Source organism: Macaca mulatta, chromosome 8, assembly GCF_049350105.2.
Source record: "Macaca mulatta isolate MMU2019108-1 chromosome 8, T2T-MMU8v2.0, whole genome shotgun sequence".
Taxonomy (NCBI): domain Eukaryota; kingdom Metazoa; phylum Chordata; class Mammalia; order Primates; family Cercopithecidae; genus Macaca; species Macaca mulatta.
In genome coordinates, this window is record NC_133413.1 from 36,921,686 (window position 1) to 38,075,118 (window position 1,153,433).

The 1,153,433-nt window shown below is 38.2% G+C and overlaps 1 protein-coding gene and 2 long non-coding RNA genes across 10 annotated transcripts; 2 read left to right on the forward strand and 1 right to left on the reverse strand.

Moving 5' to 3' along the window:
• Positions 1-180,593: 180,593 nt before the first annotated feature.
• Positions 180,594-751,682, forward strand: UNC5D (unc-5 netrin receptor D). 8 transcript variants are annotated; one of them, XM_001088208.5, is made up of 17 exons: positions 180,594-181,003; positions 504,172-504,390; positions 524,151-524,294; positions 551,271-551,374; positions 635,015-635,195; positions 636,050-636,217; positions 638,014-638,178; positions 657,289-657,321; positions 673,413-673,598; positions 677,358-677,735; positions 685,509-685,593; positions 703,686-703,854; positions 705,835-706,062; positions 714,481-714,630; positions 722,047-722,211; positions 729,418-729,596; positions 745,508-751,682. In XM_001088208.5, exons 1-17 carry the CDS (start codon positions 180,901-180,903, stop codon positions 745,710-745,712), a joined length of 2,862 nt encoding a protein of 953 aa, XP_001088208.2. In that variant the 5' UTR covers positions 180,594-180,900; the 3' UTR covers positions 745,713-751,682. The 8 variants fall into 8 exon arrangements, with proteins under 8 accessions (XP_001088208.2, XP_015000640.2, XP_015000639.2 ...); XM_015145154.3 differs by having other exon boundaries at positions 673,413-673,559; XM_015145153.3 differs by lacking the exon at positions 657,289-657,321.
• A 118,027-nt stretch (positions 751,683-869,709) lies between these two features.
• LOC144330600 (uncharacterized) lies at positions 869,710-889,783 on the forward strand. The gene is made up of 3 exons (XR_013396877.1): positions 869,710-869,736; positions 881,181-881,251; positions 889,606-889,783. It is a non-coding gene; the product is annotated as an uncharacterized LOC144330600 (long non-coding RNA).
• Positions 889,784-1,029,162: 139,379 nt separating this feature from the next.
• On the reverse strand, positions 1,029,163-1,033,148 carry LOC144330601 (uncharacterized). Its single transcript, XR_013396878.1, has 2 exons — positions 1,033,028-1,033,148; positions 1,029,163-1,031,237 (listed from the first exon to the last, which is right to left on the reverse strand). It is a non-coding gene; the product is annotated as an uncharacterized LOC144330601 (long non-coding RNA).
• Positions 1,033,149-1,153,433: the final 120,285 nt, after the last annotated feature.

The following is a 1,153,433-nucleotide window of genomic DNA, read 5'->3' on the forward strand; positions in this document are numbered from 1 at the left end:
CTGTTTTTTGTATGCCTAGTATTTTTTTCTTGAAAACTAACCATTTGAATCTAACGATGTTGTAACTCTGCAAATCAGATTCTCTTCCTTCCCAGGGTTTTCTAGGATTTTTGGTTTGTTTTGCCTTTTGTCTTCTTGTTGTAGGCTGTCTCCATGCTGAGAATCAAGCTAAGTTGTATACCTAAGTCTTCTACAGGATTTTCTGAGCCTGTGCCTTTCACTAGGCAGTGCAGTGACTTTTTAATTTGCTCTATATATGTACTTGCTTTGGAATGTTGTAGTCTTTAATGTTTGGGTCCTAAAAGGAGAAAATGAGAAAAATAAAGAGAGAATTTTAAAAAAGCATCAGCCCTTTAAACATACTAGAAGTTGTTTTTGTTAGGGATTGTCTGGGTCCTAAAAGGAGAAAATGAGAAAAATAAAGAGGAAATTTTAAAAAAGCATCAATCCTTTAAACTTCCTAGAAGTTGTTTTTGTTAGAGATTGGAGGAGCTTGCAACAATGAGGGGCAAAGAAACAATGACTGGTCACATCTATATCTACACCTCTGGGATTAGAAGCAGCCATTGGTAATGAAAACATGAGTATCAAAGATTTTGAGAACAAGGTTCTTACTTCCCACCACAGCTCCTGAAAGCTATGTTCAATCTGCTCCATGAACGTGTACACAACTGCCTGCCACAGGACTGGAGGCTGGTGATGGGTGGCTGCTGATTAGCTGAGAACTGAAATTGACCACAGTTAACTGCAATTTACCATCCAAGCTTTTCCCTGGAAGTTGTAAATTTTCTATAAACTACAGTTACAACAGATAAGATTTTTTCAGGGCAATAGTTGTCTCTATTTTTTTTTCTGAAAGTCAGGCTTATTGATGTAAAATTTACTTACATATAAAAATTACCCTTTTTATAATTCTATGAATTTTGACAAATACATAGTTGAGTGATGAATATCACATTCAAGGTATAAGAATAGTCCTATCATCCAAAATGTTTTCCCCTAAGCTGTTTTAAGTCAATCCACTTGCACACGCCTAGTTTCAGAAAATAACTATTTTTTCTGTCCCTTTAATTTTGTATCTTTCGGAATATATAAAATATATTTTATATATAAAACACATTATGTGACTTTTGTGTCTGACTTCTTCCAGTTAGAATAATGCATGTGAGATTGTTGAGTAATAATCTATTTTGATATTATATCACATAAATTTACTACACATTGCTTATCCATTCACAAGTTGATAGACAATTGGATTGTTTCCAGTTTGGCAATTATGAATAACACTTGTTTAAACATTTATGTACAGGATTTTGTGTGCATATGGGTTTTCACTTCTCTTGGGATTATGATAGGGATGCATAACAAATTAAGTATTTGATTAACTTTCTAGGAAACTGCCAAATAGTTTTTCACAGTCACTATTCCATTTTGCTTACCCAACAAGAACATGTGAGAGTTCCAGTTGCTCCATTCCTTTGCGGCATTTGAAATTGTTGTTTCTTTAAAGCCATTCTAAGAGAAAAGACGTGGTATCACATTGTAGTTTAAATATCTATTTTCATATTAATAATGCTGGGTGTCTTTCCTATGCCTATTTTGCTTATTTTTCATTTCGTATATCTTCTTTATTAAAATGTCTATTTTAATCATTTGTGCATTTATTATTGGGTTATTAGTTTATTATTATTAAGATTTGAGTGTATAGTTTCATATTTGGGAAAACAGCTTTACAATAGATAAGAATTTTGAAAAATATTTTCTCTAAGTCTATGACTTGTGGTTTCATTTTTTAATATCTTTTAAAAAGAAAAAAATTTACTCTGAGTCTAATTTATTGATTTTTTCCTGTTTTGATCCAAGCTGTTCCTATTCCATTTAAGATTCTTTTTCTAAACCAAAGTAACAGAAATTTTCTCTTATGTTTTCTTCTAAAAAGTTTATAGTATTTTGGAACAGACCTCCAAGAATCATTCTTTTGCATAAGGATGTTCAATCATTTCAGCACTAATGTTGCCATATGAAATTACATAACATTGGGAGTGATATCTCATGATACTTGGAGGTCTTTACCACACTCAAGATGTGAAGATTATACAGGGTTTAATAATTGGGAGATTTTCATAAAATTGTGCCTCCCACTTTGCCAAACTCAGTGATAATATGGGTTTGGATCAATTTCTGGATCTACTCTGTTTTATTAATCTATGTCTCTGTGTTTTTATCAATACCACATCAATTGAAACTTACCAGAAAGCCTGATATCACATAGTGTATAAGTCCTCTAAATTTTTTCTTTAAAAAAAAAAAAAAAGTTGTTTCAACTATTTTAATTACTTTGTTTTTCCAGAAACATTCTAGAATCAGTTTGTCACTGTATACAAAACATCTGCTGAGATTAAGTCCATAGATAAAGCTGGGGAGAGTTGACATTATAATGGTATTAAATCTTCTAATCAATTAACACAGTACATCTGTCCATTTATCTAGGCCTCATCTACCTCCTCTTAGCAATGTTTTGTAGATTTGGCATACAAATCTTGCACATATTTTATTAGATTTACACCTTAGTTTTAGGGGGATTATGGTATTTTATTGTTGTTATTTTAATTTTTATTTTAATAGTTTTTTGGGTACAGATGGTTTTTGGTTACATGGATGATTTATTTAATGGCGATTTCTGAGATTCTGGTGCACCTGTCACTTGAGCAGTGTACACTGTAACCAATATATAGTTGTCATTTCTCACTCCATCTCAACATTTTCCCTGAGTCCCCAAAGTTTATTATGTCATTCTTATGCATTTGAGCTCTCGTAGCTTAGTTCCCACTTACAAGTGAGAACATACAATATTTGGTTTTCCATTCCTGAGTTACTTCACTTAGAATAATGGCCCCCAACTCCTTCCATGTTGCTGCAAAAGACATTATTTCGTTCTTTTTATGGCTGAGTAGTATTTCATGTATACATATACCATGTTTTCTTTATCCACTTGTTGGTTGATAGGCACTAAGGTTGTTTCCACATTTTGCAATTACAAATTGTGCTGCAATAACATGTATGTGTATGCGTCTCGTTCATATAATGACTTCTTTTCCTTTGAGTACACACACAGTAGTGGGATTACTGGAACCAATGGTAGTTCTACTTTTAGTTCTTTAAGGAATCTCCATGCTGCTTTCCGTAGTGGTTGTACCAGTTTACCTTACCACCAGCAGTGTAAAAGTGTTCCCTTTTCATGATATTCACACAAACACTTATTATTTTTTGACTTTTTAATTATGGTCATTCTTGCAGGAGTAAGGTAATATCTCATTGTGGTTTTAATTTGCATTTCTCTGATAATTAGTAATGTTGAGCATTCATTCCTATGTTTCTTGACTGTTCACGTATCTTCTTTTGAGAATTGTCTATTCGTGTCCTTTGCCCACTTTTTGGTGGGATTATTTTTTTCTTGGTGATTTTTTTGTGTCCCTTGTAGATTCTGGATATTTGTTGGACGCATAGTTTTATAAGTACTTTCTCCCACCTGGTGGGTTATCTGTTTACCCTGCTGATTATTTCTTTTGCTGTGCAGAAGCTTTTTAGTTTAATTAGGTCCCATTTATTTGTTTTTGTTTTTGTTGCATTTGTTTTTAAAGTCTTAGTCATGAATTATTTGCAAAAGTCAATGTCACACACTTGGTGTGTGGGCAAGTTTATTGTCTCGTATAGGGTTGGAACGGCAGGGATCTCTTGAAGCTTTCCTTGTTCTCTCATACCATACACTTTATTTATTATTTTCTTCAGTATTTTATTTACTGAGTTGGTTATTCTGGCTTTGGGCCAATAGGGGAGGTATCCCTGGGTAGTTACCAGTTGTAGCTAAGGCAGGTGGGTAGATGTAATACTTGGGGGCAGAGGTTCCAGCCTTGTTGAAGGTAATTGGAGGCACTTTTAATTAGATGGGCTGAGCTTTTATCAGGGTGAAGAGTGGAAGCTTCCTCAGATCTCCTTGCAGACCAGCAGGACAGCTCTCCACCTCACAGCCTCATGCCCCTCCCAATGTTCCAGTTATTCAGATCAGATAGGCACCTCTTTTCATCTGTAGAAATGTTACATTTCAAGTAGAGAGGAATTGTGACTCTGTCTCTTGTGCAGGCCTGAATCTGGGGAGTGCTCCTCCTGTGGGGCTGCAATCACTCTGAATTGTTCCAGGAAGGCTGTTCATAGGTGCACCCATGCTGTATTCCCATGGGACAAGTCCCAGCTGTGTTTGCAGTGGTCTACCAGAGAACCCCTTCTCCAAGGCCATTCACAATCACAGAGACTGTTGGGGTAGAGAAGCAGACTTTCCCTACTGTGCCCAACAGTGCAAACGCTCTGCTGTAAGAAACTTCCCACAAGCAGAAAGATCTGGGGCTCGAGGTCTGCTGTTCAGATTCTTTTGTACAATGGGTCGTTCCCTTGATGTGGTGCTCTCCCTTTAATGTAGGAATGGGGCTTCCTGTGAGCTGGACTATAGTGATTGTGATTGCTCTGCTGGGTCTAGCCACCCAGTGGGGCTATGTGACTCCAGGCTGAGAAATGTCTGCGAAAATCCAGTGATGTGACCTGTCTTTAGGTCTCCCAGTAGTGGATACCAGCAGATGCTCTGATGGAGGTGGCAGAGGAGTGACGTAGACTCTGTGAGAGTCCTTGGGTGTATATGGACTTAGTGTGCTGGCTTTCTTGAATGCTGGTTATACTACTAGTAAACATGTCAGGTAGACAGACTCAGGACCTCTGGTTAGCCAAGGTGTTGCAAGTAATAGTGTTAGCTGAGATCCTGCAGCTATTTTCTCCTTCCTGGGTACAGTGTTATTCTGCCAGGAAGTGCTGTAATGGCCTGAGTTTCTTGGCCTTTAGCCAGGAGATAGTGCTTGCAAGAGAGCACCAGTTGTAGTAGTAGCAGTGGGATTTGAACTTGCACTGCATTGTCCAGGGGAAGTATTCTACTTTCTCAAGTGATGGACAGGGCCATAAGCTCCCAAAAGTTTATGATCTTTTTGTTAAGAGTTTTTCGCCTGTCTTATGGAATAAGCTAAAGCCTTCTACTTCTTTCAAAGAGTCTGTGAATTGTTTTAGTTTTCCTGGTAAGTTTCTATAGTGTTTCTTGGAAAACAAATTCACAGTTTGAATCTCTACCCACTATTGTGTCCTTTCAAGTGAGAAAGACACACTAACACTGCTTCTTATATGCCATCTTGAAAAACAGTTGAAAAAATAAAAAATAAAAATAAAAAAACGGTATTTTAAATGGTACTTTTTTTTTGTCTTTTTTAACTAGAAATTTTATACAGATTTTATTTATTTATTTATTTTTTAAATTATTTATTTATTTATTTATTATTATTATACTTTAAGTTGTAGGGTACATGTGCATAACGTGCAGGTTTGTTACATATGTATACTTGTGCCATGTTGGTGTGCTGCACCCTAAATTTCCAAATTGTTATTTGTAATATAAAAAATGCAAATGGTTATTTTTGTATGTTAATCTTGCATCCTACAACTTTGCAATACTCCAACTAGTTTAAGTTTTGGTCCATTATGTGATGTTTTCTGTATCAACAATTATATTATTTGTAAATAGATGGGGGTGTTTTGTTTTGTTTTCTTTTATTATTGAGACAAAATCTTGCTCTGTCACCCAGGCTGGAGTGCAGTGGCGTGATCTCGGCTCTCTGCCAACTTCTGCCACCTGGATTCAAGTGATTCTCATGCCTTGGTCTCCTGAGTAGTTAGGACTACAGGTGCTTGCCACCATGCCTGGGTAATTTTTTGTATTTTTAGTAGAGATGGGGTTTCGCCATGTTGGCCAGGCTGTTCTCAAATTCCTGACCTCAGGTGATCCAACTGCCTCAGCCTCCCAAAGTGCTGGGATTATAGGTGTGAGCCACCACGCCTGGCCAAATAGAAAGGTTTTTCTTATTTCTTCATTTACTGTTGTTATACCTGGCCTTACAGAGTTAGTACTATCCTTGTGTACCATTATCCCAGGATATAGAGTCACCACTGCATGGTATCTTATTCCCCAGAGCCCAAGTTGCCACTGTGACCTGTTAGTTCCGGGTCTTGAATTGTAGCTGTGCCTTGCTCCCCAAGTACAAAGCTTCCAGAGCACTCCTTCTTCCCCAGTGCCATGGCAATGGACCCTGCTCCCAGTGGTCTGAATCATAACTACACCCCAGCCCTCAGGGCTGTAGTTGTTGGAATGTCCCTTGGAGGAACAGACACTGGCTTTATGAAAGAACTGCATCTAATCATGTCTTGGAAGGTTAACATGCACCTAGGTACTACAGTAGTTCTATAATCTGGAGCCCAGGAACTTGGCTCCACAGATGCTTTCAGAACATGTTCCCTGGACCCCAGTTCTGCCATGGCTGCTTGTGGGCTGACACCAAGAAAGATCTTCTTATCTAAAACTCCTACTATTGGGAAGACAAGAACAAGAAGATCCCTAAAGCCTTTTCTCCAGTAATAAGTGCAGCTACTGTCACTGCCACAAATTCCTGCAGCCTAGATCACTGAGGCACCACAGCTGTTGTTGATGTTGATCAAAACTGAACAAACTACTCAGAGACTACACGTTGTCCTGTATGGAACAAGGGTCAACGCACCCTGTCCAATCAGCATGCTCAGGCCCATTAGCGGGTGAAAGTGTTCCCCTACCAAAGCCACTCTGTAAAGTTCAGAAGAGATGACTGGACCCAGATGCACAGATATTAATGCAGGAACACAAGGAAAATGAAAAAGCAAAGAAATATGACACCAGCAAAGGAACACAAGCATTCTCCAGTAACTTCCCACAAAGAAATATTAATTTATGAATTGTCTGAAAAGGAATTCAAAATAATGATCTGAAGGAAAGTCAGACAGATGCAAGATAATACAAACAGATAAGTTAACAATATCAGGACAATTTACAATCTGAATGAGAAATTCAACAAAAAGATATTATTTACACACAAAAAAACCCACCAGAAATCTTAGAGCTGAAGAATTTAACCAATAAAGTAAAAAATTACAATAGAGAGCTTCAACACCAGACTAGATCAAGCAGAAAAAAGAATCTGACTCTTGAAGATAGGTATTTTGAAATGACTCAGTCAGAGAGAAAAAATGAAAAAGAGTGAAGACAGCCTACACAAGTGATGGGATGCCATTAAGTAAATAGTCACATTATGTGATTTCACACAGGAGAAGAGATATAGAAAGGGACAGAAAACTTATTTAATGAAATAATTGTTAAAAACTTCTCAAGTCTTAGGAGACATTTAAACATTCATAGCCATGAAACTTGAAGTCCCCAAACAGATACAACCCAAAGACATTTTCATCAAGGATGCTTATAATCAGTTTCAAAAATTAAAGAAAAGGAAAGAAGTGTTAAAGCAGCAAGAGGAAAGTCTCAGGAAAGCCTCATTAGATTATCAGCAGATTTCTCAGCAGGAACTTTGCAGGCCAAATAGAGAATGATATTATATATTCAAAGTGCTGAAATTAAAAAAAAAAATCAGCCAAGAATAGTACACCCAGGAAACTGTTCTTCAGACATAAAGAAAAAATAATGTCCCAGACAAGAAAAAGCTGAAGAAATTTATTTCTGCTAGACCTGCCTTCAAGAATGTGTAAAGGAGTTCCTCAAGCAGAAAAGAAAGGATGGTAACTACTGCCATGATTACATGTAAAAGTATAAAACTCACTGGTAGAAGTAAATACGTTGTCAAATTCACAATATTTCAATATGGTAATGGTGGTGTGTAAATCATACATATCTCTACTATGAAGGTTAAAAGTTAAAGCTGTTGAAAATTACTAAAGCCAAGGCTGAGTGCAGTGGCTCATACCTATAATCCCAGAACTTTAAGAGGCCGAGGTGGGTGGATCACTTGAGGCTAGAAGTCCGAGAGCATTCTGGCCAACATAGTAAAACCCCATCTCTACTAAAAATATAAAAATTAGCTGGGCATGGTGGTGCATACCTGTAATCCCAGCTACTCAGGAGGCTGAGGCATGAGAATCATTTGGGCCTGGGAAGAGGAGGTTGCAGTGAGCCAAGATGATATCACTGCACTCCAGCTTGGGCAAGACAGTGAGACTCTGTCTCAAAAATAAAATACATAAAAAATTAAACAATAAAAATAATAAAAATCACTAAAGCCAAAATAGGTTGTTAAGCAATACACAATATTAAATAATATAAATTGTTTAATCAAATACATAAATTTAGAGTGGGCAGTAAAATCTAGGGTTTTGGATGTGACAGAAGTTATCAGCTTAAAATAATTAATTATGAGACATTTTATGTGAGCCTCATGATAACCACAAAACAAAAACTATAGGAGCTATACAACCAATGAAGTTGTAGGAATCAACACTTAACACTAGATAAAATTATCAAATCACAAAGTAAACAAGAAAGGAAAAAAGAAACAAAAGAGCTACTAAACAATGAGAAAGCAATTGAAAATGGTAGGACTAAGTCCATACCTATTAATAGCAACCTTGAATGTAAATGGATTCAATTTTCCAATCAAAAGACAGAGTACCTGAGTGGATTTACAAACAAGATCCAAGTATATGCTGCCAACAAGATACTTAAGCTTACCAGCACATATGCTGGAAGCAAGAGGATAGAAAATACCCCATGCAAATGGTAACCACAAGAGAGCACGAGTGGCTAATTTATATCTGATAATGTAGATTTCAAGCCAAAAACTTTCAGAAAAGACAAAGCATGTAATTATTTAATGATAAAAAATCAATTCAACAGTTTTAAATATATTAGTGCCCAACATTGGAGCACCAAAATACACAAAGCAAACATTAGTGAGCATAAAGGAATAAATAGATAACAATAGAATAATACTAGGGGACTTCAATACCCCACTTTGAACAAAGAATAGATCAATAAAACAGAAAAATAATAAGGAAATATTGGACATGAATTGCAATTTTGACCAAATAGGCCAAACAGACGTGTAATATTTTCATCCAATGGCAGCAGAGTCACATTTTTCTTTAATGGACGGGGAGCATTCTCCAGAATAGACCATATATTAGGTCACAAAATAAGTCTTAACAAATTTCAGGAGACTGAAATCATATCTAGCATGATTTCAAACCACAGTGACATGAAACTAGAAATCTATAACAGGAGAAATAATGGAAATTTTACAAATATGTGGAAATTAACAACATTCTTCTAAATAACCAATGGATCAAAGAAGAAATCAAAAAGGAAATTTACAAATATCTTGATACATCATGAGACACACAACAGCAATAAATGCCTACATTAAAAATTAAAGAAATACCAAATCAATAGTCTGACATTACACCTCAAGGAACCAGATAAAGAAGAAAAAACTAAACCCAAAATTGGCAGAAAAAAGGTAAAAAATAAAAGTCAGAACAGAAAGAGAATAAAATAGAGAACAGAAAAAAATCAATAACAATGAGTTCTGAAAAAAATTAATGTAAATTGACAGACAGCTAGTCTAAGAAAAAAAAGAAAAAACTCAAATAAAATAAAAAATAAAAGAATCATAAGGCAGTATTTTGAACAAATACATACTAACAAATTGGATGAGTGAATGGATAAATTCCTAGAAAAATACAACATACCAAGATTGACTGAGGAAGAAATAGGAAGCCTGAACAGACCAAGAACAACAAAAAGATTGAAGAAGTATTCAAAAACCTCCTGACAAAGAAAATCTTAGGACAAGATGGTTTCACAGCTGAATTCTACCAAACATTCAAATAAGAATAATACCAATGCTTCTTAAACTCTTTCTAAATATACAGTTATAAGGAATAATTCCAGATGCATTTTATGAGGCCAGCATCACCTTCATACATAAGACAGACAAGGATAATATGAGGAAAGCAAACTACAGGCCATTTTCTCTGAATATTGATGCAAACATTCTCAAGAAAAGTTTACCAAACCAAATTTAAAAACACATCAAGAAGATTGTATATCATGGCAAAAAGGATTTAACCCTGACATGAAAGCCAGGGTTAACATACGCACATTAATCAATGTGACACATCACATTAAGAAAATGAAAGATAAAAACAACATGATTATCTTAGAGGATGCAGAAAAAGCATTAGTCAAAATCTAATATTGTTTTCATTACAAAAACTCTCAACAGTTTAGATATAGAAGAAAAGCTCTTCAACATAATAAAGACCATTTATGGAAAAACTCAGCATAATCAACAAGAAACAACTGAAAGTTTTTCTATTAAGATCCAGTACACGACAAGGATGCCTCCTCTCTTTACTTCTATTCAACATAGTACTTGAAGTACTATCAAGATCAATCAGACAAGAAAAATAAAAGGCATTGAAATCAGAATGCAATGATTAAACTATCTGTATTTGCAAATGGCATGATCCTGTATGTGAAAAACTCTCGGGATTTTTAAGAAAACCTGTTAGAATTAATAAATGAATTTAGTACAGTTGCAGGATACAAAATCAACATGGAAAACTCAGCTACGTTTTTCTACACTAATAACAGCCTAAATGAAAAGGAAATTGTTTCTTTTTTGCCATTTCCAGAGTTTTTTATTTCTTTTCTAGTTCAACAATTTTGTCTATGATATTTTTCTTCTACCTGAAAATCTTCCTTTAATATTTGTTACAGGACACATCTGTTGGCAAGAAGTTGTCTCAGATTTTTTTCTGATAAAGTTTTTATTTACTTTCATTATACAATGAGGTTCTTTCTCTGGACATATTTTTCTTTCTCAGCATCATCTGCTACTGCTGTGCCCCACACTCCCTGAAATAAATAGCAAATTTAGTCTACTGAGAGAAAATAAAATTAATTACAACTGTATTTGACTCTTCACACTTCTTCAAAAATGCCAGGCATATTCCCACCTCATGCCCTTTCCACTGGACATTCCCTCTTACTGAAATTCTTCCCCAGATATCTATACAGCATATTCCTTCAACTCCTTCAAATATTAACTCAAATATGATCTTTTCAAAACAATATCACACCCACCTAGTAAAAGCACTCTTTTTCCTTCTTACTTTGCTTAATATTCCCTTCTAAGATTTACCACATTTTATCATAGTATATTACTTACTTTTTTTACTTTTATATTAATCATATCATAGTATATTACTTACTTCTATTTACCTGTTTCCTTCCACTAAAATAGAAAATAATAATTTATGTCTCTTTTTTTTCACTGCTGCTCTTAGAATAGTGTCTGGCAAATAGTAGGCAATCACTAAATATTTATTGAATGAAATGCTAATTTGTGGTCGACTTCATGAATTACATTAAGTAACATATGTAAAACACCTGACATTTAATGTGACCTCAGTAAACACTTTTGTGTGTACAAGAAGCAGTGGTAGACACATATTATAAATATATTATAATAAACTGGTATATATTTTAGGCTTTTAAGTTTTAATGTCTCTGTTATAAGTGAAAATAATAAGTAAGTACATATTTTTAAATTTTATCCTCATATGAGAAGGTTAAGGTAGTGAAAAACAATGCACATTTTAACATTGTTGTGTGTGTGTGGGGGGTTAAGTATGAATAGAGTTTTTCTCTATAGACATAAAATCATACTAATACTAATTTTCTATGTACATAAAACTTGGATCTAAGGCAAGCCCATTTTCAAGGTAGGAGTAGAGATTAGCCTTCTAATTAAAACTGCAGAAAGGAATGGCCATGAATCCATGTAAACTGTAAATATATTTACCCCCAATTTCCTACATTCCTATGAATGAAGTAAAAAGAGATTTCTGAATGTATTCCTGATAATAATTGATAATTAGACTCTGCTCACTTAGACTAAGGTTTTTTTTTTCTTTTTTTCCTGAGAATGAAAAGTATGTAAAATGTGTAGTTATCTTGGAAAATTCAGAGAAAAGAGTAACATTCCATCAGAGTGACATAAACAGATAAAGAAAAAGTAGTTGTCTATGAAGGGGACCATAGGGCACCAATGAGGTTTAGGGTGATATAGAGACCTATTTTGCACTGAACACACTTTGTACCTGTTGATTTTTAAAATCATAGGCATTTATAATATATAAAAATAAATAAAATGCAGTAATTTCATTTATGGATGTATTCATCTGAGTTCTTCAGAGCAACAGAACAAAAAGCTTATGTATATAGAAAAACCTTTATTTTAAGGAATTGGGGGCTGCACAGTCCGAATCTACACTGTGGACTAACAGGCTGGAAACCCAGAAGACCTGATGGTAAAGATGTACTCTGAAGACAGCATGATGGAAAATTCTGTTGCTCAGAAGGCCAATCTTTGGTACAATTCAGACCATCACTTGATTGGATGAGGTCTACCCACATTATGAAGGACAATCTGCTTCCTCAAATTTCACCAATTTAAATGTAAATTTCACCCAGAATCACTAGGTTAAAAAAGCACAGATTAATCTCCAATATATTAAGCTGAAAGAAAGACGCCTTTCATAAGAGAGCACAGAAGGTGTGATTTCACTTATATGAAGTTCTAGAACAGAAAAATCTAATCTATGGTGGAAAAAAATCAGATCGGTGGTTGCACCTGTTTAGGTATTGATAAGGGAGCGGCATGGAGAAACATTCCAGAGTGATGGAAATGTTCTATATCTGGAAAGGAATTTGCTTTCCTGAGTTGTATGCAATTGTCACACCCATTGAATGGTATGCTAAAAATATGCATTTCATTATGTAAAAATTTTACCTGAAAAACTAAAAATAAATATTGAGCACTAGTTAATGATATGCATGCTTAAGTATTTACAGGTAGCTACATTTCAGCATGGATATCATTAACTAGAATTTAATATTTGTTTATTATTTACAACCTACTTTAAGATGCATTAATTCATTTAGATGGATTTATGGATAAACAATTGGACAGATAGATGAATAGTTATGTGAGAAAGTAAATATGGTAAAGTTAACTATGGGACCTATATCGTGGATATATGGGTATTCATTGAACACATTTGTATTTCTCCATGTTTGAAACTTCTTAAAATAAAATGTTAAGACAAAAAGAAAACATAAATTTAAAAATTACTTTTAAAAGTATCTCCCTCTATGCATTCAGCATAATTGGCCCTCGTTGGCTAAATTAGAAATCCATTTTCCTAATTATTTTACATTCAAATATAAAATATCTACAAGGAAAAACTGCAATAAAAATTTCATGTACCATTTTCAATTCCATTTCTTGCTAGAGAGTAGATGCAAACCGCAGCAAAGACTATAGCACTACTTGTGAAAAAAATCCACACGATTATTCCCTTTAACAGGGCATGAAAGTGAGAATCCCAAAGAAGGGTTCAAAAGGATCTAATCTCACTGCCCAAAATGTAATCTCGTTGTTTTTGTAAACTATTAGAACTCTAGACCTACAGCCACGACATTTTATATTGAAATGTTGCAAACAAAACATCATTTGCATCACTAGAATTCTCTAGTTGAGATCTCTGAGTTCTTCAGGTAGAAATGGAATGACATTAGTCAACACTTTAGTCTGATTCCAGATTGCAAAATGAAGGATGAACTTGTATCACATATTTGATTCCAATTTGTACAAACTGGTCAGTGATTAGGCAAAGTAAATCTTGGATAAAAGAAATGTCTTCTAACTTACCAATGGCAATTTCAGATATGAAATAAAACATTACTTATTTCAGATAACTTACATTATGTCAATAACTTTGCATAAATGATAGTGAACTTCACTATAGGCACTCTATTATAATTAAACAAAGGCTCAATGGGAAGTCTTCTGTATCCTCTTCCCACTTTTACTTCTCTGTTACCCCACTTCCAGTGTCCTTAGGGTAATACCCACACAGTAATCCATTCAGACACAGTAATCCATTCAGACAACATTGATAATGTTGAAAAAGTAGTTTCCAATAATAATGCATCAATGCCCTTTCATTCACATAGCCCTTTGCCGTTTTAATGTGCTTTGGAACTATCCAGCTCACTAAGACTTGATAAGGTGATGCTGCCTACAGCACTAGCTTTCAACTGTTGTTCAAATGCAACCGCATGAAGGTCACTTAGGTTGCTTATTTCAAAAGCAGGTTTATAAGACCTACCCCTCAACTACTCAAACAGAATTTTGTAAGAGGGCATCCAGAATCTTCTTTCTTTCTGTCTATCTATATAGGTATCTAGATATCTAGATATCTATATCTGTCTATCTAATCTATCTGTATATGTATACATCTATCTATCTATCTATCTATTTATCTATCTATCTATGTCTATCTCTTTTTAAGTGATCCTTTCAATCAATAAAGTTTAAAAATCACATTTTTCTTACTAGTTCTACCAATTCTTGGCCTGAGAATCTTGTTGGCAGTTATTATCTGAGGTCTAGCTGATTGAGACAACCAACAATCCACAACACGTGAGGAACATTTGAACACTGGAACCAAAAGAAGACAAAAGGATTAATTAAAAAATACATTAGTATCCATAATAGGATGGCTTTTTCAGTGTATGTGTATATGGAAAAGAGAAAAAGAGAGGAGTGGAATTTGAGGTACAGTAATACCTACATGATTCTGGTTGTAAGGCCTAATTCTTTTTTCCTAGAAATTAGTAACAATACTTACTAAATGAGGCTAAGGACATATCTTTGTTTGGCCAGGGTCAAACAAAGTTAGTTTTTCTTTCTTTGTCATCCTGGGTCACTCTGTTTTTCTATCTCTGATTTGCAGTGGAATAGTGGCTTTATAATATCAGCTATGACAAACTAACACAGGAACAGAAAACCAAACACCAAGTGGGAGTTGAACAATGAGAACATATGGACACAGGGAGGGAACATCACATACCAGGGTGGGGGGTGGGGGACATACTGTTGGTGGGGGGTGAGGGACAAGGGGAGGGAGAGCATTAGGACAAATACCTAATACATGCAGGGCTTAAAACTTAGATGATGGGTTGACAGGTGCAGCAAACCACTATGGCACATGTATACTACCTATGTAATATACTTGTATGTTCTGCACATGTATCCCAGAACTTAAAGTAAAATTTAAAAAAAATCAGGTATGAGATTCCAACGTTGAGAGACAATTCTCTGTAAGTCTCTTTTATTCTGCATGCCTTGCAACAGAGGCACCAACTGCTTTTGTTCTGAGCTATGTTTTCAAGAATATTTCTATAACAAACATCCTTGGAAAATAGAGATAATGTCTTCCTCCAGGGCAAAGACCAGGTTTTCTTAATAGTCAGTGTAAAAGATTCAGGTTTACTGTGTTCAGGGTTTTATCTTCTGTGATGCAACCCATTACATGTACAGGTGTCACCTGGCCCTCTTCACTTCACCTGGTGAGAATTGAGGATTAGGGTACTAGTGCAAGAAAAGACTGGTTCTTTAGCTACTGCTAGTGCTGTAAGTAATTCACTGTCCTTTGTCTCTAACCCAGATGTCATGTGTCTTTGGCAGAATTCATGAATCTGTGGCAAGGTGATTTACTTGCTTAAAAGTAGGGTAAAATATCGGATTTTTCAGTTTTTGACAGGTAATTGCGTAACATTTTCAATTTATCTCTACTTTCTAAAAGTTCAGATAAAACAATAAGCCCTTGAAAACTTTATTTTATAATTCTAATTATCTAGTTAGTAATCTATAAAATTCCAAGAAGCTCTTGCTGTTTCAAAGAAACAAACACTCTAGGCTAGGCATGGTGACTCACACCTGTAATCCCAGCACTTTGGGAGACCAAGGCAGGAGGATCACTTAAAGCCAGGAGTTCAAGATCAGCTTTGGCCAAAAAGTGAGACCCCATCTCTACAAAAAATAAAATACAATAAATTAGCCAGTTGCAGTGGCATGTACCTGTAGTTCTTCTGGCTCAGCTCAGAAGGTTGAGGCAGAGGATTCCTTGAGCCCATGAGTTCAAGGTTGCTGTGAACTATGATCATGCCACTGCATGCCAGTCTGGCTGACAGAGCAAAACCCTGTCTCTACAAAAAAAAAAAAAAAAAAAAAAAAAAAAAAAAAAAAAAAAAAAAAAAAAAAAAAGAAAGAAAGAAAAAGAAAAAAGAAAGGAAAAAACATCTGAAAATCTCTTGTACAGGTAATTACAATCCCAAACATGGCATCTCTCCTTTAGCCAGGTCTACACTGTCATACATTATCTCTCTTGAAAGTTCTGATGCGTGTTTTTCTGGAGGAAAAAGCTGGCATTTTATCCCTGTTAGGAATTCATTTTATCCCTACTGGCCTCTGCATGTGCAGGAACTTCTAGGTTGAAGCTAAACTGAAATATCTTCTTCCATTAATTTTATGAGTGACTTTCTGAATGTCTAAGAAGTCTGACCATAGCTGCCTATGCAACTAGAAAGGAAGTAGGAAGGTAGCAATTTCTTACCAGTTTCATTTCTGGGTTTATGTATAGACTACCAAGCACTCTTTTTAAATTTTATTCTCTATTTTATGTAAATATATAGCCTCATCAACTTGAATAATTTTAAAGTTGAAAAAGATCTTAGAAGCCACCGATGTGCAACCTCCCACATTAAGCAGGCATGTGCTCTACTAACTATAAGCAGCCGTTGTTTAGTAATCTACAGTGATGGGAACTTATGGAATTCACATAACATGCTTATTGTGATTGAGTTAATTTAATAATTTAGCAGCACTTACTTATACTAAGTATAAATCAGTTATCATAATCATCTCCAGTTGTTAGTCCTATGCCTGTCCTCAAGAGCCACCACTGAATTAATTTACTCCTTCTCAAATATCATAAGCTATCTACTCCCAAACTAAACTTAACAAACTACAAAGAGTTTTTTAATGACGTGTCTTCAAAAATCTTTGGTATCTAGCAAAATCCATACTCAAATGCCCTTCATATATGCTGAGCCCACAATACCCTACTAGCAAAACGTAATACTATATTACCCTTTTTGTGCAGATGTATCATATTGTTGATTTTTATTGTGTTCACAGTTAACTAGAAGCATCAGATCTTTTACACATGAATTTCTACCAGCCAGGTTCATCACATTTTAAATTCATGCAATTGATTTTTTTTTTTATCTAAATGCATTGTGCTAAGTTAGTTTGGTGGGTTTTAATCCATTTTCCATCCTCTTAAAATTCTTTTTGAATGTTATTGTTATAATCAAACTATTGGTACCTTTTCCAAATTTTATCATTTAAAAATCTGAAACAATGCCTTTTAAACCTTCACTCAAGTTATTGATTAAAACATCAGATGGAACAGAGCCAGAAATTTAAAAAAGCCTTTAATCTTCAACTTTAAACTTCTTTCATGGTTGACATGATCTTAAGCTCTATAATTTTATGTGTGAATATTTAAAATGCTTCAAATTTACCTTGTTTTTGTCAGCTAGGATTCATTTATTTATCTTATTCACAATGTTGCAATGATTTGAGATAATTTAATAAGTATCTTGCTGAAATTTGATAAACTACTCGATTAAACGTATTATAAAGTTTATAGTATTGGAGGGCGTTGTGGCTTACACCTGTAATCCCAGCACTTTGGGAGGTCAAAGTCGGAGTATCACTTGAGCTCAGGAGTTCAAGACCAGGCTGGGTAACATGGTGAGACCCAGTCTCTACCAAAAAAAAAAAAAACAAAAAAAAAACAAAAAACACTATAAAAATTAGCCAGGTGTGGTGGTGTGCACCTGTAGTCCCATTTACTCAGGAGGCTGAGGAGGGAGGCTCCTTTGACCCCAGTTCAAGGCAGCAATGAGCTATGTTTATGCCATTGCACTCCAGCCTGGACAAAAACTTTGAAAACACGAAAAATATAGATAATGCCAGTTAACCCTATTATAAAGGTGGCTGTCTAAATTAGAAATGGTCCCAAGAGCCTGCATAATAACATACAGATGAACAAAGAAGTACAAATAAAATTCACATAAAACACATAGCTTCAACATTATTGCAAGTTAGAGAACACAAGCTTTAAATCACTTGTACATAGACAAATCAACATTAAATGCCAACAGAGATATCATTAGACTTCTCGCTGTCACTTCAAGACATTGGATGTAGGGAAAGGTGCTGAGTCTAAAGAGACTGCATGGAAAAGTGGAACAGAGAAAAAGAAACATATACACAGCAAACACCAAATCACTACACAAAGAAAAATCCAACACTGAACACAGGTCAGAAACCTGATGGTTGAAGGTACGAGCTATAGTTAAAAGATTTGAAAATATATGTGTCTGACATGGCAGTCATGGGAAAACATTACATCTAGGGGAGAAGAAGGTGAGTAGGAAGGGGGAGACATCCTTTTAAGCTGTAGTAGTGAAGCCAAATCAGGAATTAAGAGAAAAAAAATAAGACTATTAAAAAAATGAAAGAAAGAAACAAGACACGTAAATTATTTTCCCTCACCATCACCACCACCAATATAAAAGTTATTAATTTAAAAAGTATATGAAACTAATAGAACAAAAAATGGTTTTGAAATACAAACACAATTTATCAAAAGGATAGAGTAAAATTAGCCCATTTCCATATAATGATACTATATAAGAAAAACAGAAAGTGATAAACAATATATCTGATAAAAATCTCCCTCAAAAAACAACCTTAAAGTAGAAAAAAATTATACCACAGTACTCAAACTAAATAAAATATCCCACAAAAATCATTTCAAGATCATGCTTATATAATTAATTCAAAAATCAAAAACAAAAATAGGTAAAACAGCAAAAAAGGAAATGAACTGACTGCAGTTACTGAAAGTTAAAGAAAAAGATATACATGAAAATTAAGGTGAAAGCCAATTAATCAAGAATAGACTTAAATGAAAACTGATAGGGAGAATTAAATAGGAATGGGTTAACAAAAGTAATTAAAAAAAAGAGGAGATAAAGGACAAAAAAAGAGTCAGAAAGAAAGGGATTAAAATGGTCTATAGGCAAAGAAGATCTAACATAACAGTAACTGGAGTACCTGAAGAAGATTATTAAACAATGTAACAAAGACTGTACATTGAATTGTAATCCAGAGTTCTACTTTTGGCCACTATGAATAAACAAGGCTCAAACTAGCAATCCTGCCTCAACAACACTGAAGACAATATAAAGAATTGTTTTCCAACACTGGAGATCAGGTAGTGAAGGACTGTGACCTATGAGGTAAAGAGAATACATGAGGTGAGCCTTATAATTACTCCCATTTGGGGTAGCAGAGTCCTGTGGTCTAAACTGAGTTGAGGAGGCAGAGATTAGAGCTTCCCTAATTCCTTCTCTGACGACCAATTATAAAAACACACACAAGACCACTAAGTGGACCTAGCTCAAAACCATTAGATGGAAATCTTAAGAGCAAAACTGAGATATCAACTTCTTCATTTTGTGAGGGAGATAACTTTTCAGTTTGAGTCCATGCAAATTAACTACTGGAATAAAAAGCCAACACTTCCCAAAAGAACACAACAGAATTCATAATTACTATATTATATTATCTTCAATATTTACTTAACAATGAAAAATTATGAGACATGTGGAAAAAATAAAAATAAAAAAGTAAGTATGACCTATACAGAGGTGAAAGAGCAGTCAGTGAAAACATTCTGAACAGGAGCCACTGTGGGATATGGTAGATGAAGCCCTCAAAGCTTATATTACAAATATGTTCAAAGAATTAAAGGATAAATATTCAAAAAATTAGAGGAAAAATGATAAAAGTGAGTCAACAAATGAAGACCATCAGTAGACCAATAAAAGCTTTTAACAAAATGCTATTATATAACTGAAAATCCTGTAATGGAAAGAAAGTAATAATTCGCTAGGTAGGGAAGAACAGTTAATTGATAGACTACTTGATTTTCAGACATATTAAAGCAAGAGTAATAGAGTGAATTTTAGCCTGAGGAAAAAATATTTAGATTAGTGAAACAGAAAAGAGAGTCCAGAAGTAGACTCACACATTTACAAGCAATTGATTTTTAATAAAGACACGAAGGTAATTCCATGAGAGAAAGTATTAAATTTTCAGCCAGTAGTGCTTGAACAACTGGACATCCATCTATAAAAAAGTTCAATGAACTTCACATCATAGACAAAATTAATTCAAAATAATACATAGATCTATTGTAAAAATTCAAACTATAAAAATGTTAGAAGATAATGTAGGAGGGCAATCTTCTTGACCATGGGTTAGATAAGACTCACATTCTGTAAACACAACCTACAAAAGAAGAAGGATAAAATAAAAAATTAATAAAGTGAATTTTATCAAATTTAATGCCTGCCTTTCAAAAGTTACTCCTAGGAAAACTGACAGGCTATCACAGATGAGGATAAAAATATTCACTATATATATAAATATATATATATATCTGATAAAGAAATTGTTTTCAGATAATATTATTTTAAAACTTTTATAGATTAATTATATTAAGACAAACAGGTTTTTCCAAAACTGGCAACAGATTTAAACAGTAGCTTTGCCAAAGAAGCTATATGAATAGTCAAAATCACATAAAAAGGTGTTCGACATCATTTATCATCAAGGAAAATCAAATTAAAGTAACAATTAGCTACTACTACACAACTAGTATAATGGTTAAAGTAAAAAACACATAAACAAAAAAATGAATATACAGTGTTGCATGGAAGTAGAGCACACAAAACACTCATATGCTATTGTTGGTAATATAAAATGGTTCAAGAACTTTGCAAAACAGTTTGGCAGTTTCTCATAAAATTAAATGCACATTTATCCCATGATCCAGCAATGCCTCTCTTATTTGTCCAAGAGAAACAAAACCATATGTTCACCAAAAAACTTCTTCACAAATGTTTACAGAAGGCTTGTTCCCAGTATCTAATATGTAAAACAGCACAAGTATCTATCAATAGCTAAATTCTTAAATTTGTGGTATATACATACAATGAAATACTACATGTCAGTAAAAAGGTATAAACTACGAACACATAAAACAGTATGGATAAATTCCAAAACCATGCTGAGAAAGAGCAGCAAGATAAAACAAACTAGGCACACAACGTGAACCCTGTATGATATCACACACAATATGTTTATATTGTATGGTTAATTTATATGAAATTCCAGAAAAGTCTAACCTGTAGTGATAGAAATCAAATCAGTGATTGCTTGGGGCTAGCACACGGATGGTAAGAAAGATGCTGGGGGAAAGGGATTAACTGAAATGGAGTGGAAGGGCATCTCTTTGAGGCATAAGAAAGTCCTATATCTTGATGTGGTGGTGTTTACATGGGTTAGAAAGCATATCCATTTATCAAAAGTCATCAAACTGTCATTTTAAACAGTTGAATCTTAATGTATGTAAATTACCCCTAAATACAATTGAGTTAAGAAAAAAAAAAAACAAACCTGTCATCAAAGAAAAGTTTATTGAACTAAAAGACTTACATCTACATACTACTACATACTAAAAGGTTCACTGGGTTCCTGGAATAATTGAGTTGGAATTTCCTGAATTTTGTGACATACCCTAGTAAAGCTATTATAATTTAGAGACAAAGAAAAAAAAATTCTCCAGTCTTGCTCGCTGAAAGACCAAAGTAAGAAAATAATAATGGGGTCAGGTCTCAGGTCTGTCAAAATCAACAAACATGGCAATTTTGTAGCAGCTTTTTTTTTTTTTTTTTTTTGTGACGGAGTTTCGTTCTTGTTGCCCAGGCTGAGTGTAATCTTGGCTCACCACAACCTCCGGCTCCCAGGTTGAAGCGATTCTCCTGCCTCAGCCTCCCGAGTGACTGGGATTACAGGCATGCACTACCACGCTCAGCTAATGTTACATATTTAGTCAAGATGGAGTTACTACATGTTGGTCAGGCTGGTCTCAAACTCCAAACCTCAGGTGATCCGCCCACCTCGGCCTCCCAACGTGCTGGGATTACAGGTGTGAGCCACTGTGCCCGGCCTGTAGCAGTATTTTTAAGGAACTCATGGAAAGAATGATCCAAAGATGTTTTACTCAACTAAGCTTCTGTTCGATGTCAAGACCACAGATAATGAATTTATACCGGGAAGGACTCAGCATGCTCACAATAGTCTTTCTAGAGGAAACTACGAGAGAATGATCTTTACCCAACCAAAAGATACTGTGAAATCTAGGGTGAAAGGACTGAGAGTGAGCATTTAATATATGTAATTATAAATGTAACATGAAAACAAGGATGATTAAAATGATGGAAAAATATTGTATAGATATGATTTCACAAAGAATAAAGAATTCAACTTAAAAAATCAAAAAAGGAGTGAAAATTTAAAAATAAGTTCATTGATTGTTGGAGTGGAAATGAAGAGATAATCATTTAACGCTGACAAACCAACCATAGACACGCACGACATAATGACATTTCAGTCAACAACATATCTCATACGTAACAGTGGGCCTATAGATTATATTACTGCATTTTAAAGTATCTTTTCTCTGTTTAGATTCACAAATACTTTCTATTGTTTTTTCGCCTACATTATTCAGTACACTCACATGTTGTACAGGTTTTTGACCTAGGAGCAATAAGCTATACCATATAGCTTAGGTGTATAGCAAACCACACCGTGTAGGCTTGTGTGAGTCCACTCTATGATATTCACACAACAACTTAGTTGCCTAACAACACATTTATCAGACTGTATCCCCCTTATTAAACTATCCGTGACTGTAATAAATGTAAGAAAAAGAGGAATTAAAGGTGCCATAAAAGGTAAAAATAAAAAGATAATCACTAGAACAAATAAGACATAGCATTTTCAATACAGTAAAGGAAATTGTTTTAAAGTGCAAAGAAATTTATATAACACTCATTTTAACTTCCCAGAAACAGTCAGTTAACTAGAATTATTTCCAATATCTCTCTCTCTTCCAACCCTTTTTCTTTCTCTTTCTCTCATCCATTCTCTCTCTTCATGTGTATTATTACTATAAACTTGAATTGTTGAATTGTATTGTCATTTAATATTTTGTCACGAGCATTGTCCGTGCCATCAAATGTTCACTAAAACATGACTTTTAATAGATTCTTGTATATTCCATGTAATGGATGAATTGATATATTTGTTCTAAAATCTTACTGGCTTATTGTGTTTTATAATCACGAGTGTATTCATTTATTTATTCACTTAACATGCCTTTATAAGATGTCGCATGTTGTACATGATACATCTATGAGCAGGACAGAATTATCCTCTGCCCATCTAGGAAGAAATTTAAACAAGTAATCATGTGAACTGCACCTGGGAACAGGAGATGAAGACCATTCAATTATACTTCCTGAAGGTCTCTTTTAAATTCGTTTCTAAAAGTATCATTTCTCCTTGACATTTTTCTTTCTCCATAATTGGGAATATATATACATTCACTTTTTCATTCTACAAAATTTAAAGTTTATATAAAACATGTTGAACCTATTTTTTTCTTTATCTATCAATGGCAGTGATAGTAATGGTCTCTTAACTCTTAATATACAACATTAACTTTTTTTGTTTCCTCTTCTGTTGTCCCACCATTATCAGTTTTGTTGTTATGAACTGGAACTTTAGATTCATATTTTATGTGTAACATGTATTATTCACCAAATATCATCTTTCAAGAATTATTTTAAACATTTGCCATATTCTATGAACATTGTAGTGACTATTAATTCTATATGCATCTGCTGTTGTTCATAACCTCAGTCATTTTATACCACAACTTGTTCATTTTTCAGTTTTTTATGTCAACTCCTTTTTTGGTCAGCTGGAGTATTTTAAAATATTTTTTCTAGGAAAGTAGTATCTTTGTTGATATTTAAATATATTGTTTGTATAATATTCTAAAGGGCAATTACTGTAATTCAATCAAAAAGAAGTCAGTATGTTTTGACAAAATTTATTCTTGAAAAATGAAATAATTATTAAGAATCAGTTTAAATTCCTTTGATATGCAAATGTACAGAATAGGTAAATCTACAGGGACATAAATTAGATTATGGGTCGCTTGGGGCTGCAGGACTGAGTTGATGAGGGGTGATGCCACCGGGATATGGTGTGGGATTTCTATGGGAAATCATGAAAATATTGCAAAATACATTGTGGTGATGGCTGCACAAATCTATAAAAACACCAAAAGCCATTGAACTCTTCGCTTTAAATGAGTGAATTGTATGGTTTGTGAATCATATCTTTTTACATAGCTGTAAAAAAGAATCAGTTTATTATTTTACTGTTCAATAGTCAATTTGCTGAAATTTATCTGCCCAAAACCAGAGACATCATTTTGCTCATTCATCTCCAAGCTTTTGGCATCTCTTCTCTTCACCAGAGTTTCAGACTCATAGTATAAACTATATACAAATCACAGCATCAATACACATTTCACTCTGATTTGGCTTGATATAATAATATAGATTCAAAAATCATTCTCAATATTTACTCTTATTTCTACTTTGCTTTTATCTGTGTCTCTACTCTCTCATGTTATGCTCTCCTTACACTTTCAACTGATTAGCCAAATAAACTGTAAAGAATGGATCAGATCTGGCCAACTAATTCATGCTTTTGTGTAAGGATCCATCCTGTGACCCTAGGAAACATCCCATTCCACAGAACTCCATCACAATGGCCAAACAGTGGAATTTAGGGCAACAGAAGAAATTGGAAAAGACATTTGGGAATACAAAGAGATTTTCGAGGATCCTGAAATCAGGGCACGGGTGCAGCTACCAGTCATGCCTCCTGTTCATACTGGCTCCTGAGTGTCCCTGGTTTGTACTTCTACCGTCTGCATTAAACTTCTGGGGACCATTAAGGCTGGTATTTCTCCAAGGAGCTCCTCTTCCCTAACTTGGGTGACTAAATGGCACCTTTATATTTAGTTTGGTTTTTATCCTCTCCTTCGTGGTCCTCTCCCCTACAAATTATAGATGGAAGATGTTTAAGGCCAGTGCTTTGAAGAAAGTAATAAGCTCAAATACAGCATCTGAGGGGGATTCGTTCCAGAATCTCCTGCAGATACCCAAACCCAGGAATGCTCAGGTCCTGATATACAGTGGTGTAGCATTTGCAATCTACGCACATTCTCTTTATACTTTAAATCATTTCTAGATTAAATACCTAATAGAATGTAAATGAAATGTAAATGTAAATGAAACCACCCTCATAGGGTTAACAAGAATTAAATGCTGGGTTCTGGGTTCTGGCTCTGTCACCCGGGCTGGAGTGCAGTGGTGTGATCTCAGATCACTGCAACCTCTGCCTCCTGGGTTCAAGTAATTCTCCTGCCTCAACCTGTTGAGTAGCTGGGATTACAGGTGAACACCACCACACCTAGCTAATTTTTGTATTTTTAGTAGAGATGGGGTTTCACCGTGTTGATCAGGCTGTCTGGAACTCCTGATCTCAAGTGATCTGCCCACCTTGGCCTCCCGAAGTGCTGGGATTACAAGTGTGAGCCACCACAGCTGGTTTCCTTTTTCATTTATGTTACATTATTGAAACTTTCAATAAATTTTGGCATTTTTCTTCTCTTTGTCTAAAAGAATGCTAAAAATACTTAAAATTTCAGACAAGACATTTAAGAAGCCTTAGGGGAAAAAATAAGAAAAATACAACTGGAGAAAGCATGCTTTTTGAGAAGGTTACCAGTATTCTTCTGGAAAAAAGACATATGAAGATATCGTTACATTAAATCGGCACCACTTTCTAGTTTCTGGAAGTTTGTGGAAATGAAATGAACATGGATGACACCTTATAGTGAGCATCAGCCAAGAAGTGAAGTCTTGCTTCCTTGGGAGCTGAAGAAATGAGAGTGGACTCTTAGGCTTTGAAAGAGCCTTCCAATGCCCTGCCATTTACTGCCACCCACTCTGTCCAAATCTAGTAATTATGGTAATTACTCTCATTGATAATTATCAAATCATTCTTTGGGTGAAAATGGTACGTTCACTCGTGGTAATCTGATGCTGTTTAACCAAACTGCAAGTGTAATCTTTAGCTAGCTTTGCTCTATCTTGGTATTCCTTTGCTTCAACATAGGCCCATTCTTCCTCTAATGTCCTGTGGAAATGAATGCCTATCAGTTTTTCCTGGGTTTTGACGTTGTTTACTCTGGTTTTTCAATTTAAATAGTACACCTTTTTGCTCCATTTACCTTCTTTGTTGTATTTCAGGTGGATCATCAGAAACTTCCCTAAGAGTTTTACTCATAACTCAAACTGTAGAGTCTAGAACTATATATCCTCTCCTAGTGCCCAATATTCTGATGAGGTCCTCTTGCAGCACTGCGATGATAATATATTCTCATGTCATGCTTACCATCTCAGGAAATGACTGTACCCCTGACTCACATCAAGCTCATGGTCTACCACGCCTGCCCTCTGGTGTTTCTCCCTCTCGCTTGCATGTAACTCCTTCTGTCAATTGACAAAGTTAGGTTTGACTTTATAAGAAGAACCTTTTCTTTGTTTCCCTTGCCCTTTTGCAGCTTTCCAGGGAGTCACAAGTGTCAGCTGTCAAGGCGGTTTTTAATTATTGACACATCAAGTTTGGCCTTCCCAGGGGAAAGGGAAACTGCTATTTCGCATTTGTGCTACTGAGGGCAATGACTAAGATATGATAAATACATAACAGTGGATGATGGATGTCTGATCCTCTGCAAGCCACAAGCGAAAACTTCTGTCAAAGGAGCCATGCTTCTTTCTCCTTTTAACAAGGCATCGTCCTTTAGCAGCCACAGTTGCTGCTGTGGAACAATGAGCGTGTGCTCAGAGCACTTATTTTTTCTATGCTTGGAAAAAGAGGGTGGCAACCTTCATAAATCCTACATTGTAGGGCTTGTCTATTTCATCCTTCTGCTGGCCTGCTTTAAAGGAAGAAGAATGGAAATGAGATTTCCTCCCTGAAGACCTAGATGCATGACTTTGCTGCATCATTGTAGGACTCTTAGCAACCCACTGTCTTTCCGTTCTTCAGTTTCCTTATCTATAAAATTGAGATATCACTTCACTCTGCCTATACTACATCATTGCTCTGAGACCCTGTGGAAATAATATGTATAAAAATATAAAAAGAAGGGGGGGCAAGGGCTGAAAACTTTCTATTGGATACTAAGTCCACTATCTGGGTGATGGGATCAACAGAGGCCTGAACCTCCGTATTACACAGTATATCCTGTAACAAACCTGCACGTGTACCCACTGAATTTATAATAAAAATGGAAATTTAAACAATTAAAAATAAATATATGTAACAATATACATTTTATTTGAATTATTAGCTGTTTTCTTCTCTTTCCCTATTTTACTTTTTTAAGCTCTGTAAAAGCTAAGGCTTTCTTTTGCTCACTGCTAAGCTCCCAGTACATAAAACAGTGCCTGACACATGGTGAACACTCATTCAATATTTGAGGAACAAATGCATTAAGCAATGAAGAAATGAGTTAAGTATCTACCATGCAGCTACTGTGGCTGCTATGGGGTCATAGAAAAGTGCATAAAATAGGCATAACCTCTGCCTTTGTGAGATTTAGAATTTCACTGGAAACATAGAATGCTTTGAATAAAGACATCAACTTTCCCTTAAATTAGACAGGACTGGAAGAAACAGGGATAAAGAAAAAAAATTAGGTATAAAAATAAGTGAAAATTTGAAGCTGTCAAGTTTATCTTTAGGATCCAGCTTTTTTTCTTGTTGGTCTATATCTCCCTTCTGTTGACTTTCTTCTGCTCTACTCTCCTCATTCTTTTTGTCCCCTTATAGACAATTCTGGTTTTCTCCTATTTGCAAACTCTTCTTATGAAACTATATAGGTGATTTTTATAACATTAATGCATCTCCCTTTGGGATTTTCTATGTAGATGATTATGTCATCTGAAAAGAAAGGCATTTTTTTTTTTGTTTTTAATACATATGCCTTTTTTTCCCCCCTAGCTTGTCTTACTGCATTGGCTAAATAGCCAGTATAAAAGTTTTCTTTGATTCCTAGTTTTGCTAGGAGTTTTTCCTGCAATAGTGTTGAATTGTGCCAACCTTTATTCTGCATCTAATGAGATGACCTTATGATTTTTCTTTTCTGTTAATATGTCAAATTACATTGATTGTCTTTTCATTGCTAAACCAACTTTGCTTTTCTAAAATATGTCCCATGACCCATAATAAGTTATCATCTTTTATATATATATTGCTGGATTTAACTTGCAATTTTTAAAATTTTGGCAACTATGTTCATGAGGGATATTTGTGTGCAATATATTTATTTTGGAAATATCTTTGTCCAGCTTTGATATTAATATTGTGATGATCCAATAAAACAACTTGGTGTTTTCTACTCTACTTTCTCAGTATTTATGTAAGATTGGGAGTATAACTTTCTTAAATATGTAGTAAAAATCACCACTAAAGCAACCTGGAATTTTCTTTATGGGAAAATTTTTGACAAATAATTGAATTATTTTAATGAATATATGAGTCTTTATATTTTGTTAATCTTTTTTCAGTTTTTGATAAGTTTTTAATTTCATGGAGTTTAGCCATTTTATCTGAGTTTCCAAATTTAGTGGCATATAATTGTTGATAACGTTCCCTTAGTACATTTTAGTATCTGCGCATCTATGTTGTCATGGCAATAAAAGACAAAATTCTGTTAGTTTCTCTATTATTTATTTATTATTTGTTCATTGTGACAGGGTCTCACTCTGTCACCTAAGATGGGGCAGTGGTGCAAGCATGGCTCACTGCAGACTTGACCTCCTGGCTTCAGGCTATCCTCCCATCTCAGCCTCCCAAGTAGCTGGGACTACAGGTGTGCACCACCACGCCTGGCTAATTTTTTATTTTTTGTAGAGATGGGGGTCTCACTATGTTGCCCGGGATGGTCTTGAATGCCTGGCCTCACCCATCTTCCTGTCTCAGCCTCCCAAAGTGCTTGAATTACAAGTGTCAGCCACTGTACCAGCAGTTTTTTGTTTTTTATTTCATGGATGTCGACTCCAATCTTTATTACTTCCTTATTTCTGATAACTTTGGTTTTACTTTGATCTTCTTCTTAGTTCATCAAGTATACCCATGGATCTTTGATATTAGACATTTTCAGTTTTCAAATATAATAAACGTGTAATGCTATAAAATTTCCTCTAGATTTTATTTTATTCATTTTGATTTTTATATTTTCATTATAATTTGGTAAAATTAATTTTAATGTCCCTTGTAATTTATTCTTTGGTCTATTGAGGACTTACAGATATCTTATTGTTACTAATTTGTCATTTAATTTCATTGCAATCAGAAGATATAGTCTGCAAAATTTCACTCCGTTAGCATATTGAAACATTCAAACCTTTTTGCCATATTGAAACTTCTTTTATAACCTAGAAGATGGTCTATTTTGGTAAGCATACTAAGTACACTCAAGTAGAACATGTATTCTAGTATAATGTTCTATAAGTAATAATTAGTTAAAAGAGGTGCCTAGTGTTGTCCAGAGCACTTATGGCCTTACTGATTCTGTGTCCAGTTCTATCAGTTACTGAGAGATGAATGTTAAAATTTCCGATGAAATACATGGATTTTTCTATTTCTTTTATCAGTTTAATCAATATTCACAGCACTATTTGAAACTCTGTTATTAGCCATATACATATTTGTGATTAGTATAGATTCCTGAAGGACTGAACATTTCATCATTATGAAGTGTCCTTTTTTAAATCTCTTGTAATAGTCTTTGTCTTAAGTCTATCTTATATTAAGATAGCCCCTCCAGCTTTCTTATGGTTATTGCTAAGATACCATATATCTTCCATTCTTTATTTTAAATTTTCATTTTCTTCACATTTAAGTGTGTTGTGTGCTGCTGGTGGATTATAATTGAGTCATGATTCTTTTTCAACTCTAATAACATCTTCCTTTAATTACAATGTTTAGTCCATCTCCATGCAGTGTAATTACGGATAACAATTGAGATATAGCTACAAGTCTCTATTTGTTTTCTGTGTTTCCAATTTTTTTGTTCCCCATTTCTATTTCTTGCCCTTTTTTTGTTAATTCAAGATATTTTAGAATTCTACTTTAATTTATCTAATGACTTTTAATTTATAGTTTTTTTCTATTGCTTTTAGTGAGCTTGATTTCGAAATTAAAATCCAAATTATTAACTTTTCAAACTACTTAGAGTTACAATTATACAACTTCATATAAAAGAATCTTGCAATTGTGCTTTTGTTACATAATTTTTCATGATTTACCTCAACATATATTACAAACTCCCAAGTAAAACTTACACATTTTGCTTTAAGTAGCCATTTAAATTATATAAAAATAATATAGAGAAATATATCTTATAAAATTGTATATAAATTTTTCATATAATCATACAGGAAATAAGAGAAAAATTAAGCTCTTATTTACATGCATATTTATCATTGCCATATCCTTCATTTCTTTCTGAAGATTCAAATTTCCATCTAGAATTATTTCCCTCAGTCTAAATAACTGCTTTTGCATTCCTTTTAGTACACGTCAGTTTAGAAACACATCTTTTTATTTTTTATTTATCTAAAAATATCTTTTTTTGGCCTTCATTCTTGACATATACTTTCAAGATATACAACTCAGAATTGGCAGGTCTGGATTTTCCCCTTTCTACACTTTATATATCATGTTTGCCTAGTTTCCGGGTTCCCTTGTTCTGATCAGAAGTCAGTATTATTCATTTAATATAATGTGCCATTTTTTTGCTTTCTGGATTTTTTCTTTTTCTTTTGTCCTCAGCAGTTGTACTATGATATACCTAGGTGTGGTTCCTTTGTATTTATTCTGTGTGGAGCTATTTGTGCTTCTTAAATCTGTAAGATTACACCTTTCATTTATTTGTGGATTTTTCAGACAGGACTTCTTCAGATGTATTCTTTGCCTGTTCTCTTTCTTCTCTCCTTCTAGAATTATTATATTTTAAAATTATTCCATTTTTTAAATTGCATTTTTTGTAAGTTAATTGGTATTGCCCCACATAATTCTGTCTTCAATTTTTTTTTCTTTCTCTTCTTCACAATGCATATTATGTTAATCAGTTTTAAAGTTTTTTGGTTATTTCTTCCCTCATCTCTAATCTTCCTGTTGAAGCCATTCAATAAAATATTCTTTATTTTAAACATTTTAGTTTTCGGTTTTAAGATATTCCTTTGGTACTTGTTTACAATATTTATTTTTCTATGGATATTTTATTATCTGTTCCTTCATTATAAGCATATATTTCTTTCATAATTTAATATAGTTATAATAGCTGCTCTAAACACTTATATGCTAATTCCAATACAAGGATACTAACACCTCTAGGGAGTTTTCAATTGATTGTTTTTCCTCTTGACTATGGTTCAACTACACTAGTTTCTTAATATGTCTACATTTCTTAAAAAAATTTTATTGATACATGATATTTGTACATATTTATTGGATACATATGATATTTTGATACATGCATAAAATGTGTAGTAATCAAGTCGTGGTATTTAGGAATCCATCACCTCAATAATTTATCATTTATTTGTGTTTGAAACATTTCAAATCTTCTCTTCTAGCTGTTTTGAAATATAAACTATATTGTTGCTAACTCTACTGTGCTTTAGAACACTAGAACTTATTCCTTCTCTCTAACTGTATGTTTGTACCATTTACCCCTCACCATGTGCACGCACACACACACACACACACACACACACACACACACCCTTCCCTGACTCTAGTAACTATCATTCTAATCTATATCCATAAGATAAACTTTTTTAGCTTGCACATATGAGTGAGAACATGCAATATTTGTCCTTCTGTGCCTGGCTTACTTTACTCAATGATCTCCAGTTCAATCCATGTTGCTGCAAATGATATTTCATTCTTTTTTATGGCCAAAGAGTATTACTTTTTATTGCATACTTCACTTTGATGACAACACATTGTAGAGAGTCTGAATTCAGTTAATCTCCTGCGAACAGCAGTGGTTTTTATTCTAGCAGTGACTGAAATTACTGACTGATCACTTGGTTTTGGCATCTTGCTCTGTATTTTGGGTGGGGGAACCTATTTCAGCTTTGTCTTTCATGTTAGCCATATCCTTAGTCCTGAGATGTAGTGATTACTTTTAAAGTATGACCCTTCTGGGCTTCCATTTAAAAAACTAAAAACTAAAGTGTCCTTAACAAATCAAATCCTCTGAATTGATAGGATCCCAACATCAAACTCTGTCTCTCATGCAGAAGTCCTTAACTAAAATCTCTTTTTAGACCTCCAGTTTGTTGCTTACTGGTGGGCGATTTGGAGCCTCACACATACATTCACAGTTTGTGTGTCAAATACTTGAGGAGAGTTTAGACTCATCTCCTAATCAATTTATCTTTTCCAGAATCCTCACCCCTAATTTTTGGTTACTCTGACAGCTTTAAACTCAGTCTTCTCACTCCTCAAGGTGACAATCCTGAAGCTCTCAGCTTAGGTTCTAATTGTCCTGCACCAGCCCTATTGCAGAATGAGCAGGAACCTCAGGTTAGAAACAATGTGAACACAGAGATTACCCACTGTGTTCCTCTTTCTTTTATTTCTCTTTTTCTTTCTTCCTTTCTTTCTTTCTTCCTTTTTGTTTCCTTTCCTTTCCTTTCCTTTCTCTTTCTTTCTCTTCTCCTTCTCCTTCTCCTTCTTCTTCTTCTTCTTTCTCAGAGTCTTGCTCTGTCGTCCAGTCTGGGGTGCAGTGGCACAATTTTGGCTCATTGCAACCTCTGCCTCATGGGTTCAAGTGATTCTCCTGCCTCAGCCTCCCAAGTAACTGAGATTACAGAAGTGTGCCACCACGTCCAGCTACTTTTTGTATTTTTAGTAGAGAGGGGATTTCACCATGTTGACCAGGTTGGTCTTGAACTTCTGACCTCATGATCTGCCTGCCTCAGCCTCCCAAAGTGCTGGGATTACAGGTGTGAAACACTGCGCCCGGCTGTTTTTGTCTTCTTTCAAGGGCTGAATCTTCTCAAGTTCTGCTTGCTTTTGGTCATTCCTCAGGGTGATCAAATAACTGTATGTAACTGTGCAAGCACACGTGTGTGTCTGTCTGTGTGTATATATGCATGTATATATAGTTACATATAGTTTTTAATTGTTATAAACTGCTCCACACTTTCTGAAACTGGAATTGGGTGAGAGTTTTTTGTTTGTTTTGTTTTGTTTGAGTTCTCCCTCTACCTATCTGACCTATCCTATCACTCGGTTTTTCTTCATCTCTTCAGAAAACATTTCAACTTTGTCATTATAACAAATAATTTGCAGCTATCTTTGCAAGTTTAAAACTGGACCTTTTCTGTGTCAATGAAGAGAAATAGGTTAAGATAATAAATTGAGCAAATATGAATCAAAAGTGTGATTGAATAGGACTTCGTATCTCTTTGTTCTCACAGACTGAGCATAACTCTAAAATAAACATGTTTATGAAACATGAACAATTATATCCTCTGGTTTTAGGACTATGTAAAGGAGTTTTGCATCTATTAATTAAATATTATTGACACAAATATTAAAACACGGGACAATAGACAATATCTTGCCTTGTGCATTTTTTCATACTTTTCTCCCTTCTGTAAATTAGTTTATTCAACAAAGTTTTGCTGCACATATATATTTAGGTACTGGAGATTAAGCATTTTTTTAAAAAAATTCTGTCAGAGGTCATAATGTAGCAGAAGAGAAAGACCATTCTTTTTCTGGTTTTATTTTGCCTTATAACATCTATTTAATTTTTGTGTTGTCTAATAAAGTGTTTCATAATGGTTTGGGGGCTAGCTGGATCAATTTACAAATAGCCTATGTAATTCTTGTAGAGCAAAAGTACATGCATCAGCCCAATTAAGTACTCTTAACATATGACTTTTAAAACAAATAAGTATTCCATGGTGTATATGTGCCACATTTTCTTAATCCAATCTGTCACTGATGGACATTTGGGTTGATTCCAAGTCTTTGCTATTGTGAATAGTGCTGCAATAAACATACGTGCGCATGTGTCTTTATAGCAGCATAATTTATAATCCTTTGGGTATATACCCAGTAATGGGATGGCTGGGTCATATGGTACATCTAGTTCTAGATCCTTGAGGAATACTATGCAGCCATAAAAAAGGATGAATTTGTGTCCTTTGTAGGGACATGGATGCAGCTGGAAACCATCATTCTTAGCAAACTATCACAAGAACAGCAAACCAAACACCGCATGTTCTCACTCATAGGTGGGAACTGAACAATGAGATCACTTGGACTCAGGAAGGGGAACATCACAAACCAGGGCCTATCATGGGGAGGGGGGAGGGGGGAGGGATTGCATTGGGAGTTATACCTGATGTAAATGACGAGTTGATGGGTGCAGCACACCAACATGGCACAAGTATACATATGTAACAAACCTGCACGTTATGCACATGTACCCTACAACTTAAAGTATAATAATAATAAATAAATTTAAAAAAAAACCAAATAAGTAAAAGAAAACAAACAAACAAACAAACAAAAAAAACACCACCACCTTGTTAGAGGCATTAGAATAAAGGAATGGTTGAAAGTCAAGTTAATCATCCCCTAATTTTCTACTCTTGTACCAAGGGTAGAATAATCTCATGGTATGCACATTCTGCTCTTGCGAAGTATGTATCTTGGAGAAGATATGATGCTTGATAAAACTCCTGAATTTTACATGGTTCGGCCACAGGCAGAGTTGGGTTTTCAGGGAAGCTTCTGTGTAGGGTGGAATTAATAATACTCACACAAGCTCCAGTGAATAATGATGGCTGCACTGCTGTATATGCCCCTTAGAAGCCTCCACACACATGTATTCGTCAAGTGCCTGTCTGTTAAAACAGGGTCAGCTTATTCCTCCCCTCTAAGACACCTAAAAAACCAGATTCCCTAGTTTCTGTCCTCTGAAGTGGAGATTAATTTCACTAAGGATTAAATAAATTTAATATATCAAATTATTTTTTTCAGATTAATCTAGTTAGCTGGTAGAAATTTATTTTCAGAACAATACATATGGATTGTTCTCTTCTTCCTATTTATATGGAAAAACCCCTTTTAAATACTGAAAATTATTATTAGAAGTCACTCCTGTTTTATCTGTTTTATCTCTGGACACTAAGTTTATTCAAAGATAACTTCTCAAACTTCAAGGTCAAAAACTAAGCCCTTTAAATTTTTACTTGGTATTTCTTAGACATTATGTCATTGTTTACCAGATTTTAACAAAGTTGTGAACTGCTTATAAAAATCTGGGGCTTTTGTTGGGGTTCACCCCAAAGTCTCATCAAATTTTAACATCTAACAAATGCTCAAAAAAAGTCATTGTTTAATCCCAGAATAGAAAACTACTATCAAATATTATTGCCAGCAAAATGATAAGCATTCACCAGTAGCATTTTTCTCTATCTGTCTTTTTTTTTTCTTTTGGAGACAGAGTTGCTCTGTTGTCCAGGCTGGAGTGCAATGACACGATCTCAGTTTACTGCAACCTTCGCCTCCCAGATTCAAGCAATTCTCCTGCCTCAGCCTCCAGGGTAGCTGGGATTACAGGTGCACACCACCATGCCCAGCTAATTTTTGTATTTTTAGCGCAGACAGGATTTCACCATGTTGGCCAGGCTGTCTCAAACTCCTTGCCTCAAGTTATCCCCCCACCTCGGCCTCCCAATGTGCTGGCATTACTCGCCTGAGCCACCACCGCGAGTGGCCTCTCTCTATCTCCTTCTAAAAGAGCACAACTCCTTGCTGGGATTTTTTGTAAAGGTGAAGTACTAGGTTCATGATGGAGATATGCTTCCTTCTTTAAGACAAATTTGAGAAAGAACCTTATCTGGTTTTAGTAAAAGGATAAACAAACCAATTTGAAGTAGGAGGTGAAAGACTAATGGTAACTAAATATGAGTCCTAAAATTGTATGTTAAGGAAGAAATAAGACATTTAAAGAGAAACGAGGCTACTGCACCTGGAAATGGTCCCAGATGCTCCCTGCTAACTGGATCTTTGAACACCAACTCTGTGTATTTACTAAGCATCCCTTTAGAAGTGAAAACAAAAAAGGCTGGCAGGTCTTTTCTTGATTCTAGTTCATCCATCAGGAGTGGACCTTCCTCAGGCTCTGGCTCATGACCGGGATTTCATTGGTCCACTGTCCCAACAGAAGTCAACACCCCTCTAAACAGCATTTCACTTAATCTAGCTCATTAAGCATTCAAGGCAATCAGAAGGTTAAATTACACAGAACAAACACCAGTGGCTGGTATACAAATAGTAGGAGGAAGAGGTGTCCCTAGAGGGCAGAGAGTAGCAGGGTTGGTAATTTTGTGAATTGTATCATTAATAAAATATATTTTATTCTATTTGATGCTGACTTTGAGAAGTTCCTGTGTGATGATTACATTTTTAAGCAGACAATTTTTTTTATGGCTTTACCCAAGGCTAAAGGCAAATCTAATACAAAATTCAAAAAGACTTAGCTGAAATGCCCATTAAAATTTTAGTTGTGTCCTTTTAGGAGTTTTTAAGAGCTATAAATTCAAAGCTGCCCAAAACAGAAAAAGAGGTAACTTTAACTGTTGTATAACTCAGAGTGGGAAACTTACAAACAAAAGTATGATGGTTCTATATTTTTAATTAAAAAAAATTAGAAACTTTTATTTTCCTGGTTCTTAATATTTAAAGAAAGTTTGTGTATCAAGATGACCATCTTATTATTGAAAACTGGAATTTTTTTCAAGTTAATGAAAGACAAGTTAATATATTTTTTATAACTTATAAACCTAGAAGAGTGCTTTGCCATAAGTTAATTAATTATGAAGTTTTAAATCTACATAATTACAACTTTGTTGACATCAGTACCTTCTATTTTTTAGAATAGCGCAGAAAGGTGTATACTAAACAACATTTGGAAGAAGAAAAACCTGGCATCATTCTGAGAAAGTATTTTCTCTAACTCTGAGCATGCAGTGGATTCTATGGGTAAACTGAAAGGAACAGGATGGATATTGGACAGCTTCCCTGCTTTTCTAGAATCAAATGCGAAACTATTATTTTAAGTGAAATCAATTATCAGATTGTGCCACATTATTATTCTTATTTTTTAATCCAACATTTAAGGAGCACCTCCTATGTGTAAGATCCTTCTCTGGACATAAGGTATATTCAAAGATAACTAAGATCGCCGCTCTCTCTCTCTCTCTCTCTTTCAGAGAGCTCGTAATGTGTACAGGAGATAAATTACATTTGTTGACAAATACCTATAGTATCCCATGGAATAAAATGTGACACAGGCAAATTGCAAAACTCACAAAGTTCCTGCTAGAAAGACAACTGTTAACGTTAAGGCTAAGAATATGAGCTCTAGAGTGAAAATGCCTGCGTTCAAATATTAACTCTGCCAACATGTTGTTTGACTTTGGGGAAACTATTTACCTTCTCCTACCTTAGTTTCCTTACCTATAAAATTTGGGAAGAACAGTTTTACCTCAATGGACTGGTGTGAGGATTAAAGGAGATGGTAAATGTAAAACTCTTCATCTAGAGCCTGGCATGTTCCAAATCTTCAATAAATCATGTCTATTTTAATTATTAAACACCTAAAATTGTCTCATTACTCACACTTCAGATCCATCTTCCATTAGTTAGAAAAATTAATAGGTGGCTATAATGTATATTCATTCTAAATGTGTGAATAGAACAAGTAAAAATCTCTTCATGAATGGAATTTAGAGAGGGGGAGACAGAAAACAGATTAGATGGCTCTCCAAGGTGGAAACAGCACATATAATTTCCCTAAGTGTGTTTAAAATGTTGAAGAAAACCAGCAAGAAGGTAAGTATGGCTGCAGCAGAATTGGTGATGAGAGGTAGTAAGAGATGAGATTTGAGAGGCAATGGATGAGGCTGATAGAGTATGACTTTCTAGGCTCTTGAAAGGTCTTCCATTTTTTTCCTTGAATAGAATGGGAAGTCATTCCAGGGTTTGCAGCCAAGAAGTGACAAGATCAGACTTACGCTGCAACAGGGTCACTCAGGTTGCATGTCAGAATCGATTCAGATTTGGCAAAGATAGAAATAGACAAATCATGACAAAATGGCAATCATTCAAGGAAGAGAAAATGATGGTTTGGGCGGTGACCTTCTAGTGGAGATTATGATAATGGAGGACTCTTAATATATTTTGTAGCAGAATCAACAGGTTTTGCTAAAAGATTCCCTGTCGGATTTCCCCAAGCAACTGAATGCATGCAGTTGCCACTAACTGAGATGGAGAAAACCATGAGTGGAGCATGTTTAGGGGAGGATGTCATACATTTGGTTTTGGGGCAGGTGTAAATTTGAAATGTCTGTTTCTGTATGGAGATTCTGGATATAAAAGAGTTGGGAGGTTTGAATATACGGATCTGAAATTCATAGAAGAGGATCAATCTTGACATAGAAATTTGGGAGACATCAACATATAGACGCTATTTAAAGCCAGGTTACTGGATAAGATCACTAAACAATAAGAGTAGATACAAAAGATTATGGTTCCAAAATCTGATTCACAGACCACCTAGAAGGAAAGGAGATGAGGAAGAACTAGATGAGGAAACGGATAAGAAAAGAAGAGAGGGGGAAACCCTGGAAGTCAAGCAAAGGATATATTTCCAAGAGCAAGGAGTGATGAGTCATGTCAAATATCCTATCAAGGAAGACAGCTAAATATCATATCAAAGAAGACTATCATATCAAGGAAGACAGTTAATAATTAATCATTAGATCTAGCAACATGGAAGACTTCCATAAATTTGATAAGAATAATTTCAGTTAAGTGTTACAGGCAAAAGCCCTATTGGAGTGGATCCAAGGGGAAATCGGAGGAGCCTAATTGAAGGCAGAGTATAAACTTCTTTTGACAGGTTTTCTTGTAAAGGGGAACAGAGAATTTATAGCTGGAAGGGATATTAAGAGAAGGATAGCATGTGTATATATAACTAGAAACAATGCATTAAAAATAAAATTATTAATGATGTACAGTGAGGGTAAACTACTTTAGTAATGTCCTGGGGTAGATGGGGTGAATTCTTTCCTTTTTATTTTTCTTTTTTTTTTTTTTTTTAAATGGAGTCTCTGTTGCTCAGGCTGGAGTGCAGTGGCGCAATCTCGGCTCACTGCAATCTCTGCCTCCCGGCTTCAAGCGATTCTCCTACCTCAGCCTCCTGAGTAGCTAGGATTACAGGTGCCTGCCACCATGCGTGACTAATTTTTGTATTTTTAATAGAGAGAGGACTTCACCATATTTGTCAGGCTGGTCTCAAACTCCTGACATCAGGTGATCCACCAGCCTCGGCCTCCCAAAGTGTTGGGATTACAAGCATAAGTCACTGCACCTGGCTGATGGGGTAAATTCTAATCCTAGGAGCACATAGGATGGTAAATGAGGTAGAAAGACATTGGGAAAGTTTTATTCTGATTATCTCTATTTTCTCAAAGAATTAGGAAACAAACCATAAATGAAGAGTGTTTAAAAAGAGGAGAAGTTTGGAAACATTTTCTAGGAGGAGGCTTCTTTTACCTAATCCTATAAGCAATGATAACGGGCTGTCTAGTATGCAGGGACTACCTGTCCAGCAAGCTTGTGATCTGGATGTTTCAAGTTCACTTTTTCTCTTTTTGCTGAGATGGTTCAAAAAGTCAGTTTTGCTACTGTACTGTGTACTGAGAACAAAGATCATGTCTTTATATCCCTGATACAAATCTCAGTGTCTAGCACACAATGGTCATTTATTCAATGTTTACAAAATTAGTAAATATTTTATAGCCATATTATATTTTTATATAGTGCTGATTTTGTAAGTATATAGGTGTTACGGGTATGTGTGTTGTTAGTCCCTGAACCCCTCCCAGTACTAATTATACAGCTATGTACAGAATACTCGGTCTTTCTCTTGAAATTAAAAAAGAAGTATGCTGCCTTTAAGGGAATATTTTAACAGGCCAGACTCTGTGGATTTTCAGATTTAGAAATAGTCTTTTTGCCAATCTGTACCCTATGCCAGGGATTCCAACTGTTTCTAGTGCACTATCAGCATGAAGAATTTCGACATGGAAGAAAGACCATGTTGTTTGAAGCCAGAGTGACTGTAATTAGAAATTACAGTCTTATCTGGTAAGTTATTCTACCACTCACATGTCCTGTGCCTACACATGGGGTTGCATATTAAATGAGATTTTATGGACCAGATCAAGGTTAGTACACAGTGGGCATTCAATAAATTATAACTAAGTGACGTAGTTCTTGGATATAATATTTCTATTTTAAATTATTTATTTATTTTTTATTTCTTTTTGAGATGGAGTCTTGTTCTTGTCACCCAGGCTAGAGTGCAATGGCACGATCTCGGCTCACTGCAACCTCTGCCTCATGGGTTCAAGCGATTCTGCTGCCTCAGCCTCCAGAGTAGCTGGGATCACAGGCACCCACCACCTCGCCAGGGCTAAGTTTTTGTATTCTTAGTACAGACGAGGTTTCACCATGTTGACCAGGCCAGTCTCGAATTCCTGACCTCAGGTGATCCACCCACCTTGGCATCCCAAAGTACTGGGATTACAGGCGGGAGCCACTGCACCCAGCAATATTTTTATTTTTAAGACAAGTTGTGATTGAAAATTATCCAATTGGAGAGCACAAGTTACCTTTGACTATATTTTGATCAAGAAAAAATCATATGAGTGGAAGCCCATTGTTATACAAATGTAAGACTCCTAGGTATCTAATGACCTAGGAGAAAATATTATAATCAAACTTATTTTCATAGCCTGAAGAAGGCCAATCATATTCAACAGGTGACATTTGGACAAAGAGGCAAACTAAAGAACGTCAATGAGAGAATGTATCTTCCCCATTGAAAAACCAGAGGCTTCTGCAAGTGTTTGGATCGGAAAGAACATCATCATTTCAGTGAACAAGATAACTTTACCCTAGTTGGGCCAGTATTTTACTGATTGGCAAGAGTACAAGAAACAACAGTAGAGGAAGTCCTCTAGTGGACACATGAAAGAGAATAAAATTACTCTATTCTCTTACCAAATGCATTTGAGCAGACCACCCTCCTTGGTTTCATGAATAATTCTACCAAACTGTCAAGTGGAGACTCAAGTCAGTTTTAATTTGAAAATTGAGGCCAGGTGCAGTGGCTCACGCCTTTAATCCAAGCACATTGGGAGGCCAAGGTGGGTGGATCACTTGAGGTCGGGAGTTCAAGACCAGCCTAGTCAACATGGCGAAACCCCATCTCTACTAAAAATACAAAAACTAGCCAGGCATGATGGCAGACGGCTGTAATCATAGCTACTCGGCAGGCTGAGGCAGGAGAATCGCTTGAACCCAGGAGGCGGAGGTTGCAGTGACCTGAGATCGCACCACTGCACTCCAGCCTGGGGATAAAGAGAGATTCTGACTCCAAAAGAAAAAAAAATTGAACAAATAAGTAACCAAGTAACCTTATTTGATATTAGCCAGTGAATTAAGTCATAAGAATTACATGAATGTTCCTAATATGACATTATTAAGTGACATCTTCATAGAGTCATGTCAACAGAGAAAGAGAATGCCCACTGTTTCTCTCTTGTCCGGTTTCTCTCTGTGTCAAATTTCCCATTTCTCTGAAGCTCTTTATCTCAGTCAGCCGACTAGGACCAAGCTACTTAAACCAAGTTCTCTTTGATTTTCAGTTAACACTTCTACCCTGCTTGGTTTGCAGCATACTTCACAGATAAGAAAAAAAAAAAAAAAAAAAAAAGCAACTGAATGCTTTTATTCCCTCTTTGGAGAAGTTGCCAGCCTGACTTGCCTTCCTAGAAAAGCCATAAGCTTTTAGTAGTAGTTACTATCTTATGCTTGATGTTTGCTTCTCCATAACAACCAGTACAGTGAGCAGATGTATGATTGATGGGTTAGTGACTTGTAGAAATACTTTTCATAGTAGGTAGTGAACTTAGGAGTGAAGAAAACTCTCTGCCACAGATGAAATTTCCAATACCCCTGCAGTGCTAATCACGATTTTCCTGTTGCTTTACTCATTTGACATCGATTTCACATCAGCCTCCACCACGTGCTACTCTACTGTTGATGTTTCATTGCTTTTACATTGGCTCTCTTTGGCCCCTACCAAAAAACTCTGGAGACATTTTTTTTTTCTGTTGCTTTTTTGTGGAAAATGTCAAGTCTGTAAAAATTTAAAGTTTATGCAAAGACCAAAAAAAGGCAGTTTGCAGAAAAACTTCACTTGACATCTTGACATGTCTTTTTCCTCCACCACTAACACCACCACTTTTGAGCCTTTTCCTCTTGCTTTTCTTATTCTGTTCTATGACGGCAACTATATTTAGTACCATGGACTATCTCCATTCTTAAAGGCAAAGAAAATCTTAATTATGCTAAAGGCTAAGCATCATTTAATTACACTTTTTGAAGAACATTAAAGACACTAAGAATATATAACTGCCAGGTGAACTTAGTAAAGTAGCGAGATTAGGCAGTACAGTTCCAATTCAATGAGCAGCAGCCTGAGTTTAAAAAATGTAAGTGAATAGAAGAGAAAATGTGATTAAAATGTCAGTCCTGCCAATGGCCAATTACCTTCCCCCCAAAATACACTAATAGACTTCCTCAAGCAGTTTATTGTGTCTCTTATCTGCACCATCACCTTTCTTTGTGGGCTGGTGAGGTCTCCAGTATGGTTTCCAAAATAGTTTCTTACTATTGAAGCAGAGGTACGCCTTCAAAAATTGTATTATTATTTGACAACCAAGAGCTTACTTTCCCTGTTCTGGTTTATCTTCCTAAAAGGAATTGCCACCTTAGGACTTTCAGCCATAGTATTCTCTGCCTCCGACTCACAACAGACAGAAACCAACAAACAAACAAAAAATGGTATGGGTAGTTGGGTAAACAGGATAGAAATGACTCAGAAGTATTGAAACTATAATTGGGTAAGGTAAAAAGTGGAGAGATTAAATCTAAGATCCAAAGAGCGGATGCTCATCACGACGTCCCTCACTATGAAGAAGCTCCTCTGATATCAGGCTCCCCAGAATCACCCATCATCCACATCTACTCTGTTCCAATTCACCCTCTCCAGGTTACTGCTTTTAAGACTTTGATTTTATTATCTATTCAGTTGATAATTCAAATATATATATGTATAGTCTGTATAATAAATATATGTATATATAAATAAATATTTATATATTATAAAATATTTAAAATATTCTATATTTTATAATATATAAATACAACATATAATATATTTAGGTGTAATATGTTAATATATAATATGTAATGTATTAATTAGTATATAATTCATATATTTGTTAATATAATGTATAAATATATATTTATTTATAATATAAATAAAAACATACTATATATTTTATAAACATGTAAAATATATTGTATTTATATATGTTTACTTAGTACCTCCTCTGAGCCAGTTATCACGTTACAGAAAAGGGATAGGGAAATAAAATAGCATATGGTGCTTTTCGGAAAAGAACCACACAGTCTTTCACAAAAGCTTCCACCAAGTGCAATAGAGCATAGAAGAAAGAGTGACCAACAATATCTGGGGACACCAGCAAAAGCATCACAGGTGCGTAGAGCTTGAGCTTGGACATAAAAAGTAAGCAGTAGGGAAGACGACCCATTAGAGAGGACAGCAGGGACAAGAACACAGTGGCTTAAAAGACAATGCTACATCCAAGGAAATGCATTTGTTGAAATGGCAGTCATGCAGCATACATTGAGGGAAAACAGAGATTACAACAAATGAAGCTAAAAAATGTGTACTGGGCACAGACCATGATAGAAGATTACATCACTAATGGGAAGCTCCCAGAGAAGAATTTTTTGAAGAAAATAATATGATCATTTATCCTTATGGGCAGTTAAAACTCGAGTCAAGGAAACCAACTAGAAAGTCGTCAATATGTCCAAAAAGAGATAACATAGCCTGTGTGAAGGCAATGGCCATGGAGATGGAGAAGAGGAAAAAGATTGAAGATATACAGTAGTTAAAATTTACAGAATTGATTTATACTGGAAGATAAGCAAGGAGACTGGAGAAGCTCCTTGTTTTCTGACTCAGGCTTGTGGATGGCTTATAGTGTCCTTAATAAAACTGAGAATATAGGAAGAAAAATAAGTTGAGCAAATATGATACTGTTCAGATTTAAGCATGTTTGAGTTATTTGTGGAACCTCTCAGGCATCGATGCCTAGCAGGCACTTAAATATATATGCCTGTAATTCAGGAAAGAGTTCTAAGATGGAAACTTGAATGTCGGACACCACAGCACACAGGTGCTAATAAAAGCTATGTCTTTATACAAGAAAGCTTTCAAAGTCCCTACCAAACTGCTTCAACCTACAATTCTAGCATCATCTATAATTATTTTTCTAATCAATTTATTTCCTACAGAGAGCATATTCTTTTCACTAAATCAACACAAATGTCATGCATTTTTATCCTCATGCCCTTGTTCATACTGTGACTCCCTCCTCTTCCTTCATTTTGACTCTCAACATGCTATTTTTTTCTTTAAAATAAATCTACATTCCTTTCAGTTTGGGAACTCTTTCATGGTTAGGTCATTCACACCAATACTTATTGTTACTTCTTTTAAATCCCTGTAGGATATAACTGTCATTCTCGACCATTAATTACTTATCTCTTAATGTTAATTTATAATTTTATACTAATTTATGTTAATGTATAATTTTAGCTTACATGTTTATAATATATGTGTAATTTACTGTTTTCAATTTTCTTGTATTTAAAGGTAATGAATTATACCCTACAAGATCGCATATAATATACTATGCCACATACAAAATAGGTATGTAACAAATATTTTCTTACAGCTTTGTAATAGAAATATTGCAGTAATTACAATATTAATAATGCTGACAAGGTCTCTTTAAAAAATGTACGGTTTAAATGAAATAATTTGTTAAAAGCATATTATAATTATAAAGCATTTTATAAATTTAAGAAATATTACAATATCAAGTAAATGATAAGTGTATGAGAACTATCATATCCACTATGTACAATGAGTGATTATAAGACATTTTAGGTCATCTAATGTAACATTACAGACCAGACCTTGGATAACACTGCTTCAGAGGCTTAGACTGTTGGCCTTTAAGAGCAGGACCCCTATTTTAAGAAGTGACAGAAACATTTGTGTTCTGAACTAAAAAAGCAAAGAGAAGAAAAACAATTTTAGAATTATAGCCACTCTGAAGAATGTCATGTCAACTCTTTTCTTCTTTTACTTCCTTAGAATTATGTTTTAAAAAATGATGTCCACTTGTAAACATTCTTTAGAAAGCAAAAATGACCATAGAAACCAACTTTGAAAAATAAGAAGAAAGTTGGAAGCTTACACTACCTGAACTCTAAACTTAATTGCAAAATGTTAGTAATGAAGACAGTGGCACCATGACAAAAAACTTAAACCAATGGAACTGAATAGACCATCCAAAACTATGCTGATACTCATAGGGTAAACTGCTCTGTGATGAAGATACCAAAACAATTTGTTAAAAAGGATCAACAAACGGTGCTGTGACGATTGGATACCATTTCTAAGAAATGAATTTTAATCTTTACCTCAGAGTTTATACAAAATTTAACTTAAAATTGATAAAAGTCGTAAATGTAAAAACCAAAAATCTGAAAATTTTCAAAATTTTTTATTTCAATAGCTTTTGAGGTGCAAGTGTTTTTTGTTACAGGGATGAATTATAGAGTGGTGAATTCTGAGATTTGAGTGCACCCATCACCCAGGTAGTGTACGTTGTACCTAATGTGTAGTTTTTTATCCTTGGCCTCCCTCTCGCCCTCCTCCTTCTGAGGCTCTGAAGTCCATTATATCACTCTCTATGTATTTGTGTACTCACAACTTAACCCCCACTTATAAGCAAGACATACGGTTTTGGATTTAATGGCCTCCAGTTCCACCTAAGTTGCTGCAAAAGACATTCTTTCATCCCTTTTAATGGCCGAGTAGTATTCCATGATGTATATATATCACAAAATTTCTAAAAGAAAATAGAGAATAAAATCTTAGTGATCTTTGGTTTGGCAACAAATTTTTAAATGGGACACAATAAACATGACCAATAAATGCAAAAATAAAAAATTTGGACTCCGTCAACATTTTTTTAAAACACAGTCTTCAAAAGGCACTGCTATCAAATGACAAATCACAAACCTAAAGAAAATATCTGCAAAACATATGCCTAACAATAGTCTTGACTTTAAATAGATAAAGAATACTTACAGTTCAATATTTAGAAGACAAATAATTTTATCTAAAAACAACCAAAACATTGAATATATGCTTCACAAAGATATATGGATATCAAATAAGTATAGGAAAAGATGTTCAATATCATTAGTCATTAAGAAAATACAAATTTTAATCACAATGAAATATTTCTTCACACCCACTATAATGACCAAAATTAAATAAAAATAACCTTACAAATTGCTGTTGAGAATGTCAATTGTATCTCACGTTCTTTGCTGATGAGAATGTAAAATGGCACAGCCCCTTTGGAAAAAATGTTTCATAGTTTCCTCGAAAATTAAATATAGATATAATATATAATCTAGACATCTCATTCTTGTATATTTACCCAAAAGAAATGAATAACTGTATGTCCAATGACAGATTTGTACACACATGTCTATAGAAGTTTTATTTGTAATAGGAAAAGTCTGAAAACCATCAGTATGTCCACCAATATGTGAATGAGTAAACAATTTATAATATACCCACACAATGTAACACTAGAAAGCAATAAAAAGGAACAAAATATTGATCTGCACAACAACAGGAATTTATCTGAAAATGATTGGGTTGAGTAAGAGAAACTGGATAACAAAGAGCTCATAGTGTATGTTTCCCTTTATGTAAGATTCTAAAAAAAGAAAACTCATCTATGGGGACAGAAAGCAGATTAGTTGTTGCCTGGGATCAGGGGAATGGGGGTAGGAGTAGGAAGAGAAAGAAAGGTGTGACAAGAGGCATAAGAAAATTTTAAAGGGTTATAGATATGTCTATCATCTTGATTGCAATGTGTATACATATGTCAAAACTCATCACATTGTACACTTTAGATACAGGCAGTTTATCAAATGTCAATTATACTCCAATAAAACTATAAAAATATACTATAGACTAAATGTCCACCTCAAACATAAAACACAATGTCAATTGGTATACGTTCTTGGGAAATGAAAAATCACCAGCTGAACTTCTATGTCCACCAAACTACCCACTTTGCTTTATGTTTCTTTTACTGAGCCTCCCAAAGTCTCACATTCATGAGCCATATTGTATCGGATCAGTGGAGGAGGAAACTCAATAGTGTATCTAGAGAACAGTCAGTGCATGAATCCATCTCTTCAGCATCAAACACTGCTCAACACAATATAGCCCTGTGTTTGGGTGAGGACCCAGGAGTTTTGCTATGTCAGTAAAGCAGAAAGCTTTTCTGTCAGTAATGATGATGTCCTTTCACTGACAAATTCCTTGTGTTTAGGACCAGGCTTTTACTGCCATATATTAGAAATCACCCTTCACCATAGGACTCCTATGAAACACTTTTATCACCCTCTTTACAAAGTGAATCTTGAACCCTTTTCTGCCATTCGCAAGTTCATTTTATGATATGTGCGTGTTTCTAGGTGCATCAATAGATTATAGGGATGTATCATATAGACCACAATAAGAGTTATGACTGTAAATTAAAAGACAATCTGAGTTGTGTAAGTAATAAGCAATATCAGATGACTTCAGCTGAAAATAGAATTGCTATACATATACGTCCAAGAACAAAGAAACCAAGTCTTCTGTGGAAGAAAAAGGAGCTTACCAAATGGGAGTGAGCACTGGCTTCTTGCTTCCACCAGATATTCTCAGCCTCATGCACTAACAGCATCACTCGAAGCCTTAGCTGTGAGTCAGTCCTGACCATGAGTCGGGTATGTATCAGGACATACCATCTACCAAAAAGATGCAATATCTGCAATTTCTCTTTCCACCATTAAAGTTGGTGTCAACTTTGAGCACTTGCATAATCACTGAGTTGTTGAGTCCTAAGGTTTGATTTTTGGATTAATTAATTATATTTCAATTCACTTCAGTGAATATTCACTGAACCCTGCTCTATACCTTAAATCAAAGAACTACATGGAAAAATACTGACCAAAATTTTACAAGTTCATGAAAATAGAAATCTAAAAAACACATAGACCTTCAAGAATTTATATGTGAAATGGCAGAATAACTAACTACCAGCCTTCTTACTAATGCTGGTCACACACCTAGTTATTGTTTGGTTCCAGGGCCAATTTCTGTTACTGCCCAAAATATTCTTGCTATCACACCAGAGACCATTTTGGATTTCCTTGGGCACTGATCCACAATTTATGTGTTTTCCAAACATTTGAACACTGTGGGTTGGCTGCTTGGAGACCCATCTTGGAGTCATCCCTTTCATTAATTGTTAGCCCTGCCCATTCCTGCCTCATTTATCTTCCCTTAAATGTTCCATAAATTTTTTACACCCAGTTATCTACAGGCTGTGACACTCTGGTCAATATTAGCTCCAAATATCATTATGGACCACTTTGGTATTCAAATATTTTCCCTGTCTTACTACAAATTCAAGGAGGACATCCAAAGTAAGTGTAAATGTCAAGGACCAAGAGGTTGAATGCCAGACAGAGGTTCCAAAAAAAAAAAAAAAAGACTATAATTTTACTCAAACGTAAAATTAGAAAGAAATGATTTGGTCATTCTAGGAAGACAATCACTAGGAAAAAAATAGTTTTTCTAGAATTGTAGAATCGAAATTTGCTCATTGACATAGGGAAAGAAGAAAAATTGTACATAGGAAGATTTTTAAAATGCAAAAGGACAGAGTTAATCTATGGGAGCTGGTCCTACAGAAAGAGAAGAGGTTATAAACAGGTGCAAAGGAGAAAACAGCAAAGATGAGGGATGCAATTTTATGGGATGCTAAGATAGGCAAAGAGGGGGACAGGAAGACCTCTGATAAATTTTGAAATGTTGAAGAAGGTAGAGAAACTCAAATCAGAAGTTTTTCATTTTAATCCTGCCCAGCATAATAGGTGTGGTTAGGACCTTCAGATGATACATGTAGGGGCAGGGATGTGAGGATGTTAATAATGTAGAGTAATGTAGAACGGCTGCTCTGTAGGAGACTTTCCTGCATCCCCCATGAATATAGAAATAGATAAATTAAAGGATTGCTGAGTAGCGGGGAAGTTGTGAATTTACCTAGCGTGAAATGGCAGTGGGCCCAATTATCTTAGCTTCGTGACTTTCTTCAGCTCATGCTAATTGTCCGGTAAGAAGGTCAGTGACAGGGCTTGACAGGGTTATCCTGGGTTAGGGATCTATAAAGTAGGCTTGGCAGAAGATTGGGAGTGGCAGTGGCAGATTCTAGGATGCTCATGAGGCATCACTGCCTTGTCTGAGCAGGAGTCCCAAACTTTGCACGAAGGCAAGTGATCAAGACACAGTTGGTGGGCTATAGAACTGGGAGAGCTTCAGGGATTAGAGGCTGTGAAAACAGTGAAAGCGCGTGGGCAAGAATAAGATATTAGAAGGACTTGGTAAAAGGTAATTTTTTTAAGGAAAAAAAAAGCATCACAGAGATTCCAAACTGAATGATAATGAGGTCTTTCGGGCATCTTCACCACTATATGGCTGAAAAGGAAGGAATGTAAAGATGAAGAAAATGGCAAAAACAGAATACAAAGCAAAATTGTAATAAAAGTGCTGTATTCATTGAGGAAAACAGGAATGCCCTGGATGTAGAGAGATAAATGTGGTGAACAAGGTCATTAAAGGATGCTAAAGCAAACGACATAAACTTCAAAGCTAAACAAGTTATTGAGTGAAACACACTCTAGAAGTAGCCACAGCATGAGAGAGGTTTTGTTTGTTTGGTTGCTTGTTTTTTGTTGTTTTTGTTTTTGTTTTTGTGTTTTTGAGACGGAGCCTAGCTCTGTCGCCAGGCTTGAGTGCAGTGGCACAATCTTGGCTCACTGCAACCTCTGCCTCCTGAGTTCAAGCGATTCTCCTGCCTCAGCCTCCTGAGTAGCTGGGATTACAGGCACACACTGCCACACCCAGCTAATTTTTGTATTTTTAATAGAGACTGGGTTTCACCATGTTGGCCAGGCTAGTCTCGAACTCCTGACCTCGTGATCCACCCACCTCAGCCTCCCAAAGTGCTGGGATTACAGGCGTGAGCCACCGTACCCAGCCAAGAGAGATTTTTAAAAAGTCTGATTTCATCAGCTCATCCCAAGAGTTGTCAAGGAGAGGTAATAAAGAAGCCTTTAGTGGTAAATAATTCAGGAAAAGTAAGGTTACTGGGGAAAGCCAATTTTCAATTAAAGCAATAGAGGGAAACAGCATTAATAGAACACTTTCAAATTATAAGGAAATTTCCTTGCTTAAAGTACCACAAAGTTTCCATATAAGACAATTACAGCAGTAGCAGAAGTGAGAGAAAATGTGGGAAGCTCTTAAAGCAGGAAGAGATTAACCTGAAAAAAGTGGGAGTGAAGAAGTCAGGAAAGAAAGGATTTGCTCCTAACACGGTAAGTGTTAGCAATTGGCATCAAGGAAGGAAACCAAAAGCACCTTGGAAAATATATGCTAGAGACATTTAAGAATTAGATAGCTTAGCTCTACTCAACTCATATTTGCTAAATTCCTACATTTTGGCATTACTACGTACAGATAAGACTTTAATATTAAAAAAGGTTAAAAGTAGAGTGAGAAAAAAATTTAGAATTCATTCAGTCCTAACAGTAAGAAAACTTGAGTCTAATGAAGTTAAATAACATCCTATCTTACTCGGTTTGGGAATAAAATGTATGTCTTTTAACCGTGCTGCCCCTAATTAACTGTCAATCAAAAGACTCATATTTTAGCCACAGTTCTATCATTGACTAGCTTTCTTCTCTTTATTCTTTATCGCTTTGCTTCTTTCCTTCTGTTATTATTATCAATATTTTTTGGTATAAGTTACACAAGAAGGCAGAGAGCTTAATTTCCCTGTGTTGCTTGGTGGTAGGGTTGGTGGTAGGGTGGGTGGTAGGGTAAACCTAAGCTGGGACTGTGTGCATTAGACTCATTTCTTTTCTCAAGGAGAGTAACAGGGTGAACCTTTGAATTTGAATTCAGGATACTTACATTTCCATTGGCAATTTTAATCGAAATGTTATTTTATTAAAATTGCAAACAGCTATGGAGTTTTCTTTGTACCCTGTTTTTTTTTTTCTCCCATGCATTTCTCATATTCTGTCCCGATGGAATTGTCTATAAAACATTAACAGACTTTGCTGCTGACAAAATATTTGAACTTGATCAAGTCAGTCCCTCTTTGTGGGTCATAAGTCACTTGTATGTGAAATGAAGATATCATGCTACACTTATTCCTCAAGTCATGAAAGAAGATATGAGTTTGCTATGAAATTCATCTTTCCTAGCCTCTCCTTTCCCCACAAAACTTCAGAGTGTTAGGACTTCCCTAACCTCCATGGGTTCAGAAGTCTATTTGGTTCTGAAACGTGTGGCAGATGAAATCGAGATTGCAATTTATATCGAATAAAAGTTACTCATTCTCACAAAGTCCACTGTAAGCCTGAATGAATCTCAGCATACCTTCTTCCAGGTGAAACTTCAGATTACAGGCTTCTCTGATCTCATGGCGTGTCCATATCAGCAGACTCTGTCAAGATCTTTGGGTGGACTAGAATCAAGCACTGAAAATAAAATGCTTCACAAAAAAATGGCATGCAGTATTACTGCTTGTTATGTAGGCTAAACAAGTCCTATAGCCCCGCAGAATTTCAGGGGATGAGATAAGTGGAACCCTTCTACGTCCACTGATGCGAAAACTTGTTAATAATAAATAGATGAAATACTGCAGATGGAAACATGGCATATAAGTTCCATTTTTTTCCCACTTTAAGTGGAAAATCGTAACTGGCTATTAATAGCCAGTAGTAGCCAGTAATAATTCAATTAGCTAGGCATTATTGTATTAACACAATATTACAATGTTTGCAATAACAGACAGTTGTTCTTGTTTTGGTTTAAGTTTTAACTAAGGGGAATCTGTTGCTTTTTAAATGGTCATAAACAAAATTTAATCAGAGTATCCATAGATTTAATTCTCTTTATATAATTTCAAATTCTGGGGGTTTTATTCTTTGTGGAGTTGAGTTTTTCTGTTGCTTTTTTTTTTTTTCTTTTATTCTGGTCTGGAAGCATATGTAGAGTCTAAAAGTCAGTTATCCATTATGGAACTCTGTTGTATTAAATTATATATTACAAAACATTAAAATGTAATTCTTATCCAGCCTGTTGCTCCATGCTATATTTAAGAAAAGGCTTCTAGCAGTGTTATTTCAAGAAGAGAATTAAGAAAAGACTGCAAAAATTAAATTCACATGCAAAAAGCTTGGATTTCTCATCCATCTATGTGACAAAATTACCCCAAATTTACTCAAAATTAGTAAGTCTGAGATAGTTGTTTGGGTCCCTGCTTTAGGATGTTCCCGAAGATGCATCTTACTACTGATGTTTTCTGTTTTCTTTATTTGAACTTTATCTGTGGATAGAAGGAGATTTTCACCAGTAGCCTGCCAAGACATCACGGGAATTTTTCCAGCATGGCTTCATGCTATGGTTAGCAGACAAAATAATCGATCTATATGTTCTCTCTAGGCCCGTTCACATTTTTCTCATATAGTATGTTCCCACAACAATTACTAAGTAAACAAGCAGGATTCATGATTTTGGACCTCTGGCCACAGTTTACTGGACCAAATGCAGGGACCATGTGACCTCAAAGGAAGAGGCAGTATCTGCCTTAAAAATTATCAGGGCTTACTGAGCTCTGACACAGATATACCCAGGAAACTAGCTGCACTTCCCTCTCTAAGGTCTGTAGAATAGTGCTTTAACTTTAGAAAAATGTAATATTTATGTGTTTGCTTTGCTTAAGGGATTTTCTATGGCTTTGTATCCTTTTATAACCAAATATTCCTGATGGAGACCTTAGGAACATATCTGTATGATTGTAATTACAACACAAAGTAACAGTTTTGAGCACTTACTGTGTTTCAGACACTATTTTCAGTTCTCTCTTTTTATCTCTCTCTATATAGTGCTTGAAAGTATTTATATACATATATATGTATACATTTTTTCAGTTGTCACAATTGCTTAAGATATTATCCCCAATTTACAAATAAATAAACCGAGGCACATAAAGGATAAATCATCTGTCAAAAATCACACAGCTAGTAAGTGGCACAGCCAGCATTCAAACCTATGAAGGTTAGCGCTAGAGCAAGTGCTCTTGAAAGTGGACCATGAGGAGTTTCAAAGCCAAACACACCCAGAGACGGAAGTCTGAGAAAGCACTGGGAATATGAGGGAGTATCAGGGATACCAGGGACTAGAGTACAGAGATCAGAGTCTTGCACTAATTGCCTGAGAAGTTTGCTGAAATCCTTACTCAGAGCAATGCTGTGGAGAGGAACATGTAAGGTAAATATGGTGGAAGAGAGAGGTGCTTTTGCTTTTGCCTTTTGGCCCCTTAAGTGAGAGTTTATAAATTAAGACAACAGCTTATGTTCATTCATCATTTGTTGAGTGACTAGGTTCAGCAAGTTTCTATTTTCTCTGGGAGATAATAGATTTAGATGTTTTAAACTATAATTTTTTCCTACTGTTAATAAACTCTGAGTGCCATAGTGACTGGCAAAGATTAAATAATAAATAAATGGATGAGTTATTATATCCAACAATTGAATTAGTCTCTAGCACTTCATTACCAGAAATGGCACAGATTAAGCTTTCTGCTACCTGAATAGATTTCTATAAAGATACACCACTAGTCATGCTTCTAATTTCCTCCCCCTTGACAAGAGGCATTGGAGATATTGTGAAGTGTGGCTGATTTTTATCCACTGTGCTAAACAAGGCACCTTTTGTTATCTCCATCATACTCTGTTCCTTTGCGGGAAACACTTAGCATGACTCACGGTACCTGCTGGTGTCTATTACCTTAGGCTATGTAAGAGGTAAAATAACAATGGCTGGATTTAAAGGGCCAAAAGTAATAAGGAGGTAGAAAGAAAATCAACTGGAATAAATGGTTACACAAGGACATAGCAAATGTCTGCTAGCTACATGTCGAGGCTTGGCAGTGCTTCTGGGACCCCATTTCTCATAAGGGTAAAACAAAATGTCCTACATTCTGGGCAGCAGGAAACAAATCAGCAACCCTGCAGGGAGAAAGGATTGCGATTGCTCTGGCACTTAGGTCTAGAAGTGATAGGTGGATGAGTCAAAATCATTGCAGGTTTTTGAGAGTATCTTACTATTAACAGGTGAACATAAAGTCTGGTATACAGGTTGGGATAAAGGGGATAATGTTAAAGAATATGTCTATACAAAATCTTCGCAGATGGGGGCTACAAAGAAATAGGACTCATTTTTCCTTTTACCAGTGAAGTCAAATGCTTTTTTAAAAAATTAGACACTGGAATTATGAACAAGCTACTTGTACAATAATGTGTCACTTTCTTTGTACCTTCGAAGTCTAGCTCCAGGATCCATGTATTTTGTACTCTGTATTTAGGGATTTTCTAAGTGCTGTGGCCCCTGTTGTGAAACTTTACTGCAGTAATGGTCCCTATTCATTCATCAACTTGGCTTATACCGAGCAATTTTATAATCTACAATTTTCTTATCTATTAGTTTATTTTGTCATCGACCTACGTTCTGTGAATATAATGATGACTTGGAAAGATAAAACTTGTATACAAATTCCTGAGATTGTTCTGGTAGTTCTGGGTGGAGTCTAGATATTTAATTTTTCAGCAAATTTGACTCAGTTGATCCCTATGTAGCTGTTCCAAAGACCATACTTTGGGAAACGTTTCCCTAGAGTCACTAGGTTTGCAGGTTCCATTACTTAAGAATAACCCTGACCTGGGTTCTGCTTAATTACCAATTTGGACTTAGGTTCAAAGAAGAACTGCAGAACAAAGGGTGGAGATGAAGGCCAGGAGAGTCCGCCGCAGGCCCTTAATGCATTCATCTCCATGCCTGGACTGGTTGTCCCTACACTGGGAAGCAAGGCTCATTTGCATGAGTAGAGAGAAAGTTAAGAACAAGTTTATAGGAAAGTGAAGTTTCCTAACCTCTTAGATATGTCCATTCTAATGATCAGAATATCATTCATTTCCAACGAGCTATTGAATATAATTAAGAGAGATAAGGTGATTAATATCCTAATTGGGGTCTGCAATCTCAAAAGAGTAGGTTTAATCTCTCTCTGTTATGGTTTAGAAATCCTAGAGTGTCTTTGATTGATGTTATTCTTTATTTAAGGTTGTTGGACATACCAAAACCATTTGTATATTTTTGTTATTATTCCTACCAAGTCCTCTACAATCCCACTTTTAAGGAGCGCGTGATATAAGTCCCAAGAAGAACCTTGTGATAGTTCAATCAATTGCCAAGCAACTATATATAATGTGGCTGAATTTGCTTCCTACCAGTCATACTCTATTTGCAATCAAAATTTGAACCTTAGTGCTCATGAAAAAAAATGGATATACTGCAAAAAATGAAATATAAAATTGGTCTTTTATGGTTCATGGTAAAATGGATGATGGGAACTATTACATTATATACAGCATTTCACTTAATGTATCTATTTTCCAAAACGGTTTAATAAAACCCTCACTTTACACAATCTACTAAACAAAGCCCCCCAATATAGTATTTAGGGGAGCCAAACCATGTATGAAACTCACAACTACCCCAGTAAAGTGAGAAAGATTCCTTTTAAAAATTGGGCCTTGTGTTTAGTTAAGCTTGCAATCCATGACTGCTTCTGTGAATTAAGAGAGATTTTTATCTCCTCATTAACCATTAGCTCCTATATATTTCTTTCCTTTGGAATCTAAAATAAATCAAATCAGGAAATATTTTTAGCTTTTGAGTTGATTAACTGTTTTGCCAACATTTATAGGAGGTATTTGTTAGGACCTATGGGAGCAATTTCTTAAAATAAGTACTTACAAGTTGCCTGCTATTTGCCTAAAGTGATCCTTCACCTTAAAGCGTAGTGAGATGACTGAATGTCAGTGCTATTTCTTTGATGGCCAACAATGATCCTCTCTCTAAGGGCAGTAGCCTCATTCATTTTAGATGACATTCCACAGTAATAGATCATGTCTGACACTTAACCCTTTTTAAACTCAGTAGAAATACAGGCTCCTGTTGTGTCAATGTCTATAGGAGAACGAAATGTGCTCAGGGAGGCAATTGCTCCTTGTTAAGGCAAGTCTTAGCCTTCACATAGCCTGGTTTTTAATGTTTTTCAAAAGCTCACTAGTCAGAGCGGGTAAGCCTGTCAGCAAATTGCCCATATTAAAATTTAATTGTATTAGTTTTGCAGAATAGTGGACTACTTCATGCAGTTGACTTTCTCTAACACCAAATGTAGAATATTAGAAACAAAAGTCAAAAGAGACAACAATGAAATCCTGAAATATGAAAGCATAATGGGTATTTAGAGATGATGGCGTTTCATCTCTTCATTTTACAAATGAAGACAATGGATTCCTGAGAGAGGTATCACTGCTTTCTAAATATACACTTTTTAATGACTCTGTTTTTCCTACCTTTACCTGGACTTTCAGCTCCTTTTTTTCCACTTGAGCAGCCTCTATCTACCCCAAAGCGTTAATTCACAGACTGCAGGTCCATAGCACTTTGTTCAGATAGTACACCTCTATAGAACAGCATCATGATTGTGTTAAACGATTGGTTGCATGTTCATTTCTCTAATGGTAGGCAAAAGCAGTCCCTTAATTATCTTTCTATTTTCAGTTCTAACTACAATTGGAAGATAGAAGTTACGAAACTCTGAGTGACTTGATCAGTGACATGTAAGTAGCCAAGAGAACCACAGATTTTTTTTTCAACTCTCTCCCGCTAGCACTATTTAGACTTCACTGTGTTGACTCAGAGATGGTAGAAGAATTGGCATTGTCTCTTACTCTTCTCTTTTTATCAAGATGCATCTGGAAAAGGTATAAAGTGTTGAAAAGAGCCAGATGCATTCTCTTTTTTTTTTTTTTTTAAATGACCCAGCATCTCATCTTTATGTAAAAGATAACAGGGCATTGGGATTTAAACAGCATAGGAGTAATGTGCTGGTCACTGTGTACTTGAGAAATTACTCAGGTTATCTGAATCTCCTTTCCTAAAAGGGTGATTGTAAAAATTAAATGAGATTATATTTGTACAGCATGAGCAGACAGTAGGTGTTTTGTAAAGGTTGCTTCTCCCCTATCTTCTCCTATAATTTGACACTTTATAATTTCCAGTTTTTTAACACACATTATCTTATTTGGGTCTTATTACAGTCCTGTGAGATGGGCAGGAGAGGTATTATCCTCTAATTACAGACAAAGAAAATGACATGCTTAAGATATGGTTCTGAGAAAATAAAATCAGACATTTTATACTTCTATTAGCACAGTACCCATCCAGTGGCAAGAATCGAAGCTAGCTATTTCCATGTCTAAAGTACAGGATAAACACAAGCTCCCTCTTCCATTGATACCAGAACTTCCCTTGCAAATTCCAAGGGAATCTAAGGTGAAGTGTGGACGAGGTCTCAGAGTAACCACCATCCAGCTGGACAAGGACTAGTTTGAGTCAGGTGTACTATCAGTGTGAAAGAATTATAATGAAATGCAACAGATTAACATAAATCAAACAGGGAGGTTATTGTTACTAATTTATAAGTGAAATATACAAGATCTTTTACATACCACTGAGACACCCCAGGTCACAAATGGCCAATATTTTCTCTGAGTGGGTCAATCCATTCATTTATAGTCCCAATCTTAACCAATGGTCTCAAACACATGTGGGTAGCTGATATCCCCAGGAAGTCCTATCATCCCTCATGTAACAGAGAAGATGGAAGTCATCTCCTCTGACTTTGCTGAGGTGCAATGTTATTGCAATTCTTTTAAGCAAGTGTGGTAGCAGGGAAGAATTTATATTCTTCTTTAAACAAGACACAAAGCTAGTAACTGACCACTGATCTTTAATTGAACTATTGTGGAAAAGGAATGTGAATAAATATGTGCTTAGCTAAAGCTGAGACAGGGCAGTGATCACAGTTGCATGAGCCAGTTGCTATGCCTTTATATGGCGCTCACATAGAAGTGGTAGGCTCCTGCTGAGTGGATGTGGGTGAAGCCCTTTGTCCATAGCTGTCACTGTGTGCAGCCCCAGTTTTCAGACATTCTCATTTCACCTAGGTGTGATCAGTAAACACATGAAGGTGATTTCAGGTTGACCAATAATGGTAGCACTCTGTCAGTGAAGCGAGGTATTTTATGATGTTTCGGACTTCCCATTCTATCTGAGGACGTGCTAACTCTGACTTTACCTGGGCACCGCCAATAGGAAAGGGGGCCTTGTAGAATTTCTGTTCACCTTTAAAGACATACATATGGTTTCTCTTTTAATTTCTAGTTATCATTTCTACTCCTTAACTTTACCATGCTTTGGTCAACATCCTACAATTCTCCTTTCCAAGCCCTGAAATAAAATGCAATTGAAATTGAAGAATATATTTAGACTTAGAGTTGGAAAGACATGATAACATTCAAGTCTTCTCAAGTGCTAAGTTTCATAGGAGCCAACTTTTAACCGTTTTTCTTTCATTGTCACTCCTCCTACAGCGGAATATTTCGGACATCTAGAATCAAGGAGTGGTGGGTAGGACAGCATTAGAATACAGGGGGCTTCTGGTCTTGGGAAGCAAGACATCCGGTATTTAAAAACTGATGATGAAAATAAATCAATTTAGATGCATGACAACTTCAGGTCATTTTTTAAAAAAATAAGCATAATAGTTTTAGATTTACAGAAAAATTATAAAGATAGGGTAATGAGTTCTCATGTACCTCACACCCAGTTTTCCCTATTTTTAACAGCTTACATTAGTAGGTTATATTTGTCACAATAAATAAACTGATGTATATTATTAAACAAATAATAATATAAATTACACTAAATCAACAATTGATATTAATTTAAATGAACATTCTCAAGTCTATATTTCATTCACATTTCCTCAGTTTTTTCTAATATCTCTTTTCTGTTCCAGTATTCCTTCTAGGGTAGTACACTGGATATAGTAGTTGTGTCTCCTGAAGCTTCTTTTGGCTGGCACATATTTTTAGATTTGTTGTTGGTTTTTATTATCTTAACCACTTTGGGGAGCATTGGCCAGGTATTTTGTAGAATGTCTTTCAGGTGGAATTTGTCTCACATTTTTCTAATGGAGTTATGGGCTTGGGAGAAGACCAAAGACGTACATTGACATTTCGATCACATCATATCAAGGGTAATACTAGCAACATGACTTATTGTTATTGACTGCAAGCTCGATCACCTGGCTGTGGCAGTGTTTGTCAGGTTTTCTATTGTAAAATAATTCTTTGTTACCCTTTCCATACTAAAATCTTTGGAAGGAAGTCATTGCGTGCATGCAGCCCATACTTATGGAATGAGGAGTTTTGCTCCTTTTCCTTGAAAGCAAAATATATGTATGGACTATGTGAAATTTTGTGCCCCATTAATTTATTTATTTGCTCATTTCTGTATAGCAGTATGAAATGTCATGAATGTTTATGAGGTATTGGAATATGATACAATGCTGTTATTTTGTTGTCCTAATTTTTTCAGCTTTAGCCATGTCTCATAGTTTAAAAGAAAGTTTTCCATAAATGTTATTTTAAAAATAGGTATTTTAAAAATAAATGTTTATTAAACATCTACTGTGCATAAAAATTTTGCTGGGACTGAGGATATATAAATCGAATGAAGTATTGATATCACCGTCAAGGAACTTGCATCTCTGGGAGAGAAGGAATCTCACATAAATAACCTTCATGCAAGCAAGATACAGGCAACCCCAAACCCAAATTCCAGATCCACAAACTAATAGCCTTGTGACACTGGCCAAGTCACTCCATCTTTCTCAGATTAAAAATATTTTGAAAAATTTTGCTTCATGTAGTTATTTAGAAAATCAAATTAATATAATTTAAAGTGAAAAAAGGGTAGTAGATCACTGCAGTTAAGAATCTAGCCTTGGAACAGCTTTGGTTCATACTCTGCCTTTCTCAATACTAGGTCCATGACCAGCAGAGCTAATATGGACATGTCAACATCCTTAGATTTTATTGCCTATGAAACAGGAAAATAGAAAAAGCACAGGATGGGACAGGCTTGCGGGGTTATCAAGAGCTCTAATTTGTTTACTCCAAGTTTATTATTTCTCTTAAAAGGCAGGGGATAATCCAGTGAGAATTTGTAACTGGAGCTATAAATAGAGGAGGCACAGGCCTATGGGTGATATTCCAAGTCACCATTAAAGGGAAGGCAAAGGTCTGATGAGTAACAGGGAACTCAAAAGGAACTATCTTTGTAAGGCTCTGTAGCAACTGCCAATGGTCTGGTGACAGCTTGAGCCCACCACAGAGCAGCTTCCGCTTGTCGCATGAAAACTTGCACTGAGACTCCAGAAATAAAAGCACAGAAGCAATAGACAGGTTGTAGGAAACTCTGTTCTTTGTTTGTTTTCATAATTTCAACTTTTATTTTACATTCAAGGGGCACCTGTGCAGGTTTGTTATATGGGTGTACCACATGATGCTGAGGTTTGGGATATGAAGGATCCCAGCACACAGAAAGTGAACATAGTATCCAATAGTTAGTTTTTCATCCTTTGCCCCCTTCACTCTGCCCTCTAGTAGCCCTCAGTGTCTATTGCTCCCATCTTTATGTCCATGAGGACCCACTTCCACTTGTAAGTGAGAACATACAGTGTTTGGTTTTGTTTTTCCTGCTTTAATTTGCTTAGGATAATAACCTTTCACTGCATCCATGTTGCTGCAAAGAACATTATTCCATTCTATTTTATAACTGCAGCTCCATGGTGTATAGGTACCACATTTTCTTTACCCAATCCATGTTTATAAACACCGGGATTGATTCCATGTCTTTGCTATGATAAATAGTGCTGCGATAAACATATGAGTGAATGTGTCTTATTGGTAGAATGATCTACTTTATTTTAGATATATACCCAGAAATGGGATTGCTGGGTTGAATGGCAGTTCTGTTTTAAGTTCTTTGAGAAGTCTCCACACTACTTTCCACAGCGACTGAACTAATTTAAATTCCCCCCAACAGTGTGTAAGTTTTCCCTTTTCTCCTAAGCCTAGCCAGCATCTGTTGTTTTTTGTTTTTTGTTTTACTGTTTAATAATAGTCATTTTGACTGATGTGAGATGGTGTGTCATTGTGGCTTTGATTTGCATGTCTCTGATGATTAATGATGTTGAACATTTTTTCATATGTTTTTTGGCCACTGGCATGTCTTCTCTGAGAAGTGTCTGTTCATGTCATTTGCCCAATCTTTAATAGGGTTGTTTTTTTGCTTGTTGAATTAAGTTTTTATGGATTCTGGATATTGATCCTTTGCCGAATTCATAGTTTGCAAATATTTTCTCCCATTATAGCTCACTGCAGCCTACCTCCTGGGCTCAAGCAATCCTCCTGCCTCAGCCTCCAGAATAGTTGGGACCACATGTGCATGCCACCACACTTGGCCAATTTACTGTTGATTTAAATGTTGGTCTCTCCATTGGAATTTAAGTTTCTTGAGGGCAGGGTCCATATCATCATAGCCCTAGATCCTAGCATTGTGCAGATACTGAGTAAATATTCATTTAGAAAAGAATGATGAGGCTGGGTATGATGGTTTATGCCTGTAATTCCAGCAATTTGGGAGGCCAAGGCTGGAGGATTGTTTGGGCCCAGGAGTTCAAGACTAGCCTGGGCAATATAGTGAAACCCCAACTCTACAAAAACATTTAAAAATTAGCCACGTGTGATAGCACGTACCTGTAGTCACAGCTGTTCTGGAGCTGAGGCAGTAGGATCACTTGAACCTAGGAGGTAGGCTGCAATGAGCTACTATTGCACCACTGCACTTCAACCTGGGCAACACAGTGGGACCCTGTCTGCCCCCCCAAAAATGATGAATTCTGAAGATTTCATTACATAAATTAGTAGGAAGCTTAGGTAGAGGATATAACAAACGGAAGCTGAACTTGGTAACCTCACTACAAACCCTCATTTCTGAGAGGTTGAGTGTGTGTCTGTGGCAATTGTGATATGAGGAATGACAAGACATGATAATTTCTTTTTTCATTATTTTATAAGCCTGCTTTTCTTTTTCTCTTTCTTTTACTTTCTTTCTTTCTCCCATAGGAATAAATGAAGTCCCAATGAAAAAAGCGAAGTCTATTTTTTTCAGAGCTTACCATATCAAAAGAGTCAACCACCATCACTTATGTTTAAGCAGACACTCAAAGCAGACGAAGCAGTGGTGAAGCTTCATGATGGGTGAGGGTAGGAAGGCTTCAGATGTGCCCTGATTGGAGGCTGTTGGCATGGGAGAGCTGTGGGTGGCCTTATAAGAAACAGGGCATCCTATGTCATTGGTTAAGGGTGCATATTTGGCTTTCTCTGGTTGGCCCTAGGTTGGAAGTGGAGACAAGAGGTAGGGAAGCTGTCAGTTATTAATCAAGCCCTGGCCATCATGAGTCAATTATTACAGAAGTTACTGTGCAGCTTCCTGGATTGTTACTAGAGAGAGCAATCTGGCTTCCTGCAGATCTGACTCACAGCATGCTGGCTTGTTGGGCCATTCATTGAAGATAAGGAGGTTTCACTTCCTGATCAGGTTGCTTCAGGTCATTTTTATACAGGACCTGGTCGTTATCCATTTCTACATTCTGTCTCTCTCTCTTCTTGTCAACTTTTCATCTCCTTTTCTCCAAATATTTTTCTCACTTTTTCTAAATCTTCTCTTTATATTTATGTATTTTCTCAGGGCCCAGAAAAAATTAGGGAAGGGGAATGGTGAAGATTCAAATTATAAGGCAACAAGTGTTGTTCGTTGATGTCAAGCTCTGAAAGTGTCTCATCTTAAAGGATGGAGAATTTGGGCAATTTAGTGATCCTAAATATGCAAAAAGTTTGTTTTTATGAACAATTATTAAATGCCACGTTGTTATTTGGCTATGTTCAAACACAACCTTAAAACATTTTCTGTACAAGTTTTCCAGAAAATAGAAAACTTAAAATCTGCAAACATGATTCAGTATATTCTAGATGTGAGATTGAACTGAGCACACTTCAGTTTCTCTTCTCTGGACTTGCCAACACATGGAACTATTTTGAGATGAGGCAGCAGAAAAAAATCATGTAGCATCCAATATGTACTTCTAAAATATTTTATCTTTTTCATTTTAGGGCCTCTGAATGGAGCTTAAATGTGGCCATTTGGCCTAACCATGCTTCCTGTTTGAAGATGCTTTCAGATCCAAAGATTAGACTTAAAAAAAAAAAAGGGTGTTGGCAGCTGTGATGGCTCATGCCTATGTAACCCCAGCACTTTGGGAGGTCGAGGTGGGTGGATCATTTGAGGTCAGGAGTTTGAGACCAGCCTGGCCAAAATGGTGAGATCCCATCTCTACTAAAAATACAAAAAATTAGCCAGGCATAATGGTGTGTCTGCTAGTCCCAGCTACTTGGGGATACTGAGGCAGGAAAATCACTTAAACCCAGGAAGCAGAGGTTGCAGTGAGCCAAGATCATGCCACTGCACTCCAGCCACGGTGACAGAGTGAGACTCTGGAAAAAAAAAAAAGGGGGGGTGTTTTCTGTCTTTTTAGAATATTGCCAACTGGAGCAATAAATCAAAGTGAGCTAGTGAGCATCAAGAGAGAGAAACTTGTTTAAATTAAGAGGTAGAAATAATTTTTTCATAGTACCCCGATCTTGTGTGCAGAAGATCTATAATCAAATAAAATATTTTATATTCATTGTAGGTTTGCTAAGTTTGTGGATGAAACTTTATTATAATACATGAAATTTATTATTTTTGCACTTATTTTTATTTTCTTGAGACAAGGTCTCACTCTGTCACTCAGGCTGAAGTGCAGTGGCATGATCATGGCTTACTGTAGCCTTGACCTCACAGGTTAAAGGGATCCTCTCACCACAGCCTCCTGAGTAGCTAGGACTACAGGTGTGCCCTACCATGCCTGGCTAATTTTCTCTTAAATTTTGTACAGATGGGGGTATCACTATGTTGCCCAGGTTAGTCTTAAATTCCTGGGCTCAAGTGATCCTTGGCTTCCCAAAGTGCTGGGATTGTAGGCATGAGGCATCACACCCAGGCAAAATTTATTTTTAATGGCATTCTTCCTCTCTTCTGGAATTGTTAAAGCCTATTAGGCATTGACCCTGTTAGCTGTGAACACTGCAGCATCTTCTCTGATCTACTCTTTACCCAGCATAACAGGATTTTTCCAAGGGAAGTGAGTATTGCCTTGGGTCTCTAAACCTAAGGAGGAGGGAGGTAAGTTAGGCACCAGATCACAACAGTCTCCTACTGAACAAATGTGCTTGAGAACAGCATTTTGGAAGGTGATCCAGCTGTGCAAGCTGAATCATTTTTCATAGCAATTTTACTAATGCTTCTCACCCCGAATTTTAAAAGCCTGATGAGTCACACTGAATGGCCAACTGCTTACATTATCAAACAGAACAGAAAAGCATTTACATACATAGGCACAATACATAACTAGATTAACCAAATTAACTCCTACTTGTATAACCCTTCAAACCCCACACAGACAAAATACATGGTCATTTAACCAGTAGGATCACTGGCAAATGTAACATTAAAATGTTGATTATTCTATTCCATCTCATTTTGTGCCTATATTGTTCTTTCATGAAAGTAGTTAACCAACACCCATGAATCTGAAGGTGAGCAAAGGATGAAGTTAAGTTTCCTAATACACTAAAATAATATCTGGGTGAGATGAGACATTTTCCTGGCACAGCTTACAAAGAAAACATGCTTCCTTTAACTTAAAAGAGGAAGGGAGTGGACTAAATGCTCTGTGGGTGGTGCATTGAGTCTAGAAAATCTTCAGCCTTATGAGAACCAGGTTTATATGAGGCAATTTAAAGTCCTTTATAAAGAAATAGCAATATTACCCTGTTTGAAAGGAGGAAGCAGCTTGTTCCTGTGGCCATCCCATACCATTAGGATCGTCACTTATCAGTTATGGTACGTGGTACTTTTTGTCTTCAGAACATTTGGTGCATTTTATCAAATTTTCCACACATCACTAGAAGGCACAGTGGCCTATAACATCCTGTTTGTCACACAGTACTTTTGAAAAGTGTCTAGGGATTGGATCATCAGTGATAGGAACAGAACATCTATATTTATCATCATCTCTAAAAGAACAGGGTCAGTTATTTGCCCAAGACTTGAAAGTATTTTTTATAATAATCTCCAATGAAAAGATGGGATCATTTTCTATATTATACTTCTTATGGGCATGTAATACTTTATCACTGTGCCCTTTGCCCTGTACCCAAATCATGTTATATGTTATGTCATCAAACACCTAGTATGGCATCTGACCATCCATACTCAATGTTTACTTGGCAGTGTCAGTGTCTCTGCTGGTGCAGAAGGCTTTGGTCACTAGCAAACTACTCATTCCATCTGAATTCAGAAATCTTAAAACAATAAATTCTCTTGTTTACCCAGTCTTCAAAACACAGGGCACAAAGTAAGAAATTAAATGAAAAAGTGTGCTTTAATGAAGCAAGCACATACTAAGAATAGAATTCCAGAGTTCCAGTCCTAATTCTGCTATGCCTCCACTTCTTATATGTAGAAGCTATTGTCTTTCCTTAAGAAATCATTTTCTTTTCCTCCTGTAGAACATAAAAATCTTTGAGGTTGACAAAACCTTAGAGATTCAGTAGTGTAGCTCCTCAGCACAACCTAATTTACCCCAGTTTCTAGCTCCCAAACCCAATGAGTTACCGCACATAACAGCTACTACATGTGATACCTGCCTGTTTTAGTTCCCCAGAATTCAAACTAGAATAAATGCTAAGTAATCAATTTATATGTGTGTATGTACATAGTATTTGTAAACATAATCTATGCACTTTTTAAAAATGCAAGTATAAAATAGTTGTACAAGTGCTTTGATTTCTCAAAACTGCTATACATACCTATGGAAATGGCAGTGTTACATTAGATGAAGCTGAGTAGTTACAGTTACAGTTTTTCATCTCAGTGTATACTCCTACCTCTGCTAAGGGCAGAGAGTTAACTAGAAATTGCTTCAGGAAAATGAGGCAGAACATTTTCTTTTTTCAGAGGCTGCTGCTCACCTTTCCCGCAAAGAATAAGACTTGACAAGAGGGAAAAGCATGGAAAGGATTTGTTTTTAAGTGATCCAAACTCCAACTGTCAGCCTCAAAGCAAAATAATATGCAAGACATAAAAAAAAGAATGATGACTTAATCAGGACATTATTAGAAAGGGCACTGAGAATTTTAACTATACCACTCATAAATTTTTCCTCCTTCTTTCCAGAATCAAGGCATAATCTATGGCCAGCCAAACATGTGTATCCAGCAAGAATTCAGATAGATTTTATGTTTCCAAGATTTTTGTAAAAATTTTTCTACTTCGGCCAGAGTAATTTAAATAAACATAAATTCACTCCAGTGACACACTCCACTTTCTTAGCATCTTAATTGCCTTGTGAGCCCATTTGACACCTCTCTCTCTCTCTTACTCTCTCTCTAGACTAACATATTTCACAGTATCTTTTCATAGTATATTGTGTAGATTCCATTAAAAGTTAAATATATGGCTTAGATTCCACATTAAGTTAAATTTGAGAAATTTTGAGTGAAATAAAGCTACAGGTCCATCTTTCTTCTGAGCTTTCAACAAAATTTAAAAGCTGCATCTCCTCTTCCACCCCACCCCCAACACACACACACTTGAGCAAGGAACACCTGAAGGTTTCAAGAATTATACTAGTGTTCCTTAAAACTTAACTGGGGAAACCAAAGCCCTAGGCACACAAGTCAAGGTTCAATATCTAGCCACATTCATGAAAACTTTGCATGGAAATATATATATATATATATATATTTCATTTCTCCTTTCATATTGGAAAAATGTTCCACAGGATGTGAGTGTGATATTGTCTGCCATCTAGGGTGCACAGCTTGGTGCTCATAACTTTCAGAAGCCAGCACCATCTATTCATTTTTCTCTTTATGTGCCTCAAAGCTTGTATCATACAACATCTGATCTAGCTTTTGCATAGCTTAGAGTAGATGTGAGAAACCTCATCCTCAATATTCTTCTCCTTATTTTTCTTTTTTTAAAACTATAATGTAGCTCTTCCTAGTTATAGATAACGAAGTCATATTCATTGTAGAAAATTTATCAAAACTTAATATGTAAATTAAAATCATCTAACTTGATATTATATAAAATTATCAGAAAGTTTATATTAAGTAATAAATGCTTAATAATAATCAAGAAAATCATGAAAGAGAAGAACATGAATAAAAGTGATCTAGGATTTGCATTAACAGATATCAGAATAACTAAAACTGCACTATGATATAATCAATGTGATAGTACATAAGAATGGACATATAGATTGTTAAAACCAAATAGAAAAGCCCAAAATAGATCCAAGAAAAACAATAATTTAATACATAACAATAACATATTTGGATTCAGTGGGGAGAGATTATTTAATAAAGGATGCAAGGAAAATAGCTGTGCATTAAGAGAAAACTAAAATTATATCCCTTTATCACACCATACACAAAAATTAATTACAAATGGATTATACTCTTAATTTTATAAATGTAACAATTGAAACCCTTAATAGAAAATCTAGGAGATTTCATGTTTAGAATCTAAGTAAGGGGAGAGAATTCTAACCAAGATAAGAAACCTATATAAAATGTACATATTTATATAATCAAATAAGTATATAAAGAAATATTTGAATACATAAATATGTAATTTTATGTGTGAAAATCTAAAATAAAAAATCAATAGGCAAATGATTGGCTTTGGAAAAATAATGTAGATGACAAACTATTATAAATGCTTATATTTGTAAAGACACAGGGATTCTTAAAAGACACAGGAAAAATACAAACAACTGTACAAAAAATAGCGAAAAACAATTCACTGAATAGAAAATTCTAGTGACAAAATTAATAGTAATTATGGAATTTACCTCAAAGGAACCATAAAGTATAACTTTTTACCACTAAAATTAACAAAAATGTTTAAAAGCATTGTCTTTATTGTTGACAGAGATATGCAATGGAAATGTCAATTGTTATCATCTTTATAGAATATGGGAAGAAATATGGCAAGAGCAATTAAAATTAAAAATACTTAAAATTAAAAAATTAAAAACACAAAATTTCTACTTTTAATAGCATTTCCTATTGAAAAAATCTTCAGTGAATGTGAATGTATGTACATAGATGACTACTGCAGCATTATTTATAATGGCAAAATAATGGAAATGAGTTTACTTCCAGTAGGAATTATGAAGCTTGAAAAAGCATTTTTCCCACACTACCAATAAGAAAAATCTGGATAAACTAAATAAATCATAACTTCTTTTGAACTCATCAGAATAGTTTGAATAGTCAAAGATGGGCAGGCCCCTCCCAGGAGAGATGAAACAAGTAGACTGACTTTTGTGGCAGAGCACAGGACAAGGGTCACCATATAAGCAGGTGAAAAGACATCAACCAAAATTGTAATAGATTGCTGAAGACAGTGTCGTAGGAAAACACAACAATATAGAACAAATGAAGGCCACTGACACAAGAGGTGACTGCATTCATTTGCAGGCTCTTTTCCATGGAATCTCTTCAGGTGGTCAAAAGAAATATTAGTGTAAGAATAGGGGAGCAGAGGGATCCCACACACATATATATCTGCTAATTAGTGCAGATGGGCTAGAGGGGATGCAGTGCTTCTGTGGAAAAGGCTCAGAGCCTCACTGCCCTCAATCCCCTAGATGCTATCTCATTTGAAACTAAATCTTTAAGGTTCTAAGGAGGGGCAACAAATGCCACTACCTTAAGAGCACATGCAAAGACCCATGATGGCTGGTGGGTGGATAAAAGGAAAAACAAAAGAAAATAACACTTTGATGCTGGTGGAGAAGTCAAAAACAAAAGCAAAAACGTGTCTTAAACCCTATATCAATGCCATTCAAAGTTACTTACCACTAAGTGATGTACCAGAAAATCTCTCTACAGGAGATTTTTCTACAAATACAAAGAACTTGGCTGCCATGGAGAGAAGAGACAGGAAGGCTGAGAGCCTTACCCTCAATGCTCAGACACACAGGCCCTGACTCAGACTGAGACTGGACCAAAGTCACCACCACCACCCTGGCAAAGTACTGAATAAGAAGAACAATAGTTACCATGGGAAAGAGGAAAGAGCTTGAAGATCTGCAAGCTCTGTGCACACGTAGACAGGGACAAATGGAGCACAGACACTAAGAAAAGCCCTCTGGGCTGGGTGCAGTGGCTCAGAGCTATAATCCCAGCACTTTGGGAAGCTGAAGAGGGCAGATTGCTTGAGGCCAGAAGTTTGAGACGGGCCTGGGCAACATGGGGAAACCTTGTCTCTAGAAAAAATACAAAATGAACCAGGCATGGTGGTACATACCGGTGGTCCCAGCTACTCCTACTCGGGAGGCTGATGTGGGAGAATTTCTTGAGCCCAGGAGGTAGAGGTTGCAGTGAGCCAAGATTGCGCCATTGCACTGAAGCCTGGTCAACAGAATGAGCCCTGCCTTAAAATAATAATAATAATAATTAAAAGAAAACCCCTCTGGTACCATAGCACCCTCCCTAAGCACAAGGCAACAAGTGATTAACACTGGAGGATTTTTGTTGTTGTAGTTGGGGGTGGGTAACAGCTTTATTCAGCTGGTAACAATTCACACAACATATAATTCACCAATTTAAAGTTCACCATCCAATGACTGTAATCCATTCACAGAATTGCATTAACCATCGTCACAACCAATTTTAGAATCTTTTTATCCACCCCCACAAAGAACCTGTGTACCATTTAGCTATTACCTCCAATCCTTTTACTTCTCTTTCCATCTCCCACCCATCTCTTCACAACTATTAATTTACTTCCTGTCTCTACAGATTTGCGTATACTGGACATTTCATATAAATAGAATTATACAGTATGTGGCCTTTTATGACCGATTTATTTCACTTAGCATATTGTTTCGAGGTTCATACATATTGTAGCATGTATAAATATTACATTACTATTTAGAGCCAAATAACATATCACATTTTGTTTATTTATTCATTTGTTAGTGTACATGAGAGTTGTTTCCACTGTTAGGCTATTATGAATAAGATGCTATGAATATTCATGTAAAACCCTTTGCGTGGACATGTTTTCTTTCGTTGGGGGGTATATTTAGGATTGAAATTGCTAGATCAAATATTAACTTGATGATTAACTTTTTGAAAAACTGCCACATGGTTGTCCAAAGTGGCTACATTATTGTCATTCCCACCAGCAGTGAATGACCATTCAGATTTATCCATAACCTTGACAACACTTGGTTATCTGTGTTTTTTATTACAGCCATCATAGTGGATGAGAAATGGCTATTCATTGTGTTTTTCATTTGCATTTCCCTAATGACTAATGATGTTGATATCATTTCATACATTTATCGTCCATTTATATATCTTTAATGGGAAAATATCTCTATCGATACTATGCCCATTTTAAATTGGGCTGTCTTTTTATTATTGAGTCACAAGAGTATTTTATATATTATTTATACAAGACCCGTGGTAGATATACAATTTGCATATGTTTCTCCCATTCTGTGAGTCATCTTTTTATTTTACTAATGGTATCCTCTGAGGTTCAGTTTTTATTATGATGGAGACCAATGAATACATTTTTTTCTTTTGGTGATTGTGCTTTTGATAAGATATCTATGAAACCAATGTCCAATGTCATCTTATATCCAAGATGATATATATGAACTATCCAATGTCATGAAGATTTTTTATACATTTTCTTCTGTATGTTACAGTTTTAGCTCTTAGATTTAGCTCTTTGATTCATTTGAGTTAATTCTTGTGTGTGGTGTGAGGAAGAGCTCCAATCCCTCTTGCCCTTTATTTAGCATTTGAATATCCAGCTTTCCTGGCTCCATTTTTTGAAAAAGTTTTCTTTTTTTATTGCATCTATTTAATTCTTTCTCTTTTCTTCTTTATTAGTCTTTCTAGTGGTCTATCAATTTTCTTGATCTTTTCAAAAAGCAGCTCCTGGATTCATTGATTTTTTGGAGGGTTTTTTGTGTCTCTATCTCCTTCAGTTCTGCTCTGATCTTAGTTATTTCTTGCCTTCTGATAGCTTTTGAATGTGCTTGCTCTTGCATCTCTAGTTCTTTTAATTGTGATGTTAGGGTGTCAATTTTAGATCTTTCCTGCTCTCTCTTGTGGACATTTAGTGCTATAAATTTCCCATCATGGAAAACACTGTGGCGATTCCTCAAGGATCTAAAACTAGAAATACCATTTGACCCAGCCATCCCATTACTGGGGATATACTCGAAGGATTATAAATCATGCTGCTATAAAGACACATGCACACGTATGTTTATTGCGGCACTATTCACAATAGCAAAGACTTGGAATCAACCCAAATGTCCATCAGTGACAGACTGGATTAACAAATTGTGGCACATATACACCATGGAATACTATGCAGCCATAAAAAAGGATGAGGTCGTGTCCTTTGTAGGGACATGGATGCAGCTGGAAACCATCATTCTCAGCAAACTATCACAAGAACAGAAAACCAAACACTGCATGTTCTCACTCATAGGTGGGAATTGAACAGTGAGATCACTTGGACACAGGATGGGGAACATCACACACTGGGTCCTATTGTGGGGAGGGGGTAGGGGGGAGGGATAGCATTAGGAGATATACCTAATGTAAATGACGAGTTAATGGGTGCTGCACACCAACATGGCACATGTATACATATGTAACAAACCTGCACGTTGTGCACATGTACCCTAGAACTTAAAGTATAAAAAAAAATAAATAAATCTTACCTTATGGTCAGACATTAAAAACTAAATAAATATGTCTAAAAAAAAAAGAAAAAATTTTCTTCTCCATATTAAATTATTTACCATCAATTTTAAAAAATCAATTGACCATAAATTGATAGGTTTATTTCTGAGCTCTCAATTTTATTCCCTTGATCATAGTTTAAAATTTACTCAATATATCGATATCACACTGTCTAGAGCTACATGATAGCACTGTTTAAAGCTACATGATAGCTGTTGCGGAAAGTCAGGGACCCCAAATGGAGGGACTGGCTGGAGCTGCGGCAGAGGAACAGAAATTGTGAAGATTTCCTGGACATGTATCAGTTCCCAAATAATACTTTTATAATTTCTTATGTCTGTCTTTACTTTAATCTCTTAATCTTGTTATCTTCACAAGCTGAGGATATATATCATCTCAGGACCACTGTGATAACTGTGTTAACTGTAAAATTTATTGAAAATCATGTGTGTTTAAACAATATGAAATCAGTGCACCTTGAAAAAGAACAGAATAACAGCGATTTTTAGGGAACAAAAGAAGACAACCATAAGGTCTGACTGCCTGCGGGGTTGGGCAAAAAGAGCCATATTTTTCTTCTTGCAGAGAGCCTATAAATGGATGTGCAAGTAGGAGAGATATGGCTAAATTTGTTTCCTACCAAGGAATATTAATATTAATACCCTGGGAAAGGAATGCATTCCTGGGGGGAGGTCTATAATCAGCTGCTCTGAGAGTGTCTGTCTTATGTAGTTGAGATAAGAACTGAGATACCCCCTGGTCTCCTGCAGTACCTTCAGGCTTGTTAGGGTGGGGAAAAACTCCACCCTGGTAAATCTGTGGTCAGACCGTTTCTCTGCTCTCAAACCCTGTTTTCTGTTGTTTAAGATGTTTATCAAGACAATACATGCACAGTTGAACATAGACCCTTATCAGTAGTTCTGCTTTGCCTTTGTCCTGTTGCCTCAGAAGCATGTGATCTTTGTACCTACTCCCTGTTTTACAACCCCTCCCCTTTTGAAACCCTTAATTAAAAAACTTGCTGGTTTGAGCCTCAGGTGGGCATCATGGTTCTACCAATATGTGACGTCACTCCCAGTAATCCAGCTGTAAAATTCCTTTCTTTGTACTCTTTCTCTTTATTTCTCAGCCAGTCAAAACACTTACAGAAAATAGAAAGAACCTACATTGAAATATTGGGGGCAGGTTTCCCCGATAGATAGATAGACAGATAGATAGCTTTCTAGTAAGTTATAAAATGTAAAAGTTTGAGTCCTGAAAATTTGTGTTTTGTTTTTTTATTTTCTTTTCAAAATTGTCTTAGCTATGCTGAGTCCTTGCATTTCCCTACAGGTTTTAGGATCAACCTGTCAATTTCTATGAAGAAGCCATCTGGAATTCTTTTTCTTTTCCTTTCTTTTTTTTTTTTTTTGTTTTCCTTGAGATGGAGTCTCACTCTGTCACCCAGGCTGTAATGCAGTGGCATGATCTCCGCTCACCACAACCTCTGCCTCCCAGATTCAAGTGATTTTCCTTCCTCAGCCTCCTGTGTAGCTGGGATTACAGGCATGTGCCATCACACCTGGCTAATTTTGTATTTTTAGTAGAGGCAGGGTTTCTCCATGTTGGTCAGACTGGTCTCAAACTCCCGACCTCAGGTGATCCAGCCACCTCGACCTCCCAAAGTGCTGGGATTACAAGCATGAGTCACTGCGCTGGCTGCCATCTGAAATTCTAAAAGATACTGTGCTAAATCTCTAGATCACTTTGGGTATTCTTGCTGTCTTAACAATACTGTCTCCCCATCTGAGAGCATGTAATTTATTTATTTATTTAGATATTATTTCATTTCTTTCAACAAAGTTTTGTACTTCAGTTATATGTTTTACATTAATTTTGTAAAATTTATTCTTGAGTATTTTTATTTTTTATGCTATTATAATTATTTTGCTCATTTTATTTTCATTTTGTTCATTGCATGTGTATAGATACAGAACTGAATTTCGTGTATTAACCTTGTGTCTTGCAACATTTCTGAGTTTGTTTATTAGTTCTAAAAGATTTGTGGTGGATTCCTCAGAATATTCTATATACAAGACATGTTGTCTGTGAATAGAGATAGCTTTATATTTATTTCCAATATGAATGTCTTTTATTGGTGTTTATTACGTGTTGCCCTGTGTAAAATCTCCATTACAGTGTTAAATATATGTGATGAGAATAGACATCTTTGTCTTGTTTCTGATGTTAGGGGTAAAATATCTAGTCTTTTATCATTAACTATAAGGCTAGCTGTGAGTTTTTCATAGATGCCTTTTATCAAGTTAAGGAATAGTGTGTTGAGTGTTTTTATAATAAAAGGTCACTGAATTTTAGCAAACTCATCTCTGAATTATTGAGATTAGAATGTGGGTTTTGTTTTTTATTCTATTGCTATGGTATATTACATTTATCAATTTTCGAATATTACATCAACCTTGCATTTCTTGGATAAATCTCAGTCATGGTATATAATTTTTATCTGTTGCTTGATTCGATTTGCTACTACATTGTTGAGAATCTTTGCATTAATATCCATAAGAGATACTGGTCTGTACTTTCTTTCCTATCTTGACACTGTTTTAGTATCAGGGAATGGATTGCAAGTATCCTTCCTTTTCTATTTTTTGTTAACAGGTTGTGAAGAAATGCTGTTAATTCTTCTTTAAGTGATTGACACAACTCTAGAAAATTTTTCAGCTCTTTAATGAACTAAAGATAGTCATAATATACATAAACCCAAATTCAGGAGCTTAATGCCTGAGTATTTTTACAATGATATAGAGGTTTGCCTATTACCAGGTGTAAATATTATTGAACTGAATCTCTACTGTTCTCTACTCTTCAACCCAAAACTATAAGCTGAAAAAAAAATTGCAAAAATGCAACCCATTGTCAAGAGAAAAAGCAAACAAAAGAACCAGATCCAGAGATACCCCAGAGATTGCAATTATCAAACAGTGACTTTCAAAAAAACTATAAAAAATATGTAAAGGATAACAATAATATGAAACATACCTAAGTAGAGGGTGAATTTCAGATGAGAGAGGAAAATTGTAATAAAGAGTAAGATGAAAATGCTCTAAGTCAAAAGGAAAATAATATTAAAAGAGATAATGAATGCCACTGATGAACACAGTCAAGTGAATTATCATTGGATTTGAAAATAGACCAATATACATTTTCAAAACTAAAACCCAAGGAGAAAAATTATTTGAGTTTGAGAGCCAGGACAGAATATCTATGAACTGCTAATTAATGACAAAGATTCTAATATCTATGTAATTGGAGACCCCAAAAGTAATGTTGAAGAAGTATGATTTTAAAATACAAGAGCCAAGCATTTAAAAAAAAATTAACGATAGTTACTAAAACTCAATCCCAAGAAGATCAGAAAACTCTAAACACATGCATAAATTTTTAAAGAAGAAGACAAAACACATAGAAATATTTTATTAAACTACTGAAACTTAAGTGTTTTTTAAAAGCTAAATATTTTTTAAAAGAAATATCACATACAGAAGAAGAAAGATAAGAATTTCAGTATACTTTTCACCAGAAACTGTGAAAACCAGGAAACAGTGAATTGACATTCCTAAAGTATTATTTTAAAAAAGTAACTGTCAATCAATCATTATATACCCTGTAAAAAATATTTTAAAAGGCTTTTTTACAAACAAATGATGAAAGAATGCATGACCAGAAGACATATGACATAAGAAATAATAGTTGAAGTACTTCAACCAATAGAATATTATATCAGACAGAAATGTTAATCTACAAAAAAAAAAGTTTTCCAAAAATGGCAATATCAGAGATAAATATATAATACTTAAATTGTTTTTAAAATTGTCTTATATATTATGGATTTTAAAAAGTAATAACAATGCATATTGGGAGTTATGACATACATAAGATTAAAATGTGTGATAATATCACATTCGATTTAAGAGGAAAATTGTTAGGAAATTGTAAGGTTCTTACACATCACGTGAAATATTATATTATTTGAAGGTAGAATGTGCCAAAGTTTGAGGGTCTCCAAGATCACCTTCAGGTTCAATAATTTGCTAAAACTCACAGAATTCACAGAAACAATTATACTCCCAGTTACAGTTTATTAGGGTAAAAAAATACTGATTCATAGCAGGTAATGAAAGAGGCATACCAGAGATGGTCCAGGACTCAACAAGTATGAAATACCAGTTGTCTTTTCCCTATGTAGTTGTGCAGACAGTGCCTATTTCTCCCAGCAATGATGTGTGGCAATATATAGAGATGAAAGAGCTCATCTAAACACTCAGTGTCTAGTATTTTTATTGGGGGTTGATTTCAGAGATATGGCTGATCAACCACATAGCTGACCTTAGTTTCTAGTTTCTCCAGAGGTTAAACTGATAACTGTCTGGCCCAAGGCCCCCATCATAGATCACGTGGTTAGAATAGGCTACCTAGAATGAACCAAGGACCTCATGTAAATAAAGACACTCTTATTAAGCAGGACATTCCAAGGATTTTGAGATTACCTTCCAGAAGCCAGGGGGAAAGGGTAAAACCTTTATTTAGGCAAGATTAATCTTTTCCACACACTGCAATAAATTGAAGAAGTATAATGCAAATGCTAGAATAGCACTAAAAATATTTTTCAAGGATTATTAATCACATAAGGGTAGAAAGTCAAATTATAAAATACACACAAGCCACAATCAGACAAAAAAATTAAAACGTTAAGAATGACCACATGGAACAAATAGAGAAAAACTAGTGAGATGATAGATTTAAATCCAGCCTCATCAATGATTGTTTTAAGTGTAAATGGTCTAAATTCCACAACAAAAAGACAGAGATTATCATATTGGTTAAGAAAAGAAGACCTAACTATATACTGTTCACAAGAAATCTGCTTTAAATAGAAAAACATGTGTGTTAGTCTGCTTTCTGTTTCTTGTAACAGAATACCTGAACCTGGATAATTTATACAGGAAAACAATTTATTTCTCACAGTTGTGGAGGCTAAGAAGCTCAAGGTCAAGGGGCTACATCAGGTGAGAGCCTTCTTGCTGGTGAAGACTCTCTGCAGAGTACTGGGGGAGCACAGGGCATTACATGGTGGGGGGCTAAGGGTGTTAGCACATTAGCTCAGGTCACTCTTCCTCTTATAAAGTAACTAGTTCCATTCCCATAACCACTCTTTAAACCATTACTCCATTAAGTCATAAATGTATTAATCCATTCATGAAGGCAGAGACCTCATGATTCAATCACCTCTTAAAGGCCCCCCCTCTCAATACTACCACACTGAAAATTAAATTTCAATGTGAGTTTTAGAGGAAACAAATATTCAAACTATAGAAACATGGATAGGTTAAAATTTAATGGATGGCTATATATACATATATGCTATGCAAACACTACTCGAAAGCTAGAGAGTCTACATGAAATTCAGTCAAAGTAGACTTTAGAACAATGAACATTTACTTGGATAAGTGGGTTAATTCACCAAGAATATCTAGGAATATTTTTAATATTATAATGATCAAGAGACAGTGGATAAATTGGGTAAATCACCATGAATTATTAGAACACCTAATAATTATAAATGTGTATTCATCAATATAAAGCTTTTCTACACAGACACAACAAAGATAAATAGAACTCAAAGGATAAATAGAAAAATCCACAGATGTATTTGGAAATGTTAGCATTCCTCTCTGGAGTCAATAGAACAAAAAATCAGTTGAGTAAACAGAAGAGTTGAACAACATAATTAACCACCTTGACCTAATGTACATGAATAAAAAACTCCACCAAACAATACAATTGATAGTGCTTTCAACTACCAATTGAACATACATCAGAGACGTCATAATTAATAGAGGAAAACTAAATATTGTTATCTCCAAGACTGGGAAAAGATAAGGATATTCACGTGTACCAATCTTATTCAACATCACTGGATGGCCTAACTGGTGAAATGAGAAAAAAAAAATAGAAATTATGAAGTTCAAAAAAAGAAATAAAACTGCTTCTATTCACAGAAGGCATAAATATTTACATAGAAAATAATTAAAGACACTTTCTTTTCTTTGAGACAGGGTCTTGCTCTGTTGCCTGAGCTGGAGAACAATGGTACAGTCATGGCTCATTGCTGCCTCAAACTGCTGGGCTCAAGAACTTCTCTGTCTCAGACTCCTGAGCAGCTGGGACTACAGACATGCACCACCACATCTGGCTAATTGTTTTAATTGTTTGTAAAGACAGGTTCTCACTATTTTGCCCAGGCTTAAAAACTACTTAAAAAAGAAAACATTTAGAACTAGTAAATGAGTTTAGCAGGGCTCCTGGATGTAAGATCACCACACAAAAATTACTTTTTATAAACTAATTTTTGTATTTTTTTTTTATTTTTATAAACTAATAATAAATGACAAAAATGGGGGCACAACCAAGATGGCCGAATAGGAACAGCTCCAGCCTCCAGCTCCCAGCGTGAGCAACACAGAAGACGGGTGATTTCTGCATTTTCAACTGAGGTATCGGGTTCATCTCACTGGAGTGTGTCTGACAGTTGGCACTGGTCTGTGGGTGTAGCCCAACCAGCGAGAGCTGAAGCAGGGTGAGGCATTGCCTCACGTGGGAAGTGCAAGGAGGAAGGGAATTCCTTTTCCTAGTCAAAGAAAATTGAGACACACAACACCTGGATAATCGGGTAATTCCCACCCTAATACTGCACTTTACCAAGGGTCTTAACAAACGGCACAGCAGGAGATTATATCCCACACCTGGCCCAGAGGGTCCCATGCCCACGGAGCCTCCCTCAATACTAGCACAGCAGTCTGAGATCTAACTGCAAGGTGGCAGCAAGGCCAGGGGAAGTGCTCCTGCCATTGCTGAGGCTTAAGCAGGTAAACAAAGCTGCAGGAAAGCTCAAATTGTATGGAGCCCACCACAGCTCAAGGAGGCTGCCCTGCCTCTGTAGACTCTTCCTCTGGGGACAGGGCATAGCTAAACAAAAAGCAGCAGAAACCTTGACCGAGATAAATGCCCCTGTCTGACAGCTTTGAAGAGAGCAGTGGATCTCCCAACATGGAGGTTGAGATCTGAGAATGGACAGACTGCCTATTCAAGTGGGTCCCAGATCCCTGAGTAGCCTAACTAGGAGACATCCCCCACTAGGTGCAGACTGACACCTCACACCTCACACGGCAGGGTACACCCCTGAGACGATACTTCCAGAGCAAGAATCAGACAGCAACACTTGCTGTTCAGCAATATTCTATTGTCTGCAGTCTCCACTGCTGATACCCAGGCAAACAGGGTCTGGGGTGGACCTCAAGCAAACTCCAAACAGACCTACGGCGCAGGGTCCTGACTGTTAGGAGGAAAACTACAAACAGAAAGGACACCCTCACCAAAACCCCATCCATACATCACCATCATCAAAGATCGAAGGCAGATAAAACCATAAAGATGGGGAAAAAGCAGTGCAGAAAAGTTGGAAATTCAAAATATCAGAGCACATCTCTCCCTCCAAAGGAACGCAGCTCATCGCCAGCAACGGATAAAAGCTGGATGGAGAATGACTTTGACGAGTTGAGAGAAGAAAGCTTCAGTCAATCAAACTTCTCAGAGCTAAAGGAGGAACTACGTAACCAGCTCAAAGAAACTAAAAACCTTGAAAAAAGAATGGATGAATGGATAACTAGAATAATCAATGCAGAGAAGACCTTAAAAGAATGGATAGAGATGAAAACCATAACACAAGAACTACGGGACAAATGCACAAGCTTCAGTAACCAACTCGATCAACTGGAAGAAAGAGGATCAGTGATTGAAGATCAAATGAATGAAATGAAGCAAGAAGAGATATGTAGAGAAAAAAGAGTAAAAAGAAATTAACAAAGCCTCCAAGAAACATGGGATTATGTGAAAAGACCAAATCTATGTCTGATTGGTGTGCCTGAAAGTGATGGGGAAAATGGAACGAAGTTGGAAAACACTCTGCAGGATATAATCCGAGAGAACTTCCCCAAACTAGTAAGGCAGGCCAACATCCAAATTCAGGAAATACAGAGAATGCCACAAAGATACTCCTTGAGAAGAGCAACTCCAAGACACAGAATTGTCAGATTCACCAAAGTTGAAATGAAGGAAAAAATGTTAAGGGCAGCCAGAGAGAAAGGTCGGGTTACACACAAAGGGAAGTCCATCAGACTAACAACAGATCTCTCAGCAGAAACTCTCTAAGCCAGAAGAGAGTGGGGGCCAATATTCAACATTCTTAAAGAAAAAAATCTTCAACCAGGAATTTCATATCCAGCCAAACTAAGTTTCATAAGTGAAGGAGTAATACAATCCTTTACACACAAGCAAATGCTTAGAGATTTTGTCACCACCAGAACTGCCCTACAAGAGATCCTGAAGGAAGCACTAAACATGGAAAGGAACAACTGGTACCAGCCATTGCAAAAACATGTCAAAACGTAAAGTCCATCAATGCTAGCAAAAAACTGCATCAACTAGCAAGCAAAATTACCAGCTAATATCATAATGAGAGGATCAAGTTCACACATAACAATATTAACCTTAAATGTAACTGGATTAATGGTCCAATTAAAAGACACAGATTGGCAAACTGGATAAAGAGCCAAGACCCATCAGTTTTCTGTATTCAGGAGACCCATCTCACATGCAGAAACATACATAGGCTCAAAATAAAGGGATGGAGGAAGATCTACCAAGCAAATTGAAAACAAAAAAAAAGCAGGGATTACAATCCTAGTCTCTGATAAAACAGACTTTAAACCATCAAAGATCAAAAGAGACAAAGAAGGTCATTACATAATGATAAAGGGATCCATTCATCAGGAAGAGCTAACTAACTATCCTAAATATATATGCACCCAATACAGGAGCACCCAGATTCATAAAGCAAGTCCTTAGAGACTTACAAAGAGACTTAGACTCCCACACAATAATAATGGGAGACTTTAACACCCCACTGTCAACATTAGACAGATCAATGAGACAGAAAGTTAACAAGGATATCCAGGAATTGAACTCAACTCTGCACCAAACGGAACTAATAGACATCTAAAGAACTATCCACCCCAAAGCAACAGAATATATAAGAATATACATTCTTCTCAGCACCAATCACACTTATTCCAAAATTGACTGCATAGTTGGAAGTAAAGCACCCCTCAGCAAATGTACAAGAACAGAAATTATAACAAACTGTCTCTCAGACCACAGTGCAATCAAAGTAGAACTCAGGACTAAGAAACAATCCAAACCACTCAACTACATGGAAACTGAACAACCTGCTCCTGAATGACTACTGGGTACATAATGAAATGAAGGCAGAAATAAAGACGTTCTTTGAAACCAATGAGAACAAAGATACAACATACCCGAATCTCTGGGACACATATAAAGCAATGTGTAGAGGGAAATTTATAGCACTAAATGCCCACAAGAGAAAGCAGGAAAGATCTAAAATTGACACTCTAACGTCACAAGTAAAAGAACTAGAGAAGCAAGAGCAAACACATTCAAAAGCTCGCAGAAGGCAAGAAATAACTAAGATCAGAGCAGAACTGAAGGAGATAGAGACACAAAAAACCTTCCAAAAGAATCAATGAATCCAGGAGCTGGTTTATTGAAAAGATCAACAAAATTGATAGACTGCTAGCAAGACTAATAAAGAAGAAAAGAGAGAAGAATCAAATAGACACAATAAAAAATGATAAAGGGGATATCACCACCGACCCCACAGAAATACAATCTATCTTCAGAGAATACTATAAACACCTCTACGCAAATAAACTAGAAAACCTAGAAGAAATTGATAATTTCCTGGACACTTACACTCTCCCAAGACTTAACCAGGAAGAAGTTGAATCCGTGAATAGACCAATAGCAGGCTCTGAAATTGAGGCAATAATTAATAGCCTACCAACCAAAAGAAGTTCAGGACCAGACGGATTCACAGCTGCATTCTACCAGAGGTACAAGGAGGAGCTGGTACCATGATCAAGTGGGCTTCATCCCTGGGATGCAAGGCTGGTTCAACATATGCAAATCAATAAACGTAATCCAGCGTATAAACAGAACCAAAGACAAAAACCACGATTATCTCAATAGATGCAAAAAAGGCCTTTGACAAAATTCAACAGCCCTTCATACTAAAAACTCTCAATAAATTCGGTGTGGATGGAACATATCTCAAAATAATAACAGCTATTTATGACAAACCCACAGCCAATATCATATGGAATGGGCAAAAACTGGAAGCATTCCCTTTCAAAACTGGCACAAGAGAGTGATACCCTCTCTCACTACTCCTATTCAACATAGTGTTGGAAGTTCTGGCTAGGGAAATCAGGCAAGAGAAAGAAATAAAGGCTATTCAGTTAGGAAAAGAAGAAGTCAAATTGTCCCTGTTTGCAGATGACATGATTGTATATTTAGAAAACCCCATTGTCTCAGCCCAAAATCTCCTTAAGCTGATAAGCAACTTCAACAAAGACTCAGGATACAAAATCAATGTGTAAAAATCACAAGCATTCTTATACACCAGTAACAGACAAACAGAGAGCCAAATCATGAATGAACTCCCATTCACAATAGCTTCAAAGAGAAAAAAATATCTAGGAATCCAACTTACAAGGGATGTAAAAGATGTCTTCAAGGAGAACTACAAACCACTGTTCAGTGAAATAAAAGAGGATACAAACAAATGGAAGAACATACCATGCTCATGGATAGGAAGAATCAATATTGTGAAAATGGTCATACTGCCCAAGGTAATTTATAGATTCAATGCCATCCCCATCAAGCTACCAATGACTTTCTTCACAGAATTGGAAAAAACTGCTTTAAAGTTCATATGGAACCAAAAAAGAGCCCTCATTCCAAGACAATCCTAAGCCAAAAGGACAAAGCTGAAGGCTTCATGCTACCTGACTTCAAACTATACTACAAGACGGTAGTAACCAAAACAGCATGGTACTCGTACTAAAACAAAGATATAGACCAACAGAAGAGAACAGAGCCCTCAGAAATAATACCACGCATCTACAGCCATCTGATCTTTGACAAACCTGACAAAAACAAGAAATGGGGAAAGGATCCCCTATTTAATAAATGGTGCTGGGAAAATTGGCTAGCTATAAGTAGAAAGCTGAAACTGGATCCTTTCCTTACCCCTTATATGAAAATTAATTCAAGATGGATTAGAGACTTAAATGTTAGACCTAAAACTATAAAAACCCTAGAAGAAAACCTAGGTAATACCATTAAGGACATAGACATGGGCAAGGACTTCATGTCTAAAACACCAAAAGCAATGGCAACAAAAGCCAAAATTGACCAATGGGATCTAATTAAACTAAAGAGCTTCTGCACAGCAAAAGAAACTGCCATCAGAATGAACAGGCAACCTACAGAATGGGAGAAAATTTTTGCAATCTACTCATCTAACAAAGGGCTAATATCCAGAACCTATAAAGAACTCAATCAAATTTACAAGAAAAAAACCAACAACTCCATCAAAAAGTGGGCAAAGGATATGAACAGCCACTTCTCAAAAGAAGACATTCATAGAGCCAACAGACACATGGAAAAATGCTCATCATCACTCGCCATCAAAGAAATGCAAATCAAAACCACAATGAGATACCATCTCACACCACTTAGAATGGCAGTATTAAAAAATCAGGAAACAACAGGTGCTGGAGAGGATGTGGAGAAATAGGAACACTTTTACACTGTTGGTGGGACTGTAAACTACTTCAATCATTGTGGAAAACAGTGTGGTGATTCCTCAAGGATCTAGAACTAGAAATACCATTTGACACAGCCATCCCACTACTGGGAATATACCCAAAGGATTATAAGTCATGTTGCTATAAAGACACATGCACACGTATGTTTATTGCGGCACTATTCACAATAGCAAAGACTTGGAATCAACCCAAATGTCCATCAGTGACAGACTGGATTAAGAAAATGTGGCACATAGGAATACTATGCAGCCATAAAAAAGGATGAGTTTGTGTCCTTTGTAGGGACATGGATGCAGCTGGAAACCATTATTCTCAGCAAACTATCACAAGAACAGAAAACCAAGTACTGCATGTTCTCACTCATAGGTGGGAACTAAATAATGAGATCACTTGGACACAGGATGGGGAACATCACACACCGGGTCCTATTGTGGGGAGGGGCGGGAGGGATAGAATTAGGAGATATACCTAATGTAAATGACGAATTAATGGGTGCAGCACACCAACATGGCACATGTATGCATATGTAACAAACCTGCACATTGTGCACATGTACTCTAGAACTTAAAGTATAATAATAAAAAATAAATAAGTAAATAAATAAATGACAAAAAATAGATACTAATAAGAATTGTATCATAGCACCAAAAACACTAAATCTAAGTCTTACAAAACATGTCCATAATTTATATTCTGAAAGCTACATAACTTTAATAAGACAAATCCTTAGGATAGCCAGTCAAAAGATTTAATTGGCTATGAGGGGGGAAAATCCAGCATGAGACTTCACTGAAGAAATATTGAAAGCTAGAAGACAGTAAAACAAGGTAAAACACATGGAAACATTGGTATAAAAAGAAGTGTTTCATTCTCTCTGTCATTCTGGATCAATTGGGAAAAAGTAAAATGAAGAAGATGTAAAGCTCAAAATAACATAAATACTAAGTTGGATACAGTGGATACTAATTGAATTCTGTCATGAAAACAGAGAATGTTCATAAAACCTTCACAAAATTGACCATATATTAGGCTATAAAGAAAACTGTGACACAAGATCGAGAATAGAAGAAATACCAACTATATTATCTGAATATATTTCAATAAAATTAGGCTTTCCTAAGAGAGTCAGAAAACAGGAAACCCTACCACTTCTTCCTTTCAACCCAAATGTCCATCAGTGACAGATTGGATTAAGAAAATGTGGCACATATACACCATGGAATACTATGCAGCCATCAAAAAGGATGAGTTTGTGTCCTTTGTAGGGACATGGATGCAGCTGGAAACCATAATTCTTAGCAATCTATCACAAGAACAGAAAACCAAACACCGCATGTTCTCACTCATAGGTGGGAACTGAACAATGAGATCACTTGGACTCAGGAAGGGGAACATCACACACAGGGGCCTGTCATGGGGAGGGTGGAGGGGGGAGGGATTGCAATGGGAGTTATACCTGATGTAAATGACAAGTTGATGGGTGCAGCACACCAACATGGCACAAGTATACATATGTAACAAACCTGCACGTTATGCACATGTACCCTACAACTTAAAGTATAATAATAATAAATAAATTAAAAAAAAATTTCTTAAAGAGGAAAATAAAGAGGACATTTTAGAACACCCAAAAATAATATTACACATAAGATCATATAGGATATGACTCAAATAGTTATTTTAAAAAATCATGGTTTAAATTTAAAATCACAAATATTAGTTGTCAAAATTGGGAGGGAAAAAATTGGTAGCATTAATAAATCAACACAGGAGTTATTTTGGGGGTTGGGAGACAGATAAAACAATCTCAAAGACATTGTATATAAAAAGCCAATTTCTGGGGGTTATGTACTATATGATTTCATTTATATAGCATTACACAAAATGTGGTATACACATTCAATAGAATATTATTCATTTATAAAAAGGAATAATGTTCTGATAAATGCTACAACATGGAAGAACCTTGAAAACATTATGCTAAGTGAAATAAACCAACAAAAAAAGGATACATATTGTATGTATCAGTACAATTGATTTGGACCTAGAATTGGAAAATTCATAGAGACAGAGAAAGATCAGAGATGGCTATGGGTTGGGGGAACGAAAAAATGGTGGAGTCGCTGCCTAAGGAGTAGTTTCTGTTTGGGTGATAAAAAAGTTTTGGAAATTAACAGTGATGATGGAGGCACAACATTGTGAATATAATTCATGCCACCGAATTGTACACTTAAAAATAGTTAAAACAGCAAAGTTTATGAGATCTACATTATAATGATCTTGCAGTATCAAAAACCATTGGATTGTACACCTTAAATAGATGAACTGTGTGGTAGGTAAATTACATCTTAATAAAGCTGTCAAAAAATCAAAATGATAAAATTTTATAGATGAGAACAGTTTAATGATATCCAAGGGATAGTAATGGGGAAGGTGACTATTAAAAAAAAAAAAAAAAAAAAAAAGTAGAACAAGAGAATCCAGTGCTAGAACAATTCTGTGTCTTGATTGTGATAATGATTTATGGAATAAAATCGATCTGAGCAACACACACACAGACACACACACACACACTAGTGCATATAAAACCATGAAAATCTGAGTAATCTCCAGCCCAGCTACTGTACTGAAATAATACCAGTTTTCTGGTTTTGATACTTTACTGCGGTTATTTTTTGTAATGTTACCATTGGAGAAAGCTGGGTGAAGAATACACAGGACTGTACTATTTTTGCTATTTCCTGATATTTCCTGATATTTCAGAAAAATCTCAAATTTGAGAGTGGTTTTTCTCAATCTTAAGGAAGTGATTCTTTTGGAAGAGATTGGTCATTGGATCTGGGATATAATTGACTCACAGTTCAAATCTTTGCATTTTCTCTCCACCAGAAGCTGGTAGCTTCATGTACAACACCATGATTTCTCACGTGCACTTTGCAATAGCCTTCCAACTTATCTCTCTCATCCCATCTTATGCTTCCCAATCATTCTTCATACAATAGCCAGAGTAACCTTTTTAAAATGTCAATCCTATCAGGTCACTGAAAGGGTCCCTTTCCTATATTAAAATATGGAAAGTAATTCTCTTCGTTTTTTTTCCATTATTCTGTAATTTTTTTTCAAGTAATTTCTTTTTTAAATTTCATTTTGATGTAAGTTATGGGAATCTATTTTTCTTCCAGCAGTTGACTGTTTATACTAAATTTAGTTATTAAATAAGACTTTCTCAATGTATTTATCTGTGATGCTAGTTCTATCATACAATAAATCCAACATACCATTATCTATTTCTGAATTATTTACTGTGTTAAATTGGCCTCTCTGTTAATTTGTGGTCCATTTTTACATTATTTTATTATTGTTTTACTTTTATTATAATTTATAGTGTATTGCAATACCTGATAATATAAATCATCCTTTAAATATTTTAATATCTAAAATTTTCAATATTCATTTTTGAATATTGAATACAAATTTTTGCAGGATTCTCAGCCATTTTATCTTTATAGAAGAATTATTTATTCATGCTTGCACATTCCAAAACAAGACCTTTTGGGATTTTCAATGTGTTTGCATTTAAACATATAAAATAAGTTGTAATGCTTAAAATATTCAATCATTTTATTTTGGAATTAAATGAGCCTACTGGATTAACTTCTTATCATTTCAATATCTACCCTGCTGATACTTCCAAAAGAGTGGGTCTCAGTTTCTTGATGTTTTCTTCTCCAATGACCTTATCTTCCTTCCTACCTTACTCATTTACTGTCATAGTCATAATCCCAGGTCTCACATACCAATAATTACATTTCTTCTATATCTTCAATTTCCAACTTTTCAGTTCACTGACTTTAGTATCCCAACTCCAGTGGTCCTTAGATCCTTAATTCTGTCATCTTTTCTTATTCCACCTGCCCGCTTTCATTGTCACTGTTTTCCTTACACAGCTTGGATACTATGTTCCCATTATATTAATGATTAGTCTCCTGTATAGATAAACTCAACTCAGTTGCTCCTCTGTATATTCTTTTTATTCACCTGGAAAACCTTAGCCCTAATAATTTCATTTCTCTTCCTCCTTATACTAGCACCCATGAAGCAGAATATGTTTGTAGGAAGATCATTATCTTTGCTTTAAATTGATGGCCACCATCTTCCAAGGACCCATAGTACCACATGGGAATCCTACTACATTTCCCTAGCCTATTCAATCTCCAAATCATCTAGTAACTATATCATACACTCCTACAGTCTGCAATACATCTTCCCCATTTTCACTTTCAACTGATAATTTTGCTTTCTTTTTCAGTAAGAAAACAGAAACAATTAAAAAAAGAACTTTTGCATGCTCATATCAGTATAACTTCCAACCCACCTGCATTTGTGCCCATAAAGTCTGCCTTCCATTCTGTTAATAGAGTTAAATGGTTTATGTGACATTCTAAGAGCCAGCTCTTCTAACTATAAACTGAATTTCTTTCTTTTGCCTACCCAAGGACATTTGGCCTGGCAATTGTTCCCTCTTTCTCTGGCGTCATGAAATTTTTCATTTCTAGGTTAATTCCAATCATCATGTAAACTTTTCTCCCATATTAAAAAAAAAAATTTTGGTTGACATCTGTATTCGTTCATTTTCACGTTGCTATAAGGACATACTTGTGACTGGGTAATTTACAAAGAAAAAAGCTTTAATTGCCTCTCAGTTCCACAGGGCTGGGGAGGCCTCAGGAAACTTAGAATCATGGCAGAAGGGGAAGTAAACATGGCCTTCTTCACATGGTGGCAGCAAGGAGAAGTGCTGAGCAAAAGGGGAAAAACCCCTTATAAAACCACTATGTCTCCTGGGAACTCCTTCACTATCACAAGAACAGCATGGAGATAACTGCCCTCATGATTCAATTACTTCCCACCAGGTCCTTTCAATGACATGTGGAGATTATAGGAACTACAATTCAAGATGAGATTTGGGTAGGGACACAGCCAAACCATATAAGCCTCAGATCCTCTTTCATCAAACACCTCATTCATCCAGTCTTCTGTATGACAAATATTTTTTTTCTAATTTATTTTATTTTTTTATTATATTTTAAGTTCTCAGGTACATACACACAACGTGCAGGTTTGTTACATACGTATACATGTGCCATGTTGGTGTACTACAGCCATTAACACATCATTTATATTAGGTATATCTCCTAATGCTATCCCTTCCCCCTCCCCCTATCCCACGACAGGCCCCATGTGTAATGTTCCCCCTCCTGTGTCCACGTGTTCTCATTGTTCAGTTCCCACCTATGAGTGAGAACATGCAGTGTTTGGCTTTCTGTCCTTGCAATAGTTTGCTGAGAATGATGGTTTCCAACTTCATCCATTTCCCTACGAAGGACATGAACTCATCCTTTTTTATGGCTTCATAGTATTCCATGGTGTATATGTGCCACGTTTTCTTAATCCAGTCTATCACTGATGGACATTTGGGTTGATTCCAATCTTTGCTAGTGTGAATAGTGCCGCAATAAACATACGTGTGCATGCGTCTTTATAACAGCATGATTTACAGTCCTTTGGGTATATCCCCAGTAATGGGATGGCTGGCTCAAATGGTATTTATAGTTCTAGATCCTTGAGGAATTGCCACACTGTCTTCCACATTGGTTGAAGTAGTTTACAGTCCCACCAACAGTGTAAAAGTGTTCCTATTTCTCCACATCCTCTCAGCACCTGTTGTTTCCTGTCTTTTTAGTGATCACCATTCTAACTGTTGTGAGATGGTATCTCATTGTGGTTTTGATTTGCCTTTCTCTGATTACCAGTGATTATGAACATTTTTTCATGTGTCTGTTGGCTGCATAAATGTCTGCTTTTGAAGAGTGTCTGTTCATATCCTTAACCCACTTTTTGATGGGATTGATTTTTTCCTGTAAATTTGTTTAAGTTCTTTGTAGATTCTGGATATTATCCCTTTGTCAGATGGGTAGATTGTAAAAATTTTTCCATTCTATAAGTTGTCTGTTCACTCTGATGGTAGTTTCTTTTGCTGTGCAGAAGCTCTTTAGTTTAATGAGATCCCATTTGTCAAGTTTGGCTTTTGTTGCCGTTGCTTTTGGTGTTTTAGACATGAAGTCCTTGCCCATGCCTATGTCCTGAATGGTATTGCCTAGGTTTTCTTTTAGGGTTTTTATGGTTTTAGGTCTAACATTTAAATATTTAATCCATCTTGAGTTAATTTTTGTATAAGATGTAAGGAAGGAATCCAGTTTCAGCTTTCTACATAGAGCTAGCTAATTTTCCCAGCACCATTTATTAAACAGGGAATCCTTTCCCCATTTCTTGTTTTTGTCAGGTTTGTCAAATATTAGATGGTTGTAGATAGATGTGTGGTATTATTTTTGAGGACTCTGTTCTGTTCCATTGGTCTATATCTCCGTTTTGGTACCAGTACCATGCTGTTTTGGTTATTGTACCCTTGTAGTATAGTTTGAAGTCAGGTAGCATGATGCCTCCAAATTTGTTCTTTTGGCTTAGGATTATCTTGGATATGCAGGCTCTTTTTTTGGTTCCATATGAACTTTAAAATAGATTTTTCCAATTCTGTGAAGAAAGTCATTGGTAGCTTGATGGGGATGGCATTGAATCTATAAATTACCTTGGGCAGTACGGCTATTTTCACATTGATCTTTCCTACCCATGAGCATGGAATGTTCTTCCATTTGTTTTTGTCCTCTTTTATTTCATTAAGCAGTGGTTTGTAGTTCTCCTTGAAGAAGAGGTCCTTCACAAAAAGAGGAAGTCAAATTGTCCCTGTTTGCAGATGACATGATTGTATATTTAGAAAACCCCATCTTCTCAGTCCAAAATCTCCTTAAGCTGATAAGCAACTTCAACAAAGTCTCAGGATACAAAATCAATGTGCAAAAATCACAAGCATTCCTATACACCAATAACAGACAAACAGAGAGCCAAATAATGAGTGAACTCCCTTTCACAATTGCTTCAAAGAGAATAAAATACCTAGGAATTCAACTTGTATGACAAATTTCTTAAAAGATCTGTCCATATGCGTGATTGTCAATTCTCCTCCCATCTGTATTATTTGGAACTACTCAAATTATGCTTTAACCCCCATACTCCACCAGCACAAAATCTTATCAAGGTTACCAATGATCTCCATATTGTTAAATTTAATAATCAATTTTCATCTTACACAATCTATCACTGGCATGTGAATCAAGGATTACATCCTCCACTTTGATTCAATTTTGCAAGTTGGCTTCCTGGACAACACAGTTTTCTTTCCTTTGTTGTTTTATCCTCATTTTTCTTCCAGCTTCCTAATGTAGGGCTCTCTCAAGCTTCCATCCTACGTATCTATATTTCTATCTCCAAATCTTGGTAATCTGTTTCAATTCTAAAGCTTTTTATAAGATTGAATCATATGAAATTGCTATTACTTTTAGTCCAAAATCATCAAGTATTGTTGATTGTATGTTATCTGACCTATCTCCCATCTACATGGTACCAACTCGCAGCTGAGAAGCATCTTCTAAATCACAACCTGTATAATCAAATGATAGATAACTCAGCTTCAGTCATCTATGACTGAACTGCTCATTTCCACCAAACCACTCATTCTGCAGCTTAGCCCAAGTAAATTCCTGACAAATCCATCCTTTCCACTACCCAAACCAAAAACCTGTGAGTCATCTCTGACTGGTATCTTTCTCTTGCTTCCCGTATCCAGGCTGCCAAAAGAGCCTATTGGTTCTAAATTCAAACTATGCCCAGAATCTAATCAACTTCTCACCTACTTCATGGCTGTCACCCTGGGGTAGGGCTCCAGCATCTCTGTCTTGTGTTACTGCCCTGCTTCCACCTTACCCTCTACAGTTTATTCTCAACACATCAGTCAGGGTCATCTCCTTAGTAGGTAAGTTCAATTATTTCACTTCCTTTCTCCAACCCACTGATGGCTCCTCTTCTCACTCAGAGTCAAAACCAAATTCAGTTCATTGGCCTTGAGGACCTTCCTAATATAGCTCCCTCTGACTTTATCTCACAATATTCCCCCTCCCTCATGAGGATTCAGGCTTGCTTTTCCTTCTGCCTGGAGTATTCTTCCTCTGGTTAAGCAAGTGGCAAACTCCAGTACCTACTTTAAATCCCTTCTCAAATGTCACCTTATCAGTGAGACTTATGTAAGCAACCAAACCTCCCTTCCAACTCCACCAAGGCACTGTCAATCTCTGCAATCCTGCTGAATTTTTTTCATTATTTAATCCTGCTAATTACCTTTTGACACACTATAAAATTGGCATCTTTCTTACATTTATGGTTCTTTTCTTATTTACCTCTGCAAAAAGGCAAGCTCCAAGATTTTCTGATTTGTTTATTGATTCTATTCTGAATACCTAGAATAGTATCTGGCATGTAGTAGGTAATATTAATGCAATAAATATATGTATTCTTTCATTTAAAGTATTACCCAAATATCAGAAAAATCCATGCAGTCTTACTTTCTGTATTGCTTGAACAGAACTACCTTTCATAGAAAATTGTTGCAATTTTGTTTATCCAATTGATAGCACTCAGGATATTCTTATCTTAAACTATGGGCAATCCTAACATATGCATCTCTTTTCATTCACTCTTCCTTGTTTTTTGTTTTAAACTTCAAAATGGTAGTCCAAAATCTGAACCACCAAGTGTGTTGACATCCAAATTTAAACTGAAATATCACCATATTAACAGGTTTTAAAACCTCTATGACAATTCACAATATAAAGTTTCTTTAATAACCACAGGTTCCCTAAACTCAGTTTTGACAGAGTTAAAATTTCTTTAACTGATTTTTCCCCCTCTCCTTAAACTTTTTAGCTGACACACTAAATTGATGCAAGTCATGTGATTCAGTGGAATATGAATTTGCCATCCATCTTGCTACATCCCAATTCAATGTGCCAGCTGAATTCATTTTCAAAAGCCCTGCAGCTCCACAGAAACGCTGCTTTTTAAAGTCACATAAAAATAATAAAAGATTGCAGGTTGGATGCTAACTTTCTAAAACACCACAAGCAATAAAAGCCGCTCCTTAACAGGAAGTGCTCCCTACCCATCACTCGAAATAGCACACATCACTCTACAATGATATTCAGAATATGGTTTCCTCATCCTGGGCCTCTTCCAGGTTCTGTTCCTACGGTAACCAAAAAATATATTGTAAAGTGATCTCATATAGTCAGCAATGACACACACAGACCTCAAGGCTGGCGTAGAATGTACCATTCAAGTATGACCAGTAACTCTTTTTCTCATCTACTTTGAGTACCAACATTCTCTCTAGACCCACAAAATGAGAAATATGTAACTGACAGACATACTTTTCTATGTGTAATAGAAATAAATTGTAAACTCCAATATTTCATATTAAGTGGTTATCTACTGGCTCTAGATTTTGATATCAAAGGTCAGCATCTCTTTGCAGAAAAAAAATTGTTTAGAATTTTTTTTTTTTATTTGATAGAAAATGTTGTGTGGTCATTCGGCTATGCTGTGGTACTCAGATATTTTGTTAAGCGCTGCTGTTGATGTAGTAGTGAAGGTATTTTTTAGATGAGATTAACATTTAAATCAGCAGACGTGCAGTAAACAGATTACCCTCTAAATTGTGAGTGGGCCTTATCCAATTAGTTGAAGATCTTAAAAGAAAACAAAAATGCTGCTCTCCAAAAATAGACAATTCTGCCCACAGTCTGCCTTTGGACTTGAACTGCAACGTGAACTCTTCCCTGGGTCTCTAGCCTGCCGGACTACCCTGTCAATTTTGGATTTACCGGACTTGCCAGTGTCTATCATGGTGTGAGCCAATCCTGAACCAAATCAATCTCTCTCTCTCTCTCTCTCTCTCTCTCTCTCTCTCTCTCTTTCTCTCTATCCCTGTCTTGGACATATATATCCTGTTGGTTCTGTTTCTTTGGAGAACTCTGACTAATGCATGTGATACCACTAATAAAAAAATTTCAAATTAATATGAAGAAAAATTAAATTGTACTGTTATATTTTTACTTCCTTCTTTCCTCAAAAGGAAGTAAATTTGGTACCAATGAACTAAGAACCTTATTTATTTGTTTATTTTTAATAATCAATACTTCTAGGAAAGAAAATAGTTCAGAATGGCTATAGAGAGAACCACCCTTGGTTGACGTTAGAAAAGTTTTTTTTTAATCAAAATGTTTGAAATGTTAGGCTTAAGGTTTTTTCTCAAAGAGTTTTTTTTTTTTTTTTTAATAAGAGAAGTAGCAAAAACAGACAGTCTTATTTCAGAGTATGTTTAATTTATTTGATCTTTAGGGATGAGGGAGAAGTGAATTATTTATTTGGTTTGGACGCATTTTATTTTTTACCATGGGAGAATAAAATTTGGCCATCTCTTCCTTTACTTTCATTTAAACTATGATAAAAATTATACATAAAATGCTTCTAAATTTCTTTTTCAGTCATAGTTTAACATAAATCTACAAACCATCACCATAGCACAGTGGTTGCGAGGGTATTTGAGTTTGAATCCTAATTCTTCCATGTACTAGCCATGGAATGTGAGGTGGGTTTTAATCTTTGGGCCTCTATTTCCTGTCCATAAAGAGGGAAAATAATTGTACTTTCCCTCATTTTATTGTGCTGCTGAAATGAATTTAGTGTGTATAAAATTCTTAAAATGTAAGAAACAATCCATTTGATGTACCCATAATATTAGAGAGGTTTTCATTTGTATTTCTGTTTGTAGATACAATAAAACTAGTTTAGACTAAGAGACATATCTGAGTTTATTGTAACAAACAGAAAGTGGTTACTACTTATATGATTCCAAAGTTTTGTTATCACATTAATTTGAGCATTTTGACTAATTGAAATAAGACCTCTGTGGATCCACCTAGTAGACCTCAGATTTTTTATTATGATGGGAAGTAATCAGTTCTGCTAGATTATCCATTGGAGAAATTTTCTGAAAAACATGTCCTTGGACTTTAGTCTCCTTTCTTGTCTTTCTGTTTTTTTTTTTTTTTTTTTTTTTTTTAATAGAGTTTTACTCTTGTTGCTCACTTTTGGGGTGCAATGGCGTGATCTCAGCTTGCTGCAACCTCTGCCTCCTGGGTTCAAGCGATTCTCCTGTCTCAGCCTCCCCAGTAGCTGGGACTACAGGTTCATGCCACCATGTCTGGCTAATTTTTGTATTTTTAGTAGAGACAGGGTTTCACAATATTGGTGAGGCTGGTCTCGAACTCCTGACCTCAGATGATCTGCCCGCCTTGGCCTCCCAAAGTGCTGGGATTACAGGCATGAACCACCATGCCTGGCCCTTTCCTGCCTTTTTAGCACCAACTTCTAAGCAAGTAATTTCTCTCTTCTGCAAATTCATTTTGTAAAAATTTTCCGTATAATCCTTGCCTATTTTTCTTTGTTCTTCCATCTTCTATTCCTTTTCCCTTGGCATATTTCTGATGGGTTTTATTCTTTCCTTGCTTTCAGATTACATCTTTTTTTTTTTTTTAACGAATACTTTGGCATCATAATTTCCCCTTGTAGAATAATTGGCATTGACTGTTTTACTCTCATTTTGCTTTGGCTTCTCTTTAATTTTTCATTCTGTTGTGCTATTTTCTTGTTCTTTATTTTGTCCAGTTAAAGAAGACATAAGTAAAATCCATGTTCAAATACTGTAATATGAATGCATAAAGTATAAAACATAAAACATCCATTAAACAATTTCCTCCTAAATAAACTAATTGAATCTCAATATTTTAGTCTCTATTTTCCCTACTGTCTCTTCAATGCATAAAATTAATAATGCATAAAACTTGTGTACTTCCCCAACCACAAGGAAAAAATAAATCTTTACCTTCCCCCAATTTCATTTTTAGGTAAGGTAGTTGCCATATGGACATGTTAAAAATCACATCTAAAATTATATGCATGCAGATGTTCTGAAAATACTGTTTTTAGAGAAATATATTTTTTTCTGAAAATCCGAAACATTAGACATGTTCCATCTTTATTTAATGGAACAGTCTAAACCTTGCTAAAATTAAAACTTTCATGATTGATTACATCGTTGATCAAACCAAAGCTATTCTGGCATTAACATCTGCTAATCAGCCAGATGTTCTCTGTGGTCTCACTGACTGAAGAAAACTCTTTCCCTGCTGGTTAGGGACAAATAGAGAACTCTTTGGGATTTGGTTTTGGTTTTGTTTTGGTTTGGGTTTGGGGTTTTTTTGCAAGGAACTGTTCTCATTGCTGAAGAAAGAGGAGCAAAATAAATTATGAAAAGCACAAACAAATGATGAGTTTCTTTAGATTTGTGCACTGGTCTATGGGAGTTGAACATACACAATCTGTGTCTTCTTTGGGTTAATAAATCTGAGCCATTTGTGACATCAATTCCAGTCTTATATTAAAAGAGTATATTTGGAGTTTCAGTGACACAACAAAATAAAAACTACTTGTAAACCACAGCTCTTCACCTATGTTATAACTCAGTTTCTTACCAATCCTTGACTTGTCCAAGTAAAATGTCAATATGTAAATTTACCTACCAGCAGTAATGCCAAATTCTCAGTGAGTGATTCATAACTATCTTTAGTGACATCCAGGTAGAATTATTTTTTTAAATGCTCCAACAAACTTAACCTTATACCCTTGATATAAAAGAGAAAAAGTGCTGGGGAGAGAAACAAAGGAAGGAAGGAAGGAAGGAAGGAAGGAAGGAAGGAAGGAAGGAAGGAAGGAAGGGAGGGAGGGAGGGAGGGAGGGAGGGAGGGAGGGAGGGAGGGAGGAAGGATGATAATATTTGATTTATTTATTCCTGAGGATGTCTCACATCAACATAGGGCACCAAGTTATCCTTAGGAAGTATGAAGAAAATTTAATTTTTTCAATCTTGCTTCAAAGCACATCCCATGCCTAATATTTACATATGTTATGCTTTAAGTAAACCTAAAAGAGCATTAGAGTTATAATTATAAGCTAGAAAACATTTTTAGCCTTAGAAGTCTAAAGCGAAAAAGATAAATGGGCTATGTTAAAGATTGACCTTGGGGTTATGGAAAACTGAGGCGATATTTGTACATTTTAGAGCCCTGACTTCTTGTAGCAGCAGTTAGCAGACCAGCCTCAACTCAACCTCTTCCCTCCTTTCCTTGCCCACTACTTGCATCTGAATCCCTGACCAGGTAAGCCTGCCAGGGCAAGGGAAAAGCAGGACTGCGCATGCCTCCCTGAAGACATTGCTGTTAATATCACAATGGTTCTGCTTTATGTGATCACAATGTTGTTTTCCTTGCATTCTCTCATTTTCATCCTCAACAAACCTGTAAGGTAAGCATTATAACACTGACTTCATAGCCAGGGGAACTAAGGCTCAGCATAGCCAAGTGACCACCCCAGGAATACACATTTGGTGAGGGAGCTGTAATTCTAGCCTGGTTCTTCAAATCTCAAGTTAGAGCAGTTCTTTCCCTATTCTCCAGGGTAAAGGAGGTGGTTCACAAAAAGAGTGAAAGGTCAGAAAGGATCAGGGCCGAACAAGCTGACATTTCTTCCTCAGTATCACAAACTCTCTTTCGGAATAACATAACATGGACTCACCCCCACACTCTGTTATGTTCACAAATCCAAGATGCTGGATGCCTAATCTGGGAGGAGGGGCAGGAGGGTGGATGTCTCCAAAGACAGTAGCCTGACCATGTGACTATTGTTTGTCTCTTGTATCCATGGAGAATGAAGGAAGAGTGATGAATTTTTGCTAACAAACAACCATTGGAAAAAAAAAAAAAAAAAAAAAAAACACAAAGAGCCAAAACAATTTATATTTGTGAGTGATCTTTGCCAGGTGGGACAATTACTGACCTTTTCTAAAGCCACTTGCAGTGTCGAGCTGCATGCATCTGTGTTTCACCTTAGAAAATCACAATGAGAATTAATAGCAGATTTCTTCACAGTAGGGGGGCTGGAGAGACTTTGATTTTGCAGCAGGGACCTGGCAGGCTGTTACTAGTTCTGAGCTTCTCATGCATTGTTCTAGTGATGCAATATTTCGGAGTTACAAAAAGCTGGCTTTGAAGGTGAAGTACCCAGGGAGAAATTTGTTCCTTTCCCAGGTAAGTGTCCAGCTGCAGCCAAACCTGACTGGGCACATCTTTCCTTTATCTTTTCATAAGCTGACCCTAGACTCAGATGGTACTAAGGGAGAAAGGCACTCCATGAGGTCATCTGACTCAAGTTTAATAGTTGTTTATTGTTGTTGTTGTTGTTTTGCCTTTTCTTTAAGTATCCTAATGTATGGTCCCTAGTAAGCTATGTAGCCTCGTGATTATTAAGTGTCTTCACTTGGAATATTAAGAGTTTTTGTTTAAATAGCATCCCTACTACTTATTAACCACATTATTTTCATCTGTTAATGGGGATAATGATAACTCGCTTTTAGGATGATAGTTAAGATTACGAGAGTAATATTTGTAAAGCACCTAGCACATTGTCTAGCACATAACAAGTGCTTAATAAATCATAACTCCACAGATAGCATAGGAGTGTATGTATGACACAAAGAAAGTTGAATAAACCTCACACACTTGAAAAAGAAAGAACAGAAGAAAAAAAAATCCTCCTAAAAAAAGAATGTCATAACTCTAATTCTTTTTGTAAAGTCCTCCTGAAAAACTGCAATCATGTTAGGAATAATAAATATAGCTATAAGGTCACATTCCTAGTCCTATTTATTTCTCTCCAATCTGATCAGCCCTCATCACTGACTCTGATGTCAGCTCTCTTAATTGAACTTGTTAATGCTATTGGCTTGAAGGAATAAGGTAGCAACCAATCAGAACATAGCAGGCAAAGCTCTCTTCATGCCTTCCTTTACAATTTTAAGAACTTGAATGTCTTGTATACTCAACGGACAATTCAGAGCAATGTCATGTTGATTTCCCAAAGGATAGAATTCAATGGTAAATCATTGCACTTACGGAATATAGAGTCACATACTTGAAAATGAGAGCAAAGCTAGAATGCGTTCCTTGTTTGAAGTTAATTTAAGTTGTAGTGACACAGCACATAAAACACTGTCTACAGCCAACTAATTCTTCTATTGCAAAGATGTTGATTTATCTTGCTTCTAGTGCATATATTTTTCAAGGGTATTTTTCTCCTCAAATTAAGAGAGAAAGGCCTGATGCGGTGACTCACGCCTGTAATCCCAGCACTCTGGGAGGCCGAGGGGGCTGATCACAAGGTCGGGAGTTTGAGACCAGCCTGGCCAACATAGTGAAACCCCATCTCTACTAAAAATGCAAAAATTAGCTGGGTATGGTGGCACGCGCCTGTAGTCCCAGCTACTGGGAGACAGGCAGGAGAATTGCTTGAACCTGGGAGGCAGAGGTTGCAGAGACGAGATTAGGCCACCGCACTCCGGCCTGAATGACAAGAGCAAAACTCTGACAACAAAACAAAACAAAACAAAACAAAACAAAAAACAGAAAACAGTTCTTCTACTCAAATAAACAAGAGTGACTTTTTTTGTTTGTTTGAAAACTTACAATGGAGACTAAAAATTGGAAGTTTCAAGTACTTCCTGCTGGTCTTTTACATGGCATTCACTTCAGGCCGCAGATAAAAGGAACACAACTGTTTTTCCTGTTTAATTTTCCCTCTCAATTTCAGTAAATCTTTTCCATTAAATACTCCCTGCATCAAGAACAGAGTCTGATTGTCAATACTTCTATGACTGTTTAGTGAATAAATACATAACGTTATATTTTTGCTTTCTAAATGGTTTATGCCTAGCTATGTTCTTTTTGTATTATCAGTAAGACTCAAGCAACAATTGAATGATCCAAGCTGATATGTGTATATATATATATTTATATATATGAGATAGATATTTGTATTATATATAACTCTCTCATATATGACATGTATATATGTAACATACCTATAAGATATACATACATATATGTGTATATGTGTATCTGGAAGGATAAAGTTAAAATTCTCTAAGGGTAAAGTCAATAATGTAAGGGTAAAGTCAAAATTCTCTAACACAGCTTTCAAGGTTTATGGCAATTGTCTTCTCCATACTTTTGGTACTCCAAAACAATTAGCATTTTACTCAAGCTATTCACTTTTATTTCTCCATCACTTTATTTTTTCTATTTATAAGTTTATAATTATAAAGAATTATGATTTTTTCTCCGCTGTAAAAAATCTACTTATATTTCAAGCCCCAGAGCCATAGATGTCCTCTACAGTATGTTCTGTAATTCCAAGGTCAGGATTGATTCTTCTATCCATTGTACATGTAACACTCTGGCCATGTTGTTAACCTTAGTTCTGAACATGCTTGTCTTCCCATTATTTTGAGAGATTCTTAAGCCAAGTAGCAATGTCTTTTTCCAGTGTTTATTCTCTAGTTCTTTAGACCAGGTTTTATCCTTAAAAGAAGGACCCAATAAACATTCAGCAAATGATTGAGGAAATGAATGAATATACAAAAGCAATGTCAAACATGTTTTCCATATGAAACATGTTGCTAAGCACTGGTGTTTATGAAAATGGATCATGATATAGTCTGTGCTTTCAAAACAGAGTCTAATGGTTTCTCTCTGAATATTCCAACTCATCAAAGATTTGTTGCTGTTTTTTGTACGGTTGTTCATTTATCTCAACTCTTTGAAGAGGTTGGAGTTCAAAGCTACCTTTTACCTTTTTTCATATTTTATGATATATTTTAGGCTGTTCTTGAATTAAGATGCATAAAACCACTTACCCTAGAAAATGCATGAGATCAAAGTAAAATACCTCTGGAGAGTTCACTTAAGAATTAGGAAAGGTAGTCATTTTACCATATAATCATTTCTATTGTATCTTTCAAAGCCAAAAGAATCTCTCTTTGTGTTTCCAATCATCATCCATTCCTTCTTATAAACTCAGAAAGCATGGTGTACCACTCATTTGCTAATTAATCACTGCCTCATATACATTCTGTATTACCACCTACTACTGCTATGCAGTCTTCTTTCATTTAGTTTCAATATTACAGATACATTATTTCCTCACTAGAGTTTAAACTCTTTAAGTACAAAATCTCCTTCAGAAATTAGTGGTCTGCTTCATATATTATTCAAATAATAATTCATTTTTGCTTTGTTTTAAACTTTAGAACATACAATGAAATATTCATGTTTGCTTTATTTGGGGGAGGGGTGTCATTTCTTTTGCTTAGTTTGGCTAATTTCACTCTCTGTTACATGTTCAGCTTTTGCTGTTTTTTGTTTGTTTGTTTGTTTGTTTTACTTTTGCAATGGTGATCAAAGCACTTAATTCCAGCAAGCTATACTATATGTATTTTGATTGAACAGGAATGATTTGGTGGGACGATACTAAGGGAAATCATCTTGTGATTCATATTATTTTGCTCAGGATTTGAATGATTAAGCATACATGGTTCTAGAATTGGTTTTGAGAAATAACAAGAAAGAAAAGAAATGATTCATGCTGCGTTAGTAATAATGGCGTTTAAATGTCAAGTCTGATTTTTAACTCACAATTTTTGCTACTCCATGCCTTGGTCTAGTCTGCTATTATTTTACCCATTTTGCTTTTTTTATTTACTATACATACTGGAAGGAAGAAAGTTGCTTCCTTCATGTCTGTCTATTTGTCTCAGGTTTTTAGATTCATATCTGATTTCAATGAAGAAGAACTGAAAGCAAATGAGGAGCTTCTATGGGATCCTTGAGGCTGTTTAATTATGAATAAATAAATGATGGTGAGAATCATGTTTAAATAGTGGCAGTAAGGCTGTACCAGCCTGGGGTGGGAGAGCATGTTAAGCAGAAGCAAAAGCAGTCTCTCTGCTTCTCACCATCAACCTTGACTGTAGCCTGCTTAGAACACCAAAATGACCCATAACCTTTCCTTCCCCACTTACTTTGAATTTGGGCAGGACTGGGGGGGAAGTAGGCAGGTAATCAGAATGAGTAGGTAGAATTAAAACTATCCATAGAAAAATTAGAACACAAATGTTGCTAAGTATCCTTCTTTCTCTTCTCCCCTGCTCCCTTGCCAACACCACCACCACCACCACAAAAAAAAAAAAAAAGAAAAAAAATCATAAGTGACTCTAGTTACATTTGGAATGAAAAGTTAAGGAAAGACTGGTAGTCAATGTGTTTTTCTGAATTTTCTGCAAAGCAGCTCCATTCCAATGTCAACACTGCCATAATGCCTTGCCAAGCATCCACTAAAGAAACTATCTATCCAACTGTATCACCATTCCCAAGACGTGGTGGGTGGACAGTTTTCTGCTGTGGAATGTCAGTCTACAACCTGCTCATCAAGCCCTCTGAAATCCCTAAGCCAGAAAGACTGCTGCAGAATAGAACTCTTTATTTGAATACTCAAAGCTCAGTACCTTTAAGAAGCTCCAAACTTCCTTCCCTACAAACATCTGACAGGTGGAAAAAAGAGAAGGCTACTGATAGGGTTTCCCAAGGGTGAAAATCTTTGTTAATATTTGTTAGCAACATGAAACAGGGAATCCCCAGGCAGCACTTCTGTTCATTTAGCCTGCAAAATCCTCTCATTGTCCTTTTGTATATAATGGAGTTAATTCCCAGAGTCAGCACTAAACTAACACACGATGACAACTTCCTTAGCTGGACCTGGGGAGCTTGCAGTGTGAGGTTCAAGAGACGATGATCACCAGTCCTACTGTTTTCTAGCAGTGATAAACAATATAGAGAAACTTTTTGAAATCTGCCTTGAAGCCAATTTGCATTGGTCCGTCCCCTGCCGCTTGTTACCGACAGGTGGAGCTGCTGCAAAGCAGATCAATGTATATACATGTACAGCGCCTACAGGACTGTGTTCAACAGATAGCCACTGAGACATGCATGCACTCTGGCATACCCTGACAGCTATCAGAGAAACCAGCCTTAATTCTGTCACCAAAAATGATATTTATTCACTAAGTAGGGGATTCATCCACAAATTAAAAGAGTATGTATTTGCCCGAGATCCAAATCTTGACCTTAACTTAAACAAACCTAGACTTTTCTTTAATCATTTTTGAGTTCTTCTCCTTAAATGAACTTAACTATAATTGATGTCATTAAAACATTTTAAAAATATTCTTTACAGTACAATTTCCTCAGCAAGTCCTACTGTTAGAGCATTGTTGTGGTCTGTTTTAATAGATGACAAACAAAACTTCATTTATTTTCCCTGCTTACCTGGCATGGTTCTTCTGGGCTTTGAGAACAAAGCTGTTTAATGATGCCATGGACCCTAGGCAAGAACAGAAGCTCTGACTTCAGTAATCTGTCCAACAGAGAGAAGGAAAAAAATCAAAACCAGATCAAAGCATGTACACACACACGTACATACATAGACACATACATGTATATGAATGTATATATCTTTCCTACAAAAATGTGTCCATGTGTTTTATTATATACCTTTTCATATCTTGACAGGAGAAATGTAGTCATTTTATTGAAATTGTGTGCATAAAGATAAAGCCACATTAAAAAACAATGGGGCTAATGAGCCCCATAATTGGAGAAGCTTCATGTAATTATGATTTCATGGGGAAAATAACATGGACCTGTACAAACTTCCAAACCCACAAGACATCTCTGAATTGTTTCAGCCATACAAAAACGACCCAAAGCCTTCCAAAATTGGTCCTGAATATTTTTGCTTATAATTTTGGCAAGACATAAATTTCCAATGATACCCAATGTAACTTTTCCTGAAATCATTCACTTCCTCAAGAAGCTACTGAACTATCTAAGTTTAGATAGATAAACTAAACTTAACTGTCCAAAAGCCAGCCATATACTTTCTCCATAATTTAATGGGATCAGGCAAATGTTAGCCTCACAAGCATGGAAGGCCTGGGCAGGCCAATAGTAAGCAGAGTGCCGAGCAGATACCAAGAGCAATGGCCTACATGAAAGTTATTAGAACTCAGTTGGCCTCAACTCTAGTTTCATTACCAGTGGTGCTTGTTTATTCCTGCCAAGCTCAGCCTTTCTAAAAAGGGCTATCTCCTCAGGAACCTAACATAGGAAAAGGCAGACTTCCTGAAATTAGATATTTTAAAACATTAATTATGCAACCTTGGTTAATGGAATACCCTAAGAATGCCCAGAAACCTATGATGGTTCCCAGCTTAGGTTTTAGTTGCAGTGAACACTGAGCTGAGTTTGCCAACCCTGTTTCAAGGTTCCATGATTAATATTTTAAAATATCTAGTTTCAGGAAGTCTGCCTTTTCCTATGTTAGGTAAATAATGCATTTTCACATAGGAGAAATGTGATAGTATCAGAGAAATTGCTCCAAATGCATGACCTCCATCCCAATGGAAAATTATTGAACCATAAATTCAATATTGCGAAAATCAATTCCTAAACCTCCTACAGCTGACTGTTTATTCAGTTCAGTCCTGTCTCCATGCATGCTACTATATGTTTCTCCAAATAATGTCTTTTAAACTAACTCATAGTTTTCTTTTTTAAAAAAAGATCATCTTCCATTTCCAAAGACAAGGAATATTTGAAACCCAATTAAATTGTTTTTTCTTGATAATGCAGACATTTTCTAAAAGTCACCTTTCAGTCAATGCAGGGTCTACCTTAGATAGCCATTGACAAATTCTATTTCTGATCTCTATTTCTCTCCCCTTGTTTCCCTACTCCTTATTCTTCACATTAGATTTAAAGCAAAATAAAACACAAAGATGCTTGGGCTCACTCCAAAAGATTCTTGTTCACTTGCTGTGCAGGCAAGAGATTTTAGAATCAGAGATCCGGTGAAAGACTATAGTTTATTGAATTTTCTCTGAACAACACATTGTCAAAGCATCATTTCAGAAAACCTATGACACGTTCATTGGTCTCATGAATTTTTATTAAGTTCTTAGTCAGTGGGGCAAATTAAATTTTAAGGTAGTGGTTATAAAGGCTATAATTCTTCAAAGTGATTCATCTCAACCACAGAAGAATATTCTTAATAGCACTCATCACCTTCTAAAAGTATCAAATTTATCATGTTCATTTTATCTCTTGCCCAATGGAATGAAATTTTACTAAGAACATTAGAATAGTACTTGATACATCACAGGGACTCAATAAGAAATTATGATAAATAAATACATTAAACACTGTCCCACACATTGTGGCATTACATATAGATGCCATATAAAAAGTTAATTAATCCTCATTCACTGGTGGTGGGAATGCAAAGTGGTACAGACAGTTTTGAAACTAGTTTACCAGTTTCCTATGAAATAAAACAAACACTTACTGCATTACTCAGCATAGTGAAGCTCAGCTACCTCACTTCTGGGTATTTGCCCAGGTGAAGTGAAAATTTATGTTCACAAAAGAACCTGTACACAAGTTTTATTCCTAATTACCCAAAACTGGAAACAACCAAGATGTTTTCCAATAGGTGAACAGATAAGCAAATTCTGGTACATCCATTCAATGGAATGTTACTTAGCAATAAAAAGGATTGAGCTATTAATGAAACATGAATTCATTTTTCTAACAAAGGAAATTTAGACCCAAAAAACTGTACATGGTATAGTTCACTTAAGTAACAGTCTTGAGGAGGCAAAATCTTGGAAACAGAAAACAAATGAGCATTTGTTAGAGGGATTTGAGGAGGATAGAGGCTGACCACAAGGAAGCACATAGGGAATTTACAGGGTGATAGAACAATCTGTATGTAATGCAGAGGCATATACATGACTCCATGCACTCATCAAAACCCATAGAACTATACGCTGTAAACACTGAAAATCACAAGCAAATTAAAACAAATGAATAAATAAAAACCATCAGGGCAATCCCAGATGGAATGCAGACTCTGATAAATGAAATTAACTATATTAGGATTAGGTGAGAAAACCTCACTGAAGGGAGTGGAACAAAAAATGAGCTGGCTTAAGTAACTGGTAAGCAGTGTATTGACTGGAAAATACAGGACTTAAAGACAAGAAAAAAGATCTGTACACAAGCACTACACTGTAGTGGGAATGTGTGTCTCTCAGGGGTACAGCCTAGCAATTCTGAAATTACACGTGGTTAGAGTTTAACAAATAAGTAAATGAATTGTAAGTAATGGGGGAGCCAACTTTTCAAAAGAAGCTGTAAGTAATCAAGTGGAAGGTGGATTAGAGTAAGAGATGTAGTATAAATTCATTTTATTTATTTATTTAGATAGAGATAGAGAGATGTTTGTATACATGGGGTAGTATTCATACAGATATATTTCACAGTTCTGTGTGCTGAGAGGGCCTAAAAGCAGTGACAGTGCAGTAGCAGCAAGTACCACTAACACCAAATCTTGATTTCTAAATATAAGTTGTACTATCTCTCTTCAGAGATGATATAATTCTGCATCTAGAAAATCCCATAGACTCCATCAAAAGGCTTCTAGAACTGATAAATGATTTCAGTAAAGTTTTGGGATACAAAATCAATGTACAAAATTAGTAGTATTTCTGTACAGCAATAACATCCAAGCTCAGAGCCAAATCAAAATGGCAATCCCATTTACAATAGCCACAAAAAGAATAAAATACTTAGGAATAGAGCTCACCAAGGAGATGAAAGATCTCTACAATAAGAATTACAAAACACTGTTGAAAGAATTCAGAGATGACACAAATAAAAAAAAATTCCATGCTTATAGATAGGAAGAATCAATATTGTTAAAATGGCTATACTGCCCAAAGCAATTTATAGATTCAATATCATTACTATCAAACTACCAAAGTCATTTTTAGGTACCTACAAAAAACTATTCCAAAATTTATATGGAAATAAAAAAGAGCCTGAATTACTAAAGCAATCCTAAGCAAAAAGAACGAAGCCAGAGGCATCATACTATCCAAACTTCAAACTATCCTATGAGGCTACAGTAACCAAAACAGCATGGTACTGCTATAAAAACAGATACATAGACCAATGGAACAAGATAGAGAACCTAGAAATAAAGCCACATGCCTACAAATCATCTTATCTTCAACAAAGTCAATAATAACTAACAATGAAGAAAGGACTCCCTATTCAATCAATGGTGCTGGGATAACTGGCTAGCCATATGCAGAAGATTGAAAGGTGGACCCCTTTCTTTCACCATATACAATAATTAACTCAAGATGGAATAGAGACTTAAATGAAAGACTTAAAGCAATAAGAATCCTAGAAGAAACCTAGGAAATAATCATTCTGGACATTAGCCTTGATAAAGAATATATGACTGTGTAAGTCATCAAAAGCAATTGCAATAAAAACAAAAATTGATGAGTTAACCAATGAAAGAGCTTCTGTACAGCAAAAGAAACTATCATCAAAATAAACAGACAACCTATGTTTAGATGGGGGAAATATTTACAAACTATGCATCCAACAAAGGTCTAATATCCAGAATCTAAAAGGACCTTAAACAACTAGCAAGCATAAAACAAATTACCCCATTACAAATGAGCAAAGGACATGAACAGGCACTTCTCAAAAGAAGACATATATGCAGACAACAAATTCACGAAAAAATGCTCGTCATCATGAATCATTAGATAAATACAAATCAGAACCACAATGAGATAACTATCTTAAGCTAGTCAGAATGGCTACTATTAAAAAGTCAAAAAACAACAAATGCTAGCAAATCTGTGGAGAAAAGGGGACACTTATATACTGTTAGTGGGAATGTAAACTAATCACTGTGGAAAGCAGTGTGGAGAATTCTCAAAGAACTTAAAACAAAACTACATTTGATGCAGCAATCCCAATATTGGGTATCTATCCAAAGAAAATAAATCATTCTACCAAAAAGACACATGCACACATACATTCATGGTAGCACTATATACAATAGCAAACATATGTAATTAACCAAGATGCCTATCAAGGTAGACTAGATAAGAAATTGTGGTATATATACACCATAGAATATTATGCAGTCATAAAAATGAATAAAATCCTGTCCTTTGCAGCAACATGGATGGAGCTGAAGGCAGTTATCATTGGCCTCATTGTAGAACTAATACACAGAAAGCCAAATATCGCATGTTCTCACTTATAAGTGGGAGCTAAACACTGAATATACATGAACACAAAGATGGGAAAAATAGACACTGCGGACTGCTTGAGGTGGGAGGGTGGGGAGGGAACATGGGTTGGAAGGCTACATATGGGGCACTATGCTCACTACCTTGGTAACAGGATTAGTTTTACATGAAGCATCAGTGACACACAATCGACTCATGTAACAAATATGCACATGTATCCCGGAACCTAAAATAAAAGTAGGAAGGAAAAACTGCCTTTTTGCTCCTCCCTTCCCTCATCCTTTAATAAACATCATCCGAACCTCTAAATGCCATTCTCCATTATTAGGAACCAAGGATCCTTGAAGACATAGCTGACTCTGGGGTAGTCTCCAGGAAAATATGAGATAATTCTGCAGCATCTTCAAGTACCAGAAATTAAAGAAGTGCTTAAAAAAATGGGTGCATATCAAAAAGACATAAGAGCTCCCAAAGCACAATACTGGAACAAAATAAATAAAGGAAATATTGAATTATAACACTAATAATGAAATAAAGGTTCATGACATTCTGATATAAATAAATAAATAGAAAAATTGACAAATATTTTAATGGAAAAATCTTTAGGGCTACAATGATAAACATAGGAGAAATGAAGGAAATAAAAAACCATTATTAGACCACCATAGAAATAATTACTTCTTGCAAGATCCACAGATAGATGTTAAAATTAATGAGCAAAATGTTAAGGAGAAACAGAAAGTGTGAATAGCCTCAAAGTAATCTCTCCCACAACACATATTAATTAATTGCCATCATGATTCTTAACATATGTCCACAAATTCTTTGGTACATCTTTCTGCAGGAAGCACACCTTAATTCCTCTCCTCTGTAGTGTAGGCTGGACTTAGTGACTAATTTCTAATGAATAAAATATGAAAAGGAAAAAATAGTAACTTAGTAGAGAAACCTGGTAGATGCTAACGTAACAAGTGCTTAATGTTGGCATCATCAATAATAAGCCATGATGACATCATGTACCTTCAAGTAAGATGTATTAGTCTGTTTACACACTGCTATAAATAACTTCCTGAGACTGGGTAATCTATAAAGGAAAGAGGTTTAATTAAGTCACAGTTCCACATGGCTAGGGAAGCCTCGGGAAACTTACAATCATGGTGTTTTCATGGTGGAAAGTGGAGGATAAATATGTACCTTCTTCACATGGCGGCCGGAGAGGAAAGCAAGCTGAGGAATTGCCAGACCATCAGATCTCATAAGAACTTACTCACTATCACGAGAACAGCATTGAGGGAAACTGCCCCTATGATCCAGTTACCTCCACCTGGTCTCTCCCTTGACAAGTGGGGATTATGGAGAGATTATAAGAATTATAATTTAAGAGCAGATTTGGGTGGGGACACGGAGTCTAACTATATCAGATGTTATGATGGGGCATTTCATCTTTCCAATATTTTGCCAAAAAATTCAGAACCTTCATCTAGTCATGAGAAAACCTAAGGTAAATTCAAACTGAGGGACATTGTACAGAATATTTGTCCAGTACTCCTCAAAGTGTCAAAATCACACACACACATACATGTAAAACACTGTCAGATATTGCTGAAGACTAAGGTGGCATGATGACTAAATGCGAAGTGGTATTCTGTATTGAATTCTGGAGTAGAAAAAGGTCACATCTGAAAAACTAGAGAAAATCAAATAAACTCTGTAGTGTAGTTGTACCAATGTTAATTTCTTAGTTCGGATAACTATACCATAGTGATGTAAGATATTAACTTTAGGGACAGCTGGATAAAAGATATACAGGAATTCTATATACTATCTTTGTAATACTGCTGTAAATCTAAAATCATTTTAAAATAAAAACTTTTAAAAGAAAAGCAAATTAATAATACATGCCAAACAAATATTAAGAACCAAAACTGATCACGGATAATGCTGTGAAGCTGGACATTATCAAGGGACCAGGTTAGAAATTGAATGCTGAAGGGTGGTTGAGATTTGGAGACCTAGACAGTAACAGAAAGGTGCAACATGAAGAGTTACAGCAACAGAAGTGCATGAAGTGGGTTAAGAGAGCAGTGAGTGAACTAGTCACTGAGTCAGGCTGGGAACTCAGTGAGGGGCAGAGATAGGGCTCTTTTATGGCATTGCAGTGTAGGCATTTGATTTAATTACTTGCAATATTTATTTTTCTAAATGAAAATATTTTTACCCTTATTCCTAGATGAAAGGGTGAGTTCCTTCCTACAATCCAGACTTTATGTTGTCAAATTGTGTGACTAATAAAGATACAGGATTTGTTTTGATTGAATTTGAGGCTTTTGTTCCTCACTATCAATGACCATTACTGACCCAAATGGTTGGTAAAACGTATATTTAAGTCAGTGTCTTAGAGGCACATTAGGTGGAGAAGTTTAAGTCGATGGGTTAGAATAAATGATGTGAGCTTCCCTGGATCAGTATGTTTGTTTTGCAGTTGTGGTGGTTGTTTATAATTTTAGTCAAAGACCCAAGCAAGCACTCCAGAGGCAATGCCCTCAGTTATTGATTATTTCTCCTCACAAGAGGGTACCTACCCAAAGGTTTCTCCTCTCTTGTCATCTTTGTGCATGGCTTCAGTGAAGGCATCTTTGTTTCTATATGATTTAACATTTATGTTAGTTAAGGAGACTGCTTGGAATGACTGTGGCATTGTGCATTTTCACATCCCCTTTTATTCCCATCTAGAAAGCTTCCTATGATACTCAAGAGCTTTCTGTGGTGTTCTTTACTGTGCGGCATCTTTTCCACATCAATGTTTTATGGGAGAAACACAAAGCTAGTCCTCTAGGGGCCTAGCATACTACTTAGTTGAAGTTAGACTAATGATAGGAACTGCACATGAAGCATGGAGGCTAATTCCCTTCACTATCTTTATTTCATTGACAATCATTAAATGCTCCTGGCAAAGTGTTTCCAAGTATCAATCCCTCCATCCAAATGCAAACACACATTAAGCCTCCTCATTGCTGTCAGTCCTACACACACACACACACACACACACACACACACACACACACACACACACAGATATACTGCACCTTCATTATTGGAGAATCAAGCCTAGAAATGATTGTCTGCTTTTGGAGAGGAAAATTATTTCTTTCCTGAAGGTAATGAAATGTGTAAAAATGTGCCCATGAAACCTCTATCTCCCAGGAATTCACAGCTGCTAAAGTCAGAATTTCTGCTGGCAGCAAATTACTGAGGAGGGGACCTGGGGTTTTTTTTAAACAGCTTGAGGTGGGCCAAAAAGGTATCTTCATCACACTCCATGCTAACATCTGGACAGTCGATGGCAAAGTAATCCTGGAAATTATTTATTTTGTCCCCTAGTCCCAACAACGGGATCTAACATGAGTAATTTTAATAAACCTACTTTTGTTTTTAAAATTAATTATGGACCAGTCCAGAGAGCAATGAAGATTAGCTCCTGCCTGACGAGAGTGTCTTATTGTAGAAGGTGGCAGAAAAACATTTCCTAGAATATGGACCTAATTAAACTGAAAACATGGAATGTTAAAGTTCGGGCCTTAGACTCATAGTGTGATTTGATCCAGGGGGAAAAAAAAAAAAAAAACTAAAAAGCCTTTTAATCCATGCAGAAATTAATGTTGTGTAAGAATGTGAGTTTGGTGCCAATGACGGATTCCAGCCAGAAACCCAGAGACCAAGAGAAAGCCCAGGTAACTATAACCAATAACTCTTACCATCTCCTCCCAGCTCCTGCCTGGAACCACAGCCCTGTCCCCGAGCCGCTCCATCCTTTATATAGAGTAGCATGAAGCCCCATTCAGACTTTTGCATTACTATGAAAAGTCAAACAAAGGATTGCTTATGGAAGTGGTTTCTGTCCTATGAATGCCTCCTATTTTGAAGGGGAAATAATTATGTTTAATCCTGATTTTTTATTGTTTTGCTGTGCTGGTCAATCTGCCTGCAGGAATTCTCTTAGATCTCCCCATGCTCCCAAATCCTTTCCCCTTGATGCACACATGCATGCACACACAAACACACACAAACACACACACACACAAATCACTGGAACTGAGTCCCTAAGAAAACTGAGACACAAGGCCCTTTTATATGCACAGTGCCAAGCAGGAGCAAAAACTCCCTGCTCCTATTAATAAATTCTGTTTTATTTCAACAAGAAAGCATGCTCTTTCTCCATCTCTGCCTTGCACATACTCACATACATCTACTCACAGAAATGTTCTTACTTTCAGCACATGATCAATAGTAGGGTACACTCCTTAGGAAACTTGTTGAGTGGACTTCATGAATCTAGCAGGCAATAGAAACTCTGGCAAAGTTTTCCAGGAAGAATCAGCGGGGTGATCAGCATGAAACCTGATTTTAGTCACCTGCAGAGAAAGTGAGTGAGCATTGGCCAGTACGGGGTGGGACTCACACAGTCACTTCACCAGCTGAACCTGCCACAGGGTGTCCTTACATGATAGCTTGACATTAGATAAATAGATAACCAGGATGAAAAATCACTGGGGAACATAATTGCACCTGACAGAAAGGGATAGTGCAACATTTCTGGATCCTCCAAACTCTTTTTGTAAGAAATCACTCTTTGCTATCAAAAAGCCTCATCGTTAAAGTCTGGTAATGTTAAGGGGTTTTATTATCCCTGAGGAAAAAGGAAACAGAACAGTCAAACAAAAAATGTTTCCTAGGAAAACAATACGGTGGGTTCTTTCACACTTCAGATGAAGAACTCAAAAATCAATTTACAAAGAAAATCTTGCTATTCCTGTGAATTAGGAACTCTGCAGATGAAAATTCCCCTTCTTTGACTTCAATTTCTGCCTTAAATTTCAGAAGCAGCTCAGCTGATATTCTCGAAAGCTCCACCTGCTGAGGATATATCATACCAAAGTTTTTTTAATAAAATGATCTTTTCCTTTCTTATGCATACAACCTTCAATTTCTCCTCCTCTATGCTTCAGCAAATACAAGCAATACGCTGTGTTTAAGGAGAATTTTTCACCTAGCTCATCCTAGACATCATGGCCAATTCCAACCTGAATAATTTGTATACTACTTAATGAAAATGTTTTCTTTGTTTAAAAGAAAAAAGTTTATCAAGCTTTGAAATGCGATCACTCATCTCAGCTCATTACAATTACCCTTTAAATAATCAGTAATCATCCCCTTCTAATGTTTAATTCTTTCCTTGGCTGTGACTGAAGGATTCAAAACGTCAAAGGAATGGGTGCTCTTCCTCTCCAGCAATCGGGTTTAAAGTTTTCTTTCTCATCCTTTCATACTTCCCACTTTGTTTCCTTTACTTGGGTGGCTTTCTCTTCACTACCAACCATATGTATAAAGAATGGTATTTGTCCTAAATAAAAAAAATGATTTCCAGAATCTGATAGATACTACCTCTTTTTTTTTTTTCTTTTTGAGATGGAGTCTCACTCTGTCACCCAGACTATAGTGTAGTAGCATGATCTCAGCTCACTACAACCTCCGCCTACTGGGTTCAAGTGATTCTCCTGCCTCAGCCTCCCCTGTAGCTGGGATTATAGTGCCTACCACCATGCCTGGCTAATTTTTGTATTTTTAGTAGAGATGGGGTTTCTCCATGTTGGCCAGGCTGGTCTCAAACTCCTGACCACAAGTGATCTACCCATCTCGACCTCCCAAAGTGCTGGGATTACAGGTGATTACAGGCTGAGATAACATGCCCAGTGAACATTACCTCTTAAAAGCAAGAGAAGAGATATGAACCGTACTTATACTCTGTAATACATCTATATGGTTTGGCTCTGTGTCCCCACACAAATCTCATCTCAAATTGTAATCCCCACATGTGGAGGGAGTGACCTGGTGGGAGGTGACTGGAACATGTGGGTGGTTCCCCCATGCTGTTCTCGTGATAGTGAGTGTATTCTTACGAGTCTTATGATTTTATAAGTATTTGCATTTCCTCCTGCTCTTTCTCTTTCCTGCTGCCTTGTGAAGAAGGTACTTGTTCCTCCTTCGCTTTCTGCCATGATTGTAAGTTTCCTGAGGCCTTCCCAGTTATGCAAAACTGTGAATCACTTCAACCTCTTTCCTTTATAAATTACCCAGTCTTGAGTAGTATCTTTATAGCAGTGTGAGAACGAACAAATATGTATGTTATTTTATTTTTCCTCATAATAAGTGTGTGCCAGGCATCATTGATCTCCAGTACTTAAGAAAACTGGGGTGCACAGAGTTTATGTAACTTATACACAACTGAGCTGAGAGATGGGATATCAATTCAAGCTTCTGTTACTGTCAAGCCTATCTTCCCTCTGCTGCACTGTGCTACTTTCACAGGTCAAAAATGGGTGAGGAAGAACTACCAGGTAAAATCTAGGAAAACTGAAACTGGGGATATTTTTGTTTGCCTTCCTTTTAAATGAAATATTAAATCATTAAAAATGGCATTTGTATTGTTCAAACTTCAGTATTAACATTGGTGTTATACGTTTTTTGAATGAACGCTAGTGGAAATCAGTTACTATAAAATAATTTTTAGAAACTAATAAATGTGTGTTTTTAATTCCAAGAAAAATACAAAGAATTTTACCCCCCTTTAAGCATCATCTGGATCTTTAATTTTAAAATGCCAACATAAGAAAAATGGCAGTGCTAAAAGCCAGAAATTTACCAAACGAAACATGTATCTGGCCCTTTAATTACCTATGCTGAATAGAATTTCAAAAGCACACTATGAATGATGAAAAATATTCTCCTGTTAGGAAAGAAGCCTGTCCTCTATTGGTAACAGGAGCAAGAAACATTTTTTGAAGTCTTAATTCTATCTTTGTGAATGGCATCTACAAATATACATAGATCAAAAGGCAAAGAATAATTTACCACCTGTATGCAAAAGTATAATCTCTGCATTTTACTTTTTAAAATTCAACTTATCTTAGCATCTTCCTCTTAAAATATAATCTCAATATCTTACCCTTAAAAATCTAACTCATGCAACTCAATTTTTTTTATGATGTGAATTAAACGTGTATCTACAAAGGAGGAAATTTAGAAATCCTATGCAATAACACCTATACAGTAATTAATACACAACATCTAACTAAATTCTCATTTATTTATTTTTTATTACAATATTTTTATTGGTAAGTATTAGAGTACTACTACAAAGACCAGCTGAATGTTATACCAATGTTGTCAATAAGTTATATAAAAGGTAGAAAGTATATAATTATATATTGCATATATCTGGTTTCGAGGTATAATATAAACATATTTGTGTTTATGTAGTGCTTCTTCGCCAGGGGTTGGCCAACTACCCTTAGGGCCAAATACTGCCCACTACCTGTTTTTATAAATAAAGTTTTTTGGAACAAAGCCACATTCTTTTGTTTATGTATTATTTATGGCTGTTTTCATACACACACACACAATGGTGGAGTCAAATAATTGCAACAGATACCTTCTGGCTTACAAAGCCTAAAATATTTATCATCTGACCCTTTACAGAAAATGCTTGCCAACGTCGGATCTATATATGACACAACACTATCAGTTTTTGTAGGACTGAGTTTCATTAAGGATCTTTCCTGGATTTACTGCAGCAACAAATTCTGAAATTATTTCTGTAAATTAATGGGAGGATAAATTTATATAGTTGAATAAACTCTGTGATGGTATTTCTGTTCAATATAACACAACTGAGAAATTAGTAAATACCGATATATCTCTATATGGGTATATATACATAGATTAGATAGATAAATAGATAGATAATAGATGATAGATAGAAAAATAGATAGATAGATGGATGGATGGATGGATAGATAGATAGATAGATAGATAGATAGATAGATATATAGATAGATACATTAGAAATATGGTTTTGCTCTCTTTCCCAGGCTTGAGGGCAGTGGCATGATCATAGTTCACTGCAACCTCGAACTCCTGGGCTCAAGTGTTTTTCCACCTCAGCCTCCCCAGTAGCTGGGACTTACAGGTGCCTAATACTACACCCAACTAATTTTTTTAGTTTTTATAAAAATGGGACTATGTTGTCCAAGCTGGTCTCAAATGTGCCTCAAGCAATTGTCCCACCTCAGCCTTCCAAAGTGCTAAGATTTCAGGGTTGAGCCACTATGCTCAGCCTACATACCTATATATAAATCGTATATACCTGTTTCCAGCTCTGAGGGAAGTCATGATTATCTTTTATACAGGGAGAACTAAGACTCAGAATATTAGTTTCATCATCTGTACCACCAATATGTAAAGTAAATGGATGCTACCTTAACGATGTGCCAATAATTTGAACTGAAGATTCCTGTCAGAGCTTAGGCTAGAATACCTTGTCTTCAACTCATGTGGAGGGGGGGGAAACCTCAAAATAATTAGAATCTACTACAAAGAGTGCCAATCACTCTTCTTTCCGGATTTCTCTGGTTTATATTGCATCAATTTGCACAGAAAGAGAAGAAAAAATCTAGGTGGTGTTTATTTCTCTTCCCATCAATCTATCAGGAGCCAGAGAACACCTTTAGATTATCAGAAATACTAGTCCAGTCCTATAGAAAATTGCTTTAGATTGGGGGTTTTGTACACTCAATGATGTTTGGAGTCTGCTTCTCTCTTGTACCTCTTTCTGTCATCAGCTCAACCTGGTTTTCTAGTTACTGATCTCAGGTGATCATTTCTTGGCTCCAGCTCTGGTTTCTCTCATACAGCTTTTGTCATCTTCTGTATATTTCATTGTCTCAGTGTTCAACTTTTTTTTTTTTTTTTTTTTTTTTTTTACTTCACTATAGGGACTGGAAAAGATTAATTCTCTCTGCTTCTCCAGAAAAGCAGCTCACCACCAGCTCCTGCTGATCATAACCCTTTTGCCTGTGTCACATCAGACATAGTAAAATACTTGCGCTGAATTAAACTTTAACATTACGTCCTTATTTTTCTTTAGGATCACTATAAGAAATGTCCTCATGAAGGAAGTTTTTGAATCTTCTTGAAAACTTGCTTTTGAAGGAATTGTTCATTATTAATCAGGAACCATAACAAAATAATTTGTGTTAGGTTGCGCTTGCAGAATTTCGTGCCAAAAATTGTTTGTCTCTTCAAAACAACCTACATGCATGCTTTCTTCACATCATGAGTAAACAGAATCTTTCTTATTTATTTGTTTGTTTTTGCTTTAATATCTGGGAAGTCAAGACTACACATTTAAATGTAGCTACTGCTGAGGCCAAATTTCTAATGAGAATTTTTACTCCCACTTTCTGTGAAATCACAGATCTCTCTTTGGGACCCAAAATAAATATGAAAACAACCAAGTACTGTCTACTTTATTGTGATATTTTGCTGGTATTTTTGTTCTTATGATTTATGGATAAATTGGACATAGTGTTGACCTATCATATGCTCTCAATAGATAATCACTATCTGTATAGGTATATGATTACTGCTCTATACACATTTGGAAAAAGAGAGCCCATTTCTGAAAATGCATAGAGAAACAATCAAGTGCTTCAAGATTCATGTATTTTTACAGAGACTTACTGACATGGTATATTGCTATTTTAGTGTAGTGAAGACATAAAGTGAGAAAGTAAGTCAGTCTACCTGTTAACAGTGATCGCTGCATAATGTAGGAATCTAGATTTTGGGAAAGACAAAATACGCAATGAATAATGCTTGCTTAAAGGAAATCACAATCTTTTTTGTTGCTTAAAACAACTCATTATTATTTCTCAAGGTTCTGGGATTTGGCTGGGCCCACCTAGCTGGTTTTGCTTGGGGCCTTTCCCAACTTGTAGTGAGAGAGTTTTCCCTTGAGTGTGGTGCCTGGGCTGAGATGTCTGCAATAGTTGAGTATTATTGATTGGGCTTGTCTCTTCCTCCCACTCTCTCTGTGCAGCCTTTCCATGTAAGCTACTTCACAGCATGGCAATCTCAGAGTAGTTGAACTTGTCACATGGCAAATGGATTTCTTTAAGCAAAAATAACAAGAGCTTAAAAGCATTTTAAGAGATTTTTTAAAAAATGGTAGTAATAGTTAATGAGCACTTATTCCCATGTTAGATACTATGAATATATCTTACTCCATTCTCATAATAACCCTGCAAAATGGGTACCACTTTTCCTATTTTAATGATAAGGAAACTGAGACTCAGAATTTTTATGTGATTGTGCCAGTCCACCTCACTATAAAATGAGCAATCCAGTTTTTTTTTCCCTAAAACCCTCATATTTTCTTCTATCAGAGCCCCCTCTTATAAAACTATAAAATGTTGAATGGTAATACAATACATAAATAAAATTCAATACATAATACAAGCGATGTTATAAATCCCATGTGATTAACAGCTAAATTAAAATGTAGACAATTACTCTAGAAATAGAGTAGAGGAAAAATTCCCTATGAACTGGTATTTCTGAGGAGCCTTCTTAGAAGAGGGTAAGTGATCTAAGTGGTACAAAATTTTGTGCACAAAAATTGAAGATAATTTATCAAAGCATACATTTTATTATTTGTTTATCAGAAACTTTTGCTTACTTAAAAATTCTGTAGCTATATTTCCCCTTCCTTTATATAGATATTAAAATCCCAGATCTGTGAAAGACAGAGTAGATACAATTTTCTTTAAGTGGCTTGGGTAATAACTCTTGTTCATCAAGATATTTTTGCTGATTTCCTTTTTACTGTATTAGATTATATGACCATTATGATATAATCCTAAAAGAGAGTACAATCAGCTGATTAAAGCAGGAAGAAGAGACTATTTCATTAGAAGAAGCAGTTGTCTTTTCTTTATGGGGAGAGTAATGATCATAATGCTAAATTGACTGAGTATTTTCTCTGCTGGTTGCAGACAGAGATGGGCCTTGTGCAACCCTAAAATACAGTTTCAACTTTGTCTTATTCCTGCTGGATGTGTTATCACTGAGTTTAGAGCTCTATTCTTATGTTGCTTTTCACTGCAACCACATCCCTGATGAAAGTTCCAATAAGGTAGAAGGCATGCAGCAGATTCATCTTTATGCTGGCAATTTAACCCAAATCCAGCAAGGTGGGCCAGTGACAAGTTAGGCAGTAGAGCCATGCAATAGGTTTGCAAGCTGGTATTTAATAAACCATCTAGGCCGGGCGCGGTGGCTCAAGCCTGTAATCCCAGCACTTTGGGAGGCCGAGACGGGCGGATCACGAGGTCAGGAGATCGAGACCATCCTGGCTAACCCGGTGAAACCCCGTCTCTACTAAAAAGTACAAAAAACCAGCCGGGCGAGGTGGCGGGCGCCTGTAGTCCCAGCTACTCGGGAGGCTGAGGCAGGAGAATGGCGTAAACCCGGGAGGCGGAGCTTGTAGTGAGCTGAGATCTGGCCACTGCACTCCAGCCTGGGCGACAGAGCGTGACTCCGTCTCAAAAAAAATAAATAAATAAATAAATAAAATAAAATAAAATAAAAAAATAAAAATAAAAAATAAAATAAACCATCTATTCTTTCTAAAGCTAGAGCTAACATCCTTTGCCAGAGCCTTGAATAATAAAGTTGCCTTGGTAAAGTGTGCATACAAACGTTCAAACATTTTTTTTTCTTATTATGCTTTCTACCAGTAGAATTATAATTTTCTTAATATTTCTTTGGCACCAACCAGAGTCTTTTGGTTTGGTATATAAATTAATTCAATGATTCTCTCAGGTACCTAGACTCTAAGTTCCTGGGGGCAGGGATGTAGTCATGACAGTGAAATCCTTCCAGGTTTCTAAGGTGGTGCTTGCCTACATTGTGGTTGCTTCATAAACAACACATTTTGAATGACTTCCTTCTGTATACTTCGTTCTCTACTAATATCGAACTTGTGCAGCTGGCTTCACACCCAGTCACTAATCTGTCCCTTGCTTATATTATTTCCTCCATTATTCTTCACTCATCCTAGTCCTCCCTTCAAGGTTCAGCTCAGGTGTTTTCTTCTCCAGGAAACTTTCCTAAATTTCCCTTTCATTCCATGCACACTTCTGTCATGTCACTGAAATAGTCTTTTGGAGGCATCTGTATATTTGACTCCATGAGGTCATTGAGATTAAATATTATTTCTTATTTTTCTTTGAATTTCAGCCCCTCACCCAGTGCTCGACTGGTAGTTTAAGCTCACTAGCATATGTTGAACTAATCTGAAGAGTGGGAATGGAGACAGAAAAATCGTTAGGAAAATAAGGGGGTTGAACATTCCAGGAGCCACTAGTGTCTTTTGCATCTCTTAGGAAAGGTTCCTTGTATGGAAATTTTGTTCAAATTATCTTTATATTGTATCACAGAAGAATACTATTAATATATTTTTTAACTTTCTAAAGTTCAAAATTGTTATAGAAAACACAATTGGAAGGTTCTAATAAATAATTGAATCTGTCTCACTTTCCTTAGGAGTCATAAGGAAACAGATACAAGTCATATAATCAGAGGGGTCCCATGGACCTCAGGGCTGAAATGGGAATTTCTTATTATCACCAGAAAAGCACCAAATCTGAGATTCCTGATCCTATCTCAGAGGAGATCTCACAAAGTCTGCTAGCTAACTCAGGTGGTGGTCACAGGCCCCACAGGAGACAGTGAATTTGTTCACATGCTTGGCACATTGGTACTACAATCAGCATCTGAGAAAGCCATTGCACACAGATTCTCTATAACCAAGGAACTCATACAGAGTCATCACCACTGAAAGCACACAGAGCTGAAGCTAGGTGACAATAAACAATTAACTTTAAAGTTACAACCTCAAGGGATAAAACAAGAAATGTAAAAACTCAATTTCATACAAACTAATTAGAAAACATAGTCTACCCAAATGAAAAGGACCTGGAAAATCAATATTGGCAATATGAAAAAATGGGGCTCTATAACACCCCCCAAAGATCCACAAACTCTCCAACAGTGGGTACCAACCAAGATGAAATCTTTGAAATACCAGATAAATAATTTTAAAGTTTGATTATTAAATTATTCAAGGAGAAGCAAAAGAAAGGTGAAAATCAACATAGAGATACTTTAAAAATTCAAGATATGAATGAAAAACTTTGTAAAGAGAGAGTTATTTTAAAGAAAAACCAATTCAAACTTCTGGAAATGAAAGACACCTTTAGAAAACTACAAAATGCAGTGGAAAATTTTGACAATAAAGTAGACCAAACTTAAGAAAGAATTTCAGAGCTCAAACACCAAACTTTTATATTACCATAATCAGAAATAAAATAAAGAAAAATAATTAAAAGAAATGAATAAAGTACCCAAGAAATATAAGATTATGTAAAATGGCCAAACCTAAGAATTATAGGTGTTCTTGATGGAGAAGAAAAAACATGTTTGGGAAACCTATTTGAGGGAATAATTGGGGAAAACTTCACTGGCCTTGCTAGAGATTTAGACATCCAAATACAAGAAGCACAAAGAACTCCTGGAGACTCATTGCAAAAAGGACATCAACAAGACCTATGGTCATTAGACCAACTAAAGTCAACCTAAAGGAAAAAAATTTCTAAAAGCAGTGAGACAAAAACATCAGGTAACCTACAAATGAAAACCTATCAGACTAGCAGTAGACTTCTCAGGAGAAACCTTCCAAATCAGAAGGAATTGGGGTCTTTTCTTTAGTCTCTTTAAACAGAATAATTGTCAGTCAATAATTTTCTATTCAGAAAAACTAAGTTTCTATATATAAAATTTAGAATGGAGAAATAAAGTCTTTCTCAGACAAGCAAATGCTGAGAGAACTTGTCAATGCTAGACCAGCTTTAAAAGAAATGCTAAAAAGAGTTCTAAATATTAAAACAAAAGGTTGATACACACCAGACTGGAAACTCCTGAGAGCATAAAATCCAAAGAGCTTGTAAAACAATAACACAATGAAGAAAATAAACTCACTTGGTAATAATCAACTGAATGACTGAAACAGAACCCCACATCTCAATATTAAAGTTAAATGTAGATTGGTCTAAATTCTCTACTTAAAAGTACAAATTGGCAGCTTGAATTAAAAAAAATCACAAACCAAATATCTACTGTCTTCAGGAGGCACACTTAACACATATTCTTATAGACTCAAAGTAAAGCAGTGGAAAAACATATTTCATGCAAATGGAAACCAAAAGCAAGCAGGACTAGCTGTTCTTACATCATATAAAAAAGACTTTAAGTCAACAACAGTAAAATAGACAAAGAATGTCATTATATAATGATAAAAGTATCAACACACACATAACAGTCCTAAATATGTATGTACCTTATTTAAGAGCCTCTAGATTCATAAATCAATTAATAAGAAGAAAAGAGATATATAGCAACTTTCCAACTGAGAACACTAGACATATCATCAAGGCAGATCATCAACACAGAAACATTGGATGAAAACTGTGCTTTACTAAAAGTGGATGTAAGATACCTACAGAACATTCACCCCAAGAACTGAAGAATATACATCATTTTCATCAGCACATGGAACATTTGTCAATTTAAACCATATGATAGGCCACAAAACAAGTCTCAGAAATTGAAATTATATCAAGTTTCTTCTCAGACAGTGGAATAAAACTAGAAACCAATTCCAAAAAGAGTCTTCAAAACTATACAAATACATGGAAACTAAAGAATCTGCTGCTGAATAATTTAACTAAGAGGAAAGTTTATAGTGTTAAATGCCTACATCATAAAGTCTGAAAGTTCACAAATTGAGTACCTAAAGTTACACCTCAAAGAACTAGAGAAACAAGAACAGACCAAACCACAAACTAGCAGAAGAAAAGAAATAACAAAGATCAGAGCAGAACTAAATGCAACTGTAACAAAAAAGAAAAAAAAAGAAAAGAAAAAGTCAATGAAACAAAAAAAAATGCTGGTTCTTTAAAATAAATAAATAAAATTGACATACCACTACCTAGATTAACCAAGAAAAGAGAAAAGTTTCAAATAAACTGAATTAGAAAAATAATGGAGACATTATAGTTGATACTACAGAAATACAAAAGATCATTTGAGACTGCTTTGAACAACTCTATAAACACAAACTAGGAAATCTAGAGGAAATGGATGAATTCCTGGAAACATATGACTCCCTAGCTTGAATCAAGAAGAAATAGAAATCCTGAACAGAACAATAACAAGCAGTAAGATTGAACCAATAATAAGATAAATCTGCCAACAACAACAAAAAAGCCCAGGGATAGATGGATTTACACCTCAATTCTACCAGATATTCAAAGGAGGATTAGTATCAATTCTACTGAAACTATTCCAAAAGATTATGAAGAAGGGACTCCTCCCTAATTCCTTCTACAAAGCCATTACACCCTGATACCCAAGTGAGGAAAGAACATAGACAAAAAAGAAAACTACAAATCAATATCTCTGATTAATATAGATGAAAAATCCTCAACAAAATACTAGCAACTTGAATCCAACAGTACCTCAAAAAATAATTTAGTGTGATCAACTGGATTTTACACCAGGGATGCAGGAATGGTTCAACATAAGCAAGTCAATAAATGTAATTCACCACATAAACAGAATGAAAGACAAAAACCATATGATCACCTCAATGGATGCAGAAAAGGCATTTAATAAAATCCAGCATCCCTTTGTGATAAAGTTATTCAACAAACTAGGCATAGAACAAACATACACAACTCAAAATAATACAAGCCATATGTGAAAAAACCCACAGTCAACCTTATAATGACCAGGGAAAAGTTCAAAACATTCCCCCTAAGAATTTGAAAAAGACAAGGATGCCCACTTTCACCAGTCCAACATAGTACTGGAAGTCCTCGTCAGAGCAATCAGGAAAAAGAAAAAATAAAAGGCATCCAAATTGGAAAAGAGGAAGACAAACTAACTCCGTTTGCTGATGATATGATCTTAATCCTAGGAAACCCTAAAGGCTCCTCCAAAAGACTCCTAGATCTGATAAATAAATTCAGTAAAGTATCAGATTATAAAATCAATGTATACAAATCAGTAGCACTGTTATAAGCCAACAATAATCATGCTTAGAATCAAATCAAGAACTCAATCCCTTTTACAATAGCAACACAAAAGATACTTAGGAATATACTTAATCAAGGAAGGAAAGGTCTCTATAAGGAGAACTACAAACACTGCTGAAATAAATAATAAGTGACACAAACAAATGGACATACCTCCCATGTTCATGGATTGGAAGAATGAATATTGTGAAAATGGCCATACTGCCCAAAGCACTCTACAGATTCAGTGCAATTCCCATCAAAATACCAACATCATTTCTCACAGAATTAAAAAAAGTCTAAAATTCATATGGAATCAAAAAAGAGCCAGAATTGCCAAAGCAATCCTAAGCAAAAGGAACAAATCTGGAGCCATCATATTACCTGAATTCAAAGTATACTACTAGGATATAGTAACCAAAAGAGCATGGTGCTGGCATAAAAGTAGGCACATATTCCAATGCAACAGAATAGAGAGCCCAGAAATAAATCCAAACACTTACAACCAATTGATCTTTGACAAGGCATGCAAAAACACAAACTGGGGAAAAAACGCCCTATTCAATAAACAGTGCTGGGAAAATTGGATAGTCATACACAGAACAATGAAACTGGATACCTATTTCTTACTATGTACAAAAATTAACTCAAGATGTATTAAAGACTTAAATCTGAGACCTGAAACTGTAAAAAATGTAGAAAAAATCTTCTGGCATTGGCTTAGGCAAAAAAATTATCACTAAGGCTCCAAAAGTAAATACAACAAACCTAAAAACAAATAAATAGAACCTAAGTAAATTAAAAATCTCCCCAAAACAAAAGAAATAATCATCAGACTAATCAAACAACCTACAGAATGAGAGAAAATATTTGCAAATTATGCATTTGACAAAAGACTAATATCCAGAATCTGAAAATAACTCAAACAAAATCAGCCAGAATAAAAGACAAATAACCCCATTAAAAAGAGGGCAAAGGACATGAACATACATTTCTCAAAAGAAGATGTACAAATGTCCAAGAAACATGAAAAAAATCTCCATATCTAATCATCAGGGAAAAGCAAATTAATACCACAATGAGATACCACCTTACTCCACCCAGAATGACCGTTATTAAAATGCCAAAAAAAAAAAACCAATAGATATTGGTGTGGATGTTGCAAAAAATGAATGCATATACACTGTTGGTGGGAATGTAAATTAGTACAACCTCCATGAAAAACAGTATGAGGATTTCTCAAAGAACTGAAAGTAGATCTACCATTAGATCCAACAACCCCACTGCTGAGTATCTACCCAAAGAAAAATAAATCACTAGATCAAAAAGACAGTTGCACATATGCACACATATGTTTATTGTAATGTAATTCACAATTGCAAAGATATGGAACAACTTAAGTGTCTATCAATCAGCCAATGAGTGGATAAAGAAAATAAGGTGTGTATACACTATGAAATACTGCTTGGACATTAAAAAGTGAATTAATCTCTTGCATAGCAACTTGGGTGGAACTGGAGGCCATTATTGTATGTGAAGTAACTTCAGAATCAAAAACCAGATACTACATGTTCTCACTAATAAGCAGGAGCTAAGCTTATGGGGACACAAAGGCATACAGAGTGGTATAATGGACATTGTAGACTCAGAATGGGGGAGGATGGAAGGGGTGTGAGGGATGAAAATCTACCTATTGGGTACAGTAGGTGAAGAATGCATTAAATCCTAGTCTCCACCACAATACACTTCATCCATATAAACAAAAACCACTGGGACCCCTAAAGCTATTGACATTCAATTTCTTAAAAAAATTCAAAATGAAAATAAATTTTAAAAGAGAGAAGCAACAAATACAGGAAAGCTGAAAGAATGGTGTGATACAAAACTGAAGGGTGTGTTGTCCTGGCCCAGGAGAAAAGAGAACAAGCCAAAAAGTATAAGTATAAATGCAACAGAATGCAGGTTAATTTCCTAGTAGAACTGACACTATTTGAGACTTGTTTGAGCGTGCCAGACTTGAAACGGCCACAGGATGAATGCGTAGTGATGCTGGTTGCCTTGTAGTGCTTTCCAGAGATAGGCAGCACATCCAGGCCTGCTCCATGGCAGGTCAGAAATGAGGAAGCCCAAAATGCCGACTGCTCCTGTGAATAATCCAAGCACTGATCAGCAGATCACAAATTTATTTAAGGCCAGCAGGAAACGAAGTAGGCATCAAGGCCCCCCTAATATTGTCTGATCAGCTCAGAAGGCAGGGAGGCAATGGGATGCAGTAGATAGTCCTCCAAAATGAGTGAACCGTTATTTGCATCTCACTGGGGAATAGGAGACGGTGCCAACATGAAAGGACCGGCAGGCATCTGTTTCACCATCATGCTGTGAAGCCTCTAGGAGCTTAGACCCAGCTTCACTGCTCTAAAGATATTAGAATGAGATCTTCTGCAATGTGTGCCTTCTGCAAATGATGGTACGGATGTTTCCCGTTGAGCTTAAAGAAAAACAGTCAAAGAATTGCATCATCTTCCTTAGTTTCATCATCAGTAAATAGGATTCACGATCTTGGACTAAGGGGCTTTGGAATTCTTCTGGTCAAATCCTGTCCATGAGAGCAAGGCTTGTGGCTTGTTTGCCCTGAGCAATTGAGAGATGCTCCTGAACAGAGGAAAACAATGAATTGTGGTTCCCAACTGCATAGTGAATGTTTCCTATTAGCTCACTATCCTTTGCAGTAAATCAACTTAACTCTCCATTACAATAGATGGCAATAGTGCATTACTTGTCAGCAACATGCTGCAATAATAAGGCTCTTTCAGACAGCCTCTCAAATACAGATAGTGATGTCTGTGGAGCAATAGAATGGCTTTTAAAATGAATATGAGCAGTAGCTTCGTAATAAGGCCAGATCCAGTATTTCAACAGGAAGATCCCTGCATTTTCTTGCATGGCAAGAAATTTATTGAAAAGAGCATGATGACGAATCATTATTTAATTGAAAACTCTGTAAGAAATTTAGCCCCTATTAATTCAGTGAAATATAGTCTCCAAAATTTTTGAAGCTTCCGGAAACTACAGATTGCCTGGTGGGCTCTGGAAACAGCCAGAATGCTTCAATTCAAACGCTGTCTCTGCAGATTACCAGCGGTGGCAGTATAGGTGGGTTATTTAACCAACCACCTCTCAAAACTTTGTATGTGTGATGGAAACAATAATAGTGCTTTCTATATGGGATTGTAGGTTAAATGAAACAACGTCTGTAACATTCTTATAATAATGTCTGCAACACAAGCATCTAATATACGTTATCTGTTATTATCTTATGCCCAATGTTTTAAGTTTCTAACATTGAAAGGCCAGATGCTTCATTTAATTTAGGGGACCCATGGTAATGTCTGCTCCTTATCTGTTGCCCTTCCCCTCATGCCAACATAGATTTGAATTCTCAGAAAATATTCCAGGGGGATTGAATTTTGAGCTTCCCAAAGGAAGAAATGAAGAGACCAAAGTCAGCCTGTCCCCACTGGGGTTGGCATATGACAAATATCTGACGTGGCTCTGAGGCATCATGGAGAACAGTTGAAAATCACATTGTCAGCTCGAAATGCATCAAAGCTATTTGCTGGCTTGAACTAACCTAGAGAGAATTCCCATTCAGTTCAATCCGTGCAAAATCATGTTTGGCCCTGGCAGGACCGGGACTAAGTTACCACCCCATATGGCACCAAGTTTGTGATAATCCCTCTATGAAAAAGTAATAATGACAGTAATAACCCCTCTTCACCCAGAAACACTACTCAGTAAGGGACATCTGTCACCATTATCATCACTGAGACAAGTTCTGATATTACTCCCTGCTGTGGAAAACCTGACAAAGCTCTTCACTCCATAGCTAATAAGGAGGATATCTTGCTTATGCTGTATTAAGGAAATCCACCAATATTAACAAACACCCCTGCCCCTGATCTCTGTGGGTGTGTTGTCAAACACAGAGAAAGAACTGATACATCCACTTCAAGTTATTTTTCTTGTGTTTAATTGTACTTCATTAGTCAGAATTTCCCCTGTACCTTAGTGTAATCTAGATTCAGTGACATTTATTTTTCATTTGGATGGTTGATTAATGTGTCCCTTCTACTAAAAAGGACTCTGCAACCTTCAAGAGGAAGTTCCAAATGTGAGAAATATGACCAGCCCAGCCTTTCCTCATTCAGTGGTGGCATTGAGCCCCTTCTGTCACACACATCCCATGAGTCTTAAATAATTTAGCTTCTTGGTGATCAGGGGTATACAGTGTTCCTGGGACTGTGGTTCGTAAAACACATACACTTGATTTCGGTTTTCTCATGGATTTAAGGACATATCATAGTGCAGGCTATTTCTACACAGAAAGAAGCAGGTTAATGGCAGAAGGGGGCAGGTTACCAAACCCTTCAGAATTTGACAAAGGTCAAGACAACGTGGAGCCTTTTATTCCTCATGATTCCTTAGCAGGTCTCGATATTCTGATTAGCTCAGAGGAAACAAAATGTCCATGCCTGATTAATCCAAAGAAATGAGCAAGTCCAAGTCAACTGAAATGTCTTCAGTCAAGGCAAACACACTTCACATTGTAAGTGGTAAGTGTCAACCCCCTGCCTCTAGTTGGTAGAACTTGGTGACCATCACTATGCTGACACTCATATGGTTTTCCTCATATCCTTATCATTCTTGCAAAAAATATTGGACCAATGGTAAATGTTTCTGAATCATAAACCAGCCATAAAATTTTCAAATTAGATCTTTCTGTTTGCCACTAAAGCCGTTAACATGCACAAACCCAATTTCTTAATAATCTGCCTGATATATCAGTAATATATTATATATTACATATGTTCTAAATAAGTCTAAAGGTAAATTTTTAAAGGCCTGAAAATAATAACTGAGACTTAGATGAGTGGATAGTGTTGGTTTGCTAGTAAGAGATCAATTTCCATACTCTGTTCTGTCGGCTTGTGCTCAGCTGAGCACTTCCACACATCCCTCAAATTACCTGTCCTCTGTAAGCCTGCATTTCTCATTTCTAAAATGAGAATAATATTTTCATCTCTTAGAATTTTCATAATGATTAAATGAACTGATCCACAGATGACACTTATCCCAATGCCTACAATGCAATAAGCCCTTAGTGAGAATTATCCATGATGATGTTGATGTTTACTATTTTACTTTGCATTTTATTAAGTTTTTCAATCTTTGTAAAAACACTGGATTTTCTTTCCCATTTCACTTTTCTTTTTCCTCATCTCTAAAAGAAGAGAAGTGTTTGAGAGATGAAACAATAGTGGCAAGAGCAACTTTCCATTGCCTCAAAAATGCTCCACTCGATAATTTAACATTAACTGAAAGAAACCAGGCTCACAAAGGCAAACATCACATGTTCTCACTTATCTGTGGGATCTAAAAATCAAAACAATTGAACTCATGGAGATAGAAAGTAGAACAATGGTTACCAGAGGCTGGGAAGGGTAGTGGGGGGCTGTGGTGGGGGAGGTAAGGATGGTTAATGAATACAAAACGTAGTTAGAAAGAATTAATAAGACCTACCATTTGATAGCACAACATGGTGACCACAGTCAATAATAACTTAATTGTACATTTTAAATAACCAAAAGTATGTAATTCAATGGTTTGTAATGCAAAAGATAAATGCTTGTGGGATGGATACCCCATTCTCTATGATGTGATTATTTCTCATTACATACCTGTATTAGTCTGTTCTGACTATGCTAATAAAGACAAACCCAAGACTGGGTAATTTATAAAGGAAAGAGGCTTAATTGACTAACAGTTCAGCATAAATGGGGAGGCCTCAGGAAACTTGCAATCATGGCAGAAGGGGAAGCAAATATGTCCTTCTTCACACGGCAGATGGCAGCAGGAAGGAGAAGTGAGTGCTCAGCGAAAGGGGAAGCCCCTTATAAAACCATCAGATCATGTGAGAACTCACTCACTATCATGAGAACAGCATGGGGGAAATCACCCCCATGATTCTATTATCTCCACCTGAAAATAACTGAATCACAGGCAACCCCCATTACTCAATTATCTTCAGCTGAAAATAATCAAATCATGGGGGTGGGGGATGGTTTCCCCCATGGTCCTGCCCTTGATACATGGGGATTATTACAACTCAAGGTGAGATTTGGGTGGGGACACAGAGCCAAACCCTATCAATATCTATTTCAAAACATCTCAGGAACCACATAAATATGTACACCTATTATATACCCACAAAAAAATTAAAATTAAAAAATGTTTAAAAAAAGCTCCACTCTAGGGAGAATGAATATCCAGTGCAAGAGATGAGAGTTCCCATTGCAGGTGAAAAAGAGAGAGATGAAGTGAAAACTTTGTGAAAAGGAGTAGAAACGAATAAGGGCAGTCTCAATTGGGAGCAGAAGGAAGAAGAGTCAGGTGCACAGAGCTACCTAACTGTGAGCCTGTGGGAGTTTAACTTGTCACTGATTGAATGGAGACCCAAGGGAAATGATAAAAGATGACATTTATACCATTTCCTGGGCACAGAGTCTATTCCTAATTGGCTTCCAGGAAGAGCAGATTCTTTGGGCAATGAAGCAATGCAGTCCTTTTTGGATATTAAGGACAGAAAGGAAGAGTTACATAAGCTGTCTTAGCTGATTATCATCATCACACTCTGAGCTAGATAACATTATTATCCACATTTAATAGGTTAGACAGTGATTGGTTCCTCACATTTTTGGGGTCACACTCATTTTTGAGACTTGATTGAAAGGGCTGGTCTCTTTCCAAGCAAAGTTCTCATACATGTAAAATGTTGCATACAATTTCTGGGAGTTTGCCCATTACATGAGACCCATTCATAAAATTATTTTAGGATTAATGCAAAGAACGAACATTTCTCCCCAAAGTACAGAATGAGCTACCTGTGTACATGGACTGGGTCTTGCTTGTTCATTGTGCTGCCCCCACTGTCAGATAGATGTGTGAGAGGTGGTTTTTGGTAGAAACGTAAAACAATAAACAAATGTCTCCTCTGACCATGTGTTTTACAAACATTATCTTAGCTAATCTTTTCAAGACCTTATAAAAAAGAGATTATTAGCTCCATTTTACAGATAAAGAAATAGATATAGAAGGATTATGTGTCTTTTCCAATGTCACAGGGGTTTTAAATTATAAACTCAGAATTTGAACCTAGGTCTATGTTCTCATTCCTTTAGTTTCTTAGTCAGTGTGGGTTGCCATAAAAAAAATACCACAGACTGGGTGGCTAAAACTACAGGAATGTATTTCTCATAGTTCTAGAGAGTAAAAATTCAAGATCAAAGTGTCGACTGATTGGGTTCCTGGTGAGGGCTCTCTTCCTGGCTTGCAGACAGCCACCTTCTTGCAGTGTCCTCACATGCTGCAGAGAGCTAACTCTGGTGTCTCTCTCTTTTTATAAGAATACCAGCCTTATTGGATCAGGACACTTCCCTAATGACCTCATTTAACCTGTCACCCCCTCAAAGGCCCTATCTCTACAAATACAGTCACATGGGGGTTGGGGCTTCAATATGATTTTTGGGGTGACTCAAATCTTCAGTCCATAACATGCACCATTCTTTTTTTTTTTTTTTTTTTTTTTTTGAGACGGAGTCTCGCGCTGTCACCCAGGCTGGAGTGCAGTGGCCGGATCTCAGCTCACTGCAAGCTCCACCTCCCGGGTTCACGCCATTCTCCTGCCTCAGCCTCCCGAGTAGCTGGGACTACAGGCGTCTGCCACCTCGCCCGGCTAGTTTTTTGTATTTTTTTTTTAGTAGAGACGGGGTTTCACCATGTTAACCAGGATGGTCTCGATCTCCTGACCTCGTGATCCGCCCGTCTCGGCCTCCCAAAGTGCTGGGATTACAGGCTTGAGCCACCGCGCCCGGCCAACATGCACCATTCTGCATCTAGAGGAAGGTAGTGAGATAGAAATAATTGGGTCTCTCGTTGCAGCATCATATCCAAGTTTGTACATTTTTTATGTTGTTCAACTGCTGAGAGGCATTTTGTCTGGGTAATTTTTGCAAGCTCAAATGGCTGATTTCCCATAGAAAGACACCCCATGCTAGGTTAGTGACATTTTCTGGACCTACAAGAGTGATTTCCTCGCATTCTGGTAGCATGTGGTTTCCGTAGAATGGATCTTCTCACATACCACTAATCTTATGTCAATATCAATATCCCACAGGAGTTGCAATATCTAGGTCTGATAGGACAAGTGAAGTCTTGCATTTCTATTCCCACTGGGATGACGAGCTTTCACAGGCTAGTGGTTGAGAGTCTGTGCTCATAGAACTTTAAAGTAACTTTTGATTGGAATAAGAACAAGCTAAATCAGAGCAGTAGGTGGAAGAAGCTGGACCCAAACCTATCATTTTATATCTACCCTTCCACCTTCATTCACCTAACTAGGTTTCAGTTGCCTAAGGAAAAGAAGACATTGTTTTCCTTTTCTCTTTTTACTTAATGTCCCCTGACATGTAATCTCAGCCATCATTAACACTCAAGAGTTTCCCTTCCTAAGTTCTATGGGCCACTTTTATCAGAACCATGGTGCCTCTTTCAGTGAATTCCCAGATGGTCATCAGCCCAACTCCTTTTCCCATGGTTGTTTTACTCTAAGTGGTCAAGGGAACCCCCAAATAATCTCTATTTTCACCAACTTTTTAAAAACATAGAACATGTAAATGTACTTCTATCTTTATTATTTATTTTGCTCACATATTTTTATTATTTATCTCCTGGAAGAGGTAAAAATTGATGAGGTAGTTTAGGATTTACATGATTTTGAATTAATGAGGTATGAGGTGCTGCATCTAATGTAAGATGGCTTATTTCACCATAAGGTTTTGTTAATAATGTAATCATGAAAGTTGATATTTATTTTTGTCTTTATTATATGTCAATATTTTGCTAAGTACTTAAAACATGACTTATAACTTTAAATCTTTATAATGACTGGATAAAGTAGATGGTATTGTTAGCTCCATTATGCAGATGAGGAAATCAAGGTTAAAAGAGCTCATGACTTGCCTAGTGACAGAGAGCAAGAGGTGGTAAAATCAGGATTTGAACCTAGGTGGGTCCTAACTCCAGAGTCTATACTTGTAACCACCCTGTTCAGGTGATACACTGATCTAACATCTGCCTTGTCATGCCCGTCTTATTCCTTCCCTATTTATTTGTTTATTTATTTATTTATTTATTTTGAGACAGAGTCTCACCCTGTCACCCAGGCTGGAGTGCAATGGCGCAATCTCGGCTCACTGCAGTCGCCGTCTCTCAGGTTCAAGCAATTCTCCTGCCCCAGCCTCCTGAGTAGCTGGGATTACAGGTGCGGACCACCACAATTTTTGTATTTTTAGTAGAGGCGGGGTTTCACCATGTTGATCAGGCTGGTCTCAAACTCCTGACCTCATGATCTGCCTGCCTCGGCCTCCCAAAATCCTGGGATTACAGGCATGAGCCACCTCGCCGGGTCTTTTCTTCTATTTTTAAAAAATTATTTCTTTACATTGTAGAAGGGCTGGTGGTTTTGTTTAAGGCATTCATTTATTGAACGTATATTTACTATGGCTCATGAGTGTGTAAAAGCAATCTAAACTGGATGAGAAGTAAAAAGAAAGAAGAAAGTGGATACATAAATAATTATTTTATAAACGTTCCCAGATTCTTTCTCTCTCCACATCTTATGTGTTTAAGTATAATTTCTCTATCCCACTTTCTCCTATAGAGGCTCTGTAGCTTTTTGTACTTAACAATTTCTGTTTTAAACTATGCAGTGCTGTGTAAAATAGTATATAAGATGTTTTAAAGACCACCTTGGATAACTTTCCTGTAATATTTGAATCTGAAATATTTTCCCCTAAACCCACAATTTCCCATACAGTCAAGCTGCTAAATTGCCTCTCTGATTTGATTTTCTTTGTTTTCTTAAGCAACTATAAAATATTACTGATTTATTTTTAATCCTACCACTTTTGCTACATATCCCTCCTCATTTCAAACATGCTAGACAATCTTCCACAATAAGAGCTTGCAGAACTATTAATTTGTAAAGAATAGGAAAAAGTTATGTGCTCCAAAATTTAAATCAGAATCCTTACCCTCTTTAAGAGTTTTCTAGCCAGGTTTAAGAGAAGACAACAATAACAAACAAAAATCAAAACAGCCAGGAGTCAACAGCTTGTCATTTTTGTGTGTTCTTATGTGTCTATTACTTGTCAAGCATCTATCATAAGGGTTTCTTTAAAGTTTCCCTTAAGAACCAAAGGCTGATGTTTTTTGAAAACTTTTCTGTGCATTAATAAGTCAATATGAGTAAGGGCAGACCTTGTGTTATGAAAATTTGTCATAAAAGTGACACTCATTTGGGAAAAGATGGATTTGAACTCTTGCTTTCCATATGTCAGAGTTACTTAAAATTAGAAGTGAACAAGTAGTTAATGATTAGAGCTTCTTCCCCTGAACCTGGATCGTGACACAATTAAGTCAAGGGAGTATCAAATAGGGATAATTTCTCTCTTTCAGAACAAGTAAAAGTATTATAAGGAATTATGCCACTTCTTCAAATAACCAAGTCCAATGATTCAAGAGCTTGAGTTTGATTATACCCTTATGACCAGAATTCCAGCTTTGTACCTACTGAAAATGCATCACCTGCTATTATTTTCTGCTTTGGTCAGAAGTTTTTCTCTGGGATTTTGTCTGTTTTTCAATGTCTGTTCTGGTTCTTTTTAAAATATTCTACTTATACATGCCCAGAGTTAGTTTATGATTTAGGCATATGTTGACATAGCTTTGTTTTGTTTGGGGTATTTTAGGACCACAAAGCTAAAGCATTCATTCCAGTTTATGTGAGATATATATTATTGAATGAAGCCTTGTGCAATTTTGTGAATGAACAAAAAGGCTACTTTAGAAATTTCTGATGTAAACATACATGCACATTCATATAGAGCTCACACACTCCCAACACAACCCAAACTTGAATTACAAACAAAATTCAGTGACATAGAAAACTTTGGTCTTATTCATATTAAATGAGACTGAATTGCTTAAATTATAAAGGGCTAAAAAATATGCTTTGCAAATGAAGTGGGTTTTTTATCTAAGATGTTTTCACTGGGTTTTACATACCTGAAAATATTTTCATATTGAGATAAATCAGAGTACTTGACTAAATAATGAATTGAATATTGTGGGCATGATAGTTTATGAAGAATTTTAGACTTCAGATAATACCCAAGTGTATGGTTGCAACTATGAAAAATAACCAGGGAAATTCATCTGTCCTTACATTGTATAAAGCTTTCTTTATAATTCTGTGGGTATGTTTGAACAGAACCATGAATGTCTTGTGGTTAAGAGAGAATGCTTTAGGTTAAAGCTCATACTCCAAGACACTGACAGACCTCATGGTTACCATTTCAGCATAATCTTTATGAGCATTGTAGAAACTTTCCACCCCATGAACTTCTGCAATTTCCATTATACAAATTCTAATCCTGACCCTTTCGTCCTTCCTATTACCCCAGATGTGTTAACTCCCAGCTGCTGAGCATGGGGAGAAAAGTCAAGAAAATTTGTTTTCTTTTCATTTATATTTATTTATTTATTTTGGAGACAGGGTCTCACCTGTCACCCAGGGTGCAGTGCATTGATGCAATTATAGCTCACTGCAGCCTCAATTTCCCAGGTTCAAGTAATCCTCTTTTTTCAGCCTCCAAGTAACTGGAAGTAGAAGCACGTACCACCAGGCTGATTTAATTTTTTAAATTTTTTGTAGAGATAAGGTTTCACTACGTTGCCCAGGCTGATCTCAAACTCCTGGGCTCAAGGAATCCTCTCGCCTTGGTCTCTCAAAGTTCTGGGATTACAGGTGTGAGCCACCCGACTCGGCCTAAGACATTAGTTTCCTGTTATCTCCTAAATTATCTATCCAAACTAAATTAGACTTCCTAGAAAACTTTTTTTAAAATCATTTTCTAACTCCTTCTTTAATATCCCATAGCAGGTGATTCCAAATTTCCTTTGCAGTGTTCACTGCTACCTCCAGATCTCCAACTTTCAAGGAGTGATTTTTATCTTCACCGTTTAGAGAAATTCCAGTTCATCTAGCATTAATTCCTAATCTCATTTACTCTTCATCTGAAAACAAATGTTTCTTATCATCTTAGCATTCCTTTGTGTGTTACCCTATTCTCTTTTCCTTTCTGTCTTGGAGGATGTATATTATTGACACTACAGTCTTTTGCATCTTGCAAGAACTTGCTTCTTTTTCTTGCAGCTTTATTGAGGCATAGTTGACAAATAAAAAGTGGATATATTTATCACATATGACATGGTGTTCTGATGTGTGTGTATACATACACACACACACACACATATATATAGAGAGAGAAATGTTTAGCACAATCAAACTAATTAACATAACTATCGCTTCACATAGTTATCTTTGTGTGCATATGTTTGGTGAGAACATGTAAGACTCACTGTTTTAGCAAATATCAACTATGTAATACAGTCTTATTTAACTATAGTCACTATGCTGTAGTTTAAATGAACATATTCACCCTGCCTAACTGAAACTTTATACCCTTTGACCAACATCCCTCCATCATCCCCAGCTCCCAGTCCCTGGCAGACACTATTCTACTCTCTGCTTCCATAAGTTTGACTATATTAGATTCCACGTATAGATGAGATTATGCAGTGTTTGTCTTTCTGTGCCTGGCTTATTACACTTAGCATAGTTCTTTCAAGGTTTATCCATGTTGCTGCAAACAACTTGATTTCCTTCTTTTTTAAAGGCTGAGTAATGTTCCATTGTGTGTGTGTGTGTGTGTGTGTGTGTGTGTGTGACATTTTCGTTACTCATTTATTCATCAATGGGCGTTGAGATTGATCCTATGTCTTGGCTATTGTGAATAATGCTGCGATTAACATGGGCATACAATATCTCTTCAAGGTATTGATCTAATTTTCTTCACATATATACTTAGAAATGGGATTGCTGAATCAAATGGTAGCTCCATTTTCATTTTTTGAGGAACCTACATAATGTTTTCCATAATAACTGTACTAATTTACATTCCCACTAACAATGTAGAAGGGCTTCCTTTTCTTGACATTCTTTCAACTCTTATCTTTTGTCTTTCTGATAATAGCCATTGTAACAGAAATGAAGTTATATCTCCTTGTGGTTCAATTTGCATTTTCCTGATGACTGGTGGTGCTGAATATCTTTTCGTCTACCAATTGGCATTTGTATGTTTTCTTTGAAGAAATACCTATTCAGATCCTTTACCCATTTTTTCAATGAGAAATATATTTTCTTGTTATTGAGTTGTCTTAGTTCACAATATATTTTGAATATGAATCCCTTATCAGATTATGGTTTGCAAATGTTTTCACCCATCTCATAGGTTGTCTCGTTACTCTTGTTTCCTTTGCTATGCAGAAATATTTAGTGTGATGCAATCCCATTTGTATATTTCTGCTTTTATTGCCTGCGGTTTTGGGGTCATATCAAAAGAAATCATGACCCAGACCAATGTCAAGAATATTTTTTCTATATTTTATTCTAGTATTTTTACAGTTTCAGGCCTTACTTTTAAGTCTTCAATACATTTTAAGTTTATTTTAGTATATAATATATGATAGGGATTCAATTTCATTCTTCTGCATATGAATACCCAGTTTTTCCAATGGCATTTATTGAAGAGACTGCTTTTCCCCATTGTGTATTCTTGGCACCCTTATCAAAGATCAATTGACTATTAATACATGGATTTATTTCTGGACTCTGTTATTCTTTTCCATTAGCTTGTATGTCTACTTTTATGCTAGTGCCATGTTGTCATGATTACTAGCCTTGGAGTATATTTTGAAAACAATTAGTGTGATCACTTATGCTTTATTCTTTTTGCTCAAGACTCCTTTGGTTATTCAGAGTCTTTCATGGTTCTATATAAATGTTAGAATTGCTTTTTCTATTTTTGTGGAAAATGTCATTAGAACTTTTGGTAGGGATCATACTGAATCTATAAATTTCTTTGGAATAATTAATAGTGTGAAAATGTCCATACTACCCAATCAATGAACCTGGGATATCTCTCCATTTATTTGCATCATATACAATTTATTTTATAAGTGTGTTATAATTTTTCGTATGTAGATCTTTCACTTCTTTGGTTAAACATATTCCTAAGAATTTTATTGTTTTTGATGCTATTGTAAATAACATTGTTTTCTTAATTTGGGGGATAGTTTTTTGGTTATTTTATAGAAATACGACAATCTTTTTATGTTAATTTTGTAAACTGCCATTTTACTGAACTCATTTATTAGTTCTAATGGCTTTTTGGTGGAGTCTTTAGGATTTTCTATGTATAAGATCATGTCCTTTGCAAACAGAGACAATATTACTCCTTCCTTTTCAGTTTGGTGCCTTCTATTTCTTTCTCTTGATTAATTGCTATAGTTAGGACTTCAGTACTATGTTGAATGAGTGGTGAGAGTAACTTCTTTGATATGTTCCTAATCTCAGAGGAAAAGCCATTGATTATGATATTACCTGTGGGTTGTCTTATACGGCCTTTATTATGTTAAGGTTCATTCAGCCCGTATCTATTTGACTGAATTTTGTCAAATGTTTTTTCTGCATCTGTTGAGATGATTATGTAATTTTTTTCTTCATTTTGTTCATATAATATATCACATTTATTGGTTTGTGTGTGTTGAACTATCCTTGCATCCCAGGAATAAATTCCACTTGAAAATAATGTGCTTTTAATGTGCTGTTAAATTTAGTTTTCTAGTATTTTCTCGAGGATTTTTTATCAATGTTCTTCAGGGATATTGGCCTGTAATTTTTTTTTCTTACAGAGTGGTTGAATGGTTTTGGTATCAGAGTAATTCTGGCTTAATAAAATGAGTTTCGAAGTATTTCCCCATTCAAGGATTGGTGTTAATTCTTTGAATGTTTGGTAGAACTCATCAGTGAAGCCATGAAGTCCCTGGCTTTTTGTTGATGAACGACATTTTATTTAGTCTCCTTACCTGTTTTTGGTCTGTTCAGATTTTCTTTTTCTCTATGATTCAGTCATGGTAGGTTATGTGTTTTTAGGAATTTATCCATTTTTTCTAGTTTATCCAATTTGTTGATGTATAATTAAGAACTCACTTCTTTATATTTCTTCTTAATATTTTTTCCTGGCTTTTCATTCCCTTTTTCCCTTCTGTTTTTTCACTTTGTTCAATTTTCACTTTATGAAATAATAATTTTTTTAAAAAACTAACAAAAATCATCCTAGTATATAATAGCAAGAATTTAAATCAGAATCTCCCCTCTTCCTGCAGGAAACATTAGAAATAAATAATGAGGTGGGTGTAGGTGCTTTCAAAAAGGCACAAACACTTAAAGTGGAACAAGAAAACAGAGAGCTACCAGGCATAGGGCAGAGCTGTAAGGGCGTTGACCAGAGCAGCAGTGAGCAGTAGGCAAAATGCAAAGGGATCTCAGTGTGGGAGATCCCAGGAAGCACTGACAAAAATGTATTTCCTGATGACAGAGGACAATCCTAAGGTACAAAAACCAAAATGGGAGCTACTGAGAACAGAACTGAGATTATCCAGAAACCTCGATGAATAGAGATGCCAAGAAAAGTGACAAGAGGGGCTGGGGAGCACAGCTGATGTTAAAAAGTGTTTTGTGAAATAGCCGTGAAATAAGCTTCATAGAAATAGCCACCATGAGACCAGAACTGGTGGCAGAAACCCTCCTGGGCCAAGTTAATTTTGAAAAAAGGAGGATGCCTGTTGAGAAGCCAGTGGAGAAGCACACAGAAGTGTCATACTTTCAGTGAATAGTCTATTTCTCTGGCCGCAGAAGATAGAACCCTTGAAGCTATAACTCCTTTTCCGTGTGCCATACATCCCCCATCCCACCTACCATGGAAAAATCCTGCGAATAGCTGGTCAGGAAAAATCTAATCTATTTAACTTTGAGTCATAAAAGAACAGTGGCACCGAGTCCACACAAAAGTACCATCAAAATGTGTACAAAAGCAATAAAACTTTCCAACAGGAGGAAAGAAGCAGAAAAATATTGCCAAGTTGTTGCTGAAGATTTAGCCAAAGATCACACCATTAAAATGAGTTATGAAGCAATCACTGCAAGAAAGAAGACCACAAAGCAGAAAAATAAGAGCTCAGAGGGAAAATGGTGGCACAATACAGAAATGTGAAACATGACCTGACCAAACTCAGGAAAAGAGAAGGAGGGTGAAAGGATTGCAGAAATGAAGATTATTGGAAAGAGTACTAGGAGAATAGATGCTGTGGCTACCACTAGTGCCATCATAGAACACTACATCCTTGAACTCCTGGACTCAAGTAACCTTCATGTCTTAGCCTCCTGAGTAACTGGGGTTACAGGTATGCATCACCACACGTGGCTCTTATTTGGATTTCTTAAAATCCCACCACAAAGACAAATATTTTAAAATATAATTCAAGAATTTTTTTTCTGGAAATAGAGAAGCTTTGAGTCTACATTTTGTCCCAGGAAACTTGACTGGAGCAGTCAACTTCATGATGCATTCTAGTAAAGTTGTTGGATGTTAAATATAATGGAAGACTCTCCAGATATAGGATTAAAAAAATAAATCACTTCTATGAAAACAAAATTCCATATGATCCAGCTAACATCAGACTCCTCTCTCTACCACAATATCCAATGCCAGAAGACAGTGAAGCAGCACCTAAGAAATACTGTAGGTAAAAAGAATCTGAGTAAAGGATTTTCTATCTAGCCAAGCTATCCTTTAAGCATATAACATATACAAAGCCATTGATTAAAACTACAGAGAAATAGTTTAAAATGGAAAAAGGCAGAGAAAACTTCTTCTCTACTTGAAGAAAGGGTTATCAGAATTCTGCCCAACTAAGAAATAACTGGGGAAAGTTTGGCAACAAAAAAAAAAAAAAAAAAAAAAAAAAAAAAGGTGGGGGGCATAAGGGTACCAGAAGATATGGAAATACAAGGTGGCTTGATGACATGGAAATAAAACAACTAACAAAATGAAAAGTGGGAGAAGACATGGGAGGCTACATGTAAAGTAAACATGTTTATTGATGTGGATTGGTTGTGTCCCCACCCAAATCTCACCTAGAATTGCAATAATCTTCATGTGTCAACAGCTAGGCCAGGTGGAGATAATTGAATCATGGGGGCAGTTTTCCCCATACTGTTCTTGTAGTAGCAAATAAGCCTCATGAGATCTGACTGTTTTATAAATGGGAGTTCCCTGCACAAACCCTCTTGCCTGCCACCATGTAAGACATGACTTTACTCCTCGTTGGTCTTCAGTCATGATTGTGAGGCCTCCCGAGCCATGTGGAACTGTAAGTCAATTAAACCTCTTTCCTTTATAAATTACCCAGTCTTGGATATGTCTTTATTAGCAGCATGAGAGCAGACTAATATACTTATGTCTCCTCTTAAGTAGCTAGAGGCCAAAAGAGCAGTTAAAGCTGGCAAATCAAATTGTATAGAAATATAAGCATATTTAAGAGTACAATGGTAACCCCTAAGGAAAAATACCATTGAGTACATTTGAGAGGGAGGTATACTGGGTTGAGAGGGAAATGGATAAAGAATGTAAGAAGATATAAATTAGTTTTTGAATGCTCATAGTGGGAAACAAATAGATAGAAGTGTGATTATAGTGGAAATCACCAGAAAATACAAACTTTAAAAATAGCAGGCATAAACAATTCTTCTAAGGTAAATAGTAAACATAGTGGATGGCATATATTCATATTTCCTTATATTTGCATAAAGAAAAGCCAGGAAAAGTATACAAAAAATTGATATACATGGTTTCCTGTTGGAAGCCAACAGCAAAAACCAGGGGAAATAGGGCTTGCCTTAAAGAATAACATTCCACCTTTATCTTTTTTGTTCCAAAATGAAAATATTACCCATAAAAATTTACATTTATTTTTCAAAATTTTAAAAGACTAAATTTTAATTCTTGAAACTAAAATAAGTTCCATTCCAGTTACAAAAAATTTACCAGAAAACTGTCATTTTATCTTGTATCTTCACATTACCATGCTACTTCCGTTCCATGTACAGACTTCTTAAAAGAGTAATAAATATTATTTTAATAAAAGCATGAGTAAATTACATCAGATTTCTCCACTTCTTCACCATCTTCTACTTATCACAGAAATATTTGCAATTGATTTCCCAAGGTCATCAGTGATCTCATGTGGAAAAAGCTGTATTATCCATATTAATATATCCACTTTTACTTAACAGCCATGTGTAATGCTGCAGCTAAAGAAAATATTGGTAAATTGACTAAATTTGGACAATATTAGGGAAGCTTGACACATTTTGTTCTGCATAACAACATTTTGGTCAAAGACTGATCACATATATGATGATGGGTCCATAAAATTACAATGGACCTGAAAAATTTATATCACTTACTGACATCATAACCATCAAAGCACAACGCATTACCTTTCCTGTGTTTAGATATGTCTAGAAATACAAATGCTTACCATTGTGTTCCAGCTGCCTAGAGTGTTCATTTAGTACAGTACCATATTGGACAGATTTGTAGCCTAGGAGCAATAGGCTAATCCATGTGGCCTGGGTGTACAGTAGACCATACCATCTAGGTTAGGAGAAGTACACTCTGTGATGTTCATACAATGATGCATTTCTCAGAACATATCCCTGTTGTTAACTGATGCATGACTGTATTAAACGAAGCCAGAAATGAATCTTTTTTAGTAAGTAGTATTTGCCTCCTAATTTTTTTGTTTCTTATGTTTCAATTTTTGGTAGTTTGTTAAAGTAATGTTGAATTAAATGATTTTGATTTTTGAAATGGTATTTTAACAACAAAATTATTTTTTATTGTATTATTTTTAAAAGGCTTATGTATGTAATTAGGTGTGTGTTTATCCAAGGCTTCATAAAGTATCCATGCTTCAATTCAAGTGTGGCAATTTACACATTGCAATATAGCCACCCCAATTAAATACCACATAGTGTCCACTCATGGAAGCTGCTTAAACTTCCATCCAAGGTTCTCTTCTTATGTCTTCATCATTAAAAAACCCACCTGTTTTTAAAATGTTTATTGTTGAATTAAGTAAAGTTCATTGGCATGTACTAGCTTCTTCTGGTTAAAGCCAACTTCATTTCCCAGACTGTGTGATAAAAAAGAACCCAAAATTCTATTTTGTTTCAGGTGATAAGAAAGCACTAATTTTCATGACAGAATTGAAACATTGTGTGTTTCAAAAATAAAAAAGTACATACATAACCTGGAAAATGGCCTTTGTTTTCCTTTCACCGCCAGATCTGACTTCATTATGTTAATTCCAGAGCACAGGCAAAAGAAAACTGACTTAAATTGAACAGTAATCTATAGTAAAATTGACTAATCCAGTTACACTTATTCCAGACTCTGTTAAATGCAAAAAGTAACACCTTAAATTGAAAATAACAAAAGAACAAAGTGTACTTCTAAATTGCTAATACATTGGGAAGCCAAGGTCTTCTTTCGTGAAGTGTGCATGTAGCACAAGGGATGTGTGTGCAAATGGAAATTTTGTAGCCTATTCTTTTTTTTTTTTTTTTTTTGAGACGGAGTCTCGCTCTGTCGCCCAGGCTGGAGTGCAGTGGCCGGATCTCAGCTCACTGCAAGCTCCCCCTCCCAGGTTTACGCCATTCTCCTGCCTCAGCCTCCAGAGTAGCTGGGACTACCGGCGCCCGCCACCTCGCCCGGCTAGTTTTTTGTATTTTTTTAGTGGAGACGGGGTTTCACCATGTTAGCCCATGTTGGGATGGTCTCGATCTCCTGACCTCGTGATCCGCCCGTCTCAGCCTCCCAAAGTGCTGGGATTACAGGCTTGAGCCACCGCCCCCGGCCTAGCCTATTCTTATAATAATTTGTATGAAATGCTATCAGAATTCAAAAGAGTAATCTTTAACTCAGGCATATCAAAGAATCATTTTTATCTGGCAAAACCATCCACAAACAAAGAAGAGAAAGTAAATAGCAATTAAGAATTTCATTAGAAAAAGGCATGAGAAAACACAAACATCCACTATTCTGTGTTGAAGTTCAGGTTTCTGTTATCACATACCGCACATCCATATATTCCTGACTCTTACTCTACAGTAGCTTCTGGCATGACAGGTTGTCTTCCTAGGTATTGTACCAAATATCAATGAGAAAAACATTCTCAAAAGTACTATCACCTATCTAAGGAGGAAGAAAATATAAATACAGATTATATATATAGATATATATATTCTTACATATATATATACACACACACACACATTCATACACACATATATCGGTTCATACATACATTTTTATGTATCTGCTTATATTGGTAAGGTTGCCTAGGTCAGAATAAAGTAAAATGAACATTTTAACCCAAAATTATTTGAATATATCTTGTTTTATAAATCAGATTTTCAAATCATGTACATATATAATTATAAAACAAAATTAAAATTTTAAAAATGTTTCTAGAAATAAAAAAAAGAATTAAATAGTGATAATTGTATAATTCAATTTTTAACATAACCCCCAGACAGTAAATATTTCAAGGGACTTTAAAACCTAGTAACTCGACTGCACATCCACAGCAGAATAGATCCAAAGGGGAACAAAAAGCTGTAAAACAAAAAACTGTAGCTGAGCTCAGTAATCATACCATTGTTGGTAATGTATTATTATTATGAGGCTGTTGTGTGTATAGTGTGAAACAAAGCAAATGAGGAATCATATTGATGTTATTTAGAACTAAGATTTGGGGCACGGAATAAAAGAAATACTGATATAAGATCCATGATGTTAAGTAATATCTTTGTAGTTCTGATTTCTAATGGAAAGTGTCAGTATAAATTTATAATTCATTTTATTTTTTAAAATTGTACATCTTCTGGCTCTGTCAGAAAGTCCTAATGACTGAGAAAGGCCTAATGACAATGAGTGACCAAGTAGTAGACAACATCCCTAGTGCCCACTTTAGTCTTGGCATGGCAACATGAACAAAAGAAGAACCAGGGTTCCTTGAGAAAGTAGCTGTTACCAGTCTAGAAAATATGTCTTGGATGATTTCCAAAATAATCAAAGAGAGTATATCTAGGAAAGTGGGTGGGGTTATAAGGAAACGAGACAAGCATTTCTATACCAGAAAATAAGGAAACACTCTGAGATGACTACCCTGTGTCAAAAGAACTTGGGCGCCGGCCAGGCTTGATGGCTCATGCCTGTAATCCTAACACTTTGGGAGGCCGAGGCAGGTGAATCACTTGAGGTCAGGAGTTCAAGACCAGCCTGGTCAATATGGCAAAACCCCATCTCTACTAAAAATACAAAAATTAGTCAGGTGTGGTGGCACGCACCTGTTATCTCAGCTACTCAGGAGGCTGAGGCAGGAGAATCATTTGAACTCAGGAGGTGGAGGTTGCAGTGAGCTGAGATCATACCACTGCACTCCAGCCTGGGAAACAGAGTGAGATTCTGTCTAAAAAAAAAAAAAAGAATGTGGGCATCAACTTGAACAGGTACTTAGTTACTCAGTTCAGATCACAAAATAGGTTGAAGATGAGACAATGTGAGCACGAATAAGGATAAGAACTGTGTGCATTGAAAAATATTAAGCTATTTAAGTCTAGGAGTTCATGATACACACACACAAAATCAGTCATCACCTTTGGAATATTTTAAGACTAACTCATTATTTTGAAAACTCAAATATAAAAGAAAATAACCAAGCAGTTAACCTCTAAGAACTATACCTTGGGGCAACCAGATACTTGATGAAGGCAAGTTCCTCTTTACAGAAGTATTCACAATAATAATGGAAAAAAGAATGATAGAATTAGGCTATTACCCTTCTGTAACCTCTAATGAATTAATGCATCTGTTCAGTGATTTTCAGTCACAACTACTATCACAATGATAAAATGGAAACTGGAAATTATATGTGTCCTATTGGAATAACATACGACTACCTACAAAGTCATCTGGCAAGAAAAAAAAATAAACTTAAATATGATAATTAGCAATGTGCATGAAACACAGAAACCAACAAAACATGGTAAACATATTATGGAGAGAAACTCCACTATACAGTCTGACAAATTCTACAGAAAAAAAAAAAAGACTAGATTCTATAACAATAACCAAAAAAATGCAAGAATAAAAGAAGAATGGCAGGTAAATCTACAGAAGACACTTAATTAGACTTATTAACCAGCACAATTCCAGTTCATGGACCTTCTTTGGACCCCAATTCAATAAACAAAGGTGAAAATAATACAGACTATGGGAAAAGTGAGTGATGTGTAAGATACTGACTATGCCCCCTGAAAATTCCTCAGTCTATACCAGAGGTCAGAGGCAAACAGTTCTTGGGTCTGCCAGAGTCTCCTGAGTTTTTCTGTCTGAGGGCATTTTCTGGCCCTAGGAACAGAGTAGAAGACCCAGTGAAGTAGCTCTCAACCTCACTGCAACCTATGAGGTGCAACAGTCAGAGGATATTTCCAGTTTCCTTGAACTTCTAATACGTATTCTACACAATGTCTCCAATGATCTCCAGTAGAATTCAGTCCCGCTTCTGCCCAACAGAACCTCTCCCTTTGCACACCTGTTTGTTGACTTTCATTTCTCCATTTGGTCACTTTCTTCCACTCTTAAAGTGCCTCTTTGTATCACCTCCCAAGGTAAGGTACCATGGCATCCAAACCTTCATTGTAGTCTGCTTTTATGGGGATCCAAGGGTAAAACACTAGGAATTTTATAATAATGAACTTGCGTTTTCTGGAGTGTGATCATGATATTGATGTTATGTTTTAAAAGGGGCTCCTTTGAGAAATGATTTCTAAAACATTTACAGATAAAATTTATGATATCTGAAATTTATTTCAATGAAATTTATTACAGCATTGATGAAAAAGTAGGTGGAGTTATAGAGGTGCAAAATTAGCTCTAATTTGACAATTGGTGAAGTTATGTGGTGGGTACATGGATGTTCATTATACTATTATCTCTACTTTATGTATGTTAATATTGTCAGTAAGAAAAATGTTTTATAAAATGAAGTCCACAATGATAGTATCTCTGGAAGGATGCCAAGATATTGGTAATACTGTTTGCTTCTTACAAGGGGAACTAGAAGGTCACAAGACATGGTGGAAGGGAAATTTGTAGTGTACTATTTTTTAAAACCTTTTCAACTTTAACTAAGAGAAAGTGCTACATTTTTTATAAATAGAAAGGAATTTATGTAATAATAATAATAAATTTACAGGGTTTGGAAGGGAACATGAAAAGCAGTATAATTGTTCACATCAGTTTCCTGCTTAGAATTCTTTAAATATAGCCTGTTGTTCTAAGGATAAAGATCAAAACTTTTAAAACGTTCTAAAAGTCCCTTCAGGATCTGGTTCACATTCACCTCTCGAGCCTTGCTTCTTTGTAACTTGGCTCAGTATGCTCCAAACCCAATGTGTTTGTTTTGTTGTGCTGTGTTTTATTTTGTTTTGTGGTCAAGCTTTTCCTCCTCAAAGCCTTTGCGCAAACAATTCCCTGTTCCTTAGGAAGTTAGAATTCCCATTCCTTAGGAAGGTATTCTCTAATCTCATACTAAGTTCTCATTTTATATACAATCACAGTACCCAATTTCACTGATTGTCATAACTGTGAATTCATTACTTTTATATAATAATATGTATAGCGCTATAATCTTAGCCCACAAACATAGCTGTATAAGAAACATATTTTTCTACATGGGAAGCTGAGGCAGGAAGATTGCTTAAGCCCAGGAGTTTTAGACCAACCTGGGCAATGTAATGAGATCCTGGCTCTAAAAAAATGGAAAAAAAAATAGTAGCCAGGAATAGTGGTGTGCACCTGTTCTCCCAGCTACTGAGGAGGCTAAGGTGGGAGAATTGCTTCGCCCTGGAGTTTGAGGCTGCAGTAAGCCATGACTGAGACAGTGTACTCCAACCTAGGCAACAGAACAAGATTCTAGTTCTAAAAGAAAAAGAAAGGAAGAGAAAGAGAGAGAGAATGAGAGAGAGAGAGAGAGAGAGAGAGAGAGAGAGAGAGAGAGAAACATATCTTTATGTAATATCCCTTTCTTTCCTGCTAGAACTTTATCTTAATAATAGGTACTCTGTCTGTGCTGTTCACTTTGGAAATTCCAACATGTGGTAGTTACTCACTCCACATTTATTAGATGGAAAATAATGGATGTATCATGGGATATTTAAGGTGTTGCTTCACCAGCCAGAAACCTCTGTGGCCAGCAGCACCTCTGCTTGAGTTTTTTTCATGCCCACTGGGTTTGTTCTATCCACTCAGTCTGGTAGGCAGTACTTGGTTCTCACTACTGGTTCTGATCCCACACCTGCCATGGGTGAGCCATGTGTGGAACAGTGAGGGATGTGTGAATGAACGAGCATGGGGTCCAGCCACTGCATACAACCAGGCACATGGGCTGCTGTAGTGGAACAGGCAGTTCCAGGAACTGCACAGGCAACAGCTCTGTCCAAGGCTGCAGCTTGATCAGATGTACCACAAGCAGCTTCCACAGTGAGCACCTGCATCTAGACAAGGGGAATGCAGTAGCACCTGGAAGCATGGAGACACCAGGAACCACAGAGCCCCAAAGAGGGTGTCACAACCCTGGATCCAGAAGCTTCTAGGTCTGGGCTTCCTGAAGGGCCACAGGAACATGTCGCCTGCAACATGACAACAGGATAGGGCTGTATTTCAATCCTGTTTGTGTTACAGCTCTTTCAGTCCCACCATTTGGTGGGTCCTGAGTTCTTGTCCCACATCCAGAAAGAATGAGGTATGCGCACAACTAGAGGATGAGCAAAGCAGAGAAGAGCTTCATTGAGCAACAGAACAGCTCTCAGGAGACTCAAAGTGGGTAGCTCCTTTCCACAGGCAGGTTGTCTGAAAGAGTGTGGGAGTCTGGCTGAGTCTAGAGATTTTATGGGCTCAGAAGGCAGGAAGCCTGTGCTGATTGGTCCATGGCCAGCCATGGGCGGGCCTGGAAAAAGCATCATTAGTTCTCATTCCACTTGGCGGACCCACCTCTTTCCCTGTGCTCATCAGAGCCCAAAGTTCCAGAGGGGGCCAAAGCAGTGGTGGAGGCAGGGATTGGCATGTCAGCACCACCCCAAGCATGCACATGGCTCGCTGGGTTGTGACAGCACCAGGGTTTAGCTTCAACTTTGCTGCAAAATTGGATTGGACACCGGGAGCAGAGAGAGGCCAGCGAGTGGGAGGAGACACTTTCAAGCCTGTGGGTAGAGCGGGGCTTCCTAGGCCCCCAAGAATATAGGGATGCACAGGTCTGTAGCTTTGGCTGGGAGGCTGCAGCTGTGCCCAGCAGTGCAGGGCTCCTGCCCAGCCAACTTGGTAGGGGGTGGGGCTCCCACCTCTTCCCAGCCCCAGCTGTGTCTCTCCTGCCATAGCTGGTGTCCTCGCAGCAACTGCTGCAGATGGGCCACAGCTGTCATTGGTTGGATGGATGGATGCATGGATGGATGGACAGACTGATGGAACTATTGAATAATAAACAAGTAAATGAATGGATGAACAGAACCCTTCAAATTCTGATGATCACTTTTGTTACCCACCCAATGATTTGATTTAATGTAAACCAGATCTTTGTATTTGATGTTTATAAACCAAATGAAAGCCTTAGTTTTACTGTATTCTTAAGAAGAAAGGAGGAATACTGAAACTGAAGCAGACAATGCTAACAGAAGCCACCCATTCCCAAGTATCTTAATAAAAGTCACTGATGCTCCTGCTGAACATCTCAATACAGTAGGCACTGTGAAAGAGATTCTATCTCCTCCATGACAATAGAGGAATGTTCAAGTTTCTTAATATGAGTGCCAGTAAGTAATAACGTATGTCTAAGTGGCTTATAAATATCAAGGGTATTTAAAATTTAAGTTAGTCTGTACTTGAAATTCAGGATAAAGTTAAAATAAATGTTGTAGAAAAGCTAAATAAAATAAAAGTTAAAGTCATTCTTGGACAGGAAAATTTGTCACAAAAGGCAAAACGCAGACTATGGAATATACAGAAGAGGGCTATGCTGATTGTGGTTTTTCAGTGGACTTCACTGAGCAAATTAGTTCTTCTGACTCATTGCATAACATATCCTCAGGATCAGCCAGCCTCTGGAAACATTCCCTTCTCTGAGTCAAAGAGGAGATCATCATTTAATTCCCCTCCTGCTTCATGTTGTTAGTGCATTAATTCTGTACTCATTCAACACCGTATCATATTGCCAAGAACTCAGGCAATCCGGGTAGCTTATTTGAACTAACCTAGCTTTCAGAGGAAATATGTGTTCAAACAAGGGAAAGATTGTAGGCACATAGATTTTCTCTGAGATCTTGTACCTGGAAGGAGGCAATTTTAGAACAAATAAAAATAGGTAGGTATAGGCTTCAGATCTGTATTTTTTGTGTGTGATCATAGACGCCCACACTGCATATGTGCATCATTTCTTTTTTAAATTGTCATGCAAGATCAGGCCCATCTCACCAGGCAGGGTTAATTAAGAGAAGAAAAGTGACATGCTCCCCACCCTCATTATTCCACAATAAAGCATGCTGGACATAGACAATTAAGAGGTTTGGCATTCCTGAGGAGGGTCTCCCTCTTCTGTCACCTTCTTCTTAGGGAGGAAGCAACATTATTACTGAGAAGACACACAATCATCTTGAACTCCAGGCAGAATAGATTTGGGTGCCAGCAGTTTGTAGGGATTGCTTGGAAATGTATGCTGCCCAGAATCTTGGACTCCTGTGAAGTTGCAGTGCTCCTGAAAGGATTCCATGAACATCATAGGAAGCTGACTTCAGATGCAACCTCTCCGGCTTGGAAATAAACTGTCCATCCCTTCCTGCCCAAGCTAGATCCTTGTCCAGACTACCAGAAAGAAGCCTCCAGGGTTATTTTTAAATAATCTGGCTTCTTGTGTCATATGAGGCAGCACTAATACACCTGTTCAAATTCACTATAAATTACCAGGAACATCAAGCACATAAACTCAAAAGTGGGCCTGCCCACACTACCAGTTAAATGAAAAATGTAAATTGATTGGAAAATATATAATCAGACTCTTCCCAGGCTTTTCCTACCTGTGGATTCAGTTAAAGAGATAGGTAACTGATAATTCTCTAGTTTTTCTCAGGCTTTTATAACTCAAGGCCATCTTTTCTCAGTTTAAAAATATACAGCTGGGCACAGTGACTCACGCCTGTAATCCTGGTGCTTTGGGAGGCCAAGGAGGGAAGATCTCTTGAGGAGGTAAGTTCGAGACCAACCCGGGCAACATAGCAAGACCCTGTCTCTGAAAAAAAAAATTAAATTAGCTAGTCATCGTGGCATGTGTCTGTAGTCCTACCTACTTGAGAGGCTGAGGTAGGAGGATTGCTTCAGCCCAGGAGTTCGAGGCTACAGTGGGCTATGATCATAGCACTGCACTCTAGACTGGATACAGGATGAGATCCTGTCTCTAAAAAATACTTTTAAAACAATTCTTTAAATATGCTTATTTGTCTGGCCATGAAATAACCATCACTTCTATATGGAAACAAAAGGAGTCGTGTGCTCAGAAATAAAGGAAGATCTTCAAATAAAGCATATTAACATAGAATAATAAAGAGAAACCTGTTATGTGCTGCTAGCAGGAGGATCAGTCACAAAATAAGACTGTCCTACCTTCAGATAGTTAGAAGTATTATATAATACAGACTGGTGAGGTGAAAGATGGAGCGTGGAAAAAGGCATGCATTGTGTGAAACAAGATAAATGTTTCACCATTAATTCAAAGTAGGCGGTATAATGACTTGCAGCTTAGGGTCAGCAAGGTAAATGGGTGCTTTATACTGGGAGCTTGTCACTCTTTTTCTTGTTGGTGTTGCAAAAGAGGCAGCTCTTGATCACGTAGGAGTTTCAGATAAAAATGTTATCCCTTTACAGAAGCAAAATTGTCATAAAAATCGTAGAAGAAGCAGGAGCATTTTGATCATTGTCTGTGATACTATTTACACCGGAGGGAAAAGTATTTTACCTTCCAGACAAAGTCTTTGTGAAAAGTTCTTGATGGTACAAGATATATGCTCATGAAAGCTATTTCCTTTAATATGGATTTAATATAATTTTTTGCAGTATAGCAGGTGCAAATTGATTCCCATTTACCAGCTGCATTTTGTTTTAAAAAAGAAAAAACCTTTCTGATGAGACAGAATATGTTAATTCCCTTCTTAGCTAGTTGCAATGATTCACAGAATCATTCCTTCTCATTTTCCTATGGCACTAAACCATATACCTGACTCAGCTACCAAAATCAGTTGATTCATCAAGCTGAACTCCACTTTAAGAGACTATAAATGATGCAGGAAGTTGTCTACCATTTTACAATGTATCTTCAAAGTACCTAATCCCAGAACCTATGTTTATGGTTTCACTAATGTCTTGACTTCTATAGTCATCTATTTTTACTTATTTATTCAAATAAGAATCTTATTCTTATGCTTAAAATGTAGGCTTTTAAAAATTATATAACCTTCAAGTTACCAAATGTTCAATTCTTCAAGTTTCTGCTAAGATTAAACCATGCTTGCTGGGGTTACAGGGTGTCAAATTATGTGTGGTTTAACTCCTTGCCTTTTGTTTAGTTGTTCAGGAAGCAACAGTGATGTGAGATTGGTGTTTGAAAATTAAGAGTTGCACAGTGTCTGTTGTTAATTGAATTCTATTCACCTCCATTATACAATAGAATCAGCATTGCTGTTGCCATATTTTAGAGTCTTCAAAATTACACCACCCACATATACGGGAGATATTTTCTGTGGGTATAACCCGTAACCAAAGCATTCATGGGAAGCTGTTAACTGAATTAAAACAAAGCCCAGTCACTCCCACATCACTACCAATACTAGCTGGAGAATACCCACAGTAGCCAAAAGGCACATCTTTTTAGCAGCGATGTTACCGTTCAGCTCAGTACAAGTCTCCACCACACATGGATCTTTTGTCATTTTGACAAATTTTTCACCAGCAATTGTGACTGTTCACCAGAGAATCATGCACACTCGTGAACTACAGTATTTTATCAGAGCTTTGCCCTCATGTCTTATTTAGATCATAATAATGAGATCATGAAGGGAAATATGCCAAACATATCAGCTGGCACAAATGCAGACAGCCAGGGCTAAACAGTGGTTTGGTTCAGTGTGGACATTTTTATAACTCTTGTTACTCTGAGGTCTTAACTCAAGGTGTCACTCCAGTAAGGCAAAGCTTGTCTCTTTTCTCTGTGTCTAAAAGGTGTGGGGAGTATAGATTTAGTTTAGGAGTCTAGATTTAGTTTTCTCTTTCTCTCAGATGTGAAAACTAAATATTTATTAAATAGATATTTCTCAAATATATATATGCATATATATTTCATATATATATGAAAAGTCCTTGATGGTATAATACAGATGCTCATGAAAGCTATTTCTTTTAATATACTTACATATAATGAATTTCAGATAGCCAAAGTTAAAAGACTTGCATTTTTGTTGGATTGTTTAATTCTGTAACTGAGCACCTTGGAATGTTTTGCATCATTTAATTACATGCTGGTAATTAAATAACTACACTCAGGGAGGAAAAAAATGCCACCAAGCAGATGTCGTATACTCAAGGAATGTCATATTTGCTCTACAGATAAAAACAACTGTATTCATTTAAAGTAGAAGATGTATGTTTAGCACAATCTTTCCCATCTTTTTTTTCAAACACTATATTCTCTATGCACAGCGTGCTTTCCTATTTCAATCCTAAAAGCTTCTTTGAAGTTTTTGATAAATAATCACCATTTTCCTTAAGATGGCATGGTGACTGAAGCTCTGAAATGAACAGGTATCTTTCACAATCACCACCCAACCACCTTACCCTCTCTTAGTTTGTGATTTGCAGTTCACAATTCTCAAAAAACAGAATCCTCTTACACAAATACTCATAATATAAAACTTTTGAATATAAAACCTTTGAATTATTTTTAATAGGTGGCTTTGCTTTGACTTGCTTCTCAGTACTTGAAATTCTGCCTTGTTTATATTTATGTTTGAGAGTGTGCCTTATTTGTGTCATGGTTATCATAACACTTAGATGATAGCAACACTGCTTACCTTGCATTAAAATTTTTTTCTTTAATTGGTTAAATTTTCAAAAGTGATTTTTTATATTATAGCAATAGCAATGTTGATATGCAGGAATGACTGGGCCAAGTTAAATGGTGCGATGCACAATTGTAGTTTATCTTTGACAAAATACTTGGGCAATTACCAACCTAAATGCTTTAAGTTGTAAGGTGATAAACACATTCATGCAATATTTAAAAAGTTTAACTTAAAAACACACAAGTAATTCATTGTTGAAATAAAAGGTTAAGCATATCATTGTATTATACAGCTTTTTGGTATAAACCAAATTACATTTTACTTTAATGAGTATCCATTGATGCAGGCACATTTTTATAAAAGTAATAAGTTATCTTAAGACTGTAGAAAAGGAATCCCCACTCCCACTTAGAAATTTAGGGATAAAATTGAAAAACATTCTACCCTAATATGTGATCACAAGAGTCCACATATATTTTTGATTAGCCATTATAATAAATCCTTAAAAAGAAAGTAGTTTAACTATGATTGATGAGCTTTGGGCATCTTCAAAACCATTTTATATATACTTTATACTTTATGTGGTAGTGTCAAATACTAGGAGTTTTTGATGACTCAGACACAACAAAGAAAGGAAATCTCTGAATTAAAGGATTTGCCGATATGTTTTCATGTTCCAAAATATTCTGGGTAGAAGATGACCCTGTTGACGAGCCCTGTTTATGTAGAAGTAACATCCTAAAATGAGGAATGGAAATGTATTATGTTATGATAATGCATTAGATTTACTCCACAAGGTCTTCCTCATCTTGAATTCTATGAATTCAAAACAACCACTGCCTACAGAATGAGGTCCAGAAATCAGAACTCTAACAGACATAAAATATACCACAATGCTGCAGTAGCAGGTAAGATTATTTATTTAGCTATTCCTATTATTTCACTGTAATAATTGAGCATTCTTGTCTGTGAGTTTCATATGGGATTGGCATTACAAAGCAGCCAATTCTATTCAGTCAAATCAGTAAGAATAAATTATTGCACACACAAAGCAAAAAGATAAGAGTTTGATTAGCAGTGACAAAAATCATATACAGATTTTCCTTGTAGCCATGCCTTAAATTGAATGCCAACTTCTTTCTAATTTGGTGAAATCATTATTGTCACATGTCACTTAGTAAGGAGCTAATATAAATGTTTATAAATAATATGGTTTTTACAAATCTAAAGCAAATTTTAGTTTCTGTGTCCTCAATTCATTTGTTCTAAACTTCAGAAATTTCTCTATTACCATGTATTTCTTTATGATCATGATCATTATCAAAATTATCATCATATTTTTACAGATAATACAATCACCTCATGATCACACAGGAAAAGAGAGGACATGTCTGCAAAAGAGTAACTCCCATTACAGCAATGGAATCAGGACACTTATCACTAAAAGAATGACCATTTATCCAATGACTAAGATAATTTACCCAATAAAACAGCTTCAAACTTTATTTTATTTTATTTTTGAGTAGCAATTAATTAATGTTACTCACATAAAAAGAAATAAAATACCATTTTGCAAATGAGTTCTAGTCAAAGCTCAAATCATGCATCAGATATATTATTTATTATTTTGCATAGGGGGATCACTTCCACGGTTCAGGTTTCTTTGTCAGCAAACTTTTGTGATGTGATATGTCCTGTGAATACTCATACTTTTTAAACACCTAAATAATTGGCTACATCAAAGCCTGAAGTACCCCTTTGCCCTATCAGGAAAGATGATAGTTGCTTCTTAGGCCTTGTTAGGATTATACTAGTTTTATTAAATATTTTTAAAAATCAGAAAGGTTTTTCCTCAATGTACTGAGCCATGGGAAAACCATTTAGAAAAAGTGATCATTTAAAAGAAGAAATGTGTCTATTATTCAAATTCATAAATTCATATGTTTAGGGAGCTAAAGTTTAATAATTTTTTAATATTATTTGACATACAGTAATATCACTCATCTTTGAGAACCTGGAACATTGTATATATTATTAAAATACCAACTTGAATTATTTTCACTGGATAAGATGCAAGAAGCCATTGTAAAATCTGAAACCAGAAAGCAAAATTGTAATTGAGACCTGGAAAGATCTACCCCGCAAAGAGTAGCACAGAGGAGAGCAGGGAGAGACTGTGGGAAAAATTGTGAACTAATTTGGGAGCAAAATCATGCAAGCAAAACTAGTTAGGTCATCTATGAAAACAAGAATTCAAGAGACATCCATAAATAATTCTGCATCTTTTATTTAAAATCTGAAAGGAAATTTTTATTCCAAGTAAAAAATTCGGAAATTTAAAGATGTGTAAAATTAAAACTTTTATACAGGATAATGATTAAGAATATGAGTTCCGAAGTCAAAGAAATAACTTACTATTATTTAAACCACTAGTGGGTTTTCAACTTTCAGTACTAAATTTAAATTTCTAGAAATTCAATTTAGTCCTTTTTATTTTATTTTTTGAGACAGGAACTCACTCTGTCACCCAGGCTGGACTACAGTGGCATGATCACAGCTCACTGTACCCTCAACCTCTTGGACTCAGATGACCTTCCCACCTCCACCTCAGCCTTCTGAGTAGCCAGGACCACAGACACACACCACCATGCCCACCTAATTTTTGTATTTTTTGTCAAGATGGGGTTTCACCATGTTGTCCAGGCTTGTCTTGAAATCCTGGGCTCAAGCAATCTGCCTACCTCAGCCTCCCAAAGTGCTGGGACTGCAGGTGGGATCCACCACCAAGCCTCTTTTCTTTATTGGTGTCTTTAATTTTTTTAGCAATGTTTTGTAATTTTGAGTGCACAAGTCTTTCACCTCCTTAGTTAACATTATTCATGGGTATTTTATTCTTTCTGATGCTATTCTAAATTGTTTTATTAATTTCCCTTTTTACTTTTCACTTTTAGTGTATAGAAACATCACTGATTTTTGTGTGTTGGTTTTTTATCTTGCAAATTTACTGAATTTGTTTGTTAGTTCTAAAGGGTTTTTGGAAGTCTTTAGGATTTTCCACATATAATATCATGTTATCTGTGAAAACTGATAATTTACTTCTTCCTTTCCAATTTGACTACATTTTTAATTTTTCATGCCTAATTGCTTAGAAATTCTGATACTATGTTGAATTGAAGTAATGAAAATTAGCATCCTCGTGTTGTTTGTGATTTTGTAGGAAAAGCTTTCGGTTTTTCACCATTCATTGCATGTGATGTTAGCTGTGTTTCAGTATAATAAGGTGGTTCCTTCTATTACCAGTTCGTTGAGTGTTTTTACCACAAACGGATGTTAAATTTTGTCAAATGACTTTTCTGCATCAATCGAGATGATCACCTTTTGCCCCTTTATTCTGTTAATCACATTTTGTATATGATGAACCATCCTTGCATAACGGCAATAAATCCCACTTGGTAAAGTTACATGATCTATTTAACACACCATTAAATTCAGGTTGCTAGTATTTTGTTGAGGATTCTTGCATCAATATTCTTAAGGTATATTGGTCTGTAGTTTTCTTGTAGGATCTTTGTCTTTCGTATCAGGTTAACGTTGGGCTCAGGGACTGGGTTAGGAAGTACTTCCTCCTCTTTACTTTGGTGGTGTTTGCGAAGGATTGGTCCTAATTCTTTAAGCATTTAACATTTCATAAAATGTATCAGTGAAGATACACAGTCCTAGGCTTTTTTTTGCTGGGAATTTTTCGATTTTGGAGTCAATATTCTTGCTAGTTACGGGTCTATTCAGATTTTCTATTTCTATATAATTGAGTTACAGTAAGTTGTGTTTCTAAGAATTTGTCCATTTAATCTAAGTTGTTTGTTACCATACAGTTGTTCATAGTATTCTCTTGTATTTTTTTTTTTAATTTCTGTAACATTGGTAATAATGTTTTCACTTTTATTTCTGTTTTTAGCTGAGTCTTCCCTTTTTTTCCTTAGTCAATACAGCTAAAGGTTTGTCCATTTTGTTGATCTTTTGAAATAACCAGTTCTTGGTTTTACTGATATTTTCTCCATTGTTTGTCTATTGTTTATGTTGTTTATCTATCATTATTAGTGATACAATTATAAATTTCCCTTTCAGCAGTGTTTTTGCTTCATCTCCTAAGTTTTGGTACACTGTGTTTTTATTTATCTCAAGATATTTTCCAATTTTACTTGTGATTTTTTTTCCTTGATCTATTGTTTGTTTAGGAGTGAGTTGTTCAATTTCCACACATTCCTAATGTTTTAGTTTTACTTCCACTATTAATGTTTAATTTTATTCTATTGTAATTTAAAATAGTTTTTATGATTTCAATATTTTTATATTTACTAAACTTGTTTTGTGGCTCAGCATATCACTTTTCCTGGAGAATGTTCCCTGTTCACTTGAGAAAAATGTGTACTCTGCTGTTGCTGAGTGGAGAGTTCTGTATGTCTTTTACATCCAGTTGGTCTGTAGTATTGTATAAGGCATCTATTTTTTTATTCATCTTCTATCTGGTTGTCCCATTGTTATGGCATCTTTGGGGTGTCGCTTATCTGGTCAGAAAACTCTGTGGCCATTGGCACGTTTGCCTGAGTCTTGCTCAGGCCCGCTGGGCTCATTCCACCCACTCAGCCTGGCAGGCTGTGCTCAACTCAGGCCACAGGATTGGATTCCACTCCTGCCAAGGCAGATTGCGTGGAGTGGCAAGGGGTGTGTGAGTGAGCCTAGGGTCCAGCCACTGCGCAGTCAGACATGCCTGTTGCTGCAGCGGTGTAGGAAGCTCCAGGTCCCACCTGGGCACAGGCTCTGTGCAAGGCTGTAGCTGCATCAGGTGCACTGCAAGCGCTTCCACAGCTGGCACTGGGAAATACAATGGACTCCACAAGTTTGGAGACGAAAGGAACCACAGGGCCCCAAAGAATGGGTCACAGCCCTGGCTCGGGGAGCTCCCAGGTCTGGGTTCCCCAAAGGGCCACAGGTCTTCTTTCCTTCCCTTCGCCTGCAACTTGGTGAGCAAGGAGCGTGTCTCAGCCCTGTTTGTGTTGCAGCTTTTAGCCTTGCCATTCCTCCAGTCCTTAGTTCTAATCCTGTGACCAGGAAGAATGAGGTATGTAGACACGTGGAGGGTGAGCAAGATGAAGAGGAGCTCTATTAAGCAATATAACAGCTCAGAGGAAACCAACATGGGGTAGCACCTTCCTGCAGCCAGGGGTGTCCCCACCAGTGTTCAACTCCTAGCAGAGAGGGTAGCTCCTCTCTGCAGGCAGGCCGTCTCAACAAAAGTTAGGTTTTCAGCAGAGAAGGTAGTTCCTCCCTCTGCAAAGAGGCGCTACCGGCCGGGCTCAGTGGCTCACGCCTGTAATCCCAGCACTTTGGGAGGCCGAGGCGGGTGGATCACGAGGTCAGGAGATTGAGACCACGCTGGCTAACACGGTGAAACCCCGTCTCTACTAAAAATACAAAAAAATTAGCCGGGCATGGTGGCGGGTGCCTGTAGTTCCTACTCCGGAGGCTGAGGCAGGAGAATGTCGTGAACCCGGGAGGCGGAGCTTGCAGTGAGCCGAGATCGCGCCACTGCACTCCAGCCAGGGCGACGGAGCTAGACTGCATCTCAGACAAACAAACAAACTAAAAAGGCGCTACCTTCTCTGCTGAGAGCTGGACACTAATAATTTTGCAAGTGGCATCTTAAAAGTCTCTTACAATTATTCTAGTGCTGTTTCTTCCTTCAGTTCTGTCAATCTGGCTTCATATATTTTGGAGCTCTGATGTTTGGTACATATAATTGCTGTGTATTCTTGGTGAGATCATCCTTTTATCAACATATAATGTCCTTTGTCTCTTAACAGTTTTGGACAAAATGCCTATTTTGTCTACATTGATATAGTCACCTCTGCTTTCTTTTAGTTACTATTTTCATGAAATATCTTTTTCTATTTTAGCACTTTCAAGTTATATGTGGCCTTAGATGTAAAGCGAGTCTCTGTATACCACATAATGTTATATTCTATTTTTCTATCCATTCTGCCAATCTATGTCTTTTGGCTGAGAATTTTAATTCATTTACATTTACAGTAATTACTGACGGGGACTTGTTTTTGCCATTGTGTTATTTGTTTTTTGTGTATCTTATAACCATATTGCCCCAACTTTATTTCCAATGAGATCTTTTTTAATTAGTAGTTTCTACTTCTCAACTGGCACTCAATTTTCTCTTTCTTGAGTCAATTTACCATATTTTCATTTAAACTTGTAAACATACTTACCTTACTTCTTTGATTAAGTTTGTAAACAACTTTAAATTCCAACCTCTGAGCTCAATCAGAGTAAGTTTATATTGACTGTTTTTTTTTCTGTATATAGGTCACACTTTCCTGTTTCTTTGCATGTTTCATAATTTTTGGCTAAAAATTTGATGTTTAAAATAACATATTTTAGCAATATCACCGGGTTTTCTTTGACTATTTTTTTTTTTTTACTGGGTTTTGTTTTTAATATCTTGCCTTGAATTAAACTGTGAAATCTGTCCACCAAGGATGTTTCTGTTCAGTCTTTTTTTCAGTCTGGTTCCCTAGAGTTTGCCTTCATGTCTGCATAGCTGTTAGTCAATGATCTGGGAAAAGGTTATACTCAAATACCTTGAAGCCCATAAGTCATCCAATACAAATAGATTTATTTGTGGTTTAGGTTGCACATTCAAATTTGGTGGCAGTTTGCCTATCTCCCTTGGGTTTTTTTGTTTGTTTGTTTGTTTGTTTGTTTTTTTACTGGGTTCTTGCAAGTCTTTTTCTGCTCCTGTATGTAGAGTCCTAGTCATCCAGTTATATGTAGAAAACTTACCTCAACACTGTTACGGTTCTCACCATTCCATGATCTCCCATTAATTTCTGGCTGGTTGTCTCGTCGCCACAATGGCCACCTCAATCTCAGAATATCAAAGTTGCAGGAGTTTCCCTACTGAGTTTACCACAGAAAGCTGATAAAGCTGTAAGACTTCACACCTGCCCCAAATTAACTTTGCCACTCTGGTGGCTTTGGTGTCAGAATTTTTGTTCATTATTTTGCTGGTAAATCTACCAGTCTCACCAATCAAGCTGGGGAGGAGGAATAGAAGCATTTTTAGACAGAAAGTCCACAGGCTCCCACTGTGCTTGCCTCTAAACTTCTCATTTTGTCTTCTTGCATTGCCTAACTTTTTCTCATTTTCAGAGTCTGCAATTCCTCTTTTGATCTAGTTTTATACTTTTCTTTAGGATTCATAGACACTCCATGCTTCCATAGGCAGAGGTTTGTCTTCTATATCAGTTGTTGAATACCCTGAAACACCTGTTGGATTTTACAGCCCACCAAAGTAAGTTAGATAAAACAATATTTCTATGGACTAAATTCTGTTTTGTTTTTATTTCTATTTTTAGAAATTCTGCCATGCAGCTTCTATTCTCTCTGTTTTGGGGCAACTATGTCAACTACAAACACTCATGAAATAACTCCTGTCTACCAATTTTGTCCTGAATTATAGATGCATGGGAAAGAATATGACATCCTGTGTTATAGAACACCCTAATACAGAATATCCTGTAAACTTCCTGAAGGAAAAGATCCATTTAGTACTTTGTGTCTATTTAGCTTCTTGTTTCTTGTCCTGTTTTTCATTATTTCAATTTTAAAATATTATGCAAAGACTTATTTAAACTTTATAAACAAATATTACAATATCTGAAGTTCTCAGTAATGTCATTCTTTAGCTTGTTGATTTTCTTGATGCTTATTGTAGGTTAGTTGGTAGTATTTGTCATACTTAATTATAAATTCATGTTTGTCTGAGGTTTTACGTGTAAAATCCTAGAGTTCAATCATTAGCACTCCAAAGAGGATATCGTTTTCCTACTGCTCTATATCCTGGGACACTGCACATCTAGCACGAGGTAATTTCAAGGATTGGGTTTTTCTGTAACCAAGTAGGTAGTATCATTTTGACCCCTAAATCTATATATAAGAAGGTTGCTTTCAAAATACTTAGAAACTGTTTTCTAAAACCTAGATATCAGGATAAGAATGACGAATCTTCTGATGTTGTCCCTCTGTTGATAAGTAGACATTTCTGGTCCCCAATTTCAGTCATGTTGTATTACGTTATGGGTCCCCGGTTTCTATGCAGATCTGAAGTCCAATTCCTTTCCTTATGAAGACACACTTGCCTCAGATCCTCAGAGTTAGCAACCAAGTGCACGTCTGTAGGTTTAAAACTTTGTCAAATTCCTTAGGACAACCAGTTTCAAAGTAAACTTATCATTCTGGTATCCATATCTTTACTTTTGGCTTCAGCATTTTTCTCTCAATTTGAAGTGGCTGTGGTGTAAGTATTTATTCCAAAAGTTCACAAGCATTGGAGATTTAATTGCCATTGTAATAATATTAAAAAGCTACAGCCTTTAAGAGATGATCAGATGGTGAGGGCTCTACCCTCATGAACAGATTAATGCCTTTATCTCAGGAGTGGGTTAGTGATGGCAGCAGTGGGTTCCTAGTAAAAGGTAAATTAGGCCTCCATTTCCTCTTCCTCTTACAAGCTCACTTGCCTTTCTGCCATGGGATGACTCTTGCCAGATGATGGCTCCATGTTCTTGGCTTTCCAGCCTCTAGAACTGTGAGCCAAATAAACTTGTGTTCTTTATAAATTACCCAGTCTGTGGTGTTCTGTTATAGCAGCAGAAAACAGACTAAGACAGATGGGAACTTGACTATGCACTAAAAACAAGTTGGTAATATTTTATCTAGCATTTATATATATTTTTTTCTTTATGTGCTATAAAATGAAGTGTTCATATTGAATTTAGTAATTTTTAGAGTTCAGTTCTGGAGTTTTCTAAGTAAAAATTATATATGTATAAATAACATTTGTTCACTGGTCTCTGATAAGCATAATTTTTAAAATAATGTATTGTCATGGCTGAATCATCTAGAATATTGTCAAATAATTAGAGTGATCACATTCTAGCTTATTCACAGTTTTAATGAGAATGACGTGCATTTTGCTTTATAACTTTGGCTCTGGGTTTGGAATAGTTATCAATCATGAGAATGTCTTACTTTTTATAGCTTAGTAATTTTTAGTCACAAATAAATGCAAAATGTAGTGACTGTCTTCTTTTTAAATTTTCGTTTTTTGAGACTCCAGGCTGGAGTGCAGTGGTGCGATCATCACTCCCTACAGTTTTGATCTCCCAGGCTCAAGCAGTCCTCCTACTTGAGCCTACCAAGTATGTGGGACTACAGGCACATGTCACCATGCCTGGCTTTTTTTTTTTTTTTTTTTTTTTTTGGTAGACACAAGGTGTTGGTATTTTGCCCATGCTAGTCTTGAACACCTGAGCTCAAGCAACCCTCACACCTCGGTCTCTGCAACTGCCCTTTTAGTACTTATTGAGATTACTGCAAGGTTTCAGCTATTCAAGAGCTATAGTGTTTTTGTTAAGCAAGTGACACTTGTAATTACCCTAAGGAAGAAGACCACTACACCAGGAGTAGCATTCCCAGGATGACAACACACTCCATGGTTTGGGGACAACAAGGAAGATACGATTCACATAGACACTGAGTGGAATAAGGCTTTACTCACATATAGAAGAAACAGAGCAAGATTAGCTTCAGGGTGAGCGCCAGTCACCCATGGCCTGCAGCTGATGCAGGGTGATCGTCTACACGTATCTGTCTCCTATTGCAGGCAAAGAATCCTGATCTTTCACTCTGGGGTCAAAATACAGAAAGCTGGAGTGTGTCTGAGGGCCATATAATGCACTTTTTTTTTTTTCAGACAAGGTCTTGTTCTATTGCTCATGCTGGGGTGCAGTGATATGATCTTAGCTTGCTGCACCCTCAGACTCCAGGGCGCAAGTGATCCTTCAGCTTCAGCCTCCCAAGTACTTGAAATTATAGGTGCATATCACCATGCCTGGCTAATTTTATTTTTTATTTTTTTTCTGTAGAGATAGGGTCTTCCTATTTTACCCAGTATGATCTCAAACTCCTGGCCTCAAGCAATTCTCTTGCCTCGGCCTCCCAAAGTGCTGGGATTACAGGAATGAGTCACTGTCCAGGCCAAATGCACATCTTTAAGCAGAACAAAGAAACATACATCAAGTCTGTAACAGGGAAAGATACTCCCAAACAAAGCAGTATGCTCAGCACTGGTTGCGAGGGCTCTCTCTCTCTTTGTAAGGAAATGTTGCAAGCCCAAGTCTACTCTTGGGTAGCCATGTAGGGGTCAAAATACTGCACACACAAAACTGCCATTCCCAAAAGTTTTCTAATCTTAAACTCTTTTAATGAAATTAAAGGGATTTTCTGAAAATTCTAACTTGATCACAATATAGACCTGTTATACAGTGTTATAGACTGAATGTTTGTGTCTCCCCCATACCCAAATTCATATGTTGAAATCCTAGCCCCCAGTGTGATAGTATTAGGGGGTGGGATCTTTGGGAGGTAACTAGATAAAATGAGTACATGAGGATGGATCCCTCATAAATGGAATAAGTGTCCTTATAAGAATGCTGAGACAATTTGCTTCTCTTTCTACCATGTGAGGATGCAACAAGAAGGTGCCATCTATAAATGAGGAAATGGGCCCCTACCAGACCCTGAATCTGCTGGTGACTTGATCTTGGATTTCCCAGCCTCCAGAATTGTGAGAAATGAATTGCTGTTTTTTATAAGCTATCCAGTCTGTGGTATTTTGTTAGAGTAGCCTGAATGAAGTAAGACACACACACACAAACACACATATATACATACATATATATATACACATACACATACACAATGCATTTGTTTTCACTGAGAGCTTTGTAGCAATATTCATATAGGATTTATTTGGTAAATGTATTGTACATTTACATATTTGAATTATGCTAGTTTTACAACTGGAAATAATTTTTGGTTAAATTTCCATTGTGAAATTTTGAACCTAAAAAGAAATACATGCTCATTTTTCTAGTGGAATAATGTGAAGATGCATAAAATTAAGTTAGTCATCTCTTCCCACACACAAACTTTTTCTATCTTGTTTCCAAATTTTTCTATGCTTATAAAGATCTAAAAATATTTTATTTATTTAAATTTTTTGTTTTGGTGGTGGTTTTTAATAAAATGTGATCACTCCACACTACTCATGACTTAACTTTTTTACATTAATAATATAACATGGATATTCCTTTAGGTCTATGTGTATGAATTTATCACATGCTTTTTAATAGTTACATAATATTTCACCATATAAATGAACTGCAATTTATTCAAATTTTCCTTGAGTAGATGAATATTCATATGATATTTACAAAGATTTTAGTTTAGTTTTGCTTTTGTTTGCCCCTACAAATAGTAAACAGCTTAGTATATGTAAATCATATATAACAATTTTCAGACTTCTAGAATAAATTTATCAATATGAGACTATAGTACAATATATACTGCCAAAAAAGTTTCCAGGAGGGTTATATTAATTAACACTCCAATCAGTAAAATATGATAGTGACCATTTCTTTATATTATCACCATTTGTATGTTATATCTAATTATGGATGAACAATGGTATAACATACAGTTAATTGCATTTTCCAAACTATTAATGAAATTGATCACTTGTTTATTTTCCATTTTTTATGTGTTTATGTGTTCATTATTTTTGTGTTTATTTTCCATTTCAATTTCTTTTTTTGATAATTCTTTTTACTATAATTTTATCAAATAATTTTACTTTTAGTTATCAGTATGTAGAAACATATCACTATTAGAAACACTATCTAGCTTTGATCACACAGTTGCAAAAAATTCCCATTCTATCATTTGTTTCTTGATGTTTTGATATCTCAAAGTAGTTTTCTAAAACAATAATTATTTTATTGAAATATAACTTACATAATGAAAAGTAAAAACAATCCTAATTTTACAGCTTGAAGATTTGTCATAAAATGAACATAACCATGAAGACATCACTCAAACAACAACAAAAAAAAGGACAGCACCAGCAGTCACAAAATTCTTCTATTTACTTCCTTTATTCTCTGTGCTCTCCCTCATCCCTATGGTAGGCTCACTTATAACAGCATGGGTTGGTTTTGTCCATTTTAAAATGTCATATATCTATTAATATTTTGAACATATTATGATATTCATTGTTTTATACAATCAGTGTTTGTTTTGGTAAATGTCATCTTTTCATTGCTTTTTAAAAAAATTTCGTACATGTCTTTTCACATGGTAGCATTCTCCTCCTGCCTGAAGATCTCCCCTTAAGTACTTCAATTAAGTTGGATCCTCTGAGGATAGATTCTATCATATTTTGTTAATCTGAAAATGTTTACTTTGACTTCATTTTGAAAAGTATTTTCATTACATGTGGAATTTTAATTGGCATTTCTTTCACTCTTTTGATGTGGCAATGTTCCATTGCCATATAACTTCCATCATTTTGTTGAGGTGTCAGCAGTTTATCATCATTAATTTATCATTCCTGTGTTTTTACTGCTTTCTTTTAATTTTTCTTTTCCAACTTATTTTATGAATGTTACTTGAGGTGCCTAGGTAAGGTATTCTTTTGTATTCTGCCTCAGCTTTGTAGCAGTTCTTAAACCTTTGTCTTAATGAGTTCCATTGACTGTAGAAAGAAATCAGATATTATTTCTTCAAATATTGCACCAGCTCTCTCTCTTTTCTTCTGATATTAAAATTCCAAATTTAGACCTTTCCAATATGTAATATATCTCTTGTGCTTCTTTTTCTCTTTCTTTTTGTTTGTTCATTTCTCAATGCTTCATTTCTGGATATTTCTTCTGGGCTATTACCAATATCAGCAATTATCTGTTCACCTAAATGTTACAATTTTAACCCATAATTTCAATTATTATATTATTTAGTTCTAGAAAGTAGATCTAGGATTATTTTGATTTTCTAGTTAATTGCTGCAATTCTTATATTTTTGTGTAATTTATTAAAATAGTAATCATTTAAAAACATATCTATCTGTACTTGGTAAACTATATCAATCTTTTATGTGTGAAACATTGTTTTAACTGTTTTTACTATAGATTTAATTTACTATGTTTTACATCGATATGTGAGTTCACTTGAAGATGCTGATGATAGTATTCCACAGTCTTTAGCCATCCACAGTGAAAGTTGTAAAATCTGTTGTCATCTGTTTCTTTCTAGGTTATATCCATTTTTTAAAAATAGCTGATAAATTTTAACAGTATTTAATCCTTGATTTTCTGTGACATCACTATGATGTGTAGCTCTGTGTATTTATTTATTTATTTATTTAATAGTTTTTTTTTGAGATGGAGTCTGTCTCTGTCACCCAGGCTGGAGTGCAGTGGTGTGACCTCAGCTCACTGCAACCTCCACCTCCCAGGTTCAAGCAATCCTCCCACTTCAGTATCCCAAGTAGCTGGGATTAAAAGCATACACCACCATGCCCAGCTAATTTATAAATGTTTAGTACAGATGATGTTTCACCATGTTGGCCAGGCTGGTCAACTCCTGACCTTAAGTGATCTGCCTGCCTCGGCCTCCCGAAGTCCTGGGATAACTGTGCCCAGCCTGGATTTATTTTTATATATTGTACTTAATAATTGGAGTGTGCTTTTCAGTAAGTGATTATTTCTGTCTTTAATCTTGAATTTTTTATCTTCTATTTATTAAAAACCTACTTCTCCACCATTCTCTTGATACTTTAACTCTTACTAGATGTTTATCAGAGTATCTCAATATAGTCTCAAAGTCTCTTAACTTCTTTTAAAGGTTTGAGGTTGTACTAGGAATATATTTGTATTCTGACATTTCCCTGGGTATTATTTTTAGTATTATATTTCCTCAGTATTAACTAATTCTCTCTTCATTTTTGTCAGCCTTGAGCCTTGTGTTTATTACTTTTCAGTGACCATATTATCTACTCCCAAGATTTCTACTTTTTAAAAATCCACCAGTACTTGTTTCATTTCAGTTTGATTGGTTTAGATTTTTAATTTACTTCTTATAATTATGTAATAAATGTTTCTTCTATTGATACTTAGAGCATCCCAAATAAATGTATTTTAAGGTCTATGATTTTTTTAATGAAGTGTGGATAGATATTCAAATGTTGATTTTATTTTTCTGCATTTTTAAGTATTATATTATATTCAGGTGTTTAGGATATTGTTTAGTATGGTCATTTGAAGGTAGATAATTACTTTTCTGCCTCTCTCTCCCCACCATATCATCTCTTTCCTTCTGTGATTACCATTCTTTAGATTACCTCCCATCTAAACCCAGGTCCCCAAGTCTAAAAATAGGTCTTATAAAAGTTATTCACAACTTCTGAGCAGTAGTATTATTGTGAGAAATCATACTCCTTGAGCCATTGTATGATTAGTTTCAGTTCCCAGTAAGGAAGTTGTGCCTTTGTAGTTCCTGCTTCCCTAAATAGCAGCCATGGATTCACTGCATTTCTTTCAGGCTGTCCTCTTGAGCTGAGTCATCCATCCCAATCTCTGCTTCAAGCTGTGCAACTAGCTGTGGTATCACATATGAGGTAGAGCTGTTAATTCCCTATTGCACTGCATTATTCAGACCCCCTACCCTACTGCCTGCTTCAAAAGCCAGATCCTAGAAAGTCCCTGGATTTATCCCAACTCAGCATTTAGCATTTCTCTTCTGTTGATGATCCATGCAGATATTTATCTTGAATTTGAGCCAGGCTCTGTGTGTGTTGAGTTTCCTTTTTTATATATTATCTGTTGCTCCTATGTGTGTATAGTGGATAAAGATTAATGTATAAAATTACTAGGTCACCCTGGTCAGAAGTCATTTCTTTATTCTCAGAGTCTTAAAGAATACCTTCAAATTTCTTCTATTGTTTCTCTCGCTCTCCTTCTCTCCCTCTCCTCTCTCTCTCTCTTTAGGTAGATGCACCAGTTCATGTATACTCATATACATGCACACACAATACTATATGCATATAAACATATGTGTATCTATAGCTCTATGGGTGAACTGGTGCATCTACCCAGAATGTGTGTATGTGTATGTGTATGTGTATGTGTATGTGTGTAATCTGCTTTCTCTTCTCAGTGGGAAATATATTGTCAGTTGTTTGAGCACAAGAGAATCTAAGGAGCTTTACCATGATTTTCTGCTTGGATAGTTTCTTACTAAATCACTAATAATGATCATGACCTTCTAGTGATCGTCACCATCTCTAGACCTAGATTGTTGGTCTCTAGGAAAGCAGGTACTTGAATTGGGATAAGGTCATCCTTATACCTGAGAAGATAAGTGGAATATTTGGTTGAATTAAATTGCAAATGGTACTCTCTTAAATTTTATTTTCAGTAAAATACTACTTAACATGTAAAGCAGATCTTTTCTCCTTCAGAATGTATGACAGTCATTTACTAATGAACGCTTTTAAATCTACCTGCTGAGCCTTAAGATATAACAAATTATAAATTCAATATTTTTGCTGTAAGATGGAGAAAAGGAAGCAGGTATAAGATTTGGGCCAGAAAAGTCAAAGCTTTATTTAAAAATTAAAGAAGAGTCTGTTTGTTAAGCTAGCATCTTTTCTTTGCACATATTCAATTGGAATCATGTAACAGCTACTAAGTCCTGCTTTAAAGGGTCTGCTAAAGATGTCATCCTTATTTTAGTTACAGGGATTAATTTATAATATCTTATTCCAGAAGAGAAGTCAACTGAAAAGAAGAAAAAAGGAGGGAAAAGAAGACAAGCAGAAAATAAGAAATAAATAGAAAGACAACTTATATGCCTTCTTTTATTCCACCTTGCAGAGAAATCATATTTTTCTTTGCTTAGTGATTTCTAGATGTCATTTTTACAAGTGGCTTGTTATAAAGTCTGTTAGATTAATTCATAATTATATAGTCAACTTCACGAATACATACTCCATTTGTAACATTTTGTTCAAGAGACTGGATAGCTCTTTTTTGCTTTGGTTCTGGTACTCCAGACAGGAAATGTCTTTTTTTACTGTTCTCCAACTTTGACATTCAGATATCCCCCAACTTCACCCATCATTCCTTAGTCCTTAGTCCAAGGTAAGAAGGATAGTTATCACGTAAAAATATATGGGCTGACCCTACTCATGTCTGCATTCTGGAAACTCTGCATCAAACTCACTTTCCCCTAACAATTTATTCTGCATGGATTTGCCAGTTACAGAGAAATCAAACATCCCTGGATCTCATATTAATGAGAGGATACAGACATTTGAACATGAGTTTGTTTCACTTGTCACATTTTTGACTTTTGATTCTGTTCCTGACCAGAACCTGCAGGGCAATCATCTTCTCAGGCCTTCTTTGGCCTTGTTCCATTTGGAGAGCTGTTTGGCTTATCTGCGTGGTCTAGTGGAGGCTACATGAAGTCATATGACTTTGAACTCTTCAAGAACTACAAATTCACTTTAGTTATCTTTGTCTGTCTCTTCCTTCATTCTCTCTGTGCACCAAGAGGCATAGAGCTTACCAGAGTAGATAAAGAGAGGCAAATGAATGAATGAATGAATGAATGATATTCAAAGGTGCAATGTGGAAAGAGCAAATAAAGACAAAACTAGGCTGTAAAAATTTGACACAAATACACACCCCATAAAGATATGGCAGCATCTCTATTTGACAATAAGAATCCTACTATTTCCTCTCAATGTGGAAGGATATCAGGCTATTGCTGGGTTACCATAAAGACCTACAAGTGCTGGGATGTGTAATTGTCACATTTCTGATGCTAAATGCCAAGGTAAGGTAACTCAGGGGTTGCATGTCCTGCTATCATCAGATGCTACATCTTTTATGAGCTAACACATCTCATCTTTTCTCACCGCAGTTTATTATTTTTAAAAGTACTCACACATTAATTTTACTGCCAAAGAATTGTGTTCTTTGTTATTATTTTTAAGTTATTTCATTCGTCTGTGTCAGTAGCTGCAGCTGAACTCCAAGATGCCTGCTTCTAGGAAGAATTCCCAGCGTACAAAATGGTCAAGGCACACTTGCAGTGTCAGGAAAACCTTTTTAGTTAAAGTCGTATCTTGGTGCCCTGCTGCCCTTTTAAACAAACGTATTGGATTTTTGCACTTTATTGCTGCTTCATAGCCCAATCTCTAAAATAGACTTCTCTAATTTTGTGTGCGAGAGAGAGTTTACTTAACAAACGATCCCATATTGCCTTTAACAGGGAAGGTTGTTAACCTGGATTATTGTACACAGATAGAACATCACATGTGAAGCACTTGCAGCTCCCCGGCTTTTAACATCATTTTTCTCCTGTTTCCAGTAGGTTCATGAATCTTGAGCTAGACTGTGAGCACACACAGTGGTGAATAAAATTCAGCATGCTCTCTGTAAGCCACATGCACTTCTAAAATGTGCCACTTTTAAACAAGACCATCCTGGGAAAATGACTGGAATGGAGTATTCCCAATGGAAATATCACTTGTGGAATATATTTTTAATTGCATTGCCAAGTTCACCAATTGAAGTTGCCAGCTGTTGCCCTTTTGTACAGTTGATCTTTTGTTTTATTTTATTTATTATCATAATTATATGATTAATAGAGACAGGGGCTTTTATCAGAAACATCTGGAGGTCACAGAGCCAGAAATAAATTGTTAGTTGGGTCTTCAGATATAGTCATTAGTTTCAAAGAAAGGAAAGCTACAATGTTAGCACTCCAAGTATGGGAAGATTGCCCCTGTTGCCCATGCCCAGGAGAGGAACTGTGTGCAACTTTAAAAGACTCCAGCAACATTAAGAAAGATTTTTACATTACTCATAACTAAAACTCCCCATTCAGTCCAGAAGGTTAGGTAAATTATGATGTACAAATGGATTGTGGAGTTATTTTCAATTCTTCTTCCCCTAAGTCTTTTCTCAATGTTCACATGTTCATCTTCTCTCCCTTACAGGTATATCTTTTATGTTTTTTATTTTTTATTATACTTTAAGTTCTGGGATACAGGGGCAGAACGTGCAGGTTTGTTACATAGGTATACACATGCCAAGGTGGTTTGCTGCACCCATCAACCCATCATCTACATTAGGTACTTCTCCTAATGCTATCCCTCCCTTAGCCCCCACCCCCTGGCAAGTCCCAGTGTGTGATGTGCCCCTCCCTGTGTCCATGTGTTCTTACTGTTCAAGTCCCACTTATGAGTGAGAACATGCGGTGTTTGGTTTTCTGTCCTTGTGTTAGTTTGCTGAAAATGATGGTTTCCAGCTTCAGCCATGTCCCTGTAAAGGACATGAACTCATCTTTTTTTATGGTTGCATAGTATTCCTTAGTGTATATGTGTCACATTTTCTTTATCTAGTCTATCATTGATGGGCATTTGGGTTGGTTCCAAGTCTTTGCTATTGTGAATAGTAGCACAATAAACATACATGTACATGTCTTTATAGTGGAATGACTTATAATCTTTTGGGCATATACCCAGTAATGGGATGGCTGGGTCAAATGGTATTTCTGGTTCTAGATCCTTGAGGAATTGCCACCCTGTCTTCCACAATGGTTGAACTAATATACACTCCCACCAACAGTGTAAAAGCTTTCCTGTTTCTCCACATCCTCTCCAGCATCTGTTGTTTCCTGACTTTTTAATGATCGCCATTGTAACTGTCGTGAGATGGTATCTCATTGTGGTTTTTATTTGTATTTCTAATGACCAGTAAATATGTTTTATTCCCAAAGGACTCAATCTCACTGACATCTGACCTCTTGCTTTGGTACATATTTTAAATGAAGGGCTTTCTGCTTCTAAAAGAATCTAGTCTATGATTTAGAGTAATCAAAAGGTTTCCCCATACTTTTTGAATGTTTTTATGTCTAAGTTATTTTTTATCTTTTCTGAGTGTCTGTTTTATCTTCAGTGATCTATTCTCAAAATACAGGCATACCTCAAAGATATTGCAAGCTCAGTTCTAGATGACTGCAATAAAGCAAGTGACACTATTTTTTTTTGTTTCCCAGTACACATAAAGTTATGTTTACACTATATTGTAGTCTATTAAGTATAAAATAGCATTATGTCTAACATACTTTAATTTTAAATTTTATTGCTAAAAAATGTTAAGGATCATCCAAGCTGTCACTGAGTCATGATCGTTTTGCTGGTGGAGGGTCTTACCTCAGTGTTGATGGCAGCTGACTTATCAGTGTGGTGGTGCTGAAGGTTGGGGTGGCTGTGGCAATTTCTTAAAATAAGACAGCAATGAAGTCTTCCACATTGGTTGACATGTTCTCATGAAAGATTTCTCCTCAGCTGTTTGATGGCATTTTTCTGACAGTAGAACTTCCCTCAGAATTGTAGTCAGTCCTCTCAAACCCTGCTGGTGCTTTATCAACTAAGTTTATGGAATATTCTAAATCCTTTGTAGTCACTTCAACAGTGTTCACCATGATCGTCAAGAAGACTAGAGTCCATCTCCAGAAACCACCTTCTTTGCTCTTACATAAGAAGCAACTCCTCATCAGTTCAAGTTTTATCACAAGATTGCAGCAATTCAGTCATGTCTTCAGGCTCCACTTCTAATTCTAGTTCTCTTGCTATTTTCACCACACTGCAGTGACTTCCTCCACAGAAATCTTGAACCCTTCAAAGTCACCCATGAGGGTCGGAATCAATTTCTTCCAAACTCCAGTTAATGTTGATATTTTAATCCTCTCACATGAATCACGAATATTCTTAATGATATCTAGAATGGTGAATCCTTTCCAGAGGGTTTTTCATTTGCTTTGCCTAGATCCAATAGAAGAATCATCGTTTTTGGCAGTCATAGTCTTAGGAAATGTATTTCTTGAATGATAAGATTTAAAAGTTAAAATTAGCCTTGATCTGTGAACTGAAGATACTGTGTTAACAGGCATTATTCTCCTTGTACATTTCTATCAGAGCTCTTGGACGATCAGTTGTGTTGCCAATTAGCAGTAATATTTTGAAAGGTATCTTCTATCTGAGCAGTAGGTCTCAACAGTGGGCTTAAAATATTTAGCAAACCATGCTGTATGGGAGGCCAAGGCAGGTGGATCACTTGAGGACAGGAGTTAGAGGCCAGCCTAGCCAACATAGCAAGACCCCATCTCTGCTAAACTACAGAACATTAGCTGGGTGTTGTTGTGCATGCCTGTAATCCCAGCTCCTCCAGAGGCTGAGGCATGAGAATCCCTTGAGCCAGGGCACTGGAGCTTGCAGAGCCAAGACTGCACCTTTGCACTCCAGCCTGGGTGACAGAGTGAGACTCTGTCTCAAAAAAAGAAATAAAAATTAAAACAGTGTGGCGATTCCTCAAGGATCTAGAACTAGAAATACCATTTGACCCAGCCATCCCATTACTGGGGGTATACCCAAAGGATATACCCAAAGTCATGCTGCTATAAAGACACATGCGCACATATGTTTATTGTGGCACTATTCACAATAGCAAAGACTTGGAATCAACCCAAATGTCCATCAGTGACAGACTGGATTAAGAAAATGTGGCATATATACACCATGGAATACTATGCAGCCATAAAAAAGGGATGAGTTCGTGTCCTTTGTAGGGACATGGATGCAGCTGGAAACCATCATTCTCAGCAAACTATCACAAGAACAGAAAACCAAATACCGCATGTTCTCACTCATAGGTGGGAATTGAACAATGAGATCACTTGGACACAGGAAGGGGAACATCACACACCAGGTCTTATTGTGGGGAGGGGTGGGGGAGGGATAGCATTAGGAGATATACCTAATGTAAATGACGAGTTAATGGGTGCAGACACCAACATGGCACATGTATACATATGTAACAAACCTGCACATTGTGCACATGTACCCTAGAACTGAAAGTATAATAATAAAAAAAAAGTTAAAACACACAAACACACAAAACATGCTGTAAACAGATGTGCTGCCATCCAGCTTTTGTTGTTCTATTTATAGAGCACAGGTAGAGAAAAATTAGTATAATTCTTAAGGGCCCTAAGATTTTTGGATGGTCAATGAACATTGGCTTCCACTTCAAGTCACGAGCTGTATTAGCCCCTAACAAGAGAGTCAGCCTGTCCTTTGAAGCTTTGAAGTCAGGTATTGACTTCTCCTCTCCAGCTATGAATGTCCTCAGTAGCATCTTCTAATAGAAGGCTGTTTCACCTACATTGAAAATCTATTATATAGTGTAGTCACCTTCATCAATGAGCCTTAGCTCATCCTCTGGATAACTTGCTGCACCTTCTATATCAGCACTTGTGGCTTCACCTTGCATTTTTACGTTATGGAGATGGCTTCTTTCATTAAGCCTCATTAATCAACTTCTGCTGTCTTCCAACTTTTCTTCTGCAGCTTCCTCATCTCTCTCAGATCTCATGGAATTGAAGAGAGTTAGTGCTTTCCTCTGAATTAGGCTCTAGCTTAAGAGAATGTCATGGTTTGTTTGATCTTCTATTTAGTCTACTCAAACTTTCTCCATATCAGTAATAAGGCTGTTTTGCTTTCTTGTCATTTGCGGGTTCATTGGAGTAGAACTTTTAATTTCCTTCAATAATTTTTCCTTTGCATTGACAAGTTGGCTAACTGTTTGGCCCAAGAAGTCTAGCTTTTGGCTTATCTTGGCTTCAACATGCATTAATCACTGATCTAAATTGTGTCTAACATTTGATTTTATTAATTTACCTATTTCAGTGTCTTTGAGTCACAAGGAATTGGGAGGCCTAAGGAGAAAGAGAGAAAAAGAGACAGAGAGAGAGAGAGAGAGAGAGAGAGAGAGAGAGAAGTGAGAGAGGGAGAGAGGCACAGGGGAATGGCTAGTCAGTGGAGCAGTCAGAAAACACACAGCATTGATAAATCAAGTTTGCTGTCTTATATGAGCATGGTTCATGGAGTCCCAAAACAACTGCAACAACAGCAAAGATCACTGATCACAGATCACCAGAACAGATGTAATAATAATGAAAAAGACTGAATTATTGAGAGAATTGCTAAAAGGTGACACAGAGAAATGAAGTGAACACATGTGCCTGGAAAAAAATGACACTGATAGACTTTCTCAATGCAGCCTGGGTGTAAACCTTCAATTGGTAAAAAAACACAGAATCTGCAAAGTGCTATAAAGTGAAGCCCCATGAAATGAGGTGTGCCTGTCCAATCCCTTCACCATTTCTCACAAGGATTTCTATCACCTCCATAACCTTAATGATGATTCACAGCTGCAAGGAGAAAGGCCATATCTTAGCAGGCTTGACTTTTCACCAATTACTTGGCTCCCCTCTGCCTTCCCCATCTCCTAGAACTACAAATTCTTCCCCCTTAATCACAGAATATTTCTACATTCTTTAATGTCTCTTGAAGTTTTATGCTCTTACACCATGTATGTTGATAAAACAATGTGTTCCAGAATAACATAGAGCTCTTCCTAAGGAATTATAATAAGTCACTTAAAAAATACTCATTATATGTGGAAGGGCTCATCTATCCATGCTCAATCTCTATGTCCCCTCCTCCAAGCTTGACTTAAACATTTTCTATTTTTTGGAACTTGCCGGGCTAGAGATGATCAAATGGCAATGGAAGTAGAAGCTTTCTACCTCTTTATCTTTATGAGTAGAGTGTTAGAAAATGGGTGTAGTCAATTCAAACTACAAATAATTGAGAGAAACATTTCATAAAGCCTATTAATTGAATCAATATTACCTGGTGCTATGGTTGGAATGTTTGCCTCTCCCCAAAATTCACATATTGAAACCTAATCATCAATGTGATGATATTAGGAGGCGAGGCCTTTGGGAGATGATTAGGTCATGGGGGCAGAATCATCATGAGTTGAGTATTTTGGGTTTTCAAAATTATAACATGGTAGAGCTAAAATTGATGGCTCCTAAAATAGGATTGATCTTAAAATCATCTAGTTAAACATTCTCATTTTATAGAAGAGGAAATAGGAGATCTTGACTTGGTCCAGGCTATCTAACCAGTTCCTGATAGTTTCAGGGCCTAGCCTCTGTCTGTCTTGAATCTCAGGACAGTTCTTCTATTACATCTTGCTGTTTGTTGACCAGAGACAGTGATCCTGGGTAGCAACTACTCAGCTTATTTCTCCAAATAGATATAAATATTTCTCCATAATGGAACAGAGTACTAGTCACACATGTTTAACAATAGCCAGGATTGGATTAATATAGGGTATATTACTATCCGGAGCATAATATACGATGTGCAATTAATACAGTGTGTATAATACTGAAGATCCAACTCTGTCAACCCAGTATCTAAACAGTTCTGAGAAGGATGAGGTGGAAAGTCTATCTGTGGAAAACCTGATTGAATGGATGCTACCTCAGCCTTCATCTTGGGTGTAGAATTATACAAACTAGTGTATCATTCATGATGTTCAGCCACTTACTAATGTGATCTTGGGCAAATCACCTCTAAACTCAATCTGACTTTCCTCACTCACTAAATAGGAATAATAATGCCCACCTTGCAGGATTTGGTTCTGCTTTAAAATAATAACCTGCATGAAAAACCCAATCCTTGAGCATGGTATGCACTCAATGGTTATTAATTTCCCTCTTCACTCTCATTTGTCATTGCAATTTTACTTGAATTATTAACCTAAAATTAGCTTATCTATTACTTATATCCCATTTCAAAATAAAACTGATTTTATTTTTGCCCCCAGTGGGTCAGTAGAAAGACTTAAATAGTCTCTTGGACACACAGTAATTCTTTTTTCCTTCTTCTTTTTTTTTGTTTAGAAAATCCTCATTTGTGACAGAACTGCCACATGGTCCTGAAGAATACGGAAAGTCAGGCGATGAATGACTATTTTCCAGAAGACAGGTAAAGCGTATTTGGTAGATTAATTCTCAATTCACCTTCTGAGCAGAAAAGGACAAAACCCTCATTTACCAAGATTCTAAAGAGATTTCCAGGCAAGTCCCTAGCCAGCCCCACATCAGTCTTTGCTTTGAAGCATCCACTCCCCAGAGCTTGGTTTTCTTGACTAGGTCCCAAACCTTTTATTGAGCTGCAAGGCGACCAGAGGAAACAATCGGCTTCTTGCACAGACATTCATGTGTCAGGGCTGGCACATGTGCTTATCAGGGAATCAATTTTTCTTGCCTATTATCCTCCTTTTCCTCAGAAGAAAGTGAGTTAGTGCAACTACCTCATCCAGAACAATTACCTCACCTTAAACTGTTTATTCTTCAGAGAAAGGCGTTTGGGAGCAGGTAGCACTTTGGTGGGAGACATGGATTTTTGAAAAGTACTTGATATTGAGTGTGGGCAGTGAGGAACTGCTGGGAAGGTTGCCTTTCAAACCAAGGCTCCTTTTTCTATGGGGGATTACCAGGCAAAAGGTGAGCTCTGCTGCTATTTTGAGGGCTCCATCCTGGGAGCGATAATGAGGTGGCCCAACTGGGGAGCCTGGGACTCCCCACCAACTTCCTGGGTGTGCTCTGAAATTGAGTAACCTAGGACAAGCTCTCTAAAGTTGCTCCTCCAGCAGAAGGAAGAGGCAACCATGAGGTATTTTCAAAAGCAGTTAAATAAAAATTTGATAATCTATTTAAAACAAGTCACACTTAAAAAAAAAAAAAAAAAAAAAGGAGAGAGAGTCTTCTTTCCTTCTTCTCATAAAGGTCCAGCACGTTTCAAAGTTCTTTCAATTGTCAGGCCCAGAGAGACATTAGAATGAGACCACAATCATGCCCTACTCCTTCCTTTAAACTATATATTCATTTCTTAAAACTACATATCATTACTACAAATAACTATAAATCAACCTAATAATACCACATCAAACAGTATAACCCACATCCTATAACTTAACTATATATAACTAATCACTAATCGACATTATTTCAATAAACCAGTACAAATTCCTAACAAACAACTTTCCATCAGTCCATTCCCCCTCCCCCTCCCCCCCCCTTTTTTTTTTTTTTGCTTTTAAGAATCCACTTATAGCTACTAGTAGTCAAAACATATGTTCAAAACAACTTAAATCTATACTCCTGAGTTAAAATCCTCACACTTGGCCCAAATAAACTCTTACTTATATTAATTTCGCCTCAACTTCTTCCTTTTAAGTAGACACTCCTTTCCCTGATACTTACCAGAAAGCAATTCCTTGGGCACAGATTAAAACTGACAAAAATAGGAGTCATTCGAAATGAGAGAGCTTTCTGAAAAGTCTGGTGATTCCGGAGTGTTCAGGACAACATAACAGGGAATTCGAAAAAAAAGAAAGCAAAAATAAAAATCGATCATATAAGCCTTAATGCACCCATGATTGTAATTCCTCACTTCTTTATTTATATGAATGCAGTTAGCATAGCTGCAGTAATGGAGTAACTGTATTATTATTTTTTCTTCCCACTACGCATTTATTTTAAGTCTTTCTTTTTCTCAGGATGTTTTCCTGAGTGATGTCTGATCTAATGGGAAAAAGTGGAAGTAGGGGAGGCAAGACTTTGGAACGGCTCAAAGTAGATGAACAAAACGAGGTCTCCTGGAAGCAGGTGACTTTGAGTTAGGCAACCCAGACGCCCACATATCTGCGCGGCGTTCGCCCCAAGAGGCCAGCCGGCTCCGCTCAGCTCACCGCGGTGTGGCCGCATCCCCGCCGCCCAACTCCAAGCCCGCTTCCTCTCTCAGCGAGCCGGGCCTGCAGGCGGGGCCCGAAGCGCCCCGGGTGCACGTGGAGCGGCCTCGGGCTCACCTGCGCCTCCAGGCCCCCGCCCAGAGCGGCCGCTCCACCACCCCTCCCGCGGCCCCGCCCCAGCCCGGCTCATTGGCTGCCGCTCGGAGGGGAGGGGAGGGGCGGCCGCGGGGGTCTCATTAGCGATGCGGACTAGCGCCTCCGCTCTGTAGTTCGGGGCCCCGCAGCGGCGCGAGGGCTGGGAACTGCGCGGCGGGGATTGCGGACTACTCCGGCATCGGCGCTGGCGGCAGCGGTCGCCGAGCCGTGGGAAGCTATGGGGACGCGCCCTTTCTCGGGGTGCCCATTTAGCGGCGGCTCGGAGCGCCCTGCCCCACTGCTTTAGGAAGCGATCGTGTAGCAGAGTCACTCTCTAAAGACTACCGGGACTCATTCGACTCGGGCATCTCATTGCCGACCCTTTCCCGGGCCCCGGAGCGTGAAGAAGAGCCGTCCTCTGGAGCGCGGCGAGGAGCATGGGGAGAGCGGCGGCCACCGGAGGCGGCCGCAGAGGGGCGCGCCGCTGGCTCCCGTGGCTGGGGCTGTGCTTCTGGGCGGCAGGGGCTGCGGCTGCCCGAGGTAAGCGCTGGGCGGAGCGGGCAGCTGGGGTCGAGGGCTCAGGGACGCCAGCCTGACGGAGCGGGACCCGCACCGGTGGCGTTGGCTTCCCAAGTTGTGCCCTGCACCTCGGCGCGCCAAGCCTAACTGGGTGGGAGCCGAGTGGAGGACTCCGTGGGGACCACAGCCTTCCAACCCAAGTTTGCGATCTGCTGCAATCCTACAGGTGGCTGCGACCCGGGCCCCTACCGTTTTCCTTGACCCTCCTTGCCTGCTCCATTTTCCAAGCCCTCCCCAATTGCTGCAGACTGGAGTAGCCCGGTCTTCACTCCAATCTCGCTCTCCCCTCTCCTCTCCACTTCCTCTCAAGACGAGCTTGGTCAGGGGTTGGCGCCCATTGCGATGTCGGAGAGTTCCTGGGGAGAGGGGCCAGGTGATGGGAGTGTCTGTAGGGTGGGCTTGAACAGAGAGGGCGTCTTTTCCCTTAGGGGAGGAACACCCATGCTGAAGTCCCTTCGCTCTGTGCCAAGCTTGGCACCCATCGGGCGACCTTAGCCCGAGGTCCCAGCCAGCCCTGGGCTTGGCTTGGCGGAGGCCGCGTGTGTGCGGAAGCTCGGTAGAGCGGCGTGCACCATCCCGGTTTAACCGCGCCTGCAGTGCCCAGCCGGGATGAGCACTTGGCCCGAAGCTGCTCACCAGGCGCCTCCTCTCCCTCCCCGGCGCCTACTCTGGCTTGGAAGCGCGGGCCCCACAGAGCCGCAGGGAAACCTCTGCTTCTTTCCGACTTAAAAACCTAGACCCCATTTTCTTGGACCCTCTGGACTCCAGCAGAGGGAAATTTCGCAACTGATTTCAGCTCCACCTTGAGCGAGGACAGGAAGCATCAAGTTAAAGATAAATCCCAAGGACTTGTTTTGAAGATGATCAGAGGCAGTTTCAGACACAGCTCAAGTACCGGAGCTTTACCTTTGAAAAAATCGGAAGCTTTGCCTTCCCGCCCTTCTTTCCCTTTTTCCTTCTAAGCCATCCATTTGGCTTAGAATACATGATACCGTTAAATGATTTGCCTTACACTTGCCAGGGGAGAGGTGGAGCTGAGCTGACCGCTTCACCTTCTGCTCTATTCGGTCTCCTGAACATACTCTGACCAGCCTGCAGAGTGAAAGGGTGGAAAGGGTTGAGGACGATCACAAAAGAACCAATGTTATCTCATTTTTATAAAAGCTTATGGTGTGTTAAAAGCAGTCCGGCTGCCTAGAAAGATTCTTTTTTTTTAAAAAAAGAGGTTGATAGAGGCTCTCCGTTGTATGATCCTGTTCTGTGCCTATTTGCATTTCATTTCCTGAAAAGTTTTTTTTTTGTTTGTTTTTTGTTTTTTTTTTTTTTAAGTGGAGCAGTCTTTTTAAGAAGAAGGGGAGGTTTAAAAATGAGCCTCGGTGATTGTACACCCTGAGTTATGATGAAGCACAGTTCTTTCTCATGCTGGAAGAAGCACAAGCTTCAGCCATTTAATTTACTACGTACGGCAAATGCCTCATTGCAAAGTCAGCTCTCAGTTGTTTTTAATACACTTTTATGGGAAAACTGGGTCTTTTCTAAATGTTGATCTAAATGGCTGAGTTTCCACTTACTATTCGTGTGGAATACCTCACAGTCACTAACTCCAGGTACTCACCCTTGGAATTGGGTTGCTGACGTTGTCTTGAAGCCAGCTCGAAACAAGAGGTGGGGACATGCCAGCAGCCTCTTGGATGGAGTTTTGCTGGCTGTGAAACTAAGGCTAGCACCTCTTGTCTGCAAGCTGTTCTTTAAAGGTCTCCTGGAAAACATGCTGTACACTCTGCAGGCTTATTTACAACAAATGTCTTGCACAGATCATAGTAATATGGAAGACACATGGAGTGGAGCAGTAAATCTGACTGATATTTCCCATGTCATATTTTACATTCTGGGGCATGAAGCCCATTCCCCTTAGCAACTGTCAGAGAGTCCTCAAGAAATGAGCACTAGTCAGGCTGTGAAACCGGTGAAGCCACAGGCACCTGGCTTTGCACAGTTGGGTTGGGCGTAATTGGAGTTTTCAGAACAGAGGGTGTGTTTCAGTGCTTATGAAGTTCTCCCATCCCAGAAAGGCGTCTATTCGTTAAAACCAAGATTAGGTGCACTGGTGTGGCATGCTTGCCTGACCACTAGTTTCACCATACTCTCTAGGATTAGCCCTAGGTTGTTCTTACCTATCCAATTAATAGTTTTGTTCTTTAGGACTTTTCTTGTTGATTTGAAACAATATATTTTACTTGCCCTAACCAACGGGGTATAGAATTATGCCATTTGCCTTGATGTTATGAGAATATTTAACAATTCAGTAGCGTTTTCTTTACCGTATTTATCATTTATCTTTTTCCAAAATGATTGCACCAACTTTTTTTTTTCTTTTCTTTCCCTCCATACTTTTGTAGAAACCTCTGAAAATCAGAGGGAGATTTCAAATTGGCTTTGAATATACTATAAGAGGAAGACCCTTGGAACAAGGGACTGTTGTAGAGCCCAGTGGTGGGCCAAGAAGCAATGTTCTGTTTCCCTCCTTTGTAAGCAAGACTTAGCTCTTCAGATGAACATCTCTGCCTGTCGGCATATTGTAAGGAAGGCACTCTGGTGCCATGATCACCGTATGTTTTTACACTTTCCAATTTAAAAGGAGGTTGTTTAAAAGTTATTCATGACCTGTCAAGTGCTAATTGAATCCACATCATGTTGTCATACTGATTTGTTTTTGTTCTTTGAAAAAAAAGGGGGACTGCTGTTCATCTGCTTGTTATCTTTGCCTTAGATACTGTACATAAGATACTATAGTCATTAAAGGCAGAGAGGAAGATAATCTTAGACAGGCTGAGCTTTCATACAATTTCTTGCTTGAAAACATTTCCTGGACAATGAAATGTTGATTACAATAACTAGAGTAATGCATTAATGGCAAGAGAAGTGCATACTTATTACATAGGCATAATAATAGTCTTATGATTTACACATACTTAAATCCATTTATCTGTCTAGCTCATACAGTTTAAAATCTATAGTCATTTCTTCCTTAATGAATGTTATAAGGCCACCCTCTTGCTTCCCACTTTTCTCTTTCTGTTCCTTTTCCTCACAAATCTTTCTCTTCCTAGGACTATGAGAAAGAGTCTTTCTCCCCATTTCCTGCCAGACTTTTTTTTTTTTTCTGATTCTTGGGTTGTGCTCTTATTTTGAGCAGCCCAGTGGCACCTTCTTAAGAGATCTTTTAAGCATCTCAGTTTTTAAGAAGAGATGAATTGTTCTGACCTCGTCCTAGCACTTGTCACCCTTTACATACATTTTTGCTCTCCAGTTGACCTATCTGTGGTTCTTTTTTTTTTTTTTCCATCTTCTTCTTTTTTTTTAAATTTATTTATTATTATTATACTTTAAGTTCTAGGGTACATGTGCATAATGTGCAAGTTTGTTACATATGTATACTTGTGCCATGTTGGTGTGCTGCACCCATCAACTCGTCAGCAAGTAGTACCTCATAGGGGAGGGAAACATTTGGAGCTGTGGATCCTTTCTGAGCTCTCTCAGGACTGGATGACTGAATCCATCAGGTAGTTCTACACTGTGTTTTCTTATTGATTAGGAAGTCGCTTTTCTGTTTATTGTCTCAATGCTCCGTAAATTTGTTTTTATTGTCCTCTTCCTACCAAACGTAGTTCCCAACTTAAAACACTGCCAGTGTTCATCAGGGAATTGGTGTATTAAGAGATAGTACATGTTTGACATGCTTCCCTTCTGCTTTTCTTTTTTTTTTTTTTAATATCTAGGCTAGAGACTCAGACATATATTAAAATCTAATCCCAAAGATAAGTGATTTATTCCATAGCATCCTCTTAAGGAAGGGGCTGCTGTTGGTGTGTGATGCCCTCATAATGGGAAGGCACATGTGCTCATAGGTAACCCAGATGTGCCCTCCTTCTTGATTACACCTTTGCCATTAATGCTGATTGTCCCTTCGTCCAGGCTCTCACTTGACCAGCAACATCATTATCTTGTCTTCCTTCCTCCTCCTTCTGATACCTTCATGAACTAACAGCTCAACAGAATAATCCATGGAAACTTTCCCTATTTCTATTTCACTCTTAGTCACATACTCTATATAGAGACACTTATCTGCTCCCTCCTTCTTTCTTTCCCTTTTCTTTTTTCTTTCCCTTTCCCTTTCCTCTCCTCTCCTCTCCTCTCCTCTCCTCTCCTCTCCTTTCCTTTCTCTTTCCTTTCCTTTCTCTTTTCTTTTCTTTTCTTTTCTTTCCTTTTCTTTTCTTTTCTTTTCTTTTCTTTTCTTTTCATTCCTTTTTTGAGACAGGTTCTCACTCTATCATCCAGGTTGGAGTGCGGTGGTGCCATCATAGCTCACTGCAGTAGCGAACTCCCAGGCTCAAGTGATCCTCCCACCCCAGCCTCCTGAGTAGCTGGGACTGTAGGCATGCACCATCACACTCGGCTCATTAATTTTTTGTGTGTTTGTTTGTTTGTAGAGATTAGCTGTCACTATTTCGGCCAGGTTGGTCTTGAACTCCTGGACTCAATGATCCTCCTGCCTTGGCCTCCCAAAGTGCTAGGATTACAGGTGTGAGCCACCACATCTGGCCCCACCCCTTTACTTTCTAAATGGCCACTGCCAGCATAAGGCCTATTATCATGTTGTTAGCACTCCTTTTGTATTATACCTGTTCCTTAATACATTTCTGCAACTTTGTTTGAATATGAAATAATACTTATATGAAATAATAGTAATACTTATTAGTAATACTTTCATACTTATTTGAGTATGAAATAATACTTATAATAATAGTACTTACTTCATGTGTGAGAATCATAATTCTAAATGCTCTACAAACGTTAACTGATGTAATCCTGAAGATAACTCTTTGAGGTGAGTACTATGATTACCCGCATTTGTAAGATAGGAAAAGAGGGACATAGATTGAAAGCTTGCCCAAGGTCATGGAGTTAGGACATAGTAGGGTCTAGATTTGTACCTACTCCATCTGATTCCAGGGCCCACAACAAAGACAATTTTCTGAACTATGTAGAAAAGAAAATGGCCCTTGTATTTTGATGACAAAAGTACTCAAATCGTATCTTTATTACCATCAAGAGGCATAGAGGAATTTAGAGTAGCTTAAATAAGTCTATAAATATGTTCAGATAAATCTAAAAGATTTATGTTGTATGAAAATAACCACCCTCTCCTCATTCAGCTTACTATACTTTGGGATTGGATTCACACTTAAAATTCTAAGAGCCAGTTTCCAATATGATAGCTTGCTTTTGTTTTCAATTTTGAATTTCGACAGAAAATATGACTCTGATTGAACACGCCATCCATGGAACGGCAGATCCCACGAGACTATTTGTTGCATGTCTTGTATTTTTAGCCTTGTTTGCCAGGGAAATGTGGAGCATGAGATTTGAGAATAGATTGTTAACACCAGAGGCTGCTGTTTCTGCTGTTTTGGGTACTCCTGCTGCTGCTCTTGTGAGGCAGATGGCTAGATTCATTTATAGAAAATAGATATTTGTTCTATTTTGCATTTCCACTTTGAAAAGAACTTTTAATTGTTTGTGCCACATTGCATCATATGGCCTTATTGTGTGCATACACATGCTGTGCGCAGATAATTTTCAGAATTAGGCGGATGTTAATGTATTCATTTTGGATTGTATTATCTGAAATCCACTGCTAATTCCTGTGCTTTTGGAATTTTCTCTTGAAAGTGAGTGTGTTTTTGCTGTGTATTAAGTATTTTGTGCTCACCCTATCACGACTCCCCCCGCACCACTTCACTGAATTAAGAGATAGAAATATGAGGGTTGTGTTTATGGGGCTAAAGTAGAAACAATAATCAAGTAGTAACGTTTCTCAGATAACATCAGGCGACTATAAAGCATAAAATATTTCTGAATATTGTTTCTATCAGGACAAGGATAAAATGAGGTCGGTATTCTTCTTATATGACCATTTCCCCCCCCACCCCCGCCCTTTTTTTTCAGACTTCAGAGTAGCTTTTATTTTTTATTTTAAAATTTTAACACTTTTTAAAATTGATGCATAGTACATGTACATGGTTTTGGGTACAAATGATAATTTAATACCTTAATATAATTTGTAAAGATAAAATCAGTGTACTTGGGTTATCTATCACCTTTTGATATTTGTCTTTTCTTTATGCTAGAAACATTTGAATTGTTCTTTTCCAGCTATTTTGGAATATGAATAGATTGTTGTAAACTATAGTCACTCTACTGATCTATCAGACACTGGGTCTTATTCTATTAAGTGATATATTTGTACTCATTTATCAACTTCTTTTATTTTGATAGTTTATAAATGAAGTCACTGAAAAAGCTGAAAACTGTCTTCCAAGAGTGGTCAATGTTGGCTTTATTTAATGCAAATATTGACTTTCTGCCCCCAAATTACGGGGTTCATAAGGTGCAAAAGAACCCTCTTTCCCAGAAAGATTGGTAGAGGTACTCCCACCACTCCAGCCAACATTGTAAGGGTATTTTTCCACAGGTGGGAAAATATCACTGTAACCATGTGGGATTTGAATAAGAAGCTTTACAGATGTTTTGTCGTTACCTAAATTGAATACTGTGGTTTTCCAGTCGGGTAAGTCAGAGGGGAAATGGCATCGCAGACATTTGGGAAGGCAAGTAACTGGTAGGCAGGCATAGGAAGGAGAAGATGCAAGAGGCCACAGTGAAGAAACTGTCTGAACTACTTTAAGGGACTCACGACCACCGGGATGACTATGCTTTGTGTGATACAATTCACAGATGTTGGCAACTTATTATTTTATTTTATTTATTTATTTTTGAGATGGAATCTTGCTCTGTCGCCAGGCTGGAGTACAGTGGCAGGATCTTGGCTCACTGCAAACTCTGCCTCCCAGGTTCAAGCAATTCTCCTGCCTCAGCCTCCCAAGTAGCTGGGATTACAGGCATGCACCATTACGCCTGGCTAATATTTGTATTTTTAGTAGAGACAGGGTTTCACCATGTTGGTCAGGCTGGTCTCAAACTCCTGACCTCATGATCTGCCCACCTCAGTCTCCCAAAGTGCTAGGATTACAGGCGTGAGCCACCGCACCTGGCCAGCAACTTATTACAAAAGAGAACGTATTTACTCAATATTGGAGAAGATTTACCTCTAAATAAATATGTGGTAGTTTAGGGTTGCTTAGAAGTCATTGGTGGCTTCTGTTAGCAATAGCACTTATTAAGTAGTTAACATCTTTATTTGAATTTAATGTAATAAACCTACTGGGAGATAAGGGGAAGTCAAATGATCATGGGTTATGGAAGCTAAGCTGGTAATATTTGAAACTCACAAATCAGTGCTTTTCAGATGTTAATGTGCATGTGAATTACTGCAGATCTTGTTAAAATGTACATTCGGATTTAATAAACCTGGGGAGGGGCCTAAGGTTCTGCAGTTCTGATAAACTCACAGATGACACCATCTATGGGCCGTAGATGATAGTAATTCATGTTTTCTATTTTCAATATTTTTTTTTCTTTTGCAAACCAGTACGAAGTGGAATTTCATGTAAGAATATTTTTTAAATGCCAATTGAAGAATAAGAAAACACAAATGCCAATTTTAACTCAGAGAAACACACAGCCACTTATAAAACAAATAGGCATTCTGAGGGCGCCATCCTGATGCAGTGTAAAGCATTTATAAAGACAGATGTAGTATCTGCTCCAGTTTCACAATGTTTTAAAAGTCTTGAATTTTCCTTTGGAGCTAATTGGGGTCTTATATCTGCATCTAATTTATTTCTTGTCATAAAGAGGAAATTGACTAACCCAGAATTTTACCAGTTTGCCCAAAGTCAGATTTTTGTTAAATAAGAGGCTTTTCTAACTTTCTTTAGCATTTCTTCACTTTATTCTCTTGGCAGGAGCTACATATGCTTAAGAATGATCTGGAGTTCAGGATAATGAGGGGATGAGGCTGTAGTTAAGCAAGAGCTAGAATGAGAACAGTTGTTTTAAAAAAAACAGAGCAGTGAGTCCATATGGGGTATTGATGTTTCCCAAGCGGTTGGATCCTTGTCCCAACATGGTGTGGAGGTTGCATCAGGCCCCTGTGCCTTTAATTCACGTTCCATCTCCTTCACTGTTACTTACCCAGTACCTGATAGGGCTTGTCTGATAGCACGTGTTGAATAATGTGTGTTACTTGAACTTTATTAAGCCATAAATATTTAGAATGACATTTCAAAAATCTACTCAATACTGTGATAAAAACCCCCAGGAAACTTTATTTGCCAGAGGAAGAATAAAATATTTGTGAGAAGGTTTTACATTTGTTTTAGACAGATACTAAAGCTTATATTCCTAGATAGACTCTTCTAGAAAGATGATTAAGTGACATCTATCATGTGGTCCTATTATATAAGTGTGGCTGTTTAATTCATGTGCATGTAACTTAACATTTGTAGGGGACTCTCATAATTTTGATTGCATTGTATCTTTGCACCCACCCTGATATTGAACAGATGATGAAAATTAGGTTGACTGGTTGACTTTAGAGATTTTTTGACCAAATCCAAACAGGTAGTGATAAACAGTGCTAGGACTAGAAGCCAAGTCTTCATGGTTTTAGGGCCTTTTTGATGATGTTACCATGTAATTCTATTTTATTAGCACATAGATTGATTATACTGAGGTGGGATGATACAGCACTTCACTCATATTCCATTTGACAGGGGTGTGGATGTATAAGCATGGGAGACAGAAAGAGAAATAAGTGGATAAAAATTCATTCCACTGCCTATTGTGCCTTCTTGGTCTGTAGGGTGGTATGTTTCTCATGGTTATAAACAGAAATGGCCCTATCTGAGAAAAAGGGCTGTCACAAATGTGTCAGGAATGTTTGGAGGATAGTAACATTATGAATATATTAAAAATAACATGCTGTATTATGGAGTAACTGATGTGTAGAATATTCAGAGGAACTTTTGAAAAATCAAGGGATTTAAAGTAGTTTATTAAAGTCAGTAAAATAACAAATTACAGTAGTTTTTCTCAGGTTTTGTTTTTAAAGATGCTATTACAGGCTGGTCACAGTGACTCATGCCTATAATCCCAGCACTTTGGGAGGTCAAGGTGGGAGGGTGGCTTGAGGCCTGAAGTTTGTGACCAGCCTGGACAACATAGCTAGACTCTCTTCTCTACAAATTTTTTTTTTTTTAAAATTAGCTGGATGTGGTTATTCGTGCCTGTAGTCCCAGCTACTTGAGAGGCTGAAATCAGAGGACTGCTTGAGCCCAGGAATTTGAGGTGACAGTGAGCCATAATCACTGCATTCCATTCCTAGAGACAGAGCAAGACCCTGTCCCTCCAAAAAAAAAAAATTAAATAAATAAATATGCCATTAGAGACACCAAGTTTATAGAAGTATACTAGCTCCCCAATCTGTGTAATTTTCTGAATACCTTGTCTTTATTATTACTTTTGAGTGTATGTGCTTTATTTTTACTTTCTGTGTCCAGTTGTAAAGCTAAATTCTTCTGATTTGTGTTCGAAAGTAGTTTAGTGGCACAATACAATTGAACTTATAATAACAATTTCCATCAATATGTCATTAAGAAGTGTTAGCCTGTTTTTTTAAGACAGATGGAAAAAAATACAGAGCACAGAATATAATTCTTTGCCAGAGAACTATAACTATGTTGTAAGCCTTTTGAAAGGAACTGGAAAAAGAAAGAATCTATCCTTCCTCTGAATAGACAGCACTTCTTTCTCTCTCAGTCTTGGGACCAGAAGCTGCAGTGATTACTAGCAGCTTGTATCAGGAGGTTTCCAAAGTTGTTTCTCTTAAAAAAAGCAATCAGGATGTTCACAGGTTTTGTCAATGTGAGGTGTGTGGGAGGGATGTAAGGGTTTGGGGGTTTGCTGTAAAGAAATAACAGGTTTGTTATTAATTTTATTTTTCACCTTAGAGCAAAAAATAAAAATATCCATCTGATGTTTTCTAAAGTTTAGCAACTAACTTGCAATGCACATCAGTCTCCAGGATATCAACGTGAAAAGACAGCTCTAACCTACCACATCCTGCAGCAGAGAAGACCATTGTACAATCAATTATTAATAATTGTCAAGGTGATAAGGACTGTAATTCATGGATATCTGTGTGTATTATATATTAGTAGAATGTCATATATCATCATATCAAACATATCATTAAAGTTATATGCCATTAATTTAACTGGCATTAGTAACACTTAAACTTGGGATGTAATCACAGTTTTGACTCAAAACTCAGCTGTTTAATTCTGCCAACCATAACTTCACTCTCCATGATGCCTCCCATCTAACCCCTATGCTCGGTCTTTTCTTGCTTCTTTTCTCCTCTTCAAGTCAAAACTTCCTTTCCATGTAAGCAATGTGGGGGGCTGGAAAGTTCACAATTATGTGTCCTTGAAACATCACTTTTTTCTCTACTTCTTTTTATTTGTAGGAGAAGCAATGACTAAATTATCATTAAGCCTCCTTCCTGCTCTGACCTTCCGTGATGCCACCCCTTGTTTTCTGTACCGTTTATTCACATTATTTTTTATCATTTCAGGAAGCTTTTCTTGCATTTTAAATATGCATCAAACCTTCAGTAAAGGGATAATACTCTGGAAATAGAAATTGCAGGACAAGTTAATGGGGCTTCATAATGACATTGGTAATCCTTGGCTTAAGCATTTTCAAGAATGTACCAATCATAAGAGAAATCTTTTTTTTTTTTTTGATTTCTCTTAAATCAGTGGCTGTAGGTTAATGCATATGTGTGTAACTAATGCAGAAGTAGGTTGGCAGAAGACCTGGAGGAGTTAAGCACCCCCTGCCATAGCTCACCATTGCTCAGTTGGGTGTATGGGACCCCTCTTGATAGACTGACTTCTTTCTTTTTTTAGTAGATACCAGATATATGAAATTTCATATTAAACTTGCAGATCTGAAGTCTTATCACATTGTTTTCATGTAATTCCAGCAAAACTCAGGATATGGCAATCAGCCCTCCAGTTTGTCTCAAATCAACGACTTGGTCAGGTTTTGTTAAGAGAGTTAAAGAATCAGGGAGCCAGTTGGTCCTCATTTTCAGTAATTATCTTTACTTGAGCCATGGGCATGCAACACTTTTTCTAGATTTGTAGAATAGTATTATGTCTTGGCCCTTTATTGAACACTGATTTGATCACTGAGTTTCTATGGCTCTCTGTTTCCCACTTGCAATGAAAAACAATCATAAAATGACATTGCTAAAAAGGGCCCTAAAATTTCCAGGCCAAAGCCCAAATTTGTACATGAGAAAGCAAGGTGTCGAAGAGTGCACTTGCTTGCTTGGCTGTTAGAGGTCATTTCAGTCCGTCCCTGCCCATGAATCCAGGTCTTCATTTTCTCAGTGTTGTCCTTGCCTCATTCCCTTGCAGGCTTATAATAACAAAAGTAATCAATAGAGGCACAAAGGAATTCAAAAGAATGATACCAGAAGACTAAATACTATTGATCATTTTACCTTTCTGTTAAAGGATGTTTTCCTTTTATTTAAAATGTTTATATTTTTCTAAAATACCTTTGAAATTATAGAGGTTTTTTTTTTTTCCAATAGAGAATTTTTTTCCTTTGGCTCACAGAATGCTGAGGTCATGACATGAGGGATGCAGTTTGTTGTAGCAGAACTAATATTGTAAGAGGTTTGCATTATAGATTTGTTTTGTGTTTGGGTGAAAGTTAGGGTGTCTTAAGTCTTAGTGTTAATCTTTTCTTCCAGTTACTTAACATCTGGATCCTTGATAATAAATTTGTTCAGTATGAATCTACTAGGAAATCCTAAATACCTTCTATATATATATATATATATATATATATATATATATATATATATTTTTTAAATATGTATATTTTGAAGAAAGCTTTCCATGTTGGTAGTAATATGCCCATGATATCCTTAAAAAGCCATAAATCTACATCCAAAAAGAGTGACTGGATATACTTTTAAAAGCTTTGGTGGCCAGGCGTGGTGGCTCATACCTGTAATCCCAGCACTTTGGGAGAGGCTGAGGTGGATGGATCACCTGAGGTCAAGAGTTTGAGACCAGCCTGACCAACATGGCGAAACCCTGTCTCTACTAAAAATACAAAAATTAGCCAGGCGTGGTAGCAAGTGCCTGTAATCCTGGCTACTTGGGGAACTGAGGCAGGAGAATTGCTTGAACTCGGGAGATGGAGGTTGCAGTGAACCAAGATCGCACCACTGCACTCCAGCCTGGGCGACAGAGCGAGACTCCATCTCCAAAAGAACAAAACACACACACACACACACACACACACACACACACACACACACACACAAACACACACGGAAACCAACAAACTTTGGTTACTTCTTCTCATGCAGTTCTGAGTTTCTTTTAAAGTGAATTCTGCATCTCTTGTGGCCATAGTAACGTGCAGAAAGCAATCCCTATATAGAGCTTATGAAACTCCGGTGCCTCTATTATGATTATTCATGTTGAAGCCACCTTACTGGAGAAGTGTTAGACACATGGGGTGTCGAAAACTCCTGATTCTTGGAGATTAGGTGTCAAAATATTCAAGGTTTGGCTATTTTTAGCAATTTATCAGTGAAGCTTATTGCTGCTGGAAATGCTGGTCAGGGTTTGAATCTACATATCCCTTGTCTTCACTGAAAGCCAATTTCTTTTTTTTTTTTTTTTTTCAAAATTGCAGAAAGGAAAACATCTGTAGTATTGTCACCTAGGGTCAGGTGAGAACATCATAGAGAGGTGCTTTGAATGTGTGTGGGCATTTACCTTTTTTTGTTAAAGTTTAAAACTAATATTTAAAAGTTTAAATGGTTTTACTGGAACACGTTAGATTAAAAGATGAACACCAAATGTTTAATGTAACCCTTGTTTATAGAAATACCTGTATGTGTAATTGAAATTCTGAAGAGAAAGAGTTTAATTCTGAAGTTCTCAGTCAGCTGATGCCAAGGCCTTGATCTCAGAGCACTTAAGTCAGAATCTCACTGGGAAGGACCCAGGGTTTTGTTTGTTGTTGTTGTTTGTTTGTTTGTTTTAAGTTCCTCAAGTGACTCCCAATTTGGAAACTAAAGACTGAGAGCCATGGATTTATTTATCTATTCCCAAATAATTTCAACTTATATTTTAGATTCAGGGGGTATATGTGCAGGTTGGTTACCTGAGTATACTGCGTGATGCTGAAGTTTGAGGAATGATTGATCCTGTCACTCAGATAGTGATCATACTACCCAATAGTTAGTTATTTTTTCTTTTTTGAGACGGAGTCTCACTCTGTGGCCTAGGCTGGAGTGCAGTGGCACGATCTCGGCTCACTGCAGCCTCCGCCTCCCTGGTTCAAGCAAATCTTCTGCCTGCCTCAGACTCCCAAGTAGCTGGGATTGCAGGCGCATGCCACCATATCTGGCTAATTTTTTTCTATTTTTAATAGAGACAGGGTTTCACCACGTTGGCCAGACTGGTCTTGAAATCCTGACCTCAGGCAATCCGCCTGCCTCAGCCTCCCTAAGTGCTGGGATTACAGGCATGAGCCACTGTGCCCGGCCCCAATAGTTGGTTTTTCATCCCTCCCCACCTACCCTCCCTCCCCACTCTAGTAGTCCCCAATGTACTCTCTCTCCCCCACTCTAGTAGTCCCCGATGTCTGTTGCCGCCATCTTTATGTCCATGTGCACCCAGTGTGCATATCCCATTTATAAGTGAGAACATGCAGTATTTGGTTTTCTGTTTCTGAATTAATTTCCTTAGGATAATGAGAGCCATGGATTTAATGGTGCATTGATTGTGTATAAATGTAGATACTGTTCTTTCTTGAGAATCCAGGAAGATATTTGAAGATCTTTATCATGACAAAAGCATAAGGTATGAAGATGACCACCAATGAGTCACCTCTTCTTCCCTATTAGACCTTATCTTTCCACCTTGCATCCTATACTCGTCCATTCTCACGTTGCTATAAGAACATACCTGAGACTGGGGAATTTATAAGGGAAAGATGTTTAATTGACTCACAGTTCAACATGACTGGGTAGGCCCCAGGAAACTTACAATTATGGCAGAAGGGGAAGAAAACTTGTCCTAATTCACATGGTGGCGGCAAGAAGTGCTGAGCAAAAAGGGGAAAGGCCCTTTGTAAAACCATCAGATCTCGTGAGAACTTTGGTGAGAATCACCCCTATGATTCAATTACCTCCCACCGGGTCCCTCCCACAACACGTGGGAATTATGGGAACTACAGTTCAAGGTGAGATTTGGGTGGGGACACAGCCAAACCATATCAGATCCTAAACTCCTTGGATGAGTGAAATTGAATGCTGGCACACAAAGTTTCACCCTTTGGGAGCTAGACTTTTCTTGCTAGGGTAAAAGAATTGAGGTATTAATAAACGGAATGTGATTATATGGAAAAATTATCAAGTAAGGGAGAAGCATTTTAAGAACATGAAGTTAGAGATTGTGCCATGTTTCTCTTGTGGACAAGAACATAGGGGCCAATAAACGGAGTTTCCTTGTTTTCCTTTAACCTTCATCTAATGTGTCTTAGATATTACATCTCAGAATGTGAATGATAAGTGGCCATATTTATGAAAGGACTAATATGTTTGTACTGATCTTAGTATCTGAAGGATGTAGGCCTGGTAGTTCCTCATACGGTGTAGGGTGAGGTGCTAGTCACCATCTGCTGTTAACCAAAAGAGGTGGGCAGGAACCCCTGGTCCACACACCTCTGCCATCATAGGAAACATAGCATAGGCATCACTCCTAAAGCAAGCTTTCCTAATATTACTACCCTGTTCCTAACTACCAATGGTTCTTTATTTATGAAATCAAACTCTGTAAAACATTTTGTGTTTTATTAATGGTTGCATATGAATAAATATAGTTTTTAAAAAGTATCAGATGAAAATGTATATCTATGAACTTACCCCTATACTTAGAAGTAAAGTTATCAACACCTTTCAATCCTCTACAGATTTCTCCTTTAACCCATTTTTCTGGTTCTTCTTAAAAGTAATCACTCAATTTTTGTGCTTATTCTGTTATTTAAAAAAAATTGAACAAATATGTTTGTACTCCTAAACATATGTTACTTTTGCTGCTTTTTGAGATATATTTAAATTTTATTGTGGTCTACATATTCTTCAGCAGTTTAATTTTTTTTTTTACCCAGTATTATGTTTCATCTGTATTACTGCATTTACTATCCCTAGTTGATTCACTTCCCTGAAGTACGATATTCAGTTGCGTGACTATACCATAATTTGCTTATTCATTTTGTTGTCGGTGAAATTTGGGTGATTATCAGATTTTTTTCTAGTATGAAAAATGCTGCTAGGAACATTCATGTATGTGTCAAATGGTATACACTTTCAAGTGTTTCTTATATATGTGAGAGTAGATTACTTGGACCTTGAAGATGAACATGTTATGTTTTCCAGATCCTGCCAATTATTTTTCAGCAAGATATGAGTTCCCATCATTTTATATTTGTCAACATTTGATATTTCCAGGCCTAGTGATTTCTACTCATTTACCGGATATAATATGATTATCTCTGTAGGGAGTTGATTTCCATCTCCTCAATTACTAATAAAGTCAAAAATCTTTTCATATGTTTTATTGCCATTTTTATTTCTTCTGTAAAGTACCTACTCATGACTTTTTCTCGTTTTTTGCTGGTGATCATTGAATTGTAGGAATTTTGAGAGAGCGAGTGAGCTAGTCTGTGTGTGTGTGTGTGTGTGTGTGTCTCCTTAATGTGTTATATGTGACTGGAATTTCTTCTCCCAGTTTGATGCTTCCTTTCTTCCCCACTTGTTTTAGGTATCTTCTGATGAAGTGGAATTATTTATGACATGTTCTCAGGAGCTACAATTTTTAATTTTAATGTAATCAGTGTTTTTTAATTATCTTATGTTTAGCTCTTTTGGGTCATGTTTAGGAAATTCTTTTTAAATTTCATTGATAACAGTCTTCCATACTTTCTTCTAAAGTCTTATATTTTGACCTTTCATATTTATTCTTTTAAGCCACCTGGAATAGATTTTTTTCCCCTCTGTAGAGTTTGCAGGGATTTTATTTCCTTTTATCTTTTCTTTTCTTCTACTTTCTTTCTTTTTTGTTTTTGAGACAGAGTCTTGCTCTGTCGCCCAGGCTGGAGTGCAATGGCACTATCTCAGCTCACTGCAACCTCCATCTCCTGGGTTCAAGCAATTCTACTGCCTCAGCCTCCCGAGTAGCTGGGACTACAGGCGTGTGCCACCACGCCCGGCTAATTTTTTGTATCTTTTTTTTTTTTTAGTAGAGATGGGGTTCAACCATGTTATCTAGGATAGTTTCGACCTCCTGACCTTGTGATCTGCCTGCCTCGGCCTCCCAAAGTGCTGGATTGCAAGCGTGAGCCACCGCATGGCCTCATTTCATTCTTTCATGTAGATAGGCAATTCTAGAAGTATATAGTGAGGAGCTTCTTTCTCTAATGATCTCCAATATCACCTTCTTCATTTATGAAAGTTTCACGTATACATGGGAATTTTTTCATCTGGCATTAAATGTTCTTCAAAACAGTTCCCGCAAACGTTTTTGGTTTTATTTCCTACTGTTCCCTTCATGTACTCTCTACTGAACTAAACTCTGTGATGTGCCTCAAAACTGTCTCACAGTTTTCCTTGTCTTAAGTGTTTAATGCTTTCATATGCCTCTCACATTTTGCCTTGTGCTATTGTTTTAGGTATATTTATTTCCCTTTTCCTCCCAATTATGTTGTAAACTTTTGGAAGCAGGAAGGATATTTTGTTCATCTTTGGTAGCATTAAACAAAAAATACGGTGTTTTTTACTTAATAGGTATTTGGGAAGTCATTGAACTAAATTGGGGTTTGGAATTGAAGGTCTTAGAAATTACCTGACCACTCCAATTATATTTGCCCATCCACGATCACTGAGATTTATAGAGCTTAAATGCAATGCCTAGTTTCACACATGTTTTTGCATCACTGTCTCTTTTTTTTCTTGAGCTTATTCCAGATTGTCTTTTATTATCCATTCCATGATCAAATGGCTGAATTATTAAAATGCTGTCCAGAAGTGTGAGGCAATATGAAGATGCTAGAAAACAGGTGAAGAGACACATATATGGTAGGTCCAAGACCCTTATACTTATTGAGTCCATTACTAAAAATGATGTTCACTTAACATCAAAACACTCAGCATTACCCAAGCACAATATACTGACTTGCACCTCTGCCTTTGTACATGCCCCTTGTTCAGGAGAACTGTTTTCACGTGCTACTGTCCATGGATCTTCTCCATCCTTACAGATTAATTTCTTTCTTCCTGTTGAATGCTATATTTCCATACTTTAACATTCCTTCTGCACCATTCAGACCATATTTTAGTTCTTTTTTATGGTCTCTCTCACGTTTTATTGTCACCCCTTAAGTCAAAGACAATTTTTTGTCTGTGTCTTCTCAACACCCAGCACAGGGCTATGTTTGGTAAAAATTAGGTATCCAAGATGTACTAAATGCAAAAACTAAAGAAGCAAAAATTTTTGAAACTTCAAATGAGCTTATAAATACGCCCTATTATGTGCTTATTGTAAGAAGTTTGAAGGTAGGGGAAAGTAAGATAACAGAAATCTCTAATAATCCCAAAATAACCACCTCAGGAGAGTTCTTAAGTTAGAAGCCACATCCCTCATGGTACCCCTGTTGGTCTGCAGGTCTCTGCTGGTTTCTCTGAGTCGCCACCATTTTGAAAGAGGAACATGCAGTCACTCAAGTGCTAAACTAACACTCTAGTATTGCCCTTCTTATCATCTCAGAATATTTGCTTCCTGGTAACTGGCACTAAGTATCTTGTATGTCCTGTTACACATCTTCAATGCTTTGGATAATGTCAAAATATCACATACTTGTTATTTTTAACAACTGGTCATCCCGAGTGGACACATGCATCCATCACAGTGACTCAAGGCCACCAGTAGCAAGCTCTTCAGAAAAGTTATAGAGTAGTACTTTTTGTTAAATGAGCTAATTAAGAGACACAAACCAACATCATTTTTTTTTAATCTCTCAGGATGAGGATGTTGTGTGGATAGATTACTACTCTGATATTTAGAACAGAGGTTTGCTTGTTTAAGAATTTTATTTATTTCATCTCCCAAAACAACTGTGAAGGCTGGTTTTTCTACTCCTAGTATGTTACCATATACTAGATTTGTCTCAGCATCAGATCTTGGCTAATATGAGCTCTTCTGACAACTGTAAACACAGAGAAATTGGGATGTGTTTAGTTATAATATTTACTATTCTTATGTGTGTTGAGACTATCTCAGTTGTGGTATAGCCTCACCTCTGAGCAATGACATCATGACATATATTCAAATTATATTCTGCTTTTTTTTTGTCTTAGATAGAAAAAAAACAATTACATGGAATTTTCATAGGCAAATTAATTAAGATGAGAGCTATCAGTCTTTGCCTAGTCTCCTTCCCACCTTCTTTTTTAAAGTGATTTATTAATAAACTGCATCTAAAGTAATTAAGAGGTAGAAAATAAAAATCTGAAGACCGTATTTCATAGCAGACTTCAATTTTATGTGAAGGTCTCAATTTATTAATTCCTCCATAACCACCATCTCTCATAGCCAAAGTACTCATCTCTGAATGGAAGGTTTCTAAAATTCCTAATCTACAGAAGGGCCTTCCCCTATGTGTACACACACATACATGGTGTTAGGGTTTTGTAGCTAATGGTCCCTTATGTAGCACACTGAATGTGTGTTTATATTTCTTCATAAAGCACCTCGATGACAGGGACTTGTTATTTTCTAATCTTTGTATACTTGTTTGGGACATTTTAGTCACTGAAGGAATAATAGATGAATGGATGAATAGGTACCAACTACAAAGAATATTTGTGGGTTAATTGAGCTCTGACTTCGTACCTTTTTTTAAATATACTTTAAATTCTGGGGTACCTGTGCAGAACGTGCAGGTTTTTTACATAAGTATACATGTGTCATGGTGGTTTACTGCACCATTAACCCATCATCTACATTAGGCATTTCTCCTAATGCTATCCCTCCCATAGCCCCCCACGCCCCAACAGGGGACTTTTATGTGATAATATGAGTGTCTGCTATGGGCCATTCATTGTGCTAGATGCTTACCATAAAAGTGTCTTCATTTGTACAGTAACCTTATAAAATGAACATTATATGTGCTTTACAAAAAAAAAAAAAAAAAAAGAAATTAAAACTCAGATATACTTTCCTAAGTCCATACTTCTAAGAAGTGGAGCAAGAAGAATTGGAACACAGAGCAGCCTAACTCCAACACATATATTCTTTCCTAGTATCATATCAAGGTGTTTCTAACTTCATAATGAAGAGGATGGACATAGAAATGTCCAGGATTCTTTGGATATAATATGCCCTTTAGACCCAGCTGTAGTTTGTTTTCCAAAGTAGCTATTCCCAGCTACTTCTTAGCCACTGGATGGATATGGTAGGGAGTTCCCTGAGCAAATACATACTAAAATCCATCTTTTTGGTTTTGTTTTTGGCTCTCTCTCTCTCTCTTTTTTTTTTTTTTTTTTTTTTTTAGACTGAGTCTCACTCTGTTGCCAGGCTGGAGTGCTGTGGCAAGTTCTCGGCTCACTGCATCCTCCGACTCCCTGCTTCAAGCAATTCTCTTGCCTCAGCCTCCTGAGTAGCTGGGATTACAGGCATGTGCCACCTCGCCCAGCTAATTTTTTTTTATTTTTAGTAGAGACGGGGTTTCACCATGTTGGTCAGGTGATCACGATCTCCTGACTTCGTGATCCACCTGCCTCGGCCTCCCAAAGTGTTGGGATTACAGGCATCAGCCACCACACCCAGCCTGGCTATCTCTTTTATTACCAGTTTATAGATCACAATTTTTCCTACTGTGTAACTGTCCTTGAGCGCAGATTCTGTTTCCTTATTTGGTGCCTAAATGGTACAGAAATTACAGAGTCTGGCTCTCTGGGGTACTGGTCTGCTGGCAGGCACCCTACTAGTATTATGCTGGCTGGTGACTGGACCCTAACTCTCATGGTGCTTGCTGTTTCAGGGCCTGATGCTTTCTGTACATCCAGAGGACTAGGTTTAAAATTGCAATAGTAATACTTTTCCATGGAGTCAGTGTTATATATGACATGACTTTACTTTGGGCAAAGATTATACATGCATTGATATACAAACTAATAATAGTTGGTGGTATGGATTATATACCAAATGGTCACCTCAGGTAAAATTAGTAACCTGCATTTCTAACTGAGCTTTTATTGCCAGAGACTCACTAAGACTATTAACCCCATTGGTCAGTATTACAGCAGGGGAATTAATATGTATTTTACACACCCATGCACCTTGCTAGCCAGATTGCAGATCCTATTTTATTAAGTTCTCAAAGGGAGGAAAGTGACATTGCAGAGAGGAAAATAAAAGTAGAAGTGCTTAAGTAGCTTTCCTGGGTCATAACACATTGTGAACAATGGATCTAAATCTATTCATTTCGAATTCATCCCAAAACCATTTATTGAGTACATTTATTGTATACATATGTGTCTTAATCCATTCATGCTACTATAACAAAATGCCCTAGACTTGGTAGTTTATACATAGTAGACATTTCTTGCTCATGCTTTTGGAGGCTGGCTTGTTCAAGATACCAATGTGCCTGAGATTCGATGTCTAGGAGGGCTGCTCTCTGCTTCCAAGATGACGCTTTCTTGCTGTATCGTCACATGGAGGAAAGGAGGAGCAGTGCTCTCACGTGGTGGGAGGGAGGAACAGTGCTCTCACGTGGTGGGAGGGAGGAACAGTGCTCTCACGTGGTGGGAGGGAGGAACAGTGCTGTCACGTGGTGGGAGGGAGGAACAGTGCTGTCACGTGGTGGGAGGGAGGAACAGTGCTCTCACGTGGTGGGAGGGAGGAACAGTGCTCTCACGTGGAGGAAGGGCAAACAAAAAAGGGACACACTTGCTCCCTCAACTCATTTCATAAGGGCATGAATCCCGTTCGTCAGGGCAGAGCCCTCATGGCCTAATTACCTCCCAAAGGCTCCACCTCTTCATACAGTTGCTTTGGGGATTAAATTTCAATGTGAATTTTAGAAAGACACAAACATTCAAACAATAGTAATATGTTATTTTTAAAAGAGACAGTGCAGACTAGTGGCAGAGCACACAGTGTGGGGGATCAGACTGCTTGAGTTAGAATTCACTTTTTAGTACTTACGAGCTGTGCGTCCTTAGGAAAAATAATTGAACCTTTCTGTGTTTCTGTCTCCTCATCTGTAAAATGCAGATAAATAATAGTACCTACCACATCAGGCCATTGTGAGGATTAAGCAAATTAATATGAGCAAAGTATTTACAACATTTATCATAGATAATCTTTTATCTACATTTATTATTACTACTGCTGCTGCTGTATTTGAGGCACTGTGCTGGAAACTGAGATCTAGAAATAAAAGCAACTATAGCTGCCATCAAAGATCTTTCAATTTAGCAAGGGAGATGCCAGAATAAACTCTATAAGGAAAAGTGGGAAATGCAGGGAGTGAAACATCTCAGAGTGCCATGGCATCACAGCCAAGAGTCTCCCGAATCTTTGAAGTAGGAGTTGACCCAGAGGAAGTGATCACTGATCTGTGTGGTGAATTTTGAGTAGGAATTATGCAGAGAAGGTTTGAGAGACAGGTGATTCAGGGCAGCACCAAGAAGACCAAAGCCCATTATCCAGAGAAGTACTCTTCCCCCTGGCTGATTAGGTCCCGGAGGGTGCATTTACCAGAAAACAAAACCTTATATTCCATGGAAAATGGAAACAGATAAATGTCCTTGGGAGCGGTAAGTGTTGGTTCATTCTGTGGTGTTGAGTTCTAAACTCCAGTCCTTTCGATAAGGTAATTCCTAACAGTGGAGTGGAGAAGGCAGAGAGAAGAAAAGCCAGTGCATTAAAGAAAAGGCTGTGGATTTCTGAAAGGAATGAGAATTCACACCCCAAGGAAGAATCTTCAGAGAAGGGAGAGGAGGTGGTTGGCAGTAGCTGGCCGGTGGTTAGGATGGAAGGGGATTGGGGAGTGGACACAGATTTTACCCACATTGCAGTACTTTCCAGGGCAAAAGTGAATGCTGGCTGGACGTGCGCTACCATGATAGTTGTTTGGAAAAGAATTGGTTCCATCAGAAGCAGACGCCACGCAGATTTGAGCTGAGGCTGATGCCTTGTGTTTTGTTTTCCAGCCGCGGACTCCAGGGTGCTATATATTATTACTCTAGATGCAGTAACTACTCCCCATCACGTTGGTAGTTCATTTTTACCTTTTCCAAGTGAACACTTTAGGCAGACTGATTTACTTTTTTTCCTCCTCTCTGAAATAGAGGTGTGCTCTTTAGCACTTTTACCCTTTGAAAATATAAAATCACTCAAGGGCTTTCATATTTTCAAAGGGCAGAAGCAACTTTAGTGAGAGAGAAGAGTGCAAAAAGCTGACTGATCTTTTTTTTTTTTTTTTTTTTTTTAAGTGCTGTAATGAAAACATGTAGAAGACATATCCTGCGGGCCAGTGTACGTGTATGCTGGTAAAAAGGTGGAGGAAGTGGGGAGGGGTGAGAGGGCAGGGAAGGGGACACATTTGGAAAGTGAAACTGTTTCGCTGTGGCTGAAATTTGATTTTTATTTTTTCCTTTTAAAGTCACTGGAGGAGAAATAGTCCTTATCATCTCCCCCCGGCCCCAGGTTCACGCTAGGATGCAAATAAAAAAGTGTCTTTCAATATTTTAATTGAGAAAACGACTGCCTGCTTCTTTGGCAATGATTTGCCAAATTTCTGACTGCCGAGAACGAAATCAACACACCATCAGGAATTGCCAGTGTTATTCCTGAGTGAATTTTGCCTTCAGAGTGACAGGTAGTTATGTCTTTTCAAAAATGCAGAGGGAACGGTTCACCTGACAGGTGAGAAACAAATAACTTAGCCACCAGCCATCTCTATTATCTCAACCTTATACGACACACCTGCCATAGAGCAGACACCTCTGGAGTGGTCCATCATTCCAAAGCACCATATTTTACCCAGTGAGGTGCTTACTACAAGCAGTTATAGAAAATATCTACTGACTCAGGCTTCATGGGCAATGCTTAATGGTGGCATTCCGAGGTGGATGGGCTGTTTGCCTCCTCTGCAAAGTTCATACGACAAAGCGTTATCTGCAGGAAGGGTTTTAGTTATGCTTATTATTATTGTTGTTGTTGCTTGATATGGAGTCTCGCTCTTTCACCCAGGCTGGAGCGCAGTGGCATGATATCTGCTCACTAAAACCTCCAGGTTCAAGCGATTCTCCAGCCTCAGCCTCCCAAGTCTCAGGAACTACAGGTGCATGCCACCAGGCCCAGCTAATTGTTTGTATTTTAGTAGAGATGGGGTTTCGCCATGTTGCCCAGACTGGTCTGGAACTCCTGAGCTCAGGGAATCCACCCACGTCGGCCTCGCAAAGTGCTAGTTATGCTTATTATTAAATATAAACTTGAACAATGACATAGGGAGTTTGTAGCAGCTGTGACTCTTAAATGCCATTTGCCAAAAACGACCAGAGCTGGGGTATCCCAGTGGTTGCAGCATTAATCTACAGGCTGAAGATTAGCTCCAGACCCTGGTTCCAAGAAGGCACTCAGGACACTGATGGCTGTTTCCAGAATGATCTGGGTTGGGATTTGCAGTATAATCTGATAAATAACACACTTTGCCATTTCAGTGACTCGGCGGTATCATAATTTCTCTCTCTCTCTCTCTCTTTTTTTTTTTTTTTTTTTTTTTTTTTTTTTTTTTTAAGCAGCCTTCACTGCTACGGTCACAGCCAGAAAGAATATTCTGAGTGGTAGAGTTACATTCTACCCTGGGTTTACTGCAGAGAAGCAATTAATTGTGAAACTATGTGAATTTTTTGGTGCTGCTTCAGATGGACTTGCCCATCAAAGGGCCACTTAAAATTCATGCACAGTAGCAACTGTGAAGGAATACCTAAGACTCATAAATAAGACAAACCTATCTTAATTTATTGCCAGTACCTTCTATACCCATTGAGCTATTCAGAACCCTCCACAATTGATGTTTCTTTCCTCCAGTTATTTCAGTAAAAAATGAACTCTATTTTATGCCACACAAGCATACTAATAAACCAGGGTTTTGCTGCTTATAAAGGCAAACTGTCACCTGTTAAAATATGTAACTGTCATAGAAAGATAAAAAAGGATCATTTAATAATGATGAACAATGTGCATGTGGCATAAATAGAATCCAAAAGGTAAACAGCAGTTTATTATGCTAGAGCCAGCCAGAGCTATTTCTCAATGGGAGACTCTCAGTGCTCATCTTTTGTGCTCTTCCTTTTAAGGGAAATACAACCTGGCTTCGAAATGATTTGTGTCTGTGTGTGTGTGTGTGTGTATTTCACGGAGGCTCATTGTGTGTGTGTGTGTGTGTGTGTGTGTGTGTGTGTGTATTTCACGGAGGCTCATTACCGATTCAGAATATGGACTGTTGCCCTTATACTGAAAGGAAAAAATAGTTTTCAGGCATATGTTCTTAACTCTGATGAGAACAATCTTAAGTGCACTATGTCACTGTTTTATTGAGTTTTATAACAGGGACCGTTTAGAAATTTCGTTGTGTTAGTAGGTTTGGGAAGAAGGTTGTTTTTAATTAAGCTCCTCAGCTGCTTTTTCCACTGTTTGAAGCCAGATATATATCTCTAGCAAGAGTATGTCTGATGCTACTAAATAAAGTCAGTGCTGGCAAAAAATAAAAGTGGGTTATTGTAGTTGTCTGGGTTTCTTGATCTCTTTTTTATTGACCTATGCAAATAGTACCTCCGTGGTACAGCACTGAAAATTCTCCAGATTAAGAGGATGATTCTGGGCACTGGGACAATGTTAAATTTGTGTACATGCTCACTAAATTTTAACAGTCATATGGGGTTCCTTGCCTCTGGTGCAATGAGTAAGAGCTTATAATGAAACTTTTTTATTAGTAGATACTTCAGTTGTAGTATATTAAACTTCAGGGAATTAAAAACGAAAACAGCTTCTCCAATAAGAGCAGCTTCTCCTCTAGAGTCATTTCTCCCTCTGTTTCCAGTTAGCATGTATTTACATTGACTAATGTCTTGGAAACTACAGTTATGGTCGGCTGAATAAATATTGAACATTTTAAAGATTGTGTAAATATTTTCCCAATAGGCAGCCCTGGTTTCTTAAATATTTGGCCTTTCATATTAGGTTCAATTTCAAATGATGTAAAAGCTTACTTAAGTATTGAACACAGCGAAACCAGCTTTTAAAAAACAAACAAACAAGACTTTCCAGGCACAATTCAATGTAAGGCATTGTATTCAGTAGGAAACAGACTTTCACCCAAACCTGAAGAGCCCTGATTGTAGTGAAAGAATTTAGAAGGGCTTCGTTGGAGAGCTAGAGGGAGCTAGTTTCTGGGAGTGAGAATTACAATAACTTGGATCCCAGCTCCATTACAACCAAAATGTCCTGTTTCCAGGCAGGTTTCTTCTTTTGGAGACTTCATTTATTAGCAAGATGCTTAAAATAATCGTGTTGCTTGTTAAAGTGATTTATAGACAGATAAACGATGCCTTCCTAAGTTCAAGATGGAATCCTGTGATACTAAGTACTAGAGCAAGATTTGCCTACCTTCTCATATCCCATAATACAATTAATCTTCAGTACCAGAAATCTATTTCTAAAAGCCTCTTGTTATTTTATCACTCCCCCAAAAAACAACAGTAGTTCCTTATTGCCATTAAGATAAGGTACAGACTTGGTAATGTGATTTGTCCTCAGTCTACCATTCCGGTTTCATCTATCACCACTGTCCACGCAGTACTTTATACTCCAACCACAAAACATATCAGGAACTTTTCATAGCTCTGCACCTTCACATATTCTTTTCTAAGAGACAAAGTTGCTTCGCCTCTCAATCAGGCTGACAAACCCCTACTTAACCCTCTAAGCCCATTTTAAAGGTGAACACCACTGTAAATCCCTCTAATAGTTCCTCTGAATAGAATGAATCACTCTCTTCTAAGACTAATTTCTTAAAATATGGCATTTAATTTATTAAATTACAATTAATGAATTGCTTATTTCTGTCCATTTGCACTAAATTTTGAGAGACTGTGTGTTAGTCATCTGTGTGTAGCACATCCTACTTAATAAATTGTTATTTTTCTTAATTAAAAGCAATTTATTTTTTTAGAGACAGGGCCTTGCTCTGTTACCCAGGCTGGAGTGCAGTCCAGCTCACTGCAGCCTTGAACTCCTGGGCTCATGTGAGCCTCACATCTCAGCCTTCTGTGTAGCTAGGACTACAGGCTCATGCCACTGCACCTGACTAAATTATTTTTGTTTCTAAGTCATAATGGAGTTTTTCCAGCCACCTAATAATGAAGCCACACATCTGTAGCTTTGTATCTGAACAATAAGACTTTAGTATTTAAAAGATGATTTGGATAGTAAGCCTTGATAATAGTAGAGTAGATGACAGAATACAAACTCAATAAATAACCTGACCTTAGGAATTAGAATTAGGTGGCTGATTTTTGCAATTTTTCAAATCCTCCTGGATGATCCTCAAGTGACCACTGACTTGCCTTGTGGCAATGAAGCAAACTTCTAGCCTGTCACTTTCATTTGACAAGTGAGAGTAAATAATATTGTCTACCCCTCCTGTACTGGCTGCAAACTCCAATAGTATAAAATTGTCACAAGTTTATCAGTAAATAATGCACTCATGATTTTTTGCTATGATTAATACCAGTATTTATTTAATAAATTTCTCAGAAAAGAAACCACTTTTATGTTTTGAGACTAAACTTACAAATGGGTTATCCTTTGTTTAGTCCAGGCAAAAAACGTAATCAATAAGGTTATGTGATTTATAAAATAAATGAGCATTTTGGAGAGTGAAAGCATGGGCTTATCTATATCTAGCTATTGCATATAAAGACTAAATTTACAGCAAAAATTGTAGCTTATCAATTCATTAATCTATTTGCTCAGGCACTGCAGATGTTCTATGTGCAAATGAATAGAGTAGTTAAATTCTTCAGCAAGCTTTCAAAGTGGGATTTGCAATACAGTCTCTTGGGGTGCAGGAGCAAAACGCCTTTTTGTGTGAAATGTTTCAAGTATATAATAGGACATAGAGAATACTTCATAATGATTATTCATGTGCCTGCACCAAGCTTTAGTCAACATCTTTTAATCTAGAAAATAGTGGACCGGGTGCAGTGGCTCACACCTGTCATTCTAGCACTTTGGGAGGCCGAGATGGGTGGATGACCTGAGGCCAGGAGTTCAAGACCAGCCTGACCAACAAGGTGAAACCCCGTCTCTACTAAAAATAAAAAAAATTATAGCCAGGCATGGTGGCAGGCACCTGCAATCCCAGCTACGTGGGAGGCTGAGACAGGAGAATTGCTTGAACCTGGGAGGCGGAGGTTGCAGTGAGCCGAGATCATGCCACTGCACTCCAGCCTGGGTGATGGAGTGAGACTCTGTCTCAAAAAAAAAAAAAAAAAAAAAGAAAGAAAAAATAGTAGAAGGTGTTAACCTTATATATATATATGTGTGTGTGTGTGTGTGTGTGTGTGTGTGTGTGTATATAGTAGAAATTGCCTCTTGTGCCCACTCAGGCTATTGGCAGGGCCATCCTGTGGTACCTGAGATGTGTTAAGAGTAGAGTGGAGTTTGCACAGCCCAGAAGGCTTGCGGAGGACAGTTGAGGGATCCTCTAGTCTTCACTGATCTGCATAAAATGGGCAGATGGTTCATAAATATTCCTGCAAACAAGTAGTACATCGAAAACAATCATAATAATGCAAACCACAAATGAAACCAAAGAAAATGGAAGAGATGTGCTTCTCCAGGTCTCAGTGCATACTCTCTATCTTCCGTTTTGTGAGGAAAAATAGTAACAGTCAAAGCAGGTTTAACAAGAAGTTAGGCAAATCACTTTAAAGTGACCTTATTTAGACTACAGTTAACAATAAATTCTACTCTTAGGTTATATTAAGACTGTGACCTTATCATAGTCTGATGCTATTACTTAATCATAATCTCTAATCTACGTATGGAGCTATAATGATTAGGAAGGCATGTTATGCTAGGTCTTTCCTCTCCACCCCAAAAAGATTCTTTATCTTTAGAGTAGGAGTTGACAAGCTTTTTCTGTAAAAAAGATAAATAGTAAAAATATTAAGCTTTTCAGCCGATAAGTTCTCTATTACCAGCATCTCAGTTCTGCTGAGGAAAGCAGCTATAGACAATCCCTTAATGGATGAGTGTCAGTAGGTTCCAATAAAACTTCATTTATAAAAGTAGGAAGAAAACAGGCTAGATTTGACCTGCAGGCTATAGTTTGCTGACCCTTGCATTAGAGACACATATAGAAATGCTTATAAAAATAATATGATGGCTGGGCGCGGTGGCTCACGCCTGTAATCCCAGCACTTTGGGAGGCCGAGACGGGCGGATCACGAGGTCAGGAGATCGAGACCATCCTGGCTAACATGGTGAAAATCCGTCTCTACTAAAAATTAAAAAAAATTAGCCAGGCGTGGTGGCGGGTGCCTGTAGTCCCAGCTACTTGGGAGGCTGAGGCAGGAGAATGGTGTGAAACCAGGAGGCGGAGCTTGCAGTAAGTCGAGATCCTGCCACCGCACTCCAGCCTGGGCAACAGAGTGAGACTCTGTCTCAATAATAATAATAACAATATATCTGGTAGTAGCATCAAAATATGTTAGAAATGTTAGAGAGGGTAGAGATATAAATGAGAAGAGATGGGCTACGTATTGATTATTGTTGAAGTAAGGTAATGGGTATATGACGGTATATTACATTATTTCTGACTGTATATGTTTAATTTTTCAATAATAAAAATAAGTCTCCAGAACATTAGGGCAAACATCTTATTTTTTTCTTCAAAATCTTTAAAATCAGCTTTCATTTTAGTAAGTTGACCACCTTTCACTAAATTTGATGATAAATGCTTGGTAGCTTATTTGAGGTTTCTTTATAAGAAAAGATAATTATCCACATACCACTGGAAGAAAAGTGTGTTTCTCTTTCCTTTGTAAAGGTGCCTGAAATAATATGTAGCCAACATTATAGCATTCAATTGAAATGTATTCCTTTGCTGACAAATATTGTTGTACCATATATAGTAAATACTGTTGAAGATTTGAAGGAACAAGTATTAGAACAAACTATTCATGGGAGGTTTGCCAAATGGTTAGCTAAAAGTACAGATGTTCCAACATCTCAGAGCCTATGTGATTTGTTAGATTATATTTCAGTTGTGAAGTACATAAAGGTCTATTCCAGTAACTATTGTATGGGAAACCACCCCAAATTTAGTGGCATAAGGCATCCATTTTATTATGGTCTTGGATTTCATGGGTCAGGAATTCAGCAGAGTGCAATGGGGATGGCTTGTCTCCACTCCATGGACTCCGGGGCCTCAGTAGGGAAGAACTGAATGCCTGGAAGTGACCAGAATGGTTGGGGCTGGAATCAAGTGAACGTTTCTTCAGTCATATATCTAATACCTTGGTGAAGGCTGGGCTCAGCTGGGATGGTTAACAGAGCACCTACACATGGCCTCTTTGTATAGTTTAGCTTCTCATGGCATGGCAACTGGGAAGAAGCATCCCAAAATGGAGCCTCTGGAAAATGCCTATTACAAGACAAGTAGACAGAAGACAGAATTTTAAGATGCAGCCTTGGAAGTCACTTCTGCCATACTATATAGATGGAAGCTATCATGAGGCCACCAGATTGAAAGGTTGGAGACATAGAACCTACCTCTAGTTGGAAATAATGTCAACATTTTGGGGACCATATATCACTGCCACAGGGACTGATTATTCTTTTTTCTTTTTTTTTTTTTTTTTTTTTTGATGAGCCATTAAGGGAAAGTTAAACCAGAGAAGATATATACCCACTGTAAGCAAGAAAATTTGCAAGTGTTATCACTGATTGAGTAGTCATTTTGATGGGGGAAAAAATAATTTTTCCAGAGTAAGTTTAATAAGAAACCACCCCACATGAAGTTTATTTATTTCTCCATCATATATGATTGAGCTCTTTAAACATTAAAAACCTTAAACCACACAGGCACAAAGGGTAGCATGTTGTATTGATATAGCTAATTTCATAAAAGAACAAGACTTTTAAATTAGTCTAGAATCTTGACAATATTTTGTGCTGAGTTGGGAAGTGACCATGAATATTTTTTTTTGTTGTTGTTTTGAGATGGAATCTCACTCTGTCACCCAGGCTGGAGTGCAATGGTATGATCTTGGCTAACTGCAAACTCTACCTCCTGGGTTCAAGCGATTCTCCTGACTCAGGCTCCCAAGTAGCTGGGATTACAGGCACCCACCACCACGTCCAGCTAATTTTTGTATTTTCAGTAGAGACGGGGTTTCACCATGTTGGCCAGGCTGGTCTTGAACTCCTGACCTTGTGATCTGCCTGCCTTGACCTCTCAAAGTGCTGGGATAACAGGCATAAGCCACTGTGCCCGGCCTGACCATGAATATTTTTTGAACCATATAGATGTCCTCTGGCTGTCCTAGGCTAAAGAACCTAAAGAATTGTCAAACATCAAAATGAATACATATTTTTTTTGTTTTCAAAAAAGAAAATTGTTCCAGGTTTGCTGACCTTTTCTATGGTGGCAAGTGAGTATCACTAGATTTCTAACTTGCAAAGATTTTGAAAAAAGAAAAACAAAATTATATTTGATGTTTCTCATCATTATAAAAATGAATGAAAACATAAATGATTGTAAAAATAAACTTCTAGAATGTAGACAATATTTAAAAGTTAGAGTTTGGAAGTGACTGCATTAATTTATGATTTTTTTTTGTGCCAAGTCCTCTTTGTTTCCTATAAATTCCCATATTCCCTTAGAAAACTTAGAAACATAATATTATAAATGTACTTTAATGTTTTCCAAATAACAAAATTTTTTAGTGGTTTTCAACCTATTTGTTAAAAATATAAATTTCAGTATCTTCTGATTCCTTTTTAGAACAACTTAGTGACATCCGTGAACAGGAAAATTTATTAAATGAAACTAACAAAAAATTACTGAAAAACATGGATGGAACTGAACAATGATTAAATTACTTAATAATTGCATCCAGAAATGTAGTTTTTTTGGTCTTGTAGATTCCTTACCTTGTCTTTTTCTGCTCTAAAAGTCATTACGACCTAGTACTGTAGTGATAAACATAATTTAAAAACAGAGCCTTGAATTCTTTTATCACCAAGTAAACCAAAATAATCAAAAGTACTATTTCATATTAAATCACATTTCTCTGGCTATGGTTATTAATAACTAATGTTTCAGTGATCTCAAAACTCTTGTGCCCTTAATAATGTCACACATTTAAAAAATATTTACTTCATATTTTCTCATTAATTAAAATTTTCTGTTTGGGATATGTTTTACAATATAATAATAAAAGATGACTTACTTAGAACTTATTAGACTCTGGGCACTGTTCTAAATATATTGCTTATTAACTCCTTTAGTGCTCATAACAACCCTATGAAAGTGATACTGTTTATCTCTGCCTTATGGGTGAGGAATACAGTCAGAGAAAGAAGTAACTTATGCAGGGTCCCACAACTAAGCTACATAGATAATGAGACATCACTGTATGTGTTTTCTAACTAAATGTACATTTATAGGGGATCCAATAAAAATTATAACTGAACAAATTATGCAGTGACAAAAGTTTGGCTATCACTAACCTAGAGGATGAACCACAAATTCATGAAACAGTATGTGGGTGGGTGACCATAGTTTACAGTAATCTATTGTCTATTACAAAATAACTGGAAGAGAGTATTTAAATGTTTCTGGCATAAAGAAAACACATATTTAAGGTGATGGATATCCAAGTTACACTGATTTGATCTTTACAAATTATATGAATGTAGTAAATTATCACATGTACCCTGAAAATTGGCACATTTATTATGTACCAATAAAAATGACAAAACAAAACAAAAAATGATATCTGGACTATTCTCAGCCTAGCCCTAGTCCACAGTCATCCCATTTACCATGCGTGCTCTAGTCAGACCCCAGGTGGCCCTGAACATCCATCTTCCTTCCTGTCTCTATGTCTGGAGTGTACACTCTCCTCTTCTTATACTAGCCTTTCTAGTCTTATCTATCTTCCCAGTGCTTACTCATTCTTTGAGATCCAGCTCAAATGCTCCCTTCTTCATGCTGCCCTCCTTGACATATGTCTGCAGAATTCATAGCTCCCACTGTCACCATTTCCACTTACTTTATGATAGTGTCAGTGTTTTCCTGTATTAGTTGATTAGGTTTTTAAGTTTTCTCATTTATCTTTCTCAATAATATATAAGCCTGCAAAAGCCATTAAACATATTGAGTTCAACTTATTAAAATTTTCCTCTGTTTGGCACAATGCCAGACATATTCTCTTCCAGTTTCTCCTACTGCTGTGGTGATATTCAGCCTCCCATCGCCAGTTTGGGTATGAGACACTGTCGTCAGTACTTTAGTAGTCTATTTCATTTCATCTGAACAATGACACAGTGAGGCAGGTCCTTTAGGAGACTGTTTTTACAAGGATTAAGCAGTGAGTCCAAAGTCACACAAATGGGTGTAAAGATTCAAACTCAGGTCAGTGTCTCTGAAGGGTACGTCTATATCCATTCTGCTACATAAAATCCTGTGTTCAGTATAGCTTTGATGGCATCCCCCAGCCTCTGAAGTATGAGAAGTCTTTAGTGGCACAGAGTAGGGTTTTACTGTTTGGAGTAGGATGGGAGAAGGTATTTATTCTACTGCTTCCTTTTGAATGTTTCTCTTGTGGATAACAGAAGAAAATTGAGAGGTAAGGACAAGAAATGAAACTGAGGCAACCAGAGAGATGAACTTTTCTTTCCACCAGCCATGAAATGTAGCTCAGTATCGATCCATAATAAATTCTCCAAATTTTCCTCCTGTACTGTTTGTGTTTCATTTTTAGACAGTCACCTAGTGGATGCTTGAGTATGACCAGGTAAACTCATTATGTGGTAAGCAGTCGATTTCTTGGGCTTTCAATAGAAGATTGCATGTGGTTATAGCTGTTTGTAGAGTTTGGTTCGAGATATTGCTGCACCTACTACGCTCATGTAGCTGATTTAATTCAACCAATGTCTATCTACCTTTCAGTGGAATCGTTCTCTTCTGATTGTCTCAGGAGACAAGCTTTATGAGAAACCATTTTCTGACTCTGATTCTATTGAGCTAATTTTTAACCCTATTCACTCAGCTTCTGCCTTTTTCATTTGAATAGTCTTAAACAAAATGATAATACATAGGCCTTCTTAATTAGTGATTATGACAAATTGATAGACTGTGTGTGTCATTATCTTTGTAGCTGTGTTTGGAGCAGTGTAGTATATTCTTCAAATTAAAACTAAAATCTTGTGTCCTGTCAGATCTTAAATGATAAGATCTAAGACACAGCATCACTGCTCATTTATATTTTTATGAACCTCTTAGCTTTGTACAAGTGTCTAGCAGATACCTGCTTCATGGCCATTTAAAACAGTGGCTCATAACATACAGTAAATTTATAGGCAGTCATTCCTTCCAGTTGTCAACTTATGTCACTGTACTTGTGGCTGCAATAAAAACAAATCACTATTTATTTCTTTAACTTTTAACACTGAAATGTGCTCCTATGGTATATTACGGATGTATTACTACATTACTGGGGTTGGTCTCCTGCCATTTCTCATAAGCAGAGCCCATCTGTTTGGGTGAGCTACAATTAAAAAATATATACATGTCGCAGTAATCATAACTGATATTTTAAGAGAGAATAATGAATTCTGTCCTATAGTTACATTGCAGGAAAATAAGCATCCTTAACGGGAATGCAAAAATTGGATTTTGGAGATTTTTGTCATTCAACAAATATATATATGTATATATAAATTAAAATATATTTAATTTAAATCTAAAAAAAGTATACCTGTATAAATATAGGTATGCCTATATGTATAGGTATATATGTATACATACATGTATGTATGTATAGGTATACACATATACACATAAATGTATGTATAGGTATACACATATACACATACATGTATGTATAGGTATACACATATACACATACATGTATGTATAGGTATACACATACACGTGTATAGGTACACATATACACATGTATGTATACATAGATGTATACCTATACATATAGGTATACCTATATTTATACAGGTACCTATATGTAGGTATACATGTGTATACCTATACATACATGTATACAGGTATATATTTTTATATATGTATACATATGTATACCTATACCTATATATATACACACAGGTATATATTTTTATATGCATATACATAGGTATAACTACAGTTTTACAGGCATACATATATATTTATATTATATATGTATTATGTATTATATTACATGTAACATGTATTATATACATACATATTACATGTAATATATACATATGCATATATAATATGTGTATATATACATATATTATATACATATATAATATATGTATATTATACATATATAATATATACATATTATATATTATATACATATACATATATAATATGTGTATATACACATATATGTTACATGTATATATTATATATATTACATGTATACATGCATATATAACATAATATATGTTTAGATATATTAAATATGTATACATATGTATACATATGTATACCTATATTTATACAGGTATACATATGTATTTATACATATATTTATACATGTATACATTTATACATATTTTTATATAGGCACTCTATTTATATAAGTGCCTATAATTTGCTGGCCATTGCTATAGGCAGGGGATAAGACAGATAAAGTTTTTCCCCTCATGGTGCTTCCATTTGAATAGATACATTTGAAATAAATTGCAGTCCTGAGGTTAGCTTTTGAGAAGCCTTCATGTCACAGCCATAGATAAGAATATCATGGCAAATGCAGCATGGATGGGAGCTCTTTTTAGCTGCACGTGCTGTAGAGCCTTGGTTAGGTGTAACATATGGTCATTCTACCCACCACTAAAATAAAACTGGGAGAACACAGCAGCTGTGGAATGGAATTAATGCTATGCTGTTTTTGAAACTGTTGGATTTTTATGAAAAGAAGAAAAAAAACATGAGGTTGAATTGCTGAGTGTTTATGGAGCCCCAAACAAAACTGAAAAATGATGTTTAAAAAATAACTATTACTTGAAGTATATTTTCAGTTGACTAGCTGGAGAATGTAATGATTTCTTCTTTTTAAAAAATTTTCCATTTTAAATGACCATCCTTGGTTGGGTTCCATGGGATGTGGGCTCTGAGGTGCAGACCAGCTCGCGGGAAGTTCACTGGTCACGCCCTGGGAATCAGCTCTGAGAGGAAGAGAAGACTCAGGGCTAGTAGAGGGAGAACTCCAACGTCAATGTCTTTGCAACAGAGGCCTCAGTGGACTCCACAGGGAGCTCTGGAACTACAGTGGCTCTTTAGAGTGTTCCAAACTCAGGCAATTGCCTGGGACTTGAACACTGCTCTGCCCTGCTTTCATCCCCAATGTCACCTAACGTGGCCTGACCCTGGGGAGAGGGTGACTTAGAGTGAGCCAACTCTTTACAGCACAGGAATGCTTTCTAAACTGTGCACCAGCTGCCCCAGTGCTCCTTAGTGGACTCAGGGGTACTGTAGGACTCAGTAGGACCTACTAGCTCAAGACAGTTCGCCACTTCTACTTAAGATTGCTGTTTTCCTTCCAAAACCAGGCTTTCAGTAGTCACTGTGATTAAAAAGCAAGTAACATGTGAAACTCAATGTAAAACAGAAAACGAGGGTGGTGATGTCCAGTCTTCCAGAGTTTGAAAAGTTGTGTAGTGCCCAGTGGGACTTGAATACTTATTAAGCTGTTTGAGCTACTTATTAAACAGTAGGTTAGGCATCACTTTTAATTTAAGGAATGCCATGAGAGGCTCCAAGGACTGATACAGCTTGAGGAACTCTGTTCTAGAGCAATTGTGGGTGAGGAGGGCTCATGAATGGAGAGGACAGCTGAAAGTTGTCAGCCACCAATACTCCCAGTAGGCAGGAGAATGAGTGCTTTTGTCCTAAAGACAGAATCTGGACTTAACCCACAGCATTCATTCAGTTGGGTAAATATGGAGAATCTCAACAGTCTTTTCAGATACAAATTTTTGGAGTCCCTAAACACAACACCAAATAAAACAGCACTTCCTGAATTAATCAACTAGAGTCAATTAAAACAATTATGGGAGTTTGGCAATGCATGTATCTTATCGTTCTGTTGCTACACAACATGTTAACACACACATAAATAATTTGTGAAGAAATGGATAGGTATTTCAAGATGGAGTCAGTTGGCGTTATTTAAGTACTGAAGGTCCTTGCCCCAACTTTTCATTTTGAACTGCCACAGTGGATCTTATTAGGATGAAAAAGCTTACAGCGAGGCCTCTTTCAGACTTAAGGAATCAGAACTTCCCTCTCTGTGAGTCAATCTGAATTCTGCTGGGAAACACAGTGTTAAAGAGTTTTCTTAATGTTTAGAAAGCTCCCCAAAAGGTGGATTTCAGAAGTATTTTTCCCCAAGGAAATTAGGAAAAATTAATAGCTGAAACTCAGGAAAAACATATCATTTTAATGCCAGTGTTTTACTCTCGTGTCATAATCACTCTAGGATGGTAATATTTGAAAATTCTTGCCACTTGACTGATGGGTGTTTTTTGGCTTGTATAAAACCGGTTGCTTTTCCAGTAAGCTTGGGTCAGAAAACTCTAAGTGTCCACAAAGCCTGGAAAAGTTTGTTCAATATAAATTTAACATCCTCCTCCATAAATTTTATTTATAACCCTGGGAGAAATACAGACTTAACAACCCAAAGCGTTTCATTTTCTCATAGGCTTCCTAGTATCATTTTTATGCCTTTTATGGAGTTTTTATATTAATGTCAATTTATCGTAGTTTTTTTTTTTTAAACTTTCTCAGTAATAAGGATTCATTTGTCTACCTCAACTGACTGAGCATAATTATGGTTTGAATGCAGCTCATTTTAACCTTTAAGAATCTCAAATCTTGTCTCTGTAAAGTTCAAAAGAGCTTGCTGGTACTAGGTGGCATTTAGAGAGTAAAATCTTTTCTTAGTCATCAGAATATATAAGTTCCTCCTACTACGGTGTAAAGGCGAGTTTTTAAAGACACCACAGTCCAAAGGACTGCCAGGGTGAAAAGTCGAGAGTGAAATGGTTTCTTCAGATGATTTAGCAAATCTCTAGAGAAGGATTTGTCTTAACTCATTGCTTAAGTTCAGCATAGCGGCAATCACGTCCTAAGAAACTAAACTGCCTCAAAAGGGAGAGAAAATGATTGTCTAGCCAGATTGTATTTGTAACCTGTTTATCCAGCAGATATTGGATGAAGTTCAGCACCTCTGATGTGTGGTCTGTGAGTGTGGTTGTGAGTGTGCGCATGTGTCCAGCCTAGAAGACAACGACCTGTGGATTGATGACAAGCGTTTATACCAGCCTGAAGAGAACCTCCAAATCTCATTGCTGGGTGATATGCCACGTTTTGTCCTTTGGTGGCAGACTTGAGTAAGAACATCAATTCATCATTTTATTTGTCTCCTAACACAGGTGGGCTGACATGCAGCTTTATGATGTAAAAGTTTGTGTTTGTATTTGAAATATTGAAAATGTATTTGAATCATAAGCAACCACAGCCCAAGAACATTTTTGTTGGCAAAATGATTTAATATATGAGTAAAATATTTAAAAATTTTATCAATTCTAAAAAATATACTTTTCTTCGGGAAACCAAGGCAGATGGATCACCTGAGGTTGGGAGTTCGAGACCAGCCTGGCCAAAATGGTGAAACCCCATGTCTCCTAAAAATACAAAAAATTGGCTAGGCGTAGTGGTGGGTGCCTGTAATCCCAGCTACTTGGGAGGCTGAGGCAGGAGAATTGCTTGAACCTGGGAGGCAGAGGTTGCAGTGAGCAAAGATCCAGGCTGGGTGACAGAGCAAGACTCCGTCTAAAAAAAAAAAACTACATATATATATATGTGTGTGTGTGTGTGTGTGTGTGTGTGTACATAATGAAAAATACATATATAATGAAAAATACATATATAATGAAATATATATATAGTGAAAAAATATATATATACACACACACATAATGAAATAAGAAGACAAAGCTGCACTCTTCCCCTTTCACTCGCTTCCTCATTTTGTGATACCTATTTTGACCACTCCCAACTATTTCCTATCTTTCGTACTACCCTTCCTCCCAAAGACCTTCGGTAGAAGAAATCTGATATTTTGAATCAAAATTTCGTAACAGATGTCACCATCTGTTATAAATAAACTAGTGTGTCCTAATGTCAGGCAAAGAGTGTTGAAAAAAATCCATAAATATAAATCAGTATCATTGTGACAAGTCAGTGTGGTAAAATGTGTCTTTCATACAGAAGAACATGATCTGCTTTTCTTTTCTCTGGGGCAATATCATTGAAAACTCATATTCATTTTCTTAGTTATTTTTATTTTGTTTGTGCACATTTCAGCTCCATGAAATTATGCTTATTTTAATTGTTTTCATTATTTGTGGAAGCCCGGTTGTATTTTGACAAGCATGATTTGCCGTCTGGCATAAGTGGAATCTAATCTTGTCTTCACCATTTACTGTCTGTGTGACCTGGAGGAAATCACTGTGGCAGTTTCCTCATCTGTAAAATGGGCATAGTCAAGTTTATCTCCTAGGGCTTGAAGTAACATATGTAAAGTGCCATTGATTTGCCTTTAACTGCAGTTTTGTTTGTGTGCCTTAACTTTTATACATCTATATTGTAAGTAGTTTTTATTTATAATTACAATTTTTTTTTTCTCATCACACCAAGACCTTTTGGAAACAAAATGGTTTAACATTTCTAAGGGATTAGGGACGTATGACCAGATAAATGGGATATGGCCATGTTCTGAGTCCATTGTTTGGAAGATGGGGTGGGTAGAGATAGAAGATTTCCTTTGTGGTTTAATATAGGATCAATTTTTTTGTTAATGATTCATGGAAATTGAAGATACAATGTTTTTTTTTTTTTATTGGCAGGTTGTGAAGATTTCAGTGTACATCTATTTAATCACTCTTCTTAATAAATTTCTCCAATCCTCTGGATAAATTGTCAGTACAGAGGTTTATACTGATTTGTCCCATAATAACATGATAATAGCAGTAAGCTTGCCCTCTGAGTGTTAAATTGAATATTGACATATAATAGATCAAAGCTTAGATATGTGGAAGTTGTTTTTTTTCTCCCCCCTAACATCAGAATTGCTTCTGGGCCAGCAAGAGTTGACTGGAAGTTAATCGGTTGAATTAGCACAGCTAATAAATAACCCGTCAGAGTGTCAGACTCAGATGCGTAGACAACGGATGTCAAGGAGTCCCGTGTGACCGGTGCCAGCACTTTCCAACATAGACTGAGCATTTGTCAGTGTACTTCAGGCACTTTTGAGTTATCAGCATGGCTGTACATATTTTGAGATAGTTGGATGCAGCTACCTTAAGCTGATATCATTAAATTTTTGATTTGACCATCTCTTTTCACTTGTTTTGATTCCACATTCACCAAGCAATTTTCTGAGTTATGATATAATTTCCCATGTAGGTCTGTATACAAGAAGAAATCAGGGGAATTTTGGCATGCAGTGTGGCAGACCAGGTCTCACTAGCCTCCATAGCAACTGTTTCAGTACTGACTGAGTGGTTAGGTTAAATATGAAAAGCCGTGCCCTTATGCAAAGGCCATAGTGTAACAAAAGCCCACAAAGAGTTTTGCCTAGGCCATTCCTGAACCTTAAGGCATAACTAAACAGGTTTATTGGGAGTCTGAAGGAACTCCCCAAGCCTTTATGATTTACCAGGAGACAAGATAAGGGTTATCACCCTAGCACCTGGACCCATTTGCATTAAGTAAACTTACTGAGGCTCCAGAAGAAGGTCTTCAGGACTCAGAACTTAGTTATAGATTAAAAGAAGTTAATCACTAATGTCTTTAGATAAATGCACACTTACACGTAGACATATAGCTTGGAAGTTATATAAGCTCTGGAAAACTTTGTAAGTTTGAGTTGGTCTGGTGATAATTTCCAGGCCTTCTCCCTGTAACCGGTTACAGAAATAAAAACTCTTTTCCTCCCCAGTTCATCTGCATCTCGTTATTGGGCCATGAGAAATAGCAGTCCAACCTTCAGTTTGATCTGGGAACAACAGTGCTTGGGACAGTTATCTATTGCTGTAAAATAATAAATTAGCACTGAAACTATTGCTGCGTCCGCTGGCAGGAATATATCCTTAGGGCAGCTTCTTAAAGGATAGTACATGGATTGTGCATTTTTGGAACATTTTCTCAATTGTGGAGAGTTTTTGATTACATTTCTTCAATAATTCTTTTTCTGTGTCCTCTCTGTTGTCTGCTTGGTGCTGCTATATATAATGCATATTGAATGTCTTGAACCTACCTTCATTGTCATTTAGCTTTTCTTTTTTAATCTTCATCTCTTTATTCTTACCTCTGAGTCTCGGGTGACTTTTCTCAAGCTTTTACTTTACTGATTTGATTTTTTCCAAAATCCTGACTGCCGCTCACAGCCTTCATTGTTGTCTCTCATTATGTGAGCTGGGTTTTCTATTTTTCCTGCTCTTGACTGTTTCTTTTCATGACCTTCTACTCGCATGTCAGAGATGCAGTGTGCTATTGAGTTCTGCTAAAAGAATAAATTTAAAATAAGTACTTCCATCTCTTGTTGTCTTTCTTAAGAGGACGGTCACTTTGCTTCTTCAAAATTTTGCTTATGTATGGGGAAATACCTTTGTTTTTCAAAGAGTAGCAATTACAGTGGGTTCTTTCAGAGATGTGTTGAATGCTCTTCAAATTGTTCAGGCTTTAATGAAGGGAGGAGAGAAAATTTGAGAGTCAGCTGCTTAGGCAGGGGTGGCCAGAAGCAAACTCAGTACCCGAGGCTGCCTGACGTATTTGTTGCCTGTTTCTTTCTATAGTTAGTGTGCAGGGGTTAGTTAGTCTGACTAACTTGGCCTTCCTTTCCTGGTCTGGGGCTTCTGATTTAACAGCCAGCCAGGACTGTGCTCCACCCTTCATCCCCGGTGAAAACCAGCCTTCATCTAGCACTGAGTTCTGATGTCTGGTCCCTGCTCACAGTGCCCTCCAGCTCCTGCTGTGCCTCCCAGATGCACTGGGAAAGTCACATGTGCTTCCGGCTGCCCCTTGGCCACACTCATCACCAGCCCTGACACTGTTACCTAATGGCCAGTAGCAAGCTGGGATCACTTCCACAACCTTCCCAGGTGCACGCTTTCTTCACATTGAAAATGTCTTCATTAGAGTAGTTTTCCTCAGTCTGACTCTATCTGCTTTATATCTAGCAAAAAATCCTTGTTCTTTTTGTTGTGAAAAATAAAAGCAGATTATTCCTTATTAAAAAAATAGTTGGTCATTTCATTGGATATTTGAATCGGGGGATGGAAATAATTGTGTTTATAGCTATACATTACCTAGAGAACCAAATTTCATTTTTCTGTTGTTTTTAGGGATGTAAATTTATAATTTATTATTTTTAAAATAAAAATTTTATGTATCTATATATATGGTATACACATGTTTTGATATACATATACATGGTGAAAGATTATTTCAGTCAAACAAGTTAACATATTCATCTCCTCACATAGTAACCTTGTTTTTCTGGTGATGACAGCACCTGAAATCTACTTTCTTAGCAAATTTCCAGTACCCAATACAGTATTATTAACTATAGTCATCATGCTGTGCCTGAAATGTCTACACTTATTCATCCTATATTCATCTTACACAACTTGGTAACCTTTGATGAACATCTCCTCGTTTTCCCACCTCTCTGCCCCTGGCTATCAGATATCTTTTAAAAATAATCCACCACTAAATGTTAAGTTTTGTTTAGTATGGTGGGTGCCAGTTATTGTCACTGGTAGTGAGTGATTATCTACCCTAAGAAAGAGCCAAGATTTACAGCCTTGAAGAAATCCAATTTCTGCCCTGTCCCAGGCTCCCTGCTATGACTGCCAGCCTAGGAGGCTCTGTCGAGCTCCAGCGGAAACTCTCACCCTGCTGAGCTACTCAGAGGAGGCCAGGGAGTATGCTGAATTCTAATGATGCTGTGTGTACTCAGTGCCTGTCTACTCAGTTGTTATGTAAATAGTGTCTGATGCTTACAGAGTTGAGTTAAGGCATCCTTCCTTGGGTGTTTCTGAAGGAAAAAGGTAAATAAAACAAACTCAAAAGGAATATTTGGTACTTCACTCAGTGGTCCACCTGTACCTTGGTGAGTTTTTATTTATAGTGGGGAGAGATGGCATTGGGAATAAGAACCAGCTGTTTCTGAGATACAGTGATGAACTTGTACAATATCCAGAGAACATAAAAATAATATAAATTCCATGCAGGTGGCAAATTGCTCCCAAGTGGACTGACCCTTTGCAATGAAGAGAAAACTTGTCAGCATTGTATTTTTGTTGTAGGTCACCATGGTGATTAATGAACACAGATCCTAAATGTAAAATGTGGTGGAATCAGTTTCCATGGCTGGTTAATAACCAGATCTATTACTACCATAAACTTCAAGTCATGTTGGTGACTCTTCCCTTCTACCTTTAACCTGACTACCTCCACATACGTATAATGCTCTGAAGATGAACAGATATGCAATGAACTTGCTTTGCTTCAGAAAGACATTGAGGTAGAGACAGGCTCAGGCTGCAGTTGCTGTTGGCTCTTCCGTTGGCAAAAGATCCCCAGCTTTCAATTAGCGAGAGCAAATTTGAACCAAAGTAGAAAATGGAATCTGTAGACTTGGCTGTGTATAATCAAGAAAAATTCAGAATTCTAGCTACTCTTATGGTGGAAATAGAACACACTCTCATCAGTCATGCAGTTAAAGGTTCAAGTATATGAACTTTATAAAGAACTACCTTTTCATTCTTTTTTTTTTTTTTTTTTGGAGACAGAGTCTCACTTTGTCACATAGGCTGGAATGCAATGGCATAACCTTGGCTCACTGAAACCTCCGCCTCCTCAGTTCAAACAGTTCTCCTGCCCCAGCCTCCCAAATAGCTGGGATTACAGGTGCCCACCACCACACCTCACTAATTTTTGTATTTTTAGTAGAGATGAGGTTTTACCATGTTGGCCAGGCTGGTCTTGAACTCCTAAACTCAAGTGATCTACCTGCTTCAGCTTCCCAAAGTGCTGGGATTGCAGGCATGTCCTACCTTTTCCTCATTGAAGTGGATCTGTAATTTCTCCACTCACTCTGCAAAATATCTGTGATGAAGGGTCTTTTGGAGAAGACAGTAGTGAGATCCTCGTATTTAATCCTTCGATATTTAATGAGAGAGTCCGTCGTGTCTCATGTTATGCATTAGATCCAGAGTTAAGTTTACAAATATTTATTTCTACATTATCATTGATTGTGAGATTCTGTGTGGGCATTGTTGTGCTTGTGCATTTGTGTGAGTATTGTAGTTATTGTTGGTGGGGTCATTAATAAAGGGAACACATCCTCTCTTTGGTGATTCTCTTAACTCATTGTCAGCTGAAATTGAGTTCATGTAGTCTTGGCAATATTCATATAGTCTTGGCAATATTTGCAACACTCTGATACCTCTTAAAACAAATTATATATTTAGATGTATGCACACTCTAGTTTACTACTGCTGCCTCTTTTCATTTCTATTGCCAACAGTTTAACCTTATTTTTCTCTTGCCTGAAAGGGTATAGTTCAGTGGACTTCTCTATCACTGGTTACCTTCCCCATAGATTCATTCTATCCTCAGTTACCAGATTAATCTTTCTAACGTTCAACCCTAATGATATCTCTCCCATTCCCAAATTTTCTGTCTTTCCCATTGCCTAACAAAAATAGAGTTCCAAAATGATATTTATTTCAAACATATGTGTGCCTGTCTCCCAACTCATTACATCTCTCAGCTTGATGCCTTTTCCCTGTCACTCTGGGCACAAAGCCTTTTCTTTCTGTTCCCCTTGCCGGAACTCACTCAGCTCTTCAACACCTCACCAGGCCTTTGCTGTGCCTCAGATCTCAGTTCTGTGATCACATTTCTGTGTATCCGTCTCCCTGTGGGCAAACTCCTCTCTACACTGAAGCCTTTTTTTCAAATCTTCTCTTTACCCTGATGAAAATTCACCTCTTTTTACTGATAATGCTACATTTTCTCATTTTCTCTTTGCCATCCGCTGCCCTGGTCCAAGGAAAGGGAGACATTTTGATGGCTGTCTCCATACTATGTGGGCTATACGAGGGGCACCATTTATCAAAGAACTCTACCTGTGTTACTGAGTGCAAGTGGTTTTTGCACCAAATGAGTAATTACAGCTCTTTCTCTTTTATTTTATTTATTTTTTATTTTTGTCAAACTCCTCTTCTTTTTTTGAGATGGAGTCTCGCTCTGTCACCCAGGCTGGAGTACAGTGGTGCTATCTTGGCTCATTGCAACCTCCGTCTCCCGGATTCAAGCGATTCTCCTGCCTCAGCCTCTTGAGTAGCTGGGACTGCAGGCATGGACCACCATGCCCAGCCCTCTTCTTTTTGAAAGGTTAACATTGCTATGCCACCTTACCTGAAGAGTCTCTTATGGGCTATGTGATGGATTCCTGCAGAATGTTCCCCTGTGAGCATGCCTTATAGCTGAAGTCTAGGACAGCCCCATTGCACTGTTCTTGCATTTTCATTAGGATAGGAAATAAATCCTGCCATTCCTTTGATACTTCTAAGCAGATATTCTTCTCTCCAATCCTAGCCTGCTTACTTCATTGGGTTTGGTGAATACTGTTATGATGTAGCCTAAATCTACATATACTTTTTGCTTTTACATTTTCTGTGTATGGGTTACTTTTATATCACCTTTTGAATATCCACATTTAATGACCTATCCCTGCACATGTACTCAGTTATTCTTTTAGGCACTAAAATATTGTATTATTTTCCATCACTTAATAGCCAACTAAGCCGGATTCAGCTGTAAAGAGCAGTTCTAAATCTCCAAAGACTCAGAGCAATTTGCAGAAGCAGTAATTTGGTCTAACAAATTGTTTTTCTTAAGATAAGGAACCTAGTCATAGTTTGTCTCTTTTTAAAATGCCTCATGAAACAACGGCCAGTCTCCGAATACTGCTGTTGATGCCACCATAGCATCGAAGGAGGACAGCATGCTGTCAGCTTGATGGCTGCCAGCCCTTTTAAACAATTTCTAGTCCTCATTTTCCTTTCTTTGCACCTGTTTCCTGCTAAAATTTGGTTGCAAATTATGTAAATGTGATATAGTAGCCTACATTCCTCTTGTGAGGAACAATAAGCCAAACTTATACTAAACAATCTCGTGACCCTTCTTAATACCCTTGTGTAATTACTTCCATAATTGGATTATCAGAAATTATTGTCACATGTGAAGTCTTCAACAGGGCATAGGGGTTGTCAGGGAGAGGGTAGGATTTGTGTATTTTTGTCCCACATATATGACTTGCATAAAAAACTCTATGATACCAAAATTAATATAGAAGAGAGTTCATAAAACTTGATTCGGCACCATAATATCTGAGATATAAATGCTTCCCGTGTTCTTTAAAATGTGTTATTTCTAAACTGAACTTATTTTGCTTAGCTAACAAGTTATTAAAAGACAAAAAAAAAAAAAAAAAAAGCAACCCGAAGCAACATATCCTTCTTTCCTTTCCTTCTTGTTATTCTATCCTGGAATAATAATATTCATCAGCTAATGGAAAGTCAGCTACTTCAAATACTACTAATGGAACTTGCTAAATATACTGATTAGGGCTTTTTACTTTTTAAAATTTATTGTGAAGTACTTTATAAAGGATTCTTCTTTTTGGGGGCAACTCTTTTACTGTATGGAAGCATGCGTATGTTTCTCTTAATAGACTTTCAACCTTGACTAACACCTTCAATGTTTTATAACTCCCAGGTTGGCTAAAAGTAATAATACCAGTTGACATGTGATCGACACAAACATTATTTATTTGGTAATTTAATGCTCTTGGGAGGCTATTTGGGGTAGTTTTCATTCTTGAGGTTGTCAATGGTAGAGAAAAAGAAAATTAAAGTGAAACTACATCATGTACAAAGGAGAACAATTTTTAATTTGAGAAAATTTGCTCATGTGATCTTTTTTTTAAATAGATCATTCTCTGTCAGAATATTTCTGGTTACTTTTGTCCCCAGCATACAAATATAAGGGTTGATTTCTAATTGTTCACGGTCAAGTCCGTGCCTGCAGTGTCAATATTTAGCAGGCCACTTCCTCTAATTGTATCTGTAATGGAAGGTGAAACATTAAAGAACCCTATTAATGAGGTGTGTCATGCCACATTACAAATTAGCAGAGGTCCTCAAATGTGGATTAGAATCACCTGCGGAGCTTTAAAAATGCTCATACTTGGCCAGGCATGGTGGCTTACGCCTGTAATCCCAGCACTTTGGGGGGCCAAGGCGGGTGGATCACGAGGTCAAGAGATCGAGACCATCCTGGACAACATGGTGAAACCCTGTCTCTACTAAAAATACAAAAATTAGCTGGGTGTGGTGGCGGGGACCTATAGTCCCAGTTACTTGGGAGGCTGAGTCAGGAGAATCTCTTGAACCCAGAAGGCGGAGGTTGCAGTGAGCTGAGATTGCACCACTACACTCCAGCCTGGCGACAGAATGAGACTCCGTCTGGAAAAAAAAAAAAAATGTTCATACCCACGTCCTAACTTCAGAGATTCCTAAATTGTTTTAGAATGGGGCCCAGGCATCAGCATTTCTCAAAAGTTCCCCACATAATTCTAGCATGGCCAAGGTTGAGATCTATTTATATCTAGATTCATTCAATTACCTACAGTCTTCAATATAAATCTTGAAAGTTTTAATAAGAGTAATTTCTCTAGGAAGTCTTTTTTGGAATGGATTCATTTTAAATTGCAGAAAGATTTAGTGAGAATATCAACAGAAAGTCTTGGTCTTGGCCAGTTTTATGAATAAATAAAAAAAGATAAAGACTGCATGAGACTATATTAAACTATATTATGCTAGTGTATGCTTTTCTCTGGAAAAATCATACTGAGTTTAAAAATTATGCATATGAAATAATTATGGACTCATAGGGGGGCATAAGCAACTTTTATTAACTAATAGCAAGTGTTTATTTCTTTAAAATATACAGGTTAAAAACATCTTTTAATTAAATGTTTAAAAAATTTACTGCTTTTGGTGACAGAGATTTTTTTTGCGCAAGAAAGATAAAAATATTACCTTCTTTCACTACTCCTAGCACTGTCCATCTAAATCCCAGACTTTATGCAATGAGTTGGAGATATACTACCTACTGACAATATCACAGTTATCTTTATCCGTTATTACTGGCATATAAACCACATCTATTTTCTGATTTAGCAGTAAGAAAAATCTGGGGGAAATTTAAAATAAAATGTTTCTTTTCTTTTCTTCTTTTTTTGAGACGAAGTTTCGCTCTTGTCACCCAGGCAGGAGTGCAGTGGCGCGATCTCAGCTCACTACAAGCTCTGCCTCCCAGGTTCATGCCATTCTCCTGCCTCAGCCACTCAAGTAGCTGGTAATACAGGTGCCCACCACCACGCCTGGCTAATTTTTTTTTGTATTTTTAGTAGAGATGGGGTTTCACTGTGTTAGCCAGGATGATCTGGATCTCCTGACCCCGTGATCTGCCCGCCTCGGCTTCCCAAAGTGCTGGGATTATAGGCGTAAGCCACAGCACCTGGACCATAATGTTTATTTTCTAGAAACAAAACAGTTCTCTCTCTGAGCTCTATACCATATAGTAAAGTTCTTTTAATCAATTTGCCTCTTTTGACCTGGGATGCTTTTTTTTCCTATTTGATACGTTTATCACTGGTGATTTTAGAATAGACTCATTCTAGTTGGCTTTGAGATAGATACCAACACCTAAATGATACACTCACTAAATAGTAACACTCATGTTTTGGTGACTTTTTGAGTTTATGCTGTTATACAATACCACAAATTGTATAATCATAAGACTTTGACCTCTGTAGCCTATCAAATCCACACTGCAGCTAGGCAGATATGAAACTGCTTGACAGTGTGGTAGTGTCCTTGTTAGACTCATGGATGAGGAAAAGGCCTGCGTATTTTCCAACCAATTCTCTGCAGTACGAGGCTAATTTATCTTCAGGCAAACACCTTTCCCTGGGTTTCCCTAGGAGAATTATGCCATTCATGCTAGGACATTCTGTAGCATTTGGAAGATAACCATTGTCCCAAATGTTTGGCTATAGTTTTGTTCAGAAGTAGTAATTGGTTTCAGATGAAGCTTTGCATAAGTTCAATTTCTAGTGTTCTATGAATATGCAAGTAATGTTAAATTTTCTTCAAGGAGATAATAGATGAATCCAAGTAAGCTTTCTGGATAGCATTTAATTTGCTATTATATGAGATAAAGGGTAAAAATCAAGCTAGTTGCTCAATTATATTTATTCAGGGATCTAGAAAAAACAATTTGTTTTTCTTAATCCAGAGCAAAGAATTGTAATCACTGCTGTATAGAGGTTAAGCTTCTTATTGAAGAGGTCTTTCTGGGTGAGCCCCAGCGAAGGTGTTTTACCTGTCCCTTGGGGTAAGAAGTCAGCCTTACCCCAAGAGATAGCCAGGGGAATCCACAGATTCATTCCCTTATGCATGAATATGACAATGAGGCTATCAACATTATAAGCAGTTTTCTATCTAGCTACATTTTGGACTTTGTAGTCCACTGAGGCGAAAATCCTGTGATTGTACAGTTAGCAAATTTTATATGACAATATAGTCTTAAAAAATAACATAGAAACAGAAACATTAGAAACATAAGTCACAATTTAGTAAGTATGTCATTTTTTAGGGAAAAATAAAAAATAGTAACGATTTATGAGGCCCCAAAGTTTTATATAAAAATGAAAAAGCTGTTTGGCAGTTAGGAGTGACTGTAGCCTTCTGTCAAATCAGTCTTGACAACTGTTAAAAGACATTATCATCACAAATAGGGCTGCATTTCACTCTGTGTGTCAAATACAATAAACATATATGACTTTAAGAAAGCGTGACCATTTTACCAGAGTGACACCAACAAGATGGTGGAATAGGAATTTTTTTTTAACTTTAGTCCCCTCACAGAAATCCAACTAGTGACTATCCACAGGCAAGAATACCATCCCAAATATTGAAGAACTTGGGAGTGAAGCTGAGACAACCCCTTGGAATGCGGAACTGAGAAAAGCCACAATAGAATGGTAAGAGGAACTATTCCTTTTGACTGTGCTGCACCTCTCCTAAGCTGGTACAAGACTACATACAGAGAATTCACTTGGATCCATGATTTCTACTTTGGGAAAAGTGAGTTTGAGGTGGGTGTTCAGGTTCCTCACCATTCTGGGACCCTTCACAGGAGCATCAATCCCACAGGAGACGTTGGGAGTATTGGCAGGGCTAGATCACCTGGGGTCAGTTAGAAATAAAGAATGGTAGTGGTGCTCGCAGCTATCAGCACACAGATCTTGATGGTGGTTCTACGTTCCCACCAACAGAAGTGCCACACCAGAAAAACTAGTCAACAGTGTCATACTGTAGGAAACACCACCCACAAGTCTTCTAGGCTTGAATTCCTAGCAAGCTTCCCCACATAGGCTAGGTGCTCCTAAGTCAATGATTATCTATGGAGGGAGCATCTGGCCCTGCGTGACCCTAGCAGTGGAGAGGTAATCCAACTAAGTTCTGGCACTCACATGAAATCTTCCCCAGATTGGGGGGGAAGCAACTGCATGCCAATGATTACTCATGGACACAGTATCTGGTCCTGCCAGTGGAGAGATGATCCAGCTCAGCCCTGATGCTCTCATTATATCTTCTCCAAACCAGGAGGCAATTGCAGGTCAGTGATTACCCATGGAAAGAGCATCTGGCCACCACGAAACCTTGGTGTTCTACTCTACCCTAGACCAGTAGGTAAGCCCAAGTCCACACATGTCTATAGGGCATATCCTCTGGCCTTGTCCACCTTGTGTGGCTGAGCAACAACCACAAAAATCTCACCTAGCATGGGAGACTGTCATACAGCCCTGCCCAACTGCAGGTTCCAAACAACGGAGCCAGGGAAGACAACTTGCAACTCTACCTAATCAGAGATGGCTGCAGAGCCCAATCAGCAGCCTCACCTGATGGCAAATTTCAGCTAGTGGTTTCACTGATCACAGAGCACAGCAGAAATACTATTTGATCTCAGAGCACAGGAAGCAACCCAGCCCAATTATAGAACCTGACCCCAAGCAAAGGCTGCCAGCCACCCATCCAGAATTGCAGACTAGACTAAATAGTAAAGATCTAAAACCAACAAAAAACACCTGCAAAGGCTGGAAAATGTGGCCTTCTCCTCAAATGCACAGGCATAAGGACACAAAGATAATGAAAAATCAGGCAAAAATGACACTACCAAAAGATACCAATAAAGCTTGTGTAATAGACCCAGAATAAATGGAGATCTATGAAATGACTGATGAAGAATTTAGCATAATCCTCTAAAAGAAGTTCAGGGAACTACAAGAAAATACAGATTGAGAATTAAATGAAATTTGGAAAACAGTTTATAAACAAAATGATAAGTTTGACAAAGACATGGAAGAAACAAATAAAAAATCAAATGGAAGTCATAGTGATAAAGGATATAATAACTGAACCCAAAAAGTCAATAGAAAGCTTTAAAGAAGATTGGACATGGTGGCACATGCCTGAAATCCAAGTACTTTGAGGGGCTGAGGATCATTTGAGTCCAGGAGTTCAAGACCAGACTAAGCAATATGGAGAAAACCTGTCTCTACAAAAAAAAAAAAAAAAAAAAAGCAAATTTAGTCAGGAATGATGATGTGTGCCTGTAGTCCCAGATATTCAGAGGTTGAGGCTGGAGGATTGCTTGAACCCAGAAGGTTGAGGCTGCAGTGAGCTATGATTTCACCGTTGCAATCCAGCCTGGGTGACAGAGTAAGACCCTGTCTCAAAATGAATGAATGAATGAATGAATGAATGAATGAATGAATAAATAAATAAATAAATATACTTTAAAGCAGACTTAAGCCTCAGAAAGAATCAGTGAGTTCAAATGTAGGACATTTGAAATTATCCAATCAAAGCAGTAAAAATCAAAAATGTAAAAGAGTGAAGAAGGCCTGTGAAAATTATAGAACACCAGTAAGTGGACTAGCCTTTTCATAATACAAATTCCTGAAGGATGAGGTTGTGTAAAAGTCTTAGACAGCATATTTAAGAAAATAATGGCTGAAAAATTCCCAAATCTGGAGAAAGATGATATCATCTAGGTACAGGAAGCTCAGAGGTTGCCAATCAAATTCAACCTAAAGAGGAGTTTACTAGTACACATAATAATCAAATTATTAAAATTTAAGACAAAGAATACAGAAAGTAGCTAGAGAAAATAAGCATATCACATTCAAGGCAGCCCCAGTACCTTTCAGCTTACTTCTCAACAGAAATCCCACCAGCCATGAGAGAGTGGGATGATATACTCAAAGTACTGGGGAAAAGAAAGACTATCAACCAAAAATACTTTACCTGGTAAAGCTGTTCTTCATAAATTAGGGACAAAGTAAAACTTTCCCAGACAAACAAAAGCTAAGGGACTTTATCACCACTAGGCCTGCTTTACAGGAATTGCTAAATGGTTTCTTTAAGCTGAAAGAAAAGGCTTTTAATAACAAAAGATACGTGAATGTAAAAAATCTCTTTGGCATAAGTAATACCTGGTCATACTCTGAATTCTCTAATACTGTAAGGGTAGTATATAAAACAATTGTATTCCTACTAAGAGGGTTAACAGAAAAAAAAATTGAAAACAACTATAGCTAGAATAAATTGTTGATATAGAAATTACAAAAACAAATGTAAATTTGGACTTCAAAATCATAAAATGTTGTTGGGAGGGTGAAAGTGTAGTTTTTATATGCAACTAAAGGCAAGTTGTTATCAGCTTAAAGTAGCCTTTCATAAGGATGAGATATTTTATGTAAGCCTCATGACCACCACAAAAGTGGGAACCTATAGTAGTTTCACTAAATGTAAGAAGAAAGGATTCAAAGCATATCACCACAGAAAACCATCAAACCACAAAGGAAGACAGCAGGAGAGGAAGAAAAAAAGAAGGGATCCAAAAAACAATCAGGAAACAAATTACAAAAAGACAGTAGCAGGTTCTTACCTATCAATAATTACCTTGAATATACATGTTTTATTCTTCAATAAAATTCTGAAAAATTTTACTTTATTAAATTCTTCAATAAAATTCTCAAAACCACACTTTAAACAATGGACAGATCATCTAGACAGAAAAGAAACACTGGAATTGAATTATACTTTAGATCAAATAGACCTAACAGATGTGTACATAACATTCCATCCAACAATGGTAAAATACACATTCTTCTCAAGTGCATATGGAACATTCTCCAGATAGATCACACATTAGGTCATAAAACAAATATTAACGAATTTAAGAGAACGAAAATAATACATGTGATAAGAGGTTAACAACCAAAATATATAATGAACTCAAGCAATTCAATAGCAAGAAAACAACTCAAACTATATGTTGGCAAAGTACTTGAACAGTCATTTCTGAAAAGAAGAATATAAATGGCCAATAGGTACATGAACAAATGCTCAGCATCGGAAATCATTAGAAAAATTGAAACCACAATGAAAGAGCCAGGCATGGTGGCATGTGCCTGTAATTTCAGCCACTTGGAGGGCTGAGACCAGAGGATCATTTGAGACCAGCCAGAGCAATATAGTGAGGCTCTGGCTCTGAAACAAAAAATGAAAAATAAAAATAAACATGAATCATATAATGGGTAACACCTCGTACTTGTTAGAATGTCTTTATCAAAATGATGAAAGGCAAGTGTTGGGAGAGGATATGGAGAAAAATAAACTTCTATATATTATTGGTGGGAATGTAAATATTATGGAGGTTCCTCAAAAAACTAAATATAGAAATATCATATGACTCAGTAATTCCACTTCTGGGTATATATTCAAAGGAACTGAAATCAATGTCGATGGGATGTTCGTTGCGGCATTATTCACAATAGCTGAGATATGGAAGCAACCTAAGCGTCCATCAGTGGATGAATGGATAAAGGAAAGGTGGTGTATATACATGATAAAATACTCTTCGACTTTAAAAAAGAGGAAACTTGTGACAACATGGATGAATCTGGAGGACATTATGCTAAGTGAGATAAGCTAGGCACAGAAAGACAAATACTGTATGACTGTACTTTGAACTCATAGAAGTAGAGAGTAGAACAGTGGTTACCAGAGGCTGGGATAAGGGTAAGGGGTTGGGGAGGGAGGGAGTGGGAAGTTGTTAATCAAAGGTTACCAAGTTTCAAATAGGCAGGAAGAGTAGGTTTTAATATTTATTGCACAACAAGGCATCTATAGTCAATAATAATGTATTATATATTTCAAAGTAACTAAGAGAATAAATTTCAAGTGTCTTATCATAAAAATTGATAGGTAAGCAAGGTGATGGATATGTTAATTAGCTTGATTTAATCATGACACATTGTGTAAAATATACCAAAACATCACATTATACCCCATAAGTGTATACAGTTATGATTTGTCAATCAAATATAATAGCAATAATAAATGTTTAAATATTAATTTTAAAAAAAAGAAGTGTGGAGGCCAGGCGCGGTGGCTCATGCCTGTAATCCCAGCACTTTGGGACGCTGAGGCGGGTGGATCACCTGAGATCAGGGTTTGGAGACCAGCCTGACCAACATGGAGAAACCCCATCTCTACTAAAAATACAAAATTAGCTGGGCGTAGTGGTGCATGCCTGTAATCCCAGCTACTCAGGAGGCTGAGGCAGGAGAATCGCTTGAACCTGGGAGGCAGAGCTGAGATCGCACCATTGCAATCCAGCCTGGGTGACAAGAGTGAGACTCCATCTCAAAAAATAAATAAATAAACAAATAAAAGAGGTATGACTAGAAAGAGTGTCAGAGAAATTGGAAGAGGTAACCAGAAATCAGCTACTTTTGGCTATCCTTGTGGGAGAGGGCTTTTAGAATTAAACCTCAGACCAATGCCCACTAAACCAAGTGGAAACTGAGTTGCTCAGAATTGCCTGTTATAAGCTGGAGCAAATTGTGTGATACAGAGTGGCTGAATGGATTAAAAAAAAAAAAACAGGATCTAAACACATGGTACCTACAAGAGACTCACATTACTAGTAAGGGAACAAACTGAAAGAGAAGGGATGGAGAAAGGTTTCCCATGCAAATGGAACTGAAAGAGAGCAGGGATAATTAACTTACATCAGACAAAATAGAATTTAAGTAAAAGCCAATAAAAAGAGACAAGGAATTTGAAATCACTGATTTATTGTTGTATAAGCAGCAATGGGATATTCTGAGTACCGTAAAGGATATGTCTCCATCAAGTTCACATGACATCCTTGGTGATCTGATCATCACTTGCTTAGTAATTCAGCACTTCCATGGGCCTCTGGAGCTGCTCGTGGGAAAATGGGCCTGATTTTGCAGTAGAAAAAAAAAACTGAGCTGGAAGACTGAAGATTTCATTCTGGACTCAGCTTTTCCTGTATATAATGATTGGCTTTCAGACACATCAGTAACTTCTTGGGGCTCTGTTTCTTTATGGTGACGTTGGTTTGGGTGGTGGATTGTGTGGCCTTCAAGGGCATTCCACTTCTGATACTCCTTGATTTTGAATTCCATTTATTCTGTTCTATTCTTTCATTTCTCTCTTTTGTTGTTGAATTTCAAGTAACCAACTATAGATGTAGCTCAGAGTGATACATTTTTTGTAAAGATAAGTTTCAGTTTGAAGTCTAACCAGGTGATTATTTTTGATATAAAACCAGTTTATTCTTCATATACTGAAGACAAATGTGTACTTCTTTGGAATGATTTCTGTTAGTTATGAAAAGAGATTGCACAGCTATGGAAAAAGTATTCATTATCCATAAGCATTCACCCACTGATTTTCTTCTAGTTTTCTTCCCCCATTTTGGCAAGCTAATTGAAGTTAGGCTATTTCTAAATAGAGAGATTCGCTAATTGCAAGTTGGCCGGTTTCTTGGGAGATTTTGGAAAGTCAAAATAACTAGAAGGAATTCTAACAGCTCTCAAGCCCCACATTCCTTTGTGGTTGATACAGTTTGATTTTCCCATATTCTTTTCTTGATTTGTCTCATTTCTTCCCTTCACTAGTTTCCCATTTCTGAAGAAGGAAGTAAAGTGTCCGAATTGAATTCAGGGCATTTAAAAGGAATTTGTTCTGCATCTCTAATTACCTTTATCTATTATGTGAGGATTTTACTCACTTTGCCAAATTGCATTGCTACAAAGCCCATTAGGGATTTTTAAAACCAGGATTAGTGCATACTGCATATTCAGAACTTCAGTTATTAATTCATTTCTAGTGGAAAAATTTTGTTCTAATTATTGTAGCATTGCAGTGTTGGACATTGGTCAAAGCTTTCAAAAATGGTAAAAAAAAAACTTGAATTTACAGTTAACCTTTGAAAAACACAGGGCTTAGGAATACTGACCCACCAGTGGAATCAAATATCTTCATGTAATTTTGAAACCCGCAAAACTTAACTACTAATAGCCTACTGTTGATAAAAAGCCTTAACAATAACATAAATGATTTATACATATTTTGTATGTTATTTTATTATATGCTGTATTCCCTCCTTTATTTATTTATTTATTTATTTATTTATTTATTTATTTATTTATTTTTGAGACAGTTTCACTTTTCTCATTCTGTTGCCCAGGTTGGCATGCAGTGGCACAATCTCAGCTCACTGCAACCTCTGCCTCCTAGGTTCAAGCAATTCTCCTGCCTCAGCTCCCTGAGTAGCTGGGATTACAGGCATGTGCCACCACACAGGCTAATTTTTGATGATGGCCAGGGTCGTCTTGAACTCCTGACCTCAAGTGATCTACCCATCTTGGCCTTCCAAAATGCTGGGATTGCAGACGTAAGCCACCATGCCTGGCTGCTGTATTCTTATAACACAGTAAGATAGAGAAAGAAAAATATTATTAAGAAAATAATAATGAAAATAAAATATATTTATTATTCATTAAATAGAAGTGGATCATCATAAAAATCTTTATCCTTGTTTTCTTCACTGTAACTAGGCTGAGGTAGATGAGGAAGATGAGGGTTTGGTCTCAGAGATAGCAAAGTGAAAGAGGTGGCGGAGTTAGAAGGGGAGGCAGGAGAGGCAAGCACATTTGATGTAGCTTTAATGGGAATAAATTATAATTTATCTGAATTTTTGCTTTTTTATTTCCTCTAAAAATGTCTCCATAGGCTACTGATCCTTCTTCCACCATTTGATTTAGTTTCAGTGCTCTTACCACGGAAGGGTTTATAGCGTAAAACAAGACAAAAGCAGTCCTGAATAATAGGAACCCTTCTTTCAGCTTGTCTAATGTCAATTTGTTTTCTGGCACTACTTCTTTTATGTCTTCCTCATCATCTGGTGCTGGTTTGGAAGCACTCATCTCCATCAAGTCATCTTCCATTAACTTCTGTGGTGTGGTATCTACTAGCTCTTGAATTTCTCCAAGGACCATATCTTGAAACCCTTTCCCCCAACCTTTTTGCCATGTCCACAATCTATTTCATGATTTCCATGATTGGCTCTGTGGTAAATCCTGTAAAGTCATATATAACATCTGGACACAATTTTGTCCAACAGGAATTTATTGTGTCAGGATTTGATGGCTTTCATAGCTTTTTCTATAACAGTTATGGCATCTTCAATAGTGTAATTTGTTCACACTTAAATGGTGTCCTCTCTATTGGGACTCTCTCAGTAGTGTGGACAGTTCTTTCCATAGGGTACCATGTGTAATGATCCTTAAGTATCCTAATGATTCCTGATCTAGAGACTGAATTAGAGACATAGTATTTGGGAGGACGTAGACCACTTAGGTACCTTTGTGTGGAGTACATGGGGTTCTGGGTGTTCAGTAGCATTGTCCAGTATTGAAAGAACTTTAAAAGACAGTCCCTTACTGGCAGGGTACTTCCTGACTTCAGGGATAAATCACCAAGGAAATAAATCCAAGAAGAGGATTTTTCTTGTCTAGGCCTTCTTGTTGTGCAACCCAAAAACCCAAACCTTTTCCTATGCAGGCTCAGGAGCTAGCAGCTTTAAAACTAAGGGCAGTCCAAATTATAAACTCGACTGCATTTGCATAAAACAGCACAGTTAGCCTATCCCTCCTGCCTTAAGTCCTGGTACTTTCTTCTCTTCTTTACTAATAAATGTCCTCTGTGACACTTTCTCCTCCAGTCTAGAGCATTTACATTTGCATTAAAAATGTGTTCAGGTAGATATCCTTTCTCAATAATTTTCTTAATGGCATCTAGATACTTGTCTGCTGCCTGTTAGTTGGCAGAAGCTATTTCACCTGTCATCTTGACATTTTTAAAGACAAATCACTTTCTAAAATTATCAAACCATCCTTTGCTGGCATTTAATTCTTTTTGCTCAAAGTATCATATAATGAATTTGCTTTGCTTTCTCTTGAATCTTGAATCTATAGTCATGCCTTTCTTATAACAATTCTGTACCACATAAAAGCTGCATTTTCAACATGAAACAAAAAGGTGTTTCACAAAAACTGCAATATTGTTGCACCTATTGGTGTAGCTGCAGAGATGACCTCACAAATTTTCTTTTCTTCATTTTTTTTTTACAATGATCCTTACACTGAATTCATTTATTTTGAAATGGCTAGCAACCACAGCTGCAGACCTCAATCTAAAGTATGTATTAAGCAATTCAACTTTTTCTTGTAATGGCATGACTTTTCTCTGATTCTTGGGAACACTCAACATCACTAGTGGTGCTTTGAAAGTGTATGTATCTTGTGGTGTTATTCGAGGTTTATGGCATTGTACTAAAAACAATGAAAAATACGCAAGAACCACGGGAGGCCACTTTGTACTGTGATACCCAATTTACTGGAGAGATGAACTGCTTACACAAAGATGATTAGTTTCACATGATATTTTAAGTGTATGCTTGTAACACTTCAGCTCACTAGGATAGCAACAGGAGGTGGCTACAAAGTTATTACAGCAATACAGTGTGGACTACAGTTAAATTTATGCAGTTACAATTTAATACTGCACCTTTTAAGTTTGTTTACATTTCTCTCAACTGCAAATGGCTCCATGTGTTATCTATGCTTGTGTGCATAAATTTTGATAAATGTTAACTTTTTACAATAGGTTTTATGGTAATAATTGCTAAAATGGATTAGTATCTGTATATATTTTGTGCATTAATGACACACCTTTTTCTTAATTTGTAAAATATTTAATTTTTAAAATGCATGGTTCATCTGCAAGTTTTTTTAAATTGTTGCAAATTTTCAAAAAAAATTTCCAACATATTATTGAAAAACATCTGCATGTAAGTGGACTCACATAGCTCAGATCTGTGTTGTTCAAGGGCCAACTGTGTTTTATTTTATTTTTGCTTTTTAAAAAATGTTTCCCCAGCTTTATTGAGATAATTGGCTAATAAAATAGTATATATTTCAGGAGCACAAAGTGATTTGCCATACATCCACATTGTGAAATGGCAACTATCCTACAGTCAAGTCAGTTAATACATCCATCACCTCGCATAGTCAACTTTTTTTGTAGGTGTGGTAAGAACACTTAAGATCTACTCTTTTATCATTTTTCAAGTATATAGTATAGTATTATTAACTGTCATCACCATGATGTACATTAGCTCTCCAGAACTTATTCATCTTATAACTGAAAGTTTGCAGCCTTTCACCAGCATCTCCTCATTTCCTCCACTCCTCAGCCTCTGACAATCACCATTCTTCTCTGTTTCTGAGTTTGACACCTTTAGATTCTACATGTAAGTGGGATCATACAGTATTTGTGTTTCTCTGTCAGGCTTATTTCACTTAGCATAATGCCCTCCAGGTTCATCTATGCTGTCACAAATGGCAGGATTTCTTTCTTTTTTGTGACTGAATCATATTTTTCATTGTGAATTTACACAATTGTTAATCCATTCATCAGTCGATGAACAGAGTTTTTTCCACATATTGGCTATTGTGATTAATGCTGCCGTGATCTTGGAAGTGCAGATACCTCTTTGAGATACTAATTTTGTTTCCTTCAGATAAACAGAACAGGAATTGCTGGTTACATGGTAGTTGTATTTTTAGTTCTTTGAGGAGCTTCTATACTGTTTTCCATAATGGCTCTACCAATTCACATTCCCACCAACAGTGTACAAGGTTCCCTTTTCTCTCCATCCTTGGACAACACTTGTTATCTTTTGTCCTCTTGATAGTAACCATCCTAATAGGTGTGAGGTGTTATCTCATTGTGGTTTTGATTTACACTTCTCCCATGAGTAGTTGTGTTAAGTATCCTTTTTTTGGTTGAGATGGAGTTTCGCTCTTGTTGCCCAGGCTGGAGTGCAGTGGTGTGATCTTAGCTCACTGCAAGCTCTGCCTCCCAGGTTCAAGCAATTCTTCTACCTCAGCCTCCCAAGTAGCTGCAATTACAGGCACCCGTCCCCATGCCCAGATAATATTTGTATTTTTAGTAGAGACAGGGTCTCACCATGTTGGTCAGGCTGGTCTTGAACTCCTGACCTCAAGTGGTCCACCTGCCTTGGCCTCCCAAAGGGCCGGGATTATAGGCATGAGCCACCACGCCTGGCTGTATTAAGTACCTTTTCATGTATCTTTTGGCCATTTGTATATCTTCTTTGAATTTATTTTAAAATATATTGGTTGATTACATTCTATGGCCAAAACAAATATATCACCCCTCTCCCTTATACACAGCACTACTCATTGTACTGTGATACCCACATTTTTATCCTACATTTTAAGGGCAGTCAACAAATAATGCCATGCCAATTTGCAATATTTAAAGTCAGCCACATAATAATAATGATAGTAACAGATTTCTTAAAGTTGAAAATCCTAAATATAAAATAACTTCAGCTCAGAACATTTACACAAAACAAATTTTGTAAGTCATGGAAGAAACAGATGTCTAGATGAAGCTCTTCAGTAGAAAACTTATGTTTGCCTTCACTGAGTACCACAGGGTTCACCTCAGCTAACGTGGTGAAGTGTGTTTATAACCACTTCTATTTGGGCACTTTTTTCTTGATGCCTCCCTGAATCATAAGTGTTTTATATATCTCACTTTTCTGCTTAGAAAAAAATCCTCATAGCTAGTCACACAAAGAATTATTGGTTATTGGATTAATTTTTAAAGACAACTGTTCTGAATTGTAGCCTGAAAAAGACTTTCCTATTTTTTCAATAAATTATGGGCATCTACATATCAGAAAAAAATTGAGTAGAAGTGTGAAGAGGCCTCTGAAATGATGTCATGACCAACTGCTTAGACCTTTATTTCCTATGATTTGAATAGCAGAGGATAGAAGTATTTAAATGATGGAATCACATCTATTGAGGATATTGTTCCCTTTGTAGGCTGACTGAAGCTACATCAGGAAGTTAAGGAGCCAAAGAAACCTAGAATTCACTTCAGCCGCTCTCTGGTCTTGACACTAGGACATAGGCCTGGTCTTTCCTCTGCTACCTCTAATCTGAATCCCTTCCTAACTATGTTAGAGGACTCGTTGGTGAGGGTATGTAGATAAAGTTCTAGTGTTTGCTGCTTTGGGATTTAATACATCATAAATGTGACAGGTGTGAATTATGTTCCCTAACACTCACATGTAAGATGTTATGATTTTTTTTTTAATTTTGGCAAGTTTAATAAGGCTCCATATCTACAGTCAGCAGGATGTTAAAAATACTGAAACCCCAAACCCACCACTTTGACAGCATTCCACAACTTCCATTGAGTGAGGCCACAAACTGGGAGGTTTCTTTGGTGTCTGGAACAGAGGACAGGACCTGGCCTTTAGTCAGTAGCATTCCTGTCTGTCTTCACAGTCAGTGCTGGTGATCTTTCTGTTCAGTCTCAGGCTGCTGACAGGGCTCCCTCTTGCAGGAGTCCTGTCTGCAGACTACGAGCTCTCCCTGCTCACCCACAGGGACTTCCTCTGCTGCTCTGAGTATGCAAGTCCTGGGAGCAGCAGCTGAATGTCTAGAACCCTGTCCCAATGATCTGGACTCTGCACACCAGCAGGATCCAGGACTCTGTTACTCACAGAAACACCCCTATAGTCCCTGGCTCTTTCCAAGTTGAAGGGAAGGCAACTTTTTCTCCTCAATTTACCCACTCCGGTTTTCTCCCACTCTTAAGAATTCCCTATCCACTTCACCCCTAAATTTTGTCTCTGAGCCTCTTTGACTGTGTATTTTTATAAACTACTGCATGTTAGTTCTACTTCAGAAAAGAGAAGGTCCGTTTTTCTTGGATTCAGAGGCTTAGTTACTCTCTTGAATGTGTGTGTTGGAGATAGTGGATGGGCAAGGTACCTTTGGCACCTGAACAAAACACAATTTAATATCTCAGTATATTGTACTGTCACCACCTGACTTTGTCAGAATAAAGATTGATTACTTAGGCTTTTAATATTTTTGATTGTTTTTCCTTTTTTTTTTTGGATACTACAAGGAGGAGAGGAGGGCTGATAAAGTATGTGTATGTTGAGTAGGGCCCAAATATATGTATTCAATAGCAATATGGGTTGCACAATATCCTAAGAAAGTAAAGCAAGGAAAATAGAGCAAAATTCCACATAATATCAAAAAGAAGAGTGTTGGAAGGATATATACTTGGCAATACTGATTTTAAGTATTGGCATTTGCCCTTTCAAAATGTGCTTATTAAGAGAAGTGGTACTTGAACATTAACAACATGATTAGGTTAGAAGACATATGTGAAACAGAAGCATGCTTTTGAATAAAGAGTAACGTTATTTTTATGTATTGTTTATTCATTTTTTGTTTATTTCAAAATTGGTACACCTGCAGTACAGGCACTTCAAAGACAATGTCTCCACTGTCAATGATTAAGTACTTGTGCAAAGGAGCCAGATATGCCTGGTGCCAATAATACCACGGTGGGTTCAGTGCAGTCAGGACGGTGTGAATGAAGAACTTCTAGAACACTAAGGAGTATGTAAAATATATGCTTCTGCTGAGGAAGTAGAGTTGACATTTGAGCTTGAAGGACCAATTGGAATAAGGTTTCTGAAATAAGTTATGATGGGTGGGAGTGTGGAATTGCAAGCAAAGGGAAAAGTGTGACCAAACTGGTAACATTGGAAATTGATCATAGACAGTTTGAGGAATGCAGGTGACCTGATAAAAGCAGTGCCGGGAGAGAGTTGCTAAACCTGGAAAGAGTCTTGCAGGAGTATTCAAAGGCATAAGGGCTTCATCTCACAGGGAGTGAGGAACTGTCAGTCATCCTTAAGCTGGACAGTAATGTGTTCAGACTGCTGGGTCTATTCTTCCTTCGTTCTCTCCTTCCTTTCTTCCCTCTTGATGTTTTCCATGCTTTGTGGAGGATGTGTTAGAGTAAAAATAAAAAATACATAAAGCGTGGCACTGTCATTCTCTGCTGGTGGAGATGCAAATTGGCACAGCTCTTTAGGAGGAAAAGTTGGCAATACGTAACAAGACCACCTTTTAACTCAGGATCTCACTTTCAGGAATTTATGCAAAAGATCTACCTGCAAGAATACGAAAAGACAAGTGGATAAGATTATTTACTGTAGTATTCTTTGTAATAGCAAAATATTAGAAACTAAATATTCACACCTAAGAGAATAGTTGAATAAATGATAGTGCATCTACACAATGGAGTGCAGTGCAACTGTAAAATAGAGTGAGGAAAATTACTGTGAATTGATTGCTTTTGAATAATTTTCAGGATATACTGTTAAATGGAAAGGCAAAGTGCAAAAGAGTTACTCTGAGATATTCCTTACTTAATAAAATAAAAAAGGATATATGAAAAATAAGCATACACCTGCTAATTTGTACAAGAGAAATACTGGAAAGATAAATCAGAAACCAGTGAGATAAATTACCTATAGGAAGTGGACGAGGAAGGAGTAGAAGGAAGAGGACTGAGGTAGTAGAGATGAGGAAGAACAACACTTCTCTTATAGTTAGTTTAGCTTGGCCTTTAGGAACCATGGTGGCTCATGCCTGTAATCCCAGCACTTTGAGAAGCCAAGGTGGGCAGATCACCTGAGGTCAGGAGTTTGAGATGAGCCTGGCCAACATGGCAAAACCCCATCTGTACTAAAAATACAAAAATTAGCTGGTTGTGGTGGCACATGCCTGTAATTCCAGCTACTCGGGAGGCTGAGGTAGGAGAATCACTTGAACCCAGGAGGCAGAGGCTTCAGTGAGCCGAGATTGCGCCACTGCACTGCAGCCTGGGCAACAGAGAGAGACTCTCTCTCTCAAAAAAAAAAAAAAAAAAAAAAAAAAAAAAGCAGAGTAATGTTTCATCTATTTAAAAATAAATAAAACTAAAGGGAATACAAGCAGTAATAAATGAACGTAACTGTATTATAAATGACTCCACCCGGAGGAAGAAGAAAAACTAACCTAAGTAACTTTGGAAAACAATATTCTGACTAGATATTATGAAACTAAAGCTTAGAAGAAGGATAAACAAATAGCAAACACTGTACTTCAGTTAGTAACTTTGTTTCCCACAAGGTGTCGGTTAGTAATTGTGAAGTTACTTTGGATGTTCTGGGATTGAAGAAATGGTATTCTGTAGATAATGAGAGATGGATTTCTTTGTAATGAAAAAATCAAGTTACAAATAAGGAGAGAGAGGAATATAGAATAAACCCTGTGGTGTTGGATTTGAATCAGTGGTATTAATATGAATGCATAGGTTTTAATGTATATGCAGATAGACACCAACAGGAATATAGATATGTGTACATTTATGTGTATACATCCATGTATTTCCTAGCTCTGCCTATTGAGAGGGACTAGAAGCACTGAAGTTCTAGTAGCAACAAGCACACCTTGCTCCTAGATCTTGGTTTCTAAATACAATTTTTTAATGAAAGAAGTTGTCTCCTTCAAGAAATTACTGATTCCACAGTTGGAGCAGGGAGAATGTAAGATGACCTGGAGATGTCTTGTGGTGCCAGAAAGTAAGAAGGTGTTCAAAAAGGATAAGGACAACTGTGTACAAGTCAACCTTGTACAAGAGTTCTCAGTGGTCAAAGATGACACAGCTTGAGCAAATAAGTCAATAAATAACAATGGTATTCTATTATACCTATGGGGTAAATTAATATCTAGATGAGTCCTTATCAATACAAATGTTAAGAGCTTTAGACCAACTTCACAGAGGTTATCTGAGCAAAACCAGTTCAAGAATCAGGCAGCACTCAGCACCAGAAGAGGTTTAGAGAGCTCCATCCAGTAACCCGAGTAGCAAGCTGAACATGGAAGCAAGGTAGAGAAATTATCTGATTAGTTACAGCTAGGCATTTGTCTTACTTCAGCATGGTAGACTGAGGCATTTCTGTTATTTAGCATGGTGTATTGAGTTGGCTGCCTCTGATTGGCTGAAATATGGCTGTTACAAAAAGTATACTACCAAATTATGTTTTAGTTTGTTTGCATTCTTAGGTTAGGTTGTAGTTTGTTACATAGGAACTTTAAGTACAGAGGGAGTCTCAAACAAATGGCCTCCTTCTTATATAATTTACTATAAATAAATACTTGAATAGAAGAATGGGGAAAGGGAACTATTTTTTTTCATGGAATTTGATTTAAAAATGTAAAAAGAATGAGGGAAATGGAAACTCTTGAGTAAATAATACAGTAATTATTGATGCAGGCAGCATGTACAGGAACTCTGGATGCAATATAAGTCTAAAATTATTCGACAGAGACAGAGAGAGAGAAAGAGAGAACAAATGTGGGAGATGAATTGTGAAATCTGGCAATGGCGAGGCCATGAGTTAGAGCGATATAAAATTTTATGCCTGATTAATTGGGATTAGAGATGCTGGGGGAAGGAGGGAGGAAGAAGGGATAGAATTGGACTCTTGTTAATCCACTTTGGATAAATTCAACAGCTTACTCTTATATTTGAAATATTTATTGAGCATGGAGCAGCTCAGTGGTGCCAGTGGGTTTGAAGGAATGAGAGAAGCTCTGAATCTCCAGATGAAGATGGGCTGAGAGCCAAATCTGGAAAATCCTTTCATGGGAGAAATTCAATCTCTTCACTATTTCCTTTTCTTAGGATTCTGGATGTCTTCCTTGTTATAAAAGGAGAGGGCTAAACCAAATACAACAGAAAAATGATGCAACAAAATGACCTTATCACCAAATGAGAGAATTGCAGGGCACTCACTCCATGCTTTCTTTTCCTCAGATGCTGTGCTACACCAGGGCTTTTAGATGATTTTAGAAAGCTGTTTTAAAGAGCCTTCTTTCTGTGACCAGATGTAATAAGGGTTGGATTGTGCACAAAAGTGCACATGATAGACCAAAGAGAGTAGGAATTTTGACTGGACACTGTCTGAAGGCACAATAAAAAATGAGTTAAATTTCTTTTTAAAAAATCTTTTAATTTTTTGGAGAACACATTAAAGCATTTGCGAAGATCTTGTATTGCAAAGTATTAAAGAGAAAAGAAAAACTTACGGTGTACGTAATAGATATTTGATACACATTTGGAATTTAAGTTATTAAATATTGCACAAGATAAGTATGCCATCCTCTGTTAGATAATACAGTCGTAATAAATGTGACCACTTATGCTTTATATATATATATTTTAATGTTTATTAAACCCTACAATGTAGTTAATATCCTTGCATTTTACAAATAAGGAATCAAATGTTTGGAGAAGCATTATCTGATAGAAACATGCAAGTCACAAATTTCAGTTATGTATAAAATTTAAGTTTTTTGCAGCCACATTAAAAAAGAGAAAAAGAAACCAGAAATTAATTTTGAATATATATATTATTCAACTCAATTCATCCAATATATTATTATGTCAACATATAACCAATATCAAACATTATTAATGAGGTATTTTTCATTCTTTTTTATATACTAAGTCTTTGATATCAATGCCTATTTCTACAAAGAGCACATCTCAATTTGGATGCTAAATTTTCACTGGAAATACTTATTTGATCTGTATTACAATTTTATAAAATGTTTAGTTGAAATAATAGGTTTACAGACCCAAAATATTCCAACATGTCTAAAAGTTTTTCCAATAATTAGATAAAGGATCTACTTTTAAATTTAAATTTTAATTAATTGAAACAATAAAATTTATAATTCAGCTTCCCAGTCACAGTAGCCACATTTGAAGTGTTCAGTAGAAAAAATGGCTAATACATGGCTAATATTCAGTAGAATACATGGCTAAACAGTGTAAGTTTAGATAATTAGAATTAATTACTCAAAGCCTCAGAGCTCACAAGTGCTGGAACCGACATTTAAATCTGAGTTAACACAACTCAGAATTTCATGATTTTAGCTCTAACTTCTGGTATACAAATTCTGTCGCTTAGCAGTTGTGTAGTAATGAGAGTTTACTTAGTTGGATATATTCTCTCCTCTGCTTTTTGATAATTGTACCGAAGTTAATGGGCTTTAATGCCTAAAATCAATTGTCCATTGTGAGGCAGCTTGTTCATGGGTTCTGAAGAGGAGGCAGGCCTTCTGAGAGCAGCAAGCAAGCACACTTCACAGTCACCAATGTTAATGTAGTTCTTAGTTAATCTTAGTCATTACTGCAACAAAATGAGACCATGCAAGTGGTCAGCTGAAGCCATTTTATTCAGGAGGCTTGTGCAGTTTACTCACGTTCTCTAGTTGTATTTTATTAATAGTCTAAGTTGTTTGTGTCATGGTGCTTTTAATTTTGTTGTGTTCGTTTTGGAGCTCCTCCATGTTAAAAAAAAAAACAAAGGCTATTAGACTGCATTTTTCAAAGGGACTCACATTGATCTCTCTGTGAGATTCGACTTCTAAAACAAAAAAAGTCTTGACAGAATTCCTTGATTGGCAGGAAAAATTGCCCTGGACTTGATTTTGTTTTTCCTTAAGTGTCATAAGAGAATCACTTTGATATTTCACATATTTCACTAATAATAATATTCTAAACCCCACAAACACACTGGTTTGATTTCTCAATGGTGGCCTCTCTGATACAGACATGGTTCTCAGGGAAGATATTTACTTGCTGTTGATTTGCATTTTTGACAGCACGTTTTCCTCTACTTAGAAAAAAAACAAACATGTTGGGCAATATCTGTTGATGAAAGAAGAAAACCCATTTCTTGACTTTGATCATTCTTTAGATGGTGGAATATTGTTTTTGTATGGGGGGAGGAAAAGAGAAAAAAAAATTGAATGACATGCCAGCAACTTTAGTTAATTTCATAATAACTTAATATATGTCAGACAAAGTAAAATGAATCAAAACCTAAAAGGAAATGACTTTTTAATGAAAATTTTTCAAGCATGTCATTTATGCCGTAAGTGCACGAGCGTGTGTGTGCGCGAATGTGTGTGTTTTCCTATTCCAGACAGAAAAGCTGCTAAACCGAAAAAAAAAAAAAAAAAAAAAGAAGAGTGAATATTAAAGGACTGTAGTAATTTTGTAAGCCAGCATTATGTTTTTCTCTTTCGTTTTCTATATGACATGTTGGATGCAAATTATATGGGATAAAATAATTGTTCTCTCTCTGAACTATAGTCACAGTGTGACCTATTGGGTTTGCTCTATTTACTGTGTCTGCAGCATAATTATTAAGACTTAGCTGCTCTCCCAAATAGTTACAGATGTGGGAGAAAAATAAATTACTTTTGCATGCTAGCTCTGGAAGTCGTGCTGTTGTAATATAATGTAATCAGCCATGAACAAAAGGAAGTTATTATATTCATTTATATTAGTTTGAAAGCCTCAGAAATGTATTATATATTTTAGGCTGAAGAATTGAAGCAGCTCCATTGACGATTTTTTCCATGATCATCCAGCTTTACTCTGAAGGTCATCCTCATGAAATGGCAATAATTTCAGCCTTATCATTTTAAGAAATAAGCAAATTATGATAGCTGTCATCAAATATTTGAAAACATATGAAAGAGGGGTTATATTTGTTCTGTATGACTCCAAGTGAGAAGTAGGATGGACGGACATAAGTGACAAGACAGATTTTAATTGAATGTAAATGAAGAAATAACCATGGTCAGAACTATCTTAAAATAGCATGGAATTCCTTGAGAGTTGGTAAGTTCTTAGTGGCTTATGTCCCACCTGTAGGTCCCTTCCCTTTAAGTCCAGAGATTCTCTAAAATTAAATAGATGGGGTTCAAAATATAGAGAGAACATCTAAAGTCCTTTATATTCCAATCCAGACACCCAGGAAATCAAACCTCTGGAGGGAGCCTGAGTTTCTAGCAAAATACCATAGAATTGTGTGTGAGCCACTTAGATACCAAGACTTTAGGGGGAAATTCCTTCCCTTCCCCTTCCCCTTCCCTTCGTCTCTTCTTTTCTTTTCTTTTTTTCTTTTTTCTTCTCTTTCTCTCTTTCTCTTTCTCTCATTCTCTCTTTCTCTCTTTTCTTTCTTTCTTTCTTTCTTTTTCTTTTTCTTTTCTTTCTTTCTCTCACTTTCTTTCTTCCTCTTTCTGTTTCTATCCTTCTTTCTTTCTCTCTTTCTTTTCTTTCCCTCTCTTTTGTTTTCTTTCTTCCTCCCTGCCTGCCTCCCTCTCTCTCTCTTTCTATTTTCTTTCTTTCTTTTTCTTTTTTCTGTTTCTTCTTCCTCCCTCCCTCTCTGTCTCTTTCTTTCCTTCTCTCTTTCTGTCTCTTTTTCTGTCTCTCTTTTCTTTCTGTCTCTCTTTTTCTTTCTTCCTCCCTCCTCTCCTCTTTCTTTCTTTCTTTCTTTCTTTCTTTCTTTCTTTCTTTCTTTCTTTCTTTCTTTCTTTCTTCCTTCCTTCCTTCCTTCCTTCCTTCCTTCCTTCCTTCCTTCCTTCCTTCCTTCCTTCTTTCTTTCTTTCTTTTTTCTTTCTTTCTTTCTTTCTTTCTTTCTTTCTTTCTTTCTTTCTTTCTTTCTTTCTTTCTTTCTTTCTTTCTTTCTTTCTTTTTCTTTCTTTCTTTCTCTTTCTCTCTTTCTTTTTTTCTCTCTCTCTCATGTTTTTTTCTCCTTACCAATATATAAATGATACTTTTTCTGCTTACCATGCAGAAATATAATTAGGATAATATGGCTTTCTGTGAGATAAATTAATCCGTTTGCTAAACTTTAGGTAAGTAAACAACACTTCAATAGAAGGATAGCTAAGTGTTTTGTTCTTCACCTGAAATGTGGAAAGAATAAGAGGAACTTGTCTTAAACTATACAGAAGAGTGAATAAATCAATTGATATAAATGAAAAAATGTAAAATTAGGAACATTGGAATGGGTGATGTGTGTGTGTGTGTGTGTGTGTGTGTGTGTGTGTGTGTGTCCTCTGATGAGATGGCTTCAATATATTCTCTCCTAATGGAATTAGCTTAAAAATATCCACGGAGGTTTTTTTTTTTTTTTTAACAGTTTCTCAAGATTATCAATTATATTTTTAGGTAAAAATATGAAGACTATTTACCGAAAAAGGGAGTGAACAAGAGAGAGCAGTCTATATTGTCTAAAAGTGATTACTTTGAGTGAACTTTATTTTGTTTCGATATCTTTAGTGAAATATTAGTAACTGTTGGTCACTAACCATTTCATGTGTTAGCTATTTCAGGAAGGAGATTACTTTAGATTTACATTGGGAATTAGAGAATAAAGGTCTTCTGTAATAAAATCATCACCATCATGAATTATCTCCAAAATTTTACATTGAAGATGTTCACATGGAGTATCTGCTTAAGTTGGAATACACTTCTTGGATGGCTAGACATTTTTCTATGCTTACATTTCCATTTCTGTTTGGAATCATTCAAAATGCTTTAACTAAAAATTTGATCCATCATTGATAGATCAGATTCATGTTGTTTCATTGTTATTTTTGTTGTATTTAGTTTGTCATTTGAGATTTCCAGTTTGAGCTATTTGTCAAATCTCAAATTTCATCAGTACAAATGTATTCACAATTGTGAAAATAAAAATGATGGTCTATCTCACGGTATCCAATCTTTTGGCTTCCCTGGGCTACATTAGAAGAATTGTCTTGGGCCACACATGAAATACACTAACACTACTCATAGCTGATGAGCTAAAAAAATTGCAGAAAATCTCATGTTTTAAGAAAGTTTATGAATTTTTGTTGGGTTGTGTTCAAAGCTGTCCTGAGCTGCATGTGGCCCATGGGCTGCAGGTTGGACAAGCTTGGTCTATCCCATAAGATAACTTAGAATTCAAGAACAGAACTTACTCTGAGGTCAATAATGTCTTTGTAGTGACTCATTACTACTTTTTACTGATTACAGGTCATCTAGACAAGAGCCCTTATCTGCCTGATGTTTTCTGATCTAGATTTTGCACTTTGTCGAGGGGCCTAGGTGAGGAGGCATTATTAGTCTAAGCAGCAGATATTCTTTTTTTTTTTTTTAAATTTATTTATTATTATTATACTTTAAGTTGTAGGGTACATGTGCATAACGTGCAGGTTTGTTACATATGTATACTTGTGCCATGTTGCTGTGCTGCACCCATCAACTCGTCATTTACATCAGGTATAACTCCCAGTGCAATCCCTCCCCCCTCCCCCCTCCCCATGATAGGCCCCGGTGTGTGATGTTCCCCTTCCTGAGTCCAAGTGATCTCATTGTTCAGTTCCCACCTATGAGTGAGAACATGCGGTGTTTGGTTTTCTGTTCTTGTGATAGTTTGCTAAAATGATGGTTTCCAGCTGCATCCATGTCCCTACAAAGGACACAAACTCATCCTTTTTCATGGCTGCATAGTATTCCATGGTGTATATGTGCCACATTTTCTTAATCCAATCTGTCACTGATGGACATTTGGGTTGATTCCAAGTCTTTGCTATTGTGAATAGTGCTGCAATAAACATACGTGTGCATGTGTCTTTATAGCAGCATAATTTATAATCCTTTGGGTATATACCCAGTAATGGGATGGCTGGGTCATATGGTACATCTAGTTCTAGATCCTTGAGGAATCGCCATACTGTTTTCCATAATGGTTGGACTAGTTTACAATCCCACCAACAGTGTAAAAGTGTTCCTATTTCTCCACATCCTCTCCAGCACCTGTTGTTTCCTGACTTTTTAATGATCGCCATTCTAACTGGTGTGAGATGGTATCTCATTGTGGTTTTGATTTGCATTTCTCTGATGGCCAGTGATGATGAGCATTTTTTCATGTGTCTGTTGGCTGTATGAATGTCTTCTTTTGAGAAATGTCTGTTCATATGCTTTGCCCACTTTTTGATGGGGTTGTTTGTTTTTTTCTTGTAAATTTGTTTGAGTTCTTTGTAGGTTCTGGATATTAGCCCTTTGTCAGATGAGTAGATTGCAAAAATTTTCTCCCATTCTGTAGGTTGCCTGTTCACTCTGATGGTAGTTTCTTTTGCTGTGCAGAAGCTCTTTAGTTTAATGAGATCCCACTTGTCAATTTTGGCTTTTGCTGCCGTTGCTTTTGGTGTTTTAGACATGAAGTCTTTGCCCATGCCTATGTCCTGAATGGTACTACCTAGGTTTTCCTCTAGGATTTTTATGGTATTAGGTCTAACATTTAAGTCTCTAATCCATCTTGAATTAATTTTCGTATAAGGAGTAAGGAAAGGATCCAGTTTCAGCTTTCTACTTATGGCTAGCCAATTTTCCCAGCACCATTTATTAAATAGGGAATCCTTTCCCCATTTCTTGTTTCTCTCAGGTTTGTCAAAGATCAGATGGCTGTATATGTGTGGTATTATTTCTGAGGACTCTGTTCTGTTCCATTGGTCTATATCTCTGTTTTGGTACCAGTACCATGCTGTTTTGGTTACTGTAGCCTTGTAGTATAGTTTGAAGTCAGATAGCGTGATGCCTCCAGCTTTGTTCTTTTGACTTAGGATTGTCTTGTAGATGCGGGCTCTTTTTTGGTTCCATATGAACTTTAAAGCAGTTTTTTCCAATTCTGTGAAGAAACTCATTGGTAGCTTGATGGGGATGGCATTGAATCTATAAATTACCTTGGGCAGTATGGCCATTTTCACGATATTGATTCTTCCTATCCATGAGCATGGTATGTTCTTCCATTTGTTTGTGTCCTCTTTGATTTCACTGAGCAGTGGTTTGTAGTTCTCCTTGAAGAGGTCCTTTACATCCCTTGTAAGTTGGATTCCTAGGTATTTGATTCTCTTTGAAGCAATTGTGAATGGAAGTTCATTCCTGATTTGGCTCTCTGTTTGTCTGTTACTGATGTATAAGAATGCTTGTGATTTTTGCACATTAATTTTGTATCCTGAGACTTTGCTGAAGTTGCTTATCAGCTTAAGGAGATTTTGGGCTGAGACAATGGGGTTTTCTAAATATACAATCATGTCATCTGCAAACAGGGACAATTTGACTTCTTCTTTTCCAAACTGAATACCCTTGATTTCTTTCTCTTGCCTAATTGCCCTAGCCAGAACTTCCAACACTATGTTGAATAGGAGTGGTGAGAGAGGGCATCCCTGTCTTGTGCCAGTTTTCAAAGGGAATTTTTCCAGTTTTTGCCCATTCAGTATGATATTGGCTGTGGGTTTGTCATAAATAGCTCTTATTATTTTGAGGTACGTTCCATCAATACCGAATTTATTGAGCGTAGTAGCAGATATTCTTAAGTGTTATGCAACATGGTTCTGATAACTGCTGTTTGACTGGTACTAGTTACTAATGGGATGGTGAGAAGACCTAAAGGTTTTTCTTTGGTTAAGTGAGGAAAGGCTCAGCAAAGAGTTAGCAGGGATGGGTAGGGGAAAAGGGAAGCCTGAGTTAGTGGAAAATAATTTAAATTGCCTTCTATTTAATTGATAGAATTTGCAATAGAAAGGAAAGGCAGGCAATGCATCATTATTTGCAGTGAACCTGGCTTAATTAACCTTGCATTTCCACTAGTGTAGTCTTTTGGGTAGGTGAGGAGAAAATGCTGTGGGATAGAATTGACCTTGCCTTCCTACACATGCATATGGAAATGCCATACAGGAACTTTACAATTAATATTGATTCAATGTCAGAAGCACAACATTGATTGCCATGGAAAAGACTGTTGGGGAGAACCTTCTGAAATTTTCATTTGGAATGTGTGAAAGTGCAAGCCCTAATTATTGGCATATGTGGTGATATTGAGGGTATGCATTCAGGCCTGTGATAATCGACTTCTCATTTGCCATAGAGGCAACTTTTTCATACCAGTTTGATTATCCTTTATATATTTCTTACTAAAAGGAAAGAAATGCTTGCTATATAACCAATAGTGATTCCTATTTTAAACCTTTTCTATGTCACAATGTATATGTGTGTGTGTATGTGTGTGTGTGTGTGTATATATATATATATATATATCTATAAATATAATCTTAGAGGTGGCAGCCTTTATTTTAACACATGATATTTGTGTACCATGGGTTTCTGTCAAGGAGGTATTCTGTCAGCAAGTAATTAACAAGGTCTTACATTGAGTAGGTATGACCAAATTCTCATTGGTTACTACAATGCTACAATCTCATCTGGGATTCCATTTTGTGCCTGGAATCCAAGGACACTCTTACATTGAAACTACAGATGCGAACAGCTTTCATGACCAAACAGTCCTGGGTTAACAACTACCACAGGGAAGTCCAATTAACAAATGTATTCATTTGGGCCCTATTACACTTCTCCTGTCAACTCTAATTACTTATTTTCGAAATAAAAACTTTGGCCTTCGCAGTGGTCTCCAGTGCCATTCAGTGAATGATAATCTGTTTGAATCTCTTCAGCTTTATATTAGAATTTCACAGGTCTGCCATCTGGTAGTAGGAACCAAAGCTCAGTCAATATTTATATATAAAAATGACACTTCCTGAGAAGGGATGGTTTCATCCCTTGCATGGTTCATGTTTATACTAGAATTACAAACACATCCATGATTTGTGAATCAATAATGATTATTCCCTGCCATGGATGTTTTAGTCTTTAACAGGGAAGAATCATTACACTATGAAACTTAGAGGACATGAAACTTGTGTCATCACTGGTTAAAGGGAGGAGAGAGCCAGGCTGGCTAGATAGGGGTGGTGATTTTAAGACCATTGCTTACCACTTGCTTTTTACCTGGTGCCTTCCAGAAAAACTGTTTTCCATAAAAACACTGGCTGAGGGCCGATCCCTAATCAGTTGGGCCCTCATTCCTCCTCATGAACAATTCTGGGACCTTCGAATTCTTGTGAAATCCCCCCACATTTTTTTGTTATCACCAAGCAACGATGATGCCTTTCAACCTATAGACTGAGAAACTGAAGCATGACTCAGATTAATGACAGTGCTACCAAAAGTTGTATATTTGCAAAACAGAAGGAACTGCAGTGATTTCTAGCCCTACTTTCCCCCGTTGCAGGTGCAACACTGAGGTACAGGGGAATTAAGCCCAGCATTAGTTGCCATAGTCACAGCATCATTTGCTCAGGGGTAATGCCCAGAATCATTGTGTATCCTGTGTCTCCCTCATGGCTCATGCAAGTTCTTCTCAGCCTGTGGGTCTCTGACTATGTTAACTGGGAAATATATGTCTGGAAAAATAACTGTCCTTGGTGAATATGAATATTAGTTAAGTGTGAGTCTTCTTTGAAACAAGCCAAGAACACTAAAAATAAATATTAATCCCAAAGGTTAGTTGTGGATAGTTGTTATTATTGGCTTTCAAACAGTATTTGTTCTAGGCTGAAATACCAGAATTCGTATGAACCATTTCTCTCATATTTTTTTTTTCATTGCAAGTTACTGCTTATTACCTAATAATGTAGAATGTTCTTAACCTTTAAAAGATGTAAGCCTCTCATAGGGAGCTTATTTAAAATGCAGACTCCAAGGTTCTATCTCCCAGAAATTGTTCTTCACTTGTTCTGGGGTAGGGCCCAAATAATTGCATGTTAAGCAAGCATTCCAGGCAGTCCTGTTACAGATAATCAAAAGAATTGTGAGAATCTTCAACCTAGTATGCCAACTTTGAATTTTGATTAATTTTAAATTTAATGATAGTTTTACTGATAAATTATGAATTACAATATTGTTTTTCAATGAAATATACATAAGTGTTTCTGCAGTTTTGAGGCTATTCAAGATTCTTCATATCTTCACCTCTATTCTGACACTTTTATTGTTATATTTAGACACATTATTAAAATACCTTTGAAAGTTTCTAGTGTCTCTTTAAAACTACAATGCCATAGAAATTAATACCTAATTTTCTAATTTTGTTTATGTTTTAGTATATAATCCAGTGTGGAATTGACATTCTGTTTGCTTTAAAATCTTTTTTGCAAATCTCCCAATAAATGCATAAATGAAATACAAGAGATAGAGAGTAAGCTATGCATAAATTACCTGAAATTGTTAGGCTTTCAAGAATTTACAAGTAATTTAGGCTGGGAGTGTTGCTCATTCCTGTAATCCCAGCACTTTGGGAGGCTGAGGCAGGCCAATCACTTGAGGTCAGGAGTTTGAGATCAGCCTGGCCAACATGGCAAAACCTCATCTCTACTAAAAATTCAAAAATCTGCCTGGCGTGGTAACGCATCCCTGTAATCCCACCTACTGGGGTGGCTGAGGCAGGAGAATTGCTTGAACCCAGGAGGCTGAGGTTGCAGTGAGTTGAGATTGCACCACTGCGCTCCAGCCTGGGTGACTGAGACCCTGTCTCAAAAAAAAAAATAAATAAATAAAAATAAAAATAAAAAGAATTGCAGGTAACCTACAAAGCTCTGTAAAGCAAGATGCATTCTAGATTACGTTTTCTATCTTCTCCTGACCTTTCATCTGTGTGTGTGCACCCCTATCTCTTCATCTTCTTCTTAGGATACTAGTGCCAGTGGATTAGTTCTTCACTCTTATGATTTTATTTAACTTTAAATACCTCCATAGAGGTCCTGTCTCCAAATATGCTCATGCTGAGAGTTAGGGGTTCAACATATGAATATCTGGGGAACACAGTTGAGTCCATAATGATGGATAAATAGGTAAAAGTAAGACGTAGTTAGTTTTTAGAAACACAATTTAATGGGCAAGCAGGACTAGATACAGTGTCCATCCTAATTTGACAAATAATTGCCTAAATCACAAAGCCTGGGAAAGCCTAGAGAGTAAAGTCATCATAGGACTCAGTGCAGGAGGCCTCATGGAGGAGACTGTAACTAAAACAGGTCTTGGAGCTGAATACAATTTCATAAAAGGAGAGGAGAGAAAGAGGGATTGGAGATAGGATGCTTGGCATAAGAGTTGCGTATTTGGGTGTCTACAAATACAATCAGTGGAAGTGGGAATGTGTGTAGGGAAATGGTGGGTTAAGAAGCTGAAAAGATTGTTTCAGAGAATATTTAGAAAGGCCTTGGACTCTCTGCCTAAAAGTTTGAACCATGGAGGATGGTCGCTGTTTTTTACAGAGGAGTGATGTAATCTTTGGATTGCCCATTGTGAAATAGTAGTCAAAAGTTCAGACTCAAGTGCTGGACAGGCCTGGGTTTTGTATGATCTTGGTTGGTTAAGCAAATTAACCTCAGAAAACTTTGTTTGTTTGTTTGTTTGTTTTTTGCTTATCTCTAAAATAGGGACAACAATAGCCTCTTCTTCTTAGGTCTGTTGTGAGGGCTGAATGAGATAATATATGTAAAGAGCTCGCTATGAAGAAAACACGCAGTATATGTCAGGGTGGAGATCATTTGTTTCATTTGGCAAATACTCAGAAAATATACATGCTGGGCATGGTGCACGAGCTATGATTTGATGATACTAAAATGAATAAAACTGTACAGACTTTAAAATGCACTAAATCACATCCTCAGCAGTAACTTGCAAGGGAAGTAGTTTGATGAGTCAGATGGAGAAGTAATAGAGAAGGAGGACCCTAGAGACAAAGAGAACAGATCAAAGTTATTTTAAAAGTACAAGGAAGATAACCTTCTATTAGGACCTCCATGAGAATTACTGGGATAAGTTTTAACCTGTCGTATTTACAATCCTTGTATGAACATTCCTGGACTCCATATCAGCATAATATATTTCCATCTGTTTCCTAGAATAATGGGAAAAAATGAACACCTCCCACTGTTTTTTAAAAATTCTCTCATTCATTTGAAATCAGGGCTTTTATGCAAGTGCTGTACTCCATTCAATCAGTATTTCATCCTCGGAGGTAAAGTCATGTTTCCCAAACTAACATTGTTTTTCAATTAATTAAAATCAGTTAAGTACAATTAATTGAATGCTGTCACAAGCACCATGAATCATTGTGATGCCTCCCTGTCATCACCCAGCTTCTGAAAACACATCTTGTGGCAAGATCCGACATAGCTTACAATAATATCCAAAATGTCTAACCAGGATGACATAATTGTCAAATATGTAATTGTGCTTTTTACTGCTCACTACCGTTTGAAAATGTCAGAAATTACTACTGTAGGCAAGTCAAACATTTAAATATATGTCCAGAATACATTCTCTGCTGAGATAAAACAGCATTACTTCTCCTTGGTGACTTTAATGCTCTGTGTATCAGTAAGTGTCTTCTTGTATGTTCATACTACATTTCAAGTTGGAGAAGAATGCAAGGTAGTTTAGCTTCATCTGTCTATGCGACTAAGAGTTATTAGGTGTGGAAATTGGATACAAGGATCTTTTGAAGGCAGTAAGGATGGGCTTGTCACACAGGGTAATATTTTAAAATGAATTTTGACATATTCAGTAGGCTTCATAACAACTGATTAGCATCTCAGAATACTTATGAACCCCAGTGACATCAGCTGTCTTATAAGGGCCGTCAGATCATAGCACAGATGCACTGAAATCAAAGGAAGTGTTGAATTTATGTTGAATTTTCTCCTCTGTTTCAGAACTTCATGTTTCAATGTAGGATAGTATTCCATAATATAAACTCTCACTAACTTGTCACTGTTGTGTAACATTTATTTAATCTTTTGCTTTATAACTTAAATTGTCAAATTAGTCTGTCCTTGCCAACTTCCTCCACTATCAGCAGATAGCTTAGCTGCATTAGGAAATGCTTACTTGACCGTTTTGTATCAGATGGCTAGGTAGTTCTATCAACTGAGTAACCACATTAAAATAACTCAACAAGTTGTTTGAAAAGAACAATCAGTTCAAATTAATGGAAATTTTTACTTACGGGAAGTACAAGTCAGCACTGGAGTAGATGTTAGCCATATTTATTTTATTAGAGTTCACACATGATAGATCATTAAGGTGAACTGTGCTTTTCTTAAAATACAGGGAGTGCAAGCTTACGTAAATTGTAAATAGGATGCATCTATCCAAATATTTATTTTGAAGGAGATAGTTCCTGGAAACCTTTTCTTTAGTCATTTGGTGGAGTGGATAATAATGTCCTTTAATATCATGATGCTTTGTTCCTCTGATACTGTATTTGATGGTCGAACTGTGCTACAGAAAGCATTTGAACATATTGTAGACTACTCAAGTTTTCTCATCCATGAAATGGAATAGAACCATGTCCCAGGTGAGAGGAAATGACTATAATTATCCCGTTCCATATGGAAGTTTGTGATTACTTGCAAAAAGAACAACGAACAACCTTTCAAGCCAGAGATAGACAGACTCTTGATGGTCATCCACTGACATTTCTTCTAAATGGGATAATGCATGTGGGAGACCTGATTGATTACACTAGTTATCAAAGCAATATTTGAGTTGTCTCTTTTTGTTACTCCTAAGTAGTTAAAAAGATGGATCCAGAATAGAGCTGCCCAGGTGCAAATCCTGGCTTTGCCAGGTGGGAGGTATGTGATGTTGGTAAGTTACAGCCCTTTAATACCATACCCCAGCTTCTTCATTTGTTACATGGACATAATAACAGTACAACCCTCATAGGATTATTTTGAAGATTGAATGAGTTTATTTACCTAATAAGCTTAGAGCGGTGTGTGACACATGGTAAGTGCCCCATAAATGTAGCCCATTATTATTATTTTAACTTTTGTTAATATGAATTGATGTATTGAAGTTATGTACTGTTAAATTTTTTTATGCTTCATTGAGCACAAGAAAGGTGTCAGGAGAATGGAAATGTTGTTCTAATTCTCTAAATTGATGGAACATTTGGATTCTGAAAATAATAGATTGTTACAATTTCTCTTTCAAAAAATTCTAGTTGAAATTACTAAACAGATGGCTTTTGAGGACTCAGAAAAAAATGCAGTGGTCACTAACCATCTTAATGTGTTAATTAAAAGCAAATCATTTCAAACTAGCCTAATCTTGTTTTTGGAAAGTGTTACTGGATTGTTTGTATAAGAGATGCTTTATCTGAGTATGTGGGTGCTTTCCTTACATATTTTGATCGAAATGAACATGAGTTTGATCAAGTAGAGTTACTGTTTCATGGGTAGAACACCACAAAAAAATACTGTTATTCTCAAATATGGGCGGGGGGCTTTTATACCCTAAGAAAGTATTATTATTTTGCCTACTTTCATTCAATTTTTGTATCATGGGTTTCTGCATGAAGACCTAGAAAACATACATATCATGTAAGAGACACACATTTTAGAGAGAAAGCTAATGTTGACAACAGCTTTATTTTAAAAAGAAAAGCAATTAGTAGGAATAGTGGTTGAAACAACTGAAGTAAAATTTAATAAGACTATATGTAAAATCATCTATTTTATTTTAAAAATCTTACAATAGTGAAGCAGTCTTGGCATAACAGAAGTTTATTTAAAGACATTTTGAACCTTCAAACATAAATAACTTTGTTTTGGACAGCCAACTCTTGTTGGTTCTATGTGGTTGACTATAGCACTGTAATAAAGAGTTGTTGAAAATAAAACAGCTTCTAATACCCAATAGTGACATAGCTTCTAACACTCAGGAGCTTGTAAAATGGTGTAGGTGGCAAATCTATAGATAATAACAGTACAATATGGAAACACTACAGTGAGGTAAGCATAGAATTCTTGAGAATTCACAGAAGGGCTATGAAACACCATGTAATGATGTAAGGGAATGATCCACAAAATAAGGTATAGTTAAGCTAAGAGGATTAGGAGTTTACCAGGTAGGTGAGGGTAAGGACAGCAGTATTCCAGGTTGATAAACTTTAGAAAGGCCTGGAGATGTCAGCACATACTAGGCTCTAGGATCATAAGTACTAGCAGTCTCAGTAAGAACAGAATGTTTTAGAGGCAACTGAGTTATAATTATAACAACTTATATTCATATATATGCCTCATACTTTTAAAAGTGATTTACATATATTAACTCCTTCAATTGTATTATATCTGTTGGCTTTTCCTGCATTAAAAACACAAATAAACCCATAACTTAGTAACTTAAGACAATCATTTACTATTGCTCTTGAGTCTAGGAATCTGCAGCATGATTCTTCCCCTACGGGGCAGGCTTGGGTCATCTTGACTGGATTTGCTCATTCATCTGTGGTCAGTTGTTCATCTGGGATGGCCTCACTCACATGTTCGGCAATTGTTTTCCTTTTGGCTGGGGCAGTGGAGATGACTGGGACACGTGTCTGGTCATTAAGTGAATAAGCCCAGGCTGGTTCACAAGACCGCCAGGGGCGCTAAGATCAGCAAGAGGACACATCTCAGTTCTCAAGCACATTCCAAGTCTCTGCTAACTCCTCTTTAGCCAGATCAAGTCACTTAGTTAACCCAGATTGAAGTATGTGAGAAATGACTTCCGTTTTAAGGGGTGCGAAAGTGTGTGCGGCCAATTTTGTAGTCTATTGCAACTTAAAACATCTCAATGAGGTACGTGCTATTGTTGTCAACCCCAGTTACCTCCATTGTACAGACAGATTTGTGAGCTTGTTCAAAGTCACATAGCCAGTAAGTGGCAGGACTGGCATTTTGCAACCAGGCAATGTGTCTCTAGAGTTAGGTTCTGCTCTGTGGGCTTTTTAGGGGAGAGATCAAATAGATACAGACCATGAAGAACGTCGTATACTATTGTAAGAAGTTGGGATTTTATCCTGAGGGCTTTGGAGAGCCATCATTGAAAAATTATGATCAGAAGGCTGACATGATCAGCTTTACAGCTTAAAAAGATCAGTGGAGCTACAGAATGGAAAATGAATTATAGGGGGGCATGATTGGAAATAGGCTGACCAACCAACTAGGCAGTACATTAATTGAATAGTATATTGAAGGAAGCCTGATCTAAGGTAGTGGCAGTTGAATAGCTATATTATTTTATTTAAATTAAGGAAATATGTGAAAAAGCATTAATATTAATGTGACAGTATTGACTAGGTGTGAGTTGCTTGGAAAAATTAAAATAGTGTGGATATATAAATAACACATTTAGGAAAGCACAATCACCTCATTACTTGTTAGTCAATAATGAATAATGAAGGCAGAAGATTTTAGTTGGTATAAATAAATGATTGGATTTGACAATGGAGGTGAGAAAGGGGCTTAATGAATATATTTGCTAATTGGTCCTGTAAAGATGCCAGTCCTCATTCTGTCTCTATGAGCTAAATGTATAGATGGTATTTATTCAGTGAACACAAAACTCCTTTGTGAGTGTCCATCTGCCAAACTAACTTGCAAGGTGTGAACATATATTTTTACAGAAGACCGAGTTATGCAGCATCTTAGAAAAATCACATACATTGGTCTAACTATTCAGAAATGGAAGGAGGATTTTGTTGTCTTATTTGACTTTGCAATTCCTGGCCTCCTGATTTTTGGAATGTTTCACATGAGCCTGAATGAAAATGATTACAGATTTAATTGGGAGTATAATTATTTAGGATAAATTTTTATCGAGACTGCATTTCTCTGTGATGAGTAAGTAAAGTCCCAGATAATTCACAGACTGTGGAGTTCGGTTTTCCTCATTGCTTATATTACTTTGCATTTTCAGGAAATATACCGTCCGATGGGTTAGCAATATTAGGGACCACTAGGGGACATTTATTTAATCATCAAGAACAACCATGACAGTAGCAGGCTGATATTTGAAAGAAATGAAGTCATTTCAGCACAAAATAAATGTTCTGACTTTTACTTTTAGAAGATAAGCTAACATCTTAACTTAAAGTGAGCAAATGCTAGCATTTTGGAAGGAGCATATATTTCAATTTCTCTGTTTTATAGATAAAGATGATTGAGGATCAAAACAGTTAAATGATTTTTCCAAGGTCCCATAGCTAATTAGCAGGAGAGTTTAGAAATAACTTTCCAGTTCTTGTCCAATGAATCCTCCATCGACATTTTCTATTTCAATGCCCCATAATCATTGTGATTAATGCTTTTCCAAATATTATATGTAACAAATAGATTGGTATACCTGTTCCTGCTAAAATGAAGAAGTCTGTCTGTTTGCTGATAGATAACACCTCTTCTCGAAGAGTTAAATTTGTTCTGTAAATGTTTGAAAGAAGGTAGTTTGGGTCATCTGGTCACCAGCTAATAACCAACTGATTTCACTCGTCACAGTGGCTATTATGAAAATACTTTGGTAAGTTTGTCATTGTCAAAGGTAAAATTTTTAGCTGACCAGCCCCCAAATTTAATTATAACAGTTTATCAGGATGTGCTCAACTAAGGATGGTGAGTCACATTAACTAAACTTGAAAGACACTAACAGAAAACAGAATGCTCATCAATTTTACAATGAGAAATGGACAATCAGTCAAAATAAACATTCCTATCAATCTACTGTGTACACGCTCTCTTGCCTCCATGGACCTGGGAAGCCAGATTGGGGAACTCAGAGTAAGATTGAGCGTAAGTATTGAGAATTGTCACATATTTTACGTGACATAAATTATATGTGTATATAATTAACATTATATAATTATATGTATAATTTATATAATTATATAATTATCATATTCCAGGCTAATATTGCCTTTTATGCCATTTTCACTGTAGGACTACCTTGTGCTTAGACAAGACAACTTAGTTGCCTTCTACTTAGACGAGACAACTTAGTTCTTAGTTGTGTCTTTCGGTTGGTATGAGGACAGGCACTGCCAATCCTTGTTCTAGTGACTATCTTTTCTTTAGTTCTGACTCTCCTTTCTTCTGATTGATAATTCGCTCCCACCCCATGTGTCAATTATTTTTCAAGTCTTACTGCATAAGAGATACTCTGTCTCTGAGAGGGGACTTTACATGTTTTTACTATTTAACTCTCAGCAGACAACCTGATTGCCTTTATTTCCCAGTTCTTGGAAGATACTGTATCACTTTGCTGTCATTTTCATGTGCTGCCTCAAACTCTCCCTAGGTTGGACTTCAAATTCTACACATATGTAAAAAATATCATACTTTGTCAGGGATTTAGAGGGACCGATATGTAAGGGCAGTTGTCTTCCTGGTGCTCTGTTAAACTTCACAATACTAGTTCTCATTCACCCACCATTAATAATAATGAAGCTGACAGATTATGTCTCTTGTAAGCAGCATAAAAAAGTGAGTACATGATAAATACATGAATTCCTAAGACACATACAGCGAGGATCATCTTGGAAGTCAGACACAGCTGGGTTTGAAGCAGGCCTCACTTTTTACTATGTGACCTGGGGCAGATATCTTTGCATCTGATTCTGTTTTATCATCCATAACATTTTAATGATACATATTTTTTAGGGTTGTTTAAGGAATAAAAACAGTTCTATCTATTTATTGCCTATTTATCATCAATGTGACTACCATATAATAGGTATTTAATAATCATGTCTTTTCTGCTAAGAACTATAGATAGATGACATTTAAAGATGGATAAAGTACCTTCCCATTGTATTACACTTTCTTTATTATCCAAAGCACGGTCAAAACAGCCTGAACACACCTAAGCCTGTGTTTCACTGAGTATATGGCATATGCTCAGTAAGAATACAAATTTTGACCAGAGACCTTTGATAATGAAGCAAAAAATATGTGGTTTCTGGAATTAGCTGTAACCTATCCATTTTGAGTATCTTTAAGTATATATCCTAAAAATACACAAAAATTAATACTAACTTAGGAGTCTCATAAAACAGAAAATCTGTCTGAATGCATAAAATCTTAGAGAAGGACCTCACCCATGTTCCACAAACAACAGTTATCTCTCTTCCCTCAGTCTTTAGAAAAAAGAAAGGTTTCCATGATTCCCCACAGTGGCATTCATGCCCACATGTTGTCTGTGTGAAGTGCATGAAGCTGACAAGGCATCTTTGAACTCAGCTGTGTAAGTATGGCAATGAAGTCTGGATTTTCCCCCTTTGTATGATTTATAAAACTACATTCTAATTTCCTATTAAAATATACCCTTCAGGCAAACTTAATCTCATTTACAGAAACCCAAGCCTATCTTGCTTCTGCCCCCCCGCCCCCAACAGGCCTCCACACTATTGGCTTGCTACAGTTTTCAGACCGCATTTTAAATGTATGCCTTTACTTGTTAGAAATAGACCATATTTTGCTTTTGCTGTTTAATGAAGAACGACCAAGATTCGTTAAGGGCTGTGTAGAAGGCTGTCTGAATCCTTGATCCGATGCGCATTTGGGTAAAGGTCAGATTAATCTGTATTCCTTAATAAGATGGTCTATTTCCTATGATATAATACGTTCTTGTCTCCCTGGATGTGTGTTTCAGTTAGGACTTCTCCTCCATCACTTACTTTCCATGAACTTCCACCTTTCCCTCTTTTAAATTGGTGGTTAGCAAAGAGAATCACTAGACTGGGATAAATTGATTTCAGCTTATATGCTGAGGAAGCCAGAAAGGAAAAAACTGTATTTTGGCCATTAGCTTCTGATGTGGTTGAAACTTTGAAAAGTAATCAAATACAGTGTGGTCCTCCAGAGTTGTCATGTTCTTTTGGGAACTATCAGTAGTATTTGGGAACCACAGGGAAGTAGAAATGGAGAAAAAAAACAAAAACACAAACAAGCTTTTATTTGAGAATGTGAGCCCCTTTAAATTATCAGGCCCAGAGAGACATTTAAAATGTAACAGTCATGTTTTACTCCCTGTCGAGCCAAAGAGTCACCTCTTGAAGCCTCTTGCCATGTAGTCTGTAGACTAACTGACCCCAAGTAGCAGCAATGTGTTGACAAAAAAAGTCAAATTCTGTAAAATATTTGAAGAGATTTATTCTAAGACAAATATGAGTGACCAGTGGCCCATGAAATAGCCCCAGGAGATCCTGAGGACATGTGCCCAAGGTGGTTGGGGTAGAGCTTGGTTTTACACACTTTAAGGAGACATAAGACATCAATCAGTATATGCAAGACGTATATTGGTTTTGGTCCTGAAACGCAGGACAATTCAAAGTGGGGGCGGGGGGCAGTTCCAGGTCATAGGTGGTTCAAAGATTTTTGGATGGGCATTTGGTTGAAAGAGTTAAGTTATTATCTAAAGACTTGAGATCAGTAGAAGGGAGTGTCTGGGTTAATATATGGAGTTGTGGAGATCAAGGTTTTAATCATGCAGATGAAGGCTCCAGGTTCTTCCAAGGAGCCGCCAGGAGGCTTCCAAGCTCTTATCAGACATCAAAAGATGCCATACTCTTAGTTAATTTTCTACTGGATTAGGGAAAAGACCTAGGAAAGGAAGGAGATCTCTACAGAATGTGGATTTTCTCCACAAGAAATGGGCTTGCAGGGCTATTTCAAAATATGTCAAAGAAATGTATTTTGGGCTAAAATACTTTCATTTCCTTCAGGGCCTGCTGTTATGTGATGCTGTACTAGTGTCAGGCTGGAATTTGGTGCCTTACTGCTGCAAAGACTGTTTTGTTGGTCTTAAGAGCTGTGTTTTATTATTAATGCTGATCAGCTGTGCCTGGAAATCCAAAGGGAGGAGGGTATAATGAGGCATGCCTGACACCCACTTCCAATCATGGCCTGAATTAGGTTTTCCTGTTAACTTTGGAATGCCCTTGACTGACAGGAAGGGTCCATTCAGTTGATTGGGGGGCTTGGAATTTTATTTTTGACTTACAAATGTATAGCCAATGACTAACCAATGATATTTCTATAAACCAATGAGAATTCTTGATAAACAAGCTTTGTAATCACTCTCTCTCCTGAGTTGCCTGTTTTGTTTCTTCAAAAACTTGAGTATCTCCTTTGCTCTCTGGAGCATTCCCCAAGGCAGCTTAGAAGTGTGTTCTTGTAGCAGTCCTCAACCTTGGCCCAAATAATCTCTCTATATTAATTTTGTATCAGCTTTATTGTTCTAGGTTGATAGGACTTTATAACCCTTGGACCACAATTTGCTTTTTGGCCACAGGCTATAACGACAGTAGGTTTTATACACACATATTTGTCAGCAAACAGACAAAAACTATCATACAACATGTTCTGTAAGCTCATTTAGGACCTAATTCTCTCCTTGATATAGTTTGGCTGTGTTCCCACCCAAAATCTTATCTTGAATTGTAATCCCCATAATTCCCATCTGTCAAGGGAGAGACCAGGTGGAAGTAATTGAATCCTGGGGGCTGGAGTTCCGCCTGCTGTTCTCGTGATAGTGACTGAGTCTCACGAGATCTGATGGTTTTATAAATGTTTGGTAGTTCCTCCTGTGTTTGGTCTTCTTGCTGCCTTGTGGAGAAGGTGTCTTGCTTCCCCTTCGCCTTCCATGTTGAGTGTAAAGTTTCCTGAGGCCTTCCCCAGTCATGTGGAACTGTGAGTCCATTAAACCCCTTTCCTTTCTAAATCACCCAGTCATGGGCATTTCTTTATAGCAGTGTGAGAATGTACTAATACAGTCTTCATGAGTGCAACCAGCATTGGACATGGCAGATAACTGGAGGAGATACAATGACATGCTGAAAACAGGACAAACAAACTGTAGGCAGATTAGGGGCCAGTCTTTCTTAAAGTTGGGGGTTCCTGGGTCACTAGGGTTTCGTGTTGCAAGCACTGTCTGTGAGGTATTGGGGGGCCCCTGGCTTGCTTTCTCGGTCTCCATCACTTCTTATTTCACCTTCCCTTATGCTAATTAACAAACCCTGTGGTGCAAATTTTAAGAAGGTCTTTTGAACTGTTAAGTGGATATCCTCATTACTATTTTGTAGGCAGGAAACTAAATCCCGCAGTACTCATTTCATGGTTTGCTGTGAGAAATGTATTATGAATTTGTATGTGAAATGCTCAGCCCGGTGACTTGAACATAGTAGATGTTCACTTTTATTATTGCCTACATAATCAAGAATTGGTCATTAGAAGGAAAAGTGTTTTTAATGAGTATTGTGAAATAAGTCTACATTATCATGATGTAACCAGATTCTAGTGTTAAGAGATTGTCTTATTGAAAGGGATATCTGTTTCCTTGGTCAAGGATTTCTCTTTTTAAAGGTGCACATATTTATTGCCTGCATTTCTCAGGCGTTCTCAATTCCGAACATTTCATGGTTCTTATTCCTTCCTTATATAAATAATTGAAAACAATGTTTTTTTCCCCCTTATTTTTTTTTCCTTTTTGGTTCCCTTTAGAAAGTAGTGTTTACTAGAGTATCTCCTAAGTTGACAAAGACAAAACACTTGTAAGTCTTCATTTTACAAACTCACCTTTTTAGTTTCATTGGAATTAGCATGTGCTTTGAGTCCATCTCTTCTACCCATGGTCTCGTGTTCCCTGTGTCACTCTGTTGTTTTCGTGTAATACATTTTTTGCTTCCCTTAGGGGACTGAATGAAGCGGTGTGCTTTCAGCCCCGCTCTGACCCCCTCCTCTCAAGAGGATTTAATGATGTGGATAGAGGATACGTGTATGTGAAAGTTCCTCATTTGCAATGCATGTTGTGTCTGCCTCTTTAAAGAAAGTAAAGGTTAATATGTTGATTTCCTATTTATAGGTAACTTAATGCTTCTAATTTTTTCTAATCATGGCACAAGGTTTTGGCTCAGTACCTACGATTTCTTAAATGATCTTTCTAAATCATTATAATGATTTGATGAGTTTACTACTCTCCGAAGAGGTTGGATTGACAGGTTTAAAGAGACAAATCATACAGTACTTTTTTTTGCCACATAATATCTAGTTAGAGCAGCTATATTTCCTGATGATATATCTTACAGGCTTTTTTATTTTAGCCCAGGCATTTCTGCTTCTGCAATCCAGTCTTAGCAGTAGGACTAATATGACCTTCACATATCTCAGAATGGAATCAGGCAATATTTAGACAAAAAGGTAAACTAGTACACCTATCAGAAAAGATAAATATTAATTTATTGCATCTCTGACATGGAAAAAAAGCCTTTGTTTTACTGGGTTTTTTTTTCCCTATTTTTTTTTTCCATGAATGGAACTTGAAAAAGGCCTTTATTCAGCCATTGTGATACCTGGGACCATATAAATATAGTCAGGATTAAGCTTTGGGAGAAAATGTGTTCTCTAAAAAGGAGTGGCTACCTAATTGGTGTCTTTATGTTTTAGATATTTTTTGTGGAGTCTAATTGACATAACCTTTACTCTGAGTCACTTGGCTTCTAAGGAAATGCACTGTACCAATTTTAATGAGTTACAAATTGCCTGGCTGCCCCACCCCCCTTTAGTCTGCCTTCACCATTTTGAAGTTAATTCTAGAGAATATAAACTATGAAAAATATACATTTCTTTCAAGTAGCTGCTATTTGCACCAAGCATTGTGATAGGCAATAGAAATATTGCTACTCCTAACTCCAAATACATATGTCATTTATAGTGTGTGGATTAATATTTTTACATACTTTAATCCAGTTTTCCTTAGAACAACCATATGGGGCAGGCACTCTTCTTGTCTCCATTTTAGCAATAAAGTAAAGCACAGAAAGTTAATTGCTCAAGGTGCTACTAAGTGGTGGAGATGAATCTGCACCCAGGCAGCATTTCTCCATAATCGGTGGAGTGATTAATCTATTATAGCAAAGTCATTATCCTTGTTGGGCTTTCAGGCTGGTTATTCATTTTTGTTAGGAAAATCCCTGGTCAGCACTGAATAGCGTGCCCTGTGTATATAGCTTTGGGACAAACATAAGAATGATGTTCGACCGGGTATGATGGCTCATTCCTGTGATCCCAGCACTTTGGGAAGACAAGGCAGGAAGATGGTTTGTGCCCAGGAGTTTGAGACCAGCCTGGAAAACATAGTGAGACCCCATCTATACCAAAAAGTTAAAAATTAGCCAGACATGGTGGCATCCACCTATAAGTCCCAATACCTACTATAGAGGTGAGGCAGGAGTATCACTGGAGCCCACGAGGCTGAGGTTGCAGTGAACGATGATCATACCACCGCACTCCAGCCTAGGCAACCCCCCAAAAAAGTGACGAGTCATTGAGTCAATCCATTATCTATTCATAGTTTAGTAAGTGGGCATTTATTGAGTACTTCCTATGTGCCAAGTATCATGCAAGACATTTGGAGACGAAATAAAAATCCTTTCCCATTTTCTTTCCAGTTTATGTTGTCCATTATGTCATTTCCATCTTGTTTTTGTGCTGTTTTTGAGTATTAGGTATTATAGGTATTAAAAGCATTTCATAAATTATAAAATATGCAAACATAGATTTTACATTTGTTGTGTTTTATTGAACAACTCTGATGTTCATTTCTCATAGGTAACTGCAGCCATTTGTTAATTCCATCTTAATGGTTAAACTTGGTGTTTGCGGTTCCTGAATAAAAGACATATAGTCAAGTAAAATTTCAAAACTAATATTCAGCATGAGATGACCATGTTGCTAAATAAAAATGAATATTATATGATGAAGAGAAGCTGCAAATGTACTTGGATTTTTTGATCAAATTAGCAACTTGCTTGTTACAGAAAATGAATGCTAATTAGTTCTCTGTGCTGAAAAAGGCAGCCTGCACCTGTCCTAGGACAGGATTTTGTGAGGCAGGCTTATTTCTCTAAGGTCTATTCTTGGCCCCCTTTTTCTGGCATTGACATGGAAAAAGGCGTGAGGAGAGACTGGCAACATTGGTGTGTGCCAGGAATGGTGCTGAATGATATCACTCAGCACAACAGAATCTGGGATAGTCATATTTCTCAAAGTAGAAGCAACCTTGTAAAGACTGAAAGTTCCGAATAAAATGGGTTGCTCTCAGTCAACAAACAACTGAAATTGGAAATGGCCTCAGAAATGGGAGACCCTTGGAATCAGGGCTAAGCAGGTAAGCAGAATTCAGAGAGAAATGACAAAGCATTCTATATCAATAAAGAATTTGGGGCTTTGGAGTTAATGGTTAACCAGCTAACTTTTAAAAGCAAATTGTAAAGCACATATATCAAGACACTAGGCATTAGGGATGAATAAAACATGCTAGTAATTATTTTTAAAAACACTTAACTTGATAATGCTTAAGTGCTTCTAGGTTGAAAATGTCAAGACCACCAGTGACAACTTAAGCTCATCAACAGTTTTTGTAACAAAGGAAGATAGACGTCAGTGCATAGGCAAGACAGGCAGAAAAGTAAGATTGAAAAACCTAAGAATGACATGGCAGTGAGGTGGAGGTTAAAAAAAAGCGGGGGGGTTGGCAGGAGGCTGTGTTAATGATCAGCTGTTGGCAGTGTGAGTCAAAGAAGGAAACTTGGAGTGCATTTTTATACATATAGTATTCAGTAGCAAAGGAAGTGATAGTTCTGCTATACACTCACCTGAACACACATGCAATGCATTCTGTTCTTGGTACCATGTTAAAAATATCATCAACTAGAACATGCTCAATGGAGAGTTGCAGTTGCTTTAAGAAATTTGAAATCAAAAGACTTCAAGGAAGGCATGACAAGCCCTCGCACATCTGAGACTTGTTCTCTGTGCTAGGTACTAAAATACCACAATTGATATTCACCAAAATATCATCCTATCATGGTCCTCAGCTGGGAAAATGATGATGATGGAGGCTGGGTATTTCGCACAAGGTTACACAGCAAATACCAAGGTGTTACCATCATCCTAACTGGCATCTTCCAGTCCTCAAGGTCCATATTCTTGAAATTGTTTACTTTGTTCTGTCCTAAGAGTAGAAATGGGATCAGTGAGTAGAAACTTCAATGATGATTTAGACTCCATGTAATGAGTACTTTTCTACCAAATTCTCTTAATATAGGGTAGGTTTTTATATGGGGAAGGGAGTTTCTCATTATGGAGTTATTCATGCTTAAGCAGGCTGTCCCCTTGACTAGAACATTCAGGGCCAGGTGCAGCAGATGTTCAAGTTCCCTCCCAACCCTGGAAGTGTTACCCGATCCTGTGAATAAGCCTGTAGTGAGCACCATGCTGCAGTAGCGTCAGAAGCCGCGCAAGGAAATTGAAAACAGGCAGAGAAGGGAGAGGTCAAGGCATGTGGTTGGAAACCAGGACACATTTTAGAAAGGAAGGGGAGGGTCCAGCTGGCAGTAAAGCAGAGGATCCACCAGAACCCCAAGAGCAGCTTTTCACATGGAAAATAAATAATAGGTTGGGCACGGTGGCTCACGCCTGTCATCACAGCGCCTTGGGAGGCTGAGATAGGAAAACTGAGGCCGGGAATTAGAGACTAGCCTGGGCAACATAGCAAAACCAGGTCTGTACCAAAATAAAAATAAAAGGCAGGCATGTAGGCACGCGCCTGTAGTGCCATTTACTCGGGAAGCTGAGGCAGGAGGGTCACTTGAGCCCAGGAGTCAGGGGCTGCAGTGAGCTATGATTGTGCCACGCACGTCAACCTGGGTGACAGAGCAAGACTCTTTCACTAAATAAAAAAAAGGACCATATAAGGCATCAGCACCATGAGAAAACTGATACAGAGGAAAGTCCTGCAGGAATCACCACTGGGGGAGGTACCGCACTGGTGCGTTCAGGGCCTCTGGATGTTGGCAAATATATATGTGTGTTGGACACAGAAAGAAGGGTCAATCCCTCAGGTAACATATTTAATTTGTTTTAAGGTTTAGCGGTGGGGGAGTTGTCATGAACGTTGTCCCCACTGGATTGACCTGTTGGAGAAAAATTTGTCTGAGTTAGTGGAAATGGTCTGATATGTATTTCTAAGAAGTGCAAAGCACCGAGGGTACATTGCCTTAGTGCCTTGGCGGAAAGATGAACAGCAGGAATCTCCTGTTAAAATTAGATGCCCACTGAGTTCTGCAACATATAGCTGTAATGATATTTTCTAAGACATGTTTCCCAAAGGATATTTCAGTGATGAGCATACAGCTCACTCACTTGCAACTATGTAAATTATATCAGTTAATTTTTACATGGACTAAATGGCCTTTCCAAATGATTATAGAGATGCCATTTGGTCTGGAATGCATTTTCTGCATGCCTGCTTCCCACATTGCATGTTTGCTGATGCATCTCATGCTGATGACCCGTGCTTACCACTGGTGTCAGTTTGCTCTGACATTTCAAGGTTTAAGAGAATTCTCAACTTATGGAAAATATCACATCGTCCATATTTGACAGGAAGACTGTTTCCCGGAGTCCAGATTTCTGTGAGTGCCCGAGGTGCTTCGGTGGGCTCCTCTGCCAGGGGCATGTTTGACCTCTCTCTTCTGCATTTATTTTACAAATGTCCCCTTTCAACAAGATACTTATCTGTTGTGTGTGTGTGTGGGGGGGGATCTGGAAAGTTGATCCCTAAACTGCTTAATTGACTGCAACTGTTCTTTCTGACCCTGGCATGGTCTGCAGTTGTAGAGCCGTGACTCTTCCGATCCACGATGATGGATTGAAGGTGACAGCCTGAGTTAAAGTTCTAAGCTCCCAGCTGGTCAGTTGATTTCACAAGTACAATGTTGCAAGAGTCATTTATTAGAAGCGTGAACCCCGAGATTTGGATGTTTGAGGTGACAGCTGTTAGATACACTACTTAGAGAAATAAGTCACAGAAGATTAGGATAAGAGGATCTTTGATAGATGACAGTCAGTGGGTTCATTTGTTAATTTTTGGCCTGTATGATTGGGAAATTGTGGTAAGGAAAGGTTTTTGTGCACATTTCCACTATTTAAATGCCAGGATGTGTTTGTTTTTTTTTTTTTTAAACCAGGCTAACACTGGCAAAGCCCTGGGTGACTCCTCCACCTCCAAAACTCAGTTGATGCAACCCTTATATAATGTATATATGTGTATTTTTTCCAGAAAAAAGTAAAACTTTGAAGAAAAAGTACCCTAGAAATGCTTTTAAGAAAGATTTACTTCATTTTTTTCCTGATGCTGTATTAGTGATGTTTAATAATTCCTTCAAAAACTCACAGGTGGTGTTGCTAAAATCCTTTTAATCACAGACTGTTAATCCAGTGACAGTTTCTTTCCTCCATGGGAAGTAAAATCAAATCATTTGTGGTTCTATTTGTATTTTTGTTTTCTAGTCTAAAGATTGGCTTTGAGAAGACTTTGGACATTCACTTCCTGGAAAGGCCTTAGGTTCAGTTTTTCCTTTATGAACTAATAGTTCCCATCACGGCGTAGGCGAAAACTCTTTTTGTCTTCTCACTATAATAATTATCCAATTTGTGCTTCAATCATGTCTCTGTGTAACTCCCTTCTTATAAACTTTTGTTGGTATTGGGTCTCCCGGGGTAACATAGCAGTCTCTAAGGCAGAGAAGGCTTGAATTTGAGAGAAAATTTTAATACACCAGCTCAGACATCACATATAAACTTAATAAAGTTAGATTGGCCCAAGGTGTAAACTTCTTCCAAGGCAGTCAGTCCACATCAGGAGCTGCATTTACTCTTGGAGGCCACAGGAGTATCGTTCCACATATTACCGTTGAGGTGAACTGTTTCTTTCATGATGCATTTTGGAAGTATTCTATTTTTGTTTCTTCCCCAATCGCACACATATATTCATTACTCTTGTGGTGTGTCTCTTTCTCCTTCTCACATCTCCTTGCCCCAATTCCCTGCTTTAAAACACACACTCCCGCATCAATCTCCGCTCACAGTTGTATTTTCTGAGATACTGATGAGTGAGTTTGTAGAGTTCTTTCACTCATAAAGCCATTTTTTTCTCCAATTTAAAACTATGATTTTAGCCACTGTATCTCTTATATATCTAACTTCCTCTAATCATCACTGGTACTCATAAAATAGATGTTATTACTTCTCTCTGGGACAGGAAATTGTGCTCAGAAAGGTTAAATAACATACTCAAAGCCAGAGCCAAAATTTGATTTTGGAATTGTCCACTTCCCAAGTCCTATTTTTTACTGCCATGCTATCGTCTCCAGAGCTTCGGCTCTATTTTCGTCCTCTAAGAAGATTACATATTTCTGATTTTAAAAAAGACAGCTTTCAGCATATAAAACTAATGTAGGTAGAGAATATTCCCAATTTTCTGTTTTTTATTGGGTTGATATATATCTGGGGAAGAAAGGATAGAAAAATTAGACATCAATCTTGAAAGCAACACATTAGATTGAGGTTCTAATGAGACCAGAGAATAGACAAGCACCAGAAAAATGCCGAGTGCTGTTAATTAGCTTCTGTTCCTAGCTAAAGTCTCACTCATCATTTTGTTTACACATTTCCTCCTCTGACTCCTTTCTATGTATTAGGCCATAATCGGGTATGCTATAGAGCTAAACCAGTTTTAAAAAATTAAGAAAAAAAATTTTTTAAAGTCTGTAACTGGGGCCTAGTGCAATTGCCCCAGGAGGCCCTCACCCTAAGCAGAGTTTATGGCTTCACCTGCTTCCTTGCCCTTACCTCTATGCATGGGGCTCTTATTGTACTGAACTAATTCTATTATTATTCATTGTTTCTCTGCTTGTCTCTGAACTTGGATCTTCTAGCACTTGAGCAAGTATGGGCAATGCTTTATTCAACTTGTAATAATAATAGCTAACATTGAACGAACCCCCGATACAAGCCCCCTGCTGAGTGCTTCAGTGGCGATGTCTCATTTAATCCTCACAAAGACCCTGTGAGGTAGGTGTGCTGATTGTTCACAATTACAAAAGAGAAAACTAAATAATATTTGGAAAGGCAGTAACTTTTCTGATGTTTCACAGCAGCTAAGTAATTTGTTCAAAGGCACAGAAATAGTGAGTAGTAAAGCTGAATTCAAACTGTTAATTTCTCTGACTTCAGAATCTAGGTCCTTAACCTTAGTACATATTATAGTTTTCTTGTCTAATACAGTATTTGTCACATATTAACTGCTCAATAAATGCCTCTTAGGTGGAAAAATAAGAGACTGTATTTATCGAAACAGACTTAAAATTGGAAGATAAAGGTTTGACTTACATTTATGCCTCTTTTAGCTCTCACTACCTTTTGTTCATATCACCTTTCCAGACTCCATTTTCTTCGTCTGTAAAATAAAGGGGAGAGGGTTCAATGAAGTCTAAGGTCTCTTTTAAATGCTGGCTAATAAAACCAGAAGTGGGGACTAGAAAAATAATTCAAAACTGCTAGCTGATGCACTACAGTTATGGGGCAAATAGCTATTGCATTATTCCAGCTGATCTTCAGTTCCGCCGTTGTGGTATAATTCCATTTAGATCCAATCTAGATACGTTTTTTGCAGGGCCTCTATCATTTTTCAGAATGTTTGAAAAACAAAATACATTTAGGCTTCTAACCCTGAGTTTGGAAACCTGAAATATACATAAGATGATATGAACGAGCCTGACTTTGATTACCATAGAGCGGCATAGCTGGGGGCTGCAATGAGAAAACCTATAAAATTTAACTCGAGATGAACCATGACAGGCCTCCTTAATGCACGGATGCTTTGGCTTTTGAGTATATTCTTTCACTGTATTATACAAAATGTGGATAAAGTGATAAGTGGGTTTAAAAATGATTGTACAAGTGAAGTGCACCATCGCACTGTAAAGTATTTGGCCCCAGGGAGACCAAAAATGTGATGCAGCCTCATTTCCTTTCTTTTAAGTGCTTCCTGGAGCTGCTCAGGGTTGCTTTGGATGGGTTGGTTGGTTGGTTGTTTGCTAAGCTAAGATCATATTAAGTCTTGATTTTTTTTTTTGAAAAATTGTTAGCCAAAGTGGAATTTTTGAGATGCAGAAATAAAGGCAGAGAGATTAAGAAAAAGACAGGAAAAAGAGGAATATCAGTGAGAGATGAGAGATTAATTCACAACCCTGTACAGATATTCCAAACAGTGTAAAAGAACAGGAGAGTTATATTGGAGGGTCATTGGGCTTGCTTGAAGTCCAGTGGTTCCATAAAAATGAAAACACATGAGTTAATTACTATGGTAGCCGCCTTCTCTCATTGTTTATAGACCCCTGAGCACTGATGTCATTTCTCTCCTGGGCTTAGTGAAATTAATATTCGATACAGGTTTCTTTGCTCCCTGAATATGGTTAATTGCTCAAACCCTGCAGACAGCAGTAACCACGGAGCTTCAAGAGCACACTCTGAGAGGAGGAGGCCAGAGCTGTGTCCACTCATCTTAGCCTCCTCATCTGTATCACTTGCACCACTTGTCCACTGGCTTAGTCGTTAACCAATGAGAAAACAACTTCAGCCTGAGTCAGCAGTCCATCTTGCTAGTCTTTGAATATGGACCATCCTTGGAGGCGATGCTCTGACTCACAGAAATCTTTTTAATGTTTCTTTTTTCATCATGAACCAGTTCTCATGAGAAGAATTGAAGGTGAATTGAACAGAATCACATCAAACCTCCTGATAGCATAAAATAAGAATGACCTTTGGAGTCAGCCTTACATCCTGCCTCTGTCACTACTGACTGTAGGACATCTGCCAAGTGCTTCTGCTTCTCTCTGTGCTGCATCTGAAGATGGGAAAACATGTTTTCTTTGCCCAGATCTTGGGAGAGGTGACAACAATACATATAAAGCATAGTTCCAGACAGATAGCATGTGTTCAATATTTGGTAGGCATCGTTACGATTTTGATTTGTAGTTTTCTCTTGCTGGAAGGTAGTAAACTCATCTTCTAATACAAGGATGCCTTACGTTGAATCTTCTAATATGTGGTCACATGTCAGAATGACTCAGCGAGGGCATTCTCTTGAAGGATATGACCATAAACTTTCTGATTAAGGCATAAACATGCTAAAATTAAGGTTGACATGATGCTAGGAGTATACGTACCTAGCAGGTTTTTAAAAATCATGTTTGATATAGGTTGAGCTTTCAATGTGTTCAGTCTGCAAATATTTTGGAGGCTTTTACTATTGTACTGTGATGTAGCAGAATGGGTTTATTAAAAGCTCACTTTCAAAGTTCTTGGTCTAATATTCTCAAATAGAAATATTCCAGGCTCCAGTGAGGATAGTGGCAATAATAGCAGAGGCAGCAACAACAACAAGAAGCAAATGTCTTTTCCTTATTCTGCAGTAATGTCTTGTGAATATTGTTGAAAATGAAAAGATTTCATGTGAACTCTTGTTGGATTTATACAGCTCTTTTGCTTTAGTTGCTATAGTTAAATATGTTGAGTTCTGATGGTCAGTTCTTATGCTATAGTTATGGTCAGTAGTTATGGTCAGTTTAGTTGCTATAGTTAAATATGTTGAGTTCTGATAGTTTCATGTGGTTTTTGAGACATAACATAGGAATTTGAGCAATTTAATTGTATGCAACCAACTATCACTGATATAGGGGCAGACCAGTCACACTTATGACAGAGCAATGTTCTAGGCACTTCCTTTCTGGGCCAAGAAATTTGGTAATTGAGCCACAGCTGATTAGTGCTAAATGCTTTCCCGTCCCCACTCTTACATGAACTTCAATGGGCTTAGAGAAGATGGAGGCCTGCTTTGAGGTATGGTAAACTGAGTGCTGGGAACAAAGAAGATAAAGCCTTGGTCTCCACTCCAGCTTTAACTGTGTAAACATAGCTGCCCCTAGGAGCTCTAAATCTTGATTGATCTTCTGAGTGGGGTGAACGTACAGTTCTAATCAAGTACTTATATAATTTTGGGGAAGAACACATCTCAGATCTCTGCCCTTATGAATAAGCTGCTCCAAAATCACAGGTGGATTTTGCATATAGCTAAAGATATTTAAGCTTTAGGTTAGGTGTGGTGGTTCACGTCTGCAGTCCCAGCACTTTGGAAGGGTGAAGTGAGAGGACTGCCTGAGGCCAGCCTGAGCAACATAGCAAGACCCCATCTCTACAAAAATTTTTTTTAAAAAGTAGCTGGCTGAGTCCCAGCTACTCACGAGGTTGAGGCAGGAGGATTGCTTGAGTCCAAGAGTTGGAGGCTGCAGTGAGTTCTGATCGTGCCACTGCATGCCACCTTGGGTGACACAGTGAGATCCTGTCTCTAAAAAAATAAAGGAAAAGAAATGAGACATAATCTTTCACCCTTTAAACCCCTTAATTATATAGGCCTCTTCCAAATTCTGATTTAATTTTGTATTTTTATTTTGTAGTCTTTTCCTTAAAGTGACCCCTTCAAATTGTACAATCTTCAGGTTTCTCAGAAGTTGGATAATTAGTGTTTGTTTGTTTGTTTGTTTGAGAGGGAGTTTAGCTTCGGTGCCCAGGCTGGAGTGCAGTGGTGCGATCTTGGCTCACTGCAACCTGTACCTCCTGGGTTCAAGTGATTCTCCTGCCTCAGCCTCCCAAGTAGCTAGGATTACAGGCGCCTGCCACCACACCTGGCTAATTTTTGTGTTTTTATTAGAGATGGGGTTTCACCATGTTAACCAGGCTGGTCTCAAACTCCTGACTTCAGGTGATCCACTAGCCTCAGCCTCCCAAAGTGCTGGGATTACAGGCGTGAGCCACTGCACCCGGCCACTGTTTTTTAATCATGATTTGACCGTAAATCTGTTACTACAAGTTTAGAATACAGGGTACTTTGCTACAGTATTTTAAGATGTTAAATTAATATTGTAGCTTGTATCAGTAAATTACCTATATTACTCAGTGTTCAGATTTTAGAAACTTTGGGAGAGCTTCAGATTCAGCTGTAAGTACTCTAAGTGAATAAACTATCAACATCAATAAAAGTGACTGCAACAGAGCATTTTACTCTGTAGGAAATGTGGCAGAAAACCTCCTTCCACACAGAACCTTTTTGATAGTTTAAGTTTATATGCAGTGTATGCTCATTTTTATATAACTTCACAACCCAAGGGATTGAAACACAGTGAAGAAAACAGATTAAAGGAATAGATGAGAAACAGACCCACCTAGACAAGGAAAAAGTAACTCAGTGATCAGAGACAGCTGAGAAAACGCAGAAGTAGCGGCAGTGAAAACATTCTGAGTAGGGACAAAATGATCAAAACTAAAATTGTCCCTAAAGATTTTACTAGCAAGGTAACAAAATCACTAATTAGAACAGCATCAATTGGCCCTTTATATCTTGGAGAGTAAAATAAGTGATGAGATGGAATTAAAGTCAATATATTTCCTTTTCTAAGTAGGACTTTTATCTGAGGCCATAGACTCTGGTGGGTAAGGGTATAAGTTTTGGAGTTGGACTACTTAGATTTTTTTTTTTTTGTATAATTAACATACAACAAAACTTTTTTTTTTTCTTTTTCCTTTCTTGAGATGGAGTTTTGCCCTTGTCACCCAGGCTGGAGTGCAATGGTACCATCTGGCTCACTACAACCTCCATCTCCCAGATTCGAGTGATTCTCCTGATTCTGCCTCCTGAGTAGCTGGGATTACAAGTACCTGCCACTATGCCTGGCTAATTTTTTGTATTTTTAATAGAGACAGGATTTCACCATGTTGGCCAGGATGGTCTTGAACTCCTGACCTCAGATGATCCACCTGCCTTGGCCTCCCAAAGTGTTGGGATTATAGGTGTGAGCCACCATATCCGGCCTAAACTGTACATTTTTAAAGGTGCCTGGTTTGATGAATTTTGACTGATATCGTCAGGTGTGAAACCATCACTATAATTAAGATAATGAACGTATGCCTCACCCCAGAAGTTTCCTCAAACCCCTGAGTTCCATCTTTCCCTAGTCTTTCCTTCTTCCTGACAATCATTGATCTGCTTTGTATTGCTATAGATTAGTTTGCATTTTCTGGAAATTCATGTGAATAGAATGATAACGTATGTGCTCTTTTTTGGTCAAAATTTTTCAATTTGTTTGAGGTTCTTCCATGCTGTGTGTGTATCAGTAGTTTGTTGCCTTTTTTTTTTTTTTTTTTTTTTTGAGACAGAGTCTTGCTCTGTCGCCCAGGCTGGAGTGCAGTGGCGCAATCTAGGCTCACTGCAAGCTCCGCCTCCCAGGTTCATGCCATCTCCTGCCTCAGCCTCCAGAGTAGCTGGGACTACATGCTCCCACCACCACGCCCAGCTAATTTTTTGTATTTTTAATAGAGACGAGGTTTCACCGTGTTAGCCAGGATGGTCTTGATCTCCTGATCTTGTGATCTTACCACCTTGGCCTCCCAAAGTGCTGGGATTACAGGCATGAGCCACATGCTGGGCCAGTTTGTTGCTTTATATTGCTGAATAGTACTGTATTATATGTGCATGCAACAATGTTTATCCATTGCCCATTGATGGGCACTGGAATTGTTTCCATCTTTCTGACTATTACAAATAAAACTGCTCTGATTCTTCATGTGCAAACCTTTGTGTGGCCATGCTTTCAATCTCTGGGCTAAATAACTAGAAATAGAATGTCTGGCTCATGTGCTAGATGGGTGTTGACTGCCTGGCTTTAAATCTGTATTCTATCTACTAGCTTATGACAGTGTATTAGTCCTTTAGCCTCTTAGGTAATACCTAAAGCACACATTTTTTAGAAGGATTAAATTATATGACTCATGTCAAGCACTTAGCACTGTCTAGCTTATAGTTAGGTTTTAAAATCTTAACTATGATTTTTTTTTTTTTAGAATTAGGATTTATTTTGTTTTATTTTATTTTTATTATTATACTTTAAGTTCTAGGGTACATGTGCACAACGTGCAGGTTTGTTACATATGTATACATGTGCCATGTTGGTGTGCTGCACCCATCAACTCGTCAGGACCCATCATCTCGTCATTTACATCCGGTATAACTCCCAATGCCATCCCTCCCCCATCCCCCCTCCCCATAATAGGCCCCGGTGTGTGATGTTCCCTCAGCAAACTATCGCAAGAACAGAAAACCAAACACCGCATGTTCTCACTCATAGGTGGGAACTGAACAATGAGATCACTTGGACTTGGGAAGGGGAACTATGATTTTTTTAAGTTTAACAATTTGAAAACTTTAGAAAATTTTAGTGTTAAAATGTTTAAGCTTATATCTCAGGAAAATTTGTTCATTTGATAAATGATTATTTCAATGCACTGCATGATAGTGGATGAAAATAAATACTCTGTATTTAAAAGATATATTTACTTGTGAGATGTGAATAATAATTAGTTAATGAAATACTTAGAATGTTAAGCAGACAACCTTTGAAAGGATAGAATGAAATGAGAGATTTCTATTCTAAAAGACTCTATTCACATATTAAAATGCACAGGATGTATAATCAGTTTAATAAGAGTTAGTAAATATCTATATATAGAGAGAGTCAATGATGGAAGAGGTAATATAAAGAAAATGCAATTTTGAAGCTGCTTCTTTAGTTGGTGCATGGTAATCTCTAGATTGAAAGCTAAAACCACTTTCTTTATTAGCTCTGTTGCTTTGGGGACATCATTTAACCTCTCTGACACTAAGACAATTGGCCTCTGGCTGAAAAGTTTTATGATTTTGTGACAGATTACATGACAAGATGCTTCCTTAACCATTCCGGCACTCCTGACAACCGAAACATTGAGTAGAAATCATTGTTAATTATGCCCATGGAGAATTTTATGATTGCTCAAGGAGAGGTGTCATTTTGTAAAAGTGCGTTTGTGCAGAAGTCTTCAGCGTGTGACTGGATTCAATGCTGCTACTCTTTTGGTCTGAATACTGAATCAGCTGGGCATCACAGGAGACATAGGTGAGCTATGTCACCCAGGCCATCACCAGTGACAGAGGGTCAGAGCTGAGCTGCTCCCTCCCTCCAAGTCTGCTTGAAAGTAGCCTGCATAAGGATAGTATGCAGACATATATATATATATATATATGTAAATATATATATATTTTTTCCTTTCAACTGTGGAATAGTACTTACCGAATCCTCCCTGGAGGAGATGATTTTTCAAACACAAAGCCCAGACAGACCAAAGGAAGTATTTTTTATTTATTTATTTATTTTTAGTTTTACTGTTGTTTTGGATTTTATTTTCTGCTCAGCACTGTCTTATATGAAATTAACCATAATGTGGCACTTAAATTGTCACCTGATTTCAGTCTTTTCCACTAACAGCTGGATGCTGGATGAACAGATGCCAGCAAGCAGTTGCTATCTTATAACCCTGAAATAGTTTTGTCAGGACTATCATTTGTATTTTTCATATTTATTTATTTATACATCTTATTTTCCCTGAGTAATATTCAAAATGCTGACCCCATCATAGGAGAGTAATGATTTAGAAATCCTGCAGTGGTTATAAATTCTGATATAATACATCATAGACTTCAACTACTGAATGATCTTAATGTTGTCTTTTTCAGATATACACTTGAGGAGACACCAATATCTTCAATATATTTTTATCCCTCCCCCAACCTCCATCCCAATCTCACTCCTTACTAGTATGCAAGACCTTAGTTTTTGATAGGAGTTTCCAAGATTGTTTCTAATCTTTTCTATTAAAAATTGGTTATTTTATTTGAGGATTCTTAGAGACAGAGGAAACTTACTTGGCAATGTCTTATTTAGATCTTGCCTTTAAACAAAGTGGTTTTTTTTGTTTTTTTCCATTCTGACATAAAATAATGTTGGATCCCTAGTGACATTTTACTTACACATTTATGCTATTCAGTGGATCTGCCTGGGTGGTACATATGTTGACTTCAGCTTGCAGTTATCAAGAAAGCAATCAGCTTTTCCTATCGAGTTAAGAGAATATGCCCCAATTTGTGGGCAGTTCTTCTTAGCATTCTACTGTGGTATGAAGCACACATTGAATTTTGCTCCTTTCAGTAAGCGGCTGGAATATTTTCTCTCAAGCAAACTCAACTTCTTATTATCTTTGTTAGAAAAACCATAAAAGTCTCTTTCTATGCAACTATAGACTGACTCTATTTCTTTCTCGTTTTCAAGAAAAAAAAAGAATCAGATAGCCAAGAAAGTAAATTGTTGGTTTAATTTCAACATTTCTAAAGTGGTAATCATATTTTTAGTTATTACCATCAAAGTTATAAATTATTAAAGGTTTGTGTTTGTGACATTATTTCACTTCTGCATCATCAAAATTGGTTGGCATACAGTAAAAATTTAATTTTCCTTTTGCTTTCTCATTGCTTTAAAATGTTTTCAGAATGCAAATGATTATATTAAAATTATTATACAGTATTCATAATCAGAGTCCTACTTCAAGGTTTGAAAAGGAAACTCAAAATGAAGCCTTGCAACTTTCATTCCTTGGCCGTCTTTAATGTCTGGTTTTTTTCAACCTAATTTCTGGAGAAGTAAGTGACCAGTTAGGATGTAGAAATTGCACCAGAAATTCTAACAGAATAGGCTGTCAATGCCAGTCTCTCTACGGGGAAATTTGTTCAAATCGTCAAATTTGCTATTCTTCAGGGTTGTTTTTTTTTTTCTTTTTTTCTTTTTTGTTGAACAACTAATAACAATTGACGAGTATGACTATATGCTTAAAACTCAGTGATATTTTCAGCAGTGTTCATTTAAGCCAGTTTTGGTTTTTCTGGGGGTGGGGGGTGGTGTGTGTGTGTAAAGCATGAAAAGCCAGTGAGTATGTTTCCCATAATGCTTGATTCATTTGATTCACTGAGATAGATTTGGGAACCAGCTCTTCTGATCCAAGGAGAAGTAGGTGTATACTTATACTGAGATTTTTCAGTGACCATGGAGATTTTCTGTTAGAGACCAGAGTACTGAATGCCCATTGCAGGACTGGCATCTGGCCAGTGGCACAGAGGAAGGCTTGTAGAGGGGAAGAGATTCTGCTCCCATCTCTGACTTCACTGTGCTTTTCTTCCTGGCTCACTTTTAGACACATTCCACTTTGCTCACAGCTTTCACCCCTGCCAGTTTCCTTCTTCCTGGCCTTCTGGCTTCTGCCTCAGTCTATGTTTTCCATGCACCAGCCCTGACTTGCCTTGTTAAATGCAACCTGACCAACTTCTGCCCTGAATTCAATTCCTCACCTTCTCAGGATCAGGCCCTTGAAAGCTACTAGATACTTAATTCTACTCTAGGTTCCCTTGATGTAAGCCTGTATGTACCTTGGGGATGCTGTTTTCACTCATATAGGGCATTATAGTGAATATCACTTCAAAGGAGATATCTGAATCTACTTTCTATAACATACTTTTATGCCTAAAATGGCTTTCTGATAACTTAGTTGGAAAAGAAAAGAAGACTTTAGAGAAAACGTCCATCTAATAGTTTGATGTAGTCCAAAGTATATTGGCTTCGGGACCTAACTCTACCTTTGAATACAAAGTACAGTACAAATATATAAAGGAATCTATCCATTCCTTCTTCCTTCCCTATTGAGAGCTAATCGAGTGGTTAATGGTATATAAGATCCGGGAATAAAAATAAAACATTTATTTTCCCCATAGTAACCAATCCTACTTGTTAATAAAATGATGGAAAAGATAAATAAGCAAATAAAGTCTTATATGATGTGATTAATTTTAATACTTTGAGGTCATGAACATGGTGGCATACCCAGTAAAATATAAAATGTAGTAGGACTCCTCATTTCCTCTCCATCTGTCCATTTATGATCAAAGGGAAGTCTTTATAGAGAAAATGATGTATGATTTGGGATTTGAAGACTAGTTATCCAGGGCATCAAAAGGTACAAGGGAATTTCAGGAAGAAAAAATAGAATATACGGAGGCGTGGAAACATGGATGTGTGTTGAGCATTTAGGAGACCTGAATTCCTTGTGTGCTGCTGCTGCATGGATAGTGTGTCAGAGTAGAAGAACATGTCTAGCTTGGAAGACAGGTACTGTAACCAAATCCAGGTTCCAATGCTCACCTCTCAAAAGCAAGAACTCCAGAAGACAGAGTTGTTCAGAGGAAAAGCAGGTTTATCTGGCGAACCAGCACACTGAGAAGATGGTGGACTATTGTTCCAAAGCACCATCTTGAGTCAGTATGATTTTAGGATCTTTTTAACTTAAGGTCAGTAGGAAGAGGAAGCGGTTGAGATCAAAAAGAAACTGGGTGCCAGTGAGGGTCCCAGGAGCCTGAGAACTTCTTTGTCCTTGGTCAGGTTACAGTGACTCTACAAATCTTTAACAAAACATTGTTGGTTTACACACGTCTCCTTTAATTCAGAGCTAGTTTTAAAAACTACATGATTGCTATTTTTGCATATTATCTCACTGCTCTAAAATTATCCTAGTCTATGTTCAGGAATGGGTAAAGGCCCCTTAAACAAAAATGGAGTTAGTTATGTTCTTTTCTTGCTTCACTGTTACAGGACCAGATGATGGGAAGAGGATTTTCTCATGAACCCTTGTCTGCCCCCATTCCCATGAAAATACACAAAATTACTTGGTCACAATAGTCTAGAAAACTTCTCTGTCTGATAGCGGGAATACACGACTGTAAACAGATATATTCCTAGGAATGTCTTGATGCTGGACATCCAGTACAGACTCATGGAGGAAGACTGTAAACTGTTGAGGGGCAGATCCAGCAACATAGCACTTGGCTCTGTGTGGATCAGAGTTGTTATTTCTCCATAGGTCTTTATTTGAGAACTAATTACCTTACTTGGAATATGGTCACTAGTTTCGTGTGCTTGAGGGTTCAAAGGGAAGTTATAGAGTATGGATGAAAACATTGGAGAAAGTATATCTGGTTAAAGGGAAGGTTTGGAATCTTCCATTTGCAAATTGCAGAAAAATCATCTCTCCCTTGTCTCTGGCACCCAGTCCAGAATTCATTGTTCACCTCTTTGCAATTTATTTGGTCACTTGGGATATATGACTGGGAGAAGAAACTGAACATGTACCCATTGTGTGCAAAACATGGAGAACAACGAGCACTCTTACTTGATGACCTTAAAGTTGAGATTTTCATAATAGTCACAGAAACGAGGATATAAGGATTTATTGGTTTATTTCTAGCCTTGAAGCTCAGGGGCCCAAACTTTCAAATCTAATGTTAGATGGGTGAAACATATTTTGGTCAAAAATCTGTTCTTCTGACATTCACTTACCTGAGAATAAAAGATATTTTCAGAAATCTAATCTGAATTTAATCTTTCATACTTTAAAAGTGGTTAATTTTAAGGAATCTAAACTGAATATAATTTTCCCTACTTTAAAAGTGGTTAGTTTTAAGAACTAGAAACATACCCTGCCCTGTGACTATTGTAATAGCAGTTATCTGTGATATTCACCTGTTCCAATAGCTGATGTTGACACAGCTAAATCACAAAGATATCATTCAATTTTGGTGAGATCTAATACTCAGAGCAAAATCTCTGAACTCTTCTATTCATACTGGAATAATTTAGAATTTTTCCATTATAATCTAGAAATTTTTATAAATCCTCAAAACTAATTATATGCAATTTAGGACACTTGTCACTCATTTTTTATATCTATGGGGAAAAAAAGGCATGACCTACTTAAAAATTCTTTTCGAGTAGAGTTCCATGTAACATGGATTTTAATTCTTGGCTGACCTATCACTCGGATATCCTTTCACATTTACAGTAGTGATCAGAACAGCCAAAACCAGAATGGGTGTAGGAAGGAGCTGGTTTTTTGTTTTGTTTTGTTTTGTTTTTCAGTGGCGACAAATTTAAAGTTGATTGAACTGATCATTGGATATATTCGCAGTGATCGAATCTTCTCCCTCTTCTCTTTTACCATTTTAAAACACTTTTTAGCCTGCCATCTTGACATAACCTTTATGCAAGTACTTATAAGGAAGTGGAGATGCTTAATGATTATGTAAATCAGGCAGAAAAGATACATCTTTGAAGGAAGAAATAACTACTAGCAAAACATCTTATTAACAAGTGACCAGAGATGTGGCACATAGTTTATGCAAATGGAATTAATAGTGAAACATGCAGCAACCAGCTAATTTTTTTCAAAAATGAGGTGGTCATAGTTCATTCTGCTTTATGAGACACACTAAGGAAAAGATGTTTATAGGTGGTTTATGCAATAACCATGCAGTTCTTTTTGCAACATTTTTATATTTGGGAAGAATAGGGCAAAATGTCAAATACTCAATTTCACAGTAGTCTAAATGGCATGCTTCACAGTATCAATACCAATACTGTAGAATATAGGTCGTCTTTTTTTCCCCCATTTTTTAAGATTCCTTGGTAACAATCTTATAACATCTGAAAAATACTTACCATGGATGCATTTAAGTGATTTCTCCCCTTGGTTATTTGCTGTCTGAACAAAGCCCTTTGTAGAATTCATAGGGCCCAGTGTAACTCACATGCAGGATTTTGTAAATAATATAAAACTCAGTGATCCAGGTCTGTGAGTTTGGACCTTTCCTGTTACCCCAGAATCCCAGGTAAGTCAGAATTTGCATTGGGGACAGACCGAAAGAGAAGAATGCTTTCCTGCCTCCAGTGCTCATTCCTATTCATCATGTGGGATTTGATCCTCTACTGAGTGATCACATAATATTATAGAATTGCTTGTCATGTCACCTTGTGATTTAAAAGATGTTGGGCATGGTCTTCTGTAATATGTGTGGGAAAACAGGAGTCATCAGGTCAGTTGTTGGGAATCCACCATCGAAAAGATAGTGGGAGTACAGATAGAACCACCCACAGGTTTGGTCTGTCAAATCTTAGAAGTTGCTTGCACATTTAGGGACAGATGTCTGCTAGGCCCCATCATCATTTACTAAGAAATACTCAAGATGTCTAGAGTGGTGTTTCTTAAATAACATTTGGTAAAGTGGTGTAAACCACCAGCCTAAAGAAAACCTGGGATACTTGATAAAAACCCAGATTCCTGGGCACGAACCTATCCTGGTCAGATTCCTGGGTATAGACCTACTATCTTACTAGCTCAGGGGAGACACTGTGCTCTGTAACCTCCATTTAGATTCTGTGCTAGTTAACAATTTGGTGAACATTCCCATCTCTACATATATCTAACATAGAGGGAGATATTGTTATTGTGCTATTTCAAAGTATGCCGCAGATATTATGACATCTCGTCTCTGACTGCTAGAATGCAGAGCATTTTAAACAAATACCTCTGCTACATTTTATACAAGCTATAGTGTTCTAAGCAGTGGTTTCTTAAGTTTAGTGTGCATCAGAATCATGGGGAGGTCTTATTAGAGCACAAATTCTGGACCTACTCCTGGAGTTTGATTCAGTAGTTCTGAGATGAGCCCTAAGGGTCTGTGGTTCTGATAAGCTCCTGGATGATAGTGACACTGCTGGTCTGGGGACCGTACTGGGAGAATCAATGTTGTAGTGTATTAAGATACAAATTATTTTTGGTGAGGACTCAACTGTTTCTCCTCTGGTCTATCGAACTCTCCTCTTTGTTCTTTCTTGCCTCAAATTTGTATAATAGAATGAAAGGAATCATACTTTAAATTGTACCACCTGTGTATTTTTATGTCTTGTTCTTGTTGCTTGAGGAAAACATTAGAAGTCATCATTCTATTTTAATCCTTGTTAACCTGATGGGCAAATAATAAATATCTTGTAAAATATCTGATTTCATCGATCACTTAATATTGAATACTTTCATTGTATAACACACAGTCCTCTTTTAATTTGGTTTATAGCTTATCTTTTTTATTGAGGTTTTGGTTTTTTTTCTTGATGTTTTGTAAGAGGGCTTAATAAGTAAAATAAGTCATCCATTTATCTGGGAAATGTTTCGCAGTTTGGCATTTTCTTTTTAACCCATTCAGCTTTTACATTTGCTACTTGAAGAAATCTAGCTTTAATGAAGAAACTAAAAATCATCTTTGCTAAGTGATTCCCTTTCACTTTGTGGCTACTACAGGCTTCTGTTCTTTCAGCCCCAGGGCTTGTGGTATTCTCTCTTATATGTTAGCTATCATTTGGTTTTCAGAGCCTCAGAAACAAAAAGATACTTTATACAGTTCTGCAGATATGCTGTTTTGAACATAAATGAATTTGTTTTAAAATTCTATTTAAGGACTGGTTTTATCGTTCTTGCAGCTTTAAGTTGTTAACCTATGCAAGAATGTCTTGAAAGAGTCATCTGAAGGTTACATAAGACTACCTATCAAAATTGGTGTTTCCTGTACTGATCAATGCTAGAGAATTTCAGAGAATGCTATGAGCAGTGTCACCTGGAGCAGCTGCTGCTTATGGGAGGTAGTGGCTTGAAATGGTTCTGTTGGGATTTGAATGGACAGAAAGATAGGAAAAGACAATTCTGGGTTGGTTTCTGTTTTCTTATAAGCAAGAGAGGCCTCTTGGAACACAAAGTATATAAAGAAAAATAAATGGCAATGCTGGAATGTGGGACCATCTGCTCATCTGAAATTGATTTGCTGTGTAGTAACATGCGACTGTACACATCAGGCCCGGCTGACCTTCTGGGCTACTTTCCACACACAAAGGAACACAATGTGCTTAGTCCTGGATCAAATTTGGCGGTACAATTCCATGATCTCCATGATTCTGCTGGGAGAGAATTTTGCCCTCCTCTATATCTTTATTTCATGTTCACCTGCATTGGCTCAGGTGATCCTACTGTGTAACTACAGAAGACTGTAAATGATATCCTTAGATATGCTGAATGACTGTGCAGGAGTATAAATGATATTTATGAGGAAGTTGGGAGTGCTTTAAATATTGTGAAAATGCTGACTTTGACACATCCAGGATAATGATGCAGAAACAGTAGGCTCTTTGTAAACTGTTTAATGGCAACGATTTTCTAAATCAAAGCAATCTACACTTACCCATTTACAATTTCATCTCCAACTACTACAGTCTCGTAAAGAGGTTTACTACACTGAATATTTTGCCTTGTTGAATGATTATCTTAGTACCCTGATGCTTCAGATCATTTACATTTTATCTTTCAAAAGCATAGAAATGTTACATGGGGGATGAGGGGAACATCATTTTTGCCAAAACATAGTATTATTAATAGATACAAAATTTCTCTAAGAAGCACATGTTTACAAAATCGTGAGAAGACTTTTTTGTCATAATGGTGTTTAATTACCCTAGAAAAGTACCAATACTTACATAAGTGGGTTTGTGCGCTTGTATATAGAAAAAATATATTGGGAATCTACACATGCCTTTAGCCTATTGGTTAATGGGTTTGCTGTAGTAAATGCCAAAAAGGATTATACAATGCAACTTCATTACATTTAATGTTTCAAATGTGGCAAAGTTTAATCTATATATTAACTTTTGTGTTTGCTAAATCATAGGCATTTACCTAAAAATACACTTTTCTCCATGTGTGAACTGAAAAGAATGCTTATAATCTAATTATATTTGATTGTAGCCAGTGCTGTTTACATTTTATAAAGCCTATATTTATTACTGACCTGCTGTGTCTTCATTTAATGATTTTCTTCTGGAATTTTCCATGGCCCCTTTTGCTTGCATTGGCAGAGAAAATAACACAAAATAGCAGAAATGTGAAAGAAAAGTGCCTGCTAGAAAATACTTGAGCCTTTCCAAGGGAGCCTGGCGAGAAAAAAGTGTCCTATTGTGTGGTTTGGTTTTGTCATATGGGGCATTTCTAGAAATAAAAATCTTGCTATACTCTGCTTCAAATACATTTGAATAACACATTTCTGTTAGTAAATTTTCTGATTCCATTTTCATTTTAATTCAGAAAGAGGGATTTCTTTTATTCACTAAAGTGATTTTCATCTTTGACAGTGTTGGGCATGGGAAGAAGAGTAAACGTAGCTGTGTGCTCAGAAACACAATATGCCAACTTTATATCTCTGGGACTTTGCTATAAACTTTTATTTTAAATGTTCTGTGTGCTCACAAAAATTTAGAGGATATGAAACACATATTAGACTTTTTTTTTAAACCTCAAACACTGACTAAAAACTCATGCATGAAAGTGCCTAATAAAATGGAAAGTGCCCAAAGTAAGGAACAGAGATTTTATGATTCCAATACAGACCTGACAGAAAAAAAAAAAAAATTAAGGTAAAGCAGAGTCATCTCTTTGTAAAGAGCATCACCAACTGAAAGGAAGAAGATTTGCACACTTAATTCTGGTGGCCTTTTGTGTCTGTGGATAGTCTATCCTGACCTCTCAGGTCATGGCATGTGTTTTCTTTGGAGGAATCTCAAGTCATTTTTAACATGCTGAAATTCTTAGGGAAAAGAATTCTCTGAGTTCAAAAATGCTTTGCTTTACCGATGATGTGTTTCCAGTCTGTATATTCCCTGGGGTAAAAGGAAAATGAACTCTAGCTTTTGGGACAGCATAGGCAAGAACTGTAAGTGAAAGCCATGGTATCATGATTATTTAAACAGTAGGATTGGATGGAGGAAGTCTGTGGAAACAATTGACTTTTCTGTGTGGAAATGCATGTCTGATTACTGTTTACGTGATAATGACTAGTATATATTTATGTAGAAAGTAATTAAAACTGATTAAGATTCTAAAGCTTTTTCCTTGAATATGTTTGAAGAGTCAATGTAAAAATATTAGTGATATATGGAACTTCAGAGTCTATTTTCATCTTTAGATACATGGGCTGTTTTCTTCCTTGTTTCAATACATGGTTGCACAGTCCATATGTGAACTAGAGATGGAACAGGGATAATTGTCAAAAGAAAATGGAGGGGTAATATAGAAGAGAGGAATTTTCTTTGAACATTTTACTTTTTGGGAAATATAAAATGAAATTATACTTATGCACTGTTAATATATGTTATGATATGTATTAAATATTGTATTACATCTCTGTATAACCAAAATTTTTATGTTCAGCTATACAATATTTGGTATAATCAAACATCAGAAAAATTGGTACCATGGCCTCGAGTATGCAATGGAATGAGTTGCTTATTTTGACTGTAGATAGTAGTGTGTGTGTCACTATTCCAAATATTAATCTCATTATTAGAATTATTACTATGATCATTCTGATAAGGCAGTAAGTGTTCACTGCTCCTTAATATATACATCTCTTTTTTTCTTCTAATGATTCTGTATTTAAGATGTTGGCATTCACAGTAATGATTTTCCCTTTTTCTTTGTGTTTGTTTCTGAGAGGCCACATTGGACCTCTTCAGAGCAACACAATACATCAATGCAGACAAGACAGTTTATACATTAAAGCACAATAACCATTATTCTTTAGTTTAGGTTAATTGAAACTTGGCAGAAGTTGAACTAAAATATAAGGGAGGGGTGCTCACCACCATTAAAAGGATAGCAAAGAACAGCTTAATGTTTTGGAAAATAGCCTTTGAATCTTGTAATGTGAATGTGATCAACAGGACACATTGATTGACCAGTTAGAATAATTGGTAGGTTTGGAGGAGAAATAGATTGTTTTTGGCAGTGTGCTGGAACAGACTCTGGCTCCATGAGCAACAGTTGAGATAGCTCATGAGCCAATAATCTACCCAAGAGGTCAGTGGGCTTTTTAGGGTGTGTATTTAGTCATTCATGTTAAGAGGCTTTGTAGCCAAACCAAACTTTCTTTGTCATATTTTGAGGATTTTGCTTAAATGTGTGATGAACACATGACATTCACCCTTCATCTTTAGTGCATACTCAAACTGAAAAATGTGTGTGGTTACTTTCATTGCAGCCAGCATGGATTCTCTGGGATGAGGTGAGGGTTCCCCTTGGAATATCAAGATAAAGATTTTGTTAACCATAATTGCAAAACCATAATCTTTTCCCCCAGTATACTTTGAACTGATTCTTTTTTTTTTTTTTTTGATGTAGTTCTCCTTTTTTTTTTTTTTTTTGTGAGGACAGCTCTGTGTGGGGACAGCTCTATGAGGCCAGAAAGTGTACCTGTCTTCTCCATACTGAATCCCCAGTGCCTAGGATACCATAAAATAGTGTTTAGAACATAGAACATGCTCAATAAATATTTGTGCATCAAAAAAGGATAGAATATATAGATGACATTGACTCAGCTAGAAAGCCATTGGAATAGTTGGGCTCAGTTTTGGATTGACACACGAGTAGATCATAGGGCTATGGTTGGCTGGCAGACAGGATGGTCTTGAAATGTACATGTGAATGCTCAGACTATTTGCTCTCTCCATTTTCTTAATTCCATTAATCATACCCCTACATTCATTTCTTTGTTTATTCATTCAACAACTTTGTATTGAGTACCTACCATGTACCGAGTATGTTCTGGCCCTGGAGGTACGGATGTAAAGAAAACACTTCCTGCTGAAGTGAAGCTTACATTCTAATTGGGCAATTCAGACAGTAAATATATATGTATATGACAGGTAGCAATAAGTACCTTGAAGAAAAATAAAGCAGGGAAAGCGAATGACAGGGTATGAGCATGTACGCATTGTATCTCAGAAAAGGCCATGAAGCCAGGTTGACTAGAGCAGAGGAAGGGTGGGAAATGGTGGGCAGAGATACAATGGGACTGGTAAAGTGGGATATTTAGCATAAAGACTTTGGTTTCACTCTAGAGAAAATAAGAAGCCATTGAAAGATTTGAAACTGAGGATCCCCATGATCTGACTTATGAATATAAAAGGATCATTCTGGCCCTTAACTGGAGAATAAATTGTAGGAGGACAAGGTTGAAAGAGATAGACAAGTTAGGAAGCTAATCTATAGATCATTTTGACAGCTTGCACTCTGGTCTCATCCAAGTCCACCTAAATGTAATTTGTTATCTCTACCACCTGTCTCCTTTTTTTTCTATCCATATTATCCAATCCAGAAATCATTACCTACTATTTTCACTATTATAATACTAGACACTCTAGTTTGGGGGCTACAAGTTTGAAGAAGATAACAGTAGAGCTTCGCGTTCATGCCTTAAACAGTTCTATAGACAAAACTGAATAGAACAGAAAAATAAATAGTACATTGTTGAAATGAAAACTATGTGGCATAGTTGAAGGTTTGGGTACCCCACAGCAGCAAATAAAAACAAAAAATAATCATAAAATGCTTACTTGAAAATCTTTGAGAATTTCTGCATTAATGTACATTTATATACATATAAGCGTAATCTTTTTTAAATTTTTATTTTTTATTATACTTTAAGTTCTAGGGTACATGTGCATAACGTGCAGGTTTGTTACATATGTATACTTGTGCCATGTTGCTGTGCTGCACCCATCAACTCGTCAGCACCCATCAACTCATCATTTCAACAGACACATGAAAAAATGCTCATCATCACTGGCCATCAGAGAAATGCAAATCAAAACTACAATGAGATACTATCTCACACCTGTTAGAATGGCGATCATTAAAAAGTCAGGAAACAACAGGTGCTGGAGAGGATGTGGAGAAATAGGAACACTTTTACACTGTTGGTGGGATTGTAAACTAGTTCAACCATTATGGAAAACAGTATGGCGATTCCTCAAGGATCTAGAACTAGATGTACCATATAACCCAGCCATCCCATTACTGTGTATATACCCAAAGGATTATAAATCAGCTGCTATAAAGACACATGCACACGTATGTTTATTGCGGCACGATTCACAATAGCAAAACTTGGAATCAACCCAAATGTCCATCAGTGACAGACTGGATTAAGAAAATGTGGCACATATACACCATGGAATACTATGCAGCCATGAAAAAGGATGAGATCATGTCCTTTGTAGGGACATGGATGCAGCTGGAAACCATCATTCTTAGCAAACTATCACAAGAACAGAAAACCAAACACTGCATGTTCTCACTCATAGGTGGGAACTGAACAATGAGATCACTTGGACTCGGGAAGGGGAACATCACACACCGGGGCCTATCATGGGGAGGGGGGAGGGGGGAGGGATTGCATTGGGAGTTTTCTTCTTTTTTTTTTTAATGATACTTTAAGTTCTAGGGTACATGTGCACAGCGTGGAGGTTTGTTACATATGTATACATGTGCCATGTTGGTGTGCTGCACCCATTAACTCATCATTTACATTAGGTATATCTCTTAATGCTATCCTGCCCCCCTACCCCCTCCCCACAATAGGACCCGGTGTGTGATACTCCCCTTCCTGTGTCCAAGTGACCTCATTGTTCAATTCCCACCTATGAGTGAGAACATGTGGTATTTGGCTTTCTGTTCTTGTGATAGTTTGCTGAGAATGATGGTTTCCAGCTGCATCCATATCCCTACAAAGGACATGATCTCATCCTTTTTTATGGCTGCATAGTAGCCCATGATGTATATGTGCCACATTTTCTTAACCTAGTCTGTCACTAATGGACATTTGGGTTGATTCCAAGTCTTTGCTATTGTGAATAGTGCCGCAATAAACATACGTGTGCATGTGTCTTTATAGCAGCATGATTTATAATCCTTTGGGTATATACCCAGTAAGGGGATGGCTGGGTCATATGGTATTTCTAGTTCTAGATCCTTGAGGAATCGCCACACTATTTTCCACAATGACTGAGCTAGTTTACAGTCCCACCAACAGTGTAAAAGTGTTCCTATTTCTCCACATCCTCTCCAGCACCTGTTGTTTCCTGATTTTTTAATGATTGCCATTCTAACAGGTGTGAGATGGTATCTCATTGTGGTTTTGATTTGCATTTCTCTGATGGCCAGTGAGGATGAGCATTTTTTCATGTGTCTGTTGGCTGTATGAAAGTCTTCTTTTGAGAAGTGTCTGTTCATATACTTTGCCCACTTTTTGATGGGGTTGTTTGTTTTTTTCTTGTAAATTTGATTGAGTTCTTTATAGGTTCTGGATATGAGCCCTTGGTCAAATGAGTAGATTGCAAAAATTTTCTCCCATTCTGTAGGTTGCCTGTTCACTCTGATGGTAGTTTCTTTTGCTGTGCAGAAGCTCTTTAGTTTAATTAGATCCCATTTGTCAATTTTGGCTCTTGTTGCCGTTGCTTTTGGTATTTTAGACATGAAGTCCTTGCCCATGCCTATGTCCTGAATGGTATTACCTAGGTTTTCTTCTAGGGTTTTATGGTTTTAGGTCTAACATTTAAGTCTGTAATCCATCTTGAATTAATTTTTGTATAAGGAGTAAGGAAAGGATCCAGTTTCAGTTTTCTACTTATGGCTAGCCAATTTTCCCAGCACCACTTATTAAATAGGGAATCCTTTCCCCATTTCTTGTTTTTGTCAGGTTTGTCAAAGATCAGATGTCTGTAGATGTGTGGTATTATTTCTGAGGGCTCTGTTCTGTTCCATTGGTCTATATCTCTGTTTTGGTACCAATACCATGCTGTTTTGGTTACTGTAGCCTTGTAGTATAGTTTGAAGTCAGGTAGCGTGATGCTGCCAGCTTTGTTCTTTTGGCTTAGGATTGTCTTGGCAATACGGGCTCTTTTTTGGTTCCATATGAACTTTAAAGCAGTTTTTTCCAATTCTGTGAAGAAAGTCACTGGGAGCTTATGGGGATGGCATTGAATCTATAAATTACCTTGGGCAGTATGATCATTTTCACAATATTGATTCTTCCTATCCATGAGCATGGTATGTTCTTCCATTTGTTTGTGTCCTCCTTCATTTCACTGAGCAGTGGTTTGTAGTTCCCCTTGAAGAAGTCCTTTACATCCCTTGTAAGTTGGATTCCTAGGTGTTTTATTCTCTTTGAAGCTATTGTGAATGGGAGTTCATTCATGATTTGGCTCTGTTTGTCTGTTACTGGTGTATAAGAATGCTTGTGATTTTTGAACATTGATTTTGTATCTTGAGACTTTGCTGAAGTTGCTTATCAGCTTAAGGAGATTTGGGGCTGAGACAATGGGGTTTTCTAAATATACAATCATGTCATCTGCAAACAGGGACAATTTGACTTCTTCTTTTCCTAACTGAATACCTTTATTTCTTTCTCTTTCCTGATTGCCCTATTCAGAACTTCCAACACTATGTTGAATAGGAGTGGTGAGAGAGGGCATCCCTGTCTTGTGCCAGTGTTCAAAGTGAATGCTTCTAGTTTTTGCCCATTCAGTATTCTATTGGCTGTGGGTTTGTCATAAAGAGCTCTTATTATTTTGAGATACGTTCCATCAATACCGAATTTATTGAGAGTTTTTATCATGAAGGGTTGTTGAATTTTGTCAAAGGTCTTTTCTGCATCTATTGAGATAATCATGTGATTTTTGTCTTTGGTTCTGTTTATATGCTGGATTACATTGATTGATTTGCATATGTTGAACCAGTCTTGCATCCCAGGGATGAAGCCCACTTGATCGTGGTGGATAAGCTTTTTGATGTGCTGCTGGATTTGGTTTGCCAGTATTTTATTGAGGATTTTTGCATTGATGTTCATCAGGGATATTGTTCTAAAATTTTTTGTTGTTGTATCTCTATCAGGCTTTGGTATCAGGATGATGTTGGCCTCGTAAAATGAGTTAGAGAGGAGTCCCTCTTTTTCTATTGATTGGAATAGTTTCAGTAGGAATGGTACCAACTCCTCCTTGTACCTCTGGTAGAATTCAGCTGTGAATCCGTCTGGTCCTGGACTCTTTTTGGTTGGTAGGCTATTAATTATTGCCTCAATTTCAGAGCCTGCTATTGGTCTATTCACAGATTCAACTTTTTCCTGGTTTAGTCTTGGGAGAGTGTAAGTGTCCAGGAAATTATCCATTTCTTCTAGGTTTTCTAGTTTATTTGTGTAGAGGTGTTTATAGTATTCTCTGATGGTAGTTTGTATTCCTGTGGGGTCGGTGGTAATATCCCCTTTATCATTTTTTTATTGCGTGTATTTGATTCTTCTCTCTTTTCTTCTTTATTAGTCTTGCTAGCAGTCTATCAATTTTGTTGATCTTTTCAAAAAAAACAGCTCCTGAATTCATTGATTTTTTTTGGAGGGTTTTTTGTGTCTCTATCTCCTTCAGTTCTGCTCTGATCTTAGTTATTTCTTGCTTTCTGCTAGCTTTTGAATGTGTTTGCTCTTGCTTCTCTAGTTCTTTTAATTGTGATGCTAGGGTGTCAATTTTAGATCTTTCCTGCTTTCTCTTGTGGGCATTTAGTGCTATAAATTTCCCTCTATACTGCTTTAAATGTGTCCCAGAGATTCCAGTATGTTGTATCTTTGTTCTCATTGGTTTCAAAGAACGTCTTTATTTCTACCTTCAATTCGTTATGTACCCAGTAGTCATTCAGGAGCAGGTTGTTCAGTTTCCGTGTAGTTGAGTGGTTTTGATTGAGTTTCTTAGTCCTGAGTTCTAGTTTGATTGCACTGTGGTCTGAGAGACAGTTTGTTATAATTTCTATTCGTTTACATTTGCTGAGGAGTGCTTTACTTCCACCTATGTCGTCAATTTTGGAAGAAGTGTGATGTGGTGCTGAGAAGAATGTATATTCTGTTGATTTGGGGTGGAGAGTTCTGTAGATGTCTATTAGGTCTGCTTGGTGCAGAGTTGAGTTCAATTTCTGGATATCATTGTTAACTTTCTGTCTCGTTGATCTGTCTAATGTTGACAGTGGAGTGTAAAGTCTCCCATTATTATTGTATGGGAGTCTAAGTCTCTTTGTAAGTATCTAAGGACTTGCTTTATGAATCTGGGTGCTCCTGTACTGGGTGCATTTATATTTAGGATAGTTAACTCTTCCTGATGAATTGATCCCTTTACCATTATGTAATGGCCTTCTTTGTCTCTTTTGATCTTTGATGGTTTAAAGTCTGTTTTATCAGAGACTAGGATCACAATCCCTGCCTTTTTTGTTTTCCATTTGCTTGGTAGATCTTCCTCCATCCCTTTATTTTGAGCCTATGTGTGTCTCTGCATGTGAGATGGGTCTCCTGAATACAGGAAACTGATGGGTCTTGACTCTTTATCTAATTTGCCAGTCTGTGTCTTTTAATTGGTCCATTTAGTCGATTTACGTTTAAGGTTAATATTGTTATGTGTGAACTTGATCCTGTCATTATGATATTAGGTGGTTATTTTGCTCACTAGTTGAGGCAGTTTCTTCCTTGCATCGGTTCTTGGTGATATGATTCCTTTATGATTTGGTTGGAAGATATTTGAGCGTCATCATGCCTTACTGCTCAAACTCCGGCCCTTCTCTCATTGCCAAGTTCACTTCTGTGAAACATAATCTAATCAGAGGCAGCAAAGAGAAAGAGACCAGGTCTCAAGATCAGTGCTCTTTGTACTTCATGAGTGTATTCCTCATTTGTGATTTTTGTATGAGAATTTTAACTCTGTTGAACTCTAGAATTCAGTTGAAATATCACTTGAAATTTATGCTGCATAGCCCAAGAGGTCATCTGAAGAAAGACCAGGGAAGTTTACAAAAGATGAATGAAGGTCTAACAGAAACACAGCTGAGAATAACTTGTGATTGGGAAATAAGTGCAAAGGAGAAATATTCAATTTTATTTCATATTTCCTTAATAGAAATTCTTCAAACTGCCGAAGTAATCCCTCTTTGATTTGTGAAGTGAAACAAGGCAATACAAAGATGTATAAAGGCAAAGTCAGTTATCTGCCTTTTCTCCTGAACTTATCCCCACCTCTCCATCTAATGCAGCTAATATTGGTAACTTAGTGTCCACTCTTCCACTTTTTCTATTTCCTATAAAAATGTATTAAAATATATTTAAGTTATGTCATTAGTGGTCGTGTTTTACGAAAAAAAATCTATATTAGTCTGTAATTTGCCTTTTCACTTAAATATATGTCACAGAATTAAGTTATGAATGCAAGACACAGAAGCAGAGGAGCAAGAGTAACAGGGGTATCTGGAAAGTTCTTAGGCACAGTTGGGAAGTAAACCTTCAATAATTACAAAGTCTGTTGGGTAGTACAGGATAGATGGACATTCTGAATATTAATTAGGTAGAAATTTACTTCTTTATTTCTTGTAATCAAATATGTAGAAATGCTATTTGGAGCTTTAGATTCGCCTAGGAAAATCAATATAGAATACACCAACCTCTCCTCATCTAGTCATGAGAAAAGGAACTTTAAGACTACAATGAAGTATCATTTTTTTGATATTTCAAAGAATGACAATGAGAATGACAAACATAAAAAATTCTGATAGTTCCCCAAATGGAGTGGATATAGAAAAGCAGAGTGATTTTTCCTACTATGACAAGTAAATTTGAAAACACGTTTTCATTATCTAATAAAGTTGAAGATGTATATATCCTGGACTGCATGCTTCCATACTGAGAATCGACCTTTGAACCAAAGTTCTCAAATAGTACTATCTCAGGACTCTTTTAGAATATTAAAAATCATCAAGAATGCTAAAGACTTCTTTCTTATGTAAGTTTTCATCTATTAACAATATTAGACATAATATTTTAATAAACTTTATTACATTTAGAAACAGTAAAAATAAACCTATTATGTTAACACAAACAGCATATTATCAAAAACAACTTTTTAAAAAATTTAGTAAATTTACATGACATTATTTAAAATTTTTGCAAATGTCTTTTCAAATATTTGGCTTCATGGAAAGCTGATTCTCATATTTGGTTCTGCATTTACCATGTGATATATTGTTTGGTTCCAGTATGTGAAGAAAATCTGGCCCAACAAATATACTTGACAAAGGAAGGAGTTTTTTTCACAGCCCTTTCAGATATTGATGGCATTCTTTTTGATGCTACACTAAAACTTCACAAGTGGTGGTTTTTTGAAGTTAAGTGACAATGTAGGAATCTGAAACTATATCAAAGAATTTTTATACTCTGTTCTATTAGCCTGCATATCTTTACCCATAATTTTGTCACTTCAAACAATGATCAATTAGAAAATGTTGGTCCTCTGAGTTATTTTTATCTTCCAAATGTTGAACCATTTCACAATGCAATATCAAAACCATTTTCATTAATATTACCACTGATTTCATCAGAAAAGCCTTTGTATATTAGAAAGCTTTAAAGTTCAGAGTAGCACTTTTCCAAATTTCTTATTTTCAATCAAAAGCACAAATTTTGTCTCTGGCAATGAATACTGTCAGTTTCTTAAAACAATTATAGTCTCTATTTATTTTGGAGAAAAATGTCTGCTCAAGTCTGAATAATTATGACTTTTTCAGACATTCTTTCAAGTAACACATGGTACTCCATGAAATGAAAAGCCAGTTTAGTTTATAACTCAGTCACATGAGAGCTTTTTCTTAAGATTACCACTGTACTTCAGTATGCTGCAGAATGGCTTTATGCATAATTTTTGTTATTAAAAAGGCACATACTCAAGGGTAGAGACCTAATAAAATTAGTGAATTTTAATGTCATGAAGGACTTGAAACTGGCACTTTTTCTTCTTCGAGTAAGTAGCAGTAAAGGATACAGTGATTAATAAAGGTTGGTGCCACAGCACATTCCATTGTGCTAACAGCACCAGCGGTTGTGTTCACATTGAATTGTCCACCATCTGTGCAATATCAGTGTAGTGAAAACAGCACATAATATTTTGTGTTATTACTAAATTAGTTTTTACTGCCTGGATCTCCTAAAAGAGTCTTGGGAACCCCCAGAGTTCTGGAAACCATGTTTTGAGAATAATTGCCTTCAAAACTTGGACATGTGCAACAAATTTTGTGTACAAGAATGTTTACAGTTCCATTTAACAGAAAAATATTTGGAAATAATTTAAGTGTCCATTAACTTGAGCATGGATAAACAAATTGTAGCATAGTCATTTAGTGAGGTCCTATCTCAAAAACGTAATGTTACCTGAAAAAAGAAGTGCAGGCGATTACAGCAATCTGACTCACCTACTGAAGTGGGTCTCCATTAGCGTAGGTATCTTTGTCTATTTCATTCATGTTGATGTCTTAAGTAAATAAAAGTGCCTAGCATGTGGTAGGCATACAATAAGTATTTGCTTAGTGCTTGAATAATTTTCAAGAATAAAACTCAAAAACATGTACTATTTAACGATACATTTAGAGAACACTGTGGGAATCAGTAATTCCCTCAACTCTCCCCACTTTTGATTTCAAAACCTCTGGCTTTCAAGTGGACTCCAAAAGTGATTTCATACTGGTCCAAATGATTATTTTTGGCATAATAATTTAGAAACGGTTAAATTTCCTATCTTCCATCCTTTTTTTTTTAAGTCTCAATGGAAGTGGTGTTTATAGTTTGTTTAATAAACCAGGGGAATGGGAAACGTTGTGTTTAGCAAAATGTGTAAGAACATGCTGTCTTAATGTTTTTGAGTTTGTTTTGATTTCCAATCTGTGCACTCTCTTTCATGGCCATCAAGTGCTTGCAGATTGTTGCAGTTTTTGTTGTTTTCAGCACAATCCCTTAAATTCATTAAGTAGATAATGTTTATATTTCATTTAATGAGAAAGGAAAGATTCTGAAAATATCTAAAAAGTTATTTCAAACAGACTGTGTCTTGAGACTGCATGTCATTCTAGTGAGACTATTTCTTTCTGCTGACTTCAAACAGTTGCGTGTGTGTGTGAGAGAGAGTTTGTAATTAAACTTTATAAGCAGCCAAGCTTAAAACAGTAGCATAAATATACTTAAGCCTGAGGCAGCTGAAAAGTAGCTGCAGGAATCCACGTGTGCAAACACTTTTAACAGATGCTCCTTTCATTTTCACAGCCTTGAGACTCACTTTTTTTTCCCCAAAATAACCATTGAAAATCCTTTTCCTTTCTCCTACCCACATATCCCCCACATGACTCATGGTCCTTTAAAACTATTATGTCTTAAAAGTCGGAGGTGATCTTATCCAGGGATTTTTACATCCCTGACAGTGGTATTTAAAGCAACTAACTCAGAATATAAAATATATCTGTACATTTAGATTGTATTTTATAAAGGCCAGCTGGTAGAACAATGCAGTTTAAATAATTTGAAGTCTCAAGTATTACCGAAAGGTGAACCATCACGGTTGTATCTTCCATGCCTCTAAATTGTATCCAGTGCCATCTTACTGATGGTGTTCTTGAAGAGCATAGACCCAAACAACTGTTATTCTGTGCATAAAGACTGAGGATTATTATCCCCTAGGAAGGAGGAAGTGTATAGCATTAAATATTTGCCACCTTAAAGAAATCTTCTAAATTTCCGTCTCCCTAGCCTTAGGGGGATAGTCATTAGGCCAACAGCCTACTATGAGAAATTGTTTGCTTTAGTGGAATTGTAAATAAGGGTTTAATTTTATTATTAAAATTATTGATAATAACTGCAAGGTAAAATATGGAGGGAATATTTTTCCCCTTTAATATTAACAAAGGGTTAAAAGTTTAAAAATGACTAGTGCTGACATTGGCATGGATATAGAAGGTAGAAATATGCATACATTGGTTAACTGGTGGTACCAGTTTTCTTGGAGGGCAATTTATCAGTAAACAGCAAAATCTCTTGAAAGTGATTCACATATTTCAATTTTTAAAAAACGTTCAAAGAAACAGAAGATAATCATGCAAGTACACATATAAGCATTTATATAAAGACACATTGAAGTGTTTTTTGGTATCTACAAAAATTACATCAACAACCTGATATTCCATTAAGAGATAAGAAAAATATATAAGTAAGGAAGGTATTAGATAACTAATCATTAACACAAAGGTATGGTTCTATATTTATTGCCACATAAGATGGTTATTATAATGTTAAATAATCAGGTTCAAACTATGATTAAAAGTTACTTATATATGTTCATAGAAACAAAATAGGAAAGACATACACATAAGTAATAGTTATGATCCTGTATGGAGGAATTTCCAATGATTTTTTGTTGGTTTGATTTGTCCTTATTCTCTTTACAAGATTTTCATAACAATCATTTATTGCATATGTGATTTGAAGAGTAAGGAAAAAGCTACCAACATAAATTATAAGTAAAATTCTGTTCTTTAGTGAAAAGAAGTTATTTCCCTTTTTATTGCACTATAATTGTATTGATTCAAATGTTGCTAAAAATAAATTATTCATTAATAAGGTCTTAGAAGACATTTTTGTTCTGTAAAGATTTTCTCAATGCTAGTATTTCTTTTTTGTTTGTTCGCTTTTGCTTTTGAGATGGAGTCTCACTCTGTCGCCCAGGCTGGAGTACAGTGGCACAATCTCGGCTCATTGCAACCTCTGCCTCCTGGGTTCAAGTGATTCTCCTGCCTCAGCCTCCCGAGTAGCTGGGACTACAGGTGCATGCCACCACGCCTGGCTAATTTTTGTATTTTTATCAGAGATGTGGTTTCACCACGTTGGCCAGGTTGGTCTCAGACTCCTGACATCCAGTGATCGACCCTCCTTGTTCTTCCAAAGTGCTGAGATTACAGGCGTGAGCCACTGAGCCTGGCCAATGCTAGTATTTCCTAATAATGGCATCTGACCAATATACTTTTGCTTTTTGTGGAGAAAAATAGTGGACACCTTAAAACAAAATAAATGTAAAGTAGCCTTTACAAATATGGCCCTAAATGTAGAAGCCATTGAAGTAAAGTTTGATAAATTCAACTACATAAAAAACATACTTACAACAAAAACTACCCTAAGCAAATTCAAAAGACCAATGGAACTTAGGAAAATAATTTTTCAAGTTCCTATTACAGCCAAAGGGCTAATTTCTTTAAAATAGAGAACTTCTAGAAATCAACAGGGGAAAGACCAACAACTCAATACAAAAATAGCCTAAGAATATGAGCCAAGCATTCATAGGGTAGAAAGCACGAATGGCTCCTAAACATAAATAACACAATTGTAACAGTTAGAATTTGAGAACTACAAAGAAAACACTCTGAAATGCCAATTTGTCACCTATCAAATTGGCAAAAGCCCAAACATTTCATAATACTGTTGTCGTGTCTGTGGATAAAATCTACTGTTGTCTTTGGGATTGTAACTTTATAGAATCTCCATGTATATAATATTGACAGTGATTATTTAAACTATGAACCCACATATCCTTTGATTTACAACTCACATTTTTAAACGTTAGATATATTGCATACTAGCATACTATGTATGGAAGAGGTAATTCATCACAGCATTGTTGGCAAAAAGCAAAGACAGGCATCTTAAAGTTCACTGATAGGGTTCCAGTTAAATGCAGAGCAGTACGCTATATATTATTCTTAAAAAGAATAAGATACCTCTACGTGTATTAATATTGAAAAAAATCCAAAAAATATAATAGGAGAAAGAAAGTTTGGAACATTGGATAATGTGTGTGTGGAAAAGGGGACAGTTAACACATGTCTACACATACACACGTGTATAAAATTTGTAAAATGAGCATATAATTACATAAACATATATGGTAATTACATAAACGCAAAAAAACTAATCATATTTGTTGCTTCCAGGGAAGAGTACTGACTGGCTAGAGACGATGTGGAGAGGTTGATTTTCTTTTTTTTTTTTTTTTTTTGAGACGGAGCCTCGCTCTGCTATGCAGGCTGGAGTGCAGTGGCGCGATCTCAGCTCACTGCAAGCTCCACCTCCCGGGTTCCCGCCATTCTCCCGCCTCAGCCTCCCGAGTAGCTGGGACTACAGGCACCGCCACCACGCCCGGCTAATTTTTTGTATTTTTAGTAGAGACGGGGTTTCACCGTGTTTGCCAGGATGGTCTCCATCTCCTGACCTCATGATCCCCCCGCCTCGGCCTCCCAAAGTGCTGGGATTACAGGCGTGAGCCACGGTGCCCGGCTGACTTTCACTCTACACTTTTTACAAAGCTCGGAGTTTGGATAGTTTAAGTAAATTACTTAGCTTGGAAATGAATGAAACATATACTTAAAATATGATATGAATAACAGTGTGACTGCCTACAGCAATTTGTTTTAGGTATGTTTAGTAATTTCGTGTAAGGGAGATTGTATTGAAACAGGAAAATGTATTGGAGTCACAGAGTATTGCTATTATTTTTGCCTGTCCTCAAGTTTTTATCTGGGGTTCCAGTACAAATAAGATGAAATAAGCAGGTAATTTCTCTCAATACCATGTTTATTCTCTCTTATTCCCCCGCTCTTGCTTTGTTCTTTTGATATATTAAGTGAAGCAGAGACAAATATGAGTGACAGACTGTCATTGAGAAACCTCATGTGAGAATTTTGATGAGTTTATGACGTCTTTGTTAATAAGCACTTAAAATTAACATCTTACAAGATGTTAACAGAGAAATGTTGTGAACTCCAGGGCAACTTGAGCTGTTTCATATGCATGTGTTTTCATGGTAACTGAGCTTTTCCTTTTCGTTATGCATAATTTGTTTTATTTTGCTTAGTTTATATAGTACTCACCATCATTGACTTGGCCTCTTTCTTGTTGTTAATATGCCCTTAATAAGGTGAGGGAAAAGTTCTCTTAATGCCAGAAAAGTAGGTTTTTACTTAAAACTCTAAAAAAGAGGACCTGTTTTCTTAGTTTACTTGTGATTTTGTTCGATATATCCTTTGCTGCATAAAAACCTCAAAACCTAGTGGCCTTGAATAACTATTTTATGTAGCTCAGGATTTTCTGGGTCAGGATGTTGGGAAGGGCTCATCTGGACGGTTTGTTTTCCATCCATACCTGGGGCTGGAAGACTCAATTTTAAGATGTCTTCTTCACTCACATGTGCAGCACCTTGATTCTCTGTGACCAGTCCCTCCACATGGCATATTATCCTAAATCGTCTTTCCATGTGGCTTGGACTTCTCACAGCACAGTGCTATCAGGGTAGTCATGCTTTTTTATGGCAGCTGATTTCCAAGAATCAGTGTTTTAAGAGACATGAAAATGTGAACTGCCTGTCTCTTTAGAACTTGACTGGGGAACTGGCATGGAGTCCCTTCCTCCGTATTCTATTGGTTAGTGCAGTTAGAGTGGACTCATGTTCAATGTGGCAGGGCACAGACTTTACCTCTTAATAGGAAGAGTACCAAAGAACTGATGACCAATTCAATTTTAATTCATCCAAACTCCCCCCTTTTTGGTTGAACAACTTGAGCAAGATCCTAAAGACTGTATTGGGAAGTTTTCAAAAGTCATCGATCAACTCAAACCTCAAAGTGTCCCTTCCTTCCTTGTTAGCAGTTAACCTGTGCTTCTGCGCTAAGCCCAAAACTTAATTTTCTTTACTTTGTTAGGAAATACCTGCCCAGGAGGGAACTCTCTGAATATCCAGTGAAGCCTCTGTTCTTCATTTTCATCCTAGCAGCCTATTATAATCAAATCATCATTCCCCAAAGCTCTGCTTATCCTCTCTTCCATAAAATCCTTTTGAAAGTAGCTTTCTTAGTCTTCCATCTTGGTATGTCAAGCAGACTTGAAGTATCCTCCAAGAACATTGTTATGCAGTGCCGCTATTAACACTGGGTCTTATTTCCAATTCTTTGACTCTCTTACTGACATGGTCTGAATGTATCCCCTGACATTCATATGTTGAAACATAGTCACCAATGTGGTAATATTTACAGGCAGGGCTCTTAGGAAGTGATTAAGTCATAAGGATGGAACCCTCATGAATGAGGTTAGTGACCTTATAAAAGGGCTGGATGGAACTAGCTAGACCCCTTTTGCTCTTCCATCCCTTCCACCAAGTGAGAAAACAGTCTTCCCCACTTGAGGGTTGGCTTACAAGGTGTTGTCTTGAAAGCAGAGATGGGGCCCCCACTAGACACTGAACCTGGGGAGTCTTGATCTTGGACTCCCCAGACTTCAGGCTGGAGTGCAGTGGCATGACTTTAGCTCATTGCAACCTCCGCCTCTCTGATACAAACAATTCTCCTGCTTCAGACTCCCAAGTAGCTGGGTTTATAGGGGTGGGCCACCATGCCCAGCTATCTTTCCTTTATAAATTACCCAGTCCTGGGTATTTTGTTATAGTGGCACAAATGGACTAAGACCCTTATTCTATCAGTGTAGGAGAGCCTACTTTGCCTCGTTTGCCTGTTTCCCCCATACCAAGCTACTCTGGAAACGTGATCAGCGCTCAGTATATAGCTACATAATAAATTGTGATAAAATTCTCTCTTTAAACACTTACGAGCTTACTCACATTTTTTCTACTCCCTTTACTACTACAGTACTCCCTCCTTATCTTTGGGGGATACATTCTGCAACCCACATTGGATGCCTTTAGGCATCCAACTGTGGATAGTCCTGAACCATGTTGTCACTAGTTGCAACACATTTTTGTTCACGACGTCCACCCACAAATTTAATACCTTTTCTATCTTAACTGAGCACTTATCATGGTCTGTGGCCATTCATATTTCAGTTTGAGGCATGACAGCAAAAGTAGTATGAATTTCTTTTTCCTTGACAATTTCATGGATGGAAGATGTATTCTTATCATAGATCTTACCGTAACTACATCAATAAAGATTTTTTTTTTCCTCTCCTTATTCAACTGAGAACTTTAACCCTTTCACTTAAAGGAAGAAATTCACAGCTTTTCTATAGCCAATCCAAATTGCCTGCATGACTATTTTTGCACTTTCAGGCCATTATGAAGTAAAGTAAGAGTGACTTGAACATAAGCTCTGTGATACTGTGACAGTCGGTCTGAGAACTGAGATGGTTCCTAAGTGATTAATGGGTGGCGAGCACCAACAGCATAGATCCACTGGACAAAGAGATGATTCATGTCCTGGGTGGGACAGATTGGGATTGCATGAGATTTCACCATCTGCCCAGAGTACTATACTGCTTTAAAATATAATTTTTTTTTAATTTCTGGAAGTTTTCATTTAACATTTTCAGACCAAGATTGACCACGAGTAAATGAACTGTGGAAAAAGAAACCACAGATGAGGGAGGACTACTGTGTTTCTCTTTTGGCTGCCATCATCTCTTGTTCATCTACAGTCTCTTAATTGATTTCCCAAGTAACCAGTTTTATCTCCCTCTTCTCTGCACTGCATCTGAAAGGATCATCCTAATGTGAAAAACTAATGATATGACTTCCCAGCTTAAATTCCTTTAATTAATGGCTTTGTTACCACCAGAAAAAAGTCAAATACCTGACAAGCGTCTGAATGACAGCTGCTGCTTTCCTCTGGCTTTATTCTGACCTGTTTCCTTTTCTCACTTGATGTCTCAACAGTCTGGATTACATTTGTCCCGCTAATAAGCTTTGCTCATTAACCCCAGACTACTGGGCATGATGAATATTGCGTTGCAACACTTTTCCCTTCCCTTTGCTTCTCTCTTGCCTATACCACATCTTAGGTCTCAGATTGGATGATGGGGCCTTCCCTGACCCACCAAAGCCGGTTAATTCTAATTTTGTGAAGTCTCATTTTACCCTCTTATTTCCCCCATAATAGATATTATTGAATATTACTGTGTTGACTTTGCTTATTTCCTAGTCTATATCTCCTCTTAGATTACAAGTTTGAGGGAGTAGAAACTTGAGTTATTTGAATGCTCCATTGCTGAAACCTAGAATGGTGCCTGGTAAATCCAACCCTCCAGCCCCCACCACCAAGAATCAGTTGTGTGAATAAGTAAAGCCAATTGTATATAAGGTTTGGCTGATGGCATGACCCTCTGAGTCAAATTTTCACCTGTTTTCATTGAAAACATGCTTTTGCTGACTAGAAGCTATCTAACTTCCTTCCATCCTTCCATCCTCCCTTCCTTCTTTCTTGTTTTTTGCTTATTACCTTCTTGGTAGTGAAAAACAAAAAGCAGGTAAGATTCCCATATGAGTGACTTCCACATCAATGGGAAGTTACTGCCATTTATAACAACATTTTCCCATATTTATATCCAATTTGGAGCAGTGGGAAAATTTTCTCCTGCCCTCAGATCTTTGCTTACTATCTAGACTTTTAGAACAAGTTCCCTGTTTCCAGAAATACTATTTGACCCAGCAATCCCATTACTGGGTATATACCCAAAGTAATATAAATCATTCTGTTATAAAGATACATGCACGCATATGTTCATTGCAGCACTATTCTCAATAGCAAAGACATGGAATCAACCCAAATGCCCATCAATGATAGACTGGATAAAGAAAATGTGGTACATATGCAACATGTGATACTATGTAGCCATAAAAAAGAATGAGATCATGTTCTTTTCAGGGACATGGATGGAACTGGAAGCCATTATCCTCAGCAAACTAACAGAAACGCAAAACCAAACACCGCATGTTCTCACTTGAAAGTGGGAGCTGAACAATGAGAACACAGGGAGGGGAATAACACATACTGAGGCCTGTTTAGTGGTGGGGGACAGGAGGAAGGAGAACATCAGGAAAAATAGCTAATGCATGCTGGGCTTCATACCTAGGTGATGGGTTGATAGGTACAGCAAACCACCATGGCACATGTTTACCTATTTAACAAATCGCATCCTGCACATGTACACTGGAACTTAAAAAAATAGTTTCCCATTCCTGTCTGCTGTATCATGTATTTAAATCATAGTCCAATATTCATCCCTCCTTCAAGGAATGTTCCAGTCATTCTATTCCAATTCTTATGAGACATTCTTATATTTCTGAGACACACAATTATGTCCATTGACTGTAATTTATGTTTTCCTATTTATAAAATTATTGAAACTAGTACTGTATTATTTTGTATTTGTGTGGAGCCAATATCACGTAAGCTTTTGTTGGCACTGGGTTTTTATATGAATGAGTTAAGAATTGGTATATTTAACAATTATGATTGCCATGAATAGACGAGGTACAGATAGAAAAATGGCCATAGAGACTATAAGTCTTGGGCCAGGCCTGGTGACTTACACCTGTAGTCCCATGCACTCGGGAGGCTGAGGCAGGAGGATCACTTGAGCCCAGGAGTTCGACGGTGCAATGAGCTGTGATTGCACCACTGCACTCCACCTGGATGGCCAAGCAAGACCCTGTCTTTAAAAAACAGACAAAAACAGATTACAGAGATATAGACCAATGGAACAGAACAGAGCCCTCAGAAATAATGCCACACATCTACCACCATCTGATCTTTGACAAACCTGACAAAAACAAGAAATGGGGAAAGGATTCCCTATTTAATAAATGGTGCTGGGAAAACTGGCTAGCCATAAGTAGAAAGCTGAAACTGGATCCTTTCCTTAATCCTTATATGAAAATTAATTCAAGATGGATTAAAGACTTAAATGTTAGACCTAATACCATAAAAACCCTAGAAGAAAACCTAGGTAATACCATTCAGGACATAGGCATGGGCAAGGACTTCATGTCTAAAACACCAAAAGCAATGGCAACAAAAGCCAAAATTGACAAATGGGATCTCATTAAACTAGACTTCTGTACAGCAAAAGAAACTACCATCAGAGTGAACAGGCAGCCTACAGAGTGGGAGAAAATATTTGCAATCTACTCATCTGACAAAGGGCTAATATCTAGAACCTACAAAGAACTCAAAGAAATTTACAAGAGAAAAACAACCCCATCAAAAAGTGGGCAAAGGATATGAACAGACATTTCTCAAAATAAGACATTTATGCAGCCAACAGACACATGAAAAAATGCTCATCATCACTTGCTATCAGAGAAATGCAAATCAAAACCACAATGAGATACCATCTCACACCTGTTAGAATGGCAATCACTAAAAAGTCAGGAAACAACAGGTGCTGGAGAGGGTGTGGAGAAATAGGAACACTTTTACACTGTTGGTGGGACTATAAACTAGTTCAACCATTGTGGAAGACAGTGTGGTGATTCTTCAAGGATCTAGAACTAGAAATACCATTTGACCCAGCCATCCCATTACTGGGCATATACCCAAAGGATTATAAATCATGTGGCTATAAAGACACATGCACACCTATGTTTATTGTGGCACTATTCACAACAACAAAGACTTGGAACCAACCCAAATGTTCATCAATGACAAACTGGATTAAGAAAATATACACCATGGGATACTATGCAACCGCAAAAAGGATGAGTTCATGTTCTTTGTAGGGACATGGATGCAGCTGGAAACCATCATTCTGTGCAAACTATCGCAAGAACAGAAAACCAAACACCGCATGTTCTCACTCATAGGTGGGAACTGAACAATGAGAACACTTCGACACAGGAAGGGGGAACATCACACACCTTGGCCCGTTGTGAGGTGGGGGGAAGGATAGCATTAGGAGATATACCTAATGTAAATGATGAGTTAATGGGTGCAGCACACCAACATGGCACATGTATACATATGTAACAAACCTGCACGTTGTGCGCATGTACCCTAGAACATAAAGTATAATAAAAAAATTAAAAAGTAGTATATTTGTTTTTGAATGCAAATATTTTTGTTTTAACACTTAGCAAAGATCAGACCAGTGTGACCTTGTGGCTGCTTTTCTTCCTCAGACTGTGAAGTCTGTCAAAACAAATTCTTCACCCATCTACCAGCTTCTATGTGATTGCCAAACCATGGGAGGCAATGACTTCATCACCCCTTTAGAATACAAGTCTCTTTGAATGTATCTTTATTCATGGACCATCACAATGTTATCAAAGGTGTAAGGGGATTGTGGGTGTTGTGACAATCATGTATGTGAACACCAATGTTCTTTGACATGGGACATTCTGATTAATCGAATAACCTGATTACTAAAGTTTCCACTTACACCATACATAGATTACTTAGTTTTGCAAAATATAGTGAAATAAGGTTTCTCTTTTCTTTGAATACCTGTTTTATGTCCCATATACTTTTTAGCCCCTCAGCATTGAGTACAGGAGTTTATTCAAACTATATTCTACATCACATTCATTAAAAAGATGTATTTTTATATGAGGATTCAAAATTTTAGGGTCTAAAAGTATGAATACTGGTTATCATTGTACCATGAAAGCCTGGAAGTGGGACCCCTGCCCCCAGATCTTTGCTTACTATCTAGATTTTTAGATAATGAAGACCTGAACTTTAATGCAGTGAGCCAAATTACTGGACCATTCTGACAATGGAAATAATTAGGCTCTCAGGTATAGATACTTTTTAATTTCTTCGTTTTGAATTATTCTCAGACTTACAAAACAGCTGAAAAAACGGAATAGAGTTTCAGAGTTTCCTTTTTTTCTGAATTACTTGCAATTATTCTAGTTTGCAAACACAAATAATAATGCACTAGAAATTTGGTTTCTTCTAGAGGATTTTTTCACGTTCCTGTGTCATTTAATAGTTTCTTTCCCTGTCCTTGAGGGTCTGCAGCTCATTTATCAAACTCTGGTCAGAATTCTATAATCTGTGTGTTCCAGAATTTTATAATCTGTCTTGTTTAGATGCTGTGTGTATCTCACCATGTCCCAACATCAGTGTTGTCTCTGATTTCCTTTTACATGCAAATGTGAATCACCTTTCCAGAAGGTTGTAACATATTGAATTCCTGTAATTCATACTAGAACCTTTCACTTTTGTAGGGAGGGCTTTCATTAGAGAATCTATCCTAAATTTTGTCAAATGCTTCTTTCCTTTAAGGCAGCTTTTGTGAACTTCATGAAATCAGAGTTATAGAAGATGTGGGCTCTGGTCTTGGGCTTTGCTGAGCTGCTGATTGGCTCGATGCACAGCTCGGCATATTCTCTGGAATGCTGAGTGTGTTCCAGAATTCTATGATCTATCTTGTTTAGTGCATTGTCTATAGGTTACCAGTCATTACTTGGAAAGAAAATTGTCTTCTGTGTTCCGTGTGTCTGCATTTCAACTACAGCTGTGTTGTAAGTCAAGTATGTGCATCTTTGAATTCAATCTATTAATTTCTGCTGTGTGAGTACGTATTTTAGGAGTCTGGGAAACTATATGGGCATGGTGGCAGATGCAAACTGTGGCTATATCCATATGAATGTATGTTCCAAGAACTGATGTGAAATTGGCAATATAGTTTTTAAAAATGCACATTCGAGCTACTGACAATGTGTAGTTTAAAACTCCTACTGTGTTTTCTGCTTGGTTTCCCCAGATGGGAGAACTGTGATTGGAACACTATTGCAAAATTACTCTTGCTTAAGATAGCTTTATTTTTATTCAAGTTGCTTTTAAAAAGATTTTTAAAATATATATACTCTCAAACATCAAAAGCACATTTGGGCTCATTTTTGAAGAAGGAAAATAAATTTAATGGATGCCAAAATGTCTGAAAACCAGCATGCTTGCCAGGATTGTGATAATGGGATGTGGGTGATGAGGGAGTTTCAGGGCAGTTGCAAATATTAAACAAGGTTCAATCATCTCCATAATGAAATGGGAAGAGCTTTGGACTGGGAGTTAGGGCACCTGGGTTCTGGTCTGGGCTCTGTTCCAGGCTCTGTTCCAGTCTACCTTATCTTTCTTCATGCAAATACTGTCACCTTTCTCTGCTCTGTCAAGTCATTTGTAGAAAAAAAAGGATAGAGTGTATGATGTCTAAGAAGACCTAACTATGGAATCTCATGGCTGTCCTTGATTTTAAAGTGAACAGTAAATAAAATTGAGCAATATGGCCTTATGTTAAGGCTGTGTAACCTCTATGAGACAACACACATTTAGGACAAAAGTCACAAAAATGTAGCCATCGTCTAAGTGTCTTATCTCAGAGACCTTCAGGAAGTCAACTCTGAATGCTAAGAAATCCCTCACTAATGGAGTGATTTCTTTTTGGTAGGGTATTGACTGTCATTGACACCAGTAGTAAAGCACTAATGGAAATGCACAGACGCATAAGGAGGTGATTAGCTTGCAGCCACCCGAGTCTGTGGAGGATGCAATTTGGGTTCTCAGAATCACTTATGCAGTTTGTCTTCCGTTCCTCACAGATGAAATTTTCCAGCCTTGTCCACTGTTTTCAATAGTGTGAAGTTTAGCAACAGCTTTAACTGACCATCTGCTTCAGTTATTAGGCCTCGAATATAATTCTACCTAGAATAACCCAAATGAGTAAGAGATGCTTCCAAAAATGCATATTGACCGTATATCAATTATGTGCTATATTGCATTTTATTCAAGGGTACACATCTTTTCATTTTAAGTTCTGAATTTGGAATTATTTGTTATTGGTGGCATCTTCCAATTAAAATTGGTAAACCTTTTGCAATTAGTGGTAAATAAAATCTTGATGCATCTTACATTCAGTAATATCTTTGATTTGATGGGTTATAGCATTAATCTGTAGTATCAGACATGATCTAAGTTTCTTTATAGGAAAATATAATAGAGACAGAAAACCTCCATTGATATGGTTGGGATGTTGGATGTGGAGGAATTTTGCTAAAAATAACTCTTTCACAAGTTGCATTTCACAAGTGAGTCAACTGTCTCATGCCACTCCTCTGTAGCCCTTGCCTGTTCACTTTACTAGCTCGTAAAAAGTGTTTTTATGGAATTAGTACTCTTTAAGTAAATGGATTTTCCTTTTTGCAAATGCACTTCCTTACAAGAAAATGGGTGTAAAGCACTTAGCCCAGAGCCTGACACAGAATAAATGGTAACCATAAAGTGCTTTCTGGGTAGAACACTTTCTAGCTAAGTGCATAGGTTTTGCATTTCCATATTTAGCTTTCTGTGAGGGTAGCTGTGTCTCACCAGGGGCAATGAAGACCCGAACTTTAATGCAGTGAGCCAAATTACTGGACCATTCTGACAATGGAAATAATTAGGCTCTAAGGTATAGATGATTTTTAAATTCTTCATTTTGAATTATTCTCAGACTTACAAAACAGTTACAAAAACAGAATTCCTGTAAATCTGTCTCTCAGATTTCCCAAACTGACATTTTCAAGAACCACATGCAGTTATCAACATCATGAAATTAACATGATGCAATACTCTTTTCTAATTCAGAGATTAGTATGCCTTTTCAGTAAAGGGCCAGAGAAGAAATATTTTTGGCTTTGTTGGCTGTAAGTTCTTCATCTCATCTCTCATTTCTGTTGTTGTAGTAGCTATGAAAGATACTTAAAAGAATAGTAATGGTTGTGTTTCCAAAACCTTAGTTATAAAAATAGGTGACCAGCCAGTTTTGGTTTACTAACCCATAAATCCACAAATCGTATTTCTAATTTGGCAATTTTCCTACTAATATCCTTTCTCTGGTCCAGAGTCCAGTACCAGATCATGTGTTGCATGTTGTCGTCTTAGTCTCCAATTTGGAACAGTTCCTTCATCTATTTTTATATTTAATGACTTCAAAACTTTGGAAGCATATTAGCCTGTTATTTTATAGGCCGTATAAGTCCATTTTCACACTGCTGATAAAGACATACCCAAGACTGGGCAGTTTAGAAAAGAAAGAGGTTTACTTGGACTTACAGTTCCATGTGCCTGAGGAAGCCTCACAATCATGGTTGGAAGGCAAAGAGGAGCAAGTCACATCTTACATGGTTGGGAGCAGACAGACAATGAGGACGTAAAAGTGGAACCCCCGATAAAGCCATCAGATCTTGTGAGACTTATTCACTACCACAAGAACAATATGGGGGAAACTGCTCCCATGATTCAGTTATCTCCCACTGGGTCCCTCCCATAACACATGGGAATTATGGGAGTACAATTCAAGATGAGATTTGAATGGGGACACAGAGCCAAACCATATTATAAACTATTTGTCCACTTGGGCATCTCTGGTATTTCTTCACAGTTGTATTTAGATTGTGCATTTTCATTATGCATAGCACAGATATGATATTGTGGCCTTCTCTGCATTATATTAGGAGGCACAATCTTAATTTGTCCCATTACTGGTGATGCTAAACCAAGTCATTTGGTTAATATGTTATCTGCCAGGTTTCTCCCTGTAAGCTTATTTTTCCATTTGTAATTTAGAAGTTACAATTTTCCCTTTGTAATTATCATATGGTTATACTTTAAGAATACATAAAATATTGTTTCTCTTTATTCTTTTTCCCATTAACTTTAGCATCTAGTGATGATTCTTTCCTTAAATAGTTAATACTGTGTTTTTTGCCAAATGGTGACATTTAAATTTTATTATTCTAGGCTGGACCTGGTGACTTATGGCTGTAGTCCCAGCACTTTGGGAGGCTGAGGCGGGAGGATCACTTGAGGTCAGGAGTTTGAGACCAGCCTGGCCAACATGGCAAAACTCTGCCTCTAATAAAAAACATAAAAATTAGCCAGGCATCTCAGCCTCCCAAGTAGCTAAGCTTGGGAGAATCGCTTGAACCCAGGAGGCAGAGGCTGCAATGAGCTTAGGTATGCCACTGCACTTCAGCCTGGGTGACAGAGCGAGACTTTGTCTCAAAAATAAAATAATGAGAAAAATACATAAATTTTCATCATTCTTTCTGCATTTGTCACTTGGTACTCTATGGTAAAGACATGCTTTCTCTTATACTTTATTTCTTTATATTAGCATGAACTCATGGATTATTATACTTTTGGTTAAGTTTTCATTGCTGTCATTATGTATTTTGTTGGTCAAAATTATCCCATATTTGCCTGCTATGAGGCCCCTGGAATTAGCTGCTGTCTTCTTTTGATGTCTCCATCATTTTCTAAAGAGCTTTTCCAATTTTATAATACCACAGGCTATTCCAGGCTCATCTTGTGCTTTGCTTGCTCTGACCCTGGAATGAGGGTGTTTTACCAGTGATTCCTGGTTTCTTTTATTACAGAATAGTATTTGGAAACCATGGTGGGGGAGGGGAGCAAAGCATGTTATTGTTATTGGAGTAACATTGGTTTCATGCCTTCTCCGTGACCAGAACTAGAAAATGTACATACATATATGTGCACACACATACACATATATACACATTTGCATACATTTCCATACCTATCAGTATATTTATTAAAATCCACAAATTTATCCCAGTACCTCTAATTTCAGTTTAACATAATAAGAACCTACCCCTTCCCTATTTCTTTATTTCTAACTCTTTTCCATTGTGGAAGTTGGCTACTATTATAAATAATATGCTTGCTTATTTGTTAATTGAGGAATATAGAAAAGTAGTGTTGAAATTTCTAACCCATACCCCTGTGAAAGAAAATCTATTTGTGTGAAGTTCTTTTTGTCTTCATAGAGTCAATTTACTATTTCCAAGGTCACATAGATTATCTCAGCATTTCAGTGTGGATCATGCTAGGCATTTATAATAGAGTTAGTTTCATTTGTGGTGGTATATCATCTTCTCATCTTTAATTATTATATAGTGTGTGAAACATGATCATAGTTCTGAGGTCAGAAATACATGAGAAGTTATACTCAGAGAATACATCCTTCCCATCCTTTCTGCCTCAATCCCGATTGCTCATTCTTACCGTTCCATTCCCATTATCTCCTAGGTGTAGCCAATCTCATTAGTGTCTGGTATATCCCTCCTGTGTTTCATTTTGCACAACTGAGCAGGTACATAGATATTTTTTATACAGTCTTCTATCTTCAGTAGGAGAGAGGTTGGGTTAACTTTTGTACATTCTCACAATGGAGGGCTATGTAGCTGTCTCAGAGGATGAAGATCTCTGTGAACTATTATAGCAATAATTCCAAAATATACTGGTATCTGAAGAAAACCAATACATGAAAAACAATTTTAAGAAAAGATTCCAACTGGAAGCCCCTACAACATGTACCGTCACACGGTTCTTTTCCTACCACTGTTTTTGTCCAAAATTCTGCCACTGGGGGATTATCTTTTTAGGCTTTCACACCAGCCCCTCCAAAAAAAAAAAAATGCAGCTGTGAAGGATAACAGTTAAGTGGTCACTTGCAGGCAGAGGAGATGTAAGCTAAAGATGGTAGGTATAATTCCTGTAGATACCAGGTACCAGGAGAAATGGGGAAGGGTATCACTGAATGGGAATAGAATCCTGGTATTAAAGAAAATAGTTTTTTCTTCTATAGGAAAGCTAGGCTTAGCTCTAGTTAATGCTTTGGGTGCATTTTATTAAGAAAAATAATGAGAGTTTAATGAAAAAATAACAAGGCAGAAGCCCTGACTTGAATGGTTTCACCTGTGGTTTATATTAACTAGGCAATGAAAGAACTGCCCACATTTTGGGGGGAGGAGAGAAACAATAAGTAAGACATAACAAATCTGTAGCCATAGTAAGTCACTGAAACAAATTATAAGACATTTAACAACCTATTCACTATTCCCAAAATATTATGGATTTGGGCGGAGTGGGAAAGAGATAGAGGAAAGAGGTGATCCCATATGGATTCCTGGGATGCTTGGCCAAAATGTAGACATTCTTGGAATTAAACCCCATTTAAGTGAACTAATTGCATTTTTTTTTCTAAACCAGGCATCTTGGAGTGTTTGAGGGCACATAGGTTCCTATTTTTTCACTGTTTTTCCTTGTCCCTTACCCTTCCTTCGAGATGCTGAGGACATTCTTCCGTGTGCCCCAGCATCCCATTTCTCTCTTGCCACATGGTCTTGTGCATGCACTTTACATACACACCTGCTTGCCCTCCACTCCAAACATAAGCCACCTTATTTTGGCTAATTACACTTGGTCTTCAGGTCTCAGGTTAGATGTAACTTCTCAGGCAGTATTTTTCTTGACTCTCCAGAACTGGTGAGAGTTTTCTGTTTTGTATTTGTTTTGTCAGCTCATCTATCAAAATGTCCTCCATTTGCTTACATAATTGTCCACTTACCCTTCCTGTAAAGTCTTTGTGTGCAAGGCTATGTCTATCATGTATATCATTAGATTCACCTATAGCAGTGTTAAACACCCACAACCTATTTACTAAGTGAATGATTCATCAATGGTCCAACAATTTAGGATGCTGGGTAATGTGCATTCTAGATCCTTCTTCCCCTGAATAATTAAGAGGCTATGGATATAATTGGGAATGTATTGGAAAACAGTTTTTAAAAAAACAGGGTTATTGTGGCATGATTACCGTTGTCTAAGATATATTACATATTCTTTGTCATATGGTAGACAGCCTGATCAAAAGCCTAATCAGCTAATATTAATGGAAATTATTTTCTTAGCTCATGTCATAAGAGATCAATCTTCTAGTATAATCTTTTCTACAACTCCAAGTGGGATGCGATTAATAATTTGAAATGTGTAACAATTTGACATGACTCTAGTGGTTCTAATTTAGTTAATGGAAGTAACAACAGGCTGCAGATCTCTTAAAATCATACAAGTAATTTGTTACAGAAGAACTTCATAGAACCTCTCATATACTGCTGTTCATTGTGAATCTCTCCGGGGATATAGTATAGAGCATTTCCAAAATGATCATGGGGTGCTTTTCCACTTCTCTCCACAACTTCTAGAGCATCATCTAGAATTAGTGCATGTTGCTTTCTACCCACCCACCTAGCTGCGTGTTTACTGAAAGAGTGATATGTGAATTTTTACCTTCTCTTCCCTTTTCCCATGCTTTCATGCCCTTCCAAAATTCCCGTCTGCCATTAAACTTCTATGTTTTTCCATTTATTATTTCCTCTCTACAGGAAGAAAGAAAGATTGATTTCAGATATGCTTTTTTTTTTTTTTTTTTTTTTTTGTACTGAAAGGAACCCAGGTCTTCCCCGGATGAAAACATAAGCACAAATGAATCATGTTGGGGACTAGCGTGTTGATGGCAGATGTGGGAATGTGCCCCTACAATTTTCCAGAGGAAGAAGAGCATTTGTAATTATTGGGAACATAATAGAACTATTGAATATGTACATCTCAACTGTGTAAACTCTCAAATACTTCACTTCTGTTTCTGTAATGGTATAATAAGGCAAATATAAAAATAGTAAAGTCAAAAATTAAATATGGCATTAGTCAGAGACATACATAAAACACAGTAGGCAAGAGGAGTGAGTTTATAATGACGGTTCTTTGGGCTGCTGGAGCCTTGGAGTTTGCTTCCACTGGCTGTGATTGGTCTCCTTAGCTTTTTCTACCAAATGAGTCAAACCAGTTAATCATCTTGTCATGTGGTGTGGGACAGAACAAAAAGGCTGGCCAAACATAAGTCATTTTCAAGGCCCTTTGCTCCTTGCTTTCTCTCTCCCTCATTTGTTTCTCTATGCGTCTTCTCTATATGTCTCTCTATTTTTAATTTATTAGCAAGCAGGTTTCTTGTAAAGTATGCCGATGCCTACCTTTGTTTTTAATTAGAAGTGCTTTAATAATGTGGGAAAGCTCATGTTGAAACAAAACAGGTCAAATTATGTCCATTAAGTGACATATTTCCAAATGCCTGGCAAAAGAAAGAGAACTTAAACCTTGTACAACTATAATGAGTTTTATTTAGATTGAAAACATTATTTTGGTTAATTTGCTGTTTTTCTCAATTTTACTTTGAAAAATTTCAAACCTGTAGAGAGGCTGAAACAATAGAACAACAAACTGGTTTTAGAGCTCCTTGTCCAGGTTCACCAATTACTGATATTTTGCAGTATTTTCCACCCCCCAACACACATGCACACATGTGCACGTGTGCACACACACACCCACACACACACACACACACACTCTGATACTTTTAAGCCATTTTAAAGATAGTTTCAGATATCTTTACAGTTATACTTCAGCCTATATTCCCTGCAAAAAACAAAGACATTCTATTATGTAACCACCATATCGTATCACTCAGGAAATTTAATATAAATTAAAATTTTAATATTACCTAAGAAATGTAAATTTAAGATAATATAATTATAATTCAATTGTATATTATGTTAAATATATATAAAATGTATTATGTCTCATATATTTGTTATGGTCTGAATATTTGTGTCTCTCTAAAATTCATGTTCAAGCCCTAACCCACCATGGGATTTATTTGAAGGTGGTGCCATTGGGAGGTAATTAGGTCTAGATGAGGTCCCGCGGTGGTACCCTCATGATATTGGGTCCCTTAGAACAAGAGACAGTAGAAAGCTTCCTCTCTCTCCATGCTTACCCGTGGAGGAAAGACCATGTAAGGACATAGTGAGAGGGTGTCTGTTTGCAAGCCAGAAACACAGCCTTCACCAACCCTGACCATTCTAGCACCCTAATCATGGACTTCCAGCCTCCGGAACCATGAGAAAACTAATTTCTATGGTTTAAGCCGCCCATGCTATGGTATGTTGTTATGGAAGTCTGACCTAAGACTTTATCATATTAAATATGGCAGTCTGACCTAAGACTATATCATATGATATAATTATATGTATTATAGGTAATATATCTTTACCTTCAAACACATTGTATCTAATGATGTACAATTTTAAAGTGGAGAGAAACAGTGTTGGTGGTGAGTATACTGTAGTTAAATCACCTATCTCTCAGGTAGTCTCTCTCCCTAGAGGATGAGTTCTTTAAGATCAAGAATCACATGGAGTCCAGGGCTCCTATACCGTTTGTCCTTGCATTCTCAGCATCTAGAGTTGAGCCATACTTTGAATTAATTTTATTGACATTAACAGATAGAATGATATTCCTTTAAATCAGATGTTAGGACCTTTTGGAGCAGAATTCAAGTATATACACATTTCAGAGACAGTGGTTTTATATAATTAAGTGGAAAACACTAATAGGGAAGATTTATGAAGAAAGGTTAGACAAGAGTTCTTATTTCCTGAAATGCTTCTTGCCTCTGTCAGAGAAGGCCTGAATCCATATTAAGTTTATGAATCTCATGTGCCCACAGTTTTCACCTCTTGACTTGGCCCAAGAGTGCTGGGACTTAGTCTAGTTGGCCTTGTCCATGCGTAGATGTGTCCTGTGGAGCTCTTTTTTCTCTTCTAGTGTGTTTTCTTTGTGTACAACCTCTCTGGGAGTAGGCATGATGGTGACTGTGGAATGATCTATAGATAATTGTAGTTTGTCTCTGTTTTTGTCTTTATTTCCCCTCAGAACAGGCTATACTGAGCACACCTATGTCTCCTGAGCTTTGCTTTGGTAGGGATTTCATTAGCTCCTCCCATGTCAGGCTTTCTGCGTCTGTTCAGTAACCAGATTGTCCATGATGTAAGGAATGGAGAATTAAACCCACTCACTTATTTTCTGTGTTGCAATTTTCTCTTTTTCCTGTACCTTTATCCTCTCTCCTTCCTGCATTTTTTCTTTCCCACTCTTGGAAGTAGTATATATGGTCTTCCATCTCTTTCTTTTCTTCATGTTTCTTATAACTTGAGCCAATTTGGTGATAGACTTTTTATGCAGAATTTCTAAGCTAATACTTTTGGGGTGAAGGCTTTCTCTAATTAAATTGTATCTGTGGTCTTTCAAACTTGAACCTAGTGAAATATGACTCTGATCATCTACAGTGACGAATAAATACCATGGATTAACCATGGCTACTCATTTTGAAGGAGGGTTTTCAAACGGAAAATCAAGAAAAGCTTGGGTGCTCTGCCATGGCATATGGCAATGCTAAAATAAAGAAAAAATATAGTTTGTAGTAACAGATGGATTTGAACCACATTTGGATCTGTTGAATACTTTTTAATATTTAATTTACAATGAATCTTTAATATAACATTTAACTAAGTGTTCTGTCATATTCCTTTGAAATGTATAATGCCTTGTCAATGTAATTGTGTCTAGGAGATTTCCTATGAATATTAAGTATTTAAAATTAAAGCTGTTGTTGAGAAAATGGTAATTTTCCTGAGATTTTTATGGTTCACTTATATTTGTGCTGTTTGAATGTTGTATATATTTCTTAACAGTCTGTCAGCTTCTTTATTTCCTGTTAGCTAAAAAAAGAAAAAAAAAAAAGGAACCAAATAATGAAAGTAACTTTTAGGCATGGAAATGAAATAAACATGAAAACGATGCTGAGGCCATTGAATCTAGTCTGTTTGTTGGTATGGAGTCAAATGCCACAATAGTTTTCTAACAATAGTTGGTTACAACAATGGTTGTAGCTTAATCATAGTTTCCATCCTTCATGGAAATGGGCTGAATAAATGTAGTCACTAAGTAAGTGGTAAAACAACTTAGTCAACCACATCTGAAGATAGCCATGGATAATTTATATACAATTACTTACAGTGTACTTAAGACATTTCATATGAAATTTATTTTTAATTTCTTTAAAAAAAAGTAGTTTAAAGCTGGGTATGGTCACTTACACCTGTAATCCGAGCACTTTGTGGGGCTGAGGTCGGAGGATTCCTTGAAGCCAGGAATTCAAGACCATCCTGGGAAATACAGCAAGACCCTATGTCTACCAAAAAATAAAGCAAATTATTTACTGGGCATAGTAGTGTGTGCTTTAGTCATAGCTACTTGGGAGGCTGAGGCAGGAGGATTATTTGAACCCAGGACCTCAAGGTTGCAGTGAGCTATGATTGTGTCACTGCAACCAAAAAAAAAAAAAAAAAAAAAAAAAGTGTTTCAGATAGCAAAGATGGAGAACATAGCATTTTAGATATGTTCTGATTTATGCTTCATACTTCATATGCTTCATTGGATTGCCACCTCTTAATCGTAATTATAACACCTGGGTCCCATTAATATAGAAAAGAAAAATAACAGTGTTCCTACTTCCAGGCTAAGATGACTTATAACAGCGCCTTCTCTTGCATTTGATGATATTCTGTATTTTGGTTTGTGTTGGGCTGAGATTATCATTTAAAAAAATATAGTGGGAAAGGGGATGTTAGAGATACGCAAATCTCATAGAGAATTATGACTAGATATCAAGCCTTTGTCTAGTAAACACCTGCTGTAGAAGAGGAGGGAAGGACGTGGCTGAGGATCTATTTTTTCCCTGATTTGATAAGAAGAACTTGTACCAAGTTATGGTTTGTTATGCATTTGTAGCTATCAAAACTTCAGAAGACTCACAGGAAAAAAAAATGTCCAGGTCATAACTCTCAGTCTGTTTCTCTGGCCATTTCCTGTGCACCCTCATACAATTCTGGGTCCTAGAGGTTTTCTTGTTTGTTGGTGTGCTTTTAGTTTTATTTGCCTTACTGCATATTATGGTATTTCCACATAATGTCCCATTAGCTGTATCTGTTTAAAGACAGTTTTATAATCCATCCTCTTAATTAGGACCTGTGGATATATTGTCCCTTTGAATAAAACCAAACTAGGGTAAGCATTGAATTGTTGTCTAATTGGGTGGATTACGGGGGAATCATCATGACATGGAGGCATCTGCTCTTTAGGTCTTTGATCTTAGCCTCTGATCTGTGTCTAGCTACTCCCTGTACTTTTCCCCCGCACCCTGACCATTTGATAATGACTTGGGAAGATACATTATTTGATTTGGCTCATCTCTAGGTTTTGTTTTGGTTTGGTTTAGTTTTCGTTTTCTGTGAGACGGAATCTCACTCTGTCACCTAGGCTGGAGTGCAGTGGTGTGATCTCAGCTCACTGCAACCTTCACCCACTGGGGTCAAGCGATCCTCCCACTTCAGCCTCCCAAGTAGCTGGGACCACAGACATGCACTACCATATCTGGTTATGTTTTTGTATTTTGGTAGAGACAGGGTTTTGCCATGTGCCCAGGCTGGTCTTGAATTCCTGAGTTCAAGCAATCCACCCACCTTGGCCTCCCAAAGTGTGGGGATTACAGGCATGAGCCATCATGCCTGGATCTAGTTTTTGACTCTAATGTTGGATCAACCTTGTATATTTTGGGTGGTTATGATATTTTTACAGAGAAGCAGCTGGGCTTATCCTACATAGCCGTTGTTTAATATTTGAACCTGAAGCTTCAGAAAGGAAATGAGTAAGCACTCAATTTCATAATAGGCCAAATGCTCTAATATTTTATTATATTATATTTTTTCTTTTCAAGAGACAGAGTCTTGCTCTGTCACCCAGGCTGGAATACAGTGGTGCAATCCTAGCTTACTGCAGCCTTGAACTCATGAGCTGAAGGAATTCTTTTACCTCAGCCTCCCAAGTAGCTGGGACTATAGGCAATTGTGACCACACACAGCTAATTTAGAACACATTATAGAGATGGAGTCTCACTATTTTACCCAGGCTGGTGTCAAATTTCTGGCCTCAACCGATCCCCTGCCTTGGCCTCCCAAAGTGCTGGGATTACAAATGTGAGCCACTGTGCCCTGTCTTAATATTTTTATACACTCAATCCATTCATATTTCTTTTGAGCAAATGGTCTCTGCCCACTTCAATGAGTGTCAAACTCTATTGAGTCTTGGAGCCAGTGGTTTGCTTTAGTTTGGGGGCCATGCAAATGGAATCTCAGTTCCCCCTCCATGGTCTGCCCCATTCCCATGCATTGACTAACTTTGATATCCTTTCCTGAAGGGCATCCTTTTCACATGTGTGTCTTCTGCAGCTTCCTGTGTAAAAATAAATAGCATCACTAATGCTCAGCCTATCTTGATTCTTTCTGAAGGGTAACAAATGGCAGTGTCGCATTCCAGAATAGTTTTGCTTTTTTAAATAAATAAGAGTGCACAGTGAAATGGATTGTGAGTGATTTGTGTCCCACCGTTCAGTGACATTACTGCACCATATGGTGCTCAGTGAATGATTTCAAACATACTGGGAAATGTTACCTACTCCACAGTACAATAGGCATTTCTTTAAAAACACATGTAGCAATAAAGCATGGACTTATTTAGCCTTCTTTTCTCCTGTCAGCCATATTCTTTTAACAGAGCTTTTATTTTCTAGTTAATAAGCATCACATACTTTGAGTCTATGTGCTTGTTCTCCTTGTGCTGGGACATGTGCTGGAGCTGGTGAAGGTTTAATTACTATCTGGTGCGATAAAGCCGACAATTCATGCAGCCGAGGGGCTCCCTGATAAGGAAGATGATGATGTTATTTTGAATATACCCTGTCTTGAGAACGTATCAGCAATGCGTTTAGGATTGCTTACACTGGAAGGGGATTGAGAGCTGAGAGAAGAGATTAGAGTCAACTATCTGCAGTTGTACACAATTTGAAAGTTTAAATCCCAGGGTTAACTCACAGTGCATGAGTGTAAATTCATATTCACTTTTTTGTTATTACAGAAAAATTGTGTTGATAGACACGTCACCACAGACAATCTCTTATCTCATTTGAGCACCAGGGTTCCAAAGATCAAACTGATCTTTCTTTCTCAGGCATGCTTTATTTTCCAAAATGGGGTGGGAATTATTTCGTCTTCAGGGAAGGGGAGAGCAAGGGAGTGAATGATGTAGATTTACAAGGCTATTTTTTTATATGAGGGATTTGGTTCAAAAAATAATACGAACTTTGCAGAGAGATCCTGTGGCTGGTGGTGACATACTGGTAGTTTAATGGACATCCTAAATGTGTATTGATGATACTGCATTTCAGTTGGAGAAATTACCACTGTACCTTCACTTTGCTTTTACCATAAACTGTTCCTTTGCCGTTTAGTGCAAGATATAATTCACTTAAGTGATGACAGAAAGTGTATGTTTAGAGTTTGTCTGGTGTTCCCAGCTGGGTGTCCAAAGATGATGATGTGATGTTCGAGTTTTAAACTTGTACTGATGAAAAGAAGTCGGAGGAAAGAAATGTTAATGAGAATGAGTTTTCAAAGGGTAGTGAGCCATTTCCGTTGAGCATGAAAAGTTACTATGAAAACAGTCTCCTTAAGGGCTACAACAAGGTAACAATGTACAGATTAAAGCATGGGCAAAGCTTTTGTTTATGAAGAATGGACCTAGTATGGTAGAGTTAGGTTGCTCACAGAAATGAGAGCAAACCAAAAGGAGACTATTAGGAACTAGCTTCTTCCTCACATCCATGTTCACATCTCATGTCAGGCACCAGTGAGCTCCCAAATGCTTATTTGTTACAGTCTCAAAAGGACACACTAAACTCCCGTTTCATTTTTCTTTAGTCTTCCTCTGCCTTTTAGCAGAGATTGCAAATGTATAGCCAGATCTTCATTGGTTCAGACCTTTTGTGAGGGAAGCAGAACTGGTGACGATGTGGGGTTATAGAATTTTTAAAAAATACATTTTATAGTTGCATAATGCATTGAGAACTAAATGCTGACAGTTCTGTCTGAGATTCTTTGGGATTCTAATGAGGTAAGACTACTTTTAATTAGCAGATCAAATTTTCATACATAAATGAACATTCTAAGAAGAATGAGAAAATTAGTTTTATTATAAGGAGCTAAATGTTCTTTTTACAACCTTTTCTGTATTATTCATTTTAATAGTTGACTTTTAAAATCCTGTATAATAGAAAAGTGGACTTCAGCTAAGGCTTGTATCCAAATTATTAACGCCTGTGATAAAACAGTTAAAATTAGTTAGGTTGTTTTATAGGGAAAAATATTTTAAGTACAATCCAGAGTGGGAAAAATATTTACATGTAGGTTCATTCCATCTCTCTTGAGTTGAAAGGTGAAGAAAGAAAGCTCTATGAATTTGCTGTCTGTGTGAGACTCTGTCTGCAGTGGAATCGCAAAGTAATTGAACTAAAAAATGTCTGTTGCCAACACTTTGTTAAAGGCACCAACATAATTAGCATGAGGCACTGAAATATAGGTTCTCAATGTTCCACACCTTGATCATTACTACGCTTATGGGTCCTGGGGAAGGAGAGAGAAGAAAAAGAATGTTCAACAAATTCCACATGGGGAAATCAGAAATGGTTAAGAAACCCTCCTCCTACAGTTGAGCTTTTATCTAATAAAAAAGACAACATGCGCACGAAAAAGGAACATGAGTTACAGTTCAGACCATGCTCAGTGATGGCAAACCAATGCTCATACAATAATAATAGAAACAAATACGATTAATGGTGTTGGCTTTACAATCTATATTTAATTTTAACAGTGGAATTTCATTTGTTACAAATCACCAACATTTGAGAGAAAGCAATAGAATAAATAAAAGTCATTGAGAATTTTCTTCTTATCCAAACTATTAATTTAGCTGCATTTCATGGAGTCGGCAGTTCCTAAAGCTATAAAGGAATTGCCTGGAAATTGAATTTGTCCCCTTAGTTCAAATGCATTTTTGAAATGAGGAATTATATTTTTAATTCCTTTCGTGTTAGAGCCCAGGCCAGTGCTTGGAATCCCAAGTGCTGATGATTTTTAGATTTTCAATATAATATTATTTTCAATATGAGAATTCCAGGTATTCTACCTCTTTATACTCTCCCAACTCCTGAATCTCAGAAGAAATTTGAGATGTTTCCAGAAGTTGGTTTGGGCAAACTGCTGTCTATATCTTATGGTGCTGAAAACATTCTTGTATTATGTGTTTTTTGATCACATACATACAAAATCTTGCCACTTTCTGTCTCAAGTAAAATTGGAGTTATCAAAACAAATTGAAATGTGCTGTAGTGGTGCTATCTAAAGAATACGTGGCATGCTGAGTATCACTTGCTTGGGGGAACCCTTTGATTTGGGGCAATCATTTGTTCCATGCATTTTTTTTTTGCACTAGTTAGCAACAGCAACAGGAAAAAAGAGGGGTATGTTTGAATTCTAAGTCTTTCCTGAAAGTCTTTTACCTAAAAGAAGAGATTATAGTACCTTCTGACCATAGGCCAGAAAGAATTTTTACAGAATCATGTATTTGGTGAAGAACAAGTGATCCTGTTTCTGAAAAGTCCCATGCGGTGGGACTAAATGCCAGACCTAGGGGTGAGTGAACAAAACCGTGTAAATGGGGCGGGGACGGGGGAGTGCCTAGCTTGGTTGGAAAGAACACTGGGTTCAAAAACATAGATGATATGTATGTGAGGAACCATGGCTATTTAGAGTGAGAATGGGAGAGCAGATGCTTTTTGGAAGTTTATGCCATTGATAAAAAGAGTTGAGGAAAATTTGTGGGAAGACATGTCCTAAAAACCCGTGATTCCTTTCATACTCCTTGGAAGTCACTCCCCAACTTCAGAACTTGAGTGATCCCTCCTGCCTAGATAATGGAATCTATTCAAAGCCTTCTGCATTTGGTCCTCACCTTCCTCCGCAACATCCAGTTGCTCTCCACAGCGCTCTGAACTCTAGCCAGCGACCCTCTTCTCCACACCCTTGTTCATAGTATTCATCAGCCAGGAATGATCACTGCTATGTCACCATCAGTCCACGACTTACCATCCTCTAAGGACCAGCCAAAGTCATCTTTTTCATAACAGTGTCCTTCAGCCCCTCATCTCATAGTGCACTCCTCTTTTCTGCTTTCCTTTGGTAAACCTGATTTGTTATTGATTGACTACTTATCTCTCCTTGCATATTTATTTTATGTGTGTGTTGTCATCTTCAGTTGGATACGAGACTTTTTCACAAGAGCACCAGGTGTGGTGTATCATTTTGTCTGCTTCTCAGGTCATCCTCTGCATAGAGCCTTGTTGCCTAGCAAATACTCTTGGCATGCTATATGGATGATGGCAGACCTCCATCACAAAACTATCTGGGGACACTCCAACCTGAGCTGCGATGCAGTGGTTCTTTCACCTGTGTAACAAGGTGAGGCTTTCTTTTAGGATCCTCTCCTGGCTCAGTTCTGGAGTGACTGTTGTGCTGTGGAAGTGCAGGTGTCCTATCTGCATTTTAAATCTTCCAGGAACCTGTGAACCCAGCTCCTACGGAGCACAGCTCTCCTGGAAAGCACAGAAGGCAGCACCAGGGCATAGTGTGCTCAGTGTGTCTCTGCAGGGCCCAGGCTTGGGGTTATTAAAGTGGAGTGTTTCTGTAATTGCAGCACAGTGGGAAAGCTCCCTGTGCCATCTTCCAGCGTGTTGACCTCAGCTTCCTGCTGAGCAGCCTGGGAATGTATCTGTAAACCAAGCTAGGACTGCAGGGACAGCTTGAGTTCCTTTGATTCATCTGCCCTTGTTCCCTAGTTTGTCTGTGTTTACATAGAAAGGTGACAATCTATATCAGAGGTGCCCCAGGTGAGGCAAGGGGAAGACATTCATATCTGTGGCTACTACTGGCTCCCTGTGATATCTCAGGTCGCTCTTCTGAAGGATTTAGGCAAAAGATCACATCTGGACTTTTTAAAATGAGTGCCTCATGTGCGTCATTTGATTTGCTTTATGCTTGCACTTAGTTTTCCTCTGGAGATAAGTCATCAGTCTGTGTTCTGTGTCCTTTATTTCTGTTTTCCTCTTTTAGGAGGCTCATCCTTCATTCTCTCACCATATTGCAAGCATTGCAATGTCACTCAGAACTTTTCCTGTTTTGTGCTGTCCTCCCCCTAACTCTCTGTATAATGTTTGATTCCCAGTGATTAGGTGATTACAAATCACTCTGGCTTCTGCTATCTGGTCACTCACATCCTGTCACTCTATGCCACCAAACCTTTACTGTTTTAAAAAACTCTTCTAAGAGGATAAGCATGCTGGCTTCCTGACTGTGATCCTCTATATCCTTGCCTTGTGGAAGCCCTTGTTAACAAATGTGATGTACACATGGTTTTTGAATACCTCTTCTTTCTAATACAAAGTACCTTACAAGTGTTACCTTCTGCTAAAACAGAAAATTTTCTCTTATGACTCATTTTTTACTTAGTGTCAACCCCCTAGTTGTCTTGCAGTACTTCCCTGGAGTGTCTGCTCTCCCACGTGGGTTCTGGGCACAGCCAAAGGACTTGAAGAGCAGGTAATGCAAGCCTTCCGTGATATCTCTCAGGACATAAAGGATGCTTCAAGCGTTTTTGCGAGACTGCAAGCCTAGGTTGATGTCAAGAGGCTCACCCGCTCTGGTTTGCCCCGTATTTGAGACCCTGCCCTACCCTGTGGGTTTGCTACGTTGTGGTGTCTCCTGCCAGAGGTGTGAATCATCCAGCATTCGTACTTTTGACTGCACCTGCCTGATCCTGGCTTGGAATCTGTTTCTCTTCCCTTTTGGAAGTCATGTGGCCACGCAGACATGGTGCCTACACCCTCAATCCATTAGTTATAGAACTCATTTTACTATATTGGCCAGTGGAAGCTCTAGAGAGAGCTGAAAAATTTGAGCATTTCTGTTATATATCTGGATTGTAAAGGTCCTGTGGCCTAACAGGGTGTAGGACGGATTGAGGAATGGAACAGGTGTGGTCTAGAAGGGAAAGGGTGGGCTGGGGAACTCCTGTAGTGGCCTTAGTTAAGTTGCTTTCTCACTATGTTTCATCTGCACCTTACACTAAAAAGTAAAAGGCAGTGTCTCTGGTTGTATCCGGTGCAGGAGTGGATGTGATTCAGCAAGTGTCCTTGATGATTGGGAAAACTCTAGAAAGGATAGAAGCAAATTCTCTGGCCTTGTATTTACACCTACCTCCCGTGTTGAGAAGAATAGGTAATTCTTTGGATTTCCTCCATTGCTGACTGGGGAAATAGGACTGCTAACATTAGAGTGGTGGCCTCCTGAGCTGAGGAATGAATAAAAGTCATCTGCTTTCACCTGCTCCTTTGACAGGAGATCACCAAAGCCTAGCAACTTATAGTCACACAGCTACCCAGTGAGGACCCCTGACTTCCTCTCCAGTCTTCTAGGACACTCTGCATGTTGCTTTGTTACATTTTAGCCCAATTCCCGCCATCCTATGAAACAGTCCACAGTCACCTTTCCCCTCCTGGTTTACTAAGTGCCACAGCAGTTGCTCCTGAGCCCCACAAGCTGGAGATCTGAACATCATCTTCACTCTTCTCTTTCTACCCTAAGAGACTGAGTGACCGAGCTGCATTGATTCTACCGTATCTAGAGATGCTGTTGTCTGTTCCCTTTCTTCCATTATCTTATGTCTGTGTGACTCTTTTCTAGAACAACTGTAGGTACATTCCCCACAGCCTTCTCCGACTTGCCTGGACCATCCTGCACTAAATTCCACCAGTGCATCTCTGTGTTCCTGTGGACCTATCCCTATCTTTAAGTCTCCCTGGACTCTCTGTGGCACTAGAATATCTACCTGAGAACCCAGGTTAAGAAAACCTGTGACTTAATGAGGGGAAAGCCAAAATTATGGTTCATAGTTACACAAAGGTGTGTATGAGGAGAGACAAAGGGAGTACTAAGACATCATAAAGTCTAGCTTTGTCTTTCCTAGTAGCGTAAACAATGTACACTGTGATATATAAAGCTGCCAATGTTTTGTACATTTATATTATATACTCATGTACATTTTTATATATCATCTTAGGCAGCTCCTGCTTCCATAATGAAGTACTGTAGACTAGATGGCTTAAACAATAGAAATTTATCTCCCACAGTTCTACAGGCTGGACACCCATGATAAAGGCCCCAGCAAGGTAGGTTTTATTCTGAGATCTCCTCTCTTGGCTTGTAGAAAACTCTTAACCTGTTGGGGGGTGGGGGCGGAGAGAGAGAGACACACACACACACACACACACACAGAGAGAGAGAGAGAGAGAGAGAGAGAGAGAGAAACAGACCGAGAGAGAGAGAAACTGAGAGCGAGAGAGACCTAGAGACACTGAGACCTCTGGTCTCTTCATGTAAGGACACTAGTTCCGCTATGAGGACCTCACTCTGCATTTAAACCTAATTATTTCCCAAATACCTTGTCTGCTAATACCATCATATTGGAAGTTAGAGCCTTAATATATGAACTTGGTGGGGCATACCGCATTCAGTACATAGTGTGCACATGTAAACAGATAAACATCATAATATGAGACACGTAAACTTTTCCTCATTTGAAAGAATGATGTGCTCTCTAAGGCATAATGTTTTATTTAGGGAAATACTGAAATCTTTTCCCAAGAGATTTCATTTAGGGTATGATTTTTATTAATGTTGATTATTCTTTTTATTATAATTTCATGCTGTTAGGATTCTGGCTTCCAGGTTAGAAAGTCGAAAGCAAAGCTTATTTGAACCTGGTCTCTTCAAGCAGATAAAATTAGAATTTAGATGATACAGGGTGATTCTCGATGTTATACAATTAGGAATAACATGCATTGACAAAGCAATATGTCAATCTGTATATATTGTGCAGAAGCTGATAACTATGCACTGAAATAATCATTCTTAAACCTATAGCATTTTTTATGTCCACTTTAAGAGAAATGAAGAAGCCTTGAAGAAAAAGTAAGTTATTTAACATCACACCTCCCAAGACCATGCTTGCCAACCTCTTGCTTAAGGCTCTAAGTATTATCTTCTAATCACTGAATAATGAGTAAAAGAATGGTATTGCGTTAGATTCTGTGGATGGCTACAAAGGAAGGAAGGAGGGAGGGAGAGTGTGTGCATGTGTGTGTGTGTGTGCGTGCGTGTGAAAAATATTATTCCAGGAAGAATTATTGATCTAGTTAAATATGTAAGGCAGTCAAATCAGTATGATAGCCAGCATTAAAAACCAGCTTCCTAAACGTTCCAAATGAATGGAGGAGAAAATGCCTAGGAATTTGAATGAGATCTGTGTAGTTCGACTGGGATGATCGTGAAAGATTTTATGGAGCAAATGACACTTAAATTTTGCCTTTAGAGTCCAAATAATTTATCTCGTTCTTTTTACCTCTACCTCTTCCAGGGCCCTGAATACTAGGTGGTTTATAACCATAGACTCTCACACTGGAGAGGAGTTGGGCCGGCCACACTGGCTGTGTTAACAAACCTCTTCCAGCTACTGCCTCACACAAGTCCCTTACTCAGTGATTCTGCTTTCCTGAGAGCCTGACATAATCATCAGCTCTGCAGCAGAATCTTCCGCAGACTCAGCGGTGGGCCGTGATTATGTGTCTTAACTGTTCTTATTTAGAGTGAGTCATTTAATTCAAGAGAAGATGATCTATATTCTTTTAAGTTTCATTAGTAGTCATTAGAATGCTTAATCTCATGCATCTTTTCTTTCCCCTAGTCTGAAGCACTGCCATTAGTTTAGACAGCACTTATTAAATTTTTAGCCTACCAAGCCACCGTGGTAATATGAAATATTGAAATTTTGCTCCTTTGATTCTAAGCATAAAGTCTTTATCACAAAGCATATAGTCACCCTGTGTTTTACACACCTGTGTAGGCTTGACTTAGCAGAGCCGGTGCCGCCTCTCCTCTTCATGATTTCTTGTCACAGATTTCTGTTGCTTTTGTTTTGTGCCAGCGATTTCACTTCATATTAAATCTTCATTAACTTAAAAAGTGAGTAGATGTAGTACAGAAACACTGCCAGGAGAACCTATTTGAAAGTTGGACGTGATTTCAAAAGTGAGCATTGCAGTATTTTGAAAGAACACATTTGCCTTTTGGGATTTAAAAATAACTTTGTAATTATGGATTGTTTCAACACAGATACATTTTTTAAGTAACAAGTGCCTGAAAAATCTTAACACAGTAGACCCAGCAAAAAGCAGTCTGGAATAACCTTGAGGAGTTCACAGTTCTGTACAGACTAAGATAAAATCTGTCAAGGTGAATTGAAAGGCATCTAGACAGCTGGAGTTTGAGGTTCTGTGTTTTCCCCTACAGCAGTTGATGACATTTTTTGATATGTAACTCAGGCCAGACAACTGTATTTCTTATCCTGCTTTAGGTGTCTGTGATGTCCATAGCAAAAAAAGAAAAGAACATTGGAGAGACTTTCAGAATTGCCTCAAGTCACTTTTTCTAAAACTGAACTTGTTCATGGTCTTTAACTTCCACATCTGTGAACAGAGATGCCCCTTATTTTTTATTTGAAAAAATTTAACACTTGTTTTTGCTGGTTTGGGATTTTAAAGATGTATTATTTATAAAAAGTACAGTTTTTCATTCACCTTAAAGTTTACTGGCTAAAGTACTTTATCTTTTGTGTTGTCTTGAGACGGGGCTTTAATATTTCATTGGTAATAAATTCCAAAAGATGAATAAGAATTGCAAAGGAGGTTTTTGCTTTGTGGATTTATAGTGACTCTGTCTGGACTTGGCTCCTGCTGTCATATCTCAAGAAGGGCATTAACACTCGCCAGCTTACACATTGCTTGGATCCCGGAATGCTGGTGAGATTCTGCATGCCCCTGGATGGTGACCATGGCTTTGATGTTTCTGTGCAAGTGTGTTTCACTTTTACATCCTTGGTGGTAATTACTTCTCTAGTTTATGGATATTACCTACATTTTCTTAACACTGCCATCGTTTATTTTTCACTGCAAGTCCCAGGAATTCTGTGGCATAACGCAGCACAGGCTCAGTAAACTTCAGATGTTGGATTGAACCTTGCTTAAAATACTCACTGGTGCAAAGTACGAGAAAAGGAAGTGCATTTAGTGATGGTTTGACAGCCCTTTACAGTTTAAAGAACACTTTGATATCAATGATCACATTAAAGCAATTCAATAAGAGGGTAATGTACTATCACCCTGATTTTATAGACAAGGAAACTTCATCACAATGACATTAAATAGTTAGTCCAGCAGCTTACCATTGGTAAAACCTGAGCCCAGGGTAGAACCCATGCCTTTTTATTCCAGGACCAGTGTTGCTTTCATTAATCTGTGCCATTTCCTCCATACCCATCACAGACAAACATTTGAGTGAAAAAAATTCCTCATCAAGAGGAAATCTCTGTACATAATACAGTAATTAGATCATGCCCTGGAGGAGCCATAGTCACATGGAAGGAATGAAGATGACTAGGCAATGCGAAAAGTGTTATTAGAATTAGATAGTTGTATACCCATTCCTTTGAGCCTATAGAGGAAAAACTGCTATTATCTGAGAGTTTTCCAGGTAAAACGACCTTTCAACAGGGGCCCGATGAGTAAATACGTAGATAAAGAGCCTCTAAGGTAGGCAAGGGAACATAGGCAAACATAGTGGCCGAGTGAGTGTGGTCTGTGGTTGACCACAGGAAGAAGTGGTAGCAAATGAAGCAGGACAGGTGGACTTTACAGTCAGTTGCAGACCAAAGCTTTGTTTCCAGTGTATGACCTTGTTTTATTGTTGAAATATCCTTAATTTTTAACATAAATCTAAGTTCATGTGTGTCGTGGTGGTAAAACATCAACATTTAAAGCCTGGTGTGGAGACTCACACCTGTAATCCCAGGGCTTTGGGAGGAAGAAGCAGGAGAATTGCTTCAGCCCCGGAATTTGAGACCAGCCTGGGTGACATAACAAGACCCTGTCTCTACTAAAAAAATAAAAATAAGAGGCTGGGCACGGTGGCTCACGCCTGTAATCCCGGCACTTTGGGAGGCCGATGCGGGCGGATCACAAGATCAGGAGATCGAGACCATCCTGGCTAATACAGTGAAACCTCATCTCTACTAAAAATACGAAAAAATAAGCCAGGTGTGGCGGGGTGTGCCTGTAGTCCCAGCTGTTGGGGAGGCTGAGGCAGGAGAATGGTGTGAACCTGGGAGGCGGAGCTTGCAGTGAGCCAAGATCATGCCACTGTACTCCAGCCTGGGTGACAGAGTAAGACGCTGTCTTAAAAACCCAACATTTAAAATAATATTAAAATAATATGGTCTTATAGATGTATTTATAAAATTAACTATGTTTCCCACAGTATTTAGAACAGACTGTGCACCTATGGACTCAATGTATATGTGATTTGACACATGATATGTACTATAAATATGGGAGCACTCACATGTATGCATTCAAAGATGCCTGGTCCAGCGGTGCAGTATCTCTCCTCTCCTTCCCCCTTTAAATTGGAAGGGGTTTGTGTCTTTGAAGTCTTTGCTGACAGAGCCAACCTTGTAAAAGAGCCTACTGTTGTTAATGCTTGTTTGTGCTGTGGAACTTCACTGCTCGTTGCCCTAAACCCTTATGGCCTCCTAATGAAATGCAGAACCCTTAATCAAAGTTACATGTGGTGGCAATTGCAGAAACCCAAAGTGGGACAAAGGGAAATAAAAGCTGAGCCACTGACCCACATTTATAGATTGTGCCGATTAATTACCAGGTAAAAGTTTCAGTGTATTTCTTTCTCACTTTTTAACTTGACAAGCCTAGTGAAGATATTTGCTCTTCGAAAGGGTGGTTGATCTGCCTACCATAAGTGTATCTCTGGTCTTGTTTATGACTAAAGGTTTGCACTTTTATATCTGTGAGTTGACAGAAGTCTGGCAGCAATGTGGGAGTGTCTAGGCACCCCAGAAGGTGTGGGACTGAGCTTTGGAATCTGCACAAAAGGGGAGTCAGTTACATGGGAGCTCTCTGGGAGAGACACTAAAGTTGAGGTGGCAGAACACCAGGTCTAGGTCCTCCATACCGTGTGTTGAAATTGTACCCGCTTGTTATTTTGAGAATGCCAGTGTGAAGTCACAGGTGACCTTGGCAGGCCACTGTGTAACCTCACTCTTTCCTTAGTGAAGTTTTCTTGGCTTTGCTAGTGCTATGAAATCATAGAAATTAGGGTGGGAAAGGTCTGTTTCATCTGATGATCTCACCCATCCCTTTACTCTCTGGCAGCATGGGGATTACTCCTTATGCTTGATTCTCTAGTGCTTTCTCCAGTCCACTTCTTAATGATGTGAGCGATAATGTATGGATCTTCCCTAGGGCTGAATTTCTTTGGACCTGTTAAAGCTGCCATTCCCACACATACTCTGGTAGTGCCTTGTTAAGATTCTTCTGCTATCTGAATCCTACATGCCACCAATCTCATAATGGGGATGGTTACTCTATTAGACAGGGTCACACCTGTTGCTTTGTCTTCATACCCCTCTACCTACTTCTTTTTAACAAAGACAACAGTTAGGCACTGTCTTCAGATTTATGCAGAAATTTAGCTAATAAAGAGGATGGGTGATTGTCTTCTTTCTAGTTGAAATTGTTTTCCATGGTTCACAATAATTTCTGACATCTTAAACCATATCTAGCTAGCAATATTATATTTTGTTGTAGTAGATTGCTTCACTTTCACATCTAGATATGATTCCATACTACCTATAATTGATTTACCTTCTTAATGTACATCTCAGACGTGTCCATAGCATTGAATAATTGTTATTCATACTCAAAATTTAAAGGAGACCATACTGCATTTGAAATATCAACATTCTGCTTAATTTAATCTTTTATTTTTTATTTTTACATCTTTCTCCCAAGTTTTTCACTTTTCAGTGAAAGTTTCTAGTAGTAAGAAGTATTCATAAAGTCTCCTATCACTGATTTTTTAAGCCACTTGAATCAAACCCTATCAGAGCATCATTTGATTCAATTTAAAAATGAACTTTCCAACAAGGAATTAAAATTGTTAGCAAAGAGAGAAATATGATATTTCTTTCTATAGACATGTACACACCCCACTCAATTTAAATAGGAAAATCACTCAGCCCTGAGAGCCTGCAAATCAATCGCTTGCCTTTCTAAAAGTACATCATTGTTTTTTTTAACTGGAAGATGCAGTGATTTCTTCTGTTAATTATTTTTTACTAAAGGGAGGCTCAGTGCTGTGAAAGAGAAATCGACTAAAAGCCTGAGGAGGGAAAAAAAAGTCTAGCTTGTAATTTTAGAAGAGTTGTTGCTGTATTGTTAACCAAACTCTGCCTGCACTGGGTGCACGGAATCTCTGACCTATGAAAAATTGTTTGGGTTACCCCCATTTATCTTGTTTGAGCAGTAAAGAAAATATAATTGAAGAAATGGCATTGAAGAGCATCCTGAGTTATTTGTTATCAAAAGTGGCATGCGGGAGGCTTTTCACATTAAATTTAAACATCGGAAATGGCTAAATATCTGACTGTGGGAAAGGGACAATTTGAGCTTACCTTTCCTTTGAAAGCTGTGGTAGAAAATGATATAGATAGGGCTTACTTTGCTTTTTTTATTTTTTATTTTTCACTCTGAACATTTTCTGAAGGTGATGATGAGAGAGAGTTAAAGATTGGAAATGAGAAGTGACTTATGTTCATGAATAGTGAAATGTGATTTTTGCAGTTTGCAAATGATGGATAGTGAGAAGGATTTCTGCCTCCCACCCCCCGCTCTGCTGTAGTGGCAGTATGAGCATCACCTAGGTGCTTGTTAGAAATGCAGATTCTCAGGTCCTCTGGGTTCATCTGATGCATTCCCAAGTATGAGAACCCCTGGCTTAAGCGGTTTTCATAGATAAACTTCCCTCCTTTGTTTCCAAATTGCTGTCTTCACCTGCTCAAAATGCTTCTCCTTTGCTAGTGCTGGAACCTTCTTTAACATCTAATAATTTCAGTAAATAAAAGATAGCAGAGACATACAGGGATGAGGTTCAGAATGGAAATACCTGAGCTGACTACCTGTATTTGACACTCAGCTAGGCCACTTGATGGCTGTGCAACGTTGAACAAGTTCCTTAACATCTTTGACTTTCAGTTCATGTGTAGGATTAGGAGGATGTCATGATCTTCATATCATCCATCTCAGTAGGATTTAGGAGTACATGTGTTTAGAGAGACAGTCCCTGGGACCCAGTAAGTATGCAAGGAGAATTAGCTATTATTGTAACTATGATTAGCAATAAAAATGATTTGGGAAGAGTCTATGTATTTAGTATTATCATGGTGTGTAAATGAATACTATCTGCTTCTTTTCTGAAAGGGAAAATTGACTAGGTAAGTGATTAAGAAGAAAAATAATACAAGGTTTCCCAAAGAGCAGCACACTAAAGTGTTGGGAAAAGGCCAAGAATGGGATAAGAAATAGTACCAAGGAGGAATTTCCTTAAGACCTGCTCAGGAATCAGATTTTTATTAATAAGGAAGTCTTGGCTCGGCGCGGTGTCTCACACCTGTAATCCCAGCACTTTGGGAGGCCGAGGTGGGTGGATCACCTGAGCTCGGGAGTTCGAGACCAACGTGGTAAAACCCCATTTTTACTAAAAATACAAAAATTAGCCAGACATGGTGGCAGGAGCCTGTAATCCCAGGAGCTACTCAGGAGGCTGAGGCTGGAGAATCACTTGAACCAGGGAAACGGAGGTTGCAATGAGCCAAGATCACGCTGTTGCAACTCCAGCCTGGGTGACAAGAACGAAACTCCATCTCAAAAAAAAAAAAAAAAAGAGAAAAAAAGAAAGGAAAGAAAAATAAAAAAAGGAAGTCTCTTAACTAATGGCCCCTTTTCCATCAGCTGCCTAGCACTGAATCTTCAGTCCACCATACTTGGGGCATGTTCAACATGTAGTTATAAAGGCAGTGTGTTTCCTTGTTTTCATAGACACAAATGTTTAGATTAAAATGTCCTACCATCTTGCAACAGTAATCCAAATGAAAGGGTTATATGGTCAAATAGATCACAGGCAAGTGCATAGTATGATTGTAGATTTTTGGAGGGGTTAGTGGTAATACACATCTGTAGGCATATTTTCAGCCAATTCAGTTAAATTCAAACATAAGTTCTGTGTATAATCTCCATGCACAGTGTTGTGGCTATAAAGATGATGAAAGATAGTCTATGTTGTCAAGATTCTTACATGTCATTTTCCTAAATAGTTGTTATCTTTGGCTTATTTGTCTGATTATTGAATTAAGAGGGACTGATTTATTCCAGAATGTGTTTGAATAAACTATCTTTTGAGGTGAAATTTTGGCATTGATAAGGGAGTTAACTTTTAGGGATGAAAAAATAGAGCTCTCATGTTGAAAGCCTAAGGTTTCCTAGTGAAAATAAGTAAGGCATTTTTTTTTCAACGTTCTTCTCACTGAATCCATTAAGAGTTCATTGTCATTGTTCTTTGTTTCTTTCACTAATTTCAGAGTTGACCAGTGAACCTGGAATCATTTAGGGTTTGTGTGTATAGTTATTTCTTACCTGAATGGAAGCAAGAGTCTTTATACTTTTTCCTGTGGTTTTCTACACTACATGTGTATCACAACCACTTGTGGAATTTTAAAACATTCAAAACCTTGGGATCCATTTCTGGAGACTTTGTTGGTCATGTTCTGCTCTGATGTCTAGTGGACAACTAGGATTGAGAAATCCTGCATTATTCTTGATATCTGTTATTTGTGGCCTTCTAAAACTAAAACTAGGTCATTGCACTCACATTTTAATGTGTGCAAATCACCTGAGCACCTCGTTAAAATCTGGGTAGGGCTTGGGGTTCCGCATTCCTTTGAAGTTCAAGGTAATGCAGATGCTGCTGCAGGTTTTTGGAACACCCTTTGAGCAATAGAGAACTAGATTATCATTCGGCTTTTGTTTGGAAAACAATACCATAACATGACTGTAAGTATGAAAGTCCTGATGCCGCCTGTTGAACGTACATCTCCCCACATCCTTCCCCTGCCTCTTTTATAAAAAAACAAGAAAGAACATTATGACTTGCTAAATAACTTGCGCTTTCATTCTTTGCATGATTAAATATACAATACCAAGGCTGAAAACTACTTTGCAGTATAGAAAGGATTTTGCAACTATGGTTCACCTCCTTAATGGAATTCTGGAAGTTAATGTTCTGGCTGATTAAAAAAAAAAAAGTTTCGTGGGGCAATATGTACAAGCAATGGGAAGTTAAAGGGATTGACAGAGAATATGTGCGTGACTATCCAGATACAGTTATATCTACATAATCATAATCATCATTTCCTATTAACAGAATAGGCAACAGAAGATATCCACCTGTTAATCCCACCTGTTAAGAGAATTGTATTAGTCCATTCTTGCATTGCTATAAAGAAATACCTGAGACAGAGTAATTCATAAAGAAAAGAGCTTTAATTCGCTCATGGTTCTGCATGCTGAACGGGAAACCTGATGCTGGCATCAGTTCGGCTTCTGGGGAGGCCTCAGGAAACTTCCAATCATGGCAGAAGGCAAAGTGGGAGTAGGCATATCACATGGCCAGAGAAGAAGCAAGGAAGGGGGAGGTGCTACAGACTTTTAAATGACCAGATCTCACCAGACCTCACTATCAGGAGAACAACACCAAGAGGGATGGTGAGAAAACCAGCCCCATAATCCAATCACCTCCCACCAGAACCAACCTGCAGCATTGGGGATTACATTTCAGTATGAGATTTGGATGGGGTATATATCCAAACTATATCAAGAGTTAACTTAAAATAGACTCTGGATATATAGTAGGTTATCAATAAATAATAGTTGTCATCCTTATTATTGTTGTTAGTATTACATAAAGGATGTCAATGCTCATTTTTTTCTAAGATTCTTTTAAGGGTGTGTTCTCAATGCTGGTTACAATATCAGAAAAAAATATACTGCAGAAAAATTCCAAGAGAGAAGCAAAGTCTTTAAGGAACAGAATTGAAAGAAAATATTTTTAAAACGTGTTTCCAAAAAAGTAAAATTGATCTTTGTGTTAAATAAACACATCCAAAAGAAATACTTTTCTCATTTGTTGGTAACACTCTGGCATTTCATTAATCCTAGCTAAATCTCTCTAAATTTACAAATGCGTATATTTCATCTTCAAATATCTCATTAGTTTCTCTTTATGGATTAAATGTTCATGTTCACTAGTGAAAACCCAGTTCCAACTGACATGTAATTTGGATATAATGGATTACAACTCTTTTTCATTGTCTTCTGAGCTTGTTAAAAGAATATACCGTGTATTCTCCATATTGTTCTAAGAGTTTAAAAAAACAATAAACACAGGAACAAAATCTAAATTCCACATGCAGAAAAGCAGTTGGATTTTAGTGGGCAATGTCCAAATGCTTTAAGGCACACTGGGAGCTTTCTTGTTTTGTATGAAGTTGGGGCCTGTGTTGGGTTGAGCTTCTGTGCTTTCATCTGTGACTACTAACCAGGAAGTACAGGAGGGAGTAAAATCTGGGAGAGGGGCATAAAGGATGTTATATGCTATGGGCATAGGAGGAACGGTCTTGACAAAAACGCTTGCAAAGAAACTAGACCTGGTTCTGCTGAGGCAACGTATTTGTTCAGCCTTAATGTTATGAACTACAAGGTTGTAAAGTGCGGAAAAAGCCACACTGTGTACTTTCCTAAAAAAGATTCCTGGGATTCCTTCTTCTCCGTCATCATTTCTCAGCTCCAGATTGAAATTCTTCAGTTCTGTGCAGCATAAGCCAAGCAAAGTATTTTTTGGAGTTAGTCTTATCCCAGCATCACAAACATACATGCAAAATTTAAATGTCTAATTAAGAAAAATGCGAAACAACATGGTATTTACTTAATGTATGTTTTTATTTCTATAACTCCATGTTTTGTATTTCTTCTCTTCAGCATAGTAGTAGTCTATTCTGGGTCCATGCCCCCCAGTCTTCACAGCTAGATGAAGACATTTTCAGTTATACCAGTGGAAGAGATGCCCCATGTTGTGTGTGACCAACACGCTAAAGAGGAAAAACTATTGGTCCAGCAAAGCTAAGTTTATTAGACTTACTGTAGTAGCGGATAATCCCAACTTGAGTTTTCATAGCCTCTCAAAAAGAGGAAAATAGGAAGTGTATTTATAATTTTAAAAGCCTGGGGTGAGTGATTTGGGGCAAATCTCCCAAAGTGAGGATGATTAGAATTGGCAGTTCTTGGCATAAAAACTTTGGTCTGGCGGGCAAAGTGAGATGAGTGTCTGGATGTGAATATTGTGGGGAAGCCATTGGTAACCTATTGTACTTGGTTTGCAAACATTTTCTTTTTGCTTAGTCTCGTGTTCTTTAGCACAGGGACTGCAGACTGTAGTGGACTCAATTCTCAATCTTGATGGAGAAATGGTGTGTGTTCTATTGTTGCCATAACAAATTGCCACAATCTTAAGACTTAATAACACAGATTTTTTTTAGAGTTCTATAAGTAAGAAATCTGAAATTGATTTCACTACTCTAAATCCAAGTTGTCTGTAGGGCTACATTTCTTTCCAAAGGTTCTGTAGGGGAGAATTTATTTCCTTGAATTTCTCAGCTTTTAGAGGTTGCCCATGTTCCTGGACTAGTAGATCTCTCTCTCCATTTTTGTTTTGTTTCAGAGTCAATATCTCTGTCACCCAGGCTGGAGTGCAGTGGCACCATCCTTAGCACACCACAGCCTCAAATTCCTGGGCCCTAGGCAACTGACCCTCCCATCTCAGTCTCTCCAGTAGCTGGAACTATGGGCTTTGTGCCATTATATCCAGCCAACTGTAAAATTGTCATCCTTTTGTAGAGACAAGATTGTATTGTGTTGTCCAGGCTGGTCTCAAACACCTGGCCTCAAGTTAGCCTCCCACCTTGCCTTTCAAAAGCACTAGCATTACTGGCATGAGCCACCATCCCTGGCCCCTCCCTCTATCTTTAAAGCCAATAAAATTGTGTCTCTCTATTCATTCTTAGAAAAGTTACACCTCTTTCATGTTTGAGGAACCTTGTGATTATATTGGCACACCTAGTAATCTAAAATACTCTACCCATTACAAAGTCACATCTGCAAAGTCCCTTTTGCCATATAAAGTAACACTCACAGGTTCTAGTGATTAGGATAAAGACATCTTGGTGGGGGTAAAGGAGTGGAGGATGGTGTCATTTGGCCCACCATGTAGAAGATGGATTCCACAGAAATTGGAAGAACCTTGTTCATTGCAGCCTTCAGCTGCTAGAATGGCTATTTCATGGTACAGATAATTCTTTGGTATTTATTACTTAGCATTTATTTATATTCATAAAAAGCAAGAATTGTAGCATTTCTTCTTGGAATAAGGTTGGATCTCACTGGGATCTATTTGATAACATTCATCTGTTTTGTTCTTTTTTAAAAAATCTTTTCTGGGGTGATTTTAGGAAACTACTATTCTTTTCATCATATGCTAGTTAGTCCCATGAGGACCTGGGAAACCTACTTTAGATAATTATGCAAATGTAACTAAATATCTAAATACCTATTCCTACTTTTTATCCTCCGGAATCTTAATGTCTCCCTTTTCACTTGTCACAATACTATTTCAAATTATCTTCAGTGAGAAATGACTTGCATTTGGATTTTTTTATTTTTTATTTTTTTAATTTTTTTATTTTTTATTTTATTTATTTTTTTAATTTATTTATTATTATTATACTTTAAGTTGTAGGGTACATGTGCATTTGGATTTTTATATCTCACTGTCATGTAGATCATTCTCAGTAAAGCTTTATGTGAATTAGGATTCCACCCTGCTCTCAGGCACACTGCAGATAGTACTCACCAAATTATGGAAGTCAGCAGGACAGTTGTTGCGTCATTTGAAAAGTACCAGTGACGTGCATAGATTGGAGTGTCCTACTTTAGGTATTGAAAATGAAAAGCACCTGTGATTCAGGGGAAACTCTCTCCTTCTCCCTTTTTCATTACCATAAGTTCTTCCAGCCATAGAAGATATGTGGCTCCTATGTGAAGGCCTGTTTTAAGGAAAGGGAAATTGAAAGAACTCACTATAGATCTTAAAGATCGTTTTAGTTTTACACTTTTGTGTGGCTGAAAGAAAAGAAGAAATAAATATATACCTGGTAAAGGAATTTTTTTGCTTTGGTCTTCTTTCTTCTCTTCCCTTTCTTCTCCTTCTCCTTCATCCTTCTACCTCTTTCTCCTTTTCCTCTCTCTCATCTCGTTTTGGTTTTTCTTTTTCCTTTTTTTTCTCTTCTTGGGCCTAGGAGTTTACATGACGTGTATTTCAGGCAAACCACTTAACCTTTCCTATGAAACCAATCATGTTTGTGTCTTAGGGGTAGTTCTTCAAAAGCAGAAGAAAACAATATGTACAAAGATGTTTGTCATATAATTCTTTATGTGATGGAAAATTGGAAATTACCTAAATGCTTATTAAGTAATAATTTATGAAAGCGATGCAATGTTGATGAATATATACTGACGTGGGAAGTTACAGAACAGTAAAATTCTATTTGTGGTGTATTTCTCATGTTTCTTGATCTGGGAACAAGTTACAATGTTGTGAAAATACAAAAGAGTTGTACACTAATGATTTACTCTTTTGTGTGTCTATATTTTAAATATTCAAAAAACCATGTCCATATTTATAGTGAGAAGAATGTGGAAGGATGTATTTTTTAAAATAATGCTAGGATTGGCATATTTTTCGGGCCTTTGCTTCCTACTTTACCTAAATCTAGATAATTTGAAATTTATGATGAGCATTTATTTTTATTTTGTAAAATAAATTAGGAAGCCTGGTGAATTTATGGTATAGAAAATAGACCTCAATAAAGCTGTTTAAGCAAATATGAAAGCAAAAACCACAATGAGACACCACCAAAAAGGGAGTAACCTAATTCCAGCTTCAATGTCATCTCAATAGCAGGAAGCTTAAGGAAAAAGGAGAAGGGCTTCTATGTAAATATGGAGAGCTATTATTTCTCTTATTGCAAGAAATCTTGCCATTATAATTGTCAGATCGTGTTAATAGTGAGAAAGGCATGAGGGACAATCTTTAGATAAAGGGTAATGGAAATTGTGTTTCATACTCTTTGTATTCCCAGAAACAAGCAGAGTGCCCGGTGCTTGACACCTAATACATTTGTTGGATAAAGAGATGGATGGAGCAATGGGAAGACCTCAGCTTCCCTCAGCTTTCTTTGGCATATATTTATTTTGTTTTTCCTATAATGTGCTTTGCCTAGTTACTTTTGCAAAAATAAAAAACGTAGGGCTATTCTTCTGCATAGAACTAGTGGGAAATTATATGGATAATGTGTGTTAAGTGCTTTGGGACTTCAGGTTGGAAGAAAGACCTTTTATTCAAAACAGTGTTTTTTTCCAATGTTCACAACTTAAAGAACAAGGGCTGTTTCTATTTTTATTACTTTCTGCTAATATCTAGCACTATAACTTGACTATTTGGACAGTTTATAATGCTAGCTTATCATCAAAATGAAGATGAGATAAGTACTGCTTTTCCCTGATGATGTGGCTATCAGAAAAGAAGACTTAACCAAAAAAGCTACTGCAGATCTGACAGGGTAAAAGACAATATCATTTGAGCAACCTTTTCAATATCAAAAAGAAAGAAAATAGGAGATAGTGGGGCGGAGTCAATGTTAAAATTATCCTAACATTTGGATTTTCTTTTGTCTATATTGCTCAAGTTGTCTTTTTTTTAGTTAAAGAAGAATTTCTCTGAAGCACTTACTTTTAGATTTAGCAGTAGAGATTAAATCATTTGAAAGCTGGAGGGGTCATGAATAATCAACATACACCACCACTCCAAACTGCTCAGAACTCACTTCTCTGTGTTTAGTGCTGGCTCATTTCCATCCAGAATACATAGACAATAGCTAACACTAGATTTTCACAAGACAAGAAAGCACCTTTCATTCAGCACAAAAATCTTCAAGCAGTTCCTCAGCCTCTGACATTATTTTTCTAAGATGTCAGCAGGTCTCAATCTCCGATTGTCTACAGTCCTCACATGTCCTGTGTGGCCCACAGCTGCAGGATTCAAACTCGATTCTTCAGCACAGGATAGAGCTGGGGCATTTGGACACAGGAAACATGACCTGAATGTCAAGAAAATACTTTTATCAGCAATGACTTTTCCTGATATGGTGACTATCTCTCTGGGATTAAGAAGAAAAAGCCCCAGAACTTGAGCCATGGGAATACCAATTTGTAGAGCATTTAATATTAATAATTTAGTAAGTATTAGACTAACTAGTTCCTCAAGGCATAACCCTGAGGTATTTATCGCATATTGCTCACCCCCTCTTGTTTAACCTCCTCTCTATTTTAGCTCTGAAATCTACATTTAGGAATTTGATCATTGTGTCAAGGGTCCCTGTAACTACTTTCAGGGTTGATGAGTCACTAGGAGTACCTGTAGGACTCACCATATGGTTGTATTCAGTGGCTATGATGCATTACAGTGAAAGTTTACACAGCAAAATCAGCAAAGGGGCTATGATGCATTACAGGGAAAGTTTACACAGCAAAATCAGCAAAGGAAAAAGGCTCATGGGGCTGAGTCGGGGGAAGCAGGCACAAGTAGTCAAGGGGCCTCTTCCAGTAGAGTCACACCGGGTGCACCTCATTCCTCCAGCAGCGATCTGCGACAACACATGTGGATGTTCCCAGCAGGGAAGCTCCTTAGAGACTTGGAACCCAAGGTGGCTTTTATCTTCTTTTTTTCCCAGGAGACAAAATCTCCCTCAGTCTGCCAGGCTGGAGTGCAGTGGTGCGATCTCAGCTCACTGCAACCTGTGCCTCCTGGGTTCAAGTGATTCTTTTGCCTCAGCCTATCAAGTAGCTGCGATTATAGGTGTGGGCCATCACACCCAGCTAATTTTGTGTTTTCAGTAGAGATAGGGTTTCACCATGTTGGTCAGGCTGGTCTCGGACTCCTGACCTCAAGTGATCAGCCCACCTCGGCCTCCCAAAGTGCTAGATTACAGGTGTGAGCCACTGCACCTGGTCCCAAGGTGGCTTTTTTATTTTTATTTTTTGTATAAATTTATAGGATACACGTGAAATTTTGCTGTGTGTATTATGTGTCTCTTTGGAGCCCAAAGGTTTATTGTTTTGTTTTTTTGTGTTTTTTTTGTTATTTTGAGACGGAGTCTAGCTCTGTCACCCAGGCTATGGCGCGATCTTGGCTCACTGCAACCTCCACCTTCCAGGATCAAGTGATTCTCCTGCCTTAGCCTCCCAAGTAGCTGGGATTACAGGCATGTGCCACCACACCTGGCTAATTTTTGTATTTTTAATGGAGACGGGGTTTCACTATGTTGGCTAGCCTGGTCTTGAACTCCTGACCTCAGGTAATCTGCTGGCCTTGGTCTCCCAAAGTGCTGAGACTACAGGTGTGAGCCACCACACCCGGCCCAAGCCCAAGGTTTTTATTGGAGGCTGATCCTGCAGATACCCTCTGCTGGGCACGTACCAACATTCTAGGCTTTCATAAGGAAGCAGGGGTCTAACACAAGCCTTAGTGTTTGTACAAACAGTTCAGGCAGAGTGAGCCACTCTTAGCAGGTCTGGGAATGTTGTAAACCTTCACAAAATACAAGTTCCTAGATGCCAGGCAAGGGCCAGTCTGGTCAACATTCCTTTTAAGGAACAACAGTCTGGACTATGTTAGCCTTTTATTTGCACAATCTTATACCAATTTACAACCTTCTCAACTTGTTTACCAGAGCTGTAATTACACACACAGCAGATGCTTCTTGAAAACTCAAGTTGTGCTTAACATCATGCATTGAGTAGGTGTTTTTCAGCTGGTTTTTGCCCTGCTCCCTCATCCCAGTGTACAGTTGTCTGCCAAGTTCTATTTCATCTAGATTTAAAATATGTTCTGAGTCTGTCCCATTTGTTCTCTCCTCTTCCACCTCCTGATTTAAGCCACTCTTGTTTGTAGTCTGGATTGCTGCAATAGCATCCAAACTGACTTCTCTGTTCAACATTTGCCTTCCTAATTTAATCCACACTCCACCAAGAGCCTGAGACTTTTTCTTGATTTAAAATTGGATAATGCTACTCCTTTACTTACAATTCTTCCGAGACTTCACCTTGCTCTTAAGATTGAAGCCCAGTGTCCAGAATATGATATTAGGTGGACTTGACTTGTCCAGCCCTGTCTAGAACCATTCTTTTGGTTACTTTGCATCTATCCTTGTCTTCTGTCATTTCTCCAAATTCACCAGGCTCTCTGAACCTTCAGGGTTTGAACAGACTAATTCATACATAGGAACACTGTTATCTCTTATTGTTAGTGAGTGCCTATTAGTTTTTTAGAGCTTATTTTAGAGGTAGAGAATCACGTAATTTATCATCCAAACCAGGACACTATTTAGAGGAAAAGGGGATGTTATTTATAATTGTTCCATTCAACAACTGTAAGCTGAGAATTTCAGTCATGCTACAAATAGGTCCTTCCCTTGCCGGGGCCTTTCTTGACCACCTCCTTTTACATTGAATCACTGTCTCTCTGTATATATAACAACCTATCATTTTCCATCATACTGTTCATCTCATAATCACTAATTATATCATAATTTATGTGATTATTTGTTTAACATCTTTTACCTCCACTAGGCTGTGAAGTTTCAGGAGTTCATGGGCTTTATAGCCAGCACCCTACACAGCTAGTAGATACTTTATAAATAGCCCCTTAATTGGTAATTAGATACTAACAGTGCTTCTAAACAGACATTTTTAAAAAAAAAAAAAAGCATCTCTTCTTTATTCCACTTGCTGTATTCTCCTTTCATCTCCCCCAACATTGAAGTTGTATTTGAGAGGCTCTTCCTTAAATTCCTGGGTTTATCTGTCAGGTGTCTTACTGAAAACATAAGGAATTAATTTGGTTGTCTTAGAAAAATGTAGTGGTTGTACTATTTAGTGGTGGAATGTTTTACCTCTGCAAAAAAGTCTCAGGCTTGTGGTTTTGCCTAGTGATTTGGGCACATTTTAAATTAAATGGGCATACTTCAAATTTCATTTAATTCTTCAAATTTTTAAACAAGAGTTTAAAACAGTTTAAGTAGTTTTCAATAAAAAAATCGTGGCTGAGCACGGTGGCACACACCTGTAATCCTAACACTTTGGGAGGATGAGGGGCAGATTGCCTGAGCTCAGGAGTTCAAGACCAGCCTGGGCAACACAGTGAAACCCCATCTCTACTAAAATACAAAAATTTAGCTGGGCATGGTGGTATGCACTTGTAGTCCCAGGTTCTAGGGAGGCTGAAGCAAGAGAATTGCTTGAACCTGGGAGGCAGAGGTTGCAGTGGGCCGAGATCAGGTGGCTGCACCCTAGCCTGGGTGACAGAGTAAGACTCCATCTCAAAAAAAATAAAAGAAAGAAAAAAGTCTTCTACATAACCATTAATTCGTCTCACCATTGGAGGAATTAATTTTGCTCTGACCTCCTGGAAATGGTAAACACAAAATAGATTTCTAGGAGCAAACCAATAGACTCTTCATGCTAGGCAGAATCTCTGCCATTTCCCAGTCCTTTGAGTGGTAATCCAGACATTGCTGCCTGTTTTTTCTTTTAAGGCCTTAATAAGTCAAATAGGGCCGGGCGCGGTGGCTCAAGCCTGTAATCCCAGCACTTTGGGAGGCCGAGACGGGCGGATCACGAGGTCAGGAGATCGAGACCATCCTGGCTAACACGGTGAAACCCCTTCTCTACTAAAAAAATACAAAAAAACTAGCCGGGCGAGGTGGCGGGCGCCTGTAGTCCCAGCTACTGAGGAGGCTGAGGCAGGAGAATGGCGTAAACCCGGGAGGCGGAGCTTGCAGTGAGCTGAGATCCGGCCACTGCACTCCAGCCTGGGCGACAGAGCAAGACTCCGTCTCAAAAAAAAATAAAATAAAATAAAAAATAAGTCAAATAGGTCTACAAGTTGTAGGTAGAATTAAAATTTGCCCCAACTGCTATAATTTTGCTATTTTGATATTATATTCTCTTGAGATAGAAAGTTTTTATTTTGTTCTAGATTCAACTCAAAGTGAAGAGTTTGTCAACTTTCAAGCCACGTATTTTCTGCTATCTTTAGAAACTCGTTTATAAGCCAGTTTCTACATCTGGGCATCACAAATTTGCATACATACATATGTCAAAAGTTAGTATACTTAACAGCTGTGTCTCTTTAAAGGATAAGAAAAAAATTGAGAATTGGAATCAGGTTTGTTTTAATTATACGATAAAGGCTTTCCATTGCTCTTAATTCAGTATAACAATTTAAATTTTAATTGTGAAAACTGGGTGTGGATGCAGTTGATTGCCCACCAGGAAGGTTCCTCTGTGGCAGCAGAGCTATCCTCAACTATAAGGATGAAAGATTCAATATTCAATGTTTTCTGAAGCCCGTGTAGCCAAGGAATAATGGGCATTTGACACAACGGGACCTGAAGGGAAATGTGAGAATAGGGTCTGACTGCAGTCAGCTTGGTGACTTCCGACAATGTTTCCCTCATGATAAAAAACAGCTGTATGAGGAGAAACTACCACTTCTTCTGCCTTTGTATAAGATTATTAAGGATATGTTGCCTGGAGCAATGGCAGCCCCATTGTGATCATGAAAAGTCAACCCTGGTGATGGCTGAGTGGAAGGATGGGAAGAGCTGGGGCATTCATGACGTTATTAGGTAGTTGCACAAGCCTTGGAAGCATTTTATTCCCCAACACTTGTGCTTGGGAGATAATATATATCTTTGTAGTATAAGCTACTTTTAGTTGAGATCCTTTTTTTTTTTTTTAACAGAAAAAATGCTGATACACTTGGAAAATTAATTTTAAAAATCCAAATGCATTTTAATAAATTTACCTTTAAGATGCCTATTGTGTGTAGTTGTGTTTATGTTCTGGTGATATGTTATTAATTCAGTATGTGAAATGGGAAGATAGATATTTTCACATTGTGCTTAACCATCAAGCTCCTCATTATCCTGGATTACACTAACAACAATTGAAGCAAAATTTTGTCAGGCAGGGACATTTTCTTCTTTGCTGGCCTTTTCCTTCCTCATAGGTCTAAAAACAGATGTAGACTTCATTTTTTTGGTTAGTAAAACAAAACCCTGCACTCACCTCTCCTAGCTGTATTTTCCTTCGGTCATTAGGGTAACAAAGATACCACCATGTTTTGTTGGTTTTTGCGAGGTTCCACCCAGAGGCATTGTCTGATAGTTGATGAAATAAATCTTGACAGAATTTCATAGGCATTCCACTGCTGTCCTCATCTCCCACCACATTCAAAATTGACCGATTATAATCCTTTGTCACCCCTCTCATTCAGCTCCACTGGTGGGGAACAGTAAGAGAAGTGGGATGAGAAAATTTGTAATTGCCACTTTTGTTGTTATTTCAGTTACTTGTTTTTGCATCTTACTGAGTTTTGTGCACATGTACAGTGGAGGGGGCATGTATTTAACTGATATATAATGCCTGTTTATTAGCACTGGACGTGTCCCCAGGAAGCCATCAGTCCTGCTGATTTCTTGGCACCAGTAACACAACATGCATTCATACTATTACTAAAATTACCAGAAATAAACATCGGCATTATATAATTATAGCAATGACAGCCTAGATTAACTATAGCCCTCTTACAAAAGAAGGTAAAAATACTCATAATTAAAAAGGAAACAGTCCATTTAACCATGATAAAGATATTGCTATAAAAAACAACGGGCCGGGTACGGTGGCTCAAAACGAGGGGCCAGGTATGGTGATTCAGACCTGTAATCCCAACACTTTGGGAGACTGAGGCGGGAGGATCACCTGAGGTCAGGAGTTTGAGACCAGCTTGGCCAACATAGTGAAATCCTGTCTCTACTAAAAATATAAAACTTAGCCAGGTGTAGTGGTACATGCCTGTAATCCCAGCTACACAGGAGGCTGAGGCATGAGAATCACTTGAGTCTGGGTGGCGGAGGTTGCAATGAGCCGAGATCGGGCCACTGCACTCCAGCCTGGGCAACAGAACGAGACTCCATTCAAAAAGGGAAGGAAGCCGGGAGAGAAATAGTTGACAGATGAACAAGACAGTTCTGAGATGAGGAAACCTCATTTCTTCTTGCCTGTCTTTTATTTAAGACTTCATAACATCGTCTCTTTCAAAGAAATTTTAAGAGGAAAGGGTACGCTGCTTGTTCCAACCTTATCCTCTCTTTCCCTAAACTGAAAGTTGGTGCAGTAGACACCAAACTAGAATAAAGAGACGTCTTACTAAATCCCTGTGCACCAGGTTCATATTCCAGAATAAATTAAAGAAAAAACATCTCTAATGAGTACGGGTTTCCTAGAAGACTGTCTTGGATAAAGATAATACTGTAAAGACCTTTCTGAAGCCTTCAAAAGAAACTAGCAAAGTCGGCATTATCCTGTGAAAATACTGCCATCTTTCCTGCTTACTTTCAACTCCTTGACTGTGCTTTTAGTGAGAGGTGAGAAATATTCATCTTAATTTTGCATTGTAAATAATGGATTGAGCCTGGAAAGCTTTTTCTCACATGCATACCCGCAAATACTCGATCATTCAGTGCATGATTGTTTTTCTGCTCTGTGTGGATCCCTGAAAGGCCCTGTACTTCTCAGTGTTAAAAAACTGATATGCAAGGAGTTTGGTCTTTTCACGCTACGTGGAGTGGCTTATAGAAGACGCAATCTTGATTTCATTTGTCTGTCATTATCCCCTCTCTACCTGTATTAGTCCGTTTTTACATTGCTGATAAAGACATACCCAAGACTGGGTAATTTACAAAGAAAAAGAGATTTAATGGACTCACAGTTCAACGCGGCTGGGAAGGCCTCACAGTCATGGTAGAAGGTGAAAGCCACATCTTACATTGGCGGCAGGCAAGATAGAATGAGAGTCAAATGAAAGGGGCTTCCCCTTATTTATAAAATCATCTTATCTCATGAGACTTATTCACGACCACCAGAACAGTATGTGGAAAACCTCACCTGTGATTAAATTATCTCCCACTGGGTTTCTCCAGCAACACGCGGGAATTATGGGATCTACAATTCAAGAGGAGATTTGGGTGGGGACACAGCCAAATCATATCATCACCTAAGTGAGAATTTGAAATATTCACATAATCCATGTTCTCATGACACATTAGGAGACTGGTTTTCTTGGGCTGTTCAGCAACTTGATGACCAACTTAGCTGACTGATAATGGCTTCTTATCCTGGCCTGGCCTCCAAGTACTGGAGGCATTAGGATTCTGCAGTAGGATGCTTAGTTTCATGCTACTGCTTCCTCTTCTGACCATCCTTACTAGCCTCACCAGTTCTTACTTTTTAGCCCCAAAAGAATAGTGAGAGGTTGAGTACTGTAACCCTTAAGGGATTGGGGACAGTTTGATGTACCTCAGATCACTCTGTTCCTAATTTCCCTAGGGGCTCTACATAGTTGTGCCCACCTTAGATCTGGTGCTGCCCCACTCTTAGCCACACCTGCGTCAACGTTCATTTTGCCTCATAGACCTGTTCTTTCTCTCCAGTATCAAGGTCAAATCCTGCTAGGTCATTACAAGACGGACGCTATCAGGTTCTGGGAGTCAGGGAATACATGAGCTAACATTTAGTAGCTTTTGCTGTTTCTACTCCATGTCATCTGTATTTACTAATCAGGCCAGGCCATCACATTATACTGTGTAAATCACTGAAATGAAAGCATAGCTATTTGTAATGTTCTCACCTTTTGCTAAAGCTTGTTGGCCAGCAACACTATGTCACTGTGTCACATTTATAAAAGCTACATTCAGGGTACCTCCTTAGCAAAACTGTTGTGTGTTAACACCTTTACGTTGCTACCTACTGTGACAGTCTGAGCAGCTAAAGGAAGATGCTTCTGTATCCAGCCTAAAGCCTGCTCCTTAGAGTTGCAGTCCTTTTCATCATCCCCAAATCCGTTGTGTTTCATCGACTGTGTGTAAGACACTGACCTAGGCACTGGGGACATAGTCTCCGGAAGTACCTCAAATGGAAGAATGTGCAAGTATAGATTGTGTGTCCCTTACCTAAAATGCTTGTGACCAGAAGTACTTTGGATTTCTTTGGATTTTGGAATATTTGCAAAACACATAATAATTGAGCATCAAAACATAAAAATCCAAGATCTGAAATACTCCAGTGACCGTTTTCTTTGAGTATCATGTTGGCACTGAACAAGTTTCAGATTTGGGAGCATTTTGGACTTTTGGGTTTTTCGATTAGGGATGCTCAACCCATACCTCAATGCCATTCTTTCACTCACAGTAAGAAAATTCTCCTAATGTAGAGAATTACCAAGAGGGTCATCATCATTGTCTTCAACTGAATAATTAGATCAAGCTAAATTCAGATAGTCACTCCTGGAGGGGCAAAATCTGCTGTCTCCTGGACTGCATTCCCTCTGTCCATCTTCCCCTCTTTTCCCTCCACTGACATTCTTTCCATTCCCCCCACCAAGTCATATCTCATGCCAGCTCTCTGGTTTGCTGTGTGAGATGACAGTGTGGGTGTTGACGTGTACTGCCTGCACTTGTTCTCCCAGCCTGAGGTCCCACAGATGGTATTCCCTTCTCCAGCAGCTACTCCCTAACAGCCTGAGACAGCTTGTTATAGGACATGAAGTCGCTAGAGCCTCTCTTATATTGAAAACAAAGACAACCCTTCTAATAAATGGTAACTGTTGGTAGATCTATTAGGAATGATAGGAGTATGTGGAGATGGGCTGGAAGAGGAATTTGCCCAGCATGGTTAGAAACTTCAGAAGGAAGAAGCCTCTTTTTTTTTTTTTTTTTTTTTTTTTTTTTTTTGAGACGGAGTCTCGCTCTGTAGCCTGGACTGGAGTGCAGTGGCCGGATCTTCTAAGTCCAAGCACCACAAAACCTAGCTTTCTTTATAACTAGTATCTATTCCTTCTCTTCCTTCTCAAACCCTGCTCAACCTTCAACCTTAAGAGGCTTCTTCCTAATGGTTTGGCAAGAGACCAAGAAAGCCGTTGAAGGTTGAGTCACGTATTTGAGATACACTGTACCATCCTGACACCCAGCAGCAGGGTTTGAGAAGGAAGAGAAGGAATAGATACTAGTTATAAAGAAAGCTAGGTTTTGTGGTGCTTGGACTTAGAAGATTTGGGTTCAAATGCTGTCTATACTTTCTGTTCAAAGTATGATCTTAGAACAGCAGAGTTGATGTCACCTAGGAGATGATTAGATTATTAGAAAGGGATATATTCAGGCCTCACCCTGAACTATGCCAAATTAGAATCTGCACTTCAAGATTTCCCATGTGATTTTTATTTTTATTTTTTCTTGAGATGGAGTCTCACTCTGGAGACTGGAGTACAGTGGCACAATCTCGGCTCACTGCAATCTCTGCCTCCCAGGTTCAAGGGATTCTCCTGCCTCAGCCTCTTGAGTAACTGGGATTACAGGCTCCTGCCACCGTGCCCGGCTATTTTTTTTTTTTTTTTTTTTTTGTATTTTTAGTAGAGATGGGGTTTCACCACCAGACTGGTCTTGAATTCCTGATCTCAGGTGATCCCCCCTCAGCCTCCCAAAGTGCTGGGATTACAGGAGTGAGCCACTGCACCCGGGTCCCATGCGATTCTTATGCACATTCAAGTTTTAGAAGCATTGGTCGGTACTACGAATGGCTAAAATGACTTTTTAAGTTAGACTCTGTACTTCAATATTCTATTCTTAACTAAAAAATGAGTTTTAGAGCTACCTCACTATTAGTGCACATATTTTAAAAGTAATATATTTGGAAGCATTTATGAAACATAAAGCTTTTTAAAAACAGTATGTGAGCAAAAAGCTGTTAAAGCCAAGAATTCAGAGACTTCCTGAAAGCAGTCTCATTTTTCATACCAGCAGCACTCCATGCCCAAATAATGGTAGCTGCATGCACCCAGATAATAGGGAAAGGAGGAGCAACTAGAAACTCAAGGTTGGGTGTGTGGAGAAGCTAGTGGTGGTGTGTATGATAGAAATCAGGGGGTGTGTAATAAGATCATATTGGTTCCCAAAGAAAATGAACCTTCTATCCCAGTTAACCTGTTGCATTTTTCTGAAATTTCATAGATTGAATAGGTAACATCACAGAGTTACTTCTGGATTTAAGCTGAGTCTATGATGCATTTATTACCTTGTGTCAGATTTATTTGACCAAATGGCTTTAAATTGTATAGCAATGTGACCTGGATAGCAATATAGATTTAATAATAATTGGAAATATTTAGCCAATGGTAAATGTGAAAGAAGTATAAGAAAAAATTCCCTCCACCTTTTTTTTTTTTCTATTTCTGTCAGAATAAGTATTCATTTGGTAATGATGGTTCCCCTAATGTTAAACTGTTTCCCGGAGTTGACATTCTCTATTCACAACTTTTTTTTACGGGCTCTGAAACCACATTATCACAATAGATTCATTTTCTAATTTTCATATTCATTTCTAGTTACAACTCTGACCAGCTTTTAGCACTTCTTTCTTGTAGGAAAATATTATTACAAGTAATGATTTCCTTTTATTGTGCTGTACTGCAGTATGTAAAAATAATATCTGTGCATATAAATATAATTCACTGAATTTAGAATCCTGACATATGTAACTCAAAGATTTAGCTGTATTCTAGGTTTGCAGACTTAAATGGACTAAAGGGAAGGAAAATGCAAAAATTAAATATTTGAGTATGCTAAATTTGTTAATGTAGCATTAAGCTAGTTATGGACTACAAATAATTAAATGTGTTTAATGAGATTCTTTGATTTTTCCTTCTTTTTTATCATATTCCAGGCTTGATAGTAAAATAATGCCTGAAACAGGATAGACTAGAGTTAACAAACTTTGATCCTTCTGATTATAATTACTTTTTCAAAAGGCCTTTAAAAATAACTGAATTCTCTTTAATAATATATGTTGAATGCCAAACCAAAAGATGACAATACACTCGATAAACTCTTAACTGTTTTCACTATTTGCATTCTGAGGTATTGACAAATTGCACATATTTTTAGAAATCATAAGTAATGTTACTTTGCAAGGAGCCTTTTTCTTGCAAGTTATTTTTTTTATGAAAATGAATTTTTCTACGACTCACTGTGTTTCAGTGATAGCAAATACTGCCACTTTTTTCAGCGTGATTAAACTTAGCTACCTTAATTTTCCAAGATGGTACTTTATCTCAGTCATATTGGGCTGGTCCTGAAAAATTGCTGTAGAGTTATTTGGTCTAAAGAAGTTCAAAGAGTGAAAGACAGTACCAGCCTCAGCTTCAAAAAGTATATTTCCCAGAGAGAATCTGTAACTGAGTGAAGTGTGGGAAGGCCAGGGAGGGAAATAAACAGGAAGTGCTCCTTTTCCTTTTAAGGGCTTCCCTGGGGCTCTGATACAATTTTAGGACTTGAAGTGATGCTCCGGATTGAGGAAGCTGAAGTCTAAAGAATGCTAGTGTCTTGTTTAAGATCCTGTAACTAGGTGGTGACAGAATTAGGATTATAATCTCCTAGTTTAGCGTTTTGTTTTCCAGTTTTATGCTCATTACACCACAAATTTGCACATACAGAAGAATTACATAATATGGTATGTATGGTGCATGTATAGATGGTATATATGGTGTGTGTATATATGTGTATACATGCATATATATGTATACATATATGAACTATCATGTACAGACATGCCCTGCATAATGACATTTTAGTTAACAATGGACTGCATATATGACCATGGTCCTGCAAGATTGTAATACCGTATTTATTTTTACTGTACCTTTTCTATGTTTACATATGTTTATATACACAAATACTTACCATTGTGTTACAGCTGCTTAAGGTATTCAATATAGGAACATGCTGTACAGTCTGTAGCATAGCAGCAATAGGCTATACCATGCAGCCTAGGTGTGAAGTAGGCAACAATATCTAAGTTTGTGTAAGTGTACTCTATGATATTTGCACAATGATGAAATTGCCTAATGATGCATTTCTCAGAACATATCCCTGTTGTTAAGTGGCACACGACTGTATATACATATTGCTATAAGTAAAGAAACACTTGATAGTAATATTTTTGAGCATTAACTATGTTTGATTTTTCTGGTCATGTATTTTGCAAAAGTAGACAGACACCACTACACTGGATCTGATCACTTTCTCAGAAGAGTCCTGGAAGTTGCACTATAGAAATACAGGTTTTATTTGTATGTATGTATGTATGACCTTTTAAGTTCAGAGTAGAAGTTCAGTTTTGTTACATAGGTAAACTTGTGTCATGGGGGTTTGTTGTACAGATTATTTCATCACCTAGATCTTAACCCTAGTACCCATTAGTTATTTTTTCTGATCCTCTCCCACCTCCCACCTTCCACCCTCTGAAAGGCCCCAGGGTGTGTTGGTCCCCTTTAGCTCCCACTTATAATTGAGAACATGCAGTGTTTGGTTTTCTGTTACTGTGTTAGTTCGCTAAGGATAATGGCCTCCAACTCCATCCATTTCCCTGCAGTGACATGATCTCTTTCTTTTTTATGGCTGCATAGTATTCCATGGTATATATGGTCCACATTTTCTTTATCCAGAGCAGTTAGGTTGATTTCAAGTATTTGCTATTGTTAGTAGTGCTGCAATGAACATATACATGCTTGTTTTAAAATGAAAGACTAAACTGCAATTATTCCTTAACCATTAGATCATTCAATATTAGCTCTCTGTCTAGGAATGTTTGTGGTCATTCATGTCAGTTTCAGATAGGTACTTTCATGAAAATATTAAATTATTAATGTTTGAATAAATGCAGTAAGATCTATTTTACACACGCTCATGTGTAATGATTTGTTTTCAATGTTTACTTTTAGTGTACTCAGCAGCTAAACATTAAGGAACTAGTTTATCATCTCCTTTTTTAATAATTATGCTCCTGAAAGTTCTTTCTTTGCTTCCTTTTTTATTTTTTATTTTTGGTTTAATATGATGATGTAGATATGACAACCTAGGAATAAACACCCAAATTTTAACAATGATAGAGTCTTAACACACATCAGGCAAAATGCAAAGAACAGAAGGTAAAAGTCCATTGGAGGAACCATCTTTCTGTATGTATCATTTTGTCATATTATGTTAAATGAAAATTACATGGTGAGCCATACCTGGGCAATTGACCCCTGTGAAACTGTTTTCTGCTGACGTTTCACTGCTTGCGTATTTATATGGCTGTCAGAGCGTGGCTATATATAAATAACCCATTGTAGGGTTATTTTGTGTGTATGTGGGAGCCAGAAGGGGTATTTCCTATATTAAAGAGTGTGGTTAATTGTTGAATGCTTTAATGCTACCACAATTTAAAACCCACATTCACCCATAAAACTTAAATCCCACAGTGTAACCTTATGTAGGTACATAGAGATTAAAAAGAAAAAAAAAAAACAAAAAAACTACTACCTATCACAAATGTCCATGGACTTATTAAGTATTTTTATTTACTCACAGTAAAGCATATAGCTCTATGAATTTTGATAAATGCATAGAGTTGTGTAATCGCCATCACATTCAAGATACAGAGTAGTTATTTTATTCCTTCCAAATCTCCCTTGTGATTTGGAAAACACTCTATTCCTAGCTACTGGCAACAAACTTGAAAACTCGTATAGCTTTGCATTTTCTAAAGTATCTCATAAATAAAATCACACTGTGTATATCCTTTTAAGTCAGGCTTCTTTCACTTAATGCCTATGTGTTTCATCCTTGTTGTATGAGTCAATAATTTGCTTTTATTTCTGAGTTGTATTCCATTGTCTGGATGTACAACTGAAAAATATTTGAGTTGGTTCTAGTTTTGGGCAATTGTGAATAACGCTGTTTTAAAAATTCTCACATGGGTTTCTCTATGGACATACGTCTTCATATTTCTGGGGTAAATATCTAGGAGTGTGGTAAGTATATGGGAACTAGTAACAAGAAATTTAGCAACTCTCTCCCAAAGAGGCTGTACCATATTTCATTCTGCATTTCCATCAGCAGTGGATGAGAGCTCCAGTGCCTCTACAGCCCCTGTGTTGTCAGCTTTTGCTTTTGTTATTTGTTTGTTTGTTTTCATTTTATCTTCCTAATAGGTGGATACTGGTTTCTCATGGTTTTAACTTATTTTTTCATAATAACTCATGAGGTTGAGAATTAATATGCTTGTTTGTCATCTACCTATTTTCTGTGGAGATGTGTCTTTTTAAATCTTTTGCTCATTTTTAAATTGGGACTTTTGCTTTCTTTTTGAGTTTGGGAGTTCTTTATATATTCTGAGTATAAATTTTTTATTGAATATGTGATTTGGATACATTTTTTTCCCAGTCTCTGGCTTGTCTTTTCATTCTCTTAGCCTTATGTTTTGCAGAGCAAAAGTTCTTAATTTTGATTTACCAAGTTTTTCCCTTATGATCATGCCTTGATGTCACATCTAAACCCATCATCACCAAATTTAATATCATGCAGATTTCCTCCTATTTTTAAATAAATATTATAGTTTTACATTATACATTTAAGTCTGCAGTCCATTTTGAGTCAGTTTTGTATAAACCACGATTTAAGAACCTTAGCTCTTTTTTTTTTAAACATAGCATACCTAGTTGTAAAGCAACATTTGTTGAAAAACTGTCCTTTCTCCATTGAATTTCTTTGCATCACCCAGCCATGACCTTCTTAAAATTGGGGAGAATTGACACTTGAACAGTAATGAATTTTCCAATCTACCACCATGGGAACTCTCCACTTTAGGTCTTGGATTTATGTTTAATTGGGTATTATGCTCCAATTTGAGAAAATCTAGTAACTCACATGAGCAATGATTGTCTGGTATGTAGTAAGCATTCAATAAATACTTATTGGATAAAGTAGCAGCTTAACAAAGATACTATTAATTTTGCTTTTTCTCCCCATATACTGTCAGCTAGGGAAAACTTCAGAAGTAAAGGAATTTACACATTACCTTTTAAAAAAAAAGAAAAAAGAAAAAAAGAAAAAACAAATCTCTATGGGATTTGCCCTAATGGTTACTGAGTTCAGTTGTCAAAATGAAGTTCTAGCAGGACCATGGAAGGGTTTGTTTCTTCTTTGAATAGGGGAAAGTAGCAAGTGGCTTTGTAAGACAGGATACAGTTTGTTTTAAAAAAGGTCCTGTCCCTCCTCCTTCCCCATTTAAGTTTGAGTGAGATTTTTGTATCTTACTAAGAGTCTTGGTATTGTGGAATAGAGAATGCAAAGAACATCTCTTTCCGTGATTATAAAAATTTATTTTTCATCAGAGCACCTGTTTTTCAAAAGAAATCTTACCCAGAAACACAGAACAGATAAAAGCAGAGCTACTCGGGTTGAACTGAGCTCGGCAGAGATATTTGAAAGCCTCACATCATTACTGCAGTGATGAGAAAACAGAACCTCAAAGAGATTATGTAACTTGCCCAATGTTGCACAGGAAATTGATGTGGAAGCATGGACCCCCCCATCTTCCGATTCTTAGGACAAAGCTCCAAATGACTGTCTTTTCAGATTTTTCTCAGGTTGTATTACATGTTTCTATGGGAACTGTGTTTTATATTTCCTTTGCACGCTATCGTGAGAAATGTGCCTGGACTTTTTCTTAGCTTAAATATTTGATTTGAAGGTGGACACCTTGAAGTCCCTTCACCATAGGAAGAAGCTCTCATTAATGCTAAGCCTCCCCTGTTGATATTTTATTTTATGTTATTCCTGCATCCAGATGGAAAATACTGGTAGACCTGGGAGATAGAGATCGCTGAAAATTAGATAGCAGGATGGTTGGAGAGGGGTACCTAGTATAGGACACTGCTATTCTAGTGATTACCCATGGCTCCATGAGCACCATGGAGGTGCTTCTGAACTTAAAAGTGTGTTTTTACCTTAGTGTAAAATACTTCCTGAATCTGAGAGAAGATGGAAAACCCTCCTGAGATTTGCAAATTAAGTTTTTAAACCTGTTGCTAGTATAATTCCTTAAACATGTGCATTAAACATGTGACTAAACAAGAAAACTCCAAACAGAAATTGCATGAGTCCTACCTAAGATGACAGTCACCATTCCTAATTTGAGAGTAGCAGTGCTCTTTCCTGACCCTAAATATTTTTTATGGAGCAGGGATTTTATAAAGGCCACTTATTCATGTATGCTGAATGCCCAGAATGGTGCTGACATGTAGTAGACACTTATTAAATTTTTCAGGAATTGATTGAAAGATGAAATAAAATAGTTCTCATTTGGATCTTAGCTTGAATATCACCTCTTTAAAGATGTCCACCCTGGCCATCTTACCTGTAAACCACAACCTCATCATTTTTAATTCCTTTAAGTAACTTTATTTTCTTTAAATCTTATAAATAGCACTGACATTGCATTACATGTATATTTATTCATTTTCTCTCTTACCCCCTAGAATAGAATCTCCAGGAGAGCAAGGACTGTTTAATTTTTTTATCAATGTATATGTGAAGTACCCAGAATGGTCCTTGCCATATTATATTTTTAAAAGTGTTCAATATGTGTTCCTTGAATGAGTAACATGCTTCATATCTGCTTGGCACTATTCTACTCAAAATGAAAGATGAGATCTTTGTCACCTCATGGCCTCGCCTGTCCCTGTGATACAGGGAAATTAAGGAGAGGGGAGTAGGTATTTCAAAATGAACACAACATCTTTAATTGAAAAAAGGTGTATGTGCTGTTGTTTACCTGACTTTTTAAAAATCACACTGTTATTTTATTGGTGTCTAAACTGCCTCTGGTCAGTGTCTGGTGGTCTGCTTTACATCATCTTCAGTAGAAATGCTTCTGGTATATCTTGAGCGCAGGTTGGCTGTCAGGTTCCCTGAGCTCCTGCCTTTTATTCTATTTTTAGAACCCTCCATTGGGCACCAGTTAGGATTATACTTAAATTGTCCTCACTGACAGTAATGGAGAGAAAATGTTCTGCTTAGATTGGTGGTATTGGCTCTTCTGATCTGATCTTATGCTAAAAATATAAGCACTATTGCACTGAGCAGAAACAAATGATTTGACAGAGACTTCAGAGATGTTCCCTTGGGCTAAGGATACTCACTGTTTCTGTTGCCTTGGCCCCCTTGCTTTTTGTATGTAATGACAAAAAAAGCACTGAACCACAATCAGAAAGATATGATTTCTATTCCTAATACCACAGGTTCTTTATGACCTCAGGCAGAATTCTTAACCTCTCCCTCCCATGGTGTTATTATCTTTAATATGATAAAAGTGTCATCTTCCTTTTAGAAATGGAAATCTTAGAAAGATGAATCAACACTTGTAAATAAAGCACTATGAAGCCTTTAGGAAGGAAGTTCTTACCATGAGATAAGACACCAGGAGATTGGCCTTTCTGCTGTGTTCTGATGAGACTTTTCTACTGAGTAGACTACTTGTTATCAGGTGTGGGAGACGGCTCCAGTGTTCTCCTATTTATTATGCATAAGAGTTATATATTTGTTCCAACTCCCAGGACTAGTAATCTAGAAACTGAAAGAAGCTCTGATTCCATGGAGGGCTGCAGGAAATTCTTTGGAGAGAAAGGCAGGTATGCATGCAGGTCTACAGAGGGAGTGCTTCATAACACACGTGTGGGTCTCACTGGATTATTTTTGAGCATATGAAATGACCTGGTTCTATTGAATTTCACTATCAAGGCAGTTTCTTGTTTACGTTGACAGGCTGCAAACGTGCTATGTAGTTGAATTCATGCTAGAAGCTGCATGCAAAGTTTGCCAGTAACTGTTTACTTCAAGGAGCATCCATGAATTTCACTGTCCAGTCTATGCAAAACGAATCTACAGTAGCTATGTTCCATGCTTCTGCATCTTAGATTTCTGAAGGCACCCCTCTCAGAATTCCTAATCAGGTGGGTGTGTGTCTGTGCGTGTGTGTGTGTGTTTGTGTGTGTGTGTGTTTGTTTTCTCTCTTCTTCACTGTTGTGGGCAAATTGGAGATGGATATCTGGAGATTAGGGTTTTTACAGACTTTGAAAAAAAAAAAAGATATTCAGCTGTTTGTTAACTCCCTTCTTAAACTCATTAAGAATATAGCCAGAAGCCTGAAGCCACAATGGGCTTTTTTTTTTTTTTTTTTTTTTTTATACTGCAGCATTCTACCTGTAAAAATAGCAGCTGTTGCTGTGCTGCTGACAGGCATTTATTAAAGGGGATGATGATGATGATGAATGCCCTTTGACTTTCTGCTACTAAGTCACATGACAACATTTAAAAGTAGATAATTTGATCTTGATGAAAGGATCTCTCTACCCAGGGAACTTGTCATAGTGTACAAAGCCCTGGCTACTCACTCCAAATTCCTTATGTCACCCATTTAACTTAATGATTATGATCTTCATAAATGCCATGTTCAAGTATTGAGACTGGCTTAAGAAATCACAATAAAGTAGAGGAAAAAGAGCTACCGTAATCCATCTCTTAAGTGGGGAGCAGAAAGGGTTGTTAGTTTTTCTAGTAGGGTAAGTCTTTAAGTTTTCTGTCCTTTAGAATATTATAGAGTATGGATGCTACAACAGTGGGTCTTAATGCTGGTCATATATTAGAACTATCTTAAGGGCTTTTTAAAAAGACATGTTCTAGGTCCACTAAGGCTGGCCTCAGATTCTTGATTGGAATGGGACCCAAATCCTGATGTCTTTGTTCTGTTTGTTTTTGTTTCTGAAGCTCGCTAAGTTGTTTGAAAGTGCTGCCAAGGTTGATAACCACCTGTTTTAGTATTCATTAATTCTCCTAGCTTAACTTTTTTCCCTGGCTCTATATACTGGAGTCAAGATAGGTACCAATAACATCTAAAATAGACCCAAGAGCCTATGACCAAATTGTGATTTCAAAGTTCCTCAAAGGCAGGAGCACTGTCTTTATTTCTTCTTTGTGTGCTCTTGAATATTTATACTGTACCTTAGTGCAGGATTTTAGTTGTCATGGATAACACGGTGAAACCCCGTCTCTACTAAGAAATACAAAAAAAAAAAAAACTAGCCGGGCGAGGTGGCGGGCGCCTGTAGTCCCAGCTACTCGGGAGGCTGAGGCCGGAGAATGGCGTGAACCCGGGAGGCGGAGCTTGCAGTGAGCTGAGATCCGGCCACTGCACTCCAGCCTGGGATACAGAGCGAGACTCCGTCTCAAAAAAAAAAAAAAAAAAAAAAAAAAAAAAAAAAAAAAAAAAGTTTAAAAATTATGGTGATTACTTTGCCATGTAGTTATAACACATTATCTTACCTCCATCAATCCTCAGACTGTAGCTTGCTTCTTCTACCTTTGTTATACTTTTCTTACAGCTGCTCTTGCCTTATTTAAAAAAATACTCTACCGGTTGTTAGTCCAATGTAGGTGTTTCAACTTTTTATTTACTAGCCTATAATGCTAGAATTAAACCCCCAAACTAGGATCTACTATAATGATCATTTCTTTTTTTTAAAGGGATTTTTTTTTTCCAAAACCAAAAAATTACGCAGGCCATAAATTTAGGGAAATTTGAGGAAAATTTATGAGGAAGTTAAGCTTTTTGAAAAATAATTCATTGTCTTATTTGTCACATTTACCACAGGCTGTGAAAAGTCTGACCTGGGCTGAGGTTTTAAAATTTACCTTTGAAGAAATTCTCTCATCAGTCACACTGGTTGTCTTATTCATTCCTAGCTTTACTTCAACTCTTGGAGGGTCAGTTTTCCAAATCATAATAAACTGAATTTCGTTTTCAGTCCCAGTAGTGAAGTTAGAATTATGCACTAGGCCCTGAACAAGAAGACTCATTATTTTTCTCTATTTCTTGTCACCTAATAAAAAATATTTTCCAATGACTGTCATAATGCTTAATGGAACTCAACTAGTAGTGTGACAAATTATCCAGGGAACTTTAAGGTACCTGTGGGTAGACCTCACCTTAGGTCTAAATCAGAGTTTTGTTCAGAGAAAGGCAGATTGGGTGCCTATGTAATATATGAAAACAAAATGATGTAAGAATTCCGCAGAGAGTATTTTGCCTCTCCCAACATTATTATAGAAATTATGATTTTTCTTCTAATGTTTTATAGTTTGTTTCTATGTCTGTAACTGATCAAGACATAATTGTGTGTTGATGGACTGACCAAACCTCAGGATTTTGCTTTATTGTTTTCTGGATATTTAAGTAACCCCACATGAATGGGTGATTCTGATGTGATGTTAGCATTCAAAATTAAATTTCCAGACCCCCTTTGACAATGCAATCTGTTACTTATTTTCACTTCTTTTAGGAATTGAATAAGCAATAAATGTATATCATATATTAAATCTATTCAGAGTTACACAGGGAAGAGAAAGTCTCGATCTCACTGCTGTTCCATGGCCATTTGGTTTTACTCTATCTCCTAAACCAACCACTCTTTGGTTTCTTGAATGGTCTCCCACTGGCCTTCTTCCATCAAGATAGCTCTATACTTCTCTTAAACATTGACCATGGGATGCAGGAAGTACCCTGTGACTTGCTAGTGGGGAATTGTCCAGGGAGCTACTTTGAATTTCTAGTCACCAGCTGTTCCTACTACTTTCCTGACTTTTGTGTTCATTTTTAGTTACGCCACTTTGAACACTAAGTATTTCCAATATATAGCAGTTATGAAGACCATGGCGTTTTCCCCTCTCTGCTCCCTATTCTCCTACACCCTCAATCATGTGTACTACATAAAATTTGTAATTTTATGGATCATAAAAGTAAACTACAGAAGAGTAGGAAAATAACTGAGCTTGTATCTGAAAGAACCAAGTTTGATTTGTGCTGGAAATTTACCTTGCAAACTGTAAAGTGCTGAACAAAGTGAAGTTTTGTTATTGCTGCTGTTGCTGTTAGTGTTACACTTATATGATGCAACATTCTGAGGTACCAAGAAGGGTCAAAATTGGATTGTTTGTAACACAAGGGATAAATGTTTGAGGTCATGGACACCCCATTTATCCTGATGTGATTATTATGCATTGTATGCCTATATCAAAATATCTCATGTAGTCTATAGGTCTATACATCTATATACCCACAGAAATTAAAAATTTTAAAAAAGGTGAAGAAGCATAACCATAGGAAGACTGACTTGGTCCAGGGATGGCACCTGCTGGCTACATTTTTTTGATTGATTGTTAACTAGAAAAGGAGAAACAGATTTCAGGAATACAAAGGAATTGTAAAAAACACTCTAAAGAGATGTACAGAGCCCAGCAAAAGAAGGAAAGGTTCACGTTGTACTGCACCAATTTTTTTTCTTTATACTTAAAAAATGACTAATTGAGAACACATTTAAATGTGGCATTTGGTTTAATCAGTATTTCATAAACAAGTTGATCTTTAAATGTCTGGACAATGTAAATATCAAAAAATGGTTAGTCACAAGAGATAAATTTGAGAATGGCCCTAAAAATATCTAATTGGTTAAATGTGTAAAGAAAATACAGGTGACCTTCCTGTTTTCACTTTTGTTGTGTTTTAACAAGTGTTTGACTTTGTGATATTTCTTTTCTTATAATAAGAGTAGAATCAGGATTAACTGGAAAATCAGGAGATTTTCCAACTGGAAGAGAAAAAAAATGCACATGACCTTGGTTTACTTATGATCATATTCCACATACAATTTTGCATCAGTTGCAGACAAACTTAATCTGAAAGGAAACCAGTAAGTATATAACAATAATTTTATTTTTAGCACCCGTGATTCAACAGCAAACTCAGCTGTCATTGAGATGATACTTGGCTATTTGAGGGTTCTTTATTGATTGCAGAGAGAGAAGGGAATTCTGTTTAGTTTTTATTTTTACTTTTAATTGTTGTGGGTATATAGCAGAAGTATATATTTATCAAGTACATGAGCTGTTTTGATACAGGCATGCAATACATATTAATCACATCATGGGGAATGGAGTATTCATCCCCTGAAGCATTTATTATTTGTATTACAAACAATCCAACTACAATCTTATTTATTTTAAAAGATACAAGTAAATTATTATTGACTATAGTCATTCTGTTGTACTATCAAATACTAGGTCTTATTTATTCATTTTAACTATCGTTTTCATGCCTATTAACCATGCCCACTTATCTCCCACCTCATACCCATCCCACTACCCTTCTCACCTTCTGGTAGCCATCCTTTTACTTTCTATCTCCATGAGTTTTGGGGGTTCCTTAAAATGATCCCTGTGGATGTGGGGTCTGCAATGATGAGTTTACCTCCAGAACTCATAGTCAAGGAGGTATGTGCAGACTTATCTTCCTCTCAGAGTCACTGGGCGGTGTGAGTTTGGGTACTTAGATTAGGCTTGGATACACATTTTAAATAGGATTGATGTGGCTAAGGAGTGGGCTGTACAGATGATTTATTTTCTCCAACAGAGCCATTTGAAAAAAGTTAGTGTGCAGAAAAGCAATATAACATGGAATGAATCAGCCAGTACAGCACTCTATTCTTATTTTGCTTGAAGTAACAGGTCAAATATATAGATTTTTTTTTAATGACACAAGTCTAGGTGTTACACCAATAAATTTTCTCTTAAACATGCTAATCTCTTTTCATTTGCTTATTTATTATGACGTCTTCACCTTTTTGTTATTAAATTTTCCTCTTGAAATGGAAACTGTCTCTTCATTTTAAAAGTAATTGCCAAAGAGCCACCCTGGACATGTTATATTTCTGCTTCCATATTTCTAAGCAAATCAACAAAAGAATCATTATGCTAGATTCACAGATGTAACAGTATTAAAGGAACGGTACTTGTGTCACATAGTAAATCAGTGGAGGGGAGATGATGGGACTTCTGACTTGGATTTCCAGATTTTAACTATGCTAATTTTCAACTCTGCTGAACAGTGCTTAGGTGAGCTAGTTGAAATCAAGTTGAGTCCATTCGTTTCTCATTGAATGCCATAAGCTTTCTTTTTGCAGACCCTGCAGAGAGAGTGAGCTTTGAAAATAGAGAGAGGGGATTGATTTTAAATATATATTTTTTACGTTATTAAAAAAAATTCTGTCCTGTTCTTTTTTGTCTCTTACTGCCCAGGGCTTAGGTCAGTAGTGTTCAGAAACAATCTCAGTTGTTTATTTTGGTAACCCCTGCTTCCCTGGGTTTGCTCACAGCAATCTCAGAGCCTCCAGGGAGCAATTGTTATCAGAGACTCAACCTGTTCCCTTGTGGATCTAGAGAGCTGCTGCCAGCATTTCATTTCATTTTAGTTCCATCTGTGAGTGCCAAAAGCTTGCTTCATACTTGACATGTAAAGGCATTTTCAGCATATTGTTGTTAATCCAAGTGCACATTAATGATGATTTTATAGCTCAGGTTGCAACCCCTCTTTTCCATGTAATATAGACCCCTGTTGCAGGCTGATGGAACCAGGAAGCATCTCTGATGAATTGGACTTTAGCACTTTGCTGTTTAGTCTTCAAAATGTGTATCCGAATGGTATGCAAGATCTGGTCTCAGTTCCTCGTTACATTAAAAACAAGGAAAGGTGAGAATTAATTGGGAGAACCACATTAAGGAAAGTTCCACCCCATGGCCACTTCATATCTCATCGGTAATATCATGTTCTGCACAAAACTAACATGATGGAATGTTCTCACCTACAGATGTTCGTGCATTCGACTTGTTCCTCTGTTTCTCCAGTGACTTAAAGGTGTGTCAAAAATTGTTTAGTACAAATTCCTAGGAGGTTTATTTTTGAGTCAGTAAACTGTGTTCAAGGTTGGAAGGAAGTGGTAAAGGTGGATATTTTAATGCTTAGGTATTTGTGGAAACAGCCTAAGAATTCATAGGATGGTCACTCAATTCTGCTGCACACTGGGACCCTGAGAATTCGAACAAACGGTTAAGGTACAATAGCAGAAACAACCAGAAATCTTCCAGAAACACTTATTAGCAGAGAAATTCACAGCTCTATGTGGTTCCCAAAGTACAGCCCCAAGTATCACAACAAACTGGCTCATTAACACCACTTTTAAATTACTCCACTCCTTAAGTTGTATGACGGCCTTTCAGTAAGCATGATGCCAATCACATGTGGGGAATCTTTTGAATCTCTGTGACTAGCTAACTGACACAGGATTCTTTTGGTGCTGCTTCACCAGCCGGAAAACTGCGGCCAGTGATGCCCCTGCCCAGGCCTCACTCAGCTCCGGGCTCACTATTGGGCTAGTTCTTCCCACTTGGCCAAGCAGGCTGCACTCAGCTCACACTACCAGCCCAGATTCCGTGCCTTCTGCAGTTCTATTCTCAGTCCATGGCTGGTCCCAGCATGCTGTGACTGTCTTTCACCCTGGGCACCAGCTTCTGGATGAGAGGGACGTGGTGCCACCAGAAAACTTGGAGATTCCAGCAATCATGGAGCCCCAAAGGGTGTTGTGGCTCTTGCCTGGGGAGTCCCAAGGTCTGAGCCCCCAAGCACTGTTACAGCTCTCTCTCCTTTCCACCACTCACAGTGCAGTGAATTGGAGGGAGGTGTGTTACAGCTCTTTCGTGTTATGGTTTGTTCATGCCACCTGCAGTAGGGCAAACGGAGAGAGGTATGTGGTACCCAGCAGCTTCCTCTCTCCTGTTGCTTGAGGAGTGAGAGGGAGGATCACAGTGTTACTGCTCCTTTCACACCCACCATTCAGCAGGCTCCAGGTTCTTGTCCTGTGTGCAAGAAGAATGAGGTTGCACGTACAACGGAGAGTGAGCAAGGCAGATAAGGGTTTATTGAGTGATAGAACAGCTCTCGACACAAGAGAAGACCCAAATTGGGCAGCCCTCTGTGTGGGAGTGGTGGGGAGGCGAAAATATATAGCCCCAGATGTGGCTGAGTCTGGGGGTTTTTATGGACTCAGAATGGGGGAGTGCGTGCTGATTGGTCCATGGGTGGGCCTGGAAAAAGTGTTATTTGATTGACTAAAAGGCATTGAAGAAGTTTTCGCTCCAGTTGTGGACTCCACCTGAAACTGGCCGCTTGATTTTCAGCCCTTAAATTGTCTTTGGTTTGAAGGTGAGGTTTCACCAGGGACCTGCACCTGCCTGCCTAGGAATTTGTCTATCATAATGAAAAATCATTTGAGCAAATATTTTTTTTGTTTCTTCTTTTTTACAATAAAATAACATGAAATTGAAGAAGCTACAGAGTTTTTATTAATATACATATAATTTAAAGCATTCACAAACCTGGAGTGTAGTTCATACATACCCTCTTGGTGAGAGATTTAAGAACCAGACCTGTGGGCTTAGGAAACTTCTCATTAGAATCAATGAACACAGCGTTTTCTCTTCCTATGTCTTTCCCCTCCACTGGTGCCTTCCTGGTGGTTCATAAAGGTGATGGCCAATGTGGTACTCTGAACTGTCTTTGTGTGTCTTGAAGTAAGATCTGAAAACAGAATTCAGGATGAAGTGCTTGTTACCTCTACTAATTGGAATACAATTAGTCTGAAGTCTGTGGAAGCCACAACTCAGGAACAGACAAGCAGGTGCATCTGCAAAGATGCCAGTTCCCTCTAGGGAGCCAGATGTGCCTCCTACCCTCCCCTTCATCCCTTAATAACCTATAGTTTAAGATGTGAGTGGCTGGAAAAAATCATACTGATGCCTTATTAATTAAATGGTATTAATACCATGGACTTTTCTATTTTCTAGAGAGACTGCCATTTCAGTGTGTTGGAAGAAAGTATATATATTTCTCTCATGCCTTAGTATAGAAAGGGTAGGCCCAGGAGAGCTATAAAAAATCATCATTACATAAAGTATCTGACAAGTAAGATACAGGTCAGAAATGATGTGTGATTACTTTGTTCTGGCATTACCAGAGACTTGGACTTAAGTTATAGGTTGGTTGCTGCTATCATTCTTTGCAAGACTGACCCCAGGCTAAATGGTGAAGATAGAAAGTGTCCCCTATTTGTAGCTTCTATTGAATCCCTCTCCATTCCCTCCCTCCATTTAGGGACTCTTGCCACAGAGGACTACCTCTTCTGTGCCCGTATCAAAGTTTGCTCTCAGGAAAGGTTATGACATTAACTTTTATCTAAACGTGCCTCAGTGGTTTATTATCTCAAGAGCACAGGAGGAGTAAGTAAGGGAGCTGTGCAATTTGGAAGCCAAACATGGCTTCTGGGCATCTCTGAAATGACACAGGCTGAGGTACAGACTTTGTGCTAGGTAACTTTCCCCTACTTGGCCACTGTACCTAGAGAGCCAGTGGTGCCATCTGCCTGAAGACCTCACCTAACGCCTGTATTGGGAAAGGGAGAAGAGAATTATTAGTATTAGGGAATAAACATGATTTATATAAACACAAATTAAAAGGCCATTATGTTATTAACAAACATACCAGATTCTTACTGAAGATATTCAGGCAATAAGTACAGTTCCTGTTTTTAGAGACTTTTAAATTTTAATAATAGGAATTGTTGGTAATTCATCCAGTTTTGTATAAAAACTAGTTTTATAATGTAAACAATTTTTATTGATTGCATCCTTTTATTATGAGCATGTATTTGTAAAATCATAAAATAGTTATATATCAGATATCTACATATATGTATATATATCATATTTATGTACACATGTATATGTACTCACACAGATAAATACAACATTTATGAAAAAATAGGAATAGTAAACCCAAATAAACCCACCCTTCAGGTTTAGATTACTCTTGGCTAGTCTAAACTTTTCTTTACATCATCATTTACCTTTTAAAAATCTTGAGAAAGAAAACTTAAATTCAGCATATCTACTGACATATTCTACAGTGGGCTTTTCTGAATATATATTCACTGAAGCTCTTCTGAAAGACTCAAGATAAAAACCAAATTTGGGACAGAATAATATACCTTCTACTTAATGTGCATTAAGAGAAACTTTTTTCAACAGTTGTTACTTTTGGCTTTTTAAACTCTGAAATGATGTTTTGTATGTGGTAAACCATGAACCGTGTAGCCTCACGCTGGGATTGTTGCAGTGATTAGATGCCTAGAGAGCCCCATCTCGCACTCTCCAAGTTGCCACCAGTTGTCACTGGTTGTAATATGGCCTCTTTCCTGCGAGCTTAGGGTGCACAGTAATGGCTACAGTTGGACTGCTTGTTAGTGGGACTCTCTGGAAACAGCAACACTGAAGAATGTGCTGATAAAAACATGTCATGCTTAGAAAGAGGTTGGAGAAGACTGGGTTTCATTAGGAGACCATTTTCTCAGTTATTCTAGGTTTTGCTGAACCAAGTACATTTGAATCAATCCTGGCAGGAGAGTTTGACTGTCCTCTAAAGGGACAATATTCTTTCATTGTCAGTCAAGGTCTGGAAACTTAGCTGTCATACCTAGTAGGAGACCACTCATTGGATTCAATCACTAATAAGCAGGAGAATTGCCTCTGCAATACAAAATGACAAAAGATGTCTTGCAATCTATGCTAAAATTCCATTTCTCTATAAATTTCAATATTATGCACACAGATAATTATTTTTTCATGTGACCAAAAACAATGCTGATTTTGTTTACATGAAAAATACCTACTATGTGCCAGGTAGTAGGGAAATAATTCTATTTAATTTACACAACAGCCATGTGAGGTATGTGGTATTTTCTCCCTTTTGGAAAAAAGGGGATGGAAAAATGTGAACATAATCTGTCCTCAAAGCCAGTGCTCCCCCTAGTCTATGTGTAGTTATTGTAATGAAAGTTGCCACATGGGCAGATGTTTTATTGGAGGCTCTCAAATGCCCCACAGATGAAGAAACAAAGCCTCCACAAGTTTCAGTGACTTGCCTCAGGGTATGCGTTTACTATGTGAAGAGCAGTTGCTGGAATCCAGGTTTTGTACTTGTCCTCCAGTACTGACCCCCACCAAATGAAAATGACCTTTTTGCTTTTTAGAAGCAGCTGCAATGCAACTTAACCTGTGGTTTAGTGGTCAATTTTATGACATGCGCATGGAGAACAGTTCTTATAGTTCAATTGGTGAGGAGAGAACAGAGAACATGGTTGTGTTGAGCAGGACTCCTCCTTGTGAGTGAAACTTACACACCCGCTGCATTAGTCCCTGTCACCACACATGTCCTTGAGCATTTTCACAGAGAAGCTCCGGGGCCAGGCTGTGCCTTACAGATGCTGTGCTCACTGCAGCTCCAGCATTGTTCATGACATCTTCCCTCTCTGAAATGTCCTCCTCCTTCCTGCCAAGTCAGCTGCTCCTACCTCCAGTTATAATAGATTGTCTCTTTTACATATAAGCCATGGTCTTTTCCCTGATGAAACTATTTTGAGGTTAGAAACCATATAGCTAATATTATTTTTCTCAGTTGATTTGTAGACACTTGTGCATAGAAATTTCCTCATATTTTCAATGTGTGGGTGTAATAAACAGGAAAATGGCAAAAACTTGAACTAATACTATTTTGGCAAGCACTGCCTGGTTATTAAATTTGTTGTGACAATTTTTAACAAGTGTCATGTTTTGGAGATAAAGCAATTGGAAATTACGTCCTGAAGAATGGAAAAGTAGGGGCAGCATTATTTCTACAGAAGTATGAAGAATGACAGCCCTTAAATTGAAACTAAAGGGTTTGAAATGAAGCTGAAGTGACATAAGAAATAATATAAGAGTAAAGAGTTTATAAACTGGAAGATGGTAATAAGGAGTACTTTTTTTTTTTTTTTTTTTTTTTTTGAGACAGATTCTCACTCTTCCCATCAGGCAGGAGTTCAGTGTTACAGTTCACTGCAACTACAGGCATGTGCCACCATGTCTGGCTAATTTAAAAAAAAGTTGCTGTAGAGACGGGGTTTTGCTATGTTGCCCCAGCTCATCTAGGACTACTGGCTTTAAGCCATCCTCCCACCTTGGCTTCCCAAAGTGCTGGGATTGTATACATGAGCCACTGCACCCAGTCAGGAGTACTTAATTCTGAGGGAGTTTGAGGGATTTTCTTCTACTGAGTTATTGTTTGGGTAATGAGACAATGTATGGGAAATAAAATTAGAAAGTCTATAGAAAGGCAGCCAGACGCAATGGCTCACGCCTGTAATTCCGGCACTTTGGGAAGCTGAGGCAGGCAGATAATGAGGTTAGGAGATCGAGACCATCCTGACTAACATGGTGAAACCCTGTATCTACTAAAAACAACAAAAAAAATTAGCTGGGTATGGTGGCACACGCCTGTAGTCCCAGCTACTTGGTAGGCTGAGGCGGAAGAATGGCATGAACCTGGGAGGGGGAGCTTGCAGTGAGCCAAGATCACACCACTGCACTCCAGCCTGGGCGACAGAGCGAGACTCCGTCTCAAAAACACAAAAACAAAAAAAAAAGGATCTATAGAAAGGCAACAGGCAATTCATATGATAGCTATGAGCCACATATATACTTTTAAATGTTTGTTATCACATAATAAAAAGGAATGAGAGAAATTTTAATGACAGATTTAACATGATATATGCAAAATATCATTTCACCATGTAGTCAGTATTTTACATTCTCTCATTAGTAGTAGTCTTGGAAACCTATTGTGTATTTTACACTTACAACACATTTCAGTTTGGACTAGTCTCATTTCAAGTGCTCGGTCACCCATGTGGCTTGTACCTACTGTATTGATAAGGCAGATCCAGGCTGTCAGTCTAGAAATGATCGAAGAAGTGTGTGTTTTTTGTGTGAGCTACAGAATCTTCTACACAGCTTTAAAAAACAAGATTCCCTAGACCCCATTCCTAGAGGTTCTGGCTTGGTAAATCTGGGTGGGAGGCTTTCATATCTGTTTATGAAGCTCTTCAGGTGATCTGGAGATGACTCTGAGATTCAGCTCCACACTCGTCTCTACAGTGTGGGCTTAGGACTTACGCCCCTGCAACCTGGGAAGAAGCATCAGGAAATCTGGGGGCTTTCTCTTATTCTTACCTTCTCCAGTTCAAGCTGCTCTGCTTTTCAGGAGGTAACTCAGTATGTAAGGTATTTGTAGAAGTGAGGAATTGGACTTTAGAAGTTGACCCCTAGGTGGTGTGTTCTACAGGGCTGCTGACTTGTTCTCTCCATTTAAGCTATGGTTGTGGGATAGTGATGGGGATGTTTGCTAGAATGTGCGTGATCATGTATTGGGCTGAAATTGTTGCTCCTCTTCTAACAAAGTTGAATGTTAGAGAATTTATCTTCACCCTTGGTTTTTTGCCTCGCCCAAATACACATTACCTATGAAATCTCGGCGTAGAAACCAAGTCAGTAAAAAGGCAGAGATCTGGGAAGGTTCTGCTTCAGTCCCTGGCTAAAGACATTGTTCTCTTAGCTATCCTTTCAGCTTCTTAGAGCTTCTGTTTATCCAGCCACAAAATGTGGTAAATGCTGATGTGTACACCCTCTGAGACCCCCAGGTTAAAACACTGCTGTGCTCAGTATACCGTGTCACCTTAGGATTATGGTAAGCCCCGCAGCATGTCCGTGAGTTAAGTAAGTGTTTATAGAAATGTGAACAAAGCTGTACTTTAGAAGGCCAAATTGACTTGCTCAAGGACAATGCGTTTCTCAAGGGCCCTGATTCTCCTCCCTCAGAACCAATTGTCTTTCTCCTATTCACATCTCTGTCATTCTCTGGCACGTTTTCTGCCAGTTCTACCCTGCTCTGCCCTTCAGAGGGAATATATTGGCAGGCTTTGAATTTGTGAGGGTTTGTTTTCTGATTAAGTAACAGTGATCTCTCCTTTTTTAATTGGACATATCATAATTGCACATATTTATAGATACATAGTTATGTTTTGAAATATATGTAATATTTAGTGATCAGACTGGAGTTTAACCATCTCAGGGTCAGAAGAAACCTAAAAACCATCTGGTTTAGGCACTAACATGATTTTTGTACATCCTTTTTAATAGCCTGACACATAACCCTCCATGTAACGCCATGAATGACAGAAATTTAACCAATACCTAAGGCAGCCCATTTCATGTTTAAACAGTTAATTTTCTCCTTTAATGTAACCAAAATGTGTATTTCTGTAAATTCTATCCTTTCAAACTACATAGGATACCTAGACATAAGAACTCTTCAAGCATTTGGCAATAAGAGGTGAATTCTTCCCACCACCATCAAAATATTCCACTGCCTTTTATTCCTTAGCCTGAGTAATTCTGAGTTCTTTCAACTGTTCCTCACAAAACATGGTTCTAAGTAGCCTTACTGTCCTTTGACTGGAATTCTTAGACTATTTGTTAATTATACTACTTTAAATATAATTTGATCAGTGCATATTCATCACAAAATTGGAGAAGTAGGGAAAATAAAGATGTGAAAAAAACCTGTAAAAGTTTTTCTTCTCTCTACTGAATAATCTTGGCATTTGTGATTTAGAAAATCATCATCATGACACCTTTTGTATCATGAAGATGAAGTCAGAGGAAAGTAGGTATCGTTGCTCTGCTAAACATACTATTCTAGTATTACACTAGGAGAGTTATTTTGAGGTTAACTTAATGTAATCAGTAAAATATCCTGCGGTTGTTTTATGGAGACATCCTTTTGTATTTCTTAAAGGCATCTATCTTTTATTTGTACAGTTGCCAGACTTAAAACTATTAAAAAGGTGCTATTTTTAATTTCAGAGTTTTGTTGCACCCACATGCCCCTTTTTAATGTTAGAAATTAAACAGCAGGGAGATTTAGGCTGAATGTTCCAGGACCATTATTGCTAGCTAGACCTCTGAGATGCATTCAGCTTTGGAGAGCTAACAGAGTATTTAATCCACGTCATTACTTGGACTCTAGCGTGGTCACCCAGTGGAAGGCATTCATTTAGCAAATTAAAAGCACAGTGAGTAAAAGCCAAGGTATTATTTAAGCACATTTATTGACTCCCATTCTGCTACTATTTACTAAATCTCTTGGTGATGGAAGATGATGAATGAGTTGATTTTTGCAATCACTTGGCTCTACTAAAGGTAAAATACATCTTCCTTGATTTATTCCCCTGAATTGACCAAACAGCTTTTGGTAGAAGTAGAGAATATTCAGCTTTAGCTCGATATAATATGTAGAATTCAGCATTTCCCGCAATCACCCCTTTGAATTATTCTGTTAGGTCTGACAGGTGAAATTTCCTCATAAGGAGATGCTGACATGGGTGGTATTCAAGTCCGGCTTTCACCTCTGCTCACCTAATTTCTTCCTTTCTCTTATTCTACTGAATATTCACATGTGCATAGGTGAGTAGACACACATGTGCATGGACAAGTGAGTGCTGGTTCTCACAAACCCACCTGGGGCTACCTTGGGTGGCATCTTGCTAGATGGGAAAACAGAACAATGAGTCCAGGGATTTTCAGACGGCTGCTGTATGAAATTCTACTTGCTGAATTGCTTTTATTATCAGTGAATTCCCCAGGTGTTTTAGCAGGATGGATGCCAAACATAGTCAGATAGCTTTGTCCGTCATCAGGCCTGAGAGACAAAGGGATTGACACTGTTCTCTGAAGAATGAGTAGGGATATGAGATAGAGATGATGAAACATTGATAAAGTAGGAAGAAGTTGTTTATCACAGACTATTTCAGTTAGGATCTTTCCTGTTCTGTGATCCCTGTCCTTTCATATATTAATACACTGATCAGACTAGAATAATTTGTCCTTGGTCCTCTTTAACAGTTTTGTCCTCACTCAAAATCCTCAATGTGAAATCAGTGTGATCAAAAGAAAGTTTACTCTGGAAAGCTCATTATAAATTACAAGCTTCTGGGTTATATTTCTTTCCTGCTGATAAAACTGTAAGCCACCATATCAGAACAGTGCATGTAAAACTCACTGATGCAGTAGGAATGGTGACTGTATCATAGAGTCCTGGTTTACAAACACTTCTCAATAACAAAGTCTTTTGGCTCAAAAGAAATACTTTGTGGAAGCTCAATATTTGATAAAGTGCCACCCAGACTGAACTGTAGATGGATAGTTAGAGTCTCAAAGTTAAGAGCAAGGTTAAGAACCTTGCTCAGGTAGCTTTTCCCACATTGATGGAAACAAATCTGACACCCGAGGGTACGTCAGGTCATGTTTTTAACTCTACTTTCTCTTTTTGACACAAGGTCTCACTCTGTCACCCAGGCTGGACTGCACAGTGGTGCCATCTCAGCTCAAGGCAACCTCTACCTCCAAGGGCTTAAGCAATCATCCCACCTCAGCTTTCTAAGTAGCTGGGATTACAGGTGCATGCTACTATGCCTGGCTATTTTATTTATTTATTTATTTTTTGAGACAGGGTTTCACCATGTGGCCCATGCTGGTCTCGAACTCCTGGGCTCGAGCGATCCTCCTGCTTCAGCCTCCCAAAGTGCTGAGATTATAGTTTTGAGCCACTGCCCCCCGGCCAACTCTACTTTCTTGCAGAATAAATGGATTGTGCTCCTCCTTGGCTCTCTTCTGTCCCACTGAAGACACATTTTTCTCCTGTGTGGCATAAGAACCCTACGCTGATGTTTGGTGGCTACAATACACATGAACACCCTCACTTCCCCGTAAACTTTTGTTAGATATTCATGTTTCACAATGGGTACCTGAGATTATGAAGTTGGTGTTAAACCCTTGACCAGCAAGGACTTGGTTTTCTAACATGACTTAACTGAAGCCAAACCAAAAGAAAAAAAAAAAAGTCTGTGGTAGTGACAGCTCAGATATGAAAACACCACCAACCAACCATCCCTCACTGAAAAGAGAGTGACTACCTTCCTGACTATTTTCACTATTTGTGAAAGGCTTTGTTGACTTCAAATAAGCAGAAGACAGTCATTGAAAAATAAGTAGACAATTCACAAAGAAATCTAATATGTTAATTGATTCGTCATTGAGAAAATGGGAGATGTGGCTAAGCTGGAGTAAATCCATCTCTTAAAAGCCTTTGCCCCAGTTTGCTGGTTAAATGGAAAATATGGTAGCTATATCCATAAAAGTGAGATCTGTTTGCTATTTTATGCGTCATTTACATTGTATAGAACACATCATGGTTAATTGTCAGCATGAAAATGGACTGTTTTTCAAAAGCTGCAATAATCTTCGTTTTATCCCTTTCTTCTTTGATAATGAAGAACTGAGGAGCCATGTGGGTTAGTCTCTTTAAGAGGTCAGGAAATGTTGTGCTAGAGATTCTGAGCTATATGCTTTTCATAGAGATAGCAATGAAATTAGATTATGAATTAATTAGATTTTCTCCATGAAAACCTGTTTTGTTTTGTTTTGTTTTGTTTTTTTCTGTATGGACATTTCAGTGAATAGTCAGACCACCACTAACTTTCAGTTTTCTCTATATTTGTGACTTATATGTGTTTGTTCAGCTCAAATTGTTACTTATAGTGTCATCATTAAGATGTTAGCTATGATGTCAGACCATAAGTATACAAACTTCTTTTGTATTTTATTATGTCATCATTAATTTCATTATTTTAGCAATGAAGGTTAAAAATATTACTAGAGGAAATTAGCTATTTAAGCTTTCTCTACAAGGTATAAAATGACACTTTTTTCCATTTTATCAATCAATTTATGCATGATAAACTACATCAATTTAAAGAGTATTCTTTGAGGTTTGATTCAGCCACATTCAAGATAGAGAACATGTCCATCACCTCTAAAGGTTTCTTAGGATCCTTTGTGATTTCTTCCTACCCTAGTCCCCAGCCGATGACAATCACTGATCTTTTTTGTCACTGTAGAGCCTAACACTTTGTTTTCATTTGACCCAAAACCATTTTCTCAAATATCAAGACTGCTTTTGCATCTGACCGACAACTCTATTTCCTCTCTGTGCCCTTAGTAGTTCTATAGATTTTGACTAATGTGATATTGTAAAATACGTATTTGGTCTTTGCCCCAGTGTTATGAAATTCAACTGCTAATATCCTTGGAATCCCCAAGATGATGTCTTTTGTGTGCTAATAAGTTGACGGAGGTCTGACAGCTCCTAAATAGCTCCAGGATGGTGACTGGTCACTAAAAGGAATAAGGCTTGACTAGAGGGTTGGGACTTTCAGCCTCCTCAATCTCCAAGGAGGAGAAAGAAGCTGAAGGTTATGTTGACCACCAGTGGCCAGTGGTTTAATCAGTCATGTTTCCTTAATAAAGCTTCCATAAAACCCAAAATTATTGGGTTCAGAGAGCTTCCAGATAGATAAACATCTGAATGTTTCTGGAGGCTGACACACCCCTGAGAGGGCATGGAAGCTTCACATCCTTTTCCCAGGAGTTGCCCTGTGCATCTCTTTTTCTGTATCCTTTGTAGTATCCTTTATAACAAACTGATAAACATAAGTCTTTTTGTGAGTTCTGTGAGCCACTTTAGCATATCAATTAAACCCAAGAAGGGGGTCACTAGAAAGTCTACAGTTGATCAGAAGCACAAATGAAACAACCTGGGAATTGCAATTGGCGTCTGAAGTGGAGGGCAGTCTTACAGGACTGAGCCCTTACCTTGGGGATCTGATGCTATCTCCAGGTAGATAGTGTTGGAATTGAATTCAATTAGAGGACACCCAGCTGGTGGGTGGGGAAAAACCTCCACATGTATATGGTCACAGAAGTATTCTGTGTTGTGTGAGAACACAGGAAAAACATTTTTGCTACTGAGAACAAATAACCCCTTTCAGCTTTGTTCTTCCCAGAGGTTTAAGATCTACCTCAAAGCCCAGAGTAAGAGTGCAGAGTGACAGATGATGGAAGAAGCACCTTGGTGACAAATACTGAATCACACACACACACATGCATGCACAAACACACCACTTAAGTGCTGTCATAGAATGTTGAACATTGTGATGGACACATGGTATGGAAAAGTTTGAGAAAGTATATTATTGTTATTAATTACCTCTGATCTTGGGCCAGTCATTTCACTTCCTCAGTTGTTTGTATACTTGAATATTAAATGATGATAAATAATTATTTGTTAACCAATTGTAATAAACTGTTAATAAGATAAAACAGGAATCATTATTGACATCTGCTTCAGTTTCCATTTTCAAAAATGGGTAAATACTTGTTTAAATATTTCCCGTAAAAGCCCTTAAGTGTAAAAAGGGTAGTTATCATAATGGTTAGTGAAGTTCATTTGAGGATGTCCATGACTCAATTATTCATTAAGTTTAATACTCATCTGAACAATACCACCTGCATTGGTCATTTTGAAGAATGAATAATTTTACATGGAATTTATGCTTAATCTTGTATTATTTATGCTTATGTGCCTAGAATAAGAAATTATAACAGATTATAACTTAAACATTCATCTCAAGATGATCTTTACCATATTTTCGAGGCTCTTTAAGTAAACAAAAAAGAATGTTTCTAGGACTCCAAAAAACTAATGCTAGAAAGAAAAATGCAGTTATATTCCATCTGGCTTTTCACTGGGGAAAGTATAAAAACTCTGCAAGTACAATAGGTTATTTATGGAGAAGAGCTTGGAAAAAACACCCTAACACTTATTTTATTTAGAAGTAAAACACAAATATTATATATACCAGCATATATTTTATGAACAAAGTACAACAATTTTAAATATAAGATAATGAAATTAGTTTGATAATATTTTTGATATCACGGTACATAGTTTTTCGTCTATATTTTGATAATGTGTGTTTGCTTTCCAAACCTAATACAGTGTAATACTTAAAAGTAATTTATAAATTGTGCTTTAACTCAAATAATAGTAATAATACATTCTTGAAATAAATTAAGCAGAACGAGCCATTTGTTAAATGGCAGAAAGTAAACAATTTTCTGTGTAAGTTACAGTTAACTTTGAACAGAATATTAAAATGAATTTTATAACATCCTTAAAAGCATATTGATTTCAATTTAAACTTTTTTATTAAGTCACAAAGGAATGGTTAACGGCATGGCCTCTGGAGTCAGTATACCTGGGTTGGAATTCTGGATCTATAATATACTAGCTGTGTGACCTTAGGCAAGTTATTTAATCTCAGTTTATTTATCTATACAATAGGGAAAGTAATGCCACCTACATCATAATATTATCGTGAAGATCAAACAACTTTATCTGGGGAAAATATTTAAAATAACATTTGGCATATAGAAAAACCTCTGTTGTTGTTGTTGTTGTTATTATTACCCCATCCTGAAATAGTTTTTTACTTCTCACAGTTTTAATGAGACAACATTATTATGACATAGTTTTATAAATCAGAAAATTATGGGAAGTATTCAACTGGAAGATTTTTAATTTTCTTTCTCTTGTTTTACAAATTACAGCTTCCCAGGCTGGGTTGAGGTGCTGTCCAGGGTGCAGAAAAGCCCCACACCCACTTCACTCCTACCAATAAACTTTATACACTTTACTCTTACCAATAAGCTTTATAGTAAATATTTTAACTCCAACTACAATCACTTGTGTTGGAACAATTTGGGGTTAGCTCATAATTCTATGCAGCTAATCTTTTATGCTTGGTAGTAGAAAAGCAAGAAGATAATATTTCATGGTGGAATGAGCTGGAAAAACAGGTCCCTCATCAGTTAAATAATAAACCATCTTATCTTACTTGCACGGATATAATATTTATGTGTCTTTCATCTTTGCATGAGAATAAAGGTTTCAGTTTCCCAATTCAATTCACCAAATAGTTGGCTGTCCTGCCTGAGTACTTTGATCTGCTATCACTTTCAAGGCCAAGGCAGCTTTGTCTGGTGACAAGAACAATTAATTTCCTTGAAACTCTTATAAAGAACATTTCATTCTGTTTCACAGGTAAATAGCAGAGAACAAACAAATACAAAATATATTTACTGATTAACTGAAATTTTGGGAGGTGAGGGACCATGTCGTAAACATAATTATATCTGTAATAACTAAAAAAGTGTTGGCACTTAATTTTTTATGAATGTGAATTGAATACTTAACTGATTTCTGATGTTTGATGTGAAAGTTAACGTATTTTCATTGACTATCTTTGCATGAAGACTTGGATGATGAATTTCTATTGGTATGCCGAATTTGTCTAAAAAGAAGAAGAATCAGATTGTAGTTGGATGACCTAATGAAATAGTGAAGTCTCAAGAAGAGATAGGTCTACCTGGCACTTACAAATACCTTGGAATCTCTTCTTTCAGCTCAAAATGTTTATGTCCTTGGTCCATTTGTTAAGGATGTAATATTGAGTCTCAAATCATTTAGAATGTTCTTTTTCTGATTTTCTAAAATTTCCTTCTTGCTTTATACTAGCATATGAGAGGAAAAACTAACAGATTAAAGAAAGAAATGGTAACTTACACAAGTTTACATGTATTAATTTCTATCAGCTCTCCCCTACAAAAAAAATAAAATAAAATTTACTCAATTCGGTTATGAAAAGACTCCTTTTAAAAATAATCGCTTATTTTATTAGACTAGACTATGAATGTAAATGAATGGAATATTCATGAATACTAAATTTACATTTAATTCTTATATCTTTTTAATTGGTTTATAAACCATCAGTACTCAAAGGCCCTAAGAATAAAGAAAATACTATTGGCCAGGCCTGGTGCTGCGTTCCTATAATCCCAGCTACTTGGGAGGCTGAGACAGGAGAATCACTTGAACCTGGATTCTTGATGTGAAAGTTAACGTATTTATTTTCATTGGCAGAGGTTACAGCGAGCTGAGATCGCGCCACTGCACTCCAGTCTGGCAACAGCCTCTGTCTCAAAATAAATAAATAAATAAATAAATAAATAAATAAATAAATAAATAAAATAAAGAAAACACTGTATTCTAATTTGTACCAGTGGAACTTTATTAAATAAATTATGATCTTTATCAATTATCTTTCCTGACTCCTACTCTATTTTGTGACATAGGCTTGTAGTGTATTCTGTGATTCTCACCTTATTTATACAATAGTTTATTTTAAAACTAGCATTTTTTTAAATATTAAAAAGTCAGAATATGTAACATAACGATAAGCCTTGGTATAAAGCATTAAAATCTATTGATTTGAGAAAGTATGAATTTTAAGCTTAACTGAAAAACTTGGTGAAATTTATGAAATCTTGGCTCAAAATTGACAGTAAATTAAATCTCAATTTCATGTGGATTTTATGTATTAGCTCATGTATAAAATTGAAATATGGAAATAAATTTGGTAACACTTTAATAAAAATGTAGCAAGTTCCACTAATGATAGTCAATGATTCCATTTCAGATTTAAAAGTATCAATTGTTGTCTTAGAGTTGCTCCAAAGTGAGAATATTTTTTTAAATTATACTTTAAGTTCTAGGGTACATGTGCACAACATGCAGGTTTGTTACATATGTATATATGTGCCATGCTGGTGTGCTGCACCCATTAACTCGTCATTTATATTAGGTATATCTCCTAATGCTCTCCCTTCCCCTTACCCCCTCCCTACAATAGGACCCAGTGTGTGATGTTCCCCTTCCTGTGTCCAAGTGATCTCATTATTCAATTCCCACCTATAAGTGAGAACATGTGGTATTTGGTTTTCTGTTCTTGCGATAGTTTGCTGAGAATGATGGTTTCCAGCTGCATTCATGTCCCTACAAAGGACACAAACTCATCCTTTTTTATGGCTGCATAGTATTCCATGGGGTATATGTGCCACATTTCTTAATCCAGTGTGTCACTGATGGACATTTGGGCTGATTCCAAGTCTTTGCGATTGTGAATAGTGCCGCAATAAACATACGTGTGCATGTGTCTTTATAGCAGCATGATTTAAAATCCTTTGGGTATATACCCAGTAATGGGGATGGCTGGGTCAAATGGTATTTCTAGTTCTAGATCCTTGAGGAATCGCCACACTGTTTTCCATAATGGTTGAACTAGTTTACAATCCCACCAACAGTGTAAAAGTGTTCCTATTTCTCCACATCCTCTCCAGCACTTGTTTCCTGATATTTTAGTGATTGCCATTATAATTTATGTCAGGTGGTATCTCATTGTGGTTTTGATTTGCATTTCTCTGATGGCCAGTGATGATGAACATTTTTTCATGTCTCTGTTGGCTCTATGAATGTCTTCTTTTGAGAAGTGTCTGTTCATCTCCTTTGCCAACTTTTTGATGGGGTTGTTTTTTTCTTGTAAATTTGAGTTTTTTGTAGGTTCTGGATATTAGCCCTTTGTCAGATGAGTAGATTGCAAAAATTTTCTCCCATTCTGTAGGTTGCCTGTTCACTCTGATGGTAGTTCCTTTTGCTGTGCAGAAGCTCTTAAGTTTAATTAGATTCCATTTGTCAATTCTGGCTTTTGTTGCCGTTGCTTTTGGTGTTTTAGACATGAAGTCCTTGCCCATGCCTATGTCCTGAATGGTATTGCCTAGGTTTTCTTCTAGGGTTTTTATGGTTTTAGGTCTAACATTTAAGTCTCTAATCTATCTTGAATTAATTTTCATATAAGGAGTAAGGAAAGGATCCAGTTTTAGCTTTCTACTTATAGCTAGCCAATTTTCCCAGCACTGTTTATTAAATAGGGAATCCTTTCCCCATTTCTTGTTTTTTGTCAGGTTTGTCAAAGATCAGATGTCTGTAGATGTGTGGTATTATTTCTGAGGGCTCTGTTCTGTTCCATTGGTCTATATCTCTGTTTTGGTACCAATACCATGCTGTTTTGGTTACTGTAGCCTTGTAGTATAGTTTGAAGTCAGGTAGCGTGATGCTTCCAGCTTTGTTCTTTTGACTTAGGATTGTCTTGGCAATGCGGGCTCTTTTTTGTTCCCATATGAACTTTAAAGCAGTTTTTTCCAATTCTGTGAAGAAACTCATTGGTAGCTTGATGGGGATGGCATTGAATCTATAAATTACCTTGGGCAGTATGGCCATTTTCACGATATTGATTCTTCCTATCCATGAGCATGGTATGTTCTTCCATTTGTTTGTGTCCTCTTTTATTTCACTGAGCAGTGGTTTGTAGTTCTCCTTGAAGAGGTACTTTACATCCCTTGTCAGTTGGATTCCTAGGTATTTTATTCTCTTTGAAGCAATTGTGAATGGAAGTTCATTCCTGATTTGGCTCTTTGTTTGTCTGTTACTGGTGTATAAGAATGCTTGTGATTTTTGGACATTGATTTTGTATCCTGAGACTGTGCTGAAGTTGCTTATCAGCTTAAGGAGATTTTGGACTGAGACAATGGGGTTTTCTAAATATACAATCATGTCATCTGCAAACAGGACAATTTGACTTCTTTTCCTAAGTGAATACCCTTTATTTCTTTCTCTTGTTTGATTGCCCTAGCCATAACTTCCAACACTATATTGAATAGGAGTGGTGAGAGAAGGCATCCCTGACTTGTGCCAGGTTTCAAAGGGAATGCTTCCAGTTTTTGCCCTTTCAGTATGATTTTGGTTGTGGATTTGTCATAAATAGCTCTTAGTATTTTGAGATATGTTCCATCAATATAGAATTTATTGAGAGTTTTTATCATGAAGGGCTGTTGAATTTTGTCAAAGGCCTTTTCTGCATCTATTGAGATAATCATGTGGTTTTTGTCTTTGGTTCTGTTTATATGCTGGATTATCATTATTGATTTGCATATGTTGAAACAGCCTTACATCCCAGGGATGAAGCCCACTTGATCATGGTGGATAAGCTTTTTGATGTGCTGCTGGATTCAGTTTGCCAGTATTTTATTGAGGATTTTTGCATTGATGTTCATCAGGGATATTGGTCTAAAATTATCTTTTTTTGTTGTATCTCTTCCAGGCTTTGGTATCAGGATGATGTTGCCCTCGTACAATGAGTTAGGGAGGATTCCTTCTTTTTCTGTTGATTGGAATAGCTTCAGAAGGAATGGTACCAACTCCTCCTTGTACCTCTGGTAGAATTCGGCTGTGAATCCATCTGGTCCTGGACTTTTTTTGGTTGGTAGGCTATTAATTATTGCCTCAATTTCAGAGCCTGCTATTGGTCTATTCAGGGATTCAACTTCTTCATGGTTTAGTCTTGGGAAAGTGTAACTATCCAGGAAATTATCCATTTCTTCTAGGTTTTCTAGTTTGTTTGCATAGAGGTGTTTATAGTATTCTCTGATGGTAGTTTGTATTCCTGTGGGGTCGGTGGTGATATCCCCTTTATCATTTTTTATTGCATCTATTTGATTCTTCTCTCTTTTCTTCTTTATTAGTCTTTCTAGCGGTCTATCAATTTTGTTGATCTTTTCAATAAACCAGCTCCTGGATTCATTGATTTTTTTGGAAGGGTTTTTGTGTCTCTATCCCCTTCAGTTCTGCTCTGATCGTATTATTTCTTGCCTTCTGCTAGCTTTTGAATGTGTTTGCTCTTGCTTCTCTAGTTCTTTTAATTGTGATGTTAGGGTGTCAATTTTAGATCTTTCCTGCTTTCTCTTGTGGGCATTTAGTGCTATAAATTTCCCTCTACACACTGCTTTAAATGTGTCCCAGAGATTCTGGTATGTTGTATCTTTGTTCTCATTGGTTTCAAAGAACGTCTTTATTTCTGCCTTCATTTCGTTATATACCCAGTAGTCATTCAGGAGCAGGTTGTTCAGTTTCCATGTAGTTGAGCAGTTTTGATTGAGTTTCTTAGTCCTGAGTTCTAGTTTGATTGCACTGTGGTCTGAGAGACAGTTTGTTGTAATTTCTGTTCTTGTGCATTTGCTGAGGAGTGCTTTACTTCCAACTATGTGGTCAATTTTGGAATAAGTGTGATGTGGTGCTGAGAAGAATGTATATTCTGTTGATTTGGGGTGGAGAGTTCTGTAGATGTCTATTAAGTCTGCTTGGTGCAGAGTTGAGTTCAATTACTGGATATCATTGTTAACTTTCTGTCTTGTTGATCTGTCTAATGTTGACAGTGGAGTGTTGAAGTCTCCCATTATTATTGTATGGGAGTCTAAGTCTCTTTGTAAGTATCTAAGGACTTGCTTTATGAAACTGGGTGCTCCTGTATTGGGTGCATTTATATTTAGGATAATTAGCTCTTCCTGATGAATTGATCCCTTTACCATTATGTAATGGCCTTCTTTGTCTCTTTTGATCTTTGATGGTTTAAAGTCTGTTTTATCAGAGACTAAGATCACAACCCCTGCCTTTTTTGTTTTCCATTTGCTTGGTAGATCTTCCTCCATCCCTTTTATTTTGAGCCTGTGTGTGTCTCTTCATGTGAGATCGGTCTCCTGAATACAGCAAACTGATGGGTCTTGACTCTTTATCCAATTTGCCAGTCTGTGTCTTTTAATTGGTCCATTTAGTCCATTTACATTTAAGGTTAATATTGTTATGTGTGAACTTGATCCTGTCATTATGATATTAGCTGGTTATTTTGCTCGCTAGTTGATGCAGTTTCTTCCTAGCATCGATGAACTTTACATTTTGGCATGTTTTTGCAATGGCTGGTACCTGTTGTTCCTTTCTATGTTTAGTGCTTCCTTCAGGATCTCTTGTAGGGCACGCCTGGTGGTGACAAAATCTCTAAGCATTTGCTTGTCTGTAAAGGATTTTATTTCTCCTTCACTTATGAAACTTAGTTTGGCTGGATATGAAATTCTGGGTTGAAAATTCTTTTCTTTAAGAATGTTGGATATTGGCCCCCACTCTCTTCTGGCTTGGAGAGTTTCTGCAGAGAGATTTGCTGTTAGTCTGAAGGGCTTCCCTTTATGTGTAACGCAACCTTTCTCTCTCACTGCTCTTAACATTTTTTCCTTCATTTCCACTTTGGTGAATCTGACAGTTATGTGTCTTGGAGTTGCTCTTCTCGAGGAGTATCTTTGTGGCTTTCTCTGTATTTCCTGAATTTGAATGTTGGCCTGCCTTACAAGGATGGGGATGTTCTCCTGGATGATATCCTGCAGAGTGTTTTCCAACTTGGTTCCATTTTCCCTATCACTTTCAGGCACACCACTCAGACGTAGATTTGGTCTTATCACATAATCCCATATTTCTTGGAGGCTTTGTTCATTTCTTTTTCCTCTTTTTTCTCCATACTTCTCTTCTCGCTTCATTTCATTCATTTGATCTTTAGTCGCTGATACTCTTTCTTCCAGTTGATCGAGTTGGTTACTGAAGCTTGTGCATTTGTCATGTAGTTCTCCTGTTATGGTTTTCATCTGTATCAGTTCTTTTAAGGACTTCTCTACATTAGTTATTCTAGTTAGCCATTCGTCACATCTTTTTTCAAGGTTTTTAGTTTCTTTGTGCTGGTTACATAGTTTCTCCTTTAGCTGTGAGAAGTTTGATGAACTGAAGCCGCCTTCTCTCAACTCGTCAAAGTCATTCTCCATCCAGCTTTGTTTCATTGCTGGCAATGAGCTGCATTCCTTTGGAGGGGGAGATGCACTCTTATTTTTTGAATTTCCAGCTTTTCTGCACTGCTTTTTCCCCATCTTTGTGGTTTTCTCTGCCTTTGGTCTTTGATGTTAGTGACATACTGATGGGGTTTTGGTGTGGGTGTCCTTTCTGTTAGTTAGTTTTCCTTCTAACAGTCAGGACCCTCAGCTGCAGGTCTGTTGGAGTTTGCTTGAGATCCACTCCTGTTTGCCTGGGTATCAGCAGCAGAGGCTGAAGAAGATAGAATATTGCTGCACAGCGAGTGTTGCTGTCTGATTCTTGCTCTGGAAGCTTCATCTCGGGGGTGTACCCAGCTGTGTGAGGTGTGAGGTGTCGGTCTGCACCTAGTGGGGGATGTCTCCCAGTTTGGCTACTCAGGGGTCAGGGACCCACTTGAGCAATCACTCTCTCCGTTCTCAGATCTCAGCATCCATGCTAGGAGATCCACTGCTCTCTTCAAAGCTGTCAGACAGGGACATTTACCTCTGCTGAGGTTTCTGCTGCTTTTTGTTTAGCTATGCCCTGTCCCCAGAGATGGAGTATACAGAGGCAGGCAGGCTTCCTTGAACTGTGGTGGGCTCCACCCAATTCAAGCCTCCCAGTAGCTTTGTTTGCCTACTTAAGCCTCAACAATGGTGGGCACCCCTCACCCAGCCTCACTGCCACCTTGCAGTTAGATATCAGACTGCTTTGCTAGCAATGAGGGAGACTCCATGGATGTGTGACCCTCTGGACCAGGTGTGGGATATAATCTCTTGGTGTGCCTTTTGCTAAGACCTTTGGTAAAGCCCATTATTTGGGTGGCAGTTACCTGATTTTCCAGGTGTTGTGTGTCTCAATTTCCTTTGGCTGGGAAAAGGAATTCCCTTCCCCCTTGCACTTCCCAGGTGAGGTGATTCCTTGCCGTGCTTCAGCTCTTGCTGGTCAGGCTGCACCCGTGGACCAGCACCAACTGTCAGACATGCCCCAGTGAGATGAACCTGGTGCCTCAGTTGAAAATGCAGAAATCACCCATCTTCTATGTCGCTCATGCTGGGAGCTGGAGGCTGGAGCTCGAGAATATTTTTATTTGAGGGAGGGGGTATTGGAAATTAAAGGAAGTAATTTTATTTTTTTTATTTTAAGTAATAACTATGTAACAGAAATAATCTGTTTTAAAACTTCTCATCTGGAAATGTACAATATTTGCTGTCATTCTTTTTACATGCTATTGGCTTTTTTTGTAAGAAATTATTCCCCAGAATAAATTAAAGTTATCTTTCCTTCTTCCACTTCAGCTTTCTCTTCTCTTTCGTAAATAATTGTCATTCTCTTATTATAAATCAAGATACAAATCTTGTAACACTAATATAGTTCTACAATTTAATTAGAAGTTGTTTTCATATACCATTCATTAGGAGGCATATATTTTTCATGATATACCAAAATTTAAAAGCAAGTTAGGAGAGTGAAAACTTACATGATAGTTCTTTCCTAGATCAAATTGCATTAAAAGCAAACAAAAAGTGTACAGTTTATGTAGTAAGCATAAAATATTTTCTCTGGCAAATGCTAGACCTAAAGCAATGATGCAGTCAGTTATTAATGAAAAGATATGAATCGGTCCTTGGTCTGCTATTCAAATTGTATGTGATGTGATATGTGTGTGTGTGTGTGTGTGTGTGTTAGTTTTAGTCTGGCCATATCTTCATCTGTGCACTTAATGAATCCTTCTACATTAACTGGTGCTGAACCTCTTAAACTTGGAAAGACTGTGGAGTACAGTTTTTTTCTGAAGAGGGTTCACTGATAATTTGGAATTTTTAGAAATCTTTTTTGTTTTCTATGTGGGGGTTTATCAAAATTACTATATCTATTTTATGTATAACTACCAATATGGTAAATTCTTAATTTTGTTTTCAAATACCTTAAACACTATAAACAGATTAATCCAAGAACACTTGAAAGATTAAATATGATTCACATCCTAATGTAGACATTAAAGATTGCATTTCACTTTTGTAGTAAGAGAGGATAGGTTATAACGTTCCAACAATAGCAAAATGTTCTCTGTCTTCACTCCTACATTTCTTTCATTCATTTCTGGGGAAAACGGGCAAAAGAAATATGCTGGCTAAAATGTACTAACTTGGTAATACAGAAGTACTACAGTTTCTAAGAACTGGAAATTACAGATAGAATGACATTGGAAGTTGTATGCAGATAGTACAGTAGAGCCATGTGTAATAACAATAATCCAGTTGGCTACATCATTATAATATTTCTAAGCATATGAAACAATGTAAGAATTCATTCAAAAAAATGTAAAGCTTTTTTGGAGATAAAATGAAAATAAGTTATAAGGGTCAAGGAAGAAAACAAATGTAATCAACTGATACATCTAAATTAGCTGTGGGTGGGGAGATGAACTGTAAAACTTGAATTTCAAGTGTTGGACACTGTCTCCTCTTGGTTATGGAATCATTGACATAGAAGCTATAAATAGTGTTCAAAGTTTCCTCTAAGGGTAGCTGTCAAAGGCAGTCAACCTCTTTGAATTCTGGTCATTTTCTGAACTGCAGAATACTGAGACATCACACCAAAATTATGTTGCAGGGTTACATTATGCACTTGAAATGATTATTTTCTTGGAAATAAGCATTTATCAAACTCTTAGAAAGTTTTAGCTGTGAAGTATAGACGATATGGATTTTATTAATATTTATATTAAAAGGGATTCTTAAATATTTGTACTTGCAATATTTATGAATATTTGGAGTGTCAGTAAAATAGATTATTCTGTGACTTCAATTTGAAATTTGTAATTTGAATAATTAAGTTATAACTGATTGTAAGTGGGAACTTAGTAAGCTTGTAAACATTAGAGCACATAATTTGTAAATTTTGCATTTCTTCACATTATAGTTTTAATGTATTTGATTCTAACAATAATTTGATTATACACTAGGGTCTATCAGTGAGACTGTTGAAGTCTTCAGAAATATTAAATACATAAAAGCTGTTTTAAATGTTTGAAGATGTTTAAATTTATAATAAAAACAAGCATTAGTCAAAGCACTCTTAAAATAATGTTTATTACACTTGGAATAGGATTCATTTAGCTACTTAATTTAAGAAAGCTATATTTTGGGGCTTATAACTCCTTTAAAATTAGTATAATAGAAGCTAAACAAAAGCCCTGAACTGAATCCTTTTCTGCACTCAAAAACTGCTCTTCAGGATATCAAAAACTGTATTTAGCTGAGAAACTTTCTGGTATTTTCAAGAGTTGGCATTCAGTTGGGTCAATTGATAATGTCATACAGAAATTTTTAGTATTAGATTGTATATCTCCATATAAATACTAATCAAAAACTGTATTCTGTCACAATAGGAGAGATTGGGAATGTGGAGACTGGAAGACAAAAAATTTTTATAATCCACAAATTCTTAAGGGACTATATACCCTAAAATGAGGACTACTGAGATTCATAACTCCTACTGTGTTTCAGTTAAGAAAACAAATAGACATACATACACACACATAAAAAGCCTAGAGATTTTTTTTTCATGAAATATTTAGTACCAATTGCTATATGATTCTATATTTTGGGGGGGAAGTATCTAGAAATTGTTTTAAATATGTTTAATAGCAATACTTGAATCTTATTCAATTTATTACTGTCATTTACTACGCAGGAACTTCATTTTAAAAATCTCATTTTCATACTTCGTCATTTTTTTTCTTTGAGACAGTCTTTCACCATGTTTGTTTCCCATAGTCATTTTTTTTTTCTTTGAGACAGTGTCTCACCATGTTTGTTGCCGAGGCTAGTCTCAAACCACTGGGCATAAGAAATTTCCTGCCTCAACTTCATGAGCAGTTGGGATTACAAGTTTGTGCCATGTGCCTGGCTCATACTTTGCAATTATAAGGGACAAAGTATGCTCTCATGTTCTTAGAATGGGTATTGCATTTATCATGCTCATTATAAAAATTTAAATGTATGCCATTGTCTATAGGTGTTTTCCTGAAAACCATCACATTATGTTTATTTTATTGACTTCTTGATTTTTCAATGTGTTACATTTCCTCTCCAGCATGGAATGAGTGGATGGCACATCTGTAAGATAAAACTACAATGAAAAAAAAAGTAATCCTTTTGATCCATGTAGAATGCTCAACAAAGTTCTTTTCTGTGAGCAGATAAACAGGTCTTCCCCATATCATTGTTCAGCTGAAGGAAATATCATCTATGGATGGGTATCTGATGAATACCTATTAAATATTCTAAACCATTAAATATGCTAATATCCATCCCAATATCGAGGCCAAACAACATTTATATACATGAATGATATTTTATTGGCTTCCTATAAAATCTATCTTTCTCCTCCATCCTCCAACACCCCACCCACGGAGTTTTTTGAATTATGGTTTGGAGTGGTGCCATTAGCCAATATCTAAGAAAGCTATAGAAAAGAGACCTGTAAAAACTTGTGGGGTCTTCTGTAAAGATGTTATGATCTTTGTCATTGGATTACAGTGTCGCTTTTGTGAGTACCTTTTCTGTGAGAAATGGTTTGCTGCTTTGTGAACATAGGAACAGGAGCAGTTGGATTTTGTCTGAGTAGTTGATTTTTTTTTTCTCTTATTGATACTTGGCTTGTAAACTGATTGGCTTTCTCATGAGAAGTCAGAATATTGAATCTTATGGTAAGTAATCTGATATTACTGTTACATCTGGCTCAGTTTTAACTCTGTACTTTGTTTTTCAGTATTCTTATTTTCTTCATCCATTTTGGAAAAGGCAAAAAAAAAAAAAATAGTTGAGAAAACCTTGCAGAATACAATATGATAGAGTAAGGAGACAAACTCCAGGCAGACATGGCTTTGAATTTTGTCTCCATTTAGTAATAATGGGATTTTGAATTACATATTTTGACCTTTCTGATTTTCACCTAACTCATTTGTATAATGGGAATAAGGTTAGCGATATTTTAAAATGAATGTGAAAATTTTAAAAAGATTAAGTGACACTTGTAGAGTGTCTTCATGGTGCCTCAGTGGTGCATAGGATTAGAATAACTTTAAAATGTATCATTTAAACTCAGATGGTTTGGAGAGTTTAATGGGGCACTATTAGTAATCATGCTGGGACAACCAGCTTAAAAACAGGTCTGTTCTAAGCAAAGATATGTGGGCATCTTGTATATAGAAAAGTATAAATGTCTTTACACTCACATTCACTATCAAGGATCACCTTATTTGTGTGTATGTGTATACATTTTTTTTTTTTCCTGGAGAGAATAACATAAGACAAACTACCTTTAGTGGGAGATTTATATTGATTCTAGCCTTTGCATAAATTTGCTTTGGCAAAGTTTGCAGCAGGAAGCAATGCTCCGAGTATAAGTTTGCAGTTAAGGGAAAATTCTAGTGAATGATCAAGAACGGGTAAAGAAGAGACCAAGAGCTAGAGAATTTAGGATATCAACTTATCCAAGAGCAGGGAACATTTATCAGAGGCCTATTTAGCAAAATTAGGACATGAGGTTGTAGTCAATGTCAGATAATTCTGAGGTCAGATCTGGTTTAAGGGATAGTAAGGCTAAGCATATAAGTGGAGATAAAAGGAACTCTGTTCTGGGAGAGATGGATGCAGGGGCCAGAAATCTGGCCTGATGAATTGTGTATTTTGACCTGGTTCATATATTGATTTTTTTCTAAGCTGAGTGTGACCTTGGGCAAATTATTTAAACTCTCTCAGCCCCTAGTTCCAGATCTTGAAATACAGATAATAATGCCTATGCCACAGATTGCCTTATAGACCGAAAAGTACTTAAAATAGTGCCTGGTCCCCAGTAGGCTGTCAATAAATCATCGTCGTCGTCATCATCATCGTCATCATCATCATGTCTGTGTATGATGTCTGCATTCTGCAAGCTGATTCAGTGTGTGCCACTGTTAGGAAAAATAACATGAGAGTCGCTTCTTCTTAATTTGCAGGAAACCTAAATGTGTTTGGGATATTCTCCACTGACAGTTTCTCTGAGATCCATGTTTTCCCCTTTGGTGTCTGCTGCTACTTGTTGGCCAGTGGGGGGCAACAGATAACAAAACAAGTGCACAAGCTGCATAAATATTTTGTGCCTTTCTTCCCAAATCAACCCATTAAGTGGTAACTACTTGGGCAAGTTTTAAAACCAGTGTCTGATTTAGAACACTGTGTTTGTGACATCATGAATGCTTCTTTTAGCAGAAGTTTCTTGAAGCTATGGAAAAGTAACACCCTAATTCTTTAGGCTTCATTTTCTCTACCTGCCAAAGCCATGGGATAGACTAAGGTATATCTGAGTTCCCTGTCATTCCCAAGAAGGGTGTCATCTTCTAAATATGGAAAGTCATTTTTCCATCTTCTAAATATGGAAAGTCATTTTTCCATCTTCTAAATATGGAAAGTCATTTTCCTAAATATGGAAAGTCATCTTCTAAATATGGAAAGTTGTTTTCTTTCTAAATATGAAAAGCACAGTTCCTGTAGTATGTGTCTATACCTTTACTGAATTCCTGACTCCACCAATATGTCAAAAATCTCTCAGGCTGGCGTATTTCACTTTTAAAGGTAAACTGAAGGAGGTAGCGAAATTATTTTCAGTTGTAAGAAAGTATGTCCAGTAGCACTATATAGAGACATAAAGGTCACAAAGCAAGTATTTTCAGAATCAGTGCTTTCCCCACCATAACCCACCCTCTAATCCTCAATGTTTTGTTTACCACACTGTCCTCAAGTTCAACTCTATCATGCTGGTGACCTGTATTGCCAGGCAATAGCAATAGGCCCCTGGGGGCTCTACCTAACTCCATTCTTTTTTGTGGAGAAATGTTTCTTCATAGGTAAGAAACTAAGCATGTCCATCTGGGCTTCATTGGGATCCTAAAAGCCCTCTGAGTGCATGTTGATGATCTCATTTTCAAGTCCCCGTTGTATCATGGGGGCATATCACAGGAACACAAATCACTGTTAGCGAGTGCATTCTTCCAAACTCAGCCCAGGTCTCTTGGAAAATTCAGCCACTTTCAGCTGCTCCTCATGAAGCCTATTTTATGAGAAAAACTATTAAAACATGAATTTTAAGCTTTTTTTGTTCTCTGTTGTGATATCTTTGAAACTTTGAGCTTATATTCAGCCAGACAAATAGTTCAGTGTCTGCTTCTGTTGGCATCTTCCTGATGAATATATTTGGTCCATTTGTTAAACTAGCACCATTTAGCAAGTTAAGTACCTAACTAGCATGCTAAATTAAGTAACTAACTTATAAGCAAACCCTTTGCATCTCACCTCCTCCCCAAAGTCTTCCTGGGCTACCCTTGCTCTTTATTTTAGACACGAATATTAATTCATGTGGAAGTGTTATGCAAATATGAGTGGCTGTTGCCAATTTTTATCTTCCCTAGACAACTCTGCCACATAAAACATTTGTCACAAGTGAATTAGTATATGTTCATTGATTGATGAGTGCTATTTTTGTCTTCCTAATATTGTTCTTGATTCATGTATTTTCATATATACCGATCAGTGATTCATACATGGTGACCTTATCTCCATGAAAAACTGTACATGTTCTGAGAGGAGGGTAGGGACCAGACTGTATCTACTCTTTGGAGAAAGATTTAGTAAGAATCTGCATTTTATATGTTTTCTAAAACTTTGGCTGCTGAAAGATTGCAGGTCTTTGAGGCAGGCAATCTTCTGTTAATGTGACTCTCCTCTTGGCCATGAACATTTGGTTTTCTTATACCAGTAGACCTTAACCTAAAATTTCATAAGGCTGGATCCAGGGATTATAGTTTCTCTTCACTACAGCAGTTTCAAATGTAGCCAGAAAGAGGAGAAACTCAGAACATACTCCTCGACTATCCATGGTTTCTCTTTCCTAGCTTTCAATTACCTGCATTCAACTTCAGTCCAAAAATAGGTGAGTATAGCACAGTAAGATTTTGAGAGAGAAATAACTTTTATTACAGTATTGTTATAATTATTCTGTTAGTTATTGTTAATCTCTTATGTCTAATTTATAAATCAAACTTTATTATAGGTATGTATGTATAGGAAAAAACGTAGTATAGATAGGGTTTGCTATTATCCACAGTTTCAGGCATTCACAGAGGGCCTTGGAATGTACCCCTGCAGATAAGGGTGACTACTGTAATTTAGTCTCCTCCACTTCCTTTTCCCAGTGGTGCCTTGAATTGTGAACTTTTTAATATCCTAGAACAGAAGTAGGTCAAAATGTTAGTTAAGAAACAGAGTATGTTAGACATGGGTCATTGGATTTCAAAGTGATTCCTAACATTTGACATCACTTTGATTTTGGTATAATGAAACTGAGGTATAAAATAGGTTGCCCATTTGGGCTATGATGCGTCATAGAGTAGGCTAATGAGAATATGCTGGCTGAAGAGTCTATACTAGATCTTACTTGGGAAGAACGAAGGAGAATCAGTGCCATATGCAATAGAATCCATCATCTGACCATTGTTCATCTAATAAGCGGGGCCACCAACGAGAAGAAGAAATTCTTTAAGGGGTTTGATGAAGGGCCCTGTCTTGTGCTGATAGAATTCTGATTCCAGGACCTGTTTGATTTGTAGAATGATAACAAAGTAATTTTTTAGCATTATCTATATTCCAAGTGCATCATAGCACATGTTGTCCTCAGAAAACCCTGTACATCCTGCATAGCCTATGTTTCCTTGCAAAACATAAAATTACTTTCATTTTATTTTTCTTCCTATTATAAATTGACATAAACACATTTGGCTATTCAAGGTTATTAGATTTTTTTAATTGGTGGTTTTTATTCTGTTTTTTAATAGCAGCGACCTATAGTTATTGAAGTTAGGTGAGAGTTATATGTGTCTTCCTTCATAACCTTGCTGCCATTCACAAGTATATTTTGGACCAAATTCTACTACACATAAATATATTTATTAGAAGGAAACTACAAAATTAGTTATACACCACGCTAGGTGAACAGTGACATCTGCCATCCCCTTCTTTAAGGGTTCTGCCCCCAGCATGCATGAAAGATTGATTGTGACAAACACAACAGTTACTCTAGAGGCATGAGGTGTATGTGATTTATAATCAGCATTGGTAACAAGAATCTTCTGAAATAGTGGTTGAATTAGAGACTTTCAAAAACAAAGCTCAAGTCCCACCTCAAAGGTCCAGTCTTTGTATAACTTGTTGATAGAATAGTATGTTTAGTAGTTTGAATAATATTTCCAGACAATCCAAGGAATTTGAGCACCACAAAATTCACCAATGGGAATTCATATGAAAAACCTGTTTTATGTTAATGAATAAAACCTCTGTTCCAGAGTAGAGATAAGGATAGCGGAAGTGTTTGTCGTAGCTACTATAATGCTTAGATATGTGAGAGCAAACCCAACTCAGACAAGTAATTACCTTGGGTTGGTTGTAAATTAAAACTCTATTTCTTACACCTTGTCTCTCTGTTTTTGTTTCTGTCTCTCTCTCTCTCTCACACACACACACACCACTGTGCCTAAGTATTTGGCAGTAAATTACAGACATCAAAATACCATTTTATAGGTGAGGACCATTAGGCTCAGGGAGCTTCCTCTGGGTTTACAGCCAGTAATTGAGAGAGGACAGGAGTGACCTCATGGCTTCGGACATATTCGCATATGTTCTTTATATCATGTTATTTATCCGGAGCTTATTATATCTCAGGGTGCTAAAACCCAAGTAACTGTATTTAATTTACTAAGAAAACTGTACTATGCTTTACCAAGAAGGATATTCTGAGAACTTCTGTAAAATATGTACCTACTGTGTGTGCTGTCTTGGGGCATACAGAGACTTCTCTGCTAGTGAGTCGGTTTGCTCTTTGTGGAAATGCGGAAGGATCTAGGGGAAGAGCATGGAGATGATTCTGTGGGAGTCACAGACTCAACAGAATGCTGAATCGGGGGCAGCCAGCATGCTTAGGCTGGGAAAAATTGTGAAACAGTGAGAGGAGATAGGAGCCTAAAGCACACAGCTGGACCTTGAACAGAAGAGGCATGGTATGGCGTCATCTTCTGCTGCTTGGTCTAAGTGATGGTGGGTTTAGTTCTTTGGTGACTTGCAAAAGAAAGCTTACAGATCTCAATGGGAATCTGTGGAATATTCAGTTCCAGTTCAGAAGGACGGCACTGCATCATTTCTATTTCAGATCGTTGCCTGCCAATGGTAATAGCTTCACACTGGAAAGAATTTTTTTTTTTATTATGGTTACAAGTTTAAGACAATTTTGTAAAAGATCTTTCCCAACTTATTTTCTTGAGGTCTGATTGTTGTCATAAATACTTAGGATGTGATATATAATTATATTTGCATTTACAGCTCTCCATGAAAGTGTATCAAAAGGTTATATATATTAGCTGATCATGTTTTGTAATGAGAATAGAATCAGAAATTGTAGCTATTTGTAAATCCTCTTAGAAGATATATGAAAGTGTCACTTTCTTCACTGCTTTTAATATAGAAATTTATATTTATTGTAAGTGTTCTTACTCATTCTTTAAACACATTTTTGTTGAAAACAAATTATTTGACAGATTATAACACAATAATTTGATTTGGTAGGCTTTCTTATCTAATGTTCAAAGTATTTGGGGGAACTGTTTTTTCACCCATCTCTGAATGTTCATCCTCCATACAGAAGGTGACTGAATTGGCAGTCATTATTGAAAGAAAAATCAAATTTTCCATTCTCTATTCTGCCCCACCAACATGTGGATGTGTTACAGTACTTGGTTTCATACTCTTTAAACATTCTGCTAGCTCTTCTTACTGAACCGAGTGATAAGCTCTTTCGGGGGACTTGGCTAATTTCAGTTTGTAGGCACATTCAATCTGAGATTACTCTAAACATTTAGAGAATGTTTATCTCCTGGAAAGTAATCAGCCTATTGCAGATTTCTTTTCTTTCTTTTTTCAGCCTTTATGGAAGGGCCTGATTAATTTTCTTTTTCCCTTTCAAGTAACACATAGAATGAGTGTGTGTGTGTGTGTGTAAGTGTGCATGCATATGCATGATTGCATATACCATACATATACAAACACATACTTTCTCTCTTTCTATTCCCAAATTCATTCATCTTCTGAAATCACATTAGAAGAGGAAAAACTTGTGCCTTAATTGATCCTTGCCTTAGGAAGATCAATGGCAACAGAAATGAGAGAATATGTGGACCCAGGAGGGAAATTTCTGGCCTGGTCCACTGTCCACCCTGAATTGAAGACTCTTTGACTCCTAGGTTTCTATTATTTCAACTACACTTATGCTTCCTCTGAAGACTATTAGAATTCCAAGACTCCATAGTAACACAAACCTCATAAGAATTATCTTTGTTGATAAAGCAAAAGAATAACAAATTTTTATTTAGTAATTTTGATATTTTAAAAGGTGGAAGCTACAGATAGTATCCTTTTTGCATTTTAACTAATTGTAGTTGTTAAGAAAGCACCTCCTTCTGTTCACTTTTAAAGTGTCTTAGTTTAGATGATAGACTATAGCATCACCCTAGCGGTGGATTATGATGTTTCCCTCCTGGAGTCATATTTTTATTATTTAAATGTAGATGATCTTTCTTGACCAAGTGATTGTGTACATCGGCCCTTATCCATTCTTCTGTTGGTATCAGAGTGTAGCCCCCAACCTCCTGTCTCCCTGTCTCTCATGCCAGCCCCCAGTACCTCCTGGGTTCAGGGTTCAGTGATTAACTGGCCTCTTCTTCCACTCTGTCCACTCCTTGTCGTTCAGTAAACACATAATTATTTTCAAGATTCTGAAAGACTCTGTGACAAGCAAATACAAAGGAATTAGAAAGAAGTTAACAAAATAAAAACTATGAGTAAGTTTCAAAATGTAGAAATCTTTAAACCTGTTAATTGATTTTTTTAGTGAAATACAAACAATGCTAGATTTTCATTCTCACTAAAATAATACATTTAACATTTACTATGACATAAGTGCGCTTCTGAGTTCCCTGTAAATGTTAATTTATTTAAATTATGTAACTGTCTTAAGGGATTGGTACCATTATGTGCCATTTTAATTTTCACTTGACAAATGAAGAAACTAAAGCTCAGAGGTTAATTTACCTACTAAAAACAAGTGTTGAAGGTGAGCTTTAAACTTAGTAATCTGGCTCAGAAGTCTGTGATCCTATCTGTAACCCAATAGTTTAAAGTGTGGTCCCTCCAGTATGGGAACATCAACATCACCTGGGAATCTGTTGCATCAGAAACTCTTCGGAAGGGATCCATCTGCAAACTATAAGTGGTGCTCATTCATGTTTGAGAAATGCACATCTTTCAATAATTTTTGTATTAAAAAAGTGATTAATACATCTGTAGTATTTATTTATGAGTGATCAAAAGTTACTTCAGAAAATTTGGAAAAATATATAAAAGTTTAAAACTGAAAATTGAATTGGTGGCCATTATGATTATTATAATTTTATAATCTGCTTGTATTTGCTTAATGTATTGTGAAAACCTTTTTAGGCATTGACTTTTTTTCTTAAATTTTTTATTTCTATAGGTTTTTGGGGAACAGGTAGTATTTGGTTAACTGAGTAAATTCTTCAGTGGTGATTTGTGAGATTTTGGTGCACCCATTACCCAAGCAGTATACCCTGACCTCAATTTGTAGCCTTTTACTCCTCACCCCATTCCCATCCTTTCCGCCCGAGTCTCCAAAGGCATTGACAATTTTAAAATATTATTGTAAGTGATTCCCTGCATTTCCAACATGCAGATGTTATATTTGTATGTGGGATTTACTGGTTTTTTTTAAATGTTTGAGATTTTGTTTAACTGCGATGTAACTCACATACCATATTACATTGTCTCTATGCTCAAAAGAATCTGCACCTGGAGATCAGAGAAAATTCACTTACCTTTTGTCGTAATTACTTCATGCATTTGATCTTTACGTTTAATTCTTTAACCTCCATAGCATTTGTTTTATTGTGATATTAGATGTAGATCTAATTTTTAAAAACTTCAAAAAAAAGTAATTACCCAAGTGTAATTAACTAATTCATTCCTTTTAGTTCTTTAAAAAAGCCTAGCAAAATAACTGGGTATGGTTTAGTAAATATTTGTTAAATAAATGAGTTTCATTAGACATCTCTGAATCTCAGAAATTCCCTGTTGTTTTAATGAAGGTTTCAGTTTCCTTACCCCCTCTTCTAATTTTGCAAATTCTGACATGGAGCATTAATTAGTTGCCCTTGGGTCTGTAGATCTTTTACCTCATAGAGGAAACCCAGTTTGTTTCCCATACCCACACCTTCTTGCCTAACACAGTGACTCTGATGGCCCGTTCTGCGAGGATTACTTCTTCCCTAACAGAATCTCAGTTGCGTGTGAACTTCACCTTAAGGGAAGATGGAAATTAATACCCGTGTGGTGTTCTACAGTTTGTACTTTCACAAGCATGGATCTCATCTTCACAGGGAAATCCAGAGGTATTTAAGCAGGTATTAATTAATACCACTTAGCAAAGTGACTCCCATCACCGTGCCACCACCATCATCTTTGCCATTATCCTCAGAACTAAGAGTGAGCATTTTGGTGCAACAATTTTTAATGTCATGTGGTTTTACGTGCTCTCCCTGTAATAGCTTATCTAATTTGTATAAAAACTCAAGTTTTCATGGTGGCACAGAAGAGGAGGAAGTTGGCTAAACTCACAGCAAGGAAGGAGAAAAGATCAATATTTTGTAGATGTACAATCTAGTAAATGCTTATCACTAACTCTACTAAATATGTACTAAAATGCTTATTGAATTGATGTAATTTATCTTTATAAGGCATATGGCATTCAGGGGGTTAATATGTCCAAGGACAAATGGCTAGCTGTTTTGTAAGAGAACTGCAGCTAAACTCAGAGGTTCTGATTATAAAATTTTTATCAACTGCAAAAAGGAAGTGGCCTACAGGACAATAGCCCAGAGAGTCCACATTTGAAACTAGGTTTCAGTCCTTCTACTGACATGCATTACCTTTTGGTCCTTCAATTCTTTCAAATTTTCTAAGCCTGTTTCTGCAAGCATAAAATGGAGAGAATATTAATGTATTTCTAGGAGAAATTGTGAGGCTAAAGTAACATTTAAAGTGCCTAAAAATCTGCCTAGTAGACAATAGTGTCCTCGCATATCCCAATGAATCAACATATTCTATTGAAACAGAAGATAGTTTAGGCGAGCTGACTTGTGGATCTCATATGGGTACTGACATAGCAAGGAAAAAAATTACTTTAGTGCATTTATTATTCATCCTCTACCCCCATCGAGCGACAGAGATTTGTAGAAAATTTAGTTCCAAATGTTTCCTCCTATTCTTTTCTTCTGGAGTCTTCTGCTATAATTACAGTCCAAAACCAGTAACAGGAGAACTTCTGAAGGTATGGAAATCAAGCATTATTCTACCAGGAAATAATACTCCTCTGTCTGAAAGTTTCCAAATTTGTTCCTAAAAAGTCATCTTATTTTTATATCTCTTTTCCAGTATTCTCCAAAACCTCCCATCCTACCACCGCCTCCCTTTTGGTCTGTTGCAGAATTTTCTAGCTGTAGCAGTGACACATGTTGTCACCAATTTGAAATTAATCTTTTTAAATGAACTGGCTGAACTGGAGTTTAAAAAAAGTATTCTATTTACCCTATGCCTATCCCTGGAAGGTTTCAGGCTAATGGTTGTTCCATATCGTTTTGACCAGTGGAATTTGGGGGCTCCAGTCTGCTAGTTACATTTTTAAGACTTTTAAAGAGTATTTTTAAGACAGACTTGAGGAAAGGAGTTACATGAGGGGTTATTTCAAAATTGCTTTAAAGATGATGATGCTGATTGGGAGGCTGAAAAATAATTCCTTATTTTTTAGTAAATTTTTTTTCCTTCTTTAATTAATTTCTAGTATAGACATTACTTGACTCATATTCTTTGGTCTTTAAGTTTGTGTTCTTTAGGTAAGTGCTATTTAAAAGCCAGGCAGCATCAGCAGCACCTGGGAGTGATTAGAAATTCAAATTCTTGGCCCTTATCTGCACCTGCCCAGCAGAGGTGGGGCTCAGGAATCAGTGACTTAATAAACCCTCATATTTCTTTTTATTTGTATAATTTAGAAAATACAAATGCAGTGTTGTTACATGGATTTATTGTGTAGTGTTGAAATCTGAGCTTGTACTATAACCATCCCGGAATAATGTTCATTGTACCCATTAAGTATTTTCTCATCTCTCACCCCTCTCCCACCCTTTCACCCTTCCAAAGCTTAATATCTGTTATTCTATACTCTATGTCCGTGTGTACACATTGTTTAGCTCCCACTTATAAGTGAGAACATGCAGTATTTTACTTTATTTTTTAATTGTTTCAATTATGAAAATGGCCTCCAGTTCCATCCATGTTGCTGCAAAAGGTAGGATTTTATTCTTTTTTTTATCACTGAGTAGTATTCCACGGTGTGTGAGGGCAAGAACCAAATCTGTTGTGTTTATTGTTTTGGCAGAGTCGATGTTCAGTAAATACTTGTTTAATGAATGAACACCAAAGCAACATTTTATAAAATCCAGTCCTCTGTTGATGGATACTTAAACTGATACATATCTTTGATATTGTGAAGAGTGTTTTGATATACATACAAGTACACATAGCTCTTTGATATAATTTCTTAATGATTAGTTTGCAATGAGATGAAGACTCAGAAAGCTTTCTACTTTCTAGGTTAGTGCCTGCTGAGTTGAACTGCTCACCATTCCTCTCCCTAACCCTGTTTTTCTCTTCCCTTCTTTTGCTCCCTCACCATGAGACCTTTCCCGTGGCATCTTTCATGTCCTCTCTGTTATTGAGCATCTGCTCATGGTCTCTGACTTAATGAAGATGTCAGCTCATTCATGAAGCATTTCTTGGATCTCAGTCTTCCTCTCCACTCTACTGACCTGTCCTGCCCCATGCATTTAGCATCTTTCATAGTGCTTTGGGGTTCATTCATTAAACAAATATTTATCGAGCATCTGCTGTTCAATACAATCAGTCAAAACAATAAGCATAACAAATTTGGTTCTTGCCGCCATGGAGCTTTTATTTTATGTGCTTGGGAAATTGAATTTCACTTATGTAACTTAACTCACTCTATGTCATCCTGTTGTCATTATTCTTGCCCGTTTTATGTCTTCCACCATATCAAAAACTCCATGAGATCATCGTACTCTCTCCTCCAGCCTCCTGTGTCTGGCACCTGGTCTACTGTTTGCACATGGTAGTTGTGTAATATATTTTAGACCCGCAGAGGCTCCTCTGCATTCTAACTAAACTGACCTCTGACATTGATTACTATGTGCTGCCTTCTAGTCTTTGGTCTTTGGGCTTCCATGGTGATCTATTCAGCATGACCTACCCCTCTTTTGCAGCTGTTCTAGGCATTCCTGTCCTTCAAGAATCCATTCCCATTTATCTTCTTTATCCACAAAGCCTTTTCAGATTATTTTGACACATGCTGATCTCTTCCCACACTCTAGTCTGAATATTTCTTTGTATTATTCTGGAACTATTCAGTGACCCATATTTGTTAGGTTCATATTGTACTAGGCATCATCCCTCTGCTGAGTTTTAAGCTGCCTGAGGACAAAAAATGAAAATGGAACTTGTTTAGCACTTAGTAATATGTCTTGTCTATAAGTGCTGAATAAATCTGGATGAGGAAATGCACAATAATGCACACAGTAGTGACTCACTAAAACTCCATCTTTGACACTTTTAGAGACCATGGTTCACATGTCCTGTCCCTTGCTCAGAGTGAGTAACTGGTCTTCTACCAATACGGAGAATAATCCTCAAAAAGATAGGCCACTGTATGCTCACCAAGGTTTTCTATTCTGGGCACCCAGAACCTTTACTTTTTATCTATTCATAACATTGATATCTATTTATAATATCAGGATTGGTTTTTTTTCTTAGAATTTTAAGAAACCAAAAATGCTTTTTGACTATGTCTAATCAACAAAATAATTTTCTTGCATCTATGACATAGGTATTATTGCTGCCTGTATTCTTCAGATAAAGCTATATATTATATATTGATTAAAAAATATACTTCAAAAAAAATGAAGATAAACTTAAGTATTGTTTCTGAAGGTAATCTGCATTTTCCTCAGTAAAACAGATTGTTTCTGAATTACAGTGGTTTAACTTACAATTTTTAACTTCACAATGATATGAAAATGATATGCCTTCCATAGAAACCATAATTTCAATACCCATACACCTATTCTGTTTTTCACTTGCAGTGCAGTATTCAAGAAATTAGATAAGATATTCAATACTTATAAAACAGGATTTTTGTTGGATGATTTTGTCCAACGATAGGCTAAAGTAAGTGCTCTGAACACCTTTAAAGTTGGTTAGGTTAAGTTATATTTGGTAGGTTAGGTATAATTTTCAACTTACGATATTTCTTATTTAGGATGAGTTTATTGGGGTATAACCCTATCATAAATCAAGGAGCATCTATAATAATAACCTTTTTTTTTTCTTTTGAGACAGAGTTTTGCTCTTGTTGCCCAGGCTAGAATGAAATGGCGCAATCTCAGTTCACTGCAACCTCCACCTCCCGGTTTCAAGTGATTATCCTGCCTTAGACTCCTGAGTAACTGGGATTACAGGCATGCACTACCATGCCTGGCTAATTTTGTATTTTTAGTAGAGATGAGGTTTCTCCATGTTGGTCAGGCTGGTCTTGAACTCCCAACCTCAGGTGATCCACCTGCCTCAGCCTCCCAAAGTGCTGGGATTATAGGCATGAGCCACTGCGCCTGGCCCAATAGTAATAACCATTTATAAGAGTTGACTGGGTGGTAAGTGAACACTTCATTTAATTAGCAAATCCTCATAAAACACTATGTACTAGGCATGATTTTAAGCCATATATATATATATGCACAAGACGTGCTGAGAAAGAAGGACATTACATAGAAAAATAGAGTATTACCTAGTGTTCTGTGAGCCATAGGTATTTATTGTCCAAATGGACTTATATATATATATATACAGACATTGAATCTTTACAATAGTCCAAAGTGGTGGGCATTGTTATCCCAGTTTTATAAATGAGGAAACAGAGGCACAGAGAAGTTAGATGACTTGCCCAAGGTCAGAGAGCAGTAGGTGGTTGAGCTAAGATTCCAACCTTAGAATAATTGCTCCTCTACAGTTTTATTCCCTTTATACTCTTAAGCAATATGCTGCGTTTATCTCTTGTTCTTCTGTATTCCCGTCTGTGTGTCCCAAAGGGTCTTGGTCCTATATGATGCTTTCCTCTGATTACTGCATACAGGACATTTTTAGTTTGAACTTATTGCTGAATCTTTCTAGCTTTATCATGTTATGGTTATGTGCTTTCAGTCTTTCTGGTGGTTGATTTCTCAAATTCACATTATTCTGCACAGTGTGATATTGGGAGAAGAAATTTCAAGTTCCTTTCAAGGGAAAGCCTTGAAAGGAGGGAGGCAAACTTAAAGTAGATCTTTCTTTTCCGAAGCCCCTAATACTTCCTCTGAAGTCCCTTCCTTCATTCCGATGCCTAGGCAATAAGCAATAGTTTAGCACCTTTGTTTAATTAAAAGCTTGTATGTGTTACTTCTTCCTGTAGGAGAAGCTTTGTATGAATAAGGCAGTACCGTACATATCTACTTCACAATGCAGTGCTGAGTGCCTGACACACAGTAACCACTTAATTTGATGAATTAGTATATGAATCAATATTGTGAATCACAAGTGAAGCATATGATTTGTTAATTCCTTAGAATTTCAGTGAGTTTGTACATACGTGTATGTGTGCAGAAAAGAAAATTCTAATATATATTTATTTTTATTTTTTTGAGACAGAGTCTCGCCCTGTCACCCAGGCTGGAATACAGTGGCGCAATCTTGGCTCACTGCAACCTCTGCCTCCTGGGTTCAAGCGATTCTCCCGCCTCAGCCTCCTGAGTAGCTGGGACTGGAGGCACATGCCACCATGCCTGGCTAATTTTTTGTATTTTTAGTAGGGACAGGGTTTCACCGTGTTAGCCAGGTTGATCTCAATCTCCTGACCTTGTGACCCACCCACCTCAGCCTCCCAAAGTGCTGGGATTATAGGCGTGAGCCACCGTGCCCGGCCTAATATCTATTATTAACAAATTTTACCAAGTACCCGAGCATGCATGGTAATATCCTAGTTACAACCCAAAGTTAGGTAAAAAGACATGGTAGTAGCTTTTTAAAAAAATTCCTTATGATTTAAAGCACACAAACAGTGTTGCTGATGAATTTGCACAAGACGTGCTGAGAAAGAAGGACATTACATAGAAAAATAAATGAGTATTACCTAGTGTTCTGTGAGCCATAGGTATTTATTGTCCAAATGGACTTATGTGAAAGGTTTCTAATGGAAAGATAACAGACTTACGGCCTCTTCAGATAGAGGCATTAGTATTCTGATCCAAGAGCTTCAGGAGGCATTAGTTTACTTTGAATATTTTTATATCTTTTTACTACTGGGGCCTTCAGTATTGGAACAAATTGATGTCTAGAGTCCAAAAAAAGCTGTTTAGTGTGTGATAGTGGAAAATTAACTAATACATTTGTCCTGCAGGCTTCTGGCTTTTACAGTTATGCAAAATCAGTAGAATACCCACAGCCTCTTTTTTGAATGCCCAATATCTTCATTGGAAAGTAGGGAAATCTGTTTAATTACTGACTTCAAATGAATGGCATAAGGATTAATTTACATTTTCATATTTGAATTTCTGTTCCTGTCTCCAGTAGCATTCTCTAGGAGTGAGAATAGTGAATGATCATCCCAGAATTCCAGAGTTATTTTTTAGTCATGACCAATGTGACCATCTGTGCACTATCTCCATCAAGATGGAGATTTAAGATATATGAAGCAAAGGTGTTGTACTGTGAGGGTCTTGAAAAATGGGTGTGCTAAAAAGGAAATCCAAGGACAAAGTTAACTTGGAAGTCTGTAGCATTGCGTCTGAAAGTTCAAATTTCTGGCAACTCCTGGTCATATCAATCTAAATGGTTATTATTTGAGGCATGCATGTACTAGGTCTACATTGACCACAGAGTCTTAAAAGCAGTAAGAGATCAGCAAATCCAATAATAGAATAATTTTGTTTCTTTCACATTTGGTGTTAAATTTGTATCAGGGAAACAGGGAAAAGAGAAGAGAAAGTCCTCTGGCATTTTCTCAGTTAATTTCTTCTCTAATTGCTGTTTGGCCTAGTTCTTTTTTTGTCTGTGTTCACTCCTTGCAGGCCTCTTGGCTGCTTTTGCATCTCAAGGGGGTAGCATATTCAGGACTCTACTTTCAAACATGTGTTTCTAAAAGGCAGAGTAAGACATCTGCCACCCACCCACTCTCCTGCCTACCAGGACATTCCTCATCTTCCTTTAGCTGGAGTATAAAATTAACCTCCTGCCCACACTCAGTGGAAGGGGCTAGATTTATTTTTTCTAAGCTGCCTTTTTCTTTCCTCCCCCCAACCCCTGCCATTTCTCCTAATGGTAGAAAAAATATAGAATCAGATAGATGAAGGTGTAAAAGAAAAATATTAATACAAGGCCTGTTTCCTTTTAACTGTATGGCAAATTCAGTTACCCATTTTACTTGGATCTTGGAGTCCTGGTTTTGTGATCTAACATGTAATCTACCAACCTGACAGACTTTCCCTCTTTTGCCTCAGTGACTTCATGTTATATGGAATAGGAGTGGAACGGGAAAGATACCACTCATGATGGTTGCAATAAGGTTCTCAAACGTCTGTAGCTGGGGGAGGGGAAGTTCCAGGTCTTAGAAGGCATGACACACCAGAACATACCAGAAGAGAACCATCCAGTAGAGGTATTTTTTTCCACCTCATGCAGAGATGCAGGAGTTACTAGTGAAGGGAATCAGAATGAATATGCCATCTACAAAATGTCACTTTGATATAAGGACTATTTTGAGCTGAAGGGAATAGATGAAAAGCAACACAGGAAGAGCTGCTCACCCCTTCCCACTTGCCTAAAAACAGGGCATAAATTTCCCTTTGTGAAGGTTTCCTCCTCCTCTTTCCTGTATCAGGAGGAGAACAGCCCTCATCGGCAGAGACAAGAAAGTAGGTTCTGAGATGAGTCTGCACAAAGAAACATTATTAAAAAATTCTTATCTTCTATTAGTTTTCCCATATATATACCTTCCCACAGTTTACTTATCCATACAAGCCCACACTCCTTTTCCTTTAATTCCTTCCCCACAATGTACTGCCCTTTGTTAAAATGGTATATTTCTTTTCTGTATAAGCGCCATGCACATAACAATTGAAAACACCAATGAAATTTGTATGTCTCTCTCCTGTTAATCGGTCAGTTTTATTCACAGAACCTGAGAGTAAAGGAAAAAATTTTTCCTATATACCATACACTGGTGAGGAGTTGTCATTTGGCAACTTCCCTTTCCTGACTCAGGCACAATTCTCTAGAAGTCATTTAGATGTCTGGGTCTCAAATGAAATTTACCCCTTGTTATGGATTTTATTCTTTTAATCAACACACATTTGTTGAGTACCTTCATAATAAGGCTTACTTCTTTTACTTATGTACTTGACAATCTAGTAGATGGAAATTCTTAGGGTCTTTAGAGACTTTAGATTTTCTCCAGTAAAAATTACTATACAAACAGAAGATATCGTGCCATCCATCAACCCGTCTGTTATCTGTCTTTCTATCTGCTTGTAGAATGCTGTATTTGTACATAAAGTGACCCAATTTTATAAAGTATTAATAAATGTTTGACCTTCCTGAACATAATGTTCTTCTATAAAATAAAGTCTTATAGCTAGGAATGGATACTCTTTTTTTTTTTTTTTTTTTTTTTTTTTTTTGTGAGACAGAGTCTCACTGTGTCACCCAGGTTGGAGCACAGTGGCGAAATCTCAGCTCACTGCAGCCTCTGCCTCCTCAATTCAAGTGATTCTCATGCCTCAGCCTCCCAAGTAGCTGGGATTACAGGCACACAACACTACTCCTGGCTAATTTTTTGTATGTTTAGTAGAGACAGGGTTTTGCTGTATTGACCAGGTTGGTCTTGAACTCCTGACCTCAGGTGATCCACCCACTTTTGCCTCCCAAAGTGCTGGGATTACAAGCGTGAACCACCACACCTGGCCAAAGGTAGGAATGGATATTCTAATATCTTGTTGTATTCATCTGTTTTCATGCTGCTGATAAAGACATACCTGAGACTGGGTAATTTATAAAGAAAAAGAGCTTTAATGTACTCACAGTTCCATGTGGCTGGGAAGCCTCACAATCATGGCAGAAGGCAAAAGGCACATCTTACATGGTGGCAGGCAACAGAAAATGAGAACCAAGTGAAAGGCAAAACCCCTTATAAAACCATCACATCTTGTGAAACCTATTCACTACCACAAGAACAGGATGGGGGAAATTGCCTCTGTGATTCGATTATCTCCTGCTGGGTTCTTCCCACAACACATGAGAATTATGGGAGCTACAATTCAAGATGAGATTTGAGTAGGAACAAAGCCAAACTATATCACTTGTAAAAAGTGGAGGATGGCAGTTTTGAAACAAGTATACAAAACAAGCAGATATGTAGGGATTCTACTTCCTAAGAATTAAGTTAGACCTACTTGGCCTGCCTAACTCAGATAATTCTTAAGGAGGAGAATCCATTTATTTAAAAAGGCAAATGTATTTCTGATTCTCTGGAAAGAGTTTCATTAGAACATTACCTGGCATTATAATTTAATGGAGGTTCTGATTCTTCCCCCAATATTTCCAATCCGTATTACTAAACCATTGTTCTCTTTTGGCCAATGGTTGTCTTATTTGAATGTGTGTTAAAACCACCTGGAGGGCTTGTTAAAACACAGATTGCTGGCTCCTACCCCCAGAATTTCTGATAGGTTAGGAATGGAGCTAAGATTTTACATTTCTGGGTGATGCTAATGCTGCTGATTCAGGGACCACACTTTTGAGATCCACTACTGAAGGTCACAACAAGCCCCAACAAGGATAAGTTTGGATACAATTAGCTCCTGTTTGTGGATCCCTGAGCAGTTTAGCATTCATTTGCAGATTTTCACTTCTACCTAACATTGGGCTCCATGACCTTAAAGCATGGCGAGAACTGAGGGGTAGTGATCTCCCAGAAATATTTTATTTCAGTGTAACTTGTCAAAGCATCACTTTGCCTAAAAGTACAAACGTATTAGGTGAGTCAAGATCCACTTGACCATAATGGACAATGGGAGAAGTTACTGATGTAATTGACCTTATCTGTCAGCATATTTGTTAGAAGTCAAGAGGTGTTAAATCTACTAGTGCCTCATTGCATTACATGGGAATCTGGGCCTTAATGCTGCACTTCTTAGTGAAGTTCTTTGGCTTGTTAGGAAAGGGCAATAGTAAACATGCGTTATACGATGCATATTGGACTGCTTTTGGAGGAGTTACAAGATCACATGCACTAAACATGCATCTCCCTCTTAACTTTCTTAGCAGCTGTAATCTATGTGATGCATGAAATGCCTCTATCTATGTTACTTGTGCGTTTTCTCAAGGTTTTGAGTCTTCACTCAGAAATTTATTGTATGTCCTTGAGCAAGTTTCTTATTGCCTCCAACTGGGCTTCATTTTCCTTCTCTGTTAAAGGGATAATACCTGCTGTTACTTAGAGTTGATTTGAAAATGAAATCAGATAGCCTGTAAAATGACTGGTATATAATAGATACTTAATTCTTCCCTTTCTCTTTTTATGTTGTTAGCTTAACATTAAAACAAAATAAAATTTAATTGACATTTCCTGATTTCAAACATAATTGGAAAGATTCTTTCATGTCATGATGTTTCAAAGTTGTTTTCAAGTGTCAGACTAGAGGCTCTCCTAGTTTAAAGATGTAAACTTTAAATTCTGATTCCTTACTCTGTATCATGCTTTCTGCTCCATCTCAACAGAATGACAATGGCTAGCATCTAAGTGTCTACAACTACCACAAATTCTGATACCATTTATCATTTTCAAGGTAGCAAGTTTGAAGGTGCCTTATGGTTCTCATAGGTACTGATAACTTACCAAGTTCCGTTGTGATAAAACCAAGTGTTTACCTTGTCAAGAATCATTCAAGCTGTTTGGAATATGTCCTTTTCGGGGGTGTGGGTGCTACCTGGAGGCAGGAATATGGAGACTGGTTCTTACTGGGTGAGTTGGGGAAGTATTTGAATTGTGCCCTAATGCCCCAAATCTATAAAAAAGGGATATGACTGAGGGAAGTTCTCTGCTGCTTTGTAATTTTCCAAGACACTTATTTACTGAGTCCCTTGGGAACCCAATGGGAAACATGACACTATATCTTACTTACCATCACGTTCCCAGTGGTTAGCCCAGTGTCCACACAGAAAGAGTTCAATGGTTATTTTTTAATAAAAGAGCTTATTAAAATAGCACAGTGGTCTTGGAATTTCTACACAATCCCAAATCATCCAAGAATCTCATGACAGGCTGGCAAACAATTTTTTCAAAGACCTCTTCAAATTTTCAGTAAAGCATGGACATCCTATAAAAAGACCCCAAGGCCTTGTGGAGTTTATTAGTTGATCAGCTCTGTAGTGGACTGAGAGTCTATCCTTATGGTGATTACTGGAGAGCACTGCTGCATGCTCTGCACCATAGTAATATGGTTGCTGAAGAATCCTCACTCTTTCAGAACAGAATGTTAGAGCAGGACCTGCGAGGTTGCCCAGGGCAATCTCCTCATTGTACAGAGGAGGAAACTCACTTCTCTCACAGGCAGACTGTTTTCTGGCACAGAAATGCCTCCCAGTACCTTTCCCTACCTGGTAATGAACCCAATCCTAAGTTCTCTAATTTAGTACAAATAATTGTTAGGCCAGGCTCTACAGAGGGAACTGTTAATGGTGGTTCTTTACCCTGACAGTTGCTTGCTGCTGAGGCTCACCATGATTGGTATTTGGAATAGTGCTCCCATTTCCTGAGGCCACTAGCACTGACCTTTTGGCCATGGGATTCTGTCCCTTTTCCCTTCAACATGAAATCTTTAATTAATAGCATCTAAAGGAAAGCAAGAGAAAGGAAAGCTCTCTTGCCACTAAGGAAAACCAAGAAGCTGATTTAAAATAATGAGACACTTCTAGTTGGATGAAAAGAGATGTGCCAAGAGCAGAGCCCAGGGATACTGGAAGTGGTTGGTACATATTCAGGGCCAGAGAGGTGCTCCAAGTGGACATCAATGAAGCAAAACCATACAAGTAACCTTTTTAAGGCCATTGTGCCTTATGCAAGCCTCGGATTTCACTGGATTTTCCTGTTGTTTCTTATCAAAATTTCTACATAATCCAGAATGATCCAAGAATCTCGTGAAAGGCTGGTAAACAATTTTATTCGAAGACCTCTTGAAATTGGCAATAAAACATGGAACATCCTATAAAGACCAAAACCTTGTGGAGTTTATGAGTTGATCAGCTCTGTAGTGGATGTAGTAGCATTTTAATTATCTAAATATAAAAATGACTTTTCTCCTCCCTATTTTTTGTGCCTCTTTTATTTCTTCCTTGACCTCTACTCCCATGCATGTATGGGGAAGACATTTCAGAATGTCCATGAGCTGGTAGGTTATCTCCATTTAAGTCATTGATTGATGTATTAATAACTTTTCTTTTTCCTGGCTCTTTTGTGGTATGAGGGGAAGAAGGGGATTACTGGACAGGCTAAATGATTTGACTGCATAAATAATTCTGGCCCCTTAAGGATAAACACCCTTTGTTTCCTTAGTGCAGCTACAAGACTTTTGCATTTACTGATTTGGGGTGTCTTGGTCAGTTAGGTGAGGGTGAAGAATTTCAAGCAGCCATCCCAAACCTGTAACCGGAAATGATTTTGTTGCCAATAACAAGGAAAAGCAGGCTAATAACATTTCAATTTTTAAATTTTTGGCCACATTTTTCTTTCATGGTGAAATGTTATTGAAGTATAACTGCTTGTTGAACACACATTAATCCTGAAATTGGTATTGAATCCAATCACATATAGCTGAATTTGCTGGGCTGACTGCAAAAGCCTTTTGACATTTGAGGCCAAATGTTCAAATCACAAAGCTGAAGGTCATGGCATGTATTAGACAGGGAAGAATTAAGAAGATTCATAGCCTCCACAATTTCTAGCACAGTCTTTATAAACCTGTCACCATCACCAATGCATTATTCATCAGATTAGGTGAAGGAAATATTTGTTTGTTTGTTTTTAAATCATACTTCATTATGGAGGATGGTGGAGTCAACTTGTATTGTCAAATGGGAAAGCATCGTATTTCAAACTTGGGCCCTTTCTGTTTCACTAATGAGCCTTGTGTTTTGATTTCTAACATACTATTGCATGTATTTTTAGCTTGATTTTATGCCATCGGACAATCCTATAACTGGAAAACATTGCATGAACATGGCTCATTAGGTATTTTTAGATCTGCTGTGGCCTTTAGACAAGTGTAACTAAACTAGAGGAGCCTAACTAAGCAGGATTTAGCTCCACGATTCATCATCATTGAAAGGGACTAGAGCAACTAGTGAGTGTCAGCCAACCCACCTGAGCAAAAGAGCCAGTCTCTAAATGATTTGGAAGTTTGGATTGAAGGGAAACAATAAACTTACTTTTACATACACAAACTCCAAATGTACCGACTTGAATTATCACTTTCCATTTACTCCCAGAAAAATTAAAGTTCTCTTAACTGGGCAGTGTGATGCCAGATAGTAGCTCTGCTGCTTGCTCGCTGAGAATGGGCGGGGCGGAGGGGGGGATCGGGTAGCCGGGGCAGCATTGGGTGTTCAAAACATTCCTGAGGCTTGCTTTCCCTAGAAGACGTTATAATCTCCCCAGGGGGGTTTCTTGACAGCTTGAGAGACACCAGAGTGGAGCCAGCTCAGGAATCCTCATGGAAATGTAGGTTAGAACAAACTGCACATCAGGAAATATTCCAGATGCTGCAACATAAAATGTAAAACCTGAACTTGTTAACTGGAAATTACACCAGGACCACAAAACCTCTGAAATACACATGACTTCATCAAATTATTCAAAATCCCATGGGTAAGGTAAAGTTTAAACCAAGGAAATGCAATAGCTACAGTGCTAAACCACAATGCCAATTAATTTTTATTCATTGATTTTTGAGAGCATGTTTTATTTATCACTCCTACATCTTTTACTCCTTTTGTTTCGAGCATGATGCAGAGTTCTTTAAAGATATGCAAGCTGCTTGAAGCCTTTGCACACATATTGGAGACAATTTTCCTTATCTATCTCTATCTGGCTGTTTTTTTTTTTTTTTTTTTTTTTTTTCCTTGCTGTGTTCTGGGCATATGTCCTTCAGGCTAATTTCAATCATCCTGCCCTTTACTTCAGCACATTTAGAAAGCTCATTTGTCCTTACCATCAACAACAGTGAATCACTCTATTTATGTTTTTCTGACTTCCTCCATCCAGTGGTCTATTTGGAAAGCAAAACAGGACATGTGTTCAGGGTGATTTTCCTTATTGAACAGAGCTTTACCTTTTTGTTATTTCATGTTTGCATTTAGGCAAATGAAGAAGATTTCATTGTTCTAGGGATTGTTGTACTTGACACTATGTTTTGAGTATAAAATCTGGTGGCTCTGTGGACATAAACTCCTAAAGCAAGGCTCCAGTATTGCTGATGCGGGATGTTAGCTACCTGGGTAGTTAGCAGAAAGTTACAGGGCTCATTGTCTTTCCCAGGAGCAGTGATGGGTGAGTTGGTTAGGTAATGGACATTTGATGAAGTTTATTTGTTGAAAAGTTCATATCCATTGTTTCTGTCGATGAGCTGGGGGCCTTTTTATGCTTGAGCTCCCTATCTGGCTTTATATCTTACGTGTCTACATTGCTTATGTTCGGAATCTCCTACTTCTATGCTATACTCATGTGAAAAAAGGAATACTCCGGTTGCATCTGGAAAGGGCCCATGATCAGAAGTAAAGTGGAGCTGTGTTTGGTGGTGGAGAACCCATTCTTCACGTGGAGAAGGTGAAAAAAATCCAATATACAGGATCCTTAATGAATCCCATAACACATAATAATAGCAATTCCATTCCAGCTGGAGAATATGTACATCCATCTCACCCTCTGAATATTGTTCATACATATCTTTTAGCATTGTAGGAGTGAATAATAATAGAAAATTGTTAAAAGCACATCTTATGGGAATGCAGTTTATAAACACCACTTCATTTGCACTCACAGCACCCCTATGAGTCACTGCTGGGGACTCTGTTTCTCCAGGACAGGGCAGGTGACAGTAAGGAGAGGGCAGATAACAGTGCTTGGGAAATAACTTGCTTAAGATCATAACTGTGGATCTGTGATCAGAATTGAAATTAGACCTGGTTGCCCTATGTAAAAGACTGAAAATATGACCAACATTGAATAAACTATAATAACAAACTGCTTAGCAGGTGAGGCACAACCTTCAGATGTTTAGAATTGGAAGGGGTTTTAGAGGTTCTTCAATTCAAGCCTTTCCTAATAGATGAGGAAACCAATACCCTGGAAAGTTTCATGGTATCTGTGAGCTTTTTGGTGTCCTTAAAACTGGCTTTAGTGCTTAGAAAAGATGATTTAAAGGGTTACTTTCATTTTGAATATTAATATTCAATTTATTAAAATTACAAATTCAAAAACCCAGTTTTCTCTTAAACCTTTATATTCCATTTACAAATCTAATTATTCTTTTACTAAATCTAGCAAATTTAGCAATCCCTTTTAAAGGGGTTTTTTTTTTTAACAACCTAGTTAATTAAATTGCTCAAATATTTTAAACTGCACTTATAAATTTAATATATTCTATTTTCTTTTTAACTACCTAAATTGTCTAACAAATAGACTTACCCACGTGCTTAAGTAACACTCATCAATCTCATAAATTAAATTTATAAATATGGTAGATCTTAATTCTTCTGTATGTTACAATATTATTTAAGAATTTAGAAAAATTCTCACTGCTACCAACTTGAAATTAGTTTTAAAGCTTATTATGCATCATTTTAAACTTGAATCATAGAAATGATACCTTAGATACTCTGTGTACTCTATGTTGAATTCTCTTTAAACAGCTCTAATGGTATAATTAAAATACCAATGATCAAAATATTCTTAACACTAACAAAATCTAATAATATTATGGGACTAATTTACTTCATTATTTCTGTACTTTATTCTAAATTTCCCTGGGATTAAATAACATTTTCACCTGATAGGAGAAAAAAGAAAGTCATATCAAGGAAAATGGCATCTCTTTCCTAGCATGGGTGAGTTATGGACCCAAAGGAGTAAGAGCAAACTACTTCATTCTTGCCAAAGTCACTGCCCTGTTGATTGGTGTAATCACAGGCTCCAGAATTTATAAGGGGGGTTGGTCTCATATCTCCATCCCCCGATTTACGTAAGACAGCAACTGAGTTTCTTGATCTCTCCTTACAAAGGTATAACCATATCGGGCACATAGCTAAAAGTAGATTGTTTTTCATGGTGCTTTCTTAAGACATGGGATCTTCTCTGGAACACCACACTCTTATGTAATCCTTCCCATCCCTCTTTGGAATGGATAGAGGCTGAGTCTGTATTTTTGACAAGTGTTTCATTTCTGGCAGGACTAAAACGTGCATAGTTATTAAAAGCATTTCCAATTGGATTTGTGTCTGTTGCAGAACCTTGGATGGGTTCCCACAAACTAAAATCATGTCCCATTCCTACCCACAGAGGATACCCTCTCCTCTCTGCCAAGTGCTGCATCCCAGTATCTGTTCCCTTTACTGGTGTAGCTATCAGACTTCTGAAAAATTAGTTACAAGAGATATAAGACAAACAGAAGCATTTATGCAAATTTGAAGTCTCTAAAGCTAGTATAGAAATACAACAGTTTAAACAGTCTGTTAATGATCATTTTTTCAAACTGGGTAGGGGTTATGTTGTGAAAGGTGGTACCTGCCAAGGTTTTTCTGAGGCCAGGGTACCTGAGTTTGCCCCTTCCGCTCCACTTCTTAGTGCTGTGTGATCTTACAGAAGTCAATGATACCTGTTTCATCTGTAAAATAAGATTTGCTTTATAATACTGCTGTTTGAATTAAATCCACTAGAATGAAAGCTTCATAAAGACAATTATGAACAAAAGACTAGCCAGGTGTGGTGGTGCACACCTGCAGTCCCAGCTACTTGAGAGGCTGAGGTGTGGGGATCACTTGAGCCTAGGAGTTGGAAGCTGCAGTGAGCTCTGATTGTGCCACTGCACTGCACTCCAGCCTGTGCAACAGAGCAATAACCTGTCTCAGAAAAAAAAAAAAATGACAACAGTTTTGTCTGTTTGGTTATTGCTACATTCATAGCATGTAGAGTAGTGCCTGGATATTATATATACTCTGAAACCATTTGCTTATTTAGCTAAATGTAGAGTGCTTAAAAAGTGGGTGGTAGAAAATGTGCAATAAAAGTTGGTTTTCTATTATGCTTTGGTGACAACCTGCCCATAGTCACTTGCAGATTTCTAATCTTATACAGGTACTTATTTATTAGAAAACAGTTGGCTGGGCATGGTGGCTCACACCTGTAATCCCAGCACTTTGGGAGGCCGAGGTGAGTGGATCACCTGAGGTGAGGAGCTCAAGACCAGCCTGGCCAACATGGTGAAACCCCATCTCTACTAAAAGTACAAAAATTAGCTGGGTGTGGTGGTGGGTGCCTGTAATCCTAGCTACTCAGGAGGCTGAAACAGGAGAATAGCTTGGACCCGGGAGGCAGAGGTTGCAGTGGGCCGAGATTGTGCTACTACACTCCAGCCTCGGCGACAAGAGTGAGACTCCATCTCAAAAAAAAAAAAAAAGAAAACAGTTGATTAATGATTCTCTTGCCAATAGTTTCAAACCTGTATACTTATTTGTGATATGTGTTATTATCATCACCTGGAGAAGACCCTTGGGAAAGCTGAATTATACCAACACTTGGGTGCCCAGGTTATTTGTAATTTTCTGGGATTGTAAGTCATCTTTGCTGTACTGCTCAGCCTATCTGCAGCTTTCATTTTTCACTGGTTTTTCTTTTTTCTTTCCTTAAGCTTCCTTATTCCTAATCTTGATTCTCTCTTAGACTTTTTCCTCTGTTTCCTTTTTTTCTTCAACTTTTAAATGGAGGCAATCTTTGAAGGTCAATCTTAACCTGCTTATTTTTATAGTTCATCTAGCCTTTCTGGCCCATTTTATTGACTCATGTAGCTTTAAGTAAATCTACTTTTATCCCTACCCCTGGGCATCTCCCAAGTCATAGGCTACTGTGTTCCCACACATAATAGTATAACATTTTTTTCACACATTTGAAATATGAGTGATTTTGAAATCCTCTTCTTCCCCCTCCAGAACCCTGATAACAGAGCCTTGTCTGTTCTGCCTTTACAGTGATTTTCGTGTCTGTCACTTCCTTCATGCAATCCCCATATGAGTTCTGGCACTTATCCATCACCACCTGGATAGTGATGGTTTTCTATTTGGTTTTTCACCTTGGGTAGATACCTCCTCCAGTCTACTGTATATATCACTGCCAGGATTATATTCTTTATGACAAGGTCAAATAATATTTCTTGGTTGGGCACGGTGGCTCATGCCTGTAATTCTGGTACTTTGGGAGGCACAGGTGGGCAGATCACTTGAGTCCAGGAGTTCCAGACCAGCATGGGCAACATGGCAAAACCCTGTCTCTTCAAAAAGTACAAAAAATTAGCTGGGTGTGGTGGCATGCACCTGTAGTCCCGGCTACTTGGGAGGCTGAGGTGGGAAGACCACCTGTGCCTGGGAGGGCAAGGCATGGTCAGCCAAGATTATGCCACTGCACTCCAGCCCAGGCAACAGAGCAAGACTCAACCTCAAAAAAAAAAAAAAAAAAAAAAAAAAGTATGCTCAAAAGTCACATAAGAGTCTCAATCCTTTTATTTTCAGTTGTATTTCTCCTTACATCCTTTTTGTGTGTCTTTGTTTCTTTATGTGAAACTCAATCTACTCATCATTCTCTTAATATTGTCTTCTTCCACTGTTATAAGCAGAATAATGGTCTCCCAGAGATGTCCTAATCCCTGAAACTTGTGAATATGTTAGGTTTGATGGACTTGAAGATGCTACTCAGCTGACCTTAAAATAGGAAGAGGATCTGGATTTCTCAAGTGGGCCCAATGCAATCCCAGGGGTCCTTAAAAGTGAAAGAGGAAAGCAGAGGAGAGGAGTTAGAGGGGGCTGTTATTGCAGAAGACAATGCAGAGAACTCCATCCACCATTGTTCATTTTGAAGGTGGAGGAAGGGACCATGAGCCAAGGTATGTGAACGACTTCTAGAAGCTGGAAAAGGCAAGGAAATAGGGTTATTTTCCTACAGTATCCAAAGAGGAACACAGCCTGCTGACACGTAATTTTGCCCAGTGATGCCTGTATTAGACTTTTAACCTTCAGAACTGTAAGATGATGAATTTGTGTTGTAAGGCACCAAGCTTGTAGTAGATGATTTGTTATAGCAGCAGGAGGAAACTTGTACTCCTACCTTCATGCTTTTTACTCATGCTGATCATAATGTTGGAAATAATCTTCCTCTTCACAGGGAGTTACCGAAGTCTAATAAAGATGTCAAGGTCCAGTACTAATCTCACCTGCTCTAAGACTTCCCAGATTCTTACAGTCAGAATTTATCTCTCACTGTCTCCCGAACATAAGTAAAACCTTATGTTCTGTATCAGCACTTTCTTTCTTATTAGATATCTGTGTATGCAAGTGTGTACCTAACCTTGGATTTGAGTCTCCAGGAAGTAGGATTTATATATAATTTGTCTTTGCATCCTTCTGCCTTATCTAATTCATAAAGCTTTACACTCAAGCCAGTGCTTTTTGAATCAGATTGTAAAAATGCAACACATTGGAAATGGTACTAAACATTAGAGTCCTAAATGCCCACAAGAGGGTGATATTTCCTTTAAAAAGTCATTTATATTTTCCCATGAGATGATTTCTCATGGACACCATTCAAAAATGGAAATTAAATTTTTAGTTGAAAATGAGAAAAGTTTGGATTTCAACAATCTTGTATTTGCCATCATAATTTATGATTTTTCATATTTTATGTAATGAGAATTTCATTGATCATATAAAAAGAAAGGTTGGTATGCACATATATTGAAATAAAAACAATCTCTTTGCCTCATAGGACTTATCTAGACAGCACAGCTGCATGCTCCCAAGTGTAGTATAGGTCAATGGTGGATTGTGTTTCTTTGAGCATGGTTGTATTATGCAGTGTATTTTTGGAATTTCTTTCTGCAAGAAGTGAGGAGAAATGGGGAAATTGTACCACTTGCTGCAACTTAATTTTACTTGGAATGAAAATTATTAAAGTCAAGGATGCTGTCTCCTAGAGACTCTTGGACAAGGGTGAAATTCCAGGTCATTCAAACAACTATAAAATTAGCGGGTGAAAGCATTCCTGATACCTTGTGAGGTTTTCTCAGATAGGCAGGTTTTGAGTGTGTAAGTTCAGAAATTTGTATTCCCTCACAGTTTTTTCTTAAGACGAATTCCTTAAAACATGCGCGTAACTCAAGTGCCAACTGTCTTTAAGCACTGGATGGATAGTTTGTAATTTCTAATGTCCTTTCCTGAGAACTCAGCCGAGGTTACCTGTTCTCTTCTCAATGCTGAATTCATCATGGGTCTGTGTTCTGGGAAGATCAGGAAGTGGGAAGTGTGTGGACACACCAAATTAGCTGGTTTCAAAGTGGGAGTGGATTGGCAGTTTGAAAGCACAAATTAAGCTATAAAGGCAGGGTAGAAGATAATTTAAATTCAGCTGCAGTGCATGAGGTTGTTGGATTCATCCTCTTAGGTATGCAGCATTAATCTTCAAACTAATCCAGAACCATTATTTTATATTTGAAATCTTCCATGCCATAATGAAACTATGACAGGAAAAAAATAAATAATAAATCAGACTTGTTTGAGTAACCTATCAATAACTGTATCCAAATATTTAAAGAACTTTCAGATAGTGAAGGCAGAAGATGTTCTCATCCAGTGTCTATTTTAGGGCAAAAGTAGGACCTTTGGGCAGATGTTGGGGTAGGGTGGAGGGAATAGAGCTCATTCAAGATTACCAAGCACTGTCTCCCAACAAGAGCTGTGAAATCATGGAGTGTGTTTCTGATAACAAAAAGCTTTCATCAAATGGCCAGATGATCACTTTTTAGTGGGAGATTGTTTGGGAAGTAGTATTAGGTAACCAATGTTATATTTTTTTCTACCAAATCTAAAATTATGTGATCTTATCAAAAGGATATATAAGCAATCCCTTTACGAATTCTTTATTTCTCTCAAATTCAGAAATGTGTCAACTTTTTCCTTAAGGATAACACAAATTTTAAAATTATTAAAGCAGATATTTACCTGCTTTTACCATGAATTAGATAAATTTCTCAACATCAAAACCAAGATGGCATTCAGAATGTAATAGTTGAAACTAACTTAGCCCGGGAATGTGTTGGTTGCATAGGGATTGCCCTATATCAGAGTAATGAATAACTATTGAGAGCATGTGAAGATGCAGATAGACAGGGATAGGCAAGTACTTTGACCATTCCCAAAGACAGAGATCACTAGCTCTCTTTTACCACTTTTAGGGTTCTCTTTGTTTGCCTGCACTCCTTGAGAAAATCAAAATCATCCTTCATGTTGGGTAAAATAATGCATTGTTGTAAAAGTTGGATTTCAGTGCTGATTGTTCCTATAAAGGAGAAATTAGTTGTCAAATGTGGACATTCAGTTCCCAGCTATCTATTGTATGAGTTGAAATGAGTTGTCAAATTTGAATATTCAGTCCCTTGCTATCTCAAATATAGACAGCCGTGATTTCCCCATGTTGGGAGTGTTATTGTCCGTGTCCTCTGTCTCCTTGAGTTATTACATTCATGTGTAAACATGTAGGACAGAATTTTCTATTTTTTAAAGTTATGTCACCACTTGGAATGGTTTGCAGCACTAACTGCTTTATCACCTGGCCAGCAGCAGCAAATTGCTCTGGGACATTTAATCTTGCAAAGTGATTGGAGTCACATTTTGCCATCATTCCTGAATAGCAAGACATGGTGTCATTGAAGACACCTCCTGGCAAAGAAGGGTGTGATTTTCACAGGACAGTGCTGATGACTTTTTAATTAAGATTCTTGTCTTCAGCCTGCTGCCTTACCAGGTGAGTTAGAAGAAAACTGAGAGTGTGGGAGTGCTTGGGAAACAGGAGAGCCCTTGCTAATTGGAGTTAGAAATAGGAGAAAAGTGGCCAGCAAAGCCTCTGCAGAGAGAAAATAAATATTCGTGCCGTGTGGAGGTGGGAGTTAGAGAGGGTGGTAGCTGATATGAAATAATCTATTATTGCACCTTCCTCACTAAGTTAACAGGGCTCTTGTGATATAACAGGAGGCATCAGCCTATTCCCATCAAAGAGAATGCAAGTTTCATGAACAACATTCATTTAACAGAACTATATAGGTAAAAACTTCTCCTTGACAGCAGGAAGTATACTTGTTAGTTAATACTTGAAGTCAAATACATTGATTTAAGCTCGGACAGCCCATTCATGTTCTATGAGTCTCATTTTCTTCATTTTAAAGTGGAGGTAATATTTGCCTAATAGCATTGCCTTGCAAGTTAAAGTAAATGGAATAATGCATGAAAGCTCTTAGCCTAGTATTCTTCATATGGGAAGTAATCAGTAAATAGAAGTAAATAGTATCTTCGGAACCAAAGCTAAAGAGCCCACAGATTACCAAAAACATTGTCTTCATTCACTGGGACGGCCCATATCGAGTGTCTGTGTTTGCGGGGAAAGGGACTGTGTAGTCTTAATTTAATAACTTTCTTGGCTTTGGAATACTCACTTAATGTACTGTCTGTGCCTTAATTTATTTACCTTTCTAGAGCACGATAATACCAACCCCTCCATTACCTTGTAGAGAAGTAAAAAAGTAGAGATTATAAATCTATGTAATATTTCCATTTGACTAAAGCAGGGCATTTAAGGAAAACTACAATGCATTTCCTCAGAAAGATCTGAAAGACAAATATGAGGTTTTCAGCTCAAAATCAGATCTCATGACTTCATTATTGAATTTGTACCTAACATAGATCATAATTTTTGTATCTTATGAAAGGAACAAATATCAAAATGTGATACAGCTTTAGGTATATGTTAGAGGCCCTTTCTTGGTTGTATGGGAATAATGGAAAGGACACTGGACTTCTTGCCCTTCTTCGATGCATGTCACATAATTATTAAGCCACTCCTCATCTTTCAGGTACAGTTGATGAAGGATGTTGTAAACATAGAGCTGGACAAATCACTGGTCTCAGTACATACTTTTTAATTTTGATTTTGAATGACTTTCCACCTGAATATTAAGTAGAATTATGAACAAACATTCATCCAGGAGCTAAGAACAAAAAGTACATAAATACAACTAGTAATTGAGGAGACAAACATATATTTAAATAATTATAGTTCATTGAGGCAGGTACTAATGTCGGTCTGTGTGAAATGGCTTGTAAGCACCTCAGGATGGTATTGGACATTAGAGAAAAACTCTTTTAAATATAGTTTTGAGGCTATAACATAAAATCTTAGGTAATTTATTCATTAACATAACAAACATTTATTGAGCATCTCTTCTGCAGGTCATGAAACCTTTTTGACCTAGGGGCCTTGGCCATGGATCCTGATATTGAGATAATGGTCTAGCAGGGGAAGGAATATGTACATATGTGTACTTAGTGTAAAGAATGAGCATAGACCAGGTATGCTGGCTCACGCCTGTAATCCCAGAACTTTAGGAGGCTGAGGTGGGATGATCACCTGAGTCTAAGAGATTGAGATCAGCTTGGGTAACATGGTGAAACCCTATCTCTACAAAAAAAATGCAAAATAAATTACCTAGGCATGGTGGTGCATGCCTTTAGGCCCATAATTGGGAGCTTGGGGTGGGAGGATCACTTGAGTCGATGAGATTGAGGCTGCAGTGAGCTGAAATCACACCACTGCACTCCAGCCTGAGCAACAGAGCAAGACTTTCTCAAAAAAAAAAAAAAAAAAAAGAATAAATAAAATAAAATAAAAAGAATGAGCAGAGTTGATATGGCACTGACTTGTGAAGCACAACTTAGCAGCATTGGGTGAGAATGCCACCTCCAAGGCCTTGCATTTGTATTGTGTGTGTATCACTTAGGCATTGAATCAACTGTTTGGGGTTGAGTTCCCATTTTATAACTATAAAAACTAACTCAAAGAGATTTAAAGACTAGTCTTAACTTCACATGGCAAATTATCAGAGATCTCAGCACTTGAACCTGACTTCTCAATTCTAATACCACAGGGCTAATTCCTCCATCACTGCTGTCTGTTCTACCCCTCCCCGCCAATACTGTGTTGTTGCTTGAGAAGGAATATTCTGTGACCTTGTTTTGCAGCTAAAGGTAACAGAAACTGTTTAGCTGCTAACAACCTTTTCATCTCACGTTTGTTTCAAGCCCTAAGATCCAAGTAATAACTATACCAGATTTCTTGAGCAAATGAATATTGCTATTGACTTATTTATGTCACAGAAGGTTTGATTAAAAGATTTCACAGGAATAGGGAATTGAGGAATTAGGCAGTGTGCATTCTCCTCTCAGCAAATAGAAGACACTGCATGAAGCTAGTAATACTTTAACAAAGCATTCAGTGAGGTTTTTTTTAATAATTAAAATGAATTATAACACCTTGTAAACCAATGTATAATATTGGGGAAAATAAATGAAAGATTTTTATCTGTATCAACTCAAGTTCCCCAGTAGACCTTAAAGAAATGAATACCAAAAGAAAAATAGCAAAAGCATCTAAATTTTGCTATCGCATATGTTATTACTTTACACCTTTCTCTTGTTAGCTTTTCCTTGTGTTTTTTCTTTTTGTTTTTCCTCTTCCATGGTTAAGAAAATTAATATTCTAAGATCTAGCAAAGCTATTGTGATGCAGTAGACCACAACCACTTCTTCGTTTCCCTTAATGAATTACACAAACACATACTGGTAAAGACATCTTTTGCCTGGTGGCTATTATAAAACGTGATGTTTGGTGAGTGTTTAAAGACTCACTGAGTTATTAAAAGAGGAAGCTGCCATTACATTGAGATATATTGATGCCTTATTGTGGTTTATTGCCAACCATGTAATGACTAAATAAAATTAAACAAAACAAAATAAGCAGACATCTCAGTGTTTTCTTTGTGAATCAGTACTAGACAGGTAAAGCTGTTACATTTTCTTAGTTCATATCTTTAAGAAGTTAAGATAACAAGAACAAACTGAAGGGAACACAGTCTATAAGTATATAATGTTTAAATTAAGTTGCTACTTATGTAGAAACGAAAGATCAAATCTGTTGTAAGAAGGCAAAATAATCTTGATTTGTATATTTAGGAGATCTCATCAGAAGAACACCTATTATTCCCATAGGTAGGCAAACTCTCATGGTGAAGCAGTTGTGTAGCGGGTGTGGGCATAGGTGGGGAACCTCCACTCACAAGAGGAGAAGGTTTGGTGAGCATCAGTTTAGGAGAATAGCCCACAATAATGGTGTGATGAGTGGTTTCTGGAGACATGAGTGGGTTGGCAGAATGAGTAGAAAACTGATAAGTAGTCTTAACCTGGGATGAATGTTGGAGTGGGATGAAGGTACAAAAAAAAAGCCTATTCAGAAAAACACTGAGAAAAATGTGAGGCTTTGGATCTTGACGCTGAGTGCCCTGGTAAGCAACCAGGTAAACTATAACCTTGTGTTTTTAGGGGAAATCAAGACTGACAAAAATGATAGCACACTTATGGGAAGGGATATGGGAAATAGAGACCATTCTGGGGGCAAAAAAATAAATAAAATAGGGCATGCCATTTCTATCACCATAAAGCCCCAAGATAAATTAAAGTGAGAAATATTCTTTGTTGAGAAACCCTGAACAGAGAATTCTCTTGAAGCTCAAAAGAGGAAAAGTGACTTACTTAAAACCATAGAAGTATTTAGTTGCCAGGATGAATAGAGAATGCAGGCTGCTTCTCACTTTGGACATTATCATATGTTACTTGGCCTGACAAGAAGGGTAGTGAGTAGAGAGTGGGAAAGAATGATAGATGGAAAATAAAGATCCCAGGATGAAAGCATTTCATCCAAATTTTGGATTTTCCATAGGTGGTCAATGACACCAGGTGGGAGTAACAAAAACAAGTCATAGAGGCGCACCAGAGTTGGTCTTATCGGGCTGCCTGAACAGTAAACTAAGTAAAATAGAATGTGAAAATAATATTCAAGTTGCCAATTGTAGAATGTAATGTTTCTTTAAATGTGATTACACTGATAATAGATGAGAGAACTTCCAAGAAGCAAGTGAACCAATGACCTTGATTACAAGGGAAGATGCCAACCTCAGCTGACAATGCAGGAGAAATGAGAGATAATATAGTATTTGGAACATGTCTAGGGAAGTCACCTGGGGATGACCTAGAGGACGGGGAGGGGAGAAAAATAACAGCACTGAAGAAAAAGAGCCAGTTAGAAAAGGCTATTGCAAATTAGTGAACCCAGATTTACTCTAGAAGGTAAGTTCCATGAAGACAAGAATTTTTGTAAGCTTTATTCACTGCCATATCCACAGCTTTAAGAATAGTGGCTGGCACATGGTATGCATCCAGTAAGTATTTGGGAGGCGGAATGGTGAGAAAATCCCTCACATAATTTTTTTGCAGGCACTGCACATTGACACTCACCCATTATTAAAAGATACATTCCTAATATATTTTTATGTTGAAAGAATTCCCTTTACAAGCTGAAGAGTCCCCTGCAGCTCTAAGAATTATGTGAAGCACATCTAATCATTCACCTTAAGTCAGTGTTCTCAACTGAGGGCACTGAATGGTAGAAGGTTGAAACAACCATGATGATTACATTATTATATTCCATTTGTTTTGAGGCATTCAGTAAAAATCTAACATATGTGCAAACAATTAACAATATAACAGTGATATTTTTGGCTATTTACAGAGTGTGGGTAGATGTGTGTGTTTGTGTTGCTGTAACAATATGTGAGACTGGGTAATTTATTGACAGAAATGTATTAATTTATTAACAGAAACTTATTGGCTCTGAGTTCAAGGGGTTGGCATCTTGTGAGGGCTTTCTTGCTGTGTCCTCCCATGGCAGAAGGGCAAAAAAAGCAGGATAGCAAGAGGAGGCTGAACTCATAAGAAACCCACTCCTGGAATAACAGCATTAATCTGTTCATGAGGACAGTGCCCTCATGACCCAAACACCTCCCATTAAGTTCACCTCCCAACACCACTGAATTGGAGATCAAGTTTCCAATACAGGACCTTTGGAGGATACATTCACACCATAGCAGTGTGCACATGCACTATAGGATGTTATATCCAGATGTACATCCATCCATTTACATCCATGCAATGTGTTCATAAGAGATATTGCCAACTGTAATTTTCTGCTTTATATTCTACTCACCCTTTCCTAGTTGTTTACCACAGTTCTTAACCATGTCTATTTTCTGATCCTTCATATATGCAAAGACAAAAGAATTGTTCCCTTTTATTTGATATTGTTTTTATTTGTTTTTAATGATTTTTCCATTTATGTAGCTACCTCAGCAGAACATCAGAAGTACTTTCTACCACCCAAAATAGAGATAGCAACTGTTGAGAGGTGGACTGTATAAATATGAGAAAAAGACCATTCCAGATATGATGTATATGATATACATATAATTATTATATGTAAGTTATAATTACTATCGTAGTTGAGTTTGTACACTTTAAATATTCCATAAACTTCTCTATTTTTACTGGCCTATCCTCCAATAAGGGTGAAGCTGTGGGACTTCCTCTGCGTCAGCAACCTTGGAGGCCCCCTGTGGTGATTGGCACCATCACAGCCTGGCAGGATTGGGGATTCCTGAATTCTGGATAGAGGAGGGGCCCCTCTGACCTGCTTAGAACTGTATTTGAGCAGAAAATAACCTCTCATTGCATGAGGTCACTGCGATTACATTGCTTGTTGCAGTAACTAAGATAATAAATTCCCTTGACTAATAAAACTTTCTATAAGGCTTCAGTGAACTGACCCACTCCACAATAGTGGAAAAGAGGCTAAACAGAGGAGTGAATCATGCACATCCCCTTAGGTGGGGTATTCATAATCTGAGTGTCAGTAGGTGGGTGAGGTCATTCATTATGTAAGTCACTTAAATCCCGGGAGGGTACATTGTAAAAAGGAAATGGGGGTTGATTTCAGTGGTTCTCTCTAGATAAGTCTCAGAGGCTTTAGCTGGGCCTTCAGTGTTTATGTGAATAGCAGTAAATACTCTGGGATAAGGGAAGGAGCGTCTCTGTTTTGTTTTGCTTTTATTTTTCCTTGAACTTGAAGAAAAGTATTAAAGAAGTAGGAGGTGAATGTGGGAGTCCAGACTTGGGACTATCAGTATCAGTCAAACTGGGGGGACCTCAGTGAGACAGAGGGATAAAGGTGGAAGGAGAGCCAAATCTGTGTCTGCTGAATATCCATTTTTCTGCACATTCTGCCCTTTTTTGTTAGGCATGTCTACACAGCAGTCAAGTGGAGGCCCAGAAGGGGACCTAAGAACAGCCACCATGGCCACCCAGAGCCTTGCCACCTGCTTGCCTGTGCTGGCTCTGTCCGGGGACTTGAACTTTGGGCCTCTCTGTACTTGTGTTCTTAATTTGTGTGAACTCCCACCTTCTACAGCCCTCAGGCTTATCTTGTGCCTGTAGCCTTTCCCAGTGATTTCCCAAAGGAACTGAACTATAACTGCTTTTGCCAGTACTGGCTTCTCTCAATGGGCTGGTGGGAAGAGAAGGGGGTTGGAGGTACATGTCAACACCTTTTTCCAGAATTACCCATCCTGAAAACCATCTGACTACTTTGCATTGTGTTTTAACAAGGGGGTGGGGACAAACTGGTTTGGATACAAATTTTTTGTTTTGAGTTAAAAAAAATTACAGCATAGATGCATCTTCTCATAGACTTTACTTATGACCATAATGACCCATCTCTTTTTCTGTTCTGTGCATCTGTGGGAAGTTTGCAACCAGTGTTAAACTTGGAGTAGAATCATTTTTTTTCTACTATGGAACATCTGTGAATCACCAGCTGGCAGGGGCTAGCGCCATCATTTTCAACTAATGCTTACTGAGTACCCACTAGGCTCTTGGTCTGAAATAAGCAGTGAAGTTACTATATTGAAAGCCTTTTGAGGACAGTGCTTTTGTCATCAGTGACTCTATCATCTGGTAGTATCTTGCACACAAAAAGACCGCAATTAACAATATCTCTTGCTCTGGATTTAAGTCAGTTGTATTACGTGAAAGCTGGAATAATTCTCTTTGGCTCAGGATTGTTTGCTGTCTTCTGCTGTTGGGTTAGGGCCATTATTTCTGCAGTTGCCTTTTAACAAGTGAGCCTTCAGATGACTCTACTGCAAACAAAAGTCTGGGAACTGAGTTGGGCAATGGACCTTCACAAGCACAGTGGAATAGGCAAAATACCACTCCCAACACCAAGTTCTAATTTTGGCTATGCTGTGAGGTCAACTAGACACTTCCCCTCTTTGAGTATTAGTCCATTCATCTAGCTATAAAGATGTATAAAAACGCTTAAAAAGTTGTCTTCCGACTCTAATATTTGGTGACTCTCACAACATTTTCTCAGGGAAGTATTTTATGGTGTTGTATATGATATGCCAATAAGGAGAAAGGAGATGTGTATCTTCTGTGATTTAGAACATGAACACTCTCTGGCCAACACTGTGAACCCTACCTCCAGGGTCAGAGCAGTAGTGTCTGCTGTTCTCACCACTGCCAATGAGAAGTGTCTTCCCTTCATTTATTTCAGAGCCAAGTTTTCCTCCTTTATCTTGTACCCTGCCTTCTGAAAGGCTACTGTCCTAGAGTAGCCTACAATGACATTTCAGACATCTCCTGAAAATTAAGGCAGCTTACCATCTATGGCAGTTCAGTCCTATTTATTTTTCTTCTCAAAGCTCAGGCTGAAAAATAAATGAAGGATTTTGCATATATATATTTTTCCATTTCTTTCAAGCTTCACAGCCCAGGGCTTGGACATTGTGTTGTGATGCTTTGATCACCCATTCTGGCATTAATATTGATTTCCATTCTGCTTTCCCCAGCCTGCTTTGCTCCTAGACTTAGGTCCTTCTCTGCAATCTTTGCATCTTATTCCTTCTGTGATCATTATAACAGGGCATTCATTTGAATCTTTATCATCGTCTGTCCATTACATTTACCAGGCAGCCTCCTTGTAGGTTCTTCTGGTCTATCTGATGTGCTGTACTTGAAAAGATACTCCTTCTCATCTTAGGTTATTTTCTTTGTGCTTTAAAAGTCATTTGCCTGCTTTCTGTGAGTCATTTCATTTAATTTTGAAATTATTCCATGGCCGAATTTTAATGTGTTCAAGCCTTAGAATGTAGCCCTTTTCTCTTTCATTAGTTTAAGAATGTCCTTTTCATTTCTCCTAATAACTTCTAGTTTGAATATTGCTCCCATAAGGCTGAGACTCATAGTATTTTATTTTTCTCTTTTGTCTTTTTTTTTCTTTCATTTTTTTTGTCTTATTCATTACGTGTCATTTGGATATTTACTGGCGTAGTTTTAAAATCTGCATCACATCATTGAAAATCAACGTCTGGTTTCTTTTTTCACAGAATGATTTTTATGATGCTCACTATTTGAAGACGCAACTGCTGATTATGCTAATGTTTGTACAGAAAGAATTATTCTTGAATTGGTATGTGGAGAAAATTTGGATGAATCCCTGCACAGGCTATTCTGACACCCAATCGAAGACAATCATGTGTGGCTACTAAGTAACATGGAAAGGAAAAAAAAATGTTTATAAAAATCAACTGAAAAGTAAAAATTCATCTAAAGTCTCATGGCCCCTAAACTTATGATTGCATATTTATTATGTAATTTTTACCAAATAACCACTAGATAACACTCAGTGGTAATATTCAATACATAGTGCAACTTAGAAAAAATATGTAGGAAGTCTTGAATGCTTGCTGGTGATCACAACAAACAAAAGCAACGACCACTCTTACTGAGTTTCTATTTATATTTTTTTTCTCAAAGCTACTGGTTAAATAGGAAGATAATCTTAGGGCATTATTATTGGTAAATAAAAGTAAGTGTTCAGGATGGATTTTTGAATCCCATGCTAGAGAGCTGATATCACTAATAGAAATGAAGAAAAGGCCTTATATTAAGCAATAATTTCATTTTAAGCAAAGAATTGTGTGCAGATTCATAATTCATGCCCTGACCAATTATCTTCCTTCCCATTGTCATTAGATATTGACAGCTCTTAGTCAATATTCAGAATCTCTATTCCAAAATTAGATAAAAAATTCAGATTAATCAACACAGATGGGTGTACCTCTTCAAAAATTTTTGAATTTTTATTTAGAGTATGACACAATTTGAAATATATATATATGAGAAAGCTCACATGAGAAAGTCAACACAGTGGTTTTAAATATTGATGATTGGCATTGTTCTTTCAGGTTGGTAACTAAGCAACCTTTTAACTTGATGTCAGAAGTTGCATAGGTTAGAAGTACACATATGAAAACCCTTTTTCCTTCAGCAGCTTATAGAAAAAATGACTTTTCTTCATAAATGTTGTGACGTTGTACATTAATATCCTAGATGAAAACATATAAGCAAATTTAGCTTTACGTATCTATTCTCACGAGGATTCTTATTTCAAAATGCTGTGCTCCCCCAGCCCTTGCTGACTTGGTGCTAAAGTTATTTATTCCTATAAGAACAAAATTTCAAGCATAAGACCATGCTTTACTTACAGAAATGTAGCTGTGTCATAAGGAGAAGTCAGCATTGAGTCCTGATCTTTAATTTGGGTTTTATTTTAAATGCTTTTCAATATCAGATCTGAAACTGATGGTATTGAAATGTGTTAATAACATTAAACATTCTATGCTTTTTGATCAAGTGTGAGATATCTGAGGAAGCAAAAAGTCAAGTACAACATTCTTTAACCTGTTTTTAATTAGATCATTAGGGATTTTAAGCTCTATTGGTTGAATTACACTGCAGCTCCTCATTCTTAGCTATTGAGTTTATTTAAATTACATTTCAAACCAGGCATTGTAGAAGAGGGTTTTAGAAAATTTTCTGAGTGAAATAAAGGGCAAGTCTTTGGAGAGCATGATGTCTTTTTGGAATGAGAGACTTAGAGAAATTTTGTCTTTGGAGCTCAGAAATATCAATGTAGTTTACAGAAACATCTTCAGTACTGGATTGCAGCATTTTTCTTTTCTAACTGTTAAAAGTTTACTCATACAGGCTTTGGAGAGCTTTATCCCTGCCATTTGGTGGTATGGGAACACATAGAACAAGTGAGCCTACAAGCCTGAGGCAGAAAGTTACATGGAATTTCTAATAAATCGTTAGCCATTAGGAGTCTTTGATTCCTTATGAAGGCAATTTTCTTCTAGTAGAGAAGGACAACAAACGAATCAGAAATCAAGATTCCTGATCTCCATATCTGATTAGTGAGACAAAAGTGTCAATCCCATGACTGTGGAGCCCTCTATTAACAAAATGTACCCTATATAAAGGTTTCTCAACTTAAAAATACATTTGTTCCAGCAATCCCACTATCGTATATATACCCAAAGGAAAATAGATTATTTTACCAAAAGACATACACACATGTATTCATTGCAGCACTGTTCACAATAGCAGCAGCATGGGATCAACCAAGATGCCCATCAACAGTAGACTGGATAAAGAAAATGTGGTGCATATACACCATGGAATAGTATGCAGCCATATAAAAGAATGAAATCATGTTGTGTGCAATGACATGGATGTAGCTGGAGGCCATTATTTTAAGTGAACTAATATAGGAACAGAAAACAAAATACCATTTTTCCTCACTTACAAGTGAGAGCTAAACATTGAATGCATATGGGAACAATAGACATGAGGGACTGCTTTGTCAGGGAAGGGAGAGAACATGGGTTGGAAGGCTACCTATCAGGTACCATGTTCACTGCCTTGGTGATGGCATCATTTGTACACCAAGCCTCAGTGACACACAATTTAACCATATAACAAGCCTGAACACATAGCCCCTGAACCTAAAATGAAAAGAGCAAAAGAAAAGTACTTTAAAATGTGGTGATGTTGCACTCTGTTCTCTGGAATGCACCATTAATGGACTTACTTCTACTGTGTGTTTCCAATGGCAATCTCTAACAAATCACTCTGAGTTATCAGTGAAGTGTCATAAACATATTTAAGACAATTTTAGTCTCCAGTATTTTATTGTGTTGTATTTCAGTAGCAAACTAGTAATTTAGATACAAAATGTTGAGCATATCAGCTTTCTAGAACATAAATTCCCTATATATACTCTTGTATATATATACTCTTGTATATAACAGTATGTGGTTCCACTGCCAAACACTATACTTCCAATGAAAAGAAAAGCTAAAGTCATAAACAGTAATATATGTATTGCCACTTTTAAGATAAATGAAAAGTCTACTAAGTTAAATTCTAAACTAAACAAAACAACCCTAATACAATCTGGACTATCTTGTAGAAGCAAGGCTTTGTTTTGTTGTAAGAGTTGTCAGTGAGACTAAGAATTCACACTGGATTTTAAGGATTGTCTTGGTGTTATAGTGACTTGATCCTTTTTCCTTGGTGGAGCTCCTGAGGAGTCCTTGTGAGTTTTCCTGGCAGAAAGAGAAGATATGTTTTTTCATTGTTCATTCCTACTTGTTATTGCAAAATAAAATAATCATTATTGAACAACTTTTTTTAATTGCTATATGTGAGAGTTTGTTTTTGGGATATGTCTACGATAGGAATTTACAAAGGTTTATGTTTTTGAGGCTTACATTCTAGCAAGTATGGAGTAGAAAAAACATAACTAAGCAAATTATAGAGGTGATAAGTGCTATGGGACAAACAAATAGGGCAAGATAAAGGAGATCAGGAATGGTTACCATTCATATGGAATAATAACTCCAGACCCTTGGTCTGACCACCTGCAATGATAAAGTTTCCTTTCACTGAGATGAGGAAGAATCTGGTAGAGTTTGTTTGGATGGAGGTGGAGGATAAGAAGTTTGTTTTTGGATGTGGATGGTTTAAGATGACAATTAGATCTCCAAGTGGAGAAATGCCAAGTGAAGATGCAGAGGAGTGTCTAAACATCTGCAGTTTGTGAACTGAGAACCTGAGATGTTAATAGGTTCCAGCAAAGTGTCTCTGTGGCAAAATCTGTGGCAAGATGATATAATCTTGGTTGAAGCCAATTGACTTTATTTGCTTTCTAACACATAAAGTGGAGCACATATTTTATCGGACAAACATATCCTACCAGAAGAGGGGATTGACCTTTAACATTGAATAAAGTGCTGACTGCCCATCTTATGAGGCAGAGAATTTGGAGAGCAGAAGACAGAGTTGTAATGTCATCCCTGTTTTTATCAGAGCTGAGGCGGTGTGTATTAGTGCAATATAAAATGACAAAGGCGGAGGTCGCAGTGAGCCATGATCATGCCACTGCACTCCAGCCTGGTGGTGGAGTAAGACCCGTCTCAGAAAAGAAAGAAAACAGAAAATGACCACAAAAAACTAAAATCAAAACAATCAAAACAAAAACCCCACCTTAGAGAGCAGACTTGTACCAAGTCTTCAGCCCCTACATGCTTAGCACAACATTTCCATTGACTTTCTGTATTTTGTAGTATTGAACTTTAGAATAAATTTTCTAATTGCTTCCCTAGCTGTTACATCTTTGTGAACCTTTGAGTTCAGGTATAAAGTAGAGATTACTCTTAAAAGGTATAAAATTGAAAAAAAGGTTAAAACAAAAGACATTAAAGACTAAATCCTATCATCTTGTTAATCAATGGTTTCCATTAAAAAGTTACCTTATTAGTATCCACATACATATTTAATAACTGGATTTTGCAATGTGGATTGAGTTTTATATTCTCTCTTTTTATTTAACTTTATAATATGCTGGAGTTTTCACTGGGTGGGTTTGTTTGTTTATATGTTTCAGTGTTTAATATCCCACTATCCAATGCCCTCTGCTTTTCAAGATCACTAACTGCCTGATGATTTAGTTATCCAGACTTTTATGTATGGCGGTGGATATATATTAGAGAGTCAAAAAGATTCCCTGAAAAATTGCATGTGAAGTGTGAGAGAAATATATAGATAGATGATAGTGTGTACCTGGATATTTAATTTATATTCCTCTTTGAACTTTCTTGAAGTAGGGTCAAACTAGATAAATTTCTCGTAGCTAGACTGAATAGTGAACATCTCTCCAGGTCTATAGAGCAGAAGTAATCCTTGCTTTTAATACCCACATCGTATTTCCTGTTATTAATTTACCATGATTTTCTAAATTGTTCACTTATCGATGAATTTGTCCTTTTTCCTCCTGACTGTAGTGCTCATAAAGCATTTTATGCATTTTCTGACACAAAGGAAGCACACAAAAAATGCTAGGTATTACTATTGATAAACTTGACTAAGTTGAAAAGCACTACAGCCAAAATTTGGGCACATTTCTGTCTATCTCCAAAGCCTACGCGCTGACATTGTTGTTCTAACTCTCCTCCTTCCTCTGCTTTGCCAGCTCCATCTCTTCCTACTCCTCTTTTTCTAACAGTTTGTCACCTTGCCACACTTTCTAGTCATTTTGCCACAGTTGATGAACCACTGAAAATCCTCTTATATGGACCTGTAAATTGAAATCTATTGTCTAAATGAGATCTGTTAATAATATTTTATTAATTTGACCAATATTTAAGTATTTACTTTGGTCTAGATTCAATAATAGGTGCTGGGAAACAGACAGATGCTGACCTCATGAAACTCAGAGACTACAAATCAAATCAAATACTAAGAAATCTAACAATGAATAGTTTGCAAGGTAACTACAATTACTTATATCAGTGTGTCATTAAAGAGATCCTTCTTTTTTTTTTTTTTGAGATGGAGTCTTGCTCTTGTCCCCCAGGCTGGAGAGTGATGGCGCGATCTTGGCTCACTGCAACCTCCGCCTCCTGGATTCAAGTGATTCTCCAGCCTTGGCCCTCCCAAGTAGCTGGGATTACAGGCACCTGCCACCATGCCTGACTAATTTTTGTATTTTTAGTGGAGACAAGGTTTCACCATGTTGGCCAGGCTAGTCTAGAACTCCTGACTTCAGGTGATCCACCTGCTTAGGCCTCCCAAAGTGCTGGGATTACAGGCATGAGCCACTGCACCCGGCCCCATTATTATTTATTTATTTTTTTTAGAGGTGCTGTTGTTCATTCTCACATGAATTAGAGAGACTCTGGGCATTGGGAGTTTTGAATCTTGGTGGGCAGGCCTCCAAACCTCAGATTTATATGGTTATAGCACAGAATGATACAGAATCTACTCTAAGCATTGTGAACAAATCTGGTTCTGAAAAACCCTTCCTAGTTCACGGTGACATCTGAAATGACCTAGTGCTACCATACTACTGATGGTGACCAAATTTTATGAATTTGCATATCTAATTTAACTTGCCATAAATAGTTCAGAATAGTTTATCTTTTCACGTTTGCAGTCACCAGCAGGAGGTGTGTGTGAGAGAGATCAGTCATTTTCTCTATATTTCATACACTGCTAGCAAGCAAGTCTTCCTGAAGTATACCTTAGATTAGGTCATTCATTATGGCGGCTTTTGTTAAGGAAATTTAGCTTGAAAGGTAGAGACTGATCTCAGGACATAGAACATTTTAACGTGTTTGGCCACTTCTACATAGCAATATGACTCTTTCTCCAAAACTGGACTCTTTACTAACAGAGCAACCCAAGAATTTGTATCTCTCAATTTATTATAACAGATAAGTGTCAAGGCACAAAAGAAATGAAGGGCTTTTCTCTACCCACCCCCAATCTCCATGGGGCCAAGAGGGTATTGATTTTAAAGTACCATTTATGAGAGCAATGGTTGAATCAATATATTAACTTAGGATGAGTCTCAATAACAGATAAAAACGTTTTAATTATTTTTTTCTTTAGGCAGTCACTTAGACTGCTTTTATGACATTAGAAGCTCAGAATGTGGTTAACACAGGGCTGCTGGAATGAAGATTCTAAGCAGGAAATTTGTGCTGCATCCAAATGTGAAGAAATGAGGGGCTTCTGAACTGACAGATCAATTGGCTGCCTCTAGAGACTTAGTTTCAATTGACAATATAATCATATCTGGATGATGACCCTTAAGGGAAGGCTAAGGTCCCTTATCTCTGCCTGTAGTGAATTAAGCATATTTATATTCAATCACCAAGACATCAATGCCAAGCTCCTTGTCCAAAGCCCGTTAAGGGGGAAAAAGCAAAGAAAAAAATTAAGAAGGGAAAATAAAAACAACAACAGCAACCCCACATAACCTCTCTACTGTATTTTTGTCAGAACCTTCACTGAGCAGCCTAAGCTTGGTGTTGGCTGTGCTCACTGTCTAGGTTTCCACTGGAGCCAGCTGGGCAGCTACCCATGCCAGAATCTTTAGTTATTCTCATTTTCTTTTTTTGCTCACCCCACACCAATCTATCAGCATGTCTTATTATTTATCCTCTAATATAGCTCTATTTCCTTTAATATCCCCATTCCCATTATCAGTCCCTTATGCAAGGCACCGGTTCATCATTCCTGTCACTGCCACAGCTGCCTAACCCGTCTCCTCACTCCCACATGGCAGCATTGAAGGCCATTATTTGCCTCATGTAAAAGTGATCTTCTTAGAAGATAAATAGTGTCACACCACTCCTCGGCTAAGACCCTTCCATGGCTTCCCACTGACACGTTAGGAAAATTGCAGATACCAGGATGAAATATCAAGTAAAACGGGTATTTTACAGACTGAGACATAGCATGACTTGGGCAAAGGATCCTGGTGCTCTTTAAGAGTCTCTTTGACTTAATGTCATGGATCTTATTCCAACAGTAAAATCTAAAATTAATGCATACTATCTGCAGTCACTACACCAAGCACTTCATATCTCTTGCTTGATGCTTATAATAACCCTTTGGAGATGGTATTGTTATCACCATCTTCAGTGGAGGAGCTTAGAATGAATGACAAAGTCTAGACAACTTATTCAATATTGATATAGCAAGCAGAGCCGAGATTCTAACCCAGGAAGTCTAACTCCAGTTCTCAATATTTTAACAACACTAATAAATACAGTTGCCTTAAATAAATAGCTTTCTTTTAAAAATTGTTTTATTTTTACTGAGGCAGAGATGTATGGTAGCAACACTCTAAGTCACTAACATAATACTTTATATAATTTCACTGGATCACTCTCCTCTACAGCAGGAGGAACCCAAGAGCTCAGGAGAAGCAAACCCTTAGAAGCAGGACACAAAGAAAGCAGGACAGGCAAGAGAGTAGTTGGTGGCATAATTAAAGACCATGCTATCTACTTCAGCATTTGGCCTCAAGTTCATTCTGCTGCTGAAGATCATACCAATAATAATTGTTCCTACATCTGCAGGACTAAGCTAATATTTGTTTCTAGAATACTGATAGTCCTTAGTACGTGCTACATAAAGAGTATCTCATTTAATCTCCATAACATTTTTAGATGGGTAATTATTATTTCATGATGTGGTGGTACAAACTGGAGCATAGACAAGCTTTATGTAATTTTAAATCCCAGAGGCTTTATGAATATCCGGTGTGTTAATATACCTTGCCGCTTTGTGGTACAACTCAGTGAACTACCTGCAGTATCCCAGTAGCACAAGCAATGTGAGGCAGTGAAAATACCATAGGTTTTGAAGTCAGACTTTGCTTGTCAATCCTGGTTCCCCCTTTTGCTAGCAGTGAGACCCTGAGAAATGTGTTACTTTTCCTGAGGTTTAGTTTCTTGATCTGTGAAATGGAGATGATTGGAATCTGAGATCTGTCATAAGAATTGAATGAAATAACATATGTAAAGCCATGGTAGACCTAGGAGAGATGATCGAAGAATGTTTCTTCCAGATGATCCCATTGTTTGCACTAGGATGGCAAGTATGAGTGCAACAGGACCTCCCAGGTTCTGGCCCCTCCTGCAGATCTCACCTTTGCTTTTTTGCAGCTTGAGGATTGCATGGGGGACTAGCTGACTATTTCCTAATGCTTTAAATGTCACACTGCTTTTTTTTCAAGGCAATAATTTACCTTTGACAGTGATGGATTATTATTCCGCTTTGCTTCATATCAGGGTTCCCATATAAGGAGAGAGTGGCATATCAATGAGGAATACTGTTGTTTTAAATATGGGAAATATTTTCAGTAATTTCCTAATTAGCATGAGTAGATATAAAAGCCATTTTTTGGGCTTTGTGAGGAGCACGTTCTAATTCCTGTTATGCAGACATATGGCTAAATTCCCTATGCAATAGCAACTCATCCAACACGTGCTGTCTAATGGGATCCATCCCCTAAACACACAATAAGGTGCCCAGAGTGATGGCATTAAGCTCAATGAAGTTCAATACTAATATCGATGCTGATGGAGAGGGGGCCCAAGGAAGCGTTCAGTCTGAGCCTTTTCTTCTGAAAAATGTTAAAATGATCTTTGATCTTTTCTACTCCATAGGACGCTCAGGAGGATTCGAACCTTTAAAAATTGAAACTTAGAGTCAAGTCATAATTTTTTAAATTATTATTAACTAGATTTTATTTTCATCCTTATGTCTGACTGGTTTGGTCCGTGAGATCAAAGCTTGTGCTAGCCAGACTGTCTATGATTTGTCACAAGGGAACCAGGTAAGGAAATATGATTAAATAATATGTCTGTCTTAACTAGGAAAAAATGCCAAGTGAGAACATGCTTCCCATGGATTAGGTATCATTATTTCCCATATGAAAAGTATCACACATTTCTATTTTCATCTTAAGGAGAAGTTATTTGGAATTGCTACTCTGTATATTCGTATTTTGAAATAGAAGAAGCCTTTTCTTCTAATGCATCCTCTGAACCGTTAAGGAAACCCAGGCTAGGAGATGAGAACTGACTTTCCCAGGATCATACAAACGACATGTGAGGTGAGATTCTCAGTTTTAAGGCTACCAGGACAGGACTCAGACTAGACAGTGACAGAATCCGAGGCCACACTACCCAACCCCCCAGGTCACTAAGGCATAACTAAGATTTGCTAGATAATTTTTGCTGTGCTCAAAGCCTAAGTAGTTTTAGTCTAGTTACACTTCTTACAAGGCAAAAATTCTCAGTCTTTGGAATCTCACCATGGCTGCTGATCTGGTAATGAGTTGCAGCACTCCTGATGAATGCCTCATGAAATTGAGATGATATTGCATGATGGTTAATTCTTTGTGTCAATACGCCTGGACACAGTGCCCAGCTATTTGGTCTGACATTATTCTAGGTGTTTCTGTGAAGGTGTGGTTTTGGGTGAGATTAACATTTAAATCAGTGGACTCTGAGTAGAGATTACTCCTCATAATATGAATGGACCTCATCCAATCAGTTGGAACAAAAACTCACCTCCTCTGAGCAAGCAGGAATTCTGACAGCTGACTTCCTCTGGACTCAGAGCGAAGCTCTTTCCTGGATCCCCAGCCTGCCTATCTTCCTTGCAGATTTTAGACACATCTAGCCCTTCACAAGTACATGAGCCAGTTCCTTAAAATCTCTCTCTCTCTATCTCTCTCTCTCTCTTCTCTCTCCTCTCTCCCCTCTCCTCTCTCCTCTCTCCTCTCTCTCTCTCCTCTCTCCTCTCTCCTCTCTCTCTCCCTCCCTCCCTCTCCCTCTGCCTCTGCCTCTCCCACTCCCTCTCTCCCTCCCTCTCTCCCTCCCTCTCTCCCTCCCTCTCTCCCTCCCTCCCCACACATCCCCTACATCCCCTACATCCCCCACATCCCCCACAGCCTGTTACTTCTAGTTCTCTGGAGAACCCTGCTCATACAGATTTTAGTACTAACAAGTGGAATGCTGCTGTAATAAATACCTAAACATGTGAAGTGGCTTTGGAACTGAGTGGGGGATATAGGCAGAAAGAGTTTTGAACTACATGCCAGATAAAACCTGCATTGCCTTGAAGAGACTGTTGGTAGCAACGTGGACATAAAAGGAGCTTCTGGTGACAACTCAGATGGAAATGAGGAACATCGTAGTGGACATGGGAGGACAGCTGATCCTTGTTATTAAATGGCAAAGGACTTGACTGACTTGTTTCCTAGTGGTTTGTGGAAGGCACAATTTGTAAGTGACATAAACTTACATATTGGTTTGAAAAGATGTCCAAGCAAAATATGTAAGATGTGGTCTGGTTTCTCCTTACTGCTTATAAGTAAAATATGAAAGGAGAGAGATAAGTGAGGAATTGATCAGCAAAAATCAGAACATGAAGATTTGGAAAATTCTCAGCCTGTCTATATTGCAAAAAAATTGAGGAAATGCATATTGGAGAGCATACCAAAGGTGGTGCTGAGCAACCGTTTGCTAGAGAGATTGTGGGTATAACCCATGGATACAATCAGCCATCTCAGCAGAGAACAGTAGAGATGTGCGATGCCAGCAGAAACACTGCTACCTGGGACTAAAGGTTACAGAGATGGGACAAAATGAAGGAAGACTGGTAGAGTTCTTGGATTCTAAAGGATGGGACAATAGAGCTATCCAGCTGTGAACATGCATTATCTTTCAAAAAAAGGACAGAATGACCCAAAAGATGATTCAGAAATCAGCAGGGATGCCACTGCCACCATGAGCCTGGAGGTCACAAGTTTGGAGATGGAGACTGTCTCCTCCTGGGCTTTAGCAGGCCAGGGTGCCTCTGAGGGCCTTGGGGACTGGGCTGCTTTCCAGGGTCGCAAGGGTAATGCTTCTAACCCAAGGTACTGGAAGGCAGGGTTGCCACCTGGTGGCCCTGAGGATACAGCATTAAATCAAGGAGGATGACCCTTAACATTGAATTGTATTTTCTCTGCTCTGTTTCAGACTTGCTTTATATGATCATATTCTGCTTTCCTTTTTGGGCTCTCATGAAATGCGAATGTCTGTCTTATGCCTATCCTACCATTGTATTTTGGAAGCAGATAACTTACCTGGTTTCACAGATTCGCGATGGCACAAGGGTTTTGCCTTAGGATGAATCACACTTCAGTTCTCAACCACACTTGATTTAGATGATATTTAGAGATTTGACATTTGGAGTTGATGATGGAATGGGTTTGGGTTACTAAGTTGGAGATAAATGGATTTTGCATGTGACAGGAACTTGAGTTTGGGGGCGGACTGTATAAGGCAGAGTATTATGGGCTGAATTATCTACCCCTAATTTATTTTTTACTTTTTATTTTATTTTATTTTGAGAGGGAATCTCACTCTGTCATCTAGTCTGGAGTGCAGCCGCATGATATCTGCTCACTGCAGCTTCTGCCTCCCAGGTTCAAGCAATTCTCCTGCTTCAGTCTCCCAAGTAGCAGGGACTACAAGTCTGTGCTGCCACATCCTGGCTAATTTTTGTATTTTTGGTAGAGATGGGGTTTCACTATTTTGGCTAGACTGGTCTTGAACTCCTGACCTCAGGTGATCCACCTGCCTCGGCTTCCCAAAGTGCTGGGATTACAAGTATGAGCCACTATGCCCAGCCACCCCCAAAGTTCTAACACCCAGCCACCCCCAAATTCATATGTTAAAAGTTCTAACACTCAGTGTCTCAGAATGTGATTATGTTTTCAGATAGGGCATTTAAGAATGTGATTAAGTTAACATGAGTCCATCAGGGTGGTTTTCCTTAATCTCTCCTTAATCTAGTCTGACTGGTGTCCTTATATGAACACAAATTTGGACACACAGAGGAAACACCGTGTGAGGACATGCAGGAAAACAAATTTGCCAATACCTTGATCTTGGACTTTCAGCCTCCAGAACTGTGAGAAACTAAGCATCTGTTGTTTAAGCCACCCAGTCTGTGGTATCATGTTATGTCAGCCCGAGCAAACTAATACACTTGGCATAATTTTCCAATGATATTATTCTGAAATGTTAACTTATTAAGGAGCCCGTTGTATTGGTGCTGTCTACTTCTACAAACATGTAGCTTTGGTTTATTGCAAACGTTTAAACGTTATAGCCTCGGGTATTCCATCTATTTTGAAATAATGAGACATGATCTGAGACAAGCCTATCAAAGATTTATGTTCAGTTATAATAACATTCAACTTTGGTAGATTTCGTGTTATTTTTTGGTTGAAGATGATGTTTTAGGTTTTATACTTAGTAAATATCATCCACTAAAAAGATCACTATTCATATACAAACCTTGATTTTTATTTAAACATAACCCAGAGGAAAGGATACATTATGAAGATATTATGTTTGTTATAATACTTTATGAATATGATTGTTGGTTGTTGTTTGTAACCAGGGATTTTCTTATTTAGCAATTCCCTTTCCTCTCTTTTGGTAGTCACTAGAAACAAAAGTACAGAAATGTCTTGTTTTGGTTTATTAACAATTTTGGAGCAGGGCATTATGGCTCATGCCTATTATCCCAGCACTTTGGGAGGCTGAGGTGGGAGGATCGCTTGAGGTCAGGAATTCGAGACCGGTCTGGGCAACATAGCAAAACCCCATCTGTACACTTTTTTTTTTTTAATTATCCATCTCTACAAAAATGTTTTTTTTTAAAAATTAGCTAGATGTAGTGGTGCATGCCTGTAGTCTCAGCTACTTCACAGGCTGATCACTTGAGCCCAGAAGGTCAAGGCTACAGTGAACTGTGATTAAGCCACCACACCCCAGCCTGGGTGACAGAGCAAGACCCTATCTCTTATTAAAATAATTAAGGTGGCCGGGCGCGGTGGCTCAAGCCTGTAATCCCAGCACTTTGGGAGGCCGAGACGGGCGGATCACGAGGTCAGGAGATCGAGACCATCCTGGCTAACACAGTGAAACCCCGTCTCTACTAAAAAATACGAAAAAACTAGCTGGGTGAGGTGGCGGGCGCCTGTAGTCCCAGGTACTCGGGAGGCTGAGGCAGGAGAATGGCGTGAACCCAGGAGGCGGAGCTTGCAGTGAGCTGAGATCTGGCCACTGCACTCCAGCCTAGGCAAGAGAGCCAGACTCCGCCTCAAAAAAAAAAAAAATTAAGAATTTTGGGTCTTCATGGAAGATAACTTTCTGTAATAGCTTTTATCTATCAAACTTTAAATAAACACCTGAAGAATCTTTGATGGTAATGTCTTTAAGCATACTATGTAATGCCTTAGATTGGTCTGTCAGGTACAGTAGACATGGATTAAACGTTTGTGGTGTTTCAGAGGCTTCATCTTGAACATTATTATTTTACAGGCCTCTGGAAGAATCAGTACTGTCAGAAGCTACTAGAGGGTTTTGAGCTCTTTGTTATGTCATCAAGTGGCTTCAGGTTGTCATCTGATTGGACTTATCAGGAATAGTTTTATAATTTTTATTTTTAATTTTTTACCAAAATTTTCTCTATTTCTGGTCTTTTTCTTCATTTTCATCCACTCACCTATGGAATTCCTTTTCGTCATTCCTAATTTTATTTATTTATTTTTTCTTCACCATGTACTTAAAATAATTGAATTGGTAAAAACTGGTTGCAAAGTAAGCATGAATAGTCTTGGGTTATATGCCTGATTTTTACTACCTGAACTTCGCTGCTTTAATATTACTTATTAAGGGTTTATCATTGTTTTTTATTTGCTTGTTTATATTCAGATAGCTGCGGCTGCTGAGTGAATTGTAAAAGTGGAATAGGTATCAAAGAGGACATCTTTCCGGGAGGTCGCTCTTCATGATCTTTGACTTTGTGAACGTGAAATAAAAATGCCCTGTTTTAGAGGATGTGTGATTATTTATTTGCCATGTATTTTTTTAAATAAGCATAAACTGAGCTAGGGAGATACTGGCAATTAACATAATGATTTACATGATAGACTTGGCTTTAAACAATAGGCCCATGGGTGATAAATTAGATTATACCTGGCTTACACAAGAAATGCCATTATTTAAAGAAATTCCAATGCTAGATTATTACATCACCATTTTCTTTCATATTACTTAATTTTTTAAACTTACATTGTTATATGGAGATTTACATAAGATGAGAGACTCCAGCATCATTATCCTTGGTAGTATTGTAACATACTCAAAACTGTACTCCAGGGAGTAGGCAACACTATAAAGTGTGTGTGTGTGTGTGTGTGTGTGTGTGCACGCACGCAGAGATCCACAACTAGAAGTACTTGCTACTGGTTTGCAGCATCTAGGAGGAGTGCTGTTATTGACAAAGTGATACTTTGTTGTACATGTATCCTTTAGTTTGATTAATTTTCCTGCTAGTATGCCATGTCCTGCATCTTGTATTTTAAACTGTATTTTCTTATTTATTCTACTCTTAGACCTTTAGTTGCCAGAAACTGACCAGCTTTCAAACACATATATTATGTAATTAGCTTATGTGAGAATAGTTGAGTCCCTTCTTCCTTAGCTTTTCCTTTTGTCCATTTTCTTCTCATCCCCTGTGTAACCACATAAAAGCAAAGGAGTATGATTCGACTGGCTTTTGAAAGGTGGCTTTGCATGGAGCAGCTCTCCGTAAGTGATAGTCTCAAATGTTTGACTTACTAATTTTATTTCTCTTCCATTGTTTCCAGAACATCACTTTTCCTTTTTTTTTTTTCCTGCCTTTCCTAGGGTCCAAGTGTGAGTCTGTATTTCAGTGCCATTATTTCCTTAAGCAAAGAATGAGCTCCAAGTTTAGGTCAAATGAAACAGATAGCTATGTTATTACTATGTTATTACTCTGCCCTCAGAGCTTAGTGATTTCTTTCTCTTATCTTTCATCTGTTTTCTTTTTATTTTAACTGTGACATGATGTAAGTCAGAAGAATAATTTTATCAGTGGGGTATGCTGCATCTGTAAGAGCATTTTGAGAAGGAAAATATAAAAAGAGGGAAATACAAAGTTGCTACTTGCATTTTCATCCTTACTGAGGAAAAGCTAAAGTTGGCCATCAGTGATTGAGAACTTGGGTTCTCCCAAGCTGTTGTATGTATGACAAACATGTAAGGGCAAGAAGGATTTTTCCTCTTCCTCTGAAGTTTTTAGTCTGCTATTATTAACTGACAGTAGACAGATTAACAGGATAAAAAACATGTAAATTTATTAAAGTACATAAGCACCACAAAATATGAGACTCAAAGAAGGGCCAGATGGTTGAGGTTTAAATGGCCTATTAATGGGGAGAAGGAAAATAAGAATGTAAGCAATTGGTGAGAGGTAGTAAATGATTTTCAGGAGAAATAAATGGGCCCAAGGAGAAGATAGTAGTCTGTAAATGATTCTCTTAGAGAACTGGCCACGACTGGCACGTTATGAGAAGGTGAGGGGCAGAATGGTACTGCAAACAAGGATTGTCTTGTTATGCAAGCAAGCTCTCCTAGGTAATCTTTCAGAGGGGTGCTGAAACAATAGATGAAAAGTCTGGCTGTGGTGAAGGCTTTGTCTCTTCTCTGTTTAATCTTGGTTATCCCATGAAATTCTTAGGGTGGCGATCCTAAGACAATTGCATTTCTTTTGGAGGAAGTTTTCCTCAGTCTGGCAAGGGAACTTGCAGAGAGAGCTCTTCTCTGTGCTTTGGGAGGAGAAAAAATAGGTTAAAAAGTCCTTGATTTGAGGCAGCTTCTAAGACCCTCAGTTTTCTTTAATTCAGTCGTTCTCAGCATGCCTAAGCACTTTACTTTGGGGCAGCATTCTCTGTACCCCAACAACAATTTAAATTTGTTCTTCTTCATACTTCAATTTCACTAACAATTAAGATTTGCTTCAATAAAGTCTGTGACAAAAAAAAAAAAAAACCCACCAAAAAACAAAAACAAAAATCTTCAACAGTTTGCCTTATAGTCAAGCATCTGTTCCTAGTCTTGAAAATAGGAAATGTGTTATCCATCCCACTGTGAGGAAGTATCTGGGTTGCGTGTGTTATGAAATGTTGTGTCAAAGTGGGTCTGGAAGCAAGTTGCTTTAAAACTTGATAGCATTTTCTTACGTTGTTGGTCCTGTCCTTGTAATTAATAAATTTGCCTTTCTAGCTGGCAATTAATTTAAAGGTGGCTTTAGGTTGTTTTTATCTCAAAGCAAAAAAAAAAGCAAACAAAAAAACCCATGCTCCCAAATGGAATTTAACGAAAAAGAGTTGTTGGTGTTACAAATATGAAATAATAATATTGAATATGGACTATTTGGGACTTTTTAAATTAAACAGAATAATATTGAGTTTTTCTATGTGAAGTTTGTTTTGTAGGATGCTTTAAAATGAGCTTCAATTGAGATTTTCTTTTCTTTAACACTTTCTTCTCCACATTTCCATGAATAAGACCCTGCATTTATAGGTTATACTAGAATATACCATGGGGAAAGTTACTAAAATTGATAGGTAAATTTTTTTAAGCAAAGGAAACATATATGAAAACATTCCGAAGTGATTTTTAGTTATTTTGTTTTAAAATAACCAATATTTGGATACACTGGGAGAGGACTTAAGCAACCTTCCAGCAGTAGATCGTTCTATTTAATACAGTAGATCCCAACTGAAAAGTCAAGCTCTCAAAGTGGCCTTTCTTACCCTCCCTATCTTTTTTGCCTATTCTGAATTTTTATTGTTTCACTTCAGCTGTCTCTTTCTCTCTTAAACTCTAAACAAATATACAAACTACCTTTTCTGTGAAATTATTAGCACTTAGTATTATAAAGTTAAAAATAAAATGATGATATTTCTGATAATAAAGTATCTGATTAAGTATTTGGTGTCTCTTTAGAAATGCTCCTCAGACTTTAATCCAAAATGTTTCCAAAGAACTTGAAATAATTTATTAAACACACTGTTCTTTAATAATATTTTACATTATAATGAATTTTATTTACATATTAGGGTTATTTTCCTTGATAATAGAGGTATGATATAATAGCTTGTTCCTAGAACTTCTAGAAACTTTACTTCTACTACAATATTTTGTTACTCCTCAAAAAATCCTATAAGAATGCCAAGTAGTATTATATTCATTTCATTCAACTACTTGCTATTCAAATCATTCGTATACCCTGGCAGGATTCTAATTCTGAAAGCTGTGCCTTGCATAAGTTGAGTCAGTGTTTGGAATATTTATTCAGATACAATTGTCCAGAATAATTCTGACAGTCCCCATCTATAACATGAAAATGTATTCGTTATGTTTTTTTTGTGTGATTTTAGTTCTTTATCTTTCCAAGGGTATTTTAATTCTATTGTGTGAAAAAGGACTTTTATTTGCTCTGCTTTAATAATGCTTTTGTTTTTTAACTATTTCATTCTAAGAGTCTCTAAAGGAGACCCTTTAGAACATGTCTCTGATATTTGTTCTAGCCTATATTTTAGATTTCTTTCTCCACAGGGTGGCCTCTAAGGGCTTTGGATTTTGAATAAAGGAATGGTACTCAGGAGATAGACAAGTTCTCTCCCAGGGGACCGATCCAGTGAGGGTTAGGATTCTGTCCAGGGAAAGAAAAGTAGTGACTGAGTTGAGACTGGGAACTTGACAGCCACGGTGTTGCCAAGCGATGGTTTAAAGTGTATTTTTCATCACGGGGCAGAGAGAGAGACCGAGGACTCTGTACTTGCCATGGGTGCTGTCATACTTCAGAACAGCAGCACGGGAATGAGATAAGGAAAATATGTCAAAATATCTTTTTCCAAGCAAAATTTTGGAGTGGAAGTATTTGTATTTGGTGGGAAGAGGTCTTTCTATACCAAATAGGAAGAGAGCCTTGATTTAGAACAGGGCTGTCCAATCTTTTGGCTTCCCTGGGCCACATTGGAAGAAGAAAGATTGTCTTGGGCCACACATAAAACACACTAGTGAAAGCTGATGAACAACAGCAACAACAACAAAAAAAAGCAAAAAAATCTCATAATGTGATAAGAAAGTTGACAAATTTGTGTTGGGCCACATTCAAAGCTGTCCTGCAGGTTGTGGGTTGTACAAGCTTGATGTAGAGATCAGCCTTAAAGGTAATTTCTGCCTGACTTACAGGAAGGTGAAGGTTTACCATATTTCCATTCTGGTGCCCCTGTCTGTGCCTCTCAGACTGGTTCTCAGTTTACCTGGGTTCAACAGGGATAAAGACAGTAGAAATCTAATTTCACAAGTGTTTGCAAAAATTTCATTGAAATGCTAAGTAACAGGAGTAAAAACCCTATTTTTTGACCCTCCTGTCAAAGAAGAGATTTCTTACTCATTAATAAAAGGTGTTAATGTGTAACCACTACTAATGGAAGTTATCCTTTCAACTACTATTTAAGGTCGAGTACCAGTGTAAGTTCTAAAGATACAATGCTGAAGAAAGGGACCAAAGCATATGTATTCCCTTCTTTCAGGCAACTTTACATGGTGGCAAAAGGGGCAGAAATTAAGCCACCTCATCACAATGGGGAATGTTTAATTGCAAATTGGAATTAGGTTTTAGAAGGAAATAATTGTGATTCTTTGAGAACAATAACCAATAGGGCTGACTTAGACTGAGGGTTGAGTCTAAACTGCTTTGGTTAGTTTTCCCCAAGATAATTCTTCAGCTGCAGTCTAAAGGAGGCGTAGAAACTGAGCAGGTGAGGTTGGGGTAGAAGAGGTTGCACACACAGATACGTAAGTATCTGTGAGGTAGGGGATGGGGGAAGACTGGAAGAGAGGAGCTAGAGTCATGCTGAATTGCTGAGGTCAATTGAAGGAATGTGGTCTTCATCTAAGGACTTTTGGAAGCCAGTAAAGCATTTGTAAGCAGAAAGGATCTTTCTGGCTGTAGTATAGAGAACAGTTTGTTGTGGGTGTCAGAGCTGATGGGACAGACCGTTGAAAAAGCTATTGCAGTAGCCAGGGAAAAGAGAATGCTAATTTACATTAAAGTAGAGCAAGATGGAAAGAGATGAATAACTCAAGAAGTAGTTTTGTAGGCTAACGGTGGAACTCAGGGATGGGGCAGTAATGGAGGGTTAGGAGAGAAGGGAGGGAGTCACGCGTCACTCCTACTTATGTAATTTTTAAAAACAGTTCTATTAAGATACCGCTTACATACCATAAGATTTCCCACTTTTAAGTGTACAACTCAATAAATTTTAGTATATTTTTAGAACTGTACTGCCATTACCAAAGTCTAATTTTAAAACATTTTCAACACCCTAGAAAGAGATTCTATGTTCATTTGCAGCCACTCCCCATTACCATCCCTAGCCCTACAAAATAGCTATTCTACAGATTTGCCTTTTCTGGACATTTCATATAAATGGAATCATAAGTGGTTTTTCAAAAAATCTGGTTTCTTTCATGCAGCATGATGTTTGAGGCACACGTTTAGGGGAGAAAAAAGTCTTTTCCTCACCCATCCTACATTCATGACTGAGGCCCCTATAATAAAGATAGATTCACAAAAGAAAAGCATACACATTTATTTAATATACCTTTTATATGACCCGGAAGCCCTCATAGGGAAGGAAGACCCCAATAAATGATTAAATTTGTGTATTTTTATGCTAGGTTTGGTGGAGAAGTAGATAGTCATGGAGAAATAGAATTGGACAAAAGAGGATGATCTAATGGTCATACACTAGGGGATACTTAGCAAAGTCCATTTGTTCAGGATTTTCTCTGGGTCTCTGCCTGTGTTCCTTCTGGGTATAGGGAGGTACCTCTGGAATAAGGGTCTTACGACCCTCAGAAAGTCAGAAAAGCCTTCCTAGGTTGTTAGAGCTGCTTCAGGGGACAAGACTGGGAAAAAGTGAGGGTGACCTTCCTACTGCTGCTTTCTCAAATGCCGGGACGTGTGTCGTGAACCCCATCACATTTATTCTGTGGCCCTCTCTCCAGTTTGAAACCTGGTGCTTCCTTTATTTTAGAGGGGTAGCACCAGCAGAGAAGCAGTGCTGGCAACAGCAAGGGAGAGATGATTAGTTAGATTTTGGACATGTCGCGTGTGAGATGTCTTTTGGACAGTCAGTGGAAATATCTAATTTTTACACATGGTAATGGAAGCAAGGAGCATGGATTAAAAAAAAAAAAAAAAAGAAAAGGGGAAATTATGGCCTAGGACTGTGCCCTGTAGAACTCACAACATTTTAATGGTTGTGTAAAGGATAAATTGGAAGGAAACCAAGAAAAGGTTTTGAGATAAGAGGAAAACTGGCCGGGCGCGGTAGCTCATGCCTGTAATCCCGGCACTTTGGGAGGCCAAGGCGGGTGGATCACCTGAGGTCAGGAGTTTGAGACCAGCCTAACCAACATGAAGAAACCCCATCTCTACTAAAAATACAAAATTAGCCAGGCATGGTGGCACGTGCCTGTAATCCCAGCTACTCGTGAGGCTAAGGCAGGAGAATCGCTTGAACCCAGGAGGCAGAGGCTGCGATGGGATGAGATTGCACCATTTCTCTCCAGCCTGGGCAACAAGAGCGAAACTTCATCTCAAAATGAAAAAAAAAAAAACAAAAAAAGGAAAATCAGGAGCAAAGTGAAGAGAATATTTCAAGTAAAAAGGAATTGTTAAAGGTCATATCTGTCAAATGATAACTGACCTGTCTACTAAGTCGGGCTGAAAGTTTCCATTGGTATTATTATCTTGGATGCCATTTTTGATCTGGGTGGGAGCTGTGTTGCTTGGAGTAGGTCGGTTGGAGCAGATTGGAGTATGTTAAGGACTGGGTGACAAATCCAGTGAAAAGATGCAAAACCATCCTTCTGTGAAGAAGAGAGATATGTGGAATGTAAATCTGAATGATGCTTTTAAAAACATGGTGGCAATTTGACCATAGCTGAATATTAACTAGAAGGATCAGTACAGGAAACATGCAAAGTTATGTATAGGAAAGAGATGACAAACATGATGGGTGAGCATAGTGGAGGAGTGAGATCAAAGGCATACTTGGAAGAATAAGAAGCTGGATGCTCCTCCAGTGTACTGGGAAGGAAAATGCAGGACTAGGTGGAGATATGGGTAGATTTATGTTGGTTTTAGGAATTACCGTTAGCCATATCGATGCATTTGCATGGATATGGCTGGAGGTTGGCTGAATTTAGTCATCAGACATCAGCACAGAGCCATGGTGATTGTGTATAGAAGATCCACAAACCCGGATTTCTTGGCTCAAAACTCATAATCGCTAGAGGAAGTCTGTGATTTATACCATAGTTGGCAACATTTTTATTTTTCAGAAATTACCCTGTGTCTTTTTATTAATTTTTATTCCTATGTTCTTCTTTTCCTATTAGATCCTGCTCCTTAACACTTGCTTCCAAGCATTCAGCAATGCTTTGAAACTTTTCTTGCTTGAAAACAGGAACCCAACCAGTTCAGTATAAAGCAGAATGTGAATAACACTGCAGTAAGCACCTCTACCATTTGAATCAGCACTTGCCTCCTTCACACCCCTTAACTTTAATCATGACAATTGATCTGCAAATCAAGTTGAGGGAAGAGCTTGGGGATTGGTTCAGACAAATAGCTTCAATAAATGAAACGTTTCTCTAGCTAAGAATAAACACCACACCACAGGGTCAATTATGATCAGGGCAAGATTCAGTTTTATTTTTTACTATCCTCCTGCCAGTTTGCAAGTCCATGCATTAGCAAACATTTCAGACCTAAGGGCTGGTGGGGGCCTACATTAAGATGATAATTGCACTTAAGAGAAAACTGAACTTTAGTCATCGTTTGTGGAAGATTGAGTATTAGCCTTGCTATCATTCAGTTCTCCCTTTTGGTTGTTTATCTCTTTGATTCATCATAACTTAACTGACCGAATGACAGAAATTTCCCCACCCAACAAACCATGTGTGATTCAGTGACTGTACTGAGCGTACGAAGATCATTTGTTGGAGAAACTTTGTTCTCTGGAGTGAACACTTTTAAACAAATGTGGTAAATATATTTTAATTATGTCTGTGCTGGCATCATTTAGCCAGAGGAAACATTTTTTTGAGGAGTCATTTAATCTTCCTTTGAAAGTTTTGGTTTTAATATAGAAAAGCTTTATGAGAAGAGTAACTTGGAGGGAGGAATGGGGCCCAGGACAAGCTCCAGGAGCACTACAAGCTGTTTATAAACAGCATGGGACAGGCCTGTCTTCATTCTCAAGCAGGGCATTAATAACATGGAACAGTTAATGCCTTATATTGCTTCTCAGCTATTGCTCATTAGTTGGAGCATTGCATGATATTGAAAAACATCCGTGAATCATGCAGGCACAAACGTTTCATTTTCTCATCCCCCACCCTTACAATGTTTTATTAATGCTTATACTGGAAATGCAAACTATCTGATACTCTAATTGGATTCTGTGCAAGTGAAAATATCAAATTGGGAATAGTAAACATCTTGCACCACTCAAACCCTAAACACTATTGAACAACAACAAAAACAAATTATCACCCTCACCTTTCATTTTAAATAATTGATTCAAATTTGAATGACATTAAGCCATGTATTCTGATAGTATTAATTAGTTTTCAAGGAAATATGTCTTTGCCTCTTGTCTTAGTCTATTTTCTGAATGAGAAAATAAATTTATTTCTTACAGTTCTGGAAACTGGGAAGTCCAAGAGCATAGTGCTAGCATCTGGTGAGGGCCTTCCTACTGTGTCATAACGTGGTGGAGAACATTATATGGCGAGAGGGAGAGAGCCAGAGAGAGCTTGCTTTTATAGCAAAGCCACTCCCATGATAAGGAGCCCACTGTCCTGATAGTGACACTAACCCATTCATGAGGGCAGAGAGACGATGTACTTAACACATTAACTTTTGGGGGCTGCGTTTAACCCGTAATGTCTTTTATTGACTCTATTAGACGTGTAAGATGTTAAGTACTTCTATTAAACCGTTTATGTTCCTATTCAACTATATATTTATGTGACCCAATGAATTAAATATTTTATTCTCTGTGGAAGTCATCCATGACATCTTTTTTTTTTTTTTCTGAACTTCTCACAACACTGTCTGTAAACCATATTTATGCTACTTATCACATTATATTTTAACCCACTGAGGTTTTTGACCTTGCCTACTAGGCTGTGGGCATCTTGGGCTCGTTAATATCCTCATACTTAGCACAGATCCTTGTATATCATGGCTGCCTGATAAATGATTGGTGATTGATTGAATGCATGTGTATGAACGAATGACTTAAAGCAAAAGATCAGGCTGAATTCACTGGATATTTTCCACATTTAGGGGCAAGGGACAATGACAAGTATGACATTTTAAAATGTGTTACTTAAAAATAGAATCCAAAACCTTTCTAATAGGGATTTGGAAATTGTTAGAAGTCCAAGGAAATAGGGGGAAAGTAGCATTTAGAGTACTATGATTCTTGGTACTGCACCTCTGGGTGCTTTCCCATGAGCTCTGTGAGGTCAGGGGACATGTCTGATTTGTTTGCCAGTAGTTAGCACAGCACTTGTTATATAGTAGTTGCTCAGTAAATATCTCATGTCTGACTGACCAAAGGCGTCTGCAGAGAGTCAGTCAGGAAACTACTCTGGAAACATTGACACAGTTCAGAAAATGTGATTACCAAGGCATTTGAAATAACGCCATCTATCTAGACAGACTTAGTGTCAGAAAAGCTTTTCTTGAGAACTCTCACTTCCAGTTGCTGCCTGACCAAGCTTAAATGCAAAGAGAGTCCCCACCAGTTGGCCTCCCACATGTTTGTCCCCTAGTTGTAGCTTTTGTGCTGATGGTGGCTTTCCTTTATGTTTCTATGCTGGAAGGCATAAGGCCTGGGGAAAAAAGCTTTCAAATTCATATCACTATGGGCAGAGCCCCTGAGTGGAGCAGCAGCACTCTGTGAGGAAGATAGGTATAAGCTCCTCTTGGAGGGAAATGCCTCTCAAGTCACCCACAGCCAAAGCTTAGCTGAAGATGTCTCGATTTTTGAAATCTCCGTGCAAAGGCAGAAGGCAGATGTTATAAAACAAATTTGTCAGAAAGCCTCCAAAGTTCTGAGTAGTTGTATCTTTTTTTTTTTTTTTAATTAAGTTCTAGGGTATATGTGCACAACGTGCAGGTTTGTTACATATGTATACATGTACCATGTTGGTGTGCTGCACCCATCAACTCGTCATTTACATCAGGTATAACTCCCAATGCCATCCCTCCCCCCACCGCCCCACAATAGGCCCCAGTGTGTGATATTCCCCTTCCCATGTCCAAGTGATTTCATTGTTCAATTCCCACCTATGAGTGAGAACCTGCGCTGTTTGGTTTTCTGTTCTTGCAATAGTTTGCTGAGAATGACGGTTTCCAGCTGCATCCATGTCCCTACAAAGGACACAAACTCGTCCTTTTTTATGGCTGCATAGTATTCCATGGTGTATATGTGCCATATTTTCTTAATCCAGTCTATCACTGATGGACATTTGGGTTGATCCCAAGTCTTTGCTATTGTGAATAGTGCCACAGTAAACATACGTGTGCATGTGTCTTTATAGCAGCATGATTTATAATCCTTTGGGTATATACCCAGTAATGGGATGGCTGGGTCATATGGTATTTCTAGTTCTAGATTCTTGAGGAATCGCCATACTGTTTTCCACAATGGTTGAACTAGTTTACAATCCCACCAACAGTGTAAAAGTGTTCCTATTTCTCCACATCCTCTCCAGCACCTGTTGTTTCTTGACTTTTTAATGATTGCCATTGTAACTGGTGTGAGATGGTATCTCATTGTGCTTTTGATTTGCATTTCTCTGATAGCAAGTGATGATGAGCATTTTTTCATGTGTCTGTTGGCTGTATGAATGTCTTCTTTTGAGAACTGTCTGTTCATATCCTTTGCCTACTTTTTGATGGGGTTGTTTGTTTTTTTCTTGTAAATTTGTTTGAGTGCTTTGTAGGTTCTGGATATTAGCCCTTTGTCAGATGAGTAGATTGCAACAATTTTCTCCCATTCTGTAGGTTGCCTGTTCACTCTGATGGTAGTTTCTTTTGCTGTGCAGAAGCTCTTTAGTTTAATGAGATCCCATTTGTCAATTTTGGCTTTTGTTGCCATTGCTTTTGGTGTTTTAGACATGAAGTCCTTGCCCATGCCTATGTCCTGAATGGTATTACCTAGGTTTTCTTCTAGGGTTTTTATGGTATTAGGTCTAACATTTAAGTCTCTATTCCATCTTGAATTAATTTTTGTATAAAGAGTAAGGAAAGGATCCAGTTTCAGCTTTCTACTTATGGCTAGCCAATTTTCCCAGCACCATTTATTAAATAGGGAATCCTTTCCTCATTTCTTGTTTTTGTCAGGTTTGTCAAAGATCAGATGGCTGTAGATGTGTGGTATTATTTCTGAGGGCTCTGTTCTGTTCCATTGGTCTAGATCTCTGTTTTGGTACCAGTACCATGCTGTTTTGGGGAACAAAAATTTAAAATCATGACTGTTACCATTCAGAATTAATATAAAGGATTTGCATTCAGTTACCCCATTCTTACCATCATTAGAATGTACTTCATAAATATATAATTCTCATGAGCCTTACAAACTTCCTGCTCTGGTAGTTTACCTCTGAGCAAATACTATTTTGTGCTTTATTTGATGTGTTAACAAATAAAACTGTGTGTGTTGAAGAAAGTGATCTGTATTAATTGAATATGTTTTCCCCAACTTCAGCATTAAACAAATGTGGGAGAGATGATTATTTGTGATAACTTGCCCTCCACTTAAATTTTAAAATTTGAGTATTTTTAAATGGTACATAAATAAAATATGAATTTATAGGACAAGAGACTACAAAAGGGATGATGCATTATTTTCAGCTGACAAGAGAGACTGCTACTACCAGTGTTTTACAAGCATATTAATCCTCATTGGTACATATAATATGTTGGTCTCCCGTAGCCAATTATCAACATGTTTTATGGGAAGTTATCCCTCAATTTCTGCAGAGTCTCACTACGGTAAGCATATCATGGCAGAGCCTACCGAAAGCACTCAGAGGACTGGATAAATAAACAGTCTGAGGGTGGGTGAACTTAGAGATGAGAGATGCCTATAACTTTTAGCCTTCCTATAAGCCAAAGCTCTTTTCCTGTAAAGAGTAGGTGCTATTCAACTCTAAACAGAGTTGTCATGCACGCGTGTGGCAGGATCAAATTTCAGGACTGCCATTACCATCCTGGTTATTCCAGATGACCGTGGAAACTCTCTGGCCTTCAGTCCTGCTAATTCTTCCTAACTAAAATTATTTCAAATAAAATATCTCAAATGTATTTGAGTGCTTTCTAAGGCTGTGTACTAAGGATTTTATATGGAATCTCTTTTTTTTTTTTTTTTTTTTTTTTTAAGATGGAGTCTCACTCTGTTGCCCAGGCTGGAGTGCAGTGGTGCGATCTTGGATCACTGCAACCTCTACCTCCCAGGTTCAAGCGATTCCTCTGCCTCAGTCTCCTGAGTAGTTGGGACTACAGGTGCATGTCACCATGCCTGGCTAATTTTTTGTTTTGTTTTGTTTTGTTTTATATTTTTAGTAGAGACAGAGTTTCACCATGTTGGCCAGGATGGTCTCGATCTCCTGACCTTGTGATCTGCCCACCTCGGCCTCCTAAAGTGCTGGGATTACAGGCGTGAGCCACCACACCTGGTCTATATGGACTCTCTTATTTCATCCTCACAAAAAGGATGATCCTGTTATTTTCATTTTTCTTAATAGACAAAGAAACTGTGCTCAAGCTTCTTGCTACCCAAAGTGTGGTCCATAGACCAGGAACATGAAGATCACTTTGGAATTTGTTAAAAATACAAAATCAGTTGTAGAAGTACAAATCAGTTATCCCCAGAACAACTGATTCAAAACCTGAATTTTTACAAGATACCTGGGTGACTTGTAGCCTTGCCTAAATTCTCTGAACTAACAACATGGCAGAGCAGGGACTCAAAGTGTGTGGCTGGCACCAAAAATCTGACTTGGGACAGTGAGCTCCTGGAGATCACATAGTTGGTGTATTAGTCTGTTTTAATGCTGCTGGTAAAGAGATACCTAAGACTGGATAATTTATAAAGAAAAAGATTTAATGGACTCACAGTTCCACGTGACTGGGGAGGCCTCACAATCGTGGTGGCAGGCAAGAGAGAACGAGAGCCAAGCAAAAGGGAAAACCCCCTATAAAAGCCATCAGATCTGAGACGTACTCACTACCACTGTAGCAGGACGAGCCACAGACAAAACTCCTCAGACATCGAGTTAAAGAAGGAAGGGGTTTATTCGGCCGGGGGCATCAGCAAGACTCCTGTCTCAAGAGTCGAGCTCCCAGAATGAGCAATTCCTGTCCCTTTTAAGGGCTCACAACTCTAAGAGGGTCGGGATCAATTGAGCAGGCAGGGAGTATGTGACTGGGGGCTGCATGCACTGGTAATTAGATCAGAACAAAACAGGATAGGGATTTTCACAGTGCTTTTCTATACAATGTCTATAATCTATAGATAACATAACCGATTAGGTCAGGGCTTGATCTTTAACTACCAGGCCCAGGGTGTGGCACCGGGCTGTCTGCTTGTAGATTTCATTTCTGCCTTTTAGTTTTTACTCTTTCTTTCTCTGGAGGCAGAAATTGGGCATAAGACAATGTGAGGGGTGGTCTCCTCCCTTACCATAAGAGCAGTATAGGGGAAACCTCCCCCATGATTCAATTACCTACCACCAGGTCCCTCCCACAGCATGTGGGAGTAATGGGAGCTACAGTTCAAGATGAGATTTGGGTGGGGACACAGCCAAACCATATCAGTTGGCAAGTGTCAGGGATAGAGTTTGACCCTGTGCTCAGGACTGTGAGTATTTCACTCTGTGATATTCGCATTCTCTGATGAAGAAATGGAGGGTAATTAGTAGTGTAAGTTTTTGTTAATTAAAATGGTTAAACACTGTGCTGGTGGCTTCCTTAATTGAAAGGGAGTTAGAATTTTAATTCCCACTCCTGGTGTTGCTCCCTCTGAATCATTGTCATTGAAGAGTGTGTATTAAAAGATCCTCCCTGTGTCTGGTGCTGTCTTAACACCTAAAGAAAGAGAAGTGTACAGTCAAAAGAACATTAAATATAGCTACCTGCTCAACATGCTAGCTGAGTGCCCAGCACAGTGCTTATTAGCATTTAAAATATATGACTTAAACTTCCAGAAACAACCCTATAAAGCAGAAAGTATTATCACTCATGCTTTTAACCCTTGAAATGGTTGCCAGGTTTGGCTGAACTTAATTAGCTATAAGCCTGGAAGGATGGGTAAGAAGCAAAAAGATTATGAAGATGTGAGGTATTCCATGCAGGAAAAAGTATGAGGAAAATGCTCAGAAGGACAGAGTGCGACATACTCACGGGTGTTTGATGAGAGTGAAGCAAAAACCATTAATGACTTCTCACTTAATTCTGGCACCAGCTGGATACCTGGGTCAAATCCTGGATCAGCCCTGACCTGCCATATGACCCAGGGCAAGCTGTTTGGGCTCTCTGTTTTGATCTATGTAATTTGAAAAACTGACAGCCCCATAGCTTTGTGAGGCTGATTAAAAGAGTTAATATCTCTCAGTGCTTAATCATTGCCTCTCACTGGTGCTATGCAGTTGTTAGCTCTTAGTTTTCAATCCTCATTGAGAATACCCAGAAGTATTAGATACAGCCTTCTTAAAACCTTCAAGCTAATAACCTGCTTGTGAATGGTGAAGAGGTCCTAAGGTGGAATGTGAGGAATGCCTTGTAAAGAGCAAAGGAAGAGATGATAAGGAAGGCTGTGGTTTTACCACCAGGCTTAATTACCTTATGGAGGTGCTTAGACTCCACTCAGAGCCTCTACTTTGTTGGCTCCTTTGTTCTTTCTGGCAACTATAATAGAGTCCCAGATTTTTGTACACATCAGCATTATCTGGGGAACAGTGTACAGTGCATCTTCCTGAGCCTTTTTCTAAAATGTTTGATGTGTGAAGTCTGGTATAGGACTCAGGCATCTGAATTCTATTGAGTTCCTCATCTGCTAATGGTGGTTCCAGATGACTCCTCTCCTCTCATGGTGAAGCAGAATCCACCATCCCCTCTTACCACATGGCTCCCTGTGTCCACTTTCAAGTTTCCTCTGCAGATGAAGAGACAACTATGCTGAACACCCATGTGTAGCCCCCCAAAACAGTCATTGTTCTAGACAAGGTAAAGTATTCATGGAAACTTTGGATGACTTGAATCAAATTACTTGCAAACCCTAAAAGAGTATAATTGGATTGTTTGTAACAAAAAGGGCAAGTATGAGAGGTGATGGGTGATGTATACCCTGATGTGATGATCATACATCACGTGCCTGTATCAAAATATCTCAGGTAATCAAGAAATATATACGCCTACTCTATACCCACAAAAATTAAAAATTAAAGAGAAATACTTGTAAATGATGATGACCTGTTTTCTAAATTTTGTACATTTTTGTAATTTTGGGATAAATTTATTTTGGGGTAAATGTGGCAAGGGTTAATGTAATAATACCCCAAATTATCCCAAGATAAATGATCCCCCAAATTATGGCATTACTTTGGAGATAAGAAAAAGAAAACAGGTCTTAGTACAATTGAATGGCCACTCTGCTTGACTGGCTTGAACAAACTAAATCAGTTCTTTCAAAAATAGCTTGGGGCTCATGCAACTTTTGAAGCTCCTCACAGTAGAAAGGCTAGCATTGAGCATCAGGTGTGAGTGGAATTAATTTGAGGCCAGGTCTGTGGTAGCGGTATAGATGATCAAGATAGGATTGAGAGGTTTGTGGCAAGGGTTAATGTAAATAATAAATTCAAAGATGTAGGTACTAGGAGGGTGAGCAAAATCAATTGCCCTGAGTGGGGAGATGCCTGAGATGGCAGGAAGCAGATGGAAAACATCAGCATTACTGCAAAATTACCAGTATGTTTGAGTTCCTCTAACTTTTCATTAGGGGCTGTCGAGATGGTTTTATTTTTAAACCAAAGCCTATTTCCCCACTTCGAGATACAGTATGTAAGGAAAGTGATTTTGCACAGTGGTTAGCTCTGGAGCCGGACTGCCTTTAATCAGACTCCAGCTTTCCTGCTCCCTACTGGGTGAATTAAGCAGGTTGCTTAACCTCTCTGTGCTGTTTCCTAATAATCCCAGAGGGCTGTTGTGATAATTAAATAATACACCGAAATATTTCACATTGTACTTGACACTGAGATATTCCTTGATGAGTGTTTAGCTATTGTCATTATTTTCAAGTATTTTTCTTGCTTTTAAGCTTCAAGTGGTGGGGAAAAGCCCTGATTCAGATGACCTAGATGATATTTATTATTTGATGGAAAGTAGGTTATACATTCTGTGGCTCAGTGAGGATATTAGAAACCCAGGTACTTTTGACCTTAATATTCTGTGATCTTCAGTGTGTTGACTATATGTACAAGCTGGCTCCACTCATGGAGGTAAGATAGCTGCGGTAGCTTCTGCCATCACATTCAGACACAGCAGTGTTCAGAAGAGGAAAAGAAAGGCTTTTCTTCTTGGATACATCTTTTTAAGTCCCCAAGTCCCCCAACATACTGTCATTCATATTTCAATGGTCAACATGGTTTCTTCTGCCTATTACTTGTATGGCAAATGGAACTATCCTGATTGACATATGAAATTGCAGGGCCTTGATAAAGAATGTACTAGATAGAGTGGCTCCTACTTTAAAAAGAGGAAGAAGTTCAGCAACAGTAGTATTCACTAGAGGACCAGGTATAATCATTCAGTGTCAGAGACAAGGAATCTGAGGATTGAAGATTTAAACAGTTAGCCTGAGGTCACAGAGTTAGGAAATGATTAGGCAGTGTTTGAACTGAAGTGTTTTGGACTCTGAAGTCATAATTTAAAGACTGTACCTTGCAACATGATTCATGGACTTTTTGCTTGGGGTTAGGACATATATCTAGGAGTCTGAGAGCACTGATTGAATAATTTTAGGGAACATAATAGAAGAAAGGATTCAGAACAGGGCAGCCGTGTCCAGCATTCGCCAGTGATTGTGTAGGCATCTAAGGACTGTGCATGGAAGAGCCCTGTGAATCTCAAGTGGGGCAGACGTGGCTCGGTAGGTCAAGACTTTTGGAAAAGGGCTGAAGGGCTGTCAACCTCCAGGAGCAAATGATACTAGCCACATTGCTTTAATGATTTATTTAATAACTTTCTGGCCTTTAAAAATTATGTTTGACAAACAAATCGACCTTCATCAGAGGTGTTTTCTTAGAGGTAAGTTCTTTGCGCAGGCCTCCATCAGGGCTTTTCTTCTTATCAATTCCTGTACACAGACCCATTCTAGGGCTGGAATATTGTGGTTATTAGAGCCATTAGAGGCAGTTGGTCTTTACCCTGTAAGAAAGAATCACTTCATGGCAAAGGTCCTAGAGGCAATGACAACACAGCCTGGTGGATAGAGAACTTTTCATGGGTCTTGGTTATTGATAAAAGGAGAGTAGGCCGGGCGCGGTGGCTCACGCCTGTAATCCCAGCACTTTGGGAGGCCGAGACGGGCGGATCACGAGGTCAGGAGATCAAGACCATCCTGGCTAACACGGTGAAACCCCGTCTCTACTAAAAAATACAAAAAACTAGCCGGGCGAGGTGGCGGGCGCCTATAGTCCCAGCTACTCAGGAGGCTGAGGCAGGAGAATGGCGTGAACCCGGGGGGCGGAGCTTGCAGTGAGCTGAGATCCGGCCACTTGCACTCCAGCCTGGGTGACAGAGCGAGACTCCGTCTCAAAAAAAAAAAAAAAAAAAAAAAGGAGAGTAAACAGGTGAACTCATGGAGATAGAGAGTAGAAGGATGGTTACCAAAACCTGGGAAGAGTAGTGGGATGATGGGGGAGATGGAGGGGGAGGTGGGGATGGTTAATGGGTACAAAAAATAGAATGTGCTAATAAGGCTTAGTATTTGATAGCACAACAGTGAGTATAGTTAATAATTTAATTGCACATTTTAAAATAACTGTAAGAGTATAATTGGATTGTTTGTACCCTAAGGATAAACACTTGAGGGGATGGATACCCCATTTTCTATGATGTGATTATTACACAGTGCATTCCTGGATCAAAACATGTCATGTTCCCTGTAAGTATACATATCTACTATATACCGCAAAAATTAAAAATTATTTTTTTAAAAACATGAGGAAAAAAGCATACCAAGAAACTTTGCTTTCGGAGCTGAGTAGGTTGCAAGGGCTGTTGGGACCATGCTGGACCTGGAGTTGGAAGCCCTCCCACTGTCACTCATTGGTCCTATCATGACAGTCATGGCACTTAAATATTCTTGTTCAGGAAAATTAATCACGACAATCCCTAGGCTGTTGCAAGAAATGAAGGGGTGAATATATGTGGAAGTGCTTTGAAAGTCCAAAACCTCCGTCTAGGAACTTCTTGGCACTCTGATATTCTGTTACTTCACTATTTGGATTTCAGTGCATTCTTCAGACGGTGACCTTGGGGAGTCTTTTGTTTGTTTTGTTTAAAGTCTATGATTGTTTTCAGATAGAGCTGGGAAGAAAAGTTAAAATCCTGACCTAGATCTAGATTATTTTAATGTCTTAAATTATCCTCATCTGCTGAGGGCCTGACATTTTGTCTTTATCAGAGATCACTGGGAGTTTCCTAAGGAGAAAGACTGTATTTCTCTTCAGAGACTAGTGAGAGACAAAGGCAGGGATCACTCGCACCAAGCTACCGCCTTTGAATCTTCTCTCATAATTGCTAGATGGCCAAGTCCAGGGTGAGCCCTCTAAAAAGACAAATTGTACATTTTTGGAAGCACTGCTGGGAGGTAGAAAGTGGCCTCATGTCTCTTCTAGCTTTCTCTTCAAAAAAGATTTCAGAGAGGGAAGTGGCAAGGAGGCAGAAAACAAATTTGGATAGATTGGCAGGTGGCACCAGGGCAGGGACTATGCCTCTTGCAATGCCAGCTAAGCACTAAGCCCCTTAATTACACACACTGGTGATAAGGTCGGCAGAGCTGAGAGGGAGAGCACTGGAAAATAAAGATGTAGAGCTTCGTTTGCAGTCTAGAAATGAACTGGAGGTATTTGGCAGAATTCTAGCATCTTTAGAAAATGAACTGGAGGTATCTGGCAGAATTCTAGCATCTTTAGAAAATGAAATGTAGCAGTGTGCATGCCTCAGGTTTGATTTAGTGAGCATTTTGTCAAAACTTAAATAGTTTGAATTTCTTATTAATAGCTAAGGTCTAATGTAAATGAAAAATTACTTATTTTCTTTGATTCTTGCTATGACTCTTCAAGGTTGATATTGGAAACTTCATCTTAATAGATAAGGAGGAGAGGGAGTCTTGAGGAGGCTAAGGAACTTTAATTGTGTGCCTGGCGGGCCAAGTGTTCCCTTTCCCTAGTATTTCCTACTATGTCAGAGAGTAGTATTTCTCACTCAGAAATTGTGTAGGCATGGAGAAATAGTGTATGGTGGGGTACAGGGCCAGAGGGAGTATCAGAATCACAGGAATAGCACGAGTTATTCATTTCCTGTGCACCAATCAAAGAAAATAGGTTTATTATTGCAGCAAAGTACTAGAGGTAAGGGCAAGAGGTCTGACTTCAGCTCTCCATGGGATGTAGGGGTATGTACCAGGACCAAGAAGCAGCAAAGGAGGAAAGGGTACAAATTGCTAGAGCCCTGTAGTCAGGAAGAGAGCACAGGGTCAAATATAGATCCCTGTAAAAATTTTTAGATTATCTTGATGGGAGAACAAGAATCCCTTGCCCTCTCCTCCCATCCCCTCCTTTCCTCTCCCCTCCCCTCCCTTCTCCTCCTCTCCTCTCCCTTCTCCTCGTCTCCCTTCTCCTCCTCTCCATTCTCCCCCTCTCCCCATCTCCCTTCTCCCCCTCTCCCCTCTCCCCCGTCCCCATCTCACCCTCTGCCCCTCTCCCTCCTCCTCCTCTCCCTCCTCCTCCTCTCCTTCCTCCCCTCTCCCCCCTCCCCCTCCCCTCTCCCCCCTCCCCCTCCCCTCTCCCCCTCCCCCTCCCCTCTCCCCCTCTCCCCCTCCCCTCTCCCCCTCCTCACTCCCCCTCCTCACTCCCCCTCCTCACTCCCCATCTCCTCCCCTTTACTTCCTCTCCCCTTCCTTTCCCCTTCGTCTCCCCTTCCTCTTTCCTTCCTTCCCCTCCCCCTTCCCTTCCCTCCCCTTCCCTCCCCTCCTCTCCTCTCTTCTCTTCTTCTCTCCTTCTTTTCTTTCTGAGACCCTGGACCATACTACATGCTGAACTTCTTCCCCTGCGTTGGATACTTTTCCCATCCTTTCTCACTGTGAGCATATAGAAAACAAAACAAATTAAAAAAAAGTGGGGCCTTCCTATTCTCTTCTTACCACAACACAGAATACTTCTGTGACCTCAGACACTTGTGAGTTTTTCCCCCACACCAAGCAATTTTCTGGCAGATTCTCCAGCAGACACGTGTGTCCTGTAATTCAGATCCCACAGGTTGAGGGCTTAGTTCCACACAATTGTCTCCACTTCAGATGCCAACTGAAAGCCTGACTATAAACTGGGGTTCTCGCAACCCCTCCTCAAGTTGGATTAATTTGCTAGAATGAATCACAGAGCTTAAGGAAACCCTTACTTAGGTTTGCTGGTTATTACAGAGGCTATTAGAAATTATACAGGTTAATGCTAGATGGCCATGATATAGGAAAGGGTGTGCAGAGCTTTCATGCCCTCTTTGGGTGCACCATCATTCAAGCATCTCCAGTGTCCAGCAACCTGGAGGCTACTAGAATCCAGTCCTTTTGGTCTTAATGGAAACTTCATTACTAGGCATTTTTCATTACATCCTTGGTTAATGGTGGTTCACTCAACCTTCATCCCCTGTCCCCTCCCCTCTACCTGGAGTTAAGGAGGTGGAGCTGAAAGTAACAACATTCTGTTGAAGCCTTGATCTTTGTCTTTCCAGTGACCAGCCCCCACCCTGGAGCTACCTAGGGAGTACCAGTTACCGGTCATCTTTTTTATTAAAAAAAAAAAAAAGAAAGAAAAAAAAAACACTTTGGAGATTCCCAGGATACTAGGAGTTATTTGCCAGGAAAAGGGAACAAAAACCAAATATATATTTCACAGTATCATATGCATCATTGCCTATGTTGAAATAGATACTATCAGTTGTTGCATGTTTTTGCACCTGTGATCAGTTACCACCTGCTGCCTCTGACTTTTTTAGCAACAATAAGACATCAATCATTGCTGAGGTTGTAATAAATAGCCTCTTACAACCTCTGCCTCAAGAGGTGACCCTGAGACCAAGAAACATTTGATTCCACCATATCCTCACCAGTTAGCTCGGGATGCACTGGGAAGCTCAGTAGAGACAAACAGCCTTGTTCAACATCTCAGCTTGGCCAGACAAGTCAGGCCTGCTGTCTGTAAGTTTGAATCAATCCACTTGATTTTCTAAGGAGGAAGCTTTCCACATTTTTTTGTCCTGGGTGGTATACACAAGTGAAGCAAAAGCTCCCTGCTGCCTTCTGCCTTCACTTGCCAGGAAAATGGATGTTTTCAGAGATGACACATATAAATCAATGTCTGGTATTTATTTAATGTCACATCTAAATTATTAATTCACTCTTGACAGGAACAAATGTACAGTAAAATTTACTAATTTGGACTAATTGAGGGAAAGGCCAATTAATATATGCAAAACCTCCATTAACTGGCCTCCAACTAAGAGGACTTCAATTAATCATTTTTTTGTTGTTGGCCTTCCCTTGAGTATAAGAGATTTGCATCTCCTAGGAAAATAAGTTTTCAGGGACTTTCTTCTTCAAAAGAGATTTCTAGATTATACCTTAAGGCCTATATAAGAGCAGCTCTTCTTTTGCTGATTCTTTCCATACGTAGCACCATGATGGACTGTGAAATCCTGAGATGCCAAGGAAATACTGAAATGAGGCCTTGTATAAATATAATGAACATGATTTTTGGCTAACCTGTGGTAGTTTAGGACCAGTATATAAAATCATGTTAATAATAATAATTCTGTTTGCACGGAATACTAAAATAAGCATTTTATGTCATTTAAGTCTTAATTTTTATAGCTGGTGCAGTGGTGTGTTTCTATAGTCCCAGCCACTTGGGAGGCTCAGGTGGGAGGATCGCTTGAGCCCAGGAATTCAAGGCCAGCCTGACCAATGTTGCGAGTTCCCTGCTCTAAGATTTAAAAAAATAAAAATAAAAAACAGGTCTTAATTTTCACAATCCCCTTCCAGGAGGAAGTTGTATGTCTATTCCTATGTTAAATAGAAGAAAACAAAGGTTTAGAAGAGTTAAGTAAATTGCTGAAGGCCTCACAATAATAAGTGGTAGGAAGAATCTAATCCAGGAATATACAATCTTTTGGCTTTTCTGGGCCACATTGAAAGAAGAAGAATTGTCTTGGGCCACACATAAAATACATTAACAATAGCTGATGAGCTAAAAAATAATCACAAAAAACTCAGTTTTAAGAAAGTTTATGAATTTGTGTTGGGCTACATTCAAAGCTGTCCTGGGCTGCATGTAGCCACATGACATAGGTTGGATGTGCTTGATCTAAACTCAAGCTGTCTGACTCTGAAACTGATACACTTAACCTTGACCAGAACCTTCTGAGTGCCTGGCTATTCAAAGGAGGAGATGGTCTTGACAGGCAATGGTTGCCTCCACATCAGATCTGGTCTAGCAGAAGATGGGTGATATGTCGGTAGGATTCAAAAATTGAAATGATGTTGAGACATTTGAATTGTATTCTACCTCTAAGATACTGAGATACTGTGATTCTAACTAGAATAGACCCCCCAATCAAAACATCTCACTTTGTTAGACTATCAACTAATGGAGGTTATACTACAGTAAAACACGTTAAAAGTATAAAGTATAAGTTCAAAAGTTTACTTTTCCCTTTCATATACTCATGCAAGTAAGGTTAAGGGTTATCTGAGCTGGACGCAGTGGCTCATGCCTGTGATGCCAGCACTTTGGTGGGCAGAAGCAAAAAGATTGCTTGAGGTCAAGAGTTCAAGACCAGCCTCAGCAACATGGTGAGACCCCATATGTCTCTAAGACATTATAAAATTAGCCAGGCATGTGCTTATATAGTCTTAACTACTCAGGAGGCTGAGGCAAGAGGATCACTTGAGCCTGAGAGTTCAAGGCTAACAGTGAGCTTTATATATATATATACACACACACATACACACACATATACATATATATACATATATGTGTATATATATATTACTCAATGGAGATCCTTGACTATCATGTAGAATGCAGGTGTCTGACATCCTTTGAAAACAGAGGTCTTTATCTAGCTTCAACAATCTGCTCCTCCCCTGGTCTTGTGTGCATTTTAAATTTGCTTGGTGAACTTACCCATTTTAGAAAATACAGAGATGTATCATTCTAAGGTATTATAATATCGAATTAGTAGCTATATATTAAGGAGATTTTGCTATAAAAATTTATGAATCTATTAAATTATGGAGATATGGTTGCAGATGTGTTTGTTGGATATAGGACCCCACAAATGGCGTCTTGCTATATTACCCAGACTGGCCTTGACCTCCTGACCTCAAGCAATCTGCCTACCTCAGCCTCCCAATGTGCTGGGATTACAGATGTGAGCCACCATGCCTGGCCTCACTCCTTTATTCGCATCTCTTCCTCTTCTCTGTAGCTTCCTACCTGCCTCCTCACGCCTTTCCTCCAGGCTCCCACGTACACCTTGCAGCACATGCTTTCTTTGGTTTTTCTAGTATTCCAGACAGGCTCCCACCTCTGGGACTTCACACTTGCTATTTCCTGATCTTGACGTGTTCTTCCCGTAATATCCATGTGCATTACTTCCTCATCTCCTTTGCCTTTTGCCTTCTTGGGCCCTCCCTTTTTCTTTTCTTTAAACTGAGACAGTCTCACTCTGTTGCCCAGGCTGGAGTGCAATGGCACAATCTTAGCTCACTGCAACCTCCACCTCCCAGGTTCAAGTGATTCTCCTGCCTCAGCCTCCCAAGCAGCTGGGATGGGATTACAGGGACATGCCACCACGCCCAGTTGATTTGTTTGTATTTAGTAGAGTTGAGGTTTCACCATGTTGGTCAGGCTGGTCTCAAACTACTGACCTCAAGTGATCCACCTGCCTTGGCCTCCCAAAGTGCTGGGATTACAGGTGTGAGCCACCATGCCTGGCCAGGCCCTTCTTAACCAAGCTATTCTAAGTTGTAATCCTCTCTCATCCAACATTCCTAGTTCTTCTCCCCTGCTTTATTTTTTCCTACAGCATTTACTTGTCATCTAACACACTATATACTTGTTAACATTGAGTGCCTTGTTCCTTCCAAGAATGTGAGCTACTTGAGGGGCAAGGATTTTGTCTCTTTTTTTGCCAAGTATTCCAAACTCCGATTACAGAGCCTTGTACAGAGAAAGCACCAAAGATATTGCTGAACGAGAATGGTGTGTGTATAATGGTTGTTTACCTGTTAAACAGGTTCTTTTAAAATCCATGAAGAGTTTGCTTTCTAAAACCAAATGATGCAGTAAACTGGCCATTTTGTTTACATCCCCCATTTGTTTAACATTTTTAAGCTACTGCAAACATACACTTCACCAATAGATTTTCTAGACTTCCAGCTAACCAAATTGGAATCAATTGGTGATCATTATACATACAAGCCATGTAAGAAAACCATTGGTGAAAAGGATGGAAAAGTCCTCCAAGTGAAAAAATGATTTAATGAAGTTGTCGAATATGGCATTTCAAGGCAGAACCCTTCTACCCGGCATGACCCTTAGCTGAGTCCATTTTGCATCTCTGCAGCCACACGAACACTTGACATGCAGATTCCCTATGCAGGAAAGCATAGTTGAGCAGTTCATGTGCAACACTGCAGACCCAGATTGCTAGTGTGCAACCTTCTCTCCCTCATTAACTTGCTGCAAATGCTGTCAGCCTCCCATGCCATCACATACCCATCTGCCAGACTCTTACACAGCTAGGGAGTGAGCAAACGATGGCTTTTGAGAGAAACCTTTAAAAGAACCATTATTAGGAATGCCAAGTGATCTGTCTCTGCATGGGAGAGCAGATGGAAGTCACTGCAACCAACCAGGAAGAGTCAAAGCCCAACACATTTCTAGGCTGGCTTGTGTACAACATTCCAGTCAAAGTGGATAGTCTCGTAGTTGCTAGAAATTAGGTTATGATAGAAAATGGCCCTTTGGTCTTTGTATCCTGACCCAAGAGATGCTACTAACCAAATATACCTTTCAACATTGCTTTATGTTGTTTGAATTTAGCATTTCTCTGGCTTTTTGTGTCTGAAAATATTTTCTCTTTCCTTAGTGGCAATTCAAACATAAAGAGAAATCAACATTTTAAAATTCAGATAAGCAGGAGTTAGTTTACAGTTAGAGATTTTGAGCACACTGCTTTTGTGTGATAATATTTGAAATTTATTTCCACAAGTTATTGCACATTCATTTCTGGAGTTTTCATTGCAGAAAATTGCCAGAAGGAATGGATTTTGTCTTCTTCAGCTGGCAGAACAATTTTCCACCTGTCGCCCAAATATTTGATGAGAAGGATTATGTTGCCGGCTCTGAAAGTTTATACTGTGGATCCTTTGAAAGTGAAAGGGTCTAATGAAACTACTACCTGATATCAGAGTCCAGCTTGCTAAAGTGTCTATGAAGTTGTGGATTGATTTCCGGTGATTAGGGCAATTTCTGAAAGACTAGCTTCAATGACACAAACACACTCACATAGTTCTGAACCTGCAGTATGGCACAAATGATGTTTTTCATCTTTTGTGTTGTAACTGTTTTCTTGTATTCAGAAAAACTCTTGTGGCCTTGCCAAAGATCTGAATTAATTGCCTGAAATTATTATTGTTCATCTTCTTGGTAAATGTAACCAAGAAACAGCACTGATGCATGGGTATAAATGAAATTGGCATTTGATTTCAGGTTCAAGTGATTTACTGTCTCCATTGAGTTTAATATTTCTCTCTAGTTTGTTTAGGTATATAGATGGCATAGTAAGTACAATCAACAAAAAACAGATCAGGGCTGGGTGGGGTGGCTCATGCCTATAATCCCAGCACTTTGGAAGACGGAGGCAGGTGGATCACTTGAAGTCGGGAGTTCGAGACCAGCCTGGACAACTTGGCGAAACCTCATCTCTACTAAAAATACAAAATTTAGCTGGATGTGGTGACAGGTGCCTGTAATCCCAGCTACTTGGGAGGCTGAGGCGGGAGAATCACTTGAACCTGGGAGGTGGAGGTTGCAGTGAGCCAAGATCATGCCACTGCACTCCAGTCTGGGCAACAAAATGAGACTCTGTCTCAAAAAACAAACAAAGAAAAACAGATTTTTAAAGTCCATATGTAGGGGCGACAACCTTTTAAACTGTCAGAATAAATATAAAACTATTTTTCCTTGTTTCTTTGACTGCTTTATGGATATAATAAGTATTAATAATATTTCTGCTATCAAAAGAATTTTTTTGAAGTGTAGACTTTACCATGCCGCAATAAGACCCCTTCAGCTGACTCAGAGAAGGGGCTAAAATTCTTGGACTGGCATTCATGTCCCTGGATAATGACACCCTGACTTAGTTTTTCTATCTTAGTTTCCCCTACCCCATCAACGGTTCAAGCCCATCAAACTGAACTATTGTCTCCTGCTGGTTCCTGTCTGATTACCTAATTCCCATGCTTTTTATTTTTCATGTCATTTATCATCCTACTTATTTATCAAACTTAAATATTGCCTACCCATTGTGAGCCATCACAAATTCCACTTTCTTGAAAAAGCCTTTCATGATATATGCAGCAAGAAATGATGTCTTATTTTCCGGTCTTGGACCACTTCATAGACATTGTTTATGGAATTTTTCATGTTATATTTTTGATTCCCATCAGTTGCATGCAAATCTGGAATAAGACAGATTTGATCATGAAGAGCATTTTGTTGTATTGTTGTTAATGTGGAAATAACAGCCTTGCTCCAAACGGAATTGCCTATTTTTCTCCTGAAAATCTGTTCTGGTTTGCACCAGACGTTTGTACTTCTCACAGCTCATAAGTGTCACCTGGCTTGTCATTTGGTGGTGGTCCACCACTAGCACAGCCACGGCAGTATGTTGAGGGCTTCGACAATCTGCTAGAAGCCACTGTGTTGATCATAATCTTTCCTGCATCATGCCATCAATAGATGGAAGCCAAACAGCCTTTGTACAGGATTGGCTCAAGATGTTAGAATGAAAAAGCTGATAGTAAGTTCTTCAACTTTCCTCCTAACACTTTCTCTACTATCTCTCCCAAATTCATCTACCCAGATTTCCCCTTTCAACCTCAATCTCTGGGTTCTTCATCCTTCCTGTATCCAGCACAAGCCCCTATAGATATCTTTATTTGCTTATTTTGTGCTTCCCAAGAAGAGCTTTACCATTTTGGGTAATTGGCAGTGTCCAAGTGTATGAGGAATCCCGGGTTGAACTTGCCATGTCTTAGTTCAGTTCAGTGTTATTTCTACTTGAAAATATAGAGGCTTTGTTTTTGTTAACTAGATATATCATAAAGCAGTAATCTAAATTTGCCTGAACTTTAAGTTGAAATGGTTGATAAGACAAGCGTCTTATTTGAGGTCATGCCGTTCTCTTTACTGACATTCTTAAAAACCTGCATTCATTCATTTCTGCTGTTACAATCATTTTGGTACAAGAGTTTTTAAAGCATTAATTGAAGATTTTGATGTTGTCCAGCCTTTTAGTAGTTGAGAGTTTCTTCCCTCTCTTTCACCCTTTCAAAGGGTGACCTTTGACCTTAGACCTTCTCTCCCCAAAGCCACATATACTGCCCCATTTTCAGACACATGCCTCTCTTTAACTTTTCTAAGACATCTGGAATGTGTATAGAGTACCTAGACTGTCATTCAATTGTGTTCAAAGAATTTGGGAACCAGGCATATGGGTGGAAAAACTAGAAATGGTAGGAACCAATTATCCTTGCTGGTGGGATGGCCTGAAACAAAGCAAATCTTAATATGAGGAACAACTGAAAATAGGCAATATTTTTGTCATGGTTTCCTTTTGCTCTTAAAGGGAGGAAAGTGAGACCGGGAGAATGGACCCATAATTGGGAGGGTATAGTTTACCTGTTAGTATGCAGACCAGTGCTGTTCTGGAGCCAGAAAAGATTTAAAAGACCACTGTCCTCTTGATGTTAGTGTGGAGTCCTCAATGCCATGGGCTTGCAAAGCAGTTGAGGTGAGTGCCCAATTTTCAGAGTTTCCTACAGCATAATGCAAAGTATGAATTACTCACAATGCATTTCTTTGACTTGGCTGGAGCTTTTTAAATTCAGCAGGGTTATACTGATAATGATGGATGTCTGAGTTTGTTCATGGCTGCCATAACAAAGTACCATTGACTGGGTAGCTTACAAACAACAGAAATTTATTTCCTGTAGTTCTGGAGCTTGGGAAGTCCAAGCTCAAAGTGCTAGCAGTTTCAGTGTCTGGTGCAGGACTGCTTCCTCACAGACAGCTGCCTTCTAACCATAACATCACATGATAGAAACAACGAGGGATCTCAGAAGTGCCCCTTTCACAAGGGCACTAATCTCATTCATGAAGGCAGAGCACTTCCCAAAGGCCCCCATCCCATCTTATTATCACCATTGGGGTTAAGATTTCAACATGAATATTTGGTGGGCATAAGCATTGTTGCAATGGAATAATCAGAGATGTGGAAAATGTTTTGCCTGAGAACTTTTTAAAATACTGAAAAAAAAGTACTTGTGTATCTTTAACCTTGATAACAATTATTTACTATCAAATAGCACTTTTTTTCATATCCACTAATGTATTTTTAACAAGAGAAATAAGCGTTATTGATAACATTAAAGTGCCTTTTCTTTCACATCTCTTTCCACCTTCTTTCCCTTCCCCATTTTCTTAAAAGCAGCTCCTCTCAGTGATTTAATATCCTTCCATTTTATTTTTATATTTTAGCATACTTGCATGTACTTGTGAGTAATACATATTACATTCCTTTATGACTATGATTTATAAAAATTTACGAAAATAGAACCCTACAGAATATATCCTTCTGCAACATTTTTTATGCAACATAAATTGAATTTACATGTTGGTAGATAGATCGATGGTCCCTTCTTACTGCAGTATAGTATTCTATTCTGTGAATATGTCATCTTTGATTTATTAGATCTACTATTGGTAGACAGGTATATTGATTTTAATTTTTCTCTGGAAAACATGTAGAACATATTTATGCATTTTTTGGCTCATGTTCTAGTAGAAATTTCTATATGTTTCCAATTATTAAAAGCTTTAGGAAGAACAATTATTTAAATAATGCTGTTTGGCAGGCAGAATCCTTTACAACATGGACTCCCTAGGAAGATGTGGTCAAAGGAATTGGATGTCATTGATGTAGTAGTGCACCTCTCTGCCTCTGAACAGGGCTAAATTTAACTCATCTTAGAAATTCTCTCTACTCTACCTTTAGAAAGAATACTAGAGTAGGAGTCCACAGATCCCTTTGGTTACATATTTGTGTCTCAGAACACAAGAGGTGGGGAATTTTTAACAACATTTGACCTAAAATCCTACTTCTATAATTGAAGCCTCATTCCCTCTTGCTTTCTCCAGAAGTAATGAAGAACAGCTACAAGCTTGCTTCTACTCTTAAAATAACTTCTTCTAATCCCATACGCTGATTTAAAGTATTTTCTTTTTTCCTTTAGCCTGCATGAGTCTAGTCTCTTTAGCCTTTTTTCTGGGGTTTCCTCCCTTAAGTCATTTGTATAGTTCTAATCAATTCTTTTTCAGATTTATCCATATCTTGTTTAGTTTCTAGGACTTAAAACTAAAATAATATGATCTTATAATGGTCTTTCTCATATGGGGCTGGCATGATTACCTCCCAGTTCTTATATATGACTTTCTGTACTTATGCTGATGCATGCATGTGTATATATCTATCCCTTTATTCAGGAAATATATATTGTGTCCCATCTGCTTAGCAGGCCTCATACATTTATAACATACCCACATGTGCACATGCAGTACCGAGTGGCTGATTTATATTTAGTACGTGGCCCACTAGTTTGGCCAGATATGCCTCTTGATATGTTGTACAAAGGCATATTTGGCTATATAGGTATTTATTTAGTAGAATGATAAAGAGCACAGGGTGGGGGATTATTTAAAACATAAAAAAAGGTATCTAAAACATGTTATAGCAGAATTATTTCAAATAGCAAAACAAAGTAAACAACCTAAATGTTCATTGACAGATTGAATAAGTAAATCATGATATTTTCACATAATAGAATACTATAATGAAAATGCAAAAACTCAAAATACCTGCATTGACAAAGGTGAACTGTAAAAACAACACTGAGTTCAAAAAAGCAATCAGAAGAATATGAATGGCTAAGAAACATGGGAAAAAAAAGTTCAACATCCTTAGCCTTTAGAGAAATCAAAACTGTACTGAGATACTACTTCACACACACTAGGATGGCTGTAATCAAAAAGAAAGATAATAATAAGTATTTGCAAGGATGTGGAGAAAATTAAACCCTCATACATTGCTGGTGGAAACGTGGAATGGTACAGGCACTTTGGAAGAGACTTTGGCTCTTCTTCAAAGTTAAGCATAGAGCTGCCATATGACCCCCCTGCAAATTTTACACCTGGGTTATACTCTACTCAAGAAAAATGAAAACACATGTTCACGTAAAATCTCATTCATGAAGAATCATAGCAGAGTTATCCCTAATAGATAAAATGTCCCAAATGCCTATCAACTGATGAATGAAAAACAAACAGTAGTATAGCCAGACAAGGGATATTATTTATCAATGTAAAAAAATGAAGCATCAACATATGCTACAACATGGATGAACTTTGAAAATACTGTGCTAAGTGAAAGAGGCCAGTCACAAATGGTCACATTTTATATGATTCCATTTATATGAAATACCCAAAGTAGGCAAATCCGTTAAGACAGAAAATAGATTGATGGTTGCCAAGTGCTGTGGAATAAGGAAGAGTGGGGAACAACTGTTAATGGGTTCAGGATTTCTTTTGGGGGCGATGAAAATGTTCTAAATTTAGATTGTGGTGATAGTTGTACAGCTCTGTGACTATATTATAACCATTGAATTGTACACTTTAAATTGGTGAATTATATGGTATGTGGGTTATATATCAGATGTTTTTATAAGATGCAATCAGAAGAATGTATGTATTCTGCTGTAGGTTTTATAAAGTTCAAAACCAATCAGCTAAACAGTATGTTGTCTAGGGTAGTATGTATACCCGTGTGATAAAACCATGAACATATAAATGAGGGAGAGACCTGAAAAAGAAAGAAAAAAAAATCCAATCCAAAGTGGTGGTCATTACCATTGAGTTTCACATGAGGTTCATTACAGAGTCATCGTGCTGGGAAAGAAAGTCCCATTTTCTTAGACTGAGTGATGGATTTATTGTCCTGCTTTGTTTCTGATATTTACAATTCATATCTAATTTTAATAAATGCTTACTACCAAAAGTTTTGTTTGTATAAAATACTTCATAATGAAATTCAATACAGCTTTCTCCTTTTTTGAAGGAGATGGAGCAATTGACATTAATGGAACAGTGTATGTTTATATTGTTCCTTTTTCACTCAAGAGACTGCTAGGGAGAGACAAAGGGTAACATCATGAAGAGATTGCTCATTGCTTTCTTAGACTAGTACATTAATGAGTCTTTGGTTGTACAAATATGAAATGTTTTGGATTAGAAAAAAGAGGGAATGCATTTTTTTTCCAAAAAATGTGAAGTTTTAAAAAACTTTTTTGAAAGGGAGGAGGCAGAGGAGGAATAGATGTGAACATGAGATGTGAGAGAAAATAACAAAGAAGAAAACGAGTGGGCATATTACTTTTATGAAAATGAATATCTGATATTCAATGTAAAATATGTTTTCCTACCACTTAAATGGCTTCCAGTACTCAGGATGTTAAATTAATCCTGCTATTCAACAAAGACTTTGTGTAATAAGTAAGTCAGGACATTTTTTTTTTTTTTTAATTTTTAGGAAATCAGGAAAAGGACCATGTTTTAAGAGTGGTTGACGTGTGACAGAGAAACAGTGTCTCAAATAACATAAAAAGATAACTGATTAACTAATGTAGAAGTGCATAAATTAAACAAAAACAAAAACAAAACAGAGTCCCCAAAATTCTGAGACCTCTAGGCTTCTGCCTCGTAAGCACCCTGTTGAAGTTACAAGCAGTTAGTTGATTCTAATGCTGTAATTTCCAGCCCCATGATGGATTGTTTGGTGAGAATTTCAACTGAATCTTAAAAGATCATATGACCCTGGGTTAGAAGATTATTCTCCCATCCAAAGTATTCCTAGTGACCTCTTTTATTTGTGTTTCTATTTTTAGATACCCACTTTTCAAAATTGTTAAAAGGTTACATGATATTTTAAGTATCTGCTCTAAGGTTGTTATGGGCTTAGCTAAATTGGTTCTCATCAGCATTAGCACCTTAATGAACACATTCTCTATAGCCCAGCCGTAATCAGAACGTTTTTATAAATTAGAGCAATGAGCCCAAACCACATGATGGTTTGTGCATCCAAAGTCTTAGATTTCATAACACCATAACACCGTGCTCCCCATCAGCAAACATGATATACAACACCGCCTGCTCATCCTACTATCTTCATAAAATATCTAGTGATTCTAAAAGTAACATTTTTAAAAAAATTTTACTCTGGGAGTATTTTGGGGATAAATTCTGTTACAATGCTTTAGATAACTGGTGTCATCCTTGGATGTCTAAAATCTGATTTGGGGAATCACTTTTCTAATCAGTTGTGCACCCACTTAGCAGTAATCTGATCTAAACTCTGTTCTTGTCTTTGATGAGCTCTCATGTGAAGCCACAATCTAAATTCCCTCAAAGATAAATATTTCATTTGCCCTTTTTCTGATCAGAGGAGCCCTCACAGAACTCCAAGGGTTTATGAAGATGATTACAATGAGCTTGTGATTTCAATCAATTGCTGAAATGCCTTGGGATATTTTTACCCTGTGAACTGTTTTCGCAAAGAGAGGAAGTTTCATCTAGAAGAAAAGCAATCATTTAAGGCAACTTTGGGTTTAAATGTCAGATATTTTTTCACTGGAATCTCTGCTGTATGGTAGAAAGAACTCTTAAGAGCTGTGTTTCTAGAACCCTAACCTCAATTGTACTATTAACTACTTCAGTGAACCTAGACAAATTACTAAGTATCTAAGAAGATACTCATCTTGTTTATAAAACGTGAAACTGGATGACCTCTATTGTCTCTTCTAAGCCTTAATATGTAATGATTCTAAAAGTAGATTTGGACCACTCTCTTCCTTTCTGTTTTTTCCATAATGAAGACATCCCTAACATTCATCTAAAGATTTTTTCTTAAGCACTGTTTTCTTCAACCCACAACATAATATGATTTGTACCCTTGCTCTGAAAACTTGCTTGAATAAGCCTGATTAACAGCATTTGCCAATCAATGATTATCTTTGATATCCAACAATACAATAAAGCCTATTACATGGATCTAGATGTATTTCTTTCTTCAACTGTTTTTGTGATTTAGGAACCACTTTTTTTTTTGAGACGGAGTCTCGCTATGTCGCCCAAGCTGGCGTGCAGTGGTGCGATCTCGGCTCACTGCAAGCTCCGCCTCCCGGGTTCACGCCATTCTCCTGCCTCAGCCTCCGGAGTAACTGGGACCACAGGCGCCCGCCACCACGCCTGGCTAATTTTTTATATTTTTAGTAGAGACGGGGTTTCACCGTGTTAGCCAGGATGTTCTCGATCGCCTAACCTCATGATCCACCCGCCTCGACCTTCCAAAGTGCTGGGATTACAGGCATGAGCCACCGCGCCTGGCCCTGGAACTACTGTTTTTTGTTTTTTGTTTGTTTGTTTGTTTTAATAATTGCAATGGTACCATTGTATTATATATAGATTTTTGTTTTTTGTTTTTTTGAGACTGAGTCTTGTTCCGTCACTTAGGCTGAGTGCAGTGGTGCACTCATGGATCACTGCAGCCTCAATATCCAGGACCAAAGCAATCCTCCTAACTCAGCCTCCCAAGTGGCTAGAACTACAGGCACATACCACAACATCTACCTAACTTTTTATATTTTGCAGGGACGGGGGTCTTACTATGTTGGCCAGGCTGATCTCGAATTCCTGGACATAAACAATCTTCCCACCTCGGCCTCCCAAAGTGCTGGAATTACAGGCATGAGCCACCATGACTGGCCTGTTGTATTAGTTAATCTGCAACATTAATTCACAATTTTAAAAAGCATCTATGCAAAGACATCCTGATATAAGTAGATAATTTTCAAGAAATGACAGACCTGATTATTCCCTTGAAGGTCATGAGGATAAAATCGAGTTGAAGTTTCAGAGCAACCTAAAAGTCCATTTGTAGCCTCTGAAATTAGGAATGTGCTCTTTTAACTAACTTTTTTGTTTTAATTGTGCAGAAAAGCGATGTGTTACTTCAAAGGTAATTTAGTCATAGTAAAATCCAGTTTAGCTATTTAAAAAGAAAATCTTCTTTTCTCTCCCTGCCCTGGAGTGTTCATGAAGAGTCTACAAATATAGTCCCTTATTTTGTGTGTGTCCCAAATATAACTGGCATAATTATCTTCATATTTGGCTCATTAAGCATTACATTTTTCTGTGATTCACTGCAGTGTGACACTGGCCCAGCAGTGAAATCATTCTCTGTGATACAAAGGGAAAAAGCCCGATTTTGTTCTAGTAGTTTTACCTTTAAGTCTATGATTACCAATTGAGAATGTTGCTTTGATGTATAATTAATCTCACTGAAGTCTGCTGTTTTCTACTTTCTCATAGAAAACTAGGAATCTGCATTTGTGACAGGCCCAGACTGTCCACCAAACCCAGACTGTCCACCAAACCCAGGGTCCACATTTATCTTGAAGGCTTACATTGTTCCCTGCAGTCCTGGGGAGAGTGGTACACCTTCCAGAAAGTGGCTCCCTGAGTCCTTGGACACTGCAGCTATAATAATAGTGGGAACTGACCTCATCCATCTTGCCTGTTCTGCATATAGTCACTGCCTCAAAAGCATTTAGTACCTTGAAAGCCAAGCAGATTCCTAGATCACTGGCCTCTTCCACCTGAGCTGTAGTTGTCATAATCGTTTGAGCTGGGATTTGTGTGGAGTAGAGTTAGGGACTACATTCACAGGGTAAAATGGAAAACCAGTAAATTGTTTCTTTTTTTTTTCTGTTTTTCTTTTTCTTTTTCTTTTTTTTTTTTTTTGCAATGCTAACATTTTAATCTCTCCAGAATTATTTCCAAGCACTTTACATATTGAGAGATAAAGAGTTCATTGTTTTCCCCACCTGAAGAAAATCCTTCTATTTTCTGCCATCTAAGAAAAGAGATTAATTAACCAGGAGGGATACATGCTTATCTCATATATACTAGTTTCCCCTGAGTATTCAAATGCCTCCCCCGATATAAGAAAATGGCATATAAATGCCCAGTGTGCTTCAGTAATTGCATCCTTTGATATATCTGATCTTTGGGTACCCTCCGTGTCTCCATCTGCTGCAGGCACACGGTCTTCCTCCTTGACCCTGTCTATAATGAAAGCGTAAATGACTATTTGTATCCATCATGGGTCAAATGTTTCTGTGCCTTTATTTCTGCTCTCGTCACGTTTTATAATGGGGTTCTCTACGTAATGGAATGTCACTTCGAAAAAAAGATTTTTAAAAAATGACACCTATCGCTTGTACTCCGATACATCAAATGGTAAAAATTGTAGGCTGGCTTTTTGGTTACGTTTGTTTGTTTGTTTGTTTGTTTGTATTTTTGTTTTTGTTTTCTTCTCCTTGTTCCAAATTGAGATGTTTATGATTTTCCCTAATCCCTTTACCTTCAAGTACTTCCAGATTGATTTTCTTTTCTGGCCAGTGCTGTATATAGCAGGTGATCCAGTAGGGATTGTTTTTATTTGAATTATTTGTGTGTGATAATCATTGTATTCCAGAGTTCCTTCCTGAAAGATGGGCATCTGTCACAGTCAGTTCAGACCACTATAACAAAAATTCTGTAGACTGGGTGGCTTAAACAAGAGAAACTCATTGCTCGAAGTTCTTGGGGCTAAGTCCAAGATAAAGGTACTAGAAGATTCCCTGTCTGGTGAGGGCCAGCTTCCTTGTTAGCAGATGGCTGTTTCTTCTTTGTGCTCTCACATAAGGGAGAGCAGAATGAAAAGAAGCTCTCCTGTTTCTCCTGTTTTCTTTTTTTTTTTTTTTTTCTTTTTGACTCTCACTCTGTCGCCCAGGCTGGAGTGCAGTGGCATGATCTCGACTCACTGCAACCTCTGCTTGCTGGGTTCAAGCGATTCTCCTGCCTCAGCCTCCTGAGTATCTGGGACCACAGGCACATGCCACCACATCCAGCTAATTTTTATATTTTTAATAGAGACAAAGTTTCACCATATTGGCCAGACTGGTCTCAAACTGCTGACCTCAGGTGATCTGCTCACCTCAGCCTCTCAATGTGCTGGGATTTACAGGCGTGAGCCACCACTCCTGGCCTTTCCTGTTTCTTCTAAGGGCACTATAATCCTGTTCATATGGTCACTACTCTCATGACCTAATTAATTTATAAGGGCCCCACCTCCTAACACCAGCGAATTGGGCATCAGATTTTCAACATTTTAATTTGGCAGTGGGAAAGGGGAGGATACAATATTTAATCATTGACAATGCCCAGTTAAGTTTATCGTGAATTCTAGAAACAACTGGTTATTTTTATAGTTGATATAATATATAATCATTTGTCAATGCAAAAAAGTAATTTGTAGGCCTCAGTTTTCTTTTGTAGTTTTACATCACAGGAATTATATAATATTATAAGGAGGAAATGGTAATGTAGCATTTATCTAGAGTTTTTTTGATGAGCAACTCGTAATGGTGTTTGTCAGCTTTCTCTGACACTGTTGTGCCATTGTTTCCATCATACTGTCCACTTTAAACACTGTCTAAACACGGATTTTAATGTCTTTTAATGACATTGTCTTCATATGGGAGTACTAAGTGTGCTTATTTCTAATTTGCAGTTATGATGTTAAATTCTAACACTAATGTGACATCAACTATAAACACCATCACTGGTATCCTGTTTGAGAAACCTTGTGTTGATAGTTCTAGATGTACTTAAAGATCAATTCAAAATAAGTTACGTTTACTCTGGTCTTCTGCTGGAGAAACTGTGGGTTGATGATTCTAGATTTACTTCAAGATCAATTCAAAATAACTATGTTGACTCATTTATATAAAATAGTATCCAAAAAGTATTCAGGGCCATTTTTAAGTAAAGGTACCACAAAATAGGTCCTTCCTGGGATATACAGTGTCCTTTCTCTAATATTTGAAATGTACAAAGATACTACATTTGATCAAGAAAGCCCTGTAGTCAAACGTGTTTTAATATATATTTGGGCTACAAAAAAAGATTGAGAGATAGAAGAAAATACATACATATATAGTGCAATAATATCAACATCCATTTTTTTCTTTCCCTTTCTATGCCTACTTACCTAACACGAAAATTTTGAAACTCTCTGAACTCCCACATATTTGCTCTGGAAGTTACCTCTAAATGTTAGGGAATGCCTCATTCCTCTTAGGGCACACTGACCCATTTGATTGATGGTTTAATATTTTCCCCCAAAGTACCAAGTAATGTTGGTTGTTTCTTTTAATTTCAAAACCTGTACAGTAGTAATACAGGCCATTAACGATCTCCTGATCCAGACCCTGGGTGCCAGCAAAATTAAGTGCTTGCTGTAAGCCACGGATACCTGCAAGCTATCAACCTATTGATGATAAATAGCAAACTATAATGGTCTAGCAATATGCACGTGATTGTCTGATTCCTATTTATTTGTACATGGAGGTAGGGTGCTGAGATAACTACGTAATTAAATCACATAATGCAATTAAATTTACTCTGTTAGAGTGCTCTTCTCCCCCCATTCTTCTTGCTGACAGTATGCATACCAGGCTTCACCCCAGTGCAACTAAGCTGATTAGGTATACTAAGCAGCTTAAGTATGTAATAGACTTTTTGTTGTTGTTGTTGCTGTTTTTTGTGTTTTTCTTTTATTGGTTTTGTTTTTTTTTGTTTGTTTTTGTTTTGTTTTTAAGCTCCATAAGTCAAATGCCAAAATCTCGAGGTACAACAGCAGGTCTTCCAGTGATGTACATAAAGCTCTTTACCAAACACATGATGGCAAAGACAGGTAGCCTTAACCCTTCAAGAGCATCCAGGTCTCTAGTATTGGCTACTGGGTTGTAATGTTAGATACTGCTTTGTAAGGAAAAAATATGTAAAATATTCAGGCTTTTCCTGGAGTGCCATTGAGTAGACTGGGCTCTTGCTCTAGCATTTTCTCCCTCACAAACAAAAAGTAATAATAATCTACAGGATGCGACTCTATCTCTGCTTTATCCTTCTCCACCCATCCCTTAATTTTTCCTTAATAATAATATGCTATACAATATCCTATTATAGACTGAGTGCCTATTATATGCCATACATTATCCAAGTTTATTTTCATGTAGCCACTGAATGCACACAATAACCTTGTGGTTTGATATTCTCTTTCTACCTGGAAGAATATAGAAGGTAAGGTAAGTTAGATATCTTGTCTAAGATCACACAGCTAAATAATAAGAAAGCTTGGATTTGAATCTAGCTCTGTCTTAACTCCAAAGCCTACATTTGTTTCCCTGCAGCAGATTGCCTCTTGATAAAAAATATCAGGAGGAACAATATTTTGTGCTTCAAATACAACTTGGTATAAATCTGTTTCTGACTGTGTCTAGCATTTTCTCCAAGGAGGATAAGGAAATTAAGCCCCCTCAGTTGTACAAGTTTCACATCCCAATCAGATAACTGTCAAATCAAATCAGGGCACAGCTTCTATTACTGGACACTGGTACCATGTGGTGTATTGTCAATCTTGACTAAATACCACATCCCAGCAGGCTCAACTAAATCTGTGTATTAGGAAAAATAACAAAGGAATTAAAGGATTTCATATGAGCATCAAAACTTCATCCTCATATCAATGTCTTAGGTGATTTCCAGAAGAAGGACTTTGTTGTGAAAAGAAGGTCATCTCATTAAACTGAAAACAAATCCCATTTCTTTTCCTTTTCTTTATGAATCCTCCACATAAAGCATTAATTTCTTTTTTTATTTTTTAAAGATGTATGTTATTCCCTGCACAAGACCTGCTTTTGTCTAGAGATACCCATTCTGGTCAAAATTCTGTTGCATTTGGGATAGTTAAATTCGTCTCTTGATTGCTGTAATCCAAAATTCTTTTAAAAATATGATCACGAATGAATTAATGAATTGGAAGAAATAACATAAAAAGCAAGGTGTGACTGGGCATGGTGGCTCCTGCCTGTAATTCTAGCACTTGGGGAGGCTAGAGGTGGGCTAATCACGAGGTGAGGAGGAGTTCGAGACCAGTCTGGCCACTATGGTGAAACCCTGTCTCTAATAAAAATACAAAAATTAGCCAGGTGTGGTAGTGTTCACCTGTTGTAGTCTCAGCTACTTGGGAGGCTGAGGCAGGAGAATCTTGAACCTGGGAGGCAAAGGTTGCAGTGAGCCGAGATCGTGCCACTGTACTCCAGCCTGGGCAACAGAGCGAGACTCTGTCTCAAAAACAAAACAAACAAACAAAAACAAGGTGTTATTGGTATCATTTAAGATCTTGATGCTAAGACAATGAAATATATATATTCAAATTATGTTTTACTTCTTTTTAGATATTATAGAGCCACATTCTCCTTAAAATTGTAAAACATAAAATTTAAATGATAAAAATATAAAGAAAATTCAGAAGGTGAACAAAAATAGTGGAAAAATATGGTTTAATATTTTGCTAGTAATCAGAAAGTATACATTAAGCAATTAATATTATTTTTATCCATTAACTAACAAATATCTCAAAGATTATGTTCAATGCTGGTGAAGATGAGGAAAATTGGTAAGCTGCTATAATGCTGGTGCCCATGTCAATTTGAATACTCCTTTTGAAAATAAATTTAGGGCAGGATACGGTGACTCATGCCTATAATTTTAACATTTTGGAAGGTCGAGGTGAGAGGATCACTTGACACCAGGAGTTCAAGACCATCCTGGGCAACAGAGAGAAAACATATCTCCATAAAAAGTGAAAATAATTAGCTGGGCGTGGTGTCACACATCAGTAGTACCAGGTACTAAGGAGGCTGGGATGGGAGGACCACTTGACCCTGGAATTCGAGGCTGCAGTGAACTGTGATGGCACTACTGCACTCCAGCCTGGAGAAGATCTTGTCTCAAAATAAGTAAATAAATAAAAATTAAATAATAAAAATTTAAAAAGATATCTGCTAATGCATCATTTGCACTCAGTACATTTTATTGCAAAGATCATGGTCCACAGTATTTTTTCACAGATTTATTTATTTATGTTTATTTTTAAAAAGAAATTATTCAACACAAGTAAAGTCTCAGAGCTATTTAACCATTGGTGATATAAATAATGAAGGGTCTCACATCCTTTGCTTTCATGGAACCTATAGTCTAGATATACATAATATACATGAATAATTACATACATGAATAATTGGGCATTGGTATACATGAATAGTTGCTTAGTCGTGTGAAGTATTATGGAAGGGCAAAGAAGAGGAATGTAACCAACCTAGGATTTAGGGAACTCTGGTAGCCTTACATAAGATGTGTCAACTAAACTGAATCCAAAGGAGGAGAATCGGCTATAAGCAAGAGAGGGGGGACATTTGTATCATGGGGAAGAAGGAAAAGCATGCGTGTGAGCTCCAGGTGAAGAGCACTTAGATACCTAAAAGAAATGAGTGGCAGTCCCTATAGCTTCCAGGTGGTGAAGTGATTAGACATTGAAGCTGGTGATAAATACAGGGACCACATCATGAAAGGCCTCGTCAGTCATGATAAATATATACACACACACACACACACACACACATATATATGTATAAGAATTTTATTCAAAAGACTGAGGAATTTTATCCAAAGGATTAAGAACTTCAAGACAGAATGACATATTTGAATTTGCATTTTGGAAAGAGCATTCTGCTTTGCAGTGTGTAGGAGGGATTGAAGGAGGGCAGGCAGAAGAGAAAAAGGATCCATTGTAGTCATGTAGGGGAATGATGGTGGTGACTCAGACAAGCATAGGAAGAATGAAGATGAAGAGCAATTGCTCAATTTGAAGGATATTTAAGAGAGGGAATCAATGGGGTTTAGTGATGAATTCGATATAGGGGATGAATGGAAGAAAAGTAGGTGATACCCAAGATCTAGCTTAGGGAACCCAGTGAATCCCAGAGCCATTATGAACTTTATGGAATGTAGGCCAAAAAACAGTATTGGGGCCAAGCAATAAGTCTGTTTGAGGCATAAAAGTTTGAGGGGTCTTCAGGACATTTAAGTAAATATATTTAGAGGCAATTTTATGTGTAGAATTGAAGCTTCAGAGAGACAACTCTACTGAAGATATAAATTTGGGTATGATATAGATATGTGGAGGATTATAGTATCAATATAATACTAAAATTTGGATATAACTAAATATTAAATAGTAAAGAAATAGATCAACACTGACACACCTGCAGTCATTAGAATCAGTTTTATGAGGAGGTAATACCATGAAAAAAATGAGATAACATATTACAAATATATGTGTGTTCTATGTATACAAAACCAACCTATTAAGTATACATCTGAAACAGATACTAGAATGAATCATATCGAATTATTAATAGTATTGGTCTTTGGGAATTTGGTGACAATGGGTAAGAATATTTTTAACACGTATTTGTATTTTTCTATAATTTAGTATAAACCATAATTTTCTATAATATATCATAAAATGTTAACTATGTTTTCAATTTTACTATATCGGACTGTAGAATGTTTACAAGTTACAAGATCACCATAAAAGATACTTTCCAAGATTTTGGAGGGTAAAATTTCTCAACAGAAAATAACACAAAATTTAGTTGTCAATTTAATATTTCGTGTTCCACCAAAACAAAATCGGCATGATGAAAAAAAGTGCTGTTCTGAATGTCAGTGCAAAGAGGTTTTTATCCTGTGCCTGTGACTCAGAACTTGTTGGCAAGTTGTTTAGCCTCTGAGAGCCTGCATGACTTCTAAGATAGGAGAGTTGGTTTGAATTTTCCCTAAGGTGATCTTCCACCCTATTTTGCCTGTGTTCACATCACGTACCAAAATTTACATCAAACCATGTTCCAGTCAAATCAGCTAAATGAGATATGCAGCTAAATGGCCACAGTCTGAGATTTTATGTGACCTGACATCTAATAGGAGTGTACTTCTTTCAAAGAGAATTTAATGTTTGTTCCTTACAGTTTCGTTTTCCCTCTTTTGTTTCTTCTTTTTGTCATAAAAATATTGAAAATCCTTGCTGTATTAGTGTGCAGAACATAAAACATAAAGCTCTTCCTGAAAGGTAATTTTCCAGGAGTGAAAAATATGAGAATGGTGTTTGATTGTTTAGTTTTCTGTCATTCAATGTTGCATTAAAACTACCATTTTTCCATAACTATGAATGGCCTCACTCTTGAAAACTGTCAGTTACAAATGAAAAGCAGTAACACTTTGAAAGCAAAACCTTTCCCAAATCCCACTAGGTTTTCATGAATTTGAAAATTTGTCAGTGGTACATGTTCATACACAAATGTATCCATTGTTGGGGGAGGAATTAAACAATTTACAAACTCCGTCTCCATATTCTCAGCAAGATATTCCTTTTTACATCTTAAAATGAATAATTGTTATAAATCTTATAATCTTATTCTTTTTCATTTTTCCTAAATACATTTATATTTTGTTTTTCCTTGATACGTGGATTTTAATACACTAAAGTTAGAGACTATGAAGTGAAAGCTAGAATTGCCATAGTTTAGGAAGCCTTTTATATTCTTTCACTAAAACAGGTGTGTGTCTGTGTGTGTGTGTGTGTGTGTGTGTGTGTTTCCTGGTTATGTGTTTATTCTAGAAACCTAAAAATAGAGAAAAAGCAAAAAACTTAATACAAACTTGAATTACTAACATTGCAGGACCCAGAGAAAAACACCTGGACTCAATTTGACATCTTACTTCAGTCTCTTTGAATAAACTGTTATGGGAACAGGTGTCTCCGGTTAAATCACTGTATGTTTCCATTAGGGGACAAAGCTGTACCTGCCATCATAACTGGTGTAGAATCTCTGGCTTAGATCTAATTTGAGAGGCCAGTTTTGGAGATGACTGAAGTAAAAGCTAAAATGATGGTTACAAGTTAACAATCAAAGAAAAACAAAACTTTCCCTTGTGGCCCTCTTGGGAAACAAGTCACCTGTGTTAGTATGGCTGAAAGAATAACTGTCCTGTGTATTAGGACCAGCATGGGTTCTCCCGCATTCAAAGTATGCAGAGCTGAACTGGTCTTAGGGCCCGTGCTGTAAACCAAGACAGCTTTCTTTCTATAATCTGGTGGTTACTCTGTGTCTGCATCTCTGAAAGTTCCTAGTTCAAGGCACACAGAAAGGAGAGATGTTAGAATTGCTAACAGAAAAACTTTAAACAAATTAAATTTAACCGAGTTGAATTGAACAAAGAACTGTTCACGAATCAAGCAGTCCTTGAACAAAAATAGGTTTAGAGAGACTCTACACTGCCACGTGGTCAAAGAAGATTTATGGACAGAAAAGGAAAGTGACGTTTAGAAAACGGAAGTGAAGTTCAGAAACAGCCAGATCAGTTACAGCTCAGTGTTTATCTTATTTGAACACGATGTGAACCGTCGGCTTTAGGCATAATTTAAAATAGGAGGCAGCTTTAGTCTAAACTGAATTTAACAGACCCACATAAGACCAATGGTTTAATAAAATCTCAAACTCTTTAAAATGTGCATTCTAATGAAGATGATATTTAGCTCTACCTAACTTTTCAAGTTCCTTTCCATGTACTCGTAGCACGTAATATTTCAGCCATCCCACACTCCCTAAAATTTCTCTCTTACCTTTTAATCTCTGCACTATTGGAATACCTTCTCCAACTTGCTCACTTGGTCAGCACATTGATCCAGACTGTGATGAGGGATAATCTTCCCTGTGATGCCAGCCATAAACCCTCCCATGGACAGTTAGGCTCTCTCCTCTGTACCTGATGACACTTTGCATATACTTCCAATTTACTGTAGGCATTCTTGTCATAGATTTGTTACTATTTATCTCTATTTTTAGTCTGTGAGCTCCTGGCAGAAAGTAACTGTGTCTTAGTCATCTTTGAATCCCTAGTACCTGGAACATTGTATAATCTTAGTAGGCATGCATACATGTCTATTTAAAAAAAAAATGTGTTAAATACATTGAATGTATTAAACTGATAAATTGGAGAATAATGAATGTGCTTTTGTAGGGTATACTGAAATTTGAAGTTCTTTAAGGAACTAAGAATGGCTCTTTGATTTCTTTGAATGTGTCTTAAGCGCTGTTTCCCATCTTTCATTCTGCAGGATTTAAGATCTGCTCAATAAAATAATATCTTAGTCATATATAAGATTTGCACAGGTGAGGTGAATGATGCAAATGCAATGATATAAAATATTTCCATTTTTATTACAGGTTAGGAAGAAAGAATAGTTTTTAAGTTAAAAATAAAAAACTTTTACTGGGGCCTAGGGAAAGAGTCTGTATTTCAATAAATTGCATTAAATATTTGGTATGTAAAATTCTGGCTGCTGTTCTGCATTAAATGGGCGAAATGCATCCCCTATCTAATTAAGTAACCATATGGAGACAAGTCACATTTACATAAACAAAGGCAGAGAGCCTGGCTCTATTGTATTCTCTTTTAGATTATGTAACTTGGTTTTCCTGCTATGGCTTTCTGCTCTGAGTTGCACATTGCGGTGGACCAATACACTCACAGTAAATGAATGGAAGTTAAAGAGCTAATTCTAAGGAGCCTTACTCTATTTACATATTGCAGTGAGAGGGTCTCTGGAATATTATGAAATCTCCTATGCTTATTAACTACTCGCATATTAAAGCCAATAGTTTTGGGACCTGGCCAACAGGAAACCCATTGTGTATTAGCCTGCTTTGCAAGATAGTCATGTGCCTGGTGTACAGTGTAACCATTTCACTGTATGTTTATTGAATAAGTGCTTCACAGCATGTGTTCAGAATTTTTTACCTAACAGAATTTTACTAATGTAGCTACAGGGAGCAAATTATAAAGAAGTGTTATAAGCAAGGGTCCATATCACTAAGATTCTGAGATGAAAATGACAATAGCAATCAGAAAATCAAATTATAAATGTTAGGATAAATTTGGGGATGGAAATCATAGGGATGATAAATGTAATTGTTTCCTTTTTATGCTATTCTTTGTCCACACAGTGATGCTGCTGAAGGTGGTGGTCATGGTGCTGCATAATATGTATGTAACGTTTAACCACTTACTCTATTTTTACATATATTTTAACATCACAAAGCACCAACAGATTTTAGTCATCCATTTTTGTGGATGAGAAAAATGGAACATCAGGGTTAAATTACTCACCCAAGGTCACAAACGCACACTTTATCAGGGTATTTGATTCTCATGTAAACTTCTTTAGTTTTAGCAGATTTAGTCTTTGCTTTTTGGTGTGGTTCCTGTTTACACTTTGAAACAAATACCTGTATAGTGAAAAGACAAGCACACTTTGGAGACAGAAAGGGAGAAAAAAAGTGATATGTATTTCAAAGTAATATCCTCTTAAGAAAAAAGTATACAAATAATTTAGAATGTCTCAAAACCTCTTGATGCTCAACTTCACTTAATAATCCAATGGATCAGGATTTTATGAATCCCAATTTTGGATGACTGTGGGCCCCGTTGTGCCCAATTACATTACAAATACAACACATCAAATGATCAAATATTGGCAGTTTATTATGGTTAACCCTAATAGAATGGCACTGCCTTTGGCCGAGTTGTTTTTCTTGCTAACGTTCACCACATCCTTATATTTTAATTGGAATTTTAGTTGTTAAATATTTCTGCTTTAAAAGAAACATTTATTTCTAAATGAAACACAGAAAAATTCTTATTATTTTATTCTCAAACAATGATTCTTTGTCTTCTTTATTCCTGACTTTGGTGAGCAAGTCTAGTCAGTTAAATATAGTTAGTAGAACGCTAGTTCTCAAAAATATTTATTTTCTCAAGGCCTTCTTTGGGAAGGGTTCCTAACACACCCATCCTGACCTGGAATCGCAGTCCAGCTGACAGATTAACCAAATGATCTTTAAGGTAAATGTCACACTTATTGTAAGTGAAGCAGTGACTCACAGATAATGTGTGTTTTTATATCATCTTTTGGTTTTATGAACTGCACCCTATTACCCTACGACAGGCATTCACTAAATTAGAGTATCAGACTTGTAAGAGTCTATTCCTCTGAAACAAAATGGAATTCTGAGGTGGCTGGAATCAGAGACCTGCATTCAAGTTCTGAGCCCACCAATTACTGTCAGTGCAGCCTTAGACAAGGCACATAATTAAAGCATCTTCTCAGTTGCACAGTGACACCCACCTCGGAGAGTTTCTGTGCCTCTTAAATGATCAAATCCATGTAGAAGACTTATTACCACAATCTGTAGTCACTTGGTAAATGGCAGCTCTTATTTTGACTTTCTGCTAACGGAGTTTCCACGTTCCTTAGCCTACCAAGGTTCTTTCCTGAACAGCTGATGGCATTAGGATTTAATTAAGTGAAGCTTGGAGTGCTGGCTTTGTGTAAGAAGGAAGATGCAGCTGTATCAGTGAGGAATGTTTTCTGTCACAACAGACAATCTATCAGTTGCTTTAAATAAGTAGGGATCATAAAAAAAAAAAAAAAAAAAAAGCTGCAATATATTATCTGGGGGTGGATGATCCTGGTGTTAGTTAAAGCTCTCAGTGATGTCTGTGCTGGAACTTCTGGATTCCTGTTGGACTTTTCCTCCCGAACTTCCCCAGGTAAGTCAGGAACAAACAGGAGAAAGGACAATACCAACCACACCTATTCTTTTTTTTTTTTTTTTTTTTCTTTTAAGACAGTCTCTCTCTCTCACTCAGGCCTGGTATGCAACGGTGTGATCTCGGCTCACTGCAACCTCCGCCTTCCGAGTTCAAGTGATTCTCCTTCCTCAGCCTCCTGAGTAGCTGGGATGACAGGCGTGCGCCACCACACCTGGCTTATTTTTGTATTTTTAGTAGAGACAGGGTTTCACCATGTTGGCCGGGCTGGTCTCAAACTCCTGACCTCAGGTGATCCCCCCACCTCCGCCTCCCAAAGTGCTGGGATTGCAGGCATGAGCCACCACACCTGGTCACACCTATTCTTTATATCAGGGAAATATAAGCTTTCACAGAAGCCTCTGTTTATGACTCATGTGCTAAACCAGTGTCACCTGACCATGCTGACCTGCAAGTAGGTCATCTGAGTCTGTTATTTTTCCAGCCTCTGCTGTGAATGTGGTATGGAAGGAGGCAGATGGCTGGATCAGTCACCAGCCATTTGTCCTACCAGAATTTAAAACTTTTCTCTGAATTATAAAGTGGAGTTGTGGCATATGTGTTGAGATTATGAATAAATTTATCTTGAAGGAAAAAAAGCATTCATGCAGTCTTGCGTAAAACTATTAAAGTAAGTGACCTCTTGTCACCCTGTCCCAAAGAATAGAATCTGTCAGCAATTTATAAGCCCCTTAAAAGTTTCCACTTCAGTTCCTGTTCCTCTTTCTTTCCTAGCCTTCCCTTTTACTGAAAGAATTGATGATTTCCTGAAGAATTCAGTTCAAAACTACTGGGCAGGGCTGAGCATGGTTGGCAAGTGTGGGTTGGAGAGGCAGGGAGAGGTGACTCACTGCCCTGTGGGATGAAGAAGGGTGTCCTCCCGGAGAGGCAGCCTGCTGAGGGGAGGAAGCCCTCTTGCTGGAGGGAAGCCCCCTGCTGAGCTGGGCAGGGCTTTGCTGCACCAGGAATGAAAGCCTGACCCAGTGTGGAACTTGGGGTGTGAGAAGGCGGGGCGAGGTACAGGGATAGGCAGTAACCACTCCCAGCACCTCACTATACAAAGCAAAAAAAAAAAAGAAAAAAAAAGATTCTTCTTTTCACCTACCTCATTTGTTAGACGGATACAAATAAACAGTGATATGTATACAAATATGTACCTACAATCCCTCACCTTCCCACTGCCACTCTAATAAATCATTTTCCTTTGTTTCTTATTTTCATGGATCCCAGCCCTTTTTATATTTATTTAATAATAAAAATGTAATGTCACATTCTACCTTTTTGTCATCCTCTGAATGCTAACTGATTCCTTTTTCTTTATTCTATTGATTTCTGGAACAGGGTCTCTCTTTGTCTCTGTCACCCAGGCTGGAATGCCAGTGGTGTGATCTTGACTCACTGGAGCCTCTACCTCCTGAGCTCAAGTGAGCCCCCCGACTTCAACCTCCCAAGCAGCTGGGACTACAGGCATGCACCCAGCTAATTTTTTTATTTTTTAATTTTTTTGTAGAGAAGAGGGTCTCACTATGTTGTCCAGGCAGTTCTCAAACTCCTGGGCTCAAGTGGTCCTCTCGCCTTTGCTTCCCAAAGTGCTGGGATTACAGGCATGAGTTGTGCCTGGCTTAAGATTGATCCTTAAGGGGGATCCTTGGGTAGCTAGGACAGTTACCCTCAGGCTTGTCCATTCCACTCTCCTGCTCTGTCTTTCAGATGCAGGCTGAACAGGCTACTTTATCTAAAGGACATTTATTAAAATGGGAGAAGGGGAACCTAACTGCCTGTAGATCTCTCTGTGTTTTGTGAGTTGAATGGTTAAAACTTGATCTATTACATGATCTAGTGCCTTTACTTATTTGGCATTTATTTATGCCAGATAAATAGACATATTCATGCCTCGTTACTAGTAAAGCAAAAATGCTTCATTCAGATTGCACGTCTGTGCCTGTCTACTCAGCCCACCACTGTAGGTTTGGGTATGTATTGTTTATCAAGTGGCCCTTTTATGAATTGAACAATGAATTGGACAGAACTAAAGCCTCTAATGGGAGTGTAAGCAGTTGATGTTCATATAAAATCTTTTAATACTTTTGTCATTTCCTCTAACGTATGGATTTACAAAAGCCTGCGGGGACTTGGTATTTGTGGAAGATAGAAATTTGCATAAGCATTCAGTAACAAAACAATATGTGATTTATTTTGTGAAATCCATTTTAAATACAATTAAAATACTTTTTAAAAAACTACATCTGAGATTCTACCCCAAAACCCCTCTTACTTCCTGTGACAGATACACATTTTATTTTCTGACTTTATTATACTTTTGACATAAACTGTTTGCCCTTAGTTTTTAGAATATTTGCTGTACGATTTTTTTATGCTGACAATTACTTGAATGTGAGTTAGCTTTTCCATTGCAAATACATTTCAAGGCTTATAGTCTCTTAAACTCTTTGTTATGTGAGGCTGTTTTTCCTCCTCTTAAGCTGATGTATTTAATGGGAAAAAAAATCTTATTTGGAAGAATCAAGTTATAGTTACGTTTAATTTGTTCCAGTGGCAAACTGTGCATGTGTGTTCCCAGTCGTTAGGAGCCATTTACTAACTTGGTGTCTTTTATTTTCTTGCTTATACAAAATACCTCTTGAAGTCTGAGCCTTTGTACCTCTTTTTACTTTTAAGAATTCCTCCTGTAGTTCTGAAACAGAACATTACTCTTTTTTTTTTTTTTTTTTTAATTTAGACAGAGCCTCACTTCACTCTGGCGCCCAGGCTGGAGTGCAGTGGCAGGATCTTGGCTCACTTCAACCTCTGCCTCCCAGGTTCAAGTGATTCTGCTGCCTCAGTCTCTCAAGTAGCTGAGATTACAGACACATGCCACCACGCCTGGATACTATTTTTATTTTTAGTAGAGATGGGGTTTTGCCATGTTGGCCAGGCTGGTCTCAAACTCCTGACCTCAAGTGATCTGCCTGCCTAGGCTTCTCAAAGTGTTGGGATTACAGGCGTGAGACACCATGCCCAGTCAGAGCAATACTTCTGTTTTTAATGAATTAGGTTTACCATTGACAGTGCTTTCTGATTTGGGTTCTTGACTTAAGCATGAATAGCAAGAGGCTCTGGTCACAACTGCATCGATGGCATGCAGAAAACCAGGTAAGGCCACAAGATGCACCCCTTTCCCAGAGTCTTTTCAGAGAGTTGGATCTGATGGGTGAGTGCATTAGGCGGGGTTCTCTAGAAGGACAGAACTAATAGGATAGATGTATATACAAAGGGGAGTTGCTTAAGGAGTATTGACTCAGGATTACAAGGTGAGGTCCCACAATAGGCCATCTGCAAGCTGAGGAGCAAGGAAGCCAGTTCAGGTCCCAAAAATTGGAGAACTTGGAGTCTGATGTTCAAAGGCAGGAAGCATCCAGCATGGGAGAAACATATAGGCCAGAAGATTCAACCAGTCTAGTCTTTCCACGTTCTTCTACCTGCTGTTATTCTGGCCACACTGGCAGCTGATTAGATGGTACCCACCCAGATTGAGGGTGGGCCTTTTCAGGGTACAAGATGCCACTCTTCCTTGTCCTATTCACTGTGCTCAGCAATCACATCCTCCTGCCTTTGATTTTGTGGCAGTTTCCTGGGACTTAAGTCTTTGCTCACTCTATGAAGAAACAGGGAAGTACAGTTTTCCCTCCTGCACTTACCTTTTTATATTGCTTCCTCCATTTCCTAAGGTTAGGGGAGAGTCCAGTTTATTCCTTTCACTTGAACAAATGTAATTATAGCTGCTGGCTATAAGCTCAGAACTATTAGTGATTTCTGTTAGTTCTCACCCTCGGTAGTGCAGTCCATCATATATGGTGGAAGGTTGCTGGGGGCAGAGGGTGGGCCAAAGGCAAGCAGAATGGAATCACATTCCCTTTGAAGGGGCGGTGAGCTGGTGAGTTATCCAAGATCCAAGACAGATTGCCAGACAATCTCCACAGTTTCATAGGTAAAGAAAGCAGACTATTTGGAATCTTTTGACTATATTTTATGGCTGAGTATCCTCTGTCATCATCCTTGTCATCCACATACATGTGTGGGAGAACAACATCTATTCTTACCATTTTTTCAGTTTTGAAGCAGCTTGAGGTTGTGCTTATCCCTTTCAGATAACCATTCACCAGAGCCTCTCACCTCACAGATGTTTATCTCAGTTGTTTCTGCAAAGATGCTCAGATTCAAAACAGAAATTTGAGGGGTGTCCTATTCATTTTAATGCTTCATCCAATAACACTGAAGCCATGGCTAGCTGGAGGCCCCGTATCCTCTTAGTTCACCTTCTAGAAGATAATTCATCTACACCAGTTCTACAAGCATGCTTTATTAATACAGTGGAGATTTGTCCAGCACAGAATCTTAGAGCTGGTGTGGGTTTGCCATTGTGTCCTGGTGTATGTGCTATCAGTGTAGGCTGTGTTCTGATGTCCTCTTTGATTTCACAGGAACTGACAATGGCGAAGCCCTTCCTGAGTCCATCCCATCAGCTCCCGGGACACTGCCTCATTTCATAGAGGAGCCAGATGATGCTTATATTATCAAGAGCAACCCTATTGCACTCAGGTGCAAAGCGAGGCCAGCCATGCAGATATTCTTCAAATGCAACGGCGAGTGGGTCCATCAGAACGAGCATGTCTCTGAAGAGAGTCTGGACGAGAGCTCAGGTAGGAACGTGCAGCAGTCAGAAGCAGCCATGGTGATTCTTTGGGTTCTCCTGTGGTTATGTATCTGGGAAAGACTGGAAATCACCCCCTCCCCACCATTGCCTCGTGTGAATGAGGTCATAGTTACATCACTCCCGGCATATAAGATACGATTATTTTCTTCAAATGACCCCACAGCTGCCTTGGTAGTCTCTTCTAATATGATGCAGAGGCATTTTTTTTCTTGCTGTATATAACTTTAAACACCAAATTTTGGTGTTTAAAAATTTGGAAGTTAATGGAAGTGAATATCCCTGGAAATAAAACCAGGGAGTCACTGTTTTTGTTTGCAGAATTCTGAATATTTTTTAGGACAAATATTAAATCTTGCATCAAACCCCTTGTTAAGCAGCATGATCTGAATTTCTTTAATCTTTCCTAGATTTTATTCTTTGCACTTTATTCTCCACAGTTGGTTTCTGAGTCCTTTTTTTTTTTTTTTGTCTATGGTGTAGTGGCAGATCCCAAATTAGGTTACCATATTCTAGCAGGATCTCCAATATGAAAGAATTGTGGGACCATCTTTACATTATTAGTAAATTATTGGTGAATTTGGCTGATAAGTGGTGATGATGGAAATTATTATTATACTAGCTAATACATATTGAGTACTCACTATATATCAGACTTTAAGCACTTGACAGGCATTATTATCTTGTTCAGTTTTCTTCAACAGTCCCCTGCAGTAGATAATGCTATTATTACCTTGTTATAGACAAGGAAACTAAGGCTCAAAGAGATTAAGTAAAGTGCTTGCCCTGGATGTCAAAGTGAGATAATTTGACTCAAAGCCTTCAAAATGTATACCTTTTTATATTTTAATGTTGACAGAAATAATACATGCTTTTGAACTTTGCTTTCTCAGACAAGATCCAATCTGGTCACTATTGGGAGAACCTACCCCCAATATTTCAACGTAGGTTCTATTTTCTATAAGTGTCAGCCAGATGAGAAATAAAGAGAGACAGTATAAAGAGAGGAATTTTACAGCTGGACCACTAGATGTGACATCACATATCGGTAGGACCGTGATGCCTGCCCAAGTCTCAGACCAGCAAGTTTTTATTAAGGGTTTCAAAAGGGGAGGCAGTGTAAGAACAGAGAGTAGGTACAAAGATCACATACTTCAAAGAGTAAAAAGCAGAACTACTGATAAGGGTCTAACAAAGATCACATGCTTCTGCAGGAACAGGGCAAAGGGCAAAAGCAGGACCCCTGATAAGGGTCCAACAAAGATCACAGAGCAAAGGGCAAAAGCAGAACCACTGATAAGGGTCTGTGTTCAGCGGTGCACGTATTGTCTTGATAAACATCTTAAACTTCAGAAAACAGGATTTGAGAGTAGAGAACCAGTCTGACCACAAATTTACCATGGCTGAGTTTTCCAAACCCTGAGTTTTCTACAGGAGCTCAGTAAGCCTGAGGGTTCTGCAGGAGACCAGGGCATATCTCAGTCCTTATCTCAACTGCATAAGACAAACATTCCCAGAGTGGCCATTTATAGACCTCCCCACAGGAACACAATCTTTTCTTAGGGTATTAATATTCATATTTCTTGCTAGGAAAAGAATTTAGCGATATGTTTCCTACTTGCATGTCCATTTATAGGCTCTCTGCAAGAAGAGAAATATGACTCTTTTTGCCCAACCCCACAGGCAGTCAGACCTTATGGTTATCTTCCCTTGTTCCCTAGAAATCACTGTTATTCTGTTCTTTTTCAAGGTGCACTGATTTCATATTGTTCAAACACATATGTTTTACAATCAATTTTTACAGTTAATACAATTATCACTGTGGTCCTGTGGTGACGTACATCTTCAGCTTACAAATATAACAGGATTAAGAGATTAAAGACGGGCATAAGAAATTATAACAGTATTATTTGAGAACTGATAAATGTCCATATTATGATGAAATCTTCACAATTTATGTTCCTCTGCCACGGCTCCAGCCGGTTCCTCCGTTCGGGGTCCCTGACTTTCCATAACAGGTCACACATTAGATTGTTGATTTTTTTAGATGGTCAACTACTTGACTTGGTCAACTCAATAGATATCAGATTTTTGAATAAGTCAGAAAACATCAGTATAACTCTGAAGTTTCAAATCAGCCTACTTTATTAACTATATAGCAGTGATATTCTATATAACAAGGTATTCAGAGTATTACAGAGTATTCAGAGAGAGATAAGATAATAGCCCATATAGGTAGGTGTTACAGGTAATGTTAGAGATAAGACAAATATACCCATAAATGCAGTGCAGATGAAGTTAGGATAAATATCTGAAGAGAAGAATATGATTCTACGGAAGATTTGTGTCTTAAATTACATCTAACTAGGACTATCAGGAAACGTATTGTAAACTTGATAGCAGTAGAAAGGGACATTGATGAATATGTAACTAAGATGGACATAATTGATGTCACACTCTATAGGGGAGAGAGGAGTTTTAGTGGCCTGAAGGTCACAAACATTAGTAAATGAAGAAAGCTTAGTATATGTTCAGCAAAACGTTTGGTTTTGATGAAATATAAAATTTATGCACAAGAATAGCAGCCAGTGGCTAGAAAATTCAGTTTAATCAATGGCATGAAAGGCCTCAAATAAGAGTGTGGAGTCCTTAGTTTTATGGGTATTTTGGTTGTGGTGATCGATCATATTGATAGACGGGTATGCAGTGGCTGGAGCTCTGCTTTAAAGAATGAATCTGGAAGAAACGTTGGTAAGCAGACACCAGAACAAGGGAGCTAGGAGACATGGATAATTCAGGTGAGAGAAGGTGAGAACTGGTTTGAGAGGGGGGACGGCACAGAAATAACAACCAGAATGTAAGTAATTGCATTAACAAGGAGAAAAATCTGAGATCATAGTTTGACAATCTAAATTTGAAGTGCTTATGGTATATAATGAAGAGATGTAGATTTGGAACTTGATAGAATTAGGTGGTAGAAGAGTAGATTTGAGAATCATTAGTAAAGAATGAAGCCATGTGGGTGGAAGAGTTGTTAGAGGGGAAGGGTCAATATGAAAAGGAAGTAGACCTAGAGATATACCTCTTCAGAAGACAGAGACAGGCGTATCAGCCTTCAGCAAAGAAGTAACCAGGGGAGCCAGGCACGGTGACTCCTGTAATCCCAGCACTGTGGGAGGCTGAAGTGGGTGGACCACAAGGTCAGGGGTTTGAGACCAGCCTGGCCAATATGGTGAAACCCCGTCGCTAATAAAAATACAAAAATTAGCTGGGGGTGGTGGTGGGCACCTGTAGTCCCAGCTACTCAGGAGGCTAAGGCAGGAAAATCGCTTGAACTGTGGAGGTTGCAGAGAGCCAAGATTGTACCACTGCACTGCAGCTGGACAACAGAGCAGAGCAAGACTCTGTCTCAAAAAAAAAAAAAAAGAAAAAGAAAAGAAAAGAAAAGAAAACAATAGAAGTAACCAGGGGATGCTGTGTTTCAAAGCAAAAGGAAAACATTATCTCAAAAAGATCTGTAGGTAAAACTCTATCAATATAGAAAAGGGCCAAGAACTAAACATCTTATTTACATGTAAAGAAAGGGTGCTAATCCTTACACAGTTCTGAACTACTGTAGGATTGCAGTGTAAATTCAAAAGTCCAAAAAGTAGAGAAACACCTAAAATCCTATGATAATTCCCTATTCATTCCAAATTGGAATTAGTAGGAGGTAGAAAAAAAAAGTGCCCTCTTAGAGATGTTGTTCTTCAGACCAAAGCATGTTAGAATCCTAGAATCTAAATGTAAGAACTGGGAGAGAGCTTAATGATAATCTAACAGCCCTATTTTGCACATTAAAAATGTTAAGATTCAAGAGATACAATGAGTTCATGGCATAGCTGTTTCAAGAACCCAGATCTCCTGACTTCTCCTTCAGATGAATTTCTTCAACATCATAAACCACTTTTGCCTATAGATTTCTATACTTTTCTCCCAGATCAAAATATTGACAGGTTTTCTTGCTCACATAAGGATGGATTGAAGTACATGGCTCTTCATTTTCCATTATGAATCTATTTAGGGTTTCCATCACCCATGTGTATCATCCTATACAAATATCATTAGAATTTCTTTATTCCTGACCATTTCTTCCATCTTCATAAAAGCCAACCCCTTAACTTGGGTCATGTTTCTGGCACTGTTAGACAAAAGTTTATAGCAAGCAATGACAGACATTTCCAGGATTGTGGGTACAGTTTTCATTTTGAAGGAAGGATTTGGCATTTTGATGGGGAAAGTAGAGAACAAATTGAATCTTGGTTTCAGGAATGTCTCTGATCTTGTACTCCCAAGACTGGGACCCAGGAGAGACCTAGATGGATAGGCCTGGTGCTGGGAGAGGTTGAGTCAGAGACAAAAGCAGTCTCATTTACATTGACATTAAAAATTCAAAGGAAGACACTGGAGTTTGGGAGAGGGCAACCAAGGGAATGACATCTACCATATAAGCAAAAGCCTACAAAACAATGGCAGAGTATGACAGGTTTATGTGTCTTTTGCTCAATTAGTACAATTAAAAAGGACTCAAATACCAGTGGCTCACTGGGGCTGTATGTTTTATCATCAGATGTCTCTGTCCTAGATTTTGCCCAGCAATGAACTCAAAATAGTCGAATCCCATTGGGCAAACTCTTCCAAATGAAAGAGAGAAAGAACATTGTTAAATGATCAGCCATTTCTTTTACCACTGCTAGAAAAATCTTATATCCCTTCTCATATAAAGACCTCTTTAACTATTGCAAGCCAGTTCCACAGTGCACCCTATTCTAATTTCACTACATTCTGTTTTGTTATTGCTTTCCCCTTTTAATTCCCCTAGCATTGCTAGGCAACTCCATGTCATGTGGATAGCGTTTTTGATGACATTCTCTACCTCCGCGTAGAAATTTCCTCCTATTTCATTAAAAAAAAAAAAAAAAAGAAAAGCCAATAGACTTATTTCAAAGAAACTGAGCAGAACAAAAATATTCATAAATGACAAAATCTGAGGAGATTATATACCGATTTTTAAAAATCTGCTGTTGAGAAAGAATTTAAATTTTAGCAGTTATGTTTTTGTAAAGAACTTAATAAGCACAACCTTTTCTTCCAAGTCATTTTGATTGAATCAATGCAAAAGAAATGTCTCTCCCCAAACAGTTTTCTTCAGTGTAGTTAATGAAAATCACTGTCTACCACACACTGCAATTACGTTTCCTAAGCTCTGTATTAACAGTAGAGTTGTGGAAACAAGAACAAGATGAGTGGAGATATTATACCCCAAAACAACACCTAAGTGCAATTTAGGTTGGAAACAAAATGGTCTCAGGTATTGAAAAATAGATGCATTACCTCCCTTGGGTTCTCCAAGGCAGAGCTGGGAAACAGGACTTGACTACCTTTATAGACTTAATGGCTTTTGACTGGATCTGTAAAATAATTCCTGCCAGTCTAATAGGAGTGAATGACACTGAGAAGTCAAGGACAATGGGACCACATTTGACCAAAGAGACAGAGACAACTGTCCCTGTTGTTTTAAGTCCTGTGGAAAGTAACTCCTTATGTCTGTTTGCACAACATATTCTCCATTTCTGAAATTCTAGAGAAATTTGTGATAATTCTTTTTACTTACAGGCATTCTGTCTTCACAGAACCAATGGGAAATGCATAGGACCTGGGAGTGTTTGGAGTAGACACAGAATCTTTTGTGTTCCTAAATTGGAAGCAATAAGTCCTTTCAGTTGTTAAAGGCTGCAAACTGCCTTTGGTCTTTCTGGTAATTTGGCCGTCATCTAACAGTTCAAATAAGAAGAAAAAGGATTGTGTGTTTTCATGCAATTTAGCTTGGAAAACCCAGAGCTAGAGTTCTTTCCTGCAAAAAGTACAATTTATTTGACATGAGTTACTGTGTTTGCACAGACAAGGCTATACCTCTTAGTAACGTACACTTGCAGTTCTCTGCACTAGCCAAAGGATCCTCTTTCATTTGTTCTGCCTCATTTCATTTGGAAATATGGGAACTCGTCTTCCTTGTGTTGTTCTTCTGTTAACATCTGGAAGCTCAGAGTTGAGAAGTAATCTCAACCCAGGAATCGTGCCCCTGTGAAAAGGATGGAGTATGCAGTAATGCAGAAATTAGAGCTTTAATCTAAACAGGCAGACACATGTATATCATACACACAATAGTAAACAACCACAAACCAAACATATCTTGGCAATCAAGATTATGTGGGCTGTGGGGAGCTGGAATTATCAATAAGCTAAACCACTTCTTTACTGTTCAATAAAAATAGGAATTCTCTTAACCACACGCCGTAGCTCTTATCTTATTCCACCTCAGAGATATCGAATTCTAATGAGTGAAATAATGTGTATTCCAATGTGTTATGGGAAAAGTCTCAACTCCAGTAAACTAATATTTTTCTTCTTAAAGAATTTCATTTCAGGGACCTCATTGTGTGTGATTTCCTTTTTAAACAACTGGAGTCACTCTCTGGGGAAAAAAGGTTAATGGATTGTATTGAGAAAAGGGAGAAGAATAGAAATAAAAATGTATTACATCTTAAAAGTTTATATCTTAGAATGTTGCTATGCTGGTGATGGGGATTTGAATATAGTATCTTCCAGAAAACCATTAATTTGAAAGTATCTTCAATGATTCACAAGTCACTAAAGTACATTTGGGAAGCATATATTTTAGGCCACATAACACAGAAATAATCTCTCAAGTGTTTCATTGACAGTTTGTGGGTTTAAAACTCACTTTTATGGAAGCCTTCTCCCTCCCCACCTTAGATTTCATCGTGCTCATCACTCTACTTCTCAGAGAAGACTGACATATTCTTAAAAGGTTTTCAGAAAAATATTATGAATTCCCTACATAAACTGGCAGAGTATTGAAGGCCTTGTTTCCTATAGCTAATTTAACTTTTCCTACAAAACGGAAATAAGGAGATTATTTACTCTCATCCATCCTTAGCAGTGATAGAAATCAGCTAATCACTTTATATAATTTAATAATTTCTGGTATCGACCATACATTTGTCTCAAAGTGTAAATTCTTGACTAGTCTCTTCAGTTCACACATTAAGAAGTGTGTACATTGATTTAAAATACGAATGACAGGCTGGGCACAGTTGCACATGCCTGTAATCCCAGCACTTTGGGAGGCCGAGGCGGGCGGATCACAAGGTCAAGAGATCGAGACCAGCCTGGCCAACATGGGGAAACCCCATCTCCACTAAAAATACAAAAATAAGCTGGCTGTGGTGATGCACACCTGTAGTCCCAGCTACTTGGGAGGCTGAGGTAGAAGAATCACTTGAACCTGAAAGGTAGAGGTTGCAGTGAGTTGAGATTGTGCCACTGCACTCCAGCCTGGAAACAGAGTAAGACTCTGTCTCAAAACAATATGAAAAACAAAAACAAATAATTATAAAGATCTCTAAAAAACAAAACACACACACACACACAGAGAGAGAGAGAATGAAACCTGAGGTTAGCCTAATGGTTAAGAACATGGGTTTTGGTGTAGAAGAAGCAATGTTTGAAATCAGGCTCTCCATTTACCTATTTTTCAGATAGATGTGGAATTGAGCTTCCTTTCTCCTTGGTTCCTCCGTGTATAAAATGGCAGTGATAATTGTATCCACCGTCACATAGCACCTAATACACGTGACATGCTTAGCCCAGGGGCTAGTGTACAGCAAATGCTCAGTCAAGACTAGCCTTCAAAATGATGAATATAAAACAGCTATTTTTTTATTCTTTTTGAATGAGACAAGTGTCTGGTGATTATGATTCAAAAAACAAATATATAATTGTAGAATTTTGCATTCCAAGAAGATAACAGGGCTAATATTATTGGCAGGTAAATATTTGCCCTTCCTAGAGTAACATTGCCTTACTTGCATGTGATTCAATCATTCAGGTCACATTGTGTCTGTATGTTACCCTCAGAGTCCATGGCAGTGTTACAGAAAAGGGCTCCAGATCTAGACCCCAAGAGAGGATTCTTGGATCTTGCGCAAGAAAGAATTCAGGGAAAGTGTGCAGTGCAAAGTAAAAGCAAGTTTATTAAGAAAGTAAAGTGCTGAAAGTACAGCTACTCCGTAGACAGACTAGGACGTTCCTGAAAGTAAGAAGAGGAACGCATCCACTCTAGGTACAATGCTTGTATATGTGGGTACATGTGTTCTGCTATAAGGGTTTGTGATAAATGATTAATTTTCTTAATTACTATATTTTGCAAGAATCGATATTACTATCTTTAAAGCAAAATTAGGAATGCCTTTGTTCTCCAGATATCAGGATATCTGGACACCCCCAAGTTTGGGTTTGTTTAGTAAACATTATTAGTTTGTTCCCCTAACCATCAACATCTAGAGACAAGGAATGCGTAACTCTGTGGGAACGCAGCCCGGCAAGTTCCAGCCTCATTTTCCTAGCCCTCACTTAAAATGGAGTTGCTGTGGTTGGAATGCCTCTGACAGTAGCACTGTGGGTGATACAAGTGGTACAATATATGTCCTGACCTCAGGTCATAAGCTACTAGCGGGAGATGATTTCAGTGACTGCAGGAATGGAAAGTCATTGATTGAAGCAACAGGATTGGAAATCATGACCGTGTTGCCCACAATGTTGTGAGTATGACATGGGAGTGAGTCATTCATGGGATGCGTTTTCTAAACAACCCTTCCATGTCCACTTCTGCCTCTTAAGTTTCTCTTCTTGCTGTTGTTAGACAACGCTATCAAGTTAATTTGCTTTCCTTTACCAGACACCTCGGAGCTGATTAATTCTAATCTCTGGTGTGGAAGAAACTGGAGAGCTTGGGTGTATTCTTTGTTTCTGTACTTAAGACTGAACTCGCGGTGCTTCTGAGGAATACGTGGAGTGGTTATTATCCTGGGAAAACAAAAGACTATTCATTAGGCATAGCGCACATGCACATTCAAAGGATAACTATTTTATTTTTGGTCAAGATACATTTTTATCTTGTTGCTAGGATGAAGTGATAAAAGACATTTAGCCCTAGTTAATTATCTGCCAGTAAAATGAAACATTGTTCTGCCTTTTCGTTTTTGTATTTAATTTACTACTTTCAGTACTATGTTGGCCTAAAGACATCTAAGCTGTCTCAAGATATTGAGGTACAGTTCCATGACATTTCTTCCTATCTGTCGATTTTGAAACTTCAAATGTGTGTGAGATACATGTGTCCTTACCGGAGTCCCCAGAGCTGTGGTCTAGAAGCCAGGCTATATATTGAATAAGGACAGCGCCTTCAAGTCGTAGGTAGAATGGCACTCAGCCTCTTGTGTGATCTTGTAGCAGCCTGTGCTTCTGCTGTCATGACTGTTGTCACATTGGGCATTGTTGGAGCATGTTAAAATGTCTCCCTCTCCAGGGCTGGGCACAGTGGCTCACCCCTGTAATCCCAGCACTTTGGGAGGCCAAGGTGGGTGGATCACCTGAGGTCAGAAGTTCAAGACCAGCCTGGTCAACATGGTGAAACCCTGTCTCTACTAAATATATAAAAATTAGCCAGGCATGGTGGCGGGCACCTGTAATCCCACCTACTTGTGAGGCTGAGTCAGAAGAGTCACCTGAACCTGGGAGGTGGGAGTTGCAGTGAGCCAAGATCATGCCACTGCACTCCAGCCTGGGCGACAAGAGCGAAACAGTGACAGGCACATACAGGGTGCTCAATAATTGTCTTTCCAGAGAAATATGTCATAAACCTTATGACATCTTTGATCTGTTGCTTATGGTAGGGGACCTGTGGCAAAATAATAATACTAAAAAATAGAAATAATAGTAACACGATGTTAAGATGAAAGACCAAAATGCCTGTGATGGTATTAATACAAGTAAAGGGCCATGCAAATACTATATAACTAATAATGATAACAGTGTGTTATTCAAAATATGAGGGAGTATCTCATTGTTGAAGTATAGTTTTCGATGCTCTGATCCTGAAGCAGTAAGAGACAAGTGGAAAACATTCCCTTATGTAAGTGGAAGACTCACTTTTTCTAGTTGAAATGGCTTTCTGTCTGCTCAGGAGACATCAGAGTAAGAGAGGATACCTCAGCCAAATCCAGGCATCAGAGGGGTTGAGAAACTCTGGAAGTTCGTGGTTCTTTCAAGAAAACTCTTGAATATAGGAGAATATTACTTTTCAGGCCAGGCGCAGTGGCTCATGCCTGTAATCCAAGCACTTTTGGAGGCCAAGGTGGGTGGGTCACTTGAGGCCTGGAGTTCCAGACCAGCCCGGTCAACAAGGCAAAACCACATCTCTACTAAAAACACAAAAACTAGGTGGGTGTGATGGTGCATTCCTGTGATCCCAGCTACTAGGGAGGCTGAGGCACAAGTATTGCTTGAACTGAAAGATGGAGGTTGCAGTGAGCCGAGATCACAGCATAGAACTCCAGTTTGGGCGACAGAGCAAGACCCTGTCTCCAGGAAAAAAAAAAAAAAGAAAAAGAAAAAAGAAGTCTATTGCTTTTCAAGGGAGTTGGATTGCTTTGTTTCTCTCCCAGAGAACTGAGCAAGGCCCTGCATTACTCATGAAGTTGTATTGGAATAATTCTTTGGCACTTTGTCTACAAAGAATAGAATACTCACTTTCTCAGCCCCGATCATGAAGCGCTATAATGTGAAAAATGAGATACAAAGAAAGAGAAACATTGAACTGAAAAAGTCCCAGAAAACAGGCACCGAGACTGGGATGAGAAAATGATTCTACCAAAACCTAGTTAGCTGGTCATTTACTGCTTCTGTATGGTTGGGGATATGATAAACATCTTAGAGGGAGGGACTCTCACTTCCTTCTTGAATCTATTGATTCCAGTTGGTAAGCCGAGCATCCTACTACAGAGAACTTCCAAATGATTGAAGCAGTAAGGCTGAGTGGGGAGGCAAGCATTTGAGAACTGTATCAAATTCCTCCCCAAGTGCCCATCACCAGGTATGTTTGAGAACTGGCTGGAAATGGTAACCACAGCAGGATGTTGCTGATGGGCTTTGTCAGTGCGATAAGGAGCAATGGATAAAAAGTTCAGGGCCAGCTGTTGGTAGGCACCGGGCTGGGATTGGCATGGTGCTGAATGTTAAATACTATTCCAAAATTCTCTATTTTGTCCAGAACAAGTTAGGATCTTAGACTATGACTGTCACCCTTTTACTAAAAGTTGATCAGAAATAAAGTGTTTTATTTATTTTCCCCTCTCCATTTCTTCCCTCCTCTATTTTACATTTCTCTTCCTTGCACAGTGAAGTATATACCTTCAATTAGTTTGAAAATCCTTTAACTTTTAGTCTCCCAACAGGATTAGACCTGCTAAGAGTAACTAGTGTTTTCTATCTGATAAATAAGGGGATTATAGCAATAACTGCTGTCAGCATTTTTCTCATTTAAACAAATAAAGCTGACAAATGATGAAGTTCTGTGCTGCTCCGTTATGTTTGGTACATGCAGAGCAATTATTCATCTGCTGCCAACATTAGTCTATCTACAACTAAACCATCCAACGGCCTAGAAAGCTTATTAGCATATCAGTATCATAGTCATATTTGTATATTCTCTAAGACTCTACTCCATAACAAAGGCTGATGGTTATAATTTGCACAATAATTTAAAGGGTTGGACTTTTCTATGCTTATTAGAGTTACGCCAGTTATCGGGTACAATGCTACTCTTATTTATGACATGCCGTTTTTTTATTTGCCTGGAACTTCCACTCCCCTGTAGCATTTTCTGTGAACAAGTTAGCTGCCATCTCTGGAGATATAGAAGTAGATAGCCGTTTCTGCATGAACACTGTTAGATGAAATTCAGTGGAGGAAGAGATAGGGAAGAGCATTTTTCTTAAAGTCACATTCCTTGGATATTTCTCATGTGTGAATATATCATGTATATGTATGTGTGTATATATATACACACTCATACTATTACATATGTGTATATGGGTATGTATACATGTATACTGCATATGTAAATGTGTATTTGTATGTGTATCATTTGATCAGTGAGGATTTGAGAAAGAATGTATTTAAAACATCTTATTCAACAGTTATTTCTTGTTATGTTAGGGGGAAAAGATAATAGATACAAAGAATTCATGAATTGCCAAGGCTTCTTTTAGAGGGGATGGTTTGATAAAACTGAAGACCTCGTGTTAGAAGAAGGCCTAATCTAGAGAGATAATATACCTTTTGTGAGATGGTCATGTCACTTGTGGCCTTTTAAAGAAGCTTGCCACTCTGATGCCACTGGTTGGGAAAATACTGTGTTTGGGAGCAGTTGTTTTATGTGCACTTTGCTCTGCTGATCACATGGGGAGCCTCTGCTGGTAACTGAGCCATCCTAAATTTGAAACCTTCACTTCAGCATTTTCCTTCCAACTGTGTTTGCCTGAATGAGGGTTTGCAAAACCTCCTGACAAGAATGGGGTAAGACCAGATATAATCTTCATAGTGGGGTGCCCTGGTCCCTTGTTTATGCTTTCCAAAGCACAGTGTGCCGCTCTTTGTCTATGTGACCACGTTTTCTAGTTGGGGCCTTGCTGACCCTGTAGGGACCGCTCTGCCCAGGGCTGGCTAATTTTTAAAGAGATCAAACAACTTGCCTGTGAATTGGCCTTTCATACGCAAACCAAGCGATCCAGAGGCCACACCCCTAACTACCATTTATATGGAACTCTTATACTCCAGACCACTGTTCTCCTGCCCTAACCCCAGGACTAGGGTAGCCAGGATGCCCCAGAGCCACTGACATTATGCAAGCTAGCCAATCCCAGTATATTGTTTCTTCACATGCAAACCACAATGGAAAGGCCCTTGGCCACATGTTCTCCCACCCCTTCTGCCTCCTGAAAGACCCCCATGCTTATCCATGTGGCTCTACATGGCTTGCTGTGCCTCCTGTGTCTCGGGACCTGTGAGTGTCAACTTCTTCTTTCATAAAAGTCACTTCCATGTATAAATCTATTAAAACACTTTATTGAAAAAAATCCTGGGTATTCTTAAAATACCATGGTGCCAAGATTAAATCACAGCAAGTTTTGTTATTTGGATTTGGACATTCCCTACTTTATAAACATGATAACCCTGAATCATTTTGAGATGGTGCTGGTCTTCATCTTCAAGCTGAAAAAAATCGATAGCTTTGATATTCTTATAAGATGAGGAAAGTGAAAAAATGAAAGTTCTTCCCATTAGCTTGAACCTATTTCTTCTTTTTAATTAATACATAATTTACATATTTTGGGGCACAAGTGATATTTTGATACCTTCATGTAATGGCTAATAATCAAATCAGGATAATAGGAATATCCATCACCTCAAACATTTATGTTTCTACTGGGAATATTCAAATTCCTCTTTTCTAGCAATTTTGAAATATGCAATAGATTATTGTTAACTATTGTCACTCTACTGGACTGTCAAACACTGGATTTTAGTCCTTCTACTTAACTGTATTTTATTACCCATTCTTCAACCTGTCTTCTCTCCTCATTTCCCTTCTTGACCTTTGGTAACCACCAGTCTACTCTCTATTTTCATGAGATCCACTTTTTCAGTTCCCACGTATGATTAAGAACGTGTGATATTTGCGTCTGTGCTTGGCTTATTGCACTTATGACCTCCAGTTTCATTCATGTTGCTACAAATGACAAGATTTTATTCCTTTATATGGTTGAATAATATTTCATGGTGTGTGTGTGTGTATGTGTGTATATATATATAAATATATATACATACTGCATTTTCTTCATTCCTTTATGGATACTTGGTTGATTCCATATTTTGACTATTGTGGATAGTCTAATACACATGGGGTTGCAGATATCTCTTTGATATATTGATTTCCTTTTTGAGAGGATATATATGCCTAGTAGTGGGATGACTGAATCATATGGAGGATATAATTTGTGTTTTTCAAGGAACCTTTGTACTGTCTTCTATAGTGATTGTATTAATTTACATCCCCAAAAATGGTGTATGAGGGTTCTCTGTCTCCACATCCTCTCTAGCATCTATCTTTTTTTGTCTTTTTGACAAAAAACATTTTAACTGGGGTAAGTTGTGGTTTTGATTTGTATTTCCCTGATGCTTAGTGATGTTGGCTATTTTAGAATATATTTTTTGGCCATTTGTATGTCCTCTTTTGATAAATGTCTATTCAGGTCTTGATCTTTTGCCCATTTTTAAATCTTTTGTTCTGTTTTTTTGCTATTGAGTTGTTTGAACTTCTCTTATATTCTGGTTATTAATCCCTTGTCAGATAGATAATTTGCAAATGTTTTCTCATTTTCTGTGGATCGTCTCTTAGTTGTTTATTTCCTTTGTAGTGCAGAAGCTTTTTAGCTTGATGTAATCCTATATTTCTATTTTTACATTGGTTACCTGTGCTTTTAAGGACTTATTAAATAAATTTTTGCCTCAACCAGTGTCCTGGAGAGTTTCTTCAATGTTTTCTTTGAGTGATTTCATAGTTTCATGTCTTAGATTTGTTTTTATTTTGATCTGACTTTTGTATATGGTGAGAGATAAGGGTCTAATTTCAATGTTCTGTATATGAATATCAAGTTTTCCCAGAACCATTTATTGAAGATACTATCCTTTCCTCAGTGTTCTTGATACCTTTGGCCTTGGCTATTCAGAGATTTTTATGGGTCCATACAAATTTTAGGATTGCTTTTCCTATGTTTGAGAAAGATGTCATTGGTATTTTAATAGGGAGTGTCTTGAATCTGTACATTGCTTTGTGTAGTATTGACATTTTAATAACATTAATTTTTGCAATCCATGAACATGGAATATCTTTACTTTTGTGTATGTCTTCTTCAATTTCCTTCACCAGAGTTTTATCATTTTCTTTGTAGAGATCTTCCATATCTTTGGTTAAGTTTATTCCCAGGTATTTTTTTTTGTTTGGGGGGGGTTCGGGGGCTATTGTAAATGAGATTGCTTTCTTGATTTCTTTTTCAGATTATTCACCACTAACATATTTAATTGCTACTGATATTTGTACATAGATTTTGTATTCTGCAACTATACAGAATTCAGTTATCAGTTCCAATGTTTCTTGGTGGAATCTTTACATTTTTTTAAATATAAGATCAAGTTATCTACCAACAAGGCTAATTTGACTTCTTCCTCTCCAAATGGATGCCTTTTATTTGTTTCTCTTCCCTGATTGCTCTAGCTATGACTTCCAGTACTATGTTGAATAAAAATATAAAAGTGGACATCCTTGTTGTGTTTCAGATTAAGGGAAAAGGCTTTCAGTGTTTCTCTGTTCAGTAGGTTGTTAGCTGTAGGTTTGTCATATATGGCCTTTATTGTTTGAGGTATGTTCTTTCTATGTATAGTTTTTTGAGGATTTTATCATGAAGGGATGTTGAATTTTGTCAAATGCTTTTTCAGAATCTGTTTAAATGATCACTTTTTCTTGTTATTTTTGGTTCTGTTAATATGATGTGTCATGTTTATTGATTTGCATATGTTGAAATATCCTCACCTCTCTGAAATCAATCCTGCTTGATTATGGTGAATAATCCTTTTGATGTGTTATTGAATTTGGTTTGCTAGTATTACATTGAGGATCTTTGCATCTGTGTTTATGAAGTATATGGGTGTGTAGTTTTGTTTTTGTTGTTGTTGTGTCTTTGTCTGGTTCTGGTATCAGGGTAATGCTGCCCTCATGGAATGAGTTTGGAAGTGTTCTCTCCTCTTCAATTTTTTTTGTTTTTTGAATTTTTTGAGACTTGTTTTGTGGCCTACCTTATGGTCCATTCTGGAGAATATGTTATGTGCTGAAAAGATGAATGTGTCTTCTTGTAGCAGTTGGGTAAAATGCTTAAATACATTTCTGATCTTAAAGGTTATTGAATGCTTTTTTGATGAGACTCCACTTCTCAGAGTGTGTGTGTATTCTGCTTTAATGGGTCTCCCTGTTCTGCAATATAGGAGCTCTGAAATATTAAAGTCGCTCTACCTTCTCCTACCTGTGTGCACTTGATGGATGTTCTCTCTTCCGCCTTTTCCTCTTTAAAGGAGCTCATCAACCATTTGCCCAGAGAGGAAAACATAAAGCAAGCCCTCTTCTCCAGAGTCTAGTGCCTCCCTTTAACCTGTTCAACTTTACTTTCTAATATGCATGCTCCACTCCAGCCTGCTTTCTGTCCTAACAAACAAATTAATGGCTTTAGAGGTACAAGTGGTTTTTGGTTACACGAATGAATTGTATAGTGGTGAAGTCTGGGCTTTTAATGTACTTGTCACTCAAATAGTGTACATTGTACCCTATAAGTAGTTTTATATCCTTCATCCTATCCAATCCTCCCCGCTTCTGAGAATCCAGTGTCCATTATACTACCCCATATGCCCTGTATACCCATGGCTTGGCTCCCAATTATATGTGAAAACTTGCAGTATTTGGTTTCCCATTCCTGAGTTACTTCATTTAGGAAAATGGTCTCCAATTTCATCCAATATACTGCAAATACATGATTTCATTCTTTTTTTATGGCTGAGTGGCACTCCACGATATAGGTATGATACATTTTCTTTGTCCATTTGTTGGTTGATGGGCCCTTAGCTTGATTCCATATCTTTGCAATTATGAATTGTGGTGCGATAAACATACGAATTCAGGTATCTTCTTGATATAATGACTTCTTCTTTGGGTAGATACCCAGTAGTGGGATTACTGGATCAAGTGGTAGATCTACTTTTAGTCCTTTGAGAAATCTCCATACTGTTTTTAACAGAGGTTTTACTGATTTACGCTTCCATCAACAGTGTGTAAGTATTCCCTTTTCACCACATCCATGCCAACATCTAATATTTTTTGACCTTTTAATAATGGTCATTTTGATTGGGGTAAGGTGGTAGCTTATGGTGGTTTTAATTTGCATTTCCTTATGATTAGTAATGTTGAGCATTTTTTTCTATTTTTGTTGGATACTTATATATCTTCTTCTGAAAAACATTTGTTCGTGTTGTTTGCCTGCTTTTTAGTGGGATTATTTGTCTTTTCTTGCTGACTTGCTGGAGTCCCTTGTAGATTCTGGATATTACTTCTTTGTGAGATGTATAGTCTACAAATATTTTCTCCATTCTATAGGTTGGCTATTTACTCTGTTATTTCTTTTGTTGTGCAAAAGCTTTTCAGTTTGTCTCATTTATTTTTGTTTTTATTGCATTTGCTTTTGGTTCTTAGTCATAAATTATTTGCCTAGGCCAATGTCTAGAATAATTTTTCTAGGTTTTTTTCTAGAATTTTTACAACTTAAGGTCCTACATTCAAGTCTTGAATCCATTTTGAGTTAATTGTTGTATATGGTGAGAGGTATCCAGTTTCATTCTTCTGCATTTGGCGATCCAATTACCCAGCACCATTTATTGAATTAGGGTGTCCTTTCCACAGTATATGTTTTTGTCTGCTTCTAAGAAACTTTTTAAAAACCTTCCTTTATTTCCACTTTCTATGACATTCTTCCCTCTTGCCTTTGCCTGCCAACTCTGCCTTTTCCTGGCCTTTGTCCCCCCATTCATATTTCTTCTTTCATTAAAGTGTAAAGAAAGAAAAAACAAAGCAGCAGGAACAACATCATCATCACCTTAAGGCTTCCTTTCTCCTATTTGATTTAGGAGTCGGCTTTCTGGACTAATAGTCTCTGACAGGGAAAACACAGTGCTTTTGTACGTTCACAAACGGGAAACATGAGTTACCAACTGTCATCAAGATGATTTTCTGTTATGTGGGTTCCTCCTACAAATTTAGACAGTGTACCTCAAACTGCACATGGTGACTTATGTGGCCATGACCATCTCTCATCAGGCACTATAAATAACACGTTATTGATTGGGTGGAAGGGAACGTTTCCACAACCTGACTAATCCTACACCTTCATTCTTGTTTTCTAAATCCTGAAACCAAGATATAATCATGATCCACCTCCTCCATCGAGACTTCTGGACTCATTTTGATTATAGTGACGCTTCTATCCCCTGAATTTCTTTTGGACTTAAAGGAAAAAGCATAGTTAGGTACTTAATTTAAAAAATAGTTCCATGTATTAACCTTATTGCCACAATTAAGTGTAAGTACTAAAATAAAGGGACAGAATTGAATCGTTAAGAGGCACCTGAACATAGTGCTGGTTTTGGTGTAAGACCACTAGGCTCACACACCGGACCCTTCATTTACAAACTGTGACTGTGGACAAATAACGTAGCCTCTCTGAGTCATAGTTCTTTCCTCTGCAAAGTAGGGACACCATAGCATGCACCACCACAGAGTACCGTGGAAATGTAAAGAGCACATAGGTTCAAGTCTTATCGTGACACGAGGCAGTTAGGTGGAATTCAATAAGCATCCCCTTTTTTTCTCCCAACCTGCCCATCCTAGAGAAAGGCACAACCTCAGAGAATGTGTGTTGGATGGAGAGGACATGGCTGGCTGTGAAGGCTGCTTCCCTGTTTGTGATGAGTTAACTGGTGAGGCAAGTGAGGTGCCCCTTCCATCATTGGTACAGGGCGACTGTTCATCCCCAAGAAAGAAACGTTGATAGTCCTTGGTCAAAGGTGGAGAAGAAGCTCACGCTCTCCAGTTAGAAGCACCAAACAGTTTGTTTAATTTTAGAAGGAGGATGTAAAGTAACAACAGCAACAAAAAAAAACCATTAAAAGGTTATGGTCTTATAGCTGCATCTCAGTTCACTGCTGTGCCCTTAGCCACTCTTTCTATAAAAACCCCTCTTTCTTCACCTCCTCATACCATTGCTATGGGGACCTCCCTGGGTTCTCTTCTCAGGGCTTTAAGACTAACTTGGTTTATGTGTACTGCTATGATATATCAATTAAAAAATACAGAGAGGCAAAAAATATTTTAAGTGAGGGATATCCCAGTTACTCTGATCTGATCATTACATATTGTGTGCATGTATCAAAATATCATTGTGTATATGTATCAAAATATCACATGTGGCTGGGCAAAGTGGCCCACACCTCTAATCCCAGCATTTGGGGAGGCCAAGATGGGAGGATTACTTGAGGCCAGAAATTTGAGACCAGCCTGGTCAACATAGTGAGACCCCCATTGCCAAAAAAAAAAAAAAAATTTCAACTTGTCTCCTCTTTGTGCTCATTCCTTCTTTCGGTCCCATTGGCTTCATTGTCCTGAGCCTTTGATGCCGATGCCTTGGTCCTTCCTCAGATTTTCAGCCTGGTCACCCCATCTGCAAATGTTCACTGACTCCTCTTTCTTCTAAGCCAGACTGTTACAATGACCCAACCCAGCTGCCACACCCAGAGATAGGGGCGCTTAGAACAACTTGGAACTGTGTCCCTGACATTGGTTTGTGGAGGCCTCTTTGGCTTGTAGAATCCCAGAAATTAACATTGTGTAAAATCTATGAGGAATGTAGTAGCAAAGAAAGACAAACAGCGCTAAGTCAAGGTACTGTGAGAACTATTCTATTTCATGGGAGCCACAGTTGGTTGATGATACTTTACATGTGTGCTTTCCAACCTAATCAGCTCTGGAAATTTAATTAGCAGTAATATATTACTCTCAAAGTAATTAGAAACCTTGTCTTGATTAAAAACAGGATTGTTTAATTAAAAAGAAAAGGTTTGGCTAACCTTTACTTTCTGTTTGAGAAATGCAACGGCCTCAGCTGATTTGTCTCTTATCTCTCCCACGATCAGGCTTGAAGGTCCGCGAAGTGTTCATCAACGTTACCAGGCAACAGGTGGAGGACTTCCACGGGCCCGAGGACTATTGGTGCCAGTGTGTGGCGTGGAGCCACCTGGGTACCTCTAAGAGCAGGAAGGCCTCTGTTCGCATAGCCTGTAAGTACATTGTGGGTGACCTTGTCTTGTAGGACCACAAATGAGAGTTAAGTAGAGCTGAAGAGAGGCTTTACAGATGTCAGATGCTGCTACAGAATGTCAATGAGAGGACTTAAATTTACTCTTCTAAAATGGTGTTTTAAAATGGTTGATAATTTCCAACCAGATGTGGCACAGTGGCTCATGCCTGTAATCCCAGCACTTTGAGAGGCCAAGGTGGGAGGATCACTTGAGATCAGGAGTTTGAGACGAGCCTGGACAACATGGCAAAACCCCGTCTCTACTAATAATACAAAATTAGCCAGGCGTGGTGGTGGTGTGCATCTGTCATCCCAGCTACTTGAGAGGCTGAGGCAGGAGAATCGCTTGAACCCAGGAGGTGGAGGTTGCAGGGAACTGAGATCGTGCCACTATACTCCCACCTGGGTGACAGAATGAGAGAGACTGTATCTCAAAAAAAATAAATAAGTTTGATAATTTCCTTCAGAGTACATTCAGCAAATCAGTTTGGCTAAGAGAGTCTGCCTAGATGGTCAGAGTGCAGGTGGCTCAACAATGCCAGGGAAAACCTGTTCCTGAGAGAATGAAATTCACCCAAATGGATTCTACTGTTCACCATCAATGACAAAGTTCAAGGGACACTTATGGGAAAAGTTGAGCAATGACTGTTTACTTTCCAGCAAATCTGCAAAAATACTACATTAAAGATATTATGGCATTTTTATAGTCTACTGTTCAATCTCTTCTCTCTGAATCTTAAAACACAGAAATGGGTTTTAAAACTGCATTAGTTTGACCCAAGTAGGACTAAAAAAAAAAAAAAAAAAAAAACACACACTTGGAAAAAAGTATGAAAGAAAGAAAATTGCTTTTCAGAAGAGACCAAGATTTCTTTATCATATTTCAGCATTAGTGTTTTTATAATTTTTAAAAAGTTTCATAAATACACAAACTTTTTCTCCTCCTTGAAAATATCCTCAACCCTCCCCACTTACATTATTCCACCTCTATGGATCCCCATAAAACCTCCTTTGTGTGCCTGGGACTGCAAAATCACCTCCAGAAAGAAATTGGGAGATGGGGGAAGAGATGGTTATTGCTGTTTTATTCAAATACCACCTTTTAAGAGCGTCATGAAGAATACAGGGCGAGAAAGATTGACTTGAGGACTCAAGTAATTTTTCATAGCAGATGTTGATGGTTTAGGGATTAAGAATAGGAGTGAAGTGCTATTTGCAGAGACATTTATGTTTCCTGGGAAATGAAATCTTCCTCTTAAAATACGCCTGTCACCTTCATTCTGACGATTTGGGGGGGCCCTCTCCTGGGTGTTGCCTGAGTTCTGATAGGCCAGGGAGAAGAGGTCACCTCATAAGCCAGGCTCTTGATGTGAGAGCCATGGGAAATATTTTCCTATAGTTATTTAGTTAATTAATTTTAGCCAACAATTATTTTATGACTTTAAAGTAGCAGGCCAGCTGAGAGAGGGAATATGTTTGCATTTAATCTCCTTTTAACAAGTTCATGTCTATGCTCCCAGCGTGGTGTCAGTCAGACCTGCCAGGGCATCTGACTTGAGTCAAGATAAAATAGGTAATTTCGAGGCTCTATCTGCAAAACAGCAGAGGGGATTTCAACATACGTCCCCTCAATTGTTTTCTGCTCGCCCTCACTTTTTCCTTTCCTGTTCTTTACTTCTCTGAGGCCCACATGACCTATACTCTGAACTACTGTAAATAGCATCTCCCTGATCTCTGCACACGCCCGTCCTCCCCATCTCCATCCTTCTTGCTCACTTAATTCTTCATTACCAGTGGCCCGCTAGAAACTTCCAGGGGTTTTGTCCAGGGAAAAACCTTGTTTTTGCTTTCAAAATGTTGCAAAGAATGGCTCAAATTCACGTTTGTTAGTTTCCCGTTGCCATTCGTGGTGTACAGTATTCTCTGTCCTTCTAAACACTTTGCTCTTCTGCATGTCACCCTCACATGTTTGACGTGTGCCTTCGCTCCTGCAGTTTCTACTTTCATACATGCGTCGCATGGGGAGGAACCCAGACTCCAGAGTCCTGTTGGTTTCCAACTTCTGTTCCACTACTTAGTTTAGTGATGGTAGGAAAATTATTTCATTTATGTGTCTTAATGTTTTCATTGATAAAAGGGTGCCTAGTTCATAGAATTATTTTGATAGCTAGAGGTAAACTGTATCTAAAACTGTGCCTGGCACATGTGAGCATTTATCAATCATCAGCTATTATTTTATGATATATTTGATTCTCCACTACCATCTCTCACTTGCAGGTGTATTAATCCTGACTGAAACAAATCAAATTAAAATTTTAGTAACCTAGTAATTTTTCTATAGATTATGGATATGTGGATTCTATAAAAATTTATTCTGGGTCAGTCCTACGTCCCCAACTCTCTCAGGCATGAGAGAATAAACAATGGTAAAAATAGAAAACACTTAGGCTGGGTGCGGTGGCTCACGCCTGTAATCCAAGCACTTTGGGATGCTGAAGTGGGCGGATCACCTGAGGTTGGGAGTTCAAGATCAGCCTGACCAACATGGAGAAACCCCATCTCTACTTTAAAAAAAAAAAAATTGATTAAAAATTTAAAAATACAAATAAAAAAATTAGCCGGATATGGTGGCATATGCCTGTAATCCCAGCTACTTGGGAGGCTGAGGTAGGAGAATCACTTGAACCCAGGAGGCAGAGGTTGCAGTGAGCTGGGATCACGCCATTGCAGTCCAGCCTGGGCAACAAGAGCAAAATTCCATCTCAAAAAAAAAAAAAAATATATATATATATATATATATATATAGAGAGAGAGAGAGAGAGAGAGAGAGAGAGATGGCATTTGCTATGTTGCCCAGGTTGCTTGAATTCCTGGCCTCAAGCAGTTTTTTCTCCGCAGCCTCCCAAAGTGCTAGGATTACAGGCATGAACCACTGAGCCTAGCCCCAGAAAACACTTTTCTATCACTTCCCACCTTTTTAGAATCATAAAATATTTTTGTGGTAATAAGCTCCCAAGTTGAATAAAAATATGTCTGAATATTATTGAAGCCTATATTATCCAATGTACTTAATATAATCTCTAATATTTGCAACACATATTTAGTTTCTTCTCATGTAGCAAGTGAGAGGCTTTTTAATTTATTTAAAATTATTTATGCAAGTCAAGACATGATTTGTCATTAAATATTGCATTTGACTTGGGGACCAGTGTACATTAAAATGTAAATTGAAATTTAACTAGTGTAATGGCATCAAAAGTCAGGGGGGTGGGGGAATTGCCTTTAGGACCTTGCTTAGAATTCTTTTGATTTGCTTGCAGGGAAAAGAAAAAATGCACTTTAGAAAAAAATGTCTTTCATGTTATATGGGGATGAGAGAGATTTCTGGCTGCTATTTGTAAGCACTTTCCTGCAAGTGACACACTGTGCGTGAGGATAGTGTTTATTCCCAATAAATGAAAAGCTAAATTGGATATAATTCACTATGTTTCTTCTTTTTAAGATTGGTTTTTGAAGTACTAGAGACATCTTAATGTGCTAAATGAGGATTTGATAGATGAATGTAGCTTGTGAATCTGATGACAATCATCTTGAGGGGGCTTTGCAAAATTAGTATCATTTTAATATTGTTCATTAAATTGGTCGAGTTCACCATCAGAGCTCCTTATGTTTCCTGCATTTAACCAATTATCCAGCAAGAATTACCAATTTTAAAACTGCCATGGGCTGGATGCAGTGGCTCACGCCTATAATCCCAACACTTTGAGAGGCCGAGGCCGGTGGATTGCTTGAGTCTAGGAGTTCGAGACCAGCCTGGCCAACATGTTGAAACCCCGTCTTTACAAAAAAATTACAAAAATTAGGCAGGCACAGTGGCATGTGCCTGTGGTCCCAGCTACTTGGGAGGCTGAGGTGGGAGGATTGTTTGAGCCTGGGAGGTGGAGGTTGTAGTGAGCTGAGTTCGTGCCACTGCACTCTAGCCTGAGTGAGACTCTGTCTAAAAAAAAAAAAAAAAAAAAACCAAACACACACACACCAAGCAAAAAACTGTGAAAAACTGCGTGGGCTAAACCTCTATGGTATCTGGGACAGTTCCCCTGAGGGATCCATTGACCCATAGGGTCTTGACATGATCACCTTAGCTATTGTTTACAAAAACACCAGGAAGCTCATTGGAATTATACCACTTAGAGATCATTTGATTTTAAAGGGAAATAATATAAACAAAACATAATTGAAATAATGCATATATTCACTGAAGTGGATTTCCATGGGATATTAAGTTAAATATACAGAGTCCTAGCTTTCACCCCAGGCTTTCAGGTTGAAACTGGAGAAAGGACCTAGAAAGGTGTGTTTGTATCAAGTTGTATCCAAGTGATTCTATGATCACCTTTGAGATGTCTTGCCCAGAAGCAGTGTTTCTCAAACCTTAATATGCATGCAAATCAACTACGATCCTATTAAAATGCTGGTGATTCGGTTAAAATGATTCAGTATGGCTGGTATGAGGCCTGCAATTTTATATTTCTAATGAACTCCCTGGATATGTACGGATGCTGCCAGTGGGTCTGTGGACCATAGTTTTAGTAACAAGACCCTAGAATATGTTTCTGAAGCACTATTTGGAGAGTGTTGATTTAACCATTCCCCCAAATTCCTCATTTAACAGCTGGGAAAGTGATGTTTCAAAAGGCAAAAGGTTAGGTGAGCTGGATATGTTGGTGTATCCCTGTAGTCATGGCTACTCAGGAGGCTGAGGCAGGAGGATCCGTTGAGCCCAGGAGCTTGGGGCTGTTACGTGCTATGATCACACCTGTGAATAGCCCCTGCCCTCCAGCCTGGGGCACACAGCAAGAACCTATCTCTTAGGAAAGAAAAAGAAAAGAAAAAAAGTTAGATGACCAAAGGTTACCCAGCTGATAGCAAACATGGAACCAGGCCCTAAATCTTTTAAACTCTCACCCTGAGTGCTGTTGGCACTAAGGTATGTTGATCCTTTTCTGTTAAATGGGAGTTTAAAAAACATAATGAAAAAAATTCATGTACATTTGTGTGTTTCCTTGAGGAAAGCTATAATAGCTTTCCTTTCTTACTCTGTTTAAGAGCAAATTGTATTCCTCCTCATGATCCAGTTGTGTGTGTGTGTGTACACATGCATGCACACACATTTTGTTTAAGGAGCCAAAGTGCCTGTTATCTTAAACTATTGTTTTTTTCCTTAATAATTCTACACTGTGTCAGGAAGATGTTGGCGGCTGTCCAACTGCCTGGGGCTGGAAATTGAGGAGGCCTAGTTTCAAAAGTGATTTTATAAAGGTAAAAATAAATAAATAAAACCAACCTACATTTACCCCACAAAATTGGCAGAAGTCTGTCTCTAGGGAATGACTCCCACGGGCCTCCTCTCGTTTGTGTGGTTCAATAGAGCCAGAGATAGACGGGCACGCCATGGCATCTGTTACTTCTGCTGCTGGACGGTTGTCAAAACTAGGAATATTCAATTATTTGTAGTTGTTTATTTCATGTGTGAACATTTGGCTGCCTAGCCCTTTATTTTCTTCCCTGTTTTTCTCCTTCTTCTTCATCTGCTTATAAAATGTTGGACCTGTACCACTAACCCTTGTCCGGGCAAACTTTTCTTAACACCTGGGCCTTTTCTCCCATATGATTGTTGGGATTGGAGAAGAAAGGGAATGTTTGCCTCTTTTAGTCAAGCCTGTTATAGTAAGTTAGCCACTTGAAAGAAAACACAGCAGAAAACCACTATTTTGTTTGTTTGTTTTTTAATGTATAAAATGTGATACATCCTGAATATAATTTAAATATGCTGCTGATTTAAGACACCCCTAAAATATCTATGCAATTGTGCCAAGAAGGAGTAAAGAAATTAAAGAGAATTTCATTCAAAAGCTTTGAAACTCCCATAGTCAAAGCAGTATTATTTTCATTTGCTTTTTGAAGGGTAAGCATTTTTTGAAAATGATGGAACAGAGACATCAAATGAAACCTCAATTATGGATCTTGGCTTCATGACTGATAAATAATTTTACTTACTAATAACTGTTAATAGCCCTCTGCTACCCACAAATTTAAATATGTAAATAAATACATCTAGGCACATCTTCCTGGCTTACAGATTCAGCCTTCCTGTACATTTCCATTCTTATCTCCAAAGATATCCCTACAAGTGTTCTTTGTCCCCTTGAGTGGCATGACCTAGATGCTTAGAGTCTGGGATGCAGGACTCGCTTTCCCCCTCCTTGACTTGCTTATCTATTTTTTCCTCCTTGGAACATATTCTGTGGCCCATCTCACACTCCTGTCTCTCCCTAAATCCAAGGGCCGTCTTGCATGCTGTTTCCTTCACAAAACCTACTTTAGCAAATCCCCTATCACTTGTTTGATCTCAGCAGCCTCACATACCAAGTAAGTCATTAAAAGGAATGCTCTCTAGCATCCCCAGCTTCAAAATTTCGTAAATTCTAAGGATCTAACTCTGAGTTTTCAAAGCATCTATTTAGTACTTCTACCACACTACTTAAAATACCCCAAATGGTAGTTATTTTGAAGGTATTTGTGGATTTATGTCCCTAGTTAGTTTATAAACTGCTTGAGGATTCAACCTGCATTACCCTCTTTTTCTTAACTCTCTAGCCTAGTACACAATCTTACATATTACCTTTGTTTTGTAAATGTATTTGGCTTGAAAAGCAACCCTACCAGTGTAGGATATGGCTCTAGGAAAAGAGGTTTGTTAGCTGTAGGTCATGATTGTACCATGGAGCTAACATGGCATCTGGCTTCTTAGTGAATTCATAGCTTACACTGACAGAGAAGGGTCATCTTTGTCCTTTCTTGTTTGTGCACTCCTAGCAGTACTACAATGAAGCCATTCTAGAATGGGAATGGAAGTTAGGAAGCATAAGATTCACTAACTCTGTGTTGTTCAGTATACAGCTCTGGAAGAGGTCTAAACTGCCAATAATACCTCCACTGCTCCCTTCCTTTCTGTTCAGAATGTGGATATATTCCCATAGCATGGAACATAATATTAAGACCAATGCTCAACACTTGGTATAAATCATACAGAAGCTTGAAACTCTCCTTCCTCTCCCATGGAAAAAAAGTATCCAAAGCCAAGAAACAATATTATTCTACTCTGTGAATGCTCAGTCCTTTTCCTTGGACTGAAATTAATGTATAGGAGTACTATTGCAGGGGATGAAAAAGTTTGGACCTCCAAATAAAGTTGTGCATCTAGCCAAGTAATAGCATCTAGCCAAGTAAAAGGATGTATGTTGAAATACAGCTCCTCTCCTTCAGGTGGATGCAATCACATTCCGGACTATGCATTCACTAGCCAAGATGCCAGTCACTCTAGAATATGATTTCATCCACCTGAAGGAAAGGAGGCTAGTTTTTCCGGGCACATAGGTACTGTTTTCTCACCAGGCCTTGTGCCTATGGGTGTCCAGTTTACACAAAGTTACCACATAGACTTTTTGCAGCAGTACCATGTACATGATTTACAGGACCCAGTGCAAAATGAAAATATGGAGCCCTTTGTTCAAACGTTATTAAGAGTTTTGAGCAATCAACAGCAAGAGCATTAAATCAAGCGTGGAACTCTGTGCAACTGCATGGGACACCCACCCATGAAGTTGGCTCTGAGTGACAGTAATGGCGATAGTTCAAGAAATCATTTCAAATATGCAGTTGTTACATAAAAAGCAAATAATTGGCCTAGAAAAGGTAGGTATGAATTCAAAGCGTCTGATGTAGAATTGGGACAGGATTATTCTGTTTGATCGAATGCCAGAGGCAGCATCACATGAGCTGAGTTTTAAGGTCGCACATTTGGGGTTGAGCTAACAACTAGAAATGCCCATTGATGAGACAGTCTTCCTATGGCCACAGCTCCCTATAACCTGTACATTGACAGGCAAGGAATACATATCTAACAGTGATACTGGGGAATGAATCCTGCATTCAATAAGTAGGTGATGTATGAACTAACAGAGTTTTATTGTTTGTTTGTTTGTTTGTTTTTTTTTGGAGACAGAGTCTTACTCTGTCGCATAGGCTGGAGTGCAGTTGTGCAATCTCAGCTCACTACATGCTCCACCTCCCAGGTTCATGCCGTTCTCTTGCCTCAGCCTCCTGAGTAGCTGGGACCACAGGTGCCCACCACCACGTCCGGCTAATTTTTTTATATTTTTAGTAGAGACAGGGTATCACTGTGTTAGCCAGGATGGTCTCGATCTCCTGACCTCCTGATCCGCCCTCCTCAGCCTCCCAAAGTGCTGGGATTACAGGCGTGAGCCACCGCACCTGGTGACTAACAGAGTTTTAAAACGTTTAACGTAATTTCAGACTTTCAGAAAAGTTACAATATATATAAAGAATTCCCTTAAGCCCTTCACTGAGAATTTTCAAACATTAACATTTTACTACATTAGTGTGATCTCTTTCTGTGTTTATTATCTATATGTTTATTTATATAGAGAAAATTAAATTTTTTTCAGAACTGTTTTAGATTAAGGTGCAGATAGGATACCCCTTGTTCGTAAATGCTTCATGGTGTATGTTTTAAAATCAAGGACATTTTCTGACATAACTAATATCATTATCAATAATTTGACAAAATACTATTATCTCTTCTAGGGGGCTTATCGTAGTTTATCAGTTGTGCAATAATGTCCTTTAATAACAAATTCCTAGATCATGTGTTACATTCAGTTGTGAAGTCAGTTTAGCATTCTTTAATCCGGATGGGTCCCCGGTCTTCCTTTGTCTTTGATGATGTTGAGTTTTTGGAGAGTGAAAGTTCATTGTTCTATTTACTGCCCCTCAATTTGAACATGGGAAAAGGAAACAGCACCCCTGAAGGGGCTCCCCCTCGCCAAATCTGGGACAACTTGAGCATCAAAATAAATGATAGCAAAGATTGTAGCTCATGAAATAAGAATCTGTGGATCTATACTGATATTTTAAAAGATGAATGAATGAATGAATGAATGAATGAACATATAAGTAAATGGTGCAAGGGAGAGCTCTTTCTTATTGTAAAGACATCTGTAAAATATGAATTGATGCGCACAAGCATCAGTGTGGAGGCTAAAACTAATGGGTGAAAGTTTCAGGAAAACTGGATATTTATATAATCTGGATGTATCACTTCACAAGATACTTATTAATTATAAAGGGTCAACTAGATAATAGCATTGCAAAGGAAAATCCTGTAATACACCACTTTGATCAAATAATCAATGTTAACATCACCAAAAATGGGTCAAATCAACAGTATGTGTCTCCTGATGTGATACGCCCAGGAGACTATATCACTTCAATGATATCCTTAGAAAAATGTGACCTGGCGCAGTAGCTCATGCCTGTAATCCTAGCACTTTGGGAGGCTGAGGTGGATGGATCACTTGAGGTCAGGAGTTGGAGACCAGCCTGGCCAACATGGCGAAACCCCATCTCTACTAAACATACAAAAATTAGCCAGGTGTGGTGGTACCTGCCTGTAATCCCAGCTACTCGGGAGGCTGAGGCAGGAGAATCGCTTGAACCCGGGAGGTTCAGGTTGCGATGAGCAGAAATTGTGCCATTGCACTCCAGCCTGCAGCACAAGAGTGAAACTCTGTCTCAAAAAAAAAACAAAAACAAAAAACAAAACAAAAAAAAAACGAAAAGAAAAAAGAAAAATGTCTAATCTGTGTTTAACCAGAGGAAGGCATTACACAAACCTGTGTTGAGGAACTTTTAAAGCAATAGTTCATTTAACTGTGTTTCTCAAAATGCTGTCTACATATGGAATACTGCTTGGTGTTCCAGGAATATAAGAAGCCACCAGATAGACATGGCATATCTTTCTGAAGCATGAATTATATTCCCCTTTAGATCTGTGAAAACAGAACATGGATACAGTATGGAGTGAAATGCAAAAACTTGCATGAATTTTGAAGATTTAATTTGAAACTTCAAAGTTACTTTGTGCCTGCCACATCTTTTTAGGTTCCATCCGTAGATGGCATGGGGTTAATCAATTTTCTCCTTTTTTAGTAGAAGCATTTTAATAGGCAGTGTGAGCAACACTGAACTGTAAGAGACTCTGGTTCTAGGAACAGAGAATGACTTGTGTGTAATTAATATAAGCTGTGCTACTTTTGCTTAATTAACACATGCACAGTGAAGAGCACCAAGACGGGAACCACGAAGGCAGAAGCGTATTCCACATCTTACTGTGGATGGTGAAAAAGACAATTTCCCCAAATAGTATTCCTTCATGCTATTTATTGCCAACCATTATTTTACCAAGAAGAATTTGCAGAAATATAGCTACCACCTTTGAAGGAAATCGCAACTTAATTCAGTCTGCCATTCTGATGGTGAAATTCACCATAAAATTTCCTGGAAGATGGCCATTTCCATAAAAACCTCAGTAAAAGTTTATCAGGGGAGAGGATATAGATTTTATTTCAATTCAACTCTCATTTTCTCCACTAAAGGAGCCTTCTGACAGATAATACAAAGAGCTGATAAGCAAAACAAACAAAAATCTTACCTTAGTTAATCTTTGGGGATTCTTTGAGCCTAAGAATGTCATCTTAGATTATTTCACATCCTTCCACCAGCTAAGTAAGGATGAGAAGGTGCATTCCAGAAACTTGCCAAGTGGTAAAAGAATACTAACTAAGGTGTAACAGTATCAGGTATCCATGAATAATTATCTAGCATGTTCTAGGCAGCATCATAATTAATAAAATATTGTCCCTTTCTTTGAAGAGTTTATAATCTAATAAGGGAGATACAAACAAGTGTTTTCATGGGACCTGGTTGGTGGTAGGCACAATATATTTTAGGAGCCACCAACAATGACAATTTACTGATCCTTGAGGCCTAAGATACACTTCCTGAGTCAATGTCTGAGCTAAATCCTGAGGAAGAAGGAGGAGTAACAATTTAGAGAGTGTGCATTCCAAGTAAAGGAAAGCGTTTGAGTCCAAGCACAGGATGGAACATCACATGACCTATGTGGGAAAGCAAGCAACACAGTACTTGTAGTGAATGAATCGCAAGATGGCAGAAGATGGGGCTACCAAAGAGAAGTGGACAGGCCAAATTATGGAGTGTGTTCAAATTCTCTACCAAGTGTTTAGATTTGTCCAGAATGTAGTCTGGGGCCATTGCAATGTCATAGGCAAGGCAGTGATGCAATCATATGTTCCAAACTCTCAACCCTCCCATTCACTGCTGTTAGAGATTTAAGGGGAGCAAGAGTCAAGGCAAGGAAGCTTCGCACCAATCTTTGAGAGTGTTGATGGGGTCTGAACTTCTGCAGGCATAGCATAGGTTGAAGAGGAAGGTAGAAGTGTGAGGATTCAGGAATGAAAAATTGGCTAGAGTTTATGGCTGCTTAGAAGTGGAACTAAGGAGAAGTAAGAGAGGAGTTTGGGGACTCCTCCCAGTTTTGGACTTGCTAGGTTTCTGGCTCAAATGATTCCATTAAGTAAGTTATGAACAGAGTAAAATAAACCAGCTTGAAGAATGAGATACTGATTTTAGTTTTTGATCATGTCATGTGTGATCTACCTGTGGAATAGTCAATGGACTGCTTTCATTATGCTGTTGTATTTATGAGCTGAACCTCAAGGATGTAAGAGCAGAATCAAAAATACAGGATTGAGAGTCACTGGCAAGTAGGTGGTAGTTAGGTGAGTAGAAATCTGTCAGGAAGATAGAAGGAGCAGGCTGTTATGAGAACTAGCTGCATTTTTTTCTGTACTACACAATCTCCACCTTAGTCCTCAGCTCTCAAATTGCTGATGAGGAAAGGAAAAAAAAAAAAAAAACAGCAGAACATGAGTGAAAATCTGTAAATGGTCAAGCGGTGAACACAGGAGAAGGATCCCATGAATAGGACTAAGAGAAAAGTAAAAAAAAAAAAAAAAAAAAAAAAAAGGTAGAATAGGCACTAGGAGACCCATGAAGGGAGTAGGGAAAGATTTATGAAGGAAGAAATGGTCAGTGGTGTCAATGTGATCTGCCAATTGGAGTAAGAAGTGAGAAGTTTTGTTACGTTTGATGTGAAGGGCTCCATTGACTTGCACAAAACAACGTAATGAGCCAGGGTGATAAGAGATTAGTGTGGATGTAGGAATCTATAGGAGAGGAGAAGCAGAGATGATGTAGACAACTCCTCCCCAAAATTTGAGTAACGGGGGAACAGCGGGATCTATAGCTAGAGTCAATGATTTGAGGCATAGATGGGAATTTAATATCAGCATGAAGATGAAATGGCTTGTATTTTTAAAAAGTGTACAGAGGGAATAGGAGTTACTGAGTGAGGAAATAGAGGTCAGAAGAGGTTTGAGTTCTGGGACCAACTGTCCGATTTTGTGCACCTTCAGAGTGACTCCTGATACCAGCTACACATGAGAATCACATGGGGAACTTCTAAAAATTAAGACTCCTGGGTCTCACTCAAGACCTTTAGAATCCTCATCTCTGGAAGGAGGGCTTGATTTTACTGTCTTCTAGTTTTCCTTCTTCTCACTGACCACAGTTGAATTTTCTGTCTATATTCCTTCTCTTCCCACCTCTAAGTGTTGTAGAATTCTAGATCTCCATCTTGAGGCCTCTTCCCTCCATAATCCAGAGTCTCTCTTTCGGTGGAGTCTTTCACTCCAGGGCTTTGTTCTGATCATGCTCAGCCTTAACACGGCACCTTGTCTCCCAAATTCTTCATCTACTGCCTACCTGACACATTCACTTAGATATCTAGTAGGTGTCTCAAACTGGCTATGTCCCAAAAAGTACTTTTCTGGTTTTCACTCCATCAGTACTGCTGCAGGGTGATGGTGGAGGAAGTGGGGATAGTTAATGGGTACAAAAATGTAGTTAAAGAATGAATAAGATCTAGTATTCGATAGCATAACAAGGTGAACTATGGTGAACATTACTTTATTGTATATTTTTAAATAACTAAAAGAATGGAATTGGAATGTTCTTAACACAAAGAAATAATAAATGCTTGAGGTGATGGGTATCCTAATTAGCTGACGGGATTATTACACATTATAAGCATGTATCAAAACATCACATGTACTCTATAAACATGTGTACCTCTTATAAACCCATAATAATTAAAAACAAAAACAATTCAAAAACAAAAGAAAAAAATAATTGCTGTAAATTTGTGTTTATTTCCCAGTGTTTTCTGTTTCAGTAAAGGGACCACAGGGGCTCCTGACAAGACCCAGGGATCATCCTGGACTTCTCTTTTTTTCAGTCACATCCTATTCACCAGAAAGTCCAGCCACCTCTGCCTCCAAACTATATACTGAATTTGTCCTCTTCTCTCCACCTATTACAAACATTATTTATCTCCTGTGATAATCTCTTTGCTGCTTCTGCTCTTCCTGCCTTGAAATGCATTCTCCACACAGCAACAAAAATGATTACTCTTGAAGAAAAATGCAAACCAGATCATGCTATTCCCATGGTTGAACAGCATGACTTCCCAAACTTTGAACTTTTGGCCCCATAGGCAGGAACCCCCATGTCTCTCTTCCTTCCCTGACTATACAGTGCTTCCAGTCACCAATCACTGTGGCTGTTGCAGTCATAGTGATTTATTTTCTTTCTCAGATCCCCATGATAGTTCCTATTTCACAGTCGTTGATCATTCACTTTTCCTGGAAAGCATCCTCCTCATGCAGTGGTTGCCTCTTTCTTGTCGGTTCTGCATAGTTTCATCTGCATTCTGCTGGGTAATTTTATTTTTTAAAAAGTACGGATTTGGCTACCCAAAAGGTGAACAACTTTGAGCCAAAGTGGTTCCTTAGATCTTCCCGGTTCTGGCAAGATTGGCCTAAAGAAAGCAAAATGCAGCCTTCTTCCTTCCACTCAGTTGTTCTGTGGGGCCATGCTGGCAGAAGGAGGTGCTAGATGTTTGGTGGCATATCCAGTGTTTATAGGCTCATGACACTGGCCATATCTTGTCCCAATTGACCTTCCTGGCCTCATGGAGATGTGGGATGAGGGAAGAACCAAAAAACTAATAATGTGGTTAAATTGTTTTTTCTTGCTGCTGGGTTGGCTTTTCTTTTTGACTCGCTTCTATCCCTTTGTTTTCCTTTCATCCCTCTCCAGGACTGGTAGTGAATTACAATGAGGTGGTGAGTATTGAAAGCTTAAGGTTATTTTTAGGTCATTTCTTCTTAAACTTGTTGCTAGTTCACATCCCCCTAATTTCCTGTAGAAGACACAAAGGTCACTCAGGGAAGTCAGGAATGATTCTCCACATCCATGTGGTTTTTAAAATTTTGTCCCTTCAACCATGGAGTTCGTTTTGCATTCAAGTGCCCAGCTGGATGCTCAGCTACAGATAAGCTCTATTAATGCTTGTAGGAGATGTAGAAATTAAGCTGTCTCAGAAAAGGGATACTTGATAACAGGATGAACAGCACAGGCTGAGTGCAGTGGCTCATGCCTATGATCTCACCATTTCGGGAGGCTAAGGCAAGAAGATCACTTGAGGTCAGGAGTTGGAGACCAGCCTGGGCAACATAGTGAGACCCCATCTCTACAAAAAAATTTAAAAATTAGCCAGGCTTGATGGCATGTGCCTGTAGTTCTAGCTACTTGGGAGGCCGAGGCAGTAGTGTTGCTTGAGCTCAGGAGTGTTAAGCTGCAGCTAGCTATGATCGCACCACTGCACTCCAACCTGGGTGACAGAGTGAGACCCAGTCTCTAAAATGTGTGTGTGTGTGCATGAGCAGCATAGTCTTTTCATATCCTGCTTGGGAACTGAGCAGCCTAGGTATAGTCAGTGCTTCCAGGCACTGCTCTTTTTGGTTTTGTTTTCCATCAAAAACACTTTGATTTGGTGGCTATTTCTGTACTTACCTAGGACTCAATTTTCTCATTAGCCCAGCAAGTAGAACAACAGTACTCTCAAATGTACAGAAAGTAGAACTTGCAGATATTTGGTCCCTATAGCTTTTGGTGGAACATGATGTAAAGATACAAAATGTGAGTTATCAGAGGATTTTCCCTGCCTTAAAAACAAGGCAGCAGAGAATTTCTATATTTTCAGTTAATGGCTTTTCCTGTTGAAGATTTGTTAACATGTCTTATTTAGGTTAAACTTCAGCTGTCCTTTATGTATTAACACAACCAAATAAATGCAGTCAATATGCAGGAAGTGCCTTCTACGGAACTTGGAGACAAAGCAAACAGCAATCCTTCTTTCTACAGGCATGGTTTCCTTATGTGGGGTTCCTACCCATTACTTTCTTGCCAAGAGAAGTGGTGCTGAGTGGCTTCGTAGGCAGGGGTGATCATTCAGATGCCACATGTGCCCGCTGTTGTGTCCTTCAGGCCAAGAATCTACCCCCAGGCAAGAGAGACACATGAATTGACTCAGTATGATAGATTCAACTGAGAAGAATTTAAGTGATTATGGTCTTGTAGATTTTTGCTCTTCTGAGTATAACCTCATCCTGAAAGAGAATCAGCAGTTAGTAGTGACAACTGAAGGTAGAAGGCACAAAAAAAAAGAAGCAGGTGGCAGTGGCCCTGAGACATCAGCACCCATGAGTGAATGCAATTGACTGAAAAGTTAAGACTATTAGGGCAATAGCGAGAGGGAATTGGTTAGGAAGGGTAGAAGTGACATGGCCATGTGTGTGCTAAGAGGATCATGAAATAACTCAGAGGAGAGAATTATACTGGGCCTGTCTTTTTTTTTTTTTTTTTTTTTTTTAGAGACAGAATCTCACTCCATCTTTCAGACTGGAGTGAAGTGTCACGATTATAGCTCACTGTGGCTTCCAACTCCTGCCTCAGCCTCCCAAGTAGCTGGGACTACGGGCATGCACCACCAAGCCTATTTTTTTGTTGTTTTCCTTTTTTGTTTGTTTTGTTTTGTTTGTTTGTTGTTTGTTTTTGTTTGTTGGTTTGTTTGTTTTGAGAGACGAGGGTCTCTGTGTTGCCCAAGCTGGTATCAAACTCCTGGCCTGAAGAGATCCTCCCACTTTGGCCTCCCAAAATCTTGGAATTACAGGCAAGAGATACTGCGTGACCGTAACTGGATCTCTTTGTCTCCTCGTTTGGCTATGTTATAGCCTCTTAAAGTCACAGTTGTATTGTGTTTCTTATTCTTCAAGCCTGGTCTGTCTTGGTTTCCAGTCAGTCCTAAACTCATCGTTAAGATTTTTATCTTCTTAATTTTCAATAAATTCTCAATTTCTAGTTGAAATATGAATGCTTTTTATTTTTATAAACAAAAGAGGCTGAACATGATAGATCTTATTGTGTTGGGAGTAGCTCAATAGAGAATAGGTTAAATTAGTTCTTAAAGCATTTTGGAAAACTACAACTGTCTGTACTCAGCATATGTCCCTACTGCAAGCACAACTATATCTATTCCCTTGGCAACCCCACTGTTACCTGACAAGCTACACTACTTGTGAACACAGGATAATGATACACAGTGCTAGTTATAAAATGCTTTATTGATAATAGCAATTTACCAGCAGAGGGATTACAGAGCACAAGGGATCTCACAAAGGCCCAAAGTTATTTTATGGTCCTAGAAACAGCCTTGAGGAGCGTCAGCATGACAGGACCTTTTGCATCAGCCAAACATCCTGCTGTCCCAGTAAGCAGAGTATGCTCAGTGCCTGGCATCAAGAGAAGAGAGTGCATGGAGAGTTGTAGGGTGATTCAATGGCATCCAAAGGTGGCCCTTCTTCATTATTGCTGAAAGATTTACTGATCAGGAGTTATGGTTGCAATATTCAGGAATTTCAGGGAGATGTAGTATATTATTGCAACCATAATGTGTGTGTGTGTGTGTGCGCGCACGCGTGTGTGTATATATATTCATTCCAGAAATATGGCAGTAAACAGAACCAATGAAAAGTTTTGTGCTGTGTGCAGATTCCTATGACTAAAATACAATTAAAGAAGAATATTTTAGAATTTATCATTCACTAAACTTTGAAGGATATGATCTTTGTTGCTTCCTTCTTTAATGGACATTGTAGCAGTGAAACTTGGTACAATAAAATGAATATAATATATAATGTTAAGGGGAATATATATATTATATTCGCGCATATATATATATATATATGTATGTATGTTCCGGATGTATAGGAATCTGCATGTGGTGTTGTCCTTTAATGCCAGTTATCACTCAGGGAAGCACAGCTGAAATAAGAACTGGAAGATCCAACACAAAGACATGAAATGAAAGGAGGGAACAGCCTAATATCAATATGGGTCTGCCGGTCAAGAAATGTGCAGAATCAGTTGGGCATGGTGGCTCACACCTGTAATCCCAGCACTTTGGGAGGCCGAGGCGGGTGGATCATTTGAGGTCAGGAGTTTGAGACCACCCTGGCCGACATGGCAAAACCCCCGTCTCTACTAAAAATACAAAAATTAGCCGGGCATGGTGGCACATGCTTGTAATCCCAGCTACTCCAGAGGCTGAGACAGGACAATCACTTGAACCCGGGAAACAGAGGTTGCAGTGAGCCGATATTGCACCACTGCACTCCAGCCTAGGTGACAAAGCGAGACTCCAAAAAAAAAGGAAAGAAATGTGCATAATCCATAGATCTAAGCAAGGTAGAGGGTTTAAGCCAGGCTTGCGGGAAGAGTGCAGATAACGTGCCAAATACAAAAGAGTATCACAATGAGGAAGAAATTGACCTAACAGAAAGCCTTTTATGTGCCTTCCCTTGGGAACTGGAGTCAGTACCTAACTTCTTGGGTTATAACAACTCAGGACTGGAGGATTGAGGCAGAACCACATGGAAGCACCAGGCCTTGACTTCTGGCTTGCTGGCATGCATCCGTCCTGCATGTGAACCAGCCTTTTTATTACAATAAATTTTGTATTTGGGTAAGTTACAATTTTCTTTTATGTATGACAAATGGGGTTTGTTGTTCCTTCAGAGAAATATGGGTGGGAAAGATTCAAAACTGATTTGAATACCAGTATAGTTGAACAACTAATGGGACATCAGACCATCCTCCCAGAATCTTAACAAATGGCTTTGACTATGACTATTAAAAAAAAATGACTATGATTTTTTCACTGGCTGATTGGGTTTGAATGAGTAAATTATTTTTATTTCATTGCATTAACTGCCAGAACATTGAATGAGCCGATAACTCCCTGGTGTTGCTGAGCTGCAAAGAACTATTATTTGGAATTGAATTTTTATTGATTTTCTTGTGCTACAATGACTTTTCTAACATAGTAGCATGAAAGGAAAATGAGAAAAAGGCCAAATAGGGCATGGGGTGAGGAAGGGGAGGCTGCTGCTTCCCAAGGCCTAGCCCCAGATGTACTACTTATTGGCAGGTACTGCTGACTCTGGATGATCCTGTTGCTGGTTATATGATTTACAGGTTAGCCAAGTACCTGGCTTCGTCACCTCTCCCTCCTCTTCGCCTCTGCTGTCTGATTCCAGGCATTGTGGGCCTTGTTGGCATTCTGCTGTGGAACTAAACAGGGTGACGGGGTGAAGAGGGAACAGAACTAGACAGAGTGTTGCTCCAAACTGATCTGTGTTGGTGATTGTTCATACCATTCAAACACACACACACACACACACACAATGTGTGTGTAAAGATGACACTGAATGAGAGTGTTATTTTAGCATCATTGCAGTGCCTATTGCACATATCTGTTCATGGTTTTGCTTTCCCTAGTCATCTTAACAGCCAGAGACTTCGTTGTATATTAGTTCATAGTCATTCAGATGAGTTGAAGTGGGAAATCATATTTGCTCATTCATTCATTCATTCATTCATTCATTCACTCAACAAATATGTATTAAGTCACTATCTACCAGCTGCCAAAAATATGGCAATAAACAGAACCAATGAAAAGTTTTTGCCCTCATGTGCAGATTCCCATGACTAAAATAAAATTAGAGAAGGGTATTTCAGAATTTGCAATTCTGAAAAGTTTGAAGGATATGATCTTCCTTGCTTCCTTCTTTGATAGACATCGTAGGAGTGAAACTTGGTACAATAAAATGAAACAAGATGTACTTCTCTCCTGGCTTCTGATACAGTTTGGTCTAGTACAGAGATGCTTGACAACTCATAGAAGAAAGGGATCTTTTTTTGGACGTGATTTTTGGTGGCTATGAAAGTAATCCATATTCATTACAGAAATTTTGGAAAATGCAGAAACAGATAAAGGAGATAATTAATATACCAAATTTCATCCAGTGGAAAACCTTCAAAATGTTTAGTAATTTCTTTTTAAGGTTTTTCCTATAACTACAATAATATAGATATACTAATCCCATACCAGTTGCTATTTTCAGATGGTAAGGTTTTGTATTTTTAAACCACATTTAAAAATCTATCTTTATGCGTATGTATGCAATTTGGTTCTGTTCCCTTATACAGAACAATGTGACAATGACTGCTTTTCTTCTTCCCATAGACCATGTGCACACGATTATGAGTGAGATCAGAGGGTGGAAATCTATTTATGCTCCACCCTCTCAATATACATGAATAGAAGACAAGTCTAATAAAAGAGTGTCCTCATGTGATATGAAAACTTAGGAAAGAGAGGTAGCTAGGCAAGTATTTTGCAGAGACTTGCAAGAAAAAAGTGAGAGAGCATATGTATATATGTTTAAAAGGAAAGGGATATGGTGGTTACGCTTTAAGCCAGTACAAGTTGGACTGAGACTATAAATGGCGTCTGGTGTGTGTTTTTAGGCCTGTGAGATTCTCTGCCTCAGTTTAGATATAACTCTCCGAGAAACTTTTCTGCAATCACTAGATTTAGGTGGGCCCCACTGTGCTACATTTACAGGGTACTTCCCACTTCTCCGTCTCATCACTCAGACGTATACCTCTTAATTGCTTGTTTAATAGCTAGTCACCGTGCTAGAGCATATGCTCTGGGAAGGCCAAGGCAGTCTGGCATGTTCAGTCAGGTATCCCACTGCCCGGCACAGTGTCCAGCCCACGGTCAACAGTGGGAGTGAGTGGAGAAGGCTATTGCACTTCTACACAACACCTGAAGGCAAATTAAGAAGGATTACCTACAAGCTAGGTGCAGTGGCTCACGACTGTAATCCCAGCACTTTGGGAGGCCGAGGCAGGTGGCTCACATGAGGTCAGGAGTTCAAGACCAGCATGGCCAACAAGGCAAAACCCCATCTCTACTAAAAATACAAAAAATTTATCCGGATGTGGTGACACACGCCTGTAATCCCAGCTACTCAGGAGGTTGAGGCAGGGGAATCGCTTGAATCTGGGAGGCAGAGGTTGTAGTGAGCTCAGATTGTGCCGTTGCACTCCAGTCTAGGCAACAAGAGTGAGACTCTGTCTCAAAGAAAAAAAAAAAAAAAGAAGGATTAACCAACAAAACAGGTGTTTAATGCAGGTATACTTACTTTTATTTGGAAGTAGATGTATTTAATAATAATACAGTTACTACATTTGGGAGAGAATGATTTTTATTACAAACATGCATATGATAGAGATCATGTACTCCATTCTATTTTATTTAGCATTTAATCTGAATATTTACCTATAATCTTAAATATTTTGAGCTTATGATTTTTAATGGTTGCATAATGTTCCATTGTATGAATGCACCAAAAAATTAACCAACCCTATATTATTATTTAAGTTATTAGCAAGTGTTCATTATAAATAATTATTTGAGCAATACCACTATGCATCCATTTTTCTGTGGAGCTCTCTAGTCATTTTTTAGAAAACTTTAGAAGTGGAATTATTGAATCATATGAGCGAATTCTTTTTAATAACAACTGTATTGAGTTATAATCCACATACCATGCAATTTACCTATTTAAAGTGTACAATTCTGTAGTTTTTAGTATACTCATACAGTTGTGTAACCATCACCAGGGTCAATTATAGAGTATTTCCATCACACCGTAAAAACCCACCAAAACTATTTCTCTTTGCTGTCTTTTCCCGTACTCCTTGCTCAACTCCAGCACTAGGTAACCACTCATCTATTTTTTACCTCTATGGATTTACCTCTTTTGTGTGTTTCACATAAATGAATCATACACTATATGGCCTTTTGTGAATGGCTTCTTTCTTTCACCTAGCATAGCATTTTTAAGATTCATCCATGTTGTAACATGCATCAATACTTCTTTCCTTTTTATTGATAGAAAGAATGCCATACTGTTCATATAGGAACTTTTGAAGTAACTTTGGCACACATTACAACTCACTCTTCATGTATGCCCATTTTCACTAGTAGCAATGTTTAATATTACTATTTCTTATATGCTCGCTAACCTTGGGCATTATTCCTTACGCAAAACTGAGCCTCTTGGGAGAGGAAGTGGAGATATAGTGATGGTTTCAAAATTGACATTTCTTTAATAATTAGTGATTTGGTCTTGTTAGATATTTTTGTTAGCCACTTGTATCTCTTCTTGTGTAAATTTTGTTTCATCTCACTTTGCCATTTTATTTGAGGGTATTGTTTTTATTTTGTTTCATAAGAGCTCTTATATGTTAAGGTTGTTAACCTTCTGCCCTTGATGTTGCTTATAATGTTTTAGATTTAAAAATTTTTCAATGTTGGCAAAACACTCTCTACCAATCAATCCCTTAAGGGGTCTTTAATTTCAAGTCTGGAAAAGCCTTCCTCTTCCTAAGATCCAAGGAATATTTTATTTTATTACTGCTATAGTTTCCTGTAAAAATATTTCTTATTAATATGGGTTTTATTTTGGTATTAAAAGACATCAATCTAATTTTATTTTTTTCTCCAAAAAGGCAATTAGTCATCTTAATACCTTTGCCCAATTAATTTGTGTATCACTTTTATCATATACTCTATTATTCTTTTTATTTGAGTGTCTCTGAAAAATTCTCTGGTTTATAGTTAATTTGTCTGATTTATGACAAAGCTACCCCATTTTAATCATCAAGGCTTTAAAATAGGATCCAGTAACATACATGACCTCAGTGAAGCAACCAGTGCTCTTAAATGGACTTTACATATATTAGCATTTAGTCTTAACAAAATGTATGTGAATTATTATCCTCATATCACCAATGAGGAAGCTGAGGCAGAGAGATTGAGGACTTAGTCAAGGTGCGAGTAAGCGGTGGTCCCAAAATTCAAACAAAAAAACAGGCTCCAGCCCCCACCTTCCTCACCAGTGACCACTCCTGCCTGGTGGGGTCCTGAGATCTATGATCCAGCAGTTTTAAGTTCATACCATTAGTTATGCATATTTATGATACATTATGCATCTTTCTTCCCTGATCCTTGGATATTTATGTGAATATTTTTAGTTATATTATAAAAAGCATTTAGGTTTAAAACTTTTAAGTGTTTTTATTGCCTATTGCCAAGTTTTTAAAAACCATAACTTCTAAATACTGAAATTATTGCATTGAGTTGTTTTTCATTGGTTAGTTTATTTTACAAGGTAATGTTTTCAGGAATAGTATGTGGCTGCTTACAATCTCATGGTCTTATGTCTGACACTACATTGTTGTTAGGTTACTCATGAATACTAACTTGTTTGCAAATAACAAATTAGCACCAATGCTTTTTCCAAAAAAAAAAAAAAAGCAAAAATAAAGAATTTGATTAAGTATACTCTGATACACAAACTATATAGGAAATAAATTCCATATTCTTGTTCCATTATTCTTTTTGCTTGTTTTCTGCAAAAATACTTGTAAATTAATTTTTGCATTTTATTAATTTTGTTAAAATTAACAGTTTCAACTAAGATCTATCTAGGGTTGTTTATTTTTAAAGCTAGTTTGCCTCATATCCAATGAGCCATTTTGCAAACTCAAGTCCCTTTTTAGCTTAGAGAACTATTATTATTATTATTAAATTGATTTTTGTTTCTTTTTTTTTCAGCTTGTTGTGTCCTTTTGAAATTCCTGTTATATGTAATGTTGTATTCCTCTTTCTCCACTTTGTCATTCATTTCATCCTTCTTCTGACAATCTCATTGTCACTTTATCACTTTCCCCTTACCTCATTTACTCACCAGGTATTTATTAAGAACCTGCCCTGTGTCAGATATTACAATAGGTACTGGTGATAGAGGAGTGAAAGTCTAGGACTTAGAGCCTGCTTTCATAGTACCAATGATGGAGCAAGGAAAACAGATGTAGAACAAGTCACCATAAGCACCCTACTAGAGGACATTCCTTACAGTGTTACCAACACAGCAGTCTTACATGTCTATACCAACTGGTCTATCTATAAATTGAGCAGAAGGATATGGAGCTCCTTTGCCAAGCTCAGGCTCCCTGTAATGTTCCTGCAGTTTCCCCTTTGCTTACTTAGTTCTTCAATTTCATTATATTAATATTTTCTGTTAAACCAGCTGGTATACTTGCTGTTTTTCTGATGCATCCTGACTGATACTGCCTGTCTTCTGGTTCAGTTTTCTACAATATTCAATATGCTATTTACTGTCTCCATATTTATTTATATATTTCTAAATCAGCAGTTATTTTTTTTCTTTTTTCATAGTGGCAGTTTCTTGATCTCAGATGTTATCCTATTTATAACTCTCTACTCTAGATTCTCAGTTGCTGTTTCCTTTTGACTTTAAAGAACTAAAATTAGAAATTATCTAAAAATATGCCTCTTGCTTCATGTCTTTTTAGAGGAAGAAATCTATTTTCGGTTCTATGGTTTGTTTCCTTATCTTGTAGTATAATTCTTGTTATATGGCTAAGGATGTTTTCCCTACTATTAGAAATTGGATCGGTTCCTGTCTGTTTCTTTCAAGCCTTGGAGCTCATATAGGCGATTAAAGTGTTCAGATTGCCTATTCAGAAACACATTAGACTGGGTGCCCTGTGGTGAGAATCACAGCTATACCTCTGTGTCTAAGGAGTTTATTTCCATCATGTCTACTATATTTAGCAGCTGACTGGAATATGTTGGTAAGTTTACCCTCCTTAGGATTCAAAAGTTTGCCCTCCTTAGTAGTCAGTGTCCTGGCACCAGTATCAGAGTATCAGATACAAGCCAGAACTAGGACTCCGTGATACTTGTGTTTCTCACTTGGTGTAATGATGTCTGATCATTACAGCTCCCTAACAGGTCGACAGCCTGTTACCACTGTGGGATCCAGATATATATAGTGCCCTAGTTTTTCCCTGACCCCCAGTCATTGCCTTTAATCTTCATTCTTTTTATGTACACCTTTGGGAGGGAAATATGCATCTTGCTAGGACTCTTCCAGTCATTTCAAATGTCATTTGGAAAGAGCAGCAGGTTGGATTGACCTTTTCTTCTACCTAGTCTTGCCTATGTGAGATCTATTAGAAGTTCCTCGAAGTTTCTAGTAATACCCTTTCCTAGGTCCCACTGTCAATGCAGTTTACACACATACGTACATACATATACACACACATATAAATATGTAAATTATATAAACGTGTATAAATATGTATGTATGTATTTACTTACCTATTTTACTGAGAGGCTGGAATAGGGAGAAAAAAATGACATTTCTCCAGTTGTTATTTCACCTGATAATGTAGTTAATGTAGTAGTGTGTAGATAGCCATAAACTAAGTATTTTTTACCTTTTCTATTTCTGTTGATCAAAGAAAGGACACAAAAGTAGAATGTAAATAGAAATTTGCACTATTGGTTTTCTATACTTTATCTGGCTGAAAACAGATTAATTGGTGGTGTCAAAATTGGGATGATCATTTAGCAGCACTGAGCAAAGCTTCCTTTAGAAAACAAAGCAATGAAGGAAAAGGAAAATTAAAAAAAAAAAAAAAAAAAAAAAACCATAGCAAACAAACCAAACAAAAGCCAGACACAGTGGCTCATGCCTGTAATCCAAGCACTTTGGGAGGGAGGTCAAGGTTGGAGGTTCACTTGAGTCCAGGCATTGGAGACCAGACTGGGCAACAGAGCAAAAAGTGACACTCTGCCCATTTCTACAGAAAATGTTTTAAAATGTAGCCCTGTGTGATGTCACACACCTGTAGCCCTAGCTACTTGGGAAGCTGAGGTGGGAGGATAGCTTGAGCCTAAGAGTGTTGAGGTTTCAGTGAGCCATGTTTACACCATTGCAGTCCAGCCTGGGCAATGGAGCGAGACCTTATCTCCAAAACAAAACAAAAACAGCTCCTTCATCAGCAAACTGACATCTCATATGTTAAATTCACTCTCGCTCTATGATAGACTAATTTTGATATAGTTCTGATAAATAACCAATTCATATGGAGGAGGGATTTTTGACCCAAAGATCCCTTGTGAGACAGCAGAGGAGAATTGTGTGGGAAACGTGAGATTTTTCATTCTGGGTTTATTCACAGTGCCTTCACAGTTTTGTTGTCAGATATGTGACCTTCATCATACTTGGAGTCAGAAGTCCTGAATCAAACGGGCTGTGGCAATTTACGGTTACCGGATAGAGGGAAGCTGGCTTTAAAACTCAGGGGACAGCAGAGAAATGAGAGAATGGATCTTGTCACCCACCTGCAGTTCGAGTTGTTTTAAGATCTTTTGCCTTATATATACTCATGAAGACCTCCGAATATGTAGCACTGCTACTAACAAAAGACATTGGTTGCCTCTGGGAGGGAAAGCATTAAGAGTAAAATTCAGAGGGAAGTGAATACATGGCTTGCTGTGCTTGTTATTCATTGAGTGTTTTTGACTTGCTAAAAGCAAGTTTAATGTATTTATACAATTTATAAAGATGTAACTGATTCTGGAGCTCTCCTCTTTACAGGGAACATATTTCATGTTATTGTAAGCACTGAAGAAAATTAAATCAATAAATTCACAGCCCGTAATTTGAGACACTCAATTTGAAGAAAAATGCATTGTCAGGGAGGGAGGGCAAAATCTTTTACACTGTGGAAGACTTGTAAACAACCTGTCTTTACCCTACTATCCTGTGCTTTCAAGTGGCAGCAGGAATTACCCTCCTGCTGCAAGATTATCAAAGAGTTGTCATGACACCTCCAGAGAAGTAAAGGCCAACTCCCCACCTTTTTTTAATGAAGCATGTGCTCAAGTGGAAAGCAATGCAAATGAAACTCTTCTGCACTGTCCATCTATGTCCTTTTCCCTGAGAAGGCTTTGCTGGTTAGCACTCAGCCTGGGTGTCAGGAAGCTTAGTGCATTGTTCCCCATCACTGGCACTGATGCTCTCTGTGACCACTGGCAAGCCAATTAACCTCTGCAAGTGTCATCCTTCCATGTGTAAAAGGTTAATAGTACAGCTTGTTTGCAAAGTGCCTGGAGCCTTCCATGAAGGGCACTACCCAAATATCCAGCATTGCTGTTTGACTGGAGGGCGTTGTGTTTTATAATTACATGTTTGGTTGGATAGGTTATAGATTTTGTTGTGGTTGAATGTTGCCCCTTCTCCCTGGTTACAAATAAAAACACTAATAGGTAATCTCACTCTATTAGCATCTTCTAGAGCCCCCTAGAGGGTTAAGGGAAAGGCAGAGGTTACAGATTAATAATGCATTCTTCAGTTGATAGAAAAAAATCATGTGCATTTCAACTGCATAATAGCTGTGGATGGCAATTTATTAGGCCAAGTGTTTCATCAGATGCTCAGCAGATAATGCTGGCAAATACTCATGAAACAATGGGGTGTTCTGTGTTTTGGTTTTTTTTTTCTACTTTCCTAGTTATTTTTTTCATCCTTCACATCAATATAGGACACCAGAAACTGTTTTGTCCAGGTTATTTCACATGCATTTATGAATATTTAGAAAAATGATTCTCTTGTTCTAGAATTCCTGGAACAAGTGACTTATTTGTGTGTGTGTGTGTCTAGGTTGTGACATTAAGCTCACTTTTTTTGTACTTGAACCAAATTTGAATAACACTAGACTTGGAGCAAAGTGTCACCTATCTCATGCTTCTTTGCAGATTTACGGAAAAACTTTGAACAAGACCCACAAGGAAGGGAGGTTCCCATTGAAGGCATGATTGTGCTGCACTGCCGCCCACCAGAGGGAGTCCCTGCTGCCGAGGTAAGACAGGATTCTGGGACCAGTCACCGGGAGGAACCAGGCCTGTTCCCAAGAGGGAGGGCAGAGTCCTGGGTGGCTGGAAGGGAAGTCAAGGAGCCCATGTCTGGGATTCTTGTTGCCTGGGCTCAATTGCTAAAGATGATGAAGAAATTCTCTAGGAAGTAAGCTAGAAAGGAACTTGTTTCCCATCTACTTCTGTGTTTGCGCAAGGCCCTTGGTAGGCAGCCTGGGTAGGATTTGATCTGTCTTCTTGGTTCTGGGGACCTTGAATCATAAAGATGTCATTCTTTTTGTCCTCTGTCAAGATCTTCTGATATGCATATTGGCTTATGGAGCAAATCTGAGCTGTTAACAGGCAAACACGCATGAAAAAGCCCATAGGAAAGGTCAGAAGACCCAGTCCCAGTGTCACTGGTGTTTGTTCATCCTTCACTTTTTTGTGGAACAAGCATTCATTTATTCAGTGTCTGTTATGTTTTCTGCACTGTGCAGGCCTTAGGGATATAAAACATCATGAAGCCACTGGCCTCTGATATGTTATCCTTCCTTCACAGCGAGGTGCCTAGAATCCAGAGTCACAATGTTTTCTGCTTCTTGAATGTTTTCTGGAAGGTCTACCTTACTATTCAAATATAATTGTCCCTCGTAATGCACTCTGGTCATAGGAAAGGCTTTCTAAATCTTTTATTCACAATGGGAAGATGGCCCCTGATAGACTAGTAATATAGCTATTATTGGAGGAAAAACACTAAGAAGTATAAGACATGCTTAATATAACGAAAAGTTTATAAACATAGGCCCATGAACCCCAAAAATCTGAGAGAGGTCTCAGTTAACTTAGAAAGTTTATTTTGCCAAGGTTGAGGACGTGCGCCCACGACACAGCCTCAGGAGGTCCTGACGACATGTGCGCAATCAGAGCACAGTTTCATTTCATACATTTTAGGGAGCCGTGAGACGTCAATCAACATATGTAAGATGAACATTGGTTCAGGTCCGGGAAAAGCTGGACAACTAGAAGCAAAGGTGGGATAACTCCCCTGGAAGCAGGGATGGGGCTTCAGGTCACAGGCAGATAAGGGACAAATGGTTGCATTCTTTTGAGTTTCTGATTAGCCTCTCAAAGGAGGCAATCAGATATGCATTTATCTCAGTGAGCAGAGGGGTGACTCTGAATTGAATGGGAGGCAGGTTTGCCCTAAGCAGTTCCCAGCTTGACTTTTCCCTTTAGCTTTAGTGATTTGGGAGCCCCAAGATTTATTTTCCTTTCACAGGCCTGAGTTCAGCAGCACATGGTCCAGGTTTGACTCTTCTATGGGAAGCTAGGAAACGGTGTTTGGAGCTATTGTTTATTCACTGAGAAGCAGATATACGAAGAAAAAGAAAAAACCAGGAGCCTTTGCCTCATATTTTAGTAAAATTGGGAGTTTGTAATTGGAAGGACAAAAAAGGAGATAAAATAAAGGGGAATGAAAAAACACACATACTTGCATACTTAGAAAGCGTGCTAGGTGGACACTATTCAGGGCTCAAATGGCTCACAGAAATGAAGTAAACGGACTTGAAAATTAAACTGAACACTCCATGCATGATGTAAAATGATTAGAAAGGAAAATGCTTATTTAAAAATGTTATCGAATGTAGAACAAAAAAGATACTGATCTCCTTTTGCTGCCCTATTGTTTTCTATGACAGCACACCCTCCTTTCCTGAGCAGGGCGTTAAGTGTCAGGCAAGGGACTGTGTCCCTCTCATTTAGGACATCGCGTGTGTTCCTGGGAGCCTAACAGAGGTATCAGCAGTTCTCTACATTCAGCGCCCATCTTTCAAAAAACCCCAGTTTACAAATGTTTTATGCATAAAAATGTCTAGGCTCTGTAGTGCCAGCTGTGTGAGTGTCCCCTGGTACACCCATGTTTCCTTCTGGTTCTGTGCCAGGTCACTGCCATTGACTTTGGCAGCAGCAGAGAGGGGTGCTCATGTTTTTATCAGCCATCAGCCTATAGGAACTTAGCATACTCTACATCTCTATTAATCTACTTTTTTTTCAGATGGAAAATAACTTAGATATTTACCTGGCATAACCTTTGCATTTTAGAAGCAGGAAAACTGATGCTTATATCAGTGGCCAACCAAAGGTCTTGCAGCCATTTAAGGGCTCTGTTCAAAATCCTGCAAAGGTACTCCAAGGCATTCCAGGTAAAAGTCTATGTTCTTTTAGTGCTTTACAAGATTCAACATAATCTGGCCTGGTGTGACCTTATATATTTTATTTGACTCTGCATTTGACCGCGCTACAGCCACCCTGGCCCCCTCAATCTCTCTCGGATGCACCAGCCATGCTCCTACATCAGGGCCTTTGCATGTGCTGCCCTCTCTGCCGGAGGGCTCTTCCCCAGCTGTCACACTGCTTCGTCCCATCTTTCTTCAGGGTTTACTCAGATATCACTTGCTCAGTAAGGCCTGCTCTGTACACTCTGCAAATGTTGCAAGTATTTGCTTCCCCCACTCCACCTTTTCCCTGCTTTATCCCAGCAATTTATCCTACTAGGTATATACTTTCTTTTTACCTGTTATCACAAGCATACTCTATTTACTTTGCTTATTTCTCTCTACCCCACTGAAACTTAAGTTTAATGAGGGAAATTTGTGCTTTCTCTTCTTCATTGCTGTGTCCTCAGCACATGAAACAGTGCTGCTCATGGCTATTTTCAGAAAGGTGAAAGAGTTTTCACAAGTGTTGGCAAGGATGTGGAGGAAAGGAAACCCCTGCACACTGTTGGTGGGAATGGAAATTAGTATAGCCGTTATGGAAAACAGTATGGACATTCTTTCAGAATGTTAAAAGTAGAGCTACCATTTGATCCAGCAATTCTGCTGATAGGTATATACTAGGTATATATCCAAAGCAAATGAAATCAGGATGTAGAAGAGATACTTGCACTCCCATGTTTACTGCAGCACTGTTCACAATAGCTCCATGGGTAAGATAGGGCATCAACCTAAGAGTCCATCAATGGACAAATGAATTTTAAAAATGTGGTATGCATACACAATGGAATACTACTCAGCCTTTAAGAAGGAAATGTTGTCATTTGTGACAACACGGATTGACCAAGCAGGCTGTATGTCAAGTGCAATAAGTCAGGTACAGTAAGAAAAATACCACGGGATCTCACCTCTATGCAGAACCTAAAAAAGCTGAAGTCGACCGGGTGCGGTGGCTCATGCCTGTAATTCCAGCACTTTGGGAGGCCAAGGCAGGCAGATCACCTGAGGTCAAGAGTTCGAGACCAGCCTGCCTAAAATTATGAAACCCCATCTCTACTCAAAATACAATAATTAGCCGGGTGTGGTGGCGTGCATCTGTAGTCCCAGCTACTTGGGAGGCTAAAGCAGGAGAATGGTTTGAACCCGGGAGGTGGAGGTTGCAGTGAGCCAGGATCATGCCATTGCACTCCAGCCTAGGCAAGTGAGCAAGACTCTGTCTCAAAAAAAAAAAAAAAAATGCTGAAGTCACAGAACTAGAGTAGAATGGTGGTCACCACATGTTGAGGAGATGGGGAGAGGCTGGGGTCAAAGGGTACAATATTTCAGTTAGAGAGGAATATGTTTATTGGTCTGTTGTACAATATGGTGACTATAGTTAATAACAGTGTATTGTATTCTTTAAAAATGCTAAGAGTAGATTTTAAGTACTTGCATCACAAAAAGAACAATAAGTTTATGATGTAATACATACATTATTTAGCCTTATTTAGCCATTCCACAGTATATACATATTTCAAAACATGTTATACATGAAAAATATATGCAATTTGTTAGCATAAAAAATAAATTTAAAAAACATGCTTCTTACATCCAGGTGTTCAATAAACACTTGTTGAATATGAAGGGAAATTAGTCTGCTAATTATATTGATGAATATTTAAGGTTATCCCAGGATTAGCCCTAGACAAAATGTAAAATGCATTAGGCAACATTTTGGCTTTGTTTTGTTTTGTCTTTCTCTCATGATTGGGTACTAACAGGTGAAGAAAACATTCCTACCTACTCTTTTTCATATATGCAAATATAAATTTATTAACTCCATCACTAGTCCTACAACTAAAGAAATAAAGATATTTTCACTTCAAGTTTGATTCACTTTTAACAGTAAAGAACACCTCAATGCAATATTTAGACATTTTGGCTAATTGTTAAACATTAACTAAAATGGAGCTTTAACTAAGAGTGTTGCCACATTTTAAAATTAATAGACATTAGGTGAAACTATTTTGAATTTATATAAAAGTTGAAGTACTATAGAAAGTTCTCGTGTACCTTCCCCCTCCGTTTCTTGTTTTTTTATTTTTATTTATTTATTTATTTTGAGACAGAGTCTCACTCTGCCACCCAGGCTGGAGTGCAATGCTGCACTCAGTTCACTGCAACCTCTGCCTCCTGGGTTCAGATGATTCTCCTGCCTCAGCCTCCTGAGTAGCTGGTATTACAGGCACCCACAACCATGCCCTGCTGATTTTTGCATTTTTAGTAGAGATAGGGTTTCACCATGTTGGCCAGGCTGGTCTCTAACTCCTGACCTCGTGATCCACCCACATCAGCCTCCCAAAGTGCCGGAATTGCAGGCATGAGCCACCGCACCCGACCCAGTTTCCTTTTTTGTAATTACATCTTACATGAGTGTGGTACCTCCCGTACAATGACCGAACCAATATTGATACATTCTTATTAAGGACAGTCTAGAGTTTGCATTAAGGTTCACTCTGTGCTGTTGTCTATGGCTTTTTTAAAATTTCATTTCCGGTTCAGGAGTACATGTGCAGGTTTATTATATAGGTAAATTGCATGTCACAAGAGTTTGGTGTACAGATTAATTCATTACTCAGGTGATAAACATAGTACCCCACGGGTAGCTTCTTGATCTTCTTCCTCCTCCCACCCTCTCCCCTCAAGTAGACCCCAATGTCTGTTGTTCCTTTCTTTGTGTCCATGTGTTCTCAGTGTTTAGCTCCCACTTACCGCCCCCACTGCTTGTTGAAGACATAAATTTAAAAAAGAAAGAACAAAAGAAGAATAAAGGATGTGCAGTCTGGTAAGATAGTAGCCAAAAACAAAAATACATTTTGGTTCATAAATGCACACATGAGGGTGCATACCCACTCACCCACACTGAAGCATCTTTTGAGAGAATGCAGGGGACTTATGAATTGTAAGAACTCTGTGACTGTTCAGGACTGAGATTGGTAGAGGATTCCTATGAGAGGACAGAATGGCTTCTAGGAGGTGAGCAGCGTGCCCATATGTTCAATTATTTAGAGGCTGAACTCTGTTGAATGCTTGGAAGTAGCTCTTTACACATCCCTCCCTCTTTCTTGCCCTAGCGCCCTACACTTGCAGGCAAACGAGCTCTGTAGACTGGCTCAGCCCCTTTCTTCATTTGCTTCTGAGGGTGCTTTTCAGCTGTAACCACAAGGAGGAGAGCAAGATATGAAAAACTTTCAGTGGCAGCACAGTCCAATGTCAGTGGAAAAAAATATTTGGGAGAGCTGTGGAACAAGGGAACACAATATAGATGTATCAGAAAATACGCTTTCTTTTCTGGTATCTACCTTTCTGACACATTTCCAAACTGTAGTTATCCACTTCCTATATTGGTTTCCTAGGGCTGCTGTTATAAATTACCACCACTGAGGAGGCTTGAAACAGCAGAAGTTTATTTTCCAACAGTTCTGGGGCAGGAGTCTAAAATCCAACAGCATTAATTCCTTCTGAGGGCTCTGAAAGAGAAACTGTTCCATGCTTCTCTCCTAGATGCTGGTAGTTACTGGCAATCTTTGGTGTCCCTTGGCTTGCACACTGATATGATTATGCTTTGTGTCCTCATCCAAATCTCATCTTGAATTGTAATCACCCATAATCCCCATGCGTCAAGGGACAGGCCAGGTGGAGATCATTGAATCATGTGGACAGTTTCCCCCATGCTGGTCCCATGATAGTGAGTGAGTTCTCACGAGATTTAATGGTTTTATAAGGGACTTCTTTCCTCTTTGATGGGCACTTCTCCTTCCTGCCGTCTTGTGAAGAGGTACCTTGCTTCCCCTTCTTCCCTCCCCAGCCATGTGGAACTGTGAGTCAGTTAAACTTCTTTCCTTTATAAATGAACCCTGGCCGGGCGCGGTGGCTCAAGCCTGTAATCCCAGCACTTTGGGAGGCCGAGGCGGGCGGATCATGAGGTCAGGAGATCGAGACCATCCTGGCTGACACGGTGAAACCCCGTCTCTACTAAAAAATACAAAAAACTAGCCGGGCGAGGTGGCGGGCACCTGTAGTCCCAGCTACTGGGGAGGCTGAGGCAGGAGAATTGCGTGAACCCGGGAGGCGGAGCCTGCAGTGAGCTGAGATCCGGCCACTGCACTCCAGCCTGGGCGGCAGAGCGAGACTCCGTCTCAAAAAAAAATAAAAAAAATAAAAAATAAAAATAAATGAACCCTAACCCTAACCCCTAACCCCTAACCCTAACCCTAGCAGTATGAAAATGGATTAATAAATAGATACATCACTCAGTCTCTGCCTCCATCGATTGCAGCTTCACATGGCATTCTCCTGTGTCTCTGAATTTCTTTTTATAAGGACACCAGCCATTAGATTATGACTGACTGTAATCCCATGTGGCCTCATACTTTATATTCTGCATCACAAAACATCTGCAAAGACCCAATTTCCAAATAAGGTCAGGTTCTCAGGTTTCAAATCAACATGAATGTTGGGGGACTGCTATTCAGCCCAGTACACTTCCCGTTCTACCTCTGGCATCATATCACTTTTTATTTTAATAATGTATATCTTTTAGGAATAAATTTCAGACCCAGACCAGCTGAAATTAAATAGAAACTAATTCCAAGGAGCAGCTGGGGCTTTAGGGTAGTTTAAAACAGAAATTATCAGCTGAGAAGGGGCAAAAACTTTGTTTTATAAATGTTGTATTATAGATGAATATGGAAAGTATTTCAGCTACATTAAGGGTTAAATAGGCTATTGATGCCGTAGCAAACATTTATTTTTTAAAATCTGATCTGTATAAATGTATGGGGTACAAGTGTAATTTTGTTACACGCATAAGTTGCGTAATGGTAAAGACAGGGCTTTTAGTGTATCCATCACCCAAATAACAAGTAATTTCTCATCATCCATCGCCTCCTCTTCCTGGTTTCCACTGTCTATTATTCTATACTCTATGTCCCCCTCACCCTGCCTCATCTCCACTGTCTGTCATTTCAAACTCTTAAGTTCATGTTTAGCTCCAACTTACATGCGAGAACACATGGTATTTGTCTTTCTTTGAGTCATTTCATTAATATAATGTCTCTGGTTCCATTCATGTTGTTTCAAAAGACATTTCATTCTTTTTATAGCTGACTGGTATTTCATTGTGTATATATACATTTTCTTTATCTAAATTCATTGATGGACACTTAGATTTGTTTCATATGTTTGCTATTGTACATAGTAGTGCAGTAAATATGTAAGTACATGTATTTATTTCATTTCTTTTTTGGCAGGTAGACAGTAGTGAGATTGCAGGATCTAATGGTAATTCTGTTTTTAGTTATTCAAGAAATATCCAAACTATTTTTCATAGAGTTTGTACTAATATACATTCCCACCAACAGTGAATAAAAGTTGCCTTTTCTCCGCATCCTTGTCAACATCCAGTTTTTGGGGTTTTTTTTTGTTTGTTTTGTTTTTGACTTTTCAGTAATAGCCATTATGACTGGTATAACACTGTGGTATCTCATAGTGGCTTTAATTTACATTCGTTGATGATTAGTGATGTTGAACATTTTTTTCATGTTTCTTGGCCATTTCTATGTCTTTTTTTTGAAATATGTATATTCATATCCTTTGCCCAACTCTTTAATGAGGTTGTATATGTATAACATCATCTTAATGTGGGACAGTATCCTAGTCTCAAACACTTGCATTATTTTGGAATTTCTTTTATCCATGATTTGGATGCTACCATTATCTGTGCACCAATATCTGTAGCTCTTTTACTTTCAGCAGTAGCTTACACAGTAAGTCATTGCTATCAACATCTGTGTTTTTGCTGAAAACAAGGCAGAATGAGAGAAGAAAGCTGAGAAATGATAAAGATGGAGAAGGAAAATGAAAATGTTCATACCCTTCCACAGTCATGGTGTCCCTTAGGGTGCAGATGTCTATCAATGTCTGTTACGTGGTCAGGTCATTGAGCATGTATCATTCTGCCTATTAACTTCATAGTAATATGAGTATACTAAGGTAATGACTCTTCAGTATGGCAGAAATTGGTAACTGTGTTTAGAAATTGGTCAGTCATGTAATCGTTACTGTGAAATGCTATCAGTCAAAGTCATCTTCATTGTGCAGGCCATGTTCCACCCTCTCCATGCCACCAGTTGGTTCCCTTTCTGCCCACCTCCTCTGAGGCCCATGGGATCACCACTGGAAAGGGATATAGCTGGCGGGGCCCCCAGTACATCAGCTGGCTTTGTCTGTCAGTGGAATAGGTAGTTTCCTACTTGACACATTCATTGAAAGTCACCTTGGGGGGCATGTCCAAATTCTGTTATCACAAGACATATACAATAGACTTTTCTCTGCAAGACAGAACTTTCTTGGCAACTAACTCATTTATCTGACAAGAAAAGTGTTATGAATAATAAAAATAGAGTTGCCATTTTTGAAATGTTCTTGTGTACCAGGTACTATGGTAGGTGGTTTATCTTCTGTTATTTCAATTAATTTGCAAAAAAAAAAAAAAAAAAATGTGCTATGAGATGCTGAGAAGGTATATGAGCTTTCATGTCTATCCTATAGCAACTTGTCTAAGCTCTCAGGTCACTAGGAAGCACCAAGAGCCAACTTTAAAGCTCAATCTGTCCTTTCTCTAATTGTTTTTGGTTTTGTTTGTTTTTAATTGGACCAAGCTTCTTGAAGGTTGGGAGCCGCCAGGCCAATGATAGTCTATCTGCTCACTGTACTGCCATCATCTCACCCTTAGAACGAAAGGTCTTTGGATTAAATTATCTTCTAGTGAATATTCTAATCTCAAATTTGCTATATATTCTGTGCCTCTTTATTTGAAATATGTCATCAGATAATAAAACTAAGAGCACTGAGAATGTGGAAGTTTTGGAGGCCGAGGGGGACAAGGAGCCTGGGACAGGACATCACTCTGTCCTTTAAAGGGCAAGGAGTCCAGGTTTGATGCTATCCTAGGAGTTATATAGAAGAGGCCACGTAGAAGAAAAAGGGACATATAGAAGGAGAAGTAAGGGAACCAAGTGCAATCTCTACCCTCATTACAACTTTCTCTACATTTGGCCATGGCCCTGACAGATCACATTGTCAAAACAGGACCCAAATTTACGCTGATAAATGCATACTTGTGTCTGTAACACAGCAGTGTCATTTCACCTACTATACGTCAGTGGGGTAGGGAAATAATAGAAACAGAACCAAAGATTGTCAGGTTTGCACAATGGGAAAAGTATGAACTTTGAAGCCAACAGACTCTGGCTACTAACTTTGTAATGCAATTAGCCACTCTGACCCTCAGTTCCCTCCTCTGGAAATGAGAAAAATGTTTTCTTTGTAGAATTTCTATGAGACAAACAAAACAACAGCAACAACAACAAATGTGCAAAACATTTAGCAGTTTCTAATATTAAATAAATGGTAAAGATTATTTTGATTTCTGTTGTTCCTTCTTCTTTCATTTTTAAAGCTTTAAGAACTTTTGATTCCCCCAAAAAGATGTGAAGCCCTATTATTTTTGGGGAACCAGATTAAAACAGAAAATTCGTATAATGTCTAACATGTTTTTAACCCTTTGAAGAAGTAGTGAGCTGCTAAGACCAGCCTGTTCCCTCGAGCTCTACTTCTCTCAAACATTGCCCTCTCTTCTTGTCCTTCAGGGTCATCAAAGACAAAGCCACTTATCAAAAAGCTTCCTGGCCCCCTCTCTTGTAATCCATCACATGGAGGAATTAAATAATTACTGATGAAGGCTGGTGACCCACCAATATTTGTTCACCTTACCACCATTGAAGTATCTTATGAATGATATTATTGTTATTAAAACACTTTATGAAAATGTTACATGAACTGGAAGTTTCTCATTACACTTACTTAGACACTGGTTTAGATAATATGTAATTACTTTTTGTAAAAAGTTCACATGAACTTTTTACAAAATAGGTCACACACATTGTTTTACAAAATACCTGAAATGTGAATTAATGACAACTCAAATGTTTCTAAACTTCATGAGCCCATCCTAATAGCTGGATGTATTAGAACACATTTGTCACTGCAATTATTTTTAGCCTTAACTTTGGGGGCAGTTCTAACTAAAGATAGCATCTCTAATGTTTGACCCTTGTTGTTTAGCTAAAACCAGTTTGTTCTTTTCCAAACAATTCATTATCCCACACTGCACTTTTTTATACTCCCTAATTAAATGGAAAATCTATCTTTCATAAAAGTTAGAAATTATGTCTAATGAAAATCCGACAGTTTAATGGTTTTCCACAGATTAAAATTGTAGAGTTCTCAATAAACCCTGATTTACTGATGTTGGCTATAAAATGGTTATTGCTGTTAATAAAGCCTGTAAATCTTAACAGGTTATATTTGCCTTGGACAATAAAATTTGCCATAAAGGCTTAGTGTCTAAGGCTAATTCTGCTCACATCAAGGTAAACAGCCTACTCAAAATAATTCAATGTCTTTGAGAATTCAGGCCTAAGCAACAGACAGATTCTAGCCTTGAGGCATTGCATGCCAGGCACTGTTCTTGTTTTTAATCTCACCAAGGAGTCAAGATAATATTGGAATTAGAAAACTCGGGAAGGTCAAGGGCTTTTGTCAGTGCAGTACAGATAAGAAGAAGGTTCTCTGCTTCTTGCTCAGCCCCAAATCAGCTTTGTCATTGGCTGATCACTAGGAGCAGAATGAAAGAATGTATTTTTTGTATGATAAAGAGTGCTAAAGTCATACAAGTGTTAGGAACAAAATTTGGGGGTGACAGGGTGGAGTGGCCAATTAGGGAAAGGAGACCATTTTCCTTGTTTCACTTCCAGATGCCTATCTGGAAATGAAGGATGTTTTGAGAAGGCCTGTTAATCTTGGGACACGTGGATATCTGTCATGTTTTCCAATGTTTGAGGAATTTCTTTTTAAGTTTCACTTACCTAAGACAGTAGCCCAACAAATACCTTTTCTAGTCATCTTTGCAGTTAGATCCCTGCAGTCAGGTGGTCTCGTACAAGATGGGATGGGGAGGTGAATGCTGTGGGTTTGTGGAAACCCTCTGCAGAGGATGCTGGCAGAGGTACCCCACTCTCCAGGGCAGGTAGAAGAACCAGCATCTTGCCCACATCTCACGGTTGTGAGCTCTGTATTTTGCTTAAGACAGAATCTCACTCTGTCTCCCAGGCTGGAGTGCAATGGCACGATCACAGTTCACCGCAACCTCTGCCTCCCAGGCTTAAGCAATTTTCCTGCTTCAACCCCCTGAGTAGCTAGGACTACTACACGACATCATGCCCAGCTAATTTTTGTATTTTTTGTAGAGGTGAGGTTTTGTCATGTTGCCCAGGCTGGTCTCAAATATCTGGTCTTGAGTGATCTGCCCACCCAGGCCTCCCAAAGTGCTGGGATTACAGACCTGAGCTACTGCTCCTGGCCCCATGTTTTTTGCACTGCAGGAGTGTTGTTGAGTGTACCTTTCCCCATGGTGTGTTTCAACATTATTTCTGGCCAGTTAGCAGCCTCAGCTGGCTCTTTGGCCCACTTGGAGGTTTGGAGCACTACTAATACTCTTTAATAAATTTCTTTGTCACATAAATCAGCCAGAGCAGAGTTTGTTGTTTGCAATGAAGAAACCTGGCCAGGCATGGTGGCTCACCCCTGTAATCTCAGCACTTTAGGTGGGTGGGTCACTTGAGGCCAGGAGTTCAAGACCAGCGTGGGCAAAATGGCAGAACCCCATCTGTACTAAAAATACAAACATTAGCCAGGCATGGTGGTGCAGGCTGGTAATCCCAGCTACCTGAATGGCTGAGGCACGAGAATCCCTTGAACCTGGGAGGTGAAGGTTGCAGTGAGCCAAGATGGTGCCACCGCACTCCAGTCTGGGCAACAGAGCAAAACTGTCTCAAAAACAAAAACAAAAACCAAAAAAAAAAAAAAAAAACCCTGCACATTTTAGTACCTATGCCATCTCTTATTACTTTCAGAATGTCTTTGACAAATATTTGAAAGTGTCCGTTGGAACAAAGCAAGTCACTGTTAGCTAAAGACTAGGTGTGGGGTGTTCATCTTTCTTTGTAGAATAAAGAGCGAGGACCCCAAAGTTCCTTTTATATCTCTTATTTCTAATTATTTCTGATGTATTAACAGTAGAATCTGCACACTGTCTTTGACTTGCCTGCTGTTTTAATAATTCTGCCCAGACTGGTGCCAGACAGTTTTCAAGCGAGAAGCTCTTTACCCTTCTCCCCTGTGAGGGTGTTCTTAATGAAAGGTTCATTTGTTTCAAATGTGCTCATTGGCATAAAACCCAGGAGAGAGTCTTATGACATTGGACTGTTTAATACAGGAATCACTAGACTATTGTGTTTAACCTCAATCAAACAGACTATGAAATGAGGATTTTATTTTAAAAGTAAGACTCTTAATAATTCACTAGAGAAATGTTAAGTGGGGTGCCCATGTTCTGAAGCAGTGGGCCTCATGTATAAATAATTAATCTAATTTGGTGCAGCCAAAGCAGAGAGAATGTCTAATAGTCCAGATAAACTTTGCTTTGAGGAGACTGACAATGAGGACCTTTGCAGAAAGCCACATTTGATTAGAATGTATATTATAACAGAAAACTAATATACTCTAAAAAAAAAAAAAAAATGTGAGTTTTACTGGTTAAACACTAGTAATTAAGGATCAGTAAATGACTTCTCTGAAAACATTTCCATAAGAAAAAATTTGCTATGGTAAAAGAGATAAGAAAATGAGGTTAATATAAGTTATTTAAAAAATGCGTGTCTACAGCCCAAATACCCTCATCATTAGTACTGATCCTGAAATAAGTCCTGTTAATGGACTGACTTTTGCCACATCTTTAGCTGGGAAGCTCTAGTTCCTTACTGAAGAAGAAAAGGAAAGAAAATATCTAAAGCTCCTAATTGGTGTTTATTTTCCTTTTCCCTCTTGTTCTGTATTCTGGAAGTTAGAATTACACTTTTCAGCTGGCGCATGCCTGTAATCCCAGCGCTTTGAGAGGCCAAAGCAAGAGGATTCTTTGAGTCCAGGAGTTCAAGACCAGCCTAGTCAACATAGTGAGACCCCCATTTCCCCAAAACTAAAAAAAAATAAAATTAACTGGCATGGTGGCACACACATGTAGTCCCAGCTACTTGGGAGGCTGAGGCAAGAGGACTGCTTGAACCCAGGAGGTTGAGGCTGCCCTGAGGTGTGATTATTCCACTGCACTCCAGCCTGGGGCCAGAGATAACATTACAAAGCTTTCCTAGGTGCTTGTCTTTGCCTCCTCTTTCTTTGTGCCTGTCAGCTCTACATAACCAGCCTTCTTTCTTTCTAAGAGCGACTCTCCGACAATGTTATTTCCAGACCTATCCCTCTGTCCTCGTTATTTCTCCTTGCTTGGAATGTCCTTGCCCTCATCCATCTATCTGTGTTTGACACAGCCTAGGAGGATCTGCTGTAACCCAGCCAGTCTCTGAGTTCTTCCCTGCCCATCCCAGGTGACACGGATCTCTCTTTTCTTTATTTTATTTCATTAAAATTTATTTTTTGAGACAGAGTCTTGCTCTGTTGCCCAGGCTGGAGTGCAGTGGCATGGTCTCGGCTCTTTTCTGTAAATCCTAATTTAACTGGCATGAACTGCTCAAGTAAGGACAGCATATTTTTCCCCTCCTAAAGGCTTTTATAGCATATTGCTTTTTAAAATTTTTCTCTTATATTTAATTTTTCATGCCTGTGTGTCATATTTTCTAATTCCCTTCAGGATAGGAAATGCACAGTATACTTTTCAGTATCATCTCCCATCACCCTCAGTAGATAATATAAAGGCATCTAAAACTATAGTAGATATCTGGGGAGTATACATGACTCAGAGGATGAATATTTGCACAACTACTGTGGGCTGCACATAGTAGTAAACTCTTAAAGTTGGATATCACTTTACAATTTATAGATTCTCACATACATGGACTTATCTGATCCTTAAAGCTACCATTTGTTGATAAATATACCAATATCCCTAATATTGCTATCCTTGATAGACTCCTTTAATATATACACTCATTGAGAAACTGCTATCTCGCTAACATTAGTACATGTGCACTCAGTGCCAGCCACTGTTCACTGAATCTTCCCAACCCTCTGAAGCACTTAGACGCCAGTTTTATAAATAAGCAAACAGAGGCTCAGAGAGGTCAAGCGGCTTACTCAAGGGCATAGATAGATAATGGGTGATCTGTGCCAATATTTGCACCAAACAGCCTGATTTCAGAGCCTGTTCTGTTAAACTTTACCTGATAAAGCTGCTTTATGTGTCAGATATTGTATGCTGAGTACCAGCAGAGTCAGATAGCATGCCTGCCTTTAGTTCACCATCTGATTTCCTTGCATACAAAGCTAAGCAGAAGGGAAGAGAATGGCACTTATGAATGTGTGTGTGTGCACAAGCACATACAAGCCTCCTGCTTTTCCTCCATTTTGCTGGGCATGTCTGTGATTCCAGGCCTGAACTTGTCTGCTCCCCAATTGCAGTTAACTCACCCAGTTTGATGGCATTGGACTCTGCACTACTTTCAGCTTCTGGAGATGGTTTGGCAGGGTTGCTTAGTGCTGTTGACACCTTTGAGCAGGCTTTGATGGGATGGGAGAAACACTGTTGAGAAAACCTGTCTTTATTCTCCTCCCTCTCTCCAATTTTTTCCGCTTGCAGGAAATTACATCCTTTATCCTGTACCAACATAGGGTTTTTCAAAAATATCAAATTTGCACGTTGTGCTTAAGATTTCTTGGATTGAGAGAAGCAGCAAATGGATCAGAGGGAAGGCGATTTGGAGGAAAGATCCGAAGGCCAGCAGTCAGTTGGTAGTAAGCATTTTTAAAGAAACCTCATATAAGAAAAGGAAATGTATGATTTCTAAATTAACATAATGAAGGCTTAGAGCTATTTCTCTGTCCTGTGCCTTCTTATACAGTTTAGCGGCAATAAACAGTCTTTATATCTTGAATTATGCAGAAGTAAAAGCAGTCTGGGATGCCGCCACATAAGGAGCTGCAGATCTGTAATTCAGCAGTAATGTTCCATGGGCATGAATCAAGAACTCATCTCAATCCTGCTGAGGCAGCATGGATTTTAGTGTTTCCATGAAGCGCACCACACACCACCCTGATTCACTTAGCAAATGTAGACTGACTTTGTTTCTTAGGCTGAGCTTATTAAAACAGATAAACAACTGCCACAACCACTATAGCCACAGCTTCTGCTGGTGATCCTTTGCCATGATCCCCACATCCTAACTGCTCTGTATATCATCTGTTTAGGAAGAAATGCCACCTTCTGTGATGCCTTTCGTTTTTAGCTAATTTGGGTGACTAGAAGGTGCACTTGCCCCCATCCTGGAGAGTTTTCTGCATAACTGCTAGTAAAATAGAGCGTTCTCATTTTTCCGTCACGGGTAGTTTAGACACCTGCAGAATAAGCACGTGCCTACAGGTACTATTGAGATACACCCAGCTGATCTTACTGCAGTCGAGCTTCAGTTCTAGAATCTGTGACTGCTAAAAGAATCCTAGATGGCCTCTTTCATTGCATTGCCCAGCTCTTAAGCCTCTCCACCCTGTAAAATCTTAAGGAGCTGTGATTTTTCCCTCAGAGCTACCTTAGATTCAGCACAGTGAGTACGTAGAGTGAATGAGTGACTTATTGAAACTCCCAGAGCTTTGATTTGTGCAAATTGCAGTGGCTTCTACGGCACAGATTACAGGCACACCGCCCCAGCTTAGCAGCTGCACTGTTCCCATCGCGTGTAACTCGGATTCACTTGGTTCTATCAGCTAAGCTTCCAAGAAAAACATCCAACGTTCAGAACTGAACAGCTGAGAATCCCCTGCTGTGGTGAATTTTGATTTAAATATAACTGAGTCTCTCTTGGCTCTGGCTTAACTGATTTGGAACTGTTCTTTTAATTGTTGATTCAGTATTGGCTTCCAGATCTGGCTGTCAATCCTCTCAACAGATTCTCTCTATAGATGTATTTATTAATCATGTGCAATATTTCTCATCCTCCATGGGCTGCCAGCACTGACCCTTGTGAGTTACAAGTGATGGCTTAGACCTTAATTTCTGTGTACAGGAAGTGTCAGGCTGACGATTCATATACTGGCTCAACAGCATCATTTGGAGATCACCTTCTAGAGGCGGCTCTGGCACGCTGCTGCATGGAAATAAAAAACAGATCCGCATAATACCACCAGAACTTGACAAGAGCAGTCACTCTAGTACATCAGTCATCTGTGGGCTTAAGCGATCAGTTTAATCTTTTTTTTTTCAACACTGTCATCTAGGTACCACTAGAAATGCCGTAGTTACAGTATCCGGATATTTTTAGAAGGATTATTAAATGATAATGCACATGGTACATTGGTCTGGGAAAGTCTGTCTTCTTAGAGCTTCTATTCTCAGCTTTAATTAACTTATTAGACTAATAGGCAATGTGAATTGGTGCTGTAGATTGGCGATGGTAATGACAGATTTTTAAAAAGGAATAAAAAGCTAAATGGAGAGAAAGGACTTCAAAGTAGAGATGGAAGCTGACAAATACTAGATTTTATTTGTATGACATTTCATTGAATTGTGTGAACTGCCAAAATGACAGAATCCTCATTACTGATGATCATTGTTAGTTACCATACATTGAGGACCCACATGTCAGGCTCTCTTCTAGGTATTTAACTACGTGATTCTGTTGTATTCTTTCAGCTCAGTTAGGTACTTTATTATTTTTCATTGTACAGATGTGGTTATTGAAGCTTAGGTTAAGTAACTTCCCCAAGTTTGTCAGATAGTAAGAGTCTAGTTCTCTTTGGTTTCAAAGCCTAAATCTTGCCACTACCTGACACCTTTTGTTAATTACTGCATGTCATGAAGTTGCTGAGTAAGGAAATAGATATTATAGCCAAGCTGTGTCTTTCCTGTCTATTGTATCACATTACTCCCTGCCCCTCCACACCCACATTGGTGCTGGGTCAACTTTATTGTACTTGAAATCAGAGCATGGTTCAAAGACAATGCATGGACAGCATCTTGCTTGGTCTGCTACAGCTTTAATCTCTTACTACAGATTTCAATTTATTTAATAAATGGTTTATTTGCCTCAGAGGATACAGTAATAAATGAGACATGGTCTCTGTTCCTGACAAGCTCAAGCATCCAACAAATGAAATAAATATGTAAATAAGCATCTAAAATAGAATGTGTTACCTGTAATAATAACAGCAATAAAAATAGAAGGGACGTAGTAACTTCTGTTGGCCAGAGTGGTCAAACAAGACATTGCAGAATATAATTCCCATATAGGATTTTGAAGTATGAATGAGCTCACTGTGAGAGTTTATACAGAACACTCAAGAAGCAAGATCGGTATGGTCAAAAGCACGCAGGTATAAAATGGCATGGTTGCCCAGGAAATACAGTTAGTTTCATTTTGAGAGCGCCTGAGGCAGAAGTGGGGGAATCACTGAAGCAGAGACTCTAGAAAATAGGCATTGGATCACAGAGTATCTTGTCTTCCATCCTGAAAAACCCAGGACTTTTCACTCATAGGTAGTGGGGAGCCATTGAGGGACTTGCTTCTCAAGCTTTTATGTGTCTGTCTGTCTCAGTGACCATATTGTTATTTCAAGGACCTGATAATCCAGTTACAACTGGGAAGCTGGTCGGAAGTTGCAAATAGGTGTGATTTGTCTTTACATCATTGTTGGAACGAACTTTTTACAAACTGTTTGTAAATGATTTCAGACTTGTATACAATCTTAAGAATCAATAATTCTTAGAAGACACCTCCTTTTATAATTGCTCTGCCAGGTGCTGTGACCACTGTCCCTGGATTCCTTATCTTCAGCAAGTCCAGGTCTGTGTTTTCAAGCTCTCTTGTTCTTTCTACTGCACCTGTTGCATGGAGCTTATGAGAGGCAGTGTAGAGAGAATAGATGCTTTGTATTCCTGATGTGGAGCAGTGTGGCCCAGCCCCAGCCTTGCTCTGCAGCCTGTAAGCATGACTGCCTCAACTCAGCTCCATTCACTCAGCACAGATCCTCTAATGGGTGTCTTTGCCCTTCCCTCATTCAGAATAAAAGTAGCAACTAAAGAGGGGGTCAAAGATCTTCATGTCATTAGATGTCCCTGCACCATCCCTTCACCTCTGTATTCAACATGGACTTCCAGAATGATTTGACAAAGTCTTTGAAGATTTCCTTTACCTCCTTTGTACTTGATCCACATTCTCCCTGAAACATGCTGAGATCCTTCCATTTACCAGTGACTTTGATCCCATTGGAGGCAGGTGGGAAACTCCGGCTTCTCGGGCTGTACCGAGTTGTTACGGTATTTCACTAAAGCCTGTGTTAAGGGCAGACAAAGAACAGTGGAGTGTTGTCGTCATTGTCTCCATGAGGCTGGACCAGGATCTTTTCATCCATAGACTGTAGATAGCCTATCAAACGTTCTTTGGTCCTGCAGTAGAAGGGGCTTTTGCGTTCTCTTGGATCACCTCTGCGACTAATCATGTGAAGTGAGTTTCTCCTCACATCAGACCCTTACCCCCACTGTTCCGATTACCCTTTGCATCTGCTTTTACCCTGTGTGCAGTTGGGCTTATTCAGCCAAGTCTCACTCAGGCAATTATGGTTTACCTTATCTCCTGCATTTAAAGTGCTGGGACCATTTTAAGTGCTGAGACCATTATTTCTTTCATTTGCCTGCTTTAAAATCTAAAAGTTAGCTCTAATTTACTTACGTACTTAGGCCTAATTATGTTATTGGGCTTTCATCTCTGAGTTTCCTAGTTTCTGTTGTCTTCCTGGCTCCCAAAAGCAATTGTGGATTCCTAAGGCAATTAAGGGCAGCTTCTATCAAAGACAGTATTCTTTCCACATTCCAGTCACCAGTCATTATACACTGAAGACTCACTCAGACTTGGAGAAGTATAAGATAGAGCAAGGATTCTCAGCCTTAACACTGTTGACATTTGGGGTCAGATGCTCCTTTATTGTGGGGAGCTTTCCTGTTCATGGTATGATGTTTAGCAACATCCTTGGCCTCTACCCATTTGATGCTAGTAGACCCTCCCTTCCCCCGCTGGCCATGTCCAATTGTGACAACCAAAAATGTCATCAGGCATTGCCAAATGTTATTCCTGGCTGAGAATCTCTGAGACTCTGTCTTCCTCTCAGGGAGCTTAGAATCTCCTTAAGATGCTCTCCACAGTGCCTCATACATTGGCTGTCATATAGCAGGTGCTTAATAAGTTTTGTTTGAATTGAGTCCAACATCAACAGATAGTTGTTAGCGTGTGCCTGTTAGCCTGAGATCACAGTGTAGGGAGTGAGTATCATGCCTCATCTCTCTCTATAACCATTCTATAGCAGAGTACCTAGCATGTAATAGGCACTCAGAAAATATATGTTGAAGGAATGCCTAATTGAAAAGACTAGGCAAAAAACTTAAATGGAATGATTGTTAGATTTGCTGATTAGTCAAGGAGTTGCATGTATTGGGTCGTTGCAAGCTAGAATTCAAGGGATGAGGTGGATCCATATAAGAAGAGATAAATAAAGAGGAAGTCAGTGAAGGAAGCATGATGAAGGCTTAAGTTGTAGAACCTGCACTGTGGTCATTGTCTACACTCTGCCATTGGCTTCTCATTAAAAAAAATAAAAATAAAAATAATTGCAGAGCTTTGAACTGGTTGGTCAAAAATTCACACCATAGATGAATACCATCACGCCACTACCCTGCAAAGGAACTTGCCTCAGTAGAGAGCCTGCCGAAGCATATCAGATCCCAGAAGGTAAGCATATTCCTGGAGCATGTGCTTGAGCCTTCAGTAGGGTGGTTTCTTCAAAACTCAATATAAACACATTCACCCTTGGCTCCACTTAATGTGGCTGAAGAGGAAATGGGACATGTCAAAGACAAGAGACCTGTGTTCTAGACTCCCTCCTTTACCTCAGAGCAAGGAAAACTTAAATCTCTTGTTTTCTTAACTGGAGATATTACTGTTCCTACCTGAAAGGCAACAGGCTTGCAAAATGCAGTTGTGTAAGGGCTGCTTAAAATCCTGAGAGGAGGCCAGGCCTGGTGACTCACACCTGTAATCCCAGCACTTTGGGAGGCCAAGGCGGGTAGATCATGAAGTCAAGAGATCGAGACCATCTTGGCCAACATGGTGAAAACCCATCTCTACTAAAAATACAAAAATTAGCTGGGCGTGGCGGTGGGCACCTGTAGTCCCAGCTACTCGGGAGGCTGAGGCAGGAGAATGGCATGAACCCCGAAGGTGGAGGTTGCAGTGAGCCAAGATAGCACCACTGCACTTCAGCCTGTCAACAGAGAGGGAAACTGTCTCAAAAAAAAAAAAAAAAAAAATCCTGAGAGGGAGGCTTTATTTATTATAAGTGTATTGTTCAAGAGCATGGATCTTGAAACCGTGAGTCAGGAAGGGGAGGGGTGGTGCAATCTAAGCTCCTCCTCTTATTAGCGGTGCGTTAGGCGAATTCTGTAACTTCTCTGAACATAAGGGTCTTCATATGGAAAAACGAAATAAAATGCCTTTAAGGATGCTTTGGAGATTAAATAAGATAATGTATTTTTAACATATACCTTGGTTCTTGGCACATTAAATATTTGCTGTTAGTACTATTAGATAGGCAATAAAATCTAATAAGACTGTATTTTTTTATGTTATTGTTTGTCCACAGCATTCCACTCACATGTGTGGAAAAATAGTTCTGCTTCTGTGTTTATTCTCACCTTGTAATATGTTGTTGAAGTGAGGTCATGTTGAAATTTTCACTTATTCTTCTCTCTTTCTACAATAATTTGGTTGAGCTTTATACTTGCCCTACTTAGCCTGTAATAGCTCATCCTATTCCAGTCAGGGATAATGCATTCTTTCTGAATGATCATGATCTCTCTCAGTTTTAGGGATGTAGCCACTGTTGGACTCATGTTTTCTCAGTGACAAAGCCATTTACTTTCATTGTAAAACAATGAAGAATGTGAACAACTTGATTTTGTCATTGGAAGTGCTCTGTACCAGTCAAGGTGGAACGTCTAGAATCAATATGACTAATGCATCCCAGCTCCTAGTGATAGAGTCAGCAAAAAGGATAAATTATCACTGCCTCTCTGTCTCTCGGATAGTAATTTCTTCTCCCTGTCCGATCTGATAGCCATCTTGGCGTTCTCCGACACGGCTATCAGACCATTCCCATGCCAAGCCTGGGAAGGACTTGGTCAATACATCCGCTGTGTCAAGCTTTGAGTCATTTTTATGTTTGTTTGTTCCCCTTATTACTTTCTTTGGCTGAGTAAAATCTCTATTACTTTGGGCTCAGGAACGAAGAATGTGCTATGAACACCCGAGGCGTACATTTTATTTTATTTTTATTATTTTTTGTGATGACTTCATTATTCCCTGTTGCCAAAGTTTTTGCCAAAATTGTTTTTCTCCCTTCCTCTCTCTTCGGCATCCTCTTTTCTGGCATCTCTGCTTATTTATTGCAACCGCACAGAAGTCGGCCTTGCCGTCGCATGGCCTGTCTTCCTCGGAGCCCCAAGTGGCTCCCAGATTTCTGGGTTTCACGAACCAGTAAAAAGTCCCCTCTTCCCCTTCCCTAAGAGAAGGGTTTAGACAAGTGTTGACAACTTTTAATATCTTTTTCAGGGAAGGATTTTAATATAGAATAACAGCCATTTTTTTATAACCATTATTTCATTTAGAAGTAGACATTTAACAACATGACATCTGATTTACATGTTTTTTAAATAAATTTAATTTTATAAAAATTTCATGGCCGGGCGCAGTGGCTCACGCCTGTAATCCCAGCACTTTGGGAGGCCGAGGCATGGGGATCACGAGGTCAGGAGATCGAGACCATCCTGGCTAACACGGTGAAATCCCGTCTCTACTAAAAATACAAAAAATAAGCCGGGCGTGGTGCCGGGCGCCTGTAGTCCCGGCTAGTCGGGAGGCTGAGGCAGGAGAATGGCGTGAACCCGGAGGCAGAGCTTGCAGTGAGCCGAGATCCGGCCGCTGCACTCCAGCCTGGGCGACACAGCAAGACTCCGTCTCAAAAAAAAAAAAAAAAAAAAAAAAAAATTAATTAATTAGTCTTGTTTTTCCTATTTCACTACAAAGCTAAAAAAAAAAAAAGTCATCACAGATCACTCATGTTGTGAATGAATGATGTATAGCATTGATTTTAAAGATTAGTCATCTTCACTCAGGTAACACTAATGGATTACAGAGAAGAGTGCTGTATGGCGTCTATAGTGGAAGCCACAATCTCTTTTTTTCTTTAATCAATACCTATGCAATCTTCTAATTTTTAGGAATACCTTTCTGCACAGTTAGTGTGTTTGCAGTGTTGCACAGGTAAAGATGATCGGTGTTTAAAATTGATGTTGTTTATCCTTCATTCCCAACATGCATGACCTCTGATGATTATTTTATAATAGTCCTGTATTCATCTTGCACATTCATGCACAAAAGTCTTGAGCTTTGGAATCAACAGAAAAGAATATACGCTCTACTTCTCACAATCCTTAAAAGTTCTGCCTTACAAGCTGATATCCTCATTTACAGAAATTAAATAATAATGTCCATACCTCTGGCTTGTCCTAAGATTTAAATGGTGGGTCTTTAAGAATGACTGGCATACTACTTGACATATCATATTAAGGGATACAGACGCCTTTTCATATTCCTTTCCACTTAACTACAGTTTCATTTTTTAAGGGGAAACAACCAGGGGCGTCTTACAACTATCCACAGCATCTCTCTAAATTAACAAATTGCAGTGCTTCTTCCCTCTCCACAATCAGCCAGCTGCAGTGCGTCACATTTCACATATATATGTGACTACATAAACCTCCTTGTTAATTCTTTAAAAAAGGGCCTTTTCAATTATGGGAATGTTAATTATTATTAATCACCCCTTAATTATTGTAATCTACTTCATGCTTATTTTGAATGTGCATATGCGTGTTCATATGTGCGTATGAATCTGAGCCCAGTGGTCTATGAACTTCAGTGACCTGGTAGTCTTTCATCTGTTTTCTGGTATCACCATTTCATTTTCAGCCCTGACAGGGCATTCCGTTGTGATGAGCTGTACAGCTGCTTTATTGACAAACATAAACTTCCCTTGATTTTTGAGTGTTCTGCAGAGGTTGGCACAGTATTATAAAATATCTTTAAAACTCTATCACTTGAAAAAAAAGGTTAGAAATGTGCCTTATAGGTGCTCTTTCATCAAATGTTTAACACAGGGTTTGGCACTTTAATGGGTTCCCCCTCGATGTTCTGGTGGATATCTACATAAACTCTGATGGTTTATTTACTACTGTAGCTTTTAATGGAAATGTAAAATAATTTCTCTTCTGGGCAGTACTGATTTCATTGCAAACACATCAACAAAATGTGAAATTCACATAAAACGCAAAGTTGCAAGTATCACTAAAGCTGGGAGAGCCATTGCTGCATATTTTAGATGGACTAGTGTATTTATGGTTTTTGTACTGTACACATACTGTAAAATGTAATGTGGCAGGATAGCTATATTGTAATAAAACAATGTGCTGCTTGCTGAAGAAAAAAAGGGGATGATGAATTATTGCAGTCATTGTACCTTGTTTCCCGTTACTGAAAATGGAGTATGATTATTAAATGCGTGCAGTGTGCATTTTACACACTTAGTTATAGATCTTGGTTTTTATGTGTGCCTAGAATATCAATATTTGCTTTACTTTTAAGGAACATTAGTTACAAATACAATAAGTGTGCTTCATTTTTCATTGAAGACTTACTGGCTTCAGTTCTCAAGTCAGAGTGTGCAATATATGTCTCAATGATTATTGATCTGAAAACCCTGTTGAAAGTAAGCAAGACTGGTTTTGCAATAAGCAAACATTCTGCTGCTGCTGCTGCTGCTCACTGAAACCCATGAAGCTGGAGTAAGAAGCAATAAATAAGAGTTTAATTAAATTGCTCCTTGGCAGATAGCAGGGCTGTCTTTCAGCTTTGGTTTAGAACCCGTGGGGTCTTTTTTCCCTCTTGATGTATGTGTAGCATTCTCATTAATGCTAATGGGAGCTGTATGCTGTAAAGGGGCAGCTGACCTCATGTTCCATTGTGTCTGCAAAATACCACATGGATTTCTCTCCCTGGGGCCACTCAGACTTTTTTTTTTTTTTTTTTTTTTAATACAAGGAAAGGAAATCAGCATCTACGGAAGTCTCAATATATAAACCCTATATATTATTCTTTGTGTATCTTACAAATACTAAAATCATAGTCAAAATATCCTGGAAATCCATAAAAATATCCATATGTATTTTGTATATGACTAAGTTTCAAATTGTAATTATAACCAAAAGATTAAAATATAGCCTCCCTTTGGAATTTAACTCTCTGATTAGCTATATGCATATATGAGATTATGGTGCTGGGTAAACCATGGAAACCATGCTCCTAGGCTAGAAATGAATGAAAATGATTAATTAGATTCTGTACGGTGTTGCGTTTATAGCAGGGCACACGTAGCCTTCAGCTCATTTGGGTTCAAAGCTGTCTGCAAGATATGAGTGCTTGAAAATGATTAAAGCAGAGCTAGCAAGGTACAATTTCCACTTTCTGTGTCGCTATTACTTTCCCTAGAGCACAGGCTGGGAATGTGTATCATCCAGGCATCCGCGTGCTCTTGCAAAAGAGATATTTCATTATGTCTTTGTATGAGTGCAAACACTTTCTGGATAATACTATCAAGCAAACCTACATGTACATGTAGAGCCTAGTCTACATATGAAAACACCTTGCTGTTATTGTTTTTGCTTCCTCCCAGATATCTGGCTTTGTTGGTAGTAGAGATATATTCACTTACTAAACATCTGTAGAATGGCTATTGCTGTTGTCAATGTGAGAAGTAGCTGCTGCCCCGAAGCAGAATAGTTTCTTTAACTAGCACTTTGGTGAATATTCAGTATGGATAACCTAGTAAATGCTAACTCTTTATTCATAGAAACCAATTCCACCAATACCCATCTACTAAGAAATGGTTAAAAAAGCAACAATTTCATTAATTTTGCTAAATTAAGCACAAATGTGAACAAAATGTATTCAGGGATTTTAAACTTAAAACAGGGACAAGTAAGAAGCAGCTTTTCACAGGTTCCATTACATTAGCCTCTTCTTCCCTAATTCTTCTTATCAGCTTGAGACACACCCTCTGGAGTAAAATCCAATGACCTTTAAGGGTAGAGTTCCAAGTTCCGAACAATAACGTTCAGACATAATCACCTGACTTAATTAATCTCGTAATTTCTGACCTAATTTGATTCATCAGCCTGCAGTGACAGAGGAGCAGGGGAGCTGCAGATTCTTAGCACACTCAGGGCATCTTTATTGTATTAATTTGTCACCATTCCTCTCATAGCAGTCATGCAGCCTTTTGCCCTGGTAAATAATTTATAGTATGTTGGTCTTCTTCTGTCTGAGAATGCAGCCATCTTTACTTAACAAAATCCAGTCTTTCTGTTTCCACAGAAAATGACCCTAGACTTTTAAATATTCATCATTAGAAGAAATTTCAAATGCCATTCCCCAGTTGACAGTACTGTATTTTAAAAGAATAAAACTTGGCTGGGCGCAGTGGCTCACGTCTGTAATCCAAGCACTTTGGGAGGCTGAGGAGGAAGATTCACTTGACACCGGGAGCTTGAGACCAGCCTGAGCAACATAGTAAACCACTGTCTCTCCAAAAAAATAGAAAAATTAGCCAGGCATGGTGACACACACCTATAGTCCCAGCTACTCAGAAGGCTGAGGCAGGAGGATCTCTTGAGCCCAGGACGTTGAGGCTGCATTGAGCTGTGGTTGTGTCACTGCAGTACCACCTGGGTGTCAGAGTGAGACTGTCTCAAAGAAGAAGAAAATTCTTCTGTTGTATTTATTCATTTGTTGGGTGTTTTGTTTGTTTGTTTGTTTGTTTGTTTTGTGGTCAGGGGTGGTTTGGGGAAGGAAGCATTAGTCTGTATGTGATGGATAATACATGTTTAATATATTTAATCAATTGTAAAAATAACCGTTATTTTATATACACCTTTAAGAAAGCCCTTTATTTATTTATTTACTTTTTTGTGTGTGTGTGGGGGGACTGAGTTGCACTCTGTTGCCCAGGCTGGAGTGCAGTGTCATGATGTCAGCTCACTGCAACCTCCACCTCCCATGTTCAAGCAGTTCTCATGTCTCAGCTTCCCAAGTAGCTGGGATTACAGGCGCTTGCCACCACACCCAGCTAAGTTTTGTATTTTTATTGAAGACAGGGTTTCACCATGTTGGCCAGGCTTGTCTCGACCTCCTTACCTCAGGTGATCCACCTTGGCCTCCCTCCCAAAGTGCTGGGATTACACGTGTGAACCACCGTGCCCGGCCAGAAAGCCCCCTCACCGTATTTTTTGCTTGTTTGTTTTGTTTTGTTTTGTTTGTTTGTTTTAAGATGGAGTCTCGCTCTGTTGCCATGCTGGAATGCAGTGGTATGATCTCGGCTCACTGCAACCTCTATCTCCCGAGTTTAAGTGATTCTTCTGCCTCAGCCTCTCGAGTAACTGGGATTACAGGTGTGCACTACCACACCCAGCTAATTTTTGTATTTTTAGTAGAGACAGAGTTTCACCATATTGACCAGGATGGTCTCCATCTCCTGACCTCTTGATCCACCCCGCCTTGGCCTCCCAAAGTGCTGGGATTACAGGTGTGAGCCACCGTGCCTGGCCTAGAAAAGCCTTTTTAATGTTAAGATGTCATCAACTAAAAACACATCCTCGTTTTAAAGATGTTCATATGCAAAGTGTGCAAGGATTTTTCAGAACCAGAGAAACACGTATTGTTTCTACTCTTCTTCACTGACTCTTCTTCCTTCCTTTCCTTAGTATTGGACCTTCAAACTTTGCAACTAGTCCGAAATGACTGTTTTCAGAAATGGGTTAGGTATTAAATTACTAGGTACCACATAACACAAGATAAGTTTTATAGGTTCAGAAAGAAGGCAGACTTCTGAAGGGTATAAAGAAAATCTTGTTGGCATAGACACTCTGAGGAGTTAGCTTAATGCCTATCATGGTATGAGACTTACTCTCAGTGATACACTAATTAGAGATTTCCAACAGTGTGGCCCCGTCTAGAAAATTTCTGTGTATCTCATAGAATTAGTGATTGTCAAATCTGGATAAAATTATAATAATTATATAGGCTTATCCAACCCCCTGATTATACGGATGAGCAAAATCAATCTCAAAATGAAAACAGTCCAATTCCTCTCTGGTGTTCTTTTCTCTGTGGGTATCTTTGATGCAGAGGAGGGGAGGGGCTCATGGAACAGTTTTATATGCAGAGTTTCTAATTCTTTGCCTTTCTGGTTTGCCATTATTCTCTCAAACTCCCAGTACTGTTTCAGTAGCAAACATTTTTCTCCCCACCTAAATAATGGCAGCAATGTTTTGTGCTTTAAGTCTAAGAGTAGAAAGCTACTTAAACACAGACACTTTATTATATTTTAAATTGTTCATAATAGCCATCCTGACTGGAGTAAGATGATATCTCAGTGTGGTTTTAATTTGCATTTCTCTGATGAGTAGTGATGTTGAGTATTTTTTCATGTCTTTGTTGACTGTTTGTATTTCTTCTTTTGAGAAATATCTGTTTGTGTCCTTTGCCCAGGTTTTAATGTTTTTTTGTTTTGTTTTTCTTGTTGAGTCGCATCTTAAGTGAACAAATTCAGCAAAAGAAAATCAACTACTGAATTTTCTCAATGTGGTCACTTATAAGTAGGAATTAAACATAGGATATTCATGTACATAAAGATGGAGTAATAGAAACTAGGATTCCAAAATGGGGGTAGAGGAGAAGAGGGAGTGTTGAAAAATGCTGAATTCAGTACAGTGTTCAATGTTTGAGTGATGGGTAGATTAAAAGCCCGGTCCCCACCATTACACAATATACCCATGTAATAAACATGGCATATATATATTTAAATCTATAATTTAAAAAACACAGATGAATTCCTAAGTCATTCTCTAATCAGAGATATCTTTTAGTTTCACAAATACAATTTCTAAAACACATCTATAGCTCTGTATTATAATGTATTGTCTATTTATCACAATCTTAAGTTATCCGTCCACCCCAGGTCATAAAAGTATTGAGATCATTATAAATGAGTTAATAGTATGAGGCCTAAACCCAAAGATGTATTGTAACTTTGTTTCCCCTGCTTTTGCATTTCCCCTTTATATTGAATTATTCGTTTAGAATTATTTCTTACCTGCCAATCACTTTTATTTTACCTTAATAAAATAATTATTTCATTGATATTTACATGTGAAAAAGACTTTGTTTTGCAAGTCTTTTATTGTCTGAAGTGAAATTGCTTAATCCAGTGAAATAAGTTCAATAAACTGCTTCTTCCGCAATAGATGAACTCTGGCTTTTGTTATACTGAACTTTATCTACTTCTAAGAAATGTTATGATGGTAGTGGAATTTTGTTGGCAAAGGTTATATTTCAGCAACTTGGACCATATACAAATACTCTTTTATCCAATGAGCTACAACTTTTTTTTCCTGCTTTCAATTGCTTTTTATGATTAGTGTATTATCAGGGATTATTAGCCACTCATTTGAATTCTAAGCAGCCCTGATCTCAGAAAATAAGTCTTAATTCATGGATAACTTGCTGTTCCTCTAACATTGCCTGAGCTGTCCAGACTGGCTATACCTGCTGTAGAGGAAAATGCAAAGCTAAGGCTGGTTGGCACCTCAGAAGTAGTGGTGTCCTTTTCTCTCTCTCTCTGATTTCACGCGAAGGATATTGTGACAGTGAAGTGTGCTTGACCTTGTTCTGGCTTTCTCTAGGGGCCACATTGCAAATTCTTGCCTTGGGTAAATTCCCATGATTTTCTCAAGAATTTTAGGACCGTACATACCCTCTTATCAAATTTTCCTTGCTCATTTAGTGATTCCTAAGTGGGGTGGGGCAGGGGAAGGCTACTTAAATCTCCCCATATCTACTTTGGTTAACTGGTTACAATGCTACCAAAGTTATTAATTCAGATCCAGAAAAATGTACTGGGGTGAAGGGGAAATAGGCCAGAAGTTTGCAAACTTCATCCCTAATTTAAGCCATGCTTCTCCCAAGGGCACAATTTTGGGGCCCCAAGGATTCAAGATAGCACTTGGATGTCTCTGGGCACAGTGATCATCTTTTGGATATGAAAGTAGTTTCTCTAGACTTTGGGACTAGGGTTTCTCCTCTGTGGAAACACAGAAGGTTTGAGCTGAAAGGAGTCTTAAAGGTCACTCGGCCTGTGCCGGGCGCGGTGGTTCGCACCTGTAATCCTAGCACTTTGGGAGGCCAAATTGGGCGTATTGCCTGAGCTCAGGAGTTCGAGTCCAGCCTGGGCAACACGGTGAAACCCCATCTCTACCAAAATGCAAATAATTAGCCGGGCATAGTGGCGTGTGCCTTGTAGTCCCAGCTACTGGGGAGACTGAGGCAGGAAAATGGCTTCAACCCAGGAGGCAGAGGTTGCAGTGAGCCGAGATCATGCCACTGCACTCTAGCCTGGGCAACGGAGTGAGAACCTGTCTCAAAAAAAAAAAAAAAAAAAGAAAAATCATTTGACTTGACTGCTTTGTTTTATAGAAGGTATGAAATGAGACTCAGAGAGGCCTGATGATTCACCCAGAGTCACACAGCTTGACATAGCTCTTCAGACTCCTGGTCAAATGTCCCTTCAACTGTACCACGCACTGCTGGGCAGCATCAGTTGTCCTTTGTTAGGAAGCTGTTGACCCAATTCTCTCAAATCAGTGGCTGTCAAGCCTCATTTGTCTTTGTCACTGCAGTCTATGTATGGACTTGGGAAATTAGAGTTTATTGAAGCAGAAAAGGGCCAAAGTTGCTCACTTCTCCAGCAAGTAGTCCGAACAGAGTAGATGAGTAAGGAACTTATTCTGATCTTACTGACAGCTCTTCTGTCATATATTTTGCTCCCTAGAACTCAGTTTCTTCACCTGTAATATAAGGATATTGACCATGAGAATCCTTAGGTGGTCTGTTTTATAGGATTACAATATAGGGATTATTGAGAGTAGTTAGAGAGCTTTGGAATCTGAAGAGATTTGTTTTTTCCCTTTCTTCAAAGCCTGTTTTAACATTACCTTGACTTACTTGTCTTATTATTTAGTATGGTTTTATATCAGCCCAAACAATTAAGTGTTATGCATCATTTATCCAATACCCAAATGATCAGACGGGTTTCTCACTGGGGCACATGAAAGCATTTGCCCTCTGCATGCATCTGACATTGTCCACTGTCCAACAGGCTCATCACAAAGCCTTGCTCTTCTCCCCTGGCTCAAGCACAGAAATCTATTGCATTTCAACGGAGCAATCCGAGCCTTCTTGCACTTAAGACCAAGAAGAGACAAAACCAGTGTCAAATCTGTAGCTCTGCTGTCACTGGATATGCATTCATTTTGGGAAGAAAAGTTTCCATTTCTTCTCTTTGGAGTGAAATTTAGGCATCTTTGCAACTCATGCTTACTTGTTGAGACATGAGTGAGGAAAGCCTGCATTATTTAGAATATGCGTCCTTTAACACAGCATTGATGCCCTGCATAACCTAGAACTGCAAGTCTAGCTTCTTTTATTTTGTGTGTCCCATGGGATGAAATGGAAATCTCTTATTTGTAATCACAATGATCACTATGGTTATGGAGGCTGAGGAAGGGGGCCTGGGCACTTCTAGAGCTTGAGTGTCATTTGACCTCAAGCCTATCTGATTGTTCTCTGATACAGGTCACTTCTTTTCCAAAGAAATAAAAGAACATTCAACCAGCTGGGGCCTCATCCCTGTGCTGGTGCTGCTGCATGCAGAGGTAAGAGGAGAAATTGGATTTTCCTCTGAAGAGCACATCCCTAAAGCCAGGGCTTACCTTTCTTTTCTCTGTCTTGTCCACTGCAGAACACTGCACACGGTCAGTCCAATGGCATACTTCCACCTCCCGTGTGTCCATACTTGTAGGCATTATGCTCTTCTCAGATGTTACCACTTTACAGGCCAGAGGGGCTCAGACAAGAAGAGGAGTCTAGGCTGGCCCACGAGGGTGTGTGGTCTAACCTGTTCCAGTCAGCCATCTCTTTTTCTCAGCTATTGACTACAGTTTCTTTGGAACCCCTTTCCTGGTCCAAAACTACTCTTCACCTCCCTTGTTTCTGCAAACAACCTGCCCACAGATTATCACCTCCTTTGGGTTTTAGGTTTAACAATCAGCTCCCTCCTACAGAAGAGAAGTTGGTTGTCAGGGATCAACTTGCAGCTCCAATAGTCTATGTCCCAGGTAATTTCCTCCATGTCAGGTGCATGGGGTCCCTTCTGTAAGGCTCTCTGCTTCCCCAGTAGCACCCCTAACAGTGTATAGCCTGCAGTCTTGCCACCTGCAATATTCCAGGGCTCCTTGACATCCTGTGTTCCCTTAGGATAGGACTTCTTGAGTAAAAGGTTGGAAACACAACTCTACAAGGCTTAAGTAAATCAGTAGCATACCTCTACATGCTTGTTCACTTGCTGCCAGGTTACAATTTAAATACTCCCTTGGAGGTGTTCCCCTGTGTCTCATCTTTTTCTGATTTACAATGACCTTTTCTAAACCACAGCCAATAATTTTATAACCACATATAGCTTCCAGTCTAATGCTGAGCAATTTCTTTTAGCCTCTTTTTGTATGTGAGATTTAAAAAAAATCCTTTTTTTGTGCAGGGCAGGGTGGCTCATACCTGTAATCCTAACACTTTAGGAGGTCGAGGCAGGAGGATCTCTCGAGACCAGAAGTTCAAGACCAACCTGGGCAAATAGTGAGACATGGTGGCACATGCCTATAATCCTAGCTATTTAGGAGGCTGAGGCAAGAGGATTGCTTGAGCGTGGGAGTATGAGGGTACAGTGAGCTGTGACTGTACACCAGCTTAGATCGCAGATACAGCTTATAATATTCCTGGTCAGAATGACCAGGTCTGCAGTTTCTAGGACCCAATACGAACTTCCAGAATCATGGAGACTGAAGGAGTGGGCCCAGGCAGGGATGTGGTATCACAGAGCCTGAGCCAGGAATAAGGTGGAAAGTCACTTACCCAAGAGTCATGATCTGTAGAGCCAGAAAGGAATGCGAAAGATATAATCTTGACAAGAAGCCGAATCAAAGCCCAGTCATTAGTCCAAACCAATCATCCATTAGAATTTACAGAGAACACAAGCTTTGTAAAACCAAACCAAATAAAAAACACTGGCATTTGATTTTAACTTTATCACCCATTAACCTGTGTGATCTTTAGGTTTCCACATGTTAGTCCAGATAATATCTATCTCCCTGGGGTGTAGTTAACATTTAAAATCAGGATTATTTGGAAAATGGTTTGTAAACTCCAAAGTGAGATGAAAACCTTAGGCATTTTGTTTGCATTGCACTCTTAAACATTTTTCCAGAATCACACAGAATTTCCATTCAATCAAGGCAAGTAAGCAGGGTGCACGCATTTTCCCTGAGAACCAGGTGGCTTGCACATTTTTACTTCTGTGTTAAACTGTAAACTAAACAAGGCAATGCACAAAGGAGTAGCAAAGGTTGCAGAATAGAAACACTATAGCAAAACACATCCCTACTAATGGGAGTGCTAAAATGAGATCCATTTGCATCCCAAGGTCCTCTGGTTCCAACTAGATAGCTCCTGTTAGAGCTTTGTGAATTCATTTCCTGGGCTGACAGTGACCTAAATGGATCTATTTGATAGAATTAGGGGCATTTAGAAGAAGCATACTGAATTCCAGGGTACAGAGAGACAAGTTATTTAGTTTTGAAAGGTTACAAATACTGATGCAGGGGAAAAAGATGATGGGGTGGCACATATTTTCAAGTGCTTTTTGTGCAATTATAAGGTAAATAAGGAAACAGTTCTTACAGTTGTTTTTCTCCCTCTGGATCTGTGGATTTTTCTTTTCTTTTCTTTTCTTTTTTTTTTTTTTTTTTTTTTGGTTTTTTTTTTTTTGAGTTGGAGTTTCATTCTTGTTGCCCGGGCTGGAGTACAATGGTGGGATCTTGGCTCACGGCAACCTCTGCCTCCCAGGTTCAAGTGATTCTCCTGCCTCAGCCTCCCGAGTAGCTGGGATTACAGGCATGCGCCACCATACCCAGCTAGTATTTTTTTTTTTTTTTTTTTTTTTGTATTTTTAGTAGAGACAGGGTTTCTCCATGTTGGTCAGGCTGGTCTCAAACTCCTGACTTCAGGTGATCCACCCGCCTCAGCCTCCCAACGTGCCAGGATTACAGGTGTAAGCCACTGTGCCTAGGTTGGATTTTTCTAAAAAGTTACACAAATTAGACACTGACTTCTTAGAAGAGTGCACTATTTTTTTTCTCTCTCTATCCTTCAGGACCATAATATACATCATGTTTTGGGGACACTGTATCCCCTATTCTCTTCTTTCCCTGACTCTTCCTTTCCTCCTCCATGTCAGGTATCTCATTCTGAGTATTTGCACCAAAGCATCTTCTTTGGGGTACAAGGATACTCCTATGTATTGATACCTCTCTTGCTGTCACTCAACATCACCGGGTATATTCATAGATGACACAATCTTTTCACTTTGAAAGGGATGCACGTTTTGTCTTAACCCATTAAGTGTTTGTCATCTGCTTTTCCTGTCACTTGTCCAAGGTCTACACACCTATCCAGGAAACCAGCTCTAGCTTTGAAGCAGTTCAGCTCTTAATAAGAAGTTGAGCAGAAGTTATAATAACTCATTGCCTTGCCTGCTTGGAAAACATGATAATGTTCCTTCGTTGTAAGAAATCATTTTAACAACGCTGACTGCTGGCAGTTCATTGATGAAGGCTATGTGAAACCTGCTATAAATAGCACATGCTGCATGTAGTAAAGCGTTCTTCTGTGTGGCATTTATTTATTTGTAATTTATTCCCTGCTGGCTTTCACAAAAGGACTTGAGCCAGGCTAACAATAAAAGACACATATACAATAAGGTTGTTATGTATGTAGAAAGTAAAGATCAAAAATTGTATGGAAAGGAAAAGGGAAAAGAGTTATGTGTGTAGATTTTCCTTCCTCATCAAGGCAATAGGAGAAGATTGTTTTCAGCCTTCCCTCTCTCAGACTCACTGAGGTGTGCTGAAAAGGAGCATGAACTTCATCCCTCACGGAAACCAAGTAAGTAAAATTATGGTGGACACAGGGAAGGAAACTCTAGGAAGAAGGAAGCAGAAGTCTTAGGAGATCTTATTTTTGGCTGAGAGGCAGTATAGAAGGAAGGCCATACAATAGCACAACCTCAGAGTGATTATTTTTGCTCATCATTAAGGGTTCTGATTACCTGCTGCCGAATTCTATATTGCACATGCTTGTGATTATGCAGGAGGTATTGATTTTCTTCTGCATTCATTTGTATAAATCAATTTCATAGAACAAGGAAAAAAAGCAAACGGGGTCAAATGATGGGTTTTGTACCTACTGGTAATAGTTTCTAGTAACTAAGCATCCGTCATAAAGGAGATGGTCGGTGGCCTAAAATTAAACAAGGAAAGGATATTTTCTTTTAACTTAGGTCAGGTTTTCTCAACCTTGGCATTTGGGGCCTGGTAATCCTTTGTCCCGGAGGCTATCCTGTGAATTGTGGGTGTTTGGCAGCATCCCTGAGCTGTACCCACTGGGTGCCAGTAGAACTCCCTGATGCCCCTTTAGTTGTGCCAAACTGAAGTTTCTCCAGACATTGCCAAACATTCCCCCAGCATGGAGACACCATTGCCCCCAGTATAATTACTGATTTAGGTAAAGAGTCTAAGAACTTGGCTGTACACAGACTGCCTCACAGAGCAGGAAGCTCCAGAGATCCCTCCTAGCTCTGTCTTCCCCAGTGAGGGATCCATTACTCACAAAAAGTGTTGGAGGGTGGCGTAGGGGAGACTCCCCCATCAGGCCTCCAGAGGCATATCCTTCCTTTCTGTTCCCACAAGGTGGTTGTATATCCTGCCCATCCAAACACTTTCAAGACTCTGGATGCATTTCTGCTAACTCAGTGGATACGAGTAACCCCAGTAACATTCAAAATAATCCCAGCAATGTTCCTGTGTGTTTGCTCTGGCAGTGGGTAAGTCAAAAGTCAGTTTTACAGGCTGTTGCCTAGTGAGACCAGGCCTTCGGGTCTGCCTGAAGTCGGTTCCTGCAGACATTCTGACTGCCTGTCAAATAACTCTAATAAACCCTTTCTCATTTCTCACTTCCAATGAAGATGAAATGTTTGCAGCATAGAAAGCTGAATTTCCTTATGACCATACCCAAGCACATAGTACAATTCATTGCTATTAGTTTTCCAAGTAGAGGTGCAATCATTAGTTTCCTAAAGTGGTTCCTAATTATTAGCACACATTGTTTCTGTGTAGAGCCCATAAACAGGTTTGTACTCTGAGGAATTTACCTTTTTCTTCTTATTTTTCTGTTTTTGTCTTTTTAAAAAAGTAATCACACTTTTCCTTCGTGATAGGGCCACAAAGAGACTCTAGCACAACTAAGATCAATTGCCATACCAATCAAAAATATTAATTTATGTTTTATGTGGAAGCTAAGCTTCTCAAGTGCATAGGTTACATTCATTTATATGTAGTTTTACTTCACCTCTTATCTAAAATCTCCGAAGTACTTGTGGAGTAGCCCTTTTATCTTTATAATACACCTGTAAAATGGAGAGAAAGCCAGTGATAATGAGCCCATTTTAGGGATGGATGTGAAAGATGGGATTAGAGTTCACGTTTTCATGAGGCCCCTCTAACAGGTATGAGGGTAGTCTTGAGTAGGGAAGTATCCATATAGTAAATTGGTGAAATGAACACATGGCCATCATATTAACTGGAGAATTAAACACAGGCCATCATATCATAACAGGAGGATTCAGCCTGCTCTGTTTGCATTGCCATCTCTTGGTAGTAACGGGAATTTTCCACATGTTTAAATCAAAAGGAAAAATAAAATGGGGTGCTCCATTTCCAAAGAGAGGACTTCTCCATTCTTGCATGATAGTGAGGATGCTTTCAAGAGACACTCAGCCTCTGATATTATTCAACAGCCGGTTTTTGAACTGTGAGTTTTGCCGATCTTGCTCTTCAGTCCCCATGTGCCGGCCAACGTACAACATGATAGACCAGGTCAGTCTATTATGTTTCTGATTCTGGACCAGCTGTCACTCTTGGCCCTGTGTATCTTAAGAAGGATGACAAGGGAAAACTGAAAAAGCCTGTGGTGTGTTCTTTTACGGAACCTTTTCTTCATACATTTTATTACAAAAGCTACATGTGTGCCGATTAGAGATTTTCATACTTTTTTCATCTTTAAGAAAAGACAATTATTTGCTTTGTAAATTCACAATAGTGAAAGAAGACATGCCACCTACGCTTTCTGTACATATTTTTTTGAGAACAAACACTTGTCTCATAGTGATGAAATCATTATGCATAGTAACCTAAATACTATGCTTTCAGAAGGATGGTAATGGGAATCAACTAAAATTGGAGCAGTGTTTGGCAGGTGAAGACTTGTTTAAATACAGTAAGAATTTCCTGAATGAGAACTTAATGCCTACAAAAGTATCTGGCACAAATGAATATTCACTTTCCTAAATGAAAGACAACTGGAAGAGTGGACTGTATCATCTGTATTTTTCAATTTTTATTATTACTTTTTTTATGTGTAGCTGTTTGTCCTCTAACAAGATAAAGATTAAGGTTTAACATAATTTGGCAAGGCTTGGTGGCTCACACCTGTAATCCTAGTGCCTTAGGAGGCTAGGGAGGGAGGAATGCTTGAGGCCAGGAATTTGAGCCAGCCTGGGCAACATGCTGAGACCTAGTTTCTATTAAAAAATTAAAAAATTAGAGGGCATGATGGCCTGCACCTACAGTCCTGGCTACTCAGGAAGCTGAACTGAGCTGGGAGGATTGTTCAAGCCCAGATGTTGGAGGTGACAGTGAGCCATGATCCTGCCTGACACTGCACTCCAGCCTGGGTGATAAAGCAACACCCTGTCTCTTAAAAAAAAAAAAAAAGTAACATAAATTATCCTAAGACTAGTCTCAGTCACAGTATGAAGAGTAGATGAAAAGAACTAAAATAAACTCTTTATTCATACTGAAACTTAGTTAAGATTTTGGTAAAAGCAACTGAAGCCAAATAAGTTATACCTACGTTGGTTCATTTCATTCTTTTGACATTTGTTAAGTCTTCTGTAACCCAGATTCAGGAAAGATGCTACAGATACCATAGTTAAGTATTTCTTTCCCACACTGAATTGTGTACCCAAAGTAAACCTCAACAGTAAGGGAAAATTAATATCGTTCAGATATTATTGGATTCCACGTAGGAGAGAAATAAATGGAAACCCAAGAATGATGGAAAATGAGATCCCAGGACCATGTCCACTCAAAGGTCTGTGCAACAGCGCAAGAGGGCAGGTAGCCATCTATGGAACTAAGGGGCAGGGAGACCAGGAAAGGACATCTCAAAAAAGAAAGTGGAACTGACAGGTTACCTGATTTATTTGCTCATATTGAGTGGTTTACAGTTCTTTAGGATATTTGGTATAAAAATTGCCTTCACCAAAAATTAATTCAATTATTAACTATAAGGAAAAAAGCTGTCAAGCTAGAAGAGTAATCATAGCATATTGTTTTCAAAATTTGAAAGCAAACAATGGCAAATAGTCATAATATGGTGAATTTAATCAAACATGTAATATATTTATTGCATTGGTAGGATGATTATAGAAAACATGTTTCTGAGGGGTGTTGTAATATTAAATCTCAATCCTTAATATGGGAAACAGATAGTTACTAATATCTGAAAACCAGTTAATAACTATAAACACATATTACCTGTATTTTAAAATATTGATATAAATTCTGGAAGATAAAACTCAAGAGTAGGGAACAGTGGGAGAAAAGAACTACTTATTTTCATTAGAAGTGACATAAAATATTTTGACTTCTTTTTTCTTTTTTTAAGACAAGGTCTTTCTCTGTCACCCAGGCTAAAGAGCAGTAGTGTAATCTCAGCTCACTGCAGCCTCTGCCTCTCGGACTCAAGCATCCTTCCACCTCAGCCTCCTGAGTAGCTGGGACTACAGGCATGCACCCCCATGCCTGGCTATTTTTTTAAATTTTTGTGGTGATGAGGTCTCCACGTTATTGCCCAGTCTGGTCTTAAACTCCTGCCCTCAAGCGATTGTCCTGCCTCGGCCCCCTCAAAGTATTGGGATTACAGCCATGAACCACTGTGCTTGGCCTATTTCACTTTTTAAATAATGTACAAGCACATGGTCCATTTTGTTTATTTGAAAAATATTTAAGACGCTTCCTATTGGTCTTCATAAAATTTTAATTTTTTTTAATGAAAGAAAAAAGAGTGATTTCTACTAATTGCAAAACCCCAGTTTCTGCTCACACTTTAATTCCTACTTTGTATGGACCAAGGTTAAACCCAAGCTAGGCCAAATATTTTCCTGCTCTCAGAGGTTCTTGGTTGCACAAAGTGAAGGGTTCGTTCATGCCCTGTCCTTGAACTTTTCGTATCCTGATCAGATTATGATTCATCCACTCAGGATTGTGGAGTGAAAGTAAACAGCCCTTCAAGAAATCATGTACCCATAATAATGAACTCAGAATAATGTAACCCAAAATAATGTAGCTTGTGGTCAAAACTACTTTTTGTTCTCCTTTTTTTTTTTTTTTTTTTTTTTTGAGACAGAGTCTTGCTCTGTCGCCCAGGCTGGCATGCAGTGGCACGATCTCGGCTCACTGCAAACTCTGCCTCCTGGGTTCATGCCATTCTCCTGCCTCAGTCTCCTGAGTAGCTGGCTCTACAGGCGCCCGCCACCAAACCCAGCTAATTTTTTTTTTTTTTTTTTTTTAGTACAGACAGGGTTTCACCGTGTTAGCCAGGATGATCTCTCAATCTCCTGACCTCGTGATCCGCCCGCCTCAACCTCCCAAAGTGCTGTGATTATAGGCGTGAGCCACTGCGCCTGGCCTACTTTTTGCTTTCTTGATATGATGTTACATGGACCGGGTATCTTACAGTCAGATTCTGGAGTTTGAAGGGATGATATAAAGCTGTCTGGAGTAACTCCACACGAGCAAGAAGATTTGATGCTAAGAATCACAGACATCTCCCATTATTACGGTCGTGCCTTGAGAAAGGTAATCTAGCAGGATGATGCAGTGGAAGATTAAGGTAAAAATTCTGCTCTGATTTCAAATCATAATTATGTTTTTCAAAATCTAAATTCCCTGAAAACGCAGAGATGTTTTTCACAGTTGCAGTTTTAAGTGTCATGTCTTTTGAATTCTGATCTATTTACAGTGTCTATGATTTTGAAAATATGGCCAAGTCCAGCTGTACAAAAGAAATAACATTTTCTTTGAAATTGATTTTTTAGAAAATTTGTGTTAGTTTTCTTCAGTCATTTACACATAACTTTGTCCTCTTCTTCCTCTTCTTCTCTCTAATAGTTCTCTGAAATGTAACGTTAGCCCATTAGAGCACATCCCTTCTCTTCTTTTCTTTCTATTTACAAGACAGCTTTTTTTGAGATAAGAAATTCGATTAGATTTGGGCCCAATCAAAGCCTAGAACTGTAAGTTGTTTAATAGAGACATTCACAAAACATAGATTAGGGTTAAGAAATTTCCCAAAGGCACAAGGATCTCACATTTCTGGAAGCTGTGTATATATGAATATGACTAATGAGCAGAATTTTTTCCTGTGTTGATACTCATCTCCTCAAATGATACAAAGGCAAAGTCTACTAAGCAGTGTTTTACAGTTACCAAAAGCTTCTAATCATTCAATCTCTTTTCAATTTTAGGGTAGCAGGATTGTTGCTGTATGATATATCTCACTGCCAAACAAGAAAAAAAAAAGAAAAGACCAAAACAAAAACTAAACCAAACAAAACAAAACAATAAAATAGCATCTACAACATTTGAGAACTCGTAGGTCACTGGGATGGAGTATCTGATCAGATCTTTGCCAACTGTTTAAGTGGATGGCCTGCAGGGACATAATTATCTTTTTCTTGGTGAGAACACATATAGCCTTCATTTAGCCTTCATTAGAGATTGAGTCATATTCTATAATTTGTGATATTTTATGAAAGTCATCAACTATGACTATGTTAGCCATCGTCATAAAATATGATATAATAAATATTCTGTATCATCTCATGGACAGAAAGTAAAGGGCAAACTGAGTCTCAAATTATTGGGCTGTGTTCTCAGCACCTGTGCAAAAATACTGCTATTTCCAAGTAGCTTGGGAAAATAGGAGTGTAGAATATCTTAATTGATTGACCTTGAAAACAATACATCTATTTCAGACTCCGGGTTCAAAGATCCCATTTGCAAGTGCTGTCTTAAGATTTTTATCATCGTAAATAAAAAGGGCTGGCATAATTATAGTTCCTTACTTCTCCTTACTTCTCTATAGTTCTTACTTAGGTATGGATGGTGGTACCATCTCACTACTGATTACCCTGAAAATTCTCTTAAACACTCCAAGATATGTGGTTAAGAACAGGGAGCAAAAATCTGTCTTAAAGCGCATTGCCATTAGTCAGTTGATACTTATAGTGTGAGACTTAGAACCTCCCCCTGCCTCTCCCCTGTGTGAGATTCTGCACCTCCGCCTAGAGTTTATCTTACACTTGCTGATCTATGAAAGCAGCAAATCTTAATCCAGTATTCTCACATTCATATGATCAGAATTAACTGGGGTGCTGCTGCCTGTCACCTCGTTTTATAGCTGTGAAATTAGCCACATTATCTGTGGGACATGGGTGTTAATGAAAGCAGTGGCTCAGTCCTAGGCCCTGGGATCAAGAAGAGCTTTTTCCTCTTTTACAGTCCCTTTTTTCTTTGCCCATATATTACTAACAGTACATCTGGTGTCATATTCTTGAGTTTTTCAGGACTCTGATTACAAACAAATAGCAACAACATGATACAATTTTTTGTTAGAGGTTTTTCTGTCCTCTCTCTTATCCAAGTCTGAACACTTAGACAAACCACAGTCATATATCTAGGTTTACACTCAAGCTTTAAGTAGGAGGTTTATTTTTTCTCTGATAAAACGAGTTGCACTGGCCATGGGTGCTCTTCTGAAGCCTGTGAAATCCAAATCAGTGCAGCCTACCCATCAAATCAATCTGGAGAGGGGGCAGATCAGCAGATTGCTTTCCTAGCTGGGTTCCTGGCTAATCTTAAGGCTTTTGCGAAATTTAATTAGCACATACTGCAAAGATTACTAGGAAGTATTGTTTTGTGGCCCGGTACAGATTTGATTTTGATGAGACTTTAAGCTCCTAGAAGACATTTTAATGATGTCCTAAGCACACAGTAAGATGCAATTTTGTGATAATTACAAAATATATTTTCCCCTCTTTTTAGTTACAAGATTGTTTTTCCTTTCTCCCCATCCCACCCCAGATGGAGTAAAGCACACAGGTCTTTTGGTGGACAGTGTTTATGCCCACGGAGCAGGCTTAGAAACATGCTAGGAAAACATCCTTAGCAAATGGGACAGGCCAGCCTCTGGTCACCCTGCTGTTTCTTGTCTACAGGAGAAGTCAGAGTTATTCTTCCTGATTCATGGCTTCTCAGTCTCGGCACTGTTGGCACTTTGGTCCAGAGAAGTCTTTGTTGTAGGGGACTGTCCTGTGCATGGTAGATGTTTAGTGGGATCCCTGGCCTCCACCCAATAGGCGCCACTTAGTACTGCTTTCCAATTGTGACAGCCAAATATGTCCCCAGACTTGCCAGATGTGCCCTGGAGGAAAAAATCGCCCTTGGTTGAGAACCACCACCCTAATTCTGTCCTCATCTCGCCTCTTTTTGCAACACATCTCTGTTTTAAAAGCTCTGCAATTGAGATTTTTTTTTTTTTTTTTTTCAATCTCAGTTCACTGTAACTTCTGCCTGCTGGGTTCAAGCATTTCTCCTGTTTCAGCCTCCTGAGTAGCTGGGACTACAGGCGCATACCACCATGCCTGGCTAGTTTTTGTATTTTTAGTAGAGATGGGGTTTCGCCATATTCGTATTTTTAGCAGAGACAGGGTTTCACCATATTAGTCAGGCTGATTTCGAACTCCTGACCTTAAATGATCCACCTTGGCCTCCCAAAGTGCTGGGATTACAGGCGTGAGCCACTGGCCTGGGCTGCAGTTGAGATTTAAGAATCAAATCAGTCCTTGCATGACTTCAGAGTCACTTAGTGGCTTCTAAATATCTAAAAATGTTTTAGGATGCTAATGGTTCAGGAAGGAGAATGGAGTAGGGAATGAAATCTGGAGACGGTGTTTTACCATTTTAATTAAGCTCTATCAACAAAACTAGAGGTATGATTTAAAAATAAATCCCTGCTCTTCATCAGTCTCAGGGCCTGAGAGCTTCATCATCCTCCAAGCTGAGATAAGGCCACCATTTTCCCCATAATATTTATACCTACACAAAACGAGTAGAGAATAAAGCTGTTGGAGATATTGAGCCATCGGCTATGTTTCTCACCAGCTGAATTCTTCACTCCTGCCCACAACTTCACTATGCATATTTCACATTTGTCCTTCTACAACGTTCTAAATCATCATGTATTGTGGACATTTGTAATTGCTAACAAATATTAATAGTCAAAAGTCCAGGCTCTACTGGGTTAAAATTAAGGCTTATATAGAGTTACCGTTTTTGATCTCCTGATCCTTTTTCACTAAGAGTGGGAAGGGAGGGTTGAGACAGAGGTGGTTAACAGAGAAATGGGTAACAGGAATCCTATAGGACAACTGTATACCTGTTGGTGGCCATGCTTTGAGCATTTAAAGAAAGCCCTTATTTTTTGTTAACACAGCTGATGTCACAAGTCTATCCACAGGGGACCAAGATGTTTGACTTTGCTGTAGCTTAGTTAATTTCTGCTGATTCAACATTTTCCCTGTCCTCCTTTCCTCCAGTTATTTAAAAGACTCTGAGAATTAAAGTTCATCATAGTCCCAGAATGAAAAGCTTCTCATCACCCTCAGTTCCTGGATCCACAATCTAGCACCATTTTGATCAGTTTTAAAGATATCTGGGCTGATTATATCAGACTGAAAACAACTGAGGGAACACTCAGAGTGCTCACTTTGTAACTCTCGTGCAGGTTGTCTGCAGCTCACAAGCCTGTCTTGCTTTCATTGATATAGAACCCCTCGGATTATATTTTTAAAAGGTATAACATTTTCTCCTTTCATGGGAAAGTTATTTTCTGGTCATCTTAAAGGGTTTTAGCTCATCACATTTTTGCCCAGTGAGTAGGGAGACCACATGAAATCATTAAAAGAGTTAGATGTTTATGTCTAGGATTTTCATTGACTTAGACACATATCAAAAAGTGAGACTTGGAGTACTCGGACAATGGTAGAATTCTGATACTGATTCTTTTACAATATAGCTGATATAATCATGTCTAGGGACTCTAAATAAAGGTCTTCGTCTTTGTATACCACTGATCTGATTTGAGCAATCTAACAATCCAGACAATCATAGTGACTTTTGGGCAGGGCAGTTGCAATGTCCCCTAGCTGTGCTTCATTCTTCCTACTTCTGGCACAATGAGAGTTCACACACACAGACTGCAATGTGTCCATCTACCCACCTCATCTTTCTGCAGCGGTCTGATTTAACTGTCTTCATACATGTCTCTTTCAGGTACCTTGAAAACCTCAGACAAGCTTCCCTGAGCTAGATGCACAGGGGAATTACCTTCGAATGGGTGACAGAACCCTAATGTGGGCATTATTTACTGTTTTGAAGGAAGCTGAAGCAGCAGCCTGGTTGCTCTAATTAATTAATTATTGAATCCATTGGTCATGCATTGTGTTCTATTAGAAAGATGCAGGCAAGCTGCCCAGCTTGCAGTTTTAGCCTCTGGAAAATCTTTTAGCAAAATAATGCAAGAAAGCTAAAGAAAAAAATGCATACAAATAATACGATTACTTGAACCCACTTGCAGCATTTCTCTCTATATATGTATGTATATGTGTGTGTATATACATATATGTATATATGTACATATAGAAGAAATATATATACATATATGTGTATATATACATGTATGTGTATATATACACATATATGAAATATATATACATATGTGTGTATATATACAGATATGAAATATATACCTATGTGTATATATAAATATATATGAAATATATACATATATGTGTATATATATACATATGTACATATATGTGTGTGTGTATATATATACGAATTCTCTCTTATTTCTAGTACTCCCACCCTTCTTCCCAGCATATGTAATCTAAGTGAAGTGTTTTTCCTGGGTGGAAAATTTGGAGCCTCACTTCCCTGCTGTAGCATTATGCAAAGGTCTTTGAACTAGGCTGCTTTCAAGTAGATATAGGTGTTTTTCAGAGAATATAAAATTGCGGGGCAAAGGAATTATGCTATTATCTTGAGGGTATTCTCTTTCCTGCCATTCTAGACACTTGCTGGTCAAGGTCCAGATGGATGAGACATATATGTCAAAGAATGGTAAGACCTAAACTTGCACCCTTTCTCTTGAGTCCCCTGGTCCTTGATAAGAGTGAAGTCTCCGTGTGTTCCTTTAGATTACACACACACACACACCCTTTTACTCAAAAGATTATGCAAAGGATTCCCACATTAAACTAATATTTCTATCTGTTGAGTTCAGCAGAGACTGTCAACCCAGGAAATGATGTAAATGATGCGAAAATAATCAACCAAAAAAAAAAAAAAAGGATTAGAATAGTATCAATTAAGCAATGTTTTTGTATAATGTAGCTCATTGGCATGCAATTTAGTAGATTTAACACTTTCTGAGCACTTATTGTGTTATCATTTTGCTAGGTTGGAGAAAGCCAGAGAAAACATAATCTCTGCTTTCAGCTTGCAGATTATTAGGTGATAGATGAGGTGGAATCAAAGGAGAAACACACTACACTTTTTTTCTACGACATTAAAACATTCTTCATGAAAGTGGTGAGATGTCAGAAGTTGTTTGATTCAAGAAAGATGTTTATGGAGTAAAGCACAGGGAGAACATTGAAGAACATTGGAAGGCAGTCAGGAGCTGATTAAAATCAGCTCATTTTTGCCTGTCCCTATTTCTTTCTGATTTCATCTTTAGTTTGGACATCATTACCAGTACACTGCCTCAACCCAGTCCTGAAATACCTAGGATTATAGAAACATGGGCTCCTGTGTCATGTTTGATATTTGTCTGTAATGATATTTGTCTGTAGGAAATAAAAAACAATTTAAATGACAGATGATTTATAATAGTTAAAGCTTAATACTTTTTAATACCTCTCCCTGTGCTCCAGACATAGGTATATATAAATGTGTATCTGTAATAAAAAATAGATTCCAAAATTATAACAGTGATTATCCCTAAACAGTGGGATCATTGATGATTATTATTTGTCTTTATTTTGTGCCTTTTAATCATAAATGTGTTTCCAGTGAAAAAGAGCAGTATTAATTTTAAAAGAATTTTAAAAGAACAACTCTGACTGAATATATTTAATGTGCATTTGCTTAGGTGAAAATGGGATGTCGCCATTGATGTACTGTATTTTTCTAGCCTAACAGACTCAATGATTACTTGCTTGTGTTTAGTATTCACCAAGCCTTACCACCTAAATGTAACACATTTGTTAACCAGCAACTGTATTTCCTCAAACACAGATACAGCATTGAGTTCAAACACTTATTCCCAGTGCAAATAGGAGGATGATTCATTAGCAGATCTTAATGATGTTTCTATCTGTTTGACTTCACCTGCATCTTATAAACAAAACAAAACAAATGTATTCTTTGAAAGAAACTGTTTATCAAGAGAAAATGTCTTATGTCTGAGCCTTCCTGGTTAGCTGTAACTCTGAACATGATCACATCTAGTCTCCATTACTTTTACACATAGTGCAGAGCTATTCAACTTGCTGCTGTAATCAAGAAAAAGGACCACACAAACAAGCAGTGGAAAACAATTTATTTCTTAAGGCCATGGTACATTTATCAAGATGCTTTGTTATTTAAAAAATCTTGATTTTGAGCTCCTGTGTATTTGTGTGTGTGTGTGTGTGTGTTTATGATGCTTATGTGGTTGTGTACAATTATGTGTCTTTAGGAACACCCAGAATTATACCAGCATTACATTTATTTCTTTACTCAGTCTTTTTAATTCATAGTCTTCATGTTAGGGAATAGGAGCTATGCAAGGAGGAGTTTACTGGTTTATAGCATTAGTTTTCTATGAATATTGTGTAGATTCTAATCTCTGAAATGATTGCTATAGAGACAAATGCTCTCTTAGCATATCACACAAAAACACAATCACCAGTATTCTTATCTACAATGGTCCTTTGTACAGTTTATCTATTGGCAATGTGAAGGCACTTCCTGGTTAATTATAAATGAAGGCAAACTAGAAATAATTATACGGAGTGGTTTTGGGCTTTTTTTATCTTTTAATCTAGATTCAAGAAATTTGCTTACATAAGCATGGTAGAAAGCAAGCCTAGGTGTTCCTCTACATTTTTACTCCCCAAGTTAGCAAGATAAAGTAGTATTCCAAAGACAACTCAGATAATTTGCTGTTCTCATTCCCATGAACTATAGTCAAGGGATCTAGAGTTTCAGCAATAGTCAGGTCATTTATTTCTTCCTAGAAAACAATTGAAGTCAACTGATGGCTATGCTGCACATAACTTAACAGTGCACCACATATACCTGTAGAACAATCTGGAGTCCTCTGCAAACAGTGAATCATAATGCAGCACCTACAGGAAGGAAAACATGAGTGGGTGTTCCAAATAAAACCGGAAATAAAAAGCCAAATACGCAGTTCATCTCTGCAGAACGTGATCTTGCATGTCCCATTATACTCATCTTTCAAGTACAAAATTACTATGTAATTATGTGGCCTGAATCTAGAAACAACCGTTTACCTTGCAATAGTGTTCATTTTATGATTGTTAATATCATTAAAAAGTGGGACAGGGGTACCTCCTCCCACAATATCCTCACAGGCCTGAATGCTTAAAGAAATTAAAGCACTATCTCTGGCAGTACATGGTGGCTCATGCCTGTAATCCCAGCAAGTTGGGAGGCCGAGGTGGGCAGATCACCTGAGGTCAGGAGTTTGTGACCAGCCTGGCCAACATGGTAAAACACTGTCTCTACTAAAAATGCAAAAATTAGCCTGGTGTGGTTGTGGGCACCTGCAATCCCAGCTACTCGGGAGGCTGGCTTGAACTTGGAAAGCAGAGGTTGCAGTGAGCTCAGAGCGTGCCACTGAACTCCAGCCTGGGCAACAGAGTGAGACTCCATCTCGAAAAAAATAAAAAGAAATTAAAGATCTCTTTCTAAAAAAGTCAATAGAGAGTTTGCAAGGAACAAAATTTAAAGCGGCTACTCTTAGCAACGTACAAGTTGGGGATCTGATAATGCAGTCATATGATTGACAAATGGCATTCATTACACCAGGGTATGATATTGTGTCAAGGAAGTTCTTGGACAAGGTAAATACTGTAGAGCTAATAGATTATAATCTGAAATACCTAACAGTGATTTAGACATCCTTAAAAAGTGTAAGCACCTACATAGGGTCCAGTAAGACAATACAATGTCAAGAACAAAAATAATTAGAAGGAGATGGTACTTCACTTTTGTTACATACTAAGATTTAGCTGATCTTTGAGATTATGTTCTTAGAAAAAGAAAAAAAAAAATAGATTACTGTCTCATTTCCCTGATCACATTTGTAACATCAGATTTCTAGAATCATTGAAGGATAATATTTCTGGAATGGAGGAAATTTCTCAATATATAGGAACAATTATATGGACTAGGCAAGGGAAGTTGAATATCTTCAACTCAGACCGTGAAGACTGAGATTAAGAAAAGCAGGCAGGAGTGGCACTAAGAGATGGCATCAGTTGGCATCTGGAGTCCTACTCATTTGCCCTATCCTGATGGACTTGATCCCGAGCCCTGAATAAAGCTTGGACTCTGGCCAGTACACTGGACTGTGAGATGGCCTGGCTACAGCCAGCACTGGACAGAGAGTATGTTCATATTGAAGACCTTGAAGATTATCCAGTGAGAATTTTACTGGACCTTCTATAGAAGTCTGGACTCTAAGGATTAATTTGAATGATTGCCTGTAATTGGGCTGAACTTACTGGCTCCTTTCCAATCAACACTACGAAGATGGGGCTAGGCACGGTGGCTCACGCCTGTAATCCCGGCACTTTGGGAGGCTGAGGTGGGCAGATCACAAGGTCAGGACATTGAGATCATCCTGGCCAACAGTGAAACCCCGTCTCTACTAAAACTACAAAAAAAATTAGCTGGGCATGGTGGTGGGCACCTGTAGTCCCTGCTACTGGGGTGGCTGAGGCAGGAGAATGGCGTGAACCCAGGAGGAGGAACTTGCAGTAAACCGAGATTACACCACTGCACTCCCGCCTGGGCAACAGAGTGAGACTCCATCTCAAAAAAAAAAAAAAAAAAAAAAAAAAACACACCATGAAGATAGAAACATAACTTGACAGTGGAAGAACGTGGAAAACATCACCTGAACCAAGTGACCAAGGTTAACATCACGAGTTGTATCATGTTAATTACTTGAACTCCCTCATATAATAGGACATGATGATATGAGACATTCTTCTACATATTTATAAACTTAGTCTAGCCACGGAGAAACATCAGACAAATTCAACTTTAGAGATTTTCTAGAAAGTACCTGACCAGTGCTCCTCAAGCCTGCCAAGGTTATGAAAAAACTAGGAAATACTTAGAAACAGACATAAAGCAGAAGAGCCTGGGGAAACCCGATGACTGAATCTACCATAGTATTCTGGCGTCCATCCTGGAACAGAAAAAAGACATTGGTGTTACAAATGGTGAAATATGAATGAAGCCTGCAGTTTATTTAATAATCATGGGTCAGATATTAATGTAATATATTAATATCAGTGGAAACTGGATTGGTATGAGGGTAGTGTATTGCCTTTGAAACTCTTCAGGAAATCCAGTCTTATTCCAAAATAAAAATGTATATTGAAACTGCAAAAACAAAACAAAACAAACAAACAAAAAACACCCCGCAGCCACTTAACCTGTATCAGAAAAATAATTCCACAGCTCCAGGAATATAGAATGGAGAATGGGGGATGACCGAGGCTCTGGCCTGCTCCATCATTGACTTGTTGTGAGCCTTGTGGATGTCGTCTTCCTCCTATTCTTATTTCTTCCTCTCTGAGGTCATATACTGTGGGTGTCAGGAGCCTCCCATAGCCCTGATAAGCAGTTTATACTATGATAGACTGCACCGAGTGGGAGTATTTTACTCTTTCTTAATGATCACTACTGTGGACTACAAAGTGGGGAAACATTGCAGAAAGGAACAACTGTCTTTTTGTTTTTGTTTTTATTTTTGTTTTTTGAGTTTCACTCTTGTCACCCAGGCTGGAGTGCAATGGTGCGATCTCAGCTCAGTGCACCCTTTGCCTCCTGAGTTCAAGCGATTCCCCTGCTTCAGGCTCCTGAGTAGCTGGGATCACAGGCATGCGCCACCATGCCCAGCTAATTTTTTTCTTTTTTCTTTTGTTTTTTTTTTGTATTTTTAATAGAGATGGGGTTTCGCTATGTTGGCCAGGCTGGTCTCAAACTTCTGACCTCAGGTGATCCGCCCACCTCAGCCTCCCAAACTGCTGGGATTATAGGCGTGAGCCACCGTGCCCAGCCAAGAACTGCTGTCTTTTCGATACAGAACCGAGTCAGCGATTACAACAGAGAAGGCGGGGACTGAGAATTTACATTACTGTTACTCGGGAGCATCTTTGCAAATCCTAATGGTTTTCAATGAGAATGAGATACGTTGTTAAGAAATAGCCATGTCTTATCTGTCCAATTAAGTCTTTTCAAAGTCTGATAGTCTCTCCTTAACCTGACAGATGTTTGGATCTGTGGTCATGTGACAGTCTCAGCTTATAGAATGTTCCTTTTCTATCAGGGATGATGGGATATTCATGGGGTCTGGCCCCCCATTGTATTGCATGACATAACTTGAGTTGGTGTTGTTTAAAGGAAACAGCCCTGGGTGGAGAATAAAGACAGGCAGCATTTATTTTTCTGGTATCCGTATATTATTAACTAGGCCAATCAGGATGGGACATGTTCCTTGAAAGCAGTATATATGAATACAGCAGGTACTCCCTCAGGCCAGTCCAGAATGAAAGGTTGTATGTAAATATAGGGAACTAAAGGAAAAGAAGAAAAAGAGTGGTTCAAGGGAACCAAGGTTAGAAGCTTAGAGTCACCATAAAAGATAAAAGGATGAAGGGAATGACATAAGGAGTAAATGAATAAAAAAAGAGGTGAACACAGTTGAGAGAACAGAGCTAGGAGCAAAGTGAGAGGGGCCGAGATCAGACAGTTTGGAAAATCATAGATTCTGAATGGGTGGCCTGAGCCAGATTGTACTTTAATCGCAAATACAAAGAGTATATGTAATTTATATTTTCAGCTTTAAAAAGAATAAGAAAATTCACCAAACAGTGTAAGAAATAAAACCCTGCTGTGTGAATTCCTGCTCCTGCAACCTCTCTCTTCCCCTAATAGAACCTCAGTTTTTAAATGATTCCTTCACTTCTCTGTAGTACGTTTTTAACCTTTCACTGTATATAATATATCCCCATTTAGTTTTGTCTAGTTTTGAATTTTGTATAGGTGAAACTGCACTCTTCTGTGTCTTGCTTATTTCATACAATTTTGTATATTTGAGATTCATTTAAGTTAATGTGTATAATTCTAGTTCATTCATGCTCACTGCTGTTTACTGTTTTGCTCTGTGACTAGATCACAGCATATGAAGTCATTCTGCTACTTAAGAAACTTTGTTTGTATTCAGGTTTCAGATATGTAAAAATGGTGCTAATCTTTCCTTTCTTGTGTACCCATTCTGGTGCCAATGTATAGGTGATTATCTAGGCTACACACTAAAGAATAAGCCAAATCTCAGAGTTCGGGGATACCCTTCCTTGCCTTGCCATGCCAAGTTGCTCTTATAAAAGTGGTTGTATAATATGAGAGCTCACCAGCTGTGACTGATCCTTATAGCCTTGCACACACAGCAATGAGTTTATTTTCAAACTTCCGACTTTTTGACAGTGAGCCAGAAGACAAAATGTTATTTTATGACGGTTAAACTTGAATTTAAAGAGTGAGCTAGTTCAAGGAAACTGGCATTAATTGCTTTTCAAAGTCATCTACTTATTTTAGCAATTTTTAAAATATTTCCATCCATGCCTCAAGTGCTATGTCTTGATTTTGCAAAATGAGACATTACTTACCATATTACTCATAGAAAATGAGGATTTACCTACTCTCATTTCATATGCATGTACTTCCTAGCCTCCCGTGTTCCCAATACAGTTATAGGGAATTTCTGTTAGGTCATTATATGATAATTTATATTAGCATGAGTATATGAAAGCTATTCGCAAATGAGTAAAACATAGTATGATTACTTTTATTACACAATATTTTGTTTTCCTCAGAGAGTAATTATTATGTTTTTCTTTTTCGTTTTCTTAGTTTTCTCTGTGGTTATCACTCAACCCCTAAAATTTTTGCCAGGTGTGAAAATCTTCTCTTTATATATTTAAGCATATTAGATATTAAGTATTGAGTGCATGTTATCATCTTCAAGAAATCTTGCCTCTGGCTTTCTCATCTGCTTTTATATGGACTTCTCTCTCTCTCTGGGGAGCCTGTATTCTCTTGATCTCACATGACTGTGACCTGAACTACTACTTCTCCAACTTTTAAGATCCTCTTATTGTCTTTGGTGTTCTTCATTTTCACTACAAGTGAGAATTTTTTTTTTTTTTTTTTTTTTGGAGACAGAGTTTCACTCTGTTGCCAGGCAGGCTGGAGTGCAGTGGCACGATCTTGGCTCACTACAACTTCCACCTCCCGGTTTCAAGCGATTCTCCTGACTCAGTCTCCTGAGTAGTTGGGACTACAGGCACGTGCCACCATGCCCGGCTAGTTTTTGTATTTTCAGTAAAGATGGGGTTTCACCATGTTGGCCAGGATGGTCTTGATCTCTTGACCTCTTGATCCTCCCTCCTCGGCCTCCTAAAGTTCTGGGATTACAGGCATGAGCCACCGTGCATGGCTGAGGATATCTTTTTATTCATCCACTTGGGATTCGTTGACCTTCTTCATTCTGAAGATTGGTGTCATGAATTACGGTAAATTTCGATTATTTTTCAATGATACTACTCCAATATTTTCTATGTCCTGTATGAAAACTCAGATTAGAGATCTATTTGAGCCATGCTTCTCAAACCCTGGGCTACCAAGAAGTCACCTAAAGGGCTTCCTATAGCACAAATTTCTACAGCATGGTAGGTTCACGTTTCAGTCCTGAGAAAATGCTGATGCTAATGCTGTTAATTTGTGGATCACCATACTGTTAGACCTTCTCATTCTATTTTCATATGCCTCCTAGCCAGTTGCTCCTGTGCATGATCTTTTGTTTCTTTCTCTCTCAGTGCTACTTTACATGTAATTTCTTGATATTTATGTGTCAGTTCACAAACTCTCCAACTGTGTCAAATATTGTAGTTCTAAAGTGGAAGGTAGATTAAACTACTGAATGTACATTTGAGTTTTAAATTTCATTGCTTTTCATTTCTGTAAATTCTATTTCAGTCTTTCCCAGTCATTTTTAATAGACTAATTTTAATGTGTTATACTTTCATTCTTTTATTTAAATATACTGAAACTTTTATACTCTGTATTTGTTAAGTATAATATCAGTCTTTGCAAATCTGATGCTTTGTTGTCGCTGCACATTTTTATTCATAAGACTTGTTTCCTCATGTACTTACTTGTTTTTTTTTTTTAATAATAAGCTCATGCTTAACTGAAATTCATCTGTAGGAGTTATTTGTGGCCTATGCTTAGAATGTGTTTTTCTGGAATTTGTAAATTGTTTCTGCCAGGTACTTATGGATACTTCTTATTTGATAACCATTTTAAATTTTCCCTGATATTTTTCTTATCATATGAATTTTTTTCTTTTTTTTATGTTAATAGCTTTGGGGGTATAAGTGAGTATTGGTTACATGGATAAATTCTATAATGGTAAATTCTGAGATTTTAGTGCATCTATCAGTGAATTCTGACTTCACTTTTTGGAAAATAGACTTTGGGTGAAGAACTCTTGAGAGAGACGTTTGGTTTTCCCGGCTCCACTTTCAACACCAAGAAAAGCTAAGTTTTCTGTGGACAGGGTTTTTTCTAGTTCATGCTCTGTGAGTTATTGCTCTTTGTTGATACCTGCTTCATGCAGGGCTCCCTGATCTGATCTTCCACTCTACCTGAGTGTCAGGCTTTGTCCCCTGTCTATATGCATGACTCACTACCCTGGGGTTTGGAGCGCGTGGCAGTGGAAAACACCAGTTCTTAGGCTCTCTCACCCAGATCACTCCCTGAGAAGACTGGCTTTAAATTGTTTATTTTATCACCAGCCTGGCGATGCTTTCCAAGTTTTTTTTGTTTTGTTTTGTTTTTGTTTGTTTGTTTGTTTGTTTATGGCATGCTTTATCTAACATTTTTAGTTATTCTGTACTACTAAGATTTCTTTGCACATCTATTATATCATGTTTTCAGAACCAAAATTCTTAGCAATTTCTTTCTTTCTTTTGGGAGGGATAGGGGGATTTTGACATACTTTCCATGATTTGAGTGGCTTACTTCAGATAATACACTAGGTCAGAAATTACAAATTAATTTCAAGTAACTTGTAACATTCTTCTGCCCCCGGTTTTCTCAGATCGAAAGCAAGGGGACTGAGCTATATGGAGTCCCTTCTCTGAAGTTGTGCGACTTGAGGGTGGTAAAAATGATGCACTGAATCTAGTTTGTAAAGTGGAAGACAGATGAAACTACAGAACCTATTAGGACATTGAACAGAAAAAGTGACCTTGGACAATACACTTGTTCATGAAATTCAGTCATTCAGTGTTTCTTTTCTCTAATGTGAAAAAAAATAATAATGTTATAGAATTTTCTTCCAACCTGCTTTGTGTAGGAGAATTTTAAGGGTTTATTGGATTATAAATTGTTTTACATGCATCCTAAACATGCCCAAGCTATCATTCTCTCTGTAATTAAGTTTTTCATAGTCATCTGGTTTTAGCCAATTACCGCATGGCTATTAGTAAAAAATATTGTCATCTGCTCTTATTGATATGAAAGTCTCCTAGTTGCATAACAAGTATTTGCACACATGGTCTTCTCAACTGGTGATGCTAGGTGGATGCCCATTGCTTTAAGGTATTTAATTGGTATCTAAGGAGTCATACATAGGGCTTTATAACCAGCTCTCTAACTCCTTTTGTATTTCAGCTGCTCTCTTAGAATGATATTGATCCTTTCTGCATTTATTCATAAGGAAAAGCAATCTGGTCATCATCTTCATAATAAATGTTTCATAATAAACCTAGTTAGAGATCAGAGATTCCCAAAGATTTCATTCCTTCAATAACTTTCCAATTTAATTCAGGAGACAGGACTTCTGAAAAAGTAGTTAATAATATAAGATTGAAGATGCTAAGGCCTAAATGTGTGGTATAGACAGTAAATGTTTTAGAAATTTTGAGGAGAATGGTAGAATAGCCAGATGGAGAAGAATCATTATAAAAAGGGCAGTCCTTTCAGACAGTATGGTGTGGGCAAGAGAGGGAGAGATGCCCACAGCCAAATTATAATAAACAGCCACAATGTGTAGGGTTTTGTCTAGAATTGGCCAGTTGTGCTAGATGTAACTTTATAGTCTAAATTTAAGCAGTGCAAAGCTGGGCCAAATGTTAGTCACGTACTTATGTAAAAACCTATCTGAATTTGCATGGGAATAATACTCAACTTGGGCACTATTAATATTAAATCTTTCTTTGTTCAGCAGAAGGAACATGGTAGTTTTTAATTATGCTTATGTAATCCAAGCTTGAGCCTCCCTCCCTCAAGAGTCACCCTTTTCTTCTTTATTTGGGAGAGATAGGATCTGTCTCACATCCACTCCTGAGTCATCTGCCTCTCTGCTGATAGGGAAGTGCCAGGCATCTCTTGCACAAATCACTGCTTACTTGGCTCCTGAGATTTCCACAATAACTTTAGTGCAAGGGTGTGTGTTCAACAAAACACACTTTATTTTATTACCTCCAAGCAACTTCAGTTCAAAGGGCCTGTGTTCAACAGGACCCACTTTGTTTATTGACTCCAACCTTTATTCCATCCCAGTATAACCAGACAATGCCATATGGTATATCAGGTTTTTCTGAGAAGTTGGCAGTTAATGAAAAGAGAATTCTAGCGTAGAAAGCAAACACTTGAATTCTGTAGATTAAGTATTATTTTCCCCATCATCCAAGGGAAAAGCATTAAGAGTTAAATACTTCACAGTGTACTTTCTGTCTTTCCTGTTCTTCTTCCTCCTTAATTCTCAAATCAGTGCATAGGGAGAGTCACTTCCATTGAACCTCCGTAATGCAAACCTTAACCCTCTTTGGGGAGCTGCACTTGTCACCACAGCATTTGGATCTAATCTAGAATCTGTGTCTCTCCCCTTACTCTTTCAATCCCAGGGACATAAATACCAATAGCAGGACATTTTTCAATGTATAAAGTATCTACTCTACACCACACACAGGGAGCTTTAGCAGCACAGTTCAGGAAGAATTTGGCGCTATAGTTTGTCACTCTTTATAAAAGTGTAAAGTTCACATATGCCTTCTTAGTCTTTTTGTCTCTCAGCAGATTTTTAATAATGTACATACGTATACACATACACACGCCTCTCCCAAAACAAGTGTTAATTTTCAGATAAAGTAGTCTAGAACCATATTTAGCACTTTACCATAATAAATTGCCTGTTTGTTTGTTTGTTTGTTTGTTTTTAGAGATGTGTTCTTGCCATGCTGCCCAGGCTGGAGTGCAGTGGTAAGATCATAGCTCATTGCAGCCTCCAACTTCTGGGCTGAAACAATTTTCCTGCCTCAGCTTCCTGAGTAGCTGAGACTACAGGCACATGACACCACAACCAGCTAATTTCTTAATTTATTTGTAGAGACGAGGTCTTGCTTTGTTACCCAGGCTGGTCTTAAATTCCTAGCCTCAAACATCGGCCTCCCAAAGTGCTAGGATTAATGATGCACCACATCGAGCTTATATATATGTATGTGTATGTAAAGTGTGTTCAACAAAACATACTTTACTTTATTGCCTCCAAGCAACTTCAGTGCAAAGGGTGTGGGTTCATTAGGACATACTTTGTTTATTGCCTCCAACCTTTATTCCATGCCATTGTAACCAGACAATGCCATATGGTATATCAGGTTTCTGAGAAGTTGACAGTTAATGAAAAGAGAATTCTAGTGTAGAAAGCAAACACTTTAATTATATATATACACACACACACACATACACATACATATATATGTGTACATACAGGAATGAACCAGTTGTTTTTTGAGGACCATTCTGTCTACACAGAGTCCTGGTTAGAAATTGCTAGAGATTTTCTTGTTGCTATTGTTGTTTATTTGTTTGTTGCACCTTGGGCCAAATCATGTTCTTAGGTACAGTATATATTTACACTAATTTCCATTTGCAGAAAGGGGATAATATGAAGCTTTATGATCCTTATGGCCAAGAAATCTGAAGGGCTAATTTCCAGTTATAAATTATGATTCTTAGGTATTACCAGTATTTTGCCTGATATAATATTGTGATCATTATTTTTTATTTTTTTAGAGGTAGGGTCTTGCTCTGTCTCTCAGCTGGAGCACAGTGGCAGGATCATAGCTCACTGTAACCTCGAACACCTGGGCTCAAATAATTCTCCCACCTCAGCTTCCTGAGTAGCTGAGAGTGCAAGCATGTGCCACCATGCCTGGCTAATTTTTAAATTTTGTTTGTAGAAACAAAATCTTGTTATATTGCCCAAGCTGGCCTCAAACTTATGGCCTTAAGTGATCCTCCTACCTTGGGCTCCCAAAATGCTGGGACTGTAGGCATGAGTCACCATGCCTAGTCAATATTGTGATTATTTTCATAGCAATTTAATACTAGCAAATTTGACATTTAGAGAGGGGAATTTTTAGTCTAAAGAATTATTGGACTAACCATGTACACTATTATAACTTCCTAAGTAAGATTTAAATTTAAATGAAGCTTGGAAAAAGACAAGTAGGAATAGAAAGTTTTTAAAGAATGTGCTCTATACATATTACCACCAAAGACATAATGACTACATACATGTTACACAGGAAAGCATCATAATATTACCAGTAAGCTAACATGTATTTTTAATATCTAATCCCTAACATAATTCATATTTTTCTAGGTTTTGTTCCTCTTTGAGATTGAAATTCTTGTTATATGACCTCAATAGACTAATGATCCTGGAAAGATAAAAATGTTACAAAACAGAGAAACAGCTTATTTTTGTCTATGTAAGAAATTATTCATTTATAATCTTTTAAAATTTTAAGTGGAAATATATTGTGTCAGTAAATAGATATTTCATGAGTGATTTCTATTTATTATAGATATGTCAACATGTACATCCAACATTAAGAAAACCTCTTCAGCTGGGATTAAAATTATGGTATTTTTGGTCAGGTGCGGTGGCTCACGCCTGTAATCCCAGCACTTTGGGAAGCCGAAATGGGTGGATCACAAGGTCAGGAGATCGAGACCATCCCAGCTAACACGGTGAAACCCCGTCTCTACTAAAAATATAAAAAAAAATTAGCCGGGCATGGTGGCAGGTGCCTGTAGTTCCAGCTACTCGGGAGGCTGAGGCAGGAGAATGGTGTGAACCCGGGAGGTGGAGCTTGCAGTGAGCCGAGATCAAGCCACTGCACTCCAGCCTGGGTGACAGAGCGAGACTCCGTCTCAAAAAAAAAAAAAAAATTATGGTATTTATTTCCTACGTGTATTGCACCATCTTTGAAGCCAGGGGATATGTCTCCTAGTCTCTTCCATCCCACTTAAGACTGGACAAAGTATAAGACATGTTGTAGGGCAGGTGCTCTACAAATAGACAGGCTGGTGGTCTGCAAGTACCCAGATGCTGCATAATGATGTTACACATAATAAATGATAGATGTTGCATGATGATAAAAAATAAAGAATAGCTGATGTGATCAGGTGGAGAAAACTTAGGAAGTGACCTTAAAGGGAAGAATTCATGGGTGACTTAGTTTTTAAATGTCTGATTGCATAGAAAAATGGAAGTCAGTGTGATAGTTCACGTGGCAGTGGAAGTAGGATACATCAACAATGAGAATGGGAAGTGGAGTGGCATTTCTGAGTGGCTGAGACAATGTAATGCTATACATTTTTATCACACTTTGCTATAGTTTTTTCCCCCTTCTTGGGCTGTAGGAACAGAAGTAGAAGCTGATTTATGAGTTGAGAGTCAGTACGGAGTGTCAGATTTCTATAATGAGATCGTATATTAAATCTAATGAAGGGAAAATATGCTTACTCAAACCAAATGACAGCCCCGTGATTAAACGTCTCAAGATCCCTCTCTGGATTTGTTTAGACAATATAGCAGGTAAAGTGACCTCCTCTTCTCTTAGGTTTGAGATCAATTTTGTGAAATGAAGACTTATGTCTTTGGTTATTACCATGACATAACAATATGATCATGGAAACAAACATGAACAAAGTAGAACTAGTAAACCAAGTGATATGTTGTGGGCGTGGTAGAGGTTTGTTTGCGTTAATCACCTGTTGTTACATTTTATGATGACTGCTGACTTCTCACAGCAATTCAGTTCTGTTCCTCTACTTATTGTTTGACTTGAATCTTTAAGGTTCATCTGTGCAAGCACACATATGTATGTGCACATGCACACCCACACACATGCATCTATGTGGAGGTATGAGCTCATGTGGCACCTTGAAGGTGATGGTGATTTAAATGGGTCTTGTCTCCACAGCAAGTGCGTGTTCCATGAGAATGGCTTCTAATTGGTGCCTCTGTATTGCTGATGTAATTGCTAGAACAATGGAGAAAGTGTTATGAAAAGCATGAATAGTAATCTCACTTTTGCAGAGTCAAGCCCTGAAAAGCTTGATATACCCAAGCTATAAGGAACCCCCCTTCCCAAGGCCACCACTACCCATTCTTGGGAAGGAAAAGAATAGAGCAGCAGTCAGCTCCAAGGACAAGAACTGTCCTGAATGAAGAAAACCATTTAAGGGGTATGATTTAAGGAAGAGTTCACTTCCCAAAACTTCCATCCATTTCCACCTAGCCTTCATTTTCCCATTTTTGCCTGAAATTTCACTACTGGAAAGTCATTCCTTACATTAAACCTTTTTTCCCAATTAAAATGCAAATATCCAGGGGCTGTGTCATTTATGTACTCTCCTAATTATTTTCGGATCCTACCTCTGTAGGCAGAGCATGATAGAAACGGAATGATTAAGGAGCATAGGGAGAACAGGGAAAGGATGAAACATGAATCTAGAAGAAAAGGTTTTATCTATTACGGTTTTGCCTAGAGCTGGTCGTATAAAAGGAAGTAAACTGGATGAATGTGGTTTTCTGTTAGTAACTTCTTCCACTCGCTGTTAGTTGCTTCACAGCTATTTTCTTCTTTAATATTCATGCATTTGAGGTCTGTGATCTGTAACCATGACTTCATGGGTATTTAATGTTGCCACATGCAGATACTTTTAAGAACGATTCCATTAAAGATCATTTTCTCCTGGAGCATTCTGTGCTCTCTGGTGGTGTTTATCACCCAGCATTTAGTTTTGATCCCTGTAATGTATGCAGAACCAAAGGCACCCCTTCATCACTCTGATTCCACTGGGAGTTAGCTTATGTTGTAAAACAAGGGAAACGGGAAAGAAGAGAACCAGAGAGGAGCAGAGTTGCACCTATATGTAATCCATCTAGATAAAATAATGCTATGGGACTGGTCCACTAGGGAGGAGGAGTGGGAATAAGTAGAGTCCCTCCCCTTGGGGCTATTTACAGCAAAGTCGGGCTGACAACCACCTGCTGCTGGATGCCCAACTCTACTGGATTCTAATTGCTCTTATTCCATAAAACCAGCTTAGAGCAAGCCACTGTACTCCCTCTCCCTGCAAATCTCCAGACCTAAGATGTGTCTTTAGAAGTTTCAATCACTAGCTGAGGGTCCTAGATAAAGGTGGACAATTTAAAAATGACTTCTATGCCGGTCATGGTGGCTCACACCTATAATCACAGCACTTTGGGAGGTCTAGCTGGGAGGATTGCCAGGAGTCAGGAGATCGAGACCAGCCTGGGTAACATAGTGAGACCCCTTCTCTACAAAAAAATTTATTTAAAAAACTAGCCAGGCATGGTGGCTTGTGCCTAGAGTCCCAGCTACTTGGGAGGCTGAAGTGGGAGGATAGCTTGAGCCCAGGAGTTAAATCCTGCAGTGAGCTATGATCATGCTACTGTACTCTAGCCCAGGTGACAGAGTGAGACCCTGTAAGGTTAAAAAAAAAAAAAAAAAAAAAAAAAAAAAAAAAAGACTTGTAAATTCCTCTGGCAATTATTTCAGATTAAATGCTGCAAGAACATTCTATACACAGAGTTGCCTCAAACAAGAAATGTCTATGGGATTCATTGATGCAGATGTAGAAAGGCGTTTATTGGAAAGGGACTGGCATACTGGATGCATTGGCCATTTCTAATGGTTGAAATAATGAGACATCCTTTGCCGAGAAGAGAGAAAACAGCATGATCTTGGCTCCATGTCTTGGAGTAGGCAGCTTGGTTCTAATGTCCTCTTTGTTCCTGGTTTCCTTTTAGGTTGGTATCCTTGAGAGAGATTTTGTGGGGAATCGCCCCAGTCTCAGGAGGGTTCGGTAGAAAGAAACCATGACACAAGAGAAATCTACTACTTTAAGATTGATATCTGCAACGATTCGCTTTTCTTCCTGGCCTTATCCTGCTTTAGGCTTAATGCCAGTTTCCTTAGCCACCTTTTCTACATTGATCCTTATGTCAGATTCTAGAGCCAATCCCCTGCATTACTGGGAAAGCTAAAGAGTCTTAGGTCAGCCTGTTCATCATGCACAGCACATGGGACTTCCTGTCAACTTGGAGAAAAGCTTCCATCTAGTTATCTTTCCTGCCTTATAGCATTTTACCACTTTTGGTAACCATCCTCAGTTACAGGTGAACTATGTGTCATTTGATAAATAATCAAACTGAGAAATGTATCTATTTAGTTAAAGATGTTCTCACTCCACAGACTTCCTTTCTGGGATTCCTGATGGGCTCCATCAGTGAAACCTGGGACTCTCCCGACCAAGAGGGTACATTCCACTTATTGCCTGATTCACGGCGCTTCTCCTCCTGCCACTCCACATGCTGGGGCTAAGGAACTAGCATCATTTGTCAACATTATCTTCTCACAGAAAAAATAGCAATGGGTTGCAAAATATGTTTTCTGATGCCAGGACTGATTACTCTCATAAATGTGTATCCATTCCAGCATTTTCTCTATGAAATGCCTAGGGAGTAAACTCCTTTGTATCTCTTATATTTAGTAGAGCCCAAAAAGAACTAAACAAAAGCTTTCAAAAAAAAAAAAAAGAAAGAAAAGAAAAAAAAAGGAAAAGAACTGTGCATAGTGGTTTAGACTGATTTAAGTGAAATCTGGTTCTATGATAAGAGGTGGTCTGGCAGCCCCATCTGTAGTTATACTCACAGCCTAGACCAGTATCGTAAAGCCAGACCTGTGCTTTATTGAAGTTGCAGTAGTTTGTAAAGCAGATGATGCCCTCAGGTGATATTGCTTTACTGCCAAGGTTGATAGAGATTGCAAATGTGTGGAAGAGAAAGTGAACAACTGTGTTTAGCTGTGATTTGTGCATATATATATATATATGAGCTTTGAGATGAGCCTTAGTTTAAAGCAAAATAAACACTGTCAGGGAAAGGGTTGCAGGGTCATGATAGGGACAGAAAGATTCACAGCCCAGAGCAGGTAACACTAAGTCTTCCCTGCATAAATGTATTGCACCCCACTAACATTTTTCCGTGAGCAAATCTGGGCTAAAAATGAATAGCTCACAGCTCTAAAATGGAAAGTTATAAATGGTCACTCTGCAGTCACAAGTTTGTTCGAGAGGCGAGGCTTTTACTACTTAGCTGCTTTAGAACAGGGGTCCCCAGTCCCTACATGGGCCAGTATCAGTAGGTGGCCAGTTAGGAACTGGGCCCCACAGCAGGAGGTGAGCAGCAGGCGAGGGAGCATTACCACCTGAGCTCCGCCTCCTGTGAGGTCAGCAGCAACATTAGATTCTCAGGGGAGCGCAAACTCTCTTGTGAACTGCGTATGTGAGGGATCTAGGTAGCACGCTCCTTATGAGAATCTTGTCTAATGCCTGATGATCTGAGGTAGAACAGTTTCATCCTGAAACCATCCCCTACCTCCCCCACCCCAGGTCCGTGGAAAAATTCTCTTCTACAAAACCAGTCCATGGTGCCAACAAGGTTGAGGACCGCTGCTTTAGAGCATCATGAAGGGGGGTTCCTTATTACCAGCCAGTGTGTACAGATACACCAATGAATGAATTCACTTGAGGAGTTACTGATGCACACCAAATGTACTGCTGAGAGCAGAGGACAAACAGTCAACACATTCCTATTCTTTAGGTGGCTAAAAGCCTAGTAGAAAATGATCAGCTGATCTTTTTAGTCCTTCTTGGCTAAGTTTCCTTTCTGTCCTTATTCCAATTCAGGGTACTCTAGAAAATGATTCTAACAGCTCACATTTCTGCTGGTCTTAAACACTGAACAGAGTGACACCATTGATTGCAATAGCAACTGTGGGATTTGACAGTTTGAGCCTTCTGGCTTAAAGGTAGCATGTGAGTGTTCATGTCCAGCTAAAACTCTGCAGGAAAATAAAGAAGGTGTTCTTTTTCGGTAACCATGTCTGAGAGTCTGTCTGGCATGCTCTGGTGCTGGTGGTGGTGAGAGGTGTAAGCAGTGGTGGCATATGTATGTAGCAAATGCAGCAGTGATGTATGTATGTAGTGGTTATGGTGCATACATGTAAATGTGGGAGAGAAAGAGATAAAGACAGAAAAAGAGAGAATGATTTATAAAATGGGAGAAAGATTTTGATGGTAATTGTTCCCCACAAAATGCCACCATGTCTATGCTAGGTCCTGTGCACTTTGTAAAGTGATTAAAGGAAGTATGGAATGGTTGTTTATTTTGATGTGCCCTACTCACAGTAGTAGAAAGTTGCAGATGAGAGGTGATTGATTTGAAAATATGAGGTAAAGAGCCTCCTATAAACTTTTATTTTTTAAAAAGAGTGTGGTTTATATACTGAAAAGAACAGGCTATTAGCAAATGAGTTGTGACCACCAGCCAGATGTTGAACTTTTGTTTATTAAAAACTGGTTACAGTCCTGTCTTGCATCCAGAAAATCATTGATTGCCCTCTTCAAGGGGTGCTGACATTCCGGATGTGATACTTCTGATGTTTGTGTACTCCACTTACTGAACACCGTTGAAAGTCAGATATATTTAAAGGGGAGAATAGTTTCATCTTAACTCAAGAACTGCAGTTATTTTGTAGTTTTACCTGTAAAATTGTCACCACCAACCAAAAGCCCACAAAGAAGCAGTTTTCACTGACGATGATTCTACAGATGCTGGGGTAAAATGGGCTTTGTTCTCAAATCAGAAACAGTTTGCTGCATGTTGCTTGGATGTTTGTTTTAATTGGGTTGAGTCCAATTGCCTAAGTCAATGATTGGTTCTTGTTTGTTTGTTTAAGATGGAGTCTTTCTCGCTCTATGGCCCAGACTAGAATGCAGTGGCGCAATCACAGCTTACTGCAACCTCCAGCTTCTGGATTCAAGCAGTTATCCTGCCTCAGCCTCCCAAGTAGCTGGGATTACAGCCACATGCCACCACGCCCAGTTAATTTTTGTATTTTTAGTAGAGACGGGGTTTCACCAAGTTGGCTAGGCTGGTCTTGAACTCCTAACCTCAGGGGATCCACCTGCCTCAGCCTCCTTAAGTGCTGAGATTACAGGCGTGAGCCACCACACCTGGCCCAATGATTGGTTCTTCAAAGTGTCCCATACTACCTCAACAATGACATGTCCAAAAAGGCATTTGACCTTGAAGATCTGGACCCATTAATCAAGTTGCCAAAGCTAGAAACTTTTGAGTCATTTTTAGGGTTCTTTCATCTTTTCTCCCAATTTATTTTATTTTATTTTTTATTTATTTAGAGATGGGTTTTCCTCTGTCATCCAGGCTGGAGTACAGTGGTTTGATCATAACTCAAATTCCTGGGCTGAAGTGATCCTCCCACTGCAGCCTCCCAAATAGGCGGGACTACAGATGTTCACCGCCATGCCCAGCTACTTTGTTAAGTTTTTATAGAGACAGAGTCTTGCTTTGTTGCCCCAGCTGGTCTTAAACTCCAGGCCTCAAACCATCCTCCTGCCTTGGCCTCCCAAAGTACTGGGATTACAGATGTGAGCCACTGTGTCCAGCCTTTTCTCTCATTCTAAATTATCACTAGTTATCAATGCTATTTTTTGTGTTATATCTTCTCCAACTTAACCACATTGTGCTATTCAAGCTCTCATCCTTTATCCCCCTTAAAGGAGTTACGACTTCCTTTCTGGCATCTCAAACCCCCAGTGTCACCTGTCACTGTCTGCCTTGCTGTCAGAATGAGTTTTCTTAAGCAGAACTCCTTTGGTTCCTCCTTTGAATGGCTCATGAATGCCTTCAAGGTTGAATGTAAGCCCCTTGAGTGGCATGCAGGATCCTGTACAAGCTGCTGCTGTTCTGGTCTCAATCCCTTTGAACTGTTGATGTTACACCCAAATGAGACCATGGGTTTTGGATATCTGCTACCAGATTATTTTAATTTATTGCTTTCTACTTTTACAAAAAGCTTTTCATCCTCCCGTTTCATTCTCTAGTTTCATTTCATCCTCTAGTTTCATTTCATCCTCCAGTTTCATTTTCAGCCTCCCAAAAGCCCATGAGGTAGGGGAGAGAAGGTGCCTTTTTTTTTTTTTTCTTTTTTTTCATTTTGCAGAGGAAGAAAAGGGCTTTGATCTCACAGGGACTGAATAGGTAAGTATTAAACAGAAGTAACTCTAAATAATGTTGATGTAAATTATTGGATTTATGAATTATCTGTGAGGATATATAATGTATACATTTATGTTCTAGCATATTACTACTTTTTACCCTGTATTTGGTTAATTATGAACTGTATATCCTTTTCATATGTACATTAATCTGTTCATATATACATTTATTTTTCACAAAATAAATAAATATTTAATTCCAAACTTGTTTATATATATATATTTTGACAATTTTGATCATGGTTTTCCCTTTTGAATGGATTATTAGGGATATTTCCTTCTCGAATGGATTACTAGGGATTGACTGTCCAAGTGCCCTCATCTCAGGGTGTTCCAAGTTTTTCAAAGTTGGAACATGTATTTGTTTAATGAAAATAGCTTTTTTCCCCTGCTTATAAATCTATGACCACTTCCTCCTTCAAGCAATATTTTATGGTGGAATGAAGGTTGCATGGGAATTTAATTTTTTTTGTGAATGTGTGCCTACAAAGAAATAAGTAATATAGAAAGGTGGATTTTTAAAGGCAAATAAATTGCTAAATATTTTATCTATATAGGCATCACTAAAGTCAAATAATAAGGATCGGAGTGAGGAGAATTGTGGACTAATCCGTACACTGCATTGGAAAGAAGTGTCTTCCCTAGCGATATTAATAGAATATTGTAAACTCATTTTAGTACCAAAATTTAAATTAAAAACGAAGGAGGGGGCTGTGGAATGGAAGCTGTTGAAAATCTCATTTTCAGCAAGTTTAAAAAAAAAAGTCACAAAGGCAATTCAGTTTATTTTTTAAACATTCCCTGTAGTGTTGTGAAGCCCAAACCACAGCTCTGAGCTAGTTCATAAAAACCAGAATGCAAAGAGGAGGAGGATAAACTGGATAGAAATAAATAGAAAACTGTCCAATTTAATTGACCAGGCTGATTAAGATGAGAAACGTAAACACCCTCCCCAAATGAGAAAATGTTAGATGTGCAAAGCGACTTGTTTTTGGATTCCTCTTGGAATGTTTGTAACTCATGAAACTACCTGTGTTATTTAAAAAATAGAAACAGAAATGAAAACTCAATTTGGTTAGTGAAATTGCATGGTCAACTGAAGTACCTATGACATGTAAAGGCAATGTAATTTCATTTAAATTTCCTCTTGTGGATTTAGAGCCTAGAGTTTTGATACAGTGGTTCGTTATCCATGATCCACCCTGTGTAAGATTATGCAAAAATAAAATAATTGTCTAAAACAACTAGGGGAAGATAGCTGGGAAGGCAAAATGTAGTATGAGACTTAGCCTGCTAGGCGTCTAGAAATAGATTGGTTTCTAGTTAATACATTATAGAACTAAAAAACAAAAACAATATAAGAGAATTTGTTTACTTCTTAGAGACCCAGAGCTTTAGACGTTTTTTTTTTTTTTTTTTCCATACTTGGAACATGCATTCGTTTAATGAAAATAGCTTTTTTCCCCTGCTTATAAACATAATATAGATTGCAGAAAATAGGATGGTCTAAATTACCATAAAGTAGCAAACAACTTAGAAATCTCAGCGGCTTAACACAAGAAAGATTTATTTTTCACTCATGCTATAGGGTCATCACAGTCAGCTGGATGCTGTGTTTCATGACACTCTTACTATAGTTTCAGGGCTGATGGAGTAGCCATTTTCCAAAACATTGTTAGCTAGCTGTTGTGGCAGAGAGAGGAAGAGAAAAGTCTGGGGGATCTCAATACAGGAAACTGACTTCTTTGTCCTGGAACTAACAAGTTTCTTCTACTGACAACTAGCCAGAGCTAGACACGTAATCCTGCCAAACTACAACGGGGCCAGCAAATGCAATCTACCTGTAAAACAGAGAGCCAGAAATACTTGATAAGTAGCTCATACAGAAAATTATAGCCATCTAGGAACCTATAAGAAGAAAATATCAATCACCAAAATTTTTAAATAACATTTGTTGACCTACCTTCCAGGTACTAATCTGTATCTTTGAATGTAGACATAATAACAGGACAGTTTGTTGATCTGCTTTTTGTGCTCAAGAATGTCCCATGGAGATATTTCCAATTCTATTATGATAGAAAGGCATATTTTTTTGGTGGTTGCATAGTATTTCCTTTGAGTAAATGTGCCATAATTGATTTAATCGAGTGAAGAACATTTGGTTTGTTTCTAATTTCTTCACTACTATAAACAAAGTTGTGATTAAAGTTATTCTTAGCACATATCTCTGGATCTTTTACTAATGATTATTCCACTGGAGTCAGTGGAATTTTACATTAAATGATAGAAACATTTTCAGTTTTGATAAAAGTTGTAAGATTGTCCTACACAAGGAATGCACTAATTTAGATTCATCAAAAGTGAATAGAAACTTCTGTTTCTACACTTTGGCAAACCTTAGATTTAATATTTGCCATGACAAGTAATATCTCATTTTCATAGGTAAGGATGAATGACTTTTATAGGTAAGTTCTTCGTTTGTGTTTTTCCTCCTTTACATAATCTATTCAAGTACTTAGATCATCTTTGTTGGAATTTTATTTCCTATTGATTTTTGGGTGCTTTTTATATATTACAGAATAGGCAGTACATACTGGTTCAACATACTGACCATTATTGTTCTTATTGAATGCAAACTATCTTTAATATCATACTTTATGTTGGTATAACAACACTTTGTCATGCTGCAAACATTTTTTAAACATTTTTTCCATATTTACAATTTTTTCTATATAGAACTTTTAAATTGTAATAGTCTTTATGGCTTCTCGTTTTTATATCATGCAGTAAATCCTTCCTCATCCTAATATTACAAGAATATTTATCAATGCTTTCTTACAGTACTTTTGTGGTTGCACTTATTACATTTTAATATTTTATGTGTCTGGGGTTTGTTTTGCAGTTGTGAGTGAGTTAGAGATGCCACTTTATTTTTCAAGAGGACAGTTGACTCTGGAGAAGTTTTAGTGAATATTGAGAAAACAGAGTGGGAAAGTGTAGTTTATTGTTATAATTATTTGCATTAAAAATAACGAAGATGAGTGGAATCCTTTAAACTGATTTTAATTAACATACTGTGGAAGGAGCTTCTTGTTGAAGTGGAGCCTGGCACCTTACTCAGACTCACTTCTCACTTTTAACTCCAGTGCTAATTTTCAGTACTTAAAATGTTTTTTTTTTTCTTAGTTTTCATGATTCGTGAATTTCTAATTTGTCTCTTACCTTACAATCAGCATATTTCTGCATCCTCCTCTTCCCTTTCTTGATCTTAAGGTGCTTCTTTTCTTCAGGATTGTGTCCTAACCCACACCCTCTCCACTCCCACTTCTTTCCATTTTACACTTTTTGCATGATTTCAATCTGTCTACAGTTTCTGATAGAATGTATGCTGAAGGCTTGAATAAATATGTTGAAAAAATAGTTGAGTAGGTCTGGAGCTCATGACTTATCTGTGTTGAAGAGATTTATTTCAATGCCTTATGTGCATTTTAAACTTAACTATATGCATCATTGAATTAATTATTCACATCCTTAGCCTATTTTTCTATGGCCACGTTTAGTTTGATCTCTCTTGTTCTCTCTTTTTCTCTTTCTTCATTTCACTCTATTGATTTTCAGGGTGCTCTTTGTATATTAGGGACCAAGCTGATAATCAGTCAGTACCTACCAGTACAGCATTCAATAATGACATTTTTACCTGGTGTTCCCTATATCACTTGTCTAAGTTGGAAATATGGGTGCCAAATTTTGATGCCTGTCTCCTTAAATCTAATAGCAAGTAGGTTACAAATTTCTATCCATCCTATTTTACCCCCTAATTCCTTAACAAGATTCTTTATACACATTATAAACCTTCCATTCAACTCACTATAATTTCTCCCTGCCACTGTTAGTGTCCCAATGACCTCCTCTTTTGCGAGCTGCGCCTGCCCCTCCCCATCCCATGTGTTCTATACATTATGTCAAAAGTGATCTTTTAAATGTAATATTATCACCAGCCCTTTAAATGTTTTCAGTCAATCTCTGTTTCTCATATGATAAGTTTCAAATATTTTAATGTCAAAAAGGTAAAGAAATCATCTCTCCCTTTCTTATTTATGCAGGAAAAAAAATCCAAGTCCAGTTTGACATGTTGAGCTGAAAGTACCTTTGAGGCACACAAAAGTAGACACTGAGTAGTAAGTCTCTGAATACCAGAGTCTGCAGCCCAAGTGGGTGAATGAACTGAACATGTCATTCTGGGAATGTTCAGTGTATGACCATGAATGACAGGAGTCTGCATATGATCATGTGGGGAGGTGTTTTACAGTGAGATGTGGAAGAGGGCCTAAACCTGAGATTTGAAGAAATACAACACTGAATGTTTCAATAGAGAAGGAGTGGCCAGAGTGGGAGGAGGAAAGAATATACGGTATTATAAAAACAGGTGAAAGAACGAATTCAAGAATAGCCATCGTTACCCTTAACAGTCAAATAAGAATACAGATCAATGTGCACTCAATGTAATAGCTTGAAAATCCTTAATGACCTTAGCAAGACCCATCGCAGTGATTTGATAGAATGGATATGATGATAAGGGGTGAATATTTGGTAAATAATTCAACATAGATTGGCCATGAAGGGAAAAGAAGGATTGTGTTTACCTATTTTTTAAAGATGGCAGAATTTTGATTCTACTATGAAGACACATGTACATGTATGTTTATTGCAGCACTATTTACAATAGCGAAGACATGGAACCAACCCAAATGCCCATCAGTGATAGGCTGCATAAAGAGAATGTAGGGCATATATATCATGGAATATGCAGTCATAAAAAGGAATGAGATCATGTCCTTTGCAGGGATGTGGATGGAGCTGGAAGACATTATCCTCAGCAAACTAACACAGGAACAGAAAACCAAACACCGCATGTTCTCACTTATAAGTGGGAGTTGAACAATGAGAACACATGGACACAGGGAGGGGATCAACACACACTGGAGCTTGTTGGGGGATGTGAGGGCAAGGGGAGGGAGAGCATTAGGACAAATACCTAATGCATGCAGGGCTTAAAACCTTGATGACAGGTTGATAGGTGTAGCAAATCACCATGGCACATGTATACCTATGTGACAAAGCTGCACATTCTGCATATGTATCCCGAAACTTAAAATAAAATAATAGATGGCAGAATTTTGAATATGTTGGCATATTTAAGTTCTTTGATGTTCAGTTATTTTTAGATAATAAAAACATAGTTAACGATGTCTAACTCACCAAGTGGTTCAAGATGAGAAAAAAACCTAGAATATTATCTAACACATCTAATACATATTGGACCATCAATATGTATAAAATGTGAGTCTCCCTTCTGTCCCTTTTCTTCTCCTCCCCTTTTCCTTGCCCCACCTCCACTGAGTTCACCATCCTTCATAGTAGTAAAACCATTGTGCTTAGTTACAGTGGAAATGCGTTTTTGTCTGTCTTATTAATCTGTGATCTCCCGAGTGTCGCTGTTATATTTGTTTCCTTAATTGCTAGGCATATTCTAACATAAATGTATCATCTCAGCTCATTAAGTGGAATTGCATTTTCAGTTCTACAATTTGAAGACCAAATCTGTTGACTCCTTTTCAAAATATGTTGACTTGATTTTATTCTTTCCAGGTTGGCAATGGTTAACAAAGCAACAGGTTACATTTATAATGGGAAGCCAAATGAAAACAAATAATATGAACAGCAGTGTGTCTACCTTTGTATTGTAATAAAATAGCACTTGATTTCTGCATAAAGAACTTTTGTTTGGAGCAGGTAATGACAAGTTTAGTCACAACTTTATTCCTAATTAGTATTTTGGAGAGAGCACAAGAGGCAATGTGAATTCCTGTCTAAAATTTAAAAGCACTCTCAGAACCGCTGATCTGGATAAATAATCCATACAAGACTTTAGAGTTTGAATTTGGTTGTTTTGCAGTTGTTTTATTATATTAAGCATGATTTTCAAAATGTTTTTCTTCCTTCATGGTGACTTTGTGTCTGTCAGCTGAGGGGAAATTTGGATACAGTGTCTGGTAATCAAAGGAACAGAAGATGAATAGGTGTAGAGTCTTTTTGGGTTTTTTTCAGGACGATTAACTCAATGGCATCTACCTGGAATATAGATGCACTTTGCTGTTTTAATTTTGATAATGCTGTAAGCTGGTCTCCGATAATTACCTTCTGTAATTGGAACAAATTTATAATTATGCTAATTCATTCTTAGCCACCCAATATATGGAATCCAAGCTCATCCATATGTGTCCCTGCATTTCCTTTGGAGATCATTACATTATTAGCCTTTTACTCACTGGCAGAAATATTTTTATTCTTTGTAGATTTGATTTCTCCAGTGGTACATGTACATGTATGTGTGATATATGTCTGTGTATCAATAATTGTAAGTAACTCAGGCATCAGATTTTAACACCTGTTTATGTATCAACATTTGGAATCTTTAATGGTTTAGTAAGATATTTTCTCAGCACTTGAAGATATATTACATGGTAACAGGAACAGGAAATGAAAACTTAATATTCTCACATCATCACTTTAAAACATTATTTACATACCTCAGATAATGGAGGGAGGGGGTAAATGTGAATACAGAAGCAGTTTTCAGTGCCTCTAAAAGCCAGCTCCTTATAATCTATCTTAGAGAGGTCTGCCCAGCCGAAAATAATCCTTTAAGATGAAAGGGCACATCACACTATGTTTCAGATATCAAGCTTTGGCAGCATCTTCTAGGTGGTGCTTCACTAGAGATTCAAAAGCAGATTGTTTCCCCCTTTGCAGATGGAAAAAGCAAAAGTAGAAGTAACAAAGAGCAAGATATGTCCCACTATGGAAAACACAGCTGAAAAGCAAATGGCAGCATGTAATCTCCCTTACAAGCCGTCTTTGGATTACATCTCTCTCCCCATTCTTATATTTATGTTTCTTCTGTTTAATGTTCTTTTCCTCTGATCATCATTCTGCAAACTCTTTACATTAAAGTAAATATGTTTCATTCTTTACTCATGACAGTGTTACAGTTTCAGTAAACAGTGGATGAGGATGTTCACTTTCCCAGAGACCATTTACTTGTCATAATGAATTAAAAAAAATAGTATGAGACTGCACCTGACTTTCACAACTGAAGCGGGGAAAGTAAAGGACAACACTGTCTGACAAGAGACACACAATGTCAGAACATAAAGTTCCATAATCAGTATTCAGGCTTCTGCAGAGGTACGGATGTCTGTCATTTCATTCAGCAGCAGTGAGTGTCATTCTGTCTGTGATCATGAGGTTTTCTATCATGTGCTTGGTTCTGCTGCAATGGCTTCACAATTAAGCTGAATTTCTGTTTCCTTTTGTGATGCATAATCAGATAACTGGAGCTAAATTGAAGAAACTGCAGTGTAGGTGGCTTTAAAATCAATCTGTAGAGCCTGGAAAGAAAAGCAAGACAAAAGGGGAAACATGATAGTACTGTTATAAATAACTTGAAAGAAATATTATCAAGGAGAGAGGAGAGGACAGGTGACATCTAATCTGAAAGTGGCAAAGCAAGTAATGGCCTAAACTAACATTAGGCAAGAATATGTCCCATTGTGAGCAGAGAAGCATCACTCTGTAACGGTTCAGTCCCAGTGGAGACTTATTAGACAATGCCAAGTCAAATTAGGCAAATATTAAGTAGCAGCTTTTCATGTAGTCAGTAAGAAGCCTAAGAACATGACCAATGCCTTGTGGTAGGAAAAAAAAAAATATTTGAGGGCTACTAGTTCTAGTGCTACCATTTCCCAAGCATATAGCCTTAGGCAAATCATATAATGGGTAGAATGGGAAGCATAAGATTTTCTTTGCCTATCTTGAGGTTGCTGTGAGGATCAAATAAGATGATGTATTGAATGACAAAATGTTCACATGCGAGTGTAAAGACAATAGCCGACAGCACTGTGGTTTTCTTTGCCTTTTCCTCATGATCACAAGATTGCTGCCATATTGTTAGAATAACATTCATGTCCAATAGAGTCACAAGAACAGAAATACCAGTCCCTTTTCTCAGAAAAGCAAATGCTTTCCTCTAAGTTCCCCAGTTGACTTAGATCCAGTAAGCTTCTTAAACAATTTTAACACATTAGGATGTATCGCCACAGCAGGACTTCATGGGTACATGCTGCACTCATATCTACGCAGCACCAAAAGCAAAATCAGACCCCAGATGATGTTCAGGGGGCTAGCTTAACTTCTCATGACCTATCTGTGGACAGATACTGAGCTTGAGTAAGTTTTTGATGTCAAAATAATTCAGGTCACATTCTGAACATTTGACAGTAGTGATATAACTGGAGTGTGTGCATTCAACTGAGAGCTGTCCTTTAAATCACCCACCTGAGAGACAATACCCTTATTCTAACAATGTTGCCATTCCCAAGAAAATTGTTTTCAATTCTTCCTTAGGAATGATCATAAAAATCCAAAATATGTTTTCAAAATTTTCTTCAATAGTGACGAGTTTCTGTATTTCAGTGTAATTTTGCAAAGAGTCAATGGTCGTTCCACCCAAATCTAGCAAATGATAGGATAACTGAGCTTAATGGATAAAAGCAAGACTTAAACTTGGAATGAATTATGTCTCTCTATGTGTGTTTATGTGTATATATGTGTGTGAGTATGCGTGTTTTGTGTATGTGTGTGTATATGTGGTTTAGGCAAGGTACTTAACATCTGTGTTTCTTTGTCTGTAAAATGGAGGTGATAAAAATGGTATTTTCCTCATAGAGATTCTTTTAGGATTAAATTAACTAACACATGTATAGTGCCTAAAAAGAGTATTTGGCACATGGTAAGTGTTCATGAAATGCTAGATATCATTATTAGGCTGGGAAATAATCCATTTGATCAAAACTCACACTATAACCTAAAGCGAATGAGAAATGTATTGGTTAGACCAGCGTCCTGGCATGTGCGAATCCAGAGGCTTCCTCGTGGTTCCTGGAATCCCATCTTCACCTCTGCCTGGTGCAGGCTGTCCCCACCTCATGTCCTTGGGTGCTGTCTCAGTTCAGCTACTCAGCAGCTGGAATGCAGACCTCATTCTTCTCCCCATTTTCTCACAAAAACACAATCAGTCTTGCTTTTTGTAAGATGCTAACTTGACAAAAGCTTTAAGCTTATGTAGGGAGTGATCACGTTGTGAACTTCTGTGGCCTTCAGCTTTTTCCTGGCTCTACCACTTATACATCTCTAACAGACCTGTCTCTCTACCCTGTCCCCTAGATATGGTTGTCTTCCCAAGACATTTTTTATTATAGTGTGAAAAAATATTTATTACTCTAATATAATTCATAAATCTTAAGTGAATATGCGAAATTCAGTATGAAAAATGTGTAGCCATTATGAAATATTAGTGGCTCCCAGAATATATTGAAGATCAGCTCTCTGAGCAGTCGCACTCTTCTAGGTCATTTCTATGTGCTCAACTCTGGGAACTAAAGCAAAGAATAATGGACCCCTCCCTTACCCCATCCATAAAATACAGTTTGAAATTTTCTCCTATGTGTGCATGTATGTATACTGCACCAACCTCTAAATCTGCATGGATAGCAATTTGGGTTAGCACATTTATTCAGCAGGTACCATTGAACATCCTTAGATGGGAGATATTTGAGATATTGTTCATGTTCTTAAGGAGCTTGCTGACAAGTAGAGCAGAAAGAAAATGATCACAGGCAATGGGATGAATTGAGACACTTTAGAAGTCATAAAGCTGAGGTTGCATCTATAATATGTATGAACAACTCCATTTGATACCAAGTCTACCATATCCCAAGAGAGAGGGCTGGGAATGAAGTGTAGGAGCACATGGTAGATCATACCAATTAATGGGTCTGATTTGCATTTTCCGTGGGATATGACGGTAGATTTTTGGGTTGGTCCGGTCTAGAATTCAAAGGTCAAGGGGCTTCAGGTCCTGCATGTGAGGAAAGCTGTATTTTAATGCAGCTTTCTCTTCTTTCTAGACTAGTCTTTGGGTTTTTTGTTTTTTGTTTGTTTGTTTGTTTTTTCATTTCTAAAGGATTAACAACACCACACTCCTCATTCTTTTATAGAACATTAAGAACAAGAATAGGAGCATGAAAATTCTCACATTGTCTGGTGGAAATAAACATTTAGGTGTAAGGTTTATGTATATACATACTAGACGTTCTTAATAAAAGGTCAGAGTAAGTGACATATTATGACTCATGCAGACATAGTCATATGTAAGCCAGGTCTCAGGTAAGATAATCTCCCACAATGCATCATTCTGTTCCCCTTCCAGTGGAGGCTCCCTCTCCAATCTGACTACATCATGCTGCCTATTGGTGAGAAAACTAGAAGCTCATCAGTTGCATACCTTCTGTCCCCAGCTAACCAGAATGATTGATCAGGAACCTGCTGTCTGGCATGAAATCTAATTGTCTTTGATGTTCTGCTTTTCCAGATTTGTTTATAAACTGGAAAAAAGTCCACAAATCGCAGACCATCTGTACATAACACTATGCTAATGAATGCTGGCATTCTGAAAATCCATAAGCTCATTACCTCTAAGTAACTAGTTTCTTTGCATGTTCTGAACTGGGATTATCTATCTGAACCAAATAAGTAGAAACCAGATAAAGAATGGTTCATCCGAGCGGTGAACGCCTCCAACAACCTTCAGGAATGTTAAGCCTCTCTGTCAAAAAGATGAACTCTTGGCAGCAGGTCATGTGTATAAGTGATAAAAATGTCTGTTAGCCACAAGGTGGTCAATTTATTGATCCCATAATGCTAATTTGAAAATTTGTATTGCTTTTGTTAAGAGCTTAATTAGGGATTTACAGTGTAGGCAATTTATTGTTAAATAATGTCTGAACTCAGCATACATGCAAACCCTTATCATACCTGCAGAATATTGGATATAGGTTCAAAAGTTATGTGCTTGCCAGTCATTTCCATGAGAAAGCCATGAGAGTGGGTAGTAACACATATGCACCATAACATTCATGGATGGTTGGGGAAAATGATTTAGTGAAAGGAAATTAAATCCAGTGTAGGGCATTGAGCTCCTCTTTGTGATAACATTCACCAGGGGTCAGAAGTCTGGTGTATTGTGGTTTTTGTGGAGAAGGGGGGACAAATCTACATTTTTCTTATGAATATGTTTCTTTTTTTGGTCCTCATAATATATTTTGTAATATATGGGTCATCATATAAGAATCAAAAAATATTACATTGAAATAAGCATCTCTGGCTTTTCATGAAAAATATAAGATCTGGCCACACTGTGCCTGTATTCTCTCATGGTAATGATAGTCTGACCCTAACTAGTGGCCACGCATTTACACAGGTCTTGCGGTCTTCATTTTGCCACAGTCATCACTTTCCTATAATTTCTGATGCTAAAGATAAATACTCTGTAAATTAAAGACCACCGTGACACATGAAAAGCAAAAGAGATTATTAAGCAAAAATGAGTTCATTGTCATTTTTCATTGCACTATCATTTTTTAAAAATACCCATGCCTTTGTCTAAAAAGACAGAAAATGCCACATTTTTAAAGAAAAATGAGTGTGAGCTCATTCCTCTGTGGAAACGAAAAACAGTCCCTTGTCTTTAATATGCAAGCAGTGCACGTGGAGGTCTCGTACCCAGCACCACTTCACTAATTTATGTTACCTCCCTGGCCCCCAGGAACATTGCAGTTTGCAACTGCTGGTGTAGAGAACTTTTTTTCCTATTTTATTTATTAAACTGTTCTACATTAGGAGCACTTAGCTCATCAAAAATGTTTTAAAGTTTCTCTAAGTGACAAAAGCATAAATTCAAGCACAATTTGTCACTTTTATAAGCCCAGAAAATACCAAACTGATTTCCTCATAAAGATCCTGCCATCAGTTAAATGGATAAACTATTAGGTTACGAATATAAAACCAGTTCCACAGTTAAGTGTCTACTATGTTGACTGTTTATAGACATAATTGGATCGAGGGACCCGAGTCATAACACCATAAACATCAAGTATACCAGCATATATATGTGTGTGTGTGTGTGTGTGTGTGTGTGTGTGTGTGTGTGTGTATGCTGATATGCTGGGGTCTGTACATATGTAAAAAGTTATTTGATGCTTACCTATCATTTCCATGAGAAAGCCATGAGAGTAGGTTTTCATAGGGGGTGTGTGTGTAGGTGTGTGTGTATGTGTGTGCATGTGTATATATATGTGTGTGTGTGTATGTGTATATATATGTGTGTGTGTATATATATGTGTGTGTGTGTAGACATACACACTCATACCTAGGACACCTTATTTACCTTATCGATATTTTTCAAACTATAATTTTGGAAGGCCTAGAAGCAGACCATAGTATATGTCCATAGTGCCTGTGAGTGATTGGGGGTAGACCGTACAGCAGGACCAGCTCATATGATAGCACAGGTTGTGCACCAAGCATCTTGAGCACTCATCATTTACATTGACAAGGGAGGATGTGAATCGTCTCTTCTGGAGTTGTGCAGTGGGCCTGGCATGACCAAGTTTATGCATGTTAGGGTCCCTCACATCTGCAGTTCAGATACCTCGCTTCTGCATCAGTCATAATATCTTCCCTTTTTTAATCCTCTTTTTCATTTTGGGTTTCAGATAAGCTTTGAATTGAAGAAATATTCTGCAGCTAAATATAAATTTGAAAATCACTGTGCTACATGATAAGTAAAAGAGATTTTTTAAGCTAAAGTAATTTGTTTTTAGATTATGAAAGATTTTTACCTTGAATTTGCCATAATTAACTACCAGAAAAAAAGAATAATTACCCCAGTTAAGACTTCTATAAACACTGCATTCTCTCCCAATGTTTCTGTTAAGCATACATATGTTTATTGTTTTTGTTTTGTAAATTTATGATAACACTAAACATAATTTTATATATTTACTCTTTCATGTATTATGACCACTTTTTAATGTTTTTACTAGTTGATACCAGGACTTTTAACGTCTATACAATACTAAATCAATTGTTGAGTCCCAATTTATTTTTTGAAAGCTTCATTATTTGTCATGTAGCTTTGGCATGCTTTTTCTCTTTCCTCCTTGCATCCTTTCTTTTTTCCTCTTTTTTGTTCTTTTCTCTCTCTTTTTTCTCTTTCTTTCTCTCTTTCTTCTATCAAACATAATTTTTTGTTGTTAAACTTGCACCCTTAATATTTTCTTTCGGTAAATTCCTAAGCCCGTAATGACAAGTGCAAATGATATAATTATCTTTAAGACTATCAAATAGAACCAGGCACTGTGATTCATGCCAGTAATCCCAGCACTTTAAGAGGCCGAAGTGGATTGTTTGAGACCAGCCTGAGCAACATAGTGAAACCCTGTCTCTACAAAAAATAAAAATAAAAATAACCCGGTGTAGTGGTGTGCCTGTTGTCCCAGCTAGTGAGGAGGCCGAGGTGGGAGGATTGCTTGAGCCTGGAAGGTCAGTGAGTTATGATCACACTACTGTGCTCCAGCAGTAGTCTTTTGAGACATTGTCTCAAAAACTAAAAAAGGAAAAAAGACTAGCAAATGGAGGTAAGCGTTAGGAAGAAAATCAAAGCAGGAAGGGGTGGGACTTACTATTTTTGAAAGGGTTGTTAGGTAAGGCCTCTGTGAGGAAATAGCATTTGACCTGAGAGATTTAAATGCAAAGTGGGATTGAGCCATGGTACCACCTATGGGAGAGTTCTTCAGGGCAGAGGAATCAGTAGGTATGAAGGCTCTGAGGTTGGAACTTGCTTTGAACTTTAGAAAGTTCAAAGGGCAGGAAGGAGTACAGCAGGGCTAAAGTGGAGTGAGCTTGAGGCTCTGAGATGGCTAACTCACAGAGGGTGCTAGACCTCACATAAGGATTTTGTTAGCCTAGAGGTTTCATTCTAAGATTCAAAGCCACCGAAGGATCTCAAGCTAGAAAGTGGCATGGTCTCATCCCTTTGTAGAACATCAACTGTAGAGGTCAGAAGAGAAGACACAGACAGACCAGTTTGTGAAGAAACCACTGCCAAAGTCCCAGAAAGAAGATCATGGTAGGACAGTGTCTTAGTTCATCCCTTGTTGCTCATAACAAAATACCCAAAACTGGGTAATTTTCAAGGGAAAGAAATTTATTTCTTACAGTTCTGGAGGCTGAGAAATCCAAGGTTGAGGAGCTATGTCTGGTGAGAGCCTTCTTGCTAGTGGGGACTCTGCAGAGTCCAGAGGCGGCACAAGACATGGCATCACTTGGCAATGGGGCTGAGCAGGTGAATGTTCCAGGTCAGGTCTCTCATCTTGTTGTGAAGCCACCACTTTCCCTTCCATGATAACCCATTAATTCATTAATTAATTCATTAATTCATTCATGAGGGGAGAGTCCTCATGATCTAATCACCTCTGAAAGGCCCCACCTTTCAATCCTGCCACACTGGAAGTAAATGTCAACATAAATTTTGGAGGAGACAAATATTCAATATGTTGTCCATAGCATGGTATCAAACAGTAGGTGAAATGTTCTCTGGTCTGCACTCTCAACAAAAAACAAACAAATCACTAAAATAAAAACTCCATGTGTGTTTGAGAGAGATATTTTAATCTTGACTACTTTGGTAGGAAACATACTGCTCTAACTTCTAACTTATTAATTATTAGACTTTATTCTTAGTGCTACATAATATTCAATTGTTTAATTGTCATGTGCTTTGTGGATTTTTTTTTTCATGTATTACATACTCATCTTGATGCCAGATTTACTGGAATAGGTTTTTATCATCAACTTAAATGAAAGTTTGAGCATTCATATTATTTTTACTCATACCATTCATATTATTAACCTTTTATCTATCAAATTTATGGCAAATATTTTCCTAGTTTGTTGGCCTCATTCTTTTGTGCATGATTTTATTTTTCTTTAAGTTTTCAATTTGAAGCAAGTTTCTACTTGACGGTTGTACCTTTAATTTTCCTCTGAGCCAAGATTTCTTTAGGATAGCTTTTCTTGATTTCCAGGTGCTAGGACTCCTTTAGTTTCAGTCTTCAGGAGCACTGCCCACAGGGCTCTCTCTGGCTATCTACTGTCTATGAATAATTTATTTATGGGTCAGTGCCAGACTTTCTCTACTTCCTGACCAACTGTTTGAGGAGAGGTATGAAAGAAGAGGACAGCTGAGCTGGGGACATAGGAGAAGTGTTTGCTAGATGCTACAAATAGCAAATGTAAGGAATTAATCAGAAAGCAGGCAATTTGCCCCTGAATTTCTGACCTAGGAGGAGAGTGGAGGTAGAGCAAAAAAGTTCCCAGACCTGCTTTAAGCTGATCAATTTCTTCCTTGCAGTGATACAAGACTGATGGTAATTTAAAAGACCTAATTCTAGTGACTTTACAGTAAGGGTTACACCCTAACATCAACTGTAAAGGCAAGAATAGAAGCCACAGACAGACCAGTTAGTTAAGAAGCCACTGCAAAAATCCCAGAAAGAAGATCATGGCAGGGCGAGGTCTTAGTCCATTTCTTGTTGCTCATAACAAAATATCCAAGACTGGGTAATATTCAAGGGAAAGGAATTTATTTATTATAGTCATTGTATGGAGGCAATATGACTCTCAACTTTTATATTTTGGTGAGAATGTAGATTTACTTATCTCTATTTTACCTACTCATTGTAAGATCCAGTGAAAGAAGAGACCATCTTGGTTTTGTTCACCTAGTTTTACCTAGCTCAGTACAATCTCTGATACTCAACAACTGTTTAGATACTTGTCAAAGGAACAAATGGATGGCTCTGAAATAGGCAATGGTAGTAGTGAATGGACGACATTGTGTCACAGGCTGGTAGTCATAACACAGCTGTGTTATAAAATTGGTTCCATTGCCCTACTTTGTTAAACAGAGCAGTGTTTTTTGGCTCTGATCATTGTTAGTACCTTCCAGGCTGGTGCCATCAGGAACCCCAGGACTTGGTAGTGAGATTTGCATTTTTACTTCATTGTCTGGTACCACTCGGCTCTACAGCTTTTCTTTACGTTTACTGTAATTCTCAGATCTCTTCTTTGTGCTAGTTGGTATCATTTTCTTTCAAATTAACCTCTTCTAAAGTAAGTTTTTGATGGTGATGATTTGGGGTATTTAAGCTCTCATTTGTGGGGTGGTACTCGGGGTAAGTATGGAAGGATCCTTATATGTCTTCCCCTGGTAAATCCCTTTTTACAAAGACAAATCATTGTTAAATCAAATGATTATGGAAGAGATGACACTTTTTTTTTTTTTTTGAGATGGAGTCTTGCTCTGTTGCCCAGGCTGGTGTGCAGTGGCGCATTCTCAGCTCACTGCAAGCTCTGCCTCCCTGGTTCAAGCGATTCTCCTGCCTCAGCCTCCTGAGTGTCTAGGATTATAGGCACATGCCAGTAACCCGGCTAATTTTAATAATTTTAATAGAGACAGGGTTTCACTGTGTTGGTCAGCTGGTCTGCAACTCCTGACCTCGTGATCTGCCCACTTCAGCCTCCCAAAGTGCTGGGATTACAGGCATGAGCCACCGTACCCGGCACAGATGACACTTTTTATTGGTGATAAATTAGAATTCTTTAGACTTAAGAAATGAAATGAGGTATCTTATTCTAAAACCAGCTTTCAATGAGCTGTGCTTGTGGTGAGCAGAGTATGATGAAATGCCCCTGATGTGTATGCTCCTGTGTGACTTCTCTTTGATGTCATCACGGCCATTGCTTTCTGTAATAAATGTCAGTTTTTATGTGTCCGTTAAATTACTGTGTTTTACCTAGGCTGATAACTAGAGCTGAATGGTTGTTGTCAAACAAGAGATGTGTCTAGTGCTACCAAGGGGCACTAGAGAGTAGAGATGTTGCTTAGATATGGAAGCAGAGAGTGAATAAGGAAATAACAGATCAGAGGAAAGTGGCATGTGATGAAATAGAGGTGCTCAGGGTGGTGTTTCTCCATTTGAAGTAAATTGAGGATCCCAGGAGCAGAAGGCTTCCATCTGTGTCTTCCTTTTGTGTTCAAGGAAAGAGAAGTTTAGACCGAGGATAGGACCAAGATAAAACTGGGAAGAAGAAAATAGGTTCTTCGGCCTCTAGAAGATAACACATCAGAAATGGGAGTAGTCTGTGTTCAGAGGATGGGGAAGGTGAGCTTCTCCAGAAGAGGGGCTGGGCCTCAACTGTGTCAGCTACCTAACCCAAGTGCTAAATGTCTCTTCGATCACTGAAGGAGTAACATAAATGATCACCAAAGAAACTTATCTCAAAATCTACAGAACACTGAGCTTTAAATTTAAATCTGCTTGTGATTGCTCAAAACTATATTACTTTAACCTTAGTACAATCTCAAACCTTTATCAAAACTTGTTTAAATTCAGGCATCTTGACTTAAAACCTTGTCTAATAATATCCTCTCAACACAAAATACAAGTTTTACATTTATATGTTGATTTTCCGAGCTCCACTTTGGACCAGTTATTGAAATATCATCATCATCATGAACGTTGTAATGAAATGAAATGGCCTAATTGCAGTCACCTCTTTTCTCTCTTCCAGTGCATTTTTAGAAAATGGGTCAAAGTCAATGTAGGATATTTGTGTTCTTTTCCTGCTCCCAGCTTATTAGCTTGAGTATCCATTTCCTGAATATAACCAAATTTACCAAATAAAAGGGACAGGATATGGAATAAAGAAACCAATCATTGCTGTTGCTCCATATTTTAGATACATATCTCTCCCATACCCGAATCTGCTCACCTTTCTATTCCAGAAAAGAGTTCTGATTTTTTTAGTGACTTGTAAACATTCCTTTCTTCCTGTAGGTGGAATGGCTGAAAAATGAGGAACCCATTGACTCTGAACAAGATGAGAACATTGACACAAGGGCTGACCATAACCTGATCATCAGGCAGGCACGGCTCTCGGACTCAGGAAATTATACCTGCATGGCAGCCAACATCGTGGCTAAGAGGAGAAGCCTGTCAGCCACTGTGGTGGTTTATGGTAAGACCAGCCCAAAGGCCAGGAATGGGTAGGGAGGGCAGAAAGCAGAGAGGCAGAGGGATGTATGTTTTATTAAAACTTTTAATGTCGAGAGCTGCAAAGACCTTGGGGTTCGTTCACTGCAGCACTCTATCCTGCCTCCCCCACCTGGCAGGCGAAAAACATCACTATTTCTATTAATGTGTTTGCTGTTCCTTCCAATATTGCACTATCGTGTGATAGTCAGTGACATTTCCAATCTCTCTTTTAAAAATAATAAAAAGCTGTTTATTTTATTCCATTATGTTTATATTTGAAAAGAATTGAGATGGGCAACTTCTGCTTCCCACGCCTCTCAAACCCAATACTCACCCCAGTTTTTCCTAGACCTGCTGTCAGGTAGTCTCTCCCTTGGTATGTGAAATTCTCCAAAAACAAACAATACTATTTGCTGAATATCTCAGGTATTATACAAAAGAAGTTCCCAGCTATATAAGTAAAGGCATTCCCTTCCACAATAGAAGAGCCCTGGGATTTATTTTTGAAGCGCTTAAAGTCAGAAATTCAAATGCTGATATTTTCTTCTTATACTCCGGATTTTCAAGTGCTTTAGAGATTTATTGATGAGTTCTTTCTATTTCTTATAATTTCCTTGCAAGGCAAATTCTGTGTCCCTCCTATTTCAGATGAATAGGCTGAGGACTGGATGAGGTGACCCCACTGTTGTCTCATGATGGAGCAGCCAGTGGGGGCTGCACAGTCTCTCAGTCCCCGGATGCCTGACTCACAGCACCTGGCACAGTGGCTTGCACATAGTAGGCAATCAGTAAAAACCTCTCTCCTTTTTTTCTCCCCTCCCCATTTTTCTCTCTCAGTGAATGGAGGCTGGTCTTCCTGGACAGAGTGGTCAGCCTGCAATGTTCGCTGTGGTAGAGGATGGCAGAAACGTTCCCGGACCTGCACCAACCCAGCTCCTCTCAATGGTGGGGCCTTTTGTGAGGGAATGTCAGTGCAGAAAATAACCTGCACTTCTCTTTGTCCTGGTGAGATATATGCAGATTCCCTTTTCCCTTCTGGTCCACCAACACTATTAAGCTGGTGTGAAGCAATCAATGTTACTTTCTTTTCCAAAGTCACCCTCTCCCAAGTTCTTAGAATAGAACCTTTATCCAAGGTGCTAATGTAGAGCTCATTGTCATGGCAGCAACGTGGGTAAAATGCCACGGTGCGATGTTTTCGGGCATATTTTTTAATACTCAGATGACACCGAACATTCGTCATCAATAAGCCAATTGCTATGAAGTCTGGTTATACTACCAGTGTTTGGTTGGGCTAAGCCATCCCCTTCTCTCCTTGGGTTCTCCCATCTTGTGGCCTGTATTTGTATAATAGTTAGCAGGGATTAGATAAATTGTCTTAAAGCACAAAAGAACGGTACCAAATGTTTGACTCTTTATCATTAGTTATCAATCAAATAACTTTATCAGTTCTAGCTTTGTATTTATTTATAAGACAATTGATAGCGACTGTACACTGTCACAGCAGTCTATATTTTACATTTGGTCTATGCTTGCCTTTCTTTCTGTAAAAAGAGATACTTCATTTACCAAGTATGGCTTTCATAAATTCCTTTGTCTCTTACTGGCTGTAACCCAATTTATACAACAAGAAATAGATGAGATGGAAGAATGACTTTCTTTAGGAAATGCGGGGTCCTCCCACTGAGAAATAAATTGACCCTGGGTCTCACATGCACTACAGAACATTAACTCCAAGGACACTGAACTAGAGCCTCATGTCTTTATAATAAAATTGCAAATTTATTTGCAATCGAAGTTAAGGTAGGGCTCTTCCCAGAAGCATATTCTTGGAGTTTCATTTTGGACTTATGTTCAATAAGCATTTATTGAGTGCTTACTATGTGCCAGGTACTGTGCAGGATGCTTTTACACACATAATGTCATTTACTCCTGTGTTGTGAGTTTTACTATCCCCAGTTGGCAGACATGGTAAAATGAGGCTAAGTAACTCGCCCAGGGTTGCTCAGCGGATAAGTTGGCAGATCCAAGACAAGGGCTCAGACATTTTGCTTCAAGTTCAGTATTTTTTTTATATTACCCTATTCTTGACTAATTGCTTTAGATTTAAAATGGCAGTATCTTAAATAACCCACATAAGCATGGTTGAACTATTCCTAGGAGGTAAAGGGCAATTGCCTCAGACATCTGCCATGATCTCTAGGGTTGCTTTTTAGTGGAATTAAATTCAGTTTGTTAATTTCTACATACAGCAGCAGTCCATGACCCAAGAAATTCTATTTATATAAGTCCTGGTGTCTTGGGGTTTGACTGACCTGTTTTAGTTTAATACTATCAATATATTTGGGTTTCACTTTATATTGTTTAGGGGCTTCTAGGGCTTAAAGATAGTTCATTCTACTCTGTTCTAAACTGTCAACCCCTAAGAAAGTGGCTGATTATCAGTGGTTACTGCACACAGTTTATCTGTCCACCTAAGATGCACTTGGGCGTGAAAGACTGGGAAAGAATGGGTCATGACAAATTTTTAGCCAACCCAATGGTGCTGGAAATATGAATGCTTGCCTCAATTTGGTAATTGGTCTCATCCTGAAATAGCAAGAGTATTATACTACTGCTTTTGTGAGCTTATCTCTTCAGGAAAGAAACCATGGAGAGAAGATAAGTGAATATGTTCTTTTGTTTCTGTTTGGTGGTTATTTCCTTAAAATCTAGCTCTAGAACAACAGCAGTCCTGGGGTGAGTCTCCTGACAGCTACTTGATTCATTCTAACAATGGTTTCTTTTGTTTGCCTTTGAAGTGGATGGGAGCTGGGAAGTGTGGAGCGAATGGTCCGTCTGCAGCCCAGAGTGTGAACATTTGCGGATCCGGGAGTGCACAGCACCACCCCCGAGAAATGGGGGCAAATTCTGTGAAGGTCTAAGCCAGGAATCTGAAAACTGCACAGATGGTCTCTGCATCCTAGGTAACACCTTCAGTTTAACATCTTCAGTGTTTGTTCATAATACTATTTATGCATCTCAAGAAAGTAAGCTACAGCCATTAATGTGGTTAAATAAGTTAGCAGAAAGCCAAGTTGCTAACGGCAAAAATAAATTAGGTAAAAAGTGCAGAAAAGCAGACAAATGCATTTTTAATAGAGATGGTATAAATGCATATATTGTATCACTGTGCATTCTGTTTATGTGTATATGTATTAAATTGATAACATTTTAAGAGTAGAAAAAAAGTTAAAATATTTTAGACTTTTAGAAGCTTCCATTTTTAATTTTGGTGAAATTCTGATACTGATCACTGTGGTTATATTTCCCCCCAGGAATTTTGCAAGCACAGTAAAGCATTTAATCATCTTTAGAGACCATGGATTCTGTGGCAAGGAACATGTGTTGTGACTGTTATCTTAAAAATAGACTGGGCGCGGTGGCTCACGCCTGTAATCCCAGCACTTTGGGAGGCCGAGGCGGGAGGATCACAAGGTCAGGAGATCGAGACCATCCTGGTGGTGAAACCCTGTCTCTAATAAAACTATAAAAAATTAGCTGGGCTTGGTGGTGGGCACCTGTAGTCCCAGCTACTCGGGAGGCTGAGGCAGGAGAATGGCATGAACCTGGGAGGCAGAGCTTGCAGCAAGCCGAGATTGCACCACTGCACTCCAGCCTGGGCAACAGAGTGAGACTCCATCTCAAAAAAAAAAAAAAAAAAAAAAAATTACGGGGAAAGGAGAGTGATACCTGAGGAAGTGGGTGGCTTTGTATCACAGTGGTCTGGCAGAGTAGCAAGTAGAACATTTGTTTCAAAATTCCCAAGTCTTTGCTTTATTCCTGAGATTACATTATTACCATCACCAAGGGACTGTCTGCCTGGGTTAGAAGACGTGGGAGGGTCAACTAGAGTTCAAGAGAAATAGGTTTTCATTTGATGCTCTTCCTTATTTACTTTGTGTTCTTTGGGCAAGTTGCTTAATCTCTTAACTTCTCTGACTATAATTACCAAATATGATACCCACTTTTTAGTATTGTCAAGGCTAAATGATGAAATAACATATTTGAATGTTGTATGGCACAGAGTAGGTACACACTTGATATGGATCTATTCTCCACTCACCCACTCAGATGAACCAAGGTGTATTGATTTTGCTGGGGTATTTTAAAAACACAAGACTCAGCACTTATTTCTCTAGAGCTGGTCGCCTTCTTGGAAATTTCTTTGGAAAGTATCTAGCAAAATATATATACATATACACCATAGCTTACTAGTTTGTGATCTTCTCAGAGAGATGCATCACATTTTCTTTGGGAAAATGACAGTATGGAGGAAATATCTAAGTTGGTTTTATTTTTCTGCCTTAGTGTGACTGAATACCCTTGAAGGCAGGCACCTGCTACCTGTTGTATTTTCAGACTAATTCTGTATGGTTCATACATCAGTTAAAATGATTAGTACATTGAGCACTTCCTGATAGCCTCTATTTGCTAGTACAAGCACTGATTACCCTGCATGCATCAGATACAATGCAGGGGGCTGTAATGGAAGACCACCTACCCACCAGTTGTAGTTTGGGTATGCTCTCCAATAAATGCATACCAACTATTTGCTGCCTTCAAAAAGCCTTCCCCCTTCCTAAATGTAAGGAATCTGAACACAAGCTCAATAGAAGGATATTTAAAGAAATGTGCTTCTCACCTCTCTTGAATACCACCAGGTTTTTCTAATACACACATTTGAGGTGTGACTGTTTTTATTTCCACTACAGGAGAACAAGGAGAACACTTAGAAAACCACTCATGTGTCACTAAAACTACACATGGCCAATGTCCATAGGAAGAGTTCATTTAGTAAGCCAATAAACTGCTTAAAGCAACTACCTGAACTATGACGATGAGTGACTTCAAGGAAAGAACTAAGCTATTTGAATTTTACAAGCACATATACACCTGATCAATTTTATGTATCAACCGGACTGAGCCATGGGATGGCCATGATTATAAATTAGTACAGTTGGGCGGTGAATTTCATGTCTTCCAAAGAACCATGACAATATAACTATTTGGCTACTGGTTGAAATTTTTATATTCATAATAATAACCTTCACTAACAACCACAGGTTGTACTTGCACTTGGGGAAAATCAGTGGATATCAGGCTTCAATCTTAATTGACTAAAACTTAATCTGAGAATTACTGATTGGAGACAGATAATGGTTAGCTCTTAATAGAAGAAAGAATTGTTATCCAACACACAAATATTATTTTTTTTTTGCATTTGCATTGTAATAGCTTGTCATTTATCAACTGAATAAGAGTTCTGTTTAAGGCTGAAAGGACTTATCAGCACTGAGAGTGTACTGGCAAGCCTCGATCCTAACTCTGAAATCTGAGATGCAATATTAGACAGGGCTCTCCAGAGAAACAGAACCAATAGGATATGCACACACATAGAGAAAGAGTGCAATGCAGAGATATTTAAATATATTTATTATGAAAATTGGTTCATGTGATTCTGAAGCCTGGCAAGTCCAAAATCTGCAAAGCCCATGTCCCAGTTCAGGCCCAAAAGTTGGTAGGCTGCTGTGGAACCAGGAACATCTGATGGCCCAGTTAGAAGGCTGTCAGGCTGGAAGAGCCAGTGTTTTAGTTGGAAGGCTGTCAGGAAGGAGCATTCTCTCTTACTCATGGTAGGGTCAGTCTTTTGTTCTATTTAGGTCTTCAACTGATTGGATGAGGCCCACCCACATTATGGAGGGCCATCTGCTTTTTTTCAGTCTGTGAATCTAAATGTTAATCTCATCCAAAAACACCCTCACAGAACCATCTAGAATAATATATGACTTGATATCTGGGCAACCCATGGCCCAGTCAAGTTGGCACATAAAATTAAATGCATCATGGATGCATACGTACTTTTATGGAATTAAAACAGCTCAATCCTTTTCTATAGTGGAAATAACATAGCTAGGAAGATAGGCTTGGGATGTGTAAAAAGATCTCTATTAAATACCCCCATGAGTTGAAAATGCTACATAAGCCTTTTCTTTCTATGTAATCTATTAATTTCTTCCATTTCCTTTTTCACTTCAGCATGTTTTTTCTAGCCTTCATTGTATGCATATTAGTGTATTTGTCAAATATGATCAGAGGCTTTTGATGGCTATAGTGATGAAGATTATTGAAGGAGAAAGGGTGAAGTCTATGAGATTATTGATGTAATTGAGATATATTTTCATATCAGTGGGAAACGGGTATGTTCATAAGAGCACAACACCAGGATGTATTCTGTCCTTTTAAATAGAAAGTGGCTACCTATATAACAAAAATGAATAACACCAGACATGGTAGCTCACACCTGTAATCCCAACATTTTGGGAGGCCAGGGCAGGAGGACCACTTGAGTCCAAGAATTCAAGATCAGCCTGGGCAACGTAGCGAGACCCTGTCTCTACAAAAAGTAAAAATTAAAAAAATATAAGCCAGACATGGTGGCTTATGCCTGTAGTCCCAGCTGCTCTGGAAGCTGAGGTGTGAGGATGAAGCTGCAGTGAGCCATGATCGTGCTATTGCAGCCCAGCTGAGGCAACACAGTGAGATCCTGTCTCAAGGAATAAATAAATAAAAATAGCACTTCACTATCTCTTCAGGAAGCAATGAACAGTAATCCAATTAAATGATGCCAACATCACTCTGAGGTTCTCACTGGTACTCTGTTGGAGTGCTCTTTGTGAAAATAGCTGTACTCTGAGGATAGAGCTCCAATGAAGGCTGGCTTTGATTAAAATAGTGTTTGGCAACAGCTTTATGGAGCAGTAGCTTTATTGAAGAATCTAGGTCATATTACAATTTGGGAATTTTCTTCATCCTGATTTTCTTCCTTGACACTCAACATGACCCTAGAGCAATTCCTCAATTTCCACCTTCTCGTGGAGGATTCACAATGGCATTTCTTGGCTCTTAGATGACCTACATGTCTTTGATTTTATTTAGCCTTCAACAAAACACCTGGTTTTTCTTTGTTGTCTCTGAGGGTTGCATTTCTCCTAGAGATGAAGCTGCCAGCTCTGAATGATCACTTTAATATTTGGGTATTATTGTTACTTAGTCAGTTGCGACTAGAACACAGAACCTTAATGTTACACTGTCCCAGATGGCCATACCTAGATGCTCTCAACAATAAAATAAATACGGCTGGCACAGTGGCTTATGCCTGTTATCCTAGCATTTGGGGGACCTAGGAGGGAGGATCACTTGAGGCTAGGAGTTCAAGACTATCCTGGGTAACATAGCAAGACCCCGGTCTCTACAAAAGAAAAATGAAAAACGAGCCAAGTGTGGCGGTACATACCTGTAGTCCTAGCTATTCGGGAGGCTGAGGCAGAAGGATCACTTGAGCCCAGGAGATCGAGGCTGCAGTGAGCTATGATTCCTCTACTGCACTCCATCCTGGGAGACAAAGGGAGGCCCTGTCGCTTAAAAATCAAAAACTAAGTAAATGCCCCAAGACTGGTAAGAGGCAGAGTAGGAATTTTTTGGCAATAACAGTGAATCCACAAAGCTAAACTACAAGCATAAACATGCAGTGCCTTTATACTAGAGTATTGCTTTTCTAGAGGAAAAAGGTAATGATGTGGTATGACTGTCAAGAAACAAGAACTTGTAGTTCCATGTTTTCTGAGCTTGAACACCAGAATCAGGTGGTTTCCTGACCATTGGTCTTTCTCCTTACTGTACATAGCTGCTTCTGTGCTCTCAGATCACAGCCAGAGAGAAATAAGCTGTGCATGCCTCATTGACAGGAAGAGAAACGTGAAAATAGCAGGGTGTTTAGTTTGATCCTGAGGAATAGGAGAAGCCAGCTCCCTCTCTCTTTACCCCAGGAGATATAAAACTAAGGGCATTGGCTTGAGAAGATTAAATGGGTATGCTTCAGAAGGGATTAGCACCTAAATGTGTAGTGAGACTAAAGCTAGAGAAATGCCACACAGGCCTGAAAGACAGAGGAAGTCTCCAAGGCTTAGCTACCTGATAGCTAAGCCGTTCCTCTTGTCAAGGTATAACATAGGTCAGTTCAACATTGACAGTTCAAAAACTGAAATATCAGTAAAATAGTGGTTTGTTTTCACTTCTCATGGCTGCAGTGATAAGAAAAGTTTGAGTTGATGGTTAGGAAACCCCATCAAGGATAAAGACATCTACACAATAGCGGTTCAAATAAACATCCCGGAGCTACATCTAATAATCTAACCACATTGTCTGTTGAATGATCTACTTAAATGACCTAGAGGAAGCACCTGAAAAGGTGAACCTGTAATCACAGGAAAGACATGTTTGCTTTGTTAAGCATTTTCTCTTGGACAATTCTAAACCTCATTGTTATCCATTACAGTAATTACCTGAGTTCCTTCCCTGTATTTCCTAGGGCACTGAATCAGAGAAATTTCATCCTGGAGATAGCTCTTCGCATCTGAAACAACTTATTTCTATACTAGCGGTTTTATGGAATACCTCTTTTGTTTATAGGATTATAACCGATGAGTGTCCCTTTACCAAAACAAAACCTATCAATTCCTTGCTTTGGTCAGAGTCAGAAATCATACTTGACTCAATCTAGACTTTTTGTTAGACAAGTTCGTATTTCAGAACCAGCTGAACCAGCCACACAGCACAATTGCTTAATTATAGCATAAACTCTCTAAATTCAAGAAATGAAAATGGCATTAGCAAGATAACATACCAGCACAGTATATTTTTATTTGGCCACAAAGCATCCTACTGCTTGCTAATTCTCCCAAGTACTTTTAATTTATAGGACATAGTAGGTGCTCCTTTTCACATAAAGACTTTTTCCTAGAGATACTCAATAGCTTGGCTTTCTGCATAACAATTGATTAATTCAGAATTTGCCTTCATATATACTGCATAGCAAATGTGGACATAATATTGCAGACCCACAGGAGTCATTAGAATGTAGATTTGGGCACATATGGTGTCATTAGCAGCTTAGCAACAATCTCTCCCCCATGCCCCAATAAACACTTTTCCATTATGGGGGCCAGTATGAAGACCAGTGAGGAACAAGCTTTAACAAGACAGAGTGGAGTGGCTCAGACTGAAGTTTCCATTGTGCTTAATTAAAAAGAAAATAAAGCAGAGATAGTGCAGTATTCATGTGTCTTGGTGAAGGCTTTAAAAACAATTTTTTTACAAAGCTAAAACTGTCATTTCTGTGCCTCTTGATGGGCACTTGCACTCAAGTGCAATATCCTGAGTGGATTGGACAAAAGATCAAGAATAAAATGCACGCAACAAATTACCATAACACTTCTCCCTTTGTTACCCACCCACTATTGACTTTTCTATTTTTATGCCTTGTTAATGAAAAGAAAAAGACATTTATTGGTTTTTTTTGAACATGATCTCCCTTCTCAATGAAGACTGGCATTCATCCATTGGTTTATGATGGATGCGTATTTCATAAGCTATTAAAAATCTGTGACCTTTCTTACCAACCATGTTTGAAACACTTAAGATGCCTTTTGTCATCCAGGAAACTTTTTCTGTTGCCACCATCTTCTATTTCCTCAGGGATCTGTGCCACAGGTACAGAGCCAGGACAGAAGAGCCTAGGTAAGAACTGCTTTCTCAGCTAATAGAAATGAAGGAAGTTATTCTGCTTGTCTCTCTTTAACTCTCCTTCTACCTACATTTTCCCATTGCTACCCACTTTTTCCCACAACATATTTCAATATGTATTTTTCCACTATGCTTGCATTCTTTTGGCAAAATTAGACAGGAAGTCCTATGTAGCACTTCAGAAACATAGTCTCTGGAAGTTGGTTTCTCTAAGCACATCTTGTTAACTTTGTTCATTTTATGAGACAAATCAAAAAAAAAACACCTCCACTGTAAATAAGGGTGCTAAAACTGAATTTGGGCAGCTGGAGAGCAGGATGCATGTACCTCCAGATCATATTACTTAGAGAGCGAGGGAAAGAAACGAAAGCAAAACAAAGTAAAACCTAACACAAACCCAAGAAAACTAAACAAACACACAAGAATGAGTCCCTGTGATGATGTAAACTGGAGACAAACCATTAGAAAGCTTAGAAACATTTCTTAAATTATAATCTTAGAACCAGATCGTCGGTGAGAGTGCAAATCCATAACAAAGACAATTTTATAGATGATATTCCCGAGAAACACTGAACTGGGGACTGTTGGAAGATACAGAGGTTGAGCTTCAGTGAGACTGGCCCATGTTGGGCCTGGATTTATCTGGCATTAAGAACACAGGCTAAATAGCCTTCAAAGCTCCTTTGTGACTGAGTTGAAACCAGCTGTTCTCCACTCAAAATGGACAGACAGGAACCTACAATTGGAAGAAAGGAATGAATTGAGCCTGTTGGGTGTGAATATTCATCCCTTAAATGAAGGATAGGTTGAAGCCTCAGGGCTCTGCAGTGAGATAGTTTGAGTTTGAATTCAGATTACAGTACTATGGGCAGGAGCACCTTGAACAAGTGTCTTAATTTCTCTAAGTTTAAATTTGCTTATCTATAAAACAAAATTATAACAGTATCTATTACAAAGGGTTCTTTGTGAGAAGATAAACTAATCTGAGTAAAGCATTTTCCCTCCATAGTAAGCACTCTATTATACAAAATAGCAATAATGATAGTGTGTGTGTGTACGTGTGTGTGTGTGTGTGTGTGTGTGTGGTGTTTTGTTTGAGACAAGATCTCACTCTGTTGCCCAAACTGGAGTTCAGTGGCACAATCATAGCTTACTGCAGCCTCAAACTCCTGGGTTCAAGTGATCCTCCCACCTCAGGGTCCCAAAGTGCTAGGATTACAGGTGTAAACCCCCATGCCCAACACATATGTGTTTTCTAATAAAGGAATTCTTGCAGCAGAAAAAAAAAAAAAGTTTTCCATGTTCTGCAAGAGTATCAACAGTGCAATACTTTCTATATTTCATTAAAACTTTTCCTAATATATCTGGTTAAGATAGTGTCTAATAAAATAAAATGTACTTGTCATTAAAACCTGTAGAAGACATTATTTATGCATTCATTACATTCTTTATACAAACTAGTTTTCAGCAGTAATTTGAGAAATACTGTCAGTTGTCAAAAAGAGTTTAGAGGAACCCTAACACTTCACAAAGACTCTTAAACTTTCTGTCAGACAAAAGAATCAATATCCTTTCCTAGAACTTCTGATAAGTAGCTGAATGAACTACCCTCCATTTTCTATCCTTCCTCTGCTCAGCTGGTAGGATTTGGTCCTGAGAAGGTGACAGACCAGGGGATCTATAAGGTCCCAACAAGTTCTAAAATTTTATGATTCTAACCAACAGTTAAAAACAACTCAAAGTCATACATGGTTGTTCACACCTATATAGTCCCAGCTATTCTGGAGGCTGAGGCAGGAGGATCAAGTTCAAGGCTATAGAGCACCATGACTGTGTTTGTAAATAGCCACTGCACTTCAGCCTGGGCAACATAGCAAGACTCTGTCTCTTAAAAATAAAATAAAATAAAATAAATTCTCACGAGAAAGGCTCAGGAGAGGGAAGGAAGAACACTTGAACCACAGGTGAGAAAATCAGTCCTCACCGTAGTGAGTAGGATATACAAGCATCTTTCATTCATAAGAAGTACATGTATTCTGACAAGCTGGGCAGAAAATATTTTTTATTTTATTTATTTATTTATGTATTTATTTATTTATTTGAGATGGAGTCTTATTCTGTCGCCCAGGCTGGAGTGCAGTGGCACAATCGCGGCTCACTGCAACCTCTGCCTCCTGGGTTCAAGCGATTATCCTGTCTCAGCCTCCCGAGTAACTGGGATTACAGGCGTGTGCCACCATGCCCAGCTCATGTTTGTATTTTTAGTAGAGATGGGGTTTCGCCATGTTGGCCAAGCTTATCTCAAACTCCTGACCTCACGTGATCCACCTACCTTGGCCTCCCAAAGTGCTGGGATTACAGGTGGTAGAAAATACTTTTTATAAAGCAAATCCTAATTTGTCAACACAAATTCAAAAATTATTTCCCAGTAGAGTGGGGAGAAACCAAACCCAACAATGTAGCATTACTAGACTGTACTAGACTGTATAGCAATTTATAGATACCAGGATTACCGTTCTGTTGTGAACCAGTTCTAGAACAATGATGCATGCCTGGTACTTCTCTTATTCCACATTCCCAGATTCCAAAATTACCAATATTGCCATATTTATTTTCAATATTTAAAATATTTTTTGCTGTCAGTAATGATGGATATCCAAGGTCCCTTCTAGTCAGGATGTTTCCAAAGTTTAGGCTTTCTGTCATATAAACAAAACTATCCTTATTTTATTAGTTCTGTAAATTACAAATTTTACATTTGCAGTGTCATTAATCAGGATTCAACAGCACAAAACCCTGGGTAAGAAATATTAGTCTGGACTAGAGAAAGATTTAATATCTGAGATCATAGAGTGGTTTAGCTATAAAAGAAGTGGCAAGAACCCAATCAGGGAAGTGATTTAAAACTGAGTGATCTACTGTTGTGAAAAACTCAGTGGCCTCTGGGGTGTGCTGAACAAAGCAAATTAATAGAGATAAAGGAAACCTCTTTGTTTTGATTTCACCTATTCTCTTTAAATTACAAATTAAATACACATCTCTTCAAAATCATTACGAAAGGTGATAAATAAAATAAAGATGATACTAACATCATCAATAGATATTATCATTAATTCCATTAGCCCTGCCCTTCCTCATTCGCTAGAGTGTCAGTACTGTGAATAAGAAAAGACCTGGCCTTCCTATGTGTGTTTAGTACAGGACAGTGTTAGTGTTCGGTGGAATGGAAAATCGTCATGATCATTTAGAAAGATATCATAGGGTAGTAAAAAGAGCTCTAAACAAAGAGTCAGGAGTCCTAGGTCCCAGTTCAGATCTTCCATTAACTAGTGCGTTACCTTGGCAAATCTCACAATCTTGCACCTGTAACTGTAAAATGAGGAAATTGAGCAAGAAGATCGCTAAGTTTCATTTTAGCTTAAAAATGAGATACACACACCTATACATATATATATATACACACATACACACACAACATAAGCACATTAAAATAGATATACATATATACATGTAAAATATGAACATACATTGCAGCTATATATTTACCAACTTCCAGATATATATGCACACACATATTAAACATATATACACATATATAATACATTATATAGTATGAAAATAACACCACTGACATGTCAGCGACTTCAGATTATGTGTTTTTTAATGAGTTTTGAGAAGTTTATTCTCATTCACACCTAAAATCAGCCATTTGAGTGATGGTTACATAAACTGACTTGGGCATCTTTTAGATATGAAACAAAAACAAATTGCCCTAACCCAACAAAACAAGCTGCTGGCCTCACTTAGGGACTGACTTATCAAATTCAACCTCTTTAGCATTGTACTCCAAACTCTTCATCAAGAAGCCACAACATCCTATGAATTCATGTAGAACATAGGAAATTGATGAACCTTGACTTTGTAAATTTGTGATTGAAATTATGTACACTGTATAAGACTTAGCAGCACTGATTCATTTGACAGATATTTATTGAGTACCTACTATATTCTATTTATTGTTCTAGGTACTGGAAATAGGTAAACAAGACCGATGTAGACCCTATGTACAGGTAATTTGGTCTGTAATGTTAGATAAATGTTTGGACTAGCATGAGAACTAATGAAGCTGAAAAACAATTTGTAAGTCAAGGGTCCTCAATTTACAATTTCCCTTTAAGCATTTTCTAATGAGTCAGGACTGATAGCCTCATGTCAGTTAAGTATTTTCTTAGTCATCATAACAAACACCTCCCAAATCTCAACCCCCACCATCTTCCCTCCCCAAACCTCCCTACCTCCCTCCTGAGCAATTTAAGGAACAACCCTTGACACAGCAGGAAGCCACTGTGACCCTATGGCAAGGCTGGCACTTACAAATAGGATTCCTTTTTTTACAACTTTATTGAGGTATACTTGACAGTTAAAAATTGTATATATTTAAGTTGCACAGCTTGATGATTTGATATATGTGCACTTGTGCAATAGTTGCCACATCAAGCTAATTAGCATATCCATCACCTCACATAGCTCCTATCTTTTTTTTTTTCAGTGCATGTGTGATGAGAACATTTAAGTCTTGCCCTTTTAGCAGATTTCAAGTATACAGTACAATATTCTTAACAGTAGTCACATTATTTCACATTAGATTTCTAGGACTTCTTTATCTTGCCTAATTAAACTTTATACCCCTTGACCATTATCTCTCCACGTCCTCCATCCCAGCCTTAGCCCTTGGCAACCACCATTCTACTCTGTCTCTATGAATTTGGTATTTTTAAATTTCTCATATAAGTGAGATCAAACAGATTTATCTTTCTGCATCTGGCTTGCTTTACTTAGTATATTCTCCAAGTTCATCTATGTTATTGAAAGTGGCAGGATGTCCTTCTCTTTTAAGGGCGAATAATACTTCATTGTTTGTATATACTACATTTTCTTTATGCATTCATTTGTCAACAGGAATTTAGGTTGTTTTCATATCTTTGCTATTGTAAATCACGTGGCAATAGACATGGGAAAGTGGATATCTCTTCAATATATTAATTTCATTTTGATAAGATATTTTTAAATGATTTTTCAATATTTGAATATCACTCTTGCCTCAAAGTCAGTGATTATCATGACATTAACCAATACATGATTATCTTAAGCTTGAATTATAGAATCTGGACTTTTTGTTCCATTTTGAATATATATAGTATATATTTCTATTGTGACTGGAAGGTAGGGAATCAAAGCAAAAGAATTCATAGGTTAGAAAAAGGACTTTATTATGCATCTTCCCTTGGAGCAGAGTTGGAAGCACTGCATTTTATCACAAAGGCTAATTACTGATAAGAAAGTCTTATAGATATGGGCTTAAAAGTGTTTGCAGTGGCCCAAGAGCATATTTTACTCTGCATATTCATCACCAAAACTAACACACATGGAATCAGTAGGAAGGGATAGACATCACAATGAAGTTGGTATCAATCTAGATGTTTCAATGATTGAGCTCAAAAATATGTAAATGCCACCTGTAAGCACGGTCATTAAGGATACTTATTTGTCCAGGCCCCCAGTTTGAAAGAAAAAAGGGGGAAGACTACATCTCCTGAATGCACACTAATTATGTGCTTTGACTAAGGGCAATTCAGGAAGGTCATTGTCATCAGAAGTGACATCCTTGAGCCGTCTGTTTTGGTACCCTTCTGACTTCATCTAATTAACATGATGGGATCTTGAACAATGCATAGTTAGAAGATCTCAATAGAACTGTTTCTCATTTACTAATGTGCATCTCAACTCATAGAAGTTGTTATTTAGGTGGATGTTTTTGCCATTCAGCCATGGAATTCCACTAATTCTCAGATTTCTCTGGGGAAACCAGTGATTTCTCTCACCGACATCACCAATTGGAAAACTCCAGGAAGAATCTCTAAAAATTTCCTATTCTCTGTGCTTGTCCTCCATGCGGATGCTCAGATTGCATTTTAAACGGGGTAATAGATCTTGTGATGTCTATACAGGCTGGGAAGCTGGGGGGAGTACAGTTGGCGTGAGAAAGCAAGAACTGAACTAACCCAGTACTGAGTGGGATAAATATGGTCTCTGAAGGGTCACTGCTGACCAAGATCTTTAAAAATGAACTGAAAAGAAAAATGCAATAAGGAAACTAAAAAGAGTCAAATCTAGAGATGGTTTATATTTTAATCTCTTTTACTATTTCTGCATTTTTAATCACTGAAATAGTTTTAGGATGTATATAAGAGCTGGAGGTTGTTTTCCTGCATGTTCTACAACCTACATGAACTTTGAACACTCGGAGGAGAACAGAATCCCCACTTGTCATTGTCTCCCTGACGTATTCCAGCATAGTGTTGTTGCCAATGCAAAGCAGACCTCATGTTTGTCTAATTATCCTTCACTGCTAATACAAGGCCTATCTGCCAGGCCCTGGGATTTCCTGCAGCCTTGGATAGCATTCAGAGGGCATAACACCAGCTCTTAATTATTTCTAGTTATGGCGGGGGGAGAGGGAAAGCATGAATACATGCAATACACAGATAATCAATAACCTCAATCTCTTTTCCACCAGTCAGCAAATAATCAAGCAAATAGCTCTTAATTTCATTCCCTCCATCTTTTTCTTGCTGTGACTCTGTGGTTGCAGTGTCATACACATAAGCATTTAAATATGATTTACATGTTAGAGACCCATAACTGACAGTGATTTTTAAAGTATAAAATATATCAAATGAACATTTGTGATGTTATTACTTGTTATGCCCAGACCGTTTATTCCCCGAAGAAGACCACCAGAGTCCAGAGTCAAAGCTAAGCAGCAAGGATCTTTATTACAGGTTCGAACCTGGAACTCTCACTCGCTCGCGAAACGAGACGGGCAGGAGAGCTCCCCCACTGAGCTCCGAGCAGTGTTATATAGTCTAAGAAAAGTGGGCATAGAGTTATTATACAAATCAGATATATGATTGGCTAGTGTTTGAACAAGGCGATTTGGCTAACTATGATTGGTTCCCGCCATTTCTGATATTTCGGTTCAACCTTTGAGGCGGGAGAGCAGGTTTATGGCAGCAAGAGTTTATCTTACTTAAACACGTCTTGTGACCTTGCCTCAGAACTTACAAAATCTCTGGTACGTGCAGAAAAACAGATACAGAACTTACGAAATCTCTGGTATGTGCAAAACAAAATCTCTGGTACGTGCAGAAAAACAGGTACTCACAGAACTTATGAAATCTCTGGTATGTGCAAAGATTAGAGAGCAGAACAAAGGGTGTAGCGGGGGGGGGGGCGGGTACACATCTATCTTTGTGTCCTTTCAACTTTTTGGAAAAGAATACATTGTGTTTTAGTGACTATAAGTTAGACAAACTGTCGAGAGAGGGAAGCAATCCCTGCAAATGGAGTAATCACCAGAGATTTCAGGAAATAATCAGAAATCCATCAGTGCCATGGAGTCAGGAAACTTTTCTGTGAGAGCCTTGAAGAGAGAAGGGCTTCCCAAGGTGAAGCAACAGCCTGGACTAAAGCTTTGAGTTGACCTTGGAGAGATTTAATAGATATATCAGACTAGTACATGGATTTGTACTGAGGTGCTCCAGAAACCAATTCATATCTGGCATGGTGGGACCCAGTCATGCAAGACCACAAAGGCAGGCAGAGCAGCTGACCATGACTCGGAGGCAATGTGGAGTCATGGCAGATTCTTTCACGCTAATACTAGAGAATTACTGCAACAAATAAGGAAATAAGCCAGAGAATAGAGAAAGAAGGCAGACTATTCCACAGACTTCAGAATCAACTCTTAAATCATTTAAGATTACAAAGAATGTGAACGGTAAATTCAAATACAAAACAGTTAACACATACCTGTTTGGGGGTGGAAAAGGTTCCAAAGCATATGATTTATGACAAACAAAATAATTAAAGTGGTCTTTGGAGGTAAAAATACGGGATATGACTAATCTAGTGAAATGAAAGAATGGTAAACATTGACTGTAATGATGTATTTGAATTGCTGCTGGGAAGGGAGTTGCTGCCCCATTGGGTGTTTAGTCTACATTTAAGCAATACTACTAACTGAATCTTAAAAATGACATAGGCCCCGGAATCGAACATATCTATGCAGTATTCAAAACCATTGGGAGCAGATTCCAAGTAATCACCAGCTACAGCCTTTGAGGAGCAGCCCTCTGTCTGCAGCCCTCACTCTATGGTTGGAGATGAATCCTTCTGTCCACATGTGCCATCTCCCCCCAGGGCCTGCTGTCTGTAGTCCCAGAGAGGTGGGCTGCATGCAGCTGACCACATTTGTTCTCTAGTAGAGGCTGGATGTGTAGGGATGATGTTATAAATAGCTGCTAAGAACAATGGATACCATGGAAATGGTTCAGGAGCATGGAATATAAAAAAGGAAGCAAGAAATTAAAGGAGAAAAAGAAATGAATCATCACCAAAAATAAAAGGTAGATTGTTCTCTTTCTCCATCATATAGATATATACCTCCCCCCTCATACACACACAGGCAGACACAAAACAATAGCTGCCTTACAGTACTAAGTGACAAAAGCAGATTGCAGAACAATACATAAAAGACAATTCTGCATTTGTATAGGTAAAAATGATAAATCACTGGCAATTTTATATAGTTTCATATCTATAAAATCATAGGGGATAAAGACCTAGGCTTGTATATATAACTTAACAGTGGTTATCCCTTGGTGCTGGAATTATGCTTTCTTCACTTTGTGATTATCTATCTATATATATATATACACACACACACATATATTATTTATATATATATTATTTTGGATGCACAACTAAGTAACAAGTGAGTATAAAAATGAAATAAATGAAAAAGTGAAATAAAATGTGACAATTTAAAACACTTAAAAATGTTTGCATTTTTAACTTATAAATACACAAAAAGATTATAAGACTGAGTTATAATAATTTATCATCAATTTCCAATTTACTCAGAAGGTACCAATCAGTATATTTTAGACCCTGGGAAAACTGCTATGATTTTCTCCTAAACTACAGCTCAGCTTCCATTGGCTCAAAATTGCAACATCTCTCACCTGCAAGATATAGGAGAGACCCTTCTGGGACCATTTATTTACCATAGCTACCTCAAGACCTCTTAGGGAGGCAGAGACTAACTAAAATTGACCACGCAGATCCCAGATGTGTTGCCCGAAGGTGATCGTGATCACAAAAACCCAAACCTCAAATAATCGAGATCTCTTGGAGTGGGGCCCAGCTATGAGTATTTGTTTAAAAAGCTCCGTAGGTGATTCTAATATGCAGCCAACACCACTAAGCCAACACTACCACCAAGAACCACGGCTCTAATGGATTAATTTACTAATGGTCATTTGAACTTGGCCTTTGGAGAGAGGTAAAATTAAAGCAGAGAGAATGTAGTTGATCAAGGCGAAGTTGTTCCATGGCCCTGAGCCTTGTGAGAAAATAATTATGCAAACAGAATAAAAGATCATAGAGTGGGTACTTCTTGCAAAGTTCGTGAAGTCAGTGGGTAGCCCTCTCTTGTACTCATTGTAGAACAATCTCAAACAGGTATTTCTTTTTGGGAAAATGCTCTATGTTAGCAGATTCCTGTCAAGGTACCATTATTTCACAAAACATAGCAGAATCCAATTTTGATGCTGATGCCAGGGGACTAAAACCCTCTTGGGCACCAGCGATTTCCAGCCATTTCCATAGGAGGATACACGCTGATGCACAAGACATGCTGGACCCTAGCATAACAAGTCCCACTGTAGAGAAGTGGCCGTTTGAATAATTTTTATTCTGTATAATGTCTTTGGTTGCTGGTCTGCAGATTTACAGTGGGTGAAGGCAAGGGAGCCTGCATTCTGGCCCTGCCCTAATTTTTTACATATCAGGAAACTTAAGTTTTGATTTACATTGGTCTCATAGCAGAGGCCAGAAGTAGATACAAGTTTTAACGTGCATTCAGGAATCCCCAAAATCCACTAGAATTTCTGATTTGGAGTTGTGACTTCCCTCTTAGCAGCAACACAAATAGGCATTTTTTTTTTTTAACTGATGATGATCATGATAATCATAACAGGTTGAAATTGTGTCATTAGCTGTCGATTGTTACATTTATTGATGACAAACGTGCTAGCTGCATGGATTTCCAGTTATGCTGAATCATCAGTGGCAACCTTTAATGGGAATTTTTATTCCCATTTTACTGTGAGAATACTGAGGTCACACAGAATGCAGACAACTGAAGGTTTAAATCCAGTTCTGATCCTGGTCTACTAAAGCCACAATGCCAATAAAAGTGGCTGTAGAGCTAGGTGAGAGGGGGAAGTGCCGCACTCATGCCCTGTGTGCTCTTGTTGTCTGATTTCTCTGTCTCAAGTCCATGGGCCTGGGTTTTTCAGCCACATTCGTTCATTCATTCTTTCAGAGCTATACCTGATAGAACTCTACTACTCCCATTTTTTCGTAGCCTGGCTGTATTAGATTTATTTTTCTGGAGCACAGTTACATATCTCACGTATTTTTAATGGAGTTTCATTTTGCCACCCAGCGTAATCTTAGTTCCTGTGGTTTAGAAGGAAGAAAATACTGTTAAGCTCAGTCAGAGTTCTAAACAGATGTTCTACATGTCTCCTTGTGTAGTTGTAGCAATGTATCACTTTCAGACATCTCAGCCTTGGCCTGCCAGCCTCGCTGTGCCCCATGCCAAATGCTTTCAGATACCGTGCAATAAGCAAAAACTGAGGTTAGCTTAAAACCACCAAGTCATTTTATTCTGATTCTTGAATGCATTAGCATCTGGACTTCAGTAGGGACCACCTGCTCTCAGGAAAATTAGTACCGTCACATCTGTTCAGTAAGGGAAATGCAAGTGTTCTCTGTTTTAAGAAACCTGACTATGTAAAAAAAAAATCTGACTATGATCTTATGAACATCAACAAATTATTATCTTTTATAAGGATTTTTCTTTTTAAAGAAAGATTTGCCAGAAATTACTCTTTACCATCTCACTTTGCCTTTCTATTTTAAAAAATAGTGGCCCATTTGCAAGAGTGTGATTTACACACATCTTGTGAAAGTTACTTCCACAACAAATCAGATGGCAAAACACACTAGAGCTGCATTTATAGCACACTGCATTCATGTGATGCAAGAGCATTCCGTAGAAACCATGTTAAATGCAGGAGTGAGTTAGGGTGAGACAGACTCTATGGAGAACTCAGAATAGACCTGTGTTGATCTGCCTGGGAAGGGTGATGGTGCAGTCAGTCAGATAATATTTAAATTCTCAAATGTGTACTGTACCAGATTTGCTTCAGTTAAAAACATAATCCAAAATGACAGTTTCACCCCACGTAGCTCGCCTTCGGGCAAACAGAGAAGGGGACTGCATAGGGTTCCCCTACCATTGTTGGATTCTGTGAATGATTAGCAACAGCCTGGATCCCTGTAGTCAGACAATGCCTCATCTAAACCCTAAGAAAGGACTAATGAGAAGGAGGAAGCACCATGCAGATCTTCTAGAATCTTGGCATAGCCTCTGAAGGGTAGTTACCTTGGGTTCCTGCATTGTGGAGGAGTTGTGTGAGCCTGAGATGGACCAGGGCAGGGGGAATGGGGAGAAGAGGGATAGTGGTGTGACACAAAATAAGCCACAGAGGCCCAGTCTCAGGACAGGAGACAATGGATGGGGGACACTGGGGGCACTGAGAAAATTCCTCAGCTGAGTTCTGACTTCTGTGGCCATGCTAAATGCCTTTCTCTTAATCCACCTTATCTGATGGGTGCACTGCTAAATACTGTTATTATAAAATGACAACTTTTCCATCGAGAGAGATGGAACAGATTTTAGCAGATAATGGAGATGCGAAACCAAAAAAAAAAGAGTAGTTTTGTAAAAACAAAACTAACATGTTCACCGTGCCATACCCATACCTGATAAGAATGGATAAACAGGCAGAGTTGGGGACTTTTTATCCAGGCTGTGATCACTGCATACCAAGGCAGGATCCCTTTAAATATTTATTCGCTGGTTCATTTTTCTGTCATCTAGAGTGAAACCGCATCCCTTACCTGAGCAGGCTTCTGGCTGTATATAATAGAGCGACAGGCTGAAAGCTCACTGCTCTTCTCATCCTGATAAGAATCTAGTAAACGCAACACAGAGAAATGCTAGTAAACCCACAACAAAATAAATTTTGATATGATGAAGTGATAATCATTCTACAATTATTTTTTTAGTTTTCAAAAGAGAAAAAATTTTTAAAAATAAAATGGAAAAGAAAACTATGGACAATGCCATTCCTGTTGTTCGTAAAAATGGAGAAAATGTTTTATTTATAGAGGTAGATATAAAGTGATACAGGAAATATATCTGCTCCATGTAAATTTATTAAATGCAACTTTCTTTTTCTCTTTCTTTCTTTTAGATAAAAAACCTCTTCATGAAATAAAACCCCAAAGTAAGTTATTTTTCCTCTTGTGAATATAATTTATTTTCACATTTGCTGCCTTGCTGTTGTATTTGTTTAGGAGCTCAGCAGAATTGAAGTTCCTATGAAAGATCCAGGGCTTTCAAGGCCTCTCCTCATTGAGTTCAGAGTCACATATCAGAGGTTTAAATCCAAAAGAAATATGCACACCCCTCTCCTCCCTCCCAGTAAAAGTAAATCTCTCCTCTTGATTCTTTCTGCCTATAAGTCCATTTCTCTGCAAATGTCATCTAGGATTCTTATTTCTGAAGAGATTTATCACATTAAAATTAATAAATATTTGTCAGTACATGCTTTCTTGAGAGCAGCCTTGAGAGAGCAGGCAAAAGCCTGACTACAAGTCTCTCCACCTAGCATCTTACCTCCTGTGGAATCCATGGCAGCTGGGCAGATTAGGACCCAGAACTCCATGGTGAAATAATTATGAGCTGAGGACTGGGGTGTTGGTACTGGCTTAGGCTCCTTGTACCCAGGCTTGCTTATGGGAGAGCCTTTGAATTGTCTTCACTTTATGCTTCCTGTAGAGTTGGAGAGAGGAGATGGCTGGAATGGCTAGCAGTATGGCATTTGACCTTATGCTCTTTAGTATCACCTGGACACCTTTTAAAATTCCCAGTTTCCAGGCTGTATCAAGGCTATCAGAATTTAAGGTGGAGAGTTTTCAGGATCCGGGAATCTCTATTTTTCAAAACTCCTCAGGTGACTCCAAGGTGCAGGTGGGGCTGAGAACCATAGTCTTAGAAAAATGTTTCTCAAAAGGTAGATCAGAATCCACATACATCAGAATCTCAGAGTGTGGCCGGAGCTTGTTAAATTAAATATGCACCACCTCAGAACAGAACAAATAAATTTGAATTCCTGGTTGAGGAGCTCCTGAGAATCTATGTGTTAATATGTTCCCCAAGTCATTCTCATACATCAAAAATATGTAAAGGAAGCTAGGGAAACTTCAAGATACTGGGGCAACATTAATACAGCTGTCATTAATAGGAGATTAGACAACTGCCTGGCTGGTTTGGTTGTAAAGCTTGTGAAAGATGTCCCTGTCTAGCATCTCTCATTCTAGTAGCAACTGAATGACTTTTGATCTTTTAAATCCCAGGGTATTAAAATTCAAAGAGCTTGGAAGAGTTGATAGCTATTATGAGCTAACTTCTTTGAGAGAATTAAGACCCTGTGAGGATAGACAGAAATAGGTACCTTGGGACAGGGGTCACAAGACATGAGGGAAAAATCCAGTAAAGCCATTCTTTTCCTATTTCCTTATGTGGCTTCAGGAAGACTGGAGATAAAAAGATATCATTACTTGCAAAGTCTGAGAATTTGGGAAAACAGCAAAAATAAACATTTACACTTATTTCCCTGCTGTCTGCTGCCCATTAAAAAAAATCATTACTACTTAAGTATTGGTCCTCTGATATCATGTATGTTTGATTTTGAATTTATGGGAAGACTGAGTTTGGGGGCACCTGGCTGTGTATATGTGTGTTCATGTGTATGGGAATTGAGGGAAAGAGAAAGAAACAGATCACTGAATATTTGCCCTGTGCTTGTGTCAGGACCCTCAAGATGACAGGTGGAGTAGGTGGACTGTTACCTTCCTCCCGGCCACATGGTGCATGCTGTCCACTGATTCTGTTGTATAGCACAAAAAAGATCATAGGTATCCATGGGGTGGTCAATGTGAGAGTTACTTAGAAATGCATGTATGTGTTTTTAAAATTAATTTCACGCTTAGTTTGTGAGTCTTGTGCCATTCTAATTTGGTTACATCTGTACTTCCAGCCATAAACCCCACAGAAGCTATTTCTAGTCCTTAGGGACTTCAGAATTAGTTTTTGCTTGGGGTTCTCGCTCCTGAGCACCATGCTTAATTGCTGGATACTGCAATGGAATCGCTTAAACTGTTTTAATTTGTGATTTCTCTAAAAATAAGACCTTAGAGAATCAATGTGATTGCAAAAGGCTCCCAGAGGAATCTGATCAGGGTTCTGTAAGCTGCATGGTTAGGAGTGCATTATAGAAATTCAGGCTGCAGTTGTTCAGTGAAAGAGAGGCTTAGTGTGAGACTACATGAATCATCACTGATGCAAAATCAAAGTCAATTATGAAGCTAATTGAGAAACAACCTGTGCCTATATATAGCCATACACATGATCTTCCATAAGGCCTGGCAGATAGGAAACATCACTCAGAGCTCTGCACAGAGTGCTCCATGAGCAGACGGGCAGAGGCACAAGCTCAGAGTTGCAGGGAGGTGTAAAAAGAAAGTGGAGTCTTAAGATATCTGTTGGCAAATCATAATGACAAACTGGGGAAAATATGTGCACTGCATAGCTCATGAAAGCACTTATTGTAAATGAGATAATTTAATCAATTACGTTTCCTAATGTACTAAACCGAATGTTTCATTTTCTGCTTCTGCACATCTTAAATTATCTTCAGGTGCTTTATGAGATTTAATCATAGTTAATAGAAACTTCATTACCATCAAATGTGCTTTCAATAAATGTTGTGTAACAATGTCAGGAGGTGCAGTAAAATATGGTAGGTTCTGAATGGCAAACACGCACCCCCAGAGTCAAACTGAATAATGGTTGCGTTGAGACAATAAGACTCTTTGGAGTCTTAGAGAATGCCTTTTTCTGAAAGGCTGTGAGCTTCTGAGTAGCAGCTGGTTTGGTAAATTCACCTGAAGGGGTGAAAAGGATTTAGCTTTTCCCTGGAAGATAACTCCACACTATGCAGTCTCTCTTCATCTCCTTTCCATGCAGTTTTGTACCTAACAGAGATGAGTGCTCAACACAAACTCAGTTAATGGTTCCAGAGCCAGCTACCTCTAGGATATCTTCAGTTGAATATGTCCTAATAACCTTAATCTCAATTTCCTCAAAGTTGAAATTATCCTTTTCTGTCCCTGTCCTTAATCAAATCCTTTTCCCATCTTCTCTATTTCAGGGAACAGTATACCATCAACTCTGTGTATAGGGCAGAAACTTGGAGAGCCTCCTAGAGTCCTCTTATTTCCTTCACCTCCCTTTTCCTGCTCAATACCCAACAATTCATCACAGTCTGACTCTTCTGCCACCTACTAGATCTCAAGTTCATCCGCTGATCTCCATCTCCACTCTGCTCAAACCTATCCCTTCCTTCCTTCAGCAACTTACTAAGTGCTGACCTTGTACTAGGAGGTGTTCTGGGTGTTGGAGAATCAACACTGAGCAAAACACATACAGTTTCTCCTTCTATCAAGCTCACATGTTAGTGAGGAAAGACAGGAATAAACAAACCAGAAAATGCATAGTGCTGAGTGGTGGTAAGTGTTATGAAGAGAAGCAGAGCAGAGTGGGGGGCACTGACAGGGTTAGAGTGAGTGATGCTTTTTGATGTAGAGTGTTCAGGGGTTTCTATAATCAAGTTATGTAGCCGGACATGGTGATTCATTCCTGTAATCCCAGCATTTTGGGAGACTTCGACAGGTAGGTCACTTGAGGTGAGGAGTTGGAGACCAGCCTGGTCAATGTGATGAAACCTCATCTCTACTCAAAATACAAAATTTAGCCAGGTGTGATGGCGTGCACCTGTAATCCCAACTACTCAGGAGGCTGAGGCAAGAGAATCACTTGAACCTGGGAGGTGGAGGTTGCAGTGAGCTGAGATTGTGCCACTGCACTCCAGCTTGGGCGACAGAGCAAGACTCTGTCTCAAAAATAAAACAAAACAAAATAAAATAAAAATGTTTGAGAATAGACCTGAGGGGAGAAAAACAAGGAAACAAACACTCTGGGTAGATGCGGTATGAGCAGTCAAGGCAAAGGAAACAGCAGGACACAAATGCTATGAGGTGGGAGTTTGGTTGGAGTCTCTACGGGCCAGCAAGGAGACCAGGATGTCGGCAACAGAATGAGAAGTGGAGAATAGTAATAGCTAAGGTCAGAGAAGCGAGATGAGGGAAGAAGACTTTGTTTTGTTATAGTTTGAGTTTGTTATAGGCTACTATAAGGAATTTGACTTTCACTCTGAGGAAGTTGGGAAACCATTCAGGGTTTTTATTCAGAGTGACATGACCTAATATATTCAAGGATAAACTCTTAACTGCTATGTTGAGTGTAAACCTATAAGGAACCAGGGCAGAAGCAAGGAGATCTGTCACAATGACCTATTGTAACAATAATCTGTTACAATACCTAGGCTCTTAATCTAACTTTAAGATGATTGTGGCTTGAGCCAGCTATGTAGCAAGAGGAATTGTAAAAATGGGTCACATTCTGGATATCTTTTGACAGCAGAGTCAAAAGGATTTTCTGATGTTTTGGGTGTAGAGTACAAGAGAAAGAAAAACATTATGGATAATTCCAAAATTTTGGCTATGCAACTGGAAGAATGGAGTTGGCCATTACTGGTATGAGGAAAACTTGGCATAGCAAAACTGGAGGGAGAATTAGGAGTTCAGTGTTGTAAATGCTAAGTTTGAGATACCTATTAAACATCTAAATGGAGAGATTCAGTAGACAGTTGACATTGGCCAGAGAGTCTAGAAGTCAGAGAACTGTGTGGGCTGGTACCATAAATTTGGGGCTTGTCAGTGTCTGGATGATATTTAAAGCCCTTAGGTTGGATGAGATCACTAGATAATGGTTGAAGAGAGAAGAGAAAAGACGTGAGGATGGAACCCTGATGCACATTAACATTTAGATGTAGAGGAGGTCAGGAGTCACTACAAGGAAGAAAGAAAAGTAACAGCCCAAGGAGTAAGAGAAAAACCAAATGAAAGGAAAATGGTGTCCAGAAGTCTAAAAGTTCAGGCCATCTTCATTCCCATACCAGGATTTCTAGAGTTGCCTCTTTGTAGCCAGTCTTGTCCTTGTCCTGCATCAGTTTATCAGATCTATCTAAAACAAATCCTGATCACATTACACTCCAGTAGCTCAGTGTTATTCTTAAGAGGAAGTCTAGAGCACTTATCATGTATATGATCTGGTCTCAGCTTTCTATTTTTTTTTTTTTTTTTTTTTTTTTTTTGAGACCAAGTCTTGCCTTGTCACTTGGGCTGAAGTGCAGTGGTGCGATCTTGGCTCATGGCAACTTCTGCCTCCTGGGTTCAAGCGATTCTCCTGCCTTAGCCTCCCAAGTAGCTGAGATTACAGGTGCCTGCCACCATGCCTGGCTAATTTTTGTATTTTTAGTAAAGACAGAGTTTCACCACATTGACCAGGCCCATCTCAAACTCCTGACCTCAGGTGATCCGCCTGCCTCGACCTCCCAAAGTACTGGGATTACAGGCATGAGCCACCGCACTGGGCCCCAGCTTCTTTTCTTAATCACCGTTAGGTATTTTCCTTCCTACCCTCTCACCACTGCTGTATTCCTCAGCAAAACAAAGCCGCTCAGTTTGAATGCCTGGTGCCCATCTTGGCCTATAGTTTCCCTTACGTGTTCTGTTACTTCTGACTAAGTCTCTTTCCCTCAGCCTAACACTTAACCTGCTTAACTTATTCTTCCTTCAGTTTTCAGCTTAGATTTCAGGTCTGCAAGGCCTTCACCTTCCCACCCTAAGTTTGAGTTAGTTGCTCTTGTAAGTTGCCTCGGTATCAAAATGTCCCCTATTTTTGTTCTATATTTTCATTGCCTTTATTCTGGTCTGGATTCCCTATCTGATAGACATAGTCCCTGCCATCTGACATACAGTATAGAGTTTTATTCATCATTACACCTGTTGAATTTACCACAGAGTGTAGCATGTAGATATTCAATAAATATTTGTTGTGCTGTGGTTTTCGTTCTTCCTGCTAACTTCTCACTGGACCTTTTAGTGTTAAAGTAAAAGAAAATTGGCCATGCCTGTAATACTAGCACTTTGGGAGGCCAAGGTGGGTGGATCACGAGGTCAGGAGTTTGAGACCAACCTGGCCGATATGGTGAAACCCCGTCTCTACTAAAAGTACAAAAATTATCCGGGTGTGGTGGCAGGTGCCTGCCATCCCAGCTACTCGGGAGGCTGAGGCAGAAGAATCGCTTGAACCTGGGAGGCAGAGGTTACAGTGAGTCAAGATCGCACCACTGCACTCCAGCCTGGATGATAGAGCTAGACTCCATTTCAAAAAGAAAGAGAAAATCAAGATTTTCCTTCAGTATAGTTAATTTTATTCATTCATGTAGAGGACATTTATTGTACAATTGTCATATACAAATAATCTTGGCTCTGTGAAACAAGAAATGTATCTTCCCTACAATTTTAACACAAAGCAGAAAGAAGATAAGTGATTTGAGAAAAGTAAGGAAACTACTTGTAATAATCATCTACTCTGTGCCAGACACTAGGTTAAAGCCCAAAATGTGTGCATCTTGAAATCATTTCCACCAAACAATGGCTTTAATGCATCCTTAAAGTCTGAAAAGTAGGCGTGCTCTTCTCACTGAAGAAAATTCCCATTCTGCACCTTTCCCCAGAATGCACTAGGTTCATTCAGAGTGAGATCATGTTGATCCATATTCTTTATGATCTTCACCGGGTACAGAATTCCTCAGAGGCTGTGGGGGCTGCACTGGCAACTTGGCCTGTCCTTTTAGGCTATGGAGACTTAATTAGGATCTTGAACCCACAAAACCATCTGTGCCTTTGGTCATACCTTTCAGTTCTCAAAAGATTTCTAGGCTCTCCTAAGCTAGCATTAGGCTCCTGGCATTGATGCTGATGCTCTAACCACTCTCTCAAACGGGTTTTTTTTTTTTTCCTATTTTGTCCATTTTTCCTCATCTCCTGCTTATTATTTTCAATTACATAAATATAGCACTTTCTGAAAATTGCCTGACTTGCTTCATCCTTCAGAATCATTCCTACTGTGAACCAATTCAACCCATATATATGTGCAACATTTGTAATTTTTTTTTACTAGTTTCTATTTTTTATGATCTAATGTTTATTCCAGCATAAGGATATGTCTTTTCTTACTACAATTTTCAATGATTTTGCTGACTCTGCCCTTAATGGACATGATGGGATTTTGTTAATTAAATACCTCAGACCTAAGCACAGACACAAGTAAGTGATAAACTATTAATAGTATGTTCTTTAGCACCAGAATAACTTGGTTGCTCGTTAAAAATGTGAATTTAAAAGCCGAATCTCTCTACCTCTCAGTAACTAAAAATTTGTAGAGTTTATATCTTCAGTTTTCAAAATAATACATAAAGTGAAGTCGTTTTCTCAAGAGCTGGAGGTCAAATTCTGCTCTTTTTGACCCTGTCTTCTGTTTCAATTTTGTCTCCCCATCTGATGGGCAAAAGCACAGTTCTTTTATAGTTCAAAGATGAAATTACCAGATACAATACAGGACCCTCCATTACATTCAAATTTCAAAGACACATCAAATAAATGTTTAGGATAAATATGCCCCAAATATTACATGGAAAACACTTGTGCTAAAGCTACTCATTTTTTTATCTGAAATTTAGAGTTAACTGTGTGTCAAACTTTTATTTGTTCAATCTGGCAAGCTTACTAAAAGGAGCTGTAAACATGTCTGAATGGGAACTATCAAAAATATTTTATGAAATAGATGACCTTTGTTGCCAACCTTGTAAGGATGGTTAGAATTGAAGCAGATATTGGAGGAGAGAACCTCTCGTTGAGGGTAAAAATTTGGAGCCAAAAGTAAGTCTGCAAAAGTACACGGTCTACTTGAAAAAATGAGTAGTCAGGTTTGACCAGAGAATAGGGTTCTTGTAGATGAGAAGTGGGCATTGAACTGTAGTGTGAGCAGAGCATGAAATGTCTTGAGCAGTGAAAGAAGTCCACCAGGAGTGGACCCAGTCCATCCTGCAGAGTCATGAAAGGTGTCGGGGTGGCCATACTAGAACAGGGTTTGGGAAGTCATCCACAGGTAAAATGGTTCCAAGTAATCAAAGACTGGGGGTATAGGTGGAGGGGACTGTCCCATGTGGGTGTCCACTGGGATGTCTTCTTTGGAAATTGAGATGGGAGAGGCACTAGAGACATAATCACTCAGATATGTGAGTGGTTTGAGGAGGGAGTGAAAGGAAACAGATTCAGAGATGAGTCTTTGATCTCAGGCCATGTCCCTGGTGGTGGCATTACCAGAAATAGGAGAATTCAAGAGAAGAACATACTTGAAGAGGTAAGAATGAATGATGATGATGAATCTGTAAATCAGATGACAAATGTGAGATGTGAGCACAAGATGCTGGTGGTTTTGCCCAGCGAGCAGGAAGGAAATATGTCATCAGATCTTCAGAGAGAAGATGAGGCAGGAGATGTTAATCTGAGACTGTTCAGGATCAAGGAAATCTTGATCTCTATGTGAATGTCTCTATGTGAGTGATTATCCAATTAGATGAGAACAGAGAAAGGAAAAAGGGCCAAGAACTGAACTTTAAAGCCTGCCTATTTAGAACTAGGAGAATGAAGGGTAGTTACTAAACAATCAGTAAAGAACAGGTCAAACTTCAAGAGAATCAAATTTAAGGGGCAGTTTTTTTCCAAAAGAAAGTTTGCTATTCTTGTCTATTGCTGCAGAGCAGTGGTAAAGAATAAGACGAAGAACGTTACAGTTGATGCAGTTGCAAACGACCTTCAAGAGAACCGTGGTTTGGGCAAACACAGACTTTACAGGGTATGGAAACAATCAAATGATGTAGCAGTAGGGGAGTAGTTAAATAAATGAGTATGGGCTAGGCAAATTAAAAAGGAATGAAGCTGGCCAGGCGCAGTGGCTCACACCTGTAATACCAGCACTTTGGGAGACCGAGGCTAGCAGATCACCTGAGGTTGGGAGTTCGAGACCAGCCTGACCAACATGGAGAAACCCAGTCTCTACTAAAAATACAAAATTAGCCGAGAGTGGTGGCACATGCCTGTAATTCCAGCTACTCCGGAGGCTGAGGCAGGAGAATCACTTGAACCCGGGAGGCAGAGGTTGCAGTGAGCCGAGATCGTGCCATTGCACTCTACTCTGGGCAACAAGAGCAAAACTCTGTCTCAAAAAAACAAAACAAAAAAAGGAATGGAGTAGGCGTATTATGTTCTGATAAGTCATTGACAAGAGAGCATACATTTTCTTAAAGGAAAGTATAGTAAAGGAAGTATAATATAGAACCTTTAGGGTAGAGAAAGGAAAATAAAAACAAATGGAGGACATTTACATATTTTTTTTTTTCTTAAAGGGCACATAAGATACTATCAAGAGTGATTACTTTTGGAGAAGTGGTAGTTGGAAGAAGGCAAGCTTGCTTTTTGCATAGTATATGTACCTTTTTATACTTCCTAGAACATTTTCTAATCTTATATATGTATTACTTCTATTTGTTCATTTTTATGTTAACAGTAAGGTGTTAACTGATTGGGAAGATCATGGAACAAGCATTAAGAAATATTTAATGTTAAAAAATGCTTAAAGTTCTTGTAGACAAAGAGCTGAGAAATCAGTAGATGTAAAAAGGCGACATGTTTGAGAAGTTTGTGAGAGAATAAGTTGAGGGAAGGATTTGGGGAGAGGTGATTAGAGAGACTAGACTGTGTTTGTAGGCAGGGGGTAAGGCCTAGCTGTGGAGGAAAAATTTGAAGATGCAAGACCAAAAGAGAATAATGCATGAGGCCAGGTCCTCATGGGGCAGCTCTTCAGGGAACAGAAAAAACAGAAAATTGGATGAAGGAACAGAGGAATTTTGAGTTTCAGGGGAGTGAACTCACATAGGCTAGTCTCCATGTTTTCAACAAGAAAGAGGGCAAGTGAGGAGTAGGGAAGGAAAGGGACAAAGCTCAGAACAGCTGTTGTGCGGAAAGCACTATTTGGCCATAGAATGTGAATAAAATTATTACTGAGTTGCAAGAAAAGCCTAGGTGAGGTTGCATAGCATCAGTGTTTCGATGATGCCATTGCTATGGTGACTTCCTCCAGCAGGGCAAGTTAACTCGGGTGCCAGTATGGAGAGAGCAGAGAGGAGACACAAGGAAGAGACACTGCGTCATGGTTAAGCAGCTTGGGAGTGAAGATGGACATGTGTTCAAAGCCTCACTTTGCCATTTACCAAGTTATTAACTTGCTTGACACTGTGTCATGATCAGTAAAATAAGATGTTAATATATAATACCTACCTCATAGGTTTTATTTATGAGGATGCAAATGTGATCATCTGGATAGTTCTTAGAGAAAGAGAAGTCAGCATAAGGTTAGTGCTCAGTTACTGAGTTACTGTGGTTCCTGAGAGATAGTCACACTGTGTGATCAGGAAGACACAGGTCAACAACTGGATAGAGAGTGATCCAAAGCATTGATTCTGGAGCCAGATTGCATGGGATTGAGTCCCACTTCTACTTATCAATCATGAGGCTTTGAGAAAGGCAAGTAATTCTCTCGCCTCAGTTTACACATCTCAGTGAAGATATTTTTTGAACGTTGTTGGAAGATTAAAATGAATGAATAAATGTAAAGTCCTAGAACAGTGCCTTCTAAGTGCTTTTTAAGATATAGTTGTTATTGTCATTACAGCAGTAAAACAACAACTACAATAGCAAAATGAGATTTTGGAGTTTGGGAAATTGGAAAGGCAAAAATGTTACAAGATTCTAAAAATTGCAAATATAATTGAAATTGCTTAGCATGGTTGGCCATGGCTAACCATTTAAAAGCTATTTTCTGATGCATTAAAGAAAAAAAAGTTTCCTTCTTGTTGACAGCACATATAAAGAACTTTAACAATAACTTCTGTTCCATCATATTTCAGCATGCAATTAAATATTTTGGCAGGGAACTTTGTATCAACACCACCTCCTGTGCTGAGGGTGCTTCCTGGGGCGCCTGTTACCTGGCCTTCTATGGGATTCCATCTCCATGGCTGGCTGCCTCGTTTTCTGTTTGTCTTACCCTTCTCAGGATGTGCTATATTAATCATATGGATTCCTTAGTAATTCACTTCCTCTTATATATACCAATTCAAGTATGTTTGTTTTTCTGAAATGGGAGCAATGGCATTCTGCAATATCCAATAGGAGATAAAACAGAATATCATATGTTTGGAAAGGTACTCGCTATGTTCCTATGTTAATTCTCAGTCACTTATCTGAATCCTGCAAAATAGATTCTAATCTGGTATATAGTTAAGGTCGTAACATGAGCACTGAGTTAAATTTCCATTAGTAAGTGGCTGACATTAATACATCTTTTAGAGGGGAGTTATGTAAAGAGGAGGAAAACCAACTAAAAAGCCCTTCTATAGAGTCCTTTGGGCACATTGGTGACAGTAAATGACTGGATATGACTATCAGGCATTAAGCCATCAACCTTGTTAATACGCATTCCCTGAACTGTGAAGTTCAAAGGGTCTTTGAAAGGTCATTTAGTCCTTCTCCCCGGCTTTGGCCACAAAACTAAAATAAAATAACTGGAGAGTACTGTAAAGTCGTGCGGTTTTTTAGAGACTTTCTGAAAGGAGATTTCACAATCTCCCACAGAAATACAGTTCAGGTTTTTAACAACCCTCATTGTAGAAAAGGTCATTGTAATATCTAACCAGAGTCCCAATCGCTATAATAAAAGGTCAAGTCCTCTTTTGCAGTTCTTGTTAAAGATGGTGAAGAGTTGGTTACTAGCTTCATCATGAATGAATGGTCACTGAGCACCTACCCAGATGGTAGGCCTCTTCTCTTCTTATAACAACACTTTATGTATTCAAGATCACCAGGAAGTCACTTTACAGCACCCTTTTCTTCAGGACAATGAACTCATAAACATTTCCTCTCCAGGGTCCTAGTTTCCAGATCTCGATTAATCTTTTCAGCCTTCTCTGCAGATGCTTTGTGTCCCTTCCAGCCATGAGTACATTCCTCAGTAGTTTCTGACTGATTTGGAATACAAGAGATTTCGCAGTCAGTGCTCTACATTGTTTGTGGGGTTTGGGGCTTTCTTAATACCTGTAGATTGTAGACAGTAATTTTCTCTGCCACCTGGTGAGTCCTCTCAAGCTTTGCCTGAAGCTTTTGTGACTCTCGGAAAGAGGAAAATAGGGATGAAGAAAACAGGAAAGATGTTTGTAACACATTGGTATGTAAAGCTTCGTTTATGAAACAGAAAGTCAGCGGAAAGTATCCTGTGCCCACAAAGAGACAGAATAGCCTGCTCAGTCAGGGCTTTTGTTCAGAATCACTTTGAGCAAAGAAACCAGCCACACTGTACTTGAGAGACCGGATAGGTATAAACATATGTGTAAATGTAAACGAAAAGAGAGTCCTGGCAGCAGGGGTTCTAAAATCAACCTAAGACTGTGGTTTCTTTGATGTTTCTTTTCTCACAGTTGGAGGCCAGGCAAGCAATCAATAAAGAGCTGTTCATGATGATTGGCAAGTTTCCCTGGGAAGTTATAGAGATATTGTAGCTTTTGAAGAGTTTAAAGCAGTTAGGGAAAACAAAGCAACTCACTGGCATTTGGAAAATTAACAATAAAAAGTACAACCCAAATTGAAATCTAGGAAGTACAAGTGATACAAGTTGTTCAGAAGACCACAGGGTGGCAGCACTGACTGGATTGGCCAAGACAGAATCACCTCCATGGGAGAGGAGGACCTTGCACTGGGTACTCTGACTGATGGGTAGATGGAGAGGGCTAGGGTCTAGATGCCTAATGGAGTTGGGGTGGGGGGGTATATATTACACTGACTACTACATATGGCCTTTTGTTAGCAAGTGTCCATCTAGCAGAGATATCAATTACAGTTGCACTTGGGATGAATGACAATGCAATAAAGGGCTGAAAGGCTGAACACAGGAATGGTTATGGGAACAGTTGCCAGTCCCTGGGAAGTGACTGCACCTTGTGGTCCTGTTGCTAGAGCAATTCTCCCAGGAATGAGGGGCAGAGGCCTCCAAGGTTCTTTGGGAGAGCTGTGTGCTTGTGTGCATGTATGCACATGTGTGTATGTGATGATTCTTCAGGGGCAATGCTTAAGTGCACATGTACTTATACACACACACACAAGACTTTCTCCTTTCTCTCATGAAGCCAGAATAAAAAATCTAGAACGAAACCTTTGGGCCAATACTGAACACATGAAAGGGAATCACTTCAACTTTTGTAAACACACAGAAATCTTTACAAAGAAAGCCACTGTGTGCTCTTGGAAAGAAAGATCAGAAAACAGCAGGATGGGGGTGTGGGTGGGAAGAGGAAAAAGAATGAGATGAAGTACAACCAGGTAGATCAAAAAGAGAAGGGTAAAAAGAAAAGAAAGAAGAAAGAGGCACAGTGACTCACCTGTAGAAGAATGTGAGCTGTAGGTAAAGTCTGGTTCTGTCTCCTGATGTGTAAAATGTGGCTTTGAGGACTTGTGTATACCTCTGTGACTGCACTTGAAATACTCAGATCTCATCACTACCTTGTCCTTACCACCTTTAGACAAGAAATGACTAAGAATATGAGCCACATGTTAATTCATCCACGCATCTTCATTGCTGCCCCTCAATAAATATTTGTTGAGTTAGTGAAATTATTGTAAGCTGAGTTTTGTAATTCCCAGGATAAACTGTCCTGTAAAATAATTACTGCTTTGCTTATCTCTCTATGGGCATCCCTTTCCTCTGCCACTTAGCTTGTAGATCAAGCTGTCCCAGTGTCAGGGTGAGCCTTAGGGGAACCAGTACTCGCCATGCAGGTCTCTGTCCTTTCTTTCCCTACCCTGTCCCTGAAGTTCCTCTACTCATTTTTAAAATTCTGTAATTTAGTATTTTATTCCTTTGAATTAAGTCAAATGGATTCTACAGATGTTCCTGGGAGAGGAAACACACTGAACCATATTAAACATTGATACTTTGGTATCAATACTTTGGTCTGCAGGCATACATAGGGTTATTCCTAAAAGCAGGATCTGGAGGGAGAATGAGAATTCTGGTTACCTGGTAGGGAGGGAGTAGAAACATAAAAGACAAAACGTCAATCCAGGGGAACAAAGAAAACTTGTTCCTGCTGCTTGGTTTTGTCTTAGGATGTTCACTGCCACCAAAATCCATTTCCAGCCCAGGCGTCTTGCCCTGGTCATCCTCCTGGCTTCTGGTCCTTCCTATTTTAGTACCTGGAAAACTGAGGATGCCTTTGTCTCTACTTTGTCAACTCAGCAATAAAGGAGTTGCATTCTGCACACTGCCAGGCTGCTTCTCTGTATGTGCTCATTTGCTGACCAGGTGTGTTCTCCCCAGATACACTTTTTAAGGTGAGAGTGTCATCCATCAGCAGTGCCCAAGGAACTGGAGGAAAGGGAGGGAAAATGCTAGTTGGTTTCAATCCAAAGTTCCCTCACTGCTTCCCATACACTGGCATGATGCATCTGCTGTGTTCTGTGTTCTCTGCTCTGGGAATAATTATTCCCTCCAAGGTACTTAATTGAGTAGAGTGAAGGTGGGAGCTTAAGAACGATAGCTGCCCTCCTTCTTCCCCCACATGACGGAGGCACATGTGGAAACTGAGGTCATTTATCATCTCAGCCATGGTTATGAGTGGTTGGAGAAATAGGCTCCATTCCTGTCTCTCTCACCTTTGAATCATCATGAAGCTAGAATGGAAGTCTAAATCACACCCTGTTTCTGAGCAGCCATCATGCTGTTCTGGCGATTAAAGGTATTTGATAAACCTCTGACCTTTCAGATGCTGGGTTTTTTTTTTGTTTTTTGTTTTTGTTTTTGTTTTGTTTTGTTTTGTTTTTTTGATGGTTGTATTCTCACTTGAGAATTATTTTTATGTGTTTATCGCCCTATTACTGGACCAGTTCTGCTTGATTTCCTCGTTCACTCTTCAATTTGGTAGCACCTTATTTTACACTCCACTAACTTTGTCGAAAATAAATTCACTTTCCTTGTGTGGTTAGTATTACTCATTTGATAACTTAAGTACCATATTAGGGTGCGGTGAATGCATAGTAAGTGCTGCACAATTACAAGGTAAACATATGATAGGTTTATCCTCTAAGCCCAACACAGGGGTGACAGAGTAATTACTTTTGGACCCATTAAGTGTACTTACCACATAATCTGTAGGAAGATTAACTATGTAGTTAGCATTTGCCATCTTCCATTTTCACACACCTTCTAAGATTACACCTCTTTGAGGCTTATGTTATCTCAGATAAATCTCATGTGCTGTATTGCAGGAACCATCATGGATCTGCTACAGGAATAACTACACCCAACGCACCTCTAGAAAAAGGGTGAAAAGCAGCTACAGCACATCTCGTGGGGTGGGGAGGCACCCACATTCTAAATCCAAACTAACGCTTTTATTTTTGCTTTGCCCATGCATTCAATAGGATGGAGTAGGAGAGGTATGGGAGAAACAGCATGTGCCGTCTTAGCGACCCGTCCTCTTCCACAATAAATTATTAGAGTCTAGCATTTAATTGGTGTCAGAAAACATCTACCATGGACATAACAGCACCTGGGACCACGACCTTCATATCCCACAATAAAATTCTCTCATAATGACTATATGCCCTAAACTGATGTTGTCAGTGTACTCTTAATGATTTGTGCCAATGCTAAAATTCATATCTGTGAACTCTGGTCTTTTTCTCAACTCACAGACTTTGTGTTATCTCCTTGCCCTAGACTGCTCTCTGCAAATGCATGTGCCCCAGGTTTCACATAAGCAGAGCAGATCACCCATATTTTACCACTGTGTGTGGGTCTGCCCTCGCTCTGGTAAAAGGAAAATATAAAAAGTGTTTTGCAGATAAACATGACATCCTAAACTAAGGAGGTGTCTGCTCTTACTAGAAAAAAATACTATTTTCTTTGCAAAATTGATTATCTTCAAGAGTCTATTACATGCTAAGCTACCTTAGTGCAGTTAAGATATTTGCCTAGCATCCCTTTCATTTATACACGGCATTTTAGAAATATGATTATTGTGTGAAAATGAGTACAACTTGTGTTCACTGTACATCTGGCATTTTCTCTGAGCAGTAGCTCCAAAAATCCAATAGCATTTCCTTTTGTATCCCTGAGTGGTTCTTTGGTTTTGTGCTCATGCTGGTCACTTATGATTTCTCTTGTGTCTTTCAGGCATAGAGAATGCCAGTGACATTGCTTTGTACTCGGGCTTGGGTGCTGCCGTCGTGGCTGTTGCAGTCCTGGTCATTGGTGTCACCCTTTATAGACGGAGCCAGAGTGACTATGGCGTGGACGTCATTGACTCTTCTGCATTGACAGGTGGCTTCCAGACCTTCAACTTCAAAACAGTCCGTCAAGGTCAGCGGCGTAGGTCCCTCCACACCTCGTCCTCAGTACCATAGACTACGCTCACACTGGACCCCAGCCTTCTCCTGGGCCCCGTGTGAAGGTAGCTCTTGGCACGGGGAGCCGCTGCCAAATTGTCTTCACACATGAACAGACCAGGCTGGGTGAAGTGGTCTGCTTATCTCCTTGTCTGCCACAAGGACAAGAGGATCTTGGTTTATTATCAGCAACATTTTCAATGAGGCATTTCCATTTTTGATGTACAGTCAGTCTAATGAGTTATTTTATTTCAAATTATACTTCTTTTTAAAAATGTCCTTTTGAGAATGTATATTTAGTTAACCCAAGTATTGATTATTCAAGACCGAGGACTAACACCTATATCACAACCTCCCAGGTATATTTATTACCCTATTTATGAAGTGGAGTGATTTTGTTATTTCTATTTTAAATAAGTAAACAAATTTTAGAGAATAGATGGTGGGTCAGCCAGCCAGGGGGAAAAAATGAAATTCCAGCCTAAATGACTCTCAGCCGTTGCCAAGTCCAAGCAATCTTTAGTTGTGGGGGAAGGAAAATCTATCATGTCAAACTGTAGCAATACTCATTTTCAAAACAGAGTCATTTAATTCTCTTATAGGAACCAAATCTATTCCTTATTGCAAGGTGGGGATGAAACATACACGGCTTTCATTTTAGAAAAAAATGAAACTGTCTCTTTTCAGAGGATGAAGTTTTCTACCTTGACCCTCATCGTCAATATCGTCACCTTTATTTCTGTTTATTGTGCATCAGTGATGCCTACAGCGAAGTCTCAGTGCAAGGCAGTGATTGACTAGACAGGCTTCCGAAGTGGAAACACAGGCATGCTGGAAAAAATTGAGAGATGGCCAGAGAGATGAGTACCTTCCCTCTTGCCATTCACTTCTGGGCACCTCAGAGTTAGGCCTCAAAAGGGACACATCCCCTACATTTGGACATATAGTTTAGTATATGTAGAGAATTGGAAATAAACCCAAATATAGAACTGATTTTTTAAGTGGTATTACCCGAGCTGGAGTGCAGTGGTGTAATGGTAGCTCACTGTAGCCTCCCACCCATGGGCTTAAGTGATCCTTCCACCTCAGCAGCTGGGACTGCAGGCATATGTTGCCGCACCAAGCTAAGTTTTGTTTTATTTCTATTTTTTCTAAAGACAGGGTCTCACTATGTTGCTCAGGCTGGTCTCGAACTTGTGACCTCAATGATCCTCCCACCTTTGCCTCTGAAAGTGCTGGGATTACAGGAATGAGTTACTGGGTCAAGAACTGATTTTTATGCTACATAAAAAACTAGCAACATATTTTCATCAAGTAATAAAATATCTTAGACCATAACACTTGAAAATAGAGGAGCAATATTAGTGTGAGAGACAGTTTTGTGCATAAGACCATAGGCCTTGAAGTTAGATTTTAGTCTAAAACTGCTATCAGTCGGTCTATTATCCTCTTAGTCTCAAGTTTTAGAGCTATAAAATGGGGTTAGTAACATTCACCTCAAAGTGTTCTTGTGAGGATGATAGATTACCTGGAACAACATGGGTAAGCCCTTGGCATATGGGTGCTCACAAATGCGGTGAATAGAGTTCTAGAAGCTGGTTGTTTCCTCTTACCCTAGCACAGGATGCCAGCGTCTTCCATAGAGCACCAGGCAGCAGGTGAGAGGGGTGGATCCCTGGCCTACTCATGTCTGGGGAGTGCTGACTTACCTACACTTAAACACAACTTATGTGTATTGTGAATCTCTTAAGACTGTATGAGTCTTACCAAACTTATCTGACCGTTTTGTTTTATTTTTGTTTTTGGCCAAGAACATCACAGAACTAATGATACAAGCAAAGTACTTTGGCAAACATCACTCTCTGTGTATTTATTATGGTGATCTGCCTCATGCTGATATCATGTGGTTTTTGCCTCCACTGTCTTAGATCCATTTTTGAGCAATACATCAAGTGTCCCAGCAAGTTGAATACTGGGCCTTTTAAATAGAATGCCATACACAGAACAGACCAGGGACTTGTAAAAGATTTCCAAAGAGAAGATTGGGGTGACCAGGGGTGCGTAACTGGCGCTGGTCAGACTTCAGTCAAGCTGGCAGCCAATTTTCTCTGACCCTGGATGCTATCATATGTACGTATGTCCAGAATCAGGCATTTCCCACTCAAGTGCTATCTCATTCTAGGAAATATTGTTGCTTCCTTGTATCACTTAGGCTAGGCAGATCTTCTAAGCGTAGCCAAAAATTAAACTTCAGAGGCCAGGGCTTGAGATAAAAGAGCCAGGTGACTGAGGCATATGGGCTTTTGAGGTCTCCATGGAATCTCCTGTTCTAAACTCTTTTCTAATCTAAGATGGGTTTTGGTCCTGCTTCTTGCCTGGGAAGACCATGAACAGGAGCAAAATGGTCACCTATAGAACTCAGTGCAGACCTGCTAGAAAGCACAACTCCCTGTGCCTGGGTCTTGATACAACATGCCCATGCATGGAAAACAAACAAACAAACAAACAAAAAACACATCATCAAGGATCCTTTACCTCTATAGCATTATTTATTTCATCCAATTTGTGTATTTTCCTTTATTACTCTGGATTCTTAGAGCATCAGAACAAGAGGTGGGAAAAATCAGGGTGATAGATTCCCTGCTGGTGTTGCTGCAAATTATGAAAATGGAAAAACAATAGAGGCTAATACAATATGGCCCAGAATTGCAACATTTTCAAAAAGATCATACTTTAAACATTTTTGTCAGGCCCCAAAGGAAAATTGTTTAATATGGTTTGGCTTTCAATTTGAGATGTCACATTGACAGACTGATATGGGTGGGAAGCTTGGGACTGAGGGTTATTTTGTTATTTACTAATAAATGAGATTACTTCATCACAAGAAAATATCACAGCATTTCTTTTTAATATTTGGCTTGGAAAAAATTGGCGAGCCCTAGCAGATGACAAAGCCCAATTTCTCATGTTTTTGCAAAGATGTTATATATATTTTTTTCCCTTTGAGACAGAAAGGAAACCATACTAAGCTGCTCCCTATGTGGAATCTAAGCGTCTCATTGTCTCTGGGTGGTGCATTCTTTCCCTCACAGAGTGACATATGAGTTATTAGAGCAAATTAGCTACTCAGATGTGGTGCGATTCATGAGATGCCCTGACCCTTTTGCTCTGAGGACAAATCATTTCCTCCCCAGCTCCAGAATCTATGCAGAATTCCATAGGAAATGCACTGGAACCAAAGTAGCTTCTGTTATAAACAGCACTACCTAGTCACCGCGCTATGTCATCTCTTGCCATTTAAAATGAACAGATGTTATTTTTGCTCAAAACTCAACTGCAAAACATCTTTCTCCATCCTCCCCCCACTTTTTTTTGTTGTTGTTATTTTAGCTTCTCTTTGCCAGTTGAAATAATCACATAAACCATAATACCTGAGTTCGTTGCTGGAGAGAATGCCAGAAATACTTGTTTTGAAAAGATAGCAAGGAAAGATCTCTGGAAAGTGAAAGATTTGGGTCAGTGCCATTTAGAGAATGGACTGTGGAAGCCAGGGCTCTTGATTCAAAAGTTCTAGTCACTAGCACCTAACCTGGCAGGGTGGGCCTGAAGAGCTAGCTTGGATTGGAACCGCTGGCAGCCATGCAGGCTGTTGTACAGTTTGTAGAGGCAGAAGTACAGGGGTAACTGAGAAGCCTTTTAGTTTCTGAGTGACAGATCAATTTTCTTTTACCAGGTAACTCCCTGCTCCTGAATTCCGCCATGCAGCCAGATCTGACAGTGAGCCGGACATACAGTGGACCCATCTGTCTGCAGGACCCTCTGGACAAGGAGCTCATGACAGAGTCCTCACTCTTTAACCCTTTGTCGGACATCAAAGTCAAAGTCCAGAGCTCATTCATGGTTTCCCTGGGAGTGTCGGAGAGAGCTGAGTACCATGGCAAGAATCATTCCAGGACTTTTCCCCATGGAAACAACCACAGCTTTAGTACAATGCATCCCAGAAACAAAACACCCTACATCCAAAATCTGTCATCACTCCCCACAAGGACAGAACTGAGGACAACTGGAGTCTTCGGCCATTTAGGGGGGCGCTTAGTAATGCCAAATACAGGTGGGTGGTAAGTGTGTGTGTGTGTATTTTCCAACGTATAAATGTTTCATTTTTACACAGTTACTTCCCATCAGATTCATTTTATGATGTTTACCATCCCCTCATCAGACCTGCAAACACTGCAGCTCCACTAGTCCACTTGATTTACACAGCAAACCAGAACCAGCGCTGAGATTAGATTTTGCAGTCTTCATCTCAGCATGGACTGAATGCTCCCTTTGATTCCCTATTAGAGCTGACAACTATATTTGCCTAAGGTTTGGGTAGTCCCCAGGCTTTAAGCCCCTTTGGAGTGTATTTCCTAGGCATGATCAGAAAGCACTGAAAAAATTCTCTGGCATGACAGACCAGGGCCCCATGTTTACATGTAAGCATGGTTTATGTATAAGTTTGATAATTTAGATAATTTAGTGAAACGGCATCTCATCAGTAACTGACCTAATGAACACTCCATAGCCCTTGCTATAGTGTTACTCTCTGATGAGCAATCGTGAGGGGTCATTGTGGAGTTGCTCTTTTGAATTCAAACTTCAGTTCCAGGGCTGTGTCAGTATAATGAATTCTCACATATTTTTTCCTCCATTTGGCTGGAAGAGAGGAGATTTTCATGATGTTTTGACATGATACTTAAGGTATCCAGCCCAAATGATATCCTTTCTATGGATTAGTTTTCAGAGTTGCTGCCTAAGACCTAAGTGGATGGTAGACAAGGTCAATTTCTGCTCGGATTTCTAAGCAATGAGAATTACATAGTGCACTGAAGCAGGTAGTGATCTGCTGGCTGCTAAGAAGGAAGAGAATCTGTTGGATCTGTGTTTATCAAACAACAGGTCAGCATTGAGTCAGGGACATTATAGTTTAGACAGATGTCTCTATATCTGTGGAGGGTAGAACTAACCAACCTCTCAAATCAAGCATTTCATCCCATAAATAAAATCTGTGATAGGACTAGTCTGATTCTACCATTCTAGCTAACTGACCCCTCTAGTAGCTTAGAGACTGGAGACTGAAATTCGTTTCTAGTTGATGAATGTTGTCTTGTTCTCCCCTAGAGCAATTACTTTCTTAAAATCTTCATTTCAAAACATATTTTACTTCATCAAAATAGCCCTCAATGGTAGCCGTAATGGAAAGGTTTTGTTTTTTAAATTTCTAATTCTCTAAATCTTCCTTGGTCAGTGTTTTAGGACATGGTAAGGATCTTGGTTCAAATGTGTATGTGTGTCAATGTGTGAATGACTATGCATGATTTAATTCTTCCAGTTGGTAACTGGCAAATAGGAGACTTGATGGATAGTGAGTCAATCAGCCATATTTACCAATTAACTTTTCTGTAAGAATCTATAAACTAAACATGTGAGTCCTGAAGAAAGAAAAAGAATACCACCCTTGCCCTCTCAAAAAGAATAGGACGTATCAGAATTATACAAATTTTGGCAGGGTGTGGTGGCACACACCTGTAGTCCCAGCTACTCAGGAAGCTGAGGTGGGGAAATCGCTTGAGTCTAGGAATTCGAGACCAGTGAGGGCAACATAGGAAGTTGCTGTCTCTGAAAAAAATGTCATAAAAACAAAAATACAGAATCATATAAAGCCGTGCATTAAGTTGTGCATTTATTTTATCTCTTTTTAGCTCCTGCTTGGCACTTACAAGGCTCTCAGTGGTTATTAGTTGATAAACTGCCCATTACTCCTTCTCTCTATTTGCATCCTCCTTTCTTAGTGTATGTATGTGTGTGTGCGCATCTGTTTATCCATGTGTAGAGGGAGTGCCATGACCAACCCTTTCATTGGCGGTGTTTGTTGTTCATCAAAGACAGCGAGATGAAATCATGATGAACCAGAGATTTATCTTCACCTCTGACTCGAGCAGCACTCATGTTGAAAACTAAAAGTTCTGACAGCATTGTCAGTGATTCCCAAGCAGTTTCTCCCTGAAATGGGGCATTTTCAAAGCTCCTGACAAGAAGTGTTGGACAAGATTGAAGCTGTTCACTAGGAATGAGTTTGATGTAAAATAACTGTGGAGAAATAAAACATATGCTCCGTTATTTGCAGGAAATAAATGTAAAATATGCCCTAGGGAGCAAAAGTATAAAGAAAGCAAGGCACTGAGATTAGATTGCTCTAATGCCATCCATCCTAAATTGTTGTATGGTGCCTGGCAGTGATTTCTCCAAAAGGTTAGGGTGGTCTCCACACTCTAGAAATTATTTATTATTCCAAATATAAAACAGGAAGCTCAGACTGGTGCTTCTGTGGTCATATCAAATAAAAGGCTGTCGGGGTAGCAGGTGGAGTATGGGGGTATTATATTTTTCTTTAATCAGAGATAACTGGCGAATGACATATTGAAATGAATTCTACTTTAGGGGATCATAGGCATAAAGCTGTCCCAGAGTGTCTCTCGTTCTTCACGATCTGTAATTTGCCACTCCCCACGTGCCTTTGTGTATGACTATTTCAGACTCCACATAGTATTTGCATGTTCGGGCATGAGGAGCAGGAGAAGTATGTTTGAAAGATAACACCATTTCTGATTGAAGAGAGAAAAATCATTTAAAGCTCCAGTGATCCTATAGATTCAGGTTGAATTTAGGAGTATTCTGAATAATGTCTCAATCTAAAGACAGAGAATTAAGCCAACTTGAAAGGAATAAGGTGTGATCTGCACAGACAGCTCTTCCTCAATTGTCCTCACACATACATCTTCTGTTTTGTTATGAGAGTTGGCCATCAGGCTATGATGATCTACAGAAGCTAACATGTCTCGGAACCTGGCATTTTTACTAAGAATTTTGAATCCTGTTTCATTTATATCTTCATGATGTGTTTATTGGCTTCCTGCTCCATGAGTGGCATTGTGATAAGTGTAATTGATTTAATATTATTATTATTGCTTGATGATTGTTTCCTGTACTTCCAAGTTGGAAGAATTCAGACTGCATGTCTCTGTCATCATAATGACCTAGACAGCCTGAAAGAGCAGCAGCAGAGAGGAAGTTTTAAGTCAAACTAAGAGAAGACAGAATGTCAAGGGCGTGTATTCAGGTTGACTTCCAAGCACACTGGATGTCCTACGTATTGCAACTTGTGGTTAGCAGCAAGGAGGGTTATAATGGAGGCCCCTTCATTTGGCAACTACATTTAAGGAAGAATAGACAATAGAGGGAAGAGCCTCTCTAAGTGTGGCCATTATAGTTCTGTTGACATTAAGGTCCAGAACATAAATGGATCTCCATGCTACAAAGCTGTAACCAAGATTTAAATGTGCCTTATTCTTAGTGCTGGTGAAAGATACTGATAACTAGCATATTACTGAATAATGCTTATAATGGGAATCATAAATAACTTGTTTTGCAATGAGGTTTACATTTTTTGTTTTTGTAGCTGCTAACAGCCACATAGAAGGAGATCAGGAAAGCCTGCCATCTCTAGATTTAAATTACAATAACAACCTGAAAGTTTTCTGAGTGTTTACATTAGCTCTAATGAAAGGAAAAGAAGGTGAGAGCTGCCTTACTCAAAGAATAGGAGAGTGCCTTCAGATTTTATTTTGTAAGGATCTTGTTGTTTCTCTATTTCATTTCTTTTTTTTATTATTATTATACTTTAAGTTCTAGGGCACATGTGCATAATGTGCAGGTTTGTTACATATGTATATATGTGCCATGTTGGTGTGCTGCACCCATTAACTCGTCATTTACATTAGGTATATCTCCTAATGCTATCCCCCCTCCCCCCTCCCCACAATAGGACCCGGTGTGTGATGTTCCCCTTCCTGTATCCAAGTTATCTCATTGTTGAATTCCCACCTATGAATGAGAACATGTGGTATTTGGTTTTCTGTTCCTGTGATAGTTTGCTGAGAATTATGGTTTCCAGCTGCATCTGTGTCCCTACAAAGGACACAAACTCATCCGTTTTTATGGCTGCATAGTATTCCATGGTGTATATGTGCCACATTTTCTTAATCCAGTCTGTCACGGATGGACATTTGGGTTGATTCCAAGTCTTTGCTATTGTGAATAGTGCCACAATAAACATACGTGTGCTTGTGTCTTTATAGCAGCATGATTTATAATCCTTTGGGTATATACCCAGTAATGGGATGGCTGGGTCAAATGGTATTTCTAGTTCTAGATCCTTGAGGAATCGCCACACTGTTTTCCACAATGGTTGAACTAGTTTACAGTCCCACCAACAGTGTAAAAGTGTTCCTATTTCTCCACAAACTCTCCAGCACCTGTTGTTTCCTGATTTGTTAATGATTACCATTCTAACAGGTGTGAGACGATATCTCATTATGGTTTTGATTTGCATTTCTCTGATGGCAAGTGATGATGAGCATTTTCTCATGTGTCTGCTGGCTGTATGAATGTCTTCTTTTGAAAAGTGTCTGTTCATATCTTTTGCCCACTTTTTGATGGGGTTGTTTTTTTCTTGTAAATTTGATTGAGTTCTTTATAGGTTCTGGATATTAGCCCTTTGTCAGATGAGTAGATTGCAAACATTTTCTCCCATTCTGTAGGTTGCCTGTTCACTCTGATGGTAGTTTCTTTTGCTGTGCAGAAACTCTTTAGTTTAATGAGATCCCAATTGTCAATTTTGGCTTTTGTTGCCGTTGCTTTTGGTGTTTTAGACATGAAGTCCTTGCCCATGCCTATGTCCTGAATGGTATTACCTAGGTTTTCTTCTAGGGTTTTTATGGTTTTAGGTCTAACATTTAAGTCTCTAATCCATCTTGAATTAATTTTCGTATAAGGAGTAAGGAAAGGATCCAGTTTCAGCTTTCTACTTATGGCTAGCCAATTTTCCTAGCGTCATTTATTAAATAGGGAATCCTTTCCCCATTTGTTGTTTTTGTCAGGTTTGTGAAAGATCAGATGGCTGTAGATGTGTGGTATTATTTCTGAGGGCTCTGTTCTGTTCCATTGGTCTATATCTCTGTTTTGGTACCAGTACCATGCTGTTTTGGTTACTGTAGCCTTGTAGTATAGTTTGAAGTCAGGTAGCGTGATGCCTCCAGCTTTGTTCTTTTGGCTTAGGATTGTCTTGGCAATGCGGGCTCTTTTTTGTTTCCATATGAACTTTAAAGCAGTTTTTTCCAGTTCTGTGAAGAAAGTCATTGGTAGCGTAATGGGGATAGCATTGAATCTATAAATTACCTTGGGCAGTATGGCCATTTTCACAATATTGATTCTTCCTATGCAAGAGCATGGTATGTTCTTCCATTTGTTTGTGTCTTCTTTTATTTCACTGAGCAGTGGTTTGTAGTTCTCCTTGAAGAAGTCCTTTACATCCCTTGTAAGTTGGATTCCTAGGTATTTTATTCTCTTTGAAGCTATTGTGAATGGGAGTTCATTCATGATTTGGCTCTCTGTTTGTCTCTTACTGGTATATAAGAATGCTTGTGATTTTTGCACATTGATTTTCTATCCTGAGACTGCTGAAGTTGCTTATCAGCTTAAGGAGATTTTGGACTGAGACAATGGGGTTTTCTAAATATACAATCATGTCATCTGCAAACAGGGACAATTTGACTTCTTCTTTTCCTAACTGAATACCCTTGATTTCTTTCTCTTGCCTGATTGCCCTAGCCAGAACTTCCAACACTATGTTGAATAGGAGTGGTGAGAGAGGGCATCCCTGTCTTGTGCCAGTTTTCAAAGGGAATGCTTCCAGTTTTTGCCCATTCAGTATGATATTGGCTGTGGGTTTGTCATAAATAGCTCTTATTATTTTGAGATACGTTCCATCAATACCGAATTTATTGAGAGTTTTTAGCATGAAGGGCTGTTGAATTTTGTCAAAGGCCTTTTCTGCATCTATTGAGATAATCATGGTGTTTGTCTTTGGTTCTGTTTCTATGCTGGATTACGTTTATTGATTTGCATATGTTGAACCAGCCTTGCATCCCAGGGATGAAGCCCACTTGTTCATGGTGGATAAGCTTTTTGATGTGCTGCTAGATTTGGTTTGCCAGTATTTTATTGAGGATTTTTGCATCGATGTTCATTGAGGATATTGGTCTTAAATTCTCTTTTTTTTTGCTGTATCTCTGTCAGGCTTTGGTATCAGGATGATGTTGGCCTCATAAAATGAGTTAGGGAGGATTCCCTCTTTTTCTATTGATTGGAATAGTTTCAGAAGGAATGGTGCCAACTCCTCCTAGTACCTCTGGTAGAATTCGGCTGTGAATCCATCTGGTCCTGAACTTTTTTTGATAGGCTATTAATTATTGCCTCAATTTCAGAGCCTGCTATTGGTCTATTCAGGGATTCAACTTCTTCCTGGTTTAGTCTTGGGAGAGTGTAAGTGTCCAGGAAATTATCCATTTCTTCTAGGTTTTCTAGTTTATTTGTGTAGAGGTGTTTATAGTATTCTCTGATGGTAGTTTGTATTTCTGTGGGGTCGGTGGTGATATCCCATTTATCATTTTTTATTGTATCTATTTGATTCTTCTCTCTTTTCTTCTTTATTAATCTTGCTAACGGTCTATCAATTTTGTTGATCTTTTCAAAAAACCAGCTCCTGGATTCATTTATTTTTTTGGAGGGTTTTTTGTGTCTCTATCTCCTTCAGTTCTGCTCTGATCTTAGTTATTTCTTGCCTTCTGCTAGCTTTTGAATGTGTTTGCTCTTGCTTCTCTAGTTCTTTTAATTGTGATGTTAGGGTGTCAATTTTAGATCTTTCCTGCTTTCTCTTGTGGGCATTTAGTGCTATAAATTTCCCTCTACACACTGCTTTAAATGTGTCCCAGAGATTCTGGTATGTTGTATGTTGGTTCTCATTGGTTTCAAAGAACATCTTTATTTCTACCCTCATTTTGTTATGTACCCAGTAGTCATTCAGGAGCAGGTTATTCAGTTTCCATGTAGTTGAGCGGTTTTGATTGAGTTTCTTAGTCTTGAGTTCTAGTTTGATTGCACTGTGGTCTGAGAGACAGTTTGTTATAATTTCTGTTCTTCAAGAAGCTACATTAAAGAGAATCCCTGCCCTCCTTAGACTCTTCTCTCTTGGCCAAGGTACAGTATTTTCTTCATAGAGGAAAGAGAGGACCTTTAAGATGCAGTGAGATGTGGCTTCCTGTGCCTTCCCTTCCTGCATTGTATGATTTTATGTAAGGAAGGCTGCTAGTTTTTTCAATCTGACATTGACATGACTCTGGTTAAGTAACCTTTCACCTTAACCCTTTCTAGCTTGTTTGCTAGAAAGGGTCATACTGGATGCACAATAACCTATAAGGCTCCTGAGCACATCAGATACTTTCACTTTCTGTTTTTCTTGACAAAATGCAACACCCCACTGAGTACCACCTTCACCTTGCTTCCAGATGCACCATTGGTAAGACAGCTTCCTCTCCATCATTTCATGTAGGTTTGCAGGAAATAAACAAATAGAGAAATACCTTTTTTAAATTTTGGAGCAGATTAAGTGATGCGTGGATAAACTCTTACATTCTCAGATATGTTTAATACTGCCTGGTCTTAGAACACTCAATCTTTTAAAATAATTAATGCTGGGATGACTTGAAATTTTAAAAAAGTAATCTGAGTACTCAGTTGAATAATATGCCCTTCTTTATGTCACTGTTATAAAACAATGTTTTTCCTGTTATAATCTTGAACCTTAAACTTTCCAAGGATTGAGATTTCATAAATTGCCATGAGAAAGTAGCTTGTTTTTCAAGTATCTGTAAGATACTTGAGTGAGGAACTTCAAGATAATTGGAAAACTCTATGAATAACCTGTTGGCTTTTTCCATTTTAGGGGTGAGCTTACTCATACCGCATGGTGCCATCCCAGAGGAGAATTCTTGGGAGATTTATATGTCCATCAACCAAGGTGAACCCAGGTGAGAGACACAGAATGGCATATTAAAGACAGTGGCTCATGCCTCTAATCCCAGTACTTTGGGAGGCTGAGGCGGGCAGATCACTTGAGGTCAGGAGTTCGAGACCAGCCTGGCCAACATGGCGAAAGCCTGTCTCTACTAAAAATACAAAAAAATTAGCCAGGCATGGTGGTGCATGCCTGTAATCCCAGCTACTCAGGAGGCTGAGGCTGGAAAATCACTTGAACCTGGAAGGGAGAGGATGCGGTGAGCCAAGATCGTGCCACTGCATTTCAGCCTGGGCGACAGTGAGATTCCATACAACAACAACAACAACAACAAAAAAGACATTTTAAATATGTAATGGAACTTCTGTGGAAAATCTGAAACTATTAAGAGAATGAGACTTAGAGGTGTATAGATGAGATCATAAACTCCTTCACTCTAGAAAGGAAAAAAACAGTTGCAAAACTATTGGCTGAAATGAAACCATACATGACTCCACATTTTTATGGTCACCAGTCTCTACACAAGAGAAACCAAAGGGAAAAGAGTGAATTGTTAGACAGGTCAGAAGTAGGGCCACTCCATAAACAGTGAGTGTCTCACAGAGTCTTCCTCTCCAAAGAAAATATCCCCAGAGGCACTCACTGGTGCTAAGCCTTAGACAAGTACATACAATGATTGATTCGTGATCCTTGATCCTTTTAAGTTTAGCAGAAGACCTACTCTGTACTGCCTGACAGACAATTTCTTAGGCAATTTTCACCAATGTAAAAATATGATCTGAAACTTCAACTGCTTTCAGGCCTGACAAATTTCAGCAGCATTAAATTCAATTACAGGAACAAATACAAATCTTGTTGCATTCCCTTTTAATGAAAGTAGTTGGTTATTTTCTTAGTGCAAGTATAATATTTTTGGAAATGTTGTCTTCCTCCACACAAGATAAACCTAACTCCTCTTCAGAAAGCAATTTCTCTCATAAACTGGATATATACCTCTAGCATTTTTAGTCATAACATCTTGGTTATTTTAGAATAGATTCTTTTGGTTGTTGTTAGCAAAGAACACATGAAAGAAAAACACTGGGAGGAAAAATAGCCAGAGAAACAGATGGTTTAAACAGATTTTGATAGCTATTTCTATTAAAGGATTTATTGGTGCCCAGTAGTTTTAACTTCCTGCTGCACACGGCTCGAGAGACATGGAAGAAAAGGTTCTGCCATTTGATTGTGAGGCTGACTCTTAGGGGATCTGTGTGCAGGTTGTACTATGTTGGGATCCCACATTATTTCCCCAGTTGTCTAAAGCTACATTCTTCACTTGTGTATCTGAAAAAGTGCTGATGTCTAAATATCTCCACTTGGCACTTGAGGGGGAAAAAGAGGCTCAGAAAGTTTGAAGAGTTTACTCAAAATCTTAGGTTAGTCACTTAAGCAGACCTAAAAATGGAGTTCCCTGGATGGAAGTCACCCCTTTTTTACCCATTGGGTTAATTTACTTAAGAAACCATATTTGTTTGAATTTGTGGTTATGGCCCATTACACATATGCTTTAAAACATATCATGCTGCAAAAATTAAGTGTGAGGTATAATCCAGTCCGCCTTCCCTGAATCACAGCCTCCTACACACTCCGAGCTCTGCATCCCCATCCCTTGGTTGTAATTGATCCAGTGAGCCTGTGTTGAGCTTATTCCTCTCAAATCCATCCCCGGCGTCTTCCACCTCATTACATGAGAACCAACTTACGGCAATTTCGCATTTTCCAAGGCACCTAATTTACAGTAAGAGTGAGGAATACCTAGAACTCGCAAGAAGCCAAAGATCTCAAAAAACAGGTTGGCCTCCTGTGGTCACCCCTTGAAAGCTTTGTAAGCTCCATGGTAACCAATTTGGTTTATCATTCTGTGTCTACTGCTGTCGAGGAAGGTGGACAGAAACAGAACCTTATCTAACACTTTAGATCTGTAAGGTATGAATTTTTCTCTCTACTAAACTGTGAAAAAAACAAAATTACAGGAAGCTGTATATTCCTTTTCAGGGAGCTGAAACCTTCCCAGATGTTATCTCTAAGGAAATGACCTGTCACTGGGCTAAAGGCCATTTACCTTCCTTGATAAGCCTCACTCCCTTTTGATAGCTCACAACTACTTAGAAAAACACTGAAAATAGCAAATGCCCTTCTATTACTTCTTTTTAAGCTGGAGTGTATTATTTCATCTATGCAAGGAGGCTGCTTGGGTCTGGTTTTTCAGCTTTTAATCTTGTGATTAATCAGGAAAAGGCCAGTGTGTCATCTTTTCTTTGTAATATCACTTGAAAATCCATTTTCATTTTGGGCTGTATGTCTGCCATCCTGAACTTGTGCTGAGAACAAGGCCCATTTTCCTCAAAGTTCGTGGAGCTGGAACGCACTGCTCAGTTCCTTTCATCTTTACCTCTAGAGCCACTGTGGTTCCCTCCCTCTTAGTTCATCCTGAGAACTGGATTTATGAACTCTCCATCACCTCCACACACACAGAGCACAGTAGGATCTTCCAAACCACATCTTTATGCTGTATTGAAATTAAAGTCTGCTCCATTTTTCCTATTGACTATACATTTCTGTTGCCCATGTGTGAGTTACAGCCCCAATATAGCAGGGGAGTGATGTAATTGAAGTGGAACTGGTATGTTTAATCAGGGCCTTTAATCCATTCTAAGGATTGGGTTACAGAGGTGTAGAGGGGTGAGGATGGCTTCCTGGAGATGTCATTGAACTGAGTCTTAAAAGATGAATAGGAATTAGCCAGACAAAGCAGTAAGGTCCATAACTCAATGATTCCCTTCCTCCACAATGCATTTTCCTATAGTTTTCTATAGAGGTTTGAAGGGTAGAGGGGTCTAAACCCAGTGATTTTTTTCCTCCTTTAAAGTCATCCTGATGCCAGAACATTGCATTCAACACCATCCTTCCAACGGTAGCCCAGGCCTTGCCACAGGCAAAGAGTTGGTTTAAGCATTATCCCATTTATAACATAGAGGATATTTAGTGACATTGTAGGAACAGGTACTGGAGTGGCCTGACACAAAGGCCATGGCATGAAATTGGAGCTGCCAGAATTAGCCTGCTGGTGAGAAGCCCTGGGGCTCCTCCTGGAGCAAGGGTATGTAAGCCATCCATGCTACATGTGGCCTCCTCCCCTCCACAGGGCTTTACCCCCTCTGCAGGGGAGGAAAACAGCAGTAATGACTCTCAAAAAAAAAAAAAAATAGCCTGTCTCATTTCCCAAACTTTAATTTGAAAGATTTGGGGCATTTCCCTCCCTCCTTCCTTCCTTTCTTTCCTTCTTTCCTTCCTTTCCTTTCCTTTCCTTCCTTCCTTCCTTCCTTCCTTCCTTTCCTTTCCTTCCTTCCTTTCTTCCCTTCCTTCCTTCCCTCCTTCCTTCCTTTCCTTCCTTCCCTCCTTCCTTCCTTTCCTTCCTCCTTCTTTCCTTCCTTCCTTTCCTTCCTTCCCTTCCTTCCTTCATTTCCTTCCTTTCTTCCTTCCTTTCTTCCTTCCTTTCTTCCTTCCTTTCCTTCCTTCCTTCCTTTCCTTCTTTCCTTTCCTTCCTTCCTTTCCTTCCTTCCTTCATTTCCTTCTTTCCTTTCCTTCCTTCCTTTCCTTTCTTTCTTCTCTTTCTTTCTTTCTTTCGACAGAGTTTTGCTCTTGTTGTCCAGGCTGGAGTGCAATGGCGTGATCTCGGCTCACCGCAACCTCCATCTTCTGGATCCAAGCGATTCTTCTGCCTCAGCCTACCTAGTAGCTGGGATTAAAGGCATGTGCTACCATGCCTGGCTAATTTTATATTTTTAGTAGAGATGGGGTTTCTCCATGTTGGTCAAGCTCGTCTCAAACTCCCGACCTCAGGTGATCCACCTGCCTCAGCCTCCCCAGGTGCTGGGATTATAGGCGTGAGCCACTGGCCCAGCCGGGGTATTTCTTTTTTCTTTTTTTACATTTTATTGGGAATGTTTTTGAGGGAGGGGAAATTTTATTCTACGCATTTTAGATCTTTTTTTTTTTTTTTTTAGATGGAGTCTCACTTTGTCGCTCAGGTTGGAGTGCAGTGGCGCCATCTCAGCTCACTGCAACCTCTGCCTCCCAGGTTCAAGTGATTCTCTCTGCCTCAGCCTCCCAAGTAGCTGAGATTACAGACACCCGCCATCACACCCAGCTGATTTTTGTATTTTTAGTAGAGGGCATATTGGCCAGGCTGGTCTCGAACTCCTGACCTCGGGTGATCCACCCGCCTTGGCCTCCCAAAGTGCTGGGATTACAGGCATAAACCACCGTATGCCAGCCTTTAGATCATTTTTATAAAATTAAGGCATTCAAACGGGGATTAAAAAATCAATCTCATTTCAGAGGTTCTTTTCACTGACATTACAATAAGAGAATGATACAGACATAGCAGGAAGTTCCCACTACTCCTCTCCTCTCCCCTCCCAGCTCTCCTTTTGCACCCCACCCCTGACCCCATGGTTGGAGAGGAGAGAATTGGACCTGAAAATTATTATATGGGGCTTTCTTCTGAAAAGCAATAAAATGAAACCAAAGGCAAACATTCATTTATTTTTCCAATTACACTGTCATGTGGATACTCCTGACCAAATGCTTAGATTAAAATTGGAAATGTTGTAAGTCATCTTATTGAAGAATTTACAAAAGAATACATATTTTTAAATTTGGGCTCAGCCCAGGTGGGACATTTCAACCACTTCTGTTAGATGGTATGGCCTGCCCAGTAGACACATTTTGGGGTAAGGATTGAGAAGGTAGAGATGGTGGTAATAGAAAACATTATCTTTTTTAGGGTACTTAGATGGTAACATGGCTTTAATAGCAAGCCTTGAAATAAGAGCAAATACAAGGCTAGAAAAGCAAAAAGAATCTAGCTCTGGAAAATGGAGAAGAAAGGATAGAATTTCGTTCCCAGTAATGGGCTCACAAACACTGCAGTATAAGCCATTACTGTGGAGATCACTGTGATTTTTCTTCCCCAGTAGCAAAAACCACACACACAAAAACAAAATTGTAAACACACATACACACACCTCCTCATATACCATGTGGACCTAAGCACTCAGAAATGTCCTTGGACTATTTGAGAGGACCTCATCTCCAAAAGAGTAAAAGGAAAGCAAGTATATATCTTTTATTAATGAGATTAAAAGATGGGCCAGCTGGTCATTCTCTTAATAAGAATGGAGTTTTTAGGATATTAATCTGTTCATAGTGAACTATTCTTTATGTTATAGCAGACATTCGTGGCCATTCTAAACTGCCCATCTCAGTAAAATATGAAACTGTGTATGCTTTTCCTGGCACCTTTGAGGGCCTTGAGTTTTCAGAAGGTAACACACCCTCTCCTGCTGCCAAGCCCAGGAGTTTAAGACCAGCCTGGGCAAAAAGTGAGATCTTGTCTGTGTAGAAAATAAAAATGAAATGAAACAAAATTAATCGGGCATGTAGTCACAGCTACTCAGGAGGCTGGGGTGGGAGGATGGCTTGAGAATGGGAGATCAAGGCTGCCATGAGCCAAGATTGCACCCTTTCAGCCTGGGCTATAGAGTGCGACCCTGTCTGAAACAACAATGAAAGAAAAAGGAGTCTTAAAAACCAAATTACACTATTTTAATAACTAGATGTTACTGAACAGTTATATAAGAAAAATGAAATGTCTTCAAGGGACCCTGCTACTATGGATGGTTTCACCAAGCGTATTTGTTAACAATTACTAGGAAAACCAAAACCATAGCTGATATATTTCATACCATAATAGGTTAAGCCCCATTAGCAAACCCAGTTATTTAAATGAATGATCATATTGCAGTGTGGTATATACGGTGACCAGAGCGAAAGGATGGACCCTGTTTAAAGCCTCAGGGAAAGTTTCAGAGAAGTAACAGTTGTCTTGTAAACTAAAAGAGTTAAAGGGGTTCCTTTCCAACAGAGTGGTGTGTTCAAAGGCACAGAGGTATAAAGAGCATCACATATTTTGGAAACTAAGCAAAGCAGAACAAAATGTGAAAGGAAGAGTGTAGGGCCGGGCGCAGTGGCTCACGCCTGTAATCCCAGCACTTTGAGAGGCCGAGGCGGGCAGATTACCTGAGGTGGGGAGTTTGAGACTAGTCTGACCAACATGGAAAAACCCCATCTCTACTAAAAATACAAAATTAGCTGGGCGTAGTGGCACATGACTGTAATCCCAGCTACTGTAATCCCCAGGGAGGCTGAGGCAGGAGAATCTCTTGAACCTGGGAGGCGGAGGTTGCAGTGAGCTGAGATCGTGCCATTGTACTCCAGCCTGGCCAACAAGAGCAAAACTCCTTTTCAAAAAAAAAAAAAAAGAGAAAGAAAAGAAAAGAAAAAAGAAAGGAAGAGTGACAGAAAATGAGGCTGAAAAAATAAGGACTAGATCATGTAGCAAGTTTGCCATCCAGAGAATGTCCAATTTATCTGGTGCATAGGGGTGAATGAGGCTTAAATTTTGGTCATGCTTACATTTTAGATAGATGCTGTTTCATCTCCACTGATATTGCCCAAGTTCAAATCTTTACCAGATAAGCACCCTCCTTGAGAGCACAGTGAAGCTATGTTTTATTTTCCTTGGCACAATTATTAATAGTGTTTCTTTTCCTCCTCAAAAGTATCTCAATTTGGGCAATAATTTATAGTCACTCTACTTTTGAGTGCCCTTGTCTCTAGTTTTTAATGTTTCTAAATCTATTCTCAAATCCCCACTTTGCTCTCAGCAGGGAGTTTTGAGATAGACTTGGGGAGAAACTTGGCAAGATCTGCTCTGTGTGTGTGTCTGTGTGTGTGTGTTTTAATGTGTGATGAAGGAATTGAAGATAATTCCCAGAATTCTGGCTCAGAAACTGATGATTAATTAGGAGAGAGAGATTTGCCTACTGAAGGTCACTTGAGAGTTTGTGATAATAGTTGCTCTGGGAGCAACTTTGGATTTCTTTCCAGGGAATAAACATAGCTCTTTGACTTACAAGAAAAAGGGTAGGGAAAAAGAATGACTGAAGAATTAATAAAGAAGGAAAAAAGAATATTTATAATCTGAACAAAAAAATGACTGTTGAATCGAAATCCCACATCAGCTTTTGCCAGAGCATGTGACCATAATCTCATTTAACTAGTAAGATGTCATGATATTCAGTATAATTGTGCCTACCTGCTTCATTCAAGGCAAAATCTTCTGCCTTTCTTTGTTTTCTTTGCCTTCTGAAGTAAGAATATGCTGGTCCTGGAACTCATTGAAGTGAACTGATAACAGAAATAATTTGTCAGGAAAATAATGCAGGCTTCAGCATTGACATCGCATAAGAGATAAAAAAAATCTCAGCTGGGCTTGGTGGCTCATGTCTGTAATCCCAGCACTTTGGGAGGCTGAGGTGGGTGGATCACCTGAGGTTGGGAGTTCAAGACCAGCCTGACCAATATGGAGAAACCCCGTCTCTACTAAAAATAGAAAATTAACCAGGCGTGGTGGTACGTGCCTGTAATCCCAACTACTAAGGAGACTGAAGCAGAAGAATAGCTTGAACCCGGGATGCAGAGGTTGTAGTGAGCCAAGATCAAGCCATTGCACTCCAGCCTGGGCAACAAGAGTGAAACTCTGTCTCAAAAAGAAAAAAAATTCTCAGAAATGATATAGCATGGTTGAGTGGAGAGGACATAGGAACTCAGAAGTTTTGGGTTCCAATCCCCCCTCAGCAACAGCCTGTGGGTGTAACCTTGAGCAAATCATTCTCTTTCTCTAGGCCTCAGTTTTATCATCTACCAATTTTATATATTAGTAACTTTGCTTTCAGATTTTGGCGAGGATGATAAAATGACCTGATAGATGAGAAGTCTGGTGCAAACTGTGAAGTACTGTTTAAAAGCTACATTTGGAAATCATCCTCTTATACCTGGTCTTACTTTTTTTTATTACATAGAAGACAGAAATTCTCTGAAGTGCATGGAATTTGCTTTAGCTCTGTCGCAGTGATGTAGAGTTCATCTCTTTTTGTTGCTAACACAGTCCTAGACTTTCAGAGGAAAGATTAATTCAATTACAGCAAACATATTAATAGTTGGCTTTAAAACCAAGAGCCTCATGAAGATATGAATAACTCCCTGCATCAATTCCTTTGAGTCTATCTCTATTTCTCACAATGCTCTGGCATGTGATTTATACTTTAAAGGTATATCGTATGAGTCTAAATAGTAGACTCCACGTGGGCTGGTGTTAAGATTAGGAAATCAGTGACCAGTCAAGCAGGGCAGGTCAGTCAACCTTATGCTGCCTTAAACAAGTTTTCTCCCTGTCCATTTTGTCAGGCTTTTCTTGCTAGTGATGGATGAAAATGCATGAATCGTCCCTGTCACCATTTGCATTAAATGGTCAATTAGGGATTTGAATCTGTTTTGTTGCTGTGAGACTTAGAAATTTGTCTTTTGTCTTGGAAGAATCCAATTGACAGTATATACCTATTTCTTCCAAGAGATTTGGCATTAATTAACTCTATACCAGGCATAGAGAGAATCACTGAGGAAAGATGCTTCCCAGGTAACAAAGGGGACTTTTTGTGTTAGTGCAAGGGGGAGTAAATTGCTGCCATTTGGGAAATACGTTAATTCTTTCAGGCTACCAGTGCCATGCAGTATAACAAAAAGGGCAATTTATCAAATGGTATCTTAGTGGCCTAGAAGGGTTAATGCACCTTTAACTGAAGATTGTACTCTGTTCCCCAGTGAAATCATGATAATTTCTTCACAGAGTCATTGAGGTTAGAATATAATGCCATTAACCCACCACCACCCCCCGCCAAAAAAAAAAAAAAAAAAAAAAAGCAGAGGAAGAGATAGAAAAAGAGGGAGAGGAACAAAATTTTTAAAAATGGCATTGTCATTTCAAGACCTGCTCTTTTTGGAAAGGAGCATTTCTCCTTGCTGTTCCTCCTCACCTCACATCCCCTTGGTCCACAAGTAAACACATGTAAATAAAAATTGCCATCATCTTAATCAGAGTGCATTTGAAGACCATGGACACTCACAATGTGAAATGATTAGAGTGGCCCAGAGGAGTCTTTAATTAAAGATGCCATTGACAGATAACAATGGTTTGTGAATGCTGTTAATAGATCTGAATGGAAGGTGTACCTTAATTCAATAAGGAGAAAGTCACTGGTCCATGAGTTTGATTGCACATTGTAAAGGAGCACCACATACTGTAATTATTTTTATTTGTATGTGCTATCTCTTTTATTGCCCATGCTGGAAGTAGAAATAACCTGTCCTATTAAGATATTTAATATATATCATCCTTTCCACTTCACTTTGTTACAGCCTAATAAAAATACCCGAAGACACCAGCCCACATGGAGACAGCCCCCACACTTTCTAAGACAATCCACATAGCCCTCTGAAAACCTGGACAATCAACCACCTATTCCCTGCAGTTATAATCTTTAAACCATAACAACTTCCCAGGACTCCATATAGTTGTATACAAATATGGAGCTTCGCTCTACAAATTACAGTGGGGGTTCTGGAAACTGAAACAATGAAGATAGCCCTAAAGTGAACAGATACTTTTGTTGGATTGTGTAGTGTCTGAGAGACAACGGTGGATCAGGAGACAGCCCCAGGGGGATCTCAAGGGATGAAAATTCTGGCAGAAGGCAGAAAGCTGGCTCCCTAGAGATGTCCTAGTTCCTAGAATCTGTGAATTTACAAGCATACAAAGGGGAATTTGCAGATGTAATTAAGATCAAAGACCTTGAGAAGGAGAGATTATCCTGGACTCTCCAAGTAGACCTAACATAAGGGTCCTTAGGAGAGGAAGGTAGGAATATCAGAGGGAAAGACAGATTTGAAGGTATCATGCCGCTGGCTTGAAGATGGAAGAAGGGACCTTGAGCCAAGGAATGCAGGCAGCCTGTAGAAATTAGATTCTCCTGGAACCTTCAGAAGGAGCACAAGCCTCCTGACAGCCTTCATATGAGCACAGTCAGACTTCTGACCTAGAGAACTGTGGGATAATTTGTGTTTTAAGCCAGTAAGTCTGTGCTGTGACAGTAATGGGAAACTAATACAAGCCTCTATTTTGACCCCGCTCTGTACCTCAGGGCCCTGCTTTCCTCGGGTTTTGTTTAGTGTCTATGAGTCCAGTCTTCATTCCCATGCCAACATTTTAATTTAAACTCTGGATTTGGAGAATATATCCCAGGGAACACATTCCTTCTTCCTTCCACTGCCTACCTATCCTAACCATGACTCACAGAGCAGTAGACTGTGGTTCCAGCTCTGCCACAAAGTTGAGATATGACTTTGGTTGGGTCACCGACCCCATGCCATGCATCTGAACAAAGAAAGTGTTGGCCTCATAACTCCTGAGCCCCTCCCCAGCCTAAAATAAAAGGATTCTGTGAAATAGGTTTCAGATTACCCCAGAGAAGGCTGTTTTCTCTGTTCAAAATGTAAGTGGATAAACAACATAGTGGATATAAAAATATGCCCCAGCAGCATGATACATAGTCCTACTCTTCTCCCATCCTCCTCACTCTCATTCATTTTTAAGGCACTTTCAATGAGCCATCATCTCACTATCTCACTTCTTCTAAAAAGACAAGCTAAATGCAAGCCCGACACTGCATGAAAGACTAGGCTTAAATTGTGTCTAGGAACTGGTGATTTACACATGATTTGTGATTCCTTTAGTATATTAATTGGTAAACACCCTATGAAAGTGTGTGTAAACTAAAGCCGTTTAACATATGCAAACAGGGTAATCTCTCTGTGTGGTGTTGCTCAAGTTTCAGCAAATTCAGATACTCATTCCAGTGTGTATATAATTCCTCTCCCACCCCAACCCCATATGCCATCTCTCTTTCTGTGATCCTATTTCAGATAATAGCGTGTGGGTGACCCAGATCTTTAAGCCCTTTAATAGAACATCCATATGTTTCTATCCTCAGTGAATTGAACTTGTTGCTTGTAATAATCCACTGTTCTAAGTGCTCCTTTTCCTGCCCCAATGGATGGACTATAATGGCTTGATGAACTATAACATTATTTCCAGTTACTGCTAATCAGCGCCCCAACCTGACATCTTTGCTTATTAATACACATGTTACTTAGAGAAATGGGATGTAGGAACAGTCCCTGTGTAGTTGGATTTTCCATCATTGTAGTATCAGCCAGGGCCTTAATATTGAGCTTTTAAACTTGACCATCATCTAAATTCCACTTCAGAATGGACCGTCCTATATTTGATGGAGCACCAAGGCTCCAGTGCATGAGATGTTGCTTTGGATTTTTTTTTTTTTTTTTTAAGAACTACACAACTTTTCTCAAATGTTAGTGCCAGCACCACCTTGCATGTAGAAAATGCAGGTTCGTGGGCCCTATCCCAGAAACACTAAATCAAAATCTTCATTGGTGGCATCCAGGAGTATAATTTTAAACAAGCTTCGTAAGAAATTTTGAAAAACATTACAGTTTTAGAACCACTTGACGATGAAAACAGGAGTCTGCTATAATAAAGAGAAAATGTTGCTGCCCACTTTTGTCCTCCATTCTGCTTCTCACTTCCTGTTCCCCTCTCCAGGAATCTGTTTTCTTAAATCACACATAGTGATTACCAGAAATAGAGGACATAGCCACAGTGTTGGGGTTGACTGATGGGAAAAGCTGGCTTTAAAGGGTCCATCTCTCTAGGAGATTCAGTGATGTCATTTCCCTAGGGCTGATCTGAAATCTATGGTCAGAGCAATTGAGTGAGAGAGAGAGCTGACTCCAAAAAATAAGAGAGAGAGACACAAATAATAAACGTTAAAACCTTGTTTTTATCCACAGCAATTTTAGCACCCCAGGTCAAAATCTGAAGATCTTAATGAAAAATGAATAATAATAATTAAAACTGGATGTCTTGTGGGTGGAAAACTCTAGGAGGCTAGAGTTACCTTGCGTTCTGAGCTTTTAAGACTGAGTACAGCTTCCATCTATCAGCCTTGATGTCTTTTCCATTCACATATGATTTAATTATGTATCGACCCAAGGTCTGACATAGTAAAACTATCATTACTCTCCTTCCTGGATTCCTGAGTGATACTCTGGGTAAAGGTGATCAAACCTACATTAATCTAGAATATAGACCATAAGGAGGAAAGGAGGGAACGATGATTACCAAGCACAGCATGGAAGACAACAGCTACAGTAAAAATCTCATACTGGAACTTGGAACTGGTCGTTTTCCTTAAAGAAAGTGAAGTGTTACAAGTCTAGCAGCAGGTCAAGGATTATTGAGCATAGAGGCAAAATGTCCAGGATACACCTCCCATCCTGCCATGGTTATTAACAGTTGCTGCCTTGTAGCTGACCTTCAGCATGACCTCTGGTTGGCACTCATGTGCAGATGGATGCTGTAGGATGTTAGGTACTAGGTGGTAAGGTCTGGACCATCACCCTGTCACCACCAACTACAGCACCTTCATCATCCTCCATTGTGTGTTTCATATGTTAATCAGTGGCCCCACTGATTTTTTAAAATTATTATTTTAATAGTTTTTAGGAAACAGGTAGTGTTTGGTTACATGAATACGTTATTTAGTGGTGATTTCTGAGATTTTGGTGCACCCATCACCTGAGCGGTGTGTACTGTACCCAGTCACTGACAGCACTAGTCAGGTCATCAAGACAGTCAACAAAGAATGGACTTAAATTATAGCCTAGAACAAAATGGACTTAATGGATATTTACAGAGCAGTCTACCTGCTGATTTCTTTGTAAGAATTCTGGAAAAATTCTCCCTGGGCCTTCTATTTTCATGCATTCATTTTTTATTATTTATTTTTTTGAGACAGTCTCACTCTTTTGCCCAGGCTGGAGCACACTGGGGTGATCTCGGCTCGCTGCAACATCTGCCTCCCAGGTTCAAGCAATTCTCTCGCCTCAGCTTCCTGAGTAGCTGGGACTACAGGCATGCACCACCACGCCTGGCTAATTTTTGTATTTTTTTTTTTTTTTCAGTAGAGACGGGGGTTCTCACCATGTTGGCCAGGCTGGTCTTGAACTCCTGACCTCAAGTGATCCCCCCACCTCAGCCTCCCAAAGTGCTGGGATTACAGACTTCAGCCACCATGCACAGCCGCATTCATTTAAATAATAATAATAATAATAATCTTGACAAAATCGTAAACTCAAGGGAAAGTTGCAAGGATAATATCAAGAATTCCTGTGTGTCCTACACTCAGATTCACAAATGTTAATATTTTACTAAATTTTCTGTATTTGTCTCTTTCCTCTCTCCTTCATATATATATAAAAATGAATAATATATATATATATGTGCATATATATACTTTCTAACCACTGTGAACAAGATGACCCTTGATCCCTAGATACTTTCATGTATATATCCCCCAACCAAGAAATTATCTTCTATAAACATAGCACAATTAACAAAATCAGGAAATTAACATTGATAAAATACTCTTAGTATACTACACACGTTATTTATATTTCACTTGTCTGAATAATGTCCTTGAGAGCAAATTAAAGTCCAAGTCACTTCATTGCATGCTGTTGTCCTGTGCTTTTGGTCTGCTTCCATCTGGAACTGTTCCTGAATCTTTGTATTTCATGACATTGACAGCTTTGAAGAGTGCAGATAAGTTATTTTGCAGAATGTGCTTTCCTCTGAGCTTGTCTAATGGTTCCTTATGAGGAGATTCAGGCTGTGGACTTTTAGCCGGAATGTCACAGAAGTGATGCTAGGTTCTCTTCACTGTGTCCTGTCGAGAGGTATATTCTGTGGATCCATCCCATTCCAGGGAATGTTAACTTGGTCATTCATGTTAGGTGGTGTCTGCTGTGAAGTACTCTTTTACCCTTGGTAAACAGTTAAGTACCTGGTGGGAAGATACTTTGAGAATGTGTAAATAGTTATTTATTACTGTTTAAACTCTCACCCAATAGGTTAACATCCATTTATGATTCTCAACCAAGTATTAATGTAGCTGATTGCTAATTGATGGTTTTCTACATTTATTTGTTGGTTTTCTCTTATGTGGAAGAGTTTTCCCTTCTCATTGATTCATTCTTATGTGGATTTTTATTTTGTGGATTCTTATAGTATGACTCAGTAGGTTATAATTCTTTACTGCCATGATTTACTCTGATGCTCAAAAGGTTCCAGATTTGATCAGTGAGAATCTCTTCAAGCTGGCTTCTGTGTCCTTTTCAACAAGTATTTTTGAGTGCTTACAGCCGGCATATATGAGGCACTGGGGATGCAATGATGAGCTAAGCAGAAAAAAAAATAATCCCTGGGCTAGGCGTGGTGGCTTACGCCTGTAATCCCAGCACATTGAGAGGCCAAGGTGGGTGGATCACCTGAGGTCAGGAGTTCGAGACCAGCCTCACCAACACGGTGAAGCCCCATTTCTACTAAAAATACAAAAATTAGCTGGGCATGGTAGTACGTGCCTGTAATCCCAGCTGAGGCTGTAGAATCACTTGAACCTAGGAGACGGAGGTCGCAGTGAGCCCAAGATGGTGCCACTGCACCTCAGCCTGAGCAACAAGAGCAAAACTCTGTCTCAAAAAAAAAAAAAAAAAAAAAAATTCCCTGGCCTCAAGGAGCCTACATTCTAGTTAGTGGGACAGAAAAAATAACAATAAATAGGCAAATGGTATGGTACACTAGAGGGAATTAAGTGTTGAGGAGAAAAAGCCAAACAAAGATCCGCTTTTAGTATTGGGAATGTTGCAATTACCAAGGCCTGGTCAGAGAAAACCTCATTGATGTCCGTTAAGCAAGAACCTGACAGGCACAAGGCGGGTAAATCATGTGGATGTCTAGGGGAAAGCTCTTCCAGGCAGCACCCAGCACTCCAGAGGAGTACGAATTGTAGCAATTCCATGAGGTGAGAAAACACTGGCATTTTTGGTAGGATGACTGAGGTGGCTGCATGGAGGACAGACTGTGAAAGGCGAGAATAAAAGCAAGGAGACCAGCATCATTTCCAAGGAGCCTTAAATGCCCATCATGCACATTCCTAAGGCATTGAGAATTTAAGTCAAAGCGTACATTGATGCAATGACAATGTATGAAAATTGCATGAATTAATCATCTCAGAAAGCAGAGTTCCTATAGAAATAAGACCGGGCTCAAATTGTTAAACTTTTTCTATCTATACACAGCATTTAAAGTACAAATATATATGCACGTATGTATATGTGCATACGTATGTATAGATAGAGAACAATGAAAAACATTAAGTAGCAAAAGTTCTATGCAGAAAGGTTTTTCAGTCTACAGACCACACTAGGGTATGTGATACATTGAGGTGGTTCATATTTTTATCCTGAAATCACTGCTTTTATTGGTTCACAGTTATTATTAGCTCACAGCAATTTTAGAAAAATGTGTTACCTTTTTATGCACTCCCCCCCGCCCCAGCAGGGACATGTATACTGCCTTGTTGTGGATTATGCAATGCTGGAAAGTTTAAACGCCATCTACGATTTCCTTAAGAAGGCTCATTTTTTTGTCCACATACAATTAAAGGCTTCGCTCCGCAGCCCTCTGTCCTCAAATGTCCTGAATCTGTATCCATGATTACCCTTGGACTATATTGCAACCCCGTTCCCTGATCTTTCCTTGGGATGTCATAAGATCCAGCAATTTGGCCAGAAATCTCCTAATGGTAACAGAGTAGAAAAGTACAATCTGGTCACAGAGAGCGAGAGCCTGTGAGTGAGAAATTTTGGGTTATTTTCCTGCCATCACCTTGATTGACTCCTCTGTGACCTTATGCTGTTAACACCTGCCTCTATAGGTGTGCGAAGAGCTTTAATTAATATTTGTAAATCTCCCTGATTGTTACAGATAGAAGGTAGCAGAAAAGGGCAAATTGTTACTAATCGTGGGGAGAAAAAATATTGAGAGATTTTTGTGAAGTTCTGGTGAACTTCTGGTGAAGTTTTGTTCCTTCACCAGAGAGAGACCTATACCCATGGACACTATTTTCACAGTGGGAGGTTTAAGTATAAATCTTGATTTACTTACTTTGCACTTAAGGAAATGCCTAATGCCTATTTAATACAAAACTCCTATTCCATGCCCTGGCTCGTATTCAATACGCACTGCCTCTGACTCCTAAAGCTGTTTAAGTTACCACTGTGAAAGGAGTCTTGCTATTCACGAGTGTGAGAGTTCATCTAATTAGCTGATTTCAGTTCATTTGGCATTAAATAATTCCCCAGATTCCCATATGTTTGAACAATATGTTCAACAAGGAGGATAATTCTCTGAAAGCAATTAAATAGTTCTTTTAGGAAAGCTTGTCATCGGTCACTCATAAGCATCCCTGCTATTCCTGTCCATGATGAATGCAGGCAGTAATTACATGGAAAGCGCTTCACCCTCTCTGATGGCCGCTGGCAGGCACCCACATACAGGCTGCACATTTGAATTTTGTTTTTTTTTCAAACCTTGAGTATATTATTCTAGGCTTTCCACAGAGCATTTGATGTTGCTAATACACTGCTTTCCATTCCCCTCTCCTCGCCTCCCCTACTTAAGGGTAAATGAAGACATGACCATCTTAACCTGTGTTTTGCTCGTATAGGAAGAATTGTCTATTTTGGACTGTGGTTACCTTTGTGGGAGACTCAACTTTTTAAAGGCATCTCCAGGGCTTCTTGGAGAGGGGAGGAGACAATGTGATAATGTTACATCTACTGTTTTAGACGGAGTAGACATAAGATGCTCCTCAATTATATGGCTTGGCTTTATTGCAGCAGCAAGTGATAGATAATGAGCTCAAGTATAACCATTACTAACTTGAGAGAATAGATGTCAACATAAGCAATTCAGAAATAAATAGCACATTGGATGAACTCAGAGAAAAACTCTTTGTTTATAGAAGATCATGGGAAAGATGGTATCTTTTAGCACTAAATTTTATCTTTATTTTGCCCAAGGAATTGCTTTTTTAGTCAAGGATGACATATTTCAATGTCCTTCCTAGGTAGTATAAGTAAAAGCTTTGGTAATAATACCAATTCCAGCTCTCCCATAGCATTGCTCTATATTCAATATTATTATTTTTCTTACAAGTGAAAATCCAGCAAACAAAGGATCAAATAGGTTGTTGAAGAACACATATGCCATTAGAGGAAAAATAAGCAGACATCTGGGTTCTTCTCACTGATTACTGTTCTGTAAACTACTCCCCCTTACTGTTTGGGGGTGCAGATTAAAAACAAAAGCCAAAGACATGAAAGAGGGAGGCATTCAATGAGGTATGATGATTCCATTTTAGTTAACTTTCACTTTCTTTGATCTGTTCCATGACTCTGCATTCTCACTGTAAATAATTCACAATTCAGAAAAGCTGAACACCAGGTTTGGATTGAATGATTTTAAATTTAGATCTAAAATAGAAAAGAGTTGAAAGATATACATTTATGTATGATATTATGCACATTTGTAGCTGTCTACTGTGCTATTGCTATATAAGCTGTGTATTTGTTCATTGGCAAAAAATAAATGTTTTCAAAGCCAGAATAGACACACTCAGTGTGTATCTTCAAAATACTGTTTTGCTTCATAATAATATTTTGCGTTATCATTTTCCAGCATTAAGAATATTTTAGATTGTGGTTTTGTGAGAAAGGAATTTGATGGTAACGAGATGACGAGATCAGTCATTTCTATAAAGCTTTTGTTTGCTCATTGATAATGGCATCGACAATAATAAGGATTCAGTAGCTGGTGCATGACCCACCAGCCAGGTCTTTGCATTCTCCAATTCTGCCCTGTATTTCTAAAGAAGCATTTGTCATTTTGTTGGTGGGTTTATCAAAACCTAGATTTGAAATCTAGGCTTAAACTCTCTCCGTGTGTCTGAGAACTTCATGACAAATGCTTGTTCTCCAGACCAGTCCTTTGTAAAAGAAAATCCTGGAAAGGAATATTTATAAGCCTGAAGAAAACCCCAGTCTGTTAACCAAATTCTCATTCAAATATGGCCCCTCCTCTACATACTCCTCTCTTTTATCCTTTTTTCAACTGTGAAGCCTCCAGTCAGATGGCTCTGAGGTGCTCCTGAGTCCTGAAGTCACCTGTGGTCCTCCAGACATGATCGTCACCACTCCCTTTGCATTGACCATCCCACACTGTGCAGATGTCAGTTCTGAGCACTGGAATATCCATTTAAAGAAGAGGACACAGCAGGGCAAATGGGAGGTGAGACCGTTTACTTCCTTTTTTAAACAATGGAATTTGGGTTCCACCTATGGGATAGATTTAACCTTAACATCTAACACCACAAATCAACATTTCTTTGTTGGCAAAGGGTTGGTGTCAAGTATTTTATAATATCCTAAACATATTGGCTAGGTTTTGTTTTGTTTTGTTTTTTGTTTTTTCTTTTTCCCATTATAATAGAAAAGAGAAGCAAGGGATAATCCAGAGCTTTCTTGTTTGGTTTTAGAATACAGTTATAATTACCCACATATTCATCTACACCTACATACCTGCTCATTGATCCCCTTCACTTCCTCCTTGGCCTCGTCCCTGTCTTAATGGACATTATTCTGTGGCCTCTGTGGAGTTAGGGAGGAGGTTCAGGGCAGGCAGTCTGTGTTCAGAAAGAAAATAACTATGTCTATTTTTTCCCATCCTGGGGATTCTAAGGTAACTATGTTTAATCAGGAACACATTTGCTGCTTAATATATTTTTTTTTTTTAGTTAACGAATGCATTGAGAATTATTATCAGTGTTTCCTGTGTGTATGGAGTGCATACAAAAGTGATACAGTAGGAGACAAGGAAAGAGAATGAGGATACATAATAAGACATTAACAACAGGGGAGACAGTCACAGCAAAGACAGATTGCAGTTGAATTACTATTTTAAGCGAAAGCTCTGATTTATCTGCCTGATAGGGCTTCCTTTATGTCCATCTGCAGTCAGCTTGCATGAAACTGGGAGAATTATCTTTGTTGGAACACAATGACCTGTTCCAGCCAGCCCTAGGGTCTTCCTCCCAGAAGGCACTTCAGGCCAAAGAAGTAAAAGGAAAATCATGTTTCTTTAGGAGAAGAAAATTCCTAGTTGCTGCAATGGATTACCTTTACCCTGCCCACTAGTGTCTTGAAACTATTTTCTTTATTCTGGAATGCATTCTGCTATTTAGTGTGTCTTAGTGCAACCGTGAACAGATTTCCTGGGGCATGAAGTTCCATGGGTTTCCTAAAGGGCCATGTTTTCATCCTCTTCCCATCATGTTTGGCTTTGCTTTGATTTTTGCCACTTTAATTTTTCTTCCCAGCACTTCCTCACAATCTCTTATACACAGATGGTGTTATATTTATGCTCTATCAAACCAGTCACATATACTAAAGTTCTTATCAGGGAGGGTGAAATATTCTAGTACATGTTATCTAATTCATTTATTTAGTAGTCCCTTGTAAATGATTTCAGTGGGACGAAAGAACATAAAATGTTTGAGAGAAAATCAGCATTACCTTAAGGATATTTAAAGAGTTGTCAGAAACAGGTGTTTGTAAAAAAAAATTAAAAAAAAATAAAACGGTTGCTTATTTATAAGGTTTAAGATTTCTAAAACTCAACATTGAACAAATTAGCCAGAAATAGAACTTTCAAAGTGATTTTTGTTATTATAACCAATGAAGTAGAAATTCTAGCACACTGAACATAACCATTTCTTGAGTTTTTCTTTTTTTTTTCTTTTGAAATGGAGTCTTGCTTTATTGCCCAGGCTGGAGTGCAGTGGAGCGATCTCAGCCTACCGCAACCTCTGCCTCGCAGTTTCAAGTGATTCTTCTGCCTCAGACCCCCCTGAGTAGCTGGGATTACAGGCGTGTGCCACCGCACCTGGCTAATTTTTGTTAGTAGAGATGGGGTTTCATCATGTTGACCAGGCTAGTCTTGAACTCGTGACCTCAGGTGATCTGCCTGCCTCAGCCTCCCAAAGTGCTGGGATTACAGGCATGAGCCACCACACCCAGCCCATTTCTTGAGTTCTTAATGTCAGCAGTTATTTTGATAGAAGAGGAACAGTTAACATCAGGATAACTGGGCAATAGGACTATTCTGAAAAAAAATTTATATTTGTGTGTTCATTTATTTGTGTCCTGGCAATATAATGGTTAGGTCACATCTTATTTCCAAGTGAGAGAATAAACACACCTTTCCCAACAGGAAGTGATGTCAGTGGAAGATGAATCCACATCCTGTTACTGCCTTTTGGACCCCTTTGCATGTCATGTGCTCCTAGACAGCTTTGGGACCTATGCACTCACTGGAGAGCCAATCACAGACTGTGCCGTGAAGCAACTGAAGGTGGCGGTTTTTGGCTGCATGTCCTGTAACTCACTGGATTACAACTTGAGAGTTTACTGTGTGGACAATACCCCTTGTGCATTTCAGGTCAGCCTTTGTTTTAATAATTTTCTTTTGGTGTCATGAAAGTGTGGGTTTTCCAAAAGATCAGTATCAATTGAAAATTTTATTATTGAGGGTCTGGAAAATGAACCCACGCCACTGTAACTGCCCAGTGGGTTCACCTTGCCCACTCCCTAGACAGAGCCGATTTATTAAGACAGAGGAATTGCAAGAGTTATTTATGCAGAGCCGGCTGAACGGGATACAGGAGTTTTATTATTACTCAAATCATTCTCCCCAAGAATTCAAGAATCATTGTTTTGAAGGATAATTTGGTGGGTAGGGGCTAATGAGTTGGTAGTGCTGACTGTTTGTTTCAGAGATGAAGTCATGGGGAATCTAAGCTGTCTTCTTGCACTGAGTCAGTTCCTGGGTCAGGGCCACAAGATAGATGAGCCAGTTTATTCATCGGGTGGTGCCTACTGATCCATGTGCAGGGTCTGCAAAATATCTCAAGCACTGATTTTAGGATTTACAATAGCAATGTTATCCCCAGGAGCAATTTGGAGAGTGTCAGAATCTTGTAGCCTCCAGCTGCATGACTCCCAAACCATAATTTCTAATCTTGTGGCTGATTTGTTAGTCCTACAAAGGCAATCTAGTCTCCAGGTGGGAAGGGGATTTGTTTTGGGAAAGCGCTGTTACTGTCTTTGTTTCAAAGTTAAACTATAATATAAGTTCCTCCCAAAGTTAGTTTGGCCTATACACAGGAATGAACAAGGACAGCTTGGAGGTTGGCAGCAAGAGGAAGTTGGTTAGGTCAGATGGCTTTCACTGTTATAATTTTGCAATGGCAGTTTCACCACTGGTTTGACTGGGATACTTACTTTGAAGCAAGAGCCGTGTTACTGTGTGGTCAGCAATGTAAGAGGGGTTGGGGTACTTGAAATTCAAGAAGAGAGAAGGGCTAAACTAAGGCATGTGCGGAACATTGTGTACTAAGTTATGCAACTGACCAGAAATGTAGTCAGAATTCAGCAGTGACACAAATGGAGAAGAGTTTTTGAGAACTCTTTTACAAATTTCCATGGATGGATGAGATTTAGGAACAAAACAGAAAGGAACACCACATCAAGAGAAAAAAAAATAGCATGAACCACAGGAACAAAGAGAGTTATTTGATGTGCAGAGGGCAGGGAGAAAATTGCTTGAATCAACTGAAGGTTGTAGTTAGGGAGCCACAATTATAAATCATACCTATCACGAGGTAGTCATTTTCTATCCTGGGCATATAGTCTATTAATTATCAGGGCTACTAGGGCAGAGATGGTTCAAGATTCCTTTCCATTTTTGGTACTTTTAATCATGTAAGACTCATTTTAATTTAGCTACTCAGGAAGACTGCAAGTTTATTAATAGCAGCAAGGATGATGCAGAACTGCCGGTGTAAGCTCTGCCCATATATAAATAGCATAGCTCTCCTGACACACCTCATTCTAGATCCCTGCTATTCCAGTTTTGGGTCATTAAGTCCATTATGCAGAGCATTTTCTCAGTAACTAGATTTTAAGACACTGAGCTGGAAAACTCATGTTTACCAGTAGAAAAAAAATATCATGACCTCACTCCTGAACATAAGCCAGTAAAGGTGACACAGTGCCAGCCTGTGTTCCCGAACTGCCCCTGAGTATCTCTTAAGTAGCACAGGTCATTGTGAAGGGCACACTTTTTCTTTGGCTGCTCACAAAAAGGGCTTCTTTCAGAGGTGTGCCATTTTGTGGAATAAGAAACTTCAGTGTAAGTAGTTAAACCTCCTCCCACCATTGTCATTTAATACTCTTCCTCTGCACTCCCCATCCCGCAATAAGAGGATTGCTCCAAGAGAAAATATATAACAGATATTCAGGAAGCAAAAATAAAGAATAAATCTCTTAAAGAGAGGGTTCATCTTGGGGTCACTACTACTACTCACCAGTTGTAAAATGCACCATGACTCAAGTTGGATGTTTAGTAACTCAGCCAGATTTTAAAGGCTGAGTAAACTGGAGTAACCATGGAACATCATGGAAGATTTCCAATCTCCTGGCTGATGTAGATAACCCACTGCTGACTACTGTGACTGTGTGGAGCTGTTCACACAACTGTCTTGGAAGTCAGCCCTCATAACCAGTTTGGAGTTTTCTTTGAATAAGGGTCTCCCAGCTGATGTATATAGCAGTGAGATAGACATATACTTAAAGAGCTTGTTCTCAGTGACTTTCAGATCATCTATTTTCATCTCTACTATATTCTACCATGGCTCCAGTGTTCACAGATGAATACCAATTATTGTGGACATCATGAAAACACCCTAGCCATAGTTTTCAAACCACTATCCATTTTTGGTTGGTAATAGAATCGTTTTAGACAGTACTAGGGAGAATGTTATTCTCCCTCTAATCGAATCCAAGTGTATTTCATCATTGAGAGGTATTTCTTTTTCTTTGTTTGTTTTTTGAGATGGAGTCTTGCTCTGTCCCCCAGGCTGGAGTGCAGTGGCCCGATCTCAGCTCACTGCAACCTCCGCCTACCAGGTTCACATGAATCTCCTGCCTCTGCCTCCTGAGTAGCTGGGACTACAGGCACCTGCCATCATGCCTGGCTTTTCTTTTTTTTTTTTTTTTTAGTAGAGATGATGTTTCACCATGTTAGCCAAGATGGTCTCGATCTACCTGCCTCAGCCTCCCAAAGTGCTGGGATTACAGGCTTGAGCCACTGTGCCCAGTCGAGAGGTATTTCTTTAATTTTGCTTTAGAGTAATGTTTTTTGGTAGAAATACCTTTGACCCCATTTGTCCTAATCTTTTTACCTCCGTGATTCTTTCTCTCTCCTATAATGGCAAATAAAGCTGTGTTTGGTTGTACTTGTTATTGACAGGATGTATGTGACAGCTGTCATGAGCAGAAAGGCCATGTGTCCCCCTTGGGGTTTTGAAAGATCATCAACCTTGTTTGAATAACTTTTCTGGCCCACATAGGGATTAAAATGAAACTTGTGGCTTTTCTGAACTGAGACTTCCTAGTACAGGAAACAGCCATTTATTCCTCAGTCTTAGTTTCTGGGTTTTGTTTCTGAAACCGTCTTGCTTTCTGGATTTTTACTTTGCTGAGTGAATGTGTTCAGGGCCTTCTGCAGAGATTTATTTTGATCACCTGCATATCCCAAATCATTTCATATTGTGATGGCTTCATACATGGTATTGCATTGGAGGAGGAAATTAGTTACTAACCCATTAAAACAGTTCTATTTTAGGAAAGCCTTAACGACAGTTCCCTTTTTGAACCCCTAAATGACCTCACAAATTGGTATTTAGCTCTCCCAACTTCTGTGGCGTAAGCTGAAAATATAGTATACAGTGATAATATTTTCTGCAACCCTGAAAGAACCCTGACTTCTTAATCAAAATCAGTAAGCAATTTTTCTTGGAGCATTTCTGCAGAAATTGCCCACCCTGGAATGTGCTTCAACTATCCTTATGATGACACGTTTGTTGTAATTAGGAAATCAATGTGAGCATGGTTGTGACAGCTGCTGTATTTATTGCAGTATCTCAAAGAATGATAACAGATGCCCAACTCTGTGCTCTTAACCAAAAGGAAGCTGAGGTTAAGTGCGTGGTTGCATCTTTCATTTCATTCATGTCTCACTCGGAGATTGTATCCCATAAAACACTGAAATGCCTACCTTCTCCCCAGAAGACCTTGTGAGAAGGAACGTGTAGAGACTCAACTCCACCTGTCCTCTCAGAACTAGGTGGGGGACCAGGCAATATAATGGGCCCACTGTAGAATATTCCTTGAGAGAATTTCAGTATCTAAATAGGGCCATTCTCTATTTTTAGTCCTGTCTTCCTTTCCCTTCACCCCCTACAGATCTACTCTATTTGAGTCTCATTTGCTCTGGGGGTAGCTTATCTGAGTAATAGTAGCAATTTCCTTGACAAAAACAGAATACTTTGTGTACCTGGCTAAGACATAATTTAGTTTCAGATTTCTGAAGATCTGTTCTGATAAACACATCTAAAATCGTCTCTATGAAAAATTAAATCTGCTATGTTTTTAAAAAAAAACAATGTCATCTGCCTGTAGGTAGGTGAGAAAAGAATAAGAAGACAATAAATAAATGACTTCTTGTCCTTGCTTTTGTGCTTTTGTAATAATTAGGGCTGCCATTTTATGCTTGTATGTTTGACATCGCTGACTCTGATAAATTCAAACCAAAGGTTGAGAAATGGTGATATATCTTCGAAGCAGTAACATTTTAAGACCTGGTTTTTTGATTATTACACACAAAAACACACACGCATGCACAGCTCAAACAAACCTTGACATAGGAAAGCAAGGAATTAAGCAGTTCCCTATCTTATCTAAGAAAGAAAATAGAGAAAAACAACTAGGGATTTTTGTTTCTTTTTTTTTTTTTTGCCATTGCTCCCAGCACTCCTATATAGTACTTTTGATACTCATTACTTACTTGGCATTAAGGTGGATTTAGAATCTAATTTCAAAGGATTTCCTCTAGATGTAGTTCTTGTGTTCCTCAATAATGCAATCTTGGGAAATATTGTTCACGTAAAGCATTTAAAGGAAAACACCATAGTGACATAATTTGTGTGTATGTGTGTGTGTTTAAGTTCAGTTTTGTCTCATAAATATGTAAATTCAGCCTGCCCGTTTTACTATCCCTGAAGCACACCTGAATATTGCTGCCTGTCTGATTAAATCAACATAAAGAGCTCAGTGAGGCACAAAGCACAAGTTTTTCCTGGCCACAGCTCCTAGAACTGGATGGCTTGCAACCCCAATGTAAAATGATGAAACAGAATGCTGAGAAAAACCACCATCCAGAGACTTCAGGTGCATTTGATATATAAAAAACTGGCCAGACCCTATTTCCTAGTTCCATTTACTCAGATTATCAGTTTAACAATGGAATGAGGTATTTAACAGGAGGTTCTTGTCACATAGAAGGCAGATTGGAAAAATCAAATTACTATCAAGCCTCACTTTTGGTATAATTCATCCCTATGAGTGATTTAGAACTAGCTAAGCAGAGTTGTCCAAGCCTGGCTGGTCATCAGAAGCATCCAAGAAATACTTATATATACCCAGACCTAGCCTCCTAGAGTAATACAGTAGGTTCAGGGAACCCTGTGTTAAATGCAATCCACTGTATTTGGAGAGTATTTTAAAGTTCATACTTAGGAGTCTGTTTATTTAACTTTGAAGCTAATTGTGCCTTTACAAATTTATAAATACAATTATAAGTTCATTACTGGGCTTTTTCATTTTAATAATTGTTTTATTATAGAATAACTGTAATTGCTTAATATTTTGTACAAGATTATAAGACACTGTTACTTCTATGTTGTTGGCTCAATATGTGCAGATTTAAGGAGTAAGTGAAAAGAGCAAAAAATAAATCGTGTTGTATTTAAATTTGAGGCCCTAGAGCAGAACTATTTTCTGCTCTAGGTACTATTTTCTTCCATGATAATTATAAGCAGATATCTATTTTTAAAATTTGTAATATTATCCATTCTGATTTTCATGGACTGTGTAGACAGTACATATAACTCTAGGGCACACACAGATTGACTTACATCTTCTTATACATATATCCTGCACCAATGAAAAATTATTTATGAGGCAGAGTTAATCACAGAATGACCTTCACATGACTCTTTAGAAAAAAAAGCATAGTAGTAAGAAAAGGCAGGGAAATCTAAGAAAAAACACTGGACCACGATCAAGCTGCCCTGGTCTAGTCTCAGCTCTCTCATTAGCCATGTGGTTTTAGGCAAACAACTTTCTTCAGGGGACTTCCGTGTTTTCATGTGTAAATAAGGCACTTGGTGCTCTAAATCTTCTAATACAACTATTGTGTGTAGTGTCTAAATAACAAAATAGTCTAGCACTACAATAAGTAACACATGACCTTGAAGAACTCACTTCATTTCCTAGTGTCGACTACTTCATGTCCATTAAGGAAAGTTAAATTTAAAGAAAAGGGTATACTTGAGAAAGCCTAGTTCAAGTACACTTAGAAGAGTTGCTGTTATACTATGGCTTTAATATGGTCTTAATAAGCACATTTCTTGTTTGTACTTGTTTCTAATCTTGCACCAGAATTGCAAAAATAGGTTAATATATTAATTATTTTGCTTGGCTATAAATAAACCCAGGTAAGGAACTGAGGTCTAAAGAAAATAATTTGCCCAAAACTACACAGAAATGTGATTAGAATTTTATGCTGCTATCTTCAATTTACAAGACTGGTATTCGTTTGAGTACGTGAAGACACCAAAAGAGTTTTAATGCACCTTAAAACCAGAGCAACAGTACTCAAAAATAAAATACAAAGTCCCTAGCGTAGCAAGCAAGAATTTGTTATTTGGTTTCTGCCCCACATTTTCATCATCTCCAATCACACACTTTCCACCTCAACCTTCCATCCCAGCTCTGTCTAGCCACCATGCTTGAGAATGCCCTGCTCAGCGTCTGGAATGTCCTCTCCTTCCTTGTCTAGTGGCCAGCTCCTCCCTTTATTTCAAAGTTTGGCTCAAATACTACCTCCCCTAGTAATGCCCAGACTCCTTTCCTGGTCTGTCCTCCCATCCGAGTCAGGGGCACCTTCTGTCTTCCTTAACCTCCTAGGAATATATGCATGGTAATATATACTATATTAGAATCAATGCCTAGTGTCCTGACCCTTTCACAGTATTGTAAGTTTCTCGGTGGCAGAGACTGTTTCATTTCTGCACACCCAGTGTCCAGCTGTAACATAGCTCTCATGGAAATTTAGTAAATCTCAAAAGAAGGAATCAGTGACCAGAGACCGCCTAACGTCTCAACCAAGCAGGCATTTAGAATTAATTTCCTATCCTCCCCATAGTGCCTCTTTTCTTCCATTTCTTGTAACCCCCACCAGACATTGGCTACCATGTTATCATGTTCAACTCTGAAATCCACAAGATTGTGAATTACCTAGCACTGTACTGTCCAGTATGGTCATTGCTAATCACATGTGGGTATTTAACTTTAATTAAAAATTCAACTCCTTCATCACTGTAGCCACATTTCAGGTGCTTAATAGCCACTGTAGCTAGTGGGTACCATAATGAGCCACACAGAGAGAATATTTCTATCATCACATCTAGTTTATCACTGACCCTTGGGCCCCAGGAAACACCCTTCCCACACGCAACACCAAAGAGCTGGAGAAAATGCCACTGATTCAGTCCTGGAAAAAGATACTGGCAACCTATTAACAGTTTATGTGTACATGAAGGATAAAACTTGGATGACATATTAGTCAAAAATGTTTTTGTTACTGTCATTCTACTTATGGACAAGAGATGGATATAAGATAACAAGTAAAGGTGTTTTTACTCATTGATAATTGAAATGTAAGTTTGATTGTGTTTATAAACCTATTTGTTTTCTAACAGTCTTTTTTTTTTTTAGAATCTGAGATTATAGGACATAAAGGATTTCAATTTTTAATTTCTCCTAGCTCTGCAAGGAAATAATATGTCAATTAATGGTGATTTTAAAAATGGACTTAAGGAGATCTCTTTATCTTCAGTAACACTGAAAGCCTCAATCCCGCACAATCATTTAGCACTTCACTGAATATGTATTTGTTTTGTTATTCCATTTGTTATATCATCTCTCCAATATGATTCTAACACCACAAATTTGGAACCAATGAAATGGTTTACTCAACAGAATATATGTGAATTGAGTTTGTATTAGATTGTATTACATAAAGATTTTTCAGTGAAAGCTACAGGAGTGTTTCCTCAGGAATTTGTTTTCTGTTTTCCTGAGCTACAGCTACCTTGCTAAACAACTTATTTTTTCTTGGCCTTTTGGTATAATAACTTTTACAAACATGACTACAAATAAACATGATACATGCACACTGGAACATTTGTTTTAGGCCAAAAGAATAAATATCATATAATGCCTGCATTAGTGAAGAAAAATTGAACCAGAGTGGAGGGGGGCTGTTTCTAGTTAGTGTGAAATATGATGATGTGTCAGGTTGAGCATGAATGCATCCCTTGATTGTGGTCACAGAGTGAAATTCCTACAGTTGTGGAAACCCAGAAGTATTACGATTTGCTTGGGGGCAGGGGAGGTCTTTGAGGTTTAAATAAAGGCACAGTGTAGTTTAAAGCCCTAAGCAACACAAATAACAAAAATATTGTCTCTTTCTAACCAAATACTTGTCACTCAGCAGTTGTTAATCCTTAGTCTTGAACTTTATGGGCTATGGGGATATAAAGAAGTATGTTTCTCCTACGCTGTCTGTCTGTTTGTGGAAGACACATGGTAGTGAGCGTGCATATCCATAGATAGGAAATATATAAGCAGGGTATTTCATTATTGATCCCCTTTTCTTTTTCTTCTCCTATAGGAAGTGGTTTCAGATGAAAGGCATCAAGGTGGACAGCTCCTGGAAGAACCAAAGTTGCTGCATTTCAAAGGGAATACCTTTAGTCTTCAGATCTCTGTCCTTGATATTCCCCCATTCCTCTGGAGAATTAAACCATTCACTGCCTGCCAGGTACTGGCCAAATGGGTTTCTAACAGAAACGGCTTTGCTTTAACCAGCAAGCATGTCACAGATCCTGGCAAGGGTCCACTTGATTTTCCTCCTTTAAAGGATGGATTTTGCCTCAAAACTGTCATAGAAATGTAACAGTTTGGGCTACACACAGGGAGTGAAACATATTGTCATAAATTCACAGCATTCTAACGGGTGGGAAGAAAGGTGCTTGCATGTTAGGTGAGATGGCCTTTCTCTTCTCTCCTGTTGGAATCATTGCTCAATATAGGTTGAAGATGCCAATTTAACAACATAGAGCCAGGTTGGTGGGTTGGTTTGTTTTTATTAAAAATCAGCTCATTATGAGACAGCATCTTTATCATATTCAGCAGTGAATAAACTGAATGTCAGTGAGGAACTTCTTAAGGGTGATAATTTTGAGTTGCAGAGAGCTATGGCTAGCCAGATGAAAACAAGAGATTTTTTTCTTTCATATATGAAGTGCACTTGCTGCCAAATGAATCAGGCAAGATGGGAAGGAAAAAGAACATGCCTTTCTTTCTCTTTTCTTTTCTTTTTTTTCTTTTTTCTTTTCTTTTTTTTTTTTTTTTTTTTTTTTGAGATGGAGTCTGTCTCTCTGTTGCCCAGGCTGTAGTACAGTGGCGTGGTCTTGCCTCACTGCAACCTCCACCTTCTGAGTTCAAGTGCTTCTCCTGCCTCAGCCTCCTGAGCAACTGGGGATTACAGGTGCCCGCCACCATGCCCAGCTAATGTTTGCATTTTTTAGTAGAGATGGAGTTTCACCATGTTGGCCAGACTGGTCTTGAACTCCTGACCTCAGGTGATCTGCCCACCTCGGCCTCCCAAAGTGCTAGTATTACAGGCGTGAGCCACTGCGCCTGGTCAGAACACTTCTTAAGAGTCCTTTTATAAATATCTAAAGGTACTTATTGTCCACATGTCTCCTGTTAGAGATTTCAAAAACAAAAAGCAAACAAACAAAGTAAACATTTCAGGGAGACTCAGAATCTCTTTGGATCCTATTTAGTTATTTCAAGTACATGTTTAGCCTTAAAAGATCTCTTATAAACAAGTCTATGAAAATTCCCAGTGATACATATTACATATTACAGTAAGCAGCTCGCTAGCCTCCATAGTTTCTAAAGCCAGTCGTCTTACTTCAAGTGCCTAAGGACAGGATATTTCCTTCGCTCTGGAAAAGCTTCTGGTGGACTCACATTGACCTGGAATCACAGAATGCTTTCAGGCTTCTTTGTTTTGCCCATCAGCGTAATGTGTAGAGTCCTCTGGGTTTTGTAACCTTCCAACCTTGCAGCATTTTTTTTTTTAAACTATACACAGGTATACCAGCTTGTCAGAATGGGAACAAGCCTAGTCACAAAGAAAAAACCTTGACTGCATCATGATGGTTAGAAAAACGTTGTACCACCAACCATCCAACTTCTAAAATTCAGGATTTTTAAACTGGACAGGGCTGCATTTTTCTATTGACTTTTCAGACTTACTACCTGAGGAATTGCCTGTCTGTACAGTTTTAGTGCATTCAAAGCAGCACAACCATCTCTCGTTGCCCTGAACATTTTTTTTTTTCCTGGGAGGGCCAGGGGCACATTCACCACATTTTTTTCCATGGGGAGAAGTTTTCTATGAATAAATAGTTTATGACATTCAAGGTGTAGGTCTCTTTGCTCTCCAGTAAGCAGTATTCAAAGTTTCTAGTCCAAATTGAACTTTGGAGTATTGTTAAAACAAGTCCTGATAGTCATGCAAATTCCTCCATATTAATCTTTATAGGCTATAAGGGTCTCATTTCACTGGATCTGATGCAAGTGACTCAGTCCAAAGTGAACTATTAAGTGTAATGCTTGGAGATAAAAAATCAGATGAAAGAACCATTACCTTGCAGCATCACTTAAACAATAATTCTGACACCAGGGATACCAAAGAGAGCCCCAGGAAGAAGAGACTTAGGGGGCTAAGTGTTTACTGACCTCAGAGGGTACAACAGGACCAGCCAAAGCCAAAGGACATTGACTTTCAAGGAAACCCAGCAAGCTTTACTGCTGGGATGGGCTGGATTACATGGAAGTTGTGAACATGTATAAATATTTGCCTTTTGTAATTGAGCATAATTTGAAAGAGTCTTGGAAGGCTGAGAAACAATTTAATTTTCTCTGCATCAGGAGGCTTGCCACTGAGTTTTCATTTCCACTTCATTTTTCTTACCCCAAATGGCTTTCCGCTCTATTCCTCCTTTCTCTTCATCACCCCTACCACCAATTTCCTTGCCCCTCTCATCATTGAAATCCTCAGCTTGTGTGAATGCATATTGTGCTTGGCTTAATGACCATGCTGTGTTTGCTCTGGGCATTAGATGTAAGCACTTAGGGGAGGGTTTGTGTTCAGCCTGCTTGAACCTCATGTAGAACATCATGTGCACTGACAAACTTGGCGTGGATAATAGAGAATGGCTTTTCATTAGGGCTTAGTGGTTAGGAACTAACAGGGCCTTTTTCTTGTTATCCCAGAGAGCTATTGTGGAGAGAGAAAATCGCACTATTCCTGACATCATTTATAGGTCTCTCCTTCAATTGGTGAATCTCCCTTTCTCTAACTTCAAATCAGGAGTCTGGGGGCTGACATATTACAATTGGTACCCAAAACTTACTCTACTAGGAAACTTCCCTGTTTTCTTCTGGGAAAGGTAGAAATTTCCCAGAAAGGTACAGGCTGGGGAGGTGCCCAGTACGTACAATGTTTTCCCTATCAGACACCAACAAACTGCATGAGAAATGTTTTTAGAATGGTGTGAGTTCAAGGTTGGGCCCAGAGATATGTGATGAGAGCCTGTATATTGAAGGACCAACTAGATCTTAAATCTTGTTGGTTTAGGTTCTGGAGGATTACACTTTATAGATGTCATTGCTTATGAAGCCAGGTATATTGAGTGAGAAGTCGGAAAGGCTATGTCAGGTCTTCTGAGATCTCATCATGGTAGCAGCCACTGACATTGGTTCGAAGAAAACCTGAGGTCCATGATGCTAGTCTCCCCAAGTAAACAATTCATTATATCCCATTTTCTTGTCAGTCCCTAAGACTCTACCACAATTAGGAATATATGATTTTCCCTCTCTGTAGAATTAGCAACCCTCCTCTGGGAGGTAAATAATTCTACTTTTAATAGGTTACTGGACCTGAGAGCACCTAAATCAGTTTCTTTTATTCCTTGCTGGGACCTCGGAGCTCCTAAATCACTTTCCTTTATTCCTTGCTGGCTGTGGGGTAGGGGAGCTGTAATAAACATAATACAATAAATTATTATTTTTAAAAGCCAACAAAACACAAAGTCAAGTTGTCACCTCCCTAGGGTAAAAGCAGCTGTCTTTCCAGCATGCTATGTATCTTGGAGAACCCAGTGTCTGTCTCCTGCTAAGATATGATTTACATTCTCTCCATCTGCTAAGAACCTAATTATAATAGGAGTCAAAATGAAAACATTTCCGGAATTCTTTAAACACCCATAACTGCTATACTTTCTCCTCCCATATTACTTTCCACATAATTCCTCTCAGCTCAGCGAGCTTGTTGGTGTTTTTTGTTTTTGTTTTTTTGAATAAATGAAAGTGAAGATGATTGCCGTGAAAACACACTAATCATGGCATTTCTAATTCTATTATTTTAAAATGTTTTGTTGAATGCTATTGGCAGCTGCTACTCAAGTCAACAATAAAAAGCATTCCCTTGATACTGTCTTAAAATCAGATTTTTAAATGTTTGGATTGTGTTAGATGGAATGGAAAAGAAAAAAGAGGGCTTTTGTTTTATTGTTTTTTGGTACTAATTCTCATGTCTTTCTGCAAGGAAAAATTATCTTTGCAGTAGGCATTACTCTTTTATATTTCTTCCAGTGTTTTTAGGAGAAAATACAGGGAATTTAGCAAATGATACCAGAGAGGACACTTTTAAATGAGTGGTCAGTGCCTTTTTTTTTTTTTTTTGGAAGGTAAGCATTACCAATGATTCAAATCAAATTGCAGAAAACATACATTTGCTTAAGAGCTGGACCTTGAGCACAGTTTTTTGTCTAGCCCTGAAGTCCAAGTGCTTGCATTACACTATAATAACTCAAATTTCAATTTTAGGAAGCATCTCCTACTTAGCTTAGCTGGGCAAAACCACCTTAGGCAAAAGTACCTGTGAACTCCAGAGTGCTGTGTTATGGTTACTTTCATTGAAGTGCATGGTGCAAAGCAACTCTACAAAAATTCACTGGTTTGGAGAAGAGAGTTTATTTGAGGGCTAATAAAAATAAGAATGGAGAGAACAAGTATAGGGCAAGAGATGGTGGAAGACTTTGAAGGCCAGGCAGGAGACAGCAGGCATCAAAGCTCCATTGTGGCCCCCCAAGCAAAGGACTCATGTAATAAATTTAGAGTTCCTAGGTGGTCTGGTCACATCAATGCCTGCCCAGTCATTAGAGGTAAAAAAAAAAAAAAGACCATAATGCTATTCCCTGAATAATCCCAGTCAACTGCTTTCTGCTTTCCTGAGCTATTTGCCTCTCCCATTAAGCCCCAACCCCCTCATTTGCTCTGTGTAGTAGAGCTTGAAGGCAGGAAGACTGGGAGTAAGTAACCAGAGTTAGCCATAATGGAAGCATAATGGAAACCAGAATATTAGAGGAGGAGAACAATGGGAGAGATATGATAGCAATCAGTTTCCAAAAGTTAAATTTACCAGAGAAGTAAAGACCAAACAAGATTATTGTAGCGCTTAGGGGTATAATACCAGGGATTGAGGATAATGAGATAAATGCCAGAGATGATGTTTTTGTAGTCCTCCTCAGAGAGATGGCAGTTGGGGCATGTGTGAACAAATGGGATCTTGAACAGTACAGAAGGCAGAGAGAGAAGTGTAGGAGGCTGAGATATGGAGGAAGGGCTGCCCATGGTTTACAAAGTGGAACAAAGCTTAGGAGAATTAGGAAAAAAATCACATTAGATAACAAGGAGAAATGGCAGAACTTGTAAGTGCACATGATGATACAAGTGAAAAGTCATTTGGAGTATTTTAGAGAAAATGACTTCCTGTAGGCATTGCCAGGAGGCCCCACCAACCAGAGATGCCCTCTGCTGCAGGATCTACCACAGGAAGAAAAGAGAAGAGATCATAAGCAAAATTTTTTGTATTAGAAGAAAGTGGGAAAGCGATACCATTAAATGGACATGTGTTGTCAGCTGATGGTGCAAGCAAGTTGTCCTCCAACGAAAAGCTTCCTTAGTGATCATTAGCTTGGTGCCTCTTCCAGCATTTTCCCCAGACAATAGCCTCCCTCTGGAACTCAGTAGTAGCCCCTTTCAGGGTTGCCCAACTCACATCAGTTTCTAAGATAACTTCTTCAAATCAAGAATTGAATTGTTTTAGTCAAGAAAATAGAAGGCGCTCAAGACGTTTCAACTGAGGGGAAATTTAATCAAGGGATTTATATGATTACGAAACCTCTGTGGAGAGCCAAGGTCAGAGAAAGCTACTAGTGGTATTAGAAAACCAGTCAGGTCAGGAATTTCAGGAAAGTGCACCAGCACTAAAGCAGTGGATTCTCCAGGGAATGTCCAGAAGCCCCTGCACACCTTTCTTGGGCTGTCAGTTGAAGCCTTCAGGTCTGCCTGCTGATGTTAGACGGGCAGTGATGGCTTCTGCACTTCCTTTCCCTTCCAAATCTAGCATGAGTGCCTCTTGTGGGCAGAATGGAAATGTGAACTGCCAGCAGGGGAATTTTAAAATGTAGTTTTTAGTCTTCAAGCCCCTTCCACATGGGGAAGAACAGAGAATGGCAAAGATAGAGTTCCATTCTGACAGCCCACTTCTTGCACAGGAATGAAGTCTGTGAAATGCCAGATCCTTTCCCACCTGTAGACCTTCTCTACATCCTTCTTGAAACTCCACTTTTCTTTTGGTTCCGGATTAATAACAAACAAAATGACCCGCAATTTATTGCTAAGATGCATGGTAGAATATTTGATTTTGTTATTTCATACTCCCATAAAGCTGGATCTCCTCTCTTCAAGTTCACAACCATCTAGAGTCCATCCATCCCTCCTTCCTGAGTCTACCAGTAAACATCCAAAATAAAAATCTATGGGGCTTTCTATAGAGAAAATTAGGAAGCAAGGTATCCAAACAAGTGTGCACATAAGGGCTTGGGAATAACTAGGTAACGCATAGCTTCTCAAAGGGAAAAGATCATTTCAGTCATGCTCTTTAGTCTCATGACACGTGCTGGCTTCATCACCAGTCATAGTTCAGGGTTCCAAACTTCCAGATTTGATACATGTCTTGCCACCTTTCTGTTCTAGTATTGCGGAAAATTTTATTTTTAGCAATAGGTAAAGGAGCAAACTAATAAAGTGAGAAATAGAGAAAAAAGTGAGCGTGAGGATTACTAGAGGCATATGTGGTCATTGCTAAGGGCCAAGCCACATTTGATTAGAAAGGAGAGAGACTTTTTAGTACATGAAAAAATTTCAGTGACTAACTTCTACTTCACATTATTAGACACAGTCTGGTAGCAAGCAATGGCTAATACTAGGAAAAATGAGTAATCTATAGATTTTATCATCTCCTTCCTCATTTACTAAAAGGTATTTTTGCCTCTCAGTTGTCCATATGTCCCCTGAGAGTGGGGGACTGAATCTGTTATTGTTTCTTATTGTTTACCTAGTACAGTGTCTGGTCATTAGCAGGCACTTTATACATTATGGTTGAATGGACAAATTGAGCAAATGAAGAATTGACAAACTAGATCACTCTGGGGTGGCCCTCTATGTGTGTCTGTCTCTCTCCCCTCCTTCCTCCCTCTTTTTCTCTCTGTCTGTGTGTATATGTGTGTGATTTTGCACTAGGTATTAATTTTTATGTTGGATACATTAGCAATATTGTGTTCTCACAATTCTGCATGAGTTTGTGGTATGGAGTTAAGTTCTGGCCAATCAGTTCCTTAGCATAATTTTTACATAGGTAAAAAGATAACGTCCTCCCACAGACCGAAGTAGAAGCATGGCTCACAGGAATCTTCCAAAGGAAAATATTTTCTAAGCGGGGAATGAAAATGATAATTCTTGATGTTATTCTTCCTAATTGTGTGTCACCAAGTGAAATCTGAGCTCTTGCAGTGCGGTTTCGGAATTCAAATGTTATCAATTGGAATTGACATTAATTACTTTTGTGCTGCTTGGCATTTGCTGGAACATTATTTTTACAACAATTCCACTAAAGCTGCCTAGGCAATTATCTCTGCTGTGATTGTCTTCATCGTCGTCGTCATCATCATCATCATCGCTATTAAGTCTCCCCTGTTCTAGTTCATCTCAGCTGGGCCCTGCAAACCATCCCTTCTCTCCTTCTCCCCTGCAGGAAGTCCCGTTCTCCCGCGTGTGGTGCAGTAACCGGCAGCCCCTGCACTGTGCCTTCTCCCTGGAGCGTTACACGCCCACCACCACCCAGCTGTCCTGCAAAATCTGCATTCGGCAGCTCAAAGGCCATGAACAGATCCTCCAAGTGCAGACATCAATCCTAGAGGTGAGTCCTTGATCTACAGGTCATTTGACCCTTTCTGAAGGACGATAAGAATAATAAAGCTATACCTACCAGCCGTGCTATTCAGGTTCTGAAAGAGCTTCAAAATGCACAAAGTCCGCATCTTCATTACTGATAAGGGAAAATAAACTTTTTCTCACACCGAGGATTGAACTAAACTTCCCCCTGGGCAAGGAAGCTCAACCCATCAGAGAGCTTAGACTGTGAAGGTACCTCTGGGGAAGGAACTGGTACCAAGCTTTTGATACACAAAATCACAAGAAGTCTCATTCCACAGCAGACTTGGATTACCAGCTGAGATTCATTATAGACTGAAGCCAGATGGTACAGTTGAGACACATGCCACAAAGAGGCACAAAGCCACCCTCAGACTGTTTTTCTGCTGGTTCTGACTAGTTTTCCAGAAGTCAGTTGCCCTATATGTGTTATTTTATCTCCAGGGATGAGACTCCCTGTCTTACTGTTTCTCATGCTCCCCAGGCTCAGAATTCTGTACATCCACATTTCCGTTACTCCCTTCCAATACAATAATATAAGGAGGACAGGACAATACAATAATATAAGAAGGACCTCATTCTATAAGGTAAGGAAATGGAAGTGCAAAGTGAGAAAGGACTTTGTCCAGGTCAAATCAGTATTGGAAGATAGAGTTAAAGTAGCAGTCAAGGGAGGATTCACTTGAGAACTTTTGCAAAAAGGCATCTGATTTCCGTCATGGCTCCCATTTGTCCTAAACCACCAAGTGACTTCATGGCTTTGAACATGAGCTTATAAAGTAGACAATAGCCATCCTTCCTGAATGGGATAGAGGGGAAGATTAGCAGAGGGACTGTGATGCTTTTGTTTGGCAGTTTCCAGGTCATTACAGATTAGTGTAAAAAAAATACATATTTTGCTTTTCACTTATAAAATAAATCTATACATATATATGCATTTATTAATATATAAATATATATTTATAAATTTAAGCTTGGCAGAAGATTAAACACATTTATATACATACAATTCAATTTCAGGGTTTTTTCCTGGAAAATTTATAGCTTTATAGCATTATTCCTTCTATTCTCATTTGAAATCATTGTTTATGCAAAATGAGCATTGCTAATTCCCCAAATAGTTTTTCTGAAGAGTGGATGGCTTTCCAAAGGATTGTGCCTTAAAATTGATAGCTGTCTTAACTGACATGTTTATGCAGTATTTGCATTCATTATTGCCAATTAGCATTATGTGCTCAACTAGTTTTCACGGAGAAGGTAGATCTGGAAACCTGGGGTAGGATATTTTTAGAGGCTCTTTCTTGAACAGTGATACTATATTTCACATGATGCATTGCAAAGTAAAATAAAAATTATAGAAAGGTTTTAAAAATAAAAACAAAAAATCTAAGAAGAGCTGGTATTCAGAAGGAAGCATGAAAAGGCATAACATAAAAGATCCCTCTCATCCAAATTGCCCTAGATGTCCATTAACAGGCCAATGAAAGAATTCCGGTTTATAGGTTATTGTTTGTAAAGGCATCCAGATATTGGTGATCGACTTGTGCTATTACAGGATATTTATGTAAGAGGAATGTGATAGGTATTTTTGCTCCTTGCCTCAAATTCTTAAAGTGCTTGAAAGGAAAGTTAGCTAATAAACACAACCTTGTTGTTTACTCCCCAATTTCTTTTCTAATGCTTCACAAGTTTACAGTCACTTAGAAATGCCTTGTAGAAGATAACATTAAATATCTCTTGATAATGAGAGGCAAGTATCAGAATAATATTTCAATATTTATTGTTAGGCTATAGTCATCCAATTTGAGGGCTGCTGCATTTTAGAGGCTTTATTAACCCTTCGATCCTTTCAAGGATCATTTTATTAATTGCTTCAAGCATTCCTGCAGAATTTGGCCCAGGTTGTCATCTTCACTTTGTGATAAACTATATTTTTTTGGACAAGTCTAATTTGCTCTCATTTTCTGTGTCAGAAGATGACCAATAACTTTTGTAAGCCACTATATTTCAGGTATCATTTCATTTGCTTTCATATTTGTCATACAACCATCAAAATTCTGTGGATTAAGTATTAGTACTATCACAATTTTACATGCTATAAAAGTCTCAAAGGCATCAACTTTCTTGTCCAAGATCAAAGATCATGGAACTCATAAGGGAGTGGAGCCACAGTACCCAACTCAGAGACCTGACTTCAAGATCAAAGTCTGACTACTCCACTACACTATTTCTGGATCCCAGTCAAGGCCATCTAATGGATTAGCCTTAACTGTGGGCCTTCTTCATAGTATGGCTTCTCTTCAGGGGCTCAGGTACTAGTGGCAAACATCATAGCACCAGAAATTTTGTCTTCAAGTACCTGAAAGTATATGAAAATTGAGAAGTTCTTTCTTCAAAAGAAGAAAGGATGGGATGTAACCATCTGTGTGATGGACTAGAATTGTTCATTCTATAATGGAGATCCTACATGTAGCTCTGCTGGATGTCTTTGTTGAATGATTGCTCAAACCCATTTAATCCTGGGATTATCTGACTCCCAGGAAAGATACGCATCTGGTGATACATATAATGAATAAAAACTGTCCTCTTGACTGGGCGTGGTGGCTCATGCCTGTAATCCCAGCACTTTGGGAGGCCAAGGCAGGCGGATCACAAGGTCAGGAGATCAAGACCATCCTGGCTAACACAGTGAAAACCCATCTCTACTAAAAATACAAAAAATTAGATGGGTGTGGTGGCAGGTGCCTGTAGTCCCAGCTACTTGGGAGGCTGAAGCAGGAGAATTGCTTGAACACAGGAGGCAGAGGTTGCAGTGAGCCAAGATCACACCACTGCAGTCCAGCCTGGGTGAGAGAGAGAGACTCTTCTCACAAAAAGAAAACTGTCCTCTTTTCCCTAAGATGGCTTAATTTTTTGGTAAATGGTTCAAGCAAAAGTGAAGACACAGAAAGTGCTAAGAAATTGGGATGACCTGGGGAGGTGCAGGATACATTCTAGACTCAGGTCTCTATCGGTGAATTAGTTGTACTAGATCAATTTTTAAAGTGCATCATGTTTCATGTTCCCTAAGCAGAAAAAGACTAGATTTACGTGGTTTAATACGTTAGTAAGTTATATTTATATAATTAACATATATAGGATCAAGATTTAAGATATATAAGATACTTTATATCCAAATATTGAGTTTTAAATATTAATAAGATATCTATCTTAAATACTGCTTTAAATGTTTAAGTCAATGTAGTAATTATCCTCATTGAAGGTATTTTATCCATCATGTTCAGCCTCATCCCTGACATATCCCTTCATGCCTCTAAGTGATTTTTCAAATAAACCCAGTCCTTCATATATCACCTTCACACTTAAAAGTTATTTTTGTGACCAAGATAATATAATTTTTTACTCTTTAGAGAGGTCATTATTGTATCAGTCTTTGGAAATAAGTTGTTACCTTTAAATTTAACCCTATTGAATTACCTAATGATTATTGCCAATCGATACTCTATAGAGCAACAGTATCAACAGGCTAAAATTGTAGACTGGAGTAAAACAATTTTGCAAATATTGAAAAGAAGGGAAAAATTCCCAAGTAATTTATTTCATCATTCCTTATTAATGTAACATTATTAAAAAATCTTTTCTTCAATATAAACAACTTAAAGGAATCTTGCATGTTATAATTTTCCATTCAAGCAGTTCTCTTATCTTTCCTCCAAAAGTGTTGGAAGTTGGGGGATAATTTGTCTGTTACAACATACAGAATAGTTGGAATTTCTCACTGATTTACAACTCCCTTAGCTTACCAGGTAGCAGCTGCTTATCTCGGATGTGCAGAGCATGAAAATCTACTATTCCTCTGCATATGTAATTTAAACAATCAGAAAATGTGATGTATCTACAGGATTCTTATTACTTGGCCCAGATGTCTTTTAGAATGCATCATAAATGTTACATAAAGTGTAATCCTTATGCCTGGAAAATATTTAAATTTGAGAACTTTAAGAGGGAAATGGGGACCCACTTATTAATGTGTAGTAAATTGGAAAATTACTTATTTTTAGACTCTATCTCATATAATACTTTATTTGCCTTCAAATAAGACCACCTTGTTCAGCTTTCTCTGAAGATATCATGCATCAAGGTGGTTTTTCTTCTGCCCCCAGTGAAGAGAGAGCTCGGTCAACAATTTATAGATGCCATGAGGGCTTTCAGAGGCCAATTCTGTCCCTTGGGATCCTTTAGCACAGACACATCCAGTGTTTTCAGTTTCATTGATAAGCCACATCTTTGGCATTGACAATGACAGCTACCATGTTAATTTGTATAGAATTTTTAAAAAATCTGCTTCTAGTTTCTATCAGTCAGAAAATATGCAAGGATACTATTCCTACTTGATTTGCATTTTTAGAGACTAGAACAAATTTTACAAACCATGATAAAAATGATGTATCTTGTAACCTAGTTTAAGCAGAAAGAAGCTGAGTAGGTTCATTTTATAACCATTCAATATATCAGAACAGAATTGTCCACTCTGCCTGGAATAACCACCTATCCACCTAATTTCTACTCGGTCAGTGCCTACCCATCTTACAGGCCAACTCAAACGCCTCCTCCATGAAGTCTTTCGTATGGTACTCAGAGAACGTTTTCCTTAACCACCTTGGCACTTGTCTCGAAACAGGGTGCTGTAGTGAAATAAGTACTTGTATAGTTGTTAGGATGTCAGAATTCTAGTTTTACCTATGTCATAAACTACCTGGGTGAAGTTTTCCAGGTTTCATAACCTCTGTGGAGTCTACACAAATGCAAAACAACTGATTAGGAAGTTGGGGCTGAGATAGATAAGGTAGCATCCAAGGTCACTGAACTAGGAAGTGTTGAGTTTTACTCCAAAGTGAGGTCTTTCTGCTTCTAAAAACCATGCTCTTTTCCGTTATACTATGATAACCTCAAATACTAGAATAGTTTTGATGAGTACTGTTTTGTAATATTCCAGGAACATAACTAAAACCAGCAAGTAGAATCTGTTTAATATAATAACATGTACTTTGAGGTTCCAAGAAGAGCGTGTGATATGCAGCATTTCTCACATGTGTGTGACCATGAAACTGCCTTTTCTTGGAATCTCTTCTGAGATATCCTTTTGGAACTGGTGGATTAAGGCATCGTGTTTCCAAAAGCAGAGCCCCCAAAATGCAACTGTGTTAAATAGTTACAGAAAGACAAAAATTATCAATCATTAATGAAATTTCTGTATCAACCAGTTTTCTCAATTAACAGATTTAAGAACGCTAATTTCAACCTACCAAGCCTGATAGTTTTTACTTATGTGAGCCCAGCTGCTAGCTGAAAAAGACCATCATGGTTGTGTGCCCACATTAGGAAGACATTTAACAGTTGGAAGAGGCATCAGGGCAGGATTTCAGGGAGGGAAGGAAGGGTGTATGTGAACTTGGAGGGCACAACAGGTAAGTGTCTAAGGCAAAGGACAGCTTCTTGGAGTTTAAACAGTTCTAACTAGTCCCTTAACTCAATCCCAGATCTGATGCTTTACTTATCCCTTGGATTAGTTTTCTTCTACTACATAACAAACTACCACTAATTTAAAAGCATAAAACAACACTTATTTATTATGTCACAAGACTGAAACCAAAGTGTTGGCCAGAGTGTGTTCTCTGGAGCTCAGAGTCCTTTTCTAAGTTTATTCAGGTTGTTGACACCATTTGGTTCCTTATTGCTTTAGGACTAAGGTCTCAATTTTCTTGCTGGCTGTTGGCCAGAGGTCACTCTCAGCTCCCAAAAGCCACCTACAGGTCCCAGATACATGACCCCCTCTATAGGAAGCTCATAGACGGGCTGTTTGCTTTCCTCTAGGCCAGGAGAAAAGGTGCCTCCAGACAAGAGCTATCTGCTCTCATTTGAGGACCACCTGATTAGGTCAGGCCCACCCAGAAAAATCTCTTAATTGATTGAGTCAACTGATTAGGGACATTAATTACATCAGCAGGGTCCCTTTTGTCTTATAATCGCTGAAGGAATTCAATCAGATAGTTTTCAGTCCTTAAAATTCTGTTAGTCCACTTAATTTATTAGCAACCACTGCAGTCTGGCACATTTCTGTGGGATTTCATGTTGGATATAAGGATTAATACTGAAATGGCAAATTCTTATTGGACAGTTTGAAACCAGAAGCAGGTAGGCAGGCAGGAGCCTTCCTGATTGTACCACTATACAGGCTGGTCTATATGTTACTCTGACTCAAGGCTGGCTCTGTTATACCAAAGCAATTTAATTGTGAAACAATTTTATTTAATTTTGAAATAAAGATATTATAAAATCATACAACTTTAGGACTTGGGGAAAAAAAACAAAATTAAAGGTAATCAACATACAATCATTTCCTTGTAGCTTTCCTACAAGGCATTTCCTACTCAGCTCCTTTGATCGACCCCTTCACCATTAGTCAGTTATGACTAGCAGAGGGTCATTCTTCACTCTGAACTGAAATCTGTCATTTGGTAGCTTCTTCCTGCTGATTCTAGAGCTATGCCTGAGAGCCAAAGCAAACAGAAAAAGAGTCTAATTCTACTCTCACCTGATAGTTTTTTTGTTGTTTTGTTTTGTTTTTTGTTTGAGGTGAAGTTTTGTTCTTATTGCCCAGGTTGGAGTGCAATGGTGGGATCTCAACTTACTGAAACTTCCACCTCCCAGTTTTAAGCGATTCTCCTGCCTCAGCCTCCCAAGTAGCTGCGATTATAGGCGCCTGCCACTACGCCCAGCTAATTCTTTGTATTTTTAGTACAGATGGGGTTTCACCATGTTGGCAAGGCTGGTCTCCAACTCCTGACCTCAGGTGATCCACCCACCTTGTCCTCCCAAGGTGCTGGAATTACAAGCATGAGCCACTGTGCCCAGCCTCTGACAGCTCTTTTAATGCTTGAAGCTGGTGATTGTGACTCCCCTGAGTGGAAGAGGCTGTTGTAAATTTCCAGTACACAATTTATTAGGCTACTAGAGAAGTTCTTTACTATCTTAGAAGAAAGGGGAACTTATCAATGTATTTTATAGAGTCCATCACAACAGGCAAGCATTTTGTGCATGTGTGTTAACCCAGGTTTTCTTAAAAAATAAAAGTGTTGATCAGGACTGCTTTCAGATGGATCTGATCATGCATTCCTTATTTTGTTTATAGAGTGAACGAGAAACCATCACTTTCTTCGCACAAGAGGACAGCACTTTCCCTGCACAGACTGGCCCCAAAGCCTTCAAAATTCCCTACTCCATCAGACAGCGGATTTGTGCTACATTTGATACCCCCAATGCCAAAGGCAAGGACTGGCAGATGTTAGCACAGAAAAACAGCATCAACAGGTAATTGGGGACACCTTCTGGAAGAAGATGTTACTAAGAGAACTTGGAAACATAAAGTGGGCTAAGTGAAACCATGTAGTTTCTGAGCCCCAATATTTTTATGAGTTCCTCTGGCCATATTTCATGTGTGTTCCCACTAAGTGGAGAAAGAGCAAGAATATAACAGTAGGCCAAGCGTGGTGGCTCACGCCTGAAATCCCAGCACTTTGGGAGACTGAGGCAGACAAATGACTTGAGCCTAGAAGTTTGAGACCAGCCTGGGCAACATGGTGAAACCCCATCTCCACAAAAAAATATAAATAAGTAGCTGGGCATGGTGGTGCATGCCAGTAATCCCAGCTGCCTGGGAGGCTGAGGTGAGAGGATCACTTGAACCTGGGTGGTCAAGGCTGCAGAGAGCCAAGATTGCACCACTGCACTCCAACATGGGCACCAGAGTAAGACTCCGTCTCCAAAAAAAAAAAAAGAGAAAGACACCCTGTGTGACATTTCCTGCTACCCCATTCTGCCTTTTGCAACATTATAGAAAATCCTTACTTTGGTTCTTGGTACCATCTCTAGGTTTGCTAACTGGGTCACCCAAATGGGCATTTAGACTATGTTATCTTGGAGATTGTGAGCGAACAGAGCACTTTCTTAAGCCAGTGATGCAGAAACAAACAAGCAAATTTCTCACATCTCCCCTCTACTATCGGGTAATCTTAAGTGTTCTTTAACCCTTAATGAGGACACACTCAACCTACAAAATCAATTGCCTGAATAGGAATAAAAAAAGTTTGAGGATAACTTTTGGGTCTGAAGCCAGAGGATGTAAAATAAGCAAAAGCTTGCCTAGGCACCATGAATCAACATGCTGCTAAAACTGACACTGCTCATTACTGCACTAACATTTCTAGTTGAGAGTAGAATAGAGAGATCCATAATGGGCTTTATTACTTTAGATGAGACAGGCAGGGGTGATGCTCTCCAGGGCAACACTGATGGCCAGGCAGGTCTGGGCTCAGCTTGAGGGATACGCAGCATCCCTGCATTGAAAAATGACATCTCCTCTCCCTATAAGCCCTCTGAATGCCCCAAAATGAATAGAGAACATATTTTGCCAGAACCATTTTATTTCTCTTTCCTTTGGTACTATTTTTTTTTTTCCTTTCAGGCAAAGCCTTATTTTCTTACTGTTTGGTTTGCTCTGTCATTTTCATTTTCTGTTCTTTATTTTCACAGACATCCTACCTGACTCTTTCTTCTCTGAAAGGGAGGGTAGATGTCTGCCAAGAAGGGATGGAGTGCTGCTCTCTGTTTCAAAAGGGATCCAGAAGCCAAGAATGAAGGACACAACTAGAAATCAGTCAGGCTCAGAGAGGAAAGTCAAGACGGAGGCATTTCTGCAAGAGAAAACTGAATTTACAGAGACAGGCAAGCCCAAAAAGAATAGACACATGTTTGAAAAGGCATATATTGAAAATGAAAGAAACAAAAATGTATGAGTGTACGGGGAAAAAATTAGATTGAATATTTCCCAGCAACTCTGACAAAAGATGAGATGTCTTGTCTATAATCAGTGAACACCATGACTGTGTCAATTTCCCTTTCTGATCAACATGGATCCAAAAATGAAAAATGAACCCAGAAAACATAACATGGTTAAAAAAGAACAGTGAACGGGACTCAGAAGATCTGCATGAGAGCCTTGATTCTGTTACCAATACCAGTCTGCCTAAATGAGTCACTTACTATCCCTGTGTTTCTTTTTCTAGAAATGCAATTGAATCTGAACTATGTTAAGTCTAATTCGTGCTGGCTATAAAAGTTGATGATTGTTTAAGTCACCATTTAGAAAAAATAATTGTCTCAAAATACCTGTGTGCCCATAGATGCTATCATTAATTTGCTGAATGAGCATGTACATGTTCCTACCTTATTACATTTTATTCTCCATTTATAGTACACATAAGAGGACTACAGGGAGTACCTCCAAAATCATCAGTTTCTGACCTTGCACAGTAGGGAAAATGCATTTCAAACTGGGAGACTTCAGTTTAACAACCTTTTATATCTGGACACTTATGAGCAGTCAGTGACTACCCCGGAACCAACTGCCCCCTTCTGTGTCTGGGGCCATCCATAAAACCTGAGTGCCCATATGCCTGTTGGTTTACTTGTTTTTGTTTTTCTCTAAGATCCCATCTCCAGGAAAATTTTGTTGACATAATTCATATAACCTATTTCATGGAAAATTTCTAACACAGTACCCAGAATATGTAGATTCTTAATAAATGCTAGTTTTTCCCCCTTGACATTTTCACAATCCATAGCAAGTTAGAATAGCATGAATATATGGAATCTACTTCTATCTTTAAATCTTATATAGCCTGGCTCACACCTGTAATCCAAAGTGGAAGTGTCGCTTGAGGCCGCAAGTTCAAGGCCAGCCTGCACTTAGGGAGAACCCTGTATCTACAAAGAATTAACAAATTAGCTGGGTGCGGTGACTCATGCCTGTAATCGCAGCACTTTGGGAGGCCAAGGTGGGTGGATCACAAGGTCAGGAGTTCGAGACCAGCCTGACCAACATGGTAAAACCCTGTCTCTACTAAAAATACAAAAATTAGCTGGGCATGGTGGCAGGCACCTGTAATCCCTTCTACTCTGGAGGCTGTGGCAGGAGAATTGCTTGAACCCAGGAGGCGGAGGTTGCAGTGAGCCAAGATCATGCCACTGCATTCTAGCCGGGGTGACAGAGAGAGACTCCGTCTCAACAAATTAGCCAGGCATAGTGGTGTATGCCTCTTGCCCCAGCTATTTGGAAGGCTGAGGCAGGAGGATTGCTTGAGCCCAGGAGTTTGAGGCTACAGTGAGCTATGATTGCGCCACTGCACTCCAGCCTAGGTGACAGAGCAAGACCCTGATTCAAAACAATAATATTAAATAAATGAAAACCTTATACAGTGAACATGTCAATTTCACTGAGTGTCATTCCCTACCTTTTTCTTTAATCTCTAGCTTTACTCTCAAAAAGTAGTTGAATTATGGAGTAAAAATGATTTAAACTAAGAGCCAGCGAACTTATTTTTTCTGTAAAGGACCAGACAGGAAAGAGTTTAGGCCATATGGGATCTGTCGCAACTACTCGGCAACTATTCAACTCTGATGCTGTAACAGGAAAGCAGCCAGAGAGAGTCTGTAAACAAATAGACATGACTGTGGGCCAGTGTGCTGTATTCACAAAAATAGACAACGACCCATATTTGGCCTACAGTCTGTAGTTTGCTGACCCCTGATTTAAGTGAATTTGCCTTGATTTAGTAAAACTTCCATAGGATGTTATTGGCTCTATCTTCAAGTGAAAGAAGAAGGGAGGAAAAGAAAGGGGGAAGAAGATGTGTACAAGATGCAGACAGAGCACCAGCTTCACACGCAGACCACTAAGTGTGGCTACTTGGTGACCATGGGCTCTAGGCATTTTCATTCTTGTGTCTGGAGATTTACTATGATCACACTAAACTAGCTTCCTTCATTCTGCAGGTTAGAAAACACATTCTAACCTTCAAATAATGGGTATGAGGCTGCCATTTCCAAAAACATCAGCCTTCATGTCTTAAGTAGTACTGAGAAAGCTGACAATGTCAGTATGTCTGAGTAAGGATATTTTTATAATTTGAGAAAGTAAAATGAAATCTTTTAACAGGGCCACCAAAATACTTGGAGAAGAATAGGAGAAAACTACTCACAGCCATCTTGCACTCTGTTAGCTAATTCTATTTTGCAGAAATTGTTAAGTTCCCTTTCTGTTTTTAGTACTGTCCCAAAGACAACAGGGATTTTTTTGGATGTAATCTGTCACAACTTCCCATTGTGAAAACCCCAAACCATTGTCTTTGCCCTCTTATGATTCCAAATAATATAGTCTAGAACTAATAGTAAATGTTTTAATACATAGAAATCTAAAATTGTCTCTCTGCCAATATGATTGAGTAAGAAAGCTATGATTAGCTTAGGATTTCATCAACCCTGAGATCACAAAAAGGTGACCACAGTGTACATAGTCATTCTCCTCAGGCAGTTCACCTGCCTTGATCTTGTGACAACACTTTCGCCTGGCTCTTCCCCTCCATCCAATTCCAAAAAGCGTTTAAAAGCTAGTAAAACTACTGCCCTCAAATCATTAAGGAAGACTTTCAAAACAAGTGGAAGAAAACATTTGCTTTTACTTTATTGCCAGTGACAATGTTTTCTTACCCTCCTTTTGGTAAATGCAAATGTCACCGATGATGATACGCCTTTTTGCCAATCGTGTTTCTACTTAGATCTGAATAGGAAAGAAAAGACAGGGAATGTAAAGTTAAAAGCTTAGCAGTCGATGAGGATGCGAGAAATGTCAGGAGTGTGTGCTGTACGGCTGGCAACACAGGTGGCCTTGCCGCTCGCCTGGCATATGGATCACACTAAATAAGCTACACAGCCTAGCAAAGAATGTCATAGATAACAGTTGCAGTTATAGATTCTGTGAGCAAACTTTGACTATTACTCAGAGTTCATACTTGCTGCATTTCAAAGCTGAGATTGCACATTTATTCTGAAAATTCAGCTGTAATAACTCCATTTCAACACTCTTGGCCACCTGTGATTGGTAGATGTAAAATAAGGAATTGGTCATGCAGGGGGTAGGTGGTAGGGAGCAATGCAGAGGACTTAACAAATTAAATGTTGGAAACTAACTGCTTTACATGGAAGTGTTCCACCATATCTAAACTTCCACAGTGCTTTGTATTTTTTAGATACTTTTTATTTTTTAATTACAGTTAAACGTATGGAGAGAGGACCATCTACTTGGGGGTTATTCAATAAATATTTTTCTAATGAATGATATGAACTCTTTCACAGGAGAGTGGCTTTTGTTTGTTTTGAGATGGAGTCTTTCTCTGTTGCCCACGCTGGAGTGCAGTGCCACAATCTCAGCTTACTGCAACCCCCACTTCCTGGGTTCAAGCGATTCTCCTGCCTCAGCCTCCAGAGTAGCTGGGATTACAAGCATGAGCCACCAGGCCTGGCTAGTTTTTGTATTTTTGCAGAGATGGGGTTTCACCATGTGGGGCAGGCTGGTCTCGAACTCCTGGTCTCAAGTAATCTTCCTGCCTCGGCCTCCCAAAGTGCTAAGATTACAGGCATGTGCCACCACGCCTAGCCAGGGGAGTGTTCTTGACCCTAAAAACCTGCTTCCTAATAAACAGAATTGATATGAACAAGCATCAAGGGATCTTGAAAGTGAGTCTTAAAACAGGCTACATGGCTGATATTTTGGAAGATTCGTGTCTTTTCCCTCAGATCTTAACAGTACCTGAAATTCTACTATTAGATCATTCTTCTGTGATGCCTCCTAATTTTCATATTCCAGAAACCCTTGTGAAAACACAGCCAGCTTGACCAAAAGTTGCTATGGGAACAGATTCATGAGATGGGAAGAGATCCATGAGATATGGGCAGATGAGTAGAGGGGAGGCCGCCACATTGGAAGAAAAGATTCCAAAATGGAAAGCAGCAGATAAATGATATCTTATTAACAGTTTTTCCCAGTGCCCTCCTCAATAGTATATTTGTTTGAACATGTATAAGCACTTCCCTGGGAAAACATATTTCTTATTGGTCTGCTAGTTAAAATGTTTCAAACACACTTCAGATTTGAGAGTTAATGGGTTATGGTGTAAAAACTGTATACGTGAAATTCCTCATATCTCATGGCTGACATGCTGTGCTATAATTTGTTTCCTATGAAATCTTTTAACAGGGCCTTTAATGAGAAACAGAATCTTCTCTCATTGAGGTGCTATCTTTTCATTTCCTCTGTCCATCCTATTCATTGAATGCAAAGGAACAGTGAGATGGCCAGAAGGTGGAGGGAAAGGATGGAGGAAGGCCCTAAGGCAGCTTAGCAATCTGTTTCTGAATAACTGTTGAGAACTCACCTGAGGTAGCAGAATCCTAGAGCCAGGTTTCTTTGAAGTGAAGGAAGAAGGGAGGAAAAAAGAGAAGAAGATGAGTACAAGATGCAGACAGAGCACCGGCTTCACAGGCAGATCACTAAGTGTGGTTACGTGGTGACCGTGGGCTCTAGGTATTTTCATTCTTGTGTTTGGGGATTTACTATGATCACACTAAACTAAGCTTTCTTGGTTCTGCAGGTTAGAAAACACATTCTAACCTTCAAATAATGGGTGTGAGGCTGCCATTTCCAAAAACATCAGCCTTCATGTCTTAAGTAGTACTGAGAAAGCTGACAATGTCAGAATATCTGAGTAAGGATGTTTTTATAATTTGAGAAATTAAAATCCTATGAATGATTTATCTAATTTATGAGAAAATATTTTAAGTGATTAACTATTTCCTTTTATTTACTTGTCAAGTTTTATTACCTGGTTCTAGAAACCAGATGACTCTTCTAAGAAGAATGATTGGATAGGGAGATAGTATTATACGTAGGTCGTTGTGGTCAAAAATACAATGAAGCCCAAATCAGATTTTTTTGGTTCTGGTCCAGTGTGGACTTACGCAGGGTCCAAAATTAAAAAGTCCTTGCCATGAAGCCAGAGGGACCCAACACAGCAAAGTGGTAGAGATTTGGGCTTCATTTTGTCAAAGCCAATGACTCATGAAACTGCCCGCTAATATGAAGCTGAACACAGACAGCTCTGGGACACACTTAGCCATGAACAAGCTGTATATGGTTTCTAAGTGGCAGGTGCCCATCCTAAAGACAATGTGGAAAATAAACTTTTTATGTTCCTGCAAGAGAACTAAAGTTATGCTCCCACTGTGAGCTCCAGGGAATGCTGACAAGGGGTGTCACATTTCTTCTAGGCAGTGTGGGTGGGTGGCAGTGTGGGTGGGTGGCAGTGTGTGTGTGTGTGTGTGTGTGTGTGTGCGCGCGCGCGCGCGCGCGCGCACTAGGCTTTGAAGGAAAAGGTTTCCTTCCTATAAACGAATGTTTTCAGAAAAGACAGGCATGCCAAAATCCCTTTATAGCCTAAATAGTCCCCTTCACAAATGCTGTTTCAAATAGTACTGAAAAAAGTTAACAATGTCAGTACATCTGAATAAGGATGTTTACATAATTTGAGACTGTAAAATCCTAGGAATGATTGTATCTAATTTATTAGTGTCCTTTAAGTGATTAACTGTTTCTTTTCAATTATTTGTGAGGTTTTATCATCTTTTCATTTCCCAAATTGAGAAACTGTTATAGGCTTATCCTGCCTGTCAGGAATGAAACTGGAGAATTGAAAACAGGGACTACAACCGACTCTGTTCTCATTTGGCAACAGACAGTCCTCAAGGATCCAGGGCTCTCATACATTTCCAAAAAAAGAATTCTTGCTTTTTTCCAAGAACCAGATAATGAAATAAGTAAAAGGATAATGATGAGGGAAATTTTATTGCCAAATTAATTGGCCTGAAATAATTAATGCACCACTTTTAGAACAAGGCAGACTGGAACTCAGCATGTTTTCAGGTGCCCATGTCCTTCCCTTTCGGGTTTTCCATGCCAGCTTCCTCTCACTGGAAGATCCCGGGGGGACAGCAGGAACTATACAGTGCTCATCTCTTGCTTAGTCTTTAAAACTGCAACACTGGCTTGCTTTATCCTGCGGGCTGCTTTGCTGCTTGTTGACTACCTAGTGAAGTTGAAGTTTGGGGATGAAAGCTTGATGAATGGGGCAAATGCTTATGGTGTGTTCAACTACTGCTCTTGAAGATAAATGGCTTTTCTCTTCTATTTGCATTTAAAGAGGCATATGGAAGGTTGGTTTTGGTCACATAAGAGGCTTTCATTAAATTAGACAATTAAAACGATAGCAGAGATATTAATATTTTTCCATTATGACTGTGTTTCAATTCTCTATCTGGAGGTATATAGTAGGATTATAAATTTTGTAATGATGTTTTCCAATTTATTACAGGCAGTTTAACTTTGTTTTTTACCTTTTGTACTGACAGACTACTCAAAAAGATTTTTTTTTTTTTTTTTTTTTTTTTTTTTTTTTTTTTTTTTGAGACGGAGCCTCACCCTGCCACCCAGGCTGGAGTGCAATGGTGCCATCTAGGCTCACTGAAACCCCTGCCTCCTGGGTTCAAGCGATTCTCCTGCCTCAGCCTCCCAAGTAGCTGGGATTACAGGCCCCTGCCACAACGGCCGACTAATTTTTTGTATTTTTAGTAGAGATGGGGTTTCACCATGTTGGCCAGGCTGGTCTTGAACTCCTGACCTTGTGATCCACCTTCCTCGGCCTCCCAAAGTGCTGGGATTACAAGCGTGAGCCATTGTGCCTGGCCCAGAAGATCTTTTAAAAATACGCTTTTTAATAGCTAAATTAAAAACAGTGGCCAGGCATGGTGGCTCACATCTATAGTCCCGGCACTTTGAGAAGCCAAGATGGGACAATCACTTGATCTCAGGGAGCTCAAGGTGAGCCCTGGCAACATAGTAAGACCCCATCTCTACCAAAAATAATTTTTTTAAAAAATTTAGCCAGGCATGGTGATGCTCACCTGTGGTCCTAGCTACTTGGGAGTCTGAGACAGGAGGATCACTTGAACCTGAGAGGTCAAAGCTGCAGTGAGCTATGATCGCACCACTGCACTCCAGCCTGGGCAATAGAGTGAGACCCTATCTTGGAAAAAAAAAAAAAAAAGAGTCATATGTAAGTAGCAACAATTTCTAAACAGTTAAACTTGCTGCCCTCATGTCACAGGTACAACTGCTCCCTTATATTTGAAAGTGTTGGGCAAAAGCCCAAATTCTGAAGGAAATTATTTCATGTACCTGGGTTGAGGTGACTTCTCTGCTAAGGATGTAGGGCTGCAACTCAAATGTGATCTCCTGGTATATTTCAGTATGAAATTCATTCTCACAAGCAGTCATGGGAAGAGCTTTACAGCTTGCAAATAGGTAGATTTTCCTCCTGGTACCATGGTTCTGAGTAACTGAAATAAAAGCTTTGTTATCTGGAATTTTGAATGAAAGCGAGGCCCTTACAGACTCAGAATGCTGAGCTGGGCTGACTCCACCTGGAAGTACAAGGTGCCCTTGGTAGCTCTTCAGTGTACCTCCCCAGGGCTAAGACAGAGCCTGAGCCTGTGCCTTCCTCTCCATTCCTGTTATCTAATCTCTTTGTTAACTGATGGAGGATTTAGATGTGCTAGTCCCTAAAACATTTGCATTTGAATACTCAGGGATTTGGGAAGATCTGAAAGCTTTCACAGTCCTAAAGAAAGGGTGGTATCTCTAGCCACTTTTCCTTTTCATAAAATTAGCCCTGTGTTGCAATAATTTATAAAGACCTATAAGGCAGAATTCTATCATGGTTCCTCAATTCTCTACCCCACCTTTATATCTCCAAAAAAAAAAAAAAAACAAAAAAACAGAAGGCTCAATAACTATTTCCAAAAATCCTCAAATCTAAGGTTTTATTATTTTAACAAGGTTATTAGTTTAAAGATACATTCTGAAAATTAAGACTCTATATAAAAATTTGGGTTTTAACTCATATCCACCATTGTAAGTTGGTCTATGTCTAGCAGGTGAAATTGGTAAGGTCAAGATTCAGAAGTTTCCAGTTCTGTCCTGGCTTCTACATAAAGCATGGGCTTTTAATTGAAGCCAAGGGATGGAGATAGAGAAGTCTCAGAAAGATGAAATTAATCATGGTAATAAAACAAATCCCCTGGAACTCAGGTGTATAGAAAGCATTTAAGCTCAAGAAAACAAAATTAAATTTAATAAACCATTAGTACTCAATGAACTTACATAGATGAATGTATTCAGCTGTCTTCGCCTAAGGTTTAATCTGCTTGTCTCTGTATTTTACAGTTTATCTGTGCTCACTCAGAGTTCCAAAGGAAAAGATAAAGTCATTGAGTCTATAGGGCTTAGGGAAATGAATTGAAGACAAAATGATGCTAAAGTGAATTCCTAAAATTTAGAGATTAGATTGTTTAGGCCAAGCACAACAGCTGAGACCTGTAATCTCAGCGCTTTGTGAGGCAAAGATGGGCTGATTACTGGAGGCCAGGAGTTCGAGACCAGCCTGTGCAACATGGCAAACCCCCATATCTACTAAAAATATAAAAATTAGCTGGACATGGTGGTACATGCCTGTCATCCCAGCTATTCGGGAGGCTGAAGCATAAGAATTGCTGAAACCTGGGAGGTGGAGGTTGCAGTGAACTGAGATCACACCACTGCACTCCAGCCTGGGAGACAGAATGAGACTCTGTCTCAAAACTAAAATAATTAATAAATAAAAAATAGAGAGTAGCTCATTTACATCTGCATGTTATATAACATCTTAATGACACTGCAAAAAATAAATCTTAGTTTTCAGAATTACCTCCATTGATTAGAATTTGAAAAGGCTATATCAAAAGGTTCCCTGGAATCAATGCATAAAAAAGTTAACAATCTGAAGCATCTAAGATGAAGGTAGTAAGTATTCACTTCCTTAAAAATTTGTCAAAGAAAAAAAGTTTCATTTTCAGGCATCTATCTGAATATTCAGGATTACTATTTTTGCTAATGTTCTGGTTCCATTTCAAGAAAAAAAAAATCAAGCACTCAGGAAATTGCTTAAAATCAACTATTGCTGTGAATTCTGTTTTGTAGTACTGTATTAACAACGTTCCCTGAATGGTGTGTACATTTACCTGCCGGTGTCCAAATGCACCAGCATGATGAGGAGAAATGGGTCACATAGAATAGGATCCAAATAATTTCACAAGGAGATGAGATAGATACATTGTATACCAATTTCATAAAATCATAATGCATTTGCACGCATGTAAGCAGCAAAATAATTCAACTCTCTTTGAGAAGTAGCCTATTGCATTGAGATTTTAGGTATATGTGTATATATATTTTTGAGATGAAGTCTTGCTCTGTCGCCCAGGTTGGAATGCAGTGGTGCAATCTTGGTTCACTGCAACCTCTGCTCCTGGGTTCAAGCAATTCTTGTGCTTCAGCCTCCCAAGTAGCTGGGACTACAGGCAACTGCCACCATCCCAGCTAATTTTTATATTTTTAGTAGAGACAGGGCTTTGGTCAGGCTGGTCTCGGACTCCTGACCTCAGGTGATCTGCCCACCTCGGCCTCCCAAAGTGCTGGGATTACAGGCATGAGCCATCATGCTGAGCCTATATATTATTCTATTGTAAACAGATAAATGTAGTTTAATAGCGAGAGAAACACGCTCACCCGTCCAAACCCAAAGAATAGACTCAGAGGCACAAAGAACAGAGAAAGTGAGACTTTTTAATAGCGGTCTTGCAAGATCAGGTGTCTGGTAGACAGGCATACCTGGGGCAGCTACAGAAGGTAATTTATCTCCTAGCACACAAGTCCCTCCTCCAGTTCCTCATTGCTCCAGTACTATGGGAACAATCTTCCTGGATGTCACCTAAGTTTCATTATCCTCCTTATAAGGTTATACCCTGTCACATTCCCCGCTTAAGTTTTGATTTCCCAATAATGAAACTTTCTTCCCTGTTATGGACTGACCCCTCCTCTACATTCTGTTCACTTATCGCGACCTTCTAGGTGCATGAGCTGTGTGGTTTGTTACATTCGTAGTGCTTAGATTTATAATGTCTTGAAAATGGCATTTAAAATACCATTTAAATGTTTTCTCACAATAGGATATCTGTTAACTGCAAAGCTGATTCTACTATTTTTAATAAGACCAATACATTCTTCTGTGTATGTATTAAAATTTAGCGGAATTTGAGATTTATGTTGTGCTGAATGTGCTTGTGTAAATTCAAGTATAAATTTAAAATTTGCTTTGGGGAGCACATTTCACTTGCTACAATATGTTCAGAGATCTGTGCCAAGAGAGTTATATTTCTGCCTCTTTTGATCATTTAGCTTCCTTTAGCCGTGGGTGCCTATTCCACAAATCAGGACATTTGCGGGACTTTTCAGAACCATGTGACTGGCAGGAGTCATTCTCCGGTCCTTCTCTTCCTTGAGGCAGGTGTACTCACCAATATTTTTAATATTGTGTTAAGACAATGATTCATCAGAAGCCTCAAAACCTACTTTTTATGCTTCTCTAACAGTTCTGTTATTGCGTTTTTATGCCCTGGTGTTCCTGTCATGTCTTGAAATGTCAAAGATCCCCAAACATTTACCTAGGATAAAGTTCTCAGAGTGCCTGAGGCAGGACACAGAGCTAGAGATTCAGCAACTTTGGCCATCTACTTGCTTATTTCAAATGCAGGAAGTTCCACCTGATATTCTTTCAAATCACTACTAGCTATGGAAACCTACTTTAGGTTATAAGACAGCAGAGGAGCGAGGTCAGCATGGTGGCCTGCAGGCCACATCTGACCCACCACCTGCTTGTATACAGCCCATGAGCTAAGGATAGTTTTCGCATTTTTAAATGGTCTGAAAAAAAGTCAAAAGAGTAATATTGTGCCACACATGAAATCTGTGTGACAATCAAATATCAGTGTGCCACATGAAGTTTTATTGGCACACAGCCACGCTTATTCACTTAACATATTGTTTCTGTTTTTGCAATACCAAGGCAGAGTAGAGTAGCAGCAACACTGAGCATATGTGGTCCCCAAAACCAAAAACATTGACTATCTGGTCATTTACAGAGAAAGTTTGTCAACCCCGGTATAGAATAGACTGTTAACTTTTAAGATAGTAGGATCACAAAGATTCTAGTAATTCCCATAGGGCAAAAGTTCATTGTTGTTCAATGGCAAATACAAAATGTAAATATAAATCCTTAATAAGGAGAAAGTACTGCTGTTTTGTCATTGTAGCTGTTGTTTTTAAAACAACAATAGAGATCATAAAGAATCATTTACCCATGCTAGAAACAAAAGAATGTCCATGGTCATCATTCTCATGATGGATATAAAAGAAGATTGTCACACAGGCGACCCATAGCCCACTCAGGCCTTGTCTCTCAGTTTGCCTCTCTCCTAGCTGTTCTTTCAGTTTGCCTTCTACCTGGGTTTTGTTGACAGTGTTTGTAGGAGTATATTGCAACTTTCCCTACAAACATCTCTACATGACAAGGAACAAGTGCCTATACTCAAAGTTGTTCGGTTTTGTTTTTGTCTTTTTTTGAGACAGGGTCTCACTGTTGCCCAGCCTGGAATGAAGTGGTACAATCATAGCCCACTGCAGCTTTGAACTTATGGGCTTACATGATCCTCCTACCGGAGCCTCCTGAGTAGCTGGGACTACAGGTGTGCACCACTGCACCCTGGCTAATTTATTTTATTTTTGTGGAGACAGAGGTCTTGCTGTGTTTTCCAGTCTGGTCTTGAACTCCTGGCCTCAAGTGATTCTCCCACCTGGGTCTCCCCAAATGCTGACATTATAGGCTTGAGCTACCATACTCAGCCAAAACAAATTTCTTTAATAAGAGGAACTCGGATCCCTTCAACTACTTAAGCAGGATTTGCTTTGCCATTTCTATTAGTATAGAAATGAATAACCATTAAAGAAAAAAGAAAAGGAGGAAGGAAAGAAAAGACAAAAGAAAAACTAGAGAGAATGTTTTTAAGCTGGCCTTTTCTATTTCACAATTAAAGATGTCTATTAGTGGAACATACTTGTAGTGCTATTTGGGAACCAACTGACTATAAACAGGATCTTAAGACCTTTGAATAAAATAGCACTTTATTCACTCAGAATTACTGTGTGTGTGTGTGCATGCATCTGTGGCTCTTGTAAATGGCAACTCATCCTTAAAAGCTTGTCTGTCGTCCGAGTGCTTCACTCTACATCAGTGCCCTTTGTGACCATAAGCTGGGTGTGGTGAGGGAAAGTAATACCATCCTCAAAATAGGAAATACTTGGCTGGCTCTGGAAAATCTTTTCAACTCATCAGAATTTACCAGAGATGACATTTCTATCCTTACTGTGAAAGTCCCTGTGAAAAACAGTGATCTTTAATCTTTTGTGTTTTGTCTTCATCATAGAAAAGTTATTGTCCTAAAGATTACCATGCTTTTACTGAAGATACCATGTCATCTTAAAAAGCATTGTAGGAATCAATTACTTGGCTGAAGAATGTTGAATAAACACCTGTCGTAGTATTATCATAAGTGCTGTAGCAGATTCAGAAAATCAATAGATATGATCCTTACCCTTCAGGTGTTTGTGGTCAAATTGGGAAGACAGAACTAAAACACACACACACACTCACACACACACGAAATATATAAGCATTTTTTTCACATGAAAGTTAAGTACAAGCGTAAAAAGAGTTCAGAGAAGACATAAATCATTTTGGGAAAAGAGGAGATGAGAATTGAACCATTGGACACGGCCAAACACCATTGGGATTTTGAACCATTGAGACACACACAAAAAACTGAACCATTTTTTGCTGAGAAAAATGTACCCTTGTTCTTTCTTCCTCTTCGTTGCCCCTTGCAGTAGAGAGGTATCAATGAGCATAATTAAACTTGTCCATTTGTGGCTGCATATGATCTTGATAAATAGGATAAAGGGAGGAAGTGGACCTTCCTAGTGAACAGAATGGACTAAATTAAAGCAAGAAGCAAAGTGTTACCTAAGTCAGGGTCAGTGGTTCAAAGAGCAAAATAAGACTTGAGTAGGAGAAAAGACTATATATATATATATATATATACACACACATACATACACACACACACACACATATACACACACATATACATATATATGTGTGTGTGTGTGTATATATATTAGGGATATCCATGTCTAGCTATGGATATTTATATCAATATCCATAGCTAGATCAAGGCCAGACCAAAGAAGTCATTGAAAACAACTAGAGTAGATATTTCATGACTGAGGAAATAGAATGCAGGATATATTTGAATTTGGAAAAACTAAAGATTTTGCTGTGATTTAGACCATAAAGTGATAGAGTGTAAATTAGGTATAGGTAGTAAACATGGAGAACAATGGAGAAGCTGATGAGCATGCTAAAAAGAAAAAAATATAAAAGGAAGAATCAAAAACAAATGGTCTAGTGTGAAAGATTAGAAAGATGGTTATACATACTGGGATACTTGTTCTAGTTAGAAGGAGGACCAGTTTGGAGGCACGGAGATGCCAGTTTCTGATGCATTGCGTTTGTGGAGGTAGAGGCATCTATAATTGAAACAATCCCAAGGCCATTTAGAGATCTGTGATTAGCTCACGTTAACTTAAAGATTGGAGGTATAGATTTAGAATACTATCTACGTTGTTTGATAGCTACTCTATTTAGTATATAAGCCCACTGACAAAGGAAAGAACAAGAAGTAATCAAAGATGAAACCTTGAAAGCCCTTATGTTTGCCAGAGTAGACATGGGTCAAATATTTTGAAAAAATAGGAATGAGTGAAAGTATGACATAAACTAATGAAATAGAGAATGTCAAGGGGATGGTCAAGAGGCAAACACACACACACACACACAGTTCAAGGAAAGTGAGGACCCAAAAGACTTGGGTCCAAATGTGGTGCCTCATGCTTATAATCCCAAGATTTTGGGAGGCTGAGGCAGGAGGATCACTTAAGCTTAGGAGGTCAAGGCTCCAGTGAGCTATGATTGTGTCATTGCACTCCAGCCTGGGTGACAGAACAAGACCCTGTCTGTAAAAGAAACAAGACAAAACAAACAAGGAAGGCAAAACAAGACTCGGGAGATGATAAGGTTATTGGTAACATTCCACAACCCAGTTTCAATTGAGTGTTGAGATACAAATTAGACTGCCCCAGACCTGCCTTACTATAAGCTTTTTATCCCTTCTGTAAAAATATCTATTAAAATTCGTTTTAATTCTCTTATGATGATTGGTGTTTATTCCTTTATTTTCATGTTTTGTTTTGTTCTTCTTTTTGTTTAACTCTCTCCATCTAGGAATTTATCTTATTTTGCTACACAAAGTAGCCCATCTGCTGTCATTTTGAACCTGTGGGAAGCTCGTCATCAGCATGATGGTGATCTTGACTCCCTGGCCTGTGCCCTTGAAGAGATTGGGAGGACACACACGAAACTCTCAAACATTTCAGAATCCCAGCTTGATGAAGCCGACTTCAACTACAGCAGGCAAAATGGACTCTAGTCCACTTCCTCCCATGAGACAGAGTGATGGCCAGCTTGGGGACATTTGCTTTAAGTGGGAAAGAAAGAGGCCGCTTTCTGCCCAATGGCATTGGGGGAATTCAGCCTTCATTTACAATCAGTGAGACTCCCCTGGGAAGAAACTAAATTTTATATAGGTAAAACATGTTAATAGCGAAAAGTACAAGCTCTCTTACATATAAGAGGGCTCTATGATCTCCTTGGAATGCACGTTTGGGTTAACTCCTCAGATTTGTAGTGGCAAGGATGAAAGTGAGAGCAGAAGTAGCTGTGGGAAAAGATGAGCTACAATAATGCTGGGAAGGCAGAGATTGATTAAGTGCATGTTTTGAAACAGGTTTTTAATGATGTGCCCCAAAAGGCCAGCTGATTCTGGTACTAGATTGTCAGAGTTTTCTACCAACTGGCATCTGTGATGTCAGAAATCATTATAAAACTGGCTTATAGATGTGAAACAGGGTTTCCAACCCAATTGTATGACTTCAACAACGTCAAGGAGGGCATTGAATTTAGAATCTGAGCACATCACACCAGCACCAGCTCCCTGTCTCTTCTAGCCACTTAATGGAGACAAAATGGAGAGGTAAGACAGACCACAAACTAGTTCTTATAGTGTACTCCACCTTTTACTTTTTTCCTGAGACAAATCTACCCTTATTCTTTCTTCCTCTTCCTTACCTCTTGCAGTAGAGAGGTATTAAGGAGCATAATTAAACTTGTCAATATGGAAAGTTGTTTTTTCTAACGAAACAAAGCGGGACCATCTCTATTCCCATCTAAGCTACTCAAATTGCTGAGTGCTATTAGAACACAGCTTATTACATGGATATGGAGACAGGAGAGATTAAAGCAGATGCAAATACACATGAACTGCAGATGTCATAGGCCTCAAATCAGCTATAATTCCAGGAGGCATGTGTTGATCTAGTTCTCTAGCATTGTTGTTACAAGAAAATGAGTTCGACTGTATTTTTCAATCCAGATTCTTGAAATTGTCTAACATGTTGGTCCTATGTCATCACAGAATCTCTCAGTAAGGCTATATGTGATCCTCATTTTACCTCTTGGGAAATTAGCAGATAGTCGTTGCTCTAAATGATATCCGAGTAAATAGACTTGAGGAATACCTCTACACAGTGTCCCTGAAACCACATGCATTGTTCAGGGAGCCTTCATGCTATGACTATTCAGTCTCCCTGAATATGCTTTCTCTATAGAACCATTAACATATGGCTATTGCTCTATGATTTTTTTTTTTTATATTAGGAGGCAGTGATATTGTGGAGGATGGAAATCCACAGATAATTCATGACCCTCATCTTATCACTTTACTCCATCTTTTTATCCTATTAAATCATTTTTGACAAGATGTCCTGGTAGACTAAAGATAAACAGATTTGTTCTTGCTCATCTTCTGGTGGATATTTTAATTTGCTATTCACAATCAGGACAACCAAAGTCAAGGACCCAGACAAACCACAAGGCAGCTAGTCAGCTACTTAGAGTTGGCTACATTCAAATAAAAAGTAATCAGGGAATGGGGGAGGTGGGGAGTACTAGGCAGTTGGGATATGATCCATTTTTTTTAAACAACTTTTTTGTAGATCCCTTGTAAAAAAATAATAATAATGTTGTGAATCTCCATGCCACGTGAAAAAGGCCTAAAGATGAGTTGAATTTATGGTACCATGAGTAAGGCATGGAAGAACTCTTGAATGTGTGGTATATGTGGTCCCCTATATTAGATAGAAGGCTTTGCTACATGTAATTCAAAAGCATCTCGCTTTTCTCAGGAACCAAAGGCTTATGATATAGAACAAAGAAATCATCTTAGAACTGTCAAGCATATTTTCACAATACCATATCAAGATCAGGAAAACACCCTTTTGCTAGTGTGCTTAACTTATTTATTTCCTCTAGGAAACAATAGATAAACAGCATGAAAATGTAAATCATCTGACATCACTGATAGAATTTCTGAAAGAGAGAGTAGATGGTCAACCAGTCACAAGTTGGTTGGCATGGGGTGGTGTGCAGAGGAAATCTGCATTCACTGTTGAGTAAAAACTTGTAGAAAGCACATTATAGAGCTTATGTTAGAATCCATCTTGGAGGATTTTTGTTTTAAACCATCCTAAGCATTTTCCCTCTTCCCTTCTAATTGGAATTATAATTGTTTCATCTACTCTGTGAATCTACACAGGTCTTTTTGTTTTTTTGTTTGTTTGTTTTTTTAAGATGTTTGATACGTTTTAAGTATTTTTAAATAGATGAAAATTCTAAATGATTTTCCCTCAAATCTATCTAGATTACTTTAGGATGAGACGAGATTGTTGTCAATCCCTGAATGTCTGGAGTTCCCTCCCATGGATTTTTTTTTTTTTTTCCTTTGGCCTGGGTTTTATAAACACACTTGAACATCATATCATATAGGATAACAAAGGAAGAAGTTAACATAATTCACCTCAGACTTCACCCTACGGTTCAATCAAATTCATCCTTCAGCCCGTTTTGTTTCTTCTTCATGTTTCTCTTTTACTTATTTCTGCTAGGATCCTACATAGGATTTCTATAAAAATGTATGAAATTCTGTGGTCACTGCATGTCAGGATTGCGCAGTATGTTACAATACAATTTCAAAGAGAACCCATGTTTGTGAGATTTACAAACCAAGGTGTGGGGGAGGAGGTGGAATTGCGGATCAGATAAAAAGTTAGCTTACACTTGAACTCAGTTATTCACTGTGACCTAAATTTAGTCCTATTATAATATGTGCCCGTCACAACACAAATGCCCCTCTTAAAAGAGATTTACTCATCTATCCAAGGACTTAATTTGGAAATTTTACTGTCCTATTGCAAAATGAAACAAAATTAAAAGTGGCCTCAAGTACTTGGTAAGTTACTTAAAATTTTTACAAAAATATTCCACTCAATGCCAAGTCTTTTTCAGTACTCAAAGGCATTTATGTCTAATAGTCATGCTTTAAATATGGCTTTAAATTATGCCACCAAAATGGTGTACTTCACAACTTCACCAGACTGTAGCATCATAAAGTTAATTTACAGTTTTTACAACATTGCTTGTACATTCTTACTGGTTTACATTAAAATCCTTTAAGCCAAAAGGAAGCTTGCTCTATGGATTTAAATGCAGACTTCATTTACCAGTGCAGGAAGTCTCATAAAATTCAGATGTATACCCACAAAAATTTTATTGGCCTTTTTGTAACAGATGAAAAAGAATTGACACAGTCTTCTTTAAAGAGAAGAACTTTTTAATTATTATTTTTATCTCCAACTGCAGGTGGTGTCTTTTGCCGAGGTCTCTATATTTTTCTTTCAATTGTCTTTGGGAGAGGATATTAAGTCAAATCACTAAAACAGGGTTCTCTTTGGATTAAATGTTCTGGATTTATTGCAACTATTTACCTTGAGAAACATTCTCAGCATCAGAATTGATAAACAAATGTAGATGATTAAAATAGGATAATTGGTTTTAGATAGTATTTTCTACTTGCCAAACTTCTGGCAAATTTATCTGTGAATTTCAAAATGTTTTAAAATCTCTTGATACACTTTTGTTTTTCCTTTGAGCCATTTTCTCTTCAATTTCTTAGTCCCTCTGCCCTCTGTAAGTGTGTTGAGTGATATATAGCTATCAGACGTGTTGAAGGCAAAGTTCTAGCAGAGGTCTTTGTTCCAGCTCTGTAAAGGTCACAGGAATCGTGAAGGAGCTGAGAAATCTTCCTCTCTGGCCCACTGTCTGCGGCCCATTTTTATTGTTTCCTCATGAAACATTGCAGAGTTTGAATCCTCAGTAACTCTCATTGACTGGACTAGAGGTGATGGCCACAGCAAATGGGAGAGCAAAATGTTGGCCTACAGAGAATGACACAATTGTATTCGCCTTTGGTGTTAGTTGCCATAGCGCTGTATTTGAAAATCGATGCTTTAGCCAAAAGCTGAATGGCCACCGTTTCCGTAGTTTCCACTGTTTTGTCTGCATAGAATTTTCCTGAACTACAAGCAAAAATGTATTTGTCCAATGTCACAAAAGTGAAAATGTTACTAATCTTAGATGTGTTGCATATTTTGTGTTTTTACGTTCCAAGCTCTTTCAAAAGCTGCCGTTACAAAGCTGTTTGGCTGTATTGACAGCATGTGGTGTTTTTGCAAAAGCAATTCTAGGAGAGCCAGTGTCTACCATGAACTCCTCACATCCCCACTCCAGGGTCATTCATGACATCAAAATGGCAACTTGTACACTGTAATTCTTCGAAAAGTAACAGGGGATGGAAATCAGACCTGGCCGTTAGTCACTAGTGTGTAGTACCGTGATCTGAAGTAGGAAATTTAACTCACATAGAATAATTGTGGTTTTTGAAGCAGCTACTCATTGCTTTTTCCTTTTGCTGTGAAGATCATGGATTGGAAATGTCCTCATTGGGTGGACCTAAGGCAGTAACATTTAAACTTCATGTCCTAGCACCCGCCCTCCATCTGACCCAAAGATAAAAAGGGCAGAAAGCTTCATTGTTACACCTAAGCTTAAAAATTCCCTTCCCCACTACTAATATTGAGTTCAGCAGGGCTCCATCTTATTTATTTTTCAAAAAAGTTATAGCTTTGAATTATAGACTATATTACTAAATTTGGTAAGGTAGTTCTTTGCATGAATGGGAATGCGTGTCAAAATACTTTCACAAAAGGCATGATTACAATGGAAATGCCCTTTTGCCTCCAGTTTTGCTAACCCTAAAAAGTATTTAACTAATTTCAAGCGCTGTTTACACTCAAATCCCAACATTGGCCAAATTATGTAATTCTCTTAAATTTTCATATATGTAGGAGGAAATTTAACTATGGTTCTGGTGAATCATAGAAAGGAGAGACAATATTTGAGGGGAGTTTGTCAGCAGAATATCATGTCTTATGACCCCATTACTGAAACACAGACATTACAATCAGAAATAGACCTAATAATTCCAGTATCCCTCCATTAGCTAGTTCCAATGATGCTGAGAGACAGAGTACCCTGTGTCAGGTGTCAGGAATATAAGCCTCAGCAGAGGGTAACTGAAAACTTTCAATCAGAAACACCCTCGAAGGTTTATGCTAGATTATGTAGGTCACTCCCATTCGAAACTTTTCTATACAAAGGTGGGAAAGCACTCAGAATCTGTGATTTTTCTGGTTGGAAAAACAATGTTCTCCTTTTCCAAATTGGAATAAAGACTCAGAATTACCCATTCTTCATAATGATGTCTGATTGGTACATGCACTCCAGGAAGTCTCAACCTAGAAACGTTGCCAACCTAAGCATTTAGAGGAAAACTGGCTCATCTTCTGACCCAAACTCAAAACATATGAGTACTTGCATACCTCCATTTCTGCATGGAAGATGTTAAAACAGATTTCATTTTGTTCCATTTATTTTGGGAAGGTGCGTGGGGGTGTTCTTTCAAGTGATTCACATCTCAAACCCATACCACTCTCAACTTTTATTTGATGTGTTCAAAGCCAAAAAATAAAATAAAATAAAGCAGGGCTGAACACTTAATTTGACATGAAGCTGAAGGAGTGAGCAAGCCAGAGGAGAGAGGTTGAATGAAGCATAGCCTTGGCTTCATACCACACTTTTTGTGCCTTGTATTATCAATGTAAATTCTGAATGTTGTACAGTAAATACTTGGATGGACTTCTTAGAAAAGGCTGCACTGGCTTCTTTTTCAGCACATGTACATATCTATAAATATATATACATATATATTTGGTAATGCCAAACAGCTGTGTTATATTGTATTGAACAAAATGGATGGTTTGGATGTTTTATGTAGAGTTTGCAAAAAAAAAAAAAAAACTGGATGGTTACAGACTTTTCGAGATAAATGTACAGACGTAAATTACTGCATATCAGTTATTTATGAATAAAGAGTCTTTTATTGACATTTTAGGATACTACGTGAGTGGCACTTTGAAATCTCGATGAGGATGAGATTTGTATACCTCCTGCCAATGTCCTAGCAGGAGTTGGAATGCTCTCCAAAAGGACAATTTCCAAATACCTGTTAACATATGGAACAAAATTTCTTGCTCAAGCCTTGAGAGCGAGGCAGTGTTGTGAGGCTACTGGAAACAAGAAGATTGTCTTCTAACATCCCCACCCCAGTACATACACATACACACACACTTCCTTAGGATATAGTTTTATAGAATCCAAGGTCATCATAGGCATACCATAACTGGAATACTGGAATACCAATCACCTTATTCCTCAAAATGCTTGGGCTATTTTTCCAGACTGTATAGAACATTTTCTGCCCTTCTGTGGGAAAATGTTAATAGGTACATTGTTGTACACTGCAAATACATGTGGCTGATTAAACCTGTTTTAAGTGGTTTTAAAATGCTGAGAGCTCTCCCAAATTTACTTATAACTACTTAGGCCAGAGCCAATTGAACCAGAATGTTCCACCCAAAGATGGCTTCTGGTCTATTTAAACTAGTTGGTTATAATTTTTTCAAACTTAGAGAACAGGTCAGAGCCAGTTGAACCAGAATGATCCACCCAAAGGTGGCTTCTGGTCTGTTTCATTGGTTATAATTTTTTAAAAAGGTCAAGAGTTGATTTAAACCAGTTTTTTTAAAAATACCATTTCCATATAAAGACAACATTTCTTTTTTCAAATTAAGTTTTAAAAGCTATGAGGTAAAATGAAATATTCTCTACACTAAGGTTTTGAAAATCTTTATGTATATGATACATATACATAAAGGTGCCATGGCGCATGCCTGTAATCCCAGCACTTTGGGAGGCCAAGGCGGCAGATCACTTGAGGTCAAGCATTCAAGACCAACCTGGCCAACATGGTGAAGCCTCATCTCTACTAAAAAAAACACAAAAATTAGCTGGCTGTGGTGGCACATGCCTATAATCCCAGCTACTTGGGAGGCTGAAGCAGGAGAATTGCCTGACCCAGGAGGCAGAGGTTGCAGTGAGGCAAGATCACGCCACTGCACTGCAGCCTGAGTGACAGAGTGAGACTCCGTCTCAGAAAAGAAAACATTTATGTATATGATAGATCTGAAGGAGGGGAGTCTATGCAGCACTTCCTAAGCCCTGTTGACCATGTAATTCTTTTTCTCATGGGACTACTAGGGACAGATAAGAATATTTACAAAGAGGTTGCATTTAGTTCCAACAGTTCTTTCTGACCACTTTAAATTAGGCAGAGCTTTGATGCTAATTAAAATATATTTAATCTACTGGCCTAATGAAAATTAGTTGAAATTAACTTAAACGAGGTAACTCAGTTATAGTTATGCAAAACCAGACCCCAAATCTCAGAATTATTTGAATAGTTAGAGCAAGTAAATCCAATTTGAGTTCCTCAAAATAGATTTTAACTAGAAGAATGATGTGACAAGCATAAAGATCTGGATGTAACTAGTTCATCTGGATGAAAACGTAACAGATTGGCTTGAACCTGTAATAAACTATTCAAAAAAAAATTGTATCTTCATTTAAAAGCTGCCTTATTGAGTTAGGAACTAATTCTGAATGGATTAAGTTAGTTTGGATGAATTTATGCTTTTTTTATACAGTGAACATTTGTTAGAATTTGATTTTATTCTGACAGAGGTTAACTCATTCACTCAAAAAATAGTTATTTAGCATTTTCTCCATGATAGCAGAGTCTGTGTTCAAGTCTTGACTCAATCATTTTGCACTTGATGTCAGGCAAAATGATTTCTGCTTCATTTATAATATAGGGATAAGAAGAGAATTGTATATTCTCCCCAAAGTCTAAACATGACATGAAAGGGTTCATGTAAAGCCATTAGCATACTCCATGGTCCTTAGTAAACAGTCAGTGAGGGTTTACTTTCATCTTATTTTAGAGAGGCGGTATGCATAGTAGTTAGCAGAATGAGCTTGCAAGCAGATAGGCTTGGATGGGAATCCTGAGTCCCCACTTTGGATTTGTGACCTTGGCCAAGAGACTATCTCTGAAAGATGACAATCATATCCAGCTCACAGGGCATAAAGTAAGTGTTCAAGAGCTGTTTTAACCATAAACACATCTACAACTCTTTCTGGCTAGTTTTGCTTCTGAACAACAATACATCCTGGAGTATTCGTTATATACACATAGTGAGGTTACAGCAGGACCAATAGTGTACTCAATGTTAGTATCTTTCTGATACCTAAAATTTATTTAAGAAAAAAAAAAAAAACATGTCTTACCCTGAATTAAGTGAAATGCAACTTATTTTCTAATGTAAAGGTTAATGCTTCATAAAGTGAGTTAAAAATACCCTAGTAAGGTCCCATATTTTCATACCACATAGGATGATTTTAGGAAAGAACTTAGAGTTGATGATGAGGCAAATGCATGTTTAAGGCATATCTAAGACAAATCACCTTTTGTCTAAATGTTAGTGTTCCTGAATAAAGTAAGTGCTCCACCAATGAGGTGATCCATTCTCTGGTTTTCAGATGACACCAGGGCCTTAAAACCATGAGTTTTTGCACAAATTAAACATTAAAGAGTTACGCAAGCACTATCATCTGCTGTGTGCTAGACCTCTCTGCTACAATCAGACATTCACAATTAGGACATTAACCCAGCTTTCAAGAAGCTCACTATCTCCAACTCAAGAGATTATTATACCATCCAATAGAAAGTGTTAGGAAAAAGGAAAGCAGCACTGTTAAGATAAAACAAAGGAGGAACACTGAAACCCAATTGTGTTGTGTGAGGGAAAGTTCCATGGAGAAGCTGCCATTGAGCTAAGACCTAAAGGTGGTCTATTAATAAAGTGACTTCTAGAATAACAGTGTATAACAAACCCTAGAATTTGTGGCTTAAAATGACACCCATATATTATTCACATAAATGTATGGCTCAGCTGGGAGCTAAACCTGGCACGGTTCACCTCAATTGGATTCAGGCATGTATCTACAATTAATTGAAAGATTGAGCTGGCCTAGTTCTTCCAGTTTAGGATCCTTCCACATCTGGGGCCTTGCTTAGGACAATAGGATGGACTACACTCTGCTCCTTGTGCCTCATGGTCCAATAGGTTAGGCTGGACGTGTTCTCATGGTAAAGGCAGAAAAAGAGATGTGTGAAGTTTCTTGTGAAGCCTACACTTGGAATATCATCATTTCTTTTTTGCAATATTCTAATGGCTAACATAACCCACAAGACCTGCCCATTCAAGGGATAAGGAAATATAATCCACTTCTAGATGAGAATTGCTGCAACATCACATTGTAAAGGGTGTGGATACATGAAGGGATGGAGATCTGGGACCATGGTTTCAATTTCTCCATCAGAGATGAGTAAGAATTTGTCAGACAAAAAATAAAAGAGGAAGAACATTCAAAGAGAAAGATTAACAATGGCAATTAATAAGGGTTTTATTTAAGAGAGGCAGCCAGACTATTGTCATGACTCTAGTCCTTAAAACCCTGAGTCTTCTACAGTAGCACTCCCCAAACTTCTCTTCTATGTTATTAGGTTCTGATCCCATGATTAACCATATTTAGAAAAGGATGAGTTAATTTCATTTACAGAGGTTTATTTATTATGCAATCTCTCAAAGGTTTTAACACAATAATGGTAGTTATTTTCAGTGCAGTCAATATGCTAGACACTTTATATGCATTCACTTATTTTAATCCCCTAGCAATCATATGAAGGCAGTACAATTATTGCTCATATTTTGTAAATGGAGAAACTGAGGAAAAGAGAAGTTAATGTGCATTTTTAATCACTCCACTGCAGCTATTTTAATCACGATTTTAATTTAATATTTTGAAATCAGCATATTTTAATCACTCCACTGCAGTCATTGCAATTTTGCTCTAAGCTCAGAGCAAATGTTTGTAGCATTTTCCAAGTATTTATCATTGCCTAACTCTTACTTAATGAGCTGTAGTAACATCTCAAAGTTCACATTTTGGTGTATATTTTCTCTAAAGATATATGAGATAAAGTGTGTGCTCCATGCTGAATTAATTTAGTCCAGATTTTCTTACATTTCTGTTTTCTCATCTATCCACCCATCTCTCTGCAATTAATAAAATTTCATAGTTTTAAACATATAACCCCATAGCAACCTTTTTAACATTATAATTCTTGCCTGTGAATGCTTGATTTAACCATGTTTCTCTGTAACTCATTAGAAATACATCCTTAAAACTGTAAGAATTAGTTATATTTTTGCTAAACCTTATAATGACTACTTCTTTAAAAAGTTGGAGGCATGTTTATAATCAATTAAGTAACTTGTGTCAAGTCATTGCAATTTTGCTGTAAGCTCAGAGCAAAATTCAATGTCATTTCTTTCAAAGGAATGTTCGGTGTCCAGCCATTGGTAAGATGCTCTGCAGCTAAGTGAGAAACGCCTGAAATAGGGTGAGAAGGCATGTGTTCTAATCTCAGCTCTCATGCCTACCAGTAGAGTCAACAGACAATTCATTTCATTTTTTGAATCTCGGTTTGGATTATGAATATCCTGCCACATTTCCCATATTTGGCTACAGCAGGGGTCAAATGAAATACCACATGTAAGGGGGAAAAAAGCTTTGTATTCTAGTAAGTGCTATGCAGGTTGTGTTTTAACAGAATGGGAATCGTCTACTGACTGTCAAAGACTAAACAAAAGACTATAAATTAATTATTTTAGAGCAATTTGTTAGAAATACACATAAAAATTTTAAATGACCATGACTTGTTCCTTCATCTCCAATCCCTAGGCTGAATAATTTAGCTAGAATAGCCAGAGAAACAAGTACTCTCTTCTTCTAGTATCATATCTTTAAAAATTCAAAGACTGAAAAAGATTATCAATATGTGTTTGTGGTTAGCCATGTCCTAAGTGAAAAATTATACAAAATCCTAAAGTCAACTACATATTTGTTTTTATCACTGAAAGAGATAAAAGTTAACACTTCTTACTCTAGGGTTTTATGGGCCCAAACTATCATTTCTTTTTACTGTCCTTTAAAATCTAGGCAAACAAGAAAACACAATTCACATTTAATTGTTCCTTCTATTGTCTCACTGCTTTACAGTGAGCTTATTTTTTAAATAACATTTACTGTGTGTAACTATAGAAGAAGCACTGTAGTACACAATGGAAATTCAGCAGTAAACAAAAAATATCCCATTCTCACAGAGATTTCACTCTTATGGGGAAAGACAGGGTAAAGGCTAAATAAGTGAAATACAGAGTAAGTTAGATACAGAAAAGAGGAATAGGGTATCTGGGGGTGTGATTTGGTTCGTGTTTTGTTGTTGTTGTTGTTTTTAGAAACAGGGTATCACTCTGTTGCCCAGGCTGGAGTGCAATGGCACCATCATAGCTCACGGCAGCATCCAACTCTCCAAATCCTGAGCTCAAGTGATCCTCCTGCCTCAGCCTCCTGAGTAGCTAGCACTACAGACATATGCCACCACACCCAACTAAATTTTTAAAATTTTTTTGTAGAGAGAGAATCTTGCTATGTTGCTAGGCTGGTCTCAAACTTCTGGCCTCAAGCCATCTTCCTGCCTTGGCCTCCCAAATAGTTGAGAATACAGGCAGGAGCTACTGCACTCAGCCATTGGTTTGTATTTTTAAATAGGGTTGTCAGGCAAGGCCTCATTGAGAAGGTGACTAAATACCTGAAGGAGATGAGAGAGTGAATCAGGAAGATCCTTGGAAGGAGAGGATTCAAAGTCAAGGAACCAGCAGCTGTAAAGGCTTTGAGGTGGAAGTGTGCTGCACCTATTCAAGGAGCAGCAAGGTGGTCAGTGTGAGCGAGAGAAGAGTAGGAGGTGAGTTCAGAGAAGCGAAGGGGTAGATCATAGATGGCTTAACAGGCTCTAGCTTATACTCCATGTGAAATGGGGAGCTATCAGAGGAATTTGAGCCGTGTCAGCAGAATCACACTAGCAACTAGAGAACATGTTGGGGAAGAAGGAGGGAAGCACGGAGATTACTGCTGTAGTAATTCACAGGAGACAACTGTGAGTTGGTGCAGGGCAATTGCAGTAAAGTTGATCAGAGGTGTCTGAATCATAGATATATTCTCAAGGCAGAGCTGGCAGAATTTGCTGATGTAACAGATGCATGTTGTGAAAGGAGGAAATCCATGATGACTCCAAGGTTTTGGTCTAAGCAACCAAAAACATGGAGATGCCACTACCTGGGATGGAGTATTATGGAGACAGGTTTTGAGGAAAGTGGAGACCAGGAGCTCTATTTTGTGTGTTTGAGGTTCACAGCACCTATGAGATGCACAAGTGAACATTTGGATTATACATGTGGGCTTATCAGTTTGAAGCTCAAGGGAGAGGTATACACTTGGTAGTTGCCAAAATACAGACAATTCTCATGTCTCCCTAAAATATATACAAGCAAGCTGTACCATGACCACCTTGGGCACATGTTGTCAGCACCCTCTGAGGCTGTATCATAGGTGCCTTCTTTTTTTTTTTTTTTTTTTTTTTTTTTGAGACGGAGTCTTGCTCTGTAGCCCGGGCTGGAGTGCAGTGGCCGGATCTCAGCTCACTGCAAGCTCCGCCTCCCGGGTTTACGCCATTCTCCTGCCTCAGCCTCCGGAGTAGCTGGGACTACAGGCGCCCGCCACCTCGCCCGGCTAGTTTTTTGTATTTTTAGTAGAGACGGGGTTTCACGGTGTTAGCCAGGATGGTCTCGATCTCCTGACCTTGTGATCCGCCCGTCTCGGCCTCCCAAAGTGCTGGGATTACAGGCTTGAGCCACCGCGCCCGGCCCATAGGTGCCTTCTTAACCTTGGCAAAATAAACTATCTAAATTGATTGAGACCTGTCTTAGTTACTTGTGAATTCACAAGTGCTTTGAAAAGAAACCGACTCTTATGTCTAAAAGAATTTTGTAGTGACAATACATTGATACAAGTCTTTATATTATTAACAGAAAAATATTTTCAAAGACTTTAAAACATCACATGCAGGGAAATATAAAAAAGATATGACAAGAGTTTTATTTACTTCATTCACTAATGAAGAAGTTGATAAGATGTTACAAATCAGTTCAAAGAAGAATTGAAGAATGATACACATGTCCATATACATATATTTTAAATCATGAGACTCCACCAAGCCTTGAGACACTCAAAAATTAAGACCTTCAGGAGATGAGAAGAAATCTGTAGAGACTGAGAAAGAGCAGCATGTGAGGTAAAAGGGAAATCAGGAGAGTGATGTCAGAGCAAGGGAAGAATGGGTAACCAAGAAATGGGCATGGGCTGGGCATGTTGGTTCATGCCTGTAATCCCAGCACTTTGGGAGGCTGAGATGGGCAGATCACCTGAGGTCAGGAGTTTGAGACCAGCCTGGCCAACATGGCGAAACCCCATCTCTATTAAAATACAAAAATTAGCCAGGCATGTTGGTGCACACCTGTAATCTCAGCTACTCAAAAGGCTCGAGGCAAGAGAATCACTTGAACCCAAGAGGTGGAGGAGGCTGCAGCGAGCCGAGATTGCACCACTCCAGCCTGGGTGACAGAGAGAGACTCCGTCCCAAAAAAAAAAAAAAAAAAAAAAAGTAGGCATAATCGGCTGTCTCAGATGCTGCTGATAGGTCAAGTATGATGGGGATTAATAAGTGGCCTTTGGATTTAGCAATGTGGACATTCTTTATGATCATGGCAAGATCAGTTTAGGTGGAGTATGGTATTGGAAAGCCTATTTTAAAGTAGATTCAAGCAAAAAAAATGAGAAGAGAAAAAAAGGAGCAAGCACATATAATCCATCCTTTTGAGGAGCTTTGCTATAATGAGAAGAGAGATCTTTTGTTTCTTTTGTAAAGGAAGTCAAAGTGAGATTCTTGAAACTGTGATTGTGGAGGTGAGTATTCATTGTAAACAAGGTCTATAAGGGAGGGTTTTCAATCTCAGCCCCATTGACATCTGGGGCTGGAAAATTCTTTGTTGTAAGGGACTGTTCTGTGCTTTATAGGGTATTTAGCAGCTTCCCTATCCTGTACCAACTAAATGCCAGTAGCACCTACTGGCTATGACAATCAAAAACATCTCCAGACATTCCCATATGTTCCCTTGGAAGCAAAATTGCCTGCAGTTGAGAACCACTGGTCTATAACAATGATGGTAAATAGCTGAGACAAGGTAAAAAATAAAGTCATTGGAGAATCAAAATTCAAGTGATTGAAAGAATAGGGAGGTAGAAAAATCATCTATATGTTTATCAAAATCTCCAAAAATTAGAAAAGAAGCATGCTGAATAGAATGACACTAAGCCAGAGCTAATTCTTCTGTGAACAAGGGGAACTGACTTAGGCATCAGATGATCGCAACCAGGAGAGATAGTGGGTAGCATTACCTCAAAATAGGACATCAAAAATGGAAAATATTAGGGAGAGAAGAGGGAATGTGATCTGGAAATGGCAATGAGAAGGAGAAAGAACTCCTACCCCACCTCCAGGGGTAGAGAAAATATAGGAGCGAAAATAGCAACCACCTAAGAGGGCTACAGTAGTTTTAAGGAAGAGCTGGGTTTCAGTAAGAGCAAAAAAGAAGGAAACGGAAATTTATGAGGATATAAAGAATTTTGCTGATGACTGAAGGTACTGGAAAAGGACTCCGAAATTTGAGAAGACTGGGAGATGGGTCAGATGCACAGACACGTGCGAGGAGTATAGTACAAGAGATAAGGATGTCCTGGAAAAAAGGGCATCCTTTAGAGATGTACCTTGGCAGAGATAAAGAACACTATAATAGTAGGCACTAAAATGGAATAAATTAAGGAGTGAATTGAATAAAAGTTCACTTGGTTTATGCACTTATTTATACATTTCAACATTTACTTGGTTTATGCCTATACATTTTCCTTAAAGCATAGTGATGTAGGTAGTAATGAGCTTATTTAACAAAATAAAATAGAGAAGTGAAGGGCTTAGGCAAAGATTACAAAACTGGTTAGTGGCAGGGTTTAAATTAAGTCTACTTATGGAGTGCTACTTTTCTTAAAAATACATTGCCTTGATGTTTCTTCAGCCATAAGGTATGTAGTTCAGAAAGTCTTCCTAATTCAAAAGCAGAATTTAGGGCTACTAAAGGATAGACAACCAAGGTATACAATGAAAGAGTTATGCAAGCTGTAGCTTTTTGGCGCTATGCAAGTCTAAGCTGTGCAACTCACCAGGGAACCATTAGAAGACACTACAGTTGGCTGAGACACATTAGCGTCTTTTCCAGCCTTCCTTCTTGATGCAATCAGAAGAAATGAATGCATAAAAAAGAGTGTGTAAACCAAAAATAAAATGACCTGATAATTTCATTGGACCCCTCCTCTCAGCCAAAGGCATTCCAGAGTCAACCTGAAAATCTAGTTCAGGCAGTGGTGGTGGAGGGGGTCAGGCACGCCTCATTATACCCTCCAGCATTAACATCAACACAAAATCCTTTAGTCAGGACCTCCTGAGGCTGTGTCACCAGCATGTTCTTAAAGTTGGCAAAATAAATTGAGACCTGTCTCAGATACTTATGGGTTCACAACACTTTGCAAAGAAAGCTACTCTTATGTCTAAAATATTTTTGTAGCCGGGCGCGGTGGCTCAAGCCTGTAATCCCAGCACTTTGGGAGGCCGAGACGGGCGGATCACGAGGTCAGGAGATCGAGACCATCCTGGCTAACATGGTGAAACCCCGTCTCTACTAAAATATACAAAAAACTAGCCGGGCAAGGTGGCGGGCGCCTGTAGTCCCAGCTACTCGGGAGGCTGAGGCAGGAGAATGGCGTGAACCCGGGAGGCAGAGCTTGCAGTGAGCTGAGATCCGGCCACTGCACTCCAGCCTGGGCGACAGAGCAAGACTCCGTCTCAAAAAAAAAAAAAAAAAAAAAAAATTTTTGTAGTGAATACATTTATATAAATCTTTATATTAAAAGAAATGTTTTCAAATGGTTAAAAACATGGCACACATGCAAATATAAACAAATGACAAAAAATTTATTTACCTCATTTACTATGAAGAAGTTGATGTTAAAAATCAGTTCAAAGAAGAATTTGAACAGATACATGTGTGCATACACACTATGTACATACATGTATATGTAAATGAGAATTCTGAAGTGAATTTGTTAATACAGTCAAAACTGTTTAAGATCTTGTATTGTATACAGTAATAATAAATACAAAACTGTCTACAGGGAATATCAATCTACATGTGAATACCTAATAGGGCAATAAAGATTGGGTTATCTTTCCTACCAGCGTGGAAATTAATTGTATCTGAACAAAATTCCTTTGCATTTCTATGGAGAAGAGACATTTGCAAGACTTCAGATTTCCATCATTTAACTTCTACCCCTGCAGAACTAATAATGTAACCAAGTCAATAGAGGTCAAAGAAGTGTACCCCCATGGAAATAGATAATCCTAAAAGGTCAGCTAGGCACACCCAATACTCCACTTTTTTTTGTGCATGTTCAAGTCTTCCGCAACTTTTTCTTGACAATGTTGTGTGTCTTGGAAATTTGCTGGGAGCCTTTTATTTGTGTATCATCTCTCAATAACTTTCCAAGTAACTTCTGTGGGTTTTTTCCCCCTTCTTTTACCCCAAGAATTGGCAGGCCTTTTCTTTTTTGTGTGTGTAAACAAAAAGTATCTGAGACAGGTTCCAATCAGATTGAGAAAGTGTATTTTGCTAAGGTTAAGAACTTGCCCATGGTACAGCCTCAGGAAGTTGTGACGACAGGTACCCAAGACGGCTGGTTACAGCTTGACTTTACACATTTTAGGGAGACATAATACTTCAACAAATACATGTAAGATGTACACTGGTTCAGTTCAGAAAGTCAGGACAACTCAGAGCAGGGCTACTAGGCTATAGGTAGATTTAAAGGTTTTCTGATTGGCAATTGGGTGAAAGAGTTATCATCAATAGAAAAGAATATCTGGGTTAAGATAACAGGTTGTGAAGACGAAAGTTTTATCATGCAGATGAAGCCTCCAGGTAGCAGGCTTTAGAGAGAGTAGATTGTAAATGTTTCTTATCAGACTTAGAGAGTCTGTTTAATCAGTAATTTCAAAAGAGAGGGGAGTATAATGAGGCATGTCCAGCTCCCCCTTCCCATCATAGCCTGAACTAATTTTTCAGGTTAACTTTGGAACGCTTTTGCTGAGAGGATAGGTCCAGTCAGATGGTTGAAGGGCTTATAATTTTATTTTTGGTTTACATTTGCTACCAACATCAGTAACTTAACATCTGTAATGACTAAGGGAAGATAGAAGTCATATGGCCTCTCTTGCTCTCCATCCTTGCCTCTAAATCTAAGCAATTGCCAATCCTGAACTTGTTTGAGAATTGTTTTTCAGTCTTTATAATGTGGTTAGCCTGTAGGAGGTATAAAAGAAGTCTATTTCAATGCGTGAGGCTTCATTCATCACTGACATGTACCAGTTACCCTATTTTTCTTTCTTTCCTATATATTTTTTTCTTTTCAATACAATTAAACTCAGGGGGACTTGATATTTGTCTTCAAATATTTGAAAGTCTGTCACATGAAAGATAAATTAGACCTGTTCTGTCTAGTCCCAACTAGTAGAACTAAGACCAATTCTGCAGAAACTACAAGAGTCTTTTATTTCTCTTATAGCGAGCATAATTTTTACAGAGCTGTCCAAAACTAGGATGAGCTTTTAAGGAATCTTAAAAGCTTCTCATAGTTATGATCCATGGCATTCATTGAAATGCAAATAGTTCCAAGCTCTCTTTGTTGACATTCTTTCCAGTTTTTGATAAATCCTTTCTTCCCAAACCCTCATCAGTTTTCCTCTTTTCCTTCAAAATGAGATTTTAGTCCCTCCCACTTAATATATTTTCATTCCCTAGCCCAAGATTGAGCAAACTGTTTTGGAAGGCCAGATAGTAAACATATTAGGTGCCTTACAGACCACAAGGTCCTTGCTGAAACTTTAAACTCTACTATTATAACATAAAAGTAGTCGTAGAGCATATGTAAGTAAGTGTGGCTGTGTTGCAGGAAAACTTTATGGACATTGAAATTTGATTTTCTTATAATGTTATGAATTTATAATATCACTCTTCTTTTGGGTTTTTTTCAACCATTTAAAAATGTAAGGAGGGAGGGCAAGACAGCTGACTAGACACAGCCTGGGGGAACAGCTCCCAGGGAGGGACCAAGATAACTTGCATGCTCCTAACAGATCTTTGGAAGTAAAGCACTAAGAGGGGATGGAGGGAAGACATAGAAGCTGGGCTGACGGGAGAGAAAGTTGGGTACCCTGCACAAGGCTACCATGAACTAGGACTCATTCTTGGGTCCCCGCGGCTCAGGGGGAACACGTGAGTTGAACTGGCAAGTAGCAACCTACTTTTGCCACAGACCTCTGAAACCCCAGCAGGAGGAGACCCCTTAACCACCAGGGACACTCCATTGGCAGGGAGAGCCGCTAAAAGAAGTGGTAGGGGCAGCAAGCCAACTAAGGTGCAGCCCAGACAGTTTACTGCAAGATTGTCTGCAGTGGACGATGGCCTGGAATGGCTATCCCCCTAGGCTCGACTTGCTTCCATAGGAAACTTTAACCCTAGGAAAACTGTCAGACCCGAAATCTGCAGGGAAGTCTTGCCCATCAAAAAGGACTGGTCCAATCTGAGCACCGCTTGGTCTGCTGGCATATCCCAGGGCTCCAGCCTGGCCACAACTGCTAGCATGGCAGAATTGGGGGCCCTGAACCAGAGCTTCTGCACTGGTGAACCATGTCTGACTGGTAGAGAGTTCCAGTAGGGTGTCCCCTATAGCCACCAACCAGCCCACATGCTCCCTTCCCATACTACAGCTACCCTAGGACCCATGGCTACTCCCCCACATCACTTTGCTGGCATGTGTCTGCACTGGCAGGTTTTGCTTTCCTTGCCCCACCAGTAGGTGGGAGTGCAGTCCACATCTCCTATCCGCAACAACTGCCATTGCAGATGGAGCCTTAATAGGCACAGAGCCAGCCAGACCTACTCCTGCCAGTGTCCCACCCTTGTGCTAACACTGTGCAGAGAACAGCAGATCCTCCCATGTTCTGAGTGACCACTCCTACTTTCAGCGTGCAGAGAATGCTCCCAAATCTGCACCCACAGCACCCTGTCCCCAAGCCAACTCCACCTTCAGTATGACCATGCACATAGTCACCAGCAGGGCCCCCCACACCCTCTAGCTGTGTTCCCTCTGCCACCATGGTGAATATCCGTAAGGAGGCAGGCATCCTGGCACCTGTTAGCACTCTGCTGTAGCTGCTGCAACTTGGCCTCCCAACACAGTGGATTTCTAACCTTAAGGAGCCAGACAACAAAGTCGGGGCCAAAAACAAGTCCCCCAGAGTTAGAGCACACAGTCCAGGAGTTTGGAGCTGAGTATTTCCCCCTAAAATCTTCCAAAAACAAAGCCAAGTCAGCTGAATCTACCTTATACTACAATCAAACCCACAAGGTCATCAAATAGGATAAAACAAAACAAAACAAAACAAACAAAAAACAAAACTCCAAAGATCAGAAACCTGAAAGATTGAAGGTAGAAAAGCACACAAAGATCAGAAAGAATCAGCACAAGAACTCTGACAACTCAAAAAGCCACAGTGCCTTCTTTCCTCCAAACAACCACAGCACCTCTCTAGCAAGGGTTCTGAACCAGGCTGAGATAGCTGAAATAACAGAAATAGCAATCCGAATATGGATAGGAACGAAGATCATCAAAACCCAATCCAAGGAAGCTAGAAATTAAGGCAAAACATTGCAGGAGCAGACAGACAAAATAGCCAGTATGGAAAAGAATGTAAACGACCTGATGGAGCTAAAAAAACACACTATAATAATCTCACATTGCAATCACAGGTATTAATAGAATAGACCAAGCAGAGGAAAGAATCTCAGAGCACGAAGAATGGCTTTCTGAAATAGAACAGTCAGACAAGAATAGAGCAAAAAAAAAAAGAAAAGAAATGAACAAAACTGACAAGAAATATGGTATTACGTAAAGAGATGAAATCTACGACTCATGGGTGTTCCTAAAAGAGATTAGGAGAATGTAAGCAACTTGGAAAACATATTTCAGGATAACATCCCTGAGAACTTCCCCAACCTAGCTAGAGAGGTCAACATTCAAATTCAGGAAATGCAGAGGACCCCAGTAAGACACTTCACAAGAAGTCCTCCTGAAAACATACAATCATCAGGTTCTCCCAGGTCAGAAAAATAAATAAATAAATAAAAAAGTTCAAGGCAGCTAAAGAGAAAGGTCAGGTCATCTACAAAGGGAAGCCCATCAGACAAACAGCAGATCTCTCAGGAGAAACCCTATGAGACAGAAGAGACTGGGGGACAATATTCAACATTATTAAAGAAAAGAAATTGCAACCGAGAATTTTATATCCAGCCAAAGCAAGCTTTGTAAGCAAAGACAGAGATAAGATACTTTTCAGAGAGACAAAAGCTGAGGAAATGTGTTACTACCAGACATGCCTTACAAAACCTCCTACAGGAAGCACTAAATATGGAAAGACCATTACCAGCCACTATAAAAACAGACCTAAGTACACAGACCAGTGACACTGTAAAGCAACCACATAAACAAATCTACAAAATGACCAGCTAACATCATGATGACAGGATCAAATCTATACATGTCAATACTAACCTTGAGTATAAATGGGCTAAATGCCCCAATTAAAAGACACAGAGTGGTTAGCTGGATAAAGAACCAAGACCTGTCTAGGAGCAATGGTTCATGCCTGTAATCCCAATACTTTGGGAGGTGGAGGCAAACGGATTGCTTGAGAACAGGAGTTCAAGACTAGCCTGGGCAACATAGTGAAAGCCCATCCCTACTAAAAATACAAAAAAAAAAAAAAAAAAAAAAAACCTACCAGATGTGGTGGCTCATGCCTGTAGTCTCAGGTACTTGGGAGGCTTAGTTTGGAGAATCACCTGAGTTCAAGAGGTCGAGTTTGCAGTGAGCTGAGATCATGCCACTGCACTCCAGCCTGGACAACTAGAGTGAGACCTTATCTCGAAGAAAGGAAGAAGAAAGAAGAAAGAAGAAAGAAGGAAGAAGAAGAAAAAAGAAGAAAAGAAAGAAAGAAGAAGGAAAAAAGAAGAAAAAAAGAAGAAAGAAGGAGGAAGAAAAGGAGGAGGAGGAGAAGGAGAAGAAGAAGGAGAAGGAGAAGGAGAAGGAGAAAGAGCCCATTAATATGTTGCCTTAAAGGGACCCATCTCACACATAATGACACTCAAAGCCTCAAAATAAAAGGACGGAAAAAAATCTACCAAGCAAATGGAAAACAGAAAAAAGCAGGGGTTGCAATCCTAGTTTCAGACAAAACAGACTTTAAACCAACAAAAATCAAAAGAGACAAAGACATTTACATCATGGCAAAGGGTTCAATTCAACAAAAAGATCTAACTATCCTAAATATACGTGTACCAAACACAGGAGTACCCAGATTCATAAAGCAAGTTCTTAGAGCCCTTCCAAGAGACTTAGACTCCTGCACAATAGTAGTGGGAGACTTTAGCACCTCACTGGCAATGTTAGAGCATGAAGACAGAAAATTAAAGATATTCAGCACTGGATCAAATGGAGCTGATTGACATCTACGGAACTCTCCACAAACAACAGCATATACATTCTTCTCATCACCACATGGCACGTACTCTAAAATCAATCACATAATAGGAAGTAAAACATTTCTTGGCAAATGCAAAAGAACTGAAATCATAACAATCTCTCAGACCATAGTGCAATTAAATTAGGAATCACAACTAAGAAATTCACTAAAACCATACAATTACATGGAGATTGAATAACCTGTTCCCAAATGACTTTTGGGTAAATAATGAAATAAAGGCAGAAATCAAGAAGTTCTTAGAAACTAATGAGAATGAAGATACAATACACCAGAATATCTGGGACGCAGCTATGGCAGTGTTAATAGGGAAATTTATAGCACCAAATGTTCACATCAAAAAGTTAGAAAGATCTCAAGTTAACAACCTAACATCACAACTAAAAGAACTAAGGAACCAGGAGCAAACAATCAAAAAGCTAGCAAAAGACAATAAATAACCAAAACAGAGCTGAACTGAAGGAAACTGAGACACACAAAAAAATTCAAAACATCAACAAATTCAGGAGCTGTTTTTTGAAAAAATTAATCAAATAGATAGACTGCTAGCTAGACTAATAAAGAAGAGAGAAGATTCAAATAAACAATCAGAAATGACAAGTGAGATATTACCACTAACCCCACAGAAATACAAATAACCATCAGAGAATATTATGAACACTTTTGTGCACATAAACTAGAAAATGTAGAAGAAATTGATAAATTCCTGGACACATACACCCTTTCAAGACTCAACCAGGAAGAAACTGAATCCCTGAACAGACAAGTAACAAGCTCTGAAATTGAGTCAGTAATAAATAGTTTAACAACCAAAAAAGCCCAGGACCAGATGGATTCAAAGCTGAGTTCTACCAGATATACAAAGAGTTGGTACCATTCCTGCTGAAACTATTCCAAAAATTGAGGAGGAGGGACTCCTCCCTAACTCATCCTATGAGGCCAGCATCATCCTGATACCAAAACTCGGCAGAGACACTAGAAAACTTCAGGCCAACATCCTTGACGAACATTGATGCAAAAATCCTCAACAAAATGCTAACAAACCAAATTCAGCAGCACATTAAAAATCTTATCTACCATGATCAAGTAGGCTTTATCCTCAGGATGCAAGGCTGGTTCAACATACCCTAATCAAAAAATGTGATTCATCACATAAACAGAACTAAAGACAAAACACCACATAATTATCTCAATAGATGCAGAAAGGGCTTTCAATACAATTCAACATCCCTTCACATTAAAAACTCTCAACAAATTGGTATTGAAAGAACATACCTCAAAATAATAAGAGCCATCTATGGCAAACTGACAACCAACATCATACTGAATGGTCAAAAGTTAGAAGCATTCACCTTGAAAACTGGCAAAAGACAAGAGTGCCCTCTCTCACCACTCCTATTTAACACAGTATTGGAAGTCTTGGCAAGGGTTATCAGGCAAGAGAAATAAATAAAAGCCATCCAAATAAGAAGAGAGGAGGTCAAACTATCCCTGTCTGCTGATGACATAATCCTTTATCTAGAAAACTTCATAGTCTCAACCCAAAAGCTCCTTAAGCTGATAACTAACTTCAGCAAAGTTTCAGGATGTAACATCAATGTACAAAAATCACTAACATTCCTATACAACAGTCAAGCCAAGAGCCAAATCAGCAATGCAATCCCATCACAATTGCCACACACACACACACACACACTCCTAGGAATACAGCTAATCAGGAACGTGAAAGATCTCTACAAAGAGAACTACAAAACACTGCTGAAAGAAATCAGAGATGACACAAATGGATAAACATTTCATGCTCGTGGATGGGAAGAATCAATGTCACTAAAACGGCCATATTGCCCAAAGCAATTTAACTCAATGCTATTCCTATTAATATACAATTGAGAGGCTAGGCAAGGTGACTCATGCCTGTAATACTAGCACCTTAGGAGGCCAGGGAGGGTGGATCACCTGAGGTCAGGAGCTTGAGACTGGCCTGGCCAACATGGTGAAACCCTGTCTCTACTAAAAAATACAAAAACTAGCTAGGCCTGGTGACAGGCACCTACAATCCCAGCTACTCAGGAGTCTAAGGAGGAGAGTCACTTAAACCTGGGAGGCAGAGGCTACAGTGAGCAGAAATTGCACTGCACTCCAGCCTGGGTGACAGAGCAAAATTCCATCTCAAAAAACAAAAACTAATACAATTGAGAGTCTTCACAGAACTAGAAAAAACTATTTTTACATTCATATAGAACCAAAAAACAGCCCAAATAGCCAAGGCAATCCTAAGCAAAAAGTAAAAAGCTGGAGGCATTATGCTATCTGACTTCAAAGTATAATACAGTGCTACAGTAACCCAAACAGCAGGGTACTAGTACAAAAACAGAAAAATAGACCAATGTAACAGAGTAGAGAACTCAGAAATAAGGCCACACAACTACAACTATCTGGTTTTTGACAAACCTGACAGAAACAAACAATGGGTGCAATGGGTGCCACAGTTAATATTGAGTGTCAAATTGATTGGATTAAAGAATGTAAAATATTGTTCCTGGGTGTGTCTGTGAGGGTGTTGCCAAAGGAGATTAATGTTTGAGTCAGTAGACTGGAAGAGGTGGAACCATCCTCAATCTGGGTGGACACCATCTAATCAGCTGCCAGTGTGGCTAGGATAAAAACAAGCAGAGAAATGCGGAAGGACTAAATTGACTGAGTCTTCTGGCCTTCATCTTTCTCCCATGCTGGATGCTTCCTGTCATTGAACATCAGACTCCAAGTTCTTCAGCTTTTGGATTCTTGAACTTACACCAGTGGTTTTCCAGGGCTCTCGGGCCTTTGGCCATAGACTGAAGGCTGCACTGTTGGCTTTCTTAATTTTGAGGTTTTGGGACTCGGACTGGCTTCCTTGCTCCTCAGTTTGCAGATGGCCTATTGTGGGACTTCACCTTGTGATCCTGTGAGTCAATACTCCTTAATAAACTTCCTTTCATATATACATCTACCCTATTAGTCCTGTCCCGCTAGAGAACCCTGACTAATACAAATGGGGGAAGGATTCCCTATTCAATAACTGAAATAACTAGCCAGCCATATGCAGAAGATTGAAACTGAATCCCTTTCATTTTACCATATAAAAAAATTAACTCAAGATGGATTAAAGGCTTAAATGGAAAACCCAAAACTATAGAAACCCTGGAAGATAACATAGGCAATACCATTGTGGACATAGGAATGAGTAAAGATTTCATGATGAAGACACAAAAAGCAATTGCATCAAAAGCAAATATTGACAATTGGGATCTAATTAAACTAAAAAGTTTCTGCACAGCAAAAGAAACTATCAACTGAGTGAAGAGACAACCTACAGTATCTGTAGGAGAAAATTTTTGCAAACTATGCATCCAACAAAGGTGTAATATTCAGCATCTATAAGGAACTTAAATTTACAAGAAAAAAGAACCCCATTAAAAAGTGGGCAAGGACATGAACAGAAAATTTTCAAAAAAAGATGCTCATGTGGCCAGCAAGCATATTTTAAGAAAAGCTTGAATAATGATGATGGGGGTCAGGGCCAAGATGGCTGACTAGAAGCTGTGGCAATAGGACACTCCCATTGAACAGAACCAGAACAGTGTGCGAATTCCCCACCAGCAACTGAGGTATCCAGGTTCTATCATCAGGACTAACTAGGTGGGTGGTGTGACCCATGGAGAGGAAGGAGGAGCACTGTGGTGCAGTGGCCTGCCTGAGAGCCTCACAGGGCAGGGGGGCACCTACCGCCCAGCCAATGGAGGTGGTGAGTGAGCATGCTACCCAGCCTGGGAAACTGCTTTTTCCAAGGAACTGTGCAACCTATGGATCAGAAGATCCCACTCATGAGCTCATGCCACTGGGGCCTAGGGTCCCAACCATGAAGCCACACAGATTCTCAACAGCCACTCAGCTAGAATCTGTCTAAGCCTGTGAAGTTCCGGGGGGACAGGGGAGGCACAGGGGAAGGTGGTATCAGCATAACTAAAGCTATCTGCTGTCTAAGCTGTCTGAGCTCCTTGGGGGAGGGGTGGCATCCAGCACTGAGACTGCTAGCTGCCTAACACACTAAACTTCAAGGCTGGAGGAAGGGCAGCAGCCATCTCTACAACTCCAGGCAAAGGTCTAATGTCCAGCATCTATTTAAACAAAACAAAACGAAACAAACCTTAAATTTACAAGAAAAAAGAAACCCATTATAAAGTAGACAAGGGCGTGAACAGACACTTTTACCCTGCTGGAGCCAGACAGGCTGGACTGCTTGGTCCCAAAAGGTATTCCGCACAGCCTAACACACAGGTTGTGGCAGCCTTCAGCCAGGGTGCATCTTCAGGCCTGACCCTGACCCATCCCTCCTCACTGGGCAAGGCCTCCCTGCAGGAACTCCAACAACTCCCGCTAGGGGCTCAGGGACAGAACTCTGATCTCCTTGGGCCTGAGCACCTAGGGGAAGGGTGGCCATAGTCTCCACGGACCAGTAGACTTAGTCTTTCCTCCTGCTAATTCTGAGGAATCTGGGCAGCCCAGACAACTTGGTTTCCCCCCAGCGAGGCACACCCCCACCACCAAGAGACAGCCAAAGTTCTTTGTTAAATGGGTCCTACGTCCCATGCCACCTAACTGGGTAAGACCCTCCGACAGGGGTTGTCAGACACCCTATACAGGAGCTTTCCTACTGGCATCAGATCAGTGCCCCTCAAGGTCAGAGATCCCAGAGGAAAGAGAAGGCACCCATCTTTGCTATTCTCCAACCTTCTGGAGTGACATCTCCAGGCACAGGAGTGAACCAGAAGAATAGTGCTGGAAGTGAACCCCCAGCAAACTGCAGCAGCGCTAAGAAAAAGGACCTAATCATTGAAAGAAAAACAAACAGAAAACAAAACAGCAGCAGCACCAACAGAAAAGTCCCCACAAAAACCTCATCCAAGGGTCAGCAGCCTCAAAGATCGAAACTAGACAAACTCATGAAGATGAGAAAGAATCAATGAAAAAAGGCTGAAAACCCAAAAGGCCAGAGTGCCCCTTCTCCAGATGATTGCAACACCTCTCTAGCAAGGGCGCAGAACTGGATGGAGAATGAGATGGATGAACTGACAGAAGTAGGTTTCAGAAAGTGGGTAATAACAAACTCGGCTGAGGTAAAGGAACATGTTCTAACCCAATGCAAAGAAGCTAAGGACCTTGATAAAAGGTTACAGGAGCTGCTAACTAGAATAAGCAGTTTAGAGAGGAACATAAATGACCTGATAGAGCTGAAAAACACAGCATGAGAACTTCGTGAATCATACTCAAGTATCAATAGCTGAACTGGTCAAACAGAAGAAAGAATATCAGAGATTGAAGACCATCTTGCTGAAATAAGGCAGGCAGACAAGATTAGAGAAAAAAAGAATGAAAAGGAATGAACAAAACCTCTGAGAAATATGGGCCTATGGAAGAAGACCAAACCCATGATTGATTGGAGTACCTGAAAGAGGGAGAATAGAACCAAGTTGGAAAACGCACTTCAGAATATTATCCAGGAGAACTTCTCCAACCTAGAAAGACAGGCTAACATTCAAATTCAGGAAATACAGAAGACCACCACTAAGATACTCCACGAGAAAATCAACCCCAAGACACAAAATCATCAGATTCTCCAAGGTCAAAATGAAGCAAAAACGTTAAGGGAAGCCAAAGAGAAAGGCAGGTCACCTACAAAGGGAAGCCCATCAGACTAACAGCAGACCCCTCAGCAGAAACCCTACAAGCCAGAAGAGATTGGCGGCCAATATTCATTCAACATTATTGAAGAATTTTCAACCCAGAATTTCATATCCAGCCAAACTAAGTTTCATAAACAAAGGAGAAATAAAATATTTTTTTTTCAGACAAGCGAACGCTGATGGATTTTGCCACCACCAGGCCTGCCTTGCAAGAGCTCCTAAAGGAAACCCTAAATATGGAAAGGAAAAACTGGTAGCAGCCATTGCAAAAACCCACTGAAATATAAAGAGCAATGACACCATGAAGAAAGTGTATCAACTATGTGCAAAATAACCAGCTAGCATCATAATGACAGGATCAAATTCACACAGAACAATATTAACCTTAAATGTAAGTGGGCTAAATGCCCCAATTAAAAGACATAGACTGGCAAATTGGATATAGTCAAGACCCATCAATGTGCTGTATTCAAGAAACCCTTCTGATGTGCAAAGACACGCATAGACTCAAAATAAAGGGATGAAGGAAAATTTACCAACCAAAGGGAAAGCAAACAAAACAAAACAAAAAAAACAGGGGTTGCTATCCTAGTCTCTGGCAAAACAGACTTTAAACCACCAAAGATAAAAACAAAAACAAAAACAAAAAAAACAAAGAAGAACATTGCACAATGGTAAAGGGATCAATTCGACAAGAGGAGCTAACTCTCTCTAATCTATATGCCCCCAATACAGGAGCCCCTAGATTCATAAAACAAATTGTTAGAGACTTACGAAGAGACTTAGACTCCTACACAATAATAGTGAGAGACTTTAATACTCCACTGTCAATATTAGACAGATCAACGAGACAGAAAATTAACAGGGATACTCAGGACTTGAACTCAGGTCTGGATCAAGTGGACCTAACAGATACCCATAGAACTCTCACATAAACAGAATAAACATTCTTCTCAGTGCCACATAGCACTTATTCTAAAATCAACCACGTAATTGGAAGTAAAACACCCCCCTGTCTCTCAGACCACAGTGCAATCAAATTAGAACTCAGGATTAAGACATTCAAAACCACATTATATAAACATAAATTGAACAATCTGCTCCTGAAAGACTCCTGGGTAAATAAGGGAAATTAAGGCAGAAATCAAAAAGTTATTTGAAACCAATGAGAACAAAGAGACAACATACCAGAATGTATGAGACACAGCTAAAGCAGTGTTAAAACAGAAATTTATAGCACTAAATGCTCACATCAGAAAGCTAGAAAGGTCTCAAATCAACACTCTAATATCACAGTTAAAAGAACTAGAGAAACAAGAGCAGACAAATCCAAAAGCCAGCAGAAGACAACAAATAACTAAGATCAGAGCAGAATTGTAGGAGACAGAGACACAAGAAAACCCTTCATAAAGTCAATGAATTCAGGAGCTGTTTTTTCAAAAAAAAATTAACAAAATAGACCACTAGCTAGAGTAATAAAGAAAAGAAAGAAGTCAAACAGACACAATAAAAAATAATAAAGGGATAGCACCACACGACCTCACAGAAATACAAACTACCATCAGATAATACTATCAACACCTCTAAACAAATAAACTAAAAAACTTTAGAAGAAATGGATAATTTCATGGACACATACACCATCCCAAGGCTAACCCAGGAAGAAGTCGAATCCCTGAATAGACCAATAACAAGTTCTGAAATTGAGGCAGTAATAGCCTACCAAACAAAAAAAAAAAGCCCATGACAGACAGATTCACAGTCAAATTCTACCAGAGATACTAAAGGAGCTGGTACCATTCTTTCTGAAATGATTCCAAACAATTGAAAAGGAGGGACTACTCCCTAACTCATTTTATGAAGCTGGCATCATCCTGATACCAAAACCTGGCAAAGGCACAACAAAAAAAAAGAGAACTTCAGGCCAATATCCCTAATGCATATTGAAGCAAAAATCTTCAATAAAATACTGGCAAACAAAATCCAGCAACATATCAAAAAGCGTATTCACCATGATCAAGTCAGCTTCTTTCCTGGGATGCAAGGCTGCTTCAAAATATGCAAATCGATAAACGTAATCCATCACATAAATAGAACCAATGACAAAAACTACATGATTATCTCAATAGATGCAGAAAAAGCCTTCAATAAAATTCAACATCTCTTCCTGTTAAAAATTCTCAATAAGCTAGGTATTGATGGAACATATCTCAAAATAATAAGAGCTATTTATGACAAACCCATAGCCAATATCATACTGAAAGGGCAAAAGCTGGAAGCATTACTTTTGAAAACCAGTACAAGACAAGAATGCTCTCTTTCACCACTCCTCTTCAACATAGTATTGGAAGTTCTGGCCGGGGCAATCAGACAAGAGAAAGACATAAAGGGAATTTGAATAGGAAAAGAGGATCTCAAATTGTCTCTGCATACAACAAGATTCTGTGTTTAGAAAATGCCATTGTTTCAGCCCCAAAACCCCTTAAGCTGATAAGCAACTTCAGCAAAGTCTCAGGATACAACATGTATGTGCAAAAATCACAAGCATTTCTATACACCAACAATAGACAAGCAGAGAGCCAAATCATAAGTGAACTCCCATTAGCAACTGCTACAAAGAGAATAAAATACTCAGGAATACAACTTACAAGAGATGTGAAGGACCTCTTCAAGGAGAACTACAAACCACTGCTCAAGGAAACAAGAGAGTACATAAACAAATGGAAAAATATTTCATCCTCATGGATAGAATCAGTATCGTGAAAACGGCCATACTGCCCCCAAAATAATTTATAGATTTAATGCTATTCCTATTAAACTACCATTGACTTTCTTCACAGAATTAGAAAAAACTACTGTAAATTTCATATGGAATCAAAAGAGAGCCCGTATAGCTAAGACAATCCTAAGCAAAAAGAATAAAGCTGGAGGCATCATGCTACCTGACTTCAAACTATACTCTAAGGCTACAGTAACCACAACATATAGATCAATGGAACAGAACAGAGACCTCAAAAATAATAACACACATTTACAACCATCTTATCTTTGACAAACCTGACAAAAACAAACAATGGGGAAAAGATTCTCTGTTTAATAAATGGTGCTGGGAAAACTGGCTAGCCATATGCAGAAAACTGCAACTAGACCACTACCTTATACCTTATACAAAAATTAACTCAAGATTGATTAAAGACTTAAATGTAAAACCCAAAATCATAAAAACCCCAGAATAAAACCTAGGCAATACTATTCACGAGATAGGCATGAGCAAAAATTTCATGATGAAAATGCCAAAAGCAATTGCCTCAAAAGCCAAAATTTACAAACAGGATCTAATTAAACTAAAGAGCTTCCTGCACAGCCAAAGAAACTAGCATCAGAGTGAACAGGCAACCTACAGAATGCGAGAATATTTTTGCAATCTACCCATCTGACAAAAGTCTAACATCCAGAATCTACAAAGAATTTAAACAAATTTATAAGAAAAAGCAAAGAACCCCATCAAAAAATAGGCAAAGGATACGACAGACACTTCTCAAAAGAAGACATTTGTGCGTCCAACAAACATATGAAAAAAATCTCAACATTACTGATCATTAGAGAAATTCAAATCAAAACCACACTGAGATACCATCTCACACCAGTCAGAATGATGATTATTAAAAAGTCAGGAAACAACGATGCTTGTGAGGCTGTGGAGAGATAGGGACACTTTTACACTGTTGGTAGGAATGTAAATTAGTTTAACCATTGTGGAAGACAGTGTGGTGATTCCACAAGGGTCTAGAACCAGTGAATACCATTTGACCCAGCAATCCCATTACTGGATATATACCCAAAGGGATATAAATAAATCTATTATAAATATACATGCACATGTGTGTTTATTGCAGCACTATTTACAATAGCAAAGACATGGAACCAACCCAAATGCCCATCAATAATAGACGGGATAAAGAAAATGTGGTACATATACACCATGGAATACTATGTAGCCATTAAAAGGAATGAGATCATGTCCTTTGTAGGGACACGGATGAAGCTGGAAGCCATCGTCCTCAGTAAACCAACACAAGAACAGAAAACCAAACACCAAATGTTCTCACTCATAAGTAGGAGTTGAACAATGAGGACACATGGGCACAGGGAGGGGAACCACACACACTGATAGGGGTAGGGGAGAGAGAGCATTAGGACAAATAGCTAATGCATGGGGGGCTGAAAACCTAGACCACTGGTTGATAGGTGCAGCAAACCACTATGGTACGCATAAACCTATATAACAAAAGTTCACATTCTCCACATGTATCCCAGAACTTAAAGTAAAATAAAAATTAAAAAATAAAAAAAAAGCTCAACATCACTGATCATTAGAGAAATGCAAATCAAAACCACAATAAGATATCATCTCATATCAGTCAGAATGGCTATTACTAAAAAGTCAACAAATAACAGATGCTGGTGAGACTGTGAAGAAAAAGGAATGCTGATACACTGTTGTGGTGTTGTGGGAGTGTAAATTAGTTTCCATTGTGGAAGACAGTGTGGTGGTTCCTCAAAGATCTAAAGACAGAAATACCATTCAACCCAGCAATCTCATTACTGAGCATATACCCAAAGGAATATAAATCATTCTATTATAAAGACACACACATGTGCATGTTCATTACAGCACTATTCACGATAGCAAAGACATGGAATCAACCTAAATGCCCATCAATAGTAGACTGGATAAAGAAAATGTATACATATCCTCCATGGAATACTATGCAGCCATTAAAAAGTACTAGATCATATCCTTTGTAGGAACATAGATAGAGCTGGAGATTATTATTCTTAGGAAATTAACACAGAAATAGGAAACTAAATACTGTGTTTTCTCCCTTATAGGTGGGAGCTAAATGATGAGAACACATGGATACATAGAGGGGAACAACAGACACTGGGTCCTGTTTGAGGATGGAAGGTGACAGGAGGGAGAGGATCAGGAAAAATAGCTATCAGGTACTAAACTTAGTACCTGGGTGATGAAATAACCTGTACAACAAATCCTCATGACACATTTACCTATATAATAAGCCTGCACATGGACTCCTGAACACAGCAAGAAACATTGGAAAGGCCTCAGCAGAGCCAGATATGTGGCTCTTTGCTTCCTTTATTCCCCTCCTCAGTCTGTCCACTTAGACAAACCACAACCAAAGAGGGCTGCAGGCACCAATGCCTGGTTATAGAACCAGATGCATACGTGAAGAAGTCATGCTGCCCATTCCAGCCCAATGGACAGTGTGGGGAGCAGAGACAAGATTCCCCACTATGTCGTGTCTGAATTCCTGACCAAAAGAATCATGAAAAATAATTTAAAAATTTTCAAGTCACTAACAAAAAATGTAAAAATTATTCTTAGCTCATGAGTCATACCTAAACAGGTAGCTGGCTAGATTTGGCATAAGCGCCAGTTTTCTCAGCTCTGCCCTAGCCACTCATTATAGACTGTAAGGAGGAACAACTTGTCCATACTATACTGTAAGATTTGTTGGCTGGGCACAGTGGCTCACACCTGTAGTCCCAGCACTTTGAGGGACAGAGGTGGGAAGATCACTTGAGGCCAGGAGATGAGACCAGCCTGGCCAACATGGTGAAAACCCATCTTTACTAAAAAATACAAACAAATTAGTTGAGCATGGTGGTTTGCAACTGTAATCCCAGCTACTTGGGAGGTTGAGGCAGGAGAATCGCTTGAACCCTGAAGGCAGAGGTTTCAGTGAGCCGAGATCGTGCCATTACACTCCAGTCTGGGCGACAGAATGAGAGTCTGTCTCAAAAAATAAATAAATTTAATTTAATTAAAAAAAAAGATACTGTTGACATCTCAAAGGACATTCTGCAGGCTGAGAATCTGCTGTGATTTCAGAGGAAAGGTGCTCAATCAGATGTCTTTACATTTTAATGCTTTTATCTAAGTGGGCTATTTTTAAAAGGACGCCTGTAATCCCAGCACTTTAGGAGGCCGAGGCACGTGGATCACAAGGTCAGGAGATCGAGACCATCCTGGATAACATGCTGAAATCCCAGCTCTACTAAAAAAAGAAAAAAAAAATACATATATATATATATATATAGTGTGTGTATATATATAATACACACAAAAAATTAGCCGGGCGTGGTGACAGGTGTCTGTAGTCCCAGCTACTCTGGAGGCTGAGGCAGGAGAATGGTGTGAACCTGGGAGGCAGAGCCTGCAGTGAGCTGAGATCGCGCCACTGCACTCCAGCCTGGGCGACAGAGTGAGACTCCATCTCAAGGAAAAAAAAAAAAAAAAAGATCTTCAGTGGAAGATATGATAAGTATATATTGCCTAAGTTTTGAACACAGTACCTGGAGTAAAAGTTAGTTAAAAATTAAAATAAGGAAGAAGAACTATTTTTGTTAATCAAAGTCTTCCTGAGACTGGTCACACCTCTGGATTGGTAGCAGTTCTACAGTGGTCAGAGTTTCTCTGGGGAAAATCTACTCTGCAGCCTGCCTCTCCATAAAGTTTGACTGCTCAGATACCACATTATTGCCTTGTAAAACCAGCGCATCCCCTTTTATTATTATCCATTTCAGGTTTAACGTGTAACAGATTATAATAAAAACTCTCTTTATAAAATATGTTTAAAGATTATTTCCCAGTCCATTTGGTAGCACTTATGTTAATACCATCAAAGCAGGTCCCCAAAAGGTAGTAACAAAAAATTTCAATGGCACTTACAAGATTTCTTCAAAGGGAGGTTCTGGTGACAGCTTTTCATTTTGGAGGAACTGGTAAAAGTGGAAGTTCTAAGGTACTTATTTCTGCTTTTACCTATTTGTTTCAATACGTGATACTTTATCCATCACTGACATGCACCAATTCCCTTCTTCTTCTTTCTGTTTTCAATATAATTAGACTCAGGGGGACTTGATATTTGTCTTCAAATATTTGAAAGTCTGTCACATGGAAGAGGGATTAGACTTTTCTGCCTGGTCCCAAGTGGTAGAACTAAGACCAATTCTGCAGAAACTATAGGGAAACATTTTTTTTTTCCCCTTATAGTGAACATATTTTTTACAGAGTTGTCCAAAACTGGGATGACTCTCTTGGAATTTCAAGTCACTTAAGGTATTCAGGCAGAACCCAGATTACTATTTGAAGGGAAATTTCCAAAGAGAATTCAAACATTCTACAAGAGTTAAACTACCAGTTACAAGATTCTGTGAGTCTTGAATTGTTGGCCATTATATAACAGCATAATGATAGCAGCTCCATTATTTGACTATTTACTATTGTCAAATACTGCACCAAGGTCTACCTACTTAATTAATCCACACAACACCAATAAGGTCTATATAATTAGTATACAAATTTCATAAATAATGATATCAAGGGCTAAGAAATGAAGTAACTCGCCCTAAATTATATAACTAGTAAATGAAAGATTCTAGGTTTGAATTCAGACCTACCTGACACAAGGGTCCAGACTCTTAAAACTATGCTGCTTCTTTGTAATGGTGTTATGTAACGAGCTTTAAGGACCCCATTTGTGTTCCATGATAGCTTTTAATCTAAGATAGACAAAAGTCAAGGACAAAGAATATACGCATAGAACGCCTTAAGCTGTAAAATGAATGCATCAACATGTCGTGTACGTAACAAAAATGTGCTGAGTGAAAAAAGTGGCAGAATAATATGTGAAATTTGACACTATTTACATAGAATTTTAACAATAAAAACAAAATAAATTATATGGGGCTACATACATGTACATTAAGAAATAAACAAGAGGCTGGGCGTGGTAGCTCACGCCTGTAATCCTAGCAATTTGGGAGGCCGAGGCGGGCAGATCTTCTGAGCTCAGGAGTTTGATATTAGCCTGGGCAACATGGTGAAACCCTGTCTCTACTAAAAAATACAAAACAAAATTAGCTGGGCATGGCCGTGTGCGCCTGTAGTCCCAGCTACTCTGGAGGCTGAGGCAGGAAAATGGCTTGAACCCGGGAGGCGGAGGCTGCAGTGAGCCGAGATCGTGCCACTGAACTCGAGCCTGGGTAACAGAGTTAGACTCTGTCTTCCCCCCACCCCCCCACAAAAAAAAAGAAAGAAAGAGAAATAAACATGGATGGATATGAAACATACCAAATGAACTTATAGTAATTATCTCTGAGGAATGAGGGAAAGGAATGTAATTGAAGTAAGTTAAAAGAGGCTTTAACTATCCATCTGTGACATTTGGGTTCCTTAAAAATGAAAGAGAGAGAGATCTGATAAAATTGACTAAAATAAGATTTTTCTAAAAGATATGGAAATACACATTTTTTATCTTACATAGTTTGATACTTGAAGTATTTTATATATATAACAAAATTAAGGTAGAAAATCTCATGTCATTATGTGGCAGACTAAATATGCATTAACCTGTATCTCTCCCATTGCCAATGTCCACAAAAATGACAGAAAAAAAATAAACAGTCCATGAGCCACATAGATATCCAGAACAGGAAAGGATCCAAGTGTAGTGAAGAGAAATTGATCTGAGCGGAAGAGCGGCAGCTGAAGTAGCACACCTGAGAACGCTGAATGCCAGACCTACAGGGCAGCGGTCTGCAAGGGAATTAAAAATGCTCAGCCGTCAAAGGAGAAAGTTATGAAGTCATGTATTCATTAGTTCGACAAATATTTATTGAGCACCTAGTAGGTGCCAAGCACTGTTCTAAAAATGGGATTATTCAGTGAACACACAGTGGATGTGGGGAGCAGAGTCAGTCGGTGAATTCCCAGGACTGGCTGAAAGGCTTTAAGAGTTGCAGGGAGACTCCCAGGCACGTTCTTCATCACACCGGGTGGCTGCTTTGTGTCCCCCACACCTAGGTTATTTACTTAAATTGTCCTATTGGTTTGGTTGCCTGATTAATAATTTAAAAAAGAAAAACCCTGTGGTGTATTTAATACAGAGAGAAATAGACCCACAGCATTGTTTCCAAATCCTGTCTCCTTTCCATGATAGCAGCAGAACTCCAGAAAGAATAGAGATACAGTTACAGAAGAGTGTGTCCCATGCTTAGAGCAGGGAGAGTGATGATGAATATGCTGAATGGTGAGAGTGCGGTACAACCCCTCCACCCCTACTCCAGGCTTATCTCCTGCAGTGCTACCTGTCAGGTTTCTATCCCCCTCCCAGAAAATTGCTACATTCTTACCTGAGGAAATGGACAAGCCCCAGAGAAAACAAGTTTGGATATTGACATTTAGAGATCCTTAAACCAGACAGGCAGAGTCAACCTTATTGCCCAGCTGTGAAGCTCACCAGTTGACAAGTCCCAACCATTCAGAGAGTTTTTCTTTTTTCTCTTTTGATAGATAAAATACCCATATTTTTTTTTTTTCTCTAAAGCTAATTATTTGAATACTCAGGTGTTAGGAGAAAAGCCCAAAGAGACAGGCTGTCTATATTTTAGAACATATTTGTAGCTGAAATCTTTTTTGAAACAAATACTGGTAATTCATCTGTCTGATGAAATTCCTTGCATATTTTAATGGCCAACATGTAAAGTTTATTGTTATAAGACTTTTATAGGTCCTTTTTTCAAAGCTGTAATCACACTTGGTTAACAACAATTTCTTCAGTTTCAATTTAAAAAATCATTATGGGCTTATTACAAAAGAGAAGGACAATTTTTCTTGCTAGAATAAATTAATGAAATTATCAACCTGATTGTGTTTTTACATTAAAGTTTTTTTGCCTTCATACCCCACCCCATTCTCTTCTGCCCCTTCCTGGCCTCTGGTAACCACAATTCTTTTACGTTTATAAGATGCACTTTTGCAGCTCTGACATATGAATGAGACCAGGCATTACTTGTCTTCAGAGAGCGTTTGAATAGGGCTTTTTGTTTGTTTGTTGTTTTCTTGGTGCCTCATTTTTAAGTATGAAAGGAAAGTCAATGGTGATCAGACATTTGATAAAACTTCTAATGTAAAAAGAAGATACCAAAATTGAAAAAGAGAATACAAAAAAACTGAGGAAAAGATACAAGAGGATGAAGAAAGTTAAGACTAAAATTAAAATGCAAAAACAAGCAAATAAAAGAATCTATAATTAATATCCTTTGAAAGATACTGTAAGAAATATGTCCCTAAAACAAGAAAATGATTCCATATAAAAGTGTCAGAGAACAAACAAGTGCTCTAAGAAACTAAAAATACTACATAAAAATTTAAGGTAATTCCATAGATATATTTATACAATCAACTTAATGGTTGAGAAAAACTCCCAAAAAGTAGAACAAAAGATACAAAAATTGGTGAGGAAATATAAGAAAATTAAGGAATCAAGCTTGGAAATGTATACTCCCAGATAGAACAGATAAAGTGAAGGGTGTGAGGGATAGAAGAAATTGCCAAAAAAATTGTTTTTAATCTACAATGTCAGGTATGACATAAATTAAAGATAACACTTCTGAAATCCTGAATAAAAAATATTAAAGATCTGCAACTAAACCTATACTTTGAAATTTCAGAATTTCAAACCCCTAAAATGGAAGTTACTACATGTTTTCAGAGAAAGGACATCACTGAAATTCTCTATTCCAAGGAGAATGATTTAGAACCTGGAATTCTATACCTGACCAAGCTATCACTAAGTTGGGAGTATAGAATAAAAACATTTTCAGACAGGAAATGTCTCAAAATTTTATTTTCCTAGGAAACTCCTGGAAGATATGCTTACGAAAACAAAAGAGAAAACCAGAAATGGAAAAATAGAATACTAAAAATAAGAATCCGAAACAAATGAGAAGCAAAAGGGATTTCCAGGATTTTAGAGAAAGACAGTTTCAAGATGTCTGGTGCACTTCAAACTTAGAGAGCAATGAATCAAAATTGGAGCCAGAAGTCTCTGGATTCCAGAAATTGTATTTCTGCCAAGAAAATAAAACAGATATAATACCCAGTGTATTTGAATATATTCAGGGGGTATCATCAAAACTATTAGAGAATCTGGAGACATATTTGTGATTAATATAGAGATAACTAAGCAAAATTAAAATGAGGTAATAAGAGACTTCAGGACTTAATATTGTACTGGAAATAAGATGTGATTGTGTTATATTACACGGATCAGCTGAGTATGATTGTTTCAAAATCCTAGTTGTCATGTGCATCCATGTGAAGAGCCTACCAAACAGGCTTTGTGTGAGCAATAAAGCTTTTTAATCATCTGGATGCAGGCGGGCTGAGTCTGAAAAAGGAGTCAGCAAAGGAAGTTAGGGGTAGGGCAGTTTTATAGGATTTGGGTAGGTAGTGGAAAATTTCAGTTAAAGGGAGTTGTTCTCTTGCGGGCAGGGGCGGGGGTCACAAGGTGCTGAGTGGGGAGCTCTGGAGACTTATTGTCCAGGAAAAGGAATGTCACAGGGTAATGCCATCAGTTAAGGCAGGAACTGGCCATTTTCACTTCTTTTGTGGTTCTTCAGTTGCCTCAGGCCATCTGGATGTATATGTGCAGGCTTGGGCTCAGAGGCCTGACAGTAGTAATATAAACACGTAATATTGATCTAACAAAAGATGTGATATAACTATATCGAAAGAAAAGAATAATTATATTGAAAAAATAACATATTATGAGTGAATGAGGTTGTGTTATGCATGCATGCCTGCATTTGTTTATGTGTGGGTGGTTAGGTGGGTGTGTTGTTAAGTATTCAAAAGAACTGAAGTCTTACCCTCTCTAGTAGGCATTCAATGGGAAATATGTAAAGCTAAAATTTTTCAAGAAAAAGTATAAAAACAGTATTTACAAATACAGAAGTAAAAATAAAAGAATAGCTAAAAAAGTTGAAAGGCGTTTCCTCAGGGGGAGAAGAATTGAGAGTGAATAGGATGGAGAAGAAAATTGCTATTTTTCAGTATAAGTGTGGAAGTACCATTTAACTTTTTAAAATTTATATTTGTACTTTACTGCAATAAAGAAAGGAAGAAAAAAGAAAAGGAGCTAATCTACAAGTAGACAATGAGACCTATTCAATCCTTTGTCTACCTATTCAGTAGACAAAGGATTTATCTGGCAAGGGCAATTCATAGTACAGGAAAGAATAAGTGCCTAACTGAAGTGGAATGCCCCCACCACATATTTGTTCACTTAAACTGGAGAATGGAAAAAAAAGAAACTTCACCAATCATAAATGTCAATACATTTAACAATCCCAACTGCCTGAAGCAAAAACCAGCAGCATGTCAAAGGTTAAGTGCATGATTATCTTTGCTCTGAGGTTTTACATGGTTCTCCCACCAAGTTGAATGCTGTTACAGATGCAATTAAAATTATAATTCTCCTTAACCTACATGGTGGACTTAGGGATTGTTGGATGTATTAAGCCTGATTGAAAAACAACTATGAGTAGATGCCTTTTTCTGACACATGGAAGATACAATCCAAGTCAGATCAATGATGTGACATTACTTCAGTCTGTGGGAGCCGAGACAGGTCAGAAATGGAATAGCAGTAAGAAAGATAAATTACCCCAAATCACAAGAAGCTATAAAGCAGAAACACAAACAACCAAGCCTCTCATCGTATATCAAACATTTCTGTGTTCTGAATCTTTAAAAAAATGTGTTTCAAGCACCAGAAGGTGAATGTTCAGGATAGCCTGATTAAGAGACAGAAGCTATGCAAAGAATTAGATAATTCAACAAAATCACCTATGTTTTTGCACTGTCCTAGGTTCTGCATGCAACACAAAGAGAATACAAGATATGGTTTCTGATTTCAAGGAGCATGCAATCTAGTTTTGGAGACATAATTAGCATAAAATAAACTTACAGGATTTGGACACTCTTATAATGAATTATGGATATCCAAAATTAAAGGAAAACTTGAGGCAGTAGGATCATCTGAGACCAGGAGGGTTTGAGAGCACCCTGAGCAACATAGCAAGATCCTGTCTCTAAAAATAAAAGAAAAAAATTAGCAAGACATGGTGGCACATGCCTGAAGTCCCAGTTACTTGGGAGGCTGAGGTGGGAGGATCACTTATGCCCAGGTGTTTGAGGCTGCAGTGAGCCATGACCATGCCATTGTACTCCAGCCTGAGCAACAGAGCAAGACCGCATCTTTAAAAAAAAAAAAAGTGCAATCTTGTAAGACACCAAGCTCAGAGCAAAGGAATTAGGAATACAAGGATTTATTCAGAAAGTGACCTTTAATGAGGCCCTGAGGAACGGTAGGAATTTGGGCAGGTTACTGGAAGAGCTGTGAACTATTTGTACTTTAGACTCTTGAGTTGAAAACAATCACATTGTATTTGGGCTAGGAGGTGTGAAAATCAAGGAAGTAGGCAGAATTGAGTATGTCATATTTCTTATCAAGTTATTATAGATTCTGAGTGTATTTCCTTTCTTTGAGTTTTGTTTTTTTTGTTTTTTCATGGGAGGCAATGTTCATATTAATTACCTAATATCCACCAGCTGTCACATAGTAAAAATATTTGTCAATATTTTCTTACTTGTACAGTTATTTTGTTGTAAAAGTGAGTTTCAAAAAATTATCAAAGTCATCTGCTTAGTACAATTATTGCTCTTTGTAAATACACTCCTGAATACACTGTTGAATGGCTCATCTAGTAAAAAGTTGAGGGTCCAAAAGAGAAGAACACATTTGAAAGAGACTGATCATTACTTTTAAACAAAATAAGGGGAAACCAACTATGAGCTGGGAATTTCTATTCTTCAAGTCCTAGGTATTTTCATTAACCTGCACTGCCACTTCCTCCATGGCCTTTTGGAAACTATTCTGTAGAAGCTAGATCTTCAAGACAGTGGTAGGTGCCAAAGGGCCATTACGGAATTCCCCAAATTCCCACTGCTCACATTTGGGGATAGCTGGAAGAAATCATGGATAGCCACAGACATAAATCATGGGTAGTTTTTACCTCAAGTTAATCAAAGAATGTGAATAAAGAAGTATTTATCCTTTCCTTAGCCCATTTTAGTCCACATGTTCTTTGATCTATATGCTGCAGTTTAAACCATCTATCTTAGTTAAAAACAGGTTCCCACTAAAAAAATGGATTAATTTCCACTAATCTGATGCTAGTCTATAATGTAGACTCACATTTCTGCCCAGTCATGCCCGCTTTTATAAGATATTTGCAAAGATTAGTCAAGTGACAATTAGTCAAGTGACAAACAGAATGGATTCATGTAGCTCTCCTATTGGCTAGAAAGAATTAGCACTGGAGAGAGGCATCCACATTCTCTCTTCTTTATTCAACTGGATAAACATATCTTGGATATAAGGAACACTTGCCTAGAATTTGTTGTTGTTCTTTTATTTTGACCCCCTCAAACTGTCTTTCAGGTGGTGAACTTTTTCCTGTATCCTTGCTGAGGCAAAGTTAGTACACATAGTCTACACATAACCCTTCAAGGCCTATTTAGGTTTACTGACCAGTATAAGGTACATGCAGGGGCATTAAGTATTAGTAAGATTCAGGTTAGAACTACTGAAAAGGGGAGATTGCAGACAAGCAGTTTCTTTAAATGTGAACCTTCTATCCCTGGAATTCTTATGATTAGATGATTATCGTTTTAATTATTAAATTTTGAGGTACCAAGATGATGATGAGAGAGCATGGAAACAAGGTGTTTCTATAGATGTTAGCAGTGTCTGACCCACAGTAGGCAAAATTCAGCAATACAAACTATCTGAGCAAGAGTGACCATCAGAGGAGGGCAGCATTAAGCCAAGGAAGATAATTTACTGACAAAATTCCCAAACAGGAAGGATAAAATAAACAGATCCCCATTTCTACCTTAATGACAGCTTAACGGGACTAGACCAGAGCAGGGTAAAGTCAATGTAAATGAAGAAGTATTAGAACTAATACAGATTTACCTCATTCTACTGTACTTCACTTTATCGAATGTCACAAATAATTTTTGTTGTTGTTGTTTTTGTTTGTTTACAAATTGAAGGTTTGTGGCAACCCTATGTTGAGTGTCTAATGGTACCATTTTTTTCCAACAGCATGTGCTCACTTCATATCTCTGTGCCCCATTTTGGTAATTCTCACAATATTTCAAAACTTTTCGTTATTATTGTGTCTGTTATAGTGATCTGTGATCTTTGATTTTACTATTATTGTTTGGGGCATCATGAACCATGCTAATACAAGATGGTGAGCTTATTTGATAAAGATGTGTGTTCTGAATTTTCCACTAATCAGTCATTTCCTCACCTCCGTCCCTCTCTTTGGGACTCCGTATTTCGTGAAATACAACAATATTGAAATCAGGTCAATTAATAACCATACAGTGGTGTCTAAGTTTCAAGTGACAGTAAGAGTTGCACATCTCTCACTTTAAATCAAAAGCTAGAAATGATTAAGCTTACTGAGGAAGCCATGTTGAAAGCCGAGAGAGACCTCTTTTGCTAGACAATTAGCGAAGTTGTGAATGCAAAAGAAAAGTTCTTACAGGAGATTAAAAGTACTACTCCAGTAAACCCACAAAAGCTAAAAATGCAAAAGTCTTTACTGCTGATATGTAGAAAATCTTAGTGATCTGCATAGGAGATAAAACCAGCCACAACATTTCCTTGAGCCAAAGCCCAACCTGAAAGCAAAGTCCTAACTCTCTTCAACTCTGTGAAGGCTGAGAGAGGTCAGTAAGCACAGAATAAAAGTTTAAAGCTAGAAGAGGTTGATTCATGAAGTCTAAGAAGAGAAGCCATCTTCATAACATTAAAAAATGCAAGGTGAAGCAGCAAGTACTGATGTAGAAGCTGCAGCAAGTTATCCAGAAGATTAGCAGAGATCATTAATGGAAGGGGCTACACTAACAACAGATTTGTAGTGCAGATCAAAAAGTCTTCTGTTGGAAGAAGATGTCATCTATAACTTTCAAACTAGAGAGAAGTCAATGTCTGGTTTCAAAGTTTCATAGGATAGGCTGACTCACTGGTTTGTACCTTATAAATGGAACAACAATGCCTCACTGATAGCACATCTGTTTACAGTGTAGTTAACTGAATATTTAAAGCCCACTGTTGAGAACTACTGTTCAGAAAAAATAGATTCCTTTCAAAATATTACTACTCATTGGCAATGCACCAAGAACTCTGATAGTTTTTATGCCGGCTAACAAAACATCCATTCTGTAGCCCATGGATAAAGGAGTAATTTTGATTTTCAAGTCCTCTTATTTAAAAAATATATATTTTTTTGTAGTGCTATAGCTGCCATAGATAGTGATTCCTCTGGTGGATCTGGCCAAAGTAAATTGAAGACATCTGGAAAGGATTCACCATTCTAGATGCCATAAAGAACATTTGTGATTCTTGGGAGGAGCTCAAAATATCAAGAGTAACAGGGGTTTGGAAGAAGTTGATTCTAATCCTGGTGGTGACTCAGAGGGCTTCAAGACTTCGGTGGAGGAAGTAGCTGCAGATGTGGTAGAAATCGCAAGAGAACTGGAACTACAATGAAGCCTGAAGAGGTGACTGAATCACTGCAATCGCATGATAAAATTTAAATAACTGAAGAAATGCTTTTTATGGATGAGCAAAGACAGTGGTTTCTTAAGCTGGAATCTATTCCTGTGAACATTGTTGAAACAATAACAAATGATTTAGAATATTGCATAAACTTATTTGATAAAGTGGCTGCAGAGTTTTAAAGGACTGACTCCAATTTTTAATAAAGTTCTACTCTGGGTAAAATGTTATCAAATAGCTTCATATGCTACAAAGATATCTTTCATGAAAAGACGACTCAATCAATGTGGCAAACTTCACTGTTATCTTATTTCAAGAAATTTCCATCCAGGTGTGGTGGCTCATGCCTGTAATCCCAGCACTTTGGGAGGTTGAGGTGGGTGGATCACAAGGTCAGGTGTTCGAGACCAGCCTGACCAATATAGTGAAACCCCATCTCTACTAAAAACACAAAAATTAGCCAAGTGTGGTGGCGCTTGCCTGTAATCCCAACTACACAGGAGGCTGAGATAGGAGAATCACTTGAATCTAGGAAGTGGAGGTTGCAGTGACCTGAGGTCACACCATTGCACTCCAGTCTGGGCAACAGAGTGAGACTCTGTCTGGGGAAAAAAAAAAAAAGAAAAGAACTTTCCACAGCCACCACAACCTTCAATGACCACCACTCTGCTCAGTCAGCAGCCATCAACATTGTGGCAAGACCCTCCACCAGCAAAAAGATTGTGACTCACTGAAGGATCAGATAATCATTAACATTTTTTTAAAAAAAAAAGTATTTTAAATTATGGTATATGTGGTTTTTAAAAACACAGTGTTATTGCTCACTGAATAGACTACTGTATAGTATAAACATAATTTTTCTATGTATCAGGAAATAAAACTATTTGTGTGACTCACTTTATTCTGTTATTTGTTTTTTAGTGGTGCTTTGGAACCAAATCTGAAATATCTCCAAGGTATACCTGAAAAATGAATTCAGCAAAGTTGCAGGATTAGAGCTAATAAATGCATTCAGTAAAACTGCAGGATACAAAACCAACATACAAAACCCAGGAGCATTTCTATACTCTAACAATTAACTCTCTGAAATAGAAATTTAAAAAAAATCTCATATATGATAGCTACAGAAAAAAATAGTAAGGGGTACAAAATATAGAATAAGTAAGACCTACTACTTGATAGCACAACAGGATAACTACAGTTGATAATAACTTAATTGTACATTTTAAAATAACTAAAAGAGTATTATTGGATTGTTTGTAACACAAAGGCTAAATGCCTGAGAGGATGGATAGCCCATTCTCCATGTGATTATTACTCATTGCATGCCTGTATCAAAACATTTCATTTATCTATAAATATATTCACCTACTATCCATAAAAACAAAAAAAATTTTTTTAAAGTTTCAAAAAAAGTAGGGATAAATTTAATCAAGGAGGTGAAAGGTCTGTGCACTGAAAACTATAAAACATTGATCAAGGAAATTGAAGAAAATATAAATACATGGAAAGATATTCTGTGTTCATTGACTGGAAAAATACTATTACAGGTCTGTACTATAGTATAAGATTCTATACTATGCCATACTCAAAAGAACTACAGATTCTATGTAATCCCAATTAAAATTCCAATGGTATTTTCACAGAAATAGAAAAAAATCCTAAAATTGGTTTGGAAATATAAAGGCCCCAGATAGCCAAATAAATCTTGAGCAAAAAGAACAAAAGTAGAGGCATCACATTACCTGATTTCAGAATATACTAAAAAGCTATAGTAATCAAAACAAATGGGTACTGGCATAAGACAGACACTAAGATCAATCAGCAGAATAAAGATCCCAGAAACAAATCCACACTGTAGTTAAGTCGTTTGGACAAAGATGCCAAAAATACAAAATGGGCAAAGGACAGTCTCTCCAATAAATTGTTAGCAAAACTGGATATCCTCCTGCAGAAAAATGAAATTGGTCCCTTATTTTACTCCATATACAAAAATCAAGTAAATATAAATTAAAGACATATGTTAAGAACTGATACTGTAATACCACTAGAAGAAAACATACAGAAAGAACCTCATAATATTGATCTGGGCAATGATATTCTTATATGACCCCAAAACCACAGGCAACAAAAACGAAAATAGATAAATGGGATCATATGAAAATGAAAAGCTTCTGAACAACAATAAAAATACTCAGAATGAAGAGAGAAACTATGGATCGGGAGAAAATATTTGCAAACCATATATCTGACAAAAAACTAGTATGCAGACTATACAAGAATCTCAAACAATTCAAGATCAAGAAAACAACCTGATTAAAAAATGGGCAAAGAACCTGAACAGACATTTCTATGAACAGCCAATAGGTATTTAAAAAACATGCTCAACATCACTAATTACGAGAGAAACGCAAATTAAAACCAGAATGAGATATTATTATTATTATTATTTTATTTTATTTTATTTTTTTTTTTTGAGACGGAGTCTCGCTCTGTAGCCCAGGCTGGAGTGCAGTGGCCGGATCTCAGCTCACTGCAAGCTCCGCCTCCCGGGTTCACGCCATTCTCCGGCCTCAGCCTCCCGAGTAGCTGGGACTACAGGCGCCCGCCACCTCGCCCGGCTAGTTTTTTGTATTTCTTAGTAGAGACGGGGTTTCACCGTGTTATCCAGGATGGTCTCGATCTCCTGACCTCGTGATCCACCCGTCTCGGCCTCCCAAAGTGCTGGGATTACAGGCTTGAGCCACCGCGCCCGGCCCAGAATGAGATATTATTGTATGTCTATTAAGATGGCTATTGTGGGGGGGAAAAAAAAAAAACAAGAGATAAAAAGTGTTGGTGCAAGTGTGGAAAGAAGATAACACTGGTATACTGTTGGTGGGAATGTAAATTAGTACAACAATTATGGAAAACAGTACGAGGGTTTTCAAAAAGTTACCATTTGATCATAATTTACCATATGATCCAGCAATACTATTATTGGGTATACATCCAAATGAAATGAAAGCACTGTCTGGAAGTTGTAACTATACTTCTTCTTTCATTGCAGCATTATTCAGAATAACCAAGATAAACAATCAGCCTAAGTGTCCATCAAATTGATGAATGGATAAACAAAATGTGGTATAAATACACAATAGCATACTCTTCAGCCTTAAAAAGAAGGAAATACTTTTACTTGTGACACTGATTAACATAGAGGACATTATGTTAATTGAAATAAGCCAGGCACAAAAAGACAAATACTACATGATTTCACTTATATGTGGAATCTAAAAATGAGCAATTCATAGAAGCAGAGAGTAGAATGGTAGTTAATAGGGTCTAAGAAAAGGGAGAGATGGGGAAATATTAGTCAGTCAAAGGATACAAAATTTCAATTAGACAGGGGGAATAAGTTTAGGAGATTTGTTGTATCCCATGGTGACTATAATTAATAACAATGCATTGGGTTCTTGAAAATTGCTAAGAGTAGATTTTAAGAGTTTTCACCACAAAAACAAAAGGTTAGGTATGTGGGGCAGTGTATATATTAGCTTGACTTATCCCTTCCACAATGTATATGAAAACATTGGCTGGGTGCGGTGGCTCACGTCTGTAATCCCAGCACTTTGGGAGGCCGAGCTGGGTGGATCACTTTATGTCAGAAGTTCAAGACCAGCCTGGCCAACATGGTGAAACCCCGTCTCTACTAAAAATACAAAAATTAACTGGGCATGGTGGCACATGCCTGTAATCCCAGTTACTCATGAGGCTGAGGCAGGAGAATCACTTGAACCTGGGAGGTGGAGGTTGCCGTGACCCGATTGTACCACTGCCCTCCAGCCTGGGTGACAGAGGGAGACTCTGTCTAAAAAAATATATATATATATACACACACACACACACACACACACACACACACACACACGTGTGTATATATATATAAATTTTTAATATATACATGTATATATATTACATTATATTATATATTATATACACGTTTTTAATATATATACACATATATGTGTATACACACACACACACACACATACACACATACAGTTTAGTCAGTTAAAGAACAGAAAATAGTATTGAGATTCTAGAGCGTGGGTTTGGAGGTAGATGGTCAACTGAGCACACCTAAATTGTGTTTTTTTTGGTTTTGTAGAGCAAGTCTAATGAGAAGTCCCATGAAGATTACAGGAAGGAATGAACAAAGTAGAGAATCAAGACTAAACTCAGAAAGTTCAGTGGAGATTTTTAGGCCTAAACAGCATTTTTAGTGGGGAGGTTGCTCATGGAAATGGGTAGGGGTAACTAGAATTATTTGTTACAAGACCCTGGGTTTTGGAATTGGAAAAATTATAGAATTTGGCATTGGATCTGAGTTCCATTCCATCCCACTTATTAAGATGTATGACCTTAAGCATGTTACTTAACATGTCTAAAACTCATAATTCTCTTCTGTAATTTGGGCAAAATAAAACTACACACCTCCTTGAAAGTTTGTTTTGTTTAAAGACTAAATAAGCAAATGTATAAAAGGTGCCTAACACAATTAGTGGCATATAACAAATGTTCAATAAATGTTAGCTGTTGTTATACTTGTTATTAGTAGGCCTAGAATATACCCAGGAATTACACTACAGATGTCTTTGTGCTTCTTAGTGGCTTCCTAAGTAAAATTCAAAGAAATTTTTATATCTAGGATGTACAGGCAGAGCTTCCTAACAATTATATTTCTAATGATGTAGAAGAAGGTATCATTTTGGGGTGAAGGAAGGACTAACACTGGGAACTAATACTAAGACTTTTATTGTATGCGAACTTAATTATTCCAAGCACAGTTTTGTGGCTAAAGGACAAAGAGCCTGGATTCTTATCAACCCATGAACCCTATCATCCACATAATCCTGTGAAATCAACTTATTGTCCTGGTACCTCAACGGCTGCATCAGCATAACGTGAGTATCAAGAATTCTACACTGCTTATGGGCTGTTTGAAGGATTTAACATCAACAATGTATCTCTAAATGGCCAGAGAACACCAAGTACTATGATGGTTACACAAAAAATATTAACCTTTATGGAACATCTACTATATATTAGACAGTGTTAAAACATTTTTTAAGATACATCATTGGTATGATGATCATTGATGTAACAATGATGAATATTCTTTCCCTTTTAGAAAACTAAAAGAGGATTTAAGAAGGGCCCCAATAAATAAAATAGTTTTGTTGTTGTTGTTGTTGTTGTTGTTGTTGTTTTTTGACACAGAGTCTCACTCTGTCACCAGACTGGAGTGAAGTGGCACAATTTCGGCTCACTGCAAACTCTGCCTCCTGGGTTCAAGCAATTCTCCTGTCTCAGTCTCCCAAGTAGCTGGGACTACAGACGTGTGCCTCCACACCCAGCTAATTTTTTATATTTTTAGTAGAGATGGGGTTTCACCATATTCCTGACCTTGTGATCCACCCGCTTCAGCCTCCCAAAGTGCTGGGATTACAGGCATTAGCCACGGTGCCTCGTCTAGAATATATAAGTATGAACTCTGAAGCCAGCCTACATGGATTAAAAACTTTGCGCTATCGCTTACTAGCTCTGGAATCTTGGACTAGTTTCTTAACCTCATTATGCCTTGAATTTATCATATTTTAAATGAAGATAGTAATAATCCAAGGCTTTCTGGGGTTCAGTTAATACATGTAAAAGTGCTTAAAACAGTTCCTGACACAGTTATAGGCCAGGAAGGTATTGTAATAATGACTATATGACATCACCGCCTTCCAAAGATAATTTAGTGGGAAAATTGGCACAGTTACCATTTTAAAGGTATAGAAGAAGACAGACATAGTATTTAGATTACATGTATATGAAACAGCCTGGTGCCTGTCATATCAGTGTTGTTAATATTATTATTACTATTACTGTTATCACTGAGATAGAGCTAGAAATTGAAGTCATTATGAATCGCTTCCAGCAGAAGACAACTGACAACAACGACATAAAGCACCAAAGGAATCAATGTTTTAAGTGTCCATCCTGCAGTTTTGTCCTAGATGTTGTATTTACTTAACAAATATTTACAGACTCAATCAATAAATAAGTGAATAAATAAATTTCCACATGACCCATCTTTCTGGAAAAGCCTGTGGAATTTGCAGTAGATGCTTTTTTTTTTTTTTTTCCTTTCTTTCTTTTCTTTTTAGAGACAGGATCTCATTCTATCACCCAGGATGGAGTGCTGTGGTGCAATTATGGCTCACTGCAACGTCAAACACCTACGCTTAAGCGATTCTCCTGCCTTGGCCTCCTGAGTAGCTAGGATTATAGGCTTGCATGACCACACCCAGCTAATTGTTTTATTTTTTACTTTTTGTAGAGACAGGGATCTCACTATGTTGACCAGGCTGCTCTCAAATTCCTGGGTTTAGGTAATCCTCCCACCTGGCCTCCCAAAGCACTGTGATTACAGATGTGAGCCACTGCACATGGCCTGCAAATACTATTTCTAACACACTTAGAAGTCAGCCCTCTCAACAGCCGGCCTGGCATCTTTACACTCTACCAAATATAAAGACAGAAAACCCAGATACTTTTCTTACTCCATCAACGATTTCAGTTCCTGTCTACACTAGCTTTCCTCACACTATTTTATTTTAAATTTCCTAAACAATGTTTGATATCCTAGTTCTCTATTATTTCTCTATTATAACACACATTTAACTGCTTAGTTCCATATTATATTTGGATATTTAGAGGACAGGCTTTTCTATTAAGAAGCAATTGTTATTATTAAAGTATTTGGTGAGGGACTTATATATTCCCATCAATTTGCCTAGAAAAGGACTGACACGAGGAGTCCAAATGCAATGAAGAATTTGGTAATGCTTTTATAAAATGTTATTTTATATGTAATTAAATATTTTTAAACAGCAAAATTTAGTCTAAATAAGGATGTTAATACTAACAACCTATCACACCTTGATCTAGTTCTTCAATGGAGAGTAATCATTGTACCGTATTTAGCAAACAAAGAGCCCTATCCATTGGGTGTCAATGGGAACATTTATAATGGGCCTTAGAAGTCTTTTCAGTACAATGTCTTGGGGAGCCACCTCTACTCACTAGAATTTAGTCTTTGGATAAAAACTATTTAATATTTCTGGCCAAAGAAAAAAATGAAACTGGTTTAAAAAATATATTTAACTTACATACACAGCCATGTAACATACACAAGTAAGTTAATTCCTCTTTATTAAAAGAAATGTCTACTCCAGGTGAGACCCCATGGCCCCAGGGTCCAGGTCTACCCCAGTAGACTTCAGTGCCAGGTTGGTAAATGTGACTGCAGACTCCAGGACTACCCCTGCAGACTAAGGTTTCAGGCAGCTCCCATAGCAACAGACCTGCCTCCAGGCCCACCCCTGAGCCAAACCAGCTGATACAGCCCCAGGCTTCAGGCCAGCATGTATACACCAAACCTTCAGACTGGCCCCCATGGACCCAGGCTCTAAGCCTGCTCCAGAACCAGACTAGCCTCAAGTTCCAGGCAGGTTCTCATAGTGCTGTGCTCCAGCAGGTCCAGAACCCTGGCTCACCCCTGCAGATTCAGGATCTAGGCCCACCTCAGTGCCAGACTAACACCCACAGACTCACACTCCAGAGTTAAACCCATTAACCTGGGTATCAGGCCCATCTCAGCACCTGACTGGCCCTCATGGACCCAGGATAGAGACCCACCACAGCAGATCCATGCTTCAACCCTGTCCCAGTGGACCCAGGCTGAAGGCCCAAGCCTGCAAACCCAGGCACCAGAGGTGCCCAACAGTTGACTGAGGCTTCATTTTAGGCTACACAAGGACACCAGCAGCAAGTCTACCTGTGGAACATGCTATATGGCCTTCCTAGAATGTCTGAAAAGGCTGCCTGATGAAGGGCTTTTCCTGCCACAGCCAATCTGTAAAGACTGAAATAAATGCCTATGTTTTCAAATATGCAAACACTAATGCATAGGCACAGGATCACAAATAATTAGGGATGCAAGACACCACCAAAAGAACAAAATAAATTACAAGTAGTTGAACCTAAAGAGAGATTTATGAACTGACTGACAAAGAATTAAAAATAATTGTCTTAAAGAAGCTCTGTGAGCTAGAAGAAAAGCAGACAACTGATATCAGGAAAATAATATATCAACAAAAGGAGAAGTTTAACAAAAAGTTAAAAAGTATAAAAAAGAGCTAAATGAATATTCTGGAATTGAAGAACACAATTACTGAACCAAAAATTCCCATAGAAAGCTTTAACAGAAGAATCGGTCAAGCAGAAGGCTCAATGGTCTCAAAGACAGATCATTTGAAATTGCCCCATCAGATGAACAAAAAGGAAAAAGAGGCTGAGTGTAGTGGCTCACACCTCTAATCTCATCACTTTGGAAGGTCAAGGCAGGAGGATCACTTGATGTCAGGACTTCGAGACCAGCTGGGGGAACAAAGAGAAACTCTGTCTCTACTAAAAGCTATGGTGGGAGGATTGCTTGAGCCCAGGAGTTTGAGGCTACGGTAAGCTAGCTAGGATCATGCCACCATACTCCAGCCTGGGTGACAGGTCAAGACCTTGTCCCTTAAAAAAAAATGAGAATGAAAAAAGTGAAGAAAGTCTACAGAAACTATGGGACACCATAAAGTGAACTAATGTATGTAATATGGAAATTCCAGAAGAAGAAGAGAAAGGGCAAAAAAACTTATTCAAATAAATGATGAGAGAAAACTTTCCAAATCTGGAGAGGGACATAAATACCCAGATCCATGAATCTCAAAGAACCCCAAATAGAATAAATATAAAGACATCTTTGATGATGCACATTGTAATTCAATTATCAAAAATCAAGGACAAAGAGAGACTATTGAAACCATCAAAAGAAAAGCAACTCATTATGTACAAGGAAATCTCTATTACTATTAGCAGGTTTCTCAGCAGAAACTTTGCAGTCCAGGAGATGGGATGATACACTTAAAGTACTAAAAAAAATAATAATAATACTATGCCTGGAAAGATTGTCCTTCAGAAATGAAGGAAAGATAAGGGCTTTCACAGACAAAAGCTGTGGGAGGTCATAACCATTACATGGATTACAAGACCTGCATTATAAGAAATGCTAAAGGACATTCTTGAAGTTGAAATAAAAGGACACTACTTAATAACATGAAAACATATAAAAGTATAAAACTCACTGGTAAAGGTTAGTATCTAGTGAAGTTCAGAATACTATAATATTATAATGGTGGTGTGTAAATCATGTACATCTTTTTTGAAGTTTTTAAAAATTTTAAGTTCCAGGATACACGTGCAGAATGTGCAAGTTTGTTACATAGGCATTTATGTGCCATTGTGGTTTGCTGAACCTATCAACTCATCATCTAGGTTTTAAGCCCCATACGCCTTAGGTATTTGTCCTAATGCACTCCCTTCACCTTGCTCCCTATCCCCCAAAAGGGCCTAGTGTGTGCTGTTCCTCTCTGTGTGTCCACATGTTCTCATTGTTCTACTCCCACTTATGAGTGAGAACAATCATGTATATCTTTAGTATGAAGGTTAAAAGACAAAACTATTGAAAATATTAATGACTATAATAATCGTTAAAGACTACACAATATAAAAAGATATAAACTATGACATCAAAAATATAAAATATGGAGGTATATGGAGTAAAACTGTGGAGTTTTTTATGCAATCAAAGTTAAGCTGCTATAAGTTTAAAGTGGTTTGTTATAACCATAGGATATATGACCCTCACATTAACAACAACAACAAAAACAAAACAAAACAAAAACCAGATACCTATAATCGATACACAAAAAATAAAGACACATGATATGGTTTGGCTGTGTGTCCCCACTCAAATCTCATATTGAACTGTAATCCCCAGTATTGGAGGAGGAACCTGGTGGGAGGTGATTGGATCATGGGGACAGATTTCTCCCTTGCTGTTCCCATGATACTGAGTGAGTTCTCACAAGATCTGGTTGTTTGAAAGTGTGTAGTACTTATCTCTTTGCTCACTCTCTCTCCTGCTGGCCATGTGAAGATGTGCATGCTTCCCCTTCTGCCATTATTGTAATTTTCCTGAGACCTCCCTAGAATCAGAAGCCTGTGCAACCCACAGAACTATGAGTCGATTAAACCTCTTTCCTTTATAAAACCTAATCTCAGGTATGTCTTTATAGTAGTGTGACAACAAACTAATACAATTATCATATCACAAAGACAGCAAGAATGAAAAATGGAACAAAGGAAATTATTTATTCAAAAAATTATCATACCACAAAGAAAGACAGCAAGAATGGAAAAATAGAACAAAGGAACTACAGAACAGTCAGAAAACAGCAAATGGAAAAATTTGGTTATTTAAAATAACCAAAATGCAATCAACAAAATGGTAGTAGTAATTCTTTGGTTATCAATAATTACTTTCAATGTAAATGGATTAAATTATACAATCAAAACACAGAGTGGCTAAAAAAAAATCCCACTATCTATTGCCTATAAGTGACTCACTTTAAGGACGTTATAGGCTGAAAGTAAAGGGATGAAAAAGATATTCCATGCTAATGGTAACCAAAAGAGAGCACAGGTCTCTTATATGCTTATATTGGATAAAAAGAGACTTTAAAACTGTAAAAGAGATAAAGAAGGTCATTATCTAATGATAAAGGGGTAAATTCATTGAGAAGATATAACAATTCTAAATATATATACACCAACATCAGGCCATCTGAATATACAAGACAAATATTAATACATTTGAGAGACTGTAATACATTAATAACAGGTAGCATCACTACAAAACTTCCAATAATGGATATATAATGTAGAAAGAAAATTAATAAGGAAACTTTGAATTTGCACTACATTATGGACAAAATGGCCTAATTGACATATAAAAAGCATTCCATCCAACAGTAGAAAAATACACATTTTTTTCAAGTGCACATGGGATATTCTCCATGATAGATCATATCATGTCTTGACAAATTTAAGAAGACTAGATTCATATCAAGTATGTATTCTGACCAAAATGATATGAGACTAAAAATCAACAAGAGAAAAATCGGAAAATTCACAAATATATGGAAATTAAAGAGCATGCTTCCAAACATACAAGTCAAAAAAAAGTTAAAAGGAAAATTAAAAAATATTTTGAGATGAATGAAAATGGAAATACATCATACCAAAGCATATAGAATGCAGCAAAAGCAGTTCTAAGAGGAAAGTTTATAGCAACAAATGCCTACGTCAAAAAAAAAAAAAAAAAAAAAAAAACTCAAATAAACAACGTAACATTACAACCAAAGGATTCTGAAAAAGAACAAGCTAAGCCCAATGTTAGTAGAGGGAAGGAAATAATAAAGATCAGAGAAGAAATACATAAAATAGAGACTAGAAAAATAATAGAAAATTTCAATGAAATTAGTTTCAATGCACTAAACTTCAATGAAAGTAGTTAGATTTTTGAAAAGATAAACAAAATTGACAAAACTTTAGCTAGCCTAACAAAAGAAAAAAGAGATAAGACTCATAAAAATCAAATAAGAAACAAAAGAGGAAACATTACAAATAATAGTGTGAAAACATAACAGATCATAAGAAATTACTATGAACAGTCATATGCCAACAAATTATCTAGAAGAAATAAATTACTAGAAACATATAATCTACCAAGACTGAATCCTGAAAAAAGAGAAAATCTGAACAGACCAGCAATAAGTAAGCAAATTGACTCAGTAATACAAAGAGTACCATCAAAAAAAGAAAGCCCAGAATCTCATGTCTTCACTGTTGAATTCTATAAACATTTAAAGAACTAATGCCCGTTTTTCTCAAACTCTTCCAAAATATTGAAAAGGAAGGAATCCTTCTAAACTCATTTTACAAAGCCAGCATTACCCTGACATCAAAGTGAGACAAGAACATAATAAGAAAATTTTAAACCAATATTCTGATGTACACAGATGTAAAAAACCTCAACAAAATACTAGCAAACCAAATTCAACATTTAAAGGATCAGTAGCCACAGGCAAGTGGGATAATCATAAAAGGATTATTCACCATAAGCAAGTGGGATTTATTTGGGGGATGCAAGGATTATTTAGCCTATGCAAATCAATAAATATGTTATACTGCACTAACAGAATGAAGAAAATGAAAATTTCAACAGACACAGAAAAAGCATTTGACAACATTTAATGTCCTTTTATGATTGAAAAACTCAACAACTTAAGTACTAAAGGATGTACCTCTATACAATAAAGACCATATATGACAAACCCATAGCTAACATTATATTCCATGGCGAAAAGTTAAAAGCTTTTCTGCTAAGATCAGGTACAAGACAAAAATGCTCATTTTTGCCACTTACGTGCACCATAGTACTGGAAGTCCTTGCCACAACAATTAGGTAAGAGAAATAAATAAAAGGCATCTAGTCAGAAAGCAAGATGTTAAACCGTCTCTGTTTGCAGATTACATAACTTTACATAGTATGGAAAACCCTAGAGACTCCACCAAAAAAAAGTGTTTAAACAAATACGTTCAGTAAAGTTGCTGATTCAAAATCAACATACAAAAATCAGTAGCATTTCTATATAGTAATAATAAACTCTCTGAAAAAGAAATCATGAAAACAATTTTATTTACAATATCTACCAAAAAATATTTAGGAATGCATTTAACCAAGGAGATGAAAGATCTGTATACTGAAAACTAAAACATACTGATTAACAAAATAGAAGAAAGCACAAATACAGGGAAACATATCCTGTGCTCATGAATTGGAAGAATTAATATTATTAAAATATCTATACTACCCAAAACTATATACAGATTCATTGTGGTCTCTATTAAAATTCCAATGACATTGTTCACAGAAATAGGAAAAATGATTCAAAATGTAGTATGGAATCACAAAAAACCTGAAATAGCTAAAGCAATCTTGAACAATAGAACAAAGATACAATTGAACCCATAGAGATATAGAGTAGAATGATGATTACTAGAATCTAGAAAGGGTAGTAAGAGGTGGGTGGAGGGGTGCGGGGATGGTTAAAGTGTACAAAACTATAGTTAGATGAAATGAGTAAGATTTGGTCAATAAGACTCTACTCACAAAAGGGTGACTAGAGTTAATGATAATTTATTGTACATTTTAAAATAATTAAAAGAGTATAATTGAATTGTTTGTAACACAAAGAAAGCATAAATGCTTGAGGTGATGGACACCCCATTTACCCTGATGTGATTGTTATACATTGTATGCCTGTACCAAAATATCTCATGTAGTCCATAAATACCTACTATATACCCATAAAAATTAAAAATATTTTTAAAAAGTAGAGGCATCACATGACCTGGTTTTAAAATATACTATAAAGTTACAGTAATCAAAATAGATTGGTACTGGCATAAAGATAGACACAGATGAATGGAATGGAATAGAGACATTAGAAATACATACATACATTTATAGTCAATTGATTTTTTACAAAGACGCTGACAACACACAACTGGGACAGGATAACCTCTTTAATAGATGGTGTTGAGACAATGATATCTACATCTAAAAGAATGAAATTGGACCCTTTTCTCACACCACATATGAAAATCAATTCAAAATAGATTAAAGGCTTATTAAGACCTGCCACTGTAACATCACTAGAAGAAAACAGAGGGAAAGCTACATGACAAAGGTCTAGGCAATGATTTTTCTGGGGGAGATATGACTTCAAAATCATAGGAAACAAAAGGAAAAATTGACAAATGAGCTTATCTCATTGTCAAGATTCTGCATAGCAAAGGAAGTAACTGATTTCACTCTGAGAATCCACACAGTGAGAGAAAAGATTTGCAGACTATACATCTGAAAAGTGATTAATATCCCAAATATATAAGGAACTCAACTTAACAGCAATAAAACAAATAACCTGATTTTAAAACTGGGCAAGGGCTGGAACAGACATTTCTCAAAAGAAGATATACAAATGGCCAAAATGTAAATGAAAAAAATGCTCAATACAACAAATCATCAGGAAAATACAAATTAAAACCACAACAAAATGTCACCTCACACCTGTTAGAAAGGATATTATCAAAAAGATGAAAGATAGCAGTGTTAGTGAGGATGTGGAGAGGAGGGAACACCTGCATAACATTGGTGTGGATGTGAATTAGTACAGCTGTTACAGAAAACAGTACTGAGTTTTCTCAAGAAGCTAAAACTAGAACTACTATATAATCCAGCAATCGTATTACTGAGTATATATCCAAGTGAAATGAAGGAGTTATTGTAGAGCTATCTACACTCCCATGTTCACTGCAAGATTATTCACAATATCTGAGATTGGAATATCTAAGTGCCTATCAGCAGATGAATGGAAAAAAAAAAGTGTGGTATGTAATACACATACAATAGAACACCAATCAGCCTTAAAAAATGATAGAAATCTTGGTGTTTGTGACACTATGGATGAACCTGCAGGATGTTAAGTGAAATAAGCCAGGAACAGAAAGAAATATGCACAGTCTCACTTAGATGTGGAATCTAAGAAAGTCAAACTCAAAGAAGCAGACAGTAGAATGGTGGTACCAGGAGCTGGGGGAGGGGGTTGGAGAGAGACCTGGCTTAGGGAGATGTTGGTCAAAAGACAAAACATTTCAATTAGGCAGAAAGTATATGTTCAATGACCCACTGTACACCAAAGTGGGTGCAGTTAGTAGCAATGTATTGTATACTTGAAAATGCTAAGAGAGTAGATTTTAAATGTTTTCAACACAAAAGAATGGTAAATATGTGGGATTATGCATATGTTAATTAACCTGATTTAACCGTTCCACAATGTATACATATTTCAATGTATCAAATTGTACACCATAAATATACAGTTATGATTTGTCAATTACAAATAAATTAATAAAGGAAAAATAAGTGCTAAGGAATTTTTAATTACAGTTGTTTCTGTGGAGGCAAATTGAATATTCAAACATGATAGGGTATTTTATTTTTTAGTACATACTTTTTCTTATGATTTGGTATGTTTAACATGAATGATGTCCTACATTATTTTTCCATCTTAAAAGATAATTAAAAGAATGTGATGAGTAAATGTGACCTACAGAGTTTAATGGATAAATAGTACAGTAATCATTTTATTCTTACATTCTTACATTTTTACTTCTAAGCAACCATTCATGTTTGTTTATGTTCAAAAAGAACAAAAAATCCTGCGAACAGTACCTCTAAGATGAAATATCATCTCTTCCAAATCAGTACACCCAAAAGTGAGGCAAAGCCTCCTATAAATCATAAAGTGCTGTGCAAATATATGGCATTGCTTTTATTCAATAAGGGGCACTAAAATCATTGAGCTCACATGACTCTTAGAATAATGGTGCAAAGTAGGTAGAGTAGATGATTCAATTTTCAGGATTTCAAGTCAATTGGGCTTCAGAATTCAAACACAGTTTCTTAGCAATGACACCCTGCACAGCTCTTTAGAGTCTAAATTGTCTAAGCCTGTATGTGGTGTTTTAAACTGTAGCAAGCTATGCAGATCCTCTTTATATCATTACTGTTCTGTAAGAAATTACAGCTTCTCAATAAATAAGAAAACTGCCAATACCAGAAAGTAAAATGCCTAAGATTTTTTTTTAAAAGAATGCATTATATGTAATAACTGATAATGGAAAGAGAAATCCAACTGACCTCTTAGAACATTTACACAGCACGTTGATTTTAGAGGTTTTTTGGATTCCTCTCCAATCAAAAACAAAAAATGTTATTCTGTTACACATGGTTGATGTTGCCTAAAATCTGATTTCCTAAGTAGGACATTATCTAGATTATTATTTAATTTCAACTTTCATGTCAGATACATGGAGTACACATGTAGATTTGTTATGTCAGAATATTGTGTGATGCTGAGGTTTGAGGTATGAATCCCATCATCCAGGTACTGAGCATAGGACCCAGTAGGTAGTTTTTCAACCCAATTCTCCCTCCCTCCCTTCCATCCCCTCAATGGTCTATGCTGCTTACTGTTCCAATATTTATGTCCACATGGGCTAAATGTTTAGCTTCCACTTATAAGTGAGAACATGCAGTACTTTTTTTTCCTGTGTTAATTTCCTTAGGATTATGGCCTCCGGCTCCATTTGTGTTGTTGCAAATGATACAATTTCATTAATTTTTATGACTGCATAGTATCCAATGGTATATACATACCACATTTTCTTTATCCAATCTACCACTGATGGACACCTGGGTTGATTCCATGATTTTGCTATTGTGAATAGTACAACGATGAAAATACGAGTGCATGTGTCTTTTTGATGGAATGATTTATTTTCCTTTGATTGTATACTCAGTAATGGGATTGCTGGGTCAAATGATAGTTTTATTTCAAGTTCTTTGAGAAATTTCCAGACTGCTTTCTACAGTGGCTGGCTGAACTAATTTACATTCCTACCAACAGTGTATAAACGTGTCCTATTCTCTGCAGCTCTGCAGTCTGGCCAGCATCTGTTATTTTTTGACTTTTTAATAATAACCATTCTGAGTGGTGTGAGATGATATCTCACTATGGTTTTGATATGCATTTATCTGATGATTCATAATGCTGAGCATTTTTTCATGTTCGTCGACTGCATGTATGTCTTCTTTTTCAAGAAGTGTCTGTTCATATCCTTTGCGTTTTAATGGGGTTGTTTTTGCTTATTGATTTTTAAATTACAGATTCTGGATATTAGGATTTTGTTGGGTGCACAGTTTGCAAATGTTTTCTCTCATATATAGGTTGTCTGTTTACTCTGTTGATGGTTTCCCTTGCTGTTCAAAAGCTCTCTATTTAGGTCTTACTTGTTTATATTTGTTTTGTTGCTTTTGAGGTGTCAGCCAAAAATCATTTGCCAAAGTCAATGTTGAGAAGAGTATTTCCTAGGTTGTCTTCTAAGAAATTTTGTAGTTTGAGGTCTTACCTTTAAATCTTTGACCCATTTTGGGTTAATTTAAAGGTAAGGGTCCAGATTCAGTCTTTTGTATATGGCTAACCAGTAATCCCAGAACCATTTATTGAATAGAGAGTCCTTTGTCCTTTGCCCATTGCTTTTGTCAGCCTTGTTGAGGATCAGGTGGTTGTAGATGTGAGGCTTTATTTCAGAGTTTTCTATTCTGTTCAGTTTGCCTATGTGTCTATTTTTGTACCATTACCATACTGTTTGGTTTATTGTTGTTTTGTAGTATGATTTGAAGTCTGGTAGTGTGATGCCCAAAGCTTTGATCTTTTTGCTTAGGATTGCTTTGGTGATTTGGGCTCTTTTGGATACCATATGAATTTTAGAATAGTATTTTCCTATTTTGTAAAGAATGATGTTGGTATTTTAATGGGAATAGTGTTGAATCTGTAAATTGCTTTGGGAAGTATGGCTATTTCATTGATACTGATTCTTCCTATTCATGAATGTGGAATGTTTTTCCACTTATTAATGCCATCTCTGATTTATTTCAGCAGTGTTTTATAGTTCTTCCTGTAGATATATTTTACCTCCTTGGTTAGTTATAGTGCTAGGTATTTTATTTTTTGAGGTTATTATAAATAGAATTGTGTTCTTGATTTGATTCTCACAGCCTGGATATTATTGGTGTATGGAAATGCTCCTGAGCTTTGTATTGATTTTGCATTAATGTATAAACCTTACTAAAATTGTTTATCAGTTCTAAGTAATCTTTTGGTGGAGTTGCTAGAGTTTTCTTTTTTTTTTTTTTAATTTATTTATTATTATTATACTTTAAGTTGTAGGGTACATGTGCATAACGTGCAGGTTTGTTACATATGTATACTTGTGCCATGTTGGTGTGCTGCACCCATCAACTCGTCATTTACATCAGGTATAACTCCCAATGCAATCCCTCCCCCCTCGCCCCTCCCCATGATAGGCCCCGTGTGTGATGTTCCCCTTCCTGAGTCCAAGTGATCTCATTGTTCAGTTCCCACCTATGAGTGAGAACATGCGGTGTTTGGTTTTCTGTTCCTGTGATAGTTTGCTAAGAATGATGGTTTCCAGCTGCATACATGTCCCTACAAAGGACACAAACTCATCCTTTTTTATGGCTGCATAGTATTCCATGGTGTATATGTGCCACATTTTTTTTTTTTTTTTTTTTTTTTGAGACGGAGTCTCGCTCTGCCGCCCAGGCTGGAGTGCAGTGGCCGGATCTCAGCTCACTGCAAGCTCCGCCTCCCGGGTTCACGCCATTCTCCTGCCTCAGCCTCCCGAGTAGTTGGGACTACAGGCACCCGCCACCGCGCCCGGCTAATTTTTGGATTTTTTTTTTTAGTAGAGACGGGGTTTCACCGTGTTAGCCAGGATGGTCTCGATCTCCTGACGTCGTGATCCGCCCGTCTCGGCCTCCCAAAGTGCTGGGATTACAGGCTTGAGCCACCACGCCCGGCCCACATTTTCTTAATCCAGTCTGTCACTGATGGACATTTGGGTTGATTCCAAGTCTTTACTATTGTGAATAGTGCTGCAATAAACATACGTGTGCATGTGTCTTTATAGCAGCATAATTTATAATCCTTTGGGTATATACCCAGTAATGGGATGGCTGGGTCATATGGTACATCTAGTTCTAGATCCTTAAGGAATCGCCATACTGTTTTCCATAATGGTTGAACTAGTTTACAATCCCACCAACAGTGTAAAAGTGTTCCTATTTCTCCACATCCTCTCCAGCACCTGTTGTTTCCTGAGTTTTTAATGATCGCCATTCTAACTGGTGTGAGATGGTATCTCATTGTGGTTTTGATTTGCATTTCTCTGATGGCCAGTGATGATGAGCATTTTTTCATGTGTCTGTTGGCTGTATGAATGTCTTCTTTTGAGAAATGTCTGTTCATATCCTTTGCCCACTTTTTGATGGGGTTGTTTGTTTTTTTCTTGTAAATTTGTTTGAGTTCTTTGTAGGTTCTGGATATTAGCCCTTTGTCAGATGAGTAGATTGCAAAAATTTTCTCCCATTCTGTAGGTTGCCTGTTCACTCTGATGGTAGTTTCTTTTGCTGTGCAGAAGCTCTTTAGTTTAATGAGATCCCATTTGTCAATTTTGGCTTTTGCTGCCGTTGTTTTTGGTGTTTTAGACATGAAGTCTTTGCCCATGCCTATGTCCTGAATGGTACTACCTAGGTTTTCCTCTAGGATTTTTATGGTATTAGGTCTAACATTTAAGTCTCTAATCCATCTTGAATTAATTTTCGTATAAGGAGTAAGGAAAGGATCCAGTTTCAGCTTTCCACTTATGGCTAGCCAATTTTCCCAGCACCATTTATTAAATAGGGAATCCTTTCCCCATTTCTTGTTTCTCTCAGGTTTGTCAAAGATCAGATGGCTGTAGATGTGTGGTATTATTTCTGAGGACTCTGTTCTGTTCCATTGGTCTATATCTCTGTTTTGGTACCAGTACCATGCTGTTTTGGTTACTGTAGCCTTGTAGTATAGTTTGAAGTCAGGTAGCGTGATGCCTCCAGCTTTGTTCTTTTGACTTAGGATTGTCTTGGAGATGCGGGCTCTTTTTTGGTTCCATATGAACTTTAAAGCAGTTTTTTCCAATTCTGTGAAGAAACTCATTGGTAGCTTGATGGGGATGGCATTGAATCTATAAATTACCTTGGGCAGTATGGCCATTTTCACGATATTGATTCTTCCTATCCATGAGCATGGTATGTTCTTCCATTTGTTTGTGTCCTCTTTTATTTCACTGAGCAGTGGTTTGTAGTTCTCCTTGAAGAGGTCCTTTACATCCCTTGTAAGTTGGATTCCTAGGTATTTGATTCTCTTTGAAGCAATTGTGAATGGAAGTTCATTCCTGATTTGGCTCTCTGTTTGTCTGTTACTGGTGTATAAGAATGCTTGTGATTTTTGCACATTAATTTTGTATCCTGAGACTTTGCTGAAGTTGCTTATCAGCTTAAGGAGATTTTGGGCTGAGACAATGGGGTTTTCTAAATATACAATCATGTCATCTGCAAACAGGGACAATTTGACTTCTTCTTTTCCAAACTGAATACCCTTGATTTCTTTCTCTTGCCTAATTGCCCTAGCCAGAACTTCCAGCACTATGTTGAATAGGAGTGGTGAGAGAGGGCATCCCTGTCTTGTACCAGTTTTCAAAGGGAATTTTTCCAGTTTTTGCCCATTCAGTATGATATTGGCTGTGGGTTTGTCATAAATAGCTCTTATTATTTTGATGTACGTTCCATCAATACCGAATTTATTGAGCGTTTTTAGCATGAAGGGCTGTTGAATTTTGTCAAAAGCCTTTTCTGCATCTATTGAGAGAATCATGTGGTTCTTGTCTTTGGTTCTGTTTATATGCTGGATTATGTTTATTGATTTGCGAATGTTGAACCAGCCTTGCATCCCAGGGATGAAGCCCACTTGATCATGGTGGATAAGCTTTTTGATGTGTTGCTGAATCCGGTTTGCCAGTATTTTATTGAGGATTTTTGCATCGATGTTCATCAGGGATATTGGTCTAAAATTCTCTTTTTTAGTTGTGTCTCTGCCAGGCTTTGGTATCAGGATGATGTTGGCCTCATAAAATGAGTTAGGGAGGATTCCCTCTTTTTCTATTGATTGGAATAGTTTCAGAAGGAATGGTACCAACTCCTCCTTGTACCTCTGGTAGAATTCAGCTGTGAATCCATCTGGTCCTGGACTTTTTTTGGTTGGTAGGCTATTAATTATTGCCTCAATTTCAGAGCCTGCTATTGGTCTATTCAGGAATTCAACTTCTTCCTGGTTTAGTCTTGGAAGAGTGTAAGTGTCCAGGAAATTATCCATTTCTTCTAGATTTTCCAGTTTATTTGCATAGAGGTGTTTATAGTATTCTCTGATGGTAGTTTGTATTTCTGTGGGATCGGTGGTGATATCCCCTTTATCATTTTTAATTGCGTCGATTTGATTCTTCTCTCTTTTCTTCTTTATTAGTCTTGCTAGTGGTCTGTCAATTTTGTTGATCTTTTCAAAAAACCAACTCCTGGATTCATTGATTTTTTGGAGGGTTTTTGTGTCTCTATCTCCTTCAGTTCTGCTCTGATCTTAGTTATTTCTTGCCTTCTGCTAGCTTTCGAATGTGTTTGCTCTTGCTTCTCTATTTCTTTTCATTGCGATGTTAGAGTGTCAATTTTAGATCTTTCCTGCTTTCTCTTGTGGGCATTTAGTGCTATAAATTTCCCTCTACACACTGCTTTAAATGTGTCCCAGAGATTCTGGTATGTTGTATCTTTGTTCTCATTGGTTTCAAAGAACATCTTTATTTCTCCCTTCATTTCGTTATGTATACAGTAGTCATTCAGGAGCAGGTTGTTCAGTTTCCATGTAGTTGAGCGGTTTTGATTGAGTTTCTTAGTCCTGAGTTCTAGTTTGATTGCACTGTGGTCTGAGAGACAGTTTGTTATAATTTCTGTTTTTGTACATTTGCTGAGGAGTGCTTTACTTCCAATTACATGGTCAATTTTGGAGTAAGTACGATGTGGTGCTGAGAAGAATGTATATTCTGTTGATTTGGGGTGGAGAGTTCTATAGATGTCTATTAGGTCTGCTTGCTGCAGAGATGAGTTCAATACCTGGATATCCTTGTTAACTTTCTGTCTCGTTGATCTGTCTAATGTTGACAGTGGAGTGTTGAAGTCTCCCATTATTATTGTATGGGAGTCTAAGTCTCTTTGTAAGTCTCTAAGGACTTGCTTTATGAATCTGGGTGCTCCTGTATTGGGTGCATATATATTTAGGATAGTTAGCTCTTCCTGTTGAATTGATCCCTTTACCATTATGTAATGGCCTTCTTTGTCTCTTTTGATCTTTGATGGTTTAAAGTCTGTTTTATCAGAGACTAGTATTGCAACCCCCGCTTTTTTTTGTTCTCCATTTGCTTGGTAAATCTTCCTCCATCCCTTTATTTTGAGCCTATGTATGTCTCTGCGTGTGAGATGGGTCTCCTGAATACAGCAGACTGATGGGTCTTGACTCTTTATCCAGTTTGCCAGTCTGTGTCTTTTAATTGGACCATTTAGTCCATTTACATTTAAGGTTAAGATTGTTATGTGTGAACTTGATCCTGCCATTATATTAACTGGTTATTTTGCTCGTTAGTTGATGCAGTTTCTTCCTAGCCTCGATGGTCTTTACATTTTGGCATGTTTTTGCAGTGGCTGGTACCGGTTGTTCCTTTCCATGTTTAGTGCTTCCTTCAGGGTCTCTTGTAAGGCAGGCCTAGTGGTGACAAAATCTCTAAGCATTTGCTTATCTGTAAAGGATTTTATTTCTCCTTCACTTATGAAACTTAGTTTGGCTGGATATGAAATTCTGGGTTGAAAATTCTTTTCTTTAAGAATGTTGAATATTGGCCCCCACTCTCTTCTGGCTTGGAGAGTTTCTGCCGAGAGATCTGCTGTTAGTCTGATGGGCTTCCCTTTGTGGGTAACCCGACCTTTCTCTCTGGCTGCCCTTGAGATTTTTTCCTTCATTTCAACTTTGGTGAATCTGGCAATTATGTTTCTTGGAGTTGCTCTTCTCGAGGAGTATCTTTGTGGCGTTCTCTGTATTTCCTGGATTTGAATGTTGGCCTGCCCTACTAGGTTGGGGAAGTTCTGCTGGATGATATCCTGAAGAGTGTTTTCCAACTTGGTTCCATTTTCCCCCTCACTTTCAGGCACCCCAATCAGACGTAGATTTGGTCTTTTTACATAATCCCATACTTCTTGCAGGCTTTGTTCATTTCTTTTTCTTCTTTTTTCTTTTGGTTTCTCTTCTCGCTTCATTTCATTCATTTGATCCTCAATCGCTGATACTCTTTCTTCCAGTTGATCGAGTCGGTTACTGAAGCTTGTGCATTTGTCACGTATTTCTCGTGTCATGGTTTTCATCTCTTTCATTTCGTTTATGACCTTCTCTGCATTAATTACTCTAGCCATCAATTCTTCCACTTTTTTTTTCAAGATTTTTAGTTTCTTTGCGCTGGGTACGTAATTCCTCCTTCAGCTCTGAGAAATTTGATGGACTGAAGCCTTCTTCTCTCATCTCGTCAAAGTCATTCTCCGTCCAGCTTTGATCCGTTGCTGGCGATGAGCTGCGCTCCTTTGCCGGGGGAGATGCGCTCTTATTTTTTGAATTTCCAGCTTTTCTGCCCTGCTTTTTCCCCATCTTTGTGGTTTTATCTGCCTCTGGTCTTTGATGATGGTGATGTACTGATGGGGTTTTGGTGTAGGTGTCCTTCCTGTTTGATAGTTTTCCTTCTAACAGTCAGGACCCTCAGCTGTAGGTCTGTTGGAGATTGCTTGAGGTCCACTCCAGACCCTGTTTGCCTGGGTATCAGCAGCAGAGGCTGCAGAAGATAGAATATTTCTGGACAGCGAGTGTATCTGTCTGATTCTTGCTTTGGAAGCTTCCTCTCAGGGGTGTACTCCACCCTGTGAGGTGTGGGGTGTCAGACTGCCCCTAGTGGGGGATGTCTCCCAGTTAGGCTACTCAGGGGTCAGGGACCCACTTGAGCAGGGAGTCTGTCCCTTCTCAGATCTCAACCTCCGTGTTGCGAGATCCACTGCTCTCTTCAAAGCTGTCAGACAGAGTCGTTTGCGTCTGCAGAGGTTTCGGCTGAGTTTGTTATTGTTTACTGTGCCCTGTCCCCAGAGGTGGAGTCTACAGAGACAGGCAGGTTTCCTTGAGCTGCTGTGAGCTCCACCCAGTTCGAGCTTCCCAGCAGCTTTGTTTACCTACTTAAGCCTCAGAAATGGTGGGCGCCCCTCCCCCAGCCTTGCTACTGCCTTGCTGGTAGATCACAGACTGCTGTGCTAGCAATGAGGGAGGCTCCGTGGGTGTGGGACCCTCCCGGCCAGGTGTGGGATATGATCTCCTTTTATGCCTGTTTGCTTAAAGCGCAGTATTGGGGTGGGAGTTACCCGATTTTCCAGGTGTTGTGTGTCTCAGTTCCCCTGGCTAGGAAAAGGGATTCCCTTCCCCCTTGCGCTTCCCAGGTGAGGCAATGCCTCGCCCTGCTTCAGCTCTCGCTGGTCGGGCTGCAGCAGTTGACCAGCACCGATCGTCTGGCACTCCCCAGTGAGATGAACCCAGTACCTCAGTTGAAAATGCAGAAATCACCGGTCTTCTGTGTCGCTTGCACTGGGAGTTGGAGACTGGAGCTGTTCCTATTTGGCCATCTTGCTCCGCCCCCTGCTAGAGTGTTCTAAGTATAGAATTATATCAGCAATGAAGAGAGATCATTTGGCTTTTTTTATTTGGATGCCTCTTCTTTCTTTCTCTTGCCTGATTGCTCTGACTAAAACATCCAGTATTATGCTGAATAGTAGTCAGAGTGGACGTCTTTGTCTTATTCCAGTTCTCAAGTGGAACTGTTCCAGCTTTTGCCTATTCAGTATGATGTTGGGTGGGGGTTTGTTTTAGATGGCTCTTATTATTTTGAGGTACAATCCTTCGATACCTAGTTTGTTGAGGGTTTTTATTATGAAGCAATATTGGATTTTATCCAAAGCTTTTTCTCTATTGAGAATATCATGTAGTTTTTTATTTCAATTATGTTTACATGGTGAATCACATTTATTGTTTTGTGTATGTTGAACCAGCCTTGCATCCCAGAAATAAAGCCTACTTTATTGTAATGTATTAACTTTTTGATGTACTGCTGGATTCAGTTTGCTAGTATTTCATTGAAGAGTTTTGCATCTATGTTTACCAGGGGGAGTGGTCTGATGTCTTCTTTTATTGTTGTGTCTGCAGATTTTGGTATCAGGCTGATGCTTGCTTCATAGAATGAGTTAGAGGGGAGGTTCTCCTCACTGATTTTTTTTTTTTTTGGAATAATTTCAGTAGGACTGGTATCAATTCTTCTTTGTATGTCTGGTAAAATTCAGTGGTGAATCTACATGATTCAGGGCTTATTTCGGTTGGTTGGTTCTTTATTATTTATTCAATTTCAGAAATTTATATTGGTCTAGTCAGGGTTTCAATCTCTTCCTGATTTAATCTTGGGAGATGGTATGCATCCAGAATTTATCCATTTCCTCTAGATTTTCTAACTTGTTTGCATAGAGGTGTTCACACTAGTCTGAGAATCTTTTATATTTTTGTGGGGTCAGTTGTAATGTTGCCTTTGTCATTTCTGATCATGCTTATTTGGATCTTCTTTTCCTTTTTCTTTGTTAATCTTGCCAGCAGTCTATCAGTCTTACTTGTTTTTCACAAAATAAACTCTTGGTTTTATTGATCTTTTGTATGAATTTTTACATCTCAATTTCAATACATTCTTCTCTAATTTCAGTTACTGTTTTTTCTTTTGATAGCTTTGAGATTTCTTTTTTTAGTTCCTTTAAGGTAAAAAATTAGATTGCTAATTTGAGATCTTTCTAATTTCTTGATGAAGGTGTTTGGGGATATAAACTCTCCTTTTAACACTGTTTTGGCTGCATCTGAGAGATTTTTGGTAAACTGTGTTCCTATTTTCACTGCTTTCAAAAACTTTTTTGGTTTCTGACTTCATTTTGATGTTCACCCAGGAGTTATTCAGGAGTAAATTGTTTAATTTCTATGTATTTGTATAGTTGAGATCTTCTTGATATCAATATCTATTTTTATTGCACCGTGGTCTGAGTATGTGCTTGGTATGGCTTCACTTTTTAAAAAATTTATTGATATTTGCTTTATGACTAAGAATATGGTCAATCTTATATTGTATATGCAGATGAAAATAACATATATTCTTTGCTTTTGGGGTTGAGCATTCTATAGATGTTTATTAAGTCCAATTTGTCGAGTATTGCATTTAAGTCCAGAGTTTCTTTGCTAGGTCTTTTTTTTTTTTTTTTTTTTTTTTTGAGACAGTCTCGTTCTGTCGCCCAGGCTGGAGTGCAGTGGCGCATCTCAGCTCACTGCAAGCTCTGCCTCCCGGGTTCTCGCCATTCTCCTGCCTCAGCCTCCCAAGTAGCTAGGACTACAGGCACCCACCACCAAGCCCAGCTAATTTTTGTATTTTTAGTAGAGAATGGGTTTCACCATGTTAGCCAGGATGGTCTTGATCTCCTAACCTTGTGATCCGCCCACCTCAGCCTCCCAAAGTGCTGGGATTACAGGCGTGAGCCACTGCGCCCGGCCTCTTTGCTAGTTTTCTGCCTTGATGATTTAAAACTATCAGTGGAGTGTTGAAGTCTCCCACCGTCATTGTGTGGTTAAGTATTTTCATAGGCTAAGAAAAACTTGTTTTATGAATCTGGGTGCTCCAACTTTAGGTACACATATATTTAGAATAGTTAAGGCTTCTTGTTGGATTGTACCCTTTGTTATTACCCTTCATTGTCCTTCTTAATTTTATTGATTTAAAATACATTTTGTGGCCTCTAGATTGGCACTGTTTAATTCAGTAGCCACTACCTTCATATGGCAATTTAGCATTTGAAATGTAAATGATCCAGAATGTGGATTAGGGGAATCATGGCGGATGGGAGGCAGGACTAGATTGCAGCTCCAGACCAAGAAGCATGTGGAGGCTTGCATTGTGAATTTTATTTCCAGATCAACTGCAAGAACAAACCAGCAATCCTGAGAAGGAAGGAAGGAAGCCGTCTGCTCCTGCAGCACCCAGGAGACACCTCAAATACTGTGAATGCCCAAACTGGGGAATTGGGAAAGGGAGACTCTCCTCTCCCAAATATGCACCCCCATTGGACAAGATGAAGGTCTGTGTGTGGGAGAAGTTTCCAACTTTACCTGGAGCTGAGTCAAATTAGAGAGCTGAGCAAAATACAGGGCTGGAGAAGTAGCAAAAAGGCCCTAGGAGCTCGCTGGGTCCCCAGCAACCCATTCCTGCCTGGCACCACGGGATCCATCGGAAGAGTGGCCAGAGGAACAGGGGGTAACACTCCACAGGAAGAAGGCATTCTCTAGCTGATCTTTGTAACAATTTGAACGGGCTGAGAAGCCTCCTAGCCAGAACTCCGGAAAGTGTGCAAACTGGACATCCAGAATTCACAGGCAGTGGAAGAACTAAAGCCTTTTTTTGCAGCTGGGAGGCAGATAGCCTCAGGCAAATTTTCAAGCCCACGTCACCCTCCACCTGGCAGGCTCAGGGCTGTTAGCGAGGCTGGGAGTGGGCATGGTGGAAGTGAGACCAGCCCTTCAGTTTGCATGGGAGCCGGGTGAGGCCTGTGATTGCTGGTTTTCCCCTCCTTCCTGACAACCTGCATGACTCCACAGAGGCAGTCATAATCCTCCTAGGTACACAATTCCAGTGAACTGGGAATCCCACCCCTACCCCCACAGCAGCCACAGCAAGACCTGCCCAAGGAGAGTCTGACCTCAGACATGCCTAACTCTGCCCCTACCTGACAGTCCTTCCCTATCCACCCTGGTAGCAGAAGACAAAGGGCATATAATCTTGAGAATTCTATGACCCCACCCACCACCAGTCCATCTCCACACTGATGCTTTCTGGAAAATGCCACCTTCTGGCAGGAGGCCAACTAGCACAAAAATAGAGCAATAAACCACCAAAGCTAAGGACCCTCATGGAGTCCACTGCACCCTCTGCCACCTCTACCAGAACAGGTGCTGGTATCCACAGCTGAGAGACCCATAGAGAGTTTATATCACAGGACTCTGTGGAGACAACCCCCAGTATCAGCCCAGAACTGGGTGGACTTGTTTGGGGGCTAAACTCAGACGAGAGACAACAATCATGGCAGTTCGGCGCACAGGAAGCCACATCCATAGGAAAAGGGGGTATGTACTATATTAAGGGAATGCCCCATGGGACAAAAAGAATCTGAATAACAGCCTTCAGCCATAGACTTTCCTCTGACAGAGCCTACCCACATGAGAAGGAACCAGAAAAACAACCCTGGTAATACAACAAAACAAGTCTCTTTGACACCCCCAAATTCACCAGCAATGGATCCAAAACAAGAAGAAATCCCTGATTTACCTTAAAAAGAATTCAGGAGGTTAGTTATTAAGTTAATCAGGGAGGGACCAGAGAAAGGCAAAGCCCAATGCAAGGAAATCCAAAAAATGATACAAGAAGTGAAGGGAGAAATACTCATGGAAATAGATAGCTTAAATAAAAAATAATAAAAATTTCAGGAAACTTTGGACACACTTTTAGAATTGCAAAATGATCTGGAAATTCTCAGCAATGGAATTGAACACGTAGAAGAAAGAAATTCAGAGCTTGAAGACAAGGTCTCTGAATTAACACAATCCAACAAAGACAAAGAAAAAAGAATAAGAAAATATGAACAAAGGCTCCAGTAAGTCTGGGATTATGTTAAACTACCAAACCTAAGAATTCTCGGTGTTCCTGAAGAAGAGAATTGTAAAAGCCTGGAAAACATATTTGGGGAAATAATTGAGGAAAACTTCCCTGGCCTTGTGAGAGACCTAAACATGCAAATACAAGAAGCACAAAGTACACCTGGGAAATTCATTGCAAAAAGATCTTTGCCTGGGCACATTGTCATCAGGTTATCCAAAATGAAGATGAAGGAAAGAATCTTGAGAGCTGTGAGACAGAAGCACAGGTAACCTATGAAGGAAAACCTATTAGATTAACAGCAGATTTATCAGCAGAAACCCTACAAGGTAGAAGGTATTGGGGACCTATCTTCAGCCATCTCAAACAAAACAATTATCAGCCAAGAATTTTGTATCCAGTGAAACTAAGCATCATATATGAAGGAAAGATACAGTCATTTTCAGACAAACAAATGCTGAGAGAATTCACCATTACCAAACCACTTCTACAAGAACTGCTAAAAGGAGCTCTAAATCTGGAAACAAATCCTGGAAACACATCAAAACAGAATAGGCATTCATCTCTCACCTTATACAAAAATCAACTCAAGATAGATTAAGAACTTAAACCTAAGACCTGAAACTATAACAATTCTAGAAGAGAACATAGATAAACCCTTCTAGACATTGGCATAGACAAGAATTTCATGACCAAGAACCCAAAAGCAAATGCAATAAAAACAAAGATAAATAGCTGGGACCTAATCAAACTAAAGAGTTTTGCATGGCAAAAGGAACAGTCAGCAGAGTAAACAGAAAACCCACAGAGTGGGAGAAAATCTTCACTATCTATATATCTGACAAAGACTAATATCCATAATCTACAACGAACTCAAACAAATCAGTAAGAAAAAAAAAAAAAAAACCACACCATCAAAAAGTGGGCTAAGGACACAAATATACAATTCTCAAAAGAAGATATACAAATGGCCAACAAATATATGAAAAAATGCCCAACATCACTAATGATCAGAGAAATGCAAATCAAAACCACAATGCAATACCATCTTACTCCCGCAAGAATGGCCATAATAAAAAAAAATCAAAAAATGGTTAGACGTTGGCATGAATGTGGCAAACAGGGAACACTTCTACACTGCTGGTGGGAATGTAAACTAGTACAGCCACTATGGAAAACAGTGTGGAGATTCCTTAAAGAACTAAAAGTAGAACTACCATTTGATCCAGCAATTCCACTACTGGGTATCTACCCAGAGGAAAAGAATTCATGATTCAAAAAAGATACTTGCACACACGTTTAAAGCAGCACAATTCACAATTGCAAAATCGTGGAACCAACCCAAATTCCCATCAATCAATGAGTGGATAAAGAAACTGTAGTATATACATACAATGGAATACAACACAGTCATAAAAATGAATGAATTAACTGCATTTGCAGTGACCTGATGAGACTGGAGACTATTTTTCTGAGTGATGTAACTCAGGAATGGAATACCAAACATCATGTGTTCTCACTGATATGTGGGAGCTAAGCTATGAGAACACAAAGGCACAAGAATGATACAATGTTATTTGGGGACTTGGGGGGAAGAGTGGGAGGGAGGCAAGGGATAAAAGACTACAAATATGGTGCAGTGTATACTGCTTGGGTGATGGGTGCACCAGGGTCTCACAAATCATCACTAAAGAACTTACTCATGTAATCAAATAACACCTGTACCCCAATAACTTATGGAATGAAGTAAAATAAGACATGTAACTGATCCAAATTAAGACATGCTGTAAGTAAAAAAATACATGCCAGAATTCAAAGACGTGTGTGTGTGTGTGAAAAAGAATATATATATATATATATGGTCTGATAAAAAAAATAGTGACTCCTGATCTTTTTTTCATTTGCATGGGAGATTTTTCTCCAACCTTTTACTTTGAGCTCATGGGTATCATTACATGTGAGATGGGTATCTTGAAAACATCAGATGATTAAGTCTTGTCTTTTTATCCAGACTAGTTATATCTTGCCTTTTTATCCACTCCATCTTTCAAGTGGGATGTTTAGCACATGTACACTCAAGGTTAGTATTGATACATCTTATTTTGATTCTCTCATTGTGTTGTTAACTGGTTTTTATGTAGACTTGATTGAATAGTTGCCTTACAGTGTCGTGGGCTATGTGCTTAAGTGTATTTTTGTGGTAGCAGCTGTCATTCTTTCAATTCCATGTTTACCACTCCCTTAAGAATCTCTTGTAAGGCTGATCTAGTTAAAATGTATTCCCTCAGCATTGCTTGTCTGAGAAGAATTTATCCTTCACTTTTGAAGCTTAGTTTGACAGAATATGAAATTCTTGGTTATAATTTCTTTTCTTTAAATATGCTAAAAATAGGCCTCTAATTTTTTCTGGTTTGTAAGGTTTATGCTGAGAGGTCTGCTGCTAACCTCTTCAGGTTCCCTCTGTAAGTGACCTGTCCCTTTCTCTCTAGTTGCCTTAAGCATTTTTGTTTTGCATTAATTTAATCTTGGTGGATCTGATGACTACGTGTATTGTAGATGGTCATTTTGTATTGTTTCTGGCTGAGGTTCTTTGTAACTCTTGGATTTGTATGTCACCCTCTCTATGAAGATTAGAAAAATTTTTGTGGCCTATATCCTCAAATATATTTTCTGAGTTGCTCTTTCTTTCTCCTGCTTAGGAATGCCAATGAGTTGCAGATTTGGTCTCTTTACATAATCCCGCATTTCTCAGAGGTTTTGTTCCTTTCTCTTCATTCATTTTTCTTTATTTTTATATGACTGAGTTGGTTAAAAGAATCACTCTTCAAACTTCAAGATTCTTTCCTCAGCTTGGTCTATTCTGCTGTTAATACTTTCAATTGTATTATGAGATTCCTATAGTAAATTTTTCAGCTCAAGAAGTTCATTTTGGGTCTTTCTTAAAATGGTTATTTCTTCTTTCAGCTCCTGAATCATTTTACTGGCCTCTGGGTTTCCTTAGATTGAATTTCACCTTTCTTTTCAAACTTGATGAGCTTCCTTGACATCAGGACTCTTAATTTCACGTCTGTCATTTCAGACATTTCAGACTGGTTAAGAACTATTGCTGATGAGCTGTTGGGCTCATCTGGAGGTAAAGGAGTCATCTTGCACTGATTCTTTCTCATCTGGGAGGGTTGGTGTAAATTGAGTATATCCATTTAACTTCATTTCTGGAAGTTTTCAGAGGGCTAAGGTTCTGTACAGGTTTTGTTATTGAATCCTTTCCTTGGTTTTACAGTGGGGAGAACAGCAAAGTGTGTTTTGGTGTTTTAGTTTGGACTGCAATTCAGTAGATGGCACTTGAGAAAAATGGGCGGTAGATAGCTCTCAGCTGTGTGGCTGCTTTGCTTATCCTCCTGTTTGCAGCTGTGTTCTGTAGTGCATCTAGTCAGGGATCTTCCAGATTAATAATATTGGCATCAAATGATATTAAATGAGAGCTACAATGAGTTGAATTCATTGGTTCTCTTCCACTTAAAGTTTTATATTTGAGGACAATTCAGCCTATCAATCTGTCCTTTGTGAAATTGAAATTCATAATTTTCCCTAGGATAGGAGTCTCAACAGTAAATTCTATCAGGGGTCTTCTTCTCTATTCTACCATGAACTTGATTTAAAATAAACACCAAAGACTCCTTGAAAGACTTAGTAGTAATATGTAGCCCAAGAAGTATCTGCATAAGGAGTAGGAGCAGATCATACAACTGATCTTTGAGAAGATGGATGGGACATTATCAATAGCAATAATAATATCTAGCAGTTATTAAATATTCCTGTGTGGGGCTACCAGGTGCCTAATTCCAGACAGCACCTTTCATATCACTTTAGTTGCCAATAAAGCTTTCCTGGATAATTCAGCAGCGGCACTGCTACTCTTTTCCAGGCAGTTTGTTCAACACTGTGCATGCATTATTTCACGCACAGTATTGAAAGCAATACTGACATACGAATAATAATGGTAAGCATTTATTGGATGATAATTATATGCTAGAAATTGTGATGCAAATGTATTAACAGTTCTATAAATGTTGGATGACTAATATTTCTTTTCTCATTTTACAAATGAGAAACTGGGTTTTAGAGTATCTAAATGACTTATTCAATAGCTATTGAGTGATGGGGCTAAGATACGGGGATATGTATTGATTGCCCAAGATTGTAACTACCCAACCTTGAGCCTGTTATCAAAATTCTTCCTTGCATCAGTTAGCTGTCAGACATGTCTTCAAGTTAGCATTCACTGGCTATGCTTGAGTTTCTAAAATATGGCCTTAACACAGGCTGCTGAACACAGTCACATAGGTTGCCTAGTGCATGGATTAGGCAGTATATGATGCTCCAAAGTCATGCAATATACTACTACGTGAACAATTCCCCTAAGTAGGCCCATAAAAGTATGAAGTATGGCTTCTGGAAGAGCATTCACAAGAAGTATGTGGTTTCTAAGAGTCCATGTCCTTTCTTGGTAGATATCACAGACATGTAGTTTACAAATTCTTTAAACATCTCAGGCAGTTGGTGAAACAATAGTAGTTGTCAGAACCATAGGACTGTAACCTGTGCATGCTGACAATGAACATACAACAAAAAAAAGATGCCCTTTGTACAAACTAAATGCAAGGGAATAACACATAGTTCCATTGGCATGAAGTACATGACACTTCCTTTATCATGAATACAGGCCTAAAGCCCATAAACAACAAATCCTGAATGTGCTCACGATAAGGTCCCAAGTGGGTCTTACTCCTATAGCCTTTCTGCATTCCTCCACTGATTTAAAACAAAAGACAATAAAGGGTGGGTTTTAGAATAATTATTTTATGTGGTGAGAGCCACTTTTGGTTGACTACTCAACTGATTCTGTTCTTCCTATTTCTATTGTGTTTGGGTGTTGTTTCACTATCCTCCATGACTTGGAATTACATTCTGATTAGTCTAAGTTTATCATAGTGTCCCATTTCCTTTCCAGTAATTAGTTAAAATGTGGGTATGTGACCCAGTTCTAGACAGTAGGGTATGAGAAGAGACCTACTTAAGGCTTTCTCAGAGAGGGCTCTTTACTCCTAAGAGAGATACAAGGGGAAGAAGAACCCCTTTTATTCCTTCCACTAGTCTGGATTCCTGAACTATAGCATATCTTGCAAGCTAGAGAACCTTCACTTTTCCTGTCTTGAGACTTTTAGAAAACTTTGAATTTAGTTTTTATTTTTATCAAAATACATGTGCATACTTGAAAAGAATCAAGTGATCTACAGGACTTATTCTAATGATAAACAACTCTTTGACTCACCCATTTCCATTCAATTTATTCAGCAGAGGGAGCTATTTTGAACTCTTAGTTTTCTTCTGTTTCCCTCCATGTTTCTAAATATAACAACATTGCTATTTCTTAAGTTTTAAGTTTTAGACATTTTTAAACTTTCTTTGATGAAAGACGATTTAACTGTTACAACTTCCACATAACTTCTACCAACACCTCTATCCTCCCAATATATTCATTCATTAAATATTCAGTTTTACAGCTGAGCCAAGCAGGGCAGATCACATTGTCTTTTTTTTTTTTTAATCACTTTTGGTCTTCTCTAGAGTTAATAGTTGCCTCAACATTTTCCTTTGTGTAGTTTTGTTTTTAAAATATATGTCACCAATTTATTTCTAAGTTATTTAACAGTACTGGAAAACTGATCTCAATATGGTCAAACTCAGCGTCTATCAGTTCCATTTTTTCTATGTAGTGTCTCAATGCTGGCAGAAGAATGGCAATGTATCTCTTCTCCCTATTCTTTAAACATCTATGCCATTGTCTATATTGATATTTTGTATTTTTCTTTCTTGACTTTTTTCTGTTTTTTAGAGACAGGGTCTCATTGTCACCCAGGCTGGAGTAGTGGTACAATCAAAGTTCACTGCAGCCTTGAGCTCTTGGGCTCAAGGAGAGTTGAAATAGGCCAAGAGAGGCTTAATTTTGGGTGCTGAGTAAGATCTCATGCAGCATCTTGTCTGTCTTCTTCTGCTATTTCCAGCCTTGAACTCCTGGGCTCCTCCTGCCTCAGCCTACCAAGTAGCTAGGACTACGGGCATATACAACTATGTCTGTGAAACTAGGCCTCATAAAACTTAGAAACTAGGCCTCATATAGAAAAAAAATTAACACCAGGTGACTCTGGATAGGGTCCCACCCTGCCTCGATAAGGACCCACCCTGATAGGGTCCCACCCTGCCAATTCCGGGAAACAACCTCATGGGGTCCCACCCTGCCAATTCCGGGGGTCCCACCCTACCTCGAAGTTCCCGGAATCAACAACTCCAGGAAAAAAACCTCATAAGGTCCTGCTCTAACCAGTTAGCATAAGACACCTTGCTCAGGCCATAGCTAGACCCAATCATTTTGCGCCTTAAGCTTTGTTTGAATTTCGCGCCATAAGCTGTGTTTGAACTTGTGTTTGCCTATATAAACAGCCTGTAACAAGCAGTCGGGGTCCCAGGGCCAACTTAGAGCTTGGGACCCTAGCGCGCTAGTAATAAATAACTCTCTGCTGTGAATCTCGTGTCGGTGATCCTTCGCGGCGACCCCTGCCCAGGAGGGAATCGACAGTTCGGTTCCAACATCTGCTCATTTTAGTTTTGCTTTTTGTGGAGATGGGGTCTTGCTATGTTGCCCAGGCTGGTCTTGGATTTCTGGGCTCAGGAGATCCCCTCATCGTGACCTCCAGAAGTGTTAGGATTCCAGGTGTGGGCCACCATGCTCAGCCTTGGATTTTTACTTTCGACACTTCATTTCCTTGTATGAGTCGTGAAGTTCTCCTGATGATCATCTTTGAAAATGTGTGCACACTTAACAGGAAGAACATGTTGAGTCACCCACCTGGTCATGTGTGTGGGTCTCACACATCTCTTCCTCTGTGGCTGAGGGAGGGAGTGGTGAAGAAAAGAGAATGGGCAGGCAGTAACAGTGATGAAGCCAGCTCTTGTTTTACAGATTCACTCTGCATAGCTCAACCAGTGTGTTCTCCATACACTTTTTGAAGCACCAAGCAAAGGAGACAGCATTAGTCAGCTTTGAGACAGGTAACATTTATAGCCTTTCATCCCCTGAAATGCACAATAAATGAGTCTTGCCTTAAAGGCTACCACTATCAGTCTAGTTTGTCTTTGAAGATATCCCCCCACCACAGGTGAATGGCAATGATCACACACATATACACACACACACACACACACACTCTTCCATGAACATGCAAACGTGTATCTATACACAGAGATGCAGCTAAAGGAGAGTTGAAATAGGCCAAGAGGGGCTTGCTTTTGGCCTGCTGAGTAATGCAGTATCCTGTCTTTCTCTTTCTGCTATTTCCAGTAGTGAGTAGAATACAGCTGAGAGAAACTAATATTAAAACAATTGTGCTTTCCTGGCATTCAACTGCACACCTTCAGACATACAAAACAAAGTCTGAATGGCAAGCGATGCATAGAATAGACAACCTGATATCCCTTGGTCTCAGTTTTTGGTTAATTGTTTAATAAATGTGACAATGCAACATCTCCATGGTCCATATTTACATGATCATTAGGCTAAGGTTTAACATCACAAGGCTATTGTTTACAATGTTTCTCCTTGTTTGGCTTGGATCTTAACATATTATTTAGTGAATGCACAGATAAATTAATCTCAGGGCTAGCTAGTTCCAGACTCACTTGTTCTCTTTTATTTGCTTTTCCTCGAATCTCTCTGCCCATCTGGTTATGCTTCCAACTGAGTATAGCTCAATCAAAGATCTGCAAGAATGTGCATTTAAGAAAACAATTATTTTTAACTCCCACTACTAAGAATAACCACATTCCATAAATTGCCTGGGAGCAAGAAGCCAGTGGATAATAATATAAAAGCTGACCACAACTGGGCTTCAGAGAAGTACAGATATTTATGAGGAATTGAATAGACCCTGATAGAAACCAGATTGCAGGAAGGAACGATATGGCTTTGATGAAAAACATCACCAGAAGGAAGGAAGGAGCTGGCTTAATAATAGTGGCTAAGTCAGAGGGAAGAGTATTTCTAAGTATGCTGAGGCAGTGTTTAAATGCATCCCAACTTAGCTCCCTGAGAGTGACTCAGCTCCCTTGGGAGGAGAGGTGTATTAAACATTCAATAACTGTATTTTTGGGGGTGGTGCAAATATCAGTGCTGGAAGATACCCTACTGCTATAACCAGCTCCCCATGCCCTCGGTAAAAAATAATCATCCCAGAGAAGAGAGAGGCAGGAATTTCTCTGCAAGCCAGAGAGAGATGAACATCAGACATCTGGAGAGAAACGCTGAGAATTCTAAACATTAAAGAAGTGAGCACAGAAGTCTGTGACTTGTGTGTGTTTGTGGGGGCGGGTGGGGCGGGCGTGGAGGTGAGAAGGTTGGAAGTTAAAAGAGGGTTGGCAGCACTCTTTTTGAGCAGATGTAAATTCCATCAACTGAGTCAAGCATTAATGCCTAGTGGGCTGGCAGGGAAGCACAGGGGTAGTTCAGAGCCCAAAATAAATGTAAAACAAATTCCATCTCCTGTTTACAACTCTCTTGGGAGTACCTGTGGCAGGACAATGAGCTCCTGCCATTCAGCAAGAGGAAGTTATCAATACCGCAAATACAGGGTCTGACCTATAGGAATTCAACTTAGCATCCATAAGTGGATAAGGTGAGGGAGCATTAAGGGGTTTTGTATATTTATATGTACATTTATATATACATGTGTTTATATAAACACATATATACTGCATATATGTCACTTATAACTACATAAATTTATATGAGTCTCATCGATAACAAAAGCTGACATTTGCTCTGAAACTAAAAAGCATAGAAATTTGAGAAATGGTAATTACTATATGCACATAAATATCAAATATATTTTTTCTTTTTCAAATGAATCATATCCAAAAGGAAACTAAATGCATGTATTTCTTGAATGGAAAATGGTAGTAATGCTTTTTCTCTGGAGGCTTTCATATCATATGGGTTTCATAGTTAATACCAAATAACAACATTGCGATGAAGAATAGTGATATGCCACCCCTCCCTGCCCCAGGGGACATGGCTTTAGGCTTCTCTGTCAAATAGCTCTCGCCATATGAGGCTAGCAAAATTGTGTTATTTCCATTTCAATGAAGAGGGTACAAAACTGATAAATACGCTAAAAGCCTAAATTGCTGTAGATTCATTAGCTTTACTCATATCTGGGCCACAAATGTAAACTCCGTGGTTCCCTTCCCAGCCATAGCCTTGGAGATCTGAGGGCTGCTAATTGCTCCCACTGGACGGCTTTCTGGCTCCTCTGCCACCGAGCACCCCTAAGAGCTGGGAGTCCATCACCTGCTGCATCTGCCTGGTCTCCCTTTGTAACTGGGTGCATCTTGAGAAAAGCTGGGAAGCTTGGGTGACAGCTTCCCCCTTGCCTTTTGGTGAGATAACCAGCTCATTAAATCTAAACGTGAAGGGCATTTTATTATGAAGAGTCAGACCCAAAGATTTACTGGCCCATTTTTCACCTGCTTCCCCATCCTGCTTATTCCTTTGTATTCACTAATGGCCTTTTTCTAAGTTATATAATCCTGTCAGGGGTATAAAAATATCACTCCAAGACTGCTCATTTGGCCTAAATCATTCAGCTGTTAGCAGTGGTAGGGCGGGTGTCTGAACCACACTAGAGGCAGGAGGACAGCTGTCCCACTCTCTATTTGTTGTCACAGGGCTAAGAAATGCAGAGATTTTAATAAGATCATAAAGTAGAGTGACATGGACTGGTATGATAGGTGGTTTTCATTAGCATTCAGAATGCCTGGGATAATAAATTAGAGCAATTGAGCAGAAATGGGCAATTTGATTATTCAACATTTTTCAATACCAGCCCCAAGCAGCTGGACCCAGAGCTGTTCTGCTGACTTCTCCCCATGCAGTTGGGCTGGTGGGGCACAGGTGAATGCACAGCAATCATTTTCTCCTACCCAGACTCCGGAGTGAGAGCCTTGGACACTGTCTTACATGCTTGGTGAGGGTGAATTGATGATCGGGAAGAGGAAGTCTTCATATATCTTTGTAGCAGAGGTGGCAGGATTTGACTGGCTGACTTTCTTTTATGGCAACAGGCCTGTGTTTATTGAGAATCCTGGTGCAAAACAACATGAGGGGAGGCCCTACACACACAGCAATTTACATTCCTGGCAGAGGGGTGATCAGTCAACTTGCTTTTCCCGTGGAAACTCTAATATAGTGTGAGACTAGCCTTGAATTAGTCACTCTAGCTAAGAGGCTGGGGGCCAAATTTCTAAGCACTGTTATCAAACCACATATATATACACATACACCCATAAATATGTATAATAAACCTTTTGTGTAAATTGATTAGATGAGGATGCATCATAAACAATCATAGAATTTTGTATATGACAAAGGATCATTCGAACCACTATAAAATCATCACTGTTCTTTTGTGCTTCCTGTTTGCTTTTATTGATATTCCATTAAAATAGCTTTAAACTTTTGTTAATAAGAGGCTGAATGAAAAGTTCATCAGAATTGATAAATGTACAATGGCTACCTTAGATATTTTCACAGGTATCTTTGAGGAAGTTTAAAGCACGTTCAGAGCTACATCATGGCTTTACGAGTGCCTGAGCCTCAAGGTTGTGTTTTGACAATCTGTTTTCTTCATATCATAGTATCTTACAAACACCATGTGGTACTACTGCTTGTGAACAGTAAGCCTTTTGCTTTTCTTGACTTGTCTTCTCATTAATGCTAGACACTTGGCCTCACTTCCTAGTGTCATGGTGTGGCTTTATACTTTTAATTTGAACAGTAGAGCAACTCCAAAGTGTTCAAATGGATTATAATGCCACATGTTTAAAAATTTACCAATTGGGCCACAGCAACTCTACATATTGATGTATAATGGAGGACTATTATCATCTTTCAATGTTTTTTGGGGTGTGGTATCAGTATATATATATGTGTGTATAACATGTACATACACATGTATGCATATACAAGCAAATACATTTTGCTTTTGAAATAGCTTAAAGTTTATCCGCCCATCCAATAATCATGCCAATACATTTCAAACTGCTCTTCACAGATGTTTTAATAGTAATACTATAAACATCAGCATTATTAGTATAAGACAGAATCTGTCTTAGTCCATTTGTGATGCTATAAAGGAACACTTGGAGGCTGATATTCCTTTATAAAGGAAAGAGGTTTCTTTGGCTCACAGTTCTGCAGGCTGTACGAGAAACATGGCCCATCCTCTGCTTCTGGTGAGGACCTCTGACTACTTCCACTCAAGGCAGAAGGTGAAGGAGAGCTGGCATGGGCAGACCACATAGCAAGAGAGAAAGCAAGAGAAAGAGGAATAGGCACCAGGTTCTTTTTTGAACAACTAGCTCTCATAAGAATTAATAGAGTAAGGGCTGGGCACTGTGGCTCATGCCTGTAATCTCAGCACTTTGGGAGGCCAAGGCGGGTGGACTGGTTGAGCTCAGGAGTTCAAGACTAGTCTGGACAACATGGCAAAACCCTGTCTCTACCAAAAATGCAAAAATTTTTGCTTCTTTTTGCTTAAGCCCAGGAGATCAAGGTTGCAGTGATCCGAGACCATGCCACTGCTCTCCAGCCTGGGTGATGAAGAACCTGTCTCCCCCCTGAAAAAAAAGAACTAATAGAGTAAGAACTCACTCATTACCTAGAGGAGGGCACCATGACATTCATGATGCATCTGCCTTCATGACTCAAATGCCTCCTACCAGGCTCCATTCTAACATAGAGGATCAAATTTCAACATGAGATCTGGCAAGATCAAATATACAAACTACAGCAGCATCCTATATTAACCAAATATTTGTATTATATTTCCCCCCCACCCACCTTGCTTCTTTTAGCAAATTCTTCTTCCTTTTAGTTCTTCAGCCAATAGCTTAATAGTTTCTCAGAAGGTGTGGACTGGAGCAGAATGAAAGCCAAGTGATCTGGGAAGAACCTTGGGAATAGAGCTCTGCAGTGGCGGCTCTGAGAGTCCTGCCTGAAGCTGCAACACAAGGGGATGCTTATGGGGCAGTGGCATGGAGCCTTAATTTTGGAATATTAAAGAGATGTGCTCTAAAGTCCAGAGTTCGGTTCAAATCCTGATTTAAGTACTTACAGAGGTGTGGCATTTGATAACGAAGTTGACTTCTGAGCACTGTGTCTCATCTACAAAGTAGGGATAATAATTTAGTCAAAGTAGGGATAATAATTTAGTCATATCAAAGTAGGGATAATAATTTAGGGATAATAATTTAGATTGTTGTGTGGCTTAATTATGTGTGAACTACTTAAGATAGCTAAGGATACAGAATTTAGTCCTCTCCTCTATAAATATGCACTCCCTTGGTGGTCTCATATGATCTCAGGACTTCAAATACCATCAGTACACTGATGACCTCCAATTTATATATCGAGCTAAATTCCTCCCTGAACTCCAGACTTGTATATCAAACTGTGTACTAGAAATCTCCTCTGTGATGTCTAACATGCATCTAAAGTTTAACATATCCCAAACTGAGTTATTTATCTCCACCCCCTCATCAACCTTCTCTTATAGCCATCCTCCTAGGCAAACATACCCTCCTCATTCCTCAGGCCAGAATCTCTGGAGACATCCTTGACTCCTCTTTTTCTCTCAAGCTCCAAATCCAAGTCATTTGTAATCCTTTGGGGTCTAACTTCAAAAGAATTCCAGAATCCTGTCACTTCTCACTATCTCCTCTAAAAATCAGCTTGACATAGTTGACATTTATAGAATACTTCATCAAACAACAGAAGAGTACACGCGCTTTTCAATTGCTCCTGGAACATTTACCAAGATAGGCCATAGGCAGAGACATAAAACATATCCCAACCCCTGTTATCTCTTTTCTGGTGTGATAGATAGCTGCCATTTGCCCCTCCTTAGCTACTCACTGCCCACCATACTTTTTATCTTGTGTCCTTGAGGCAAACTGGTGTGAGCTACCTCAGGGGTAAAAAAAAATTCTGTAGAGGGCTAGATAGTAAATATTTAAGGTTTTGCTAGTCAAATGGTCTCTATTGTAGCAATTCAATTCAGCCATTGTGGTGTTAAAACAGCTGTAAATGAAAAGAAAATGAAGAGCAAGAGTATATTCCAGTAAAGCTCTCTCTACTGAATCAAGCAGTAGGTCATGTACCTACAGTTAGATGACATCAAGGATTTCCCTTGCATTCCACTGGGATTCCACTGGTTTGCCCAATAGGGTATATTAGCAAGATATGAAAGGAGGAGAGAAGAGAATGTTGGTGTGTTTATTTCACAGGCACCTGCAGGGTTCCTGCAGCTGTTACTGAAACACCAGGGATTTGATGTAGGTCCTGCTGTTCTCTGCACGGAAATCCATTCACTGAGACAATGAGTATTTCCAGGAAAGAAGGTTTTAATCAGGTGCTGCACCTGAGGAAATGGGAGATCAGTCTAAATCCATCTCCCTGACCAACTACAATTAGAGGTTAATATAGCAGGGAATAAATGTAACTTGCAGAAAATCAGGAATTAGGGAGGGGTAGTGAAGAGGAGTTGGTCAACAGGAAGCAGGTGGTTGGTTAGGCAGTCACAGTTGGCGAGGGATCTGGGATCTCATTGTCCAGACACAAGAGATCTGGTAAGTTTCAATTCCTTTCCTTAATACTATCTGGGAGGCTTGATGGTTGGTTTCCTGAGAAAGGAACTCAAACAGGACAAGTGTAACTTCCTCAAGTTGTAAGATTGGGAGGGCTAATTTGTATCTTTATTTAAAAGAGACCATACATATCAGTTCTCTGGGACAATTGGGCAGGTGTCACAGCTTGGTTGTACCACACCTCAATCAAAGGGCTCAGCTCCCATCAGGGGGCCATCTCCACCCAGCACTCTCTGTCCCTGTTTCCTTCTTGCTCCTTCATTCAGGCCTAAAGGTGGTTAGAGTACCTGCTCTGTTCCATTGGTTTCCTGACATCCTGGTCGCAGCTTTATAATGTAATAGCCCCTTTACTAAACTGTTCTTCAGATTACCCAGTGCAGTGTATCAGTGCTGCTTCTGGGATTCTGACTAATACACGTAGTAATAGTCCTAAACCTAATCTCTCTCTCTCTCACCCAGTCTGTTTGTGTGTGTGTATTTTTATTGATATATCACAGTTGTACAAATTTTGGAGGTAATGTGATATTTTAATGTATACAGTATATAATGATCAAATCTAGGTAATTGTGTTACTCATCCCTCCAACATTTATCTTCTTTTTATTTATTTAACAGTCTCACTCTGTTGCCCTGGCTGGAGTGCAGTGATGCTATCTCAGCTCACTGCAACCTCCACCTTCTGGGTTCAAGCAATTCTCCTGCCTCAACCTCCTGAGTAGCTGGGACTACAGGTGCACACCACCACACCCAGATAATTTTCGCATTTTTAGTAGCAACAGGGTTTCACTATATTGGGCAGGCTGATCCCGAACTCCTGACCTCAAGGGATCTGTCCGCCTCAGCCTCCCAAAATGCTGGGGTTATGGGTGTGAACCACCATGCCCAGCCTGTGTTGGCACCACTCTATCTTTAACATATAGAATGATCCTGCTAAAACCAGTAACTCCAGGTCATGTCCTTCATCTGCTCCATACTTCAGTGGCCCCTCAGTTTCCCTCAAAGCAAATGGCAAAGTTCTGACATGGCCTGGAAGTGAGGCAAGAGAATAGAGTCTAGAGGCAGAGAACTTAAGGACAATTCATATTGATTTCCTAAAGCTGAATCAAAGGAAAACACCAAGTTCTGGGGTTAGGGAATCTGAGGCCAATTTGTGGCAATTTTCTAAAGTTAAATCAAAAACACCTGGGTCTGGGGGCTGGGACCCTAAAGCCAATTAACACAAACTTCCTAAAGCGAAATCAAAAGGAAAAACCCCATCTCCCCACACCGAGAAACAAAGGATCCAAGGCTACTCTCCCTACCACCCTCCCGCTTCCACCACGTCTCAGATGGAAGGAAGAGTGCCTTGGATTGACCTCGGGCCAAGCACGGGCCATCCCTTCATCTGCAGATGGCACCAATTCACCTCAGCCTTTAATTAGCCACGGGGCAAATCCTTCATCCAGGTAAGGGGGTAGCCGATAGGAACCTCAAAAGGAGTACTTAAAAGCCAGAAAACGTTGTAACCGGGTCTTTGAGCCACTTGCTAGGGCCCACTCCTGCCCTGCAGAGTGCTTTCTTGCTTTAATAAATCCCTGCTTTCTCTGCTTCCTTCCTGTGTTTCACTCCTGTGTTGTTTGTGCATTTTGTTTAATTTTTGGTTCAAAACGCCAAGGACCTGGACAGCTCACACTCAGGGCCTTCCTTCTGGTAACAGGAGGGCTCTGTACTTTCTGCCCCCCACAGCCCAGGGTATCTGCATTTCTTGATTCTTCCCTCATGCCATCCCTCAGTCATGGGAGTGCCTCGGGCTTGTTCCTGCCTTGGGGGCCTGGCACTGGCTGTTCTTCCTCCTGGACAGGGTCTCTCAATAACCATAGGGCTTCCTCACACCACTTTGCTTCTTCCCTCAACTTGGTCCAAAAGTCAATGAGTCCTTCTCTGCCTGCCCCATTTAACATTTTTTATTTTTTAATTTTTTTATTTCCATAGGTTTTTAGGGAGCAGGTGGTATTTGGTTACATACGTTCTTTAGTGGTGATTTGTGAGATTTTAGTGCACCCATTACCCCAGCAGTATACAGTGCACTCAATTTGTAGTCTTTTATCCCTCACCCCTTCCCACTCTTCCCCCCCACACCCCAATCCCCAAAGTCCATTGTATCATTCTTATGCCTTTGCAACCTCATAGTTTAGCTCCCACTTATGAGTGAGAGCATACAATGTTTGGTTTTCCATTCCTGAGTTACTTCACTTAGAATAGTCTCCAATCCCCTCTACCCAGAAGAAAAGAAGTCATTATAGGAAAAAGATATTTGCACACTCATGTTTACATCAGCACAATTCACAATCACAAAAATGTGGACCCAGCCCAAATGCCCACCAATCAATGAGTGGATAAAGAGACTGTGGTATATATGTATGTGATGGAATACTACTCGGCTATAAAAATGAATGAATGAATGGCATTTGCAGCAACCCATTTAACATTTTATGTCCTCACTCCTCTTTCATTTCTAAGTCTACTTTCTTAGCTTAGTTTTGTTTGATATAATGCTTACCATACTCTAACAGGCTATATAATTTACTTCCTGCTTTTTGTCTCTTTCCCTAGTACATGTTACGCTTCACTAGGGCAGGGATTTTAATCTCATTTGTACATTGATGAACTTTTAGTGCCCGATCCCTATGACAGCACAGGCACCCAGTACACGCTTACTGAATGAATACTGGTTATTTATGAAAAGTGCTAGACTTCGAATTGGGAAACCTGGTCTGAAATCAAGCTTCTGCTTCATGTTTTCCATTATTCCTTTCTTCCCTCCAATGTGGTTCCCTTTCTTCCTCCAATAGCCCTTGAAATAAGTGATTTTATAATTGCACAGGGAAATTAATAGAAATCTAAATTTTTTTTTAAAAGTTATTCTCACCTTTTCAACCTCTCAAACTGATGTCAATATTCAGTATTCATTTCCAACGATTGTTCGTACGCAGATACAATCTTATAAACATAACAAGGGTACTCTTTGTATTTTACTTTTGGCTTATTTTTTCCACAATGAAAATGGCTTTTCTCCCTGATTACACATACATATTTATTGTAAAACAACTGAATGGTGAATAACATAAAAAAAAGAAAATGGGCAAAATTAAAATTTTACCACCTGAAATACCACCATTAGCATTTTGATTATCATCTGTATTTGCTTCCCTTTAGGCATCTGTATTTGTATATATGTCTATTTTTTTAAACAGAAAAAGGACTGTAAAATATATTTATGATAGGTCATTGGATCTATTTAAAAAATACATATGAATACAGCTTTTCTAAACAGAATATTAACCTGGTACATAACATTTTATCCATAATTTTCTGTAGTTTTCTTTATTTTTAGGTTGAAATTCCAATATTTGTCTTTACCTAAAGGAAGCAGTTTGTGTAATCTCTTTCAAACTTGAATATCATCTATGGACCATTTTAAAGTAAAAATAAAATTATTCTAAATCCTGAGCACTGATTGTAGTTGTTTTGTTGGAATATTACTTAATGTATATTAACATGTAACTCAACATTTTTTTTGTTTATAGCTCTTATGTAAACTCAAAGCAAGTTTATAAATTAAATATAAAAGCAACACTGCAAAAATCAGTAAGATTCAAATTAATATTAACATAATATATTGCATGATGCTATTTTGATAAAACTAAATTTATGATGTTTAGTTTAATGATTAAATGAAATAGCCTCAACTTTGGTCCTACAGTTAATCTCTCTCAGTATTAATAGAGAAAATGTGAATTTGTAATTGTGTTTTACCAATTAAAATTAATACTTTTAAGGCATTGTCGGCTAGTTCAAGTTAGACCACATGCTTAATCAAAACTTCCACCAATCAATTCATGATTACATATTTTAACGAAGCTTCATTCTATAAAATTGTCTCATTCAATTAAAGATACTAGTAATCTTAGCATTGCGGCATTATTGAAGTCTACTTTCAAATGGTCCGTTTTTACCAGGATTACAAATAGAAATAATTGGCATTTCATTTTTATCACTACCTTACTGTCACTTCACCAGCATACACGGAGAGAGATGGGCATCTTTGCAGGATATTGCCTGGCAATCTGCTTAAGACCCTGGCAACTCTGGTGCAGCTTCAGTTGTATGATATTGCAGGACATGGGATGGCTCCACTTCTTACTCCTTTTCCCTATTTAAAGCAAAGTAAAACACCAGTTTGTCAGGTGTCCTGTGACATTATTTGGTTATGACTCAGAAGGAATCTGCTCATAAATATAAACTTGGACATTCAAGTTACGTAATTATTACATGGTTACATTTCATTATAAGTTGGCCACAGTGCTGATGAAGGTGCTTATCTTTTACATGTAGATTACTGCTATAACTAACCACATTATCTAACTTTGCTGGAGACCTCACTGGCTTGAGGAATGGGAGTTCTGTGTCCCAGATGGGAAAACACAGACATGATGGGTTTTGGAATCTAGATAGTCTTGAACTCAAATGGTAGTTTCACAACTCGATAAGCTATGCAAATGGGCAGTTTACTTAGCCTTTCTGACCCTCATTTTTCTTATTTGTAAAATGATTATTATCCTCATGCCTCTCATGTGAAGATCAACATTGCAGAGTTGTGGGGAGGACTTAATGAATCCATGCCAAGTGTCTGGACAGGTCCAAGTGTTACCTTTCAGTTCCAATATAAACAGTAGAGCTGGTGGAGCCTCTAGCCCCAGGGAAAAAGCCTCAATAGCATCAACAGTTCGTTTACTGAGTTCCTAAATCACTCCGCAGAGTGGGTGATTATAGACTTAATCACCAGCTAGATATTAAGACCTAATTTTACAAGCACAACCTTGCATAACTTTTCAGCAAACAAGGGGATAATCTTTTTTGCATACGAACAGTCCCTGATCTAATAGAAGCATTTTTCTTTTTTAAGGTTAAGACCCAAGCTCAGTCCAGAGACAGCAGGCCAGTTTAATATGCATTCAAATTACGTGCAACACTCTTAAGGAGCAGTGTTCAAGGCAGAGGAGGATATGAGGTAATTCAGAAACTTTTGTGGATGATTAAATGCTCAAACATGCTGTGGACAGCTTTCCATATTTGATGACAGTAATAAAAGAACTAGGGCTGATTGACATGGCTCCTATTTAAAGAGCAGCTTTTATTTCATTCAATAGATATTTATCCAGACCTATTTTTTTTTCTTCTAAGCACTTCTCTTGAAGAGTAGATGGTAACATACTAGAGAAAATCATGCATCGATACATGGACACAAGGTAATATGAGACATGGTGTATTCCTGACATCTGCCAAATGCTGCGGAGGGGTTGAGAGTTCTATCGATGGATTTAAAACAAGTCTTTGCAGATCAAGCAGGCTTTCTTTTGCTTTTTCAATTTTTTCACCTGTGCACTTTTGAAAGCATAGTGGACTTACTACTTTCTCAGTTCACTTGCATTTTCTGTAGAGTCAAAAGTTAGAAAATTACCTCAAAGTGGAGTCCAAGCTGATTCCCAGGAAGGTTTACATTTGAAGAAGCAGTGATAAGTTCAAGCGTGCATAGTACCCTGGACCTAACGCTAAGCTAGGAAAGGACCTACTCTCCTTTCAGCGTGACAATGGCAAGTTTGCTTTTGTCTTTGAATGCACGCTTCCTGAGTCAGTGCAGGAGATGAACTGGTTAAAAAAAGTGTCTACTTGGTGGTTTAAAAAAAAAAAAAAAGGTAGAGGAAGAATGAGGAGCTGAATATAAATTGCCAGGGGAGGCTGGAAAGAAAGAACTGACGCTAACTGTGTTATATCCATGTAGTGACAGAGGCCTCTAAGCTTGGCACCAGCTGACAGCAGCGTGCTGTAAGCAGGGATTAGATCCAGTGCCAGAGCAAAGAAATATTCCTTTCTCTCCCCACTGGCGCCCTGGACACCTACCGTCATTATTTCCATTATCTCTTCTTCCATGAGGCCACCTGGCCACTGCCAAGCTTTTCTCAGCTGACACTGTTGATTGTGTTTATTCAAAGTCCTCCGCGTGTATCGCTCTGCATCAGCGTTCCCCCCACTGGGCTGTGTAGGTCTGTGGAGCTTTATAACTTTCCTTTCAACAGCTGGCAGCTACAAATTAACTTTTTGACTTCATTAGACTAATAGGCTGAATTATCCCTAATTTGGAGCACCTGAAGCGCTCCCCGCCACCTCCCTCTCCCGTCTAACCACCTTTTCTCATCAATCAGGAGCTGAGTAGCAGGGAAGCAGCATATGGAGAGTCAGGCAGGCTTGATCAGAGCCCTGAAGTTTGTTTTTCCATCCCTGCCGAATCACTGAACGGCTCAGACCGTTCCAATCAACACATCCTATCTCTGTGGTCAGGGCTAGTGTGAACGCAAGATGCCACTGCAGTTGCAAGGGCGAAAATGACCGGGGAAACTAATCATTCCTCTACCTTTGGGGCATCTACCTTCCCTCAATAGGCAATTTCTTTTCTTTTTTTTAATCTTTTTTATGTATTTCATTTTTTAAAAATTTCAGCAGCTTTAGGGGTGCAAGTGGTTACATGGATGTATTGCACAGTGGTGAAGTCTAGGATTTTAGTGTACTCATCACCCAAGTAGTGTACATTGTACCCAACAGGTAAATTTTCAGCCCTCATCGCCCTTCCATCCTCCCCCTTCTGAGTCTCCGATGTCTATTATACCACTTTGTGTGCCTTTGTGTGCCTATAGCTTAGCTCCCACTTGTAAGCAGGAACTAAGTATCTGTTTATTTTCGTGAGTTACTTCCTTTAGAATAATGGCCTCCAGGCCCATCCAAGTTGCTGCAAAAGACATTATCTCATTCTTTTTTATGGCTGAGTAGTATCCCATGATATATATACCACATTTTCCTTACCCACTCATCAGTTGATGGGCACTTAGGTTGACTCCATATAAAATCTTTGCAATTGTGAATTGTGCTGCAATAAACGTATGTGTGCAGGTATCTTTTTGATAGAGTAACTTATTTTTCTTTGGGTAGAGGCCCAGTATTGCGATCGCTGGATCAAATGGTAGATTTAGTTCTTTGAGAAATCTCCAGCCTGTTTTCCACAGAGGTTGTACTCACCTACATTCCCACCAGCAGTGTCTATGCATCCCCTTTGCACCACATTCACACCAACATCTATTGTTTTTTGACTTTTTAGTAATGGCCATTCCAGCTGGGGCAAGGTGGTATCATTTTATGGTTTTAATTTGCCTTTCCCTGATGATTAGAGATGTGGAGCATTTTTTCATATGTTTGGTGGCCATTTGTATATTTTCTTTTGAGAAATAGCTAAGTGTATCCTTTGCCCACTTTTTAATGGGCTTGTTTTTTTTTTCTTGCTAATTTGTTTGAGTTCCTTGTAGATTCTAGATATTAGTACTTCGTCAGATGCATAATTTGCAAATATTTAATCCCATTCTGTGGGTTGTCTCCATAGGCAATTTCTAGCCTAGAAATTCTAATTCAGGGTTGCCTGTGGCACCGCAAGCTTTGATTTCCTCCAGTATTCCCAGGAGGTTAGACTAAGTGGGACAGCATTCTCTTTCTCCCCTCCTCATTTTCCTAGAAACCAGATGGTTGAAAACTCACTTTGTTCACACAATCAGTAAGAAATGAAAAAAAAAAAAAAAGTTTTATGTTCCTCCTCAGAATCACACCTACATCTACTGGTAGGGGCTTCTGGCCTACTCTCTTCCAGATGAATTTCCTTAAAGTCCCCAGAACAGTTCAACACAGTCTGTAAAGTTGAACAAAGATCTTCCTACTATCCTGTCAGGCTCAAGTACCAATTTTCTTCCCAGAGAGTTTTCCCTAGAGGGCACTGAAGGAAAACCAGCACAAACACAACTCTTCAAATCTCTTGCAGATCCATGATGCTCTGCTCCCTGCAGTTTTAGCTGCTAAAGCTTTTTTCATCATATGGCTCTCCTGGAACCTCCCCTCCCTAAAAGCTTGGCCTGGAGAATGAGGTTGGGGAGACGAGAAAGGCAGATAAACAAGATTTGCTGTAACAAAAAAAGCCAAAACATCCCTGACTTAAATCTTATAAGGGGAGTTACACTTTATAAAAGCAATTCAGATGCACTTTGTCCGTGGAACAGAGTGGAAATAGTTTCCTAGAGATAAAATTGGAGCACAGGAAGTGAACATCCATGCCAGAACCTTAAATTGGATGTTGCTTGATTTTATTCCCCCTAGGTTTTGTTTTCTGTAAGCTCTTATTTTATAGTTTATAGTTTAGTCAACCATATGCCCTAATTTTTCTAGGACAACCCTTGTTTATACCTGTTGTCATGACATAATTTTAAATAGAGTCTTCTTCCACTTGCAGAAATTTTCCAATTAGGGTAATACATTTTATAAGGTCAGCCTATTTGCTATTAACTCTCAAATCATCATTTGTCCCATCTTCCAACCTAAAGATGATAGGCAGATTGGATCAGTTGCTTTTTGAGAATTTACATTAATATTACAAGAGGAAAATATCATTTTAAGTCTCATTTTCTCTCTATAACCTTTGTCCCTTCACTTGGGGCAAAAAGTGATTGAGAGGCAGTGTGTTAGAAAGAGTGTGAAATTTGAAGTGCTACAGGCTTGGGTTTTAATCCCCCGTGATGACATTGACTCTAACCTTGGTCAAGTCGATTAAGCTCTTCCTTTTCCTCATTGCCTTCATCTGAAAAATGAAGCTAATTATAATTATCCTAAAAGGCAGTTGAAAGGATTATATCAAGATAATGTAGGTATGGAACCTACCACAGTGGCTAGAAGTGGCAGCTAGAACAGTCAGCAAGAGCTCTAGCAGTAGATACAGCCACCATAGTGGTAATAATCACAGGCCGCTCAGCCTCAATAGTAGCAGAGAAAAAGGCATGAAATTTGGGTCACAGATCTCTGGTTAAGCTATTGCTCTGCAGCAAAATACACAGAACAAGCAAGCCAATTTCCTCCCCTGAGTTTCATCTAGGCTGTGCCAAAATTGCAATTACAATTAATCCTTGAACAACATGGGTTTGAACTGCATGAGTCCACTTATTCAGATTGTTTTCAACTGAATGTTGATCAAAAATACAGCATTCACCGGATGAGAAACCCGAGTATGTGGAGGGCTGGGCAGGGCCAAGCAGGGCTGAACAGGGCCAACTTTGGGACTTGAGTATGCATGGATTTTGGTGTACACTTGGAGTCCTGGAACCAATCTTCCAAGTATACTAAGATATGATTGTAATGTCTTTTATTGGCAAAATAATACTTATGAAGAACTCAGTAAAGTGTATATGGCCTTAAAGTATCATTTTCTGGATGTTCTATCAATGCCGTTTTGGAGTATTCCTGCACACTGTGAAATCATGGTTGATACTGCAGTCTAAGCTGGGAGGTACACACAGCTCAGAAATGATGGCCCTGGTCTTGAAAACCCAAGGTCTGCAAGCAGTGAACTGGGAACTGAAGTTAATGAGTGGAGACGTATAGAAGCAAACTGGTTGTCAATGGAAGAAAGAACTCTAACGATCCAAGGTGTTGAAGGTACACTGTCCACTCTGTGTGGCTGACATGATTAATTGCTTACCCAGGAGCCACCTTCTCTCATTTTCTGGTAACAGACCCCTGACTTTTAGGTAGAAAGAGACCCTCCATCTCAGTGGAAGCTGGCCCTGCATCCAGGCCCGGGCAATGATTCCATACATGGTTCAAGCCAAACATGGTGATCCCATTTTTCTCTGCCAGTGATCATCCTAGAAGTGGGGTCCTGCTCCCATTCTGGCCATAAGACATAAATCCAGGTGTGGGAGATGGAGCGGGGGGTGAGGGACATGACTTGGAGATTTAAAAGATACAGTCTGGGCTGGGCGCGGTGGCTCACGCCTGTAATCCCAGCACTTTGGGAGGCCAAGGAAGGTGGATCATGAGGTTAGGAGATCGAGACCATCCTGGCTAACACGGTGGGAAACCTCGTCTCTACTAAAAAATACAGAAAAATAGCCAGGTGTTGTGACAGGTGCCTGTAGTCCTAGCCACTTGGGAGGCTGAGGCAGGAGAATGACATGAACCTGGGAGGCAGAGCTTGTAGCGAGCCAAGATTGTCCCACTGTACTCCAGCCTGGGCAACAGAGCGAGACTCCATTTAAAAAAAAAAAAAAAAAAAAAAAAAGATGTACTCTGTCTTTCCTTTCATTCCTACTTGCTCCCGTTCCTACTCTCTTGACTTCATTGTGGAAGGAGTTTGGCAGCCATATTACAATCAAGAGACCAACAAGCATGAGGATGAGCAGCCAAAATGGTGAAAATGGTCCCAGTGACGTTTCTGCACTGCTGATCAGCCCAGGAGCATCTGCCACTGATCCACTTACGGGCGACAATACACATACATGTATCATTTGTTCCACTCTTAGACATACAGTCTATGACGTACAGCAAGAAGCATTCCTAACTGACATATCCTCATAAGCTAGAATTAGACCAATAAATTTCAAAGAGTGCTTAATAGTCTCTTTTTTCTTCTGCATTCCCTTTCAGTTGTCTTTGACAATTAGCACTTTGATGGAATATCATGCTTGGGTCATGCAAAGAAGAAAATTCATCAGCTACAGAGAGGACTCTCTCATATTAACAAAAACATATCCCTACTTATTTACGAAGATAAGTGTAGAAATTAGGTGTAGCAAAAGATGTTGTTCTCTAAAAAGAATGGGATTTTTAGATTCTCAATCAGTGGCTGCATAAAATCCTGCTGTGATGAAACCGTGAAATGCAACTCAGTCAATTGGTCTGAACATTTTGAATTTGTAATTTTGGAGTCAGCTGGCATCCTTTTTGTCCCCAGTCCACATAATAAGCACATAAAACCAAGAGTTAAAAATAATAAAAATGAGATCTGAAAATCCACACTAGGCTTTCCTGTCGGTTGTGGTTTCATTTTTACGTCAGGATTAATATTTGACACATACCAGCTCATTAAAAAAAAAGTAACCTTGGAACACAGTGTCAGGTGGAGATATTTTGTTAAGATGTGCTTGAAATTATGCAGCCATAAAGAGCATTCCCACTAATTATCTTGGCACTCACGTTAGGCTGACCGGTTTGTTACCAAGTTGGAGGTGGCAGAATAGAGAGCTTCCTTCATGCTGTCTCATGCATTGCTTTACTCCATTTTTCTCTCAAACTCATTACTTGATGCTCAAATTTATGCAAAAGAGGGTAACGAGGTAGCCAAAGGTTATGCAAGGAGGGGCAAAGGGCTTTCGGATGATGAGAACATTGGTAACTAGGGAGGCCAGCCTCAGGCTGTCTGAAATTGAAATTTGGGGCTAAATTAATAACTCAACCTGAGCACAAGCAATTTCACAGTAAGACTCCTCAAGGGTTGAAAGTATGTAGTTTTACATAAAAGAATCTCTAGATATGACAGGAAAAACAAAGTTCAAGACTGTTCTATTGCAAAGTATCACCTTTTGGGCAAGGCAAATAGAAAAAGGTTGTGGTGCACCCATTATTCAAACTTTCCATAGAATATACTTTCAGATTTTGATCTATAGAATGTGTGTTTCTGTATATAGTCTTAGGGATCAGTAGTGATCTTGCACATAATTATATGTGCAGACAGATACCTACAGTTACCCTCCTCATGACCTGTCCAGAGTCAATATCAGCTAGTGTCTTGGAAAAGCTCAGGAGCAGAGCAAGATGCTGACTGGGACCATGCCTGTGCTCTTCCTTTATTTCTTTGGATTTCAGGGCCAGGGACATTGAGATAATTTCCCAAAGTCTACTTAAAAATACAGTGGACTATTTATTTGTATTTTCAGGGTGGGCATGTTTAAGGCAGCACTCTGAGAGGGGAAAAATGTCAAAGAACAACAGCAAATAAGTAAAAACAGATACCTGGGAGACAGTATAGATTGGTCTCTGAAGACACTAGCCTACAGCTACTCTGTAGACTGAAAGGTTATCACAGTCCTTGGCATTAGAGATAGATGAGAATGAAAATAGAAAATACAATCCTACCTTTCTCCTAAACCATGTTTGCCCTTCCAGTACGCTGTGCTTGATTATGTCTCAAATTAGTTATAACCTCTTGATAAGATCAACAGAAGGACACAAAATTGATTAGGAGGATTAAGAGGTTGGCATAAAATGGCCAACTAAAATTCTTTAACCCATATAGTATGGGAAGCCATGGTTAAAACACAGTTGATCAGAGGCTACACTGGGGATAGAAGTAATGATCTAGCAATATTTGCAATTTAAAATACTCAAACACTGGACAAATCAAAGGATTTCTTTGTACAAATGGAAGAAGACAGGATTTAAGTGATCTTTTGAATGTCAGACAGAAGCTGAACTAGAGCTCTGGTCTTGTGATGCACACTGCAGGGCTTTTTCACTACCCAGCAGTGCTCTCATGAACTGTGAGATGAGATAGATGAAAGAAATGATCTCGAAGCTCTGTTCCGGCTGTCTGTTGTTGACTGTGCCATCTCATTATCTGTGAGGGAACATTGATAAGAGCCAATTTTGTCTACTGATAACGCACAGGTTGTTAGGTGGTCTATGTTCTTTTTAAGAAACAGTTGTTCCATGACTTCCTTTCTTCCAAGAATTTATTCACATCAGTCCAGAAGCAGCCACAAAAAGTGGAAGACCTCTTCCTCTCCCCTAGCACAACCAGGAAGAACAAAGATGTTTTATAAAAAAGGAGTCTTTTCTATTTAAGTTGAAAAATAAAGTAACTTTTAGCTACAGGTTCCTTTTTTCCCACTTCTCCAATAAGTCAGCCAGAAGTGTAAGGACAGGCACGCTGAGCTTTGTGAGCCAAAACTGCCTACAATTTGCCCCCAATTTCCACTCCCAACCTCATTTCTGAAAATTTCCACCACTCAAACCCTAAATCAAACTGAACTGGATTTTTCTTTTTATAAATGCCCATTTTCATTTGCTTCAACCTCTAATAGCATTTCCTTTCTCTACCTTTTTTAAACCATAAGGAAATTATCTGGCCTCCAATTTTTCAGAGAACCACAGGTGCAACCTCAACTTACCACTTCTAAATCACCTAACCCTATACACAGACCCATTTCCTCTTGCTTCTGATTTTTAAAATCTAAGGTCATGTTGTCCGGAGGCTATCCTTTTTGCATTTTATGAAATATTGTTCCTTGGATATTTGCTCTTTCAGTTTTATCTTAACCTTATCTTCCATATTACTGCTATCAGGATTAGAACATGTTCAAATTTCACTCATTATAAAAGCCTATTAGTGTTAGACTGGATAAAGAAAATGTGGTACATATACACCATGGAACATTACACAGCCATAAAAAAGAATGAGATCGTTCCTTTGCAGCAATATGGATAGAGCTGGAGGCCAATTTCCTTAGCATACTAACTCAGGAATAGAAAACCAAATACTAATGAATACTAGGCTTAGTACCTGAGTGACAAAATAATTTGTACACCAAACCCCCATGACATACAGTTTACCTAGAAAACAAACCTTCTCTACCCCTGAACCTAGAATAAAAGTTATAATAAAAAATATACTTCCTCAATCTCATTCTCCTGATAAGTATGACCTTCTTCTTAAATATAATTAATATAGGACTTTTACAGTAAGTAGATAATTATGAACTAGTTATTTAATGTTTTTCTTTCCTCTTAATAAAAGTGTTATGGAGCAGCTACTGAAGTTGTTTAACTCACTACTGAATATCCAGTGTCTACTACGGTTTCTGACACATAGTAGGAAGGTGATCAATAAATTTTTGATCACTGATTAATATGTAAATGAATGAATGAATAAATAAATTTATGAATAACATTCTTTCTTTGGATCTTTGCTCATATTGTTCTTTCCCTGAAATCAGAATCCTCTTCCCTGCCTTATCTTTTTTTAATACAAATCTTACATATCAACTGTTGATATTGAAATAAAATGTACTATGTTGTTCACCTTCTCCCACACCAGAAGAATTCCCTGATGTCTCCAAGGAAAAATAGTTACTCCTTCCTCAGAACTCTTGTTATTAGAATCTTTTGGTAACTCACACTCTAGTAATTGGTGTGCATGAATTTTCTGCAGTGAAATACTGAGTGCTCATACTGAGTACAAGGACGTCATTGTATCCTCCACAAGAACATGGCATGGTGCAGAAAAAATGCTCAATAAATGTTGAGCTAATTGATTCATTCATCTGTTCATTCACTCAAGAGTACCCACCAAGCACCTACCAAGGCCAGAGCTAGAAATAAAATGGTATATAACGCATAGTCTCTGTCTTCACAGGACTTTTCATAGCTGATACAGAAAAATTAACAGGCAATTATGTTAGTGTGGTAAATATTATGGTAAATATAACTCCTGAACAAGGAGCACCTAGGATAGTGTTGTGTCTATAGAAGGCTTCCCAGAGGAAGGGATACTTGAGTTGAGTTCTAAAAGATGGGTAGAAATCAGCCTAGGCTAAAGAAGAGGAAAGAAAACATATAAAAATCTCCAAAGGTGTGTCAGAGTGAAGCCATCTCAGAAAGTTAACAAGAATTCTAGCCAGAAATCATTATAACTAAGCACTAATTAGGCTGTACTTTAACCCATTTCCTTGTAACTGTAAGTCACGTAACACTAGATACAGAGCATATGCATCTTTATGGTTTCTGTAGATAGGATCTTTGACATTAGAATCATAAGGCTTTTGTTTAAGAAATGCTTAAGCAGATCCTGGATCCTGAATTCCAGTGAAGCAGGTGACACCAACCAGTTTGACCCTCCCCAACCCCAAAGGAACCAAATCAGCATGAGAATGCAGTTTCTTCATCTCCCTGTTCCATGACTTTGCCCTGAATTCTTTGACCAATTAACAATCTCCACACTTCAGCCCACTCCAAAATCCTTAAAAACTCTAGGCCCAAACTCCTTGGGGACATGGATTTGAGATTTCCTCTCATTTGGCAGACCTCAAATTAAATCTCTTTCTCTGATGCAACTTGGTGTCTTAGCATGTTGACTTGCCACATGCATCAGGAACAAACCTATTATGGTTAAAAGAACATGGCAAACTCAGGGAACAGAAAGGGTCAGGTATGGTGGGGACTAAATGGGCATGTGGAGGAGGAGCCAGAGCTAGATCCTCAAAAGCATTCTAGCCTTATTCAAAAGAAAAGAGGAATCACTAAAGCAGAGAACTATATGACTGTGGGTTAGTGGTATAGAAAGTTTTTCACTGGAAAAATGGCAACACAAAAAATGGCCAAAACCAAAAAAAAAAAAAAAAAAAAAAAAAAATGACAGGGAATTCCATGGGAGAATGTGAAAGTTAAACCGTCTCAACTTGGATTTCTCATTCTGGGTATATATTTTCTAGGATTTTACATTCACCCCGATAGTAATGTGTATTGTGTATCATGTCCTTTGGTCATTTTTTTTTTCTGTTAGACTTTAATAGTCTTCTCAGGTTGTTTAAAATTAATGAGGCAAATGTCCTCAATCAAGAAGCAATTTAAGAACATGCTGCTAATTTCAATGAGTTCTGTAAATGAACTAATTTAATACCAGTTGACCTTTTTATTTGAGGAGAATGATTTGTAGCTATATTTTCTTGATTTGTGCCTATAAGCCTTGGCAGTTTGAATGGGCATTTTGAGCCCAGGGGTAAACATTAATCATGGCACAAGGATGGTGTTCTTGTAAGGGGGGCATAGAACATTCCCCTCAGTAAGTAAGTGGAGGGTATTTTTTTTAACAGGAATGTCTTCACCATGTTTATTAAAACTGAAAGCCATAGAATAAACAATACTGATATAGTTTGGATGTTTGTCCCCTCCAAATTTCATGTTGAAATGTGATCCCCAGAGTTGGAAGTGTTGCCTAGTAGAAGGTGTTTGGGTCATGAGTGTGGATCCCTCATGAATGGGTTGGTGCCCTACCCACTGTAATGAGTGAGTTCTCACTTTATTAGTTACGGTAAGAACTGCTTGTTGAAGAGAGCCTGGAATCTCTCTTGCTCTTTCTCTTACTATGTGACATGCTATATGACACGTTCCAACTTCACCTTCTGCCATAAGTGGAAGCTTCCTGAGGCTTCACCAGAACCCAAGAAAGTATTGGTGCCTTGCTTCTTGTACAGCCTGCAGAACTGTGAGCCAAATAAACCTCTTTTCTTTATAAATTACCTAGTCTCAGGTGTTCCTTTACAGCAATGCAAAACCAATGAACACAAATACTATATAATTTTTTTTTTTTTGAGACAGAGTCTCACTCTGTTGCCCAGGCTGGGGTGCAGTGGCACAATCTTGGCTCACTGCAAGCTCCACCTCCTGGTTTCATGCCATTCTCCTACCTCAGCCTCCCGAGTAGCTGGGACCACAGGCACCCACCACCAGGCCTGGCTAAGTTTTTATATTTTTAGTAGAGACGGGATTTCACCATGTTAGCCAGGATGGTCTTGATCTTCTGACCTTGTGGTCCACCCACCTCAGCCTCCCAAAGTGCTGGGATTACAGGCGTGAGCCACCGTGCTTGGCCCACAAATACTATTCTTCTTTGGTGATATAGACCAGGTAGGTGCACGCTAATTAATATTATGAAATTTTGCTATCCTATTCTTTTTTATTTTTTAAACCTCTTTAGAAGTGAGATCGTAACAATTGTTTTTAAAATTTATTTGTTACCAAAAAGGAAAATTTCACTTCCTGAGTAAAACTGATGCATGCTTAATGATATTTTAATGATCTTACCATTTCTCCTGCCTTTTACCACTTCATCCAGTGAAGAATCAATATTTTGGTAGCATTTTCTTAAGCATAAAGCTGCTAGTAGTAATGTATCTTTTACTGATGATCTCCTAGGGAGGGTTTTGCTTTAAACCAGCAAATCCACAGGTCTACAAGCAATGAGAACATTTTACAATGCTGTCATATCAATAAAAGGATAAAATATGATTTCTGTCACTGAAGCAGTTTCCATTTAATAGGAAACTATTGGTCTAAGTATGGTTTAGCATTGTTCAATCAAGGCTGAATCAGCAGCTTTCAAGAGCCTGCTAAACTCAATCTTCTCTGAAAACAGTGGGGAAGGAGAATGGAACTGATAAAATCAGAGTAGGGTAGAATTTCTTTTAAAAGAAGTGAAAATCACTAACCATAATGGAAATGATTAATAAAATGACTACATTAAAATTAAGAACTCCTACTCATAAAAAAGACTTCACAAGCAGAATAGAAAGACAAGTCACTGTCACTGAATAGGAAAAGATATTTGCCACATACATGACTTCCATGAGACTTACAGCAAGAATAATAGCAGAACTCCTAAGTCCTCGAGAAAAATGGCCAAGAGACTTGAATTAGCACTTCAGGAAAGAGGGAATCCAATGTTAATGAATATTTGAAAAGGAGTTCAAATTCCTTTATAATCAAGGAAATGCAAATTAAACTATTAGATATGTACCATTATACACCCACCAGTAGATATGTACTATTATACACCCACCAGACACACAAAAATTAACAAATCCAAAAATGCCTTCCTGGGTTCCCTGAACCAAGAAAAACAGGAACTCTTCTACACTGCTGGTCGGAGTAAAAACTGTCAAAACCCAGTTGAGAAACAATTTGGCATTAACTAGAAAAGTTGAAGATACATATATATTCAATGACTCGGTATTTCCACTCGAAATTGACAAAGTTATGCACATACATTCACTTTAAAGAAAGTTTCACTTTAAAGAATGTAAAAGAGAGTTTTGTTGTTGTTATTGTTTTGAATGAAAAAGACACTCTGGAACAGCTGGAGCAGCTGCAGGGTGATAGAGAATTAGGGAATGAGTAAATGGAGCCTTTTCTAGAAAGAGAAGGACAAAGAAGAAAATGAGTTTCTTCTTGAAGAAACTGAAAAATGTTTGGATTTTGAAACTCTGCAAGTCAGATAATTACATTTGTTTTTTACGAGATACTGGGATAAAGAAGCTTGTTTCTGAAATTATTACGTTACTTTTAATGGAAAAAAAAATGCAATTATTTTCACACCAATCTAATTGATGCTGTAGCCTGATAAACCAACATTGTCCAAATGTGAAGAATAGATGGAGCCACATTCACTCATCTTGGATTTTAATGAAACCAACCAACAAACAAACAAACAAAAACCACAGCATTATTTAGTATCTACTATGTTCTATGCATGATATAAAACACTTGTCATGTAAAAATCTCATGTAATCACCACATAAGATAACCCCAAATATCACACTAAAACTAAACTCTATAAAAAATTATCCTTATTTTACAAACACTGACTCTTAGAAAAAGTAAAGCCTAGGATTACAGAATTTATAGATGATACAGCTAGAACTCAAATGTAGGTCTATGGTTCCCAAGTAAAACAGACAAGTCTATGCAGCCTCTATTATTTTGAGCTATAGGCCAAAAGCATATGTTAAAGAGAAATGTAGCCACAACACATTAAAACCTAGCCTCCTTTCCCTCCCCAAAAAGCAAAAAAGATTCCTGTTTGTTGTTTGCCAAAGTAATAATTCTTAGACATTACCAGTCCTACTCCTCCTCTAAGGCACTATTTTTACCTGTAGAGAATAAGGAAAATAACAGAGCAGATGGTTCAGTACTACCACCCCTTTCTCTGATTCCTGCTTTCATTCCATCACCTTCTGTGCTTCTCCAGGTAGAGCAGAAACACAGGAAGAATTCATCATTGTCAAGCTGAGTAGCTTATCTTCAGAAACTGGGAATATTTACTGAGGTGGAAAAGACAGGTCCATGAAGAGCTTCCTGAGTTTAAAGATAGGTGTCTATAAAGATATACATGTACAAATACATATAATCTTCTTCACTTATGCCTGTGTGTCTGTGACTTTTGTTTTGTTTTCTACCAGGTCTGTTAGCTTCTTCTAGGTCCTACATGCACTTGACATGTTGTGTGGTCACAGCAAAGCTTTGATTTGGCCATTGTACTCTAACTTTAGGCTGGAACCCAGAGCCCTGGGTTTCAGAGAAAGGGGGTGGTTTCTGTCTTTGTCAATTGGTTAAATCTTATCCACAATTGTTTCAAATACCTGGGAGAAAAAAAAAAACACACAACTTTTTTTCTTGGTTTAATGCAAAAAGTCAACATGTTTATCTAACACACCAAATTTGTTCATTGGCAGGTCCCAACTGTTTCAAAACACTCTGCTAGGTCTTGTGGGCGATATAGAGATGGGAATGATATGGTCCCTGACCCTCAGAGGCACTCAGAGGAGGAGGCGACTATGGCATTGTGGTCCTACATTAGCAGATGAACACAGGAAATGAAGATCTTTGCAAGCTGAAAGGCAACTTTAGCGAAGATACAAAATGTACACACTGAGCACAAATTTAATGCTATCAAGTTCTCTTTTTTTTCTCTTGGGCAATTTATTTATCTTTCAAATAACACACAACAACCAAACTAAAAGCAATAACCATTATCAGTGACAGAAAGCTGTTAGCATCATCATTTTAACTGTTTGATATTCAGAGAATGTACCAAGGAAGTCTAACGTATCTCCTTTTAACAAGGAGTGGGATATTTGAGGAAGCATTTTACTTCTTTGGTAGCATAGATGGAAACCTCAAAGGAAATTCATCTAGTTCCCGTCTTAACATGCTCTAATTATGCATGTTGACACTGAGTGACACATCTACAGAACTGTCTGTTACTTGTGCACCCCAACTCTTTATTTATTTATTTATTTATTTTTTATTTTTTGAGACAGAGTCTTGCTCTGTCGTCCAGGCTGGAGTGCAGTGGCGGGATCTTTGCTCACTGCATGCTCCGCTTCACAGGTTCACCTCATTCTCCTGCCTCAGCCTCCCAAATAGCTGAGACTACAGCCACCTACCACCATGCCTGGCTAATTTTTTGTATTTTTAGTAGAGACGGGGTTTCACCATGTTAGCCAGGATGGTCTCTATCTCTTGACCTCATGATCCACCCACCTCGGCCTCCCAAAGTGCTAGAATTACAGGCATGAGCCACCGCGCCCGGCCCCTGTGCTCCCCAACTCTTGAGTGAAGTGTTATAAGTGCATATTCTATAGAGTTAGTAACATCTAAAGAACAAAAAGCAAAGGGAAGACAGAAGAGTATAAGAATCAAAAGTATAAGGTGTGTTTTATTCTGGGATCTTAACACACTTTGCTTGGGGGCTGAGACTGATCTTTCTTTGAAAGGTTATTTCACAAAGAAGATAAGAAATGACATATTGGTGACTTTATTTTTATATGCATTTTTTCATCATGTTATCCAAATTTTATTTGGGTTTACAAGGTCCAAGTAATTCTTATTCCTCCAAATGCTATCCTTGCTATCCTTTCACTGACATTTTCTAGCCACAAATTTAATTTCTATGTGTCTCATTGATCTCCATTATTAAGTAGAAAGAGTAATATTCATTTATCTATTTTCAAAGGAAGTTGTTCTGATTACCAATGTTGTAAGAGAATTACATCAATAAACGAATATGCTGAATTCCTTAGAAAAAGCATATACAAGTGGTCTCTACTTTCCATAGCTGTAAGTCTGGCTAATGTGCTCATCTAAAAATACTTAGGACACACTTGTAGCTAGTATTTTTTGCAACATTCTGAATATTCGTCACTGTTTCTTAAGGTGGGGAAGTGAACAATTGGCTGTGGAAGGCCATCTGGTGTCGGTGGAGAGTAACTACGTGTTTATGTGGAAGTTCAGGAAATATGTTTCCCCTTCATTCTGCTCTCCAGTGTCTGTTTCAAAACACTCACCAGACACGTCCAGACAGGCTACATGGCAACTCTTCTTCATCTCTGCAGACTGGGAGTGGTTATGGTACATTTTTGGTGGTGGTGTTATTACGTCATGGTGTAATTTTTATAGGATTTATACTTCAGAATATGTTTGAAGTTTCATTTGACAGTGGATATGTCTGTTAAGTTGAGATTTTATAACATATTTCTACAATGCGGTACGAAGTTCTGGCTCAGAAGACTCTACTAAGTTGTTCCAGTTCCTTACCGAGTCCTCTCGCTCAGCTCTTGTCTTCTCCTTCAGTTCATACCAAGCAGAAATAGCATGACCTCTGAGATTAATACAAAGTCCTTCTACCACATTCTTGCCCATGGAACCTCACCCCTCTCATGTTCATGGAGCTATAATCATGTCACGTGAGACACAGGCCCATCCTGATGACTTTTGGCCTTAAGGGAAAAAGGAAGGACTATGGACTCAACAACAAAAAAAAGTCTCTAATTCTAGTGATGAAAACATGCAATTAATGACCTAAATGCAGTAATGCAGAAGGTAAATTACAAGTGACAATATAATGATTTTTTACAGAATTTAATATATTCAATTCAATAGGCATAGAACAGATAAAAGTCTTCCTTTACCTTTGGTGAAAAGTTTTCAAAATAAAAACTTCAGAAATGATAACTATAGAAGTGATATTCAATTGTTTAAAGTGGGAATGAATGGACTCATTCAGTGGCTCTCCATCTCATCTTTGTTCATAAACCCAAAAGGATTCACTCAGGGTAGATTTTTATAAAGAAGTAATTATAAATCCTAAAGCACTCACTCAGGATAAAATTTTATAAAGAAGTGACTTGTTACTTAAATGGACCTGAAATTAATGTTATTCTCTTTGACAATTGCTTTCTTTTTCACAGTATAATGGATGATGTTGTCAATGATTCACTCAGCTTTGGGAAATAACTTGTGTCACCTAACCTGTCCTTTTCAGTGCTTTCAGGCTGGAACATACATGGATAATGGAGATGCCTACTGAGAAGACACTGAATTTGTGGGCATCTCCCTTTGGTTCTTTGTCCTTCCACTGAGAGAGTTTTGAAAATTCTGGGTGGATCAATTTCCTGCAAATAATTTCAGATATAGGACAGACAAAATTAGTGGGGATTGAGAGTCTGCCTGTTCCCTTTTGAAATCATCTCATTAAGCCTCTTAATGCCTCAGATTTACCTATGAAGCAGCAGATAAAATGGGAAGCAAAAAAATGATAAAATATTTTTTAAAAAATCATGGCTACTCTCTAATGGCTTGCGCTGCTAGAAGTAAAGCATTTTGCTATGAAAATGGATGGGAGGCTTTCTGCCTTGCTGGGATGTTAGGAAGTGTAATTCATTAGTGGTTTGAAAAGTGCTTGGAGCTAATGGAATAAAAGGCATTGGAGAAATTTGAACTAATATTATTAAAAATGAAAAATTGCAACAGAGAAACTTATTTCCCCTAGAACACAGACATCAATTTTGAGTCTAATGTTGACTAAATAACCAGTTTGAGAAGGAAAAATGCCAGTCACTCATGTGGACATTTTGTCTACATGATCTCAAATTACCAATTTGACTGACTTTGTTTTCCCACTGAATTTTATAAATTTAGTTCTTCTCTGAGAACCTAGATTCTTGTTCATATTTGGGGTATGACAGATATAAATCTATACTATGTAGTGTAAATTCTTCAATTACACTATCTTGTGTGTTTCCTCTGTCATTCTATCGTGACCTGCAAGGTCACATGTGTTCTTCTCAACTTCTCCTCATACGACCCTTGAAAGTCATATTCGAAATCAATGCATTTCCTCATCACCTTCAGAGGCTGTTGTATTCATTATATTGCCACACTAATTAAGATGGGACCTTCCGAAGTAAAGGTAATAAATAGAAAGCATTTGCACAGGTTTCTGAGAATATGAGGTAGATTATTGCTTTGTTCACACTTAGTTTTCCCACAATAATGTTGGACTGGGAATTAATGAACACAATTAGAGCTTTTTGATATGGTAAACCTTTGAAACTATTCATTATTCTGTTAACAGAACCTTGCTAATTTTCTTCTAAATTAATGTTCTCCTGTTGTGATGTAGATTATGTTTTATAATGCAACTCAGTCGGCTTTCTCTTTCCTTTCTTTGTTTGCTGATTCCAGTTTCTTTGTTCATCATGTCATTCAGGTGAGTAATAAACTAGAATATCTTTCAATACTCTTTTATGGAAGAAACTATAATTTAACTTAATGATAACTGTTTACCATTGCATCTTCCTTTTAATGCTTCATCCAAATGCAAAGACACACAAAAAATTAGTATATAAAATTAATTAATATATATTTTTAAATAGACTTACCAAGGCAGTTTTGAAATAGTAAAGAAGGTCTTCTTTTTTTTCCTTTGAAAATTATACTTCATGTTCTCTGTCAAGGCTCTTAACGCAACTCGTATTTTGTCATTACTTTATAATGTAATGTAAAATGCCAACAGCAACCAGAGAAAGTGAGCATTAGAGACTCCAGATATATATTAAGTTGATGTTCCCGACCTAATTACCAAACAACCGTACATAGGAAATGGAAGGAAGCAAAGGTTAAGCATTTGCCTTTCAAGAAGTTTTAAACCTGGTGGAGCTATGCTGAGCCTTAATGCAAAAAGCAGAATTGGCCCATGCTAATTCGCAAATACAAGTATTAACAACACTATTTCATGACTATTTTATCTTTTGCTCAGCTGTGAAGACAGAACCTCTTTCTCATTGAAGATGAAAACTGGAGTGAACTCAGGAAATGAATGACAACATAAGCCTTTTTTTTTTTTTTTTTTTTTTTTTTTTTTTTTTGCATGTGGAAAGGGATGCTTTGGAGTTGGCAATTACGCATGGGCCACTTTCTTTCCTTTATCGGTTCTTTTCTCATTTGGTCTTCTTTTCTCTTTTCCTCTCTACTTTCCTTCCTCCTATCTTTTTTCTTGGATGGAAAAAAATAAAACATAACAAAATTATCTGCATGGGAACCTGTATCAATTCAGGAGGTGAAAACTGCCAAGTTCAAACGTTAAGAAATCTTTGGCAGAATTCCCCCTACAAGGTTTTCAAACAGCTAAATGTGTGTGTGTGTGTGTGTGTGTGTGTGTGTGTGTGTGTGTGTGTGTATCCATTTTAGACAGCATTAATGTCTCAGGATGGCCTATGCCTAATCCAATAGGAGTTGGGTCTAATAGAAAAGTTCACAGAGGATTAAGTTTAATGCACTATAATAGGTAACTGAGCTTTTGCCAGTATGCATTTTATAAATGTGACTCTCAGTAAGGACCCAGAAAATTAGGTTTACAAGCATCTTGAAATGTTTCCTTATGGCCTTTTGCATCTTTTCTTTTATGCGACGATCTCCAAATAAACCATATGAATGTTGGAAATACCAAGTGAAGAGTCAGAGAAGGCAGTGAGAGAAAGAGACTTTGAAGCCTGGTGTTTTGAAACTGTTGTTTCAAGAGGCTGATGGTGAGATTAAATTGAATTGGTTTATACAAAAATTGGATATGGAGTACCAAGTTAAATGTCAAATGCAAAGGAAGAATTACAAAATCTGTAAGCGCAATAATTATACAAAAGAATAATAATGGTTTTCACAGCAAGGAGCTAAGTGTGTCTGACTGTAGCTTATTTACCTCTGTGGCAGGGCAGAAATTAAGGGCCAATGAAGGAAGTGTATCACCCTGTGTTATATCTGAAAGCCTAAAAAAAGCTGGTGCTACCAGAACTTTGCTGAGCAAAGAAGCCAACAGAAATAATTATAACTTTCATAGCATTTTCACTTTTACATTTTAAATTAATATTCCCAATTATTTTGAAACATGGGTAATGTTGGTCTCCCATTTCTTTCTTTCTTTTCTCTCTTTTTTTTTTTTTGAGACGGCATCTTGATCTGTCTCCAGGCAGGAGTGCAGTGGTGCAAACTTGGCTCACTGCAACCTCTGCCTCTGCCTGCTGGATTCAAGCGATTCTCCTGCCTCAGTCTCCCAAGTAGCTGGGGCTACAGCCGTGTGCCACCACGTCCAACTAATTTTTTGTATTTTTAGCAGAGATGGGGTTTCACTGCATTAGCTAGGATGGTCTCGAACTCCTGACCTCGTGATCCGCCCGCCTTGGCCTCCCAAAGTGCTGGAATTACAGGCATGAGCCACCACGCCTGGCCAGGTCTCCCATTTCAACAGATGAAAATATTAATGTAGAGAAGATTCACAGAAATAAGAGTAATTTGTTTCCCCACTTGACTAATACAAATGCGTAACTGTGTAACTCAGCCTGCATTCACTTTGTCTTCAGGAATTTGAACTTCATACCTCAGGCAATGGGGAAACACAGAAGATGTCTGAATAGAGAAATACCAGGATCAGAACTGTGATTGGCAGGGGATATTCAGAACGATTTGAAGGAGTTAAGCATGATCCCTGAGAGGAAGAAGAGACTGCACTAGAAAGGGGTACTGGTTGAAGAATAAAGGATGAGGCCAGGCACAGTGGATCAAGCCTGTAGTACCAGAGCTTTGGGAGGCTGAGGCAGGAGGATCCCTGGAGGCCAGGAGTTCAAGACCACCCTGGGTAACATAGCAAGACCCCATATCTACAAAGAAATTTAAAAATTAGCTTGGCGTGGTTGTGTATACTTGTAGTCCTAGATACTCAGGATGTTTGGTTGAGCTCAGGAGTTTGAGACCACAGTAAGCTATGATTGCGCCATTGCACTCCAGCCTGGGTCACAGACTGAGACTTTGTCTCCAAAACAAAACAAAACAAAACAGAAACAGATGCTTTTGAAAAGACTCTGAATGAGAACTCTCGAATGTGCTACAGATGAGAAGATAGGAATAACACTTGGGAGAAGGAGGGACACAGATTGGAAATGTGGGCAGAGCTCATTCTAGGTTACCAAAAACACCGTGGACATTGTGTTGTTGTTTGTTGGGAGAGTCTCACTCTGTCGCCCAGGCTGGGGTGCAGTGGTGCGATCTCAGCTAACTGCAACCTCCACCTACAGAGTTCAAGCGATTCTCCTGCCTCAGCCTCCCGAGTAGCTAGGCTTACAAGCGCCTGCCACCGTGCCTGGCTAATTTTTCTATTTTTTTTTTAGTAGGGGCGAGGTTTCACTATGTTGGCTGGGCTGGTCTCAAACTCCTGACTTCAAGTGATCTGCCTGCCTTGGCCTCCCAAAGTGCTGGGATTATAGGTGTGAGTCACTGTGCCCAGCCACCACTGGCATTGTGAGTACCCACATTTTCAAACTCAGAAGTTAACTCTTATATTCATTATGTCCTTGATGGAATTTGAACTCTAATCCTCCAGAAACAAATCTTTGAGATGGAATAAATAATAAATGCTAGTTTCACTAATTTGAAAGCTATGATCACTTGAATAGAATCTATTAGAAATTCTAAACCATCTGTAGAAAATAATTATTCCTTGGGCAGACCAGACATTGTCCTCAAAATCGCAAGGAAATTAATTGTTTTCATGTATTCTGAAACTACTTGAACAACAGTTGCTAGCATATGATTAATGTTAAAAATATAAAGGTCTCATTAATATTACAAATAGAGCATTTCACAGCCTTCTGTTGAAAATAGTTTAATTATATAACACATTATATATGTGCTCAAAATAATGTTAACATTTCTATATTCTGAAATTTTACTTTTGCCTAATTATTCTAACTTAATGTGAGATTACTGACCCTGCAAATCGATATATCAAATCCATATTTTTATTTTTCCAAACTCAGGAGTCATGTGTTTAAACAAAATAAACAAATTGAAAGAACTTCAGACTAGCTCCAGAAAGTTTTGAAATACTCCAAGTTTTACAGCCATTTTAGTTTTAGAATTTGATCATTTTTTATTTAAAAATTTTTAATTGACACAAAATTATATATGTTTATGGAGTACAGTGTGATATTTCCACACATGTATACAACGTGCAATGATCAAATCAGGGTAATTAGCATAGCCATCACCTCAAACATTAACCATTTTTTTTGTGTGTTGGGAACATTCAAAATCCACTCCACCAGTTATTTGAAAATATGCAATAAATTATTGTTAATTATAATCACCTTACAGAGCTACAGAACAATAGAACTTATCTCTCCTTCTAGCCATAATTTTGTATTCATTAACCAAACTCTGGTTTTCTCCCCTCTCCCAGCCCTTAGTATACACTATTCTATTCTGGTTCTGTGAGAACAACTTTTTAGCTCCCCATATGAGTGAGAATGTGCACTACTTGTCTTTCTTTGCCTGCCTTATTTCACTTAACATAATGTCCTCCAAGCTCATCCGTGTCACCACAAATGACAGGATTTCATTCATTTTAATTGCTGAATAATATTCTATTGTTTATATATACCACATTTTCTTTATCCATTCATCTGTTGATAGGCATTTAGGGTGAATCTGTATCTTGGCTATTATGACCTGTGCTGCAATAAGCATGGGAATACAGATACATCCTTGGCTTACTGATTCTCTTTCCTTTGGGTAAATATCCAGCAGTAGGATTGCTGGGTCATATGGTAGCTCTCTTTTTAGGTTTGTTTGTTTGTTGTTGTTGTTGTTTTTGGAACTTCCATATTATTTTCTCTATTGGCTGTACTAATTTACTTTCCTACCATGAGTATGTGAGAGTTCCCTTTTATCCTCATCCTCATCTGCATTTATTAATTTTTTGTCATTTTGATAAAAGCCATTCTAACTGGAATAAGATGCTATCTCATTGTGGTTTTGATTTGCATTTCCCTGATGGTTGGTGATGTTGAGAATTTTTTCATATACCTATCAGCCATTTGTATTTTTTTCTTTTTGAGCAATGTGTATTCAACTCATTTGCCCATGTTTTGTTTGTTTGTTTGAGTCAGAGTCTTGCTCTGTCGCCCAGGCTGGAGTGCAGTGGCACGATCTCGGCTCACTGCAAGCTCCGCCTCCCAGGTTCACGCCATTCTCCTGCCTCAGTTGGCACTACAGGTGCCTGCCACCGCGCCCGGCTAATTTTTTGTATTCTTAGTAGAGACAGGGTTTCACCATGTTAACCAGGATGGTCTCGATCTCCTGACCTCTTGATCCACCCGCCTCTGCCTCCCAAAGTGCTGAGATTACAGGCACGAGCCACCGTGCCTGGCCTCAGGTCTTGTATTTAAGATTTTCATTCATTTTGAATTGATTTTTGTGTACGGTGAGAGGTAGGGGTCTAGTTTCATTCTTCTGCATATGGATATCCAGTTTTCCCAGCACCATTTACTGAAGAGACCGAGACATGTTTTCTATTACGGGAGGATATGCAAAGAAAGTAAACCAAGCTGTTGATCTCTAAGGTTGTTGAATTCATTTCACCATGCCTATTTCTACTCTCCAAACAGAATGTAGTTCCTGTAGAACACTAAGGCCTTGTCAATTTGACATACCATGGTGGGGCCTAAGCAGGTTTGGGCTGTTTAAGATCAGCAGCAAATCAGACTGAGCCCACTCCATTTGTGAATGGCTTCCTCCTGGTTCCCGTTTGCATGCATGTGAAATTATGTTAAAACGAACATCAAAAGCTGTCAGACTGAGGCTATATGGAAAAAGAAGCCCACCTCTATGCTTGGCAGTATTGCCAAGGTATAAGGGCTAATTTTATACATATGTTGTAGAAAAGAGTTTGATAGGCAGCTCTTTCTTCCTGTGATCCCCAAGACGGTGGCCCTAATTCACTATGCCCATCGTGTGAATATTCTTAACGTAACCATCTATATTTCTGCTACAGTTGTGTTAAATAACATGACACAGTAAGTTTCTGTTATGTCAATTTGGTTGCAGGAGGGATAGGTAATACTATCTCAAAAAAAAAAAAAAAAAAAAAAAAAAGTTGACCTGATTCTTAATGGGTATAGCCGGCTTTTTGACTGTTATTCTTACAATGTAGAAACACACAAACATCTGCTTGCTAAGACATTGGAGAATAGTTTTATTTTCTTATATGTGTATTTATCTCAGACTTTATTCTTGGCTGCCTCTTTTGGACTTACCCCGAAAAGATGTTACATATATAATCATCTGGGTGTTCACATCAATGTCTGTCATTGCTTGGAGAGTTTAAAATGGAAAAATCTATTTCCTCTGGTAGTTTTTTTGCCTTATTTTAATTATTCCTGGGAATTTTTATGAAACCATGTCATGTTGTCAGAAATGGCCTCCATGTTGAACTTTGCCTTGTCAAAATAATGTTATCATTCATAAATATTTCAGTGAAAATCAAAGGCTGCTTATAAATGATTGATTCTGTAGAGTTCACTGACCTTTCCTGTGAAGCCTTTTATTAAAATTAGAGTGTCCCATCCTAAATCTGACCATTAATTGTTAATAATGTGCATATTGAAACCCAGGTGTCACTAATACATGAAAAATTAAATTAGTAGTTATAATGATACATTGAAATTAAGAAGGATCGTCACAGTTCAAAGAAGCTCATTCTCAAGCTTAGCACTACACTAAAGTGTATTTTGGTTTCCAAATTAAATAAGGCAAGCTTTGCACCTAGAAGTATTCTATATGATATAGAGAGGACCAAAAGCAATGAGTAAAGAAAGTTGGACAGGATGGAAATGAACATGGATGGGTTATTTATGTCATTTATTTAATCTTACCATTTCTTTTCTATGATGAAATATGGCACTATTATTTTAGATGGGCAGATAAAAATAATGATCACTTATGTAACCAATTTCTAAGTTATTTGAATATTGAAGCTTCTGATATTAGATAGATCTAGTGCTGAATATGGGACTAAATTTGATTTTAAGAAGTAGCTAGTTTCTTTGCTTTTTTCATTGTTAGACAAGCAGTTTTTTTCATTACTCTTTCCATACTTTCCAAATTCTCTACAAGAGCACATATTGCTTTTCTGAAAAAAAGTTAAAAGAAAGCAAAGGAAAAGGCAGAAAACAATTCCACTAGCCATAGATACCATTTTCAAACATATTTCTTTTTAGTATTTTCTATACTTACTTTTTACAGTTTATTCAAGGCAACAAGTATTTGTAGAACATTGCTGTGTGCTAGGCACTGAGAATGGCATAGAATAGTAAGACAGAGACTCTTTTCTGCAGAAACTTACAATATAGTTAGGAAGATAAGTCATCCATTTTCTTGTAAAACAAAAAAAGAATGCAGTAAGTTCTGAATGGGTGGTAGAGACAAAACCTTCATAAAAAACAGTTTGAAGAAAATGAAGAAGCTTGGCTGTGCTGATTAGGAGATGCTTGATGGAGGCAATAAGCTTGAATTTGTTTGGAAGTGTTCACATTTGGGTTTTTTCCCCCAGTGGCCTCTGCAGGTAGAACAATCTAGAATAATCTACAGACTATGTACACGATACATCACAGAGTTCTCAAATCTGCATATACCATTGGGGCTTAACAAATTGATCTCCTTTAGAGCAGATGTTCTCAGTGCACCATATATACCTTTGTCAGCACAACTTCCATGCAAGCTGGCTGACTTTGAACACCAAGCACCATAGCTCTTTGCCTGAGGGTACTTTCTGGCCACCCAAGTCAGCTCTGCTTACCTGTGGCATCAGCCACAAATGCTGGGGGGCTGATGCTCTACTTGGAAGAGTCTTCAAGACATAACTGATGGTCGTTAGTGGATAAAAACCTCAATTCTGTTTATTCAGCATATTCCAGGGGTATAACCTACACTGTCTTTCAGACTTCCTGATGGGATTGAGGGTTAGTTTACAACTGTGGTCACAGGCTTCTAAAGCTTATTGCCAAAAATTCTAAAGATGTAATACTATAGCGTTCAACCCCACCCCTCTCTGTTAAATAAGCTTTCAGGGATTGAAGGCATGTTGGAAGTCATCTAATCCAGTCACCTTCCAGCAGATTCTGTCTGACTCTGCCTACATTCTGGTTGGCCCAACCTGGAGATGGTTCCATGCTTGGAAGGTTTCCTGCAGCTCTCTGCCTGTGGGTGTCCTCTGGCTGCGGAAGCTGCCTGGTCCACATGGTACAGGCCTAAGTGCCCAAGGAACAAATGGCAAGGAATAAGGAATGAGTGCTAATGAACGAATACTACAGTGGGAAATTCTGAGTAGTGATCATCTCAGAGGAGCTCCTGCAGGATTTGTCTTTAGTGTTTCAGAATTAACACATTGATCAGCACCCTTTTTTCCTTTCTCAATTTCACTTCCCCACTCACTCTTCGCCGGGCCTCCTGAAGTCATTGCCCTAATAAACAGCCTGCACTCAAACACTTGATCAGGGTGGGTATGCTCTGGGGGAACTCCAACTGGGACACTTCTCATTAGAGAGGAGAAGAAACTGAGACTGGAAGAGTGAAAGTCATTCGCTGATAGTTCTGTGCAATTTGGTTATGTGGTAGAGATTATAGTACACATGCAGTTTGTATCATGCTTTTGCCATTTAAATATTTTTCAAAATACTTGAATTTAAATAAATATTTAAAAATAATAATCCATCATGTAAAAGAACCATGATTTGCTTAACCAGTCCCTAATGGTGGACATTTAGGTTGATTCATTTACCAAAAGAATCATGGAAACCCATTGAGGGTGTTTTGTCAGAGAAGCTCCTGATTCTACCTGATCTGAAGATATTCTTCAGTTGCATTTATATCTGTCAAAGTCCACACTCCACTGCATCTATTTATGAATACCAGATGGGCTTTTTTTGAATGATAGCACAGTAAAATAATGGCAACCCATTAAGGTCATTAAAGGAAGACTGCATGGAATTTATGATCAGTGGGCTGCCATTTATGCAACCAACAAGGATCCATAAAATATAAGATAATCTGACATTGATTTGATTTCTGATCTGAGCGAATGCCTAGGAACCCCTACATCTGTGGACATATGATGTTTTTCAAGCTCTTTTCCAATACTGTCCATTTTTGTCCCATCGATTATCATTTCTACTGCATTATTCAGGGATAAAATTAATTGCTAACTGCAAGGTTTCCTGAGTGCAGTGTTAATGCATAAGCCTGTTTACTGTATGCCAGATGGTTCCACAGTCACTTAAGAAGGGAAAAATATTGATAAAACAGTGTCTTCTGTACAAAACTGTGCCACCAAACAATTCTATATAATAGATATCTGAAGTGAGGGGACTTAGAGAAAAAAAAATCTTGCAAGTAGTTACAGATTATTTCTTTGAAAAACAATTAGCACTGTAAATGTCTTATTCTTTAACCTTAAGCTCTGCATGACAAGAGGATAATTTTCTTAGATCCCTTTGAAATGAGTTCTCCTTTCACACTGCTGTTTAACAGGATAGACAATGAGGAGTAAAATGGAGGATGCCCAAAAGTTTGCAGAGTGGGGAATGGCAAACGGACCCCCAGTGGTATTTCTATCCCCAGCCCTAGCAATGTTCAGTTTAGGGCACTGGAAGCGTACACCCTCTTCTGAGACCTCCTCTCCTGGAATCAATAACTACTGAAGGTGTTCTTCCATGTTTGGACGGGCTGTCCACACCTTTCATCCCGTGTAGTGACAGAGGGACACTTGCCTGGCAGTGCTGTCAGAGCGACAAATACATCTAGACTTTTGCCACATGTGCTACCAGGGGCTGGCGTGTTTTTCCAAAGGCTGTCACCCAAACAGCGTGCTTCTGCTGTTCAGGGTGGACTCACCATTGCAGAATCATTTTGAGAAACTGATTATTTATTTTTCATCTTTCGGGCAAAAGGAGGTGGAGTGAAGTTGCTCTTCCTGCCAGTGACTGCATATGAGATTGTCTGTGAATTAGCCCCCAGCTCTATTAAAGTCAGCAAATACCATCTTGAAATTGTGAGGTTCCTCCTTTAGATGAAAGCCCTGGAAACTCAAGCAAAAATGCAAGTATGTAAACATGTTGCCTGGGAGGGAGAACACATGCAACTCATATAAACCATTAATGTGTGCATGCAAATTAGATTATTACAATCATTTTAGCATTATAGCAAGATGTTTTGGAAATAGAGAAGAAGGGAAGCAGAACATCAAGAGTTATTGAGGGCTCTGGGTAACAGTGGGCAGGAGGAAGGCACTATTCATCTAGGGGAAGAGACACTGATCAGGGATGGGATGGAGCAGGAACAGAGGGTCTCTAAGGGCATATTTCCTTCATAATACTGCCCTTACAAGAACTAATTTTGGCATTTTTCTCTGTATCACCAATAGGGCTCTATTCATGTTTTGAAAATTATAAATGTGTCTATGAATATTGATGAAAGGTGATGAAGCAGGTATAAAATGTTACCGAGTCCCTGGAGAGATTTCATATTAGAAAATAGAATGCTCATTAACATTACCACTTTGGAACCACCTTGTAGACAAAACATTAGCATTTAGTTAAAATCTAAGTTATATTTCTGCATTTATAATTTGAGTAATTCTTTCAACTTGGGTAATAAAAGAAAAATTGTCATCTTTCAGTCACTAATTAAAGAAATGCTCATAGGTGTAGCTTCTAAGACCTTAATTTCTTCTTAATAATGCTGGTGACTTTGGCACTAGAGATTCGTGTATTCCTCGGATGGATTATAAAGCTTTTGTCTTATCAGTGTAAGTCTAGCACTTTTTTTTTTCCGATGGAGTCTCACTCTGTCACCCAGGCTGGAGTACAGTGGCAGGATCTCAGCTCACTGAAACCTCCACCTCCCGGGTCCAAACAATTCTCTTGCCTCAGCCTCCTGAGTAGCTGGGACTGCAGGCACATGCCACCACGCCTGGATAATTTTTATATTATTAGTAGAGATGGGGTTTCCCCATATTGGCCAGGCTGGTCTTGAACTCCTGACCTTGTGATCCACTCGCCTCAGCCTCCCAAAGTGCTGGGATTACGGGCGTGAGTTGCCGCGCCCAGCCAAGTCTAACACTTTAAGAACGTTGAGTTCAATGTTGCACAGGGTTTGTCAGTTATGACATTGGAAAACCTAGTGAAATATAAACAGAATGAAATTATTCTAGAATATTCTATTCTATTCTATTCTTATTCTTTCCTCTTTTTCCTCCTTTACTTCCTTCCTCCTTTCCTTTCTTCCTTCCATCTGTCCATCTTTCCTTTTTTTCCCCTCTTTCTTTGTGTCCTACCTTTCTTCCTTCCTTCCAATGACAAGTTGTAACTTTTCATTACACACTAGGCTTTCCTATCAGGTAAACAATTTCATGCTTCCTGTTTCTCATGTATACAGCTTCTTTTTGAAGGAAGGTGACAGACAGAGGACTTGCATGGTGATCAGAAATGGCTACTTAGAAGAACTGGCCATTGTTTGGATTTTAATCACAAATATAATTGTATCTACCTTGACATTGTTCTGATGCTATATATAAAAAGTCATATTTTAGAAAAAGAAATCTCTGAGAAAATCAATCTGTTGGACCCATAGATTTGAAAACAAGCCTCAACTCTCTGGACATGAGGTGACATTTTCAACATTTGAGAAATGAGAATTGAACCAAGTAAACAGTGTGTTGCTTTGTGTTTTATATTGCTTTTCAGGATTCCTGAAAATCAACAAATTATGTCTGTTGTGGCTAATGGTTGCGAAGGAGGATAATTGGTACAAGTTAGAAATGGTACCCTGTGTCCCCTTTTTATACCTTTCTCTGTTATATTACAGAAGGTGATTATTTAGAAGTGGAAGTTTCTCCAATCAATCCCTCCCCAAGAGAACTGCCAGAGTTTTAGTTTCATATGACCTCACTAATTTAAATGTGAGACAAAAATATAGTGCAATATGATAATAATTTGAAAAACACAAAATCAGTAGGTTTGATAACCTCTGAGAGCTCCAGTTTCATTTTTTAACCCAGCAAATAGTAGCTGCTCCGGGATCTAGAGAAATACATTCTTAATTGGTCTTCTGCATTATACTTATTCCAGGTAAATAAATGCCAAAGATATGTTAGTTGGTAATGTTGAAGGTCATTAACTCTGACAATTGCACCATGTCCTCAAGATTATGTTTATCTTGATTGGCTGTATATATATATAAATGTAGCCAAGCAGATAGAGAAAACGTCTGGTCTTCAGATTAAATAGTGAAAAACATTTCAGCCTGTAATATGTAAAAATCTAGGGAATATCTATGCTTATGGAGTCCAATCTTTGCATTTTATGGGTTTTAAAATTTATTTGCAGTTTTATTAGCATTCACATTTATAGCACAAGTATTTTGATTTCCACACTAATAGTGAAAATGCAAAATATGGTTTCTGAAGGTTTTCAGTATTCTAGTTAGTACTTTCCCAGATAGAGGAAAAACAAGTTTAGTGATATTGAAAAGCTTAAGCCAGGTAATAGAGAGTGGCAATGAGTAGAAGTCATTATTTTAGCAATTAGTTGTTCTTTCTGGGAAACATAGGTAAGGAAAGGGAAATAATTTTTTTTTCTTAAGCTATATTTTTTTAAAAAAATTCTACCACTAGAAGAAGCTTAGTCTTATGCCATTGGTAGTATCCTTGAGGTCAGGGATTCTGTTATGATGGTTAATATGCCAAATCTTAACTATATTTACCAATGATAGAAATTGGGGGAGGACAAAAAAGGAAAGAACTAATACTGAATATGCTTCCTGGCACTTTGAAAACAAGTGAATTCTCATAGCATTATCTTAGAATTGTTATTAGTATGTGATACGGTTTGGCTGTGTCCCCACCCAAAATCTCAACTTGAACTCTAATCCCCATAATCCTCATGTGTCAAGGGAGAGGCCAGGTGGAGGTAATTGAATCACGGGCGCAGTTCCCCCATGCTGTTCTCATGATAGTGAGCTCTCGTGAGATCTGATGGTTTTGTAGGCATTTGGTAGTTCCTCCTGCATTCATTCTCTTTCCTGCCACCTTGTGAAAAAGGTGCCTTGCTTCCCCTTCACCTTCTGCCATGATTGTTTTCTGAGGCCTCCCCAGCTATGCTGAACTGTGAGTCAATTAAATCTCTTTCTTTTATAAATTACCCAGCCTTGAGCAGTTCTTTAAGAATGGACTAATACAGTATCTGACAGGTAAGAAGAAACTAAGGCTTACACAGGCTCATGTAGCCGATGTGTGGCAGAGCTAAGATGTGAAGCCAAGGTGTCATCCACTACACTGTAGTGAGTGAGCATCTGATCGCCCAGCACCCGTTTGGTAATACCCATCTCAGTATCTCCATTGCTACTGTAATAGAGTATGGAGTGAAAAGTAAGGATATGTTCTGTAGCAAATATGAGGAGGATAGGAAGAGACCTAGGGGATAAACATTCCTTGACATCCTATGAAACCACCAAAGCTACAGTGCATCTGTTCAGGATTCTACAAGACAGACAAAAAGATGACTAAATAATTGAAAGGAAGAGGTGCTTAGACCAATCTTTTGAGGCAACAGATTGCTATTGGGTAAGTTGTGGGCATAAGGTAGGGTTTCAAACCCAGTATGGTTCTACTATTATTTTTTTAGTCCTTTATGTAGTTTATATATTTATCCCCTCCAAATAGCAAGTTGAAATGTGATTCCCAATGTTGGAGGTGGGGCCTGGTGGGATCTATTAGGGTCATGGGGGAGGATTCCTCAAGATGGCTCGGTGCTCTCCACATGGTAATAAGTTTTTGCCTTATTGGTTCACGTGAGAGCTGGTTGTTTAAAAGATACTGGCATTTCTTTAGCTCCCTCTCTCACCATGTGACTGCCTGCTTCTTGTTTGCCTTCCACCATGAGTAAAAGCTTCCTGAGGCCTCGTCAGAAACCGAGCAGATGTGGGTGTCATGCTTGTGGTACAGTCTGCAGAACCATAAGACAAAATAAACCTCTTCTTTACAAATGACCCAGTGTCAGGTATTCCTTTAAAGCAACACAAATCCGACTAATACAGTCCTTTAGTTTGATAAAGTTTTGGGGACAGAGAGGAATTAAAAATATCCCTGGGGTATATTAAATCTGTTCAGAAGAAAGCAAAGAACTATAATAGAGTTGAGGCACCAAATATTTTTAGTAGCAGAAGAGCTAAGGAGGAAGTGGAAACAAGAGGACTTCAAAGACAAATTAACTTCACATTTGTCCTTGGTAAAACGGGCTACCAGATTATTTTAGAAAGCAAAACAAGTGTGTTTGAATGGTCTGCCTTTCCCAGTTGATTTAATATGTGTTATGGACATACTTTTCCAGATCTCTGGTTTGACAGGAATGAATAAATACAAAAATACCATCTTATTATGATGTTAAAATTCTTTGAGCAAACTGACAAAATCATGAGGTCCATCAATGTCTTGTAGTCTGAATTGCAAAAACTACGTAAAAGGTCCAAATATTACTGATAGGTGACAGAATCTTTCTCTTCAGCTACAGAAAAATAAGTAGAGAAGGGAGGAAAAGAGATAGTGCTGTTATCATGTTACAGATCGTGTTTGACAGAGAACACAGTCCCGCAACATATACATTTAGCACCTGGATTAGAGGCAATATTCATATATCCTGCAAATAGCTTAGTTCAGTCATTCAGTGAATCAACACATTCCCTTAAGACATAGAACAGTTGGCAGATGAAGCAAGCTCTTTGTTGGTGTCTTTGCCTGTAGCTAAGGGAGATTACTCCTGCTAATCTTTTCAACAATGTGAGTATAACAAATTGCGTCTCCTTATTTTTGCTGTATTCTAAAGGTGAGAAAAGATATTCAACTTGAGGTCCATCTTCTCTTCCTTCCTTGCTCAGCCTGCAAACATTTTCTGTGTAGTTTTCAGATCAGGGCACTTACGGAAATTCCTGGGTATTGCAAAAAAAAAAAAAAAAAAAAAAAAGTGCTGGGCAAAGAAATTGGGCCTCTTAGAAAAGATCAGTGGTGACAAGCAAATAAATTAGCAGACAAAATATAAATTTAGATTCCTTCAGATAGGCAAAGCAATGTTTAGAATTTCTGCTTTTATATCACCTTTCTCTTTAAGTGTGTGTACATTGTGTATTTTAATTGAATGTTACGTGAAAGAATTAACTCCTCCTACATGCTGCTGAGGTATACAGTTAATTTTAAATGACATACCACTTCCTCAAAATCACAGCTAGCTTTTGGCCGTAAAATGCTACAACAGACATTAAGAAAAGTAGAACTGGGTGAGGAAGAAGACAGGAGGTAGGAATATTTTAATCTGTCAGCAGGAAGTTTTTGAAGATGTCTGGAGTTAAATGTAAGAGATGAAAAGTGTTATGAACAAGACAGAGATACAATAAAGGTAGGAATAAGCATTTGCAACAGGAGGCATCTCCAAAAAGAAGGGGGTGTAAATTCCAAAGTGCTAAAATGCCTTCCCAACTGAAAAGATGTCTACTGGCTTTTGCCAGAAATTACAGTGTTAGCTATTCCAGCTCGGTGGGGTGGTTCCTTTCACTCTGCTAGACCACAGGATTTTGGAATTGAAAGAAATTAGAGGAAATCTGTATGAAGGTTTTAAATGGTTTTGACTATTCCTTGACACCTGAGAGAGAGGCATGGTTATGAGTGATGGTGGCTAATTATGGCAGCAATTGAAGAGTGTGTGTGTGTGTGTGCATGTGTGTACATGTTTGGAAGAGAATATAGAAGGCCTTAAAGGGGCATTTCAAAATGCCTATGATTTGGAGATATGTGATTTGAAAATATTCCCCAGGTACTGAATGGTGATTTTTGTCATCAACCCCTTAAGAAATAGTGATTAGTAGTTTTCAAATCTGTCATGCATCAGAGTCACAAGGAGGGTTTGCTTAACCACCAGTTGCTGCCCTCCATTCCTAGAGTTTCTGATTCAGTAGGTTGCAGGTGGAGTCTGAGAATTTACATTTCTATTAAGTTCACAGAGGAGGCTGATTCTGCAGGGCTGAGAACTACTGATGTAGTTCAGTTGGATCCAATTGCACCTTATTTATTTTCTCTCCACATTTTACAGATGAGGAAACTGAAGTCTCAACATAGTAAGGGGCTCCATATGTTTTGACTCCAGTTCCAGGCTTCTTGATGCCAATCAAAGTGGTATTTAGAAAGGAGACCTTTCTCAACAGTGGCCCAGCAGGTGTGTCAATCATTCATGGCTAACCCACACGTGGGTCAGATGTACTCCAGCCCCAAGACATTGCCATCCCAGAATTTGATAAATATGTCTTTTATGTTGATATTTTTCACTGCAAATAGCTCTATTTGGCATGCTGAGAAGTTTGTTATATTAACCAGTGTTTTCTCTGTTTTAATCACTTAAAATGAAGGTTTATTTTTTCTCTTTAAAAACAGTATTTGTGCATGTTGAAAATATAGTAGCAGTGAAAGGGGGAAAGTAATAACCTTTAATTTTATCACCTAGAAATAATCACAGTGAATATTTTAAAGATTTTGTGGTTAAGTTTTTGTTTAATATAGTTGTATAGGGTTTTTATTTTTTTTCCTCAGTACTCTTTAAAAAAAAGCAGGTATCGATGCATAGATTCATGTGAATATATAATTCATATACCATACAATTCCCCCATCTAACGTGTACAATTCAGTGACTTCTCATGTACTCACAGAGTTGTGGAAGCATTACCACAACCAGTTAAAACATTTTCGTTAGCCAAAAGAAGCCACATACTGTCAGGTTCACAACTACACCAAATGTCATGTTGAGGTCCGAAGGGAGTGGGTAGATGAGCAGGAAGAACACTAGGGGGGCTGTAGGCAGGAGAAAGATGATTTTATTCAGCAGCAGCTCTCATCAACAGCTTTCTTACACTAGTTCTCTACACTGCTCGCCTTTATCTTGGTGCCTACTCCGGCTCTGTGGCTCCTGCCGCCCCCACTCCTGCAGCTGTATGGCTGGCTCTCCCTTAGCTTCAGGGTCAGCAGCTTAACTCTTTCTCTCTTTGAGCACAAGCCAGCCGAGCTGTGTCCTAGCTCCCCTCTGTCCATCTGCAAAGACGGACAGCTCTGACTCGCTCTCTCTTTAGTGTCTGCTAAGGCTATGTGTGAGGGCAATTATACCTTTTACAGACAATAATGGCGTAGAGCCAAGGGATGGCCTTCCCATGTTATGGCTACATGGCTGTGATAACAAGTGGAGTTATACGGGCTGTGCTCTGAACTTGCTGAGTCATGCAAAATGTAAACATCCTACCTCAGCCTATCCTTGACCGAAGCACAGCCATGTTCCTTACACATACCCTTAGCAGTCACTTTACTCCACATCTCCCAAACATTCCTCCAGCCCTGGGAAGCTGCTAATGTACTACTTTCTGTCTCTATGGATTTGCCTATTCTGGATGTTTCATGTAAATAGAATGATATGACTGAGTGCAGTGGCTAATGCCAGTAATCACAGAATTTTGGGAGGCCGAGGTGGGGCCATCACCTGAGGTCAGGCATTTGAGACAGACCAGCGTGGCCAACATGGCAAAACCCCATCTCTACCAAAGGAAAAAAAAGTAGCCGGGTGTGGTGGTGGGCACCTATAATCCCAGCTACTCAGGAGGCTGAGGCAAATCAGTTGAACCTGGGAGGCAGAGGTTGCAGTGAGCTAAGATCACGCCACTACACTCCAGTCTGGGTGACAGAGTGAGATACTGTCTCAAAAAATATAAAAAAAAAAAATAGAATCATACAATACACGTTCTTTTGTGCTGGCTTCCTTTACATAGCATAATTCTCAAGGTTCATCCATGTTTTAACATATAGCAGTACTTCATTACCTCTTTTTTTTTTTTTTTGAGACGGAGTCTCATTGTGCTGCCCAGACTGGAGTGCAGTGGTGTGATCTTGGCTCACTGCAACCTCCACTTCTCTGGTTCAGGCAGTTCTACCACCTCAGCCTCCTGAGTAACTGGGATTACAAGCATACACCACTATGCCTGGTTAATTTTTGTATTTTTAGTTTCACTATGTTGGCGAGGTTGGTTTCAAACTCTTGGCCTCAAGCGATCTGCCATCCTCGGCCTCCCAAAGTGCTGGGATTACAGGCATAAGCCACTGCGCCTGGCCAATACTTCATTACTTTTTGATGAAAAATACTCTGATTTGTGGATATACCACATATTATTTATCCATTCATCCATCGACTTTTATTTCTTGACTATTATGAATAATGCTACTTTAAATATTTGTGTACAAGTTTTTGTGAGAATGTGTTTTCTGTTATCTGGAGTATATACCTAAGAGTAGAATTCTTACAGCAAATAGCTACTTTGCTTCACTTTTTGAGGAGCTGCCAGACTATTTTCTAAAGCAGCTGCACCATTTTACATTCCCAGCAGCAAAATATGAGGGTTCTAATTTCTCCACATCCTTGTGAACACTTGTTATTATCTGACTTTTGATAATAGCCATCTTAGTAGGTGTGAAGTGGTATCTCACTGTGATTTTGATTTGCATTTCCCAAGTGGCTAATAATGTTGAGCATCATTTCATATGCTTTTTGATGATCTATTTATCATCTTTGGAGAAATGTCCATTCAGATCCTTTGCCCCTTTTCAAATTAGTTTACTTATCCTTTTATGACGGATTTGTAGAAATTCTTTATATATTCTGGATACAATTCCCTTATCAGATACACGATTTGAAAACATTTTCTCCCATTCTGTGGGTTTTCATTTTCTTGATAGTTGTCTTCACTTCCTTTGAAGCACATTTTTTTTTTTATTCTGATGATGTCCTGTTTATCTTTTCTTGGTCACTTGTGTTTTTGGTGTCGCATCTAAGACAGCTTTGCCTAACCCAAGATCATTCCTATGTTTTCTTCTGAAAATTTCACCTTTAGCTCTTACATGTTTTAGGTCTGTTATCCATTTTGAGTTAATTTCTGTGCATTATATAAGGAAAGGGCCAAGCTTTATTCTCTTGTGTGTGGATATGCAGTTGTCCCAGAACATTTATTAAGAAGACTATTCTTTGCCCATTGACTTGTCTTGGCATGTTGGATATAATTTTGTGTCATGTTTTTACATAAAATTTTAGGAACATGTCTCTATGGTCTTAGATATAGTTCCCTATTTTAAATGAGTTAAAATCCCTTGGTAGTGTACTTTCCTACCCGCTCATGAATTACTTAAGAAAAACTGCCCTCCCCACAGCCTGCACTGAAATAGAAGCCCTGTACAAATCGTGTGACCTCGTATTTCTCCATCACAACTGATTAGACTAAGGTGTGGGGGTTTTAGGGAGGACTGCACCTTATACACTTAAAACTACTAGAAAGACAGAAGCAGAAAAAGGCAAATGTTAGCTTTATTACTGATAAAGAATTGGAAAATATGGTTCTAGAACTTTGGCCAAAGCAGCTTTCTACCATTTTTCTCTCACTCCTGCCCTAAGTGAAGACCTTGTAAAAGCCAACCTGAGTGAAACTTTGATTTTGTAAAGCACAGATATGGGGTAAAGAGAAAAGCCAATGGAACAGTAATCTGGTGCTTGTCCCACTTGAGAAATATAGACAAATGAATGTCACCTCTATGGGGAAAAATAACAAGAGGGGAAGAGGCAAGGACTATTAGTCCAGTGTAGTCATTCTCTAACTTTAGCATGCATCAGAATCAACAGGAGAGATTGCTCTGAGAATTTATTTGTATAACTTTTTATTCTGAAAGGATTTTAAATTCATAGAAAAGTTGCAAAAATAGTTCCCATATACTCTCCATTCAGCTTTTCCTAAGCCGAGTACAGTTACCAACAATAGAAAACTAACATTGATGCAATATATTAGTCAGCTCAGGCTGCCATAACAAAATATCATAGAGTGGATGGTTAAACAACAGAAATTTATTTCTCACAATTCAGGAATCTGAGCAGTCCAAGATCAAGGTGCCGGCGGACTCAGTTCCTGGTAATCTTTCCCTTCCTGTCTTGTGGTTGCTGCTTTATTACTGTGTCCTTACATGGCACAGAGAGAGACTGCTTTGATCTCTGGCTCATCCTTTGAGGGTACCAATCCTATCATCTTACGACCTCACTTAACCTAATAACTTCCTAAAAGCCTGTCTCTCAATACAGTCATACTGAGAATTTGGGCTTCATTCAACATATACATTTGTGGTGACATAATTCAGTCCATAGCATTCTGCCCCAGTTCCCTGCAAATTCATGTCCTTCTCATATATACAACACTTTTATTACATCCTAACAGCCCCCAGAGTCTTAACTAATTCCAGCATCAATTCTAATGTCTAAAGTCCAAAATTTCATTAAATCAGATATGAATTAGACTAGAGGCAAAATTCTTCTCCAGCTGTGAATCTGTAAAACTAGACAAGTTATGTTTTAAAATATGGTGATAAGCAGGCATAGAAAAAACATTCACATTCTAAAAGGGAGAAATAGGGAAAAAAAGACATAAAAGATCCTAAGCAAACCCAAAACTTAGTAAGGCATATTTCATTAGATCTTAAAGCTCAAGAAACAATCATTTTTGGCTTAATGCCCTGCCCTCTAGGCCCAGTTGGGATGGCAGCATCTCCCCCAGAAATCTTGTCTGGAGTCATTCTAAGTCTAACAGGTTCAAATTTGGCAATGTGTACTTCCCTAAAAAAATAAAAAATCTGTTTCACCTAGGTTTTGAAATGTATTTGCATAGCTGTCTGCAATGTAGTATCTTATTTTATTTTTAAATTTATGTGGTTGTATCTCCATTTCTTATTTTACATATTATGATTTCTCCCCTTTTTCTCTTCTCAGGTAGGCTAGTGGCTTGTCTATTATATTTTTTTAAAGCATAGATTTGATTTGTTGATTAGGTCTATGGTTTCATCATTTTCTACCTCATTGATGTATACCTTTATTTCTTCCTTGGTTCTTTCTTTTGTTTTATCATATCTTTTTAAAATTTTTTCATCTGTTATTTAAATATTTTCATTCTTTTACTTCACTGTAGCATTTGTTAGAAATGTTCAATGTTATGAAATTTACTCTGATCATGGCTTTAAACGTGTTCCATAGATTTTTTGGTATGTAGTTATATTAGTTTGTTCTCACGCTGCTAATAAAAACATACCTGAGACTGGGTAATTTATAAAGGAAAGAGATTTAGTGGACTCACAGTTCCACAGACTGAGGAGGCCTCACAATCATGGCAGAAGGCAAAGGAAAAGCAAAGTCACATTGTACATGGCTACAGGGAAGAAGAAAGGGTATGTGCAGGGGAACTCCCCTTTGTAAGATCATCAGATCTTGTGAGACTTACTATCACAAGAACAGCACAGGAAAGGCCTACCCTCACGATTCAGTTACCTCTCACTGGGTCCCTCCCAAGACATGTGGGATTTTTTTTTTTTTTTTTTTTTTTTTTTTTTTTTTTTTTTTTTGAGACAAAGTCTCATTCTGTCACCCAGGCTGGAGTGCAGTGGCACAACCTCGGCTCACTGCAATCTCTGCCTCCCAGGTTCAAGTGGTTCTCCTGCCTTAGCCTCCCGAGTAGCTGGACTACAGGCGCGTGCCACCACACCTGGCTAATTTTTTTTGTATTTTTAGTAGAGACGGGGTTTCACCGTGTTAGCCAGGATGGTCTCGATCTCCTGACCTCATGATTCACCCGCCTCGGCCCCCCAAAGTGTTGGGATTACAGGCGTGAGCCACTGCGCCCAGTGACATGGGATTTATGGGAGCTACAATTCAAGGTTTGGGTGGGGACACAGCCAAACCATATCAGTAGTGTTTTCATTTTATATTATTAAAATTATGTAATTTTAGTTTGCATGATTGAAGAATTATTTAATAGAAGTGTTTAAAATTTATAGATTTAAGGGCTGTCATGTTGTCAGTAATCTCAAACTTTGTCATACTGTAATCAGAGAGTGGTGTTTGAAATATTTGTACTGTACGAAGCAGTGATTTTTAAAAATCTAATATGTGGTTAATTCTTATAAATGTTCCATGAACACTTCATAAGGTACATTCTCTATTATCACCTGTAGAAACTGACATAGGCTTGTAAGATCTACCTTGCTGGTTATGTTGCTTATGTCTTGTGCTTTTTGTTCATTTGATTTGACTTGTCCTATGAATGCTATATTTGAGTCTACTATTTTTAGTGGGTTTCCATCTATTTATTCTTGCATCTACTGTATTTTTTGCTTAATGAGAACAGTTGCTGTGTTATTTGGTGCATAATTATTCACAAATTTGAGATGTTTGTAAATTGTCAATTTAGTATTAAAAAATGCCCTTGTCATTCGTTTTGGCTTGAATTCTATTTTGACATCAGGACTATTTTCCTCATTTCTTCTTCTTTCCATTTTTCTTTATAGCTTTGTCTACCACTTATTTTTCAGCTTAATTTTTTTAGGTTTAGTTCTTATATCAAAAATATATTTGGGATTTCTTTTATGAGCCAATTTGGGACTCTTTTAAAGTTAATAAGTAGGTTAAGCCTGTTCACTTTTATTGATCTAACAGTTTGATTTTAGATTTTGTAGTCATATATATTTATTGTATTTCCAATATTTTTTCCTCCACAATATTTGTGTCCTTTGCCTTTAATTTTTCTAAAAAAAAAATGTTTAGTCACGTTTGCATTTTTTCCTAGTCTTATGTTTTAGTGCCCTTAGCCTATTGTTTTACTATTTAATATTTTCTTATCTGGTTTATCAGTTTTTATTGATATCTTTTAAGTCCTACCTATTGTCTAAATATCGATCAATTATTTTCTATCATTTCTATTATGGAGGGGAGAGATTTTATTTTTATGGGAGTGGGGTGGATGTGGGTAGCATTACTGACATCTAGTGAATAAAGGCATCTAGTGAAAAAAGGCTAGGAATACTGCTAAACATCTTATGATTTATAAACAGCTCCAAAAACAAAACAGAATTATCCTCCTAAAATATCAAGAGCCCCAAAGTTGAGAAACCCTAACATGTATTCTATTTTGTAAAAAGCTTACCATCAGACCTTTCGCTGAAGTTTTCTTTGTCATCTTCTGGTTGGGTAAACCTCATCCTTTGTAGACTACATTCATGCAGAATTCCTCAAGTTCTTCTATGTCATCAACTGTTTCATGTCGTTAAGTACTTGTTTGAGTATATTTAATTCCATTTGGACTATTGTTTTACAGTTTTCTTCTGTTTTGTGGTCAATTTTTGTGAGGAGGAAGGGGAATTTCACTTAGTATGTGCATTGACATTTCTTGTCTGACTTTTCCTAATACCTCCGTATAAATGTTAGTTTTAATTTTAATTAATTTGTTGTGGTATTGGGTGTTTTATAAGAGTCCCGGCTTAATAATTCCTCTTCTCTCAGATACTTTGATGGATTTTGTATGTTTTGTGGTAAAAGAGGGATTATGAAGTGTCTGTGTGTTTACCTTTTGAGTTATAGAACTCAGTTTTTCTTCTTTGCTTTTTTTCTAATATCAAAGGATACTTGTTTCTTCTTTTTCTCACCTATAATTAGAACCTTCAAATTGCATATACTTTTTTTTTTTTTTTTTTTTTTGAGACGGAGTCTCGCTCTGTAGCCCAGGCTGGAGTGCAGTGGCCGGATCTCAGCTCACTGCAAGCTCCGCCTCCCGGGTTCACGCCATTCTCCGGCCTCAGCCTCCCGAGTAGCTGGGACTACAGGCGCTGCCACCTCGCCCGGCTATTTTTTGTATTTCTTAGTAGAGACGGGGTTTCACCGTGTTAGCCAGGATGGTCTCCATCTCCTGACTTCGTGATCCGCCCATCTCGGCCTCCCAAAGTGCTGGGATTACAGGCTTGAACCACCGCGCCCGGCCAAATTGCATATACTTTTAAGTCCTTCGCCCTGTAGTCTGTGCTCTGATCTACCTGGATAATTTCTTAGTAATTTTGGACTGAAAGTAGACAGTCTCATGGTATATTTAGATCAAACCACGTTTCCTTCTCTGGCTTTCGTTTTCTGTCTTCCCTGAAGTCTTTCTTAGTTTTTCTTTGCATGCCCAAAACCCTGCCGTGAAGCAGGGGTGGAGTGGGAGTCTGAGAAATAGTGGACTGAGATTTGACCATTTTTCATTTTTTATTTACAGTTATTTTGAAGTTTGGGCATTCTTTTAAAGTTATGCTGAGGGCATGACTTGTGGAGACTTTTCTTTTTTTTTCAGTATTCTATATTGTTTTCTGGAGGAAATGTTAGGAGATAAAAAGATAGGTATCCCCATCATTCTCAGGAACCTGGAAGTTCTAGAGGGTTTGTCCAAACAGGTTGAAATACTGGTTATTAAAACACTCCTAGAGTTTCTGAGTCAGTAGGTCTGGGTCGGGCCTCAGGAATTTGCACTTCTAACAAGGTCTTGGGTGATATTTGATTTTGCCGTTCTTGGAACCACATATTGAAAACCACTTGTTTGGTACAAAACCAGCCACTTGGAAAAGTAAAACAAGAGGAAAGGATTATTTCCCGTTACACTGGGGTATGCATCTGACCTAAGAAGGATAGGTGAGGCTTAAGCCGATTGCCTCATTCTGAACTGGCTTTAGAAAACAATATGTCTAATGAAATTATCTTAGAAACTTAAAACTATGACATTGCGATAAGAAGAGATGACGCTATAGCCATAAAAAAGAATGAGTTCATGTCCTTTGCAGGGCCATGAATAAAGCTGGAAGCCATCATTCTCAGCTAACTAACACAGGAACAGAAAACCAAACACCACATATTCTCACTCATAAGTGGGAGCTGAACAATGAGAACACATGGACACGGGGAGGGGAACATCACACACCAGGACCTGTCGGTGGGTAGGGGGCAAGGGGAGGGAGAGCATTAGGAGAGCAAATGCCTAATACATGCAGGGCTTAAACCTTAGATGACAGGTTGATAGGTGCAGCAAACCACCATAGCACATGTATACCTGTGTAACAAACCTCCACATTCTGCACATGTATCCCAGAACTTAATGTAAAATAAAAATTAATTAATTAATTAATTAAATAAAAAGAAGAAAGGAAGCCAAGATAGTAACTAGAGGTAGAGTCATGGCTATAAGGCCATGAGTGTGATGAGGTGCTATCACAGCTCAAAGTTTGAGAAATCAGACATACAGAGACAAAGAAGAGAAGTAGAGACTGAGACAAGTACATATTTCAAAAGAGTGATAAAGGCCATGAAGAAAATAAAAGAGGTTTACATAATTAAGTGAGTGGTAAAGATATAGGGTTGGGCAGTAAGGCAGACAGCATGAAATTTACATAATTAAAAAAGTCTCTGAGGAGGTGATATCTGAGCTGAGTACTGAATGATGAGCTGCAGTGAGCTATGCAAAAAGGGAAGAGAATTCCAGAGGGAATACCAAGTGTAGATGCCCCAAAGTAGGATGTAAATAATAAGAATGTAGCTTTGAGTCCATATCTTCATAGTTCCAGACACTGAAATGCCTCTTTCTCACCAGTTCTTGCTTGAAAAATACGGGAGCAGGACACCTAATGCATTGGTTTGGTTCATGTGCTCATCATTACACCAATGGTGGCCAGGAGGTATGGTCTATAAACTGAAGGAGAGAGAAGAGCTATGGAAACAGCCACTAGGGGTGTGTTGGAAGCCAGATAGCCACCTATATGTATTCCTTATGATTTTGCAACCTTTGTGCTAAAATTGCACAACTTTTCATCCTCCCAATTTACAAGATATGGAAAAAGTAGAATTGTCACATTAAGAACTCCAGTGTAGAAAAAGGGAGTGTGGAAAGCAACATCTAGTACCATATCCTGTGGTTTAGTCTGTTTGTGCTGCTGCAATAGAATATCTGAGACTAGATAATTTATAAAAACAGAAATGTACTTTCTCACAGCTCCAGAGGTTGGAGAGTCCAAGATGAAGGCCTGGCAGGTTTAATTGTCTGATGAGGGCTGCATACTCTGGAGGGAAGGAACCCTGTATCCCCACATGGTAGAAGGGCTGTGCTGCAAGAAGCCTCTTTCATAAGAGCCTTAATCCCATTCACAAAGGAGAAGCCCTCATGAAAGACCTAATCACTTCTTAAAGGCCATCATTATTGGCACCCATCATATTGGCAACACCTGGATTTTAGAGGGGTTACATTCAAATCACAGCATCCTGCTTTCTAGGAAAAGTGCAGAATCTTTGATGAGGTAACCTGGTCACCCCAAAATTTGTTCTTTGGAATAATTTCTTTTGTCCATTATCTGTTAACGGTTAATAAAGGGTACCAAAAGGCTTTTGTATTAGGGACCATTCCACTGTACTTTTGGCAAATTGTGGAAACCCAGGGTTTGCTGGAAAAAAAAAAAAAAAAAAAGGTGAAAATTACAGACCTCAGAATGTGGTCCTGACTGAGCCAGTGGAAAACAGAAGAATGGAGAGAAGACATCAGCTATGATTAATTTACCTCTGTCATGGGGCCCAGTCCTATGAAAGCAAACCTTGATTCATCTAAGCATAAGCTATGCTGCTAATAGTCTGGAAGATCATATCAGTTGAAATCTGTGATACAATAAAGAAGAGAATAGAATCATTCCTTAAATATTCATAACTTAGCCATTATGGATTTACTATTCATGAATATTTTTTGCTTTTCAGTCTGGATATAGATTATATTTGGTGAAACTTTTAAAAAAACTTTTGTAAAGGCATCTTTTTTTCCTAACCAAGTTTAATTGATTTTCACTAATAATTCTAGGGGGAAAAATATCATCAACTTAGGATTCTATGAAAAGGAAGAGAGAAAAGAATCTACAGAATTTGATTATGGTAAGGATGAATAAAGATCTATTTATGGTTAAGTTTTATAAATCATATATAATGTGAAGCTGACATATATATGTAAAGTTAATCCAGGAATCCATACTAATAAAGAAGTAGATATCAGTAGCATGCCTCAGACATCTAAAAATATTTTCTTTCCATGTAGCTATTTTATTTAGATAGTGGTAATTCTAACACTTTTTAAGTACTCCTATTTATCTTTCTCTAGTCCAGTGATTTTTAAAATTTTTAGACATATTTTATAATAAAATGCTACATGAACTCCATATATACAAAGCAAATAAAAGCATATTTCATTAGTTTATTTCACATTTAAAATATTATATAAATTCAAATTCATAACATAAAGCTAATCAGTAAGCAGTCAAGTTAATATATTGGTCATCTTCAATGTGATGTTCCTATAACACATTTGAATGTACGTATTTTATTTTGAATTCAGGTTTTAAAATAGTTTGAAATAAAGTAAAAGATGAGATTAGAATAGTTTGTGGAGCCTGTAAAACACCTTTGAAGCATACATATAGTTTGAAAGTCACTGGTTATTTCAGTTAGTAAGTTTCTGTGAAGCAGAGGTTGTACTGGTTTAGTTTCCTTGTCATATAAAAAATTGTCTTCCTACAGTTCCTTTAATTGTATAGTGTTTTAGAGCTATTAACTCACTTGTAAATATTATCCACTTAGCTAAGGGACTCTAGAAGCCATCAATGATTGTTTCTACTAGACGCCAATAAACAATAGTCGTAGATTCTATCATGTTTCCCTTTGAGACATGCTTCTTGGAAATTTGCCAGCATGGAGATTACTGTTTTCAATAGTCCATCTCTGTAGTCTGTTTAATGTTAACTCAGAAGAGAGTATATTTGATAATCTTTGTGAATAAACCCATATATCCACGTGTATATGAAAAACTGGAACTCTGGGTAGTAGGTGTGTGTAAGGAAATATTTGAACAACGATTGATAGAATGAAAAAGCAAAACATTAATAGCCTTCTGATCTCAAAAGACTTGGATACTCCTTGGGCAATCATATTAGACAACTAAATAGTTGCAACATTTTTACTCTGTGATTTTTTTCCAGAAAGGGATGATTGAAAAACAACTAATACAATACAATGAAATACACATGATTTAAGACTGGCTTAAGTATTAGAACACCTAGGTTAGAGTCCAAATTAACTCTGTGACCTTCATAAACCATTTAATTTCTATGGGCACCCTTCATTTGCATAATTAGATTATTTAACAATCTGTGGGGCTCAGTGGGAATCACATGAGTATTCTTTAAAGATGCTGATTCCTGGGCTCCATCCTACCTCAAACAAATCTAAATTTCTAAAGCCAAAGCCAGAATTTGGTACTTAATATATCTTTTCCTAGGTAAATCTGGTGTACAGACCAGGTAGGGAATGATGGTTCAAGATAGAATCTAGTTGGTCTCCAAAGTCCTCTTCATTGAGTCTCTTCTAATCTTTTAGCTCAGTGTTTCTCAGACATTAGGGCACATCAGAATCACCAGGCAGACATGTTAAATACAGTTGTTGGGCCACAGCCTCACAGTTTGCATATCTAACAAGTTTCCAAATGATATTGATCCTTTTTTTTAAAATTTATTTTTTATTATTATTATACTTTAAGTTCTAGGGTACATGTGCATAACGTGCAGGTTTGTTACATATGTATACTTGTGCCATGTTGCTGTGCTGCACCCATCAACTCGTCAGCACCCATCAACTCGTCATTTACATCAGGTATAACTCCCAATGCAATCCCTCCCCCTACCCCCTCCCCATGATAGGCCCCGGTGTGTGATGTTCCCCTTCCCGAGTCCAAGTGATCTCATCGTTCAGTTTCCACCTATGAGTAAGAACATGCGGTGTTTGGTTTTCTGTTCTTGTGATAGTTTGCTGAGAATGATGGTTTCCAGCTGCATCCATGTCCCTACAAAGGACACAAACTCATCCTTTTTTATGGCTGCATAGTATTCCATGGTGTATATGTGCCACATTTTCTTAATCCAGTCTGTCACTGATGGACATTTGGGTTGATTCCAAGTCTTTGCTATTGTGAATCGTGCCGCGATAAACATATTTGTGCATGTGTCTTTATAGCAGCATGATTTATAATCCTTTGGGTATATACCCAGTAATGGGATGGCTGGGTCATATGGTACATCTAGTTCTAGATCCTTGAGGAATTGCCATACTGTTTTCCATAATGGTTGAACTAGTTTACAATCCCACCAACAGTGTAAAAGTGTTCCTATTTCTCCACATCCTCTCCAGCACCTGTTGTTTCCTGACTTTAATGATCACCATTCTAACGGGTGTGAGATGGTATCTCATTGTGGTTTTGATTTGCATTTCTCTGATGGCCAGTGATGATGAGCATTTTTTCATGTGTCTGTTGGCTGTATGAATGTCTTCTTTTGAGAAATGTCTGTTCATATCCTTTTGCCCACTTTTTGATGGGGTTGTTTGTTTTTCTCTTGTAAATTTGTTTGAGTTCTTTGTAGGTTCTGGATATTCGCCCTTTGTCAGATGAGTAGATTGCAAAAATTTTCTCCCATTCTGTAGGTTGCCTGTTCACTCTGATGGTAGTTTCTTTTGCTGTGCAGAAGCTCTTTAGTTTAATGAGATCCCATTTGTCAATTTTGGCTTTTGCTGCCGTTGCTTTTGGTGTTTTAGACATGAAGTCTTTGCCCATGCCTATGTCCTGAATGGTACTACCTAGGTTTTCCTCTAGGGTTTTTATGGTATTAGGTCTAACATTTAAGTCTCTAATCCATCAACACTCCACTGTCAACATTAGACAGATCAACGAGACAGAAAGTTAACAAGGATATCCAGGAATTGAACTCATCTCTGCAGCAAGCAGACCTAATAGACATCTATAGAACTCTCCACCCCAAATCAACAGAATATACATTCTTCTCAGCACCACATCACACTTATTCCAAAATTGACCACATAATTGGAAGTAAAGCACTCCTCACCAAATGTACAAGAACAGAAATTATAACAAACTGTCTCTCAGACCACAGTGCAATCAAACAAGAAATCAGGACTAAGAAACTCAATCAAAACCGCTCAACTACATGGAAACTGAACAACCTGCTCCTGAATGACTACTGGGTACATAACGAAATGAAGGCAGAAATAAAGATATTGATCCTACTGATTCTTTAAGAATCACCGTCCTAGTCCTTAGTAACTCGGATCTATTCCATGAGGTACAAGTGGGCATATATACATTCTACTTAGAAACATAGAGGTCTTCAGCTTGCAAGTAATCTTTTGGGATCATCTTCTAAACACTTAATTTTGCAGCAGAAGTAATCTGAGACCCAGAGAGTTGAAATAATTGACAAGGTCATGGTTAAACACTGTGCAGATTTTAGAATCACAGCCCCCTGATCCCCAGTTCTGAATCCTTTCCAATGCTTAGAAGAAGGGAAAGGAAGAATTGCTGCTCCCTAAAAAATTCAAGGACAATAATCTTATTAGCAAATGATTATTAATAAATAATTTGTTATTTTATTTTTTGAGATAGAGTCTTGCTCTGTCACTCAGGCTGGAGTGCAGTGGCACAAATTTGGGTCATTGCAACCTCTGCCTCCCAGGTTCAAGAAATTCTCTTGCCTCAGTCCCCTGAGTAGCTGGGACTACAGGCACATGCCACTACGCCTGGCTAATTTTTGTATTTTTGTAGCAATGGGGTTTCGCCATGTTGGCCAGGCTGGTCTCAAATTTCTAACCTCAAGTGATCCACATGCCTTGGCCTCCCAAAGTGCTAGGATTATAGGCCTGAGCCACCATGCCTGGCAGGTAGCTGCCATTTAATGAGTGCTTATAGGTATTAGACACTGCTTTAGATACCTCATCACAGTTGAAACTAAAACTTATTGAGGTCTTGTTAAGTGCTCAGCACTGCTCTAGTGGCTGTACATATATTAGCCCATTTAACCTTCCCAACAATTTTGAGGTAAGTAATATTAACATCCCTGTCTTAGAGATGAAGAGCTAAAGCAGGAGAGGTCAAATAACTTACCCAAAGTCAGAGATTCAAACTCAGGAACTCCACCAAATGTTCTGTTGTCTCCCTTTCCTTTAATCCTCACAAAAATCACAACATCATTATTATTATCTCTTCTTTTACAGATCAGAGGACAAGGTCAGAGAGTGTACAAATTGCATCTAATAACTTGCTTTCTAATAAAGTAGTGAAGATAGTGGTTGGATCCAGGGTTGACCAATTTGAAAATCCTGGCTTTTTCTACTTGGCCAGCTCCTTAATCTATATATCCATCAAGGTTAGAATCAGGTAGGTTATGACAATCAGTCAAGCTGGACTTGTCTGCTTATCTTTGAGCATAAGAGCTAGCATCTCACCTTTCCATTTTCCAGTAGCAATTACACTAGAAAATGGTATGAACAGAGCATTGTGGATAAGTAATTTTCTTCCTCCTGTTCATTATCTTTACCTATTAAAGCTTCTGCAGAACATTTGTCCTCCTGTCAAGCTTATTTGGGCCACATGTCTGACATAGCTCAAGGGTGAGGTCATGTTGACTTGATGGCTTTGTTTTGCTTCAGAGGTTCTTCTCCTTTCCTAACTAAAATTGGGCCTGCATTATTTACCAATAGTAAGAGGCTCGCTATTTATTAAATGGTGACTATATTCTTGGAACTGTGCTAAGCATTACTGAGATAGAAAATACTAACACCTTACCCATATTATCTTTACAGTCTTGTTTTCTGGTTGGGAGGCAGAAATTAATCAACAAAACACAGTGAGATAATTTATAAAAAATGGTCAGGTGTCCAGTATAGAAAATAAGAGCCAAAGAATTTGAGAAGTGAGAGATGATATAGTTGAAATTATCTGAAAAGGCTTTGTGAAGGTATCTGAAATTGCTGAAATAGCTAAAATAGATGGTATCAGTAGTTATAAGCTTTGGAAGAGAAAGAATCCATAGAGGGAGAGGGGAAGAAAGGTCATTGGGGAAGAAAGGAAGGAAAAATGTGAGCAAAACGGGGATTGGTAGACTAAGGCAAATGCCTCTTTGTCACATAGTTTAGACATGAAGTAGTCTTTGTTGGGAAACTTACATGAGCAAAAATGTCAACAAAATAGGATGCATGGATGTATGAAAGATGCACCTAACAGCAATTAATGCAAGCATACCTTGAGAATGACCCTATGGTCTAAGAAGAATGTCTGATTAGAGTTCTGAGCTAAGGACACTGGCAGTGGCCAACCTGGAGAATCATTCCTTCTCTATGAGGAACAGCAGAACCCCTAGCCCACCTTGTGGAATGCAGGCCATACAAGGGATTGAGGTCATTTGTTTGGGGTTAACTGAAGTTTGTCAGGTGAAGGTTTCTAGGTGTGCGGTGCTAAGTGAAAATGCTATATAAACTGCATGCTTTTTACAAATGGTAGTGCTTCTCCTATCCAGCCTGCATTCACTGATCCTCTCTGTATGGAAGTCCCCTCAATAAATTCTGTTTCCTTCACTGGCTTCAGGTCTCTTTGGCCTTTCAAACATGGTACCATCCCTATTGAAGTCAATAGGAATCTGGTACTGTGATGGCCCCATATCTTATTGCCATTCGGCAGAGAGCTATGATTGATGTATTTACAGTAAGTGCCAAGAAGGGTTTCACAAGCAGGAGAAAAACAGTCTGAACTTGGGCAGTCACCCATTGTTGGGAGACAATATTTTTTGTGTCTCTTGCATTTCTGCACATCTTACAAAGTGACATATTGACTGGCCTTTGTTTAAACTATCTTTTTAAGGATGTTTATGTAGCAAACACCTTAGAAAATATAGTGTCTCTGGCCGGGCACTGTGGCTCATGCCTGTAATTTCAGCACTTTGGGAGGCCAGGGCGGGTGGATCACAAGGACAGGAGATTGAGACCGTCCTGGCTAACACAGTGAAACCCCTTCTCTACTAAAAATACAAAAAATTAGTCGGGCATGGTGGTGGATGCCTGTAGTTGCAGCTACTTGGGAGGCTGAGGCAGGAGAATGGCGTGAACTCGGGAGACGGAGCTTGCGGTGAGCTCAGATCGTGCCACTGCACTCCCACATGGGCTACAGAGCAAGACTCTGTCTCAAAAAAAAAAGAATAAAAGAAAATATAGTGTCTCCTGGTTAGGTGTGGTGACTCACACCTGTAATCTCAGCATTTTGGGAGGCTGAGGTGGGCAAATCACAAGGTCAGAAGTTCAAGACCAGCTTGGCCAACATGGTGAAACCCTGTCTCTACTAGAAATACAAAAATTAGCTGGGCGTAGTGACGGGCACCTGTAATCCCAGCTACTTGGGAGGTTGAGGCAGGAGAATTGCTTGAACCTGGGAGGCGGAGGTTGCGGTGAGCCGAGATTGTGCCACTGCACTCCAGCCCAGGCAACAGAGTGAGACTCCATCTCAAAAAAAAAAAAAAAAAAAAAAAAGGAAAGAAAAGAAAAGAAAATATAGTATCTCCCTCTGGAGCAAAAGGCAGTATTGATCAAAGTCTTGGAAGGTAAAGAGCGTGTTCTTCCACAGCAAAGGGTAAATACGCTTATTACCATTATAAAAGATTGGGTTCTCAAAGCGCCAGGTGTCTCTCCTGGAAGACAATCCATTGCACGAGAAGATATCATCTGTTTCTTTTCATATCACCAGGTAGCAATTAAGACTACTAAGGCTATTAAGGGAACTAGAACAAATATTGTTACTCTGAACCGTGACTAGGGCTATTGCTGTAACATGCTGTCCTTTGTCTCTAATTTGGTGGTCCCATGCCTTCTGCCAGCATCCGTGAAAATGCAGCAAGCTACCTTTTTAGCTTATAAGTAAAGCAAAATTTCAGACCTCTCACAGTTAGAGAGATGTGCATCTACATAATCATGAATGCAGTGAAATTCACAGCCACTATGGTCAGAATCCAGGCAAATTGTCAGAACATTAGCTGATTACTTGAGAGAGCAAGGGCAGGGCATGTTATGTGTGTGAAGGAACAAAGATGGCAGCTGGGTCATCTTACCGCTTATCCCTTCCTGCAGCCTTATGCAAACCTTAGATCCATTTGAAGATGACTAAGGATCTCAGAGTATTTGGCCGTAGGATTTGGCAGCTATAAGGCAGTTTAGTCTCCTTGGGTAGATTTCCTCGAGAGAGATAAAATCCCATGGGAAACCAGAGATAATGTACTGAGTATGCAGAATGAGTTTCAGTGCTGATGAAGTGACCCACTGGAGAATGATAAACTATCTCAAACAAATTTATATATAAATTCCTGTGATCAGCTCCATTGTCCTAGAAAACTCTTTTATTCCTTATCTTGGAAGCAGGCAAGAATGTATGAGGTTTTACCATGACAATGGAGAGCAAATGCTCAGTATTAAGGTGAACTCCTTCAAAACAAGGTGCTACTGAACAAAAGAATAGACAGCATCGATCAACAGAACAGAACCAGAAGCCCAGAAATAAAGTCTTACATTTATGGTCAGTTGATATTCAACACAGATACCAAGACAATTCACTGAAGGAAAGAATGGCCCTTTCGACAGGTCCTGGGACAACTGGTACCCACCTGCAAAAAAATGGAGTTGGGCCCTTTCCTTATACATTGAAAAATTAACTCAAAATGGTTTATCGATTGAAATGTAAGAGCTAGAATTTTGAAACTCTTAAAAAGAAATCATAGTAGTAAATCTTTGTGACTTTGGGTTTGGCATCCTAGATAATGATATCTAAATCAAAAGCAGAAAAAAAGATAAATGGGATTTCATTAAAATTAAAACATTTTGTGCTTCAAAGGAGACCATCAAGAAAGTGAAAAGATAACACACATGAAAGGATAAAATATCTGCAAATCATATATCAGGTAAAGAAATTGTACCTAGAATACATAAACAATAATAAAAGACCAACACTCCAATTAAAAATTGGGCAAAGGATATAGATAGACATAGCTCCAAAGAAGATATGTAAGCACAATATGCACATGAAATGATGCTCAATATTAATACTCAAAAAATCCAAATCAAAACCACAGTGAGATACCACTTCATAACCTCTAGGACTGCTGTAACAAAAATAACAGATAATAACAAGATTGATGAGGACATGGAGAAATTAGAACTTTCAGACATTGCTGCTACGAATGTAAAATCATGCAGCATATTTGGCAAACAGTTTGGGAGCAAAGCAAAGCATTAAGTTGTCATATGACTTAGCAATTTCACACCTAGCTATATGCCTATCTTAGTTTGTTCATGCTGCTATAATGAAATGCTACAGGGTGAGTAATTTATAAAGAATATAAATCTATTTCTTACAGTTCTGGAATCTGGGAAGTCCAAGATTAAAGCACTGGCATTTTGGTGTGTGGTGAGGGCTGTTCTTTCTGCTTCCAAGATGGTACTTTGTTGCCGTGTGCTTACACACCCAGAAGGGGCAAGTGGGACGGGATGTATCCTCACATGGTGGAAGAAACAGAAGAGCAAAAAGCACCGAACGCTGTGTCCTCACCTGGTGGAAGAGACAAAAGGGCAAAAAGGGGCTGGATGCTGTGTGAAGTCTCTTGGCCTTAGTCCCACTTATAAAGGTTCCACTTCTATCATTTAATTACCTCCTAAAGACCTCACTGTTTAATACTATCACACTGGCAATTAAGTTTCAGCATACGAATTTTATGGAACATTCAGATTATAGCAATACCCAAGAGAACTGAAAACACATGTCCACACAAAAACATATACCTGAATGTTTATGGCAGCGTGATTCATAATAGCTAAAAACTACGAACAACCAAAATGTCCATCATTTGATGAATGGATAAACGAAATATGGTATTCATATAACAGAACATTTGGCCATAAAAAGGAATGAAGTACTGAAATGTGATATAACATACATGAATCTTGCCAGGGGATGGCGGGGAGTGAAGAATTGGGAGTTACTGATAACAAGTACATGGTTTCTCTTTGGGGTGATGGAAATGTTCTGGAATTTGATAGTAGTGATGAATGTACAACATTGTGAACACACTAAAAACCACTGAGTCGTACACTTTGAAATGGCAGATTTTATGTTGTGTGAATTATAGCTTGACAATAAAAATTACAAAAAGTACATGGATAAACTTTGAAATCATTATGCTAAGTGAAAGAAACCAGACTCAAAATGCCGTATATAGTGTACATCTGTTTATATGAAGTGTCCAGCATAGGCAAATCCATAGAGACAGAAACTAGATTAGTGATTACCAGGGGCTGGGTATTGGTGAGGGATGTGGATGAACGGGTAGTGACTGATAATGTATATGAAGATTTGTTTGAGCGGTGAAAAAATATTTTAAAATTGATTGTGGTGATGGTTGCACAACTCTGAATATATGAAAAAGGATTGTAGACTTTAGAAGATCAATTATATTGCATGTTAATTATATCTCAATAAAACTTACAGAAGGACAATTATATCTATGTGAGAAGTAGAAAGTTATGTGGTACTCATAGAAAATAACATTGTTTAATAAATCTGTATATCTTATCTACGATAAAAAGATGCTAATGTGCAAGTCAAGTTCAAGGTCACCCAAACATGACAATTCTGAGTATTCTAGCTAGAAAGTACTGTGGGGGACCCCAAATGTACAATTTCCTGCTGAGTCAAAGGGTTCCCACAGCTAAAATAGGCTTCGGATGGATGAAGACACACTGGAATTTCATTTGGTTGAGCGATAAACAGCCACCATATTGCTAAAAACTGAAACCAAACATCCTTGCTGTTGGTGCCACTGGATCTCTCCCTCCCCCTTTTTTCCAAACTCAGCTTCTTTAAGAAAAAAGATGATTTGCAGTAGGGCTGAGGTCTCCCTGTCCCCAGGGAGTGCCAAAGGCTGTATACTCACCAGTCTGAGAATGCTGGGGAACTTCCAGACAGGGAAGGACTTAAACTTGTATGGTTCTTTTGAATACAAGCATGCAAGTCACCACTTTACCAAATCCTGTGAAGGGAGAGGGGACCTGAATTCAACTTGTAGGTTTTGAGCAAGGTTGGTAGGAAAGAAAAACTAACATGACCTTGTTGGTAAAGCCTTTTGGGCCAATTCAATGTAATGCTGTTATTGTTTCTACACCTGGATGTGTGGGAGAAATTGCTATCTTATGTGCCTTTACTTCTCTGTCCTATAAAGCCAGAGGGGATTATTCCAATCAGGAAGCGTTACATGTATAGAGAGGTACTGGTGCCTTTGGGGTCCCTTAACTCTAAAGTCTACTTGAACTATAAGTCTCTGTGACTTATGATTTTGCCAATTGCAGCCTCTGGCAAAGGGATCCAGCTTCAGTCTGGGGGTGCGTCTTGGGAGTTTGGACTCATTGACTACCTTTTGAAAAGCAGCTATGAGCTTGCTATGGGGCTCTTGTAGAAACTGAACCCTTAACTTTTATGGAGGTTTTGATATTCTATAGACTTATATTTCTACTTGGGGTGAATCAATTTCCACTCACTGAGTGACAAGGTAAGAGGGGTGCAAGATTTTCTTTTCCATTGAAAATATTATATTCAAGAATATAGACGGATCAGCCCCAGCAGTTTTACATGGAAAAGTGACAGTTGTTTCATTTGGAGGAAGCTTCACCTTCCCCTATTCCACTGCCTACAGGAAAACCACTGGCTCAATAGGGCCCTCAGTTCACAGAGGTTCTCCTAAATGGTTGAGCCTGGTTAATCGATGATTTAGTGATTCTGAAACCTGATGATGTCTACTGTCTTGATTCAGTGGGCAGAATAAAAGGTTGTGATTACAGCTCTAGCCAATATCCACCTTCATGAACTTTGTAATATTCTTATTGACTTTTGAGCTATTTCCAGTGATTCAGGCTGTCCCTGGAAAACCAGAGACTGACAGATTAAAGATACTCTTTGGAGAATATTAAAATAGTGTTTAGGATTGCTGTTTGAACCATCCATGTCACTGAGGCAGATGTTCACGGGAAGGGCCTGTACTGTGATAAGACTGACTGTAATGAAGCTGTTAGTGGAACATGCACTACAGAGACTGGCACATGGCCACCTGGGTCCATCATCACACTGGACACGGCCAGACATCAACTATCATAGACTGGGCACAAAGGACTCTATGTTGCTGATGCCAGCCCAGCCAGTTGAGGCTGGCTACACCATTATGACCTTAGAACAAATCATGTTTTCAGCTTTCCAGATCATTTTCAGACTTGAAATGTGATACAGAGGTTTACTTTTTACTACAACAACCATTCAACAACAGGCTGAGAGTCAACATATTTGATGAGCCTTCATGTTCCTTATCATCTGCAGGCATCTGGTATCATTGAGCTTGGAATGGCCTCTTCAAAAACCAACTCAAGAAGATTTCTGACTCTCTCTTACCTGCTCCATACCCTAGTAAGGCGGTTTGATCATTGAATGCAGCTCTACCCAGAGAGGAATCATCTTTTCTCAGCTGCTTTCTGAGTAGTGATCAGGATGAAAGGAGTAGGGTTTTATAAAAATCTGTTTTGAAATATTGGGATTCCTCCCCCACCATTCTTGAATGTGATGTTTTTTTCCTTTCCCTGAAGACAACCCCACACCAACCCAGCTGATGTTCCCTCTGAATGATATTTCAGCCAAAAGGGGGCATAAGAGAGTCAAAGCTCAAGTTCAGGCCCTTGAGTTCTGTTGTTTGATCAACAGAGTCCAAGATCATAAAAATAATGTCTTGGTTGGATATACTGCTTGCAGACCTCCTGTGGAGGCCCGTGTGGTACAAAGTTGGAAGCCACAATGGATCTGTGAATGGTTTATACAAATTCTTTTTTCCCTCTTGCACTGGGCTCTCCTAGATAAAAGTTCTGAGGGTGTTTAAGAGACAGGCCACATTTTGTGCAATGGGATAAAAACAACCATCTCAGCAGCTGGGGAGGCAATACTTTAGGACCTGAGAGCTGTGGTAAGGCGATGGTGGTTTTTCCAAAAATAGGGTGACTTGTATCTTGAAGGTAATTGTAAGACACCTTCAAGTGCTTAAAGGAAAGGCAATAGTATATCATGTAGCCCTCAGATGGCTGGAGGATCATTCCAAATAAGGCCATCCTTGGATATTTGTAGGAACTTCCTGGAGAGATAACTGACTCACTATTTATGCTCACCCCATAGATGGTTACACATATGATGAAGAGATGTCCACATAGTGTCATTTAATAGAAAAGTTGATAAAAATTTTGACCCTGACATTGACACCAACTTTGCCCTAGAAGGCAATCTATTTAACCCCAGTTCACTGGAAAGGGTTGCTGTGGATGAAAATATTGCCCTAGACATCCTCCTTATTGGAAAAGGCACAGAGTCTGTGTAAATGCTAATATATCTTATTGTACCTGGATTAATGTCTCAGGTGAAGTGGGGAAGTCAACACAGAAAGCTAGAGAAAGACACTTGACTTTCTGAAGTAGATCCTGATGATATATATGGTTTGTTCAGCTGGATCAGGGAACCAGGGATGGATGATCAGGTTACTACTGCAGGTTGGTTGCTTCCTGGGGCTTGGAGTCCTACTGGTGTAGCCTTTATTAAATGCTGCATGAGACTACTTGAATGGATTTGGTCCTAGCCTCTGCTGGTCAGATTAATCAGAGTAAGCATTGGATTGGCATACTCATGGGAAAACTTGCCAGAAACAGAATGACATGGAGATGAGTGGTGGGGGCCAATTTCCCATGGTATCTTGCATTTCTGTACAACTTGTGAAGCAAGAAATTGCCTACCATTTTTGTTCCAGATTTGCATAGCAAATATCCTTAGAAGGCAGAGATAGTGTTTCCCTCCACAGCAAAAGGCAGATATGTCTACAGCCTGGAAAGGTAGAGGTACTATCTTCCTCTGGAGCAAAGGGCAAGCATGCTTTCTGACCATTACAAAAGATTCCAGTTCCACAAGCTTAGGGTTCCTTTCTTGGAATGGAACCTACTGCATGTGATGGTTTGATATGGCCCTCTTTGTGTTGCTAGATTGGGGAATCAGCATAAATGATAATACTCTGACACACGCTATTGCTGTGAGTAATGTGTTCTGCATGTGATGGTTTGATATGGTCCTCTGTTGCTAAATTGGGGAATCAGCGTATATGTTAATACTCTGACACTTGCTATTGCTGTGAGTAATGTAGTTTTTGTGTGTCTGACATAGGAGTCTTGTGGGGTTTTTTTTTTATCAGCATCCATGAAACTGTGGCAGTCTCACTTGTTAGCTTGCAAGCAGAGAAAAATTTCACAGTTCTTGATATTGTTCGGGACAGTTACATGCCTATACTACAAATAACACTGCTCACACTAAAGACTGTGTAAGCTGCTGAGACCTTATCTCTTTCTGGGGTTGGTGTTAAAGAAGCTTTTGGGGTAATGTAGAGTAAATCCATAAGGAAAATAGGAAGTCCACTGTCTATATCAGGCTGGCACTAAAAGACCAACATTAGGTGACAACAGGGATCTTGTGAAGATCCTTATGTCGGAAAAAGTGCAATGAAAGCAGTTTGTTAGGTACATTAATCTGATACTGTCTCATAAAATGGACTATGAATCAATGAAATTAATTTAAGTCAGCTAACATATTGAACACCTAGTAGGTACAAAGCCACTATATTGAGTTCTGCAGGTGATACAGAGATGAATAAAATGAGAAATGGAACAACTGATAATTTGGTTGGAAAAAATTGTATAAAATCATGATGCTTGTTTGAATAAAGTAACTGAAATAAATTGTATAAATGCAATATTAAGGGGTGAAAAAATCAGGGATTAGAAATCCTGAAGGAAGGGGAAGGAAGGCAGGAGAATTTGCTTTGTTTTACCATAGCTTTAGATAAATGAGTTCCATATTCTAGTTAGTCTGCAAGTTTCTAATGGAAATTTAGTGACTGAATTGCTCCTTAAAGAAGACCAGAGCAGGGACCTGACAGAACATTAATTACAGGATCTATTAGACATCACCAAGGCTTTGTGCCACTGACCTAGATTTACCCACCTTAGGTTTCAGAGTTGGGATCACTGATCTTTCACTGAGGAAAATATTATTGGAGACAAGGAGAGAGCAGACGATGGTGGATTTAAGGAAAAGAGGAGCTATGTAGAGAAAACCATTTTTGGTCGGGCACAGTGGCTCATGCCTGTAATCCCAGCACTTTGGGAGGCTGAGGCGGCAGGTAGATCACAAGATCAGGAGTTCAAGACCAGCCAACATGAAACCTGGTCTCTACTAAAAATACAGAAATTCACTGGGCATGGTGGCATGCACCTGTAATCCCAGCTACTTAGGAGGCTGAGGCAGGAGAATTACTTGAACCTGGGAGGCGGAGGTTGCAGTGAGCCAAGACCGTGCCACTGTACTCCAGCCTGGGCAACAGAGCAAGACTCCATCTCAAAAAAAAAAAAAAAGAACTAGAACTAGATGTACCATATGACCCAGCCATCCCATTACTGGGGATATACCCAAAGGATTATAAATCATGCTGCTATAAAGACACATGCACACGTATGTTCATTGTGGCACTATTCACAATAGCAAAGACTTGGAATCAACCCAAATGTCCATCAGTGACAGACTGGATTAAGAAAATGTGGCACATATACACCATGGAATACTATGCAGCCATAAAAAAGGATGAGTTTGTGTCCTTTGTAGGGACATGGATGCAGCTGGAAACCATCATTCTTAGCAAACTATCACAAGAACAGAAATCCAAACACCGCATGTTCTCACTCATAGGTGGGAACTGAACAATGAGATCACTTGGACTCGGGAAGGGGGACATCACACACCGGCGCCTATTATGGGGAGGGGGGAGGCAGGAGGGGGGAGGGATTGCATTGGGAGTTATACCTGATGTAAATGACGAGTAGTTGGGTGCTGACGAGTTGATGGGTGCAGCACAGCAACATGGCACAAGTATACATATGTAACAAACCTGCACGTTATGCACATGTACCCTAGAACTTAAAGTATAATAATAATAAAAAAAAAAAGAAAAAGAAAAAAGAAAAGAAAAGCGTTCTTTATTTTCTTATGTTGGATCTTCTGTGCTTAAAATTAAGAAAGACCCAAACATTAGATTGCTGCTTACATCTCTGTGGTTGCTTATAGCAACACAAAGGTATCTCAGAATAATTCTTTTACTAGCATACGACATGATGGCTTTCTCCTTAAGCACTTGTACACATGGGATGTGCAAAGTAAGCCGGTAATAAAATAATTTTTTAAGGTTTATATTTTTGAATAAAGCACTTGATGAGGGAGCTTTATCTGCTAGCAACGTTTAAACTCACAATTTACAGTTTTATTATAGCAATAAACTCCTATGGGACCACTTATACGGTGATTGTAAGGATTAACCAGAGTTGTTATACATGAAAATAACTTGGTTAACAATAAAATGGTAGACAAATTTAAAAATTTATTTACTTATGCACCCTAAGTCTTGCTCCAGAAAGAAGTGAAGACCTATTATTTATACTTCTATTAGTAGCTGGTCATCGCCTTTTGGGTAGGAGTGAAACAACTCAAAATACTATCTTTAAACATTTGTTCTGACTATACTTTCTCTCTTCAGAGTTCCCACACCAGAAAACTCCTGCCTTGGAGTGCAGATATGCCTTTAGAAAGACAAAACTATATACGAACTATATATATATGAATTCAGTTAATCATCACATATCAACACATTATTTCATTCCAAATTAAATGAATTTTAATTTATGTTTCTACCCATGAAACAATCAGAAAAATCAAGATACTGAGCATTTCCATTACTTTCAAAAGTTATCTCATGGTCCTTTGGAATCCACTCTTCCTTCCACCCTTGCCCATAAACTACATAAACTACATATTGCTACTTTTTTGATAACACATTTCTGTCTCTGTAACTAGAAAAAATGAAAATTACCTTCGCAACTAACCATCGTTGAAATTATTGTATATTCTTCAAGTCTTTTTTCTGAAGATCATACACATCGTTTGAGAGCCTGTTTTTTTTCTATTTTTACATAACAATTTATTCAGAACATTTTCTCATGTTCATAAAATTCCTCTCAGAATCATATTTTTTAAATTAGAAATTACTGCATGGCAGTTCCATTTGGAGGGAGCATATTTGACTTATTGTTATTTGTTTAGGTAGTTTAAAATTTTTCATTTAATGAATTAAACATATACCTACCACATGGCATGGCCATTCTTCTGCTTAGATATTTATCAAAAAAAAAAAAAAAAAAAAAGGAGACCTCTTCGCATACAAAATCTTGTATATGAATATTCATAGAAGATTTATTTGTAATACCCCAAGCTGCAAATGACCCAAATGTCTATCAGCAGGGGAACAAATAAAATTTACTATATCTTTACAATACAGTATTACTCAGCAATAAAAAGGAACAAACTACAGACACAGACTTCATAGATGCTCTCAAAATCCCAGACTGAAAGAATCCACACACAAAATAACATGTGCTACATGATTTCATTGACATATAATTCCATAGAATACAAAATGCAGTGGCAGTGGTTACCTTTGGGCAAGGGTGGAAGGAAGGGTGGATTCCAAAGGACCGTGAGATAACTTTTGAAAGTAATGGAAATGCTCAGTATCTTGATTTTTCTGATTGTTTCATGGGTAGAAACATAAAATAAAATTCATTTAATTTGGAATGAAATAATGTGTTGATATGTGATGATTAACTGAATTCATAAATCTATTTTTACAGCATTCAGCTTTGTTGAATATAATTTTAGAGACAGTATTCCTGGAGAAAATGGCATGAACTTGGTAGGGCTTTGGGCATTTATTGTAAAGCTGGCCTTCAATAGATTTTAATATCTAGAAACCCACTAGAGATATAAGTGTATACTTATTTTCTGGCAATTGGAAAGCTAATTGTATTTGTGTATCATTTTATGCCTAGATGAGTTAAGCTCACTTTGTAAACCTTTATAATTTCTTTCGGGATAAATTAGGAGGCAGAGCAGAACCAATTCATTCCTAATTGGACAGTATTTGGCTCCAGGAATTAGTGTTAGTGAATCAAAGACAAAAGAAATGATTCACGTGCAGGACTATCTGTTATTCAACACTTGTCTAGACACACCAAATAGACTCTTCTTCAAGTTATCTAGGTTGTTATTGAACTCAAACTGTCCAATCTCATGGAACTTGAATGCATTCCCATAGCCCAGGAAGCTGGTCACAGACATCAAGACAGGAATTTCATTTGCACTCGGTCATATAATGAGTCCAAGAATCAGAATCAGAGCTAACAGCCCAGCAGATGCCCACAGTCCATGAAATCCTACCTGGCCATCCCTATTGCTGACCTCACTAACTTTTAAACACTCATACCTGGGGATTCTTCAGCAGTCATCTGAGTTTTTGTTCCTGTAGAAAATACTGGGTTGCAAATAGCAGTCTGTGTAATTTAGTGGAAGAAGCCTAGGTGTTGGGGTGATCAGATCCAACACCAGGTCATGGGTGCAGCGAAGTCTGGTGGAGTCAAAGGAATGAGAAAAAGACAGTTTGAGAGAGAAAATGGGTCCAGGGGGCCATCGCTAAGTATGGAGGCTGCAAAGTCCCTGAGCTCTGGAAACCCAGACTATTTATTGGTGATCAAACAAAGAAACAGGTGATGAGAATGTGGGGTTGAAAGGGAGTATTGCACTAAGCACATGATTTACAGCTGTGATGATTTAGCATTCCGTTACAGCTGTGACAGAAAGCGCCGCTACTTGAGATAATAGAGAGCAGGTTTTTTTAACTCAAGATACAATCGATCCTGGGAGAGCAAGGAACAAGGAGCCAGCAAGTCTAGGCACATTCCAGAGCCATGAGCCCTGGATTCTATCCAAGCCATGAGGGGTTGTATGCCCTGGGCTTATATTATGGTGCGTCATTGTAGCCTTCTACCCTTAGCACAGAGCTTGACGTTGCAAAGGTCACAAGGGGTTTTAGACCCTGGACCCCGGACATGTTCCAAGACTCTTTTACATTATGTCAGACATGCAAATCCTACCTCAGTTTCTCCCAATACTCAGCTTTTCTCCCAACATTAGGTATTGGAGTTGATTTCAAATATGTGTCTTTGTACAAGTCATTTTTCTGAGGCTGATTTGGGCAGTAACATTATCTTGAAAGGTAATGAGTGGTGAAGCCAGCTGGACTTCCTGGGTCAAGTGGGGACCTAGAGAACATTTCTGTCTAGCCAGAGGATTGTAAATGCACCAATCAGCACTCTGTGTCTAGCTAAAGGATTGTAAATGCACTAATCAGCACTCTGTAAATATGCACCAATCAGCACTCTGTATTGAACTAAAGTATTGTAAATGCACCAATCAGCACTCTGTAAAATGGACCAATCAGTGCTCTTTAAAATGGACCAATCAGCAGGACATGGGTGGGACAAATAAGGGAATAAAAGCTGACCACCTCAGCCAGTAGGGGCAACCCGTTTTGGTCCCCTTCCACTCTGTGGAACCTTTGTTCTTTTGTACTTCATAATAAATCTTGCTGCTGCTCACTCTTTGGGCCCATACCACCTTTAAGAGCTGTAACACTCATAGCAAAGGTCTGTGGTTTCATTCTTGAAATCAGCAAGACCAAGTACCCACTGGAAAGAACCAAGTCCAGACACATATTGGTGACCACAAAGGGACTAATGCCAGGCGGTGAGTACCATCAGACCCCTTTCACTTGCTATTCTGTCCTATTTTTCCTTGGAATTTGGGGGCTAAACACTGGGCACCTGTCAGCCAGTTAAAAGCAACTAGCGCAGCCACTGGATTAAAGACATGAGTGTCAGGCTTTCTGGGAAAGAGCTCTCTAACAACCCCCAATTCTTAGGAGTTGGGAGCATTGGTTTGCCTGGGACCAGCTTCCGCTTTTCCTGTACTTCTGGGCTGAGCTGAGGGTCGACAGAGAGGAAAGCCATTCAGTTCCGGGGTCCTGACTAAAAGTTGGTTGACCCTGTAGCCGTGAGTGGAACTCTCAATGTCATGTCACCAAAGGGAGACTCGCCCATTTATCTTATCTATTCTGACCCTTGCCTCCTGGGTCCTAATGCCTGTCAAACTTCCTCCCACCTCTCTTCTCTGAGGCTAGTCCTGCTTCTAAATACCATTCCCTGTCTCTGGTGCTTTTCTAGTTTCTCCTGTAAGAATGATTTCTAGTATAAATTTCAAGACTCTGTTCCTTTCTTCAGGCACCCCGGCTCACCAATCAGAAAGACATAATTTTTGCCCAAAGCCCTGTTGTTGGGGGGTACTATCTGGAATTTTAGGATCCCTCCTCAGACTAGCAGGCCTAACAAAGGCTATTCCTGAAGCTAGCATATGGCCTCAGAAGTTACACATTCCTATTCATATGATGAGAGGTGAGGACAAAAGGAGTCATTCTTCCAACCTTGGAGATCCCTTACCCACCTCAGGGTATGGCCCTCCACTCCATTTTTGAGGCATATCATCTTTATAGGACAAGGGTAAGTTCCTAATACCAACAAGAGAAAACATTTAGGACTCTAACAGGATTTTGAGAATGTGTCAGTAACCCACAAACCCTGAAAAAGAGGTGACTCATTTTTTTTTTTCTGTACTATAGCCTGCCCCCAGTATTCTCTCTCTAATGGGGAAAAATGGCCACCTGAGGGAAGTATAAATTACAATACTGTCCTGCAGCTTGACCTTTTCTGTAAGAAGGAAGGCAAATGGAGTGTAATACCTTATGTCCAAGCTTTCTTTTCATTGAAGGAGAATCCACTACTATGCAAAGCTTGTAATTTACATCCCACAAGAGCACCTCTCAGCTTACCCCCATATCCTAGCCTCCCTATAGCTCCCCTTCCTATTAATGATAAGTGTCCTCTAATCGCCCCCACCCAGAAGGAAACAAAGAAATCTCCAAGGGACCACAAAAAGCCCTGGGCTATCAGTTGTGTCCCCTTCAAGCTGTAGAGGGAGGGGAATTTGGCCCAACCCAGGTACATGTCCCCCTCTCCCTCTGTGATTTAAAGCAGATCAAGGTAGACCTGGGGAAGTTTTCAGATGATCCTGATCAGTATATAGATGTCCTACAGGGTCTAGGGCACACCTTCGACCTCATTTGGAGAGATGTCATGCTACTGTTAGATCAAACCCTGACCTTTAATGAAAAGAATGCAACTTTAGCTACATTGCGAGAGTTTGAAGATACCTGGTATCTTAGTTAAGTAAATGATAGAATGACAGTGAAAGAAAGGGACGAATTCCCTACCAGTCAGCAAGCCGTCCTCAGTATGGATCCCCACTGGGACCTTGACTCAGATCATGGGGACTGGAGTTGCAAACATCTGTTGACCTGTGCTCTAGAACAACTAATAAGAATTAGGAAAAACCCATGAATTATTCAGTGATGTCCACCATAACTCAGGGAAAGGAAGAAAATCCTTCTGCCTTCCTCGAGCAGCTATGGGAGGCCTTAAGAAAATATTCTCCTCTGTCACCTGACTCACTAGAGGGTCGATTGATCCTAAAATATAAGTTTATTACCCAATCAGCCACAGATATCAGGAGAAAGCTCCAAAAGTGAGCCCTGGGCCTTGTACAAAATCTGGAGGCATTATTACACCTGGAAACCTCAGTGTTCTATAATAGGGACACAGAGGAACAGGTCAAAAAGAGCCTTAGTCATGGCCCTCAGACAAACCAACCTTGGTGGTTCAGAGAGGACAGAAAATGGAGCAGGCCAATCACCCAGTAGGGCTTATCAGTGTGGTTTGCAAGTACACTTTAAAAAAGATTGTCCAATGAGAAACAAGCTGCCCCCTCGCCCATGTACACTATGCCGAGGCAATCACTGGAAGGTGCACTGCTCCAGAGGACAAAGGTTCTCTGGGCCAGAAGCCCCTAACCAGATGATCCAACAACAGGACTGAAAGTGCCCGGGGCAAGGACCAGCCCGTGTCATCACCCTCACTGAGCCCAGGTACATTTAACCATTGAGGGCCAGGAAATTGACTTCCTCCTGGACACTGGTACAGCCTTCTCAGTGTTAATCTCCTGTCCCAGAGAGCTGTCCTCAAGGTCTGTTACCATCTGAGGGATCCTGGGACAACCTGTAACCAAGTATTTCTTTCACCTCCTCAGTTGTAATTGGGAGACTTTGCTCTTTTCACATGCCTTTCGTGTTATGCCTGAAAGTCCCACACCTTTATTAGGGAGGGATATATTAGCCAAAGTTGGAGCCATTATCTACATGAACATGGGAAAAAAGTTACCCATTTGTTGTCCCCTGCTTGAGGAGGGAATCAACCCTGAAGTCTGGGCATTGGAAGGACAATTTGGAAGGGCAAAAAAATGTCAACCCGGTACAAATCAGGCTAAAAGACCCCACCACTTTTCCTTATCAAAGGCAATATCCCATAAGGCCTGAAGCTCATAAAGGATTACAGGATATTGTTAGACATTTAAAAGCTCAAAGCTTAGTAGGAAAATGCAGCAGTCCCTGCAACACCCCAATTCTAGGAGTACAAAAACCGAATGGTCAGTGGAGACTAGTGCAAGATCTTAGACTCATCAATGAGGCAGTAATTCCTCTATATCCAGTAGTACCCAACCCCTATACCGTGCTCTCTTGAATACCAGATGAAACCAAATGGTTCATGGTTCTGGACCTCAAGGATGCCTTCTTCTGTATTCCCCTGCACTCTGACTCCCAGTTTCTCTTTGCCTTTGAGGATCCCACAGATGACACATCCCAACTTACATGGACGGTCTTGACCCAAGGGTTTAGGGATTGCCCTCATCCATTTGGTCAGGCAGTGGCCCAAGATCTAGGCCACTTCTCAAGTCCAGGCACTCTAGTCCTTCAGTATGTGGATGATTTACTTTTGGCTACCAGTTCAGAAGCCTCATGCCAACTACTCTAGATCTCTTGAACTTTCTAGCTTATCAAGGGTATAAGGCGTCTAAATTGAAGGCCCAGCTCTGCCTACAACAAGTCAAATACCTAGGCCTAATCTTAGCCATAGGAACCAGGGCCTACAGCAAGAAATGAAAACAGCCTATACTGACTTATCTTCACCCTAAGACATTAAAACAGTTGCAGGGGTTCCTTGGAATCACCAGCTTTTAGCAACTATGGATCCCCAGATACAGTGAGATAGCCAGGCCCCGCTATACTCTAATCAAAGAGACCCAGAGGGAAAATAGTCATCTAGTAGAATGTGAACCAGAGGCAGAAAAAAGCCTTCAAAACCTTAAAGCAGGCCCCAGTACAAGCTCAAGCCTTAAGCCTTCCTAAGAACAAAACTTCTCTTTATACATCACAGACAGAGCAGGAATAGCTCTTAGAGTCCTTACTCAGACTCATGGGACAACCCCACAACCAGTAGCATACCTAAGTAAGGAAATTGATACAGTAGCAAAAGGCTGGCCTCACTATTTATGGGTAGTTGCGACAGTGACAATCTTAGTATCAGAGGCTATCAAAATAATACAAGGAAAGGATCTCACTGTCTGGACTACTCATGATCTAAATGGCATACTAGGTGCCAATGGAAGTTTATGACTATCAGACAACTGCCTGCTTAGATACCAGGCACTACTCTTTGAGGGACCAGTGCTTCGAATATGCACATGTGCAGCCTTCAACCCCACCACTTTTCTCCCAGAGGTTGGGGAACCAATCGAGCATGACTGCAAACAAATTATAGTCCAGACTTATGCCGCCCAAGAGGATCACTTAAAAATCCCCTTAGCTAATCCTGACCTTAACCTATATACTGAAGGAAGTTCATTTGGGGAGAATGGGATACAAAAGGCAGGTTATGCCATAGTGATCTAACAATACTTAAAAGTAAGCATCTTCCCCCAGTAACCAGCACCCAGTTAGCAGAACTAGTGGCTCTTACCTGAGCCTTAGAACTGGGATAGGGAAAAAGAAAAAATGTGTATACAGATAGTAAGTATACTTATCTAATCCTACATGCCCATGCTGCAATATAGAAAGAAAGGGAGTTCCTAACCTCTGGGGAAATCCCCATTGAATACCACAAGGAAATCATGGAGTTATTGCACACAGTGCAAAAACCTAAGGAGGTGGCAGATACTGCCAAAGCCATAAAAAAGTGGCTGGCAGAGGCAGGGAAAGACCAGCAGAGAGAGAAAGAGACAGAAAGTCAAAGAGAGAAGGAAAGAGAGAGAGAGGAAGAGACAGAGAGACAAAAAGGGAGTCAAAGAGGGAGAGAAAGAGAGAGAAAGAAAGTCAAAGAAAGAGAGAGAGAAGTAGTAAAGAAAAAACAGTGTACTCTATTCCTTTAAAAGCCAGGGTAAATTTAAAACCTATAATTGATAATCAAAGGTTTTCTCCATGAACCTATAATACTCCAAAACCACCTTGTTCTCAGTGTAAACAAGGGCATAGCCCAAAAGCACTGAGGCCACTGACAACCCATAGCCCTCCTATCAAAAATCCTTAACCCAGCAGGTTTCCTAACAGGGTATCTAAATCTTAATTAATTACCATACAAAGGTCCAACCAGACCTAAGAGGAATTCCCTTCAGGACAGGATGATAGATGGTTCCTCCTAGCCGATTAAGGGGAAGAAGACACAATGGGTATTAAAATTACCTAATAATTGGTCTGCTCAAACTTGCGAGCTGTTTGCACTCAACCAAACCTTAAAGTACTTACAGAATCAGGAAGGAGCCATCTCTACCAATTCTTAGTTAATATGGACTGAACGAGGTCTTATTAATAGCAAAGAATAATTAAAATCCCAAACTTACAAGGTTTTCAACAAAAATAAAGTTTGCTAAAAGTTAATAGTGTAACATGTATTATCCTAACTTCTAGTCTTGTGGAAGTCAGGCCCTATCAGTGCCCCTCAAAGCTCAAGTCTGTCAGCAGAAGACTGTACAACTGATACCCCTACTTATAGAGTTAGGAATGGCTACTGCTACAGGAACTGGAATAGTAGGTTTATCTACTTCATTATCCTACTACCACAGACTCTTAAATGATTTCTCAGACAGTGTGCAAGAAATAACGAAATCTATCCTTACTCTACAATCCCAAATAGACTGTTTGGCAGCAATGACTCTCCAAAACCACTGAGGCCTAGACCTCCTTGCTGCTGAGAAAGGAGGACTCTACACCCTACACCTTCTTAGGGGAAGAGTGTTGTTTTTGCACTAACCAGTCATGGATAGTATGAGATGCCACTCAGTCTTCTGAAATCAGACAACACCTTTCAAACTCTTATAACGACCGCTGGAGTTGAGCAACATGGCTTCTCCCCTTTTGTAGGTCCTGTGATAGCCATCTTGCTATTACTCACTCCCAGGCCCTGTATTTTTCACCTCCTTGTCAAATTTGTTTCCTCCAGGATTGAGGCCATCAAGCTACAGTTGGTCTTATAAATGGAACCCTGAATGAGGTCAACTAAAATTCTACCAAGGACCCCTGGACCAACCCTAGAGAGTTCCTCTCTGGAGGACAGTTTCACTGCAGGGCCCCTTCTTCGCCCCTATCCAGCAGTAAGTAGCTAGAGTGGTCATCACCCAATTCCCAAGAGCTGTTGGGGTGTCCTGTTTAGAGGGGGGATTGAGAGGTGAAGCCAGCTGGTCGAGTGGGGACCTGGAGAACTTTTCTGTCTAGCTAGAGGATTTTAAACACACCAATCAGTGCTCTGTGTCTAGCTAAAGGATTGTAAATGTACCAATCATCACTCTGTAAAAATGCACCAATCAGTGCTCTGTGCCTAGCTAAAGGATTGTAAATGCACCAATCAGCACTCTGTAAAATGGACCAATCAGTGCTCTGTAAAATGGACCAGTCAGCAGGACATGGGTGGGGACGAATAAGAGAATAAAAGCTGGCCACCCCAGCCAGCAGCAGCAACCCACTTGCATCCCCTTCCATGCTGTGGAAGCTTTGTTCTTTTACTCTTTGCAATAAATCTTGCTGCTCCTCACTCTTTGGGTCTGTGACACCTTTAAGAGCTGTAACACACACCACATGGATCTGCGGCTTAATTTTTGAAGTCAGCGAGACCAAGAACCCACTGGAAGGAACCAACTCCGGACACAGTAATTATGAGGATTAAATGAGATATGTAAAAATTTTCCACAATGCTTGGTACAATGTTAGGTAAATATCTCTCTTCCTGATTAAAAAATCAAGTGAACATGTATAAGTCTTGTCTTCTAAAATAGATTGTTACTGTATCTTATACTTTCCCAATCTGTAGTTGGAAGGAAAATCTGACATCTCTGCAAACGTTTTGTAAAATGTAGAGTGCTAGCTGTATCTAAAACACTATTGTTATCTTTCCTTTTGCACCCTGGAACACCTGGATAAAAAGTATTTCCTCAAGAAACAAGCAGAAAGTCTGTAGTGGTTGATCGATAAAGAGTAAATACAGGAAGTTCTCAAAACTTTAATGCCAGAATGCCAAACTACTATTTTTTATAAAAAGAAAAGCCACCCAGGCATGGTATCTCATGCCTGTAATACCAGCACTTTGGGAGGCTGGGGCAGGCAGATCACAACCTGGGAGGCGGAGGTTGCTGTGAGCCGAGATCGCACCACTGCACTTGAGCCTGAGTGATGGAGTGAGACTGTCAAAAAAAAAAAAAAAAAAAAAGAAAAAGAAAAAGAAAAGAAAAGAAAGAAAAGAAAAATCCTGGGCTAACTATGTCCACTGGATAATTACGGTGTTTGCTAGTGCCTGCTGTTTGCAGTGGTTTGGAGTCATTGTGAAAAACCTGGAATGGAGCCAGGCAATTTTATTTAAGGAAGGAAGATTGTTGGATGAAATATATTCACAAAAGCAGTAATGGTCACAGATTCTAACAAAAGGGAGACTTGAAGAAAACCAGGCTCACAGAAAAAGCATTTTCTTTCCCTGATAACAAGGTCTATGTTGATAGCGACTGAATTTGAAACAGCTGACCTGCTGTTAACAAAATGCTAACATGGACTGCAAAGCTGGGAAGAAAAACAGATAGCCTTGTTTCCTAAGGGGCAATGAACATGCCAACACGCTCTCTTCAAACCTTATGACAGCTTGGGAAACCTCTGATGTTACCTCGTATTTTTGGAAAGTGGGAAGCCAAAGAAAAAGAAAAAATAAAAATAAAAAAAAAAAAAGAAAGAAATGAAAAAAAAAAATTCCTGGGAAACCATCCAAGTTTTAAAAACATCTTCTCTCTTCACGGCCCTCCTGCTGTGATTTCAACTCTCTGCAAAGAAGGACAATCAATAGTTATTTTTAGATATTCAACACACCATGAGATTGGTAATTAACCAAGGCAATGCTTCTGAGAATAGTTTGTTTCTATAGAATATGATGGTAACATTTGCATGAAGGCGCTTCCCTTCTCTAAGAAAATGTTTGTTAGATCATTGTAGACTTTAATCCCAGCCAGCCACGTACAAAGTTTGTCATTATTTGTCTTGCTGTAAATTGCATCCCTACCTTGTGTCCAGTCCAATGTGTCAGAATGAAACAGAAAGGACCGGAAAACCTGAGCAAGTGGACTGGCTAAGAGCAGGTGTTAGGCAGCACCAAATCATTGCACTTTTGAAAATATTCTCTTGTGGAACAACAACAACAACAAAAAACATGAAGAAGAGCATAAAAGAATGAGAAATACATAAACAAAAATGAGATAATAGTTGGTAAGCTGTGCTGATAAAAGGTGAAAGAAAAATAAGATAATGTTAAGGGCCATTACATGTAGAAACAGAACACAAAAGAGAGAGCTCTCCAGCAAGTAAATCATTCCCATTTTATTCTAAACAAGCATATAGCAAATAGCAAAGATGATTATCTCATGTTTAATAAGCAGCAAGCTGATTTTTTGTTTCCATTTTCTTTGAAGATGCAATCTTTTAAAATAGTTGTTTTCCTTTTTCTCCTCTGAGAGTGGGAGGTAGATTCTCCACGTTCTCTGCCGAAGCTACCCTGTTTTCTTGTAATTGCAAGATCTGCTTCAGAGGCATGAAATCCATGGGAGAGGGATGCCAGGACATTAGCACATTGTGAACATCTGACCCCTGATTGGGGGAAATGATGAAAAATTAATGGGTACAGATGTGCTCATCCTGCAGAGGACAGATGTTCACTTTACACACCATTTAGAATTCCCTGGTGTGTTTGACTATAGGATGATGAACACAACAGTTAAATGATATGAGGAGCAGAAAAAGTCCTAGAAAAAATAAAAGTTTATGCTTGAGCAGGGCAGCAACATTGTTCTCCATCAACCAGTACTAGGATAAGTGAGAGTCCTTTGTTCGGGATGGGGCAGATGTCACACTCAAACTGACTGGGAATATCCTAACTCATGTGCTGGTCTACTCAGAAAATGAGTCACTTTTAAATGTTTAGGCAGAGTCTAGGGCAGGTGAAGGTTATTTATTTAATATAGTGACCACTGGCTACCATCCATGGACACTTATCAAATGAGTGTTGTGGTCAGAGTAGGCTGTGCTTCTGGTACCATAGTTCCTGGATATTTTTCAGAATGTGTAGATATCGTGTAATACCCATTCCAATAAACATGTAAACAATCATGTTTTTTCTTGAATAACCAGATTAATTTACAATTTCCAAGCAGAAAAAAATCTGTGACATTTGTACCCGATTTGTTTAAACCCAACACCACAAAGGTTTTAAAATAAGGTATAATGCTGAAGAGCTTTGTCATTCAATGGGTATTTGGTGAATATTTACTACATGCCAAGGAATGTATTGAGGAGAATATCGTAACACATACTATGCAACATCTAATATATAATGCATAAAATAATATATACAATATAATTATATGTTATTATCTGAACCTGGTGTATTTCATATGTAGCTACTTAAATTCTGTATGGAGGGTGTTTGTGCATTGTCCGGGTGTCTAGTCCTCAGTTATATTGCAGAATCTGTACAGCTATGTATGAAGTGTGCTGAAAGGGACATTTGGACAATAATTGCAATAATATTTCAGGAAAAAAGGAGATTAATATGGTCCAAAACAAACAAGAATGACTTTGTGGAAAAGAAATGATAGAGAGGATAAGAGAGAGTGAGAGAAATGAATAGTCTACGTGGAGACAGCCTAAAGAAACTTTTGTAATGAAGAATACCCTTATGGCTGTTTGGGTGTCTGGGGAATATAACAGCTTAGACAATGAGAGGTCACTGGACATTTCTAAATAATTAAGTAAAATGATAAACCAATTTTAAGGAATCCTTCCCCGACTCAAGCTTAATTCTGTCAGTTTCATATCAAAAGAGGCACACAGATTAAATGAAGTATGGGGAATAACTCTGTTAGAGGCAGTCTTGGACATGATTTTATCCTTACATGAGGTAGTCATTTGAGTTCATCTCTAAGTTGCTGAGCCATGAACCAAGGGTTTAAATCAAGAACTATATGTCTTTACTTTGTCCAAACAGGGCTCTTTTATAGAGCAAGAATATTTGAGATGTCCCAGAAGAGGTCACTTTGGGAAAATCAAAGTATAAAAATAATATCTATGTTTAAAGGTTAACTAAAGAAAATAAACATATCTATCAGAAGAAAAGGCTTGCTGATGAGATAATAGTTTTTTAGGTTCTCCACTAAAACTGGAAAAAGAGGATAGATGCTTAAATCAAATAATGCAGGAAATTGGATCAAAGTAGATGCGTCATTACAGTAGATTAGAACCCTAGAATGTTCTAAAAAAATTAGAAATCTACTTCCTTTAAAATAGGACAGATATTCCTCTAACTGGAATAGTTTATGAGCCATGCTGTCTAAAGACAGAGAAAATGAATGAATGAATGAATGACTGTTTGGAGCTTTCTTGAAGAAATGGAATCCTAGGAGACTAAGGAACAAAGGCATTCAGTAAAGCCCACAGTATAATTATTTCTTACAACCTTTTATCAGATCACATAATCTAAAATTTTCTCCGCCTTATTCCTCTGACTGATGTATCATAACATCCCCATGCACTTCTCTTCACCATTATTATAGATAATTTGTAGTTTTTTTTTTTTTTTTCTTCCTAGTATAGTGCTTCTTCCCCAATAAGAAGGCATGATTCTGAGTGCAGGGGTCTGGCTATTACCTCCCCAACATATAATGCCTTGTTTTGTACATAGTAGATGCTCACTAAATACTTATGGAAAACAGCACTACACATGTCTTGGCTAAAGTGATGAGGGAAATGAAGTAAGATAGAATGAGAATAGAGGATTCTCTCTTTACTTCAGAAAAGTCTTATTGGAATTACTTCAAATTTCTGCTGCCTTTTGCAATGACATGGAGGGCAGAACGGCAGCCAATATTCCTCTGAATGAAAACTCAGACACCGCGTAGACTAGCCCCTTCTAGGTTTTTTGATGATCATTAGGTATCTCCTGGTCTGGTCCTTTTTGCTTGAGGAGTTGACCACCTTTCCTGAAATTATTATTCTTTTTCTCTTCTATTACGCTTGTCTGATGTGGCACTTGTATTTTAATGCCTTACAGATAAAATGGTCTCCGTCAGTCTGCACTTCTCATGCCTGGAGAAAGTTTTATTACTTCATAAACTTCTGTAATGCCCCAGTGTTTAAAAAAGATCTATCACTCTATCAGTGGGTCTTTATGGGCTCAGTGTACATTTTTGTTTTTGTTTTTGTTTTTATAATGCAAGGTTGGTTCCTGAAGCAAAAAAAGAGACAGGAATAAATGGATTTTTGTATGTTAACAAATGTCAAGAATCCAGCTCAATTTATACTGAGGTGGTATTAAATAGCTAAATCAAATTGTAGAATATTTCACAGGCAATAGCATTAAGCACTGGGAAGGAACTGTAATATAAGATTTCCTCTTTATCAGTGATTACGGAAATATAACTCTCTTATTCACTGGCTTGTGCTGGAGAATCTTTATAGTTGCTGTGTGTTGATTTTTTTCCCTCCTGACAGATGCTCAGAGGCCCCATGCCTGATGAGTCAGTGGACAGGGAACATTGAACATGACCCGCTTCTGCCACCCGTTCCACACCAAACAACTCTGTGTGGCCTACAAAATCCTTTAAAGGCATGTTTTCAAGATGTAAGCTGAAGGAAGACATGTCAGATTTCAGGCATGAAATTTCTCTCTCTAATCTGTTTTAGGACTGTGTTAGCCACAAGCTGAAGATTTCTGTCAAGGATGTTTCTGCAAGCGTGCGTGCATGTATGTGTGTGTGTGTATGTGTGTGATTATGCATATAGGAACTTGTGTGCACTGGGGATGTCTGTATGTATGCAGGTGATCCCAAATGGCCTGGCGAAAAGGTATCTTATCCATAGTGTGGGAGGTCCCAAGTTGCTGCTTCTCTCTGAGAAGCTGCTGAGTTGCCACCTGCGTGGCTGTGAGTGTGGGCAGCAATTCAGTCTCCTATCATTCCAGGCATCTGCAGGGAGAATAAGAAAACCATCACCTGTCCTGTGGCCAGGAAGGTGGGAATAGCTTGATTACCTGTTGGTGGTACTCATACCAAATAAACATGTAACTGCCACTTCACTCCCGATTTCTCTACGATAGTACATGGAAACCTTATTTTCAGAAGCTTTCAGTGAGTAAATGAGCATCTGTTTCTGCACTGCTGAACAATTTGCCGTGTTTTGTTCAGAAAGTATTTACTAAGTAGTTTATTTATGCTCTATGCTTTGATAACAGCTATGATGAATAAACATGTAACAATAGTAACAAAAAAATGGGAGTGGGTGCAGGGATACTTGGGTAATTTTAGCCAAATAATGCAAACGAATAACACAGAAAGCTGGCACACTGGAACCCGGCAGCTCCTCCAAGGATGTTCCCTTGAAATTAGATCCATCTCACAAACTTTGCATCTCTACAGCTTGCTAGTGTGTGTCAAGCAAATGCATAAGGTGCACCCTTTGCTTGTCCCCCTCTGGGTGCAGGATCAAAAACCAAAGCATAAAACACAAACACGCACCACAAAAGAGTTTATTTCTGACCCCAAATGATGTGATTTTTAAAAGGGAAAGAGAAGTAATGGTCTCTTAGTATTGATAAAAAGTGAGTGTAGTGGGAGGAAACTAGAAAAAATGTTCTTATGTACTTGCCAGGGTTATTGCATCAAGAAAGAGAATATGTGTCCATGGACTTTGTAAAGTGGATTACGCTTTGCAAGGTAGTCATTATGCAGTAGGTGTGAGGAGTGCAGATAAATGACAGATAGGAAGTTGACTCAGGTGTAAGTGATGCTTGCAGAAAGAGTGCTAAAGAGGAACATCTCCTGGTCGGGAGCATGTACAGTGCCTGCTTGGCCTTAATGTTCTCCGGCCCATGCTCCTCCTACTTGCAAAGCACCAAGCACTGACCAGCACAAAACTGGGACCCAATAAAAGCTGACTTTTATGACTGTTTTTCATATTATTAGCATTGAAATTCAAATCATGACCTTGTAATCTCTGAAAAGCAGTATCAGACCCCCAGGTGAAGTCACTCCAAGATGTGACACAACAAATGACTTTAGAATAAAGGAATAAAGGCATTGATTTACAAGCCTATAGGTGCAATCCAACCATGAGTGATGCTGAAAACAAAAAGCACATATTGCAGTCTTTATACCAAACTATTTGGGTGTGGGGAGGGCTTTTCTGCACCTGCGTTAAGGAGCTCCATTCTGGTTGCTATGTGTCAAGGAAGATATGACACAGCTGGAGTGTCAGTCCTTGCCTGAGGACCAGCTGTCAGACGGATCAAAAATCTGCTGTCTTGAGCATGAGTCAATAATTGCTGAGACTGCCATCCTGTTACAATAGGGTCTGATTAATCTGCTGCCTGGGTAAGTCTTCCCAGGAATGGCTCATCCCTCTAATCCTGTGGAGAGAGTCCAGTCTCCATGCCTCATTTCTGTCCTGGCTTCCGGTCTGTTCACTGGCCCCTTTGAGGGGTGGGAGCCTAGCCCAGTTCTGTGACTTGAGTCCTCTCCCTCTCTGCAGAGGATAGGCACAGCTAACAGTGCCTTCAGCTCAACTGGGCCCAGCTTCATTTTAAAATTTCTCTAATAAGATGGTCTTGTTCTGGATTCTTTTTTTTCCCCTTAGATTTACAATGAGTAAGCACTGAAAAATGTGTTGTTGAAAAGCTAGTAGAGAATGTTCTGCTTCTTCAAATGTGGAGGTTTGAATTTTTATTTTCTGCATAACTGTTCTCCCAAACAAAGACTTCGCTAAGATAGTTACGATTAAGAATTCTGATCCCAAAGCAGAGGCAGAAAATTGGTATCTGGGGGAGATCATGTTCTTTTGGGAGAGGCTTATTAATGTAAGCTGAAGGATGAGGAGGAAAATGGACACAACTCCAGTTCTCTTTTTGGTCCATTGAACTGGATAGGGAGCTCTATGATTGAGTGACGAGTTCTCTTAATTGTGAAACTCTTTATGAGAAAAATTTGTGGGTCTCTATTCTTGAGCAAAGCTCTTTTGGCAGGCAACAAAATATGACACAGCATTAGCAAGAAAGCTGCTCTCTCTGCTTCTACGCAGAACTCAACTCTGCTTTGGTTCCCTGAGAAATGGCAGCTTTATGGACCAGCTGAGACTGCACCCTTGTCTCAGATATTGCAGTCTCCTGATGGTCACTTTGAGCAGTGGGGCAGGGGAGACTTCATGGAATATAACAAGTGGGACCAATGTAGAAGAGGATGTATGCCATGTGGTGTTTGTAGCCAAATGATTGGTCTTTGGGCACGTGTGAGGTACCACTTAGGAAACCACTGAGAAAACTGAAGAGGGTAAATGTCATGCTATTTTGATGCTACTGGGCCAAGATAACTTAACTTGCACCTAAAGCCACAATTCTACCACCTATTTGAAGAAGACAGATTGTTGTTGTTTGGTGAATCCTGCTGCTCATTAGCTAGGGATTTAGATTATCAGCACCCATTTTCATCTACCTCAAGCCTCCTCTGGGCATTAATTCGGTTGGGTCTGCTGATAAGCACTTTTACAAGACTAATTCTTTGAACCATAGGCCAAACATTGTTCTATTTCTGGGGTGAAAGCCTATAGATTCATGATATGGAATACATTTGGTAAGAGAATCTGAAATGATTGAGAGATTATAGGTTCGAGGGCTACTATGTGAAGGGAGATAAATGGTGAAGAGTCTCAAGTATATAAAGACAAAGTAAAAGGTGATATAATAACATATCTATAAAAAAGCAAAGTGTATAATTAGATGTGTTTATGAAAGCATAGGCTAAAAGAATTATGAAGCTTCACTGAAAAATTAAAACAAAGGCATGTAACAGAAAATAGTATGCACTTCATTGGTATCTCAACATAGAAAGTAATACATAACTTGTTAAACTTTTCATAGAGCCTTCAGCCATTATTATTATTATTATTATTATTATTATTATTATTAGTTGGAGTGTTGAAAATATATTTCAAGGCTGGGTGCGGTGGCTCACGCCTGTAATCCTAGCACTTTGGGAGGCTGAGGCAGGTGGATTCCTAGGTCAGGAGATTGAGACCATCCTGGCTAACATGGTGAAACCCCTTCTGTACTAAAAATGCAAAAAATTAGCCAGACGTGGTGGCGGGTGCCTGTAGTCCCAGCTACTTGGGAGGCTGAGGCAGGAGAATGGCATGAACCCGGGAAGTGGAGCTGGCAGTGAGCAAAGATTGCACCACTGTACTCCAGCCTGGGTGACAGAGTGAGACTCCAACTCAATAAATAAATAAATAAATAAAATAAAATATATTTTAAATGTTTTGAGGTAAGGAGTTAGTGCAGAGGGTTATGATCTGGGGATATCCACAACTTATGAGTTGATGCCAGGGACAACCACCATTTTCCTTCCATGTTGTGTCTGTGTGTCTGGTGCTATTGCCTTAGAAACATCTTGGTTGCATAAACCATAGAAAGAATCAGGGTTAATGCTTGCAATTGTTTTAGTTTATTTTTTAGCACCATTTTAATAATTCTTGAACTTGATCATACTCTTTCAAATGGCAAAAGAATGAACTTTTATGAGTCTTGCAACAAACTAAAGCCCTATAGTTGGGCAAGAGCATATTGGCTACATTAATTCAACTGGTTAATTCCTCAAATATGATTCTACATTTCCCAGAAGTAAACATGTTTAGTATATTGAAAAATGTTGAACTTCAATCCAACAAACATTTATTGATTCCTTAATATCTTCCGGGCCTATGCTAGTACTAAAATTTATAACTGAATAGGATGAGACCCTGCTTATAGTCTTTGAATCGGAAGAAAATATTCAGAACTGTCTTTATTTCCTCATTGAGTTTTCTAATTTTCTCTCAAGAGATCTAGAAATATGAAGTTGACATTATAGATTCTAGAGACAAATTTATTAAATGCCCTGTTTCCAACTTTGATTTACTCTTTGAGAAATGTTTTCACCATTATTTTAGGAGGACTTTCTAGCCATAGGGCCTGAATTGCTATAGATGCTGCTTAAAGTGTATCATTTGAGCTTCCTGTCTCGAGTAGGGCAGGATAGGGGGAGTTTGAGATGCAGGGAAGGGAAGAGAATAAGAGAAGTAGTTTCCTTTCAAAACAGAAAAAAGGAAGGAAAGACAGAGGGAAGGAGGGAGGGAAGGAGACAAGAAAAAGGCAAACAAGCTAGATATTCTATACCCTGTACATATTCTGGGTGTTGGCAAGTCATATTTAATGAGAATAACCTTCAGACCACTCTAGGTTTTTAAGCAAAAGTCAATTTATATGATCACTCTAAAATTGAGTATCTGTCTATATTTAAAAAGCATTCTAATGTCATGAGCAAGAAATACCAAAAATATTGATACAGTTAAATTAGTGTCTAAAATGTTATGAATGCATTTCCTAGTTTAAAATATGCTAGCAGGAAATAAATATTTACAGCTCAGAATAGCATACAAAAAGGAATTTCTGCCCAATTTTTGGTAAAAGACTAGTAAATATGCCAAATCTGCTTGATTTCCAGGATGTCTCAGGACAATGTACATTCGAATTTAATAAAATTGAAAGAGATTTTTAAACCCTATTCTAGTGTTTAAAATAGAAAATATCATTATTAGCAATATTTAATAGAAATAAAATAGAATTAAATAGAAAAAATTGTTATTAACACAAGAGGAGAATGGTGAAATTGGCAAGTAGTCATAGTTAGGACAGTTGATTAACCATTTCTAAGAGCTTTGAACTAGTTCCAATATACAAATTTTTAAGACAATAGCTAAAAGTTCCCACTGTTTCCCATGGCTCTAGTAATTTGTCCAATACAGGAAGAAGGTGAATTTCTGTAGTTTAAATTATACTTATTATTTGAAAGGAAATGGGATAGCCCTAGAGAGTATTTTCCAGAAGACTGAATGGAGAGGAATTTATATTGTTATTTCAATGAGTAATTCCTACAGCCTCTACCAGCTCCAAACGTCTAAGTGGTAATATGTGATACTAACCTATGTTAGCACTGAAGAAATTCACTTCCCTAGCATACATAGCTGCTTAGTGAAAGAACTCCTTAGCACCAGTTCAATGCCTTTTGCACTTCACTTTGTTGCCTCCCACTCCCAATCGGGGTGCACAAGACTTACTTATACATAATTACTTCTTGAGAATTAGTTTAAAATTCAATTATAGCTGGCTGAAAAAGTCATTTGGTGCCCAAGTATGTCTAAGTAAAAGGAAGTTTTTATATATCACATATATATCCCATTTTATTTGTTTCACAAGGAAGAATGGAGCTAGATTCTTTACACATCAAGAGATTAAAAGTGTCTTGTTTTGATATAAAGTTAGAATCTCTCATTCCTTCTTCCATGGCCCTCACTCTCGGGGCCTCCCCACTCTTGGCACCCTCACTCTGGGAGCCTCCTCAGCCTTGGTGTCCACTCTGGCTGTGCTCGAGGAGCCCTTCAGCCCGCCACAGCACTGTGGGAGCCCCTCTCTGGGCTGGCTGAGGCCAGAGCCAGCTCCCTCTGCTTGCGGGGAGGTGTGGAGGGAGAGGCGGGGCGGAACCGGGGCTGCACACCAGGCTGGCGGGCCAGCGTGAGTTCCGGGTGGGCGTGGGCTCAGTGGGCCCCACTCAGAGACCCCTGCTGATGCCACTGGCCCAGGAAGTGAGGGGCTTAGCACCCAGGCCAGCAGCTGTAGAGGGTGTGCCGGGTCCCCCAGCAGTGCCCGCCAGCCATGCTCAAATTCTCACCAGGCCTCAGTTGCATCCCGGCAGGGCAGGGCTCGGGACCTGCAGCCTGCCATGCCCAAGCCTCCCCCGCCGGCCTTGGGCTCCTGCATGGCCCTAACCTCCCGGAGGAGCCCGGAGCCCTACCCTGTGGCACCAGGTCTCACTGGTGCCCAAGGGCTGAGGAGTGCAGGTGAATGGAGTGGGACTGGCAGGCAGCTCTGACTTCAGTCCTGGTGTGGGATCCACTAGGTGAAGCCAGCTGGGCTCCTGGGTCTAGCGGGGACTTGGAGAACCTTTATGTCTAGCTAAGGGATTGTAAATACACCAATCAGCACCCTGTGTCTAGCTCAGGGTTTGTAAATACACCAATCAGTACTCTGTATCTAGCTAACCTAGTGGGGACTTGGAGAACTTTTCTGTCTAGCACTCTGTGTCTAGCTAAAGGATTGTAAATGCACCAATCAGCACTCTGTCAAAATGGACCAATCAGCTCTCTGTAAAATGGACCAATCAGCTCTCTGTAAAATGGATCAATCAGCAGGATGTGGGTGGGGCCACATAAGGGAACAAAAGCAGGCTTCCTGAGCCAGCCAGAAGCAACTTGATCAGGAACCCTTTCATGGTGTGGAATCTTTGTTCTTTCGCTCTTTACAATAAATCTTGCTGCTGCTCACTCTTTTTGTCCACGCCGCCTTTATGAGCTGTAACACTCACTGCGAAGGTCTGCAACTTCACTCCTGAAGACAGCAAGACCACGAACCCACCAGAAGGAAGAAACTGCGGACACATCTGAACATCTGAAGGAAGAAACTCCGGACACACCATCTTTAAGAAATGTAACACTCACCGCCAGGGTCCACGGCTTCATTCTTGAAGTCAGCGAGACCAAGAACCCACCAATTCCAGACACATTAGGACAACTCAGGCAGATGTGTGAATGCATAGGCTTTTGATATAGATAAACCTTCCTATGTTGCAACTCCCAACTTAGTGAATCTGAGCAATTTGCTTAAGTTACCAAGGTCTCAGCTTGGATATCTCTAAAACGAGAGTCATAGTACCAGTCTTACAGAAATGTTGTGAAGATGAAATAGCATATGTGAAACACTGAAATAAATGATGTATTGAGTAGACATTCAATAAATGATAGTTTTCATATCTTTTTTCAATATGAAACATTAATATTATTAATTACTATTGGTTGCTTCAAGTTCTTTTTTTTTCTTTTTTTATAGTTAATCTGCTCCTTCAGTTTTGTGCAAAATTTATCTTAGGGAGACACCAGTTTTCACATGAATGTTCTTACACACAACTTTTTTTTTTTTTTGAGATGGAGCATCTCATTCTGTCACCAGGCTGGAGTGCAGTGGCATGATCTTGGCTCACTGCAACCTCTGCCTCCCAGGTTCAAGTGACTCTCCTACATTGGCCTCCCGAGTAGCTAGGATTACAGGTGCATGCACCACCACAACCAGCTAATTTTTTTTTTTTTTTTTTGTATTTTTAGTAGAGATGGGGTTCCACCATGTTGGCGAGGATGGTCTCAATCTCTTGACCTTGTGATCTGCCTGCCTCTCCCTCCCAAAGTGCTGGGATTACAGACGTGAGTCACCATGCCTGACTCACAACTGTTTTTGTTACAAGGTAATTTAGGAAAAGAATGGGGATTCATGAGACCCAGAGGATGCTTTCATAAGCTTTGTTACTAAATACAGTGAGGGTGCAATCATGTCTCTCCCAGCAGGGGCCCAGGACTCAGGCCAGAAACCACCCAGAGAATGTCAGTGCTGGCATATTTTGCTGAAGGCGTTCAATCCACATTAATCCTTGAATATTACTTATAGAGTTTATGAGGAAGAAAATGTGATTAATCCACACAAAAAGGAAAAAAAAATAACCCCATTTCTCAACTGAGGGGAAAAATTCCTTTGAGCATAAACAGATTGCACTATTTATACATGAAATATTTTTTGCATCTATAAACTTACCATGCTCAAGTATTCTAATTAATCGTGGTGGTTGCCAGGGAAACCAAACTAACTCAATTATAGGTCTGCAGGAAGGTGCAGTGTATTTATGACTGTGAATCAGGTAGTTTTCTGTGCAAAAACTAAAACTGAACAGATGCTTAAAGATTTTAAATGTTCTATAGAACACACTGTTATCTACATAGTTTTCCTTGAAGAATCTCTTGATTTTCTTTCTTCATAACAACTTGGTTTGGGAACATGGACAGTGAATATGATAGATTAAGAAGATATAATGAGGAACATGATCAGCAATAAAACCACAGGAAATGACTGAATTAGGAGCCTGTGGGTGGCATTGAAACAGAGCCATAATTCTATACCATTTGTGTTTGGCTACCTTATCTAAAACCCAAGGACTAAATAATACTGAGAAGAGAGGCCATTTCTCTCACCGTCCCCCATCTCCAAGGAGAAGGAGGAATTAAAAGCTGCAAAACAACAGACTGATCAGCACCACTGGCCAGGCCTGTAGGTTAAAGATTAACCCCCACCCATCGCAAGATCGGGAGATCAAGACCATCTTGACTAACACAGTGAAACCCCGTCTCTTCTAAAAATAGAAAAAAATTGGCCAGGTGTGGTGACAGGTGCCTGTAATCCCAGCTACTCAGGAAGCTGAGACAGGAGAATGGCATGAACCCAGGAGGCAGAGCTTACAGTGAGCTGAGATCATGCCACTGCACTCCAACCTGGGTGACAGAGCGAGACTCCATCTAAAAAAAAAAAACAAAAAAACAAACAAAAAGTGATTAACCCCCATCTTAACCACTTGTGCCATCTATAACTCACAGACAATGGGGTGGAGAAATATTTGCATTGCTTACCCCCACCACTAACGTATGTGGACATAGTCCCATACCCCATGCTTGCTCAATCTATCACGACCCTGTCACATGGACCCCTTAGGGTTGTAAGCCTTTAAAAGGGCCAGGAACTCTCTCTTTGAGGAGCTCAGTTCTTGAGATGCAAGTCTGCTGATGCTCCCAGCCGAATAAAGCCTCTTCCTTCTTTATCCTGTGTCTGAGGGGTTTTATCTGAGGCTTCTCCTGCTACAGTTCTTGGTTCCCTGACCTGGAAGTGAGGTGACCGATGGACGGTGGAGGCAACCCTTAGGCAGCTTAGGCCTGCCCTGCAGAGCATTCCTGCGGGGGATTCTGGCTAGCTTGAGTGACATGGATACTAAGAGTGCTCCAGGGTAGGCATTGGCCCCAGTGGAATACCTCATCAGAGCAGTACACAGCAGACCCCTGCAGAGGATCAATTCCATGGCTGAACACCCAGAAGGAAATGGCGCTTGGAGTGCAGACATCTGGAATATGGTAGGACCGGTCCTGGGAACTTGCCCACTCCATTTGAGTGGAAGTGTGGCCTGATCACCCAAGGTGTGCCCTTATTGGCACTTTCATCTCAGTTTTGATTTGATTTTGATTTGGCTTGGCTTATTTGAAGAAAGGAGAGTGAAAATGAGTGAATACTTGTGATTGACACGAATCTCCTCTTGTGGTGTGAGTGTTGTTCTTTTCTTCTTTCTTTTCTTGTCTTGGGAAGGAGGTGGGTAAAAAGCAGAGTAAGCCCAGTCCATTAGACTATTTTAAAGAATTTCATAAAAGGTTTTAATAGAGACTATGGAGTTACTATGACACCAGGGAAACTTAGAACTTTGTGTGAAATAGACTGGTCGGCATTAGGAGTGGTTTGGCCATCAGAAGGAAGCCTAGACAGGTCCCTTGTTTCAAAGGTATGGCACAAGGTAACTGGTAAGCCAGGATACCCAGACCACTTTCCATACATAGATACTTGGTTACAGCTGGTTTCAGACTCCCCACAGTGGTTAAGAGGACAGGCAGCAGCAGTACTAGTGGCAAAGGGACAGACAGCCAAGGAAGAATCCTGCTCTACCTGCTGAGGGAAGTTGGCTCCTTAAGTCCTGTCCGACCCAACATCAGAGGATTCATGGCAAGAAACAGTAACAGCAGTGCCCTCCCTCCTCCCTCCCCCACCAACCCTTTCACCAAGAAGGAAGCCCTCCCACTCCTGATCCCACTGCGCCCAAGCTTCCACAAGGCCTACATGCCCCTAGGCCACCCAGAGTAGAAAAGAAAGGATGCGAGACCTTGGGAGAAACCCCTCCCTTGGCAACCCATTTGAGGGCTAAAACTGGGATACAAATGCCCCTGAGAGAACAACAGTATACTGGGGTAGACGAGGATGGGCATATGGTGTAAAGGCATGCCTTTGTGTACCAACCCTTCACCTCTGCTGATCTCCTCAACTGGAAAAACAATACCCCATCATATACCAAAAAGCCTCAAGCTATAATTGATTTTCTCCAAACTATTATCCAGACCCACAACCCTACTTGGGCTAATTGCCACCAGTTGCTCATATACCTCTTTAACACAGATGAAAGGTGAAGGGTGCTCCAAGCAGCAACTAAGTAGCTAGAGGACCATGTTCTGGCTGATTACCAAAATCAAATCCCCAACAGTATGTGAGGAGCCAATTACCAGGAACAGACCCCCAGTGGCACCCAAGTGAAAGACTGGGTATACAAAGGCTAAACCGGTACAGGGAAACCCTCCTGGAAGGGTTAAAGAGGGAGTTTAGAAGGCCACAAATTTTAATAAAGTCTCTGAGGGTATTCAAAGAGAGGAAGAGAGTCTAGCACAATTTTATGAGAGACTATATGAGGCCTATCCTGTATATCCCCTTTGATCCTGAAAGCCCTGAAAATCAGCGCATGATTAACATGGCTTTAGTTAGTCAAAGTGCAGAAGACATTAGAATAAAACTGCAGAAACAGCCTCGTTTGTAGGCATGAATACTTCACAGTTTTTGGAGATAGCCAACCAGGTGTTTGTGAATAGAGATGTGGTAAGCCACAGAGAGAACCACAGAGACAGCGAATGCCAAGCCCAGTGAAACACTGACCTATTAGCTGCAGCTATTAGAGGGGTCCCTCCAAAGGGGAGAGAGAAGGAGGGGGTCCAGGAAAAATACCCAGTCTGGCCGTCCATGCTTGCAGCATAACCAGTGTGCTTACTATAAGGAAACAGGACATTGGAAGGACAAGTGCCCCCAGTTGAAAGGAAAACATGGTGACTCTGAGCAGGAGCCTCAGATAAGGACGAAGGGGACTTTTTCAATCTGGCAGATGGGTTACTGGACTGAGGGGGACTGGGCTTATGTGCCCCCAAAGAGCCCATGGTCTGGATAACAGTCGGGGGCAAGGACATTGAGTTTCTTGTCAATACTGGTGCTGAACATTCAGTAGTAACCACCCCGATCACCCCCTTATCCAAAAATATTGGTATAATCGGAGCCACAGGGGTTTCAGCAAAGCAAGCTTTCTGTTTGCCCCGGACCTGCACTATGGGGAGCATGAGGTAATTCACCAGTTCCTATACATGTCTGACTGCCCCTTTCCTTTACTGGGAAGGGACCTACTTAGCAAGCTGAGAACCACTATCTCTTTTACAAAGCATGACTCTTTACAGTTAAAGATACCTGGAACGGGAGTCATCATAGCCCTTATGGTTCCTCAGGAAGAGGAATGGAGACTCCTCTTAACGGAGTCTGGCCAAGAGATAGGAACAGCCCTGGCTAAGTGGTGGCCAAAGGTGTTGGTAGAAGACAACCCTCTAGGATTGGCAGTCAACCAAGGCCCCATAATCATAGAAGTGAAGCCTGGGGCCCAGCCAGTTAGGCAAAAATAGTACCCGGTCCCCAGACAAGCTCTTGAGGACAACCAGGTCCATCTCAAGCACCTGAGGGCCTTTGGAATTATAGTCGCTTGTCAGTCTCCATGGAACACTCCCCTCCTACCTGTTCCCAAGCTGGAGAACAAGGACTACAAGCCAGTGTAGGATTTGCGCATGGTCAATGAAGCTGCAGTGATTTTGCATCCAATGGTACCTAACCTGTACACATTGTTGGGGTTGCTGCCAGCTGAAGACAGCTGGTTCACCTGCTTGGACCTAAAAGATGCTTTCTTTAGCATCGGACTAGCTCCTGAGAACCAAAAACTGTTTGCTTTTCAGTGGGAGGATCTGGGGTTAGGTGTCACCACTCAGTACACTTGGACCCGGCTCCCCTTACAAAGAACTCCCTCACCATCTTTGGAGAGGCACTGGCTCAAGACCTCCAGAAGTTTCCCCCCCAGATACCTAGGCTGTGTGCTGCTCTAGTACATCAACGACCTCCTGCTGGGACACCCCACAGCAGTCGGGTGTGCCAAGGGAATGGATACCCTGCTCTGGCACCTGGAGGACTGTGGGTATAAGGTGTCCAAAAAGAAAGTTCAGATCTGCAGATAGCAGGTATGTTACCTGGGATTTACCATCTGACCAGGGAGAGTGCAGCCTGGGATCAGAAAGAAAGTAAGTCATCTGCGACCTGCCAGAGCCTAAGACCAGAAAGCAGGTGAGAGAACTCTTAGGAGCTGTAGGGTTCTGTAGGTTGTGGATCCCAAACTTTGTAGCATCAGCTAAGTCCCTGTATGGAGTCACAAAGTGGAGAGACAAGGAACCTTTCAAATGTGGGTCCCAACAGCAACAAGCTTTTCATGAGTTAAAAGGAAAACTCATGTCGGCCCCAGCCCTGGGACTACCTGACCTGACAAAACCTTTTACGCTATATGTGTCAGAGAGAGAAAAAATGGCAGTTGGAGTTTTGACCCAGACTGTGGGGCCCTGGCCAATGCCGGTGGCCTACTTCTCTAAACAACTAGACAGGGTTTCTAAGGATTGGCCCCCAATTTTGAGGGCCTTGGCAGCAACAGCCCTGCTAGCACAAGAAGTGGATAAGCTAACTCTTGGGCAAAACCTAAACATAAAGGCACCCCATGCTGTGGTGACTTTAATGAATACCAAAGGACATTATTGGCTAACAAATGCTACAATAACTAGATATCAAAGTTTGCTCTGTGAGAATCCCCACATAACCATTGAAGTATGCAACACCCTGAACCCCGCCACCTTGCTCCCAGTATCAGAGAGCCTAGTTGAAAATAACTGTGTAGAGGTGCACAGTTGGGAGCTGTGCGTGGATGGGAGCAGCTTCATCAACCCACAAGGAGAGAGGTGTGCAGGATATGCAGTGGTAACCCTGGACGTTGTCATTGAAGCCAAATTATTGCCCCAGGGCACTTCAGCCCAGAAGGCCAAACTCATTGCTTTAATTTGGGCCTTAGAGCTAAGTGAAGGTAAGACTGTAAACATTTACGCTGACTCTCAGTATGCCTTTTTAACCTTGCAAGTGCATGGGGCATTATGCCAGGAAAAAGACCTGTTGAACTCTGGGGGAAAAGACATAAAGTATCAGCAAGAGATCTTGCAATTATTAGAGGCAGTGTGGAAGCCCCAAAAGGTGGCAGTCAGGTACTGAAGAGGATGCCGGCAAGCTTCCACCTCGTTTGCCTTGGGAAACTCCTGAGCTGACTCAAAAGCTCAAAAAGCAGCATCCACCCCCTACCAGGTGTCAGTCACAGTCCCCTGGCTCCCTCAGACACCTGACCTTGTGCCTACTTATTCTAAAGAAGAGAAGGACTTTCTCCAGACAGAGGGAGGACAGGTGATAGAAGAGGGATGGATCCGGTTACCAGACGGAAGAATAGCCATGCCACGGCTGCTAGAGGCCACAGTCGTACTGGCTGTACATGAGACCAACCACCTAGGCCAAGAGTCACTTGAAAAGTTGTTAGGCCATTACTTCTACATCTCACATCTGTCAGCCCTTGCCAAAACAGTGGTGCAGCAGTGTGTCACCTACCTACCGGCAGCACAATGCTAGGCAAGGCCCAACTGTCCTGCCCAGCATACAAGCTTATGGAGCAGCCCCCTTTGAAGATCTCCAAGAAGACTTCACTGAGATGCCCAAATGTGGAGGTGACAAGTGTTTGCTAGTTCTAGTGTGTACATACTCTGGGTGGGTGAAGGCCTATCCAACACAGACCGAGAAAGGTCATGAAGTAACCCGTGTGCTTCTCCGAGATCTCATTCCTAGGTTTGGACTGCCCTTACGAACTGGCTCAGACAACGGGCCAGCATTTGTGGCTGACTTGGTACAGAAGACAGCAAAGGTATTGGGGATCACATGGAAACTACATACTGCCTACCGACTACTAAGTTCTGGAAAGGTGGAGTGGATGAATCAGACTATCAAAATTAGTTTAAGGAAAATTTGTCAAGAAACAGGATTAAAGTAGGTAAAGTAGGTACAAGCTGTCCCTATGGTATTGTTTAATATTAGATGTACCCCTTCTAAAAGAACAAGATATTCCCCTTATGAAATATTATTTCATAGGCCCCCTCCCATACTACGGGGACTCCCAGGCACTCCTTGAGAGCTAGGTGAAATTGAGTTACAGCGACAGCTACAGGCTTTAGGGAAAATTACACAAACAATTTCAGCCTGGGTAGCCTATTCTCCCGGTCAGCTTATTCTCCCCTGTTCACCCCTTCTCCCCATGTGATCAGGTGTGTATCAAGGATTGGAACGTAGCCCCCTTGTGGCCACTGTGGGAAGGACCCCAGACCATCATCTCGACCACTCCCACAGCTGTAAAGGTAGAGGGAATCCCAGCCTGGATCCACCACAGACAGGTAAAACCTGTAGCACCTGAGACCTGGGAGACCAAGCCCAGACAACTCTCTGCAAAGTGACCTTAAGAAAGACAACAAGCCCTTGCTCCAGTCACACCCAAAAGCTGACTGGTCTATGCATGGCCGAAGCATGAGGAAAGTCATCATGGGACTCATTTTCCTTAAATTTTGGACTTGTACAATAAAGACTTCAACTGGCCTTCCTCAGACTGAGGACTGTTCCCAGTGTACACATCAAGTTACTGAGGTAGGGCAAAAGGTTAAAACAGTCTTTCTGTTTTATAGTTATGAATACACAGGAACCCTAAAAGGAACTTGTTTATACAATGACACCCAGTATAAGGTATGCAGTCCAGAAGATGGACAACCTAGTGTTTGTTATAACCCATCTGAAGCCCCCCATGGCCACAGCATTTGAAATAAGGTTGAGGACTAGCAACTGGGGAAAAGTCGATATGAGTAAAGTAATAACTAGAAGAGAAGAAAAAGGAGTCCCCAAACAAATTGTCTTAAAAGTTGATGCTTGTACAGCAATCAACAGTGACCCATATGGAAACAGAGTAAGATGTGGCTGTCTAGATGGGGAAAGGGGCTACATGGTAGAAAATAAGTATGTTTGTCATAAATTAGGACTGTGTAGTGATGAATGTAGTTACTTGTCCTGTGTCATTTAGACCACCTGTAAAAAAGATGAGAAGGACCCTGTCCACCTTCAAAAAAGAAAGAGTAACTCTTCCTGCACTAGTGGTCACTGTAATCCATTAGAACTACTAATTACCAATCCCCTTGATCCCCGGTGGAAAACAGGAGACTATATATAACTCTAGGAATCAATAGAACTGTACTGGATCCCCGAGTAAATATTTTAGTCCAAGGGGATGTCCACAGGTGCTCTCCAAAAACAGTGTTTCAGACCTTTTATGATGAGTTGAATCTGCTAGCACCAGAGCTTCCAAAAAGAAAACAGAGATGAAGAACTTGTCTCTCCAGTTAGCAGAAAATGTAGCTCATTCCCTCAATATTACTTCCTGTTATGTATGTGGGAGAACCACTATAGGAGACTGATGGCCTTGGGAAGCCCGAGAATAGGTGCGGTGCCTACTGATCCAGTTCCTGACATAATTCTAGTCCAGAAGGCCCAAACTAGCAACTTCTGGGTCTTGAAAACCTCGATTATTGGACAATACTGCATAGCTAGAGAGTGAAAGGACTTCACCATCCCTGTAGGAAGGCTCAATTGCCTAGGACAAAAGCTGCATAACAGCAGGACAGGGACAGTCACCTGGTGGGGTCTCAACTACACTGAAAATAATCCATTCAGTTCAGATTGTTTGGGTCCATCCAGAATCTCATCGAGACTGGACAGCTCCCACTGGACTATACTGGATATGTGGGCATAGAGCCTACAGCAAATTACCTGACCAATGGGCAGGTAGCTGTGTCATTGGCACCATTAAGTCACCCTTTTTCTTGTTGCCTGTGGAAACAGGTGAGCTCCTAGGTTTCCCTGTCTATGCCTCCTGGGAAAAGACAAGCATAGCTATAGGAAATTGGAAAGATGATGAGTGGCCCCCGAAAGGATCATACAGTACTATAGGCCTGCCACATGGGCACAAGATGGCTCAGGGGATACAAAACCCCCATCTACATGCTCAACCGGATCACACGGTTACAGGCCATCTTAGAAATAATCACTAGTGAAACTGGCAGAGCTTTGACTCTTTTGGCCTGGCAGGAAACCCAAATGAGAAATGCCATCTATCAGAATAGATTGGCCTTAGACTATTTGCTGGCAGCTGAAGGAGGAGTCTGTGAAAAATTCAACTTGACCAATTGCTGTCTGTAAATAGATGATAAAGGACAAGTAGTCAAAAATATAGAGACATGACAAAGCTGGCATATGTGCCCATAGAGGTTTGGCATGGGTTTGACCATGGATCCCTGTTTGGAAAATGGTTTCTGGCTCTAGGAGGATTTAAAACTCTTATAATAGGAATAATAATAGTGTTAGGAACCTGCATGTTACTCCCCTGTATGTTACCCGTATTTCTCCAGTTGCTAAAGGGTTTTGTTACTACCTTGGTTCATCAAAAGACCTCAGCACAAGTGTATTACATGAATCACAATCACTCTGTCTCACAGGAAGATCCAGATGGTGAGGATGAGAGTGAGAACACCAACTAGTGAGTGAGGTTCTTAAAGGGGGGAATGAGGAAAGAGGACATTTCTCTCACTGTTCCCTGTCTCCAAAGAGAAGGAGGAAGTAAAAGTTGAAAAACAACAAACTGATCGGTGCCACTGGCCAGGCCTGCAGGTTAAAGATTAACCCCCACCCTAACCACTTGTGCTATCTATAGATCGCAGACAATGGTATGGAGAAATACTTGCCTTGCTTACCCCCACCACTAATGTATGTGGACATAGTCACATACCCCATGCTTGCTCAATCTATCACGATCTTGTCACGTGGACCCCTTAGGGTTGTAAGCCCTTCAAAGGGCCAGGAACTCTTTCTTTGGGGAGCTCAATTCTTGAGACATGAGTCTGCTGATGCTCCTGGCTGAATAAAGTCTCTTCCTTCTTTAACCCAGTATCTGCAGGGTTTTGTCTGTGGCTCGTCCTGCTACAATACAATAAGGAAGATGGAAGCAGCTTTAAGTGAAAAAAATTAAAAACATAGAACTAGTGAGTTTAGCTAAAGTAATTGTTAGAGGAAGTTGTGGAAAATTGATGACATTTGGCTAAAGGATGCAGGAATGTGCACACCTGCATCTATAACAATGCTTCTTCTCATAAACATCTCATTCACTGCAAATAACTACTAGCAAATGAGATCAATGAAAGTAAAGGGAGAAAGTGTGATCAGGTTTGAGAAAGTTTCTAACAATGCATTTTCATTAGTAAAGCACTTGTAATTATTATTGTTAAAAACTACAAGTTATGTAATTGTTTTCAGAAACAATATAATCTTATTTACCATGTAAACAAAACTGACTGCTTTTGTGAAGCCCAGACCTACCATCTGCCCATCCATTAATCCACCTATTTATTCAATTAAAAAATATTTATTGATTTCCTTCTCTGTGCTTGGTCCTGTACTAGATCTTCAGTATATAATAATGAATAGAATTTATACACAGTGAATTTATAATATGACCAGGGAAACAAATCATAAACTGATAATTATGGAAATAAATGTTTAATAAATTAGAGCTTTGGGAGTAGGTCTTAGAATGACTTGATGGGAGCTCAAAGTTTAGTCTATTCTGTCTCCATAAAGAATCCATCCTCTGGATGAATTGCCACTTTTATCATTAATTTCATCACATATAGTAATGTTCTTCCTTTAAAGTCTACTTTTTATACTACTGATCTGCTCCTGTTATCTTTCTGTGAGTGCTACAATCTGTATGCATTTTTAAAGGAATAATTTAAGGTATATCTCTTATAAGTAGCATATAACTGAATATATTCTAAAATCAGTCTGGTAATCTAGTTTTTAATTGGAATATTTATTCTATTTAAATTTAACACAATTACTTATGTATTTGGTTTTAATCATACCATCTTGATATTTGTTTTCTTTTTATTTCACCTATTGTATTCCCTTTCTTCCCCTCCTCACCGTTTTTGAATCAGTTGGTATTTTTCTAATCATTATTCAAATTTCCCAGTCTGTTAGTTTGCAAGTTACACATTTTTTTGTTTTTCATTTCTTGTTATTCTAGAGATAATAAAATGAATCCGTGTCTTGTTAAAGTCTGGTATAAATGGAAATGTTCACCATTTTCCAGACACTCCAAAGACCTAAGAACACAGTTCCCTTTACTCTGCTTACCTTTTGTGTTATTTTGTATTTCACTTTTTTTCTGACTCAAAAAACTGATTTCATGGAATCAGTATCTCTGATTTTGTATGTGTATAAGAACATTATTTCTGGACTGAACCACTCTGACTTGACTCAGTGGGTGAATTCGCTGGAGTCCAGTGCTCAGAAGTGTTCCTGAGAGCACTGACCCAAACATTCCTTCCTCATGACTTCTTCTTTTTCTGTGTTATACACCATTCATTCATTCATTCATTTAGGATTCAGCAGGTATATGTGCAGATTTGTTACATGATATATTGTGTGAGGCTGAAGTTTGGGGTATGGATAGTCCTGTCACCCAGGTAGTGAGCAAAGTACCCAATAGGTAGTTTTTCAGTCCATGCCCCCTCCCCCTTCTCTCTCTAGTAGTCCTCAGTGTCTCTTGTTCTCATCTTTATTTCCATGTGAATTCAGTGTTTACCTTCCACTTATAAGAGAGAACATGAAGTATTTGGTTTTCTGCTCCTACATTAATTCACTTAGAATAATGGCCTCCATCTGCACCCATTTTATGACTGTGTAGTATTCCATGGTACCACATTTTCTTTATCCAGTCCACCACTGATGGGCATCTATGTTGAGTCCATGTCTTTGCTGTTGTGAATAGTGTTGTGGGGAACATATGAGTGCATGTGTCTTTATGGTGGAATAATCCATTTTCCTTTGAATATGTACCCAGGAACGAGATTGCTGGGTTGAACAATAGTTCTCTTTTAAGTTTTTTGAGAAATCTCCAAACTGATTTCCACAGTGGCTGAACTAATTTACATTCCCACCAACAGTGTATAAGCACTTCCTTTTTTTCCACAGCCTCTCCAGTGTTTGTTATTTTTTGACTTTTAAATAATAGCCACTCTGACTGGTATGAGATGGTATCTCATATTGTTTTGATTTGCATTTATCTGATGAATAGTGATGTTGAGCATTTCTTCACACTTGTACATATTCATTTGAGAAGTATCTGTTCATATTCTTTGGGCATTTTTAATTGAATTATTTGTATTTTGCTAGTTAAGTTCCACATAGATTCTGGATATTAGACTTTTGTTGGATACATAGTTTGTGAATATTTTGTCCCATTCTACAGGTGACCTGTTCTACTCTTTTGATAATTTCTTTTGCTGTGCAGAAGCTCTTTAGTTTGATTGGGTACCACTTGTCAATTTTTGTTTTTGTTGCAATTGCTTTTGGGGACTTAGCCATAAATTCTTTGCTAAAGACAATGCTGAAAAGGATATTTCTTAGGTTTTCTTCTAGGATTTTTATAGTTTGAGGTCTTACATTAAATCTTTAATCTATCTTGAGTTAATTTTTATATATGGTAAAATGTAGGGGTCCAGTTTCCTTCTTCTATATATGACTAGCCAGCTATCCCAGTACCATTATGGAAATTTATGGAAATAATCCTTTCCCCAGTTCTTATTTTTGTTGAATTCATGGAAGATCAGATAGTTGCAGGTATGCAGTCTTATTTCTGGGTTCTTCTCTATTCTGTTCTATTGGTCTTTGTCCATCTTTGTAGTAGTACCATGCTGTTTTGGTTACTGTAGCCTTGTAGTATAATTTGAAGTTGGGTAATATGATTCCTCGGGCTTTGTTCTCTTTGCTTAGGATTGCTTTGGCTATTTAGGCTCCCATTTGGTTCCATATGAATTTTAGAATAGTGTTTTCCACTTCTGCAAAAATTGATGTTGATATTTTGATAGGGATAGCATTGAATGTATAAATTGCTTTGGGCTATGGCCATTTTAATAATACTGATTCTTCTAATCCATGAGTATGGAGTATTTTTCCATTTATTTGTGTCATTGCTGATTTCATTTAGCAGTGTTTTATAGTTTTATTTGTAGAGAGCTTTCACCTCTTTGGTTAGATGTATTCCTAGATATTTCCATTTTTTGTGGTGATCATAAATGGGATTGTGTTTTGTGTGTGTGTGTGTGTGTGTGTATGGTGTGTGTTTGTATGGTGTGTGTGTGTGTTTTCAGAAAGGGTCTCACTCTGCTACCCAGGCTGGAGTGCAGTGGTGTGATCATAGCTCACTGCAGCCTTCAACTCCTGGGCTCAATGGATCCTCCTGCCTCAGCCTCTTAAGTAGCTGGGAATACAGGTGCATGCCACCACACCTTGCTAATAATTATTATTATTATTATTTAGAGATGGAGTCTTGCTATATTGCCCAAGCTGGTCTTGAACTCCTGGCCTCAAGCGATCCTCTTGTTTTGGCCTCCTAAAGTGCTGAGAATACAGCCATGAGGCATTGTGCCTGGTTAGGATTATGTTCTTGATTTGACACTTGGCAAGAACATTATTGGTATACAGAAGTACTACTGATTTTTGTACATTTATTTTGTAGGCTGAAACTTTACTAAAGTCATTCCTATATACTGATTCACATATTTTCTCTTCCAGTTTCCCTTCATTTATTCCTGATTTTCCATGTTTCCATCTGGGAGCATTTTCTTCCAGCCTAAATTACTTACTTTCATAGTTCTTTTAGTATAAATCTACTGGTAAAAAAACATCCCCTGGTTTGGGTTTTGGTTGTTTGAAAACACTTTTTTTTTTTTTTTTGTATTCATGAGGGATTTTTTTTTTTTTTTTTTTTTTTTTTGAGACGGAGTCTCGCTGTGTCTCTCAGGCTGGAGTGCAGTGGCATGATCTCAGCTCACTGCAAGCTCCGCCTCCCGGGTTCACGCCATTCTCCCGCCTCAGCCTCCCAAGTAGCTGGGACTACAGGCGCCTGCTACCACGCCCGGCTAGTTTTTTGTATTTTTAGTAGAGACGGGGTTTCACCATGTTAGCCAGGATAGTCTTGATCTCCTGACCTCGTGATCCACCAGCCTCGGCCTCCCAAAGTGCTGGGATTACAGGTTTGAGCCACCGCGCCCGGCCGGGATATTTTTACTGGGCACAGAATTCTATGTTGGCAGTTATTCTGCCACACCCATTGTTTTCAATGCTAGTTTTCATTGTTTTCTGTCTTCCATTTTATTGTTTGTTTTTTCCTTTTGCTGCTGATGAGTTTTTATGTTTTTATTTTTATTTTTAGAGATGAGCTCTTGCTATGTTGCCCAGGCTGGACCCGACTCTTGGCTTCTAGCCTCAAGTGATCCTCTCCTACCTCAGCCTCCTCAGTAGCTGGGACTGGCTCATGCCACCTTGCCTAACTGAGATTTTTTTTTTCTTCTGTCTTTGGTCCCTAAAAATTCTACTATGATAGAGCTAAATGTGACTTTCCTTGTAATTGATCTCCTTGGGAATATAGAGAGCTTTATGCTTTGGTGGTCTGATTTTTTAAAATATCAGTTTCATAAATATCTTTGTCAATATACTACTTTTCTCCCTCCTTTTTTCTCCAATCACCTGTATATCATAGCTTTTCACAGTATTCTATGTCTCTTATATCCTTGCTTTTTTCTCTGGTGCTTCTCTTGTTCTATCTTGAGTTTACTCATTGTTTCTCCTGTTATGTCCAATCTATTTTAAATCCATCTATTAAGTTGTAAATTTTTTATTTTTTTTTTCAGAGGTAGAACTTTCATTTGGCTTCTTATAGATTCCAGTTTCTGATGAAATTTTCCATCTTGTCTGTTATTATCTTGAACATATTATTAATAGTTATTTTATATTTTGTGCTTGCTAACTATAATATCTGGATAATTGAATAATCTGTATTGAGCATTTTCTGACCTTGTTTGCTGTCATTTGGTACTTTCTCCTAGCATATCTAATAATTTTTGACTGAATGCCAGACATCATTATAAAGAAGCATATAGATATTTTTAGGATCTGTCTCAGGTTGCCATTCTCAAGAGAAGATTTACTTTTTTCTGGGAACAGGCAATTAGAGTTTAGGTCTGAGTTGTTTCCAGTTTGGATTTTAGAGTTTTGTGACACTAGATCTAGTTTTGATTGTTCTTATTCCTAAAATATAGTCCTCCTTGGTCTAAACTAGTAGTCTGAGGTGTTCACCAAGAACTCTCCAACTTGTGGGTCCTGAAGTATATTTTTGTTACTCCATTCCCATGAGACTGCTAAAAGTTCTGCTAAGTTTCCTAACCTCTTATCCACTGATTTCCCCTTGGGTTCTCTTTTGTCCTGGATACTTGACAAATGCCTTGAGGGGAAAAACACTCAATAGTCTTCTCACTGGTGTCTCAAACCTTCAAGAGTTTGTAACCAACTCTTCCATTACCAGAAGGAAAAATCCATCATTACTTTATTTTCATTTTTCTAAATTTCCATATTTATTTAAGCTTCACTGACAAGTCAGAATCGTGTGCATTTTTATCTTACCTTTTATTTTCCACTTTGTGTTATTTCCTTTAAGAGGAGTCAGAATTTCTACTGTGCTTTGTTTGTTTCATCAGGATTTATCATTTATTAATCTGTTGGAAAAAACGTTTGTCAGACTTTATAAGGTCCCTTAGTAGGCAGTTTTTTTGATAATATCCATAGTGAAATATTTCCTTGAACTGAATAATAATGTTGATTCTAGCTTTTACATGGATATCTCTTATGAAAAGTCATTTGATAACTATTTCTGTTTCTCTTGACTCTAAGGTACCTTTCTCCTGGACTACTCTAGCTATACTTTTGTTCCCATCCAAGCATATCATTGCAGAGGATGGAAGGCCATTTTTGACAAATACCTAAATTTGCCTACTGGCAGAACAGTTTTCCATAGTGCAGCTGAAACAGCTGAAAAACAAATAAATTGCTCAATAGGAAAAATAAAAAATCAATTTTAGCCATTTCTGTGGTGTTTGCCTCTCTAGATCCTCCAGAGAGTTTCTCTGGTGACTTGAAATGGGATAAAATGAATGCTAGATATTGCTGGTATGCTGTGAGACAAGAAAGTGGTTACAAGATACTCCTTATTCTAAGAATAGCATTCAGGAAAGAGACTGTATTCTCCATAGCTTGACCAACCCAGCTTGACAGCACATTACATAGTGCCTTTGACAGCACCAAGGATTGGAAAATGGAATTGCAAGTATCACGCATCGAGTTATGTTTTAACATTTAGTTATAAAGGCCATGTCATGCCCTCAGAGATGCAGCAGGAGTATTAGGCCTGACATTTTGAATTTCAAATGCAAATTGGAAAGTCCAATCCAAACTAGGAAAGGACAATTCGTGTAGATTGACTAAGTTCAGTATTCAGAAATGTCTCACAGGTTAGGCCAATCAAATCTCCCAAAGGTTCTTGTTTCACTATAGAGTAAACTATCACCCACAAAAATGAAGAAAAATTTCAATTAATTCATGTCAGCAATAGCTGAAGAGTGCTACTTGAATATCTTATTTGACAGAGGTTACTGATAAGATCTATCCACATGACATAAGCAAATTATGCTACACTAATACAGTTTGCTTCACAATGAAAATATTTCACAGATGTTTTCTTTTCCTTGCTTAAATTAATGATATTCAAAACCTCCCAGTAATGCTACACATGTTAAATAGATTTATTTTTTTCCAAAGCCCCTAACCTGTTATCACCATGTTTCACAGTAGTTAAGTAATTTGCCCAAAGTCACATTTTGAGGAAGCAATAAAGTTGAGACTAGTGCTTGGTTGTCTGGTTTCCATTTTATTGCTTTTGCCCCTACTTCAGCACACTGTACAAATGCACACCACGTACAAAATAGTTATAATGAGAAATGGAGAAAATACATAGTTTAGTTGAAACACGAGTCCATTCTTTTCTGTTTAGTAAGACAAGTGTGTGGACAGGAAGTAAGGATTGCCCAATAGAAACATGGCTTTACCAGTAGACCAAAGCCCCTAGAAACTTGCTCCATCTATGTCGTTAGTGGTCTCTCTAAGACACCAATTTGATACAGTTCCTTTTCTATTTAAAACTCTTTAATGGTTCCTCATTGCCTAGGATAAAGTCCAACTTCTGTTGTACAGCTCACAACCGCTTGCCCACCTCTTTTCTCTTTTTATTATTCATTGAATATTTCATGTCTTCTTCATCACTGGATCTGCATGCTATCCCCCCCTACCTATAAAACTCCCCTTAATTCTTGCCCTTTGCCCAAATTCCTTCTCATTCATATGGATTCAGTTGTTGCTACTCCCTCTAAGAAGTAGTTTGTTTGAGAGGCCGAGGTGGGAGGATCTCTTGAGTCCATCACTATACACACACACACACACACACACACACACACACAGACACATATATATATATATATATATATATATATATATATATAGTGCCTTGCTATGTTGGCCAGGGTGGTTTCTAGCACTATATGTGTTTATAGATAGCTATACACACACACACACACACATATATGTGTGTGCATATAAATATGTGTGTGTGTGTATATATATGTATATAGTGTGTGTGTGTGTGTGTGTGTATCACAGATTAATTAGATTCATCTCCTGTGTTTTCAGGTACCCAGTACTTGTTTTATCATAGGCATCATAATAGGCATTGTAATTGTCTATTTGTTTATTTTAATTATCCATTATTCTGTATGGACAATGTGTGTAGAATCCCTGTCTATCTCGTTCTTCATTTTATTCTGCTTTTAGCACCCTACCTTGCATATAGGAGCACTCTGTGTATCCGAAGAATGAAGGAATAAGAACATCTAAAACTTTGAGAAAGGCTTTCAATAGGCAAAGATCTTCACAGGGACAAATGCCATTCTGATTTATGATTTATTAGGTACCAGCTATTTTCTATACATTATCACTCACTCAGTACTATTTTTATTGAAAAACTTTTAAAAAACAAAGCTCTTGTGATGGATTGGCTTAGCATTCACCAATATTTAATGCTCCTCCCTGAGGGTATATATTCTCTTCTGTTGAAGTCAGATACAGTCATGGGGCTCCTTCTACCAATGAAATGAGAGCAAAAGTGACAAGTGTGACTTCCACATAGTAGATCCATAAACTAGCTCATGGTGGTTTTCCATGTAACTGATGATTGATGGGTTTCAAGAAGGTCTTTTGTTGACCCCAGACACTGTTAAACAGAGCCCCAACCAATGTGGGTTGGGCATGTAGCATGAGAGATAAATAGAAGTTTTTGTGACTATAAAACATTGAGATTTTCTTGTGGGTGTTACCGCAGCATACTCTAGCTCTGACTTATAGAGATTTTGCAACCTAGTTTAAAGTAAGGGGAGGGTCATGAAAATATTCAACAAGGAATCTTAGGCACATCCTAGATTAGAACCAGGAACAGTTAGGTTTCCCTAGAACAGGAAGGTAAACAATCAGAAACTAGGGCTATTTTATTAATGTCCTAGGAGCTGCATAGCCTCTCACATCTCTGCATCTCTCTGCTTACTCATGACTTTTTCTTTCTCCCTCAATAAATGTTATATACTGAGTCATCATACATATGGCCCAATGGGGACAATCCCAGCCTTGGTTTGATCTTTCAGCTCTGAACCTTACCAACTACCACCTCTCTGAGTCTCTTGATTTACGTTATTGAGAGAAATATTAATAATTCTAGTAGCTCTTTTGAACTAGGTCACAAACTACATGTCACTGGCTAGTCAGTGTTACTGGTTACTGGTTTACAGTTTGCCAAATCAGTTGTGCCTCTGTGCGAGTATGCTGAGGAAGGTGGTAGTAGTTTAGTAATAAGCCATGTAGTATAAAACATAGCTGTTTGGGGCAGCAAAGACTATGTGATAGGATTCAGTGTCTTAAAAAAGTTTATAGACAGAACACGCATCTTAAAATGTGTTAATTTGCCACACTGGTTTTATGAAAGAAGTATTATTAGTAGTATTATATCATCATAATTATTACCAAATTAAATTTATGAAGCCAAAATCAGCAAGATAACTTGGCTGAAATTACATGCTAATAAGTGTAAGATAGAGTGAATTTAAAATTTAAGTCTTGGTACGTTTAGCCGACTCTATATTTCATTCTCTGCAATATACTAAATCATCTCAGAGATTTGAACTGTCCCCATCAGCAAAAAAAGTAGGAGTAACTTCATAGTGAAAATAAAATAAAAATTATTTGAAGATGTCACAGATAGGCTGTTTATTGTGAAGGGGAGGAGTTTCTCCATCCCCATGTTTATTACAGCACTCTTCACAGTAACTAAGATACAGATGAAGCTTTAGTGTCCAATAGCAAATGAATACATAAGGAAAATGTGGTATATATAAATAATAGAATACTATTCAGCCATGAAAAAGAATAAAATCTTGTCATTCATGATAACATGTATGGAACTGGAAGACATTATGTTAAGTGAAACAAGCCAAGAACAGAAAGTTAACCACTATATGTTCTCAGTTGTATGTGGAAGTTAAAAAAAAAAAAAAAAGTTGCTCTTAGAAGTAAAAAGTAGGACAGAGAATGCTAGAGGCTGGGAAGAGTAGGGCAAAGGGAGAGATAGAGATTTGTTAAAGGCTACAAAATTACAGCTAGATAGGAGGAAAAGTTTCTAGTGTTGTAGAACAGCAGTCCTCAACCTTTTTGTCACCAGGGGCTGGTTAGGGGAAGACAACTTTTCCACGGCGGGGAAGGGGGTATGGTTTTATGATAAAATTGTTCCATCTCAGCTCATCAAGCAATAGTTAGATTCCCATAAGAAGTGTGCAACCTAGATCCCTTACATGCACAGTTCACAATAGGGTTCATGTTCCTATGAGAATCTAATGCCCCCAGTGATCTGACAGGAGGGAGAGCTCAGATGATAATCCTCGCTTGTCCCCTGCTCACCTGCTGTGCAGCCTGGTTCCTAAAAGGCCACTACCGGTCTGTGACCCAGGTGCTGGGGACCCCTGTTACATAGCATCATAGGATGACTATATTTAAAATAATATATGATATGTAGTTTCAAAATGCTAGAAGATGGAGGATTGTGAATGCTTCCAACACAAATAAATAAATGTATGAGATGATGAATATGTCAATTTCCCTGATCTGATCACTATACGTTGTATATATTTAAATATCACTATGTACCCCCTGAATAGGTACAATTATTATTTGCCAATTTAAAAATTAAAGAAGAGAAGTGGGATGGTTGGTGCATTCTGAAAGTGAAGAAGGGTTTCAGAGCCCCAAAAACATTGCCTTCCAATCCATTGTTTCTAAATTTTTTTGTGAACAAAATTTTAAATGTACAGAATTTTAGATTGTAAGTCAAATATTCAGCACCTACATTCTAAAATTTATATTTTGCTATATTTGCTTTAATATCAACATATTCATCTGTTGATCCATCTTATTTTTGATGCATTTATAAGTGAGTTGTAGGTATTGCTACCTTTTATTTTCAGCATGTCCTTTCAGTATGAACTACAGTTTCATATTTGCTTTGTTTTTAGAAAAACTATATATGAAGTGAAATGCCCAAATTTAAGTGTCCTATTTGATAAGTTTTCACTAATGCATAAACCGCTGTAGCCCAGCCCCTTCACAAGAACATCACCATCATGCAGAAAATTTCCACCTTCTCTTTCCCAGGCTGTCCTCACTCTCAACATCCCCTCCAGCCAACAGCTGTTCTGATTTTCCCTCCAGAAACTGACTTCACCAGTTCTAGAACTTCACACAAATGGATCACACAGTATGTATTCTGATCTACAGGCTTTTTAGACTTTCATGTTTTTGAAATGCAGCCATGTTGGTGTTTGTATCCACGGTTTCTTTTTACTGAGCAAGCTTATAAGCACTAAATAAGATAAATGCATTTATTTTATGCTTCTTCTACTTATCAGTGGTGCAATCTTGAGAAATAACTAGCTTGAATGTGTCAGTATTTTATGTGGAGTGTGGGGAGAACATGATGTGGAGTGGGTATCTGGTCTACGTGCAGAGTTGTCACATTCCACTATCAATATACTACAGTTTATTCATTCTTCTATTCATAGACAACTGGGCTTTTCCATTGTCGGTTACTATAAATTAACCTCTTATCAACTTTCTTCTTCAAGTGTTTTTGTGAATACATGTTTTCATTTTTCTTGAGTAAATACCTAGGAGTGAAATGATTGAGTCATTGGGTGGGTGGATGTTTAGTTTTATAAGAAATTGCCAGACCTTTCCCAAAGTAATTGTGTTGCCATTTCAAACTCTCACCAATGATGTATAAAAGTTGTTTCTTTCTGCATCTTTACTAACATTTGGTGTTTTCAGTCTCTTTAATTTTAGCTTTTTTGGTGGGTGTGTAGTGCTGTCTCATTGTGGTTTCAATCTGCATTTCTCTGATGACTAATGATGTTGAGGACTTTGTTCATGTGCTTCTTGGCCACTTGCATAGCATCCTTTGTCAAGTATTTATTCAAATATTTTACCCATTTTTAAATACATGGTTTATGTTTTGGTTATTGAATTGTAGGAGTTCTTTATATGTCCTGGATATTGAATATTTGTCAGATATATGTTTTGTGACTATCTTCTCCCAGTCTGTGGGGCACTTATTCATTTTCTAAATTATGTCCATCAATAAAGGATTTTACATTTTGATAAACTCTTATTTGTCACTTTTTTCTTTTATGGTCATTGCTTTCTGTGTTCTAAGAAACCTTTGATTTCTTCAAGTTGTAAAGATATTTGCCTATATTTTCTTCCAGAAGCTTTATAGTTTTAGCCTTTATGTTTAGGTCTGAGATCTTTCTCAAATTGGTTATAGTGGATGGTATGAATAGTGAGTCACTTTTTTCCGTGTGACTGTCCAGTTTTTGAAGCATAATTTGTTGAAAAGGCTTTCCTTTCTCTGTTAGATTGCTTTGGCTCCTCTGTGAAAAATCAAATAGTGCTTCATAAATGGGTCTGTTGCTGGGCTGTGTTCTCTTTCACTGACTTATCAGTTGATTCTTAAGCTACCATTACACCATTTTGACTATTGTAGTTTCATAATAAGTCTTCAAGCCAAGTGGTGTGAGTCCTGTGTTTTTGTTTTGTTATTCAAGATTGATTGAGATATTATAAATCCCTTTTCATCCTTTGTAGGCCGAATATTAGCCCCCAAAGATATTCACATCCTAGTATCTGGAGCCTGTAAATTTTACCTTATTTAGAAAAAGGGTCTTTGTGATTAAATTTGGGATTTTGAGATGGGAGGATGATTCCAGAGTCCCTAGATGGACTCTAATTCCATAACCTATTCTAATTCGATCACTTACTTTTTTTTTTTTTTTTTTTTTGAGATGGAGTCTTGGCCTGTCACCCAGGCTGGAGTGCAGTGGTGCAGTCTTGGCTCACTGCAAGCTCTGCCTCCTGAGTTCACGCCATTCTCCTGCCTCAGCCTCCCGAGTAGCTGGGACTACAGGCGTGCGCCACCATGCTCAGCTAATTTTTTGTATTTTTGACTAGGGATGGGGTTTCACCATGTTAGCCAGGTTGGTCTTGATCTCCGGACCTCGTGATCCACCCTCCTAGGCCTCCCAAAGTGCTGGGATTACAGGCGTGAGCCACTGCGCCCTGCCACATATTTTTATAAGAAGGAAGAAGAGGGGGATTTGACATACAGAGAAGGCCATATGAAGACACTGGCAGAGATAGGAGTGATATGGTCACAAACCAAGGAATGCCAGCATTTGTCAAAAGCTGGAAAGGCAAAGAACAGATTATTCCCTGCCTATGAAAGAGAGTATAGCCCTGTCAAACCTTAGTTTCAGCCCAGTACTACTAATTTTGGACCTCTGTCCTCTGGACTTTGAGAGAAGAAATTTCTGTTGTTTTAAGCCACCTAGATTATAAATTGTTTTATTAATAGCCATAGAAAACTAATACATATCTCCCTTCCCTCTCTTAACTACGCCATACATTGACAAGTAGCATGCAAAGTACTACTTAGATAGATAGAATTCAGTAAAATAAATTCTTATTAGAAGACATTGTTTATAGTGGAATACATGCAAACTTTGATGTCAGACTAGTAGTTTCCAATTATGTGTAGGCATTAGTCATCTAGGCAACAATGAACAAATCTCTGTGCCTTGTGCTCATCTTTAAAGACTGAAATAGTTTAGTGGGGTCTGGCACAAATATTTTCTTAAAAGCACTCAAGGCCTTTGCTCCTCAAAGTATGTCCTGGGACCACCAGCAGCACTGGCATCACTGGTGACTTTGTTAGAAATGCAGAACTTGGGGCCCTACCCTAGATCATAAATCTGCATTTCACCAAGATTCTCAGTGAAATATGTATGCAGGAAATATTAACAAACACTGATATGGGTGATTCCAATGAACAACAAGGGTTGAGAAGCACTAATTTAGATAAGTAGTTTCATTTTATATCTCTTCCACTTATCAAGAGGATACTCCTGACCAATAACTTATTTAAGTCTTAGAATTTTATTCTGTGGTGTAGAAAGAACTATGCCTACTTTGCAGAGTTGTTATAAGGGCCAGATGTGATAATTAATGGAGCGGGACCCTGGCATAGACACTTATTTCCATAAGCAAATGCATGTCGATATGGGCACACAAGCAGTGATGTCCAAATTAATAGCTCCCCAAACTAAGCTTCCCTAGGGTTATCTTATGTTATTTATTACCCAATTCTGTAGAGAATGCAAAGAAAATAATCTGGTACAGTCTAGAGACTGTAGATGGAGCAGAGTTTGAAGTAGGTTAGATGAGGCTGAATTAAGACCTAGACCACCATAAGCCTGAATCTGAGTTGCATACGGAGGAAGAAAATAAAGTTTTGAGTCAGTCTTGAGGCTAAAGAGAATGGAGAAAGGCATATTTCTTTGTAATTTACAGTTAAGCTTTACTGAGCTGGAAAAGGACAATAAGGTAGGTCCATTGATTCAGAGATGCCAGGAATTCATAGAAAGAATAAAAGGTGACCAAGTTATTTGACTATAGGATTTACTGGAAATCAGCAAACATTGACTGGATGAATAGTAACTATCACCCTGAGCACAAGTTCTTTGCTAATAAACTATGGTAAAGGGGAAATAAGTTACAAAAAGAGAGGGCCAAAGGTAGCATGCTTGAGTTTGTGAGAGAAATGGAAGGAAACAAATAGATCACAAATTCCAAGAACTCAAAGTTTAAAGAAGAGAAAGATACATTGCTCAGCAGTAAAATTCAGAAGGAAAACAGAACTACCTGTATTAGTCATGGTTTTCTAGAGGGACAGAACTAATAGGATAGATGTATATATAAAGGGCAGTTTATTAAGGAGTTTTTACTCACACGATCACAAGGTGCCACAGCAGGCTGTCTGCAAGCTGAGGAGCAAGGAAGCCAGTCTGAGTCCCAAAGCTGAAGAACTTGAAGTCCAATGTTTGAGGGCAGGAAGCATCCAGCACGGGAAAATGATGTAGGCTGGGAGGCTAAGCCAGTCTAGTGTTTCCAAGTTCTTCTGCCTGCTTTTATTCTGGCCACGCTGGCAGCTTATTTGATCATGCCCACCCAGATTAAGGGTGAGTCTGCCTTTTCCAGTCCACTGACTCAACTGTTGATCTCCTTTGGCAACACCCTCATAGACACAACCAGGAATAATACTTTGCATCCTTCAGTACAATCTAGTTGACACTCAGTATTAATCTTCACACTACCCTCTCAGCATTTCCATAGCAAATGAATGCTCATCAGAGCACACAAGCAACAGCACCACACTGAGGACTCTCCAAAGCGAATCACTATAAAATTATCTGGAATTAAAACCCAACCCTGTATCATGCCATCACCCTCCAGGTCTGCAGAACTCACATTTGAGCCTTCAGAATTGAGCCAAAGTCTTTCCAATAACTAGTACCACTTACCTAACCTCCTTTTTTAGATGTGTGTTTTTCTTTTTTTACTTTTTAAAAAGCTTTTTTTAAAAGTAAAGGCTCAATGAAGGCAGGGAAAGCCTCTTTCACAAATAGCCCCGTTTCTAGAAGACAGAAATCTAACACAATTTACATTATACCCTAAACATTATGAATAATGTTCTTGGTTTATTTTCTACTCTGGCTTCTTGAGGGTATCATCATAGTGGCATAGTTACAATGTCCTGAATACTTATCAGAAGTGCCACCTGATAAATGCATTCTTTCTACCAGATGTGCCTTTTTCTCATCAGCAGTTATGGATGCTATTTTTAGCCTTGGCTGAGTTTTATCTTTCCCCAGCATGGCTGTTGTTTCAGTTCCTTTCATTATACTTTGCTTCCATTTGTTTAAAAAAATAAGACTTATTTCAAAAAATTTCCAAGGATGCCTTTAGCAAATTCCAGTGCTATTTCTTCTAGTCACCTAAATAGAACAGGCCAAAGAATGTAGCCTTTAGACATTCTCTTAAAGGTTAGTGTTTGATTTTGAGAAAACAATCTGAACTGTAATGATTTAAAGTTAAAAAAAAAATCCAAACCTTCTGAGGATTAAATATTTTTCTTTTATAAAGAAAGGAATAAGTGATACATAAGCAATGTGAAAATACTTTTTAGTATTAATGAAATTTATATTCTACAACAAATGTATGCTAATTTTTAAATAATGCTTTTGTTTTATCCCATCCAAGTAAGAAATTATAAATAAAAAAAGAATAAATGCAAATATACAATTTTTTTTTTCCTTTTCCTCTCCAAACTCACCCTCTAATCTTTCCTACCCTATTTGTACTTGAGCTCTGGCTACTAGGGACTCTATTGGGAGACTTTCTTATCTTCCAACTTGCAGTTGGGCTTGGCTAAGGGGAAGGATTTGCAGGACAGATGGGGTCAAGGGGAGGCTGAAGTCTGGCTCCTTCCCTACTGGACCAGGCTCCTTGTCTACTTCCCTACTGGTCACCTTTGATTGACTGCACATTTCTACTGAAGGCTACAACTTCTGTTCGTCAGCTTGATTTTATAGTGACTCTTTTCACATTCTGGCATCTGATTCCTTCCCGTGCTCTTTTAGGTATAAGAATAACAATCCCCACTGTGCCTGGCCCTGGGTATTGCACCACCCTGAGAGGCACCCTTCAATCCTACACATATTTATAAATAGCCCCTATTTCAAATTTACCTGTTTCCCCATTTGATTTTTTCCATTTAATTCCTGCTTGAGGCCCTGATTGATTCAGAAGAGTTTAGCTTTATTCATTCATTCATCCATTTACTCATTCATTCAGTCCTGTATTGATTCATTTATTCAGAAAATGTTGAAATCTACTATGTGCTATGTGCTATCCTGGGCCTTAGGAATACAAACACTGAACAAACAAGAAATCGCTGCCCTTATGGAACTTAGGTATAGTTAGGGAAGACAGATAACACAAAACAAGTAGTTATACTATAGTATGTTAGAAGAAGGATGTTAGATGAAGTTAGATGAAGGTATAGTATGTTAGATGAAGGTAGAAGAAAGAGGGAAAGAGGGACAGGAAGCATGAGTGAAGGAAGGGGCAGAGTATGGTTAGGGAAGGTCCCACTGAGAAAGTGACATTTGGATAACAATCTGTAGGAGATGAGAAAAAAATGCAGCTCTCCAGAAGAAGCATTACAGGCTGAGGAAATAGCAACTGCAAAGGCCTGAAGGCAGGGAATTGCGTGGATGCTTGAGGACAGTATGGTTAGAATGAAATGAGGGGAGGTGAGTTCTGGGGAATGAGTTCAGAGAGCTGATGGGATGCAGTATGTATAGGGCAGATAGGCCGTTATATGGTCTTTGACTTCTATCCTAAGTGGGTCAGGAAGACATTGGAAGGTACCCAGCAGATGAGTAACATGAGGAAGCTTCTGTTTTGGCAGGATTACCCTGGATGTTGTATTAAGAACAGAATGTAAAAAAGTGGAACTATCTCAGGGAGAATTATTAGTAGGCCACTGCAATAACCAACTGAAGAGAAATGGTGGCTTAGAGCAGGAAGGTGGCAGAGGGGATGAGACATGGCCAGCTTTTGGATACACCTTGAAAAAAAGCACCCCAGAGATGTACTGAGGGATTGGATGTAGTATGTGAATAACTACATTCTTGAATAACTCCAGGGCTTATAGATTGAGAAAATGGAAAGATAAAGTGGCCACTAACTGAGACAGGAAGGACTTTTTTAGAAAGAGAAGGTTCGGGATGAAGGACTGGATTTTAGGTTTGAACATAATAAGTTCGAGATGTCTTTTAGACATTCCAGTATAGATGTCACAAAAAATATATATGTCTGGAGTTCAGAGGAAAGCTCTGGGCAAAAAATGTAAACATGGTAGCTATTAGCTTTTACATTGTTGTTATGAGCATAAGGTTGCATGAATTTATCAAGGGAGGGAAGCCTCAACAAAGCAGAGGACTGATCCTAGGGTGCTCCAACAGTAAGCCATCAGGATGATGAGGTGAGTGTTGGTAGAGAAGACCAAGAAAGAGTGTGCAATGAGGTCGAAGGATATCCAGGACAGTATTTAATCCTAGAAGTTAAGTGAATACGGTGTTTCACGAAAGAGGGGGTGGTTAACTATATTAAATGATCCTGAACAAGATGAGGATTTAGAATTGTCTGGTGGATTGCCAGGTGCAGTGGCTCACGCCTGTAATGCCAGCACTTTGGGAGGCTGAGTGGGCAGATCAAGAGATCAGGAGATCAAGACCATCCTAACTAATATGGCGAAACCCCATCTCTACTAAAAATACAAAAAATTAGCTGTGTGTGGTGGCACACGCCTGTAATCCCAGCTACTCAGGAGGCTAAGGCAGGAAAATCTCTTGAACCCTGGAGGCGGAGGTTGCAGTGAGCTGAGATTGCGCCACTGCACTCTGGCCTGGGCAACAGAGCGAGACTCCATCTCAAAAAAAGATAAAAAAAGGAATTGTCAGGTGGATTTAGTAACATGGTGGTCACTGATGACCTTCCAAACAATAGTTTCTATGGAATGAAGATGGTAAAAGCCATAATGGAGTAGGTTCAAAAAGGAACACAAAAGGATGAATCAAAGAAATAATATAGACTACTCTTTTGAAGGTCTTTGCTTAAAAGAAGATTGGACAATAAAATGTTGTTAAGAGGAAAACACAGCATTATGTTTGTGTGCAGATGGGTAATATCTAATAGAAAGGCAAAACAGTATTATGCATGGGAATGAACTGGGAATTTCTGGAGCAATGTCCTTGAGGAAAGAGGTGCTGGAATAAATTTTTACTTGTGTAGGAAGTGACCCTTGCCAGGAACATGCATGTTATAAAGAGTAACAGGCATAAGTGCAGGCAGGTAAGTAGATGAGGATGTGGGAGTACGTGGAAGTTCTATTCTGATGCTTGTATGTTCTCATTAAAGTAAAAAGCAAAAATGTCAGTTGGAAGTGAGAATAGAAAGGAGGTGTTGGAGACTTGAGAAAAGAAAAAAAGAAGTGAAATAGTAGTCTAAAAGAGTGTGAAATGAAGATATGCCCAAAGTAAATATAGTAAGATTTCTGAGAAGCTTAAGAGTTCAACTTCAAATGGTTGAAGTTAGTGATCTTGAGTTTGAAGTGATGCCAGTAAGCATTGCTGTGTGTTTTCCTCAGCCGTCAACAACTGCATGAAAGTAAACATGGAATGAGAAAGGAAATGTGTTTAACCAGGCAGCGGTTTAGCCAAGTGTCACAGGTTATCTTCCCTAGGAAACAGACTTAGAAGCAGACATTTTCATGCAGGTGGTTTTGCAGGGAGTATTCTTGTGAAAAATATTTCTAAGACAGTAAGGGTAGCAGATTTGCAGAGAAGGAGGGAGTATAACTGATTTCTGGTATTGCCTTCAGAGATAGTCAGGACTCTGAAACTGGAATGACCCTCGAAAGATGGCATCAATTGAGGAAGGGGGGCTGAGTGCCTTTGTATCCCAATTTTAACCAGTCATGAGATGTGGGCTGCCCCTAGGGATGGAGGGCCACTTTGCATAGGGTAGTTCCCTCTGGCTGAGGACGACGCTGGGAAGGAGTCAGCTGTGAGTCATCAGCAGGCAGCTCTTCTGGTAACTGGGAAAAAAATTGTTTCAGTACTAAAAAGAGGATCTGGGAAGCATACCACAGCATTCATTATAGCCCACCCCTTGTGCAACTGAAACCCACTTGCTTCATATGATAAATTATCACTATCTGAGGACAGCTACCCCAGGATTTCAGATGGTCTATTTTCCTGAGGAAACGTATAAGAGGGAGATTGGTAGGGTGAACTACAGTCTCTGTTGCTAAAATTTAGTTGGTCTTGGGGCCACAACTGATACATCATTCCCTACTACCCATTATAGATTATGAGTGCTATCCTTTAGTGCTATTCTTGACTAGCACTTCTGTTGTCTAGACAGCTAACTTGGGAGGTATTCAAACCCTAATCCATTGGGAGTCTGAACCTCTGGTCACCATGCCCCTCATGAGCCATGACTACTCCATTTGTTGACATAGTATTAAAAGTTATTAAGAGAATAATAAAACAGACCCTAAGGTGATCTCCATGATTCCTACCTTCTGATGTTTGTGCCCTTGTGACATCTCCTCCCCAAAATGTGGGTGGCACCTATGATGTACATTTTTATTTGGGAGACAGATTCTCACTCTGTCACCCAGGCTGGAGTGCAGCAGTGCAATGTCGGCTCACTGCAACCTCCGCATACCGGGTTCAAGGGATTCTCGTGCCTCAGCTTCCCAAGTAGCTGGGATTACAGACATGTGCCACCACATCCAGCTAATTTTTGTGTTTTTAGTAGAGATGGGGTTTCGCCATGTTGGCCAGGCTGGTCTCAAACTACTGGCCTCAAGTGATCTGCCACCTTGGCCTCCCAAAGTGCTGGGATTACAGGCATGAGCCATTGTGCCCGGCCGTATGAGGTACTTTTAATTAGCAGGATATGGCAAAGGTAATGGGATGTCACTCCCGTGATTACATTGTAGTATATAAGGCTCTGTGTTGCTATTAGACCTCTACTGCTCTTCTGCTAGTCTTGATAATCCAAACTTGTATATTGTGAGCCATCTATGGACACATGCCAGGGAGCTCTGTGGATGGCATGTAGTAGCTGAGTGAAGCCTTTGGCTGATAAGCAAAAACAATCTGAAGCTCTCAGTCCCACATTTACAAGAAAATAAATTCTGCCAACCACCTTAGTGAGCTTGGAAGCTGATTCTTCTTTAGTCAAGGGGAGAACACTGGCCTTTAGTAGAAAGGACTGGACCAGATCTATAGCTCTACAGATCTATGTTCAAGAAGTCTAGTCACTCAAAATTTGACATAGTATGAAAATGTTCAAGAAATCTAGTCACTCAAAAATTTCAAATATCTACATGTTCCCATCTCAAGACCCAGAGTCACATTACTTCTCACTTAGAGTCCTAGTCTTAGTGTAGTAGACTTTTCAGGTTTTAGAATTCAACTGTATATGGCACTCTACTACCAAGTAAGTCCTGGGCCTCACCTTCGGGTTTGTCTGTTCTCCAGTTGCAGAAGATGAAAGACTCTGCATGTTGCCTAGGAAGCTTTCACTGTTCACCTTAAATTGGAGATTAACTACTGTTGGCCTTTCATTATCTTTCTACCATGCTTTAATAACCCCCAGCAACAGCCATCCAATTCTATATAGTTCTATATAATTAGTATTTCCTAAATCTCTCAAATGCTTGAGACTTAGTACCTCCCAGTGTATTTTACCACAGATATCCCATTTCAGCTTGCCACCAATGGTAGTTTTAATAATCACAGCACTGCAGTATTCCAGGAGTTGTCATAACTCTACCTCCCACCAGTGATGTTGTCCTTTTTGCCAGCTTGGCGACAAATGATCCCTTTCCAAAATGGCTTTAGAACCTGCTCTCTACCACCACTCTTCATACTAACTGTTTAAGTCTCATTCCCTGTTGAACAGGCTTGGAGGTGGAGATTTGTATGCAGCAATCGGGGCAAGAGATGGGCATGGGAGTAAAGAGGGTAGGATTAGGCACAGGGAGAGGCTGGATGCCACATGGTTGCAACAGAATACAGCTCTTAGCTGATATTGGGAGAACAGAGCTGGGATGGTCCTTCAGAAATGTCCTTAATGGAGGCAAAAAAGTGCTGGGCTTTGTACGCCAACATCAACCAGTCATTGGATGTAAGCTTCCCCTGGAGAGAAGGGGTAGGCTTGGGCAAGTTAGCTGTCTTTGGTGGAGGGAAATTCCTGGGGATGACACTCAGTTGTGGGCCAGGAACTGCCAACAGACTTAGCATCGTACAATGAATGCCTCTGTCCGGAAGTGGGGATCTGGGTGGTGTAGTGCAGTGAAAAGATGATACTGGAGGAAATGAGGCAGCTATGAGAGAGCATGAAATTTAGATAGGTGAGATGGAAAAAGGGAATGCGAGGACAAGGATGGTCGTGAATTGTAGATTCAAATGATTTCAATTGATTGTTGGAGTTAGCCAACCAGAGGTAATAAGCTGGAAAAGTAAAATATGATATTTGGAGAGTGGGATGATTATGTTCTCAGGTCCTTACTTATGACCATTTATTCTAAAGATTGAATCACCCAAACATGAAGTCTTGACATATATCAAATTACTTGCCAAATGGAAGCTTTTCTACATATGCCAGTGTATAATTCTATTAGAATTGTATGCATTGAAACACACCCACATCTACAATAACAAGAGTGTGAAGGCTACAATCATTTTTGCTCCAGGGCTGGTGACAAATTACATTGTAAAGTTTGGTGATAACTAGTTCAGCAGTTTTCAAATTATATCAGTGGAAATAAATGGTGTTTTGCATCAGAAACAGCTATCACCATTTTTTCCCAATCTAGTTAAAAAGTGGATATTAAAACACAAGTAATCAAATATTCCACTTTGTCTTTCTATTCTTCGAAAGCCAATTTTCTTACCTCTGGCCTCTGAAATTCTTTTTATCACAATTGAAATGCAGGGGTTCCTTGACAAGGACAATTTTGAAAAAGAAATTGAAGTTTGTAAACTTCAAATGTCAAGCAAAAGTTTGCAGGCTTTAAAACTCCAAGTAGAATATCCTTCACCAGGAACTTCTATTTTTCACTCATTACTAGAAACAACTTTGTATCCTTCACTAAATTTTGAAGACTGACAGAATAATTTAGGATGAAATGGCTACTTACTCAGAGATAGAAGGCAATGATGTGAACTTTAATCAAAATTAGAGACTGGAAAGAATATTTAAAATATTCCTTCCCTAAAGGTAGATGTTTCTGACATTCCAATAAACTCTTATTTTTAAAAATCTTCTGCCTCTACTTCTGCTGCTCTGCAGTCATGCACTGCATAATGGTGTTTTGGTGAAGGATAGATTGCATATAGGATGGTGGTCCCATAAGATTATAATAGCATATTTGTACTGTACCTTGTCTATGTTTAGATAGGTTTAGATACACAGATATTTACCATTTGCACATTTGCCTACAGCATTCAGTACAGTAACATGCTGTACAGGTTTATAGCCTGAGATCAATAGGCTATGCTATAGAAAGTAAGTGTGTAAGTAGGCTCTACCATCTTGGTTTGTGTCAGTGCACTCTATGATGTTTGCAGGATAAAAATTGCCTAACAATGCTTTTTGCAGAGCATATCCCTGTCATTAAGTGACATGACTGTACTTGTGCAAAAACATTTGTATTTAAACACCTCTATTCTGGATCTAATCAGTTGAAGTCCAACTTCTTTACTTTTTTCAGTCTTGTGAGTGCTTTCCCTTAATACTCATGGCTGATCTTTTTATGTGTGTTGAACAAGTATTGTGTACTTCATGGACAGAGACTCACGTGGCATGACCAAGAAGGGCTGTCAATCTTACCAATGTATGTTGAGTATTAAGTGGTAAAAGAGATTTTTAAAAGATCAGTGCAGGTAGCCAATCAGATCACTTTTGAGAGGCCTTCAAGATTAGTTTTGCACTTTCCCCTCAGCATATATGATAGAATGTTCAAAGGATATTCAGTTTTTTTAGTGGAATCTAATTAAACCAATGTGCACAATATTTTTTTTATGAAAAAGATTGAGTGACACACTAGACATAAAAAGAAACTACGCATTGATTTTGTTGTCAATTAAGAAAGACAAACTTATATACAGTTAGGGAGCACTAAAATCTACCAAGAATATTTTCTTTATTATATTTAATTTTAATTTTAATTTTTTTAGAGGCTGGATTTGGCTCTGTTGTACAGCCTGGAGAGCAGTGGTTAGATGATAGCTCACTGCAGCCTTGAACTCCTGGCCTGAAGTGATCATCCTGCCTCAGCCTCCTAAAGTGCTGGGATGATAGACATGAGCCACTTTGCCTGATCTATAAAGAATATTTTCTACAGTTCCCCAGATGAGGCTGGAATTGAGGGAAGAGTACACATTGCTTCTATTGTATTGTTCTAGTTATTTCAAAAATACCAAAAGGAAATATATTACATAATATAGTATTTAACAAAGGTTGGTGATGGTTAGATGAATATTCACTATAATATTCCTGTTTCTGTATGTTTGCAATGCTTTTTGTTTATCTGAAAGTACTTTACTTTCTTTTTTTTTTTTTTTTTTTTTTTTGAGGCAGAGTCTTGCTGTGTCGGCCAGGCTGAAGAGCAGTGGCACGATCTTGGCTGGGACTACAGGCGCCTGCCACGACGCCTGGCTTTTTTTTTTTTTTTTTTTTTTTTGTATTTTTGTATTTTCGGTAGAGATGTGGTTTCACTGTATTAGCCAGGATGGTCTCAATCTCCTGACCTCGTGATCTGCCCGCCTTGGCCTCCCAAAGTGCTGGGATTACAGGCGTGAGCCACTGAGCCTGGTTCATTGTTTTAAATGAAAAAACTTGTGGGTACATAGTAGGTGTATTTATAGGGTACATGAGATGTTTTGATATAAGCTTGCAATGTGAAATAGGCACATCATGGAGAATATGGTATCCATCCCCTCAAGCATTTACCCTTTGAGTTACAAACAGTCCAATTACACTCTTTACATCATTTTAAAGCATATAATTGAGTTACTGACTATAGTCACTCTCTTGTGCTATCAAATAGTAGGTTTTATTCATTATTTCTATTTCATACCCATTAACCATCCCCACCTCCCCGCTATCCAGCTCTCCACTACCGTTCCCAGTGTTTGGTAACTGTCCTTCTACTTTCTATGTCCATGAGTTAAATTGCTTTGACTTTTAGATCTTACAAATAAGTGAGAACATATGATGTCTGTCCTTCTATGTCTGGCTTATTTCACTTAACATAATGATCTTCAGTTCCATTTATGTTGTTGCAAATGACTGGATCTCATTTATTTATGGCTGAATAATACTCCATTACGTATATGTACCATTCTTCGTATCCATTCATCTATTAATAGACACATAGGTTGCTTCCAAATCTTAGCTATTGTAAACAGTGCTGCAACAGACACAGGAGTGCAGATATCTCTCCAATATACTGATTTCCTTTTCCTATATGGATAACCCTTCTTTTGGGTTATATACTCAGCAATGGGATTGCTAGATCATATGGTAGCTAAACTTTTAGTTTTTTGAGGGACTTTCAAACTGTTCTCCATAGTGGTTGTACTAATTTACATTCCCACAGTGTACAAGAGTTCCCTTTTCTCCACATCCTCGCCATCATTGGTATTGCCTGTGTTTTGGATAAAAGCCATTTTAACTGGGGTGAGATTGTATCTCATTGTAATTTTGATTTGGATTTCTCTGATGACCAGTTATGTTGAGCACCTTTCATATGCCTGTTTGCCATTTTTTTGTCTTCTTATGAGAAATGTCTATGCAAATCTCTTGCCCATTTTTTGATCAGATTATTAGATTATTTCCTATAAAGTTGTTTGAGCTCCTTATATATTCTGGTTATTAATCCCTTGTCAGATGGGTAGTTTACAAATATTTTCTCTCATCTCTGGATTGTCTTTTCACTGTGTTCACTGTATCCTTTACTGTGCAGAGGTTTTTAAACTTGATGTGATCCCATTTGTCCATGTTTGTTTTGATTGCCTCTACTTACGGGTATTGCTCAAGAAATCTTTGCCCATACCAATGTCCTGGAAATTTTCCCACTGTTTTCTTGTAGTAGTTTCATAGTTTGAGGTATTAGATTTAAGTATTTAATCCATTTTGATTTGATTTTTGTATATGGTGAGAGATAGGAGTCTAATTTCACTCTTCTACATATGGATATCCAGTTTTCCAAGCACCGTTTATTGAAAAGACTCTCTATTCCCCTGTGTATGTTCTTGGCACCTTTGTCAAAAATGAGTTCACTGTAGGTGTGTGGATTTGTTCCTGCATTCTTTATTCTGTTCCATTGGTCTCTGTGTCTGCTTTTATGTCAGTACCATGCTGTTTAGGTTACTAGTCCTGTCATATAATTTGAAATCAGGTAATGTGATTCCTCCAGTATTGTTCTTTTTGCTTAGAATAGCTTTGACTATTTTGAGTCTTTTGAGGTTTCATACATGGAACTAAAAAAAATTAGGATTGTTTTTTCTATCTCTGTAAAAAATGTCACTGGTATTTTGATAGGGATTGCATTAAATCTGTAGATTGCTTGGATAGTATGGGCATTTAAAAAAATATTGATTATTCCAATCAATGAACATGAAATATTTTTCCACTTTTTGTGTCTTCTTCAATTTCTTTTATTAATTTTTTTAAATTATATTTTAAGTTGTAGGGTACATGTGCACAACATGCAGGTTTGTTACATATGTATACATGCTCCATGTTGATGTGCTGCACCCATTAACTCATCATTTACATTAGGTATATCTCCCCCATCCCCTCACGCAATAACAGGCCCTGGTGTGTGATGTTCCCCACCCGGTGTCCAAGTGTTCTCATTGTTCAGTTCCCACCTATGAGTGAGAACATGCGGTGTTTGGCTTTCTGTCCTTCCGGTAGTTTGCTCAGAATGATGGTTTCCAGCTTCATCCATGTCCCTACAAAGGACATGAACTCATCCTTTTTTAAGACTGTATAGTATCCCACGATGTATATGTGACACATTTTCTTAATCCAGTCTATCACTGATGGACACTTGGGTTGGTTCCAAGTCTTTGCTATTGTGAATGGTGCTTCAATAAGCATACGTGAGCCTGTGTCTTTATAACAGCATGATTTATAATCCTTTGGGTATATATCCAGTAATGGGATGGCTGGGTCGAATGGTATTTCTAGTTCTAGATCCTTGAGGAATCACCACACTGTCTTCCACAATGATTGGACTAGTTTACAGTCCCACCAACAGTGTAAAACTCTCTATTTCTCCACATCCTATCCAGCACCTGTTGTTTCCTGACTTTTTAATGATTGCCATTCTAACTGGTGTGAGATGGTATCTCATTGTGGTTTTGATTTGAATTTCTCTGATGGCCAGTGATGATGAGCATTTTTTCATGTGTTTGTTGGCTGCATAAATGTCTTCTTTTGAGAAGTGTCTGTTCATATCCTTCGCCCACTTTTTGATGTGGTTATTTCATTTTTTCTTGTAAATTTGTTTAAGTTCCTTGTAGATTCTGGATATTAGCCCTTTGTCAGATAGGTAAACTGTAAAAATTTTCTCCCATTCTATAGGTTGCCTCTTCACTCTGATGGTAGTTTCTTTTGCTGTGCAGAAGCTCTTTAGTTTAACTAGATCCCATTTGTCAATTTTGGCTTTTGTTGCCATTGATTTTGGTGTTTTAGTCATAAAATCCTTGCCCATGCCTATGTCCTGAATGGTATTACCTAGGTTTTCTTCTAGAGTTTTTATGGTTTTAGGTCTAACATTTAAGTCTTTGATCCACCTTGAATTAATTTTTGAATTTTTGTATAAGGTGTAAGGAAGGGATCCAGTTTCAGCTTTCTACATATGGCTAGCCAGTTTTCCTAGCACCATTTATTGAAAAGGGAATCTTTTCCCTCTTGCTTGTTTTTCTCAGGTTTGTCAAAGATCAGACGGTTGTAGATGTGTGATATTATTTCTGAGGGCTCTGTTCTGTTCCGTTGGTCTATATCTCTGTTTTGGTACCAGTACCATGCTATTTTGTTTACTGTAGCCTTGTAGTATAGCTTGAAGTCAGGTAGCATGATGCCTCCATCTTTGTTCTTTTGGCTTAGGATTGTCTTGGCAATGCAGGCTCTTTTTTGGTTCCATATGAAATTTAAAGTAGTTTTTTCCAGTTCTGTGAAGAAAGTCATTGGTAGCTTGATGGGGATAGCATTGAATCTACAAATTACCTTGGGCAGTATGGCCATTTTCACAACAGTGATTCTTCCTATCCATGAGCATGGAATGTTCTTCCATTTGTTTGTGTCCTCTTTTATTTTGTTGAGCAGCTGTTCGTAGTTCTCCTTGAAGAGGTCCTTCACATCCCTTGTAAGTTGGATTCCTAGGTATTTTATTCCCTTGAAGCCATTGTGAATGGGAGTTCCCTCTTGATTTGGCTCTCTGTTTATCTGTTATTGGTGTATAGGAATGCTTGTGATTTTTGCACATTGATTTTGTATCCTGAGACTTTGCTGAAGTTTCTTATCAGCTTAAGGAGATTTTGGGCTGAGAGAATTGGGTCTTCTAAATATACAATCATGTCATCTGCAAACAGGCACAATTTGACTTCCTCTTTTCCGAACTGGATACCCTTTATTTCTTTCTCCTGCCTGATTGCCCTGGCCAGAACTTCCAACACTATGTTGAACAGGAGTGGTGAGGGAGGGCATCCCTGTCTTGTGCCAGTTTTCAAAGGGAATGCTTCCAGTTTTTGCCCATTCAGTATGATATTGGCTGTTGGTTTGTCATAAAGAGCTCTTATTATTTTGAGATACGTCCCATCAATATCTAGTTTATTGAGAGATTTTAGCATGAAGGGCTGTTGAATTTTGTTGAAGGCCTTTTCTGTAGCTATTGAGATAATCATGTGGTTTTTGTCTTTGGTTCTTTTTATATGATAGATCACGTTTATTGATTTGCGTATGTTGTACCAGCCTTGCATCCCAGGGATGAAGCCAACTTGATTATAGTGGATAAGTATTTTGATGTGCTGCTGGATTTGGTTTGCCAGTATTTTATTGAGAATTTTTGCATAGATGTTCATCAGGGATATTGGTCTAAAATTCTCTTTTGGCTCATTTTGTGCGTGTGTCTCTGCCAGGCTTTGGTATCAGGATGATGCTGGCCTCATAAAATGAGTTAGGGAGGATTCCCTCTTTTTCTATTGATTGGAATAGTTTCAGAAGGAATGGCGCCAACTCCTCTTTGTACCTCTGGTAGAATTCAGCTCTGAATCCGTCTGGTCCTGGACTTTTTTGGTTGGTAGGTTATTGATTATTGCCTCAATTTCAGAGCCTGCTATTGGTCTATTCAGGGATCCAACTTCTTGGTTTAGTCTTGGGAGAGTGTTTGTGTCCAGAAATTTATCCATTTCTTCTAGATTATTTAGTTTATTTGCATAGAGGTGCTTATATTATTCTCTGATGGTAGTTTGTATTTCTGTGGGATCAGTGGCGATATCCCTTTATCGTTTTTTATTGTGTCTATTTGATTCTTCTCTTTTTTCTTCTTTATTAGTCTTGCTAGTGGTCTAACAATTTTGTTGATCTTCTCAAAAATCGGACTCCTGGATTCGTTGATTTTCTTAAAGGGTTTTTTGTATTTCTATCTCCTTCAGTTCTGCTCTGATCTTAGTTATTTCTTGCCTTCTGCTAGCTTTTGAATGTGTTTGCTCTTGCTTCTCTAGTTTTTTTGATTGTGATGTTAGGCTGTCAATTTTAGATCTTTCCTGCTTTCTCTTGTGGGCATTTAGTGCTATAAATTTCCCTCTATACACTGCTTTAAATGCATCTCAGAGATTCTGGTATGTTGTGTCTTTGTTCTCATTAGTTTTAAAGAACATCTTTATTTCTGCCTTCATTTTGCTATGTACTCAAAAGTCATTCAGGAGCAGGTTGATCAGTTTCCATGTAGTTGAGAGGTTTTGAGTAAGTTTCTTGACCCTGAGTTCTAGTTTGATTGCACTGTGGTCTGAGAGACAGTTTGTTATAATTTCTGTTCTTTTACGTTTGCTGAAGTGTGGTTTACTTCCAACTATGTGGTCAATTTTGGAATAAGTGTGATGTGGCGCTGAGAAGAATGTTTTTTCTGTTGCTTTGGGGTGGAGAGTTCTGTAGATGTCTATTAGGTCTGCTTGGTGCAGAGCTGAGTTCAATCCCTGGATATCGCTGTTAACTTTCTGTCTCGTTGATCTGTCTAGTGTTGACAGTGAGTGGGGTGTTAAAGTCTCCCATTATTATTGTGTGGGAGTCTAAGTCTCTTTGTAGGTCTCTAAGGACTTGCTTTATGACTCTGAGTGCTCCTGTATTGGGTGCATATATATTTAGGATAGTTAGCTCTTCTTGTTGAATTGATCCCTTTACCATTATGTAATGGCCTTCTTTGTCTCTTTTGATCTTTGTTGGTTTAAAGTCTGTTTTATCAGAGACTAGAATTGCAACGCCTGTTTTGTTTTTTTTGTTTTTGTTTTTTTCCATTTGCTTGGTAGATCTTCCTCTATCCCTTTATTTTGAGCCCATGTGTGTCTCTGTACTTGAGATGTGTCTCATGAATACAGCACACTGATGGGTCCTGACTCTTTATCTAATTTTCCAGTCTGTGTCTTTTAATTGGAGCATTTGACTCATTTACATTTAAGGTTAATATTCTTATGTGTGAATTTGATCCTGTCATTATGATATTAGCTGCTTATTTTGCTCATTAGTTGATGCAGTTTCTTCCTAGCATTGATGAACTTTACAATTTGGCATGTTTTTGCAGTGGCTGGTACTGGTTGTTCCCTTCCATGTTTAGTGCTTCCTTCAGAAGCTCTTGTAAGGCAGCCCTGGTGGTGACAAAATCTCTTAGCATTTGTTTGTAAAGGATTTTATTTCTCCTTCACTTGTGAAGCTTAGTTTGGCTGGACATGAAATTCTGGGTTGAAATTTCTTTTCTTTACGAAGGTTGAATATTGGCCCCCACTCTCTTCTGACTTGTAGAGTTTCCGCTGAGAGATCCACTGTTAGTCTGATGGGCTTCCCTTTGTGGGTAACCCAACTTTTCTCTCTGGCTGCCCTTAACATTTTTTCCTTTATTTCAACTTTGGTGAATCTGACAATTATATGCCCTGGAGTTGCTCTCTCAAGGAGTATCTGTATGGTGTTCTCTATATTTCCTGAATTTGAATGTTGGCATGCCTTGTTAGGCTGGGGAAATTCTCCTGGATAATATCCTGAAGAGTGTTTTCCAACTTGGTTCCATTCTCCCTGTCACTTTCAGGTACACCAATCAGACGTCGATTTGGTCTTTTCACATATTCCCATATTTCTTTCAGTCTTTGTTTGTTTCTTTTTATTCTTTTTTCTCTAAACTTCTCTTCTTGCTTCATTTCATTAATTTGATCTTCAATTTCTGATATCCTTTCTTCCACTTGATCGAATTAGCTACTGATGCTTGTGCATGCATCACGTACTTCTTGTGCCATGATTTTCAGCTCCATCAGGTAATTTAAGGTCTTCTCTATGCTGTTTTTTCTAGTTAGCCACTCATCTAATCTTTTTTCAAGGTTTTTAGTTTCTTTGCGGTGGGTTTGAACATCCTCCTTTAGCTCGGAGAAGTTTGTTATTACCGATCATGTAAAATCTTCTTCTCTGAACTTGTCAAAGTCATTCTCTGTCCAGATTTGTTCCATTGCTGGCGAGGAGCTGCGTTCCTTTGGAGGAGAAGAGGCTCTCTGATTTTTAGAATTTTCAGCTTTTCTGCTCTGGTTTTTCCCCATCTTTGTGGTTTTATCTACCTTTGGTCTTTGATGATGGTGACATACAGATGGGGTTTTGGTGTGGATGTCCTTTCTGTTTGTTAGTGTTCCTTCTGACAATCAGGATCCTCAGCTGCAGGTCTGTTGGAGTTTACTGGAGGTACACTCCATACCCTGTTTGCCTGGGTATCAGCAGAGGCTGCAGAACAGCAAATATTACAGAACAGCAAATGTTGCTGCCTGATTCTTCCTCTGGAAGCTTCATGTCAGAGGGGCACCTGGCCATATGAGGTGTCAGTCAGCCCTTACTGGGAGGTGTCTCCAAGTTAGGCTACTTGAGGGTCAGGGGCCTACTTGAGGAAGCAGTCTGTCCATTCTCAGATGTCAAACTCTCTGCTGGGAGAACCACTACTTTCTTCAAAGCTGTCAGACAGGGACATATAAGTCTGCAGAAGTTTCTGCTGCCTTTTGTTTAACTATGTCCTGCCCCCAGAGGTAGAGTCTACAGAGGCAGGCAGACCTCCTTGAGCTGCTGTGGGCTCCACCCAGTTCGAGTTTCCTGGATGCTTTGCTTACCTACTCAAACCTCAGCAATGGTGGATGCCCCTCCCCTAGTCTCACTGCCACCTTGCAGCTTGATCTCAGACTGCTGGGCTAGCAGTGAGCAAAGCTCCATGGGTATGGGACCCTCTGAGCCAGGCATGGGATATAATCTCCTGGTGTGTCATTTGCTAAGGCCTTTGGAAAAATGCAGTATTAGGGTGGGAGTGTCCCGATTTTCCAAGTACCATCTGTCACAGCTTCCCTTGGCTGGGAAAGGGAATTCCCCAACCCTTTGTGCTTCCTGGGTGAGATGATGCCCTGCCCTGCTTTGGCTCACACTCCATGGGCTGCACCCACTGTCCAACAAGCCCCAGTGACATGAACCTGGTACCTCAGTTGGAAATGCAGAAATCACCTGTCTTCTGCATTGCTCACCCTGGGAGCTGTAGACTGGAGCTGTTCCTATTCAGGCATCTTGGAACTTCCTTTCAATTTCTTTCATTACTGTTTTTCAGTTTTCATTATAGAGATGTTTCACTTCTTTGGTTAAGTTAATTCCTAGGTATTGAATTTTAGGTTTGCTATAGTAAATTGGATTACTTTTTTGTTTCATTTTTACATTGTTCACCGTTGGTATATAGAAATACAACTGACTTTTGCATGTTGATTTTGTATACTGCAACTTTACTGAATTTGCTTATCTGTTTTAATAGTTTTCTTGTAGAGTCATTAGGTTTATCCAAATAAAGATTATATTATCTGAAAACAAGGACAATCTGACCTCTTTCCAATTTGGATCCCTTTTATATCTTTCTCTTGTCTGATTGCTCTAGCTAGGACTCTCAGTACTACGTTGAAAAACAGTGATGACTGCGTATCCTTGTCATATTTCAGATCTTAGATAAAAGGCTTTCAGTTTTTCCCCATTCAGTATGATACTAGCTGTGAGTCTGTCATATATGGCTTTTATTATGTTGAGGTATGTTCCTTCTATCCCTGGTTTTTGGAGAATTTTTATCATGAAGGGGTATTAAATTTATCAAATGCTCTGTCAGCATCAATAAAAACAATCATATGGTTTGTATCCTTCATTCTGTTGATATGATGTATCTGATTGATTTGCTTATGTCGAACCATCCTTGCATCCCAGGGGTAAATCCCACTGGGTCATGATGAATGATCTTTCTAATGTATTGTTGAATCTGGTTTGCTAGTATTTTGTTGAGGATTTTTGCATCAATATTAATCAGAGACATTGGCCTGTAGTTTTCTTTTTTTTGATGTGTTATTGGTTTTGATATCAGGATAATAATGGCCTTATAGAATGAGTTTGGAAGTACTCTCTCCTCCTCTATTTTTTGAAATAGTTTGTGTAGGATTGGTATTGATTCTTCTTTAAATATTTGGTAGAATTCAGCAGTGAAGCCATTAGGTCCCAGGATTTCTTTACTGGGAAACTTTTTATTACAGCTTTGATCTTGTTAATTGTTATTGATCCATTCAGGCTTTGGATTTATTTTGGGTTCAATATTAGTAGGCTGTATGTATCTAGGAATTTGTCCATTTTTTCTAGATTTTCCAGTTTATTAGCATATAGTCTCTCAGTATAGCCACTCGTGCTCTTTTGTATTTCTGAAATATCATTTTTAATACCTCCTTTTTCATTTCTGATTTTATTTGAATCTTCTCTCTTTTTTTTTTTTTTTTTTTTTTTTTGAGGCGGAGTCTTCACTCTGTCGCCCAGGCTGGAGTGCAGTGGCACCATCTCGGCTCACTGCAAGCTCCGCCTCCCGGGTTCGCGCCATTCTCCTGCCTCAGCCTCCCGAGTAGCTGGGACTACAGGCACCCGCCACCGTGCCCGGCTAATTTTTTTTTTTTTTTTTTTGTATTTTAGTAGAGACGGGGTTTCACCGTGTTAGCCAGGATGGTCTCGATCTCCTGACCTCGTGATCCGCCCGCCTCGGCCTCCCAAAGTGCAGGGATTACAGGCGTGAGCCACCACGCCCGGCCAAATCTTCTCTTTTCTTAATCTGGCTAAAGATTGTCAATTTTGTTTCACTTTTCAAAAAAAAACTTTGTTTCATTGATTTTTTGTATTGTTTTTTCATGTCAATTTCACTCATTTTTGCTCTGCTCTTTATTATTTGTTTTCTTCTACTAATTTGGGGTTCGGTTTGCTCTTGATTTTCCACTTTAAGATGCATCCTTAGATTGTTCATTTGGATCACTTCCCTCTGGGCACTTCTTCTGCTGTATCCTAGGTTTTGGTATATTGTTTCTAATATAATTTGTTTCAAAAAATTTTTCAATTTCTTTCTTAATTTCTTCATTGGCCCACTGGTCATTCAGGAACATATTGTTTAATTTCTATGTGTCTGTATAGTTTCCAAAATTTCTCTTGTTATTAATTTCTAGTTTTATCCCATTGTGGTTGGAGAAGATGCTTGATATTATTTTAATTTTTTTAATGTTTTAAGACTTTTTGTGACCTAACATAAGGTATGTACTTAAGAATGAGCCATGTGCTGAGGAAAAGAAGGTTTATTCCACAGCTCTTGGATGAAATGTTCTGGAAATATGTCAATAGTGTAGATTAAGTCTGATGTTTCTTTATTGATATTCTGTCAGGAAGACCTGTCCAATGCTGAAAGTGGGGTGTTAAAGTCTCCAACTATGATTGTATTGGGGCCTATAACTCTCTTTAGCTCTAATAATATTTTCTTTATGTATCTGGGTGTACCAGTGTTGGGTACATATATATTTTAAATTGTTATATCTTCTTATTGAATTAATCTCTTTATCATTATAGAGTGACCTTTTTGTTTCTTCTTATAGTTTTTGCCTTGAAATCTATTTTGTCTGACGTTAAGTATAGTACTCTGCTCTTGTTTGGTTTCCATTGGCACGGAGTATCTTTTTCCATCCCTTTATTTCAAGTCTATGTGTTCTTTATAGGTAAAGTGTAATTCTTGTAGGCAACAGACAAATGAGTCTTGTTTTTTTCATCCATACATCCAGTCTATATATTTTGAGTGAAGAGTTTAGTGTATTTACATTCAATGTTATTACTGATAAGTAAGGACTTACTTCTGCCATTTTGTCATTTTGTTTCTTGTTATTTCGTGGCCTTCTCGTCCTTCTTTGTTTCTGTCTCTCTAGTGAAGATGATTTTCTCTGGTGATATGATTTAGTTTCTTGCTTTTTATTTTTTTTGTATTGATTGTATGTTTTTTTGGTTTGAGGTTACCATGAGGCTTTCAAATACTACCTTAAAACCCATTATTTTAACCTGGTCACAACTTAACACTATTTTCATAAACAAAACTTATAAAAACTCACCTTAACTTTATCTCCCCACTTTTTAATTTTTTGTTGTTTTAATTTGTATCTTATTGTACTATGTCATGAATAGTTTTAGGTATTTTTGATTGGTTCATTGTTTAGTCTTTTTTCTTAGTGTAAGAGTAGTTTACACACTACAGTTATGGAGTTATAATAATATTTTGTGTTTTACTGTTTACTTACTATTACCAGTGCATTTTGTACCTTCAGGTAATTATTTATTGCTCATTAATGTTCTTTTCTTTCTGATTGAAGCACTCCCTTTAGTATTTCTGATAGGATGGCTCTAGTATTGATGAAATCCCTCAGCTTTGTTTGTCTGGGAAAAATCTTTATTTCTCTTTCATGTTTGATGGATGGTTTTGTCAGATATACTATTCTAGTGTAAAAGTTTTGTTGTTGTTGTTGTTGTTTCAGCACTTTAAATATGTCATGCCATTCTCTCCTGGCCTATAAAGATTCCACTGAAAAGTCTGTTGCCAGATGTATTGGAACCACATTGAATGTTATTTGTTTATTTTGCTGCTTTCATGATCCTTTCTTTATTCTTGACCTTTGAGAGTGATTATTAAATTTCATGAGGTAGTCTTCTTTGGGTTAAATCTGCTTGGTGTTCTATAACCTTCTTGTACTTGGATATTAATATCTTTCTCTAGATTTGTGAAGTTCTCTTTTATTATCCCTTTGCATAAACTTTCTACCCTATTTCCTTCTCTACATCCTCTTTAAGGCCATTAGCTCTTAGATTTGCCCTTTTGAGTCTATTTTCAAGATCTTGTAGCATGCTTCATTGTTTTTATTCTTTTTTCTTTTGTCTCCTCTATTTCAAATAGCATGTCTTTAAACTCACTAATTTTTTCCTCTGCTTGATCCATTCTGCTATTAAAGAACTCTGATACATTCTTCAGTATGTGTAGTGAATGTTTTCAAAATTATACTTTAAGTTCTGGGATACATGTGCAGAACATGCAGGTTTGTTATATAGGTATACACATGCCATGGTGGTTTGCTGCACCTATCAACCCGTCATCTATATTAGGTATGTCCCCTAATGCTATCCCTCCCTAGCCTCCCACCCCCTGACAGCCCCCAGTGTGTGATGTTCCCCTCCCTGAATCCATGTGTTATCATTGTTCAACTTCCACTTATGAGTGAAAACATGCGGTGTTTGGTTTTCTGTTCTTGTATTAGTTTGCTGAGAGTGATGGTTTCCAGATTCATCCATGTCCCTGCAAAGGACATGAACTCATCTTTTTTATGGTTGCACAGTATTCCGTGGTGTATATGTGCTACATTTTCTTTATCCAGTCTATCATTGATGGGCATTTGGGTTTGTTTTAACTCTTTGCTATTGTGAACAGTGCTGCAATAAACATATGTGTGCATGTGTCTGTATAGTAGAATGATTTATAATCCTTTGGTTATATACCCAGTAATGGGATTGCTGTATCAAATGGTATTTCTGGTTCTAGATCCTTGAAGAATTGCCACACTGTCTTCCACAATGGTTGAACTAGTTTACATTTTCACCAACAGTATAAAAGCCTTCTATTTCTCCACATCCTCTCCAGCATCTGTTGTTTCCTGACTTTGTAATGATCGCCATCCTAACTGGCATGAGATGGTATCTCACTGTGGTTTTGATTTGCATTTCTCTAATGATCAGTGATGATGAGCTTTTTTTACATGATTTTTTTTTTTTTTTTTTTGGCCACGTAAATATCTTTTTTTGAGAAGTGTCTGTTCATATCCTTCGCCCACTTTTTGATTTTTTTTTCTTGTAAATTTGTTTAAGTTTCTTGTAGTTTCTGGATATTAGCCCTTGACAAATGGGTAGGTTGCAAAATTTTTCCCCCATTCTGTAGGTTGCCTGTTCACTCTGATGATAGTTTCTTTTGCTGTGCAGAAGCTCTTTAGTTCAATTAGATACCATTTGTCAATTTTAACTTTTTTTGCATTGCTTTTGGTGTTTTCGTTATGAAGTCTTTCCCTGTGCCTGTGTCCTGAATGGTATTGCCTAGGTTTTCTTCCAGGATTTTTATGGTTTCAGGCCTTACGTTCAAGTTTGTAATCCATCTTGAGCTAAGCCCAGGCCGAATTCTACCATAGGTACAAAGAGGAGCTGGTACCATTTCTTCAGAAACTATTCCAAATGATAGAAATAGAGGGATTCCTCCCTACTCATTTTATGATGCCAGCATCATCCTGACACCAAAACCTGGCAGAGACACTGCAAAAAATAAATAAATTTTCAGGCCGATAACCCTGATGAACTTAGATGTGAAAATCCTCAATAAAATACTGGCAAACCGAATCTAGCAGCATATCAAAAAGCTTATCCATCACAATCAAGTTGGCTTCATTCCTGGGATGCAAGGCTGGTTCAACATATGCAAATCAATAAACATAATCCATCACATAAACAGAACCAATGACAAAAACCACATGATTATCTCAATAGATGCAGAAAAGGCCTTTGATAAAATTCAACACTGCTTTATGCTAAAAACTCTCAATGAACTAGGTATTGATGGAATGCATCTGAAAATAATAAGAGCTATTTATGACAAAGCCACAGCCAATATCATACTGAATGGGCAAAAACTGGAAAAATTCCCTTTGAAAACTGGCACAAGACAGGGATGCCCTCTCTCACCACTCCTATTCAACATAGTATTGGAAGTTCTGGCAAGGGCAATCAGGCAAGAGAAAGAAATAAAGGGTATTCAGTTCAGAAAAGAGGAATCAAATTGTCTCTGTTTGCAAATTACATGATTATATATTTAGAAAACCCCATTGCCTCAGTTCAAAATCTCCTTAAGCTGATAAGCAACTTGAGCAAAGTCTCAGGATACAAAATCAATATGCAAAAATCACAAACATTCCTACACATGGGTAATAGACAAAAAGAGAGCCAAATCATTAGTGAACCCTCATTCACAATTGCTACAGAGAGAATAAAATATTTAGGAATACCACTTACAAGGGATATGAAGGACGTTTTAAAGGAGAACTACTAACCACTCCTCAAGGAAATGAGAGAGGACACAAACAAATGGAAAAATATTCCATGCTCATGGATAGGAAGAATCAATATTGTGAAAATGGCCATACTGCCCAAAGTGATTTATAGATTCAATGCTATCTCCATCAAGCTACCACTGACTTTCTTCTCAGAATTAGAAAAAACTACTTTAAATTTCATGTGGAACCAAAAAAGAGCCTGTATAGCCAAGATAATCCTAAGCAAAAAGAACAAAGCTGGAGGCATCATGCTACCTGACTTGAAACTATACTACAAGGCTACAGTAACCAAAACAGCATAGTACCAAAACAGATATATAGACTGAAGGAACTGAACAGAGGCCTCAGAAATAATGCCACACATCTACAACCATCTGATCTTTGACAACCTGAGAAAATCAAACAATGGGGAAAGGATTCCCTATTTAATAAATGGCATTGGTATAACTAGTTAGCCAATGTGTATTGCATTTTTAAGCTCCAGAATTTCTGCTTGATTTTTAGTTGTTTCAATATCTTTGTTAAATTTATCTGATAGAATTCTGAATTTTTTCTCTGTGTTATCTTGAATTTCTTTGAGTTTCCTCAACACAGCTATTTTGAATTGTATCTGACAGGTCACATATCTCTTTTTCTCCAGATTTGGTCCCTTGTGCCTTATTTAGTTCATTTGTTTAGATCATGTTTTCCTGGATGGTGCTGATGCTAGTAGACGTTCTTTAGAGTCTGGACATTGAAGAGCTAGGTATTAATTGTAGTCTTCACTGTCTGGGCTTATTTGTAGTCATTCTTCTTGGAAAGACTTTCCAGTAATTTGAAAAAACTTGGATTTTGATCAGTGTTTTCCTAATGATTAATGATAGTAAGTGTTTTTTTTTAAATATAATTTTTGTTCACACATATGTCTTCTATTGAGAAGTGTCTGTTCATGTCCTTTGCCCATTTTTTAGTGGGCAAGCCCACTCATATTTGAATACACCCACTCATATTTCACATCAGATTTCAGCAAAATGTTGGAAGACTTCTACTAAGAAGTTCTTCCTCTCTATAGCATCATAGATATGTGATTGCATCCAAGAATTTCACAGTTCCTGAAAATGTATTATGATTGTTCCAAATTGGTCATGGTAGCTTTATTCCCTGCATCACAGATTATTCTAGGATAAGTATGTGGTCATATCAGACAATGGCACATATTGGGTATTATGCCATTTTTCTCACCATTAAAAAAATAATAAAGGCACACAAAGAGAAAGTTACCATCCTGATTTGGTCATGCGTGTGTGAAGTAATAATAGGGCAGCCATCTTGCATCCGTGGGTGACCAAGCCAGAGCATGAAAGGCAAAAAGTTAGGATAATATAGAGAACAATAGAACAAATTTGGGTTCTATAAGAACCCAAGTTCCTATAGAACAAGTTTGGGTGGCCATAAGAAAATGCCATAGATGAAGCTGCCTAATTAATTTATTATTACTCATTTTCTCACAGTTCTGGAGGCTGGGAGTCCAAGATCAGGATGTCATCATGCCAGGTTCTGGCAAGGTTGCTTTTCCTGGCTTGTAGCCCTCTATTAATAACTGTGTCCGCCAGGTGAAGAGACATAGAGCTCTAGTCTCTTTCTCTTCTCAAAAAGACATTAATCCCAACATGGAGACCCTACTTTTATGATCTCATTAGACCTAATTACCTGCCAAAGACCCCAACCCCAAATACCATCACATTCAGGGTTAGAGTTTCAACATATAAATTTGGGGGGGAAACATTCAGTCCATTACAACTCTTCAAGCCACTTTTAGTTAGGCATTTTCTTACAGTCAGCCAAAAGAGTCCTAACATTTCTACCACAGTTCCTTCAATATTTTACACGTAAATTGTGTGAAAAACTATTCACAGCCTTGGTTAATTTACATTTGTTTTTTATAAGTCATCTAAAACTCTTTTAAGAATGAGGGCATGAACAGATGGCCTTGATCCAAGTCCAAACTGACAACACAGAGAGAGTGAGATTATGTCATTGTTCATTTTAGATTTCATAGTTCTACTCAGATTATGTTGTTACAGTTTTTTTCAGTTCAATTTTTTTTAGTCCTTATTTGACTGAAAATAAATTCACCATTGATTCTCTAGTATTTGCTAAGATACAACTTATCGGTCCTACAATTACCCAGTTGACTATTAGGATCCAAAGGTAGACTATTACCCTGTTGATCTTAGACCTATTTAATCTTTTTTAGATTTATCACATTTTTTCTTACATTCAAATACACTTGAATTTTGATACAAATTGTTCCAAATATGCAATTTTCCTGTCAGTCACAGATGATCCACAGATGTGATGAATGGGAACTTTTTAAATAAAGTCATTGTAGAAGACAGAGCTTTGTGTTACTCTCTGAGAATTCTGTCTTCAAGATCATAATGGTCCAATCATTCAATTGGTTAAAAATTCAAATAACTGAAGAAGAATCTCCATTAGACTGATTACCTTTAAAGCAGAGATCAGAACTTACTTATTTTTTCCAGGTTTTGGGAATAAGGAACATCTGATTTTTGGCAGGGACGAACAGAATGTTTAATGCATTGGTCCTCACCCCTAATGCTTTTGTCCTCAACTCTGCCTGCCTGTTACCATGCTCAGTAAAGTCTTCATGAAATACCAGTGCCTCACTCCAGTATAACTGAATCAGAACCTGAATTATTAGGCCCAGACACTGATATTTTTAAAGAGCTCTTCAGGTAATTCTATTGTATTGCTATAGTTTCAAACCACTGATTTATTCAATAAATATTGCATGAACCTGGCTCAACCGTTTTTATCATACCCATAAGATAACCATACACTAGATGTACCTTTTGTCATTTCCCCCCATCATGTGCTGTTTTTACTTATAATACATGTAAATGTGTGCCTTTTCTTTTACATGGTAAGTTGCTTTGGAACACAAACAATGGTTTGTTTCCTGTAACAGTATAGTATCTTCTTTGCAGTAGTTACTCAATACAGGCTTAATTAGAGCAAAAGAAGGGTATCTATGAGCAAGAAGTAGAAGTGATTTGCCCTTCTTGGAAGAGATCACATGGATGCCATAGTTTTAAACTTTAGCTTTTAGTAATAATACACTATTTTTGGAATTTGTTTCCTTGCTGGGTTTTTTTTTTTTTTCAGACAGCCCCCTTTTCTTTGCTTGTTTGCTTGTTTTTCTAGCTTCCTGCTAATTTAATGAGTGAGAACAGAGATTAGAGAGATTAGTCAATGTTTTGCAGAGAGATTTTTGAAGATAGAGAATTTCACCATGTGTCTGCCATATGTATGTCTGGTGTTTATACAGTGTGTATTTTGTCTAAGAATAAAGATTATACAACTTATGTGCATCCTTTTTTTCCATGGCAATTGAGAACATTAGTGTAGTTTAAGGGGTAAGAAAGATAAGAAATGGTGTAGGAATGTATCAGAATACTACAGTGACTTAGAGTAGAATAAATCTAGAGTGATTTTTGTTTTTCGTAGTTGAATCATACATGGTTAGTGACCTGCTTGGTTTCTGTGTTTTGTTGTTACTGATCAAAGCATCTTCTGATTATGTTGCTCAGATGCTCTCAGATAGATAACCTGACCACAAAATGTGAAGTAAAGAAACTTCTAGGTCAGGTATGGTGCCTCATGCCTGAAATCTCAGCACTTTGGGAGGTGAAGGTGGGAGGATGGCTTGAAGCCAGGAGTTTGAGACCAGCCTGAGCAACATAGCAAGATCCCATCTATACAAGAATTAAAATAAAAAAATTGGGGTGTAATTACATCTGCCTGTAGTCACAGCCACTTGGGAGACTGAGGCAGGAGGATTGCTTAATCCCAGGAGTTCAAGGCTGCAGTGAACTATGATCATTCCACTGCACTTCATCCTGGACAACAGAAGAAGACCCTGTCTCTAAAAAGAAAAAGAAAAATTTCTGTATTGCAAGACAATTGAAAAGTTTCCTCAATATTACAACCAAATAAGTTATCTACTTAAAAGACTTACAACTTACTTTGGCACTCATTTAAAAATGTGATGTCATCAAGTTTGATTTCTTAAACTTATGGATCAAGAGATTTTCATTTTACCATAAAAGCCCAGAATAATAATGTTGGAAGATACTTTTTTAACCTCTGATTCCTATCCTCCTCATTAATATGAAGAAATTCAACCAGATGAGGTGACTTTTCCGAAGTCATACATCTGCTTAAAAGCAGGGTCAGAATTAACTATGGATATTTAGATTTTCTTTTCATCTACATTATCTGGTCTGCTTTCAGAAAGAGAACAGACTTAAAAAAAAAAAACACGTAAGGCCAAGAGTGGTGGCTCACGCCTGTAATCCCAGCACTTTGGGAGGCTGAGGCGGGCGGATCACCTGAGGTCGGGAGTTTCAGACCAGCCTGACTAACATGGAGAAACCCCATCTCTACTGAAAATACAAAATTAGCTGGGCATGGTGGCACATGCCTGTAATCCCAGCTACTTGGGAGGCTGAGGCAGGAGAATCACTTGAATCCAGGAGGCAGAGGTTTCAGTGAGCCAAGATTGTACCATTGCACTCCAGCCTGAGCAACAAGAGTGAAACTCTGTCTCCAAAAAAAACAAAAACAAACAAAAAAAAAACCACATAATGCTCTGTTAATTTATAAAATCCTCTTATGATGTCATATTAAAAATTTCTCTTTTCTGACTTTACCTAGATTTGGCACTTAATTAACTTGTGAGATTGCTGAATATATCCTTCTCCTCAGCACCAAAATGGATATTATACAAATGAAGTCCCTCAGGACTTTGCTTTTTCTATTGCTGGGATTTCTATGCACGTCAATACTGCAATTCTAGTGGTTTCTTGAACAGCATGTTTTAAGATAATAGGTTGAAATTAAAATCATCACAATCTTTTTTGTAACTTTCACTAGGCACAATAAACAGTCAAGCAAATTTTTAAAATATCACTATCAAGATGATTTATGAGCTTTAACCAATCATAGTAAGAAAATTTTTAATTATTCAGTATAAAACATAGGTGCTGGATGAAATTTTCATGCCTATCCCAAATGATATATATAAAAGAGTAAAAGATCTTATCTGAGTGGAGACTATTATTCTTGGAGGCAGCATGTTGCAAGGGAGAGACCGAGAAATTTGAAGTCAGATTGAACTTTGAGAATCAAACCTTGATACAGCCACTCCAATTATATGCCATTGTGGTAGTTGCTTGACTTTTCTATGTTTCACTTTCTTCATGTGTAAATTGAGGAAAACAGGACCAGAATTCTTTTTAATGTTAAAGGAACATATGAAAAGGTACTATGAATATAGAAATTACTTAATAAATGTTTCCTGAATTTATAGAGTCATATTGACCATAACCAATTCCCAGGAAAACAGCTAACATCAAGTTCTGATAAGATTCTGTGTAGGTTCTGTGAATGCCTTACTATGTTCAGTATACCCAGGATCAATTTTCTCAACAAAATAATGACTTATTCTTGCCTCATAAAATTAGTCAAATTGTCTAATTTCAACTTACACATTTCTCATAAATAATAGCTTTTCTTAATCTGCAAAGAATAACATTATAACTCCACAAAAGCCACCCAAATAATTACATGTAAATCTTCTAAAATGGTTGTGACTATTGACTCCTTCTGGGGACAAAATAAGAAAAAGGACATTAGTATGAATGGGCAAAATGAGGATTCAGGGAAAGAATGCATGCATCAATTGGCTTTACTATCTGGGGCACATGGTATACAAAGAATGAATAATGTGATATTACTACCATTGTAAATGGTTCATAATCTATAGTCATGTCATGGCAGATATCTTAGATTGCCATGCTTGCTTTAAGTCAAGGTCGGTTCCCTGTGTGTTCCACCTACTTGATGTGTTCTGCTGTTAGCATCTTGGCAGATGGAAATTGAGGAAATGTTAGTTCTGTGGAGCTTACAGATAGGATTCTTGCCAGGACAAGCTTCTGTGACTGAAAAGAGGCAGGAGAATGATTAGCAAGTGCTCTCCAAGATCTAGTTCCCTTTCCATAAAACTAGGCTGATTCCAAATGTATTCTTTCTGTGTAAGAAATAGAAAATAAAACGTCTTAAGAATTAATGACATTTTCACAGTGATGCCTGACTAAATAAATACGCTCAGTAACTATGATACAGTTACTTGAAGATTGACTGAGGCAGAACGCATACATTTCCTAAATTATTGGCTTAGTATGTAAGAGAATATAGGACGTCAGAACTCTGGGAAAGTCAAGCCATGAACAAATTTTTCAGTTATTGTATGCAGTAGATGAAACCCTCAGCTCCCCTGTCTGCTTTCAGTTTTTTGGCTATGATGAATAAAATAAATGATTATTACTAAATCAGTCACATGCCAAAAATTTATGTTTCTAGTCAAGAACAAGTGATAAGAACCAGGATTACCCTCATGCCTTAAACAACAAAAAAAGAACAAAAATATATGAAATGATAATTTCCCACTGGAAAAGTTTCCAGGCCAAGGTAAGAGAGAGAAAATCCAGATAGTGCCTGGGAGAATTCCTGAATTGCAAAGACAGATCTGCAAGTCTGGCACAACCAAAGAAACTAGAATCCAAAGAACAGAGTACTGGGCAGGAGAAAATTAGATAGACACAAAATCCCAGAGAGCTAAAGAGCATTCCTAAGTATTGTATAGTAATAATTAGTATAGTACTAATGAAAACAGGTTTTACAGTTAACTACTGAAGTCTGAGGAAAGACCTACATAAAATGATTAGAAATAACAGTTCCTGGCATTCACAAAGAGCTTGCAGTAGTTCCTGTTGCCTGTTTCAACAGCCAGATTGGAAAACTCCATAATTCACAAGGTATTAAGAATACACAAAAGGGTCTACATTCAGCGCTGGAGCATGATTAACCTGTTGTTGATACAGTTTGGCTGTGTCCCCACCAAAATCTCATCTTGAATTGTAGTCCCCATAATCCCCATGTGTCATGGGAGGGACCCAGTGGGAGGTAATTGAATCATAGGCGTCAGTTTTTCTTGGGCTGTTCTTGTGATAGTGACTAAGTCTCATGAAATCTGATGGTTTTATAAAGGGCAGTTCCCCTGCACATGCTCTCTTGCCTGCCACCATGTAAGACATGCCTTTGCTCCTCTTTCACCATCTGCCATGACTATGAAGCACCCCCAGCCATGTGGAACTGTGAATCCATTAAACTTCTTTTTCTTTATAAGTTACCCAGTCTCGGGTATGTCTTCAGAGCAGTATGAAAATGGACTAATAGAGTCGAACATTGCTGTCATCTAGTCTTATCAGTTTTAAAATCAACAAAGAAAGGATCACACTGATTCCAAGTAAAGTGAATGCATTTTAGAGTGAAGTGTATGAATATTTGTAGGAATACAAATATATTTAGGACATTAAATATGCAATATCTGAATTCCAATAAGAAATTGACAGGCCTGGAGGCAGTTGGCAAGATGGTCGAAAAGGAACAACTCTGGTCTGCAGTTCCCAGTAAGATCAACACAGAAGGTGGGTGATTTCTGCATATCCAACTGAGGTACCTGGCTCATCTTACTGGGACTGATTGGACAGTGGGTGCAGCCCACGAGGCTGAACAGAAGCAGGGTGGGGGTGTCACCTCACCCAGGAAGAATAAGGGGTTGAGGAACTCCCTCCCCTAGCCAAGGGAAACCGGGAGGGACTGTGCCATGAGAAATGGTGCATTCTAGCCCAGATACTATGCTTTTCCCATAGTTTCCACAATCCACAGACCAGGAGATACCCTCTGGTGCCTATGCCAGCAGGACCCTGGGTTTTAAGCACAAAACTGGGCGGCCATTTGGGCAGACACTGAACTAGCTGTAGGAGTTTCTTGCCATACCCCAGTGGCACCTGGAACACCAGTGAGACAGAACCATTCATTCCCCTGAAAGGGGGTTGAAGCCAGGGAGCCAAGTGGTCTAGCTCAGTGGATACCACTCCCATGGAGTCCAGCAAGTTAAGATCCACTGGCTTGAAATTCTTGCTGTGAGCATGGCAGTATGAAGTTGACCTGGGATGCTCCAGCTTGGTGTGGCGAGGGGCGTCCACCATTACTGAGGCTTGAGTAAGTGTTTTCCCCTCACAGCATAAACAAAGCCACAGGGAAGTTCAAATTGGGCAGAGCCCACCACAGCTTGGCAAAGCCGCTGTAGCCAGACTGCCTCTCTAGATTCCTCCTCTCTGGGCAGAGCATCTCTGAAAGAAAGTCAGCAGCCCCAGTCAGGGGATTATAGATAAAACTCCCATCTCCCTGGGACAGAGCACCTGGGGGAAGGGGCAGCTGTGGGCACAGCTTCCGCAGACTTAAGCGTTCCTGCCTGCCAGCTCTTAAGAGAGTAGCGAATCTCCCAGCACAGTGCTCAAATTCTGCTAAGGAACAGACTACGTCCTTAAGTGAGTCCCTGACCCCTGTGCCTCCTGACTGGGAGACATCTCACAGCAGGGGTCAGTAGATACCTCATACAGGAGAGCTCCGGCTGGCAATTGGCAGGTGCCCTTCTGGGACAAAGCTTCCAGAGGAAAGAACAGGCAGCAATCTTTGTTGTTTTGCAGCCTCCACTGGTGAAACTCAGGCAAACAGTCTGGAGTGGACCTCCAGCAAACTCCAGCAGACCTGCAGCAGAGGGGCCTGACTGTTACAAGGAAAACTAACAAACAGAAAGGAATAGTAACAACATCAAACAAAAGGACGTCCACACAGAACCCCATCTGAAGGTCACCAGCATCAAAGACCAAAGGTAGATAAATCCATGAAGATAGAGAGAAACCAGCACAAACAGGTTGAAAATTGCAAAAACCATAACATCTCTTCTCCTCCAAAGGACCACAACTCCTTGCCAGCAAGAGAACAAAACTAGATGGAGAATGAGTTTGAGGAATTGACAGAAGTAGGCTTCAGAAAGTAGGTAATAATAAACTCCTCTGAAATAAAGGAGCATGTTCTAACCCAACGCAAGGAAGCTAAGAACCTTGAAGAAAGGTTAGATGAATTACTAATGAGAATAACCAGTTTAGGGAAGAACATAAATGAACTGATGGAGCTGAAAAACAGCATGAGAACTTCGTGAAGCATACACAAGTATCAATAGCTGAATTGATCAAGTGGAAGAAAGGATATCAGAGATTGAAGATCAACTTAATGAAATAAAGCATGAAGACAAGATTAGAGAAAAAGGAATGAAAAGGAAGAACAAAGCCTCCAAGAAATATGGGACTTGTGAAAAGACCAAACCTATATTTGGCTGGTGTAACTGAAAGTGATGGGGAGAATGGAACCAAGTTGAAAAACACTCTTCAGGATATTATCCAGTAGAACTTCACCAACCTAGCAAGATAGACCAACATTTAAATTCAGGAAATACAGAGAATGCCACAAGAGAACACCACTCAAGAAGGGCAAACCCAAGACACATAATCATCAGATTCACCAAGGTTGAAATGAAGGAAAAAAATGTTAAGGGCAGCGAGAGAGAAAGGTCAGGTTACCCACAAAGGGAAGCCCATTAGACTAACAGTGGATCTCTCTGTAGAAACCCTACAAGCCAGAAGACAGTGGGGGCCAATATTCAACATCCTTAAAGAGAAGAATTTTCAATCCAGAATTTCATGTCCAGCCAAATTAAGCTTCATAAGTGAAGGAGAAATAAAATCCTTTACAGACAAGCAAAGGCTGAGAGATTTTGTCACCACCAGGCCTGCCTTACAAGAGCTTCTGAAAGAAGCTTCCTAACCGTGGAAAGGAACAACAAGTACCAGCCACTGCAAAAACACACCAAATTGTAGAGACCATTGACGCTATGAAGAAACTGCATCAACTAATGGGCAAAATAAACAGCTAGCATCATAATGACAGGATCAAATTCACACATAATAATATTAACCTTTAATATAAATGGGCTAAATGCCCCAATTAAAAGACACAGACTGGCAAACTGGATAAAGAGGAAGGACCCATCAGCATGCTGTATTCAGGAGACCCATCTCACGTGCAAAGACGCACAAAAGCTCAAAATAAAGGGATGGAGGAATATTTACCAAGCAAATAGAAGGCAAAAAAAAAAAAAAAAAAAAAAAAAAAAGCAGAGGTGGCAATCCTATTCTCTGCAAAAACAGACTTTAAACCAACAAAGATCAAAAGAGACAAGGGCATTACATAATGGTAAAGGGATCAAGGCAACAAGAAGAGCTAACTATCCTAAATATATATGCACCCAATACAGGAGCACCCAGATTCATAAAGCAAGTTCTTAGAGACCTATAAAGAGACTTAGACTCCCACACAATAATAGTGGGAGACTTTAACACCCTGCTCTCAATATTAGACAGATCAAGACAGAAAATTAACAAGGATATTCGAGATTTAAACTCACCTCTGGACCAAGTGGACCTAATAGGCATCTAGAGAACTCTCCACCCCAAATCAACAGAATATACATGCTTCTCAGCATCACATCACACTTATTCTAAAATTGACCATATAGTTGGAAGTAAAACACTCCTCAGCAAATGCAAAACAATGGAAATCTAACAGTCTCTCAGACCGCAGTGCAATCAAATTAAAACTTAGGATTAAGAAACTCACTCAAAACCAAACAATTACATGGAAACTGAACAACCTGCTCCTGAATGACTACTGGGTAAATAACCAAATTAAGGCAGGAATGAATAAGTTATTTGAAACCAATGAGAACAAAGAAACCATATACCAGAATCTCTGGGACACAGCTAGAGCAGTTATTATAGGTAAATTTATAGCACTAAATGTCCACAAGAGAAAGTAGGAAAAATCTAAAATCAACATCCTAACATCACAATTAAAAGAACTAGACAAGCAAGAGCAAACAAATTCAAAAGCTAGCAGAAGACAAGAAATAACTAAGATCAGAGCTGAACTGAAAGAGTTAGAGATATGAAAAATGCTTCAAAATATCAATGAATCCAGGAGATTGTTTTTTGAAAAGGTCAACAAAATAGATAGACTGCTAGTAGACTAACAAAGAAGAAAAGAGAGAAGAATAAAATAGACTCAATACAAAGTGATAAAGGGGATATCACCACTGATCCCACAGAAATACAAACTACCATCAGAGAATACTATAAGCACCTCAATGCAAATAAACTAGAAAATCTAGAATAAACGGATTAATTCCTGGACAAATACGCCCTACCGAGTCTAAACCAGGAAGATGTTGAATCCCTGAATAGAACGATAACAAGTTTTGAAATTGAGGCAGTAATTAATAGCCTACCAACCAGAAAAAGTCCAGGACCATAGGAATTCACAGCCAAATTCTACCAGAGGTACAAAAAGGAGCTGGTACCATTCCTTCTGAAATGATTTCAAACAATAGAAAAAGAGAGACTCCTCCATACCAAAACCTGGCAGACACTACAAAAAAATTTCAGGACAATATCCATGATGAACATTGATGTAAAAATCCTCAACAAAATACTGGCAAACTGAATCCAGCAGCACATCAAAAAGCTTATCCACCACCATCAAGTTGGCTTCATCCCTGGGATGCAAGGCTGGTACAACATATACAAATAAATAAATGTAATCCATCACATAAAAAGAACCAATGACAAAAACCGCATGATTATCTCAATAGATGCAGAAAAGTTCTTCGACAAAATTCAACAGCCCTTCATGCTAAAAACTCCCAATAAAGTAGGTATTGATGGAATGTATCTCAAAATAGTAAGAGCTGTTTATGTCAAACCCATAGCCAACATCATACTGAATGGGCAAAAACTGGAAGCATTCCGTTTGAAAACCAGCACAAGACAAGGATGCCCTCTCTTACCACTCCTATTCAACATAGTAATGGAAGTTCTGGCCAGGGCAATCAGGCAAGATAAAGAAATAAAGGGTATTCGAATAGGAAGAGAGAAAGACAAATTGTCTCTGTCTGCAGATAACGTGATTGTATATTTAGAAATCCCCATAGTCTCAGCCAAAAATCTTCTTAAGCTCATAAGCAACTTCAGCAAAGTCTCAGGATACAAAATCAATGTGCAAAAATCACAAGCATTCCTATACACCAATAACAGACAAACAGAGAGCCAAATCATGAGAGAACCCCCATTCACAATTGCTACAAAGTGAATAAAATACTTAGGAATACAACTTACAAGGGATGTGAAAGACCTCTTCAAGGAGAACTACAAACCACTGCCCAAGGAAATAAAAGAGGACATAAACAAAGGAAAAAATTCCATGCTCATGGATAAGAATAATCGATATTGTGAAAATGGCAATAGTGCCCAAAGTAATTTATAGACTCGATGCTATCCCCATCAAGCAACCATTGACTTTCTTCACAGAATAAGAAAAAAACTACTTTAAATTTCATGTGGAATCAAAAAAGAGCCCACATAGCCAAGACAATCCTCAGGAAAAAAAAAAAAAAAAAAGACACATGGGATCTAATTAAAGAGCTTCTGCACAGCAAAGGAAGCTATCATCAGAATGAACAGGCAACCTGCAGAATGGGAGAAATTTTTTGCAATCTATCCATCTGACAAAGCGCTAATATCCAGAATCTACAAGGACCTTAAACAAATTTACAAGAAAAAAACAAACAGCCCCATCAAAAAGTGGGTGAAGGATATGAACAGACACTTCTCAGAAGAAGACATTTATGCAGCCAACAAACATATGAAAAAAAGCTCATCATCACTGGACATTAGAGAATTGCAAATCAGAACCACAATGAGATACCATCTCACACCAGTTAAAATGATGATCATTAAAAGGTCAGGAAGCAACAGATGCTGGAGAGGATTTGGAGAAATAGGAATGCTTTTACACTGTTGGTGGGAGTGTAAATTAGTTCAACCATTTTGGAAGACAGTGTGGCGATTCCTCAAGGATCTAGAACCAGAACCACCATTTGACCCAACAATCCCATTATTGGGTATATACCCAAAGATTTATAAATCATGCTGTTATAAAGACACATACACACATATGTTTACTGCACCACTGTTCACAAGAGCAAAGACTTGGAACCAACCCAAATGCTCACCAATGATAGGCTGGATAAAGAAATGTGGCACATATATTCCAGGAATACTATGAAGTCATAAAAAGGAGGAGTTTATGTCCTTTGCAGGGATATGGATGAAGCTGGAAACCATCATTCTCAGCAAACTAACACAAGAACAGAAAACCAAACACCACATGTTCTCACTCATAAGTGGGAGTTGAACGATGAGAACTTAAGGACACAGGGTGGGGAACATTACGTGCCAGGGCCTGTTGGGAGTTGGGGAGCTGGGGGAGGGGTAGTATTAGGAGAAATACCTAATGTAGATGATGGGTTGATGTGTGCAGCAAACCACCATGGCACGTGTATGCCTATGTAACAAACCTGCACATTCTGCACATGAACCTCAGAACTTAAAATACATATATTTTTTAAATTGTCAGGCTTGAAAAGAAGCAGAAAAGTATAAACCATGTTGAGAGAAAAAAAATCAAAACAAACCCAGAACACACACAAGTGTTAGACTTAGAAAATAATATTAAAACAGTTATGATAATTGTATTTCATATGTACACAAAGTTAAGTAGAGTTATAGAAGTCACAATAAACACCCATATCAAATTTCTAGATTGAAAATATTAATATATGAAATGAAAAATAGACAAAATGGGATTCATGGCTGATTTGACATTAGAGAAGAAAATATTAGTAAACAAAAACACAGAAATAGAAATTATCAAAATTGAAACATGAAGGGAAAAGAGAATAATAATTAAAAACAAAAAACACAGAGAATCAGTTAGCTGAAAACAATTTCAAGTAGCCTAATATAACTATAATAGAAATCTCCCAAGGAGAGAACAAGTGGGTGAATAGGCAAGGAAAAATTTAAAAAAAAAATGAAAGTGTTTAAATTCTTATGAAGATTATAGACCCACAAATCCAAGAGGCACAATGAATGTCAAGCACAAGAAATATGAATAAAACCACACCAGATAGATCATATTCAAGTAACACAAAACCAATGACAAAAAGAAAATTGGCCGGGTGTAGTGGCTCACGCCTGTAACCCCAACACTTTGGGAGGCCAAGGTGAGTAGATCACTTGAGGTCAGAACTTGGAGACCAGCCTGGCCAAAATGGTGAAACCATGTCTCTACTAAAGAAATTAAAAAATAAAAAAGACAGGCATGGTGGTGAGCAGCTGTAATCTCAGCTACTCAGGAATCTCAGCTACTCTGTAATCTCAGAGACACAAGAATTGCTTAAACCTGGGAGGCAGAGATTGCAGTGACCTGAGATTGCACCACTGCACTCCAGCCTTGACGACAGAGTGAGACTCCATGTCAAAGAAAAAAAAAAAGAGAGAGAGAAATTTAAAAGGATTCAGTGTGGGAAAAAGATGTTACATACAGAGTAACAAACATAAATGTTATTGCAAATTTCTTATTGGAAATAGTGTGAGATGATAGTGAAACAATACTCTTTAAAGTATAGAAAGAAATTCTTCAACCGAGAATTCTATGCCCTGAATAATTTTGTTTTCTTTCAAAAACAATGGAAAAAAATATTTTTTAGACATACAGAAGCTGGAAGAAGTCACCACAAGCAGACTACTACTGTGAAATAGCTTTTTGAAAGTGGAATTTATAGGATTTCTAGATTGTTACTGTATTACTCTTTTTTCAAGTGATATTACAACATTTTACCTATAGTATAAGAACCTAAAAACTGCACACTTCCATTTCTCCCTTTTGACTTTTGCAATATATATATATATATATATATATATATATATATATATATATACACACACACACACACACACTGTGGGCATAAGGAAAATGATAGGCAACAGAAATATGAAATTTATACAGAGGAATGAAGAATGGTGGAAATGCTAAGTATGTGAATTAATATAAAATATTTTATTATTATTTAAATACCTTTAAAACAAAATAACGATATAATGTGTAGTTTATAATTTATGTAGAATTAAGATATACAGCCACAATATTGCAAAAGTCAACAGAGGAGAAATGAAAGTATGCAGATGTGAGATTCTTATACCATAGGGAAAATGTTGTAATATCACTTATAGGAGGAACATAACACATTAACAATGTGGAAACCCTACAAATTCCACTAAAATAATAAATATTATATAGATAGCTTCTAAGCCAACAATAGAGATAAAATAAAAATTTTAAATCCAATTAATGTAAAAGTAGACAGACAAAAAGCAGGAAAAGGGAGCAAAAAACAGATGAGATAAATAGAAAACAAATAGCAAGATATCAGATTTATTTTTATTTTTTACTTTTTTCAAAATGAAAATATTAACTTTATTTTTTCTGAGAAATACAACAGAACTCAGAGTTCATACATTATAATATTCCAGTATCTGGGAAGCAATGCCATTTTACTCAGCATTTTATATTGTCACTTACATCATGAAGGATAGTTTTAAATACACACCTGCCATATGACACAGTGTTTCCACCGTGTTCTGTCCAAGGGAAATGATAATATACATATACTTAAAGATCTTTTCTAAAAATATTCCAAAAACTGGACAAAAAACTATCAATTGATGAAGAGACAAAGATATTTTGGTGTATCCATGTACAAGAATACTGTTTATCAATAAAAAAGCTACTGATGAACATAGCAGCATGATAAATCTGAGTGGCATAAAAGGCAGTAAAAAAAGATATACAAAAACTCACACTGTACCAATTCATTAATATAAAATGATAGAAAATGCTAATATATTGGTAGTGACAGAAAGTAGACTATCATCGGTTGCCTGGCAGTGTGAAGGGAATGATGGATTAAAAAGGAATAACAGGAAATTTCTGGCTGAAGGAAATACTCTGTGTATTGATTGTGTATTCTCTTCCTAGATGTATGCATCTGTCACATTTCAGAAATTTTACTCTTTAAATATGTTCACCATTTTGCACATAAAGTATAACTACCAACAAAATGCTTAAAAAGACATTGTATGATTATTTTTAAATGTTATATTGTCAATTTTCTGAATGTTCATCCTTGAATGCTTTTAGCTATTGCTTTCTATGATGTTGCATTTAATTTATTTTAATTTTTTGGCCAGTGTCTTTAAAATATATTTTTTAATATCATCAATATTTTATTTTATTTTATTTTTCTTTGTTGGTAATTTCTTTTTTTAATTTTTATTTTATTTATTTTTTATTATTTATACTTTAAGTTCTAGGGTACATGTGCATAACGTGCAGGTTTGTTACATATGTATACTTGTGCCATGTTGGTGTGCTGCACCCATCAATCGTCAGCACCCATCAACTCGTCATTTACATCAGGTATAACTCCCAATGCAATCCCTCCCACCTCCCCACCACCATGATAGGTCCCGGTGTGTGATGTTCCCCTTCCCGAGTCCAAGTGATCTCATTGTTCAGTTCCCACCTATGAGTGAGAACATGTGGTGTTTGGTTTTCTGTCCTTGCGATAGTTTACTGAGAATGATGGTTTCCAGCTGCATCCACAACCCTACAAAGGACACAAACTCATCCTTTTTTATGGCTGCATAGTATTCCATGGTGTATATATGCCACATTTTCTTAATCCAGTCTGTCACTGATGGACATTTGGGTTGATTCCAAGTCTTTGCTATTGTGAATAGCACCGCAATAAACATGTGTGCATGTGTCTTTATAGCAGCATGATTTATAATCCTTTGGGTATATACCCAGTAATGGGATGGCTGGGTCATATGGTACTTCTAGTTCTAGATCCTTGAGGAATCGCCATACTGTTTTCCATAATGGTTGAACTAGTTTACAATCCCACCAACAGTGTAAAAGTGTTCCTATTTCTCCACATCCTCTCCAGCACCTGTTGTTTCCTGACTTTTTAATGATTGCCATTCTAACTGGTGTGAGATGGTATCTCATTGTGGTTTTGATTTGCATTTCTCTGATGGCTAGTGACAATGAGCATTTTTTCATGTGTCTGTTGGCTGTATGAATGTCTTCTTTTGAGAACTGTCTGTTCATATTCTTTGCCCACTTTTCGATGGGGTTGTTTGTTTTTTTCTTGTAAATTTGTTTGAGTTCTTTGTAGGTTCTGGATATTAGCCCTTTGTCAGATGAGTAGATTGCAAAAATTTTCTCCCATTCTGTAGGTTGCCTGTTCACTCTGATGGTAGTTTCTTTTGCTGTGCAGAAGCTCTTTAGTTTAATGAGATCCCATTTGTCAATTTTGGCTTTTGTTGCCGTTGCTTTTGGTGTTTTAGACATGAAGTCCTTGCCCATGCCTATGTCCTGAATGGTATTACCTAGGTTTTCTTCTAGGGTTTTTATGGTATTAGGTCTAACATTTAAGTCTCTAATCCATCTTGAATTAATTTTCGTATAAGGAGTAAGGAAAGGATCCAGTTTCAGCTTTTTACTTATGGCTAGCCAATTTTCCCAGCACCATTTATTAAATAGGGAATCCTTTCCCCATTTCTTGTTTTTCTCAGGTTTGTCAAAGATCAGATGGCTGTAGATGTGTGGTATTATTTCTGAGGACTCTGTTCTGTTCCATTGGTTTATATCTCTGTTTTGGTACCAGTACCATGCTGTTTTGATTACTGTAGCCTTGTAGTATAGTTGGAAGTCAGGTAGCGTGATGCCTCCAGCTTTGTTCTTTTAACTTAGGATTGTCTTGGCAATGCGGGCTCTTTTTTGGTTCCATATGAACTTTAAGGCCGTTTTTTCCAATTCTGTGAAGAAACTCATTGGTAGCTTGATGGAGATGGCATTGAATCTATAAATCACCTTGGGCAGTATGGCCATTTTCACGATATTGATTCTTCCTATCCATGAGCATGGTATGTTCTTCCATTTGTTTGTGTCCTCTTTTATTTCACTGAGCAGTGGTTTGTAGTTCTCCTTGAAGAGGTCCTTTACATCCCTAGTAAGTTGGATTCTTAGGTATTTCATTCTCTTTGAAGCAATTGTGAATGGAAGTTCATTCATGATTTGGCTCTGTGTTTGTCTGTTACTGGTGTATAAGAATGCTTGTGATTTTTGCACATTAATTTTGTATCCTGAGACTTTGCTGAAGTTTCTTATCAGCTTAAGGAGATTTTGGGCTGAGACAATGGGGTTTTCTAAATATACAATCATGTTATCTACAAACAGGGACAATTTGACTTCTTCTTTTCCTATCTGAATACCCTTTATTTCTTTCTGTTGCCTGATTGCCCTAGCCAGAACTTCCAACACTATGTTGAATAGGAGTGGTGAGAGAGGGCATCCCTGTCTTGTGCCAGTTTTCAAAGGGAATTTTTCCAGTTTTTGCCCATTCAGTATGATATTGGCTGTGGCTTTGTCATAAATAGCTCTTATTATTTTGAGATATGTTCCATCAATACCGAATTTATTGAGCGTTTTTAGCATGAAGGGCTGTTGAATTTTTTCAAAGGTCTTTTCTGCATCTATTGAGATAATCATGTGGTTTTTGTCTTTGGTTCTGTTTATATGCTGGATTACGTTTATTGATTTGCGTATGTTGAACCAGCCTTGCATCCCAGGGATGAAGCACACTTGGTCATGGTGGATAAGCTTTTTGATGTGCTGCTGGATCCGGTTTGCCAGTATTTTATTGAGGATATTTGCATCGATGTTCATCAGGGATATTGGTCTAAAATTTTCTTTCTTTGTTGTGTCTCTGCCAGGCTTTGGTATCAGAATGATGTTGGCCTCATGAAATGAGTTAGGGAGGATTCCCTCTTTTTCTATTGATTGGAATAGTTTCAGAAGGAATGGTACCAGCTCCTCCTTGTACCTGTAGAATTCAGTTGTGAATCCATGTGGTCCTGGATTTTTTTGGTTGGTAGGCTATTAATTATTGCCTCGATTTCAGAGCTTGCTATTGGTCTATTCAGGGATTCAACTTCTTCCTGATTTAGTCTTGAGAGAGTGTATGTGTCCAGGATATTATGCATTTCTTCTAGGTTTTCTAGTTTATTTGCGTAGCGGTGTTTATAGTACTCTCTGATGGTAGTTTGTATTTCTGTGGGATCGGTGGTGATATCCCCTTTATCATTTTTTATTGCGTCTATTTGATTCTTCTCTCTTTTCTTCTTTATTAGTCTTGCTAGTGGTCTATCAATTTTGTTGATCTTTTCAAAAAACCAACTCCTGTATTCATTGATTTTTTGGAGGGTTTTTTGTGTCTCTATCTCCTTCAGTTCTGCTCTGATCTTAGTTATTTCTTGCCTTCTGCTAGCTTTTGAATGTGTTTGTTCTTGCTTCTCTAGTTCTTTTAATTGTGATGTTAGAGTGTCCATTTTAGATCTTTCCAGCTTTCTCTTGTGGGCATTTAGTGCTATAAATTTCCCTCTACACACTGCTTTAAATGTGTCCCAGAGATTCTGCTATGTTGTGTCTTTGTTCTCATTGGTTTCAAAGAACATCTTTATTTCTGCCTTCATTTCATTATGTACCCAGTAGTCATTCAGGAGCAAATTATTCAGTTTCCATGTAGTTGAGTGGTTTTGATTAAGTTTCTTAGTCCTGAGTTCTAGTTTGATTGCACTGTGGTCTGAGAGACAGTTTGTTATAATTTCTGTTCTTGTACATTTGCTGAGGAGTGCTTTACTTCCAATTATGTGGTCAATTTTGGAATAAGTGTGATGTGGTGCTGAGAAGAATGTATATTCTGTTGATTTGGGGTGGAGAGTTCTATAGATGTCTATTAGGTCTCCTTGCTGCAGAGATGAGTTCAATTTCTGGATATGCTTGTTAACTTTCTGTCTCGTTGATCTGTCTAATGTTGACAGTGGGGTGTTGAAGTCTCCCATTATTATTGTATGGGAGTCTAAGTCTCTTTGTAAGTCTCTAAGGACTTGCTTTATGAATCTGGGTGCTCTTGTATTGGGTGCATATATATTTAGGATAGTTAGCTCTTCCTGTTGAATTGATCGCTTTACCATTATGTAATGGCCTTCTTTGTCTCTTTTGATCTTTGTTGGTTTAAAGTCTGTTTTATCAGAGACTAGGATTGCAACCCCTGCTTTTTTTTGTTCCCCATTTGCTTGGTAGACCTTCCTCCATCCCTTTATTTTGAGCCTATGTATGTCTCTGCATGTGAAATGGGTCTCCTGAATACAGCAAACTGATGGGTCTTGATTCTTTATCCAGTTTGCCAGTCTGTGTCTAATTGGACCATTTAGTCCATTTACATTTAAGATTAATATTGTTATGTGTGAACTTGATCCTGCCATTATGATATTAGCTGGTTATTTTGCTTGTTAGTTGATGCAGTTTCTTCCTAGCCTCGATGGTCTTTACATTTTGGCATGTTTTTGCAATGGCTGGTAGCGGCTGTTCCTTTCCATCTTTAGTACTTCCTTCAGGGTCTCTTGTAATGCAGGCCTGGTGGTGACAAAATCTCTAAGCATTTGCTTATCTGTAAAGGATTTTATTTCTCCTTCACTTATGAAACTTAGTTTGGCTGGATATGAAATTCTGAGTTGAAAATTCTTTTCTTTAAGAATGTTGAATATTGGCCCCCACTCTCTCTTGGCTTGTAGAGTTTCTGCCGAGAGATCTGCTGTTAGTCTGATGGGCTTCCCTTTGTGGGTAACCCGACCTTTCTCTCTGGCTGCCCTTAAGATTTTTTCCTTCATTTCAACTTTGGTGAATCTGGCAATTGTGTGTCTTGGAGTTGCTCTTCTCGAGGAGTATCTTTGTGGTGTTCTCTGTATTTTCTGAATTTGAATGTTGGCCTACCCTACTAGGTTGGGGAAGTTCTCCTGGATGATATCCTGAAGAGTGTTTTCCAACTTGGTTCCATTTTCCCTCTCATTTTCAGGCACCCCAATCAGACATAGATTTGGTCTTTTTACATAATCCCATCCTTCTTGCAGGCTTTGTTCATTTCTTTTTCCTCTTTTTTCTTTAGATTTCTCTTCTCGCTTCATTTTATTGATTTGATCCTCCATTGCTGATACTCTTTCTTCCAGTTGATCGAGTCGGTTACTGAAGCTTGTGCATTTGTCAAGTATTTCTCGTGTCATGGTTTTCATCTCTGTCAGTTCGTTTATGGCCTTCTCTGCATTAATTATTCTAGTTATGAATTATTCCACTCTTTTTTCAAGATTTTTAGTTTCTTTTCACTGGGTACGTAATTCCTCCTTTAGCTCTGAGAAGTTGGATGGACTGAAGCCTTCTTCTCTCATCTCATCAAAGTCATTCTCTGTACAGCTTTGATCCATTGCTGGCGATGAGCTGCGTTCCTTTGGAGGGGGAGATGCACTCTTATTTTTTGAATTTCCAGCTTTTCCGCCCTGCTATTTCCCCATCTTTGCAGTTTTATCTGTCTCTGGTCTTTGATGATGGTGACATACTGATGGGGTTTTGGTGTGGGTGTTCTTCCTGTTCGTTAGTTTTCCTTCTAACAGTCAGGACCCTCAGCTGTGGGTCTGTTGGAGATTGCTTGAGGTCCACTCCAGACCCTGTTTGCCTGGGTATCAGCAGCAGAGGCTGCAGAAGATAGAATATTTCTGAACAGCGAGTGTACCTGTCTGATTCTTGCTTTGGAAGCTTCCTCTCAGGGGTGTACTCCACCGTGTGAGGTGTGGGGTGTCAGTGTGCCCCTAGTGGGAGATGTCTCCCAGTTAGGCTACTCAGGGGTCAGGGACCTACTTGAGCAGGCAGTCTGTCCGTTCTCAGATCTCAACCTTGTGTTGGGAGATCCACTGCTGTCTTCAAAGCTGTCAGACACAGTCGTTTGCATCTGCAGAGGTTTCTGCTGCTTTTGTTGTTGTTGTTGTTGTTTAGCTGTGCCCTGTCCCAAGAGGTGGAGTCTACAGAGATAAGCAGTCCTCCTTGAGCTGCTGTGAGCTCCACCCAGTTTGAGCTTCCCAGCAGCTTTGTTTACCTACTTAAGCCTCAGCAATGGCGGGCGCCCCTCCCCCAGCCTCGCTGCTGCCTTGCCTTTAGATCGCAGACTGCTGTGCTAGCAATGAGGGAGGCTCTGTGGGCGTGGGACCCTCCTGGCCAGGTGTGGGATATAATCTCCTGGTGTGCCTGTTTGATAAGACCCTTGGTAAAGCACAGTATTGGGGTGGGAGTTACCCGATTTTCCAGGTGTTGTGTGTCTCAGTTCCCCTGGCTAGGAAAAGGGTTTCCCTTCCCCCTTGTGCTTCCCAGGTGAGGCGATGCCTCGCCCTGCTTCAGCTCTCGCTGGTCAGGCTGCAGCAGCTGACCAGCACCGATTGTCCGGTACTCCCTAGTGAGATGAACCCAGTGCCTCAGTTGAAAATGCAGAAATCACCTATTTTCTGTGTCGCTTGCGCTGGGAGCTGGAGACTGGAGCTGTTACTATTTGGTCATCTTGTTCTGCCCCCACAAGATATCAGCTTTAACTCACCTATATAATTAATCACATTAAATATAAATGGCCTGCATCACATTAAATATAAATGGTCTAAATACCCAAATTAAAAGGCAAAGAATGTTAATATGGATGGAAAAAAAAATGCAAGACTGAATTATTTTCTGTCTAGGAGAAATGCAATTTAAATATAAAAATATAAATAGCATAAAAGTAAAGGATACAGAAATATATACTATCCTAACACTAACTAAAGTGGAGTGGCTATATTAATATCAAGCAAAGCAGATATCGGAGCCCAGAATATTACCAGAAACAAAGAATGTATATCATAATGTTGAAAGAGTCAATTCATTAAGATGACATAATATTACTAAATGTTTATAAATCTAGAGGCTGAGCTACGAAACAAGTAAAGCAAAAACTGATACAACTACAGGGAGAAACATAAAAAAAAATCACAGCTATAGTGGGAGATTTTAGTACCTGTTACTTGATAATTTATAAACAAGTAGACAAATAATTAACTACAAATGTATATTTGGACAGCCCCATATGTAACTTTATCTAATTGATATTTATAGAACACTTCACTCAGAATAACACATATATTTTCCAGTAGATAGAAAACATTTATCAATGTAGGTCATTGTCTAGTCTATAAAACAAAACTCTATCTAACAAAACAAATCTAACAAATTTAAAATAACTGAGGCCATGCAAAGTATGCTCTCTAACTACAATGAAATTAAATTACAAATCAATCACAGAAGCAATGTCTACACTGTAAAAATAATTTGAAACTGCAAAGGATTTAGAGTTGCCAAGACAGTTTTGAGAAAGAAAAACAAAGACAGACGATTAACACTGCCTGATTTTAAGTGTTATTTTAAAGCTACAGTAATCAAAACAAAGTCGAATTGGTGTAACAACAGACACATACATCAACAAAACAGAATATAGAGTTGAGAAATAGACCCACACATATATTGATAACTAATTTTCAATAAAGGTACAGACATAATTCAATAAAGAAAAGATCTTCTACACTTAATGTTGAAAGAGCTGGATATCCATGTATAAAAAATAATGTAAAATATTTTAAAAAGTAAAAATAAAAAATGCCTATGTATATTGCACACCATATACAAAAAAATAATTAAAAATGGATTCTAGGCTGGGTGTGGCAGCTCATGCCTGTAATCCCAACACTTTGGGAGGCTGAGGCAGGCAGATCACCTGAGGTCAGGAGTCCAAGACCAGCCTGGCCAATATGGCAAAACCCTGTCTCTACTAAAAATACAAAAATTAGCTGGGCATGGTGGCAGTTTCCTGTAATCCCAGCTACTCAGGAGGCCGAGGCAGGAGAATTGCTAGAACCCGGGAACTGGAGGTTGCAGTCAGCCAAGATAGCACATTGCCTTCCAGCCTGGGAGACAGAGCAAGACTCTGTCTTAAAAAAAAAAAAAAAAAAAAAAAAAATCCTAAATTAAGATGTAAGACCTAAAACTATAAAATTTCTAAAGGAAAGCATAGAAGAGAACTTTTGTGACCTTCGGTTAGCAAAGATTTTTTTTTTTAAGCTATAATACCAAAAGCATGACACATAAAATAAAGGTTTACATATAAGATTTTATCAAAATTAAATACTTTACTCAGCAAAAGACATTGTTAACAGAATGGAAAGCTAAACCACACATTGGGAAAAAAGTGTCTAATGAATATTTGAAAATCATGTATTTGATGGACTTGCATTCACAATAGAGAAAGAACTTTTAATACTTTACAATAAGCAAAAGCTCAATATGCTCAATTACAAGATAGGCAAAAGATATGAACAGATCCACACCCAAAGATAATACAGAGCTAGCAAATAAGCACATGAAATGCCATTAGTCTTTTGAGAAGTGCAAACTAACAACACAATGAGATAGCACTAGCTATCTATTAGAATGACTAAAATTACGGACTGATCATATTAAATGTTAGTAATGACACAGAGGAAATAGAACTTATACACTGCCGGTGGAAATGTAAAACAGTGTAACCACTTTGGAAAAGTTAAGAATTTTCTTGAAAAAGTGAAGCATACACCTACATTACTACCAGTCATTCTTTGATTTTTTCCCTAAAAAAAATGAGAGCTATATGTTTATAGCAGCTTTATTTGTAAAGACAAAAACTAGAAACAACCCAATGCCCAACATGTGAATAACATGTGAATATACTGTGAGATCTACATACAATGGAATACTACTCAACAAAAAAAGAAATGAATTACAGATACACACAACAACATAGATGGATCTTAAAATATACTGAGTGAAAGAAGCTGGGGATAAAAGAGTATATGTAGTATGAATCTATATAAAATTCTAGAAAATGAAAACAAATTTATCATGATAGAAAGAAGATCAGCATTTGTCTCAGAGAGGGCAAGACAGGGGACGTTGGGAAGGTGCATTTACCAAAGGAAATGAATGTATTTGAGCCTTAAGGTGTCAGCCTTAATTCTGCCTTCTAATTTTATGTAAAGATCCATTGTCAAGGTTCACTTTCATGGCATTTATTGACCTGTTCATTCAATAGATCTCTGCTTCAATTCAGGAATAACATCTGTGCACGTGTATGTTCTGTCTACTCTGTGTATGTATGTGGATGTAAAGAGGTGTATGATTCTCTTTAGACATTGTTGGTAATTGGAAATGATTTTTTTTCAGCAGCAAATGCTGAGCTAGAATCTGACTGGGAATTAGTCCATGCCTCACTGGCATAAATAAATTTCAAGGGCTGGGATTATCATGCTTAGTTTAGCAACTAGTTTCATTATAGTTTATCATACGTGACTGGATGTCTTGGTGGGGGTTGGAGGGCCCTGCTAAGGCATTCAGGATGTATCAGCGTGGATGGGCTTATGTGTGAAAAAAGGGAAGGCACTTTTTTTTTTTCCATTGTGTTAAAGCTGCGGTAATTAAACGTGACAGAGCTAATCTGTTGCTGGGATTGGTATAGCCATTGGTTATTACTGCATGTTCAAGGATGACAGCCTCACCTCAGACTGTCTTCTTCCCAAATGAGTCAGCATTTATCCATTTTGCTAAGTCAACTCACTGTCTCTGGGGGTGTGGGGCTGGTATTTTGTAAGGAAATAAGAACTAGAATTTTGAAGTTTTTAGTGGAAGTGAAGACCCAACACTAAGGGTCTAAATTTCTTGAGAGCAAGAGCTGTATTGTTTTCATTTTTGTAACATAGACCAGTAATTGCTTCATAGTAAGTGCTTGATTAAGATTTTTAGTAGTTCACTGAAGCATGATTTCAAAAAGAAATCCAAAGCAAAATTCAGCATTGTTAAGAATTGTGTTTCGTGAATTTGTTTAAACACTGTCCATTTCAATTCCCACCTCCCTGCTATTTGGGATCTACAAGGCTGCTGAATTTGCAATGGTAAGCTTGGTCTTGGTAGCTATAGTTACTTACATATATTTATTTGTATTATATGTTACTTATATATATTTACATATTCATATATTTAAAATATGTTTTATTTATATAAATATAAACTTATGTATTAATTCATATGTAGCAATTTATATTGGATTTAAAAAGCAATAAAGGAAGCAGTACAAATCAAAGAAAAAGTCTGTCCTGGAAGGATCACTTGTGGTGGGAATTAATTTCTGACTTATTAGTAGGCCTGGAATATTATGCAACAATTCCTAACTAGCTGAATTAGTTTTATGTCTCTTTAAGACCATACCATTGGGTCTCTAGACTTTGGGTCTGTAAATTTTGTACAATATACAAATAAAACTTAGACCCCCCCCCTAGTTTTCTTAACTATTTGGCTTAGATACTACTTAATCTATTATTTTCTAAGAGATTTGTTGTCTTTATTTTTATACCATTGTTTCATATCATTTTTGTATCATGATTAAATTTATGCCATTTTTATAATAATGCTTATAAGGAAAGTTGTTTTGCCTTAAAATACATCTTCTCATGTTGCTGTATTCTTGACTTGATTATTACTATCGATTATAATTATACATTTGCTACATTATTAAATTACATATATTGTTATATGGGGTCTGTATGATCATAATATTTTAGTTTTTTAATGTTAGTAAATTATTAAGTCCCTAGTGATCCTTTAAATAAAATACAGAGGACCATATATGTACATGTGCATATAACAGATATATGAATATATTCAGTATTTACTTTGAAAAAAATTAACCTGTGAGAATAAGTGATTTGAGAATTGCTATGACATTTTGAACATGGGATTCCATAGACATAGAATACCTTGTAAAGAATAAAATACCTTACAAAATAATAACTTATTTGTCTGAGACATCATAGACAGAGAAGGCAAAATTATTTTAAATTTTTTATTTATTTTAGAGACAGGGTCTCACTCTGTAACCCAGGCTGCAGTGCAGTGACATGGTCATATCTCCTTACAGCCTCAAACTCCTGGGCTCAAGGAATCCTCCCATCTTGGCCTCCCAAGTAGCTGGGACTGCAGGCGCACACCACTGCACCTGACTCATTTTGAAAATTTTTTGTAGAGATGAAGTCTCACTATATTGCCCAGACTGGTCTTGAACTCCTGGCCTTAAATTATTCTCCCACCTTAGCCTCCTTGAATAGCTGGGATTACTGGCATGAACCATAGTGCCAAGGTTTATTTTTGGTTCTGTGCTTAGTAGTAGCTAATAGCTTTGAATATGTATGTTTGCACTGAAGTGAAGGGCATACACCAAACATTTTTGTACATATATTTTCACCTGGAAGCAACCCAAATAATCCCTTAAAATAATGTGCCAAAGGCTTCTAATATCTCTCTGAATTAATCCATCAATCAATACATTTCTCAAACACCAACTATATGGAAACCACTATGCTAGGCAGAAATCAAAACACAAAGATACAATGGGCACATCATCTGTACTTACAGAGCTTATAGTTTATTTGGGAAGACATGTTTATAAAATATACTCTTTTTTTTGTACTACCCTGTAGAAGGTATGGTGGTAGGTATTATGATGGCTATAAAAAAGATTAAAACACAGACCTCAACAAGAGACCTATTGTTTAGTAGGAGGAATAAAACAAGCATATAAACACATTGAATGATGAAGGAGAGTATGAAGTATATTATAAAAGAGAGCTAAATAAAGTGTTATGGAATTTGAAAGGCAAAGAAAGCGTATGTCATGTAAGGGGTTTCATTGAGCAGGTAGCCTTTTGAATAAAAATTGACAGACATAAAATACCAATTGCCTTCTAGTCACTTTCAATATTTCTAAGATTCCAAAGAGAGTATGACATCCTCCCTATTGCTCTTAGCAGTTATAATTCCAGATGGCTCAGGAGAGAAGTCATGATAGAATGTAATGTGTGTGTGTATCTGTGTATAAAGAAATGTGTGCCTTATAGGATATCTGTAGATGACATTTACTTTTGCAATTTCTTCCATGCGCATGACTTTAAATAACCACCTATATATCAATGACCACCTCATCAATTTCTTTCACCCAGACCCCTCCTCTAAGCTCCTAGTCTCACAAACCAGCTGCCTAGTTTATATATTTCTTTGGGTATTTTAAAGGCACCTCAAGTTCAATAGGTCTACAGTGGAACTCTTGATCTCTCCCTCTACCCAATCCTGGTGCTAGTAGCCATTAGTGTGTTTCTGGATCTCTGCTTTTTGGTAAGATTGTGCTTCTCTTTGCCCTTGAAGTTTGTCACATGACTTGCTTTGGCCAATATGATATGAGCAGAAATGACATTAATTACTTCCAAGTATCAGCCTTTAAAAGCTTCTGTGAATTTTGTCATGTTCTCTTCATGCACTCTGCCCCAAACAAATGAACATTTCAGATGATCCAAAAACCATAAGCCTAGTTCCTAAGTGAATATGCCATTGAGCAGAGCCCCTGTCTTGCCTGAAATCAACATATAGTATGAATGAGAAGTGAACCAAAGCTTTATTAAAATATATTTCACATGCCATAAAATTAATTCAGTGGTCTTTAGTAATCAAGGTTATGCCACTATCACCACAATCTAATTTTAGAACATTTTAAATACCGGCCCCCTCCCCGCAAAGAAACTATATACATTGGCATTCATTCCCCTTCTGTCTTTCCCCTAACCTCAGCTCCAGCTCTAGGAACCACTGCTCTACTTTCTGTCTCTGAACCTCTATTGTTTCCATCAGCAGTAATTGGGGGATGCTTGTTTTTTAAGCACAGCTCAGTCTATCCTCACTGATACATTGGTCCTCTTTCAATGGTCTCTATCTTGATGATTGGCATTCACCATCACAATAACAGCAACCAGAAGTTATTCTTGATACTCTTCTGTAGCTCATTCTCCACATCTAGTTATTCTACCACTCCTAAGAATTTTATTTCCTGGATGTTTCTTTAATTTGTCTATTTCTCTCCATTTCCATTGCTACCACTATTGTTCAGGATACTACCATTCCTTTCTTGCACTTCTGTTAGTGTTTCCAAGTTCCTCACAGAGAGTAATTTTCATGATTTGAGAATGAGAAATCAGAATTCCTGAGAATTTTTTAGAAATCCTGAAATCATAAGCTATTCTGTACAACAGTTTATTTATGTGTTTTTTTAGGGAGAGGTGGTAATAATACTTTGTAACAATATGTACATATATTTAATAATAATGAGTACCCATAATAATAAATAGTGCATTATTTTTCTGTGATAGGAATATACTGTTTCAGAGGTATCCTATAAATGTATAATAATAAATGGTTACTCTATTATTGTCATGAATCAAATATTGTGAGGAGTCTATATTTTAATAGCATGTACAAGTGACCTCTGCCTGAAAAAGGCATTTGGGAGCAGAAAAAATTAAATAAGGGGAACATCAACAGAAAATAAATTTCAAGTAAAAATAATTTTAAAATGGAAAAATGAAACCATAAGCATTTAATAGTTAGTTATTCTTAAATTTAAAAACACACACAGTACTAATTGCCCTTTCTTGTAACTGTCTTGACCTTTCTTTCATGTCAAATATTGTACATGTAAAAAAATTTCTTGTTTGGGGTCAAATTTTTAAGAATTGATCCAGAAGCATTTCAAATTTGTCATTAAGGTACATATTGCTTCATATATGCTTATTTTCCTTTTTATCAATGAAAGTATTCTGTCTACTTGTCCTGATTTTGGTTTTGCCATGAAATCCATATTGTTTTTGCTAATTCAGATTTCAAATCAGTTTCTCATTTCATGTTGGTGCTCCACAAAAACATCTTCCTCTCTTTGCACTTCCTTGGTTAAAGTGTTTACATTGAACTATAGCCCATGGCAAATATTCAAACACTAGAAAACAGTGTTTGAATAGTTTGTTGGAAGGTATTTGAATAACATGACTTCAGATCTCCTACAAATCTCAGTAACACTACTCAGAATCAATTTGCCCATTGCCCAAACCCTTAACATGGAAAAACACCTTCAAACCTCTCTGCCCTATTACTTCACTATTCTTCCTCCCACCTTCTGCATGCGACTTGAGCTATGCAGGTCCCCTTAAATTCCATGCTCTTCCTCCCACAGAGCCTTTGCATGTACTATTTCCTGCATCTGAAAATCTTCCTCACAATTCATCCTTCTGATCACAGCTCAAATTACATTTCTTTCATTGTTTTGCTGACTTCAAGTCTATGTCAGGTTTAAGTGTTCTCTCAAGCTGCCTTCTTTCCTCCAAAACACTTAGCACAATCATAATTATATAATTTTCTTAGGGTTATCTGATTAATGTCTATCTCTGTTTTATAACTTCCACGAAAACAGAAGTCTCTCTTTTTCCTCACCAATGTAGCCCTGATGTCTTACAGAATGAAGGCATCATTATCTGAAGGGTGGGTGGGAGCGACATCATGAAACTCTAGGTTTGGAGTAGAGGGGTGTGGAGACAAAAGTGAGTCCATCTTGGATGCTAATCTGCCATGTTGACTTCTGATTAGCCCCAGTCCTGATTTCTCCTTTATTTCCTGTCTTTACTGTAACAACGTGTTAACCTTAATGTTAGCACACACATTACAGGCTATGACACACGTATTAATAGCAGTCTTGCCTATCCTGGAGAGTTGCCTTTCATTATCTTCCTGGAGCACATGTACTTTTTCCATATGGTACATAAGCCCTGGGTCTGGGGGTAACGAGTGCAGATCCCTAGCTGTCCTGCAGCTGCCCAAGACCATGCTTCTGTAAGTTCCCCAGTAAAACATCCATTACCAACAAACTGGACATGGCTGCCTTGTTCTTTGGTTTTTCAACTCCTTCGGCATTTGGCGGTCATTTTGTATATTCAGTTCTTTCATGGAGCAAGGAGGGCAGGAATCTAGGTTAGAAATTTTTAAGTCTGAGATGCCTCAGATCAATCCAAGTGAAAATATTGAGTAGGTAATAGAGTAAGTATAAAGTTCAGGAAACAGAATGGGGCTGGTGATATTAATTTAGGAGTTACTAGTGTAAAGACTGTACGTATAGCCATGTTACAGGATGATGTACCCAAAAGAGTGACTAACATTAAAAAGCGAAAAGGTGCAAGGACAGAGAACTGAACATCTTAATAGTAGGGAGAAGAGAAGAAAACCGGCAAAGAGGATTGAGTAGTAACCAAAGAAGTAAGAGAAAAGCTTGGGAAGTGACCGGAGGTCTTGACAACATTTTGGTCTAATTTTGAATGTATGTGATTCCTTTCATCTTAGCCAGTTGGCAATGAGACAGTCTCACATCAAGTGCACAGGCTACTTCTTGATTTCTGCTGATAGAAACCTCAGTGATGAAAGAGGAGTGGCATCACTTGAATCCATGAAATTCCCGCTTGACTCCCAACAATGGACTTGGGGATATCAGCAGCTGAGCTCTCACCCTGGTTGCTCCCTTTTGAGTTCTATGGATGAAGGTATTGAAGCTAGCCAAGAGGTTTTACTTAATATGCAATAAAATATGCATTTCTATGAATATAATAAAATGATTTGCCAGAGAATTACTGAACATATACCTTTTACCCTGTGTTGATTGGAAAACACCACTTTTGTAAATTAGATTACCTTTTTGTTTGAGGAACGAAGAAAGCCATTATGAGGACATTGGGTCCTGAACATAAACTTCTCTCAGTACTGACTGGTGACATCACACAACAGTGGAACGGGCTTAAATTCTCATTCTAGCTAACTCCTCTTAAATTGCTTTGTGTAATCATCATCTGCGTTAATGTACTTTTCTATAAATTTCAGGTATTATGTTTTCAGATGTTTCTTGCATAGACAAAGTATATAATCTGTCTGATTTTATCCTAAAGTGAGAATGAGGTATAAGAACTAACTTTCCTTTGGTAAAAGATAAATTTTCAGCTTATTACAGAGGCATATGTTAGTTTATAGCTATTAAAAAAGGGCCAAAGGTTGTTTAACACATTGACCCTGTTGGACCAACAAACCAACGACTTCCTTACAACTCTGAGGGACCTGGTGGTAAGCTAACTTCAAATGCTGACCCTGACACTTGCATCTGAGTTACCTCAGGCAAGTCAGTTAATATCTCTGAGGCTTGGTCATCATTTATGAAATACAATAGCATCACCTTTGCCGATTTACTTGAGGGTTATTGGAGATATTATATGTGAAATCACCTAGCACAAAGCAGGTACTCAACAAAGTTGAACATGTGTTGGGTGAGGTCAGTCTGGCTAGGCTTGTGTGAAAGAAGAAATGATAAAGTAAACCAGCTCAAAATTAGAAGACCTACAAATGAAAGAAAGGGACAGAAAAAGTGAAGGGAGAATTTGTGATTTCATGGGCAATCACTTCCTGGAGGGTGGCAGAGCATGTAGCATTCAGGTCGTCAATAGGGGAGAAAAACCGGATGGGGGCTAGGCATGCAGGGGTACCAGCCCAAAAAAAACATTTATTTTACTTTTTTTTTTTTTTTGAGACGGAGTCTAGCTCTGTCACCCAAGCTGGAGTGCAGTGGCGTGATCTCAGCTTACTGCAACATCTACGTCCCAAGTTCAAGTGATTCTCATGCCTCAGCCTCTGGAGTAGCTGGAATTACAGGCATGCATCACCATGCCAGGCTAATTTTTGTATTTTTAGTAGAGACAAGATTTCACCATGTTGGCCGGGCTGATATCAGACTCCTGTCCTCAGTGATCTGCCCGCCTCGGCCTCCCAAAGTATTGGGATTACAGGCATGAGCCACTGTATCCGGCCTCAAAGAAAACATTTTTAATTGACAATAAGAAATAATAGGAATGACAACTAACAGATATTTAGAAAGCCTGCCTCCATTTTATAATTATCCCATTTTGTATATGCTATTGTCCTCATTTTACTGATGACAAAAGTCAAAGTGTTTAACTGACTTAATCAAGGACACACAGGGAAAAAACCAGCAGGGATAGTTGCAGTATCTAGGAAGGACTTTCAGTTTTTGTCTTTCAGAACTGATTTTTTTAAAAAAAGAGAATAGCATTAAAAGGAGAAGAATACAAAGCTGAGGCTTGACAGCTGAATAAGCACAGTAGTTTAGGAATATATAAACATTTCTTGTAGAATAGTCATTGAAAATATGTTAAGATCACAAGGCCATCTTTAGCTGGCAGCCAAACAACAGTAAAAGTCATTTGGAAAAAGGATACAGTAACTATCAAAGACTGTATCATAATTAACACTTAGTTGCCTCTGCCTGAAGAATAGAGCAGTGAGGAGAAAATGTGTCTTAGTCACAATCAAATGAAATGTTTTGGGACTAGATTCAAACCAAAAAACTCCTGTGATTAAATTATTTTCAGGTCACTAAAATTAACTTGCTCATTTTTATTCTTTTCTCCTATATCTGAAGACATCTACAAAATAAGGGCTTGGGACCAAATAATCTCTATGCTCTTTTCCAGTTCTTAAATTTCAGGATTCTATTCAATGTTTTAGTTAAGGAGGGTAGGGAGGGAATCGAACTTTTGGTGGGAAATTTCTGTTACATCAGAAACATAATGTTATGTGTCCTTGACTTAGTAATTCTTCATATAAGATTATTTTTTCTCTTTATAGTTCATGCTTAACACATCAGCAAGAAAAGATTTCAAAAAATTCATTTCAGGCCAGATGGATATGGAAGGATCATAAGCACAGAAACTATAACAAGCACTCTCAGAATCCTAATCCTAGATTGGAAAGATCCTTTTTTTTTTTTTTTTTTTTTTATTATACTTTAAGTTCTAGGGTACATGTGCATAACGTGCAGGTTTGTTACATATGTATACTTGTGCCATGTTGGCGTGCTACACCCATCAACTCATCAGCACCCATCAACTCGTCATTTACATCAGGTATAACTCCTAATGCAATCCCTCCCCCTTGCCCCCTCCCCGTGATAGGCCCCGGTGTGTGATGTTCCCCTTCCCGAGTCCAAGTGATCTCATTGTTCAGTTCCCACCTATGAGTTAGAACATGCGGTGTTTGGTTTTCTGTTCTTGCGATAGTTTGCTGAGAATGATGGTTTCCAACTGCATCCATGTCCCTACAAAGGATACAAGCTCATCCTTTTTGATGGCTGCGTAGTATTCCATGGTGTATATGTGCCACATTTTCTTAATCCAGTCTGTCACTGATGGACATTTGGGTTGATTCCAAGTCTTTGCTATTGTGAATCGTGCCGCAATAAACATACGTGTGCATGTGTCTTTATAGCAGCATGATTTATAATCCTTTGGGTATATACCCAGTAATGGGATGGCTGGGTCATATGGTACTTCTAGTTCTAGATCCTTGAGGAATCGCCATACTGTTTTCCATAATGGTTGAACTAGTTTACAATCCCACCAACAGTGTAAAAGTGTTCCTATTTCTCCACATCCTCTCCAGCACCTGTTGTTTCCTGACTTTTTAATGATTGCCATTCTAACTGGTGTGAGATGGTATCTCATTGTGGTTTTGATTTGCATTTCTCTGATGGCCAGTGATGATGAGCATTTTTTCATGTGTCTGTTGGCTGTATGAATGTCTTCTTTTGAGAACTGTCTGTTCATATTCTTTGCCCACTTTTCGATGGGGTTGTTTGCTTTTTTCTTGTAAATTTGTTTGAGTTCTTTGTAGGTTCTGGATATTAGCCCTTTGTCAGATGAGTAGATTGCAAAAATTTTCTCCCATTCTGTAGGTTGCCTGTTCACTCTGATGGTAGTTTCTTTTGCTGTGCAGAAGCTCTTTAGTTTAATGAGATCCCATTTGTCAATTTTGGCTTTTGTTGCCGTTGCTTTTGGTGTTTTAGACATGAAGTCCTTGCCCATGCCTATGTCCTGAATGGTATTACCTAGGTTTTCTTCTAGGGTTTTTATGGTATTAGGTCTAACATTTAAGTCTCTAATACATCTTGAATTAATTTTCGTATAAGGAGTAAGAAAAGGATCCAGTTTCAGCTTTCTACTTATGGCTAGCCAATTTTCCCAGCACCATTTATTAAATAGGGAATCCTTTCCCCATTTCTTGTTTTTCTCAGGTTTGTCAAAGATCAGATGGCTGTAGATGTGTGGTATTATTTCTGAGTACTCTGTTCTGTTCCATTGGTTTATATCTCTGTTTTGGTACCAGTACCATGCTGTTTTGATTACTGTAGACTTGTAGTATAGTTGGAAGTCAGGTAGCGTGATGCCTCCAGCTTTGTTCTTTTGACTTAGGATTGTCTTGGCAATGTGGGCTCTTTTCGGTTCCATATGAACTTTAAAGTAGTTTTTTCCAATTCTGTGAAGAAACTCATTGGTAGCTTGATGGAGATGGCATTGAATCTATAAATTACCTTTGGCAGTTTGGCCATTTTCACGATATTGATTCTTCCTATCCAGGAGCATGGTATTTTCTTCCATTTGTTTGTGTCCTCTTTTATTTCACTGAGCAGTGGTTTGTAGTTCTCCTTGAAGAGGTCCTTTACATCCCTAGTAAGTTGGATTCTTAGGTATTTCATTCTCTTTGAAGCAATTGTGAATGGAAGTTCATTCATGATTTGGCTCTCTGTCTGTTACTGGTGTATGAGAATGCTTGTGATTTTTGCACATTAATTTTGTATCCTGAGACTTTGCTGAAGTTTCTTATCAGCTTAAGGAGATTTTGGGCTGAGACAATGGGGTTTTCTAAATATACAATCATGTCATCTGCAAAGAGGGACAATTTGACTTCTTCTTTTCCTATCTGAATACCCTTTATTTCTTTCTGTTGCCTGATTGCCCTAGCCAGAACTTCCAACACTATGTTGAATAGGAGTGGTGAGAGAGGGCATCCCTGTCTTGTGCCAGTTTTCAAAGGGAATTTTTCCAGTTTTTGCCCATTCAGTATGATATTGGCTGTGGCTTTGTCATAAATAGCTCTTATTATTTTGAGATATGTTCCATCAATACCGAATTTATTGAGCGTTTTTAGCATGAAGGGCTGTTGAATTTTGTCAAAGGTCTTTTCTGCATCTATTGAGATAATCATGTTGTTTTTGTCTTTGGTTCTGTGTATATGCTGGATTACGTTTATTGATTTGCGTATGTTGAACCAGCCTTGCATCCCAGGGATGAAGTCCACCTGATCATGGTGGATAAGCTTTTGGATGTGCTGCTGGATCCGGTTTGCCAGTATTTTATTGAGGATATTTGCATCGATGTTCATCAGGGATATTGGTCTAAAATCCTCTTTTTTTGTTGTGTCTCTGCCAGGCTTTGGTATCAGGATGATGTTGGCCTCATGAAATGAGTTAGGGAGGATTCCCTCTTTTTCTATTGATTGGAATAGTTTCAGAAGGAATGGTACCAGCTCCTCCTTGTACTTCTGGTAGAATTCAGCTGTGAATCCATCTGGTCCTGGACTTTTTTTCATTGGTAGGCTATTAATTATTGCCTCAATTTCAGAGCCTTCTATTGGTCTATTCAGGAATTCAGCTTCTTGCTGGTTTAGTCTTGGGAGAGTGTAAGTGTCCAGGAAATTATGCATTTCTTCTAGGTTTTCTAGTTTATTTGCATAGAGGTGTTTATAGTATTCTCTGATGGTAGTTTGTATATCTGTGGGGTCAGTGGTGATATCCCCTGTATCATTTTTTATTGCATCTATTTGATTCTTCTCTCTTTTCTTCTTTATTAGTCTTACTAGTGGTCTATCAATTTTGTTGATCATTTCAAAAAACCAACTCCTGGATTCATTGATTTTTTTGGAGGGTTTTTTGTGTCTCTATCTCCTTCAGTTCTGCTCTGATCTTAGTTATTTATTTCCTTCTGCTAGCTTTTGAATGTGTTTGTTCTTGCTTCTCTAGTTCATTTAATTGTGATGTTAGAGTGTCAATTTTAGATCTTTCCAGCTTTATCTTGTGTGTATTTAGTGCTATAAATTTCCCTCTGAACACTGCTTTAAATATGTCCCAGAGATTCTGGTATGTTGTATCTTTGTTCTCATTGGTTTCAAAGAACATCTTTATTTCTGCCTTCATTTTGTTATGTACCCAGTAAACATTCAGGAGCAGGTTATTCAGTTTCCATGTAGTTGAGCGGTTTCGATTGAGTTTCTTAGTCCTGAGTTCTAGTTTGATTGCACTGTGGTCTGAGAGACACTTTGTCATAATTTCTGTTCTTGTACATTTGGTGATGACTGTTTTACTTCCAATTATGTGGTCAATTTTGGAATAAGTGTGATGTGGTGCTGAGTAGAATGTATATTCTGTTGATTTGGGGTGGAGAGTTCTGTAGATGTCTATTAGGTCTGCTTGCAGAGATGAGTTCAATTCCTGGATATCCTTGTTAACTTTCTGTCTCGTTGATCTGTCTAATGTTGACAGTGGGGTGTTGAAGTCTCCCATTATTATTGTATGGGAGTCTAAGTCTCTTTGTAAGTAGTTAAGGACTTGCTTTATGAATCTGGGTGCTCCTGTATTGGGTGCATATATATTTAGGATAGTTATCTCTTCCTGTTGAATTGATCCCTTTACCATTATGTAATGGCCTTCTTTGTCTCTTTTGATCTTTGATGGTTTAAAGTCTGTTTTATCAGAGACTAGGATTGCAACCCCTGCTTTTTTTTGTTCTCCATTTGCTTGGTAGACCTTCCTCCATCCCTTTATTTTGAGTCTATATATGTCTCTGCATGTGAGATGGGTCTCCTGAATACAGCAAACTGATGGGTCTTGACTCTTTATCCAGTTTGCCAGTCTGTGTCTTTTAATTGGAGCATTTAGTCCATTTACATTTAAGGTTAATATTGTTATGTGTGAACTTGATCCTGCCATTATGATATTAACTGGTTATTTTGCTCGTTAGTTGATGCAGTTTCTTCCTTGCCTCGATGGTCTTTACATTTTGGCATGTTTTTGCAATGGCTGGTACCGGTTGTTCCTTTCCATGTTTAGTGCTTCCTTCAGGGTCTCTTGTAAGGCAGGCCTGGTGGTGACAAAATCTCTAAGCATTTGCTTATCTGTAAAGGATTTTATTTCTCCTTCACTTATGAAACTTAGTTTGGCTGGATATGAAATTCTGGGTTGAAAATTCTTGTCTTTAAGCATGTTGAATATTGATCCCCACTCTCTTCTGGCTTGTAGAGTTTCTGCCGAGAGAACAGCTGTTAGTCTGATGGGCTTCCCTTTGTGGGTAACCCGACCTTTCTCTCTGGCTGCCCTTAAGATTTTTTCCTTCATTTCAACTTTGGTGAATCTGGCAATTATGTGTCTTGGAGTTGCTCTTCTCGAGGAGTATCTTTGTGGCATTCTCTGTATTTCCTGAATTTGAATGTTGGCCTGCCCTACTAGGTTGGGGAAGTTCTCCTGGATGATATCCTGAAGAGTGTTTTCCAACTTGGTTCCATTTTCCCCCTCACTTTCAGGCACCCCAATCAGACGTAGATTTGGTCTTTTTACATAATCCCATACTTCTCGCAGGCTTTGTTCATTTCTTTTTCTTCTTTTTTCCTAAGGTTTCTCTTCTTGCTTCATTTCATTCATTTGATCCTCAGTTGCTGATACTCTTTCTTCCAGTTGATCGAGTCGGTTCCTGAAGCTTGTGCATTTGTCACATATTTCTCGTGTCATGGTTTTCATCTCTGTCAGTTCGTTTATGGCCTTCTCTGCATTAATTATTCTAGTTATGAATTCTTCCACTTTTTTTTCAAGATTTTTAATTTCTTTGCCCTGGCTACCTAATTCCTCCTTTAGCTCTGAGAAGTTTGATGGACTGGAGCCTTCTTCTCTCATCTCATCAAAGTCATTCTCCGTCCAGCTTTGATCCGTTGCTGGCAATGAGCTGCGTTCCTTTGCAGGGGGCGATGCACTCTTATTTTTTGAATTTCCAGCTTTTCTGCCCTGCTTTTTCCCCATCTTTGTGGTTTTATCTGCCTCTGGTCTTTGATGATGGTGACGTACTGATGGGGTTTTGGTGTGGGTGTCCTTCCTGCTTGTTAGTTTTCCTTCTAACAGTCAGGACCCTCAGCTGTAGGTCTGTTGGAGATTGCTTGAGGTCTACTCCAGACCCTGTTTGCCTGGGTATCAGCAGCAGAGGCTGCAGACGATAGAATATTGCTGAACAGTGAGTGTACCTGTCTGATTCTTGCTTTGGAAGCTTCCTCTCAGGTGTGTACTCCACCATGTGAGGTGTGGGGTGTCGGTCTGCCCCTGGGGGGGATGTCTCCCAGTTAGGCTACTCAGGGGTCAGGGACCCACTTGAGCAGGTAGTCTGTCCCCTCTCAGATCTCAGCCTCCATGTTGGGGGATCCACTGCTCACTTCAAAGCTGTCAGACAGAGTCGTTTGCGTCTGCAGAGGTTTCAGCTGCTTTTTGTTGTTGGTGGTGGTGTTGTTGTTTATCTGTGCCCTGTCCCCAGAGGTGGAGTCTACAGAGACAGGCAGGACTCCTTGAACTGCTGTGAGCTCCACCCAGTTTGAGCTTCCCAGCTGCTTCGTTTATCTACTTAAGCCTCAGCAATGGCGGGCGCCCCTCCCCCAGCCTCACTGCCACCTTGCCGGGAGATCGCAGACTGCTGTGCTACCAATGAGGGAGGCTCCGTGTGCGTGGGACCCTCCTGGCCAGGTGTGGGATATAGTGTCCTGGTGTGCCTGTTTGCTAAGATCCTTGGTAGAGCGCAGTATTGGGGTGGGAGTTACCTGATTTTCCAGGTGTTGTGTGTCTCAGTTCCCCTGGCTAGGAAAAGGGATTCCCTTCCCCCTTGTGCTTCTCAGGTGAGGCTATGCGTCGCCCTGCTTCAGCTGTCTGTTCGGGCTGGAGCAGCTGACCAGCACCGATTGTCAGGCACTCCCCGGTGAGATAAACCCAGTACCTCAGTTGAAAATGCAGAAATGACCTGTCTTCTGTGTCGCTCGTGCTGGGAGTTGGAGACTGGAGCTGTTCCTATTCGGCCATCTTGCTCCGCCCCCCATTGGAAAGATTCTTAAGCAAACTAAAAAATTAAGAACCAATGAGAGTTCCTGTATAATCAAAATCACCAAAATTTGCCACCTTGAATGGTCTGTTTGATTTGATTATTCTAATGGTCAGTTTGGTGTGAGAAGCAGTTGATTGTGTTACAGAATTAATCAGTACACTAAATCAAATCTATAAATGTAAGTAAATTTGGGGCACATTTTGAATGGAGGATTAAAGTCATCTACTTATTTTAATGGCAATATACACTATTATTAGATTAAAAAGTCAAGGATAAGTTCATTCTGTGAAATGCTAGGACTTGGGTCTTCTCAGATTCATGCCACACTGGCAAAATATCTCATCCTTTACAAAATACAATATAACCGTATCAATTTCTCAATTTCAAGTTATAGGAAATTGAGAAAGAAACAAAATATGTTCACAGAATTCTCATGACTGAAGCAAGAGTGAAGTGTTTTGCTGATATCATCAATTAATTAAGAATAATTAGTAATAAGTAAACAGGTATTTTTAAAATTCTGTCACCAATGAAAACAGATTTGTTGCACTCTGGTTCAACAGTACAAAATAATCTTAATGTGACAAGTTTTATAATCTAATGCCAATACATTGTTTTGTATAAATTATTTAAGTTATTTGGGATTCTATTTCTTCACCTTTAATAGAAGTTTAGACTGAATTAATCATTCTCAGACAATGAGGACACATAAGAATTATAAATACCTTTGAACACTGTATTAGTCTCTTCTCACATTGCTATAAAGAAATATTTCAGTTGGTCAGGCTCGCAAGATAGCCGAATAGTAACAGCTCCAGTCTACTGCTCCCAGCAAGATCAACACAGAAGGCAGGTGATTTCTGCATCTCCAAATGAGATACCCGGTTCATCTCACTGGGACTGGTTGGACGGTGGATGAAGCCCACAGAAGGAGAGCCAAAGCAGGGTAGGGCATTGCTTCAACAGGGAAGTGCAAGAGATCAGAGGATTTCCCTCCCCTAGCCAAGGGAAGCCATGTGAGACTGTACCGGGAGGAACAGTGCACTCCAGCCCAGATACTATGCTTTTCCCATGATCTTCACAACTGGCAGACCAGGAGATTTCTGCTGGTGCCTATGCCACCAGGACCCTGGGTTTCAAGCTCAAAACTGGGTGGCTGTTTGGGCAGACACAGAGCTAGCTGCAGGAACTTGTTTTTTTTTCATACCCCAGTGGCACCTGGAATGCCAGTGAGACAGAACTGTTCACTTCCCTGGAAAGGGGGCTGAAGCCAGGGAGCGTGTGGTCTGACTGGATAGGTCCCACCCCCTTGGAGTTCAGCAAGCTAAGATCCACTGGTTTGAAATTCTCACTGGAAGCACAGCAGTCTGAGGTCGACATGGGATGCTTGAGCTTGGTAGTGGGAGGGTCGTCCACTATTGCTGAGGCTTGAGTAGGTGGTTTTACCCTCACAGTGTAAACAAAGCCTCTGGAAAGTTCGAACTGGGTGGAATCCACTGCAGCTCAGCAAGGCCACAGTGGCTACACTGCCTCTCTAGATTCCTCCTCTCTGGGAAGGGCATCTCTGAAAAAAAAGGGCAGTAGCCCTAGTCAGGGACTTATAGATAAAAACCCCCATATCCCTGGGACAGAGTACCTGGTGGAAGGACCACTGTGGGTGCAGCTTCAGCAGACTTCAATGTCCCAGCCTGACACTCTGAAGAGAGCAGCGGATCTCCCAGCACAGTGTTTGAGCTCTGATAACGGACAGACTGCCTCTTTAAGTGGGTCCCTGACCTCAAGGTATCCTGACTAGGAAACACGTCCCAGTAGGGGCCGTCAGACACCTCATACAGGAGAGCTCTGGCTGGCATCTGGAGGATGTCCCTCTGGGACAAAGCTTCCAGAGGAAAGAACAGGCAGCAATCTTTGCTGTTCTATAGCCTCTGTTAGTGCTACCCAGACAAACAGAGTCTGGAGTGGACCTCCAGCAAACTCCAGCAGACCCGTAGCAGAGGGGCCTGACTGTTAGAAGGAAAACTAACAAACAGAAAGGAATAGTACCAACATCAACAAAAAGAGTGTCCACTGACAGACCCCATCCAAAGGTCACCAAAGTCAAAGACCAAAGGTAGATGAACCCACAAAGATGGGGAAAAACCAGTGCAAAAATGCTGAAAATTGTAAAAACCAGAATGCCTCTTCTCCTCCAAAGGATCACATTCCCTTGCCAGCAAGGGAACAAAACTGGACAGAGAATAAGTTTGATGAATTGACAGAAGTAGGCTTCAGAAAGTGGGTAATAACAAATTTCTCTGAGCTAAAGGAGCATGTTCTCACCCAATGCAACGAAGCTAAGAACCTTGAAAAAAGGTTAGACAAATTGCTAACTAGAATAGCCAGTTTAGAGAAGAACATAAATGACCTGATGGAGCTGAAAAACACAGAATGAGAATTTCATGAAGCATACACAAGTATCAAGAGCTGAATCGATCTAGCCTAACAAAGGATATCAAAGATTGAAAATCAACTCAATGAAATAAAGCGAGAAGACAAGATTATAGGAAAAACAGTGAACAAAAACAAAGAAAGCCTCCAAGAAATATGGTACTATATGAAAAGACCAAATCTACGTTTGATTGGTGTACCTGAAAGTGACGGAGAGAATGGAACCAAGTTGAAAAACACTCTTCAGGATATTATCCAGTAGAACTTCCCCAACCTAGCAAAGCAGGCCAACATTCAAATTCAGGAAATATGGAGAACACCACAGTGATACTCCTTGAGAAGAGCAAACCCAAGACACACATAATCATCAGACTCACCACGGTTGAAATGAAGGAAAAAAATGTTAAGGGCAGCCAGAGAGAAAGGTCAGGTTACCCACAAAGGGAAGCCCATTAGACTAACAGTGGATCTCTCTGTAGAAACCCTACAAGCCAGAAGACAGTGGGGGCCAATATTCAACATCCTTAAAGAGAAGAATTTTCAACCCCGAATTTCATGTCCAGCCAAATTAAGCTTCATAAGTGAAGGAGAAATAAAATCCTTTACAGACAAGCAAAGGCTGAGAGATTTTGTCACCACCAGGCCTGCCTTACAAGAGCTTCTGAAAGAAGCTTCCAAAACGTGGAAAGGAACAACCAGTACTAGCTACTGCAAAAACATACCAAATTGTAAAGACCATTGAGACTATGAAGAAACTGCATCAACGAATGGGCAAAATAACCAGCCAGCATCATAATGACAGGATCAAATTCACACATAACAGTATTAACCTTATGGGCTAAATGCCCCAATTAAAAGACACAGACTGGCAAACTGGATAGAGTCAAGATCCATCAGTGTGTTGTATTCAGGAGACCCATCTCACATGCAAAGATGCACATAGGCTCAAAATAAAGGGATGGGGGGAGATTTACCAAGCAAATGGAAAGCAGAAAAAAAAAAAAATGACAACAACAAGCAGGGGTTACAATCCTAGTCTCTAATAAAACAGACTTTAAACCAACAAAGATCAAAAGAGACAAAGAAAGGCCATTACATAACGGTAAAGGGATCAAGGCAACAAGAAGAGCTAACTATCCTAAATATGTATGCACCCAATACAGGAGCACCCAGATTCATAAGGCAAGTTCTTAGAGATCTACAAGGAGACTTAGACTCCCACACAATAATAGTGTCACTCCACTGTCAATATTAGACAGATCAATGAGACAGAAAATTAACAAGGATATCCAGGACTTGAACTCAGCTCTGGACCAAGTGGACCTAACAGCCATCTAGATAACTCTCCACCCCACATCAACAGAGCATACACTCTTCTCAGCACTACATCACACTGATTCTAAAATTGACCACATAATTGGAAGTAAAACACTCCTCAGCAAACGCAAAAGAATGGAAATCATAACAGTCTCTCAGACCACAGTGCAATCAAATTAAAACTTGCGACTCAGAAACTCACTCAAAGTCACAAAACTAAATGAAAACTGAACAACCTGCTCCTGAAAGACTACTGGGTAAATAACAAAATTAAGGCAGAAATGAACAGGTTGTTTGAAACCAATAACAAAGACAATGTACCAGAATCTCTGGGACACATTTACAGCAGTGTGTACAGAGAAATGTATAGCATTAAATGCTCACAAGAGAAGCAGGAAAGATCTAAAATCGACAACCTAACATCACAATTGAAAGAACTAGAGAATCAAGAGCAGGAAATTTCAAAAGCTAGCAGAAGACAAGAAATAACTAAGACCAGAGCAGAACTGAAGGAGACAGAGACACAAAAAGCCCTCAAAAAAATCAATGAATCCAGGAGCTGGTTTTTTGAAAAGATCAACAAAATTGATAGACCGCTAGCAAGACCAATAAAGAAGAAAAGAGAAAAGAATCAAACAGATGCAATAAAAAATGATAAAGGGGATATCACCACTGATCCCACAGAAATACAAACTACCATCAGAAAATACTATAAAAGCCTCTACACAAATAAACTAGAAAATCTAGAAGAAATTGATAAATTCCTGGACACATACACGTTTCCAAGCCTAAACATGGAAGAAACAGAATCCCTGAGTAGACCAATAGCAGGCTCTGAAATTGAGGCAGTAATTAATAGCCTACCAATCAAAAAAAGTCCAGGACCAGACAGATTCCCAGCCAAATTCTACCAGAGTTACAAAGGGGAGCTGTTAGCACTCCTTCTGAAACTATTCCAAATAATAGAAAAAGAGGGAATACTCTGTATCTCATTTTATGAGGTCAGCATCATCCTGATACCAAAACCAGGCAGAGACACTACCAAAAAAAGCAAATTTCTTGACAATGTCACTGATAACCATAAATACAAAAATCCTCAATAAAATACTGGCAAACCAAATCCAGCAGCACATTAAAAAGTTTATTCATCACGATCAAGTCGACTTCATACCAGGGATGCAAGGCTGGTTCAACATATGCAAAACAATAAACGTAATCCATCACATCAACAGAACAAATGACAAAAACCACATGATTATCTCAATAGATACAGAAAAGGCCTTTGACAAAATTCAACAGCCCTTCATGCTAAAAATTCCCAATAAAGTAGGTATTGATGGAACATATCTCAAAATAATAAGAGCTATTTATGACAAACCCACAGCCAATATCATACTGAATGGACAAAAACTGGAAGAATTCTTTTTGAAAACCAGCACAAGACAAGGATGCCCTCTCTCACCAGTCCTATTCAACATAGTATTGGAAGTTCTGGCCAGGACACTCAGGCAAGAGAAAGAAATAAAGGGTATTCAATTAGGAAAAGAGGAAGTCAAATTGTCCCTGTTTGCAGATGACATGATCGTATATTTAGAAAACCCCATCATCTCAGCCCAAAATCTCCTTAAGCTGATAAGCAACTTGAGCAAAGTCTCAGGATACAAAATGAATGTGGAAAAATCACAAGCATTCCTATACACCAATGATATAGAGCCAAACATGAGTGAACTCCCTTTCACAATTGCTACAAAGAGAAGAAAATACCTAGGAATCCAACTTACAAGGAATGTGAAGGACCTCTTCGAGGAGAACTATAAACCTCTATTACAGGAAGTAAAAGAGGACAGAAACAAACGGAAAAACATTCCATGCTCATGGGTAGGAAGAATCAATATTGTGAAAAGGGCCATACTGCCCAAAGTAATTTATAGATTAAACGCTATCCCCATCAAGCTACCATTGAATTTCTTCACAGAATTGGAAAAGACTACTTTAAATTTCATATGGAACCATGAAAGAGCCTACATTGCCAATCCTAAGCAAAAAGAACAAAGCTTGAGGCATCATTCTACCTAACTTCAAACTATACTACAAGGGTACAGTAACCAAAACAGCATGGTATTGGTAGAAAATATATATATAGACCAGTGCAACAGAACTGAGGCCTCAGAAATAACACCACACATCTACAACCATCTGATCTTTGACAAAAACAAGCAATGAGGAAAGGATTCCCTATTTAATAAATGGTGTTGGGAAAACTGGCTAGCCATATGCAGAAAGCTGAAACTGGATCCCTTCATTACACCTTGTCTAAAAATTAACTCAAGATGGATTAAAGTCTTAAACATAAGACCTAAAACCATAAAAACCCTAGAAAAAAACCTAGGCAATACAATTCAGGACATAGGCATGGGCACAGTCTTCATGACTAAAACACCAAAAGTAATGGCAACGAAAGCCAAAATAGAAAAATGGGATCTAATTAAACTAAAGAGTTTCTGCACAGCAAAAAAAAAAAAAAAAAAAAAAAAAATAGAGTGAACAGGCAATCTGCAGAATGGGAGAAGAAAATTGAAATCTATTCATCTGACAAAGGGCTAATATCCAGAATCTACAAAGAACTTAAACAAATTTACAAAAAAAGAAAAAACTTCATCAAAAAGTGGATGAAGGATATGAATAGACACTTCTCAAAAGAAGATATTTATGCTGACAACAAATATGAAAAAAAGCTCATCATTGCTGGTCATTAGAGAAATGTATATCAAAACCACAATTAAATACCATCTCACGTCAGTTAGAATGGCAATCATTAAAGTCAAGAAACAACAGATGATGGAGAGGATGCAGAGAAATAGAAATGCTTTTACACTGTTGGTGGGAATGTAAATTAGTTCAACCATTGTGGAAGACAGTTTGGCTATTCCTCAAGGATCTAGAACTAGAAATACCATTTGACCCAGCAATCCCATTACTGGGTATATACCCAAAGATTTAGAAATCATTCTATTATAAAGACACATGCACACATATGTTTATTGCACCACTGTTCACAATAGCAAAGACTTGGAACCAACCCAAATGCCCATCAATGACAGACTGGATATAGAAAATGTGGCACATATGTACCATGGAATACTATGCAGCCATAAAAAGGATGAGTTAATGTCATTTTCAGGGACATGAATGAAGCTGGAAACCATCATTCTCAGCAAATTAACACAAGAACAGAAAACCAAACGAGTGCATGTTCTCATTCATAAGTGGGATTTGAACAATAAGAACACATGGACACAGGGAGGGATAGCATTAAGATAGACACCTAATGTAGATGATGGATGATCAGTTGATAGGTGCAGTAAACCACCATGGCATGTATATACCTATGTAAAAAACCTGCATGCTCTGTACGTGTACCCCAGAACTTAAAGTATAATAATAATATAAAAAGAAATATTTGATAGTGGGTAATTTATAAAGAAAAGATATTTAATCAGCTCATTGTTTTTCATCTTGTACAGGAGGGATGCTGTCATCTCCTTGGCATCTGGTGGGGCCTCAAGGAACTTACAATCATGGTAGAAGGCAAAGGGGGAGCCAGTTCACATACCCAGAGGAGGAGGAAGAGAGTGAGTGGGGGATGAGATACACACTTCAAAATGCCAAGATCTCATGAGAACTCACTCACTATCACAAGAACAGCACCAAGGGAATGTTGCTAAACTATTCATGAAGGTTACACCTCCATGAGCCAACCACCTCCCATCAGACCCCACCTCCAACACTGAGGATTATAATTCCACAAGAGATTTGGGTAGTGACACAGATCTAAATCATATCAAACATTATGGGTTAAAAATTATCCCAAGTGCTTTTACATGTATAAATGTATCAAGTCTTTAAAACAACTACTTGAGGTAATCACTAATATTATCATTCCTAGTTTTACAGATTATAAGACTGAGGCACAGGGAGTTTATCTGTTACCAGAGTCCATGGTCATAATTATAATGTGGTATTGCATATTTTTCAAATAACATATGCTTCTATATTCTCCTCCATCACTTGAGAATATTGAGAATATTACCTCTAGTTGGCAGACTAATGACTACTGTGGACACCTTGATTTTAGCCTCATGAGACTAACTGCAGACTTCTGACCTATAGATCTGTACAATAATAGGTTTGTGTTAAATCACTAAATCTTCAATAATTTTTATAGTGGCAACAGGAAATAGGAATCCACTACTATGGTAAGTATCTCTTAACGATTGGTCTGTTTCTTGGGTTTGCTGGGATGAAAGCAAGCTCAAAAATCCATGATTAGAAAAGCTCTGAGGTTCTTTCAGCTCTGAGGTCATATACACATACATGATGTATATTTTGTAGCCACATGTGATAAATTCCCATCTTAATAGTTAGCCTTTGGGATGAGGCTTCACAAAAGGCTCTGACAAAAACAAGAGCAACACATTCCAATTATATCTGTGATATAATACCAGGAACTTACAGTCAAATTAAGTGAAATTGATATACAGGGTCCGTATTTTTTATATAGTCATATATATTCTGCAAAATTATTTAAAACATTAAATTAATAAAGGTATCAGCATAAACAGACAGGTTAATGAGATTTCTTCATGAGAAACAAGAAGGTGCATCGATTTATATTTATTTATGAATTAAAAGATCTCTAGACGAGTCAGATCTTATTAGATGACAGTCTTAATTCAAAATGTGAATATATTTGAGGACAGCTTGTGAGTTTTTTTTTTTTTTCTAATACTAATGGTCTTGCTCCAAGAAGGGTTAGTGCTTTAATAGTCCTGCTTCTGTGTTTAGGATTTGTGTGTGCAAGGGTGTCTTTAATAACCTAAGATGATTGATTGGAACCAAAACAGACATGCATGGTATCAAAGGTGAGATGAGAAAAAGATGAGCTAATTGAGCCAGTTTCAATCTATAACATCACTAAGCAAAGTCTAAATCATGATATAATAAGGAGATTAATCTAGAAAAAAGCAGAGGATTATGCTATATTCACAGAAGGAAAAAAATCTATGTGTATAATTCTTTGTATAATCATTTGATGAGCAAAATAACAGAAAAATTTGAGCCATTCTTACAGCAATATTTAGCTGACATAACTGATCTTGATATTGTCTTATATTTAGGTTGCATATGAAGGGAGTTTTCTCACTTACCTTCAGGGATATCAGGAGCAGGTTCAGAAACGAACACATTGGCAAACACTTAGGTACTTGCTCAGGATCACATAAATTACAGCGCTTTATAATGCCTCACTGAAATCATTTAGAGAGTATCATGGCAAGAAGCTAAATCTCAGTGGAACTTAAAAAACATATTTTTTAACATCTTAGAATTTCTAGCCCATGTGGAAAAGTGGATTCCACTTCCTAAAAGAACATAATAACTGTGTGACTATTAGAACAGAGTTGCTTGTGTAGCTCAGCTGGATTTTCCTGAAACTTATTACTGTACAAATCGAAAATGACGGTATGCATTTTACAAAAACATTGTGTGTCTCAAAGTAGCATCTTCATTCAGAGGTGTGGGGTTAGGAAGTTCACTTCTGGGGTTTAACAGTTGTTTATAAAACATGAATTTATAAAGTGCATATTGCATAATTGCAAAGAGGCAAAAGAGTGATCCCAAAAAATGGAAGTGAATATGGTTTCTCAAAGACCTGTTTAGACAAGCAAGACACGAATATAACAGCAGGATGGAGAAAAATGAAGCACACAAACAAGTATATAAAGATGTAACCTGGGCTGTGGCCTTGAGTGCTGAGGAAAGCGAAGGTGGGGCAGATCAATGGAAGCTCAGTTAGTGAGGAAAGGCTGCTGAAGAGCAGGTCTGGAGTGGTCAGGCTGTGGCGTTCACAGGAGAGAAGGAAGAGCCTTCCAGGCAGATGAGAATGAAAAAACGAATGGACATGAATTGAATAATGCCTTTGTGTCAAAAATCATCCTAGGTGCTAACAAAATATTGCTGAGTAGAACAAACAAAATCTCCTTCCCTCATAGTTTGCATTCTGTAAAAATAAGTAAAATGAATAGTTTTTTGTTGCTGTTGTTTTTGTCTTTTTTTTTTTTGTTTTTTAGAGATGGGGTCTTGCACTGTTGCCCAGGCTAGAGTATAGTGGCACAATCATAATTCACTTGGCTTCAAACACCTGGGCTCAAGTGTTTTTCCGGCCTCAGCCTCCTGAGAAGCTGGCATATAGACGTGCATCAGCATGCCCAGCTAATTATAAAAGAATTGTAGACATAGGGTCTTGCTAGGTTGCCCAGGCTGGTCTCCATGTCCTGGTCTTAAGTGGTTTTCCTACCTTGTCCTTCCAATTTGCTAGTATTGTGGGCACGAGCCACTGCACCTGACCAAAATGAATAGTTTTTTTAGATGATGATAAGTGCTATGGAGAAAATAAAGCAGAAAAGATGATTTGGGACCATCGGGTGGGGGAGCAACTTTAAATAAACTAATTAGGGTAGGACTCACTCAGAATATGACACTGGTGTAAGATCACATGGAGATGTAAGAGCAGAGTGTTCAGGCACAACGATCAGGCCCTGCAGCAAAATCATGCCTGATGTTTGAACAAGAATGGGCAGGAAAATGAGCTGAAGCAAGGTGAGTAAAAGGGAAAATTGCAGGAGATGAGGCCGAAAAATGACAAAAGCCAGATAATGTTAGATTATCCGGGTCATTTTAAGGACTTAGATGTTTACTCTGCATGACAGAGGGAGGCATTGCAGAGGTAAAACAGAGGAGTAACATGAACTGGTTTATGTTTAATAGGATCACTCTGAACGATGTGCTGAGAATAGACTGCATGGGGTGAAATTGGAAGGGGGAACATAGGTGGCAAATGAGAAAGTTGCTGCAATAACCCATGAGATACAAGCTGGTGGCTTGGATCTCAGTGGTAGTTGTTGTGGAGCTTCTGAAAAGTGGTCAATGAATCTACTATTTTGCAGGTAGAACTAACAGATTTTGCTGATAGATTAAAAATGTGCGGAGAGAAGAGGGAGAAAAAGAAACAGAGAGAATACAGGAGAGAACAAGAGAGAAGATGAATGGAAATGAATTCCAAGCAACTGGAAAGATGGAGTTGCCATGACCTGAAATGAGGAAGACTGCAGGAAGAGCAAGTTTGCATTGAACATAAAACACCTAGTTAGGGGCATCTTAAGTTGGTGATGCCTGTAGACATTCAAGTGGAGATGTGATCGGATACGAGTCTACAACTGAGGAAAGTTACATGAGGGAGATATAAATATGCCAGTTATACGTACACATTGTCTTTAAAGACCTGGAATTGCATAAGGTCACCAAGGATTGAGTATAGATAAAATAAAGGTTCAAGTAACAAACTCTAGGACCCTCCAATGCTTTGGGGTTAAAGAAGTTAGGGGAAAATGGCATATGCGATTGAAAGCAAGCAGCTAGTTATAGGCAGGAGAAAAGCCAGGAGGATTCAGTGCTCTGGAAGCCCAGTGAAAAAACTACTTCAAGGAAAAAAGGACATTATGTCCAATGTTACTGAAAGGTTAAGTTGGGACTTGAGAATGTTTCATTATATTTAGTTATGTTGAGCTTATGGTGGCTGAAAGACTCGCAAGTTCTGATTACATAAATGTAGTCATCATTTTCCTATGCCATATCTGCCTGGGGGTACAATATGGTTCTGTTAATAATTTCAATAATAAAAGTTTCAGGCTTCTGGTGGTTTAAAAATCTGATGACCAATTTTTTCGTACACTCACCTTCAGAAGGGGGATGTTTCCTTTTTGAGTGGGAGCTGGCCTTCATAACTTTCTCCTGTCACATGTGACCAAAGTGAAAGCATGTGATGCCCAACGGGACCTAAAAAAAATGTGGCTTTCTCCTAGACTTGACTGCAACCTCATGAGAAAGATATCAGAACCACCTAGATAAGCCACTCCCAAATTTCTGACCCACAGAAACAGAGAATAAATCTTTACTGTTTTGAGACACCCAGTTTTGCGATAACTTGTTATTGTGGAAATAGATAACTAATACAGATTTTGGTGCCTGGAAGTAGGGTGCTGTCATAGCAAATATCTAAAAATATGGACTGGCTTGAGACTAACTAATGTGCAGGAGCTAGAAAGAATTTGAGGAGAGTGAAAGCTAATGTACCCTGACCAGACTATTAGTAGAAGTCAGGACTTTTAAGAAGACTGTCAACAAGGCTCCAAGGAAAGTGAGAAATTTCTTCTTGGACCCTGGAGGAAAAGGGTCCTTGTTATATGGTGACAGACACTTTAGCAACATTGTCACCTGCAATAATATGGAAAGTATAAAATGTATCTAATAAACTAAAAGGGCTAGCTAAAGAATTTTCTACATAGAATGCTGATTTTGCTGCCTAATTTCTTCTTTCTGCTTATAGTAAAATTTGAGAGGAGAGAGATGTTATAGAAAGTCCGCTAAGTAAAAAGAAGCTAATGTCTCTGATTTAAAAAATTCTCAGCCTCTAAAGGAGGCAAAAAATATGAAAATTAGGAAACACCTTCAGAGAAAATATTAAATCAAGGGCTCCACCAGGTCTAACAATGATGATGAAGGTGCAGCCATAAAATCTCTTATTAAGACATCAGAAAGATCAATGGAAATGTCTCAGAATGTCTTTTTGTCAGGGAAAAAAAAAAGGCCTTTAAAAGATTTGAATGTCTCAGAACTCCCCTCAATCAAACATTATGGCTTCTAAGAAGCTTAAGGATACTGTCCCTCAGCAAAAGACTTAGATAGAGAAGAGCTTATCTTGATTTGTAGAATTAGCTTTCTGTAATGAATTGGAGCCTAATAATATTCACAGGAGACCCACATGTTTTTAAAAAAATTTTATCAGCAGAAACACTGACAGCTTGAATGGAAGGGGAGAGAAACAGCACTAAATAAAAAGAGTCCTTTGGACTCTCCCAAATTCTACTGACAGGAAGTAGGCTCAGAAAACTACTCAGCTATAAACACATGATACCTTTCATGAAAATGAAAGGAAGACTCATAAAGCAGAAAGAAGAGTGGAACCAGGAGCCATAGATAATTTTTCCCTGTCCTTTTGTATTCCACTCAAGAGACAACTCATCCCAGATCTGATGTCAGAATTGGTATAAACCAGAAACTCCTGTTTATTTTCCATTTTCACTTATTTGAACAGGAGTATCTACAGCAGTTATCTTGTGCCTATCCCACCACTGAAAATAGGGAATGAGGAGGGAGCAAGAGCTTTTCTCTTTAGTTCACTCGTCTTCAGATCAAGAGAAAATACATCTGAGAAGCTTTGTTCGCACCTCAATCTTTTTTATGTGACCACATCCGGGACTTCAAGCTAGTAGCGTATTAAGATTCTTGTGGGAAGTGGTGTGAATATATTTTGCATGTGGGAGAAATATAAATAAGATGTATCCAAAGTATAAATTGCGAACTTTCAATATGTCTATGGCTTTCTTTGCTACTGCTCTCTTTAGGAAGTAGAGCTTAATACTCCTCCCTTGAATGTGAGCTGAACTTTGTGACTCATTTCTAATAAATGGGGTATAGTGGAAGTGACAGGATATGATTTCAGGGACCAGAACATAAAAGGCATCATAGCTTCCTCTTTTTTCTTGCTTGGATCACTTGCCTGGGGAAAGCCAACTGCCATATCATAGGAACACTCAAGCAGCTCTATGGAGAGGCATAGGATGTACTGACGACTGAAGCCTCCAGCCAAACACCACTGAGTTTGGAAGCAGATCATCCAGCTCTAGTCAAGGCTTCAGGTGGCTGAAGCCTCAACTGACACTTTATTGCCACTTGATGAGAAACACTGAGCCAGAAACCACTAAAATTCATGATCTGCAGAAACAATGGGACAATAAATGTTTGTTGTTTTATGTTACAAAGTTTTGGGGCAAATTATTGTGCAGCAAGACATAATCAATACAAGGCTCCTCACCCTCCATAAGAACCACTGGAACCCTACCCCTAAATTCTCCTATCTGGTTTAAGAGATTAGTGGGAGGGGTGTGTGCCTGTGTGGGAGGGGACTGGGGCAGAATCCAGGGCTCATGAATGACATTATCCCTCATGCTTCCATTTGGCTTTCCTCTTCTGGTCATGGGATACTTCATTCTCTCCCATCATCTGCCACTGGCATAGCGATATTCTTTTATCTTGTGCCAACACTCATCCCACCGAGCTGGAGAAAGGCTGCTTCTTCTCCAGAATGTGCTGCATTCTGTCATTAAAGCCACAGAAGAGAATTTTGTTTTTACATGTTTATTTTCCAGCCAGGCCTCTAAGATTGACACCTTTTTATTTGCCTGCTTTAGGTTTAAGCCCCTTCTTTCCTAGGAAGCTGACATACTTGGTTCCCAAAAGGCAAGGCCAGGTGGAGGGCAATCTGAGAGACAACACCCCCTGAAGCACTCAGCATCCTCTCTGCCCTCTGCCTGCCAGCCACTGTTCATATCAGGGGCCTCCATATCCCCTCCTTCCATGTAATGCATCTTATCTCCAAGCTTTATGCCTGTGTAGTTAAAACCAGGATGGTAAAGATCATTTTTTAAAGTTTAAGAACTTAAGACATAGATGTTATTTGATTGATATGATCTAAAATATCTTACTATATAATGTCTTCATAGGGTAAAGTTTAGCATTGTCATAAAGTTATTTATAATGATATCAAATGCTGTTTCTCAATATAAAATGCCCTGAAGGGACCAATGGGAAAATAGCCACTCAGCGTTTCATGGATATCTCTGTGGTACAAACCAAGCAATATGATAAAAATGACAACCCTTTAATTCTCCTGAGAAAAATGAACAAAAGTTACTTCTTACACAAATGTTGCCAAATTTGGGGGCATTTGACTTTGCCATCATTACCGCCGAGGGTTATGTTATGGGTCAAAATTCAGCCACAGTCATCTATACGGGCTGCCCAGGAGTCTGTGAGCTGGCTTGGCATGAAAAGCCACTCACATGGATGGTCTATATTGTATAAACTTTCTAAGGCAGGATCTAGTTTTATCAGTCAGTTCTGACACATGGTAAGGTAAGAATGCTAGAGAAAGGCACAGATTAAGAAACAGAGTCAAAAGAACAGTGGATTATGCAGAAGAACCTTTGGCACCTGCAGAGTAGAAGCAGAGCAGGGAGTAGAGTTAAGGGAAAAATGGAAAGTGAGAGCTCTGTGGGGAGATGGGTTTCACCCTGTCTGCAAGTGTCAATTCTTTATGAGGTTTTATGGCACTATGGATGAGACTGATTTCCCCTTTTTCTTACTTCTCACATGGCTTTACATTTAAAATTCTATCATTAGAAATAACCTGGGCATTTGTTTATTTTAGATGATGTGAATTGAGCACCAATCAGCTCTTTCTGAGGGCCAGCCATTAGCCTCATTATGTCCAGTTTGTCTTCCATGTACTTCCCCAGGTCCTCATAAAAATGACCCCTGGCTGGCCAGTCCTCTACTTCTATATCCAAGTAGTAACAGTGGATGCCATTTATTGAGTGGGGCACTGTTTCTACCATATGTCATCACCAATCCTTACATTGACCCAATAGTTTCCTTACTGAATCAACACATATTTATTTTAGGATCTAGGATCCCCAGTTTTAAAATGAGGAAACTGAAGCTCATAAAGACCTTGGACTGGCCCATGGTCACAGAGTTAATAAATGCCAGAGATGGGATTCAAACTAAGAACTATCTGGCTCTAATGATCCATCATTAAACTGATACTTTCCAAACCTGGCTCCAGATGAGAGTTTATTCATTCAACTAGTAAGTATTGAACAACAAATAGCAGTCACTGATCTAGGCACTAAGGATTCAGCAGTGAAGAAAACAGATAAAAAACTCTGTCCTCTTGCAGCCTATAGCCTAAAAGGTTGAGACAACAAATAAAATTGTTAGTTGAGGGCCCTAAAAACAAAGATTCCTAGGTGTTAGTCCCAAAGATGATGCTTTTGCAGGTCAGGGGGTTGGGCTACAAAATCTACATTTTTAACAAGAATTCCAGGTGACATTTTGATACTTAGTCTTGGTTTGACTCCCCTGCACTTAAGAAAGCTGATACCTGAAAATGTTTAAATTCACTGTGGGTATGCCATTTAGGTCCTAGTATACTTGAATACTCCTTACATTGTGTTTTCTTAAAATTAAATTTCAAGAGAAATGGTAAGATTCTCTTAAAATTACAGATTAAGGCTGGGCGCGGTGGCTCAAGCCTGTAATCCCAACACTTTGGGAGGCTGAGACGGGCGGATCACGAGGTCAGGAGATCGAGACATCCTGGCTAACATGGTGAAACCCCGTCTCTACTAAAAAATACAAAAAACTAGCCGGGTGAGGTGGTGGGCACCTGTAGTCCCAGCTACTTGGGAGGCTGAGGCAGGAGAATGGCGTGGACCCGGGAGGCGGAGCTTGCAGTGAGCTGAGATCCGGCCACTGCACTCCAGCCTGGGCGACAGAGCAAGACTCCATCTAACCAAAAAATAAAAAATAAAAAAAAATTACAGATTAACCCTGGGTAGTGCAATGCACACATTTCTAAACATCAGATTGGTATTGGAGAGAGACTTAAAAGAGCCTTATACGCTTACTAGCAAGGAAATCACTAATTTTAAAGGAATAATCGCAAGGTTTTCATAAAGGGATATCTACTGGCTTGTTATTACTTTGAAATTTTGACTTTATAGGCACAATACCCAAGAAGAAATAATGAGGTTTGGAGGCCTGATCTTGGCAACACTAAACTTTTAGGTAGGGCATGGGGTGAGAGAAGACAGACTTGAATCTGGTGATGAGGATGGCAGGCAGGGAGTGGGGACAAGGGAGGTGAGGAGGACAAGTCAGAACATCTGTGAAAGGCCACTGGGTGCTGATACATGCTTTGCCTTACTATGGGAAGTGATATGAAGTTATTTCATTCCAAACCGGGAAGGAGGAATTAGGCAATTAGAGCACATGGCTGCTCTGGGAAGAGGAATAGCAACTATCAAGTCAATTCATTTGCTCAGGGAATAAGGGACCCTGGTGAGTCACTGGTTCTAAGGAGGGTTTGCTTTGTTGTAAACAAGTAATTTCAAGGTCCAGAGCTGAAGACATGAGCCTTTGGGAGTAACCCTACTCCTCCTCTGATATTGTTCCCTGCATTTCCTGGGTCTCCAGCCTTCTCTGATATTAGGTTGGTAAAAAAGTAATTGCAGTTTTTGCCATTGTAGAAGGTGTCATAGAAATGTTCTTGGCCTGTTCTAAGTGTGACCTGTCTTTGAAGTGCAGCACTGGGATGCTCAAACCAGGCCAGTGCCATGGAAAAAATATTCTCAAACCCTGGTACTAAAAGACAGACTGCATTTCCCATTGTTTTCCTCTCCTTCAGCCAGGACTCTAGAGTACATGTTGAATAATAACTATGCAAGAAATTACCAGCATGAGTCAGCCTTATTACAGATGAACAGTTCATTGTTAATGTATTTAACTCAAGTTCTTCTTGTTCTAATGAATTAACTGCACTTAAATGGCCTGCAGCTGAGAACTTGTTTGGGGAAAATGGCTTGGCTACAAATCCCATCTGTAATCACCCCTCTAATACTTATGCAATATTTAAATCAGGGATACTTTCCAATTCCATTATCAGAACATCTTAAAGGAATGTAAACAACTTGTGATTTTTTTTAATATAGCAATACACAATGCATGCAGATGACCATTAGGGATTAGTAAAAATAAATGTAAAAGGCCTAAGTAACTGGGATCTCTTTTCCCCCTTTAGACTGCAACTGCAGTATTTCTGTGCAGCTTAATTACTTTGCCTGAGAAAATTCTAGCTGATTATCTACAAGGCACAAAATCACATTGTAGATTAGCTCTAAATCTTGTGAAGTCAAACAACTGTTATTTGATTTATCCACATTTGGAGAAAAGAGATACACATGTCTAAAGTGATTCCTTGGAGTTAATATCAGAAGTGCCAGAAGATCATCTAATGTGCAGTTCATCATGTAGTGATTTGAACAGCATTTGGGAGCCACATGTCACTTCATTGAAGGAACACCTATAAATAAACACTGCTTAAAGTGTTTTCCCTATGAGCTAACAATGTCAATGATGTCTACAGAGAGCTAAAGCCGCGCTAAGAATCCACAGCAACTTCTTTTGGCCAGTGAACACAGATTACGGTTCTTTCTTGCAATATCCTAGTTTGAAGAGGTCCCAGCCAGGCTACACTGACCTTGAGCACAAAAAGACCCACTTCCAATGATTCTGGGGTTTTAATAAGATGCAGAAACATAGATGCTATTCAAACTTAGCCAAGATCTTAACACGACATTGTACCAGTTTTAACTTCAGTTTAAAAACAAACAAACAAAAAAAGAGTTGGGAGATTGGATGGAGTCCAGAGAGGAAAACAAGAGCAATAAGTAAAGGGTAGGAAAAGTAATTGTTCCCAGAAAAATATAAAAGGATTGGGACTTTTTACGCTGAGGAAGATAGGAGCTGGAAAGTTCTTTAAAAATTATCTGCCTTTCCATGACAAAGTATTATAAAGCTAGATTGAAAAGTCATATATAGAGGTAGTACATTATATATACATATATAATCTAATATATAAAATTAGATAATACATAGTATATGTTAATATATAGATATTAACATATTTATGTATATATATTTTAGAGAGGGCACAAGGAAGATGTATTTTCTGGTTTGAAGTTTTTCGTATGCAGAAAAAAGCCACTGAGGGTGATAATGATTCCCTTTTCCCCTTATTGTTCTTTAAAAATCACTGGTTTCAGAATCAGGACTGACAATCACTGGGTTATCTCCCCAATTAACTTTTGGTCTTATTTCAGTCTTGGTGCAATTTCCCCTAGATATTTACTCCTGTCTCCTACCAGAGACTTACTGACTGTGATAATTTTTTTTTCTAATCCTGTCTGGGGAAGTATATATATTTTTTTCTTCTGATTTTTCATATTATTAGATATAAAATATCTAATAATATATTAATATATTAGATATAAAATACTTGATATAGCTTTATGAAGTATGATGCTGTGAAATTCTGAATATCTATCCTTGTTCAGTCAAACCATACATTTGGGAACACCATCCTCCTTCATTTTACCTACTGCAAACTAGCAAAAGAAATATCTTTAACTTGCTGGTTCACTGAATTTCCTTTCTGACTTCTCTTTCCATGGAGATAGATACACAGGCTGTAAAAGTATTAGTGATTAATTCTGCCTACCTACCCTACATAATTGAATTCTTACCTAGGTAAAGGTCTTTTGACAACACCATTATATAATGTAATTAGACAAATACCTTTTATAAACTGGGAAGGGAAGAGATTAATTTCTCTTTGAATGAAAGATGTGTCAAGATCATTCTGAATAAAGGGCATCTATCTATCTATCTGCCTGTCTGGGGCAGATATATGTATTTGTTGAGTGAATGAACTCTTTTGAAAATAGTGTTTTTGAAATACGAATTACCCTCAAATCACATATGCTGGTAAAAGTTCATTTTGGCTATTGTGCCCATTTCTGCCTTTTCTCAGAGGGTCACCGGAGTGTTTGCAGTTCAATAAATAAACTTGTTTTCACCTTGAATGGGTAATCAACTCCACCTTCCCTCTTCCCATAACCATGAGGCAAAATAGTCAAGGATATTTGCCTATCAATGAAAAATCACTCAATAGCAGTAGCTCAAGTATGATTCCACAAATAATGAATTAAAGGCTCCCGCTATATCTTCTGTATCCTATTGAATCATTGCACACTTTAAACTCTTCTGTGGTGTGTATAACAAATCTTTAACCATGTCCCAAAGTATTACTCATAATTTAGTCTGAAACATTTAGCAATTTCATAAAGTTTTGCATTCTGGCTCCAAAGAGAACTCTGAGAACAAAACTGAAATGTAAAATGTGTTTTCTGTAAGTGGAAGTGATATGTATGTAAAAAACTAAACATTTTTATACTTCTTTCCATTTAACAGTTAAGGGTTTCTTCCCTCCTCATGGCCATTCATTTTTGTGGCAGCCAACAGATACTAAGTCCCTTCCTGCTCACTCAAAATGAAGTCTATAGATACAAAAGAAGAAAATAGAAGAAACTTGTATATGGACCTATCTGGTGTCCTCGAATGTTTGAGTGTTCCCATTAATAAACTTGTGGGGGTAGAATTCAGACTATTAAGAACATGGCACTGCCATTACTGGCTGGCTATGCAAGCTCTCCCATAGTAGTTGGAAAGGCAACTATTCTAGGAAGGAGGGTAAATGTCAGTAGCCATTAAGAAATCATGTGTGTCTATTAAAGCAGCTGCTCAGTTGATTCTCTCTTCTCCTTCCTTTATCTCTGTTTCCCTTTCTCCCACCTTCTATTCCATTGTCAGTCTTAGCAATTCAGCAAACTTCACATCTTCTTTTACCTCTCTCCTAGCCCAACAACCTTTCCTGAGGTGTGATTGTCCGCAGATCCAGCCCCTCAGACTGGACGCACCTGTTCCTTTTGCTTCTGTTCCATGCAGACAAGTTGACTAAAGAGAAGTAGGAGTGATGAGAATTACGACTGAGATCCGTCCCATTGTTCTATATCCATCTACTGCACAGCTTGCTTCTCATGCTCTAATCTACATTCTTAATTTAGAAACCATCTCATATTTGTCTCTGTGAATAAAAGTTGAAGGCAAACATTTTTTTTGAAGACATTTTTAAAAGAATGCTAAACAAGATTTCTGAAAACACTTTAGTCTCTTAACACAAGGTGGTATATTTAATGTAGTCTATTAGTGCTCCCTTGCTACATAAAAATTTACATTATTATCTCACAGTTTCCATGGGTCAGGAGTCTGGGTGTGGCTCAGCTGGGTCCTCTCCTCAGGATCTCACAAGTCTGCAACCAAGGTGTCAGCCAGGGGTGGGGTCTTATTGTGGTCTGGGGGTTCTCTTCCAAGCTCACATGGTTAGAGGAGTGGAGCTCTCAGCTCCTATGCCACCCCAGTCTCTTGGAAATTTGCAACATGACTGTTGATTTCTTAAGGCCAGCAGGATACAGGATAGTATTTCTCTGATTTTCTTCCATCTCTGGCCTTGAGACCTTCTTTTCATGGCTTATCAGACAAGGTCAAGTTTACCCAGAATAATCTCCTTATTAACTTAAAGTTAACTGATTAGGGGCCTTGATTATATATGCAAAATCCCTCATCTACATCATGAAGTATAACATAATCAAGGGAATATGATCCTGTCTTTTCTGTATATCCTATTGGTAAGAAGCAAGTTACCAATACTATCCACATTCAAGGGAATTCTCAAGTGACTCCCTGTGGTCCACACACCTTGGACTACAAGGGTGAATTCTACAAGGGTGTGGACCTCAGGGGGTCATTTGAGAATTCTGCAAACCACAGGGAGGAATCAAGAGATCCAATAATTTTTCTATTTTTTCCCAGCCATCCTTGCAACAATTGCCTCTTCCCAAAGCACATATAACAATTATTTCTATCCTCCACATCATCAAGAATGACTTCAATGTCCATTTCCACAAAGACTTCAACATATTATCTTCACATTTCTTTTATTTATCCAACTCTAAAGACTTCCCTTGAACATCACTCAAGCTGCACCCTTTTCTTGTCTTAATCCTCATCATCAACTGTACCAAATCAGAAATGCTAAATGCAAATATCCCACTTTGTAACCTCAAATTCTTATCCATCATGTTCTTCACGTTCTCACTCCAGCCACACAGTCAGTACAGACTAAATACAGAGAGGCAAGGGCCCCATGGCTTCTCCATTGTCTTCCAGATTCTCAGCCACCTCTTGGCTCTCTCACTTCCCTAACCAGCCTAGACCACCTGGTTCATTATTTCAGTCACTCTCTCACCAACATTCTCAATTACTTTGAACCCCAGAATTTCCACTGTACCTCTAAGGCTGCATAGCATTGGTGGAGAAATCAACTAAATGTATCCCTTAGAGTCATTACAAACTCATTGTAGGCAAGCCTCTTAATTACCTGAAAGCTTTAACTTCTATTTGTTCTCTCTCCTACTCCCCTTATGGATGCCACATCATTAGCATTCTATTCAAATTTCCTACCCCATATCCTTTAATGTAAGCAAACATCCTCTATTTCACACAGAAAGTTGAAGCATTCACAAACAGCCTGATCCTTCTACTATCTACAAAATGTATCCTTAACTACATCCATGCATTGACTGCCATATCCTCTAAGATCATTAATTATCCTCTTTATCTTCAATACAGTCAATCTTCCTTCCCTTCTTAATCTTTACCTTCTTCCTATGAATATTTTATCTGCTAAATAAGAATACACCTCATGCCCTATCCTGATCTATTACCATAGCTCTACTTCTAACCCTCATTAGCACCCACTGAGTTTGAGGAAATTAACTCTTAACTGGTCTCCAGTATTTGCCATTGGCAGAACACTGCATATAAACTGAAAATACCACTGTGTTGCTTCTTAAAGATCTGCAATAATTCTCCTCTGCTTATAGAACAAAAAGTACATGAGAGCATATAGGGCCCTCCAAATACATCTCTTCTAATACTCTACCAGTCCTATAATCTCACTTTATATGCTACTGTTAGTGAACCTCACCCTCCAGCTTTAATTTTGTGGCAGTTTGCAGTATGTTTGCAAAATATTTATGGCTCATACTTGTGAAAGCAAAATACTTCCCTAATTCATTATGTTAGCTTGGCTATATGACTTTAGCCAATAAAATGTGGGAAAAGATGTCTATTGACATGTCAGAGTATTAACAGTTCAGGTTAAACACTGAACTGTTTAACCATTTTGTTTTTCCCCTTTGTTGTGAGACTGAGTGTCCCAAATTAGAGGCTGCTCTTTCAGTTTGGGTGCCAAAATAATTTGGATGTGGAGCACAGCTGCAGCCAAAAAACAAACAACATTGATGTGAGAAATACACTTTTATTGTTGTAATCCATTAAAGATTGAGGGTTATTGTAGCACAGTCTAGCAAATCTAATACAAAAATTGATGCTTCCATGAGAAAACCTAAAATATGTGGCTTTGGATTCTGGGTCATGTGTGGGTGTTGACTAACTGAGGAAATGTGTTTTGTCACTATACTGCCAGACTCCATTCTATAAAATGGTCACCCATAATAACTGGGAAGTCCAAAGAAATGTATCTAATGAATGTGTGGCTTTAGGAAAATGAAGAGGGAAAAAGACTGTTGGTAACATGGGTGTTATTGTCTACATTTGTCAAAGTACCGTAGAAAAAGGATGAGCTCAGAAAAGAACAGAATTTGCACAGAATTAAAAGGAGTATAGAAAATCCAGAAATTCTGTTATGTGCAGAGTTTGAAGATACATTTCATTGTCATTTTCAACTAGAGAGATACAAATTTAGACTGGTGAATGCCAAGGACCAACCAAAATTCAGCCTGATGATATGGTCTGAATGAAGGGTGTGGCAAACAATGTTCCTGCTACATTTCTGAATTGATTTGGAGAACGCAGTTAATCTTGGGCCCCAAAGCTTTTAATAAGGAAGCAGGTATAGAATGCTGTTGAGTCTTTAAGAAGGGCACATTCTCCAGTGCCATATTTCAACGTAGCCAATGATGATAAAAGAAAGAGAATGGGCCTCCCAAAGAGTGAAGCCAAAGGTCACAGAGGATGATGAACTGGAGAGCAACTCTTAGGCTGTAGAAGTCGGGCCCCATCAAGAAACCTTTTAGATCTCCAGCATAGGGACCTATTGTAACATCTGCCCCATGAATTTTCTGAATGCTATTGACAGTGGCTGATGAATGTCTCCTGTTTTCCCCTTTCCAAATGGGAGAGCATAATCTTCCTGTTTCACTATTACATACAGGATATATGAGGAAATACAATTAATCTTTTTAGTTCACAGGTCACTGGATTGAGAAGAGTCACATCCAGATTCAATACAAAAACTACCAAGAGATCCCAGATTTTGAGCCTGGATGAGACTTCTGGGAGAGGGGGCAGACTTAGCATGCACAATGGAGGGATAAGGATATTTGTGACCTAGATACCTGCACTTTATTTGTTTGAAATATTTGCTATTACAACTTATAGGATGCCTATATTTCCTTGCCTCATTGAAATCAGCCTTGTACATGTGACTTTCTTTGGCCAACAAGATATGAGAGGAAACAAATTCCTGAGCAGCTTCAGGGAGCCACTGGGTCATTTAGCTATTTTCTCTTTACCTCTCCCTTGAGGCAAGTATGTCTTAGGTGGGTACTGCTTTTTCAGCCTGCTGCTCGCAATGAAGAAGATTGGAAGGAGATCCAGCCAAATGCAACAGACAGTAATGTAAGCAAAACAAACAAACAGAAAACAAACCTATGTTGAGATTCTGGAATTTGCTCCAGGATAATCTAGCGACAGTTGATTTATACACCCTCTTTGCATCTTTGCTTTGATGCTTTCTTTGTCTGCAACTGCATTCCTATTATTCTTTGTCTCTCTACTTCACACATATTGTCTAAGACTTAACTAATTTAGAAAGTTTTCTTTGAACTCCCAGACAAAGATAAAAGCCTCTCAAGGCTCCCAGGGCACCTATATACGCTTTTCCATTTAAACTTACCATATGATTTGAAAATTAGTAGTTATGGAAAGTCAGAGAATGTGGTCTTAATCTTTATAGTACTCCTCCAAAATGGCACAGTTTCTATGATGGCTTTGTGATGTGTTAACCTGTCTAGGCTGACCTGCATTTTCCAGAATTTTCTTTCGTGTATATGTCCTGTTAGGGTGGGCAACAAGGAGATCCTTGGGAAGTCTGGAAGGTGGAAGGCAGGCAGCTGCCATTTTGTGGCTCATAAATGTAGCTCAACTGCTGACTCACCTCTATCATGAAGCAGCAGCTGGGCCTGCAGTTGTTCTGCCTTCCTCTGGCCCTCCTTCAGTTTCTTTGTCTGCTAGGTCAGGTGTGTGGTGGGATGGCAGTGATGGGGAGAATATTCACTTCATGAAGGGTCCCAGCTTCTGTAAGATACCATCATTTCCAAAGTCGGAGATCCCAAAACAGAGAAGGTTATGTTTTGTTCTTAAGGGGTTCTGTTGCCAAAATACTAGGTGTTTGGTTTAAGTCTCATTGCTCACTGCACAGAAAGCCAGTCACTGAGACAGTAAGTATTGCCAGAGAAGAAGCCTTTTTTGGGTACTACAGCCAAGAAGATGCAAGGTCATTCTCAAATCTATCTCCTCAACTGGCTAAATTTGGGGGTTAATATACCAGGGAAAAACTGCAACTACATGTGGGCAAACGGTAATTAGAGAGGGCTATGGAAGAGGAGTTGGTCAGCAGCAGGCATTAGGTGGTCAGTTAAGCAATCATGCCAGGTGAGAGGTCTGGGGTGTCATTACTCTCTGGGAGACCTGATGGTTGGTTTCCTGACCAAGGAGTTCAGAAAAGACAAATTTAAGTTTCTCAAGTTTTAAGACTGGACAGGTCAATTTCTATATTTATTCAAAAGAAACTATAAACATCAGTTCCATGGGACAGTTGGGCTGGTTTCAGTTCCAGCCTGCTTGTGATCTTCCTTTCCTGAATGTCTGTCCTATTAAGGGAGGAGACCACCCCTCAAATCATCTTATGCCCAATTTCTGCCTCCAAAGAAAGAAGAAGTAAAAACTAAAAGACAGAAATGAAATCCACAGGCAGAGAACCCGGCACCGCACCCTGGGCTCCAAGCTCCTGAATCAGACTCAGAGACAAGGTTCTTATAGAGATTTGATTTAATAGGCTTCCAAAATTATTTTGTAAGCCAATTCCATGTAACAAATACATACATATGTGTGTGTATATATATTTATAAATATACACGCACACATATAATGGCCTGGGGTGGTTTGGGAAGTATGTAACACTCAAAATCAAAAAATTGAAAAGAAAGGGAAAGAGTAAAACAACATGAATCTGTAGTTTTGAGACTGTGTAAGAGGAAGCCCAGATAGGGCTCTGTTAAACGGGTTAAACATGTTGATCTTTCTTTTAAGGCCAACAGAAAGGCACCAAAGTGTTTGAAGCAGGAGGTCAATATGATCATAGTTGTTTTTAGAAAACATGACTCTGTTGCAAAATGGAGAACTGGTTGAGTAGTAAGCACACATTATGCAGGTAGAACAGTTAGGTGGCTCTGGGGTCATCCCCTCAAGGGATAAGAGTAGTTTAAGCCAAGTTATTCATAGTGGAGACAGAGAGTGTTAGATATTTGAGAGATAATTAGTAGGTATAGTTTATAGGATTCAGTGATGGTTTACATATAAAGGATTGAGGAAAAGAAATTCTCAAGAAAGGCTTTTGCCTTTTTAGGTTATGTAACAGGATGAATGGTAGTGTCATTAACTGAGATGACAAAGTATGAGTGAATAATACAAATGTACAGACCATGATGCATTTGTGTTGCCTTTAAAATATTCAAGTGAAGTTAACAGATAAGTTAACTTCATAGTAACTGTGTTCTAGACACTGTACCAGTCAGGTTTCAACTAGAGAAGCAGAACCAGTAGGAGATATACCTACATAATACATGATATTCCATCTGTCTGTAATGTCCCCTCGCCCACTCCACATGACCTACTTAACCTCTGTTCCTTCTTCAAAAAATCAGGCCAGGCTCGGCATGATGGCTAATGCCTGTAATCTCAGCACTTTGGGAGGCTGAGGTGAGAGGATCACTTGAGCCCAGGAGTTCGAGATCAGCCTGGGTAACATGGCAAAACCCCATTTCTACAAAATAATTTTAAAATTAGCCTGGTGTGGTGGCATGTACCTGTGATCCCAGCTACTTGGGAGGCTGAGGCAGGAAGATCACCTGAACTTGTGAAGTTGAGGCTGCAGTGAGTCTTGATGTGCAACTGTACTCCAGCCTAGGCCACAGAGCAAGACCCTGTCTACAACAATAACAATAACAAAAACAGAAACAAACAAACAATGCATCAGGCCAATTATTAGTTTTGATTGTTAAGCAACATATCGAACTTTTTAAAAAGTGAGAAATTTACATTATTGCCCCACCCAAGGTAGGATGGCATTACAAAATTATTCTTTATGACATTTTCTATGAATTTCCTTAAAGAGTTAATTCCCTTCCTGGATTTCAGTTCAGATTTGCTCATAACTCTCCTAAAATGTAACCATTGTTTATCATGGCACTGTCAGGTAGGAACATTTTGTGGAAGAGATTATTAGGGAATTGAATTCAGAGATAAAACCACATAATTAATAATATGCATAATACTTTAACATGAACAAAGTGATTGATTATTAATGTTTTCTTATAATTCTGTAAGCTACTTGAGGGCAAGAACTTTATTTTGTGTTCATTTTAGCGTTCTGAAAGTAACTAGTATCTTGTTTTGCACATGGTATGTTCCGTTTGTTTCTGTTATAGCATGTATTACAATCTGTTTTTACCTTTATTTATGTATTTGCTTACATGTTTATTTGTGGCCACCCATGAATAGAAGACAAGTTCCATGAAGAAGTAACCTTATCTGCTTTTTTTACTGCTATATCATTAGTTCTTTAGGCAGTGTCTGGCACTTAACAGATATTTGTTAAATGAATAAATAACATGTATAAAAATATGTGGGTTATAATACATGCTACATACATTTAAAAATACATTTTGGAATATGTACAAGTTCAAAGTGAGGAAAAACTGCAAATTTCCTTTCAAATCAGCTTTGTAGGGCCCAAGGGAAAACTTCTTCTTTGCCCTCTGAAGATTTGCTGAAAAATCAACTCACAAAAGGCAGATTAATAGGAGAAAAGGCACACACATTTATTTAATGTGTATACCCAGGAGCCTTCAGAATGAAGACCAAAAGATACAGAGGAAATTGTCCATTTTTATGCTTAGGTTTAATAAGGCATGGGCAGCATGTGGAAATATGATTGGACAAGAAGGTCTTGCTTCAGACAAAATGACAGTCCCTCCCTTCCCACATCTCCCCATGACAAAGGGGTGAAAACTAACGCAAATAGGCTGAGTAGGGAAATCCAGCAGGGCCTGACTGTCTAGATTCTTGGCCAACATTCTCGGCACTTATTCCTTCCTTCTGGATGCGGGGCAGGACCTTCTCTGTAAAGGTGGTCTTACGACCTGTAGTCAAACAAGGAAGGTCAGATCATTTGTTGATGGACAGTTCTTACACAGAAAGGCAGAGGGAATGTTAGTGTAATATTTTTGTTTTATAGCTGGCTTTGGAGGAAAGGGGTTCTGGTTTCTATGATCCAGGAAGAGGGATTCTAGTTTCCATGACTAGCCTCATGGGAGAATGGGTCTGAGAGACAGGAGGATAGGAGAAGGTCAGGGAGAAACTTTTGCTTCTGAGGCCTTTATTTTAGGGTATTATCTTCTGAGCCACAACAGTTTCTCTTCCAATTAATAATAACTTTTTAAAAAAATGCATGCAAGAAGAGTATAGTACTTGAGAAACCATTGTGAGAAAATTCCATAGGCATGGGTATTTCTCTCTGGCTTAAAAAATAAATCTAATCCAGCATAAATAAACATGTCTTATTGAATGACACCAAGCATTATCCAAAGCACAGGGGGTGTCTTAGAAGGTAAGTTTAGTCATATTGTAATATGATTACATTGTTTTGAAGTTTCATTACTTTTTCATCTGAATGAATATAAAACCTAGAATATTAATACAATGAAGACTGGCAGTTGATGACCCTACAGAGACTGCTCTGAGTTGCTGATAAAACATAGATTGTGGTACCTCCAATCTCAGAATCATTTGTAGGTGTCTTGTCTGTAATCAGAATTTGCAAGTGATGGTGTATGAGCTCTTCTCTAGCCATTGTTATTCAAAACCATCGCCTGCCATTGTCTGCAATCTTAAATGGTCTCTCATCAATCAAACCTCCCCTTCCTATGGTCACAGTACTCGAGGATCAACAAAGCATATGAAATCAGCACTTTACGTGCTCCTTGAGAGGGCGCTGCTTTGGACAAGGTAAGAGTTCCTCCTTTCCCACAACTCCCTATGACAATTTATAGCCCATTCTGCATTTGACTTCTGCAAATACCTTCCTTCAGACATAATGAGGTCCCCTGGGGATGAAAGGTGAAAAGAGATTTTGAGGAATGCCATTTCCTTTTCTGATGCCTTAGTGTCTGAGTGCCATGTGGAAGATTTAATATCAACTCTATTCCTCTGATACATATGACAATATAATATCCTCTAATTTCATCTGTTATATCTTTGTACAAGCAGGAAAAATATTCTTTACAGCAGGACTACAAAATTACACACATTACAACTGAATATTCAGATATTAAAATAGGTTTTCCTGCTTGTTAGGCAAAAGAAGAAACTGAAGGTTGTTTTTGTTTTTATTTGGTACTTCATATACCGTGGGACTGAAGGAGCTGGATTGGGTAATTTTACAGGTGCTTAAAAATACATGGCTCATGGATATTTGATAGGAATACGGTGATGTAAAAGTTCCTTCAAGTAAACAATGGATAAATCCAATCTATATCACTTTTTAGTGACGTTAATGGGAAAGATAAAGGGTAATTGAAATGCCTTTAAAAAGAAAATCAGCATCTGTTTTGCTTTTTACCACTTTTAGCCATCCAAAGTTGACCACAGTTGTGATCAATCCATATAGTATTCACTGAAGTGAATTTTGTAAGTACATGAAACTACCTGGCTTCATGTCTGTCTAAATTTGACCATTTGTATTGCAAAAATAGGAGCTGCATTATTTGCAGAATGCCATACATTCCACGTCCACTAGTAAATAAAAGCTCAATGCAACTGAAAGTGGCTTCCCATCACTAAAAAATAAAACCATATATTTAGCATCCACCTGACTTTACACTGTGGTATGAGTCATTTACTTTATACCACCTGCTTCTAAGAAATTCTTCATTCTCAGTAACCAATAATGGCACAGCCCACTTGATAGAGGACAAGTCATTGTCCTCTATTTCTCTGAGAGTATTAATTGGTACTCTCCTCCATCAGACTCAAAACCAAGGTTTTCATAATTTGTAACATTTGTTACATTTTATATTTCTTTCTGTTACTTAGACTATTCTGATGCCTCATATTAAGCCAAGAGAAATATATGTAGAGTGCTGCCTATGCTATTACAAGCTCTGCTGGGACCAAGAAAATACAAATAAACAGAACTGTATTTCCCCTCACCTCAAGTATATTATGTGTTTCTGTGTAGTTGTAAGGCTGGTAATGAACTCAGTGACATAGTCAGTGAGAAAGCAGTTATCCCTAAATTATTATTTACATTATGTGTGTATGCATGTGTGTGTGCATGCACGTTGTGCAGTGCATTCTTTATTCAAAGATACAAGTTAATCATCTCTTTGTATAATAAGATGAAGAATATCAGGCACTTTGGTGATGAAAGAAAAAAGGTGTGTTGGGGCACTACCCTAACTGTGTTTGTTGATTCAGGGCATTTTGTGAGATCAAGATGGTAAGCTCCATTCCCATCTAGGAAAGCCAGTTTTAGTGGGATAAATTCTTCTTTGAGCATCTAGATATGAGTGCTATCACCTGCCTTTCTCTCCACAAGGAAAAGTGGGCAAGAATGGGTTATCACAGATTATTCCCACAGGAAGGAGGGACACGTCTCATGAACATGCAGCATCATATTTGAGAAAAACAAAAAGTAAAGTACTTATTTGCTTATATGTCCACTTGCCCTCTGTCTGAGCACATCTGTATTAGTCTTCAGAATATTAAAACATCTCAATTTCTTCTAATAAAGCTTTGAACTGCCCATTGCCTGTGTCATTTATTCAATCAACATACAACAAAGCCCATTGAAGAGTGTGCTAGGTACTGAAAATAAATAAGTACAGTGTATACTTCATACTCTGAGATAGATCAGAAGAAACAAGGACAAAAAATGTTAAGAAGTAGGAAATTTAAAAAATCCATATATGACAGAATCTATTTTATTTTTTTTTAATAGAAAATATGTGGTCTTATGTTGAGAATGAGGGTGATGGGATATAGTTGAAGGTTTAAAAAAATAGAAGAATCTGTTTTGAAGATGAGAAAGAACATCTTAGGCATTAGGGGTGACTTAAAGATGACCAAGCAGAGCAAAGATTCTGCTCTGCTCCCAACTCTGGAACAGAACAAGAGGAAAAGAACATTGTCCTTGCAAAGTTCCATTGATATTGTAAGTCCAAATATGTTGCCAAAGTCCAATATACAGTCATGTGACTAAGGAATTGTTTTAAGAGCTTGGGAGAGTGCATTGAAATGTTTAGTCATCTGTTAGCCATTTAGTTCAGGAGTAGATGGGAGAGAAAATAAAATCTAGGGGTTAATTATGAAATAGAAGAAAAGGGATTCAAGGATCTGTAAATCAATACGAGCTTCAAGGGAAGATTCTGTAGAAACTAAGAAAAGAGTGTGATAGGTAATTGTGGTCTAAGGGAGGTGGATTTTAGAAGTTCAAGATGATGACTAATTATGGTTCTGAGAATGGCTTATTGAGGTAGAGAATGGTGAAATATATTTAAGAAGAATTTTTAAAACTCTACAATAGGGTATTGAATAGGCCACTAATGTCACCTAGACATGCATTTAGAGCATTAAGAACACAAAGAGTGACCTGGAGGTTGGTGAATGTCAGCTAGGGGGATAAGAAGAAAGTACATTTATTATTTATTTATATATCAGGTACTATGTTAATAAGTGGAATATGATAAATGATAGCTTACATTGCAGTCATAAACAAGTGAATATTCAAATACCATATTTTAAGATAGTGACAATTACTATAAAACTTAACACGGTAATAAAGAATGACTGAATGAGGGTCCCAGTGGAAAAGGAACACCTCCTTAAGGAGGTGACATTCGAGCTTAGGTATGAGAAGAAGCTGGCCATGCTGAGATCTAGGGAAAACATTCTACGCAGAGGTAAAATATGTACAAAATGTCCAAGACAGGAAAAGTTTGATGTATTTAAGAAAGAAGCAAGCCAGAGTGGCCAAAATGTAATGAATAAAGTCAGAAAAAAGGGATGGTCAGATATCTGGGGCATTATTGTCCACAAGAAGGAATTTAAATGTCATTCTAGGTACAATTGAAAGCCATTAGTAGCTTCCAGTGGATGCAATTAACTTCAAAATGGCAAGGATTATTAAACAAAAGCGAAAAGTTATAGTCTCAAAATGACAGAGGAAAGCTGACAGAACATGGTACCTTCTGCTTGTTCCATGATATTGAGGGAAAATGGGAAGAAGTGGGGAGACATAGGAGAATTAAGAGTCCGTGTTATCCCCCCGCAACCTTCTTTGATATAGTGTTGAGCCATCAGTTAGGTATCACGGTGGTTAATTAGGACAATGAGCCAAACTAAAAGTCACAACGAAGTCTGATTCATTTACTGCAAAAGTAGAAACAAGAGCCACCAGCTTCCCAATGTTCCGTTTTTCCCACAGAACAGCACCAGGCAAGAGGTAGGTTGACGCAGCACAGATAAGGAAAATCATCTCACCACAGAGAATCCCCAAACAAAAGGTCCTGCCATTTTACGGACCCATGGGTTTAGGCAAGAGAAAGGTAGAAAGTCTTGCAGTGATGGATGCTGAGTCAAAGTGAAGAAAAGTGCCTTAGCCCAAGGTCCCCTAGAAAGATCCCTCAAAATGGAGGCCCCTGGACTAGGAATGCAGATATTTCACATGAGCATGTCTGGGCAGGGGAAGGGGGTGGTTGTGTGTGTGGGCAGGGGATGGTGTCCTTGACTATAAATCTCTCCAGAAAACTCTAACACAATGACTGTGCAACAAGTCTGGACTAGGGAGTGCAGCTTCTCTCCATGAGGCTGACAGACAAAGCCTGGTTGGGTTTGAAAAATCACAGATTTTGGCCTCGAGCAGGAATCCTTAAAGATAAACCTACTGTTCAGTTAAGATGGGAAAGTAGGAGAAATATTCTGAGAAAAACCTGAGACAGGAGAGCATGAAGAAAGGAAGGAAACATCTAATAATATGTTGGTATTGAGACTGCCTTTGCAAATATTATGATAGAAAGAGAAATCTGGCATAATTGACTACACTTTTTTTCTAACCTCACAGGCTAACCATCTTTGCTCATCCCAATCCAACTATGGGAAGAATTTAGTTTATAGTTTAATTCTAAAACAAAGACGATAACAGCCCTGCTATCATTTGGATCTGTGTCCCCATGCAAATCTCATGTCGAATTGTAACCCCCAATGCTAGAGGAGGGGCCTGGTGGAAAGTGACTGAATTATGGGGGCAGAGTTCTCATGAATGGGGTAGCACGATCTGCCCGTGGTACTGTATAATGTGTAAGTTCTCATGAGATGTGGTTGTTTAAAAGCATGTAGCACCTCTCTCTTCTCTCTCTCTTCCTCCTGCTCCAGCCATGTGACATGTTGGCTTGCCTTCTGCTGTGATTGTAAGTTTTCTGAGGCCTCCCCAGAAGCCAAGTAGATGCTGCCATGCTTCTGGTACAGCTTGTGGAACAATGAGCCAACTAAACCTGTTTTCTTTGTATAAATCACCCAGTCTAGGGAATTATTTATAGGAGTGCGAGAATGGACTAATACAAGTTCCTTTCTGAACTAACCTCCTTCTTGTTTACAGACCGAAACTGTCTTTGTAGAATAAAAAAAGAAAGAAAAAAAGTCACAAGGTTAAAATTGTAATAGGGGCCTAAATTCTGCTAAGATGTAGGCATAGTTAAACTCTATGCAGCCATTGTCTCTTCTGCTAGGATGTAGGCATAAACTCTAACCAGTCATTGTTTTGTAACTTGCTTTATTAAAACCACTTACTAATCATGAGTCATGTAGCCAATGACCACACAATTTAAAACTTCCCCAACTGCCCCAATGAATAACATTGCTATTGTAAAACCTAAGACTAGTAATTGAGATGGTTTTCAGACCTTGCATTCTGTATGAACCAACTGGTGCCACCTGGTATGGTAAACCTCCTACCTAGAAACTGACTCAGTACAAGAAGACAGCTCTAACACCCTAACAATTTCACCCCCAACCCAACCAATGACCATTCTCCATTGCCTAGTCCCCTGCCCACCAAGCTGTCCTTGAAAAACCTCAGCTTCCAAATTCTTGGAGAGGCTAAGTTGAAATCTGCATTTCATAAACTCTTTCTCTACTGCGATACCACTGTCTCAGTGAATTGGCTTTCTGTGCAGTGGGTAAGAAGAACTTGGCAGATGATTACAGTCTGATGGCATCTCTGAGATGTGCCTTTCTTGGGAAGAAATAAGAGTTATTTGCATTAAACTGGTTTACTAGAAATGGGATTTGGACTTTCTGTGACAACCCCTATACATTTTTCATTTTTGAGAAAGGGTCTCCTTCATTTTGATTCCCTGGCATTAGCATAGTTTATAAAAAATACTTGATTCACAATAAATGAATCAATGAATAAATGAACTCAATGAATGAATCAATGACTCTTGGCCTCTGTAAAACTGCTCTACAGAGAAGTCTTTAAAGTGATATTATCAGGGTCACAAACTCAAATGCCTTCTAAAGTCAAGAAAATAAGGTAAATGTGTCATTCAGCCAAGTGTAAGACATGAAAATAAGAAGAGTAGTGAACAGTAACATCCATGATCTGCCTGAAAGTATTCAAGTCCAATGAAAATAACAAAAAACAATATTGGAGAAACGAAAGTAGTTGTACTGATCTTTTCTATCTGGAGGCTGTCTCTAAACAACTTATTACCCTAAGGCTAATTTCTAAGAATAGCAGAAAATAAGGACTTACTAACAACCCAAAGTATACTAACTTTTCCCTCTGTTTGACAATTTCTTATTCATTCCATAAATATATTTTTTTGAATATCTACTGTAGGCCAAGCACTATTCTAAATGCTGGAGAGACTACCATATACAAAACAGACAGAAATTTTTGCCCTCACAGTAGTTACATTCTAAAGATACAAGACACACAATTAACAACATAAATAATATAGTACACTAGGTGTTGATAAGAAGGATGGTGAAAAATAAAACACAGAAGGATTGAAAGGAAATGTGAGGGAAGTAATGTGGGAGAGTTTTTCATCTTAAATATAGTGGTCAAAGAAGACCACATGGAGAAGACGTCTCTGGAAAGAAGCCCAGAAGTGAGGAAAAGCTATGAGACTGTTCCAGAAAAGGTGTGCCAGTGGAGGGAATGGACAGTGTAGAGTGTTTGAAGGCAGGAGAGTGTGTGTCATGTTTGAGCAGTAGGATGAAGTTCAGTGTAATAAAAGTTGACTGAGGAGTGGAGAAGTAAAAGAGCAAGTTAGAGAGCGAGGAGGAGACCAGGCCATGTGTGGTTTTGTGGGTTGTTGGCAGTACTTTGGCTTTTGGCTCAAGAGAGATGGGAAGCCATGGAAGGTTTTGAGTAGAGGTGATGAGATCTGACCTATGTTTTAAACAGGATTTTGCTGGCATGGGATAGCAAAATGATGGGGACAAGAGTAGTGGCAGACAAACTAATAAGAAAGCTATTAAAATAATCCAAGCAAGAGATGACTAATTTGGATTGTGGTGGCGATAATAAGAACTCTAGTCATATTGGAGCATATTTTGAGGGTAGAGCTGAGAGGATTTGTTAATAGACTCTGTGTAGCATAAGAAAAGAAGAGGACTCAAGGACAGTGCTAAGCTTTTTAAGATTTTTTGGCTGGGCACGGTGGCTCACGCCTGTAATCCCAGCACTTTGGGAGGCCGAGGTGGGCAGATCACGAGGTCAGGAGATCGAGACCATCCTGGCTACCATGGTGAAACCCTGTATCTACTAAAAATACAAAAAAATAGCTGGGCATGGTGGTAGGCGCCTGTAGTCTCAGCTACTCAGGAGGCTGAGGCAGGAGAATGGCATGAACTCAGGAGGCAGAGCTTGCAGTGAGCCAAGATCATGCCACTGCACTCCAGCCTGGGCGACAGAGAGAGAGTCTGTCTCAAAAATAAAAATAAAAATAAAAAAAAGATTTTTTTGAGCATTTTTTTGCCTTTAACCAAGATAAGGATGATCTAGGTGGAGGAAGTTGGGAAGGAAGATAAGATGTTCAGTATAGTACATTTTTAACTTTGAGCATACATATGGCCTTCTGTAATACAATGCACCTGTAGTGAGGTAGCCAGTTCTATGGAACTTCAGCTAGCATGCAGTAACCAATGCCAAGTGACAATATTAGTTATTATGTTATATGTCATTATATCTCAAAGATCCATCTACCCACCAATGGTATAACTTAAAGTTTATTCCAACTGCTTCTCTCTGGATGACTTAAAAGGTTAATTGTTGTCAAATCTGATGTTTATACCTGGGTATTTTTTAAGATGTAATTCTTACTAAGAACTTGTAAACTTCTTACTTTTTTCATATATGTAAGTGTCTTAGTCTCTTTTGTGTTGCTACGATAGAATACTTGAGGCCGGGAAATTTATAGAGAAAATAGACTTATTTAGCTAATGGTTCTGCAGGCCGGAAAGTTCAAAAGCATGGCTCTGACTTCTGGTGAGAGCTTACACTGTGTGTCACAACATGGTGGACAAGGTGAAAGTAGGAAGCGTGAGAAGAGAGAAAACCCAAGGGGCATCATGGCTTTATTAACAGCCCACTTTTTTTTTTTTTCTTTTTGAGACAGAGTTTTGCTCTGTTGCCCAGGCTGGAGCAGTGATGCAATCTCAGCTCACTTCACCCTCTGCCTCTGGGTTCAAGTGATTCTCTTGCCTCAGCCTTCTGAGTAGCTGTGATTACAGGCACATGCCACCACATCCAGCTAATTTTTGTATTTTTAGTAGAGATTGGGGTTCACTATGCTGGCCAGGCTGGTCTTGAACTCCTGACCTCAGATGATCTACCCACCTTGGTCTCCCAAAGTGCTGGGATTACAGGTGTGAGCCACTGCACCTGGCCCACAACCCACTCTTCAGGGAACTAATTCCATTGTCTCAAGCACTAATCCCATCTTGCCAGAGGGTGAATGCACTACTGCTAGAACAGCTGTAAGCCATTCACAAGGGATTCATTCCCTACTCCAACCCAGATACTTCTCATTAGCCTCCACCTCCCAATACCACTACACTGGGGATAAAATTTCAACACTAGTTTTGGTCACACTATATCCAAACATAGCAGTAAGTGCATTCTCTATAATATTAATATGTACTGAGCATAGAAGAGAATATTTGTCAGCTTTTGTCCCTTACCTCTATCCCGCCCCAATCCTCAAAGAGAGGAACAACTATATATAATGTCATATGCTACATTCAAGGACATAGGTGATGTTGCTATTTGTAGGCCCAGAAATGCCATCTTCAAGGTTAATGATAAAAAAATTGTGTTTTATCCTTTTCAGAATATTATAATACTTATCACTGGACAGAAGATAGTGTGCTAAGATGAAAAGAATTCTGGATGAGAAATCAAGAGATCTAAATTCAGGTGCTGACTGTCTCACACCCTGCAAATTATTTTTCATCTTGAGCCAAATATTCAAAATGAAGGAATAGGGAACTAGATAGCTTCTAAGATACTCCAGCCTCAATAATAAAAGAATAGGTTAGAGTTTGATTATACCCAAAGGTAACTTACCCATTTCAACAAGAGACTCATGGAACCAAAACCCCATGTGTGTTAAACAAAGCATTGGTTTTGGTGCCAACAAAAGAAACATTTTAGAAGACAGGTAGACTTGTTTACCTTCTTCAAATTAAAACAAAGATGTTTCCACTTAGTCCTCTTACTGCCACTGGCTCTACTCCTGCTTCTCTTGGTGAAGATCAGGTGGTGGGAGCCTTTGTCCAACCTATTTCAGAGTCCTAGCAGCAGCCAAACACTTACCAGGAGGTGACTGCCTACTCTCATCCCTGGAGAAACTGTCTCAGAAATGTTTTTGGTCAACATTCATGCCCATGTTATCGATATGGACCAATGTGCTTTCTTTCCTTCTCCTCCTAAAAAATCCAAATCAAACAAAACAAAACCCAGCTATTAGGAATGAATCTGGCAAGTTAATTCACCACTAAGTGTTACTATGCTTACCAAAGAAAGGCTAGGGAGAGATTCCTATTCCCTAGCTGTGTTACAGAAACAATCACGCCCATTGCCAAGAAGAGGTCCAGACTGGGGCACACTTGGATGGCAAATGAGATAGTAATAGTTTTGGATATTAGGTGATTGTGCAAAGGGGCATCAAATATAAGAGCAATAATGCCTTATATCATACTTTGCTTCACAATATTGATTATGTATATTCCTTCATTTAAGAGCTTCCAAAATTGTGCTAAAGAGAAAGACAGGCAGATAGTACCCCATTTTATAGATGAAAAAACCAAAGTTATGAAGTTCAGCTTATCCCAGGTACTCAAATTGGTTAGGGTATGTGAAGCGACCTGGTGTAACAAGCTCCTAAATTCAAATAGCTTAACAAATAAAAATTTCACACTCATGCAGAGTCCAATGTACATATGTTTGCAACTTGGGGAAGCATTCTATTAGGACATTCAGGGATCCAGCGTCCTGCCATCTTGTGGCTGCCTCCTCCTGTAGGTAATTGCCACAGTGCCTTCTTCATTCCGTCAGTATATAGGGAGAAATACAGCTATTTTTATGGGCCAGGCATGGCAATGGCAAACGTCACTTCCACCCACATTTCACTGGCCAGCCCTCAGTATCTTGGCCATGCTGAACAGCAAAGGAGGTTGGCAAATGCAACCAGTTTTGTCAAACATATAGCCATCTCTGCCATAATCAGTAACAGATCACAGGACATGCCCCTAGTTCGTGTTCTTTACATCAGACTACTTTACTTTTGCTGGTAGTCATTCCTAGTCCCAATTTTAGATTTTTTTACAATTCCTCAGCAAACGAAACATACCTAGAAGAGAGGGCATATTCATAAATTCCATTTATTTCACCATCCACCAAGCCATTCTATAAGTCACAGTTTCTCTCAAGAGGATTTAAGAAACAGACAACAGAGAAGCAAAATGAGTTTTGACCATATCTGAGAATTTGAATGCTGACAGGGACACTTCAATGCCACGAGTTTGTCATTACTCTATTAAGTTTTGTGATAATGATTTAACACAAATTCTAGCAGGTATTTTGCCCAGTCCTGTGATTTGTAGATAGGAGGTCTACAGTTGAATGGAACAAAAACCCCCTTCTTGCCATTTCAACCCCTTCCAGGGGGTTCAGTAAACCCTTCCTGCTAGGGATGTTCAGGGAACCCACAAATGCAGTCCCAGAAATCTGCTTACCACGTTTCTCCCTTTTCCTGGGCTTCCACATTCCCTGATGGCCCCCAAAACTGCAGTGCTTCCTCCCCAGACTTTCTCATCTGGTTTCCAGTATCAGGTCTCATGCAGGTGTGTGTAATTTTACCCAAGGCTCCTAAACAGAACTTTCCTAATTTGTGACTTGGCCAACTTCGTGTTTCCCTTCTCTGGCTTTTAAAGAGCTCTTGGATTCAAAGAATGAAAGTAGAATATGCAGATGAGAAGTAGAATTTCAAGCCAGAGGGGAGAAGTTCATATATATATTACACGTAATTTTTAGGAGGAAACATCTTGTCCTTACCAGGCTAGGGCCATTTTAATTTTCACTTGCCTTGGGCACCCGGGCAAGTGATTATCTGCAGAGTCAGATCCCAGGTTTAAGGATCTTGGCCTTTTCTTTCCTGCTGCAGAGCCCTGAGTCTTGCTCTGGCATTTATTCCCTGTTATAAAGGTTAAAGGGGAGAGAACATTTCCCTCTGTCACCCCATGCGAAGCAAAGAGAATCTCTGTCTGCTCTTGGGAGTTTGCTTTTTATGGCTCTATCAGGCTGTTTTGGTTTTGACAGATTGAAATGGCAATATTATTACTTTTATTATTATTATTACTAGAAACAACAATCTCAAATCCTTTTTGGTTTTTTTTCATAAGTTCTAGGAATTAGTTTTCTTGTTGCTGCAGCCTCTGATGTTAAAATAACATTTACTGTGAAGCTTACACCAAATTTTCACTACACCTCTATTATATTGAATGGGTTGCTGCTAGATTGTGATGGGGAGGTTGGAGCAAAAACAAAGAATTAGTACTTCCAAGTGGGGTGCAAGTTTCCCATAACTCTCTCAGCAAAAAATAGCCTTCCCACTAGCTTTCTGGGCACTGAGGGTTAAATAATCAGTTTTTAACCCGAAGCTTAAAGTGAAAATTTCTTTCTTGCCCATTGTCCTTTTCTAATGGGCTAGAGACAAATTCGTGAAGTAGGCAAAATTTGTCTTTAGATTTCTTCCTAAAGCCACTTCCTCAGCCATGTTACGGGCCAACAGTTGTCTTTGAGTTGTTCATAGTTCTCCCCACAACCCATTTCTCAATTCTCTCAAACTCTGCCTGTCCTCTCCCTAAAGTGCCCATTTCCATTTATTTAAAGGCAGTTTTTGAGCCTCCACTATATGTTAGATGTGTTGCTTTGTACTAGAGATATAAAGATGATCAAGTATCATCCCTACCTGTGAAAACCTGAAAGTCTAGCAAGAGGAAGGGCAGATTCCAAAACAATTATATGAAAGGGTCGAGAGTAGACATTAAGGTGCCGTGAAAGCACAGAGGCCAGGACAACTAATTCTCCCTGAGAGCTGGGTGTAGGCAACCCAGAGTAGAAACAGCTGAGCCAGGCATTTAATGATAAATAGGAAAAGCAGGCGGGGCCCAGTGGCTCACACCTGCAATCCCAACACTGGGAGGCTGAGGCAGGATAATTACTTGAGCCCAGGGGTTTGAGACCAGCTGGAAAACACAGTGAACCCCCCACATCTCTCAAAACACTTAGCTGGGTATGGTGGTGCATAGCTGTAGTCCCAACTACTCCAGAGGCTGAGATGAGAGGATTACTTGAGCCCAGGAGGTCAATGCTGCAGTGAGCTGTGATTGCACTGTTGCACTCCAGCCTGGGTAATAGAGAGAGACCCCGTCTCAAAAAATGATAATAATAAAAAAGCAGAAAAAAATGCATGAAGAGGGAAGAGCATGTGTAGGGTTATCTATTAGAATAAAGTACCCAGGAGGGAAACCTAAAACTCTGTCTTCTAACAAATCCCACTTAACAAATTACATTTTATTTAATACAGACCAGTGGTTCTCAATACTACTTTATAGCCCAGATACACATGAGAAATAGATGTGTTGTAGCTGTTAACAGTAGCTCTGTGATCTGCATTGGATCAGAGTGTATCTGCTTCTCTGCAGGAGGAAGCATCGCGGAGTATAGTTTAGAAAAATCCTCAGGGGTGACTTTGGTGACCGTGGTTAAGAATCACAGGCACAGACACTCCCAAAAGGGTGATCATTATGTTTTACCTTTCACTGCTAAATTTATAATTAAAAAATATCTGAGCGTGGTGGCTGACACCTATAATCCCAGCAGTTTGGGAGGCCAAGGCAGGAGGATGACTTGAGCCCAGGAGGTTGAGGCCCAGTGAGCCATTGTACTCCAGCCTGGGTGACAAAGGGAGACTTACCTCAAAAAACAAAAAGAGAAACAAAAAGCCCCAGTGTGATAAAAATAGAAATAAAAATTTCAAAACAATAAAAGAAGTCTCCTCAAGGATAAGTAGCCTTCTCACATGGTTTAAAATATGTCCTCCTAAAAATAAACAATGTCTCTATTAGCAGTTCCTATGCAGAATTTTTTTTAAAGATTTACCCCCAAAATTCATTCTTTGGGAGAGCACCCTTAAAGGATTGTGGCATGAATGATTGGTATTAGAAAGCTTTCAAAGTAAGTTATTATATTTCTAATAAAGTAATAGATAAAGCAGAAACAGTATTCTAGAGGATTTAGCTTGATATCATTCTCAACTGAAATGAAGATTTCCTCTTATTTGCTTCAACTCTGAATAAAAAAAAATGCACCTTCCCTGGAGATGCATTACTATATGGAGGAGTTGGGGCAGAGGGAATAGTCTGAGATGAATAGATAAAGATGTTCCAAAATACGAAGGTCTCTGTAACAGTTGTTTTTTATGTTGTCTCATGGCAAGATGAGCGTAGGGGCTACGAAGTGATCAGGCAGTAAATTTAGAGCCAATAAAAAGGAGACACTTCACAGGGCATGTAGTTTGCTTCTGGGAATCTCTGACATGGAAGGTCAAGGAATTAAATACTGGAGTTGGATTTATGCTAGGGCTGACTGTTTTTATGGCCAATACAACATTTATTGGTATGCTAAGATAAAGTTAATCAAGTCTTGAGCTTCATGGTGGGGAAGCAAAGATTACCTCTCAAGAGTTGGGAAGATATCTTCCTCCAAACACTGCAAAATACACACTTGCCTTATCATTTAGTGTTCTCTTCTCTCTTGAGGTTATTAGAAGTTCAGGTAATATTTAATGAACATGAGGGCTCCTAAGAAAAACTGAAAAACTTTCTGAAGTTGTCACATTTTGGGGGGGTGCATTGTCTCAGGCATTTTTCATTTTTAAATAATGTTTCACGAGGCAGAACATTTCTTAATTTTATGCCTAATTCTTTGTGTAATCAAAAGCAGTATTTCAACTCACCTGCTCTGACTTCTTTATCTTTAACATTGGGGTGTTGTACATTTTAGGGATAGATGGATGGTTAGATTAAGCTAAGATTTATAATCTGTTGTTCTTAAAGTGTATCCTTCTGTCTAGTTTTCAATTATGAATGATCATTTTTAGAGAGGAGAGTTAGCGTAACGTCAGGTTGACAATCTGCAATAACCTTTGGTCAGCGGTTGGGGAAAGACAACGGATTTATAGTTTGATTTTCGTAAAGAGATAAAACAAAGTATTATCACATGGTAATTACTAGTTATTTTTAGGTCAGCATTTCAGAGTTTGCTTTACCTGGTTTAGAGACAGTGGTGAATGTTGAAGAGGTATAGTGTAGCCACAAATGAGCAGCGTAATGTCATGGAAAATATCACAAGGGTTCAAATCCTGGCCCTGCCACTCAATCTGTATGTGATCTTGGCCAGTCATTCAACCTCTCTTAATCTCAGTGTCTTCCTCTACAAACCAGGGATATTAAAAGTTATCTTGCAATGTTGAGTTAAAAATTAGACTTGGCCAGGCACAGTGACCCACATCTGTAATCCCAGCAATTTGGGAGGCCGTGGCAGGAGGATTGCTTGAAGCCAAAGGAGTCAGACCAGCCTAGGCAACAAAGCAAGACTGTCTCTACAAAAAGTAAAATAAAAAATCAGCCAGGAGCAGTGGTGTACATCTATAGTTACAGCTACTCAGAAGTCTGAGGTGGGAGGATTGCTTGAGCCGAGGAATTTGAGAAAGGCTGCAGTGAGCTATGATCATGCCCCTCTACTACATCCTGGGCAACAGAGTGTGACCCTGTCTCTGGTTCTCATTTGGGGCAAATTCGCCTCCTGGGGCCATGTGACAATGTCTAGAGACATTTTGGTTGTCACTGCCTGGGAAAGAAGTGTTACAAGCCTCTAACACGTAGAAGCCAGGGATGACACTAGACATCCGATAATATACAGGACAGGCTCCCACCCGCAACCCCAACAAAGAATTATCTGGTTCAAATGTCAACAGTGTTGTTTGAGAAACTCTGAACTTAATTTATACAAAGTGATTAGAATCATGCCTGACAGAAATAAGAATAATCACTGTTATGGGTGGAATTGTGTCCCCCAAAATCCATAGATTGAAGCCCTAGTCCCTAGAATTTTACAAGGTAACTGTGTTTGAAGATGAGGTCTTTAAAGGGATAATTAAGTTAAAAGGGGGTCGGTAGCATCAACCCTAATCCCATACGACTGGTGTCCTAATAAGAGGAGACTAGGACACAGATAGAGACACCAGGGGTGCTTATGCACAAAGCCTGTCTGAGGACACAGCAGGCCATGAGGACAGGCTTCAGAAAAAATCAAACCTGTTGACACCTTGTTCCAGAACTTCTTGCCTCCAGAACTGTAGGAGGTAAATTTCTCTTGTTTCAGCCACCCAGCCTGTGTTTTTTCTAATGGCAACGCTAACAAACTAATAGAATCACTGCTATTATTATCATTATTATTAAAAAGAAAGCATTTGATCATGAGAAACATTATTACAAAACTCAGAACAAAATATCAAATCTTTATTGATATTCTATTAGGTTGGTGCAAAAGTAATTGTGGTTTTTAACATAGCCAAAAGTCGTTAGTAAAAGAGTAAGTAGAGATGGTAAAAGCAATTTTTTTTTATAAAGGCAATGCTTAGGCCACAGATGTGGCAAAGTTCAGCATTAGTAGGGATCAGAGTAGTAAGAAATTATCCAAGCAGAATTTACACAGGTAATGCACTCTGAAAGTTTATTTCTATTACTTTAGCCCAAACTGACCAGAATCTGACACTGTGAACATCTAGGTGGCTGCTAAAGTCAGTTTCCTGAGTGAGAACTGTACGGGGCACAAAGCCAGCAAATGAAGATTCTGATTAAAAGCTAATTTTCTGGTCCCAAGCACCAGGGGAAACGCCAATCCCGAAGGACCTCGCTGGGCATCTGTTGGGTGGAAGGGCTCTTTGTGTCTTGCTCTTCTGTGATGCCCCGGAAAAACTAGACCTCTTCATGCTCTTAACCTCTAGCGTGTATCTGCATCTGAAAGACTAATGTCTTATTCCTCTGATAATGAGAAGCAGCATGAAAAGACAAACCAGCTGGGTGTGGTGACTCACGCCTGTAATCCCAGCAGTTTTGGTTGGCCAAGGTGGGTGGATTACTTGAGGTCAGGAGTTCAAGACCAGCCTGGTCAACATGGTGAAACCCTGTCTCTACTAAAAATACAAAAATTAGCCAGGTGTGGTGGTATGTGCCTGTAATCCCAGCTCCTCAGGAGGCTGAGGCTGGAGAATTGCTTGAACCCAATGGGTGGAGGGTGCAGTAAGCTGAGATTATGCTGCTGCACTCCAGCTTGCACAACAGAGCAAGACTCTGTCTCAAAAAAAAAAAAAAAAGAAAAAAAAGAAAAAGAAAGAAAAGAAAAGACAAACCAAGGCAAATACCCTTTCTTCAGAAACCCAAAGAAGAGCTTGCCTGACCGATGCTCCCTTAAACATTTCCCCAAGCCTTCCTTTGACTTGTTCTTTCCAAGAGGAAGTTTATCTCAGACATCAGGTATAAGGTGGGAGAATGTTACTGACAATTAGTGAACATTAGGTGATGTTTTTATGAGGATGAGGCATTGCTGCTGTCACCATGTGCTTGTACTCAATTAGAAGAAAATGGTAATTATGTTAATCCGCAACTCAAGAGGAGAACATAAAACTTGCGCTGGTCTCACTCCCATTTTACTAGAGACAATGAGCAGAGAACATTAAGGGCAATACCAAGGGTAGCCACATGGCAATTTAAGATAATTTTAAAAGGTATTCCCTTTGGTAGGCACATGGGATGTTCATATTGTTATTGAAAGCTGGCTCTTTGAAAACTGAACAAGATAGCACTTTGTTCTAGCAGGCAGAGCCCAGCAGAGCAGGCTGGTTAAATTTCAGTCTTATACGCTCCCTCCTCCAGATGTCCTTGTACAGTGAATTAGAAGGTTGGATTATTTTGCATCCACGGTGCTTATAGCTCTAACATCCTCAGTTCATAAGTGGAGAAACTGAGGTCTAGAGAAATCAGGTGATGTACAAACCACAAGCAACTAGTTAGTCATGCAAGGGGCCTCGGGATGCAAGTATTATGACTTCTATGACATGGTTCTTTGCATTCTACCATGTGCAGAGCACTCATCTTGGAGGATCTTCCCTCCCAGTAGAGAGTCAAGATACAGGGGACCACTAAAACTACATGTCTGTTCTAGAACATGCATCACCCTTTGTTATCATTTCCTAGTTATATCTGCCTGTGTTTTGGATGCCTCCCTTCCCGCCATCCCCCACCAGTCTCTATCTAGTATATTGATGAAGATTGGATAATAGTCAAGAAATGTTTTTGATATGTAATAAATCCATGGTATAGATTACTATTTAGGTTTTACTCAAGAAGCCTAAAATGTTCACTTTTAGTCTTGGCCAAATCTATCAATTCTCAAATTTTCTTTTAATTAGAGAAAATGAATAAATTAAACCGATGGAGTAACAAAGTCTAATGAGAGTTGGAACAGAGAGGGAGGAAGAAGGGCACTAAATTTGGTAAGAATTTAACAGAGTTGAAACTATGAAAACAGAGAAATAGATGAAATAAGAGTAAAGAAAAAGTAAAGATTTGGGGCCACATAAATCCTGGTCCAAGACAGAGATTGTTTGCTTGTTATTTATGATCCTGGACAAGTTACTTCGCTTTTCTGTTTTTTTCACCTTTAAAAGGGAAATTTTCTGAGTTGTTCTAAACATTGATGAAAATATACAAAAGTTACCTAGCATCCTTTGTGCAAATGAGTAGTGAGGTAGATTGCAAATATGGCCCTTCTTTGTATCACATCCTTTGCAAGGCACTTTGCAGCCTGTCCCACCAAACCCTGGCAGTAATTCTCCACCTCGTGAATTGAGCTTTCTCTCACCTTCCAGTTAGTGAATTGAGGCTTTTTACTTGCTTTGGGCTTTTACTTGCTTTGGGCTAATAGACATTACACCAGTTTCCAGTAAAGGTCACTTCTTGTTTTCTTGAACTCTTCTGACCACATGTGATTATACTTGGGCTATGATGCTGGAAGCTGAGAGAAATGAAGCCCAGTCTCACCATCACTCCATCCAATAGCCAGACAGCCCCTGGTAGCTGACTTGCCTTGCTGATATACATTTGACTGCATTGGGTGACTGGCCAATGTCAGAAGAACTACAAGAGAAAACCAGCCTAAACTGCCCACCCACAGAAATAGGAACTAAATAAATGAATGTTGTCTTAACCACTAAGTTCTGGGATCATCAATTATGTGGCAATAATGAACTGATTTAAGTAGTATTTATATTACAGTGTTTAAACTCTCAAGGATCTTGCCTTAAGTTTAAACAACCCTAGGTTTCATAATTTCCTGAAACCCACAAGAGATATCTGCAGAATTTTCTTCTCTTACTGGAGGACAGAAGCATCCTTACTCAAACTTTATAATTTGGCTCTGAAAGCATTGGTTTTGCCCAAAATGCCAGAAAGTACCTTCAATAAACTACTACAACAAAGAGTAGCTACAAATGATAACAAAAAGGACTGGAAGTCCAGGTTGTATCTTGGAAAAAAATATCTCTCTTAAGAAGGACTTTAGAAAGGATTTAAAGGAGTAGTGGAATTACTGTAGAATGATTTGGTGATAGTCTATAGATTTTAGTAATAACATACTCATATTTTTTCTCTCTCTCTCACACTCACGAACACACAAGCACACACACATACACGGAGTCACGCTTTCTCCTTGCAACAACTTTTTTAAGGGCAGTCATTAGACAACTGTACTCTTTGCCCCTCTTCTCCAGGAAACAGCATCAGCCTCAGGCCACTCATTGTCTCCAAAATGTTTTCTGTTTAGTCCTCGTGTCAGAAACAACCCCATTTATCTACCTTGACACCGACCTCTTGATCTCCAGATGAATTCTGACCAAGTACAGCTTGGCCTTCCACTCAGATTGAGGCTCCATGAGGAAGTTTTGCCGTGGTCTCCACACCAGATGTCTGCCTAATGGGCAAACTGGGTTTGGTTTGCAGACAGAGATAGAGACTCCTGAAAGCAATTCGCCTTGGCTTTCTCTGGGAAATAAGGGTCCAGACATCACAGAAGATAAGAAAATCAGGTCACATGTGATGGGAACTTGAACAGAGGCAACAGTAGCTTTTTATATCTGTGTTTATAGATTTTTTTTTTTTCCTGCAGAAATAGCTTTCAAGAGCAGCAGGCATAAGGAAGTTTGGCAAAAGAAAGGTTTTTTTTTTTCTTTTCAGCAAATTGCTCCTGGATATATCTTTGGCTGGATTTTGGATGAAAGTCAGTTTTACCCTTAGGTTTTGATAAGGAAATTGAGCTATGAAAGAAAAGGTGGTATGGTGTATTATCTCGCTATGAAAGAAAAGGTGGTATGGTGTATTATCTCAGATGCAAATGCAAGTAATCACACAACAGGGATGAATGAGAAAAATTTTCCCCCAATTATTTTACATAGTTATGAAGATTTCAATAAAAAGTAAATTATATTTACTTTGAGGGAGGAAAATATAAACAGAGAATTACACCATTTAAGATAATGAATAGATCTTAAGACCCTAGCATTTTATAGATTAAGAAATTGAGGCTCTAATAATTGAAGCTGCACAGCAAATACACAGCAAAGAAGTAGACAAATTGAGCTCTGGAGTTGGCCAAAGTTCACTATGCAAACAGGAACACAGCGACTTACTTTCTCAACTATTTCTTAGAGAAATTGGCAAATGCCTTTTCTAAGTTGTAGCGATAGCATCTAAATTTTCTCCCCTTCATGCTGGCAGGCCACGCTTGACCAGCGGAGAGCTCCGGCTCCCCATGGCAATGCACCAGCTTGCCTGCTCCCTCCCCACACTGCACCTTCCCCCAGGCCCAAGGCAACCAGCTACATTGCTTTGCTGGCATGTGTGTGCATTGGCAGGTTTTGCCTTCCTTGCCCACCAGTGTGTGTGTGTGTGTATGTGTGTGTGTGTGAACCTTGCCTTACCAGCACTGGCAGGAGAACAGTGTACACTCTCACCCCCGTGGGACCACTATTACAGTTGAAGTCTTGGCAGGCATAGAGCCAGCCAGTCTCGCCCCTGCCAGTACCATGACCTTGAGCCAACACAGCCAAGGGAGTGAAACTTGGCACAGAGAACAGTGTCCGCCTTGAGCAATCATGCCTGCCCGTGGCACACAAGAGTGCACAGAGACCTGTACCCCATCCCTGTGCCAACACCACTGCCAACTCGAGTATGTGCACAGTTGCCACCAAGGGTCCCCCAGACCCTCCTAAGCCAGCTGCCTCTGCCACTGTGGTGAACTCCTGCACTGAGGCAGGCACCCTGGCACCTACTAGCACCCTGCCGTAACTGAAAAGGATGCACCCCACCAGGCTGCCACATTCGCTGCTGCTGGCATGTGTGAAAAAGGATGGATTATGCTGCTATTGTACTATGAAACACTTTAGCTGACACTACCCATTGGAGTGTAGTAACCAGCAGTCTAGGAGCACATCAGCATCACAAGCTGAGTGAATTCTGGACCTCAAGGAGTAAGAGAACGAAGTTGGTGGGCAATACGAGACCCCCAGAGTTACAGCACACAGTCCAGGAGTTCGGAGCTGAGGAGTGGCCCCATAAAATTTTCCAGAAATAAACCCAGTCAGCTGAATCCACTTGATACCACAACCAGACACTCAAGGTTATCATAAAGGATAAAAGAAAAAAACAAAACATCCAAAGGTCAACAACTTCAAAGATCAAAGAAACATCAACCCACAAAGGTGAAGAAGAACCAACACATGAACCCTGACCACTCAGAAAGCCAGTGTACCTTCTTTCCCTAACAATCACACCACCTCTCTAGCAAGGGTTCTGAACCAGCTGAAGTGACAGAAATAGAATTCAGAATAAGGATAGAAAGAAAGATCATGGAGATGTAGAAGTATATTGAAACCCAATCCAAGGAAGTTAAAATAACAATAAAACAATACAGGAGATGAAATATAAAATAGCCAGTATAGAAAAGAATATAATTGACCTGATAGAGCTGAAAAACACACTACAAGAATTTCATAATGCAATCATGAGTATTAATAGCAGAATAGACCAACTGAAGGAAAGAACCTCACAGCCTGAAGACTGGCTTTCTGAAATAAATCAGCCATACAAGAATAGAGAAAAAGGAATAAAAAGAAGCAAACAAAACCTCTGAGAAATATGGGATTATGTAAAGAGATAAAATCTACAACTCATTGGTGTCCCTGAAAGAGATGGAGAGTGTAGGCAATTTATAAAACATATTTCAGGATATCATCCATGAGAACTTTCCCAACCCACATAGGGAGGCAAACATTCAAGCTCAGGAAATGCAGAGAATCCCATTAAAATACTTCACAAGAAGTTCATCCCCAAGACATATAATCATTTGATTACCCAGGTTGAAATAAAAGAAAAAAATATTAAAAGCATCTAGAGAGAAAGTGTAGGTCACCTACAAAGGGAAACCTATAAGACAAATAGAGGACCTCTTAGCAGAAACTCTACAAGCCAGAAGATATTGGGGAACACAGCTAAGGCTGTGTTTAGAGGAAAATTCACAGCACTGAATGCCCACGTCAAAATGTTAGAGCTCAAGGTAACAACCCAACATCACAACTAAAAGAACTGGAGAACCAAGAGAAAACCAACCCCAAAGCTAGCAAAAGAGAAAGAATAACCCAAATCAGAGTTGAACTGAAGGAGATTAAGACATGAAAAATCATTCAAAAGTCAATGATTACAGGAGTTGTTTTTTTAGAAAAAAATGAATAAAATACATAGACAAGTAGCTACACTAATGAAAAAGAGAAGATCCAAATAAACATAATTAAAAACAACAAAAGGGATATTACCACTGACCCCACAGAAATACAAATAACCATCAGGGAATATTATGAACATACCTATGCACATAGACCAGAAAATCTGGAATAAACAAATAAAATCCTGGATACATAAACCCTCCCAAAACCAAACCAGGAAGAAATTGAATCCATAAACAGGCCAATAATGAGCTCTGAAATAGAATCAGTTATAAATAGGTTACCAACCAAAAAAGCTCAGGACCAAATGAGTTCACAGCCAAATTCTACCACATGTACAAAGAAGATCTGGTACCATTACTACTGAAACTACACCAAAAAATTGGCCTCATTCTATGAGGCCAGCATCATCTTGGTATCAAACTTGGCAGAGACACAACAAAAAAAGAAAACTTCAGGCCAGTATCCTGGATAAACACCAATGCAAAAATCCTTAACAAAATCATGGTAAACCAATTCCAGCAGTAGATCAAAAAGCTTATCCACCATGATCAAGTAGGCTTTATCCCTAGAATGCAAGGCTGGTTTAACATATGCAAATCAATAAATGTGATTCATCACATAAACAGAACTAAAGTCAAACAGCACATGATTATCTCAATAGGGGCCAAAAAGGCTTTCAATAAAATTTCAACACCCTTCATGTTAAAAACTACCTATAAACTAGATATTGAAGGAAAATAACTTAAAATAACAAGAGCTATATATAACAAACCCACAGCCAACATCATATTGAATGGGCAAAAGCTGGAAGCACTCCACTTGAAAACTGGCACAAGATAAGGATGTCCTGTTTCACCACCCCTCTTCAACATAGTACTGGAAGTCATGGGCAGAGCAATCAGGCAAGGAAAATAAATAAAAGGCAACCAAATAGGAAGAGAGGAAGTCAAATTACCCCTCTGTGCAGATGACATGATTCTATATCTAGAAAACTCCACAGTCTCAACCCAAAAGCTTCCTAAGCTGATAAAGAACTTCAGCAAAGTCTCAGGATACAAAATCAACGTACAAAAATCACCAGCATTCCTATACTCCAAAAACAGTCAAGCCTACAGCCAAATCATCAACGTAGTCCCATTAACAATTGCCACAAAAAGAATAAAATACCTAGGAATATGCTAACCAGAGAGGTGAAAAGGCCTCTACAAGAAGAACTACAAAACACTGCTCAAAGAAGTCAGAGATGACACGCACAAATGGAAAAACATTCCATGATCATGGGTAGTTAGAAATAATATCGTAAAAATGACCTTACTGCCCAAAGCAATTGATAGATTCAGTGCTACTCCTATTAAACTACCAATGACATTCTTCACAGATCTAGAAAAAACTATTTAAAAATACACATGAAACCAAAAAGATCCAGAATAGCCAAGGCAATCCTAAGTAAAAAGAACAAAGCAGGAGGCCTCATGCTACCTGACTTCAAACTATTCTACAGTGCTACATTAACCAAAACAGCATAATACTGGTACATAAACAGACACACAGACAAATGGAACAAAATAGAGAGCCCAGAAGTAAGGCTGCATACCTACAACTATCTGAACTTTGACAAAGTTGACAAAACAAGCAATGGCAAAATAACTCTCTTTAATAAATGGTACTGGAATAACTGGCTAGCCATATGCAGAAGATTGAAACTGGACCCCTTCCTTACACCATATACAAAAATTAACTCAACATGGATTAAAGACTTAAATGTACAACCCAAACCTATAGAGTCCTGGAAGACAAACGAGGCAATACAATTCTGGATATAGGAATAAGCAAAGATTTCATGACAAAGATGCCAAAAGCAATTGCAAAAAAAGCACAAAAATTGACAAATGGGATCTGACTAAAGAGCTTCTGCACAGCAAAGCAGACTCAGAAGAGTGAACAGACAATCTACAGAATGGGAGAAAATATTTGCAAATTATGCATCAGACAAAAGTCTAATATCCAACATCTATAAGTGACTTCAAGAAATTTACAAGGTAATAAACAACCCCATTAAAAATGGGCAAAGTACATGAACAGACACTTTTCAAAAGAAGACACACATGCGGCCAATAAGCATACAAAAAAAGATCTATATCACTGTTCATTAGAGAACTACAAATTAAAACCATAGTGTGATACCATCTCATACCAGCCAGAATAACTGTTATTAAAAAGTCAAGAAATAGCAGATGCAAGCAAGGTTGAAGAGAAAAAGGAACCCTTATACACTGTTGGTAGGAGTATACATTTGTTTGACCATTGTAGAAAGCAGTGTGACAATTCCTCAAAGACTTAAAACAGAAATATTGTTAGACCCAGAAATCCCATTACTAGATATATACCCAAAGGAATATAAACCATTCTGTTACAAAGACATACGCACTTGTATGTTCATTGCAGCACGGTTCACAATAGCAAAGACATAGAATAAACCTAAATGCCCATCAATAGTAGACTGAATAAAGAAAACGTGATACATATATACCATGGAACACTATGCAGCTAAAAAAGAAAAAGATCATGTCCTTTGCAGGAATGTGGATGGAGTTGGAGGCCATCATACTTAGCAGACTAACACAAGAACAGAAAAACAAATTCTGCATGTTCTTACTTATGAGTGAGAGTTAAATGATGAGAACACATGGACACATAAAGAGGACCAACAAAATTGGGACCTATTGGAGCAGGGAGGGTGAGAGGAGGGAGATTAGTAAAAATAACTAATGGGTACTAGACTTAATACCTAGGTGATGAAATAATCTGTGCAACAAACACCCATGACAAATTTACCCATCTAACAAACCGACACATGTACCCCTGAACCTAAAATTAAACTTAAAAATAAATGAATAAATAAAAATTTTCCACTCACCAGCTTTTCCTTTCTAGCAACAATGCCTGAATATTCCTTGAGATATCAACAACTAATTCTAAATCAACTACAATCTGTTTACTGCAGAAACCAATACTCTGCCCCATGAAGTCAATTTTACACATAATTATATGGTGTTTCTCACTAGTCCCTCCTCTCACAAAGCTGAAATTCTTGAATTAGTAGTAGAAATAACTTACATAGGACTCACCCTCTGATATTATCGTAAAAAGATATACAATACTATACACTGTCGTTTTCTTCCAGATCCACAGAATGGTTACAAGTGTCAGGGCCAAGGGAAAATTTCCCCTTTGGTCTCTGAAGTTGCAATGAAAAGTCAACTCACACAGGGCAGATCAATGGGAGAAAAGGCATACAAAATTATTCTCATGCACTCCGGAGCTTTCAGAATGAAGAACTAAAGATACAGGGGAAATTGTCCATTTTTATGCTTAGGTTCACCAAAGTACAGTCAGTCATGTAGAAATATGATTGGACCAAATGGGTATGACCCAATCCTAATAGACTGAGTGGGGACTCCCAGCAACATTGTTCTTAGCCTCTATGTACAGCATTATTTCCTACTGAGTTTGAAGCAGGACCCTCTCTGGAATGGCGATTCTTATGATCTACAGTCAAACAAGGTAGGTAAGAATATTTCTTCATGGCCAGTTTTTACACAGAAAGACAAGGGGTGAAAGGAAGTTCGAGTAATAGCTTTAGCTTTTATAACTAGCATTGGGGAAAATGCATTCTGACTTCTATGTCCCATCTTGGATAAGAAAGGATTCTAGTTTCTATGGCTAGCTTCTGGGTAGAATGGGACTGAGAGACAGGAGAGAAGGAGAAGGTCAGAGAGAAACTTTTTCTTCTGAGGCTGCTTTGGAGGCTTCATTTTTGTTACTGTTTCCTGAGTTCCAACACAGGATTAGGATTTGTACTGATCCACCTGGTGTTTTCCAAGGTCCTGTGTAATATGGACTTTGCCTATATCATGTATCTCATACCTTTCCATGGTACTCCAGCAACTCTGGCCTTATTTAAATTCCCAGAGTCCATCAAGCTCAAAACCCAGGGCCTTCCAGCTGCTACAGTATTCCTGCAACCTACAAGATTCTTCCCCACCCACATTGGTGAGCTGGCTTCTTGTCATTCCTCACGCATCAGCTCACATGTCTGCTCCTTAGAGTGGCTTTCTCAAACAGCCCTATCTAAATCTTCCTCCTTGCCCAACATTTTCTACTATAGCAACCTGTTATTTTACTGTTTAGTCCTTAAATCTACACGTAGAGTGATTTTGTCTCCTCCAATATATTTGGCAATATTTGGATAAGTTTTTCATGGTCACAGCAGTGGGGAAGAAAGTGCTGACAGTCTTTTGAAGTGAAAATAGAAAAAGGCCATACAGAAAATGTATATTCGAAATTTACCAGGAGAGAGCAACTTATGAGACATTAGTGAAGTATTTTTTCTCATTAAAACTAAGAGACTTTCCTCAGGATTTGATACATAATTTGTTCTGGTAAAAGAAGTAAACAGAATGCTAAGCATATCTAATCCATGTCATCAAATTTTCTTGAGCATAAATATTTATTTACAACTTATATACATATAATACTGGCATTAGATTATATAACAAGGAACAACATTTACTTAGGCTTGAGTTCATTATGGAGTGCAACCAACTGACATTCATTGATGCTGAATATAAAACCACATTCCAAAAGACCTCCTTGATAATTTTTTTAAATTCTGATAACTTCTTGTAAGTCTCACTCCATTGCCTTTTTTTCCTTTGTAAAATTTACCAAGAGAATATGCTGGAAAGGCAGATTGTCATCCCTATCAAGTTGTGTTTGTTCCCTTATACTTGCATTATTATCTTCAATCAGTGGTATTTTTATTCAGGAAGCTAGATGTACATCTTTGAGGGTCAGTTTAGTTAAATCTGGACAAAAATATTGATCCACTTAACTGAGCAAGTATAAATTGCACACTATAGCAGCACCCTAAAAGCAAACAAGGATGCCACTGTTAATCTATCTGTGTGGCAAAACTGGTGTTTTTTCTTCTAGGCACCTCACATAGTACCATCATAGTACCATGCATGACATGTGATGCCCTGAAAGTAAGAAAAACAGGAGAATGTGCTAATGTGATTCCACATATAATTTTGTGCCTTTCCCTGAATTAAAAAAAAAAATTAAGAGAAGTTTTAATCTTTTTTTCTATGCTCCAGAGGATTCTCTTCCATAATCCAGGAGCATATACCTGGAATGGAAGATGTAGTAATGGAAGATAAGATCTAGGTCTCATTAATGGAAGATAAGATCCAGTAATGGAAGATAAGATCTAGGTCTCATTGCTTGTAGCATAGAAAGCCAATCATGGAGACAACAAGTATTGCCAGAGAAGAAGGCTCTTTTGGGTGCTACAGCTGAGGAGATAGGAGATCAGTCTCAAATCCATCTTCTCAACTGGTTAGATTTAGAGATTTATATAGCAGGAAAGAAATATAATTACATGTTGGAAAATAGGAATTAAGTAGTGGAGCTGGTCAACAATAAGCAGGTAGTTCATTAGGCAACTGTGATGGGTGAGGGGTCTGCTTTTCATTGTGCAGATATGGTGATCTGGTAAGTTTCAGTTCCTTGATACTATCTGGGAGGCCTGATGGTCAGATTTCTGAGAAAGGAACTCAGATAAGGCAAATGAAAATTACATTAAGTTTTATGACTAGGGAGGTAAGCTTTTATGTTTATTCAAAGAAACCATAAACAACAGTTTTGGGGGACCATTTGTCTGCTTTCAAGTTTAACAGTCTTAGAGAAGATGGGCCAGTGAGGCTGGCACTATTTTGGATGTACCAGAGCAGGACCAGGAATGTGAAGATAACTGAGACTTAGTCAAAAGACGAGGCTATTTGTGGGTGGCAAAATCACATTTTTCTTTTTCACATAGTACCTTGAGTTTCTGACCTTTCATTTGTTGTTGTTGTTAAAGGTCTCACACAAAATCTGGTTCAATCATATTACTGTTAAGAGGGATTTGTAGTCTTGAATGGGTCGCCAGCCACATGTATCTTAAAGGAAACACATAATCTTATAAGCAACCTGTCCTAGGGTCAGCATAGAATAAGGGAGATTAGGCGGTTGGGGCCACTTCACCTTTGCCCATTGCTATCCTCAAATAAACCTAGTGCAAAATGCACAGTGTGACAGGCCAACAATGATGAGATTGAAGGGGATGGGATACGCATTTCTGATTCTTACTAGTTCAAGGCCCTTCAGGGCATTATGCACATTGTTAAATATATCAGCATGTTGTGTACCCTAATACTGTTTTTAATAAATACCTTATTTTTGCTCTTTGCTCAAGCCTCAAAATAAAGAGCTCCTTTATAGATTGCCTTTATATATTTTAAGCCAGAATTTCTTTGACTTAGAAGACTAACTTTGCCACATGTAGGCCCTGTAGTAATTGCGACAGAAGCAACTGACATTTAGTACCAGAACAGACCTTCCACGGAACCAGTTATGCCACCCTGGTGCTGGATTTATAAATAGCAGTTGTTCATCACCTATGTGTTTCATGATCTGATGGGAAATTGAGTCCAGTTGGTAACACCTGTGCTATGTACAAAAGACTTAGAGTCTTAATCAATAACACATTCACAGATGTTCTGAAATTCAGTACTCAGTAGGTGATTCCTATTATCCTCCACAAACAGAAATTGTCATACACAAGATTATTAAAATATATAAAAGATACGATTCAGTAAACTACCACCTGGAAGAATCAGAATGTGTGTTAACACGTGAAGGGAACAGGGAATGTACAAGGTAGAAATTCTTAAATATAAGGAAATGACAGCAATTTCTGTCTTAACCTCTTCAGCTCTGGTTGCTAAGTTACCATGACATACCACTGTGTGTGCTTTTCAGTTTTTGGTCCTGGACTTGACAGTTTGATTAATTCTCTGGAGTGCAAAATGTGCACATCGAATATTTAAAAATTACACACACATGCACACACACACCCACATCCTCTCACCCAGCACCCCATTATTACTTCTGATTTATAAAATCTGTTTTATAATTAAATTGACATGTGTAGGTGGAAACCTAAAGTGACGCTTCATTTTGGGAAGAGAAAATCCTCCACTAGGTGATATTTCTTGAAATTTTCTTTATAACACAATTCACTTTTTCCTAAGAATAGGCACTTCTCCCTCTTAGTGTGTTCATTTAACCCTTGACTTCATGTCTAAGAAATATGAAAAAATAAGGCAAGCGTTATTTAATAGTTGTCATTGCTTTTCCTTCTTCTGTATGTCTGTGTGATTGTGTTCAAAGGTGTCCATAAATATTACTGTAAGCTGGTGACTAGTGGGCTGTGTGTTGTCAGATGTATCTATAAGGGAATATGTCAGTGTCAGTGAGCTAGACCAGTCAGGCTCAAAATCCCAGGGCCCTGCATTGAAGATAATGTAAAAATAAATTAAGTATATGAAAAATGCTTTTGTTTTATTCTTCAGCATTGCAGTGCAGTGGCTCAGTTTTCAAAAGATATTGTGTATTCCTCTCCCAGTCTATATGTGAACTTCTCTGTTTTTAGAGTTTTGAAACAAGAGTGACAACTTTAAATTCTTATCACTAAAACCAAATGAGTTTTTATAACACTGACAAGAAAAGATTCAAAGCAACAGACATACCATATATGGGTAAATACAGGCAAGGCTATTTCAAAAGCTAAACTGAAGCTACCTTTATTACTACAGCTGCACTGTTATCCAAAGTCTGGCAGCTGACTTCCAGAAAGCAGCAAAACAAGTTAGAAGTTAGAATCTATAGCTAACCAGGTAACAAGGAGAAATCTGGCTCATTTAGTCTTCGTTTGACTTTGTTAATTTCATTTTTACCTAAGTAGGATATGGTTGCCCTTCTGATGACTGATCTGAGTACGTGACGGAGTCTTTATTCTAATTGCTAACAGATAAGGAGGGGTTGGTAAAATCCTAAATTGTTCTCTAAGACTATAAACTTACCTGCATATAATATTTTTTGAGGCAGGGTCTCACTCTGTTGCCCAGGCTGGAGTACAGTGGTACAATCTCAGCTCACTGCAACCTCTACCTCCCAGGCTCAGGCAATCCTCCCACCTCAGCCTCCAGAATAGCTGGAACTCCAGGCACATACCATGACAACCCACTAATTTTTTGTAGTTTTAATAGAGACAAGGTTTTTCCATGTTGCCCAGGCTGATCTCAAACTCTAGACTCAAGCAATCCACCCACATCAGCCTCCCAAACTGTAGGGATTACAAGCGTGAGCCACCACACTTGGCCACCTGTATCTACTCTTTCTCTTCGTTCTTCCTACTACAGTAGCTAAAGGTTCCTTCCAGTTATCACAACCCAATTCCTTCTTTGTGTTCTGGATCCCATTCTTTCTCAACTTGTTACCAAAATACAAAGGGTTTGGTCTAGGTTCTGTTGCTCACCATACAGAAAGCCAATCACTGAAACAATGAGTATTGCCAGGGAAGAATTTTTATTCAGGTGACATAAGCTAGAAAGATGGAAGCCAAATCTCAAATTCCTCTCTCCTAATTGACTGAAATTAGTGGTTTATATAGCAGGGAAGGAACGTAGCTTCCAGATGGGGGTAGGGATACAACATAGAAATTAGGAAGGGCTTAAAAAGTGATCATGACAAATGACGGGGCTGGTGGCTCACTGTCTGGATGGAGTGATCTAGTGAGTTTCAGGTCCTTGCCTAAGGGCTGATTTCCTGAGGAAGAAATTTAGAAGTAAGTTTCAAGTTTGAAGAGCAGAGAGGGTCAATTTCTATGTTTATTTTACAAAAAAAAAAAAAAAAAAAAAAAAAAAAAGCCTGTAAACTTCAGTTCTATGGGACAATTGGTCTGGTTTCAAACTTCTCAGGAATATCATGCTTACAGATGACCTCTCTTGGGATTGCAGCATTAGTCTCTTTTACCTATCCTAGATCACTATGATTAGTAGATAAGCATGCTCCAGAATCTCCCAACTTTAAAAAAAGTCTCCCTTAATCTCTTCTCTTCCTTTCTTCTCTTGGCTTTCATATAACTCAGAGCACTAGTTTTCCTTTTACCTCATTGTCCTCTCCTTTTTAGTTTCCCTTGCAGGGTCCTCCTCTTCCACCCAATTTCTAAATGTTGGAGTTGTCAAGGACTTTATTTACTATCTCTTCTTAGATAATATGTTTTACTCATATGTCTTTAAACTTGATGTATATGCTATGACTGCAAAAGTTTCATTTCTAGGAGTTCAGCTGTTTAGAAAAATTCCAGGCACATATATTCAACTACAGGTTTGACTCAAAGACTTACTAAAACCATCACTGAGATGGGAGAGTTTCCTTGACCCCTTCAAGGGACTTGCAACAGGGGTGTGGCTTGTTTACTCAAACCCCTTTCAGGAGGGGGAGCATGCAGGTGAGTGGGTGCAGAAGCTAAGTGAGTGCCTTTGGGTGCCAGCAGGAACAAACCCCATATCAGCTCACATCAGTGTCTAGGCATTGCCTGCAATCTCTGGATCCCTAGAGTGTGTGTTACAAACAATGCTCTTTTATTTGCCATCCATGGATGCCTAAGTGTTAACCAGCACAGTTGAGAGTCAGTGTGACAGCCTCTTTGGGTTCTCGCACCCAGTGCATCCCAAATTCTTTTCCAGTGTCCAAGAGCAATGAGGCCACATGGACTTCAAGGATAGTGAATGCATATTTTATTGAGTGGTAGAAGTGGCTCTTAATGTGATGGGGAGCTGGAAAGGGGATGGAGTGGGAATATAATCTTCCCTTGGAGTTCAGCTGTCCCTGGCCAAACTCTTCTCTGACCTTTCCTGGCTGAACTCCTCTCCGACTGTAGTCTCCAATATCCAGCTGCCTCTTCTCCTCTTGACATTCAGACACTTCTCTTCTCTTATTCTCTGCCATGCCACTCTGCTCTTCTGCCAGTGGAGCTTGGGATTTTTATGGGTACAGGGTGGGGTGCATGCTGGGTCAGTGTGGTTTTGGAAAAGGCAACATTTGGGAGGCAAAACAGGAATGCATGTTCCCATTTAGGGCTGTGGGTCCTGGCCTGAGGATGGAGTCATTGCCAGGTACCCCACCCCCTTCTACCCAGTATTTCCCTGCCTCCTGTCCGTATCATCGTGTCCAAACACAAACTCTTGATTTCTCTTTCTCCTAAAAAACTGTTCCTCTCTAGCTGAGTATATGCCTGTAGTTCCAGCTACTCATGAAGCTGAGGTGGGGGAATCACTTCAGTCCAAGGGTTTGAGGCTGCAGTGTGCTAAGTTAGTGCCTGTGAATAGCCACTGCACTCCAGCCTGGGAGATATAGTGAAACCTCATCTCACAAAAACAAACAAAAATGTTGCTCTCTCAGTCTTCCACATTTTAGTACAAAGTATTGTCACTCACTCAGTTGCTCAAGCAAGAATGCTAAAGGTACCCCTGATTGCTTCTTATACTATATATCCTACATCCAAACCAGTGAAAGTCCTATCAATCCTACCTGTGAAATACATTTCAAATGTGTCCAGTTTTGGTGTGGGTATTGTGTAATAACCTAAATGGCCTTCCTGCTTCCACTTTTTCTTAATTCCCCATTGCAGAATCACATATTTGAGATATATTATTCCCTATTTAAAATGTCCTGTTATTCCTTATTTAAAATTCTGCAATGGCTTCCCACCATATTTAGAATTTATTCCATTTTGCTTACCTTTAAAATCTGCATGTTTTGTTCTATGCCTACCTCTCCAAGCCTCATGCTCAGACTCCCTTCCAATGGTGCTCCAATTGCTCTCCTGATTCCTGTCTCAGAGCCTTTCCACTTGCAATTCTGCCTAGGACACCAACTATCATCCTCACACCATGTTATAAAACTGGCTTCTTCTCAATTAAAACAGAAGAGTCTGTAGCTGCCTTATTTCAATTAATCCCCTTTGTATTTCCTACCAAAGCTCACAGTTTATTCTTCATAATGAGTAATGCAACTTTTACGAATATTTATGTGTTTGTTTACTTGTTTACTAGATTTCTTCTCATTAAACTTTGTTTTATGAGCACAAAAGCTATGCATTACTCATCATCATATCTCCAGTGCCTAACACAGAGCCTAGTAAAATATCTGCTGGCCAAATGAATGGATGATTGCTGTTACCATAGCTGAGTCCTAAGCTCATAGTGATCACTGCATGACAGCCAATGAGTTGACAGACTTACTGTGTTGTGGCAGGAAAAGTGACTTTATTTCAGAGAGCCAGTAAACTGAGAAGAAGGGACTACCATTCTAAAGAACCATCTTAAAGGCATGAATCTCAAACTTCTTTTTATTTTGGGGAAGAGGGAACAAAAAGGGGATAGAGGTCAGGAGGTAACTGGTGACCACAGATCTCTGGGCATTAGCAAGAGTCTGACTGGGTGGCAGAATTTCTTTATCTTTGGTCAGGTCACAATGCTTCCATAAATCTTTAGCATAACATTGTTATTTGTGAATACACCCTCCTAATCTCTTTGGGGGTTTGTTTTGGGAAGGGACTATTATCATCCTTGCTTTAAGTAAAACTAGAAACTAAATTCCTTCCAGAGTTAGCATGGCCTATGTGCAGGAATCAGTAAAGGCAGTTAGCTTGTGAGGTTAGCAGCAAGATGGAGTCCGCCATGTTAGATTTCTGTCACTGTTATGTTACAAACAGACATGGGAAATACTAGGGAGGTAAAAAAGATATGAAATGACATAAATCACCTAGAAGAAAAAAAGGCTTTAGTTGAACAATGAGACCCTCTTTGAGTTCCTGAGGGTTGCTGAGGCAACACTCAATTATCACTAATGATTGTGAATATGGGCCCACTTCCCTGTGAGGGAAGAGCTGTATTACCAGAGCAAAGATAATCTGTGCAAATATATGCATTTGCTTGACCAGACTTGGACCACTATGTGTGGCAAAGTTATAATTGTCTAATTTGCCTCCCACCCAATCTCATCTTATTATTGAGAAACTACAACAAAATATGCACATTTTCAGAAGTATAAAATAATGGTCTAGGTTCTTGACTCTAGGATGTGCCACATTTAATAAGGAATTTCCATGTGCCATAGCCCACATGAAGTACTGAGGCAGAATGACAAGGCCACATGGGGAAAAGTTGATATGGTGTTGAATCCTTCAAATCCTTGTATATACAAGATCAGAGAGAGAGGTCTTCAATTTTCAAAGGGAAGAAAACTAACTTCTACTGAACAGTTAGTTTAACACTCCTCTTTCCCCTCTTTTGACATGATTCTATCAAACACTTTTAAATATGAAATATAATTGACAGCTATAATGGAAAAGGGTAGTGGTTTGCAAGTTAGGTCACAAGTTTTTAAAGGGAAAGGGCTGAAGGTTGCAGGAAAGTTGCACTTGGGGAGTCATATTTTTCACTTATTGATTGTGATAAGGGAGAAACACAGACTGCTTCAAATTGTACAGAATAAACTCTGCTTCTAATAGGAAGGTAACCACGAAGCAGAAAAGGCCAGCCATTCTAAACAAAAGGCTATAATGCACTGGAAATTGGGTTTGAGTGTGTGTACCATGAACGCAAAATATCTGAGACAGGTCTCAGTCAATTTAGAATGTTTATTTTTCTAAGGTTAAGGACACACCTGTGACAGCGTCTGGAGGTCCTGATGACATGTGCCCAAGGTGGCTGGGGTACATTTTGCTTGTATATATTTTAGGGAGATATGAGACATCAATCAATATGTGTAGGATGTACACATATTCTGTAAGATGTTCATCCAGAAATGTGGAGTAACTCAAAGGTGGGGTGAAGCTGCCAGGTCATAGGTAGATAAGAGACAAGAGGATGCATTCTTTTGAGTACTTGGTCTGTCTTCCACTGAATACACAACTTAGTTTGGCTCAGTGAATCTGCATTTTTACATAAACAATAGGGCAGATGAAGCAATCAGACATGCATTTGTCCCAGGTGAGCAGAGGGATGACTTTCTGTCTTGCACCTGTGAAGATAAATGATCCGTTTACATTGCCAGGGTGAAATTCAACAGAACTTCTTTAGGGTAAAAGTCTTGAAGCTTACAAGAAACATCCTTGTGGAAAAATTATCAGGGAGGTATGTAGCTTTTTAAATCTTTGTACCTATCCTATTTAGGAATAAAATGGGAGGCAGGTTTGCTTGACATAGTTCCCAGCTTGACTTTACCTTTGGGTTAGTGGTTTTGGGGTCCTGAGATTTCCTTTCCTTTCACAGTACCTTATTTAGCACTCCTTCTAGTGATCTATCATAAAAGGAGGAGTCTGGAAGCAATCAATAAGGAGAATCAACCAGAATCTACTTCCTCATTTAGGTGAAGGGGCACGGCTTTCCTAAAGAAGGAAAGAAACAATGCAAGAAGGAAGGAAATGCAAAACAGATGGAGTCCATAGACATATTCTGGAATATACATGAGAATTAAAGCAGCAGAATATTAAAGTATTTCTAAATATGATCTATAACTGGATACATAAGTAAATTTCATACAGTATGTGGTTTATATTCTCCGGAAAATTCATAAAAACAGACCTCTGAAGGAAATCAAAATATTTTACCTCCAAAGATATGTATTTGACATATTTTTAAATGGCTGCCACAGAGCCAACAGAGAAGTGACATTGCAAAGCTGTCTTTTGTAGGGGGTAGTTTGCATTTGTAGAGAATCTCCATTAGTGTAGTCAGGCTTTCTCTACATTTCCTGGATCCAGGAGAGTTTGAAAGTCTGACATTTTTAAAAGTCTAAAAAGAAACATTTGTCATCTATTCTCTTTAAAGGAGGCTTCCTCTATGTAGGAAGGCCACCTTTGCTACCCAAGTCCTTTCCTTTCTCCCTCCCATAACTTGTCTAGCCACTAAAACTTGCTTCCGGGTATACCCTGAGTCCTCATTCTTTCTATAATCTCAAGATAGTATATAAGCTTCTGTAATTTATCTTGAGTTGGGTCTTCATTCTGAAGGCCCCAGTGTATACAAATTAAATAAATTTGTATGCCCTTTTCTCCTATTAATCAAACTGCCTCATGTCAGTAATTTTTCAGCAAACCTTAGGAGGCCAAAAACCTGTATGGCACCCACACTTTAAGAGAGAATTAAAAAAAAATTCAACAGAAAACTGAAATTTAAAAGATGCTAGGTGAAAGGCAGAAATAAAAAAAAAGAACTAAAAGAGATAAAGCAAGACTGCACCCTAAGTAAAAACACAATAGGATAACTAAATTAATATTAATTGCAATAAAGAGCAGAATCAGCACTGGGTTACATTAGATTGTGAATGACATACTGACGATATTTTTCCAGAATGCAGAGAGAACAGAAATAGTAAGAGAGTGCACATATGGAAGACAGAGATTAGAGATAAAAGATGAAGAGAGCTGATGTTCAATAAGAGATAACAATGTATGAAAGAGAAGAAATAAAATAAAGGCATAATCAAAGTCAATGTTCTCAAGTTCAAAAGAGACATAAAACTGAAAATCAAAATAGTTAAGAAAACCAACAAAATTTTACCCCGAAATATAATTCTTTGACTTCCTTCAAGGTGGCCGTTCAAAGGGCCTGAAAAAAACAAGAATAACCCTGCAAAACTGTCTTTTGTGCAGGAGACTTGCATCTGTAGAGGAAATAAAGTGGAATCAACAACAGATGCAAACAGGCTTTCTCCAAGGCTTCCCTTCGTCTGGATCTAGGAAAGATTAACGGAGAGGCTGACACCTTTAAAGGTCTGACCTAGAAACATTTACCACAGGCTACAGTCAATTTCTTCTGAGGGCACTACTTGTGAGGTTTTATCTGCCCAATATAGAAGCCTTTGCCCCAAGCCTTTTCTCCTCTTCTCTGCCTCGTATAACCTGTCTTGCCACCTTAACCTCTTTTGCCAAGCTCTAAGTCCCCATTCTTTCTGTATCTCAAGATGGTATAAAAACATCAAACAGGTCTGGCTCGGTGGCTCACACCTGTAATCCCAGCACTTTGAGAGGCCAAGGTGGGCGGATCATGAGGTCAGGAGCTCAAGACTAGCCTGGCCAACATGGTGAAACTCCGTCTCTACTAAAAATACAAAAATTAGCCAGACACAGTGGCGTGTGCCTGTAATCCCAGGTACTCAGGAGTCTGAGGTAGAAGAATTACTTGAACCTGGGAGGCAGAGGTTGCAGTGAGCCGAGATCACACCACTGCACTCCAGCCTGGATGACAGAGCAAGACTCCATCTCTGAAGGAAAAAAAAAAAAAAAAAAAAAAAAATCAACCATCTGGCAATTTAAGTTTTTCATGTTTGCATGACTCTTGTGCCTGTATGCATGTTAATAAAATCTGAATGCCTTTTTTTTTTCCTATTAATCCATTATGAGTTTTTTTACAGACTCTACTCAAACCTTTCCGGGGGAAAAAATGTAAAATCCTCTACAATCGCTACCAAGCAAAATTAACAAAATGAGATGCACAGGTAAACGTATCTTTGTTAAAGGTATTGAACTTTAAAAGATCAAGGCAATCAGCACCTCCCACCCCTACTCCCAGTTTTTTTTTCTCCCAGACAAGCTCGCCTGCTGTTATCACCAGATTCTCCCATTTTCCCCCTTCGCATTTTCTTTCTTTTTTTTTTTTTTTTTTTTTAATCTATCAACACAGTCTTTAACCCCTAAGGACCCTTCTGGATACCGGTTTGCTTTAGGTATTGAGGGGGAATCAGGAAATGAGGAGGAAGGGTAGAAGGGGTAGACAGGAAGAGGAAAGATGCAAAGTAGGAGAAACAGAGGGGACGACCTAACTTGGAAAGACTTCCTGGAATTTGAAAGCCCCTCCCTTTTCTTGGTTTCCCTCCCCTTCTTGGTTTGTAAACCAATCAGCGAAGGTGCAGAGCCAATGAGGTCCTTTGCTTGATGATGTCATTTACAGAGTGCTTGACTGCTTGCTGTTTTCTGCGGGAGGACGGGAGACAACCGCCTCCGAAAGCATAGAAGACTCTGCACCTGCCCGGTGACTCAGGCCTGTAATCCCAGCGCTTTGGGAGGCCGAGGCGGATGGATCATCTAAGGTCAGGAGTTTGAGACCAGCCTGGCTAACATGGTGAAACCCCACCTCTACTAAAAATACAAAAAAAAAAAAAAAATTAGCTGGACAAGGTAGTAGGCACCTGTAATCTAAGCTACTCAGGAGGCTGAGGCAGGAGAATCACTTGAACCTGGGAGGCAGAGGTTGCAGTGAGCCAAGATTATGCCATTGCACTCCAGCCTGGGCAACAAGAGTGAAACTCTGTCTCAAAAAAACAAAGAAGAAGAAGATTCTGCACCGAAGGGTGTGTTTACCTTCTGAGCCAGGAATCCAGAAAGGCTGAAAGGCTTTAGTCACACAGCGAATCTGAGGACCTAGGTGCCCCTACTGAGTGCCCTGAACCTTAAAGAGCAGAAAGGTAACTGAAAATGTTTGGTTGTCAATTAAGCAGAAATAAATGTAGGAAAGATAAGTTTATGGCGGAGACAAATCAGAATTATAATAAAACAAAGCTGGGAGTGCTAGTGATAACACAGACAGCATTGATCCTCCCACCTTGCAGGCATGGTGAAAGCTTCAAGCACAGATACTGTGCTCCCCACGATGCAAACCAGTATTGGGATGGCCCACCAGGGCTTACAGATCAATTCATTAGCCCCAGTTTCCGCAATGAGCCAAGCAGCAGAAACTGAAAGGGGCTTCGAATTAGTGAATTCCTTGATAGAGTTCACTTGGTAGTAGTGAAGCAGCTACCTTGTCTGGGGTATATAACCTGGGTTTAGTAATCTTGTGCCAGGAAAATATAGGACACAAATGCACACGAGTTTAGGAGCAGAGGTTTAACATGCAGAAGAGAAGAGAAAGAGAAACAGTTCTGTCTCTGTAGAGAGAGGAGTTTCCCAGAAGCAAAGATTGGCTGGCAGCGGATGCACGTGATTTTATAGTCCAGCTTGAGGAGGTGGTGTCTGATTTACATAGTGCTCACAGATTGGTTTAATCAGGTTTACATAGCACTGGGAAGGCTGGTTGCCCCACCGTAATCTAATTATGCAAATAATTCACCTTGGATGGTGCCATATTGTCTGCTCCTTACTGTACACATGGCTGTCAGAGAAGGGAAGATGGATATGCCATCTCGAACATATCTAGTCCCTAGTTCCTGCTTCATTCACCCGTGCAAGTTCCCAGCTTGCTTATTTGTCTGCAGCTTGACTTTACAGGCTCCTCTTTGTTAGAAAATGATCTGGGGCTGCTTTTCATTAAACAGAGAAGCCATACTGAGGACGCCCATACCCTTACTATCTGCCTAAGTGATTTCTTCTTAACACCTGTATAAGTAGGTACCATTAAGCTAGGAAACATAGAGGCAGAGGAAGAGCTGAATTATAGATGGAAAGATAGGTCTTGGAAGTCATAAAACTATTATTCCTCTAGATAATTTTAGACTTGCTATAAAGGCCCCCAACCTCGCTCCTGACTCAAGTGAATCTGATGTCTGGAAAACAACTAAAGGACTTTCCTTTACTTTCTAGTGTCTCCCAGTACAGCCAAACTGCCTCTATTTTGCCAAAAATAAACCAAAAATCAAAAAACAAGAAAACTGTCTTGAGGCTGTGGGCGAAAGTGCTGATTTGGCTTCGAAACACTAGAAGTATAAAAGTGACTATGAAAGGAACAAGAGAAATGGCAACATCTGCTGGAGTAGCCAAAATTGGGAAGAAGATATGGTGAGACACTCAAGCTGGCAGAGTGAAGAATGCAGGAACCGGAACAATCAAGCACTGGAGGTGAGTTGCAGCCATCTCATAGCTCAGCCTCTTTGGAAAGGTTGAAAACACCAAGGAGAGAGGAGAAGAGCCTAGGAAATAAACCAACGAACCCTCATACAAAGAGGAAGACTCTCTCCTAGTTTTGTATGTAAGCCTCCTAAGCCCAATTTATCTCGTCTTAAAATATATATATATGACAATCCCTCCATCAAATAGAACTCCTGAGTGAAGCAAAACTAAAATATTTTCCTTTCACTCAGGCAGCAGTCAAATCTAATGGTGGTGGAAATAATAGCTCTAGACTTATAGTGTGAGAGGCAACTAGGAAAGAGGAGAAGCAAAAAAAGAATGAGGCCTGTGCCACATTTTCTTTACCCAGTTTATTATTGATGGACATTTGGGTTGGTTCCAAGTCTTTGCTATTGTGAATGGTGCCACAGTAAACATATATGTGCATGTGTCTTTATCGTGGAATGATTTATAATCCTTTGGGTATACACCCAGTAATGGTATTTCTAGTTCTAGATCTTTGAGGAATCGCCACACTGTCTTTCACAATGGCTGAACTAATTTACACTCCCACCAACAGTGTAAAAGTTTTCTTATTTCTCAGCATCTGTTGTTTCCTGACTTCTTAACGATCGTCGTTCTAACTGGTGTGAGATGGTATCATTCTCAGCAAACTATCACAAGAACAGAAAACCAAACACTGCATGTTCTCACTCATATGTGGGAATTGAACAATGAGAACACAAGGACACAGGGAAGGGAACATCACACACTGGAGCCTGTCAGCAGGGTGCGGGTCTAGGGGAGGGATAACATTAGGAGAAATATCTAATGCAGATGACGGGTTGATGGGTGCAGCAAACCACCAAGGCGTGTGTATACCTATGTAACAATATACCTATGTAACAAAACTGCATGTTCAGCACATTTACCCCAGAACTTAAAAGTATAATAAAAAAAGGAAAAAAGAAAAATATATATCACATTGTCCTATACTTTAAAAAAAATAAAGGAATGAAACCAAAGTGGAATTCCATTGGTGATTCAAGGAGATGGAAACAGTTATAGACCAAAAGCAACAAGATTTCAGATCTGCACTCCAAGAGAAAGGAAATGGAGGGAAATCCAATTTCTCAAGCAGTGGAGGAGTTGGTTGGAAATGAAAGAAGACACAAAACAGAAATCCACTTCTCTCACGCAATTCTGGAACATTCTCGAGCTGTACTATCCAATTTGTAACCCATATGTAGTAATTTAAATAATAAATTAGATTAATTAATAGTAGCCACATTTCAAGCATTCAGTTGCCACATGTGGTTGGTTGCTACTATAACTACTGTATTGGACAGTGCAGATAAAAGACATTCTTGTCATCATAGAAAAGTCTTTTGGACAAATCTGTTCTAAAGCAAGTTAGACCTCCCTCTAGACAAGAGAAATAAAAATTCTGCATTCATACAGGCATGGCGGGGGGAGTAAGTATAAAGGAGCAATGATTACTCTGAAAGCCTGAGCATCAGATGATAAATCAGTTACAGTTCACCTGAAAGTAAGAGGACTAACTGTCATAAGAACATGATCAGACAGTACATTGCTTAAATATATTTATTTTCCTGTAAAGAAAGATATTTAAATATGTCTTCTTGTGTAACATAGAGATAAATGAAAACAAAGAAATATTCCCAAAGAATATGGGAAAATTGTGATATAAAAGCTGAAGTAAACCATGAAACTAGTTAAATATAGAAGTAAAACTAGAGACTTATAAATATAAATGAAATACAATTGAAACATCAAGAATAATTCCTAACAAAGAAGATGTATAATGTATACAATATTAGTACCTATATTCTGATCTATAGTCTCAGATCAAAAAAAAAAATGTATATAGGGAATTGGTACTGAGGATGCAGAGAGAAGAAAGGCATGCTTTTTTGCTAATTTCGTGTAGGTGGAAAGCAGTGTATTATTTCCTTTGACAAACTGATGTATTGAGAAAATTTATGATTTTAAATATTTGCAAATGTATCCTATTAAGACACCATGTATATATTTTAATTTATTATGGGAAATAGGAAAAAAACAAGTAGAGGACATTTATAAAACACTATAGTAAAAGAAACAGAAGAAAGCATAAAAACCAAAAGCGTAAAAGATATTTATGACATGTCACAATTTAGAGGGCATAGACATATTAATTAAAACTATCAAAACAGAATTTATATATCCTTTACAAAAAATACAACTGTAAATGAATTTTAATAAAAAGGTAAAAAAATGGAACAAAGATGTATCAGGCTATACAAAAGAACACTGGAGCTATCACATGCATCAAAATAGAAATCAATTCCAGGAACCAATAAATTGACAGAAATGGTAATTTTATTTTGACAGAAAAATCCACAATGATGATATAACAGTTATGAACTTGATACACCAAGTAACATAGAATGTAAATATAGCTGAATGTTTTTAAACATGTAGGGAAAATTTGACAGAACAATAATAGTGGGGAATTTTAAAGACATCTCTTATTGTTTGACAGATCATTTAGGGGAAAAGAATAAATGAAAGTAATGACTAATTATTCACCTATAAATATCTCTTGAGTAGTCCTGGCATTGTGCCAGGCTCTAATGACACAATAGTGAGAAGGACAAATATAGTACGTATACTGTACAGTGTAATATATATGGAAAAGCTTATTCATAAAGATACATGTATATTAAGGATGTGTATAAAGGATTTGCCTACAAATATTTATAATCTCTGGACAATATATTGCCTTTTAAACATTCATGGAAAATTATTTAAAATGAAAAGAGATGAGAGAAAAAAGAAACTTTCAGTTATTTTAACAGTAAGATTCTCTCACCATACTCTTTTAAAAATGTAAAGTGATTACAAAAAATTAAAGTGACGAAGCTTTATTGACCTGGAAAAAAATCAATATTTCTAAAAAACTAAAATAAAATATGATAATTGCAACCTTGTATAATTTAGGAATTAAGGATAATGAGAACTCTATATTCAGTAGGACCACTTATAGCATATGGTCAAATCTATGCTGAGAGGAAAATTCATATTCTAAAATGCTTGTTAAAAATAAATGAACCAATCATTTTATTCTAAATTATCAAAAGAGATCAAAAAAATATAACAGAGAATTTACAGTTAAAAATAGAAAATAGTGAATTAGAAAACAAAAAGTATAATAGTGATATGTAATAGCACAAAATATATAAATAAATAGGAGTGATTTGTAAAAGTACAAAAACTACATAAAGAAATACATATGTATATATATAGATGCCTATGTAAAAATCTTCTTATATATATATCAAGGAATAGGTTCTTATATATTACTTCAAAATAAATCGGACAAGTCATATACATTATCTATATGAATAAAACTTCAAAAAAAAAACCCATAAGCCATGATGTGTATAAATGGAGAGATGTATCATATTTCTGGAAGAGAAAACTCAGTATTGGAAAGATATCATTTCTTACTACGATATTGTGTACCTAAAATAAATGAAAAATATAGAAGGAGAAATTCAGAGAGCAAAAAATAAATAGAAATAAAAAATAAATGAATGAAAAATGTCAACAGGATTTTTTCTGGGCATGTTTGGGGACTATCAGTAGGGCTTTTTAAAAATTTATCTAAGAAAAAATAGATGAGAGCAGTGAACTACAATGCCATTTAAATTTTATTGTGATTATAGATGTCTGGGCACTTGTCTGTGCACTTAGAGCTGAACAAGTTCAGTTTATTACTCATCACATCATGGGTGATTGTACACAATGGAGATTGACAGGGCACCTTGGTAAGAGGATATTATAAAGGACAGATGATCAAATTTGGGCTTCAGTTAGGTGATTTGGAGGACGGTCTAAGAAAAGAGAGGTTTATGCTGGATTTAGTGCTGTTAGAAACTGGAGACAATTCTGTAATTGGGCGTCTTAACAAATCTTAGCTAAAGGGATATGGGCTAGAGTGATACAAAAACTAAGATTGGTCTGGAAAACAATAACATTCACTTATATTTGCTAGGAGAGAGAGGTGTTTGGTATTTTGTGGTCTGCTAAGTGACAGTGACTGCTTAGGTAATATTTTGCAGTGGTTTTGTTTTGTCTCACTTTATGATGGCCTCACAATGACTTTGTCTAAAATTGATGGTCTTTGAGATTATTTCTGTCCAAGAAGAAAAAAAACATAGCCTAGCTTCTAGTGCCAGGCCTACTTCTGTCCACTCCGTGGCCTTGTAATTGTCAGATGAGTTCCTGCATCTCAAAGCCTACTTTTTCTCTTTCTGGCAGTCATATTTAAACTTAACTCTACCATATCATTTTTTTATTTTTTAAACTTGTAAGGCTGTTCATTTTTTTAATTTTCTTTCCAAGACAGAGTCTCACTCTGTTGCCCAGGCTGGAGTGCACTGGCACAGTCATAGCTCACTGCAGCCTCAATCTCCTGAGCTGAAGTGATCCTCTTGCCTCAGCGTCCAGAGTAGCTGGGACTACAGGGCCACACTACCACACCTAGCTAAGTTTTTTGTTTTTTTTTTTTTTTTTTTTTAGAGATGAGGGTCTCATCTATGTTACCTAGGCTGTTGTTGAACTCCTGGTCTCAAGTAAACTGCCTGCCCCAGCCTCCCAAAGTGCTGGGATTACAAGAGTGAGCCACCAGTGCCCAGCCTTTATAAACTTTTAAAATTCTTATTTCTCTTTTTTTCTGAGTCCTTCTTGAAATTATATAACTTGTCTCTGTTCTTTCAGTACTGACTCTTAAAATGTTTAATAATCTTGGCCGGGTGCAGTGGCTCATGCCTATAATCCCAGCACTTTGGGAGGCCAACGTGGGTGGATCATCTGAGGTCAGGAGTTTGAGACCAGCCTGGCCAACATGGCAAAACCTCGTCTCTACTAAAAATACAAAAAAACTAGCCAGACATGGTGGCAGGTACCTGTAATCTCAGCTGCTCAGGAGGCTGAGTCAGGAGAATTGCTATTGCTTGAACATGGGAGGTAGAGGTTGCACCGAGCTGAGATTGTGCCATTGCACTCCAGCCTGGGCAACAGAGCAAGACTCCATCTCAAAAAGAAAAAAAAGTTTAAAAGTCTTTAGGTAAAAATCTAAATTTAGCCACAATCTCTATCATATGGTTGATATTTTGGAATATTTTAACTCTCATTTACTCTCATTTTCCATATTATTGCTTCTACTATTTTACTTTTTTCTCACTTTGAGACATAGCAAACTAAGTCATTAGTAATATTGTGAATAGCCAATCCTCATTTAAATTCTATCAACATATTTCCAGTTCTTTATTCACACTCATTTTTTGTATCACCTTGCTTTCTTCTGTTTCCATTTTATTTCCTATTAAATGAAATAGATCCTTTTAGAAGTTATTTTACTTGGGGTTTGTAAGTGTGTGAATATCTTGTTTGTTTGCCAGAAAATACTTTTTATTTTGCTCTCCACTGCTGCATGATAACCTATCTTCTTCCTCTGTGAACTGGCTATAGGGAATTCCCCATGAAACCATAGGTGCAGGCTGGAGAATGAAAGTAGTGTAGCAGGAGTGTGAACTATAAGAGTTTAGACATATTGCTTTCAGGGCCAACTTGAGGCGATTTCATACATAAAACTTCCATTTGATAAGGAAGTACCACTACGAATGCCCAAACTTCATGGCTTGATAGATCAGCTAATGCCCAGTTCATGCTGGGCAGCTCAGGTTGCAACTTGGTGGTCCATGTTAAACATTCAGTCTCTAAGACCCAGGTGTAGAATAAAGCTGTTTCTCAAATAGAGAGTAGTTATCTACAGAGGATAGCAGGACTTCACTTTAAAATTCTAAGGGATTGCACTGTGATTCACTTGTAAGAGGCTGTAAAAGGCTCCAAACAACAGTTCTTGCAATGGACACCTCAAACCCATTGATGCTGATGGATCATATGATTCAAATGGCTGGCAGCTTGCATGGCAGCATGAACCTGTCAGAGAACCTTCTGTTGTTTTAGGCTCCACTCAAAACTATCAGCTTTTCAAGTTACTCAGTAAATGAGTTGGAGCAGCATACTCAAATTAAAAATACATTGCCTCCAAAATCCAAGAGGCCTACTAGGCATTGTGCATCTTTTTTGGCTGTAGGAGGTGAATATGTGACAACTTGTTCACCTTCGAAAGGATATCTCAATATGCCCCACCCCACTGGACCCTCAAACAATTCACTGAGTTAGAAGCCCTGAATTTTTGTCAGATTTATTTTCTACCTTCCAACATGCAGTTATTTTACCAATAAGTTTAGAGTAGTTGTTATTTCTTGCTAACTATGTCCAATCAGCAAAATGTCAGTAATGTAAAGAACCAGTATGATGTCTTGTGGAAGTGAAAGGTGATCAAGTTACCTAAATTATGAAATAGAACTGGAGAGTTGATACACCCCTGTGGAAGGGTACTAAAGGTGTACTTTCGGCCCTTCCAGTTGAAACCAAATTTCTTCTGGTGTTCTCTACTAACAGGTAAAGAGAAAAATGCATTTGCCAGACCAATAGCTGCATCCCAAGTGCCAGGGGATGTGGTAAATTGCTCAAGCAATGAAACCAATTCTGGTACAGGAGCTGCAACTGGGGTCACTACCTGGTTAAGCTTAAAATAATTCACTATCATTCTCCAAGATCCGTATGTCTTCTACACAGGCCAAATAGGTGGGTTGAATGGGGATGGGATGGGAGTCACCATCCCTACATTCTTCAGCTTCTTAATGGTAGTGCTAATTTTCTGTGATCCCTCCAGAAATGTGGTATTGCTTCTGTTTTATTTTCTTCTTAGGTAGAGAAAATTCTAGAGACTTCCACTTAACCTATCTAAACTTAACAGCTTTCACCCATAGGTCAAGGGAGTCAATGTGACAATTCTGCCAACTTCTGAGTATCTCTATCCAATTATGCCTTCCACATTTGAGGAAATCGTCACATCATGGGTCCAGGGGCCCACTGGGCCCACTGCAAGATGGGCCCATAGTAAAATTACATTGACTTCCTTATGCCCCTACTCTGACAGATGGAATACAGTGATGTTTTAGGTTTCTTTAAATTAGTGTCACTTTAGAGCCAGAGTTTTGTAGTTCCTGAAAAATCTGATTATTTCCTTTCTTTCTTTCTTTCTTTTTGAGATGGAGTCTTGCACTGTTGCCTGGGCTGGAGTGCAGTGGTGCAACCTCGGCTCACTGCAACCTCCACCTCCCAGGTTCAAGTGATTCTCCTGCCTCAGCCTCCCAAGTAACTGGGATTACAGGCACTCGTCACCATGCCCAGCAATTTTTTTTGTATGTTTAATAGAGATGGGGTTTCACTATGTTGCCCAGGCTGGTTTCGAACACCTGACCTAGTAATCCACCTGCCTCGGCCTCCCAAAGTGTTGGGATTACGGGTGTGAGCCACCACACCTAGGCTTATTTTCTTTTTTTCTAATGCACAGTTACCCTTGTCAAAGATCATAGGTCTTTCTGGCAAAGGCTAAGAAAAAGATTAAGAGTTTAAATTTTGGCAGTGTACCAGGGGTCTTCCTTAAAGAGGTCTGTCCTCTCATTCATTTAAGGGGTTCTGGGTCTGTAAAGTAGCTCAAGTCTGGGAATTAATTGTGGGGATATGATTGCCTGTTGTTACGGTTTAAGTAATACTTTTGTTCACTTAACCTATGACCCTTCTGCGTTTGTAGATCAAGTAAGAATGTAATAGGCTTCCCATCTATTTCACTTCTGGACATACCTTGATCAACTTGCCAACTCCATAGGTCTCTGTGTGTCACACTATTCTGATTGCTTCTTTGATTCTGCTGTCCATTATGGTAACAACACCCACTTTCTCTTTGGCAATTGAGTCAAGCCACTTGACTTCTGCAACTTCAAAATTCAATCACCTCCATTGCATTTAGGCTTCCCAATTCAGTGACTGTAGATCCCACTATAATTTCCGACCTACAGTGATTTATCACAGAGCCCTTCAAGGCTGCTGGGGCTCCCCTCACAAATTTCTCACAGTCACAATGCAAGGTATGTTCTCTGGACTCTCCCCATGTGGGTGAGCACGTCTTAAATGACAAATGCATTCTAACATTTTAATCTCCCTTAGCCTTTGAACTCCTTCCTCTACAGTATCCCAAGGCGTTATGACATGTTAAGTGTATTTACTTTTGTTTCATATTTCAGCCAACCAACCAAATTGTTAGAGCCCTTTCTAACTCCTAGAGCTGCAGCCTTAAATCCATAATCTCTGCTTCATGGGGCCATATCAGTAAATTCACCCTTATTTAACTTTACATTTCTTCTACTGTTATCCCACATTCTTGATATCCATTTCATATTCCTTGTACTTCTGTTTGTGTACATTGGAGAAATCATGTAGTTCTTTTGGAATGTAGTGCAATTTCTCATGAGTCACACTTTGTACCTTACCTTTAGGAGCTTCCTTGTTGAGACTTCAGTTTAGTTATAAGTCTAGAAGAAAAGAGGAGGAACATGGGGGTGATTCCTACAGAGAATCAGCAGTTTTGGAAGGCAGCTACCTCAGTGGGTGCCATTACAGTTTCCTCAGGCAAAGCAGGGTTAATCTCCTTAGGAGTAGAGCATCTGCTTTCTACTGACAAAGAAGATGTATCTGAATTTAGGAGTTCAATGTCTCCAGACTCATCTGGATCTTCCTATATGTCCCCATTCAAATTTTTAGAATCTTGTTTCTTCCCAACCAATGCCTTTAACAGTAGACACTGAGAGGCTGGGAATTCAGTTTGTAATTCAGCTACTTGCAGGATGAGATTCTGGGTTTAGTTTTCACTAGTCTCAAGTCTGTGGCTACAGAAGATGAGTCTTTTTAAGGGTAGACTTAGAATTTTAAGTCATTTACACTCCTCTTGGGCTGAGAATTCAAACCAAGAGCTCATTTTTTTCTTTCTCCACTTTCTATAGTAAAATTAGGAGCAACCAGCCAGTCTCATTATACACATTAATCTAACAAAAATATTCAAAGCTATCATATACATAGACCCCTGAAGCCTTGTTTATAAGTATTTGATTGGGAGTATCCAGTGTTGATACTTTATGTATCTCTATTGCTACATCATGCCATGAACTATCAGTGCCTTCTTTACTAATGGAAATTGAGTCATTGGTGCCTTTAAATCTAATTTATTCTATTTGTATTCAGATTCTAGAAATTTCAGGACCAATTCAGAAAATATATTCTTTTTTTTTTTTTTTTTTTTTTTTTTTTTTTTTTTTTTTTTGAGACGTAGTCTCACCTTGTCACCCAAGCTGGAGTGCAGTGGTGCGATCTCAGCTCACTGCAACCTCTGCCTCCTGGGTTTAAGCGATTCTCCTGCCTCAGCCTCTTGAATAGCTGGGGCTACAGGCACGTGCCACCACACCTGGCTAATTTTTTGTATTTTTAGTAGAGATGAGGTTTCACTGTGTTAGCCAGGATGGTCTTGATATCCTGACCTTGTGATCCACCTGCCTCAGCCTTCCAAAGTGCTGGGATTACAGGCATGAACCACCATGCCAGGCCCAGAAAATGCATTCTTAAGATTCACTTCCTCTAGAACCATTCTCAGCCAATCTGTATTGATCAGGGTTCTGCAGAGAAACAGAACCAACAGGGTGTGTGTATGTGTGTGAGAGAGAGAGAGAGGGAGGGAGAGAGACAGAGAGATAGAGAGATAGAGAGAGAGAGACTTTAAATAATTGACTCTTGGGAGGCTGAGGCAGGCAGATTACCTGAGGTTGCGAGTTCAAGACCAGCCTGACCAACATGCAGAAACACCGTCTCTACTTAAAAAAATAAATAAATACAAAATTAGCCTGGCATGGTGGTGCATGCCTGTAATCCCAGCTACTTGGGAGGCTGAGGCAGGAGAATCGCTTGAACCCGGGAGGCGGAGGTTGCAGTGAGCCGAGATTGTGCCATTACACTCCAGCCTGGGCAACAAGAGCAAAACTCTGTCTCAAAAAAAAAAAAAAAAAAAAAAAAAAGAATTGACGCACAGCATTGTGGAGGCTAACAATTGTAAAATCTGCAGGGTAGGCTAGCAGGCCCGAGTCCCTGGGTGTTGCTTGAATCCAAAAGCAACCTGCTGGCAGGATCTCCCCGTTTTTTAGGGAAGTGAATCTTTTCCTATTTTGGACTTCAACTGGTTGGTTGAGTCCCACCTACATTATGGAGGGTAATCTGATTTACTAAAAGTCTACTGATTTAAATATTAATCTCATATAAAAATACCTTTGAAGAAACTTCTAGAATAATGTAGACTAACAATGTGAGTACTATAGCCTAGCCAAGTTGACACAATTGAACACCTTAGACGTCTCTGTGGGAACTTAATACTTTGCTTATCATGTCATAGTTATAAATGCAAAGATATGTTGCACAAATTAGCTGTTTTAAATGTGTAGTGTGAGTTTCCAGAGAAGTACTTATGTGCATTTTGAAGCAAATTACTTTCCTTCTGAAAAAAAAAAAATGAAGCTGTGATGTACATTTTTCAGTCTCGTTTGTTTCTCTTTAAGTGGAGGTTTCTACCAGAGATCTAAATTCATACTCCAGAAATCCAAAATAGAAACTTAGTTTTTGTTCCATTTTTCAATGAAGTTTCAGAAAAAATAGTTATAATTATGTCAGTCTTTATTTTTTACTGTTAGCTATACCACATGCTGAATCTTGTGATTCAAGATTTAGTAAAGCACTTTATTAAGTTTTTCCATTTACAGGGAAAGGATGGTTGTGGATGTTTTTAACTATGCCAAATCTCATTTCTCAAATCTCAGTGATAAATTAAATTTAAAATAGCTTTTTTTTCCACTTTACTTTAGATCTGTTGAGTAAGTGAATATAGCAATAATTTTTGCAGGAGAAAACCCACCATACTGATTTTAAATAACCACTTAGTATCTTTACTGCTTTGGCTCAAGTATGCCCCTTGTTCTAAACTTGCTGGTGTTGTCTCAGATTTATCTCTATTTCCTAACTTGCTATTTGTGTTTCTGATTTCACAGCCTAGGCAGTGATTTTTTATTTCCCTTAACCATGAACACTTCGATATTCCTCATACCTAGAAGTTAACACATAACAGGAATGGCAATTATTTTTTAGTAGTTTTTATTAACTTGTTATATTGAGATAATTACAGATTCACATGCAGTTGTAAGAAATAGAGTTCTTATGTATTGTGTACTCAGTTTGTTCCCCCACCCCAATAATAACATATTTAAAAACCATATTACAACCTTACAACCAAGATACAAACACTTATTCAATCAATATGCAAAACATTTCCATTCCTACTCCCCTTTTTTGACCACTGCCAACCGCTACTCTGTTCTCCATTTCTCTGCCTTTGTCATTTTAGGAAGAATATGTAATGGAGCCATATAGTATATAATCTTTTGAGATTGTCTTTTTAAAAGTCAACATAATTCTCTGGAGATTCATCTAAGTTGTTGTGTGTAATGACAATTTGTTTCTTTTTATTTCTAAATAGTACTTCTTGGCATGGATATATCACAATTTGTTTAAACTTTACTCATTGAAGGATATCTTCATTGTTTTCAATTTGAGACTATTACAATTAAAGCTGCTATAAACATTTGTGTACAAGTTTTTGTGTGATGATACACTTTTATTTCTCTGGGATAAATGCCCAGAAGTGCAATCACTGATTTGTATGGTAGTTGAAAATTTAGTTTTTTAAAATAAATTGCCAAACTGTTTTTCAGAGTTGCCATACCATTTTCTATTGCTACCAGCAGTATATGAGTGCAATTCATTGTCTCTGCATCTTCATTTGGTGTTATCACTAGCTTTTTTGTCCATTCTAATAGATATTAGTAATATTTCATTGTCACTTTAATTTACATGTTCTTAATGTTGAACACATTTTTATGTGTTTGTCATCTATATATACACTTCAATAATATGTCTATGCATGTCTTTTGCCCATTTTGTAAATGTACTATTTATTTTTTCACTGTTGAGTTTTGACTGTTCTTTATATATTCTGGATAATAATTCTTTATCACAGATGCAGTAGGAAAATATTTTTTTCCCAGTCTGCAGCTTGGTGTTTCATCTTCCTAAAAGACTGTTTCACAAAACTAAATTTGTTAATTTCAATTTTTTGATGTAAAGTCTAAGAACTCTTTGCCTAATGTTTAATCCTGGAGACTTTCTTCCATATATAAGTATATTTAAAGTGTTATAGTTTAAGTGAAATTATAATTTAAAGTGTTATACATTTAATTTATATTTAAATTATATAATTATAATTTAAAGTGCTATACATTTAATTCCGGGTGACCCATTTTGACTTAATTTTTGCTTGAGGTGTGATTCTTAGGTTAAGGTTCTTTCTTTTTTCTTGTATTGTGATGTCCAATTTGTCCAGCACAATTTGTTCAAAGGTTGTTTTTGCTCCATTTAATTGCTTTGACATTTTTATCAAAAATCAGTTTGGCATATATGTGTGGCTCTATTTCTGGGTTATTTATTGTGTTCTATTATCTATGTGACTATCCCTCTGCTATTAAAACACAGTCTTGGTACTCTAGTTATATAAGAAATCTTAAAATCAGATAGTCAGTTACTTCCACTTTGTTATTTTTTTACAAAGTTCGTTCACCTATTACGGTTCTTACACCTTTGCATGTACAATTTACAATAATCCCTATGTATACAAATAAAAGTGCCAACATTCTGATAAAAATTCCAATAAAATTGTATATCATTTTGGGGAGAAGTAAAATTTTACTATATTAAATCTTCCAATCCATAAATAGTGTGTGTATATATATATATATATTTATTTAGCTCTTCCTTGATTTCTTTCATTAGCATTGCAAAATTTCATATATAACAACTCCTGCTTTTGTCAGATTTACACCTAAGCACTTCATTGTTTAAAGCAATTATAAATAGTGTTATATTTTAAATTTTAGTTTCCATAGGTTCATTGCTAATGTATAGAAATACAATTGATTTTTAAATGTTTATCTTGTATTTTGCAATGTTGCTGAATGTACTCATTTGTTCTAGGACATTGTTGTAGATTACCTGGAATTTTCCATGTAGACAGTTATGTGCTTTGCTAGTAGGGACAATTTTATTTCCTCATTTCCACTAGGTATGCCTTTTATTTTGTTTTCTTTCCTTATTGAAGTAGCAAAACTTTCTAGTACAGTGCTATGCTAAATAACAGTGGTGAGAGTGAACGTTGTTGTTTTGTTTTTGATATTAAGAGAAAGCCTTCAGTATGTCACCATTAATATGTTAGCTGTAAGTATTTTGTCCTCCTCTCTTTTTTTCTTTTCTTTTCGTTTGTTTTTTTTGTTTGTTTGTTTGTTTTTTGGGGTTTTTTTTGGTTTTTTTTTTTTTTGAAACAGGGTCTCCTTCGATCACCCAGGCTGGAGTGCAATGATGCAATCGTAGATCACTGCAGCCTCAAACTCCAGGAGTCCAGTGATCCTCCCACCTCAGCCTCCCATGTACATACTCTTTACAAAGTTGAACAAGTTTCCTTTTACTGCTGTTTTTCTAAATGTATTGATCATTAATGAATATTTAAGTTTGTCAGATGTTTAGATGATTCAATTTATATGGCAGTATGATTTTTCTTCTTTAGTGTGTTACTATGGTCAATAACATTAACGGCTTTTCAAATATTGAACCAGCTTTGCATTTCTGGAATAAGCTCTACGTAGTAATGGTTTACAATTCTTTTTACATATTGTTGACTTCCATTTACTAATATTTTGTCATGAATCTTTGCATGTATATTCACATGGAATATTTGTCTGCTGTTTTATTTATCTACACAAATTTTGTCTGATTTTACTGTCAGAATAATACCAGCTTTATAAATTGAGGTAGAAAACTTTTTCTTCTTTTATCTTTTTTAGAAGACAAATACATAGTATCTATAATACTAGAAAGGGTAGAAAGGTTGAAAAGCTTTTTCTAAAATTCTGCAGTAAAGCTATTTGGACCTAGATACTTCTTTTGGGGGGATTTAAAAAAATAAAGTGCACTTTTTCCTTAATGATCATAGAACAATTCAAATTATCCATTTCATAATGGATGAAGTCATTTGCATTTTTTGGAGGAAGTATTCAATTTTGTCTTTGTTGTCAAATTTATGCATATAAATTGTTTGTATTACTACCTATTATCCTTTTGATATCTGTAGGGTTGTAGAAATAACTCCTGTTTCATTCTTGATATTGCTTATTTGGGTAGTCTTTCTATTTTTCCCCCCAGTCTTGCTTTAAGTTTATTTTCTTTTTTAAATAAATAACTGCTTCTTTCATTGATATTTAAAATTTTTTCTGTTTTTCATTTTATTAATGTCTACTCTTTGTTTCCTCATGTTTATACTTTTATATTAATATATGTTTACATCATTTTTGTAAGTTATTGAGATAGAAGCTTAAATTATTGATTTGAGAATGGTCCTCTTTACTAATTTCAGCATTTAGTGCTATAAATTTCCCCTTTAGCACTACTTTAGTTGTGTTCTACATTTGATATATTGTAAATTCGTTTTCATTCAGTTCAATGCAGTGAAATAATTTCTTTGAAATTTTCCTTTTGACCCATGGATTACTTATAAGTGTGTTTACTTTCCAAGTATTTTAATATTTTCCTGTAATATATCTGTTACTGATTTTAGTTTGAGTTCATTGTGGTCAGAGACTAAACTCTGTATTCAGAGATTAAACTCTATATGAATTCAATTATTTTATGAGGTTGAGGCTTGTTTCATATTCCAGGATATGGTCTATGTTGTTATATGTTTGATGAGTACCTAAAATAATGTATATTCTGCAGTTATTTGACAGAGTGTTCCATAAATTTTGACTAAATTCTATTGTTGATGGGGTTATTGGGTTTTTCTATACGTTCATTGTCTAATTTTTTAGTCAGTTACTGAAGGATGGTCTCCAAACATAATCGTTAATTTGTTTTTTCTTTCAGTTTTATGAGTTTTTGCATCACATATTTTGCAGCTCTGTTGTTTGGTGTATACACATTAGGATTGGTATGTTTTCTTGGTGGAATAAGTCTTTTACCATTGTATAATGTCCTTCTCACTTCCTGGCAAGAAACCTTTCTTTGCTAAGAACCATATTTCATATGATATTAATATTGTGACTCCTACTTTAATTGATTAATGTTTGCATGACATTCATCCTTATGCTTAACAACCTACCTATATAATTATATGTGAAGTAAGTTTCTTAGATAGTACATAGCTGAATCATGCATTTTAATCCACGGTGCCAATCTGTCTTTTAATTGGTATATTTAGGTAATTTACATTTAATACAATTATTGATATGTTAAGGTTTAAGTCACCTGCTTTTTTGTGAAAACATTCTTTCATGATAAAGAAAAAAACACCTAATTTTTTTCTCACTGCTTTTCATTTCTCTGTTTCCTTTTTTGTGGCTTCCTGTGGGCTTATTAAATATATATATATTTTAAAATTGACAGTCTCTTAATGTATCTTTTTGTATTGTATTTTTAGGGGATGCTCTAGATATTACATTATATATTCATAACTTATCATGATCTTCTCAGGTTGAGGTTTTACCAGGTTGAATCTAAGTAGAAATCTTACCTTCTATTATGTTCCTTGACTTTCCCCATTTAAATATAATTGCCTAAAATATCAAACACCATGAAAACATGAGATTTATCCTTGGGACACAAGGATGACTTAACATATGCAAATCAATAAATTTGATATACCACATTAACAGAATAAAGGTTAAAAATATGATAATCTCAATAATGCAAAAAAATTGATAAAATGTAATATTCTTTCATTATAAAAACCCTTAACAAATTAGGTAGAGAAGGAATGTACCTCATTATAAAGTGCATATATGACAAGCACATAACATCACACTCAGTGGTGAAAATGTGAAAGCTTTTTTTCTAAGATCAGAAACACTGACTTTCATCACTGATATTTAACACAATGTTGGAAGTCCTAGCCAGAGCAATTAGACAGGAAAAAGAAATAAAAAGCAAAATTGGAAAGGAAAAAGTTATTATAAATTGTCTTTGTTGCAAACAACACAATCTTTATATATAGAACACCCTACCTTCTACCAAAAAATTGTTAAAATTAAGTAATGAATTTAGTAAAGTAGTAAGATACAAAGTCAGCATTAAAAATCAGTTGTGTTTCTATACACTAACAACAAATGGCCTGCAAAAGAAATTAAGACAATAATCCCATTTACAATGGCATAAAAAGAATAGAATACTTAGTAATAAATTTAACCAATGAGGTGAAAGATAGATACCACTAAAACTATGAAACATTGATGAAAGAAATTGAAGATACAAATTTAAAAAGTATCCTTTGTTTATAGGTCAAATATTAAGAATTAATAAAATATTACCCAAAGTAATAACAGAACTAATATTGTTAAAATGTTCATATTATCCAAGGTATTCACAGATTCTATGCAATATTGATCAAAATTCCAATAATAATTTTTTTCAGAAATAGAAAACACAATTTTTTTTTCCTGTGAGCTGATCAGTGTCACCTTATTCTCAAAAAACTCCTAATCTTATTTATTAGAAAGGTGTTCAATAAAGCATTAACTTCTGAGTACTTTCCTTACAAATAGCTTAGAAATAAACAGAAGCCCAGTAGATTTTGAATTGACAAATCAGGAGTCCCTGTACCATGGTTTAAAAACATTGTTTTAAAGCAGTGGAAAGAATTTTCTTCAGATTAAAATCTGTTGATAGCTAATGCCTGACCTTGCCCACCAGCAGCCACTGGGCATCTCCTCCAAGCTCTGTGGGGAGCCTGGAACTCACTAACTGCAGGTGAAGGATGGCTGATCTGTGAGGTTCTGTACCATCGGCCCTAATGCCCTTCCCTAAATGGAGGATGTCTCAAAACTCTGAAGCATCCTTAAACCCAATGTGCAAGCTGAATCTGCTGGCCTACAAGACATCAGGAACTAAAGGCAGTTCATGTGCTAGGTCTGGCCTGTGTTTATTCTCAGCCTAAAAAGGAAATCTGCTCCAAAGATGGGCCACATCCACCTTTCTTGTTTCCACACACCTATGTCAATCTACATCCTGTGCACTAGACCTAAGCCCCAGGTTGCATTGCTTCCTCCAAAGGATCAGCCCTGCCTGATGACATGGCTATTTATGGAATCCTTCCTCTCTGCTTTTCAGGCAGGTTGAGCCTTTACTTTTTACCAGCTAGTTGAACACAACCTTTGCTTTAAACCTTAGCTGAGACATGATAATGAGGGAACCTCAGAGCTAGAAAATACTTAGGAAAAACATCTAACATTTAGCCCAAAGAAGTTAAATTAGTTGCTTATGGCCAAATAACAAGCGAAAGACTGGTAAAGTGGTAAAATCTAGAACCCCAGGCTTCCCAGCTTTCAGTCCTTTCTTTGGAAAAACAAAATATTTAAACTACAAGGGATTTTAGAAAGTATCTAGCATAATCTCTTCATTTGAATAAACAGCCCCATGGGTTAATATTTGTCATCGATATATCATGATATCACTGTTATTTAGGCAATGTTTCTTCTCCAGTTAGGACAGGAAAAACGCTGCAAGCTTGTGTCCAGGAGTTAATGAAACCCTGAGGTTATAGGAACGGCCATTCACCACCGGGTCCGTGTGCCACGCTAGACCAGACACAGAGGGCAACCCAGGTGGGAGGAAAGGGTGAGCACGGCCAAGCAGTTAAAGGTGACCCGGTTGATCACAGAGTACCAGAAGTCTTTGGAAGGCAGCAGCATGGCAAAGTCACCAGGAAGTCTGCATGGATGACCAGACGCCACCTGATGACGGCCCAGATCATGCCACAGCTGTCACGGATGAGCCAGACCCTGTTGGCCTAGTCGACCTCGCAGGAGGAGGATGAGGGAGTCATAATTACAATTTTCAGCCAGGAAAGGATGATGCTCGGGTCCCGGAGACTGTGTCCTAACTGCTGCATGATTTCTCAGACACACCCTCACAAATTATTTCTAAACATCACTTGAATATTTTGTGTCTTTTCTTCAAGATCTTAAGGGGCACACTGTCTTATGTGATAGGATCCGAGGTCCGGGCAGGGCAGTGCAACCTCCCAAAGTGAAGCCTGCGAGGTCAGTGACCAGAAAAAACAATTGATATTCATGTGAAACTGCAAAAGACCTCAAATAACCAAGGCAATCTTGATCAAGAAGAACAAAGTTGGAGGTGTCACATGCCCTGATTTTCTTTTCTTTATTTCTAAGAAACAACAACAACAACAAAAACAGTAACAACAAAACGGGATACATGTGCAGAACGTGCAGGTTTGTTACATAGGTATGTGTGTGCCATGGTGGTTTGCTGCACCTACTGACCTGTCTTCTAAGTTCCCTCCCCTCAACCCCCCACCCCTCAGCAGGCCCTGGTATGTGTTGTTCCCCTCTCTGTGTCTATGTTTTCTCAACGTTCAACTCCCACTTGTGGGTGAGAACATGTGGTGTTTGGTTTTCTGTTCCTGTGATAGTTTGCTGACAATGACAGCTTCCAGCTTCAACCATGTGCCTACAAAGGCCATTATCTTATTCCTTTTTAGGCAGCGTAGTATTCCATGGTGTATATGTACCACATTTTCTTTATCCAGTCTATCACTGATGGGCATTTGGCTTGGTTCCATGTCTTTACTATTGTAAATAGTGCTGCAACAAACATGTGTATGCATGTTTCTTTCTAGTAGAATCATTTACATTCTCTTGGGTATATACCTAGTAATGGGATTGCTGGGTCAAATGGTATTTCTGGTTCTAGATCCCTAAGGAATCTCCATTGTCTTCCACAATGGTTGAACTAATTTGCATTCCCACCAACAGTGTAAAAGCCTTCCTATTTCTCCACAGCCTCAATTGTTTCCTGACTTTTTAATAATTGTCATTCTGACTGGTGGGAGATGCTATCTCATTGTAGTTTTGATTTGCAATTCTCTGATGATCAGTAATATGGAGCTTTATAAATGTGTTTGTTGGTCATACAAATGTCTTCTTTTGAGAATTGTCTGTTCATATCCTTTGCCCACTTTTTGATGGGGTTGTTTGTTTTATTCTTGTAAATATGTTTAAGTTTCTTGTAAATTCTGGATATTAGACCTTTATCAGATGGGTATATTGCAAATATTTTCTCCCATTCTATAGGTTGCCTGTTTACTCTGATGATAGTTTCTTTTGCTGTGCAGAAACTCTTTAGTTTAATTAGGTCTCATTTGTCAATTTTGGCTTTTGTTGCAACTGCTTTTGGAGTTTTTGTCATGAAGTCTTAGCCCATTCCTATGTCCTGAATGGGATTGCCTAGGTTTTCTTCTAGAGTTTTTTTGGTTTGGGGTTTTACATTTAAGTCTTTAATCCATCTTGAGTTAATTTTTGTATAAGATGTAAGGTAGGGATCCAGTTTCTGTTTTCTGCATATGGCTAGCACCATTTATTAAATAGAGAATTCTTTCCCCATTGCTTGTTTTTCTCAGGTTTGTCGAAGATCAGGTGGTTGTAGATGTGTGGTGGTATTTCTGAGGCCTCTGTTCTCTCCCATTGATCTATATATCTGTTTTAGTACCAGTACCATGATATTTTGGTTACTGTATGTAGCCTTGTAGTATAGTTTGAAGTCAGGTAGTGTGATGCCTCCAGCTTTGTTCTTTTTGCTTAGGATTGTCTTGGCTACCGGGGCTGTTTTTTTTGATTCCGTATGAAGTTTAAAGTAGTTTTTTTTCTAACTGTGTAAAGAATGTCAATGGTAGTTTGATGAAAATAACATTGAATTTATAAATTACTTTGGGCAACATGGGCCTTTTCACAATATTGATTCTTCCTATCCATGAGCATGGATTTTTTTCCATTTGTTTGTGCCTTCTCTTACTTCTTTGAGCAGTGGTTTGTAGTTCTCCTTGAAGAGGTCCTTCACATACCTTGCTAGCTGTATTCCTTGGTATTTTATTCTCTTTGCAGTGATTGTGAATGGGAGGTCATTCATGATTTGGCTCTCTGCTTGCCTATTGTTGGTGTAAAGGAATGCTTGTGATTTTTGCACATTAATTTTGTATCCTGAGACTTTCCTGAAGTTTCTTATCAGTTCAGGAAGTTTGGGGGCTGAGATGATGGGGTTTTCTAAATATAAAACCATGTCATCTGGAAACACAGAGAACTTGACTTCCTCTTTTCCTATTCGAATACCCTTTATTTATTTCTCTTGCCTGATTGCCCTGGCCAGAACTTCCAATACCATTTTGAATAGGAGTGGTGAGAGAGGGCATCCTTGTCTTGTGCTGGTTTTCAAAGGGAATGTTTCCAGCTTTTGCCCATTAAATGTGTTATTGGCTGTGGGTTTTTCACAAATAGTTCTTATTATTTTGAGATATGTTTTCACCAATGCCTAGTTTATTGAGAGTTTTTAACATGAAGGCATGTGGAGTTTTATCAAAGGCCTTTTCTGTATCTATTGAGATAATCATGTGGTTTTTGTCGTTGTTTCTGTTTATGTGATGGATTACATTTATTGATTTGTATATGTTGAACCAGCCTTGTACCCCACGGATAAAGCTGACTTGATTGTGGTGGATACGTTTTTTGGTGTGCTGATGGATTAGGTTTGCCAGTATTTTATCGAAGATTTTAGCACTGATGTTCATCAGGGATATTGACCTGAAGTTTTCTTTTTCTGTTGTGTCTCTTTGTGGTTTGGGTATCAGGATGATGCTGGCTTCATAAAATGAGTTAGGGAGGAGTCCCTCCTTTTCAATTGTTTGGAATAGTTTCAGAAGGAATGGTACCAGCTCCTCTTTGTAATTCTGGTGGAATTCAGCTGTGAATCCGTGTGGTCCTGGGCTTTTTTTTCTTTTTTTTTTTTTTTTTTTTGGTTGGTAAGCTATTAATTACTGCCTCAGTTTCAGAGCTTGTTATTGGTCTATTTGGGGATTCAACTTCCTGGTTTAGTCTTGGGAGGGTGTATGTGTCTCGGAATTTATCCATTTCTTCTAGATTTTCTGGTTTATTTGCATAGAGGTGTTTATAGTATTCTCTGATGGTAGTTTGTATTTCTGTGGGGTCAGTGGTGATATCCCATTTATCATTTTTTAATGTGTCTATTTGATTCTTCTCTTGCTTTCTTTATTAGTGTAGCTGGTGGTCTATCAATTTTGTTAATTTTTTTTTTTCAAAAAACCTGTTCCTGGATTTGTTAATTTTTTCGGAGGGTTTTCTGTGTCTATATCTCCTTCAATTCTTCTCTGATCTTAGTTGTTTCTTACCTTCTGCTAGGTTTTGGATTAGTTTGCTATTGTCTCTCCAGCTCTTTTAATTGTGAAATTAGGATGTCAATTTGAGATCTTTCTAGCTTTCTGACTGAGCACTTAGTGCTATAAATTTCGCTCTTAACACTGCATTAGCTGTGTCCCAGAGATTCTGGTACGTTATCTCTTTGTTCTCACTGGTTTCAAAGAACTTCTTGATTTCTGCCTTAATTTTATCATTTATCCAGGAGTCTTTTGGGAGCAGGTTGTTCTATTTCCATGAAAGTGTGTGGTTTTGAGTGAGTTTCTTAATCCTGAGTTCTAATTTGATTGCACCGTGGTCTGAGAGATTGTTATGATTTCAGTTCCTTTCACTGAGGTATGTTTTAGTTCCAGTTATGTGGCTGATTTTAGAATAAGTGCCATGTGGCACTTGGAAGAATGTATATTCTGTTGATGTAGGATAGAAAGAACTGTAGATGTCTATTAGGTCTGCTTGATTCAGAGCTGAGTTCAGGTCCTGAATATCCTTGGTAATTTTCTGACTTGTCGATGTAATACTAACAGCAGGGTATTAAAGTCTCCCACTATTATTGTGTGGGAGTCTAAGTCTCTTTGTAGGTGTCTAAGAACTTGTTTTATGAATCTGGGTGCTCCTGTATTGGGTGCATATATATTTAGAAGTGTTAGCTCTTTTGTTGAATTGTTTCCTTTACCATTTTGTAATGCCCTTCTTTATCTTTTTTGATATTTGTTGGTTTCATGTCTGTTTTCTCAGAGGCAAGGATTGCAACCTCTGGTTTTTTTGCTTTTAATTTGCTTGGTAAATTTTCCTCCATCCCTTTATTTTGAGCCTGTAGGTTTCTTTGCACATAAGATGGGCCACCTGAATACAGCACACTGATGGGTCTTGACTTCCTATCCAATTTGCCATTCTGTGTCTTTTAATTGGGGCATTTAGCCTGTTTACATTCAGGGTTAGTATTGTTAGGTGTGAATTTGATCCTGTCATCATGATGCTATTTGGTTGTTTTGCACACTAATTGATACAGTTTATTCCTAGTGTGATTGGTCTTTATATTTTCATGTGTTTTTGCACTGACTGGTACTGTTTTTTCCTTTCCATATTTAGTGCTCCTTTCAGGAGCTCCTGCAGCGCAGGCATGGTGGTAACAAGATCCCTTAGCATTTGCTTGTATGGAAAGGATTTTATTTCTCCTTCACTTATGAAGCTTAGTTTGGCTGGATATGAGATCCTGGGTTGAAAATTCTTTTCTTTAAGAATGTTGACTATTGTTCCCTCCCAATCTCTTTTGGCTTGTGGAGTTTCTGCTGAGAGGTCCACTGTTAGTCTGACGGACATCCATTTGTAGGCGACTTGGTCTTTCCCTCTGACTGCCCTTAACAGTTTTTCCTTCATTTCAACCTTGGAGACTCATGATTATGTGTCTTGCAGTTGATCTACTCGTGGAGTGTCTTAGTGGTGTTCTCTGTATTTCCTGAATTTGCATGTTGGCCCCTGTTGCTATGTTGGGAAAGTTCTTCTGGATAATATCCTGAAGTGTGTTTTCCAGCTTGTTTTTATTCTCCCCACCTCCTTCTGGTACTCCAATAAATTGTAGGTTCAGTGTGTTTATGAAGTCCCATATTTCTTGGAGGATTTATTCATTCCTTTTCTTTCCTTTTTCTCTAATCTTGCCTACATGTCTTATTTCAGTAATGTGGTCTTCAAACTATGATATCCTTTATTCCGCTTGGTCCATTTGGCTGTTGATACTTGTGTATGTTTCTCGTGCTTTGTTTTTCACTATCAGGTCATTTATGTTCCTCTCTAAATTGGTTATTCTGGTTAGCAATTCCTCTAACCTTTTATCAAGGTTCTTAGCTTCTTTGCATTGGGTTAGAACATGTTCCTTTAGCTCAGTGTAGTTTTTTATTACCCACCTTCTGAAGCCTCCTTCTGTCAATTCATGTATCTGATCTTCTGTTCAGTTCTGTGCCCTTGATGGAGATATGTCACAATCATTTGGAGGACAAGAAGTACTCTGGCCTTTTGGGTTTTCAGCATTTTTTTGATGATTCTTTCTCATTTTTGTAGTTGTCTAGTTTTGATCTTTCAGGCTGCTGACCTTTGGATGGGGTTTCTGTGGGGGCCTTTTTGTTGTTGTTGTTGTTGTTATTGTTGTTGATGCTGTTGTTGTTGCTTTCTGCTTTTTTTTTCTTTCAGTAGTCAGGTCCCTCTTCTATAGGGCTGCTGCAGTTTGCTGGGGGTTCACTTCAGGCTCTATTGATCTGATTCTTTCCTGTACCTGGAGATGTCACTCAGGGAGTCTGGAGAGCAGCAAAGATGGGTGCCTGCACCTTCTTCTGGGACCTCCGACCTCAAGGGGCACCAACTTGATGCCAGTAGGATTGCTCCTGTATAGGGTGTCTGACAACCCCTGTTGGAGGGTCTTATCCAGTTTGGTGGCATGGGGAGCAGGACCCATTTAATGAAGCACTTTGTCCCTTGGAGAGGGCGTGTTTTGCTGGGGGGAAACCCACTCATCTGCGCTGCCCGGATTCCTCAGAACTACCAGGAGGAGAGGTTAAGTCTGCTGGTCTGTAGTAACAGCAGCCACCCCTCCCTCTAGGGGCTCAGGCCCAGGGAGATCCAAATTCTGTCCCTGAGCCTCTGGCTGGAGTGATTGGAGATCCTGCAAGGAAGCCTCACCCACTGAATAAGGATAGGTCAGAGTTAGACCTGAAGAGGCCCTCTGGCCACAGACTGCCACAATGAGTGTGTTGGGCTGTGGAGACAAGTCTTGGGACCAAGCCATCCAGCCTCCCTGGCTCCAGCAAGGAGTGCAGCCTGGAGCTATAGAAATGGATGCCACCCTTCCCCTGCCAGGGAACTTAATATGTTAGGCAGTTGCCAGTCCCAGTGCTGGCTGCTGCCCCTCCCCAAGGAGCTCAAATGGCTTACACAGCAGGCAACTCTCACCCCTCCCCCAGTAGGCTTAAGCAGATTCCCACTGAGAGGCTATAAGAATGCAGGTTCCACGGTTGGGTCGCTAGGCCCTGCTGGCTTGGGTTTGCGAGTGGAATCTTCCCATCCGTGGGTTGCACGGTTCTGTGGGGAAAGCACAGTTTCCCTAGCTGGGTTGCATGCTCACTCACCACCTCCCTTGGCTGGGGGGAGGGGGTTCCCCTTCCCCCTGTGGCTCTCAGGTGGGCTGCAGCACCACACTGCTCTTCCTTCTCTCTGTGGCTCATGCCAGCCTTCTAGTCAATTTTGATGAAAGAACCTGGATATCTTGGTTGTCGGTGAAGGATACACACGCTTACTATGTTCGTTTTTCAATGGGAGCCTCCAAATGCCGCTGCTTCCAGTCGGCCATTTGGCCCAGCCCCTTCTGATTTCCAAACGTATTACACAGATACAGTAATCAAGACAATAAAAAATTAAAATTGCATAGAAACAGACATATAAATCAATGGAACAGAATAAAGAACCTAGAAATTAATCCATGCTTTTATGGTCAACTAATCTTGGACAAGGCATGTCAAGAATACACAATAGGGAAAGGTTAGTCTCTTCAGTAAATGGTGTTTGGAAAACTGGGTATCTACATGCAAATGAATGAAACTGGACCTTTATTTCACAACACATAAAAAAAAAAATCAACTCAAAATAGGTAATGACATAAGACCCCAAACCATAAAACTACTAGAAGCAAACATGTGACATTGGTCTGGACACTGATTTTTTTTAGCTCTGACACAAAAAGTACAGGTAATAAAAGCAAAAATAGACAAATAGGATTACATCAAACTAAAAAGCTTTTAAATAGTAAGGGAAACAATCAACAGAGTGGAGAGACAACCCACAGAGTGAGAGAAAATATCTGCAAACCATACATCAGGTAAAGGTTAATATCCATAATATATAAGGAACTAGGACAACTCAATAACAAGAAAAAAATAATGTGATTTAAAAATGGAGGCCTGGTGCGGTGGCTCATGTGTGTAATCCCAGCATTTTGGGAGGCTGAGGTGGGTGGATCACCTGAAGTCAGGAGTTTGAGACCAACCTGACCAACATGGTGAAACCCTGTCTCTACTAAAAATACAAAAATTAGCTGGGCATGGTGGTGGGTGTCTGTAATCCCAGCTACTTGGGAGACTGAGACAGGAGAATTGCTTTAACCTGAGAGGCAGAGGTTGCAGTGAGCCAATATAATGCCACTGCACTCCAGCCTGGGTGACAGAGCGAGACTCCCTCTCAAAAAAAAAATAAATAAATAAGCAGAGGACCGGAGTAGACATTTCTTAAAATAAGACATACAATGGCCAACAGATAAATGATGAATTGCTCAACATCACTAATCAGCAGAGAAACGCACTAAAACAACAATGAGATATAACCTCAGCCTTCTGGAATGGCAATTACTAAAAAAAAAAAATAAGATAAGCATTAGTGAGGATGTGAAGAAAAGGAAATTCTGGTACACTGTTGGTGGAGATATTAATTAGTACAGCCATTATTAAAAACAGCTTGAAGTTTATTTTTTTAAATGGATTAAAAATAAGAATACACACACACACACAATGAAAAAATATCCAGCCTTAATAAAGAAGGAAATTTATACCATATGTGACAATTTAGATGAACCTGGCAAATTGTATGCTAAGTAGAATAAGCCAGATACAGAGAGACAAATAGTGCATAATCTTATTTATATGAGGAATCTAAAAAGTCAGACTCATAAAGGCAGAGAGTAAAATGGTATTGATAGTTTCTAGGTTCTGGGGGATGGGAGGAATCAGACCCTGCTAGTCCAAGGGTACAACATTTCTGTTATGCAGGATGAATAAGTTCTGGAGCTCTAATGTACAAGCATACTGACTATAATTAGCAATACTGTATTGCACATTTGAAATTGGCTGAGAATAGATCTTGTGTTCTCACCATTAAAAAAAAGTAACTGTGAAGTGATGGATATGTTAATTACACTGATTACAGTAGTCATTTTACAATGTATACGTATATCAAAGCAACATTTTGTACACCTTAAATATAAACAATTTTTGTCAATTATCCCTCAATAAAGCTGGAAAAAATATTTCCTCCACAGACATTTAGATACATATCACATACTGTCACAATTTTGTTTCAGCTGTGAAGCATAACTTAGAAAACTCAAAAGAGAAAAAAAATCTGTTTTTTATGCATGGCACTACTCTTTTCATTGTTCTTTCTTACTGATATTACAAGATTTGTTTTATCAAATTATTCTGTTTAGAGAATTATCTTCAGGTATTTCTTAAGGCACACCTGCCAGTGACAAATTATTTTAATTTTTCTTTCATTTGAAAGCTTAATTTCCCCTACATTTCTAAAGGATATTTCACAGGATATAGAATTCTATATTTACAATTCTTAAAGCACTTGAAAAACATTGTGTCACTTCCTCATTGTCTTCATAATTTTTGGTGAGAAATGTTTCGTCATTTGGATAATTTTTCCCTCCATATGGATAAGGTGTTATTTTTTACTTTGCTATTTTTACAATTTTTTTTTGTTGGTCTTTAGTTTTCAGAAATTTACTTATGATGTTTTCCTGAGGATCATTTGGGATACATTCTGTGTAGGGTTTTCTCAGCCTCTTAGGTCAACGTCTTTTGTCAAATTTGGTAATTTTCAGTTAGTATTTATTTGCATAATTTTTCATCCTTACCCTCATTTTCCTCTCCTTCTGAGACTCTGATGACATGAGTATTAAATATTTGTTATAGTTGCACATGTTCCTGATGTTCCATTCATTTGTTTTCCTTTCAGGGTGATTTTTCTATGATGTTTGAACTGGATAATTTCTATTGTTCTATATTGAAGTTTACTAATTCTTCTGTCCTCTTCATCCTGCTATTGAGTCATTCTGCTATGGGCTGAATTGTGTCCTCCAACCCCAAATTTATATGTTGCAGCTTTAACCCCCAATGCTATTGTATTTGCAGCTGAAGAATCTGGGAGTTAATTAAGTTTGGATGACTTCATGGGGTGAGGCCTTCATGATGAGATTAACACCCTTAGAAGAAAAGGAAAAGTAAGTGAGATTGATTTCCCACTCCCTGTTAGGCAACTGAGAACAGGCCATGAGAGCACACAGGGAGCGGTGGCCATCTGCAAGTTAGGAAGACAGCACTCACCAAAACCTAACCATGCTGGCACCAACCTTGAACTTCCAGATTGCAGAATTATGAGAATATACTTTTTTGTTATTTAAGTCACTCAACATGTGGTATTTTATTGTGGCAGCTTGAGCTAAATAAAAAAGCTCCATTGAGGTTTTAAAATTTTGTTTGTTGTATTTTTCATTTCTAAAATTTTCATATATATACAATGTGTGTGTATACATAAATATAATGTATATATGATATGTAATATAATTTATATATTTATATATATATTCCTTTGCTGTAATCTTCTATTTCCTTGTCAAGACTTTCTATTTTTTTGTTTCAAGTATGTTTGTAGTTGCTTGTTGAAGCATTTTTATGATGACTAATTTAAAATCTCTGTCAGATAATTCTAACATCTCTGTTATCTAGGTGGTGGCATCTATTGATTGTCCCTTGTTTGTAAGTTGATATTTTGCTGGTTCTTGGTATAAGTGATTTTTAAAACTGAAAACTGGAAATTTGGGGTAGTATATTATGAAATTCTGAATCTTATTTAAACCCTCTATTTTAACTGGCTCCCTTGGACACTGCTTCAAGAGTGAGAGCCTGGGAGTGCTGAATTGTTACTGTCAGGTGGGAGTAGAAGCCCAGTTTCTACATTGGCCTCCACTGAATCCAATGAGGGGGAGAGCTTCTCATAACTGTTAGGTGGAGGAGGAGTTCTGGCTTTCCTCTGGACCTCTACTGATAACACCCAGACTGAGGGGAGTACTTATTACTGTTCCTCATGTAGCCTCCACTGAAATCACAGAGGGATGACCTTAATACTAATGGCTAGTTGTGAAAAACTTGACTCTCTGCTAGATATCCTCTGATATCACATCAGTAGGTAGGAGAAGGGCCTTCTCTTTAATTTTCGGTTGGGTGGAAGTCCAGGCAACCTATATAGTCTCCAACAACACCACAGGGAACATCTTGTTATTGCCCAACAGTGCTGGAAGTCCTAAATCCCTACTTAGCTTTCTTGGGCCTCATGCTAGGAGAGTTGCTGGGGCATCTTGCAACAGTGTCATGAGCATGGGATTCTGTGCTTGTCCTTGGTTTTTGATGAAGTGGGTGGGGAGTTGTCTGTATTTATTTTTATGATGTTTGGTTGAAATAGATAATTTATAGTTTAGGAGTTTTTTGTTTTGTTTTGTTTTGTTTTGTTTGTATTTTTATGTTACCCCTTCCTGATCCTTTGGCTAGAGAGAACAAGCTTTTGTCGAGGTTTTCTAGTCCTCATACACTGTTTCTGGGATGCTGGCTTTTCAGCTGTTAGTTTGGGATGTGTGATGGAAACAGAAAACCTACAAAACTCACCACCATGTTGTTCCTTGCTGACATCCCTATCCAGTCTGCCTTCTTATCTCCATCTTTTAGAGTCTTCTTTTGTTTGTTTTATATATAATGTCTAGAGTTTTTAAATTGTGCTTAGTGGGAAGAATAGGGAAATTACATCTACTCTATCTTATGAGAAGTGGAAGTGATGATAATCTTACATATCTCTAAAACTTCCCATGAGTATGGTTATGATCTCTTTCTCCTTTTCATCTCCTCTCCCAATTTTGTCAATAAAAAACTTTTGCTGATCAAATTACTATCTTTTGACTCAATTAGATTAATTATTTAGCATACTCTATTTCCCCCAGGCATAAACAACTTTCCTACCTAAGACAACTGTGTTTAGTGAGGAGTACATTCATCTAATAACTAACACTCTTTTTTTTTTTTTGAGATGGAGTCTCGCTCTGTTGCCCAGGCTGCAGTGCAGTGGCGTGATCTTGGCTCACTGCAAACTCCACCTCCTGGGTTCATGCCATTCTCCTGCCTCAGCCTCCAGAGTAGCTGAGATTACAGGTGCGTGCCACCATGCCCAGCTATTTTTTTTTTTTTTTGTATTTTTAGTAAAGATGGGGTTTTACCATGTTAGCCAGGATGGTCTCGATCTCCTAACCTCGTGATCCACCCGCCTCAGCCTCCCAAAGTGCTGGGATTACAGGCGTGAGCCACTGCACCTGGCCATAACTAACACTCTTTATGACTGTATCCCATGGCTCTTGGCGTTTCACTATTAAACTCAGGAAAATCCATAAAACTCTCTTGACTGATTGGAGTTGGGGTGGGGGATAAATGCAAGAGTCACAGTATTATAATAAGCTTTGAAATATGGAGATGGAAGCCACAATAGCAAAATTAAATAGAAAAAGTTGTTATAATTTGTGATATAATTAGTATTAATGTTCTTTAGTTCTTTTGACGTGATTGAAAAAATGTCAATAGGGACTACCCTCCATATTCATAGTCATCTCCTTATTGACAGACACAGGGAGACATGGTGAAGAACAAAGTCATCCTTCATGCTTCTCCTTTTCCCAGAGTAGGTGACAGCTGAGCACTACTTAGAAGGAACATCGTAGCTAATTTTGACAAATTTCTCTGAAAGTTTATCTTGGAATAGAAAGCCATAGTATAATAGCATCTTCATTTTCACTCTCTCCACCTCTCCTCCAAACCACATCACATTTCTTTGATAATATAGAAAATGTTGGCTGATTCACAGGGTTTCTTACAAATGACAGATTGCTTTCTGAGATACTGTAATTCTGACAGAGAAATAATTACAGAGGATGCCTGAATCTCGCTCTCTCATTTCTTCTCCCTCTCTGCTTTCCAAGTCAGTAGACCAGAGAGCCTGTGTGCCTGGAGCCCGCAATGCAGAAGTCCTTGCCTCATAGACTTTTAAGCCAAGATCAGAGATTCTATTTCTAAGTAGAAATATATCTTCACAACATGTGTTTCTGCACCTTTGTCTAAATAGAGTTTCAGATATTTGGTGAAGATGACATTTTAAGCAAATTCCTGATGCTGTCTTGAGTGTCTCTGAGAGGTAAAAAAATATATTTTTAATTGTTAAGTAAATATAAAATTATAAAATACAAAAATACAGAAATTTAAGTAAATTTTTAAGTAAAGGGTTTTTTTTATATTTAAGCAAAAAATTGCTACATGTTTTTATTTTAAAATAGTTTTGTTTTTTTTTTTTTTTGAGATGGAGTCTTGCTTGCTCTGTCACCAGGCTGGAGTGCAATGGCACAATGTTGGCTCACTGTAACCTCTGCCTCTCGGGTTCAAGTGATTCTCCTGCCTCAGCCTTCTGAGTAGCTGGGACTACAGGTGCACGCCACCATGCTTGGCTAATTTTTTTGTATTTTAGTAGAGACAGGGTTTCACCACGTTGGTCAGGCTGGTCTCAAACTCCCAAGCTCAAGTGATCTGCCCATCTTGGTCTCCCAAAGTGCTGGGATTATGGGCATGAGCCAAAAAAAAAATTATTTTTAAAATCTATCATGGTTGATAAATATCTGCTTTTTATGAATAAGGGTTTAGAAAGTTTCTCTTTTTATTTTTTGCTTCACAATTCATTACCAGTAATATAATAAAAATTTTTTAGCAGTATAGACAAATTTTTATAAATCTCTATCAAGTTTCTTTCATTTATGACATTACAAACATACTCATTGCTATTTTTAGTATTCGTATAGTTTTGTATTTTACAGTAATATGAATTTCAGTAAATTCTATTTCACATACATTTTTTGTATGGTAGTTTTATAATTTTGTATGTTGCATTATTGAGTATATTTCTGTTTTGACTAGACATTGATAGGAACTGAGTTATCTGCTTATAACGTTTCATTTCTAATGATTGAATGAATGTTTACATAGACAAGTTTATGACTTAATATTTGTAAACCTTGTTTTTCCCCCACGAATCACAGAGTTTCTGTGCCAGGTATTGTATTACATATTTATATGTTTTTGCATCATAGTGCTACTGTAGTGATTGAGTTAGCAAAGTGTCCAGAGATAGAATCCCAGATGCTGTTTTTAATAGAATGGCTGGCAGTAAGTTAACTTCACTGGGAAATGATTATAAACAGCATCAGTATATCCCAATCAACCCAAACTAAATGAATGCCCAACTCAACTTTTTCTTAGCAGCACCCCACAAAATGTTCACCGCCATCGTAAGAGAGTTCTTCCATTCTACCCTTCCTAACAGAAAGTGTGACAGAGAGAAACTCACAATGGAAAGAGCCATTTGTCAACTTTTGCAAATTTTCAAACACAAATGACCTGGTGCACACATTTCCTGGGCTCCTGTCAGAACCCTGGAAGGAGCTTATACAAGTGTGGGGCCATGCAGCTTAAGCTCCATGAGTTTATAGTGAATCCATCTCTGCCTTCATCAAAGTTTACCATTTAACCATTTTTAAATGTTCAGTTCAGTGGCATTAAGTACATTCACATTGTTGTGCACCCATCACCATGACAGATGAGTGAGTAAAAAAATGTGGTTCATACCTACAATGGAATTTTTTCAGTCTTAATTAAGGAAGGGAATTTCAACACATGCCACAATATGGATGAATCTTGACGACATTCTACTAAGTGAAATAAGGACATAAAAGTACATATTTTAAGTCATAAAAGGGCAAATCTTGTGTACTTCCTCTTATCTCAGGTTCCTAGAGTAGCCAAATTTGTAGAAACAGAAAATAGAGTGACGGTTTTCAGGGCTGGAAGAAGGGGCAGTGGGGAGTTAGTGTTTAATGGATATAGAGTTTCAGTTTGGGAAGATAAAAGGTTCTGGAGATAGATAGTGATGATGGCTGCACAGCAATATAAGTAGACTTAATGCCACAGTACTGTACACTTAAATATGTGTAAAATGGGAATTTTGTTATATGTGTTTTACTACGGTGAAAAAGAATCAAAAACATTTACAAAAACCTAGTCAAATTAAGAGCAGTTCTTATTAATACTATCATTAACTTCTAAATAGATGAAAATGCTAAGCCACAGAGAGGTTAAATATCTAGCCCAATATTATATAATTAATGAGTAGAGGGACTAAGCGTAAGGCCCATATCTTCTGATCAAAAATCAGTTTTTCTTTCCAGAAATACGAAACATTTTATAAATCTACCCCAGGGCTCAGAATAATCCCAGATTTATCATCTCTAAGGTCACTAAATGAGGCTGCTGATGGTTAGACAAAGAAAATCAGATCGATTTTCATGAATAAATAATATGTTTGTAAAGAAGTTGCTAATTGGCAAAATCCATAATCCTCAAAGGTAACTGTTAACGATTTGATGCATAGTATTTGTTTCTCATTAAACTGTGTTCTTAGTTTTCTGGTATCTTGATAATGTTTGTTCTCAGTGTTGAAATCTGCAATTCTGAGTATCTCTTCCATCAATGCCAAAAGTACAAAAATAGAGGACTTGTCCTTTCATTTTTGCTGCTTTTCAACTTCATCCTATGCTTAAAATAGAACACATTTATTCATGTGTGTGTGTGTGTATGTATGTAAAGAGAGAGAGTGAAATGAGAGATCATGAGTACACTGGATCAGTTGTGGTTGGAAAGTTTTCCTCACAACAACTTAGGCTTTTAGACTGCACTCTACACTCACCTAGAGGAATGTTGACAAATATTCCCACCAAAAAAAATTTTTAAATAAGGAAATGGATTATGTTTTTCTTTCATTTATGAAGAAATACATTTTCTGAATTTAAATGTATGTGTGCTAGAGTTATAAGGTGTTGAGTGAGTTACTGGGGGGGTCTCTACCATTTAAATACCTGTATGGAAAACTTTATGCTTTCATTTGATGGTGAACATGACACAACCTAAGGCAAAATATTCTAATTGGAATTTTAAAAATATCCTTACTAGGAATTAAGTTTATACATGTAAAAATTACTAAATATTTTTTCTTAATGCAGATATTAACTGGAGTATCATTGTTAGCCCTAATATTGTACAACTTAATTAGGCAAAATAGACAAAAAGAAAACTGATTCAAGCCAAACCAGTTAGCAATATGGACATCACTTGGGAAAGACTATAAGTGAATACTTCAGGCTTATCAACTTTAAGAAATCTATTTAGTGTCCTTTTGAGATCTCAGCCTCAGTTCCTTAGACTAGATAGGTGTAGACTAGTGCCTGGAGGTCAGAAAGTTCTGAGGGTTAAGCAGGACTGAATCCTGATTTTATTCAAATGTTGACACTCATAGTTACTCTTAAGGTCAGGAACTTTGTCATTTTCTCTCTTTAGACCAAGTTTCAAATAGGCACTCAACATATATTTGGAAGGAAAGAATAAGAACTTAACTGTAGGCTAGGAATCGTGGTTCGTGCCTGTAATCCCAGCACTTTAGTAGGCCAAGACAGGCAGATTGCTTGAGCACAGGAGTTCAAAACCAGCCTGGGAAGCATGGTGAAACCCCATCTCTACACACACACACACAAAATAAAAAAATTAACCAGGTTTGGTGACACATGCCTGTAGTTCCAGCTCCTTGGGAGGCTGAGGTGGGAGGATTGCTTGAGCCCAGGAGGCGGAGGTTGCAGTGAGTCAAGATGGTGCCACTACACTCCAGGTTGGGTGACGGAATGAGATCCTGTTTCAAAAACAAACAAACAAAAATAAAAACAAAAAATCCTTAACACTAAAGCTGAGAAATTTGCTACTGTTAGAATGGAAATGCATGTACATCAAGTAATCCAGAATAATAAATGAATACAAGCAAATAGGTTGGAGGCATATGGGCATATGTAGAGACTTAGAACAAGTATCGAGTAAATTCAGGTTCATAGAGAAAATCAAGTCACAGATGTACATTAGTTCCAGGTACTAACTTAATCATTATAACTGGAAATCATGTCAAGAATCCAGTTATTGAGAACCTTGTTACTATGGTCAAAAAGACTCAATATAAAAACTGCCCTTGAGGTTGAACTAGAGAGTTAATGTCACACTTAAGCATCATATATGTCCTTCATTAGGGTGAAGGTTAACCCCAGAGTCTGGTTAGAAACTGGTGCTTTTGGCAGGATTTAAGTAATCATATTGAGACAGGCAGGCTGGTTGGTTTCCTGTTTTAGTGTGGTCTGGAGGAAAAGGATAAAAGCCCCTTACTCAAGCTCTATCTTGTCTAACTCTCAACCAATCAGTAAAACCAGATCCAATGAGCTTTTAACTGCCAATTTCTATTTCAGATGGCTATGGACTTTGCCAGAGACCCTGCGTGCACAATTACACTTGGAGATTTAAAATGCTAGTGCTACATATGAAAAAGCATGTTGAGCCACTGTGCAAGCACTAAAAAAGCCCTTCTATACATGTCCTGACATAACCCTTCCCTACGGAAAGACCCTATAAAACTAACCCACACACTATCCTCAGGGAGCAGCCCATTCCTTTTCCTTTTTCAGTGCTGGCTCTCTTGTGCATAAGCTAAATAAACTTTCTCTTCGATGCTCTACTTGTTAGGCTCTCTTGATTTTGATCATGGGAGCCTGCAAGAACCCAGGGCACCAGTAACAATATTGAGGTTATAATTGTTATAATTAAGAGTCGGGTGAAAATTACAAAGTCCAGGGAAGGGAAAGGAACCCTTTCTTAAGTGATCTAAGTTCTTAAGTGATCTAAGTTGATTGCAGTTTGGATTATTATTTTTTAATTTCCAGATTTTCAAGTGTGACTTGCTGCCTTCCAGGTTACTTGTTTTAGAGTTTAGCTGATGTAAGGGGGGAAGTTTCCAGTTTTAGGGAGGCTTCTTTAGAGACTTAGAGAACATATTTGCCTAAGAAAAAATCTCCCAATAATAATAATTTAAAAAATTGAAGTTGTCTGGATGCATATTTCCTTGAGTGACTCTTAATTTTCCCTGGCTTCTCTGGAGTGCTTACTTAGTTCTACTCCAAATGCCCATTTTCATATATTCTAGTTCGTCTTTGAATGTTTTAATAGTTAACATAAGCCACTGAATTTGTGGGTATTTATCAAGATAAGGAACGTGAACATTTGGGGTTTTGCTCCTAAGTCCCTTCCACTGAAATTTTCTTTTCTGGGCACTCATTTGGGCTGAACACACAAAGTACAGATTGGCTCTTCCAACAGAGATGCCAGGCTGATGCTGATAAAAGATTTACTGTAGTGTTTTAGAATCATGTAGCTTTGTTAGGGAATTATTATAGCCCTTCCCACTGGGATGCTATGATTTATAATCAACCGATAAACAAAAGTATTTAACTCTGTTCCCATTAATTGATTGAACAATTTACTTTCTGCTTTGTGCTCACACCTGCTCTTGATCAAAGCTGGTTCGTATTCTGCTCTTGGCTATTGCATGATGCCACATTAATGGTTTATTGGTTCCACTGTGCCTATAACACAGCAGAGTTTATGATGTTTAATAAAATGACATGTCTAAACACTCTCTTGGCTTCAAATTGTCTTCTCATCAAATTAACACCATCATGCATGTTTTCTTGTACTTCAAAATTGCAAATTTCTGTAAAAGTCTGCCATGCAGGCTTTAAATATTTTAACAGTATTCTTGCAATATATGACATGGCAAGAAGTCTTTTCTTGTTAATTGGAGTTCTTTGCTGTATGCTTCAGGCAGCTAGAGAACTCTAGTAGAAATCTCTTGGAAGGGAGAACCTAGATGAACGGAGAAAATTTTAGGCATACTCTATATCTGCTCCTCCTTGGAATCATGTACTTCTAGGAGAGAATGAAGAGTGCGTCACTCTAAGGAGTACACTGAAGAAGATGATTTCTTTTTAAGAACAAGAAAGCCAGTAACCATAGGAAAGCACGAAGTGAAGTCCCATGGTAGTTGAGACAGGTTGTAATACCTTCTCTTAGGGTTGTTATTAGAAGTCACCTAAGAGCTGAGCATCTCAACTTTTTGAGTTTGTATTCATTATCACTACACTTTTTGGCATCTAGTAATACTAATATTTATTGAAGTCTTTCTTAAGAGTTAAGAGCGTGAATCTGGAACCAGGATATTTTGGTTAAAATTCAAACAACACATCTTAGGTGTGCTAAGTCTCAGATTCCTCTATAGATTAGATAAAATATCTACTCTAGACAGTTGTTAGTTTTACATGAGCTAAGTTAGTGACATTTTTAGCATAGCACTTGATAAATACTCTGCAAGTGTTAGCAGTTATTATTGTCATAATAAGATATATAATATGTAGATATTTTAACTTTGTTGTATGGCTAAAAGGCATGGTACCTGTTATTTAGAAGGAAGGATGATGGGCTAGGCACAGTGGTTCATACCTGTAATCCCAGCACTTTGGGAGGCCGAGGCAGGCAGCTCACGAGGTCAGGAGATTGAGACCATCCTGGCTAACACAATGAAACCCCGCCTCTACTAAAAATACAAAAAAAATAGCTGGGTGTGGTGGTGGGTGCCTGTAGTCCCATCTACTTGGGAGGCCGAGGCAGGAGAATGGCATGAAGCTGGGAGGCCAAGATTGCGCCACTGTACTCCAGCCTGGGTGCCAGAGCAAGACTCCATCTCAAAAAAAAAAAAAAAAAAAAAAAAAAAATGAAGGAAAGATGATGGAAAGGACAAATATATAATAATGGACTAATATATAATAATGTAAGTTTCCTTGAGGACTGATTAGGTCAAATTAATTGTTCAGTACCTCCTGCCAATGAGGTCATTCCATTAGGTTATGGGCCCAAATATTAAATCCTTAACCTTAGCAAGAATTCCTGGAAATGAGGGAGAAAGGAGATTGGGTCATCACCAGCGGAAACAAAAACTATCCAAAGCAGAGACTCTGCTAGTGAAAATTGTGTTCATCTACAAAGAACTTTATGATTTTTAACTGTAAGAATATAATGTCAAAATAAGCAAAACAAAAGAAGAGTAGATAATGTCAAGCATATACTTTTCCCTCTTTCTGGAGTGTTCTTAACTCCTGTTCTCCAAATGACTGACTCTTATTTATCTGTAGCTTAAATGTCACTTCATCAAAGTGGTCTTATCTGACTTTCTTTTTAAAGTTTATCTCCCCTTTTCAGAACTTTCATTAGCCCACATGGTGCCTTCGGGCAAATTGGAAAAAAAGCAGCACTTCTTCAAGAGTCTTTACTTATATCTGTCAGAAAAAAATAATTTTAATATACCAATGTGTTCGAACAAGACACTTTGCTGCCATCTGCCGGAAAATTTTTGCAATAAATATACAAATCTGCAATGTCTATAAAATAAGTGGCGCCTCCTAGGGTTGTGTTGTGCATAACATGCACGATTGTACACAGCATTCCTGCAACCCTTAACCCTTTATCACGGCGTCCAGTTTGTTTCATCCACAGCATTTATTGCCTGCTGAAATTATTTATTGCTTATTTATATCTTGTTCTTCAATGATTTTAGAAACTCTAGCACTGCTATATCCTCAGTATCCAAAACTGGTATTTCATTAAAGGTGCTCAAAATATATTTGTTAAATAAATGAATAAATGATGAAGTAAATGCTTATACCTATTTAATCTTTGGTCCAACTTATCCATTCATATAGCTGAATACAGTGTAGAGCAGAAAATCTGGTTTAAAGCCTGGTTGGCCATAGTATTAAAAAGCATGGTGTCTTTTTTATGTAGTAGAAAATTAATAACCATGTGTTGATGGAAATTAAAACCATTTTTCCAGGATTTGCAAGGATTATGAATCATATAAAACATGGGTCTTGCCATTATTAAATTAAAATCTGGTATGAATGATCACAACAGCTACTTAATTCTATTTGGTTCTCAGGATAAGAAAGGGATATTGAAGAACTATAATTATAAGAGTAGTTTTGAATTCTCACTTTGATGGAAATTTCATTTTGGAAGCCAAAAATCACACATAAAGTTTTGAGCTTACACTTTGTCCATGGATAAGCCTTCTCACTTTTTGGGTCTCAGTTTATCCCCTTATAAAATATTTTGATGAGAATTCTCAACTTTTTTGTTTCTTTAAAAAGAAAATACCAAAACAGCCTCCTGGCCAGGTGTGGTGGCTTATGCTTGGAATGCTAGCACTTTGACAGGTCAAGGCAGGAAGATTGCTTGAGACCAGGAGTTCGAGACTAGCCTGGGCAACATGGTGAAACCACGTCTCTACAAAAAATATAAAAATGATCCAGGTGTGGGGTGCACCTACAGTCCTAGCTACTCAGGAGGGTGATGTGGGAGGATTCCTTGAGGCGTGGAGTTTAAGGCTGCAATGAGCTATGATCACGCCACTTCACTCCAGCCTTAGTGACAGAGCAAGACCTCATCTCTAAATAAACAAACAAAAATTAAAAACAAACAACAAAAATCCTCCACACACTACTATGAATTGAGAGGCCTGTTCAAGATTATCTCTTTAAGATCTCTTAGACCATAACAGTCTATGAATATGGTACCTTGCTCTCAGTTTTTACATCTATGAAGATGAAAGTGATGCTGCATGTTTTTCCCTATATTGTTATGAATCTGGTAGATATATGTGGTGACATGCGAGTGCATGCTAAGCAATCTTGAGCTTTTGTGGCTAATTTAACTAAGAGTAATTTTTAGTCACGATCTGTCAATTGTGTCAAATATAAGTACTGGACTCCTATTCCCTGCAACATGAATGAAATGATCAACTCATGCTTCTATGAGTAAAAGATGGTTGTAAATTTATAACTTTAAGCATGAAATGCTATATTAGTCAGGATCTATTCAGCAAACAGCATTCAGAGTGTTTAGAACAGAAAGACCTAAATGCAGGGAATGGGTTATATGGATGATAGAATAGAGGAATTGAGAAACCAACAACTGGAAGTAAAGTCACTCAGAAGGAAGAAAGTCAGAAAGAATAGAGACAAGAGGCAGCATTATTGGAGCCAAGAATCAGGAGGTCCCAGCAGAAGCTTAAAACGATAATAGAGATGTAAGGTGGAAGTTGGAATGATGAAGGAAATACAGTTGCCTCTAAAGACGCTTACTGGAGGAGAAAGGGAAGGAGAGAAATAACTGGATATTCTCTTCTTTCCATCTTTCAATCTTCTACCAGGACCTCCTCCTGACTAAATACAGCTGGAAACAAGCCTTCCACATTATTTGCAGTACAGGGCAGAGCAAGCAGACAAAACAATGGATCTAAGGGCAAACAGGCCAGAGACTGGCACAAATATCTGTCCTCTGTTATCTAATAAAGAGGAGTCCCATTATATAAGAAATTCATAGAGAATGGACTTTGTCTCAGATAAAGCAAAACGTGTTTTTCTAAGTTATTTTATTTTGATAAAATAAAATCTGATACCAGAGCTAGATAGTCGAAATGTATAAACCTTGATATATGATCCATTTTGACTATTACAGTGATAAAAATTGCTGAATCCTTATACTTTCAACTCAGTCAATTGCTACATAGCCAGTCACTAAGAGGGTGAAAAATATGAAATTGATCATGTCATAGTCAATTTATACCATCGGATAGACCTCACGTAAACGTGGATAAGTGCTAACAATCTGAGGAAAAAAGGATTCAAAATGACATTGAAAATACTAGGATGAAATTCGATCATGAAAAATACAACACTGAAGTGTGCACCCACAAAAATATGAAGCCACAGTGGAAGTATTATAAAGAAAAAAATGTTATGAGATAGGGGAAGGGAGTGGCATTTGCCTAACCAAACAGAAAAATTAAATTAAAAGGCACTGTGTTAATTTATGAACTATCATCTCTTTGAATAAAAATAAAAAATGGATATTGTAAACAACAGGCTGGGAATACACTCTGCCTTAGCTTCATCTTCAGCTGGTGGGATTGTACCTGGCTTTCAGAGTAAATTTCAACACCATTCTCCCATAGACTTTCTTTCTTTCCACTTGCAATTGAAAGTTGTCTTTCAGTGATTTATTTGTATTTATCTTACGACATTTATTTTATTAGACCTTCCAACAATACTATTATGGTTTGTAATCGCTTATATATTGTATACTTTTTGAGTAAAGGGATTGTGGTAATTCATTTTGACATCCATCAGAGCATTAGTATAATAAGTTCTCCATAAATTTGGTTAATTTTCTATAGGATTATATGTTCATCATTCATTTCTTCTGTAAGTATTTAAACATTTACAGTTACTCCCCACACTGGAAGCACATATATGGTGCTTTTGAATAACTTTTAACTCTAGAACTCTTTAATAATTTAGGCTGCTTTCGATTTATTTATTTATATGATATTTAATTAAGTTTTTATTCAAATATAATGTATTTACAGAGATAGGCTCATATTACAATTATTCAGCTTTCAGCTTGATGACTTTTCACAAATGGAGTGCAACTATAGGATGAGCACACATTTAAAATACCATGTTACCAGCACCACAGAAGCTATTTTCTCTCTTTTCCAGAGACTACCTGTTTGTCCCTGCCAAGGATAGCCACAGTCCTGACTTCTATAGTAGAGATTTAGTTTGATTGGCCTCTTTTGTTCAACAGTAAGTTTTTAAAATTTTTTCGTGTAGGTGCTATTGCTGTAAATTATTCGCATTCACAATACTACATAGTGTTAAATCGTGTGACTATAATAATTTTTTAAATGATTTAGTTGTTATTGAGAATTTTGGTAATTTCCAGTTTGGAACGATTACTAATACCGCTCTTGTGAACATTCTAGTAAATATGCACCTATGTGTGTGTGTGTGTGTGTGTGTGTATATAATTTTTTTTTTTTTTTTTTTTTTTGAGACAGTGTCTTGCTCTGTCATCCAGGCTTGAGTGCAGTGGCCTGATCTTGGCTCACTGCAACCTCCGCATCTTGGGTTCGAGTTACTCTCCTGCCTCAGTCTCCTGAGTAGTTGGGATTACAGGTGTGCTCCACCACGTCAGGATAATTTTTTTGTGTATTTTTAGTAGAGACAGGGTTTTGCCCCATTGGCCAAGCTGGTCTCAAACTCCTGACCTCAAGTGATCCACCCACCATGGCCTCCCAAAGTGCTGGGATTACAGACATGAGCCACTGTGCCCAGCCTGCATCTGTATTTTTGTGGGATGTATGATAGAAGTAAATTGTTGTGTCATTGGGCATTGATATGGTTTGGCTGTGTCCCCACCCAAATGTCGTCTTGAATTGTTAGTTCCCATAATCCCCATGTGTCATGGGAGGTGCCAGGTGGGAGGTGATTTAATCTGGGGTCTGTTACCCTCATGCTGTTCTTGTGATAGTGAGTGAGTTCTTATGAGATGACCTGATGCTTTTATAAAGGGCTTTTCCCGCTTTGCTTGGCACTTCTCCTTGCTGCCACTATTTGAAGGAGGATGTGTTTGCTTCTCCTTTTGCCATGATTGTAAGTTTTCTGAGGCCTCCCCAGCCTTGCTGAACTGTGAGTCAGTTAAACCTCTTTTCTTTATAAATTACCCAGTCTCAGGTTTGTCTTTATTAGAAGTGTGAGAATGGATGAATACAGGTGTGTTTATATTACTGGATCCTATTCTTTTCCATTGGTCAGTTTGTCTATCCCTGCAGCACAGATGTATAATGAATCTTGATATCGGGCAAAAGTAAGTCATTCAGCATTTTGGTTTTATTAGGATTGTCTTGATATTCTCAAGCTTTTGCATATCCACATGAATGTTTAAATTCGCTTTTTAAGTTCCACCAAAAAAATACTTTTTTTAAAAAAGGAGGCATTGTATTGATTTTAGAGGTTGATTTTGGGGAAAATGGATATGTTTACAATACTGGGTCTTCCTGTCCATTAAAGTGATATATTCATCCATTTAATTGGGTCCATTAAAATTTCTCCCAAAAATATTTTGCAACTCTTAGCTTACAATTTCTTCATATTTTCTTATGAGATATTTTCCTAGACATTTTATGTTTTGTTTTGTTTTGTTTTCCCCTCTTGAAACAGGGTCTTTCTCTGCCACCCAGGCTGGAGTACAGCGGCATGAACCTGGCTCACTGCAGCTTTGACGTGATGGGCTCAAGCAATCCTCCCACCTTAACCCTTCCAGTAGCTGCGACCACAGGCATGTGGCACCATGCTCAGCTACTGTTTACATTTTTTGTACAGGTAGGGTCTTGCTATGGTGACCAAGCTGGTCTCAAACTCTTGGACTTAAGGGATTTTCCCACCTCAGGCTGCCAAAAGCAGTGGGATTACAGGCATGAGCCATAACACCTGGCAATTTTTTGATGGTATTATAAATGATATGTTTAAAATCTATTTTTAATTTTTTGCTACTATATAAAAATAGAATTAATTTTGAATACTGACCTAGCATCTTGAATTTTTCTTAACTTCACCTATTAATTGTAATATTCTTTTGAAAGAGTTTCTGTGTGTTGGCAGATTTTGTATACATAATTATATAACTTGCCAGCAGTGACAGTTTTATCTTTTCCTTTCTAATCAATTTGCCTTTTGTTTCTTTTCTTACCTTATTGTATTTTTAGGACTTTACCAACAACATTGAACAGAGTGGTCTAAAACGAGTATCCTTGTCTTATTTCCAATCGTAGATGAAAGCTTTCCATGCTTCATTATTGAGTATGATATTTCCTGTAGTGTTTTTAAAAATATATTCTTTGGTCTTAATTTGCTAAAAATGTTTCTTAAAGTCACGACAGGATTTAAATCTTGTTAATTTTTCTGCATTTATCTGGATAATCCTATCTATGACTATTTTCTTTATTCTGTTAATGTAGTAAATTCAGTAGGTTGATTTTTGAATTTTAATACAACATTATACTCTGCAATACCCAACATGATAATGATCTATTATCTATCTATCTATCTATCTATCTATATATATATATATGTATGTATAAAATAGAATTTGACTTGCTAATCTTTTGTTAAGGATTTTTGCATCTATGATTATGTGAGAGATTAGTTAATAATTTTTCTTTCTTGGAGTGTTCTTTCAAAAGTTTTAAAATCAAGTTTATGTTAGCCTAAAAATACAGACAGAATATTCACTCTTTCAATTATTCTGGATGAATTTGTACAAAATTAGTATAATTTATTCCTTAAATATTCAGAAGATTTCACCAAGAAAGCCATCTGGGTTTTTATTGTGAGAAGGTTTTAGTAAGTGTTCCAAATTTATTATTAGATGCCAGACTATTCAGATATTAAATTCTTCTACTGTCAGGTTTTGTAATTTGTATTTCTCAAGGAATTTGCACATTTCATTCAAATTTTCAAATGTATTAGCTAATTAACTGAATAACAATACCATAATTAAGCTAATTAACACATTCATCATCTCACAAAATTATCATTTTCTTCTTCTCTTTCACTCCTCCTCCTCCTCCTCCCCCTTCTCCTTCTCCTTCTATGTAGTGAGAATACTTAAGATGTACTTACTTTCTTAGCACGCATCAAGTTTACAATACAGTATTGTTAAGCATAGTCACCATGCTGTACATTAGATCTCCAGAACTTATTCATGTTGTGTAACTTAAAATTTGCACCTCATTGACCAATATCTCCCTACTTCCCTTATCCCTCAGACCCTGGCAATCCAGCATTCTACTCTCTGCTTCTACTTATTTGACTATTTCAGATCCCACAAATGAATGAGATCATGCCTGGCTTATTTCACTCAGCATAATGCCCTTCAGGCTCATCCATGTTGTCACATCTGACATGGTTCTTTTTTCCTTTTTACAGCTGAATAATATGTCACTACACAGATAGATAGATAGATAGATAGATAGATAGATAGATAGATAGATAGATAGGGCAGATTTTCTTTATTCATATCCATTCATACTTTGATGGATATTTAGGTTGTTCCTATATCTTCACTATTGTGAAACATGCTACAGGTAACATGGAAGTGTGGTTATCTCTTCAAAGACACTGATTTCAGTTCCTTTGGATATAGAGGAGGGATTGCTGGAGTTTTTATGGAACCTCTGTACTGTCTTCCATAATGGCTGTGCCAATTTACATTCCTACCAACAGTATATATGGGTTCCCTTTTCTCCACATCCTTGCCAGCACATGTTATCTTTTGTCTTTTTTGATAGTAGCTATCCTAACAGATATGAGGCGATGACTCATTATGGCTTTGATTTGCATTTCCCTAATGAGTAGTGATGTTGATAACCTTTTAATGTACCTTTGGCAATTTGTATACCTTCTTTGGATAAATGTATATCCAGGTACTTTGCACATTTTATAATTGGGTTTTATTTGGGGTTTACCTGTTTTACTATTGAGTTGTTTGAGCTTTTTATATGTTTTGAGTTTTTTGCTTTTGTTTTTGCTTTTTTTGAGACAGAGTCTCGCTCTGTAGCCCAGACTTGAGTACAGTGGCAAAATCTCGGCTCACTGCAGTCTTGACTTACCGGGCTCGAGCAATCCTCCCACCTCAGTCTTCTAAGTAGTTGGCACCACAGGCGTGCACCACCATACCTGGCTAATTTTCTTTTTTTTTTTTTTTTCTTTTTTTTTTTTTTGGTAGAGATGGGTTTCACCATATCGTTCGGGTTGTCTTAAGCTTCTGGGCTCAAGTGTTCTGCCTGCCTCGGCCTCCCCAAATGCTGAGATTACGGGCATATTTTGAATATTAACCGCTTATTAGATATATAATTTGCAAATAGTTTCTTTCATTCTATAGGTTTTCTTTCACTCTGTTGTTTTCTTAGCCGTGCAGAAGTTTTTCAGTTTGAAGCAATTCTACTTGTCTATTTTTAGTTTTGTTGCCTATGCTTTCGGCCACATATCCCAAAAATCATTGTTAAGACCAATGTCAAGAAGCTTTTTCTGTATATTTTCTTCTAATGGTTTTATGGCTTTAAGCCTTATGTTTAAGTCTTCAATTTATTTTGAGTTGATATTTGTATGCGATGTGAGATAAAGGTCCAATTTCACTCATTTGCATATGGATGTCCAGTTTTCCCAAAACTGTTTATTGAAGAGACTATCCTTTCCCTACTGCGTGTTTTTGGTACCCTAGTCAAAGATCAGTTGCCTATAATGTACAGATTTATTTCTGGACCCTCTATTCTGTTTCATTGATCTATATGTCTGATTTTATACCACCATCATACTTTTTTGATTACTGTAAATTTGTAGTATATTTTGAAATCAGGGCATATTATGCCTTTAGCTTTGTTCTTCTTGCTCAAGATTGTTTGGCTATTTGGAGTCTTTTGTGTTCCATGTGAATTTTAGGACTGTTTTTTCTATTCCTGAAAAGAATATCATTGGGATTTTAATAGCTATTACATAGAATTTGTAGATCATTTTGGGTATTAAAGATATTTTAATTATATTAATTCTTCCAATTCATAAAGATGGGCTATCTTTCCATGTATCTGTCTTCTTTGTTTCATCAATTTAAAAATAGTTCATCAGTATATAAAAGTATTTTATTTCACTGGATAAGTTTACTCCCAATTATTTAATTATTTTTCTTGTTATTGTAAATGAAATGTTCTTAATTTCTTTTTCAGATAGTTTCTTGTAAGTGCATAAAAATTCTACTGATTTTTGTGTGCTGATTTTGGATCCTGCAACTTTATTAAATTCATTTATTACCTCTAACAGTTTTTTGTTTAGTATTTAAGGTTTTCTACCTGTATGATCGTGTCATTTGCAAACAGAGATAATTTTACTTCTTCCTTTCCAATTTAAATGTCTTTTATTTCTTCTCGTCTAACTGCTCTAGCTGAAACTTACAGTACTATGTTGAATATAAGTGGTGGGAGAAGGTTTCTTTAGTGGACAGTAAAGAAAAAGGTTTCAGTTTTTCTCCATTGATTATGATATTAGTTGTAGCATTTTTATATATGGCCTTTATTGTGTTAAGGTAAGCTCCTTATATACCTATTTTGTTGAAAGTTGTTTTTTTTTTTTTTTTTTTTTTTTTTTAAATCACGAATGGTGTTGAATTTTGTCAAACACTTTTTCTGTATTTTTTGGGATAATTATATGGTTCTTATCTTTCATTGTGCTACTATGGTGCATCACATTGATTGACTTTAGTATGTTGTATTCTAGAGAAAAATCCCACTTATTCATGGTGCATGATACTTTTAATATGCTGTTGAATTCAGTTTGGTAATATTTTATTGAAGTTTCTTCATCTGCATTCATCAGGAATATTGGCCTATCATTTTCTTTTCTTGTAGTGTGTTTATCTGGATTTGGTATCACAGTGATGCTTCTCTCATAAAATGAGTTTTGAAGTATTCCCTCTTCTATTTTTTAAGAAGAGTTTTTAAAAGATTGGTATTATTCTTTGAATGTTTGGCAGAATTCACCTGTGAAGGCATCTGGTCCTGGGCTGTTCCTTATTGAGAGGTTTTGGATTACTGATTTGATCTCCTTACTCATTGTCTGTCTGTCCGGGCTTTCTGTTTATTTTAGATTCAGTCATGGTGGATTGTCTTTTTCTAGGAATTTATTCTTTTTTTTGGTTATCTAATTTGTTGGTGTATAATTATTCATAATCATCTCTTAAGAGCTTTTGTATTTCTGAGTCTTCGATTGTCATGTCTCATCTTTCATTTCGGATTTTACTTAAGTCTCCTCTTTTTTTCTTAGTTAAGCTAAGGGTTTGTCAATGTGGGTTATCTTTATCTATTTGTTAATATTTCTTTTGCTTCTGTTTTTATTTATTATTATTTGACACATAGTCTCACTCTGTTGCCCAGGCTGGAGTGCAGTAGTGCAATCATGGCTCACTGCAGCCTTGAGCTCCCGAGCTCAAGCAATCCTCCCACTTCAGCCTCCCAAGTAGCTGAGAATACAGGTGCACACCACAGTGCCCAGCTCATTAAAAAATATTTTTTTGTGGAGACAGGGGTTTTACTATGTTGCCCAGGCTGGCCTTGAACTCCTGGGCACAAGCAATCCTCCTGCTTTTATCTCCTAAAGTTCTGATTGCAGGCATGAGCCCCCATGCATAGCATATATTGTTTTCATAGTCTCTATTTCATTTATTTCTGATATAATTTTAATTTTCATCCTTCTGTTAATATTATACTTTAATCTTTTTTATAGTTCCTTGTTTATTGGAGATATATTTTCTTTTCTAATGTAGACAGTTATCAATGTAAACTTCTCTCAGTATTATTTTTGCTGCATCTTATAAAGTTTGGTGTGTTGTGTTTCCATTTTCATTTCTCTCAAGATATTTTTTAAAATTGCCATTGACTTCCTCTTTGACACAATGGTTATGCAAGAGTGGATTGTTTAGTTTTTACGATTTGTGAATTTTCTTGTTGTTGGGAGCAGGCCCCCCAAAATCTGTCCATAAACTGGCCTCAAAACTGGCCACAAACAAAATCTCTGCAGCACTGTAACATGTTCATAATGGCCCTAATGCCCACGCTGGAAGGTTGTGGGTTTACCGGAATGAGGGCAAGGAACACCTGACCTACCCAGGGCAGGAAACTGCTTAAAGGCATTCTTAAGCCACAAAAAAAGCATGAATGATCTGTGCCTTAAGGGCATGTTCCTGCTGCAGTTAACTAACACAACCTATTCCTTTAATTCGGCCCATGCCTTTGTTTCCCATAAGGGATACTTTTAGTTAATTTAATACCTACAGAAACAATGCTAATGAATGGTTTGCTGTTAATAAATATGTGGGTAAATTTCTGTCCAGGGCTCTCAGCTCTGAAGGCTGTGAGACCCCTGATTTCTCACTTCACACCTGTATACTTCTGTGTGTGTGTCTTCAATTCCTCTAGTGCCTTTAGTTTAGGGTCTCCCTGACTGAGGTGGTCTCGGCAAGTGGTGCCTATTCGTGGGGGCTCGAATCAGGTTGAAGGGTCGCCAGAGAGATGGTTGGAATGAAAAGTTAGCTGGAGGACACCTGAGTACTCTTTAAGCAATCCCCATGGTAAGAAGGGGAGCTCGGAAGCATCAGAGTAACAATGGGACAAGTGTGGGGTCTGGTTCGTTTCACCTTGGAACTTTTTCACACTGATGATGAGGAGGAACAAGAGTATAACAAAGTAACAGAAGAGGTTAGAGACCAGGTTTATTTGCCAGCTAAAGCTAAAGTGGCAAAGGAGAGAGAGGTTCATTCCTACCCTTCTGCACCCCCTCCTTATTATTTTGAAGAAAAAGAACCCCCAGATCGTTCTTTTCAGATCTTTCTTTTCTGGAGGACACTGGGCAAAAAGTGGTTGCCCCAGTGACTGTTCAAGCAGCGCCTCGAGCAACAGCTCTTAGTTCTATTAAGGCAGGAATTCAGCAAACTAGACAAGAGGATGATTTAGAGGCTTGGCAGTTCTCTAAATACACCCCCCAGATCAACAAGGAAACATTATAGCTACATTTGAGCCTTTTCCTTTTAAATTACTCAAAGAATTAAACAAGCTATAAATCAGTATGGACCAGGTTCTCCTTTTGTAATGGGACTGTTAAAGAATGCTGCTGTTTCCAGTCGAATGATACCTACTGACTGGGATGCTCTTACTTGAGCTTTTCTAACTCCTGCTCAGTTCTTACAATTTAAAACTCGGTGGGCAGATGAAGCTTCCATTCAGGCTGCTCACAATGCCCAGGCCCAACCTCAAATTAATATAACTACAGACCAACTTTTGGGGGTTGGTGGCTGGGCTGATTGAGATGCACAACTGGTCATGCAGGATGATGCCATAGAACAGCTTAGAGCAATGTGCATTAGAGCTTGGGAAAAAATACCTTCAGGTGAGGAATAATACACTTCCTTTAGTGCTATAAAACAGGGACCAAAAGAACCATACATTGATTTTATAGCTAGGTTACAGGAGTCTCTTAAAAAGATGATTGCAAATTTGGCTGCTCAGGATATAGTGTTGCAGTTATTAGCTTTCAACAATGCTAATCCTGATTGCCAGGCTGCTCTGCAACCTATCAGAGGGAAAGCACATTTAGTTGATTATATCAAGGCCTGTGATAGTATCAGAGGTAACCTGCGTAAAGCGACTTTGTTGGAACAGGCAATGGCAAGACTGAGAATGGATAAAGGAAATACTCCATTTCCTGAAACTTGTTTTAACTGTGGGAAGCATGGTCATACTGAAAAAGAGTGTAGAAAAAGTCAGCGAGTCAGGCCGCCAGATAGGGAGAAAAGAAAACTGTTGAGCCTGAAATATGTCCAAAATGTAAAAAAGGAAAACATTGGGCTAGTGAGTGTCATTCTAAGTTTGACAAAGAAAGGAACCCGATTTCGGGAAATGCTATGAGGGGTCTGTCCCGGGCCCCATTCTAAACTGGGGCATTTCCAGCTCAGACCATTCCCTCACCCCCATACAATGTCTGTCCCCCGCCACAGCCGATAGTGCCCCAGTAGATTTACGCTGCACAAAAGCTGTGAGCCTTCTGCCCGTGGAAGCCCCGCAAAAAGTCCCAACAGGAGTCTGTGGACTCTTGCCAGCAGGGACAATGGGATTAATTTTAAGAAGGCCTAGTTTAAGTTTAAAAGGGGTACAAATACATACAGGAGTCATTGATTCAGACTACAATGGGGAAATTCAAATTGTTATGTCTACTTCAGTCCCCTGGAAAGCAGAGCCAGGAGGGCGCATAGCACAGCTCCTGATTGTGCCGTATGTGGGAGTGGGAAAAAGTGAAATTAAACAAACAGGAGGAGGATTTGGAAGTACAAATAAACAAGGCAAAGCAGCTTGTTGGGTAAATCAAAATACTGATAAACATCCTAACTGTGAAATAACTATTCAGGGAAAGAAATTTAAAGGTTTGGTAGATACAGGAGCAGACATTTCAATCATTTCTCTACAGCACTGGCCATCCATGTGGCCAATTTAACCCACTCAATTTAACATAGTTGGAGTTGGTAAAGCCCCTGAAGTATATCAAAGTAGTTACATTTTGTGTTGTGAAGGGCCTGATGGACAACCTGAGACTATTCAACCAATTATAACTTCTGTACCTATAAATTTATGGGGGAGAGATTTGTTATAACAATGGGGAGCACAAGTTCTAATTCCAGAACAATTATATAGCCCTCAAAATCAACATATGATGCATGAAATGGAGTCTGTCCCTGGTACGGGATTAGAAAATAATTTGCAAGGTTTGAAAGGACTGCTTCATGTGGAAAAACAAAGTTCCCGCCAAAGATTAGGAAATAATTTTTGATGGCGGCCATTGTTAAGCCTCCAGAACCTACACATTTAAAATGGTTAACAGACAATCCATTTTGGATAGAACAATGGCCACTAAGTAAAGAGAAACAGGAGGCTTTAGGTACATTAGTTACTGAACAATTAGAAAATGAGCACATAGCTCCAACATTTTCCCCTTGGAATTCTCCAGTTTTCATAATTAAGAAAAAAATCAGGTAGATGGAGAATGTTAACTGACTTAAGAGCCATCAATTGAGTTATAAAACCTGTGGGAGCATCACAGCCAAGATTGCCTTCTCCTGCTATAATTCCAAAAAATTGGCCTTTAATAGTCATAGATTTAAAAGACTCTTTACTATCCCCTTAGCTGAGCAAGACTGAACAGTTTACATTTACAATTCCTGCAGCAAACAACCTGCAGCCTGCTAAGCATTATCCTTGGAAAGTGTTGCCATAGGGCATGTTAAACAGTCCAACTATTTGCCAGATGTATGTGGGGCAAGCAATTGAACCTACTCATAAAAAACTTTCACAGTGTTATATTATTCGCTATATGGATGATACACTTTGTGTTGTCCCCACTCGAGAAATATTACTCCAATGTTATGATCACTTGCAAAATTCAATTTCTCGTGCTGGTTTAATTATAACTCCTGACAAAATTCAGACTACTACTCCCTACTCCTACTTGGGGACCTCAGTAAGTGACACTACCATTGTGCCACAGAAAGTAACCACATGTAGGGATCAATTGAAAACATTAAATGACTTTCAAAAACTACTACAGGACATTAATTGGATATGACCTGCTCTAGGCATTCCTACTATGCCATGAGTAATCTGTTTTCTATCCATAGAGGAAATCCTAGTCTCACTAGCCCTTGGCAATTAATGCAGGAGGCTGAGGCAGAGTTACAAATGATTGAGAAGCAAGTCCATAAAGCTCAAATAAATAGAATAGTTCCAGAGAAGACTCTAGATTAACTAATTTTTTCAACTCAGCATTCACCTACTGGTGTTATTGTCCAAGAACAGGACTTAGTAGAGTGGCTTTTTCTTCCACATACTAATTCACGGACTCTAATTCCTTATTTAGATCAAATCGCTACTATGATAGGAATTGGGAGAACTCGGATTGTTAAATTACATGGATACAATCCTGGAAAACGTATTGTCTCTCTCATGAAGGCGCAAATAAGGCAAGCTTTTATAAATAGTCTTACTTGGCAAACCCATTTAGCTGACTTTCTGGGTATTCTCAATAATCATTTTCCTAAAATGAAGCTGTTTCAGTTTTTGAAATTAACTAATTGGATTCTCCCTAAAATAACTAAATTTAAACCAATTGAAGGTGCTGAGAATGTTTTTACAGATGGGTCTAGTAATGGTAAAGTTTCTTATTCTGGTTCGAAAAGTAAAGTTTTCCAGACGCCCTATACTTCAACTCAAAAAGCAGAGCTTGTAGCTGTAATTGAGGTATTGACTACTTTTGATATGCCTATTAATGTGATTTCTGATTCTTCATACGTGGTTCATTCTGCACAGTTAATTGAAAATTCTCAGTTACGATTTCCTGCAGATGAACAACTGATGACTTTATTTACCAAATTGCAAATAGCAGTTAGAAGTAGAATGCACCCTTTTTACATCACTCACATTAGGGCTCATACACCTCTTCTAGTACCTTTGACTGAAGGGAATCAAATGGCTGATCACCTAGTTGCTACTGCAATATCTAATGCTGGACACTTTCACAATTTAACCCATGTTAATGCCTCTGGTCTCAAATGCAGATACAGCATTACCTGGAAAGAAGCTAAAGCTATTTTAATCCAGCGATGCCCAACTTGCCAAATGGTACGTTCCTCATCTTTTACAGGAGGAGTTAATCCTCGAGGATTGGAACGTAACTCTCTTTGGCAAATGGATGTCACACATCTTCCCTCATTTGGGAGACTAGCTTATGTACATGCATGTGTGGACAGCTTTCCTCACTTTGTCTGGGCTACATGCCAATCAGGATAGTCTTCTGCCTGTGTTAAACATCACCTTTTGCAGTGTTTTGTGGTGATGGGCATTCCAGCTTCTATTAAAACAGATAATGCCCCAGGCTATACTAGCCAAGCTCTAGCTACATTTTTCTCTATGTGGAATATTAAACACATTACTGGTATCCCATACGATTCTCAAGGACAAGCCATAGTGGAAAGGATGAATCTCTCCCTAAAACAGCAGTTCCAGAAGCAGAAAGGGGGAGAAAGAGAATAGGGAACCCCACAGATGCAACTGAATATAGCATTATTAACTTTAAATTTTTTGAGCCTGCCCAAAGGCCAGATGTTATCAGCAACTGAACAGCATCTACAGAAACCAGCTGCAAAGACAGAAGCAGAACAACTGATTTGGTGGAGAGATCCAATTACAAAAGTTTGGGAAATAAGTAAAATAATAACTTGGGGTAGAGATTGTGCTTGCATTTCTCCAGGCAAAAATCAACAGCCAATTTTGATACCATCAAGACACCTGAAAACTTATCATGAGCCAGAAGCTGAGGAAGAGACTCTGGGAGGATCCCAAGGACCCCCTGGGTGCAGCCATGTTGAGACTGACACTGAGGAGGACCCCAACTGTCATGAGCAACACCCATTGAACACAGCCACCCACCTGAGGACAGATCAAGAAGCTGTCACAGATGGCAGAAGAAAATCTGAGGACAACCAGTCACAACGAGTAATTTAATGGTAGCTATGATAGCAGATATCCACCACTGCCATGAGTATTCCTTCAATAAGGGCTGACACAGAGAACAATTATACTTATTGAGCATATTTATCAATCTTGGCTGGCAGTAATGCCTAGATGTAATCACTCTGACACAGTTACACATGCTTTCTGACCTCAGTATTTACCATAATAAATCTTCTCCTATTATTGAGGCATACTGCTCTCAAAAACTTATTTGTAAACAGGATTGGACTCAGTTAGAAAAAAATGAGTGTACTTGTTTAGGAATATTGCATTGCAGAACATTTTGCTGTTAATAAATATGTGAGTAAATCTCTGTTCGGGGCTCCCAGCTCCGAAGGCTGTGAGACCCCTGATTTCCCACTTCACACCTCTATATTTCTGTGTGTGTGTCTTTAATTCCTCTGGTGCTGCTGGGTTAGGGTCTCCCTGACCAAGCTACTCTCAGCATCTCATTTTCTTATTGTTATTGATTTCTAATTGCATTTGATTGTGTTCAGAAAAGATACATGCTATGATTTTAGTCTTCTTAAATGTATTGATTTGTTTTGTGACCTAACCGATTATCAGTCCTAGAAAATGCCCTGTGAACTCTTGAAAAATATATATATATATTCTGCTCTTGGGCAGAAAATTCTGAATATGTTTGTTAAGCCCATTTGATCTGCAGTGTTGCTTAAGTCAGCTATTTATTGATTTTCTATCTGTTATTAAAGTGACATCCACTTTAATTCCTAGTACTGATAATTGTGTTTTCTCTCATTTTTCTTAATTAGGTAATTTTAGAGGTTTATCAATTGTAACATTTATTTTAAATAATTTAATTTTGTCTTTTTTGGTTTTCTATATTTTACACTTGTTTTCTATGCCATTGATTTCTCCCAGTATGTTTGTCATGCTTTTCTTCATAGTTTTCTTTAGTTTGATTTGATCTTCCTTTTGGTCTAGATTCATAAACAGAAACTTCAAAACATTCAATTTTGAGCCTATTTCACTTTATTTTCTCATCTTTTTCTTTAAACATTTCTTTTTATCTTACTTTTTTTTCATCTTTCCTTCAGCTCCAGCTGAAAGGATTATTTTTCAATATATACATTTTAAAGCTATACATTTTTCTCTCATCATTGCTTTTGCTACAACTTGCAAGTTTGTATATTTTGTATCTTCATTGTCATTCATTTCAAAATATTTTCTAATTTATATTTTGATTTCTTATTTTGCCATTGAAATTTTTCAAAAATAATGTGGGTTCATTAATTTTCACAAAGTGGAGTTTTAGGAGTTATATTTTTTGGCCAAAGAATCCACTGTGAAGGATAACAATTTTTTGAATTATGTTGAGGGGCTTTTTTTGTTTTTGTTTTACAGCCCAATTCTAATAGTAAGTGTTTTAAGTATACTCGAAAATAATATCATTATTGGGTTTATTTCTGGGTTCTCTATTCTGTTCCATTGGTCTATGTGCCTATTTTTATACCAGATCCACACTGTTTTAGTGACTATGACCTTACAGTATAGTTTGAAATCAGGTAGTGTGATGCCTCCAGATTTGTTCTTTTTGCTTAGTCTTGCTTTCACTATGTGGTCTCTGTTTTGGTTCCATATGAATTTTTGAATTGTTTTTTCTAACTCTGTGAGGAATGATGCTGGTATTTTGATGGGGACTGCATTGAATTTGTAGATTGGTTTTGGCCATATGGTCATTTTCACAACATTGATTCTACCCATCCATGAGCATGGGATGTGTTTCCATATGTTTCTGTTGTCTATGGGTGCAGAGTTCTAAATATGACAGTTTAGTTTGTTTGCTTATTATGCTATTCAGACATTCTGTATGGACTTTCATTTTCTTTATCTGCTTTTCCTATCAGTTAGTGAAAGACATGTGCTAAAGTTCTCACAATAGTTAAGGATTTGTATATTTCTCCTCCTATAATAGTTTTGTTAATTTCTGTTTTCTGAAGTTTGTAGCTGGGCCATAAGATTTACACAAATTAGGATTATGATGCTCTGTGTTTGACATTTTTTACTTTAGAAACTGTACCTATTCATTTATTTTAAGAACCTTATAGAAATTTAATTCATATACCACACAATTCATCCATTTAAAGTATGCAATTCAATGTCTTTGAATATTGACAGAGTTGTGTAACTATCACCACAAATGCTTAGAATATTTTCAGCAATCCCCAAAGACATCTTGTATCTAATAGCTATCACTCCCCATTACTTCACCTTAACCTTCATAGACTGAGGCAACCATTAACATACTTTTTGTCTTTATAGATTTGCATATACTGAAGATTTTATATAAATAGGATCATATAATATACTGTCTTTTGTAACTTGTTTTTTTTCATTTTGCAAAATGTTTTCAGAGTCTACCCATGTTTTAGTATGTACTTGATTCCTTTTTATTGCTAAATAGCATTCTATTTAATATGGATACAACATATTGCATATTGTTTGCCTATTGTGGACATTTGGCTTGTTTTCACTTTTTGGCTATCATGAATAATGCAACTTTTAACCTTCTTGTACAAGTTTTTGAGTGAACATGCATTTTCACTTCTCACGACTCCATACTTAAGAATTCCTGGGTCATATTGCCACTCTATGTTTAATCTTTTGAGTAACTGTCAGAATATTCTGTGGTTCTTTCTTGTTAATAATATTTATTTACTTAAAATTATTTTTTTCTGACATTGGAAATTTTCTTTTGGTTAGTGCTTACATAATACTATGATACATATTTTTTCAAAGATTTGTCTGCCTTATATTAAACTGTTTACTTTTAAACACCACACAGTTATGATTTCTTTTTCTCTGACAATTTCATTTAGTCTTCTATTTGGAGTTTTTAAGATTTAATGTAGCTACTGATAAAACTACTATCTTTTTACTGGTGATTTTCTATGGGCCCATTTGTTTTTATGTTTCTTTTATTTTAAAAAATTGTTTCCTGCTTTCTCTTTTATTATCAAATATTTTTATTATTATACATTTTTTATAAATTTGTTAGTTATATGTTCTCTTACTAGTTTTCTAGAGCTTACAACATGTATCTTTTACTTATTACAGCCCAATAGAAGTGATTACTTTTCTCATATTACTAATACCATTAAACCCTTAGAATCTTTAAATTCCATTTAACAGCTCCTATGTATTTATTTTAGTTCTACATATAATTTTAACTCCTCAAAACATTACAATTGTTGTTTTATAAAAACAATATTCACTTATATTTACAATTCCAAATACTCTTCATTTCTTCTTACATTTTAATTTTTTTTCTCTGGAATCTGATGGGATCTTCTGCTTGAAGAATTCTCTTTGTTCTTTTTCTGTTGGGCAGGTTTTCTGGCCACAAATATTTTAGTCTTTGTCTGAAAACTTCCTAATTTTACCCTCATTTTCAAAGACTATTTTTACTGGTTATAACATTCTAGCTGGACTATATTTGATCAGATTTTAAAAATGTCTGATAAAAGTTTATTGCCTTCTGGTTTATATGACTTCTTTTGAGAAATCAGCTGTCACTCATTGTTCTTTTGAATGCAGTGTGTGATTTTATCTGTCCTCTCATTGCTTTCCCAATTTTCTCTTTGCCAGTGATTTTCAGGAAATTTACCTTAATTTACATAGATAGGGGTGTGTGTGTGTGTATTCTGCTTGGGGTTCATTGACCCTCTTGAATTTTGAGGTTGATATCTTTCATCCATTTTGAGAAAACTGTCAACGCTGTGGTCTTTGAAGATGGCTCTGTCTCATTCTCTCTATTTCCTTTCTAGAATTACAAGACTATATATATTAGCCTCTTTCAATATATCTCTCAAGTATCTTGCACTCATTTTTGTCTTTTTTTCTAGTCTTGTAAAATCTTTGTTTCCATCTATGTGTTTTCTATTGACCTGTTCACTAGCTACTGATTAGTTCATTAATCCTATGTTCTACTTCTAAACCCAGGTATTGAATCACAAATATTGTATTTTTAGTTTCAGGCTATTCTTTTGACTCTGCTTTACAGATACCATTCTCTGTTGAAATTATCCAGTCTTCATTCATTTTGTCCATATTGTCCTCTATTTTTTCAACATATCAGTTATTGCTCCTTTAAGATATCTGACTTCTCATTTCAATAGCTAGATCATCTGTGAGTTTACCCTTTCTCATTATTTGTCATATTTTCTTGTCTCTTTACCTGCTTAGTAATTTTTTTGAGACAGGGTCTCATTCTGTCACCCAGGCTGGAGTGCAGTGGCGAATCACAGCTTGCTGCAGCCTCAACCTCCTAGGCTCAAGCTATCCTCCCACCTCAGCCCCCCGAGTAGCTGGGACTATAGGTGTGCATCACTACCTTGACTAATTTTTGTATTTTTTGTAGAGATGGAGTTTTGCCATGTTGCCCAGGCTCTGTATAGTAATTTATAAATATATGCTAGCCATTGTGTGTAATGAAACTATGGACACTCCAAATGGTCTTTTATTTCATTCTCCCATTTCTCTTAGGAAGACAGTGTGAGAAGCTAAACATCTTAGTCCAGTCAGAAATACATCTGAGTCAGGACTGGTTTGTAGTTTTAATCAGATCAAGCTACCCCTGGTTTACCTCTTTACTTAATGTATGGCCATTCTAAGCTTTCTTTAAGAGTCTTCGGCAATTCATATTTTAGCTCTGGAAGACTTCAGAGATCAAGTTTTTTTCTCCATAGTTTCCAACCCAGCTTCCCAACCTCCACTTCCATATAGCTTCAAAGTTTGACAAATATTTGTAGGGAAAGATTGGCAATATGTTTGAAATAGGCCTCCCCCTTGCAAATTTCTTTGTTCCTAAGCACCATGAACCTGCAGGAAATTTTACTCTGCCTTGTAGAAACTTCCAGCCTACTGTCCTAGCCATCTATTCAGCACTGGAATTTAGCAAGTTTCTCATAGGGAAAACTGGCAATGCATTTGCACTCCCTGAAATTTCTAAACTGTTAGTCCACCACCACAGAATCTCTACAAAAGCTTACTGATGTCTCATTCTCCCCAAAAGTTTCTCAGTGAACACTATCCTTAGCTTATTCACAGAATTGGCAAATGCTCCTAGATGAACAAAAAGGTTGGATATAATCAGGTCACCTAGGAAATATTCTCCTCTTGAGCTGTAGATCATCTGATTCTTCTTGCTTTCATAGTTCTTTGATGCCTAAAATATATTTTGTTTTTTTTTCTTTTTTTAATAATATGTCTGACTTCTTCTGGTTATTGCAGCAGAAACATTGGCTTGTAATTACTTACCACATTCTCCTTGTGTACAGAAGTCTAGGCTGCATTAGTTTTTCAAACAGGTGGTAGTCTTTCAGCTGTCTGGGGTCAGGGTTTTAGAAGGCTCACAAGTATCCTTTTTGTCTTTTTCATGTTTGTGAATGTTACCCATTCATTGATTCATTGAGTCAGAAAATAGTGACTGCTGGCTGTAGGTGCATGTTAGTCATAGTGTTTTTATAAATTTCCAAACTGGGGGCTGGAATAAAAATTGCCTTTGTTCTTGTTTAAAACACATATTAAAGGGAGTCAGTTCTAGAGATTCTTCTGAATGACTGGGTTGGGGCCTGGGAATCTGTAATTTTAATATACTTCCCAGGCAATTCTGATGCAGTCCATTTACACAAAGGCATTTGGAAACCACTGAAGTAGGCATGAGGTGATTAAAAAGTAATGTTCTGAGTCACTATCTTTGTGATGGAATACAGAAAATTTTATGGACTGTAAATAGGAGAAAAGATCAATTTTCAGTTCCTATTGCCAGTAGGTATAGAAATATAGATCTCTGAAAGAAAGTTTAAAACCACTTCCCAAAATCATCACAGTACATAAAAGAAAGTAAAGGTAATAGAAAGAACATACAGGCCAGAAATAAGAATTCTGATCCTACAGTTAGAGCACTATCTCTCACCTGAGCTGTAGTAAGTTCTCCTGAAGGTTGAAAGCCATGCCTAGGAGTAATTAGAAAATATGAATAACTTTGTATAATTACTTAATTAAGTTTCTGAAATAAAAAGCAAACACTTCTGAGCAGACTAGATTTTGTGGAAGAAGAGCAATGTGCCTCACACAGAAGAAGGGCCACTCTGGATCCACACTGCTCCTGTGGCTGCCCTATACCATTATAACCAGAGTTTCAGTGAAGAGGAAATAGAATATGATGCTAAAACCATAACTACTCTTTGTGAGTAATTATATATTTAGAAATCAATTTATAAGAGACCTCATTTCAAAATACAGGTCTGGTTATTTTCAGTAGTCATTTTATTGTCTTCATAGTTTCAAATTCTAGAAAAATCCTTACTTGGTGGTGTTCTCTACCTATTGAATCAAGAGTCCGGCACCCAGAAATGGCCAAAGAGGTCAATCAAAGTAACTTTTATCACATTCTCTCTAAATGAAGCTTACTCTGCATGTGCCACTCGTGAGGTGACACACTGAAGATGCCATCACCATCCAGACATCATAGGATGACAACAAGCATACTGGATGCACTGTGACAATGCAAGGCTGTGTTGTATCTTCTAAATATGGGAGTAACGTAAGTGACTCTGCCTCTCTGGGGAAGGAGGAGTGAGAAGATTCTTCCCATATTTTTCTCCATGAGAAGGGGAGTAGTAGACATCGCTTCCTACTGCAAGTACCATTCTTCTTTTACAACGCCCAATACCCTGGCATTGTCCTAAGTAGCATAGGGACTGTCACAAGCTCACTGTCTCCAGTACTGTCCTTACGTAAAGTGCCCATGGTCTCTCGTTCTCTCTCTTATTTTCCATTGTCTCTTCACTCTATTCTATACAATACCAACAGAAATATTTGTATCTCTATTTTAGGTAGCACATTCTACCCTTCACAAATAGGGGATTATACTATACCTGTGAAGATCTTCATCCAAGACTTTACAGGATGCTGTTGAGGAAGACATTGAGAAGGAAACAGGTCATAATAAATATACTCAGCTCATATGTTAAAGCAGCAGATTACCTGGGCATCAGCCCTACTAGAAAGCTGTCATTTTGGCTACCTGTCTATTCTAGCTAGCTATAATACATGGATTAAGAAGACACTCTTTTCAAGGAGGCTTTTTTGTTGCTGCCAAACAGAAATATTCAGTTTGGAGTTACACGTTCTTACAGCTCATTTATACCATTGATAAATCAATCTCATTGATGATGCTCTGGTGCCTCCTGCTTCATATAGCTAGGAATCTCTAAATTTAGCATCACAAACTCAAATATCTGCAGGTATCAAGTAAACCATGTAAATGAGCAAAGCAGAAAGGTGGAAGTTATGAGTAAGAATGGCAAGTGTGGCAAACAGAAAGTAGCTACCCCACTTGAAGAGGCAGCAGCTACATCGTTTCATGGTTTGCCATGATTTTGCATGGTAAACCAGCTGTCTTTTATTAAGAAAAAAAGAAAAAAAGAAAGAAAGAAAACAAAACTGAGAAACTCAGACTTTTATGTTAGACACTCAGAATAGGAAATATTTAAAGCCAATTTAAAAATAGAAAAACTCCCACCACACTAACATAAGACAAATAAAAACAAAATAAAATACAATCCCAAGCTAAGATATCCAGTCTGAATTCAGTCTATACCTGCACATTTACAGCTGTTCTTCTGTATTAATTCATTTGATTCTTGACCCACCTGGATGTCTTTTTACAGGTAGGGCCTGAGCATGTTCCTTGCCAGCAAGTCTTCTCTGCCTGACACCCGTGTTACATAGCCCCTGCTCCAAAAGTGTGAATTTGCAGAGTCAAGTTCCCCTTCTTGCTCATTCTCAGAGTTCCAGAATCAGAAAAAAAGTATTTTTCAAATTAGAGTTTGACTTTTAAAGAAAACAGTCATTTTCATAATGTGAGCCATGGAATGTCAATTTCAAATTTGTTCGATTTTCATATTTTCATATTGAACCTGGTACAGAGTGGGAAGTTTTTAGATTAGCTTGGAGAGTGTGAGCAATCCTTGATGAAGAGTCTGACAGAAGCATCTTCTAATCTTGTCTCTGACACTTCTTAGCTGCAAGAACTTGTTAAAGTCCCTTAGATTCATTTAGTTTTCATTTTCTCATATGCAAAATGGAGAATCTAATAAAAGATTGTTATATGGATTAAATAGGACAGAATGTAAGATAGTACCAAGAAAATCACTAAATGCTATTGAAACATAGGGCATGATTATGATTGATGCTTTTAATATTTAAATCTAAGTTTGCCTTGGAATTTCTTCCATTTCATTGACATCCCCATTTTCCTTTTTTATCTCATAAAATGGAATTTTTAAAAGGCCATGTAAAGAAATGAAAAAGCTAATTTGCAAAACAGGGTCAGATTTTAATTAAATACATTGACCTGATGCAATAGTTTCTTCAATATTTCATTTGTAAAGTACTTATTGAGTATGTACTATGGGCCAGACATTGTTTTAAGTACTGGGTATACAAGGATGAACAATCTAGGCAAAGAGCCTACCTCATAGGACTTATATTTTTAATTAGGAAGACAGGACATAATAAATATGTAAACAAATAGGTACACAATTCAATGTAGTTTACGTGATTTGAGGTAAAATGAAGCAGGGTATGAAAATAGAAAGTGACAATAGAGGGAGAGGAGCTCTTTTGAGTAGCACGATTAGAGAAAGGCTCTCAGAGCTAGTGATGTTTGAACAGACGTATGACTGGACTGCAGGAATTCGCCATGCAGGTCTTTCAAAGAGAAGTGTTTCAGGCAGAGGAAGGAACACAGTGCAAATTATCAAAAGCAAGAATAAGCTTGGTATAGCCAATGAATAGGAAAATAACCCCACTGTTGCTAGAACAAAATAAGAGGGGAGGAGAAAGAGATAGGGGATAAGATATTCTCGTTCTCATAGCTGGGAAGGGCTGGATCATGTAGAGTCCTACGGATCACAGTATGGATCGCGGTCAAACTTCCTTCTGAATATCACTGAGGTTTGAGCTGGAGCAACATTACTTCAGCTGCTAAGCATAAGAGAATTGGTTTCAGGGGGACAAAAGTGAAAGAAGGGAGAGCAGTCTAGGAGATACATAATACCAGTCATAACCATAATTGCAGTGGTGAAGGCATTGTGAAGCGATCAGATTAAGGATATACTGCATTGTGAAGGTGGCACCAGTAGGACTTGCTGATGGATTATATGTAGGAATGAAGGAAAGGGAAGTATCATGGGTGATTTATCGATGTGGGGTCTGAGTTACCAGGCTAATACTACTGCCATTTAGTAAGATTTAGGGAAAGACTATGGAAAAAGCAGATATAATAGACATGGAGAGTGAAATAAGAAAATCCATTTTAGATGTATAGTACAGTAAGTTTGAGATTTCTGGCTGGGCATGGTGGCTCATGGCTGTAATCCCAGCAATTCGGGAGCCCGAAGCAGGCAGATCACTTGAGGTCAGGAGTTCAAGATCAGCCTGGCCAACATGGTGAAACCCCGTCTCCACTAAAAATACAAAAAAAAAGAAAAAAATTAGCCAGCCATGGTGGTGCATGCCTGTAATCCCAGCTACTCAGGAAGCTGAGGCACAAGAATCACTTGAACCTGGGAAGCAGAGGTTGCAGTGAGCCGAGATCACACCACTGCACTCCAGCCTGGGCAACAGAGTAACACTCCATCTCAAAAAATAAATATAAAGATTCCTAGTAGACATCAAAAAGATATATCAAGTTGGAAGCTGAATGCTTGCATCTGCAGTAAGGTCAGGGAAAAAGCCAAAGATCCTTGGACACTGCAGTTTGACTAGTCAGGAAGAGGAGGAGGAGCTAGCAAAGGAGTTGGGAAAGGAGCAGCCAGGGTTGTAGAAGAAAAATCAGAAATGCAGGCTGTCTTAGAAACAAAAAACAAACAAACAAACAAACAAACAAAAGAAAAAAGAAAAAGAAGAAGAAGAAAAAAAATCAAATGTATCAAATGCTTCTTATCAATGAAGTAAGATAATGCCTGACAATTAACCATTGCATTTGCAGAATGCAAGGTGTTAAGAAACCTTTGAAGAGGAATTTTAATTAAGTGCTAGCATAAAATCCTGATTGACATAGGACAAAGAGAGAATGTATGGGGAGAAAATGCTTGTAGCAACTACATACAACTCACTGGGGAGACTTACTTTTCCCTTAAAGATGAGCAGAGAAATAGGCAGTACCTGAAAGTGCTAGTAGGGCTTATGGCAGTTTTATCAGTGTGAATACAGAGAGTGTGTAAAGGAGATAAAAAAAGCAGACTAAATCAAAGATGCAATGAAATTGATGACCAAGAGTTATAGATTAGGCTGGGTGCAGTGGCTCATGCCTGTAATCCCAGCACTTTGGGAGGCTGCGATAGGCAGATCACCCAAGGTCAGGAGTTTGAGACCAGCCTGGGCAACATGGTGAAACCCTATCTTGACTAAAACTGCAAAAGTTAGCCAGGCATGGTGGTGTATGCCTGTAATCCCAGGTACTCGGGAGGCTGAGGCAGAAGAATCACTTGAACCCTGGAGTCGGAGGTTGCGGTGAGCAGAGATCAAGCCACTGCACTCCACCTGGGTGACAAAGCAAGACTCCATTAAAAAAAAAAAAAAAAAAGAATTTTGATTAAATTTCAAAACATGTCATCCACAGTTTCATGCAACTATGTTTATAAGCAAAATGGGTCGATATCATTTTAAACCTAATTAGAACATTTGAGAGCTTTCATGTTAATTTTGCCATTGTACCTCAAGCTGCAAAAGTTGTGGTCACAGTGCATGATAAGTGCTTAGTTAAGACACAGAAGGCATTAAATTTGAGGATGGAAGATGTGAACAGAAAGGTGTTTGATTTGATAGCAATTGGGTTTTGTACTATTCTAAGTTTCAAGCATCCACTGAGGGTCTTGGAATGGATAACCCGTGGACAAGGGGCATTACTATACACAAATTAATCTGTAAGTGTTAAAGCAAGCTTTCATTCCTGAGATAAATCCCATTTGGACATAATATATTATGTATTGTTGGGGTTTGATTGGCTAAAATTTTATTAAGTATTTTTGCACTTATGTTAATGAGGAGTGTGGTAAGCAGTTTTTGTTTTATTTCTTGAAAGACTTTTTTCTGGATTTGGTAACAGAGAGGGATGGCTTTATGACTTACTTAGAAATTACTTTTTTCTTTTTAATTTTTTTCTGGAAGATTTTATATAGAATTGGTATTATTTATTTCCTAAATGGGGGAATTTTCTGGTGAAGTCATCTGTATCTGGAGTTTTCTTTGTGAGCAGATTTTTAAAATATAAATTCAAATTTTAAAACAGTTATAGAGCTATTCAAGTTATCTATTTCCTCTTGAGTTAGCTTTGTTAGTTTGTGTTTTCCTCAACATTTGCTATTTCATCTAAGGTGTCCAATTTATTGGCATTTTTTTATAATATTCCCTTAGTATCTTCTTAATATTTGAAGAATCTGTAGTACTGTCACATTTCTCATTCCTGATATTTACAACTTGTAACTTTTTTTTCTTGATCACTCTGGGTAGAGATTTTTCATTTTTATTGATTTTGCCAAATGGCCAACTTATAGTTTCATTGGTTTTCCGTAATGTTTTGCTTTCTGTTCTTTTGCTTTTGCTCATACCTTATTTCTTTCATCTTACTTTAGGTTGAATTTAATATTTAATTTTTTTTTCTTTACTATGGAAGCTAAAGTTGTTAGGTTGAGCTTTTCTTCTTTTCTAATGTAATTCTGAAGCTATAAATTTCCCTCTTGGTACTGTTTTACATGCTTCCAGCAGACTTCCGTATATTGTGCTTTCCTTTTCACTTAGGGAAAAATGTCTCCTAATTCCTCTATTGATTCCTTTTTTGACTGACAGACTATTCATTTTTTTAAATACATGGGCATCTCCCAGATGCTGTTCTGCTATTTATTTCTAATTTAATTCCAGTCTGTTAGCTCCATTTTCCGGGCAAGCATTCTGAGGCTCAGAGAATGTGCTCTATGTCTCTCTTGTGTCCCTGCAGATCTGTTTTCTCCTCTCCACTTTAGTTTGTGCCTTGAAAGACTGCTGGTAGAGACTGCAGCAATGGACTCAGTTTTGCCTTTGCACTTGCTTTTGCTTTCCTTTTGGATTTTCAACGTGGAGCACCACCAGGAAACTGGCGGGAAGGAGGCTTATGTGGCCAGAGCACCGATGTCTCTAGGATCCTCCTTACAGGACACTACTCCTAGATGCTTACCTTGTACAAAGATCAGCTAGCACACTTTACAAAGTTTTCTCTGCTTCTGACTTATGATAATTGCTCTCTCTCTCTTCTTGCCTTTTAGAACTATTCAGGGAATCAAACCTACGATTACTTTCCTCTGGGTACTGCACTATCTCTTAGGAATTGTAAATAATGGCTTAATTAAATTTCCTCCTGGTATTCCAGTTTGAGTATGCCATCTGCTTCCTCCCAGGATCCTGACTAATACAGAAAGTATCATTAAGGATTGTAGAACTGTTCTCAAAAAGCTTTTAATCTAATAGAAGAAATATATATTCTACAACTGAATGTTAATTATTTTTAATGTATCTGTAAATGCCAAGTGAATGAAACAGACAACAACCTCAGGGATTCCAGCATGTAGAAAAGGATTCCGAATCACAAATCCAGTTCTAAGTCCCTGTCTGATTTTGAAATACCTTTTCATATTTCCTAAACAGAGAAAGCTTTAATGTCATAGGAAGGCCTCCCATATGAAGTAGAATTCAACCAAGCAGTTGAAACACGGAGTATATTTGAATAGGCAGAGATGTAGCATGAAGTCATATGCTAACTGGGATTTGTTCTCTAAATATTTAATGTATTTACCCCACTTCCTCAAACCTGGGCCTTTTTGGAAGGCTTGTAATGGTGCTGTGTGGCTTACTCCCTCCATCAGAAGATAGAGGAGGAAAGCCAGCCATTTGAACTATAGCTAGGGTAGGATGCTTTGGCTCTGGTTCTAGGGAATGGAATCAAAATTATCCTCAAAAGTAGGATTACAATTTCAGTTAACACCTAGAGTCAAGTTAAGAGTCTAAGCAGTGACATCAACCTCAAATTCTAGAGGAAGATTTGAGTCAATAAACAGGAGACAAAATATTAAGAGCCCAGATGATCAATAATAGATGAGGAAATGAAGCACAGGATGCATTGAATCAAAAGATTTTAAGACACACATGGTGAGAAAAGAAAAACATTTGGGTACATATTATTACAGAGCACCATGTAGGAATCCTTGAAGTGACACTTAGATAAATCTCAGTAGAGTAGCTGAAAGAGTGGTTAAGGGAATGGCTCCATAGACAACACGTAAACGTCTACCTAGAGAACATTTATGGGCTGGAGTGAATTAATGTGAACACGCTCTTAGATTTTGAGACTACAAGAAGTTAAGTTTCAGGTATGATGGGAAAGATACATGTCAGTGATGGACAGTTACCTTGGAAATGCACTGAAATGTGTGGGCCCAAGCAAATGAGTCATGACTTTATTAACCACTGTGAAGTAAAAGCGGACCAGAATATATGAATATTGCGGATAAGCTAATAGTTTTGAAGTTTTTAAAACTTACTTGAGTTTTTTTTCGTTGTTGTTTTTACTTAAGGATTCCTGACTGCCGGAATCAGCACTCAGCTTTTCCTTTTTGCCTTGGGAAGTTCGACTTTGATCTCGAATTGTACATCCCACTCACCAATACAAGAGCTGCAAGCCTGCTGGGCGCAGTGGCTCACACCTGTAATCCTAGCACTGTGGGAGGCCAAGGTGGGCTGATCACTTGAGGTCAGTAGTTCCAAACCAGCCTGGCCAACATGATGAAACCCCATCTCTACTAAAAATACGCAAAAAAAATTAGCTGGGCATGGTGGTGGGTGCCTGTAATCTCAGCTACTTGGGAGGCTGAGGCAGAAGAATTGCTGGAACCTGGGAGGTGGAGATTTCAGTAAGCTGAGATTGTGCCACTGTACTCCAACCTGGGCGACAGAGTGAGATTCAGTCTCAAAAAAAAAAAAAAAAAAAAAAAAAAGCTTTACATTGACTAGACTCATTCTTTTTGAAACACAAATGGGCACTAGTTGTTGTGATTCATGCATGTTCCTCAGAGACTGTAATCTACCTCTTATAGCGTTCAGCATCTCCCCAAAAAGAAAGACTTCTGGGAGCTTCTTATTAATGAAGTCAAACCTGGGAGCTTTGACATACCACTTTAATAAACACTAATCGATTATACAAATGACACTAAACTAACTTAAACCTACATACATTATGAGCAACTATTTTTTCTCAATTTCATTTTTATGATAATAATTTTTTTCACATTGATCTGCTATGCCACTTTTGTCACCTTTCACAATTCCATAGATGTGTTGGTCTTTCTGTGAGCTCTCTATTCTGTACCATTTGTCAATGTGTCTGTTCTTGCATTAATACACCCTGTCTTAATTACTACAGTTTCATCATGAAGCCTGATATGTAGCAAAATTGGTCTACTCCATTATTTGTCTTTAAACATGTCTTGTCTGTTGTTGACCCTTTATATATTCATAGAAATTTAAGAATCAACCTCATTAGAAGTCCAATTATGAGGCCAGGTGTGGAGACTCATGCCTGTAATCCTGGCAGATTGGGAAGCCAAGACGAGTGGATCACCTAAGGTCAGGAGTTCAAGACCAACCTGGCCAACATGGTGAAACCCCATGTCTACTAAAAATACAAAAATTAGCCAGGCATGGTAGCACATGCCTCTAATCCCAGCCACTTGGAGGCTGAGGCATGTGAATCATTTAAACCCAGAAGGTGGAGGTTGCAGTGAGCCGATATTGTGCCACTGTACTCCAGTCTGGGCAACAGAGTAACAGAGTGAGACTCTGTTTCAAAAAAAAATAAAAGTCCAATTATGACTTTGGAATTGTGTCAAATATTTAGATCAATCTGGGGTGAATTGACATCTCTATGATACATCTGTATCACAAACACAGCCCTCTCTTTAAATGTTTAGGTCTTCTTGACTGTCTCTCAGTTAAACTTTTATAATTTTTTGCTCTCAGGTCTTTTGCATCTTAGTTGGATTTATTTCTAAAGAGTTTGGAGTTTTGCTTGCTGTGTGAATTACATCCTTATTCACATATTTACATTTTCTTATGTGTTACTGATGTATAGAAATACAATAGATGACCATGCCTGGGGGCTCACTCCTATATCCCAGAACTTTGAGAGGCTGCGGTGGGAGGATTGCTTGAGCCCAGGCTTTGAGACCAGCCAGGGCAACATAGTGAGGCTTGGTCTCTCACACACACACACTCGGTCTCTCTCTCTCACACACACACAAAATTAGCTGAGTGAGGTGGTGAGTGCCTATAGCCCCAGCTATTCGGGAGGCTGAGGTGGGAAAATTCCTTGAGTCCAGAAGGTCAAAGCTGTAGTGAGTCACGACTGAGCCACTGAATTCCAGGTTGGGTGACAGAGTGAGGCTCTGCTCAATTCTCCTATTATTTATAATTGTATTTTATTAATATAACCTGTAATATTTTATATAACAATTTTCTGTTGATTTTTTGGCATTTTCTATGTTAATAATTATATCATCTGCAAATAATGACAATTTTATTTCTTCATTTCCATGCCTTATTACTTAATTTCTTATTTTATTTCACTGGCTAAAAAAATTGAAATCAATTTGACACCATGCAAAACAAAAAACTTCAGATGCATTGAGGATTCAAATATCAAAAGTAAAATTTTAGCATTTTGGTAGATAATATAGATAAAGTACAAGTAGGAAACTTTTTCTTAAATAAGATATCAAAAGTGATAACCGTAAAAGAAACAACAGATAAATTTGTGTATATTAAAATAAAAACCCCTGCTAATCAAAAGATAGCTGAAGAAAATGGGAAAATATACAAGCTATAAATAGGAAAGAGTGTATTTGCAACAGATAAATTGATACATTGATAAACTATACTCACTGTCTCTTTAAAGGATAAAGAACTTCTACAGTATAATGTTAAAATGAGAAAATTATTATTTCACAGAAAATATTTATCACCAATAATCATATTTAGAAATATTAAACAACATTAGCAATGAGGAAAATGAAAAATAATACTGTAATAATAAGTAATCTAGAGATGATTTAAATTACTGTAGATGGGAGGATTGCATAGGTTATATGCCGATATGACACCATTTTGTGTAAGAGACTTGAGCATCCATAGATTTCGGTATTTGCAGGGGGATCGTAAAACTATTCAATCCTCCATGGATATCAATGGACAGGAGCACTATATTGGAAAGTTGAACAATTATGTAACTTACAACCCAGCAGTTCAAAGTTTTGGTATACACCTGAGAGAAATAATTGAACAGGATCACCAGAAGACATAGACAATAACTTTCACATTACCACTGTTCATAATAGTGAAAACCTGGAAAGAAATTTAAAAGAACGAATAATTAAATTATGATATATTCAAACAATGGACTTTTGTAGGACTGTGAGCTGAATCAACCTCATGTATTCACTACAGTATGGGTGAAAAGAAAAAAATCAAATCATACAGATTTGAAATCAAATCAAATATACAGCAAAATATTATTTTCCAAAAATCAAAAGCAAGTAAAACTAAATAATATATGATTTAAGCATACATACATACTTCTAAGACTGTTTAATATTTAAGAGAATAAATAACACAAAATTTGGGATTGTATTTATTTTAGGGTGGAAGGGAAACAGGGGAACAGTATGGGAGGAGCATATAAATAGATAAACATTATTGTCAGGGTGCCAATTATTTGGTTGCATGGTACATTTTTGAGTGTTTATTATATTATCAAAATTAATAAACTAAATTAATATCATATATGAATTATTAATGATAGGATATCATGAACTGAAGCTTAAGTTTAATTCTGTAAACCTGAGGTTCTTTAAAAATCATATAAAACAAGAACACATATGAGCTGGAATTAATCCCTACACAGGACCTCTCAGAAAGTAGAGTGGAAGGATGAAGAGAAAAGACAAGTACTTTAGTGAGAAATACCATGGAAATGCACTGATACCAGGAAAAATACACTTCTCAAGCAATGAGGCATGTGGCTTCCTTAGTCACTATTGGGATTAGATTAGCCAGTATGCTCTATTTCCTATTCAAAGGCAAAAATAATTTGTTAATATGAACCTTAGATTTTATCTACTCCAATGATTCAAAAGATTCTCTGATATTTCTTTCTTTCTTTTTTTTTTAATTTAATTTTTATTTTTTTGAGACAGAGTCTCACTGTGTCACCCATCCTGGAGTGCTGTGGCGCAATCTCGGCTCACTGCATCCTCTGCCTCCCAGACTCAAGTGATCCTCCTGCCTCAGCCCGCCAAGTAGCTGGGATTACAGGCCATCACGCCCAGCTAATTTTTATGTTTTTAGTAGAGATGGGGTTTCACCATGTTGGCCAGGCTGGTCCCAAACTCCTGACCTCAAGTGACTCACCCACCTCAGCCTCCCAAAGTGCTGTGACTATAGGCATGAGCCCCATGCCCAGCCTCTGATATTTCTTTCTAGCTGTTTGAATTATGTGACTTTTTCTTTTAACCTCTCTATTATAGTACTCAGCTGGGGTTTTGGTCTTGTGGAGATATATAATTAACTGAGGAATGCGATAGTGTTGCCTATGGATCCCCTAGTTAATGTTATCTATCGGTAAGACTGTACTCTATATTTTTTCCTAGTTAATGTGTAATGCCACCTTTCTCTCCCAGGACCCTAAAGCACTTGTCAAAGCCATAGGGGTAGGTGCAGGGAGGGGAACAGGGTATAGCACAGAGGATCTAGGGGTGTCTGAGGGGAAAAAGGCATTAGAAAACGCGTAGATGATTAAAAAAAAAGAGAGAGAGAGAGAGATAAAAATGAATGACTGAAAGCACTCAGTTGATTAACTGAGTAATTCAAGGGACATTTGTCATGACTGGTGGCAGAGCTGAACCAGAACCTGAGACAGAAGAATAGGGTCTGGGAGGCAGGGAACCTAAGGCTGATTCACACTGACTGCCTAGAGCTAAACCAAAAGGAAAACCCCAACTTTCCACACCTAAGTAACAAAAGGACCAGAGGCTACTTCCTTCGCAAAAAGACCCCTCCCTTTTCCTGTGTAGCAGATGGAAAAATGAAAGTATCTCTGATTGGTTGTTTTCTGCAACCAAGCAGATGCTCGCATAGCGTGTAATCTTTGTAACTTCAGCCTCTGATTGGTTGCTTTACATAACCAATCAGACTGATTGTGGGCCACTACTTAATCTACAAAGGTTGTACACCAAGTAACCAATGGAAACCTCTAGAGGGTATTTAAACCCCAGAAAATTCTGTAAAGGGGCTCTTTAGCCCCTGTGCTCAGCCTGCTCCCACCTGTGGAATGTACTTTCGTTTTCAATGGATCTCTGCTTTTGTTGCTTCATGCTTTTTTTTTTTTTTTGATGGAGTTTCACTCTTGTTGCCCAGGGTGGAGTATGGTGGCACGATCTCACCTCACTGCAACCTCTGCCTACCGGGTTCAAGCGATTCGCCTGCTTCAGCCTCCCGAATCACTGGGATTTCACGCATGCACCGCTACGCCTGGCCAATTTTGTATTTTTACTAGAGACGGGGTTCCTCTATATTGGTCAGGGTGGTCTCAAACTCCTGACCTCAGGTGATCCTCCTGCCTCAGCCTCCCAAAGTGCTGGGATTACAGGCGTGAGCCACGGCACCCGACTTACTGCTTCATTCTTTCCTTGCTTTGCATGTTTCGTACAATTCTTTGTTCAAGAGGCCAAGAAACTGGACACCCTACACCAGTAACAAACCCATTTCCATTGGCTCTGAACCGAGGCACTTTCTTTTTCACCGGACCATTCTTTACCTACCCCTTGTGCCTGGAGAGGAAGCCAAATTTTTTTTTTCCAGTTCCATTTGTATCTAGAAGTTTCTAATGTATACTCTGTTCATGCTTGAGATTCCACTCCACAGGAGAGGTATCGGTTTACTTCTAAGTCTCTTAGGAAGTCTCTTCCTAAAAGAAAGTTTTCTCAGTTTTTGTTGCAGGGAGACACCAGAAGGGTTATCACCAGCTGCCATGCACAGGGTTGCAAGCTCTCTTCAGCTACCTGAACCGCTGTGGGTGGTCGGGGGAGGAGGCTATGGCAGGTGGCAGGTGGGGGTGGTAGACAATAAACAAAGCACATTTGTGGAATTGTGTAGACAGAGCATGGGAGCTCTGTAGGGCCCGCAGTGCATCTAATTGTCTGCCTTTAGACTAAGACTCACAGAATGAACTGATGACCTCTTGTATTTCATTTTATTATATAGTCACTTGAACTGTTTTCTTCGAACTGTGTCTTCCTTGCAGCTTGCCTTTTAATTAAACTCTTAATATATCTATTTAAGACCTCCCCAGACTGATTAATCAAGTGCCACCAGGAAACTGAAATTCCATCATAAAACAGTTACTAATGTGCGAGGGGGGATTATTAAATTGCTGTTTTATTACTGAAATTGACAAAGATCAGTGATGAAGAGTGAGCATACTGGAGTCGCGTGGCAGCACGCTCATGTAATTAATGAAGTGACAGTTTTATGCTGTGAAGTAGCAAAAGGACTTGACAAGACTCATGGCTTTTCTCATTGACTCTAACAGCTGGAATGATGTTTCTTAACATCCGCACAAGGTTTGGCAGTAATATATTACCCTTGTCACACTTAAAGAAGGAGGGAGGGGCAGTTAATTCTTCTTCCACTGTTGATGAATCCCAATAGGAAGACATTGCTGAGAGCTGAGTACTCCTCTGGCCCCCACCTTATCTAACTACCAACATCCATGCCTCCACCACTATAATCAGATATCTCTATCGTGAAGCTGCACGCCTTTTTTTTTTTTTTTAATACCTTTGTTGGGCAAAGATGAAGAAATCAACAGGGATTGACTTTAATTTTCCCAGGAAGAAAAGGAAATAAAAGCTTAAGGCATTGACACACAGTTTGTTAATTATTCTGAATTCATAAACCAATGGGACGTAAAACAGAAAACAGGGACTTATTCTGAATTAATCAGACATTTATAATATCGATAAATGTTTTCTGTGACAGTGGTAAAACTGTCCTTATCAGGAGAAAAGGCAGGCAACTTAATCCGTCTTTTTTAGTTGATTTTATGTATTTATTTATTTATTTTTGAAATATCTGTTGCCTGGCTACTTGTGTTGTTTGGCTAAATATTTGGGCCTCTGTGTGTTTTGATTCTGCTCAGATAGGCGAAGGGGATCAGATGGATTTTAGAACTGTGTCTCTCTTGAGTTCACAAGAGTCCTCGGGAGATCAGATGAAAAACAGTCTGCTCATTTCTGGAATTACAAAGTTCCAGAAAAACAGGTTACATGGTACTAACAAAGGCAGTCTTGCTTCTGATATTTCAGCTGTTCAATTCTTTCATTATTTCCCCTCTAAATTTCCCCTGTTAAATTAAAGAGGGAGAAAAGGACTACTTTTATCCTACTTAGTTGATAGGGGTAGGTCCAGCCTCAGGTCTAAATCAGATCTAACCCAAGGTTATGTTTGTGGAGCTTGGTTCTGAAAACTCACTTTTTTTTTAAAGTAAATGATTATAAATTTAAATTTCAACTCCCTGTGGGGCTGCTTGGCTGAGAAGGATTTCTGGACTTGGCACAGCTCCGTAGTAATTATCAAGACTTGAACACAGTTTTTGTTTCAAGGGGAAAGACATTTGGCAGCTCTTGCAGACTCTAAAAGGCCACATGATTTTTTTTTCCCAGAGATGCCAAAACCTCTAATTTACAGAAGTAAAATGTTAATGCTCCTCTCTCATCCATATCCTGCTCCCCACCAGCTTTGACGAACAGGTATGGTTTTTTCTGCAACACTCTCATCACAGGAAACCACAGAGCTCACAACCCAGCATGATTACTTTCAGTGCTGGTGTACCGTTTAGGCCCATGCATGTCGGATGGCTTTCAAATCTCCACAGCCAAACAAGTTTCACTTCAAGGGATAAACCAGAGTTACTCAAGCAAATGATACCTAAGGTTTTTTTACAATCCACTCAAAAGGTGCATTTTTTTTTTCTCTTCGAGGTAAGAAGAGGAGCAACCAACACAGCATTTTAAGCATCTAATAGGTGCCAAGCATCATGCTAATCAATGCGGAGAGATCCTAATCCCAAAGACACAGCTCTTGGCCATTAAAGGTGTGAGATATGTTTGGGTAATAATAAAAGTCCAAAATCAGCAAAGTATGATTCCAAGACCCTACATGAACAAGTAAAAACTAATATGTTTGTGTGTGTGTGAGTGTGTGTGTGAGAGAGACAGAGAGTGTGTGTGAGAGAGAGAGAGAGAAAGAGGAGAGAGAGAGAGAAAGAGAGAGAGAGAGAAAGAGAGAATATGTGGTACATTCATTCATTTATTCATTCAACAAACACTGGGCTAGTATCTCAGGATGCAAAGATGACTAATATGCTATTCCCATCCTTAAGGAGCATACAAGCGATGGAGGACACATTGAATGAATAGACCATTTATATGACTGTAATCTCAGCTACACTTGGAGGCTGAAGCAGGAGAATTGCTTGAGGCCAGGAATTCAAGATCAGCCTGGTGATACCACATCTCTAAAAAACTAAAAACAGTAAAGAAGCTAGATATGGTCCTTTGCTTTATGGGATTCATTATTGTGCACTCATTCATGAGAACAGTTCATAATGTTGAGTAAGAAACTAGATAGGCTTTGGAGTAAAATCAATCTATATTCACATCTTGGCTTTACAATGTACTAAACCTGTGGTTAATATGGTACTCAGCCTCTCTAAGACCTGCTTTTCTCTTCTGGAAAATAGGCATAACAGTACATACCATATAGGTGTTGCAATGATAAAAAAAAATAAAGGTAATATAAGCACACACCCATTGTAATGTCTGGTACATTGTAAGTACTCAGTAAACAGTTACAGATATAAGTGGGTATTTGAAGACAAGCAAGCAATGGTAGTACATAGATGGGACATTTAAGAAAACCAAAGTTCAGGTGACCCGAGATGGGTTTGAAGAATGAGAGGAGCAGTGTGTACAAAGTGTGTACAAAGGTCTGGAGGTCTGAAAGAGCTGGATGTTAAGTGCTAGTGTGAAGGAAAGTAAGGGTGAGAAATTAGGTTGGACAGGAAAGCTACGGCCTGGCCATGAAGGGCTTAATATGTCTTATTAAGTCTGGATTTTTATCCTGAAGATAATGAGAAGCCATTGGATTCTCAATTACGGAACATTTCTTGAAGGAAATGGTACTTGAGTTAAGCCTTGATTGATGAGTAGGATTCAGACTGGCAGACAAAGAGACTTGGGATGGAGGAGGAAGAGAAGCAAGTGTGCAGTGCTCAGAGGTACCAGGGAGCTCAGCACTTATAGGACCTAATTGGCCAAAAGGGGCTTTGGCTCTAGTTTCTCTTTGAGCAATCTTAGAAGACCATCATCTTGATTGATGATTCCAGAAGGGTTTTAGGGTTACAGCTGCTAAGATGTGTGGCTGGGATCAATCCTAGTACATTTCTTTCTTTAAATTGTTTGCAATCAAATGGGCTTCTGTCCTGGAGCAGCAGGTCTCTGGGTATTATTTATATATATTTTGGATGTAGAGATGATCATTTGCTCACTGTTACAATAATGATGGTTCATATTTGCCTATAAAATCTTAGATGCTTCTGGCTGTTACAGTGAGCATGTCTTTTTGACAGCTCTGTCTAGCACTGGATGTAGACATGATGACTGTTTTCTAAACTAAAAATCATTCAGATGGTTTGACATATCTAGTAGTATCATGGGAACAACCACAGGATTGCCTGCTTGACATCAAGGTGTGTTGTCAGATCAGGCTTCCTATAACTAAAAAAGCATGGATATTTCAAAAGGGCAACACTGCAAGAGATAGGCATGTACTGAGGACCCAGCTAAGGAAGGAACTGAGAGGAAGCTACTCTTTGACTCAGCATTTCAAAACCACTGTCTGCAACAGAAGCCGTCTCCTTATAATTTAATCCAACTGTGGGTCAGTTCTAAAATAACTTTTTAAAAAAAATTATACTTTTTTGTGTGTTCCAGAAATAAAAAAGTCTTTCATCTTTCTAAAGAATATGTAGTCCTTAAGAAACTTTTGAATGTATATTCTGTTTCCCACTGTTTTCTCTGAACATCCTTTTCCTGCTTGACTTGCTCTCTATATTTCCTGATAATGGTGCTCCTCAAATGTTGTGAGATCTCAAATGTGAATTAATGGCATGGGCTTGGAACGAGTGTCTGAAAGTCACACTTCACATTGTACAACTTTCAATTAATCCTGTTTTCGCTTCACTTCCCACCATGGCCAGCGGAGGTATCTGGGACCTTCAGACCCTGAGCTCTGTCTGTTCTCTGCATGGGTCAACTTGCTGCTCATTACTTTTTTTCTCTGCAGTCACTCAAGGTCCAGCCTTCCCTGCTGTGCCCAGGCAGTTATCACTCAGACATTGTTTTCCATCTTTCAGAATAGCATTGACCTCTCTTTTCTGGTGCTGTTTCTCTCCCACAGTCTTTGTGTTTGTGGGTTGATGACTTAGTGGATGCCAGAAGGAAGAAGAAATAAATACATGTGCGTAATTTATTTTGCTCAAGGAGAAGGGTATTTTTTTTAAAAAATAGCTATTTTCATTTAAAATCATTAACGTAGTTTGATTGTACAGAAAGATACTCTGAGGCTGGCACTCAATGTTTTGACCTTTAAAACCTAGAAACGGGGAAAATGTGATTATTTGAAAAGTACTAGAAATTTGCTCTCTGTGGTTCAAAAGGTGTAATGGGAAATTTATCTTTAGGATGGTTTCTTTATTCTGGGATAGGATCATTTTGGTTGGCTTTCTTCATCATGTAGTGTTTTATTTCACTGCATTTAGAATACCTCTAAATGTTTTTGAGGCAAGCCAAATGCAAATGCTTTTTCATTCATTCATTCATTCATTCACTCACAATTCAGCTATTCGTTCATTCATCTTTTCATTTATTTATACAACAAATAGTTATTGAACCCCTATTCTATGCCCTACCCTGTGCTAAGCTCTGCGTACAAAACAGGGAAGGAGGCACATAAGATTACTGTCCATGTGTTATTCACATGTTATTAACAATGTAAAAGTTGTGTTAAGAGGTTGGAGGATGAGTATAGCTCCAAAGCAGCCATTCTCCAAGTTTGGTATCCTGACTGGCAGTGTCTGCAACACCCAGAAATTTGATAGAAATGCAAATTCTCTGACCCTGCCCCAGACATACTGAATCAGAAACTGTGCAGTTGGTCACAGCAATCTGTTTTAAAAAGGTCTTAAGGTGATTCCAGTTTACCCTACAGTGTAAGAACCACTGTTCAAAAAAAAAAAAAAAAAAAAGCTTTAAAATAAAACAATGAATAAACTGACTTTCTGTATGTAAACTGGGAAATAAGGAGTACCTGGGTCTTCTGAAAGGAGTGTAGCAGTGGGAAGAAAGGGCTCTGGAGTGATGGAATTTCCAGAGGTCTATTTTTTAAAATGTATTTTGTCCTATATTAGGAATTTATGTTCTGAAAACAAGGACGTGCTACTATGTGTCTAATTGAGGATTGTCTGTGAGTTTTGTTCGTTTATTTTATGTGCTTTTACATCCATTTGCTGGTGGGATATGAGAATAAGACCCTTATATTATGGCATTTATGTTGAAACTATTGCCTGGATGCTGACAGCACCAACAAATCAGCTATGAATTGGCCCTCATTGGGATTAGTTCCTCCAATGTCAGTGCTCTTGATTCCCTTGCCAGTGCCATGCCCAGGGCCAATACTGCTCTCAAAGTCACATTGATATTTTATTGAAATTCGTCTTGTAGCTTTTACTTTTTCTGGGATGTGGAGGTCAGTTAAGGAGAGCTGGACTAGGTACAGTATTAGTGATAACCTAATATTTTCAGATTTACCTAATTCTTTCAATCATGCTTTAATATGTATATCAGTTGATTTCCTCGTACCTCAATTTCTTTTCCTTTTGGAAACATTATTTCCCAGGATGCTTTTTCTGCACTCCTTTAAACAGATATCTGGGGAACTTGTCCTCAGTTCTTCATTTATGTCCAGGCATGCCTTTATGCTTAGAGTAAAGCTGTCATCCTGTCACACTCATCATTCATTTGAATTTGTTAATTATGGGCAATGACAGAAGCAGCAGCAAATGCTTTTCATTTCTTTTATACCTGGTAAGGCATTATGGTACAATGGAAAGAGAAGTAGATTTAGTGTCAGAGGTGAATCTAAAGGCTCTTGTTTCCAGGAAAGCCACATGACCTAGGAAAACACTTTCCTCTCTTATTGCCTTATTTGCAAAACTTTAGGATCATATGATTTTTGTAGACTTTTCATTTCTAATATCTGATGATTCTATTACATAGAGATCACAGTTTGTACATCAATATTATGCTTGGGATTTCAGCCATGAATATCATACTTATTTGAGAATCAGAAGTATGAGCAGGTTTGGAGTATTGGAAGGACACTGGAAGAGGGGAATTTAAGGTCAGTTCCTTGCCTCCCAAATCCCAGGTTTTATAGAAATCCACTGCTTGAACAAATAACCCAT

What these genes read in the sequence shown, in the direction of transcription:
- UNC5D (XM_001088208.5), top strand. Translation starts at nt 180,901, where the DNA reads ATGGGGAGAGCGGCGGCCACCGGAGGCGGCCGCAGAGGGGCGCGCCGC. An exon ending in GGCCTCTGTTCGCATAGCCT is followed by an intron (nt 524,295 to 551,270) that starts GTAAGTACATTG and finishes GCTTCTTTGCAG; the next exon opens with ATTTACGGAAAAACTTTGAA. An exon ending in TGCAGACATCAATCCTAGAG is followed by an intron (nt 722,212 to 729,417) that starts GTGAGTCCTTGA and finishes TTTTGTTTATAG; the next exon opens with AGTGAACGAGAAACCATCAC.